We start from the raw sequence: 1,153,433 nt of genomic DNA on the forward strand, positions 1-1,153,433 counted from the left end.
TCCGCGTTTACTCCGCGAACCCTTTTACAACACGACACAGATCAAAACCACAAGTGTGATTCAGATTTGTGAATGCCAAGGCAAGTGTGTTTGGTAGTCAGTACCCAGACGTCGTTGAAATCTGGAAATGAGAAGGTTTTTAAGACTCCTTAAAGTTAACGTCTAAACACGCAGCCAGCGTGGTTTACCTTCCTGTTTTATAGCCTAGTAGGCAAGGCAGAAGGCCCTTGAGAGGCTCATGCACCGCAGGTGTTTTGATTTTGTGTCAAAGCGAACTGCCCTTGGCGCACAAATCAAGAAAGTGATACGACGTCCGTTCAGTGTAGTTCATACACAAGCAAAGGAGATAAAAAGTGAAACCTCAACAGCAGTTTGTCGGGGGTCGAGAAAGCTTGGGGTAGTCCCAGCTCCAGCTTTGAACCCTGGAGGCGAAAGCTGCTTACGGCCCAGGCACATCCCTGGGTCAGTTCAGCCACAGGTTCTAGTCCAGAGCCTGCCTGCTGCCTACAGCAGCCTCCCCAGCTCCCACTAAGGGCGGTGCTCCCTGCGGCTAGATTGGGCCCAACCAAGTCCACCTGGACACCCCAGACTCTTCCCCCTAGATTTCACTTTTGTTTCTCTTCTCCGCATGAGTCAGAGAAAATCGCAAAGGCAAAGCTGATACATTAAAAGGTCCTCATTCTAGCCTATTTTCGGATGGACTGTCCACTGAAAGTTCACAGATCAGAAAGCCCCAAGGAAAACATGTAAACCAACAGAGGAAACAAACTGTTCCCTTCAGCTGGAAGGCCGGGAAGGTAATTATCTCGCGGAAGGAATGCTAAAAGACTAGCAGATGAGGCTGGCATGTGTCCTGGGACTGTGGCAGGCGTCACTACCCCAGTGCTTACCTAGAGGGCTCCTGGTTCAGGAAGTCATTTCTGGGCATAAAAGTGGGTGGGAGAGAGTAATATTTACTAAGGGCAATGATTTTAAATAATATTTCTCCTAAAAATAGTTCTCAAGAAAAATGTTGTTAGTCCACATATTTCTCAATAGCTGATGTCTGGGTAGCGCGAAGGCATTACCAGGTGTAAATCCTGAAGGTTCTTTGGAAGGGGGAGAGAAGAGGGAATGCTATTCAGGTAGAATTCCTACAAATAATGAACCTACAGAGATGTGAGATGTTGTAAATGGGAGAGGCCCCCGTGCAGGTGCGACTGCGCAGAAAACCACCCCCACCTGACAGCACTCTGAGCTCCCCTTGGGCAGGCAGTGCACCAGGATGAATTTCTAAACGCTGCCGCGCCTCTGTCAAGGCAGTCACTTCATTCTTCAAAGTGCTTGAATTCTCCTCCATCTGCTTTTCCAATGTTGAAAACAGGTGTCGCAGATGTCCTACATCTTTGTATTTTGAACTCATAAGATTCTAAGAATGTAAGATTACGTAAGAAGGCCCGTAAAAAGATCAAATTTTAGAGTTGTACAAACCTCAGAGATGCGAAGTTATCACTCCTGCCCTCAAGTATCCACGCACGCACACATTCAGCAATCCTCAGCCCAAGCACCCACAGCAGCGTGTCTACTGGGAAGCTGACGTAGCTCAGGTTTCAGGGTGCCTCTCTGGCAGTCTTCCCTGGCAGCTCAGCAATGGGATCACACGCTCACCCATCTATAACATTTACCAAAGTAAATATTGTAACTTATGTGCACTGAGACCATGATGTATCTCCCTTGGGATTTTTCCTCCAGCAGACTCTTCCAGGAGTTAGGTGGTGTCCGAGGTATTGTGTGTTGGAATCTGCTGGGGAATTTTAATCATGGATACATTCAGTGTGGATTTGGTGGGGGTATATTTAGATTCTCAGCCTTAGGTTGCTTACATTTGTCAGTCCGTTGTGCAGCTCACCAAGCATTACAACCGAGACAGAGGGCCACTGGTTCTAGCAAGCCCTGAACATGTCCTGTGGTCCTTGACAATACAGGCATGTGGGTCGTAGAGGGGAAACAAACTTTGAAATGTAAAGCAGCAGCAAGTGTCACATGGAAAATGATACCAGGCAAGAGAAAAATTACTTCTAATGGAGGTAAGTTCTTTCATGTTTTCAATAATGCAGCAAACATATTTTAAAATTAAAATGTTAATTACATTATTTATAGAGAAGACTGTCGTAATTTGATGCAGCTGTACAATGAGTGATGATGGAATCATTTCCCTCTCCTTAAACACTTATCATTTTATTGTGTCAGGAAGCTTTGAGCTCCTCCCTTTATTCTTTTTATGATACATAGTGAATTACTGTAAGCTATAATCGCCCTAGTATAATATTAAACATCAGCTGATTCCTCCTGTGTGGCTGAATCGTAGGCCCCTTTATGAAACCTCCCTCTACCCTTTCTGACCTCCACTGTCCCCCATTCTACTCTCTACTTCAGTGGAAACAACTTTATCAGCTTCCACACATGAGCCGGGACACACAGTAATCACCGATGTTATTTCAACCTGACATAGTATCTTTCAGTCCCAAAATGCACTATACTTTTTTCCCCCTTTTGATGTGAATCATATGAAACAGTATTTAGCAGAATGTCTATTCGTAACACAGAAACCTGTAACACCACAGTGAATATCTCTGTGTATGGCATTACATGTTTACAAATTGCACATTATTCTATCAATAACAAGATCAATCAGAAGAGGCAAGATTGAATTACTCTGCCATTATGTAGAGAAAATATGAGAAGGTTTTGTGAATTAATTTTGCTAGAAAGGAAGAGGGAAAAGATGGAGAGATCTTCCACCTGAGGGTTCACTTCCCAATTGTCCAGAGCAGCCAGACCGCGTCAGGGCAAGGCCAGAAGCTGGCTACTCAACCTGGGTCTCCCATGTGGGTAAAGGACCCCAACTACTTGAGGAATCACCTGCTGCCCCCACGGTGCACATTAGCAGTTGAAATCAGACGTGAAAGCCCAGTCCCGGGTATTTCAATATTGGGTATGAGTTTCCAATGTGGCAGCTGAATGACTGTGCCAAATACCTGCCCCCTAGAAACTTCTGTCATGTGAAATACTATCAAAACATATGCCACCAAAATACAAGAAAAGGGATATTGTAGAGGGGTCCCAGAAAGTTAGAACAATGCATTGCTTTCATAGGCTTTGTTACACTTAGAGTATTAACCTTTTAAGTTAGTGATCCATATAATTACATTCAGTATCATTACTCAGTTTTGTATCTACTAATTCTTAGTCTAAATTGCTTTTCTTTAAAAAGAGTATCTCAAATTGTAGAAGCTTCCTGTCTCATAAAACCTAGATATGTAGAAAGTTCACTATGTGTCACATACCTATTCATTCTTAGGAACAGTGATGGATAAGGTCAAGTGCTCCACCTCAAAAAACAAGTCTGACAGGGGAAACACATGGGTAAAGAGGCTACGATGAGAAATATTGTTATGGGCAAATACAGGATGCATCCCCAGCTTACAGGATTCCGGAACGCTCGCTAGAGGAATAGCTTTTTAGGCTCTCCTCTTCTCTGCTTCTTGAGACCACATGACTTCTACAAAAAGACAACACTTCATGAGTTATGTGATATATGAGAAAAACTAAAGTTCACCATGGTATTATGGAAATTGCTATTCTAAAAGCACATGTACTATACGCCTCCAAAGTATGAGGCTAGACTGAAAGTGCTATTCCTTGAAAGCATTTAAACTGAGATGCAAAAGTAATTTAGAAATAATAAGCTTTTTTTGTTCCAAAAACTCCACCAGAGGGATAACTTCTGTGTATACCTCACAGCACAGTACTGATTGAGTGGCAGGTGGTCCAGGAATATGAAGACAGCTGTCAACATCAACGAAAGCAGCAGCCCATGAAAAAGCAGACAGATGGATCGGGGCACTTAGCTAGCTGCTTCCTAGAATAATAGCTGTACATGGCCAAATGAGGCAATGCCATGCTGCCCAGGGCATCAAAAAGCTATTACTGGATATAAGAGTGCAATTAGTAGATGGGGTAGGGGAATACCCCTCCCTTTCCTTTATCTGTTTACTCAAGATTCATCTCAGTAAATAAGAGAGGAGATGATAGCAGCATTTCTTACTCTTTCATTCTGATTAACACGGTTTGTAACACAGAGAAGTGCCCCAGTCTTGCTGTTTCAATGAGAGCAGATGGTGACATTTTTAGATAATTAGTTATGCAGACTTCTATGGGGTGCATGATGTTTTATGGTATTGTTTGGCTTTTATTTGCAGATCATCTGTAGACTGAAATCTTTCAAACACACATCCTTTAATGTTTAAATAACGTGTGTTAGACCTAAATTACATTTGCCCTCTTCTTCCTTTGTCACAGGAAGAGAAATGAACCCTCGAAACAACATGTAACATTATACATTGAAGATTAAATACATACTTTTCAAACAAGGTAAACTATCCTAATAGTCAAACACTGTACTTGAAAGTATATAAATGGAAAGAAAAATGTCTTTGCTAAACAGAAATTATAAAAGTTATTCTCCAATAGGTGTCACATCAATTGATGTGTCTTTTTGTCTGAATTAAACTCTATTGAAAACAGAAAGTTATATTAGGATACTACATTTTATTAATGCGGTTTTGTGCCATACATAATGGATCAGAATATTAATTTATTATTAGATGAGAAACTCTGCTCCTATATTATTTCTCCCCAAGATTCTTACTAGTAAATAGGACATGCACTGTATTATACACTTCTAATGCAATGTTGCTTTATTTAATTTTAAAAAGTTTATTTTTATTGAAAAACCAGATTTTCAGAGAGAAAGAGAGACAGAAAGATGTTACATCTGCTGCTTCACTCCCCAAAAGGCCACAGTGGCTAGAGCTGAGCTGATCCAACGCTAGGAGCATCCTCCAGGTTTCCCATGTGGATACAAGGTCCCAAGGACTTGGGCCATCCTCTAGTGCCTTCCCAGGCCACAGGCAGGGAGCTGGATGGGAATTGGAGCAGCTGAGACACAAACTGGTGCCCATATGGGATACTGGCACTTGCAGGTAGAGGATTAGCCTATAAACTCAAGGCACCAGCCCAGCAATGTTGTTTTTAAAGATTATTTTATTTGAAAGAGTTACAGAGACAGAAAATAGTTATTTATTTGAAAGTCGAGTTTACACACACACAAACACTCACATGTGGGAAGCGAGGAAGAGAGAGAGAGACAGAAAGTTTTTCTATCTACTTATTCACCCCCCAGATGGTACAATGGTCAGGAGTGAGTCAGGCCTGAGCTAGAACAAAGCTAGGACCCAGGTGCTTCACCCAAGTCTCCCACCCGAGTAACAGGGGCCCAAACACTTGGGCCATCTTCCACTGTTTTTCTTCACACAAGCAAGCAACTAGATCAGAAGTGGGACAGTGGAGACATGAGCTGCATCCATATGGGATTCCAGAATTACAGGCACTTTACCCAACAGGCAACTAAGGCCTGCTCCTGTGACAGTGCAGTTTTAACACCTATTCTGTAAAGAATAATCATGTATATATTCCCAAACTGCACTGCATTAGTGTTAATGGTAAATTTTCTCTAACAGGTTTCCATGAAAAAAAATTATACTTTGACGTTTTGTTACACAGTTGTACATGTTCCAGAAGCATGAGCTCTGCTATGATGGAGGATGGACACTCTGCACCCAGTATGATTTGTTGCAAATGGTTTAAAAACATGGCACTTAGGCAGCTGCTATTGTGAGCAAATGTTTTGATTAGAGAGAAAAAGCAGCTGGAAACGCTACATGTTGTCACATAAAATGAAGCACAGTTTTCACATGGGGATTTTACCTAATCTAAAATTGAGATTAACATTAGTTCTCTCATATGAGTTTTCTCTGCATGCACTAAACATATATTCACTTCTGTTGTCAATGAGAATGGAGACACAATCTATATAGTGCTGAATATATACTAGACATACTCATGTAGGAAAATATTATAGACTCCACCCTCAGATAATTTCACTAATAATTTTTCAGAACACATCATTTCAAAATATTGCTAATTTTGGAACAAAAATCCAAATGATCCTGTAGAGGAGATAATTTTTGGTTTTTTAGAAATCTGTAAAAATTCATGACACTGTAATTTAACTGTTTTTGCAAAAATTGAAAAGCAGACAGAGATCATTTTCGTCCGTCTCTTACCAGCTGAATTCCTTCCTCACTTTTCTCATTAAACCTCTCATTGGTATAGTAAAAAAGGAGTAACCCGTGAAGAGAGGTGAGACAGAGAAAAAGAAGTTAGGTTCTAGTTTAGGCTTGCCCCTAACTGTGTTCATGACTTCACACTGTTACACTTCATGCATGAGGCAGGCGATACTGAAATGTGTTCGATATGCTTTTTTATATGTATGCTATCATCAACAAGAAAAACTATAATAAGTCTTATTTAAAGTACTAATACACATTTTCACAATTATTTCTCACTTGGAAATAATTAAGATAACATAAATAAATAATAAAAAATAAAAAAAATGATTGGAATGAGTATGAAGTACTTGACTGGCAGAAGACAGTAATTACCCATCTGAATCCCTGTTGTGGTGGGATTTGATTAAGACAGCTCAGAAGCACCCTGTTAAGCAAGACAAGAAGCAGAAGAAATGCTTCCCTACATTTTTCAATACAAATGTTTTGACTCAAATATCAAAGTAAAAGGATAATTCTCATGACGAATTTCATATTAAAAACCATTCTTTAATTCATTTTCATGTTTGATTTTACTTTTTCTACTACCCTCTCACATATACAGTTTCTCTACAGGGTCATTTGGCTTATTTCTTATGTGGGTAAAGGTATTCAGTCACTGCTTTGAATTATCAAATCTAAAAGACAATTAAATGAACAAATCGGTTTTATAAATCCGTATAGCTGGCATTAATTTTAAGCAACCAAAAAATATCTGGTTGAACAGCAACTCTTCATCAAATGATCAGTCACATACATCATCAAATGAAGGAGCTGATCATATCACAAGATGCAGGCTACACCTGTAAGAGCATCAGCCAGATCCAGCCTGAGGGAAAGGGAAAGGAACTTACTAAATGTTTCCATGATTTTAGCTTTGGTGATTCCTACTACTTCATGAATATCCTGTAGACACCTTTCAGTTTCAATTATTTACATCAAACAATCGAACACAATGCATCTATTTTCAAAGAAAATTTAATCAGCTGTGGGCAAACTGTTCTTTAGTTCACCAGGATAGTCAGAGAACTAAAATATAAATTTAAAAATTTAACACTTATTTAAGAGTCAATCATTCATTCTGTTTCTGAAAAAATAAATTAAGTACTAAAGCTTCTGGAATTAAAAAAAAAATGTTGATAGATAAAAGAAAAATCTAGATAAGACCTAGTTTTAATTCCTCTACTATCAGCTGCTTCAAACTTAATTAGGAAAGTTGGTGGGAGGAATATATAATAAAAACAGAACAAGACAACAAAACCAGGATCACACTCTAAGGTCATTTTATAGCCATCTATGCCTCTACTAATCATTTATTGAATGCTTCCAGGCCTTGTGTCTAGGAATAGGAATAAACATTGTGATTTACCCTCAAGAAGCTTAGTCTTGGAGACTGAAACATACAACTCAGCAGCATTCACAAACACAAGCCAGTGCTGAGAAATGCTAAGAGCAGGAGCCAAGCTCCAGCATATAAGCCAGAAAGAAGACAGTGTCCAAACGAATGAGATGGTAGGCTATGGTTTGGATCAGGGATCTAGCTCACAAATCAAACCTCTATAAACATGAACCACAAAGTCCTCTAAGCAGAACCCAGAGAAAACTTGGATGGGAGCAGATTTGTGTCAAGAATATCACAATGGTCAAAAAGCAGTATCAAGAACCAAAGAAATGTACATAATAATAGGCCAACAATAGAAATGCACTTTGTATCTGTTTACTATCTGATTCAGTGAGGAAATATGGCAGTATATTGGTGCTACAATACTGTGAATCATCAAATACGATGTGTAATACAAGGACACACAGGGCTCTGGTATGTTAACATGAAACCACCTTTAATTGAACTCTTTGCTAAAAATCATTTGACCTTCTTTAAAATAATTGCATAATTAAAAAGTAAATAGCAATGATAAAGTATGAAATATGCAAGTGGGAAAACTGCACAGATCCTAGTGTGGCTCACATAATTCGAGTTTACAGTAGCCAATTACTACCTTAGACAGGTTAGACCTGTAAGTCAGGCCAAGTAAGTCTTACTACAGACAAAATACCCAATTTAGCATTAAAATTATGTGCATACAAGAATCAAACACCTTTGAAAGCTATTTAGCAAGCTTTTACTCCTAGTTAATACCTGGAATTCAATCTCAAAGTTGTCATGCTGGGCCTGGTGCAATGGCTTAATGGCTAAATCCTCACCTTGCAAATGCCAGGATCCCATATCGGTGCTGGCTCATGTCCTGGCTGCCCTCTTCCCATCCAGCTCCCTGCCTATGGCCTGGGAAAGCAGTAAAAGCTGGCCCAAAGCCTTGGACCCTGCACATGTGTGGGAGACTCAGAAGAAGCTCCTGTCCTGGCTTTGAATCAGCTCAGCTCTGGCCGTTGTGGCCATTTGGGGAGTGAATCAGTGGATGGAAGATCTTTCTCTCTGTCTCTCCTTTTCTTTGTAATCTGCCTTTCCAATAAAAGTAAATAATTTTTTTTAATTTTAAGTTGTAAGGTTTTTAGCATGCTACTAGGAAATCCAGAAAGGCAACAGTCAGTCTTCATGATTAGTGATTAAAGTACCTTTTCCTAACCCTAATCCAAAATTTTGGCAACTCTGTATTTTCACAAATTTCCAGTGATAGTAGACTAGAAATTGGTAATATTGTTTATTCTCTTCTCATTAGCAAGCCTTCCCTTCTCTTCCTTTCTCGATTTTATGTATTTATTAATTTTGGATTATATTCAGCAATTTGGAATATGATGAGAGTTGACTCTTGCTTTAATTGTAAAGAGAGCCTTTTAATGAGTGCAGGACAAAGGATCTAACAGGCCTTATCAATTGTAGTTTTTTTTTTAAAAAAAGATTTATTTATTTTTATTACAAAGTCAGATATACAGAGAGGATGAGAGACAGAGAGGAAGATCTTCCATCCAATGATTCACTCCCCAAGTGAGTGCAACAGCCGATACTGTGCCGATCTAAAGCCGGGAACCAGGAACTCTTCCCCAGGAACTCTTCTGGGTCTCCCACATGGGTGCAGGGTCCCAAAGCATTGGGCCGTCTTTGACTGCTTTCCCAGGCCATAAGCAGGGAGCTGGATGGGAAGTGGAGCTGCCGGGATTAGAACTGGTGCCCATATGGGATCCTGGCGTGTTCAAGGTGAGGACTTTAGCCACTAGGCCACGCCACCAGGCCCGATCAATTGTAGTTTTAATATAAATTGTGCTCAAAATGTGGGCAATTTTCCTTAGATCTAGCCCACATGTTGTGCCACCAAGTAGCCAATCTCAGGACTTAATCATAATATATCCTGCAGTTCAGGTTTTAGTGAATTTTAGATTCTTGTTGAAAGTTAAAGCGTAGGATTCGTAAAACAACTTTATGAGGTTGATTTCCCAGTCTCCTCTTGACAGTGTCACCAGTGCTTTTCAGCTCTACCAGATTCCCTGTGATAGCCTTCAGCCACAAAGGAGGGCAGTAGGACCCCCTTGGCTGCACACTTTCTGTGACTGTACTCCTGTGTGGCCCCAAGCAATGGCCTGATACAACAAAGGCATACACCCAACAGATAAGACCATGAATGCTTTTAAGTAAGAAAACATTCTTAGCTATATCATTATGTGTGGTCATATACCTTAAAATTGTCAATATCCATAAAATGAGTCGTGTTATAAATGTTTCTACATTTTACGACATAGTTGAAGACTACCAACACTAGTCAATAATTTTTTCAAACTACTGGTCAAAACTCATGGAAAAGTAAGGAAGTCCAAACCAGGTCCACGGGCATAATCTGGATTTTGAATACTATTTTAGAAATATAACGTGTCTAATGTTTCAGAATTTTCCCCATCACTTGCCACATGTTTAGGAAAAGGAAATAAAATAAATACTCCCTGAATTTTCTTTTCTTGAAGGAAAAGTAAAGAAATTCAAAGAGAACTGTTTTTCAGCCATTTACATATAATTTTCATCTTTAATATAATTATTTAACAAAAAAAGTACTTTCAAGTTATTCTTCCAATTTACAAAAATCTTCAGCTTTACTGAAAAGTCACATAGAGGTATAGCCTAGAGTTGGATCTTCCAGACTGAAAATTTGAGTTATTCCTTTTATTTGCAATATAACTGTAGGCAAGTTACTTAACCTCTTTTGCCTCACTTACATCATGTGTAACTGGGGCTAACAGTTTATGTAAAAGGCCCCCAAAGTAAATATTTTATGCTTTGTGGGTAACACAGTTTCTGTTGTTCTTCCTCTTTTTTTTTTTTCTTTCCTAACAACTCTTTGAAAATACAAAATCATTATTGGCTTAAGGGCTATACAAAAAGTTTCTCAGTAGTTTGTTGATGCTTGATTCATATAATGGAGAAAATAAAAGCATTTACTTCCTGGGGTTATGATTAACTGAATCAACGTATGAAACATGTTTTCAAAGCATGGGCATATGATTAAAGTTATAAAAGTGTTTATTGTTGCCACTATTATTTCTAGCCAAATTTTATTTACAAGACACTTGCTGTTCTTGGATGACTTCTATAACTCTGTGATTTGAAATCTGAAGAAAGGTTTGTCTTTGCTGGTTTAATATTAACTGCCAGGAGACACATTCTGCACAGCAAACTGATGGAACCTCTAAATGTAGTATTGAAACAGAAAAGAGTGACATTAAAAGATGGTTCTGATGTAGTCTTTTGGAAATCTGGACAGGAGCAACCTTATTGAAAAAATTCACTATGAAAATGTCAGGGCCAAGTTACTTGAAACATTGAATTAAACACATCAATCATTTCTCAATGACATGGTATTCTTATTCTCTCTCTGCTCACGTAAGTACACACACTTCTTCATTTACATGAACTCATAATATCACTTATTTTTTAAACCGAGAAATAAGAGGGAATAACTAGAATGCAAAATACAAGTACAAAGTCAGCAAAAACTGATGGTTTTTAAAATGCACAAGTTAAATGCTAATTTTCCCTTCAGTATAGTAATGTACTAATCATTTATGTTCTCTCAAAATTCACTTGTTGAAATCTGAACTCCTAATGTGGTGACATTAGGAGAAAGGGTCTTTTAGAGGTGACTAAGTCATAAAGATAGTCACTTGAGGATACAACAGGATTCATGCCTCTATTAGTGGGGGCCCAGAGTTGTTTTCGAAATGTCTTTTTGCATATGAGTTTCAAGAAAACAGTCTGTCATTCTAATGTGGGGTCTTACTAGAACCCTACCGTGTTGGCAGCCTGACCTCAGACTTCCAGGCACCAGAATTGTGAGAAATAGATTCTGGCAACTTGTAAGCCACCTTACAAACTCAGTTGTTTGAAAGTAACCTTAACTGTCTAAGACAACTGTTCTTTAGAACAACTGAATATAGAATGATTTCATGAGAAATGAAATTAAAAGGTAATGTTGGTATTTAAAAAAATTGAAATCTATGCATTTCAGAGGTCTTCAAAGATCCTTTAGGGGCTGGCATTAGAAGTAGCAGTTACAAAACTGGCTGGGATACCTCTGTCCCACCTATGTAGAGTGACTGGGTTCAAGTCTCGGCTCTGCTCTCAGTTCTACCTTACTGCTAGTGCATTAGCCTGCAGCAGCTGACACCTCTAGCGGTCACATGGCCACTGTCCATGTGGGGCTTGGATTGAGCTTATGGTTCCTTGGCTTCACCTGACCCAGGCCTAGTGGTGAACCTGCAGGTAAGAGCTGTGCTCGCTTGGGCAGCACATATACTAAAACTGGAGTGAAAGAGATAACAGCTTTCTATCTGCTTCTATCCCTCAAATAAATAAACACAAATAATTCTTTAAAATACTCATGGAAAATGCATATGATGAAAAAAGTACATGCATACTTCAAAATTTCTTGAAACACAACTGTTTTTAATTCCACTTCTCCCTGAAATTTTTTAAGTACTCTTGTATTTATAGAATTAACATGTGAAAAATTTCAGAGAAAGAAATATCTCAACCAAGAGAAAATACTTAATAGGCAAGTTATGAATGAAAACCAATGATTAAAACTCAACTTTCGGGCCCGGGGCGGTGGCGCAACTGATTAAGGTCCTCGCCTTGCACGCCCCGGGATCCCATATGGGCACCGGTTCTAATCCCGGCAGCCCCGCTTTCCTTCTAGCTCCCTGCCTGTGGCCTGGGAAAGCAGTCAAGGACGGCCCAAGGCTTTGGGACCCTGCACCCGCGTGGGAGACCTGGAAGAGGCTCCTGGCTTTGGATCAGCATAGCATCGGCCGTTGCGCTCACTTGGGGGGTGAATCATCGGACGGAAGATCTTCCTCTCTGTCTCTCCTCTCTGTATATCTGCCTTTCCAATAAAAAAAATAATAAAAATAAATCTTTAAAAAAAAACCTCAACTTTCATGGGAAAAATATTGTGGTGTGGCTTGTTAAGCTGCAGCTTGGGAACCCCGCATCCCATACTGGAGTGCTGGTTTGAGTCATGGATACTCTGCTTCCCATTCAGCAGACAACGGTTCAAGTGCATGGGCCTGGAGTTCCTGGACTCCAGGACTGCAGTTCCTGGACTCCAGGACTGCAGTTCCTGAATTGGCTGTTTTGGACATTGGGAAGAGCATTATTGGACAGAAGACCTTTCATGCTTTCTACCTCTTGAAAAGATGGCAACAAAGAAACATTGTAAACACCTTAAGTCTTGTGATTTATTAGGCATAAGCTGGATAAGGCCACATACAAATACTAAAAAACAACCCAGCAGGTTAAGTTTTGAACATTTTACAAGGTGTTATAATTAAATATAGGACTCACGGAATTAAACCTTATAACCCAATGATGTCTAAGCATAAAAAAATACTTGTTTCAGTTTTAATGATATACCTTAATTGTATGTAAATACAAATGCAATAATTTCAGTTTATACACACTTATGTGGTATAATGTGAGTATACTATTGCCACACTTGCCTCTATATCATCTTCATAGGGAGATGTAGAGTGGGAACAGTTGTTTATAAATTATAAATTATATCCTGAATATTAAATAAACAAATGCAAAAGTACATACTTGTCTAGGAAGGAATTACTGCAGTTCAAAATTTAAATAGTATTAATCAAACAGTTGTCCTGGAATTCTATGTTTCCCACTACCATTGACATCTGATATCTTTGTTAATGAAAGGATGTTTTCAACAATTTTAGTTGTTATTTGGGCAGATCATCCTTAATATAATATCTGCAGTGCTCCTATATCTTGAAATATTCATTTTAAATAATATGGCTTGGTTCAGAAAGCTAAGAACACCACTTACTGGCACTAACCTTAGGCAAATTCTATAATCTTTAAAGCTTTCAGTTTCTAATTTATAAAACAGAAATTGAACCCACATATAATGTTATTGTGAGGGCCAAATGATATACAGTGCTGTATCTGTAATTAATGCCTGGTTCATGAAACAGTGATCAGATAGTGATTTCAAACAACCCTTTCGCTATCCTCCTAAAATAGTTACAGCACATCAATTCTGTAAAAAAAAAAAAAAAAAACAAAAACCAAAAAACAAATAAAAAACCCACAGTAATAATTTTCTCATCATGTCTTTTCTATATTTGAGGTAATTTTAGCTTGATGACATTCTCAGTTTACAACCTCATCAAAACAACTTAATAGAGGCTGGAATGTTATGGATAGTTTTCAGTTTGCCAAATGCCAAATCATTGATACTTCTGATCTTGGAGAAACTGGATTATAGAACTTCAGCCGTAGTTTTTAAATTATTTTATTAATATTTGTATAAAACATACTGTTCGTATAGTTACTATATAACACATCTCTATTATTTACGTTTTTGTCTTGTTTTTATCATTTTCATAGCTAAGATTATTAAAATGTAGCACATCGCAAATGATAGTTCTCTTTATAAGAAATATTTGCCAGTATTGGCATCACGGTTCTAAAAAGTGTTTCTCAGTGATTAAAGTGAAAGCACCTATTTAGAATTCATAATTATAAACAGTCTTAAAGTTGTGAGAACTAACACAATTTGGAGATATGTCTATACTTTAGAAAACCTTTATGTGGCAGTTTATGCTTAGAAAAAATTTTGAGCTACAGTTCATTTCAGCAAAGTAGCAAATTGGAGGCTTTTGAGAGAAAAAAATTGAGACGTCAGTAATAATAATTACTGAAGAATCAAACATCAATTTACTTTTATACGTCTTAATCTGAAGTTACTGTATTTTCACTCAGCCAATGAAATAAAATGTGATACTATGTTTGAGAATGTTCTCAAATATCCCTCATTAAACTTTAACTTCTCTGAAGACAAGGTGTGACTTACCTGTCTTCGCCATCACTGCCTAAGAGAGTCTGATTAGCATAGAGATATTCAATATGTACTGAATATATAAGTTTAGCTTAACTTGGTCTTGTATCATTTATGAATGCTTCATGGTAAACAAGCCATTTTAACAATTCCATTTAACAAGCCAGGGTAAACAATACCATTTTAGCAAAACATTAATCTTTTCAGCTTTAACAAAGCACACCAGTTATTCTATTTCATTCTATGTTTTATTAATGATGACACACAGTAAAAATTTAATATATATTAATTATCAATAGTCCCTCATAAATACTTTAAATTATTTTTCATATGCATAATTCATATTGCATAGTTATTCCATAAACTCAACTTTTGAATGCAATTAGATAAAATACATTAAGATATCATAAATCATGATGAAATATTGAGATGGCTTTTAATTCTGACTTTAAAAAATCCTAATTATAATAAAATGTACATTTTAAACAAGAAGTTGGTAATTCTATACCATCTTTTTGAGGGAATATTTGGTTTTGTATAATAGTCATATTAGCATACCTGAAGTTCTATGTTCTTAAAAAGCTCAGAGTCCATAAATGCAAGCAGAATATAAAATATTCTTGGATGCAAAATGTTAAAGATGTTCAGATGGTCTTAGGATATTCCTTGAATTCAGAATTCCCAATGTTTCCAAATACTATCCATTCAAGTCTTCACAGCCTGGATCTGATCTGACAACAATACCAAAAAACAAAGAAAAACTGATTAGTCTCTACATTGCAGAAATTATTTCCTAAAGTAATCCAAGATACATTTATGTAGTATGGTAGATCCACATATATACACCTATTTTAAAAATAGTTTTTTTATTGAAGTTGTACATGTATATAAATAATCAGTTCTACAGGATTGTATGAAAAACAGCTGTCTCTATGTACTTGCAAAGTCAATTACTTCCAATCTCTTTCAAGGTGATTATTTGTGCATCTCTAAATATGTGTTTTTATTATTACTCATTGATATATCAGCTCTTTCAATGTAACATCAAGGTCCTTTAACCTCTTTCACATTTTCAGACAGCTTCTGGGTGAGCCTCAAAACATTTATAATCTCATTTTTCTTCTAACATATGTGTTATCAATACATTCTACTAACATATGTATTATCAATACAATACCATATAATTATACAAGTATTCACTATCTTTACTCCATTTTTGTTTTCCCTGGAGTAAATAATTTTACTTCCTGCCCCAATACAATCCATCCAGTTAATGTGTTTAATATTAATTCAGTCCTAATACTCCCACAGTTTAAAACTTTATGCCTATGTAGCATATCAACAATCCATCAATTTCATTTTCTGGAAGAGCTTTCCAAAGTATTATTAAACTATACAGGCTAAGACAATTAGTTGTTTCCCATGCCTGCTATATTCTTTTAAATACATACATATATAAATATATAAATCTCCTTTGACTATAATCTCATATAATCCCATACGGGTGCTGGTTCTAATCCTGGCAGCTCCACTTTCCATCCAGCTCCCTGAGTGTGGCCTGGGAAAGCAGTCGAGGACAGCCCAAGGTCTTGGGACCCTGCACCCGTATGGGAGACCTGGAGGAAGTTCCAGGCTCCTGGCTTATGATAGGCACAAAACTGGCCGTTGAGGTCACTTGGGGAGTGAATCATTGGATGGAAGATTGTCCTCTCTCTCATTCTCTCTGTATATCTAACTTTGCAATAAAAATAAATCTTTTTTAAAAAGTGGGAAAAAAAAGATAAAGGAAAGCTTTCCGGCTCAGTGTATTGCTCTAGTCCCACAGGGAAAATGATACAGGCTTTGGCATATTATGGGTCAAAATAGGTCTGGGTGGCCCTCAGACCTAATGGCCAACAGGTTCTGGCAAGATCAATACCACAACAACCTACTTATTTACCATACTGGTGTCTCCCTCATCACGGGAACTGCTCAAACCAGAAGCGGGAGAAAGGTTGCTTAGACAATGGTGCAACCACAGCATGGGACCATAGGAGGTGGAGAGCATGGGAAAGCAGCAGAGCATGGCTCAAAGCCTTGGGACCCTGCACCTACGTGGGAGACCCAGAAGCTCCTGGCTCCTGCCTTCAGATCAGATCAGCTCTGGCCATTGCACCCGCTTGGGGAGTAAACCAGTGACCAGAAGATCTTCCTGTCTGTATCTCCTTCTCTCTGTATATCTGACTTTGTAACAAAAATCTTAAAAAAATAAATCTTTTAAAAAAATTCTGTGGAAAGTCTCAATATTAGAATGAATGAGGCAGAAAAAAGAATTTCAGAATTGGAAGATATTTCTTGCCACAATGGTGAAACAATCAAAAAAAAAACTGGAATAGGAACTCAATTAAACTAAGAAAAATATCCATGAATTAAAGGACATTATAAAAGGTCAAATAATAAAAGTTATAGGAGTTAAAGAAGGATCAGAAAGAGCAGCTCAGTTTAAAGCTGCATTCAATATAATAATAAAAACTTCCCTAATTTGGAGGAAGAATTGGGAAACCATACAAGAGGGGCACAGGACACTCAGCAGGATTGATGAAAAGCGATCGTCATCATGACACATGATAATCACACTCGCTTCAGTCGAACCATAAGGAAAATACCCTTCAATGTGCACTTGAACTGGCAAGCACACACAAGAATCAGGCCTGGGATCACCTCAGACGAAGTTTCTTTGGAGATCCTTCCAACTGAACTGCCGCTCTTAGAAACCCAACCATGAAGAGACTATGTCAGCCACTGGATTCTGAAAAGATTTCATCGCAATTGGAACGGTGAGACTGGCAGCAATTTAGACTTGTTGAACTATCAAAACTGCTTGAGCAGAACCCTCAGAGTGTACCTCACATCGGGGACCTGGGATGGGTGGGAGGCTGGGTTAGGCTTCTCCCCTGACCTCAGATACAGGGGGAAAAAGTGAGGATATTAGTGTGGAAACAATGGTCTTACCCACTTTCCAGTAGCCCTTGACCCTTTGTGCCCTAATCAACTAAGTAAGATTATCAAAATAAATAAATAAATAAGTTTTAAAAATGTGCACTTGAAAAATCAATTGACACATACAGGAATGGTAATTAGATTCACAGCTGACCTCTCACAAGAAACTCTACAGGCTAGAAGAGAATGAAATAACATATTCCAGATTCTAAAAAGCACAACTTGTTGGCCCAGATTAATGTACCCAGTAAGGTTTCCTATTCGTTTGTTTCTGAGTAGCCCCAGAGTTCACTAAGGTAAAAGACATCAAGAAAATTCTTGAGAGATTACCCACAATACATTGATGATACCTGGTAATGCAATTCTATTTTCTCTATGGTTATTTATTTTTCATTTATCCCATAGCATATAAGTTTTTACTTCTGAGAAATCTGCTGCTTGTCTTTTTCCTTATCCTATGAATGAAGCTCCTATCTCGGAGAGGTTGTACAATCTCCCACTGTCTGTAGCACTGAAGTGTGGCAATGTTTGCATCCACTGCTTCGGTCTCTCCAGAGGCCTTTGAATCCAAAACTCATCATTCATTTCTTAAAATTGCTAGTTGATGACTTACTATCCTCAGTTTCCTTTGTCCTCTTTCTGAAAATCCTAAATTAAATCTTAAATTAAGTTGTTACTGTTTTTGCTTTCAATTTTTTTTACATGTTTCAATTTTTTTTTACATTTTTTACATTTTTACATTTTTTCTTTGAAGATTGCCTCTGTTTTACTTTTTAAAATTAGGCTTCCATTTACATTTACTTATCAATAATTTATTTTCCAGTAGCTCATATTTTTGTTCTTGTTCCTTTTCAAGCAGTGTCCAATCTAATTCATCAGAGTAAGAATTCTTTTTTTGTCCTTCAGAGAAATGTTTTAAAAAAAGAATCGTTTTTACAAATATTCTCCCTACATAAATTCTACTTCCTGACATGCATTTGCTTCTGTGCTTACATCCGCCATGTCTCATGTTTCCATCCTGAAATGCTTGATGATCTTTTGCCATCTGCTCAGAGGGAGCAGTGCACATTAAAGTTCGTTTGTATTTGGAAACGTGGGGGAGCTTGTCAAATATGTGGTCTTCATCCTTGTGCGCCTGGCCAAGCCATGCCTTGGCCATCTCTCAGTACTCCTTTTTCCCCACTTAGGCCAATGCTTTCTGAGAGGAACAGGAGACGGCAGAGGAGGATTGCAATATTGAGAATAAAAACATTCAGCCTTCATTTTCACTTCAGTACCACCCCACATGGAGGGGTCCTGTGCTTTCCAGTGCAGCAATGCACTTTTTGCTTGATTTTTTTAAAAAGAAAATTAACTTTCAATTTTTCATGGCATGGATAAGGGGTGGAAGATGTATAGCTATTTATTTTGCTTAGTCCCATCTTCTTTGGTATTTACAATTTCTACCAAGATCTGAAACACCGAGGGGATCTGTAACGTGAATTAGGCTACATTCAGCTTTTGCCGGTGCTAGCAGAGCATCTCGTTTTCTTAAGCCTGTTAAGTTATTCAACATTCAGCAAGTATCCAGCTTCCAAAATCTGCCTGTCATTTTTGCTTAACTCCCTGCTTTCTGCCCATGAACGTCAATGTCTTTTTAGGAAGTTCCTTTATTATCAGTGAGATTTAGGGAGGAACTGAAACTAACTGTATGTGTTTACACTTCTGCTTTTCAGTGGAAATTCCACAAGTACACTTTGTAAAAGTGGGCTAATGAAATGTGGATGCATTAACTTTTCCCATACAGAAGAAGTGGCAAAAATAACTGTTTCACTAGTTTGTGGAAGGATTTCTTTCAAAAATAACTTAATTTGCAAGCTTAGAACCAGAAAGCTGAAGTTGTCCAGTTAGGTTCTATATATTTTCTCAGGTGGTTTAAAAAGTGATTCATAGTTTATTGAAGGATTCTTTTCTTTGGGTCATTCAAGCAAGTGCAACAATTGAGAATCTTTCCAAAAGAGATAACAATCATGATATTAAAAACATCATTTAGTGGGGCAATAGCATGGCATAGTGGGCAATACTGCGGTTGCAACACCGAAAACCAACATGAGCACCAATTTGTGTGCTGGCTGCTCCACTTCCTTTATTTTTTAAGATTTATTTTATTTGTGTTGGAAAGGCGGATATATAGAGAGGAGGAGAGACAGAGAGGAAGATCTTCTGTCCGATAGTTCACTCCCCAAGCAGCCGCAACGGCTGGAGCTGAGCCAATCTAAAGCAAGGAGCCAGGAGCCAGGAGCCTCTTCCGGGTCTCCCACGTGGGTGCAGGGTCCCAAGGCTTTAGGCCATCCTGCACTGCTTTCCCAGGCCACAAGCAGGGAGCTGGATGGGAAGTGGAGCTGCCGGGATTAGAACCAGTGCAAATATGGGATCCCGGTGCGTGAAAAGTGAGGACTTTAACCACTAGGCTATTGCGCTGGGCCCAAGGTTGCTCTACTTCCAATCCAGTTTCCTGTCAACAGCCTGGGAATGGTAGTGGAGAAATACCAATGTATACTTGGGTCCTACCGCCCATGAGGGATATTCGGATGAAGCTCCTGCTCCTAGCTTCACTCTGGCTCAGCCTTGGCCTTGGGAAGTAAACCATGTCACTTTTTTCCCACAGTCTTTCTGTCTACCTCTGCCGAATGAATGAATGAAGAAATCTATTTTTTTTTAAAAAGAGACCAAAAAGTCAAAATACCCCAGAACTGACAGTTGTCCTTAAAACGCCTTAAGGACCTACACAGTATCTCTGACTTGTCCCATTTCAAAAATAACCTTTTTTTAAACTTGGTACTTTTGCCAGGAGTTAAAGTTCAGAATAAACCCACTTTAAAGCCATTTTTGGAGTTTGAGAAGTCTATTTCTTTTCGCAATGAGGAACTCTGCTGGTTTCATCCTTTTTCTCACATTGCAAATCCTGAGAATTCTGCCACTGAGTCATTGTGTCACTTCACAGAAGTGATGATCACATCTCTAACTCGGAATTTAAATGTGATGATCAATTATATGAGAATAAAATGAATTTACCTGTCAAGTGTATAAAAAAAGTACTAAAAAAAAAAAAGCAAGGAATATTTAAGAAACCCAATGTCTTCTCTAGAAAGAATTGAGTTGAGAAAACAGCTGTTAGCAAAGTTTGTCAAGTAGAAATTGTCCTGGAGACAACACAACATGATGAACTATGTGCTACCCCAGGAGTTAATTCTTTATGTGTTCTTAGCACAACTATCACAAGCCTTGACAATACCTCTACCTTGATCCTTCCCGCCTTTGTATCTCAAAGAAAGAGAATGACTTTCATGTAAGTCATTAATTTGATTATTTCTTCCCACTTTCTAATATATGTGAAGTAAATTTGGACACTGAAATATCAAAAAATAGCCTTAACAATTATTTGTGAATTTTGAACACCTTTCTCTTCTGTAATTATTTTACAGTAAATCAAAATTTAAAAATTAAAAAAAATCATTTAATATTTCACCAAAAGGTTTTAAGCTTAACATAGTAAGATTAAGTTTGTTCAGCAAGAATCACAACTTTTCTTTGCTTTAAACATGGTAGGCAGTTTTATGATTCCTGAAGCAAAATGAATAGACGTAAGTTCAGGAAATCTTTTACAGTTAGATACACATAATGCCTTTGGCGAACAAGTTAGCAATTTTAGGTACAGTCCTGTACTATGGTCTACTGTATTTATGGCTACTTACTTTGAAAGAAATTTGTTGAATCTCTTCAAATCCAGACAGACAGTTGGTAATATCAAAATGTAAACTATTTACGATTATACAGGAAATCAGAACAAAGGACCTCCTGCTTGAAACTAAACTGGTACAACTTTTATTTATGCGCTCAGTTTCCTTCTCTATTATTAGGTTAGGTAAGAGTGTATGTTTAAAATGCATTAAGTCCTTTCTCATGTGAAGTATTTTAAGATCTACAATATCTAACTTGGGATATTTTCAGATGACGAAAATTCTCTTCACACAAAAATAAGAAATGTTGGCTAACATGCGAAGACATTAAATAAATAGTAGGAAAAATAGCTGTACTCAAAGCCTAAGATCTTTTTACTGCTATTCCATGCAGCTTACTTAACAATGTAGGAATGCAACCACTTCCCTTGCAAAGGACTGCTGTGAGCCCACATAATCTAACATGGCAACGAGAGGACACAAAGTACTTCCAACACTGTGTCCTCCTTACAAAGATTTGAGAGTTAACATAAATAATGAATCTGAACAGTTAAAGGTAGGAAGACTACCACAGGCCATTGGTACTCTGATGTTAGATTGTTACTGACACCTAGTGGGCCTCAAATGCTACAGACAAGTCGAGGGGAGGAAAAAAAAAACCAGTTTACAATTTATAAGATTATTAATCTATTTTCAGTAAGTCCTGTGGTCTGAATTAGTTTACTGTGAGTGAGTAGTAGGGTTTCCCATATGTGTTTTTGCATTTTTTATTGTTTTTATTATTTTCCATTATATGGTCTTATAGACCTTATATGCTATTATCTTTAATGCACTCACAACCACTTGTACAACAAGCACTCAGGGCTGAAAACACGTGCAGGTATCTTCTCTGTCTTGCTGCCCTACAGACTGTTCCTGGTGGGAATCCTATAACCTTGGCCATTTCTTTTTTTGTTATGTTTATTTTTGCTTTTTCCTATAGTCTTAGGAAAGAACACGGTGGGTTTACAGGAAAACCCCACCAGTTATTTCGAGGCCCACTACAGATTCTCAATTTGTACTTAATTATAAAACATTTCTAGAATGTTCTTTGCAGTTTGATACTAAATTTCATGACTGCACACAAGAGATAAAAATACAATGGCCTATACAGTTCACTAAAACATCTTATCTTACTAATAACAAAACTAGGTATTTATGAAATACACATTTAGTGCCCCTAACCAAAGTAACACTGTACCTTTTAAAGTATGGGTAAGAAAGCTATTCTTAGATCTATTGTTTCTAGCATGCAAAAGGAAAAAAAAATACACCCACATAGCAGACATTAGAAAGTTTGAAAAAGTTAAGAACTGATAATGTATCGTAATTCACCCTTGTTAAGGTGAATAAGAATGATCCTCTCACAATTGGAAATTTTTGATCTGGCCATCAAGATTCTACAATAAGGACCATTCAACTTAATCTATTGCTTCATGTGCCACCAGACAAAGCAATTTTAAGGATGAACCAACCTATAATAATTATTTAGACAAATAACAGATCATCAAAAATCATCAACAGTTTATAGCAGTTTATATTTAGTTTATAGCACTAAATAGTTAAAAGTTGCATACCTTGCCACTGGGCTATGTATGAACCTATGGTAAGACTCTTAAAAGATCATGTCTTTCAGCTTTAACTTAGTCATGGACCGTAAAGTCTAACACTTGCCCCAAACTTCAAACATGTGCTCTTGGTGCTTAGACAGAAACATTTGCCATAAATGAAAAGTATTTTCTGGATTTTTCATATAGAGTGTACAAAGATACAAACATCTTATATATATATATAAACTAATCTTAGTAGTAAACACAGCAAGGTATTGGATACTTACTGTACTTTTTTTCTGACAGCAGAAATAAACGGAAACAAGAGGAAAAGAGACAATCATATGATAAAATATAAAAAAGGAAATCATATGAGTAGAAAGAAGCAAAGGCTAAACATATACAGTGCTTTGTGATGTACCTTGAAGCCAGTCTACACCTTCTTGCAATCCTTCTCCTTTTATGGCATCACTAGCACTGAAATAAAATCAGCAAGAACACAGCCATTTCATTACATCTTTCAGTCATACGAATGAAACGTTAAAATTTCACCATGTTACAAATTCCTACATTCTGGGAATATGTACTGATAAAGTATCAAGATTGAATACAAACAAGAATAAGAATCTGTGTGCCCAGGAGCGAGACATGAAAAAATTATCCACAATTTGTATTGACATCTTGAAAAGTACATCATTAAAAGGTTACTATTCTAAGAATAGTACTTACTGATTGGCATTAATACATATGTATATATTATATAATTATATACACACACACACATATCTTTGACTCATCTTTCCAGTGGTAAAAAAATTTAGTCTATAGTCATATTCTGCTCAGACCCAATAATTAAAAAGGCATTTACTTGTTAGATTGACTTAAGTTGTAAAAGATCTATGGGATGGAATTTTTGATCTGACATGACATTTGACATATATAAGACATAAAGCATTATTTGTACTTTTGGTAAGCTAATAGAATAAAATTTTAAAAATCTGATATTTCAAAACTCTTTTTTTAACATATACAGTGAGTTGTTTTACGTTAGAACTTTGGGTCAGGATAAATAAATGTCATTAAGTAAAAACAACCTCTCTGTCCTACCTTCCTAAGGGAAAAATAAAATGCCTAAGGAAAATTCTAGAATTCTTAGTGTTTTTCCCTCTACCATTCTCTGCAAAACTCTAATATTTCAATCTAGTTTTACCTTTATTAGCTGTAGGAACTGGCTGAGTTATTTACTTCTTTTGGTTTCTGTTTTAGCTTCTATATAATGAGCAAATGCTGTCATTGTTTTGTATGGTTATTGTGAGAACTATAAATCTGAGGGCTGTGTGTGTGTGTGTGTGTGTGCCTGCGCACGCACTTGTGTAAAGCACCTAAGAGAGGGCCCTCTGTGGCATTCCAGTTTTAAAAGAATAAGTTTAAGTTGTATTATGGTATTTCTATATAATCATAATTTGATTATACAAATAAAAATACAATGTTTAAGACCTTGCGTATCAAATGTTTTTTAGACTGATAGTTTCTCTTAACACAATATATAGTAATTTCTTTTGAAAAATGCAATGACTGTATAGCAGTAATTTAATGTACATATATTCATGTATATGAAAGCAAATTTTCTGATTCAATAGGGTTCCTATTATTCTGCTAAAGCATGAATTTAAAATGTGGTGAACTATGTAAAAACTTAATCTAATTCTAATCAAAGGAAAAATTAATTACAGGCAATTTCTTATTAGACTAAGAATATAGCTTATAATTTTTTTAAGTAGGAAAGAAGAAAAAAGTGTGAAATAAATCTAATTACTCAAATTACTATTTACAGCAATAGCAAAACAACAGCAACCGAAATATTTAATGCCTTGATTTTATTACATACTTACAGTTCAAGGAGGTAACACAATGAAAAAAAATCCCCCCCCCCATACAGATTTCATTACTCTGACAAAAACCCTGCAATTTTCCCTACTAAGTCCCAAAAATCTGTATCATATTTTCCCTCTCACATAAGCCAGCAGAACTGTAACTACAATAAATGCAGTCTTCACTGGCTCTTCAAATGCCCTGTGATTGTCTTGTATATTTCTCAACAGCCGTACTGCCTAATTTCCTCTAGATCGTCACTGTCAGCCTGGACTTTCTGCTGTTCTTAGAACACGTCAGGTAAGGCTCTTGGACTAACAAGAGCTTTTCCTCGCTGGTCTCTCTATCTGCACTGCCATTCCTACCAACTTTTTAAAAATTAATTATTACCTAGCTTCAATTTAGTTTCAGATATGGAAACGTTCTTATTCCTTTCCTTTTTGCCCTGTTCTATTTTTGTCGCACAGATAGCTGACTCATTATGCAAGCACATTTATTTACTTACCATCCGTCTCTCTCACAAAATAACAAATCAGTAATCACATACATATCAGAGAGTGAGTCAAATACAAGAATAATGCAGCAAGACCCTGAAATCCAGGGGTGACTATGTTTAGGACAGTGCAAAAACATCAACCAGAAAAGCTTTCCTTGAATTTTCCAGACTATATTCTCCATGGCCTTTTCTTGACTGCGAGGTGTCTTATCTGCACCTAACGCATGAGGCTAGGAATCTGTTATCTCTCAATCATTGAGCCTTACCTTCATTTCTAAAACTGGAAAAGGATGTATTTTCAAGTTTATGTATTTTAAAAAATATTGCCAAAAACATCCCAATAAATGAAACACTAATTTGAATTTAGTGAAGGGGTGTCTAGTTTGAATCAAAGACAAGTCAAAATTGTAGACAATTATGAAAAACCTTGGTAATCTTTTATAAGTCATACCGAAAACACTGAAAGTGGCAATATAATATTTTACACATCCTTAAAGCATTGGGATATCAACTTTCTCTCAAAGAAAAAAGCTGAGGTGTCACATTTGAATAAATGAATCTTTTACACTACAATCAATAATTGCTTTAAGTAGAAACATCTTTTACTAATCAGATCCATGTTTTTGGGTGTTACACTTTCTAAGTGGTTACAATTCATCAGCAATGAAAAAAACTGATGTACAGAGGGTTGGCTTTGTGACACAGTGAGACACTTTTGAGTTCCAGCCGCTCCACTTCTGATGCAGTTTCCTTCCAATGGGCCTAAAAGTATTTGGGAAGATGGGCCAAGTACTGGAGACCCCTGTCACTCAGGTGGAAGTCCCTGAAGGAGTTCCAGACTCCAGGCTTCCGCCTGGCCCCGCACTGGCCATTTTGGCCATTGAGGGATTGAACTAGAGGCTAGATCTCCTTTGCTGTCCCCTTCTATCTCTGCCTTAAATAAGTAAATAAACTTTTCAAAAAAACAGTCTATGTAAAGTAACTCTAAAAGGCAGCAGCGTATTTAGGTATATTTTAGAGAAACATAAGGTATTTTTGTATCCAAAATCTCACACCTCCTTATCAATAAACTAGCAGGATCTCAAATTCTAGAACCGTTGATGCTGAGGTTTCCTCTGACTGTACAGTAAGGCACGCTTCATTGTTTCATGCCTGGCTTGAAACTTTGAAGAGTCAGGGCTTCCTCAAGCTCTGTGCTACGCCATTACTCTTTTAAGCAGCAACTCCAGCTCCAGCTCTGAAAATCATTTTGTGAACTCTACTACTTCCTTACTTATCTTCTGATTGCCTGTCCTGGGAGAGTGGATTTCCACTCTCCCCACTGTTACCTTCTTTTAAAAGGAGGAAGATTCAGAGAAAAGAAGCATCTATAATAGCTGAGAAACACAGATGGGTAAAATGGAGCTTAATAAGGTGGTGGCAGAAGCTTAAATTCCAGCGGTCACCTTTAGTTAAAATAGTTGGAATTCTTTGGTAGAAAGGAATGTTGGAATTAAAAACACTAGTTAAGAAACTTTTCCAAATTAAAAAAAAATAAATAACGACTTTAATCTCAAGGCTATTTCCAAATAAAATATACTTAATTTCTATTTACTCATTTAAAAATACAATTACTGTATATCTATTATGTACCAGGTATTGTCACTATTGCCAGGGTTACAGAAGTGAACAACACTGACAAGATCCCAGGCTCTTAAGGAGCTAATGAGTTGATGTAGAAAGACACATTACAAATACACATATATCATACACATCTTATAAACATGTCACGATAGTCGGTCTGCGGAAGAATGTAAAATAAGCTAGGAAAATGATTTTGGCAAATGGTTCAGACAGGGAGGACACCAGCACGGACGGAGCTCAGCCGACTGCACATGCAGAAGGAAATTCGGGAAGACCAGGAGAGTAACTAGGTTGATTTAAGTTATCCTATGAGGGTTATCTGGATTTTCTGTCTCCCAAGAATTCCGAAAGGTTTCAAAGTAATATATTAATGTAAATCTATAATGGTATAATTCTTATGAAACAAAATCTTTAGTCTATTTGCTATGTTCAAATACTTAAAAAAAATGAAGTTAGGGGGAAAAAAAAAGACACCAAATTTCCCATGCTTGGAATTTTTCAAGTAAATATAAAACTTTACCAAATATGCCATGGCTTGTCTTTGATGTTCTCTAAACACAGCAACTGAGACACTTTCACAGAAGTCACTGCATCTCTAAGATCCATTTTGTTTGCAAAGAATAAGATGGGAATTCGACGGTGTTTAATATCTACAAGAGAAAATAAGACTCTTACCACACTTTCAGTTTTGGGTAACTTTGCACTAAATTGTTCAAGTTAAAATCCACCAAGTTGTGCTCGCTTAGGCAGCATATATATTAAAATCCACCAACATATTTTCCACCCACTTCTTTCTATATTGCAAAAACATATGCATTTAATGATACATACTTTTGGAAATGCATTTGAACAATAAAAAAGTCCTTCCCACAGACCATTTACCCTCTAGTTAGGAGCTTTAAAGCAGGGGTGGAAGAGGGAGACTCAATGAGAAGTTCTGGAGAAATCGGTACACGAAAGGGCCAAATATTTATGCCATTTTTAATACGAACAAAAAGAGGGAAAACTTATGTAGGAGAAGGAAAACTGCTTCCTGACTGTAGATTTCACAGAAGCAAGCTACTCTCAGAAGACTAACATGTTTGCTTTACTACAATTTGAAAAATTTTTCATTATTTTGAATAATCATACATCTTAAGCAGTTTAGATTTTGAAAGACACAAAATGATACACAGAAAAACAATCTCCCTCCTCCTGCCTTTGTCCTGGGCTATTTGATCACCCTCTGTGAGACAGGGAACCCCTCAACATAAATAAGCTGGTAGAAATATTAATAGAAATATTTTATATATTTCCAAACATAATTGGTAGTGTCATTCTTCATTTTTTTTAAAGATAAAAAGAGCTCTGGAATATATTTCTTTTAGTACAATGTGTCATAATTTATTTAGCCAGTACCTAATGGATATTTAGTCATATTTGTGATGAATCTTTATAACTAACAGCAATGCTATAATGAATAAACTTGCATGTAGGTCATTTCGGTTGAGGCATGTATGTCTGTGGGATAAATTAAAGTGGGGGCCCAGCGCAATAGCCTAGTGGCAAAAGTCCTCGCCTTGCATGTACCAGGATCCCATATGGGCGCCAGTTCTAATCCCGGTAGCTCCACTTTCCATCTTGCTGCCTACTTGTGGCCTGGGAAAGCAGTTGAGGACGCCCCAAAGCCCTGGAACCCTGCACCTGTGTGGGAGACCCGGAAGAGGCTCCTGGCTCCTGGGTTTGGATTGGCTCAGCTCCAGCCACTGTGGCCTCTTGGGGAGTGAATCATCGGATAGAAGATTTTCCTCTCTGTCTCTCCTCCTCTCTGTATTCCATCTTTCCAATAAAAACAAATAAATCTTTAAAAAAAATTAAGGAAGTGGAATTGCTGGGTCAAAGGGCATGTACATTACTATTTTGATAGATAGTAATGACCTTTCATTAAAATGTGTGTCATTCTACACCTCAGAAGCCATATATAATAATGAGTGTTCCCATTTATCTCAATCTTCTTGCTAAAACAGTGTTAGTAAGCTCTATGATCTTTTCCTTATGAGAGGCAAAAAAGCATTAACACAATGTCTTTACTTGCATTTATCTGAGAAAGGTCGAGTCCACATATTCAAAAGATTCTTAAAACTTACTTTGTTGTTATTGTTGAATTGCCTCCTCATCCTTTTCCATTTTCTATTAAGATTTTATTTCCTTGTAGATTTATAGCAACTCAAATAGGTCAGAAATAAGCCCTCTTGTTATGAGTTGCAAATCTTTTCCCTTGCTTATAATTTGACTGTTCAGGGGCTATTTTTTCTATTTAGATTTTTTATGGCCTTCACTTTTTTTTTTATAAAAAGTTCTTTATATACTTCAGTTTTGAAATCACTCTCTTGAGAATTTATTCCATAAAATAAAAATGTCAGAACCTGAAGATTCCTGAACAAAGCTGCACTAGAAGAAACCATTGTTTCTTTTAAAGTCAAAGCAGATTTTATAGCAACTATTTCATCTTATTGGGAAACTCTCCAACACTTTTTAGACAGAGCATGAAGATTAGCCAAAGAGAATGCATAATCAAAAACATTCTCAACACAGATACAAGGCTGATACATTTTTAAAGAGAAGTTATATAAAAGGTACATACTGGATTTTTTTTAAGTTGAATTGATTTGTGGCTGTTAGATAAAAACAAAGAATTACTATGGATATACACTAGGAATGTCTAAAAAACCTACACTACTTTCATCTTTATTTTTAACAAATCTAATCTTTTAAGCCGCCATCGTTTACTCAAAGCCATAGCACAGAGACTACTTAAAATCCTTTGGAAATGAGTAAAGCTAGAAATGCAATTACACAGTACTTATTTCAGAACTGTTTTTGTTGGGAGAAGGGAGGAAGAACAATATCTACCAATAGGTGAAGGTTGGATGAATGTAGTACACGCCAGAAGAGCAGTCTATCAGGCACCATGAAAAGGAACGTACAAAAGTATATTCAATTTGACTGGGAAGGATTTCCATTATGCAGTTTCGATTGAAAATCAGAAAACACATAAAAGTTAAGGAATGTAACTGCATGTTGATAAATGACAATGACAGTCTAAAGGCTCAATATTCTAGCCTATAGATTTTAATGTACATATACTTATATATATATATATAGACACATAGATTTACTCTTTTAAAAAATGTTTATTTTACTTGAAGGTTAGAGTTACAGAAAGAGAGGGAGAGACAGAAAAAGTGACCTTCTATTCACTGGATGGACTGAATGGCCAGAACTGGGCTGATCTGAAACTGGGAGCCAGGAGCTTCTTCTGGATCTCCTACATGGGTGCAGGGGCCCAAACACACCTAGGCAATCCTCTGCTGCTCTCTCAGGCCATTACCAGGGAGTTGGGTTGGAACTGGAGAAGTCAGGATTTGAACTGGTGCCCATATGGGATGCTGGCACTGTATGTAGAGTATTATCCTAATATATTACCACACCTGTCCCATTTATTTACTCTTTGTATATAAAGTTAGCTTGAGAGAATTCCTACAACATATATTTAAGAAATGCTATCATAAAACACACATTGAACAATGCAAAAAAAGGTTTTAACCAAAACAATTCTAATGGATGTTGTAATACATGTAGTTTTGCTTTATTGTTGTTGTTATTATGACTTGAAATGCAAAGACACAGAAAAAAGAGACAGTTCTCATCCGCTGGCTCTCTCCCCAAAAGGCTGCGTGTGGGCCAAAGTTGGAGACAGGACCTAAATCAAGATCTCACATTTGGGTGACAGAAAGTCAATTACTTAAGCCATCCCTGCTGCTTCCAGGATCCTGCATTGGGAGGAAACTGGCAGAGCAAGTCAGAGTAATGCACCAAACTGGGGCATCCACCCCCAAGCTATTTTGCTATTTGCACACATTTACCTATAATATGAAAGAAAAGCAAATTTAGTTTTAGGAAATAAATGTTGAATATGCAACAAAAACTGCAAAAAACATCTTGAAATATTAAAAAGTTGGTCATTTGGTTTGGACTAGTACAGCACATACTAATCCTCTGCCTATAGTGCTGGCACCCCTTATGGACACTGGTTTGTGTCCTGGCTACTCCATTTCGGATCCAGCCCTCTTCCATCAGCTGGGAAAGCAGCGGAGGATAGCTCAGGTCCTTGGGCCTCTGCACTAATGTGGGAAACCTGGAAGAAGCTCCTGGCTCCCAGCTTTAGACCTGCACAACTCTGGCCATGGTGGCTTCAGGGAAAACTGAACCAGGGGATGGAAGATCTCACTCGGTATTTCTCCCCCTGCCTCTCTGTAATTCTGATTTTCATGTAAAATAAATACAGCTTTAGTTTTGTTTTTTTAGGTTGGTCATTTGGTAACAGTGTTATAAATTAGACAAAGTTTTGTTTTTTTTAATTCAAAGTTTTACAACAAAATTTAACAAAGTAAGCAACACTTTTTTGCTGATACCAATGATCAAAAATCATAAATAGATGAATCCCAAAGTACACACATATTACAGAGTAAAGACACATACCTGGATGATTCAAAAGAGTATCAAGTTCTTCTTTGGCCACCACCATTCTTAGTTTATCACTACTGTCAATGACAAAAATAATGGCTTGTCCTTCTCTAAATAATATAAAAAGAAAATTCAAAGGTACATTTAGAAAAATCACCCCATTTATTGTCCATCTTCATTTCCTAACATATATTATCTCTTCATGGTCATATTCAGTTATCTTTAGAATTTTTGGTATTGTCTCTTATCACTTTATATGAAAAATTAAATATCTACCATTTGTCATATTGCATGTAAAAATCTTTTCACTGGAAAGAAAAGATGGTAAATGAGTAATTAATTTTTGTTTAAAAATTTGCGTATAAAATGGGGAAAAGACCATAACCTCATGACACAGATAATAAGTTGCATTTCTGGAAAAATCAGCTGATACTTTTTACATATTCCCATATGAAAACACACATCTGTAATTAAAATGAAATTCATTTGTCTTATGTTTCCATTGACACATAAAAATTTCATTTTAAAAAACCGATAGGGCCCGGCGCGGTGGTGCAGTGGTTAAGGTCCTCGCCTTGCACGCCCGGGATCCCATATGGGCGCCGGTTCTAATCCCGGCAGCCCCGCTTCCCTTCCAGCTCCCTGCCTGTGGCCCGGGAAAGTAGTCGAGGACAGCCCAAGGCTTTGGGACCCTGCACCCGCGCGGGAGACCCGGAAGAGGCTCCTGGCTTTGGATTGGCATAGCATCGGCCGTTGTGCTCACTTGGGGAGTGAATCATGGGACGGAAGATCTTCCTCTCTGTCTCTCCTCTCTGTATATCTGCCTTTCCAATTAAAAAAATAATAAAAATAAATCTTAAAAAAAAAACTGATAGTTTGAACTGCTCCTATATGATGCCCTTAAGTCACATACCAATGTTTTTCAGATGTTTTTAGCCTAGTGTGTCGTCTACGGCCATACTACCCTGAATGCGCCTGATCTCAGATGTTTTTAGCCCAAAGCTACAATGAAAAATACATTTTATGTTGAAATCTGTCAACAGATGTATATTTCAAATAATTTTTTCTCAAAATACTTCAGAATATGTTTTATTTTGTCCTATAACAAGATATTCAGGGTGTTGTTTTTTTTTTTTTCTAATTTTTTTGGAAGGTGAAATTATGGAGAGGAGAGACAAAGAGAGAAAAGCAGAGAGAGAGAGACATTTTCTACCCACTGATTCATTCCTTAGATGGCCACAATGGCCAGAATGAGCTGATCCAAAGACATAGCCTGGGACTTCTTCCAGGTTGCCCAAGAGGTTACAGGAGCTAAGGCCTTGGACCATCCTTTGCTGTTTTCCAAGGCTGTAAGCAGGTACCTGGACCAGAAGTGGAGAAATGGAGCAGCTGGAACTTAAACCAGAGCCCATGTTGGATGCAAGCACTTATAGGCACAAGCTTAACCTACTACACCATCAGCCTCATCTACTGAAATTTAATGTAACATTTAATAAATCAGTGCTTCTTCTATATCTTTTTATGATTATTTAATATTCTACTGCATGGTCAGATCACCAAATAAACACCTATTCATGCATCAACAACATTCCCTTTGAAATACAAAAATTTTCAACAAAACACATGCAAAGCAAATCCAACATTATACCAAATGTAACAATCAAGTGGGATTTAACCCAGAGGTAAAGGAATGGTTGAATTTATAAAAATAAATGAATATAATACATCATATCAACAGAATGAAAGACAAAAATGTTATAATTGTCCAATCAAATTCCAAAAAGCATTTGATGGAATTCAAACCATTTCCTAATTAAAAACTTTTAAAAAGTATAGAAGGATCATGCCTGAACATACTGCAGGCCATGAATGACAAACTCACAGCCAAAATCACAAAATTTTTCAGCTTTTCCTTTAAGATCTAGAACTACATGACAATGTAGACCATCACTGCTTGATTTTGACAAGTACTGGAAATCTGAGCCAGAGCAATAATCAATAAACGAGAAGCACATGAAAAGCAATAAAAGGAATACAAAAAAGGAGGGAAAGAAATCAAACTATTCCTGTTTGCAGATGATACAATTCTATCTATCAAAAAACTTAAAGATTATGCCAAAAGACTATCAGACCTAATAAATTCAGTAAAATTACAGGATGTAAAAAGGAATATGCAGAAATCAGTAGCATTTTTATACAACACATATTGAGATTTTTTTCTCACTACAGTATCACACTATCTGAGACAGGCTACTTCATAAAGAAAAGAGGATTTTTAAGTTCATGCTTATGGAAGTGCAAGGTCAAGACAGCCTACCATAGGCTCTTGCAAGAGCCCCCTTTCAGTAGAGGATGGCTAAGTGCCTGGGCCCCTGCACGCCCTGGAAGAAGCTCCTGGGTCCTGCTTTGGCATTGCAGCCATCTGGGGAGTAAAACAGTGAATAGATGATGATCTTTCTGTCTCCGCCCCATCGTCTGTAACTCTGCCTTTCAAAAACAAGTATTCTTTAGAAAATAATCAATTGAAGAAAATTTTAAAAAAGAAAAGATCTCTCATATTCATAGATTTGAAGAATTAAATTTATTGTTAAAACATCTATATTGCCTAAAGCAATTTACAGATTCTGTGCAATCCCTGTAGAAATACCAGTGCCATTCTTCACCAATCTAGGAACAGCAACCCCATAATTCAAATGAAAGCAAAAAGACCCCAAATTACCAAAACAATCCATAATAAAAAGATAAAAGTATCACAGTACCTTATTTAAAGACATACTACAGTTGTAGTAGCCAAAACACATGGTACTAACATAAAAAGACACATACCCCAACAGACCTCAATACAGACCCCAGAAATGAACCCATACATCCATAATCAACTGATTATCTATAAGGTGTCAAACATACACAACAAAGAATCAGCCCCTTCAACTAAAGGTGCTATGAAAACTGGGCATCAACCTGCAGACAACCGCAAACCACCCCTTCCTTCCCAACTGCTCTCCCTACACAAAAATTAACTCAAAATGGATCAAAGATGGATATAAACCTAAGATTTGAAACTATGAAACTATTAGAAGAAAACATAAGGGAAATACGTTGAACAATGCTTTTTTGCATGACAGCCCAAAAGCACAGGCAATAAAAGCAAAAATAGACAAAAGTGATTGTATAAGACTAAGAAGCTTCTACATAAAGGAAATAACTATAGACAAAGACAACCAAAGTAAAGGGAAAATCTTTTCCAACTATTCATTTGACATATGGTTAATACTCAGAATATATAAGAAACTAAAAAAAAAAAAAAGACAACACACAGTCAAGAAATGGGAAAAGAGTGTCAATAGGGGTTATATGGCATAGCAACGTAAGCTGTTGCTTCAGATACCCCTATTCTATCTGGGACAGCCTGGGCTGAGTGGCTATTACATAGTTTCTCATCTTGGAAGACCCAGATTGAGCTTTGGATGCCTGACTTTGGCCTAGCTCAGTCCTGGCTCTTAGAGGTATTTGGGGAATGAGTGAGCGAGTGTGAGATCTCTATCTTTCCATTAAAAAGAAAATAAAAGAACAATTATTTTTTCAAAGGTATAAAGTTATTTCTTCAAATAATACAAGTGGCAAACAAAAATATGAAAATATGTTCTGTATCATTAGCCATCAGCAAAATGCAAATTTAAACAGACCAACATAACAAAGGCTGCCAAGGATGTGGAGGAAAGGGAACTCTTCTACACAGCTACTAGGAATAGGAGTAAGTAGCCATTATAGAGAACAGTATAGAGTTTCCATTAGTACACAAAAAGGTAAAAATAGGATGCAGGAGTTATTGCACAACAAATAAGTGGCATCCAGTGACATCAGCACCCCACAGGGGCACCGGTTCAAGCCCTAGCGGAAGATGGCTCAAGTGCTTAGGCCCCCGCACTCATATGGAGAAGTTCCTGACAGTCATCTGCGGTGACTTTCTCCCTGTCTTTTACTCTCTGTACAAGTTTGCTTTTCAAATAAATAGAAATAGATCTTTTTTTATTAGGTAAAAATATATTTATCACATGATTTGAGTATTTTAGTTTGGAACACAGGGAATGACATTGGATCATCAGAGAGAAACCCGCACTTTCATGTTTACTGCAGCACCAGAGTAAATGATCCAGAATTTTTTTTTTTTTTTTACAATTTATTTATTTTTATTGCATAGGCAGGTCTACAGAGAGGAGAGACAGACCAAGACCTTTCATCTGCTGGTTCACCGCACAAATGGCCACAGCTAAGCTGATCTGAAACCAGGAGACAAGAGTTTCTTCTGGGTCTCCCACGGGTGCAGGGCCCCAAGGCTTTGGCCATCTTCTAATGCTTTCCTGGACCACAAGCAGGGAACTGGATAGGAAGTAGAACAGCCAGGACACGAACCAGCATTCCTATGGGATCCTGGTGCATTCAAGGCAAGGATTTAGCTACTAGGCTATGGCACCAAGCCCCAAATCTGGAAATCTTTAAGCACAAAGAGACTATTAAGATACTGAATTATTATTTATCTTGTTTTGATTAAATAAATGATGTGTACCTGTGGGGTAATAACATAATATACCCTATAACCATGTAAAATTATTAAATATTAAGTTTAAGAAGAAGGGAGACATTGAAAAGAGATAAGTGAAAAAGACAAAAAAGGTTTCTAAATCTAGGAAATTTGCTGGAATAAAATGAAAGCAAAAGCCCCATAACTTCAAAAGCTTGTAAGTTTATGTCTACATGTTATCCTAATAAGACACATTTTACACGATCTGAAGGTCAAGTTAGGTTTACAAAAGAAAGAAGCGAAATGTTTAATAAAACACCGTGTTTGTTTCTAAATGACTATGCTTTCTTAACATGTCAGAGAAAGAAAACATAGCCCTATAATTGTACAACGGAAATATAATTTGAAGCCCACCCAGTGAGTCAATTTTTCCAATTATTTACACACCACAGATTAATAAATGAAAACGTGAACACTAAAAATATTGTATAGAAATATTTTTAAAACAAAGTCAAAACTCTTTATGCTGTAATTACTGTTACTGTGTATTATTCACTTCATTTGCTCAGATATAAATTCACTCTATACTTCAATTATTAAATGATAAATTTTTATAAGTTAATGTACACATTTATGTTAAATCAAATAATTTACCCCAAACTGTTATAAGAAGTTAACTTATTTTTTAAGAGATTTATTTTATTCTCCTTGAAAAGTCAGATATACAGAGTGGGGGAAAATCAGAGAGGAAGATCTTCTATCTGAATATTCACTCCCCAAGTGGCCGCAATGGCCAGAGCTAAGCCAATCTGAAGCCAGGAGCCTGGAGCTTCTTCCAGGTCTCCCATGTGAGTGCAGGGTCCCAAGGCTTTGGGCTGTCCTCAGCTGCTTTCCTTGGTCAGAAGTAGGAAGCTGGATGGAAAGTGGGGCCATGAGGATTAGAACCGGCACTCATATGGGATGCTGGCACAGGCAAGGTGAGGATTTTAGCCACTAGACTACTGTACTGGGCCCATAATAACTTTTTAAAAAGATCTATTTCTTTATTTCAAAGGTAGAGTTATAGAATCAGTGAGGGAGACGAAAAGGGAGAGGGAGGAATTCAGAGTTCAGAATAAGAAGACAGAAGTTAATCACGCAATATTATTTTCAAGGTTCAGACTCCATAAGTGAGTCACGTTGATTTAGATGAAGGAATCTTAGCAGTAGCAGAAACTAATGAATTTAACACTATATGAAAATCATGAGCAAGTGTAACACAGTTGGGAGTTCAGTAACTTGGCAGTTGTTAATCTGATCCAATCAGTGAGCACTAGATTTGTGTATGTAGAAAGTCTTGTTTCAAACGGCTCACAGCATAAATAGAATAATTATTAGACAATAATGTAAACAGTACTGAGCTGTCTTTTGAAATGTAAGCTTTTGAATATTCTTAAATTATATGAAAACATTACAACCCATGTCTTACAATCATTTGGATTTATAAGCATTGTGTGCTATTAAAATACAAGCATCTATCTAAATAATAATCACAAAAATACTTACTTATAATAGTGTTCCCAGAGATTTCTGTATCTTCCTTGACCTGACATGTCAAACACTGTGAAAGACAAACTACAGACAAAGAAGCAAGTTACAATAATAACCTACCAGAAGCATAACTTTTACTTAAAATTTTAAATTGTTTCTAGTTACATTACCTTTAATATACAATATTCTGTGTGAGCCAATTTTTAAGAAAAACTCCATAAAATAAATTAAGATAACTATGATATTTTCAAAGACTGACATTATAAAATGTATTCTTTATCAGCTTGCCTAAAATATAAATTATGAAAAATAAACTAGAGGTAGTGATACAAATATGTTACTATCTGCGGGGTTTTAAAATACTGTTTTTGTTTTTTTTTTTTTCCGAGTGTGGAAGGGACAGTCACACAGATCTACCACTGCTATTTTTCACCAACAGTTTTTAATTACAGGAATGAAGTGGGTTACCTGGATGATTTGAATTTCTCTATGCTAAATCCTATTGTTGGAACTATATCTTGAGACTGTGCCTGTAAGAAAAAAAGATTTTGTGAATTTACAGTGACCAAAAATGAAGTTTTCCTCAAAGTCTGCCACTAAAGAGATAACCAGATTAAACAAAATATATATATATATTTTGTGCAACAAGATGACTGAGGATAAACTCTTTATTGAAGCTGAAGGTTTACTGATGATTACATCACATTTATGTGTTAACATTTTAAATATCATTGTAAGTTTTCAAGGGCTTTAAAGTTTTTATAAATGGTTTAGCAATAAGTTACTTGGAGTTCAAATATAGGACTTTGAATCTCTCAAGCCATACTTGATTCTATTCATGTTCTGGACTGTCCTTACATCAAGATAGTCCCTGCTGTCAAAGAGTTTATAATCTTGAGGTGGCAAACAGAAATAAGTAACAAAGAGGTACAAATGGTGCAGTGAAAGCTGCAAGTGTGCAGGCTGGGGCAGAGAGAGGCTAATACGGAATGAAACAAAGGTGCTCAGCAAAGGTTTCTTTGAGGAGGTGACATCAGAGCCAATAGTGTCAAGTGACACTATCAAGAGCTGACAAGTTGCTGGCAAGGAACATGGCAGTAAGGCAGGAAAGGACTTGCTTCTCAGGAAAAGAAAAAAGTCTAAAAATCTAAAGCACATTGAGTAAGTGATAAGTGGCATGCTGAAGTTAAGCGAGGCAGATGTTGAAGGTCATGGCTTGGAACACTATATGCAGAGAATGAAAGCAGGAGGACACAGCAAGAGGCCTGTCACCACGTCCCGCTGGACTGTCAGCCAATGTCTGCACCAGCAATGTCGGGACACACTTACACAGAATGACGGACCTATGACTGCTTATGAAGGACTATACTACTGTAATAATATGGGGGAAATAAGCTGGGAGGAGGGAATATGGGGAGGGCATAAGGGAAATCCCAGAGACTCTGAAACTGTGCAATAAAAGCAAAAATAAAATAGAAAACAATAAATAAAAAATTTTTAATTAAAAATTAATAAATTATTCAGTCCCCTCTACCCCCCATCCCCCTTCCAGACAGCCTACCTCTTCAAATGTCCTGTATGACTTCTATAGCTTCAGAACTATTCCTCAGCTTTCACAAAAATCCACCCACTTCTGATCTGGATATTTAGGAGTCACTCTTGACTCCTCTTTCACATTCCACACTGTAATCATTCTGCAGGCTATGTTAGTTTAGGCTCTTATTGTTCCATGCTTTGAATTACTGTTGCTCCTAACTGCTCCTAATTGGCTGCACTAACCCAGACAAGTTGTAAGTTGTTCAGCTGCACTAAGATTTGGGTTTCTCAAATGTGAAATAAATTACTGCTTCACAAACATATGAAATTAAATGAGTTAATAAACACAAAATATCCAACATACTGTTCCTGCTAATTATGCAATAAATATATGCCAATATTATACTCTCCCTGATTTGTCTTATTCCCATTTTATTTTCTATACTGCCATAAGTATAGAAACAAAAAAAAATCCCCTTCCATCCATCTTGTTGTTACATGAAAACAGGAGTTATAACTGGGAGGTTTTTATGTTATATTTTATGTTATAATGATGTTATATATTTTATGTGTCAATCATGATATAGTCATCAACCATTATTATGAAGAAATATATAATAATAACCAAAACATGAAGATGTTAACAGTTTACGAGAAAAAAAAGAGAATGTGAAAACAATGGTCTCACCCACTTTCCTCTAGTCCTTGACCCTTCACACCCTAACCAAATATGTAAAAATTATCAAAAATAAAATTTATACAACAAGAAAAAACAGATGTTAACACCATAAAGAAATCTCAGAAAAAAACTCTACATTGAATTGGAATTAGGGTATTTCTATGCCACAGCACTCAGATGCTATATATATTCCCTTTAATATTGTCATTTTTCTTAAAGGAATAAAATTCTCAACTTTTTTTTTCTTTTGCTCACTGCTAAAAATTCTAGTGGAGGGGCCCGGCGCGATGGTGCAGTGGTTAAGGTCCTCGCCTTGAACGCCCAGGATCCCATATGGCCGCCGGTTCTAATCCCAGCAGCCCTGCTTCCCATCCAGCTCCCTGCCTGTGGCCTGGGAAAGCAGTCGAGGACGGCCCAAACCTTTGGGACCCTGCACCCCTGTGGGAGACCCAGAAAAGGCTCCTGGCTTCGGATTGGCTCAGCTCCAGCCGTTGCGGCTGCCTGGGGAGTGAATCATTGGATGGAAGATCTTCCTCTCCGTCTTTCCTCCTCTCTGTATATCCGCCTTTCCAATAAAAATAAATCTTTAAAAAAAAAAAAAAACTTCTAGTGGAAAACAGTTAAGAAAAGAAAAACAAAACTCTGAAAATTAATCAGGATAAAATAAGCTACATGAGTTGACGCTTCTGGATTCAAATGAATCCAGAATGTTCCTTTGAAGTATTCAAAAATCTAGTTTCCAAATTAATGACTGCCCTGTGCTTTATTCAGAAACAAATATGTAGGTGCTGCAAAAAGTTCATACCAAACACATACTATGAAGTAATTATGCATGGGTTAAAATAATTTTGCCTCAAAATAATTTTTTTTGGTGAACATTCTAAGTATCCTTAAGCATTTTTATTCTCTACAGTGAAAAGCAAGCAGAGTGTAGGAATTACTGAAGTGGAACAGGCCATCCTAGAAAATCCTGGGATACACTACATTAACCGGAATAAAACAAAATTTCTTAGACACTATTTGGGTAGCTTCAATTCATTAAGCTTGCTAACAAAAATATTAACAATAAATAAACATTAGAACAAGTTGACATTAAAAATCAGTTGGTTGGCTATCCTTGTGGAATAGCTCGTTAATCTGCTGCATGCGACTCAAGCATCCCTTATCAGAATGCTGGTTTGTGTCCTGGCTGTTCTACTTCTGACCGAGGTCCTTCTGAATGTGCCCAGGAAAGCAGTGGATGATGGCTTAAGTATCTGAGCACCTGCTACACTCATGGGAGATTCAGAGTTCCTTGCTTCTGCATTCAGCCCTCAACACTGGCCACTTGAGAAATAATCAGCAGATAGAAAACAGCTCACTCTTGTCTCTTCCATCCCGTCACTTTGCCTATAAAATTAACAAATTAATCTCTTTTTAAAAGATTTATTTTATTTTTATTGGAAAGGCAGATACACAGAGAGGAGGAGAGATAGAGAGGAAGATCTTCCATCCAATAATTCACTCCCCAAGCGGCCACAACAGCTGGTGCTGAGCCGATTTGAAGCCAGGAGCCAGGAGCCTCTTCTGGGTCTCCCATGTGATTGCTGGTTCCCAAGGCTTTGGGCCATCTTTGACTGCTTTCCCAGGCCACAAGCAGGGAGCTGGATGGGAAGTAGGGTCGCCGGGAATAGGAGTGGCACCCACATGGGATCCTGGCACATGCAAGGTAAGGACTTTAGCCGCTAGGCTACAGTGCTGGGCCCAACAAATTAATCTTTAAAAAAATGAGTTTGGGCCCGGCGTGGTGGCGCAACTGGTTAAAGGTCCTCGCCTTGCACGCCCGGGATCCCATATGGGCGCCGGTTCTAATCCCGGCAGCCCCGCTTCCCTTCCAGCTCCCTGCCTGTGGCCTGGGAAAGCAGTCAAGGACGGCCCAAAGCTTTGGGAACCTGCACCCGCGTGGGAGACCCGGAAGAGGCTCCTGGCTTCGGATCGGCATAGTATCGGCCCGTTGTGCTCACTTGGGTAGTGAATCATCGGATGGAAGATCTTCCTCTCTGTCTCTCCTCTCTGTATATCCGCCTTTCCAATGAAAAAAATAATAAAAATAAATCTTTTAAAAAAAATGAGTTTGGAAACACCACTTATCTAGAAACTGATGCCTAAAAATACCAAAAGGCAGAAAAGAAATTCTCCTCCTCCCCCTACACATACAACACAACACAAGCGGATACACTTCCATCAGTCTCCAAACATGCCTAACAGCAGGGTAGCTGAAGTCAAGCAACTCCATCCAGACTTCTAAAGTAACTGGATGGCAGAGATTCAATTCTGTGAGGCCTCCACACTGCCTCCCAGATTCTGCAGCAGCAGGAAGGTGGCGCTGGCAGCCACCTTCTGTGGTAACAGAACCAGGGATTAGGATATGGGACATGGGTATCTCTTTTTCTTTTTCATTTTTTTAATTGTATTTTGACAATCTTTACAAAGTTAATTAGGGTAAAAAGGTTCAAGGGCTACAGAAAAGTGGGTAAGAATATTATTTTTTCCATATTGTTTCCTTCATGTTTAAAGGGGAGTATTAAGGGAGAAGGCTCACCCAATTTCCCACCCTCCCCAGGTCCCGGATGTAGGGTATGCTCTGAGGTTCTTGCCCAGGTGATTTGATATTTCAACAGTTATGAATCACTGCCAATCGTGCCACTCCAAGCACTATGAGGTCGTTGAAGAATCCACTGGTTGACATATTCCATCACAGAGTCTGTGTGGGACATGGGTGTCTCAAAGGGCATCCTAACTACCAGACACATGTCCAATGTTGATGCTGACATTACCCACAGAAACCAATGAGACAACTGTGCATAAAATAAGCTATGCAATTCCTACACAGCAATGTAGATTCCTATGATTAGCTTTTTTTTTTTTTCAGTAAAAATGTTCTCATAGTGGACGTAAGTTATTGGATTCCCAGTACGAAGGAGCCAAATCATAAGCTACGCCTAGGTGACTGGGAGGCTTTGGCTCCATCTCAGGTGGGCCCTTCACTATTATTACTAAGTTAAGGGAAAAAAAGCAAAATTATATTATTCTCAGGACTTGGAGATGAATTTTTCTAATGATTTAGTATCAGTGCTTATACACTAGGACTCAAGAAGTGATTCAAGGCACTTCAAAAGCATTCTTCCGTGTGACTTTTCCTTATATGCACCTGTACATAGGGAATGTTTAACTTAGGTATTAGATGTTGCATGAGGTATCATTTTCAATCACTAAAATAATACATTCATGGATTTATTGTTTAAATGCATAGTGCTTACAACTGTCAATCCACACACCACACTTTGGGAAAAATTGCCTACTTGTCCTTGGTAATTCATCTTTTTCTCTCTTGTTTTGCTCCTCCTATAAAGCAGAACTGAAAAAAGCAACGTAATCTAAAAGTGAACTTAGTAAGTGTGTAACAAAATTTTTGGGGGAAAAAAAAGACTTGAAAAGAATATTCCAGTTTAGTCATCAAAATTTTCATATATTCTGCATGAAGTACACTACATACAAGTTGTAATTGATATGCCAGTACAATGTTACATATTTCACAACACAATTGTATGAGATTATGATATCACACAAAATAATTCTGTGTTTTAACTTTGCCTCGTAGAAGAAAACATATGCAGCATCTAACAGTGATACTTACATTTGAAGGTTTAAGTTTGTTTATGATTGTGGTTTTGCCACTATTATCCAACCCAAGGCACAAAACATGAACCTCCTTCTTCTTTAGGCCAAGCAAGCCGGAAAGTCGGTCTAGCAATCCCATAATGAGACTCAAATACGATAAAGCAACTGTAAGTAAGAAAAAGAAAAACCCTAATACACAAAAACATCTAAGCGTGCTAAAGACTGCTCTGTTTAAAACATTCTTAATAATTTGGAGGCACGTAATGATATGGTGAGAACCTTGTCAATTCAGCTTTGCAATTAGTAGACAGACGATAAGCTGATTACCAGAAGGGAGACTTCTCAGAAATGCAGGTTGGCAGCTTATGACCCCTAGCAATACAGATTAATGCCCTTGAAATGACATTTCCCAGTGTAATGAATAATGTTTAAAAGGAAATCACAGGGAGCCTCAATAACATGTTCAAGTCAGTCAGCTGTCACACTTCAAAGCATCAAGTATCAATAGACCTCAGAATTTCTGGGAACTTTGGAACAATACCAGGCCAAAAGTTGCATGTATAGTATGCTGCTAAAGCTTAGAACTAACATGTAGACCAGACTCCATTTTTTAAACTCTCAGATTAAGGACTGACTGGCATTTGTAGACTAGCATTTTAATATTAGCCTTCTGATACCATGAAATAATTTACATGGACAATCTTTAATTCAAAGTAAGTTTGTTATTTATTGATGACACTAAACACACCAACATGAATGCTTGTATTCTTTCCATTTTTCATAAAATTTTGAATAGATTTTTAAAAATATAATTTCTTACTTCTCCCCTTTGGAATCTGCGCTAATGCAGTGACTGCCAACAGACCCGTGCTTGTGCATTCACCTTTCATAGTACCTGGCATTGCAACATTTCACTTCCTCTATCATAGATTATCAAATGATTCCTGAAATATTTAGGGACACAAAATTTAAAAGGGAAGTCGTTTTCCTAAAAATGTAATCACATTTATTAAAATTGCCTTATAAACATCACACAGCCTTGTGTGCACTCCCAGTTTTTAGTTATTGGTTTACCTCTAGAACTTTTCTGTATTCATAAAGAAAGAAAAGGCAGGCAAGTTGGTCAACATTTCTTTACCGTGTCCAAAATTCAGTGAGCGATATAACTGAGAATTCTCTAACTGCCTACACCGCAGCAGCCTGGAATGTCAATCCTGGTTCTCTGGAATCCACTGTGGAATCAGTTTCTGAAGATGGGATTCTTCAACTCTGACGGAAAGGTTACACAGGGAGCTGGGGCTTGGCCTTATAGTGGGGCACTGGTGGACCACCTTGGTGCAAGCGCTGGCAATGGTGCCAGAACTTAGCTTCCCACAAAGCGGTGGGTTTGCAGAGACCTGCACGGAGGCTCCACTCCTGGCTTCTGCCAGCCTTAGGCTCTGTGGGCACCTGAGAAGTGAAGCAGCAGATGGCAGCTCCCTGTCTGTCCCTTAAATAAATAAACAAAATACAAACTACACGGAGTTTCTGATACACAGTCACTGGTGAGAACCACCGAGTTTCAGAACCAAGTCCAGATTGTTAATCACTAGGTTACAATATAGGTGCAATCTACCCACTTTCTAAGGGTTCTTTCTTCTAGCACATCGGCTAAACACTCTTCGAGGATCTCTGTAATACTGAAACGAGGATTACAGGATGACAGCAAAGTTCAGAAGAATGAGGATGCTATCCACAACAGCTTGGAAGATGGGCTTCGGGGAAAGCTAATGGTGGGGCGGAAAGAAACTACGAATTGCATTTCCTACACGTGTGCTAAGTGAATTAATTGCTGTAACACATTACCCAAATAAATACTTTTTCGACTTTTAGATTTTGATGATAAAATGAAAGCTACACTTTCCACATACCAGAAAAAGGCCTAAGTTGGGCAGTTTTAATCAGCAGTCAATGAAACAAACTTGTTCAAAGCACTTCAAAGCTTCTGCTCTAGTCCCTTGGACTCACCACGGAGCCTCGCTCTTTTCTAGCTCTCACGTGTTAGAAACTACCCCAACCGAGTCCCAACCCTAGAGGACCGGAAAAGAGGCAAGGCATGCTAAAACTGACTGGGAGGGGCAGGGACTGCAAACCTCCCGGGAGCAGATACCTGGTCTTTCGGGATTCACCCGGCCGGCGCAGGAGCTGGCGAAGATCCACGCAGTCACTCGGCTCCGCCTTCGCGCTGGGAATTTGGGGAGCGAGCAGGGGTTCCCCAACCTCCGTCGCGGCGCCTTCGCGGGAAGGCCAGCTGGTTCTGACTAAGCCCGCTTTTGTAATTTGGAAGAACTCGCACCCTCAGCCCGAGGCTCAGCATCAGTAGGTGGGACAGTCGCCCAAGCGCGCAGCGTTTCCTTGGCAACAGAGGCTCCTTCCGGTTTCGAGGCCACGCCCCTCTGGAGCGGCATCAGCGGGTCGGCTCCGGGGTTGAGAGCTCCGGGAGGGGGGAAAATGTCAGAAGCACACCGATCAGTTATTAGAAAGCTGGCTTAGTGAAGAGTATAGGCGCTGCGGAAGCCCGGCCACCCGCCCGTTTCTTGCTAGGAGCCTTTCAGCTTTCGCTGGGGCATGACGGGAGTTGTAGGAGGCGAACAGCCTGCCGGGAAGCGTGTGGCGTCAGCGTTCGCCGTGCGTCTGTCCACCTCGCGCGCCCCACGGTTTCCGAGCCCCTGTGTCCGCGTGGAACGTGGCTTCGCGAAGCCCGAGGCCCCACGCGGGTCCGGGAGGGCCCAGGTGGCTTCGGGAGGGCCGAGGCCCCACGCAGGTCCGGGAAGCCCGAGGCCCCACGGCCCTGCTGGACGTTGGCTCGGCGGATGGCAACGACTGCAGCCCGCGGCTGAGCCCCGCCAGGAGATGTGCGCCGGGCTTGTCCGTTACCCTTGGCACCGACCCCCTTCCGGTTCTGACTGAATCCTGTTCAAAGGACAGCTCTCAGAGTAGGGAGGGAAAGGAAAGAATGGACCCTGCTTGCTGCCGCTACTCCCGAAGGCATAATCTGCTATTAGATGACACACTCTCCGGTCAGATCTGCTGGTGGTCAGGGCACACACGAATAGTCAACATGGAAAGTCTCCTTGCTAAAAGGCTTAGGTTCTACAGTAACAAATGGCCCTCAGTTCTACTTTTTCCCCCACGTTGTTTATCAGTGGACGGATCATAAATGCAATCATTTCAAACTTTTATGGAATTTTGTCAACCTTTCAGTTTACCAGCCTCAGCAGCCTTCCTTCCCGCCCCCATGAATTACTTTCATGACTGAAACATTTTTCAAAGATGAGATTTCATTTCTCCATTTCTCGTGTTAGCCAAGGATATGGGGTTTCCAGCTAAGCCAGTGTTACTTTTCCTACCCTACCTGTTCTTTGAGTTATCAATTAATTTCACTTATTAAATGGACTGGGAGGAATAAGAAACTGGGGGGGGGATGTTAAAGTAATAGTATTAGGGGGTGCACATGCTATTATGAGGGGCTTGTTTATCACCTTTCCAAATTTCCAGATGTGAGCAAATCAAAACAAAACAACAACAACAAAAAATGTGGCCTGGACTACGGACTCTGTTGAAAGACAATGTGAAAGGAAAAGAATTGAGGTTCCGTGAGCTAGGCGCAGCTTCGGATAGCCTCATCCTGTATTCTGGCTGCTCGGTTTTAGAGGCAGGTCTGTGCTAAACTTTGTGGGCAGTAGGGTAATGGCACCATCACTTGGACCCCTGCCACCCACATCGGAGATACAGTGGAACTGGATCCTGGCTTCAGCCTGGTCCATTCCTGGCTGTGGGAGCCCTGTGGGCAGTGAACAGGTGAATGGAAAGTATCTTTTTTCGCCTTCCTGCCTTCCTTCTTGCCTGCCTGCATTTTTTCTCTCTCTCCCTTCCTGACCCCACCATTGTTTCAAATACCTGAGTTAATATTTTATAAAAGGAAAATCAAATCCCTATAGTTACATATGCTAAAGTGTTGACATATAATGTCCTCATATAAATGGAGTATGGGGAAATATTCTTTATCTACTGTAGTATCTTAAGCAATTAAACCATCTGTGCTTCAGCTTCCTACTTATCATAAAGATATTGCTATATTATTTCATCCAGTAAGTTTGAGGATTAAAGAGATAACAAATATAAATGCTTGGCACATCATAGATGTTCAATAAATAATTTCATGTCTGTCTTGAAATTTTTATTATTTGAATAAGATAGACTCAATTTTAAATATGATGCCTCATTAACTTCTGAAGCCAAACACATTTACAAGGAAGCATTAATATTCTATGTGTTTGGTTATTTTGACACACTTTGATAAGAGATGAGAGCTAATTTGTTTAGAGCTAGCTAATTTTTTATTTTACATGGGTGCACTCAATTCTTCCTTTTTGCAGTATTTTCTGCTCCTATATGGAGTTCATCTCTTTTCCATCACATAAAAACATTTGTTGTTAACTGGATACATAATTTTCAAATCATACATCCAATTTTTCAGCATACACAGGCAGACAGATAATTCAGACTATTTGAAAGGGAGGAAAGGAGAAAGAGAGCAAGTGAGTGACCCAGAGACAGATCTTTTGGCCTTAAGTCATGCCCCCAAGTGCCCACAAGAGCTGGGCTCGGAGTGAGGTGGTCTAAACAAAACCCAGCAGGTGGGGGACTCAGCTGGGTTTTCTAGTAAGCTCAAGGTTCCAGTATTCTGAGCCATCATCTAATGACATTAGCAGGATGCTAGAATCAGAAGCCATTCTGATTCCAACCAAGGCAATGTAATGCAAGTGTCCCAAGTGTTACCTTAACTGCCATACCAAACACCTGCCAAAGCCAGACAAGTCTCTTGCAAAAAAGAGAGCTGGGTAAATAATTATCTTACACAAGAATAGTTGGTATTATGGCTCATAATTATTAGAGATGAAATCAGTTCATGAAGCCCACTATGTATTAATAATCTAGAAAATGTGAGTCTTGAAAATGTCAACCTTATAAAAGCATAAATATTTCATATGGTTCAATCTGCTGTTTTGGTGCTTTGCCAACTGAAATTGGTCTCTAGAGTACACTCAGGCTCAACATAAAGTTGTTGCACTTGATTTAAGAAGTTAGTTTGACTACGTTTTATTATGAGAGTAACAAGCTTTGGAAATGATTTGTGAGTTTTTAAGGCACTTTTGACTGTGTAAGAGAAGAATATCAGGTATTTACTTATTAGTTTTGATTTCATATTAGGTTTCAGAATTTCAATGGAAAATTGATCAAATGGTGAGTCTAATTAATTCTGGTTACTTTTTATGTATTGTCTTACTAGGAACTTTTAAAACGGTATGGAAAAATGCCAGGTTTACAGGATATTTGGGGGATTAACACTGATTATTTTAAGCTTTGTTTGAACAGTTGAATGTTTGACTTTTAGTCATCTGCATCTTGTGTACAGTATTGCTTCTGCAATGAAAAATTTAGTTCACTTGAATCTCACAAATATTTTGCCAATATAAAATCACTACAAAAATATGTAGGAATTATTTATGGTGACTTTGAAATTATATCTATACCTTAATGAGATTAGTAATTTTGCATGCAGAATTAACAAAGTATCAACTATGATTTGAATATTGGTCCCTACAATCTTCTGTTTATGATCCTAAGGGGGTGGAAAATTAAGAGGTGGTTCCCATAGCAAGTGATTAACTTAGGTTGTTAGGCTATGGAGCTATTCTGATTGAAATCTTCCTGGCTTTATAAGGAGTGGTACAAGGATGACACAGTGGTAAATGGGGCACCACATCCCTGCCTGTTCCCAGTTGACTCTGCATTGTCTCAGCTCTCTGTCACAATAAGGCCATAGCTAGATGAGGCCCCCTAGACCTTGAAACTCCAACATTTTGAGCCGAAATTAACTCTAAAATTAGCCTGTTTGGTAAATTAGGCATTTCACTATAAGAGTAAAAAGCTAACTAGTATATTATCTAAAGAGCACATAGATTTAATAGACTAGAAGATATATTAAATATACAGCAATATAACAACACAAAAGGAGCCTCAAATGCGACCACCAGAACTATAACTTTTATTTGTTAATAGATAGTTTAGTAAGCAGGCCTACTCTATCTGTAAGACCCTGATAATGCCTCTTAGGAACTCATAGAAAAATAAAACACAATAGTCATTTGTACTTTGTACAAAAATCCTATTATGTTGCTCAGCAGGTAGTTTGGCTAAATACCTTATTCTTTCAGCAAATAGATGACATATGTAATGCAATTCACCATATAAAATTCCTCATGCTGAGAGCTGAGCATTCTATAGAACATGATAATTCACATAAAACAGTATAATATAGATTTTTTAAAATGAAAATCATACCTCTTTCACATAAGTCTGGACTACTTCACCACTATAATAGGTAATTGGTAGGACTGCAGCTCAATTAATCCCCTTTTGTTGTGTTTTTCTCTCTGTCATACTGTGATTACAGCCAGAAAAGAGAACTGAGGCTGTGTAACGGACCTGAGTGTGATGCATCTATTAAAGTTCTGAGTGCTGATGTAATACCAAAGGAGGGGGAGCTTAGTACAGCACTTTCTTAGTCTCTCCAACAGATTTTTCCTCTGTTTGGGTAAAATGTTAAATTATTTTTTTTAAGATTTATTTTATTTTTATTGGAAAGCCAGATATACAGAGAAGAGAAGAGACAGAGAGGAAAATCTTCTGTCCATTGATTCACTTCCGAAGTGGCTGCAATGACCAGAGCTGTGCCCATCCAAAGCCAGGGGCCAGGAGTCTCTTCTGGTTCTCCTACTTGGGTGCAGGGTCCCACGGCTTTGAGCATCCTTGACTGCTTTCCCAAGCCACAAGCAGGGAGCTGGATGGGAAGTGGAGCTGCTGGGATTTGAACCGGTGGCTATGTGGAATCCCAGCATGTGCAAGGCAAGGACTTTAGCTGCTGGACTTCCGCAACAGGGCCAAAATGCTAAATGCTTAAAAAAAAATAACAGCTTTGTGACAAATTAAAAAGAGATACTTGGTTTTTCTTAAAACTGAAATACCTATAGAAAGAAAATCCATTTTTAGCTTCAGTTTTACTAGTCTAACATGGTTCTGTGAGGAATTAAATGTCTCAATTGAGGCAAATGTTACTTACATAAATGTGCTATTTAGCTTTAAATTAATAAAATATTTATTATTTGTAGCTATGAAGATTTTTGTATTAATTTGAGTGTATTGCAGCTGTAGAATTAATCTGCCTTATAAACTTTGGCAGTCATTTAAGTATCTTTTAAGTAGGTATCTTCAGTGGTTAGGTAACTACTGACTGGAATGTATGTGTGTGTCTATATTTTTGGCTATGCTAGAGCAGCAAAAATGTTTTTCCTTTACAAACAAAATAAAATTAATTAACACTAAGAGATTAGTTGCTGTTTTGTTTGTTTGTTTGTTTTTAAAGAGGAAACTTCAAAATCCTGCAAAATAGTATTTGAGAAAACTGACAAATGAGTATATAGCATACATATTTTAATATTAAACTAATTCTGATTATCATAGGCTTTGAATTATAACACAATGGCTAAAAATTTTCTTTTTGCTTTGCAATAGACAAAAATAAAATATGAGTAGTACCTATACCATTAAGCAGTCTTCACTTAAGCTTTATATTATAGACAACTGAACTCCTTCAGAGTCCTTGGGAAACTCAATTCTTCCAACAATTTGTTTAACATATATGTATACATTTATATGTTGATATACAGATACAGACAAGGGTGTGTCAACATGTTTGCAGGAAGATGCACTTAATATATAGTTTTAGGGGTGGGTGTTTGTTGCAGCAGTTAAGGTTGTGCTTTAAATTTAATTTGAAAGGCACATTTTATAGAGGAGAGAGGGAGAAAAGGAGAGAGAGAGAAAGAGAGAGAGAGATATTTATCCATTGATCCACTCCCTAAATGGCTGCAACAGCAAGAGCTGAGCGGATCTGAAACCAGATGAGGAGACCTCATCCTGGTCTCCCATGCCGGTGCAGGGATTCAAGAACCTGGGCTGTCCTCTGCTGCTTTCCCAGGCCACAAACAGGGAGCTAGTTGGAGTTTCAGGCTCCTGACTTTTGTCTGGCTCATCTCTTGTGTCTTATGGTTATTTAGGGAGTGAACAAGCAGGTATGTTCTTTTTTTTTGGTCTAACTTTCAAAAAAGTAAAATAAGCCAAAATTTAAAGACAGATATGTTTATTTTGGTGCAAAATTTTGAAATCCATGCATAGCTTTTTCATAATAGAAATTTCCACAAACTCTTTGAAGATCCTTTACATATGGATTTCAAAAACAATTTGCTGGGCTGAGGTTGTGTTTCAGTGGGTAAAGCCTGCACCTATGAAGCCGGCATCACATATGGACGCCATTTCCTCCTGCTGGCTCCTTGAAACTCTCATTATGCAACTATCTGGTTGATATCTCCATTTGAATACCTTTAGACACCTCAGGCATTTTGTCTCTAAAACATAAATCTTAATTTTTCCTCCTCTAACCTACTCCTTTTCTATCATCATTGAATCAGTTGTTTATCCTCAAAATAATTTATCATTTACTCTCTTCATCCTTCACCCACCCTCTGTTCACCTCACTCAAGTTCTTTCACCTAACCTTCTTTGGCCTCCTGTTTTCTTCTTACCATGAACACTGTCTTCTCTACTCCCAGATACTTCAATTCCTATCTGCTCCCTCTGCCTGGAATGCTGTTTTCCTGAATCTTCTCATGACTGCTTCCTTCATGTTTTATAGGTATCAATTAGATATCAGATATGCACATCCTTTGGGATTTCCCTCAATACCTAATATGGCAAAGCTACAGCCATGCTATATAACATTACTAGTGTAATTAACAATCAACACATGGTTGTTTCTTTATTGTGTCTCTTCATCACTTGAAGGTCAACTTTTTAATGGAGGGACCTTATATGTCTTAATCAGTGCATGGTCAGTGCTTGCAACAGGATACTGGTACATAGTGATGGTCAGTAAACATTAGTTAGAAAAATTAATGGATTTACAGATCAATACATTTTGAGGTAAGTCAATACATATGCACTTGTTTGAAATGACAGCGAAATATAATTCTGGATTGGTAAATAGCCATGGCTTCTATTAACTTGTTTTAATATTTGTTACGTACTCAAAAGAGGCAAACTCTGAGTTTTGATAGGTCAAATGATAACTTTTGCTGTTATGTTAAATTACAGATATGTAATTATTGCATTTAATGGTAAAATGAGCAAGAGAATATTTTGGTTTGAAATTATGAAGAAAATAAGCAATTTATATTATACTGTAATGGGTTTTACTCCTGTGTGAAGCATGCCATTTTGGTGAACTTTTAAGAGCTGAATAAAGTGGAAGCAGTGAAAAATATACAGCAGCAACTGTAAACCATAAAATAACTATAAAAACATATGGTCACTATTTTGAATTCACAATGCCCAGCGGATTTTCTTATAGTGTTTCCATTTATGACAAAATGAAGGAGTTGTCTTTCTTCAGCAGAGCCGTATGAGATGTCTGACCGATGTTAGATAAAGAAGACTAACTGCAGGAAGAGTAACACAGCATTTGCTTTCTACTTCAGAACTGCAAAGTTGTAAGCATTAAGAGATTCAATGAAATTATAGTATACAGGGACTTTCTCTTAACTATGTAAAACAATCACAAGGAGAAAGCAATCTCCTTGAAATAAAATAACAGAGATCAAAAGATATGACATAAAATTAATATGCAGCTACTGTATCTTTTAAACATATAAATCTCTGTTTAAAAGTATGAGCTGTTATTAAAAGACAACCCTTTAAATTCAGTTATTTTTGCATCTTATTCTGTTTTCAATAGAAAAAAACCTGTTAATTATTAATAGGATAACTAATAGGAATACAGTGCTCTGAGATTCCAATGTTCAGTCAGTGCATTGTTTGCAAATTTTTATTGCATATATCAGAAATAAAAGAAAGTATTATGGAAATGTTAAGAAATATGATAATTTGGTCTATTAAATCTTAAACCTTTTCAATTTTAATACATTGATAAGGCTTCTTTCTGATTTCATGAATCAATCTATATTTTAATGACTATTAGATTTATTAATGTTAACATTTCCATGCTCTCTCTATATATTAGTCTCAACATTACTGATACACATAATGTGGCATAAGTTTTAGTCACTTTTTTCTAAATTTTTGTTTTATTCTAATGAGGTAACAATTTAAACACAGATTCTTCTTTGTATTACACTTGTATCTTTTCCTCAAATTAAATAAAACTTGCTTTACTACTGTCCTCCACATTCATGCTCTCTCTGACTTTTCAATAATGAAGTTTTTATAGCCAATCTCTCATTTTAGGCATAAGAAACAGACTGTTAGTTAACAATTATTCCTTCAAAATTCAAAATTAAGTTCTTAAAGCATCCACTACTTAGGAAGTTGGAATAAAGCATATCTTCTGAAAAATGTCCTGAAGACATTTACTGACTTTTTCATGGTCAAAAATAGATGTGATTCACAAAATGCTTAATAACATACTATAAATCAAATACATACAGTAATGTTTAAAATTGTTTCTAATATTTCTTCACACTATTCATGTTATTGTGTCCTGCCTACCTCCAAAATCCTTCCCCCCATTTTTAGCTATTGATGGAGTTAAAGTTTGAAATTATATCAAGCCTCTATTCTTTTGTAAGCATAAAATGCATTTTTGCATAGTATGAATATATTAATATAATTTTCTATGAAGGCATATATACCATATGGAAAGAAAGACAAGATTAATTAAAAATGTCAATGATATATATTCATACATATTAAACCTTAGTTCCCATGCACTGCAGAAAAATTTTTTAAACCTCTACTATTTATTATAATATCATCTATGATATTCAGCATTGTCTTAAGGATGCCTGGAGAATATGGTAATAATAGCTCTAGATAATACACCAAAGGGATATTGAAGCAAGTTCAACTTAACAATGTTCACATCAATCATACTGACAGAAAAATAGCTTGTTCTGTTACAGGTGTGTTAGCAAGAGAGTGGCCATGGATTTGTCAGAGCTCTAAAGATCATTATTTTAAGAAGATGTTATTTAAAGATGAAAATAACACATGGCAATAAATAAAGCACATATAGTTAAATAAAAACGTCATTATGACTTTACAATATTACTATGTAGATTAGAATTTGAAAGAGATAAAAAGTTAATACTCTGTATGAAAAAAATGTTAATGGATTCAGGCTTTTTTTTTTCTGATTTAGTGACTCAAGATACATTTAAATGAAAATTTTACAAAGGCAATTTGTATCTCAATGTATATAGTTCATTCCACAAATAATAAAGTATAGACGAGAGACATGCAATAATAAAATCAGTAGAGAAAACATTTTAAATTTAGTGAAAACCTTGAGACTCATTTTCACTCACATTCTCAAACTAGCAGAATTTTTTCCATTAACATTATTTTAGACATTTAATGATACTGAGTCTTTCTAAAACAAAAGACTGCTATCTCAAAGAAATATTGTGTAAATATTAAATTTGAATTTGATAAAGTGATTCTTCTGTGCTGAGTTTTCTTCATATAGTAATATTTTTCTTTATAGTAATTTTCTTTATAGTTTTTAATAGTAATAAATTATTCTGGGATAAAGGTAGTTTTCTCTTCAACAAGCACTGATGATGAAGAGACTCTTGATATTAACTATGTAAGAATCCTGAAGTAACTTGTCCTCATTTCATCATTTACTAGAACACTCAAAAGCCACAGCTTAGTTATTCTTGTTTATTTTTGGGTTGATAGCTTATTATCTAAAAGTGGCTTTCTAAAAGCCTGGCCATTGTGGGAATCTGGGTAGCGAACCTGTACATGGGAGCTTTATCTCTTGTTGGTTTTTCAAAAAAAGTGGAATTGGGACTGGCAATGTGCTAAGCCTCTGCCCGCAGTGCTGGTATCCCAAATGAGCACCAGTGTAAGTCCCAAGGGCTCCATTTTCTATCCAGTTCTCTGCTGTTAGTCTGGAAAGGCAGCAGAGGAGAGTTCAAGTCCTTTGGCCTCTGCATCCATGTGGGAAACATGGAAGAAGCTCCTGGCTGCAGTCAGCCCAGCTCTGGCCATTTGGGCCATTAAGCAGTGAACCAGCAGATGGAAGATCTCCTTCTCCTCTCTCTGTACCTCTTTCAAATAAAAAATAAACACATCTTAAAAGAAAGTAGAAACCACATCTTTCTATTACATGTAAAAGTTATCTTTCATCCTTCCTTATCTGCTAGGATGTTATCTATACATCTATATCATCTATATCTATCTAACTATGTATATATTTGAGAGAGAAAGAGACCATCCACTGACTCATTCCCCAAGTGTCCACAGGCTCAGGCTGAGTTGGGTCAAAACCAGGAACTAGGAACTCAATTAGGTCTATCACAGAACTAGCAGGGACGCTGCCCTGTAGGATCTGCATTAGCTAGAAGGTGGAGTCAGGGGCAGGAGCCAGGTAGCTGAACAAGGTAATTAGATTGAGGATGTAAGTATCTTAAATTGCCCTTAGGTAACTTTTCTTCATTACTTCGTTGTTGTTATTAGTATTTTGCTTTGTATTAAAAATAGGGAATGCTTCACGAATTTTCATGTTATCCATTTTACTTGATAGTCATGGTTACAGAGAGAAAGAAAGAGATCTTCCATGTGCTGGTTCACTCCCTAAATGGCCATATGGCCAGAGCTGGGCCAGTCTGAAGCCTTCCCAGGCCTTTCGCTGGGAGCTGGGTCCAAAGTAGAGCAGCAAGGACTAGAACCATTGCCCGAATTTGATGACATTGCTGCAGGCAAAGGATTGGCCTTTAATGCCACTGCATGTTGCCTTTGCCTTTGTTATTCTTGAAAATAGTTACGTGTTAAGGGTAGTTGCAGTCTCCTTTGAAATTTTCCCTCTAAAATCTTTTCTTAATGGAGATTTGACACTCTAATTAACTAGCTTGTAAGTTATGCTTAACTTTGGAAGAAAATTTGACTCTCATCTAGAAAGCGAAAAAATAAACTATAGGTGACTTGATTCATTAAGAGGTAAACTTATAGTTGCCATATTTTTTTTCCTGAAAATGAAGTTTATTCATTTTGTAGTGCTTTAATTCCTTTAGCAACAGAAATTTTTCTTTCAATTTTTTCTTTCATTTTAAACAGTAATTTTGAGTCAACACTGGTAAAATAAAAGTAAACTTTCAGATACATTGTAAAGTCTTCTAAAAAAGCAAATGCTAACCAAACAAAAAATTCTTTTACATAAGTAGAAAAGAAGCTTTCAGTTAAGGTACAATACTTTCTTAATAATTTGATCTAATGGTAATTTGAATGTAATTATGAAGAAAAAAGAATTAGTTAAACTGTACTTTAATGAAATCTACCCTTTCTGAGTCTTCTGGTCATTCCCCCCCACCCACAACACATGTTTATATATCATATTCCTTATAACCAAAAACTAGGTTTTTATTCTAAGAAATCTTTGAAACACCTAATTTTGAGCTATTTTGGGGAATAGAGAATTGTAAGGTATTTACTTTTAGGCTGTAAAATATAAGATTTCTCTTTTCTTTATATCAGTTAGTTATATACTAATGCTAGTCATGAGCAATCACCTGGTTAACTGGGTCATGTTTAAAGGGATTTCAATCCCTGTAGTTCATAATAATTATGACATTTAGCAAAGAAAGTGAATTAGCTTGGGGTGCATGAAATTAATTCCAGAATTATTTTTGAAAAAATTCTGATAGTTTCTAATTACATGCATCTTTGAGGTAACAAGTTAGCATACTATCTGTGATGTTTGGTACCAGACAATAAAATCTGTGAATCCTAATCAGATTCAATTGTTTATGCGAGAAATCCTGTTTTAGAGAACCCAGAAAACATGTTGCCCTCTACCAAATGGAGTCTAAGGTGTTTGAAAATAACTCTTTGAGAGTTTTGGAATCAAAATAATTCTGTCTGTAGGGAATTGCAAATTCACATTGAACAAGTATTTATTTAGTTATTTATTTATTTAGTATGAAAAGCTGTAACCCCGTCAGTGACATGGCAACCAGAGGAAACGTAGAAATTAGACTCCAAGCTTTAACCTTCAACTGAAAATACTTGAAGGCAAAGCCATTCCTGTAATGCTCATTGTTTATTTGTGCACTTTGGAGTCATTCCATTGTCATTAAACTGGGCTACATAAAATTCACACTATTCACTGAACATTATGAAGACTGAAAAATTGTTGGATATGTTAATCGTAAACAACTAGAAGTTAGGTGACTTCATTGCCTACTGTTCTGAAGCAATAATTCTTTCAATTTTATTTTCATGCACTCCTCTAAATTTGAAAATTTTCACATAGAAAGAATTCTTAAAAACCTAACATTGGATAAGCAGTAACTTATGTATCCTCTATTTCATGGTACTTGAGCTTGAAAAAGTTAGGGTAACCACAGAAATGAAGCATCTGCTTTTTAATTTCTTTGTTGTGTCAAGGCATGAACATCACGTGTAAATTAATAGTAATGAATTTTGATTCTTAAAATACTAATTTGCTTTTAATTGATAATAATCTTGTTCACCAAAAGCTGTAAAAAGGATCATTATCACCCATTTTGAAATACTTTTCTAATGCACTTGGTTTCTATTAAGGAAAAGGTAGAGTCCATACCATTTTTGCACGGCAATGTTCCCATTTATGTGGTAAAATTCCAAATAGTGAAGGACAATTTTTGCAACTTCCTCTCTAAGCCTCTTCTAAAGAGATCTGTAAAATATTTTAGATTTGCTATTCTATCTTCTTAATGGTGATAGGGATAGGAAGTGGAGTGATAGACGCTGGTAAAAGTAAAATAAATAAATAAAATGGTAGCTACAAGACTGCTTAATTTGGTGATGGTTTAACAAATGTTAAAGAATAATACAGAGTGAAACAACACATGCCTTTTAAAATTATAACATGCATAGCTTATCTGTCAATAGCTGTATGTGCGAAAAATCATGTTGAAATTCAGGGCTGGTGTTGGGGCACAGTGACCAAAGCTGCCTCCTGTGATGCCAGCACCACATACGGATGCTGGTTTGAGGTCTGGCTGCTCTACTTCCAATCCTGTTTCCTGCTAAAGGCGGTGGAAACGAGCAGAAGAGGACTATGTGCGTGCCTCCCTGCACCCACATGGCAGACCCAAGTGGAGTTCCTGGTTTCTGGTTTCTGCATGGTCCAGTCCCTGAAGTGGCCATCTCGGGAAGGAAACAAAACCTAGAAGATGTCTCTCTTCTGTCCCTCCTTGTCTTTCTCTAATTCTGATTTTAAATCAATCAACTTTTGAAATAAAAGTGCTGGAAATTTTTGATTCTTGTTAAGAATTTTGCTGTTTTTGATCACCTTTTCTTAGGTGATAATTTAAACGAATCATTTTTCTTCCTGACTGTACATGGTATTATTTCCAAATACACTTATTTAATGTGATAATGAATTGGCAACAGACAGGAAATTAATATCCACAAAATAAAGTGAAAAATGTTTCTTCTACTATTTTCAAAATTTAAAACCTTTCAACATTCTAAAAAATTAAGATAAGGCAGATTCATGAATGTATATTCATATTTTAGTTACCAAAATTTATTCTTGAATATTTGAGGCTTATGGAAATTATTTTCTTCCTATAAATTATATTTACACGAATTTTATATATTAAGTAGATTCAATTAATTGAGTCAGTAAATCTCAATGTTTTATGCAAGATTTCTAAATGACTTTGCTGGATATTATAGTACCTGGGATCACAGACCCATGACTGGGAGGCAGAAAAGAAGTAGATATTTTTATATTTTAATGTTTTTGTTTAATTTTGCACATTTTATCCTTGCTCTGACCATGATGAGGTTCAAAATTACAATAAAGATTATCATGCTTCTAATTTAGACACATAGAAATGTAAGTAAAAGGAAATTTGGAAATCAGTGTGAGATGACAGTGAAAGTGAGTTTTATGATACTATAAATAGCAGAAAAGGAAAAGAAAGAAGTGCAAATTAGTCAGATTAAAATCATCAGATTTTTCTGAAAGAAATATTCTTAACAGTCATGTATAACCTTGTAATCACAGAATGCCCAACCCACAGAAGTTCAAATACTTTAACAGAATTTATTTCATCAAGTTACACAGATGTCATTGGTAGAATCCTATGGAGGACATTATTCTATTCTTAATTTTTCTAAATACCTTTTTGTCATATTATAAAAATAAATATATGATTAATAAATTTAACCTCTTTTACATATGTTATCATTTAATATATATCTGAAGACAGGTACATATGCAAATTTTATATTTCCTCTAACTGTATCCATATTTGTGTAAATGTATCAAGCAAACTATAGACAGTCTATGAGAGATGTATGACCATGCAGGTTGATGACTAGGAAATGTGGCTAGCTATTTCTGACACACTTAAAAAGTGATGGATTTCCCACTGTTTTTTTTTTTCACTTTAAGAAATACTCTGAAGTGTTCCTTCTATCTCTATACATTATTTTCAATTAAAAAAGTCAAGCTGTGGTGGGCAAAAGCCAGGAGACAAATCAGCAAAAGAAAATATGCTGAAAGACTTAGCAGAATGGGATAAAGGAAAGGAAAAAGGAAAAAAGTGATATTCTCTTAGTAGGATGCTACTATTACAAAACATGTTACTTAGGTAGCAGATGAGGATATGAGTAGGGCAGTTTTGTCTCTGAATCAAATGAAAAGGTATTTATTAAATTAGAATATGTAGACAACTTGCTGTGAATTTTTTCTCCCTTAATGTATTCTCCTTACTTTTACACTTAGCACAGCAGTCCTTTTTGTAATTGTATAAGGATCAACTGACTTTACAATTCTCTTTATTCTTAAGATGGCACTATTTTAATAAGTGATTCTGCTTAATCTACTGGAAAAATATTTGTTCCTGTTACATGTCTCTGAAATTATAATGGTAGCATTTGCTTGCTGTGTTCACATTTTGATGTAACTGCTTTATGTGTCTAAGTTTATACTCACTATATGTATATATGCTCATATGCCTATATATGCACACACATACATATGCTCAAGTGTAAGATCTGTTTATAGAATCTATGGAGTATTTGTATTTATTTTTTCAGATGTTTAAGAAACACTTTAGCATGTTTTTGGGACTTATCTTTGCATACAAGGATAACAATTCATAAAATTGCAAATATAATGACATCAGATAATCATCTAGATGTATTTATTTTTTTTTGGACCACCATAACACTTTGATCAAATTCTGTGTAAATCAATTAAATATTTTATTTTTTACCTTATATTGAATGATATGATCTTAGACCTTCTATTCTAAGCTGTTCTGCTGGGAACAAGGAATTTTCTCAGTGCTTTGACAATTACTTATGTAAACTTATGATGGTAAATCAAAAGAATAGTCACGGGTTTATTTCATGCTTCATTCTATGAAAGCCCTCAAAGCAAGGGAGTCACTCCTGTTCTTTCCAGGAGAAATTTAAGAAGGTAGTAGAGAAATATACTATAGTAAGTAAAAAATTAGAGGGGAAAAGCCTCTCAACTACATTCTACTATGAAGTATGTAGAACACTATAAAGTTAATTAGAAAGAATATAGACAAACCTTGCAAGATTGAAAAGCACAGTATTTTTCACCCTCTACCTCCCAAAAACCCTTCTCTCACCATAGTCACAACCAACAAGAATTCAGTACATGGAGTCAGTGGTCATCACTGCAAATAATTCTAACAACATCAGGTACCAACAATTAAATGATTGAAAAATAAAGCAACCCATAGTGTTGACTGAATACAATTATCTAAAATATATTTATGACAATTTGGAAGCTACTTGACCACAAAATAGGAAAGAAAAGTCAACTATTCCTTCCTCATCTACCATCAAACTCTACATGCATCATTAAGAATGCCACACCTTGACAAATTCCTTCTGGTTAAGTCCATGAATACATCCCCAACACAAATACTGCCTGTACAAAATTACACATCCATGCTGAGTTTATCACTGAGTAGTGATAATCTGTAGTGGGCCAGGGTTATTCAGACAGGTTCAATGGCAGCATGATGTTAAAATCCAGGTTGAAGCATAAACATAAAGTATGTGCTTAGAGTCTGAGCAGGAGAGCATGGTTTGTGAAGTGATGTCTGGAGAATCCAAAGAAAAGGTAGAAGAGAGGGTATCCTTCATTTTAGAAATGCTGAGGCACAAAACACAGGTGCGTGTTGTACTTTCATACGTGAAATCCTTTCTCCTGTATGTGCATCATGTGTAAACGCAAAGTCTGTATACTGCTGACTATTCGTCTCTGGTGTCCAATGAGTATGACTCCAATTCTCCTAATGTCACTGAGCAAGAGAGAGAGGGAGAGAAGGAGAGAGAGACAGAGAGCTGCTAAGTATGACAGATAGAAAGTAAACATTTAGATCTACTAAACATGCACGATGTTACATTTGACAAAAAATTGTGGAGCTTATTGAGAAGAGATAAAAATGAACAGTTCAGTGTTTACTTTTTTCTGTTTGTTTCTCTGAATCCACAGAATACATTCATCTGAAACTTAACTAAATGAGAAAAATTTAATATCTAGATATCTAAGTAATGTTTAAACATTTCAAATGCCTAAAGGTTATATAATTTAAGTACACAGTATATTAGCAAGATGCTCATACAATGCAGAAGGCATAATGTCTACTGCATTTAATCCGAAGACAATTCTTTGAATTTAACCATTTGCAATTTCTATCATGATCTAAAAGAAACTGAAATTTCATATTATTCAATGTAATCATCATAGCATCTTGTCTAAAAGATGCACAATGTACATTTTTATTGTGCCTGGGCAGAGAGTCATCTTTGAGACATTAAAGAGTGGTTGAGCATTACAGTATAAAGAAGAGCCTCTGAAATAATGTAATATTGTATTACTTTGATGTAGGTAATGAGAATTAGTCACAGAATATTAATATGTGATACAACTGTGTTGATGGAAAGTATATGATAGGAACAGGAGTAATATGCATTTTAGAAAATATTAAAATTTAAATGGTTATTTGAATTAAATATATTTTTCAAAGACAATAATTAAACATATAATGTCTACCTTCTATTAGAATGGTTATCAGGAAGAAAGAGTTTGAAAATCACAGAGTAGCCATTGGGAACGTATTTTTGATATAACATTTGAATATGTTATCATTTTTTGTGGTATGTGTGGTTACAGTAATGATCCTGGCATCACTTACTCAATGCTCATTCTTGAAATCAGGTCAAAAGTTGTAAATCCTGCTGCCATGAAGTTATTTTTATATTGCCCCATCTTTATAGAATCCAGCCAGTCACCGACTGTAAGAAATAAAGGATATTCGGAAACTTCACCAGGGGAATCTGGCATTCTAGAAGGAAAAGAACCACAAAGACTATTTAAAACAAAATTCAAAATCACTTAGCTTTCTGTTTGCTCTTATAATCTTGTCAGCTCTAATTTTTACCTTCTACTTTATCATCTTTAATTTCCATCTTATTCAAACCAGTGATTTTAAACAAAATGTTTTTGTCTAATCAACTTCTTCTCCCTGGTGGAACAATATTCTTAGTTTCTTTTGTCTTTTTCTATCTTTTCCTACTACTGGGTGTTACATTTGCTAGATCTTGAGAAAGCTTAATTTTGGCTGTCTTTGCTTAATTATTTTTGTATTGCATAAGATTGCATATTACATTTGGGGATTTAATATGCAATATTAAATTTGGGGATTTAAAGACAAGGGCCCACTTGTCATCACCCCTAAAGAGAGTAAGCCACCATCAACTGCTCCAACGTCCACTTTCTGACTTGCTACTGAGTCCCTGCCCCTTTTGGCCCCCATCTTGGCCTCACTGACCCTCCTTTTTATGGTAAAAACATCAACTGAGCCTCTATTTTTGTCCCAACATTCAACATGAATATATAACTTGCGAAAAAGTAAGTTCTGCTGTGATAGAGTTCAGTTTCATGAGAAGATTGACATACACCCAAGCAACAATCACCATCAGGTCATATTAATAAGAAAAAGGAATCTAGCTTTCATAGTTCTCAAAGGCAGTGAACAACAATCCTTTTCTTTACATTTACATCCTCATACAAAGGGCACTGAGATTGTGAATAGTTTTGTAATTTAGTAAAAATTACAATTGTCTACCAAGAAAACAAAGAAATGCAAGTTTGATATTTTTGGAAGATGTCGGTATATATTGTGCATATTTACAACTCTACATAAATGACAAAGAGGTTGATATGGTTATATATGAGCTGACACAATAGCTAAAGTTTAAGGCAAGAAAAAATGGAATAAATAATAAAATTAGCATAACAATAACAATGGTATATTTATGTTTTTCAGGAAATAAAATGCATTATTCTCATAGAATACATGAAAATTAATTACAAAATATTTAGCATGCTTAAAAATATTTGGTAAAGTGCTTTTAGTAAAATCTATGTGTTATATACCCTCTAGGATAATAAATCAGATTTAAAATTTTTTGATTGGAGTTCATATTAATTAGGAAAACAACAAATCTTTTAAAAGTAGTATAATATTTTCTAATTAATGAAAATTTCCTTATTAGAAGTTAATTGTGGATTATTTTATTTTATCAAAATATCGAGAGTTTGTCCAAATTCCTTTTACTCTGTTTTTAATTTTTTTTTATTATTAACATTTTTTATTTTAACAATCTTTACATGGTTAATTTGTGCATAAAGGGTCAAGGGCTACAGGAAAGTGGGTAAGACTATTTCCATATTGTTTCCTTCATATATCTGAGGTACAGGGGGATATTGAGGGAGAAGCCCCACCTGATTTCCCACCCACCCCAAGTCCCGCATGTGGGGCGTGCTCCGAGATACTCGTTGAAGTGGTTTCAATAGGTCACCAGTTTTGAAATTGCTGCCAATCTTGCCTCTCCAAACAGGATGAGGTTGTTGAAAAATCCATTAATTGTTTTTAATTTTTTATAAGTGAGAGAATAAAAGCATTCACGGAGACTTAAGAATAGCCACAGCTTTAAGCATTCTTATTTGGAACAGTTTAAGATTTATTTATTTTTAGTTTTATTGAAAAGTCAGATATACAGAGGAGAAGAGACAGAGAGGAAGATATTCCATCCATTGATTCACTCCCCATGTGGCCACAATGCCTGGTACTGAGCCGACTCAAAGCCAGAAGCCAGGAGCCTCTTTTGGGTCTCTCATGCAGATGAAGTGTCCCAAGGCTTTGGGCCACGTTGGACTGCTTTCCCAGGCCACAAGCAGGGAGCTGGATGGGAAGCAGGGCTGTTGGGATTAGAACATGTAGGGATCCTGGCACATGCAAGGCGAGGACTTCAGAGACTAGGCTACTGTGCCAGGCCCATGAATTGAAACAATTTGTCATGCTCTTTGCCTTTCACATTTGAATCATGTAAGCAAGCAGATAATAACACATGAACATCCATGATCATCCAACATGAAATAAGAGCTGTTCCTCTGTGAACCCGTATAGCATATACCTGCTATATAACTCTGGTATTGTTCTACTAAGTATGAGTAGGAATGAGTTAAGTTTTAAGGTTAAAGCTTGCGGTGAATGTGAAAAAAAAAAATGCTACCTTTAAAAATTGCCCTGAAAAATCCCTTGAACTTCTCTTAAGTTACCAGGACCTAAGCCATTTATGATCTCAGGTTGTTTCAGGAAGTTGGCTCAACTCCCAAGAACTCTGATTAAAATCACTTCAAATTTGGGACAGAGTTTTTAACTAAGGCCTAAAATTTCTTTGCTTGACTGCTACATTGTCCACATTTCTCCCCTTAAGCCATTCTTTTCAGCACTACTCAATTCTGTTACCACAATTATTATTTGGGATTCTAAATTACAATCTTTTCAGCTATTGTAAAAACTTTGATGTTAATTGTGATCTGTATATTTTAATCAGAACTACAATGATTCATGATTTTACCTGAAATAAAGATTAGTCATGTGCAGTGATTGAAAAACTGTTACAGCACTTACCAATAAATAGTTGAATTGTTGATAAATACCTCACTTTTTTCTAGGGATGGTGATATTGATGGTGACATTATACAAATTCATAGATAAGAGATAAAATAATAAAGATCTCCATGGAGAACAATTAAGCAGGTTTTTAAATTGTAGCACTTCTCCGTCTCCATTAAAATGTGTATTATCTTTTGCATTATTTCCCTAAATTACTTGAGTAGTTTCTATGAAATATACTTTGAGAAATATGGCTGTATTTAAACATCAAAATGGACAGGGTACCCTCAATGTGTTTAATAGAAATAGAACCACACATTGAATAATTGTCCTATTTTAAAACAGTACAGCTCTCTTTTCCTTTGTTTGTCAAATAAGTTTGTTGGAACTGAATGAAATTAAAAGAACATTTTGAAGAGACTTTTCTTTCATATTCCTCTACCATTCTTGCTGTACGTGTAATGGCAGGCGACTTCCATTTCTCTCTCATGAGATAGCACTGGAATAACTCTTGAGCTTACAAAATTTCATATCACTTGTCAGTGGAATTGTAATTCACTGATTTTATATCCTTAATAGGGAAAGGTCCTGGGAGGACACTCTGTATAGCAAATGGCTCAAATGGCCCGCTTTCCTGTTTCTAGGCATTCCCCATTTGCTCTTAGGATGGTTCAGTTCTATAATTTTCTTTCTCTCTACACATCTTTAGTAACCTAGTTACTCTCTGGCCTTTACACGACAGCACTGGCAGTTGATTCAGCAAGGTCAGGGCCTCCTCATTGTTCACAGCCACTGTGCAATAACTTTTGTTTCATTTCACAGCAATTTAAAAAGAAGTTGAAAAATGCCTCTATTTTCTAACTTTGAGGGCTCGCCATCATTTGCATGTGAATTCTCTGGAATATTACCTACTAAACAATAAATGTCCTTTCTTATCAAACATGCACCATGATAAATTCAGTCTGCGATTTGCTGAGCATGCAGACATTTCTGCTATTTGGTGATTAGTGGTTTCTGCCCACCTGAGAAATGACTCTACAGCAGAACCAGCAGCTCCCACTGAAAAAAGCACATATCATGGTCTGAAGGTCGAGGGTCTCATTTTTTTCCTCCTAAAAGTATGGAGGGGCTAGAATTGGAAAATTCTGGGTGTAAATTAGGGTCAATTTGGATAAAAGACATGACTGTTAAAATGGTAATGCTGTACTTTAAGATGCAATAAATACATGCAAGATGACTTCAAAAAGTGCATGATAAATTTACATTACCTTTTTATTCCAATTTCCAAGAAATTTTAAAGTCCTTTTATGCTCGTCATACATCTAAATATGTAAAAAAATTATTGCTTAGATTGAGCTAAGGTGTTTCTATTTCAACAAGCTCTTTGAGTTTATAATAGTAGTACTTGCTTAAAAGGTTCTTAGGATGTCAATAGATATCAATATTGTCATTATAAAAAAGGAAGGTTTTAACCCTTAAATGTCCTGTGTTTTATACTCATCATGCAATTATAATAGTAATGGAGCTTTTAGAGGTGTTGAAAATAAGTCAAGAAAGGTTATATTTTGAAGAATATTATTGCAAGGTAAGATTCCATTTTAATATCAAACCATGACATGACTAAGAGTTTTTCCAATAATATTCTAATTTCTTTTTTTGATAGTTCTTACATTTATATATGGTTAAGAGAAAAGCACACTTGGGATCTATTCTATTTTATTTTGCTTTTGTTTCACATGTTTTTGTGAATTTTCCATGTTTCAATATTCTTCATATTTTAATTAGTATAGAATATTTTCTATGCTGATGTTTTATAATTTGTTAATTTCCTGAAGCTAGAGTTAGATTGCAAATAATCTACTTTTATTGTAGGTGGTTGGGTAGTCCTAGGGTATGCATATATCTTTTTGACTTAGTTGGATTACTTCTTTAGGGAAAATAATCCATATGACAGAGAGTTCCTTTAATGTAATCTGGTTAAAAGTCCTCCCTGATGGCAGAACACATATCTCCTATGTCTCTCTGTTTTTTGTAGTACCTGGGGAAATGCTGAAATGTGCTACAGGAATTCATTAAATCATGAATGACTTCACCTTGAACTTTAAATTCTCTACAGAAGAGTTTCCATCATGACATGATGGTCAATCATGATACACAGTCTATTTCCAGTTACTTCCATTATTACAAAAAACTGGGGCCGCTGCCATGGTGCAGTAGGCTAAGCTTCTGCTTTTGGCATCACATATAGGCACTGCTTCATGTCCTGGCTGCCCCATTTCCTTTCAAGCTCCCTACTTATGGCCTGAGAAAGCAGTGAAGAATAGTTGAAGTCCTTGGGACTCTGCAACCAAATGAGAGTACTAGAGAAGTCTTTTAACATCTTACATCAGATCAGGTCAACTCTAATTGTAGTGGCCAATTGGAAGTGAATCAGTAGATGAAAGATCTATTCCACTCTCTCTGCTGCTCTGTAAATCTACTTTCAAATAAAAATGAAATCAATCTTTTAAAAAAAGTTCAAAAGATTTAGAACTAATTGAAATGACTATCAATCTATTCAGGAAGATGCTGTTTATTTAGCTTGTTTCTTATGTTGTAATAATATTTGTTGGTCTCCACTTGGAAGTTTCAGAAGTGGCAGTCACCATTCAAGTTGGGTAGTATAGGGTTAATGATTCATACACAATTATTACAAAACTTAGACAACAGCAAAGCTCATCTTATTGAGTATCACTGCTCTCATGTGAATATTTCATGATTTAGTTAATCTATAAAATAATCGAAATACATCTAACCTTTGAAGGAAAAATTCAACTACTCATTGTCCTCTATATAATTAAACCTAATAGTCACCTAAAATTAATGTTAAATTAATGAGATAATTTCAATATTTACAAATTTTAAAGCACAATTTTATTCAAATGCTTACAATTTCAAATGCATAAAATATGCCAAGTATCTTGCAGATACTTCAAGCACAGGTAGGATCTTTCTTAGCCAACAGCCTGACTCTGTAGTGCTACGTTGGAAAAGTGAATTTTTTGTCAGACTTTAAGTTTCAGTAAGGTTTTTAAAGGTGATTATTATTGGACCCAGCACGGTAGCCTAGTGGTTAAAGTCCTTGCCTTGCATGCGCTGGGATCCCATTTGGGTGCCGGTTCTAATACTGGTGGTCCTGCTTCCCATCCAGCTCCCTGCTTGTGGCCTGGGAAAGCAGTTGAGGATGACCTTGGGGATCCTGCACCTGCGTGGGAGACCCAGAAGAAGCTCCTGGCTCCTGCCTTTGAGTTGGCTCAGCTGTTGTGGCCACTTGGGGAATGAATCAATGGATGGAAGATCTTCCTCTCTTTCCTCCTTTCTATATATCTGTCTTTGCAATGAAAATAAAATAAATATTTTTAAAAAGTGGTTAATTTTAATTTCAATTTAAAAAAGACTAATTCTCATAATATTCTTGATAACTGATAAAATATATGCAAGAATGAATTAAAATTCAAAAAAATTTAATATTACACTTGGGCTTAAACATTGGAGTGGGGAGAGACAGAGACAGACAGCGGTAGCATAGGATACCCGTATATGCCTCCTATAACTTTCAAAGTTGTTCACTGCACTTCAAAGAAAGCCTTGTTTTAATGAGAAAATAAAACAAGGGTCAAAAAATAAGATTGCATCTTGTGTCCAGCTTCAATGCATTGACAATGGGTATCAAAATGTGGTCATGAAAAACAGACCGAGGCAGCATTTGGGCCCTAGGGGAAAGACTGTTAGCATGAGTAGTGATGTCTATCATAGCATGGGAAAGAAAGAAACCATGGCTATTCCAACACTGGAAAAATTCAATCTACACAAATGCTTGAGTGTGTAATTTTCCAAATTCATTTCTGCCACATATTCCTCCGTGTTTTATATTGTTGTGCTCACTGCTGCCTCTATTAAAAAAAAATAGTATTCAAGTGGCTGGGCTTTGGAGGAGGAAGCTTGGAGGATATGAGGATTATGCATTTGCAGCTTCTTCCCATGGGTGAGAGTATATACTTTAAATTCCTGCATTTTCACAGTGGAACAAATTTTAACATGTTCTAAGCCACTAGAAATTCTTTTTAAGGGGTCAGCGCTGTGGGTAAAGGGGGAAAGCTGCAGTCAGCAGTGCCAGTGTTCCATGCGGGTAACACTGCGAGCCCTAGACATCCCACTTCTGATCCGGCTCCCCATTAGTGCACCTTAGAAAGCAGTGAAAGATGACTGAAAATGCTTTGGCCCTTGCACCCACATGGGAGACCTGGAAAAAATCTCCTGGCTCCTGGTTTTTGGATTTGCACAGTTCTGCCCATTGTGGCCATTTTGGAAGTGACTCAGTGGATCAAAGTTCTCCTGCTCTCTGTCTCTCTCTCTTGCAGTAACTTCTATCTCCTTCTCCTTTTTAAAATATTTTAAAAGATTTATTTATTTATATTGGAAAGGCAGGTTTACAGAGAGAAGGAGACACACAAATATCTTCCATTTACTGGTTCACTCTCCAAACTGTAATACTGCAATAAGGTGGAGGAATCCATCGTGAGGGGAGGGCATGAAGAGGGGCTAGGAGAATCTCAGAGTCTATGAAACTGTCATAAAAGGAAATGAAATAAAAAAATACCTTTTCTATAACCCAGTTGAAAACCTGGTCCAGATATATTTATATCTTGGTCATGAAAAGTATCATTAAAAGTGTTAACAACAAAAAATCCCACAATCGTCAATCCAGGAAAATCTGTCATACTGTCGTGGCCTTATTTGTGCTTCAACTAAAAACACTTTTAGTCAAAATCTCAATTTCTCAACTAGGTATCCTCCAGACTGAATCCATAGACTGCTTCTATTATGATTTTCAATGTTTCTTCTTTCCACAGAAATGCCTCTTGTTAAAGCCAAGCTTGCTTAACTTTGATGGAAGCCATGTAATACTGACCTGATGTGAGTCACAGCCATCTCACTTAATACACCGATTCCCAGGACTAAGAAGCTGCTATATCTTCAAAATTTGTTTTTTTCCTCACATGCTTTTCTCCCTGTTGCAACATTTGCCTCAAAACTTCAAATTTACATCTTTCACAATCACTCATCTGACTGTAATATGTGAAAGACTTCTGAAAGTTTTCCAGGGGGGAAATTTTGGATGATAAAATATCTCACCTGAATTCTTTTAAAACTAGAAACAAATTAAACCTTTTGTTCATTATTTGGTATCTGGAGATAAACCTTTTAGCAAAGAGCTGATTATGTATTATCTAGGCAGCACTTAGCAAGACTTCTTCAAAATTTTATTTCAGGGGCTTGGTGCAATAACCTAGTGGCTAAATCCTCACCTTGTGCATGCCAGTATCCCATATGGGTACAGGTTCTTGTCCCAGCTACTCCAATTCCCATCCAGCTCCCTGCTTATAGCCTGGGAAAGAAGTAGGGGATGGCCCAAAGCCTTGGGACCCTGCACCCATCTGGGAGGCCTGGAAGAAGCTTCTGGTCTTGGATCAGGTTAGCTCTGGCCATTGTGGTAACTTAGAAAGTGAATCAGCAGATGCAAGATCTTTCTTTCTGTCTCCTCTTTGTATATCTGTCTTTCCAATGAGAGGAAACAAGTATTAAGAAAATTAGTTCAAATTGTTGAAAGTTATTGCATTTATAAAATGGACTTACTGGTTGTATTATTAACTGGATGAGGGGAGGCAGTACCATTCATTCTTTGTATGTTACAAATCTTTAAAACATAGGCTTTTTTAAAAAAATTATTTTTATTGGAAAGTCAAATATACAGACAGGAGAAGAGATAGAGAGGAAGATCTTCGGTCCACTAATTCAAGCAGCCGCAATGGCCAGAGCTGTGCCAATCTGAAGCCAGGAGCCTGGAACCTCTTCTGGATCTCCCACGCAGGTGCAGGGTCCCAACGTCATCCTCGACTGCTTTCCCAGGCCACAAGCAGGGAGCCGAATGGGAAGCAAGACCGCTGGGATTAGAACCGGCACCCATATGGGATCCCAGCGCATACAAGGTGAGGATTTTAATCACGAGGCTACTGTGCTGTGCCTAGGTTGTTTTCTCTTAACAAAAATATTGGTATTTGAAATATTGGTATTTGAAATATTGGTCTTTGAAATTTCAACAGTAGCTATTAAAAGAATTGGAATTACAACAGAAGGCTTTGGAAGAATTAAGGTAGGTGGTTGTTACAATTCTTAAGAGTCAAACTTCTGTCAGATCCCTATCTATGGTCCACTACTCGAAGGTGCCTTGGCCTGGGAAGAGCACAATTTTTGAAGCATTTGGCTACCAGAGACTGGTGCCATTCATCCTCCTTTTGGGATGGCTTCTTTATTGTTCAGTATTCCATAATCTGTAGGATAAAATGGACGAGGGTAGTTCTCGGTGAGTGTACGCAGTAAGGTCACCAGCCACTTTGTGCTATTCAGCTAGAGTATTTAACTCTGTATCCTGTGGCAGTTAAGTCAGGGTTGAGAGCAGCTACAAGATTGATCCTGAGGGTTGGGGAAGAGACGGCCATAGGCATTTCAGATTGCAGGGCCAGACACTGATCCAGGTGCTGGTCAACTCACAACCTCAACTGGGCCCTTACTTTAGGGTTGGGCACCCCACAAGTTGCATATGGTTCTTTCAAAAGTTGTTATAAATCATAACCCATTGCAGAAGGAAGGATTAATAAGGGTGGTTTGAAATTCACATATATGAAAAGCTGACTATTTTATACTAGTATGGCTGTTGTACAGTTTTTACAGCTAATTGGAATTAAAGTTATATTTATAATAACGATTACATCCACTGACATTTGAACATAGTGTTTGTAACAAAAGAATAACGTGGCAGAGTGGGGAGCCACATAGTGCTGAGTACTGCCACGGGAATGCATCAGGAACAATAATGTTCGCAGCAGAAAAACGTAAGAACCGCTGCTGCATCCCCGAAGCCTTCTCTGAGCAACATTCTTCCAATTAGGTGCCCTGACTTTTGCAAAGAAATATTACAGACCTCAGGTCTACGAAATTTCTAATATGCCAGTCTGAGATTACTAAACTGCGTTTCTTAGTATTTCCCATCCCCTCCCCTTTCACCTTCATTTCCTTTTCTCGTACTATGCTGTCAAGAGAAAGGATAAAAACTTCTCAGGTGAATTCTTGAGAAAAAAGCAATTAAAGCGGAGTAAAACCCACAGGGATCTAGCAGATGAGAGGGCTATGTCAGCAAAGAAGTGTGAAAGAAACCCTAGAGGTTGGGGAACCAGAGGAGAGTTTGACAATAAGAGGGGATGTGGATTTCCCACACACACACATACTCCTTCACATGTTTGAGAGACACAGGGGAGTAAAGCATGAAACTCTACACTATGTCATGTTGCCTTAATCCAAACTCATCTGGAGCACACCACTGGATTCTGGGACCTGGTGATGGAGGGACAGCTGTCAAATCTGTACAAACAGAACACACCAGATCCTTTTCAGTGTACTTTGCTACTCTTTAATCTATTGCATATCTTGTTTCTTCAAAACTCCCCATTCTCTGGGACCAGAAGCAGGGTGATTGGAGGCACTGGGGGGTAAGGAGGGTGGTCTGCTTTGGAGCTAGGAACTCGACGAGTCCTGCGACACGGACTGTCCCGAGGACTCAGCTTGTTCTCCCTCTCAAACAAAAGTGTATTATATGAGCAACGGCAGTAGCACATACATCTTTGTCAGAAACAAGGATAGCAAACCAGTCAGAAAAGCTTCCGTTTGGTCTCCCAGGGATTAGACTTTAGAATCAAATCAAGCTGCCAAGTTTATATAAAGTACCCAACTCCTGGCCTGTGTGTGGCAGTGCAGTCACAGAAATTGTGGTGTCCTGGTCAGGTAGGCAGGATTACGCACATCCTGTGAAGTCACACGTGTGGCCTGTACACACCACCCTCCATCCTCACATGACCTCTGCATCCTTTGGCTTTTCCTTATCTGAAATTCTGCACTTACACTTCCCGATACAATGATTATTCAGAATCTTGAAAAGGCAGAGACTCTCACCTGCCTGCTTCTGTAGCAATACGACAGTTAGGCAGCCTTGTTGATGCTACTGATAGTGAAGTCCGATAGCCCTATTTTACTTTGAGAAGCCCAGATCTAATTCTTTCACTTTACTGATGCCAACGACCTCTTTCACTAATAAAGGTTTGCTTTATGGTTCCCTTCTTCTAGCTACTGTCCCTCAATTGTAAATTATTTCCATGTCTCCTTTAACAAAACATAGAAAACAACAACAACAAAACCCAAGAAAACCCAAGAAAACTTTCCTCTGTCTCCCTTTTCCCATCAAGGACAGGTTTCTGGAAGATGAAATTAGCAGTGCACATTGTTCCTCTCTCTGATGGCATATGCATGCTTCCTCTGCTGTCTCACACAACTGCGCGGAAAACACTCGTCAAAGCTGTCCGTGAACAACTGACACCTCATTACTCAATGCAACAGACACTTCACTTTTTATTTTACTGAAGCTTGGCAAAGCCTTGGATATTCTACTCCTTGAAATTCTTTTCTTTTACCTTTTAGGAAATGACTCCTTCTCTGTTTCCCTCATTTCCCTCGGCTGTTCTTTCTCAGCATGCTTCCTGTAATCAATTCATGCCTTCGATTTTGATGTTGTGCAATGTTACAAAGCTTTCCTCTGTTAATCTGTATTCTTTAGATTCCCTGTGGGTTATCTTAATGACACCTAAAGCTTCACTTACAATCTGCATGTCGCTAATCTTCAAATCTGTACCTCCAGTCCACGTTTTTCACCTGATGTTCAACTTCCGAACAATTAGTTATTGATCATCTCCACTTAGATATGCTACAGCATCTCTGACCTGTATGCTCAAAATGGGCTCCTTTCTGTTGTAATATCTCACCCCTTTCCTCTCAGTAGTAGTATCATTAGCCAACTTGTCAGAAAAAAAGAAGTTTCATAAATATCCTTGATTCATTTTCTCCCCTTCCTTCCATATTCAAAGAGTGGGCAAGTCCCTGGGGTTGTCCTTGCCTGATAATAAATATCATATTTTATGTCCTGATCAACAGCTTATTTCCATTTTACATGTAAGGCCACACAGTCTTTTTTGGCTTGGATTGAGGAAATCATACAGCTTTCTTTGTTTTCAGCTTTGTTCCCTATTTTACACTTGAAGTCCGAGTCATCCCTAGAGTGGACAGTCAGAAACGCAAATATGATCATGTTTTTTTGCTCCTTTAAATTCCTTCATTACTGTCCGATGCTTTAATGACAAAACCCAAAGTGTCTCCACTCTTCCCCACCCCCTTACTGCTTCCTGAGGTGGACTGCTTTAGGGAAGATGGGCTAGAGTAATAGTTTAATCTCTAGCTATTTCATGCTTGGCTTCACTTTACTGAGGCTGCCAATTAGTGATTTACAGGCGAACTTTTCTATGCTTTGCTGTGAACTGAGGCCTGTTCTAAACAGTCCTTGAAGAGCTTTGGCCTTATTGTCACTCAAATCTTCATGGACTTGAACCTGTACTTCTAGTTAAACGTCTATACTTTTGAGCATCTCTTGAGTCAGGACAACAACTGGAAAGGCTTTGATTATTTGTAAGTCCTATTTGGCCTAAATAAATGCTTTCTCAACATCATGATATTTTAAACATAACATTTAGGAACACAGGTGGTAGCCTTATTTTCCGTGACTTTTCCTCTTATAATTGCTTTTCCGAGAGGGGTAGTGGATCTTCTTAACCCTATAGACTTTTATAAAATGGTATATGATGAATGCTTTCATTTTCTTGTCATCTGTCCTTTTCTGGCTTTAGGAATAGAAGTAACATCAGCTAGATGTGATCATATCAGCAGGAAGCATCCTTGCTTCTGGCTGATTCACAAATTGCCTTGTTGTCTGTTCTTGTCTGTGCATGAACACATGCGTGCGCGCGCGCGCACACACACACACACACACACACACACACACAGCTTAAGGAAGGACCAGAAAATAAAGAAAAGATATAAATATCAAAACCCACACAGGAAAAGTATAAACAAAGCTATTTAAAAAAAGAAGAGATGCAGGGAAAATAGAAGCGGAATTTTTTTTTCTTTAAAAAGATCCAGTTTTAAAATGTTAATAATTTTTCTTCTCAGCTGATAAATGAAACAAGCTTTGTACAAAGTTGACAAGTAGACAGTCACCAAGGCAATCCCACCGCTCTACCTGTTATTTTTGTCTATAGCTTGAAAGGAATTATGATTGTCAAGAGAAAAAAAAAATCACAACATTATGCATCTTACACAAGGATGTCCTCCACCAGGGTGTGAAGGGCACTGGGATTGCGGATCAGTTTGTCAAGGAAGCTGACAATGTCAGTAAATTTTGGTCTGTGGTTTCTCTCCTTCTGCCAGCAGTGGAGCATCAGTTGGTGTAGAGAGGCAGGGCAGCCCATGGGAGCTGGAAGTCTGTAACCTTCTTCAATGGACAGAATGACCTGGAGGCAAACATATACATTTTATATTCTTACTTTTAGGGATAATAACACCTATACCCAGTAATCATTTTTTTTTAATGCAAGCAGTAGAAAACAAAACATGTGGAAGCATGAAAGCTGACTGAACACATAGTCTCAGGTAGGATAAATATAAAAGCTCTGGACAGAATTCTAAGTAGCTCTGCAACAGCTTCTGATGCCTGTGGGAAGAAAACATTTTTAACAGGTGTTACTGCTCTACAGAAGGTAGGGTAAGTGTCATCATAATCTCAAGAAGCAGTTTTTGTGTGATTTAACGAGAACACCTCAAACTCAATTAGAACAGCTGAAAGTCAGGATAGATTGATGTATTTGGTGCAAACTACATGCGATGAATGCCTGTAAGTAAAATTCAAGTAAAATTCTGCTGAAGCTTGATTTCCTGAACCATTTTTTTTATCTTTTCCTAAGAATGTCAGTGTGGATTCTTTTAACTGCCATCCCATCTTCTCGATTGCATATTTAGTTCCTCTTCACTTGCTTCTAGCTTTCCTTCAATCTGACACTGACCTGATTATGAAGTCATCCTCTCATAAATTCCAAGGTCAGTTAATTTTTGAAATTCTATCAGTGGGTGCCTTAGGGCCATAGAGAAACAGAATTCAGCCTCAGTATCCAACAGAATTTTCTCTGATGACCAAAAGTTTTCTCTCTTATGATATGGTAGTAACTATTCATATGTGGCTACTGAGTACTTGAAATGTGGCTTTTAGAATCAAGGGCCAGACTTTTGCATTTTAGTCAGTTTTAACTCATTAAGACTTATTTATGTGTTTTTAAAGATTATTTTTACTTGAAAGGCAGTTTTTACAGAGACAGAGAGAGATAGCCTCCATTCACTGGCATAGTCCCCAAATATCTGCAATGGCTGGAGCTGAGCCAACCTGAAGCTAGGAGCCAGGAGCTTCTTCTGGATCTCACACTTGGGTGCAGGAGCCCCAGAATCTGACCTATCCCTCCCAGCTCAAGCCCTACCAGGCCCTCCCAGCTCATCATCATCAGGGAGCTGGATTGCAAGTGGAAGGGCCAGGACTCAAACCAGCTGCCACACAGGATATTGGCACCGCAGGTGGAAGCTTAGCATACTACACCATGGTATTGGCCCCAAATCATTAAACTTTAATTTTAAATATCCACTTGAGGCTAATGTCTACTCTTTGAGACTGTGTAGTTCTGAGAAAAATACTTAAGAATAACAAAAAGATGACGGTGAGTATTTAGTACTTAGGAAATCACACACAAGATCAGGCATGTCATTCATCTCTTCAGTGTATGACTTTACTGTAAATTTCCTAAAAATCTATTAAATTGATCCAGAATTTACGTAGTTGTGTTTTTTTGTGAGCTATTCAGACACTCAAATGAATACTTTTCATACATCTCTGGGAAATAATTAAAGGAAGGGGTTTATACATCAATATTTCAAGTAGGAAAACAGAAACAAAGTGATATTAAGATAGGCATAATTCAGTCCTATCCCCATCCTACTCTGGCAAGAGAAACATAAAAAGGCAAATATCAGTAACATTCAGGAGAAACTCTATTGCAGCACCATCTAAGCATTTTTTGCACTTTTCGTTTTGAATTTTAATTTTTTTCCCAATAGATACTATTTACCATGTTTCAAATATTCTGAATTTATGTTAGATGCACTGTAAACAAACAAACACAAAAGGACCACTAATACATCTTTAGGACCCTGTTAACTGCTTAGTTTAGTTGTTTCAATATTAGAGAATTTCTCACAATCCCATCACTGTCTTTTTGAATAGAACATTTTAACCTGTCAGAGTTCTTCCTACTCGTTTTATATTCCATTATTCAAAGTAAATTTTCTCATGTTTAAAAATAAGTTTGCTAAAAAAGGAGAGGGAAAGATAGGGAGAGACAGAGAGAAAAAGAGAAAAAGAAGGTGAGAGAAAAAAAAATAGAGAAGCAAACAGAGATCTTCCATTTGATTCACTCCCTAAACATCCACAACATCCAGAGCCAGGTCAGGCCAAGGCTGGAAGCAAGGAACTCAAAATCTTCCGTGCAATAGACAGAAACCAAACTACATAAGCAATCACTGGCTGTTCCCCCGGGTGTGCCTCAGACAGACTGGGATATGGGACAGAGCTGGGAATTGAACTCAGGCACTCAAATACTGGTAACAGGTGTTTCAGGGATCTATTTGCTGGAACATTTTATTTTTTTCTAAAAAGATTTTATTTTTATTATTTTTTTATTGGAAAGGCGGATATACAGAGAGGAGAGACAGAGAGGAAGATCTTCCATCCGATGATTCACTCCCCAAGTGAGCACAACGGCCGATGCTATGCCAATCCAAAGCCAGGAGCCTCTTCCGGGTCTCCCATGCGGGTGCAGGGTCCCAAAGCTTTGTGCTGTCCTCGACTGCTTTCCCAGGCCACAGGCAGGGAGCTGGAAGGGAAGCGGAGCTGCTGGGATAGAACGGCGCCCATATGGGATCCTGGGCGTGTAAGGCGAGGACCTTAACCACTTATGCCACCGCGCCGGGCCCTGGAACATTTTATTTTTAAAAATTACTTTTTAAAAAAGCTATTTTGAAAATTAAAGTGAAAAAAGGAGATGGCAGGACAGGGAAGTGGGGGAGAGAGAGAAAGGGAGAGGGAGGGGGAGGGAGGGAGAAAAAGGGATGGAGGAAGGGAGAGAGGGAGAGGAAAGGGAGAAGGAGAGTGACAGGCAGAGGGAGAGAGGGAGACAGGGAGGCAGGGAGGGAAGGAAGGAGGCAGGGAGAGAGGCAGAGAGAGAGAGGCAGAGAGAGAGAGAGAGGGAAAGAGACTGAGACTGAGAAGGAATTTTCTCTGCTGGTTCACTTCTCAAATGGATAAAACAGATAGATCTGTGCTAAGCCAAAGCAACAAGCAGGAACCTCATCCTGGTCTCCCACATGGACAACAGCCATTTAATTACTTGGACCATCTTCTACTGCCTTCCCAGGTATATTAGGAGGAAGCTAGATTGCAAGCTGAGCAGCTATGACTGAAATCAGCATTCCAAATGGGATGTTGGCTTTCCATGTGGCAGCTTAACCCACAGTGTCACTGGCTTCTGTTTTCAAACTACCTTTGTTCCCAATGAAGCTTAGGCTTTACAAAATTTTTTAAAATTAGTCAAACAGGATTGTGTAAAAATGCTTATACCACTCCTCATACATCAAAATGACTGCAGATAGCTTTTTAGAAAAGCAGCTGGGGAAAACAACATAGAATTCTATTAGAGAACAACTCTGAAATTCCAGCTTTGAAGTGCTGATTTTGTCACAATCCCCTCATTATAGGTATATGAAATACAATAGGCAGCAAAGGAGGTTCTATGGGGGTACTTCAAAAAGTTCATGAAAAAATGGAGTTATAAGATACTGTGTTTTTCATGAAGCTTTTGAAGTCTTCTTTTATTCTGAGAAAGCAAATACTTGCTTATATACATGAATCAGTGACTGATCCATATATGCAATTTAAAAGGTTTATTTATTTTGAAGAGTCATACAGAGAGAAGGAGATAGAAGCAGAGGGATATCTCGTCCACTGGTTCACTTTCCAAATGGCTGCAGTGGCTCTCCAACTGGCAAAGCCAGGAGCTAGGAGCTTCTTCTGAGTCTCCCACATGGATGTCAGGGCCTCAAGCACTTGTGTCATCTTCTACTGTTTTCCCATGTGCATTAGCAAGGAGTTTGTTCAGAAGCCAAACAGCTGGTATTCATATGGAATGCCAGCATCATGGGTTGCAGCTTAACCCCTTGCACCACAACGCTGGACCCAATTATTTATATTAATTTAGTCCCTTAAGAGTGATGACATTTAAAATAATAGATTAGGAAATTTCCTTGATTTATATATATGTGGAAAGTGACAGAGCTGGGATTTGAACTTAGTTCCTTTTAACTTAAAAAAAAATTCCCTTTGGACAGACTGGACCAGTCTGCTGCAAACACCAGCATGCAAGGAACCAGGGCTGCAGGGAGGGTTAGTAGGGGAAGCCTCAACTAGACTACAGTTCCTAGTAGTGTGCATAATGGCCAAATGTATGGTGGGTAATAATGGGCTGTGTGTAGCATCCATTGGTTTGCACATGAAATGGGGCTGGGGAAGGAACTGACCAGGTGACAGCAACCACAAGTGTGCATGCATAGGCTGATACGAGTGATGGACTGAGCTGGACTCTACACCAGCTGGCACACACAGGATTCAGGTCAAGAGTCACTTTTGTTAAGGTTTCTTTGGTGACCCCCTGGTTGGACCATTGGACTGAGAACTTCAACTTTACCATGAGTAAAATCACAGGACCTGTGGCCTGACCATGAAGTGCAGGTGTCAGAAATGAGTGTCCTCAGTTGTTGAAGCCTGTGCAGCGAACAGCATGCGTAGATGCACATGTAGGACATGACGACCAGTTCACTGAGGACTGCAGAGGATTTCAGGTACCAAGGAGGACAGAACAGATGGGACAACTCACCCAGCCAAGCTTTGAGAGCAAATATTTGGGTGAATGGAGACTCTCAGGTAGACTATGTCATCCAATGGACCTTGGAAGGATTTCCTCAACCGCAGAGCGATGAAATCAAGGGCATCTTAGTACTATCAAAACCATTTAAGCAGTACCCTTGGAACATGCTTCACATTGGAACCCTGGGATGACACTGGGTGACTGTTCCTCATCCTTGAGGTGCTGATGCCATTGGGCGCCGGGAGCAGCCCTCTCCCCCTCTTCCCCACTTTCTCAAGATACAGAAAGAAAAAATGAAAGAGGAGGCAGTTATCTCAGCCACTTTCCTTCATTTTTCAACCTTCCCCACCTTAATCAGTGGTCCACATGGGCATGCATCCTTGTTAAGTATGTAAACATTATCAAAAATAAAATAAATCTATTATTATTAAAAAATTCCCTCTGCCCATCCCCTAGAAAAGCTTTCCTGGTCTCATGAACAACATCTTCCACTCCGATTTTGTAGCACACAATTTTAGTAGTGATTGTCATGTCAACTTATAGCACATGTTAATGGACTTCAGTCCATTCATCTGGATACTGAGTTTAATAATCTAGATAAACCTGAAATATGTTTACTGCATAGTCTGCAAAATGTAATCTTCAAAAGAATAGTCATAGAATAGTCATTTATGAATGCTTCTGAGTTTTATATGAATTTCTATTCTTGCATCATTTATTTTGTGATTTAGTCTTTCATTTACCTTTCCTGTAAGGCTATGTATACTTAAAAGCATATATAAAAAGCCCCTATATTTTGCATTCTCATCATTTTGTACATTGCATGGTACATTAATGAAAGGATTTGAGAGAGAGCACTTGAAAGGTACTCTAAGCAGTATAATACATAAAATTGATTACCTTATATTTATATGTAGTATATGTTTTAAACAAATTTTAATTGATTTATTTTAATAGATATTAATCACATGAAGAAAATTATTTGTCATTCTATAAATAGGAGATAATATAATTAGTCTGACACATCTCCATCTTTTGGACAGGTCTTTATAAAATGTAGTAATTATGAATATGATGAGTTTCACATAGAACAGGGTACCAAGGGAGCATGTTGGAAGACCTCTCTCCCAGGAAAGCTTCTGTGAGGAAGTGAATTGAAGCTTAAAAGGCATGTGGAAGTTAGCAGGCTCAAGAGACTGGATTGAAGAGATTTATTTGGAAGACGTCATATTCCTATGGCTAAACTAAACTCTTCAAAAAGAAGAATTGAGGCAATAGAGTTCAGCAAGAAGGTATATTTTTGATATTAAAAATGATTTTGCATACTATAACTGCAGAATGTAAAGGTGGAAAGGATTTTACCTGGCCAGTATATGACATTAGATTTGCCATTTAGGAACTATCAAGTTGGCTGTGGTGTGGAGAGCACTTCAGATGGACAAGGGCCTCAGGAAGGAGGCTTGTGCTGATCCAGGTCATAGATCAAGATGGTTCCAGGGTGAAGTAATGGTTGTGGCACACAAAATATGAACTATTTGACCAAAACATAGGACTATAGTGAGCTTAGATATGGCAGTAGAGAAGAGAAGAATAACTTTAGGTTTTTGGCTTAGTCTCCTGGTAATAACAAAACATAGAGGTTTACTTTTCTATGAGCTTTCTGGTTTCAGATACATATAAAATATACATCATTGATTTATCACAGTCTACCTTATTTAGGTCATAAAGTATCTCATTAGGTGGGTATGGTTATATACATTTCTTATATAAGAAAACTGAAGCGCAAATGAACGAATTCTTCCAAGATCACATAAGCAAGGGCAGCCATGTGGTCCAATGTTTTAAGCTGCACTTGGAATCCTGTATCCCACATTGGAGTGCTTTCTCAAGCCCCTGTTTCTCTGTTTCTCTGGCGAATGCACCTAGGAAGGCAGTGGATGACGGCCCAATTGTTGGTTTGCTGCAACTCACATGAGAAACCCAGATGGAGTTCCTGGCTCTGGGCTTCTAGCTTTGGCCTGTCCTGGTTTGTAGGCATAAGGGGAATAAGCTAGTAGAAACAAAAATCTTTCCCTCTTTCTATCTTTCCATCTCCCTGTCCCTCTGCCTTTGAAATATATAAATTTGTTTAAAACATTATGAAACAAATAATTTCCTGGAAACAATGTTGTCCTCATGACAGCCTCTGAATCACAGCAGTGATAGAGAAAATAAATCCTGAGTCTTGGGTCACTCCCAACTACCTCACCTAGATTTAGTTCCTGAGCCTGTCTTTGTGTTCTCACATATGCCATGCATTCACCATCACCCATCTCGCTATGATGCCTCCATCTGCAGTAGTAGCTCAGCTTTCTACATAGAGTTTTGCTTTCATAACTTAGGAGACTTATAATTTCATAGCTTTCTTTTAATCATTTTTTGAAAACTTAAACTTCCTCTTCCTTTAGGGTTTCTGACCATGAAAGAGAACCTTCATTCTTCCAGTGAGTCAAATCAGTGATTGGGGTCCACATTCAAGTCTCTGTCTTTCTTGTTATTCAAAATTAATTACATCCCACTTTGATATATTTTTCATTTAGCTGCAATTGTCATCCTCTCTCCAAATGACTTATTTTTCATTTTAATGACTGTGATGACCCTCTCACTGGTCTCCTGGTCTTGCTTTCCCTCCTTCCTCCAATTATCACAGTTCATGAGGAACTGTCTTACTAGACAGGGATGCTGACCATCTTCCTCCCACACCTGCTGTTTTGCATCCTCACTTCTGGCTCTGTCCCATTTTGTCCTTTGCATTGGCCATTACAAAATACTTCCAGTGTCTCAACTGGGTGAGCTTATCTCTGCAAGATCAGAGACTGTTTCTTTTACCACATATTCTGTTCAGGCAGAAAAAGGCTTTGTCAAATAAAGAAAGGAGCTCCATTTGCCAGATAGTGACTTATGAAATACACATGGGGAACCTCAAGAAGTTTGTGGAAAATGCATGTTTTGAAAAAGCTATGCATGCAGTTCAAAAATGTTTTTGCACCAATAAACAGACTTACCTTTTAATTCCATTTCTGTGAACGTTTTGAAGTATCCTCTTATTTTAGGAATGGCTTGGGAAAAGAATATTAAATTTCATTTTCATAAATATTTCCTTTGTGAAAAGTTTTGCTTTATAGGTGCTTTGTGATTCCTTAATTAAGGACTGTCAAGAAGAAATTGCACAGGGGGTGTCTTGTCTAACAGACTAATTGAGGTTTGTTGTTTTAGGAGATGAAGGGGTGATAATTAACTAGAGAGAATTTTGTAACAGCTTGGATTTATGATATTCGTAGGCTGTCATCCTTTGGGAGAAGAATTATACAAGGTTATACCCTTGTTGAAAAATGTAGGAAGAAAATTAAAATAAAGTGATAAAATATGGAATTGGATACAACAAGAATTTATACGTAGAGGTAAGAGGAACTCGATTGTGTCAGAAATTACCATAGAAAATTTGGGTGGTTATTTAAAATAGAGCACCCTCGTTCATTGTCATCGACACTGTAATTTTTAACAGCCCATAATCAAAATAAGGCTCAGCTAGGGCACGTAGCTGACTGCTCTGCTCTTGCTAAATATGATGAGTTTTCCAATTGTGTTGATGGTTTCTGAATTAAAGATGGTATAATGCATCTTTTATTAAATAAAGCAAACAAAGATTAGATAGTCAATATGAAGATGCTGATATATCCTGAACAAGAGATATGAACAAGAACTGTTTGGGTTGTTTGGGGTACCACAATTTTATAAGACTGATAAATATCTCCAAAAGAGAAGCAAAATGAATTGCAATTCTTTTTCCTTTTTTTTTAATAAGCTCTCAAAAATTTAGCAGTGTCAGAAATATACACAAGTAAATGGAATGTGAAATTAGTATTATACTGCCTGGAAACATTTATCATGGCCTGTGGAAAAACTCCAATTTCAGACGTAAGGGGGAAGGTAAAGCAAAATTCACACTAAGCCCTTGCGCTTTGTGACGATGATTAGTTATACAGAGTAGAATATTGAGATTAATAATAACATGGAAAACACTAACAATGTATTTTACTGATGTGAAACAAAAATTTTGAGTTTATGTGGGGGTGCAAGGACAGAGAAAGAAAGAAACAGAGCGGGGGGAGGGAGAGAGAAAAGTAATAAAAACTTATACTGTCTTCATTCCATATTTTCAACATTAAGAATTTATGATTAAATTAAAAGAAATCAAGACTCAAATGAAATCATGTACTGATGAACAAAATTGATGGGAAAGGGGATATAGGGTGTTATTGAGATATACAATGAAAACTATCAAAACCTTATTTGTTATTTAGTTTAAGATTTCTTTTTAAAATACTTTTCTTAAAACCTGACATTTCTGGGAAAATATCCAAATGAAGTGAAATCAACATGTGAGAAAGCAACCTCCAGCCCTGTATTTATAGCAGCATAATCCACAGTAGCAAAGTCATGGAAACAATCTAGATGCCTATCAAAAGAGGAATGGATAAAGAAATGATGGTATATCTACTTAATGATATTGCAACAAAATAGTTCCAACTGGAGACGATTATGCTCATTGAAACAAGTCCGTCCTAACAGGACAAACATCATAGGTTCTCTCTGAAACAAGACAACCTTCATAAAAAATACAAACCAAATAGATATACAGGTAACAATCATACACATATATTCTCATAGATTAATTGCATAATGGAGAGTGGCATACTGAGAAGTGAATATATGTTACAGTATGTACCTCCAGTCATGATTAGGAGGATTCTCAATGAATCAGTTAAATACACCTTGACAGTGTATTGGATTTTCTACCCTTGGCTATACCTACAATGCCATGATAAATAGTAGAATGCTAAACTTGCAACTTAATAAAGGACTATACCACTGTGATAATATGGGAAAATATGGCGGGAGGAGGAAATGGGAAGGGAGAAAGGGGGAGGAAAGGTGGTAATCCCTATACCCATAAAACCATATCATGTGAAGTAATAACAATTAAAAATAAACAAATAGGGACTCGTGCAATATCCTAGTGGCTAAATCCTCACCTTGGATCTTCTGGGATCCCATGTGGGCACCAGTTGAAGTCCCTGCTTCTCCACTTCCCATCCAATGCCCTTCTTGTGGTCTGGGAAGGCAGTAGAGGATGGCCCAAAGCCTAGGGACCCTGCACCCAGAAGAAGCTCTAGGCTCCTGGCTTTGAATTGGCTCAGCTCTAGCCACTGTGGTCATTTGGGGAGTGGACCAGTGGATGGAAGATATTTCTCTGTTGTGGGCTAAGGAGTTAATTAGTGCTCGTTAAGCTGAGCAGTAACATGAAATGGGTTAAAAACACCTGGACTAATCGGACTCAGTGGCATCCTATTGTTTGGATAAAGGATGTGGGGGGAACAGTATAAAAGGAGTAATAAAGGGATACTTGGGAGAGACTTCTGCCATCACTGGTCTCCTGTTGGTACTTCATCCCCAGACCCTCTCCCTGTCCACGTTACTGGCTCTGCTTGTTGGAGTATTTCTGTCTCTTCTTCTGTCTGTATATCTGCCTTTCCAATAATAAAATAAATCTTTAAAAAATTAAAAAGTATTAGGGCCTAGTGTGGTGGCCTAGTGGCTAAAGTCCTCACCTTGGATGCACCATGATCCCATATGGGTGCTGTTTCTAATTCCAGCAGGCCTGCTTTCTATCCAGGACCCTGCTTGTGGCTGGAAAGCAGTCAAGGACGGCCCAAAGCCTTGGGACCCTGCACCCACATAGGAGATCCGGAAGAAGCTCCTGGCTCCTGGCTTTGGATCGGCACAGCACCAGCTGTTGCAGCCATTTGGGAAGATCACGGAATCAGCACACGGAAGATCTTTCTCTCTGTCTCTCCTCCTCTTTGTATATCTGAGTTTGCAATAAAAGTAAATAAATCTTTTTAAAAATTAAAAAATATTGAAAACCAAAGACATCTGACACTCCCTTGTTTTTGAGAAGTCACAAAAGAATGTCAAGAGGCTGTATAAAATGTTGAGGGCTTACTCCTTGGTAGATCATCACCTTTCATATTGTTGAAAGCATGGACAAATGGAGAACCAGAAGTTATAGGACTTTTCTAGGTTAAAGCTTGTTGGCAAAATGATTTATTATTTGGATCAATCTTTGTCCCTAGCAGTTGAAAGTCATACTTCTTGGGACTGAGATGACTAACAGCTCTTCTTTTATACAATGATGGTTCATTTTATAAGTCATTGGAAAGAAATAATTGTGATGGAGTTCTCTCAATTGCACAGAAATCCTAAGCTGTCACTGATAAGTTCTGTCATTGAGAAAAGCTCTGTGTCTTCTTTTCTTTTTAAAGATTTATTTATATTTATTGGAAAGCCAAATCATATTTATGGAGAGAGAGAAAGATTTTTCATCCTTTGGTCCACTCCTCAAGTGCCCCCAATGAACAGAGCTGAGCTGATCTGAAGCCAGGAGCCATGAGCTTGTCCTAGTCTCCCACATGGGCGCAAGGTCCCAAGGCCTTATGCCATCCTCTATTGTTTTCTCAGGCCTCAAGCAGAGATCCAGATGGGAAGTTGAACAGCTGGGACATGAAATGGTGTCCACATGGCTTCCTGGATCTTTCAAGGTGGGGATTCAGCTACTGAGTCATTGCTCTGGGTTAAGGAGTCGTGTCTTCTTACTAAGGATTGGGGTCTTTCACCTCAAAAAGCTCTATTTTTAGTTACTGATTTCTGCCACCTACTGGGAGACCTGGATGGAATTCCAGGCCCCTGGCCTCAGCTTGGACCAGCTCTGGCCATTGTGGCCATTTGGGAAGTGAACCAGCAGATGACAGATTCTTTCTTGCTTACTATGTGTTTGTTTCTCTTTCTCCCTCTCCCCCTCCATCTAAATTTCAAATTGACAATAATGAATCATAAAAAAAAATGTTGGCCTCCCTTCAAGCACTGTTTCCCACCAGCTCCCAGGCCTTGGAGAGAGCTCTGTGGGAGACAACACTGTTGATGGCGACAGGGAGCGGGCTCACAGTGTAGCAGGTGATGCTGCTCTTGGGGATGCCTGCATCCCATATGGAAGCCAGTTCAAGTCCTGGCTATTCTGCTTCAGATCCATCTCTCTGATAATGCATTTCTGGAAGCAGCAGATGATGAATCCAGCCCTTGGGCTTCTGCCTCCCTCATTGTAGTGCTGGATGTAGTTTCAGGTTCCTGGCTTCTGTTTGTGCCAGTCCTGGCTGCTGCAATTATTTAAGGAATGAGCAAATGGATAAAAATCTCTTTCTCTCTCTCTCTTTCCTTCTCTTAATCTTTGCCCGTAACTCTGCTTTTCATGAAAGCAATAAACATCCCTTAAAAATCCCAGATAGGGCCCGGCGCGGTGGTGCAAGTGGTTAAGGTCCTTGCCTTGCACGCCCCGGGATCCCATATGGGCGCCGGTTCTATCCCAGCAGCCCCGCTTCCCTTCCAGCTCCCTGCCTGTGGCCTGGGAAAGCAGTCAAGGACGGCACAAAGCTTTGGGAACCTGCACCCGCATGGGAGACCCGGAAGAGGCTCCTGGCTTTGGATTGGCATAGCATTGGCTGTTGCGCTCACTTGGGGAGTGAATCATCGGATGGAAGATCTTCCTCTCTGTCTCTCCTCTCTGTATATCTGCCTTTCCAATAAAAAAATAATAAAAATAAATCTTTAAAAAAAAATCCCAGATAGGACCATATAAACTTCCAATGCTGTAAATGAAAACAGTATGATTTGGGTAGTATAATTATTTGTCACACTCAGTTTCCTTTAATAATTACACTTTTTTTTTTAGAAACTAAAGATATATTCCAAATCTGTTTCTTGAAACCATTCTATTTTTAAGAAGCTAGCGTTTTTAAAACTCTGGACATTTTTCCAAGTATTCTCTTGGGGAATAAAAAACAATCACCAAATAGTTCTTCAAAGATTCATCATTTTTACTTTAGAAAGATATTAGACAAATAATACAATTCCAGGTTCACTAACAGTATCTAAAAGCTATAGAAAAATAGCTTACGCATTCAAAGGAAAGGGAGATTTAAAATGCCATCTTTATAAGTGCTCCAAAGAAATCAGAAATTAAAATCATAAATGCTAGGGATCATAAATATATTTCTTCTAAATAGAACATGAAGGTATAATTAAGTAATTTTTATGTAACATTGCTGGTATGGACACATATTCTAGTTTTGTATTCATTTGGTTAAGTGACTATTGGCTTCTTGTACTTGGGATATTGTTCTTTGAATTACTTACAGTGGTAATTGATCTTACCTTGTAATATTCTTTATTACTCTTGCCTTGGTAATAGGTATACATCATGCCAGTGTAATTAGTATATATTTAATTAAAATGCTGCTTTTGTATACATACTCATGGTAATAATTACCAAAAAATTGAGAAGAGGAAGGCTGTTTTGAAGATTACTTTGGTAGAACACACATTCAAATAAATGCAAAAATTTCTTCTGTAATATGGAAGGCTGAAATAGTAAGAATGGGCTTTTAGCAATTTACTGTATCTTATACAGATCATTACACAAGGAGAGTTTGGGAAATCTAATCAGAGACAAAAATTGGAAATGACTGGACTCTCTGAGTCATAAAATTACAATGTATTTCTAGGCAAGTGCATTCTACATATCCACTGTTCTTGGGCTAAAGCACTAACCCGTAACTGAGAGAGGTTACAGAATTATGAGGACAAACAAAAATAGGGTAAAAAGGTTATTTTTCATTCTTTTTAAATTTAGAAAAGAATATGAAATCCGTTCAGTTGAGGTCAAAGGGTGTTTACCAACCACATCACCTATAAAAATAAAACCCTAGAAAGTTAAACCCTAGCCCTACCCTCTCCATTGCAAGCAAGCTTTAGAAAAAGCAAAATTCATTATTATATAAAAGGTTTTGGAGTACAAGGAGGAAAAGCATCCCTGAAAACAGAAACACTGAAGCAGCACTCTGTTTTGCAATGAGCCACATCTAACATACTTCCTGATTGAGGCGCTCCTTTGGAAACTGAACCAGCTTAGGAGTACGTGCCTAAATGATGGCATATCCAGAAGGCATTTGGGTTTCAAACTGCTCCTAGATGATTTATTTTTAAAATTATTAGGTCAGAGGGAAAAAAGGCAAAACAAACCCCAAGACTCCAGTCTTGCATTCAGATCATTAGCTTGAGCTAAGTTACTTCTTGTGTAAGTGCTGCTGGTTTCTTCCCTACATGTTCGCTCTGTGGGGATTTGGTTATTTAACGTTGCCTGCTGTTCGTCTTTTGTTTCCACTTTCTTCTGCGAGGCACATTATATGCTGTAAGTGCTGGAGGGAAGAGCTGCAGTGTCCTTGGTGTCATCCTTGGACATCTGCGGCTCTGGCATTACAATATGTTCCCATTATGTAGTAAATAACAATTATTTTGAACCTAGATAAAAATAACACAAAACATTTCCCTGAAACACCTTATAAAAAAAGGAAAAGAAAATCCCTTCTTCATATGCTAGAAAATAGCAAGGAACTGTACACCTACAATTGCATCCATAAAATGCTTCCAGTAATGGATATGCATCTCAATTGTTAGAAATCAATTAAATATTTTAAAGAGTGCAATAATATTGCACATTTTATATCACAAAATACTACAAAAATATTTCCATTTCTAAACAACTATGAGTCAATCTACATGCTGCTAACTGGAAGCAATGAACACATTTCTCTTGGATCTCATTAAGTAGATTTTTGTGGCATAGAGATTGATTTGGAAATTAGCCTTTTACCATAGAGTCTAGTGGTAAAAGCATACACTTGGAAGTAGCCAGAAGCTTGAATTGTGTTTTTGGCATTCACCAGCTTTGTAACCTTGAATATGTTAGTGATACATTCTAAATCCCAGCTCTATTATTTAGACATGAGAATAATACTAGTATCTACCTCAAAGAATTATTTTGAAGATCAACGAGTTAGCAGTCTAAAATACTTTGCTCATAATAAGCCCAAATGCAAGGTCTTGTTACCATCATTGGTGAAACATCTTTTAAGTATCAGGAACTTTACATATACTGTCTTGAAATCTTTTAAATAATGCAATTGAGCTTTATTTATCTATTTAAATATTTTTAAAAAATTTCTGAGGTAGAATAGCAGACAGATAAAAGGTTCTAATCCACTGACTGACTCTAAATGATTTCAACAGTCAGACTGGCACTAAAGTCAGCAGCTGGAAATGAAATTTAGGTCTCCCTTGTGGGTTGCAGGAACACAAATGTTTGGTCCATCACCACTGCATCCCAGGGTCTGCATGAGCAGGAACCTGGAGTCAAAGCAGCAAAGTGATATCAGATACCCTGATGTGGGAAATGGGTGTGTTGCAACTATTTCCTTAATTGCTAGGCCAAAGGTTCACCTCTGAAGTCGAACCCCAGAAACTAATGTGGTTAGTGACTTGTGGAGCTGGGATTTGAACCTAGATATTTGTAGTTATAAAGTAGTATTTTTTTATTGAGGGTGATTTTGTTCTTGTTTTCAACTGAGCAACATCTGGAGACATTTTTAGTTGTCACAACTGGGAGAGTGCTACTGGAAGCTAATGTGTAGAAGTTGGGGATCCCACTAAAAATTCTACAAAAAAGTGTATCTATCCCAAAATGTGAATAGGAGAGAAAGAGGTCAACAAATCTATGAAAGCATCCTGCATGCTAAACTTTTTTTTAGATTTATTTTTCCTTAAAATGCAGAGTTACATAGAGGAGAAAAAGGAGAGAGAGAGACCTTACAACTACTGGTTCACGTCCCAACTGGCTGCAATGGTCAGGTGAGTCAATCCAAATGTAGGAGCCAGGAGTCTCCTCCAGGTCTCCCATGTGGATGTAGGGGGCCAAGGACTTTAGCCATCCTCTTCTGTTCTCCAAGGTCACAAACAGGGAGCTGGATCAGATGGGGAACAGCGACAAATGAACCAGTGTCCATATGGGATGCTGGAGCCTACAGGCAGAGGTTTAGTCTACAACACAGAGGCTTAACTTACTTCACCACTGTGCCAGGCCCTAAACTATGTATTTTTGCTCAAGTTAGTTTAGGTTGGATTTCTTTCATTTGTAATCAAAAAAATTTGAACAGGGACAGACATTTGTTACACTGGTTAAGGTACTCTTTGGGTTGTGTCAATCCCAAACTGGAGTGATTTCGTCCAAGTCCATATTTTGCTTTTGAATTAGGTTTCTGTTAAGGAAAGAGAAAATACAGGTAATGGCTGAAGTACATGGGTCTCTGCTATCTGTGCTGCAGACCCAGATGGAGTTTTAGACTTCTGATTTGGCTTTTCCCAGTTCTAGTTGTATTTGGGAGTGAACCAGTGGATGGAAAATTGATTTTTCCTCCCTTCTTCTTTCCCTCCCTCTCTCATTTTTAATTTCTCCCTCTCTTTTTCTATTGTATGTTCAATTACAAGAGACACCATTTTGACTTATGTGGCAAAGCTACTTTGTGGCAGGGGTGGGTGGATTGAGGAATAAATGTGAGTTGTGTATGTGGTAAGCCAGGGTAAAACTCACTTCTGGCACAATGCACTGCACTGGTCACACTGCAGAAAAAAAATACCAACTTGGCATTCCATGGGCTCCAATGAAATTAGGCCCAGGTTGCTCCCAGACTTAACTGCCAGAAGCTTCCAGCTCCTGCATGGATGCTCCTGACAGCCCAATGATCTAGTTTAAAGTCATAGCTTGTGTCTCCCTAATCCTAGGTATTGCTGGAATTGAAAGTGTGAGAAAGGCTGAGCAGACAATAGTATAGTCACAACATAGGGTTACAGTGGAAAAGAGTGGTAACCCACGAGCCCTGCCTGTGGAGGCTGTGGCAGAAGTGTAGCCTAGATCCCAGGACTAAAATTTGCTAGAGGGGATGGCATGAGTAATGCACAGAACTGGGCAATGAATGGAATCAGTAATGTCAGTCTCTAGACTCATGGACAACACAGTCTAAAGACCAGCCCCAAGAAGAATCCACTGATCAGAGTTGCAATGCTAAGGGCAAAAGAAAAGGCACAGGCATGATGAGCACACCTCTTCTTCAAAGGAGCAAGACTGTTTCAACCCCAGAATTAACTGAGGAAGGCATTAAGGAACTGCCACATAAAGAATTAAAGACTTAGGAGGAAGAGATACATTTATGGACACATACAATTTACCAAAATTGAATCATGAGGTCATTAAAAATATAAATAGACTTATAACCAGGATGGAGATTGAATTAGTGATTAAATCCCTCCCAACAAAGAAAGTCCAGGACTAGATAGCTTCACTGCTGAGTTCCTCTAAATGGTTGAAGAGTAACTTATCCAAATCCTCCACAAATGATTCAAAACAACAGAAAAGAAGGAAATCTTTCTGAACTCTTTCTTTGAAGTCAGCATCACGTTAATACCAAAGCCAGACAGACACAACAAAGAGACTACAGAAAAATATCCCTGATGGACATAGATGCAAAAGTCTTCACCAAAACACTGGACAGTATAATCCAATACTTCACACAGATCATTCACTCATAGCAGGTTGTTTGACATGCACAAATCAATGAATGTGGTATCAACAAATTGATGTATAAAAACAATATGATCATCTCAATAGATGCAGAGAAAGCATTGATAAAATCTAACATCAGTTCATGTTAAAACACCTAAGCAAGACAGGCATACAAGGAACATTCTACAACACAATCAAAACAATATATTAAAAAAGTCAATGCCAGCATCATACAAAACAGAAAAAGACTGAACACCTTTCCACTAAGATCTGGAACTGGAGAAGGATGTCCACTTTCACCAGTGCCATTCACCACAGTATTGTAAGTCCTTGATATAGCTATCAAACAAGCAAAAATAATGAAAGAAATTCAAATCAGAAATGAAGAATTAAAATTATCCCTGTTGAAAGATGCCATAATTCTGTAAAAAGGAGAGCCAAAAGACTCAATAAGGACTTTTGGAATGCATAAGAAAGTTGGGAAGGTAGTAGGGTAAAAAAATCAATGAATATAGGCATTGGTAAAGACATTTTAGAAAAGTCACCAAAAGCACAGGCATTCAAACCAAATTAAACAAATATGACCACATCAAACCAAGAAGTTTCTGTACAGCAAGGAAAGTGATCAACAAAGTCAAGAAGGAACCAACAGATTGGGAAAAAATCTTGGCACACTATGTAACAGATAAGGGACTAATACCTGGGTTTTACAAAAATCCAGGGTTTCAGAAACACAGTCACAGCAAAACAAACAACCCTGTGAAGAAACAGGTGAAGGAAATGAGCAGGCATTCCTCAAAAGAACAAATTCAAATAGGTATTCGACACACCAAACATGCTCAGGCTCTCTAGCTATTAGGGAAATACAAATAAAAAGCACACTGAGGTTCTACCTAACTGCAGTGAGATTGGTCTAAATTTGGAAATCTACTTATCATATCTGCTGGTGTGGATGTGGGAGAAAGGCACCTTACTCCACTGATGGTAGAAGTGTGGGTTAGCATAGCAATTACTGAAGTCACAGAGATTGCTGAGACAAATGAAAATGGATCTACTATATGACCCAGTTATCCCACTTGTGGGAATATTTCTGAAGGAAGTGAATTCTGCATATGAAAAGCAACCTACAACCCTATATTTGTAACAGCACAATCCACAATAGGGAAGACATGAAAACAACCCAGATGCCCATTGAAAGAGGAATGGATAAAGAAACAGTGGTACATCTACTCCATGGAATAATACTCAGCCATTAAAAATAATGAAATTCTACCATTTGCAACAAAATGGTCCCAACTGGAGACCAGCATGCTCAGTGAAATAAGCCATTTCCAAAAGGATAAATATCATATATATTTTCTCAGATATAACTCAATGTTCATGCAAGATACAAAGCAAATAGATGTATATGTAAATACATATGTACATATATTCTCATAGAAGAACTGTATAATGGAGATTGCCATATCAGGAAGTGAAAATATGTTGCAGTATGCATCTCTACTCATGAATAAAAGGAGGATTCCCACTGACATATTGAAATATACTTCATCAAAATGACACTAGATTTTCTACCATTGCCTATATTATCAATATCATCATACACTTAAATAGCAGAATGTTGGATATGTGACTTTTCCTGAAGGACTATGCTACTATAATAATATGAGGGAAAATGGTGGGGTGGGGAGAATAGGGAAGGTTGAAGGAGGAATCTTTATACATACAAAACTATCTTGCAAAATAATTTTAAAAGAAAAAAGAATCATAAATAATAGTTTGTTGTATATACATATATATTTAACTCATGTTTTTTGTGTTAAAATGCACAATCTAAAAAGATATAGATCTTAGAGAAGGCAAGCATTTCTCCTCGATAAGTGGGAATGGGGTTGGGGAAGCTGGCATTAAGGCTTGCAAATGACAGAATTTCATCTTTTCATCTAAATAGGATATTGACCGGGGCTGGTGCCATGGCATTGTAGATTACCCCTCTGACTGTAGTGTATGTATTCCATGTGAGCCCCTGGCTAATTTTCCAGCTGCTCTAGTTTCCATTCAATGCCCTGCTAATGTGCCATGGAAAGCAGTGGAGGATGTCTCAACTACTTGGCCCCTGCGCCCTTGGGGGAAATCTGAATGAAATTCCACATTCCTTACTTTGGACTGGCCCAAATGGACCTTGTGACCATTTGGGGAGTGAACTAGTGGATAGAAGGTCTCTGTCTCTTCATGTTTATCTGCAAATATCTTACAAATAAAAATAAATCTAGAAAAATAGTGTATCAGCAAAGAGGACTTAGTGTTCCAAATTCTTTATCATTCCCTCACATGCACACTTGGTCCAATGACTGTGACAAGGCTGATGAATAGCTGTGGAGGGGCTCGCTGGATGTCAATTTTTATTGTTCTTTATGTACTAGTTTCTTGCAGTGCACTTTTTTTTCAGTTCCTTTTCTTCTGGCACAATAGCAGTGACCTTTGGGAAATTCATTATATTATTCACTAAAGCAGATTTTAAAGCATACTCAGAATTGTTCACTGTAACAAAATATTAACCATAGTCTACAGAATGTAGGCACTATTTCATCAAAATTATCTGGAATTTCCTAAACTCCTGTAAAAATCATAAAGCCTGGTAGCATTCATTTGATCTTGTTCTTAGCTTTATTAAACACACCAAAATGTAGTAAAATATGTATAAAATATCCAAACAGAATATAGTAGAATTTTTGCAATCACATTATTTTCCTTATTTAAACTGCATCTTGGTGGGAGATAGGTAATAAGTAAGACTATGCTTTAATCAAATGAATGAGAAACGCAGGAATAATACAAGTGGAGAAGAGCCAGTAGTTGGAAAGAGCAGCTGAGAAAGTTTTGATTCAGCTATTACTGCTTCCAAACAGAAATTCTGGCTACAGGATCTGTCATAGAAAGGTTGACTTCCAATATGTTAAGTTAAACAGAATTTCAACTCTCTTCACTGCAACAGCAAAAAAAAAAAAAAAAAAAAAAAAAAAAAAAAAGAAAAAGAAAAAAAATCCCGAGACACATAAAAGATCTACTACTTTCATTTAGTTCTACTGCTTTCATTTAGTCTTGGGGGAATCAAAGGACTTTGCAGTTTGGCTTTTTTCCTCTGCAGATCATTTTTTTGGGGTTCTTCCTTTTCTCAGATTCTTTCTTGAACACACAAAGACCAAGAAAATGCATCAGCTTGGGCCCTGGATCTGGAAGAACCCTAGCAAGCTCAGAGTGGATGAAGAGTTCACCCTTGTGCTGTGAACACTGGCAGTCCTGAATGAGTGGGAATGGGCTTCATGGTGGAATCTCTGCCTGGCTGACTGCAGCTTCTCCTGCCTCCAGATACAGTCTCTGTGGCCAAATGAGGTGTAATAGACAAAACCATTCTCTACATGGTCATCTGGGACACAGATCCTCAAGTTAACGGCCAGAATGGGATCCAAGAAGGAGAGGCTGACAACAACATTTGAACCACTGCAGGCAACAATTCAGAACAGTTGACAGAGCAGTTTAGGCTGAGAACGACCCCACTGGATTTTTTCCTGCAGAAGCTGCTCTCCTAAAAGTGCTCTTGTTGTCTGGTGCCTTCACTTGCAGCTTCTCTGCATAGTGGAAGTTTTATCTCACTCCTGCACCTCCACAGAGACTCAGCAAAGTCTGAAACTTCCAAAAGGAACAACATGAATCATTCACTTGCTGAGAAAAGTGTATTACTATTTTTTTCGGACATTATAGATTCATAGCATGGTACTATTAAAAGGAGCATTAAAATGATCTAACTCAGTCCCTTTATTATATTTTTCAGTCAAGAAATTTGAAAGGCCAAGTGATTTTCAGAGTTGAAGTACAGTCTGCATAACCACTGTCATAGTTAATAAATTGGTGGGGTACAATGTACTTCAGATGCTAAGATAATCTAGGTAGCAGGAAAACCTAAAGAGTTACTTGCCAAATCCTATTATAAGAATAACTATATAAGGGTTTCTAATAGGAATGACTTATTATGACTTTTATGACCATGAAATGATGGCTTTTATGAATATATTTTGCAATATGCACACACATAATGTATGTGTGTGTGTGCATATGTGTGTGTGTGTATGTAAATCAAACATCCAACACTCTTTATCCTCCTGTAGTGCTTCTCCCCTATAACTTTGATTACCATATCAACATTTCACTTACTTATTTAATTTATGGTCAGTTTCCCTCCCCTTAAGAAGTTAGCTCCATGAGGGCAAGACTATCAAACTACTAAGGCAGACACAATTAATTCATCTTGTCCTTGCCCAGAGGGAAGTTGAATTTAGAAGTTCGTTAGAATTCTCTTCTAAGAGCACTGACAAACACTTCTTCTATAATTCTAGGGAAATCATGTCATGAAGCATAGAGATGTCTCAGTCTTGTGACCATAAACAAATGGATTGCATGACCATATCTTCCCAGTGCTCTGAGAGTATAACATTTGTTCCCTCCTATATTTCTAGCATCTGAAGTGCATGTGGTGTATATTTTTAAAGGGATTTTTTGTAACAATACTTACATGTAATGTGAATATTAACATACATCATCTGTGAAAACTCTGGCATTTTTTACTCACATAGGTATTTCACTTTTTTTTAATTTAGAACTTAGAAAATTTAAAAATTTAAGTGTGTCAAGGAACTTGTTAAGACAGAGTACGGTATCAGTTGTGGAAGGCACTTGAACTCAGTATTGCTGCGCAACAAGAAAGAACTTGCACTGTGGGAAGGGATTTTTTTTATTTGGGAGACTGACTTAAGCTGCAAATTTTAGTCAAAACGGGGAAAGGGGGCAGATATTATTAAAAAGCAGAAAAGAGAAACATGGATTCCTTTTGGGAATGAAATTTCTGCTTATGGAATTCAATTTTAGAACAAGCTGGGAAAGTGGTGAGGAACTGTTCCAAACAAGGCCCAAACAAGGTCAGGGACTAGCATTAAACCCTTCCACTAGAATTCCATGCAGCATATGTGTCTTCAGGTAAATGCCCTGGCTCCCAAATTGACAGTGGCTCAAAGGTGGCTAGAAAGGTACATTTCTTAACTTATGGCCAAATTCTACAAGACCACACCGATTTTGTCTTTTCATAGGATGCTTTGGAAATCAATGACTGGACAGCACGCATGACCTCAAACCTGATGCTGTGTAGGTTTCTGGATTAAGCATTTCCAACACTGTCAATAGATGTGGGATTAAACGGAATGAGTTTCTAAAGTAATGCCATATGGTAGGCAGAAACAAAAACTTCGGCTAGCCAGCTAAACTTCAGTCTTGGGAATGTATACGCTTTCTCTCTGAGAAAGTTCCTAAACTGCTCAGACAATCTGAGGTTAAGATGGCACAGTAAATTGAAGTTTGTGGAGTTTCTGAAGGGATTAGCTGAGAAGAAGGAATGAGATGTGGCAACAGGTGTACACTGTGTGTGTTCAGGGATTATTTGTAGACACCTAATGTATGTGCATATGTACATTCAGAACATTGTCACTTGTAAGTTCCCACTGTCTTTGTCTTCAAAACCACCAAATGCCTTGAGGAAGGCAAGTGAGTAGAGCAAGTTTGAATTCTGAGATGATGAAGGAAAACAGTGCATATTTGCATTGTCAGGGTACACACGTCTTTTGACTGCTGCTTCTATCACTGTGAAAACATCATGGCAGTTACACATCGGACTTACTGTTCTATAATATTACCAGCCATTGAAGTGATGTTTATAGGTGAAATACAAATACAAATTTAGAACATTACATAAAGGGCTATATATCTCCAAAGGTGTATTCTGGTTGACATATATTGGAAATATACTGCCTGAAAGCATTCATTTTTTTCGCCAATCAATAATTAGTCCCAAGTAATTTGTTCTTTACCATGGTGCCTTGAAATGCACAAAGGAAGACACGATAAACATCACTCTTAGATTTCGCTCGTACACCGAGGCTATTGCCAAAGCAATCATGCTACATTAGAACAAGTGTGGAAGTCTCCAGTATAGGAGGTAGATCTGACACTTACCTCACCAACCCCTCAGCAGGCCCCTAAGATACCAAACACAGCTTAGGGCGAAGAATTCTTCAGCTTCTCAGAGGTACCCAGTGACAGTAAACAACTTTCAGAAAAATAAGGTTGGTCTGAGCGGAGACAACAGGCCTGGTTCCCCTCAGAGCTCCTGTGTTTACATCCCCAAAGGCAACTGTAGCTATCACAGCACTTACATCTTGGTTGGACATTTCCCAGTATGGTCTCTCTCCGTAGGACATCACCTCCCACATGACAATGCCATAGCTCCACGCGTCACTTGCTGAGGAGAATTTTCTGTAGGCGATAGCTTCTGGGGCTGTCCATCGTATAGGGATTTTTCCACCCTGGAAAGCAAATTGAAGATTTCTAAGCTGGCTCACAAGTCTACCAAGTAAAAGTTATACTTAAATTAAATCTCTGTTGTCAGAAAAGTGCGAGTATTTCATCAGAGCATTGGCGTTTCATTGTCAAAATCAAAAAGAAAACCAGAATACTGTTAAAATCTCAGAAATACTTTTCTCATGATGGTTATTCAGTGAAAAACACTTTAATGGGAAATAAGTCACACTTCAGAAATAGTTCCATTCATTAGGGAAATTTATTTTTACTTTAGACCCACACAATTAAACCCACTATTATCCCATTTGAAAGAAGTTTCTGATTATGGGACATTAAAAGTAAGCATCATTCAACACTCATTAAACATTGTATTGCATTATAAATAATAAAGAGAATAAGGACTAACCTAATTGAAGACAAGTAGTTAAATATAGAACTGAGACATTCTACAAACTCACTTTTTATCAGCATTTCCTTTTCTTTTCATCTGCTATGACTGCATTTATTTAAGCTCTTTAACACTATGCAAAGGACACCTGAGAAGGCTAATCTTTCTTTCAAATACTGCAGGCTAGTTTATATTCTTGTTCTTCAGTGCTCAAGTTAACATTTAAACATATTAAAGGGATTAAACTGCATGCATTTAATCTGCACAGTTCAAGTATTAGAGTCTGCCATTTTGTTATACTTAAGTTTTTATTAACATTTATTACATTTTATCTGTTGAAACACTCTATAAATCCCTTTTTACTGCTACAACAAGAAGAAAACTATCTATCTCCCGATTTATAAACTTTATAATCTTTGCAGTTTGGAACTGCAAGTTCAGAGGACAAGGGTGACCGTCCAGCCACTAGATGGTGCAAGAGAACAACAAGCCGCTCCCAAACCAGCCTCCTCTCAAAGCAGGAGTCTGACAAAATTGCTCAGAACCCACCAGGATCGAATTATTTTTAACATTATCAGCATTTTCATTATCACATCACCTGATCACCCACTGTGTGTAAATTCCAGTGCTAATATTAGTGGGAGAGGAAAGAAATAAAGTGCCTGGTCCTTGAGGAATTGAGGTTAAACAAACACTTCTAAAAGCAAAGCTGTCAGTAATCTAATCATCACTCATTTAGTAATTGAAAGACTGCTTATTTTAATAAAGGGAATCATCAGGAAAAGGAACAACTTAGTTTTCATAGAGCAGATGAGAGCACCCACGGGACCCTCACTTTAAAGGCTTTGGAGTTGTAGGGAGGACTGGGAGAAAAACTGAAGCTGGTGCCTTGATTTGACAGGTGAGCTGAGTGAGTCTAGGATTGAGAGATGTAGAAGTTATCCATCTCTACCACCTCTTCAGGTACCTAAAATGTCATGCTGTCATAGAAGCAGTATGGGCATTTGCACAAAGTGGGTGAAAAGTTCAGCAAAACTAATTATACTTCTTTGATACATATGACTTATCATCATGTCACAGCAGCAAAATGGAAGGGATCCTGAAGGCTACGAATTTTTAAAAAGATTTTTTTTTTATTTGAAAGGTGGAGAAGCAGAGAGATTCTTCAATCTGCTTGCTTCCTTCCAAAGGCATGGTACTACTGTGGCTGGGCCAGACTCAAATCAGGAGGCTGGAACTCAGGCGGAATCTCCCTCCTGGCAGGCAGCAGCCCAAATTCTTGAGATATTACCTTTGCCTCCCAGGGAGTGCATTAACAGGAAGCTGGGATTGGAAGTGGAGCCAGGGCTGAGCCCAGGAGCTCCGGTATGGGATGAGGGTGTGTAAGTGGTATCTGAAGTACGTACTAAATGCCTGTGGTGAGATTCATTCCTAAACTTGCACAAATAACAAATAACTTTTCAGAACACACATTTCCCATAAAGAAGTTACCTTATATAGTAAATACCTGTCAAATATTGAACTGGGTGTTTTGATACTAGCAAATATTTAATTGAAATTCAATTGGGCCGTCTATATTGTTAATCGCTACATTTGACAGCCCTAATCCAAAGCATTAAAAGAATCAGATTATAGAACATTATAAATTATCCAAATAAATATGAGGCAGTGAGGCCATTCCTGATTGTATCTGCACACTAATACTACAGCATCCTTAACTTTATTATTTGCTTTGGCCAAGATACCTCAATCTGTGGCTCAGTGTATTGATACCACTTAGACTCAGAGTTGTTTGAAATATGGAAGCCATACTTCCAGGGATTAAAGACCTCAGAACACATGCAAGAGTTTCAGTCTCATATAGCTTTTTGACCATAGATTTTTGTTGTGGCACAAACAGCACGTGGAAGTTTGAACTGCTATTGTGACAGGCTGTACCGTTGGTAAATCTTTGTGAATTCTATTAATACAGGCCAAAACCCAGAGTTAGTGATGATTTTATGTTCATTCACTCATTCCCTTGCAAATGGTATCTCCTATTTCATGTGAAAGAGTCACACAAAATCCTCTTTGAAGTAACTTGAAACCAATGTTCATGATAATTTTATCACTTTTCTTCATAAGTGTTGTGACCTGGATTTCATTCCTTCTAAATGTAAAGCCCTATCCTCCAGTGTGGCTATATTTTGACATAAGGTTTCTTCTTCTTTTTTTTAAGGTAATTATGGTTAAATGAAGCCTTAAGGGAATGTCTATAAACCGCTATGATGGGGGTCCTTAGAAGAAGATGGAGGGAGGTGTGCAGGTGTGGAGCTGAAGCCATCAGGGGAGAGCCCCTGCAGGCACTCAGCTGGCAGCCACCAACAGGCCACGTGTGCTGACACCTTGACCCTGCACTTCCAGCTTCCAGAACTGTGAGCTAGGTTGATGGTGCCACCCAGTCTATGGTATTTTCTTAGGGAAACTCTAGAAAAATATTTGCTACCCCTGTAGGAAAACAATATATGTTTCGAAGTATTTTGTTAAAATGAACATTGCAAAAATTTTATCTTGAAATGAAAAGTGGGAGTTAGAATGAAAAAAAAAAAAAGAAGTAAAGTAGAACCAAAATTGGGAGTAGGAAATACAATTCTTAAACCAGAATGCATGATAGCATGAATTGGAAATGGTGCACAAACTGGCAATTCTGTGCACATGTGTGACAGAAATAAGGAAGCATTCACTCTAAACTCTCTCCAAGGGCATGGATAAATACAGTTTTATATTTAATCCAAGATGAGGAAGAAAGGAAGAAGCCCTTAAAGCTACCATGTTGTGTCTATTTCCTTCCTAGATAAGTCTAGTCCTTCTTAAGTGAGTATGCAAACTTATACTTTTTGGCTTAATGCCATCTACATGATTTTTGCCTATGATCTTGAATCACACACAGAGTAATGTACATGGGTACTTTTTTCCTCTCAATATCTCTACCAGATGTTCATTTCAGGTTTCTAGAATGAACAAATAGTATTTCCAATTTGAAATTGCAATCATGGAACACTACATGTTGCTTTACATATGGTTATGAAGGAAAAAATGATGAAAAATGTTAATCAAAATGATTACATGTAATTCAAAGGACCCACCTCATGTAACAACACCTCCCCTCTCTAGCAAACTTATTTAGAGATCAGAAGAGAAATAGGAAGTAAACAAACTAGACCATTACTGGAGCAGTTATTAGTAAGCCTTTTTTTTTCTCCACTGTTTTTCAAAACACATGTAGAGTTTGTTATCTAATAAATGATTAGCTGGTTGTAGCTGAAAATATGTGGGAGTATCAACAATATTATACACATGTGTGCCCTTGTGTATCACATATACTAGAGAGAAATCATATACTATTTGTCTTTGTGTCTCTCAAATAAAATAAAAATTAAAACTTTTTAAAATAAATTCACTAATTTCAAGTACTCTGTTATAGCAAAGCCAAATAGATTGAGATCATACAATTTTTGTAGGATGATATACATTATAGAAATATGTGACAAATAGTCATGTTTTAGGTAGCAGTCATGGAAGAAATCTTGTCAAATAATTTTTGGACCCAACCCTGTATTTTCACAGGAGTGATATTAAACTTATGGAGGCTTTATAATGAACCCAAGTGGAAAAATTCCATAGATAAGCAAGAAACATTTTCAAGGCCTCTGCCCAATTTTCATTTACCGGTTTTGTCAGCTATCTTAATGGTAAATGGCAGGGACCAGCATTGTGGCACAGCCTGTTAAACTGCTACTAATGTGGCCAGCATCCCATATTAACATCAGTTTTAGTCCTAGCTGCTTCACTTGCAACTCAACTCCTTGTTAACACACCTGCAAAATGAGTGGAGTATGGTCTGAGTGCCTAGGCCCCTGCCTGTCAGGTGGGAGACATGAACGGAGTTCCTGTCTCCTAGCTTTGGCCAGGCCCATATCTGGCTCTTGCTGCAACTGCGCAGTGAAGCAGTGATGGAAATGTCTCTCCTTCTCTCTATATCATGACGCCTTTCTCATAAAGAAACACATGTTTTAAAAATAAAAATAACCGAAAATAATTTCAATAAATAATAATTTGCCTGAAAACTTTCCTTTTGTTATATCTTCAATCTAACTCTGCAGTATTCAAAGTTCAATTGGTAAAGTATATTAAAGGAATTTCTGAGAGCAATTTTGAATAAATAGTATGCTTTTTATGAGCTAAAAATTGTGAGATGAAAGTGTACTATTAATTCTTTGTGAAGTTGTGGGCAGATCTTAACACTTTGGAGCTTGGATTTCAGATTTGTAAATTGAAGGGATTTGAATCAATCACCACGAAACAATAAACTCTAAAGTGTTTTACTATTTGTTCAGTTTCTCACTTCCCAATAAATTGTAAGAAGATGGCCACACAGTCCATGGTGGGTACTTGACTGTGTAAGCTGACAGCCTGATGGCAGGCAAAAGAGGATGACATTCTCTTGAATTACATCCTAGGCCAATAATTTGTGGTCATCATGCTCACCCCGAGTGGGTAGCCAGAGATAAAGTAACATAAACACCCTTTTTAAAGAAGGCAGTTGCATGAATAACACATCTTCGAAAAATACAAAGCCAAGACACTGATTTTATATTCTTTTCCTTTTTTACTCGAATTGATTTTCTATCTGGAAAAGTTTTAATATGGAATTGTACTGGTAACAGAAGAAGGAATTAACATGAAGGAGTTTCTTAAATTTTAATTTCATTTCAATGGGATTATCTGTGAGAAGCAATATGGTGTTGCAAACATTGGTGGAGGCGGACAGCATTCCCGGGCCTTCTGCTTAATTCACTGTGTGTCCCAGGAAAACACAATGATTCACAGGAAGAAATTCATAAATACTGGTCTTGTGGACAATCTCCACTAAAGGCATCTTTCTCTTGAGAATCACTGATCATGAAAACCAAGTTCAAGTCTGGAGCATATTTTCCTGGTTCGTATTCCCTAAACAAGCAATTTTAGTGAAGAACTAGGCTATGTTGCCTGTGCCACTTAAAATTACTCTCCCTCCCCTTTGAGAGAGAGAGGCACACACACCCCTCTTTCATTGAAATTTCCTCACCTGGGGTAATTTTTATGGCAGTCACTGATGATTTCCTATAATATGAGGATAGTATCTGTCCTCACTTGAAGAAAAACTGAGGATTAATGAGGGAATGAATTCAGAGGAAGGAATTGGCATAATTTGGGTTCTAGATGACATTGTTCACTGAAGTTTGAGGGTGTTGGGTTTTATGAACCCAGAATTCATCAACTGCTTGGCTTTTTTTTTTTCTGAAATACACACAATATTTTCAGGACTAAGATTAAAAAAAAATAAGTGAGTCTTCAATGTCTTTAGATAGGACATGAGCCATGTAGGTCCTCACTGCTTCACTTCTCATTCAGTCTTCCATCAGATAACAATAGAGCTATTTCCATTATCTTCGTGGTTCCGCAGGCACTGCTGTCCCATCCACGTCTCTTCTAACTCAACTCCCTGTCCAAATATGAATTAAATAATTATCTACATTTAGAATTTACTTTAGAAGGCATTTCCTCAGAGAATAGGAACAGATGAGAAATAATTTCAAGTAAACAGCTAAATCATTAGTTCATGTTTCTTTGCTAAGAATATTTTTAACTACGATAGACTTTCTCATTTTCTTATCCTCTCATTACATAACTGAGATTACACTACATTTTTATGCCTTGTTTAAATGGATCAACAGCTTAGTGACTGCTATTTTTTTGTTCCCCTAATAAAATAGTGCATATATTCAAGGTCTCAAGAATTAGGATCCCTTTCATCGTCCTCTTCCCAGATTGCTCCTGAAAAATGATCCTTTGCCATCTATTTCTCAGTCCTCAATTTCAGTGGGAACATAGGTGCTACATCATTATGTGAATAACACTATTCTAGAAGATATCTGTTAAATTAGACTTTCTGTTCTATTCTGTAAGGTAGATAATGTACAGCACAATGCTACTATAATATGGGAAAATTTAAGCATACACATTATTATAAGGGCTGCCGTTGTATCTGCCTACAACACTGCTAACAGTATAGGTGAGGATTTTAAAACAACCTATCTCTCATTATAGTTCTGCAAACGTACAGGATGGCAACGTCTCAGGGGGACAGCTGACAATACTGCAGTTAAAAATACTATTCCCATTCTTCTCTGGACAGCAGCACATTTTCTGAGCTTCTCAGTCTCTCTCTCTCTCGCTCTTTCTCTCTTTCTCTCATTATACTCTCTTTAGGCCAGCTCTGCAGAAGATGGGCTACTCTAGCTCTCCCTCTCCAGTGTATTTTAAAGATTTTAAAATTTTCTCATTAATAGTAAATATATGGTTATGATCTATTGAGATTTTTATTTTTTATAATTTATAAATTTATTTTTTATATTGATTATATATAGGCCAGTAGAGGATGTCAAGTGCTTCATTAAAGGAAGGAAAGCAGAGCTGGCTCTTATATCCTCCATGTACATCTGGGCATGCTGTCCACAGCATAGCTGTCAGCAACTAAAGAGGCAAGGTTGAATCACATACACTGTGATTTTCCCTGTGGCCAGAGTTTGAGTCTGACAATCTAGTCTGGGGGCTCCAAGAAATCTTGTTGGAGTGACCTCATAGCCGATTCTTGTGTGGGACACCTAGTACAGGGTCATGTGTGATAAGTCACCTGCACTAGCTAATGCATATACCATGTACTGGTAGATGTGCAATTGTCTGGTTAGTTCTGCTCTCAGTGCTATCTCATGTGAACTGGCAGGTGCTGTGGACTAACCCAGGTCAGCTCACCACAGGTCTGGTCCCCATGTACACCTATGGGTAGGTGCTATTGCCTTGTCAGGGTGAGCCCAAGTAATTTCCAACAAGCCCTTCCACCAGTCCTAGGTTTTTGTGCATGCTGGCATGTACTATGGTCTAGCCTGGCCCATCCCATCTGGTTCTCCTGCATACCCTGACTGCCGTGGCTTAGCTTACCCAAACCCACCCCTAGATCTAGCCCACACACATGCCTTTGGATATGGACACCTTGTCCAGCCAGATTCATCCCCAGCCCTGGCTCTTGTGCTCATCAGCAGGACATGCAGTCTAGTGGTGAAGTTCCTACAATTCTTTTACCAGGCCCACTCCCCGAACTGAATCCTGTGCTTGCCAGGCAGTACTGTGGTCCAGCCTGACATGCCTCATACAGTACTTGCCAATGGGTGCTACAGCACTGCTTGGACCAGCCCACCACCAGTCCCAGCTCTCCTGCTCACCTGTGGAATCAGCAGCCTAGCAGAGGAGTCCCCCGTGATCTCCTACCATGCGTATTTTCCAGCCCCTGGCTTTGTACATACCCCGTGGCCCAGTCTGGCCTGATCTACCCTTAGTTTTGACAGCTGCCACAGCTTGGCTCAGCCTTGCTCACCCCAAGTCCTGGCCTTTATGTGAATTGGTGTGTGTTGCAGTCCAACCTGGTCTGGCCTGTATCCTGTCCTGGTTGTTGCTCATGCCAGAATGTGCTGCTTATTGGCCAATCGGCTTTGCCCTCAGCCCTTGCTCTCAGGCTCATCATTGAGATCTGTGGCCTAGAAGGGCAGTTTCCCAAGCTTTCCTGCCAGGCCTTCTTCCAGGCACAGATCTTATGCCAGGGAGTTCTGCATCCCAGTCTGATGTGGCCCATCTCCAGTACTGGCACTCACTGGCATGTACTGTGGCTTAGCCCAACTGGTCCAAATCCATTCTGACACTAGTCAGTGGGTGCTACAGCTTAACATAGCCTGACCTACTGCCAGATTCATCTTTCATGTAAAATGGTGGTGCTACAGTTTAACTTATCACATCCTGCATGCATTTTGACTTTTCAGGAGTGCCAGTGGGAGCTGGGGCCTATCCCAATCTGGCCTACACATATGTTAATGGGTGCTTCAGCCTTGTCCAGCCCAGGCCACCCTATTTCTAGCTCTTATGCTCACTAGTGGGAGCTGTAGCTTAGTAGGGGTGTCCCACAAGTTCCTTTACTTGTCCCAGTTCCAGCCCTGAATCCTGCATGTGCTGGTGGGTGCTTCGACCCAGCCTTGCATGGCTGGTCCCCAGTTTCAGCTCTTACTAGTGGGTACTGCCGCCTAGCCCAACTCAGTGTAGCACATACCTGTCTAGGCTTTCATGTGTGCCAGCAGGTACTGTAAGCTGGCCTAGACCTGGCCCATGCTCACGTGCTGATGAATGCTGCTGCCCTGACTGCTGGGCTTGACCCTGCCCCAGACCTGACTCTTGTGCTCCCCAGTGGGAGCTGCAGTCCAGCAGAGGGAGCTCCCTAAGTTCTCCTACAAGACCTGCTCTAAAGCCCTGAATCTTACGGGTGTTCTCAGGCGTCATGACCCTGGTTGGAATGGTCTACCCTCAGTCCTGGCCTTTGCATGTGTCAGCCAGTACTGTAGTCTGGTCCAAACTTGCTACCTCCTCTCTCCAGCTCCTGCCAATGTCAGGTGATTTTGGTGGTTCAGCCAGGCTCAACTCTGCCACCCCCAGCTCTTACACAAATCAGCAGTTGCTGTAGTCCCACATTGACAGGCCCATGCATCCCTTACAGAATCTGTCCCAGATGTGCTTCTCTGGCTTTTAGGTGAGTGCTGCTGCCAAGCCTTTTATGGTCCACACCCTACAATTGTGGGTGGGCAGTGTGGCTCAGCCAGCAGGCATGTTCTTCAGCCCCAGCTTTCATATGCGCTGGGGACAGTGGGTGGCAGGTCATGCCTGTTAGCCAAGCCCAGGTGTCCCCACACAGGTGTGAGTCTTGATCTGACCCAGACATGCTCTCCAATTTTCTCCCTGTATACCAACCTATCTCAGCTTACTTGCTACCTGCTAGTACAACGGCTTGTCTGTGGAAGCCCCCAGAAGACATTGCTTACCTGTCAACCATGCCCTCAGCCACTCCTACTCCAAGATGTTCCCAAACCCCTTTCTCAGGCTATCTGTAGCACCCTCACATGGGGGCCAAGATGGCATGTCCTTGGCCAATATTCCCTACCTTCACCACTATCTTAAAAAAAAATAAAATAGAATAGACAGCTATGCTGGCACATTATTGTAGTTACCATAAATTTGGCATTAACCAGGCCCAGAATGTCTGCCGACTACTGGCTGCTCTTCTCCCATAAGTGTTAACACGTGCCTGGCTACAAGTCAGCCTAGGCATTTGCCTGTAGTTGGGAAAAGACCTATGGAGATCAGCACAAAAGTTATATGGTTTTCTAAAACGTAGAATACAAATCATACAAGAAAGTAGGGGTTTAATTGTTTTAGACAATGTCTTTGTTAATATTGAATCTTTAGTGATAATTCTTTAGATATATAACTTTTGAGTATTTACAAAATATTTTAATCTTAACCTCAAATTGATGTGTAATACTAAATAGCAAATACTTTGTTTTCTTGTCAGGTCAAACTGGGAGAATAATACTAATAAAAAGCAATAATTAATGTTCATACTATTTCTGATGGTTGATTGTTATGTGTTAACTTGACTGTGTTAAGGAATACCAAGAGAACTGGAAGAAACAGTGATTTGGGGTGTTGTTGTGAAGATGTTCCTAGAGGGTGAGACTGAATCAGTAAGCTGAGTGAAGAAACTTGGCCACAATGTCCACCACTCAATATGCTGAGGGTCTAATAGAACAAATGGCTAGGGTGGGTGTGAATTTGCTCTCTTGTGGAGCACTGATATTCATCTTCTGCTCTGGGACATGTGATCTTCAGGTCCTGGGTTTTTGGACTCTGGGATTTACTTCAGTGTCCCTCTGCCATCCAGCTTCTTCTTCCACATTCTCTGGCCTTCAAACTTACATGGAGTTGACCCAGCAGCTCTCCTGGTTTTTATCTTGTACAGGGTAGAACATGGCACTTCTCAGCTTCCATAAGTGCAGGGGTTAATTCCCATAACAAAATCCCTCAAACATCTGCATATACCCTAATGTCTATTTCTCTGAGGTCCCAGACTAATACAGATGAATACACTATCTTGGAGTTTCTAAACAACTCAGATGCAACCATTAGGAAAATGAATTGCATGCATATAGGCATTCATATGATCATCCCTCAGTTTTTGAGTGAGATTAATTGTAGGACCCCCTGAGATTCCAAAATCCATGGACACTCAAGACCTTTACTCAATGTGACACAGTGTTTGAGCATAAACCATGCAATGTTCTCCTGCATACTTTAAATCATCTCCAGATAACTTACAGTATTTAATACAATGCAATGAGAGAATACTCCGAATGGGAAGAAAAGTATGTGCATGTTTAGCATAGATGCATCTTTTTTTTTCCTGAATATTTTTGATTCCCAGTTAGTTGAATATTCAAAAGTCAACTTCAAGTATATGAAGGGCACACTATGCTAACATGGTCAGCAAACCTTTTTTGAAGACAGAATTTTCAAAAATTTCAAAGATCAAATCGAGGGAAAGCATATAGGACTTGTGGTAATGCAGGAATTGCTCTCTAAAATCCCAGGGAGCTTATTTTGAGGAAGCAGTATGCCAAGTAGAGAAGGAATGCAATTGCAGAGCTAAATACCCGGTTTCTCAATTCTCCTTTCTCACTAGTTGTTGTGTCATTTTGCGCATGTTACAGATTTTTCTCTAAATTGAGATTGGACTGAATTGAACTACAATTCATCTGAAGGTTTAATATTGTATAGTTTATATACAGACACAATATTACCCTGATGAGTTAAAGCACAAGAACAAACCTTCACTCTAAAGAAATATAGAAAGCTTAGTAGAGAACTTAGTTCTGTCTGTAGTTTGTGTGTGCGTGTCCCTGTTATCCTTATAAACACTTTTCACATTTGGTCAGACTGTTCTTGACAGATCCACAGTGTTTTGACTGGGCACATCTGAGAACCAGGTCTCCTGCAGTCATCACATGTGATATTATGATACACAAGTTCAGAGTGGAACTCATTGTCAGACACAATGACATCATTAGGGACTGTCAGTCTTTAGGGACTGGTGACTGAAGCTGAACATTCAACAGAGAGAATACCATTTTCTGAAAAACAGAAAATTACTCTATAGAAGGGCAGATTTTAGGAACACACAGTCAAACATGTACCAAAATATTAAAAAAAAACCCAACCAAACAAAAAGATTTGGAAATAAACAAACCTGGAAATGGCAGAGATTTTAATTTAAAGAGAAACCTATTTCAAGTGACTTTGGCTAAGTTATTAAAAAGCTAATACTTTGAATAGTCTTTACAGTTGGTATAAAAGGATTAAACTGTGAATGACAGTTTTCTTATCTTTGCATTCATAGTTGAGCACATTTATAGCTAAACTTTTGTTCATCCCATCATTCCAATCTGGAATGTTGTTTCTCAACTGCTCCCCTATCCAAAGCCAATTCATTCTTCAGATGTTAATTTTCTCATGAGTCAAGTAACTGCTCTTCTTGTGCCTTTTAATACTCATCAGCTATTCATGTGACTCATGACTCTTCACTTTGTTGAGTGTATCTGTGTCATGTAAGGAACCTCCTGTAAGTCTCCTGGTAGCCATCATAATTATGAGATCAGCTATCATGGTGTTACAGTGTTTGTGTTCAAGTATTCCTTATTTTAGTTAATATTGCTTCAGAGTAATAGAGTGGTGATTGGTTGCAATTTTATTAGAGTATGTTGTAATTGTTGTATTATAGGATAAGCTATTTTAATCTCTTATGTCAGATTTACAAATTGAGCTCTATAAGGCATGTTTACTTAGGAAAAATAGAGGTCAGCATTATCTATCTGTGGTTTTAAGGATCCCACTGGGGCTCTCAATGTACCCTGTGGATAAGGGGTGGGGTTATGTCTCTCCAGAAAGGTTATAAAAACCTAGGAAGGTCTTTTATTCTTTATAATCTTCTTTACAGTATTTAGCATGGTGTTATGAGTATAATAGGAATTTAATGATTTTTTTTTTCCTGAGGGGATGATTGGATGGGATGAATTAGGCAAATGATGTAAAATGAAAAGCAGTCTCAGAACCATACTGTGTAAAAGGAATTCACATTTCATGTCTCCATTCCTTCTTGGTCATAAACTTGGGTAATGACAAGGAAAAGAAAAAATGGAGAATCTTTCAGACTGAATTTCTAGTTCCTATAGGGCATTACCAGACAGACCCTGAAAATTACTGATAGGATTCATTTACTCATTTATTCATTGACTGATTGATCACAGATGTTTAGAACACATGTCCTATGCCAGGTGCGAGAGTCACAGGAATCTTGTCCTCAGAAAGATTATAGCACAGCAGAAAAGACAATGCTGTAAATCAATAATGGCAGCATAGAGGGTGAGGTCTCCAGTAAAAGTCTACCAGATTGTGCTGGTGACAAAAAAAAGAAAAAGTGAGGGGAGGTGATCATCTCTTTTGGACTGCTGCAGAGTGAGAGAAAGAAGTGAGAAGTGTGGAGAGAGAGAAAGACGTTTTGCAAAAAGAGGTAAATGTGTTAGAGTGGAAAAGAGTTGGACTACCAAGATAAGAAGGCCAGACCATCGCTTCAGAAACATTATTGAGCTTAGTAGCACAGGGTGAAACAATGCCATGTATCCAAGGAGCTGCAGAATATTGTAAGTTGTTATTGCTTGAGTCAAAGGAACAAACTGATGGCTGCAAAGTTGGAAATATCAGCAATAGCCATGCCATTGAAGGCTTCTTTAAATACCTACAGGTCACAAGATTTCACAGTGTCATCATCATTCAAAATGTGCTTCTAGAAAAATGACTTTTACAATTTGGGTTCATCAGCTCCTATTTCTACATGCAAAATCATACACAATTTGGTTGCTTTCTTTGTTCATTTAATGCGTACTAGTTTTGTTGTGGCTTAAAGATTTCCAACTGGAAGTAAGAAGTGGTGTAATAAAGTTTTTTTTTTTTTAAGTATAAAAGGATAGCAGGAATCCTAAATCTCTCTTATGACCTTTTGCACCAAATGTGTAATAAAAAATAAACTAACTTTGATTCTGGCAGAATCACCTGCAGTTAGTGTGTGCCATCATGCATCATACCAAGCAGGTTTAAGGTCTAAATTCACTTGCATAATGCATTCACTTTTTTGGAGCAGATTTTCCCAGTGAATGCCATTTGGAAAAGAGATGCTTTCAGCAACAAGCTTGTAGTTCATTTTGTTCAGCTTTAAGAACATCATTGTGTTCCAAAGCCTTGCTCATTGTGGACAGCAGATGGTTCTGGAGACATCTCCGGACAAGTGCTGCATATACTTGGCTGCAAGCAGAATGAAGAAACAATTTCTATCTTCTTCCAATGATATTGTAAGCCAATAGCAAAGGATTTAGCCAGTTGCAGAGTGGGAATTTTAGAAAGATCAACCTGAATTTTTTAGAGCCCTTTCCATTTCACCTTGAGTGTTTCCTGTTCTTTCTTCTCTTTACTTTCTTCTTGATGCGTTCCTTTTTGATCTCCATGCCTCTGTTTTCTTTCATTTTATTTTTGCTTGTAACAGCCTTCCTGTCTATAGACGATAAATTTCCTGAGGTCAGGGCCTTTGCCTGATTTTTTTTTGCTGTTTATTTGGTGCCTACAAATTAGCTTGAGCATACTAAATAATCACACATTATCCGTTAAGTGAAAGATGGAGATGCAGCATAAGATCATCACAGTGTCAATCACCTAATGGCAATGTGACACACACTAAACAATGCTATGAAATATGCTAGGTGCACCATGATGGTAGAGTCAGCAGCAGCATATAAGAACCTGAAAATTAGGCTGGGACCATATAAAACATTGGAGTTAGACATACAAAATAAGTGTGAAAAATAGTGGATGGGAGAAGGGAGACACATGTACATAGAAGAAAGAATGCAGCTGATTTGTAGTTCAGTGCAATAGAAAGCAGCAGGAGAGATGGGAGTGCATGGAGAATGGAGCTAGGAGAACTAAGAATAGGAGAGTTGATAACAAGATTCTTTAAGTCATTTAAAGAAATTGGATCTCATATTGTGGCAATGGAAAGATACCCACAAAAAGCCTTCAAGCAGATGGCAAAAAAATGGTTTGTGTTTTGCTTGCTACATTTTTAGGTCACTTGGGTACACTACGGATTGCTGATGGAGCATTAGCAGAAAACAGGGACGAGTAGAAGCCAGGAATACCATGCCATGTCTAGCAATCTACTGCTATTATTTCAAGACTATGGTTGCCATACATGACTTCTCAGCCTTAGCTATTAAAGATACTGTTCCTACAGGTTGATAGTTCTCATACTACAGAGAAGAATTGGAGGACACTCTCCTTAACACAAAGAGACAATAAAATCACATATAAACAAGGTCAAGGGAGAAATGTTTAAAATTTTGGAAAATTCTTTTTTCAGGGACTGTAATACATTATAGAATTAACATTTACATACGGCTTAAGAAACATATTAAAGTAAGTCTTTTGTATTAGTAAGGGTTTTCCAGAGAAAGAGCACACAGATGCCCAATAAAGAAATAAATAAAGCACATTATTTAAGGAAATGGCTTATGCAATGGTGAAATGGAAGAAGTCTCATGATGCACCATTAGAAAAATGAAGATGCTGGAAAGCCGGTGGTAACACTGACCCTGAGCCCGAGGATTTGAGAGCCATGAAGTCCCTGATGTGATTCTTGTCTGAGGCTGAACGTCTGATATTCGGACTAAGGGGAAATTGTGGGTGAGTAGGTCCCTGCACCATGAAGGCCTGAGAACAAGGAACTCTCATGTCTAAGCATAGATAGATGTACCAGTTCCACAAGTCAGGTAATCTGTTCTTCCTTTACCACTCTCTTCTCTGTAGAATCTCAATAAATTGAGGTCCACTCATTATGGTGAGAGATCTTCCTTACTGCTAATTTCTTCCAGAAACATCCTTATAGCCACACTCAGACATAATGTCTTACCAGATATTTGGGCATCCCCTAGCCCAGGCAAGTTGGCAGGTAAAATAAACCAGCACATCTCCAGAATGAGACTAATTAGACTAGAAAGATTTCCTATAGATCACTTAAGATAAATGCAATGCTTAAAAAAACTGTTTAAACACAATCTTGCTTTCCCCATGTATTCAATCAGTTTCCTGTGATCATAGTCTACATTGCATTTCTGCTGTAAGTAGCTAACCTGCAGAAGATGCAGTCGAGATATCCAACTTGTATTTTTGTCTTGATTTTCACATATATTATATATATGTGTGTATATATATATATATTAGGTATAATGAATAAAATTCACTCAAATGATTATTCAGTGTTCTAACGTATTAAATTTTGCAGGATCAACTTATTCCATACTCCTTCCTCCCAGCCATAAACTTGTTCAAGGCAAAAGATTTCAGTGAGTTCAAAGTTATACACCAGAGAAATGGACCCAAAGTCAAGTAGCTAAAGCAATATGAAGAATCAAAGTAGTAGTTATGATCACCATGAGTTTTACCTATTATTTAAGTATAAAACAGGAACTAAGATGCTATTTTTGATATAGTGATTTTCATCTAGATGCTTTTGAATTTTACACACATACACATATAGACACACACAGACACACATATATGTATCAGTTCACTGATGATTTTATGGCTAATGTCGCCTGGAAAATTTTATATGATATATCAGTTACACTGTACTTAGCACTACTTGTCACATTACAGCTCTGAGTAAAGATTTTTTTACATAACTCAACTTACTCTTATTTCTTTCTGGTACACAAAACTGTACTTAAAACAGCCCTGATAATTCAGAAGAAAAAAAAAATCTATGTGTGGAAAAATACCTGAGATGTTATACCCACTAGGTTATTGTGAACAATAACATTCTCATCTTTTGGGAAAGTTTCTTTCTTTTGAGGATGGTTGTGCTCAGAGTTTTGATTGGAAACGTGAGCCTAGTCATCTCCAATTAGTCTTTGCTAGACATTTGCTAGCAGTCTACTACCAGAATTATTTGGGCCAGGTTTATATTACTGGCAGGCCCTTGCCAAACAGCCTCTTTCTGGAATCTAGAGGAAGCTTCGTGTCAGCATTGTAGTGCATTAGCGTGGCTGTCAGAAATGCTTCCCAAGGGTAAGCTGCTTTCTGTCTGAGTTCAACCAAGCCTATCCATCTTTCTCTTTCGTAAGCTCTAAAATGATCCTATTCTTCCTTCCCTAGATATCTTGTAGAAAGGCAAGATTAACTTCTGAAATTCAGGAAAAAAGAGGTCTCTTACATTTAGCACAATAGATGCTCATATTATTGATGATACAAGGGAAATTATAGCCGAATTCTCTAATTCTCTTCAACTTGAGTTTCTTTACAACTTTTGGTAATTTTTTAAAAAAAGATTTATTTATTTTAGTTGGAAAGGTATATCTACAGAGAGAAAGAGAAGGAGATACAGAGAAAAATCTGTCCACTGCTTCATTTCCCAAGTGGCTGTAATGACCAGAGCTAAGCTGATCCAAAGCCAGGAGGAAGGAACTTCAACCAGGTCTCCAACATGGGTGCAGGGTCCCATGCCTTTGGGCCATCCTCTATTGCTTTCCCTGGCCACAAGCAGGGAGCTGGATGGGAAGTGGAACAGCTGGGACATGGCCTGGTGCCCATATGGGATCCTGGCATATGCAAGGTCAGGATTTAGCCACTAGGCTATCATGCTGGGCCCCATTTTTTCTCATTTTAGTAGCAAAACCCAAACATTTTAATTTCTCATTCAACTAATGGTGTTATTCATGATCTAACTTGTTAAAAATATTATTCAATCAATGTATGTGGATTGAGGCTAGAATAAACTACATGTGATTTTCTAAAGCAGAACCAATGGGATCACAACGTAAGAGAAACAGTGATCAGCCTGCTATACCGCTACTTGACAGAAAAGGGCTAAAAAATGAAATTTTTGGCATTACAGCAAGAACTAAACAACATTTTAAATAAATGGAAAAATCTGCTTCTAAAAGTTCCTGCTGTGCTTAGATTCATAAGTCAGGTTCTTCGTCTTTAAATTTTGCTGAACCATGCTGCAGTGCTTCTGGGAAACATCATCTTTTTTTTTATTCAAAAATCCACACTTAGGGCTTTTCTAAATGACCATCTATTTTGATTAGATGCTTAGTTTACAAAAGTACTACAGAACTAAACATTGAATCTATCTTTTATATAAAACTTCCTCATTTTGTCAAATGAGAACTTAAAATAAGTAATGAAAATTCTCATTAGTAGCTCTGTTAAACCAAATCACTTCAGCATTAAATATGAAAAAATTCTCCATCCTAATACACTGCTCTTCACAATGGTTGAAAAGTAATAAAATATCTGATAAAAATGCATAGCTTTGACCCTAAAAATCCGTGTAAGTGAAAGGGGAGTGAATATTTTTGAATGCTAAACTCTGCACTACAATCATATTTTCTTGGCAGGCTGATTTAAAGAACTTTATCTGACAGTCGTGTTATGTTAGCCTTGACAGTACAACTGGGTGAAAAGATTCATTTCTGCTTTTATATTTAATTGGAGTATCAGGGTCAGACTGTGAGAGCAGGGTACTCCTGCCAACTGTCTGGATGGGGTACCTCCTGGAAGATTGGATTAAGAATATAGTTACTTGACAATATTTTCATCTTGCCATTGAATTTTTGAATTTGAGGAAATGGCTAGGTATCACTATATATTATTCCTATCACCAGTGCTTGAAGGAATTGATTGCACTATGCTACATGGGGGATGGTAAGAAAGAAGAGCTTACAGGTGAAGCTGAATGTCAAGTGACAAGTATGAGTTAGAGTATTTGAAAGTCAGAAAGGTGGGATATCATTACTGGAGAAAGGTAAATAGAACTAATGTAAATGTTAGTATTATAAATGAAATTATATATATGTATATACATACACAAAAGTAAATTCCATGATTAAGAGACCGTGTTAAAGATTAAATATATCAAAATATAGTGTTATATTTATTCCTGTTCCAAAATATGTACTAATAATTTGCTATAATAAAGATTTCACACATCCTGTTGAAAGTCTGCAACAGTGTGCTTCAGCTCAGGAAAACTGGTCATGAAATTTATTGTCTGGCAATTTACCCCAACTTCCTGCCTCCACAGCCATCTGAGCTTCTCAAGAGGAAAAACCCAGACATCTTTGACATCCCTAAGCAGGGAACCCCTAAAGCTGTCATGGGGGTGTGTTCTTGTCTGTTTCCTATGCTGTTCTCATTCCTGGACACTTGTCCTACCTCTGTCTGGTTTACAGGTCTCATAAAAATGAACGGACACTGCAATTCTTGACCCTAAAATCTATTGAGTATGTTTTACAGAAAAAAATGTTTTCCTGCCTAGGTTACCACTCATTGCTTGCTGCCAAATGTTCTGGGTACTAAATCCTGCCTGACAGGGAAATTTTCTTTTCCCTCAGACAGAATTCACCTGTTTCATTCTGGCTTTTGTCCGTGTAATCTTGCCTGATGTTCGACTAATACCCTTTACATTCTTTCCTTTGCTATGTCAAGAGCTGTTCCGCCTGGTCTTACCAGCAAGAGAGAGTTGACTCTTACATAACACTGCATCTTTTCAGAACTATATCTCTGCAACTATTTTGGTAACAACTGACCTGTGTGTATTATTTTATATGTATGGTGTGTGTGTGTGTGCATGTTTTATTTCTTTTTCCTCCATATAAAACACTCTACATGCCTTTTTTTCCTTGAAGGAGATATTAAAAGTAAAACTAAAGCTAAAGGAGTTAGCAGAACTGATGAAAATGGTTTCTTAAAACTATTACCAATAAGGGAATGCCTCAGTTCCTGTCATACTCCTCTGGCTCTTGGGCCACACTTCCAACCTCGAGGCTCATCAACCATTTGCACTTAGCTGAAGTGTCAAAATTTGTGACTTCTACCACTTCTGGATTTGAATAATACAACACACTAAAGAATGTGGTCACTGAGGGTGTCCATTCACACAACTCAGAAATATGGAGGAATTAATTAACAATACAGTTTAGAGATCAGTGGGAATCAGGACACATGAAAATGTTGTACAGGAATGTGCCTCCTCTTTGCTGTTTCTCATGAATAGGTTTTCAGCACAGTTTCTCCACACATTCTATTTGGAAATATTGCACATTATTAGTGGACACGGTTCCCAATCACTGAGCCTTTTTGTGGATCCTATGAAAAAGCCCAATAATATGTCATCAGATTGCCTCATATTCTTCCTTCCCTCTCTTGTATTTTCCCTTCATCTAACTATTCTGTCTCTCCAAAATATGTACCAGCATTTAAAATTATTTTCTGAGCCTCTGCTTTGTGGGGAATCTGAAGCAAGACACCTGTCACAGAATCTGGATTTCTGCCATCCCTTGGAAATTCAAGGTACTTATTCAAGCAATATGCAAATTCAGACAGAATATACTCAGCCAAACTCAAATATATGTGTGTCATAGCAAATTTTATCATAAGGGAAATAACAGTAAAGGGAATTAATTTTTATTTATTTTCTAGATACTTCTTGGTCTCTATCCTTCCTGAATTTTACATTTTACTTAGGCTGGATTTGGAAGCTGCATAGAAACTTTGTATTTATGTGTGTGATGTACTATGTGGTAAATGGCAGAGGTTAGGAGCTCAGTATCTTAGGGTTTTCTGTTTAGATTTGAATGCTGGCTCAGCAATTGATGAGATCAGTCCTTGGTAAATTCCCTTACCTCTTCATGCTTCAGCTTTATCATCTGTAAAGTAAAAGAAGCAGCACTACCTTATAAGGATGTTGTGTGAATAAAGAGAATGCATCTAAAATGCTTACATAACTTCTGAACTTGCCTGAGTGATTACTAATTTTACTTCTTCACGTATTAGTCTTTGTGCTGAATACTGTGTTGAATACTTTCAAGCAGAAAATTGTGTCATTTAAACATTTAAAAATGATATAATAGGCCAATTCTGTATTCTTTACTGTATTAAGAGGTGCTGCATCAAATAGCATTTGTTGCTAACTGTATCTCCAGGGAACAAAGGGAAATAAACAGGTTTTCACAGTGGAACACCCGGGAGTATCTTTGCATCTGAAATTTGTCTCCATACAGCTGGAAAATCCTTTCTGGATTGACTAGTATTTCTTATTTGAACTCCATGTGTGAAAATTTCCAGAAGTTGACCCTATTCTTGCAAGCAACCATTACAGTTTCATTGCTGGCTGTGTGACACTAGGTTAAGTTTCTTGAGGTTTAGTCTGCTCATTGTCAAAATGAAAGATAATGATTTCTCACAGACTTACTTATTACAAAGCTTTTACTGCTTGGAACTGGAATGGAACCTATAAACCCACAAATAAATGAGATAAGAGATCCTACGCTCAGTTTCCTTACAGTTAGTAAAACAGTAGTCACCATTACCAGAGAAAGAAAATAAAGTCCAGGAATGGCAGGTCAATTGTCTGGTGGCAATATGGCTGGTAGTTGCAGGACCCAAGCTTTAGCTGCAGGTCTGTGCCTTCAAACCTGTGTCTCTTCCATTATACAGTACTGATCTTCTTTTGTCAAAATTCAAATACTATGAATAAAATTCTTGCATAAGTGACTTATGTAGTAACTAATTTTTTAACTCAAAAAAATATTTCTTTATTTTGCTAAGCAGTAAAATTTCTATCAATCTTTAAAAGCAAAGTCAAATTGAGGTAAATTTTCCCAAATGAGGAACTCATAGGTACCAAAACACAGCTTTACTAAACAAAACAAAACAAAACAAAACAAAACAAAACAAAACAAAACAAAAACTTTAAAATCAAAGATAAGATTGTGCAGCAGGAAGACATTTTCTAATTTTTTTCAAGAAAATAAATATTTATTAGTGAATGGATAAACAAAACAAATATATACTAGTTATTTCAAGTGGTTTGTTTTTATCTTTAAAATTCACTCATATTTCACTTTACATGCTAATGAAACTAAGGAGAAGCACAGCAAGCAAAGGAGGGAACACTTAGTCCAGTTACCTCGGGGATGTTCTGGGCAAGTTTTCAACTTGAGTGTTTCAAGGAGGGTTTGTAACACCATTAACCTGTGGGATGGATTGGTGTAAAATGATGCCTGGGACACAGAGCCCTAGCCAAGTATATTAGCTGCCGTGGAAATTGATATCTCACCTCTAAGCCAAATTGAACACTGACAGTTTGATGCTAGCTTCATCATGGTCTAACCAGTGGATCCCTGGAAGCACCCTAGGACAGGTAGTCCTATTGAAATTGCTCACATAAATCAGCTGTAGTAAAAACTCCTTTCATGACCCTGAAACATTTCTTGAGGTTGGGGACACATCCATCTTTTAAGGCTTTTACTACTGCTGAAGAAGAGACCTACCCATTTGTTCCTAGAAGCCTTACAGTCTCTTATCTTTGCCTTTTAGGTTACTGAAAATGGCCTTAATTTTTGTAAAGGATGTTTAACTAGGGCTCTTTTCTGTCTCAATTTTTGATGTGGCCCCAAAAGGCCAAGGAGAAAAAAAATATTTAGTAACTATCCAGCAATACAGAGCTGCCCTAATTTATCCCAAGGGCTTGAAGGAGATTTAAAAACAAAAGAACAATTTTTTTTTTTTTGGCATTTTGATCAGTTGCTGTGTCCTCAGATCACTGAGATACAAGAGACTAGAGCGAAAATAGTTGTTCTGAGTATGTGCTTGGAGGGTTGTGGCACTTCCTACTTCATGCTCAGTGAAGGCTCTGGTTAGGACCCAGGTGTCTTACTTGCTATTGAAGATTGGGGAAGTTCAAAGTACTTACTTTAAATCCATGCCAGGAAAAGTTTAAGAGTGAGACACTGGTTGGTTAGTAGCTATTCTAAGGGAAGAACAATAGAATATTGTCCTAAAACTAAATCTAGCATTCAGCATTAAACCTAAAAGACTAACGTTGTAGTTGATAGCATGCACATTGAAGTTATTACTGCCAACACTTGAGGTTTGACTCTTTCAATTCCAGCTCTCATAACATTGGAAACATTAATCTCTTCATATCTCAGATTCTTCCTCTGTAAAATAAAGATAAGAACACTATCTTCCTCTTTTTTGGGAAGTTTAATAAGTTTAATAATATCTGGACCATAGTATAGACCATAATACACAATCAGTAAATGTTAGTTAATATAATTACACTCATGTCAGTTGTATTCTCACTGACAATAAGGCAGAGGGATTTATCTCTGTGGGTCAGATGTGAGTCTTGTAGGATGGGGCCAGCAGGTGTTTTCTCATTTACAAGGGACTTTTTTCCCCCAAAAGTGTAAGATGTCCATTAGGGTGGTACCAACATAGAGGACCAGCTGAAAAAGAGACTAATGATATAATCATAAGATGTAAGAGCTCCAAAGCTGCAGCAGAGATGTGTAATGACTTGGAGAGGTCCCTAAAGAATTGAACTTGCATTATTTTTAACATATTGTTTACTCAATACTATGTCAATTAATTCCATAACATTGTATATTGATGCTGAGGTTTTGTTGGGGATTTTAACTGACCGGAACTTTACTCTGTTAGCTCTACCTTCAGACCAGAGAAGGTCTCCCCAAGAGGCCACTGAACTTATCTAGACAATAAGATGCTGGACTTTATGCTAGGTATATGCTTGCAATGAAGGAATCTCAACTGAACTTGAACTGAGGTGATGCAGCAAGGTGGAGGAATCCACTATGGGGGGAGGGATGTGGGAGGGGTGGGAGGAATCCCCAGTGCCTATAAAACTGTATCACATAATACAATGTTAATAACAATAAAAAATTAATAAAAAAAAAAGAACTAGAGAAGTATTCTTTGAGAGAAAAAGTCAGTTTTAATTACCAGTAGGTTCAGAGTCCATCAACTCCAGATCAAGAGAGGACTGATTGAATGAGACCTATCCTGCTGCCTACCTCTTTTTGCCATGGCACATCTGCCTCTGAATGGGTCAGAGACTTTAGAGGGAAAGCTATTGTGACTAAACAAGCACTGTGGCAGCTGTTTTCTCTCTCTTAATCTGACAGTTTGGTGTTAGACTTGTTATGTTCTTTCAAATGGTGAAAGTTGTTTGAAAAATCATCAATTTAACTTAGCATGTATGTTTTGCATGCATTTATGTACAAAATGAGATGATCTAACAATAGTGATTAGCTTATATGCTGACTGGATTGCCACAGTGCTTCAAAAGGCTTATGGAAAATGCAATTAATTTTAGTATATGTGCTGCCGAAGCGAGCACGGAAAATGCAATTAAAAGGCGAGTTCAAGGCAGTACAAACAATTTCTTAAAATACATGCATACAAGATTTTTCCAAAAAGTTTATGGGAAATGTATACGATAAAAAAAAAAAGCCTGGATTTCACTTTTTTTTTTTTGCACCAAAAATCAGTTTACCTTTTAAACGCATTTTTTAGTGAACCTTTTGAAGTTCTGTCAGGGTTGTCACTCAGCAATGATGTTAAGTGATACTTCTGGCTAGTCCAGTGATTTGGAGTATAATGCATTTATCATTACAAAGTCTCACCTGTAAACTGGATTTCTAAGATCACCTGTGGTCTTACAATAGATGGCTTCTTGTAAGAAGTTCTCAGCCATCTTAGAAATAATTAAGGGGAAGTAAATCTCTGTCAAATGTTTGAATAAAGGACAAAGGCGACTTTTGGTGTATACTTAACTTTCCACTCTGTCTCCAGTAATAGTGTTTAAATTGACAGTGCTTTTACAAGCTCACCTCATGGACTCATCTTTCTTAAACTTGTTTTTAGTTTCAAAGGACATTTTAATATACCACTATACATGAGTTCTGGCACTACAATATCACCAACCCTATTAATCAACTGAATCTGCTTGTGCTTTTTCATGATGGTGTCATTTTTTGAGTAATACGAAATCAGATAATCTCTCACTGATAATGTATCTCACTAAATCACTCGCAGAGTGCTGATAACATAATGACAATAACATATTAGCATAATTCATCATCACATGTACCTTTGCTCTGGGGATGTTTTATTGTAATATATAATATACTGGCTGTCATTCTGATGATGTATTACAGCAAGACTTCACAGGAAAAAATGCATTTTGATGGAATACTACTCATATCAGATGGTACTGCCCAGGGATAAACAGTTGAAAGAAATTTGACTTCCTTTGCTATAGAATTTGCATGAAGGTCAAAGGCACTACAAATAGCAAAAGACAGTTGGAAGACAACAGCATCTGTCTGTTATGTAATAGTTTCTGAAAGTTCCTTTTTATTTCCTGGTTGGGCAAGGTAGGTTTTTATCCTTAGTAAATATTTAATATCCAGAGCACTGACACCATGCCATGGCAGTTTCTGCAGCCCGCAGTACAACTCAGTGAAATGACATTCTTAAACAAGATGTGGAGCTTGCTTGGGGCAGAAGTGAGGTGCCTTCCAAGGACAAAGTAAAAGAGAATGTAATATATTATAAAACCTTTCTTGCAGTCCTGCCCCCTGGAACTACCCCATAGAACGTGAAATATAAAAGGGGTTCATAGATATCCTTTCCTCTAACGATGGCCCTGAAAGAATAAGACTTACTCTAGGTCACAGGATAGTGATTCACAGAATAAAAATGGAAGCTGCATTTTCTTTTTCTTTAAAAAAATTTAAATTATATTTTTGACAATCTTTACATAGTTAATTGGGGTAAAAAGGTACAAGGGCTATAGGAAAGTGGGTAAGACTATTATTTCCATATTGTTTCCTTCATGTTTAAAAGGGGGGTATTAAGGGAGAAGGCCCCACCCAATTTCCCACCCTCCCCAGGTCCCGCATGTAGGGTATGCTCCGAGGTTCTTGCTCAAGTAGTTTTGATAGTTCACCAGTTATGAATCGCTGTCAATATTGCCACTCAAAGCACTATGAGGTCTTTGAAGAATCCACTGATTGACATAGTCCATCATAGAATCTCCATTTGCCCTGTATTTCACTGCCAACATATAGCTGAGATGGTTGATTGTCCTGTTCTGTCTTCTCTCTTTTCTTGTTTAGGGTTCTGAGTCCAGCATTTCAGTTGAGGAATTCTCCAAAGAAACTTTGTCTGAGGTGTTCTCAAACCAGATTCTTGTATGTACTAGCAGGTACAGGGCCAGGTACAGTCCATGGCCCCATCAGCTGGTGGTTGCAATTGCTGGGTTGGTTCTGTCTTCCCTCACGACTTCCACTGGAACCAATGGATGTTGCAGTCCAGCCTGGTTCTGCACAGCACGTACTCGGCCCTCGCATAAACAAGTGGGAGCTGCAGCCTAGTTGGAGCAACCCACAATAACCTCCACCAGGCCCACCCCCTACCCTGGTTTGCCAGTATGTGTAGCAGCAGTCCAGTCTGTTCCATACCCCATTCCACCCCAGCCGCTGTCCTAGTTTTATGCCCTCCCGTGGAAGTAGTAACCCAAGAGGGATGAGCCCACTGTTTCCCTTCCAGGCCTCTCCCACTCCTGGATTATGCACTCTCCAGATAGTTCTGTGGTTTGACTTGACAGAACTAGCCCCAGTGTCAGAAGCTGCATTTTCTTACAATTGCTCTTGCGCTTATTATAACAAAATCAAAGGTAACTGCAGACCATTTGTGATTTAAACAGCTAGAACAGGGAGCAACTATGGGTATTATATGAGTACAAAGGAGTTCTTTATTTGTTACCTTTGATGCAGAGCATCATGAAAAATCAATGTATGGACTACAATTATAGTTATTTACTAAGGGAAAATAAGAATAATGATGATGATAAAAAAACAGATAACATTTGAGTGCTTACTAGACAGTGTCGTAGACATTTTACAAATATTGCCTTATTTTATGTTTTCAATTTGTCTTAACACTTGGTCTAAGACATGGATTCCAGAAAAATAATGGTTTCAAATTAGTACATACAATCTTACCAACATCAGCTCTTCTTCCGTATAACATCCTTGTTCAACAGCAGTGAAAAACATAAAGTTCACTATTCCTTTTTTTTTTAAATGTTGATTATTTTTAGTTTTGATGATTTTTACATAGTTGATTAGGGTCAAGGGCTACAGGAAAGTGGGTGAGATTGCCATTTCCACAATCTCTTTTTTCCTTCGTGTATTTGGGGGAAGGAGGGAGACAAGGAGAGAGCCACATCCAGCCTCCCAGATGCCTCTGCATCCTGGGATGGAGGACAGCCACCTGATAACACCCCAGGGCATGCTCTGAGGGTCCTGTTTAGGAGGTTTTGATAGTTCAACAGTTCTGAATTACTGCCAATCTTCAATATTCTTTTTTGCATTGACACACAAAAATACCTTAATATATTCTCCAAATTGTAGAAACAATTGTCCCTCGTTTAACTGGATTTGTTTCAGTTCAGATAAAATGCCTTTATTTAAACATGCACTGGCACTGCTGATCACATACATCCCAACTTCTCTGCTAATGATTTATGTGCTTGCCCGTGTTCGGCTGGTACTCCTCAGCATTTTCTGGGGCTGCCTAACATAATGATGAGGCACCCACACCAGTGGTGCCTCTGCATCTCCTTAAGTTCTGGGTAGGGCAGAATACTTCCCATGTGCTCAGTCTTCTTTACAAACACGTATTTCATTGAAGCAGACAACATTTTCCTCATTTACTTTCTTTATTATCATCAGGCCATCATCAAGCCCTGACAAGGGCCACTGACTAACCTCACATGCCACTCTCTGGGTTACCATCATAGCTGCAATGTAAACATTCCAGCTGACCCGCAGAAGCACAAGTCACATTACAGCTTTCAATCTCTCAATAGATGCTCATAATGTTCCTCTTGATTCTAAAGGTCAGCTAAGCAGTGGGGATGGCAGAGCACATACAGGATAATGATCTATTGGGGAAGGCTATTTAATGTGTGACTTTGTGAAGAGGCAGCCCATTTGTATTTTTTAATTTGAAAACAACAGGGCAGAAAATTGAGGTCACTGATAACTGAGCCACAGTCATCCAAGTATGAATGGGAAACCATAATGTTTCAGGAAAGTTTTTCTGCAACTTTCCACTACTATAGAAACATGTCACTGTAAATCAAAAGCAAATAAGTCACACACAAAGATGTTTCAGTGCTTTTTACAAGACACTGTAAATCACATAAATTATTCACAAAGTGACAGTGAGGTCCAGCAGAACGCCTGAGCTAGCCGAGGATTCAGCACTGGAAGGTCAATTGGTTCTGGACAAGATTGATCTTTTTGAGATTTATGGCATTTCTGGCAACTGTAACATAAAAAGAAGCCTGAGTCAAAAAACATAAAAACAAAGCATTGTTTTAAAAATGTGTTACAAGTTTCATCTTAATTCTGACCAAACATGGTTTGTTTGCGTAAGATTTATTACTTTTTGCAGAAGTATGAGGAGTTCTTAATAATCCATCATTGTAAAAGACTCACATGAAGAACAAAGGAGTTAACTATATTCAATCAATACAATTTTGCCTACGTATTAAGAACAGGGAATGCAAAGATGGATACAAACAAAGCTGTTTTAACAAATGTCACAGTAGGACACAATCTAAATAAGCAGCAGATTTCCATGAAATAAGAGGTACTGATAATGGACTTCATGTCTTACAGTGTAAACTTGCCAGCTTTGGAGATGGAGAGATGAGCGTCTTAGTGGAAATAACTTAGTGCCCAAATAAACTCAGGTCTGAGGAGAGAATGTGATTGGGTGGCAAAGCATGAAATCGGCAACCATTTCCCCAGCTCTGTGAATATTTATGACAGCTCCTCTAGGCTTTGAAGGAAGTGGTCATTTTTGTTCACCAAATACATTTTTATAGTTAGAAGTTCACAGCAGGAATATTCGAAAGAGCTAGAAACAGATTTTTCCCCATTTTGTGCAGAAGATGTCATATGATTTTGCTCTCCAAACTTAGCTATGTTCACACTGATGTTGCGTTACAATTATTGCTTCATTGTACATTTTAGTGTAATAAGATAAACTGCTATGTTACAAGTATAAAATTAATATATATACTTTTCCTCATGAAATAATTACATGATATCTAAAATTTGAATATATGTTAACATATATCTATACAAGTCAATTTTTCCTTCTTGGGCTGGGCTTGTAGCAATTCATATTAAGTCACTGCCTGCAATACTGGCCGCACTTATGGGTGTTGGCTCAAGTCCTGGGTGTTCTACTTCCCTTCCAGCTCCCTGATGATGGCCTGAGCAAGCAGTAGAGGTCAGCCCAAGTCCTTAGAGTCCTGCCCCCTCTGGGGGACACTCCAGCTTGGCCCACAACAGCCAGTCTCTGTGGCCCTTTGGAGAGCAAATTATGGGTTAAAGACTGATCTCCCCCCCTTTGCCTCTCTCTTCCTCCCTCTCTATAACTCTTCCAAATATTAAAAGTCAATTATCTTTCCCACAATCACTTCCACATTATTTATTTTGTGAGCTCATCTACTCATCTATATTTACTTCAGGCAAAAAACAAACCAACAAAAGAAGAGAATGGGCTAAAATGAACTTTATATATTGGTTTTAAAACTTAAGCCAAGTTGGGTCTGACCTTAGGGCAGAACAGATAAACTACCTCCTACAATGCCAACATCCTGGTGAGCATTGGTTTGTATCCTGCCTCCTTTACTGCAGATCCAGCTCCCTAGAGTGGTCTGGGAAAGGCAGTGGAATAAGGCCCAAGTGCTTTTGCTCCTGCTACCACGTGGGAGATTTGGAAGAAGTTCCTGGTTTCAGCCTTGCTCAGCCCTGGCTGCTGCACATCTGGAGAACAAACTAATGAACAGATCTCTCCATCTCATGGTGTATCTCTGGCTTTCAAAAAAAAAAATCTTAAAACAATTAAACCAAGTTGCAAGGGGTCCACAATGAGTAAAGTATCTTAGAATGTAAGAATAGTTAGTATGCTTACATGATTAGATTTTAAACCTTATATAATAGTGTCTTCCAAAAGATATGATATTGGCATAATGCTAGGTGAACTTTGTTATATGTAACTTATGCCTTCAGAAAGTTACTAAAAACAAGAGAGCAAGGAGGAAGGTACACGTCCTCAGCTTGTGCAGCTTGTAGGATTTTCAGACGCTCAGGCCACAGTCCAGCGTGGTGAGCAAGGAGGGGCTCTGGAGGTTTCACCTGGAGTCAGGACTGGGGAGAATCTTGCCCACCTCACTTGCAAGCCCTCCCTCTTATAGTTGCTAAAGCAGGGAAAGCATCTTCATAAACAAAAATAATTAAAATTTTTTTTTTCAAACTAGAACATCATCTATTTTGGTGGAATTGAACATATACATTGCTATCACCCTCAATATTGTACTACAAGGATGCATTTTTGCCTGTGTATATTTCCAGGGACTTGTCTGTAAACCAGGTTTCACAGATGTTTAGATGAACACACATCATTTGGCCAGATTCATGAACAAAAGATTCATGAACTTTGATATGATGTCATAAACTCCCATTATCTGCAGATGTTACCATTTGACAAAAATGCATTTATTAACATCATGTCTGCTGTTATAAGTTGAATATGTGTAAACTAAAACACTTAAAAACCATTGATTAATAAAAGTGATAAAATATTATAGCAAGTGTGATGATGCCAGGATTCACTGAGAAAGAGAACTTCAAAGAAATAAAGGTAAAATGCTTTAATTTACTCAAGTAATAATAAAATTTAAATGAAGAGAAAATATATTTAGCTATTTATTTAGGATAGTTGATTAATAATTTCATTGTGGAAGAAAAAGGACTTTACCTTTTTAGTAAAATAATTATGTCCCTTTTACATTTAGAATTTGGGTGCAAGAGTAATTTTTAAAAGTTATAATCTTATCTAAGAAAGAAATCAGTAAAAGTACATATTACTTTAAAAATAATTTGGAAAAGACCAACCCAGCAATTTCAATCACCAGCTGATCGGGGCCATGGACTGTGCCTGGCCTTGTACCTGCTAGTACATACAAGAATCTGGTTTGAGAACACCTCAAACAAAGTTTCTTTGGGGATCCCCCCCAATAGAGCTTTTGGACTCAGAACGCTAACCATCAAACTACAGAGGACAGAACAAGTCAATCAGTCACCTCAGCTATATGTTGGTAATGAAAACACTGGGCAAACGGAGATCCTATGATGGACTATGTCAATCAGTGGATTCTTCAAAGACCTCATAGTGCTTGGAGTGGCAATATTGACAGCGATTCATAACTGGTGAACTACCAAAACCACTTGAGCAAGAACCTCAGAGCATGCCCTACATGCGGGACCTGGGGAGGGTGGGAAATTGGGTGGGGCTTCTCCCTCAATATCTCCCTTTACCTCAGATACATGAAGGAAACAATATGGAAATAATAGTCTTACCCACTTTCCTATAGCCCTTGTATCTTTTTACCCCAATTAACTATGTAAAGATCATCAAAAATATAATAAAAAAAGAGAAACACCTTAAAAAAATTTAGAAAAGAATCCTATTACTTGGTGGCTTTATATCAATTCTAATGAACAACAGTGGAAACATATGTTATTCTTTGACTTAGGCTGAAGGCATGACAGACTAATAGGAGTAGAAAATTACATATTGAATAACAGAATAATTATACTCTAAAAAATAAAGGCAATTTTTTCCCTGAAGTACATTGATTTGCATGATTAGATATTTCCATTGGTAATTAACAAATATCTTAATACCCATGATACCCATTATGGCAGATGCTTTGTAAGTTCATTGAAATCATTAACATTTGCAGTATTGCACAAAGTTTCAGAAAACAAAACAAACAATTTAAAAATAAGAAAATATTTTTTATAACAAGCAAAACTCCTCCTCTTGCCCAACCTCTAAGGCTTCCAACAAGTCTTGGCTTGAGTGTCAGGGTTGGGGTGAAGTCTTTTCCCAAGTTCAGAGGGGAAGACAGAGTCCTAATTGACAGTGTCCTTTCTGCCCTGGTCATGTTTCCCTGGGAGTGCAGCATACTCCCCTGCCTCACTGGCACTGGGCATAGCAGGAGACTTGGCTGACTCACAGCTTATATGTGAGTGACATTTGTTCCACCTAACTAGGGCTTTTATGTGTTTGCCATGTCTGGCTGTCATCTTAGAGTTCTCATCCTGCAGTTAGAGGAGGGCATACTCCAGAGAGTTGCTGCTCCTTCAACTTGGGTAAGAAATTGGTGCAATGCTGAGGTAGCTGGCATTTCAAGCAGAGTAGCCGCAGCCTGCAGGCTCAAGAGTTAGAAATGGTTTCTCGTCAACTTCTGAGACTTTTCAGGAGTTGTTTATTTTGTAGCATTACTGCAGAAACAGCTCTTTTTTATTTGTTTTGTTTCCTCAAACTTTCTATAATGCTAACAGTACTAATGGTTTCAACAAATTTAGACAGCATCTGCTATAAACAAAATGATATGAAAAGATGCACCTCTTGCCTAGAACAGAAAGTACAGTACAATGTAGCTTAATTCAAGATCCTTCTTCACAACTCCTTAGACTCTCATTCTGGAATATAGAGTGTGTTTAATACATATGTTATAGTCTCCACATAATATTACAGTCTCTGACAACCTGTAACATCAACAACAGCAAAAAAAAAAAAAAAACACTTCCCTTTTGAACTTTTTGCAAGATGCTAGTATTTTAAAATGCATTTCTGCTAGAGTGTCCAAGGATAGTTTAGCAAACATACAATTACCTGTCCTGCTGTAGAGAAAACTGAACACAAACTCTAGTCAGTTGCTGTAACATAGCATCAATGTTATCTTTGATTGCTTTTATATATAAACGATCTATGGCAGACTAAAACCTATAAAGCCTTGGGGAAATACACGAAGAGCAGAAGGCAAAATAAGACTTCTGACATCGAGAATGAAGATGGGCTATCATGCCAGTAATTAAAGTCTGCCAAAGTGACTTTATGAGCACAGGAGAGATTGCAGGGGAAAGGACTTTCATTTGTCCTCTTCATGCATCATGAGAGACAAAAAGCCTGAATCCACAAATCATGGCAGCTGAAGCACAAGTAAGACTTTCTGCCAGGTGGTTGTAAACAACTCTGAGTCATGAGAGTCAGAGTATTCCCCCACAAAATATAGGCGGTATTTCTTTGTTGTACAACAGGCAAACAATGTACATGAAAGGCTGGTGAAGGTGGTAAAATATTTACTAGCAGATGCCAAAGAGAATACAGCTGTCAAAGCCCAGGGTTCCCTGATGGCTATAGCTGCATCTCTTTACACTAATTCCAAGTGATTTCAGTGAAAACACTTGAAATCTTATCTAGGCACAGAGCCACTGCACCATGTGTCGGTGTAAACAAGTATGGGTACAAAAGTCTGAAAAGCGAGTACACATCAGCTGTAAACATATCAGCAAATGAAACTGGAAAGTCTTGTGCATTAGAGAGAATGTTAATAAATTCACAGGCTAAAAGTGGCAATAAACATATCTTGGGAAATTACAGTCTGGCCCTGCCTTATAAAATCAAGAATTTATGTGGAGTTTGAGTTTTGAGTTTTGGAAGATTTTCAATGTGTCTGATTGAATCTTATATTGCATCCATGCACCTCATTTACGATTGTGTTTGGGAGCTTATTTACAACAAGAGATAGACCTTATTCATGTTTCTCCAGTTTTTGATAGATATCCCTTAATAGGGATGCAATATATATATTTTGTGAATGAGAAGGTGGAAAAATGCATGGGAAGAGTGGGGAAAAGGAAGGAAAAAGGGGAGGAAAGGGAGGAAAACCAAAGGAAATATAACATGAAATGAGCCATTTTAGTTGTCAGATGTCCAACAGATTAGACAGACTCTTTAATCTCTAGAGAGTTCTTACATCCTGGCAGTACTAGGGAACTTTCCTCCTCTTATCTTTCTCCATGAAAGTGATGTAACAGCACATCATGAATGGATAGTTATATCTCTTTATCATTTCTGGATGTGTTTTAGAAATATTTGTTGAATGAATATAATGAACAAAGCTTTAAACTACAGTTCTCATCTAACTAGAGAATTGTGCCTCTTGCTGGTGCTGTTTGTCATAATTTCTCAGTAAGTCTATAACACTTAGGGTTGTGTCATTTGCTATTTCAGCACATAGGAATTTAACAAAAAAGAAATTTACTTCAAAAGAGGTAGAAAAATAGTGATTCAGCATCTGGATTTGAGCTTGTATTTAAATATTACATTTGCATGTTATAGTTTGTGTAATTGTTGGCTGTTTCTCCATGATTCAGTTTTCTTACATTTAAATCAGTGATAGTAACACCTACAGTAGTTAGTATTGGCTGCTTTGTGGTGTCCCTCCCAGTTGAAGGTTCCAGGACTGAGTGTATTAATAGTCATCCCTTTTCTCTGTTAGAGTGATTGGAGCTATTCCAGATGCTGGAGGCTTTGTCAACCTGTCACCCTGTGGCAGACATGTAGGACATATTTCCAACTACAAGTCTGAAAAATGAAGAAGGAATAAACACTCTATATATGAACGCTGGGTTCTGGGGATTATATGATATTTTGGTGTAATTTATGTATCCTGCTGATACAGTAACTTCTTAATATTTACTAGGAATCAGTTCTTACTCTTTTTTAAAGGATGTTATGGGTGGTGGGTCTCAGGATGGGGCATCTCATGCCGGTATCCCAGACGACAGCCACCATGTGCACGTGGTGAGGTGACCCGGGCCTGCCTGGGCTCCAGAGACTGCTCCCTTCGAGGTGAGTACACCGAGGGGGGAGGTCTTCATGACTGGGCAGGTCCGGGACCCACCTGCCCCCTTCATTGGGCGGTGAATGGGATTGGGGAGGGGCGCAACCTTGGGCCTGGGAGCTTAAACTTCCAGCAGCCTCCTGGCTGCTGGTGGGTCTCAGGACGGGGCGTCTCATGCCTGCATCCCAGACGACAGCCACCATGTGCACATGGTGAGCTGTCCCCGGGCAGCCAGTGCGCCATTTGGTGCAAGGCTCTGCCTGCTGGCTGCCCAGCCCAGGAGCTCTGGGGTTTTAGTTCTTTGAGTCGCTGCTTAGTTAGGTCCAGTTTGAACCCATTGTGCTTCTAGGACATGAAGCATTTGTAAAGATTCCCAATGAACTCTTCTTTTAATTCTGACCACAGAATACCAGTTCATGCAAAAGCTGTGACTCATGGCTTGTCCTGCAGAATCATATCATGTTACCTGATATGATGATGGATCAGGAGAATAGTCACATTAAGTAAGCCATTACATTAACTAACACTCAAGAACCATAACAGGTGGTAGATTCTGTGAGGGATGTGTGGGCCACACCCTGTGAAAATTCTAGCCCCACTGGTTATCTCAAGAGTTGGGGTGGTAATGGACTATGCTGGTGTGACCAAAGAGCCTGCCATCAATCACAGGCAAAGGAACCCCCAATAGTCTGGACTGGTCAGGGCAGCAGCACCCAAATGTGCATCCTGATTAGGGTGTGGGGTGGGCCGGGCTGCAACATTCACCAGCTCATACAAGGCCAAATGGAAGGCCAGACTGCACGGGGCACTGGCCTAAACCCAATGGCATGTATGAGAACTGGGTATGGGAGTGAATCAAGTGGAGGAACTTGGGAAATTCCCTTGGTGTGTCATAGCTCCCGCTGGTGAACATGTGGTCCAGACTTGGGGGTTGGACAAGCTGGGCAAAGTAGCTCCAACAGCTGGCAAATGTATCAATTGGTAATGGAACAGGGTAGGTCAGGCAGGACTGAGCAAACTTTAGCCCACAAGCAAAATTAGAGACCAGGAAGGAACACAGGTCATGCCGAGGTAGGCTCTTGCACCTAGTGGTCTGCATGAGCCAGGAACGCTAAGCCACAGCGTCTAAGGCAGAGGTCAGGACAGGTGAGGGGCTGTGCCAAGCTGAGTCAGATCAACCACTGGCATGTGCATGACCTATGGCTGGGAACAGGCCCAGTTGGGGAGCTAGGGAACAACCCTAACTGGGTTGAGGTTCCCACCAAGGAGCATGTGGCCTGGAATGGGGGCTGCGTTCTGATTGGGAAACGGTTGTAGTCTCCCTTGGCACAAGTGTGGACTGGGATTGGATGCACTGAGCCGGGCCAGACCCCAACACCCTCTGGTGTTCTGGAGGACCGGGATAGATGTGCAATGGACTAGGCAAGGTCTCAACCCCCTACTGAGCCATGTGTGAGCCATATGTGGGTATGGACAAGCCATGGCTGGGCTGAAACATCCAACAGCAAGAACCAGTTTGGGTTGAAGGTCAGTCAAGAAAAGCCACTGTTCCTGCTATGACAGGAGGTGGACTGAGTAGTGCTGGCTAATGGACCCACTGGTAAGCGTGAAACCTGGCACTGGGAGAGGTTCTGAGGGAGGAGCCTGGGCAACTCCTCTGGCAGGACACAGACCCAGCAGGTAAGCGCAAGAAACATGATAGGAAACAGCCGAGAACAGGCCATGGAAAGTTGCCCACTGGCATACATTGGCAGGGATTGGAGGAAGATCAGGCTAAATCTGTCCACGTCATCCACTGGCAAATCCAAGCACCAGAACAGTGTTGGTTGAGCCAGGTTCGGTCGCAACAAAAACTAGTGCACAATATGGAATGCCAAGATGAGGTTGTCTGTACTGGAAGGGACCGCAGCACCCAACCAGCAAGCGTGAGAACAAGCAAGGGAGGGGGAAGAGCCAGCATGGGAATAAGGGGTGATTCCTTTGCTGGACAATTACTCCAGCTGGAGAGTGTGGGCTGGGATGTGGGCAGACCAAACTAGGCAGGGCTACAACACCTGTACACCTCATGTGGACTAGATCAGGGAAAAGCCAGGCTGGGCTGATTATTCCTACTGGTGCAACAAAATTAGAGTGTGTGAGGGTTGTTTGGGCTTAGCCACAGCATCAGCTGGCAGAAACTGGCAGTGGGGGCTAGTTTTGTCAAGTCAAACCACAGAACTATCTGGAGAGTGCATAATCCAGGAGTGGGAGAGGCCTGGGAAGGAAATCGTGGGCTCCTCCCTCTTGGGTTACCACTTCCACGGGATGGCATAAAACTAGGACAGTGGCTGGGGTGGAATGGGGTATGGAACAGACTGGACTGCTGCTACACATACTGGCAAACCAGGGTAGCAGGCGGGCCTGGTGGGGGTTATTGTGGGTTGCTCCAACTAGGCTGCAGCTCCCACTTGTTTATGCGAGGGCCGAGTATGTGCTGTGCAGAACCAGGCTGGACTGCAACATCCATTGGTTCCAGTGGAAGTCGTGAGGGAAGACAGAACCAACCCAGCAATTGCAACCACCAGCTGATCAGGGCCATGGACTGAGCCAGGCCCTGTACTTTCTACCACATACAAGAATCTGGTTTGAGAACACCTCAGACAAAGTTTCTTTGGAGATCTCCCCAATCGAAATGTTGGACTCAGAACCCTACCAAGAAAAGAGAGAAGACAGAACAGGTCAACCAACCATCTCAGCTATATCTTGGCAGTGAAATACGGGGCAAACAGAGACTCTATGATGGATTAGGTCAATCAGTGGATTCTTCAAAGACCTCATAGTGCTTGGAGTGGCAATATTGACAGCGATTCATAACTGGTGAACTATCAAAACTACTTGAGCAAGAACCTCGGAGCATACCCTACATGCGGGACCTGGGAAGGGTGGGAAATTGGGTGGGCCTTCTCCCTTTAAACATGAAGGAAACAATATGGAAAAATAATAGTCTTACCCACGTTCCTGTAGCCCTTGAACCTTTTTACGCTAATTAACTAATATACAATTAAAATAAATAAATAAATAAAAAGGATGTTATGGCATTGAAATTGCATGTTTGATTGCATATACTTTGCTTCCTTGTTCATTTAACACCAATTTTATAAGTTTATAAAGGGAATACAAGGGAAATTCAGCCTTTCCCTGATATCATTGGTCATATTAGGTTTTTATGTAAGTAACTCTAAAATTTTTACTGTTTTATAACCCTTTATGAGTGATGCCACATATATTTCTATCATGGCTGCTAATCTGGACAAACCTATGATTTTGCTTTATTGCTTTAATACATTGGCTTCTATAGGTTCTTGGTGCGACTACAAATTTTTCTTCTTCAAACATAGGAATCCAAATGAATTCTATTTGATGCAATGCCAAATTTAATGTACCCATTTACAAGAGTTGGTGAAACAAAAATAATCAAAATGTTTGTGAAAAAAGAAGTTTGGTGAGTTTAAAATCTGATTCAAATTTCATCATCAAAAATAGCCAAGATAGGGCTAATAGCTTTTGTTTTGATTAGACATTGCTAAAAATGTTATCCTCACAGTTGATGTTGTGGTACAGTGCCCTAAGTTGGTGCATACAGGGCTAGCACCCATGGCTTAGAAAGTGAAAGATGAACCAAGCACTTTGGGCTATGCTGCCCATGCAGGAAATCCTAGTGGAGTTTTGTGCTTCAGGCTTCATTCAGGACCAGCCTTAAACATTATAGCACTGGGGTATTAAACCAGTAACCCGGAGAATTCCCTCTTGTCCACTCCTTCCTGTGCCACTTTGCCTTTCAAATAAAATAAGTCTTTTTTTTTAAAGGAAAGAATTGAATTGTCTATTTTTAATTTTATGTATCCAACGATTGACAAAATCTTGTAAAGACTAGTTTCTAATTCCCTCCATTTCAATCCTGCTTCTCACTCACCATTATCATTCTTTGGTGTCCGGGTACCACATGCGCTGCTCAATCGTAACGCCTCTAGTGTTGTACCTTTTTATTATCTTGCAATAATTCTATGTGGTGGGCAGCGGGATATTTTCTTGAAACACTTTCTATACCAGGTAGTTTATAAGTCATAACAATTCTAGAATAGCTCATGGTCTGTTTGATGCAGGCAGAAATGTTATAGAGACTGTCAGTCAAACTGAAGTCAGCAATTTTAACCAATTACAGTTAAAATATCCCACTCTTTCAAAATTTTAATGGATTATCAAATGAACATATTCTTAAATTTTTCATAGGCCCAAAGACCTTGTTAAATTTTGTAACTTCGGGCCCGGTGCGGTGGCACAGTGGTTAAGCATGCCCGGGATCCCATATGGGCGCCGGTTCTATCCCAGCAGCTCCGCTTCCCTTCCCGCTCCCTGTCTGTGGCCTGGGAAGGCAGGCGAGGACGGCCCAGGGCTTTGGGACCCTGCATCCGCGTGGGAGACCCGGAAGAGGCTCCTGGCTTCGGATCGGCATAGCATCCGCCGTTGTGCTCACTTGGGGAGTGAATCGTCGGATGGAAGATCTTCCTCTCTGTCTCTCCTCTCTGTATATCTGCCTTTCCAATAAAAAACTAATAAAAAAATTTTGCACTTCATTGTAAATTTGTTTCTATACTTACAATTAAGCATTTATTGTTATAGTCACTCTCTATCCATTTTATATGCTTAACATGCAATGAACACGACTAATAATTTAGTGCCCACAAGAGCACATATATACCAGCATTCACTTTCAGGGAGCATCTACTTGTATGGTCAGGTACACACACTGATAACAAGCAGTAAATTTAGGAAGTAGCAAATATTGTTAACATCTACTCAGTTAACACTCAGCAACCTATTCTTTCCAAGCAGAACCTATTTAACTCCATAGATGGCTACCACAATCAGTGATGAGCCAGGGTGAGGTCAGGAGCCAGGAATTCGGGAGCCCAGTTATTTAGGCCATCTTCTGCTACGTTTCCCAGGCTATGGTGAGGGAACAAGGACATGTCTTATAGAGGTGAGCCACTGTGGCTTATTGGGCTAGTCTTTAGATTTTGTTCTGCAATCTGCTCAATGCCATATAGCTATGGTCATGAGTAATCCTTTCCTCTTGGCTATGATTGATTTGGGAGTGGGTGTTAGCTAAATGCAAAGAGAGGTGCAGTCAGCTGGGGTGTTTGTAGGACAGCTTGGTGAATAATGGCTTTTTTTCTGAAATGTTAAGCCCAATGGGGTTGACCAGAACTATAGCTACCACATAACCAGGAGAAGGACTGACTAAAGTGAGTAGAGGGACAGAGCAACATGCAGAAAAACTTTTTTTTTTTGTGGGTAGCCAAATTAACCCACCCTCTAGCTGCACAGCTCCTGGATTAACACTGAAATTTAGAATTCAAAACCAAGAGCATGCTTTGCACAGGGGACCCTCGGGTGGTTGTCCCTCATTTCTGGGTACTGATCCAGTTAGGATGCAGGGTGCAGCTTCTCCACTCCTCTCTCCCATTCCCCGACGCACAGGAAGAAGAAAACAAAAATTGAAAACAATCATTTCATTCACTTTCCCCTATTCCTTGACCCTTCCCATGCTAACCAGTGGTCCACATGAGCATGAATCAAAAAGATATGCAAACATCATCAGAAATAAAATCTAAAGAAATGCTTAAAAGAAAAAATATATTTTCTCACTTTACTACAGCATGAACACATGTGACTTACTTTTTATTTCTTACTAAAAATGAAACTAAAAAAATGCAGATATAGCCAATCAGATCTAAATTCTGGGCAAGCACTATACGCATTGTAAAAATCCCTTTAAATCTTCTATAAATGCACACAAAGAGGAGGGACTTTGGTTGTTGGTGATGTTTGCCACAAATAAGCAGCCAGGTCACAGCAAGTTGCTGACATTTGTTACATTTTAACTGTAACGAGGAGAGTCTTCCCCATTTAGCAACACTTACAGTCCAATGTGTGAGACTACATTCTGCTTTGAACAACAGAGTAGAAATGGAGGAACTGTCCATAGAGTATACAGATGACAGATCAAGAGAGGAAAATGAGTGCTTAGTTTTTCAGTGTCCTTCAGTAAAAAAAAAAAATAACTATGAGACATGCACAGCATGCACAGTGGCTTTCTGTGTTAGCGTTCTTGCTGCTGGAAAATGTATTGCTTGAACTCAGTGCATCCTCTACTGAGCACAAGTGATTCAACCACAATTTAATAGGGAGACCATTACTTCTGCAAAAGGATTTTCAAGATGAGTAGTGAGAAATCAACATCGATGGAGGAAATTGAGATATTACTTGCTTGGCATTACAATAGCAGTTTAGATATTATCTTTTCTTTATGTCAATGAGCTGAAGGTCAATAAAGAAAAGAGAAATGCTCCGAGTGAGTGACCAACAGTAACACTTCTAAAAATCCTTATTAACCCATAGGAATTATTTACTTGCCTTATATAATTTTACTTTTGACTTCCATGGGGACTCTGAAAAACAATCTATTGAGGGGTCAGAGTTGAAACATTTTATCACTGTCTCTACCCATCCTGAACCTACTTAAAGTCATGATGATTGATGATTTTCACCACATCATTACTTTCCACTAACAGGTGCAAGTTTTATATGAGAATTGGTTACTGCTTCATACCCAAACAGGTGATCCCAGCTAAAGTTGATGTGAAAAGAAATAGACATAATTAATTTCAGTTATTGAATTTGTTGTGTTATTCTCTATTAAGGGACAATTTGACTATAGCTTCTAAAAATGTATTATGTTCATATTTCTATAATTAGCTACAAATTCACAAGTTCTTGGAATATAAGTATTAATCTGAACAGGCTTTATATAATGGCTATAATAATCTTTATGGCTACTAGAGGGAAATATATTTTTGAAATTATGATTATACAAAATTTGTTACAGCAGATGCAGAATACATAGGGTAAAAAGCATTCCCCTTCATCCCTATTCGAATCAGCATTCACTGTTGAGCTTAGCATTGGATCAACAGTGTTTTAGTACATGAAATGTTGTTCTTTTAATGAAGAATTTCATTCAAAACCAATTCACCAGCTATTAGGATAGCTTAAATTATCCATGCTACAATTTACTCATTCAATAAACATATACAATTTATAACAAGAGTATTATAAAAGATTTAATTTCCAAGATAATATTTTTAAAATTTAACAATGCTTTAGAGATTTTTGCAAGTCAGTTTGCATTAAGCATTAGCGTGAATGTATAGTAATTTAAAATTCCTACATAATTATTGGATGATACTTTCAATTTTTCTCCATTATGAAGTACCACTATCAATATCTTTTAAATAACTGTTTTTACATGAAAGTATTTCTACAGAAGATGAACAGAGTAGGCTAAAAGTTGCAAAGTGAACATTTGAGATAAGGCCACAGTTCTTTGAAGCAAGCTCATTAATTTACACTCCAACTGAAACACATGGAAGATCTTATATGCATTTGTTATTGCTTGTTCTGGATATTACAAATATTTCTAATTTTACCAGTTGTATGATTCAAAACATAATCCAGTTTTAACTTGCATTTCTCCAATTGCTGGTGAAGTTAAAGGTTTTTTCATAAGATTACTGTCATTTTCACTTCTGTGAATTTCTCATCCACTTTTAACTTTCCCTGCTTATATATAGTTTTTTTTTTCCTTCATTGATTCATTGATCTGTTGTCTAATGGGTTTTATATTTATGCATTTGTCTTCATTGTTTGTTAATCTCAGTTCTAATTATATATTTTGCTAAATTTGGGTGTGGCAAAACAGTCTAAAAATGTATTTGCTAGATTTTCAATTAAAAATAAAACAAAAGTACAAAAACTTTTTACTTGCTTATTTTTGTAAAAAGTACCTTTTATTTCTTTTATTTATTTATTTATAAAGATTTACTTATTGTTATTGGAAAAGCAGATGTACAGAGAGGAGAAGAGACAGAGAGGAAGATCTTCCATCCGATAATCCACTCTCCAAGTGACTGCAATGGTTGGTGTTGCACGGATCCAAAGCCAGGAGCCAGGAACTTATTTCTGGGTCTCCCACATGGGTGCAGGGTCCCAAGGTTCTGGGCCGTCCTTGACTGCTTTCCCAGGCCACAAGCCAGGAGCTGGATGGGAAGTGGAGCTGTCAGGAATAGAACCAGTGCCCATATGGGATCCTGGTACGTTCAAGGTGAGAACCTTAACCGCTATGCTATCGTACTGGGCCCCATAAAAAGTACCTTTCATTTCATGTTTCATTTAATCTAAAACACCTCAGATTGCCAAATATTTGATTGGAAAAGAGAGAATGTCTAAATTCAAGATCATTTTGTTCTTCATTTATTAATTTATTTATTAAAATGTTTCTGCGGATCACTCAGGGCTCCTAGCTTTTGTTCTGATGACATTAGATCCTGTGAGGAAGGAGCTGGGCTTCTTCCATCCCATGTGGGAGATACGAAAGGGAGTGGATGACCTCAGAGTTCGTGGCCTACGAGGGCACTCCAGTTCCCCGTGGTCTCATTGGGTTGGGATGTAGTCCTTGGTGCCTGTACTGATAGTCCTAGGTGAGGATTCAGGAGTCTCCAGGATTGGGATACAAGCTTCCTCATGTCCTCCTTCTCCACTCTGTGTCCCTCCTGCTCTGTGCATATGACCTTCTGCTTAGAGGCTGTCAGGATTGCTCTTGGTTCCCACTGTATGTCTTCATAGTTTTGCTAATGTCTAATGCAGATTTTAGTCTGTTGTCTATAAGTTACTTGTTACGTTCTTGATAGGTTATGCTTAATATCGTCCTCACACATTCTAAGAAGGTGGAAGACTCCTCTGCTCTCCTGACTTTCTATGGAATAATACAGGGTATTAAAAGCATATTAGAGTTTTCAGTTCTTTGATGTAGATCATAAGCAGTCTGACTCACATTGATTGTTGGGTAATTGGTTACATTACAATATCTTATTGCATGTGATATAGGCTGTTTGAGGTTGAAATAATATTACAATTTATAGGTACTATTTTTTTTTTTTTGGATTGACAGTATTTCATCTTAAATTAAGGCAAACATGTGGTACCTAACCTTTTGAGATTGGCACATTTCCCTTAGCATAATGGCTCCCAGTTGGGCCCATTTGGCCACAAAGAACTGTATTTCATTTTTTAAAATAGCTGAGTAGTATTCCATGGAATAGATGAACCATAACTTTCTTATCCAATCTCCTGTTGATGGGAATTTTGGTTGCTTTCAAGTTTTTGCAATTATTGATTGTGCTGCTATGAAAATAGGGGTGAATGTTGGTTTCTCATGTAATAGGTGTTTTGGATGTATTCTTAGGAGTGCTATTGCTGGATCATATGGTACGCAGATTTTTAGTTGTTTGAGTGTTTTCCATACTGATATCCATAAAGGCTGTACCAATTTGCAGCTCTACCAGCAGTAGAGTAGGGTTCCTTTTCCCCGCATCCTCGCCAGCAAGTGCTGTTGGTGCTTTTTTGTATGTGAGTAATTCTTACTGATGTGAGGTGGTACCTCACTGATGTCTTAATTTGGATTTCCCTTATTGCCAAGGAATTTGAGCATTTTTTCATATGTTTGTTTGCCATTTGGGTTTGTTCCTTTGTGAAGTGTCTGCCCATTTCCCATGCCCATTTCTTTAGTGGTTTGATGTTTTGGTGTTTTGGTTGTTCTGGAGATCTTTATACATTCTGCAGATTAGCCCCCTATCACCTATGTAGTGTGCAAAGGCCTTCTCCCATTCTGTGGCTTGCTTTTTTACAAAAGCTTCTTAGTTTGATGTAGTCCCATTTGTTTATTTTGGGAACAGAAGAACAGTAAACTTCCTTTGGGACTCAGGAGAGGAGCTTTCTCTGGTCCTTACCTAGTTCCAATTTTGGCTCCCCATCCTCTCTTGCAATGACCATCACCGTCGCTCTGGAGCCCCCACACTCCAAAAAATTAGATCAGATAGACAGAGACCAATAAGGAAAGCTTAGAACAGACAGGAAACAGTGAGTGGGGACTCACACAAAGATTAGTTAGTTACTCCTTACTAACGTATCATAGATTTCTCTGCACACCCCTCCTAAAACTGTCTTGTGCCTCAATTGTTAACATATGTCTTGTTAGATTTATAAGTCTGTTTGGACTATTCTAAAATTCACCAAGTTCAGTAAAAATCATGCTTCAATACTATAAGCTGCTAAATATAAAAATGAAAATAGACACGAGACAGCTTAATAGTACCCTATAGCCATTTTAAGGTGTATAGCAGCTGGTTGTGTATAAACTAAAATTGAAAAGTCAATGAAGTAGTCACAGGAAGTGGTTAAGAACTTGCATTGTCTAATATATGGGTCACTCAATACCGTGTCAATTAATTCCATGATGTTGTAAATTGTTGATGCTATGTTGTGGCTTTTCATTGGAGGGAATGATATTCTGCCAGCTCTACTTTCAGACCAGGGAGGGTCTCCCAAGGAAACTATTAAATTTATCTGGACAACAAGAGGCTGGACTCTAAGCATGCTACATGCTCACAATGCAGGAATCATGACTGGATATGAACTGTACTACTACAACAATGTGGAGGAATCCAACATAGGGGGAGGATATAGGGAGGGGTTGGGGGAATCCCAGAATCTATGAAACTGTGTCCTAAAATGAAATAAAAAATAAATTAATAGGAAATAGTAAAAAAAAGTTATTTAAAATGTGTGCCAAAAGTTGGGCTCACCATTGAAGATCCTTGCCATCAACTTGTTGCTAAAAAGGGCCCATGTTGTGGTGCGATGGATTAATTCTTTGCCTGTGATGGCAGCATATGATAAAGGAACCAGTTATAGTCTCAGATACAGAATAGCTCAAGTACCAGTCATGCAGTGCTTCTCTCTTCAGGCTGGTCCAGCTCTGGCTGTTGTGTCCATTTAGGAAGTGAAAGAGCAGATGAAACAACCTCTCTGTTTCTGTAACTCTGCCTTTCAAATAAGTAAATTAATAAATTTTAACAAAAAATTTCCCCTAGACTAAGGGACACAAATAGCTATGTCATTTAATTTCTACGTCATATGCTTAAATATAAAACCACGGAGCCCTCAGCCATTTTCACATTTCACATTTTTGTGTGATTCATTCATTCAGCAATCTTTGTATACTTATATGACAAATATTAGAGAAATAAAAATAGGTGTGATACTAGACACTTTCCACAATGAAATGAGAGTCTAACCAGAGTCCCAGATCCCCAGGCCTTCCAGACATTGTAACTGTCCAAGAGTTCCACAGGAAGAAGTGAGGCACAGAGAAATGTCATCTAGTTTTTAGATATCAAATATCTTAGATATTTCTTGTTACAATGCCTTGGTCCATTCCTACCATTGAGTTTTTATTTGAGTCTTTTCAGACCTAAGCAAAAGAAGAGGACAGGAAAAGCGAAAAGTCAAAATTGACAGGGATTTCCATTAAAACACTGAAGACATTAAAGATACAGGAGAGCTTAGGAAGTCCTGCAATGCAGGATACATTTAAAGGACGAAAATTGACTGGTTTAACTATTTGATAACAGAGCATCACTTAGCAGTATTTCCTGAACTATTTTCCATTGAGAATAAGAGTAAGGCAAGCAAAAGGTTTCATGGTCAAGTAACTTTGGATCACGAAGTGTTAGACCAGCCTTCTAAGAACCTTTCTTGGTGTGCTGTGGTAAATCACAAGAAACAAGTCAGCTTTCATGCAGAACCCTGCACATGGTGTCCGAAGATTTTTGTTTTGTTGTTTTTCAGGAAAAAAAAAATACTGTGGTATTTCAAGGGGGGTCTGGTAACTTTAGTACATACCACCTGTCTATTCAAATTCTGGACAAGAAAATGGTGAAATATCTGAGGTTATTTACACTTAGGTATATTTAAAAGCAAATGATTGACTAGGGACTGAATTAAGCATCTAATTATATTCTAGTTAATGACTCTTTCATTAAGCATGTGCCATATTACAGAACATCAATCAGGCACAAGATACTTAAAAGTTACTTTTAAATAGCTTCTTGAAACCTTGTTTATCACACCCACCAGTACCACAGAATGTACTTATATTAGAAAGAGTGATTCATTGGCTTAAACACTTTGGGGAACCAATGCCAAAATTAAGTTGTTACAATACAACTTCGTGATTATCTCCTAGTTTAGGAAAACGATCTGTCTACATTTTACTAAGTCCTCTCCATACTCCCAAAACCCACTAAAATGAGAAAAGGCTTTGTCATATTCAAATTTATTTTCTAAAATTTTGTAAAAAGCAGGGAAAGAGAAGTAATGGCTAGATATATTCCATTCCCAGAAATTATAGAGATAGATTTGTTAACCAATCAGTTTAAAAGTAACCACTGGTATAAAAAATTTACCACATACAACTTCTAAATCAGAAATGAACAGTAGTATATGTATTTTTGACAAATATGGCATAATTAGGGAATTGAGAAAGAAAAATAAAACTAAGAGGGTAGAAGTAACATAAAGCTTATCAGTTGGCACAATAGTGATGAGTTAAACTAATTAAAAGATATACCCTCTTACATTGAGTTTCATGTACACAAATAGCCAACGTTCATCTAATAATAAGCTATTTCTAAAACATATATCAAAGCAAACAAGAGCCACTAAATCCACTAAATCAAATATAAAAGACTGTATAAAAGTATTTCTGGATCATCAAAACAGAAATGAAATTAGGTGTATTTAAAAGCAAAAAAAAAAAAAAGAAAATTGAAAAAAAGAAAATTGGTAGCTATAAAATTTTGTACATCCTCATTTGTTTTGAAAACTCTTTCCTCCAAATACTTCCTTCACTTGGATTCTAGAATGCACTCCTTCTTGGCCTGTTCCTGCCTTTGCTGTCCTCCTACATCTTCCTGCCCCTGTAGTCATTCTTTCTTGACATTTTCCTTCTTACATTTTCAACTTCTCAGCTCAGAGTGCCCCTGTGTTCTCTCTTCTCACTCTCTTGGGGTATGATAAAATTAAAAAATTTAAAAAAATAAATCTTTGAAAAAAAAACAGACCTTTAATCTCAGTGACCGCAGGATTTATCGCTCTGTGGGCCTTCTCCCTGGATTCCCAGCTCTGGTGTCTGTCTGTCTCTCTCTCTCTCATACACACACACACTTAAAATATCCATCTAGAACATTTAACTATAAAACCATATTCAAAAGTGAGCAATTTCTTTCCTCCTATGAATTTACCTCTATGCTTTTTTCTTTAATTCATATATATATATGAATGTATTTTTTCCCCCTCATATCCAATGCAATTGAAATGGTATGGGTTCTACCTTGGGAATGCATCTAGAAGATGACAATCAGGCCCAGCATAGTGGCCTAGCGGCTAAGCTCCTTGCCTTGAACCCGCCAGGATCCCATATGGGTGCGTTCTAATCCCAGCAGCTCCACTTCCCATCCTGCTCCCTGCTTGTGGCCTTGGAAAGCAGTTGAGCATGGTTCAAAGCTTTGGAACCCATTTGGGAGACCCGGAAGAGCTCTTAGCTCCTGGCTTCGGATCGGAGCAGCTCTGGCCATTGAGATCACTTGGGGTGTGATTCAATGGATGGAAGATCTTCCTCTCTGTGTCTCCGCCTCTCTGTATATCTGACTTTGCAATAAAAATAAATAAATATTTAAAAAGATGACAATTATCTCCAGTTTTTCAAATACCTGCATACATATTAGAATTTGTAGAAGATATTCATTCCTTTAAATTAAAAGACTACGAGTTGGGACGCGGCGCCATGGCCTAGTGGCTAAAGTCCTTGCCTTGAACATGCTGGGATCCCATATGGGCGCCGGTTCTAATCCCAGCGGTTTTGCTTCCCATTCAGCTGTCTGTTTGTGGCCTGGGAAAGCAGTTGAGGACAACCCAAAGCCGGGGGACCCTGCACCCACGTGGGAGACCTGGAAGAAATTCCTGGTCCTTGCTTCGGATCAACACAGCACCGGCCAGTGTGCTCACTTGGGGACTGAATCATTGAACGGAAAATCTTCCTCTCTGTCTCTCCTTCTCTCTGTATATCTGAATTTGCAATAAAAATAAATATTTTTTAAAAAATCCAACAGGTTACACCAATTTTATTAATAGTCTAATTTGAATGTTAGATCCTATCTCTGTAAGCATTCTTGAAGTTCAATGAAAAGATGTGATGCAAAAATTGATCCTGAACTTCTAAAATATATAAATACATATGCAGAGCTAATACAGAAACAAATGTTTCCGATAAGACTTATTGCTGCTCAGATCATTAAAGTAATACCAAAGTTAACCAAGTTAGGTTTAGGTTCCCTAGAGTCCAAAACAAGACTGGTGCTTTGTAGATTGTGATGTCACTTTGGTTTTTGATGCTCTTTAAACTTCTCATCCATGGCCTATGATTTACTTACCTATGAAACTAGAATTGTAACAGGGTTCTAATTGCTTTTTTTCCCTATTTTCCTTGGAGATTCAAAGATGAACATTGGATTGTTATTTCTTAGTTTATCTCCTGCAAAGCACAGGCCCCAGAGACTTACTTTCAATTGATTTAGAACAAGAATTCTCTTATGGCCCTGTGTCTTGATACATTGCAATTTTGCAAGATTCTAATTGCCATGTCAACTCACCCAAATTCCAGTGTACACTCCACTTAATGGGTGAGAATTCCTGATGAAGTGATTAAAAAATGGGTTGTGCCACAGCCTTCAAGTAGAATGGGATTGGAAAAGATGGAGCACCCTGGCGAACAGAGCTGTGGTTTTCAAGATGTGCTTTAGACGACAGCAGTGAATAATAAACACAATGCTTGTTTCAGCAAATGGTTTTCCTGTCTGTTTCTAATTGAATCAGCCAGTTATTTGACTCAAATAACCATTTCCTAAAGTGGTTGCAATAAGCAGCAGCCATTGTACTGTATATTTTAAAGGCTTTATTCAAACACAGTAATTGAATTCTCTTGATTCCTCCAAGTCACAGGGCTACAATGCTGCCAGAAACAAGCAGACAACTAGTTGTTTCTGGAGAAAATTTATTTTGACCTCATTTGGGTTGAAATTGCAGAATATAGCTCCAATTAATTAAGAAGATGACTTGTCAGCTGTTTTATTGCCTCAATAGGAAATTATTTTTATAGGCCATATTTCCAAAATTCTTAAAAACTATATAGTCATAGAGAAAAAATGATTTGCTAAAAAGTACATTGTGGCTGTTTTGCCCAAATGCAATAGAAGCATAAGTATGCAAGCAGCTGTAGATCCATGTGATCTTCTTAAAATCCTTATGTGTGAAGGGGAATAGTGAGAAATAGAATTGAGGCAGCAACGATACTTGCTTGGAATGTGGTTTCACTTACTAAGAAAAGAAATCATGTTGTTCATAACCTTTCATTACATAGACGTTATTTCTAGGGTAATGAGTCATTATCTAACAATCTATGTTTTTATTTTTCTTGGTGTGGTTTTGCACTTAACTTTTAGGTTTCTCTGATCTGCATACACATAATTTTAAGCATAACTCTGTCTTATTAGATGCTACTTTTTTCCTCTGAAATATGTTAGAGATTCCACCCCCCCAAAGGGTTTATACTACATTACTACGTAACTTGCATAAACTAAGGATAAAATAAATTCCTGTTTTAAGAATTTACTGATTTATTTGAAAAGTACAACAAAAAAAGATCTGATTGCTCCTCAATGGCATTATTTCTTTTTTTTAATTTTTTTTAATTTTTATTTATTGTTGCTTACATTGTATTATGTAGTACAGTTTTATAGGCGCTGGGGATTCCCCCCAACCCTCCCATAACCCTCCCCCCATGGTGGATTCCTCCACCTTGTTGCATAACCATAGTTCAAGTTCAGTTGAGATTCATTGCTTGCAAACACATGCCTAGCATAAAGTTCAGCGTCTTATTGTCCAGATAAGTTCAGTGGCCTCTTGGGGAGACCTTCTATGGTCTGAAGATAGGTCTAACAGAGTAAAGATCCGGTCAGTTAAAAGCCCCAACAAGGCCTCAATATCAATATACAACATTATGGAATTAATTGACATAGTATTGGGTAAACAATATGTTAAAAATAATGCAAGTTCCATTCTTCGAAACTTCTGGGTTGAGACAGTATCAATGACAGGTTCAAAAAATAACAAACAACCAAACAAAAAATTACAGGTTAAATCAAGGCAAACATGTGGTATCTAATCTTTAAATGGCTTCCAATAGTCAGATTAGAGGCAAGATAAAGTCAGGAGCCATGAATTCAATTCTAGTTTTCCATATGGGTGGCGGGGGTAGAAGGACTTGGGACATTATCTGTTGCATTTCCAAGTACTTTAGTAGGAAGCTGAATTGGAAGTAAAGTGGCTGGGACTTGAACCAATAATCTTATCTGGTGGTAGAAGTGGTGGTTTTACCTGTTGTGCTACAACCCAAGCCTCTAAAATAAAAGTCTTACTAGTAGTAGATGAAGTGATAACTTAAAAAAATCATTACAGGAAGCTTTTGTTGGGATGCTCAAATGCCTATCAGGCTAATACTTGCTCTGCTGGCCTCAATCTGCTGAGCTAGGTTTTAGCTCATTGCTCCTTAGTGTTGTCAGAAATGTGTTAAATCCTGAGTGAAAGAGTTTCAACACAGACAGACTTGGTTAAGGGTTCCAGTTTATAGAGGGTTTTGCAGTAATGTTCACGTTGGTTTGGGGAACTTTTGGGAGAGTTCTTGTGAAATGCATAAATTTCAGGAAAGACTAATCTTTCTCATAGGGTGTTAATGGCCTGGCTTGATCATTTTGGGCATCTTCGATCACACCGCTATTGGCTAGACATTCTATTACTTGGCTAAGCAATCACACAGGAGATTCATATTCTAATAACTGCTAATTCATCTTATCTTGCATTAGTGAAATATGAATGGGTATATTTCTCCATTCCAAGCAATAATCTTGGCTTTTTTCTTTGTTTTATTGTGTGGGCTTTGCTGGAATATTCATGCCACTATTCTTCCTGGGCAGCACCAATTGCTTCTCCTTCTCTTGTTTCCTTTTTATGCCTCTATGCTTCCTTGAAGTCTCTCCACATTGAGTTTATTGAAATTACATCTGAGAAAAGGATTTTTTTGCAAGTCTTTGAAGAAAAGAAACAGAAACTAGTGGTAGGTAAGTGATATGAGGATAATTATCCTTCAAAGAAGTTTCTTCATTTAAAAAGAGATTTATCCACAGGGTTCTCTCTATAGCTCTCCCCCCCTAGGGATGTTGTGTATGGAGGAGAGGTACAGAAATTTGATTTACAGATTCAATTCTGCACACTGCTACTGTAAGGCAGGGAGAAGCTTTACCTGGGCAAGTTTCCATCTCCTCTCACGGCTGCAATCATTTTCACGTTGGAATGCTAATGCATCAAAGTAGAGAGTTTGATATAAAAAATCCCATTTTAGAAAAAAAATCAATTTTAAGGAAAAAACATCGTTTAGTTTTTTTTGGAGCAAGGAATGCCTCTCCTCTCACATGACTCTGAGAGGTTACACAAAATCATAATACTAAATTCCATCTCACTGTGATTTAAGGAGGACTCATTTTGACATGTTCAAAGGTATTTTTCCCCTTCCTTTCTCCTTCTAACTCTTGTGACTTCTCTTCTTAAAACTTCCCTTCTCCATGCCTAGTGCGGTAGCCTAGTGGCTAAAGCTTTTGCCTTACACGAGTCAGAATCCCATGTGGGCACTGGTTCTAACCCTGGAGGTCCCGTTTCCCCTCCAGCTCCCTGCATGTGACCTGGGAAAGCAGTTGAGGACGGCCCAAAGCCCTGCTGCCCTGCAACCCCGTGTGAGACCTGGAAGAAGCTCCTGCTTTGAATCAGTGCAGCTCTGGGCTGTTGGGGTCACTTGGGGACTGAATTAGCAGACAGAAATATCTTTCTTTCTCTCCTCCTCTCTGTATATTTGACTTTGCAATAAAAATGAAATAAATCTTTTTAAAACTCTCCTTTTTCCTGTCTCCTCCCCACACCACCTCCTTTTCTTTCAAAACTGAAGAACAGTATGGCAGGAAGGCTGCCCTTTACTCCCACTCTCCATGGTACATTTTGCCACTTGGCTACCAGCTGAGCTTCTCTTGTTTTCATTAACAACACCTCTTTTCTATTTACTGTTCCTTCAAATCTCCTCTACTCTTAGGACAAGTGAAAAGAGTCATAGTAAGTAAATATTGGGTCTTAAATTTCAACAAAACCACCATATTTTTAGGAAGAAGAGTGTGGTGGAAAAAGGACTGATTATGGCAAAACATTGTTCTGAGAGATAAGCACAGGATTATCTTTATCAAGGCACAAAATTATACAGCAGAAAGTGGCAGATTTGGAATTTGGGGCGTTATTTGGTGGACCTGGAAAAGCACTTTGGGTGATTTAATAGGTTAGAAGCAGATCTTGAAATTGCAATTGAAAAAGACTTATTATATAATTTAGTTCTTTGGCCAAGAAAGGAAGAATACAATTTTGGATCTAAATTTAATTGGGATTTAACTAGATTGTTTGAAACATCCCAATTTTTCATCTGGAAAGCACAAAGTGCTCCTCCTTTCAGGAGCGGTGATGCACTGCATAATCCAATAGTGCAAAGTGTATCCTCAATCAAGTTCTGAGCAGCCACAGCACACAGCCAAAGGCATCAGGCTGAAATGAGAATCTAAACAGCTCTTTAATGTGCATAGGAAAGGAGGTAAAACCTTTTCGATAGAAAACAATAACTTTACCTTTCATTTCTAACTTTTTTCTCTTTTTGACACTGTAAATCTATTCTGAGATTTCATATTTTTCCCCAAGACTCCTGCAGTTGTTACTTAACTTGCTTACATTTTTGGCACTGCATTACTTTGGATTGAGTCTATGCAAAGACAAAGGTTTTAGCTCAGTATTTTCCATGTAAACAATACTAGGTTTATAACAGGGAAATTTGATATTACAGAACAATAAGGCAATATGTGTGAATTAATCATAATGTTTGAATTCTATCAAGGATTATGCCATGTCATCCAATGGAATGTGTTCACAAACTCCCAGATTGCAACACTTAACTCTCATATTTCACTCCAGATGAAAGCAAAAAATCAGAATAGGCTCTATTAGAAACTATTACAGATGGGGTTGGCATGATAGTGTAGCTGGCTAATCCTTCACCTGCAGAGCTGGCATCCCATAGGAGCACTTGTCTGTGTCCCTGCTGCTCCACTTCCAATCCAGGCCACCCCCCTCCCTCTTTATGGACTAGCAAAGCAGTGGAGGATGGCTGAAGTTCTTGGGAACTCCCATGTGGGAGACCTGGAGGAGGCCGCTGGTTCTTGGATTTGGCCTGACCTAGGTCCAGCCATTGAGGCCTTTCAGGGAGTGAACCAGTAAATGGAACAGTCTCTTTCTCTATAAATCAGGCTTTAAAATAAAAATAAATATATATATATTTTTTAAAAAATAAAATATCACAGAGACTGAGAAGAATGAATCCCAATTGCTAGTTTCATATGAACTGTCATACTGCTGTTATGTCTTCCTTCCTCTCCTACCTTAACTTGCACCAGCCTTTCTGAAATGACAAAATTGAGGGAGGAAGACTGAACAGAGTGAGTGACTGTCTTATGGTTTCAGTAAACTCTTTTCTCATAGGAAGCTATTTATGACACTGACAGGTCAGGTTTAGACTGTGCTTCCACAATGAGATGAAATGTCATATTTTCATAGGTGGGACAACTGAAATTCTGGAAGACATAATGTGTAGTCAGTAACCCACATAGGGCTCCTGATGGAAACTAACCTAGATTCTTTAGAACATCTACAGAATTTTTGAATGGCTTTTAGAGGTTCTTTGCACCCAATAGCTTCCTTCATCTGATGGAAGAATGTTCCATTGTGGAGGGCTTAGGAATCCTGAACACATAAAGAGCAGTGTTCCAGTGATAAATTATAGAAAAATATCATAATATTTGTTTCAAAGGAATAGATAGAGATGTGTATAGTAGTGCCAGTGACTAATAAGGAGTTTTTGAGACAGTGGGCAGATTGGAGTAGGGTGGGATGCCATATGTGAAAACATTTATTAAAATATTAGATGTTGTTCAAACTTGAGCTTTTATACTTAAAGGCCTTGTGAATCCTCACAGTTTGTTCATAAATTACTTGAGGGTGGATGATTTAGACCCTGTGTACTGCATGAGCACACAGTGGTTACCACACAAGCTAACCTTTAACTAAGAATAATCCTAATGCTTGGTGACTTCATCGGTCTATTACCAACAGGTCAGCCAGGATTTGACAAAAATATCTTAAGAGAAAAGCCTACGGATGACACAGAGATAGAAAACATGATGAAACAGGTAAGGCTTTTTTTTTGACCTGGATATTAGATATGGTCAAATATTCTATTTCTACATCTATATTTCTGTGGGTATATCTGAGAAAAAGGGGTTCTGCCCAAATTTGACTAAGAATACTAATAGTATTTTCAAGCCCCTTTGAAAAGTCAATTTTTCTCTTATAGTGACCCAATAATGTACCGCATTTGTGATGTTTCATGTTGATATTTAGTTTATGTAAGTTATAACTTACAAACCTAATTAAATGTTATTTTCTTTCACAGCAACCAGAACAGTAGTCTTTTGGGATACTCTCTGATTAGTGGATATTGTTGCTAACCATTCCTTATCTTGTAAGGGATGGTCCTTGCAGGTAGGATATACATTGCACAGAAAATCTCCAGCCACTTTTCAAAATGCATAGAAACTGGGCCTTTCATCAAACTTGCTAACAAGTTGCAGAAGATGAGTGATGTGTCCTCCAGAGAAACAGCCAAATACATTAGGAGAAGGCAGAAGCTGAGAGCTGGATAATCCATCAGCTAGTTAATTCACACCTGAATAATTGAGAGTTTGCTTTACACCTACTGAATATTTATGAAGGTTTAGCAAGGCGCTGAAAAGTAGATGCACTGAGGGGAAATTCCAAATAAAACAAAGTGCATGTTTAATAGACACCTCACTATTAAACTGCAATACACACAAAAATGTGTTTTAAAGAGTTTATGAGTCTAAGAATCATGGTGGGGGCGTGAGTTTGTTGACTAAAATTGCTGGTTTCTAGAGCAACCCAACATACGCACATCCAGACTCCTCACTTGTAACATTTTATACCAGATTATTTCTAAGCAGGTGGTCTAAGTACTACTTTGGAGGAAATATCACTTTAAATACTGACAGAAAATACTTAAAAATAAATGTCAGAGACACACTTATAAGTTAGAGAGGCGGAGACAAAAAAGAATGTTTATTAGCATAAATGATTGCAGAGGCATAAGAGAACAAAAGGAAAAGAGAATAGATAATAGAATAACGGGCATCACAAAAGTGTTTGCTATCTTAGTGATGAATGCTGTGATGCCTGTAATTCACTGACAGTTCAGGATCCACAGTCAGTGTTAAGTTAGACTTTGGTTGTGAACTGCTACTCAAATTGAGATTCTGCATCTCTGAGATGACTCTTAATGCTTGGAAGTCCAAGCCCTAGTGGGAGTTGATACAACTACTTCAGCTATTTGTACTGGATAAATATCACAGACATTAATAATTAGCAACATGAACATCAAGAAAGGTGTGATATTAGCTAAATCAGTGGATTTTTACCAACTTAATGTTAGCAAGACATCTTTAATGGTAGAATTAGTAATATTCAATATATGTGGACTGGCTAATTTTGGGGACATTTCCTTCTTTCTTACAGAATATGGCTGCTGCTATCCATCATCTGGGGGATTGGTTCTGATCCCTCAATAATGCCAAGTGGTAGCAGATCTGGGGATTTCTGATTGCCTGGATAATATGACTACAGATTTGTGGCCCTGGATTCTGTTTAAGCTTCCTGGATTTTTTTTTTAAGATAAGATGTTTGAGAATTCCCTTTAAGATTGGCTATTTGGGATTGCATTTATTTGAGGAATAAATGCTATGAAGGTTTTTGTGCCTACTTATTGATACTTATGTATAATTTATTTGTGTAATAAATGTCCTTATGAGGCAGAATTTGTCTGACTTCACTTTGAAGCAAGATGAGGGTAGCTGCTAAATTGTGATCTTTTCAAGTGCTTTGTTGGCTACAGTTACCAACCCAAGGGATTTTGAGTAGTTGCAACCTAATCAATATAGACAAGATTTTAACATAGATGCTAATAAACTACCAAACAAAACTTGAGCTGCGAGGGAAATTTCGTGCTTTCCTCTTGATAAGCTTTCTGTCATGAGGGGAAAAAACAACCATAACACACGTTTCAGTTTATCTAGTGCTCTATCACTTATCTCTGTTAGCGATTTATTTGCTTGGGGAGGCAAGCAATTATGCTTCCTAAGCAAGTATATGTTAGTGTTCTGCTCTTTTTGTTCCAAGAAGATGTGAAGGAGTCAACAGGGACTTGGATTGAAGCTGCTTCCCATAACCAACAAAATCAGCATTAAGAGGAGACACTATCTTCTTACATAGAAAACAAGAGGAGGCTGGGACAGCACCCTGAAAACCACAAGGACTCTGTAGGAATCCAGGTGGCATGGAAGTAACCAAACAATCCTGTGAAGCCAGAGCATATTACTTGCTTATTATTCCCCCACAAGAGCTCTCAGGCAAAAACAGGGAGAAAGCTTCATCTTAACAAAGCAAGAACAAGTTGTGACAACATGCAGGCATGTGAGAAGGGGATTTTATCTGAGGGATAAATCCATGGACCCCACTGACTCTGAGCCTGGCTCTTGTCTGTACTCAATCTGCTAGGGCAGAGCTCCTGCAGGCAGCTGGCTCTGGAAGCACTTTGGCCTTCTCTCTGGATACAGCATCCTCACAGGACTGAGTGAATCCCCTGCTGTCTGTGATTGTGGGAGCCCTGCACGATGTGACTGACTGATAGCACATGAAGTGTGGCTGTCTCTGGGTAATCGCTGTGTCTGGCCTTGGAGCTCCCTGAATGCCTGGTATGGGTTACTGCCAAGGATTATGGGCTCACACTGAGGACTGCACAGTTGCTTTGTGCTGTGTGGGGGGCGGGCTCTCCCGGGACACTGACCACCATGGCAGATGACTGTGAGGCAGGGAACACACTGGCTGAGGTAATCATAGCCTTCCCTTTGCTGATAAGAGATCTATGATGCCCAGTGTAGGTGTCATCTGCATTCTAGCAGCATATCCGGGCACTGACAAGAGCTCCATGATCTGACCTTGCATATTCCTTTGAATATCCATTAAAGGAATAGATACTGCATTTAGACGCTTAGGCATATTTGAAAAATACAAGCCATCAGAGGAGAAAACCAACAAGTGATTTCACAAATGCCTAGAAACATAAAAGACATTCACAGGAAGACAAAATGCCCCCTCCAAAAGAGCACAATAAAAATTCAATATTAGAATGTGATTATGAAAATGACCAATTAAATGCCTGTAAAGGAATCTAAAAATAATCACAAGATTACTAAAAAACCAGGGGAACCAAATTCATGAGTTAAGGAAATCCATACACAACATGGATAAGATTTTCCATGAGATAGAGATATTGAAGAGAAATCAAACCAAAATATTAGAAATAAAGCATTTTACAAAATATACAATGTTAAGCCTTAACAAAGGATTGATGAATATTGATGAGGCAGAGAAAGAGTGTCTGAGCTCAAACATGTATGGAGAAAGAGAAGGGAGCTCAAGCATGTATGGAGAGAGAGAAGGGACTAGAAGTCCTATTACATGAAATATAACAGAAAACCTTCCTCATGTGGAGAAGGATAGTGACATCCAAGTGCAGGAAGCACACAGACCTCCTAATAGAAAGGATCAGAAAAGATTTTCATTATGAAACAGGAGAGTCAACCTTTCAACAGTGAAACATACAGAAAAGATACTAAAATGTGCATGAGAGAAAAACCATGTTACCAGAAAACCCACAGGCTAGGAGAAAGTGGGGAAGACTGCAATCTGTAAATTTCTCATGTATGAATGAAAATGAAATACAGATCTGTGAAACCAACAGACGGAAGGAATTTGTCACCAATTGTTCAGTCTTACAAATGATGTTTAAGGATTTACTTCATACAGAAACATAGGAATATATTCCTCACTATGAAAGTATGTGAAGATAGAAAATCTAGTAAAAGCACAAATGAAGCTCAAATCAAACAACAGGAATATAATATCTTGGAAAAATGGCAAGGCCAACTCACATTGAACATATGTGCCCTAAGCTCTCCAATTAAAAGAATGCTATTCAGCCATGAAAAGAATGAAACCCTGCCTTTAGAACAAAATGGACACAAACCATTATGTTTGATGAAATAAGCCAGTCATCCCACTTCTGAGATTTTATACAAACAAAATTGAATCAGCATATCAGACCGTCATCTGCATCCCTACCTTTAGAGCAACTCAATTCACAATTACTAAGATAAGGAATCAACTTAGATGCTTGCCAACTGGTGACTGGTTAATGAAAATGTAGTGTATTTCCACTATGGAGTGCTACTCAGCCATGAAAAGAATGAAATCCTGCTTTTGCGACAAAATGGACACAACTGGACACCATTACGTTTGATGAAATAAGCCAGTCCTGAAAGGACACATTTGGTATTTTCCCCTGATTTGAGGTAACCAGTGTAGGGCACACAAGGTGTACATGAGCAAAATTGACATTTTGAGACTTGATTATTGTGTTAGTTATTGACTATAGTCTTCAGGAACAATTTTTTGCTACTTACTATTTGTTGGATTATTCACATAGTGGAGGGCTCATCTTGTGTTATAAAATAAACATCATTTCATTGTAAAAATTAAAGGTAAAGAGCGGTGGGAGGAGAGAACGTGGGGACATGTACAGGAGTAAGGGTGTAGTGGTAACTATCATTGGTATTCTAAATCTACACATTTAAAATACATAAAACTTATTCATCTTATATAAATAACAAAATAAAAAGTAACAACTGAGAAGCATTTTTTAAAGAAGCCGTTTCCTAACAAAGACAGCTTCTGCTAGGTTATCCACTTCTTTGATTTGTTCCATTAAAAAAATCAATTAGGAGAAACGTATAGACTTTTCTGAGCCTTTCAAACACTGGTCTGCTGTGATTTCCAATGAGTCATGCTTTCTTTTTATTCAAGGGCCTTTGAAGATTGTTCTCTACAAAAGATACATTTTTTTTTTACCTATTTTTATTCTCAATCCTTCTCTGATGAATCCCCAAGTAACTGCTGGTTAAAAAAAAGAGAAAGATTTAAAAGCTAATCAGAAAGCTCTAGTTTTATGTTCTCCAAATTTTCTTGTTTAAATATTTTGAAATGCCCAAATGCTTTCAATGTATCTGCCTAGAAAATAAGTCAAATCAGTTAATACCTTTTATATTTATTTATATGCAGACACGTGTCTATGCAAATGTCCAAATTTGTTGCATGATATTTTGTGTATTTACAGTATAAACAAAACTATAAATACAAAAGTGGATGTTTCCATACATCTACAGAAACATCTTTTCTGAAGTTAATTGCATAAAATAAATTCAGAACATATAAACCAACACCTTTCTATATTAAATGATAAAAATATCTTTGAGGTAATGTCAAAATGTTTGAGTCAATTTATGGAGCAGCAGATTAATCACACCTTAGGCTTTGTGAATGTTTAAGAATGATACTCTAAAATGTCACACTCTCAATACATGTAAGATATTTTGTCTGGTTATTCTGTCACTTACACAGTTATGTGATTTATTAGACAATGTTAACATGCAAAAAGTGGGAGATATCTATAAATAACTGTATAAGTTTGCCACAACTTGCCAGTTAATTATCATCTTGAGCTATGATAGTTCTGATTAATATATCAAAAGGGAAACTCAATTATGAAATGCATGCAATCAAACTTCCTATGCAATCCAAAATAAACCAGCATTTATAAGTCAGAAGACTCCATCAAGGAGACTAATGTGGTTGTGATTCAAGGCTATATTGTACAGAAAAATAATGCTCTCCATTTTAATAGAAAGAGGAAGGTGAGAGAATATTGAGGAGAAAAATTGCTTGGAATATTGCATATGACAACAGGACATTAATGGAAATAAAAGGCTTTAGTCAAAAGAGAAATGACAATGTTTCCAATTCTTTGCCACTGAGTTCCAGGAAGATTTATACAGCAAAAAGCCAAAAACCTGTTTTACAGAGGGTTGTTCTTAGATCAAGGAAAGGTAATCTCTCATTGCTTCTGATTGCAGACATAGGGAATTATTAAGGGTTGAATTTCGTCTTCCCAAATTCCTGTGCTGAAGGCTTTAACCTCCCCTGAAGCAGAATATGACCCTACTTGGAAATAAAGTCACTGCAGATGCCATTAGTTAATGTAAGGTGAGGTCATCCTTGCATGGGGTAGGCCTACTAATCCATTACAGTTTGTGTCCTTATGAAAACAGGAAATTTGGACGCTGAGACACAATGAGGAACAGTCTGTGAAAATGAAAGTAGAAGTGGGATGACAATTCCATAAGCCAAGGGACATAGAAGATGACAGAAAATCACCAGAAGCTAGGAGAAAGACAAAACTATTATTTTTTTTTAAGATTTTTATTTTTATTATTTTTTTATTGGAAAGGCAGATATACAGAGAGGAGAGACAGAGAGGAAGATCTTCCGTCCGATGATTCACTCCCCAAGTGAGCGCAACGGGCCGATACTATGCTGATCTGAAGCCAGGAGCCTCTTCCGGGTCTCCCATGCGGGTGCAGGTTCCCAAAGCCTTGGGCCGTCCTTGACTGCTTTCCCAGGCCACAGGCAGGGAGCTGGAAGGGAAGCGGGGCTGCCGGGATTAGAACCGGCGCCCATATGGGATCCCGGGCGTGCAAAGCGAGGACCTTTAACCACTTGCGCCACCGCGCCGGGCCCAAAACTATTATTTTTTTAAAAAAGATTATTCTTTAAACTCCAAAGGAACCAGCTTGCAGGCCCCTTGTCTTAGTCTTCTAGCTTCAGAACTATGAGAAAATAAAGTCTGAGGACAGTTACTCACTTGATGGGACTTGATTATGGCTTTTTAGCAAACTAACATAGGGACAGAAAGAACAAGTGGGATGGTCTGTTTCCTTAAAGTGTTTACAAATAGTTAACCTATAGCACAAGTCTGTAGAGAATTTTATTGGTAGAATGTTGGTACATGAACATCGAAGAATCTAGAAAGAGACAGGTAAAAACGGAGTGTGTATAACCTAGGACAGAATTTCTAAGACATTGAAGATGCAGGGGATAGTTCAACACATTAATGTCTTGGTCAAACAGGGACCATGGGATGCAGGCCAGAAGAAAAGTGAGGGAGGACCATGTAGAAGGCTATGCTTGCAGAGACAAGCAAGATCAAAAATAGGAAAAGTAGGATCAGTGGCTATAGGGGGAGAACAGGCATCATGACATTTTGTTTTTAAAAGTATGTACTGTTTTTTTGGTCTTGATTTGTGTAAATGTGCCTTTATCAAGATAAAGGTGAGGAAGCTAGACTTCTGCAATATTTTTAGTAAGAAAAGACATGTTTTAAATTCTAATGAAAAGCATGTAATTTTTACTATGCTAGTCTTTCTAAAAATGTTCTTTTTGAAAATACTGTACAATACTTCCAACACATAAAAACCGCATGAACAATCACATGATGAGTAGCTGTGTCTCCACCATTTGGCCTTCAACATATAAGGTCTAATCCAGTGGAAGCTCAGAGATTCCTTTCTGGATCTCATTTCTTCCCTTGGCTCCCATCCCACGACACTATTCTGATTAAGGTGTTTATATTATTTGCATTCCTTTTTGTATTTCCTCTCAAAGTTGTCCAGAGGTAAGAAGGCTAGACTTCTCTCCCAGCCAATCACTGGTTAAAGGCTGTCTCTTATGGAAAATCACTTCCAAGTTTTCTTCCCAAACCTTTTGCCTGCAGGCAAAGTGGGTGCTGGCAGTTTTATGGTAGGCTTCTGACAAGACCTTGGAAACTGCCTGCTGGTGTGTCAGGGGCCTGTGTACATAAAAATGGCAATGTGAGATGAAGGCCTATCATACTGTCAAGGCTGCTCCACGTTTCATCACCTGGTAAATGACACTATTTTCTTGTTGGAAGACATTTGATTAAGTGAGCATTTGTTGCAGTTTGTAACAACACATGTTGCAGCTATTCCACACACACAAAAAAACAGTCATTCTCAAAGATTTCCTAATGACTTGTTTTATTTTATGATCTAAGAAGTAATGTTTCTCACAAAATTTATTTCTATGGGAAATTAGGTGAAGGACAGGACACTTATTTTGGGCTGTCGGAATGCAGCCAGCACATGTTCTCATGGAGGCTGGGATGCTTGATGCTCCAGTTGTCAATGCTGCAGATGAGGGCTCCCTGCTGAAGTTAGGGATAGGGCCTGTGACTAACACAGTCTCACCATGCTTCCAAGCCCCTTTCGGTCCTGCTTAATGATTGGTTGTTTTATTTAATATTTTGAAATTTGTATTTTACCTTTATGGTCCCTTTCTTAGATTGCATATTTAATTAAGAACATATATATTTAATGCATATGTATATTTATTTAATGAACTTCATTTGTCATCCCAATATATATATATATATATATATATATATATATATGCTGCAGTGGGAATTAGGTGACGTTTGCAAAATGAAAAAAGGTGACTTCCAAGCCAAAAGCAAATGAGGCTTGGTACTCACCACTGGTTTTCCGGCTCTCAGACTATGAGACACTTTAAAGACCTCGGTTTTTTATTTGTGCTACAGAAGGTCTTCAAGACTAAATCATATGTAAACAATGAGGCTGACGTTTTACTACGTACTGAGGAAAGAGACCTATTTTCCACTAGCAGAGCAAAGGGTGCTTCACAGATTTTATAAGGTGCAGCTTCAGAGGAATGTTGATTTGTCTATGCAGGTCATGCGCTGTGTACACAAATCTACAAAGACATCCATGAGAGGAAATCCAGATGTTTAGCCCTCAATCTTGTGTACACTTGCGTAAACACAGAAGATAAATTCAGAAGTTTGTGAGAGGAAGTTAGTGCTAACAGAGGGCTTCCCAAGGGAAAGCACACTTTGCAACAACTTTTATTTAAATATTAGAATTTTCCTTTCAATGACCCAATTTAAGAATAACCAATTAACATACAACCCCTAGACAAAAAAACACAGCCTGATCTCCTTTCACAGTAGAACAAGGAACTAGATAACAAGGAACTTGGTAACAAGGAGCTAGTATTTTCCACTTAATCATAGGAAGCAATTTTTCTTAAAAATCCAGTTTAAAAGAAAGAATAATGTTAATTGTGAGAAAATACATTGATAAAAATGAGGACACATAGTCAAGTCCTTGAAAACTGGAAGAATTTAGATTAAATGAAAACGAGACTACTGTCTTAGCTGTTTCTACAGATTTTTATTTAGAAAAAGAATGAACTTAATTGTAAGCTGCCATTGCTTTGTGTCCTGAGTGGACCTATGGTTGCCTTAATACACGATAAAGTGCATTTTATTTATAATATGGATTCAGGCCACTGAAGGAACTTCATTTATTATCCCAACAGATCCAGATTTGAAGATATTATTCAGAATTGTCATCTTTTAGATTCTTATTGCTGGTAGCTTTCTTATTATGAGAGCTAAGTTCTTGGGCCCAGTATAGTCAAAACAAAGAATCAGATTTAAAAATCATGCTATTTTTTATGGGACTTTGCCTCTTTATTATTGGTTTTCTTAATTTTTATTCATTCATATTTTGTAAATTATGGCCTAGTCTACTTACTCTCTCTTATACATTGCATTGTTCTAAGCAGGTGAAATTTAGGCTACATTCAGTGAAGGAAAAGGGCCTTTAAAAATCTGGTCTCAGTATCTTTCAAAATTACAATGTTCTTATTCATCTGTGCTTGTTTCTTGTCAATGTGAATTTAGGGATTATTAGAACATGATGAAATTTTAAAAACTTTCAGTAGAAACTGTATTGTTAGAAATGTGACCTAGATTTACCTCAGAAATTGAAAAGCAGAAACTAGTAAAAATGAATATATAACATCATTACAAAAATCAAGACAACAGAGAAAAATGTCAAAGGGAACATAATGGGTGGTATTATGTATGATTGTTATTATAATCCTCTACCTGTCATTGTAGTACAAGCTGTCAAGGAAAAATTTTGTAGAGGAAATATGTGGCTAAAAATCAGACGTGACGTAACACAGAAAATGTATTGCTCTGCTTTTAATACTTGCTTTTATTCCTCTGATTCAGGCTAAGAAAAATGGCTACCTACAAACACACTTCTGGATGCTCTTATAAGGCACTATGATGTCATATTTTCCTGGGCCATTTCTAGTACTAAAATAAACCGTAATGGTGAGGGTGGGATTGGAAGATCTATTAGAGAGCATTGCCTAAATTCTCTCATGACACAAATTGAAATATAATCTGTGTTATCAAAAACAATCAAACTTATTTATTCAAAATAACTTCAACTACAGCCATCTTTTTTTATGTTGCAAATAATTTAATTTGTGTAAGCAAAGACAAGTAGCATTTATTTTTCAAAGAAGTTCCTATGATTGTTATTTTCATTTGTGCTAATTTCCCAACATCCTAGAAATTCCACCATGTAAGTTTATATGGTTTCTGTATTTTAAGAAAGTATTAATTACAAACTGTGGAAGGCGGGACTAATTATGTATTGACAAGGGGAGAGAAAGAGAGAGAGAGAGAGGTCTTTTACCCATTAATGCTCTCCCCAAATGGGTGTAACACCAAGGTCTAGGTCAGGTTGAACCCAGGGTCAGGAAATCCACCCTGATTTTCCACATGGGTGCAAGGGATTAAGTTCATCCATGGGCTTCTCAGGTATGTTAACAGGAAGCTGATCCAGGAGCAGAGCATCTGGGCTCTACTACGGGACACTGGCATTGCAAGCAGCATCTGGCTGTGCAACAAGGAGAGCCCATTTTATTTTAACATTTTCATAAGGTATTAACCCTTGACTTAATCTCTCTTCATTTATTAGGGTTTTAAGAAGCTTCTGTGAATTTAATCTCTGTTTTTTACCTATATGTATCAGATTATAGTATAGGACATGTAATGTGAAATACTGAGCCTGGATCTATAGATTCTCTCATTGTTTCACCTCTCCTCTTTCTAAAACCTCAGTTTAACAGTTCAATTGCCATGTTCAACAGTTTCTAATCCTAAATATTCTCAAAATCATGAGTTTCATTCAAAGCCATGACAATTTGCCATTGGCGTTAAAACTGTCACTGCTACTAGCATTGCAGTGCAGTAGGGTGAACTGTTGATTGCAAGGCTGTCAACCCATTTCAAAGTGCAGGTTTGAATCCTGGGTGCTTTGTATCCACCCAATCCAGTTCCCTGCTAATGTGTCTGCAAAAGGTGAAGGCAATGGCTCAAGTACTTGAGTTTCTACCATCCTTGTGGATGAAACTCTCGGCTTTTGGCTTTAAATGGTCCGGCCTGGGATACTAGACTATTTGGGATGAACCAGCAGATGGAGATATCTTTCTTTGTCATTCTGCCTGCCAAATAAATAAATAAGTAAGCAAATACATTTTTTAAAAGTCAGCTTGTATTATATTCTTTTCCTTGTAATTTCTCTTGACTCCTTTCTTTTTTCCATCAGACCTATTTGTAATACAAGCTTTTTTCAATACTTTAATACTGACTGCATCAATTTAGTGTTATTTATTGTAATCCCAGCCCATCTGGGAAACTTCAGAGCGGGGCAAAGTTCCCTCTGTTGCAGCCTCTCTTCTTCTGACTAGAATTCATGTTATTAAGCTCTGCCAAAAACATACACACGTCAAATCCATGTGTCTTACTTGTATTGCTTACTGAAAGGTACTTCTAAGAGTAGTGAGAAAAACACTCCTGAGATTTCCAGAACCCTCGTCAGTGTCCTGTGTCGCACTCATTCACCACAAGAGGGCATACCAATATTAATAATCCTGACCCTTTGACAACAACCTTTGATGATTTTAAAGGTTTTGTTTATCATGCTTTTACATCAGTTCTTCCCTCAGCATGTACAGTTTTGTAAAGTGCCCCTAAGAATATGATAGTTTCTAATGTTGAATGTGGAGAATGAATTTTACTTTAGAAGCAGAAGGAAAATTCAACATTTAAACTCAAGAAATCGTAATTATGACAGTTTCTTCTATTTCCCATAGGACATATTGGAGTTCAGGCAAAACTGAATTATTTCCAATACTTTGAAACACCATCAACTTTAGAAATACTGAATGTTCAATGGCATAACTGGAGGAGTGTGTGTGTATGTTTTAAGACGCTGAGATGAAATAAATTCAGTAATCCAGTATCTGTGGCAACTTCAAACACTTTGCTACCTCTGGAAAGATTTTTATGCTGTGGTCATACGTTTTTGCTATAACACAGTTTGAATTATTTTCACAAAATTGTACAGATCTTCAATAAGTGTCAAGAGAAGGATGCATATTTTTACATTAGACTGGAGAAAAATAATCTTCACAGATATCTTAAAAAAATAAAAAACCTGTAAGTTGGAGGCAGCAGAACAGAGAACAATAAATCCATCTGATGTAATAATAATCCTGCTGTCATTTTTCTCTTTTTACTATGGAGAATGTTTTATATTAAAAATTATTTTATGGTAGAGACTAAAATAAAATGGAGGCTAAATGGACTAACATGATAAGAATAAAGTCAGAGATATTACTTTTGGTTGTGCAGTATGCTCCCCATTAGTGTAACCAGATCATAGCTTTCTTCCACTGTTGACTTCCTGCCCCTACCTCTCTTATCTTCTCTCCCGGTGTTTTATCAAATCTTTTAGCTGTATGTGACTTCTGCCTTATTTCATTAAGAATATGGCCAGAGGTGGGAATAACTGCAAATATGACTGGATTGTAATACCGCAGTTAATCAAGATGGGGGCCTGAGATAACTTGCTTTCCTGTCATCTGGGTCTCCATAAAGAGTTCATATTTTCAGATAAGACTTTGCTCTTCCTTCCTCAGAGATGTAGACTGAAAAGTCTATGGGGCTGAAACGAGAATTATCATTTTTTAACTAAGTGTCATAGGTGATTCTTACGCTCTTTGTCTCAAATAGTGGCTATGCCTCACCTTTATCTTATTTATTATCTTGTGATTCCTGCCAGTGCTTGATAAATAGCAGATTGAGATTAAAATCAGGCCTTCAAGTTCTAACCCGCTATTTTGTCTGCCATAGTATCTTTATAGTGTCTGTTACATATTGGCTCCTTATTCAGGTTTGGCTAAGGAAGGAGGGAAAGAAAGGAGGGTGTTAGAGCTTTCTCCCAGACTTCTTTTTATTTATTACTTTATATGGGAATATAACCTATCCTTCTGAAATTTTGCTTTTCTCCTACTAGAAATTATTTTTAAAAGCAAATGTATTTCCATGCAAGAACCAAAGCCAGAACACTCCTAAAAACAAAACAAAAAAAGGAACATGCATTTTTGGAATAGAATATTCTGTAAACATTTAAAGTTAAAATGTTGCCTTCCCTTTAAAATGATTTACTTTAATAGCATATATAGAAAACAAACATTCGAGTCACAAAAAAGAACAAAGTAATGCTTCAGGTTCTATAAAAAGAAGAGAATTAAGGACCTGAATGTTAGGACCTAAATTATGCAATATATCCAGGCAGGAGTAATCTAGAAAACATTATCTTTATGTATAATTCATTTAGCATCTACCATTTGTGAGACATATTATACAGTGATTAAGAACCTGGTTAAACAACTAAACAAAGGGTGTGCTTCATGTAGCAACAATATACTTCCTTGACGCAAGTTTGAAGAAGCAAACCCAGGCAGAGTGAAGCTGTTTGTTCATGTGGAAAGGGCACAATCTGAATACTTGTAAACACGAATGACCAATGAACATACGGATGGGTCAGGTGTGTTTCAGAGATGTTCTTTTTTGAGACTAGGACCCAGACAGAGTTTGGGAAAGGACCTCACAGTTGCCTGTTCGTTTTCCTGTTATGAACTATTATTGTAAATGCTTAAACCTGAAAAACCGGATGGTAGGTAAGTCTCAGAAACCAACCAAGGGAAAGCCAAGTGGGAAAATGCAGTGGGGCTATAGGGAAATATTCACTTTTAATAAGGATGCAGATTGGTTTTCATAATATTTTAAGTTTTCTTATTGTTAAAAAGCCCATTTCAAGATTATGTATTATTCTCTTTACACTTGGCTCTCTAAATATTTGTCTAAAGGCCTGGAAAAGTTGTTGATTCGGAGGCCTAATGGTAGACCTGGCAGCGACGATGAGAAATGATTATTAAATTTGAAACTCTGTGGAAGAATTTGAGGTTGCTTGGAATTTTGCCCAGAATTCCATTTAAAAAAATCAGAAACAGCAATGTTCCTCTCCTGAACCTGTTTATCTTCCATTTAAAAAAAATAAATGTTTCCCAGTGAAATGCCCTCCCACAGTCATTTTGATTAGAGAAGTATGTTAAAGCACGTAGACAGACATACTGCGCAGTTACTGACAAATGTGCTCATCAGAAAGGTGGCTTGGCACTCTTAAAGAGCTATTTCCCTGTTTTCATAACATACCTATTTTTCTTTATCATAGAAGTAAAACAATCATTGTAGAGTAATATAGTTTAGTACACAAAATAAAAAGCTCCATGTTGCCTTTGCAATGCATAACACCAAAGACTAGGAGGCCATTCTCCTTGTTTTTCAGCTATCAAAGATTCAAATGTTGGTTTCCATCATCTTTTAGAGGGGTCTCAGAGGTCAGAGAAAGAGTCTGCGGGTGATAAAAGAGAATTCACTGTGGGAAAAATTTAGGGGAGAAAGATTTATAGGGGAGAGAAGGTAGAGGAGCAGAGACAGAGAAAGAATGTTCTTTCTGCTGGTTCATTCTCCAAGTGGCAGCAACAGTTGGGGCTGGACCCCACCGAAGCCAGGAGTCTGGAATTCCATCTGAGTCTCCCACTCGGGTGGCAGGGGCCCAAGCAGTTGTTCACCTTTCACTGCTTACCTGGGCACGCCAGATGGGAAGTGGAGCAGCACTCATATGACACCAGCATCATGAGTGGCATTTTAATCCACTGTGCCTCAATACTAGCCCCTGTCATGATACTCTGTTTAAACATTTCATCTTATTATTTTTCTAGTTACAATTTTTATTCTTTGGTGATTTTATATGTTATTCTATCAAAATATTATCAGATGTAAATCATGAAGCCATAGGGGGGCCAATTGTTAGAGGCTTGAGCAAATAAGGGATTGCATTCAACAACAACCACTACCATTAAGGGGTAGTGAGTGGTTTCTAAACTGCTAGGGAAGCTTGACGCTTTCACCTGGGAGCCTTGTCCCTTTGTTCTGTGTGATCATCCTCATTCTTGGTACTTCCGATGCTTGTTGCTTCAGGACAGCCAAGATGGCAGTTCCAGATCCAAGCTTCTTTTGTTTCCAAAATCACATTCAAGACAATCCAGCATGCCGATGCTTGAATGCCCTCTACCAAAACCTATTCCTGACATGTCCCAGTAAAAAACTGCACAAAAGTTTTTCATCCTACTTCCCATTATATTTACATCATCAGGTATAAAATGCAAGTCTCAAAGGAGAATGCTATAATTGACACATACATCATGATGTTTTTCATGAACCTGAGCTTACTGCAAATATTCAAATTGCAAGACAGCTAACACCGTCTTTCACAAGTAGCATAAATAATTGATAGTCATTTTCAGGTTTTTTTTTTTTGGCATCAATGTGAAGCTCTTTTTTTTTTTTCCTCTGCAGTTTTTATTGTCACAGCAGAAAAGTATTCTTTTCACATCAGAGATGAAACTGACAATTAACCATTAGTGATACTTTTACTTCCTCTGTTGGTACCTTTGAAATTCTAGGTCTAAGTCAGTATGTGTGTGTATATTCGCACACTTTGTCTTTTACCCTGCACAAGCAAGTTAGGCCAGCGAGCATTATGCTTTCTGCTTGCTGAGCATCGGCTGATTGATCTTTCTCAGTGAATCAATCTCCTCTGCGTTTGTTCTGAAATCACCGGGAGCAGGAAGAGTCTCTGACTTAGAGTGTCGAATGTTGCTAACACAAAACCAAAAGCATTTGGTATTTCCTGTGGTATACGGTTAATCATCAACATACAGGCTACACATCTTGGAAACTGTGGCTACTGTTTGATTATGTCTCACTCACTGATTAATATTTACTGTAGAGAAACTGAATGTACTTCAGATGCATATGGATATCAAAATATTGTAAATCCTGTGATTTTTATGAGCCATTAGACTTAGGTCTTGCCCATTTTGAAGGCATCCGTTTGTGCATAAAGCATTTGGAAAAATGCTTTCAGAGATTTTTAAACAGAATTTTCTCCTATGCCTGTGAACATTGTAACATTTTGCATCAAAATCTTTTATAGTAGTTGCTTTTAATTGCAGATTTTTCATCTTTTTAAAACTAAGGATTGTTTTGTCCTTATTTACTAGGTATGTTAATAGTGATATCAAAGAAATGAATATGATTTCACTGAAGAGAGTGCTTTTATGGGTTCAATCACTTTAGATTTCTTTTTGGTCTAATTGTTAACAATTAAACAAGCACTAAATAGTATGTAATTGTAACTGATGGAAAGCTTTCAAACACGCACAAGATAAATCTCTCGTTCGTTAGTGTTTTCCACAAGTGTAAAGGGATATATTAATTTAGGACACAAATAAGACAAAAGAAAGCGTCTACTTGTAAGTCACAGACTAAATCCAGAATGCTGAACTCAAAGTAAAAGTCCCAGCAGTACCCAGTCCAAAATAATATCTTCCTAGGTCTAAAGCTTCAAGATCCTTTTCTTTAAAATGCATATTGGAGAGACAAAAGACTACACTTGGGAAGGCTTATCTATTTAGTACGTGAAAGAAAGATTATTTTAAAAACATGGTTTGACTATTAAAAAATGTTTATTAATTTATTTGAAGGAGGGAGGAGAGAAAGGGAGCAAGCAAATGCCCAAACAGTCTCAATACTAAAAGCTAGACCAATTTGAAGCCAGGAGCCAGAAGTCCCAGTCACCCACGTGGGTGTCAGGAGCCCAGGTAACTGGGTCATCATCCCTGCTGCTTTTGCTTGTCAGTTTTCTTCTGTGTGCTGTGATCTTTGAAATGTTTTCACTTGTTTTAGAATCAAGAGTTCTGTTATTACAGTGAACTGTTTCCTAAGCTTCAAAGAGAAGGGCTTTGCAGGAACAGGCCCTATAAGTACTCTTTTGATTCTATTTCCATTTTCTTCCTTTTCTAAGTTTTATTTGAGGAATAGAGTGACAGATCTCCCATCTACCACTTCAATTCCTAAATGCTGGTAATATCTGGGACAGGGCTATGCTAGAGCCAGGATCCAGGATCTCCATCTAGATCTCCCACATGGGTGTCAGGAATCCTAGTTCAATCACAGGCAGCTCAGTTGGAAACAGAACTCTTCCCCAGGTGATCCTAAATGGTAAGCAGTGGCTTAACATGTGGTACCACATGCCAACATGTTGCAGTGGCTAATTATGTTGTATCACAATGTATGTCCCCAATTTTCATCTTATGCCTAAGATCTGCCATTGTGGATTCAGTGCATTGGCTCAACGGCTAAATCCTCAGCTTGCAAGCGCTATCATTCCTATATGGACACCAGTTTGTGTTCTATCTGCCCTACTCCACATCCATTTCCCTGCTTATGGTCTGGGAAGGCAGTGGAGGATGACCAAAAGCCTTGGGACTCTTCACCCACATGAGAGACTTGCAAGAAGCTTCTGGCTCCTGGCTTTGGATCAGCTCAGCTCTGGCCATTACAGCCATCTGGGGAGTGAACGAATGGATAGAAGACCTTTCTTTTTGTCTCTCCTTCTCTCTATAAATATGATCTTTCTTCCAATAAAAATAAATTATCTTTTTAAAGATCTGCTGCTTTCAGTTCATCTATGTAATACATTCTCTAGGCATGTAATACCCTTCTGATATGATCCATTCCAAGCGATCACCATTAAGATTTTTAACAAGTGCATTTTGGCCTTGTGGTTGAAGCTCTTGCTTAAGTAACTTGTGTTTCACATTAAGGAGTTTGAGTTCCGTATTTATCTCCAGCTCCTGACTTCACCTTCCTACTAACGGCCAACACAGGGAGACGATGGCAATGTTTGAAGTAATTGGGCTCAGGGCCACGTGTTGTTGCATGGCAGGTAAAGTTACTGCCGACAGCACTTGATCCCTTATTGGTGTTGGTTCGAGTTCTAGAGGCTCCATTTCAGATACAACTCCCTGTTAATGTACCTGGGAAAGCAGCAAATTATGGCCAAGGTATTTGGGCCCCTCCATCCCTGTGGGAGACCCAGAAGGAACTCCTGGCTCATGGTTATTGCAATTATTTTGGGACTGAAACAGTGGATTAAAGATATCTCAATTTGTTACTCCCTTCAACTACCTCTTTGGAAAATCGCTTTTCAAATAAACAAATGAATCTTTAAAAAAAAAGAAAGTAACCAAGTCCCTGTTATCAACATGGATGTCATTATCAGCCAGGCAGCCTTTGCGGAGTTCACTAGTAGATGGGAATTTTCTCTCTCTGTCTCTGGATCTCTGGTTGTGAAACTGGAGCAAATAAAAAGATACTGTGTCTCAACCTAGGATCCATGCCAGTATAGGTGACAATCATTTCTTCAAAAGTCACAGGTAGAGACTTTAATCTGTATTCAATTCCTATCCTCTCTGGTTAGAAATAAAACTCCGACCCTTTCAGCTCCACTGTTGCAGATGCTTTCTTCGGCATTTGGGCTTAAGATTTGGAGATCATTAATTTCCAAACCTATAGCTTTTTATATATCTGATTATTTCAGTTTCCTTTTTAGAATATTTATAATAAAAATTGAGAAAAAAATCAGATTTTCTCTTAATTAGTCAATCGCACAATTGCTGGATCAACTCTCACCCTTTGAATTTAGGAAGCATGGTATTGGATATATTTTGTTCCTCTTCACATGCATATTTGACTGATTTTGATTAACTGCTAACACAGTGTCTGTTGAATAACAACTCTTTGAGGAAAGTCATTTTGCTGTTTTTCCCATAGCTCTTTTTTTGAGGATCAATTTGGTTCATACACACTAATTTTTATAGTTTTCCACACTCGCAAGGTTTATTACTCATCACCGCTCTACTGCACAGAAAGTTACTTAGTAGTTCACAACACAGCTTTCCGATGACATCACTGTTTGTTTTCTTTGCCTTACACTCACACTGCAGAATTTACCTTTGCCAAAAGAAACAGTCATTTTCTCTGACTGAAACTTGGTCTAGAAATCTGCCTTTATATTTTGTTTATTGCTATTGGTAGCTTTTTTTGTGGGCCAGTATATTTCTTGGTCTTCTACCTAAGAATCTGCCTTTGTAACTAAAGCTTTCATGATCCCTCTATTTTTGCCACAGCTAAGCTGTAATGACAAATCTAATGGAAAGTCTTGGCCTTAGTTGAACTTGTGTGGACTTAGAACAAGATCCATTTTATCCCACATTGTGTCTTAACACAGAATCAGTACCACCATCCATGACTTGAGTTGAATTTCAAAGGATAAAATTTTATTCTTTATAACCCAAGAAGTCAGAAACATTTTTCAGTACAAGTTCTTTTACTTGATACACTGAATGTTATATTATTTTAGCTGAAGGTATTAAAATATCTTTACTCACTGCATAACATTTTACAGCAGCTCTTTAAGGGACAAATGAGTGAAAATTGAGTGTATTCTACTAGAAGGTTAAGAGTGAACACCAGGCACACCTCAGGTAAATTAAAATGTTTAGAAGAAGAATAAAGGGTCTAGAATAATTTTTGTTTCACCACAATGCAAATATTTATTCTTGAACTGTATATATCTCAAGAATAAAAAATTCACTTCAGAAAGCCAAGCCAATTCATTAACACCTTATTTAAATGAAGGAGAAAGGTTGTTCAGATCTTGAAATTCAAAATGCTCTTATAAATATGTTTCTTTCATGTTGCTCCATCTTGTGCTATCATTATCTCCATGCTGGATACAGGCCACACCCCTTACACTGATTTGAGGCTTGACTTTTCTTACATTTTCTGAGTGAGAGAGGAGGATAAATGTTGGGATTTGGAATTGGTAGCAGGAATGCAAAGTAAATGGAATTAAGATGTTAACAGAATTGTGATTATGCAGATTACCTTATTATGTAGATAAATATGTATTGTCAGATTATGTATCGGAAGCCCTACATTTCAACAAGGAAAGTATTTATGTCGAATTGCTGCTAACTGTCAAAAAAAAAAAAGTGACACAAATTTTGCAGTGGGTAATATAACATGAGGACAATTGAAAGTTAAAATCAAGGAGCCAGGTGATTTTTAGAAGGTATGCTGATAAAATGATTCTCTCCTTTTTTTAACTTGAAACTATAAAAATGTTTTTCATCCTGATATTTAGCAATCTGAATGCCAGGTGTCATTATGTTTCAAATAAAACTTATCTCTTAACACAGAAGAGTATGAGCCATAATATATCTTTTAATTTTTTTTTTTTTAGGTAAATAGGGCCTCATTTCCATAATTGAGAGCAAAGAGGCTTAGCATTTTCAATGCAAGTTTAAGACTGGGTTGCTTAGCAATATTCAAATGAGAGTCCTTCCTCAGGAACTGGATATAAAACAGTTGTCCATGTTAATATGTGTCATGAAAATTCAGAAAAGGAAATGATTTCTAAGCATCTAAACTATAACCAGACAAGAGACTGAGTAATTTAATGAAAATAATCCAAACTGCCAGTAACTTTTACCTAGATTAATGTAGCCACATGACACAGATTAAATGTAGATTGCTAGGTGTGGGTCATAACCATTCACCAATCTCTCCCAAGCACCTTGTAAGCTCTTTCTAGAGCTGGAAAATTAAAGCAAGACTTAAATTTTGATCTATATTCTGTTTTGTAATTTTTCCTCTGATTTGTTTTCTTCAACATATATCTTATTTTCATGATATTGCCCTTTTTAAGTATAAGTATCATACTTTCAATTCTAGCAACATTTTAGCAACATAATATTTACTTCAAAGTTATCATAAATGATTTATTTATATTACTCTATTGAAGTTTTTGGAGATTTTTCTACACACAGGAAGATGGAACATAGTGTGTGAAGGTTTGCAAAAGCTTGCAAAAGCCTGATGTATTTTAATGCATGGCTTTAAATGTCGTAGGTAAAAAAAATCTATGACTACTTTTGCTGCTTTTCATGCTTACTGTCCACTATTGGTGTCTTAAGTGTTGTATTTGGTTACTTTTAATCCTTTCTCTGTATGGCCATTTATCTGTCCTCAGCCATCTTTGGGCCAAGCCAGATTTCCAGTTTTTTGTTTGTCATTCTCAATGTGGAATAGGCTGGGAATGCAGTAGCTCCTTAAGGAAGAAATGTCTGACATTGTCTGAACCTTGCTCCTATTCCTCGGTGTGAATATAACATCATTTTCCCCTCATAAATAAAAATGAGAGGCAAAGAGACACACAGAGAGAAGACAGAAAGATGAACACACGGAGGATTTGAGGAATGAGGAGAGAGGGGTTTTTCCATCTGCTAATTCACTCCCTAAAAGACCACAACAGACAGACAAGCTGGAGTCAGCAGTTTGAAATTCCCTCCAAGTCTCCCATGTAGATGACTAGGGTCTAATTGCTAGGGCTGCCATCTACAGCCTGACAGGTGCATTAACGGCAAACTAGGTTGCAAGCAGAAGCGTGCCTCAATCATATGCACTTTGATATGGGATGCTGGCATTCCAAATTATGGCTTAACCCACTGAGTCACAATGCTTGCCTGAACTATAACATCTTAGGTTAGGGAGGAACTGTTCAGGATGGCCTGGACTGTATTCCTGTCTCTTCCTAAAGTGGGATATCTTCATTACTTTTCCCAGTGTCTCAGGTAGATGAAGATACTTCATAAAGTTCATGGAAAATGGAATGAAAAGATGAATATATTTTAGTATCAAAAATTAATGAAATTCATACATAGCTTTTTTCTTACCATGAGTGAAGACTCACATAGACATGATTTAGAAAAATTTTGGCATGGGAGGAAGATTGGAGCTGAGGTAAAGAGTGCTCATAATGACTAGGATTGGGCCACTTTGAAGCCAGGAGGAGCTGGGCACTCACTTCAGGACTCTCAGGAGGGTGGCTGGGAGCCAACAACTTGAATCTTCATTTGTTCCTTTTCACAGTGTACATTGCTGCAGTTATAACTAAAGCCAAAGACAGAACTGAGGTACTGTGATAGGAAATGTGGGTATCTCACCCATGCTACAGCCATCAGGTCGAGCAACCACATTTCTCTATAAACATCTTCTATCTCTTTATTATCTTCCACAACACAGTTTTGTAGTATAGGGGTTTTTCCCTCTATTTCCTCTCTCTCCCTCTCCTTGTTTTCCCTTCCTAACATTTCCCTCCATATTATCATAATAGAATATAGTCTTTTGGTAACCATTACAAATTTAACTTTTTGCTACTTAAGTGTATGATGGCATGGTAGGTATACACAAAAGTCAAAAATTTAATATACTATAAAGGCAAATTCAAATGTTTCACTGGCAGTCCTACTTTTATTTGAAAGTAGAGATCCAAATTGCAAAATTTCTTTACTTTTCACTAGCTAGTCACTGTTGTTCAGTTCATGAAAAAATATATATATTTACTAAATTATATATCAATTTTTTTACTTTGCATAAAGGTCATCTTAAATCAAAGAAAACACATGACATTTGGATTTTTTGTGGGGAGAGGGTAGTAGCTTACTTTTCTATGCATAATCTAGTAATCTGCAGATTCAATGTGATCCCAATCAAAAATCTTAACAATATTCTTCCAGAGATAGGAAAGAAGATGCAAAAATTCATATGGATACAAAATAAACTAAGAATATTTAAAACTATATGAAACAATAAGAACAAACCTGGAGCAATCACAACACCAGATTTCAAGATAGACTACATGTCAGTGGCAATCAAAACAATCTGGTACTAGCATAAAAACAGAGAAGAAGTTCAGTGGAACAGAAAAAACCACAGAAGTGAGACAATACATCTCTAGCCAACTAATCTACAAGAGAACAGGAAATAACGCAGGGAGAAAGGATAGTTTCTTCAACAAATGCTGTTGGAATAATTAGATATCTTCTTGTAGAAGTAATGCATAAGACCCCATCTTTCACCTTATATAAAAATCAGTTCTAAATGGATCAAGGTCCCACTAACTTTGTGAAGTACTCTTGTACATCCTGGGGCAGACTGCTTTTTAAGTTCCTCAGCTGGGTGCAAAGTAAGACATAGTCCAAATTCCATCTGCCCTGGGCACCATCCTTTATTTTGAGAGCTGTGACTTCCTTGTTCTTTTGCTGCCTGTGAGTAAGTAATAAACCTGTCGCCACAGCTCCTGTGATAATGTGTGCCATGTGCATTGTGGATCTCATCAGTAGCTCAGGGTGAAAAGGGCACAAGCATAAGGACTCCGGTTTCTGGTGACTGATGTAGTGATCTTTGCTGGATAATCATTTCTGGGATTGATAATTAGTGAAACATTTTGCAGTTGACCCTCAAAAGAACAGCATCATAACAAACTGTGTAAAGTACCCAATGAATGTATGGATCTTAGAACCCAAGCAACGTATGCAGAAAATTCACATTTCAAGAAAAAAACCTAGAATTTCTGCTTACTTTTAGCTTCCAATCCATTTTTTTTCCTCTTAAATAAGTTTCAAAAGAACTCACTCATTGTGGGCAGGGTATCCTTGTCATAGTTCTTTTTGACTCTATGGCCAGTCTACATATCTGCCAATTGTGAACCAGTGTAGCAGTGCGGCCAGCACTGGGCTCACACTGGTCATTCTGGCTTTCCTGCCTGTCTTTGCTTTGAAATATGAATCTCCAAGTTAGGAAAATTCTGTTAGTGAAAAATGTCTAGTTACTGATTCCTAACAGATTACTGTCTTAAGGAGTGTTTGCTTTACAATAAAAGAAAAAAACCCCCTCAATCCTTATTCACAATGACTTACTATTTCTAAACTCCTCACTGTCCCCTTTCTGTGGAGAGTACTGAAATTTTTACAGATAACCAGGAAATAGCAATTATGTTTACACAGCAAGGAAAAAAAATCTAAGGTAAATATATGTTCATAGATAGCAATCAATCTCTTGAAAAACCAAATACATACAGACAAATACACCAAAGGGTCAAAGGAATTTATACCTTACAGTTACTTTCAGAAACATGTTTTGTAAAGCAAAAAGTGCTTTTGTATAAATGATCATTCTTTCTCTGCATTTTATTAGCTAGGGCCTGTTTGAATTCAGGCATATCTTCATTAGGCAGGCAAGTTTCCTAATGATCTTAACTCTTTTAATTAGCTATATAAAACATTTGGGGCGGGGCAAACACATTCATGCACAGTGCTAAGTTTTATACAAAGTTGCAGCCAAATGCCAGTGCTTGCTGGCATTATCTTGATTACCCTGAGATGGCATCTGTGACCTTCTGTTTCTACTGCTGCTGGCAAGGCAATGCCGCCTGCCAGGGCATCAATCACAGGGAGTCTGCGTCTTGATTAACAGCATGACTACTCAACCAGTTCCCTCATCTAGAAAACATCAGAGTCATCCTTACACCCCATCCTTCATTACAATTTCTATCTAATTACTGTGGCATGCTGTACAGTGCATGTTTAGAATGAGTTCCTGTTCTCTCCTTCATCTTTGCTCCAATGGCCATTACCCTAATTAACGCCTTATGCCCTTCTTGGTCTGCTTAACTGGTCTCCCTGTCACCCAAAGCCAACCTCCAGCCCTTCCATATTTCCTTCTTTTCTTCACGTGACTGTGAACATGTTTTCTAAGACATGCTTCTATTTTCTCATTCATCTTTTTGGATAGAACAATGTACTTCTATCACCATATAAAAACCATCAAGTTTCTTATAGTGCTGCCCAGTCACTATCACAATTATTTCTAAGAGCATCACCTCCTGCCTGGCTCCTGTCCTCTGGTCCAGGTGTCCACATTTCCATCAACATGATCCTTTCCTCCACCTGTTTATGTAATGGATTCTCATACCAGTTCAAGTTTAGTTTTTTGTTCAGCATTCCTCAGAACTTTGCTGTTCTGTACTTACTTCTTTGTTAGATCTCAGTGAAAACAACTCATGCAATTGCAGTGAACTATGATAGAAGGCCGAATCCTATCTGTCAGAGCAAGAACTCTGGAAGGTAAGAGCTCAAAATAAGAGTATCAAATGTGTGTATATATTATGTAAAAAGTCAATGATATTTTGTGCCTTAAAATCTTCTCAACAGGTAGTTATGAAACTTTTAAAAAAAGAACAAAATTGCAGTATTTGCCATTTAATTGATAACCTAAAATTCAGAGACTAATATTTCTCTGTTTAGACACAATCCATAACTTTTCAGAGGCACTATTTGGAGTGTTAATATTCTGGTTACCTAACTTGTTGTTAACTCTAACGCCTGACCAAATTTTAAAAGCAACTTTATAGACTTCTTAGTCTCTTTAGATACATAAGACAGAAATTTCTAAAGTTAGTATTTTAAATTTGATCCAGTAAAGCCTATATATTCATCCACTTTTGGGTAGCTGCCAATTTTATTAGCATCTTAAATTCAGTTGTGAGTTTCTCTTATTAAACAATAGTTAAAAGTGTTATAAGCCTATTTACATAGACTTACAGAGTCCAATAGCTATTTCCTTATTTTATTTTTTTATTTATTGGATTTGTTGCAAATTATATAAATATATTTTGTAATATATATAAAACATTTGAATATCTCTGAGTTAGAAATAATATGCTTAATACAAAAATTTTATGTGCATTATTGCATAACCTTATCATTTGCTTCAAGTTATATTTTCGCAAAAATGAAGAAGAAAATAAAAATGTTGAAAAAAGAAAGAAATCATAATATTTTCCAGAATATGAAGTTGAAAATACTGCTTTCCTAAAATGAACAACTTATTTGAGATTATTGGAATTTTGCTTTTAATGAGCTTTTCTGTTTGAATTGTAAGATGCATAAACACTGCTACTCTATTTATCAGGTTCAGAAATCAATTAATGTTCATTAGAACAATATATTTTGCAAACATATTGTGGAATTATTATTGACAACATAATATAGAACTTTTCTGTAAAGCAAACATACTAATGGCATAAAGTATTTCAATCACGATAAACTTGCCTTCATTCTGAAGTAATTCAATGCCAGTGAAATAAAAAATCTTATAAAATGAAATATATATATAAAGTGGCATTGAATAATAAAATTGCATGTTACAAAATGCTAAATTTGGATAAAAAGAACAAATTATAGATATTTTCAGTGGTATTCTGACATTTTTTCATTGAAGCCAACTGTAAAGTGAATCAGTTGTGAAATTAAAAGCTAAACAAATATAGTGTAATTTTACATACTAGGAACTTTATCCTAGCCAAACAGAGACAGTGATACTGAATTCCTTAAAAGAAATAAACCAAAGAAATAAAAAAAGTAAATAAATTGGTATTGGATCTGTTTGAAATATCTAAACTACCCACAGGTCACACTGGGCTGGTATAATTTGCAGATGACAGTAGAGTTCTAAAGTTTTAGCTTTCTGTTTCTGTTCACATTCTTATCAAATATTATTTAGAAAAGGGCTTAGAGTATAATTATGTCTTCAAATAAAGTTAGATTGTTTGAGTATGATCAAACATTACATACATTTTTTAAATGTGATTTGAGTGGTAGTGGTTCTTTATGATCACTGAGTTACTAACTGTGCACTATGGGCCTACCCAGAACTCTAGTTAAAGAAGATACAAATATCTTAGGCAAAGCAGACCTGCAATGAGGAAAATCACGACTAAGACCTCAAACATGATTTAGAGTCCCAGTTCAATAAAAGGGAAAATGATCAAGTAAATGAAGCTGGTTTTGCTTTCTTAACTGGCACTCAGACATGGAAAAATGCTTCTTAATTAAATGATTTTGGTGAATCAGGAAAATGACAAACTAAAGCAGTATTAAGAAACAAACCAGGAATTATTCAAATAGCAGTATTAAAAGTCAACAAACATTCGGCAAAAGGCATATCAACTTACTGTTGTTGTATAAGCAGCTTCTGGATCATCTTCCAGCACACGAGAGAGACCAAAATCGGAGACTTTGCATACTAAGTTGCTGTTGACCAATATATTCCTTGCTGCCAGGTCCCGATGCACATAGCCCATGTCAGAAAGATATTTCATGCCTGATGCAATGCCTCGGAGCATCCCGACTAGCTGGATGACTGTGAAGTGACCATCGTGTTTCTGCAAAAGAATAACCATCGTGTAAGTTGATTTATTTTTATGCACTGCATATACACATTACATAAAATAATTAAATTTAATTCCCTAGTTATAATGAAAGAAAACATTAAGTTTTCAACCATTCATAGTGTTCATTAAGGAACGTATTTGTTTGATATTTAATGGAAAGGGAAAATCTAGTGGGAAGTGATAAATAAGAGCTCAAAAAAAGAAGAGAAGGAAACAAAATTATCTTTTAAAAAATCATTTCAAAAGCTTTAATAAATCAAGTAAGCCAAATCAAATAAGAGTCAAGGCCACAAAGCAAAGAGAATTTTCATTCCATAGCTATGAACTTTTAAACAGTATAATGTTGGTCGGGAACTTTGCAAGGATCAACTTGTAGAATACTGGAAAAACTGTGAAAAATGATAAGCCAGGTTCAGGAAGAAGAAAAAGTGAGGAACCTACTTTTTCTGTCAAGGACCAGTTAGATATTTATGGTATCTGTCATGGGACCATACAAAATTATCAACCTAAAAATTAACCTGCAATAGATGATTGAAGTATGATTTCTCTCTCCCCCGCCATAGCTGCCTTTGCACGTCCAAGCTATATGATTTCAAGGCCTTTGAGGCCAGGTGTTCCCCACCCTTGGAACTTGGAATGGAAAGAAAAACACAAGCAAACAAAATGACTCAACTACTTTTTTCATTATTGTGGAAAATAGAAAAGGGCTTGGTAATTGACAGAAAATGGGATTATTTTAGTTCCCATTTGGGGAGGATTAAATATTGTAACATAAAATAATAATCCAGAAATTACGGATGCATTGTAGCAAATCCCATCTTATTCCCTCCATCTGGTGTAGAAATAACATTTAAAAATACATAATATGCAAAATTATTCAGGTATTTAAAACAAAAGAGCTCCTATTACATGCTACATCATGAGTGAATATTTAGGACATCATGCTAAGTGAAACAAGGCTATCACACAAAAGTAAAGAGTGTATAAGTTGGGCCCGGCGGCATGGTCTAGTGGCTAAAATCCTCGCCTTGAACGCACTGGGATCCTATATGGGTGCAGGTTCTAATCCCGGCAGCTCCACTTCCCATCCAGCTCCCCGCTTGTGGCCTGGGAAAGCAGTGCAGGACGGCCTTGGGTCCCCACTCCACGTGGGAGACCTGGAAGAAGTTCCTGGATCCTGGCTTCAGATCGGCAAAGTACCGGCCATTGCGGTCACTTGGAGAGTGATTCATCGGACGGAAAAGATCTTCCTCTCTGCCTCTCCTCCTTTCTGTATATCTGACTTTGTAATAAAAATAAATAAATCTTAAAAAAAAAGAGTGTATAAGTCTACCAAATTGAGGCATCTAAAATAGTCAGAATTACAGAAACAGCAAGCAGAATGGTTGTTACTGAGATGATGAGGATGGAAGGGAACAGAACTGAGGCTTAATTTGCAAGGATGAAAACATTTTGGAGATTGGTTATATGACAATGGGAATATATTTAAGACTACTGAAATGTACACTTAAAAATGGGTTGAAGTGACAAGTTCATTAGAAATAACATAGTTTTGGTGAGTGAAATACACCAAATTGTTATCTGTGCAAGATGGATCCACCAAGACCAGATGTAAATTTGAAACGAAAACAATAATATTTTAAATCTGAAAAAGTAATGCTTATTTTTCTGCTGTTATTTAGATACTTGTTCTTAATGAGTGCAGTGAAAAATGAAAATGTTCAATGTTCTTATACAGCAGGATGATTATATGAATGATACTAAAAATGAATACCTTGGAAGAGACTAGAAGTTTATATTATCATACACTGTATATAACGAACACAAACAAAGGCATCTTAATTTTTTTCAATTTAAAATTGTTTTCATGAAGATTTAACACCACACCCAAGAATGATTTGACTGCACGTATCATAGTCACACAGTTTTTCATATAAGAATAACCCATCGATCAGTTACAGAAAATGGTTTACACTAAAATGAAATAAACTTACACTTTGTCATATAATATCAACCTATCTCTCTGATAGCTCTATGATAATATCTCTTAACAAAAGAACAAGCAAAAAGATCCTTCTCTAAAAGAAACACTCTTTACAGAAGGAGTATCCATTTAAGCAGGCTCTTCTGTATAATTAATGTATAAAAGATAACCCAGCAAAGAAAATCTTTGGTGTTATTAGCTCTTTATGTTCCTAATCCATCTTCTTAGACAGTGCGCTATTAGATGAAATCTGCCTCTTCTATCATGTAGCCTACCTCCCTCTATTAGGAATCTCAATACCCATGAGTAAAATTAGAGCTTAAAAAAGGATTATACTAAATTTTAAAAAGTTACTCTTGTAGATATTAAACAAATGAGGTTACCTCCCATCACAACTCATGTCAAGCAGGACTTTCTGCTTAAATAAACTGTATAAGTCCCAGTGATTTTTAATTTTACAAAACAAAAATTGTTAAATAGTGCAAATAGCTTTCATATGCCCTACAACCAGCTTCTTTATTAGTATTATTATTCATATTGTTAATATATTTCGCACAATTAATGATACGCTGATTCCTCTACATTTTAAATCCAGACTGCTTCTAAACTTCCCACTCCTCCAAACCTCCTGAATTATTCTGTGTTCATACAGAGTTTTCATTTTATCTCCCACTTATTAGAGGAAACATGTCTTTCTGGGTCTATCTGATATTATTTAACTGGATGTCCTCCATGTGCATTCATTTTGCTGCAAATGACAGACTAACTAGTAAAACATATTAACAGATCATCTGAAAACTCAAAACAGCCTCAGTTTCTTTATATACACAATGGGGCTGGCATCATCTAACTTAGATTGTAGGGAGAATCAAATCTATAACATATAGTGCATCTCCTGACTTACCTATAATGATAGTTGTTATTTAACATACCTTTAATATCATCTTTCTACCTATCTGCTTGTTTCTTGTTTACAAAATGTGGTCCTGATGACAGAAGATCCCAAAATATTGTTATATTATTTGGGAGTAAATATCTTAATTGCTGCCATGTTATTCTGGGCAAATAAAAATTAACATTCATTAAATACCATAAATTTACCAGTCTAATCTCTTTGCAAGTTTCTTGATTTAATCCTAGGTGAAACTATTGTTCACATCATTTGGATGGTCAAATTGAAGGAAAAAGAGATTTCATAATCTAGTATGAGATGGAGTGAGGATTTGAACCCAGATAATCCAATTACAGCGCCAGCATTCTTATCTGCGATTGTTTTATTTCCCCCTCAAAAAAAGATCTGTTCCAAGATTATCTCATTTTGACTGGCTTGAGCAGAAAACTTTGGCCCAGTAAAGCAAGTTCTAAAAGACATTTAGGACCATTAAACCAAAACAAACATTAACAAATGAGGTTTCATTTATCTATGTCTAGCTAAGAGAAATAACCCAGTTTATTCATACATGAGGCACTGCATGCATTTGTTTCTCTACAAATGTTCAAACTCCCTTCTTCAGACAAAATATATTACTTTTCCAAGTCTTTGTCAACATAGCTTCTGGTTTGGTTTAGAACATTCTATTTTCTTTGACTATGGAAGATGGTTAATAATAAATGCTGACTGAATTAAATAAGCTTTGATATTATCTCATGGTACAGTGGTTGCTCTCTATATTATTCTTATTGTCCTGAATAAAATAGAATGTTTTCTTTTCTTAGGGATGGTTTTTATACCTTTTATGTCATAGTTCTATTACAGCATCCACTGTGCTGTCATGCATTGTGTCTACGCTTGATAAATATTAATTCAAATCGAATTGAATTGTTTATGAGAGGAGAAGAAAAATGTGAGAGCACCAAGATTTAATATCTTTGGGCTTCCTACTGGAGATTAATCAAAAAGAAACTATGAATTTTTTTTATGACATATGGTTTCTTCCCAGGAAGGCAGATTCAAATGAAAGAGACTAACTGTGGCATATTTACACACTGTGTCTCAGAACTTAGTAGCTACGATTCACTTTAATTTCATTCTTCTCTTCCTTTGCTCTCTCAACCTGACTGCTGATAAACAGTTTACCCTGTATGTGAGTGAATACCCGAGCCTGATTGGAAGGGGTTTCTGACAGCTATACATAAAAAGATTTGCTGTTTCTGAAAGCAGCAGAACTCTACTGGACACTCAGTCAGTGCCTCAAGCACAGCATCCACCGGATCGGAGCAGTCACTAGTCTGTCACATCATCTCCGCTGCAGTACAAGCTCAGCCCACTGGTTTTCCAGGCCATGACGCATGGGTTGCACTCACAGACACTTAAGGTTCTCAGCATCCATTTGTCTTAAGCTGGGCTCAAGTATTTGGTCTGAGCTGAGGACAAATATAGGCTGAGTTCCATGATAACATTGTCTAGAAAGTTGGTTTCTTAAAAAATGTATTTACATCCTATGAAAACATAATATTATCCTGTTACTCACATAATATCCTTTGGTGATTTTTAGTGACAAAATTAAGTTTATGGCTTTCAGAATTAATAGAAAGACCTAACTTTTGCTTATATGTTTAGCCTAGTACCACATTCTTATTTTTTAAAGCAACTGCTATGTACAATTCACCTAACCATATGATTTTTTTTTTAATTTAAACAGTTTTCTATTGTGGGAACATTATTCTAGTTTCACATGTGGGGTTTTTTTCATGATAAATATCATTTGCTATTGGAGGTCTTTGAGGATCTCCACAGATGTTATTTCGGATGTCACTGAGTATCAACTATGGGCCTATAATTGTTCAAGTTGTTAAGGGTCAACATGGGAGCAAAAGAGAAAGGTGCTCATGTTGTACTTATATTTAATTGGAGGCAGGAGACAGGATAGGTTAAAAAAACACAAAATGATGTCAAATAATAATGATTCATAAATAAAATGGAGTGCTACAAAGAGAAAGAAAGAAATGATGGAACTGAAGCTGCAACATGTGCAAATGGCTCAAGCTGGGGATATGTTTCACATGCTTGGGCAGTAGAGGACAATGACCTTGGTTACTTGTTGAGTGAGAGAATAATAGGAGTAGTAGAAAATTAGGCAGAAGCAAAATCAGGACAGATCTGAGGGCCACTGAAATCCAAAAGATAACTTACTTTAGTGATAGGCTATGATTTGCGCTTGGAGAATGAAGGCATTCTGAAAGCCAGTAGAGTAATTAGGAAGCGTGGTATTGGTGACTTGTGCCACATCTAAAGTGTACTTTGGAGCAGAGTCAGACCCATCACTGAGACCCATAAATGAGAGGGATGAACAGATGAACTGTCAGGAAAGTAGAGGAATAAAGTTGGATCAAGTTTATTTATAGTATTCAAAGTACTCTGTCTGCACCTACATGGCTAAAACAATATTTGTGTGTGTCTCGCTTCCACTGGTTTGAAAAATCATCTCATCTGGAGCAATGAATATACCCTGTTTTGTTCATCCTTATCATCCTTAACATAATAATCTGCAAAGATACATCATGCACTCAAGATTATTTGCTGAATTGAACTGATTTAATCTTATTTTTATGACATGAATTTCCTTATTTTTCTTTTAAATGAATGGAACTGTTTAAACTTGTAGTAAGTTAGAAGACATTTTCTTGGAATTTTTTTGTGGAATGATTTTCAGATTCTGAGCAGATCAGGAGCAAACAAGAAGTACTGAGGAATTAACTACACTTGCAGTCATCCCTACTTTTCAATTCCAGACTCTCTGTGACTACCAGATTCTTATATTTTTGCTGCAGAGTGAGGAAAGGGGAACTAAATGCCTTTCATATATCTCCTTTATGTTTCTTGTTAGATCTTCATTGGAGAATCATGATCATGTCAAGTCCACCAACCAGTCTCAGAGACTTTCAAAGATCTGTGGAATATAGAGCAAATCACTGCTGTCCAATTTTGTTGCTGAAAAATGTGCAACGCTTCACATACAGCATGTAATTCCATGCAATGTCCTAAAAACATGAAGTAAGAGTGATAAATATTGCATGCAGTACATTTATAAGTGGTTATTCCTGAGTTTAAAGAGTGCCTGTCACCTATACCTATACAAATCATTCACAAATATGTACAGACAATCCAGCTCATGAAGTGGTGCTTTGATAATGTGGAAAAAGTAAATCAACTTTCAAAGACTCCTTATGACATTTAAAACAAAACAATGAAACTTTGGTTCATAGGTATGTCAAAAGACTTTCATGGTTCACTAACTTTAAGTTACAAGAAACAACATGAGCCTTTCAAAGCAGATTGACAAAAATAGAAGAAGTAGGGCCCGGGGTGATAGCCTAAGTGGCTTAAGTTCTTGCCTTGGACATGCCAGGATCCCGTATGGGTGCCTGTTCTAATCCCAGTGGCCCTGTTTCCCATCCAGCTCCTTGCCTGTGGCCTGGGAAAGCAGTCGAGGATGGCCCAAAGTCTTGGGACTCTGCACCCACATGAGAACTTCAGCTGCTAGACCACTATGCTGGGCCCACAATCAAAATTCTATTTGGCCCAGAAATGCATGTAACAGATGCAAATTCATCTGGAGGAATCAGAATAATATTTATGAGTCACATATTTGTATGATATAATTTAATTTAATATTCAATTTAAATCTCAGCCAATGAGAGATAAGAGTGGTTATTTGCTGAAGTAGTTAAAAGACTCAATTAAGGACTGGCTGAGCTCAAAGTCAGAACTACTCTTCCAAGTCCAGCTTTCTGATAGTATCTTGGACCTCAGTAGTAATGTCAGGGACCTGGGTGCTTGTCACCCACATGGAAAATCTGGATTGCTTTCAAGGTTTCCAGCTTTCTCCTGTCCAGCCCAGAATGCTGGGGAATGAACTAGCTGCTAACAGTTCACTGTGTTTATCTGTATACCTCTCTGTGTCTCACTCTGCCTTTTGAATAAATGGGTAAACATGAAAAACATTTAATTAAAAATATCAGGGTGTGGTGAGAATTTAGATTTCCATCAAGTTTAAAAAAAAAAAGACCTAGCCTGGGGAATCAGGAGATAGTGAAGATTATCATGTAGGGTTCATATGCATAGGCGCAAAAGTTGAATATTTTACAATCTGTTAAGAGGACAGCAAGAAGGAAGTAGATAAATTAGAAACATTGTCTTTAATTTTTTCCTTTTTGCCTAGGGCAAGTCATGTAGAGAGGAGGAAACACACTTTTCCCCCTTTTGAAGGCAAGTTCTTCCATTACATCCTTTAGTTGTAATCTGTGTTACAAAAACTTTTATGGATCTGTCTAGGTACTTTAAGTGGTGTCTTTAGAGAAATACTTATGGAAAAAATGCATTCTGAGTTCTGAACAAATTATTCATAATAGACTGCTGAGAACAGTCCTTGGAGGATTTCATGTGTAATTTAAATTTAAGGATAAGTTTCAGTTTTTATATGTTTCTCAAAAGTTATCATATTGTGACTTTAAAAACCTGGCGCGATGGCGCAGTGGTTAAGGTCCTCGCCTTGCACGCCCAGGATCCCATATGGGCGCCGGTTCTAATCCTGACAGCCCCGCTTCCCTTCCAGCTCCCTGCCTGTGGCCTGGGAAAGCAGTCGAGGACGGCCCAAAGCTTTGGGACCCTGCACCCGCATGGGAGACCCGGAAGAGGCTCCTGGCTTCGGACTGGCGTAGTACTGGCTGTTGTGCTCTCTTGGGGAATGAATCATCAGACAGAAGATATTCCTCTCTGTCTCTCCTCTCTGTATACCCGCCTTTCCAGTAAAAATAAAATAAATCTTTAAAAAAAATGTTCTTGAATTTGAAAAAGAAATGACTACAGTTGTTCATATATTCAAAAATATTAAAATGTTCTGTTAAAAATAACAATTGAATTCATGTCAATACATATGTTTTATTGAAAATGATCTTGGTTTTGTGGTCTCCCTAATGGAAAATTTTTAAAACTTCCAGAATACTTCTTAATCTTTCAGGTTTTCTCTTATAGTCATCCTGGCTTTTGAAACTATGTGAGGTGAAGTTATCTGTTTAGACATTGATAGAAAAAGCCACCATGAATTAAATCAGAAATTTTACACATAAAGACACTTAAAACATAATTTCTAACATACATAAAAAATCTAGGAAGAAAAGAAAAACAGGGATTTGTGAAACATGGTAGCTGCATTTCAGAATTGCATTTTAAGGGCTTAAATGGAATCTGAATATAATAGAGTGTTAGTTTTAATTTCAAAGCTTAATACTAAATTTGCTTAAAAAACCCTCTTCGTTCAGGTTTTTGAGATGATATTTTATGCTTGCTACTGTGTACTGCAGTTGTACAAAGTCAAGAAAATAAAGTTACTTTGTCTGGCATTTGGAGCAGCATGCCATACATGCTATCAACTTGGTGAAGCATCACCTAAACAATATTTTAATTACCCAGTAGAAGATTTTGAAGAGTGTCTCTTATAAAAATCTTTCTAGGAAGGTAAATTTGACTTCCAAGAATGGTTGAGAAACTCAAGTGTTGAGTTGAATGTTCAGTTCTGTAAATCCAAAACCACCTGCACAATCCAAACTGGTAGATTTGAATGGCAAGGTAGGAATAGAGGGATTCAGAAAAATGCATGGAAATTATGTATGCATATATATCAGTATAATTATAAATTACAAACCCGTAAAAATCAATGTGAAGTCTTATATTTAAAAGGAGAATTAATCTGGTGAATTTAAAACATAGTACTCGTAATACAAATGACATTGAACATCACATCATTAAAATGCTTCAGGAGATAAATTTAGGTTATTGGATTGTGATGTTCTAACTCTTAAATTAAAAATGGAAGTCCAGGAATTCATGTACTTAATCCTGGCTGCATGATGTATTTATATAGCCAGATGCTTAATGTCTTATAACTTCAAAGTAGCATTTGGCATGCTAAATGATAAAATTCTTCTGTATGAAATTATATGTATTTTTCTCTTCAATGAAGAGTCTACCATCATTCTCAAAGCTTTTGAAACAACTATTGTGGATGTGAGGGTACAATGAATTTAGGCACTGCTTGGGATCCCTACATATCATGCCAGAGTTCTAGTTCGTACAGGGGGTAGTACTCTTCCAACCTAGCCTCCTGCTAATTCATCCTGGGAAATAGTAGAATAAGATGATGGCATGGGTACCGGGGTTCCTGTCAAACATGTGAGAGACCAAGATAATCAGCTTCAGCTGATGATGGCATTTGGGGAGTGAATTAAAGTAAGATTCTCTCTTTTGTGCTATATCTCTCTGTGTTTCTGCCTTTTAAATAAATAAGAATAAGTAAGGAAACATTAATAAAATAAAGATCTGTTCGTGAATAAATGCATTTTATATGTTTTTCTGTCAAACATAAAATGAATGTGATACCAATTCATTGCACTCTTATACTTTAGCAAAAATGTAACCATGCATATACAATTTATAAGAAAAGTATGCTAATAAAATACAGTTCTCATTATTAATAAATAAGCAGCATAAGGTAAAATGCCATCTTTACTAGATTTATACTTTGAGTACATAAATATTTAAAAGAGTCCTTTAATTTTTTAAATTAATATTTGCTTTGTGTTTGTTCAAGGAAACTCTTCAAATGATTCACATTGCTTTTGAAATGCTAACATGAGCTTGTATCTATTATTTAAAAACTCATATTCCTGAGGTAAGTGGTGAAAAACACAAATATTTTTAGCTACATGAATAAACAGACTAAGAAGTAACAGAAAAGCAATTTTAAAACACTTAGTGATCTCTTCTGAGTTACACTGTAGTAGTAACAACAGATGACATCATAGGTAATTCACTGTTACCCAATGCTATTCTAGGTGTTTTATGTTTACTACATAAATTAATACAATACAATAACTTTAAAAGCAGCTGTTACATATTAATAACATGTTATATGTTAATTTTATAACTTGTCCATGAACCTTTTTTTTACATAATTTGTCCAACTCATCAGGAAATCCTGTTAACTCAATTATCAAAATACTTCACAAAATTTCACATCCTCCTATTAACTCTATTTCAAGCATGTTTATCAAAGTCATTATCATCTTGTTGGATCATTGAAAAAATTTCCTCATTTATATGTGTTCCACTGAAATTTCTTCCCAATAAAAAAAAAATCCAGAATGATCATTTTAAAATATGGTTAGTCAATCAAGCTGTTCCTATATGACAGGCCCTACAACAGCTCCCTGTAATTCCCACAGAAATGTCAGCATCATCACAATGGGCCTGAAGGTCACACTTAAGAGGTTTCCCAACTTTGGCTACAAACTTGATTTAACAGAAATTTTAAACAAATATTGATGCAGATATCCCATCAGAGATATCTTGGTCAGAGATATAGCCTAGAACTTAACAACTGTTAAAGGATCTCCAAATTAAATGATTTTTATGTGCAGCCAAGATTAAAAATCTCTGCTAATCAAAATATGCTCCTGTTTGCCTAGGTACCAATATTGCTTCCTCTCAGTTTTTTTTAAGATTATTTTTTATTGGAAAGTCAGATACAAAGTGGCTGCAGCTGCCAGAGCTGTGCTAAGCCAAAGTCAGGAGCTAGGAAGGAGCCTCCTCCAGGTCTCCTACTTGGGTACAGGGTCCCACGGCTTTGGGCTGTCCCGGACTGTTTCCCAGGTCACAAGCAGGGAGCTGGATGGGAAGCGGGGCTACTGAGATTAGGACCGGTGCCCTTTGGATCCCGGACACAAGCAAGGTGAGGAAATTAACTGCTAGGCTACCAAGTCAGCCCGCCCCTGCCCCCCAGTTTTTCTTCTATACACAAATGTCAGTTTTGAGTGAGACCTTCTCCACCAGCTCAGTTTAATAACAAAATTCATTCTCATTTTTGCTTTTTGTCCACAGCATAACAGCATCTGATTTATCATATCTTTTGCTGAACATTCATTTTTCTTTGCATTATTTTTTTATTTTCGATTTTTTCCTCTTCTATAATCAAAGTTCTGGACTAGTAGCTCATCTGCTAAAATATCTTCATACATATTTGTGTAAAAAATGATGTTGGCAAGTTACCTGACTTGTTTTGTCTCTGTTTCCCTCCTGGTAAAATTAAGATTAAATCATACTTCACAGGGTTGTAAACAACGGAGGAGTTAATGTAGGAAATTAGAACAATTCCCGACTCACAGGAAATGTATGCAAATGTGTTAGATAACTTAATTTATAATATTTCTCTTAATTTTTTGCTTTAGCTACTGACTCCCAGGTGGACACTGGACTGCTTCATATCAGAAATACAGACCCGTCTAGTGTTGTGTTGGTAACCCTGCCCCTTTGTAAAACACAGAATGAATCTGTAGCATTTATTCACTTCTATGCTGTAAATACTCCCATCATGGTCACTATCAAACTGTTAGCAGCATAACAAATCTAATAAAATTCCTGACTAAACCATCTCTTGTAAAATGTTTGCATCATCCAGCTGCCAAGATCCTACTTCCAGCCATATTTGTCTTTTACTTGGGTCTCTTACTCTCATTAATAATTATCTATTTATTTTTCCTCTTATTCATGGGTTACATGTTTTGTGACGTCAGTGGATGCTTGAAACTAGGAGAGTACTGACTCTTGCATAAACTACGTTGTTACCAATACATGCACACGTATTATGATAATGTTTAACTCATAACTAGCTACAGTATTAGCAACAAAATGTAGTCATAAAGTGAACATAATTTAGTATGCTTTACTCACCTGTACCTTTGTGATAACACATGATGAGCCAGTGCCCATGTGATGAGATGTAGTGAGATGAACAATACAGGCATTCTGACACAGTGTTAGGATCATTAAACCATCGCATTAACATGGTGAGAAGACAAGGCACAAGACTGGAAATCATGCTAGATGAAGGTATTGATTTTTGTTTGTTTTGGTGTGTATGTGTGTGTGTGTGTGCACGGAATTTTTTTCAAGTATAATTGAATGCTGTCTCTTTTTACCTTAAAAAAATTTTTCTTTTTATTATTATCATTTGTTGATACAGTCCAATAGGCCCTGGGAAATCCTCTATCCCCTTCCCAATTTCCTCCTCCCTCACTGAATTCCCCTATATAATTAATATAGTATAGTTCTTCATACACAGTCATATGTGCATCATTGTGGGCATGGACAATGGCAGAGAGTCAGCATCCTATTGTCAAGATACAGTAAACAGTTTCATGGGAGTCCATCTTTGTCTAGAAGTAGAGATGCATACTGCATTGTATCCTCACATCTGGATATGATAGTCTCCATTACAAAGTTACTGTATATCCCATTAAATGAAAAGCCACAATACAAAAACAGCAACAGGAAGAAAAATAGTAATTTATAATGACATGAAGTTAAATAACATACTACGTAATGACTAAAGTGTCGCTGAAGAAATGAAAATCAAGGACCTTCCTGAAGAAAATGACGCTACTGTATGATCTATGAGTCACTGAAGAATTTAATCAGAAGAAAGTTTTGAAGAGATAAAACTAACAAAAAAATCAAAATCCATGAGATATAATTTCTGCTGATATTTGTTGGTGAGATATGTCTGCTGTAGGCAATGAATAGATGGGTTTTGTTTTTTAATCCAGTCTAATTCATGACATCTTAAAGCCTTCGCCATACCATACACAACTGCACCTGATGTGCTACTACTAGAGTTCTTGATCTGCTGGCCTTCACTTCTGAGGGCTACCTGGACCTATCTTTGGTGAAATCTGTAGGATGCCACGTTATTGCAATTCATTGAGTCAGAAATGAGTTTACTTTCAGTTCCATGCATGTGCAGTCCTGCCCAATAGCCCTTGCCTCCTTAAACAAAGTTGTGTCCAACACAGCTCTAGGAGGCAGACTGGGCTGTGAAATCCACCCTGTTCCTGCACCACCCATCTGACCCGCCACACTCTGTCTCTGCTCCTGGTCAAATCAAACAGACCAGCAGGACAGGCAGTTCTTTGTATTCACCTCTGCAGCTCCCGGCTAACTTCCCTTCCCACCTTGCTGCTGGTGTAGTTCTGGCTGCTGGTGGAGTCCAGATTGCCGCTGGCTGAATGCTGCTGGGGTATCAGTCACTGCAACTCCACAACATTGGGTTTGCTGCTTTCCTGTGTCTGTCAGCCTCCAGGTATCCCTCTGCTGTTGTTCTGTCCTATTTCCTGGAATGTGCCCTGTTTGGTTCACATTGGCTAATATCTCTCTGTCTGTTTAAATGTATCCTTACCCTATTCTGCCATCTTGATTCTCAATCTCTCTTTTTTTTTTTAAAGATTTATTTTTATTATTTTCTCATTGGAAAGGCGGATATACAGAGAGGAGAGACAGAGAGGAAGATCTTCCGTCCGATGATTCACTCCCCAAGTGAGCGCAACGGGCCGATACTATGCCGATCCGAAGCCAGGAGCCTCTTCCGGGTCTCCCACGCAGGTGCAGGGTCCCAAAGCCTTGGGCCGTCCTCGACTGCTTTCCTGGGCCACAGGCAGGGAGCTGGAAGGGAAGCGGGGCTGCCGGGATTAGAACCGGCGCCCATATGGGATCCCGGGCGTGCTAGGCGAGGGCCTTAACCACTTGCGCCACCGCGCCGGGCCCTCAATCTCTTTTTAAAAAATAATTTATTTATATAAAGTGAACAAATTTCACATATTTAACAACATGGATTTAGAAACATAGTGATATTTCCCACCCTACCTTCTGACCTTCCCCATCCTCCCTCTGTGTCTCCTCATTCTTTTAAAAACTTTTTTTTTGCAATGGAAAACTATCAATTCACTTAACAATCACAGGCTTAGTGTTGCATTAATTATCAACACACAGCAAGTACAGAATTTTTTTTTAATCCTAATATTCCTTAAGTATATAGACAAAGGCTGTAATCAGTGATCAAATCCAAAACGTCAATCTCAGTCATATAGATTTCATTTTTGTACTCTGTGTGTTAATTACTACAAATCAGGATAAACATGATACTTGTCTTTTGGAGACTGGCTTATTTCATTAAACATAATGGTTTCTAGTTGCATCCACATTATTGCCAAAGACAAGATTTCATTCTTTTTCAATGGCTGAGTAGTATTCCATAGTGTATATATACATCATATTTGCTTTGTCCAGTCATCCACTGATGAACATTTAACTTCATATCTTGGTTATAAAAGAATTTAGTTACAATAAACATACATATACAAGTAATTGTTTCACATAGTGATTTCATTTCTTTTGGGTAATTTCCCAGGAATTGGATGTTGGGTTCACGTGTTAGATCCATTTTCAATCCATGAGGAATCTGAGACCCATCTTCTCTAATGATTTTAGTAGCTTACATTCCAACCAGCAGTGGTTATGGATACCCTTCATACCACATCCTCGCCAGCATTTATTATTTTCTGACTTCTGCATGATAGCCATTCTCAACAGGGAAAGGTGGAATCTCCTTGTGATTTTTATTTGTAATTTCTATATGTCTATCAGACATTTGAATTTCATCTTTTGAAAATTGCCTGCACATATATTTTACCCATTTCATAGCTGGATTGTTTGTTTCATTGCTGTTTAGTTTCTTGTACTTCTTATAGATCCTGGATGTTGCTCCTCTGCCAGTTATATAATTTGCAAATATTTTTTCTCATTTTTTCTGCTGGCTTTTTTTTCACTTTGTTTATGGTTTCTTTTGTAGAGCAGAAAGTTCTTAGCTTGATGTAATTCTATTTATTTTTGTTTTATTTGACTGTGCTTCTGGGATCTTCCATATGAGTCATCACCTATGCCTTTGACTTGCAGAATTTCCCCAATGCTTCTCTCTAGTAACCTAATATTATCAGATCATAGATTTAGATCTTTGACCCATTTCGAATTGATTTTTATATGAGGTATAAGGTAAAAATTTTGTATCCAATTGTCCAAGCACCATTTGCGGAAGAAACTGTCCATTTTCCCTGCATTGACTTCAGTTCACTTGTAAAAAATAAGTTGGCTTAAGATGTGTGGGTTAATTTCTGGGATTTCCATTTTGTTCTACTGATTTTCATGTTTGTTTTTGTGTCACGGACAGGCTTTTTTTGTTTTCATCATAATTTCCCTATAGAATACTTTGAATTTTGGTATGGTGATGTCTCTTTTCAACTAATCAGAGTGCTGATAGAGACTGTAACATTTCAACATGCATGTGGGTGAATTTTTGCTGCATCTAATATGATGATTGTATTTCTTAATTGTGTCTGTTAATGTTTGTACAACTTGAAGCACTTTGGCAAATCTGAATAACATTAACAATGCTGGTCTTTTCAAAATTTTAAAAAAATATTTCTTTTTAACGGAAAGGCTGATTTACAGAAAGGAGGACAGAATAATCTTCCATCCACTGTCTCAATCCTCAGATGGCCATAATTTCCAGAGCGAGGCAGATCTGAAGCCAAGAGCCAGGAGCCTCCTCAGTGTCTTCCAGGTAGGTCCAGGACCCCAAGGCTTTGGTCATCCACCACTGCTTTTTCAGGTCAGAAGCAGAGATCTGGGTGGGAAATGGAGCAACTAGAACACAAACTGGCAACTAAATGAGATTTCGGTGCTTACAGGTAGAGGATTAGCCAATAAGCCATCACACTGGTCCTGGTCTTGCTTCAATTTCTTCTCCATCTTCCTTTTCCTCTTGAGATGACTGAACAAGTTCTTTAAATTCCTCATTTATTAACATTCCTTGATAGTTTTCAGTATGTCCTTTTTCTTGATAAAAAAAATATGTTGGCCAATCTTTCTGCACCAACCTGTACTCCTAAGTTCTCCAGTAATTCCCCAAAACCTTGAAAATCATCCATAACTTTATTCCATAAGATTCAACAGGCCTATACAGAATCTGACATTAATTCACCCATTGCATATTTAATAAATATTATTATGTCAGCAATAGCACATAAATTTAAGCAGTGTATTATGGTTAAATTAATGTCTGAGCTGATCAATAATTAGATGTGCTCAATACAAGCTGGGTCTATTTGACTATGACAAACCACTGTTGTGGCCAAGAGACAGAGGAAACAGGGTTGTATTTGGAGGTAAAAATTCAGCATTATCTTTCTGTTTTCATGGCAGATTCAGGAGGGCCAATGTTGCCTGTTAATGGTACTTTATATAATAACTTTTCCTATTGCAAGTATTTCTTTTTTTTACTTCTAAAATGAAACACTGGTGGGATTTTTCCATAAAGATCATTGTCACCTATACTTTATGATTTGGGGGGAATATAAGCAGGTAATTTTGTTTTGAGAGCACTTGAGATCACTGTGGACCATATGCCCCAAGGCATCAACTAGAATGAAAATAGAGTATATGGTGAGGATAAGCTAGACAAAAGAAAGACTAATATTCTGGGCAGGATGAAATAGGTCAGTGAGAGTTATCACTGTACTGCTCAGAATGATGTATAATGCAGTACATTTGAATTACTGACTTTTAGAATTTTTCAATTCATATTTCAACCTTTAGTTTGTGGGCAACTAAAGCCATGCAATCCAAATCCTGAATAAGACAGTACTGTGGTACTTCCTCTTCTGTCCAATGAACATTTCTATCCCAGAGTAGTTCTCTTTATTTCTATCCTGTCAGCCTCTGTATCCTTCTTTTCATAGCAAGGATTCACTTGTTTCTGACCTGAAACACCTTCTCATTGTCAACTGCAATATCATTTTTGTATTCATATTTTACTGTGATACCTACTGAAACAGCATATCCACCATTTCTACTTTTACATTTGGGGAGTTGATGGCTAAGTATACATTCCATTGGCCAGAATCAGCTGGATGTTCCACATGAACTTCATCATTTTATTTTCTCAAGTGTCAAAGATATGGACTACCTGGTATGGATAAAAAAACACACGCAACCAATACAAATAATAGGACCTACATGTCAGAAGATTCTTCCTTATATGACTTGCATTAATGGGCTACAATTACTTGCTGACTGAAAAAAAAAACCTGTCCCTGGAGTTAAACCTGCTATTTATGGACGGTTTTTAAGTGATGATTTGCTTTTCTTTTTAACATTAGCAAATATTCCCAACATATATCTCAAACGGAGGATTGCCTGAAGCCATAGCAAAAAATCTCCCCAAAATGCATGAAATGTAAAAACACCAACTATAATTTCCTTCAATAAGTGCTTCTTTCTCAAAATCTACCCATGTCCAATACACAAGGTCCTTCTAGTCTTGGAAGATCTGAGGTTTTTGGTGCTCAAAGAATTGTCCACAAAGGTCCTTACTTCATTTCCTTTCCATTCCCTGAAATATACTGCCTCACCAACTTACTTTCTTTAATTATTCTTACTTCCCTCCAGGATATAAATTATTTAAATTTCCTGAAATCTTAAAAATGCCCTTGATTGTAACATAATACTATAAACATTTATGCAACTAATAAAAGCCTGTATATTATCCAAATAAAAATGATAAAATCAAAGAGAAATAGAAAGTTCTATAAGAAAACTGGGGAATACAAGAGTATTCTCAATACTGGATAGACCAACCAGAGAGATAAATAAAGATGAAAATGACACAAGCAAATCAATAAGTGAACTAAATCCAATAGACAAAATTGCTTTACCTGGAAAGAGTAGAAATGTGTTTCTTAACCAAATGTGGAATAGTTTTCAGGGCAGACCACATGTCAGACCATTTCTCTGCACATCCCTCCTAAAACTGTTCTAGCACGTCAACTGTTGACATTTGCCTTATTAGATTTATAAGCCAGTTTAGACTATCCTAAAATCTGCCAAGTTCAGCAAAATTATGCATCAACACAATAAACTGCTAAATACTAAAATAAAACCGGCATGAGACAGCTGAATAGTTCCCTATAACCACTTTAAGGTGTATAGCAGCTGGTTCTCTGTACAAACAAAAATTGAAGTGTCAATGAAGTAGTCATAGGATGTGGTTAAGAACTTGCATTGTTTTAACATATTGATTACTCAATATCATGTCAATTAATTCCATAATGTTGTAAATTGTTGTTGATTTTGTGCTGGGGTTTCTAATTGATCGGGATGATATTCTGCCAGTTCTACCTTCAGACCAGAGATGGTCTCCCCAAGAAAGTGTTGAATTTATCTGGACAATAAGATGCTGAACTCTATGTTTGGTATATGCTTGCAATGAAAGAATCTTGATTTAATTTGAACTGTAATACTGCAACAAGGTGGAGGAATTCATCATGGGGGTAGAGCATGCGGAGGGGTTGGGAGAATCCCAGAGCCTATGAAACTGTGTCACATAATGTAATGTAATAATAATAATAAAAAAAAGAATAAACTGTTTTTGAAAAATAAACCTCATACAAAATACCTTCTCAGATCACAATAGACGAAGTTGGAAATCAATAACAAGAAAAACCAGGAAAAATCCATAAATTTCTGTAATTGGTGTATCTAAAATCACAAGGTTACATAATTTTTAGAGACAAATAATTAAAAGTACAGCATATCAAAATTTACAGGACACAGGAAAAGAAGGGTAATCTTGAAATTTGATAGAGTTAAATTCTTTTGTTATAAAAGAAAAAAAAAAGATTTCATGTCAACAACCTAACTTTAGACGGCAATGAAAAACAAGGACAAACTAAGTTCAAAGTTGGTATAAAGGAGAAAAATAATATAACATAGAGCAAATTAAATGCAGTGGAGAGCAAAAAGATAGCAGAAACTATGAAGAAAACCAAAAGTTAGTGTTTAAAAATAAACCACATTGACAATGGATTCTCTAAATTAACCAGGAAAAATTAAGCCTTTCCCAATTATTAAAATGTGAAATTAGGGACATTTTTTCTGAATTCTATAGAAACTGAAAAGATATAAAAATACTATGAATAATTAAATAACTGAAAAACCTGATAGAGAAACATTCTTTGAAAAATAAAGCCTATCAGGACTAAATCATGAGTAGAGAAAAAATGTGAATATTCCTAGACTAGTATGGAGAAATAATTAATAATCAAAAATTCTGATGATTTATCTCTATAAACCATTTAATGTACTAAGAATTCTTAATCTCTTCCAAAATGTTGAATAGGAGGAGCCCTTTTATTCATTTTGTGAACCAGCATTACAACGGTCCTATAAGCTAACCATACAGTACAAGAAAACAGTATCAATACTCCTTATAAAGAATGTTGCAAAAAACCTTTAAATACCAGCAAAACCAAATTCAGTGAAACATTAGATGAATTATGACACATTGAATGGATTATGCACCATGACCAAGTGGAATTTAGTCACAGAATGTTAGGATGGCTTAAATATGAGAATTAATAATTCTAATATATGACATGAATAGGATGAAAGGAAAAAGCCCCCACCACACCATCATCTCAATTGCGGTAGAAAATGCATTTGTTTAAATTTGAGACTCAACATACTGTATAATAACTCTAACATAATAAAATTTATATATAAAATAAATGTATTCCATGTATTATACACACATACATACATATATTTATTACTTGGACAGGCATTGTGGCTCAGCTAGTATTTTTTTTCAAAGTGTTTCACATCCAATCTAGTTGTCTGTTAATTATCCTGGGGGAAAATTGGTGGTGGTCCATGTACCACCACCTAGCTACCTTTGTGGGAGACCTGGATGGAATTCCTGGCTCCCAAGTTTAGTCTGAACCAGAGGCAGTTGCAGGCGTGTGGGGGAGAGAATCAGTGGATGTAAGATCTCTTTTTTTCCTCATGCTAAAGGATTTGAAGTGTAAGCAAGAGTCTACAGCATGAAAACTGTATCATCTACAACTAAAAGAAATGTATTACATTTTTGATGTAACTGAATTTTGTGGTAGTATAAAGTCATACTCAACACATGTAAGATAATGGAATAATTTGTAGCTAACATTTGGTATTTTAAAGTGCCCATTATATAGTATTAGTTATTAAAATATTTTATAATTATTTTGCTTAACTTTCTAGATAATATTGTTATCAAAATAGAGATCCACATAGTGGGTTAAGCCCACATTGTTAAAACAAGTTTTGCATATCAGAGCACTGGTGCACATCCTGATTCCTCAAATCATTTTTCAGATTCCTACTGGCAATTCAGGGGAAGATGGATCAAATGCTTGACTTCCTGTCACCCATATGAGAGTTACAGGTGGAAGTTTCTAACCCCTAGCTTCAGCGTGGTTCACGTCCAGTTGTTGACAATCATTTGAGAAGTGAACCAGAAAATGCAAACTTTCTCTCTTTGCCTCTCTCTCCTGTGGTCACTTTGCCTTTGAATAAAAACAATAAATCTTTACTAAAATAATAGAGAGGCAGGCAGTTTCTAGGCAAGTGACATACAAAGTATTCATGTATTCACATGTATTGTTCACATGTGTTGTTGGAGAGTACAGGAATAATGGCTAAGGCTACAATGAATTCATCCTGGTATATATCCTTGGTAAGGTTGGAAACGTGTATAACAGTGATGCATATCTTCTGGGCAGGCAGGCAGGCTGGTGTTCTGACTGCTAAGTCATAATATATTTTGGTGCATTCAATCACATCTACACCCACACACTTTTCTATGTGCATGCATGTATACCACCACACTTACTGAAGAACTTGACGACACCTCCTTGCTACCAATATATATCTCAAGTTGTCCATAAGAATTCCAAACAGCTGGAGATTTATGAATCCAGTACAATATCACAGCTAGCCAGCCAACAGCATCGGCACGAGACTGTAATCTTGTACTTAGTTGTGCTACCACTCCTTCACAATAAAATAGCAAATTGAAGTGAGTTTCAAATAGTGTGGGAGACCGAAGGGAAATCTTTTCTGCTTCCAGTAAGCACAGAAGGCTATTAATGAGCCATGGATGGCTCCCCTACAATGCAGTGCATTTAGCCACTTCCTTCTTTACTGTGCTCACAGAAGCTGTGATTATCAAATTCCAAAGCAGCAGTTTGAAAAATGACTTTGCTTTTGAGAATTTATGGGCTATATACATTTATATATTTTATTTCTGCTTGCCATGGGAGTTGAGTGCCTACTATTGACATAAAGTTTATAAAGCACTTTAAGCTTCTGGGGGAGTTGGGATATGATTACAAAGAAGAGTAAGAATATTAAAGAATGGTAGTATGGGAATAGAGACCCTATTATTTCTCTACACATATATCACATTATCATTTGCATTTTAATCTCATGAAATTTATTTTTGTAGAAACCCTATGTGCAGATGGGAATGGGACATATCCCACATGGTGGGGTTGGTTTAAAAGGGAACATAGTAGGCAACTTGATAACAAGAATTTATAGCACATGAGAGATTAGCTGTTTGAGCCATTGATTTAGGTTTCAATGCCTGATCTGCCACTTATGACGTGTTACACATTATTTTATAACCTTTTTAACTGATCAACTAAGCCATTCTAACAACTGAATAAGGCACAATTTCTTAATATTTTCCTTTTGCAGATGAGTAAACAAGGTTTAGAGAAGCAATGCACTCAAGGTCACAGCGCCAGGAAGGGCCACGCCAAGGTCAGTTGACGCAGGTGCTGAGATCTTCAGGTAGTGCTAATGGCAGCTACCGCTAATTAATTATGTACTGTTTCCAAGTCACTCTGGAAATGTCTTAAACATGGCGCATAACATGAGGCAAAAACAGTATTTTAAAACATTCATTATTAAATATACAATGTTTATAAGTAAATCTTATACTAGATTATTATTTTATACTTTATTTTAGCTGATTAATGATCCAGCAGAATATAAAGTATATTTAAAGCTGATATTTCTTCTAAATATTGCTCGTGAATCTTTTGATCCAAAATTCAGCAGCAATTTAAATTATCTGCTACGTTGTTTGCCATCCTGTTCTGCTCTAGAGTTCAGATCATATATAAATAAAACAAAGCAGAAAGGAAGAAAATAAAAGAAAAAGAAAAGCAATCTGTATAAAGAATCATTAAAAATGAGTCATTTTGGTATGTGTCTTATACAAGTGACTTTTCAGTAAACACAAAGGGGGAGTATAAGGCTAAATGTATTTTAAGAACCATAGACTTTCCTGATAAGTTATTTATAATAATTTAGAATATTTATATGAAGAAATAAATAAAAGTTATAAAACAACACTTTCTGAGAATGACTACAGAAAACAATAGTTCATGTCACAAATGCCTATGTATTTCACTTTGCCTTTAAGAGCACATTTGGTTGAGAGATGCACTGCATGAGAAATATTGCTCTATAAAAACCTTGGAGATTTTGCTGAATTCAGCTTCTGGTCTTGAATGTGGACATCAAGCCCAGTCACAGTGTAAATACATCAAGAAGAGGGCATGACATCAAGGAAAATGAGATCAAGAGAGAAAGGTGAGATACAAATAGAGCTTGTCCAAACAAAACGGGACAAAAAATGGTGTGATGAAAGAATGCTCTGTTTTCACATGAAAATAAGGAAGAAAAATAATATAATATGTGGCAAATGGCAGGAGTCCAGCTATTTTGTAAACAAGAAAAATGGACATGTCTCTGTAAATAGGTATCTATTAAAGAATATAGCATCATACAGACATGTGACCTCCACTGCAGCTGAAAATATTTAGTGATTTTTTTTTTACATTTTGATTTTCCTTACTATCAATGAATATTTTCACAGCACATGATAGCCTGTGAAATCTTAAAAACACCTTATAAATATACTTTGAAATATTACTTCTTGGTGCCTTCTAATCTTTGTTTCTTGGAATTACTATATATAAAGCTGATTTATTGTATACACCACATTTGAAATAATACATCGCTTTAAAATTGTGGTTTAAAAAGTTGTGATCTAGAGGAGTTTGGGCCTTGGGCTTGGGGGCCTCTGACGCTCCCTGCAATGTAGTGACTGTGGGGGGTGCCCCTGCTGGGTCGGACTCAATGCTGAGGACTCACGCCAAAGACACTGCTGCAAGGCAGTGAACGAGTCCTCGGCCTCCCCCTGGGTGGCCAGTGCACCAAGAGGTGCCAGGCTTTGCCTGCTGGCCGCCTGAAAGGGCAAACTCTGGGGTTTTCAAGATATGTAATTGCTGCCTGTCGTCACTCATGACTAAGACTAGTTTGAGTGTAGGTGCGAAGTGAATTTTTGGGTATTCTCAGTGACAGGGTCCTGAAAGATTTAAGCATGCAAGGAGACCAAGACCTGGCGGATTGGAGTGAAGTATCCAGAAGATAATATTAGAAAGACAGATGCAACAGCTCAATTATGAATACAGAGCTGGGATATTAATATAGAATATCACTGATCGCCACACACTAGCCCACACCAAAGCTATGGTTGGGGCCTCTTTGGCAGTGTTGGGTACCATTACCCGACTGAGTGTTGGAGTTGTGGAGTGGTCACATTTGGTAGGATCAAGACACTATCCAGCATGCAAGAGAACTTGGGCTGGGGGTAGACTCTGTGGGGTTGTGTGGGCCCAACCCTTTAGAATACAAGTCCCCCGGGGTAGCTCGCAAGCTGGGGTTGCAATGGTCTAAGCTAGGTGCGACCATGCCACCTGCCATCACTCATGGGAAAAGGAACCCACAGCAGTCACGGTAGGTCAAGGCAGCAGCACCCAAATGTGCATCTTTAAACAGGATGTGGGGTGGGTCGGGCTGCCACTGGAAGGGGGCAGACTGGGCAGGGCTGAACAAACCTTAACTCACAAGAAACAACAGAAATCAGGTTGGAGCACAGGTCATGCCATGTAGGTCCTTGCATATACTGATCTGTGTGAGGCAGAGGCACTAAGTCACAGCATCCAAGGGGCCAGGACAAGTGAGGGGCTCTGCCAAGCGGAGACAGAACAACCACCGGCCTGCACCTGATCTAAGGCAGGGAAGAGGCCTGGTTGGGGAAATAACGGGACACCCTAGCTGGGTTGAGTTTCCCACCAAGGAGCGCATGGGCTGGAACTGAGGCTGCATTCTGATCAGGACATGACTGTAATCTCACTTGGCACAAGTGGGGACTGGGATAGGAAGCACCAAGCCAGGCCAGATTCTGACACCATCTGGTGTTCTGGAGGACCAGGGAGAGATGTGTGACAGACTAGGCTAGGTCTCAGCCCTTACTGAACCATGTGTGAGCTGTGTGGCAGTATGGAAGAGCTGTGGCTGGGTTGAAATATCCAACAACAAGAACCAGCTTGGGTCGAAGGCCAGTCAGGAAAAGCCACTGTTCCTCTTAGAACAGGAGGTGAACTGAGTAGTGCTGGCTCATGGACCCACTGGTATGCGCAAAAACTGGCATTGGGAAAGGTTCTAATGGAGGAGCCCGGGCTACTTCTCTGGCAGGACACAGTCCCCTGCTTGCAGGCAAGCACAAGAAGCACAATAGGGAACAACCCAGAACAGGCAATGAAAATTATCCCACTGGCATACACATGGCATGGGTTGGGGGCAGACCAGGCTGAACCTGTTCACATTACCTTCTGGTGAATCCGAGCACCAGAACAGAGTGCGGGTTGAGCCAGGTTCAGTTGCAACACATACCAGTACACAACAAATAATGCCAAGGTGAGATGAGACGTACCAGATGTGGTTGCAGCACACAAACAGTACATGTGACAATCAGGGAGGAGGCAAAGCCGACAGGGGAACGTGGGCACCCTTGCTGGATAACTACTTCCATTGGAAAGTGTGAATTGGGATGGGGGCAGTTCAGGCAGGGCTATAGCACCTGTGGGCCTCACGGTGAGCTGACGGTTCTGATTTGTGCAAGTAAAATTAGAGTGGGTTGAGGGATGTTTTGGCTTAGCCACAGCATTAGCTGGCAGAGGCTGGTACTGGGAGCTAATTCTGTCAAGTCAAATGCCAGAACCACCTGGAGACTGCATAATCTGGGAGTGGGTGTGGCCTAGAAGGGAAATAGTGGGCACCTCCCTCAGGGTTACCACCCTCATTGGACAACACGAAAACCAGGATAGGGGCAGGGGTGGCTAGACAGAAAAGCACCTGCCAGCAGGTGTATGGGCTGGATAATAGGTTGGTTGGGTTGAACTAGGCTTCAATGCCCATTGACATGTGCAAGAGCTAAATGGGATGTGGGGCAGACTGGACAAGCCTGCAGTACATACTGGCAAGCATGGGAACCAGGGTAGGGGGCAGAACTGGTAGGGGTTTTGGGGAGTCGCCCCAACTAGGCTGCAGCTCCAACTGGTTTGCATGAAGACTGAGTATGAAGTGGGTAGGATCGAGCTGGACTACCACACCCATTGGTTCACGAGGCAGACGGGGCTGGAAACCAAACGGATCCAGCAATCCCAACGACCAGCATGTGCATAAGCTGATTGGTGTGACAAACGGTGTTGGAGTCTGTACTAGCAAACTCACACAAGAATCAGATCTGGGATCAACTCAGATGAAGTTTCTTTGGATATCTCTCCAACTGAACTGCTGATCTTGGAACCCCAACCATCAAGAGACTGTCAGCCAGTGGACTCTGAATAGGTTTCATTGCGGTTGGGATGGTGAGATTGGCAGCAATCCAGCACTGATGAATATCAAAACTGTTTGAGCAGGACCCTTGGAGTGTGCCTCATTTGGGGGATAGGGGATGGGTGGGAAGTTGGGTGGGGCTTTTCCCTTTGCTACTCCCCTAACCCCAGATATAGAGAAAAATGATTGTATTAGTGTGGAAACAATGATATTATCCACTTTCACCCTGTAGACCTTGACCCTTTGTACCCTAATCAACTAAGGTTATTAAAATAAATTAATGGAAAAAAATAATAAAATAAAATAAAGCTTAAAAAAAGTTTTGATCTAAAACAAATCTTGACTGAAGAGATTTCATTTTTTTCTTGTGTTTTGAGTATTCAGCCAAATGGACTTAAGATGGACAAAGGAATTTTGTGAAATGAACTTGAGTTATTGCTGGAAAACATTCATCAATTAAAGGAGTTCATCATTTTAGATAACAGATAAAATATACTAAATAGTTAAACATGATAAAGCTAAATAAATGGCCGTATGAGGCCACAAAGGTTATTTTGTTTCTTCATGATAATATCATTTGGGATATACACACAGATTAATATGGCATGTGAATTTATAGGAAAAATCAATTTTATTATTAAGTATACATCCTTGCCTCTTAGTAACTCTGTAATTGATGACAGTATCAGAGAAATGCACCCTAGAGCAAATGCTGCCACTCTTCCCAAAAAATTCATAAATAAAATTATGCAAAAATTAATTTATGATAAATGATTCAAATCTAGAACTCAAAAATAGCTTATTTAAATGCCATCAGAAAAGAACATCTCACCCTCAAAAAGGAGTCTAGGGATCCATTCTCCATGTATTCCACCACAATCATTACTGGTCTGCCTGCAAAAGAGCAAGAGAACATATAAGGATTAGAGCAATTACCAAAATCTGTGCTGCAGTAAGAGACTTCCAGCTGTGGCAGCTAAATTATTTGCATTTTATTATTGGGAACTTCATTTTCCAACCTGCTTCTATAAAAGCACTTGCACTATACATTGCATCTCCCTTTCTTTATTTCATTATTTTCTTTAGAGTTTAAAAAGAGACTTGTAATAAGAATTACAATGGATTTACAAAGGAATGAAGCATTTCATCCCCTTGGCCCCACAATCATTTGTGTAGAGTGTGTTCTTTTGGTCCTCTAGCTGTTCCTCCAAAGACAATTAGCAAGCTGAAGTGAGGGGTACTTCCGCATTTGTGCTACAAGTTCCACAGCTGTGTAACAATTCCTGCTAACAGGGTGGGCATGTTTGAAATATTCCTAAGGCAAAGCAAAAAGGAGAAATTCATAAATACGCTTTGAAACATTATAAACCATCACTCACAGTCTCCTTTTAAGGACTTTTAAGTAGGGGAACCTAAATAGATTGATGATACTATAAAGTTGGTAGAATTTGTAATAGTTTTCAGTCATCTTTATTGGACATAGATGAGATCAAATAGATCAATTATGATATCACATGGAAAATAAGTAACTATGTCTTTCAGTCTAGTGTTGAAGCTGGGATTAGAAGCTGACCATCATTTACTTGTTTTCTTAGCCACATCTATAGTTATAGCACCAATATGTTTCTGTTAGTTAGCATATCTTATGTAAATAACTTTGATTTGTTTCAAAGAATAGAATACATTTGTTCAGCTCAATTGCACAAGTTTAAATGATAAACACATTTCAGAGGAAGGCAAATAATATTTACCTGAAATAAACATGTATGACATATTTACTTTTTACTTGCATAGTCTTTATTTCTCATTGGAATTTTTAACAATTCAAATTTACTATGTGCTATTTTTCTTTATGAACATAAAGAACTTGAAAGAATCTATCTGCAACAATGATAAAAATATTAGGTCTCATGGTAATTCACATCCCTTTTATGAACTGTAGCTTAGAAACAGTGACCATCACAAATCAGCACAATGTATGCAAATACTAGACTTTGCAGCTGAATCTATATTTTAAAGAATGATGTGCCAGAGGTTAAATGTAGTAATAAAGTACCCAATTTATTATGCATAGAATTAAAACCCAAAGAAGCTTCTCATTTGTAGTGAATATTAACATATTTTAGGTTACTTCAAGTCATTAATTTTATCTGAATATGAAGAACTTTATCAGCAATTCTGAGGTCAAATGAACTGTCAGTGCTGTTGTGGGAATGGATCTAGAAGCTCCAGGTTTTATCCTGGAAACTGATCATGCAATATCTTATTTCAACAGCTTCAGAAAATTGGAGATAAAAGACTAACATGGAGGGAAGTTGGTGAAAAAAACAACTGACAGAGTCATGAACCATGGTGGCAAAATAAAAGGTCCTTTTTTCATAAAAATATAAAATAGCTTAAACATCCCAGTATGAAGGAGAATGGATTATGGAAGTTAAGGGGCAGAAGTTTAGTCTCCATGATGATTGCTGTCTGAGATCTGCTAATGGTAACCTCACACCCTTGAATCAGTTTTGACAATGTTGATAAGGGAACACTTACAATTCTTTTGTCTGTTTTGTTCCTTTACCATTTATCCCTCCCTCATGTTACTAAAATGAAAAGACACTCACATGACAACACATCATCATTATTTTATACAAGTAAGGAAGAGAAAATTAAATGACTTGCTCAAAGTCAAAAGCTAGCAAGTGACATTACATCAGGCAGGGTCTCTCAGAACTTATAATCTAAACAATTATGTTCTTGGTGGCCCCAAGAAAATACTCAATAATTACAGAAAAAAATCTCTAAGTCTCACCCTGTTAGCCAATTCCCTTCAATAATGGATCTCACCTATTGTAACTACCTGAGCACCTACTGCTCTATCCGTTGTCATTATGTTTTACATTTTTCCAGTCCTGAATCCCTCTGCCTTCATCGTGTGTACTTACCTGCCAGGATTATCTGCTAAGTACTCATCTCACTGATATCAGTGAACAATCTTTAAATCTCAATTTTTACACTGTTGCTTTTTCTTGAAAATATCTTACAGTGAAATTTTTGCTAGCTTTATTTCCATCACATTGATGGTATGTGGTGTGAACATATATCTGGTTTTATATAAGGTTGCTTTTCTTTAATTTCCTGTTACAATATATTTTTTTTACATTCTTCACTGGTTTTTAAAGTCATTTCCCATAGAACTAAGCATAACAGGTGCTTTATAAAATAAATTATGCATTTCAGAATTTGGAAAACTGTAACCATAAAGTATTTTTTCTGCAAGATCCTAAACTTTGTCAATTGGTATACTTTAAAATTAGTTCTATCTGTAGTATAATACATTGGTGGATAATATAGGCAGTCTTAAAATCATCAGTGGCAAGTTTCATCTTTCTCATTAAGACTAATACAAGAATAAGGTGAAGACTCCTTTATTGTTAAATTGAAGTCTCACATTTAAGTTCATCTTCCATGTTTTGTGCAGTTGTATTAACAGGGCAGCTGCTAATTGAACTTGCTTGTCTTTAAGACTATTGCTAGCACATACCCTGTAATTTGCTTTGCTGTACAGTCAGTATATTGTGAGCATTGTAAGCAACTTCATAGATCATTATTGCATTGTTTAAGAGGGAGAATGGATAAATTTGAATGAGATTAGATAAACATAAATGAAACAAGGATTTTAAAAGAAGACTTATTTATATTATTTGAAAGGCAGAAAACAGAGAAATAGAGAAAAAGGGGAGGGGATGAGGAGGAAGAGGAGGAGAGAGGGAGGGAGGAAGAAGGAGAGAGAGAATGAGAGAGAGAGAGAGACTGAGACTTCTATCCACTGGTTTAGAGCTTCAAATGCTGCCAACACCTGGGACAAAGTCACCCTTTATGAAGCTAGGAGCTTTATTCTAGACTTCCAAAGGAGTGACAGGAGTTCAAGTATTGGGCCATCCTCTGCTGCTTCCCCAGGAATTTTAGCAAGCAGCTGCATCAGAAGTGGAGCAGCTGGGATTCAAATCTATATCCTTGTAGAATATTGTGATCAGTGACTTACCTCACTAAGCCACAAGGCTGGTCCCAGTAGATGGTCTTTAAATCTGTTTTAGGTGAGAAATGTCTATTGGAAGCATTGATTTTTGTTTTATTTTTATAATATGAAGAATTACATATTTCATTATCTCTCTGGAAAAATACATTTGGAAAACAATCTCTAAATTTTAAAAACATTACAGCTTGTTTATTTTGGTGCAATTTTAATCAGTCATTCACATGCCTCTTATTTCAGAATCACCTTAGTATTTGCATTATACTAAAGTGTTTGGATATGCTCTGGGATCCTTGAGTGTTAGTCAATTCTCAAAATCTCCAGGTCTTTTTAGAAGTCTTATTGATTTAATCTGAGATATTTTAAAGAAAATCCTACAGGTTGCATGAAATATCCTCATAAATAACCCAGAAATGGCTATGGATATTTTAAATTGCATTAAAATCAACATTCGCAGATATTTAAAGCTCAGACAAAAACCATGACACTCCTTATCATCCTTTTATATTAAAAAAATTATCATCTTTATTCAGAATTTTAAGAATTACGGGCTAATATATATTTTTCAAACACTTGCTAATACTAAATTTTTAACAAACAGTGTGGAGATATGATGTAGTCATAGGACTATACTTATGCTGTTGTGGAAGAAATAAAAACATTTTTCAAATGTCTCATAGAAGTCTTAGAAAAGGTATACCTCAAAATAGTTTTTCTTATTTTTTTGCCTTTGCCTCTGTAAAAGGTTTGTCAAAGAGAATTACAGAAATTTCTTGTTTATGTGTAACTAATTTCAAAACTCTTTCATAGGTTTAAGTTATGTTACTTTATCTAACATTCTGTCGCATCTATGTGTTTGTCTACCTGATAATAAAATTTGTAGCAGTCGCTTGGATTGGTAGAGTGTGTATTATTCCTCAAAGATGGAATTCAAGATCGAGGCAGTAATTTAATCTGTTTCTATCTTCCTTCTTGCTGTTTGGAGATACTGAATCATGATTATAGTCTCAATGAAATTGATAATAGTTTTCTTGTCCAAGAAAAAAGATATGGATAAAAAGATATGGATTAATTAAAAAGATATGGATAATCTAAATTTGAGCACAATGATAATGTATTATGTGATTGTTTTTATTCACATGGTAAATGTTAAAGTTGGGAAGTCATTTTATTTTATATTATTGCTTCATTGTTTTCAGATCATGGACCAAACATATCTTACTCCTAGTGATTTTGAGATTTTAAGATTTTTCTGGCACTTTTTCTTCCTCATCTAATTATTTTTAAAATAAAACACTACTGTCTTCCTTGTTACCAGGATCTGAAACCTTACCATTATCTTGAACTCATTTTATCAAATCTGTGCTCACCCATTTGCTATTAAGTTTTGGTCATTCTACAAAAATATAGTCATAAACTGCATTCTGCCTTATTTTCACTAGCTACATCTATCACAAAAGTAATTTATTGCTTCTGTATGTTGATCTTGTTTACCATAATTATATTTGAGTATTCAGTGATTTATCAAGTAATTTTTCCCTTCTATTTATTTTTAATTTTGATGGAATTCCATAGGCTCAAGGATTTCTGTTTACCCCTTCCCATACTTCCTTCCCTAAACTGATTTCCCCCATATTATTGCAATAGTATAGACATTCATAAGCAGGCATAAGATCATCATTCTGCTATTTAAATATATCCTGACATTGTCTGTACTCACAGCATAGATCAGACAGTAGCATCATTTTCTCCAAGAAGTTTTTTTTGTTTTCTTTTTCATTTCTTAGTTGACATATTGGTTATTCAGTCACATGTTATTTAACTCCATAGTGTTGTAAAAATTTTTAACTTTATTCCTGCTGTTGATTTTCTTTTATTGCTTTTCATTTAAATGAATGTATAGTAACTCTGTAATAGAGACTATCATATCCAGATGTGAAGATACAATGGAGTATGCATTGCTACTTTCCAATCAATGATGGACTCCCAATGAAGCTGTTGTATATATTTTGGAAATAGGATACATGTAATACCATACAAAAAATCCTTTATATGAATCAAGTACTCTTTTGTGAGTTGGAGACACAGTCTTAACCAATATAAAATCCCCACACTCATTAGTGTACACTGGAAATGGGATAGAAGTAAATCAGCAGCCCCAGCTGTAGTCATTGGCCTAGGTTGCCTTGTCCCTATCCAAGTGTTACACAGCTGAGAGAAAAGCAGCCAATAGCTGGTAAGCATCCTGGGCCTGGTGAATGCCAAGTTTGTGTTAACTATACCAGTATGACAGCATAACTGCCTAGTCTATTTTTAAAATTTAACTTAGTTTTTAAAAAGAATGTAGGGGAGGTGGTTGGCATCATATGACCCCAGCCTCGATCACGCTGACCTGCATGAGTGCCATTTGGTGCTGGGCACCCCATGCCCTCCTGGGCACAGGGACTATGGATTGACCAGGGTAAAGGGCAAGGCAATGTGTCAGAGAGGACCACTGAAGGAATATGCTGCAGGTGAAAAATGACTTCTGAGGGACTTCCATCGACAAGGCCACTGTACTTTCTGATTGTGCAATGCATGTGTCAGAATTGGGCCTCCTCAGTGGCTAAGACAGAGCAGTAGATGGCATACTCAGACACACATGGAGGATATGGCAGTCCATTGGGACCTGCAGAGGACATCTGGTACCAGTGCAGAGGATGGAGGACAGAAAGAATTGGTCAACTATCCCAGCCAGGTACTGACAGTAAATATCTCAGTCATTGGAGACTCTAAGGTGGACTATATCAATCAATAGACCTTGAAAGGATTTCCTTATTCTTGGAGTGCAAGATTGACAGCATTTCGGAACTATCAAAACCATGTGAGCAGGATCCTTGGAGCATGCTCCACGTTGGGGACCCTGGGATGATATCAGGTGGCCATTCCGTGTCCCTGGGTATTGAAGCAATTGGGAGGCTGGGTGCAGCTTCTCCCCTTATCTCCCTCCCTTCCCCCAGTTACAGCAAGAAGAAAAATAAAATCTGGAATCAATTATCCAATCCACTTTCCCCTAATCAACTATGTAAACATCATCAAAAACAAAATTAGTAGTATAAAACTGTTGACAATTTATTGTTGTAATGGACTAGTGTTTTAAACCCCTATTTTAGGACTGTTACTTAAAGCATTATTTGCTACAGGATTAAAATCTAAAGTTCTTGGTAATCAGATTTCCTCATAATCTTTCAGTAAAAGTACACTAATTGAAATTTTTCATTTAAAGAAATTTAACAGGAAGATCAAATGAATATATAGATATGTGGGATGCATCATTCTATGTATAGTTAATGTCTACTCAAATGTATTTATCTGTTCAAGCATTTAACATTTTCTGCATAGCAGACATCCAAAAATCCAATCATCCACATTTTTTTAATCAGAGCAATATACAATAGAAATATTCCTCCAATCTAGGTCTAACCTAGTACCCATGAATCAACCTTTCCTAAATGTTGTTTTCTCACTTTCCTCCTCCCTTGGTAACCATGACTATATTTTTAACTCCCCTGATATCATCTCTTTCTTTTAGACTCCACTTGTGAGGGAGGTGATGATGTGTCTTTTACTTTCTAGCTTATTCCACTTAACTAGAAATTATTGGTTTCATTGCTCCAGGGATGAGAAAATCTTTTCGAGAACTATAGGTGGACAAAATTCAGCTTAGTGCATCCACACACCTAGGAACATGCTGCAAAGCTTGTCCAGGAGAGTTGTCCAACCTGATCTGCTTTCCATCCACTGACAAGGCAACTGATGTTTTCTGCTGGCTTAGATGAGCTGGCCAGAATCTCCTCTGTGTGAATCTTGGGCATTATGTTCACTGCACAGGCATCCACAACTGAGGAGGCCTAGACCTAATGTGTGCACTCTAAGGTCAAACAACATATCCTGTGATTTTAAACTGTTGCCTGGGTCTGAGTCCAGCAGTCTAGTTGGGGAATCCTCCAAGAAACACTGTCTGGGTTGATCTCATACTTCACTGTTGTGTGCACCAGGTAGTGCAGGTTCAGGTTCAGTCTGTCACCTGCACCAGTGAATGCAGCGATCTGGTCAGTTTTGTTCCAGCCCCATACCTCATGCAAACTGCTGGGTACTGTGGGCCAGCCCAGACAATCAATCACAGATCCTGTGCTCATATCAGCAGGTGCTAGACTAGTTGGGGCAACCACAGTAGCCACAAGGCCTGCCCTCAGCTCTGGTTTTTGCATATGCCAACCTCTGCTTCTGTCCACCCTGGCCCCATCCACATCCCATCCAGCTCTTATGCACACCCATGGGTGCTTGTGGCTTAGCTCAGCCAGACCTGACCCCAGATCTAGCTTTCAATATGCAAATAGGTGGTGCAACCTTGTCCACCTTGGTCTTCCTCCAGCCCTGGTTCTCATGCTCACAAGCAGTAGCTACAGCCTAGTAGGTGAATGTCCATAGTATCCCTGCCAGATTATGCCCCCAATTTAGGATCTTCCACCTGCCGGATGGTACTATGGTTAAGCCTTACATGACTTACATCCAGTCCTGGCAGGTGCCAGCTGGTGCAGCCTAGCCTGGCCTGTCCACACTCATCTGGTTCTCATGTGTTCCAGCAAGTGCAGCTGCTAAGCCAAGCCTGGCCTGCCCCAGCCCCAATTTATGGTCTTCTGTGGAAGCAGCAGCTAGGCAGAGGCATCTAGGAGGTTCCCCTTCTAGGCTTGTACTTAGCCTTGGGTCTTGTGTGTCAGTGTGCACTGTAGCCCAGTCCGAGATGGACTACCTCCAGGCTTGGCATTTGGCAGCAGGTACTGTAGCTTGGCTCAGCCCAGCCTGCTTCTCGTCCAGCTCTCACCATCCACTGCAGCAGCCTAGTCCAGCTTCGCCCATTTCCAGCTCCAGCTGGGAGTTTTGTGAAAATGTCTTGTTCTTTCAAGATTGTTTTGGATTTTTTTTTTTTTTGGTCTTTGTGGTTCTGCATAAATTTTAGTAGTATCTTTTTCTATTTCTGTTAAAAATGTCATTGAGATATTGAAAATGATATCATTTATTCTTTCAATTGGGGTAGTATGAACATTTTAACGATATGCATTCTTCCAATCCATGGACATGGAATAACTTTCCATTGCCCTCCTCAATATCTTTTATCAGTGATTATTGCTTTCTATATAGAGATCTTATACTTCTTTGATTAAATTTATTGCTGAGTATTTTGATGTTTTGTGGCTATTGGAGATGGGATTGCCTTGTTATTTTTTTCAGATGATTTGTTATCTTTGTATATTGATTTCATAGTGTTTGACTTTGCTGCGTTGTTTCTTAGTTCCAACAAATTTTTGGTTTTTAGTTTCTGTGTATGTAAAATCATGTCATCTGTAAATGATGGCAGTTTGAATTCTTCATTTCATACCTGGATGCCCATTCCTTCTTTCTTTTTGATAATTGCTCTAGCTAGGACTTCAAATACTGTGTTGTATAAGACTGATGAAAATTTGTGTCCTCTTCTTCTTGCAGTTCTTAGGAAAACTTCAGGTTTTCCCAATCCAGTATGGTATTAGCTATTGGCTTGTTGAAGTATATTCACTTTGTACTTAATTTGGTCAACATTTTGTTATAAAACCTTGCTGAATTTTATCAAATACCTCTTCTAAACACTATACAATTTTGTCCTTTTGTTGATGTAGTACATACTTACTGAATTGCTATTTGAACCATTTTTGAGTCTTTGGATGAATCTAATCACTTATCATGGTAAATTGTCTTTTTACTGTACTGTTGTATTTTATTTGATAGTGTTTTATTGAGAATTTCTGTCTGATTTGGGTATCAGGCTTCACTGAAGAAATTTGGAGCAGTTTGCTTCTTTTCTATGTTTTGAAATAACTTATAGGATCTCTTATTAAATATTGAATCACTACCCAATAGCAGTTTAAAAAATGGCTAAATGCATGTTAACTCTTATATTGAACTTTATTGACTAGATGTTGAATCTTAAGAAATGGGTTGTCAGGGTTATAAAGTTTCATTACTTAAAATGACTAAAATCAGTATATTAGGAATTTCTGAATGAACTCAAAGATCAATTTAATCCTACACAACAAAAGCCGACAGTTTTCACATTGCTTTAATGAACAAGATGATTTCTTCGAGAGTTGAATAAAGTAACAAATGCTTATTTTCCTTCTTAAAATTAACACACTAATACATTTCAAAACACATTTCTTAATATATTAGTTCCTTAAAAATAGCTTTTGTTGAAAGTTAGTTTCTATTCCCATCTAACTTGCTATGTTATATCTTCCATTCTCCATTTACAGATTTGTACCTGAAATGATTTGTCCTATGAATATTTTGGAGCTAGCAATTTCAACCTTTGAGTATTTGAAATCCAGGAACTGTGTAATCATTAATATGATTTGGTTCTGATTTTCTCTCTTATTTCTTTCCCTTTTCACATTTAAGGTAATACAAATTTCCTTAGAGAAATACTCAAGAATGAAATATTCTGTGCTGTGATAAAACACCTACATAGAAAGTAGGAGGCGTGATCTATATTTATGAATATAGGAATGCTTCTTAATCCAGACTGTTTTAGAGTGAATGAAAAGTATGAGCCTAAAGAAACAAAACACGATTTTTTTTTTGCCATTTAAAAAGAGAAACGGCACACCATGTGCATCAATTAACTGCCATAATACTCAATAATGCCTTCTTTGTACTGCAAATTACCATACGGGCAAAAAAATATTTCCATGACTTAATGTATCTCGTTGGCAATGAAAGTTATGCCTGATATTAGACTATTATCATTGCAGCAAAGCAACCATATTGGAAAGTTTTAGTAACATGAATTTTTAGGAATAGCTTTCTTGATTTTGTATTATATGCAAATTCAGAAAAGCAATGCAATGTTGATTACATTAAAAGCTTATGTTTTGCGATGCCATGGCTTTTTGCTTTCTAATTATGAAAGAAATGATTATAAAATAACTAATAGTTTGATTGTTGCTTTGAACAAAGTATATCAGAGACTTTTCCTGCCTTGAAATAATGAATCATGTCTAAGTTCATAAACAAATCAAACCATATTCTAAGTAAATAGTTGAATGTTGGTTTAATTTTTTGTACAGATTTATTTATTTTTATTGGCAAGGCAGATATACAGAGAGGCAGAGAGGAAGATCTGTCCAATGATTCACTCCCCAAGTGGCCGCAATAGCTGGAGCTGAGCCAATCTGAAGCCAGGAGCCCTGAGCTTCCTCCAAGTCACCCATGTAGGTGCAGGATCCCAAGGCCTTGGACCATCCACAGCTGCTTTCCCAGGCCACAAGCAGGGAGGCGAATGGGAAGCGGGGCTGCTGGGATTAGAACCAGCACCCATATGGGATCCTGGCACATTCAAGTTGAGGATTTAGCCTCTAGGCTATTGTGCTAGGCCAGTTGCTTTAGTTTTCAAAATTCTTTCTTTCCATAAACTTCTATGTACAGATAATATAAAAATGAAACTATCTAGATCAGCACGTGGTTAATAATACTTACCTTTTAAAGAGTTCCTCTATAGGTTAGGCATTCTTCTATGGACATTACATGTACTACCATGTGCAAACCCTCATTTAATCCTTGTGGTGATTGCAATTATTAGCTTAATTTAATAGATAATATTAGTGATGCGTTGAAAGATTAGGTAGCTTGGTCAAAGATACACAATAAAAAATTAGCAGAGACAGGGTTCACATCCTGCCAATCTGGCTTCAGAACTGGAATGCTTAACCATTTTGTTAAATCACAAAATTACTCTTGGGTTTTCCAGCAATTTGGAAGAGTCTCTCTGAATATCTGTAGGAACACAGAGTAATAGCTTTTTGTACTAAACACTGATCTGCTATTAGCTGTGTTCTGAAAACAAGTTCTAGGGTTTTGAACTGGTGTTGTGGCTCAGGATGTTAAGCTTTTGCTTGCAACACGGACATCCCCTATCCAAGTGCCAGTTTCAGTTCCAGCCATTCTGCTTCTGATCTATCTTACTATTAACGCAACTGGGAAGGCAGGGGATGCCACTCCAAGTGTCCCTGCCATCTATGTGAAGGACTCAAATGGAGTTTTGGTTCCTGGCTTAAACCTAGCCAAGCCTCAGCCAACGTGATCATTTTGGGGAGGGAACCGGTGGAATGAAGATCTTTGTCTCTATTTCTCCTTCTCTCTCTGTTGTTTTGCATTTCCAGAAAATAAATAAATCTTAAAAAGAAGAAAAAATGTTATAGGAGTTTGAAGGCTCACAAAGCTTTTTGATTTCCCTATCTTCCAAGCATCGGTTTATGATAATCATCTTATGATTCAATTATAAATCATTCTATTTGAAACTATGCTCTTGCATGAGGCTCTAAATGATTGCAGTTGGAATCACAGTTGTTGAGAGTTTTATATGAGATTTAAAAGCAGCAATGTTATAGATTTTTTAAGATCTCTGCAGAAGACATTGAAGAACTTGGAATCCTGAATATTGCAAGAGTCTTTAGCCATGTAAGGTATTTTCTGAATCAAGAGATTATGGCATGGATATTTTCAAGAAGTCTCCCACAGAATTCTACTTGATTCAGTTTCAGCAAACTGAGCAGAGAAGCCTGCCTACTCTGCCTGAATGTCTCATTTACAGAATTTTAAGGGAATGCATTGTGCTGCTGTAAGCTACAGAAAAGGAGTTAGTTTTTCATAGAGAAGATGAATTTTTCCAGTATACTATTTTTGTTTCTGCCTTCTACAGGGTATTACTGTTATGTAAGCAGTGCACTATGTAGCATTCAAGTCTTGTGTACCATTCAGGGTCAAAAGAAACTACAGAAATTTTAAAACTAAAATTATACATAGGATGAACTTATTGTAGTATCCCAACTATGTAAGTTATTTATGATGATATTTAATTATAGTGGTTGAAGCATCGGCCTACTTACATATAATTAAATCACTGACTACTTTTTTCCTGCATAGATAACTTACTGCTTATTTTTGAATCTATTCTATAATTCTTGAAAAATATGTAATTTTTTTTCACGTTCCAGTTCTGCTAAATGCATTTTCTGTAAGATCCGTGTAAACCAAAAGCCAACATTATATCATAGGGCAGCTCCCACCTTGTTTTGCCCTACAAAATGAAAGAATGAACGCTGAGAGAAGACATGTTTTAAAACAGATTTGGTCTACCTTTACTTGGGAAGCCCATGAGGCCATGCATCCTACCCTGTGGGAATCTACACAGTTCTCTGGAGAGGTAGAAGCTTTAAGGTGCTTTTTTCTTTAACATGCTCTCAGTTACAGTGAAAACACACTGACAACAAAGCCATAATCAACATAAAGACTCAATGTTGATTCACATTAAATTAGAAAACTGTGTAAGGTGTTTCAGAATGTTTATGAAAGGAAATGATTCTGGATAAATACCTAACAATTTTTGGTAGCTTCTTTGGATATGTCCAAAATAAATCACACACCTGATAATAATACAAAGATCTCAAGGGGTGGAAAAACCTTCAATTGAGAACTTGAAAAGACTCTCATTAAATCTATATTTCTTAGAGCCAATTTAAAGGAAACATTTATGCTAAAAGGAGGGTTAACTAAGGCTAAAGGCCAAAACTCTCTAAAGAATCTGAATAGAGAGGTAAAGATGGAGAAGCAAAGAATCTGGAGATTATTTAAAGTCTCTCAAGATTTTTCATGTATTTATGACAGGAATTAAATAGAAAATCCCTTTGTAAATGTTCAAGAACTTGATTCCAAATGTATCCTCTATGTTTAAAAAATGTGTTATCAGTATTACATAAAAATGATGGTGCTCACTTGTATCAGTAAGCATGATTTTATAAACTGGACATTGAGTTCTTAAGAATGTGGAATTCTTCATTTACAGATTCCAAGGAGTCCCAACACCTCCTGAAATTGAATGTGAATATTTACACATAAAAACACATGTCTATTTTTCAGGGGAAAGGAGACCATAGCCTCTCTGGATTTTAAAGTAATGGCTGGGAAGTGAGTTTACAAAATTGCCACATTTTCACCTAGTCCTTTAGATACTAAGGAGTCTCATTTCTGATCAGGAAGCAAAATATAGTCCATAATAAATCCGAGCCAAAGACTTACACCCTGATATTAGGATTGTGTATTCATAGGAGCCCTTAAAGTCATTAAGTTCGGCAATAGAAAGTTTACTAAAGTCAATCTTCATGTTGCCTGGCCAGTCCCTTGTATAGTGATGAAATTTAAGCAGGTGTTTTCAAATAACCTTCTTACCAGACATCAACAGTGCCACAAATGTTTTAAAGGGACTGTTTGGAGTTGTACGACTACAATCAGACTTCATTCTCCTTGTCCTGTTCTGGCTGGCTGTGTTCTGCTTGTCAAACCTGTAATCCCAGAGCTTCTCCGTATTCCCAGAATAGCAGTGATCGTTTTCCCTTTCAGTATCTGCCTCATAGCCCCCATGCCCATTTTTAAATTGTAGCTGTTTGGCAGGGTTTCTTTTTAAAGCCTGTGGCTTGGCACACCTTAAAAGAAGGCATTTCTCTAGGGAGAGTTGTTCTCTAGGGGAGCTTTTGAGCAGGGCCTGTGTCAGGCCTTAAAATCGTATAAATGGGGAAGAATGAAAAATAAGAGATAGTAATTCAGAAGAAGGATATTCTTTTTACTACAGCTTACAGTTTGAATGATTTTTTTTAGGTTGATATTTTTCAAATTTAATCTTTTTGTTGTTGTTGTTCCCTTCATAACTAGCTTTTGGCTTAAGTAGGCATACTCATAACATCTCTTCCAGGAGGTAAAGTATATACACAGTAATTAAGGAAGAGTTTTTTTTTTCTTCCTTGAAGATTTCTTACATAAAAACAAATGATCACATTTTATCCTATGTATATTTACTAGAACAATATTCTGATTAAGATAAAATAATGTAAATTGCCATATATGCCACAGAAAAATGTTCAAATAATCCCCATAATTAAGAACCATTGCCAATAGAAATTACTTTGCTCGAAGTCATTAATTTTAAAGTGTCAGATGATGGGTCTAAAAGTTACTGACTTCTTTATGTTCTTTGAAAATATAAAATGATTTGCTCTCAGTATCAGCGTGGTTATTTCTAAAATACGCAATACCTTTGCCCTGCAGATTTTCTTTGGTATCGTGAGTTAATGCCCATTTTTCTTAACTCATTGTATATTCATTCAATGTGTGTCACCTAATCTGATGCACCTGCATTACTGCTTTTTCTGCAGTTCTCTATATGAATCAAAACCTGATAACATTACAGTTTCTGGATCCCAGATTTTCTGAAGCTTCAGGCTTACTTATCATTCATGGCTCATTTCAAACATCTAAATGATATGCCTTCTGAGTACAAACAAATTTCTAACTGGATTGTGCAGGCAATGCTTACCCTGACTAATCAAATAGGATTTCACATGAAATATGAGAGGAAAACTATTGATAATCGTTATGGACAATGAAGACATTTTTATACTGGGTCAGGTTGGCAAGTACTTTGCTGTAGAAATCCTCTAGTTAGATATGTTATTGGTTTATGGAAAACTGGTGAATCAACTTCCCAATATGGACATTTACAGGATATTAGTCAGAATATAAAAGCTTAGCTATTTTAGTATATGGCTCTTCTAAATCTTTTCCCAAAACAGATAAACTTTCAAGTATATAATATTAAACTTTATTATTAATTATATAGTCAGTAATGACAAATATGGGTTTTGAATACCCACATGTTTAAATGATCCCTATTGTTTGACTCAGAAAAAGCAGGGAGAACATCTCACTCAATCTTTGCCATTTCCTTGGAGCATGACAGAAGTTATAAAATTAAGGGATATTCAGGGTTATTTATGCCACATGTGTTTACACACAGGCAGGCAAACTAGAGAGTGTTCAGAAGAACATTCTTTTAGCTAAAGAGATTCCAAGACACCCCAAAGGAAATATTAAGAACTTTAGAATAATTTTTCCTAGAACATATCTATTTCTAAATTCCCTAATCTGTCACCTTTCACTGACTTGCTTAAAATGGGAAAACTTTTGGTCTAAAGTACATACTTGAATTTGGTATAATCTAATCTATATACCTGGTATTTCATGATTAAAACATATTATAAAATCCGCAACTGATGGAACATTGTAAGCTCAAATTCTGTAATCCAATCATACTCAAATAATAAGATTATTTAGAGTAATTAGCAGGTAAGGAATAAAGATTGATGCATTTTAAGGAAGCTTGGGTTCTAAGACACCTTGAATGGTTGGACCTCCCATAAATTGAAGATACTTCCTGGTATCAGTTACCGAAGTGAAATGACAATAAAACAATGAAGCTTTTATACATTAGTTCAACACTACTAGTGTATCATTGTATTTTCAGTATCTTTGTTATTTTGTTTTCAGCTGAATATGGGAAGCATATAAAACTACTAGAGGTGGGAGTCTACGCCAAGGAAACAAACTAGGTCAAGACTCTATATAAGCACATATTGTACGACCATAGAATTAAAAAAAATAACCATAGGGAATAAAGTGAACAAGTTAATTATTTCAAGTATACAGTTCATAAAGGGACACTAATTCTTTTCAAGGAATATAATTTGATTTTAATACAGTGAGAGAAGACTGCTTCAAAACATAAAATTTCACCTTTATGTCATTCTAATTTACTCTCTCCACTTGAATCTTCTTTCTCCATATTCTTTTCTCTCCTTTCCTGAACATTTATTGTTTCATTGGGTGACTACTGTAGAAAAGGTATTTCATCCTACACATTTCAACTTGAGCTAATAATTCTTGATGCTTATCTTCATCTGAAATCAGCGATAATAACTCTTTACTGTGACCTTTCTGGAACTGAGAAATTTTATAAACCTGTGACTCCTTCTACATAAACACAGATTTCAGTATTTCTTCTTTCTACCTGTGATGGTTTAGTGGTTCTCCAATTACTAACATCAGGGCAAAATGAAACATCACAGAAGTAATGTTCTTTGATAGCACAGTGTAACATGAATCAATTTCGTATGAGACATACTCACTTATTTTAACTGTACGAAGATGAGAATTAAGAATCAAATTACAAATATACTAGAACAGTTCAAATATACTAGAACAAATATACTAGAGTAGTTCCTTGAATGACACAGCAAATGTCTGATGAGACCAAGTAAACACTCTGACATATAATCAATCAGTGGAAAACTATTTTTTCCTAGTAGACATTAAGCTTCTGCCAGACATTTAAAGTGTCATGAGGTAGGCAATGGGAAGAACTGCTTCCTCCCCCCAAATTAATGTCCTAAATCTGAAGAATCAACAGTTCAGCCATTAGATAGCACAGAGACTCTTTAGAGTCTTTCATATTTGAAACAGTAAACATTTTTCATATTATTGTTTGATTTCTCTTTATACAAGCCTATAAAGGAAATTCTGGAGAAATAAGCAAGCATGGGATAGGGATAGATACAAATTATCTTTGGATTCACAGCAGTTTTCATTCAACACTATCAAAGTGTCTGGGCATTATGTATCAGAATGATATAATCCAGGTAAAGTGAGTTGAATTGGTGTAGTTTGAGAAACAAAAGCTTAGATTTATAAATTTTTAATGCAGCAGTTCTGTTACTTCTGATTTGTATGTAACTCATGAAAACAACTGAGGTTTGTTTTGTGTGTGTGTGCATCTCCCACAATTTCCAGAGGTCATTTGGTTTAAAGCCTAGAAGTCTAGAGTGCTAGAAGGTTCTTTCAAGTACTTCTCTGGAAAACAATCTGTGCTGTAGAAAGATCATCTTTCTTATCTTATTACCAGTGCCTAAGTGACAGGGTTATTATTATTTTTTATCCATGGTGTTCAATAATTAAACTCACTGCTGAACTTCATAATGTCATTTTTTTCTAAACACATCACATCTAAATTCCCCATATTTTTAATTTAGAATTAAGGGTTAAGTCATTAAAATACAAAGCATCTGTTCATCTCAATTCTAATCACTGAGTTATTAATTATATATATGAAAGATACATTTTCTTACTGCAGTTAAAAGCTCAGCTTAAATAGATTTTTCTTTCTGATTCTTTGCAAGAGCAGCAAAAAATACTCATAAAATTACTATTCAACTGGTATCACTTTTGTTTCCAGCTATAAAGAAGGGGGTATGATATCCATAATTTTTATTTCACTTAACTTTGGCTCCTTAAGACTATAAAACTCTAATCATGTAAGTGAATTACACAATAATAAAATTTAAAAATTAAAAATTTGTTGCTTTTAAAATATGGTTAATTTAAGTGGACAAGGGTACCAGAGAACAGAAACAATCTGAGTTATAATCTTATGTTTTGTAAATAAAGTATATTAAACACAATACTCAGAATGTTGGAATTTTGTTTGAATTGGGTTTCACATCATTTTAAGTTTAAAAAGAAATCTTTTATTCATTTATTTTATTGGAAAGTCAGATGTGCAGAGAGAAGGAGAGACAGAGAGGAAGATCCTCCATCCACTGGTCAATCCCCCTACCTGCCTTATGGTCACAGTGGCTGGAGCTGTGCTGAGTTAAAGCCAGAAGGCAGGAGCCTCTTCTGGATCTCCCAGGTGGGTATAAGGTCCCAATGATTTGGGCTTTCTCTATTGCCCTCCCAGGCCATAAGTAGGGAGCTAGATGGGAAGTGGTGCAACCAAGGTACAAACTGGAACCCATTTGGGATCCTGGAGCTTGCAAGGTGAAGATCCTAGCCACCAGCTACTGTGCCAGGCCCTTCCCATCCTTTTCAAACATTTCCATTATATTGCTGGGTAGACCAGGCCTCTTGGACACACTGAATTTGTTACTATAACTTGTTGCACCATCATTAATTATGCTAAAATACATGATTTATGGTAAAAACTTTAAGTGAAGTTTTTAATTAGAATGGGCACTACTTCTATTTTGCTAAGTTATATATAAAATACTAGATTTTAAATCTTCAGGTACAAATGGAGGAGACAGCTGGATATTATACTAAACGACAGAGAAGAGGCAACCTGTGAGTGCAATATTATAGATAATTCACAGAGTGTTTGGCTAAGCTTGAAATGCATTTAACATGCTCAATATCCTGTGCTTTTTCTAATCAAATATGATTTTGGTCAAATTCATATTTTTATGTAGGACTAGTTATACATTTTCTTTCTCAAAAATTTTACATAGAGGTCCTCCTCTCACAGAGTCCTCCTGCTGACAGCTTCAGCAAGATGTTTCTAATAAATACATTTCTAATAAATCTTGCCTTGTTCACTGAAATGGTCTGCATGACAATCCTTCTTTTTGTGTGAGGCAAGAACTGAAGTTGCTTCCATTCTTTGCATTGATTTTCCTGACACAGCTTGGGTCTGCACTCCAATACAGCTTGGATCCATTTAGAATTTGACTGCAGTCAGCAAGAGATTGTCTCACTGAACAGGTGAACAAATGAGTTCTGTTTTTCTGGTGACTCTCATGCTCCATTAGCAACTTTCTCAGAAACATGGGGCTCCTGTCACCCAGTTAAAAAGCAAATAGAATGATGGTCCATCTTAAAATTCAGGAGTCAGTCTTGCTAACCAGGCTGGAGCAGACATTGCTTTAATCTCCATTTCTTTCATGGATTGACCATTCGTGAAAAATGGGGGAAAAAGGTCTTAAGATGGCCAAGGACTCCCCTTAGAGGAAGGCCTGGCTGCTGTCCCTCAGAGATGCCCCTTTCAGCAAGAATCAGCTAGAGCAGTCATCGGCCCCATATTCTTAACAGCTGTTGGGGTTCATTCTTCTGGGGAAGGGAGCATACGAGTTTAGAAAAACTAAAAGATAGACTGAAAGATAGGGCCAGATCCTTGGTGGAACGAAAAGAGCGGGTTTCTTTAAAAGATACTTGTTTCAAAAGCTGCTTTTAGCAAAGGAACATACTAATCTTATTCCCAAGTTTCCAATTATGTCATAATAGCAATGGACAGCTAGGTGGAACCCCTACTGGAATATCAGTCCTGATCCTCAGTTTCCAGGTTTCACATGAGAATAGCTGAAAAGCAGTATCACTGTCCTTATGAGGTTTTTCATGAGAATGGAAAGAAGCTACCCATCACACCTCTCAGAAGGCTTTTTCTTTTGCGCAAGCTAGAAAGAATTAGACTTGCTGTCTTTTAAATTTCATATCCCCACTCTGACTGTTGCTATTCTCTGTCCCCCTCTTCCGCCCCTAAATCTGTGCTTAACAGACTCCACTTGAGCCAAATTTTTCAGGTTTTCCTCTCCTTTCCCCCCCATGACGGCTGAAGCAGTAGTTTTGTAAATTAATACATTCTGCTTTGCTTACACACACACACACACACACACACACACACACACACACACACACACACATTTACCTAAGTTCATTACTTTCTGGCATACCTTTAAATAATTTTCTGCAGCAACATGGGAATTTAATCTCTATCAACTCATATAAATGTGGAATTACTCTTTCTGTCAAGAACGTTTTGTTTATAATTCTCTTTTAGGCAATTCAAGGCATTTCTGAAATTCATATTCTTGAGTTTCAAATTAGGGATCTGTGGCTCTAGTTTTTATGCAAAAACTTCCTCAGAGCACTATTAGCACTATTAATTGGGTGCTTGGGGTTCAGATCCTTATGCACTTCTATTATGCTATTTTTACATACTTAGATATCACATATATGGTTCCCAGATTTTCAAAAGTCTCTTGCATTTTCTCTAAACAATGTATCTTACAAATAGTTTGTGCTGTGGGTCTGTCAACTGTGACTACAATTATAGAGTTGGTGACAGAAAATTTCACTTGAAATACCTACCGGCAGGAATCCTGGGGGGCAGAGATCCTCCCCCTGGTATTGGATGCGGGGCCTGGATGCTATTTAGAAACCCTGTCCTCAGGAAGCTGGGGCAGAACGTCTCCACCCCAAAGGCTGGGAAGGACCCTTTTAAGAGATAAAAAGTGACATTAATCAAAATCTTCTATATGGAAAAGTTGTTGCCAATTATTTGGAACAAAACCTAAAATCAACAAAGCTGTCAAATCTTACAAAGGAGCTAGGAAGTGAAAAAAGTGGGATGCATCTTACACATTTATAAAATCAACCTATATTCCTGAAAAGAAAGCTCCTCTTGCTACAATCAAAGAGAGTTTAGAAGCATCAGAATACTAAGATAAAAATTCTAAGCCTGCATTTAGAACATACTTGTGCTGTGCCATGACAAACTGGATATAAATGCCAGTCATTGACATTTCTTTGCAGAAATCACACCCACACAAGTACAGACATGCAGAAAGTAGCACAGTAGGATGTGCAGAGTGTTCTGTGTCCCTCAAAAAGAGTAGGGTTTTATTTTAAGCTATGAATATTAGCTTAAAATGGTGGAAAATGTCTACACAAACAATAACTGTGCAAGTTTTTGAAACAGTCATGAAAATTATTTTTCATAATTCTTAATTTGCTAAACTTTTCTGTTTTGGACAAGACATGAGAGTTTGCAATGGTAGAACCACATGCTTTTCCATTTTAAGAAGAATGAAGTGAAAAAGAGAAACTGCTTGTAAAGTCTCAGTAACATTGTTACATTATGAATCAGAGAATAAAAGAATATCAGCACTGGAAAGCACTTTAGAGATTAGGCAGTCAAAATCTCATTGTAGAGCACAACAAACTTTGTTAGCAGAGGGGAAGTGATGCCACCCCACTGGTAGAGTAAAAGGACACATTCTTTATACTAGAGAATAAAAATAAACAATGAGCTAAATCCTATTTGAGAGATTGCTAGCTTCTGAATGCATATTTTAAACCCTTCACCAAGGTAATGTTGCAATTGAGACCATCAATGAATAGAAAGTACTTAATATCACTCAGATTAAAAATTCATATATACACAGTATCAGTGGTTACTGTTACAGCAAAACTCAGATGAAATCAAAGTGGCACCCTGAAAGCAAATCCCGTTGATGGCTGTAAGGGAAGTGCTTCATCTGGGCCATCTGAAACTCCCATCAGGTCAAGCAGCTTTGCATGTTGAATCCACAGGTGAGACTCTCCTTTTGTACTTAGATTTGGTGCTAAGTCACATGTTTGTGAAAAAAATTCACTGTTTCTTGGACAAAAATGTTCCATGAAATCTAAGTTAAAACTTGGTTTCTTCGAACATGATTTAGTGTGGGCAATTGCTCCTGAGTCTCTGCCAGCTACCTGGTGGGTGTCGCTTAGAGCTTACCTACTCATGACCTGAGGCACAGCCTCCAGGACTACATGTGAAGTGTGACCTCTGACATGAATAGAAGGTGAAATCACTTGTGAAACATGACCGGTGATATGATTGGATGTCAAGGGAAACAGACATGTCATATAGCCAATTACAGTGTCTTTGGTGGGTGGGGGGCCTGCCACAAAATACCCTCCTGCCTTCCCCTTTCTTAACGTTTAAAACCTGTAACTTGTGTATTGTAAAGTGGACATTCCTCACCATCTTGTCTCTGGTGGTTCTTACTGCCAAAGAATACTATTGCCTCACCCTGGTGACCTCACTCAGGGCCTGGTAGCAGGCTAAAAGCCCAAGAAGTTAGAATTAAAGGGGCTTTAGAAAAAACCTTTATATTTCTTCTTTCTATTGAGAAAGTTGTTAGTGAGGAAGACCTGGAGTTCTGTCACAACAATTAGCCTCCCATCACGATTGAAGTCCAAGCTACTATGCTTCTGACTGAACTCTCTATTGTTCTAGGGAAGGCAGTGGTTGTGCCCCTGCATTCATATGAGACCTGGATTGAGTTCCAGGATCCCAGCTTTGGCCTGAATTGGATCCAGCTATTGTAGTTATTTCAAGAGTGGGCCAGCAGATGAAAGACCTCTGTCCCTATTTAGTCTCTGTTACACTATTTCCATCTATATTACTCTGTTACAATGTATATTTTAGTGTGTGACACTCTTCTATTTTGTGTTGGATTAAGGAAAGTTTCAAAAGAAAATTGCAAGGGCAACATCATGGCATAACACATTAAGATGCCATCTGAGATGCTAACATCCCTAACAGGTGCCAACTCTGTGAATGTGTTCGGGAAAGCAATGGAAGATGGCCTGAGTGCTTGGGTCCGTGAAGACACAGGGGAGACCATGAAGACATTCTGGGCTCCTGGCTTTGGCCTGGCAGGGATGGACCTGGCTGTTGTGGCTATTTGGGGAACAAACCAATGCTGGGAGGTTTCTCTCTGTTTCACCCTCTTTGTAATGCTGCATTTGAAATAATAATAATAATAATAAAGAACAAAGAAATGCAGAAAGTTGTGTATAGTTGGACCAACTAGTTTTATTATTTATTTTATGAGTCCTTAATAAACTGGTCCATTAAGCCCTGAGCCTGTGGCAAAGCACCAAGTGATTGACCAGAAGTAACTTCCAGGAATAGTGAAGCTAATCTCCCCTTTACAACTGCATGGAATATTTATCATTAAACACAGAGCTAATATGTGTATATTTCCTGCATAAGACATTTTCTGCATTTCAGTGCTTCATCATTGTCTGTGAAAATAATTAGAGTGAAGGCATTTCACTGAGAACCAGGTGGAAGTAATTATATCATATATTTATACAAGATGCTATTAAAGTTATGAAAGGAATGGTATTGTTACAATAGGTAAAATAATCATAGGAAATGCAAGTTTTATCGTATGCTGTGAAAAACTAAAACAGAGCAATTTTAGCTGACTATTGATTTACTGAAGCCAAGAAATAGGAAGTACAGGTCCAGCATATTAGGTCATAAAGAAAAAGTGCAACAAACTCCTGCCTAGCAAAGAAAAAGAGATATAAAAGAATAGATATTATTAAAAACCATTGAAGAGAAAGAGACACGGGGAGCAATGACTCTAAAGAACATGATTAAACTACATATTTGGAGAATTTTTTCCTGGGTTTTTTATTCTTCCCATCATTTTTCAAAATTTGATTAAGAAAAAAATCATCACTTAATTCCTTGAAATAAACTAAACACAAATACTATTTTACTGTTAGGATTATATTGATGACTGTGGCTATTGTTGTGACAACTTGTCATACTTAATAGCAGTTTCCATTTTTCTAAACTGGCTGCACCATTCATACTTGCTTTGTTATATTTCTTTGCCACAGATAAAGAGACTTTTCGTGTACTGTGGCATCTTTTCCTTTAGGAATTGATTTTTTCTTTTTTTTTAACAGCTGAAAATTTGAATCAGAAAAATGAAGTTTCTAAATAAATACTCACGTGATTATTGTGGCATAATTATGCCTTATGATTTTTCTCCTTAGTTTCAGTCATGACAATAAAGATTACATGAAACATTAGAAACCTGATTTTTCACAAGTCATTTGGGAAAACATCAAATTTTTCTGTTACAAATTTCCTTATCTTTTAACCCATGAGAGATTAAATTTTGAGATTTGATATTAAATCCTTTGGCATGTTTGCTTCATAGGTTTGCTTTTAGCTACATCTAGTACAATATTTAGCATAAATTAGATATCATTTGTAAGGAGTATATACATCTAGCCATTACAAATTTGAGATAGAAAATATGTTACTGCTTGTATGCTTTCCAAAAACCATAATACTTGAGTTTCTAGTATACTAATGGTCTCAAGTCTCTGATTAGCACAATGATTCTCAACTAAGATAGTAGTTACTGGTTTAGGGAACATCACACTTTGTGAGGGGAAAGGTGTTACTGGCATTCATTCTGTGGATAGAAAGCTGAAGCAGCTGTAATGAGTGGGTTACTCTCTGCAAAGAGGATAATTCATTTTCCACATGCTAGCACCACTCACTGAAAAATATTGTGCAAGAGTAAAGAATCATAAAATAATGATGGTTGCTAGTAAATAGTTCTTTTTAATGACACCACAGTGTCTAAAAGCAAAAGTTGACCAGGTCTGCATTCTGACATCTGGCTTGATAAGTCAGTGGGTCTTCTGATGACTTATTTGATATCTGGATGCAGTCTAGCCTGCGGGGGTAACGAAGTTTCAAATAATAAGATGTATTTAATGATTAAGCTCTACTCCTAATTCATTGTTACAGAGATCTATCTGAAATAATTTTACATTAAGAATTTGCATAAGAAAAAACTAAACCATGACCTCAAACTCAATAATGGTTTAATTTCTCTGTGAAATGAAAGTGATTCTATTTCCCAGGAGCATCTCTGTGAAGGTCACATAAAAAGTAAATGGTCATAAACATAAGCCTATTTACTTTCTTTCTTTTTTAGAGAAACACTTTGGATTTCCTTTTCAGGAAATTATTAACAATTGGTGAAACTTTCAGTGTGGATCTCCTCCTTGCTTCAGGTTCACGCACAGACTCCCAGTGGAAGAAATCCTTTCTACTGGTACACTGACTCTATACCTGGACTGGGATAATGTTGCTACAGCAGAACAACTTCTCCTTATCTATGTGTCTGCCTGGGTATTATCTATGTATCTTCCATCTAATTCCACTTGTCCTGACTTTTCAGATTGCGTATCTCCCTCTATTCCTTGTAGATCAAGCTTCTGCCCCATGTGCTTCTCCTTTTCTTGCTACAATAATTTATAGTGTTATATATTCCTCTACCACTAAGAGCAGTAAGGAAGGAAACCACAAACTTGTTATGTGTGAACAATGCGTCTTAGTTTTGCGTCATGACTGATAAGGCCTCGGATTCCATAAATTTACATCACCAGATGTAACACAAGAACAAGTTAGGAAAAGATGCTCTCCTTAAAAACACTGGATATACTCGTTATTGCCAGGAGACCTTTATTGCAGTTCCTTAAAAGTGCTAACATGTATATAGGAAAGATTAAACTGTTCTGTGTTAGTAAGGAAAGGATCACTGACTCATTGGAATGCATGGGTCATGCATGGGTCATGCCAACTGGGAGTTCATGTAGTTTCTCCTGATGTGATCAGAAGATATAAGAGTTCAAAAAAACTTAAATAAGTGGGTCCAAAAGTGATCAAATAAAACATGACAAACTTCTCCTTAGGCAAATATCTTGCTAGAATATAAAGAAGTATTCTACCTATTCAATTTCTTCCTAGGCCAGTAGCAACTTTCTCTGGGTGGAAAAGAGCGAAATTTTCAATTAGGTTTAGACTGCAAAAGACAGTTCTACACGAACAACTCATTTATTTTTTCAATTCATTGACTTTTCCATTCAGTCAGTAAGTATTTTTGAAGGATCTTGTTGTTTTTACTTATTAGATATGTATTCTAGTAGAAAAATAAGAAATTAATTTTTCATATTTTTAGTTTCATAAAATATTATAAGCCAGATATAATTATACAACCTTTATCCACTTTTAAATTCCTATGAATAGAAACAGTCCTACAGTTACTGTGCTATTTTCTTCCTTTCTTGCACAGTTAATCTTAACTCATATCCTTCAGCACAAATACCGTTAAAGATCATATAACAATTACTATTTTTACATTTTATTTTTATAATCCAGGTCACCATATTAATTTTATAGATTTTTATATTATTGTTTTTGAGAAATAATAAAAGCATTGAAGGAAAAAGGTCAGTTTCATGGCAAGGTTTTTATGAGTTTTCTTCAGGATTTTCAAAAAAATTTTTAGCTTTCCTAGAGTCATTTTTAATCTTTCAGACCTTGTAGGATATGCACAATAACATTATGGTGAGTGCAAATTATTTTTTAAAACAGCAGCATTAACAAGGACAATGAAAATACCTCGAAGCTGATTAAGGATGAAACATTTCTTGAAAAATCAAGTTCTGTGTATAAGCAAAATTTTTTTTATTTTTTTAAAATTCTGATTCATGAATATCCATATCTATTTGATGATAAAGTTGTACTTAAATTTTCCTGAGGTTTTTTAAAGTTCAGAAATCCATTTATATATTTTTTATTCATTTGCTACACTGAATGAAGACTATGTTTTCCCTAGATGACCTTTATTCCAGCGAGTTTTGCCTATGTTTATATGCTAGTTAGTGGACTTGAAATCTTATTAAAAAGGTTTCCTGAATAAATTTACAGTCTGCTAGTATATCCATCAGATTCAATCGTGAAAATGCAGAACTTTGAACACTTATTCTTCCATTCACTAACTGATTACCTTGGATAAAATAAATTTATGACAGTCACTTCATTTGAAAAATATGGTGATTAATGTACACATTGTCTTACTGTAAATCATACAGTAAATTACTAGTGGCCAACAGTATTTGAAAAACGGAGATAAATATCTTTCCTCTTTCTCCTCTCACTTCTGTGTTTCTTAAATTGTTATTTTCACGCGATCATGTCTTTGTGATTGTCCCTCTGCTTGGAAGGCCTTTCAGATGTGGCAGGGATCATTTTGCCAAAACATCTGACGCACTTGGGGACAGCTTGCTCTCCATCGTCTCTCAGTGTAAGCACGATATTTACTTGTTTACAATTTCATAGTATCAAAGTCAAATGTCTCAGGAGCCAACCAGTGGCAGAAAATAAATATATCAAAATAAGTGACAACGGCATTCAGTGGAAGTGAAAGGTCTAAAGACAACAAATTCAAATGTTTTACGAATCACTGTAGAGATCAAATACAAAACATCTGTTGGATGACTTCAGGCCGTGGGCTGCCAGCTGATGCCTTCTGGATTACATGTTTGTCTTTTTAACAATGGTTGAACTTCTAAGGCCAGGTGAGACTCACTCCTCTATTAGTCTGCTCCCAGAATTTGCATGTAGTACAAGCTTAAGGTAATATTTATAAAGTTCAGTTAAAATCGTCTTTACATATTTATATAAATTGCTAAAAGGTAATCCTTTTGATATTAAAACATTCAAAATCATGTCTACTCTAATCGAACAAATACTTTAATGTGATATATGACTTCCCACTTTAAATAAATATGAAAGGCCAATGCTTAGGTACAGATTAAAATTACAGAAGTTCTAAAATTCTGCCTAAGAAATGATAAAGGAGTGAGCTTCACTTGAAAACGATGTCGTTTTTCTATCTGGGCCTCCCTGTAAATCTTCTCCTGGTTCATAGATTCTCACCGATGGTTTCTCTCTGAGCTTAGACTAGTATCTGTAAAAGATGTTTCATACCTCAGGTGTCACAGAGTCAACTAAGCAGTTGTTAAGTAGCATTTATCAACAGCTATGGGAGCTAGATCTATTAAATTTCATAGCCAAAGTGTGCTATAAATTTATTATTTATGAATTGATGGTGTATCTGTCATGTTATTAAAATGAGGTCTGCCCCTATAGCACATTAGCTGAAGTGGTCCTGAAGTGGGCTGCATCTGCTTCTTTGTAATTTTCCAAAGATGCCGACAGCCCAAACTGGTCACTTGCTGCTAGTCAGTATACTGCTGGTACATGGACCAGATTGGTACTTTCTCTAACATAAAGCTGAAAAAGTAGGTTCTGGCTTTGTTTTCACTCATGGATATAATCACAAGACCTTTGGTAGCATTATCCACACACAAAAGTGTTAATACATAACAAATACTTCCCAATTAAGACAAAGATGCCTTAGTTCCTTTTGAGGCTTTGTTATTTTTCTCATATCACTTTCCTTATAGTTTAGTTTTTTCTTTTGAGACAATCTTGGTATAAGTTTTTCAAAGTAGGTTCCCAAATCATATTTGCTACTGAACTTGATGTAGTATGTTGTCCTAGGGGATCAATGTGAAGGCAATTTAAAAAAGAAAATATATTTTTCCTTATTTTTTACTATGTTATTTGATAGTTTGATAATTTGTGAACGTGAAATGACAAAATTTATATAACTGGCTTAGGAAGTTAATTAAAAATATTGTTAGCATTCTAAAAATTCTATGATACATAAAGACATCCTCACAAGCTCATATATTGTTTCTTTCTCAAATAAATGCAAACTGAATTACACCAACAGCCAGATTCAGAGCTTCCACAAGGACAAGGGTGTGAGTTTACCTTGGCTATGTTTCAATACAAGGGTATTTTATGCCATTTGAGGAAAATATAATCAAACGATGTATTTATTTTGATGCTGATTTTTTGAAATCCCATTAGCTTTTTCATAATATATATTATCTCTGGATTTTCGGAAGACTTCTCATACAAAAGGATTTCAAATTTTTCAGGTACAGAAATAAACATCTTTAGTTTCCATTTTCATATATCCCCTTACATTTGTCACAGTTTTTCATATGTAGCCTCTTATTTATCTAGTTAAGGCACAGAGGGAGTAGACTCAGAGCCTGAGAAGAAAAATCAACACTGAGCTAGAAGTCCTGTGTTACGGGGGGAGATGGTGATTCACGGTTATTTTCTGTGGACCTCACTCTCCTGGCTATGAGCTTGCCAAGTTCAAGCCCACGGTGGCTTTAAAGCAGGATAATAACACAGTACTGGGCTCTAGTACAACTGTGAAATGGACTTGAAATGATCCAGGTATTACACAATTTAATACATCTTTTAATTTTTATGGAAGCTATGTTTTTTTTTTCAAGCTTGATACTGTTGGGGCTTATGTTAATTTAATTATCCGATATGATCTGAAGCAGGGAAATAGATTCAAGAGGCATGATTTCTAGAACTTTGAGGTCACATTAACTAGGTTTGTGGATATTGTAGAAATAACGTCCATTTGGCTATCCTTGAAGGGCCATGAGACTGATTTCAAAAGGAGGATCAGAGTACAAACTGCTTCACAAGTATGGTGTTAAAGGACACTTGAGGATTTTATAAGGAGGAAAAAGAAAAAGGGTGGGAGGGAGGGAGAGAGAGAGAGGGAGAGAGGTGGGGAGAGGGAGAAAGAAAGAGAATTAGAAGGAGCTGCTGGGTGTTGCTACCATTGAAAATGACTTTACTTCAGAGGCTGAATGAAGACAATTACAGACTCCTGTATAATTCGATTACTGGTTCACTAACACACATTCTTTTATTTGGCTTGGGTATGAATCTGAGTAGTTTAGGAAAATGTTCCACTAGGGGTGTTGAATGTATTATCGCTTTTTGATTATAGTGACAGCATGAAAGAAATGACAGCTTGCGATGTGATGTATGTGGAGAAGAAAATATTTGGAAGCAGTTTGAGTATATTTTATTTCTGCATGGAGTCTTTGGGCATTGAGCCACTTTCACAGCATTATCTAACAAATTATGGCACCACAAAAACTATTTCATGCCCTGGATGTTAGTTTTCAAAAGATAATAAATGCCTGAGGTTGTAATATAAGAGAATAACAGGAGTGAACTAAAATTAAAGGAACATCGATATTTTCAAGTGAAAAAATAAACACAAACTGATTTTACAGTCCTGCCTTCAATTTTATGCCTATTTAAACAGGCACACTTTATGGACATGGTATGTTAATAAAGAAAAATGCTTGCTTATTGATATGCTTAAGGAATGAAATCATTTTACTCTTTTATTTGATGAACTAATCACCACATAATACAGTTGTAATGTTTAAAGAATGGTGATATACTTTTGTTTCTGACTTGGAAAAAGAAAGTCCAATCTATTGCCTCTCTCGTTTACCTCTTCCTTCCTGGCACATGTATTCTTAAATGGAGCGGATCACAGTTTAGTCTGATTATTTCATGCTGTGGGGAAATCTTGTGTCATATGAATCATTCTGTAGCATCAGGAATGTTGAGCCACAGAGAACTGAGGAGACCAAACTATCCCCCAAAAGGAAGCTGTTCACCCATGTGAGGCAAATTGAGTGTATTCAATGAGATAGTCTACCAAATGGGACTCTGGTGCCCTAGAATACTTAATTCACTTCAGCTGAATGAGCAGTTGGATCAAACTCAATTATTGAGAGTTAGCCATTCATACTCAGAGGCATACAGATCTCAAAGCGAATGTTCTTTAATTGCATGCAAATAACTGTAGTAACCCAGGTACAGAGTTGGGAAGATTGAAATAAGTGTGGCCTAGTTAGATAGCCCCATTTAAACTTGTTTTTCAAATTACATCTGCACAGCACTGAGTGGCAGGAACCTAAGGAGATGAGGTTTTTATTTTCAGGAAAAGGAAAAAGAAAGTGATAGCATTATTGCTGAACTGTAATCACATACTGAGTTGGAGGAAGTCCCACAATTTATCCAAGGATATAAATTTAACTATAATTTAGTAAACTGTGTTTATGGACATGAATGGCTTACAAAGATAAATACTGGATGGTGGAAGAGGAATGGCAAAAAATAAACAATGAAGAGGGTCAGAGTTATGGGCAACTCATGTATAGATCAAATAAAATGGTCATGCAAAGTTGCATATTGTATTATTCTTCTCAAGTTTTTTATTTGACTTAAATTGTATCTTATAAAAATACTCAAAATAATCTTCATTATTTGAAAATATTCAGTCTGAAAAAATTGTTACAAAGACTAGATTTGCCATTAAAGCACATGTGGAATATTCCACAAAAGAAAAAAAAATAGCTGTAGTTCATGTAGACAATGGAGAAAGTCCTATACCTCTAACCAGCATGTGGATTCACTGGGGCAGATATGACCGCTTCTTTCTTCCTGCTTTTAAGCTAGCCCATAGCTGACCAGAACAGAGTCCAGACTCTTTTCAGCTTCTGTATTCATCCACATGAAGCTTTGTGATTAAATTCTGAGGTGTGAGTGGAAGCAGAGTTGATGGTTGCAACTAGGAACAAGTGTTCCCAGGAGAAAGCATGGCTGTGTGTACCCCTCTGGCCTTTAGGCACGGCAGTTTAAGTCAACTTTGCTGGACAGTGTGTTGAGCAGAGCTGCCTAAAGTGTGTGCCTCAGGGCCACGGTTTGAGAATCAGGAAGCCATTGGCTATAGATTGTTCACTCCTAAATACCACTTATAAGTGAGAAAAAGAATCTTTTTAAAGCCATTGTTACTTGTGGTTTCTGTCACTCACTACAAGAATCTAACCCCAAACTGACAGCTCAATTGCTCCTTCCTTAATATCCTACCCCCTGAATTAATTTTGTCAATATCTTATAATAATTCATTTCATACTTTGATTTTGAAACAGCCTTTATGGTTATCACTGAGGCTGTTTCAGAGTACCCTCCCACTTCTGGGCAATTATTTCAGAGTCCTTCCTCAGTATAGACATTGTCTCTCAGTCCCCTGCCGGGATTGTCCTCATTCTGTCACTGAATCACAGGATGAATGAAAAATGCCATCACAATACTCCGGATTTTGCCATCACCTCTACTAGTCAGTTGTGACCAATGTCAGGTGAGCCTGTTCTCTGTTTCTTCGGCACTTAAATCACTGAGGAACGACCAAGTGAATCTTTATCTTATATCTCCTCTTATTATCTATCAAAACCTTCTACTTTTGACAGAAATGAATTCTGATTACTAAGTCTTTCCATTCTGGGGGTCACTTGTAATCTAATTTTGATGTCACAGTATTACACATGCGTGAGATTTTCTTTTCAGCTTTCAACAGCGAGACAGAATATAGATTAAATTAAAATGGTATGCTTTTAATTTATAAAAACAAGTGGTCTGCCTGACTTTATTTATTCCATGTAAGTTCTGGAATCTTGAGAGCCACTCCAGGACAAAAAATATTATTTACTCAAAGAGCATAAGCTTATCAAGTCTTTTGAGTCATTGTGTATTTAGGCCATTCTGACAGAAAAGCATACACACAAAATTTTGGGCTTTCTGAATGTTAACAGACCAAGGTGATTAGTGATTGGGGGTGTATGGAAAGTGGAAGGGGTACAACACTTTAGTGATTGAGATTGACAGTTCTTTCACAGCGATGATAGACCTGTGGCAGGTGTTAGTAGGTATGTATGCATATATGTGTGTATGTGTGTATATATGCATAGCCGTTCCCTGAATAATACAAAAGAACGTCTAATATAGTTAATACATTTTGGCAGAGTGGATAAGTCATAGATTGCAACTCCAGCATCCCACTTGGGCACTGGCTCATGTCTGGCTGCTCCTTTTCTGATAGAGCTTCCTGCTAACGACCTGGAAAAAGCAATTGAAGATGTTTGTGCCCCTGCCACCCACAAGGTAGTTCCAGAGGGCGCTGCTCCTAATTTCTGGCTTTGGCTTGTCTCTACCCTGATCTTTGGGGCCCTCTGGGAGTAAAGCAGCAGATGGATGATCTCTGTCCCTTCCTCTTTATAATTGACATTCAAATAAATAATCTTAAACCAAGTATAGTATATTTATGTGGAATACATTTGCTATTGACTATTACAAAGAATAAGATTTCCTTTTTCCTGGGAAAATAAGAGTGCAAACCATGGTAGCTAATATGGAAAACAGTAAGAGGTTTCTGAAAAACTGTACATAGTCTTGCCAAACGATCCAGCAATTCCCCAGACCGGAAGGCTGCAGATTGCCTGGGGAAGGGAATATAAGATATACTGGTGTGGGAGTGGCAGAGGGCATGTTTGACAGGGAAGGAATGACTTCTGGGGTCTTCTACAGATTGGGTCACTGCACGAACAGGTAGGCAAGGAAGCCGAAATGGAATGGTTTAGAAGGGGGAAACTGGAGGGCATGTAGGGTCAAGCCAAAGCACCCATCTACATGGAAGATCTGGGCTGGGCTAAACAACATCACTTACAGTCCACTGGTGCTAGCCAAATTTGGGGCTGGGAAACATTCCTGGCTAGGCTAGGCAGCAACACCTGTCAATGAGTGTTGGAGTAGGGGCTAGGCCATATCCAGTTGGGCAACAGCACCCGCCAGAATGTGAGAGAACCAGATCTGGGGGCAGGCGTATCCTGTAGGAGAATTGTGGACTTGTCTCTGCGGGACTGTAGCGCCTGCTGCTTTCTGCACAGAACTGGGGTGGTAATGGGCTTAGCCAGGCTGGATCACAGAACCCACTTGGTAGGAACTCACCTGAAATTTGTGGGAGCTGAAGCTGGGAGGAAGCTGGGCAGGGCCAAGCTGTAGCACAAGCAAAGGCCAGGACTGAGGGCAGACCATGTGAAGCAGGTCCGCTGCCCCTATTGGCATGTGTGAGATCGGGGGCTGGGAGCAGGCTTGTTTGGCTCTCTTGTTTGGCTACTGCCAAACATAAGAGAGAGCATAAGAGATAGGTCTGTGGGCCGCCCAGTCTGGGGCTAGTCCAGGCTGGGTTAGACTGCTGTAGCTACTGGCACACAGAGAACCAGCATGGGTCTGGGTCAGCTGTGCTAGGCAGTAGCACCAGTTGTTAGGTGCTGAGTCTGAGTCTTGTCAGGCTGGACTGCAGCATATCCTGGCAGGTGGAAGATCTGAGACTGGGAACATGCTTGGCATGGGAACTGTGGATACTCTTCTGCTAAACTGTACCAATGCTGGTAAGCACAAGAACCAGGGCTGAAGGCAGGCCAGGCTGGACAAAGCAGTGGTATCTGTTAGCATATGTAAGGGCTTCATCGGGGGATGGGTTAGACTGAGCTAAGCTGCAGCACCCATGTGTGTGCACAACAGCCAGGTTAGATACAGGCTGGGCTTGGTTGCAGAGGAGGCTGGTCTGCTGGGTTATTGGGTGGTCACTCTGACTAGGCTCTGGTACCCACTAGCATGCATGAGGACTGGGTCTGTGGAAGGCTGGCTGGGCAGGCCTTCAGCACCTGTCAATTTGTGTGAGGTATGGAGCTGGATATGGGAATTGATCAGGCAGCTATGTGCATTGGCTGGTGTAGGTGACAGACTGAACTGAGCCTGACCATGACTGGCTGATACACACAAGAGACAAGTCTGAGGCTATCCCAGGTGAGGTTTCTTGGAGGATTCTCCAGCTAGACCACTGGACTCAGACTCCTGCTACCCCACAAAATCACAAGTTGTGTGGTCTGACCTTGGAGTGCATGTATTGGGACTGTGTCTCCTCCATTGCTGATGCCTGTGTAGTAGACAGAATGCTCAGATGCACAATGGGAAGGTGAGAGCCAGCTCATCTAGGACAGCAGGGGATGTCAACTGCCTTGTCAGAGGAAAGAAAACAGACCAGGTTGGACAATTCTTTTGGTCAAACTTTGCAGTATGATTCTGGGTGTGTAGATACATTAAGGGGAACTTTGAGAACCAATAGTCCTTGGAAAGATTTTTCTCATCCCTAGAGCAATGAAACCAAAAACCTCCCAGAACTATGAAAATCTGCTCAAGTGACACCCTTGGAACACTCTTCCCCACATCGCGATCTCCAGGGCATCATCAGAGGGCCACCCCTGACTGCCTGGTATTGATGTAGTTGGACTTGTAGAAACACCCTCTCCCCTGCAGACACAGAAGAAAAAAAATGGAACATCTGTCCCATCCACATTCGTCCGTACCTGACTCTCCCCATCCTAATCACAGGCCCACATGTGTGTGCATTCCTCTCAACTATGTAAACAATATTAGAAAGAAAAATTAAAGAAAATTTTAAAAATGTTACACTACTACAGTTTTAATGATCTGTGATTACCTTAAATGTATAGTATATGGGTGAAATTGTCATTTTTTTCCATTCAATTATTGCTCATAGCCACTGCCTATTTTTTAACTAATTAGGTTCTTTATGCTTTTTATTTGTTAAACTTCTTATTTGTTGAATATTGAGCTTTTGTATTATAATAAAAACTTAAACTATGTTATCTGCAAAACAAAGACAGGGTAGGTGGGAAGCAGATGGGAGGGAAATAGGGAAGGAGGATAGAAATACATCATTATATTCTTTATCCACAGCTATACTGAACCTGTTACAACTAATTAAACATTTAAGGAAGTCAAGTGTTTAGAGATCGTTCTCCAACTAAAATTCCAAAATTCCTCAGCAATGACCTAAGAACTGCCATTCTTATATTACACCCTCTTTTTTCCACCCAAGTCATTCCTTTAATAAAAGGACCTGACCAACTATTAAGGTAGAAAGGAGTGTCTAATGATCAACTTCACAACAAAGGGGCAGTAAACCATGGATCTTATGCACAATAGAAAATCATTTTTAAAAAGAGATTGATTTATTTTTATTGGAAAGTCAGATTTACAGAGAGAAAGATCTTCAGTCCAGTGCTTCACTCCCCAAGTGGCAGCAATGATGGAGCTGAGCTGATCCGAAGCCAGAAGCCAGGAACTTTCCTCCAGGTCTTCCACACGGGTGCAGGGTCCCAAGGTTTTAAGCCCTTCTCTACTGTTTTCCCAAGCTACAAGCAGAGAGCTAGATGGGAAGTGGAGCAAGTGGGATAGGAACCGGCACCCATATGGGATCCCAGGGAATGCAAGGTAAGGACTTTAGCTGCTAGGCTACTGCGCTGGGCCCCAGAAATCACTTTTTAATTTATCAGCCTCTTCTTTTCATCTTCAGTATGGTTATACAACCTTATTTAAATACACCTTGTACTTTACTCTGAATTACTTCTATCAATTTTCATTGACTCTTCTGTCTTCAAATTAATGTCTCCACATCTCTCTTATACTCAGCTGGTAGAATGATATTCCCAACATGCAAATGAGCTTGTTTATGGATTCTCTGCTTAAAGTGCTTCAAAAGTTCCCCACAGGTTTCAGAACAATGCTTACAACTTCTATTAGGTTATAATGCATCAAGTACTCTTATTAAAATTTTAACAATTTAGAATAATGAAAATTTCTTTTCATCTTCCTCTAGTCCCAGCCTATACTGTTGTCATTTTAATGTATACTCAGGTACAAATTTGAGTATATCATGTATATGAATAGACCCAGACAAAGACGTATTTTGTTTTGTGAATTTTAAAATACATGACATTATACTTTATATATGTATTCTATTTAATGCCTTTAAAAAATTTTGTAGTTTAACCACAGAGAGAGGGGGGGAGAGAGACAGAGATGAAAGAGATCTTTCATTCTCTGTTTTACAACCCAAATGGCAGCAATAGTTAGGCCAGAGCTAGGCTAGAGTGAGGATCTAGGAACTCCACCCCTGTCTCCCACAGGGGCACCAGGGCCCAATCTTGCACCATCTTCGCTGCCTTCCCAGAAATATTAACAAGAAGCTGGATAGGAAGAGATTCAGCTAGCATTCTAACTGGTACTCTGATAGTAGGCACTGCCATTTTAGCAGTAACTTTACCTGTTTTGACACAATGCCTAGCCTTGAACCTCTTACATTTAAAATTATGTTTTAAAGACCATTCATGACATCAATCTTTTTACAGTGCATTGTAGCATTCATTAGGCCAGATATGCAATAACTTATTTAATTTTTTTCTTCCTGATAGTCATTTATATTGCAATATATAAGTCTGTAATAGTTCATAGATGGAGAATCTTGAAATGATATATATATTTAAAAAATGGGATATCTCAAAATGTTCATCAGATGTCTTGATCAATTTATGCTCTTGCTAATAGAATAACAAACATATTCTAAGCATGCTGAACAACTGTTAATACTCCTGGTATCAATTTCTTAATTTTTGCTAAATATTTGATCAGATTTTATCTTCCTATTTTATTGGTTACTACTTAAATTTAACATATTTTCTTATTTTTTTTTTTATCAATCACTGCATTTGTTTTAATGGAAAATAGGTTTCCATAATTTTTTTTCTTTTTATTTTATTTTATTTTTGATGATATTTACCTGGTTGAGAAGATGCATACACATGTGGACAACTGAATAGGGTTGGACGGGCTGAGGAATAGGGGAAAGTGAATGAAACCACTGTCTCCAAATTTCTTTTTCTTTTTCCTGATTCTGGGGAAAAAGGAGAGAGGAGAGGAGAAGCTGTATCTAGGGCATCATTATCTTGGGGTGGGGAAGAGCCACCTGATGACATCCCAGGGTATCCGACGTAGAGCATACTTCAAGAGTACTGCTCAAGTGTTTTTAATAGTTCTGAAATGCTGTTGATTTCATTGATCTAAGGATAAGGAAATCCTGTCAACGTCCATTTGCTACCATACTGCACTCTAGAGTCTCTACTGGCCCAGACACTTGCTATCAATGTTTGCCTGGGAGAGTTGTCCAATATGCTCTGCTATGGTATTGGATGTCCTCTGCAACTCCCAATGGACTGCCAATCCAGCCCCCCTGTTGCTTCATGTGCATTTGGGCATGCGGTCCATTGCACTGTCTTCAGCAACTGAGAAGGTCCAGTTGTGACACATGTACTCCATAGTCAGACCACTCATGCTGTGACTCTCCATGGTTGAAGGTCTGAGTCCACTGGTTCAGCTGGGAGACTCCCCAATAAACCTCATGAGCCCAGACCTGACTCCTGTGTGTGCTAGGCAGTATGGGTTTTGGCTTAGTCCATCACTCACGTCAGCTACATGCACACTGGTAGTTGTAGTTGCTGAGTCAGTTCCATCTCCAGCCCCATTTCTTAAATAAACCAATGGATGCTGTGACTCATCCCAACCCTCTCCACCACACACTCTGTGCTGATGTACACCAGAGGGAAATACAGCTCAGTTGTAACAATCCCCAGTAACATCCAACAGGCCTGCCCCTGGCTATATGCAGCAGACTGGTCCAGTCTGTCCTGCATCCCATTTGGCTTTTGTGCAAACTAATGGGTGCTGCAGCCTAACTGACCCTACTATCCAGTCCACAATTTGGCTCGTGGGTGCTACTGCCAGTTCAGTCAGGTCCACTCCCTGCCCTGGTTCTTGGGCTCACTGGTGGGAGTCCTAGCCTTTTATGAGGTGCCCATGTTTTCCCCAATAGGCCTACTCCCAACCCTGGATCTTGCATTTTCCAGGTGGTTCTTCAGTTTAGCTTGACAATACTTGCTCCCATTCACAGTACTTGCCAGCTGATGCTGAGGCCATGCCTGACCAGCCTGCATGTAGCTCTGCCTAGCCTGGCCTGTCCCTGGCCTCAGTTCTCCTGTTCTCTAGTAGGGGCAAAGGCCCAGCAGGGTAGTCCTCACTGGTCCCCTATTGGACTTGCTTCTCCCTTTCCGGGTCTTGTGTGTGCTGGTGGGTGATACCGACTAGTCTGGCATGGCCTGCCATACTTTGTCATTTGCCAGCAAATGGTGTAGACTGCCTCCCCCAGTTCCAGCTCATGTTGGCAGGTGATACAACCTTGCCCAGTTCAGTCATCCCCCATCCTGAACCTAACGTGAACTGGTTGGTGTTGTGTCCCAACCTGGCCTGCCCCCAGACCTGACCCATATGTATGCTGGTGGGTACTGTAACTTAGCCTGGCCTGGGCTGCTTCCAATCTTGATACTTGCACTCATTTGCAGGGACTACATCCTGACAGAGGAGTTTCCCAAGCTCCTCTATTAGGTCACCTTTTGGTGGCAGATCTTGCACACACCAATGAGTCCTTGGACAGCCTGACTTAACCCATCTCCTGTCCTGACAGAAACAGTTGCCTCGTCTGACTGGCCAACACCTATTCCAGCTCTTACTGTCGGGTGCACAGTCCAGCCACGCCTGGACCATCTCCAGATCCAGCTCTCCTATGGTTCAGTGGATGCTAAAACCCAGCCCAGCCTGTCCTACACCCATCCTGACTCTTGAAAGCATCAGTGGGAACTGGAGCGTAGCCTACTAGTCTGGTACAAGCCAGACCCCATCCACATCTATGCCAAGGTATACTGTAGCCTTGTCCAGCCTAGTTCACTGCCACCATTTCAACTTTCCTGCTCAGCAGTGGGAACAACAAAAGAAAAAAAATTGTAAAAATTCATTTGTAGAGGCCAGCATGGTGAACTAGCAGCCCAATCCTCCACCTGTTATTGCTGGCATCTCATAGTGGTGCCAGATTGTATCCCAGCTGAAGCACTTTCAATTCAGATCCTTACTAATAATTTGGGAAAGTACCTGGAATGGACCAAGGTCTTGGGACCCTGCATTCAAGTGGAAGATCCAGAAGAATCTCCTGGCTCCCTGTTTTGCATCAGCTCAGCTGTAGCTATTGTGACCATTTAGGGAGAACCAACAGATGGAAGACCTTTCTATCTGTCCTGCTTTCTCTGTAAAAATTTCCTCTCAAATAAAAATAAATAAATCTTTATGACAGAGAACTCATTTTGTAATTGACATGTTAGTCTTTAAAATATATTTTAATTTTTCGGTTTACTACATGGCTTTCAACTTTTCAATTTCAAAGGCCACATTTCCCCAATCTGACTTTACACGATCTTTGCTCTAACAATTAGAAAATGTTTACAGTTCTGTAGACCTCAGAGAGCTGTTTCAACTCTTTATATGTTCTATTATACTTTCTCTGTTAATAATATACACTTTCCTTTTTCTAACCAAGACAAACTATCCTTAAGACTCTGCTTAATGTTACTTACTTCCTCTAAAAACCTTCAGTCTCATTCTTCTTTAAACAGATATTAGGTATTTACACTTACCCTCATTCATTCACATGACACATGTTTACTCTTCTATATTGGGATGTAACAGATAACTTCTATAGGATTCACAGTCCTTTGGCTTTAGAGACTGAGCTTTATTTGTAGTATTGGCATGTTTCATCTGTCCAATATATATGTTCTGAGTGCTAATTCTCCAAGGTCAGTTTTTAGGATAGATGGTGAAAACTCTATGCAGTTGATATTAAATTTTTAGTATCTCCAAGAGGAACATATAGGGAACACACAGTATTTTTCTCAAAGTAATTAAATGAATGTTAAAGCAATAGAAACTTTTTCTTTGGTTCTGGCACAATGGACCAGTGTCTAAATCCTTGTCTTACATGTGCCAGGATCCCATATGGGCACTACTTTGTATATTGGCTGCTCCACTTCGCATCCAGCTCCCTGCTTGTGGCCTGGGGAAGCAGTAGAAGATGAATCAAAACCTTGGATCCTGCACCTACGTGAGAGACCTGAAAGAATTCCTGGGTTTGGGTTAGCTCAGCTCTGGCTATTGTAGCCACTTGGGGAATAAACCAGTGGTTGGTTTATTAGAAAAAGAAATCTTTTTCTTCATGAAATATAATCTTGTCTTTCATTATTTGCTCTTAATTCTGCTAACTTTTCATATGACAAATTTTCCACCTATAATTCTAACTGCAGTCTCAACATAGTTTGATATATCAGATACTTATTTTAAATACTTTACCATCTGGCTACCTTATTTTTAGATGTATTACACTTTACCAGTGTTATACTTAAAATGTACCATCCGGAATGGGTCATTATACATTGGATCCAGTAGACTATATATGGGCTCTACATCACTTAAAATGATCCTCTAAATATTAATGCAATAAAAAATGCCATTTGCTTTTTTGGTACTAGCCATATCACACCACTATCTATTATTGAACTTGTGGCTAACCAAAACCTAGTGATGCTTTTTAGTTTACCTGGATTCAAGCCTGGGTCTATTTCACATACTCTTAAATCTCACTACTTTCTATTTTTCTTTTAAATTTATATTACTTTTTGGCTCTAATCAGATACATCAAATTCTTTGAAGATAAGAAAGTAGTACACAGAAAACTCCACTGGAAATTTTTTTTGCCTTAAATAATCCAACAATTACTAAAAAACTTACTGGGAGGTACCACTGTTCAATAAAGATACTAAAAAGTTGTAATAAAAGTTTGATCTTATTTGCTACAAAATGATAATTTTTCTTCTTTTTGATAAATTTAACAGTGTTACACATACAATGGTATAATAAGAGGTATAAAGATTTTGGGCCTTGATGGTGACTTAGTGGCTAAAGTCCTCGCCTTGAATGCAGGGATCCCATATGGGCACAGATTCTAATCCCGGCAGCTCTGCTTCAGATCAGCACAGCGTCGGCTGTTGCGCTCACTTGGGGAGTGAATCATCGGATGGAAGATCTTCCTCTCTGCCTCTCCTCCTCTCTGTATATCTGACTTTGCAATAAAAACAAATAAATATTAAGAAAAGAAGTATAAAGATTTTAATATAAAGATGTGTGAAGACTGTGAAAAAAATCAAACGAACATGAAAAATGTCAACTTTTAACTCAGAAAATCATGTATTCATTCAACTTGTCACTAACTACTTGCGTGGTGCTGAATCTGTCATTTGAAATTCATGAATTAAATTTCCTTGATTGTGAAATAGGAAAAGACATAATACATTATCAGCATGCTATTATCATAGCAAAACACTTGACACAAGTTTCTTATGAACATAGTTTTGGAGAATTCAGCCCAAGGGCAACAGTTGGCCTCTGATGAGGACTCCAGCACGTGAGCATACCAGAAGATATCACAACATGGACAGAGAAATAATCACATGCTGGCATCAGAAGGCAGACAGAGGCTGGGCCTCAATCAGGCTTTAAAACCAACTTTCTTGCAAGAATTCCCTTCTGTTAGCATCTTGTCAATGACCACAGGACCTCCCGTATGACTTAATTGCATCAGTTCCACTGTTAGTATCATTGACTTATGATCCTAGGGTTTAAAATTTACACGAGTTAAAGTGTCACATCACATTTAAACCATAATAATGTACTTTTTTGAGCAGTAATGAAACTACTATGAAAAGTATTTAATATACTATCTAGCACATTACAAGCAGACAGCAATGAGTAAACAAGAGGGCAATCACATCAGGAAAGTTGGTCTATGCTGGTACAGGTATGCTCCAGCACAGAAGAATGCTACAGTACAAATGTCACTATTGTGTACTTCCCAGAGTCTTTAACTCTGGGACTCAGAAGGCCAAGATCTATATGGAGTGTAATTTACTATGCTCACACTCTATTGCCTGGCTAAGGTTTCTTTTACCACAGGGCCTCATAACCCAACAAACATGTGAAAATATCAGCATAAACAAACTCAGAAATCAGGAAAAAGGAACTACTAAGATATAAGTTGTAATGGAGACAGATACAATAATCAGAACAACACAGGTTCTTTTTGGTCCAAGAAAAACTATTTTAAATAAATTGTGAAGATAAAAAAAATACAAATGCATAAAATGCTGAAGCCAATGTGCAACTGAAACACAGAAAAGAAATATGAAGTACAGAAAATGAAAATGAAATGAAATAACATTATGGTGTTGCAAATGGAAAGTGGCAGCAGGGTACCCTATGAAACTGCTATTGTGCTACACCTAACAGCGGTGCTTCTAAGTCCAGAACTCCTTTGCCAGCAAGTTCCGCTGACCTTGTACCTTCCAGGTTGACCTTGATGTTCATAAATGCTGCAGGGTTTGGCAATTGGTCTTCTGTGTGAACTGAGAATTCACTTCTTTGCAGGTCCTTAATGTTTGATCTCAATTAAAATCTATTTAGCAGCAAATTCATGGGAAGTTAGAGTAACGGAAAAATTGGGGTCTAATGTGTGTCAGTCATGTGATGTGAAATAGAGGAAAGAGTTTCATTAGGAATTTCACAGCAGAATTTCTTTTGGTCTTGGGGAAATAAGATTTACAACTTACATGTAATTTTGTCCTTTGAAGGTTACAACATAATGAAATAATGAAGAAAAAAATGGAATTTGAGATGATAAAGTAGTAGCCAGGTCACTGAGAGAATGACTTTTCTAAAGGCAGAAGAATTTAGCATGCAAGCCTGGCTAGAATCTATCAATTAGCATTAAAATTTTGGATAAATTGCCTGACATCTGAAATTGCTTTAAATAAAAGGGTTTGGGGGGAGGATTTTAAAGCTTTTTAAAAAGGGAATATTTCTACCTTGAATTTCTTGGAGTTAATCCCTATAATCTCGTTTGTACTGCCTCAGCTGTGGCCCTGATGAACCTTCATTTTTGCTCCTGCAACAGTCTACTAATTGGTCCCACTGCTTCTGTTCTTTCCCAATTAGCTTTATTGAGTTTCTGGGACACTCTTGCTGTGATATTTTGGAACAAGTGACATAGCTGCCCCCAATGACAAGGATCAACCATGACAGAAGCGTATGTGCTTATGCCTATGTGCAATAACATAACCAGGGACCCATTTCTGCTTGTCAGAGATCGCTCTTTAATTTAGGCTTCCAAGTTACACTCTTTCTTCTCTTACTCTACGTGCTAACTTTTTTTTTTTTAATTTTATTATTCCATGATGCAGTTCTATAGGTTCTGGGATTTCCCTAACCCCCTTCTCAAATTCCTGCCTCTCTCTACCCACCCCTGCACTAATTTTCCCTAAGTCAATACAATAGTACAGTTCTTCAAGACCAGTCATGTGTCCATCATTCTGCTATATAAGTGTATCCCAACATTGCAGGTATGGACAATGGCAGAGTCCAGTATCCTATTGTCAAAATGCATTCAACAGTTTAATTGGAAAGTCCATTTCTGAGTTGGAAGTAGAGCAGCACACTGCATTATATTTTCATATTTGTATGTGATTGTCTCTACTATATAGTTACTATACATCTTCTTAAATGAAAATCCATAAAACAAAATCAACAAGAGAGAAAACAGAAAATTTACAACAGCATGAAGTTCAAGAACTTGCTACTGAATAACCAATGTGTTGCTGAAGAAACAAAAATCAAAGGCCTTCCTGAAACAAATGATGCTACTGTGTGACCTATGAATCAGTGAAGAAATTAATAAGAATAACAAAATTGTTTTCTTTCATTCTAACCTTTCTCTTACTGCCCCTTTTATTCTTCACACAATCTGAAAACAACTTCTCCCATGCCATATTCTGACGATGGAGATTCTTAGTAGCTGATGGAAGGTGATTATTTTCTTGAAGTCTGGCCTGCACCTAATAACTGATTTATCCAAGTAATTCTGTATACCACCCTCTACCAGGAGAATGTTACCTTAAAAGCCTTCAAAGCTTTTTATTACATTTTATATAGTTAGTCATAATTTGACATTTGAGCTTTTTTATAATAGATACTATCACATCTTTTCAATTATAATCTAATTTCTTAATTTCTCTCCAGACAAACGTAATGCTTAAAACAAACAGATGGCCCAAATCTCTAAAGTACAGGAATGGTCTTGCCTTTGGACCTGTGGTCACACTGTATCCTCTGTCTGGATTCTTGCCATTCTATCTTCTGGGCTGTTCAGATCCCTGGCATTCAACTTCCAATTCATGCCCTGCTTTTTCTCCTTAACTTTTCCTTGGCCATCACTTCTATGAATCCCTCACATTCATATTCATATCACAACCTTTTGTAGTTTTCATTCTATTGATTGTGAACCTATTTAGTTAAGCCATTAAAAATCACTGAAAGCAAATGAGGTAAAAATAAAATAGTGAAAAATTAAAAATTAGCAGTACAACTTAGCAGTGGGGCCAAGGGATTCTGCACCTGAGACTTCTTTTTGCAGATAGAATTCGCCAAGGTTTGAGTCAACAAAACTCGTAATGTTTTATACAATCCTTTTCTTGTCATGAATCCCAGTACAGAGAGAAAAATCCATGAAAATAAAACCTGATTGCAGCAACTTTTTGACCTACATGCACCAGAAAAAAAATTGTTATAAATGAATGCAAGAATTTTTACCTGTATGATGGAAATACAAGTACCAGAGCTAAATACTAGTCATAATTGAAGCTCACAGGTTTCAACATTTATAAACAGAAAAAGCATGAATTCCCTTCAATTAAAACAGAAGCACAAATGTTTTGCCTCTAAATTTTGCCAATGAATTTTTAGCAAACATGTATACAGCAATTAATATACATAACAAATACTACATTCTTAAGTCATCTTAATATTCCCATTTAGGTTTCCATTGTTGTCTTAATAACTCAATGAAGAAATAACTATTGAATTCCCATTTATGTAAAGAAATAAATAGCCCAAAGTCAACTGAAAAAGTGACTGAGCATTATTTCAGTCTGTTTTGTTAACTAGTGTCAATGTGTAAGGATCACTTGCTGATTTGCAAGTTAAAATCTTTCTGGAGGGCACAGTTAAGCTCATTCAAAATTTACACTTGCATTTATTTATCCATTTGTTACATTATTTTCTACATTATCCACCAACTGAGAAAGGCATTATCACCAACACTGCTTGCATTTTTCAGTGGAGAATCTTTGCTTCATAAGACAGTTTGGGAATAATAACACAGTGTTCCTGGAGCTATGATAGTTACACAGGCTGTTTCCTTAGACTCAAGCTATAGGAAGACTCCTCAGTCTGTTCTGACTAGCCCAGGCTCTTAGGATGCTTTCTGAGCTTATGAAGAATCTGATTTGGACAAGAATGCTGCTAAGTCAGTTTAGCTAAATCTCCCACCATTGGTATTTTATCTCCCCAACCTCGTATCTCACTATACTGACCTTCCTTCAGCAACTTTTCTATTGCTAATTTAGCTACAACCCCCTTAGATTTCACATTTCTTTTTAGTAGTTTTCCATACATTGAGCTCATTCACAGCAAGGATATAAATTCTTACTTTCCCTTGCTAGAGTTGAATAGAATTTCTTCTCACTACATGACTCATTGCATAGGTCCCCATTCCTACTGCTGTGTTCCTCATTAAATAAAATCTGCCTTTCTATTTTACAATAAGGATTGTGAATAATTTTTTTTAATAGTGTGTGTAAGTAGAACATAGTGGGGAAAACAGGGAGGTCACAATTCTTCATGGAGTAGGGAAGTTTTTATTTGAACCTAAAAAGGGCAAGTCTTTACCACTGGGAAAGAGAAGAGGAGCTACTGTGAAGAGGCTGGTGTTCTTAGAGAGCTTTAGGTTGCTGAATAGAGCAGAAACATACATGATAATCAGCAAGAACCATCCTAGAAAACAAGCAAGTACCTTTGAATATGCGTGTGAACAATCTGAAAAATCAATATATACAACTGACTTCAAATCATCATTATGGGTTCCAAATGCTTTTTATATATTTCTAGTTTTAACAATAATTAAGTGTATGGGTGTTGAGCAGAATCTGTTAGAGTCTCAGGTTTCTCATTGAAATGAAAGGGGCATGAATACATAGGATGTATAATAAGGCTGCCTTCCACCATTTAGCAGGTGCTGTAGTTTGACTATGTTCCTCAAGGTTCATGTCTGGAAAACTAGATTCACAAACATGGCAGTGTTGGGAAATGGAAACTAATAAGTGTCTGGGTCATGGAAACACCACTCTGCTGAATGGATTGAGGCTTTAGTTTTCTTTTAAAAGAAAAACCTAACCACTCCCTTTTGTTGGTGTGATGGTTGCTGCTCTCCACTAATTCTTGCACTCATTTTCTCTTCGCCTTTTCCCTGCCACCATGTACTAATGTGTCAACATGGCCCCCACCTGATGCTGCAACCTGGACTGTAAACTTCTTAGCCTCCTGTGCTCTGCTAAAAGAAACTTCCGTTTTCTTTAAATTATCCAGTCCCAGGTATTTTGTTATAAGAATATATATGGATTAAGGCACATGGTAAATTGCATTAAGACTCCTATTTCTTTGCAGAGTTTACTGATGTAATCAAGTTGAATATTTCAAAATGCCACATAATATTCATCTACAGTTATAATTTATAAATTCTTATATTTTAAATTGCATTAAAATATAAGCCATTCAAGGTACATTTTGATATTTATTCCCATCAGCATTCATTGATTCTGACTTGTTATTTAATTATATTGGGTGTAGAATATAGAAACGTACTTTGCAGAATTTTAAAATCATATACATACTTGTTTTTGCATAAATTCTGTCCTCAAAACTGTAACCACAGATTTTAGCTATCATCTAATAATAGGGCTACACATATTACTTCAAACACACAATTTTTTTCTCTTCTAATTTTCCTTGAATATGTGTAGCTTGTGCTTTGAAACTCATGGCAGCTGGTTACCCACAGCTTTCAAGGTGCTGTTTTTGACTGCTTAAACACCTTTTGATTTTTACTCATTCATGCACGTGGGAAACTAAGTTGTCTTTTACCAATTTTGGTAGGAAACACTTAGATTCACTTGTGGTGCTTGATGCTTTTCAGCAAAGCACCTTTCCCTTGGTCAATGGTTGTGCAACCTGGACTTCACCGCTAAGCCAGTGATTCACCTTTCCCCTTCATGATCAACTTTCTTTTGATCTTGAGGATAATATTTTTTTCAAGATTTTTTCCTGTCTCCATCTCAACGTGCTGCCAGTTATTTGGAACATAGCTAAGCTTGCATTCTCTGATGACTTTACATTATTTAGTGAATGTTCAGAAAGGGTATGATAGCTGCTGGCAGTTTTTTTTGCTGATTTAACATTAGATTTAGAGTTCTTTGGTGTTTAACAGTAAATCTCTGTATTGATTGATTCTAAAAAAATTTACAATTCTTTTTCCCCTATGTATGCAATCCATTATGTATGAATTATTAATCTTTTGGGAAAAGAAAAGTTTGGGTGGCAATTCTTGTCATGATTTGTAAAACACGGGTTTTAAAAACTCAGCACAAGTTAAAATTTTTGGCAAAATCTACTACTGAGATTATAGAGAAGGACTCTGTTGCTAAACTACTCCATCGAAAGAGAATGTTTCAAGCATAAAAGTTAAATGAATGCTTAATTCTCATAACTTATTTTTAAAACATATTTCTAATTTACGTTATACTCAAAGGCGAATGTTCCACCAAACAAAGAGTTCAACAAGTAAAAAGTAAAAGAAGATCATTATTCATAAAGAATATAGGCAAGGGCCATAAATGGTAATCAAATGAAAAAATGTTAGCTTTACTCATATGCAGTAAGTTTTAAAAGAATCAGTTGGACAGTTTGCATTTGCTTGTATATGGACCAAGAGCTTTCTGGCAAATATTTTTAGTTTTTCTGACATATTTTAGATTGATTTCACTTCTACTCTTTTAATCGTAGAATTCATTAGCCACTCAGCAACTAAAGTGATGTTTTAAGCATGGAAATTTGATATTTTAGTTGCTCCCCAATTTTTTCATCACCCCAAAAATAAAATCTGTACATGACTTGCTTATAACTTCTCATAAAATCCATCTACCACTTCCCTCTTTGACTGCCTCACGCTGCTGCCCTGTCGGTTGAATGCTTCTCCCACTCTGATCCTCTTGCTGTTCTGTGGACAAAGTTTTTCACCTCAAAGGTTTTTTTTAGTAGGTTTTTCCTTTACCAGAAATATGCTTTTATAGATTTTCATGTGACTTTTTAACCTCACTTTCTTTAAATCACAGATCCTACAGGAACTGTTATTGAAGCTCTGCTTCAAATAGTCTCCTCTCGTCCATCTCTGTTCTTTAAGCTCTATTTGCCTTTTAATAACTATCAACCATTCACAGAAGATTATTTATTTCTGTGAGTTAAACTGCAAGGCTCGATCAGAAAAAGGCTTTTCCTGTCTCCATATGGATGCTCTCCTTTAAAGTGTACTCAATGAATATTTGATAAAGAATGAAGAAATGCACTCACCAAATCACCAGAAGCAAAGGTTTTCAGTAGAATTTTCCACAATGATGGAACTTAAACATCTCTGTTGCTCAAACAGAGGTCATTAGCCACATATGGCTACTGAACACTGGAAATGTGGTTAGTATCAATGAGGAGTCACGTCGTATAAACGTTATTTAATTTAAATTGAAATGTCACTGTGCACATGTGCCTAGTAGCTACTTCAGATACTCCAGCTATACATCATGGTGCTGTTTGAGCAAAATTTCACCATTGTTTTGTTTAAATGACTCCTTCAAACAGTAGAGTTTCTCTTTGATGGAAATTAGTTGTCCTTCAAGTATTGTGCACATATACCCTCCTTTCTTTATGTCTAGGTACCACATTTTTTTTTTTAAGGAATTCCAGTCTATTTCATAGATTTTGTGTGTGTGTTTCCAATACAAATTTTAGAAGGTGAGAATATCTTATTCTTTACAGGACTGAACATTTTTTTTAAATCATTGATTGAGAAGTAGAATGATAGAGAGTGAGAGAAACAAAGAGACAGAGGGGGGTGGGCAAGAGTGAGACTGAGAGATGGAGTCTCCCATCTACTGGTTCACTTCACTTGTGGCTACAATAGCCAGGTCTGGGCCAGGCCAAATTCTGAATCCAGGAACTACATCCCAGATTCCCACTGTGTGACAGAGATTCAAATAATTGGGCACCTTCTGCTGCATTCCTGGGTGTATTAGCAAGACGCTGGATAAGAAGTAGAGAATCTGACCTGAACCAGTACTCTACTATGAAATGCTGGCATAGATAGCCTGGAACACATGTGTATTATAAATACAGTAACACTGATAATTTGCTTTTATTTGATTTGTTCTGTAATAATCTTTTTAATCGGTACTGTATGATGATTTTAAAAATATCTGCCTTTTAGCTTTTGATCTTCTTTGTAAATCCAGGGATAAAACTGAACATGATATTTTCTTTTCTTTAAGCATCAAGTATTTGCAACAACATGTATTAAAATGTTTTGCTGCTTCCTAAAAGCTTAAATGTTCAGACCTATTTTACAAAGCCTTTGAAAGTATTATTTCACTCATTTTTCCTTCTGAAATTTATTAGCATTTTTTGATAGATGTGTATTCATACAAAAAGATATACATCTAACAAGGGTAGTATAGCAGAAAGGCCAAAGAGAGGACAAAGAGGAAGAAAGGAATGACACTGGCACAGGAAGAGCTAGAATGTAAGAAACACAAGGAGAAAACTGTCAAATTATGTACAAGAAGTTATACTTCACAAGCGTGAAAGGGATGAGCCAGTGGCAAGGTAGTGGGTTCCTTTATCTAGCAGAACCTGGGGTGATTACTGCGAATTTTAAGGCTATCTATGGAACCCTTGCTGAGCAGGTTCAGTTATAAGACAAAGGAAGTTCTGCTACAGGCAGCTCTAGCTGATGAGTGGAAATGTTACTAAAAATCTTCAATCAGAATCAATAAACGATACTAAAAGGCTGAAAACATAAAAAACAATAATGCTACTAAAAACTCAATGCTGATTTCAAAATTATGATCTTAAATAACCACATGGAAATGGAAAATCTTAAGAGACAGAATATACAAACTGTAGGTTAAATATTGTGCATATTTTGAGACCAGAATTAGAAGTTTTTTTTTTTTTAAAAAAAAAAGAACTAAGAAATGATTTTCAAAGAAATAACTGGAGAAAACTTACCTGAAAAGGAAAGAAAACAAGTCAGGTTTAATGTAAAAGAGACATTCTTAAATGCATATTGAAAATATGTCTGATCCTGACAACCCCTTAACAAGAGGTCATGTGCACAGAGCAAGGGGAACCCCAGAGTGGAGCAGGTGGACAGGAGGAAGCTTGTATCCCAACCCTGGAGACTCCCAGATCCTCACCAAGGACTATCAGTATGGACACCAAGGACTACATCCCAACTGCCAAGGAGACCACGGGGAATTGGAGTGCCTTTGGAGGCCGAGAACTCTGAGGTCATCCACCCCCGTTTGGATCTACCACATGAGATGGAAGAAGCCCAAATCCTTCCTCACAGGATCCAAGGTCCTCAGAACAACAGCCAGGAGCCTGAGTGGACTGCAGAAATAAAAGAACAGTAAGCTTCCTTCGGGATTAGGGAGAGGAGCTTTCTCTGGTCCTAACCTAGTTCTAACTTTGGATCCCCACCCTCTTTTGCAATGACCATCAGGGTCGCTCTGGAGCTCCCCACCCCAAAACACACACACACACACACACACACACACACACACACACACGAATAGAAACACAGAGAACAAGGAAAGCCTAGAACCAGACAGGAAATGACCAGCGTGGACACACACATATCTTAGCAGGTAGAACACAAAGATTAGTTACTCCTCATTAAGGTATTGAAGATTTCTCTGCACACCCCTCCTAAAACTGTTCTGCACTTCATCTGTTGATATATGCCTTGTTAGAGTTATAAGCCAGTTTTGACTATCCTAAAATCTGCCAAGTTCAGTAAAATTATGCTTCAACACTATAAATTGCTAAATACTAAAATGAAAATAGACACGAGACAGCTGAAGAGTACCCTATAGCTATTTTAAGATATATAGAAGCCGGTTGTATATAAACTAAAATTAAAATGTCAATGAAGTAGTCATGGGATAAGATTAAGAACTTGCATTTTTTTAACATATTGGTTACTCAATGCCATGTCAAATAATTCCATAATGTTATAAATTGTTGTTGATGTTATGTTGTGGCTTTTAATTGATTGGGATGATATTCTGCAAGCTCTGCCTTCAGACCAGAGATGGTCTGCCCAAGAAACCATTGAATTTATCTGGACAATAAAATGCTGGACTCTATGCTTGGTATATGCTTGCAATGAAAGAATCTTAACTGAATTTGAAATGTACTACTGCAACAAGGTGGAGGAATCTACCATGTGGGGAGGGTTTGGGGGGGTGGGGAGATTCCCAGAGCCTATGAAACTGTGTCACATAATGTGATATAATTAATATAAAAAATAAATAAATCTATAGAAAGAAAGAAAAGAGAAGAAAAGAAAAGAAGATATGTCTGATAAAGAGAATAGCTAATATATTTGCTAACAGAGAAAACAAGACAATGTTTGTGCTAATCTTTCTGGTAGATAGTGAGCTACATGCTCCACATGAATAAAGATTTAGGAACAAGAATAAGCAATGGTCAAAAAAGAGATGAAATGGCGATTACTTACAGAATAATGCAAAATATCTAATATAATCAAGGATTATGAAAATTAGAACACGGAGATGATTTTACAGTCTATTGCTATAAAATGGAAAAAGTAGCAGATGGAACTAAATACAATCAATGGGGTTTATTTTTTTGAGGTAATTATAACTGGTACAATATGCAGAAAATAATGTATTATATTTTAAAAGAAATTATATTGCTTTTCCTTTAAGAATTATACTTCCAGAATAGTCCAAAAGTAATAAAAGTATGACTTATACCTACATTATGAGATAGTTTATTTCATACTAAAATGTTACACAAAATGTAATATACCCAGATAATATATGGCAGATACAAAAGTGAAAGAGGATATTTGTGTATATTAATCTGGGAAAAGAAAGTGTTATGGAACTAGCTTATAATCCTGTTATATACATTATTTTATTTTTTCTACTGTAACAGAACCCATTCTTTTTTAACATTGATTTTACTTTTATTGCAAAGTCAGATATACAGAGAGAAGGAGAGACAGAGAGGAAGATCTTCCATCTGATGATTCACTCCTCAAGTGACCACAATGGCCAGTGCCATGCCAATGTGGAGCCAGGAGCCAGGAACTTCCTCCAGGTCTCCCATGTGGCTGCAGGGTCCCAAAGCTTTGGGCTGCCCCCAACCACATTCCCAGGACAAAAGCAGAGAGCTGGATGGGAAGCAGGTCTGTCGGGACTAGAACCGACGCCCATATTGGTTCCCAGGCGTGCGAGAACTTAAACCTCTAGGCTATCGCGCTGGGCCCTATTTTTGTTGTTGTTGTTGAGCACAATTCTTATACCATAAATTTGGTATCTTAAAGGGTTTTTAGCTCTGTGATCTGCTGCATATTCAAGGTTGTGCAACCAACACCATTATCTGAAGATGGTTGAAAATTATCTAGGACATACTTTGTTCTGTTACAACAAGGCACATTGACCTGAAATCAACTAATGCAGAAAGAAGCTCTTATGCTGACAGGTCTCTATAGGAAGCATCCAAGTCGGTCAGGAGGCAGCAGGAGTGAAGACAAAATGCAGGCAAGGTTCTTTACTCTGGTTTTTACAGGAAAGAATGGGTGAGGCAGGGTAATAAAGCTAACAGTTTAGAATTGGGTAGCCTGAATCATTTCAGCAGGTTCTGATGTGCAGACATTGTCTCCAGTCCGTTGGTTTAGTTCTTACGATGATCATGCCCGACGAATAATAGCTTGACCTATGATAGGTCAATAAAGAAAGTTGGAAAGTTGGTGCTTTGGATTGATAGTTCTGCATAAAAACATATACTTGCCACTGAGTCTTTTGCTGTCTGTGGGAGTCAGAGAGTCCTCAGAGGGCAAGCTTCAAAATTACCCCTCATGTCCAAACCATAGGCAACAAAAAGGCATGAACTAGTATGGACACAGAACTACTAAGATAAACATCATTTTTTATCTCTCTTGCAACAGTGTAATTGCAGGTTTCCGGATGTCTCCTTAATGTAATGTAGTCAGGAAGAAGTGTTTTTCCTGCTGGCTGGAAGCTGGAGAGGATAGGCAGCAGAGTCAGGTACATTCCACCAGGAGGATAAAGTCTCATGTGGGGATGAGCAGAGAAGAAGCAGCAGGAGGCCTCTGGCTCCCAAGTGACCAGAGAACCATAGAACAATCACGTGCAACTCCTTCCTAGGTACTTGGGTGAGAACAAATTATGTTTCCTGTTTTATACTGTCATGATTCTAGTTGTTAGTTACTTATAGTTAAATCTTATAAATCATTGCTAAACTTAAAAATATAACTTAAATAACATAACTCTGTTTGTAAAACAATATATAGATAAGTGCTGACATATATGTGTCTCTAGACATTTATGGAATATATAGGAAGCCCGGGCCTGGATTATTAATAGGAGTTAACTGCAAGGATTAAGTTGAGATGGTAAAAGGATATCAACCTCTTAACATTTAATGATAATTTTTAATTCCAAGTTTGCTTTATTTTCACTTCACATTTTGTTGAAATATGAATCTAAAAAGAAAATATCCAGTTATATTCTGAACTTTTTATAAAATAATACTGAAATAAAATATAAATTACAGTTAATGAAAACTTCAATTATGGCTACACTGTCATTATTAGCTAATAACATATTTACTGTGTTAAAATATTTTCCTTTCTTCCCATTCTCTGCTATCTTATGAAATGTATATGGCAAATAGTGGTGATTGTAACTATCCAATCTAAAACAGCATTTTCTAGAGGACCTTTTATCTTTCCTTTAGAAAAATGTTCCTTGCTGATTCTATTATTTTTGTTAGTCTCTCCTTCTATAGAGTTCTGTGAAACTGTCTGGTCACATCATCTCATACACTGACAAAATGATTGCCTCCAATATAGGCATGTGGCCCAGTTAGTTACAATTTAGTCATTAGATCTATAAAGAACCATCTTTCCTAACAAATGGAAGGAATCTGCCAGAGAAGGAAGCTAGGGAAAAATGTAAAAAGTAACAAAGGCGACACCAAACCAGTGTGTGTGTGTGTGTGTGTGAGTGTGTGTGTGTGTGTGTGTGATCTTGCCATCACTGAAACCCCTTGTGCTAATTCTTCCATGATTCCTGACAGATTTTCTGACTATGTGATGCAAGGCATCACTTTCGCTTTTCCTTAAAATATTATGAGCAGGATTTATGTCACTGATTATCTATTTTATTGGCAAGATGCTTCTCTCAGTTGTTTCAAGGACTCAGCTATAACAAAGGTATGCATATGCATATATAGCAGGTTCCATTTTCAGTGGTTGACTCAACTGTGAATTTCATGTCTTAGAAATGAAGCTTAACTCTTAGGGAAATCATAAGAAATCTCCTACATTCCACATTTTTTGACTTAACAGTGGCAATTTCATAAGATTGTTGCATTCAACAGAAGTATTTCATCATATGCTAGAAATAAAATACCAACACACTATTATACAGCAGAAGACACAGGGATGATATGTAAAAGTACAAAAGGTAAAAAAGAGAAAAGCAATTCCAAAATTATAACCTAATGTTAAACACTATTACTTTTTGAGAGAGAAGAAAAACAATTTCAAAATTTATATTGAATTAAACAACTATCAGACTGATGATATGTTTGTCATTTGGGAAAGCTACTTAATTAAAAACCATTTTAGTTTTTCTTAAATAAAATTTTTATTTTTCATAATACAGTTCCTTGGGCTCTGTGATCTCCCCTCCCACAATAAAATGTTTTACAAAATTAATAAGCTTTGTTTTCTTCACTAATGTACTCATAGGATAATATGTCTAAAGTAGAAAGACTTCTCTTTGTACCTCTGCATGTACAGTTTGATAATTCCTTTCTTTTTTACCCTTATTTTATAATAGCAGATTAATGTTTGCTTTATAGATGATTGTAAAAGGCTAGAGACCGTGTGATGCCAAATTGGATATAATACCAAAATATTTTACAGAATATAATTCTTCTGTAGTTTACATTTTACTTTTCTTTTTTAACTGTAGAGCTTATTTTTATTTATATAACCCATAGATAGAACTATGCCAATGTTAAGGCACAGATAAAACTAGAAATTCTAGAAGAGCTTCCATGGTATTGCTTTAATGACAGCTAATCTTAAAGGTTCAATCACGTATGAATAACCCACTCTGCCGAGTGCTTACTATCCTAGGTGCCTTCCTTTATACACAATATCTTAAGCACATATGAATTATTTGTATGTATATGTGTCACAGACACATGCATATAGGATGCTGAGTGGGGAGGTGGGCTCCTTCAGAGTTAGGGAGGATATTTGAGATTCTCAGACAATATTCCCCCAAGCCAGCTTTGAATGCTAGTGTGGGAATGTCCTGACGGTGAACAGAACATGTGAAACCCCGAGGCAGCAGTGGGAGTGGTTCAGCCACAACGGAGCCAGAGGCAAAAGGCCAAGGATCGGAGAAGCATGGTGTGTATAAGCAGTGTGCTGGCCAAAGTAGACTAGGGGCTTTTGTTTTTCCTTACTAGTTGGCAAATTTTCCCTTTTTATTTTACAATGATTATTCTAGATAAGAATGAAGAATGCATTATGATGAGGGCAAGAATGAAAGCAGGTGCACGATTATGAAGAATTTTAAGTGTGTTTGTTATGCAATGTAAGTAATAAAAAATATGGATGGTTAAAAAAAGAAAGGTTTATTATTCATTTTATTACAAAGTCAGATATACAGAGAGGAGAGACAGAGAGGAAGATCTTCCGTCTGATGGTTCACTCCCCGGCAACCGCAAACGGCTGGAGCTGAGCCAATCCAAAGCCAGGAGCCAGGAGCTTCTTCCAGGTCTCCCACACTGGTGCAGGGTCCCAAGGCCTTGGGTTGCCCTCCCCAGGCCACAAGCAAGGAGCTGAATGGGAAGCGGGGCTGCCATGATTAGAACTGGTGCTAGGATCCTGGCGAGTTCAAGGCAAAGACTTCAGCCGCTGGCCACCGCGCCGGGACCAGTTATGAAGAAATTCATCAGTCCTGAATAGTTTTCTATGGTGAAAATGGTAATAGAGTCTTAAAGCAGACCCTGGGATTCTGTGATGTGTTTGCATAACTGAGCTAAGCCGACTATTGTGACCAATATTTTGCAAGGCATGAATCAATTCAAGGAAAAAAAATTATCAGGTATTTAAAGCAAAACTACAAATCTACAGCTTTAACAAAATCAGAATATAGACCTGGTACAAAGGATTTAGCTGCTAAATCCTTGCCTTACACACACTAGGACCCCATATGGGCACTGATTCATGTCCTGGCAGCCCTGCTTCCTATCCAGCTCTCTGCTTGTGGCCTGGGAAAGCAGTCGTGGACGGCCCAAGGCCTTGGAACCCTGCACCCGCCTCTACACCCAGAAGAGGCTCCTGGCTTTGGACTGGCTTGTCCACAGCCATTGTGGTCACTTGGGGAGTGAATCAGCATATTGAAGATCTTTCTCTCTCCTCCTCTCTGTATATCTGCCTTTCAAATAAAAATAAATCTTAAAAAATCAGAATATAAATGATCTACAACTAGATAACATTCATTTAGTATTCAGACAACAATGAAGAGGGGCTTTATGGATAAAATTTAGAAACAACAATACCCACCTACTTAACTGTAAGCTAATGATGTTAGTACCTAAAGTATGTTTGTCTTTCCATGATTAACTAATCAAGTTCTAAATTGTGGTATGGCTTTGCTTACAATGAGCCTATACAGTAAATTATTATTTTTAAAAAATGACTTTTTCCAAGTATAAGGACCTTTTTTAGTGCAACACAAATATTTCATAATTGCATCACACTTACAACCAAGTTGTTTTAAATAAATTATTACCTAAAATTTTTGATTGGCATTTAATATTTACACATTGTTATAGGGTGGGTACTATGCAACACTTCAGAACATATGCGCACCATTAACCTATGAAGTCAGGCAATGCATGAACTACAGTGACCGTGTTGAACACTAGTTCTTGGTGCTTTTCAAACCAGTGAGTGAATTAAACATGGATTTATTTAGGGGTTTATTCTATTTATGTCAGATTTCTGACTAATATTTTTATTTCTGCTTTCCTCACCAACTCTTCACTTCCACATTACTGACTAGAGTAGACCCCTTAAATAAATTTAAAGATAGCTCTGTTTTGCAACTACATAAATTTGTGGAATATACCCTAGGAACTAATGCCAATATTTGAGTTATAGAAGTTCTTTCATTTATTCCATTTTAAGAGAATAATTCTAAGCTGTACAGGTTGTAGAATTACAACATTCATCTTTGAATAAACATGGTCTTCTAGATTTTCTACTTGGATGTAGTTTGTGTGAATTATTCTGTGACTCTACTACTAATCAACTCTATGACCTTGGGACATTGTTTCTCTCAAGCAGAAAATTTTGGAGCATTAGTGCTGACATGAGGAAAGCGCTTGCTTGTGCTTCAGTAAATTTATTCAGATAACATGTAAGAGATAATCACTACTTCTTACAAATTCTCTTTTAGGAAAGCATGCGGTTTCTTTTGTTTTGGGGACAAATCAAGCATTCTCAGTAGGCTTACCATTCTTTCTGTCTGAATATCACCTCTGTTTAATTCCTTCCAGTCACCTTGTGTTTCTTGCCCAGACCTGTCTTCTCTAGGGAGTCTCCTACAATTTCTTGCAAAGGGATATAATCTATATTAAATAAATCATTAAAGCATAGAAACTAACTAATGGAGCACATTTCAGTATACTTTCATTTCACTGTAATGGAATACTTCAGTTATTAGGTGTAAGAAATAGTGAAAAAGTAACAGAGGTGCTATAGCTTGCTATATTTATGCCCCATAAATTGCATGCCCCATACAATATATGGCAATGCCAAAATGAAAACGGAACTTATTTCAAGAGAACTGTTCTTATTAATGTTTAGGGGAAAGATCAGTGTATTACATTCGGGAAGAAGAATCCTAAATAGCCATTGTATCAGAATGAAAAGCATGAAAAGAATCGCTGTCTTTGCTTGACATTTGTGATGAACAAGTGCATTCACTGTGACTAATGTAATCCAATAACAATATCAATAAATTTACACCTTTCTGTTGCTCTATCAAAATCATGAGTGAACTAAAGTAGGCCTACTCCCTTTGGCATGAAAATTGGCTTGAACTTTCTTCAAAGGTTCTTGTACTAAAGGCTTGTTTCCTCAAGATGCTACTGAGAGGTGGTGGAAGCTTTGGGATACAGTTCGGTGGGAGACCAAGAGATCTCTTGGGACCTGAGGTATTTCTCATGCAGCTCCTTTGTAGTTCTCACACGACCCCCCACTGAGTTCTCATGAAACAATTTCTTATATCAGTTCAAGTTTAGCCTACTCCCTCGGCTCTGGTTGCAGATGTGACTGCTCAGTTGGCATGGGCTTCAATCATCATCATTTACCATTTGCCATGCAGTTCTCACTAGAACTGTGCCAAAGGAAGTGCCATGTCTTTGAGTCTCTAAAACTGTAAACAAACTTCTCTTTGTTTAATGTCTCAAGGATTTTGTTGTAGTAACACAAAGCTTACTCAAATACTATTTCCATTTCTGAAGCTTGGAAAAACACAATGCAAATGCCTATATCCATTCCCCATTTGGGATTGAGTGCCATAATATATACAAGTTTCTCTAACGTCATAAATAAAAAATAAATCAGTCCTCATCCTAATTTCAAAATGATTTTGACCTGTATTTGAAAAAGGCCGGAGCCTATATAATTCTAATGTGTACACAGTTAACATTTCTCAGGATAAGTATACCTGCACTATTAATACTATTTAAAGACAGGAGATACTGTAAAAATCACAGAGAAGGACAGTTAGAACATGTGCTAATTTCATGTGAATGTCACTGCCATTAGAGTGTTACAATTTATGCCTGGGCTTGAAGTCCTTGAAAAGTTAGATCTGCATTTCCTTTGTATTTTTACCATTCTGCCTTCTCTTGCCTTTTCTCTTCCCTCCATCTTCATTCATCTATCAATAGTTACTGTTTAACGTGCGCTTAGCGATATACTAGGCAGCACAGTAAGTCACATTGAGCATGTTCTCAAAGGATCTTTTCCTCCTCAAGTTCCTGCACAAACACTGGGCAGAATTTCCTCCTCTATATAAAACAAATTAATTTAAAATATATATCAAGGGTTTCTATTAGAGATTTGGGGGAGGACAATTTGAAGTAGGTTAGAAAATGATCAGCGGAGAAGATTAGATGGCCAGTACATTGAATTTAGGGTTTTAGAACAGGGTCATTATAAACCAAATGAAAGTGTTCTAGAGATATTTTGGCTACTCTGTGTTACTTGAGTTCCAAACTAAAGCAAAGTGACTGGGAAGAGCTATCTCCTCACTTCTTTCATCCCTAAAGACCTAGGATAAATACACAAATGACAGCGATAACTTTTGGCTATGCATAGGAAGCTGAGTTGGATGGGCCTCTATATGGACAGTGACAAGCAGTTTATAGAAGAGTTGGAGTCCTGGCAGGGCACAAGCACAGTGCAGATGCTGTATTACTTCAGTTAACAGGCTGGGGGAGGGGCAGACTGTCCAAGAAAAAAAAATGTGAGGATCTTCTGAAAAAAACTGCTGAATGTCTGAGATTCTGGGGGGCAGGGTTTAGGAAATAAAGACATGAACATATGCTTAGGTCATACATGTAAGTGTGGATATAGTCCACAACATGAAGTGCAATTTTGATATCTGACTCAGCACACACAGAAGAAAACAATGTTTCACACTGCCTAAGCCATGTCTTAGAGTTCACTGGCTTAGTGAAGGGTACTGAGAAAGTTGAAAGAAGTTTCTAAGACCAACTACAATGCAATATTTGCATAAGAAATAGCGTGGCTTGAGGAAGCTATTACTGATTTGCTGTTAACAGAATAAAAAAGTTGAGAAGGCAGAAAATCAAAGTTAAATTCTGAGCATGGGCCAGTCATGCTCTATATGCTTATATTTAGTAGCTTACATTTAATCTGAAAAAAGTCACGGGGAAGATTTTGGTAAAGAAAAAAACTTCAAAACTAGTAAACAAGCACTTCCTATTTTAAAAATTGCATCAACAGTTAGTGCTGATATTATCCCTACATATGCATAATTGAATTACAACTTATCCCTCACATTTTATGCAAAAATTTACTCATAAGAGGATCAGAGACGAATATATAAAGTGTAAAGCTTCCAGAAAAAGAGAGAAAGGCTTCGATTGGTAAATAATTTTTATATACCATATCAAAGCCATAATTCATTTTTTTAACAAAATCTTACATTGGATTTTGAAGACATTTTAACAACTCTTTCTACAAAAGACAATGTTCTGAGAATGAAAACATATGCTACAAGCTTTAAAGAAATCACGTTATTGAGCAAGAAGTGTATCTAGAACATACTAAATTAAACTTAAAAGCTTAATGTTAAGGACTTGGCCCGATGGCTCAGGGGATAAATCCTTGCCTTGCAAGAGCTGGGATTCCATAAAGGTGCCAGTTTATATGCTGGGTGCTCCACTTGCCATCCGGCTCCTTGCTTGTAGACTAGGAAAGCAACGGAGAATGGTCCAAAGCCTTAGGATCTGCACCTGTGTAAGAGACCTTAAAGAAACTCCTGTCTCCTATCTTCAGATTGGCTCAGCTCCAGCCATTGTGGTCACTTGGGGAGCAAACCAGAGGATGGAAGATCTTTTTCTCTGTCTCTCCTCTCTGTAAATCTGCCTTTTCAATAAAAATAAAGCTTAAAACCCTCCATGTTAAGCAAAGAAAGAAACAACTCAATTTTAAAGAAATATGCAAAACTTGAATACATAGTTCAATAAAGAAAATACTCAGATTATAAACATACAAAAACATGCTGAAGATCATGTCATTTGAGAAATAAAAGTTAAAATGATAATATAACGATTGTAATTTCACTAGAATGGTGACTTTTTTGCATATAATTACAATACCAAATGTTTTCAAAGAGGCAAAGCAATTGAAATGCTCATATATCTAAGTATACCACAATAATTCTACATTTACCTGGGACAATTGTAAATATTTACATAAAATCAAAAGTGCACAGGAATGTTCACAATTTTTGTTCATAAATGATCAAAGTGTAAGTATCACATATTTTATTCAATCACTATATGTAAGGACAAAATGTGACACATGCAGGACTACAAGGGAATACTGTTCAATAACAAGTGAAGTGGATTAGTCTCATGCACTTTCTGCTAAGTGAATGAAACAGATATCAAAGACAATATATTATATAATCATCTTTATAGAGCACGATGAAATACAGCCCTTGCTAAATTATGCCAATTAGTACAGAAGGAAGAAAAATCAAAATAGTAGCATTAAGATGCAACAGAAATACTTTTTGCCAGCATGATCTACTCAATGGATGATAAATGAGAGGGTCAAAGTTTGAAAAGGTACAGGATATTTGCTGAATAAACTTTCCCTATAATACAGATAAATGATTTTCCAGAAGTAAATGTAGAAGATACATCCTTAACTAAGCAATGAAATTTAACAACCTCAGGGTTGCCATATGGACATAATATACCCTGGGAATAATGCACCGAAAAGTGATATGGAATTTCTATGTAATGTCAAAATGCATAATAACAATGGATTCAGAGGAGAACAACAGACACACTCAAATTGAAGGATATTCTACAAAATAACAGGTCAGTATGTCTGAAAATCTACCAGGGTCAAGAAAGCCACGAAGAGGTTGAAGAATGTTCATTGGCTGGAAGAATCTGTAGGTGACGTGATAAGTGAACCCAATGAGGGATCCTAGATAGGATCTTGGAACAGTGACAACAGGACAAGAACATCAGTGGAAAAGCTGATAAAATTTGAAGGAAAAGGTTTAGTTTAGTAACATTATTTTTCCCAAATTTGGATTTCTCAAACTACTTACACTGCACAAATCATGAATGATTCGTGGGGAAATTTTTATTTTTTTATTTTTATTTATTTATTTATTTTTAAAGATTTATTTTTTTAATTAGTTTTTTATTGGAAAGGCGGATATATAGAGAGGAGAGACAGAGAGGAAGATCTTCTGTCCCATGCTTCACTCCCCAAGTGAGTTGGCAACGGCCGATACTATGCCAATCCGAAGCCAGGAGCCTCTTCCGGGTCTCCCACGCGGGTGCAGGGTCCCAAAGCTTTGGGCCGTCCTCGACTGCCTTCCCGGGCCACAGGCAGGGAGCTGAAAGGGAAGCGGGGCTGCAGGGATAGAACCGGCACCCATATGGGATCCTGGGCGTGCAAGGCGAGGACCTTAACCACTGCACCACCACGCCGGGCCCGGAAATTTTTATTTTTGAAAATGAGTATGACTTCACCTGCAGATGGCTCCATTCAAATTTATTTGGAGGTATAGAAAAGGAGGTTCTATGGATGCATTACATTTTACTCATTTCCTCTTTCTCAGCTCTGAGCACTTATAGTGTCACCCTGAACAACCTGTTACTAGATTAAGTTATTATCACACATTACATGCTACCCAGTAATTAACAGGATAGTTTAAAAAGGAAGAAAGAAGGAGGAAGACAGTAGGTTAGGAGTAGACCTATGAGGTCATTAGAATGAATCACCTTGAGAAAACCCACAAACCTAGACACTGAACGGACAAAAATAAATTCCTCCTGGAAAGAAATCTCTTCTGGGCAGAGAGGTTTCTTTTGGTAGAAAGTAAACAAGTTGGTCATCCAATTATTCCTAGGCCACGGTACGATCCCACGGCCATCAGCAAAGTCATCTTGTTCCTATTTGTTATGGTCACACTGGGGCTGTTTTCTCTGTGTCAGTATGTATACATCATAATCCCAAGGGACAAGCACTCTGCAGCCCTGAGACTCCAGAAACTGCACAATAATTCATCACCAGGTTGAGCAGCAGCAGAGTTCGTAGTTAAGGACAGTAGAAGAATGTTAGAAAATCAGCATTTCTTTCTGATTTCTTTTCTGCATTGCTTTTTTCCTTGGGCCGGCGGGGGAGGGGATTTCTCTCCATTTTTATCCTAACCCCCTTTTCTTTCTTTCACATTGTTATGACAACTACTTCAAATTTTCGCCCATCTCCCAACTTTCTATTTACTGGCTCAGCAAATAGTCATGCTTCCTAAATCATTGAGTAAAAGTGTGGCTGGTGCCCAGAGAAAGTCGAGCTTTCTAGAAACCATGGCCGAATCACACCTTAGTCATCTGCTACTGTGCGCAGTTAAGGACAGTGTGGTGGTACTTCACTCATATCCTCAGGGGTTTATAAAAGAAAGGGAAACATGGGAGAAATAAGAGCAAATTTGGCTATGCCTTAGTTATTCAACATGAATACAATCTAAGATTCAAGAAAAATGTAACCAGATAGCATAGGTTTGAAAACCTAACTCAAAAGGGCAGGCACTTTGCTAAATGCTTAATAATTTGACAGATGCATGGTATGTTAGTACTAGGTGTACAATATTACAAATAGCATTTCAATGAATGAACAACTTAAAGAATGTTAAACATGGACTTAAGGTTACAATACAATTTTACTTACACTGTCAAAATTCTCAATCTTATTGCAGGGAGTCATGCTCTTTCTACAGTTCATTGCCATTTGCACCCCAAACCCTGACCTGTCCTCACTGTATGTCTTAATGAGCTGTGTCCTCTTTTCCTATCAAGAGATGCTAAACAATCCTTACTGTACCTGGCTTCCCATATCCTTTTCCTTTTATTCCATTGATCTTTCTCAATCTTTGAAGCTGGTTTTTCCTCTTCAAGTTGCTTCTCATCTTTAGCTTTCCTCTTACTGCTTGCTCTCTTCAAACTTCAGGGCAAATTCCATCCACCCTATGACATGATGAGCAGCCACCCATCTGCTGAGTCCCATCCATCCTCCAAGGACCTCATGCAAGTCCTTAAATATTTTTAGTTATAATGCATAATACTTAACATGTGACATACCCAAATTAGAATTATTTTCCCTGTAAATCTTTATTTTTCTAGGATTTTTATCATGATTTTTTGAAACTATGTCTCTTATGTCCCTCATTCCTCCTATATAACCAAGCTATCACTTACCAAGTCTCTTAAATTTAACTTTGGAAACACATAGGTAATCGACTCCCTTATTTTTACTTTAATCTATTTTCTCCATATTTTTGTCAGCTGTATTGCTGTGTTTGTCTCCTTACTATTTGGGTCACCCATGAGTTTTCCTGTCATTATGTAATCTATGCTGCTATTATTTTGTTCTAGCCATTTCTGCTACTCCCCTGACATGCCAAATTGTTTCTTTGCACAAGAGTTCAGAATTGATTCCTCTCCTTATTTGGAGTGTTCTCCTATAACAATTAAGCATGATTTTCTCCCTCACCTCATTTAAGTTTTTCTTTGCCGAAAATTATATTTATGTATTCAAATTTCTTTTTGTGTCTCTGTAGATTGCTCATTATTGCTATTACATAAATAGTGGTTACGAGAATGGGCACTCAATAAATATGAACTGAGTGAATACATTAGCAAATAATTATGTCCAAATCAGCACATACCACCGTGTTTCAGGAAATAATGGCTCCCTTATTTATTGGTCCCTGTGGGCCATGAGCAACAATGAGCTTCTTGCCCATGAGCCCTCCTTCTCTACATCCTGAGGTTTTAATCAGCAATAGAGCCTGTCTTCTGCTATTGCTCAGTAAATGTTTCTTGGAAAAGAAATACCCCCCCCAAAAAAAAACAACCCCCAAATAAACAGAAATCTAACAAGCCACCTTACCTAGCAGGGCAGCTGAATCATTCGTGAACATTTTAATGCTTATTATTGCAGTCAGATTTATACATTTTTTTAAACTTCCTACAATGAGTACATTATATGTCCAAACCTGGATTTTTTTCCTACAGGAAAATTTTAGGTGCAACACTTTGACTTTAGATTCTAAATTTAAAACTTTATTAAACTTGTTTGTTCTTTTGCCTGTTTCTTCTTGAATCTATCTTCATTTGAATCATCAGTATGAACCTGACATTATAATAAAGCTGGATGGTGTTGATACGTTATCACTGTCATACTTCCTCACTATCATCTTGTGATTCTCTCATTTGGGCAAAGGAATGGGATCAGGACATTTTAGTGATTCATTGATTGTCTTCTAGGCTAACCTGCACTTTTCAATCTTCTGTGCAGAGGAAAACAGTTGAGGTCTGAATAGGCTATATGACTTAGCACACACATAACCAGGCAGATAAGCAGACAACACTTCACTTGCGGCAGTAATGATAGAAATCATGAGAAAATGTATGGTATGGCAAAATAGAATTATTTGATCAAAGAGGCAATTCTTGTGCATGTACTACCATATATTTGACAAGCTGGAATTTTCTCTGAGATTTATTATTTATTTGAAAGGCAGAGTTCCAAATACACACACACACACACACACACACACACACACACACACACACACACACAATGAGATATTCATCCACTGAGTCATTTGCTCAATGGCCAGACCTGGCAGGGCTGATTATTCTTCCAGATTTTCCACATAGTAGCAGGGGCTTATACACTTGGGCCATCTTTTGTTGATTTCCCAGGTGCAATAAGATGCAATTGTATCAGAACTGGAGAATCTGTTTCATGCATTCTTATTTACAGGAATGTATAGTGACAGTGCAATAGAGACTATTATATCCAGATGTGAAGATACAATGCACTATGCATCTCTACTTCCAAATCAAAGATGGACTCCCAATGAAACTGTTGGACATATCTAGACAATAGGATGCTGGACTATCTGACATTGTCTGTATCAGCAAAGTCAGGGCACACTTACACAACAGACTGATGGATTTATGACTGCTTATGAAGGAGTATACTACTGTAATAATATGGGGAAAATCAGTCAGGCTGTGGGAATTTAGGGAGGGAGCAGGGAAATCTCAGACCCTATGGAATTGTACCATAAAATTCAAAATTAAAAAGTAGAGAAACTACTCCCTTAAACTGCATGTAGACTCAGCAAAATGCTCTGAAAGGAATCTAAAATATTCTTGAGCACTTAAATGAACACTTTCTGTTATAAATTAAATATTGTCCTATGGAAACTTTAAGAAGTCCTTTTACTAAATGAAATTATGTTTGGGAATTTGTCTGCTATATATGTTTTTAAGACTTCTTTATTTTAACATGATGGAAAGGGGGAGATGGGGAAGAGTATGAGAGAGAGAGCAAGAGAGAGAGAGAGAATGAATTGCAGTTCTTATCTTTGCCTGGATGATGGGTAGGTTTTCTCTTTTGGTGGCACAGCTAATCCCACTGATGTGTACACTGTTCACTTTCGTCATGCTACTCATGGCTACTGTCTGTCTTCCTACTAACAGGTTCCATTGGCTTTTTGGAGAAGAGAGATATGTGTTAAGCATATGGTTAAAGGCTGATAATTCTCTTGTCACATCATTCTATCTTAATAGGTCAATGAAATTGAATGAAATTGTGATGTGTATCAAATAAATGGATTGTTTTTATCATGAACTATTTTGTATCATAAGATTTTTAATTACTTAACTTTTGAGTTTAAAATAAATCAGTTCTATGCCCAAACATAAAAAACAACAAAAGTACTCCCAAGAATTTAATATACACATGCGAGCTAAAACCTATGCAGAAGAAAATAATGTAATTAAGAACTTATAAAACTATCTGATGAAGATTTTGATCTTTAATTTTGTATTACTTTCTGCTGGGCGTCTGCATTTGTATCGGACATTCCGGGATACTCTACATACAAGCCCCTGCAAACCTATAGAGCATCTTTATCTTCATCAGTATTATTGTTTATGCAATAAGCTAGTCTTTAGGGAGCATTAATTGCTAGTTATCTCTTAGCTACTTAAGGGCAATCTTGGAACAATTGCCATGTATTTATGGGAATGAGGCATTCATTTATTTATTGCCTTACTGCTAACAATCCCATAGCACTTGAGTCAAGATGATAACGATCCCTCTCATCTTTATGGGAATTATTCTTTCCTCCACACCCACCACGTGCCTTACCAGCACCACATCACCATTATTTGGGACTTACTTTTATGGCAGAATTGTAATTGTGCTAACCCTTCAGGATCACACTACATTTATCCTTTCTCAACAAGTTTTCTTATAACAGAAATGGAATTTTTTTAAGCAATGGGACAATTGCACAAATTTGGCTGAGTTGAGGAATGGATCTGCATGTAGATGAGACTGTTAGAGATGTATTGATCTGGTGGTTGTCTGTAGGTTTATGTGAAATTAACTATTTCAAATTGGCAAAATATTTTATTAAATTGATTTAGCTGACCTGGGATAACTAATTCCCATTATTTTGTAAGATAAAATGTTTTTTTTCCTTTTCCTAAATTCTATTGATTTACATATATTAATGATAGTATGTTAATAAAACACATAGGAATATATGAAAAAGATAATTTGACTTAGCAAAGGGAGAAAATAAAGATCTGATACTTTTATACTTTTAATATATTGCTGGGCACTTGTTTTAAGATATTTCATATATACACAGGACTTGAATATCATAAATGCTATATTTTTATTAAATGTCACAAGTAAATATTTCAAACATCCTAAAGATATTATATTTTGCCTGCCAGGATGTATAAGAGATCAAAACTTAAAAATGATCATGCTAGATTAAGACCAAAAAGTCAAAAAATATAAAAGAAATAATTCATATGTTATTTCTTCAGTCCCTTGATTTCTCTATTTTAGCTTATAAATTTTACTAGGCATTGTGGTATAACTGGCCTTTCCAAAATATTATATGCTACAGTGGTTTTATTTCATGTTATCCAAATAACTTTTCTATTTTGAAAAGCAGGATTATGTAATTGAATTCAGATTATTTAAACCAGTCAATTCTGACAGGACAATTAAAGTATTTAAACCCTGACGTATTCATTTAGATATAGAAAAAAAAACACAGGAAACAAATAAAGATAAAGTATTGACTTTAGAATAAGACAAATCTCAGTTTAAACGCCAATGACATCACATACTATGGTCCATACGTAGTTAATTAACCCATATGAACTACATCCATAAAATAGGGGTGATGAGACTCATTTGAGTTTCTGTGAGCATAAAATGGTTAATTCTGTGTAAAGTGTTTGGCACACGTAGGACCATTAGTGGTTATTCTTAAAATGTGGCTTATTGTAAGTATAAATATATTAAGGTCATTACATATTTAGAAATTTAATTTTTGCAGCATTTCTATAGAATAGGGGCTGTTATAGCTCCATTACACTGATGTGGAAGTAAAGGACAGAGATATTAATATATTCCAATTACATAAATCTTAAGCAGAAGAGTTCTAGTTGTCTGGTTGTCTTGCCAAGTAACAAATGATTCAAAACTTAGTGGTAAATGTTAGTTAATTCAAAATTTAACCATTTCATTCTCTTGGTATTTTCATTTGCTGATGGGACTGAGCTGCAGGATTCCTTTGCTGTGCAGGATTCCTTTGCTGCACTGTGACCACAGTGCAGTTAGGACAGTGCTCTGGGGATGGGTGGGAGACAGTGATGCTGTTGGCGGTGGGTTCCTTCACAAGGTAGCCATTTAGTGTTAGCTACTGGGACTAGAGCTGTGATTGTGAACAGATGCTCCTCTGGTCTCCATGCTGTGGTGCTGCTATGGCTTCCAAAAAGCGATCTTCTCTGTGAATCACAGAGGCTGGGATCCAGAGAGCTATGGTGAAAGAGGCCGAGCTCCAACATGCAAACACAGAACATGCCTTCACTTGCAAATGCTTTCTCATGTGCCATAGGGAAACAACTATGGCAGTGTAGAGGGGAAAGACACAAAGAGACAGAGAGGCAAAGGTTCCGTGATGGGCCAGGGAAGCAGCAAGGCAAAGGCAAAACACAGCACCTGTCCTCAACCCTCCTGCCGGCTGGTTTTCCAGTCCTCTGCAGTACTGTGGCTGTCTGTAGCTTCCTGCTCCTTGGGACAGTGTGCTACTAATGCCTCCTGAGAAGGGTTTAGTTTTAGATACAGTTATATGTTTTGAGTGAGCTCTTATTCTCTTCTGCTTTTAAAAACGAGAAAGTTTTAACTTCATTGAAAGGATTTTAACAGAATTTTTAGTTTTACAAAAGAAAAGTATCTCCCAAACATTTAGGCTATTCTTCTGAAAAGTTAAATACCACCTACATTGGGTGAATCTGTATTATTCACTGGTGAATAAAATAGAGAAGCTGTTATATTTTATCTTTATCACTATTCAAATAAAAATAAATATGTGGAAATACATTTATTTGAATACAACACTAATTTGGATGTTTTAGTAATTTTCTCACAAAGGAATGGCCTTGATATGATCATTTTTGCAGAAGCAAGACTTTTACTTCCAAAGTTGCAATCTTCATTTTTATGTACATATATTTCTAACAGCATTAACTTAGATAGATTCCATACAAAACTTGAAATTTAAAAGTCTTTCCAGATGAAGCATTCTATAATTGTTCATGAACTTTACTTGTTAAGTTCATTACTTTGACTTAATGTTCTGAAATACTGAAGTTGTTTCTTCCATTAATGCTGACATTTAGAAAAAGAAACATATATATGTATATATGTATGTATCTTTACTCTTGATTCATTATTTCAAATTAAATTAGCAGTGATTTAAAGGTAATATCACTTCAAAGGTGTTTCGTGACCAATGCAAACTCTGATAATGTCATATCCTACTATCAAGACTCCAAGGGATGATATATCTAAAGAAGTTGTGCATTAATGACTGTGTACTTTTATTCATTTCCTTTATAAAGGAACTTATATAAATGCAAGAAAGAAAGATGCAGAGCATGAGTAACTTACTTTTTGTGACAACACCTTCCAGGCGAATGATATTTGGATGGTCAAACTGACCCATGATACTAGCTTCTCTTAGAAAATCTCTCCTTTGCCGATCCATGTGGCCGCCCTTCAACGTTTTGATGGCAACTGGAATCTCTCTTTTACCTGGTGTCTTCAAACGCCCACTACAGACTTCTCCAAATTCACCTTAAAATAGGAACAAAGGCAATTGATGGTTTAAGCAGCATATTTATGTTTTAGAGAAATCAAATGTGCACACAGTGTCATTCTTTATTTTCAATGATATGATTTTCAGATGAAGATTTCTTTCTTAAAATTAGGATTACAAGAACAGTACATTTGGGTCCAGCACATTGGCCTAGTGGCTAAAGTCCTCCCCTTGAACATACCAGGATCCCATATGGTCACAAGTTCTAATCCTGGTGGCCCAGCTTCCCATCCAGCTCCCTGCTTATGGCCTGGGAAGGCAGTTGAGGACAGGCCAAAGCCTTGGGACCTGCACCTGCGTGGGAGACCCGGAAGAGCTCCTAGCTCCTGACTTTGGATTGGCGCAGTACCGGCCGTTGCGCTCACTTGGGGATTGAATCATCGGATGAAAGATCTTCCTCTCTGTCTCTCCTCCTCTCTGTATATCTGACTTTGCAATAAAAATAAATAAATTTTTAAAAAAAGAACAGTACACTTGATCAACAGCATTGATCATGACTAATGGAATGCACTTTCATAAGCTGTACCACAGGAACTACCAGTAATAGATATCCAGGTCTGCTGAGAAATTATAATAAGGAGAATGGTGATGCTAATGTAATTTTGTAGAAAAGCAATCACTGCCTAATGCTTCTGGTCTCGGTTCTGACACACGGGCAAATGCTTGCTTTATTCAGGTAAGTATAGTTGATATGATCCCACAAGCTGTGCGCCTTTGCTTCACTGGCCAATAAAAATCAATGCTAGGGTCAACTGATGTACAGGCATAGTTTAAAAACTACACTGTACTCAACTCTATTAAGTGACTGTGCAGACTAAATTACAACCCACACGGATGGGAATACATATACTGTGATGTAAGTTATGGTTCAGCATTGCTCCACTGGGTATATTAAGAATAATCAATATTAATCAAGCATTTACTACATATGTACTCAGTGATGGTTGATACGAGTTCCCAACAAATATACGATTTAGTCTTCATTTTCCGAAGCCTATAGTCCAGCAAGAGGATTTAGAGAAAAATGAAACAATTAAGAATTTATAAATCAATCCTTACAAATACTTTTTTTGTCTTTCAAACAAATTAATAATATTAAAAATAAATAAAATTACATGGACAAAGGGTAGCAAGGAGATTAAGAGTGAAAGTTGTGAGAAACATTATACATTACTTAAAGCAACATAACATACTCAAAAAAGACTAATATTCTAAACTTTTTTTCTAGGTCTGATTACCTGCATTTACTTCAGAGTATGACATGTAATCTTGAATTTATTCATCATCTATAAATGAGTATAATAAAATAAAATCTATATTTATATGGAATCCTTTCCCTAAGTGATATCGTTACTATCAACAGAGAATGAATATATGTGAAAGTATTTCTATAAAACCTATTCAAAAATGCTTCATTTTATTTAGATCTCTGAGATGATGAAAGTAAAGAAAAATATCTTCATTTCATCTATTAGTTGGCAGCTCTGGACAAACGTTGAGCGCAAAATAAGCTTAAGTGTAGAAGATCAAAGTAAATGTTTACAATGCCATAGATTTCAATTAGCAGCTCCATAGATTTCAATTAGCCATACTTTATTGGGACTAATTCATCACTATCAACTAAATAACAACCATAAATGAATATTAATTATTTTTGAGTAAATGCTAACTTTTTAAGTGAAACAGAATTGGAAAGTAAACAAGGCAAAACTTTTCTTTGTAAAAATTGTACATATATCCAATGAAAACACAAATGAGTCTAATAAGCCCTTGTTTTATACACTTGTGTGCTAACAAAAGCAAGTAAAATGCTGTCTTTAGAACATTCAGTGTATATGAACAATATTAGAGTCTTATCAATCTTACAAAAACCTGGCATCAGAAATAGAAATAAGTAAAATAAAACAAACAATGCTGAATTGATTGTGGGGGTAGATATTTTATAAAGCTTTTGGTGCTCGACTTATAATATGCCTCTACTTTTAAATAACTTTGTCATATGTTCCAAAAACAACTGGAAAATTTTAATTTTTAATAATTTCTTGTAACAATTTCTTTTGAGGAATATTATGAAGATGTGTTACATGAATATCTCATATAAGTATGCCTACTAAGATACTTGAAGTTCATCCTCAGATAACTCTGGTTTGTTCTAATAAGTATTCAGGAACAAATAAGTATTCATTTTAATACATTGTGCCTTAATGAATTTTGCGTTATGGATATTACGTTGTATTTTAAAATCCTCCACCTGCCATGAGTCTACATGTGATCTTCTGTTCACATTTCATAGGAATCCAAATTAGCTTTTGAATATAATGAAATAAATGAGAACTCTGCTAGTATTTTATCAAGACAGACATAGCGATAACTTTCTTTGAATTTTGTTTTCTAAAATTCATGTGTCTTATTAACACCAGGCAGGTGTTTGCTTCATGTCAAGCTTTGCTTGATCAAGCTGTTATCACACTTATTTCAGTGTCACTAAATATGGATGCTTCAATTAAAGATCTGAGACTCCTCACGCTTTCGTCAGGCAAACTCCAAAGAGCTCAGTCACAGACTTACTTAAGTCCGTCTCCACAGTAAGGTCTGGATATATCAGACATGCTAGGGAGATATAAAAATACTTTAAATAATTTGCATAATTTCACATATTATTAAAGATCGATTCATTATCAGGTTGCTTTTGTAGCAGGGGTGGTGGTTTAATATACAACCATTAGAAAGTATACTTCTTGGTAATAAGTGTGAACACTTATACATACTTGTTAGTTGGCTATTCATTTATTGAAAGAATATGGTGATCTGTTTTTTGTTTTTCAGACAATGGTGCTAATTTTTATTATAATACTCAAAATATTACAGGTTGAATAAGTTGACATATGTTTTAATTTTTACAGTAATTCTTTATAGTTGGGACCAGTGTTCTGTTTTATAGATGAGGACACTAGAGTAAATAAATCACTTGTCCAAGCCTACGCAACCAGAAAGTGGTAGGGCTGCCATTTAAATCCATATGCTCTTGGTGGTTGTAACCATTATTCTCTACTCTCTGAGTATCATGGTGAATATTTTCTTGTATTACCATACTGAGTTCTCCATTGGCAACAATGGTTTCCTTGAACTAACATTCACATAGCATTCAATTGGATAAAAGTAAATAAAATGGTAATAGCATGTCTTAATCCCTCATCATCAAATGCACACAAAGCCTTAGAAATGTTATATGTTAGCTAGTTTAGTAGAATCACTTTGGTCCATGTAGTTTCAAAGAACAAAGAAAATCATTTTCAGGATAGTTGGTTTTCTGCCACCAACAACTCATTCAATAGCTAACAACCTTATCTCTCTCCCTGGACATTTGTAAACCTTTCTGCACAAGCAATTTAGTTGCATAATATCCCGGGTCATATTAATATATCAATTTACACTGGATTTTTTTCTGCATAAATACATAATTGAACAAAGACTGGGAGGGGATGGTGTGGGCAGCAAGGAGCCATCTATCTCAGAGAAGTGTAACATCACACTCATAGCTTCCCACTCTGGCTCCTTGCATTTGGAAGTTGAGACATTTTCCCTGCTCCAGCCCTTGATGCTAACCATCCCACTCTTGAAGGTTGCTCTCTTTGAGATGTGCTGGGATTTTCTTTGCGCACACTGGCTGCTCCTCTCTAAAAGGAACGCTCCTGAGCAGAAGCCGTCCCCCTTTCTCCTCTGTGTACACCCTTCTCAATCCCCTTTACTCTCTTCTTAGGAGTCAGGGCCAACTTCTGATGTCACTGCTTCAGAAAACTTCCCCCGACTGACCCTTCTAATTTAGTGTTACACTTCCAACAGGTCCTTTTAACTGTAAAATATATATATATATATATATAATAATAGTTCTGACATTTGAAAAGCAGCTGGACTCAGAGCTAGTCTATTTTATTCTCCTATCAGATATAATACCAACCTCAAACTGGGCTACTTTGAGATTATGATAAAATGGGACAGAGCAGGTTCATTCGATTTTTTTTTTTGTCTAAGCCCAGAGAAAAGGCAAGTTTACCAATGCTCAACAAATACCAAAGTTCCCCCATCTCTTTGCTAAAATATGTAGTATTTCTTATTTGACCAACTATAGCTCTGTTTTTGCTCTAATCTTCCTTCTCTAAAGCTAAAATTCATGAAGATACTATGAATATGGGTCCTAAAATGAGAGCCCCAAATTTTATGGTCCGCCACTATCTGGAGAACCCTGAGGGGAACTCAAATATCCCACACAAGTAGTTTGGTTGGAGGGGGATTTTCTGAGCAGGATTGCTCACCCCAGGGCTTTGAACCTGAGCTCTAACACATCTCAGTTGCCTGGAACCAAGCCCTATGGCACAGAGAACCAACAAGTGGTCAGTCCGTGTGCATATCTGGGATGGGCTTGACTACCTATTCCTTAGGATATTCTGAAAATACTTAGGATATTCTGAGTGCAAAGGCAATTAGGAAAATATATTTACATGTTATACAAAGGAACAAAAAGAAGAGGCAGAAGAAAAAAAAGAGCATTAAACGTCTAGTTTAAAGACTTGCATTACCTTCTTGAGGTCTTAAGGTACATCCCGTTATTATTAGTATTATCAGGAGGGTAACCTAGGCACACATATTAACTCACAGTCTTTCATTTCAGGGTGAAATACCAATATTTTTATGACTAATTCTGACAATTTCACAACATTCTGCATGTCAAAAAGAACATTTTAAAAAATATTTATAATTCAACATTTGTTAAATTGATATCTGAACACTTCTGACCCAAACTCAAAGGAAAATTCACTATCTTACAAGATATTTCTTGATTAAGAAATATTGTCTGGGGCCCGGCGCGATAGCATAATGGTTAAGTCCTCGCCTTGCACACGCCAGGATCCCGTATGGTCGTTGGTTCTAATCCCAGCGGCCCTGCTTCCCATCCAACTCCCTGCTTGTGGCCGGGGAATGCAGTCGAGGATGGTCCAAAGCCTTGGGACCCTAAACCCGTGTGGGAGATCTGGAAAGAGGTTCCTCTGTCTCTCCTCCTCTCTGTACATCTGCTTTCCCAATAAAATAAATAAATCTTAAAAAAAAAGAAAAAAAAAAGAAGTATTGTCTGCCCTGGCATGTTAGCCTAGTGGCTAAATCCTCACATTCACCAGCTGGGATTTCATTTGGATGCCCCTTTGTATCCTGGCTGCTCTACTTCCCATGCAGCTCCCTGCTTATGGCCTGGGAAAGCAGCAGATGTTCCAAAGCCTTGGGACCCTGCACCCATGTGGGAGACACAGAAGAAGCTTCTGGCTTTGGATCAACTCAGCTCTGGCTATTGCAGCTACTTGAGGTGTGAACTAGCAGAGGAAGATCTTTCTTCTCTCTTTGTCTCCGTCTCTCTGTATATCTGCCTTTCCATTTAGAGAATAAATGTTACACACACACACACACACACACACACACACACACCACCACCACCACAACAACAACCAAAAAAGAAGTATTATCAATTAGAGGACCTGAGTAAGTGGGGCATGACCAGCTCTTAGGAGTAAGGGCTTCTACCTTTACCATTGTTACTCCTTTACTTCTGGTTTAGAGCAAATTTACTTTTTCCTGGTTTAATATTTATTTCTTGTGAGCTATAGATAATTCTGATAAGTTTAGGCCGGAATGAATTTTTTTTTTTTTTACAAACTAAGCATGAGTTTTTAAATTCTTTACCAACAAACGGCTAAAGATTCCTTTAGTGAGTTAATGAATTAACATATTAGTATGTTTCTATATCATACTTCAACATTAAAATAGCTTCTTTTTTCTTATGTTTGGGTGTAAGTTTTTACTCTTTGCTGCTGAAACATGCTCCCTTCTGATCTTAAAGGACATTAAAATTCCCCCCCCCCCATTTCTGGAATTACTAAGTCCAGTGTATTATTTCCTAATTGGATAATCTTATTCACAATATTTCACTTTTCAAGCTTTCTGATGCTGATAGCCCTAGAACACTACGCGAGTCGAGTATATGAGTCTCTACCAGACGGCCTCATCTGTGAACCTGCTTCTTTTGCCTCCAGGAATATCCAGAGACCTCCTCTTTAGCATGGCCAATCCATTATTATTATTACTGATATTGCTATTACTTGCATTTCAAAACTTCTGTCATCACGTGAGTCATACTAGCAATCAAATCTAATAAAAACAATTTGTGTCCCAGATAAATGTACCCAAAATCCTTGAGACTTGGTTTCTATTTGCAGACTTACAGAAAGGTACATAAAACCCCTGCACTGTCTCTAGTAGCTTTTACTATCGTGCCCATCATTGCCGCTTGCCCTTCAGCCACACACAGGAATGAAATATTTAGGACCTATTCCACCATCTGTTGATCTGAGAACTGGATAGCACTTTTACATGAAATGTGTGGTTCTATTATCAGCCATGTTCCTTTTTCAGTATACTATCTCAAGTTAACATCTTTACCACAAACTACTGCCTTCAGGCTAAGTGGCAAATACACATTTCAAGCTCAGACTTCCCTCTTGGCCTGTGTACTTGTACAAGCACCAGGGTATTTCTTAGGGATCATATCATCTCCTGAATTTGTTCAGGTGGCACTAACAAAGTCTCATAGATTGGGTGGCTGTAACAAAGGTAATTTATCTTCTTAGACTTCTGAAGAATGTTAAGTACAAGGCCTGTGTGCTGGCCCCAGATTTCCTAGTAGAACTCTGGGCTTGAAAACGGCTGCCTCTCTGAATGTCTTCACATAGACTTCCTTTCTTGTGTATGGGGGGAAAGAAAGGAAGGAGGGAGGGAGCGAAGGAGGGAGCGAGAAAGGAAAGACAATGTCTTCCTCTTTAAGACTACCAATCCTGTTTAGCCTTTACCCTATTCATGCCATTTAAGTTCACTTACCTCCTAAGAGTTCTGTCTCCAAATTTGGTCATAGTTAACAGCTTCCAAGCAGAAATTTGGGGGTGGTACAATTCAGTCCCTGTGTCTCCTTAAACACATTACCCTTCTCTTCGATGTAGTTAGTAGCTATGTTGCCCTCCACAAAGATGCCTATATTCTAATCCTCAAAAGCTGTGACTACATTGCTTTAGTTAGCAAGGGACACCTGTGTTTAAGCTGTTGACCAGGAGGGGGTGGAGATTATGTTGGGTTTTCCGGTGTGCCCAATGTAATCACAAGGGTTTTGATACAAGGGGAGCAGGGCAGACATACAGGAGAGGGGATGATGGAGGCACAGTGGAAGGTCAGAGAGAGATTTGCAGGTGCTATATTTTTGGCTTTGATGACAGAGAATGAGCCACTAATCCAGGAAAGCAAATGACCTTTAAAAAAAGGGATAAGCAGACACAGATTTTTTTCTTGAAGCCCTTCAGAAGTGTCAGCCCTGCCAATACTGATGTTAGCTCAGTAAGACTGATATTGAATTAAGGCCTCAAGAAAAGTAAAAATAGCAAATTTTTGTTTTTTCAGAAAGCCATTTATTTGTGGTAATAGATGGATGATACAATAGGGCTCAGCATACAGTGAACTGACAGATAACTTTCAATTTAGGCGAAATAAAATCTTTCCTTTAAGCTTGATTTCACAAAGCAGTTTCATATCACATCTTACATTTTGATATCAACAGAATTTTTCCTAATTGCTGTTTTCTATTCATTTTGTCCCAAGTACAAAGATTTTATGCTCTTTTTCATCCTCTAGCGTCTACTGTGGTGCAGCACCACTGATCATGAATGTAACGGCACGCTTGATTGGGTTGACAGCCTCAGGACAGACACCTGTACCAGGTGTAACTCCACATGGAAGTACACATATTTTCAGGAGTTACTTGAGAAGGAAACCTCAAGAGATTATTGGTTACTTCAGAATATGAGAATTCCTGCTATAGCTCAAATAAGACATTCTGGAATTGAGATAGGTAATGAAAATGAGCAGTATTTGTAGTGAAGGGCTGATTTTAACACAGGCACAAATAAGAGAAGCTAGTGGATTGCCAGCTGTAGTAGTTAAAATGCTTCCAAAAACAGGAGAGAAGTATCTTTCTAAATATATAATCATTTTTGTTAAAAATCTGATGAATAACTATTAAAATCCCATTATAGGAGTCTTTAGTAATAATATACATTTCATAACTTTAAAATAGTAATGGTTTATAAATAAACATTTGTTATTACATCATTTTATCTTAAAGAAAATATGCATGGAAATCATGTATACAACTGTAAATTAAAACATGACTCAGAATAGTAGACAGTTTAATGTGTTTTTACTCATTCTCCAAGGATAATAATAGGCAGATATTCTATTAGTATAATAAACATAAACATGCTTATTTTCACATTATGGCTCTATTTTCAGTAATGTAAACTTTAATATAGTAAGTAAAACTTCATTCACTCAGTCTGTTTTCCAGAAGACATTCTTAACATTTTTAAATATATGTGCTATATTATTTAGGGTATTTTTTAAAGCATGATTTTCAGAGTCTTAAATTATAAAATATATCACTATTACATATTCTTGTAGGAAGGAGATAATGTTCCCAAATAAACTGCAAATGCTATTATTTTTAAGAAGTAACACAAATTCAATGAATTCAGAACCGGGGGAAAATATATTGTGGGATCAAATAAATATGCTGTGGACATTTATTAAGTTAGCTATACCAGTGGGTAAAAGTCATTTCATCACTTCTTTTGGCTTTGTATCAGCAAGAATACTGCCAAGTGCTTACTGTTCTGTTACTATATAATTACAATTTCAAAAAATTTTAAGTTGCAAATATGTTACCCTAAAATGACTAATAAGGCATTCAACAGTAAAATCATATTTTTAGTGTAGAAAAACTGGGGTGGGTACAATAACTCAATGAGCTAATCCTCTATCTCTGAGCACTGGCATCCCATATGGGCACTGGTTCGTGTCCCTGTTACTTCCCATCCAGCTTGTGGCATGGGAAACCACAGGAGAGTAGTCTAAGTCCTTGAAACTTTTTGCTCATGTGACAACATCAGAAGAGGCTCCTGGCCCCTGGCTTCAGACTGGCTCATCTCTGGCTATCACAGCCATCTGGGGAGTAAACCAGTGGATGGAAAATCTTACTCTATCATTCCTTTTCTTTTGCTTTCCCAACAAAATAAATAAATAAATCTTCAAAAAAACAAAAATTGATACTTATTTTAAATCTTCTATATAAAATATATACATATCAACCAGAGGCTGCTGTATTAATAAGTAAATATAAATTACCTCATCTATTTGCAGCTATTTTATTCTGTGATTACAACTTTATGAAAACAAAATGTTTTATGCTTATAAAATAGATTAGAAGGATGTACACACAAATGAGGTTATACATCAGTTAGTTGGCCCAGGAGTGATTTCCTCTCATTACTTTAGTTTTTGCTATTTTAAATATTTCTGGTGTATTATAAAAAGATAAATCCAATGTTTTAATAGTTTATGGCAGGTGATTAATGCACTTTAGAAAGAACTGTATAAATTATTTAAAGACCTAGCCAATTAGGCTATGGAACACAATTCTTTACAGATTACATCTCCCAGTATTCTGGAGCATTGAAGCTTCTCTGTGCATATCAGAATAAAGTCTTTTCATTGTTATGGTAAACAGTAATAACAAAGGCAGTAAATTTTCAGAATACTAAGAACACAAATATAATAAAGTTTCTGAATTTTGTAATAAGTTTTTTTTAAAGAAATGGATTAGGACTCATTCTTAATCCAACATAAGATTATTTGTATAACCATTAATGCCATAGTATTTTAAAAATCGTGTACCTGGCAACAACAAAACTCATGTTTCATCCTTGGTTGAATGTCAAAGGAGATCTTTTGCATGCTCTTCGAGTTTGTCACTACAGACTGTCATATCTTTGTTAGAAGTTAATACTTCGCTGTAGGAGCACCCTGACTGTGCAGTAGCAAGAATTTTCCAGTGATTTTCAGCCCTGGCACAAACTGTGCTTTGGCAGGAGTTTGGAGGAAAGGCTTTTCTCCTCTAAGCAAATGCATAAGGAGCATTTAGATAAACATTTATACTTCAATAGGGAGAATATAAGCAAAACAAACTTATTTCAAATCATGTGTCTTTACTGGAAATTAAAATTTTACTGTTCTTTGAACAAATTTGTGTGAGGTTAGAGGATCTAGTTTTTGGACTTGTTTGCTTAAAAAAAAAAAGAAAAAAACACTTAAAATCTAGGAATTTCTTTTATAAAGGAAGAAAAAGTAACGTTATATACCATTAGAGTATATGAAAACAGGAGAATATAGTATTTGACTTCTCATATCCAATTTTTAATTTTCTAGAATATAATTTCTTTTATTGAATTGTTCCATCTCTCATCATGAAGTTGCTTATAAGTATTATTTTTAACCATCTATCTTATTAGCGATTATGCCTCAATTTTTTATTGTTGATTTACACATTGGATTCTTCCTTTATATTTTTTAATTCGTTTGAGTTTTTAACATTTATATAGAGAAAATAAACATCATGAATTTCTTGTAATATAGCTTTAAGAATGTGATACTTTCTACCTTACCCACTCCATCCCTTACTCTCTTTAAAAAAAATTTTTTTTTTTTTGCAATGATATACTTCTGCGCTTTTTTTTCTGGAAAAAGATAAAAAGGAGAGACAGAGAGGATCTTCTGTCTGCTGGTTCACTCCCCAAGTAGTCACCGCTGGAACAGAGCTGATTTGAAGCCAGGAGCTAGGAGCTTCTTCCTGGTCTCCTATGCAGTTGTAGGGTTCCAAGGCCTTTGGCCATCCTCTGCTGCTTTTCCAAGCCACAAGCAGGGAGCTGGATGGGGAATGGAGCAGCTGGGACACAAACCAGTGCCCATACGTGATCCCCGCGCATTCAAGACAAGGACTGAGCCATTAGGTTATTGCACCTGGCTGTTTAATTTACTTCGTTACCACAAACTCAATCCTCCACTAAACAAAGATTTCAACAAGCAACAAGTAGAAAACCCACTGCTCCTCTAGAATATAGATTGATTGTAAACAATAATCAAGTCTCAAAATGTAAATTTAGTTAATACACATTACTTTTCCTGTGCTCTGTTTGTTGGTTACCACAAATCATGGAAAATATGAAATTTGGCTTCTGGGACTGGCATTTTCACACTTTCCTGTATTTTTGTGAGTTTTAAAATTTCATTTTTTTTTTTAAAGAAATAACTACTGAATTTGTTACTGTGTTTTATATTTACAGATGGTTCTTCACTACTTCGGTGTTATTTTGTTTATGATGAGTTTATTCCTAGTTTTCTACTTTAATAATTTATGAATATGACTATAAAATAGTACATCTGTTGGTGTTATTAATTTCAAGATTTAATTTTTAAATTATTATTATTTTTTAAAGATTTATTTATTTATTGGAAAATCAGATATACAGAGAGGAGACGAGACAGAGAGGAAGATCTTCCATCTAATGATTCACTCCCCAAGTGACTGCAATGGCCTGTGCTATGCTGATCTGAAGCCAGGATCCAGGAACTTCTTCCGGGTCTCCCACGCGGGTGCAGGGTCCCAAAGCTTTGGGCTGTCCTTGACTGCTTTCCCAGGCCACAAGCAGGGGGCTGGATGGGAAGTGGAGCTGCTGGGATTAGAACTGGTGCCCATATGGGATCCTGGCGTGTTGAAGTTGAGGACTTTCGCTGCTAGGCCATACTGCCGGGCCCAAATTTTTAAATTATTGCTTAGTTCTAGAAACTTTCTAAATGGTTTCCCATTACCTAGTGAGCTATTAAATAAATAATTGCATTGAAAAATTCTCTTTGATATTTATCTGTTATTTATTTAAAATTTATTTAGACTATATTTAGAAACATATTTCATAAAAATTTAATCTTTAAAATTTGTTGCAAATTGATTTATAACCTAGGACTTAGCCAGTTTTCAAAAATATTTTGTGAGTCCTTGAAGGGAATTTGATTCTACAAATGTGGACTTAGTACTCATCCTATATATTCATCAAATGGTGTTTGTAAATTATGTGATTCATTTGCTCTGGTCTTACTAATTTTCTTTCTACTCCATCTATCAGTGTTTAATATATTGTAATGGAAACCCCTGTCATGCTGGGAGACTTTTGGTGTTGCTGCTTCTGTCTTTTTTCATGTACAACTACTGTAACGTTTTCTTTACTTTTTTTTTTAATGTATTGTAACATTCCACATTAAGAGAGATAGAAGAAGCTAAAATGAGAATTTCATACTTTTAACATTGTTTTTAATTTAAAAGGTAGAGACATAGAAGGTATTCCATCAGCTAGTTCTTAATGCCCAAAACAGGCTGGGTTGGGTTATACTGAAACTGGGTGTCAGAACTGAGTCTGGAACTTGCACACAGGTGGCAGGGACCCACATCTTGAGCATCACCTGCTGCCTCCTAGTCTGTGCTTCCGGAAGCTGAACAAGGACCAAAGCCAGACATTTTGCCCTGTGCTCTAGCTGTTTCCAAGCTGTGACTGTTGTGCCAAACACTCAACCTAAAAATCTTATTCTTAATTCTGCATGTTGTCTTAAAAATTATGAAAGTAAAAATTATAAATAGTACAGGTAACCTTTTGAGTTTGAATACAGGACTTTTAAAACTGGGGGAAACTGTTACTTCATAATATACTTTCTTTACTGTCTCCTATTATATGAAAATAATTCCAGGTAAATGGATATTAGACAGCATTTTAACTATTTTAAAATTAACTATTTTGATAATAATGTTACTGTCATAAACAATTATAAAAATAAAAGATAGGACCTTCATGTTTATTTAAGTTGTGGAGCCAGTGATAGAATTAATTAGGATGATTTACACAGAATTAATTAATTCAGAGATGTCTAGAAGACATTCACATATTTGGAATCACAGAAGGGGACAATCATTTGGTCTGATTTAGTAGCAGTTTATCTGAGAAAGACCATTGGGAATAAGGTTGTCGTAAGCTCTCCCTATGGCTAACAGTGAATGGCAGCTGTGCAAAAAGTAAATGCAAACTCACTTTGCCCTAGCAGATACACAGCAGGAAACATACTTGCCTTGTGTTTCATGATTCAATTAAAATATTTAGAAAATTGAATTTGATTTAAAAGAGACATACAGCAAAACTCTAAGTCTCCAAAGAAAGGTGATCAGAATAATGAATTACCCAGCAGTCACGTCTGACTGAAGTGGTTGAGAGATCTAGTCAATTTAGATTGGGAAGAGGAACATAAATGAGATTCACATATTGTCTTCAAATATGGGAAGGATTATAGTGTGGTTTTGAAATAGATTAGATTTACCTTATATATTTCAATTTTGCAGAACTAGTACCACGGGCAGTACTATAAGATTCTATTCAGTGCTACAAGAAAGCACAGTTTTACTCACAAAAAGCCCCAATTTATTGGACCCGTTCTCAACAGAATAGGCTGTTGTGTGAATTTGAACACTTCTATGGATGATATTTTAAAGCCAAATTATCAGCATTCACCTTATCAAGATGGCTGAATAGAGAAAAGACATGCTGACTTTGATCAGGGGAACTTAGTGGAGGAGAGACAAGGGAAGTGCAGTCCTAGAGGGCAGTTTGAGAGACATTTGCGAGGGAAACAATACAGACAGCAGAGAAACACCATGAGAAGCATGGACAGTACAGTGGTGGACAGGAACATCACCCTTGGCTTCCACAGCCTGGGGCTGGAAGAGACTACAACTTCCTGAGACAGAGAAGGAGCAGACCATTACATCCAGGGTCACTGGAGATGCTGTCCAACAATCTTGCGGATAACAATGATTTGGGGTTTGCATTGGTGCTACAGTGGAAACAGGGTATCTCTAGTTAACAAGAAGCAAAGGATGGCCACATAACTTGAGCCCTTTCTACCTAGATGGAAGACCAGGATGGAGCTCCTAGCTTCTGGCTTTGACCTGGCAGAGTCCTGGCTGTTGCATCTGTTTGGTGAATGAATCAACTGATGGAGACACTTCTTTCTCTCTCCCCATCTCTATCACTCAACCCTGCAAAATTTTTTTAAAGACTCATTTCAAAGGCAGAGTGAGGTGAGGGAGGGAGGGGGAGAGAAAGGGAGAGAGGGACTGCTTTAGCTTCCTTCTGTTGGTTCAATCTCCAAATGGTCACAAGGATTGGGGAGGATCATATCACTTTCTGCGGTGCCTCTACCACACCCAACTTGCACGACATCCTGGATTCTCGCCTCTCCCTTCAGCACTGGCCAGAGTACCCCAGCTCCACCCTGTACATATCTCAGGATTTCCACTGAAGGACCAGTTCCTCCATCAAGTCACCGAGATACAGTTTAAAGACAAAACACCAAAAGAGAAAACCAAGTGTTCACACAAACATAGGAAATACATATAGAAATGCAGGAAACAATAACGAGGCAGACATTATGGCTCTCTGAAAGTTCCTATGCATATCTTCATTATTAGAATGCAAAAATGGAGAAAATCATAAAGCATCTAAAAAGAAATGAAAAAACACTGATCATAGCACTATTCAAAAGCACCCAGAAATAAATTATTGAGATAAAGAAATCCATACATGGTATGGATGAAAAATTTCTCCAAGACATTAAGATACTGAAAAGAACTCAAACTGAAATATTAGAAGTGAACAATTCAATATGCTAAATATGAAATACAGTGGAAAGTCTAAGAACGGGCTTTGTGAGGCATAAGGAAAAATATTCTAGCCAGGAGATAAATTCTTTTTTTTAACAAAAGAAAATATAAATGAAACTGATAAACTTTCAGTCACTTTTCCTATTCTTTCTTCCTACCCAAGGAATTGAGTTTAATGATGCCTTTTCTGTCTATTTTGTATACCTCTACATGTATAGATATATATATGTGTGTGTGTATATATATATATATATATTATATATGCATATCCATTAGCAAGCTTTATTTCTGGTATTGTAAATATTTATACAAATGATGTTATGTATCTAAGCTTGTTTTTTTCATGCAGCTTCAACTTTTAGAATAGAATAGTCTACTCTTTTTTTTTAGGAAATAAAGTCTTATAAATATCTCATTCAAAAAAAAGGGAAAAATTAGTAAAATTGAAAATAGCACATGAGAAGTATCAAGTGGTCAAAGATACATATCTTAGGAGTTCCTAAAGGTATAGAGAAAAAGTATGAATTAAAAGGACTATTCAGGGGAAAAAATGATAGCTGTAACTCTCCTATTGTGGAGAAAGAAAGGGACATCCAAGTGCAGGAAGCACACAGAACCGTAATAAGCATGACTAACTATGTTCTTTTCCATGAAATGCTATGCGCAAACATTTCCAGTACAAACAAAACAAAACAAAAGTTCCTAAAATGTGCCTGAGCAATGCCGGGTTACTTTCAGAGGATGCACAATTGTACAAGCAGCTGAGAAAAAGGAGAGGCATAGTCCAGGTCCTAGAAGAAAGAAATTTCAAACCCACAATTTGTCCTCCGAAAAGCCCTCATTTATAAGTTAAGGCAGGATAAAGGCCTTCCGAAATAAACAAGAATCGAAAGAATCTGTCATCAACCTTCTAGCTCGAAGGAAGGTTGTGCAACAGCCAGAAACAAAGAATGATAATTATGATAATGATAGAATGTGAGGGTGTAAAGTAAAAGAAACTCAAGGTAAATAATGGGAATATTTATGGAAAAGCCTTAGGAGACAGTCATTACCTTTTGATAATATCCTTGAATGTAAATGGCCTAAAGTTTTGAATCAAAATATACACACCAGGTGAATGGATTAAAAAAGAAGACACAGCTATTTGTTGCTTGAAAGAAACACAATTCAGCAACAGAGATACACATATATTCAAAGTGAAAGAGCAGAGAAAAAAATATTCCATGCAAATGGAAAGAAAAATGAGGTGTAGCCACCATAATATCAGACAAAATAAACTTGAATACAAAAAAATTAAAGAGACAAAGAAGGGCATTACATAATGATTCAGGGATCAATTCAGTAAATCATGAGACCACAGTAAATGTAATTGCTCCCAGTGCCAGGTCATCTGGCTATTCAGAACAAATGTTAAAAAAAAAAAACCTAAAGGCTGACAACATTCCAATTGTGATACAGGAGAATTCAAAGTCCCTCTCTCATGAATGGAGAGGCCAAGTAGACAGAAAATCAGCAAATAAACAGTAGAGATAATCTACACTATGGATCCAAAGGACCTAACTCAGTTCTACATAAAATTTCATCAACGTGCATGGAACTTACTCTAGGATAGACCGTAGGCTAGGCCATAAAGCAAGAACCCTATCTTAGTTGCCATATAAAAATCAACTCTAAATACATCGGGGTAAATATACATCCTGATGTCATCAAATTACTAGGGCAGAATATTGGTGAAACTCTGTCAGGCATGGCAGTAGCCAAACATTTTTTTTGTAAATAAATCCTGAAACTCAGGCAATTAAAGCCAAAACAAGCAACTTTATGTTTTAATGCAGATTAGGTACAATAAAGTTCAAATGTCATCAAATTAAAGACCACCTCACGACATCTGAACTGGCCCTGTGACTTGCTTTGATCAAATTAAAGTATCAGCATTGCACTATAGACATTCCGAACCATGGCCTTGAAACTCCCTCTCTGATGCTCAGAGTACTGCCTTGGGTCAGTGCTTCTGGGAGGACAGAAGCTGCATTAAGCAACAGTGAGTCAAAGAGATGACAGAGGTGCCCTGATGTCCAAACCAACCTACCACCTGGTATCTAGCAACAGCCAGCTGTGTCAATCATTGAAATGAGTAACCTCAGGCAAGTCTGGTGACAAATGCCCTCAGCTCTATCTCAGCTCAGGCTGAATTGTTCATCCATAGAATTATGAGTAAAGTTAATCATTTTTGAGGCTATTTAGTTTTTGAAAAACTCTTGAACATATCAATACCCTACTTGGACAGGCTGTAAAAGCAGAAGTCATAAGTCAAATACATAGACAATTAGGTTAAGAACACAACTATCGCCATGGGAGTGATCAATTAATTAATCCATGTAAGAGACCAAGTCATAAGTAAATTCTACAAACTGATTTATGGCCTTAATTCACATCTTTCCCCACAGCAATGTTCATGGCAAAATACACATTTCCCAGGCAATACTATTGACTGGTGTCATAAAATAATCTATAGTATAGTGTTCTACTTCAAGGAAAAAAATTTAGGACTGCACCCAATTATTAATCTATGCTTATGCCCAAATCTCATTATGAATAAGAGCCTTATATCTTTAAAATGCTCACAACAGACCCCAGTGTGGCAGCCTAATGACTCAAGTCCTCACCTTGCACATGCCGAGATCCCATACTGGCATGGTTCTAACCCTGGTTGCTCCACTTCTCATCCAGCTCCCAGCTTGTGGCGTGGGAAAGCAATGGAAATCACTCAAAGCCTTGGGACCCTGTACCTATGTAGTAGACCTTTAAGAAGCTCCTGTCTCCCAGCTTTAAATTGGGTCACCCCCAGTAGTTGTAGCCACTTGGGGATCAAATCAGTGGATAGAATATCTTTGTTTATGTATCTCCTCTCTGTACATCTGCCTTTCCAATAAAAATAAATAAATCTTTAAAAAAATGCTCATAACAAACCTAAAATTCCAAATGATCTTTAAGTTTTGAAACTTACTGTCTGGTATAAGAGATTTCTGGTTGGATAAGAATAACATTGGATATGAGTACACTCAAATACCTCACAACACATACCTGTGTGTCATTAGAAGCATGGGTTGGCCACACCTGAGCATTACACGTTCGCTATGACAACAGCACTGCTGAAAATGTAGCTTTAGTGCCACACTTTGCTAAATATATTTGTCAGAACATTGTTTATGAATGGTATAATAGAAATGATCATCTTTTCATTTGATTATTGTTTCTAATTCTTGACTGCTAAACTTTTAACTTTTTATTCGTTGAAATTTTTCTTTAATGAAGCATTAAGACTTTGACTACAGTGTAAAATAAAAATGTTTTCAACAAAGCAAGGTAAGAAAGAAGGTGAGAAGGAGTTTAGAAAGGAAGTATTGCTAGAATATCTTAGAAATTTATCTAAGAACTACACTGGGTTTGTTCTCTGTGTTAATATCATATGAAAGATGAGAATTGAGTTGTATTATCATGTTTTTACTGTGGGTCTGAGAATAAGGTACTAACAGATTCCTCAAAAAGTAAAACCTCATCTCATTTTCCAATATTTAGCTAACTGTAAAAATTATAAATATTTTCCCATTTACCTCACTGTCAAACTGCTTGTATCCAGATACTCAGTGTCCTGAGATATTTTGAGGGATGGTCAATGAGTGTCATCTGACTCAGCCATCAAAACTACATGATTCAACAATATTTAGGTTTAATCTAATAGTACATTTCCATTTTTTGATTGGATGTCTAACATGCAACAGATCCTCAACATATGTCATCTCTATTCCTTCCGTTAATACCATGAGATGGATGTCATTATAAATCAATTTATAGGTGAGCAAACAAAATTTCTAAATGATTATTAAGTTGCTGAATGTCACAGTGTGTGAGTAGCAATGCTATGATTCAAATCTGAATCTGTCTAGCTTCAATCTGAGTCATTTTTATTTGTATCATAAATACTCATGGAGAATAAAAAAACAGTATTTTATCACATGCTATAGAATGCTATGGACTTTTTAAACAGAAGGCACAAAAGTCTTGCCAGATCTATTGTTTTTTATATCACTCTATTAGTTATTCAATGAAATTTTCAAGACTATAAAAGATATATGATCCCTATCTTTAATCCTTTATGAATTATTATCAAAACTTATCTTAGAAGATGACATAATATAAGTACAAAGAAAATGGGCTACAAACCAAAGTTTCTTGTAGCCCAGCGCATGAGCCTGGTAGCCAAAGTCCTTGTACGCACGGGGATCTTACCTGGGTACTAGTTCTTGTCTCGGCTGCCCTGTTTTCCAACTAGCTCCCATCTTGTAGCCTGGAAAACCAGTAGAGGATGGCCCAAAGCCTTGGACCCTGTACCTGTGTGGAAGACAGGGAAGAAGCTCCTGGCTTCCCGCTTTGAATCGGCTCAGCTCTGCCCATTGTGGCTATTTGTGGAGTGAATTAGCCGATGGAAGATAATTTTTCTATGTCTCTTCTCTCCGTAAATTCTGATTTTCAACTTTTTTGAAGATTTATTTTATTTCATTGCAAAATCAGGTATACAGAGAGGAGCAGAGACTGAGCGGAAGATCTTCCGTCTGCTGATTCACTCCCCAAATAGCTGCAATGGCCTGTGCTGTGCTGATCTGAAGCCAGGTGCCACGAGCCAGGAGCTTCCTCCAGGTTTCCTATGCAGGTGCAGGGTCCCAAAGCTTTGGGCCGTGTTTGACTGCTTTCCCAGGCCACAAACAGGGAGCTGGATGCAAAGTGGAGCTGCCGGGATTAGAACCGTTGGCCACATAGGATCCTGATGCATTCAAGGTGAGGACTTTAGCTGCTAGGCCACCACGCCAGGCCCAAGGAAAAAAAAAAATAAAAGAGAACTGTGAAGCCCCATATAGATTCCTCCCTAAATTTCTCCCTGTTATGTTGCAAGAAAGCTTAGAATCTTCAAAAAGTTCTTGAATCATTGTATTATGAAAAAAATCCACTGAAATCCTGAAATCAAGGTTTTTTTTTTTTTTTTGCACTAGGAAACTTGTTTTTTAATTATGTTTTTTGTGAACTTTTTTCAAAGTAGTTCCTATAATACAAATACAAAAGATGAACAGAAACAGTAAAGGGGAATGAAAAAACTTTCTTTAAGAAAATTTCTTTGAGAGAGTAGCTTCTAGGGTAGAAAGAACTGACTGGTGGGGGTGAGGGGGCCAGGGTAACGAGGAAGTGCACAGAAAGTTATCATTTTGCCTTCTCATATCAAGGCCAACCAACCTTTAGTAAGACAGTAATATCAGCAGAAAGTTTTAAGCTGAATAAAGCACTGTATTGATATACACTTTTTATATGTATTTTTTGTTGTCTTTTTGACTTTGTTTTACTTGCAGGCCATGGTTGAGAAACGAACAGTTAAAAATTTCCTAACTATTCGAGTAAGAGATAAATATATATACGGTGACACTAAGCTAGGAGAAGAAAAGACTGATAGTGGAGGAAATAATGAGTTTTGTACAGATAAAGGAATAGAATATGAATGACAGGAAGATATTACACATTTCCACTCTAACTACGGGAACAGGGAAAAGTTAAATCTGAGAAGGATGCCCTATGGGCTTACAGACACAAGAATGATTTTTTTTTTGCAAAGGAATAATGTTTCAAAATTATAGAAACTCTGCTAGGAAAGTTTCTGTTATAATAGTTTTTGGTTCAGCACTGTCCTGAAAAGGGGACAGCCTTTCAATGACCTTTTCCAGATCATTATTGAAATTTAGTTTACCAATTTTCTCATTATCTCTTAAGATATGAACAAAATAATGACTCTTCTTTAATCTGGATTTGCTTTTTTTAGCCTGGGAATTTCTGTTTAACAGTCTTCTGCCCACAGTTTTTCATTTTATGATGCAAAAAAAAAAAAAAGTCAAAGGAAATAGATGATCTTGATAGCCTCCTGTGCAACTGAGCTGCTCACCTCATTTAAATGGAAATGTGCATTTTCATGGAAATCCAGACCTGTATTGATGAACAAAGATAAGCTGCCACTATTAAACAGGACAGTGATATACAAAAAATGGCCTGAAAAACTCATAGAAAAACCAGTGGAATTTACAATACAAGATAGGGAATATTAAGAATATACAGACAGATAAATTAGGCTTTCTAGTAGGGGCTTTCTCATGGCAGAGACTGTAGATCAGCTGAATTCAGCTTTGACAAACAGTTACACGATGCATAAAAAGCCTAATTTGTACATCACCTTTTATAAGTTAATACTAGTGGCCTAAAAAAATCATTCTTCAATGAGTATGATGTTAAGGGTGAGATATGGCATGAGATCACTGGTTCCTTCCTTTCTGAAAATAGTAAGAAATAGTTAATAATGATGTATTGTACCTCCCAGTTAGAAAGTTGGAAAACATTCCCAAGTATGGTTTTGCTAAAAAGAGCATGTCTTACACATTTTTTTTCCTAGCAATGAGTTGAAAATTTCTGCACTCCTCTCCATTTCTACTGTCAGTATTTCATCCTACTTGAATTCCTACCTGACAACTGTCACACCTTGTGTATGGGCTCTTCCATCTCCTGCAGCTCACTAGCAGGACCGACCCTTGACTTAGTCCACTTCAGTCCTTATTTATGCTCATGTTCCAAAGAGGACTTCCTGATACATAAAAACGATGAAGAAATGGAATTTGAGAAAAAAAAATCAGCCAATAAGTGGGGAATGGGAGAGAAAACATGAAACACTCGAAGTTTTTGGAATTTAAAGCAGCACAAATAACTAATTATGCAAATATGTAACAGATGTTACATAACTAATAGCTGTTTCACAATTTTCTGAACAAATTTTTTTTTTCTAAGCTAATTTAGTGGGAAATTATTTTTACCAGTTTTCCATTGAAAACTGATAAAATTGAATTTTAGAAAATGAATTTTAGAAAATGATTTAAAGAAGTTAATTAATAGAGCAAACTGGCAAAAAGCATGAAGAGGGGAAGATTAGTGTACAACTGTATCTCAAAATAATAAAGGAAATTTTAATGTGCAATTTGAAACATAGTCAAAGATAAAACAGAGTTTTACAGTTGTGTAGGACTGACTACTACACAGGTTTAGCTCTCCTTTGATCATGAAAGAAACCTCAGTATAACTAATGAGATTTCTGTCATAATAGGTGAAATGATATTAAAATAGTTTCCTCAAGAGTACTGTTTATTTTGGCCACCTTTATTGTATTTTTTTAAAGAGAAAATTTATATGTCAGCTGAAAAAAAACCCCACAAAAAGTAAAGGAAATTTAATTTGTGTATACTTCATTAGCTACTTGATTTTATTTATTAACATTATGATTTCAGACAGTAAGATTCAAGTTACACACAGATGACTATCACAGGAATACTTCTTATGTTGTTAGCATTGAGTAATGCTGTCTAACAGAACACATCCTTCTTTCTCTCTTGGACCAGGAGAGAGCCAAATTTAGCATGGAGCTGAGATCATTCAACCTCTTGCATCTAGATTGCTCTGCTGCCTTACGTAAAGGAACTCTAAAACCAAATCCCATGCAATCACTCTTTTCAGATATGAATGCAGACATACTTTGTGTGCAGCAGGAAAGGACAGGGAATCTGGTTCCATTCCAGGTCCTTCATTATTTGGCTGAGAGCATTATAGTTAGGTATAGAGGATCCTTGCATCAAATTTCAGAGCGGACATGCTATGGGTGGGCGGAGTAGATAATCCTTGTGCATAAGGAATGGAATGAAATTAGGGAGGACTCCCTCAGGTTTCCAGAATTCTTGAAGTAGTTCTAAGGGTACTTGTGAAAATATGTTATGCTTCATGGACATGGGATCTGTGCACTCATGTACATTTTTGAGTTTAGCTGAGCCATGAAGTTGAATTAATGTTCTGCCACTTTCAAATTCTTAGCTATTTAAATAAGGAAGCTTATACTGTCCTTTGGTACAGAATCTTGAATATTTTATAATCTATCCTCTTGGGGAAAGAGTAGTTTTAAAAGAGATGAAGGGTAAGCAACTGCATTCTTATTCCTTTGCAAAGACAATAGGCACATGGCTGGAATGGCTGTGCCTGCATCTGTTATGTTCTCTCGAAAATATACACATCCTACTCAACACTTCAAAGAAACGTCAGGATCCAGTAGTTCTCTTCTGCGTTTTAACTGCAAACATGGCTGCCCTGATAGCAACCGTATTTCCAAACTCATTCACGATTGTGAGCATTTTATTCTATTTTGACGACTGTGTGATTGAAAATCATAGTAGTGCCCTCGAGTCTTGTGTTTCCATTTTTATGGGTATCTCTACCTGAGAGGTACAATAAGTACTTGCTGGTCCTTGTGGCTTCATTTTGAGATTATAAGCTTAAATGCTATCACAAGTCTTCCCCATAACTTTAAGAAAAACAGCAGAATACCTGCGAGGTTAGCTCCTAAAGAAAACATAAAGGGATACTGTAAAAGCAAGCTTGTACCTCATATCCCTATTAGATTGGCAAATGTATAAAACCTCTCCCTCATTGTTGCTTTGTGTAGAAAAATCGTGCTGCTGTGCTGTGATCACATCATGTATTCACTCAGTTTAGAATCCTGGATATATGTTGCCCTGATAAATCCTTGTTTACATGGAGTTCCTTTGAGCATTCATCAGTATTAGATTTCCTTTTCAGTTTAGGGGTGGAGTGAGGGAAATATTATACTCTGATATGACATTTAGATGCTTTTTGAGATGGGAATTACTAACGTGTAATATCCAGGTTATTGCCTTGACAAAAACAAAAACTATGTTAACTCTTTCCTTTGTCTTCTCACAGACTGAAAGACCCAAGTGCTGGCCTCCTAGATTTGAAAATCCAGAGGCAGATACTGGGGGAAGATAGAGCACAGAGCAGAAAGAACCTGGAGCCTTATGTAAAGCTCTTGAATGGTAGCTCCTATGCCAGCATGGACTATGTAATCCTTGTATCCCTTTTTATACGTTTGCATTTTTCCAGAATTGTTGCATAATAAAAGAATCTGAGCATCAGAAAATTCTACATAGGAGGGATTTCTAATTTGCATTAAAGTGTAATAAAGCTATTTTGAGTCAAACTGTATCTTCAATGGCTTTCAGAACACTCCTAGGTATTACAGAGACTCAAGGTCATCACTATAAATATTTATTATAACATATCTATTAAAATTGGGGCTTAACCAAATATATATTAATCTTATAAAAATTTCATTTTCAAAACAAATTTTATTAAGCATTATAGCTAAATATAACCAGTCTTCATTATGCAAGAAGACTACAGAATGCTAAAAATCACTTTTGGGAATGCTCTCATTGAGAATGACATGGATGATTGCTTTGCTTCTTTGAAATGACATAGCAAATGTAATTTTAGTTCTCATCTTGAAATTTTAGTGACTAAAACTGCTGTGATTTAAAATATTATGCTGATAAAACAGTTAGTTATGAAGCTTTTAAGGAATCATATGCTCAAAAGCATAGATTTGACATTTACCTGCTCCAATGACTCTCTCAATGCGGATTCTTGAAGGATCAATCTCCTTTGCAAATTCATGGACTGCGAGGGATGGGTCTTCATACGTATCAGGGTCAATGTAAGTTTTAACTCCTGGGAAGCGTACTGAAACATACAAAAAACAATATTTGACTTAGTTCAAAGGTATTTAGTAGTCCTACCTCTTGCACATATTTAAAATGCAGAATAACATGGAATTGTGAGATAGTGTGCAAAGCTGCCTCCTGCATTATCAGCATATCCTATTGAGGACAGTTGTATCTGGCTGCTCAGTTTCCAATTCAGCTCCCTTTTGACGGCCTGGGAAACAAATCAGCATATGGTTCATGTACTTAGGACCCTGTCACCATGTGGGAGACAGGAAGCAGCTCTTGGCTAAGGCCTGGCCAAACTGTGGTCATTGTGGCCACCTGGAGTGAAAAAAAGATGAAAGATCTTTCTCTCTCTCTCTCTCTCTTTGTCCTCCTTTGACTTTCAAACAAGTACGTGAATCTTAAAAAAAAAAAAAAAGACATATTGAGTTAATCAAACTTGTGAGTTATTTAAATTCTCCTTTTTTTTTTTTTTCTCCCATTGCCCCACCAGATCTTGTACTACTTGGAATCAAATTTTATTTACAAAGCAGTTCATGTAAAATGCCTTTGTGATTTCATAGAGAAGAAAATAACTTCTAGGAGATATATCTGTATGTTTCTGCAGAAAGTTTAATCAACTAAGCCATCCACTCAAAGCTCCTTACATGTCATATTAAGTTAAGACAAAGGGGAAATGAGGCATAGTCCTTCCTCAAAACAAGTCCTTTCGAAGCCTCTCCTGGACTTCCACTGTACAGAACTGGGATTTTCTGGACCTCTTCCAAGGCTGTGGTCTTTACTATTCCAGGGATTTTTAAGCAGTAAAGAGCAGACTCCATGGCCCAAAGAGAGGGAAGATCAGTATAAACAGCATATTTTTATGTTTATATAGTTATTCCCATAGCTGGACAGTTTATGGCCCCTAACGGATTCATTGTCATGATGAAAAGAACAGGAATCAAAGATTGAAGGTCATTGGGCATTTAGCTGTGGGTTTGCTTGGAAAGCAAGTATTTGTAGTTCACAGGTAGTGGGATATTAAATAGGCATGTCTGGAAAATATAAATTTATGACTTTATCATCATTTTTGAGACTGGGATGTAGTTACAAATTGCCTTTCTATATCTCTCCATTTTACTTATTGATATTTGTTTTTCATTTTAGACTGATAGCTCCTGGAATGTGTGATATGATTTCTTATGTATCTTTGTATCATTTTTAAAATGTCATATATGGTTTTACAGGTAAAAAGCATGCAATAAGCTTTACTGCATATAGATTATTAGGGATTTAAAAATATCAATGTTAAATTTTTGGCAGAATAGATAATACTTGGTTTTGTTGCCATGCTATAGTTAGTTAATTATTGTCCAAAAATCCTTAGAAAATACCCTTAGAAGAATAGCTCTTTTGAAAGGATTTATTTTATTTATTTAAAAATCTGAGAGGGGGGTCTGGCAACATGGTCTAGTGGCTAAAGTCCTCACCTTGAATGTGCCAGGATCCCAAATGGGTGCCGATTCTAATCCCAGCAGCTCCACTTCCCATCCAGATCCCTGCTTATGGCCTGGGAAAGCAGTCGAGGATGGCTCAAAGCCTCAGGACCCTACACCCGTGTGGGAGACCTTGAGGAAGCTCCTGGATCCTGGCTTCGGATCGGCACAGCATCGACCGTTGCGGTCACTTGGAGAGTGAATCATTGGACGGAAGATCTTCCTCTCTATCTCTCCTCCTCTCTGTATACCTGACTTTGTAATAAAAATAAATAAATCTTTTTAAAAAATCTGAGGAGGAGGAAGGGAGGGAGAGAATAAGAGAGGCAGAGAAAGAGAGAGAGAAAGAAAGGTTGGGGGAAGATTGACTTTTTAAATGTACGTAACAGCCAGGGAATGAACGAGACTGAACATAGGGTGCAGGAATTCCATCTCGGTCTCCCCAGTGGATGGCAGAGATGGAAGTACTCAGACCATCTTCCACTTGCTCAGCAGTCACAGTAATTGGGAGCTGGACTGGAAGAGGTGTAGCCGAGAACTTGAACCAGAACTTCGATGTGGGATATAGTCAGCAATATAACCAGCTGTGCTGCAATACTGCTCCAAGAAAAAAGTAAATGAAAATTTGGTGAGGTTTAGATAAGGTTATCAAATATCTAGTATTATCAATGACTTGCTTCACTAGTTTTTCTATCCCATTGTTTTCATTCATTATACTTGCTATGTTGCTTGATATGTAGCAATGAGAAAACTCATTTCTCAAAACAGCACCAGAAAAGTATATTTCCAAGTGCATAGTGCCTAATACTATTCTGAAATGCTGTGTTCTTCCACATTTCCCAAAATTTAGGGGCTGGGGGAAGGATGACAGAAAGTTATCTAGCATTTCATATGTTATTTTCTAATTTAAATAAGATACATGCTTTAAGACTGGTTTCTGGAAAATACTCAAATCTAGACTTGGTAGTAACTTACATTATATATATTTATATTTATATAAAGTTTGTGTGTATGTGTGTGTGTAGTCATTGCATTAGACACAGTGAGTATTAGTTATAAACCATTACAGGGTTTTAATGTTTAAGCAAATTATAAAAGGTGATGCATATCTCTACAGCATAAATTTACTAGTTAATATTTTGTTTTTCTTGTAAACACAGTACAAGAAAATAATCAACCTAACTGAATTTCCACTTAGTATATTTGGTTACTGATTTAAGCTATTCCTGTCTTCTTAAAAATAAGCTTTTTATCTATGTTGTCTCCTTGTCTGCCTCAAGTTATTTGCATTGCTTCTTGCTAAGCCCATCTGGTTTAGTTTATGCTAAATTACTGCTTAGATAATGGATAGTAAATACTTTAAGAGCACCTTTTCTCTCTGCATCTCAAGACCAAATGTCCCACAATGAATCTTAAGGTTGCCCAACCTGAGTCCTCTGTCCTGGTGTCTGGACCCAGGTTTCTGAAATCTGTCTAAGGTATTTTCATGCCATCACATGTCAGATGTTGAATTCTCTTGGCTATGGAAGTGCAATAAGATAAAACTTAACTGTATAAAATCACAATCTGGAAGAGTTTACTAAATGTGAATTATGTCTGGGTCAATCAAGAAGTGAGTAAGAATCTGGAAGCCTGAGGGTAGTATTTATAATATAGATGCTACTTAACAAATTCCTGGGATAACTTGTGAGCCTTAGAAAAAATTTCAAAGAATATTATCAACTAATAATAGTTCTATGTCCTTTTTCCTCCTTGGAGGATGATGCAATTTGAGGACCTTAACCACTTGCGCCACCGCGCCGGGCCCGGATGATGCAATTTGAAAAGTCCTTTATTTTGTTTGTTCAATTTGAAATCAAAGAGATTTAAATAGCCAAAAAAGTTACATTGTTCATTATCTCTATACTTCATTGAATTAGGAAAAATCCCGTTTTTGTTAATCCAGTGTGTCATGGTATAGCATTTGTATTGACAAGTAGTTTACAATTTGGAGATGAAGGTGGATGTGGGCAATGCAGAGGAGAGAGCTGCAATTATCAAACCAACTATAATGGTAATTACAGCTTGCTTGTGAAGATATCCTTCAAATGAAGATAACCTTGCAGTCAGCCCAAGGATTTCATAAATATTCTAACAGTTAAGAGCTGTTACACCTTTTTATGAGTTAATGAATTGTAAATTGATTTGTTGTATGTCTAAATGACAGCCTTACAGTACGGAATAATGGAGAATAGTGCTAAGTTTTCAAGATGGTAGAATAGGGTGAGCACAGGTTTAAACAGATGGAGAAGGATTAGGTGAGGTGAAGCAGACAGGGTGCAATCCTGGAAAATAGAAAGGACAGGCCAATGTCAGATGCCTGGATGGATACCCAGGGCCATGGGGGAGCACTAGAGACAGAAGTATGATCCTATAGCGAACAGATATCCCAGCAGTGGTTGGAGCTCTACTGTCAGCTAGGTGGGAACAGGAGTTTATTGCGGACTCAGAAGATGAACCCATCCATAGAAATGAATGTCCTACTGATTTCTTTAATCCAGTCAAGAATAGAGGCAGAGTGACTGAACAATCAGATGTGGGAACAAGGTGAATTTCACAGCCCATATACTCACAAATGCCACATTGGGCTCTTTTGTGTACTGTGGCAAAGGCTTTTGGGAGGAACAACAGTGAGCTGTGCATGGGCTAAACCAAGAGAGAACTCATTTCCAGCTCAATATATTGCACTGGTCCCACTGGGAAAACAATACTGACTTGGCATTCCATGGGTTCCATCCCCAGACCTAATTGCCAAGCAGGTTCAAGAAGAAGAGGAAACAACAACAAAAATCCAGTCAATGGGACTACTGACAACCTTGTATGCAATATAATAGTCGCAGTTGGTATCCCTAATCCCAGGTATTACTGGGAATGGGAGCAGAAAAAAGGTTCAGTAGGAAATGTTGCAGCCACAGCACAGGATAACAGGAGTGAAGAGTGGTGAGATCAGAGCTAGTGCTGCAGAGACCACAGTAGAAGCATTGTACCTGGGACTGAAACTCACTATGGGAGGTGGTAAGAGTGATGGTAAATGAAGAACCAGGCACTGAATGGGGTCAGTAAAGTTAACCTGTAGAATTTTTGGACAACACAGCTTAAGAACAAGCTGTGACAAGAAGATTTGACTAGTTAGAATTGCAATGAAAAAGGGCAAAAGATGAGACACAGGCCCAATGATAAGGTTACTTAATGGCTACACAGAAAAGGAGCAAAAGTTGATGTCAACTTTAGAGTTAACTGAGGGACAAAGAATTAAAAAAAAATTTAAGTTCATAAGAACACCAAGAAACACATACAGGAGTTCAAGGAAGCTAAGATTATGTTACACAGGAAATAGCAACACTGGAACAAAATCAAGCCAAAATATTAAAAATGAAGAATAAAATACAGCAAATTGAAATTCATCAGAAACAGAAGAAAGAATCTCAGAATTGGAAGACATCTCCTGCAATAATACTGAAATAGTCATAAAGCTGGAAGGGGAATATGTCAAGCTAAGAAAAGCATACAGGTATTAAGGGTCACCATTAAAATACCAAACATAGAATTATATGAGTCCCAGAAGTCACAGAAAGAGAATATGGGTTTAAAGATGTAGTCAATGAAATAATAAATGAAATCTTCCCTAATATGAAGAAAGAACTGGGAAATGAAATACAGGTGGGGCACAGAACTCCCAATAGGATTGACCAAAAGTAACCCCCAGCACAACAAAGCATAATCAAGCTCTCTTCAATTGAACATAAAGAAAAGATACTTAAATATGCCTGTAAAAATCAATTAACTTATAGAGGAATTCCACTCAGACTCATTGCTAACCTCTCAGGGGAAATGTCACAGGTCAGAAGAGAATAGAATGACATATTCCAGATTCTAAAAGAAAAAAAATTCTCAGGCTATTATAACTTATCTAGCAAAGTTTTTGACATTGAAAATGAAAAAAATATTTCCAAGAAAATCAAAAGTTAAAAGATTTTGCTTCTACTAGACTTGCCCTACATATATTGCTTAAAGATGTTTCAGATACAGACAAAAGGAATAGAACCTACCACAACCAAACATGCAATATGTCCCAATCACATAACAAAAGAAGAGTAAATCAAACAGTGAACGACCCATTGCTAAAATGATAGGATCAAATCACTACCTCAAAATGTAAATGGCTTAAACTCATCAATCAGATAATACATCTATCTGTTGCTTATAATAGACAAATCTAACCAACAAAGATATATGAAAACTGAAAGTGAAAGAATGGAAAGAGATAGTCCAGAACAATGGAAATGAAAAATGAGCTAATGTAGCCATTCTTTTATCAGATATTATAGACTTTGATGTAAAAAACATTAAAAGAGATAATGATATTGCATAATAATTATGGGATCCACTCAGCAAGAAGAAGTCACCATAATAAATGCACAGACACCAAATGCCAGTGTTTCTAGCTACATAAAACAGATATTACTGGGTTTGAAGGGAGTGATAAACTCTAGTACAATAATGGTGGATTTCAATAATCCAGAAGCCTCAGTGGGTAGATCAATGAGACAAACTGAACAATGAAAAAATAGAGCTCACCCAGACAATAAAATAAATGGACTGAATCATTATCTACAGAACCTTTCATCTTATAAATACACTTTTCTATCAGTACATGGAACCTTCTTCAGCATTGTTCATATTACAGGATATAAAACAATTTTCAGCAAATTTTTAAAAAGTTGGAACCATAGCATGGTTCTCTGACCATCATGGAGTTAAAATGGAGAGTAACAAGTAAAAAAAAAAAAGAAAAAAAAAAAAAGAAGAGGAAGAAGAAAAGAAGAGGAGGAAGAAGAAGAAGAGGAAGAAGAAATATTGTAAATATTTGGAAACTGAGCAATTTGTTGTTAAATGAACAATTGGTTATAGGACAAATAAAAAGGAAATTTAAAAATTCTTGAAATAAATGGAGGCATCAATACAACATACCACAAATTGTGTGCACAATCAAGGCAGTGTCAAGAGGAAACTTCATGTCAATTGGTGCCAATGTCAAGAAACCAGAAAGGCCCCAGAGCAAATAGGCTAGTCATACGTCTGAAGGATCCAGAAAAACAACAGCAAAATAATTCCAATATTTGCAGAAAAAAGGAAATAATCAAAACCAGAGAGGAAAAAAACCAAATAGAGATCAAAAGAATAGTAAAGAAGACCAGCAGATCAAAGAGCTAGTTCTTTTGTATTCCAAATAGATTTCCCACTGGCCCAACTAGTCAAAAAAAGAAAAAGGAGGGAGAAGATACAAATTTATAGAATTAGTGGCAAAAAAGGAAATATAAAACAGATATCTCTGGCATACATAGAATAATCACAAACTACCACAAACAACTGCATGTGTACAAATTAGAAGACCTGGAAGATATGGATAGATTTTCAGACACATATAATTTATGAAAACTGAATCATGAGGCAATTAATAATCTAAATAAACATGTTACCAGGATGCAGACTGAACCAGTAATTAATTTTTTCCCAACAAAGAACGGTCTTGGTATGGATGCAATACTGCTGAATTTTACCAAAAAATTCAGAAAGCACATACCCCAATCTTCCACAAGCTTTTCGAAAACAATATAAAGGGTGACAGTCCTTCCAAATTCTTTCTATAAAGCCAACATCACTTTAATGCCAAACCCCAAATGGACACATGAAATAGATCTTCAGACCAGTATCTGTGATTAACATAACTGCAAAAATCCTCAACAAAACACGAGCTGACAGAATCCAACAATACTTCAGACAGATTATTCAAACAAACCAGGCAGGATTTATCCCTGGCACACAGGGATGGTTCAACACTATGCAAATCAATAAATATTATATATCATTTCAACAACTGAAGAATAGAAACTATATGATCTCAAAAGGGCAAGAGAAGCCATTTGATAAAATCCAACATGACTTCATGCTGAAAACCCTAAGCAAGATAGGTATTCAAGGAATATTCCATAACAATCAAAACAATATATGAATAATTTAACGGTCTTTCATTTTGAACGGTGAAAGACTGGAAGCTTTTCCACATGATCTGGAATTAGACAAGGGTGTACATTTTCACTACTAATTTTCAACATAGGATTGGAAATTCCCACTAGAGCTATTAGGAAAGAAAAAGAAATGAAAGGAATTGCAACTCAGAAAGAAATGATTAAAAATATTCCTGTTTGTGGAGTGCTAGAACTCATAAGAGTTTGGCAGGGTTGTAGTACACAAAATCAATGAACATAAATCAATGGCTGTAGTATACTTAAATAATTCCATGAGTGAGAAAGAACTTTGAAAGTACAGTCCCCTTTAAAAAAGTGGAGAAGAATCTTAAACATCTTGGAACAAACCTAAAGATGTGGAGGACCTCTATGATGAAAATTAAAAATATATACATACATTAATTATTGATATATATTTTAAAAACAAATGAGACAAGACATTAAAAGACAGAGAAATTTACCATGTTCCTTAGATCGATAGAATTAACATAATCAAGAAATCCACATTACCGAAATAATATATAGATTCCATGCAGTCAAAATCAAAATCCCAACATTCTTCTCAACAATAGATAAGCATTCATCCAGAAAATACAAGATACCAAAGTTATCCTGAAGAATAAAAATCAAGCTGGAGGGAACATAGTTTCAGACCTCAAAACATACGACATAAGAGTGGTAGTCAAACATGTCTGGTACTGGTACAGAAACAGAGAAGATCAATGGAAAAGAGCAGAAATCCCAAATGGGAGCACACACATGTATAGCCAACTCATCTTTCACAAAGGAACTGAAAATAATTTAGGGGTAAAGCCTGGCTTCTTTCTCAAATTGGACTATTGGATAGCAGGTTGCAGAAGTAATAAACAAGACCCTCACTTGTCACCTTTTATAAAAATCAGCTCTAAATGGAGCAAGGACTTCAATCTGCACTCAGAAACCATCAAACTTTCAGAAAAAATGCAGGAAGTCCTATGCAAGATACAGGCATTGGTAAATAATTCTTAGAAAAGTCACCAAAAGCATAGGCAATCAAAGCCAAAAAGAACAAATGGGACAACATCAACTAAGAAATTTCTATACAACAAAGGAAGTGATCAACAAAGCAAAAAAGTAACCAACAGAGTGGGAGAAAGTCTTTGCACACTACACAAGAGAAAAGGGACTAATATCTAGAACTTACAAAAATCTTCAGAAACTCAAAGACAGCATACAAATAACCCTGTGAAGAAATGGGCAAAGGAAATGAGCAAGCATTTTTCAAAAGAAAAAAATACAAATGAATAAATGTCGTGTGAAAAAATGCTCAGGCTCCCTAGCTATCAGGAAAATATAAATAAAAAACCATATTGAGGGTCCACCTAACCCCAGTAAGATTGGCCTACATACAGAAATCTACTACCAACTGCTGCTGAAGTAGCTGTGGGGAGAAAGATTCTCTACTTTAATACTGGTGAAAGCTTAGGCTAATGTAGCCACTATTCAAGTCAGTATGGAGAATGTTAAGACAATTGAAATTTGATCTACCTTATGACCCAGTCATCTCACTTCTGGGAAAAGAGCCAAACGAAATGAAATCTGCATAGGAAAGAGTGACCTGCAATCCTGTATTTACAACAGCACACTACTCCATGGAATACTACTTAGACATAAAAAAAAAAAAAAATGCTATGAGTTGTGACAAAACGGTCCCAACCAGAGACCATTATCTTCAGTGAAATAAGCCGATGCAGAAAATGCAAATATCATATGCTTTCTCTGATATAAGGCAAACACCATGCAAAATATAAGATAAATTAGATATATAGATGAATATGTATATACCTCATCCAGAGGAACCAGGTGTATAATGAAGATTAGCATTGCAAGGAGTAAAGATACATTGAATTGTGCATCTGTACTCCTGAATAAAATATGGACCTTCAATGAAGCTGTTAAATATATCTCAACAATAGGATACTGAATTTCTTCCATTTTCTGTATCTACAATGTCATGATACACTTAAATAGCAGAATGATGGACTTCTGATGGTTGCTGAAGAAATAATACTATTGTAACAACATAGAGCAAAACAGTTGGGGCAAGTGGGAATATATAAGGTGGAAGGGGAAATTCCTTGAGCCTACGGTACTGTGTGGGAGGGGCGGGGGAAATCCCAGTGCCTATAAAACTGTATCACATAATACAATGTTATTAACAATAAAAAAAAAGAAGAAGAAAATGGTTCCTTGCTATTTCTATGTTCAATGCTCCATTAAATAAAACTGAATCATGTCTTAGGGCCATTCTGAGTGGTAAATATCTAGAAATAATCAGCTATAACTTTGCATATTTAGCAAATTCAGTCTGTCGTGGTTTTCAAAAGGCAGAACTGGGAAAAGGTAATGTCATTTAATGAGAAGCAGGCGCAATTTCCACCAACAAACCTAGAAACATTTCAAAAATTTTAATGTTGAAAAGTTTGAAGTTTTCTTTTTTTCCTTTTGACGCTCTAGGGTTACAAGTTTAAAAGCAAGCCCTTAAGTTCCAGGAAACAATACAAATTAGTAGAAGGCAGTCACAGCCTTACTTACGATGCCCATTCTGTAACTGGTTTCTTCTCTTCTCTTCTGACTTCATTTTGGCTTTTATGTACCACTGACACCTTTAAAAAGGTAAGCGGAAATTTTTAAGAACTGTGCAGGAGAAGAACTAAAATCAATTAAAATATACTTCATCCATAGACAATTTTTTTTCATAAAGATAACTTTAATAATATCTTTATAATGTGAAAATGTACTATAGAAGGATTCTGGCAGGTTGCTCTAAGCTACAGGACTCAGAATACATAAACTTGACATCTTTTGTGCCACTTTTGATACTGTTACTTTCTTATGTCAGTTTTTTTTGGTCAAAAAAATTCAAAATCAGAATCCCAGATTCTTCTGAATCAGAATCTCAGAAATTTAGACAATTATTTTCCATTTTAATGCTAACTAGCATGATATGTAACTCTGTGACTAGTAAAACTACTACATTCTTTCAGACAGCAGCTGTATTTTTTCAGTGACTCAGAATTAACTGACTACCATTCAAGAATGTATCAATTCATTAATATAGATGTAATATAAATATATGCGTGTGTGTATGTATATATACACACATATATATAGCTTTAAATTTGCTATCAAAATATAGATAGCGATTTTATATGCCTATCCTATGGAATTTATAAATGGATTTGAATAAAATATAAGTGTTTTACAAGATTTAAAAACAGAACAAAGGGTGTTTACAGTTCACTGAACCACTGTGCTTGAAGGCAAATGTTTATTATTTCTGCTCCTTATCATAAATCAGTGATTTTTTGGTGGTGGCTCTGTATTTGAGTTGAAGACAGTATGGAAGTATTTTGCAACAAATGTATGTTTCAGATTATGAAGAAGACTCATGGAATCTTTTCGTGACTTTCATTTAGAAAGAATATTTTTCTATCCATAGGAATTATAAGTACATATTTGTGATGTCTTACCAAAGTTGTGTACATATACAAACACAAAGAAAACTGACACATTCCTTTAAATAATTTCAAACATATTAAAATCAATTAAATTTTGGTATTACTTGTACCTTCCTCTTATCATTGGATATAACTGCATTAAAATGAATAGCTGATTTCAATATATGTCATCATTCTAAATCTACACAAAAAAACACAGAAAATTACTATTTAGATGGATGAAACACATTGACCAGCTGCTCAAGTTTCAATCTTTCAAATTTAAATTGATTAATACTTAACATTTTGATCCATATTACTCCAAGATGAAGAAAAACTTGTCTTGAAAAGCCAACGATGTAATTCTAATATGGAATTTCACTATTTAATTGATTAAAGAAGCACATTTATATGATAGTATGTTTACAAGTTTTTATAGAAAGTGCTATACGTTTCCATTAAACCATCTATTTTCCAGGAAAAATAATCTTTCAAGTTATAGTATTAGTACTACTAAAGAAAAAAATTTACAAGGTATAGTATTATTATTATTATAATAAATGAAAATTTCAAGTAACTTATTGAATATGAACTTATCCTCACAGCTTTCAAAATGCTTTTATCCAGTCTTTGTAAGCATCCACAGGTGGGAACCTGCTGATATAAGGAACTGGTGCTGGTGGTTATGCTATGGTATGACGTTCACTATCAAAGCAGAATCTGCCAAGATTCCTATCCATTGTAGGCGTATTTTGCTGCACCAAACGCATTTTGATACACAGTGAATAGAAAGTATGGTTATCCATCAATGTAAGTAATAAACTGGCATTTTGTAGTTACCTTCCAGTGATCAAGAAGAATAAGGTGAGGATGACGAGGAGGGTGAATCCCCCGACAGCTGCTGTGGCTATCACAAGAATCTGCCCTTGTTCTGCTGCCATGTCTGAAGCTGAAACACAGGCCCAATACTATTAGATTCAGCTATTGTGAAACTTCCCTATCACATTTCTGCTATAACTTAGTAGTTAAGGAGTCTTCAGAAAGTTCACATATGTGTACATTAAGCAAAAACTATATGTGATTGTTAAAGGATATGCACAATAATAAACATTTTAAAATCACAGTTTCTATGAACATTTAAAAGTAACTTCTTATACCTGAAATGAGAGTAATGGATACCAAACTTAACATATTTGACCTGTGCTTTATATTTTGGGATACAGAATACAAATCTAAAATAAATGAGAATTGCTTAAGTCCACAGAGTTTAGACACTAACCACAATAGAAACCTTTCTTATTCCTGACAAAATATCATAAACTGGATGCATTCTTGCATCCGACAACTGAAGATTGTGTGATGCAGAATTCCATCAACAGGTGGACTAACACATTTTGTTGCTAATCACACTTGTTCATTTTTCCCCCCTTTATAATTGACTGATAGCTCAGGCTTTATAGATTATTTTGATGTTTGTATCCACAAAACGCTACTTGGAGATTCCTTTATTTTTAAAAAAATACTCAATTTTTCTTCTTTTTTTAATTGGAAAGTCAGATATACAGAGAAGGGGAGAGACAGAGAGGAAGATCTTCCATCTGCTGATTTCCTCCCCATCTTCCATCCACTGACTTACTCCAGTGGCAATGGCCAGAACTGAGCCAATTCGAAGCCAGGAGCTTCTTCTGGGTCTTCCATGCAGGTGCAAGGTCCCAAGCCTTTAGACTGTCATCTACTGCTTTCCCAGGCCACAGGCAGGCAGCTGGGTGGAAGGTGGGGCACTAAGATTAGAACCAGTGCCCATATGGATTCCCGGTGTGTGCAAGACTTTAGCCACTAGATCACCATGCCTGGCCCTATTGATTCCTTTTAAGAGTGTCCTTCTTTGTGTTTCACAGACCTTAACTCAAGTATTAAAGTTATAATTCTCCATTTTGTCAATCCAAGAATATTCATGGTAGGTGGTTAGATGCTTTATCAGTAATTGGAAAACTGATATTTAAAAACTTTCCTCCCCTTGTTTTTTAAGAGACAAGACCAGATAGTATAGCCACAGCATGATTCTTTGACAAAAGCTGTATCTTTAAAATGCTAGGGCTGCATGCTTTGCTTTTAAAGAAAGAAAATATAAATTAAATTTTATATAATTTCAAGTAAATCATTAGCATGCCTCATACTCTGTTCCATCAGAAACTATTTTTATTAGAAGAGATCGCACTTTGTTTAACAATAGAGGTAAAAAAAAAAGCTACAAAATACAAAATGGACAAATTAAGGAACTTTGCTTATGCTCTCAGAGCTGTGAACAGAATTTAGGTTTCTGGGTTTTGTTTCATTGCTTTTTCTTACATTACAACACACAATAATTCACTTAAACATTAATATTCTAACAATTATTTCAATTGATCTGTTCAGAATTCCTTAACATGAATAAAACTCAGTTTTTATTTTAATTTCAATAAACATCAATCTTATTTGTTATAGGAAGCCTAGTGAATAAAAAAGAGTAAATAACTAAAAATGCATAATTTTCATTCTAATAATGTATTAAACTTAAGTACTCGAATGCTCACATAGAAGTAAGTTTTTCTCTGGGAACAAAGCATGTAGTATACTACGCAGAGTAACAGCATCCTTCTCAGACATCATAGCTGTTAGAGAATATACGCAGCTGAAATGCTGTTGTTCACAGAAAAAAAATAGTCACAGCATTAAAGATACTTTTCAAGAAATATAAATTTATATAAAAATATAAGTCATTTATGTTCAGCTTTCAGCAAGAGAAATTTATTATACCCTGGAATTAGATTCTTCTCACTCTGATTTGATCAAGATATTTTCAGGCAATCTATTACATTGCCAAGTTTCAGCTGATAATCTGTGCAGAGACAAGCTAAGTAACTGCATTTTCATCAATAAATGATGTACAGAAGGTCTTTTATTTTATCTTGCCTGAATTTTCTAATCTTTAAAATAGCACTGATATGGAAATGTCACATTTCCTCATTGAAAATTATTTTAAAAACCAAATTATAAGAAATAGATATGGAAAATAACATTAGCTTTTTGACAATAAAGAGAAAATAAAACAATATTTATTGATACTTGCCTGCTTTGTAAATATATATTTTAAGAGTTAAGAACACAAAACATATAATTGCACAGTACACACATAGGCAGCAATTTATTGGGAGATGTATTTAAAGTTGAAATGAGGAAAAGATGAAATTAAGTATGGATAATCAGATTAAATTAGATAATAAACAATAAAATGACAGCTTTAGTAATATTTATTTTCTTATATACCTATGATCTCACTGATTTATGAACTTTGTGATTTTAAGTGGATATTAGACTATTAACTTGTGACACTTTAAAATGTGTATTAATGTAAAATTACTCATTTAACCTCTATATGAGGAATCCAAATACTTCTCCTTGATGAATAAAATACATAAATATGTAAGTCTCCACACTAGCTTCATCTCAGCATCCTCCGACCAGACTGACATTGCTCCACTTCTTTGCATGACCTGAACTCTTTCTCTTATGGTCACTTCCCAGTCACTCCTCCTTCATGCTCATCACATCATTTGTGAAGCATTTTGTTTGTTTGCTTTTGAGATTTGATTGATTCCACAGATATTCCTGTTAGAGTCTTAAAAATTAGTTCTACAAAAATTTGTGTATTTCATTGAAATTACTATTCTGTTAATTTATCTCTTTAACTGGACTGTGAATTCTACAAAACAGAGATGTAATTCACTGTGGTGTCCGTAGTGGGTTGAATTTTCAGGTTAAGGTTCGTGATCACAGTTAACTTGGTTGTGTCAATTTCAGTATTTTTGTAAGAGAGAGAAGACCAGAGGATAAACAAGAGGTAGGGATATAAAGATAGAATCAGACATCAGCATTCGCCAGTCACAGGCAAATGAACATCCAGGATAAAAGAAGCTGGAAGGTGCAAAGAGGGGTGCTTCATTTGAGCCTTTGAGAGAACGAGCTTTTGGTCTCCAGAACCGTGATTGTTTCTTAAAGTTCCCTTGTTTCTGGTACTTTGTTATGAGTGCTAGAGAACAATGGGGTTTGAGTAAGAGAATGTTTACTGGGACTGGATGATTCTGGTAACAAAAGTGACATTAGTCACATGTCCACCTTCCCTTAATGTCTGACGAACATTTGCCTGAAAGCAGCTATGCATTATACGTGAAGACAGTGTACACAACACCAATTTGATCAGATGATTCCAATTATTCTGCTCACTGAAGACAATGTTTCCTAGAAGATGAGAGCTGATAGGAAATTCAGACTTTTACATTTTATCAGGTTGAGTAGACTCAGATTGGAAATATGGGTCTAAGGCTAAGAACTTAATGTTTCACTCAATAAATATTTATTGAGCAATTGCTCTGTCAGGCACTCAGGTGGACATTGGGGGTTATAGTGATGAATGAATGAGACACAGTTACTATGCTGATAGATTTATAACTAGTTAAGTCAGGAAGACATGTTGATTAAAATTATGAATATAATTGTTATAAAAGGGAAATTGCAAGACATTGGAAGACAATAAAAACACCAGTAGCAACATGTCAGCTGATAAGTTTAGAAACTATAAGATATAAAGTGCTGGAGAAAGGAGGTAGAAGGAGATGTTCTTTGCAAAAGCCTTTATTGACTTGGTTTATTTGAACATCTAGATAACATATGCTCTCTACCAAACGGATACTGTGATGCTGTGAAAACACATAATGAAGAGTTACAGGTTCCTGTGTTACATAGGCTTATCTGTACTATTAATCATTATTTTCCATCCAGAGAAACTTGGTTTTAATCAGTTTTGAGGAAGACAATCTATTACTTATTCATGTAAGTAGCAGCTACACAGCACAAACTTGTAGGACTATCCTATTGCAATAAGATGGAGAAAATCATTCAGGGGGTGGGAATTTCAGAAGGTAATAGGGAAATCCTAGGCCATATGGAATTGTACCATAAAATTCAAAATAAAAAATAGGAATATGAAAAGAACCAAAATAAAATTCATGATAAAAATATATTTGTGATTAGCTGATTGAAATTGTTCCTTGTTAAATGGGATGGGATTGCACACTTAGAAATAATAGTGCATTAAAGTAAAACATTTCATTTTATTGTTGGAGATATGTACACTTCCTTCAGAGAAAGCAATTATCCAAAGAGCTGCAAAGTTACTGAGCTAGAATTCAGCACCCAGCCAGGGTTTGGCATCAGCTGGGATGACTTTATGAAGTGAGGTTTGCTTTAGCTTTTTCTATCTTAAAAAAAGGAAAATGAAAAGCTTGTTACTTGGAATCCAAACATTTAAAAAATAGACTTCATGTCTTAGGGAAGTGTGAGAGAAAAGCAATTTGGCTATTTTTAACCAAAGATTTTTCTTCTATGGAAACATATGATTTTGTGTCTCAGTAATCAAGATTATTCTAGTTTATATTTACATTCAAAGTAAAATCTGTTATTTGTATTCTGTGTGATTGCTTTAATGTTAACTCTTTTCTGTTTTGAACATCTTTCTAAAGTTATTAAGACAGCAGGTACATGATTTTTTTTTTCAAAAATGCTTCCCAGTGATGTAAACTGTCTTCATCTTTTCATCAAAGTGATTCTTTTTGCACAACATATATCTCAACCAAATAATGGTTGGCAGCAGACAGCAAAATAATTTTAAGATTTACTGGTAGCTAGTACAGGAAAATTCTCTGTTCAGATCATTTACTATAGCCAAGCTTGGTTTAACCTTATGAGAATGAAGTGTATTCACACAGAGATGCACACATATAGAGTAATTAATGTGATTAACTGCAGCAACATATGCACAAAGAGAAGAGTTTGAGATACAAAGAGAAGGCTAAGGAAATGTTTCTCCTAAACAAATGTTATCTTACAGCACCTTAGATGCTATTATTATTTAGGCTTACTGGTTTTGAAAGCATGGTATCATTCCTTATTTTGCCTCTTTTTTTCTACAGCTTTAGAGTCATTTTCTTCATATTTTATATAACCTTTCACTTATGTGTGTGGGTGTGTGTTTATTTATGAGTATATATATGTTTGTGTGTCTCTCACACAGAGATGGAGAGAGATGCAAAGAGGTAAGTAATAAAAAATTATCAATATGGTATTGCACTAAAAGACATTTATTAACATTCATTCAATGCTTGGTGCCATGTACCAATAGGAAAAATACTTGTAACAACAGAAATAAAATAGAGAATTGCAAGAGGGTCTGCTTTCAACTCTGATTAGTGAATGCTCAACTAGATGGAAACACAGCTGACAATTGTTCCTGTTCAAGAAGGGAATTAGCAGGAATTGTATGTTTTTCAGAAAATGGTTTCATAGCTGTGCCCTGTTCTGCTCTGTCCCTTCTCCAAAGTGCAACTCTGTACCTCATGCAGCAGCTACCCTGGGAAAGTAAAGATTTTCAGACTCACTGTTTCTGATGATCTCAATTTACCTATCAGATAAAAATGCCAACAGACACTTGGAAAATTGGAAAATTTGAGTCTGGTACATTTTGATAGAGGCAAGAGCAGAGGCAGGTAGTACAGCATGATGAAACACTCCTTTTTTGAAATGGATTCTCCTATTCATTAATCAGTAGTCAAGATGGCTTGTCGCAGACTTTATGCAACAAATTGCAAATAATAATGAAGAGTGACTGCAACATTTAAGCTATTGGAACTATTCTCAACATTCCAAATGCCAGGGGCTTAATTTGTAAATGTTTGTGATTATTTTATATTTTTACTGGTAGATGAGATCTCCAAGAACATTTATTTTCTGCAGTTGAAATTCTTTTCCTCATACATACAGACTTTATCTTTCTTTTAAAATTGAATATACAGTATAGAATTGAATTTCCTTACATTTTTCACAAATCTCCTGGACCAATGTTTCAGAACTGTTGATATTTAACTTTAAATACTATTCAACATGTGTTATCATATTAATAGTACACATCTTCATATTGTATAAATGTATCCAAATGCTTGACATTACAACTTTTTCAAATAATTTATTGTCGAATGACGTAGACAGCTTTGTAATTAAAAGAATAATTATTGAAGATATAAATTTCATGAGGTTTATAAATTCAAAGATTTGTTTGCATTTGTTTCACAAAAAATACTTTAAAAATAATCTATGCAATGAAGATCAGAAAGAAATCAAATAGATGCCACTTGGAAAGAAGGAAGTTCAATAATACCTGTTTGAAATGATATGACTCTTTATATGCAGGAACCAAGAGACTCCACCAAAGAGGCATACACTACCAATATTCTGGCTGAGAACAAATTTGTACGCCCACTCTTCTTCCAAAAAATATTAAATGCATTGTGATACATTTAACCAAGGATGTGATAGATATTACAATGAAAATTTCAAAAACATAAGTAAAGTTAAGTTATTGAAATATTTAGAAACTTCCCTTGTTCACAGACTGAAAGAATCAATAGCATATTAGTAAAAATTACTCAAAGCAATTTACAAATTCAATGCAATCAGAATTAAAATTCCAAGGACCTGTTTCACAGATGGAATAAGAACATACAAAAATTCATATGAAAACAAAAGACTCCAAATAGTCAAATGGATCTTAAACTTTGAAAGAAACACATGAAGCAATACAATATGAAATTTAGAAACAAACTAGAAGGCTATTATAATTATAAAAGAGCCTGATGTTGAAACATAAATAGACATGTAGACCAAGTAACAGTACAGAATTCCAAGAAATCAACCTGTGTACTTGCAACCAACTAATCTTTGATAAAGGACCTAAAATCACTCTGGCAAAAGGAAAATATCTTCAATAAATGCCTTGGGAATACCAATTTCCATATGTGAAACTGAGAAATACCCCCTTTGCAATCTAAAAAGACTCAATTAATAACTAATCAAGTATATAAACTTAAAGTCTGGAACCATTAAATTACGGGGGAAAACATGGAGGAAATGCTATGAAACATTAACCCAGGGAAAGACTTCTTGGGTACAATGCAGCGTCAAAAAAAACAAAAATAGACAAATGCTATTACATTAATCTAAGAAGCTCTGTGCAGCAAAGAAAACAAATAACAAATTGTTAAGCATTAGTATGAAGCAACAATTAAAAGAATGGGAGAGAATATTCACAAACTATTATGCATCAGGTAAAGGATTAACATACAGAAAATGTAAGGAGCTCAAGAAAATCAACAACAATGCCAACAATCCAATTACGAAAAGAATACATATGGACACTAATTTTTCAAGGAAACAGAAAAAAATCAGATGCACAAATAAACATTCAGGCTAACTAGCCATCAGTAAAATGCAAATAAAATGCCAAGTGAGGCCTGTCTTCACCCTAGTCAGAAAGAGTACTATCCAAAAATCAAAGAGAATCCTAACACACTCTTGGTGGAAATGCAGATTGTTACAACCATTATGGAAAACAATTATAGCGACTCCCCTGATAATAAGCCTACTATATTGTCCAGCTATACCACTCCTGGGGATATATGTGAAGCAAGTGAAATCAGCATATGAATAAGATACCTGCATTCTAATGTTCATAGCAACTCAATTCACAACAGCAAAAACATGGAATCTACCTATATGTATATTAATTGATTGGATAAATTAAAGTTGATACATAAAGAAATGATGGAACTTTACTCATAAAAATGAATGAAATTCTGACATTCATAACTGGAGATTCATATGGTTAAATAAGTCAGATGCAGAAAGACAAATATCACATTTCCTCTTAGTTGAAGTGGTTAACGGGGGTATAAAAATTGTGCGGATATCCCATCCTTTGGCACATAAAAATATGATTCACTGAATTATACCATGTCAATAACAATATGCACATCTTTCTTCATCTTGTTGCTCTCATCTTGTGATATTACTATCTTTACTCAAGAAAATTAGTATATGTGTATGTATGCAATTTTACATGGTAAATATTAAAAAATTTACATTTTAAAGCTAAAATATCACAAATATGTCAGAAATAAGTCATTTTAAAATATATTTAAATAACAATGCTTAAAAGACCTCTGCATGAATATAAAAAAATTGTACCAAAGTAAAGTTATCTTTTAATTTTGTTTTCTACGAGCCTGTTAAGTATTACAACTTCCTAACATAACAAAGAAGGGAAGTCGAGGATAAATAGATCTTAATTTTTCTAAACTCAATCACTTACTTTTTTGCTATGCTACCTGAGGAGAATATTTACAAACATCACTCTTTTCTTTTTTATTTTCATGACAAAATCTCCTCAGTCTGTTCTATGACTGCAAGGACAGGATCAGAAAGATATGACGAACTTGAGTTGATTTTTAACGTTCTGAGACACTGGTAGGCTGTACAAAGAACATCCAATGTTTTGTTGGTGGGGGAGAGTTGTGGCACATTCTTTTCTAAAGCAGGCTGATAGTTACCCATAGGAATTCATCCCTGTCAGTTCTATGGTTAATCAATCTCAAATATGATTTAATAGAAGTGTCTTGTTTCACAGACAACAAATAAGCAAACAAAAACCCCAAATAACATCAAATGATCAGATATTTTTGGCAAATTTAGCACGACAACATGTTAAAGTCAGCATGTGGGAGAATCTCTCTAATTTAAAACTATCTAATTACAAACCCATTAGCTTCAAACTACTGGAGCTAAATAAATTAAAGCTCATGCATGGCTTTTATTTAATTTTCACAGTTGATGATAACCACTTATTTGAGGGTGCAGTTGCATAAGCATACAACTTTAGAAAAAAATTATGGATATACAGATAGCTATCAATGTTGGGGTTTGATTTCTGTTAACTTTATTGATCCAAGTATATTTTCTCAAACAATTCACATTCTAAGCATACAGTAGTGATCAGCATGGGTTTATGCCAAAATTTTTGATGATCTCATTAAAATTTAGCACATGGGACTAAATTTAGACTTGGGATCATTGTTAGAGACCTATTCCAGATAACACAAAAATATTTACTTTAAAAAACTTCTAAGCCATCAGGACTGATTCTGGACAGATTCAAAGGGAGTCACTATTTTAAAATCCTATAGTACCAGAAAATTATGACTCCATCACTTTCTCAGGGTCCCTTCAATTATTTATTCTGTTTCCCTTCAATTATGTGTTTGAAGTCTTCAATTACATACTCTGTATTATAAGCAAAATTAGCACATTACCCTGATACTCACTACTCTTATTATCAAGAAAATAATATTGTCATTGGTATTGATCTTTCACTAGATTTTTACTTCATTACCTGAGATATCAAGTTAAGTAGAAATTGAGGTTTAACGATCTGCAAATATGGAAGAAAATGCTCCTTAGAGCTGAACTGCAAGTGGATGTTGTGAAGCAATGAGTTGAGCTACTGCTTGGGATGGTCACATCTTATATCGGAGTGTCTGAGTTGGAGACTTGGCTAATCAACTTCCAATCCACCTTCCTGCTAGTATGACTGGGAAGCAGCGATAATGGCTATGGTCTTTGCTACTCACCTGAAAACCCTTGATGGATTTTGCTTCTGACTTCAACCTGGCCCAACCTTGGTTGTTACAGGCATTTGGAGAATGAATCAACAAATGGGAGAGCTCTGTCTCCATCTCATTCTTATCTATCATTGTGTCTTTCAAAAAAAAAATGAATGCATCTTTATTTTTAGAGCTGAACTAAAGGGACACAATTTCCTGATCTGTCCATTAATCATACCATATGATATAAAATAATACTGTGCTTTATTTATTTATTTTTAAAGGAATAGCTTCACTATGTAATACTGATTTTGGGCAAATTAGGTGCTTGCCATCACAGTAGACAAAAAACAAGCCTCTTCCTAGATGCTGATAGGGGCTTAATTTTCAACAGCTGGAATTGATTTCAGGCTACAAATAATGCTGCTTTCCTTTTGGTGCCAGAAAGAATTGAGCATCATGAACCTTATCAAAACTAAAATCATTTTCTTTGGCAGACAAAAGGCAATTGATCAAAACCCTATGCAATGAGACAAGCTATTTCTGCTTTATACAAGCATATTTTTCCATCATTTACCCAAGAAAGCATGTTACAGAGTTGTGCTGCTGAATAAAATTTCTTTCATGGGAATATTACTCTTAGGGTTTCCTTTTGATGACTCTGAACACCTGCTTTGGAAAATTTCCAGGCCAGAGTCATCTTTTTTTCATGATGTCCTGTGGTGTGGGATTCTGGGCTCTCCAACTAGAGTATGTTTAATCGTCAGAGCACATTTAAATCTGCTCCCTAAGAACAATCTTTGCTTTGCTCGTGGTCTGATCCACTGTAAATACAGGGAGGGTTTTTTTTTTTTTCCCTTCCTGGAAAAAAAATCACTGGCTGGACTGCTGAATTCTCTTTTTTTTTTTACAACATTATAGAGTTAACTGACATGGTATTGAGTCCATATGTTAGACAATGCAAATTCTTAACCACATCCTGTCAATGCTTCATTGACATTTCAATTTTAGTTTCTACACAACCAGCTGCTATCTACCTTAAAATGGTTATAGGGTACTATTCAGCTGTCTCGTGTCTATTTTCATTTTTATATTTAGCAGGTTATAGTATTAAAGCATGATTTTTACTCAACTTGGCAGATTTTAGGATAGTCCAAACAGGGTTGTAACTCTAATGAGGCATATGTTTACAATTGAGGCACATAGAAGTTTTAGGAGGGGTGTGCAGAGAAATCTTCAATACCTTAGTGAGGAGTACCTAATCTTTGTGTCCTGCCTAGTCAGGCATATGTGAATCCCCGCTGACTTTTTCCTGTCTGTTCTAAGCTTTCTTTATTGGTCTCTGCCTATCTAATCTATTTTGGGGTGGGGAGCTCCGGAGTGACCCTGATGGTCATTGCAAGAGAGGGTGGGGAACCAAAGTTAGAACTAAGTAAGGACCAGAGAAAGCTCCCCTCCTAAATCCTGAAGGAAGTTTACTGTTCTTCTGTTTCTGAGGACTACTCAGGGCTCCTGGCTGTTGTTCTGATGACCTTGGAGCCTGTGAGGAAGGAGCTGGGCTTCTTCCATCCCATGTGGGAGATCTGAAAGGGAATGGATGACCTCAGAGTTCTTGGCCTATGAGGGCATTCCAATTCCCTGTGGTCTCCTTGGGTTGGGATATAGTCCTTGGTGCCTGTATTGATAATCCTAGGTGATGATTCAGGAATCTCCAGGGTTGGGATACAAGCTTCCTCATGTCCACCTGCTCCACCCTGGGGTCCCCCCTTGCTCTGTGCATATGACCTCTTGTTAAGGGGTTGTCAGGATCGCTCTTGATTCCCCGTGTATGTCTTTATAATTTTGCTAATGTCTAATGCGGATTCGAGTCTGCTTTCTGTAAGTTACCTGTTATATTCCTGATAAGTCATACTTAACATCTTCCTCACACATTCTAAGAAGGTGGAAGATTCTCTGCTCTCCCGACCCTCTACGGAATAACACAGGGTATTAAAAGCATATTAGAGTTTTCAGTTCTTTGATGTAGGTCATAATCAGTCTGACTCACATTGATTGTTGGGTAACAGGTTACATCACAATATCTTATTGCATGTGATATAGGCTGTTTGAGGTTGAAATAATATTACAGTTTATAGGTACTATTTTTTTGATTGATACCATTTCATCTTAAATTAAGGTAAACACGTAGTATCTAATCTTTTGGGATTGGCTCATTTCCCTTAGCCTAATGGTTTCCAGTTGGGTCCATTTGGCCACAAAGAACTGGATTTCATTTTTATAATAAGACCGCTCAATTCTTATTGCAAAAATAATTATTTCAACTTATCTTTACACCTTTGGATCATCTATGTATATATGAGAACTTAAAAAAGTTCATTATTGTACACTGATCAAAGACTAACTTTGAAATTCTAAATCCTCAGCGGGATCTGTTCAGCCCTGCATTTTTATAGCAGGATTATGAAGAGCTGCTTTCTAACAGTCACCTGAGTGGACTTAAAAGATTTGGTCACAACTGGACCAATGTAATTTAGTCTTTCCGTTTCAGGAATTTAGAATTAGGATTCACAGACTGACAGTTTGAGTGAACAACTGAAACTAAAGGAAATGTGAGGTAACCCACATCTTTTTTCTAAACAAACATAGATACAAGTGTAACTAATTTTTATAGGGTAAAACATAGGAGACTGGACCCATGGGTTAAGGAAGAGATTGGCTGCCTTTGTTTTTGTGTTTTCCATTTTTTTTGTTACAGTACTTTTTGAATATTTTGCACCACCCTCTGCTTATCTTAGCTCCTGTAATATTTGATGCCTGCATCAAATGGGTCGTATTAGGCTTTTTAAATTTTATATAGTGAGTAGATAGAATATTTAGAGAAGATATCTGTAGCAATGCTCTTTTCATTCACTTGCTATCTCTAGTTTTTCTTTGGAAATAATTATACATGGAATTCATTCCGTGACCTTCCATGCACCACCACCATCAAGAAAGTATCTCCAGTTAGCAATGTTTAACCTTGGATCAGTCAAGGTTTGTGGTCAGAACATGACACATTGAAACAAACATCAAACTCTCTTGAAAAAGCTGCTTCAGGCCTTTATTCTCAGTGTTCCCTTCATATGTTTCCAAAAGAATCTGGGCTTAATTGATGTGTCATAATTTATTTTCTGGCTACTACCAAAAGTCTCATCAGCAAAGATGGTGCACACAGCATGCCTCTTTGATAATAGCTGTCAAAATGACTCTTCATTTTCTCTTGTTGAAATCTACCTGATTTTCTATTTCTAGTCCTAATGTATTTTAAACTCAAACATTCTTAGGGAGAAGTCGGAGCTAAGAAAAAAATACACATTTATTTGCTTGCTTAAACTTTCTGAGGAAACATCTTTATGCAAAATTATGGCAAATTTTAAATATCGTAGTCCATGGAGGGAGAAAGTTGTATTTGTTACTGCTTAAAATACTGGAATTCTCAATAGAACATGAACTTTGTCCCCATTTCCTAATAAGTAATGTAAATGACTTAAGTTACATGTAAATATGTGTTTGATAATATTGTTAAAAATTCCAGATCATTAACAAAAGATGTAGCAGGTAATTTTTAGCTCCTCTTAAAAGATAATAAGAAACAAAATTTAAATTCCTTATGCTTATTAATTTTTTGTGGTTTTTTTTTTAAAGATGTATCTATTTTTCTTGAAAAGTCAGATTTAGAGAGAGGAGGAGACAGAAAGATTTTCCATGTGCTGGCTCACTCCCCAAGTGGCTGCAAAGGCTGAAGCTGAGTGGAACTGAAGCCAGGAGCCAGGAGCCAGGAGCCTCCTCTGGGTCTCGCCCCTGGACACAGATTCTAAAGACCTTGGGCCTTCCTGTACTGATTTCCCTGGCCACAGCCAGGAAGCTGATTGGGCGAGCAGGAGCCAGGACTTGAATCAGCACCCATATTGGATCCTGATGTATGCAACGTGGGGACTTAACCATTGGGCTACTGTGCTGGGTCCCAAGTTTTTTTCATTTCCTTTTCCCCCCCAGTAATGGAGAAACATATAAATAGCTTCAAATAAACATTTTTACATTGGTCTTCTTTTGAAAATTACCCAAGAATATTTTTCCTTGTTTTTTTTAAATTTTCTAAACTGAGCTTTTTTAGTCCTTACTTGTCCCAATTTCTCAGTTCCCAGGATATATATTAACAAAAATCTTACACTAAGAAAGCAGTTTCTAAGCTATGAATCAAATAGGACTGATCTGTCACTCCTTATCTATGTAAAGTTTGGGAACTGTAGAGGCTTCTAGAAGTTATTTATCAATGCAAAGGTACAACAGCCTCCACCTTTTTAAAAAAATATTATTTTTGACTCACTAGTAAAATATTTCCCCTTCTATCTGGAGCAGTTGGGGGCCTTGGGAACATTGTATTAGAGACAATTTCAGGTACAGAAGTGCTTTTCCTATATAGAAGTTTAACAGACTCATTTTGTCTACTTCTATCAATAATTTCAAAAACAGGGTAAAATCTGATCATAAATGATACACTTTTACAGTCTTTAGAAATACTTCTGAATTCAAGGTGGAAGCAAATGTAAAGGTACATAATTTTCCTTCCTATTTGTTTTTCTTTTTAATCAACATAGGCATTGCATTGGATCTCTTAACTGCATGATTTTGTTTGATAAAATTTGAAATCTATTGTCCCAGTGAACAGGATGAGAGACAGAAAATGACAAAAAGACAGGTAGTTAGTTACAAAAAGATGCAACTGCTAAGAGGAATACATATCAACAGTGAGAACTGAGTCTAATGGACAAGAACTAGCTGCCAACAATGTCAAAGCATTTAGGCAAAAGGCATTTTGAGCACCCATCATGAACATAGGAAAAAAGAAAAAAATGTGTTAAAAGTAATTGACTAACCTCAAGTCTCTGGTATTTTCCCATTTGGTGCTCTGCTTGCCTACTAGGAATTCTCGACTAATTTGGAGAAAAACTGAATATTCTACATTATGCAATCCATAAACATGATTTTATAAAATTCTAATATTACCAAAATGCATCTGTGGTAATATGAAACAATGAAATTTTTCTTTAAGTAAGGTGTCCTGTGCCTATATCCAAGAAGTAAACACATAATTAATATCTAAGCCAGAACATATTTTTAATATGTAATTTTTTCCTTTGAATTCCTTTTTATCTAGGCAAGTGAATCAGTTCAGTGATTATTTAATTTTGAAGACTTCATGGTTGGGCAGATATCTAACAGTAACACTATGCTTTAAATGTATCCTCCAGAAGTTCATGTACTGGGAACCTAATCCTCAATTCATATCTAGATGATATCTGGAGGTGGGCCATTGGGAATTGCTGAGGGTCAGCTGAGGTCATAAGGATAGAGCCTCCAGAGTGGCATTACCAACTTCCAGAAGAGGAAAAGAGATATAAACTAGCATGGTTGATTTGGGTCACTGTGTAGTGCTCCCTGGCATGTCATGATGTAGCAAGAAGCACTCATGAGGAGCTGAACAGATGTTGGTGCTATAATCTTGAATTACCAAGCCTTTACAACAGTGAGCTGATAAGCTTTCATTCTTTAAAAACAATCCAGTCTCATTTAGTCATAGCAACAACAGCACAAAAAGGACATAGAAACATTTGTAAGACAAACACATAAAAATTATAGGAGATTCCACAAAAGGTACCCTAACAGAAGTCTCTTTCCAGAATTATATACTTCTTTTAAATTATTTCCTTTATTCTTTTTTTATTATTAATTGCATTGTATTATATGACACAGTTTTTATAGGTAGTGGGATTCTCCCCACCTCTTCTCAAACCCTCCCCCCATGGTGGATTCCTCCACCTTGTTGCATTACCACAGCTCAAGTTCAGTTGAGATTCTTTCATTGCAAGCATATACCAGGCATAGAATCCAGCCTCTTATTGTCCAGATAAGTTCAACGGCTTGTTGGGGAGACTTTCTCTGGTCTGAAGGTAGAGCCAGCAGAGTATCATTCCAATCAATTAAAAGCCCCAACATAACATCAGCAACAATTTATAACATTATGGAATTAATTGACATAGTATTGAGTAACCAATATGTTAAAAAAAAATGCAAGTTCTTAACCACATCCTGTGACTATTTCATTGACATTTCTGTTTTAGTTTATATACAACCGGATTCTATACACCTTAAAATGGATATAGGGAGCTATTCAGCTGTCTTGTGTCTGTTTTCATTATAATATTTAGCATTTTATAGCATTGAAGCATAATTTTGCTGAACCTGGCTTTTTGGGGGGGTAGTCTAGACTGGCTTATAACTGTAACAAGACATATGTCAACAGTTTAGGAGCAGTACAGTTTTAGGAGGGGTGTGCAGAGAAATCTTCAATGCCCTAGTGAGGAGTAACTAATATTTCACGTCTTCCTCACACCTTCTAGGATGATGGAGGATTTCTCTGCTCTCCCGCTCCATCACGGAGTAACATAGGATATTAAAAGTATATTAGGTTTTACAATTCTTTGATGTAGATCATAAGCAGTCTGACTCACATTGATTGTTGGTTCGTTGGTTACTTAACAATATCTTATTATACTTGAGACAGGCTGTTTGAGGTTGAGATAATATTACAATTTATATATGCTGTTTTTCATATTCTCCATCACCCTAGAAGGTGTAAGGAAGACGTGAAATATTAGTTACTCCTTTATTCTTTATGAAGTTGAGTAACAACTGATTCAAAGCACCGCATATTGTCAAAAATTTTGGTAGTCTAAGTGAAGGTGGCTCTTAGAAGAAAAGCACAAGTTAATGTAATAACGGATACTTGTAGTGTGCTTACATGTGCCACTCACAGTTCTAAGCACTTTACATGTGTTAACATAAATAGCCTCTACAACAATTGGGAGATAGTAACATCTCCATTCTGTCAGTGGACAAACCAAAGCACAGAGGAATCACTTAATTGGTCCATAGTTACAAAAATTGCAAAACCAGAACTTACAGGAAGTTGACTTTCAGTATTGACTTTCAGTATTTGAGCTTATCTCTATCAGTCTCTTTTTTTAAAGATTTATTTGTTTAAAAAAAAAAGTTATGCAGGGCTAAGCATAATTGACCAGTGGTAAAATCCTTGCCATGCATGTGTTGGGATTCCATATAGGCGCAGGTTTGTGTCCCAGTTGCTCCACTTCCCTTCCAGCTTCTGCTTGGGGCCTGGGAAAGCAGTTGAGGATTGCCTAAATTCTTGGGACCCTGCATCTGCAGAGGACATCCAGAAGAAGTTCCTGCCTCTTGGCTTCAGATGCGCACAGATCTGGCCAATGTGGCACTTTGTGAGTGAATCAGTGGGCAGAAGATTTTCTGTCTCTCTCTCTCTTTTTTTAAAGTTTAAAAAAAGATTTGTTTATTTTTTATTGGAAAGTCACATATACAGAGAGGAAGAGAGACAGAGAAGAAAGATCTTCCATCCACTGATTTACTCACCAAACGCCTGCAACAGCCGGAGCCAGGAACCCATATCCTCTTCCTGGTCTCTCACACTGGGGCAGGGTCCCAAGGCTTTGGGCCATCCTCCACAGCTTTCCCAGGTCACAAACAGGGAGCAGGATGGGAAGCGAGGCTGCAGGGACATGAACTGGTGCCCATATGGACTTTAGCCACTAGGCTACCATGACAGGTACCAGAGTTTGAGCTTCTAAATGCTATGCTATATTTCTACACCATTGAGACATCTTATGACTAACATCTCAAATACAATAATCCTGAATTATTTGACTGAATAATTATAAATTATGACTAACATCTCAAATACAATAATCCTGAATAATTTGAATTTATTATGGCCTGAAAGGAGAGTGTTTCTATGTCTACAATGTGATACTCCTGCAAATTTTTTTAAATTCTCATCAAAGAGAATTTAAAAAATTGGTTGCTTCTATGGAGTAACCGCTTGCAAGGAGAAAACAACGAATATTGTTTTATAAATACAATTTTGTGGTTTTACAAAGAATTTTTAGGATTGGAAATGAATAACAATGTCAATATTATTCATCAATATTCATTGAACTTCAACCAGTACTTTATAGGTATTGAACACTGGAAAGTAGGAGGTATTTTTAACCCATTTTCAGAAATAGAAACATAGGCACAGTATGGAAAATGATGTGCTCAATCTGATACTCACATTTACAAAGTTATGAAGTCAATATTTAAGTTTAGGGTTAAGTACAAAGCTGAGCTTTTCCCAACATTCCTATGAACTAGCTTAGCAATTGATCTAAATGGCATGAATCAGCTTCCATCATTACATTGCTTCTTTCTGCTTATTTATATCCTGTCTCAGTGTCTTCAAGGCCCAGACAAATCCCTCCTTCCTAATATTTCTGCCAGCTATCTAGTTTGCAGTGACAATTAGAATTATAGTGAGAGTTAACATTAAATCATTTGCTATGCATGTCAGACACTTTTTGTTAAATTAGGAAGCAAAAACTCCTTACTCTCCTTTTTTAGGTTTACTCTTTTCCAGGCCACCTCTCATCATCTATTTTAAACAACCTTCTTTGAACACAGATTTTTGAAATGGAGCTTTCCATGCAATGGCTTGATCAGTGGAAAGAGCTCACCAGGGACACACTGAGGAATAGTTCCATAGGTTTTAGACTGTTTCTGCAGTATCCCTAGCATGTAGACTAGCATGTAGACTGTAATGTTTACTAATGAATGGTTACACAAATAAATTTCTAGATTCCTCATGAGGAAATTAAAACTGTAATTTATTAAACTGTCTTCTGCAGGATCTAAGAACAAGAGTTTACAGGCTGTTTCACGCATCACTGGGGTGCTTCTCATATTTGGAGAAAGGACCTTAGCTAATACATTTAAAATTTTTTCATTGATGAAGAATAAAGATTTAGAGAAGAAAACCCCCATGAAGCATGAGACTAAGTCTCACGTTAGCTAACTGAAGGGTTTGTTTTGCCTGTACCAATTAAAATACCCTACCATGTAATCTAATCTGAGACAAGCAATAACAGCTTTCTGTGGCATGTTAGCTTGGTGTCTGACTCATTATCTCTTCCTCTATGCTGACCAGATCTAGGAAGCTCTTCAGATAACTTACTGCTCAGAATTTGTGAAGCTAATCTTTTTGTGAAAGTCTGTTAATGGGATGATTTATCAAAAGCGGTCTCAGGAGGCTTTGGTGCTTAGGTCATATACTTCATCATATCTTAACACTCTAGAGACAAAATGTGAACCATTAAGAATTATTCAGGTTCGCATGCTCACCAAGAACAAGCCCATGTTTCAATTTATGTTGCCAAAACTCTAAATTCTGGAATCACCGGAAGGTGGGGTCTGAGGGCCACAACAAACTGAAGGTGAGGACGTAACTAGATGTGTTGGCAATGGCCTAGGGAATTAAGTTATGAGAAACTCATCATGATTGGCTTGCCTCTTTCCAAAACTGTTGCTAGCTGGACAGAAAACAAACTCAGCAACTTTGAGCATCACTGGCAAGATAAGAAGTGACATTCTGCAGCAACCACCAGCCTTTCATGCTGTATTGCTTGTACTAAGATAAACATGCCCACTATCTCTTATTCTTAACCTTGTACTCAAGGATGAAACTTCTGGTCACTTGGAAGGCTTTTCAATACAAAATACTGGGTCCTACCCTCAGTTTTAGTAGCCTGCTAAAGCTGCGTCCTTTTGAAAATATTGCAACTTAATTCCTGATATGAGAGATTAAGAGGTCAACAGAGCTCTGCCAGCATGAATGAATGTTTCCCAAGCTTCAGTCTGCCATAGAAACCAGTTTGGTGAGATTTATTGAGTTTCCTGCCTCTCACTATGTGATGTCCTTTGCTTCCCCAGACTGCCAAGGCCATCACCAAACGCTGCCTCTTGACCAAAGATCAGAACTGTAAGCCAAAACAAACATCTTTATAAGTTACTCAATACAGGGTGTTGTCTTATTAACCACTGAAGACGGGTTGAGACACAGGGCAAGCATGAGATCTACAACTTAAAACTACTACTGTGTTCCCTGCTGTCAGCATTGATGATGTCCATGCTACAGGGCCCACATTTTGAAAACGTGACTTCAAGCCATATTGAATGCTTTATGCAGTCCTTGATCTTGATGCTGGTATATTATTATCTGTAGAGCAGAGAACAGAAACTTGCAAAAATGCTCTCATTCCATGTCCACTCTTTTCCTCCACTTCAGTCATAGTTAGGGCCAGGTTTTACAAACGTTACATCTCCTTTATGATAATATTTATTTGGGGAACCTTTCTTTTTAACACAGTTTTTGTGTGTTTTTTTTTCACTGTGTTCCCCTATAACATCATATCACTACCACATATTATAATCTTTATTTCATATTCTGAGACTGTCATCAGCTGTGAAGAAAGCAAAGAACACGTTTACTATTTTCTGGTTTTGAATTATCAATTCTGACCTCGATATTTGGTCCACCCATTAATGTCTTTTGGTTGAATGAAGGAATGAATGAAAAAGTCAACAAGAAAGACAAGGAAGCTGACCTCTTTAATTCAACAAAAGACCCTCAGTACCTCAGCAACAGATGAAAAGAAAAGTAGGTTGAGTAACACTACAGGTGAACTTTTTCACTGAACTCCTGAAGCTATGGATACACTGAAACAGACATGAATAGCCCAGCAAGTATGGAAAGTGGTATCTCATATCTTGCATAATGAAGGCAATACCATCTCAGAACAGTGGAGATCATTCAAGCACTACAGTTAGGACATTCGTCCTCCACCACAGGGTCCCTGGGGCTAAATAAAGGGACCGCTTCCATCTTAGCACTAATGTGATCTGGCAGTAAGGAGTAGCACAACATCTCTCCTTTGCCCTCCTGATCCTCCCCACAGTCATGGGGATTGGGGGAGATGGGGTCTTTATCTCACCCACTTTACTCCCTTCAATTCCCTCCCATTTCACTCAGGAATCAGTAGAGGTTTGAAATTGACTCACCTATATAACAAACATTTAAAACTAAATAAATTTAAGGTCCAGTGTTATAACTTAGCGGCTAAATCCTCGCCTTCCATCTGCTGGAATTCCATATAGGCATGAATTTGTATCCCAGCTGGTCCACTTCCCATCCAGCCCCCTGCCTGTGCCCTGGGAAAGGAGGGCCTAAAAACTTGGACTCTGCACCCATGTGGGAGACCTGAAGAGCTTCCTGGCTTTGGATCAGCTTGGCTCCAGCCTTTTGGCCAGTTGTGGAGTGAACAAGTGGGCAGGTCTTTCTTTTCGTACCTCCTTCTCTCTGTATATCTGTCTTTCCAGTAAAAATAAATGAATCTTTAAAAAAGAAATGTTTAAAATAAAAATTACTGATTTCATTTATGTATCTCCAAAAACAAAAATAGGAGTGTGCATTGGTGCAGAATATATAAATACAAACTTCAGTAATACTGTAATGTTCATTGTTTACAGAGATACTGAAATTGATTATTGAAAATTTAATTTACTTTCTGGTTATGTTTCCAGCAAACGCAAGGTAGTTAATTAAAATATATGTGTATAAGATATAGGGCAACAGCAAATTTTAAGTGGATATTCAGTTTTCCACAAGATATATGAAATAAAATTTTTCATATATCAGCTATTTTTATTTCTGTTGGTAAGCTTGCCATATTCTGCAGCTCTGCTTATCTTTATCATACAGTGAGGTGCTCACACATGTCATGCTTGGGCTTGTACACACACAGCTAAATCTCTTACAGGGCTCCTGAGATTTTGCCAAAAATTCTCATTACTCAATTTAAACTCACAGAACTAATGTTTCCTTTGAAAAAGGAAAGTGTATTGCAAACAGTTGGGCTGCACTTAATTCTTCACACAGGCCTTGGTAGGGATGGTTGTATTTATTTTATAAATATCAGCCAATTTGGTATTGTGACCTTATGGTGAGGCAAAGGAAAATCAATGCTTTCTATTGTGTTAATATAAATTTACAGATGTTTGGATGATTATAAATCATTTTTTACCATATATCACTGCTATACAAATTTAATATTTTCCAACGATGTCTTTCAATTTTGACAGAGATACATCATATTTATTATTTATATATTTTACATAAAATGTCTCTCACCATTCTTAGACATCACAACTCTCATTCAAATCAAATTTTTTAAACTTTGAAAAATGATGGCTAGAAAATGTGTATGGAATTCAGTGGGGAAAATAAAGGAACTAAATCTGTGCCGCTTAATTCTTCCAGTCAACAACTTCCAGTAGAGCAACTGTAGCCTAATCATCTATTTTTAACCTTCTGGTAAGAACCACATCTGTGTATGATCATCTTATATCTGTAGACTAGTTAGAGCGTCTACATTCCCTAAGAACCTACTTCCAAAGCACTTTTTCTGCTCTTTTCTTGAGGTTTAGCAAATGATCATGCAACAAAATCAGTCACAAAAAGCACTGTCCCTTTAAGCATTAAGACAAATTCATTGCCCCATTTTGGTAAGAATGAGAACTTAGGTATTTTTCACTTTGCCTTTAGTGCTTTTCTATAACCTAAAATATGAAATTATAAAAGTCACTTAAAGATCTGAGGCAAGAAAAAATGATTTTTCTAGTCCAAACACGAACTAAATTTCAAATAGTTCCTAGAAAACATATTAACAATATATATATAAATATATAAATATATTTATATATATGTGTTTAAGTGAGATTGACAGCAATTTGAAATGTCTAAGATTTTTTTTTGCCTTTGAAAAACACTCAAGATTGTAAAATCAGTTTGACATAAAAATTTAGGCAATTTGTATGATAAAAAAGTTTCGGCAATTTGGCTGATAGAAAAAATACATTTGAAACCAAGAAAAATTAAAACCAGCCACTGGGAATGACAGAAATATGAAACTGTTACTAACTCTATCATGAATTTCTAGAAGACAGCTACCATGCTGCCATTTAGAGAAACAAAAAAGGAGAGGAGAAAGAAAAATGGGTTCTTGGTTTGGAGGAAATAATAAGAGAGAATTGGGTCTGACAACAGAATCTGTGAGGGAAATGTGGGCTCACCCCTGCAGAACTGCAATCTCTGATGGCTCACCCAAGAACTGCAGGTGGAACAGGATTGGCTGGATAGCTAAGGGGACTCTCCAGCTGAGATGGTGTTCCCACTGGTGAGGACGGGAGTAGGATTTGGGGCATGAATCTGGGCTGGACACGGCTTCAACCAGCGTGGGTGTGAACTGGGTGTAGGTAGTGACAGATTGGGCTTAGACTCCATCCCCCACTGGTACTTGTGAGAGACAGATTGAGTATAGAACAGGCTGTGCCAGGTCTTGTCTTGACTTCTGCTGAACCACGTGATAGCTGTGTATTGCCACAGACCAGGTATCACTGGGCTGCAACACCCAACAGCAAGAACCAGTATGTGTGTGGACCAGTTGAGCATGGACACTGTTCTTGGCTGGACAGGAGGTGGACAAAGTCAACCAGGGCCAATGATCTACTGGTGTGCACAAGAACTGCCACTGGGAAGAGACCTGATGGAGGTGCTTGGGAAACTTTTGCATTGGGATGCAGTCCTTACAGGTGAATGAAAGAAATAAGTCAGGGAGCAGCCCAGACAACATCAGGTTGCAGTACCTGCCAGCATACCTATGGATCAGGTCTGGGGACAGATGATCTGGGCCAGTTCATAACATCCTCTGGCAGATTTGATAACCAATACAGGGGGAAGAAGGAATCAGTTCGGGCATCAACATCAGCCAGTTCACATTAGGTCCAGAACATCATGAGGCTGGGCTGAGATTGGGTACAGGAACTGGAACAGCGGACAGGCTATACAAGGCCAGGTTGCACAATAAGTGGATGCTAAGGGGAGGCAGTCTGGACCCAGTGGAAGCTGGGTTCATGTGTCCCAGGGATGGGGGATCTGACAGGGATCGGGTAGTTTGTCTCAGGTTCTGGGGCCAACCTGCATGGTGGTGGCTGGGTTCACGAACCTCAGGAGTATCGGATCTTGCAGGACTCGGGGCACCCAATCCAGGTCCTGGGGTCTGCCTGTGAGGTGGATGTTAGTTCGTGAACCCCAGTGGCAGGGAATATGCTGGGGATTTGGTTGCCTTTCCTGAATCCTGGAGCCTGTCTGCAAGGTGGGTGTTGGGTTTGTGAGACCCAGGGATGGGGGATCTGATGTTATTGGGTCATGTGGCCTGGGTCCTTGGGGACTTGTAAGAACATGTCCTATTTAGTAAAAAAAGGTGGGACAGTGGACACAGGCCCTGTTGTAAAAGGAGATTATGGAAGCTCTTTTGGTGTTATGGTAGAAGAACAGAACAAACTGGACAAACACCCCAGTCAAATGATGACCACAAACATTCTCGGTGAATGGAGACTTGAGGATTATTATATCAGTCAATCAAGATTGGGAGGGTGACATTCTCCTTGGATCAGTGAAATCGACAGCACTCAAAAACTGTCCAAACCACCTGGGCAGAACACTTGGAATATGTACACATTGAGACTGTGGGTTGATGTGAGGTGGTGGTTCCTCATCCCTGGGTACTGGGACCTTTGCAAAGTTGTGACTGGCTTCCCCCTTTGTCTCTCCCCTTCCTCTAGAAACAAGAAGAAATAGTAAAATTTTAAACAATGTGTTCACCCAGTTTTCCCTAAACCTCAATCCTTCCAATTCTGATCAACCTTGTAATTAATATCAAAAATAACATTTAAAAACATGAGTTCTTTGTTTTCATAAAATAGCCAAATGAGGATGGTTTATGTACAAAAAATTCATATATTATAAATGCAGGTGTATGTTATTGATTTGTAATAAACTTATCTTTTGTATGAAGCAATGGATCAGCTTCTGTTTGTTACTTCCATTTAGGAAATGAGCCAAACGTAACATTGCACTTTGATGTGCACATTTTACAATTTCTAAGTACCTGTTAATAGCTAATGATTTTCTTTCCAGGCCATTTGGCAAACTTATGATCTTTAATATTTTTCCTATTAAGGTCTTCAATCTGTCTCATGGTACATAATCCTGCTCCCATAATTTAAAATCGTTTTTTGATCCAGACAAAATTGGAACAAAATATCGTTTCTGTCAACACAGATTCTCTCAGCGTAAGAGTTCCATTTCCAATATAAATAATTATGCTTCACCAAGATCCTATGTGTTTAAATAAGTCATACTAACTACATCATTTTGATCTTTTACAGCATTATACTTGTTCTATGTGCATGTTAATTCAGAAATATGTACTTAAACACTGCGTAGCTATCTGAACTCGATGTGTAGTGATATATAAATAATTGTACTGATCTGAAGAAAATTATCACATTCAAGATACAGTAGTATAAGGCAGGATATAATTATTTAAAGGATGGTATAGAATTAGAGGCAGTAGTTGATGTCTCAATCACTTGGACCAGAATGGAATTCCAGACTTCTGGCTTAGCTCTGGTTCAGCCCTACTTGTTTCGCACATTTGGGCCATGGGTGGAAGGTGGCTTCCTGTCTCTCTAGCTTCTTTTGTCTTTAAAATAAAACAAAAAGTAAAATAAAAACAAATTAGAGGTCTCATGATATACTATTTCTCATTCCAACACTTACTATCTGCAAGTCGTAAACTGCAGGCAAGTTACTAAGTGAGTTTTCACTTCTGTCAAATGGACGTAAAACTCCCCACTTCAAAGATGTCAGCAGATAAAACCAAGACCATTTGGGACATAATTAGAGCTCAGTAAATATTACAATGTTAGTTAATCTCAATTTAAGAAGCTATTTTAAACATGTATCTCAACTCCTTAACAGAAGAGGACTTTCGCTTATAACATGCTGAACAACCAAGCAGTTAGCTTCAGTACAAATTCCTATTACTAGTGATAATCACTGCTTTCCAAAATAGGCTACTTTATATTCAGCTAATCTAACTGCTAGAAAATTCTTCTTCTCCATTGATGTTTGCATTTTGATAACTATGGCTACCAACATTGAAGTTGTACTCTTGATTAAAGAATAGCCCAATGAAACTTAAATATGTATTGACATGAGAGTGCTGGACTTTATACCATTCTGTATAACTACAATGTCAGCATACACTTAAATTGCAGATTGATGAATTTGTGACTGTTACTGAAGAACTAAAGCATTGTTACACTATGGGGGAAAATGGGGATTGAGGGAGGATGGAAAGGGAAATCCCTGAACCTAAGGGACACATGAAAATTTAAGAATTAAATATGAAATATTTTTAAAAATAAAAGTACTTCACATGAAAAAAATTTAAAAAGAATACTTTAAATTAGAGTCCCATGTACTAGGATTTGTCCTTCTCTGGACAGATTCATAAATATAAATCATACCTCCTATTTGATAGCTTTTTTATTACTCCACGAGGGTCAGCTAGTACTCTTTCTGCTTTCTGCTCCACCATTAATAATCATTCCAAAACTTCTAGTTATTACTAATAATGGCGTAGCTAATTTCATTCTAAATATTTGAAGCAGTGTAGATTGTGTTTCAACCAACAGAGTAGATCCAATATAACAAAGATTTAAGAAAAGTGTTAAGAAGAAAAAGTTGTTGGGCCTGGCGTGGTGGCCTAGTGACTAAAGTCCTTGCCTGGAATATGCCAGGCTCCTATATGGGCTCCAGCTATAATCTGAGCAGCCCTGCTTCCCATCCAGCTCCCTGCTTGTGGCCTGAGAAAGCAGTTGAGGACAGTCTAAAGCCTTGGGACCCTGCACCAGCTTGGCAGACCCGGAATAGGCTCCTGACTTCAGATCAGCCCAGCACTGGCTGTTGCGGCCACTTGGGGAGTGAATCATCGGATGGAAGATCTTCTCCGTCTCTCCTCCTCTCTCTATGTATCTGACTTTGCAATAAAAATAAATAAATCTTAAAAAAGAGGAAAAGTTAACAATGAAAGCATTATTTTATTCTGCCTAAATGATCCCCCAATTTTAAAATTAACAATGTATTTGTGATTAAAAATCACATATATCATGTTTTAACATGGCATAAACCAGTTACAGCATGTTAATTTACAAAAAGGAGGTAACAGTGCTTAACTGCAGTTGCTACACATACTCACTCAGGCACAACATAATGCAGAAAAGTATTCCATTCATCTACCCGCTCTGATTTACGCACAAAATCACAACAATGGAGGGGCATATGTGAGTAACTAACGCATTGATTACCTTCTTTAAATGTCCTTGAGTGAAGTGGAAGAATCAAGCATGAGTTTTCAGACTACATTAAACTAAGAAGCTTTTGCATGGTAAAGGTAAACATCAACAAAGTGAAGAAGCAACCAATGGAATGGGAGAAAGTTTCTGCACACTACACAACAGATAGGGGGCTAATATCCATGATTTACCAAGAACTTCAAAAAATTAAGGACAGCAAAGCAAATAATCCTGTGAAGAAATGGTGAAGGAAATAAGCAAGCATTAAAAAAAGAACCTTATTCAAATACCTAATTGACACATGAGAAAATGTTTAGGCTCCTTAGCTATCAGGGAAATATAATAAATAAAAATACTGAGGTTCTACCTAACTCCAATGAAACTAGCTTACATTCGGAAATCTAGCAATAACACCATCTGGTGTGGTAGTTTACTCCACTGTTGGTGGAAGTGTAGATTACAGTAGCCATTATGGAAGTTAGTATGGAGAATAGTAAGACAACTAAAAATTCATCTTATGAGCCAGCTATCCTACTTCTGGGAACATATCAAAGGAAATGAAATCTGCATATGATAAATTAACTTGTAATCTAGTATTTTTAGTAGCAAAATCACAACAGTGAAGACATGGAAACAATCCAGATGCCTCTCAAAAAGGAATGGATAAAGAAGCTGTAATGCATCTACTCCATGGAATACTACTTAACATTTTAAAAATTAAATTCTACCATTGCAACAAAAGGTTCCAATTAAAACTATTGTTCTCAGTGAAATAAGTCAACCCCAGAAGGGCAAAAAGTTTATGTTCTGTTTGACATAACACAACCTTCATGCAAAACTCAAAATAAGTAGATATATAGGTAAACATGTAAATACATATATTCTCATAGATGAACTCTATAATGGAGACTAGAATACTTGGATTGAAGATACATTGCAGTATGTGTCTCTAATTCTCAAATAGACAGATAACTCCCAATGAAACTTAACTGTTTCGTGACAATAGGATGCTGGACTTTTCTATCATTGTCTAAACCTACAATGCCAAGAAATACTTAAAAAGCGGAATGTTGGAATTGTAACTTGCTGAAGAACTATGCTATAGTAACAATATGGGAGAAAGCATTGGGGAGTAGACATGAGTGTTGAAGAGCAAATTCTTGTGACTATGGAACTGAATCATGAAGAATGAAATTTTTTTAAAAAGTAAAAGAAAAGGTATATATTAGGAAAAATTTCAGAGATTTCAGAAATTAAAAAAAAAGAATTTATAGTAAATGTACACTCATTCTCCATCCTATGTTTCATTTAAACTCTCTATTGGATTTGAATAGCTTGCTTGGATAAAAATTGCAATTTAAATAATCAGACAAAATTATTTTTATAATTATTTTTCTTTAAGAAAATGTACTTATTGTTTTTCATAATTGGCTTAACACCTATTCTCTCCACCCAAACAGGATTTTATATTTTTGAGACTCATATCTTGTTTTGATCAAAGTCACTTTCATGTCATTCACAATTAGAAATTTAGATTAAAGATTTCATTTCTTCTGCTGCCATTATGAGATGGATCTAGGATTCTAATTTTGTTTCTCCACTTACCAGTTGCCAGATTTTGGTGAGCTAACATAAGTTTCTAAAAATAATAATAAAAGGCAATTGGTTCAGCAGCAAAGAGGCTGCCTTGATGGTTGCGTCCCACATCAGAGAGCCTGGCTTTGAGGTCTGGCTCCATTCCTGGCTCCAGCTCTCCTACACAATGGAAGCAGTGAGTAATGACTCAGATGACTGCCTCCCGTGTAGGAGACCTAGAATCAGTTCCCTGCGCTTGGCTTTGCTCTGCCCAACCCAAACTGTTGGTTGCATCTATGAAGTGAATCAGGAAACAGGAGATTCTCTGCTCTTTGTGTTTCTGTGTCTCTCAGGCCTTTTGAATAAAATAAATATGTATAATTTTTAAAGTTGAAGGTGTAGTCTTGTAAGAATTAAGGCATTCAACCTGTTCATTCTGGTGTCATGAACATGTTGTTAGTTATGTGATCCCTAGGGCAAATCCTCTAATGGATCTCCAATCAGATCCAGGGTGCAGGCCAGCACCCCTCACCTGGCCAAAAGAGCATCTGTGGGCTTTTATATAACTATCTTGCTCTTCTACCATTTTACGCTCATGTCCCCTCATTGTAGTAACAGGAATCACTTGTTTCATGTTTTCATGCTGTCCCTGCCTCAGTGTCTGAACTTGGTCCCTTGACTATACCTCTGTCACACAAGAGGCCCAATTGCTTCTCCTCTCCATGCCTTCCAGAATCCATTTAGTATCAAGTATGAACTTTCTTCTATGTGCCCTGTCTCTCCCACATGTCTTTATGACATTTTTTGCCACCATTCCTGTATTTAATTAAAATATTTTCCTCTAAGCCTATGCACTATAAATTGTGGGAATGTAAAGACTGTGACACTCATCAGTACTATTTTAATCTCTGGGGCTTTAAACAGACTAAGACACATATTAAACTGTTCTATATCTTGAGCAAATTAAGATTATATTAGATTGTTGTTGAATATGGAACCTTTCTACTAAGGAGATACCTTTTTGTTTTGGTAACATCTGAAAAAAAAGTATTGGTATGAAAATGTGAGCAATTAAACTTTAGATTTAAGGCCAAATGATATTTCTAATATTTAGACCAAAAGGGACTTTTAAGATTGGGGTTAGATTACGTTCTGTAGAAAGCCCAGATGAACAGAAAGACTTATCTGGATTTTGTTTCATGATTTTTTTTTTCTGAAAGAGCAACTTAGACTGCCCAAGCTCCCTAAATCTTGTATCAGGTCCGAGTGTAAGCTTATGAGACCATTTTCCTGAAGCCAATCATTTCACTGCCCCATATTTGAACATACTCTCAATATTGGCTAACAGGATATTGTTTAAATCCCGAGAATCTGACACCTCGTTAAAGCAGGGAAACTTGCCATTTCTCAGAAAGTCCAACATTTGTCAGTCTCCAGGTAGCCAGAGAAATAATACCTTCAAGTGAGCAGCACAGGCATTGTGCAGCCATTTCCAAGTTAATCAGAGATTACCAACGGAGAAGATCTGCAGGCTGGCAGAGGTGGGTATCAGAGGGACCCCTACTCAGTTCAATGACAAAATGAGGAATCAGGAAATCCTTAAAAACCCAGGACAATTCCTAACACCTTAGTGCCTCTCCCTCTGTCCTTTCAGGAGGCACCCTATCTCCTGGGAGGTGCTTTCCTGGTTCCTCTTCATTTCATGTTCCCTTGTGCACCTTACAAATAAAATTTCTTCCCTGTTCATAGCTTATTCTGAGAACCTACTGAGCTTTGCTAGTAACAACAATGAACACCACCTGAAAAAGGCAATGACTCAACTGTTTCTTGGCCTAATTTTTCCTTGGATTTTGGCTTTATATCTAGGTAGGGCTTGACATTAGGCAGGAAAAATAATAATCAGTCCAGCTCAGTAGGTGCAGTCCTTTGGCTATTTTAATATTGATTTAATTCTGGATTTGTGATTTGTAGTTATTGTACTCTATTCCCAATAATTTAATATCTTGTTTGAGCAGTGAATAGCCTATAATAAGATTATAAATGACTGTCACTGACATTAAAAATCCAGGACCCAAGTGTTATTTTTATTTTTATCATTACTTTACTTTGTCTTCCTAAGTCTTGTTCCTTCTTACTTAAATATGTCAGAGCGTTTCTATGTTCTAGTTAGAAATATTTACAAGAAATAAGTTCTTGCAAATCGATATTGCCTAGCAATGTAACAACAACATATTATTTCTGTCACAGAACTTGAGACCCAAGTAGCTTCACTTCAAGGGAGTGATAAACTGGAAAAACAGTGGCTTATTTCATGGTCTCATGACTAACACTTCACACTAATTAAAATTATAGATCTCAGCACTCAGAATAATAGAGTAGAACAGAGTCTTGGAAAAAGCTATTGGTTTCAAATTTTAGCACAGATTCTAACAAGATGCATGTATTTGGAAAAGCTTACTGACTTTTTTTCTTCAATTTCTTACAAGTAATATTAGGAAAAGAAAATTTGGTTACTAGTGTTGTAAGGTCTGAATGACAGAATACATGCAAAATAATCCACATCGTTACAGGCATTGATAAGTTCTCCCTAAATTGTACATTTTAACCTTTAAGAAGTTACTATAGTAGATTTTTTCTTTTTGTTTTATTATCTCGATGTAGTGGTTTACCAACCATGGGAAGACATTTTTATTATACTGATATATTTGAAACTTTCCATTGACATTTATACAAAAGAAGCTATTATCCACAAAATTATTTTTGAAGGAATTTTTCAAAATTTAAAATGTTTATCTATTTAAAGGGCAGAAAGAGAGAAGGAGACACAGAGAGAGCTTTCTCCTATCCACTGGTTTATTCTCCAAAATTCCTAAAATAGGTGGGACTGCATCAGGATGAGGCCATGAGCTATGGGCACTATCTGGGACTGCCACACCAGCAGCAGGGACCAAGGCACTGAGTCACTATCTATTCCTCTTAGCTGAACTGGCAGGAAACTAAGCTGAAAGCACTCTGACATGGGATGCTGGCATCCCAATCAGCACTTTAACCCATTATGCCACACACTTGCCCCTAAAATGAGATTTGAAAGCCAAAAGGAATTCATGGTAAAGTCGGATTTAGAATAAGAAATTTCAAAGTCTGTGTTACATGACAATGTAACATCTCACTTTTCATGTTCCATTTTGGTTTTCAGTGTATTGAATCTATAGGATTAATGAAAGTGTCCATTAAACCTGTATTTAAAATTACAGTGTATATATGTCAGAAGTTTGCCTTCCGATCACTGTTTTTATTGATTTAGTTTATAAACCCACAAAGCTTCCCAATTTTGAACTCATAGTTGAAATCAATTAGTCTTACTCTTTTCAACTTTATATTATTATCATACATATTGTGATGCCAGGATTGGCAAACAACCAGGCTAACATCATCCACTGAGACTCTGTTTAACGGCATGAGTGATGAACTCTGGATAAAGAGGAATATTTGGGCCACATCATAACTGTGATGGAGTGAGGCAATTCACAGAAGTGCTTAAAGACAGAATCAGAACATTAGCTGAAACAACTGCGTATACATTGCCATGAAAAGTGTCCCAGTGAAAAAGCTACTAAAATGTGGGACACTTGGTTCAGGTCAAGGTACTAAAGTAACATCTTACTTTATGTCCTTGCATGAAACTTACTTTCATCTCCTGTTTCAAATTCAAACTTCTGACTGTAGCCACTGTATCCTGTTGCAGTCCTCACTCGGATATGAAATATGTACGTGGTGGCTGGCTTGAGACCAGTGATGATGGCACTGGGGGCCTTGGATCTCGTGGAAGAATAGGTAAGCTGCTCATGCTCCTAGGGGACAGAACAGAGGAGAAAGGAAATAAAGCAGCATGACCCTACCATTTCTGTGAGGTATTCCCAAATCATACAGAGGACCTGTGGTCTGAATACTGAAGGTACTGAATACAAGAAATGTAAGCATGGTTTCCCTTAATTTAGTAGTTAGTCATTTATCACTGTGAAGCACATGATCTGGTCCTGATTTGGAGTTTTAGTAAGCAAAATGATTATTCTTATGTGTACTGGACTCACATTGTTGGAAATTTAGATTTCTGACCTGGGACTAAGGAATGGTGGTGATGTGAGAGCACGGTTACACAGAATGATAGCTACATCCTGAGATGTTGCTGAGAAAAATTGGCACGTCAGATCAGAACACACTAGCAGAGTGCAAGGAGCAAAAGTGGGAGGATTCAAGGACCCGCTACTCACTTCTACCCGCAGGTAGTGCCAAAATGCCGGCGCTATCCGTGGGTAGACCTGTGGGTGAAAGGAAAAATAAATTAATTGATTTTTAAAGTTTGAAATATTGTATCTAGAAATCAATTGTTTTGATTTACAGCTCAGTGATTTCCCAGTAGTAAAAAATGAAGTTGAGTTAACTTGAAGAAATCAAATGATACTTTTTTCTTTCAGGGAGAATTGATTCCTCTCCTGGGTAATTCAATGATTTACTCACAAGTATTGTTATACAACTGCAAGTTACATAGTGACTATGTGGTAGCTTTAAAAACCATCTGTTCATGGAGGGGTACTGATGACAGAGCAAGGATTTAATAAGGTTCTCACACCTGTAGAAACAGCAGTGCTGGAGAACTGGGCCTTAGTCTCTTGCACTAACTGCCAAACATCTATACCTCATTAAGAAATGGCTTTCCCATGGTATTCTCAATGTGGATCCACTTGGTAATAGTCTAGTACATGAGCTTGCTTCTCTATTGCCACAGAATATTTGATCTATTCTTGCTGGTAGTGGGGGCAAATTCAGCTCAACACAGGTTTTGAGTAGTGTTATACAAGATAACATTATCATGTTAATTTAAGTAGGACATCTAAAAAAAAGCTTGTATGGGTAGAGCATCTTTCCATTAAAAATCTGAAATGCTACAAAATAAACAAAGAAAAAAAAAATCTTTCTGGCATCCAATAGGATGCCACGAGTGGAAGATTCCACACAGGATCTCATATGACAGGTCCCGTCAAAACACAAGTACACTAAGACCATATCACCTTAGATTGATGTGTATAAAGTGTATGTGGAACAAAAAGTGGATTTTGTGTTGAGACTCTGGTTGTATCCTTGAGAATCACCTTATGCATATGCAAACATTCTAAAAACACTAAAAAAAGTTGAAATCTGAAGCATTTCTTTGTGCAGATATTTCAGATAAGAGATATGCAACTTGTATGAGCAACTCTTAAGTCCACATTAAACTAAACTAGGTCAATATTTACTTAATTTGAGCTACTCTCTTCTGAAATCTAAAGATAAAAATTCTCAAGTAAGGAAGCGACTTTCAAAATCATTAATGAAATCATCGATTTGAAGCTTCAGTTTTAGTATAATATTCCAATGAAGATCATATTTAGCATTTGCCTGGCAGTCTCTGCTGTTTAGTAGACCTTCCAGACTGACAAATGAAGTTATCAAAATCTACACATATGTAGACTTGCCAAGCTTCATTTATTTGCTGGTGATGCTCTAAGCTTCAGAACTATGAAAATCATCTCCCTTAAGCTACTTTTGGGGAAAAGGTTCTTATTTTAAGGAACATTTTTAAACTTTATGGCCTCATTTGTCAAAAGTTTATATGCTATATGATTTTTCTGTGTCTAGCTGAGGAATTGAATTTGTCATCTATATTCCAAATAGTACAACAGCTTATTAAATACAAAGTACAAGGAAAAGAATGGCTTAACTACAGCAATAATTTAAGTGAAAGAAGATAAAGTGGGGAAATTGCAACTTACACTTATCTCTAGGTAATTTTGAGATTAGAAAGTAAATATTTATCCATCTGGCATAAAATCCAAGAAATAAAGGAAAATACATAAATCACTTCTGGCTATAATATTATCTGCTAAGGATGAAAACTAAGAGCCTGCTAATGCCAAAGCCTTTAAATTTAAGGGGTTTAAAATCAATATTATGGAGTTAAACATTGGACTATTTGAAGAAATAATGTTTCTGTTGTAAATTTATTAGTCCACATTTTTAATTCTCACTAAAGGAGAATATTCCACGCTTCAAGGATTTTTCTGCAATGTAAGGGGTATTGTATTCAATCTTGAGTGCTATTTCACAATGTGATATGGTGTTTCAGAGAAAAATTTTAAAGCCTAGCCCCAAAGAGATATGATAATTTATTCAAAAGTTTACTTTTAGAATGACCCTCATAATAGTTTCATGGAATAGTTTTGTTGTTACACCAGAACATAATACACTAGTAATCTCCTATTTAGTAAAACTAGATAAATTAACTTGACAGGAAGCAGTCAAATTGTCTTCTTATACAAATGCACTCATAGCTACAACTCTGAACAATCCTCAGGTAGAGAGTGCTCCATTGTCTCCTTAGCTGGCTCACTCCCCACCAGCACGATGGCTGCTGTTGTCCTGTTTTACATCATTTCACCTGTCTGCATGCTGAGGAAGAATGTTCACCAACCACAGCAATACTCTTTGCTCTCAGAGTTTTAAGCTCTAGGGAAACCAAGTTTGCCTGTATCCATGACAAGTACTGGGCACAAATGTCCTGAAACTAACTACCTTTCTACTGACACATCAACTTCAACTCAAAGCAGCTATCACCAGATAGAGACCATGTTTTGCACAAAGAACTCTTTCTCTCTTTCTTTTACCCTAGCAGGTTGAATTCTGAATATCCATGAATAGAGTGTGTACACTTGCTTTTCTGGAATTTATACTACAAGCTTGTACCATAAAGCAATTGTTAGCTGTGTCATATGTATGTGTTCAACTTCTCTAGGATCCCATTTCATTGTTCATGAAATTCTTTCCTGTTCTTCACCTCTACAGAATCTGCAGTAAAATCTCTTTAAAATGTAATGTTATTTGATTTTGTGTTGCCTTATTCTTCATAGTTAAACTTTCCAAAGGTTTCTATCAGTTTTGCTTTGTTTTCCTTGCCGCTATTTATTTTCAGTTACATTGAAAATCTATTAACAAATGATTTCCTTTTTTTATAGTTTGTGTTAGTTTATACTGCTTCCTCTGCTCTCATGTTTTAAGTTTAATATTAAAATTTTCATTGTGATTTCAAATATAAGTATATAATTAATTTTACAAGTTTTATTCTGTGCTGCAATACTTATTGAATATATAATTCAGGCTTACAAATTTCACTCTTTAATGAAACTATTACATTTCAGGAGGTATCAGTTCTAAGTATTTACTAATTTAAAAACAAAAACATTAAAAAAATATTTGTGGCCGACTCAAGATTATCACTTTCAAAGTCTGACAGCGCAAAAACAAGAAGTAAGGTAGTATTAAATGAATGGTAGAAAGTGACACTTCAAATGCACATTTCCATGGACTGCAAACCTTATCGAATTGTGGATTGTACATAGTATACTCATTGGAATAAGGTATTGGTAGTCTTGCACTCTAATGTTTATTGGTTAAAAATAAATAGCTTGTGTGGCTAGCACAATGGCTCAATTGGCTAATTCTTCACCTACAAGAGCCAGCATCCCATGTGGGCATCAGTTTGGGTCCTGGCTGCTCCAGTTCCCTTCCACCTCCCTCTTTATGGCATTGGAAAGCAGCAGAGGATGGCGTGGTACCTTGATTCCATGTGAGAGACTCAGCAGAAGCTGCTGACTTCTACCTTCAGATTGGCTTAGCTCTGGCTCTTGCAACCATTTGAGGAATGAATCTGTGGATGGAAAATCTTCCTCTCCATCTCTCCTTCTCTCTGTAAATCTGCCTTTCCAATAAAAAACTCTCAAAAATAATAAATAGTTTATGCTACCTATCCTTTGATGAGCAAAGTAAAGAGCTTCCAACTAAGGGAAATAACTTTCAGGAACAAAGTTAAATATTTTGTCATTTGTAGCATTTCCGAAAATACACACATAATCTATACCTTTATTGCAAAGTCAGATATGCTAAGAGAGGAGGAGAGACAGAGAGGAAGATCTTCCGTCTGATGATTCATTCCCCGAGCTGCACCAATCTGAAGCCAGGAACTCTTCTGGGTACCAAGGTTTTGGGCCATCCTTGACTGCTTTCCCAGGCACAAGCAGGGAGTTGGATGGGAAGTGGGGCCACCTGGATTAGAACTGATGCCCATCCCAAATGGGATCCTAGCACAGGCAAGGTGAGGATTTTAGCCACTAGGCCACCATGCCAGGCCCAATATGTATCTTACACATGCATATCTAAACATTCATTTATTTATTTGAAAGTTAGTAAACGAGAAAGAAAAGGAGAGGCAAATGAAGGGGTAACTACCTTCTATTGTTTCATTTATCATATGGTTGCGATGCCAGGGCTGGACTAGGCCTAAAGCAGGAGCTTGGAGTTTATCTAGGATTCTTACTAAGTTGACAAGGGCCCAAGCACTTGAGCTACCTTCCCAGGATATTACTAAGTAGCTGCATCAGAAGTGGATTAGTCAGGACATAAACCAGCATCTATATAGCCAAAGGTGAATGAGTGAGGTCAAACTTCTGCTACTACAGGCATCAATAAGCTGAATTACTGAGAATAAGTGTCAAGTCCTTTTAAAGCTGGCGAGGAATAGGACAGATGCCTGGCAGTTTTTGTGTGACTATACTAGGCCCACACATCCAGAGAAGGCTGCTGGGCTGTTTGGATCATGATTAAGTTAAAAGGAGTTCCTTCTGTCTGCCTGAAGGAGTGTACTGGGGTTTTGACTGCTTCTGTGACAGTAGAAATGTGAGTGGGGCTGCTGGATTGTTTCTGGGAGCCTTTGCAGTCGAAGCTGCTCCTGGTACTCCTCTCAAGAGCTTCCAGCACATGGTAGAGCAAGCAGGAACCTCCCAGCAAGTACACAGGGCTGAGTGGGCAGAGGTGTTGTGAGAAGCTACCTGCTTGTTTTGCCAGACTCTGTGTGGGTGAGTTCTCAAACGGTTCATTGCAGAAAAGTTTGAGAATGCCAATGGGTACTTCACGGGGTCAACACTTTTTCTGAGGCAATGTTGTAAACTGATGTTTCAGAAGCTCCTCAAAGTGGGCTGAGGGTACATATTGAATTGTTGCTTCTCCAGCAGTAAGTGCCTCAATAGTATACATGTGTACTTCTAGTGCTATTCTGCTTACTATTATCACATTTCTCCCCACAGCTTACATTCTTGATCATCTAGACATGAGAAGTGGCCTTCAATACAACATGGCTATTGAATCAGATGATGATCATTGGTTGGCTATGAATTAGACATGTATAAGTGAATACTATGGTCCTCCAATTCTCAGCATCAAAGGTTTTAATTAGATAATTCCAAGATAAATTATGTTCTGCTAAGGCTAACATATCCATGCATGCTATTGTCATCTTTATTTCATTTTGACATTATGCCTTGTAGCCAGCTTTCATGTAAAACAGGGGATTTGAAACTGAGTCAGTAATATAAGTTTTGACCTGGGAACAAAATTTGACAAATTTAAAAAACGTTCTTTAAAAAGTTTTAAAATATAACAGTAGCTGATTGGCTTCACATGAGAACAATTTAAAACTATGTGGAATAGTTGGAAATTTTGACATTTATATCATAGTCTATGGTAAAAATCAATGTTGTATGCTTTTTGTCATTGGCCTAATGAAGACAGTGGTGAACATGCTAATAAAATATGGAATTTATCCATGGGACAGTTTTCATCCTTGTGTGCCCTTGAGTCCAATAGCTACCAAATAGAGTACCAAAATGAATTAAGTGAGTCCAGAATTTGAAACTATGCTTCCCCTAAAACAGACATAATCATGAATACAGCCTACACTTGTAAATAGCCATCAACATCTATTCTTGTATCAGTTGAATCAATTATTCCTAAGTGTGAATCCATTTCTTTTTTGTAAGTCTTAGAAGATAGTCTTTCTCTACCGTCGGTATAACATATGGTATACATAAAAGGTTCCTTCTCAAGCACAATTTACTGAGACTTCAGAGTTTTCAAATCATGCAGGAAAGTCTCAGCAAAAACTAATAAATCACCATTTATCTCTTAATTAGGAAACTTGGAAAGTTTTAGAGAATTAACTGAAAAACACTAGCAGTAAATAATGAAATGAGCTATATGGCCAAAATATAATTCTCAGTGGTGTTCCTACAAAGTAACCATGACTAGTTAAAACTGCTTTAGAATATTTCATTCATCAGAGCGGCAGAAACCTTATAATATATAAACATATGACCAGAAACTATGCCAAATCTATTGTCTAAATCTATAACATTTTACTGCGAGAATCAAAAATGAATTTGTAATTTATTTGGTCATCCTATCACACTGTTGAGTTTTTTAGTAAAATATTGAAGAATTGCAGGAAAAGTAGAAAATGTATTTTGCCTATTTTCTTTAATAAAAAAACTTCTAATCATGTCATTCTTAAATATAATTATATGTCTTCACTTACTTTTTTGTTTCTTCACTTTCTTTCTGCTATCAATCCCTGTGTTATATTATACTTTATGTTCTAAAATTTAAAATTATTTGGCATACTGAAAACTTACTTAAAAGGAAAAATACTAGTGGTACGCATTTGATTCTTTTTAAAAATTAATGTATTCAGTTCTAAGACTTCACTTTTGATAATTACCAGAAAATCATTAAACCTGTTTCACAATTATTGACACAAATTTATATCTTATCTTGTTCTATAATTACAAATTTCTTTCATAAATAAGTAATATTTCCTAGTATTATTACTAGGCAAGCTTCTTTAATGGATCAGTCTTAAAAAACAATGGCAATTGACTTTAAGGTCAAATATATTTACTCTATCTCATTAATTTTTAATCATGCAATGTTTCTATTTTGTTTTTTCCCTATTGTTCATCTTCCAGTATGGGACATATATCCATTACACTATCATCGAATTAAAAGCATAATATATAATATATGTCTATAAAACTCCAATATAAATTACATAATATAATGTTTAAAATTTCAAATATGGGCCAACATTGTGACACAGCTATTTAGGGTGCCAACTATGACTCTCAGAACTAAAGCAGGCGCCAGGCTGAGTCCTGGCTGTTCCACTTCTGATCCAGTTTCATGCTGATGACCTGGTCTCTCTCTCTCTGCCCCTTCCTATCCCTCAGTAATGTTGTCTTTCAACAAAATAAGTATTTTTTAAATTAAAAACCCCAAAATTTCAAAGGGATAGTTTTGTGGGTGGGTACAGAAGTTTATTTTCTTAAACTTATCTGACTTTTGTTACATAATTTTCAAAGCATGAGTTTTGCTGAGGAATTGGTTGAAATTTATTTTGCCCTAGTGCATGATCAATGTGTATAAAGTATGAATGCTATGTAAGTACTTGACAATAAATGAACATTCCAAAATTGGGGGATTAATAATATTCGGTATCCACTGAAGGACCTGATCACCTAGAAAATTCTCCTTTTGTTAGCTTCTGTTAGGTATTTTTGGAATTTTTCTGGTATTGTGTATTTCTTAATTTTTTAATTACTTTTTTTATTATATTTTTGACAATCTTTACATAGTTAATTGGGGTAAAAAGGTTCAAGGGCTATAGGAAAGTGGGTAAGACTATTATTTCCATATTGTTTCCTTCATGTTTAAAGCGGAGTATTAAGGGAGAAGGTCCACCCAATTTCCCACCCATCCCAGGTCCCGCATGTAGGGCATGCTCCGAGGTTCTTGCTCAAGTAGTTTTGATAGTTCACCAGTTATGAATCACTGCCAGTCTTGCCACTCCAAGCACGATGAGGTCTTTGAAGAATCCACTGATTGACATAGTCCATCATAGAGTCTCTGTTTGCCCTGTATTTCGCTGCCAACATATAGCTGAGATGGTTGGTTGATCTGTTCTGTCTTCTCTCTTTTCTTGGTTTGGGTTCTGAGTCCAGCATTTCGATTGTGGAGATCCCCAAAGAAACTTTGTCTGAGGTATTCTCAGACCAAATGCTTGTATGTACTAGCAGGTACAAGGCCCGGCTCAGTCCGTGGCCCTGATCAGTTGGTGGTTGCAATTGTTGGGTTGGTTCTGTTTTCAGCCTTGACTTCCACTTGGAACCAATAGGTGTTGCAGTCCAGCCTGGTTCTGCCAGCACATATTCAGCCCTCGCATAAACAAGTGGGAGTTGCAGCCTAGTTGGAGCGACCCTCAATAACCCCCACCAGGCCTGCCCCCTACCCTGGTTTGCCAGTATGTGTAGCAGTAGTCCAAGGTGTCCCACACCCCATTCCATCCCAGCCACTATCTTAGTTTTATGTCCTCCCATAGAAGTGGTAATCCAAGAGGGATGAGCCCACTATTACCCTCCCAAGCCTCTCCCACCCCCGATAATGCACTCTCCAGGTAGTTCTGTGGTTTGACTTGACAGAACTAGCCCCCAGTGCCAGTTTCTGCCAGCTGATGCTTGGCTAAGCCCAAACAACCCTCTAATTGCAGTTCAAACCAGTAGGAATAATCAGCGCAGCTTTTCCCTGATATAGTCCACATGAGGTGTACAGGTGTTGTAGCCCTGCCTAGTCTGGTCTGCCCCCATCCCAGCTTATGCTCTCCAGCTGGAGTAATTGTCCAGCAAAGGAATCACCCCTTATTCCCATGCTGGCTCTGCCCCTTCCCTTCATGGAACTCACGTGTGCTGGTTGGGTTCTGTGGTCGCTTCCACTACAGGTAACCTCATCTTGGCATTCCGTATTGTGCACTAGTTTTTGTTGTGACCGAACCTGGCTCAACCAACACCCTGTTCTGATGCCTGTATTTGCCAGTGGATGATGTGAACAGATTCAGCCTGGTCTTCCCTCGATCCATGCCAGATATATGCCCATGGGTAACTTTCCATGGCCTGTTCTGGGCTATTTCCTATCATGTTTCTTGCGCTAACCTGCTGGGTCTGTGTCCTGCCAGAGAAGAGTTGCCCAGGCTCCTCCATCAGAACCTCTCCCAATGCCAGATTTTGCACATACCAATGGGTCCATGAGCCAGCCCTACTCAGTTCACCTCCTGTCTTAGCAGGAACAGTGGCTTTTCCTGACTGGTCTTAACCCAAACTGGTCCTTGCTATTGGATGTTTCAGCCCAGCAATGGTTTGTCCATACCCACATACGGCTCACACATGGCTCAGTAGGGGTTGAGACCTAGCTTAGTCCATGGCACACCTACCCTGGTCCTCCAGGACACCAGAGGGTGTTGGGGTCTGGCCCGGCTCGGTGCATCCAATCCCAGTCCAAATTTGTGCCAAGGGAGACTACAACCATTTCCCGTTCAGAACACAGCCCCCATTCCAGGCCACATGCCCTTTGGTGGGGACCTCAACCCAGTTAGGGTGTCCCCATAGCTCCCAATTGGGCCTGTTCCCAGCCACAGATCACGCGCATGCCAGTGGTTGCTCTGACTCAGCTTGGTTCATTCCCTCACCTGTCCCGACCTCTGCCTGAGACACTGTGTCTTAGTGTTCCTGGCTCATGTGGACCAGTAGGTACAAGAGCCTAGCTCAGCATGATCTGTGCTCCCTCCTGGTCTCTAGTTTCGCTTGTGGGCTAAGGTTTGCTCAGTCCTGCCCAGTCCACGCCGTTCCATTACCAACTGACACATTAGCCAGCTGTTGGAGCTACTTTGCCCAGCTTGTCTGACCCCCAGATCCAGACCACATGTTCACCAGTGGGAGCTATGGTTCGCCAGGGGAGTTTCCCAAGCTTGTCCACTTAATCCACTCCCAGACCCAGTTCTCATACATGCCATTGGGTTTAGGCCAGGTTCCGGCAAAGTCTGGCCTTCCATTTGGCCTTGTATGAGCTGGTGAATGTTGCAGCCCGGCCCACCCCACACCCTATTCAGGATGCACATTTGGGTGCTGCTGCCCTGACCAGTCCAGACTGTTGGGGGTTCCTTTACCTGTGATTGATGGCAGGCTCCTTGGTCACACCTAGCTTAGTCCATCAAAACCCAACTCTAACCAGTGGGGCTAGAATTTCCACAGGGTTTGGCCCAAACTTTCCTCACAGAATCTGTCCCTGGTTATTGTTCTAGTGCTAGTTAATGTAATGGCCCTGCTTAATGTGACCATTCTCCTGATCCATCATCATCATGTCAGGTAAGAGGGTAAGATTCTGATGGACAAGCCCTGAGCCATAGCTTTTGCATGGACTGGTGTTCTGTGGTCAGCATTGTTCAGTGACTACAAGTTTTACAAAGGAAGAGCTACTGCCATTGGAGATCTTTACAAATGCTTCACATCCTAGAAGCACAGTGCATTCAACCTGGGCCTACCTAAACAGTGATTCAAAGAACCAAAACCCTAGAGCTTTCCGGCTGGGTGGCCAGCAGGTGCAGCCTGGCACAAAATGGCGCACTGGCTGCCCGGGGACAGTTCCCCACGTGCAAATGGTAGCTGTCGTCTGGGATCCAGGCATGAGACGCCCCATCCTGAGACCCACCAGCAGCCAGGAGGCTGCTGGAAGTTTAAACTCCCAGGCCCAAGGTCGCGCCCCTCCCCAATCCCATTCACTGCCCATTGAGGGCAGCGGGTGGGCCCCGGGCCTGCTAGTCATGGAGACCTCCCCCCTTGGTTTACTCACCTCGAAGGGAGCAGCCCTAGGATGCCAGGCAGGCCCAGAGACAGCTCACCATGTGCATATGGTGGTTGTGGTCTGGGATCCAGACATGAGATGCCCCGCTCTGAGACCCACCCTATATTTCTTAATTTTGAAATAGCAATATTGTCCAAATATACTAAGACTGTTATTTTAGAAATATGAATATATTATACAGTAAGAAAATCTAGGTATATTAAACAAATTGATCTCTACATTTCTTGATGCTAACCAGTATTACTCAATTTTACACTTTTTGTTTCCTTCTGTATTCTTTAATTGCATGCCAATACTTATTGCAAGTAGACTGTATTTGCCCCAAAACAAAAGATATAGTTTCCTTAAGAAAAAGTAAAAGAAAAAGAAAAAAGAAAAAAAGGTAGAAAAAACAAAGGAGTGTTTAGAAAATGTTTGGTAACCCTTTCAGAATAAGGGCATGTTTAGGGGTAGTTTCCAGCCGACACTTAACTTCCTGTGAACACATTTTTATGCATCCTAACAGTTTTCCTACTGCCCAAACCAGAATGATTAAAGACTTTTCCTAGATAACTGCAAACTTGAGAGGGAGCCATACAAAGAGACTTGCATTGTCGTTAATAAATCTCAGCCTTCATGTGCTTTACTCTTTTACATTTGTGGTTTACTGAGACACAGATGTTTTCATCTTCCTCTGTGTGTTCATTTTCACCTGAAATAGTCATAGTTAGATTCTGATGCTGTAATCAAGACAGTTGCTTTTTTTTTCTTGCATTCATGGAAATGCTCAAGATTGAGGTTTCTAACATGGGGACAAAAGGAGTTAAGTACTACATTGGTATGGCATTCTAAACTAGTGGGTAGAGTGTTCTGAAATGTTTTCCTTAGGTAAAAATTACCCATTGATGTGACAAAGTCACAAAATTTGCATAAGTAAAAGAAAAATGTAGAAGTAGTTATTATAAGTACACAAAATACTTTTAACTGCACTTTTGGAGAAGTGCCATTTAGTCTACCACAGCTATAATTTACCACAATCAACTCTTGATTATCTCCAGTAATCCAAAATAGGAGATAACCCCAAATCACTCTGAAATGCATTCATGACTTTTCATCATATATTACTTCTATTATATATCTTGTTCACTTAAAATGAAAATTAAACACATTCTCTGAATATTAAATATTGAGAAACGGTAGTGATGGCAAAGAAGTCCAGCTGAAAGGAGAGACATTCATATGGAATCTAGCATCCATCATTATTTTCAAGGAACATAATCTGTATATAGATAATTAAATTTTTGAAAGAGTGGTTAAATTTACTGTTATAGAAAATGGCCAAATTACTTAGAAAACATGTAGAAAATGTTGGTGTTAGGATCAGGCCAGCAGAGCTCCTAGTTGTTAGTTTATCTCATAGTCAGGTTTGTTGTGAGGATAAAGCACAGTAATATGTGAGAGTTTTAGAAGACTGTAATTTGGCATTGCTAATTCTTTTAGCATCAACACATATTACATGCAGTCCAGCAAATGATACGTGTGCCCTCAAGGTAATCATGTTTTGAAATAATATCAGAGGCTTTCTAAAATTTTCTTGTGGGTGTTTTGCATGCTTGTTAACCTTTATAAATCCACTGCATATGCCTACAAAATTATAGGTGGTAATGATGTTTTATCTAAGTTACTGGATAAAATATTATTCAATTAATTGCTCTGCAAGTTTGACATTTAAATTATTAAGGATTGATATAACAATTTGACAGTAGTTTGAATAAATTAATGATTCAAATGAGAAATGAGGAAAGTTATTTCTTTTCTGTTGGCTTATTATACATCTCACCTAGAAGATTCTCTATAAATATTTGAATTATTGTTGCTGTTGTTAGTCCAATTAAACTAACGTCTGTGTTGTTAGAAAGATAAAATAGTTTAATAATAAACAATATTTTGAGTTAGTCGATGGTTGAGTTAATTGATCTGTTGGTCATTCAGTAAATCTCCCAGAAATAAAGTTTCACATTTTAATTTCATGTCTGGTAAGTTAGAAAAGTCAACCAAATACCCACAGATCTGACACCTTAGGTGTTTAAGTGTCCCCCTGATATTTGTATGTTGCCTAAACCATCAGTGTCCACAATTTTCTTCCACTGACAAGTTGTCATGCAAAGTCAGTTACATATGGGTCTCAAGTCAGTTACTTTTGTTACACACATGTCCAAATGACTAATTTTTTTAAAATATTTATTTATTTATTGGAAAGTCAGATATACAGAGAGGAGGAGAGACTGAGAGGAAGATCTTCCGTCAGATGATTCATGCCCCAAGTGAGCGCAACGACCAATGTTATGCCAATCCGAAGCCAGGAGCCTCTTCTGGGCCTCCCACGCTGGTGCAGGGTCCCAAAGCTTTGGGCTGTCCTCGAGTGCTTTCCCGGGCCACAGGCAGGGAGCTTGATGGGAAGCGGGGCTGCCGGGATTAGAATCGGCGCCCATATGGGATACTGGGCGTGCAAGGCGAGGACCTTTAACCACTGCGCCGTGGTGCTGGGCCCAAATGACTAATTGTTAATGTTCTCATTGGTATAACTGATTCTGAGATATGAATAAAATTAGTGTTTGGGAAAATTTTCTTGAAAATTGCTTCAGGAGCTAAAAAGGATCATATACCTGGAATCTAAGTGCATTTGACATGCTGAAGATGATCGGCAATAAGCAACCTCACTCTTCTGCTGACCAACAAGTGAAGTAAGCCATCAGATAGACTATTCACATGTGATGGACCTTTACATATTTTTAAAATATTGTGTATTTCAGAGGGAGGAAGAGGGAAAATGGGACATGGGAAGGGAAAGTGAGAGGGGAACAAGGAGAGGCAGAGAGAGGGAAAAGCAGTGAGAGAAGGAGGAAATTAAGAGGGAGGAAGAGTGAGAAGGAAGGAGTGAGACAGTAAAAAGGAAGGGGGAAGGGAAGAGAGAGACAGGAAAGAGAAAGGAGAAAGAGAGAGATCTCCCATTGCTGGTTACTCCCCAGATGCCCACTATAGTTTGGGCTGGGCAAAGAGTAACCTGGGAGCCATGGACACAATTCAGGATCTTCATGCTGGTGACAGAGACAACTGCAGCATCATCTGTTAATTCCCGGGGTGTTCATTAACAAAGCACCGACAGTGTAAGTGGAGATGAGACTTGATGAGGGATGTGGGTGTGGGCATACTAAGCAGTGTCTTTATCACTAGGTCAAGATCTTGTCCCCATATAGTGTGCAACCCCCCATTTTTAATGCAGCTGATAAATTTGCCAAAATAAAAAAAATCTTAAAATGTGTTATTTACTAAATAGAAGAAAGCTTGATAAGGAGGAACACATAAACTGTAGTAGCTATCCATACTCATACACAACTAAAATGCAGGAAAGTGTTTCATTTATCCACCTGTTGTGGTTTACCCACAAAATGACAACAGTCAAGGCACACATGGAAGTAATGGTTGCATTGACTCCATTCTTTAAATATCCTAGTGTGAGGTGGGAGGATTAAACACAGGTTCTAGGAGCAATTTACCTTTCCCAAATGAAATTTAACCAAAACCAATTTCTATTTCATTCAAACATGAAGAACTGCAGAATACTACCACAACTAAAATTTTACATTTTCTCATTAGAGACATGATTTCTATTTAAATTTGCATATATGTAAACATGCACCTTCAACACCTATAAATTGGAGACCTCGTTTTAAAAAATGAAATATCGAAAACAGTTAAAATGTTAAACATTACCTAGGAAGGTGACACTATTAATGCAAATTAACTTTCCAAACATCAAAATCCTCCTGATAATCAAACCGTTTTAAACTAGTTTCCACTTTTTTCTAGTAGTTTACTCAAATAAATAAATAGATGTCTTTTATTTTTGTATTTTTACCTAAAAATTTGGATCAGTATGGATTCGACAAGGTCAAAAGAAAATACATGATATTAAAACACAGCCAAATCCTGGAGCAACATAAATGTTTTTATGAGCAGCAGGTGTATTCTTTGAAAGGTGGTAAAGCTATTAACAGCTCAGTAAGGAGTACATAATAATAGGCTGTTAACTCAGTCTCCTTTACAAGAGTCCTAAGGAAGGACGTTTTGAAGCCATTAAGACAGATGCATTTTCAAACGCATCCAATATGAACGGTTATGTGGAGGGATTCATATAAGCCTGATCTCATTAACACAATGAATTTAGTCTTCTTGATTTAAATTTATTCAGCTAAAAGAATGAACTATTTTGTGTAAAACACAAAATTGCAGTTTTGAAACTAAATATGTTCTAGTCATAAAAAAGATTAAGAAGAAATTCTTACTCAGGTCATTTTTGCAGTTTCCAGGAGTTGAAGTTTATTTTAATAAAAATTTGTAATGCTTAGCTTAGATATCTGACATCTAAGTGGTCAACAAGTGTATTTCCATAAGTAAATGCATGAATGATTTCCTAATTTATTTTATATTGTGTGACATTTTAGTTACCTTAAAAGAATTGTGATTTGACCCTTATGGGAAAACTCCCATGTTTTTATGAAAAGTCAGACACTTTGATTATATTAATTTAACTAATGCTTGTTAAAACATTTAAATTTTTTAAAAGAATGGGAACCTCCCCAAAGTGTGGAGGTCATCTGAATACTTGGTAATAAGGCAGTCACTAATGGTGGGCAAGGGTCTGCCCAAAAGGAAGTCCTTGGCAATGGCAAAGTTCCTGGTGGTTGGGCTTTCCTGGCTAAGGGCAGTGTGCCTCACAGGTGCATTTCTGTGGCAGCAGTAGTCAGCTTCAAGCTGTCCTGTGTGCCCCCCTGCTCCCTGCTGTGTAGTCAGTGGATTTCACTGCTCCCTGTATTTCTGCTCTGGCAAGTTATTTCAACATCTGTGACACTGGCCTTATCTCACTCAATTTTGTCACGTCCTCTGAAAATAGTTTTCTAGTTATACATTGTGAAGCATGGGATACTTTGTAACATCCCAAAGAAATATATCTATGCTGTCAATTTTGTAACAATGAGATTAGTTTTCATTTTATTTAGATATAAGATATAATAATTAAAATTGATAATATAACAGAACATATTTACTTTGGCATTTTTCTTCTTTAGAAATCTTGCCTTGAATTGGTATAGTAGTGGAACAAATTAAAAAATGTAATGGGAGTCATTTAGTATAAAAATATTAGCATGATTTGCTTTTGAAGATGAACCTTCTATAATTCTCATTCTGAAATTAAAGAAAAAACTAACACTGGATAGATGAGTAATTCTAAAATAACACTTTCCCAGTATAAAAATGAAGTCATTCAATTATAAGTTAGTTATAATCCCATGATTTGGATTAAAATGTTGTTTCCCAATGAGCTTTCCATAGACTACTACTTCCAAGAAATGCATAACATTATCTCTATAAGCAATATATTTGAGTAATCTAGGGTTCAGACTTAAAACAATTTTGAAAGTGAAATGGTTTTTGAAGAAACAAGTGTGCCAATCATAGGGATGAAAAATGAAGAGCAGGCAAAGAACACCTTCAGACTACAATGAATGACAATCAGTCATAAAGAGTGAGAGGTACCAAAGTAGGAGGCAGTAAAACTTGATTCTAAAGACATTCCAACTTGTTGGCCAGGTATTGTAGATGATTCCTTCATTTAGGAAGACAGCCCTGGTTCCAGGCTAGGATCTTATGGAGAGTTTACAGCCATGGATACTCTCCCCATGACTGCCTCATAAATGGGTATCTTTCCTGTCTCCTCACTGTCCCATGGTCTCTGTTCTATTCTTCCTGTTCTCCACAGAAAATTTCTTTTAGTTAGTCCTCTGGGGGTAGATCCTTTCTTTATAATTTCAGTATCTTTCTGTGATGGAGCTAAGTACTAAGTACAATTTCTCATTATTCCATCATCTTGGCTTCTCCATATATTGAAAATCCAATCAAGGCAATAGTGCTGAAAGATGGGACCTTTACAAAGTGTTAAACTCATGAGGATTCTGTGCTTAATGAAAGGTTAATGTGATATCTCAGGAATAGATTATTTGTTATACTGCATAATTTGGATGCATGATAAACGAGTGAATTCTCCAGGTGGGATAGTAACAGGACCACTCCTAGATGGGTAAAAAAAACAGTTTACATTGATGGTAATATGACTCATCCAAAGAGATACAATAATTCATTAATATTGGAATATGAAGTGGAGGGCCCTCATGAAATGTCAAAAGAATGATCATAAAGTAACTAATCCACCCATTTACCATCAACTAATCTTTTACAAACAAGCTAAGATCACCCATTGGAGAAAGATCAGTACAACCAATACTGTTGGAAAAATTATATCGGCACATACAAAAGTATGAAACAAGACACCTAACAGGCACTCTATACAAAAATCTCCAGTAGATCAGGCGTTTGACCCTAAGATCTGAGACCATCAAATTAGTAGAGGAAAACAGACAAAATGCTACAAGACAATGCATAAACAAAGGCTTCTTGGAGAAAACCCAAGAAACGCAGGCAATGAAAGCAAAAGTGAACATATAACATCTGGAGAAGAAGTTTCTGACCCACAAAAGAAATACTCAGCCAAATGAAGAGGCAACCAGCAGAACGGAATAAAATAATTGTGAACTATGTATCTGATAAAAGTTTAATATTCTGAATGTATAAGGAGCATAAGAACAAAATAACCAATAAAGTTAAGGTATATGTAAAGGACATGAACATGTATTTTTCACAAGATGAAATGCAAATGGTCAGTAGACACATGAAAAAAATGCTCATGATCACTAACCAAAATGGAAAATGGAAATACAAACCACCATGAGGTGCTATTACAAACGGTCTGAATGGCTATCATCCAAACTTCTTACGGTAAAAACTGGTGGTTAGAATGTGGAGAAGCTATCAATACGATGTGGGATGTAAATTAGTACCACCATTATAAAAGACAGAAGGGGGATTCCTCAGAAATCTCAGAATAAATCTACCATATGAGCCAGGTAACCCATTTCTGGAGGAAATGAATTATGACAGTCTTATCTGTACCCCATATTTACAGCAGTTCCATTCAAAGCAAATTATATGGAATGAACAAGGAAGTGATCTATTATGTGTTTATCTACCAATACGTAGTTATATATATGCTACATATGCAATGGAATATTATAGATAATATATATACCGCATATATAACAGAATATTATTGTCATAAAAAATTAAATCCTTCCTTGTGCAACAAAATCGATGCAAGTGGAAACTATTATTCTTAATAAGTCAGTCCCCAAAAGACAAACATGTTTCTCCAGATTTGTGGTACCTAAAATAGACTGCAAAAATGTAATCTATATTAGCAAAATTGACAATTTGAGACAATTTATCATTTTAGCAGCTTTTACCTTTGAGAAACTAGAGTTTTTAATTTGCAATTATTTGTTAAAATTTTTTAATCCAATAGGTAATACTGCAATTGTGAAGTGAGCTGAAAGCATGCCATTGTCAAAACTATTAAAAAAGAAATTTGGTGTGGGAAATATCACTAGGCTCCTAACCTGTGCTGTGAAATACAAGAAACTTGTTCACCTTATATAAATAAAATAATTTACTATATAAAAACTGGGAAAAATTATTGAATAACCCAATAACCCAAATCTCTCTTCTGATGAATACTGTGATATATAAAACATGATATGTAAAAATATATAATATAAATGTGTCCTCTATATATATAAGAATACTATTTACCCATAAAAGAATGAAGTGCTGATGAGTTGCAACAAAATGACTGCAACCAGAGACCATTATGCTTAGTGAAATTAGCCGATCCCAAAAGACAAATATATATTTCCTCTAGTTTGTGGCATAAAAAGTGAAAAAAAACCCTGCATGTTTAATAATGAAATTGCACCTGATCTTAGAAAAGGCCAAGAAATGATCCAAGGATGAAACTGACATCTTGTGGTTAGATTATTGTTTGTAACCCTTGATTATATTCCTGAGGAACAGTAGTCTTTCTACATTTTGCTTGTAGTGGTGCATTAACCCTTGTTTATGTGGTAAATTTAAGGTATGTTATTGTATAGTGGTACATTAATGCTTGTGTATACAGTGAATTTAAAGTATGTTATTGGAAAAAAAATAAGGAAAGGCGTGAGAAGGAGAAAAGAAAGAAGGGAATAAACATGTTCTTGGATCTGTATGTATAAAATAAATGAAATATGCTCTCTTTATATTAACTCAAACATTTCTTTAAAAAATCAGAGAAACAATCTAATGAAATTAGGAACTCACAGAGAGATCACAACGACTGAAGAAAACTTGGGAGTATTTCTACTAAGATCAAGAAACAAACAAGGATTCCCATTCTTGCCACTATCATTCAATACAGTTCTGGAAGTTATAGTCAGAGACAATAGGCAAGTCAAATTATCCCTGGCTGTAGAGGATATGATTCTTTACAAGGGGAATCAAAAGCCTTCACTAAGAAACTGTTAGAACTTGTAAGAGAATTGGCAAGCTTGCAGGATGTAAAATCAACACATAAAAATCAATAGTATGCTGGCTGAAATTATTCTGGGGTGACAAATGTTTTCTATTGAAACATTTGAAAGTAAAATGTTTCAGTGGTCACTTTCTTGATGGCTGAGTCTTCTGCAACTAATTGCCATTCCTTTAAATGGTTTCTTAGAGACAAGGGAACTAACATTAGGAGCTGCTGAAAATAATATTGCAAGAGGAAAGAAGTAAGGAAGAAAGAGAGAGGAAGGAAGGAAGAAAGGGAGGGGAATGAAGGAAGAAGGAAGAAAGCAGGGAAGGAAAAGAAATTTGCACGAGTTTACTTTGATGAAAAATATTTTAAGTGTAAGCATAATTTTTTGTAATATGAACTTACGAACTTTTCAAGGATCTTTTGTATGTTCAAATTTCATTTTTGTATAAAACTTTTGAATTCCACTTTCTACAAACTTTTAAAAATTATTTATTTTTCATGACACAGTACAATAAAGTCAGGGATTTCTCTACCTTACACATTGCCCCTTCCCCCCACTGTTTCCCTCTATATTGCTACAATAGTATTGTTCCTTCAGCAGCAGTCACAAGTCCATCATTCTGCTGTTTTAAGTGTATCATAACAGAGTAGTTATAGACAATGTAGAAAGTCCAGCATCCTATTGTCAAGACATATTTAGCAATTTCATTGGGAATCCATCTTTTACTTTGAAGTAGAGATGCAAACTACAATGTATCGTCACTTCTTGACATGCTAGTCTCCAATATACAGACCCACTCGATAAATATATGTATATAGATGCTTACATATATATGTATACATCTATATGAGTATATATGTTTATCAATATACAGATCCTCTAGATAAATATATGTATATATATGCTTAAATCTAAAAGATTTACTTATAGTGCATTGTGCAGGAAGATTGCTTTATATCAGAGAGAAATGTGATATATCCAAAGGAAATGAAATCTGCATATGAGAAAAAGATCCATAATCCTATATTTACAGTAGTACAATCTGCAACAGCAAATACACGGAAACAACTTAGATGTCCTTTGAAAGCTGAGTGGATAAATAAACTGGGGTATATCTACTCTATGGAATGCTACTCAGACATTAAAAACAATGAAATTCTACCGTTTACAACAAAATGGTCGCAGCTAGAGACCGTTATGCTCAGTGAAATAAGCCAGCCCCACAAGAACAAATATATGTTTCCAAAAATGTTTAAGTATCCCCATATGTCTAGGTAAAGTCATTCCTTTTCCCTATATCCTTTATTTTTCAATTCTGGGAAAATGCTTCTATGTAGGAATTCTTATTTTTTCATGTTAAATGTTTGATACAAGTCCAGTGTGGAGTCATTACTTCTAGAAGTCTACAGCCAAGATTCAATACTCATTTTGCCTTCTGTTTTTTCAGATTGAAGTCTAGTAGATATCTGCCACCCCCACTCCCCCTTTTTAATTAATTACTTTATTTATTTTTACTGGAAAGTCAGATATACAGAGAAGAGCAGAGACAGAGAGGAAGATCTTCATCTGCTGATTTACTCCCCAAGTTGCCACAATGGCCAGAGCTGAGCTGATCCAAAGCCAGGAGCCCAGAGACTCTTCCGGGACTTCCACATGGTTGCAGGGTCACAAGGCTCTGGGCCATCCTCTGCAGCTTTCCCAGACCACAAGCAGGGAGCTGGATGGGAAGTGGAGCACCTGGGACAGGAACCGCACCGGTCTGGAATCCTGGTATGTTTAAGGCTAGGGCCACTGTGCTGGGCCCTATTGTCCTTTTCTATTCCATCTTCAACATTTCTTCATTTCTCCTTTGCATTTTTCTTTTACATGTCTCTATGATAAATTCTGAGAAGTACTTCCAGATACACATTAAATTTACTGAATTTTTATTGGTCTTGATCAATAATCTTTAATAAGCAGCAATATATATATATATATAAATATAAATAATTTTGCTGAGTTTATTATAATAATTCTATTTATCCAGAAGTTCTATTTCTCCGTAACCATCTCATTCTTACCTCATTTTAATGACAGCTTTTAGGAATTATTGGAAAATTGCACATGGCTGTTCTATGTGTGATTCTGCTCTTTGCAGCTCTTGGGACTGTAAATCTGTTGCTGATTGCTTTTGACCTACTTTCCTGGGCTTGGTGATCTTTGATTATGATAAAGCTGCCTGAACATAATCACTGCTGTATTTCTGTTCTGCATTAGAACCCTTTCTTTAGAAAAGATGCACTTTTGTGTTTGCATCAAGTCTGGAGCTACTTGGAAGGCTCCTCTTCTGCTTTGCTTGAGCACAGAAATCCTAACATCAGTTTTCCTTCCTTACTGATTGTTTAAGATATTTATTCTGACAGTAGAGATCACAGATCACCAAGTGTCTGCTGTTGAAGCAAGCTCACAAGGTGACACTCACTGCTGTGCAACTCCTCCAACTTGAAGCTTGCTTGTGTTCTTTCCTTTTTCTTTTCCAAGACATGAAATGCAAATCCTTGAAATTCTTCCTTAGTTTGGGAGTTACACTGCCTTCTAGAGTGTGCCTGCCCCTATCTAGGTTTTGGTTTCAATTTTTAAGCAAAATTATTTATTTGAAGCTACAGAAGGAAAGAGGCACAGAAAAAGAGAAGTATCTTCCATCTGCTGATTTACTTCTTAAATGTTCACAACAGCTGGGCTGGGACAGGCTGAAACCTGGAACCAGGAACTGCATCCAGGTATCTCATGAGGATGGTAAGTGACCAAGTATTTGGGATATTATCTTCTGCCTCCTAGGATGCATTAGCATATAATTGGATGGGAAGTGGGAACTGCAACCAGCACTCAGAAATGGGATGGTGACATCTCAAGCCACACCTTAAGCAACAGAACGCAAGGCTAGTTCCCATACCTAGTTGTTTTGAAAAGGAAATACTTAGTTTAGTATGATTCTAGAATCCAACAAATAATTTTCTGCCATGGTATACTTACACTCAATCAAAACAAAGCAAAAATATGCAAGAGAAAAAAAATGAAGAGTAACAAATCATTCATTCACATAATCAATTATTCCTGTTTTTTTTTCACTCCATTACATTATTGGTAAAAGTGATAGTCACTTTTGTCCCAAGTGGACAGCCAAGCAAATGTGGAGAGATAGGAATAGTAAGGGATAATGGGGACAGAGGAGTAGACATTAAATAATAGTTTCAGCCCCCTGTGAACTCACATCAAAGTGCCTGGGTTAAACTTCCAGCTCCACTCCAGATTCTGGCTACCTGTTAATGCATACTGGAAGGCAGAAAACTGACAAAAACTTGTGGGGAATATGATTATCTCAAGAAATATTTGGTCTGTGGAATTTTCTATCCATTGAAATTATATACTGTTTTGAAGGCATGAAGATGTTATGTCATCATGAAATGCTAGACATTTTTAGGATACAGTAAAATGCCCATTTTGAGGTGTGTTTAAAATAAATGTTTTAAATAAATATCCTACAAGTTCCAGATTTTATTCAGTTTAAGACAACTTCCTTAATAAGTTCTTTCAAAGTAGCCAAGTAAATTATCTCTTCATTACTTTGTCAAAAGTGAGCTAAGATTTTCAAATCAAAGGCTATAGGCAATCTAACTGGTGACCACCATGCAGAATCAACTTAAATTTGCTTTGGTCCATACACAAATTCATATACTAATCTTAATACATGTTTTAGTAGGGCTAAACTCTGCTACTTTAAAATTATTTATCTTCAATTGCATCTTTCAAGTAAATTTTATCTACTTGAATGTGTCAAAGGAATAGAAAGACCAATTCACAATATGCTACACACCTCACAAAATTAATGAATATTGGATGAGTATAACATTAAGTGAATAAGTTCCCAGTATATTATGGCAACATAAAAGCAAAAGAGTTGACAGATGTAGAAGCTCAAACCAGGCTGTCTTACATTAGTGATGACTATTCTTAATGACTTGGTAAATGATTATTTTTTTCTGGAGTATTTCAGTGACAATAGATTTTGTTTTATTGTATGAGAACTGATGTTTCTGTGACAAAGGGCACAAGATGGCACATGGTACAAAGTTCTGGTTACCATTTTTAAAGCAATGCTATCTAGCTTACTTTGTTTCCCCAGAGTGATCTTTCTGTACTGCAAAGAAGTTCATCAGGAAATGCTCTCTAGGCCATTTTAATATGAAATACAAAGACTTAGAAATCACCTTTAAATAATTGAAGGCAACCATTAGGAGTATAGCCAACCAGTCTCTTAATGGAGAGGTCACGAGGGACAATAGGCATAGAACGTCTTTGAAAAGTCCAAGGAACATTTGGTGGTTTCAAATTGATTTTTCTGGGCAAATTTCCCTTTTATTTCAAATAGTAATTGTATCAATGTCATTAATAATGGCTGCTGCAATGGTCTCTGCTTTACTTTTCAAGACAAAAATTATATTTGGTCAAAGAAGCCTCATAATTATTCCTACTTGTTTGAAGCAGAATATAGACTTAGGTTTGTTCTCCTTCATTTCTGAATCTGAGACACTTAAGTCTTCCCCTGGGGAATGAGGATAATAATAGCTGAGCCGGGAAATGAAGCAGCTTACTACACATGCTTACTATGCGGGAATAAGCTAAAAGAGTTTGGTTGTAACAGTTTAACTCCCAGACCACTTCAGTAGTATTATGTTTTTTTTTCCCCCTAAATTTTGAAGGTCAGGTGTATTTTTTGAGGATGTTAAATACTTTTCTAAATTAAGAAAGTAGCCCATGTTCTAAAAGAAAATTTTTAAAGTGATGTGCTGATTAACAATTAGAAAAGATGAGCCAAATATCTCAGAATCTAAGAACTGGTTGAAGTAGGAAATACTTTATTGGTTAGCTATGTCTCTATTAAGTTATTTGGATGAATTATGTAGTACAAAACCAAACAGATGTTTCTACTTATATGCTCTTTCTTGATTGAATTTTTTTCTCAAAACTTGCCATTAACTGCACCATGATTTAGAATAAAAAAGGATTTGGACTTGTATGTTTGAACACTTAAAAATGTTTCTGCTTTTCTCAGCTGTCTTCGATGCATGCAATGATACACACATATTCTAACACAGATATTCTAATGCTACATGCTGGATAATTTTTCCACAGTATGAGCTAGCCTGATTGTCTTCCCATTGCTCCTTACACAGGTGTATGGCATAGTACTTGTGTTCAACATTGTAACTAATACTGATTCAGGAAAAGCTCAAATATTTAAAAATTTTGGAGTTCAAGAAGGCATTTTGTTGATTAATATACTCAAATCTAGCAATCTGTTTTATAGGTTGAATTTTTCATTATTTACATATTAAAAACTTTTTAGCATTAATATCTATGAATAATTACGCTTGAAATTTCAAAACTTTGTGAAAAAGTGGAATAACATAATTTGTTCGAGAAAATTTCTTAAGTCCATGACATTTTACCAGAACATATATTTTTCATGACTGTTTAGAAACTCCTGTGCACACACAGAAGATTCTTTTTGTTTACAAAAAATGTTTTATCCCTCTTTTAAACTGCAGAATTTTATTTCCTAGGAATTGGTCTACTTTAATTACCAAAATAATCAAGATTACAAGAGTCAAAACAGCATAACTCCTCCGAGTGGAGTATGTGGCCAAACATTATTATTATTATTTTAATGTTAAGCCAAGCTTTTCATTTTAATGTTTAACACTATGATGGTATGCTGGATATGCTGCAGATTTTACTTGGAGATTTAATTAGGGTGCTTATGTTTCTTTTAGTTTGGAGATTGAAAAACAAAAATAAGTTGCCTGAACAAAAGAGGGATCATACAAGTATGTGTGTTAGGATTTAAGTGGCCAGTCGGCCATAAGACACAATTATTCTGTGTGTGTGTGTGTGTGTGTGTGTGTGTGTGTGTGTGTGTGTGAAGGGAGAGAGAAAGAGAGAGAGATTGAGAGAGAAAGAGAGAGAGAATATTTTCTATACAACTCTGTCTTCATGAATGATTAGATAACAAAGGCATTAAATGTATTCATCATAGGCATTAAATGTATAGATGGCAAATGACTAAACAGCAATATTTGACTGGCATATATTCTCTGTATTATCCCCTTTGGTTTTTGAGGAGCATGAAGACAGATGAAAAATAAAAGAAAAATTATGGGGTTAGAGCAAGAACAAAAGGTTGTTGATATTTATGGTAATTTCCATTTTAGTCCTCCTTTTTGCAGTTTACATGCTATGACTATTTTCATATCTATTTGACTTATTGCTACATAACTTATAAAACAGCAATAATTAGTCTGATTATCCTTGTAGCTTAGCTAAGATGTCTTATGTGGGAAATAAATGTAAAGGACTTCTGTATGAGTACTAGAACCACACAAAGTAAAACTGGAATGGCTGTTGATACTGATACAAATATTGGCACATCACATATATTATATGCCTATACCTGCGTTCCACCACTAAGTTAAATGACTTGTATTTGGGTCCGGCATGATGGCTCAATGAGTAAATCCTCACCTTTGAATGCACCGGGATCCCATATGGGTGCCGGTTCGTGTCCTAGCTGCTTCACTTCCCATCCAGCTCCTGGTTACATCCTGGGAAGGAGTAGAGGATGGGCCAGCGCCTTAGACCCTGCACATGGGAGACCTGGAAAAAATTCCTGGCTCTTGGCTTCAAATCAGCTCAGCTCCGGCCACCATGGCCACTTGGGGAGTAAACCCATGGATGGAAGAGGTTTCTCTATTTCCTTCTCTGTTTAAAATTTGTCTTTCCAGTGAAATAAATAAACCTTTAAAATAATTTACATTTAAAAGTCTCATTTGATATATTCATCATAGAATCTTATAATGTTATCAATTCTCTAATAGACAAGTAGTGTAAGGTTTATTTAAAAAAAAGAAGAAAAGAAAATTTTAGTTATATTTTATCACACAGCTAATGATTAGCAAAGCCTGACATCCTGGCCCAGGACTATCAAAACCGTTCTGAATAGATAATTACTCCCTTTTCAAGGAGCTTAAAAATAATGTGTTATGACCATTTGTAATTTGGCTGACAAACTGAAGCAGAAAGGAATGTAAAGGTTTGTTTCAGATCTGTATCAAGTTAGGCAGAGATTATAGTACAACGATTCATTCTATCTTTACTTGAAAGGTTTATATTTTAAATCATAGTATACTTTTGCTGTCATGTGCCTTTTCCCTTATTTCATAAATATTATTTTGAAATGATTAGTAATTTATTCCAAATTAAACAAGGTGCAGTAGAAAATTGAATGCGCTACAGTAAGTCACTTTTAATATCAGTCAATGATGGTTAAAGTCTAAGTAAGCAATTGTATCTCAATTAGCAGGCATATAATTACCTCATCTTAAAATGAATTGATGGGGATGAAATGCATTCAGTTAATATTTGTAATACTTTTGTCTTCTGCATAATCCAATTTTTATATTAACACCAAGATTTTTCTCCATCTTCATTCAAGATCAGAAAAGTACTTTCAGCATTACAAACACAAAGCTGTTTTACTTCAGAGAAATCTATAACAATTTATTGAACAAAACTGGAATTTGCATTGTAGTAAAGAGTTGTCTTGCTTTGATGGGACAGTTTCTTAATCATGGACATGCTACAAACCTAAGATGCTGGAGCTCGCCACTAAAAGACAGCAATCTGTAAATCAAGCCAGACAGCTAAAGGCATGGAGCCGCTAACAAGTTTATTCAGGAAGACTTTTATCAAAAGTTGCATTTTCCTTTTACTGTTTTTAATATTTTGAAAGTGATGTGCCTAATTAAAATTATGCTTAAAATGCACAGTTAAAAACAAACTTTTCATAAAAGTTTTTATTGAAAGGGTGATATTATCGAAAAGACTAAATTTCTGACTGACTTCAAGGAGAGCTGTGACTCTGCCTTTCCCTCAGTGTGGTTTGTATTTCTCTATTAGGATTCCTAATAAATCGTTGAACAAAACAGCAGAGATAAGTTGTGCAAATTGGTAAATATCCACCTAGTCTTTTTAAGAAAATCTCATAGCAAACATCACATGGTCTTCATACAATCACTTGATTTCATGGATTTCATTATTTAGGAAGCTTTGGAGTATCAGAAAAGCAAATTTATGAATTGTTAGTTATGTCTGTATGGATAGCCCTGAACAATAATGGTCTGAGGAAGAGGTAAAAAACATGGTTGTATTTCTCAGTTGCAGTTCTTGAAATTCATATTAGAAAATCTGATAATATGTATTTGTAGGTATTATTAATAACATCTACTTTTTTACCATTTTAGGATTAAAACATAAATATATCCATTACATATTTTGCTTTCAAAAGCACCCAGCTTACATTTTCCTTTGATGATAGTCCTTTTAAAGCTGATTCCACATCGAACTATTGGCAATGTTACATTAAAAATGTGGTGTCTCTCTGGAGTTTTTGTTTGATTGATTTCTACCATATTATATCATATATTAAGAAGAAGCTTAAATTTTTGTGCCAATTACTCCTCATAATGATTTTATTAAAAGAAATGAAAGATAATAAAAAAAACTTCGATTTATACATACTTTACAGTATACTGGTTCTTGGTATTAGCCCAAAATCTCACCTTGAACATTTTTTAGTGTTTTTTCCTTTTTGCATGACCTGTCTTATAAGAAACATTGTGATCCTCTAATAATGTAATACTGAAGGGGTATAATCAGGTCTCCCAAAACTACATGCCATTGCATCATTTTCTTTACTCTAAACAATAAATGTTTTTCAGAAGGAAGTGGGATTTACACAATTTATCATGTTTGAATAGTCTTATGCTTTTTTTCCTTTTTAGAGATAAAAACTTGACGATAAAATACATGGACTTCCTTGCTGAAAAAGCTGCTAATCTTTCAATCTTATGTTGCTTATGCACATGCCTACATGTGAATTTTTACATATGTCTATATGTTAAATTTTATTTTATTTTTATTGGAAATATAAAATCTTTCATTCTTATTTTATTCTAAATTATTTCCTATGCCTTTGGGCAGCAAAGTGAGACTCAATAAAGATAACCAAGTCCTGCAATTTTAGATGTTGCGAGGAAAACAATTTCTCTATTTAACCCAACACCATCAAAAAGGAGAGAAAGACATGAAATCAGGAAAGTGAAGAAAAAGCAATTTGGGAGTAGAAACACAACTGATTCAGACTTTAGGACGTGAAAGTAAATGAAAATACAGAATTTAGAGCTAATTGGAAAATACTAAGTTTGTAGAAGTATAATTAATGTGCAATTTCATATTGGTATACACAGAACATCAGGGATAGGAATGCTATTCCGGTGATTACCTACAACCAAGAGAATCTCCAAAGCTATAAGCAACAGTGTACCGGGTACTGGAAACCAGAATATAAGCTTTTGATATGTGTGGTATTTACACTCTTTAATTTGGTCTTATATGCTTGAATCTTGATGAAATATCCTTATCTTTGAAAGAGAGGAATCTGAACTAATAGGCCTTGCTAAGTTCTTCCCAAATGATTGCAATTAGTATGTACACCTCTTCAGTATGATTGTCCATTCTTCATCAAACCCACACATAAATAACTTGCCTGTTTCTCTGGGTCTTGATTACATTAAGGCTCTGTTATGTAAAATTTATATTAAATACATTTTTGTATGTTCCTTTCTTATTTGTTACTGGGTCCTCAGTTATAAGCCTAGGGATGCAAAAAGTACTGTTCTTCTCCTATAGCCAATTTCAAAGTTTTGGGAGATGTTTATTCAGAGTACTTTGTTTCATTACTGCTGTTTCTGTTTTTCTCTTTTGCCATATACTCTGTCTAGTTTCTATGTTTCAAGCAAATCCGTTCTTAAAATCAAATGCTGAATAACGTCTATAAAATATAATGAATTTCAACACTAGAGTAGTTAGTAGATATTGGTAATTTTCAAGGCTGTGCAGATTCTGTTCTTGATGGAATGTTGTACACATCTTATTAATTATTTCTATTTGACTGTATGGGGGCTGCTGTTGCTGAACTGTTGGCATCAGTCCCAGCCTTGCTACCACAATAATCTCTGCTCTGGGTACCATGGGGCTCTCTGTGCTCAGTAAAGCAGACAGACATCCACAGAGATTTCACAATTGGGTGTGAAATCTCTATAATGAATGCTTGTATCAGTAAAGTCCCTGTCATCTATTTTTTTCTTTCAGGTAATGTTGTTTTAATTAGTACCAAATGTTCATATTTACTTTCTCTATGGTGGACATTGTAATAAAAATACAGAATCATAAAAACTACATTTACCAGCACAGGAATTTGCTGATTATAACAGAAACACTGATCCATATCCAAAACTGACTTTGTTCTTTATTTACTGATTTTTGCTTTAGATAAAAATTTTAGATTCTGATATCACATAAATAATGTAAAACAGAGAAGTCCTAGCCAATGATACAGATATAGTAATAGAAGTTTATGTGCAAGTTAAACAGGTGAGATCAATTATCCACAACTGATTAAATGAACTGAGAAGCTAGGCCTCTAGAAACACCCCAGGTTTGGTCTATGGATCTGCACTTCAACATCACCTGCAATTGTTTATAATACAAAATCTCATCCTAATGTCCCCATCCTCCCTGCTCAATTGATTCATAACCTAGATTTCATCAAAATTCACACGTTATTTATAAGAGCTCATGCACAGTTTTCCACAAGCGTCACACTTTTTCTTACTTTTCTGTACAGTAATCACTTTTCAGTTCACATGAAAGTGTAAATTAAGGTTTGCAAAATACACAAGTTTGATTGTTATGAGGAGGGAAGTTGCAAAGCACAAAGCAGATGTGTTCTATGCCTAAATAATGGATGGAGGTAAGAGTACCATTCTGAGAAGTGAGCAAAGAACGACAGTGGAAAAATGCAACAAAAGAAACAAGGAAAGGAGTATGAAGAATGTCTATTGACTATTTTATAAGAAGGCGGGATTTTTTCACTCTTTTGCTGATTACTGCTATATAATTATTTCTTTTTTTATACAAAGTTGATATCAACTGATTGTATGTTTTCAGAGAAATGAGAAATAGTAAATTATTACCTTTGAAAAAAAGCAGTAAATGCGCATGACACGAGTGTGACACATTGGAGTTTTGTACCTGCTGTCTGACTTCAGCACAAAAAGACTTTAGGGACTATGGTATGTAGACATGGTGGCCTTTTGGAGGTGGTTAGAATCAGAACAGTTCATCAGGGTTGAGTCTCAATGGATAGATACTGATGGCTTCAAAAAAGGAATGAGACACAAGTTTCTTGTCATGTAGGTGCCTTGTGTGCCACATGTGTCTGTCAGTAAGAAGAACATCATCAGGTGGACCCTCAGAATTATTAGCCAACAAAAATCTCTTTTCTGTAAAACTGAACCAATCTGAAGGATGTTGCTAGATAAAGTGGAAAAAATGGCTTCAGGAAGGACACCAAGACTTTTACCAAGATATTACTTTAAATCATTACTGATTGTTGATTTAAAAATTCTTATATTGAAAAACCTTTAACTTAAAAATCTCTTATTAATAATGCATTTTTAGTGTCACAAAATTAGAAATTGTAGTCAAATTTTATAGATTCTACTGTAAAAAACTGTGAGTTTAGGTAATGTCAAATTACATTGATTTTGTATTACATACAGATAAATTTTAACCATCTGGATATAAGAAATGATTCCTTTTTTCATCATCAGTTTTCTTAAACAGAATCCTAAACATGCTGACTGTGCTAAAACTTTATAAGATTACTTTAAAGAAAACAACTTCACCAGTCAGTCTTTAAATACTTGGATGCAAGAATAATGAACTGTTATGGGGTATTCATGTTTGCAAAATGAGTTACCAGTTGGCATTTAGTGGAGTCACACAACACCCTGGTGAGATAGGTATGTTTTATGGCTGTCATTTTCTTGTAGCAAACAGGGCATCAGAGAGTAATGAAGTGCTTGGCCTCAAGGCACCTAGAAAATCAGCATCAGCAGAAAGGCTGACTTTTCTAAAAACATCTATTGTGATGAAAACCATCATGGCCAGTTTTAACAACCACTTCCTGATAGTGTGATTTTGTTCAAGTTACTCAGATTCTTTGACCTTAGTTTACTGTTTATAAATTGGGAAGAATAATACTATTTACTTCAAAGCAGTGTTATTAACATTAACTACTTCATGCATGCAAAATTTTTAAATGTAGTAGCATATAACTGGTCAACAATTTTTGCCAACCAGTTATTAGTTATGTACTTTCTGAGTGCTAAGAATATGCAATTGGACAAAAGAAATACTCCAATGAACATCAGAATCTTCTTTAAGATGAAGTGGAGCTGTATATGGATTTGTCATGGATAAGGAGACAGAGATCAAAACAAGCTGGAGAAAATATATAACGGTGCACTCTTCTAGGGCAGCATCCAAAACTCCCGCATAAGGTTTCCAGTAACCTAAACTTGCTATAATAGCAATATTGGGGTACTGGAATTAGTAGTGACTGAAAATATCCAACATGGCTACTAATTATATCCACACTACGACACACGGCTCAGGATACCATTATAGAAATATTATCATGACTGACATTCCTATTCCCAAAATGTGTCTGATGCTATGACAATTCTGAGACCTCCTAAAAAAGGTCAGAAAATGGGTAGTCACCAAATTCCTAAAAATCCCTAACTCTCCTTGGAAAACTTCACCCACAGTACCACTTTTTAAAGTCTCCATATGACAGAAAACGATAACCCCAAACCTGTGTGTTGCAGTCTAACATACATCTGCATCCCATCCTGAATGTATACTTTTGCTTTGCTAATAAATCTTATTCCTCTAGTAACCTTTATGTATATCTGGTTTGTGAATTCTATGGTATATTATGTAACCTTTCCCCTCTCTAATTAGATTTTTTTAATGAACAAATAAAGGCACACATCCTTATCAGCTTTCTTCACATGTTTATTTCCTCTCTCTCTCTTTTTTTAAATTGTTGGAGGTAATTTTATAGTGGTTGCTGACTTTTTCAGTTCCTGCACATGAGTTCTAAACCAAGAGAGAATGTTGTTAATTCAGTTAGAAAGTCATTAAGGAAAAGCCTAGCTGTATCCCACATTGACTGTAGCTTGTGTGACACTGACAAGAAATGATCTCCTTTTCTTCAGGAACATACAAATATTTGGGAATCAGATACACAAATAAATAAGCAAGATTAATTTTGACAAAATAATTTCCATAGTCTGAATGCTTATTTTTTTTAACTCCTCACTTCTCACACTGAATTAATATCCTACAAAGGCATATAGGGAGCAGGGTATTCGGGAGCAATTGGAGAGTGCAGTACTTATGGATGGCTGCTGTGTCCTGAAGGAAGTGATCCCAGAGAGCCACCTGGCTTCCACCATGTGAGAGCACAGCTTTGTGTGAATCGGAAGGCAAACACATATTCTTCTTGCAACTTGATCTTGAACTAACTCCTTGTCTAACCATATTTTCAATTCAATAGTATTGAGAATTTTTGTTTTCTAACATAATAATTTCATTCAGGAGATTAGACTATCAATAAAAAGTCTTACAGAATAAAGCCAAGTGTGCATCTAGCAGTAAATATGGATATTATATTAATCACTATTTTTTAGAATTTTACTGATTTCTAAAATTTTGATTAGCTTATGATAGTTCCTTATTAAATATGTATGATTTGTGACTACTTGAGAATACTGTGTTTTTCATCTCCAAAGATATGAAGTATAAAACATTATAAAATGAGTCAGTGATTTCTACATAATAAATATAGCCCTTATGACACAATAGTTTTATAAATTTATATTTATATTTGTGCAGTGCAATAATTAGAAATTTTTAGCACAAGATGATTTTAAGCCAGTAAATATAAACTACGTAATATCATCTGACATAGGTTGTGAACTTTGAAAGGTACATGCAACAAATTTCTGATTACGTGCTGACTTGGTCAATTTAATTTAACTCAGTAAGCTCTTTTTTCATTAGGTTGTGTTTCTACCCAAATAATTTAATATTTCTGTTGACTACATAATTATGAAGTCACCAGAGTGTCCAAAGTGGATTCAATCATGTTGTATTACCTCTCCCTTAAATAAAATTATGTTTACTAGGTAGTAAAACAAGAAAAAGTGGGTTCCATTTCCCTTTTCCCTTATATTTCTTCAGAGGAAATCCAAACTGATTTTTGATATTCCTGTTGAAGCTCAGAAACCTGTACCCCAAATATGTGCCTTTGGACTTAGAAAGTGGAGAGTACTTGTGAAGAAGCAAATGCAGGAAAGTGTTTCCCTGAAGTGTCCTTAAAGGCAGGATTCACCAGAGAGAAACTCAATTGCTTTCAATCCTGAGATTTCATTAACCCAGAAAGACTGTACTCACCTACAGAGGAAGAGTAATCTCACATCACACCTACAGCCCAGAGCAGATCTATCCCACACAATTGTCTTTGGACCTACTAATTTCTTTTAAAAATCATTTATTCCCACTCTGAAAGTGCCTGTTTCATCCTTTCCTTTCCCCTAGGAAGAGAGTATTTAAGCCTCAAATAAATGGCCTTTTAATTTGCATGGTTCTGTGCAACATGCATATTAATACTTTCATATGTCTGTTCTGAATCTTTCTATTTCAACAGATTGAGCTATCAAACCTCCAGGGAAAGTTTGACTCCTTTATATTTTATTCTAGCAAGTTAGAGAAATTCATAATATTCCTTGTTTTTATAGTAAACAATAAGAAATTATACATTTTCCCAAGAATTTTAAAAATTTCATGCTTCCTTTTTCAATATTCAAGAGTTACTATCAGTGTAGTGAGACATATCAGAATTAACTACTTGGTTTGTTTAAGATCTTTACCAAGAATACCATGATTGGAAACATGAAGGAAAGACAAAGGGTAAGGGAGAATATAACTGAGAGAACAGAATATTGAGAATAGCATTAAATGTAAAAAAAGGAAAATTAAGGCTAACAGTTGGTTTATCAATTAAATTTCTCTTGATAGCATCTTTTAAAGTAAAATAGCTACATTGAACATAAAAATATTTAATTCACTATTTCTATGCCAAATCATAGTGACATATAAGTTTAATTCACAATAATTTGCTACACAAATCTTCTTAGTTTATTGTCAATTGTATAATTTTCATAGTTGAATTTTAGTAAAATGCTATGATAACCAAACTAAATGTTGAAGAATTACTCTATTATATAACTACTTCTTACTCTATTATACAACTATAGAATAGGCCATCATGGAGATGAACATCTGGCATTTTTTTTACATTAATGTGATATAAAACAAATTAAGAAATTATACATGCAATAGTAAGAGGGTGAAAAGAGAAGTTTTCAGGAAAGATTGAAGAAAATAGTTTTAAAACTAAAGTAACGTGTCGCAACAACATGCTCTCTCGCTCTCTCTCGCGCGCTCTCTCTCTATATATAGTAATATATGTATACATAGTTTTATAGAAAGCTCCAATAGAACCTACTTTTTCATAGTACTTGATCTCGTAGTCCAGAATTGCTCCATTGGAAAAAGCGGGGGCTTGCCATGATAGCGCAATGCTATTCTGGGATGCCCAGTCCTTCCTTACCATACCTATCAGAGAAGGTGCTGAAATGAAAGGAAATAACTAAGAATTAATTGGCAGAAATCATTTTCCACAACTCTTTAATATTTTCTCTACCAAGTAAAAGGTAATTTTTATTGGACAGGATACTGACATTGATGCCTAATTAATAAAATACTTTTGGAATCAACTTTGCTCATATTTTACTCTACTCAATACCAAGGTTCTAAAGTATATTTAGAAACATTTTAGATGGCATGGGGAGAAACTTAGTTATTCCAAGAATAAAGGTAGAATCCACTATCTTGGTCTAATTATAACATATATTTAAATAAGCTTTCATACCGATGTAAGTCCATAAGTCAAACATATTTAGTCCCTATATTTTATCAAATATAAACATCATATAGAAAAAAATCTCTATAATAATAATAATTCTTGAAGCTGTCATTGCACATTTAACAAAATTTCTAATGATCAACTCAATAGTTACAGCAAGTTGTTGATGAGCATGAAGATTATCTCTGTATGGTCTGTGACATCTGAAGGAAATGGAAATATTTAACTTTGGAAGTTTATATTCAGAATCACATGTATCTTATTTTGCTAAGAAGTATATGTGATTCTACTTAAGCAATCTCATAAGCCTCCAATATTTAGCTAGAATGTGTATATTATACAATTTTTTGGTAAATTTTATAAGTCCCATCTCATTTTTAAGTATTCCAATTTTTACAAGCAGCAGCACTTGACAAAAACTGTTAAAACTCTCACAAGGAGAGGTTCATATTAATTTCATATCCATCAAAATAGAAAAAAATATAAAAGTTTTAACAACAAATTCTATTGACTATGGAAAAAAGTGCTTTGAAATATAAGTTGGGAAACACAATTTTTGATGGGAAAAGCAACAATTTGAGGTAAATTTCTGATTCATTCATATTGTCACATTTTGCAGTCAATCCAAGACACTGCTCAACACAAGCTTTCATATCTAATAAATCCAACAAAGAGTCAGACATCTTGAAAAAGAAGTAGATAGAAATCTTGAAAATGGCAAACTAAGTCAATCAAATAGTTCAAAGCCTCAGAGACAAACTAGATCAAGAAGAAAGAAAACCTGAACTTGAACACAGGACTTTGGAACTATGAAAGTCAAATGAAAACTAAACCAAAATGTCAGCAGCCTCTGAAATACCTGAGATAACATTAAATGAACGAATAATCTAATTTTGTATGTTCTTGAATATCTGAAATAAAAATATTCAACAAATGCGGGAATGTATTCAGTAACAATAGCTGTTGGGTGGATGCAAATCAAAATCACAACGGGAAATCACCTAATTCTATTTACAATGTCTGTTATTAAAAAGAGAAAAAGTAGTAAATGCTTGTAAGTATATTGGGAAACAAGAACCCAATATACTTCTTACAGAATCACAAATTATTATAGCCATTCAGGAAACAGTAAGATTCTTCTAAGAAGTAAAAATCAATGGGGGGAGGGTTGTGGGAGGAGCGGGGGAAATCCCAGTGCCTATAAAACTGTATCACATAATACAATGTTATTAACAATAAAAAAAAGAAAACATACAGTATACAAAAATAAAACATAAAAAATTTAAAAAAAGAAGTAAAAACCAATTAACCATATTATCCACCTGCCTCACCTTAGAATACATATATGATAGAAATGAGATCAGCATATCAAAGATACATGCATGCTCATTTTCACTACAGTAATATTCACAAGTCTGGGTTTACATTCAAAGTGTCCACCAGTGGATGAATGGGTAAAGATAACATGGTATACATGCAGAATACATTCAGTCATTTAAAAACAAAAAATGAAACTGTCATTTGCAGAAAAATGGATAAACTCAAGGCTACTGTTACATGAAATAAAATTACAGAAAGACAAACAACAACTATATGCTCTCATATGTGTAAGTTTATGAAGAGTCCATTTTAATTTAAAAAAGTGATTAGTAGAAGTTAGGAATGACGGATGCCAAGGGAAAATAGAAGGCTGGAAAACAACTCAGTGTCTGTCCCAGTGGCTTATATTCACTCGGGGAACCACATTTCATATAAACTTAATTCACCTGTGGTTCTTTTGTTTTCTGACTAATCACAACCAGAAGGTCTTCAGGTGGACAAGTGCATGCCCCGAGAGAGGCAAGCAGAGTATTTGGCCAGTTATCTTAGGAATGTGCGCTACCTAAGGCTCTGGTCCTGCCAACCATCGGACTGTGTCAATGCAGTATTTCTTACACAGCCTCGGTTCTCACACAGCTGGCACTGGTCTGTCTCTGCTTCTCTGGCTGCTGCTGACCTTCCCAAATTACCTCTTACACCTGAGCCTGAAGCACCTTAAGGCTAACACCTGTGTTCAGTCTTTGGCCATCTACTCCCTCGTTGGCAGAATGCCTCAGCAGAGTTTGTCTTCAAAACACATAATTTCAGCTTTTGGCACAAATTTCCTTTTGGTAAGGAAATGTAAATTCTACTCACTGGATTTGATCATTTTATGCTCTATACAGATGTTGGCAAATTGTGCTCTGGCCTACCAGAAAGATACAATTATTTTTTAATTGAGAAAAGAAGTTAAAAAAGAGAAAAGATACTGAGGAGTGGTTTTTGGCAAAGCGCTTTGAAGACACCATGTGTGAGGTTCACATCTCTTATGGGAGTGCGTGTGTTTGAATACGGGCTTCATTTCCTGCTCCCTGCTGAGGCATACACTGGGAAATAGCAGGTGCTGCTGCATCTTTGTTACCCATGTAGGAAACCCAGACAGGGATCCATGATCCTCTCTTTGGTCAGCCTACAACCCAAGTGTTGTGCGCATTTGGAGAATAAAACAGAGTACGAAAGAAGTCTGCTATCAAATAATAAAAATAAATCTCTGCTCTGCTTCACTCCACAAGTGGCCACAATGGCCAGTGGCAAGCTGATTTGCAGCAAGAAGCCAGGAGCTTCTTCCAGGGCTCCCACAAAGATTTGCAGAGAGGAAAGACACAGAGGAAGCCCTTCTGTTTGCAGGCTCAGAAGGGCCAGGACTGAGCCAATCTGAAGCCAAGAGCCAGAGGCCAGGGATTTATTCCAGGTCTGCCACATGGGTGCAGGGTCCTGATGTTTTTTTGACCATTCTCTGCTGCTTTTCCAGGCCTTAAAAAGGAAGCTGGATGGGAAGTGGATCAGCCAGGAAATGAGCTGGTGTCCATATGGGATGCTGGTGCATGCAAGGTGAGGATTTAACCATTAGGCTAATGCACTGGGCCATAATTATATATGCAAATTTAAACATGGACACCTGGGTTCAAGGAAATGCAGAACGCTTTTTTCTCATCTTCCACTTTCCTTTTATTTCCAAATATTCATAGCTTACACAATTGTAAAATAACACATAATTTAAAACAATTCTAAATACTTGAAACAATATATCCTAAGCCTTATTCTACATTTTCATGCAACTTCTATAATTATTATTTTAATGGCTAAAATATTTAGTGATGTTGATTTCTATCAATTCACTCATCTAATGTAGAACACTGAAATTCCCAATACTATCTTTACGTTTTTGGGGTTTTATGCACAATCTTTTGATTTTGTTAATTTTTTTAATTAGAAAAGAGTGTCATGTAAATATGGAATTTCACAGCCATACTGTATACTAGCATTTTTCTCTACAAAGAACTCTATCTGACTCAGTGCTATGTCCCAGCAGGTTAAAATGCTGGCATCCCATATGCTTGCCAATTTGAGTCCTTGGCTGTCCCCTTGCAATTCAGCTCCCTGCTAATGTGCCTTGAAAGGCAGTGGAAGATGGCTTAGGTACTTGGGTCCCTGCAGCCATGTGGGAGAACCAGATGAAATTCCATGTTCCTGTTTTTAGACTGGTCCAGGCAGGACTGTTGGATCATTTAAAAAGTGAATCAGTAGGGGTGCCGTGGACCCAGCAGGGACGGGGTGACCCCGTACATGCGGGACTCGAACTGTGATCGCGGAGGGGCGGAGAAGTCTGGAGCTCAAGGCGGGGAGGACGGGAAGGAGCCGAGGGCGGGAAGATGGCGTCGCAGCCGGGAGCAGGCCCAAAGGGGCGCTGGAATCTGGGTGCAAGGGCCGGGGGTGGCGGAGTGCACGGAAGGCCATGCCACCCCGACTGCTCCTGAAGGAAGGCCCGGGAGGGACGGGTCACACCGAGGGGCCCCGCTGAGCCCCAGCCACCTTCCTGGAGTCCTTGTCCTGTGACAGTTTGTGGAAGGGCGGGGGGGTGCTCGGCCCCAGATGGCAGCTCCGAGCCGGGGTTTTGGAGAAAGGAGACCACAGCCCTCCCTGACCTGTGGGCTGTTAGACGAGAGGACAAGAGACGGGGTGTGAGGTTGGGTAAAGGGCGCGAGGGGGCTGGAGAGGCGAGGCAGGCCTCAGGGACACAGGGCAGACTGAGCCCAGCGGTGTCCTCGGGTCCCCTTCCCCGCTCCTGGGGCCAGGGTTGCCGTCCAGCAGGCTCATGCTGACTGCCTCCCCCATCCAGGCGTGGCACTGGTGCCCTTCTCCCGTCACCCCGGGGGGCAGGGGAGCTGGGCAGCCTGCCTGTTGGGGGCCCGCCCATGGGAGGAACCCTCAGAGCAGGAGGAGGAGGACAAGCAGGTCTGGTGCGAGGCTGCTGTCCCCAGCTTGGAATGTTGATGGCTTTGGTGGGCCTTGAAGGCGACGTGGGGAGCACCTGAAGCGCCTGGCCAAAGAGGCCCCAGACCCCGGTGTGGGGAGAGGGCTGGCTCTCCCTTGCATTGTGCCTGGCGCGGCAGCCTAGTGGCTAAGGTCCTCACGTTGGCACACACTGGGATCCCATCTGGTCGCTGGTTTGTGTCCCAGTGGCCCCTCTTTCCATCCAGCTCCCTGCTCGTGTCCTGGGAAAGCAGTCGAGGATGGCCCAAAGCCTTAGGACCTGCACCCAAGTGGGAGATTTGGAGGAGGCTCCTGGCTTCGGATTGGCTGAGCTCTGGCCATTGTAGCCACTTGGGGAGTGAATCTCTGTCTCTCCTCTCTGGAAATCTGCCTTTCTCTCTGTATATCTGACTTTCCAATAAAAAAATCTAAAAAAAAAAAAAAAAAGTGAATCAGTAGATGAAGATTTTATATTGTCTCTTCCTCTCTCTCTGTATAACACTGTCTTCCAAATAAATGAATAAATACATAATTTGAAATAAATGAAAAAGTTGTGTCTATATACATTAGGTAAACATTTTAAACAAAACATCAAAGCAAAGGGTGTAAAAACAATTAAGAACTCAATATACACCTACAAATAATGCATTCTCCCTTTTCACTGAAACCAACTGTATGCAGAATTTCATTTTAAGAATTTGCCTTCAATATAGGAAACCTCAAGCATTTATTTTAAGTATATTTCATGAATTTTTAATAACTCAGGCTTATACAACATCTGAATCTGACATATTGTGAGAACAATATACCAGGGAATATAAAGCAGAAAATAATGTTATACATTTTATTCTCCCACATGAGAAAAATTGATTTTAGGATCCAGCACTATTGATTTTTCACTTCTGACTCTAAAAAATTGGAGAAGGCAAGAAATGGGGTAATAATATCCTCTGGAGTGGTCAGATCAGAGGCTGAGTGAACTTCCTGGGGACACAAGCAATGTGTCCTGAGCAAGAATTACATATTGAGTGTAATTTCTGTAGGACAGCATTTCTGATACATATCACTTCACAATCTCTTGCAACTTGGTTATGACCTCCAGAAAGTGATTATTAAATAGATAATCACACTCTTCAAAAATTGTTTTAATACATATTTTTCTGATTACTACATTTTCCAAATATCACATAATTTACCAAAGACTATATTTAAAAAACATTAGGGAAAGTAAACAAGAAAATTGGTTAATAAAAGATTGTTGCCAGCCATATCTGTATGTACTGGCTACATGCCGTACCCAAAATGGCGCCGGCCGGAAAAGCCACATCTTGGTGTTTGGTGCAGAGTCACGTAGCATTCACTGTACTGCGCAGGCGCCTAGCGCATGCGCAGTGAGCTGCGGCGCGGCAGGCACGTAAACACTGGGACTGACGAATCCAGTCGCCCAGAACCCTGCGTAATCATGACGCCGACCTATCATCGGCGGAGGCGGGGCCAGACAGCACATAAGAGCAGAAAGCCTGCCGGGGTTCGGCGCGTCCCTCCTCTTCATGTTGGTGTGCACAATAAATTTTACCGCAGGAGGCTTCACTCGCATCTGCGTCTTATTGCTGGGCGGTAAGACACGTGGGCGTGACAACTGGTGCCGAAACCCGGGACTTGGAGGGGGCCTCCCGTTCAAAACGGGACGAAGTCAGAACTGCGGCCAAAAGACAGGTAAGGAGCTCTGAGAGGGAGAACTTTCGGGTGACTAGGAGCATAAATCGGAGGTATATGAGCCGCCGCTTCTGGTTATAGACATGGGCGCACAAGTCTCTCTGGTAAAATTTTTACAGATGGTTTATGCCCCCCATAAGGGAGCGGTCAGAGAGAGTGACGAAGCCCTTCAGTCTGCCCAGGATAGTCTCTCAGAAACAGAGCGGGAGAGGAGAACCGGTTTGAAGCAAAAAATAAAGGTGAAACTTAAAGCAGTATCTTCCTCATCAAGTTCGGAGACTTCCGACGCTGAGGAAGGGTATAAGTGGGATAGGCGCTTAGAACGTAAACCTGCAGGAAATAGACAAGGATTAGAAAAGGAGAAGAAAGATAATGGCGGTGCTACTGCGCCGGCCACGCGCGGCCCATGGCCTCAGGACTCTGGAGCCATTTCATCAATGGCTCCTCCTCTGTGACGCCATCTGCCCCGCCCATGAGTTATGGTGCCGGCTCTTCCTTCATCGATGCAGCCGCGCGCCGGGAACTTCAAGATATGTTCCCCGTCTTAGAAGAAGAAAGGGAAAGAGTTCACAGACAGGTAGATGCAGCATTAGTGCGAGAATTGGCCATGTCTGTAAAGCAATATGGTCTTCACGCCAATTATACTTTGTCCCTGTTAGAACGTATGGGGGGAATGAATATGACTCCCTCTGATTGGCAATTTGTGGTGAAGGCTGTTCTCCCTAATATCGGATCATATCTAAATTGGAAGAGCCTATGGCAAGAGCTTTTGGCTGAGACCGCCCGGGCAAACCAACAGCGCGGCGGTGATGCTTTGACCTGGACTTATAATATGCTTTCCGGACAAGGCCAATACTCTGATAATCAAAATAGATATCCATGGCCAGTGTATACCCAGATCTCTACTGCAGCTATAAAGGCATGGAAGGCCCTTTCACTTAAAGGGCAAGAGAAACTGGGCATTACACAGGTTAAACAGGAGCCAGATGAGCCTTTTGCTGATTTTGTGGCACGTGTAATGCAGAAAATGAGTGTCAAATTAGTGACTGGCATCCCTTATAATCCACAAGGTCAGGGGATAATAGAACGTGCTCATCGCTCTATTAAGGAATTGTTGCAAAAACAAAAAAACACCTGGGAATCGTTTGGCCTCGCCAGTCAGAGCCCTCGGGCCACTCTAGCCCTGGCTCTCTTCACCATCAATTTTTTACAGCTGGATGAGAAAGGCCTCAGTGCTGCAGATCGTCATTCCCTCAAGACGGTGCAAGAGCAATCTTGAGTCAAGTGGAAGGATGTTCTGGAGTCCAAATGGAAGGGCCCAGACCCAGTTATTAGGCAGGCTCGAGGAGCCATTTGTGTGTTTCCACAGGACGCCCCAGTTCCGGTTTGGGTTCCAGCTCGATTGACTCGTTCCTGTCCATCACCGCCTTCTGACGTTTCTGCAACTGCTGGAGCGCTTGCACAAGGATCTGACTTGGGGAAGATTCATGCAGACCCGCAATCAGAAACTCCTCCTACAATCCCACAGGACAATGGTGCCCCGCCCAGTGCAATCACGGCTGATAGTGCAACTAATGGTCTGTATGGCGCTTGTGAGGATCGTGATTGCTGAGCCACGATGAAGAGTTTTGAGTGTTTTTCCATGACCCTTACTGGTCGCCCACTCAGCCCGAGTGTTTCCTTGATTTTTCCTTCTTTGGATTTGCCTTTTCTCCCTTATGATGATATTAAGGAGAATGTGAGTAATTTTTTATTCTCCCTACAGGACACGCTTTGTTTTCAAGCGTCTCCTGAGAATTTTAGTGTCAAGGTTTATGTGTTACTTCTATTCCTTTTCAAAATGTTTCAATGGCTGCTAATCTTTCTTGCCAGCTTTCTTCCTATCTTTTAGGAAATTGGACGAGAGAATTTGATATTTTACAGTCGGAGTTGAGAATTGCCATTGTCCAGATTAATTCTACACGGGTGGATCCTGTAGTTGCTGAAACCCTGGCCACTTGGATCTGGAACATCACTTCCCATATTAAGGAATGGGTGGGAGTGGTTGTGCTGATTCTGCTCTTATGTGCAGGCTGTGCCTTATGCCTTTTTTGCCTGTGTCGTCTGAGACACCGCGCTCAGCGAGATTGTGTGACAATGCATCAAGCCCTACTAGCCATGCAGTATGGTGACTCCCCCATGGTATGGTTGAGCATGCTTCAACAGGCTTAGTTAAGAGCATGGACATCATGGCTCCTGCACCTCAGGTCATTATGGCATTGCACTGAGTTCGAGCATGATGCATAATGCACCTGACTAGCCCTTGCACCTCGCAGGACTTATCCATTGCACGCGAGAGGGTAGTCAATCTTATAACTAACTTGTCGAGACATTGCTCTTTACAACCACCGTGGTTGTAGCCCATGACGGGTAAGATAGACCCAGACAATTATCGGTCTAAGACAGGGACTACGTCAAGCCACGCAGCCTCCCTATGACGGATCGTGCGCCTTGAGTCTACAACCTAAGACAGGCCCATACCAGCTTATTTTTCTATTGTATAAGAAAGAGGGAGATGTTGCCAGCCATATCTGTATGTACTGGCTACATGCCGTACCCAAAATGGCGCCGGCCGGAAAAGCCACATCTTGGTGTTTGGTGCAGAGTCACGTAGCATTCACTGTACTGCGCAGGCGCCTAGCGCATGCGCAGTGAGCTGCGGCGCGGCAGGCACGTAAACACTGGGACTGACGAATCCAGTCGCCCAGAACCCTGCGTAATCATGACGCCGACCTATCATCGGCGGAGGCGGGGCCAGACAGCACATAAGAGCAGAAAGCCTGCCGGGGTTCGGCGCGTCCCTCCTCTTCATGTTGGTGTGCACAATAAATTTTACCGCAGGAGGCTTCACTCGCGTCTGCGTCTTATTGCTGGGCGGTAAGACACGTGGGCGCGACAAAAGATCATTTTCACTATTAGATGAGAGCCATTCTCTTATGCTTATATGGAGATAACAGAAGAAATAATAAATTATTTGGCAATATGAATCTTTAATTAAGATTCATTTCAATTTTTTCTTAATTTAGAGTTGTAATTTTTATTAACAAAGTTTGCAAGAATATTTGAAATCCAAAGCCAATTCCTAGCTCTCCCATAGTTGCTTATAATTCCATTCTTGTATATTAACATACCATTTCATAAAATATTAATAAATATTAAGAAACAAGTCAAGTTATATAAAAACTCCTGTTCAAATTCAATATCAGTTTCTATGATGCAAAGATTTTTTTTAAACACTCCATGTCTACATGGAATATCTTAATTTTAGGATAGCATGTTTTAATTTAAATTCAGGGAATATATAATAAACTATTAAGACAAAGGTAAAATCAGTCTCATTCAAGAGTGGGCCATATTCTAATTGGCTAGAATGCTAATTGGCATAAACTTCAAAACCCAAAGCCACAATTACACAAATACATGAGCTTTGTAATGTTAAAAATAAGCATATTATCATTTCTGAGAAATGCTTCATTTGAGATATCCCATTCAGTGTAACATTTCTGGAACTATATCTGATACTTACATCATAATTATGACTTTTCCTGTTTGCCAAGTACATTACCTGACTTCAATCTCAATGTATGTGATGGAGATTAACTCCATTTGCAAGATAAGGAAGCTAAAGTACAGAGGAGTGATGAGTTGTTTAATGAGAGATGTGAAGTAAACTTCAATAGTATCTTAAATGTCAAAAAGAAATAGGAAAATTAACCTTTTAGTTGCATTTCCACTTAAAATTAATTCTAACTCAGAACTCTAATAGTTCAAAATTAAAATCTACAGTCAAAACTAGAAACTAGGACAATCAAGATGGCAGAATAGGGTAAGGACTTGTTTAAGCAGATGGAGAATCATTAGCCAGGATAAAGCAGAGAGGGCACATTCCAGGAAATAGGAGAGGACGGGCCGATGGAAGAGGAGCATTTGGAGACTAAAGGGAACCACAAAACAAACAAGACAATGGTGTGGTGTTGCAGGGACCAGATACTCCAGTGATAGAGCAGTCATCTGAGCTCCACTGGCTGCGAGAGCTCCACCAGCAGCCAGAGGGGAAGGAAGAGTTTATTGGGAGCTGAGGAGGTAAAATGAAATAAAGAACTGTTCACCTTGTTTGGTTTGGCCAGGAGCAGAGAGAGAGCATCAGATCCTACATGGGCTGCATGGGAACAGGATGGATCTCACAGCCCAGATCTCCACAAGAGCCACATCAGGCAACATTTTGTGTAGGAAGGCAAGGACTTTGGAATGGGACAGCACATGCAGTAAGCTGTGAGCAAGCTCATTTCTGGCCTAATACACTGCACCAATGTGGCGTCCTACAGGTTCCACACAGAAAAAGTCTGGGTAGCCCCCAAACCTAACAACCACAAGAACGCCACTGGTGGCACATTAGATGTCATTTTGTACAGTGTCGCAAAGGCTGAAATTGGAGGGGCAACAGTGAGCTGCACATGTGCTGAGCTCAGAGTGAACTCACTTCCACTTAGTGCATTGGTCCCACAGAGAAAATAATGCTGACTTTGGCATCCTATGGATCAAAATAGGTCCAGGTGGTCCTCAGACTTACCAGCTAGTAAGTTCTGGCAAGACCAGTACCACCAACAACATAGTTATTTAAGATACTTGGTGCTTCCCTAATCCTAGGAGCTGTTCAAACCAGAAGGAGGAGAATGTGGGGAATGGACAGAGTGTTGGAAGCTTAAAACAAGAGCCCAGACCAGAAATTCGCTGCAGGGAATGACACAAGTGACTGCAAATAGAGAACTGGGTACCAATCACAATAAGTAAAATTGAATTGTAGACCTGTAGATGACACAGCTTAGAAACATGCCCTAAGGAGAAGAATCTGCTAACCAGAATTACAATGACGAAGAGCAGAAGAGACAGAAGCACAGTGAATATCACTTACAACTCCCTTGCAAAGGAGCAAAAGCCTTTGCCAACTTCAGAATTAAACTGAAAAATACATGAAGGAAAAGGGTTGTACAGAATTCAGAATACTCCTTACAAAGCTTCTTATCAACAATGAGAAGCATGTGCAGGTGTTCAAGGAATTTAAGAAATATGTCACATACGAAATAGCAACCCTGAAACAAAATCAGGCCAAATTATTGGAAATGAATCAATCAAACAATGAACAACCCACTGCTAACATGACAGGACCAAGTTACCACCTATTCATATTTTCCCTGAATACAAATGACTTAAACCCATCATAGATTAGTAGACTGGATTCAAAAAACAAAACTCATCTATTTGTTGCCTATGAGAGTCACATCTCACGAACAAAGATTTGTGGAAACTAGATCTCATGAATTTTGATGTTTTTGTTTTTATTTTAATTTCTTCAAAATAGCTTTTTTTTTCTCTCAAATTCTTCACTGACTCATACGTTATACTGTAGCATCATTTTATTTAAGATCATTCTTGATTTTCTTTTGTATCTACAGTGACACTTTAATCATTCAGTAGCATGTTATTTAACTTCATGGATTTCTAAATTTTTGTTTTTCTTCCTGTTGATTTAGTATTGTGGTTTTTCATTTTAGGGGATGTATAGTAACTGTGTACTAGAGACTATCATATCCAAATATAAGGCTACAATCTAGTATATCTCTGCTTCCAGATCAAAGATGGACTCCCAATGAATCTTAAATATATCTTGACAATACGATGTTGGAACCTCTGCCATTGTCCATAGCTGTGATGGACTTATGAAGAACTATACTATTTTAATAATATAAGGGAAATCAATGTGGTTGGTGAGAAGATTTAAGGAGGGTGTAAAAAAATTCTCAAAACCATATGAAACCTGCCAAACCACCTCGCTGGGCCCAGCTCTATTCATTTTAAAAGGCTTTAATTTTGGACACATTTGTGGTTCAATTAGGGAAAGTGGATAAATTGTAAATAATAGGGCTATCAAGCAATAATAAAAAGTTACCTATTTAGTAGTCTCGCTCATTTTACAAATTTATTGCTTTTCTAAATGTATTCAGCTTGTGGGTCTGGTGCAGCAGCTTAGTGGCTAAAGTCCTTGTCTTGCTATGTGCTGGGATCCCGTATGGGCGCTGGCTTGTGTCCTAGCTGCCCCACTTCCCATCAAGCTCCCTGCAAGGCCTTGGGACCCTGCACTCAAGTGGGAAACCAGGAGGAAGCTCCTGATTTCAGATTAGCTCAGCTCAAGTCCTTGAGGCCACATAGGGAGTGAAATAGCTGACAGAAGATCCTTGTCCCTCCTGTTCTCAGTCATCTGTCTTTCCAATAAATAATAATAGTAAATCTTTTTTAAAAAGCATTTCAATAATTTTTAAAAAATATTTTTGATATTCTTGATCTATAATTTTTTCTAATCTATAAGTCAAAGTTTTCTCTATTCTCCATCTTTTTTTCATAATCCCTTTTCTGATTGTATCAGCATATATTATAGGCAATATACAGTCCTCATTTTTTCCAGACTTTCTCTTAAAGATAATGGCGCTCTGATTTTTTATTTTGAGAAAGACTTTGCCTTTGAGTTTAAAGAATTCTTCTCACGGAAAGGTTAACACTATAAAATACAAGGCTTTTTCACCTTTGTTACTATTTCCTGCCCATGCCAGTCTGATGCTAGCTGCACAAACCATTAGTGAAAATATGTGTGGAAACAACTGCCAAGAAAACTGGCACCACGTGTGGGGGCCACAGTGGTAAAATCACCTTAGTAACCATGAGCCAAAAATGAGTCAGCACTGTCAGTTCTTAATTATATCGAGTCATACGTGATGAGTTATTTCCAAAATTCTTTCAATGTAGTCTGAGATTTTCAGCTTCTTTCACTGGTGTTTGGGCAAACTGATTTAATATGTTCACTATTAAGCAAGTCTTTCTTACACCAGGCACTTCTACTGATTATTATTATTTAGTTCCAGAGGAATTTGTGAAATTTTACATTATAGATGCTACACAATGAGCTTTGAAATATAAGGAAAAATTATTATCAAATCAGATCAGTCTGAGATTCTGCTGACTAGAATATTCTATGAATTTAACATGAACTAGTCCCTCAAATTGCAAAAGTTGATCTGCACATAGAAAAAACTAAAGAACTTGTCTTTTTCCATCTTAACATTAAAGAAATTCTGTATCTACAATATGTTATCATAATAAAAGCAAGGGCATTACTTTCTGGAAATTCTTGTAGCAAAAATATTGTTACTTAAACTACACAATTAAGTAACATATTTTATAAATATATTTGAAAATATTCTAGTCATATTTAACTTTCATAAGTAATGGCTAGTAAAATAATTATCACTTCTAGGACATTTTTTCTTCAAAATATTGGCATCATGTTTTAGGAATCTTATCAAAATGATCTAACTTAAACAGCACAGTAGAGGGGGAAATATTTTACTAAAATTATCAGAAAGTTAATTACAGGGAAATGGCTAAGATCTTGTTAATTAATGTAATGGAAATGAAAAAGCTCTAAATGATGAATCTTGCAGAAATGTAGTTATTTAAAATAACATGAGTGATTAAAATCATACACACAAATTCATAATTCAAGTTTTTTAAAGTTTAGACATGAAAGTTCTGTTTAGATATTCAAAAGAAATTTGTATACTTTATAAATTAGATACAAACACTGGCGAACAGATACGATTTGTGCAGTGATAAAATTAAGTTCCCAAAAAATTTGGGGGAAAACTAGGAGTACTCTCAAATTTTATATATGTTTAGATTCACATATGTGTGAATAGATTTGCACCAAATTTAGTAGTGTTTACCAGGTAAGTCAAGTAAAATTTGATGTAACAAGAGCAAATCAAATAATATAATTGTCCAATGCACATTTATTTTAAAATTATGTCAGTAAATTGTTATGTATCATTTTTGTCACTAAGAGTATTTATTTGAAAGGGAGAGTGATAAAGAGAAAGAGGCACAGACACAGAGACAGCTTCCAATCATGTCCAGTTGACCTCTGAATCCAGTAGTTTTGCATCCTTATCCCAACATTCTAACATTCAGTGGTGAAAAATAGTTGGTAAACAACTGCATGTGTACTCAACATGTGCAAATTATTTTACTAGCAGTTATTTATTAAATACCACAGTAGAACAAACACGTGTGTATATACATGACATTCACATTGTGATAGAAATGACAAGTAATCTACATTTTAATCAAAGTATAAGTGAGGATATTTGTGAGTTGTGAGCACATTTTATGTTAAAAACCTTGGCATCTGCAGATTTTGTTTATCTCAGAGGAGGAGGGGATGTGGAAAAAGTTGCCTGAAGTAACAACACAAAAGTGTATTTTCTGCTTTCTCGCAATATAGTGAGGTGGCTATAGTTCACACAAATCTATTATACAGTATATAAAGAACTGAGAGAACGGAGCTGAGAGGTTCCAAACACAAAGGATAAGGATAATTTTGTTGCAAGGAGACCCTAATTATAACTAATCTTTGGTATGAAATGTTAATAATGGTCATAAGCTATACATAAGCACACAGACACAGGTTACAGTGCAGAAACTATACAGAATATACTTGAGGGTTTTGGAAGAGTTACTGATTTTCAGTTTCACTTCATACTTTTCTGTCTTTTAAATTATGATGGAAGAAAATTACTGTAAAAGCCAGTGGAAAAACCATTGGCCTTAGAAATATTTGAAATCAGGAAGCTTTATGAAAATTAGACTTATACTTGTAAGTGTTATGGCATTATTTTCTGGACAGTTTGAGGAAGAAAAAAATCAGTTTTCAGACTTCTAAGGTGCATAAAGACAAGAAAATTTCAGTTATATTTTGGGGCTGCACATAACATTAGACATTTTAGAAGATTCATATTTAATGACTTGAATTCACACAATGAAATAAAATAGCAGCAATTACCCGTTTTTCTTTTAAGATACAAGACCAAACCAACTTAAGGCTTCTTTGATCACTTCAAATGGAATTGATTTTGATGACTGAACTCTGAGAACACATCTTGTCTATATGCCTAATGACATCCAGCAATTGACTGCCTTTATTTGAAATGCTTGCTATTTCTCCTTACAGAATATACAAAAATACGTTCACCTGCATTTTTTTTTTTAGCTTCCAATCCTCCTTCACACATGAGGGAAGTTTTAGAAGTTCATGGGAAGATTTAAAAGAAATGTGTTTTGGTGAAAATTTAAAAACCAATGCAGAATTTTTTCATCACAACCACTTTTAATAAGCATTTTGCAGATCCCTTATGGGATGTCATGTAATTTACATGGTGGTTTTGTAAGCACAGTTTTTCTCATTTTACAGATGAGGAAGTATTAGGTTGGATATGAAGTACCTCAAGGACAGACTCCAAACTCTCAAGTCAAGCGTTTGCAAACTATAACAATCATTACATAAAGCTCTGAACCTCCTTTATGGCTCAGGAAATAGTATCACACAAACTCACTAGGCACTGTTTTATTCAAAATGTTTAAAATTTATTTCAGGGGTTATAAGACCCTTGTCCTGCCTACAATGCTTCTGTTCCTATCAACATCTATGACTGCGTGAGTACTGTTCAATTACTCTGTCAATTTCATGTAGTTGGCAGCCATTTTATGAAAAAAAAAACATTAATATAGAGAAGCAGTAATCATATAGCAAACCATGAAAAACAACATCTGTGTCAATGCCACACATTTGAACTTACAGTGATGATTAAAGAATATGCTATATTGGGTGCTAAGTCATGCAGGTTAAACAACCACCCATGATGCTGGCATACCACATGGGTGCTGGTTCAGTCCCAGCTGTGCTTTTGGATCCTGTTTACTGCTAATGTGTGGGAATGCAGAGGAAGATGGAACAAGCAGTTGGGTCACTGACAACCACCTAGGATACCCAGATAGAAATAAGGCATCCTGCTTTGGGCCTGGCATATAATGTCCGCAGATACTGCATATTTTTGGGGACTGAATCAGTGGATGAATGATTGATCTTTCTCTCCTCTCTCTTCTTCTAACTATGCCTTTCTTATAAACAAATAGATCTTTTTAAAAAATTTACATTATAAATCATTTGTATAACATTAAAATCCTTGTTGAATTAAGTATATTTTCCATACTCTGAAGTTTCATGTGAAAAATGTTTGAAGTGAAAACAAAACAGGGCTGGTGTGATTGCACAGCTGGCTAAGATGCCACTGTAATGCAGACATCATGTTATATTGCTTCACTGGTTTGAGTCCCAGCTGCTGTACTCCTGATCTAGCTCCCTGCTAATGTGCTGGTGAAAGTAGCAAAAGGGGGCCAATCTTTAAATCCTTGCCACCCACATGGAAGACTCAAATGGAGGTGCAGGTGCCTGGCTTCAGTCTGTCCCAGATTTGGTGGTTGTGGTCATTTGAGAATCAAATCTCAGGTGGAAAATATCTTTTTGTCTCCCTTTCCCCTTCTCCGTCATTCTGGTTTTCAAGTAAATGAATCTTTTTTTTTTTTTTAAAGGGAAGGCAAAAGGTTATTGGAGTATTTATAACTTGAGTATTTGTGACCAATATTGGCTATATTGATTGGTTTTTCTCTATTTCTAAATGCATGCTGTTCATCCCCATACTGTCTCTCCCACAGAAGCTGTGATCTGCTTTCCTTCATCGTAGTTTAACAACGTTGTCACTGAAATTTTGACTGGTAAGATTATGGTGCATTCTATAGACTGCTAACCTACCCAGAGAGTCTGTTGAATTTCACAGGTTTTAGTTTAAGTATCTGTATAATATTTCCTCTTTTTAAAAAACTGAATTTTCATGCTTTTACCTATTTTTGGTAGTAGAACTCATTTACACAATACAAATAAGGTGAAGTACTCATATTGCTTGTTAGTCACTGGAGACAACGTTGGATGATTCTGTCACATTGATTTAGAGATGTAAGTATTTGTTTCAACTCACCAGAAAAGGGACCTCAAAACTGCTTTGGTTCTCTCATTAAAGAAACAATGCAATGCAAGGGCAGGCTCCTCGGCATCGTTGCTGCTCAAGCTGCGAGGGATAAATCTTGAGTCATTCTGGATGGCAGGTGTCTTTGTGTAGGACAACGAGCCAGGTGCTCTCCAGCTGCTTGGAAACATTCATGACTTCCGGAGGATCTAGGTGATTTTGTTCTCATCATTGATCAAAGAGCGGAGTAAATCACTGATGTGAAGCAATACCTGGCTGAACCCTGTGTTTTCTTCTCATTTTCTCTGGTTAGTAATTATAGTTTACAAGTCATTGACTGCACACCGAGAGGAAACTTGTATTTGCTCATATTGGCTGCTAGCTCATAATTTCTGCTTCATGTCCTTACAATTGCTTCAAAGGCAGTCACTGCATATGCTACTCTTATATTTTTTAATTCTTACGACTACTTTATCGAGAAGTCAAATAGAATTGCTCCTTATTTGTTGCAGAAATTGATGGGATTCCAAAGACTTTTCAAAAAATGAAATGTTCTAGTAATGATACTGCATATCTTTGCCACATTTTATACTGTACTTAAAATGCAGCATATTATGGTATATAAATTTGTTTTTAAAATTATATTTCTAGAAAAAAGTTAATTTATTTAACATTTTTGGTCTACACATTTGCAAGGTGATTTGTGATAAAAAAATACTTATTTCCTTAGAATTAACACAACAGGTTACTTTTATAGCATGTGTGAAAAGTATATAAATTGGAAAAGTGGTCCAAGATGGCTGACTCATGAGAAGCTGCCCTCGCCTCCGCCACAGAAAGCAGAAAAACAAAGGAAGGATCACATTCCTGGAGGGACCGACACTTTCAGTGGTGAAGCAGAGATTCCATGGGGCATCTGAGAGAAGAGGGCAAACCTTCCTGCTGTGCTGCCAGGTACCTTGGCACCCACAGTGATGACTACTAATGGACAAGCACCATCTTGCTGGAATCAGCTGGGGAAAAGGTGGCTTCTCATGGTGGATTTGAGGGAGAACTCCACAGTACCAATAGATTCAAGTCTGTTCCAGGGAGCTAATGGGGGACTGGGTGACCACAGGTAAAGGTTTTTACAGATATGTATAATTTGGAAACACTAGATGAACAAAAAGCCAAATCACTTTCCATACTTATACTGTATTAGAGCTTATACTTAAAAATTATTTTTATTATTTTTCATGATACATTTTTGCAAGTATGAGGAATCTCATCCTTGCCCTCCCCTTTTTCCCTCTCAATTTTTCATTCTATCACTTCTCTCCACGTTATAGTAGTAGTATAGTAGTATAGTTTTTAATGCAACACTTACAAGTTTAATATTCTACTACTTAAGTATATCATGGCATTGTAGGTAGAGACAAAGAAAATCTAGTATCACAATTGTTTCACTGGGAGTCTTCTTTATTAGGGAGTACAAATGCCTACTACAACATACCTGCACTTCCCCATATATTAGTCTCTGTTACATAGTTCACCTATGAGAAAATATGTATATATGTGTTTACTCATATATCTGTTTTGTATGAACATTGCATTTTCTCAGTAAGAACATACTATATATATATACATAGTGTGTGTGTGTGTGAGACTGGCTTGTTTCTCTGAGCACAACGGTCTCCAGTTGGGAACATTTTGTTGAAATTGATAGTTTCATTCTTTTGAATGGCTGTGTAGTGTTCCATAGGATAAATGGATGACAGCTTCTTCATCCACTCCACTTTTGAGTACTGGAGCTTTTGATATGATACTTTGCTTTACAGGTGCTGAAGATTAGCAATTTAGTGTGGACATTTACTTAGCCTAATGGAAAAGCATGTCACAAGACCAGTGTTCTTTAGAAACACTTTGGGAAATGCTGATTTGGAAAGTAAGTTTGGAAAATTCAAACATGTTTTAAAGCTAATCTTTGGGAATTCCCCACATCATATTAATATAGTAATACACACAAATGGCATGCCATTTGCTGGTATCTAATTAATGAAAACACTGGAAACAACGTGAATACATCAAAACCTAATTTTCACAGTTTTTTTAAAGTCCTATCAACTCTCTGAATTTGGCATTTACTTTAATTCTAAACTATATATTAAATAAATATGGATAATGGCGTTTTAGCAATGTTTTTGTAATTCCCATGACAGGGGTATAATTATTCTTGGTTCAGGGACATACAATGTCAGTGTTTCTATTGAAGTAAATTTTCAGAAGGCTTGATATAAAGAGAATATAAAAATCTTAATGACTCCAAAGTTTATACCCTAAAGCAATATATGCAGTTCCTAATTAATCTTTGAATACTACAGAATAAACTCCTACCTCTGGGTCAGGTTATTAAGTAGATTATTGATTAAATGCATCAGTGGTACCCTATGAACCCCCCAAAATTAATGTACTTTCCTTTAAACAATATGACTCCTTGTTAGCTAAAGGATGTGTTTGAAGGGATGCATGACACCACCTGTATCCATTTTAAATCTTCAGGAACTAATAACTTCTTGTTTACCTCAATCAGTATTACTATCTGAATGTACTTAAGAGGTATATACTACCATGTCCCTTCCCCAGAAATAGAAGAACTAAAGCAAAAATAAAATACAAATCGAATTCCATATACATAGTACACTTGCTTGAAAATATTCATTTTGTATTTCTTTATTCTCTTTTTTCATGATATTGAAAAATTACGGGACCGGTCTTGTCCTCATAGTCATTTTTTTTGGACTGAATTGTTGGCCCATCACTGTATGAACCATCAAGTGGTAGCCTATATGACTAGTACAGGTCAGTAAACTGAAAAACACCTTAGTTATTTTAAGGAGAACATCAATTGAGCACTACTGGGTATGCTCCAGTCAGGGTGGGTCCTAATTGCTTTGACAAATATCCTGCTGGGAAATTGATCTTCATAGATTCCTTAAGCCTTTTTTTTAAAAAAACCATTTACTTCATTTTAAAACTTCAAAGTCTTCTTTTGTATTAATTATCACATACGCTAAAAAAATACAAAGAATAAAATGCTATGTTTTATTCATCTAAGCAGGGTTTCTAAACACTAAGTTACAGCAAAGATGGGGACTCATTGAAGCAAAGGTCATCTTCTGTCAAACAAGACGATAGGGGGCTTTTTTTTCAGCAGAGAAGTCATGAATATTTTATCTAAACATTTCCATGAACCTCCTGTAAAAGCTATGTTTCTTGGCATTTACTGTGGATGTCAAAATCAGTTACTGTAATATAAATATTTGCTTATTCATTTATCAGACTTTCATTTAAAATATGCCTATCATTCATATAATACTGCATCTCTAAATATTAAGCATAATAGAGCTTTTGAGTACGTAAAGCAAAGTATGCACTGTTTAATTTGTAAATAAACAGTATTTTTATTCTGGTACAAATTTGAGAGTCTGTAATAAAAATAAAATAGAAAGGTTAATTCTCTTTTGGGACGAAAGGAAAATCATTGCTTTATTAAAAGCTATCAATGGTGAAAATATCATACTTGCATCTATCAAAAAATCATCACAACTCACAAACTGCTGAAATTTCTTGCTTCAATTAGCCTTGATTATTTGGTGTCTCAGAATAACTCTAACATCTCTAGGTATTCAGAAAATGCTGTGTTTGCATATAATACACACATCAGCAAAAGTTCTAAACCTACTAGAATTACCATTTGCTAAGAATCAAAAGTTACCTTGATTATTTGTGTGAATATGCCCAGGGAGACGGAACAATCCAGTGTACCTAGGGTATCTGTCTCTTTACTTTGACTTTGATATGAGACACTAGAAGAGTATAATATCAAAACTTACAGAACTAAATTTGGAGTTTTCTTGATTTTGAACTTTGGCTCAATAGTTTTACTCTTCTCCCTAAATGTCATTTTCTATGTATAAACCAGATGTTCTGACAGTATTTTCCAAATAGGGTGAAGGGGAGTTTAGAGATAATCAATGTAAGATAACTAGTTCAGTGTTTAGAATGCCAAAGGGGATAATAATAAGTGAATAAATAATAAACTTTGTTATGCTACCTAATCTTTCCCTTTTAAAGTAAATTTATTCATTTTATGATACAGTTCCAAAGGCTCTGGGATTTTCCCTCTTTTTATCCCACCACTGATCTCCCTTATTTTATCACAATAATATAGTCCTTCAGAAAATAGCCTTATGTACAACATTCTGCTATTTCAAGTGTATCCTGATGTTGTAGGTATGCAGAATGGCAGAGTCCAGCTTCCTATTATCAAGATATATTTAACTGCTTCACTGCGAATCCATCTTTGATTTGAAAGTAGTCATGCATACTGCAGTGTATAATCACACCTTGATATGATAGTTTCTATTATACAGTTCCTCTAAATGAGTATATGTACATGCATTTTTACTGATATATCTGCTGATCTTGCATTTTGCATGAAGGTTGCTTTATATCAGAGAGAACATATGGCCAGTGAAATAAGTTAATCCAAAAAGGACAAACACCATATCTATTCTTTTCAGAAACTGTATGCAATAGTTAAATTATGAGAAGACTTTGCTCTTATACAATCAACTAAAACATTTGCATTACAGGGGGATTGAAAGTTTCAAAGATTCTTATGCTATAGTGAAGCTGACATCATCTAAAGGTCATGAAGAAAATGTAGCAACCTTGAAAGCTCAATTGATTAGAGTGAAACAAAAAGTATTTATAGGCACAGGGCAAGTGATCTTGAATGACTAAGCCAAAGCTATTACATGATAGTTTATAATCTCCAAAACTGTGAGGTAAGAAACTATATAGTGTTTTAATGATTAGAAGTCTCAAACTTCAACATATTAAAAAAAGGAAATTTCAAATTTCACCACCATAATATTATTCAGATGGCTTTTCTATTTAAACCAAAATAAATTGATTCCTTGTAGTGGATTATTAGCCATATTGTACAGTAAGCATTATGTGATTTTATTTCAGTTTTTAACAATATATATTTATTTGCAATGGAGACAGAGTGAGAGAAAATGAAGGAGAGGGATAAAATGATGTGTCTTCCCTCTACTTGTGCACTCTTAGCACTTGCAGTACCAAGGCCAGGTCACTGCAAATCCAGAAGCCAGGTACTTGATGTGAGGACCCAAATATTGGAGTCATTATCTGATTCCTCCCAGGGAGCTGAGTAGAGAGAGGAGTCAGAAATTGAACTCAAGTATGCCATTCAGGAATGCCAGCCTTCCAAGTAGTTTCTTACTGATGCACCAAATGTTTGCTCCATTTGGGTTTTAAAAATCAATCTACTTCATAGCTACAATGACAGGAATAGCTTGCCCTCTCTGCCAGGTAAGAATGAAAGAGTATCCACTGTACAAGTCATAGCGTTTCATTTCTTCACTTAAGCAACTCAACTTGGGGCTGGTGCTATGACTTCATTGGCTAATCCTCCACCTCTAAGTGCCAGCATTCCATATGGCGCTAGTTCATGTCCCAGCTGCTTTACTTCCCATCCAGTTCACTGCTTGTGGACTCGCAAAGCAGGAGAGGATATCCCAAACCCTTGGGACCCTGTGCCCCTGTGAGGGACCTGGAGGAGGCTCCAGGCTCCTAAATTTGGATCCTCTCAGTTCTAGCCATTGTCAGTTAGGATTTGAATCAGCAGACGGAAGCTCTTTCTATTTCTCCTCTCTGTAGATCTAACTTTCAATAAGAATAAAGAAATCATTTTTAAAAAGGCAAAGTTAAAAAAGAAATGGAATTTGGGCATAAAGTTCGTATGTTATAATATTACCTATCCTGAGATCTCGTGTACTTGAAGGCTCAAGAGAAGGATCCAAAGTTCAAAGAGTCTCCAAAGAATAGCAGAAATGCGAGGAGGGGTGATAGGAAGTAAGAGAAATAGAGAAAGAGATACAAACTTCACTACCATCCCTCAGACTCATTGCTGGGAAGGCTGCAAGTTCACTTACACCCAGAGTATATTTCAAGAAAACTATGAATCATCTCACCTTGCAGGCATAATTTTCTGCCCCAAACTTTATGAGCATATACATTTCTTGAAGGGGTTGATGACTTCTGGCAAAGAAAAAATGTCTATAAAGAGGATATATCGGTCTCTTTTTCTTTGTTTCATCAACTTTTTCCTGTGACAAAACTTTAAGATACATAAAAAGACTTGGGTTGGATGTATATAGATACATGATACAGAGCATGTTTCCAGATTATATCTATGCAAATCTGAATGTGGAGACCATCTTATTGCACAAGCCAATCAGGTGTTGAAGGTCAACATGGTTATTTGAGGTGCACGTTTCAAGCACAGCTTCTTCTTACTCTCCTAAACTCTCCTGAAGACCTCTGTTGTGGAGTAGTCCTTCATGGTCCCATGAAATTTTATCTCACTGCTTTAATCATTTGCCCGGAACCTACAAATGCTGTACGAGCTTTGCAAATCTGTGACTGCTACTTCACTTTTGTATGTTATTTCCTCTCATGTTCTTATCATTTATCCAATATTGCTTTGTGATGTTTTAAATTATTTCACATATCTCACATTTTATGTTCAAGCATTTTCTTAATCGTGTATCCCCCAAGTTCAAAGGATATTGTTTTAAAAAATCAACATTCTCCTAATGTTTGTCTCTGGTTTCTAAAACATGCTTTTACAGATATGAATTGTTTCATAATTATTTATTATGTTTTCTCTGAGTTCATGTATTTTTAATGTATGTGTAATGGTTTTTGCGGTTGCTAACAATCGTTCAAATGAGCACCAATACAAGTGCAGAAGAATCACTCTTATTCATGTGGGTCTATACTGTACAACTTAAAATTCTGGTAAGTTTTATGAGATGTAGTTCTATTAGATATTCTCATTTTTTTGTGAGTGGTTAGTATTAAGAAATTGTGAAGACTGTATCATTATATCATGAATTATTACTTTCTCTTCTTGACTCCTCCACTTCTCCTGAAGCATGATTGATCACTTCTTCATACTATGCTCCTTGCTTGTCAGTGTTCTGAAGGAAACAGATTCCCACAGTGATTGTGGGAAGTATCATAAGGGCAGAGTCTTGCTGTCTCAGTAAAGTAGCATCCGCCAATGTGGAAATGCCCAGCTAACATTCACTTTTAGGCATTTAATTTCTGAATTAAAACAAGTAATTGGGTAAGATAGAAGTGCTCTTTTCTTTCCAAAAAAGAAATCATCAATAAAATTACTCAATCTTTTTCTTACTGCCTTATATATTCAGAGAATTTTTAGATTTTTTTTTCAGTCTACTAACTATATCCCTTATTGGATGAATTCCATGTACATTTTTTTACAATTTTGTTTTTATGTATGCTTTATAGATATTTTAAGGGAAGTTGAAACCTATGGACAACCAGTTTTCCAGCTGGATTACTTTGAATAAGAATCCTATTTGTGTCATTTTGAAAGCTGCTATAAACAGGTCATTTTAACTTAAAAGAACTCAATGATTAAATTTTATTAATCTTATTAAATTTGGGGAAAAATAGGCTATTTGCATTAACATCTCTCCATTGTTAGTGTGAGTTATTAAAGAATGTTTCTATGTTTAAAGTATTCTTTATTTCTGATAAACTCTAATTTGATGAATCTGATGTGTGTTTACATCTGTGAAAACAGTACTACAATCACAATTACTTTTTCCTTATTTGCCATACATTCCTCCTTGACTATTATTGTTAGACAGTAGCAGATATAATACTGATATGCTCCCTTTCACTAAAAGTTGGTTGGAATTTGCTTAGAATTTTATGTAAATGAACCCTATAATATGCACTCATTTCTTTGCATTGAGTTTCTTTTTGCATTATAAAGTGTGATTCATTCACTTTGGTGCATGTTATTCATTTAGTCCTTTTAGAAATTGCATATATTTCATTATTAACATTTTCAAGCATAAATTTTACAATATTGATTCAAATATTTAAAGTAGTTCTGCTTATTAACATGATACCTGAAATTTCTCAAGAAATTAAACAAAGATATATTACCTAGGATATTCACTGACCCTTATTTTCATAATCTATATCTTTTCTCCTCTTTGTCCTAAAAAAGGATTAATTCATCCCATAAGCCAATAAGACAATGAATAAATAAAATGACAAATAAGGAAGAAAATGTCACTTCTTTTACAGAATAAATTACACTCGTTAGGTTTTGCCGCATCAATCCTAACCTCCAACTTACCCTGAGCAAAAAAGGAGGGGTGGACAATGTTGTAAAGTCAGTATTTACCTACAAAATTTTCCCCTGTGATATGAAAGAGATTACGCTTATATCAGACACGAGAGAAATAAGAGGGAATAATTTAATTTTTAAGGCACTTAAGAAGCATGGTTCTTACTGTGCAAAAACGAAGAACAGTATAACCAGATAATCATCGTACACAGAAAGGATGGTTTTGTTTTCTAGATTTCCTGACTGGCAGGTTTTGTTTGTGGGGAGTGAGACACAACTTTTGCTTTGTGGAATAACAGAACAAAAAGAAGGTGGTACAATAAGAAACACTTGTATTTGTCAAGTGTCTATGCATGACAGCTTAGAGTAGATTCTCAGTAAACAGTGGGTGATATGAAATCATCAGATCTAAAATGCATTGCTGACACCAGAAGTCTTGCCAATTAGAGGATTATGTGTAACCAGAGAAGAAATAAATATATAAATCAAGTACTAAAATGTGTGGAAAAGAATAGTAATGTTTAGGATAAATTATGAAGATGAGGAGAAAAAGGCACAGAAACCACGTAGAAGACTAGTGTGAACTCAAGGCTCAGGCAACATGAGCTTGGCCAAAAAAGGGAAGAACATGTACCAAAACATGATGGGCTATGTGCTAAGAGGCTCATAATGAAGAGGAGCTAAATGGGTGAGGTGCAAAACATGAAAGAAGCAAACGTAGAGTGGAGGTTTTGAGACTTGACGATTTGGAGAGTTAGGATAACATCTATGAATTTGAGAAGCTGGGAGCAGAAATTAATTTGGAAACAAGTGGGGAATATATAAGTTTTTAACTTTGCCGTAATTTATACTTCAGAGCTATAAAATATATAATGGGCTTAAGATCTGGGAAGTACTGAAAGAAAAAGGCACTCTAATAGTTACTAAATCATAGCTGAAATGAGACTAAGTAATACCTAAATGAAAGAAAATAAAAATTTGAGATTATATTTTGGTTTTTGTTGCCTCTGTTGAAAAAATAGAAGTCATAAAATTAGCATTGAATGACCACCTTTTTTTAAACTAAAATTTTTGTTTTAAGAATCATATATCGGGCCCGGCGCGGTGGCGCAAGTGGTTAAAGGTCCTCGCCTTGCACACCCGGGATCCCATATGGGCGCCGGTTCTAATCCCGGCAGCCCCGCTTCCCTTCCATCTCCCTGCCTGTGGCCTGGGAAAGCAGTCAAGGACGGCCCAAAGCTTTGGGAACCTGCACCCGCGTGGGAGACCCGGAAGAGGCTCCTGGCTTCGGATCGGCATAGTATCGGCCCGTTGTGCTCACTTGGGGAGTGAATCATGGGACGGAAGATCTTCCTCTCTGTCTCTCCTCTCTGTATATCCGCCTTTCCAATGAAAAAATAATAAAAATAAATCTTTAAAAAAAAAATACAAAACAAAAACAAGAATCATATATCAACAAACATTTCATATATATTATTTTCAACAACTTTACACACAGAACTAAGAACATAATTTGTTTTTAAAAGTATGCAAAGGAATTTTGGAAATGAATGGACAGTTGGTGTTGCACAAGGGTATAGAATGGGCTAGTTCGTGGTTTAAAAAATTTACTTCAATATATGAGGTCCTAGCAATATATATCAAGACAACAATAAAAGATAAATTAAGAATTAACTGACATCTTCTTTTAAAAATGACCTCTCTTTCAAATCACATTATCATCCCTCCAAAGCAATATTTTTTATTACTAATACAATTTCTTTGTAGCCTGAATAACTATGGCTTAATGGCTGATGAATCCAAATAACAAGCCATTCTTGGATCAATTTTCTGTCTTCCAAAGTAAATGACTTGTGAAATAATATTCTAATTTTACCTTATCTAATAAATTGAGTTACTTTCCTTATTAACAAAGAAATGGATATGATCACATTTGCTAAGAACTTAAAAATTTTCCACCACTTTGACTCATCAGAAAAGTAATGTCACCAGCTTATTTTCATAGACTGTTGTTGTGATTGATATTTTACGACTAAGCTGCTATCATAAGACTTAATTTCAGAAACGTGAGATCATAATTTCTTTTAAAACATGGCACAACATTTAAATTGTGAAAAAGAGATGAAAATCTGCATCTCACCTGAAATGTTTCTACCTAATTTTAGTACAGCCAATGCATGTGAGAGCATATACTTTAGAGGGATTGTTAATATGCTTTTCATTCAAATATTACATTCACAAAAGTGAATTACTAACAAAAAATGGAGAGGCAAATTTGTCTCATAATATAAATAATAAAAAATGTTTTTGAGAAGAGAATTTCAAGAATAAGTCTTCTATTTATAAAATTTTATACAGCAACAGAAAATCACTGTTGTGTAAGAAAGAGCCACATGTCACCACTAAATGAACAAGTGAGAACATGGGAAGGATTGGATCTGTATTTGATCTTATGTAGTTAGACACACAAATTCACAGATAAAAGAGGACCTTTCACGACCTCATTAATTACACAATGCTATTTTCAAATCTAAAAGTAACCACTTACCTGGACTACAGTTTGTATTTTTTGCACATTTTCTATAAGCACATCTACATGTATCGATTAAATAACACATAATAAATATTCTATTATTTATGTAAAAATGCAGTATGTATCACATCTTACACATTAAAATGCCATTTTGAGGATATTAAGATTTATTTAACATGAATTACATAATGCATATTATGAATTCCATTCATTGCTTCATTTTCTATTCCTGAGATTTCTCTGTTCTTTTGGTTCATTCATTTATCATTTTATTAATATTTCATTGCATGATCATACCAAAAATTATGTACATATTTCTTTAAAATATAAGCCATTTTAAGATTACTGTCATGAAGACCAATGCTATAGTAAAGATTGCTCTGCATTGCAGTGTATGTGAAAGAACTCTTGCACTGCAAGAAAGGCATATACATTTCAATACCAATTAGTTCTGCAAAGTGATCATACCAAATGATATGCTCCTTATCAACATAGTTTGCTTTTGCCGACACCTTTGTATGCTTACTTTTAGAAACATATTTAAAATGGCACATAGTTTGAACTTATTGTGCCTTTTACATAAAACATACTGGTTCAAATACTCATTGTGTAAAGGTACTACTAGGGAAACTTCATATAAATATCTATCTTCTTGCATAAATTAATGTATTTTGTTGCAGCAAGACTCAGTTATAGAAATATCCAGCAACTTCTTCAACTCCTCATTCATGATCTCCAAAATTAAAGTAATTAGAATTCTATAGCACCCGAGACAGAATATAAAGCAGAAGATTGATTGTAGTCTGGAGGCACACATATTTGCCTTACATTCCCACATCATCTTGTTAGTTACATGACCTGTACAACTCAGTCAAACTCTTAGCATCTCCTCTGAAAAATCATGATTGTACTTTCACACTCAGAACACTACCTGAATATATAAATCAGAAAATAATTAACATTCACATAGCATAATTATTTGTCTCAACTAAAAACTGGAAAATGTTCATGACTCATCATTGGTGGAGTTGGGCAAATTAAAGCCAAGAAAATGAAACAAAAATCTTGGTGAAACCATTATGCTAAGGGAAATGAGCCAATCCCAAAAGGTTAGATACAACAGGTTTGCCTTAATTTAAGATGAAATAATGTTAATCCAAAAAATAGTACCTGTAAACTGTAATATTATTTCAACCCCAAACAGCCTGTATCTCATGCAATAAGATCTTGTGAAGTAACCAATGAACTAACAATCAATGTGAATCAGACTGCTTATGATCTACATCAAAGAATTGTAAAACCTAATATACTTTTAAGACCCTATGCTACTCAGAAATGGGGCGGGGGAGGGGGGGAGCAGAGAAATCTTCCATCTCCTTAGAATGTGTGAGGAAGACATGAAGTATAACCTATCAGGAACATAGCAGATAACTTATAGACAACAGACTCGAATCAGCATTAGACAATAGTAAAACTACAAAAACATACAGGGGAAATCAAGAGCAATCCTGAAAACCTCTTAACAGGAGGTCATACGCACAGAGCAGGGGAGGACCTCAGAGTGGAGCAGGGGGACAGCATATCCCACCCCTAGAGACTCCCAGATCCTCACCAAGGACTATCAGTACCGGCACCAAGGACTACATCCCAACTGCCAAGGAGACCACAGGGAATTGGAGTGCCTTCAGAGGCCGAGAACTCTGAGGTCATCCACCCCTGTCTGGAACTAACACGTGGGATGGAAGAAACCCAAATCCTTCCTCGCAGGATCCAAGGTCATCAGAACAACAGCCAGGAGCCCTGAGTGGTCCTCAGAAACAGAAGAACAGTAAACTTCCTTTGGGACTAGGGAGAGGAGTTTTCTCTGGTCCTTACTTAGTTCTAACTTTGGATCCCCACCCTCTCTTGCAATGACTATCAGGACTGCTCCGAAGCTCCCCACCCCAAAGAACACATTCACGCGTGGGCACACACACACACACACACACACACACACACACACACACTAAAACAGATAAATAGAGAACAACAAGGAAAGCTTAGAACCAGACAGGAAACGGTCAGCGTGGATTCACTTATACCTTAGTAGGTAGGACACAAAGATTAGTTACTTCTCACTAAGGTATTGAAGATTTCTCTGCATACCGCTCCTTAAACTGTTCTGCACTTCAACTGTTGACATATGTCTTGTTAGAGTTATAAGCTAGTTTAGACTATCCTAAAATCTGCCAAGTTCAGCAAAATTAAGCTTCAACACTATAAACTGTTAAATACTAAAATGAAAATAGACACAAGTCAGCTGAATAGTGCTCTATAGTCATTTTAAGGTGTATAGAAGCCAGTTGTATATAAACTGAAATTGAAATGTCAATGAAATAGTCATAGTATGTGGTTAAAAACTTGCATTTTTTAACATATTGGTTACTCAATATCATGCCAATTAATTCCATAATGATGTAAATTGTTGAATTTGTGCTGGAGTTTCTAATTGATTGGGATGATATTCTGCCAGCTCTGTCTTCAGACCAGAGATGGTCTGCCCAAGAAACCGTTGAATTTATCTGGACAATAAGATGCTGGGCTCTTTGCTTGGTATATGCTTGCAATGAAAGAATCTTGACTGAACTTGCAACAAGGTGGATGTCTCCACCATGGGGGAGGGTGTGGGAAGGGGTAGGGGGAATCCCAGAGCCTACGAAACTGTGTCACATAATGCAATGCAATTAATAATAATAATAATAAAAGAAAGAAAAAGCTTTAGAATATAGTAGCCACTATCTTCATTCGCTTATAGATGTCATGGTATTTATACTGGACAATAAACATGACTTTAAATTTAAATTTCATATACAATTTTATCTTACATTTTGTGTAAATTTTGGATTATAACTAACTTGCTGGATACCGCTGATAAAAAGCAATCCTGTTAAAAGGAGGAGAAAAGCAGGGGTGGAGCAGAGATGGAAGTCAAATCACCTTCAGAGACAGTAGCAGCAGTTTACCTCCACTCTAGTCAGCAAGTCACTACTCACATGTCCCAAGCCTCAATTTGGGCTGCATTTGTTACCATGCCATGCCACATTGCTAAAAAGAGAGAGTTTGGTGGATGGCGTGGGAGTCAAACAATTTCTCTTTTTAAAATCAGTTTCAAATACTAAATAAACAAAATTATTTGTTTCTTACTCTGTTAGGCACTGTTGGAACTAAAAATTATATCTGGTACCAGCTTTCATATAGCATAATCTTTATGGAAATAGCATAAGATTGAATTTTTCTTTTTTGTCTAACAGATTGTTGTTATATAGTAGCATACTGAAAATAAATGTGACCTTCTCTTAAGTTTGGCAAGTAACTGAAACTATAAGTCTATATACTCTTTACAGCTTATAAAATATAGTAAAACAATTGATTATTTGTCTACATGTAAATGTTAGAAAGAAACCAGAGAAATAAAGATACAGCCATGAAATGTTTTACTGTATCATTCAGTACGACTCACGGGTCACACAAAAAATAACAATCTCAAGGAACAATGAATGGAAGTGCGGAGGGGAATCATATGATATTTTAGACCAGAAGTTGACACCAGGATAAACAGTTATTCCTATAGTTACTGAATCCACCATTTATCCAGTTGTTAAGTTCAAAAACCTGTCCATTAACCACGATGCCTGCATTATCTTTCATTCATTTCCAAGTCATTGTCAGCAATGTCATGTCAGATATGCTTTACAAACACTTCAGAGTAGTGACTTCACTTATCTTACATTCTGCCGTACCAATTCAAACCATCTTTATCTCTTGCCAAACTGATGTCCTACCTGTCTTTTCCTTTAAACTTGATCTTTTTTCAACATTCCTTGCTGGCTCATTTGGCAGTTTCATTAATGTCATTTCTTTTGAACACCTTCATTGCTTTTTCTTTATTTATTGTTTTTAACCTTAAAATGTGATCCAAAAGTGTCTCACAGGAATCCTATATTCCATTTATATAATGATTTTACCTTGCTCCATAACTCATCAAATATGTTTCAAAATTATCCCACACAATATTTTAGTGGAAACCAAAGTGATATACAATCTCCCGTTTTAATGTCGATACATACTAGTCTTCTTTAAATAATAAAATACAATGAAGGTTATAGAAATTGAAAGTTTTTACATTGAGATTTACTGACAATAGTCTCAGAAAAAAATAGGTAGTTTCTGGTATTTGATCATGAATAATATAATTAGAGGGAGGTTTGAAATATTCCAGATGGGTTCAGTGTTTATCAACTTATGTTTCTGGTGTCAAATAAAAAACCTGTACATTTTGGGCTTTTGAAGTTGGCAAATTGAAGTTGTGAAAGTATATATGAATTATTTAAGAAGTGTGAGAGTAATGCTATGTTACATAAGAAAGTGAGAAAGGCTAAAATACAATCAGGCCCTGGTTATGCATGTTACGTTCATTTCAATTTTGGCCTTCTGTATTTTAAATACAACTTTTTTAGACTGTAAATGAACTGGAGACCAATTTTTGACTGGAATATTTTAATTGCTCACCTTCTTATTTTACATGGATATTCTAATTAGTTGCATTAACCTGAAAGGTTAGCTTCAAAAACAAAGATCCTTCATGCTTTAAACATGCCTTGTGAGAGCATGCACTCCATATCTTTCTCCTTGCGTTACACTGGGAAGCAGATGATAGCTTTCAGTTGGGATATTTTAGGAAAGGTTTAAAAAGGGACTTCTGACAAAGATGTAGAAAAAGTGTAGAACTCCGGATCTAAAAAAGGTAAAGATCTGAATCAAAGCAAATCAAGCCAGACACAATATTAAAAGCAAACCCTCATATACGATTGATAATACTTTCGGGATTTTGTGAAAGAAATTAGCAATGAACCAGGAATCAAATGGAAGAGTCTTAGAATTTTCTTAGGGAGGAGTTGACCTCATATGCAGATACACATCTGCCAGAAATAGGAAGCTGGAAAAAAACATTGCCATGCCACACTCTCTCACTGCCCTTCAATATGGTCCTACATTGGTGTTGATTGGGAAGGTCACTTTATCATTTTTTTTAAATATGTTCACATACATATAACAGGAAAAATGATAATCAGTCACACTTTATTATTTATTTATAATTGATCATGGAACACATTTTTATTATCTGATATAGCCTCATCAAAACACATACATGATAAGAACAGGGGCTGTAGAAATATTCTGAGTTAGATATATACTGAGTTCAAGTTTCAGTGTGCTGACTCAACTCATCAAGCCACGTAACCTTGGACAATTTCCTAATTTATGTGCCACTATTTCTTCATTTGCAAGAACATAGTAGGGGCCAGGTTGTAGCGCAGCACGTAAAGCTGCTCCATGTGATGCACATACCTCTGTCTGTGGTGTTGGCATCCCATTTGTGCTGGTTTGTGTCCTGGCTGCTCCATTTCCTACAGAATCTCTTGCTAAGGAACCTAGAGAAGCAGTCAAAGACAGTCCATGTCCTTGAACCCTGCATGCACATGGGTGTCCCGGAAGAAGTTTCTGGCTCCTGTTTTTGAGCAGTCAAGCTCTGGCCATTATAGCCATTTCAGGAGTGAACCTATGGATGGAACATCTATTTTTGCAGCCTGTCTCTTTGTACACTTAAACTTTCAATTATTTTTTTTTAAATTACAACATTAATATCCTTTACTGAGATGTGGTAAGCATTTATTGAAGTAATAAATTTAATACACTGAATTTCATTCTTGGCAACTCTTATTTAGTAAATATCAACTCATATTTACACCACACAAGGACAGAAATGAAGTTCAACAAAGTCAAGGTTTCTAAGACTGTAAAATTTTTCAACCACGACAAAAAGTGGCATATGACCCCAGCTATCTTATCTGGAATCCAGTGTTTTATACTATATACAATTATATAATCATATTTGATAGTTTGTTTTCTCTAGTTCCTCCGAATACATACTTTTTTACTTTGCTCTCAATCATATCCTACTGTTGCTTACCTTCACTTTTCTATTTTTCACAGGACTTTTTAAGATTCATTTATTTTTATTGTTAAGTCAGATTTACAGAGAGGAGGAGAGACAAAGAGGAAGGTCTTCCATCTGCTGATTCACTCCCCAAGTGCCCACAATGGCCAGACCTGTGCCGATCTGAAGCCAGGAGCAAGGAGCTTCCTCTGGGTCTCATATCTGGGTATAGGGTTCCAAGTCTTTTGGCTGTCCTCAACTGCCTTCTCAGGCCTCAAGCAGGGAGCTGGATGAGATGTTGGGCTTCTGGGATTAGATTCAGCACCCATATAGGAACGTGCAAGGCCACTGCATTGGGCTCCACAGAATGGTTTTGTTAAAAAGTAATCACATATTGTCTTCTATACTCTTATGTTATTAATTCCAGTCTAAGATCTATTACTCTGTTAAAAATGTATTTGGGGACCTGGCATGGTAGTCTAGTAGCTAAAGCCTTAGGTCAGCTCCAGCTGTTGTGGCCTTGGGGAGTGAATCATCAGATGGAACATCTTTGTCTCTCCTCCTCTCTGTATATCTGACATTCCCATAAAATTTCTCTTAAAAATGTATTCAGATATATCATTTCCACACATATTGTACATATATAATCTTCATTATTTACTTAAATGTTTCAATCTATTATTACATTTAAAAGAAGAATCTAACATTTTAAATATTCCATAAATAGTAAATTTTAGAAAGTTGCTTATCCAACTTATTCAGAAGTGGTATGAATGCTACCTGAACAGCACGAGGTACTGAATAATTACTTGCTAACTTAACAGGTTAATAAAAGTGCTGCGTCTACTGCTTTTATCAATATATGAGAGTAGTAGCTGCCTGGAATGCTAAAAGGCCAATGAAAGAGGAATAGTTATAATTAAATACAAAGTCGAAGACACAAAACTCACAATGTGGCAATTCTATAGTTAGGAAGGCACGAAGGCAATTTGATGTTAGTAAATACAATATCATTGAAACACGGTCATTCCCATAGAGCCTGAGTTCCAAATTCGACTCTGTCCACAGTTCTAGCTTCCTGTTAATCTGTACCCTAAGAGGCAGCAGATAATGGCTTACACTGGAGACATGTAGCAGGGCACGAGCTTTCGGCTTTAGCCCAGCCCAGCTGTAGCTATTGTTGGCATTTGGACATGCACCAGAGGATACAGCATTCTCTGAATTTCTGCATCATCAGTAAAATAAACAAACACGATAGCAAATGCAGGAATGAAACAATCTGTCGAAATTAATAAGGATTTTGGCTTTCATGATATATTAAACAATTCATTAGAGGTGACCGTAGGCTAATATTTAGACGAAATAAAATAAAAGTTGTAGAAGCAGAGGCTCATCTGCTGCTGCTGGACTATTCCAATCCCTTTGTATTACCTGTATCCAAATAAAATAATGGGATGTGAGGGAGATTTGGCTGCGATATCTGTCACCCCACTGCGCGCCAGGGTTGATTCAGCTGATCTGACTGGCTAGGCGAGTGTGCCCTTCCTCCCTCACTGCTCCACGTGCGTTCCTGCCGAAGCTGCATGCTCGGTCCATGAGGACGACCATCTCCGCTAGGGAAGGGTCCAAACGAAATGATGTCTATGAACTCTCAACTTCATGTGGTGGCTGTTCTAAGTAAACATGGTCATGAATATAATTTCAATGCAAACTGTGAGTTGTTTGTCTTTTGGATTACTGAAAGATGATTATACACACATCTTAAATTTCACATGAATGCATTTCATATGTATAGCAAGATTTTTGTGCAGTAACCTTAGTTACCAAGTAGTTGATAACATCTTGTCTTGTATCACACAATTGCTCTTTTTGTCTTTCAATCTTAAACGTTCCCTTCTTTTTAAAGTCTTCATAAACAGGTGAATAGTTATTTTCTTGGAATGAAAAAGGTGTTCATGGTCACTTTGGAAGGACATTCCAAATTCAAGTCTTCAATTTCATTTCCTTAATCTCTGAAAATGACTTCTGAGGAAATCAGGTCTCTACCTTAAATATTAAACACCAAGCAAATTCCAAAACAAAATACACATTATTCAGAAGGGATTCTTCCTGGGGGGGGGAGATCAGTGCCTTTTGATTTTGATAATGGCAAATAATTACTGTTATATTAATTACTATTCACATAAATTCGAGGCTCCAGAGATGAGCTGAAATAAATTATAGTGTTATGTTTAATCTGTTTTGGAGTTATTTATTCTATTTCTTCTCTTAAAACGTTATACTCTTCCTCATAGAGATCTTCCACATATTTAGTTAGGCTATTGCCAAGTACTCATTTTCTTCTCTGTTATTTTGAAGGGTACCATGCTGACTAGTTCTTTTTCAGCCTTGAAATATTACATAGAAGACAAGAGGCTAATATCTAGACTATACAAAGAACTCTGTGACAACCATAACAACAAAATAAGCAAACCAGTCAAGAAATGGGCAGATGCTTTTCAAAGGAACAAATCCAGTGAGGTATATATAAAAAAATACTCAAGCACCGCAGCAATAAAGGAAATTCAAATAAAAACAACACTGACGTTCTACTCAACTCTAGTGAGAATGGCCCACATACAGAAAACTACCAACCATACCTGCTGGCAAAGTTGTGGAGATAATGGAATACTACTCTGCTACTGGTGGGATTGCAGGCTGGTGCAGCCACTATGGAGGTCAGTATGGAGAATACTCAGACAACTGAAAATCCACCTACCATATGACTCAGCAATTCCACTTTTAAGAATATATCCAAATATCTGGCACATGAGAAAATAATATGCACCCCTATGTACACTGTAGCACAATCAATAGTCGCAAAAGCAACCTAAAAGCCCATTAACAGAAAAAGAAACTGTGGTTCATCTACTCTATGGAATGCTACTCCACTGTTGAAAAAAACATGACCTGTGTGGTTCAAATGGGAGTACAGAACAGACTAGATCATCTTTATCCCTGGGTAGTAGTACTAACAATGATAAGAGGGATAGTAACAATCTCAGGTGATTATATGCAATCTGTCTCTTAATAATTATTGATTCATAGATTACAACACTAGCACTAATTTCTACAGGAAGATACTGGACACTCTTTTGTGCCACCCTACCATCACATTGATACCCCTGCTACAACTTTGACAACATGGAGATGATGGCTGACTATCTCATTTTACTTAATTTTTTTCCCTTCTTTTTTCCTCTCAACCCGAGGGGGACTGTACTTAACGTAGGGTAAAATGAAAGCGCAGCAGGGATAAATATGTCCATTTGCAGAAATAGAGAGAAGTGTATACCTGTACTTGCAATACAAGGATGGATTCACAGTGAAACAACAGGTAAGTCCCTACATTGTTGAAAGACACCTCAATGGCAGTTTAATAGGCTTCTGAGGGATCTCAGAAGACACCTCATGAAAGATTGGAGAGGAAAACAATGGGAGGGAGAAGAAGAGGGAGGAGAAACCACAATGCCTATTAAACCATGTCATAAATAAAGAACTAAAAACAACAAAAGCAAAAACAAAATACAACTGTTTATCACCAAATGGGCTGAACTGGAGACCATTATGCTAAGGGAAATGAGCCAATCCCCAAAGGTCAGATATCATGTGTTTGCTCTAATATAAGATAACAGCTGTTAAAAATACAAAACAACAAGAAAGAGGAGAACAAATAAACACATATAACCCCACAATCAAAGGATTTAACACAGAACAGAATTCCAGGAATCAAGGAAAATCAAGGGAATGCATTTCTGCAAAAAATGCAGGAAGACATATATCTAATATATCTAATGGTAAAAAACTGTGCTGTGATGAGGCTCACTGCTACCATGGCTAGGGCAGGTTTTGCACATCATCTCAGGGAATGGTGCTTTCCTACTTTAATTTACAGCAAAATGATGTCAAACCCAAGAACTTTACCTGTGAATTTTACCATTTTGAACTTCCTAGTTATTTGTACCTCTTACAATAAGATCTTGCAATGCAATTCATTATAAAAAATGAAACTGACACCTTGAAACAGTAGACTGCATTCTTCAATGGACTTTTCATCAAGCTAATCATTGTGTGAATACTTCATTGTGGGTTTAATTAACTCAAAAGGCTTTTGTTGGCATATTTTTCCTAAAATACTATGAAGAAAGGTACATCTAAGTGTCATTAACACAATGCAATAAGGTTACAAACTTGATGGGTTCACCTTTGTAGCACAGTCAGTAAAGCCACTACCTATGAGGTTGGCATCCCATGTGTGTGCCTGTTTAAGTCCAGTGCTCCACTTCCAATCCAGCTCCTTACTACTGGGCCTGAGAAAGTAGTGGAAGATGGCCCAAGTCTCTGATCCGTGGTACCCACGGAAGACACCAGGGAGACATTCCTGGCTTGTAGTTTGATCAGGCGCAGTCTTGGCCATTTTAATTATTTGGGAAGCGAACCAGCAGATAAGAATGTTTTTCTGTTCCTACTTTTTTTTTTGTCTCTCTATACTGTTCCTTTTAAATAAATAATATAAATCTTAAAGGATACAGAATTGAAATAACAATTCAGGAAAGGCAAATGGAAGTTCTTGTTTATAATCCTATAAACATATGCAAATTTTATTCTTAGATCACTACTTGGCCTAAAATTTGTAAAGTAAGTAATAAACATGAAAAAAAAATAAGTACTATAGAAACTTCAGTTTTCATTTGCTGAGTATATATCTAATTAATGAATTTTAAAAGTTTAATTTAAAATAACATAGGTTTCTGTACCATATTAAAATTTATTTTATAAATAAATATATGTATGTTTATATGTATACAGTTTAAAGAAATTATCCAGTTACATATGGGCATTTTTAATACATATACTAGTGGGCAATACTGAATAACAAAATTGCATCTCTGTCTCTATCAAACACAGTTGCAAGTAATTCAGAACCATTGATTTTGTGAAGCTGAGACAGACATAAATCTCTAAGCTTTTTGTCTGCATTGTACATGAAAATATTCAATTATATCATATTTTGTGAAAAATATAAATTATATAGTGTGCTTATTTTTATGTTTTACTAAAATGGATAGACAATGTAATAGCTTTAAAATTTATGGAGACCCTTTGTAGTTTCTTTACAATAACCTTATTTATTGCTTTATCTATCGTTCTTAGCAGAGCCTGGCAGATATTTGATAAGAAGTATTTTCTGGATGACTACAAACATACTTTAAGTTAACTTCCTAATTTCCTTTAGCCCCATTGCCTCATTTTTCTCAGACCTAGTATAATGATTTGAAAAAAAGATCTGTTAGTGGATATTCAAGCCACATTGCATGACTCATAATAAATTCCTGCTGCCATTCAATGCAGCTGTTGCTGCACATGGCATTGTACACTTTGCTGATGTTTACCCCTTAATGCTAAACCAAATTGATCACTTGATCGTCTTTGCAGAAACTCAAGCTGTTACATCAAGATTACTTTGGGAATGTTATTATAGGGTATCAGGCTAAAAAGTAGGCCGCTTTTTACATACACTTCCTTTCTGACCATTATAACTCAACAACCCTAGATGTCCACATTAATGAGGCAACTTGCCTACTTTTTTTTTTTGCCACAAATGATGCATACATAAGAAAATTTTTATATAGAAGATAATGAGATTTTTATCCCTAGGATAACAACAAAATGATCCTTGCTGCTATTAGATGTGGTTAAGATAGGTACATCATAATCACGGTACTGGGGGAAGAATTCAAATGGACACATCTTAATGATGTGCAGGAGCTATGTAATGTTTCCTATGGGAACAGCTTAGGGAGCTGCAGTGGGGAAAAGGGACCAGAATAAATATTCACAGAAACACTTTGGTGTGGATATCAGCTGAGGAGCTATTTGGGAGAAAGATAACTGGACAAACAAGTTAAATGTATTCACTCACCTACAGAATTCTTTTCTGTTTATTCTATACATTACACTATTGAGATTATGTCCTGTATATCTGATTCCCATGATTTCATGAAGGTATATAAACATTCTTTTAAATAAATTTTACCTTCTGAAATTTTGTTAACCAAATGCAGTTTAAGTTAAATAATGTATAGGAAAATTCACAGTTATAATTTTACTAGATTCAGAATGTGAGATGTATGGTATTATCCTCTGTCTAAACCACATACCAAATTTTAGAAAAAGAAAGATAATTCCAACTAAACGCACTCTTTTTAAAAATAAGGTGATGTGATCCAAAATATTAGGTGAAGTTTACTGACAATATTTGAAAAAAAAATCAAAATTGATGCACAAACTATAATTTATCAACTCTGTAAAGAAGTTACCAAAATTTTACTAGGATATAATGGATCCTATGATGATGATGGAACAGAAGTCATAAGGATCCAACATTATCATCTACCTGACAATACTGACAGAATCTGACTGAGGTGACTAATGTGAAATTCTAAAGTATATCGATGGTTTACAATGTTAGAAAGTCTGGATGTTAAAATGCAATTAGTTTCAGTTTATTTCAACTCAAAGTAAACTAGCAGCTACTTATCATAAGCCCTTAGACCTGTGGCATACTACTATGCACTTGTTCCAGAGCACTTGACTGCTAGCTTGCAGGAGCTAATTTGATGAAACTTACCAAATGACAAGTCATGAAGAAATGAAAAATCAGAATGGATCTAAAACTCATAAAAATGTGGAATCAATTATAAAAAATAAACAATTGCCTGACAAAGAAAAACCTTGTACCACATGATATACTGGTGAATTCTGCTAAGCATTTATGGAAAAAAAGAAGTTTCAACATTTCCTAACTCATTTTGTAATGCCATCAGTACTGACAGCAAAGTTAGATAGAGACACTGCAAAAAAAAAACACCATGCATTGTCCTTTATGGACAGGATAGACATAAATGCAGAAATATTAAACAAATGTGTCTTTTGAAACAAAATAGGTTAAATAAACCATTATACCTAGTGAAATATACAAATTCCAAAGGACCCAAAACTTTTCAATGATACATTTTATTAGTATAGAATGCAGAAGAAAAAAACCCAGAATATATAAGAATAAAAGTGACAGCTTATGATTTGATTACTGTTTTTAAGCACTGTCTATATTCCTGTGGAACTGTGATATTTCAACTTTTTACTTGTTGAACATTATGATCGATGATGCATTATCACTACAAGTATATCATTGAAAAATTAAAGAAAAGGAAAGAAGAATGGGGAGATGAAGGGAGGAAAGCATGGTTAACTTAGTATTGCATCTGTAAAATATATTCTTGTTAAATTAGTAATTTTTAAAAATTTATGGAAAAACTTCAGTACAGCTTAACAATTAGTAAATAAAATCAAAATAAAAGTCAAACTCAACAGCATATTAAAAGTTATACATATGGCTCTTTGGAATTTACTCCTAGAATTTAAGGATGTTTCAAAATAATTCATCAATATAATCCACCAAATAAACAGAATTGGGTGGGGGATACATAATTAGCTCAACTGGTAACAAACTTTGGTACACTTATGGTTAAAAAAATACTTAACAATCATTCAGCAAAGAATGTACCTTAAAATAATAACAGTTATATAGAAAATCCCACATTGAACATCATATTGAATAGTAAGGAAATGAATCTTTTTTCTGTAAGGTCAAGAATAAGGCTAGGATGCTGTTTTTGCCACTTTTATTCCACATGGTATTAGAAGTTCTATCCAGGACAGCTAGGTTTGAAAAAGAATGAGAGGCACTCAAATTAGCAAGGAAGAAGTAATAAAATTATTATTTACAGAAAACAGGATCTTATATGTGCAAAACCTTAAAGATTCCACAAGCACACACACACATGCACAGTTAAAACTAATTTATTAGATCACTGATGAGTTCAGCAACATCAGGACACTTTGTCAGCAAACAAAAATCTGTTACATTTATTTATATATTTATATTAACTTAATAATCTTGCAAAAAATAAAAACAACTGCTTCTGTACTAGCATCAAGTTATTTAGGAATTAATTTTAACAAAATGATACAAAAAGTGTCCAATGCAAACTATAAGATGTTGCTGAAATAAAGAACACATATATACATGGAAAGAAAACTTATGTTCACAAATTGAGACATTCAATATTTTTTTAAGATGTAAATATTCCATAATTGTAGGAATATATTGATGTAGTTCAGACCCCATCAAAATTTCAGGATTTGATTTTTAAAAAGAGAAAAACCCATCTTAAAATTCATGTGTAAACACACAGAATCCCCAAATAACCAGAAAAATCTTGGCAAAAACTAAATCACACCTCCTGCTTTCAGAACCTGTTGCATAGCTAAATGAATCAAAATAGCATGATACTGAAACTAAGACAAGTTTACTGACTGAATATCACAGATAGTTCAGAAACAAAACTCTTACACATGGTTAAGTGATTTTGACAAGGTTGAAAGACCAATCAGTGTGGAAAGTTTAAAAATTTTTTATTTTTATTTTTATTTTGAATTTTATGGTATAATTCTGTAGAGTCTGGGATCCAGCCCCCTGCCCCCAATTCTCACTCATGACTGATTTTTCCCATATCATCACAAAACACAGTCCTTCATAAGGAGTTATAATTCCTTCAGTCTGTTATTTAAGTGTGCCCTGACACTGCTGATACAAACAATGTCAGACAGTCCATTATCCCATTATCTAGATATGTCTGACTTATACAGGGAGCCCACCCCCAAATCAAAAATAGGGATGCATGTTGCATTGCATCTCCACAACTGGAAATGGTCATCTCCACTACTCCATCATTACACATTCCAATTTGCATGACGGTTTCCTTATACTACACAGAACATATGTTATTTGTCTTTCAGGAATGACTTATTTCAATGAGCATAATGGTCTCTAGTTGGGACCATCTAGTTGCAAATGCTATAATTTCATTATTTTTAATGGCTGAGTAATATTCCATGGAGTAGATGTACCACAGTTTCTTCAAACACTCCTTTTTTGGATGGGCATCTGAATCTAGAATATTGTTTTATGCCATTCCTTCTTGTCAATTTTGTTTTCATTGGACATACTTGAAATAGTTCCACTAATAACAGGGTCACATTTACTATCAACATTTCTTTTAAATTTGATTGCTATAAAATGGGTACAAGATAACTAATCAAACTTCTACTTGTGTATCAGTAGGGCTATTATTTGCTCCTATCATCTATCCCACACTTTTACAACTCAGACTCCCAAATATCATGAAGAAAAAACAAATACTTTCTCTTACAGGATAGTATTCATTTTGAGAAAAAAAGTCATTTTGTAGCACTTACAATAACTCTCTAATGACTTAGATATTCATAATTTTAGAATAGCTAATTCAATTCTTTCAAAATGAAGATTCACCTCTAGTTATAATTTTAAATTTATGAGAATAAGTTGCCTCTATTCGATACTGAAAAGTATGAGACATTCCAGGAATGGAGGAAATGGTTTTGTATAGATTTGTTTTTATTAATAATTTAATATTTCACTCACATCTTTAAGAATTTTACATGATGAAACTTTAAATCAATTTAATTTGAAATATATTATTCTGAAATTTCTAGTAATTTTCCACAATAAGAAACAAAAGAAAGCAAAGAGAAATGATAGAAATCTTTCCAGCTGAAAAACAAGGCTCTATGTGCAGTCTGTGTCTCAAAAACACTGGACAACCTGATTCAAATCACCACTGAAATGAAAGTCAGCCACAATGTATTTCTGAAATTCGGAATCACTGTGTAATAGCTATGTGACATGCCAAATGACTTTTTGCAGCCGTTCCCACTGTATCAACTATCATCTTTCATTTGACAAATTCCACTTTGGCATGCACAGTAGGATGGATATTTGCCACCTTTTTGTTCTCTAGTAAAAAAGCTATAATCCTCTGCAGAGTGTTGGTCATTTTAAGAGACTGAGGATAGTAAGTCTAATTGTACTTAAAAAGCAAAAGAATGAATGGTGAGCTGAAGGCCTAATAGGTTTAGCAGATGTGCAATGTCACTTAGTAAAGGCTTAGAGTTAGAGTTCTTTGATTTCTTTGATTTTCTCTGTTTCACCCTATATATGATCTTTTTTTTTCCATTTATGAACCTTAACTAATTATAACCCGTTATGAAAACAGATTACATTTTTGCTTTAGGGCTTCAAACGTAGAAGCAGTGCAGGGAGCCTGATTTGGAACTGATATGAGACATTTTCTAATAATCAAAAAGTCCAAAGATGAAATAGGGCAACTCGGAGGTAATTAAGTTCTGTCATAGAAGTGTTTGCTCTGACGTTCCACCATTTACCGAGATTGTTAATGTTGGAGACCGGAATGGACATGTGCTGAGGTGTCCCCAAACTGCACTGATTTTCTACAAAAAGATCAATTTTATGAAACATTTACATTTTTAAAACATGTGTATTTACTTGAAAGACTAACATAGAGAAAGAGGTAGACACACAGTGATATCTTTCATCCACTGGTTCTTTCCTCCAAAGTTCACACAGCCAGGGCTGAGCCATTCTTAAACCAGAAATCAGAAACTCCATCCAGGTCATTAATGTGGGTGGCAGGGTGTCAAGCACTTGCGTTATTCCCGTTTTCCCTTGTGTGTTAGGGTATGCTCGATCAGGAGTGGAGCTATGGGGACTCTAATAAATACGTTCCAAAATGAGATGCCCATATTGCAAGTCTTTGATTAACCAACTGCAATACAATGCCAGCACCCTCCAAAATAACTTTGGTTTATTTCCTTTTTATTTCACTATCCTACAATATTCTTTTAAGATCCCTGTATTTGTAAAATAATATAAAAATTATATCTGCAAGAACATATCCAATATAATAAATGCATTGGATAGATCTTTTGAATGATTCTGCAAAAGGTTAGTTTGAAATAACTGATAATCTTGTTAATTACATTTCAAACAATAAAAACCTTTATAATATAGCTTACTAACAGGTTTACATTCCCCAATTTTCATTGTGAGAGATTTTTTTATACTCATGTTGTCTGGGTGTCTCAGGACCTCCTTCTTTCTCAAGGATAGCTAATGCTTGTGTTTTCTGTCATGAAATAAAGCATTTCACAGAAGTCAGCCATGGGAATTGCTCCTGCATATATCATTCATGAGAGCTAGGTTGTGTGATTTCTCTCATACCAAGCAGTGGCAAAAGAGAAAATGATGACCATGATGAATTTAAAAGATTGCGTCTCAGCTTCAAAGTAGTGCTCCCAAAGATGCTGATACTGTGGTACGAGGGGTTACTGCTTCTTGCATCACCAGCATCCCATGTCAAGGCACTGGAGTACCCACTCTTTAGCTTTTAATCCACGTCTTTGCTCATGTGCCTGGAAAAACAGTTTCAAGTACTTGGTCCCTAGCCATGCAGGAGTAGACACCGATGGAAATTCTAGTTCCTGGCTTCAATGGGGCGCCACAGGTGTCGATGATCTTTTGGGAACTAAGCTAGTGAATCGAAGATTTCATTGTCTCTATCTCTTCCTTTCTCTGTGTTGTGTGTTTCTTTCAAATAAAACAAGTACATATGAAATTTTAAAATGCATTCTTTAAAAATTTTCATCTTGTCTACGTCATAATGTTTTACTTAGTTTTGGGTGCCTAAAATAAACACAAAACTCTTACTCAGTGAAGACTTGCTGTTGTAAAGTCTAACTGAAAGTAATACTTCAGAAAAGAATGACTCAGTTTGTTGGTGCTGAGCCCACTGCTGCCTGTACAAAACTGGACCTCTGATGCTAAAGAAACAAAAGTTCTACAGCAGGTAAAGAATTGTATGTGCCATAATTTTGAACGTTCTTTCATGATTCCTATATGAGGGCACGTCAAAACATTCCTGGAAAAATAGAATCAAAAGATGCTTATTTTGGTATGAAACTCTGTAAAATTCTTGCATCATTTTCTCATAATACTAATTTCCATGCACTTTGAAGAACTTTGATATTTTTATATAATTCTAAAACCACAGAGAAATGTGTGCATAGATATTACATGTCATGTTAACTTGCTTTTGCTTTGTACAATGCTCTGTATTTCTGTCAAAATAAACATAGGTTGATAATGGTGACAATTGCATATGTGAAGGGTTGCTGATTATGCTGAAGAGAAATGCAATTATACCTGGTGATTATAATTATCAAACATTACTCACATACCTGAAGTTAACTTGTCTCAATAGCCTGAAATTCGAATCTCCCCTTCCATTAACAGGATGTGAATATTTTCAAAACCAAAATCATGTCCAATACAAGTCTAAGCCAATATTCTTTACGTCAGCTAAAACAATCTTTAGAAGGGTAAAATGGCAATTTTACCAAAATTGTGCCCAATATCACTGGTCAATAGGGAAATGCAAAGTAAAACTACAATGAAATATCAACTCAACCCAGTAAAATGGCTGCTACCAAAACAACAGAAAGCAACACATATCATAAAAGATGCATATTAAAAGGAACTCTTGAGGAGAACCTTGTGGCACAGTAGCTAAGCTGCTGTGTGAGATACCGGCTTGCTATGTCGGAATTCTTGCTCAAGTTCTGGCTGGTCATGTTTGCACTCAGCTCCCTGATAACGTAACACATTTGGGAAAGAACTGGCTGATGCACCAAATAATTGGGCTTCTGCATCTATTATGGAGACAAAGATGGGGATCCTAGCTTCTGGCTTCAGTGTGGCTGAGATACGGCTTTAATTTGGCCATTTGAAAATGAGCCAGCAGATGGAAGATTCTCTCTCTGCTCCCTCTTCCCTTCTCTGTACAACACCATGCCCTTCAAATAAATTTTAAAAATCATCTTTTCTAAAAAGATAACTTCTTTCATATTACTGCCTGGAATGTATATTAGTAGAATCATAGAAAACAATATAACTATTTCTTAAAAATCAAGAGATAGAAGTGTCAAATGAAGTTGTAATCCTTTACTAGATATATTTGCAACACAGAAAAACGTACTGTATTTAAAAAGCTTATATCACCTTGTGTTTTAGAGCAGTACTGACAATAGCCTTGAAATGAAATCAACAGTGATGACCATGGGTAGATGAATGAATAAAGAAGTGGCATGCATACATACCCACTCCCCTAAAACACACAGTGAAACAGTATTCAGTCGTGAAATTAAACACAATTCTGTCATTTGCAGAAAAAAATGGATAAAACTGGAACACATTTTTTTAAATTAAATAAGCCTGACACACAAAGATAAACAAGACAATTTTACACTAATATGTGGACATTGTGCAAAGTCAATTTGAACACTGAATAATGATTGTCAGAGGCTAGGAAAGGGGGAGTGAGGAAAAGGGGAGATTGGTTAATGGATACCAAAGTACCATTTGATAGAAGGAATACAATGCTAGTGTAACACAGTACAATGGGATAACATAGTGCACAATTACATATAATATGTTTCATGACGAATCAGGATAGAAACACTCTAAGACTGTAATTGGGAAGTAATATCCTAGGGAACATAGTAAATCTAGTGACTAAGATGCTTAGTATGATCCCTGGGACTTACATCAGACTTCCCTTTGTACAATTCCTTGCTGTGATTTTTGATTAAGTGGGAATGAAGGAGAGGAAAGATAGAGTGGAAAGTAGAATTTTTGCTCTGAAAACTGGATATATTTACTTTTTATATAAATTTTAAAAGCATTACAAAGAATAACTTTATATTAAATAAGCAATATTGGATTTCAATAATGCTTGGAAACTTACAATCAAGTACACATTTAGGATACACAAAGCACTGATGATAAATGTCTCTCAGTATTCATAAAGGTACTACATAAGAGTGAGAAAATATAAAATTTTTTACAGGCAATACAAAAAGATCATTATTGGGAAGTAAAAGAAAAGTGTTAAAATGGTTTAACATTTTTATAAGGTAATATAATTATTTGGGATAATTTCCCATACAGTAAAATTACATTATCATTGCAATCGCTGAATATGTATGCCCACTGGTATATGGGAGTCACTTGCAAATGCTGTGTTAGCCTTAATTACTTTGTGAGTACATTCTTCCTTCCCTCAAAGTAACAATACAAAATGTCCACTGAATGACTTGATTTATTCATTCAGCAATTTTTCTACAATCATTCTTGCTGTGCACTGGTGATGTGATGATGAACAAAAGAAAAATAGCTATTACCCGACTGATGTTTGTAACCTTATTTCATTTTATTTAAGCAAAATTAGCATCAATTTGACAAAATGAATAGGTCTTAACTTTGATAAGGTTATTCTCTGTGAAAATAAATGGCTGTCAAGAGGCCAAAGTGGTCATGGAGGAATAAATAATGAAAATATTTTATAGGTCTGGGTAAGATGCAATAGCAGATTGATTTAGAATGAATAGCAAAGGGAGAGACAAGAAAATAAAGTTTAGATGATGTTAGATGATGACCACCGCCCACCCGCCCGCTGGTGGAATAATATCGGCAAGTGGTTCAGAGTTGAGATGGAAGCTTTATTGGAAAATCAGCTCCTGGGCCCCCTTTGCACAGAGGGGAAGGAAGAGGGAAGCGAAAAGGGCCTCTGAGATACGCGTGGAGGAGTTTTATACCCCTCTAGACACGTGGGTGGCATAACTGGCTCCTGTGGCCCCTCCTGTTCCAGGCTGAAGCCTGGGAGACATGCTGGATCTGGAGCAGACCAGCCCCTCATCTCCAGTGCCCTAGGCAGCCATCAGAAGAGATACAAACTACAGCATTGTGTGATGGCTTGAGTCTTTAGGAAAGGAAGTGGAAGCATTAGAGACAACTTCTAAATATTTATTTACACAACTGAAGAGAACAACTTGTTCTACCAATTGAGAAATAATGATAATGTGATAGATACCTGGTATTCCATCTAAAGACTATATTTCCCAGCTTTCTTTGAGTCTGTATACAGCTATGTGCCTAGATTTTGGCCAAAGAAGTATGAACAGATGAGATATGTGCAAGTCAAATAATATTTGTAAAACATATCCTGTAGACTTCCCCTGTTCTTTTCCTTACAAATTAACAGAATATAGATCCAACTGCAGGAGCTTGAGCAGCCATTTTAGATACGCAGAAAGAGACCAAAAGAATTACAGGAAAAACAAAAAAGGCACCTTCTCAGCTGTCTGAAATCATCTCATTTTTACTGGGCAAATCAGAGGGAAAAAATAAACCTCACTGATACTGTTACACCTGGATTTTATTTTATTGGTAACTTTGTTTAAACTTCTGATTTCCTGGCAAATGTTCTAAAATGTGCGTTCCTATAGAAGCTTCTTGAATGCTAATGACTCTCTTGAAAGGGGCACTATCTCTCAGTCTTCTGTATAAGAATTACATATCTTGTGGTTTTTAATACACAAGCTCCTCTGCCTGGGAACAGAAATAAAATCCTAACTGATTGATGAACTGGATTATGAAAGATAAAAGAGTGGGATAAAATTCCCCACAGCCCCTGGAAACAAAAGGAAAAAAGTCAAAAAGCCTTGATCTTTATAACTCAATACACATATTTACAATGAAACAAGAGGATAAAATTTTTAGAGAAGGTATCTTCATACATTTCTATATTTTCATATAATATCCCTATGTTTTAACCACTTTTTTGAAGTCTCTATATTCTCTTCTTAGTCAAGATTTAATAATAAAGTGACAATTTCTTCAAGATGCTTACAGACAAATGAAAACTTTTTCTCATAACATCACTATGTATTGGAATATCAATAAAATCTACCAATAACTTGAGAAACATATCACCCTAATTTTTCTTTAGTTATTCAACATTTCAAGTAGCTAATTCATCAGCTACAAAAATATCTATTATTTTTACATATATTTACATTTTATATATTATTTTTACATATTTTTATTGCAATTAAATTATTCATATTTTGTGGATAGGGGTTTTCCATCTGTATATATATTTTTAGATTTCAAAATACATAATGCTAATCACAAAATAAATATACCATATTTACTTTTACACATCAGTAACGATATATTCACCAATATTCTGGAATGTTATCTAGTCACCATCTTATCAATAACCAACAGTCTAGCATATTTGATAGTAGCATATTATTGAATAACATATAATTCCCTCAGAATACTGGATCCACTTAGCCCTAAAAAGAAATCCAATTATAAGTACAGAATTGTCATTGATTCATTTTTATGGCTTTCTTTTATGTGTCAGGCATTTTGTCAAAACAGGAAAAAAAAGCATGAGATTGGATTAAATGAGTCTTAGAAAAATAACTAAGATGAGCATGAATCACTCTTGCTGCTTTCCTTCCTACTCCTACCCTGCATCTTAGTCCTGGATCTTCATTTTTCCATGATTAGATTCTGATCTATGATGTGTGTCAACTTCTAAATGGTTTATTTGACCTCTGAAGTTTGTAAAATGTCTTCTAAGTTGTATTCTAAGTACTACGTTGTCAAAATCAATGTTGCATTCTTGTACGTGTATTTTTTTGCCCTATTTTATATATCCTTGATCCTTTGTAAAAGGAATATATTTTACTAATAGTACATTACTCACTTTCAACTTTTCTCCCCACATTTGGTTTCTCTCCTTACTCTCCCTGATTCTTCTATTTAACTTTCAGAAATTCTATTCTTGCTCAGACTTTCAAAGCTTTCTCCAAAGTTACCAGTCCAAACCTTTCTTCCGCCTTCTAGCCTTCCTTTCTCCCTTCCTTCCTCCTCCTCTCTCTGTTTCCTCATTACCTCTTATCTCCTTCCCTCCCCTTCCTTTCTTTCTCTTCTGCTCTTTCACTTTTTCTTTCCCCATTCTTTCTCTATCTCCCTTTGCACTACTTTTTCATAGAATTCATTATATTCTTTCAATATCTTGTTTTTAAAATGTCGCACATCAATGAGCTGTAGTCTCACATAGTGGGGAGGAGAGAATAGGGTGGGGAATTCTTTCAGATGTTTCTTCTTTTTAGGACAGAAATATGATTCATGACCACTTTGCTCTTATGACATAGTTATCTCTAAATATCAGCATAGGAGGGGGCAGGCCTCAATATCTATTGTTTTTTAGGGGAAAACACAGTTCAGTATAGAGCATTACACAACCTGGTACCTGAAAATCCATGTGTTTATCATACACAAAATGCCAACATTTTATCTCAGCAACCTACAAGTTTTAACTCAATCCAAGAGGGATTATGAGGTTCAAAGTCTTACCTAACATCATCTAAAACAGGTATCAGTGAATGATTCAAGGTGCAATTCACCCCGAAGCAAAATGTGCCCCCATATGTGTACCCCTAAATGAAAACAAGTGCTTTCAAATTGGAATGGTATTAGAAAGTTCTGTTTGAAATGTGAAAAATGACAAAGACTAATAAGTCTCAAAATAATCTTACTTGGCTCAGTGTGTGACTTCTGGGCCCTGTGGACTGTCTGGACTACACCCTTCAATGGCTTGCTAGGGTTGTTCTCTAAAGGCAGTGTCACCTATGTATGTCACACCTTTGGATGGCTCAAAACCTAACAAGTGAACTAACTCTTCAGTTTCCAAGGGAGACTGGTTGTCGTTTTAAGATTAGTTGGGCCATCCCTCCTTTTTTTTTCGTCTGTTCCTTTTAGTCCCTCCTATCTGGCTGTATTTCTGCTGGCATAATATCCTTTCTGTATTTGGCTTCTGATAGGTTTCTGATTAAGTCTGTGCTTCACACCCACATTGATCTTTTCAAAGGTCAATCTGCCATACCTTTAGTCTTCTAATTACTTTTTAATTTATGATATAGGCAGGCTGAATATTTTCAACTCTTAAAATTTTGAGATGTACTTTTGCCTATCTTCAATTGTCTTATCTATTCAAAGATTGTGCATTTTACTACACCTAGGAAGAGAAATCCAGACACTCTTTAAATAGTTTGATTAGAAATCTTCTTAAATATTCAGTTTCATCCTTTACAAATTCTACCTTTTACAGAACACTAGAGCACGCACACAATTCAGCTGAGTGCCTTGCCAATTTACAAGATTGCCTTTCCTCCAGTTTTCCCATTTTTGCCTGAAACCTCATCAGAATATCCTTTCCCAACTATCCTGGAAACCTATATCTTGCACATGGTTATGTATTCTCCACCACAGGTGCTTGCTCCAAATCTTTTCTTTCTTCTTTCTTAGCCATCACTACAATTTCTTCTACAAATCTTTTTCCACAACAGTGCCTTTATTTTTCTAGCACATGCTGCAAAACTCTCCTAATTCTAAATGTTGTCCAGTTCCAAAGTGGCTTCCACACTTTTAATTATTTGCTATAGAAGGGCCCCCACAACTGAGAACCAATTTCTGTCTTGATTCATGTGAGATCATGCAGCAGTCCTGAGAGCTAGACGCCTAAGATCACTATACCCACACATTTATTGTCTGTAGGGCCCTTTTCCTGGCTTGCAGATGGCTATATTCTAGTTGCATCCTCATACAGCAGACACACCACACCACACAGTGTTCATGAATTAAAGTTCCTCATGCATACATTTTCCCCTTTTGCATTGCTAGTAAAGGAAACTTTCATTCAGTTTTTGGATGCTCAGGTCTTAAAGTGAAGCTGGGCTTAGGGACCAGTGTGCTGGTTCAGATGACTAATATTCTACCTACAAGTGCTGACATCCCATTTGCGTGTTGGTTCATGTCCCAGATGCTCCATTTCCCGTCCACCTCCCTGTTTATGGCCTGGAAGGCATGGGTAACCTGCACCCTTGAGGGAAACAGAACAAAAACTCTATAGAGTTTTGGCTTCTGATCCACTCAGTACTGGCTGTTGTAACCATTTGGGGAGTAGGCCAGTGGACGAAACATCTTTCGCTCTGTCTCTTCTCTCTGTAAATCTTGTTTTTCAATAAAAAAATGTTTTTGTTTTGCATGATTTAAACTTAGAAGTTGACTTGGTGCTTTGGGAATTGTGTTTTGTTTTTCTTCTTTAAAAAATGATTTATTTATTTATTTATATTTGAAGGCATAGTTACAACTGTAAGGGAGGAAACCGAGATATTTTCCATCAACAAATGGTAGCTAGGCAGAAACCAGAAGCCAAGAACTTCATCAAGGCTTCCTAAATGTGTGGCATGAGCCTAAATATTTGGGCTGTTTCTCCCGCCCTTTTAGCAAGGAGCTAAATTGGAAATAAAACAACTGGGATTCAATTTGCACCCATGCAAGATGCTGGTGTCACTGGCAGTGGCTGATCCTTTGAGGCACAGGGCCCATACTGAGAAAGATTTTACTTGAACTTTATAAGGGAAATGATACGATGTTATGGACTGAATTGCCCCTAATCTCATTAATATATTGAAGCCATAATCACACAGTTGAAGTCATACTAGGATTTGACTATAATTAGAGTCGTGCCTATGAAGTGGTTAAATGAGATCATAAGTTTGGGGATATAATCCAATAGTCTAGCAACTTCTTAAGAAGTGGGAGAGATATCACCTTTCATTCTGCTGTAACACCAAAGAAAGGCCATGCGAGAACACATCAAAATGGTGAATGTATAAATCAGGAACTGAGCTTTCTGGCATCTGAACATGGTCTTTAAGATTCCACAACTATGGGAACATAAATGTTTACTGTGTAAGCCACCCTGACAGTGCTTTTTGTCATGGTACCCCGAGAAAACTTCTACAGGATAATACTTGCTTTCCCCTTCCAGGCTATAGACATGCCTATATGAAAACGTGACAACTGAAGCTGAAGCTTTTGCAGTTTTCTTGAGTTTTTGGAGGGAAAAAAGCTCCAGGGCAAAAGCCAACAGGCTGAGAATATTGGAGAGAAAAAAATCATACTTCTCCCTTCCCAGCCACCTCACTTGTCACTGCTTTGACAGATTTCTACTGGCTCACATCTTCATGACAGAACTCCAAAAATGATAATAGTGATGACTCCAACTGTGGGTGTGTGGAGGAGTACAAAAACTGCAGGCACCTTATATATTTACAAAGATCTTTAATCAAGGATACCCTAATTGATCCTCTTGACTGTAAGAAAGATCTCCTTATTTAGCTTAAACCCTTCAGGCTACAATGTTTGGAATAAGCACTTTACATTCTAAAGCGCTTGTTCTTAGTAGACTATATATCTCATAAATATTTTATCTATTTTAAAATTTCATTTGGAAAAATATTTAGATTGTCACTGGTTCAAACATAGCCCAAGTGCTGGCACGAGCCAGCTGGCTTTAGTCCAAGTTATAATGATTCTTGGCAGAACCAAGTTCTGTTCTTGAACATCTCAATGGCAGTTATGTTACCAGAGCTACAATCTGTTGTATGCCCTTCTGTGGTGTCAGTCAAGGCCACCTGTTGACCTCACAGTCCTGTCACTTTGTTCAGGATGTGCTGTGAGGTGCCCAACAAGCTGAGAGTTGCTATGTGCTTCTACATTTTTTGCAATTCATACTACTTTTCTATAGCTTAAGCACATACAAATACAGAGTTGATTTTGCCCTAAATCCTGTGATATAGCCTAAAATAGATACTGTCATTCCTGTTTTACAAAGACATGAACTTACTTGAGGTTATTAAGAAGAAAAGTGGAAGCATCAGGATGTGAATTCAGATTATTCTGGCCCCAAAGTCCATTGTTAATGCCTCAATTTAATGCTCTTGTAAATTGTTACACAACAGAGAGGATGGTCAGATACCATTTTTTCCCCTGGCCTCTGACCTCAAACCACAGTTTTCTAAGTGATATGATAAATTTGTACTTGGCAAGTGACAACATCTCAGTATTTGATATATGTGTTTGGAGCCTCCTGGAGTTTGTAGGCTGTAGTGCTGTGGTGATATTGAAGTCTGCTATAATGGGATTTCTGAGATTCAGAGAATGATTCATTTGAGTTATAATAGAAGTCTTGTGTCCTCCAGCCTAAGATCACTGCCTAACATTTTTGGAGTTCAAACAGACAAGAATGTGGTGATTTATCTTGGCAGACACTCAAAGAGTGGCTGGGGTAAGGCTGCATTTTAAAGACCTCACAGAAGCTAGGAGGTTCACTTTAGGCATATCAGACGTCAGGCTTCAAACAGAAAAGATATACTACATGGCTTCATTCAACAAGTTTAACTGCACACTTGCCGTGATCAGATGTGTGATTGTGATCCGGGTTTGATTCTGACGCGCATAAGATACAGTCTGAAGATGACAACTGCAATGTATCAATGTATCAGGGTTATTTGAGTACAGGAACTTAGGGGACAGACATACAAAGACTGGAAAGTTTTGCATTGTTGATTGTTAGCAAAGTCTCAAGTATTGTCTGAGATTTCCTCAGTTTTCTCCGGTAATGGCTTAATCCACTGCATCCTAACGTTAGCGCCCTAGAAAAATATTTAAGTGTTGAGATGTTCTGGAATGTTTAAGGTGTAAGCTGTAAAGAGGACATTGTATAATGAAATGTTTCAATAAACATTTATTTTAATTCTTTAAATCATCTCATAGCTCTGGTTGCATATCAGAGAGAAAGAGAGAGAAAGAAAGAGAGAGAGGATTTCCTAGAGAAAACTGCTGGCTCAGTTTATCAGAATTCACAGTTGTTATTATTCAGAATGAACTAGACATGTCAGAAAAAAAGGGGCAGCCTATTCCCTCTAAGTCTCTTCTTATGGCTGGCTTAGGCCCAGATACCACAACTTATTGCCAACAGTCTGAGAATGCTAGATCACATCCAATCCCTCAGTCTGCCAACAGCAATACAGCACAGAGGTGAGAACAAAGCCCACATTTCTGTGGTTTACCTACAACTGAATTGAACTCAGAGGCTCAGATCACTGCTACCAGCCAGAAATAATGGTGCCTGTGATAGAAGAGTGACTCACCGGCCATGGGTCTCCACTTGGCACCACAGCAGGTCCAGAGGTTCCATTCTAAAGCCTTTGCTCCACTGACTGGTAAGTGGTGGTAAGTGGTGGTAAGTGGTTGGAAGATGGGTAATGGAGACAGTCCCTCACACACTAAAAGCTCAAACTCCTGCAAGGCTTATGGGGCTCAGTCTAGGTCTTTTTTTTTTTTTTTTTTTTTTTTTAATTATAAAAGGCCTGCAAGCTGAACTGCAGTATAAAATCCAGGTATATCTCTTTTAAGCTTCCAAAATGGGAGTGAGGTATCACCCCTGGAAGTGTGCATGTTGTACAACTTCTAGCTGGCATACAGGCTTTATAAGGGCAGCTCTTTCCTTAATGTGATTTTTATTATTATTATACCAAAACTAGACATTTTGATCTTTTACTGGAATCACTTGATTTTTGAAGGTAAGGATTAGTTTAAATTCATGTCTCTGTGGGGAGATGAATGCTAGAGCATCTTAGCTGGCTGCTGTCAGCAACAGCAGAACAAAGTTTTCAGCACAGAGGCAGAACAATATTAAATCCCAAGGTGAGAAGATAAATATCTTTGTTACCATTCCCCACGTTTGGTCACACAGGAGCAAGGGTTCAGTACTCAAGTCTCCACAGCATCATGAGCATTGTTGAGCGCCACCCATGATTTAGCTTTCAGAAACTGGAGTTGGGTGTCTGAAAGTCTATGAATTTGGCATTACATTCTGGTGCTTCTGTTAGGCTTAGGCTTTCAGGAGTGGCTCAGCTCCTGCGGGAGGTCTCTGCCTAGGCCTCCTAAATCTCAGACATCCTGTGAAATGGAAATGGAGATAGTTCTTGCTCTTAGAGAGACTACAGCGTTAGCACCAGGTATATTTGCTCAGAAGTGCCACTCTAACTCTCCAGAGCAGCAAGCAGAGAAACACATCAGGCTGTTTCGACATCAGTAGTGGGGGTCGAGAAGCAGTGTGCTGGAATTTGAACAGAGACTTGAGTCAGCTCTTTGCTGTGAGCCCTGGAAGTTCCACAGGGGCTCTGAATCCCTCTCCTTATTAGTTCTGCCCTCAAAGCCCTAGAGTTTTGAAGCTGTGATGGGTATGCTAGCATTAAAAATTTTCCAAGGCCTAGAGCAATGGCCTAATGGCTGAAGTCCATGCCTTGAGCACACTGGGATCCCATATGGACACTGGTTCTAATCCCAGCAGCTCCACTTCGCATCCAGCTCCCTGCTTGTAGCCTGGGAAAGCAGTCCAGGATGGCCCAAAGCCCTAGAACTCTGCACCCACGAGGGGGACCCGGAGGAGGCTCCTGTTCAGCCCAGCTCTAGTCGTTGCAGCTGCTTGGGGAATGAATCATTGGATGGAAGAAATATCTATCTCTCTGTCTCTCTTCCTCTCTGAATATCTGACTTTGCAATAAAAATAAGTAAATCTTAAAAACAAAAGTTCCAAATGACTTTAATCTCATTAAACTGTCTTCATGAACAGCACCTGACTTCTTTCTATCCACACTAATCTTAGCAAATGGTTTGTTGGCTCCATCTCTGGTTTACATTTCCACATAATCAGAATGAGGGTTTTCCAAATATTTATGTTCCTCTCCTATTTTATTTCTGTCATTAACTGTTTCTCTCCTCATGTGTTATCATAAGGAGCTAGAGTCATGTCTTAGTTTATCACTCCAGCAATTCCTGGATCATGCACATAAATAGTCAAATTCTCTGTGACTTTGTAAATAGGATTCCATTTCTCCTTGTTTTTAGTAAGATATTATTCATCTCCATGTAGATCTCAAGAGGAAAGTCTTCACTGTCACACAGCATCTTATAAAATGTCTGAGAAAAGTGGAGCTTTTTTCACAGTCTTTCTTCTCTCCAGAGCCCTCATCAGATTCATTCCTAATTCCTGTTCATAGCAACACATGCTTTTCCCGGCAACTACTTAAAAAGAAATTTCCAGTCTCCAACAATAACCAGTTCCAAAGGCACTTCGGCATTTTTAAGATTTTGGTATAGTAACATTGCATTTGATATAGCAACACCCTAAGGTACCAGATTTTTACACAGACTATTTGTGCTTATATACAAACTGTATGATACTACGGCTTGGCACAAAGGCTCCTCGCCTTGTATGGGCTGGGATCCCATGTGGGTGCTGGTTCCTGTCCTGGAGACTCCACTTCCCACCAGCTTCCTGTTTGTGACATGGGAAAGCAATAGAGGATGGCCCAAAGCTTTGGGACCCAGCACCCATGTGAGATACCCAGAGGAAGCTCTGGGATGCTGGCTTCAGATTGGCTCTGCTTCATCCATGCAGCCATTTGATGAGTAAACCAACAGATGGAAGATCTTTCTCTCTGTCTCTCCTTCTCTTCATAAATCTAACCTGCCCTTCCAGTAAAGATACATAAACTTTAAGAATGTATATGATAATGAGTAGCTTACAAAACAGAAATTCATTTTCTCAAGATCTGGAGGTTGAGAAATCCAATAACCACAACCTATCAGTTGGTTTCTCAAAAGGGCATAGTTGCTTTCTCCTCTCATAGAAGAAGGCCAAAAAGTTAGGGGAGGAAATGCGTTATCCTAACAAACCATGGAAAATAAATCAGTGAAAACTTAAATGAAGCCTCTTTTATAAGGATCTTAATTCCGGAAACAAAGGAGAAAACCTCAGAATTTAACTACATGCTAAGGCCTCACATCATTACATCAGTAACATATAAACTTTACAGAGAACACAATTCAAATTCACAGCAGTAGAAACACAGCGGGAAAGGCCATTTGGCTGAAGTCTTAAACAGAAATAGCCAATATTTTTCTAGAAATTGAAAGGAAGGTACTCTTATAAAATGGCAAAGGACTTGGTGTTATTGTGTTCATTTTCTAGTGCTTAAACCATGTGAAGGATGAAATTATACATTTAAATGAAATTTTTAATCAAAACTTCAGATATGTTTTGGTTCATCTGACTACTGATATAAGTGAAGACAAAATTCTTATGAAATACAATTACCAGAACTTGGAAATACGGAAAATTTTTAGCCCATTCAAATTACCAAATAGAGCAGTGATGAAAAACTCACAGGAGGATTCTGGCTGAGATTCTGTTCACAAAGAAATCATGGGTGTGGTTTGTGAACTTTATCAGCCATTTCAGTGAAAAAGCGAGATGAGATTATATCAGCAAAGAAGTACTGAGTTTGACCTAAAATGGATAGAGAAAGTGTGATAAATGAAGCAAGTCTGTCACATTTCCTGGGTTCCACAGATGGATGACAGACATTTGGCAGTCTCATTGTACTCCATACGTAAGAAAAAAATGAAAGACTCCAAAGGCAATTCTTAAATCATTATCACTTGGAAAATAGGACAAAACTTGTCTGATCCAGTGGAGAAAGGTACAACCCTTCAGTATTGACAAGAAAGACTACCACCTCAACAGATACCCAGGCGTAGGCATGATTCTACTGAACTAAAGAGAGGAGGCTGAAGCATGGGGACTGAAGTATTTGGGCCATCATCTGCTGCTTTCCCAGGAGCATTAACAGGGAGCTACATTGGAAATGGAGCAGCCAGGACTCAATCAGCACTCTGATATGTGATGCAATCATCATAAGCAGCAGCTTTATCGTGAAAAAAAAATGCTATCTCTAAAGCTATAAATCCAGAAACATAGGAGTAGACCTAGTTACACATTGTTCATGGGTAAGAAAACTCAACAAACTGATGTCAATTCTCCCTAGCTTGGTACTTATTGCCATTGAAAATTCTACAACAGTCATTTGTAGACACAGACAAAGTTATTACAAAATGTATCTAGAGGAATGAGTGCATGGCACAATGCCATAAGTCATTTGGGATGCTTGCAACCATATCAGAGTGCTTGATTTAGGTCCTGGCTCCTCCATTTCCAATCCAGCCTCCTACTAATGTGCATCACGTCTGAAGAGCTTGGGTCCCAGCAAAAATATTTAAATCTATATGGGAAGGCACAGATCTTGAAATGAGTCATCCTGGCAAAATAAAATGGGAAATACAATGTACCTGTCATTAAGGCCATGCACTTTGTATTATGTGTTTTTACAGAAAATTTAGACTTTATAAATCAAAGAAATAGCACAAAACAAATGAAAATAGACCATTCAAATTTGTTCATTTTTGACAGAGGTTCAAAAGCAATTCATCCTAGGAGGTATAATAGTGCATTTTCAATGAATGATTTAAGACCAAATATGCATTTATAGGCAAACAGGGCAAAGCTCAATATCTAATTATTACCAATTCCAAATGAATTACATACTTTATGTGCATGAAAATATACTTAAGTGTAGACCTAAGAACTTCTGGAAAATAGATAGGTGAAAACTTCTAGTATCCATGGCTCAGCAATGAAATCTGAAGTTTCTTGAATAAAGAACCCTCAAAACTTGACAATAAAAAAAATAAAACCAAAATATAATAAAATTCCTGGGATGCAGGTATCCTACAGGGGAAATACTGGTTGATGTTCTGGCTGCTACACTTATGATCCAGATGTTCTCTAATGCATCCGAGAAAGTAGCAAAGGACGACTCAAGTCCTTGTTGTCTGCACCTACATCACAGATGGTTCCAGGTTCCAGGTTTGGGCTTTTTCTAGCACCAGCCATTGTGGCTATTTGGAAATTTTGGAAAGTGAACCATCAGATGGAAAATCTCTCCTCTGTCTCTGTCTCTTTCCCCCACTCCCTCCTTCTGTCTCTGTAACTGTTTCAAATAAATTTATTTTTTAAATCAAATGAAAACAACTAATTAGAAAATGTAAAAAGCATATGAAAAGACAAAAAAAGAAAGAAAGAAAGAAAAGAAAAACAGCAAATAGGACCCTAAGGAGCCTCCTGGCTCCAAGCTTCAGATCAGCTCAGCTCCGACCATTGCAGCCACTTGGGGCATGAACCAACAGATGCAAGATCTTTCTCTCTGTGAGTGAAAATTATTTATATCACAGTTTGTTAAATTAAGACAGGGGAAGCATTAATTAACTGATAAAAAGAGCACATGGCACTGTATAAATATTTGCTGAATGAGATGAGATGGTACGAAGAGAGGCTCTTCCTCCTCCCATCTCTCCTTCTCTCTGTAGAAGGGCTGCCTTTCCACTAAAAATCATAAATCTTTCAAAAAAGATATCAATATCTTTAGCTTTCAGGAGATTGCAAAATAAAAACATGAGATACAGCTAATATAACAGCTGAAATAAAAACCAGTGACGGTACCAAACAGTGGCAAGGATGAAGGTAATATAGATCATTCATGCTTTGCTTATGGGAGTGTACAATGGTACAGGCACTCCAGAACTCTGTTTGACAGATTTTTATATACCAATTATCATAGGACCTGATAATTTCCCTCTGGACATTTGTCCCAGAGAATTAAAAAAAAAAAAACTGTAGAAAATTTTTACATAAATGTACTTGGTTTTACGTGTATGAACTAATAAACAGTGTTGCTCAAGATATATTTTATTGACAAAGTGATAAACAAATGCAGCGCACATAAACAAGTGAATACTTCGCAACAATCAACCATCAGATAATTACACCACATGGAGGGACCTCCAGGGGATCACGCTGAGTGAAAAAGGCAAATCTCAGAAGATTGCATTCTCCATGATTACATTTACATAATATTTTTAAAATCCTAATACTTCAGAAATAGAAGCGATTATTAATGTCTTCTAGCTATGGAAACAAGATACAGGAGATGAAAAGAGATGAGCGTATTTTTTTTTTAAGATTTTACTTACTTTTATTACAGAGTCACATATACAGAGAGGAAAGACAGAGAGGAAGATCTTCTGTCCAATGATTCACTTCCAAGTGACTACAAAGGCTGGTGCTGTGCTGATCCTAAGCCGGGAACCAGGAACCTCCTCCTGGTCTCCCACGTGGCTGCAGGGTCCCAATGCTTTGGGCCATCCTCAACTGCTTTCCCGGGCCACAAGCAGGGAGCTGGATGGGAAGTGGAGCTGCTGGGATTAGAACTGGCGCCCATATGGGATCCTGGTGCGTTCAAGGTGAGGACTTGAGCCGCATTCAAGGTGAGGACTTTAGCTGCTAGGCCACGCCGCTGGGCCCGTGAATGTGGTTTTGAAAGGGCAACAAAAGGATCCTTATGGTATTGGAATTATTCACATTGGTTTTTATTCTAATATGGAGTATTAAATTTTTTTTCAGAAGTTTACATACACACACTTGCAGACAAGTAAAGTGTGAAGTCTGAAGAAATCTAGTAAAATATATCAATATGAAAACTTTGGTTGTGTTATTTTACTATACAATTTCATAATGCTATGTGTAAATGGATTACTGGACAAAATATGAAAGGGTACTTCAGAAAGATTTTAAAAGAAAAATTGAGTTGAATTTCATGTAAGAGTTTTATAACTTATGCTTTTTGTAAAGTTTTGGAGATGTCTCACATGTAAGAATTTGAAAATTACTTTTTCCTAAATCACAGCTATCTTAATTCCACTCTCCACGAACTTTGCACAACCACTATGTACAAGGTCTCTTTGCATTGGTTTCCAGAACTGAATGGGAATGTGTTAATGTCATGATAAATGTGCTGACTAAAAGAGTCAAGACTACATTTGCATATTAATTGTTTCACTGGTAGGTGGATTAATAAATAATTAAAAATAAGCTTGGATACATGGAATCTGGGTGTTTAAGATGAGGATTTAGCATCCTGAGCCACAACGCTGGGCCAGAAAACATTCTTGTTTATCACCTCCTTTTTTGTTTTCGTCAAGGTGTGTGGCATGTAGGCTTGAAGCAACTCATATCCACTTTCATTTTTACTTTATGTTCACAAGGCAAAATAAAAATGTTTTATTAAAACAGGATACTTATTCCATGAATAGATGCTAAATGAACCTAGAATGACATTTCAAAAAAATAATGGCTGAATCATTTTTTCTATAAAGGTAAGAAAGAATTTTGTTTTAGAACACCTAATACTTCTAACATTTTGGGGAATTGAACTTAAAGAGTAAGTTTATTTTGTTAGAAAACTTCTGAAAAATCACATGTGAAGTATTCAGATTTCCACAGGAGCACATATTTGAAAAATAGATGCATAGATTTCAAAATGTTTTGAACAAGAGAAACATTTTTATTCTGTTTTTCCATAAAATTTTGAAGTATCCACATATATAAACATGCATTTAAAACATAAAAATGAGGATGTCTAGCTACATCCCAGTGTAGCTTTATATTTTATAATGTGATTTATTGCTTATTATCTTGGCGATGAATCTTTCTTTTTCAGTCAAAATATGCCTGAATTTAAAAACTAGAAGACATTTTCCAAGTTCAAATTTTCTTCATAAAACAAAAGCTGATAGTTTTGTTGGCACAAGATTTGTGGGTTGTGTTTGGAATATTGAACTCTACACCCATCATGGAGCAGCATCTCTATAATAGAGAAGTTATTGATATAAGCTCTTGTCGGAATTCATACAACTAAGCTGCATAACATTGAGCTGAAGAGCACCAGTGGATTGGTTAGGTAGCTTTCATGCAAATTAAGACATTTCTCACATTTAATTTCAGAGGATCTGTAATGAGGCAAATCGTATTTTTTAGAAAGTTCATCGGATTTCTGGTGCCATCTCCTACCATTCCAACAACAGTTCAGCATTTTGTTTTACATCATTTTGTCCCTTGCTGTTGGAAAGGTTTTTACTCTTTCACGATGTGTGACTACAATTTCTACCAAGACTGTTTGCTTGACTGAAGACTAAAAAGCTGAAACTTCTGTAAAGAGCACACAATTTTGCCTCAAGTTATAAAAGTTTAAGCTCCTTAAGTTCTAAGTGGTTTCTAAGGGAGAACCCTTAATTCAGTTTTTCTCAAGAATGGGCTCTGGGAAGTTAATCTTTGTAGATGGGGTAATTTTCACAACCTGGTCAAATTGTCTGAGTAGATCTTTGTTTTCCCTCCTTGCTCGCTACTCCGAATAAGAATGCACGATTCATATTGTTTAATATAATATGCTGAAAAAGGTAGAAAAGTAACTGATTTATAGCTTCAATCTGAACTATTCTAATATTGCATGCAGTTCTGCAGGGAGTTATCAGCAGGGGCTGCTTCTCTCTTTCTATACATTAAACAAGCTCAGTTATTGACACTGGTGCTCTAACTGAAGGAAATTCTACATGAATATTTTTATGTAACAATTTTCCTATACACTGACTTTTTTCTGTTTTAGTGCAATTAGCAATTCTCAAATAATAACAAAAATTTCCTGAATAAAGTGATGCTTGGGTGAAATAAAGTATTTGACTCTTACACTTTCTAGTTTTCATTCTCAAATGGTGTAATGTACATATAATTTATACGATATTTTGTCTATGTCTCCTTGAAAAAAGTAATTATTCATATTCTAATTATTTCTGTTTCTTAAATTGTTTGATGGTAATGGAAATTTTTTTGTACTTGAATCACATACAATTTTTGACAAGCAGAATTGATGAAATGGGATACTCCAGATTGTAAAACTTTTAGTTAAACAGTAGGTCTCTAGCCTCTTTTTTATGATACTGATTAGGATACCTGCATCCTACTTTGGATCTGTCTGCTAAATCCAGATCCTGATTCCAGCTTCCTTGTAATATTAACAGACTCCTGAAACAGCAGTGACTGCTCCAGTGGATGGGCAGTATGATGTGAGTTCTTTCCTCCTAGCTTTGGACCAGGCCCAGACACAGCTGTGTGGGTATGTGGGCAGTAAAACAGCAGCTGGAATGCCCTCTACTCATCTCTCTCCTTCTAAAATAAACTTCAACTAGATGTGATAGGATGATAAAATATACTTTTTAATATCCAATCTTTAGGGAGAAAATGGTTTTTTAGGATAAACAGGCATTGGGACAATGATCAAAAGAATCTGAATTTGAAATTACCCTCTAAGTATAATGGAAAATGTTCATTGGTAAAGTAAGACAAGGATACCACAACTTACCAGAAGCCTAAGGAAACAAGGCTGACCTGGTAGAATTAACACCTACACTACTATGGAACACAGAATACTCTTAGCATTTCCTACCAGATGCCTGTTTGTACATATGACATGATGCTATGGACTTCACCATTTCCCACCAAAATTCTATGTTGAACTCCTCTCCCTGGCACTTCAGAATATGGTTGCACTTTAAAGACATTACATTTAAATGAATGATTAAAGTGAGGTCCTTGCCGTGGATGCTAATATAATCTGACTGTTGCACTTACAGGGATAAATAGGAGGGAAAAACCCCAGACATGTGCATATGCAGAAGAGTGACCACGTTAGGAGATGCTGAAAAGGCAGCCTTTTGCAAACCAAGGAAAGGTCTCACAGCAAACAACCCTCTCAGGCGCTTCACCTCGAACTTCCAGTCTCTAAACTGTGAAAGGTAAATATTGGGTTTAAACCACCCATCTATGGTGTTTGATTATGGCAGTCCTGCACACTGACAGAATGGTGCGTCTACTGATGCCTCACACGATCCCTATATTATTCCATTTTACAAGTGAAGAAGCTGAGGCATAGATAACTTGTTTGAAATCACACTTGAGTGAGTCTCAAAGCTTGAAACCGAACCCAGGCAGCATGCCTCTAGGATACAAGGATTATACTAGCTTAACTATGATTAATATCATTCAGAATGTGGAGGATCAGGCGTTAAAACTATTGCAATCACATTACTTAAATATCTATGAGAAAATGACATTTACATATCAATGCAAATTCATCAAACTGTTCTTTAAAAATATATATATAAACTAGCAGCAACGGGACAAGATATGTATAATGAAGCAAGTTAGAAGAGTGAGTGAACATTGTGACTGAATAGTCAAAGGTGACATGTGAATTTTATCTCAGAAACTGTAAAGCTGGAATTTGTCAAGATGAAAATGGCATTTTAGGTAAGGCAAGCGGGACGATGTCGTAAAATGGGGACAGACCAGAGAATATGGTCTGGAAACTTGCAATTGAAGTGCATTAGAAATTCTTTGGAACTCTTGAAGGTTTCAGCTTGCCACTGAGGGTCATTAAAGGAACAACACTTGCCTTTTTTTCCCCATTCTTTTTTTTTTTTTTAATAAAATTTATTTTGACATTCTTTACATAGTTAATTAGGGTAAGAAGGTTCAAGGGCTACAGCAAAGTGGATAATACTAGTATGTTTTCCATATTGTTACTTTTATGTTGAAAGGGTATTAAGGGAGAAGGCCCACCCAATTTTCCACCCTCCCCAGGTCCCGGAGGTAGGGCATGCTCTGAGGTTCTTGCTCAAGTGGTTTTGATATTGCCACAGTTATGAATCACTGCCAATCTTGCCACATTCTTTTTCTAAAGAGTGAAGCTGCTTCAGTTCATAGTCAAAGCAAATCAGAAGTGACTTCAGATTTACATTTTCATCAGTATTTTATTGAACCCAATTACTTTAAGAAGTAATTTTCAGTTGCTATGCTATTTCTCGATTCTGTTTCAGCTTTTTATATTTCCACTAAAATATTACTATCTGTAATTTCGCTTGTGCTTTCAAATTGTGTTTCATTTTCCCTGTGGTACGATTGAGGGTAAAATTTTATTTTCTTTTCAGTTTCACTTTGCCTAAAGTCAATAGAGACCATTTATGTTTTCCAACTTTATCAGATCTCTTAAGCATTTTGTTGTTGTTGTGTTTTGTTTTTCTATTTTTTTTTGGGGGGGGGTTGAATATAGGATTAAGTACATGCTTTAGAGGACAGATTTCTCAAGTTTTGTAACCTGAAGAGTACAATTTTTTTTAATAAATTTATTTTTATTTTATTTGAAGTCAGAGAGAGAGAGACATATATTCCACATCTACTGGTTCCCTCTACAAATGCTCTCAACAGTGCGTGGTGAACCAGGCTGAAGCCAGGCCAGGGAACACAGTCCAGTTCTCTCATATGAGTGGCAGAGACCCAGTTACTTGAACCATCACCTGCGGCCTCCCAGGGAACACATTAGCAGGGAGTTGGAATCAGAAGTGGCGCAGGGGCTGGAGCCAAGCACTGATACAGGAGTGATGTAAGTGCCCCAAGCATTGGCTTCACCATGTGCCTAACACCTGCTCCCAAATGATTTTAAATAGTTCACAAGTTTCATGAGCATAATGCTTTTCTTTTGATGTGTCTAAATAGAAACAGATCTAGGAATTGGGTTAAAGAAACACAGTCATTTGACACATTAAACCAATGAATTTTTCCTTCTCCCATTATTCTTATATCCTTCATTCTTATGTCCAATCAAATATAACATAGCTAGCACCAGTCTGTCAATAATGGTTTTCATTAATATGTTTATTTAGATTTTCCCCTCACGTGCTTATACTTTTTACTTATCTTCTACTTTCTTTTTTGAATAGAATACAAATATTCTCATCAAAATTAATAAGTTTAGGAAAATATTTCTAATAAAATTTTATGGTCAAAATTACAATAAAAAATATGCCAAATTTAATCTTGAAACCCCACTCATTATCTGAACTCTTTTTATGAGGCATATATATTGTCTGAGACATCTTCAGCAGTGTGATCAAATACTTGCAATATCTACCATGGCATGTGGAGTAGGGAATTTTGTTCAAATTTATAGACGCAGTTCTTGAAAGCTCCTTTTTTTTTTTTAGCTACGAGGGAAGATGATACCCTGAGGGGTCTAATTTTCTTTGTCATCCACTTGAATAACTTCAATTAACATTAATACACATGCTAGTATAAGAGTACTTGATGTGAATATATAAAATAAAGAAGTTAGTTCTGGGATTGAAGAAAAAATCTGATTAAATGATAGACTTAACAATGTCATTATGGAGGCCAGCTCTCATCAGGAAGATTGTTCTTCACTGAATCAAATACCATAATTAAAAAATTAGAGATTTAAAAAAAAATCTTAGTTTTGCTACTCAGTTAAAGAAAAAAAAAGACACTAACATGTATGGTGACTTCGTTTAAATCATTGCAAATATTTAGAATTCAAAAATCATATGGAATAAATTTACCAATGTATCTTAAAGCTTAATATTGCTCCTGGTAACATTTTTCAGCCAATAGAAAAATATTTCATTAACAAATGAGCTACAAATCATAAGGCAATGCTTTCTTTCCTTTCACCACAGTTGTTATTGCATTGATAGCAATAATCCTAGCTTCTTATTTGTCAGGGAAAGTAGTATTGTTTCTGGAACCGTGGATGACTTCTAAAGGTCATCTTGCCTGTAACACCATCTTCACTATCAGTACAACTTTCAGCTGACAGATGCTCAGATACTTACAGATCTTATGTTTGCCTATCACTAACAGGAAATGTTAGCATAAGAATGATTAGGTGGTCTTGACTGCCTGTTGTTATATTTTATTTTAATACTACTAATTCAAAATATTCCTGTAATGCTGAAGATTTAAAATCAAACAGAGAAGCAAGAGCCTGGCAGTTTAGCCTGTGTCCTTTACCAGGGTAGTGGGGTTTGATTCTGGGCTCTGGCTCCCGACTCAGTCTTCCTGTCAGTGCAGATTTTGAGAAGTAGTACTGGTGACTCGGATAATTTAGTTCCTGCTACCAGTGTGGGAGGCCTGGATGGTCTTTCCAGCCCCCAACCCTGGCCTGCCCTAGCACCCTTCAGTCACTCTGGTCAATTACAATGCAAATTGGTGGATGGGTGCTTTATCTCATCATTGCTGCCTCATAAGCAGAATTAATAAGTAAAAATAAACAACAATAGTCAAGCAAGAGATGGTCTCTATGAGTTATTATTTTTTTAAAAAGTTAGCTAACGGTATTTTAGTGAATCTTTATATGCATTGTCTAAACTTGAACTTGCTTTCTTTAAACAGTAGTAGAAGGAGATCAATTCTTTCTCATTAGCCAAAGGAATTAGAAAGGTAAAATTTGCATGGCTAGGACCTGAAAGCTGGACTAGCTACACAAACTAGTGGCCTACGTATTGACACAAAGGCCTTGCATTTTATATTTGTAATCACTATGTATAAATCATAAAAATTTTTGAGTAAAAAACTCATACTTTAATTTTGAATAGAGCTCTGAAAATTATGCAATCTATCTTGCCTACAAATAAAATGTGTACATGCTGTTTAGAACTAGTCTACAGTAACACGAAAGATTTGTTGACTCTCCAATATTTATACCAATAAAAGCCATGTATTTACACATAAATTATTCACTATTCAGTTGAAGTACTCAGTTTATTTCTTTAATACACTGTAAATGTCACTTCAGAAAAGCTAATGAAGTAAAAAGAGACATATATTTTCAGATGATGTTTAGGTATAGACCTATTCAGAAGCTTTTGATGTGCTTTCTCATTGTAATGAGAAGGAGGAAGATAATATAAAGGCCTTGGTTCACAACATTTGAAGAAAACAAAATATTCTGATGATAAACTTGCATAAATTATTGATTTCTAGAGCTATGAGTTCTACAGATATGCTGGAACTGAAAACCACAGTAATTGTTTTTTGAAAATATACTAATTCTCATAAAAGTATTTAGTTTTACTAAAGATGCATTAAAAAAGTTGACACTTAACATCCAGAGTGATATTTCAATTCATCTCTTGGAGAGGAAAAATGAAGCAATCCAGAAATTTATGGTAAATTAAGTATGATAACTTCATGCTGAATCATTTCAACACCAATGAATCCAGCCTACTGCCTCTAATAGATAAGTAGTAAACTATTTCTAAGATTGCTCTTCCCAAGCAATACAAGCACATCCTTAAACTTGACATTTCCACAGTGATGAATCTTAGATGAAATCATATGAAATGCCAAAATAAAGACAGAAAAAAATCAATAGTTGTGCAGATGAAGCTATATAAGGTCAATAGTTTCATAATGTTTGTGACAGGTCACCTATATTTTGTGTGTGTGACAATATTTTTTAATGTCCAGCAACTCTAGAGCAATGAAAATTATTTTTTGAGATGAAATTATCTATTGACAAGGATATAGTTAAAATTACACTTTTCCCCCACCTGAGAACACAGAATGATGGAGCAAATAACCTACCTCTTTAAGGTCAGAAATAGGTTCAGAAAAGCAAAGCATTAGTTTAGTAAAAATAAGTGTCATTTCTCTTACTCCAATTCTCTGCTATGCTCCACTAGAATCACAGTCTGTTCTAGGTGTTCTTCCAAACCTCCCTAAACATACACCTATGGGTGTCTAATTAGCTGGAAATAAATACACACTTTGAATGAGAAGAACTTTTTATTTCCCTCTCTTTAAAAAGAGGAAGGGAGGTAGTACCAGTTTTCTCCCTCTCTATAGGAAACATTGAAACCTTCATAGCAGAATACTGCACAGGTTGTCTAGTAGATTAATACATTAGTATATATATGACTCTACTATTTGATCAACATACATTTTTATACCACTGAAAAATGGAAGAAAAAAATAGAAGTATAACATTTCTATTACTTAAAAGGCACCTGTTTATACAATACCAGGATAACATGGAGAATAAAAATCTTTAAAATAAGTTTTAGTGTAAATAATTAGTATACTGAAAAAAATGTATTATTTCAGTATTTTCTAGCTCAAGTAAGATAAAATTTTATTCCCTAAGCATGTTGGTTGATATACTCAGTACTAATGCTGAAAGTAATGTTGATGCAGCAAACAAACAAAACCAAAAAAACTACAAAAGAAAAGGAACGCGAAGAGAGGGATAAGGAAATTTTGATTTTCTTGAGTTTAGAGACATTTTAAAATGAAGTTTTGTGACAATGTGCGTCATCAGATGTTTTCAAATATTTTCAAAAGCCTATTTCATGTTCTAAAATTTTCACATACTTAGTAGAATCATAGCTTATATTTGCTTTGAAAGCAATTATTGCAGGTTTGGTGAGATGACCTACTGGCTAAATCCTTGCCTTGCACACCCGGGATCTCATAAAGGGACCTGTTTGTATCCTGGATTTCCACTTTGCATCCAGCTCCCTGCTTGTTGTGTGGGAAAGCACTTGAGTACAGCCCAAAGCTTTGGGACCCTGCACCCGTGTGAGAGAGATGGAAGAAGCTCCTGTCTCCTGGCTTTGGAGCATCTTTATTCTGGTAATTGTGGTCACTTGGGGAGTGAACCAGTGTACAGAAGATCTTTCTATTTCGCCTTTTCTCTGTAAATCTGCATTTCCAAAAAAAAAAAAAATCCCACCCAAAATTTTAAAGAATGGTGGACTTTATATTATTTTCTCTAGCTATACACCTAAATAGCAGAATGATGAACTTGTTGAGGGACTAAACTATTGTTATAATATAGCGGAACACACACTGTTTCCTCCTGTCTACTGGCTTTGGTTTGGCCCAACTCTGGCCATTGTGGCCACCTGGGCAGTGGTTAATAAAATAATAAATAAGTAAATAAATAAAATGTTATTAACCAACAGGTTCAAAGATTAAAACCTCAAATTTTTATTATCAAGAGGTTATTCAGATGGAGTAATGGAGACTACCACATCCAGGTGTGAAGACAAAATGCACCATTCATCCCTACTTCCAAATTAAAGACGGTCTCCCAATGAAACTGTTGAACTGTTGAACAATGAACTGTTGAAACAATGAACTGTTGACAGGTAATCAAGTTGTTAGTTGGGGTAACCTAAACTAGAAATAAACTTCCAAAACTCAAGTGTTTTACAAAGCTGCTGAAGCTCTGACAGTTCAATTTTTCCTGTTTATTTTTCCCACATATGAATATCCAAAACAACAGCTCTATACACCTATCTAAACTGTATTTGTTAATTAATTTTGTGTTGCTTAATAAAGGGTGTTTTGGTAGCAGCACAATCAGTAATTGCAAAAACACGGAAGCAACTGAAATGTCCATCAGCAGAAGATTGGATAATAAAGCTATGGTTCATCTACTCCATGGAATACTACTCAGTTATTAAAAAAAAATAAAATGCAGTTCTTTGTGGTAAAATGGGCCTAACCGGAAACCATAATGCTAAGGGAAATGAGCCAATCCCTAAAAGTTAGATACCACATGTTTGCCTTAATTTAAGATGAAAAGAAGTCAGTATGAAAAATACTACCTGTAAAATGTAATTTTTTTTTTTTACATATTGATTACTCAATACTATGTCCACTAATTCCATGACGTTGTGGATTGTTGCGGATGTTATGTTGGGGCTTTTGATTGGTCGGGATGACACTCTGCCGGCTCTATCTTCAGACCAGAGATGGTCTCTACAAGAAGCTGTTGAACTTATCTGGACAATAAGATGCTGGACTCTATGCTTGGCATATGCTTGCAATGAAAGAACCTCAACTGAATTTGAACTGTGGCAATGCAGCAAGGTGGAGGAATCCACCATGGTGGGAGGGTTTCGGGAGGGGTAGGGGGAATCCCAGTGCCTAAAAAGCTGTGTCACATAATGCAATGTAATAAAAAGAAAGTTCATGAACAATGGAATTAAAAGATGAGTTTATTGGAGGGCAAAAAAAAAAAAAGGGTGTTTTGGTCAAAAAAGGGGAAATAGTAGCACTTCTAGTTAGTTAGGACCTGTCATATTTCTTGTCTTTCTACATTTGCAATTCTTATATTTTAGATTTTAAAACTTCTGCACTTTCCAAGTATCATGTTCCATGATGGTGTCATTTTGTTGCAACTGAAGTCTGTTTTTCTCTGTAGATTTAAGTATTCCCTACAATAGACCTCTCTTCCTCAATATTCTGAATTCTCAATCACTTTATGACTATTGAGATCTAATATCCCCCCCTTTTTTGTGCTAGAAATGGAAGTTAATTTTCAGGATAACTTTCAGTAAATGCTGACTTTAAATCTTTGTCAAACAAAAAGCAAATCCCTGCTCATGTTTCCACCTAAACTCTGAATACAATGAACAGTTCTCCAGCTTCTGAATGTTCTTGGGATTCCGTGTTGCCTGCCCCTTGTCAGCCTCCTCTTCCTTGGACCTGGGGAGCATCCAGCACCATGAGAACTCTAGGAATCATCACAGAGCCATCAGTTCCTGCCTAATTATCTCATCTCCCACAACTACCACCTGCTTCCATTTGTCCTAAAGGAGTATTTGGATGAATGTCAAACACTATGCAATAGCAATAGCTAAATTTATTATAGAGTTTATTTTTCCTCAGGGCATAAATTACAAAGAAACTTCTCTATGTAAAATGATAGCTCTATAAAGAAACATGAGGGCAGCATGCCTGGCTCACCACAAAGGGGCCATGCTGGCCTGATCCACCGCCATGCCCAGCAGGTATACACCGTGTAGTGGGGCCATACAAGGGAAGAGAGTCTGGGATCAAATCAGAATGGGGACCACTGAGGCTTTTTAATTTTTTTGATATATTTTGTTTCATTTCTGGAGCCATCTAAAGGCAAGACTAGTGCAGCAGCAGGAATTCAAAGAGATGGGATGGGTTGGATTGGATGAGGCAAATTGGAGAGCCTCCTTTGGGTCAAACCAAGGCACATGCTGGCACAGAAGCTGGCACTGGGAGCATAACAGGCTGCGCTAGGTCACAATACCTGCCAGTGTACACAAGAAACCGGGCTGTTGGCAGCCTATGCCTGTCTGAGCCACACTACCTGCTGGCACATACAAGCAGTGGGTTAGGAGTGGGCCTGGTAGGGGTTATATCGAGTCACTCCTACTAGGCTGGAGCACCTGCCAAAGAAAGCTGGGGCCAGGGTTGGACGGGCTGGGCTAGGCCAAAACATCTACTCATTATAGCTGGGAACAGGAACTGACCAAACTAGGCTAGACTTCAGCACCCACTAGTGCATGTGAGAATTGGGCATGGAGTCAGGCAGGGCTGGATTAGGCCATAGCACCCTGCAGTGCACACAAAACCAGGGACTGGGGTGGTCCAAGCCAGGCTAGGTTATAGCACCTGCCAGTCAGTGCCACGGCTATGGGTGGGCTATGTCGGCCTAGGCTGCAGCACCCACCTATGCATGTAAGATCTGGGATTGTGGAGGGCTCACATGAGGCTTTGTTGCAGCATCTGCAGACATATGTGAAACCCAGGGCTAGCAGAGGGTCTGGTTGTGGGACTCCGTGACTAGGCCATAGCACTTATTCAGGGTCATCCTGACTAGGCCACCGACTTGCTAGTAGGGGCAAGAGAGAGCCTGGTGGCAGGCTGCACAGAGCTATGTAACACTCACTAGTTGGCATAAGATTCAGAGTTAACATCAGTGGGGATGTCCAGCCAATTGGTCAGCTACTCCAGCTGGTGCTTTGCTTTTGAGAGCCAGGTCTGAGGACTTCCCAGGTGAGGTTTCTCAGGGGATTCCCAACTGAACCACTGTTTTCAATCCCCAGTCTCAGGAAAATTACAGACATGTGGCCTGAATCTGGAGTATATGTTGAAGAACTAAGCCTCATCAGTTGCTGATGGTCCCATGCCACAGAATATACTTAGAGGCACACAAGACAAGAGCAGCTAATGTAAGTCAATAAAGGATCCTAAGTAGCTCTTCAAAGGATGAAAAGAATGACAGGTTGAACAACAGTCCATAGCAGGCTTTAAAGCACAAACCTATGTCTGTGGACACACCAATGAAGAACCAGACAGCTAAGGGGCCTTTAGAAAGAATCTCTCACCTCTGGTGCAAGGAAGCCAACAATTTCTCAGAACAATCAAGATTGCACAAGTAACACCCTTGAAACATCCTTTCTCTCATCAAGGTCTCTAAGGTAATATCATATGACAAAGAAGGACTGTAAGGCCCATGACTCCCCCAACTTTAGAAAACACAACAGTCCTGGGCCCGGTGGCATGGCCTAGCAGCTAAAGTCCTCGCCTTGAACATGCCAGGGAGCCCGTATGAGCACCAGTTCTAATCCCAGCTGCTCCACTTCCCATCCAGCTCCCTGCTTGTGGCCTGGGAAAGCAGTCAAGGACAGCCCAAAGCTTTCTGCCCCTGTACTCGTGTGGGAGGCCTGGAGGAAATTCCTGGCTCCTGGCTTCAGATCAGCACAGCAGCGGCCATTGTGCTCACTTGGGGAGTGAATCATCAGACAGAAGATGCTACTCTCTATCTTCCTCCTTTCTGTATATCTGACTTTGTAATAAAAATAAATAAATCTTAAAAAAAAAACCCGTATTAGAAAACACAACAATCCTGGAAAAGATACCATATTTGTGAGGGCTTTCCTTATGAATGAAACATTGTGTTTTAACATTTCTTCTGATGAATGTTCCTGGGTGTAAAAGACAGAATGAAATACATGTGACATATAATCAGAAACAGTTTTTGCTTTAATGTTAGGACGTTAAATCAAGTGATAGTAGTATACTTCTATAAAACATTTAGCAAACCTGTAATTATTTGGCCAAATTCTTGGGTAATTTGATATGTCAGATTTGGTTTACAGGAAATAGCCAGCTAGAAAGACAGCTTAATATTTTCCATATCTTGAGGGGAATGTATCCAACAGAACTTAGTCAATCATTGTTTACCGTATAAAACTTAATAACTTAAGAATTGTAAATGATGTTTAAGAAATATTAATTGCATTTATTAGGTATGTATTTGAACAAATTTTCATAGCATTTTTAAGGCAGAATCAGTTTTCATCATTTTGATTGTAATGAAACACTGCTTATTAGCATAGTATTGTGATTGAAGTTTTTTTCAAAATTTTATAAAGATAGATATCTGTAAATGATGAAGGAAAGAACATCTAATGTGAAATAAGAGATCTGAGTTTAGTACTGCTTCTAACACTTTTTAGTCTTTTAAACAGTGAATGGCACTAAGAAACATTTCAGAGTTGTTGCTACTTAGTGTTACAAAAGGTTATTAGATATCAAAGAAAAAGTATAGCAACATACACAAATAATTAAGGTTGGAATCTTCTAATATATAGAATGCATGTCATAATTAAATGTATAAATAGGGATTATTTTGTGTGTGAATAAAGTTTTTACACTTCTTTATTTTAGTTTGTTGAAAATTCTGAAAACAAAACATCAGGAGTGTAGAATGATAAGGCAAAGTACTGTATTCAACTGGAAACTTAGAATTGGTGATTATTGATATTAAAATAGAAGTAATCACCTAGAATTGGTGATTATTGGTAATAAAATAGTGTACATGATGGTGTGTGATCAAAGAATGGATATTGCTATGATGTACAAAATATTGACCAAATGTTATTCTAGCTATAGAAAATCATCGTGAAGGCATATTACGTCCATTCAAAATCAGACACAGGAAGTCAAAAAGACCATTGCTCTCGTTGTTAACAAGGAGAAAACTCAAGCTGAACAAGGAAATCATATTTTTCATATTACAAGTTCTGCAGAGTACTGTTAGTCCAGAATAAAATGCATTCTGTAAGAAGACAAGCCCATCGGGGCGAGGAGAACCCAATGAAGTAAGCCGGCTACCAAAAGAGGAACTGTGGGTGACAGGGGAAACAAGCATCCTTTGAACAGTAACTTATGAGCTGACATGATAGACTGAAATTTAGGAGAGCCTTATAAACTAAGCTAGACTGCTCTGTTTGTCCATTTTTCCTATGGACTTCTGCTGAGTCAGTACAAGGTAACATGGCTAGAACAGAACTCATTTCAGATTGCTTAGGTGCAAAAAACCTTGTTGATGGAGTACTGGGACTCATTTCAAATCTTAGGACCTAGCCAGTGTAACTTTTAAAAGGACTTGGGGCGATAATGGACAGACTTGTCTGGTTCCAGATCTTATTGGAAAGGCTTCCAGTCTTTCCGCATTCAATATGATGTTGGCCTTGGTTTTTTCATAGATTGCTTTAATTACATTATGGATTGTACCTTCTATGCCTACTTTATTTAGTGTTTTTAACATGAAGTAGTGTTGGATTTTGTCAACAGCTTTTTCTGCGTCTATTGAAACTATCATATGATTCTTGTTCTTGAGTTTTATTTGATACGGTGTATCACGTTTACAGCTTTATAAATGTTGAACCATCCCTGCATGCCTGGCATGAATCCCACCTGGTCCAGGTGAATGATCTGTCTAATGCATTTTTGTGTTCTGTTGGCTAGTATTTTGTTGAGGATCTTAGCATCGATGTTCATCAGGGATATTAGCCTTCTTTCTCTGTCGGATTTCTATCCAGGTTTGGTATTAAGGTAATATAATATTGACTTCATAGAACAAGTTTGGGAGAATTGCTTCCCCTTCTATTGATTTGAAGCGTTTATGAAGGATTGGGGTCAGTTCTGCTATGAATGCTTTGCAAAATTCTGCAGTGGAACCGTCTGGGCCTGGACTTTTCTTTGTTGGTAGGGTTTTGGTTACTGACTCGATTTCTGCCTCTGTGGTTCATCTACACTATAGAATACTACTTGTTGATTTAAAAAAATGAAATACATTACCTTGTGGCCAAATGGGCCAAACTGGAGACCATAATGCTAAGGGAAATGAGCCAATCCCAAAAGGTCAGATTTTATACGTTTGATATAATATAATATAATATAATATAATATAATATAATATAATATAATATAACATAACATAATATAATATCAAATCTAGATATATGATATGTGAATCTTACTCTATGCAAATCAATATGTAAATCAGGAGTTTTCTCCTTTACTTCATACTTACTTGTAACCTAATGTAAGAAGTACTTGTGATGTAATTCATTATTGTTTATAACCACCTGTAATTGTTAGTGTTCACCTATAACTGTTATTGGTAGGGCCCATAAAACAAAAGCCTAATCTTGTATCCCCCCAGGATACAAGAATTAACATACTATGAAAAATTCTTCCCCTACATGACTGGGAGATACTCCAGTGGAAGTATGCTGGACTTGGGAAAATTCATGACAGACAAACATTTTCACTCTGGAGAGGGGGACAGAAGGGAAGGGAGGGAATTTGGGGGGAGGAAGGGAAGAGACCACCGCCAACTAAATTATATCAAAAACAATAAAAAATATTTTAAAAAGGATATGGAGCAAATGCTAAACCACAGCAGTTCAGCTAGTTGTAATGTGTGTGTATCATATTGGAGTGCCTATGTTTGAGTCTTTTTTCTCTGCACCAGCTTCCTGCTAATATGTAGAAGGTGGCACAAGATAAATTAGTTAGGTCCCTGCCACCCCCAAGGGAGACCAGGATGAAGTTTCTGGCTCCCAGCTTCATTCTGACATAGCTCCAGTTGCCACAGGCATTGGGGGCAGGGGACACAGAGGTGGGGGAATTGGTAGATGGGAGGTCTCTCAGCTTCTTTCTCTTTGTTTATGTTTCTCTGCTTCATGATTTTTTAAATTATAGAAATAATTGTGTTAATCCCTCACAGTGTTAAATATTAAAATAAAATATTAAAATAGCACATTAATAATGTTTAAAATGCAACATTTTAGATATAATTAAGAATGACAAGATACAAGAAACAGAAAACTGTGACCCCATAATCAAGAGATAAATGAATTGAAAGCAAATCAGAAATGGCTCAAATGTTCAAATCTTCATAAAAATTTATAGAAATAGTGATGTCAAATATGTTACAAAATTTGAAATAAAACAAATATATGTAAATATAGATAGTGTGTATGAGTGTCATGTGTGTTGGTGGAGACACACTGTACCAGAGACATGTTCATTGGAAATGAAATTGGACAAAAAAGTGTAAACTATGATATGAAGAGTTATTGCATCTGACAGAACATTAAATAAAGAAAAGAAACTATAATACTCAGCACAGAGCATTCATTAGTAGACACCAACTAATCCATGCTTAATTGAAGCTCAGTAAAGGAAAGGTGAGCAAATTCAGCAGAAGATATATAGACGAACATACAATAGCCAATAATTTTTTCATAATTCTAGTTTTAAGACAGTTAATGTCTTTAAGAATGATAAATAGTAAGAAATTCTAGGCCCATGCATGCATGATCTTGACAAATTGTTACACAGAAAATTCTGAAAAGGGGCTAAAAAAATACCCACTGAGAAACAATAATAGTTTGAGGGCTGACTTCACATCAGGAAACACTGAAGGTAGAAAATAAAAAATGGTTATTTTCAAAGTGCCAAAATTGTAAATAAAGGAACATATAATCAGGACAATCTTAGTTCATCAGGTTGATCAATATGTTACTAACAGTAAAAGGATCGCGAGACACATTCTATTTATTAGAAAGGGGATATTTCATATACCTACAATATTAGTGTTAGTGGTACATACAACATGGTTTTATTTTGGTCATTTTTACACATGAATTTAGAGAGAGATTGAGTGGCTATTTACCTCAAATACAAATAGTTAAAGATTTATGATATGATTAGTATTTCATGAGTGCTTTGTAGGAAAATAAATTAAGTTATAATTTGAATTGGTGAGGATACATTAACATTTCATCTCTGAGGATTAGCATTTGTTGAAAAACTATTATGTTTAATATGGTAGGGTATTCCAATACCCTTCCATTCCTTAGAGATATTGACTTCAAAGTTTACAGCAACAAACACAGCTGTATGATCAGACAATTATGTACTTATAATTTTTTCTATATTTTTAATTTATTATTGTAACATTTTATATACTGGATTCATGGTAAAGTTCTTTATTGAAAGCAACTGTATATCACTATGGGATATATTTATATGATAAGTACTGATCAGGATACTTAGGTTATCTATCATCTCAGATGCTCATCTTTTCTCTGTGATGAGAACACGCAAAGACTTCTCCTAAAGTAATTTTGGATTAAGTAACATAATTACATATATCCACCTTCTGTGTGATAGAACACCAGCTTCGCTCCTTTTATCAGGCTGTGACTTTGTATTCCTCAAGCAACTGCTTCCCATCCTCTTTTCTCTCTTCTTTCTCCTGTGATGATTCCTTCAAATTATAGTTTTTGACTACCAGTATTTAGAACTTCATGATTATCAAATTGCAATTCTGTTTTTATTCTTCCATAAGAAGTGAGCAACCATGTTCACCCTGAACCTACAGGATATTTAAGACCTGAATATATTTCAGAGCTGATTCTGATCTCAGTATTTTTCTCAGGCTTTTTGATGTTTCTCAATGGCTAGTGATCAGCTGTGGTTCGCTTTTTCCAAAATGATAGGGTTTCCCTTTCCAAGTGATATGTATCTTAAGGGCATTAACAACACCCATTTTCTACTAGCCACACACTGTAATAAGTGGTCTTTTTAAAAAATAAACTGATTAGAGTTCAATTTTCTGACACTGGCAACGTAAACACTGCCAGCCAACATAATATAGTGGAAGTAGGGGCATTACAAAGCACAAAAGCGCCATAGATACATTTTGAACAAAAAAGTTGCATACTCTGTTTATTTTTTGAAAATTTCCTAAGTCTTGCAATCAATTATGATTTTCAAAAGTGACTTGTGGGGCCTAACATGATGGCTGAGAGCTTAAATCCTCATGTTGCATGCACCAGGATCCCATATGGGCAATGGTTAGGGTCCTGGCTGCTCCACTTTTCATTCAGCTCCCTGCTTGTGGCCTGGGAAAGCAGTGGAGAATGGCCCAAAGCCTTGGTACTGTGCACCCATGTGGGAGACCTAGAAATTCCTGGCTTCACACTGGTTCAGCTCCGGCCATTGTGACTACTTGGGAAATGAACCAGTGGACAGAAAATCTTTGTTTCTGTCACTCCTTCTCTCTGTAAATTTGACTTTTCAATAAAAATTCATAAATCTTTTTTGTTAAATAGTGGATTGTAGAGTTACTACTAATATAGAAAGTGAAACCAAAGAAAAAATGGTCATCTTTTTATATTTTTATCGTATTATTTTTAAGTTACTAAAGGAGTATTGTTTGCTCATCATACATTTATTGTACTTTCCTCTCAGGGTTTTATCCTATCAAAATATACCTGGTGATTACACATTTTTCTGAGTGCTTATACATTGTATTACTGAGATTTTACTGAATTTTTCTTCTAATCATTTGAGTAGCTCTGGGAATAAAGACATCAACTAATAATTAAACCATTGTAAATGCTTTGGCATGCTAGTAGTAAACTAGAATTGATTTGATTAACTAAATCAATCCAGTAACTGTCTTTTGTGTTTCTGCTATATACAATATTTTTCTAAATATAACAAGCAATTTAAAAACAATTTTTCTTTTAAACTAGAAAGTCAGATATACGGAGAGGAGGAAGATTTTCTATACTCTTATTCATTCTGCTAGCAGCCCCAACAGCTGGAGCTGAGCTAATCCGAATTCAGGAGCCTGGAGGTCTCTCACACAATGCAGGGTCCCAAGGCTTTGGGCTCTTCTCCCCCTACTACTTTTCCAAGCCAGAAGCAGGGAGCTGGATGAGAAACAGAGCCTCTGGGATTAGAACCCTGGTCATATGGGATCCCGGCTAGTGGAACAAGGACTTTAGCCACTATGCTACTGCGTCGTGCCCGCAAGTTATTTTTTTACTATAGTTTTGTAGTTTCTTAATTAAATTCATAAGATTTCCTACAGTATACTTAAAATAGAATAGTGAACACAATTATAAATAAAAAAATTCAGGGACTATGTTGCTCTTGGTGTTATGCAAATTTGTATAAAGGTTTTATTTATTTTTATTGGAAAGTCAGATATACAGAGAGGAGGAGAAACAGAGAGGAAGATCTTCCGTCCAATGGCTCACTCCTCAAGTGACCGCAACGGCCCGTGCTGCACCAATCTGAAGCCAAGAACCAGGAACCTCTTCCTGGTCTCCCACACGGGTGCAGAGTCCCAAGGCTTTGGGCCATCCTTTCCTAGGCCACAAACAGGGAACTGGATGGGAAGCAGGGCTGTCGGGATTAGAACTGATGCCCATATGGGATCCTGGTGTGTGCAACGTGAGGACCCTAACCACTATGCTATCATGCCAGGCCCAAAAGTTTTGTTTTTAATTTCCTCATACAAAACAGCAAAATCAAAATGTGAAAAGAATATACATTTTTTTAAAGATTTAAAAAAATAATTTGTTGGAAAGTCAGATATACAGAGAAGAGGAGAGACAGAGGAAGATCTTCTGTCTGAAGATTCACTCCCCAAGTGACCACAATGGCTGGAGCAGCACCAATCTGAAGCCAGGAGCTTCTTCCAGGTTTCCCACATGGGTGCAGGATCCCAAGGCTTTGGGTCATTCTAAACTGCTTTCCCAGGCTACAGGCAGGGAGCTGGATGGGAAGCAGGGCTGCCGGGATTAGAACCGGTGCCCATAGGTGATCCTGGCATGCAGGAGGCAAATGCTTCAGCCTCTATGCCACTGCACCGGGCCAAGTGATATGTTTTTCATACTGATTTAAACTCACATGTATTGAAAAAAAATGCATTTAGCTTCTACTTAACTGAAAATTATTTTACCTCCTGAGTTGGAAGAGATTAAACCACTGTGTTTTTCAGTTCATTCTAGAATAAGAACCTTATTCAACAATGCCCATGATAGACCAAGCACTTGGCCTGATTGTAATACTCAGATAATAACAGTCACTAAGTATATAAATTATTAGTTTTGTAGAAGGTTAGGCTTCTAATCTACTAATCGTAGAACTGTGAAATATGTAGTAAAGGCTTATTTATATGAAAGCAGGACACAGAAAGGAATTTTTTTTCTTGCATATGAAGATTCATGAAAATAATAACGAAGTAGTCTAACTTAAGATGTAATTGGAAAAATAAAAGTTCAGAGAGGCATAAGATAGATAAAGGATTCTATGCAAACCAATCACATGCATGAAATAGCAAAGTGACAACATATATAACAATCTTGGCAGAAAATAAAAATCAAGGGATGACTTTAGTGGTAGATGGGTAATATTTGGTTACCACAGAAAGAATAGTAATTGTATGAGTTTCTGATGAGAGATTCTGAAGAACATAGTTATAAGCTTATGATTTCATATACATAAATTTGGGGGAAGTTGGTGTGGGAAATAAAAGGATTGGAAATATGCTACAGATGATTATTACAGTCAAACAAATTAAAAATGATTATGTCTTGAAATAATGACCTAAATGGCATTAGAAAGGGAAAAGGCAGGAGCAAGTACAATTTGTAAAAACACTGACAGCAGATCGGTTGTTGGTAACAAGAAGGTATAAAAGGAGTTAAAGGAGGACACCAAATTTCTTGTTCTCAGCCACTATGGAGAAAACAAACAAGAACAGGTATACCAAAGGATAATAAAGATAAAAAAGGAGAAGTCAGGGATGGAGACACAAAATTGCATTCAGTGCTTATTGATTTGATGTGTCTATAATCAATATTCTTTTGCATGTGCATTTAAACATTTATTTTTGGAGCTTTGTGAGAGAAACAGGTTGAGACATATTGAAATAGCTAGCAGGATTCCCAGCAGCAGAGAATTTGAGCTGTAGTTACTTTGATTCCGTATGACCACACTCCATGGAAGTTTCAAAGCAGCATCTTATTTTCTTTTATTTACTATTGACAATCATTCTGTAAGGCAAGCCAGAGTATTACAATTCTCATATAGAACTCAAAGCATGAATTTAATTGGAGAAGATTATGCAGAAACTAAGGGTGAGCCTAAAATGAATACCCCAATCTATTTATATCATTAAGTACTTGGCTTTCAAGTGGCCACATCCTGACTGTATCCTCAAAATGTTTTTCCTGCAGGTGTCCACCAAATCCTGATATTTTCTTATCAGGACTCCAGTTACACCAGGGAAAGGACTATGTTGAAACCTATTTTAACTTTGATGGCTTCCTTAGAAGCGGTCCTAAGGGCAGGGGTGGGAGGACACAGATTCAAAGTATGAATTTTGTGGAGCTATATTACAATTTTAAGAAGTTAATGTGGTGAATGGATATAAATTTGGTATAAATCAAATTCACAATATTAGCTACAGTGTTAGTGATGTGGAATTCAATTATAATGTTTACTCGGAAGAGGGGTAAGGTTTTCACACCAGAGGAGAGAAGGCTTTTTGTAGTTCTGAGAATTTCACAATCATGAAGAAAATTGCAAATAAGACTGTGTAAAATTTCTTTTCAAATTAATCCTTATGTTCTTGGCTTCAAAATCACATGGTGTGACTTCTGATAAGGTGGCTTTAGCTAACCTATGGATGATATTCAGACCTATGTACTCTCTACTGTTATGTTCCATGTTGTCAAGTAAATCAGGAGAGCAAGAAAGCATTGGGCTAGTCCACAAAACACAGGAAGGTATGCAATGAAACAAAACCACAAAAGCATGTTTGTTAGACAGTGAGGAGGAGCTGACAAGTTCAGTACATATAATAAAAAGCAACTGAATAACAAATTTCCATATCTACCATCTTCATCATAATGAATTCCTATAATGATCCTTCAGCCACATTTAGTTTAAAGCAACACATAAGGATACTTATGGATGAGGTCAGAAATTGACTACAGGGCAACTATCTCCAATCTGTTTTATGGAATTTCATGACCTGAAACCCGATGAAGACCCCTCCCCTCTCATCTTTATAAGAGTGGGGTAAAGCCAAGGGAAATAACAAATTCACAGAAAAAAAAAAGTGTGATGAGGTCATAGTTCTAAAATACCAGATATAAACATGGTTAGAAACAAACGATTAGGTTGAGCTCTGCATGTAAACATGATACGTAGAAAATATTTCAGGGAATCTTCATGATACAACAGTAAAGTTGTCGCCTCCGATGCCAGCATCTCATATGGGCAACAGTTTGAGACATGGCTGCTCCACATTTTTGTGTTTTTAAGATTTATTTTATTTTTATTGGAAAGTCAGAGAGGAAGATTTCCAGTCCGATGATTCACTTGACAACAATGGCTGGAGATGAGCCCTTTCAAAACCAGGAGCCTGCAGCCTCTTCCCAGTCTCCCAAATGGGTGCAGGGTCCCAAGGCTTTGGGCCATTCTCAACTGCTTTTCCAGGCCACAAGCAGGGAGCTGGATGGGAAGTGAAGCTACCAGGATTAGAACCGGCACCCATATGGGATCCTGGTTCATTGAAGGCGAAGACTTTGGCTGCTAGGATATTGCGGCAGGCCCAGTTGGCTGAATTTTTAGTTTCTCAAGCAAATATCAAACTGTCCATCAGGCAAATATACTGTTGAAGAAAACTAGGCGATTCCATGCCTTATATATTATTTTTAAAATTTTGATACTTACAAGTAATATCAGAAGGTACTAAATAAGATGATTTCATTTGCAAAGACAATATACCTCATTTAAAAGAAGTTTTCATTTTTTACAGTGACTAAGAAGAGCTGCCATGGATAAAAATATAATTTCTTAAGAAATTTTATTTGAGAAAAATCTCAGTTTAGAAAAAACCTCTGTAGACATAATAATATACTGTGTTTTATGAATAAGTGTTATTCTTTTTATAAGATTTTATTATGACAAGAGCTGTTCATTTTCCTTTCTTTCAAAATGATCCATGGAATGAAATAAATTTAAAAAGAATATCAAAATAACTTTGCAAAGAGTATCATTAAATTTTACATGTCATTGGCAAAAATAGCCCTGACATATTTATAAGTCTTACTCTGAAATACCACATAGAAATGAAGCATATATTTTTTGAACATCTCCTCATTTCAATGGCAGAGATTCAGTAATAGTTATAAAGAGATCTCGCTGCCAACAGACTTCTCCCCAAATGCCCACAACTGCTGGGCATGGGGCAGGTTGAATCCAAGAGATTCAAATTCAATTTAAGATTCTGGCGTAAGCAGCAGGAGCCCTACTCCTTGCTGCCTCTCAGGGTGTACAGCTGCATCAAGATCAAACCCAGAGCACAACATGTACGTGTCTGCGCCGAGTCACTCCGAGAGATGATGAAGCACCATATCCTGCTTCTCAGCTGCCTCACCAAACGCAGCCCCAGGAACTTCAGCCTCCTCGAGACAGAAGCTCAGTGCACATAAGTTGCATTATCACGTCAATTTTTGAAATGAACAGTAAAGCAAAATGAAATTTGTGTCAAGTATCTTTTTAAGCTGCATTACTTGGCAAAGAGAAATAAAAGTAGTAAAATAGGATTGTGGCTATGCAAGTACTAGTTTTGTCCACTAGCATTTATTGGAGCCCCCGTGTACTTTCTCTGCTAGATTAGGTGGCTCCAAACATGGCTAAAGCAAGCTACTAAACTGTTCAATGTCTGAGGGAAAGTTTGATAATTATAAGAGAAATAATCAGATTCCTGGCATAAAGTAACCACTAATCAAAGTGTTTTATAGTTATTTTTGCCAGTGTTTTAAAGTAAAATATTCTGTCATTTAAGCAAAAATGTTCTCATAAAAGCTTTGATTTATCTAATAAAATTATGTTAGTCATGTCTCACTTCTCAGTGAAAAAGAAGCGAGCAAATTGTCAGATTAAAATAGAGTGATAATAGTAGCAGAACAGCCACAGCACAGTCTCTGGGGTCAGGATGCCTGGTTTTTAGAAACTCAGTTCCAACATTTATAAGCTGCTTTTCCATGACAGACAGGCTATTCTTTCTCTGCTTTTGTTCCCTTATTTATGTGAAAAATAATAAGCATTTCACAGCCTTGCAATGAGAAATAAATGAGTCTATATTTAAAAAGCAATTTAGAATTGTCAAATGTTGATGGTAATATGTTTGCTAAATAAATTGATGAACATTAAATAATCAAGGAAGTAATAATTACATCTTGTTAGTATGCAGAATGCATGGTGATCTTTCAACTGAACTCCGGAGGACAAGAAGACTTGTGAGGAACAGCAGGGAGCAACAGCTCGGATTACACAATAAACAGAAAATACGTAAGATAAGTTAAAATGTGCTTTCTAGCTACCATTTGTCATTTCCTTTCAAAAAATATTTTGCCAAGACCTGATAATGGAACAAGATAGTCAACTGGACATTTACAGGACTGGAAGCTGTTTGTTAAAATACTATTTGGACCAACAGAAATTTGTCCCATGATGTTCAAGGCTGGCCCAGTTGGGTGCACACACAGACATTAATTAGGGTGGCGAGGGTGTTCAAATGCTATGGCAGCCCATCATTTCAGGGCCTCACAGGACTGCATCTTACTGAGAATCACATGAGGCAAATCCAAATGTCAGGGTAAATTTGCAGAGCTGGCACCGCTAGCTGTGTTTTGTTTTTAATTTCCTTTTGTTTTGCCTTGAAAGCTCAGGTTATGTTTCAAGTCTGCTAGTGGATAGCTCTGAATTCTAAACCATTCTCAAGTATACTCATCCTCCTTCTATGAGCCCTGTTCTTTTTTATAGGCCAGGCTCATGCAAATTCGCTCTAGAGTACACATCATAGAATATTTTAGTTCTAACGTAAGACTAGAAGTCTGCTGCTACTAGACACTTTGAAATGGGATATCAGAAGCTCCAGGCACACACCTACTACTTATTTCATAATTCACCACAGAACTAGTCATGGTTTACCAAGGCTGATCCATCGCTTGTTATCAGGCATATGATAGAGTGTACCTAGGCACTGTGGTAGGAAAATGAAACGCAGCTGGTATACACACTGTTTCCAATGACATGAATAATGGTTAGCAAAGATATTCATCTTTATGTAGGACGCCCATAGAACTTTTTTGTCCTCATTCAAGTTATAATTACTGTTGGAATGCACTTTGGCCCTCAACTAACAGTACATGTTAAGGCAACTTGATCTGATAATTTTTTCCATTTGTTTTAAATTTTGGAATATAGGGCTGTTATGATAGAAAGAATACTGAAGGACTGTGTCAAAGATGAAATGTATACCTAATATTCTCCAACATTATTAATGACTATTAATTTTTAATTTAAGAATTTATCTGATTTGAAATATTCCTTATAAAATTTTGCACAGTGATAGGATCCTAATGTTTTCTATTACACTGTAAGAATGAAACAGGTGGCTAATAAATTAAACAAGGATATGCAATCTATTATTCACTAGCTTCAGTCCAGTTACGAGACTCCCTAAAGGCCATGTGTTCCTCGTGAAACATTTTGAACAAATGCTTTCTCTTTGTATTATAGTCACAATCTTAGAAGAGTTAAGTGATAATTTTTATTCTTGGCTTAGTAATTCAGTAATTTATTAAGAAGAGAAAGAATTCTTACAATAAATTTATATTTTAACAAGAAACACACACATGACTTTAAAATATATGTAATCAAATATATTCTATATTCTTTATCATCTCTGGTGTTCCTCCTATAATCAGTTTAATGCTGTGAGATACTCTTTACTCATAAAATTTTTTTGGCAAAAATAAACAAGAAAAATACATTAATTTATTCTTCGGAAATAGGTGAATCAGGTCTCTGAGTAGATTTGTAATAAGTACACACACATCTCCCTCATTTAAAACCTTTTGTCTCCTTCTTGGGGAAGCAGTTTTCCCATCAAGTCCCAGCTAAAATGGCTATTTCGTTCTAATTTGAATTTTTATACAGACAGCTAGCTTAATGATTGAAAGGATTGAATAGACAAATTAAGGGGTCTAAAGCATAGCATCAATATACAAATATACATAAACACACATTTATATCATATCCAACTATGGAAAACAGTACAGGCAAAGAGAGTTAAAAGATTTTAGTTTAAGAAAAGCTTCATTGGCTGATTATATACTATGTTTCTGTCTTACAATAATAATATCAGACTCTATTGCACATGGTGTAAGAAATACTGTACTTTGTAAGTATTGAGAAAAATAACTATAAGATCTGATGACAGTGTTAAAAAATGTGTTTCTTTTTTTTTTTTTAAGATTTATTTTATTTCTATTGGAAAGGCGGATATACAGAGAGGAGAGACAGAGAGGAAGATCTTCTGTCCGATGATTCACTCCCCAAGTGACCACAACGGCCAATGCTATGCCAATCCAAAGCCAGGAGCCTCTTCTGGGTCTCCCACACGGGTGCAGGGTCCCAAAGCTTTGGGCCGTCCTCGATTGCTATCCCGGGCCACAGGCAAGGAGCTGGATGGGAAGCGGGGCTGCCAGGATTAGAACTGGCACCCATATGGGATCCGGGGCATGCAAGGCGAGGACTTTAACCATTGTGCCATTGCGCCGGGCCCCAAAAAACTGTGTTTTAAATAGATCAATAGGGGACCACCATGTTAGCTTAGGGGTTAAATTTCTTGCTTTGCACCTATCTGGATCCCATATGGGCACCGGTTTGTGTCCTGGTTGGTCCACTTTGCATCTAGCTTCCTGCTTGTGGCCTGAGAAGGCAGGAGATGGGTTCAGCTTTAGCCATTGCAGCCACTTGGGGAGTGAACCAGCAGATAGAAGAACTTTCTTTCTGCCTCTCCCTCCATCTATAAAAAGTTATCTTTCCAAGAAAATAAGTGTATCTTTTAAAAAGACAATCAATTAATCAATAGAATTATTAGGCAGATGTAGTAACTTCCCAAAGTTAAAATTTAAAATTTGCAACAATATTCTGTACTTATTAGTAGGAGATACAAGATTTTCTTTTTCTGGACATTGAAGACAAATTATTGTAGTGGATAAACTCACATTTATGGAGCTTTGGTGAAAAACTGAAGAGAGTAAGAGCAAATCAACCCTAAAATATTTCAATACATACATGTAAATTCTTGTGAATAATGGTCACCTCTATTAGTCAAAATTAAGTGAGAATTAATCTTTATTTTCATGAATTAGTATAATTTGTGTTTGTTTTACATAATTCGTAATTAAAATTAGACAATGTATTCCTGGAACGTTATAGGCAATTTAGATCGTCAAGATTAATAAACTATTTATAAAAAGACACAAGTGTGCATTTGATTTTTACAAAGAATTGTGAAATGAGGTTGTACCCTTCATAGCATAATTAAGTATTTACTAAATTCTCTCTAGGTCCTAGAAATATGTACCTAGCTAAAAGTGGAAAAAATTACTGTGATTTTCGTTTTTTTGAAATTCTTTCAATTGTTGTTATTATTTTCCATGATACAATGTTTCTCCCTAGCCTTTTTTTTTCTAGTCACCTTTTCCCTTGATATTATTATAGTAGTGTAGTCCTTTAGTATTAGCTACAAGTCTAATATTCTATTTTTTTTAGTGCATCATAGCATTGCAGGTATAAACCAAGGTAGAAAATCTATTATTATCAGTGTATATTTAGTTGTTTCATTGGAAGTCCTCCTTTTATTCTGGAGTAGAGATGCACACTGCAACATTCCTCACTTCCCAGTATGGAGTCTCAACTACATACTTCATCCATGTGACTATATGCATATGCTTGTTCACCTATATTTCTATTTGTTTTGTATTTTGCATAAAATGCCTTATATCAGAAAGAACATATGGTATTTGTCCTTTGTGGACTGACTTATTTCATTGAACAAAATGGTCTCCAGTTGGGATCATTTTGCCGAAAATGGTAGAATTTCATTTTTTGGTAACTGCTGTGTAGTCTTACATGGAATAGATATACCACAGTATTTTTTTTTTAAATCAATTTCTCTTTTGATAGGAATCTGGGTTGTTTCCACGTCTTTACTACTGTGAGTTGTGCTGCTATAAATATAGGGTTGAGTGTCACTTTCTCGTGTGCAAACTTCACCCTATTTATGTATTATGGCCAGGTTTGAGATATCTAGGCATAAGGTGATTCTTCCAGCAAAGTGATAACTGTTATCTAGCATTTGCTTGTGCTTAAGAAAAATGCAAGCATAGCCGCACATGAACTAACTTGTAGAAGTCTTTGCCATATTATTATTTATAGAAATTAGTTACAAATCTTACCAAAGCCTACATGTAGTTCTTGCAAGTTTACCTTGTGAGTTCCTGACGAGAGATGAGACCTGAAGAAATGGGGGTGGCGGCGGAGGTTGGGGGGGAGAACAGTGCTGTCTTAGGTAACTGAAAAATCTTATTTCCAGGATTTCAGTTCTTATACATTTTATAAAATAATATTTCAAACATAATTCAGAATTAGGTCATGTCTGGGAACAGAGAGTACAAAGAAGGTAATAAGGCCACTTGGTCAAAGCACTGTTGAAAATAGGGAATAGATAAAGAGTACAGCCTGTCCTTGGTAGACTAGACAGAGCACGGATGTCCACCTATCTTCAAGGAGAGAATGAAAGCACATCCAAGAACTCACTGGGGGGAGGGCCTTCTGCCTTCTCTCTCCTGGAGCCTCTTCTCAACAGGATCTCACAGGTCTCCGCTGTCCCAACTACCCTACTGGATGTATTCCGATACGTCTGTTCTCACTAATGAGACAAATCTAGGAGATAATTACAGGAGTGAAAATAAAATGCTTTGCTAAAACACTAAACACTAAATCTAGTGTTATGCTTGTTACGAAATCTGTGAAAAGATTTGGAAAACGAGTAAAACAGGTTCTAGTTGCCTTTGAAACTCCTGTGAAGTAACTACTCAAGTCACATAATGAATTGTCAAAAGGGACTCATGATTAGTGAAACCTAAGACTTCAACAAGCTGTTTTCATGGCAAGATGTAGTATATCATGTATGGTGCTTAATGTTAATCCATCTTAAGAAATGGTCTTTATTTATATTTGGTACATGCTCTGGTTGATTTCATGGTAGAATTATGTGAATTGTTGCAGAAGAAAATGAAAAATATTTCATCTATGTAAGTGGAGAAAACAAAACCATTTTCATTATTGAAATCTAGTGCTAGGGAAAACATCACTTTAAAAGTGGAAATGATAGTACAAAGAAAAAAAATAGCTCTGTTGGTTAGAAAGTGAAGACTTTCTGCAGAAAGGATAGATTTTTTTTTATTATCTCTGAATATGCATGTAAATATCTTTTCAATATAACAGAATTGGAATATATTGTTTGGTGGTCACTTTTGGCAATATGAGTTAATTCATCACTTATGGGTCAAATTATTGAACAGTAAAAAGGATTTTGGTACTATGTGTACACTTACATTATTGTTCTGCAGATCTCTCCTGATTACTTCCTAAATGTATGGTTTATTAATAAAAATTCTCTTTATAAAATAAGGGGACAATTTGTCTCATGACTGATTATCATCAATACAATAAACACCTTTCTAAAATGTGTTTTAAAATACTTGATTCATTTTTTGGAACTATTATATCTAAATTTGATAAATTAGTTATTTTATGTGTATAATCAACAGTGAGTTATTCTTTATTAAAGATCGATTTATTTATTTATGTGAAAGGTGGAGTTTCAGGGAAGGAGAGTCAGAGAAATCTCCTACCTGCTGTTTCATTTCCCAAATGGTCATAGCAGCCAGTACTGGCATAGCCTGAAGCCAGGTGTCAGGAGCTTCTCCTGAGTCTCCCACATGCATTCAGGGACCCAAGCCCCTAAGCCATCTTTGATTGCTTTTCCAGGTCATTAGGATTTGAAGTGGGGAACTTGGTGCACTGGTGCCCATTTAATATGCCCACGCAGCAAACGATGGCTTAACCCATGAAGCCATAGCTCCAGCCCCAGTTACCCTTACATCAAAGCTGCAAATGATGCCCCAAACAGGCACCACCCCCCAAGTAAATGTTCTTCACTTAAAAATTCTTAATTATATAATTATAGTTACATTTAAAATTAAATATTATACAATATATAAGTATTTAACTATCATTATGTGTCAATATTATTTTTCTAAAGACTACTTTATGTTCTAGATTTCAGCTGTGTGGCTACATCAGTGCCCATCCACAATGTCTTATGCCAGCACTTGGCAATATTCTGTAAGTCAGAAACATTAATAACATATATGTTGTAAAAACTTCTTAACTTTTCTAACACGAAATTAATACTAAGTACTTTGGCCATAACATTGTTAAAATAAATAGTGACAATTATGTAATTAATATATATTTATCAAGTGGAACAAAAGCATTCTGTTTTTAATAATTTAGTATTCACCATATATGATGATTAAGTCTTCAAATTTCTGCCCCAGTTTTCAGATATATTGATATATCATCCTTTAGTGTATATATATTGTTTTTCCTCAAGGTAGCAGCAAGTTAATTAATCATTATTCTATCAATGGGGTGAAATCTGGATAAGCTACTTTTTTTTTTTAATTTCCTGGTACTCCAGACTTCTACTGAACACTGCTGAACTGACACTTCAAATGTAGTGTCTACTTAGTATATGGAATCAGCAGTGCCATATTTGGAGTTGTTTTCAGCAAAACAAGTCAGCATAGGGATATAAGTAATAATCAAATTATACAAGTTGAAATCTATAAGTAAAATAAATAGGAGAAAAGATGTAAAACATCTAAAGGGGTAAACAGAACTAAATGCAGATGGAAAAGTAAGATAGAAGAATATTAGAAGTTGGAATAAAAGTGTGAGATTACTATCCTTAAACTAACAAGTGTCTGTCTCTCCCTGCAAAAGATGTAAGAATTTAAAAAAAAAACTTCATAAGTAAAGGGAATATATTTTAAAAGCAGTAAGGTAAATTTTAAATACAGACTTTGGAAACACATATTGAATTTATTTTTAATGCAATGTAGCCAAGCAGTGGCATGATGAGTAAACACTCAAAAGTTGTATTTAACAATTATAGGAACAAAAATTTGGACATAGGATTTATGCATTCATGCATGTGTTATCTATTAAAAATAATGCACCAAGTTAAGCAATAAGTAACAAAAATGCATCATCAGAACTGCTTAAAAATTTGTACTTTCATTATTAGAAGTATAAGATTATAAAATTCAAGCCTGGTATAATGGTGCAATTTTCTAATCCTCCTGCAAATGACAGTATATGATCTAGGTGCTGGTTTGTGTCCCTTCTACTCCAGCTCAGGTCTGCAATCTAGCTTCCTACTTTCGGCTTTGGACAGCAGTACAGGATGGTCCAAAATCTTGTGAGCCTGCAAGGAGCTCCTGGCTCCAGGCTTCCAATAGGTTCAGCTCCAGCTGTTATGACCATTTGGAGAGTGAATCAGCAGCATACAACCTAATATCCTGGGCTTACAGAATTCAGTTATAAAAGCAGAACTACAATCTTTTCCAAACTTATCTTGACTTGTCATTTTCCTACATAATGTAGAAAAATTATAAAAGCAGTTTCACATATCTGCATGTTTTTTCAAAAATATTGTGAATCATTAAAACAATTAAAAAAACATTATGGTTGTTAGTACAAGAATTTCACATTAGAATTCACTAATAGAGAATAAAATGCCCACCAAAGCAGTTTGGTTTATTATGATATCTTAACTTGATATTTAAATTAATCTTCCTATAGTATTCATTGTTTATGTAATGGCTGACTGGGTGAGTATTGGCCAACACTATCAGTGTTTACGTATCCCATTGTAAAAAGCTTGACCAAAACACATGATTTCTGTGTCTGTAATCATTGTAAGATTTGTAATTGTGATGGCAAATGTTTATTGAACTGTTCAATGTGCTAACTTTCCTTGGTTGTCATAGGATATTGGAAGAAACTACAAAATTATGTACTATTTTGGAAATCCGAAGCAGCCATATCCTACATCCTATTTTCTAAATTTTTGGCATGTTCCTAACTAATACATTATTATTTAAGGAGAATTCATTGGAAAAATTCATTAAAAATTCACACAAAAATTCTAAATAAAAGGTCTTTTTCTTGAATTTTTAATTCAATAGAGCACACTGTGCTTCTTTGTGGAGGTTTGACATATTGAATGTTATCAATAATGTCTCAATGAATTTCCAATTTTGTGTTTGCCCATCTGGATCCCAGCTGAACTCTGTCTGCTAACGTTGGAGCATCATTCAACACTGTCATATTTTTCTCTCCTTTGAATTTATATTAGATTATATAACATGAGATAATTTTGTATTACTGGGTTGAAACACATGTTTTATCTATGATATTACCACTGATACCGATGAGCATGATTCTTTAAATATTCCTTTTTGCATCTTATCTATCTCTTTATTCATCTATGTATTTGTTTTCAAGATACACTGACAGAGGAAGAGGGGAGAGACAAGAGTATGAGAGATGTCCCATCTCCTGGTTCACGCTCCAAGCACATGCAAGAGCCAATGCTGGACAGGCCAAAGAGAGGAGCCAAGAACCCCATCTGCATCTTCCATATGAGTGACAGCAGAATGCCAGCAGAAATCTGACTGGGAAGTGAGGAGGGACTCCATCCCACACTCACCACATGAGATGCAGGTGGCCCAGGAAGTAGCATGACAGGCTACACTGCAGTGGCTATCTGCCACTTTTGTGAGCTTCATATAATAACTGAGCTGAAAAGTGTGGAGAAATTTTTTTCCCATCTGTGCTGCATAAATCACAAAGAACAATTTTTTGACAGAATGTTCAAAAGAATTTAACTCTGTCTAGGCCTTTGATTAAGCTGTCAAGTTCATACAACCTTATTTGTTTATTTTTAACTTCTCCCTGCAATTGGAAAGAACTTAGATTTTCTCTTAAATCCTTAGGCTTTCCCCTTCCCTAGGTTTTCACCTTCTGTGCGTGTAATTATAAAAATGTACTCTACAAATGATCAATATGATTCTATTCTTTCATGCATAATTCCCAACTTTATTTTCAATTTTCAGTATTTAATCTTTTCTTATTCATAAGAGCAACATGAAAGAGAGACTTACCCCCCCGATTCAGGCTGAAGCCAGGAGCCAGGCACTCTCTCTAAGTCTCCCATATAAGTGGAACGAACTAAACTACTGAAGTTATCACCCACCACTTCCCAGGGGCCTTTGCAGGAAACTGGATTGCCAGTATATTGGTCAGAACACAAAATGGCACTGTTGTGCAATTCATGAACCTCCCAGTTGTGGATTAATAGCTGAGACACAGTGCCCGTTCTATGTTTTTCTTCAAAATCAGCCATGTTCTTTTGTTGCCACATATGTTGGCTTTTTAAAGTCCTGGTTAATTCCATCTTTATACATATATTTGTTTTTTCCCTTGGTTATTTTTCTAGCTTTCTTCAACTTTTATTTGATTCCTCAAATAATCATTGGCTGTTCCTTAAATAATGTCCGTTTGTCCCAACTAATCATGATGTATTTGTTACAGTGTTTTATAGTTTATGCATTTTATACGTGTGGTTTTCTTAAAGAGTTATTTTTCAGACTATTCTTCAAAAACATGCAGTCATCTTGCTTCCTATTAAATCATTCCTGTTCCCCAGATATGCACTATGGTGACTTTAGACATTTTTCATTTTTTCTGTTTTTATTAGAAGATATTCTACAGTATGGATGTGTTTGTCGATCCCTTGTAAACTAACTTTCTTAGTTGTCCACTTTTTCTGTGAAGATTCATCAATTTTATTTTATTCAATATGTTACAATCTATTCCCTCATTTTTTTTCTTCTGCACAAATTGATTCAAATTCTGTTCCATAATTACTCAGGGCAAACATTGCTGTTCCTACAGCTATTTGTTCTTTCTAAATCAGTTATTAGTTACAGCAGCATGATTCTAGAGGGGTATTGTAATAGTTAAACATTACAAAAGAAAAACTAAGACAGAATTAAAGACTTTTCTTGTGCTTTTTGAAGATGCATTTCTCTAGTTACAGCTCACATGTTGAGGTCTGAGCTGATAATAAGATTTCCTTTATTTCCTTTTCTGTTTCAAATTAGAGAGGGCAAAGATTGTGAGCTTTGTTGGTGAGCAGCTACTTCCATAGTTGGTACAGAGAAGCCAAGTTCATTATTTCAACTCTGCCCATACTTCTTAAGCTGGCTTTTTTTCAGTTAACCTCCTGTGTGCCATCTGGTTGTTGCCAGAGAGCAGGCTGATTAAAAATTTTCTTGTGCCTCAATCTTTTCATCTATAAAATAAAGATAACAATCTGTATTAAAAATTCTCTTGTGGGCCTGGAGCAATAGCCTAATGGCCAAAGTCCTTGCTTGCATGCACCAGGATTCCATCTGGGCAGGGTTCTAATTCTGGAAGCCCGACGTCCCATCCAGCTCTGTTTTTGTCTCTTCATCAGATTCTTGCTTTAATACATTGATTATACATGGGGAAAAGCCTCAATATAAAACAAAATTCTAATATTCATCTCAAAAAAGGTCTTGAGTTAGGTCAATATTGCCCTTTGATGTGTAACTCTGACCATGTTAAAATGTCCCACAACACACACATTATAATGCTGTTTCCCCATCTCATAAACATCAAGTAGATGATGGAATTAATATTTTAAATTAGTCCTCAGAATATTGAAGTTTTCTCATTTACCAATATACTTTTATTGCCATAATTCATATATGTGGGAGGTTTTATCCTGTTTTAAAATTGTATAATCCTCTTTGGTGAATTGCAGGCTCCAAATGAAAGCCTCTTGAATTCTATACTGAAAACGTGTTGAAATGAGATCATTCTGAGGTTCTGAGGGAGAATAAAAACGTTGAGACAGACATGGAAAAAAACCTTGTCAGTGTTATGCTGTCGGAATGGTATCAGTTTGGTGATGAAGAAGTCTTGAGTACAATTAGGTAGTTTAGGAAATTTAACCACTGACTCCTCACTGCTACACACTACAATTTTCACTGCAATAATCAGGACAGTCAAAGAACCAACACAAAAACAAACAGATGCCACTATTAGTCTGAGTGACTGGAATTAAAGGCATTATTAAGGGCCTAGCACCATAGCCTATCAGCTAAAGTACTTGACTTGAAAGCACTGGGATCCCTTATGGATGCCTGTTCCAATCCTGGTAGCACCACTTCCCATCCAGCTCCCTGCTTGTGGCCTGGGAAAGCAGTAGAGTATGGCCCAAAGCCTTGGGACTCTGCACCTGTGTGGGAGACCTAGAGGAAATTCCTGGCTCCTGGTTTTGGATCAGTGCAGCACCGACCACTGTGATTAGTTAGGAAGTGAATCATTGGATGGAAGATCTTCCTCTCTGTCTCTCCTCCTCTCTGTATATAAGACTTTACAATAATAATAAAAACAAATCTTTAAAGGCATTATAAGACACAATACAAGACCTCCCTAGTTTAAGCTCCCTGTATAGTTACAATGGAGTCTACTGGACCTCCTAAACTGAGGATGTACATATTTGGCCACATGACTGTGTCTTTGGACTGGACAGAGATGAAATTAAAATGTCCAAACAGGGGCAGAAAATTTCATTTGGGGGTTAGGGAGGACTCAGTGGATGACCTCTTTGTCTTTCCAAATCAAGCCCAGAATGACAGTGAGGCAGTGGAAAAGGTCTACTGCAACTCCCTCTGAAATGCTAACAACAGTCTCAGCCTCAGCAAAAAGAGCAGGACCTGATAAGTAAAAGCTCCAAATACAGGAGACTACAGCAAAAGCACAAACAGTGAGACTAACCCAAAGAGAAAGAACTCACTTCACCCAACCTGCACGCGCCTGGTTGTTCAAACAAGTTATAGATTATACAGAAAAATTTAATATTCACTGGCCACTTTGCCAACCATGCAGGACAGATAAAGGATTCCCTAGAAAAAGGGGTCACGGTTTTGATTTGTGCTATTAAAAACAAAAGAGGCTGCAAGTCTGGAAGAAAGTGACATACATTGCTATCCCATAAGACTCAGTACATAGCTCAAAGCAAGGAAAATGAAGATTAGCACAAACATTTTGCTACCTGAGCTCAGATGGTGAAGGGGGTGACAGGCCCAATTATAACTCTGGATAACGAAATAAGGAGAAGAAATCTCTTAACTTCTACTCTAACATCATTCCTGTTAAGAATAAATGACTAGAGGTGAGGCCAAAGTCTTAAAATCCGTGGGGAGCTCCAACAGCTCTTCTATTCAATGCCAGTAGATTGGGGGAAAGGGACAGGAAAGGATACAGGTATTTATAGATTATTAAACATATGCACACAAGGTCTCATTGTGGGAGCTTCTACAAGAGAGTGAGTGGTTTTGTGTGTTATGGGGTAAGGTACTGTTACTAATGATAATTGTGTATGATTACAGATGAAGTCCTCAGGACCATCCTGGAGCCAGTGCTTGGTTTCTGCATCTTTAAAGTCTATATTCAGTATTGAACATCATTATTGCCACAAGAGGTTATGTACTGAAACAAAGATTCAAGCTATTGTGGTGCACTCTCTATGGCTTACAAAACTGCATATTCAGTAAACTGTTTAGGAGAATGTATAGTGGAATATTAAAACACTGATGAGAAATCACCATCACTCAGGTGGTGAAAACCCATGCCTCAGTCAGTTTTTCTTCATTCCTTTTATGCAATGAGAGTTAGGACCAAAACACATTTGCTTGAAACAGCATGTGTTCATTCTCATTGTGCTTCCGTTGGAATATAAGAATTCCTTTCTAATATGTCATGAGTGAACAGGACTTGGCCATCATCAAGCCCAAGTTCCACTAGAAGTTACAGTCACCTCTTCCTTCAGTGATATCCAGATAGCAGAGTACAGTGGAAAGCAAGTGGGTGTGGAACTGCACATCGACATCAATGGAATGACTAAAACTATTGCATTTTAACTCATAAAGTTCAGGGACAAGCTCTCCAGTAGGAAGTACAAAAAGATAAACCCAGAGGGCCAGTGTTGGAGCAACTGGCTAGTCCTCCACCTCCAAGTGCAGGAATCCCATATGGGTACTGGTTTGTGTCCAGGCTGCTCCACTTACCATCTAGATCCCTTCTTATGTCATGGAAAAGCAGCAGAGTATGACAAAAAATCCCTCGGAACTCTGCACCCATGGGGGTGATCTGAAAACAGCTCTTGGTTTCTGGCTTTGTGTTGGCTCAGTTCCAGCTACTCTAGTCCTTTGGGGAGTGAACCACCAGTGGATGCAAGATATTTTCCTCTCTGTTTAACTTTCTCCCTGTAAATTTGCTTTTCCAATGAAATAGTTTAAAAAAATCCAGAAACAATCAAACAAAAACTCCAGTCCCAACACTTGTAAATAACTAGAGAGTAACTAAAGGGCCTCTTTGGTGGTTACAGCATATATTCTACTTTGGTATTCTCTTGGCATGTATCATCATGAGACCTGTAATGCAACTAGTGTAAGACAATCTGCTTTAAAAAGCAGATTGAAAATTCATTCAAACAGCAATCATAAGGCTCACATGTGGCATAACTGGTTATGTTGTCATCTGTAATGCTGGATCCTACCAAGATCAAATCCCACTGCCTCTACCAACTCTGCTCCCTTCTAGTGTGCCTATCAAAGCAGTGGAAGACAGTTGATGTACTTGGATTCCTGAATCCAGGTGGGAGACCCAGGTGGAGTTCCAGATTCCTAACTGTGGCCTAAACAAGCCCTAGAAATTATGGCTATTTGTAGAATAAACTAATGTACAAAAGAATTATGTCTCTGGCTCTCTGCAGTGTTCTGCATATGAAATGAATAAAAACAAAAGACAAACCAAAAGCAAAACACAGCTATGGTTTAAGAACTGTTGATGCTACTTTTGGAATTTTCTATCTCTGTGGAAGTGAATTTGTCCTGAACTGTCTATTCTCACTCAGGTGCTTATGAATTCTATCAATACAATTGGATAGACACCACAGGATTCAGTCACCAAATGTTCAAAATCCAAGATGGGTCCAAATGGGACAGCATGGACAACTTACCCAAAGTGACTTAGCAAGATGTAGGGGATGTTGTGGTTCCTCCTCTGCCTTTTAAAGCTCAAGATTCAAAGATGTGTCTACCATCGGGATGGTGTTATTTAGTAAATGCTCTATTAAACTTAGGACAATTGATGGCTACTGAGTCACCTCCACCTGGCTAGAAAACGGTTATGTTTTAACTGAGATTGGAGATGATCATTCTTATCAATGAGCGAAATTATGTACAGTGATAATCGCCATGTAATAAACTCTTGCCACCATATTGTTGATATTTTTATTAACAACTGTAGGCCCCTGTCTCCCAAGGGTTAAATCCACAGCTTAGCTTGTTTCTCAAGGTGTAACAGGATGGGCAATCATGGCCTGATACATTTAGCCCCTCGCTTGACCACAAGTTTCCTCTTTCCTGCTTTCCCTTTTTTAAGATGCCCCCAGGGGAGCTTAGGAGTTGCTTGAGCATTGGGAAAGTACTGGGAGGAGCCAAGCAGACTACAAAAGAAGCAGGTCAACTTTGAATAAATGGCATTATCTTTACAAGAATGACCCACTATGTGTTGTCTTTTTTGTAACCCTAGTCCCTCCGCTCGGCTCTGGGTACAAGGCAACGTGGGCATTGCTGACAGACAACAAACTAATGGACTGTTGCCAATGGTCTACCCATAGAATCAGGAAAATAGCAACTGAATAATAGGACTCTCGAGGTAAGTCTCTGTGCAGCAATAAGGACTATGCCAGCAGCTTGTTTCCTAAGAAGGAAAACATTAGTCATTCAAGTGGATACTTATAATGAAGGACCTTTTAAAATCACATAAATGGAATCCTCATGACAACCAAACTTATGTCTATTGCATAATAACCATATCAGTAAATGGCCACAGATGTCTACCAAAGATTCACAAATAGGCCAAACTGATTTTCAAGAATCACTTAAAATTATTTCAAGACTAAAGAAACAGCACAATTGCATGATTATTGTAAAGGCATACATATCATCCTAAGATGAGAACCAGGACACATTAACCAAGGGTTGGGATGGGACTCATGGGTCTATCAGATTGATAGCATTGGATCTCTGGTCCTAAGCCATTAGTACACGATATTGTCATTCTACTCTAATCTGTGAACACAGGTATTGCCACCCTTGATTAAAGGAATTTTAGATGGTTAGTATGACTTCACTCTGACCAAGGAATATTTTTCTTTGTCTGAGAAATATATGAAATGAAGTGGAATTTCTATGTCTACTATCGCTCAATGGCCAACAGAATGAATGGATAACAGAACAACTGACTCAAAATTAACTGAAAGATGCCAAAAAAAAGTCTGCCATGGGAGGCATCCTCTCTGATTAGGTTAGTGCCAACACTAAAACTGTTCTCCAACGTCAGGGTAATCTGGGTACTGTAATGCATGTTGGAAAACAAGTTGGAGGAGATGCAGAGATATGTCAGGCAGCTGATTAGGCTACATCTGCAAAAATCCCAACCTCAATATAACCACCCACCACTCCCATTTTTTTTCCTTTATAGAAAGCATCCTGAAAATGTTTGTGGCTATGGTCACCATATTGCCTTGAAAACATCCCATGACTCTAATCAGGAGGTGATTCTTCCTCTAATAACTATGTGCCATGGGACTGCAAAAAGACCAAGGAATAGCATTGAATTAGAGTCCCTCTGGAGAAGGCACATGTTGGATTTATACAGGATGTAATCTCTCTTATGAGACTGAATGAGGCGCAAAGGTTAAGCAATAGAGCAATGGACATACCAAGAAGGCAGCCTTAGGACTGCAACAGACAAACGTGCAATACTTAGACAATAAGCATGCCAAGTAATGGTATAAACAACTGAATAAATCTTTCCCTTTAACATTCTGATTTTGTGACTAGCCACACATCTCTAACTGTAAGAAAGTTCATCTTCTTCCCTTCTCATATTATAATTAACAAAAATAACCATTAATCTTGCTACCGATCATATAATTATTCAACAGATGCTGATATAAAACCTTTAGATGTAAAGAAGTGGAAACTCAAGGCATCAAAAAAAAACACCAGAACAGACCTTATAAACCATTATGAAAACTTCCTAAAGTTGACTTTTGTGTGTGAAAGTCCTCCTGTTACCATGCACATTGGGAAAAGCTCCTTTGACACTAAAGATATCTGCTCCTCCCCAAAGAATCTGGCCTCCAGTATAAACCTGTTCTCTTGTATCAAATCACATTTCTGGGGAAGCAGATGTCTAGCAGCTGAACCTAATTTTGATATCAAAAGAGAAGAACATTACAACTGCAGACATCATGGAATTAATCTGGTGGTAGGGAAACACATTTTTCTCCTTTGTGTTTCCTTAGGATGTCTAGTGGCACCTTGAGTGACAATGCTACAGCGAAAGTCAGCACAGTAGTAGTGATCAGATGAGATCCGAAGACTTGTTAGATCTGTTAACCCTGCATTCAGAACACTAATCACCCCTCTCTTCTCCAACTCTACTCTGTGAATAGCTCACGTTTGGCCTACTGCAATATGACAGGGATCTCAATGAATGAGGTTTATCTAAAACACAGACAAAAAGTCAGAGATAGGCTTTAAAATTTATCAGTGGGGGCCCAGCACAATAGCTTAGTGGCTAAAGCCCTCGCCTTGCTCAACTCCAGCTGTTGCAGCCACTTGGGGAGTGAAACAATGGATGGAAGGTCTTTCTCTCCATCTCCGCTTTCTGTAAATCTGACTTTCCAATAAAAATAAACAAATCTTTTAAAAAGTTATCAGTGATACATGACATTTCACACATAGTACAAATTTAGCCCATACCTAATCCCACTATTAAACCAGGCAATGGTTAACCATGATCAATCAAGTTTTGTAAAATTATCTAGAAATTCTATTGCTTTTAAGAGTGATTATATACGTTGTCCCAGCATACAAGTTTCTCTGTAGAGCAATACTGGGCTAGTTCCTGCTATCCTCAGACAGAGCATGCTGAGTGGGAATGTGGGGTCAACAGGGATTTGTGTAAACTGCCACTAGAAAATTAAATACTGTCAGAGTTACTTAAGACCTGGAGACACCAGAAATTATGACAAATAACCAAAGGTTGGTAAATAATTGAAAATCTTTTGATTATCTGCTAACAGAACAGACTATTTGTATAACTGCTAACACCTGTTACTGCATATAAGGGTACTCCAAAAGTTTGTGGGAAAATGGAATTAAAAGATTCGTATTTTGTTGTTTCAACAAGTATTGCATATAGATACTTTCTTGTGAACTTTTTGGAAAAAAAAAGTACATATATAACTACTCCTAAATATGTTAACATTTCAGGGAAGACAGAAATCAAGCTAGAGAAGAGCCATTCTTTTTAAAAATACATTTATATATTTTAAAAGGCAGAGTTACAGAGGGAGAGGTAGCAAAAGACCTTCCAGCCACTGGTTTGGTCCACAATAGCTGGGACTGGGCTAAGCTTAAGCCAGGATCCAAGAGCTTTGTGTGGGTCATGCACATGGGTGCAGTGACCCCAGTACTTTCCCATGTGAACTAGCAGGGAACTGGGTTGGTAGTGGAGCACCAGAGATACAAACAGATATTCATATGGCAATGCCAGCACTCCATGCAGTGCTTACCATGCTGCACTACAGATCCAGCTCTGAGAAGATACATTCTTAGGTGGAACTGTTCCCAGCTCCGTTTCCACAGTTTTCCCAGACTCATTTTCTACCTTTTCATTGAAGGTGCCTGGGGTTCTTTGCTGAGGACTATCCTCTACGGATAAACCACTATTTTTAAAAAAGATTTTTTTATTTGTTTTTATTGGAAAGTCAGATATACAGAGAGGAAGAGAGACAGAGAGACAGATCTTCTGTCCGATGATTCACTCCCCAAGTGGCCGCAAAGGCAGTGCTGCGCCGATCTGAAGCCAGGAGCCAGGAACCTCCGACAGGTCTCTCACGCGGGTGCAGGGTCCCAAGGTTTGGACCATTCTCTACTGCTTTCCTAGGCCATAAGCAGGGATCTGGATGGGAAGTGGAGCTGCCGGGATTAGAACTGGCACCCATATGGGATCCTGGCATGTTCAAGACAAAGAGGACCTTAACCACTACGCTATCTCGCCAGGCCCGATAAACCACTCTTCTGAATTTGTTTGCCCAAGTTAAAGTGATAAGGTGTTGTACCAAAAAAGCAAAGAAAGGTTAAGTCAGCAAAATATACCAAGTCTATGCAGGAGAACCATTATCTTAACTCCTAATTACTAGGTAGGTAGTACCTCAGACTGGAAACAAAGACTAAATGGTGATGAAAATGTGGGTGAGGAGTATTTTTAGGCCTAACTGCAATACGAGCTAGCAGTTATTTCTTGACCCAAGGAAGTTAAACAGATTATAATAGCTTCATCCATATTTCAAAGAAAAAAAATGTTGAATACATACCTATAGATAATACTGGCAATCTAAAATGGAAGAGTTTCACATTTCTCCCCAGCAGAAGTTCCTGAAAATCAGGAACTTATAATGGCAAGAACTACATCTAGTGAGTATCATTCTTCTGGTTTTTACTTATCTTCTCTCACTGTGACTAACTGCTCTCACCACCAAGAGGTAGGTAAGTATGAATATTCTGAAAATGATCAGAAAATTCCTTGTATAGCAGAAAGAATAGATGTACTTCTTCATCCTATCTCATGGACTTAATAAATAACAGAACCCTCCATCTGAGGATTGGAGCTGGGCTATGTGAGTTTCATCTGTGCATTGTGTTATGCCATGCTGAAGTGAAGATACCCAGGATCAACTACTTTAACAGTTCTTAGAGCTGACTTGTGGTTTGCCTCCCTTCTGTTTTTGATAAGAGAGCAATATTTTTCACCTGTCTAGACTGGATTTGGCTCAAATAAACCAATGTCTGAAAAAGCAACTCAAGTGTTTCACAATATTTTTTAGTGCTTGGGAAATGACTTAGTAACTGGTTAGTTTATACATTTAAAATATATTTTCAGGGATCCTTATAAAAATGAAAGAACCACCTGTAAAACATAAGTTATTAATCAATATGACTCACTTTTTGTCTTGCATACATCTTTCCCTCTCTCCATAACTTTGCCTCTCAGATAAAAATAAAATAAATCTTTAAAATGTAAATATCTTTAACATAATTTAAATTTAAACCATTATCACATTTTCGCTCTGTCTACATGCCAGCAGTTGGCCATCTACACAAAATTAATTTTCTTTAGTAAATTCAATTTGACTGTGAGTTCCTATCCTGTCTTTCTCTCTGTCCTATGCCTCTTTTCCAACATTTGGTATCATGTGAAGTAGGGTACAAGAAATTGGCTTCCTGCTCAAGCCAGTCTTACTTCATCTGAGTAAGAGTTATATCTCCCTTTTTCTTTGAATCCTTTTTTGCCTTACAGTGAGTAAGGATGACAGGTGATGGTTGAGTGGTCTCCATGGGACCTTATACCACTTGCAAGAGCTTCCAGCCAAGCTACTAGCCAAGCTGTTTACGTTATAGGGCGAAATCTCTGCCCACTGCTTACCTTCTCTCTTCTCTTTTTTTTTTTTTTTGGCAGGCTATATTCCTCCTTTTAGGAAGGAGACTGTGGAGGCCTATGAATGGGACTAGCCTGGTGGGGGTCTACAAATCCTTGGCTAAGGACACTATTTGGTGGGATATTTCCAGGTAAACATCAGCAATGACTGCCCAACTGGGTATTCCAGTGCTATCTTTCTTTGTTTTGCTTTGTTCTGTTCTGTTCCTGTCATTTCAACTAGGTGCATATGCTAAGTGGAGGAAAGGCAAAACAATTTGACAATCCTGGATGGTACCTAGAGACAGCTCTCCAGAATGCTTCAGTTGAACTGAGAACAGACGTGGTAAATTATTTTGGTCAGTTTAAACCTGGATCACTCATCTTCTGACCATCACCCTTTACTTACCATAGGTGACTATATTAAGGTGTTCTTGAATTCAAAATCATGATTAATGCCCTGGAGATGTGTTAGTTTGGCAGAGCAGAGTGTTGGCCTGAGGTAGAATGACAGTGAGTCCAAGATGGAACACCCAGGCCTTATCTCCTCAGGAATTTTAGAATGCTCTACAAGTACCAACGCAGAGCTTGTCTCAACCCACCATGAAGAATACCTTTGCTACAGGTCACTCCTTGCATGTACAAATTGAGGAGCTGCCATATATTCCCATCCCCTATGCACAAAATATATACATGTCCAGTATTGTGCATCCTGGGTAGCTATTTCTCTCACACAGTCAACCCCACCATGTGGAAGTGGTCCTGGTTTTTTTCCCACCAGGGAGGGGTCTGTAAGATTCTCTCCCCTAATACAACCCTTTGCCTGAACTAAAAGCCTCTCTTTCTCTCACTCAATCACCTTTGCCTCTAACAATACTTCCTTAGAATTGCCTGTTTCTTATAGTTAGGCACCAGTAGAGTTTAGGCAAAGTAAACGATTAGACATAGACTGTATTTTGATTTAAAGAATCTGGGGAAAACCCAGTGGGTTTTCTGTTGCACAGTAATATGCACTGCATATATTTATAATATTATGCAGCTTTTATCTGAAGAAGTTAATAAGAAAAAATATGAAAAAGCATTCTGGGCTTGCACTAGAAACATCTTTCATGGTTTCCGCACTGAAGAATATTCTAAAGATGCTCTGAAACTGTCCAACTCTGTTACTGACTTTAAAGTTATTAGGAAAACTGAATGAAAGCAGTGAATCGTTATGCATTGCTGGCTTGTTTTGGTCTTAGGAAGATGGCTTAATTCAGTTGGGCTGTGAAGCTCTGAGTGCATATTTGTTAAGAAGGCAGAATAGAATTGCTCAGAGAATTGTGTTGTCTAAGGCAAATCTGACTTGCTTAACAAGAGGGAGCATATTCACTTCTAGCATGAAAAAGTTAAAATGTAACAATATAACACATAGTGAGCCAAGACTACATGTGTCATTAATTTTTGGCAAGATTTTTAGCATGGTTTAAACCCAGAAGAGCATCTTTGGAGGATAAAGGGATTTCTTAATCTGCAGTGGGAAAATGATGAAAGTAAAGACTTGAAGGATAGAAAGCTTTGCTCAATATATTCTGGGGCACTTCTTTCATATTCTAGAATTTGAGAAGCACAAGCAGTAATTCCACGCTTGTAGGATTCAGAAGGAATAAAGCCTTTGCAAAATACTTGCACTATTTCAAAAACTTCACTTTGTAGTGCTTTTGATTTCTTCAATTGTGACGTCAAATTAAATTAATTCTATCATTTTAGTCATGTTTGGAAAATATATTTCTATTGATAAAATAACTACATGCCCAAACTCATGGAGCTGAGGCTTTATAGAGTATATTGTATGTGCATGAAATACCAGATTCTGAAATTATCATTGCCTTTAAAGACCTATAAATCTTCATTGCTAAGTGTTTTAAAAAGTGAAAGATAATTTCAAAACAATTCAAATTACATTATAAAAATAAATGCTCCTTCAGTTCTTCATGAACTAGTAGTTCAGTTAGCTTCCCCTACCCAGTCACATAAGCAATAGTAACTGGATTTTCCTCTTAGAAACAGTCTGTGATTCAGTTGACAGGACTATGAAAGAAACAACTGTACAAAATAGCACTGTTCTCACTTTAGCATATTTAGACTTTGGCAGAAGAACACCATGAGCATGAACATCCATGCAGGTCACTGAATAATGATAAGTTTTCAACTGGGAAGTATCAAGAAAAACTAACACTCCAGAATATACCTTGGTTGTACTAAATCATAACCTCAGGAGCAGAGCCCAAGGGATTGGTGCTGAAACCAAACTCCCATATATAAAAGCAGAACCCGGTATTCTGCCTGTCTCCCTTAGCACAAGGTGTCCTTACCTACCTTTTATCAAAAGGAATTTACTGGCTTACAGAGTGATCCAGCTGACTTTCCTAGGTTCTAATCCCTGGAGTTGAAGTCTGGAATGGATGAGAACCTCAATTCCCAGCATTATCTGAAGTGATCTGGGTAGGGAGATTACAGGCCTGGGCAGACTATAACCTGGACTGAATATAACTGCTGCATTCATATAACCTCGGAGCAACTGAAGCCCAAATGACTATCATAAATTCCCTAAGGAGCACAGCACCAGTGGCTAATCAAGAACTTGAATACAAGATGATCACACACCACTTAGCCCAATTTCACCCTAGAACATATATTCCTAACTCTTTAGGTAGCCTGGGGAGTTAAGCAGTAGCTTCTGGCACCCCTGCCTTGAGCTTAGCAATAAATACTTACTTTCTTCAATGACCACTCTTACATAAGTTTCTGCATGCTAGGCAAACAGACACATTTAGGGGTTCTACAACAATGCCTGTAACCAGCTTTGGTGTTGTTTCGCAACAGTGGCTATTTTTAAAGAAAGACATAATTCTAAAATTGCAGTCAAGGTTACATCAGCAACATCTATATATTAGAAATGAAGAATATCAAACCCCTTTCCAGGACAAAAGAAAAAGAATGAGCATATTACGACGTCTGAGTTCATTCAAACGTATGTTAAAGTTAGAACTATCACATAGAACTTGTGAGAAAAAGGGGGAGAGGGCACTTTAGAGATCAAATAAATCTCTGCTCTAGTGATTGACAAGTGGAAAAAAAAGGAGGAAAAACTTAGCAAGATAAAGAGCAAGGAAAAACTTATGCAACAGTGGAAAAAAGACTAAGTAAGTGGACACTGTGCAATGACCATCGATCCTTTGCAATAAATGAACTTCTAAATATTTTCTGTCAAGTGGCTTAGCTGTAGCTAAAATAAGGAATGACTGGTTCAGGTGGAAAGTGGCAGTTCCTTTACGTTCAGTAAATCTCCCAGGACATGCTCCTTTGAGTTTTGATTACTGTAGAAAAGCACTTAACAGGACTAAAAGGGGTAAGGTCGCTTCAAGAATCTCCTAGAGGGAGTCCTCTCCCATATCATTAGCAACTTACAATTAGGAACTCATGACTTAAAAATCTCATTTTTATCCATGTAAAAATTTTAACTGCCCATTTTCAGAAAAAGAAGAAAATAAAAATTTTCATGATAGCATAAAAATGTTCAAAAGTAACATACAGCATTTGTTCATACCTCATTGTATGTTTTGCACATTAATAAAACAACTACTTTAATAAAATGTCACTTGGTTTCCTTTTTGAAACACTTTCAATCCATTAAAATAGTGATTTTAGTGCTTTTGTAAATAATAGATATTTATAGGTTGATACGTACTTAAGTAAAATTTACTCACTTTTATTCTTATAAAAATTCTGATTTTAGGGGCCGGCAGCATGGCCTAGTGGCTAAAGTCCTCGCCTTGAATGCACTGTGATCCCATATGGATGCTGGCTCTAATCCCGCAGCTCTACTTCCCATCCAGTTCCCTGCTTGTGGCCTGGGAAAGCAGTCGAGGACGGCCCAAAGCTTTGGGACCCTACACCCATGTGTGATACATGGAAGAAGTTCCTGGATCCTGGCTTCAGATCGGCATAGCATTAGTAGTTGCGCTCACTTGGGGAGTGAATCATCGGATGGAAGATCTTCCTCTCTGTCTCTCCTCCTCTCTGTATATCTGACTTTCCAATAAATAAATAAATCTTTAAAAAAAATCTGATTTAAATATTTGAATTTTATTTACATTGCATTATTTTGTGTATATACATGTAGTACATGATATTGTTCTGTAAAAGTGTATTGTTCTTAGGATTATTAATATTCTATTACTTGCACATCCAATAAAACCTACACCCCTCTAAAATTCTTCAATTTGGTTCATATGAACACTATTTTTTAAGACTTATTTTTATTGGAAAGTCACATATACAGAGTGGAGGAGAAACAGAGAGGAAGATATTCTGTCTGATGTTTCATTCCCCAAGTGGCCACAATGGCCAGAGCTGAGCCAATCCAAAGCCAGGAGCCAGGAGCCTCTTCCAGGTCTCCCACACGGGAGCAGGGTCCCAAGGTTTGGGGTGGAGCCATCTTTGACTGCTTTTCCAGGCCACAAGCAGGGAGCTGGATGGGAAGCAGGGCTGCCAGGATGAGAACCGATGCCCAAATGGGATCCTTGTGCATGCAAGGTGAGGATTTTAGTAGCCAGGCTACCGCGCCAGGCCAGAACAACAAAGAATTTCACCCCTGGGTATTACACAAGTTACTCACACACATTTACACATAAATAATTCAAAAAGTAGGAGGAAAATGGAGTTAAAATATACATGCATCTTGGTACCCCCCAAAATGTACATAATTTCCTTAGGATGTAATTTGAGTTAGGTTTGAAACTAAATCTGCATTTTATCAGAGTCATTTTTTGAAGACAGGCAATTTTGTTCCATTTTTTGGTTATTTTATGGTACAGAGGATAGTTTAATATATCTCCAACATTTTATTAAACAGAGCTATTTCTTTAGTACAAATTAAAGTATGAAGTAAGTACTAACATCTCCAGCGTCATATTTCCTTAATAATCATTCTTCATCCTTTAACAGTACTAAAGTATTTTATTGTAAAATGTTCTATAATACAAATAAAAAGGAGCTACCATTTCACATTCTCTAAATAACTACTCCTAAATTTGCTATAGCCTACCTTTCTTTTCATATTAACAAATATAACTATGCTCCAAATACTGTTTATAATTTAAATATCCACATCAATGGATTTCTCTATGTGTATAGTGAGTAAAATGCACTACACTTACCAATATTCATTCATTTGGGATAACTCTGAGGCCAAATTCTGACTAATAAAATCTAAGTAGAAGTGTCCTAGCTATGATTTGACAAAAGTTTTTTGTTTCCCAATGAAAATAGAAAGACCTGGCAGATACTTCCATTATGTTGTGCTTGATTGCTTTGACCTGAAAGCAGTGCCAGCCTGGAGGTGCAGCAGACAGTTCTGCAAGCAGGAGAAAGGAAGGCAGCATGAACTATCTGCTAAAGTTGACATACAGAGAAATCTCCACTCTACTACTTACCAGTGAGTGGGTTAACTCCTTCCAACAAGGTGCTTCTTCCGTTCTTGATACACGAGAAAAAGTAAATTCTTTGTTTCAGAAACTCCTAACTAGCTTTTCTGTTATTTTTATCCAACTGTACTGCCAATTGATAGGGTTAGTTACTCTTTATTCATTCATACCTCCTTGGGAATCTGTTTGCTGCTCAGAAAACAAAGAAAAACAGGAAATTTTATGTACACTAACAGTAAAGAGGGAGCAGCAGAGTAGCCTAGTGGCTAAAATTCTCGCTTTGCATGTGCTAGGATCCCATATGGGTTTGTATCCTGGCTGCTCCACTTCCCTTCCAGCTCCCTGCCTGTGGCCCGGGAAAGCAGTCGAGGACGGCCCAAAGCTTTGGGACCCTGCACCCGCGTGAGAGACCCAGCTTCTGGCTCCTGACTTCAGATCAGCTCAGCTCTGGATGTTGAGGCAACTTGGGGAGGGGACCAGCAGATGGAAAATCTTTCTGTCTCTCCTTCTCTGTAAATATGGCTTTCCAATAAAAAGAAATATTTTTACAAAGAGTAAATAGTGAATACTAATGCAGCCCTCTTGAGCAGATTTCCACCAAACTAAAGTTAACTCTGTGCTTATACATTTGGCAGGTTTTAGACTCTAATATATCTCCTTCCAACTGGGTCGGGAAAAGAACACAAAAACATAATATTCAAGCTAAAGCAAGAAACTTAACATTGAAAAATTGAAATACAATAGTTATAAATACATATTTTTCTTATTCATGTGCTTAGTCTAATTTTTTTATTTTGAAAGCCTATTTCATGACACATAGCATAACCTAAGATGCTTAAAGTATACCTCTCTTTTTCAGTGGATGTGAGAAAACACCCCAGAACACACAGAACCAATGCATGTACATGTACAATGTATGTTAAGAAATACGTTCTTTTGCAATTGAAAAAACATATACTGAGACATAGGTCAGGTAATATGAGAACCTTAAATTTGAGATATTTCTTATTAAATATTATCCTTTTACTAGACATTTTCCTTAAAATTTGTAAAATATTTCATAAATATGGGAAATAATTAATAACAAAAGTTTATATAAGAAATTATGACTTTATGTGCTTAGAAGGATAATTTTGACTTTCAATATGCTTTGTTTAAAAATATATAGAAAATTTTAGAAATAAAAGAATATATACATAAGTTCTTCCAAGAGGCAAACAATGACCAGGCACTCCAAGGACAGCTTATAGGCTAGCTGGCTGGAGTTGATAAATTTACTGTGCCTGCTCACCATACTTTCTGTAAAACTTGTTTAAGGCTATTTTAATTTCTATGTTTGATATTTGCTTTTCTAAATATCTTATATGAGACAGAGAAAAAGAGAGAGAAGGAAAGAGAGAGAGAGCATGCTGCCATGCACAAATATTATCCAGGTTGCCGCTGTGGGAGACAGGAACTCAAATTCTTGAGCCATCACTTCTGCCTCTCCACATCTGCCCCACTCACAGCTGGAGTGGGGAGTTAAACCAAGGTGTGTTTCTTAATCACCAGGTAAATAAATGCCTGCTCCCTGCCATCTACTGCTCATGAAGAAATGTCTCTGGTTTGTGGTGGAGAAACAGCAAGGCCAGTGTGGATGACCAAAGGATTTGTTTTATTAACTAAGAACTGTTGTTCTCTCTGAGGGGTTTAAACTGAGTAATTTGTAACATTTTACTTGTCTCTCTCCAATCCTCCATCAGGAAAACAGCAATTGTAATATCTCCTTGGGTTCATTTGTTTTGCGTTTCTAGTAAAATGCTTCGAACAATATCTGACACACTAAGTGCTTTATAATTTTATCCTGGTAATGAAGACTGAACTGTCATTTTTGTTAAGGATTTGAACTCCAAAATCAGATTCCTTCTTGAAATATTTTCTAAAACACCATTAAGAAAATCATCAAGTCAAGTAGCAAGGCATTTGAAAGAGCTGTTTTCCAGTAACTGTTTAAAGGCAATAGAGTACACTGAGTGTAGATTCAGAAAAACAAGCAGGATAGTTTTTTCACTTTTGTCATTTATCACATTCCAAGGTTTTTTAAGTTCACATTCACTGAAGTACAGTTGTTCATTCTAGCACTTCTGCCATAAGAAGAGTTGACACTGTTCTGATATGTGTCCATCAGTGGCAGAGATGTATGTATCTGAGCCTTTCTCTCTAATCCACCATAGAGGTACAAAGTGCTGACATATCTCTCAACTGATCTTCTTATTTTTTAGATGAGGAGAATCATTCTAAAGGGCAGTCCCTTGTCCATACATTTGGCTTCACCCAACCAGATTCATAGCAAATGTCACCTCTTTGCAGCCTTTCCTTTATGACTTGAGCTAATCGTTACTGGGACATCTCTATTCTCTAATGTCACTGTTGGGTATTCTATTTAGGTAAAACATAGCTTTATGATGCTCTTTCCAATCAACATCGGACTATTTTCTTGCAAAGACAGAGTAATTAACTTCCTACGGAATCTGTCACACTTAATTTAAAATTAGGCATGCAAGGCTATTATAAACTGTGGTTGTGGTGCTTGCATCTGGCTGAGGCAGTAGCCACTGGCAGTGTTGATTTATCACTCTTCATTTAAATTCCTGTGCCAATGATTTTAGTTCCTAAATGCTGTGACTGCTATTTATGGATTTCAAAATCAAAGTGAAAATAAGCTACAGTTAGGAACTCAACAGCTTGGATCGATGAAAACCAGTTTCATAATTGAACACCCTTCAGTTAAATCTTAGGGGTTGATCAAAAACTGCTTAGTGCTCAGAGATGTTGCTGTGGGAATACAACCAGTATTCCACCTTAATGGCTGTGTATAAATCACTATCAAGACTGTGCATCTCCTAATAGGGCCATGTAAATTTGCTCCCGGATGGAGACTATTTTCTGCTGTTTTCCTTAATGAACAATTGTCTGAAGTAAAGCTTTCCTTTTGGTAAATCTCAGCTCTGATATTCAAAACTCTTTATTCTGCATTTTTCATATTTGAGGAAGCAAAATGCATTGCTATGAAAACCGAGTCTATAACACAGCACGGAAGCAGTTTCTTAAGTGATATGAGCATAAACTACAATTTTTCTTTCAAGGTTGACTAGAGTGTAAATCTTCACTCAGTGAACTTATGGACATGAAGAATGTGATTTTCTAAAAGCCTGATAGAAATCAATTGTGATATTTGTTCTTCTCCTTTGTCTTGGAAATCCCAAAACTCAACATTTCCTGTATTATCAACACAAATGCTATTGTCCTTTAGTGTAAAAAGTATTGCGATTCAATTAAGTTCTCCTCCTCTAAACTAACATGTTTTTAATCTGTATATATTTAAAACTCTATTTATTTGACAGTCTCTCTCTCTCTCTCTCTTCCTCTCTCTCTCTTTCTCATGCACACACACACAGAAAGAGAGAGAGAAGCGGGGTGTGGGGGGATATCAGGGGAGAGAACCATGCATCTGTTGCTTCATTCCCTAAAGTCTACAAATGGCTGGGGCTGATCCTGGCTGAAGCCAGGATGCTAGGGCTTCCTGTAGATCACATTGGTAATAGATGCACAATACTTGGGTCATCTTCTCTTGTTTTCCCAGGGCAATCAACAGGAAACTAGATTAAAAGTACAACAGCCAGGATTTGAACCAGTGTTCTGATATGGGATGCCAGAACTTCAGGTATTGTCTTAGCTCACAACACCACAATGCCAGCTCCTAATCCATTTAATTTAATGCATAACCAAAATATTTATCCTCTTATTTTTTGCCAGCTTTTTGATTTGTTAACCTTGTTTCTCCAACTAGAGATAAATAAGGTCTTTTAAGTAGACCACTACTGCCTTAATTTCTGATTTAAAACATGCGAGGAGATGAAGTATTTCCTCCTTATGGTTTCACAAATGTTTACTTATTCATTTATTAAATACATATTTACTGAGTAGATGGTCTGTGTGTGGTATTTTTATGGATCTAGGAGTACAGAGAATAAAACAATTAAATACACTGTGGAAGTACAGCTCTTACATGTTTACATTCTATTGTTGACAGAATGAATTACATTAGGAAAAGTACTGCATTGGGTATGAGAGTGACAAAGCAAACAATATGCACAAATTATTCTCAAGAGGGTTAATTTTGGGTAGTAAGTATATTAAAAAAATAGGAAGCCAAAAAAACAGAACTTTTTAAAAAGCAGTATGAATAAAGGAAAGGAGTAAATATTCTTACTGCTATACTAAACTACTAATTCGTTTAATAGGAAGCTTTTACACTGGATCTTAGCCAAAAGGCCGAAAAACAATGGGGGCTTCTTAAAAAGATTTATTTTTGTTTTACCTGAAAGTTCCAGAGAGAGAAGAAAAGACAGAAACAGAAACCTCCATCTTCTGGTTCACCCACAAGTAACCTCAACTTCCAAAGCTGGACTGGCCAAAAGCTGGGAGCCCTGAGTTTCTTCTGGGTCTTCCATACAGGTGTAGCAGCTCAATACTTTAAGCTATCCTCCACTGTTTTCTCAGGCCATTAGCAGGAAGATGGACTGGAAGTTGAGCAGCCAGGACTAGAACCCATATGAAATGCTGGCACCACAGGAAGAAGGATTGGCCTGTACACCATCATGGTGGCCGTTAATATGTATATTCTTAAGGTAGTTTATTTTTGATTTTTAAAACCGCAAGGACATTAAGTTCTTCTCAGTGATAATTAAAAGGCATGAACTTAAACATGGGAGTAAATATCATTGAGATACTCCCTTACTTACAAAAAATAAAAATGATACAATAAAGTACCCTGGCAAACTTCCAAGAATATTTCAAAATACTATATTTTAGGCCAGCGGCAGGGAATGTATGCATGAAAACTTGAAGTAGGACTTTAGGATAACCATCCTTTAAAAGCGTTCTGTAGAAAAGTATTTTCCATGGTAATTTCCTTATTCTTATTAGGTCAAGTCTTTAGAATTATCTAGAATACTAATTTTAAATATGAAAAGACTATATATGAAAGCATTGAATATTAGCATGCTTATTTGATGTAATATACTCACCTTATAGATGAAGAATCTGAGGTTCAGAAAGATAAAATAACTATTGGTTTTATACAACACAGCTGGATAGTATTAGTTTAGTGAAAAACTTACAGATGATCCAATTTTGACCAGTGTTTCCTACCTATATATCTAACTAAGATACTGAACATTTCTTTTTTAGAAATGGCATAGTGAGTATAAACCCATGAGTATGCAGATGGTGAACAACAGACAAAACTATGTATACAGAAGAGGAAATTGGGAGCACCAGAAAGCCATAAAACCAAATAGACAATTATCACCTTTGCATATTCTCACGGCTTTCCTGCTTAGGTTTACACACTGAACACAATGCCTCCTGCAGGTCTGTTCAGGATGACGAGTCTGTGATTAGAATGCTCACTGGTGATGTCTTCAGTGAGCACTTACAGATCAAGAGGCCAAAGTACTGTGGAAATAAAGCTAAAAAGGCTCCACTTTGCGTATGATAGAAAAAAATGATCTCCATTTGTGAATGCCTCTCTGTTAATATATACGTAAACACATACACACGCCCAATTCACTAATTTATTTAAAGTGCTTGAGTATATCAACTTTGTGTGACAGGTGCTATGTCTCATCACAAGTAATATATTTTGTGATGATAGAATGGATGTATTGATATGCAATTAGAGTTTAAATGTCATAGTAAGCAATAAGTTAAATACATGGAGTTGTAAAAAAAAACAAGCAAGGTCAGATCACAAAGATCTTTGCAAATCATTTCAGAGAAATAAACATAAACCCACCACATACATAAAAACATTAACAACATTTCTCTATTGTTTTATGTATGTATGTTTATACATGCATACCAATTCTCACACTTCTAGGGTGATGGTAGCAGTACATATATAGTTTCCTATCCTGATGCACTTAGTGCAACATTACAAATATTGGTTTTATTCCACTTCTCATGTAAACATATACATGGTTTTATTCCACTTCTCATGTAAACATATACATGGTTTTATTCCACTTCTCATATAAACCTATACATTTTACCTATTGAAGATAATTTGGTATATTTACACATTTCCTCATTATAAATAATGCATATTTGCACACATAGGTAGATTTTCTGTCTTATCTTTCCTATATGTTGATATACAGTAATGGACTTAAAGAGTATAGTCCTTTTTGCTTGCTATATGTACATTGCCATATTACCTTATATTACTCTCATGTATTAGTATAAATATTTTGACTAAATCATATCCTAAGCACTACAGAAGAAAGAAAAATAATAAGAAAGTCAAGTATTAAGTATCATTATGGTTTAATGAACATTTCTCTGCTTCTGATTTTTAGCAACAGTGAAGGAGCTATTTTAGTGCATGCTAACCATTTGTACTTTTTGTCTGTTTTTAATTTTTAAATTTTCTTTTCAATATTGTTTTTATAGTTGTGAGGGATGCACTCCCACTGGGCATATGGTTAGAGTCAGGAGGATCCAGTTAGAAGGAAGGTGGGTGGGACAAAAGTCTTACTTTGGGCCCAGTGTGATAGTCTATTAAAGAAATCCTCACCTTGCATGCACCTGGATCACACATCAGTGCCGGATTGTGTCCCAGCTGTGGCTCTTCCCATCCAGCTCCCTGCCTGTGGCCTGGGGAAGCAGTGGAGGATGGCCTAAAGCTTTGGGACCCTGCAACCATATGAGAGACCTGGAAAAAACTCTAGGCTCCTGGCTTTGAAGTAGTTCAGCTCTTGCCATTGTGGCCGCTTGGGAGTGAACCAGCAGAGGGAGGATGTTTCTCTTTGTCTTTCATTCTCTCTGTATGAAAATAAACAAATCTTTTTTTTTTTTAAAAAAAAGTTTTAGTTTTATTTTTTCTTCTGTGTCCAAATGGGAGGAGGCAGGGGAAGCTTGCTGTCAAACTTCCTCAGTACCCAGGGATAAGGGACCATCATCTGAAGATACCTTAGAGACCATGATATGGGAAACAGTGTTGTGAGGGTGTTACTTGAGTGATTTTGACAGTTCTGAGAGTTTATTGTTTTGTTGTTCCAGGGTTGAGAAAAATTTTCCAAGGTCTACTGGTTGACAAAGTCCATTTTAGTGCATCTGCAGACACAGTAACGTGCTGCAAAATTTGGCCAGAATTGTCTAACCTCTTCTGGCAAACTGCCCTGCTTGCCTAATGAGCTAGCAATTATTTCCTCTGTGTGTATTTAGAAATGCTGCCACCACACAGGCATCAGCAACTGAGGATGGTCCCTCCTGATACATGAACTCCAAGGTCAGATCACATGTCCTGTGATTTTCCCTGTGGCTGGTCTCTGAGTCCCGTGGTCTAGTTGGGGAGTTCCTCAAGAAACCTTACCTGGAATGCTCTCAGACTTGTCTTGTGTATGCAAACCAGTGCAGCATCAGGTTTGGTCTGTCAGTTGTACCAGTCAATGCACACATCAGTGGTTGCAACTGCCTGGACAGTTCGGCCCCAGCCTCATATCTCACAAGAACTCATCGGTGCTATGAATCAGCCCAGCTAACCTTCTACAGGCATGGTCCTCACGCACAACAGCAGGTGCTGCAGCCTATTCAGTTTGAACCCTGATTACTCCCACGAAGCCCATTCCCAGCCCCATTTCCATTTGTGTGTGTGTGTATGTGTGTGTGTGTGTGTGTGTATACCAACCTCTGCAGTGGTCAGCCCATTCTGCCTACATCTCATCCAGGTCTCATGCACACCCATATGTGCTATGGTTTAGCTCAGCCTGCCCCACTTGCAGATCTGATCCACACATATGCCAACAAGGGCTACCATTTTTTCCAGCCTGGCCTGTCCTTAGTCCTGGTTCTCATGCTAACCAGTAGGAGATACAGTCTAACAGGAGAGTGCCCACAGGTCACGTGGCAGGCGTGTTCCCTGTACCTGTTCTACTTGTCAGTGGGTACTGCAATCCAGTCTGACATAATTCGCTTCCAATCTCTGCACTTGCCATCTATTGCTGCAGCCTAGGCCAGCTGGCCTGCCCCGGACCCTGCCCAAATGTCAGCTGATGGGTGCTACATCCCTACCCAGGCTGGCCCAACCCTATCCCAGCTCTCACACTCATGGTTGGAAGCAGCAGCCAAGCATAAGAGTTCTGAAGGTTCAGATCAGCCCGCCCCAGTCTAGCTCTCAATCAGCAGGAGTAGTAAGTCTAGTCAGCCTGGACCACTTCAGCTTCAACCCTCATGTGAGCTGTTAGGTTTTATGGTCCAACCTGGCCTGGACTGCACTCTGTCCAGGCTCTCACTTGCGGCACTGTATGTTGTGGACTGATACTGTAAGTCCCATCATAAAACCCAAGACACACATATGCAAATGGGTGTTGCAGTTCAGCCTGGCTCACCAGCAGGAGAGTAGCCTAGCACAAGAGCTCCCCAAGTTCACCTACCAGGCCTATTCCCAGCAAGAAAAGTTGCATATGCTATTGGGCACTAAGGTCACAGCTGCCCTTACTAGCTGGTACTGAAGCCCAGCCTGACTGGCCTGTACGCATTCCAGCTCTCACCAATAGGTGTTATAATCCATCTCAGCCTGCCCACCCCCAGACCCAGTTCTCATGTGAATTGGTGGGTGCCACAGGGTAACCCAGCCTGTCCCACACCCACTCTGTCTCTTACAGCAGCAGCAGCAGTAGTGGATTTTGGAGCCCAGCCTCAGTTTAAGCTTTTGCATGGGTGGGCAGGTGGTGCAGCTTGGCCCAGCCTCGCATCCCCCCAGTCAAGGCTCCTTTGAGAGTCAGGTGGTTCCTATCAGGTGAGTTCTGTGGTCTAGCTCTTCTTGGCCTGTCACTACCTCCAGGGCTCTAGGCAAAGTGGTGGGTGTCATAGTCCCACTGAGGTGAGCTCACAAGTCCCCTACAGAATCTGCCCCCAGATCTGGTTTTCATGCATTTTTGAGGGTGCTGCGATTCAGCCTGACTTGGCCCACCCTCTGTTGTGACCCTCTGGGGTGGGAACTGCAGCCTAGCCCAGACAGGCATGCCTACAGTTCCAGTTTTCACATCACCAGGAGGTGTTGGGGGATGTTATTTAGCCCAGCCCAAGTCTTCCACATGGACAGTTTCCTTGGCCTGACACAGAAATGCTCTTTGGATTCCCCCCTCTAAACCACTCCATATCAGCTCCTTCATCTATCAGCAAGTACATTGCCCACTCTGTGGAAAGTCCCAGAGGCTACCCTTCCTCTGTAAAACATGCCCACAGCTGCTCCCAGACCCCCTTTCCCCGGCAATGTGCAGCTCTTTACCCCGCACACTGCAGCTCTTTGCCCTGCACACTGCCTTGGATCTGGGTGGCATATCCAGACTTGTCATTGTCCACCTTCCCACATATCTTGAATAAAAATAAGCAGCTATCCTGGAATATTGGTATGGCTAATGCAAATTTGGCATTAACCAGGCACAGAATGCCGATCATCTACTGGCAGCTTTCTCCCAGCAGTGTAACACTTTCATAGGTACAAGGCAACATAGGCAGTTGCCCACAGGTGGGGTGTATCTCTTCTGGTTCTTGTCCACTGCCAAGCATTATCATAGTGTGTTTGTTACACATATTTCATTTTGCTAACAGTGGATTTTGATGCAAGAATCCATCTCTTTTTCTTCATAATTTTTTTTGTGTTTCACTGTTTTCATATTCAGCTATACTTATTTTTTCTAAAATTTTGATTTTTTATTACTTAGCTGTGTAACCATTTGGAATTTATTTTGTGTTATTTTCTTATTTAGTTTTAAACTTAAAATTGTATTAAACTTAACATATTAGCCATAATATTTCTCCAACAAATGTTATTAAATGACAGTCATTTTTCTATTGGCTTGAAAGAAAATCTTATTCTATAGAATGGCTTTCAAGGCACTCCTGAAATTATGGTAAGAATGCTCTCTATGCTCTCATTGGAAAATACTAATTGCTTGATGTGACCTAATTTTTTCAGTTAAGTTTAATTGTACTTTGAATTTTAAGAAAACCACTTTTAAAGATTTATTTTATTTATACTTCAAAGGCAGGTGTGAAGAAAGACATTTTCCATCTGCTGGTTGATTCACCAAATGCTGCAACAGCTGGAGTTGAGTCGATCCAAAGCCAGGTGCCAGAAGCCTCTTCTGGTTTCCCATGAGGGAACTACACTGCTTTACCAGGGCATGGAAAGGGAGCTGGATCAAAGTAGAGGAGCTGGGAAATTAACCAGTGCCCATGTGGGATGCCAGAGTTTGCAGGCAGAGGATTAGCTAGTTGAGGCATTGCACTGGCCCCTTAACGGAACATTTCTGTGTGAGAGTCCATGTTAAAAAGTTGCTTTAGGGCCCAGCGCAGTGGCACAAGTGGTTAAGGTCCTCGCCTTGCACGCCCAGGATCCCATATGGGCGTCAGTTCTAGTCCCGGCAGCCCCGCTTCCCTTCCAGCTCCCTGCCTGTAGCCCAGCAAAGCAGTCGAGGATGGCCCAAAGCTTTGGGACCCTGCACCCGCATGGGAGACCCGGAAGAGGCTTCTGGCTTCAGATCGGCATAGCATCGGCCATTGCGCTCACTTGGGGAGTGAATCATCGGACGGAAGACCTTCCTCTCTGTCTCTCCTCTCTGTATATCTGCCTTTCCAATAAAAAATAATAAAAAATAAATCTTTAAAAAAAGTTGCTTTATACAAATAGAACAGCAATATATTTTTCAATTATGTGATGCCATTATCTTAGCAACTGATGCATTTTCAATACATAACACAAATGCATTGGATGTCTAGAAAGTATTATTGAAACTTTTAGAACTTGAGGCAAAAACCATTTTAAGTTAATATTTCTTCAACAATAATAACTGCACATTATTTAGGACAATGCTGTTACTTTCATTTGTCCTCCATTTTTCTGAATGCTCACTGGAGGATTGTTATTGTCAGAATGTTCATGGTGGCTGCAGTAAAGGTTTGGAAAAGTTGTCAGTATTTTGATACAGTGGGTTAAGAAAAGCAGCAGATGGTGCTTGGTCTCTGCATTCACAGGGGAAACCTGATAGGGTTCCAAGCTGCTGGCTTCTTCCTGGTCCAGCCCTGGTGGTGGCAGCTCTTTAGGGGAGTGAACCAGTAGACAGAATGGTGGAATCTCTTCCTCTTTCAGTTCTCCACCCTTTCATTTAAATAAAACTTTTTAAAAAAATCTGCCACAAAACAGTAAAGCAACCTAACAAAGCCTTGTATTTTCAAAGCACTTACTTATAAGAATGATCAGTAGGCTCTCACAGTGTCTTGAAATGCACTCAAATCCACATCATGAAGAATCCTGTCTGATATATTGTCACTGCTCTTTCCCTCCCTTTAATAATTGTGAGCAGTCATGCATATTACTTCTGCAGTATATAAGAAAGGCAAGTTGAAGCACAGAAGTTGCATGATAAATTTTAAAACCGGAAATAAGTAAAATGGCATAAGTATAATGTTCTTACTGCCTGCAAATAGTGAAGACACAGAGAGTACTGATCTCTGTCATCTTCTGTCTCCTGAAACACAACTTGAATTTGCTCTTTTCTCTTAAACAATTTAACACTTACACTGGCAGCAGAAATATTTTTTTCATAAGATATATCTGATGCCAAGCTAAAAGAAACCAGAGTTTTTAAAAGATACCAGAGAATTCAAAATTATTAGAATTCTTTGAAATAGGAGAAAAAATAAAAATTATGTGAAGAATCTCTAAGTACATCCTTGTTGATGATTAATACCTATATCCACATTCTCCAGAGACTCTTATAACTTTATGAAAAATATTCCTTAAAATTAAAATGAGCAGTTAGGGTAAGAAAATTCAGGTCATGGAAAATTGCTTATTTTAGGAAGTAATTTTGCATACCAGTTAGTTTATATTTGAATATTTAGCAATTAGATTTTAAAATAGAGCTTATTCTTTTATATCCATAGTTTAGATTTGGTAAAAGGGATAATAAAAATAGTAGTTGTACCTTTTAAATATTCAAAACTTCTCAGTACACTAAATATTTATCCTTAGAAACACAGAATGAGGATCCTAATTCCCACTTTCAGGAATCTCTGCAATTCCTGTGCTCTACTCAGGTTGTTAATGAAGAATAATAAAATGCTTTAATATATCAAATTACAAATTAGGGTTTAACTATTAAACTTTTCACTATACAGTCTAAACTCCCAGGAAGTAGTGAATCGTTTACTGTTTATATAAGGCCTTGAAACAGAATCTTAAAATGGAGGAGGATATTCTTTTACATGAGCATTTTAAAGGAGAAAGTAACAAATACATTAAAGATTTAGTGATTTTTCAAAACATCAAAATGAGCTATGGTATAAATATGTGAGAGGTCTTCAAAAACATCATGGAAAATGCATGTCATTAAAAAAAAAAAGCTAAATGGGGCCTGGTGTGGTGGCCTAGCTGCTCAAGTCCTTGCCTTGAATGCACTGCGATCCCATATGGGCACCGGTTCTAATCCTGCTTGTGGCCTGGGGACTCTGCACCAATGTGGGAGACCTGGGAGAGCTCCTGGTTCCTGGCTTTGGATCGACTCAGCACTGCCCATTGTGGTCACTTAGGGAGTGCATCAATGGATGGAAGATCTTCCTCTCTGTCTCTCCTTCTCTTTCTATATATCTGACTTTGTAATAAAAATAAATAAATCTTTTTAAAATCCTGAATGATTTCAAGTTATTTGTCTCACTTTTCTATTCCATTTACATAAATTTTTTTTACATCTATTTTATCCTCCTTGTAATACTTATTCTCTCTGATGAAAAATTATGTAAGAAATAAGTAGGGAAAATTATAATTATTTTGAAGACAAATAGCTATTTCTGTCTTAAGTACTCCACAGAAGTGATGAGGAATGAAGACAGACAGTGGAGCACAAAGGTATTGCTAACGTGAGTCTATCAGTACATCAAAATAATCAGAATTTCACTAAAAAAATTAACAGACTTTCAGTTTATTTTTATTGTTTACTTTAATCTTTTATTGCTATAAGCATTGTTAGCTGCCTCTCAGAATAAATGTGTGGTCAGGCAGGAGGCTTTCTTTCACAAAAATAGCTAAGTGAAATGTCAACATTCACACCCTGTCATATTAATATTTAATCACATATTACTTGATACATTTTAAGGAGTTGTATACTAACCAGTAACAGGTGCTAAATGCTTGAAATACATATTGAGCCAGATACTATATATCTCCAGATACTATATATCTAATTAGTTCTTTTTTACTTAGTAAGTTTTCACTTTCATATCTTAAAGAATGAAAGGCTGTGGGAGAGCCTACAGAATTGTATCATACAGTAATAAAACGAATTAAATTTTTTTTTAAAAAAAGGAATGAAAGGCTGATTCCTAGCAGGTACAATATTTCCAATGTGAATCTTTTACTACAGGACACAAAGCAGTGTATCTGGTATGTCTTAGACACTGAAAAAAACATTTGCAGAACTAAACGGGGCATCGGTGGCATTACTACATTGTAAAACGTTCTGAGAGGCAAGCTTCATGAGCTGTGCTTTGTGCAGGTGTACAGCTTCTCCAAGTCACTTAGGGTTAAATATCCAGCTATTGTCACCTTGAAATTCTTAATTTTTTCCTTTTGTACCTATATTTTGTTATGTGAACTCTAATGAGACAACAGAACATGGCTCAAAAGAAGTTCAATCTCTGGGTAAGGTCTAGCCTCTGAATATACTACCATATGCATAAAATGGCTTCTCCCTGACGGATTTCCCAACTCTCAGCCATAAAGGGTTTCTGTCTCTAGGTCTGTCCCATGATTTGTGTCATAGTTACCTTGGGTTATATAAGTATGTGGGACTCAGTAAAGAGAGGAATACATTCCTGGGCTTGCAATGTCTTCAGCAGATATAACCTTCAAGAAAAACCCAAATTGGGTCTGCTGGCTCTGAAACTGGCTCTGTGTGTGTGCTGAGCTGTCATATCTTCATGTGTAGAAGCCATGCACCCAATCCATGCAATCATTTAGCAGATACTTGTTGGCTTTAAATACTTCCACTTGTGGATTTCACCACTATTAAATTGAGATGTAAAATAGAGACAGGAGGCAGGGCCCTGGGACATTGGACATGTTCCCTTCTCCAGCTCAAGTAGCCTTTGATACACAGGATTCTCTTTGAGCAGCCTCCGTGCGGGGTAGAGTGAGTGCACTCCCTTCTTTCCAGTCTTTCTAAGTATGGATTACATTTTCTGTTTTTATTCTACTCAAGTGAAACACTCTTGGAGGCAGGAGGTTGTAAATAGTAGTAGCCACTAAAAAATAATTTTATATTTCAATAGTTCTGTAAATGAGCTTAATATTATTTTAATTGAATTCAAAACTGACTTGAGTATTACAGGGGTAAATGGTAAAATCTGTGCTAATAATTTCAATTTTAATTTTTTATCACTTAGAACATTAAGTGGCAATAAAAAGCACCATGACAAGGTGAGAATGAAAGCAAAATCACAGAAGGAAAGAGTTTTACATCTTAGTACGTTTTATACTGCTGCTTCCTGCTTTTTCACAAATTGCTGTTACACATCACAAGTTATGCAGCTGGGAACTGTCTGTTTTAGAATTAAATCCAAATAGAAAAGTGCTATGGAATATATGGATAAAAAAAAAAAACCTGTTTGATCTAAAGGTACTGCACAGCATTTCAGTTTGATGAAAAGGTCAATGATTAGTTTTCAGTCCTGAGCTTATTAAGAATTAAGAATCATCATATTTAAAATAAGTACCAATTTTTTAAGCCAACTCTCTGCCTATGGCCTGAGAATTAGCAGAGAATATCCCAAGTTTTTGGTACCCTGAACCCAAATGGACGATTCATAAGAAGCTCCTAGCTCCAGATCCGCTCAGCTCTGCTCATTATGGCCATTTGGGGAGCGATCCAGAAGATGAACTATCTTCTGTTTCTATCACTCCCTCTGTCTATAAATTAGTCTTTTAAATTAAAATATATAAAACTTAAAGAAATAATGTAAACCCACCTGTAAATAATGATAAGAATAATCTAGTTTTATTTATATAGATTGGCATACACTTATTCATATTTACATCAAAGTAAGAGATTTATGGAGGATATATATTTTTAAAGGTTAACATTAACCATATGTTAATCAGCTACGTAAATCACTGATCCAAATAAATCGATTTGCTTTGTAGGTAGAGTTTTGTTAAGAAAATCAAACCGACAGTTTCAAAACGAAAGACTTAATTGCAACTGGACTAAGCAGTTTGCTAGACATTTGACTAAACATAAAGCAGAGCCTTTTATTGTACTGGCTGTAGATGGTGCAGAATATGGCCACATACATTTGTCTTCAATCCAGTTAAGCATCTGATAACTAGATTTATTTTTAAAGAATCTAAAACATTTTGGCATTTGTAGAGCCATAGTTGCCAGTGGCTTTGCTCTCTTCCATGACCATTGGGGTCTGGGGATTCATTCTGGGGTCTATTGAAGTGATTCTGAGAGCGAGCACATGTTTCTGTCCCAAGAGTAAGCGGAGGAGAGAAAGGTCCCAGGCTAGTGTGGTATTCTCCATGGGCCATGCCTGGGGTTTCATGCACACACCTGTGTCCCAGAGGAGTGGAGAGGTAAGGTCCAGACCTGCTTACACATGTGCCAGAGGACTGGGTCTGGGAAATTGTCAATGATCTTGGGTCTCTGGTGGAGGCAAAGTGCCAGGCCAGCATTTCACATCACCAGAACACTGGGCTTGGGAAGACTGGCCTGGGGAACCCATGTGCTCCAGGGCACAAGGACTATGGATTGCTCAGGGAAGGATGTGTAGGAATGTGTGGGAAGGAGGACTGCTGAGGGTCTCTGTTGCAGGAGAGGAATGACTTCTGGGGGATATACTTGCAGGGAAGTGAGGGGGCTGAGAATGAGCAGTTTGCAGGGAGGAAGTACAAGAACCTTTCTGGGTCAGACTGATGCACCTGCCCAAGTGGGAGACCTGAGTTGGACTAGTTAGCATAAGTCACCATTGACTACCACCCACCAATGCACAAAGAAGCCAGGACTGGGGGCTATCTGGCAGCGCTAGATTACAGTACCCATAAATGAGTCAGAACAAGGAACAGGACATTTTATGCTGGTCTATAACACTAACTACCATATGAAAGAACCATGTCTGGGGGCAGTCTTTATGGGGGCTATGTAGGTCCACCCCCATGGAACTGCAATATCTGTTGGTTAGCTGAAATAACAGCTGAGGGTGGTGACAAGCTGAACTAGGCATGACCACGGAATCCCCCTACACTCATAGGCACTAGGGTTGGGAACAGTCCAGGCTGGCCCAGGCTGCAGCACCCACAGTTACACCCAAGTATACGGTGTACATTGGGCTGGAATGCAACATCCACCAATGCATACAAAGGCCAGGATGGAGGGGGCAGACTAGTTAATACAGGCTAAAAAATACACATGCAGTCATTCTTTTTGTTATTTTCCAGATTAGACTTGTCTGAATCTAAGCTCTAATATTTTTATGTCAATTACCCAGAATAGTCTTCATTTATATTTAGTCTGAGTTCTCAAGTTGTGATTTGCTCAAGTACCACGTTCTCAAGGAAGCATTTTTTTTTTTAATTTTGGTGTAAAACAATGATCTCCTGTCATTTAAAATCTATTTTGCTGCATAATTAAATTTACAAACATTTACATTTAAAAAAAATTAAATTTACAAAATGTATGAAATAATAATATATAGTTTCCATATAAATAAGGTGATGACCTTATTTCTCCTATTAGCATTTCATATGAACATATTTATCATAATTAATGAACTAAAATTATCTTCCCCATTCTTCACTACCCAAACTCCTTTCATTCCTCCATGCCACCCAGACTGTACTATTCAATATTTTTGTTCATGTTGAGAACATATTCAACATTTTTTTCATTCCCAGAAATTAGGGAGAGCGCCATACATGCTATACTGTGTCTGTTATTTGACTCAGTCTGGTGCTCTCCAGGTTCATTAATTTTGCAGGAAAAAATCCTCCAAATTTTCATTTTTCCTAGTGGAATAATATTTTGCTTTTAAAAAAAACCATTCAGCTCTCTCGGTGGCATGCTTCCATTGCTCTGGCACTCTCTCGGCTTTCCCAGGACAGAAAGCTGGTGGCTAATATTAAGCAGCGTACTAAGATGACCATAACCACATCCTTTGAATACATTCACTAACTGTGATAGACACAGGAAAGCAGCAGACACAATGGTGTGGTGTTGCAGTGACTGATACCCCAGCAACATTCAGAGTCACGATCTAAACTCCACCAGCAGCAGGAATTCCACAAGCAGCAAGGCAAAAAGGGATGTTTACTGGGAGTTCTGGAGCTAAACTCAGACTGGTCAGACTGGTCAGACTGGTCAGACTGCTGGTCTGTTTGACTTGACCAGGAGCAGAGACAGAGCAGCAGGTTTCAGACGGGCAGTGCAGAAACAGGGTGAATTTTACAACCCAGTCCACCCCAGAAGAGCCGAATTGGGTGCCATTTTGTACAGTGTGGAAAAACTTTTAAGACTGCAGGGACAGCAGTAAGCTGTGCATGTACTGAGCTGGGAGTGAACTCACTGAACTCGATGTTGCAGTGGTCCAAGAGGAAAGTAATACTGACTTGGGCATTGTACAGGTCAAAATAGGTTCATGTGGCCCTCAGACTTAACGGCCATGTTCCAGCAAGATCAGTACCAACAACAACTAATCTGTATAGGACACCTGGTGTCTCCCTAATCCTGGGACCTGCTCCAACTGGAAGTGGAAGAAAGGTTGTCCAGACAAGGTGCAGCCTCAGCATGATAACACAGGAGGTAGAGACTGGTGAGTCAGGAATTGGGGCTACGGAGATGATGGTGTAAATGTAACATAAGAACCCAGACCTGGAACTCACTGGAGGGAGTGGCACAAGTGACTGCAAACAAAGAACCTTGTACCAACTGCAATAAGTAAAATAAACTGTAGATCTATGGGTTACAGAGCATAGAAACCTGCCCCAAGGAAAAGACTCTGATAACCAGAAATACAATGATCAAGAGTAAAAAGATAGTGGCACAATGAATATTACTGAAGACTGCCCTGCAAAGGAGCAAAAAACTTTGCCACCCTAAGAGTTAACTGAGGAAGACATCGAGAAGATGGGGGATAGAGAATTTAAAACTGTTGTTATAAAACTTCTTATCAACAATGAGAAGTACATAAAGCAGGCAGTCTAGGAATTTGAGGAATCTGTTACACAGCAAATAACAGCAGTGAATCAAAGGAAAGCTGATACATCAGAAATGAAGAATGAAGGATGCAGAAGAGAGAATCTCAGAATTAGAAGATATTTCTGGTCACTGGGGAAAACAAAGAAAAAGCTGGAAGCAGAGCTGGGTCAAGCTAAAAAAAAAATTATTCAATAATTGAAAGGCACTGTTAAAAGGCCAAATATAAGAGTTATGGGAGTCCCAAAAGGTGCAGAAAGAGAAACTGGAATTAAAAATGTATTCAATGAAATAATAAAGGAGAATTTCCCTAATCTAGAGAAAGAATTGGGAAACAACATCCAGGAGGGGCACAGAACTCCCAGCAGAATTGACCAAAAGCGATCTTCACCAAGATACATGATAACTAAGCTCTCTTCAATCCAACATAAGGAAAAGATCCCTAAAAATGCACTTGAAAAAAAATCAACTCACATATAAAGGATCGTCAATTAAACTCACAGGAGACATCTCACAGGAAACTCTACAGACCAGAAGAGAATAGAGTGACATATTCCAGATTCTAAAAGCAAAAAATTGTCAGCCCAGGATAAGGTAACCAGCAAAACATTCCTTTGTCTTTGAAAATGAAATAAAAATCTTCCACAGTAAAGAAAAATTAAAACGGCATGCCTCCTGTGACTGCTCCATTGACATTCCAACAATTGAGGTACAAAACTGTTATAGGAGGGGTGTGCAGAGAAATCTTCAATACCTTGGTGAGGAGTACTTACTCCTTGTGTCCTACCTAGTAAGGTATGTGTGAGTCCATGCTGACCAAACTTTCCTTATTGTTCTATTCAACTTCATGGCATTGTAAATTTCTATTTTCCTTCCTGTTGTTGATTTTGTATTGTGATTTTTCATTTAAGGAGGTATATAGTAACTGTAATGGAGACTGTCATATCCAGACGTGAGGATACCATGTAGTATGCATCTTTACTTCTAGACCAAAGATGGACTCCCAATGAAACTGGTTATTATGTCTTGACAATAGGAACCTGGACTCTGCCATTGTCCATGCCTGCAATGATGGACATATGACTGTGTATGAAGAAGTATAGTATAGTATTGTATAGTATAGTATAGTATAGTATAGTATAGTATGGTATAGTATAGTATAGTAATATAGGGGAACTCAGTGAGGGAGGAGGGAAGAGCAGAGAGAGTGTGGGAAATCCCAGGGCCTACGGAACTGTATCATAAAATGATAATAATAAAAATGAAGGCTATGAAATAAAAATAAAATAAATATAAGCAAATAAATTGAAAAAAAAAATACATGAGGTCAAAGAAACTACACTTCCTCTTCTCCCAAGTAAGCCATAAAACCTAGATACACCAATCTGACTTTCTCCTGCCCTTCTGAGTGAGAGTTGAAAACAGGAACAAGCACCATGACACTTCATATGAGCAATGGTTCAATCCTGGTGTCCCACTTGCAGTCTAGCTTACAGATGATGCACCTGGGAAAATAGCAAAGAACAGTCCAGGTACTTGGAGCCCTGCCACCATGTGGAAGATGAGGAAAAGAGCCTGTCTCCTGGCTTTGGCTTGGCCAGCCACAAGCTATTGCGGCTGTTTGCGGAGTGAAGCAGTGGATGCAAGAGCTACTTTATCTATCTGTCCCAGTTTAACTTCCTGTAACTTTGCCTTTTTTTTAATAAAAGATTTATTTATTTTTATTGGAAAGGCAGATATACAGAGAGGAGAGGAGGGGACACAGAGTGGAAGGTCTTCCATCAATGGTTCACTCCCTAAGCGGCTGCAACAGCTGGAGCTGAGCCAATCTGAAGCCAGGAGCCAGGAGCTTCTGGATCTACCATGTGGCTGCAGGGTCCCAATTCTTTGTACCGTCCTCGACTACATTCCCAGGCCACAGGGATGGAGTTGGACGGGAAGCAGAACCACCGGAATTAGAACCGGCACCTGTATGGGATCCTGGCACACTCAAGGCCAGGACGTTACCTGCTATACTATCGTGCCGGGCCCCAATGTGCCTTTCAAGTAAGTAAAATAATATTCTCTTAAAAATTACAAATAACGTAGTTAAAAACACAATAATGCCGTACAACAAATTACAAAAAAAAAATCACACTCAGCTGACGAAAAATATTTTGGTTGGTCCTGTTTGGGCTAGTTTGAACAGTGCTGCAGTAAATATGGTGGATCAGCTATCTGATAAAATGATTACTTTTTTCTTTTTTCTTTTTTTTTCTTTCTCTTTCTCTCCTGTCCTTCCTTCACTCCCCTTCCTCTGCTTTGTTTCCTACCTTCCTTTCTTTGAAACTGGTATTACTGTTTGTTGACTTCTTTCACCTTTTGTTGTACAGCACGTGAAGAGCAGCTTAAAACCAACCAGTGGTGTCCTTCCGATTCAGTGGCCTGGACAATGGGAAGCTGCTGAGCAGTGTTCATTAGTGAGCTGGGCACTCCACATTTCAACAGGGAACTACTGAATAGGCAGAAATGTCACGTGCACATCCCAATCTGCAATCTCAAGTGAACTAGCAGTAAAGTCAGGAGCTGGGGCAGTATATTCATTGTGTAATCCCTTCCTGACCACGGAAGGTCATAGCAGTGTCCTCTTCTTCCTTTTCATTCTCTTTCTGATCTCTGTGGAAGCCAAGATCAGGCATGGACTCCTGGAGCATACATGCACAGAACTTCCTGGATCAACATCCATCATATCTGACCCACACAGTAAAGTCCTTGGTTGTGGCATGCAATGGCAATGTCTGTATGGCACATTGGAAAATAATAATGCAGAGCAATTATACCCAGGTTCACAAGAAATTCCTTTGTCAGAGTTTGGTGGTCAACCCCAGTTTCATTAACTACCAGAAAATTGGCTCCCAGAAAGCTCTGAATCTGGCTGGTGAAAGTTCCAGATTTAAATCGGTTAGCAACAGATGTGGCTTCAGTCACAGAAATACAGCTCTCTGGTAAGTGTTCCCAGAATATATGACTCTGATACCAAGAATTTTCAATGGAAACAATGGAACCTGTTTCTCAAAGAGGCTTCTTCCAGGTCCTCTTCAGATTCATGATGTAGATGTCGTCACTCTACCGTTTATAGAGATACTGCTCCATTTGGATGTCAACATTATTGCCACCTATGTGGGTTCCTACTGCAATGAATTCGAGGACACCCTCCTCCTACATTTGTAGAATAGTAAGAGCTCCAGACAACAAGACAGCTTTCTTTTAAGTTTTCTTGGGGATTACAAACAACATGATCAGAATCTTTGCTGGGGACTGTGGAAAGGATACAATGATTCATACCTATCTATATCTATATCTATATATCTAAACTCTATCTATCTATCTATCTATCTATCTATCTATCTATCTATCTATCTATCTATCTATCTATTCAGTAGTAGGATTACCAGATCAAATGGCAGTTTTACTTCTAGATTTTAGAGGAAATTTTCATACTATTTTCCATAGTGAAGTCATTAATTTGCATTTTTACCAATAGAGTGTAAGAATTCGTTCTCAACATCTTTGGAAATGTTTGTTATTTTCTTTTTGATAATAGCCATTCTGGCAGAGGTAAGATAATATGTCATTGTGTTTTTGAATTGCTTTTTTTTTTTTTTCTGCTAATGACACTGAGCTTTTTTTTTTTTGGTGGTATGTACTATTAGTTAAATATGAATCAAAGATATAAGAGGTAAGTCATGAAACTATGAAACTGCTGGAATAAAACAGGGGAAACAATTCAGGATATAAGGGTAGGTGGTGATTTCTTATATAAAACCTGAAAAGTGCAGGTAACAAAAACAAAACAAGATGAATAGGATTCTATTAAACTCAGAGACTTCTGTACAGCAAAGGAACTAGGTGAAGACACATCTGACAGAACAGAAGAAGATATATGCAAGCTATTTATATAACAAAGGATTACGATCCAGAATATATCAGCACCTCAAAAGCTCAAGAAAAGTCAACCAATCCAGTTCAGAAATAGACAAAGTACTTAAACAGTTCTCAAAAGAAGAAATACAAGTCTGCTTAGTTCTTCACAGCACATTTCAGTATTTGACATTAAAATAGGTCTATGAAAGCAGTGTCACTGCTAACAATGTTTATTCTTTTTCTGCTGTATCTCTATTGATACAGAACGTTGAAAAGTTCCTTGCATATAGTAATTATTTACTCAAAAATATTTTTGAATAAATGAGAGATCTTCCAGAAATTAATACAATCAAGTGAGATTAAGTTGCAAACAAAATAAATGAAGGCTTTTCTTAGTCAAACAGCATCACTCTTTCTTTCAGAAAGCCTGTGCATCGACTAGAAAGATAAATTGTTAAAATAATGACTATAGCCCAGTGAGATAATAATGTGTGCAGCGTTATACACCTGTCTAGAAGAGCTGTTCAATATCTACTTCTGTGGATGAGGAGTTGTGTCACTAACAAGTTCTTAGTAGATCATTCACCAGGGTATAAGTTTTTTTCCTATTATCAAAAGATCTGCATCATAAAAATATGCTAGACTTGAGATTAATTTTTATTGCTCCAGATTAAAAAAAATAAGTTAAAACACAAATTCTTTCATAATTTAATATTTGGCTGGAAAATAAAATTATTTAGTAATAATTGATATTTCAATTATCTTCCATAAATAAAATATTCAGTTCACTATTGAGGGGAATTACACTTTTCCTGAGGTGGGAAAATTTCATACTTTAACACAGAGTAGATTTTGAATATGTAATTTATAAACAGTTTTGAAATCCAGTGAGGTTTGTGAAAGCTATTCACAGATAAAATATACTGAAACACAGAAATGAACAGGAAGGAATGTTTACTGTATCTCAAATTGTCTACTGTAGCAGTATGCAAAATGGTTGGCATTGAAATAGGATGTATTTCCAAAATGCCATAAACTGTAAATCAGATAGACCTCTCTAGTTTATAAATACACGGAGACTTAAATTTATTTTCTATGTCAGTTCAATTAACTATTGCTGCCAAAGTAAATATACAAAATGTATAATCAAAATTTGAATGTAAGACAGATCTATGCAGAATCATCACTCAAGGGTTGAGGCAGGGCTTTTGAATGCCTATTTTGAAAAAACAATGCATTGGACAACTTGCTTTTGACAATAATGTCTTTAGAGAACCTTTAGCAAATATCAGCAGAATTGGTTTGTAATTTGGCCCATATTTCACTTTGGACATGGTTCTTCAAGATTGTTTCACTTGTCAGAATACCTATAAACACAATTTGTTCCAGGTTGATTATCCATGCTTAACATATTCCTTTGCTGTTTTTTTCTTGAATAATTACTTTTGACTGAACTACACACCCTAGCTTTTTCTAGCATGAACCAAAGATTGAAATTAAATATTTTCTAGGTGTTGCTTTCTTGCTCTGTTCTTTAAATGAAACACCATTCAAGAACATTTAAATAAACTATGGTGACAGAAGGTTGCTTATTTAGCACAGATGAATTGTAGAAGTTAATAAAGATTTATCGCAAAGCAGCTGTGAAATTTATATTTCTAATACTATAATTTGTGAAATTGATTTTTTACATGTGTTTAATTGTAAGCATACATCAAATAATTCATGGTTGTTTAATATGATAGCCATAAGGGCCCCCAAATGTGAGAAAAAAATACAATCAGGTACATCAAAGAGGATAAATCAACATAAATCCTTCTGTTTTCATGTTTCAAATTGTATATACATAGAATATTAAGAACATGATTCAAGCAAGTTTCCATACTATTGACCCATAACATTTTATTTCCACACTCACACATGTGCTACCTGAGCAATGTTAATGTTCTAATGATTTTTTTCTTTCAATGTATAGTTCTGGTAAAATATCAGACTCTTTTGTTAAATAGCTGTTTCTCTTAGTAAATCCAACTGCCTTTGGATGTGTACTCTAGTTTTCGACTTTTAGGTGAACTCTTAGCTCATTCTCCAAATTCACATATTTGACATGCTATTTGATCTGGACAACCAATCCTTGTCCTCAGATCTGAAGAACAAAGGGTCTCAGAGTAGTCTGAAATTGTCCTAACTAATCATGATTGTAAAGAAATAGATGCAAAATTTTTTGTTACTAGTTGCCTCCACCAGACTTTCAGATAAATCCACAGTGCATGGATAACTTTTCCACTTTAAGATATGTAAACTACAGATAAGGAAAACATTAGTTTTATCTTCTCAGTTCCATTGTGCGATTAGATAATTTTGGGAAGTAACTCTCAAGCTACTTGAAATAAAATTGCCAAAGAAACATCAAGTGGAATTATGGGAAATCCTACCTCTGTTTCTAGTAGTAAAATGATCTTATAAAAAGTTAATATATAATGCACTTTAGTTCTGAGCCCAAAATTTATACTCTATTAAAAAATTTCTATAAACTTGCTAAAATTCAACTTCGGGCTCTGATTCCTTTGGAAAGAATAACTTACAAATCCACATATTACATTTTCCTGGAATATTCGTGGTTTCATTTATGTGATTTCCATTGATGCCTTCTTGGCATCACTCAACATTATTTCATGGGGCCAGTATGTGTGTTGAGTGTTGTGTCCCTAACCTTGAGATGAGAAACTATCATGCCATATGAGTGTGGGTTCCTGTGCTAGTACTCCATTCCCATCCCTACTTCCTGCTAAATCATTCCTGGGGAAACAATGAAGATGACTAACTCAAGTACATGGACCCCAACCACTAACTTGGGAAATGCGGATAGAATTCTAGTCTTGTGGCTTTGGAATGGTCCAGTCTTGAATAGACAAGCATATGGCAAATTTCTCTCTATCTCATGTTGTATCCAACAAAGTCAAACTGAGTTGATTATAATAAAAATATTCTTCAACAAAGACAGAGTTGTCGAGAATTGCTTAATGATATCATCCTTTCATATTACAGTTTTAATATGATCACTTCATCTTATTTCACATTTAAAACATTCTTTTGCATATACCAGTATATAATCAACCACCTTTTTAAAATATGAAAGATCATTTATATTCTTGCTAATATGTGTAAAATAGACTAAATTAACTCTTGCAATTCTAGCATGAAAGATTGATATATGCAAATATGATGTTATGATATGTATTGCCATATTGATAAGCTATTTTTTCTTATTTAAAAGTTTGAGAGACAGGGAAATTGGAGGGAGAGGCAGTATAAGATCTTCCATTTGATGGTTAACTTCCCAAATGCCTGCAACTGTGCAACTTGGTCAAGCCAAACCACAGCAACATTTTCCAAGTAAGTAGCATTTGCTGCCACCCAAAGATATTTAGCAGGGAGTTGAATGGGAAGTGTGGAGTCAGGAAATAGAGCAGGAATTCAAATATAGGATTTGAGTATCCCAGACATTGGCTTAACCTAATACATTCTAATACTCACCATTCCACAAATATTTACAGTAATACATAAATTTTGGCTCCTATTTAATTATTTTGCCCTATAGTTAAGGATGGTAATACTGGGTTGTGTTTCTTGATCAAGTAATAGCAATAAATATCTGAGATGAACATGCAGAGGTGTGCATTGTGACAGAGAAATTCAAGAAGATTCATGAATCCCCTTACCCCCAGGACCTCCTACACTGTGCCATGTCAGAATCCTGTTTTCAGTCTGGCCTACTTGGCTTCTGATTCCAATTTTCTACTAATGCAATCTTAGACGAGGTACATGGTGGTTCAATGGCTCTTGCCTCTGCAACCCCAAACTGAAGACAGACATTAACTTCTGGGTTCCTGGATAAAGCCGGAACCAATCCTGACTGTTGTGGTCATTAGCTGGGGGTGAAAAAGAAGATGGAGTACCTTTTTGAGGGCTGTTGCAAGCCAATCCTCTGCCAGCAGTGTTAGCATCCTACATGGGCGCCTGTTTGTAGGTTTGAATACTGGATATAGTTCTGATCCAGCTCCCTGATTCTGGACTGGGAAAGCAGAAGATGGCTCAGATCTTTGGGCCCCTACACCCATGTGGGAGACCCTAATAAAGCTCTTGCTCCTGTCCTATGTTCAATTCATCTCTGGCTGTTATGGTCACTTGGGGAATTTATCAGCAGATGGAAGATCTTTCTTCCTATCTCTCCTCTTTGTAAATCTGTCTTTCAAATTAAAATAAATAATTTTTTTTCTAAAAAGACATTTCTTTTTTTGTGTAGAAAAAAGTAAATAAGTAGTAAATAAATGGTAAATACAACCTGTTAAAGCAGAGAGGTATAAGACACCTTAGTTTGCTTTATTCTAACAATACATTAGACACAGTTTTTCGAGACAAAAGAAAACAGCATCAGGAATAAGGAAATAAGGGTTCACAACAATCAGCAAGAAAGAAAATTCTATGATGTAGAGCTATTTGTTAAATGAAGGGGAAAATTGTATAGTAAATACACAGACTGTGATTGCGAATACTATTTGCTTGGCTTTAGTTACTAGAGGCATTTCTGAGGAGTATTGGCAAACTGAATAAATAATTTTTTGAACAAAGAATTCATATGAATTTAATATCTTTACTAGAATGTTAGTTTTTTTCTTGTAGTTCATAGGAATATAATGTTACTAATGCTGCACTTAGATGTAGGTAAGGCACAAAGAAATTTGCAAAAATAAAAAATACAGGAATGTCCGGTATACCTCTACAAGACTTTCTAAATATTAACATATTCACAGCTTCAAACAAGAAAACCAGGAAAACATTGGCACAATCTACATAGCTTGTATATATGTGCAATACTGTACGATTTATCACATACACTGTTTCCTATCATCAACACAGGACTTATCTATAATTCATTCCCAGTGACACTGGCCTCTCCCCAAATCTCTAACCAATGGACAGCATCCACTTATTCTCCTTCTGTATAATATGCATGATATGTATGTGTAATCATAGTGTATGTCTCCTTCTGAGATGGCTTTTTATCTCAGCCTAGTGCCTCTGAGCTTCTTCCAGGTTGAGTGTATCATGTATCAATAGACCCTCCATTTATATTGCTAAATAGTATTTAAATATATTTAATATATTTTTAAGTAATACCAAATGCTATCTCAGTCTACATGTTCTAAGCTAAATTGTGCCCTTTATCCCAAATTCATACATCAGAGTCCTAACCCCCAGATAGAATTTTGGAGGTTGTGTCATTACCAAAGAATTCAGACAAAATGGGATCATATTAATAGACACTCAGCATGTAAGACTGACTTAAACATTATAAGAGATAATGAGATTAGACACAAAAGAAGAGCAACCTTTCAAAGAAGATACAATCCAAACTGGCCATTTGCAAGACAAGAACAGAGGCCTCAATATGAATCAAATTTGCCCACATAGAATTCTATCCTCAAGAGCTCCAAGATAATCCATGCTTTTAAGTCATTTAATCTTTGGTATCTGTAATGGCTGTCCCTAGCAAACTAAAACACTGGATAAGAATAGTTTTATTTATATAATTGGGTCTTATTAATATGTGCTCATCTGAATACTTTGTTTATAAGGCAATCACTCACATATAAATGTAATTATGAACACTTTTCTAAAGGAGTCTATTTTAAATTTTTATGGCATTTTCTGTAGGCAATATAATTACAGCATGGAGGAATTAAAGGGACTATATACTTATGGAAATTATCAGTGTGCCTTAATACATTGCAGTAAAATATTCTATAGTGCTACAAAGAGAATTTAAATGAATTTATCAAACCTTAAAAATATGACTTAAACACTTTTGATATACTCCACATACACATTTGCTGTTTCTTTTTTAGAGTGAATCAGATTTAACTAAGTTAGCTGTGATGCTTTTATGATACAGACATGAGTTATAACTGAAATAAATTCTTACCATTTGCCTATTTGATGTGGAAATCAGATGGCACCACAAATGGGGCAATTGAAATTCAATTCATTTAGCAATATTTTATGTGTGTCACATCCACTTGATAAGTAATATGGACTTACTCATTAGGAAATATAGCTACAGCAAACAGATACACATTATGCATTAGAAAGAGACATTTTTTGTCTTATTAACTAATACTGATAGAAAGCATTACTAAAAACATCTTTCTGCAACTTTGAAAAGGACAAAAGAAACAACCAGAAAATCTACTCTATATACTAGAAAACATCTCATCTCAAGTGAATATCAACTCATCAAGGACATTATGCATCAAAAGGACTTACGGGTCTGATTTGACAGAAAAGTATTATAACTTACCATCTTGATCTGTGGTCACTGTAATTGCTGTGAATGGCTTGGGAGAAAAACTCAATTCAGAAACTCCATTCATGGCTTCAATTTCGAAGGTGTAATTCACGTGAGACACAAAGTCAAGCACTATCACAGAATTGTTGATCAGGCCAGTGTGTCTTGGGATGAAGCGGAGGCCTCCACCACAGTCCTCACATTGACTGCTGTCTAAGCCACATTTCTTACAGATTATACTGTATGTGAGATCCTTTCTCCCTCCTGTGTCACTTGGTGGGCTCCATTCCAAAATAAGGGCTGTTTCATTGATGTTAAAAGCCACATTCCTAGGAGCTGAAGGTGGTCCTAGAGAAAAGCAATTAAAAAACAAATGTACATGTATAGGATAATCAAGCACAGTACTAGATGGAAAACTTTATAAAGAAATATGAAAAGTGGGGTGAGAGTGTGGGGGTAAATTTGACTGACAAGTTCTAGCTTTAACCTAGAAAAGAGTAAGTAATTCTAGGGTTCTAGGATGATTATAGATAATAGTATGTATATTTCTAAAACCAGGATTTGGAATGTTTTTACAAGAAACAAATGTTAAGGACTTGAGAGGATCAATGTACTTAGACTAATTGGACATAAAATTTATACATATATATTCTAATATTTTGTGTCTGAATTACAATCTTACATAAAACCATCAGTACATATCTAACAAACATGGTAATCATATTTTTAATTTTCTGACTGAAAAATATGTAACACAAATTATTTAAATTACATGACATCTTTAATTACATTTGATTAATTATACCATCATAGTTAACACACAAAACACATTTAATTCAGTCCTTTTGTCTTCATATTTTGATCATCTAGTAGATAAACCGCACATTCTTTATGCCTGAAATCACTAAGCGTTTGTTTTCCAAAAGTTGAGAATAAATGGCCACAAATTTAAGAGGGAAAACATTTTGGAAGGGGAAGAGAAATCCTTACTTTTGTATCATTATTGAATAAACCTTACCTGAAGCCCTACTACATGTCAGATGCTGTACTAATGTGACACGCTACTGAATCTACGACTTATGGGAGACTTGATTCAAAAAATTCAAGCAATATTTTTAGAAAATAGTTTTTTAAAAAATAAAAGAATACCGCCTTGATAACAAGAAAGAACTTTTGTGCAACATTATTTCCAGAAAAAAAAATCCAATATTTGATATGTTTCTGCTAAATTTCACATTATTATTACTAATTCACTAAATAAGTATCTCATCGGGGACTACAATGTGGCAGACACTCTGTGAGATCTTGAGCACGCCATAGTATGCAGTCCCTGCTTATTTATATTTTAGCAGAAATCATAAACACAATACATGTAAATAGAATTCAAATTACAGTAAGTGAAATTACATAATTTAAAGACAGGAGGAGCATGTGACTTAGCAGGAAATGGTGCTATCTACAATACTTATATCTCATACAGACTCTGGGTCAAGTCTGGATGTTCCATTTTGCATGCAGTAAGCTGTTGATGGCCGTGGAAAGGTAACAGAGAATGGCCTGAGGGTTAGGGCTTGGGTCCCTGCCAACCATGAGGGAGACCAAGCTGGTGTTTCTGGTTCTTGGCCCCAGCCTGACCAGCTCTGACTATTATGGTCATCTAGGAGATTAACTAGTAGATGATGATCTTTCCCCTCCCTGGCCCGTGAGTGTGGGTGTGTGAATGTGAATGTGTGTCTCCCCCTCTCTGTGTGTAACTTCAACATTCTAATAAATAAATAAATATTAGGGGAAAAAAGACAGGAGCTGAAACAAAGATACTTGTTGAGATTTTTGAGAAAGCTTTGTAGAGAAGCTAAATGATACATATAGAGGAGTGGAAAGACTATTATTCATCAAACTAAATAGTTCTCGTTATCAAGGAAAGTCTTCGAACAGTGAGAGTAAAAAATTCCCAGAGGTAGAATGTAAAAAGGAGAATACACGGATTGAGTTTGAAGAAATAGGAAAAGCCTGGATCACGAAAAATTGCTAAGTTTATTTGTGCTGAATCTAGGTCTTTTTCTATATATTTCAGTGAGAAACTGACAGGTCTGACGTATGTACATGATGTGTTCTAAAAAGATCTGGCGGCAATGTGGTGATTGGCACAAGGAAAAGAGCAGTGAGATCTAACATAACATGATTCATAACCAGCATGACTGTATACTAGGCATGAGATACGATGCGTTATATATTCCCTTTTTTTGTTTTGTTTTGTATCACATCCTTACTTTAGCAACTGGTGAGGCAGAGACATCAGACACATACCTAATGGGTAACTCAAAAGGGTCATAGAAAAGTATATTGAAAGGATGGATTTATTTAGGTACAGTAAAATCTGAAATCCATGCATTTTATTTTTTTATAATATGGAATTTCCATGAACTTTTTGAAAACCCCATACTTTATCACCTACATCCAGAAACAAAAACACAATGGGTAAATTCTGTAAGAAGTTACTGGGCATTTGGTTTCATGATACTTAATCTGCTGAGTGTGTGCATAAATGTCTCCCCTCCAAAAGAAAAATATGGAGTGAATTATGACTGGATACAGAAGAAAATATACTTTTTACCTTCAAACTAAACTAATGCCTGAGTGCTAAATATTCGTTATCATAATTGTAATGATGTTGTCCTAAGAATGACATATTCATATGGTTCTGCTTTTTTATTATTTATAAGGAAGTACATGAAGTATTTTCCTTTTATATTTCCATGACTAGGAAGAATGGTATTAATTATGTTATGGGTGTCTACAACTATCTTGCTGTCCGCCCGTATGTACTTCATAAGGAACAAAGCCAACACCCTTCCTACTCAAGGGCCCTCACACCAATTTGCATGACAATTAAATAGCTTTTTAATTGCTGTTAAATTATGCCAGCTAAACTGTGATTTCATGCAAATATTAAGCTGTAATGACATGCAGTGAATCATTTACTAAGATTTAAAACTTGGAACAAAGAGAGGCAATTAATTCTAATACTCAGATTCAACTAAATTATGTGTCACTGGGCTTTTTATGAATGTGGCCTGATTGCTTTGTTATCGTTTATAAATTATACAAAGATTAGATGACATACGGAAAAAAATAACTTGGCAGCAATAATGATTTTGAAGACATCAGTATTGAAAACTCTCAGGGATTTCCTTACATTGAATTTTTTTTAAGGAAACAAATCACAGAGAAAAAAAGCAATGTCCTCCCCAAGAGAATGACTGCACAGAAAAGGCTAGTCATTCTGTTCAGAAGCTTGCAATGTTTCAAGTTGGTTATGGAAGAAATTGTCACATAAAACTGCAATTTTATTTCTGTAAGTTTACCTTCAACTTTATTTTCTACCATTGTTCCCATTAGAAACATTGTTTTGGCTTCAATACGGCCTTCCCTTTCTTACTCTTTAAGAATGAAGGAATAGGGCCCTGTGCGGTGACGCAGTGGTTAAGGTCCTCGCCTTGCACGCCCAGGATCCCATATGGGTGCCAGTTCTATCCCGGCAGCCCCGCTTCCCTTCCAGCTCCCTGCCTGTGGCCCGGGAAAGCAGTCAAAGACGGCCCAAAGCTTTGGGACCCTGCACCTGCGTGGGAGACCTGGAAGAAGCTCCTGGCTTTGGACTGGCATAGAATCGGCCGTTGCTCTCACTTGGGGAGTGAGACATTGGACGGAAGATCTTCCTCTCTGTCTCTCCTCTGTGTATATCTGCCTTTCCAATAAAAAAATAATAAAAATAAATCTTAAAAAAAAAGAATGAAGGAATTATGCTGTAACAGTGAAAATTAACAAGAAACTTGCGGTAACTGTGTCTTCCCTTCCCAGAATATCAACTGACCCAACAGACCATTATTTTCTTATCAAAGCCAAAGGAATCAATGTACTGTCATTTTTATTTTCTTTTATACAATTTAAAATGTTTTCAATAAAAATTGCTTTTAAATATAACTGTTGCTCAAAATATATTTCACACAATATCACTTGTCCCATGAGATTAACACACTGAGATCTGCACTCAAATAAGACTTGGCAATTTCAGGTTGAAATAAGTAATATAACAGTCATCACTTCTTGATTCTCACATTTGCCCAAAATTTGTTAATTGGATCTTATTTTTCAAGAACTACACAGGGCGATACTAATATCCTGCAGAAACTTTTAAACTACAAAGGATAAAAACAAGTTGAGAATCATATTTACATATCTATACCATATCAATTAACATGTAATATTTAAGACTTGCAACCATAACTTCAATAACTTACAAACTAAACAAATTGAGATTTTTCCATATTGACTGAGGAGTAACTAATAATGTTACCTCTGTAGCAAATTGCCCCTTGCACATGCATTTTTTTCACCTTAAGAACAACAAACTTATGATAAAAATATGAGAATATCAATTCACTAATACTATTGTCTATTAAGCTATATTTTACCACTTCTTATATTTGTACCTTCATTATAAAAAGTGAAGATATTTATATTAATGAGTTTTTGACTGAGAGGGAAATCTATATTAAACTCTGTCAAAAATATTTAAAGAACACATTGAATCATTTGTAGATGTTTATTTAAGTAAATGATTTTGCAAATCAGCAAGAGCACAGCTCTTTATAATGAAAAGCATACAGTCACAGATGAAAAAGCATATCTCTTGACTAGAGCGATATTAACAATACAAATGATCAGATTTACATATAGAAATAATGTGATTCAAAAATCACATTATATTTTATATTTTGTCCTTAATTTTGACTTTTGTTCATATCAATAGTACCAATCTATTGGTTTTCTTATATTACTGCCTAAAATGCATTTAATAGGAGCATCTGTAAACAAAACTATATATTTTGTTTATTTGTTCTATTTCACTAAGTCATTGTTATAATTTTTTTAAAAAGTAGATAGTAAAAAAAATAGACACTTGCCTATTTGGAAACAGGGGACAAGTATAACACTGGGGCTCTAAATTTAACAAAAATAATTTTATTAATTTATTTATATTGTATCAACTCCCTATAGTTTTTCATCTTAATATTGTCGAATTGGGACCAGTGCTGAGCTGTAGTGTGTTACATCACTGCCTGCAAACCTAGTATCCCCTAGGAGTTCAGGGGTGTGTTTTGGCTGCTCAACTTCTCATCCAGCTCCCAGTCAATGTGCGTGAGAAAACAGCCAAAGATGGCCCAGGTGCTTGGGCCCTTGCTCCCATGCAGGAGGCCTGGAGTAAGATCCTAGCTCCTGGCTTCAGGTTGGCCAAGCTCTAGCTTTAGTCATTTGGCAAGTAAATTTATGCTGGAACATCTCTTTCTGTCACTACCTATACTCCCTCCCTACCTCCCACTACCCTTTCTCTTTTTGTTATAAAAACTAAGCCTTTCAAATAAATCAATAAATATTTTAAAAATATTTTTAAATATTTTTAAAGATTTTTATAAATCTTCAAAACATACTAATAGGTGAGCAATTATTACCCTCCTACAACAAGCTACCTAAAATAATTCTACATCAGAGAATCAAAACTTTTTAAATATAGAAATTCTACTGAAACAATATTGTTGACAGTTTATCAGCATTAGTATGTCAAATCATGCATTCCACATAATACAATGGGTCAATTTTGTTTACCTTCATGCATGACCACTTTTATTTACTTCAGGCATGTAATAAAACAGATAGTTAACTCTAAATATAGTTTTCTTATTTACTCCATTTAAGCATCACAATAACCCCATTATTGATGTCTCCATATCACAGAAATGAATACTGCTACTTAGCAAGTAACATATGTCATACTGAACTATTTGTGTTCCTTTTCTACTTGTCTTCTAAATGAACACATGATTTCACAATTGCTTTTAAAAGTAAACAAAGGACACCATATGATGGATGCACATGGCATTAAATCAGGTGAAGTGTAACAGAATGTTCTTATTAAAACTGAGATGAACTAACGAAGACCCATAGTAAAATAGACAGCTATCGGCTTTCTACCGTTTAGTCCTTAGGAGGGATTCACAACAACTCAAAATATGCTTCCTTGCACACTTGAAATCTAGAAGAGTAAATATTTGCATTCTTAATGGACATAATTCTAGATAACTTCTAGTTAAAAATGTCCCTACCAATACAGAAAAAAATCCCTAATTACCTAATACCAAAGGATGAAACAGCATCAATTAAGAGTATTGAATAAGTCACATGTATGATAAAAAGAACAAACAAAACTAATAAAAGAGGGGCTGGTGGTGCAACACAATTAGTTAAGCTGCCACATGCAATGCTGGCATCCCCACCTGGAATGTTGGTTTGGCAGTTCTGCTTCCAATGCAGCTTTCTGCTAATGTGTCACGGAAGGCAGTGGAAGCTTGCCCCCGTAATGGGCTCTGGGAGAGCAGGATTCAGTGCCCACCTCCTGAATACTGCATGCTTCAGACCTGGCTGCTGAGGGCGGTTAGAGCATGAACTAACAAAGGGAACATCTTTCATCACTTACTCTACCTTTAAGCTAAATATTTTAAACAAACAAAATAAGAGATAAAATAGTGAGCAACTGGCATTAGGCCTTGAGTTAAATAGTATTCAAATTCCTTGATATCACTAGAAAAATCATGCCCATCTATGTATAGTCTTCACTGTGTTTTAGTTAATTATGTGAAAACAATCATCCATTAAAAATGGAAATTAAACAAAAGCATTTTTCACAATTTGGGGGAAATAAAAGAAAAAAAACATGAATGAATAGATTCAATCAGTCTACGAAATATGCCTAATAATGCATAATATTATAGGGATTACTATAGATACTTTCTTTCAAATTGTGGATACTGACTTGGTCATTCATCAGCTGTGAACAAATAAGATGTCAGTGAGACAATTCTGAGTCCAAACCTTAGGGGGAAGAAGTAGTTTCACAGTGGCAACAAGTAAGCAGAGTGGCCCTCTATATTTCTTACAGGGGATCCTTTCTCAGGTAATTTGGTAAAAGAACTTCTGCTGTAATAAAACTGAAGGATCTATATTTAGAAGACTGCAAAAATATGTTTGTATTTGCAGATTATACTGGTGAAACTGCTGAAAGTTGTCTGTAATTAAATTTCATTTTAATTTTTAAAATATGGAATTTTGGGACTGTAGCAGTAACCTAGTGGCTAAAGTCCTCACCTTGCCAAGATCCCATATAAGCACCAGTTCATGTCCTGGCAGCCCTGCTTCCCATCCAGCTCCCTGCTTGTGGCCAGGAAAAGCAGTTGAGGACAGCCCCAAGGCCTTGGGACCCTATACCCAAGTGGGAGACCTGGGAAAAACTCCTGGCTTAGAATTGGCTCAGCACCAGCTGTTGCAGCTGCTTGAGGAGTGAATCATCAAGCAGAAGATCTTCTACTCTGTCTCTCCTCCTCTATATCTGACTTTCCAACAAAAATAAAATAAATCTTTAAAAATATATGGAATTTCAAGATAGTGCCAAGATGTTTATAAAGATATTTTGTAGGACAAGGCCTGTCAAAAACATAATACAACAGGCTGGATGTAATAAAAATTCATCCTAATACACGGTCTTCCTGCAGATATAACCTTGTGATTATGACGAGTCATCTAAGCAATCAGTTGTACTGCATTTATTAGATGTAAAAGCAGGAACCAGAAAGCTTTCCTTGACACTAAACTAGAATTTAAGAAACACAGAAAACAAAAATATAAAGAAGATAGGGAACTAAGAATGGGTAACAAGAAAAGCAGGGGTACACAGATTGTTTGCGCCCTATACCTGTGTGAAATCAGCGATCTGCCTAGAGTATCTAAAAAAAAAAAAAACACTATTCCAGTTGGTTCTCAACTGCTGTTGTGGCTACTGAAAATAAGAGTGAAAGACGATGACCAACTACTCCAGCTTTGAACAGAGCAGTCATGCGCTATGTCAGACTTACAACAAAAGTAAATCCAAGTTCCATGCTTTTCTCCCCAAGCACTGTCCATGTGTTTCATTTTTTTCTGTCCATGTACTTCAAGAACAAAGACACATTATTTACTTTTATATTGAGAATGGGGTTGGAAAACCTGTTTCTACTCAAAGGTATATGATTATATATTTAGGTAGTCAAACCAAACCAATCATTTGTGTGCATTAAAATTATCTTTTTGAATATTTCCTATTTTATATTCAAACTTTGATAATAACTAACCTCAGTGTTGGATTAATGTATGTTACTCTTCTGGCATCTGTTCTTTAACTTTAAAAACAACACTTTCATTGAGTTAAGCACAGGAGAAAAATCAAAATGGAAATGCTAAGATCATGGGATTATATTTCTCTAATACCTCATCTAACTATAAATTATGTTTTTCTTTATTTCTCTGCCTCCCATCATGCTCTGCCATTTCTGCTTGCCAAGCACTTTTTTAGTAACTGCTAATTTCCAACTTTGTTTCTCCATCCTCCTTGAGTGTTTTTCCCTTTTGGCTTGGAAAGACCTTAGACAGTTATTTTGATAACAGGCTTCTTGGCAGGCAGCAAGGTCTCCTGTGCTCTGAAATGCGCTCAGCAGCAGCCCTAATTGACCAAGGCCTGATGCTGCACAGTGTCCTCCACCGCTCATTCTTTAAAGTACAGAACGTGCTTTAATGAGTCACCTGAGAAATAAAGTTAAGACTGTATCAAACCGATTAACACGCACAAGAAAAAAAAATAATTCAGCATTTCATTTTGAATTTCTTACTCCTAATTTCTTTTATATTTTGCAGTCCATGCAAAAAGAACAAAATGAATTATTTAATACCAAGTAGGTCCAAACTCGCAAATATGTTACTGTTGTAAGTGGATATTAGAACTGATGGAGCAATCCTGATACAGTAAAGTTGGAGAGGGAATGAGAGAGAGGCCAGCTCTGAACCTTTGATGTCCTTGGATTGACTTACAATTTTGACAAACCCCAGTTTGGTTTTCAAAGGCCTTAGGCAGAATTGGGAATAACATCAAGAGGTTCCCTGTGGATTTTTGTTTTAGAAATAATTATTTCTAATGGTTTGGAAGAATACTGGGGAAGTGTGAAAGACTAAATGAAGGAAATTTGCTAGGGGATTATAAAATCAGCCCAAAGCAGAATTGAGGACCTTAACTAAAGATAGGGCCAAGAATTGATGAGAAGAAATAGAAAGAGGAAACACACACAGACACACAAAAAAGCAGAATTTATAACACATATTGGAAGCTGGGGCTTAGGATGTTAATTTTAACTTCCATAAAGGCTTTAATGCAAATCCTCAGCATATGCAAAAAAAAAAAAGTACCAAAGAGGATGAGCAGCATAACGTGGAAAGTCATAAAATGAACTGGCAGGATGAGCGTGAAATTTCTTGATGAGCCTATGCCCGGGTAGAATTACGGGAGTCAGCATAGTGGCATAGCAAGCTAATCCTCTGTGGCACTAGCATCTCGCATGGTACTGGTGTGAATCCTGGGTGCTCTACTTCTGATCTAATTCCCTGCTAAAGGCTTTAGAAAGTAGCAGCAGAGGATGCCCCAGGAACTTGGTCCCCTTCACTCAAGTGGGAGATCTGGAAAATGCTCCTGGGTTGCAGCTGTGGATGAATCCAGCTCTGTTCATTGTGGCCATGGGGAACATGAACCAAGGGATGCAAGATCTCTCCCATTCTCTCCTGGAACTCTGATACTCAAGAAAAATAAGTACATGTTTTTTTAAAGGAATGGTAACAAGCAAGGAAGCAACCACATAAATAACCTAGGTATTTTCAAAGAATGATATAATCCAGAAAGACATTAAATATTAAACTGTGAAAGATGTTGTTTTTGAGTAAGTGATCACAATTTAAGTAGAGAAAATTGCTATCACCAAGTATGAGAACAAATTCAGCATTGCTAAAATCCAGATTTTGAAACCAAGAAACAGCAGTACAAGATAATGTCAGAAAGTAAAGTTCTCATAGGTTATATTTTTTGGGAATCCATAATAAGTTGGCTAAAAAAGCTGGAGCCTAAAGAGAAGACTGAAATATGTATAAAATATGGCATTATTTATGTATGGGTGATATTTAAAGCTATGTAAACACGTAACTGTGAAAATGTGAAAAAATAAGACAACAAAATGAATGGAGAAAAGTTCACATTTCACAGGCAAGCAAAAGAAAGGAAATCATGAGTGGCAGCATATAAAATAATCAGAAAATTAGGAGTATAAGGCAGCAATTGCAATATCCTGAATTGAACAGGAAAAAGTAATTTCAAGAAGAGAGTGACAAAGAGAACTAAATGTCATGAATTACAGAATGAAAATATTTCTAATACAAAATGTCAATGGACATCATTGCAAAATTTTTCTCATAATAATTTATTAAAGTAATAGGAAAAAAATTAATTATACAGTGAACAGCAAATAAGAAATGAAAAATAGCCCGAGTCAATAGACATTGCTTTTCTAAGTTGTATGCATGAGAGAGCAGAAAAATTGTGTACTAGAAACATTTTTAAAGATTCAAATCTTAATATATAAATAGTAAGGAATAAGTTAAATCAAAAAGTCATATGAAGGAATAATCAGTAACCAATCTAAGCAAATCTAAAGAGTAAGTTCACTTCCTGAAATTACTATGATCAACTTCACTTATGAAATTTGTTTTGATGACAGACACTTGAATCACCGAAAAATCTTCTTGTGAATAAGTCATAAATGTGTTTGGATTATGAAATTGAAAAGGCTCCCTTTTAAAAAATTATTTTGGTAATCTTTACATAGATGATTAGAGCACAAAGGGTCAAGGGCTACAGGAAAGCGGGTAAGAGCACTGTTTTCCCATTTATGTTTTTTTCTGTATCCTTGGTAAGGGAAGAGATACAGGGAAAAGCCCCACCCAGCCTCTCACACATCCCAGGTCCCCTTTGCGAGGAGCTCTCCAGGAGTCCTGCTCAAGCAGTTTTGATAGTTCAACAATTCCGAGTTACTGTCAATCTTGCCACTCCAAGCGCCATGAAAGCTCTTCAGAATTCACGGGCTGACATAGTCTCTTCATGATTGGCATTCTGAGATCAGCAGTTCAGTTAGAGGGATCCCCAGAGAAACTTAGTCTGAGGTGATCCCAGACCTGAATCTTGTGTGCGCTTCCCAGTACAGGGTCCGGCAGGGTTCATCGCCCCAATCAGTTCATGCATATGCTGGTGGCTGCAATTGCTGGGTCAGTTCTGCTTCCAGTCCTGTCTTCCACGTGAACCAATGGGTGTTGCAGTCCAGCCCAATCCTACCTATTTCATATTTGGTCGTCACGCAAACCAGTGGGAGCTGCAGCCTAGTTGGGGCGACTCATCATAACCCCTACCATGCCTGCCCCCTCCCCTGGTTCCCATGCTTGCCAGTATGTACCTCAGCCTTGTTCAGTCTATACCACATCCCATTAAGCTCTCATACATGTCAATGGGCATTGGAGCCTAGTGCAACCCAACCTGCCCTATAATCCAGCCCACATAATGCCTGTTTCTTGTGGAGTGCTTCCAATGTTTTAATCTCATTGTTTTATGGATGCAGATATATATCCCTGATCAATTTAGTGCTGAATTTTCAGAGGAGAGATGGGGCTCTTGCTTCTTATTTCTGCAGTTTGCTTATCTAATTGACTCAACAACACTTGTTGAAGGGACAAAGTATTCAGTAGTTGGGATGATGACTTTCCAGAAATTCTTGAATGTTAAGAAAATGCCTTTATTTAACCACCTTTTATGTAGTGTTTATTATGGCTAAGGTACTATTTATAATACTTCTCAAACACTAACTTGATTAAGTATATTACCACAAATGGGTAGATGGCCTAATAAAAGAGAAATATTCTTCCCTTATATGGCTATGAGGCAACAAGATTAATTCTAAAATCAGGTGTCTCGAAGTTTTAAAGATGGTGCACTTTCTAGTATACAACTCAGAATCTTTGATAGACCAAACAAACAAGTTTTCAAAAACATAACAGCAAGAAGCCTGGAGAGGAAAACCTGTGGATGGAGTAAATAAACCTAAGAACAACTTTCCATTTCACCTTCTTCTATTTTTATATCTGATGACAATGTAGGAGACCAAATGTGTTATCTGAAAATATTATTGCAAGAAAATAGAATATGCCACTCCTAGATATGCCTCCTTGGCCTAAAAGTTATTTAGCTGATTATAAAGCCAATTGTTTCTGAAAGTAGCAGATAAAGGGGAAACCAAGAGAAAGGAGCCAACAGGATCCCTCTGTAAGAGACATTTATATATATATCTAATTTATGGCTGCAAATGAGATCTTCATTTGTTTTCATTTTTTAAAATCAGTGGAGTTTTTTTTTAAGCAGATTTGTAAGGGTGTCCCATTTTGTTAGAATAAATTATTGTTTACTCTCAAAAGAAATGCTTTTCCTGGTAACTTTTCCACAAGCGATTTTCCAAAATTCTTCTTAGTTTTAGTTAAAGAAAGGTATGTGCCTGTACCCAAAGAAGCCTCTTGGAGATTTAATCATCTACCTAGATATTTTCCCACATCGTTTACATGCTAAAAAAAAAGCTTTTTACCTTTTTCTTGTTAATCTGTTGGTTTGGTTTTTTTTTAACAAGTACCCACCCAGCTAAATTTTTTTTTACAATTGTTAAGGCATCTGGGTAGATATCAATCTATGTATTTGACAAGACTGGAGAAAGCAAATAATTTATGTGCAACGGAATAAGGAAACAAGTCCTAAAAACATTCTATTTTCTATCTCTTTGTCCAAAGTGTCCTTGCTTGTCAGTTATTAAAAGGGATTCACTGACTTGGAGGAGCAATACACCTGGCTTAACAAGGTTCTGATCACTGGACGGAGGTAGTTATTTGCCTCTCCAATATAAGGTCTTGATGTCCAATTCTGTCCAGACACGTTTGTTTAGAGGAATTCCAAGCCTAAAGTATATCTTATCACCCTGTTAGCTGGCTTTCCGCCACTTTCTAGTGTGTCAGCAGAATCTCATCTGCCCTTCATCAAGTCAATCGAGAAATTCTAGGAGAAATTCCTCCTTGAGAATTTCCCACCCACACTTTCTGAGAAGAAGGGAGAGGTTAGAAGAAGTGAGGGACCAAACTATTATCCATAACTCTTCAATCTGAATAGAATCTGTATTCTTAATCCTTTACTGAGATGTCCACTGCTATCTCTTTACGTTTCAATAACACGTTACTAAAATTGCCTCTTAAAAAAAAGATAAATGAATGAATTTATTTTATGATACAGTTCTATTGCCAAAAGCAAACATGTTCCCCTTTTTTCTTTCCTCTTTGTGCCCCTCCCTGAGATGGTGCATAGAATACACCACCTCCACCATCTCCTCGGCTCTTTCCTTCTTTGGAGCCCTCTCCTGTCGCTATTATTTTTTAAAGAGATTTATTTATTTTTATTGAACAGTCAGATATACAGAGAGCAGGAGAGACAGAGAGGAAGATCTTTTGTCCGCAGATTCACTCCCCAAGTGGCTGCAACTGCCAGAACTGAGCCAACCTGACTCAGCCCCTGAAGACCCAGGGGCTTCTTCTGGGTCTCCCATTTGGGTGCAAAGTCCCAAGACTTTTTGCTTCTATGGAATTGCATTACCCAGTGTGGCAAATGTTCACTTTAATATCTTATTTATGTATTTACCAGGACTTTTATAATGATCTAAGTGGTGATATTTTAATTTTGCATATTCTATTTCATACAACTTAGCAATAAATCAGTATATTCACTTTTATTTTTTAAATAAACAAATATTTTACAATACATTACTAATAGAAGATTGCAAATAATTCAAAATTATCAATACAAGCAATAACATGACTGTCACATTTAAATTCAGCATTCACCCTCAAAATTGCAGAAAAAGTGGCAGGTAAAATAGAGACAAACTCAGAACCATCTTTCTTTGAAGACAAATGTCAAGCAAACTCTAACGTTTCTGTATCATAGTAGTACTGGGACTTCTGAAGCTTTCCCTGGATGCCCTCCACATATTAAGTTTTGTGTTTCTAAATTGATACCCATCAAAATGCTCAAAAGTTGAAGCAAAAACCAGATGTTTTGCTTTTAACATCTCATATGGTATTTAAATGCCTAAATTTCTAAGAACAGAATAGAGCTTTGGAAAATTTGCAGGTTCACAATGAATAAATATCATCTTGACGAGTAAAGATATTGTTTCCCAGGAGTACAGACAGAAACTTTTCTGTGACCATTACCAAAGGCAAACAGCACTGGGGATGGCAGCATTTTGTTTGTTTACTTATTGGGAAAGGAATTTCAAATGCAGAACATGCAGACTTACTGGTGCAGGCCATGGAAGGTGGGTCTTTCTCAGCCCGAAAATAGCCCTTTTCACACTGACAGACAGAAGTTGCTTCCTTGTAGGTCAAACTGTGTGGAGGACATTTAGAACACTTTGTGTTTCCGGCAAATGCTTTATAGAATCCTGGTCTGCAAGCTTTAAAACAAGAAAAACAGCATTTTGAAGCAGTTATTATTGTTAGAATTCTTTCATCTGTACAACTCATTTTAATTTATATATACTTAGGATCCAAGAGTTCAGTGTCACACATACACAGAATGTCAATATAGATTAGTAAATGAAATTAGCTATACTCAAAGTCACTAATAAAACTGAGGTATCACAGTTTAGAGGAGATTGCTATTTTTTAAAAAGATTTATTATTCTTTTATTGGAAAAGCAAATTCACAGAGAAGGAGAAACATAAAGATCTTCTCTCCACTTATTCACTCCCCAGGTGACTGCAATGGCCGGAGATAAGCCAACCCAAAGCCAGGAACTATGAGTTTCTTCCAGGTCTCCCACACGGTACAGGGTCCCAAGGCACTGGGCTGTCCTCAACTGCTTTCCCAGGACAGAAAGCTGCATGTGAAGTGAAGCATTCATATCATGTTCATATGAGATCCTGTTACATACAAGGTGAGGACTTTAACCACTAAGCTACTGCACCAGGGCCCAGAGATTGCTAATTTTAAAGTATGTATTAAGTTATACTGGCATGTCTTTAAATTCTAAGTTGCTAAAAGATCATTCATGCATACTGTAACTATCATAATTTATACTTAATGTGATGATTTTTTAATAAATGGTCCCATAATTTAAGAGAATAATTTCATCAACTTTGCATGTTAAAATTATTAGTTAAGTTTATTAGTCAACATTAATATCAATAGAGACAGTGGTGATCCTCTATTCTAGTCACACGGACTCCCTTCTGAATATCAAACACTTAGAACCCACCTTGCCATAGAACTCTCCACACTTTCTCTTACCCAGCAGCCCACATGGTTTTTTCTTTGATTCACATCAGCTCTTTCATCAAATATCAGCTTTAACAATGAAGTCTTTCTAGACTTCTGTTTTAAAATTCCAATTCCTGTTATATCCCATTATTACATTAGAAATTGCCCTCCCCCTTTTCATTGCCCCTTAAAACCTTTTAGGTCCTAAGAGAGCAACTGACAGCCGAGTGAAAAGCCAAAGAACTCCATTAATTTCCATGAATTTGCCATGCTTTTTCCTCTTCTTCAAAGGGTAATCTTTCAAATTCACAGCCATCATCTCACTGCTTTTAGAAAGCAATTCCTGACTTATGTGACTAATGTAGTTGCTCGAAGCATTTGTACATTTTACACATTAGTTATCCTTTGACAAACACTTGTTTAATGGCTTTCAGTAACAATGAACACGTCCACAGTGTTCAGTACCTCTTATAAAGTAGGTGCTCAACACATAGTTGTTTAGTTGAATTGGACAGTGTGTGAGAACTCTGCTAATTTAATTTATGCTGATCATCACTCATTTCTACAAAACAAATGCTCTGATCATGGCATGATTTATCTTTCTATGAATTCAGTTTATTGGTTGTTGATTTTTTTATTATAAGGAATACAATCAGTGAATATCTTCAAAATTATTTGATACTGCTGATTTGATACTTCTACTTTAGACATGATCTCAAGTGTCTGTTTATATTAAAATCACCTTTGAAAACATTATAATTTTGTACTCATGCATATGGATTATTAACATAGTAGTTGATTTCCATATTAGGGCTTACTAGTCTGTTTCATTTGTGAAATAAAGGAGTCTGGTATTGAAAATATTAGAAAACCACTATAAGGTACTTAAACGTGTTTTTTTATATAGCACGATTTAATAGTATACATCATATATTTCTCTAGGTTATAATATGGTAGATTATTTCTCTTTTATCATAGCTGTGACCTCTACTTCTAGTGACGCTAGAACGGATCTAACCACTCTAACAACAAGAGTGCTAGGATGTTTCAGTTATACATACAGCTCATACAAAAGTTGAAAAATTGAGTAAATGAATGATTCAATGACTTACTAATGTTTAATATGAACTCATTGGGACTCCAGATGAAGTAGGCATTCTGTATAAACTATTCAATTTGTGGTTTAACTTTCATTCATAATTCTATTAAAATGGATTATGAATACTTATATATTCTTAGTTTTTAAATGCTTTATTTTTTGTTGTTTTAAAGATTTATTTATTTATTTATTATTGGAAAGAGAGAATAACAGAGAGAGGGAGAGATAAGAGAAAGATCCTCCATCCACTGGTTTACTCCCCAAGTGGCCGCAATGTCCAGAGCTGAGCAGATCCCAAGCCAGGAGCCAGAAGCTTCTTCAGAGTCTCCCGAGCGGGTACAGGTTCCCCCAAGCCTTTAGGTTGTCCTCAACTGTCCCCCCAGGCCATAAGAAGAGAGATGGAAATGAAGTGAGCAGCCAGGATATGAACTGGCACCCATGTAGGACCCAAATGCATTCAAGATGAGAACGTTAGCCACTCGGCTCCTGCGCTGGACCCAAAGCAGTTTCTTCTATTAACCTGATATTTTGGACCAGTTTCTTTTCTCTGTTTATAAAACATGGAGACTTCTTATTTCCAAAGAATAAAGAAAAGCAAACATCTTGGTTTTTTGTTACGAATATTTCTCAGCAAGTCACTTACAATACAGAATGATATTGGAAAGTGAAAGGTTATCTACTGTATCAGTATCAGGTCACTCCTTACATACACACACACATACATACAAATTATTATTCAGATAGACTGCATTTTAACTCCCATTACCTACTTTTTAGCTCCCTTCTGTAAGAATATATTATTTAAACCTGTGTTATTTAGATTACTGAATTCATCTTGAGACTGCCTGCCTCTTTTTTCTCCCTTCTCCAATCCACTCAACAATTACTACAGGTAACATGCTCAAATAGCAGGAATGACCATACTACCCTACTCTAATAGAGAAGTCAGCAAACACATTTTAAATTCTCACAGTTTACAGAAATGTCAGAAAGTTAACAACAGTGCACTTTATTAATAGTCTTTTAAAATATTTAACTATTTATTTAAAAGGAAGAGTGAGTTTATTCAGTTGAGAATAATCAAATCATAAATTAGCTACTGTTTATGAAATATTTTTAAATGATCCTTTGATTTTGTGTTATATTGTACCCTCTAATAAAAACAGAAAGAATGCTAGAAGAATACAACATCAAAAAGATTTAAGAAAGGTGGATCTAGAAAATATAATACATATTTAGGTTATATATTGCTAGAAATATTTCTTAGACTTAGTCTTACTGTCAGAGAACTAGAAGACTAGCAGCCATAAGAAATCCTTGTTGGAATATTAGAGTTTGCAATTTTCACCATATGATGAAACACTGAATTGCATTTTTTGTGATAGAAACCCATATTACAATTGAATGTGTCCATTACTCTATTGCACATATAAATTGAAACGTGTAATTGTTAAAATATGTGACTTACATCATTGTTTTAGGAAATTTATGAAAGAAGTTTGATAAACGGACCTTAATAGTATTTTTGTTTTCCTAGATGTTGTTGTGCAATTAAATCTCACTATTATGTAAGTAGAAAAGTTTAAGTAGGACAGATTAAGAAATTTAGAAACAGAAAAATAACTAAAACCTAAGGATAAGTAAGCATTAATATTTTTGCTTTTTCAGAATAAAATAATAATAACAATTGACAGTCTAAGAACTAAAAGTCACAAAATACAAGTTTATAAAACAAAAAAAAGCTCCTTTGAAAAAATTAAAACTATACTTCTTTGGGGATGAGAGCTGCTATAAATATATGAGATTTAATGCATGTAAAAAATGCCGTGCTATTACTTCTAGTTTCTTACTGCCACAAAAAGATTACTTAATATTCTTCTTGCATAAGCAAGTGGGAAAAAAAACTTGATTTATATAACAATACACTTCATATTAGGTGATTTTGATTCTAAAGGATCAGAGGAAGGGACTGTGGTTCCAGAAGAGAGAAAGCCAGCCAAGTGCAGCCTCTTCAGGGTGCTGAACTGTAGAATTTGGCCATCATATTGTGCAATTTGAGAGCTCTGAAAAGTAACTAATAAATGCAAATTGGAGATTTCCATGTGCTGGCAATGTTTATCATTAATCTTTTCCCTACTTCCCTCTCTCCCACCACTAACCCACCTGATAAAACATACTGGAAACCTTTGAAATGAGTGCCAGGTTAGTCAGAGCTTCAGGACAAGCCTGCTCATTTTGGATCTAGCAATGAACATCAGAGTTGGGAGACAATGTAGGCTCCCCATCCCTCTGTTCTTCCCTGTTGTCTTCTGCTTAACTCCCAGGAAAACAGAGTGGTGGTGGCCAGTAATGGGATCACCCTGAGATAAAAATGCATTTTTTAATAAATAAGTCTTTAAAAAAATATTTTAAGAGGTAAACCTTCCTCTGTACTCACTAAAGCATAGCTCTTACAAAATGTATTTACTGTCCTGACACAGTAGCGTAGAGGCTAAAGACCTCAAATTAAATGTACCAGGATCCCATATGGGCACCAATTCTAATACCGGTGGCACTGTTTACCCATATAGCTCCCTACTTGTAGCCTGGGATAGCAATCGAAAACCACCCAAAGCCTTGGGACCCTGCATCTATTTGGAAGACGCCGAAGAGGTTCCGGGCTCCTGGCTTCGGATCAGCTCAGCTCTGGCCATTGCAGCCACTTGGGGAGTAAATCAATGGATGAAAGATCTTCTTCTCTCTCTTCTTTTCTGTATATCTGCCTCTCCAATAAAATAAAATAAATCTTTAGAAATGAACTTGTTAAATCTCTCATCATTGCCAAAATATTTTTAAGCAAGATTTTTTAAAATAATTTTTTTATTATCATTTCATGATACAGTTCCATAGACCCTGGGATTTCCCTACTCAGCTCTCTAATTCCCCCCCCCCCGACTGATTTCCCCTATATTATTACTATAGTATAGTTCTTCATAAACTGTCATATGCTCCAATACTAGAGCATTGAGGGCATGGACAATGGCAGAGAGTCCAGCATTCTATTGTCAAGATAGAGTAAGTTGTTTCATTGGGAGTCCATGTTCGATCTGGAAGTAGAGATGCATACTGCATTGTATCCTCACATCTGGATATGATTGTCTCCATTACAGTTACTATGTATTCCCTTAAAAATGAAAAGCCACAATACAAAATCAACAGAAAGAAAAATAAAAATTTACAATGCCATGAAGTTAAATAAAATGCTACTGAAGATGATAGTCTTCATTACACAGTTATTGTACATCCCATAAATGAAAAGCCACAAAACAAAATCAACAACAGGAAGAAAAAAAGAAATTAAAAAGGCCATGAAGTTAATAACATGCTACTGAATGACTTTGTTCCTGAAGAAACAAAAATCAAGAACCTTCTTGAAGAAAATGATGCTACTGTATGGTCTATGAGTCAGTGAAGCATTTAATGATAAAGTGTTTTGAAGAAATGAAACAAAAAAAAATCAAAGTCCATAAGATATAGTTTCTGCTGGTCTTTGTTGGTGACATATGTCTCCTGCAGGCAACAAACAGATGGGTTTTGTTTTTCAATCCAGTCTACTAATCTATGACGTTTGATTGATGAGCTTAACCCATTTTCCTTTAGGGTTGATATGAATGGGTGGTAATTTGGTCCTGTCATTTTTGCAATGGGTTGTTTATTGATTTAGTCTTTTGTTATTTTACTGGGATGTTCAGATTTGCCTTTGGTTTTGATGGGTGCTATTCCTCTTCTATGTCAGGAGAACATCTTTAAGTATCATTTGTAGGACAGGAATCAAGCCCTCTTCAATCGAACATAAGAAAATGATACTTAAATGTGCACGTGAAAAAAAATCAATTGATGTATAGAGGAATGGCAATCAGACTCATAGCAGACCTCTCACAGGAAACTCTACAGGCCAGAAGAGAATGGAGTGACATATTCCAGATTTTAAAAGGAAAAAAACTGTCAGCCCAGGATAAAATACCCAGCTAAGCTTTCCTTTGCTTTTGAAAATGAAATAAAATTCTTCTACAGTAAAGTTAAAACAAACAAGATATTATTAAACTTCCAACCCCAATGAGTGATTTTTCTTCCTATTTTACTGTTTTTCTAGACAACTGGCACTTACTGTTTCTCATTTTTCGTTTCAATATTCCTTTTTTGGATACTCTAATTGCGACTAAATTTGCTTTTATGAATAACAATTCTCAAAGAGAAAACAATTAATGTATCCCTGTCAGACATGTTCATAATTATAGCTAGAGCAAAAACTGTTTATCATTTTTGAGCATTCAAAATACACCACACATTGTGCTAAATACTGTATAGAACTTTTTTATGTTTGTATAAAATGAACTATAAAGAAAAACCACATGATGTGTTTGAGTTTTGTATTTTATTAGCTGTCACCTCAGCGAAGTTATTTTTCTGCAGATCATTGTTCTTATCTGTAAAATATGTTATGAACTGAACACTTGTCTCTACTCAAAATTCATGTGTTAATGTCAAATTCCCCAAGATGAAGGTATTTGAAGTGAGTATACTCTGAGAGGATACAGCCATTATGAATAGTATTTGTACTCTAAAGAGATTGAAACAGAATTCTCAAAACGTAAAAGCACATCTCAACTTCCTGTTTGTCTCCCTTAGCATAAGGCATCCTTGCCTGCCCTAGATCAAATGGAGTTCATTGAGTTAAGGGATTCATCCAGCTGGGTTCACAGAATTCCAAACACCAGAGTCAAGCAGTCATTTGCTTCACCAATAGATAAGAACCTAAGTGGTCAGTACTGCCCTGAAGTGATCTGGGAATTGGAATTCCAACTTGGGGCAGAATGTAACTGCTGCATTCACTGTAACCCAGGAGCCAACTGAAGACCACTCCATTACATCTTCATTTATTAGCATGGAATCATTGACCAATCAAAAAAAGAAAAAAAAAAGTCAAAAGCAAGCCAAAACCTCCACTGAAACGAGTTAGTCAGCTGCTCATGCATTATGTAAGAATCTTTACCTCCAACTCCTCCTGAAGCCTGGGAATTAAGCAATAGCTTAATAGCTCTGTGCTTTACAGTAAATTCCTACTTGCTTCCACCACCCTGGTGTCAGTGATTGGTTTTCTGGCACACTGGACAGGTAGGCCCATTTTTGGAGTTCTACAACAATGCTTCCAGACAGTTTGGGGTGTTGTCTGGCAATAAGCTGAAAGGTATCTTTTGTTTTGTTTTGTTTTGTTTTTTGGATGTAAGAATACTGTGAGAAGATGACCAATTATAATCCAGGAAAAGTACCCTTACCAAACGTACTAGATCTGCCACAGACTTGATCTTCAAATTCCAGCAACTGCAACTGTGAAAAATGCATTTCTGTAGTTTGACAGTCCTTGGTAATTTGTCTTAGCATCTCAAATGGACTAAGAAAATAAATTTGCAAAAAATCTGGTAGTCTTGGGGAGACTGAATAAATGTCATAAATATAAAGTGATCAAAAGTATGTGTGACATTTTACTATTTACCTAGAAAAAGCTGAAGCTAAGGGATATGACTTGATATGCTGTGTCAGATTGTGTTTTCCAACAGGGCTTCAATGATATTTTGAAACCTCATATTTTTCACACAATGTTTCATGGTTACTTTCCACAAACATTATATCATTGATCACTGCTCCTGAATCTGGTATGCTTATAAATGGAAGTGATTCTATGAGGCTTCCTATCCTGGTTCAACAAGCTGACAGAGCTTCCTTCTCAGTATGAGATCTTGCTTTTTTTTTTTAAGATTTATTTTTATTGGAAAGTCAGATATACAGAGAGGAGGAGAGACAGAGGCATATATTCAGTACGATGGTTCACTCCCCAAGCAGCTGCAACGGCTAGAGATGAGCCAATCAAAAGCCAGGAACCAGGAGCTTCTTCTGGGTCTCCCAGGTGGGTGCAGGGTCCCAAGGCTTTGGGCCATCCTCAACTGCTTTCCCAGGTCACAAGAAGCAAGCTGGATGGGAAGTTAGGCTGCCAGGTTTAGAATGGGTGGCCATGTGGGATCCCAGCATGTTTAAAGCGAGGACTTTAACTGCTACACTAGCATGCTATGCCAGAGATTCTTGTTTTTAAAAACTAGTCATCATTTCGGCATGGAGGTCGGTAGCCATCAACAGGACCACGCGAAAAGCCTGGGTTCATAGCAAACTTCTGCAGCTTAGCTACCAGCTGATGGCCAGTAGCAAGTTATCAACAATGCGAATGAACTATGTGGAACAGATATCATTCAGTACCTGGTCCAGCCAATCTTCATTGATGTTACATAGGGCAGAGATAAGCTGCCTTTGCAGAACATTAATAAAACTACAGATTTATGGGCAAAATAAATTACTGCTGTCATTTTAAGTATCTGACTGCATTTTAATGCATGAGCTGAGTTCTCATCAAATAGTAGCTAAATTACCTATAGTAACTGAAAAAGAGCTTAATCTGCAATCTAGAGTAGAGATAGCATGAACCATAGTTCTTAAAGGATACTAGGTGATTGTCTTAATTTTTTTACAAATTATATTTATTTTTTATTGAAGGGCAAATTTACAGAGAGGAAAGAAAAAGATCTTCCATCTGCTGGTTAGCTCCCCAAGTAGCTACAAGGACGAACGCTGAGCCGATCCGAAGCAGGAGCTTTTTCCTTGTCTCACACATGAGTGCAGGGTCTCAAAGCTTTGGGCCATTTTCTACTGCTTTCCCAGGCCACAAGCAGGGAGCTGGATGTGAGGTGGAGCATCCAAGCACATACCTGCACCCATATAGGGTCCCAATGCATGCAAGGTGAGGATTTACCCACTAGGCTATCATACTGGGCCCTGTTTTTTAATTTAAAATTTTTAACTTCTGGGGAATTTAGTTGGCATATATTATTTAAACATTATACAATTTTAAATTCATTTTGAGAGCACTAGAAAGACAGAGCATACTTCACTCACTAGTTCGCGTCCCAAATTCTTTCAATGTCGGTAAGTTCACCTTCCAAATTCTTGCAAGGTCTGGGACTAGGCCAGGTTGAAAATTCAGGAACTCAGAATGTAATCCAGGTCTCCCACACTGTGTCAGAGACTCGGCTATCTCAGTCATTACCTGACGTCTACCAGCTGTGCATTACAAGGAGCTGGACTCCAGAGCAGAACCAGAACTGCAACTGGGGCGTTTCTATGTGGGCTGCTTGTAACAACTACGATAAATTCCTGATTGGTAGTTAATTGTTTTACATTATATCAGCCACATTATTTTTGTAGGGTAGCAAGTATGAAAAAAGTCAGTATACTATTCTATCCTTGGGCATAAAATGGAACAATACACTCTTCATGAAATGGATTGTAGGCTTAATTTCCAATATTTTGACCAAGCTCACTCATCACCACTCAAAGTATCACATATTTTTATACCTCAATAAAATTTTACAACCATATCTTCTGCTAGATTAGCAATACACATCCTTTCTTCAATCTAACAATTGAGAATGCCTCACTGGCATGTGTTTGTGGCTTTTCTTTAGCTAAGTAGTATAGAGAAATAATATAAACCTCACTAAATTTTTTAAAAAGATTTATTTTTTTTTTATTACAAAGTCAGATATACAAAGAGGAGAGACAGAGAGGAAGATCTTCCGTCCAATGATTCATTCCCCAAGTGACCTCAAAGGCCGGTGCTGCGCTGATCTGAAGCTGGGAACCAGGAACTTCTTCCGGGTCTCCCATGCAGGTGCAGGGTCCCAAAGCTCTGGGCCACCCTCTACTGCTTTCCCAGGCCACAAGCAGGGAGCTGGATGGGAAGTGGAGCTGCCGGGATTAGAACCGGTGCTCATATGGGATCCCGATATGTTCAAGGAGAGGACTTTAGCCGCTAGGCCACGCTGCCAGACCCTAAACCTTACTAAATTTTACATCACAATAGTTTTGCTGAGTTGGCATGCACACATTGTTTTCATAAAAGTCTATATTATATTAGTAATCAGTATATTATTTAGACTTTATTATCCAGTATAAATTGGTGTTTTTCATTTTTCATTACTAATTTATCTTGTAAATTCAGAGTTTCAATTTGATAAGGATGGAGAGGCAGAGAGGGATTGAGAGATATCTTCCATTCGCAAATGCTAGGGCTGAGTCAAGGCAAAGCCAAGACCAGGTAACTGCATCCAAGTCTCCCACATATGTAGCAGGAACCCAAACACTTGGGTCACTTTCCATCACTTGCCCATACCATCAGCAAGGAGCTGGGTAGGCACTGGAGCAGAGGGGACACAAACCAGCACTCATTTGGTATGTTGGTAGTACAAGTGGTGCTTTACATACTACGCCATAACACTGGCACCTTGCACCATTCTTTTAAAGACCTATTTATCCATTTGAAAGTCAGAGTTACAGAGACAGAATATCCCTTTCTTAAAAACTGTAATAATAATAAATGTAATGTTAATTAAAATTTCTTAACATTTTCATTGGATCCATTTTTTTTCCTGTTTGCAAGTTTTTAAGTAAGAGGTGTATTTATCATACAAGTTTCAAATAATTGCTCATCGTTCGTTGGAATATAAATTACTGATTCCCATACATGGTTCTGCCATGAGTAAAGTTCTAATTTACAGTAATACTGCAGTGTTTAAACTTTAAATTTTTCAATCTTACTTTGTATTAATTATCACAATTTTATGCTTAAAATGTATTAGTTTGGATACAATAGATTCTCATGGATCACAAGAGCACACTCAAAGATGAAATTCAGCTTGCACAAACCACAGACACTCAAGAATCTAAACTTCCAAAACAATTTTTTGCAGTAGTTCTATACGGTTGTGCAATCAGCAGAAACTAGGACACACAGGTTTAACAGATGTGTCTGCACAGAATGCCATCACTTGATTTTGATCATTTCCAGTTCCGCAGACATATATTTAGTCATCCTACATACTACCAAACAAGGATTATTTTATATTTCAGCCCAGCTTCTAGTTGGATAGTAAGGAATTATTCTGTAAAATCATTCATGATGTTTTGTGAACACTTAGTATTTGTATTGAAAATCGTGGAATTATAGGGAACATATCCTGTTATAGTGCTACAAATCCATCCCATTAATCCTAAGTAATACGCATACAAAATTTTATGAAAATAGTTTTTAGATATTTTAATTCATGGATAAATGTTTTAAAACAGAAATTATTAGGCTTTCTTTAATATAACTTCAAGCATTCTCATTATTTTATATATCTGCCTATAAGATGACCTAAAAATAGGATATACGGTTATTACCAATGTAAAATAAGCTAATAGACTAAAACAACTTCACTATCAGCATACTGCAGTCATTTTTTTTTTAAATACTCCACTCTAGCAGCAAATTGTACATGCCTTCATTAAACAGGTAGTTGGGTTTTTTCAGTGGTTTGATTGCCTAGTATCTCAACGCTAGAAATGTAAGTACTTGTGGCAAGAAACTGAATTTATATTAAGGTTCTCAACCTCTAAGACAGGGCTGAGTATATATCAAGTGACAAATATTTGTTACATGAAAAAGAAATAAATGTAGTGGTTTTTATATTGTCTTAATTAAAAATATATATATTCAGCATTGTTAAGTTATATTTGGGTGCAAGTTTTTCAAATGAGTAAGAAACTGCAAAAAGATCCCTGAATTTATCATGGCTTTCTCTGTATCCAACATGAAAAAATGACAATTTACAAAGAAATTTGTATGAATTGTAACATACATATGGAAGTCTGCAATTTTAGAGGTTTTTTTTTTTTCTTAAATCATTGCATTAATGACTATATTTAGCTCTGATGCTGGCATGTTTTAATTTGAATACGTATTTCTCTTTTTTTGCACCTTTACACCTTGAGAATTAATATAATTCAAAAGTGCTGTTATCAGAACTGTTTAGCTAACAGCAGAAGCATCTTCGATTATTCTCAAAAAGAATAAGTTTTGTAAATGTACAATTAATTCTAGTTACTATTTATTCAGCACAAAATAGAGAAATAGAGGACACATGGTGTTTGAGAATAAGTTGCTGAAAAAGTAATGAATATAAACCCCAAGCTGTATGATAATATATGTTCTGAATGGCATAGATAATAAATACTTCAATAAAAAATTAAATGTAAATTGAAATCTAGTAGCTAAAAATTGCTTTTCAGCAGACACATGTGGCATGTTTGTTTTTTCTGTTGAAAATTGGAAGGAGTCAAAAACATGTGGAAATTTATATTAGTACAAGTTCCTATATACAAAGGAGATATCAGTATAGCTAAAATGGGGAGTTGGCAATGAACAAAAGATTTATGAATAGTTAATGGGGGCATTAATATCACTAATATATTAAAAGATATATAAGTTTTTGAATAAGAATAAAAAATTACACAAAGTTAATTTTGATTACTATTGTTCCAGATTTATTTAATAGGTATGAGACAAGAAGGAGACTAGGTAATTGATTCACTTTAGAAATATTTATCAACTGGGCACAGTGCCATAGCCTAGTGGCTAAATCCTTACCTTGAATGTGCTGGGATCCCATATGGGTGCAGGTTTGTGTTCCAGCTGTTCCACTTCCCATCCAGGGCCAATGAAGTTGGTCTCTCACATGGGCACAGGGTCCCAAACATAAGTACCAGTCTATACTGCCATCACAGCAGCTAGCATTAACAGAAAATTGCATGGGAAGCAGAACATCAAGGACTTCAAACACTGCAAGTGGTAGATTAACTTGCTGTGCCACAACATCACACCATCAGCCACGAGGAATTATTTTTTAAAATAATGTTTAAGTAGATCAAAGGCAAAGTATAACACATACTTTCAGTAAAATTCAGAAAAATCATGAAATATGTTTAATATTTTAATTATGTTGGCTATATCATTATAGATAAGTTTCACAATTCTTGATGCAGAAATTCTATATCCAAATTCAGTTGGATGAAAATATATTGTGAAGGCATATTATTTAGCTCCTGAAATTTGAATTTATTCTTTAGTAAAATAAATACGAGAATGGTTTCTCCCCCCCCTTGAGGTAATGCATAATGTCACTTATGTAGAATGTTTGTCTTGGTGCCTGGGTCCCAGTAAATGATGGGTGAAGGACAACTCTTGATCGTTCATGCCTGGAGTAGTATTGGGTAATAGAAATTTGTTCAATAAGTAAGTGCTGGATTAGTCAGAACGTATCTTATGATTCACAAGGGTTTTCTATTCTCTTCTAGCTTAATTATCAATAAATTGCTATTTTTATTGACTGGAGAAGACATTTATCTTAATACTCTTTCTACAAGATACCCTCAGAATGCACCTGCCAAAGCTTGGAAGCCAAAGTTTTCCAGAGAGTTATCAATTAACTTCACAGTTCCCACATAGTTCTACTATAAACATGCTTGTTCTCCCACAAAGAGCCACTTTTCTTGAGTATCATAAAAGAATGTCTGGTATGCAGAGCATATATATGAGTTCTGAGGTACAACACTCATTTACGACTCTAATCTTTCAGCAATTTACTACTTCAAAAACCTGCATCCACTTCATTACTTTGTCATCTCCTTAAGGCTTGTTGTGTAACATGGAGCCCCAAACATAAATGCAACACCATCAGCACATTTGATTCTAGCCATACATACCCATTAGAGTACCTAGTTAGAGCACTTTTTCAATGATGAGCAATCAAAAATAATGAGCTGGCGATGAAGATTCTGGTCCTTATGTGCTTGTGTGCTGATATTAATTCAGGCAGTGAGAAATTTATGCTTTCACTGAGCATTGGGAAATGTAAGGTGTAGGTACTGCTGCCTGTAACAGCAATTTCTTAATTAAGCTGGAAGCCAGACTTAACTTTACTCAATATGCATTACTACGCTACTAAACAGAACACTGAGGGAAGGCATTATGATAAAACATTACAGCACTTTAATTAAAATATCCTTCTGTTACATAACAGTGATATGATTCTATTCCTTCAACTTGAGTAAATGACTACTTGATGACTGAAAAAACAAAAACAAAAAGAAAAATAAATCACAATGTAATATCTGCTATCTGGGTTTTCTTTCCAAGTATATTTTCTAAACGATGATACTAATTTGTAGAAATGTTTATTTTTCTTCCCAAATAAATAAAGGTTGCCTGTCTAATTTCTCTAATACAGAAATTCACATGAATCGGTAGTTTTTTCAAACAAGCCACAGGCCAAAAATTCAAGTTAAAAATTCAAATGTTATGAAAACTATTATATTTTAGGCTTCTGGTAATTTTCAATTCTTCATTTTCACTATATAGAAAAAAAAACAAAAATCATCAAAAAATAATTTAAAATTGAACAAACAGTAATACCTGAATGATTCCTCAAGACAATTCTTCAGTGTTGTCATTTTTTATAGATGTTTTTGAGAAGTAAACTAATTCAGTAATTTAAGACACTTCAGAGCAATTGACAAGGCTTATGGGTTGCTAATTTATTGGAGGAAACAGGATTTTCATTTACTGGATTCTTTAATGCATTGTGATTTGTTAGACAATACACTCACACTGAAACGTAGTACAATTGGCCAACTGATAAATTGGCTTTTGTTTTGCATGATTACTGCCAGATAAATAAACTTCATAACCTGAGCAATTACACACATTTTCCTCTATTTCTCAAGATGTAATTTTACTATAATTCATATGTAATATCTGAACCAAAACAACATAGGCTTCTTGCCAAATGCTTACAAATTAAACCAGGTATTACATTTAAGCCTAATTAAAAAATGCACTGCATCAGACTCCACATCCGCACTATCTCTGCCTCCGGCAATAATCAAAGCTACATCCACACTGGCCTTGGACTGGATATTTATGAATATAAGTATTTCCACTATCGGACAGCAGGCCACTAAAATGCAGATAGTATGACACACTCATTCTGAATTTTCTTACACTTAATAGAAGGTCTCCTACACGCTCTACCGAGCACTAGCAGGCTTTCAGTAAATATCTATTGGATTAAATTAAATGAGAAGACTATGAAATTACACTAAGCATCTGGGTAATGGAGACTGCCAGTCAGGGTGTAACTAAGCAGCACAGGCAAAAGTGCTGAGTCTGCAAGTTTCTCTTGCTGGTGGAAACAAAGGTGCAGGGGCTGCCAGAAAACATGCACTGTAGGACAGAAACATTTAATTTACTGAGCACTTCATATGGATCAAGCATGCAATGGAAAACCATACATGTTTCATTTTAATTCATCAGCAAATCTATGACAAGAGAGGATCGTTGCGTTCCAATATATGTGAAAAGCCTGAGGCTATAGGGTGTGATGCTTAAGAAACACCTCTCGGATTCTGTTTTCAGACAGCAGTTTGATTCCTGATTTTGCCAATAAAAAACTCCCTGTAGTGCCGACCCAGGAAGAAGCATGTGGAGCACTTGCACATTTCTTACAATGTAAAATGCAATATTGTTTGATATTACTGTCAAACTTGTATTTTTATTATTGTATGAGTGCTTGGCATTTAATACTATTTGCCACCTCATGTCAGCATCCTTCATAACTTCTTGTCTATTCTGTCAATCAATGTGCTCACGGTAAATTGCTTTTTATTCCCCATACTCTGCATTCCAAACTCTTTACAAGTGCTCATCTCCAGGACACAGGAGAATCACCTGAGGAACTTTGGAAACTCCTAACACCATGGTTATGCTATCAGTGAGCAATTAAATCACAATTTCTGGAAAAGGTAAGAGAGGTTTATCAATTCCCCCTGGGTTATTCTAATGCATATCCAAAGATAAGAAGCCCATGGTACTGCACACATATTTCATATAAGTTTCTCACCTTTATGAATGAATGAAGAAAAACAATACTCAGATAATTGCCTGATTATCATCTTCTATTCCTCATTCTGTGAATAGGCAGCATAGATTTAGTTTGGGCTAGCTGCAGTTTTACAACATGATTCATAACTAAATTCATTATTTTATTTTATTTATTTTACTTTTTTAAAGATTTATTTTATTTTTATTGGAAAGGCAGATATACAGAGAGGACAGACAGAGAGGAAGATTTTCTGTCCAATGATTCATTCCTCAGGCGGCGGCAACAGCTGGAGCTGAGCCAATCCAAAGCCAGGAGCCTCTTCAGGGTCTCCCATGCTGGTGCAGGGTCCCAAAGCTTTGGGCCGTCCTCGACTGCTTTCCCAGGCCGCAAGCAGGGAGCTGGATGGGAAGCAGGGGCGCTGGGACTAGAACCGGTGCCCATATGGGATCCCGGGTGTGCAAGGCGAGGACCTTAACCACTGGGCCATCGCGCAGGGCCCACCTAAATTCATTTTTATGTTAATCTGTTCATACAAACACATGTTACCTGCCGTGCTGGAAGGGAATCTAAGGGACCCCACAGGTCTTTGCTTTTAATCTCATATATACTTGTGCCAACAATACTGATAACCTCAGTGCTCTGAATGGTATGATTTGCTTGGTCAACAGGGAAGACTGAGCTCTGAGACCAGGATGAGAAAATGCCAGATCCTTCATCCCATCAGTCAAGAGGAAGATGATTTCATATACATAAACAGTAATTTTCAGGGCAGTGGATCATTTTACTTTCTCCATTTTTTATCTTACTCCTTTCATTATTGTTTGCTCTAAAGGCATTTCATTATGTCTTCTTTTTGTTTCAAGAATAACAATAGGTAAAGATAAGAAATAATATGAGAATCTCCTTTCTCCTAACTTAGATTTTTTTCCTCACTATATAAGCTTTTGTTTTGACTCCCACAGACAACAGAATTGCTCACTGGTCCACTTTATCTCCTCAGGATCTCTTATGATGCTGCAAAGCAACCCACAGTTCTAGTTACATTACATCCTTTGTAGACTTGAAAGAAAATGAAGCCGAGGGGCAGGGGCATTATGTAGCTACTGGGTTAGAATTCAGAAGGAATGGGCCTGGCGCGATGGTGTAGTGAGTGGTTAAGGTCCCCCCCAGCACGCCCGGGATCCCATATGGGCGCCAGTTCTAATCCAGGCGGCTCCACTTCCCATCCAGCTCCCTGCCTGTGGCCTGGGAAAGCAGTCGAGGACAGCCCAAAGCTTTGGGACCCTGCACCCGCATGGGAGACCTGGAAGAGGCTCCTGGCTTTGGATCGGCATAGTATTGGCCATTGCGCTCACTTGGGGAGTGAATCAACGGACCAGAAGATAGTCCTCTCTGTCTGTCCTCTCTGTATATCTGCCTTTCCAATAAAAATAAAATAAATCTTTATTAAAAAAAAAGAATTCAGAAGGAAGAAGTTCAAGGAGAAAGCATAATAGCAATGAAAGCTAAGAATTAATAATCATAGATATTACAGTTATAAATGTGATAGTACCATCTGGATATAGGAACAGTAGATTTATTTCTTTTTTCTAGAATGTTTTATGTACTTATGAATGTATAGAATAGTCAAGGTACCAGAAATCTATGAGTTTTGATACTGCACACGGAAAGGATTAAGGGGATTTAGACGCAAGTAACGTTGAGAATTGTGAGATGAACTTTTAGGAAAGACTGCACTCTAGGTCAGGTGGTTTAAAAAACTTAAAAGTAACTCTTGGTTCAACATGTTGTAGCTAGGAACCAGCACAAAATGATTATTTAGCTAGTGAGGAAGGTATATTTCCTAACATGTCCTTTCAGATTCATATAAGAACCATTCTAGGAAAAATATATATCTCCTAGAAGATGAAATCAGGAGCTTTGCAAACAGGAAACTGAAGACAATTTCCAAGGAGCAGACCTAAGAACATAGAAAAATCCATATTTCTGAGGACTTAATACATGTATTATTTGCCACTGCTTTAAAGTAAATCTTCATGATCTCTTGTTTTTCTAGGAAAGATTTTTTTAAAGTTTTATTTAACTTGAAAGAGATAGAGATGGGGGTGCGGGGAGAGAGAGAGAGAGAGAGAGATTTTCTTTCTGTCGATTCACTCTCCTAAATAGCTTCAGCAGCCAGAACTAAATCGGCCTGATGCTGGGGACAGGAACTTTCTTCAGAGCTCTCACATGGATGCACAGCTCCAAAGCCTTGGGCCATTCTCCACTACTTTCACAGGCCATTGAGAGGAAGTTGTATCAGAAGTAGGGCAGTTGGGGCAGGAACTGGTGCTCATATGGGATGCTGGCATTGCAGGCAGAGGATTAGCCTGATAAGTCACAGTGCCACCCTCTCTAGAAATAATGTCAAAGTTATTATTTATTCATTGTATTTTGAGAGGCAGAGAAAGATTTTGAGAGGTAGAGAAAGAGAGAGAGAGAGAGATACAGAGAATAAGAAAGAGAGACCTTATCCACTGATTTCTTCTCAAACGCTTGCAACGTCTGTGTTTGGGGACAGGCTGAAGCCATGAGCAAGAATCTCAATCCAGGTCACCCAAGAAGTAGCAACAACTCAGTTGATTAAGCTATCACCTGCTAGCTCCCAGGATTTTGAATTAGCAGGAACTTGGATCAGGAGTGGGAGCCGTATGTCAAATCCATGCACTATGATATGGGATGAGGGCTTCTCATGTGAAAAAAAAATAATAACTCACCATTCCAAATAATGATACAGAAAATTATTTCAGATGTGTATTTTCATAATGAAATTTATAAAATTATACCTCACTATATATTACTTTGAATACGGATTTTGGTATCTTCAGTTAAACAGTGAAGTCACTATATTATTTTGGGAAGACCACCTGAGTCAATTCAAATTTTAACATGAAACTGAGTACTCCTGAAACTGAAGTGCTGGGGAAGGCCTGTGAGCTGCTGCACAATGCATTGATCTCCTTGAACACTGATTGCTTAATTTAATGAAAAAGAAACATTTGGAGTCTGAACAAATTTACAGTGCTGACATGACAGAATCTTACCTGAAATTACAGCCACAAAACCATACGCATCAGTGCACGTGTGCACACACATACCACATACACACAGGATCGACAGTGCTACTAACCACTAAAATCTCTAACATGTAGTACAATTGATTTGATTAAAAAAACACAAGCATTGACAAATTAAACCCTATGTCAAATAATCCAAAAGCTTCCACATGAATTAATAAAGAACATGGCACAACTTTTAGGAAATATTGTAAACTCAAAATGTACAGCAGAAAGGTTTTTGGATTCATAATGATGCTATTCTGTTTTAACTCATAATATACATAGTCATATCAGAAAGTACAACTGGACAATGATATAATCACTGTAATATTTTATCTAGTTTGCTGTAATTGAAATTATGTTAATTACCATTTAATGATATGAGATTTTTTTACTCCCTTTACTCCATGTAAGACATTCAGAAATGCTTTACTGTCACTCTTCACAATACTCATATGACAAATAATGCATTAAATAAATGCAATGAAATACATTTTTAGCAATAAATCAAATTCAAATTCATTGCAGGAAATACAGACAGTAGAGATAAGCCATTTTCCTAATTCAGACTAATAAAATATCTTCTGCTAACATTTGATATATTTCTTTGAAGTATTTATTGAGGTAAATAATTATGTTTGAGATTATAAAATTAATTTAATAAAATATGAGATATTTCTATGCTTACTAGACATTTATAGAATCACACTAATATTTAAAAATATTTTAAATTTAAACATTTACTTATTACCTAATTTCTTCTTATACTTTATTCTTCCCATTTTTTTTACTGTTTTAACAGAAATTCTTTTTTGTTTTTCTAAAATATATTTATTTATTTTTACTGGAAAGGTAGATTGATAGAGAGAGAGAGAGAGAGACATCTTTCATCAGCCTATTTATCACCCAAATGGTCACAAACGCAGGAGCCAAACCAGTCTGAACATTGCTTATACCTGTAATGTCATGGAATTCATAAAGAGCAGAATGCTGGAGTCCAGACTACAACTGAAGGACTATATTATTTTAAAACACAAGGGACAATGGTGTGAGAAGAAGGGATAAAAAGGAAGGAGCGGCAATAGGGGAAAACCCTATACCTACAAAACTGAAAACTGCAAAATAAAAACATAAATAACAAATAAATATTAAAATATTATGTTCTTGAAATAAAAAATCATGTGTCTAATATTTCTAGATTTAGATGGAAATTCCATGTGGTTTTTATTTGTATTTTTCTAACAGGGAGCATGAGCACTTCTTTTCATATGCCTACTAACAATTAGATTTGTTGTTTTGATAAATGTCTACTCCTTAATCCATTTAATCACAGGGCTGTTTGTTTTGCCACTGTTGAGTTTATGAAGCTGTTTGTAAATCCTGGATATTAGTCTCCTATCTCCTGTATAGTATGCAAAAGTTTTCTCCCATTCTATTGGTTGCTTCTTCACTTTGTTGACTATTTCCTATACTGTCCAGAGTTTCTTAGTTAGATATAGTCCCATTTATTTATTTACTAATGTTGGCTTTGACTGCATATGCCTTTGATGAATTATGTAAGCAGATTTTCCCACTGCCTATTCCTTGTAGAATGTTTCCTATGTTTTCCTGTAATTGGAAATCTACTAACAATATCTGTTGGCATGGATGTGAGAAAAACATGTACCCTACTCCACTGTTAGTGGCAAATATGGCTGGTGCATACACTATGAATGTCAGTATGGAGAATGAGCAGACAACAAAAAAATGGATCTAATATATGGCCCAGCTATCCCACTCCTAGGCATATATCCAAAGGAAATAAAATCTTCATATTAGGAAGTGATCTGGAACCCTCTATTTATAGCAGCTCAAACTGCAATAGTGAAGACACAAGAGCAACCTAGACGCCCACTGAAATACATCAATGCCACTGAATACAGAATATTACTCAGTCGAAGGAAAGAAAGAAAAGAGAGAAAGAGAAAGAGAGGAAGAGAGAAAGAAAGAAAGAAAGAAATTCCTTCTACCTTTGCAACAAAATGGTTCTAAACATGAGATCATTATGCTCAGTGAAGTAAGCCAATCCCCAAAAGACAAATATCATATTTTCTCTCTGACATAGGGCAATCTTCATGCAGAATCAAATTACAATATAAACAGACAAATAGGTAAGCAGTTATACATATATATGTTATACATATACATACATATATATATGTTATACATATATATACATATATATGTTATATATATGTTATATATATGTTATATATATATGTTATATATATAAACTGTTTATATGTCTATGTGTATATATCCATATTATATATATACTATATACATATATAACATATATATATTTTTTCATAGATAAATTACATAATGCAGTGTGGTATACTGGGGAGTGGAGATATGTTAGAGAACACATATTTTCTAAGTATTCTTTAATCGGTATATATTATTCTTTTTTTATGATTTATTTATTTTTATTTGGGAAGTTAGATATACACAGAGGAGGAGAGACAGAGAGGAAGATCTTCTGTCGGATGATTCACTCCCCAAGTAACCACAACCGGGAACCAGGAACTTCTTCCAGGTCTCGAACATGAAGGCAGGATCCCAAAGCACTGGGCCATCATCACCTGCTTTCCCAGGCCGCAAGCAGGGAGTTGGATGGGAAGTGGAGCTGCCGGGATTAGAACCAGCACCCAAATGGGATCCCGGTGCGTTCAAGGTGAGGACTTTAGCCACTAGGCCACACCGCTGGGCCCAGTATATATTATTCCAAACATTTAGTGCAAACATTACATCCAAACTATGCTGTTAAATCATTTTTGATACTAATGGTGGTCAATTTTAAGGGTCATATTGATTAAAGAGTATTTAGAAAGGTTCTAAGGTATTATTTTTGGAAATATATGTAAGGATGTTTCCAGAGAAGACTGGATGTGCTACTGAATGAGTCCAATAGTGATGACCTGTCATTCAGTTGAAAAGCCCTAGTGCGAATAGTTGGGAACCAGATTGGATAAATAGTGGCATGTAGAATTTGTCTTTCTCACTGCTGGAGTTGAAATATGCCTTTTCTCTCCTGCCCTTGGACAAGGCACTTCATCCAATGTGTTGCCAAGTTTAAAGAACTCACTGTTTTGTTAGGCCTTTGGGTTGGAAGTGAACTATGCTAACAACATCCCTGCATCAACACTGCAGATGGCATGTTTCAGGTTTTCACAGCCTTGTGAATCACAGGGGCCAATTCTTAATTTACAAAAGGAAAAAAAGCATGTACTTAAGCTTTGTTGCATGTTTTTGAATTATTTTATATCAAAAGCAACTTAATGCTTAATCTAAATTCCATAACTGTTCTGAAATATGCTTGATAGCATGAAGAGTAATAGAAAATGATAAAATAGTGCAGGTTAGATGAATGCAAAATATCACATGCTAAGGAAATCTGTATACTCATGAAACAATTTTGTTATTGCTGACCAAGAGCTGCTTCTTGTTTCATCAGTAACACAAGGTCAAATCCATGAATAGCAAGCTGTTTGCACAATAAAAATGTAAATATTCCCGATTCCCCGAAACTACAACAGTTTGCTTGCACTATATAATTGCTTATATGAGCAACTGGAAACATGGCTGATGATGTAAGTATTCAAAGCAAATCGATTGAGATATTGACAGATAATAAAAAACAGTAAGTGCAACTTCAAGTTTTTCAGTTACTCTTTTATTTTGGGAATGTTATGATTAAAGCAAATACACACAAATCCACAGATAAATATTCATGGGTCAGAAATGGCACTTCAAATGAATCTAATTCAGTCCAAAAAAAATAAAAGAACGCTATTTAGCATTGAGACTGTTTGGTTTTTACTTGTTTAATATCATATCTCAGCATTTCATATTTTCTCTATGCATAAGTACAAGTCAGGGATTTTAAAACGAGTAAAAAACACAGGGCAATTAGGTAGTTCTGCTTAAGCCATCTATTTGTGAAATAGTTGCAAGGCTGAGAGTTTTAAGATTCAGGACAGGGAAGTAAACAGTTCCCCAGCTGGTCTTCTTGTTCATTTATTCATTAATTCAGGGCATATTTGTTAAGCGACTTTTCTCTGGCAGAAACTGTGTGAAACTCCACAGGAGATACAAAACAGCTAGCATACAGTAACCATCCCTGCATATTTCATATCTCTTGAACCTCTTATCACTTTTAGCTTACTATACATTCAAATCCACCTCACTGTAAACTTTACAAGTATCAGTCATATCTTTCACATTCGTGTTACACCCACATCATTTCCTCAGCCCAAATCTGACTACCAGGAAAATCAGATATTTCAGTAATGTACTAGCTGTTTTTCTTAATTCTCTACCTTACTATTGCATTATGTATTACTGGATATTCTTTTTTCCTGACATATAATAATAAAGCTTCCTTGTCTTTCTTTTGTAGCCATACTTCAATTTTAACCTTCTGACTCCCGAGGTTTCTTCTAGTCCAATTCTCTTTCTATCCCAGTTGTGTTTTGGTGATTTTCATAATTTCTGTCTCTGACAAAGTCTTAGATTAAACCACCTTTTGGAAATCTTACTTGGTGGTTATTTAAACTCATTACATTCTGAATTGAATCATGTTCTCTCTCCTCACTAACTTACACATTTTTTAAAAGATTTCTTCCTTTCCTCATTTGTATAAGTCTTGTCACAACACCACTATTCTCGCAGTAACTCACAGTATGGCTCCAAACTTGCCGAAAGAGTTCCAAAATCTGCAGACTTTCTCTTTTATATGTTTATCTTCTTTATTCCCACGAATCCCATATTGATTACTTTTCAATACAGCTGATGCGCTCTGGGTCACTTTCTTTCCTGCCAGATTCTACCCAGTGATATTACTCCCCTATTCCTTAATACTCCTAGTTTTGTCTTGCATGATGGGAGAAAAATATCAAGTTTTATTTTCTTCTGTAACTTTTCATTCATGAAATGACAGACAATATCTGCCTGTAATTTTAGAATACTTATCTTTTCATTAAATGCAATTTTTCATTCAATGGATACTTAACATTTTTGTCTTTACACTACATAAAAGTAATGATTTCTATTTTTATAAAACCATAGTTGCTGCCAAATTTTTTCTTAATTATTCATTTTTTTTCTCTGGGTAGGACAATTTTTAACTTCTTTGCACTGTGCCCAAGGGAGAAAACTAAGGATTCTGCGGATATCCATTCAGCAACATGCAGAGTGCCTGTGTGCAAATTCTTAGCATTTAGCATAGATATTGTTACTTTCTCCTACTCTTTTATATAGTATGAAGAGAAACCAGAACATCTATTTTATTCTTTTAAACATAAAACTTCAAGCTAGTAATGCTATCCATCTTTATACCATACAGAGGGCTAATTACTATAGATTATATTCAAAATCATAGAATAAGTCTTATTATATCAGTTTTGCAATCTATGTAACATTGTTTTTATTATTCAATTACGAAAATAAAGATATAACAATTTTCACTTACTCAGTGTCTTCAGCTATAAAAGTTGAAATTTTAGTTCTTTCTTGCAGTCCCACCCCAAATAGAGGACCCACCCTTTTTCTCAGGTCTACAAATGTTTTCTTCTACTGTAGCTCTGTTTTAACTTGGTCAGAGTTCACACTCTATTTCATATGAAATCCAGTTTAGGTAAATTCAAAAGGGGTTAAAATAACAATAAATTTTATTTTTTGGTAGGAGTGATTCTAAGGTGTGGCAAAAATGAGTTAATATAGAAGGGGATTAATATAAAAATAGCTGTATTTTTAAAAGCAGTAATGTATGAATACGTATGTGGGAACATATATTATGTTGCTAAAGACCATATGTATCTGTAAATGAAAGGAGAAGATATTTTAGAGAATAGGACTGTAGAACAAAGGCTATTCTAAGCACCTAAATAAGAATACAATGGTTTAACATCAGGCAAAGATTTCAATAATATTCTAAGTGGATGAGAGGAAAAAGAAAAAGAATATAGAGTGGTAGGGCAGAGGTTAACTATTTAAACACAAATGTTAACTCCACCCTGAATCCAAATCCACATCACTGAAATAAATCATTTATTTCAAACATTAACTAGGAGAACCTACTATTTTATTGTGTGTTAGTTAAATTACAACTCTTGACCTCAACACATGTTATTCCATATTGAATGTGATTTGAACAGGAAGATGTTTGCAATTTACACAGCTATACATGAAAGTGGTGATTTACTGGACACTATAAAAAGAATAATTCCATCTGGAGGTCAAATGAGAAACAACACACTCTTTTAATGCTGTAGGGAAAATTCTGTTGGATGCTTTAGAGTATAAGAGCACAGTTGGACACGTGAATGTTCCTTGATATAATAAATAGATGTAAGATACCACCCAATCAATGTATACCAGATAAAGGTATTTTAGAATAAAGATCAAAATTAGAGTTTTTGGTGAAAAGGTAATATGGAATGAAAGAAAGAACAAACAACATTTTGAAGCACAGTAAAAACATTGTGAATTATTTGATAGTGTTTTATTCTTACTAATATCTCCAATTCTCTCAAAAGAAATGTAAGCTAAATTATTTAAGTATTATCTTAACATGTGAAAATGAAATGAATGAATGAATCTAAAGCAGATTCTCTTTACTAAATCCATTCAGAAATGAAGTATATTAAAATCTCCAACTAGCCCTTAAATATTGTCAATACTAAAATAAAGGAAGAATAGTAATCTAAAAATATTAATTTCTATGGTATTCAAATAAGTAAGTAAACTGCACAGCCTTGAAATCGATGCTATGGGACAAATAATGAAACTGGTGAGCTATCTTATTTAAGAAATTTTGGCTTCAGAATATAATTTTCAGGACTTAGTATATATTGAAAAGTAATTTGATTCTAAATAGATTATATGCTGATATGAATTGGATATATTAGAGTGTTGATGCAAAGCAACATCATGAATACTATTTATTATTTAACATTAGTCTCTCAAAAAGAATAGAAGTGGTCATTTAGAACACCTATATCTTAAAGCAGATAGTTATTACCTGGCTAGCTTTATTACTTTCTTTTCCACTAGCTTTACTACCAGAGCTCTGAATCTCAAAATTAATTACACACCCAATTCAATTTTCTAGATAATTCAGATGAGAAGAGGGAGAAAGAGCAAATCAGATAGATGAATAGAGACAGTTCTCAATCCAGGTCTCTCATAATGTTGGCTGAGATCCAACATTCAAGCCATCCCCTGCTGCCTCACAGGATGCCTATCAGTAAGAAAGCAGAACGCTGACGGGAGCCAGAACTTGAACCTTGCCACTGATATATAGGTATGGAACTGATATATAATTATGAAACTGATACATAGGTATCTCAATTAGTGGCTCAATGGCTAGGTCAAATTTATACAAATCACTTTTAAATAAAAGTGTCAAAATCCAAATACACATTCTTCAGTATATAATAATGATGAAATATAAAATGAAATAAAAACATATGGTGGCTCCAAATGTAAAAACCAGTGAGGCTTCATTATGAGGCAGAGACTATCTGCATTTTCTGAAATGGGCAGAAAGTGATTAGTTCCCATTTGTAGCAATTTCTCTTCTTGTTTTAACTTGGGATGAACGTGAAAGAGAAACGATCCTCAGAAATAGGGAATGGGTGACCCAAGAATTTATATTTCCATTAAAATATTTTTTCCATTGTCTGAAATTTTCTTTTAATTCGATGAAGCAGATAATATATTGTGCTGCTTTACCTCAAATGTAAATACAGAATCTATAGCAACTACTTATATGTAACTAGATAGCATCATTTATGTTTTGTATAGGAATAATGTCTTGGAAGATTATGTTGTGGTTTGCTAAAATTTCCTGTATATTAGTGAATACTCACCTGTGGGTCAGTGAATAATAGAGTATTTGAGTTACAATATCCAATAAAATATAAGAAAACATTTTGTATGGTTTCTGCATGGAAACTTAAGAAATCTGGATATGCTTCAGCATGCTTAATTTTCCTTTAATTTTGACTAGAAATTCATATTACAAGATATCACTTCACTTTCAGACTGCAGGAGACCATCCCTCGATCTCTCCCTGCCACCTGGTGGGCATGACTCATGGCCTCCTTGCCTGTGACCTGATTTATAACTTCCAACCGTGCCTGCAGACCATGACCTGTGACATGACAGGAGGTTCTAAATGGATAAGGCAGGCCTTATAGCCAATTACAGTGTCACTGTTGGGAGAAGGGACTGTTGGGAGATGCCCTCATGCCCTCCACATTGCTAATCTATCTCAGTTTGTATTTTTTTTTCACAATAAATGGAGATGCTCCACCACACTGTCCCCTGCTGTCCTTAGGGCCTCACTTTTCCTCACCCCATGGTGGCCTCAGGGCAGGTTTTCCTGGAGATCAGACTATAGCAGAACAGCTAATAAGTAATAGTAAAAGTATTGCTGATATATACTATGAGAATGAAATAAAGACACTGTGATAATCAGATCTGATTTGTGGGATATTTAGGGCTGCCATTTGATACCTGGTCAATCCTAAAGAACACAAACACTTGGATTCCTGCAGTCTCCAGCCTGGCCAACTGTGCATGGCCACCTTGGCACATCCACATTCAGCCAGAAAATCCTTAAAAATAATGACCTTACAGGGAGAGTCCAGCACAGTGGCTAAGCTGCATCTTGGGATACCCCTATCACATATCTTAATGTCTGCTTCAATTCCAGGTTGCTCTGTTTGCAATACATCCTTCTAAAGCAGCAATTGTAGCTCAATCAGATGGATTATGTTGCCAGCAAGGAAGATATGGATGGAGCTCCTGGCTCCCACTTCAGACAAGTCCATATTTGGCTATTATGATCACTTGCGAAGTGAATCAGCACATGAGATTTCTCTCTCACCCACTTTTTCCAAATAAATTGAAAATAAATAAATGCTTTTAAAATGAATGAATTTTGTAAATCATGACAGAACATTTTAATTTTTTTCCTATTTTGATTTTCCACTCAAAATTAAAGGAAAACATTGAAGATATATAGAAATAAGATATGGTCCTTCTACTCCCATCCATGATAAAAACCAACATTCACAAGAAAGTTTTCATATATATTAGTTATAAAGCATAGAAACTCTACAACAGAGAAAGTGAATATAATCTTGATCAGGTGAACAAAATGAACATCATCACTGAAAATGTACGCTGTATATTGAGAATTCATATAATGATGTTCTAAGATAACATGTTCTCATATTTGAAAAGAATGCATAATCTGAATAAATTCCTGAATGCATAATCTGAATAAAGTGAGGAAGGGGAACAGGAGTTTCTTCTCCAAAACTATGTGAGTTCCATATAATGCAAGAGTGACCATAGAAATGGTACACAAAAAAGGAGATTTAAGAAGGGTAGAAGTTCAATAAATAAGTGAATGAGCAAGCAAAAGGTGAAAGTTTTATAAGTAAATCTGGGCAAATGGTATATAAATGAGTTTTGTGCTATTCTTACTAATACAAGATTTCTGTATGATTTAAATGTATTTTCAAATAGAAAGTTTAAAAACAAAAGTGACTGATACTGATTAAAAGCACCCTAATTTATGCTGTCATTTTGCCTAAAAGAAAAAGTGAGGAGGCATCTTTAACAGACACAAAGAATAAAAAAATGAATAAATAATAATGTCCAAAGGATGATCCTTTCTCATAAATGCATTTAGACTTACAAAATAAAAGCTTGTCACTTTACTACAAAAAAACACATGCCTTTAGCTTCTCTATCTTAATAATGGTGAAAACATAGATGCTTTTTCATTGTAACAGTTTTTTAATTACTTGTTTTTATTTGGAACGCAGATTCACAGAGAGAGAACAAGAAACAGAGAGATCTTCTATCTTATGACTCACTACCCAAAGGGCCCTAGTGGTCAGAGGCAAGATCGTCCAAAGCTAGCAGCCCGGATAATCTTCTGGATCTCCCACATGAGTGTAGGGGCTCAAGGTTGGGGCCATATTCTGCTGCTTTCCCAAGTACATTCACATAAGCAGGGGGCTGGAAGTAGCAGCAGCCGGAACGAGAAATGGCACCCATATGTGAAACAGACACTTTAGGTAGAAGTTTAACTTACTGCATACAACATAGCAGTGGTCCCCATGGCAGGCACTTTTAATATGTAGCTATTTTTCTATTTAAAGTGATGTTTGTAATGTGTAAATACCCAGAATTCAGGAAATTTTCAAATGTCCTTCAGAACAGCACTTGCATATTTGTACACAGTAACAGCATCTGGTATTACCAAATGCTTATTCTACTAAATTTAAAGCTTCCTTTGGGAGAGTAATTGCTTTCAACAATAAAATAACCACCCCAATTCAGTATTAAAGAAACACAGAGGTCCCTTAAAAGGCAAACCTATTCTGAATGGAAGATATGATTCTACATATTTTATATGTGTGCAGTAAAGCAGGCATGTAGTTTTCTTTTAAATTGAAACTAGCAGTATCTGTAAATTGTAAACTACATTGCAGTGTTGCTCTCTCTATAACAAACATGACAAATTACATTGAACACTTAAAATAGTCTTTCAAACAAATCATGAATCACGGTGAGATAACAACATGTCAAGTCTCAATATAAAGATCTTTACTTATTACTTTCTAGATGATTTGATCCATACAATGGTACTCACTGATGCTAGTGAAAGCTTTATTCCCTTCTGCAAAAAGCAACTGGCAGAGTCATAATAATCACAAGTAATAACAATTGCTTCTAGTCTTTCTCACTTCAGTCCGGACACCTTTACTCTTTCCTGCTCATTACCAGGCTCACAAACATTCCATATCTCCTTATAGCCAGATATTGTACATAAGCTTGATTTGATTTCCTTTGTTTCACTGTCTCACTGCAAACAAATAAACCAACTAATCAATTTTTAAAAAGGCTTTTAACACACTAAGTATCAAATAATACACAGACCATGAAGAAAACACACTGGTTTCAAAAAATATGCTTAATCAGACATTGGACATTTTTAACACATCTCAAATTCCTGACCTGAAATTTAGGCCAACGGGAGATGATAGAAAAGAAGAGGACTAAGCTCTGTTGGTCAGTGAGAAAACCATGACCAGGGACCAAATCAACGTATTCAACTGCCAAAAACAAGGTGAAGAGCATCACCGCAAAGCACCGTGCAAAGGAACAATCCGTTAGTTTGATTCAAGAAGACCCAACTTGCTCACCCGTTATCACGGTACTCCTGGAAGTGGCACAGATAGGAATATTAGTAAATTCTCACTTGATTTATATTAGCAGAACCATCCTTGCTAAGCTGAACAAAATAGCATCCTAATAATAAACTCAGACAGTCACGTCCTCCCACTTCTCAATATTGGGATCGTTTACAAATCTACAATCCCTTGGTGTAGAACTCCAGTACACTGTCAGAAGTTTGAATGATTAATATCCTTCCAAAAAGATCTATACACTTTAACCACAGTAACTATGTGTTGAGGCTAAACCAAATTCTTGGAACTGTAGATCCTGGCTTTCAACCAACAATGACTCCAGGAGACCCAAAATATTGTGGTCCTAAAGTCAGACTATCTGATTACACAGATCAGGTAAGCACGAGTTTTAGCGCAGGTTTGACTGTTGAGGTATTGAGTGGATCTTTAAAGTGTTTACTATGGTTACATCTGCAGTTCCAGAATGCATAAGTGAAACAGGTGAAACTCAGCATCTGGCAGAATAGCTACAAACCTCTCTGATCCATGAAGTGAGGCCTATTATGGTGGGAAAGACAATTAGAATTTTACTACACACAAAAACAGTAAATAAAAACTGGTATCACATTCCTGGGGGGAAATGAAGCAACTAGTACAACTATATTCTGTATATAACTACTCTCCTTTACAGAAATAGTTCCTGATCTACTCCTGGAATTTACATAAGACAGTTAGCTTAAAGAAATACTACCGGGCCTGGCGCGATGGCGCAGTGGTTAAAGTCCTCGCCTTGCACGCCCAGGATCCCATATGGGTGCCAGTTCTAATCCTGGCAGCCCCGCTTCCCATCCAACTCCCTGCCTGTGGCCTGGGAATACAGTTGAGGACAGCCCAAAACTTTGGGACCCTGCACCTACGTGGGAGACCTGGAAGAGGCTCCTGACTTCGGACTGGTATAGCATCAGCTGTTGCACTCACTTGGGGAGTGAATCATCGGAGGGACGATCCTACTCTTTGTCTCTCCTCCTCTCTGTATATCCACCTTTCCAATAAAAATAAAATAAATCTTAAAAAAAGAGAGAAATACTATCAATTACCCAGAAAATCTGAGCTGTTCTCATGAATGGATTTTCTATGACCCATGAAGATAGGAGGTTGGCTATGCATGCTGGTATTCCATTATCAATTGAGAATGATAAATAAATTAGCAAAGCATCTGGTTATTGTCATGAAAAACACAAGGTAAATGAACAATTAGCAGAAGAGAAAAACCTGGGAGAATGGTTTTGAATCTCAATCTTAATTTTTTATGCCTTTGTTTCGCCTGAGGGGAAGTCATTAAGTTGGCTTTCCAAACCCTTATTGCACTTTTATTATAGAAGGACAAAAATGGGAAATAAAGCAATTATAATGGATAAAAAATTCCATTGTTAGCTTTAAGAATTTATTAGATGTACAAACTGGAGTAAAGTATAACAGTATAAGGAGTAAACATTATTTCATTACTCAAGGTAATACAAAAATTCTAATTTTACATTTTATTACACATATGTGTACATATACACATTAATTTATTTAATCAAACCTGAAAAAAAACAACTTAATTTTTTATTTCTACACATTTTAATATTATTTCTGTAGTATTTTTACTTTCCATTCAAGTATTCATATTCATTTAAATGGACCCAGACAGTGTTGAATTTCATCAATTAAAATTTTTATTTTATTAGTAAACGCTGCATTATTTCTGTCATTCCTTGATTTTAAATATCTTTGGAAAAACCACCAGAATGTGTTAATATACACTTTTCTTTGCTTCTCTTGTCATACATTATCTTTCTTCATATATAGCCTGATTATAAGCTTCCTGTTGATTCGAAGTTTAATCTTCAAGGTTACTTGTGTCCTCATGCAATTACATCCATTTCTTAGTATTAGTTGGAGTTTGTAGCATATGGAGCATATACTAATAGTCCTCAGCATATTTTACTGATTAATAATAAAAAGACAACAGAGAGAAAACCAGGAGATAGAACTGTGTGTGTAGACCTACTTTGGATCTAAGTCCCCGCTAAAGTGCTTGGGAAAGCAGCAATAGATGGCCTAGGACCTTGGGACTAAGTACCCATGTGAGAGACCTGGATGAAATCTCTGGGTCCTGGCTCTTAGCATCAGCCCTGGTACAGGCCTGTATGTTGTGACCATTTGGGGAACAGACCAGGGAGATGCAGGCTCTTTCACTCTGTATCTCCCGGTATCTATGTTACTCTGCTTTTCAAATAAATAAAGAAAAAAGTAGAGAATGTATGATATTTGTCATTTTGGGATTGGCTTATTTCAGTGAACATGATGGTCTCAAGCTGGGAATAAGTTGATATATATATAATTAACTTATGTATATGTATATATACACACACATAGATGAAGTGTATAATGATGACTAGCATCTGGGAAGTGATGGGATACATCACTATTCCTTAATAAAAGAACTCCCAATGAAACTCTTAATTATCCTTTGACAATATAATCTAGATTTTCTACCACTGCCTATACTTACAATGCAATGTTGGAATTGTGACTGTTGTTGAAGGACCATATTACTGTAATTGTATGGGGGAAAATGGTGGTGGATAGGGGAGAATGGAGAGAATGGAGAGGGAGGTATCACTACAAACTACCACAGAAATAGTAACAGTAAAAATATAAGAGAAAAGACAAAAAGTAAAGCAAAAAACATAAAATTCATATTTTGGGGAGGTTTCTAGAATATAGCCCAGATGAAAAGGGCAACTGGGAACCAGAGTTTCAGGATGGTCTAGTATACAAGGTAACAAGCTGCATCATATCAAATGCCTGTCTCCCAGATGGAATCTGAGAAAGCTTTCAGAAAATAAACAGGTCATCAGAGACACTAAATATCCCACTTTAACACTCTGAATATGTTATTGGTACCAATGCTGGCAGGCAAACATTGCAGCCCTTGTGGGCCAGTCGAGGTGTTGTCAGGTAGTATGCACCACAGCTGGGGTGATTCCACACATACACGGCCTCAAAAAGTGAGCAATCCATGCTATATCAAACAGGGATTCTGCCCCCTTTGCCATACCAGCTGTGTCTTACCTTTCTGGGCACACTGGAGAGATCTTATCTACTCTTAGCCCCCAAAGACTAATATACACATGCTCTGTAAAATACAGGCACCATGATCCCATGGTACACAAACTGCACAAAAACCTCTGGAGTTTTTCATTACATGGGCTACAGTGAATGACTAATATCATACAACTAAATGTAAAGCCTTCTACGTGCTTAGCCACACTGAAGCGGCACAATCATTGCACAGCCTGTAGATACTGACAGGCACATTGCCAATGCTGTGCATGTACACTGCACCATACCTGTCTGGATCTATTGGAACATTTACACAGCTGGCACTTCATTCGCACTGCTTTGGGCACTATTTGCACCTGGCCTACTACAATGTCCCCAGCCATGTGGTAACCATGGAAATAGACCCTCTGATCCAGCTACTTAGATACAGTGCCCTTGAATTCATCTATTACAGCTAACAAATCTATAAAGTAAGTATCCTACAATATTCAACTAAAACCAATGTCAGTGAAGTCCACCTCACTAAAACCCTAAGTCACATTTTTAGATGGAATTTTTTAGTAAAATTTTTTAGTAAAATTTAGTAAAAAAATTTTAGTAAAAATTTTTAGTAAAATTTTTTAGTAAAACTGACAGAGATGACAAACTAATCAGGTGTATGCATACTAACATAGAGGCAAAGTATCATGAAATATCAAGGTAAAACATTGTCCGCTGCAGACCTCAAAGAAGTGAAAACTGAAATGGTAGAAAAAATACAGAAGTATAATTCTTAGGAAATATGATGAGAAACAGCAAAATGCAGTTACAGAATTTAATGAAATTAGGAAAGCAATTCACAGAATAAAGGAGAAATTCAGTGAAGACAGATATGAAAAACTACCAAATAAATATCTTGGAAATGAAGAATTACATTAAGACATAGGTAATAACTCCTTAGAAAATGCCCCCAAGTCACAGGCAAATAAAGTATAAGCAAATGGATTACATCAAGCTAGGAAGCTTTTGTACTGGAAGAGAAACAGTCAATAAAGTTAAGAGATAACCAACAGATTGGAAGAGAATATTTGCAAATCATACAACAGCAGACTGATATCTAGGATTTACAAAAACTCTAGAAACTTAACAAATGGAGAGAATGGAGAGGGAGGTATCACTACAAACTACCACAGAAATAATAACAGTAAAACAAGTAACCCAAATAAGAAATGGGTGAAGTAGTGTTATTTCTCAAAACAATGAAATTCAAATAGTACAAAGATACATAGAAATGCTCAGGTCCTCTAGCAATTAAGGAAATGCAAGTAACAACCACTATATTTTCCCTAAATCTGGTGAGAATGACCTCCTGACAAATCAAGAAGAAATAACTGCTGGTGAAGATGTGGAGGTGAGAAGTACCCTAGTCCTCTTTCTTGGAGTATAAACCATTATAGCCACTATTCAAGTTAGTGTGGAAATCACTTAAAAATTAAAATAGATCTATTACATGACTCAGCCATCCCATACCTGTGAATATATCCAAATGAAATGAAATATGCATGCAAGAGAGGTACCTTTAACCTAGTTTATAACAATGTAATTCACAACAGAAAACACATGGTAACAATCCAGATGTCCACGAACAGATGAATGGAGAGAGAAAATATGGTGCATAGAATGATCAAAATATTTACTAAATAAAAGAATGTAGCAATTATATAAATGTACATATATCTTTATCCTGAAAACTAATTTTATGAAACAAAATTTCTAAAGGATGAAATAGACTCCAGTACAATAAACTAGGAGACTACACTTTCAGCATGGATATGTTATACACACACACACACAAAATCAACATTAGATACACTCGAGTTAGATTATACTACAGACCAAATGTTCAGTCATTCACAGGTCATATAATGTAATATCTGGGCACAATATGCATTCTTTCCATCAGCATTTGATACATTTTCTATGATCTCTAGAATAGATCATATTCTGGCCCTAATACAACTCTAGATATGTTAAGAATATCAAAATCATTTTACATATCCTCTATGACAACAAGACATTTAAACTAAAGTGCAATGACAAAAACTTTAGGCACTGTATGTAAATGAGGACAAATACAGGTTGTTAAGAAAACAGAAAACTCAACAAGTCAAAAGAAAAATCAAAACATTTTTCCTGGAAATGAATTAAAACAAAATAAAACATAACAAAATTTATGAGGCACAACAAAGAAGCACTAGTGGAGCAATCTATTGTCATAAGTCCTTACACTAAAAGAGTAGAAACATTACAAATAAATTATGATAGCTAAAAAAGAGAAAAATAAACAATTAAAATGCAACACATGATATATATTGTCCCTGTATCCCACATCAGAGAGTAAAGGTTTTATTTATTGGTATAGCTCCTGACATGAGCTTCTCACTGATGCAAAACAGTGGCGATATTTCAAGTAGTTGGTTCCTGCCAATCACATATATAGATTTGCGTCTAGTCCCTGGTTGCTAGTTTCAACCTCAGCCTAGCCATTGTAAGCAAGCATGTGGAGGATTAACTAGCAAAGTTAAAGACTCTTTCACTCTTGTTGTTGTTGGTGTGTGTGTGTGTGTGTGTGTGTGTGTGTGTGTGTGTGTGTGTCTTTCTCTGCTTTTCAGAAATGGTAAATAAAAAAAAACTAACAAAACAAAGAGTTGTCTTTTGGAAGTGAAATAATTGATGTTTGTTGCTAAACAAGAACAAGATACACAAAGAAGAAATAAGAAATTAAACCAAAACAAAATAACAAAAAAAAATATAACTGCTATGATACAAGGAATGATTAGGAACTATTACAAACAGTTACACATCAGTGAACTATAAAATGTGCAAATAATGGACATATACAAGCTACCAAAGTTGAACTACAAAGGCAAAGAAAACCTGAACAGGTCAGTGTATAACATGATTGAATCAGTAATAAAAGGTCTTCCAATAATGGAAAGTGTAGGACTAGCAAGTTGAACTGTTAAATTCCATGAAAATTTTAAAAAACTAACACAGATTCTTCCTTCTAAAATTACATCAGAAAAATATAAAGAGGGAATTTTTTTCAAATTCATTCTGCAAAGTTAGTACTATCTTGATATCAAAACCAAATGAGGAAACAATAGCCAATAAAAGGCTTAGGTAAATGTCTTTAAGCATAGATGTAAGAATTTTCATCAGAATACTAATAAACTGAGTCCAGCAGCACATGAGGAATGTTGTTCACCACGATCAAGTGAGACATATCCCAGGAATGCAAGGATGGTTCAGCATCTGCAAAGCAGCAAATGTAATCTGTAATCAAGGAAGGATGAAAACCATATGATCACATCAAATGATGTAGGAATTCAAGGAAATTTGGCAATGCTTCATGATTAAACCCATGAGCTTTATTATGTACAGAAAGAATAGACAATGAGAAAGGATATATATGACGAACCCTCAACATCACACTGTGGAAAAACGGGAAACGCTCCTTGTAAGCTGTGGAACAACATGAGTCCATTTTCGTGACTCTTATTCTACATGGAATCATGACTTTAACAAGTACCTTTAGGTAAGAGAAAGAGCAGGGGTAGGGAGAGTAAATTAATCAGAAGGGAAGAAGTCAAATTTTCCCTGTTTTCAAATGACATATTTCATACATAAATGCCACCAAATATTGATAGATTTTTATATGAATCATGCATGTGGCAAGAAAAAAAATCAGAAAAATATATTAGAATTTTAGGTGCCAAGAGCGAACTTGTTAAGAGCAAAATGCATACTCTTGTGATACATATATGTCAGCAGTGATCTGTTGCCTGGTGTCTATCTAAGAATATGTTTCTGGGGCCCGGCGCGGTGGCGCAAGTGGTTAAAGGTCCTCGCCTTGCACGCCCGGGATCCCATATGGGCGCCGGTTCTAATCCCGGCAGCCCCGCTTCCCTTCCAGCTCCCTGCCTGTGGCCTGGGAAAGCAGTCGAGGACGGCCCAAAGCTTTGGGAACCTGCACCCGCGTGGGAGACCCGGAAGAGGCTCCTGGCTTCGGATCGGCATAGTATCGGCCCGTTGCGCTCACTTGGGGAGTGAATCATCGGACGGAAGATCTTCCTCTCTGTCTGTCCTCTCTGTATATCTGCCTTTCCAATGTAAAAATAATAAAAATAAATCTTAAAAAAAAAAAAAAGAATATGTTTCTGTCTGTAAATCCTCCCAATAAATTATATATTGTGTCATCTTAGATTTGTCATCTTTAGTCTGCTTTTGGTTCTTTGCACTGTTTGGCGGCCAATTTCATTCTCTCACAGGGGGTTTTCAAAGTAACTGTTGAACTAGCAGGAGGACAAGGATATGGACAACAGATAAGAAACAATCATAAGGGAAATGCCAGACTGTCTATCTGCCTCTACTTGGGGGTGGTGGCCTGCAAGCTGTGATTGTTGCATGCCTCTGAAGTGCTGCTCAGTTTGGAGATTTTTGTTTTTTGAATTTCGTCTAAGGAAGAGCGGTATAATGCTGACGCAGTGCATGTCTCACTGTTTCAGGACAGATAGTGGTGTAAAACACAGGTAAAACAACAATAACTGAAAAGAGATTAACTTGAGGCAGTCAGAAAGAAGGCCTCCCAGTGTGTGAGCTTTGTTTTGATAGTGGACTGCTGTGGTAATAGCCAATTTGTGCTGAAAGCCCCCTTGAAAGAGAAAAGAAGCAGCTTAAGTTACTCTGAGAGGACTGGAAATGAGACAGACTTTGTACATCCAGGACCATGGGTGTCTTCTGGTGTGGGCAGGGCAAAGGCATATGTCATTAGAGGTCAAGAGCCAAAAATGGATGAGTATACATGCTCAAGTTTCTAGAAAATATACAAATATGTAGAGAATGAACAATATGCTATTGAAATAGCATAGCAGAAATCAGCGGGAAATAAAATTCCTAATCAATTGAAAGCACATTACAGATTCCAAAAAATTCCAAACCCAATACCAAACCAATGAGTCAGGAAAGAGGAATGGTGGAAAATATCACTACCTTTTTAAATACGTGTTGTTAAATACATGAACTTTGCTTATTTTGTACAAAGTAAAACAAATACTAGAAATAGGTACTGATTAAAAAGGATCATAAATTTGGATATTTAAAAAACATGAGTAGCCTGCATGATTCTCATTTTTACTTGAAATCATTTTATTCCAACAGATTGCTTAAGATTTATCAAAAAATTAACGACCCTCACATTGCAGTCTTTTCTCAAGCAATTCCCAATTAGAAGTATTACTGGTTACTACATAGCCCAAGGATCCTCATTACAGAAAATTTATTCCCTGACTGCTTATCAAAGATCTGGAAACAGCTAGAGGAAAATGAGAAGGTCAAAATCTCCACACTGATTTCATCATTTCTTTTCACTACATTAGCAGCTACAGTAGTGACAGACACACTGACAGATTATAGACTCTTAATGTCATTGTGCGAAAGGAAAATTTACATGCCATTATCATTAAAGAATGCCTATTATAAGTCCAATGTGTGAAAACTGCACAAAGTTCGCTCAGCTTCTTTCCTAACCATGTGGTTTTAGATCCAGCCATAGCAATTTTCAGCTTCAGAGTTTCAGATTGACTTGGGCGGGCTACGTGCATCAAAGTCCTCTAGGTAGCATGCATGAGAAAATATGTTCTCATTACTTCCCCTTAGCACTGTAACCTGGTGACAGTTCTACAATACACCTACCAAAGGAAGCAAGCCAAAAAGCCCTGTCATCTTCCAAATTCACAGCATGAAGCTATAACATTTTTTAACCCTTCTTTCTTTTATTTCTGTCTCCTACTGCCAGTCTGACTGTCAAAGTCGCAGTGGGAGATAAAAATGAAAAGAATCATCAAAGAAATCCATGTACTGAATTTCCCTACAGGAGCTTTCAGCAAGAGGGGTAAAAAAAAAATGAAAGTGGCTATGGTGATACTTGCCCTCCAGTGAAACACTAATAAAGGCAAAAAACAAATGTGTGCTTGCCCACCCCTCAAAAACATCCCCTGACACTATGAACAGAAGGTTTCATTTCTGTATTAGAAAAACAAAAAGATCAATTCTAAAACACATTTTGCTGGAAGGGATTTTAAAAATACAAAATTGAAAATGGTTCATAATATTCAAGTAGACAAAAAGCGTAAAGTTGTATTGATTTCAAGGTCAAAGATTTACTAAAATTTTTCTTTATAAAATCATGTAAAATTTTTAGCAGATATAAATGTAAAACAGATCATTAACATAATACTATGTGATCATGAAATTGTTCAGAGGGTCTCAATATAAAATCAATATTACATCAGGTAGTATATAATAAAAGGAAATCTGCATTTAAATAGCTATTATAAATTTTTTCAACTTTATGAAAAATATGCATTTTTACATTTAAATAATGCTTCCTTGAAATTGTTTGACTATATAAAAGAAAGTTTGATAAATTATTTGTTACATCAAATTATATTTTCACAAACTTTTCAAATTCAAATAAATTTGGACTTATAAAATGCTGCAAATATATGTAGTTTCTCACATTGCCAGCACTTTATATTACCATGATAATTTTCAAAACAAACAAAAAAACTGACATTAAGACATTAGTATTAAATTCTACATTTCACTTGTATTGTTGCACTAGTTTTCCAACAGTTCTTTCTCTGAAGTTGAATCTAAGGTACAATATTATATTTAATTGTTTTGCTATCTCTGTCTCTTGACAGTATTTTTATCTTTCATTGATTTTACAACAATGAGTATCATGTGGAATGCTGGCCAGGCTGTCCTATGGGATGTCTCAAATACGGGTGCATACAATTATTTTGTTGATAATGGAATTTAATTGCTATCATTTTTAAAGTAGCTAATTGATCTTTGCTTACATAAAATATTATGTTCAGTTTTAACAAGTTAATCCAGAGTTATTTCTAGGTACATTCATTTTTTTTAAAGTTTTAAACATTTTAAATTGTCATAGTGATTGTACATATTCAGGGAGTATATGGTGGTATTTTTATATAGGTGTACAATTTGCAACGACTGGATTAGGATAAGTGACTGATCTATCACATGAAACATTTATCATTTCTTTGTGCTGGAAACACTGAAAAATTCTCTAGTCTCCATGTATTGAAATACTTACAGAACTGCTGCCAGCCACAGATCAGAAATACTTTTGAACATGATCAATATTTTATAGCCTTCCCAATGTATAATGGTTGCATAATTAACATGCACAAAGATAAATAAAAACATGTTATTTCCTAAGAAAAGGAAGTTTTACTTCCAGAAAAAAAAAACTTGTTAACATCTTCTGTAAGAGTTAAACAGTTTTTGGGCCTGGCGCGGTGGCGCAAGTGGTTAAAGGTCCTCGCCTTGCACCCCCGGGATCCCATATGGGCGCCAGTTCTAATCCCGGCAGCCCCGCTTCCCTTCCAGCTCCCTGCTTGTGGCCTGGGAAAGCAGTCGAGGACGGCCCAAAGCTTTGGGAACCTGCACCCGCGTGGGAGACCCGGAAGAGGCTCCTGGCTTCGGATCGGCATAGTATCGGCCCGTTGCGCTCACTTGGGGAGTGAATCATCGGACGGAAGATCTTCCTCTCTGTCTCTCCTCTCTGTATATCCGCCTTTCCAATGAAAAAATAATAAAAATAAATCTTTAAAAAAAAATAAAGAGTTAAACAGTTTTGGAGCAAGAAAAATAAGCGTATATGATTATGTTATTACTTGGGATGACACATGACAGCATTGGGGTGCCTTGGTTTCAGTCCTAAACTTATTCCACATTTCAACTACCTGCTGGGCCTCTGCCATTGATAAAGGAGATCTGGCTTTGAGCTCTGAGCTGGTACAGGTTGGTCCAATTGTGAGAGACATTTGTACAATGAACTGTAAAATAGGAGATATTGACTTATCCATCTGTCTTTCAAGTCAAATAAATAAATTTGAAGTATTAATTAAAAGTAATCAGAATCATTCCATTAAATGAGTACTATCCAGTGCATACCAATATTCTGTCTGACATTCTGCTGTATAGGAAAAAACACAGAAATAAATATATAATTTCCTCAAGGGATAAAGTCGAGAAAAGAGAAAATCAAGCAAATGTAATGGTTGGAGACTAATGTCAGAGGTACATCTTAATTAAAATACTCAAATAGTAAAAATAAATTCAGTGTGCCTAAACATATCGCATTACCCTCTATATGTAATTCTTGCATGTCATTCTATCAGAAAAGAGGTAATAACCAAGACAAATGCCGTAGAAGTTGTTTTACCACAAGGAAGCGATAGAGCAAATACAGGTACAGGCAAAGTAAGCTGGGGTGTTATTGTTGCTGGAGAAGATATTTTAATCAACACCTTTTGGATTTTTCTGAAGATTTTAAAAAATTATTCTGGTAGCAAGATACTAAAAACTGAAAAAAATTAAGGCCCAGGAGAGAGAACAAGAGGAACAGATTTCAAATTGCATCACGACAGCTGTTTTGAAAAATGGAAGATATCTACCACTTTTTTCCACATTGAATTTTAAATGTGATTAAGCTAAAATATGTAAAATATTTAATTATTTTTGTGATAGGATTAATTGTTATTTGAAATGAAGACAGGGGAAGAGACAGAAAGAGATCTTTCCTCCACTGGATTCACTCCCCAGATGGCTGCAATGTTTAGGACTGGGTGAGGCTGAAGCCAGGAACCTGAAACTCCATCCATGTCAGGGGGCCAAGTACTTGGAATATATTCTGCAACTTTTGCAGGCACATGAGCAGAGGCAAGATACAAAGAGGAGCAGCTGGGACTTAAACCAGTGCTCAGATACGGGATGGGGTGTCACAGGTAGTAATTAAACCCACTGCATGACAACACTGCCTGCCTTAAATTACTTCTATCCACTGTTAATTTTGTTTTAAAGTTGTAACTGTTTTATTTTGTTTAAAATAGTAAGGTCATATGCACAGAGCAGAGGGTGGAGGAGCAGACCCCAGAGTGGAGCAGGAGGCCAGGAGGAAGCTTGTATCCCAACCCTGGAAACTCCCGGATCCTCACCTAGGACTAACAGTATTGGCACCAAGGGCTATATCCCAACTGCCAAGGAGACCACTGGGAATTGGAGTGCCCTCGTATGTCAAGAACTTTAAGGTCATCCACTCCCTTTCGGATCTCCCACATGGGATGAAAGAAGCCCGGATCCTTCCTCACAGGATCTAATGTCATTGGAACAACAGCCAGGAGCCCTGAGTGGTCCTCAGAAACAGAAGAACAGTAAACTTCCTCGGGATTTGGGAGGGGAGCTTTCTCTGGTCCTTACTTAATTCCAACTTTGGATCCCCACCCTCTCTTGCAATGACCATCAGGGTCGCTCTGGAAACCAGCCCCCTAAAATTACATTAGATAGACAGAGACCAATAAGGAAAGCTTAGAACAGACAGGAAAAAGTCAGCTTGGACTCACATATACCTTACTAGGTAGGACGCAAAGATTAGTTGCTCCTAATTAAGGTACTGAAAATTTCTCTGCACATTCCTCCTAAAACTGTTCTGTGCCTCAATTGTTAACATATGCCATGTTAGAGTTATAAGCCTGTTTGGACTATCCTCAAATTCACCAGGTTCTGTAAAAATCATGCTTCAATACTATAAGTTGCTAAATATAAAAATGAAAATAGACACGAGACAGCTGAATAGCATTCTATAACCATTTTAACGTGTATAGCAGCTGGTTGTGTATAACTAAAATTGAAATGTCAATGAAGTAGTCATAGGATGTGGTTAAGAACTTGCATTTTCTAACATATTTGTCACTCAATACAATATCAATTCACTCCATAATGTTGTAAATTGTTGTTGTTATGTTATGGCTTTCCATTGGAGGGGATGATATTCTGCCAGCTCTCCTTTCAGTCCAGGGATGGTTTCCCAAGGAAACTGTTTAATTTATCTGGACAATAAGAGGCTGGACTCTATGCTCACAATGAAGAAATCATGACTGGATATGAACTGTAACACTGTAACAATGTGGAGGAATCCAACATGTGGGGGAAGGGCAATGGGAGGGGTTGGGGGAATCCCCAGAGCCTATGAAACTGTGTTATAAAACAAAATAAAAAAAAATACATATGACAGTCCCTAATCAAGGCAGTAGAACGTATTATGAAAGAACCTTAAATGAACTTCAAATTTGTTTTGTACCAAAATAAAACCTTTCAATTTATTTGCCCCCCCAGAGTAGTAAGGTTTTGTACATCCTGGGATTTGGTTTCCATCATAAAGGAATTATTCTGAGGATATTTTAAGTACATAGAATTCTAAGGTTGCTATTTTAATTTTCTTCAATATTTAGGTTATATTCTCTAGTATGATTGGTCATCTTCGTGAAGAATACCATTATTAATTCCACTAGTGAGCAACTACTGATGTTAAAATTTATGTTTTTGTGGGTTAAGCTGTTGCATATAAATCCAATAACCAATATGGTAATGTATCATTGATGGAATATATACTTCTGTGGATTCCCATCTCTCTATCACTGTCTATGTCGGTTCTCAGCACAGGCACTCCACTTCTCATCCAGTGGCCTGGTAAAGCAGCACAGGATGACCCAAGTTCTTGAGCCCTTGAATACATACAAGACACCTGGGTGAAGCCTTTGGCTTTGTATTAATTCAGCTAAACTGCCATTTAGAAAGTGAACCAGTGGATAGAATCTCTCTGTGTCTCTCCTTCTTTCTGTAAATTTCTCAAATAAAAACAAACAAATCTTTAAAAGGAAAAAATGTTATCTGCCTGACGAAAGAATTAAGAATGATGTTTAGTTGGTTATTTTTTGAACCTGTCATTGATACTGTCTCAACCCAGATGTTTCGAAGAATGGAACTTGCATTATTTTTAACATATTGTTTACCCAATACTATGTCAATTAATTCCATAATGTTGTATATTGATACTGAGGTTTTGTTGGGGCTTTTAACTGACCGGATCTTTACTCTGCTAGCCCTATCTTCAGACTAGAGAAGGTCTCCCCAAGAGGCCACTGAACTTATCTGGACAATAAGACGCTGGACTTTACGCTAGGTATGTGTTTGCAAGGAAGGAATCTCAACTGAACTTGAACTGTGGTTATGCAACAAGGTGGAGGAATCCACCATGGGGGGAGGGGTATGGGAGGGGTGGGGGGATCCCCAGTGCCTATAAAACTGTATCACATAATACAATGTTAACAACAATAAAAAAAAAGAATGATGTTTAGTTATATGCTAACATATTTTTAATAATTACTATCTACTTTCAATATAATGTCTGAAGGTCAGTAAAATTTTTAAAACTAAAAATGGTTTTGGACCCAACATGGTGACATTACAGACAACCCTGTGCCTGTAGCACCAGCATCCCATATGAAAACTGGTTTTGAGTCCTGGCTCCTCCACTTCCAATCAAACTGTCTACTTATGACTTGGAGAGCAACAGATCATGACCCAAATCCTTGGGAACCTGTACTCACAAGGGAAACCTGAAAGAAACTACTGGTTGCAAGTCTTGAATTACCTCAGTTCCAGTCACTGTAGCCGTTGGAGCAAGAACCAGTGGATGGCAGACCTGTCTTTCTCTTGTAAAATCTAATTCTGAATTTAAATAAATAAATCTTGGGCCCAAGCACAATGGTTAAACCCTAATTGGAAGCACCTGGATGCCATATGGGCACCAGTTCATGTCATGCCTGCTCTATATCCCTTCCAGCTCCCTGCTTATGGCCTGGGAAAGCAGTAGAGGATGACCCAAAGCCTTGTGATCCTGGAAGAAGCTCCTGGCTCTTGGCTTCAGATTCTCTCATTTTCCAACATTGTAGCTATTTCAGGAATGAACTATTGAATACAAAATATTCTTTTACTCCATAAACATAAATGGAAAATGTTTCTGCTGCTCCAAGAAAAACAAATAAATCTTTAAAAATAAACAAATAAGCAAATAAATCTTGAAAAAATTATTTGTTTCATGTTTTTCAAATGTGGAATTGAAAGGGTATGACTATTCACATAGTAAGGCTTTGGGCTGTCAAATTAGAAAGCTAGGTTTGCATGTACTGGTTTCTCAAGGTTACTGCATCTTGTTACTGAAAAGGCAAAGCTTTGTGCCACCATGTCTTCTGCTGCTAGGTGTTGGGTTTATAACTGAAGTACATGCATTGTCAAGTTTGTAGGTACTATCTTGGGATCTCTTCTGGAGAAAACCAAAATATGTGACCACAAAATTTATCACTGCAGTATGCTGGTGATTTTGATCTAACAGAAAGCCACAAACAGGGAGAAAGTCACTCTAAACTCTCTATTTCCTTAAAGCAGATCCTTCAAATGGAGTCAGCTGTCATCAATCCCCTTCCAAGAGTGCCAGCAAGCAAGGAACAATGACTCCTACTTCAGAAGAGGTGAAAGCAACACTGTATCCTGAAATACACTGTCATTACCTGTTATGGCTCCCATTTATTCTTTGAGGGCTCATTCATCCTTCTTAAAAATAATTTACTCCGCTCAAACAATCTGCTTCTCTCTTCCTACATCTTATTAATGTGTAATACAGGGTCTCAAATCTTAACAGTTTTTGGTTTTCCTTTTCTCTTTTGATGCCCCATGTACACAATCATAATTAATACATTTGTTTATCGTTTTTGCTGTTGCATATTTGTCTGTTTTGCTTTATTTCACAGACATAGCTACCTAGCCTTTATCTTTCTGCTCTGGTACAGGGAAAAACAAATTACAATTTCCTATGAAATGCAAGAACATAGTCAATACTTTTTACTAACTTTAAAAGCATATTTGTAAATAGATCAACAAGTATATTTTTGGGTAAATTAGACCTAGTCCACACATAATTAAAATGAAATGATGATTTTTATTTTAGTAACCTGGTTAAAAGCCAGAAAGACTGACAAACAGGAGTTAACTCAAATACAGTTTGGAAAAACTCATAAATACAATTGCTGCTCATGTGATTTTTCAAAACTTGTAATATATATACTAATTTTTCAAATTTTATTTTTTGTTATTTTATTTTAGTTTTAAATTAATTCTTAAAATTCTAATCACAATCAATTAAGATAATAGTATAAATAAAGGATTATAACTCCAATAACAGAGATTTTCTCTGGTTACCTGGTTTGAAATAAAATCCAATATTACTATCTTAGAGATATTAGTAAATACATGGTAACTGATTTTTCTCCATATCTTCAGACCTGTCTGTACTGGGCAGAAATGTAAACATCCCACTTTCTCAAATACTCATGAGGGCAATTATCTTAGAATCTTTTGAGGGCAAAGTTGTTGCTAAACAACATCAAAACTGGTTTGCAGGCATTAGTGCAGAACTCCCAAACTTGGTCTGTTCACCCAACGCACAGAAAATCAATCACTATCACCAGGGCCTTGGAAAAACAGCAGGTTATTTATTACTAAGTGCAGAGAAGAACCCAGTGGAGCTATTGCTTAACTCTCAGGCTCCCAAAGAAGTTACAAGTATAGGTTCTCACAGACTGAAATTCGGGCTTAGAGGTTAGTGATCTAGTTTGTAGCTAACTTTCCTGTTGTTCAGCGAGGCTCATGATCTTCCATTGATTGGTTAGTGATGCCATGCTCTTTAGGGAATTTATGATGGTCAGGTGGGCTCCAGATTGGTCTGGGGTTATGTAAATGTGGTAGTTACCTTAGGCCTGGAACTGGAATTCCCATACCTCATAACACTTAAAGACTATATCTATTGTGGAAGAAAATGACTACTTGAGTTTGGGGATTAGAATCTTGCAAGATCAACTGGATCACTCCCTAAAGTCAGTGAATTCTTTTTGATATAGGGCAGACAAGGTCACCTGGTACTAAAGGATACAGACAGGATGTTGGGTACTGATTTTACATTATGGAAGTTCAGTTTCAAGACATGGTTATTGGTACTTTAAAGGCATCCTATATGATTATAATATTTATCTAGAGCTGGGAAATTTTTTTACTTTCCCCCTTTTTTATCTTTGAAACATTTTTAATTTTTAAACATTTAGTTTAATTTAATGTTTATATTTTTAATTTGTATTTTTCATGATACAGTTCCAAAGGCTCAGGAACTTCCCCTTCCACCCTCCAACTGTCCTTATCCCTGAAAATATTTTCCCCTGTGCTATTAAAATATGGATTTACGTCTGTTGCTGCAGAACTTTTAAAATTCTCAAGAGTAACTTTACAGAAACTACAGCAAAGAAATTATTTAAATATATAGTTTCATAAATAACACAGTGAAAGAATTCTGATTTTCCTAGGTTGACAAAACACTAATTATAGTAGAAGAATTTCATTTAGCTAGAAAATATGCATTTGAAGTATGAATCTATATCAAATCAATTCCATTAGTTTTTACTAATATCTTGCATGGATTAGCCATTTTCTGCTGCAAGTTATTTTTATTTTATGATATCAAACAAAGTCAAAAGCAATTTTTATATGCTCAAATCTAACCTTACTTGTCAAAATCACCCTCTGAGCTGCTAATAGATTTTCACATACCATTCTCAGCATCATTAATATAGAATGCAATCAACAGCTTGAATTATTTTGGTATTGTTAAAAGGATAAAAATTAGAATTCCTTTGTAAGAACAAAATAAATTCATTTTTAGAGGAATGATGACCGCTTTGATCCCATATGTACTTTAGAAATTCATATTTGAATTCTAATCTCTTTTATACTATTATAAAGTCAGTTATTAACATTTTAATAGTTCCAAAGGGACAGCATTAGATCTCTACAGAAACCAAAAACATCAATTTCTAATTTTTTATCCTGTATATTGAGACATATTTTACAAACACACATTATGATTATATTTTAGCATTAGACAACAGGTTGATAATCATTTTAATTCTGTCTCTTAACACTTAAATGTAAACATTTACACTATTCAGTAATTCCTAAAGATTTTGCTACTTACATTTCTTCTAACATATTTTGAAGATTTTTACAAATTAAAAATTTCTCTAGGAAAAGATCACAAAGCACAAGTGATCAAATTACACTTGAGAAATTTAGAAATAACTATGTTCTACTGAGTGAGTTTGTTGGCAGTATCCTGTTTGGTTTCCTAGAAGATACACCAGGATCTAGTTGGCTCAATTTTAGTAGTTCCTTTACAAATTAGAAAATTTGTGAGTAACTGTCATTTTGGTAGCATAAGGAACTTTCTGTGGAAATATGCAAAAATTATGTTATTAGATTGTTTTTATATTATTATAAAATATTATAATATTATATTTTATTTTATCCTATTTTGTTTATATGACTTTAAAAAATGGTGTTAGAAAAGAGGAAGATGGGTCCAGCACAATGGCTTAGTGGCTAAAGTGCATGCACTGGAATCCCATATGGGCATTGGTTCATGTCCTGGCTGATCCACATCCCAGCCAGCTCCATGCTTGTGGCCTGAGAGGGCATTAGAGGACGGCAAATACTCTTAGAACACTACACCCATGTGGGAGGCACAGGAGAAGCTGCTGGTCCCTGGCTTCGGATAGGATCAGCTCAGTTGCCGGGTGAGAACCAGTTCAGTTTTTGTTGAGCATTTTCACCTTGGTAGACTTTGATGTCTGGTTGTAAGGCAGTTGGAAGAAAATGCACAGCAAGGTGGGAGATAGGTTAGACTGTTATTACAAAATGCAGCATAAGCCCCTGGTGGGAGATTTGCTACCATGCCTAGGGCTTAATGTACAAAGCTTATGTTTCTCCTCCTTTCAACTGACACATAATTTTTATTATAACGCGATCTATATAATTGTTATGTCTATAAAATATTTTAACTATGTCTGGATCTATTTCTAATTTCATACAATCCATAAATTCAGGGTATGTTACCTATTTATATATCTAGGTATTAATGCACTTATGCTACCACCTACTTCAATCAAATATCTCCATATATATATATATATATACACATATATATATATATGTATGTATTCCACATGGTGGAGTAAACTCATGAGGGAAATGAGATCTAAGATATACAGCACTGGAGTTTACGTGTTAGGCATGGGGGATGGGAGAATGCAGCAGCTCTGTTTGTGCATCAATGGGACCTATAGCACAGGGTACTGAACCTGCTGTGCTGCGATAGGATCTGGGTGGTTCCTTGTGGACATCAAAGACATTCCTGGTGAAATAAGGCCAGGATGATCCATCACGGATTCCCTCTCACCCTGCCTCAGGCCAGCATTCTGCTCTGCCAAGCTTTTCTTTCCATTTATCCATCTACCTATCCCTGGGCTCTGTATCTACATACATACATGATGTTACTTTAAACAAAATTCACACAAAAGAGATTAAAAGATTGGTGAAACCAGGTTTGAAACCCATTCACAGATATTTTTCCCAATATACATTTTCATGAATGCTTTTTGTTCCCAAACATGTATGTGTTTTTATTGGAAAGGTAGATCAGATTTACAGAGTTGAGAGACAGACAGAAAAATCTTCTACTTGTTGATTCACTCCCCTAAACAGCCACAATTGATAGAGATGAGTTTATCTGAAGGAGGAGCCAGGAACTTCTTCTGGGTCTCCCACATAGGTGCAGGGTCCAAGGCTTTGGGCCGTCCTTTAATGCTTTCCCAAGCCATAAGCAAAGAGTTGAATGGGAAGTAGAGCAACTGCAATGCTGTTATGGAATCCCAGTGCTTCTGAAGTGATGTTTTAGTCATTCAGCTACTGCGTTGGGGCTTCCATAAGTGTTTTGAAGTAACCTCTTACATATTACTATTTTCATTCAAATTTCTTTTTTGTAATATTTGCTTTTTCATTTTTATTATGAAATTCAGGTATAAGGAGAGAAGGAGAGACAGAGAGGAAGACCCTCTGTCCACTGATTCAGTTCCCAAGTGGTTGCAATGGCCAGAGTTTTGCCAATCTGAAGCCAAGAACCAAGAACCACTCCAGGGCCTCCCACATGGGTGCAGGGTCCCAAGGCCCTAGGCCATCCTCAGCTGCCCTCCCAGGTCACAGGCAGGGAGCTGGATGGGAAATGGTGCCTCCAGGACTAGAACTTGTGCCCATATGGGATCCTGGCACAAGCAAGGTGAGGACTTTAGCCGCTAGGCTACTGTGCTGGGAGCATTCATGTTTCTAAAGTCAACCAATTCATTTATATATATGTGTGTGTATATATATGTGTGGGTATATATATGTACATATATATAATTATAAATATATTATAAACATGTATTTATATAAAATGAATTATATTTGTACAATTTAAATATTTAATTTCTGCAAATATACTATAGATATGAAATATACTCTAAATATAATATTAATATATGCACTTATGAATATCATATATATTTATATTATATATGCAACTATATAGTCATAGGGCAGATTTGTTTTATATAGGGTATTTTTATTTTATATGTGTCTAAGAATTAAGCAACGCACATATTAGGGAATTAATTTATTAAAATTCCTTTTTAAGACAATCAGAAAAAAATCAGTTTATCAGAAATAACTCTATAATATAATAGATATTAACAAAGTCTGATAACATAAAAATTGGACCACATATGGATTATGACAAAGGTAATTCACAAAACAGGCCAGCTGGATTTGAGTATCCATGTGTAGAATTCTGAAATCCAGTTTAATAGATTAAATATATGGAACAAGTGAAGAAACAGAAAACCGAAAACAGATGCTGAGAATGCAGGAATTGTGCAAAGAGCATGACAGCTGTATGTATATGTGCAAGAACTCTATGAAAGAAAGTAACATATATGCTTTAGGAAATGAGTGATAATTCCCAGGTACCACCAGCACTAAAGAAAAGCAGAATTTGTTTCATAAACAAATCCATTTCGGCAGTCACTTAATAAATTTTTCTGAATCATACAGATGGTCTTAAAGTTCTATTACACTGTTTGAGCATTTATTTTTGGAAGGATAGTAAGTACACAAATGGTTTAGTATGTCATCTTTAACCAAAGGCTTATTCATTGAGATCAAGAGTGCAATTATGTTTAAAAGTACAGTTTGGGAGTTGTCACTATGGCCTATCAGGTTATTATCACATGGAATGACAGAATCCCATATGGGTTGCGCCAGCTGCTTTATTTCTTATTCAGCTCCCTGGTAATGTGCCTGGCAAGGCAGCATAAGATGGACTCACATTTGTTAAGGGGCGAAAAACACAGGGTCATCTTCTGTTGCTTTTCTCAGATCAATAGCAGGGAGTTATACTGAAATTGAAATAACCAGGACACAAAACCTATTTGGGATGCTGGCATTACAGGCAGATTAGTAAATCCCCACCCATTCTCCTTGTTCAAAATTTAAAACTCCAATTATTTGTTATATTCAGAGCTAAGCCACATCTTTCCTTCCAGTAGCACAACCCATTGCAATGGCCCATCATCCAATTCTATGGTCCAAAATAAAATCTGCCTTCCTGGTTTCCAGAGTTGTCAGGATCATATTAACAGACTTTAACAACACTGCACATAAATAACACAGATTCATTACTGCATCTGGCATACAAAGGAAATGAATTCTGAATGAAATCAAGTGATCAGAATGGGACCTAAAAATTCAGATAATGCAAGAAAACAAAATATCTAAATAAAAATACAATGTTCCAGTGTTTGGAGTTTAAAATGTTTCTTTATCAAACAAGCTAGTTTTCAAGTATTATAACAGATTGGCACAGAGGTATATTGCATTGTATCACTCAATCCTGTCATCAAGATAACAAAGGGTTTTAATGTAATCAAGGCTTGCTACCACTAAATATGACATGTTGGCATGTTGGATATTTTAAGCTGAAAGAACTTGAAAAAATAGAAATAAAGGTCATCCTTGGCTCTCCTGAGGCAAATCAAAAAATCCTAGTAACCATTTTGTGACCATCTGTTTGCGCCTAGAGAAAAGGAACATGCTTATGTATCTGAAGATATGAGGACAGAGAAAAGCAAATAGGTTTTGTTAATTTCCCTCCACTCTAGTAACTTTAAATCATATCTAATTTGTCCAATTCTATTCCTCCATGACTATTCAGATTTTTTTCACCTTCACAAAATATGATCTTTTATAAATAATGTATATGAAGTAAATGTATTTCATATATTTCACAATATTTTTAGGAATACAGCGATACTTTCCACCCTACTCTCTCTTGCCCCTGTGCCCACCCACCTCCTCCTGATCAAGTTTTTCATAAAATACAGATGTTTGTTTACTGAGATCTTTGTTCCTTTAAGAAAGCTGAGTTTTGTCACATTATTTCATAAATTTGCCTCCTTTTCACTTTTTAATCTTTTATTAAGTCAGAAATGAACCAGAGATGAATGAACAAAAGATGTTTCCCATTATGTAAAGTTATTTTTCTGTATTACAGTTATTATTCTTTTATTTATCATTTCCAATAATATCACCACTCCCATTGGCCCAATTTCTTCTTTATGCTTCTACCAAGGTCATTTTCTTTTCTTTTTTTTTAAGATTTATTTATTGTTATTGGAAAGGCAGATGTACAGAGAAGAGGAGAGACAGAGAGGAAGATCTTTCGTCTGATGATTCACTCCCCAAGTGGTTGCAACGACTGGAGCTGAGCCATTTCGAAGCCAGGAGCCAGGAACTTTTTTCCAGGTCTCCCACGCAGGTGCAGGGTCCCAAAGCTTTGAGCCATCCTAGACTGACCACTTTCCCAGCCTGGGATCCTGGCATATTCAAGGCAAGGACCTTAACCACTACGCTATCGTGCCGAGCCCCACCAATAATTTAGTATTAGTCATTTACTGAACTAAAGTTATAATCTGGTTTTATGGCCTTTCATATTATTCCATATTCTTTCAAATACATATTTTTGATACCAGTGAAGACCCTGAAAATGCTTCATTTCTGAATATGGAGTACAAAGAAGAACAGATGTGTACATTAACAAGAATCTAGCTGCAGTTATTTGCATATAATGGGGAGTTTGCTCCATCTTTGTATGTGGCATTTCTAAATTCCTGGGCTAGAATTATCCAATGATAATATGTCTCTTTATGTAATTATGTGGTGGTAGTTTTACCATGTTTTAATGTCAATTCTGCTAACCACCAAAATAAAGCCATCTTGAATGAATCTCTATATTTTTATTTTGTTTGTCTTCAGATTAAAACAGCTGTTCAGAAAAGTGGGAAGATTATTGTTTTCTTCTGTACTAGAAAACATGGGCTGAATTCTCCCAACACCTGGAGTTAGTTTTCCTAGGCTCTGCTACAAGCTGTCTTTCCCATATTGTGGATTCTGAGACAAGAGAACTACAATTTTGAGGTCCTTTACCAGATGAGGATAATAACTCTTTAATGCGACCACCTGGTTTAAATTAGTAAACCTCAAATCTGGATTAAAGAAAGACTCTGCAGTTTCTTTCCAAAATGTGATCTTCTCAAAAGTTTAAGAGCCCAGCAAGACTGTGATAAAAAGGGGTGGAGGGGGAGAGAGTTGTCTTCTAAAGTAGCAGGAATCCCCAACCCTACATGCAATCACAGGCTTCGGATGCAAGTCGGTTTGCCATTTGATCTTGAATAACTCTCATTTTGTAATCCATTCACTACACCAAAGCACAGTGGGATGTGTTCCTCTGACTGAAGCCATTTCTATCTTCTACAAAGTCTTACCACATAAATGGCCTTGACTTATATCCTTATTACTATAGAAATGAATACGCTATAACAATTTGAAAGCACTTACTACTGCGTTTGAATTTCAGTGAAAGAGAGGCCTGTGTGTGTTCTTGTATGTCTAAGACCAATTTCTGAATTATTTGTTCAGCAGACTTTGAATTCATCAATAATTAAAACTTAACCACTGACATGTTTGAATACTACTATCTGAAAATATTTATTTTACCTTGATCATTTATGTTGTTATCTACATAATTGTAAAGATTTTATAAGTCATATCCTATTTCTTTTGGAGGTGAGAAGAATCTTGTACATATTCTAACACTAGAAAAATTAAGAAGCCAAAATAAATAACCTGCTTATAATTCCGATTCACAAGCCAGAAGACAAATGATATAACTGCATGCTTATTCCAACAAATACATGCCATTAGTTTTGTATTTATAAGAAAAAGGAAATGCAAAATATATACAGTGATAATCAATATAATCTTAAATTTTCCAGAAATATTTGTACTCATTCCTGATAGGACATTTCAATTAATATTAGTAAAACTGGGCGGGGGGGGGAAGCCTTGTTGAATTTGTTTAGATCCTATCCATGTTCCATTCTTTATGCAACCTGCCCTAAACAACATAAGTATGTTTTAAAATATATTCAAAAATAAATATTTTGTCAGTTGACTGCTAACAATTGCTATGAAATATCACTAAAGTTTTGGTTCAAGGCTGAATACAACTGTCTCTTCTGGAGGCATTTCTAAACAAGAATGAAACAATCAGGGCCTTGGTTTCTTCTATCTATGTCTGATAGCCAAAAGGCATATCATTTTGCCAGAGTTCTTTATGATATACTACATTTCTCTAAGTAATACTGCCAAATGACTTTAAATGAGACAAAAATCCTATCTTTGCCTTTTGCATTTGGGGTTTGGGGTGGTCAAATTGCTTCCACTGAAGATTTGTGAAACCTTTAAAAAGTGGGTCAGTAACTGCATCTCAGTAAAATGCTTCCAGCAAGTCAAAAGAGACCTGGACCTGTTCATGTCCCTTGCTGGTATTTAATATCTAACCTTAACATTTCTGAGGTCAATAAAGATAGGCTAAAGCAGACCCTGTAGCAGTTATTGGACCTTAGGGTTAAGTACACATTTCTGAAAACGTTTTTCCATGATCAGTGGGACTTTCTCAGTATCACTGAGATTTCATTATTTCTGTATTCAGAAACTTCACTGAACTAGAAACAGAACAGAAAAAAATGGGAACTGGCAACCTTATTTCAAAATAATACCCAAAAAAGTGAGTCTACTGAAATTAATTTGCAATAAGATATTACTTAATTTCACTATAAAAGCTCTTATATGACATGGAAAACTAACACTAGGAAAGGTCTAGAATGGCAATCTATTTTTCTCTTTTTAAGGCTGACTGTCTAATTAATCAAACTCAATTTCTCCTTATGATTATAACATAAGGGGCTATTGTTGTCTATTTAAAAATATAAATCCTTGACAAAATATTCAAATTTCCTTTAAAATATTGAATTCACTATCTTTATTCTATTTAAATATTATCTTATTACTGACCTTATTAACACCTAAGTATAAAACAAAAACATATCTGATGTGATGTCAAAATAATTGGCATTCAGTGTTAGTGGGACAGAATTGAAATTACACTTTAATGACCAAACATAGACCTAAACATGCACATATGCCATTTCACATAAAAATGAAAACTCATCACTCTCTATTTCTGTATCTACTAATTCTATTTGTTAGTATTATGGATATTAATCTCTTGTCATAGCTAAAGAAAGTGAGGTTAAAAAGCAGCTTATGAGAAGGCTATGAAAGTATTTCACAGTTTAAGTCATTGTTGGTTCTCACTAATTTAAAGAAGAGGAGTGGGAAGCTGTTAGGGATCTAAAGAACAATCCAGGAGATCTCCATCTCTTTGGCTGTAGGTGCTGCTAAAAATGTAAAAATCAGCTCTTAAAAATAGGGAAGTCCTTATTTATAGTGTTGCCCAAGTTGATGATATAAGCAAATCATTGTGGCTAATTTCAAATTATTACTTGAGGTCAAACCATATACAAACTTTCCTGAAACTTAAGTAAAGCTTTTTGTGAAGTACAAGATGACTCTAGTACACTATTGCTCAAGGACAGGAATGGTCCATTTGTCCTCTCTCTCTGCATGTTCAATGTATCCTTTTTCTTCTCTTTGAAGGATACTCTATTTACTTAGGCATCATTGGAATACCTGAAAATGGCTGTTTAAGCTCCGTCACTATATGATTCGATGTTTACAAAACTGATATACATGTTAGTAAAATATTTATGCTCCTAATGTCAATTTTCCAAGGACACATTTTATTCACCTATTGTGGCCTTCATATGTCAAAATTTAAGAAAGAATAGGTGCTGAAGGTAATACAGTTCAGCATTACACAGTCAAAGCTAGAACACTGTTAACAGCAGGCTGAGATCATTGCAGTACTATTGTATGAAGCAATAGAAAAGAGATGAGAAGTCAGGCTAACAAAATATAAATAATTAACACAGGACATGTGAAGTTTTATATACACCACTGACATTTGAGAGAGTAGAATAATTCAATACAACCCCAAAACATTACAACAAAACAAGCTACATGTGGTACATTTCTAACTATCAAAATATTATAAATTTGTAATTACTTGTTATTTTCATTTATCATTGGATAGATGATATAGTCACATATATTAATGTTCATTGTAGCACAAAATTAAATATATCATAGGTTATAATTATTTCTAAATATCTAAAATAAGTATTGGGGCGGATGGTTGTACATTGTTAATGACAACGGTTAGCATATAAAGAAATATAAATAGTATAGTGTTACCTACTAGAAATATATTTTCCAAACAATACAACAGCAAATAACACTGCTTTGTTTCATTTGTAATAAAATATCAATACCTGCTGTATCAACTCTATCATTCAACATTTGCCCACATGCATATTTATGTTATAATTTTATCAGATTACAGATTTTCCAATTTCATAGTTTTGCATAAATAAGAATTTCACACAATTAACACTGTACTTTAAGGTTCTTTAAGGTTTTTGGTGGCAAAAAATACATATTCTCTATCTGATGACATACTCTTTTATAATTTCTGAATTTTTATTGCTATGTGTTCAGTGATGAAGTGTGTAAAAGCTTATAATGAATCACCCAATTTCTCTGGTGTCAGGAAAATTTTATAACTCTTCAGACATTTGCAATGTTTTCTTTTTGCAAACTGGAATGGATTGTGTTTTATAAAAGGATTAACCACTCAGTAGAAAACTGGAACACACAAAATCAATAGATTTCTATGCCTATCAAACCGTCATGTTGTACAACAGCAGGTGATTTTGAAATACTTTAAAAATAATCTTGTTTCCAAAAATATATATAAATTTGATCGAAGGCCACAGGCATTCCATTTTATGACAGTGTGTTGAAGAGATGATATTGTTAAGTATACAGATACAGAAAAAAAAAATCAAACTGATTCTCCATCAAGTAAAATATTTGGTAAGGTCAGAGACACAAATGAGAATAACTCAAATGACAGCAAAGTGAAGCTTCTCCTCTGATTTTTTTCCAAATATAAGACTTCATTGAGTTATGTAATAATTTCTACATTATAATCTGATTCCACTTCCACCAAATATTCAAGTCATTCTATTGGAGTACACAGTTTTCAATAGGCTTAGTTTCTAACAGCAAATACACATCTCTAAGCATCAAGCATTTAACAACTACCTGAAAATATAACAAAAATATTTACTATATGTGGCAATAGCAAACCAAAACATCATCGCAGACAGTGTTAAAGATTGTGGGCTTGTGATTTATTGTTCTTCAATATATGCTCAATATATCTGTCCAGCATTATTATAAAGCAATAGCAGAGCATTTTGCTTTGTGGGAATCAGGGAAAAAGGGGGAGCAATACCAGCAGCAACACTCATCTTGTAACTTTTGTCCTGGATTAGAGCCCTACATTTGCATAATCTTTGAACCTAGCTGCCATCCCTGTGCAACCTAAGGCTTCATGTTTCCTGCTGTGAGTCTGCGATCAAGCAGGGTCTCCATGATACACTAACAGTCAAGGGGCCAAGCAGGGATGTAAAACCAGTTCACATTTGAGTTCTGATGTTACTTCTCCATGATATTGTGAGGATCTGACATACCAACCAACTTCACACTTTAATGGGCAGTAGTAATAGGGGAAGAGTTTCATCTTCCATCTGAAGCAGTTTATTACATCAAAACATCTTCGAGCAGCTCTGTAATCTTGTTGGAACATACTATTTCTGAATATAGATTTGAGTAAAATTTCAAACTAATAAACATTTAAGGAAGAGGTATTTTATCATTTCAATGTTAGATTAAGTCTATATTTCACATACTGTATGCTACCAAGAAGTTAATTTTTCAAGTTGATACTATGACATTATTTTGGGTCATTATGTGTCATATATTTACTCTTCCTTTTATGCTCTGAATATTAAAAGTCCCTACTCAGTTAATTCATGAAAGAAAATATTAATAAATGCATTCACACATCTGAGAAGACCACAAGAGTCACAGTGTTATGGTCTAGAAAATCACATTTTTTTAAGCATATTTGAATTTTCTGAGGTCAGCTTGAGGATAAGACATGAAACACACACACACTCACAAATAAGATGCAGCAGTTTTTTGCACATAAACATATCAAAAAGTAATACTCTTCAGTAAACAAACATGGCTTTCTAATCAAGACACTTGGTTCTTATAGAATCTGTTCTTTGGGAAAAACAAACATTTTTTCTTAAATTGCCACCTGTGTAGCAGATTTGAGTCAGTTCATGCTGTTGTCTTCCTAAAATGCCAGGAAATTTATTTTTAAACTTCTCTACTTTCTTAAACATGCAAACATAATTAAAAGTTTATATTATTTTTTAATGAAAGCATGCAATATTTTTATATCCACGTTTTTTAAAATTAATTAATTATTCACCTGCGGGTTCACTACCTGGATGACCACAATGGCCAGGATGGAGAAGAAGGAAAGACAGAAGCCTGAAGTTCCATATGGGTCTACAAGGGCAGCAAGGGCCCAAGCACGTGGGTCACCTTTTGCTGCTTTTTGGGAGGAAGCAAGAAGCCAGATCAGAAGCAGAGTAGCCTGTCCTCCATGTGAAATGTCAGCAACACACCAGGTGATTCCAAGTTCATAAACTCATTTATCCTCAGTTTTTAAGAACACTTATTATTTCTATGAAAAAAGCTTTATTATCATTTACAAATTATGTAAGATTTAAATTAAAAATAGAACAACTGCTTCATCATAGGAATTTTTTTTCTAGCAGGCCAAAATGTTTATCAGTAGAAACAATATTTTTTGATCCAAACAGATAACACACACAAAAAAATATTTGAGCTCCAAATGAGTAAGACATCCTATGGAGACATAGCTGCACTGGTTCAAATTTCTTTACAAAGACAAATTGCATCCCAGTGAAACAAGTCTAACTGTGTGGTAGCCAATGGTCTTATCAATTATATTTGGGAAACAAGATTAGAAACAAAGCTGAAAACACAAAGTAAAGAAATGTACTTCAGCAAGCTAAGAGAGAAAGAGTTCAATTTTTAAAACCATTTTTATGTTGATATTAAATGAAGTTAGACATTATAAATGAATATTTAAGAGTTTCTAAAAAGAATGTAATAACAAGAACCCAAATGAGTTTACTACAAAGCATTTAATAGGTGAAGCATCTCCTTGCACCTTTAGAAGTTAGATAAAAACCTTAGGTAATGCAAAAGATGGATAACTGAATATAGTTTCATCCTGCTTCTTCTTTATAAGTTTAGATAACTCCACTAATATAAGTAAAGCAAAAATATTCTGATATCTCCATTTATATGAGCACCCAGAATCCTTCCTATTTTTCATTCTCAATTCTTTCCAATTTCATTTCATTTGCTTATGGTTACTGAAGTTTTCTTTACACTATGTCCTTTCTCTTGAAGTTTTTAAATTAAATTTCTGTGGTTCTGACTTTTGATACCATATTAAAACCTAATCTGAGCTCAGCTTTGTATTGCTACTATTCTTCCCTGAAACACTGTCATGTCTTACTAGCCAAATGGTTGATGCACCAAGGCGTGAACACGCAGAATTAATATCTCAGTATCTATTTCTGCAAAGCATTTGATACTTTTTTCCTTTATGATAACTTGGTAGATAACATGCAGTTAGAGAAATGTCAGACCTTGAGAGGTAAAATGAGTTTAAAGTAAAGTATCAATGAACATTGCAGAGTTTATATATTGCGTGGGAATGTTCCTCTCCTACTTTAAGTTTTTTGACTGATTTAGAGACAATATCATATTAGCAAATGGAAATTATAATATCAGCAAATGTAATTTCTGGAGCATAATTAATACATCGGACAACTGAATAAACTTGCAAAGGATGGCTTAAAATCCTGAAGCCTTGAGCAGATTTTTTCTTTTCAAGTACTTGAAAGACAAAAAGAGAGTAAGAGGAAGGGAAAGAGAGAGACAGGCAGAAAGAGAATCCATTTAGACTCTATTCATTTTCTCCCTAAGGGTTACACACAATATGCTGATTCTGATTGAATCCAAGAATTATACAGTCCATCCTGGTGTCTGCCACAGGTTCTCTGGGCACAGGTATTTGTGCCATTTTTCTTGCCTTCCCAGGCACACAAGCAAGAAGTTGCACTGGAAGAGGAGCAACCAGGGCCCTGACTAGCACTCTGATATATGTTGCTGATACTGCAGCTTACCCCACTACAGAACAACATTTTACACCATTGGCAGATCTAAATGAAGTAATGTAACACTGAGAATTGAAAAATAAGCATTATGATGTTAATATAAGGTTAGTGATTCTTGTACAAAAATGATCTAATTTTTTCTTGATATTTCGTGGAAGTTAAAAAGAAAAAGAAGTTACCAAAAAATTACTGTATTCTGGTAATAGAATACTTAAGGAAAGGCATTTATCTGCCAGTAACCAGGGAGAGTCAGAGAATAAAATGAAAATGCATTATATGAGTAATGAGTAAGGTTCTATATGGAATATGTCATAAACCTTTTAGTCATTTTTCACAATTTTAAAGATGTTAGTAATACAGATAAAAAAAACCCAGGTGTTTGAGAAGTTTTTTTTTTCCAACTTATGAGCACTATATGACAGAAAATAAGACTCTAATATGTGCCCATGTGATTCTAAAACACAACAGCTTTATCCTATAAATATGTAACCTTGCAGTGCTTAAATTGAAGTAAATATAAAGAGGAAACTTAAAATCACTTGCCAAAAGAAATGGAAAATTAAGTCATGTGTGAAACTAAAGAAAATATCTATGTTACATGAGATATTCGTTAGGACGCATCAAATTTAGAGTCTGAAAGATGACGCACAGGATAAATGCACACTGGCCAAGAGCGCTGTGAGTAAGCAGTCTACTCGACAACATGGCTTTTAAGTTATTTTCAACTAAATATGCTCTGATTGTAGAATTTTAATGGGAAATATTCCATAACTGAAAGGGAAATCAAATGTAAAGAAAATAAGCAATATCCTGGTGCATTGTCTCAGTAATATGCAGACAGAGCTGTACAGAATTCAGAATCAGAACTTGATAGCTTCTCTGAAATCAGTTTCCAAAAACCCAGAGAACTGTAAGGTGATCTTTTATGTGTAAAACTGGTCCAGTCCCACTAAGTAAATGACAAACATTAATAGAGTATAATAATTTAATTCTCTTATTCAAACTATTTCTCTTAAAACAACCTCCAGCCCCACACATTTTACTGCAAATGACATGATATCATCTTTTACAAGGCTGAGCAATATTCAATTTTAATATGCACCACTTATCTTTATCCATCTTTCAGTAGATGGCAACTTATACTATTACCAAACGTTGACTGTTTAGAATGATAGTGTGATAAGAATGAGGGCACAGATGGCACTTAAACAGACTAATTTCATGCCCTTCAGATATATATACAGCACTAGAATTGCTCGATTATATGTTGTCTCTATTTTTAATTTTTTAAGGGACCCTGCAACTTTTTCCACATCTGTACTGCTTTATGTTCTCACCAAAAGTGCAGAAGGATTCCCTTTTATCCACATCCCCATTAACACTTCTTATCTTTTGTAATTTTGATAATAGCCAATCTGAGGTTATACACACTGTGGTTTGGATTTTCTTTATGAATAGTGATATGGAATATTTATTTATTTATTTTATTTTTTTTTACAGTTTTTTTTATTGTTGTTAACATTGTATTATGTGATACAGTTTTATAGGCACTGGGGATTCGCCCCGCCCCTCCCATACCCCTCCCCCCATGGTGGATTCCTCCACCTTGATGCATAACCACAATTCAAGCTCAGTTGAGATTCGTTCCTTGCAAACACATATCTAGCATAAAGTCCAGCGTCTTATTGTCCAGATAAGTTCAGTGGCCTCTTGGGGAGACCTTCTCTAGTCTGAAGATAGGGCTAACAGAGTAAAGATCCGGTCAGTTAAAAGCCCCAACAAAACCTCAGTATCAATATACAACATTATGGAATTAATTGACATAGTATTGGGTAAACAATATGTTAAAAATAATGCAAGTTCCATTCTTCGAAACATCTGGGTTGAGACAGTATCAATGACAGGTTCAAAAAATAACCAACAAGCAAACAAAAATTACCAGTTAAATCAAGGCAAACATGTGGTATCTAATCTTTTGGGATTCGATATGGAATATTTATTACATGTACCTCATGGCCATTTGTATGGTCTAACTAAGAGAAACATTTATTTAGCTACATTACTCATTTTAATTTGATTACTTGTGTTCTTAGTGATAAATTGAGTTGCTTATATGTTCAGGATATTAAGCCACTGAAAGACATACAGCTTGAGAGATTTCTTTTTTCCTATTCTGTTCATTGTTTCTTCAGCCTGGTGATTCTTTCCTGTGCTGTGTAAAAAACTCTTTACCTTGAAGAAACTGTGTCTTCAAAAGTGTTTACTCGTTTAGCTTTATTTATTTGAAAAGCAGAGTGACAGAGAGTGGGGGAGAGGAACAAGAATGAAAAAGGATGGATGAAGGAAGAGAAGAAAGGAGAAAGCAGAGGGAGAAGGAGAGAGAGCGAGAGAACCAAAGAGGGAGAGGGAGAGAGGAAAAGAGGAAGGGGGAAAGAAAGAGAGATGGAAAGAGACACACACAAAGGGGAGAGAGAGAGAAAGAGAGAGATAGGGAAATGCATGAGTGAATGAATGAACGGATGGATGAATAAGGGAACGTTATCTCCTATCTGGTGATTTACTCTTCCAGTGCCTGCAAAATTGGAGTTGGACTAGGCGAAAGCTAGAATCCAGGAACTGCACTGGAGTCTCCCCACATGGAAAGCAGGGACCCAAGTACTTGCTGCTATTTTCTACTTCTCTCAGGATGGTTTAACAGTAGGAATCTGAATCAGAAGTAGAGGAGGGACCTAAGCAATGCCATGATGATGTGGGAAGTAGGCATCCCAACGTGGCTTAACCCAATGCACCACAACACCCACCACTTTAAGAAATCTCATTTAACTGTTCTTGCTTTTTTTCCCTATGCTTCAGAGGTCTGATTCAGAAAAATGATTGTCTATCCCAAAGTCTTGAAATATTATTTGCTAGTAGTTTCAAAGTTTTGAGTTTTACATTTCACATAGCATAATATACAATGAAAAAGTGTGACTTCATCATTCTGCCTGTGAACATCCAATTTTCCCATCACTATTCATTGAAAGGAACAGCCTTTTTCCAATACATTTTCTTAGTATATTTCTCAAAGATCAATTGACTATAGATCTGTATTTATTTCAATATCACACTGTTTTTATTGCTGTGTTTTATAATGTATATCAAAATTGTGAAATACAGCAAAAGCAGTGCAAACAGAAAAGTTTATAACTGATCCCGAAAAGAGGAATAAAGAACTTAAACAATTTTTGGTACATACACACATTGACATGAACAAAAATACTTCTTGGAGGTAATGAATAAGTCAATTAACTTGATTGTTGCAATACTTTCACAAACAAAAATTATATACCATATATTTATGATGTATAATATAAGGCTTGAATATATACATGCATATACGTATATGAAGACATATTTTATAAAGAAAAGAGAGACAGCAAAAAAGATCTTTCATCCAATGGTTTGTTTCCCAAGTAGCCTCAACTGCCTGAGATGAACTGATTCAAAGCCAGGAGCCAGGAATTTCTTCCATGTCTCCCACATGGGTGCAGAGTTCCAGGGCTTTGGGGCATACTCTACTGCTTTCCCAGGCCAAGAGTGTATTGCTAGGTGGGAGTTGGAATCGCTGGGACACAAAAGGGTATCCATATGTGATGTCAGTGCTGGCAAGGCGAGGATTTAGCCATTAAGTCATCACATCAAGCTCAAAGTATGTATTTTCAAATGATTTATGTACAGATTAATTTGAAATTCAGAGTTATAGAGAAGAAGGTACAATGAGGGAGGAGAGCAGGGGGAGAGAAGAGAGAGGGAGACAAAGAGAGACTCTCGAGAAAGAGACAGGGAATGTTGGACCGAGAATCTTCCACCCACTGGTTCACTCTGAAAGGTCACAATGGCCAGAGCACAGCCAGATCAGAGTCAGGAACTGGAGCTTCACCCAGGACTACCACAGGGACGAAGGGGCACATCAGCAGTAAGCTAGATGAGAACTAGAGCAGCTGAACTGGAAGTGGTGACCATGTGGGATTCCAGCTGCAGACAGAAGCTTAACCACTTGCGCCACAGGGCAGTCCACAAAATAAATATTTTTACTTGGGAACTACACATCAGTAATTCTGAGCTGGAAAAAAAACAAACATACTTGTCAAATTATAAAAATATTTATAATTGTAAGCATTTGTAAATCCTTATGACAATTTATACCATTGAGCCTCTCAAATCCCCAAATCCTTCCCTTTTTTAATACATTCTCACTGTAAGTATAAATGCTGACTCATAATGTCTTTATCTTTGAACCAAACCTCAAAAAATTTTTATATGTTCATCATATGTTGGGAACTTGAAAATTATGATACTTTCAAAGAATTCAGTAAAATAATAATTTAACCTAAAAAATCCCTTTTGTACAACATTTAGGTTCTTAAATAACAAACTAAGTAAGTTGCTTCCTTAAAATAGACTTTAGTATAGTATCCTAAAAGGTTTTACTTCTGTAATAATAGAGAAAAATAATTAGGGCATAACATTAAGTGTTGAGATTCGATGACTGAAACTGCCTAAGGAATGCAAGCAAGAAGAACATGATACAGTGAATCTCAATTTTTTTTTATTTTTGGTTTGTTTTGCTCTCTCTCTATGCTCATTGTCTTCTCTCACTCTCGTTCTCTTCTTTCAGTATTCTGATCCACTTAATTTTAGGTAAAGCTTAACATTTAATAAAATTTTCAACTTTATGTAGAACAAATAAACCTGGCTTTGTCAAAGTCACAGGGAAGACTACAATACTTTCACTGTTGTGAATTAATATATCTTGTCTCTCTCAATCACTTCTTCATTACCATTCACTCCCTTGGTTCCCTGCCTCTTCTCTTCTGCATTTTTCAACCATGATATTTTTATTGAGCATGGTTTTCCCTGATTCCATTCTGAGTTCAACCCTTTTATCACTGCATTATTTAGGCTCATTTAGAATTCCGTAGAGAGTTTATCCTCTATAAATGTGAACAAAACTTACTTTTTGAACTAAAGAAAAAGTCACGTTTTAAAATTAAAAAAAAAAAACTTTAAAGATTTGTTTACTTATTTAATTTTTTTTATTGGAAAGTCAGATTTACAGAGAGAGGCAGATAGAGATAGAGAAAGATCTTCTGTCCGCTGATTCATGCCCCAAGTGACTGCAATGGCTGGAGTTGAGTTCATCTAAAGCCAGGAGCCAGGAGCTTCTTATGGGTCTCCCAAATGATACAGGGTTCCAAGGCTTTGGACCATCCAGGACTCTTTCCCAGGCCAAAAGTAGGGAGTGGGATGGAAAGTTGGCCAGCCGATACTCATATGGGATCCCAGAACATACAAGGCTAGGACTTTAGCCAATAGGCTACTGCACCAGGTCCTAAAAATTGCTGAATTGAAAAAGTAGAACAGATATGGAGAGAAGGCAAAACAGAGAGAAAGCTCTTCCATCCATTGGTTCACTCTCCATATGGCAACAGTAATAGAGGAGGAGCTAATCCAAAGCCTGGAGCCAGGAGTCTCTTCATGGTTTCCAAGTAGATGCAGTGTTCCAAGGCTTTGGGGCCATCCTTTATTGCATTCTCAGATCATAAGCATGGAGCTAGATGGGAAATGAAACAGCCAAGATCCTGATGCATGCAAGGTAAGGATTTGGCTTTGAGTCATTGTGCCTGCCCCATCCCTATCCAAAAAAAAAAAAAAAACAAAAAGGACCCAGCACAGCAGTTTAGTGGCTAAGGTCCTCGCCTTGAATGCACCTGGATCCCATATGGGCACCAGTTATAATTTCGGTGGCCCTATTTCCCATCCAGCACCCTTTGTGGCCCGGGAAAGCAGTCACGGACGGCCAAAGCCTTAAGACCCTGCACTCATGTGAGACCAGGAGGGGTTTCTGGCACCTGTTTTCGGGTAGGCTCAGCTTTAGCCGTTGCAGCTGTTTGGGGAGTGAATCAACGACAATCTTCTTCTCCTCTACTCTGTAAATCTGACTTTCTAATAAAAACATTACTAAAAATTCTTAATTATATATCTTTTAAATATAGAGTGACCTTATTTTTTATATGTGACTTTAAGATTGCTCCTCATCATACCCTGTTATTTACTATATAAATTATCTTCCAACTATAAGGGTGCCTTCCCCAAGTTTATTCACAAGGTGGGTCAGAAATCAGGCTCATATGTCAAGGAGCATCTCCAATACAATTCCTTCAACAAATCGTCTATCAATGAGGAACTGTTTTCATTACTTTTAACATCACTGTTTATAGTATCAGAGATCATTTACCCAATTATACTAACTTTGTTTACAGATAAATATCTCAAGTTATATTTATGAGAATTTTGAGAGAAAAAAGGCAACATGTTTATTCATACTTATATCTCCTACAGACACAATAGGAACTTCAAAGTAGGTTTTGAATCAATGAGTAAATTCAAAGCTAATAATTATTTTTGTTTGCTCTCTTGAATACAGCATTACTGTAGAGATTCAAAACGGATTTACAGAGGTCTTAGGAATAATGTATATGTTAAGAAGTAATTCATGGGAGCCTAATGCTTGTAATTTATTTACAGTCACTGCCATTTGGGATGCCACACCACCTCATATCACAGGACCTCGCTCTTTCACTAACTCCAGCTTCCCACTAATGTTTAGCCTGAGAGGCAGCAGGTAATGCTTCCAGTAGTTGGACTGTTGCCGCCGACACGGTCGACCTGCATATACTTTGGACTTTGGCCTGGTCCAGCTCTAATTGCAGTGGGCACTGGAAACTGAACCAGAAGGTAGAAAATCAATAATTCTCTCCATCTGCTGTTTCTCTTCTCTCTCCCTGCTTATTTCTACAGTTCAAGTAAATATATTACAAAAGATAAAATACAAAGGCCAGCATTGTGATATAACAGGTTAAGCTTCTAGCAATGCTAGCAGTCTATATTAAGTGTCATTTCAATCCATGCTGTTCCACTACTGTATCTATCTTCTGCATTGTGATAATGTACATGATCAGCAAGAAGAAAATGGTCCAGATACCTGGAGCACTGCCCCCAACGGGGAGATGAGGATGGAGTGATGGGCTGTGACCTCTCCAGTCTGGTTACTGGACATTTGGAGAGTAATTTGGTGGATGGAATATGTGTGTGTGTGTGTGTGTGTGTGTGTGTGTGTGTGTGTGTGTGTGTATGTGTGTGTCCCTCTCTTATTGTCACTCTGCCTTTCAAAGAAAAAAAATAAACAGATTTTTTTAAAGTAAGTGAAATTATATCAGATTATCTAAATAAAATTCTAAAATTGTAAGTAATAGGAGTAATGATGATAACGCAAGCAGATGTTCTTAAATGTGATAACATTTTACAGTGGTATAACATTGAAGAGGAATTAATCAAGTAATTTTGATATTAAAACAATTTAATTATGCACATTGGTGATTTAAAAATCCTTAAAAATAAGAAGTTATCCATAACATTTGGTAGAATCATGGTGTTGTGGCCTCAGAAGTCACCGTCATATATGGGCAACAGTTTGATCTCCAGCTGCCCCATTTCTAATCCAGCTTCCAACAGTGAAAGATGGCCCAAGTACTCGGACCCCTGTGTCTGCAAGGGAAACCTCAGAGAAAACCACCAGCTCCTGCATTTGAACAGCACAGCTCTGCAAAATACAGCTATTTGAATTTAATCCTTGGTAGCTTTACTTTCAAAACATCTGAAAAAACAATGCTCATTAGTTGGTAGTGGAAGTTTTGTATTAAAATTTTCATATTTATTTTTATGTAAACTAAGCTTAATCAGTAGAAGTAATTGATATGGAAAGCCCTCCTAATTCATGGTTAAATTTAAAAATGGTCTGACTAAAAGTGTGGAGATGGGACCTTGTTGACCAAGAAGCTCCTCTGTGGTATAATTTTGCTACATTTAAATTATAAATTCATATTTGGAATGAATAGCATAATAGCACCAGATGTGATGACAGAGTTAGTAATGACTTCCTCATGGTTATCAGAAACTGCTCCAAGACACATAAGGCAAAAAGTGGTAATCATTCACACTGTTTCACATTACAGAATGTCTTTAATTAGTCTATAAATAAAACGCTTTTCAAATTTCTCATTTCTCAGAATTAGATATATGCATTGCTTGTTCTTTATAATTTAAATTTGAAGAATAAGTCTAGGGGTCATTTTTTCATTTCATATGTGTTTACCAAGTTGTACCCAGTACACCTTTCAGGTATAAATTTCTTAACTGCTTATTGTTAAAAATTTTATGACAGAATATTGAAGGAGAGAATACAGAGATTGGGAGGAAGAGAGAAAAACTTCCAGGACCAAAAAAGAAAACAGGGAAGATACTTCTGAGGGATGAAACACATCATGGGGTGTACCACTCAGATCCTTTTTGCAGAAACCAGATCCTAGTTAGCTCAGTTGCCAAGAGTTGTCTGCAGACAGAGCATAGTTAAACATTTCCTTGGGACTTTCCTGTGCTAATGAGGGCTTTTTGCACTTAATGGAGAATGTAGCTCATGCGCATAACTTGTCAATGAAGGAGATCATGAGGATCCCTGAGCTTCTGTCACAGACACTTCCGAATGGTTATTTTAACTTCAGAGAAATTAGAGACATTCCCAACTTCTCACTTGGGTGCAAGTCTCTCACTACCCTCGGATATCAATGCAGCTATATGTTTCCCAGGAACTCCGACCTAAAATTCATGGGTAAATCCAAATCAAACCACAGTGATAATGGTAATTTTAAGCATTTTGAATACTATAACACAGAAATAATTCTGAAGAAACCAGAAATAGCCTGAAGGTGTGACACACATCAGAGACCCACACTGACAGCTATCACAGAATGAAAAATTAAAAGTAACTCAAGTGTCTTAGAAGCAGAAGGATGGTAATCTAGGTGGGGAAAGGGGATCTCCGAGTTCTGAATGACAGTTTACATGGGAAGAACAAACATGATTTCATCGTGAGTTATTAGGGAACTGTGGAGATATTTTGTCAGTTACTGTCCTGACAACAGTTGGGAGGAGACAGAGATTTAGGCTTTAGGTTGCCAACTCCAAGAGGAGGAAAAACACATACACACACACACACACACACACACACACACACACACACACACGGAGGCTCATTACAAGATCCTTATAAAAGAGCTAAATTCATACTGGAATTCTCAGAACAAAAATCTATGAAATACTGCCAGACCAAAAAAGACCAAATACTGCCAGACCAAATTGCTTATTTAATCCACATAGTAGCCTAGAAGCATTCTCACAGTGCATTGCTTTGCACAGAAAGACTATGTTGATTAAAGTATAGATAGAAAATTAACTCCCTTATAAATAATGATCACTTTGAAGTAACAAAGTTTTCAAATCTGTATTAAAATATGCAGTAATAGCAGTTTCATTTCTCTAATGTCTACTGCTATTATTAGTCCTAGAAGATTAAATATTAAAGTAATGATCACTAGAGAAAATTATTTATCAGAAAGATTATCTAAACCTAAAGTAAAATTAAATTTTCCCAAAGTATCAAAAACCTAATGAACAACTGTTTTGTTTTAGTAAGTGACATCTTTAACATAAATAATTACCATACTCTACATGCTGAAAGTTTCAAAATAAAGATATGCTGGCATACAAATGACCAAAGTATTACTTACATGCAAATGATTCTAGAATAAGAAGAAAATAAAGAGTTCCTTTTGGTTAGTCATTCAAGTCCTCACATGAATATTATAACCACATATTATTAAATGAAGTACTGATCAAAGGGATTTTAAGGTTCCAGCAGCAAAAATAAAGCACAATTTTGAAATATACTGAATGGATAATTAGTACTATATTGGAGACAGGCAAATGTATTATAACTGGTGGTAAAATACAGAATTGTAAAATGGAAAAGGGTACTAAAATGGTTATTTCATATGTCACTTTGAAATTAAAATACAACATTTAAAATCCTGAGTCTAAAACAATAAACCTTCCTCAGTCAAGGTGAGTGAGAGGACTTACTTCAAGTGGCAACCTACTTAGTGCTTCAATTCCCTTCTTGCCAATCAGATGGATGTGGCGGAATGAGGTCTGAGTTACAATGATAAACACTGAGTGATTCTGTCCTTCAGGGATAAATTTACACAGAAATCATGAAGCTTTCCCAAGAAGTAAATGCACATTGTTGAATGGAAAAGAGTAACATATAAGGTAAAAGTATTTTTAAAGATATTGGAAAGATGCAAATTGAGAGAAAATACGTTGCAGTAATATAAACAAGGCCTTTCAGAGTGTATCTAACCAGAAAAGCAATTACATTTTTGTTTCTAGGGAAAAATATAATTCTAATGATTCATTTAAATGATGGTGACCTGCCCACCCAGAAGCTGTTTTTCCTTCCTTCCAATTTATCTGTAGATGAAAATATGCATTACATATTGCCACACAGCTGTCACTCTCTACTTGGCAGGAAAATTGAAGCTATGATAGCACATATTGCTTATTATGATAAAAGCTGAAAACAAGTACTTAACTAGGTACATGTCAAATACAATTTAAAAAAAATTCAGTCACAATAAGTGAACACCACAATAATAGTTCTTGAAAACTCAATTTACAGGATATATTTTATAATGTGAAAAGAAGAAATTCATGAATAACACCAAATGTTTTAACCATGAAAATTCTACATTTGTAAATGAAACATTGCTGGTGCTGAAAATAACCTCCACATCTTTCCATAATGAAAATCCCTAAGTGTATAAATCAAGGCTTCACGTCCTGGCTGAGTTTGAGGAAGTTTTCTGTAAGAGATAGACATGCTCATTCGGTGGTATCATTTTCATATGTAAATCTGCCTCCAAACAACAGTTCTCGCCACCACCCACCTTTTTTTTTTTCTGAATAACTTCAATAATAAAATTTCTAGAGAAAAATATTGCTTTCTTATTAGTTTGCAAGTCATTTGTCTAGGAGCTGGTGTTGCAGCATCATAGATGACATCGCCATTTAGGATGTCTACGTCCCATATCAGAGTGTATGGTTCGAGTTATGGCAATCCCGCTTCCGATCCAGCTTCCTGGTAATGTACATCCTGCCAAGAGGTCCATTATGGATCATGCACTTGAATTCTTTCAAAGCATGATGGCAGAGTTTCAAGCTCCTGAACCAGTGAGGCTCATTATTTCTGTAAATTCCAATTCCCTTGTATTGAAAACCGAGAAATGGCTTTAGTGAGCCAACATTACACTTTCTTAACTAAAAAAACAAACAAGCAAAAAAGTAATCAGCGATATCCATACAAACAATATGATTTAAGGAGGAAAATAACTTTTAAAGAGAAAATCAAACAAAATTATCTCAGTGGAGTTTGACTTCTGATTGACATTTAAACACATGACTGTGCAACAGTCCTTGACATTTCTCCTGAGAGTTGGTAGTGTAAATACAAATTATCTTCCTTAGGTACTATCCTTCTCATCTGTATACAGTTTGTGTCCATCAACTACCTCAATCTATTTTAGTGACTTTTTCCATAGGAAGGAGAATACTTTCACCTTTTTCATCAGATGGTATTAACATGCAATAAATACACAAAATATACAAATCATAGGATTAAAGACTTTAAAAAGGTGGAAGTTTAGACTTTCAGCGTCAAAGAAGTAAAAAATATAGTAAAAAATTTCAATATTCCTTAATATCTCTAAGAATTTTGTATTCTATTGATATAAAATGCTTCCTGAAATAATATCTCAACTTTGCACCAGCCTTTTCGGTTTCGGTGAGTATTTAGCCTAAACTAGCTAGGATATGAAATTAGTATCTTCGCATGTATCACAGTTCTCATAATGAGTTGAGCAACTAATTTTTCATTTGTTCTCTATTAGGCAAAAGTCAGAAGCATTGAAAATCTAGTTCATTGCTGCTAGCATTTGTCATAACACATTTTCTAAGTCAATAAGTATTTCATAGTTAAGAGAATATATGCTTTAAACTTTTTGACATATCTCCAGGTTCTGTTTCTTATAAATTTGTTCCTAATCTTCCCTCCTCCATCAGAAAAACAAACAAAAAATTGTTCTTCACAGAAACACAAAAGGAATAAGTTTTAGCATCTTTACTGTTTTTTTTCCAACTATAAACAATGGAGGTACTGACAGTAACTTTTCCTAATCTCTAAAAATAATTAAATTGAAAGAATTAAATTGAAGAATTAAATTGAAGAATTAAATTGAAGAATTCAATATGTTTGCTTTTCTGGGCAAGAGAAGTTTTATTTTATCTATTTCCACTGGGTTTAACTAGCGGCGTTGGAGATAGCTCTCAATGATACATAAACATCATCATGTATTTGAGCTGTAAATGTGTGTTTCTAGACCAAAAGAGGTCTAATTGTATGTTTGGTATGACAATCTTCTCTTGGAAAAGAGCTCCTATAAAGAAAAAGTGAATACATAAATTTGGCTGAGGATATATACTTAGAAGCATGCAGATGAAACAAAACATGGTTCTTGCTTTCAAGCATCTTATATCTAACAGAAGTTATACAATAAATCAATAATTAAAGAGATGTTTTTCAAAGGTAACAGGACAAAAAAAAAGTTTTTATGAGTATGGCCTATCATTTGTCACTCTAGCTGCTCTCTGAGTTTTACAAGTGCTACTGGAATAGTTCTAGTATTTTATGTTTTCCATCACAGCCAGTTGAGATGAACATAGAGGACAGAGTAAGAAAGAAGAACGTTGGTTGCAATATTGTAGCTATGTAAGAATCCTCAAAATACATTACTGCTAATCTTCCAAAACTATTTGGAATTAATTGAAAGAAGATTCCAAAGAAGCTGAAAGCAAGTACCAATAATTTCTCACCATATTAATATTTTCCTAGTGTCCAAGACCAGAACTATTACAAAATGGGATTAGACACTACATATAATTCTCTGCTTATATTCTTTGAAGCAGCGTTGTCTACTAGAGGTAAAAAGATTCTGTAGATCACTAAGACAAAACACAACCCATAAGTCAAGAATGCCATGGCAGAACACTGAAGCATTTTACAGGCATTTTGAGACAAGATTTTTGCCAATGTCCCATTCTTTTATTCTGTCAATGTGATCTTATTTTGACAAAATAGACATAATGGATCTATAAACTCATCGAAGAATTTTGCCATTTCCTGAAACCCTCTCAGTGCTGGTTCCTCTTCAATCTCATAGCAGAGTTTAACTCTACAAAAATCAATGACTCATACTGACTAAGCTATTCTGGCATTCAATCGATTTTAAGTGGGAACACTGCTATCCATTTAATTCTAACTATTGACAATAACCAGCATATTGTTTTCATGCGTTACATTTCCTGCTGAGCTCTCCACAGATATTCCACTAACACTCCATTCCTACTACTTCCTGCAGTGGACAACAACATGGCAGCTTTTTCCACCATGCAATTTACTTAGTTTTGCACTGCACGACATGGGAAGTACCCACTAAATTATAAAGGTTTAAGAGAGAAAAAAAAGTATCCTGCTAGGCTTTGAATGAGGCCAAATTAAGTGAGGGAAACACAGGCCTCCTACGTACAACAGTGCTGACACTTAGAAAAGTATCATGTAGTTTTATTTGAAAATCCAAGAATATAAGCTTTAAAATAAATGCTTAAAATATGCAATGCATATTTTTCCATTAAATGCAATAATCCACTAAGAACGAGAAGCTTAGGATAAAGGAACTCACCATCTATATGAGGAAATAACATATAGAAAAAACATGCTCTGCATATTCATAAGAACTAAAAAACATTCTCCAATCCATGAAACTCGGTTTTACTTACATATATTTTAGTCTTCTCTATGTCAGTTACTACAAATAAGAGGTAAGTGATATTTATCTTTTGGGATCAGACATATTTCAGTAAGCATAATGGCCTCAAGTTGTACAAAATGTGATGCAAAACACAGGACTTCATTCTTTTTAGAGCTGAGCAATGCTCCATCTCATGTATGTGATGGAATCTTACATATATAAACCAACATACACACCTCATTTTCTTTTTCAGTCATCAATTGAAAATGAAAATGTGTAAAAAGATATTCCATGCAAATGAAAAAAGTTCCTTCTCCAAGGAATGAATTAGCTCATTATTCAATGATTATTTAGTTGTACATGTACAAATTATTTTCTGCAATTTCTGTTCTGTTACATTGATTTATATTGTTTATTTTGTGCCTGTATTTTCTGTTCATTCAGAGGCATGTTTCTGTATTTTTTTTTTTGTTTCTTGGCTAATCTTCAGCTTCATTTCTTTGTGGCCAACAAGGTCCATGGTATAATTTTAACTTTCTTTGGTTTAGTTTGTTGAGATTGCTTTATGGGTCACAATATGTTGTATGTTTGATACTATTCCATGCTTTGATGAAAAGAACAAGTATGTAAATATATTCTCACAGATGAACTGTATAGTGGAGGCTAGCTTACCGGGAAATGATGCAATTCTACTTTGCAGTATGAATCTCTACTTTCAAATAAAAAGAGGATTCCCAATATAACAGTCACATAAATGTTAACAATATGGTATAAAATTTTCTTCCATTGCCTATAGCTACAATGTTAACATGCACTTAACTAACAGAATGTTAAGGGATTAAAGGACTACAATACTGTAATAATATGGGAAGAAATGGTGGAAGACGAAACTAGGGTTGGAGAAAGGAGGAGAAATCTCCATTTCTACAAAACTGTATCATGAAAATTCATAATAAAAATTTGGGAAAAAAGGAGTGTGCATTATATACTTGCAGGATGGAATGTTCTATAGATATCAAATAGATTCATTTTTCTTGATTTTTGGCTTGGCTTATCTACCCCAAAATGACTATGAGCTAATGAAATCCTACACTATGATTGTATTAGAACCTAGGTCTCTATTTAGATTCATTTCAATGTTTTTGAAATAGCAGTGTGCCCTAGCATTGGGCACATATATACTTACTATAGTCAAAACTTCTTGTTGAACTTCTTTGGCTCTTTTAACACTTTTTTAAAGATTTATTTCGTTTTTATTGGAAACTCAGATATACAGAAAGGAGGAGACACAGAAAGGATGATCTTTCGTCCTCTGATTGACTCCCCCAGTAGCCAACAAGGCTGGAGCAATGCCCATCCAAGGCCAGGAGCCCGGATCTTCCTCCAGGTCACTCATGTGGGCACAGGGTCCCAAGTCTTTGGGCTGTCCTGGGCTGCTTTCCCAGGCCACAAACAGGGAGCTGAATGAGAAGCTGGGTTTCTGGGATTAGAACCAGTGCCCCTATGGGATCCCGGTACTCTGCCAGGCCAACATTTACTTTTTAATTTAGAGCCTATTACTTCTGCAAATGAGGATAATTGCTCTTATTTGCTATTTAAGTTTTGATGTTGTTACATAGTTGGGAAGGATGTATGCCTATGGGGACCACTGATTAGGGAGGGAAGGGTCAAGGTAGAGGAAAGTGGATGAGACATAATTTCTATTTTTATTCTTCCTATATCTGAAGGAGGGGAGCAAAGATGGGGATAGGGTTGTTCCTAGCACCTTTTTATTTTAATTCTGTGTGTATCGTTGTTGGAGAGGTATACTTCATGCAGGAAAGATCGGTTTTGTTTTTATTTTCTTCCTCAAGTCAATATTTTTAAATTGGAGAATCCAACATTGCTATTCAAGGCCACTGTTAATAAGGACATGGTTCTGCCATTTTCCACAATATTTTCCATAAATATTGCTTTTATTTATTTTGATTCTCCTGTGTTCCTTCCTATGAGATTTCTGTCCTCACATTGTTCCATAATGCTGATTATTTTCTCTGTTTCTCTGTGTAGTTTACAACTTTTAGGTCTCTATTTCAGAGTTTTGAATTATTTAATAGAGACCTCATTTTATCCTAACTTTTAACAATGATGGATTTTTCATACACTAAAGTGTGCATATGAAGGATTCAAAAAAAGTTTATGTTGCTTTTTTTTCAGCAAAATGAATCCACTAGTAGGTTGCAAAAGAGATAAAGAACAGGAAAATGTGCAGGTATCAGGATAACTTAACTAAAATCTTTACTGGTGATAGTACTCATATTTTAATGCTGACAAAATGACAAGAGAAAATAGAAATATGTTTAGTTTATTTCAGCATTAAGTATTTTTATTGACTGCTAAGAGAAGCCTCAGATAAACATTGGTGGTAAGCACTGGGGACAAGGGCCCAGGTTAGCTTTTGGTTATAGCAGTGGCTACATAGGATACAAATGCAACCACTCAACAAAGGAGATGCCTTAGGTCAATAATGCATAAAGGCTGTATCAGCCCATTTTTGCTACAACACTAAAATTTTAAAAGGAAAATTCTTACAAATGATAGAAATGATAACTTATTACTACAGTATGGAATTACAAACTAGATAAGATATAGTTAAAAATATTAACTGCATTGTTATAAAACATCTTTAAAATCAGATAATCCCATTATCAAGCACAGATCACATTTATTAATGTTACATGTCATTCTATAACACAGGTGATGTTTTCACAATTTATTTTCCAGTTCTGACTATTTAAAGTTGTACCATATTCTGTAAAACAATCACAGGAACAGATTAATAATATTGGAACGAAATAGGAAGAAAAATAATAGAAAATTTGTCAAAACAAGATTTCAGTACAAAAGAAGAAAAGAATAAGCAATACTTACCATCTAAGTTCAAGTTGAAAGTAATAAGTAATATTTTTTTCAAATAAAGGGAAATAATTTGAGCACATGTCTTGGTTATATTTAGTTATTCTCCTTGGTTCCTACTTATTTACAGCATTTTTCTTCTTAAACAATGACTGACTCTAGAATAGTTTGGTTCTGTCAGTGAAACATTTATAGGTTAATAAATGTGTTACTTGTGCAAGTTACCTAACCTCTCTAACTTTGTTTTGGCCATACTCACAAAGAAGACTGTAATAACTCTCTACAAATCTGAACTCTTGGGTCTTGTGCTGTGTTAAGCCACAACACTGGGATCCCATATGGGTACCAGTTCAATTCCCAAATGCTCTACTTGGGATCTAATTTCCTTTTAATGTGTCCAGGGAAGCAGCAGAGGATAGACAAAGTACTTGGGTTCCTGTCATCCAAGTGGAAAACCTGGATGAAGCTCCTGCTTCCTGATTCATCCTTTCCCAGACCAGGCTGTTGTAGCTACTTCGGGAATAAACTATCAGATGGATGAGAGCTCATTCTGTAACTATAAATTAAAAAAAAAACACATAAAACACAAACAAAACCCTCTTCTATTTACAATCACTTGTGCTCATCTTGACTACATGTTAAGTATGACTAGCTATACAAAAAAGTGTTATCTACATTTATTCTGTGCTATGTGCTTGATAGGACTGTAATTTTCTATTAGAGGTGAGAGATAAGTAATTAATTATAAAATGGCTTTTATTAATTCATTTTTGATTTGTTAGTTCTTGCTTTATTAAAAGAACAACTGATTTGATTAAAACAATAAAATCTCATGGAGTTAAAGTCCTATATGACTTTTACCTTGCCACGAATACAAATCTTTACTTATACATGTTAAATAATCCAGTTGGTCTTAATTTTATCAACATCAAATTGCTTACCAATCTCACATGTAAGATATTAGTTGATGTAGATCAATGGCTATAGCAAAAATTCCCCCAAACTCATTGGTTTAGTTCTCATTTATTGTATAATCAAAATTAGTAGTTATTGAGACACTGTTCCACATGATCTTTCAAGGAATCGGGCTATTTCCATCCTTTGCTTTGCTATAACACAAAAACTTTGAAAATTTCCATTAATTATCATCATCAATGTATTAGAGATCCAGAAATGGCTTATATTGCTTTATTCAACATTGCTGGCAAGAGTTAAGCATTATGTTCCACTTAAATATAGGGTAGGCTGAGAAATTTCCTACAGCTGGGTAACAAACAGGGCAGATTTGATGAGTACATAGCATGGATTCTGATATAAACTATAGATTAGTACGAAATATTTACTAAGCAATCATTAAACAAGTGAGCATGCTTATAGAAAAATACTATGAAATATTTATGAATATAAAAATGATTTTCATACGATATTAAGCATATTCCCATAAACTCAGTCCTAATTTTCAGGACACACAGTACTTAGGATTTTCAATGATCAAAAAATCATTTTCTATTTAGAAAGTTGACAGGAAAAATGTTTAGATGTTATGGTTGGCAAAGCATGATGGGAAATTGTGGATCAGTCTGTTAAAAATAGATAACCCAACTGTGATTAACAATAAGGAATCTTAAATTAAATTAATGAATATACATGTTGACTTTCAGCTTCAATTCACTGCAATAATTACTTCACATTAACATATCAACAAGCAAGAAATCATCTGTCTGAAGTCTTAGGTCACTGACTACTTCTGCAAATATATTTTAATTAAAAAATAAATCTGTCCATAATGATACATGCTTAATTGCAAAGAATCCCATCAATTACTACTGAAACTATTTTCTTAATGTTAATTGTGCAGACTGTTATTGAGAATGTAATGGAAACTGTACTTTGACAATAACATCGACAAAAACCATCAATTTTTTGCAATCATCAAACAGAAGCAAACACATTCATCAGTGGTGGATAAGTAGTCTAACAACTGTACTTTCCCCCCCAGACATATATACTGTATTAAACCACAGGTGTAAACCAGAAGTGTTGCAAATGACCTCTCTCCATTTGGATTGACGTATAGCAAAAAAGGTTAGCTTTTCCCTTCATGCCCAAACAAGTCAGTGATTTCCTTGATGTAAGGATAGTAGAAACAGCTTAGAGACAACTATTTTTAATCACAGCTTAGGAAAATGTATTTTATACAACACAAGTTATAAATCTTGGTCATAAGGCATTAACTAATGCATATTTAAAATATACTCAGACCTCTGTGATCTAATTTATCTTTGCATATTTTGCCTGACTTTATTTTGGCTTCTCCCATGAATTGTACTGCATACAAGGACCAAATGCATTAGAAAAGCCATACAGAAAAGCAGAATTTTAAACCATACATAGAACCAAAAGTTAAATCAGCATTTTAAGCTGATGGCATTCAATATTTCTAAAAATATAACAACCAAATAACTTGAACTGATCAAATGCAATAAGAAAAGATAAGTGTTTAGATATTTTAGTGATCTGGGCTAACGGTGTGATTATGGCACACACCCAGCAATCAGATGTATTTTAATCTCAGGGTTAGGTACTTGTTAGTTAGGTAACTTTTATCTCCTGTGCGTTAGTGTCCTTATTCACAAAATGAGGGCATTAGTGGAATCACTTCAAAAATATATGAGAACTATATTAGCTGCATTACAGGAAACAAACAGAAGAGTGCTCACTATAATGTAAAAACTATGAGCATTATTATGTCTTCCTGTTCTCACGACTTGAGTTTTCAACGTCAAAAGTTCAAAACAAAGTCAAGTTTTAGTTGGATGTAGGTGTATGGTTCACATCTGGGATTTCAATTCTGTTCAATTGCTCTTCGTGTCTCTTTCTGTGCTAGTGTCAGGCTGTTTTGATTACAACTACTCTGTAAAACATCATGAAGAATGATGTTGTGATACTTCAAGGTTTGTTTTTTTCTTTAAGAAATCTTTAGCTACTTGGGGTCTCCTATGTTTGCTTCCATATGAATTTTAGCATATTCTTTCTAGATCTGAGAAAAGTAAAATGATTATTGTGACTTCCAAATCACAATAGATCACACTGAATCAGTAAACTTATTTGAGCAATATAGACAGTTTGATATTAATTCTACCAATCGGTGAACCTGGAAAATGTTTCTATTTTCTGTATTCTCATTTCTTTAATGCTTTTTAAATTTTTATTGTAAAGATCCTTCACATCTTCAGTTAAATTTATTCCAGGGCCCGGCGCAGTGGCACAAGTGGTTAAGGTCCTCACCTTGCACGCCCCGGGATCCCATATGGGCGCTGGTTCTATCCCGGCAGTCCCGCTTCCCTTCCAGCTCCCTGCCTGTGGCCCGGGAAAGCAGTGGAGGACGGCCCAAAGTTTAGGGTCCCTGCACCCGCGTGGGAGACCTGGAAGAGGCTCCTGGCTTCGGATTGGCATAGTATCGGCCGTTGTGCTCACTTGGGGAGTGAATCATCAGACGGAAGATTTTCCTCTCTGTCTCTCCTCTCTGTATATCTGCCTTTTCAATTAAAAAAAAAAATAAAATAAATCTTTAAAAAGAAAAATTTATTCCAAATTATATAAATTTTGCAGCTATTGTAAATGAGATTGAAATTGTAAGTTCTTTCTCAGTGATGGGTCTACTTCTATAAAAAGGCCTTACCTTCTGTGTGTTGATTTTCTTACCTGAAACTTTACCAAACTCTGCTATAGGATGAAACATCTCTAGGCAGAGTCGCCTCATTCTACTATGGACAGAATCATGTCATCTGCAAATAGGGATAGCTTGAATTCCTCCTGTTCAGTTTTAATCCCTTTGATTTCTTTTTCTGATCTACTGGATCTGACTAAGACTTTGAGAACTACACTGAATAGCAGTGGTGAGACTGAGCATCCATCTCTGGTCTGGATCTTAGTGTAAATGCCTTCAACTTTTCCCCACTGAATATGACAGTGTATTTGCGTTTATCGTATATAACCTTGACTGAAAATAGGAATGATCCTTCTATACCCAATGTGCTTAACTATTTTTCTTTCATGAAAGGACACTGCATCTTATTGGATGCCTTTTTAAATCTTTTGAGATAATCATTTTTTTATTGTTCAATGCATTACTGGCACACATCACATTACTGATGTATGCATACCTGAAACATCACTCTATATGAGGGATAAATCTCATTTAGTCTGGGTGAATACTTTTCTGATGTGTTGTTGGATTCGATTAACCAGTATTTTGTTGAAGATTTTTGCATCTATGAACATCAGGGCTTCTGATGTATATAATTCTCAAATATCTCAGATTAATTTAATTTATATATAATCACAGACTTTAAGTTTTACTAGTTTCATAAATTTAAAGTAAAAAGATCATTGCTCAAATACACACACACACACACTCAATGACTATAAACAATAACAAAATTCAAAAGCCAATTTTTTCATATATAACAATATTTTTGTACTCTGTATATCGCTGCCTCAAATGACAGACAATACGAGATCCTCACCAACGACTATCAGTACGAGCACCAATGACTACATCCCAATTGCCAAGGAGACCACAGGGAATTGGAGTGCTTTCTGAGGCTGAGAACTCTGAGGTCACCCACCCCCATCCACCCATGGGATGGAAGAAGTTCAAATCCTGCCTTGCAGGATCCAAGGTCATTGGAACGACAATCAGGAGCCCTGAGTGGTCCTGAGGAAAAGAAGAACAGTAAACTTCCTTAGGGACTAGGGAGGGGAGCTTTCTCTGTCCTTGGCTGGTTCCGACTTTGGGTCCCCACCCTGTGTCGCAATGACCATCAGGATTTCTCCAAAAACCCCTCAAAACAAACAAACAAACAATCTAGAATAGATAGAGAACAACAAGGAAAGCTTAGAATCAGACCATAAATGGTCAGCGTGGATGCACTTATACCTCACTAGGTGGAACACAAGGATTAGTTACTCCTCACTGGGGTATTGAAGATTTCTCTGCACACCCCTCCTAAAACTGTTCACCTAAACTGTTGACATATGTCTTGTTAGAGTTAGAGTTAGACTATCCAAAAAACAGCCAGGTTCTACAAAATCATGCTTCAACGCTATAAACTGCTAAATACTAAAATTAAAATAGACACGAGACAGCTGAATAGTAATCTATAGCCATTTTAAGATGTATAGAACCTGGTTGTATATACTAATAATTGAAATGTCAATGAAGAAGTCACAGGATGTTGTTTAGAACTTGCATTCTTTTTTTTTTTTTAACATATTGGTCACTCAATACTATGTCAACTAATTCCATAACATTATAAATTGTTACTGATGTAATGTCGGGGCTTTTAATTGGTTGGGATGATACTCTGCCAACTTTACCTTCAGACCAGAGATGGTCTCCCCAAGAAACCATTGAACTTATCTGGACAATAAGATGCTGGACTTTATGCTTGCAATAAAAGAATCTCAACTGAATTTGAACTGTGGTAATGCAACAAGGTGGAGTAATCCACCACGGGTGGAGGGTTAGGGGAGGGGTGGGGGGAATCCCAGTGCCTATAAATTTGTGTCACATAATGCAATGCAATCAATAAATTTTTTTAATTTATTCATTTTTATTGGAAAGGCAGATTTCTTTTCTTTCTTTCTTTCTTTCTTTCTTTCTTTTTTTTTTTTTTTTTTGAGTGAAGAGAGACTGGTACACTTCCCAAATGACTACAATGACTGAAGCTGAGCCAATCCAAAGCCAGGAGCCAGGAGCTTCTTCCAGGTTTCTCACATTAGTCAAGGTCCCAAAGGCTATCCTCTATTGGTTTCACCTGCCACAAGTGGAGAGCTAGAAGTGAAGCAGAGCAACCCTGCACCCATATGGAATATTGGCACATAGAAACCGAGGATTTAACCACTGAACAGTTGCACTTACCCAATATTTGAATTTTGTCACATATTTCAGAATTTCATAAAGTGTACATTTCTTTATATTTTCCTTCTATATTTTTGTTTTATGTTTTTAATTAGCTGATGTTCTGCAGAATACATATATAACTTAAAATACCCAATATCTATATATTTTTTAAAGATTTATTTTTATTATTTTTTTATTGGAAAGGCAGATATACAGAGAGGACAGACAGAGAGGAAGATCTTCCGTCCGATGATTCACTCCCCAAGTGAGCACAACGGCCGTCGATGCTATGCTGATCCAAAGCCAGGAGCCTCTTCCGGGTCTCCCACGCGGGTGCAGGGACCCTAAACCTTTGGCCCGTCCTTGACTGTTTTCCCGGGCCACAGGCAGGGAGCTGGAAGGGAAGCGGGACTGCCGGGATAGAACCAGCGCCCATATGGGATCCTGGGCATGCAAGGCGAGGACCTTAACCACTTGCGCCACCGCGCCGGGCCCCCAATATCTATATGTTTAAAATATTTTAAGCTTTTAAGCTACAATTCCTTTTTTGTTTCATATCAAAATGTTTTAAAGAGAAATATTAGTGGAATGCCCCAATTTGCGTATTTGAATGATGAATCTGAGTTTGGATTCTGAGTGAGTGGGCAAGGACACAAATCAATTTATCATGGTGGTGGTGTTAGTGGGCATTAGAACTCCCAAACAATGAATAGAGCCTATCTCTTCAGGGACATTTTCACTACTCCGCATTCCCTGCCAACAACCCTTGCAGCAAGTCTTCTAGGATTAAAAGGCCTGTGTTAAGCTATTCCAATCTCCGCACACTGTCCCATCCCTCTGAACTTCCACATCCCTCTGAACAATTCAAGGCCCAAACTATAAAAACTCCAGCCTGCTGAGACACTGGACCTCTGCCATCTACCTGCAGGCCAATGGCCATTTTAAGTTCCTTCTGTTTGCACCTTCAGTAGCTGGCCACCTCTGTGAATTTACTGATCTTTAATTTTCTTTCAGCTCTCTCCCTGTTTCTCCTCTCTTGTGTGCCTCTTTTCCAACACTTGATGCACCAGATTTGTGCCTCTTCCCTAAAACGAAGTTTTCCAAATATAAAATTTTTTAAAATTTGTGATTTCTTTGCCTTTAGATATTTTTAAAGGAACTACAATGAAGCAAAACACCATGAAATATGGCATTTGAGTAACTATAATTTAGAAAGCTTGTTAATAAGTAAAAAAGTCCTTGATATATCTATTTTATCCAAAAAAGACTTAATTTTAATATAAAATCAAAAGCTTACCCTATAATTTTTTCCTTAAGTACTCATTAGTTTTTTATAAAATGTGAATTTTTATTGTTAAAGCTATTGCTTGTTATTCAATCTTAAATAATTATGAATCAGTATAAAACTCTAGAGTTTTGAAATAATTTTATGCTTCAGTAAGAAATATCAGAATTTATCAACTCTATTATGGTCTGAAACTTAAATGTCCAATTCAGCATAACTAATAGCGATTTATATTTTTCTGAGTCACAATTAGTGGTTTTAAAAAAATATGTTGTATGAAGTTGAAGGCCAAGTGTTTTCAATACATACAAAGCTAGCAGATCTCATAATAAATCACTGTCCTTGGACATGTTTATATATACTATTAAGAAATGCAACAGCTTTAAAAAATACATTTGCATATAGTAGCACACTTCTAAACTAATCCAAACTTAAGGTGTCATGAAAAACTGAGTATTCAACAGAGCTTAAGTCAAATCCCCCAAATACACTTTACAAGATACTTGTTATGCCATCTGCATCCCATATAGTAATGCTAGAGCTGAATTCTTTGCTCAAGTTTCTAATTTCATCTTCCTGTTAATGCAGGAGCCAGAAGTTAGTAGTGATGGCTCAAATATTTGGGTCTTTCCTACTCTTGCCAGAGACCAAAACTGAGTTACCAGTACCAGGCATTGTAGGCATTGGGAAGTAAAAAAGAAGACAGGAAAATACATACACAAACACAATTCCTCTTTCTCTTCTATCTCTTTCTCTCTCTCTTTCCTGTATTAGTAAAACAACTGAAAATGTTTAAAAAAAATTTAAAGGTTTATCTTATGGGTTCTTCTGAGTATTTTAGACTTCTATTTAAGTAATCCTTATCTTATTTAATGGACCCCAAGCACAAAAGTAGCCATGCTGGTAACTGACTGAAGTACATTTTCACATTTTTTCGATCTGATTATTGTTAGTTGTCTCCTATTGTGAACGTTAAGTTACACTTTACAATAGGTATGCATGCATATGAAAAACAGGCTCAATATATGCTTACAACTAAAAACTTTGGTTTGAACTTAAGCTAATGTGACAACATAATCTTTAAGAGGCAATAGCATCAGACATTAAATTGTTATTTTTATCCTCTCCTGCTGAAAAACTGAGGAAAAAATTTTTGAAAAGAAATCTAATGAGAATGGAATGGATTAAAAGTTACTGCCTACTTTTGATATTGTGATGAGAATATTGAATACTTTGTTTTGACTTCTGGAAATTTATGACCAAGGTTATAATAATTTTCATATTTAAAAAACTACATATAACAATCATAGCAGCCATTACAATTATTTTAAAAATCAAGTGAGTTGCTTGAAATATGCCTCAAACAAGTATTGCTAAGACACAGAATGATCTTGAAAGAAAGCAACAAAAATATATATTTGTATGATTTTACTTATTTAATTTTTTTTTTAGTGGAAAGGCACATGTGCAGAGAAAATAAGAGACAGAGAGAAAGATTTTCTATTCACTGCTTTACTTTCCAAGTGGCAGTGATGGACAGAGCTGATCAGAGCTAAAGCCAGGAGCTTCTGGGTCTCCCATGTAGGTGGAGGGTCCCAAGGCTTTGGGCTATCGTCTACTGCTTTCCCAGGCCGCAAGCAAGGAGCTAGAAGGGAAGCGGAACAGCTTAGACATGAGCTGACATCCATTTGGGATCCCATCAGATGGAAGGTAAGAATTTAGCCACTAAGCCATCATATCGGGCCCACAAAATTTTTTTAAAGACCTATTTATTATTTTAAACACTCAGTGGGTGACAGTGAGGGAGAGAAATATCTTCCAATAACTGTTTTTCTCCACAAATGCCTACAACAGCCATGGCTAACACTAGCTTTCCCATGTGTGTGGCAAAAGCTGTAGTGTGCAGACCATCATCTGTTGCTTAGTTTTCTTATTTTTCTTAGTTCCATAGGTATAATACTATATACTAGATATTTTATTTCTCAAACTAGCAAAAGACCTATTTTTCAAATGCTTGAAATATTTATGTTTCTAGGAATTGTTTTTACTTGTTGGAATTTTTGTTTGGCCAATGTGTTCATCATGAATTTTGATTCTAGGTACAGAAAGTGTACAGTTGAGGTAATTTTTTTTTATAGTGGGTAATGCCATTGTTACCACACTAATATCATCATTTTCCCCCTGTATCTGGGGTCAGAGGAGAAACAAAGGGAAAAGCCCCACCAAGCCTCCCACCCATTCCTGGTCCCCTTTGCGAGGCGCTCTCCAAGAGTCCTGCTCAAGCAATTTTGATAGTTCAATTGTTCTGAAATGCTGCCAATCTCGCCATTTCAATCAATGAATTCTCTTCAGAACCTACTGGCTGACATAGTCTCTTCATGATTGGCCTTCTTAGATCAGCAGTTAGGTAAGAGGGATCTCCAAAGAAACTTAGTCTGAGGTGATCCCAGACCTGATTCTTGTATGTGCTTGTCAGAACAGGGTCCGGCACAGTCCATTGCCTCAATCAGCTCATGCATATGCTTGTGGTTGCAATTGCTGGATCAGTTCTGCTTCCAGCCCTGCCTTCCATGTGAACGATGGATATTGTAGTCCAGCCTGATGCTCCCACTTCATACTCGGCCCTCATGCAAACCAGTGGGAGCTGCAGCCTAGTCAGGGCGACTCCCCATAACTCCCACCAGGCCTGCTCCCTATCCTGGTTCCCATGCCTGCCAGTATGTTCCGCAGACTTGCTCAGTCTGTCCCATATCCCATTTAGCTCTCGTGCATGTCAGTGGGCACTGAAATCTAGTCCAATCCAACCAACGCTACTACCCAGCCCACACACACCCTGGCGGGTGCCTTTCTGTAATGACTACATTACCCAAGCTGAGAGATCTTTATATGCACTATATCAAACAGTACATGGCAAATAGATATTTCCCTTGTAAAATTCAAACTAAATTTGGACCATATGAGGTAATAATTTAAATGTGTTTCATTGATGTACAGTTCCATTTTCCTTCTATTCCTCTCATTTAAAATCTTCTATGTAAGATAATTGATACATTTTACCAGCTGAATATATTGCCACTTAAGAGTAAAAAAAGTCACCATGTCTAGTAGAATGTCTAGTCACCTTTTTACACTACAATGCTCTACAAACATCTGAATTCACTTTGTAATCTAGAAGTAAATGTCTGAAAGGTATAAAGACATAATCCATATACAAAAAAAAAATCTACTTTTTTTTCTAATTTCAAAGGTTTACAGCTTTTGCTATGGAATACCACTTCAAAAATATCTACCTCAAAACAGAAATAGTAACTTATTTCATTTTGAAATAACCGAAATAGCAACTAGATTATTGCAGCTAACTTTAAGTGAATCCCCCATTCTGTTTTCCAGTATGACTAACATATAATAATTTTGTGATTGCAACCTTTGTTGTCTCCCAGTTGGGATACAATGTATGGATAGAAAGTATAATAATGAAACATAATTTCATTAAAATAATTAAATACTCAGACTATTATTTGCACTGCGTCTTTCTCAGCAATTAAATACACAAATGAAATTTCAATATAATTTATTTTCCTCTCTTTTTTAGGAAGCAACGCAAGCACCTCCTTATATGTTTTCAGATGAGCCAGCTTTGCATTATTTTTCTATTTCTTTTGAAGTTAAATAGATAATATTTGAACTAGTCAACTTTCTTAATGGTGACATTTTGATAGCTTTAGTACATGGTGTAGAATTATACTTTTTCTTCTGCAGAGAGTCTTAGGGTAGCATTTCACTTTGTTATGGAGCCATATGAATAGTGACATAAGATTTTATTGTAATTTACATATCACAGTTTGAAGCTAATGACACTCAGTTTCAGAGAACAAGCCTAGACAGTTTGATTTTAATTTTGGGAGGCAGATCCATTTGAAAATAACATATAGAAGTAAAGAGATTATAATCTTCTGAGACTAGAATTCTTCACATTTCTGGAGAGATACCAAGGGGCCACTATTTTGCATGGGTTTCATATCATTTATGTTTCATGAAGAGATGCACCACAGCATGAGAATAAAGATATGCAGGCTTCAAATCAGGTGCAATTTTTACAAAGATACATTATGACATCAATGAAAAAATAAAGTACAAAAAGATCATGTAATTTCAGTACCTTCTCAATGGATTTGATATAGGTAAACTATATTTTTGTAACAAACCATTCTTTTTTTTAAGTCATGGAAGAATCAGATCTTATATTCAGAAAGTTCTTGTTGCGAGAGATTTTCAGATTGTTAAAATGATACATTTCTCTATCAATGAGTAAATATCTGTTATATAAACTTCTTGTATGACAACTCTGTCACACTACTGCAGCTTTTCTTGTCTTGTTTTCTCCATGATCTAATGAATATCGCTGGCATACAAAAAGGGTGCAAAGAGTCTGCTCCTGTTCTAAAGCATCCACCTAATCAGTGCACAAAGGTTCTAAGACATTGTATTCACCTTTTATAAAGATGTCAAGGCAGGGGAATCATCAGCATCGCTTACTCCAATTACATTATTGTCAGGAGTATCAAATTTAAATGATGTTTTAAGTTAGGAACACTTTCATATGAAACATTGGGCACAAAAACAGACCAAACATTGGTAGAATGACTTAGTGTTTATCACTTGCGACAAGCATCAACCATGAATGTTAAGGGGCTTAGAATCAAAGCATAAAGGAATGGAGAAACCTCGGCCTCATATATGTTAGGCACTGCAATCTCATGTGAGGAATTGCCCAGATCAGGAAAACTAAAGAATATGGAAATAAAGTACAAGTTGAGAAAATTGAAACATGAAGCACAAACTGTGTTTCAAGAAAGCTGTTTCAATAGTTGGGAAAATGTGATAATATATTCATCACAAAGTTAAACCTACTGCCTGTATTATTTAGAGACTATACCAATGTGATATTATGGGGAAAATTAGCAGGAAAGGGATATTGAGAAAGGGAGGAGAATGGGAGTGATGAATACCTGTACCTACAAAGCTGTACTCTGGGAAATAATAAATAATAATAATAATAATTATTATTATTATTATTTTTAAAGGTAAGGGGAAACAGGAGCACACAAGCTAGCTGTATACAGGTATGCAGGCATGCTTCTCCTCAAGCTCCTTAGACTTAGGCACAGAAGAACCCACTAGAGAGTGTTAGTTTCCAGAAGATAAACTGACCTTCTTATATGGATAATTCTTGCTACGTGCAAGTATTTACCAAGATATTTGATAACATCAATTGCCTATCCACATCTAGTGACTGAAATGTCAGTATAGCCTTTGGAGTCACATGAAACTTCAAATCTTGGGCTTTCCACTAAGAGATTCTCTGACCTTAGCAAGTGATTTAAGACCTCTGAACATGCTTTCTCAGCTGAAGGTTTTGATGGGAAAGGAGGATACACAACTTTTTAAAGATCTTAATCCAGTTTTGTTTATCAATTTAGGATTCACAATGCTATTTCAGATTTTTGCGAAGTTCTTTTTGATTTCATTTATATTTTCTTTTTCTTTTTCACGATATGGTTCCATAGGCACAGAGGTTTCCCCTTCAACCCCACCATTATCCACACTGGCTGCATTTCCCCAGATTTTTAAAATAGTATAGTCCTTCAACAATAGTCACAAATCCAACAGTCTGCCATTTAAGTGTATCATGACATTTTAGATATAGACAATGGTAAAACGTTCAGAGAAATTAGGGCACATAACCTTTAAAATAACTTTTCACTGGTACAGTACGGAGGCATTGTGTATTAGATTGTCATTGCCATGCCAGCTCTCCATAGGGGTGCTAGTTCTAGTCCTGGTTGTTCCACTTCCTATTCAGCACCTGCTAATCTTCCTGGGAAAACAGGGAAAGCCTATAGGGTCACTGGATCCTGCATGCAGAAGGAGACCTTGATGAAGATCCTGCTTCCTAGCCTCAGCCTGGCTCGGCTGAGCCACAGGTGTTGTTGCCATCTAGGGAGCAAAGCAACTGATGGAAGATTCTCTCTCTCTCTTTCTCTCACTCTACCTTTCAAAAAGGTTGTTTTAGCTAATACAGACATTTTAACAATAGTGACTCTTCCAATCCATGTGCACAGAATATCTTTCCTTGTTGCTGTTTTTCTTTTGTATTTGTATTTGATTTTTTTCATCAATCCAACTACTGAAGATCCACTATGCTCAAGCAACAATGTGAATAAAAACTCAAACTATACAGTCAAACAAGAAGTTTCTCATCTGATAAATGGACAAATAACATGTGATAAAAATACATAACAGAGCATCATTCAGCTCTTAAAAATGAAATCTAGTAAGTTGTAGCAAAATGAGTGAAACTAATGTACCTCATGTTGAATAAAATCAACCAGAGTGACAAATACTCAAGTGTTCTTTCTTACATGTGAAACTATAAATAAATAAACAAACAAGCAAAAGCCAAAGCCAAAGCCAAAATCTAAAATACCTGAATATGAATACAAAATGCTGATCACTAGAATCTAGAAGTGGTGAAAAGGATAAAAGCAATTTTGATAAAAATAACAGTAAAATCTGGATGTGGTTCATTAATTGTGACAAATAGAGAATAATATGTTATTAATAAAGAAAAGGTGAGGCATGTATCTCAATTCATATTAGTACCTCAAATTTTTTGGTTTTAAAAGTAAAGAATACTAAAAGGAGAAAAGCCGATTGAACAAAGAAAACTTTTTCTCATAGAAGACTGGGTGCAATGTTGGTTATTGTAGGCTGGGGATATTCAAAGGACAGGGAAGGGTGGGGAGCATTTTGCTAAAGGGTACAATTTACAATTAGGTAGAAGTACATTCTGGTATTCTATTGCAAAGAAGAATAACTACAAATAGTGATAAAGTGCTATATATTTTTAAAAGTCAAAGATAAAAATTTAAATATTCATATAACAAAGATATGATCAGTTTACAGAGAGGATATTCTTATCATGATTTGAGCATTAATGTATACATCTATTGAAATATGCCATTATATAAATGATGGTTATTGTATGTCATTTTGAAAAAGGCAAAAGCAATCTGTTTTCATAGTATTAGGTTTTACAATTTGCTACATCATTATACATAATACATAAGCAAAACAAAGATGAAGAGAAAAAAACCAAGCTACATCAGAGACTTATTTCTGTATGTGTGAACTCCCTATGTGATGCCTAAATTACACTGGTGATAATGTTTCACATTTTTCTATTACTCAGATGAATAAATATTTATGTTTGGAAATTGTAATAGAGAATGCATGAAATATGAAATAAATTGAAATTGATAAGACAGATTTTATAGTACAAAAATGATAAATATGTAAGGTACTAAATAATCAGCTCATTTACTTTCTGTTTCTAGTATACTTATAATTGCATATAAACAGAATAATATAATAAATTATCTTTGTGTTTGATCACTTCTAGAATGTCTGAGGTCTATAGATGTTGCAGCATGGTTAGTATTGTATTCTTTCTATTCCCAAACAGTATTCATTGAATGACTTTAATAAAAGGCTCTATCCACTCACCAGTTTGTGGATATTTATTTTAGAAATTCTGTTGATACTATAAATTTATACTTAACATTTTGAGAAATATTCAGCTATTTAAGAAAAGTGGATATACCATGTTTTGATCCTACCAGCAATGTATAACATCCCATTTATAAAATATTCTCTAATATTTATTATTTATATTTGACTAAAGCAATACATGGTTAATTCATAATGCTAAAAAGTATTTTCAAAGTTGTGCCATAAATTTAAAAATCCACCTATCATTTATTGAAGACCTGCTCTGTGTTATCAATTCTTCATTCATTTGATACAAACTAGGTAATTACAGCAAATTTTTTATCAGAATCTGAATATAAGTCATCTAGGATTAACGCAGTAAACCGTGAGGGGCTCCAAGCATTTTCCATGTTGCTATTTTTATCACACACTGGTGCCCTTCTGGTCACACTGAGGTGACCAACTAGCCATTGCTGCCACTCGCTCTTACACCCTCTTTTCTTACAGGCCACTTACTTCACTGCTAAAGAGAGGAGATCAAATAATAATATACATTGTATTATATTTTCAAAAATTATTAATGTAAAGAGCAGATTTTATGTGTTTCCAGATACAGTTCTAAGAAAACAGTTACACTTCCCTCATTCCCCTGCTCTCCACCAATACCCCATCCTCCCTTCCCTCTGTTCATCAGCTTTGCACAGACATCATTTTAGTCCATTGTATATTCATAGACTTAATTTGCCACTATTCATACTATTCAACAAACAAAAATAAGATGACAGGATCACATTTTTACTGTAGTATAAACTTGATCAAAAACAATAATCATATTGCAAAGTGACCATTTCAATCCTACATAGCTCTTGTATTCTATATTAGTTTGCACATACTAGAGCAAACATTTGATTTCTGTCTTCTTCAGACTGGCTCACTTCAAAAAGCATATGGAAATGCCATCCACAGTTTGTGAAATAAGACTCAGAAAGTTTAATGTTTTATACAAAAATCTCTGCAACTAGATAGAAAAATCTAAATTCAATGTCAGATATGCATGACACAAAACTAAAATGCAAAAGTTGTTTACACAGATGTCAGTGGATACTGAAATACAAAAACAGATAACAGAAGATAGGATAAATGAAAGAGGGCAGTTGGCTCGACTGTGCACCAAGCAGTTACAAAGCTTTCACGTCAAAGATAATCTGAAACTGGAGAAGACCCACATGCTATGAATAACACAATTCTCAGTAGTCCCTTGAACCTCAGTAAAATTCATAGTTAATATAAGGGGTGACTGGTACCATGCCCAGTGGGAAAATCGAAGGTTATGTTAAGAAGTGCTTGATAACAGTTGACATTCAGGCAAAAACTTGGCACTGTTAGTTGGCAAGTTATATTTTTTTGGAATTCTTATCAACATTGTCTATAGTGATATATACAGGAATAAGTGGGCTGAAAATTAATCATAGTTAAGATATCCAGTTTCATTAGCATCCTAATAAACAAAACTGTTTAAATTATTCCTATCCATTATTATCTAATGCATGATTCTTATTTATGTTCTTGTATTAATTTTCTAAGGCTTGGGCCCAGCACGATGGCTCAGTGGTTAAGGTCCTCGCCTTGCACGCCCGGGATCCCATCTGGGCACCAGTTCTAATCCTGGCAGCCCCATTTCCCTTCCTGCTCCCTGCCTGTGGCCTGAGAAAGCAGTCAAGGACGGCCCAAGGCTTTGGGACCCTGCACTTGTGTGGGAGACCCGGAAGAGGCTCCTTGCTTTGGCTTGGCATAGCATCGGCCGGTGTACTCACTTAGGGAGTGAATCACCGGATGGAAGATCTTCCTCTCTGTCTCTCCTCTCTGTATATCTGCCTTTCCAATAAAAATAAAAAAATAAATCTTTAAAAAAAAATTCTAAGGCTTTTGTAAAAAAAAAAACATAAAACAAACAAACAAAAAAAAAACAACAAGCAGAATAGCTTAGCCAATAGAATTTTAATGTCACACAATGCCTATGACTCAAGAAGTTTACAGTCAAGCTATTAGCAGAGTTAACTGCTGCCAAGGGCTGTGCATAGGACTCTGCCTATATCTCCCTGTTCTATACATTGTACCCTTCCCATGTCTTTACACTATCTCCACACTGCCTACATGTGTCTATGTTCAAATTTCCATTTTCAGAAAGGACACCATTCTGCATAAAAGCACATGTTGATGACCATACTGAATCATCTGCAAAAGCCTTTTTCCAAATACTGTCACTTTCACAAGTGTAAGGGATTCAGATCTCAAAACCTTTGGGTGGTACACTATTCAACTCACAATTGTCTCTAAATACTGAGGTTTGAAAAGGCACTACTATAAGTTAGCTTCAATTATTTTTATGGTAGGAGTGAAGAGTGCAGGGGGTGAAAGAAGTGCAAACTGAAAAAGCAACATGAGGGATCTTAAAAGACTATACATAACGTGCATTATGAAAAAAAATACTGCATGATTTTCAATATCTTTGTATCTGAATAATCATGTTTCTATTTCAATCTTCCATGAATGTTTGAGTTAACCTGAGTGAGTTACTCTGGTTCAAAGTCTATGAATATTATTGGTAGCCTTAATCGGCTCTTTTCTGCAATTCCTCATTTGAGAAAAAATCTGATTTAATCCTTACAGCCAAGTATGTTACCACTGATAAAATAAAGAATATTGTATTTCACTGTGCTAATTCATCAGTTTATGACTAGTTTGTCACTAGACTGTAAATAGATGTTGTCTGGGAATGAGGAGTTGGAATCCCCTTTGCCCCCAAAAGGTAACAAAATTCCTAGATGTAGATTTCCTCCAACTTCAGAAGGGCTGTTATGTTTTCTGAATTATAATGATTCATCAGAGTAATAACATGGAACCCATCTGTGTGCATGTGTGTCTTGATATGTTTGGGTCACTATAACAAAATACCATAGTCTCTGTGGCTAATAAATAAAAGCTTCTTACATTTTAGAAGCGTTGAAGTCTGAGTTAACTGAAATTAGACACTGATGAAGATCCTCTTCTGGACTATAACTTTCTTATCTTCACAAAAGGTGGACAGAGCATGAGAACCCCCTGGTTTTCCTTTTATAACAGCACTGATGGCATCATGAATGTTATACAGGCCCAGGCACCAGCTATTAATTCTACAATATTGGGGGTTGGGATTTCAATAAATTAATTGCAGTGAGCGGAATAAGCATCCAGTCACTCATGTGTATGTTTGTGTATGTGCATGGGGTAGGAGGTGCAAGTGATTACATATTTCTAAGAACTTTTGGCTGTTCTATTTTCAAGCAAGGGGTATTTATTTTTTCATGTAAATTTAACTGTGCGAATGAATGCAGCTAAATATTTCTAATAAAGGCATTATCTCTAGCTTTCTGGATTTTCTATTCTTAAAGCTGTACTTCAAATCTTCAGGTCTTTTTGGAACTACATTGTGGTTCACTCCCTGTCATATACAGAATGTTCTCAGTTCTCTGAAGCCACCAATAACACCAAACTAAGAGCAGTCTGTTTCACAGAAAGATATTCGCATGCCTTTTAACAACACACATTTCTACCTATGTTCTAGTTCCTCTCCCAATATTCTTGGGACCTTTTTGTTAGGATATTCAACATCTTCATTAGAATTTGTCCATCAGGTCATAAAAACACTTGTGCACAATTGTCTACCACTTAAGAGACAAAGAAAAAATGCATTTCTTTATGCAGATTTGTTGAGCTAGTATTACTTATCTCTTTATTTTTGACTCATTTCAGATATTAGACTTCTTGCCTTCCACAAACCGCCCCCTTCCTATAGAAATCATTGTCAAGATGATTAATTCAATTGGTTCAGTGTGCGAATATCTTATATGCAGTTCTCATAGTACTTTACCTCTTGCTTCCTGGAAATGCCTGTTACTGCATCACTATTTACTATCCTCTCTTGGCTTGCTTCTGCCAATTGGCTTGGACTTTCTCACCTTAATCATTTCTGAAACAATTTCCTTGATCCTACCAACTTCAAACTTTATGCTTTGACTATAAATTTCTCTTTTCTTCAGGATCACATCCAGTTACCCAGTTTTCATTTATCAGTTACAATTTGTATATATTTTCACTTCAGTTTCTTCTCCTGAATTTAAAACTCTGTAGGCCACAGATTGCTCCTTCCTCAGGTTCGTATTCCTAATGCAATACAATATAGTCTACAGGATGATAAGCACGGAAACACATCTGGACAACATTAACATCAAAGAGTAATTCAGTAATCTACATGACATAATCATCAGGTAAATTATGATATTTATGTTTTACTAGGCATAAAAACCACATAATAAATATTTTTATAAAACTATAATTAGGGCCCGGCAGCATGGACTAGCGGTTAAAGTCCTTGCCTTGAACGCCCGGGATCCCATATGGGGGCCGGTTCTAATCCCGGCAGCCCCACTTCCCATCCAGCTCCCTGTTTGTGGCCTGGGAAAGCAGTCAAGAATGGCCCAAATCCTTGGAACCCTGCACCCGTGTGGGATACCCAGAAGAAGTTCCTGGATCCTGGCTTCGGATCGGCATAGCATCGGCCCGTTGTGGTCACTTGGGGAGTGAATCATCGGACGGAAGATCTTCCTCTCTGTCTCTCCTCCTCTCTGTATATCTGACTTTACAATAAATAAATAAATCTTAAAAAAAACTATAATTAAATGGGAATCAGTGCGTTGAGATGGTACCTGAGTCTCCAGCATTCCACACAAGGGCTCATTTGTTTGCTACCTTCTTGAATTGCAATCAATGTCTCAAGTAATGATTAAAAAAAAAAGAGGGGGGATGCATTAAAGACTAAAAAAAATTAGTAATCTTCATACTAGAGAAAGCATTGTGTAAAATTAGATTCTGAGAGCAACAAAGAAAAAAGCAAATTTCCTCTCTTGATCTATTGATTGTTAAACTAGGTTTCTGCCTTTATATTATGTGTGCGCTTTCAGATCCATTTGCATTATTTCCATCATCTTTGACAAAATACTATTTGTCACTTAACTAGTATATGCTTCAAAAATCATCAGGACATATTTCATGAAACACTTCCCTACCTTAAGTTGCCTAAAACTTAGACCTTTCAGAATTATTTTATAACTTAATTCCATATTATAAATAAATTTTAAACTTAACTATATAAAAGCATATTTGATTTATAGCTTTCTATCCTTTCGTCTAGTTTCCATTAAAAAATTTCTTGTAGGGATTAATTTGAAATGTTACGTTTTATTGTAAAACTTCTATAATGTTGATCTTATGTTAGAATACAAGTTAAGTGAAAAACAAGCATTCCCAATGGTCCTATGGCAGACAGAAAAACTCGCTCAACTAGAAACATATTTAAACAGTTAACTAGAAAAGCAAAGCCACTAGAAGTGTCCCCTACTTGATATTATTTATTGAAACTACAAAGCTCTAAATATGTAATTACTTTGTTCAATAAATGTCTCAGTTTCTATCAGGAACTCTTATAATACTTAGCATGAAAGTTATATCAGCACAAAGAAGAGCACTAACAAACTGTAATTTAAATGAAGTTTAAAATAGTTTTTAAACTACTGGTCACATGATAATCATTTTACAATCTTGAATATCTATATTCCATATGTACTGCTATTTTAAAAATAAAGCTACATTTATGAGCTGTGATAGGTCTAAAAGTAAACTTTAAGGAGTTACTAAAGAGAATTGTATTATTTTCAGAATAATCTGGAAATGAGACATACAAAATGAAAATGAAAATAAAATAAATCAAAAGAAAAAAATGCTGGCCCTGGTATCACAAACTCAGTCAGTATAACTGCAAAGGTATTAACAAAACACTTCAGGAAATATTCATGGTGTGTCATGCTACTTTATAATAAAGCACTTTCCATATGCTTACTATCAGATTAATTATCTTCTAATCAGAAACTGAGTATTAATTTTTAACATAATATTCTTACATTGAATATACACGAAGTTCAATTATAGAACACAAGGCAAAAATTCCTGAAATTCTATACAGCCAAACCTTCTCTGAAAAATACATATTCCTATTAACAGATGATATTATTTTGCAAACAAAAGACATCTAACATTTTATCCAAACAAAATTTTGTCCTGGCTTAGAAAAATTTCATAGCTTTATAAATCTCCCTGAACATTGTTTGCATACTTTAAACTATTCTGTATAATGTACCCCCATTTTAAAGGAATATTAGTCCAAAGCATTTTGACATTCAAAGCTCAAGGTATTAATTTCCATACCAGAAACATATTTGTACTAGCAACAATTTTTTTTAAAAAAAAACCTAAAATATGCCTTTCTAAATTGCAAGTATATACATTTTGAGTAGGTTAGAGTAGCAAAGAAACATGAAATACTTCATCAGGTTTTTTTCTCTTCCCCTTTTATTTGCTTCTTGGGAGGGAAGCCATCAGTAAAGAAGGAACCCTAAAACAGCCCTAATGGTAAAACAAACACAGGAAAAAAAGAGTCTGTGCATTTCTACAGTTTCCGTTATAGCAATCCTGAGAAAACTGGCAAGGGAGGCTAATTTGTAATTGGAAAATATAAATTAGGTAACTGTTGACAAGCAGGGTCTGTAGGTATCTGAAGGATTCTTGACTGAAAAGATAAATAAAAATGTCATTAACTGTGAGTGACACCAAGAGAGAACTCTCATTTTCTGGAAAATGAAGACCATCCTAGCAAAATCTAAAATGAATCTGTTCAGTTGTTCCTTCAGAAGAAATGTACTATTGATATAGTACTCTGTGCCTGGTATTGGGATATATAATCAGAAAATAACAGTGCAGAAATAGTCTATCCATTTTTAAGTATTTAGTGGAAAATAGAAGTTTAATCAAATATAATATATTAAAATCACTACAATTTTAGATGAGCGCTAAAAAAGGAAAGAAAAGGTGATTCTGAAAAAATTTTGCAAAAATGACTCATTTTAGTATTGTTGAATAATGATAAGCTTTGAAAGCCTGATACTAAGAAACCTTTATTGATTGACCAATCAGCTAAAGTCACAGTTCAAAACAATCTGGCATTTGCATTAGCACACATGGCTAAAGAAATACTAAAGAAAGAAAGAAAAAAAAAGAGAACAGCCATTTCAACGGTAAACGTAGCCCACATTTTGTGCTTTTCATTTCCTTAATTTCCCTATAGATTCTCAGGTTTAATTCATAAACTGAGCACTGGATCCAGCATTATGATTCTTTCACATTCTAGGAAACGGGTTATGACATTCTCTGAGTCTTAGCCACTTTCAAGCATCCATTACCATTTTTACTTTGTTTTACTCTTTTCATTATCCACAATAACTCCAAGCACTCAATAATTGTGGTGCTACTTATCAATTCATTGTCCCCAAACTCCAAATTAATTCTCTATTGCTTATTTTGTATAAGTGGAACTGGGCATTTAAAATATATGTTTCAATGGGTATGTGGCTAAGTATTGTGAGTAGAGGACGTTGTAGAGTCAGAGAAAGGGAGAAGATTATCCTGGTCTGGAGAACTAGGTGTACAGTTTATCCATCACCTGCTGAAGCACTGGCTATTTGAATGTGGCAGGGTCTTTCCTGCAGCACCAGAGGATATTCTAGTTTCAAATACTTATGCAGAATTTTCTAGCAACTGGTTTCACAGTAGACAGTGGCCAGTAGCATACAGGATCTTAAACAATTCTCCTTGCCACTCCAGAGACCTCTCACTAGATAGTTGTGTAATTTCTGGCGGTAGATCTTTTTATGAGTAGTGTCTGGTGCATTGCGTGGACAAATTCTGCCAAGTTTGAGAAGTTAAGCAACTCAGACCTCTCTGCAATGTAGTGATCACAGACGTCCCTCTTCCAGCATGATCTGGATCTTAGCATAAACAGTACAGGAGGTATGAGAGGCAAATCGTAGGAGATCTATCTTAAACTCAAGGGTAGTGGCTATGCCTTTTGCTATTCGTTTATTATTTGTAGTTTTCTTTACTCCCTCCTACTCATTCTTTCCTTTTTAAAATCCTAATGCAGTCAGTATGTTCTACACTTGATTTTAGCCAAAAAAAGCCAAGAAGTCATAGAGACAGTAATTCTTTAATATCTTATTTCCTTAAATTTTAGCCACAGTGTATAATGAGATAAACAGATTCTGTGATTCAAGTATTCTTATAAATGTCAAACCAGTTACTTCATCTTTTTTTCTTGTCTATAATGGGATAATAATAGTCAGTAGAGGATGAAATGATTCAATGAGAATACTGGAAGTAATATTGTGAATGTAGGAAGGGTTCAAAAAATATTAGTCCTTATTATTTAAGAATGGATATGGCCAATATATATCACTATTTACTGGCATTTGATAAGAGAACTGATCATTATTAATACTTATCTTACCATAATTCTATTAAAGATTTTTGTCACATTTTTAATGAATTAGTGCTACTTTCTTTACCTGGAATAAACTGACAATTGCACAGTTGCGCAAAAATAAAAGCCCGTTTTAGATACCCTATTTTGTTTTATACTTCTCACAAATGCAAGAAGTAAAAATTGAGATACTCCTGTATCCAATATAAAAATTCTCCTGATGAGAAAATATCTGAGATATTTTTATTCATCTTAGTGATGGAGAACATAAAACCCCATAGTAGTCAACCATTTATATGAAAAGTGACCTGCTTTACACTAATGGAATCTTTCAATGCTTATCTTTCATACGAGATAGAATTGGCCTAAGAGGTTTGCAGTTTGCTTTTCGACTGAAGCATCTGGAATGCAAGAAGAAGAAACGTTTTCCTGTGGGACAGTTGCTTTTGTTTTGTATGTGCTACTATTATAAATAAAAATCATTGGAAAAGAAACAATTTGATGCTGAGATATCAAATTCAATAGCTCTGAAAATCAGGTATCTAGATTTGCTTTCCTTTCTTCAGGGGTTACCCTTTTTGCACCTACAGCCATGGAAACAAAGATGTCTTATTCCCAATTTGATTTTCTCTGTACATTTTACTTAAAGCTTGTATTTTCCTTATCTCCTTTTGTTTATGTTTGATCTAAAGCCTCTACTGGTTTGTCAGATAATCTCCCCTACTACTGCCACAGCAGTTAGAGAGAGAAACAGGCAAACCTGCGGTTAGCTCTCAGCTCTCGGAAAGATATTTCTACTTCAGCATTATTCTGAGCTTTTTGGGTTTTTGAATAATCATTTCATATATTAAAATATAAAAACAATCTCACTGAGATAAGGGAAGTCATACAGAAGAGTTACCTCTACCAGACAATTCTTTAAACCAGTAGAATTGATTCACAGGCACTAAAATGGCTTTTTTTCCAAACACATTGTTGCTTTAGAAGCCACAGTAGTGTCACCAGTAGTTGCACTGGGGTGAAACCATTGAGAGCACAGTTACTATGTGAAATACACCATGATAAATACCTTATCTCACTCATAACTCACCACAAGCTTATAGAAAAAGAAACAAAGGACATTCAATATGCCCATTTCATAAGCTACTCGGTGTTTGATGAGGATTTGAGGTTGCAAATATCATATGCTAAGGTCTCAACCACCATACCAAAGAGATTCTGACCATTTAATATGCATCTTTATTGATAGAGGGCTCTAAATAATGGGTTCAGACACAAGCAACACTCCTTTTCCAATAAGGTGGAAGCACAGAACTCTCTAGATGCTTTTCAACTTAAGAGACAATTTTAGACAACACACAAAGCTAACAACAAACAGGAGGTAATGAGAACTGTGAGCACAGGCATCTGCGACGAGAAGATAGTGATCTAACTGGAACGTTCATACATCTTGTTTCCTGTGATAGTGCTTTTGCTGCACGTCACAAGATGGTGGTAGAGGAAACAGCTGGGAAAATATTTAAAATAGAGAAGGGGCTGTATTTTCAAGAACTGAAAGTTTTCAAATTTAAATTCAGCACAGTTTGTTATCTAAGCCGAGATTTTGAACAGTGAAAGTTAACATATATATATATAAAACATTTATAATATATTATTTATAATATAATTATGCTAATAGCATATTGGGACAAAAGTTACAAATTGTGCCTATCTCAGTAATATTGTATCAAATGAAGATACCTCATAGAGTAAAACAATATTGCTTATTTTAGTAAAAGCATTTGAAATCCTTGCATTGTTTTTAAATAAATACATACAATGTATGCATTTTCCGTGAGTATTGTGAAGAGTGGTCCTCCACATCACTGCACTGGGGGTTGGTTTGTGATGCTGCTTTGCCTACGCCACTGACAATGTCACTCATCATGTGAAGAATAATGTGATAATCTGTTATCAATTTTCTCTAAATGGCATTCTTGAATGTTGGTATTCTGGTTATAGTAATACCCAATGTTATACAAAAGAAAGCATGTAACAAGTATATAACAGGAAAATAAATGACATGTATACAATATAAACGTAGAAAGTACATTTTAACTTGCATAGGGAATTAAATATTGCAAAATTAAAATGTGGTATTTTATTATATCAACTTAAAACCTTCCCAAGTTAAAAATCAAAGCTTTTGTTTTCAATAACTTTGCTATATTTTAGCAGACATTCATTATTATATCTTTTACGAAACATATTTTACCTAAAAATAAAAATCAAAGGAGTGCTCCAAGAGAAATATGAGAATGCTATTTAATGTAATTATAGATCTGAAAAATGCATGTGCTATTTATAATTTTAAAAAGTCAATTTCAAGTGCTTTATCAGGAAACAGTTGCCTAGAGGATAGTTTTTCCCCAACATTACATTTTATCTAACAACCATTCTGCTTCTGAATGTCTCTTAACATACTCAAGCATTCAGCTGTTCATGTTACTGTCAGTCAGGAAATCTTTGTGCATTTCCAGATGAAACTAATGCCTGAAAGAATACTAATCCTTCTAAAGATCAGCAACCCATGCAAAACTCTGTGATAGATCATTTCTACTCAAAACCTCAAATACTAACATTTTTTTTAATTTTAACTTCTAAAAATTATAAAAAGTAGTCTATATTTAAGCCCATGTCCACAAAATTTGATGTAAGAATCATTTGGGAATATTTTAAAAATGTGTATTCCAGGCCCTGCATGGTAGGCTAGCCTTGAACACACTGGGATCCCATATGGGTGCCTGTTCTTATCCCAGAGGCCCCGCTTCCCATCCAGCTCCCTGCTTGTGGCCTGGGAAAGTAGAGGACAGCCCAAAACTAGGGACCCTGCACCCACATGGGACTCAGAAGAGGCTTCTGACTTCAGATCGGCTCAGTTCTGGCTGATGTGGTCACCTGGGCAGTGATTCACCATACAGAAGATTTTCCTCTCTGTCTTAATGCAGTGTTTATTTTTCATACTCATACACTTTTTCTAATCTGATTTTGTTAATTATTCATATCAGGAATGCTGCTTCCTTTGTCCATATAATTGTTTCTTCTGCCACCTTGATTTAAATTACTCAACTTATTTACAGAGTAAAATCTATAAGAATTAGTTGTATGCTTCATCCAGTGTACATGGTGGTGAAATAAAAACACTAATGATTTGAAGTTCCAGCCCTGTTCAATTCCCATAATGTTAAACCTACAAGTTTCTGCTGGTCATCAAGTGATATTATTCAGAACCTTCCTTTTTTTTCTTATTTCAATGATCTATTTTCATTTTCATTTGAAAAGCAGATAGACAAAAGGAAAGAAATAGAGCTGTCATCTGTTGGTTCAGTTCTCAAATGTCAGCAATAGCCAGAGCTGAGCCAAGCCAACATCAGGGGCCCAGAATTCTATCTCATTTTCTCCCACAAACATTGGCAGGGCACAATGTCCTTTGAGGCACCATCCGTGACCTTGCAGGGTATGCATTATCAGAAAGCTGAATTAGAAGCGGAGTAGGCAGGAATAGAACCAGACATTTTAATAAGGGATGCGGACATCCGAAGCCGCAATTTAAACACTGTGTTAAACACCTGCCCTGTGGTGCCTTCTTTAAGATAGAGATAAAAGGCCTTGTAAGGATCTTACAAAAATATGGGAGCCCAGGGCTTCTGGTTTATGAGGTATGTGGTAAATCAGATTCTGGAATGGTATTCATGATGCAGCAATTTGATAAACACAAACAAAGGGCAAAAACGCCTAATCAACCTGTATTATCACATTAGTGCACGAGCTCCACATTTAAAAAAAAAATGAGGAAATGTATTCACTGACTTGCAAATAAAAGCTGCTTAAGTGTAATGGTATATTTTAAGGGTGAGCTCTGCCACTACCCTGAACCCAGGCTACGTCTCCATTATTGCAAAGACATTTGGAGACCTTGTTCCTAAGTCTCCTTGGTGGCTTTGACGTTACTTCATTGCTCTGTTAGTTCTAGTATTCAATATAGTTACCATTTATTAAGTGCCCATTGTCAACAACCATCCTGTCCATTTCATTCACTGTTGCTACCTTTACACCAGCACATGTTCCCACTTGCTAGTTTTGGTCCCAAAGCTCTACTCAAATTCAGCTTGTTAGTTCTGCAGATGGGATTCTCCTACCTGGGTGTTCTTTTAGAACCTTTGCCCTTGTTACAGCAATCCTTTTTTTTTTTCTTCATTTGTGTTTTATATCCCTAGTGGCTTACTTCCTGAGATGACATTAATTTTGACAGATTCCACTTAAAATATTTCATGATGAAATAACTTTAATACTAGATTCAGAAATTATTGTGCCCTTTGCAAGGCTTATAATTAATTTCTACACTTTTAATTTCTTCATTCTTGTCAAATTACTTCTGTAAGAGGCCAGATAACATGTAATGTTTTCAGGCTCCATATGTCTTTATTGCAATTCCCATCCCTGCTATTGCCACAAAATGAAAAGAACCTTAAACAATATTTCATGGATAAGAATGACTGAATTCAAAATTCTTATTTAGAGTCACTTAAATTTTAACTTTGTGTAACTTCAAAGTAGTCAGATATCATGACATTTCCCCTAATCTTTTAAAAGTATCCACATCATTTTTAGCTTTTTAGTTTGCTAATGCTTAGTCCATGCTTTCTTGCACACTGTTGCCAGGTTTACCTTTGAAAACACTGCTCTCTTTCTTACAAGTGATTCTTTAAACGTCCAGATATTATTGTCTAACTACCTACCATGTATCTTCTAAAAAGGATCACTTTCCTGGACTGTTTTATCAGCTTCCAGTGTAAATACACTTACAACACACACACACACACACACACACACACACACACACACACACACACACACACACGCGCGCGCACACACACACACGCACACACAGATTTTTTTGGCTTCCTTATTTATAATTCAATATATGTCTATCTCATCTTTCAGTTATTCAGGTACAGCCACTCTTTCATCCCACACAGCTTCCTAATTTGCTAACCTCTCCACAGTTCACAGTGTGTCTTTGGCTAGATGATAGCAAACCTCCCTGGAAAGAGATGCATTGAATCTATGATGGTTTGGTTTCTGAAAATGTGTTTCTAGTATTTCCCAAGGATTCTCCTTCAGTACACTAAATCCTACTGATGAAAATAGGATGTATTCCGTGGCTTCTTTATTTAAAATCTTCATTAACACTTATACTAGTGCCAAGGGAAATCAAAACACTTGTTTGAAATTGAAACAGTGTTACAATAGCTTCTGAAATGTTTTTTTACTTTAACTGTTGATCAACAAAATCAATTTCCTTAGAAAAGTAAAACACATCTTTACTTTTATCACTGAGTACATTCAGTGATACGTTCTTCCATTAATTATTCATTTAGTTAACATTCTGAGTGGGTAGTAAATTGCAGACATCATTAATATAGATATAAAAATCAATGCAGCACAAGGACGTCCCTCAAAAAACTCACACACCAAACCATATCAAAAAGTCTTTGATAACTTTCAATGATGGAAACATTGCTTCCAGGAGCCGGGAAGTAGGACAATTTTTCTGTAGGGAGGTGACATTTTAGCAGTTAATAGAAAATGGGTAAAACTTCACTACACAAGAGGTTGGAAGAAGGTATTTTAACTCAGTCACCTGCAAATATAGCACAGGAGAATGATATAAAGGGGGCATAGAGGACATAACATATGTGTAGTTGATACACTGTCACAATAAGTACTAAAGGGCTGGAATAATTGGGTCTAAATCCCATTTTGCAATACACTGGCTCTGCACCCTTAGGAAAACCACTTTAGTTCTATTATTTTATAAAGTGGGAATACCAATAACATTAACGTTACAGATCTTTCATGGGGGTTAAACAAGTTTATATTTTGGCACAAGTAAGGGCTTATTACTATCATTTTATTTACAATAATTGTTATTTTTGTGCCTGCAAGTAGTGCACTACGGCTGGTTGATAGAGAACTAGGTTATGGTACCATGAATATAATTTGTGATATATTATTTATACTTCATTGTTAATAAGCCTAATGCATGGACTGTAATTTAGAATAAGTGTATCAGAATCTATAAGAGTGAGACCTAAATACCAACAAAGCTTTCCAGTTAATTTTATTGTAAGTTGAAATTGAGACCCACTGAATTAGCAAAAGATTATCATCTTCCTAGAAACTACTGTGGCACTTGCCATGTACATATATAACTAATATCAAATAAGCTTTTAAAATAGACCTCTGAATCTATTCATAAGGTCTATATTTCAATTCCTCTGCATCAGGTAATATCAAGAAATATGGATATGTAGTTTTTTGTTGGATGTGTATTTTTACATAATATCCAAGGTTATTTCATGTAGATGAAAGACAGTATTGCATATATTTCATGTGACATGTAGCTTACAGTATCTTTCATTATGATTACTTAATAATATTTTATGTTCAATCAAAAATAGGCAGGAACTATATCTAAGCATGAGAAATTCTATATTAAGCATAAACATATTTATAATAGTTCCTTTCTGAGATTTAATAATGTTTCTTTATGTAGTTATTAGAAAACAAAAGGGGCTCTTTGACACTTTTAAACTGCATGTCCTAGTGGTTGTTTTTAAATTATTCTACAAGCAGAAATACTACTGTTTAGTAAGACTATTTAGTAAGAAACAAATGAGTGATACATAGTTTATAAATTGTCTCACAAATCATCTCTAGTAGATATTGTCACCCTCAATTTTCGCATTTTCTGAAGGCTCTGACAAGCCTGTCTGAAGTAGTATCATAGGACATGTTTCCTATATAAACTTATTCTTTCTGACAAGATCCATATTTTCAATCAATAGAAGCATCACTTGAAAGGATTCTTTATACCGGCAGTGAGTAAATTCAAGTCCTGTAATAGCACATAAATCCATTGAGTAAATTTTAAGGTTATGCTGAGAATCACAATTTTAAATCTGTTTTAATCCTAAAAAACAAACAAACAAACAAACAAAAACCAGGCTAAACTATGGGGTGTTGATGCTTTTATATTAAAGTTCCATGTAAGGGTAGAAGTCAACAAATGAACAGCAATCTTTCAGTTTCTTCTCTATGTCTATGCAAAGTTAAGAACAAATAAATAAAGGGAGTAATGTAAAAGTAGGAGCATTATTTCAAAGAGTTTCTTTGTGTTGAATACAAGAAGTAGTTGGGACATAGTCACACATTTTTAGAATCAAGGAATAAAACAAAGAAACTCTATTTCCTTTGTCTATTCACTTAAAAAGAAAAATCTCTCCAATGAATGGTCCTCCGTTTTAGCTCACCAGAAAATGTTAATGCCTCTCAGAACAACACATCCATTTTGGGGAAACTTGCCATTCCAAGAAGGCAACTGAAATTTCAACTTTCTATTATACGTATACCTGGCTGTGCCTTCTGACACATTTGTCAGCCCAATAGTGACATACAGCTCAGCACCATATAAATAGCCACTGGGTCTCTCAACTATCCTGTAGCTTACTTATTGCTGGCATGCCAGTTTCTCCTCTTGATTTTCCAAATATTCTCCCCAGTCAAATTCATGGAGTAAAATATTTATATTTATGTCTAGGGTTTCTTTCTTTCTGGTCACTTTTAGACCTAACACTTCTTTGGGGGAATTCTCCATCTAAACATTTTAGTGATGCCAGGAACCAAATCCGACAAGAAGACCTGCATACAATACCACCTATAGCTGACTCCAGTATCTTACAGGACTTCTCAGTGTATGGGGCATTAGCAGAAGAAAGCATTTAATTTCACCTTTGTCAGAGTATTCAACTGCTTAAGAATAGTTATCCTTTTCAATCTCCAACACTATTTTAATTCCTTTGATATTTCAAACATTTTTATATTAGCATAAAAACTCTTGATGCGAAATACTTCTAAACCTAATTATTACATTCACTCAAAAACACTAATTGTCTGAACTTAAAATTCAACATGACCTAATAGAATTAGATCTAATGATCTAATTACCTTTATCACAAATTTGCTATTTTTTCTAATTTCCCTATGTTTGCTCTGGATTAAACCACCAGGACAGTGATGCACTGTTTCCAGTCACTTGCTTTAGGAGCCTCCTTACTGGTCTTCCTGCTTCCACTTTGCTTCTTAAAATCCATTTTCAACTTAGCTTTTACAGCAACCCTGTTGTGTACAAGACAGATCATGACAACTGTCCTACTAAAGTTCAATGCCGCCTATACTTTCTCTGGGCTTACAGAGGTGATGGCTCTCCACTTCGTGTCCAATTCTCACAGTACCTTTAACCCCATTGGTCCTAATGCTCTTCCCACATGCTTCTGCCTAAGATTGCTTGTTTCTGCTCCTCCTCCTCCCATGAAAAACTGTTTCCAACATATGTCAGAAGTCACTTCTTAATCTACCTCATACCTTAACTCAAATAACACCATGAACATTGCAATAGAAACTTGCTCACTGCCCTGCTTACCTACTTGCCAAGTTACTTATCGCTAGTCACTACCTCGTTCCTCTCCAAAGCGTATGTTTTATGGCTCTTTATCAGCTGTACATGTGTTTGATGTACATTTTCTGTTTCTCTGTTCTAATACAAGTCAGATCCTATACAGTAAGGCTTCTTTGAACAATTCCACTCATTGCTTTATCTCCAGGACTCAGTGACAAATTGATATTCATCAAATATATCATCCTTTTATGTTCAAATATTAGAGTACTAATGATTTGATCTGTACGGGTTTGTTTGCTATAATAACATCCGTTACTAATGTCACAGATGGAATAATACATTTTATTGGAATCGCTGCTTTCCTTGTGAAGACTCTCCTTAATCTTTAATATTTTCAATTATATCCAATGCCACTGTTCAACAAATAAAAGCCAAAATTCATCAGATTACATTCAACATTTTTTTAAAAATACGAATCCTTGATGTCACACTCTAGTTGTTTATGAAAGTCTCACAATTTCTCATTTCCCTGCTCTGCCTCACATGCAACTTCTTCCACTTGCAGCTCTCTTACAATTCTTTCCTTGTTAGATTCTATCCTTCCATCAAGCTTTTACTCAATTATTGCACTTCAGTAAGTTATTCTCCTAGCCAAAAATAATTTTCTCTTCTTATAATATCTGACCGTACTAGCTATGCATGCATACTTCTCCTATTAGTTTATAAGCTCTTCAACAATGTGAAAATAAATCCTCATCTTACATGGTCATCCAATTTGTTTACTTGAATTGTTTTTTGTATTATATTTGTATTCATCTGCATTTTAAGAAAAATATATTTGTATTAACTATATCTATCAAGCAAAAGTATGATATTTCTGAGTACAGCTCTATAATCTGTATCAAATAACTCCATTAAAACAGACATTGGTTCGTAATTCAACAATCCTGGAGGTTCATGTGTCAATAATAGCTTCATGATTGACTGCCAAATGGATTACTAAAATTGACAATAAGCTACTGCCTTTTTTAACTCCTTCAGAAGGAAAAATCAACCTTGATAAGGTTTGTTTTGATGAAATTATGCTCCCGATGCCCTGATTTCTTCTAGCTCAAGCTATGCAAACCAATTATTTTATAATCCATCCTACAAGTACTATTTTAAAACATCCAATGTCAAGCACACTGCATTGCAGATTTTTTTTAAATTTATACATTTGCCATATATCTAGATTTTGGTTAAATAATATGTGCTATAAATTCCTTAAATCAGATTGTGGGTAATTTTTTTATCTGATTACATATTATAGTATTTTGAAATAAACCAAGTCAATACATTAAGTATTTTTGTGTATTTGCCTCAGAAGATCATGTTTACGATCCATCATATTTTACTAAGGGGGAAAGTTTCCCTTCAATAACTCATGTTCAGAAAATCTGATAGCTACATACAAACAATAACATTGGCATTTAACTTTATATCATATACAAATGTCAACACAAAATGAATTAAAGATGTAAACAGAAAACTTAAAGCAATAAAACTCTTGGAAGAAAGTCAAGAGAGAGTTCTAAAAACAAAAAAAGAAATTCATAAGTCGTTATGTACCCTACCATAACATGTATAAATTCACAGCCAAATTGATAGAATATTATGAAATACATAAACTTTATTACTTTTTGAATAAATTTTTTTAACCAAATAGGAAATATGTAAGAATACCTAAAGAAATAGAATTATCTATGAGCATGGGTTACATATAGATTTCTCCAACAAAACAGAGCAAGGAACTTATAAATACAAATTTTAAAATATCTGCATAGATTTAGTATGTCATATCAACACATTTTTGCATATTGAAGTCTCTAAACTATGTAATTCACAACAAAACTATCAATAAATTAACTCCTACTACTGTTGAATAATGAGATTTATGCCTGCTTAACCAGAATTATCAAATGTAGGTTATAGGTTATACTCTTAACATTATCATAGCTTTGTTTGATATCATAGATAAAGATAAAATCATTTTTGTATCATTTTTGTTAAATGGAGAATACAAAATTTCTAATTTTTTCTTATCATTGGCAGATAAAAATACTACCAGCTTTTGAAAATTCATTGTACTCAGTTAATAATAATAATCTGTCATATTATACAGCTTATGGTTGATTTTCTTTGAATTTGTATATGAATATAATCTCAGAATGAGAATTTCATAACCTTTCCATTATAAAGTTGTGTAGCCTTAGATTGAGGTTGCTGAAAATAATGCTTAATAATGTAATAATAGTGGATATTTTGTCAAGATCCTTGATTCAGCCAAACTTCTACTCTGTGTGTGTGTAAATTTGTGGAAACTATCCACTATTCAGAATAATCCATTCTGGGAACATTTAACACAACTATTAAGCCACAACCCCATATTGCAATGCCTGATTTGCATCCTGGGTGTGCGACTGCAGAGCAGCTTTCTGATAATGTGCATTCTGAGAAAATTGTATGTACCAGAGTGCTTGTCAGATTGAGTTCTGGGACCCTGCCTTTGGCCAGGCTCAGCCTTGGCTGTTGTGGGCACAGGGGGAGTGAATTAACAAATAAAAGCTCTCCTCTCCATCTCATGCCTGCTTTTCCCTGTTTTCAAAATAAAATGAAAAATAAAGCATAAGCTTAAATAAAAAGAGTAATCCATTCTACTTTCATCTTGCTAGCAATCTTTATCATGAATAGATATTGAAATTTATCAATGTAATTCCTATGTCTATTGAGATGTTACTGCTTTAACCTGCTAAGTTAATGAATCATGTAAATAGATATGATAAAATACCCTTGAATCCTAGAGACAAAACAAACTTTGCTATGTTACCTTTTAATATCATTCTATAACTTGGCCATACATTTTAACATCATTGTACAACTTTGTCATGATACACTTCAACACCATTGTACTCAGACTGTAGATTCTTTGTTCTTTGTGACTTCTCTTTTTTTAATACTACCTACGGTAAATGTGGAATTAAAGTTATATTCACTATGTAAATTTGGAAAGCTCACTCTTTTTCTAATTAATGGAGAAACATACATAAAATAAAATCTTTCTATGTCTGGGAGATTTTAATGATTAACACAAATGACATGGCACTTTCCCAGTTCAATCATTCCCATCTTGTTTTAGAGTCTCTATTTTCTACTTTCTCGCCTAAAGCTAGTTTCCTTGTTCCTTGCTTCTTATTGTTTTCTGAAAGTGAAATCAATCAAAAGAGAATACTCACAGTCTCCCATCATCTCAAATGCCCACACACCTGCGTCTGCACCATTCTTGTTTCAAGAAAAAAGTGCTGACCAAAATGTGGCCACTTAAAAAGTATGACTCTTCCACAAATAGACAAAGCACACTGTGTGATAGGACAAGGGGTAATGTTTTGAAATCATGCTTAATTAAATTTATAAAAGGCTTAGGTATTATTATTATTATTATTATTAAAGATTTATTTTATTTTTATTGGAAAGGCGGATATACAGAGAGGAGAGACAGAGAGAAAGATCTTCCGTCCGATGATCCACTCCCCAAGTGACCACAACGGCCAATGCTATGCCAGTCCAAAGCCAGGAGCCTCTTCTGGGTCTCCCATGCAGGTACAGGGTCCCAAAGCTTTGGGCCGTCCTCGACTGCCTTCCCGGGCCACAGGCAGGGAGCTGGATGGGAAGCGGGGCTGCTGGGATTAGAACCGGTACCCATATGGGATCCCGGGCGTGCAAAGAGAGGACCTTAACCACTGCGCCACCGCGCTGGGCCCTTAGGTATTAGGGTTAAAAACACCAAAGTTAGATATTTGCATATTTAGAATTTCAGACTAAATTTTTCTATCGTTTGTGATCCTTTTAGAATATTCTTTACACTAACATTTATGTGAGATTTCAGAAAGCAAAGATGGTGAAAAAAAAAAGGAACTAAACCTTAGATCACAGTGCATGATTGCAGCATGCAATCTTTTATCCAGAGATCTGAACGAAGAAAAATGTGTCTGAGGGCCTGGTGTGATACTTTAGTGGCTAAATCCTTGTCTTGCATCTACTGCCAGGATCCCATATGGGTGCCTTTTTTTTTTTTTAATTGGACGGGCAGATACATAGAGAGGAGGACAGACAGAGAAGGATCTTCCATCCACTGATTCACTCCCCAAGTAGCCATAACAGCCAGAGCTGCACTGATCCAAAGTCAGGAGCCTGGAGCCTCTTCCAGGTCTCCTATGCAGGTACAGGGTCCCAAGGCTCTGGACGATCCTCAACCAATTTCCAAGGCTACAGCCAGGGAGCTAGATGGGAAATAGGGCTGTCACAATTAGAAACAGTACCCATATGGGATCCCGGTCCATGCAAGGCAAGGACTTTAGCCATTAGGCCACCACACCAGGACCTATAAGTGCCAATTTTTATTGTGGCTGCTCTGCTTCCTACCCAGCTTCCTGCTTGTGTCCTGGGAAAACAGTAGAGGAATCAAGGTCTTGGGGCCCTGCACCTATGTGGGAGAATCTCTTTTGACTGGAAGAATCTCCTCATTCCAGATTAGCATACACTAGCCACTGTGGCTCTGTGGGCAATGAAACAATAAATGGGAGAAACCCTTCTCACTAAGATGGTGCCAGATTGGGGAGAACAAAGCTCCTTTCTCTCCCAAAGCCAAATCAAAGGTTCTGAAGGCTAAGGATTTGGTGCTGACAGATGTGTACACAGGCATAAGAAGATTCATATGCTACCGACCTTCCTGTGTCTCTAGACGCAGTGCCTGAGGCAGCAGCTCAATACCCACCAGAGAGCCCCCAGGAAAAACAAGCTTGACTAGTAGGTCATCAAATATCCGCTGACCACACAGTCTGCTATGAAGAAACAGATCCTAACAAAACACTTGTGTTCATTGTGGATGTCAAGGCCAACAGGCACCAGAAGAAACAAGATATTTGGAAGAAGCTCAGATGAAACAAGCTGTGAAGAAGCTGTAAGACATTGATGTGGCCAAAGTCAAAACCGTGATAAGACCTGATGGAGAAAAAAAGGCATACATGTGGCTGGCTCCTCATTGTGACTTTCACGATTTTGCCAACAAAATTGGGATAATGTAAACTGCATGCAGCTTTTTAACTCCAAATATATATTTTTTCACCAAAAGAAAAAAGAAAAAGAAAAAAGAAACAGTGAATGCAAGACATGTCTCTATCTGTCCCTCTCTCTGGCACTCAAACACACACACAGTCTCCCCTCTGTATCACTGCATTTCTCCTTAAAAATTAAAATAAATGAAAAAAAAATGATAATGCCATCAAGAACATTGTTTCCAAATGTGGTAAGTTCTAATACATAATGATGCATGTGTGCTTGTGTGTTTTAAGATTTACCTATTTTGTAACAGAAAGGGAGACAAAAAGATTTTCCATCCATTAGATGGCTACTATGGCCAATACTGGTTCAGGCTGAGGCCAGAAGATAGAATCTTCATTTGGGTTTCCCAGTTTTGTGGCAAGGGACCAAACACTTGAAACCATTTCCTCTGCTCTTTCTATGCCATTATTAAACAGCTGGATCAGAAATGGTTCCAGGACACAATCTGGAACCTATACCACTTATATAAGATGCTGACATAGGCAGTGGCTTTACTTGTTATGCAGTTGGCACATACAGTCTCTGGTTTGTGCTTTATCTTAAACTCTAGAAAATTCCTTCTTTAGCTCAGGAGAAACCCCCTTCATCCCATCTGCTTGCAACAGTCTACAGCCCTTTGGGTTCCAATTTTTCTTTATTCCCTTTTACATCTATTAATGTTCCAGTTTTAACCATATTATGATGTAAAGCTAAATGACAACAAAATGACATGAAAATAATGTTAGGTGTTCACCAGTGATTGAATGGATAAAGAAAATATGACTTAAATGGTAGTACTTCAAAACATTTGTGGGAGGCATGATAGCTCAGTGGCTAAATTCTTGCCTTGCACTGGGATCCCATATGGGTACCGGTTCTAATCCCAGCAGCCCCACTTCCCATCCAGCTCCCTGCCTGTGGCCCGGGAAGGCAGTCGAGGACGGCCTAAAGCCTTGGGCCACTATACCCACATGGGAGACTCAGAAGAAGCTCCTGGCTCCTGTCTTTGGATCAGCTCAACTCTGGCCATTGTGGACACTTGGGAAGTGAACCAGTGGAGAGAAGAACATTCTCTTCATATCTTCTTCTACCTTTCCAATAAAAATAAATAAATTTTTAAAAAGAAAAAAGAGCCTTTGTGAGAATATGAAATTAAATAGTATCTGTTTGGGAGCATTTTTAAAAAGTATGAATTGATGCTTCATTTTCCATGACATTTTTGAAGAGCCTTACTACAACAAAATGGAATGTTTCTTTTGTGCTTTCATCACAAAACAAAAATGACACCTGTGTGAAGTGACAGACATATTAAAGAAATTTTTACTGAAATCATTTTATAAATGTAGTGAATAAGTTTAAACTAAAAATTAAGAATCTAAGAAGTTAAAAAATGAAATTTACAAAGTATATTAGTGTTTGTACCTTTCATAAAGAGTCTGTGTTAGAACCAAATGTTCAAAGCAGTATTCTATTACCTTTTTTTTTTTCAATGCAGTATTAAAGCCATCACTTGGTGACTCTGCACACAAGATAACAAGGGTTAATTTGGGTCCTGGGTTCCCCATTTCTGATCTAACTTCACACTAACGCACACCTTGAAAAGCAGCCCTAACTGGGAATGAGTCAGCAGACAAAATTATTTTCAACTTCTTTCTCTGTTTCTCTTTGTATTTCTGTCTTTCAAGTAAAATGAATAATTAACAAAAATTTCAAAGATTATCAGACGAAAGTTGACTATAGCATTTTTACTCTGTGATACTATCTGTGATAATTTATCATTTTGTATGACACCTCAAACCTTATTACCAAATTAAAAGTAGCTTCACGTTGTCATATGTTACAAAATAATCTTGATTTAACTCAATGATATGAGATATTAACATCAGATAATTTTGTATCAAATGTGACATTTGAGAAACAGAATACACTTTTTAAACCACAGACTATCGAATTTTATCTGCACTGCAGGAAGCCTAACATATTTCTTGCGATTTTTAAACCAGAATAACTTATTTGTTAGTTTATTTTTAATAGCATTTACATAACAGAGTGGGATAGAGGGCCATGGGGACTTCTGATAAGGATGGAGAGGGTCAAGTTATGGAGGAAGGTATGTGAGACAACAGTTTCAGTTCTTTTTATTCTCCTGGTCTGATAGGGAGGAGGGAGGAAGGCTTACTGTCAAGCTACATGAGAACTCGTAATGAGGAACAGATGGTCATTTGATGACACCTTAGAGACCCTGATGTGGAGAAGGGCATTCTAAGGATGTTACCTGAGTAGTTCTGAGACATGATCAGCTTTTTTCCACTAGGGTTGAAAAAAGATTTTCAAGTCCAACTCAGTGCATCCATAGTCCTAGACACTTACTGCAAAGCTTGACCAGGAGAGTTACCAAAAATGTTCTGCTTCCCTTTCTCTGATGGGGTGGTTGAAATGCTTTGCTGGCCTAAATGAGCTGGCTTTCATGTCCCCCATAAACATCTGGGCATGCTGTGTACCATGCTAGCATCAGCAACTGAGGAGGCCTAGTCCCAGTACATGTACTCCAAGGTCAAACCATACATCCTGTGATTTTTTCCCTGTGGCCAAGGTCTGAGTACAGTGCTCCTGGTGTGGACTTTCCTAAGAAATCCCCCCTCTGGAGACTTCAGACTTGACTCATGTGTGTGCCAGACGTGCAATGACTAGTTTGGGCTGTTGTCTGCACCAGCCAAGGCACACATCAGTGATTGTCAATGCCTTGTCAATTTTATCTCCAGCCTGAACTCTCACATAACCTAATAGGTGCTCAGGCCTAACCCAGCCCACACTGCCATAGACTTGGTCATTACACACACCAGTGGGTGCCATGGTTTAGTCAAGGTGATCCTCAATAACCCCCACCAGGCATGCCCTCAATCCCAGGTTTTCGTGTATGCTCCCAACCCTGCGTCATATGCGTGTCAGTAGCTACTGTGGCCCCTTTGAGATGTCCTGCCCCAAGTCTTGACATTTGCCAGCAGGTGCTGCAACCTTGTTCAGCCTGTTTTTCTCCCAATCTGCACTCCCATTCTGGCTCTCACATATGTGCTGTGAACTCCCATAGTAGCCTGACCTACTCTCAGACACTTGGTCACACACAGGCTGATGGGTATTGCAGCCAGGCCTGTGCTGACCTGCCCCTAGCCACTGTCTCTCATACTTAGCAGTTGGATCTGCAGCCTAGCCAGCAAGTTATCTAAGTTCCTCTAGCAGGTCTGCCACAGCCCCAAATCTCCTGAGTGTCGGCAATTCTGCTGCCCAGTATGGCATGGCTAACTTCCAGTCCTAGTACTCACCAGCATTCTGGGGCCTAGCATCACTAGCCTACACCCATTCTGGCTCTCATCAGCACCAACAGGTGCTGCACAGTTTGTGCTGCACACAAACCTAGCCTTCCTGTATGCTGGTACGTGCCTCAGCCTTATCCAGCAGCTTTTATCCACAGCCCTGGCTCTCACCCTCACCAGCGGGAGCTGCAGCACAGCAAAAGAGAACCCAAAGCTCCTCTATCAGGCCCTTTCTCAGCCCTAGATTTTGGTCATGCTTTTGAGTGCTTTAAACACGGCCCAAATGCATTCTCAGCCCTCACTGGAAGATGCTACAGTCTGGCCCAACCTGATCTGTCTCCAGACCCAGTACATACTGATGCTGAAGAGTGTTTCAGCCTTGTCTGGTCCATCCACAGCTCAGGTACTGTGCTCCCCAGTAGGAATTGTGGTATAGTAAGTTTCCCAAGTTCTCCTACTATGCTTGCTCCCATTTCTGGATCTTATGCATGCCACTATATGATGCAGTCTTGCTTGGCACAGTTTGCTTTTACCAGTCTTTGTATGTGCAGCAGGTGCTACAGGTTGGTCCAGCATAGCCTCCGTCCAGCATAGCACCTATGAGTGTCAGTGGGTTTCTGGTGAAGTTCCATGGTCAAGCTTGGTTCAGCCCGTAATCACTCCAAACTCATACATGAACCAGCAAGTACTGCAGTTCCATGGAGGCAAGTCCATAATTCTCCCCAGAATTTGTCCCCAAATCAAATTCTCTTGCATTCCATGGTCCATCCCTTGCCCTAACACTTGTGGGAGGATATTATATCTTAGCTTAACGAAGCATGCCCCCAGTCACAGCTTTTGTATGTGCTGGTGGGGTAGGTGATGCTATTTAGCCCAGTCCAGTTCTTCCACGTGGGTGGCTGCCTTGGCTTGACCCACAGATGCTCTACAGTCTCCTCTTCTAAGAGTATGATTTATTAAATCCAAATTTAACCACAACACCAGGAAAAGGTGATTCACAGGACACTGGATATTAAGACATCAACAACTACATGTTTCATAATAAAAGATTATTTTAATAAGTTTTTCACTGAAGAAAAAGTCTTCTCATAAGAATATCTAAACACTAATTCTCATTTGAAATAGACAAAGATTCTGGTGTTTAATATTTAAGTTTAGAAAGAGGAAAATCAAATTTTTATACTTTACTCCCTTTTTCTATTACACCTCTAATCTCTAACGTATAGCCTGATGATTACTTGAAAGTCAAAAGCCAATTTATTCTGTGTTCTAAATATAAATGCAATGACTTTTCTTGCAGGATGTAATTTATTTGGTTAAATTAGCCCTTTCTTATTTTACTCTTTCATTCATGTCTTCATTCTATCTCTGTTCTTGTATTTCCCCCCTTTCATTTATTAAACATTATTATAAGTATTTTATCTTCATGCTAAAATAAATTTCAAAAAGAATGAGCTCATGAGAGCAGGATGCAGCTAGGGAAGTCAGAGCAGCATATAAATAATTCTTTACCACTTGCCAGATGTGGGAGATCACCCTTGGATCTCTGTCTGCCCAACCCATGTGGGAGGCCATTGGCACAAGGCATACCATGTCCCCAAAGGAACCTGTGAAGGGTGTCTCGGCTAACTGAGACCCCAATGTGGCCTGTACATCAGGCATGCAGCAAAAGTGGTGGACTGCTACCCAGTCTCTCTTCTCTGCCTCTTTAATGAGCTGTGCTAGGACTTCCTCGGTAAACAATTCTAGGAAGTCAAATGTACACATTCATTCTGTTTCTCAACAGGTAAAAAGTTTGCCCTGAGACACAGCTTCCTATGCTTCCTGTACTTCATGATCTATAACGTGATTGGAGAGTCCAGAGAGACAGACATACCTAAGAGCCAGTCGCAAAACCGTTGTTAGGTGGAAGCACTGTTGTCAGGACTGTCCTTGTGCCTGCCCACTTTTCTTACCCTAAAGAAGCTATTGACTTCTTTCAAAAAAAGACATCCCTCATCACCAATTTGTCTCCGGTGTTTCTGCGGCAGAGAAGCACTGTAGCCTCACCTCCCAGTGTTCTCTAGACCTGCTGGATAAAAGAAACCCCCAACCAAGACCCAGATAATTCTAAATATCTTTGTTACTCACCAATGATTTTGAGACTGACTTATACAGCTTAGAGGGTTACATGAAATCATGTGTTTTAAAACAAAAAGCATTACATTTAGGATCCAGAAACTGATTAATCATGAGTAGTTGAGTTTGAGTTCTGATTCCAGCTAGCATGTAGACCTTCCTAAGCAATAGAGATAGCTGAAATTGCTGGGCTCCTGCTATCATGTGGAGACCAAAAATGGCTTTATATCACTTGTCTTTGGTGCCAAGGCTGGGCTGGAGCCATTTTAGACATTCTGGGTTGGAGGGACAGTGAATCACACCCACAACAAAAAGAAAAAGAAAACACATATCAATTTCCTATATGCACACATACAGCAATAGAATATTTTGATTTTATGCCTGTAAAATTTCAGACGCTTCATACCCAAACTAGATATTAGGGAAAAATTTTTTCAATGAGGAGTCAAAAAAGTAAAAAGTTGCCTAACGGTTAACTAACTCATTCAGGGTTAGAGTGCAGAACTGAAGTGTTTTAGCAGTGTAGCTGTTTTGAAAAGGAACATCACACTATAATTTCTGAGTTTTTTCTCATCATTTAATATTATCTTAAAATTCCTGAAAATGATAAGCATAAAAATATACTCATAGTGCTCATATATTTATAATATAGTAGCTTAATACAAGTTTAACTTTCTGACATTTAAATATACCATGATATAAGTACAGAAAAAGGTAGAAAACTTAGTATCATATTTTAGTTATATTTAAAAGTTTTATTGTGGAAAATAATAAAAAAAATATGGTGTCATAAAAACTAAGATACCCGTGTTCTTGGAAAGGTTTGCAAAGATTACTGATGCATAGAATGAGCTGCTTCTGTTTTGCAATTTTCTGCTATAGTTCAGTTCAGAGGATAGATATTCCTCTAGCACATATGAGTTAATACAATTCCAAAAGGGAAGAACAAATTGCTCTGTCTTGGGTACATAAAGCTGACTATCTGTCCTAGGCAAGGTATAGAATGTCTGTGGAGCTGCTATGAGATATTACCATTCATATTATAATCCAATCCTGCATTATGATTAAAACCTGATTTATGCAACTAGGGTCATAAATCATAGAAGCTAAAATTATTGTTTCAATTCCACATATTTGGGAATTTCAGAAAAAGTAAAAGTCCAGTTTGACTTTCCTGAAGAATGGGGGTTGAATTATGAGAATAAACAAAAATAAGATGAAAGACAATCAGAGTAGTACATATGTAAAGTTACATCGCTTTGCCACTCCACTATTATTGCTACCACCTATCTTCTGTAAGGGCTTACCTGCTGAGATAAAGATGGCAGGGAGCTTCACTTTGCTAGATAAAGTCGTCATACTAGGCCCTAGACCGCCTGCTGCAGAGATCATAAGTGGTAAGAGGGGTTGTCCAGATTTTAGTTTGATCTGATTGTATACAGGGAAGTATACCTGATCTTATCACTGTAATTTGGATGTAGCTAACACTGCATTTTTCTATTGAGAACCTAGTTTAAGATATGAAAAGTCCATACTCTTTAATGCAGAGTAACCTTGCATGCTTACAAGCCGGGAGTTTTCTAAGGGACAAAATCAAGCTTGCATTAATAGGAAGCAAGCATATAATGCTAGTTTTCTAGTCATACAGAGTACTCTGACAAATGCAGATGTTCAGCAAGTTACAGCAACAGGTAAACTCTTCAGTGGTGGGGTAGTAGTGGTACATAATATCAAGAATTCCTGAAAAGTAGAACAACAGATACACAACTCAAAAAAAAAATGACATATCTTAAATGATTATACCCTACGTGAAAATCATTTAATGGTCTAGGACCATTAAAGCTTGTTTCTTTGCAAGATGGATGCTATAACAGTCCATTTCAATTGTTATAACAAAATGCTTGAGCCTGGGTTCAAAACCATGGTGCTAACATTTAGATTCTGATGAGAGCACTAAGGGAGACAATTTGGCAAATTAAAGCCAGAGAGCAGGGCAGGGAAGACTGCTTGCAACAACTGTAATCTCTTACAAGAGCAGTACTACGAACAATCTAGTGACTTTTCAGTGCATCAGAGATGGCAGTTACAGAGGAAGGAGGGAATGAAGGAGGGAGGGAAGCAAGGAAGAAAAGAAAAAGAAAGGAGAGAGGACAGAGGAGAAAGAGAGGGCAAGAGTAAGAGTGAGAGCAAAACTGAGAGATTTTTTCATCCTCTGGGTTTCTCCAATGACAGTAAAGCCAGGGCTGGACTGATTTGACACCAGGAACCTGGAGCTTCTCCCAGCTCTCCCATTTGGGTGAGGGACCTAAAGGCTTAAGGCATCTTCTGCTGTCCTGAGGCTGTTACTTGACTGATCATTATGTGAGAGGTGACCTATTCAATCTTCCCTCAGAGAGGCTCTTCATTGTTCTTTCTGTATAAATTGTAAGGTCTGTTGGTTTTCCTTGTTTTCCTAGTCCACAGGCCTGGATATTTTCCACAAAACTTCAGTGATTGGAAATGTTGTGAAACTTGCTCTTCTTTCCATCCTTTGAAGAAATACTTCAGGTGTCCTTTTGGATTAGAGGACCTCATTGTCTTGTCTTTCATATGCATCCAGGTGTGTTCCACATTCCTTCTCTGGAATCAATAACTGGGGCAGCCTGCTTCCAACGCTGTGCTCTGTGGTCAGAATATGCGTCCATGGGATCCTGTTGCTCTAATTTACTCATGCATTTCAACAGGTCAACTACCAACTAGGTCAACACCACCTGGTTGGCCAGTGCTGCCTCCTGGTATGGACTGCCATCCGCCCTGCACATATCCTGCACATATCTGTAGGTGTCAGCTTAGTGTGGGGAGGGAGGTTGAAAACGCTTACTAGTGAAGCCCAGAGCCTAAGTTCCCAAGTACTGGAAGATGCTAAGGTCTGATTTAGTTTATATCCAGCTCTGGGTCTCACATATACCAAAAGGCACAGTGGCCAGGTTGGGATGACACCTGATCCATGCTAGGATGTTCACCAAACCAAGCTCCCATGTGCACAAGTGGGTGAAAAGGCCCAATATGTGTTGCCCCAGACTGAACTCTCATGCCCACCAACGTGTGGGCCAGATCAAGGTGAGCTTCCAGACCACCTACCAGGTTTGGTGCATAATGACGGATGCTGTAGCCTGGCCTGGCCTGCACACAGACCAAATTTTCCCATAATGAGACATGAGACTCAAAAAGACAGTATTTTAAAACTGCTTAAAATATTAGCAATATTTAGAAAGCCTAAATATTCTATTCAAAGTGGAGCTTTAATAATTTAAAAATAAATTTACACATTCCTAATAAATAGAACTATTATTCAATTAATATCATTATCATAAATAGCATTCTTTCCCAGAGTCTATAGTATTTACTTAATAACAAGTTTATGGATCACATTTTGAGTATTTCAGTTCACTTTATTTTTCTGATAGTCCCATTTCATTGACTTTTGTAGTCTCGTCTCTTCTCGCTTCTCTTATCTCTCTTCTCTTCTTTAAATTTTGTTTCAGTTTTAACTTCTCATGAACAAATATTTTGTCCTAGTTAGTATACTTAAAATTGTTTTTAAAAAACACACGTATTTAGTGTTGTTATCAATAATAAAGGTAACAGGCGAGATCCTGACACATCAATTAAGTTACTTCTGTAATATCCCAGTCTCTTATTCATCTGCTTGGGCTTAAGTCTTGGTAACTATTACAATTTCAGCATCGTACTAATGTGTATACTGGGAGGAAGCAGGAGATGGTGCAGTTGGTGTTCCCTCACACCCATGGGGAGACCACATTGAAATCTGGTTTTCTGGATTTGACCTGGTCCTAGAGAGTGAACAAGTGGAGGGAGAAATTCTGTCTCTCTCCCTCTTTCAAATAAAAGGACAATTTACAAAATTAGTAAACTAATATCTATGTAACTCAGATTAATTTAGCCAGTCTATAATATATATATATTTTAAAATCTCACTTAACACCAAGTAACATGCATTTTTTACATGTCAATTAAAAACATAAGCTAGGAGAGGACTTTAGCCACTAGGTCACTGAACCAGGCCTGGAAAGTCAGATTTTACAGAGCGAAAGAAAGACAGCAAGATCTTCTGTCTGCCGGCTCGCTTCTTGAGTGGCTACAATGACAAGAGCTGAGCTGATCCTCGCCCCCCCCAAAAAAGAGCCAGGTATTAATTAAAACTACCTGATGATTTGGGATCGAAGTTACTTACACAAAACATTTTCTTGTAGTAAACCCACTTCATATATATCTGAATATATGTCTGTTTCAGAAATGAAGCCCAACACAGCATTCAGATAGTAAGAATATTTTTTAAAATAAAATGAAAAAAAAAAATAAGGCAGGGTAGAAAAAGGGGGTAAGTAAAGAGTCTAAGTAAAGTGTCTAGCTTTAGGTGTACCCCAGGAAAAACTATGGGAGAAAAATAACCCAGGGAGCTTTTCCTATGCACAGTGAAGTTGTTAGGTCTTTCAAAACATCTTGTCAGCCCATCAGTGGCTATGGCTTCCCCAGGGGTAGGCAGAGCAAAGCAATGTGTTATTATCAATATTGATATCATCTATATATCATTGATATCAATATTAATAATCATCATAGGGCAAAAGTACACTTGTTTATGACTCTATAAAATGTGATGGTAAATGTACAATACAGTATTGAAGGAAATGTGGGTCAAGCAGAAATTAAAAGAAAAATAAAAAATTTCTACCAAGTGATGAAGATGACAGGACAATATATCAAAATTTAAGAGATAAAATGAAAGCAATATCATGAGAACAGTTCATAGCAATTACTAGTGACTACACAAAGAGAGGCAAGAAATAAATTTAGAAGAACAAAAAGTGAATCCTGAGCTAGTAGAAACAAATAATTACAATTTAGAAGAAACATATAAAATCATTTTGCTTTTTAGCAAAAAATGTTACAAAAGATCCCTGAATTGGAGAACTCACTTTTTGAGGAAAAAAATAATAGATAAAGTTGATACACCAGACAGAATGAAAGGTGTTGGAATAGGGTGAGGACATACTAAAACTGACATAGAAGGATTAGCCAAACAGAAGCAGAGAAGGTATGATGCTGATAAATATGAAAGGAAAGACTAATGGCAGTTACTGCTACAGACACACAGACATGGGATAACAGCAGACAGTGGAGCAGTGATGCAGTCAACAGAAAATCCAGTGGCAATGAGCACGCCACCAGTAGCCAGGAGGCAAGGAGAGATCACCAGGAACTCAGGAGGTAAATCCATCCACAGAATTGTGGGTCCTGATATTTTTTTCAATCAAGCAAAAATAGAGTGGCAGAGCCATAATGGTCAGGTGAGGGAATTGTATTTTTCATGGCCTAGACCCACAACACTGTCATTTTTTCTTGAAGCAAAAGCTCTGGAGGACAACAGTGAACCTCGCATGCAATAAGCCAGGGGAGAACTTACTTCTGGCTCTTCACTGCTGGAAAATAATACCAACATGGCATCCGACATGTTCCAAACAAAATACACCTAATGGTCAGCAGACTGGAAAGAAAAGGAAAGAAAAATAAAATCCATGCAGAAGGTACCACAGACCTTCTGGAACCAAGAGTAGGAGAAAGGTGTGTTCATCACATGGGATCACAAGAGACTGGTGACCCACTAACTGGGGCTGCGGAGGCTGTGGACAAAACATAGCCTGGGAGCATAGGGCTAAAATGCACTTGAAAGCATGGCACGAATAACAGCATACAAAGAATCAGACATTGAACAGGATTAGAAAAGTTGACCTGCAGACTGTGGAAAACAGCTTAGCAACCAGCCCCAAGAGGAAGAATCTGCTAATCAGAGTTTCAATGCCAAAGGCAAAAGAAGATGCATAGGTAAAATGATTGTGGTTACTTACACTTACCCACAAGGAGCAAAAGCATATGTCAAACTCAGGGTTAACTGAGGAAGACATTGAGGAACTAACTGCTGGATAAAGAATTACAAAAAATGGTTATAAAACTGCTAAAAAATAAAAAGCACATATAGTAGTCAAATAATTTCCAATAAAAGTAATTCATTACACAGGAAATAGCAACACTGAAACAAAATCAAGCCAAATTATTAGAAATAAAAACACAATATTGAGAATATTTTAAAAATCAGTGAAAAACCTCAATAACAGAATGAGTTAGGCAGAAGACAGGATCTCAGAATTGGAAGATGCCTCATACAATAATGCTGAAACAATAAAAAACCTGGAAGAGGAACTCAGTCAACTATGTAAAGCTTGGAAAAATTAAGGGACACAATTTAAAAGTCACACAGATGAGTTATGGGAGTTCTTAAAGGTGTGCTAACAGAAGCTAGGTTAAAAGACATTCAATGAAATAATAATTAAGAATTTTCCTAACATGGAGAAAGAACTGTGAAACAAAATCCAGGAGGCACACAGAATTATGAATAGATTTGAACAAGTTCAAATGCCATGAGAAATCATAACCAAGCTCTCCTTGGTTCAAAATAAAGAAAAGATACTTAGGGCCCAACATAAAAGTTCAAGTGGCTAATCCTCCACCTTGCAAGCACAAGCATCCCATATGGGTGCTGACTGATGTGCTGGCTGCTCATTGAATTTCCCATTCAACTATCTCCTTGTATCAGGGGATGATACAAAGCGAAAGCAATTGGAGGATGGCCCAAACCTGTGGGATCCTACTCCTCACTACCTGCAACAGGGAGGGGTAATCACCTGAACAGCCAATGACATTCCGTGATACAGAGTACTGTGGGATTCACTAATCCTGTGTTGGGACACAAGCTAAGAGGAGTGAGATCTCCATGAGATGCAGGAATAGAGTGTAGGCCTGATTTTCCTTGCCCCTGTTGGGTACCTAAACCACTGGACAGAGTGCTGTCCTTGCCGAAGCCATGCTGAGAATGCTACATGTCCTGATGCGCTGCACTGTTAACAGGCAGACTGTGTTATATTCAGTATAGTGTCTGAATACAAACAGGGTGCTAGAAGACATGAATTACGACTAATGAAAAAAAGATTACTCACTTACTGATTTTGAAACTTTCAACTAGACTTTCCTTTATGTTTCAGATTACAAAGACAAATTAAATAATACACAAAGACAAATTAAATAATACACATACATATTTTAGTTCAGGTTCTTTTCAACTTCTTCATTATGAGAATGCAAGCTATTTAATTATTTTTAGAATTTCAAGTCAATTAGATATTAAAGGTTAAGAGTCTTCATGCTAATCTTAACTTAAAAAATTATTGTATTCTTGAGGCTTTGAGTGAATGGTCATAAAGTGACAATGTGCTTCATGTAAAATCATAACCAGCTGCAATTAGGAACTGTTACTTACATTTTACCATCTCTTTCTCATGACTGAGAAAAATAATTTTGCATTCATAGTTTCAAATATGTAACTATATAAAACCATGGCAAATGGTGGTACACATTGCCACTTGAAATAAACGAGCATATATTGATGAGCCAAAGGTATTTGTCTAGACTACAACTCTATCCCTATACTAGTTTGCAATAAAATCAGACCTGTTGAAATAACCATAAACTATGTTTAGCTATATCTGGACTCTATATGCAAATTATTTGTCTAAAAATAAGATAAATGAATTGACCACCAAGTTTTATAATTCCTCTACCAACAATAAGAGAATTGTGAACTCTTAAGAAGGAAAAACATTGATATTTTACTTTCAGATCTGATTTGTGCAAATGGAAAATATTGATTCCACTTGAAAACATAAAAAATCAAGTTAGAGTATGAAGTATAAATGTTGCAATAGATTGATTATGCTAATCTTGCAGATAATTCTTTACTGAGGGAAATATTTGTCTTCATGCAGAATTACTTTTGTAACTGGTTAACAAAGAAAATGCAATAATTTCCTTTTTGATTATATATAAATGCATAAACACTAGAAAATAACTTTATGGAAAACACTATAATTAGTCAAAAATAGGCTATGTTTTTCTTCTAATTTTCTGTAACATAAAAGTGTAAAAGTATTTAACCTAAAAAATATTTTAGCATTTACTGCTTACATCTAATATTTCACACTAAAAATAACTTAGTTTTTATTATACAGCTGATATATGTCACCCAAAAAGTGTACATATAAGTAAAATTATAATATGTAAAAGAGATTGCAGAGATCAACTATAGTTACTAAAATAAGTAACATTAAAATAAGGTGGGGGCAGATTTAAAATATGAGGTTGTGATGTCCATGAACCACATCTTCCTACCAACCAGTACACTTAGAGTCAGTGACCATAGCTGCAGTAACTGAATTCTTGACATCTTTAAGAGGAAATGACTGCTCAGCACAGCACAATCTTTAGAGGCACATAAAGAGTGCATCAATGAACAGAATTTCTCTCTTTCTCTCTCTCTCTCCATATATACATATATATCATATATGTGTGTATATACGTATACATATATACCATGTATAAACACATGTGCTTTCTCTCCATATATATGTATGTATGCATATATGTATATTCTGTCTCCATATATATATTTATATATGTTATTTGTACTTTCGAGTGCTGTGAAACTTTCATAACTTTTTTCTAATTTACATATTATTTTTTCCATTTTTTAATTATATTTTGACAACTTTACATAGTTAATTAGGGTAAAAAGGTTCAAGGGCTACAGGAAAGTGGGTGAGACTATTATTTATTCCATATTGTTTCCTTCATGTTTAAAGGGGGGTATTAAGGGAGAAGGTAAGGTAGCACTCTTTGTGGAAAAGAAATTCAAAATGAAAAAATAGCAACCGCAAAATAAAAACATAGTGTAAACTAAAGTAATTAAAAATAATATGTAAATTTCATCTCAGCTATATCTTAGCAGTGAAATACAGGGCAAACAGAGACTCTATGATGGACTATGTCAACCAGTGGATTCTTCAAAGACCTCATAGTGCTTAGAGTGGCAAGATTGGCAGCGATTCATAACTGCTGAAATATCAAACCACTTGAGCAAGAACCTCAGGGCATATCCTACATCCGGGACCGGGGGAGGGTGAGAAATTGGGTGGGCCTTCTCCCTTAATACCCTCCTTTAAGTGGTAAAAAAAATGTAAGAACTTTAAATGTGATTTAGTCTTTAGTGTAAATTAGCATTTATATCTTTCACATATTTCAACTTCTTACCCAAGAATACAGTATACTTGTATAAATACTCCATATTTATTTCATTTTATTATTCTATGATATAGTTTTGTATACTCTGAGATTTACTCTCCCCTCCAAAACACCATTTCCCCATCCCCATAGCATAGTCCTTCAAAACCAGTCATAAGTCCATCATTCTGCTAGTTAAGTGTGTCCTGACATTGTAGTCATAAACAATTAAAGAGGGTCAAGCACCCGGTTGTCAAGATACATTCCACAGCTTCATCAGAAGACTCTTGGATGTGGAAGAGGAGAGGCAGGCACACTGCACTGAATCTTCACATCTGGATGCAATAGTCTACTACACTTACCATACATACCTTTAAATGAAAAGCCATAAATCAAAATCAACAGAGAGAAAAACTGAAAATTTACTACATGAAACTAAATAACATCCTACCAAAAGACCAATGTGTAATGGAAGAAATGAAAAAGAAAATCAAAGACCTTCCTGAAGCAGACTATGCTATTACATAACCTATGAGTCAGTGAGAAAATTAATAAGAAAAACAAAAGCTCTGTTGAGGATGAATGAAAATAAGAACAAAAACAGGAAATCCCTTGAGTAGCAAAAGCAATAAGGAAAGCTCTACTGATCTCATATTTTGCATGACAGTTGCCTTATATCAGAGAGAACATATAATATTTGTCCTTTTGGAATAAATACTCTATTCTTTATAGTAATGAAGTCAAATCTGTAAATTTATCACATTTAATAGAACCTGATCATTTCAATTTTTAGTAAATTTAAGAAAAACATGTTACCCAACATCAAAGAATCCCTCAAGATCAATTAATATTATTTTGTTGAATCAAAGGCATCTAAGGACATTAATAATTATGTTTTATGATTGGCTAACTAGGGAAAATTGTTGGTCACCTCAATTCATGCAGAGAACATCTGAAAAAGCATAACAACTACCATTAATAAAATATTTACCTAAGTAATGTGCACTATTTAGTTTATGACAGTAATTTTGAAAATTAGATAATTAAGTATACCATTTTGTAATACATGACAATTTAGTTCACATTAGCAATCCCTAATTATATGTGAATACACCTACATACAGTTATATTATAAGAAGATAGGCCTTGGTCATAATGTAATTATTATATTATAAGAGTCTTTAGAAAAGCTCTTGCATAATCCATCTTTTTCCATTTCAAAGTGTTACAAATTAATTCATTTTATTTCTATAGTTATTAAAATATTTAATTAGTCTATACAGAGAGAAAGAAAATAGGCTTTTCCCTCTGGTGTTAGGATAAAAAATAATCTATCTGTAATGTAATTAAGTTTTTAAAAATAACAGTAACAAAATGATGAATAGAGGATAGTAGTCATTTCAGAATAAGAACAAAAATACTGTGATCCTAGTTAAAGAATTTTAAGACAACTGCTGTTTATCTGTGCACAAAAGAATAAGATTTGCATAATTCAAGAGGTTTTCATAATTTTTTTATAGCAGCCATTTCTGGCAATGTCAAATAATTGAAATAAACCATGCTTTATTCCTTGTCTACTGTTTAAAAAAATTCAGAACTTGTTTATACGCTACCAAAGTAAACATCAATTGTTGGTATCGCATCTTGCTTTATATGGTGATCTTACACGAATAGCATGAGTGACAACTAGAAATCCCCATTTCAGTAAATTTATCACCACTTTAAAAACTCTGTAAAACTGAGACTATCATTTCCAATGATACTATATGTTGATTTAGACTCTTTCTAAAAATAGTACTAAACTCAAACTGAAAATAATATGCAGCTATTAGAATTAATTTCTCACAGAATCATGATGGAGAAACATGCATAGCAGTAACAATTTCAATTCTGTTTTACTGTGTACTGAAAGAGAAAATAATAAAGTACAAAAGATAATTCCTAAATAGGCCACATGTGTAACTGAGTATACAATTAGCTTCTTAAATTTTATTGTAACCCATTATTGCAAAGGGCTGAAACACATTAAAAATGCTCTGTAATCTTACCATAATGAGTACCTGAGTGTATCTTTTGTCTATATTATTTTCAGGAAATTGCAATTATAATAAACATATTCAAGGATACTTTACTTACATGAAATAATCACATATATTCAAGTTAAATTAAAAGGAATATTTAAAGTGGTTTTGCATCAGCTGACACACACCTCAAACCCTGGACACTCACATGCGAACCACATAAAGGATCTAATGGAGTTGTAACCCCAATGTGGCATTGGCCCAGCTCTGGCTGTTGTGTGTTATGGTTGTTTGGAGAATGATTGAAATTATTCTCTATTTCCCTAACCCTCCTCCCCTCTTACCTTCTGGCTTTAAAATTAAATAAATTATCAATTTAAACTATTCATTAAAATCACAGTTCAAAAAAACAGAAAAATATATAAGAATTCCAGAATGTACAGAACAAAGCAATATTCATATTCTTTCTCTCTAATCAAAAACACAGAAGAAAGCTAACTCATATCTCTATAACTATGTCAATGAAGACCAAAAATATGAAACTGATGATAATCTCCCAAATAATGACAATTATATTGTCAGTAGATTATTAGCAACAATACTTAAAGGAAATATTTGCAAGGTGTTGAGGAAAAATAATAGTTACCTAGCATTCCATAGCCTAATAAACAATCACCAAAGAAAGAACACAAAATAATATTATTAGCAATTCCTAAATAAAGAGCTTAACAGAAACTTCAGAGAACAACCAGTGGAAAACACTGCAATTTTCAAACATATATGAAAGGCGACATGATGGAAAAGATGGTAAGTGCTAAAACTATTAGTAGATCAGATGTATCTAGGTATTAAATTTATAATCAATTAGCACTTTTTCTTTACATGATAGATTAAAAGTATAGACAATATTCAAAGGAAATACCTTGCACAGTAGGTCAAACATCTTAAAAGAACAAAAACACTAAAAACATATACAATTTGTAGAGATTGTTAAAATAAAGATAGCTAAAACTGTTAAGGATAGTCCCTGTAAAATATTATTTATAAGTTCCAAGGCAAAGATAGTAAAATAGACTAAAATTGATATTCAATGTAATTAAAATAATGTATTACAAATGATCATTTTCAAAACACTTTTTAAAACAGAGACAAAGAACAAACTAATTCAACTATTCAACTCTATCTGGTTAGAAAAGGTTTATATTTCAAACTCCTTCAAGCTTCTTGATTTAATTTTCCTTTCAAGCAGGATGAGTGTAGAATTGTTGTACGGAAAAACAACTTTGTTGGGAACTGAAAGCTATATTGTAAGAGTTTATATTTTCTGAGTAAGAACCTTCAGAGAATGAAAAGTGCTACATGGATCAATAACATTTTCCTCTTATTCTGATCCTAATCTCACCTTTCTATTTTTCATCACATCCTCAAACCCCTTATTTAATGCCAGCAAAGCCTGGCATTTGAAATTTCTTTGTGCTTTCTGCTTCAACAGTCATTTCTGATAACATGATTAGACAGAAGATTATAAACACAGAGTGCCAATGTTTCTGAACAGCAGTAGAGGACAGAGCCAAGAAGCCTTACTAATGACACTATTCAGCAGATCAAATCAATAGCTGTGTCACTGAAAGCCTCATACATCCCGTTCACCTTGTGAACAATAATACAGTGGTCTGAGACTTGTCACCATCCATTCCTCCTGAACTAAACAAATATATAAAAAATGTGTCCAGAAAACTTTCATTTTTAAAAAATCACAATGTTTCAGAATTTTCCATGTCAACAGGCAAATGTCATTTCGGCAATTATCATATGATGTTTAATGAGTTTAAAGAAAGTGTCATAGATATGTACCTATCCCTAGCAGTTCTTTTTTTTTTTTATGGTTTATTTATTTTTATTGGAAAGTCAGATTTACAGAGAGCAAGAAAGACAGAGAGGAAGATCCTCCATCTGTTGGCTCACTTCCCAAGTGGTTGCAATGGCCAGAACTGACCCTATCCAAAGCTAGGAGTCAGGAACTTCTTCCAGGTCTCCCCACGGGTGCAGAGCCCCAAGGCTTTGGTCCGTCTGCGACTGCTTTCCCAGGCCACAAGGAGGAGATGGATGGGAAGCAGGGCTGCCAGGACACGAACCAATGCCTATGTGGAATCCCAGTGTGAGCAAGGTGAGGATTTAGCTACAAGGCTACCACATTAGGCCCTATCTCCAGCAGTTCTACACTTGATCTTAACCAAAAGGCTGAGAAGCAATAGTAGTTCTAAAACTGTAAAGCAAAACAAGCAAAATCTGCAATTATCTGAATGAGATTTAGTCTGAATCAATGTTCAGGGGAGTTTATTAGGGATTCATGGTCACTTCAGAATTTATACAACTGAACAAAAACTGCATTCAATTTTTCATATTAATTGCTTCAAATTATTTCTTCAACAGTATTAAAATAGCCTCAGTTATACAATGTGAAGGACAATTTGTTGTAAATCAATATTTTCCAAATCAATGTTATATCTTAGTTGATTAAAAAAGCAAGATTAGGGAGAAAAAAAGAACAAAAATAAAAATTTAATTTGTAACATCAACAAGTGCAGTATAAAAGATTCAATTACAACCCTATAATATAAAACAGTCATGAAAAATTAGTAAGTATTTGTCACTATGCATAATTGAGTAACCTAAATTGTTTGCATTTGGTTTTTAATTGTTGCATATAGGCTTAATAAATCAAATTTTAAAACGTGTTTGATATAGAAAATAAAAATAATGTGATTTAGATAAGCATTTACAGTATGATGAAGAAAAGCATCCCAAACTCAATCATTCAGTAATGCACCTTTCAGAAGACAATATCATAAATTATGAACAAATAATCATTATCCATTGGATATATGAACAGATGTGAATTTATTCTATTTTCCACCAGCTTAATGGTCTTTGTTGAATAGTTAACCAGATATTCTAAAATTCAATAGTCTATTATGAATATCCCTAAAGCTTTCTTTTAACAATTTTCATAGTTTAAGTTTCAAATAAATTTACCATTGTTTCCCATCATTCTGCAGAGTCTGAATTTCAGAGCAGAATTGTAACTCTTCTCTTTTTTTGAGATTTATTTTTTGTTGTTGTCATTGCAAAGTCTGTATAGAAAGGAAAGACAGAGAGGAAAGTATTCTGTCCACTGATTCATCTCCCAAGCAGACAAAATGGCTGGAGCTGAGCCAATCCGAAGCCAGGTGCCAAGATACTCCTCCAGGTCTCCAAGTGGGCACAGTGTTCCCAGGCTTTGTTTTGTTCTCAATTGCTTTCCCAAGCCACAAGCAAGGAGCTGGATGGGAAGCAGGGCCACTGTGACTAGAACCAGCACCCATATGGGATCGTGGTGCATGCCAAGTAGAGGACTTCAGCTGTTACACTACCATGCAAGGCTCAAAAATGTAAATCTTGTTCAAACAGTGCTCCTTTCAAACTCCAGAAAACAAACGTATGGCAAAAAGGACCTAAATACTATTGAAGAATTCAGGGGTCTGCCTTTTGGGTTTCACAGACAGAAAAAGTTACAATATCAAGGTAAGGGCATAAATGCCTGGAAGGAAGACATAGAAGAGAGAAAAAAGGGGGCAGATAGAAAGGAAGAGAGGCGGGAGCATAATACACAAAAGCCAGATTAAGAAACAGCCTTGATTTGAGAGTTGTAATGTAGTTGGTTAAGCTGTCCTTGTGAAGTTAGCATCTCATACAGGAATGTAGCTTCAAGTATCTGCTACTCTGCTTCTGATCCAGCTCCCCGCCAATGGATCACGGAAGAAAATAGAATCTGTGGGATAACAGGGTGGATTTTTTGGCTCCTGGCTTCAACCTAATGAAGACCAGTCTGTTGTAGTCATTTGGGGAGCAAATCAGTTGATAAGATCTCTCTCTCTTTCATTCTGCTTCTCTCTCTCTCTCTGTTGTTCCATCTCTCAAACAATCTTTTAACAGAGAGAAAATAAGAGAAAGAGAGAGAGAGAAGGAAGGAAGGAAGGCAGGGAGGGAAGGAGGAAGGGAGGAGGGGAGGAAGGACAGAAGAAAGAAGGAAGAAGGGAAGAGAAGAGAGGAGAAGAGAGGAGAGAGGAGAGCAGAGGAGAGAAGAGAAACTAAACTTTAGGTATATATCTAATATTAGATACTGAATAGTGGTGACAATGGAATATTAAATTCTGTTGTTAGTAATTTATTGTTCTGAATCATAAAATGCCAGATAAGAGTTTTTCTAATGTCCTCCCTATCTAACATTAAAACATTATGCAATACTCACTAAGGAAAAACATTCCTGTTTTACAGAAAAGACAATAACAGCACTACGCGTAAGCTACGTTAGGCTTTACCTTTACTCCATATATTCAATTTTCTGGGTCCTGGGATCAGATCAGTCATGTCTGTACATTTCTTACTCTTTATTACATGAGAATTTTGCCCTTCTCTTCTTTTATATGACAGTCACATTGAAACAGATAATTAGTACAAATTATGTTAATTATTGAGGATAATGACAGTGTGATTAACTTTATGAGGAATCATTTTTATATAGGCATATATGTATGTATATGTATACACATATATATGATCTTGAAGGATGAATAATATTTGGTCATGGAACAAAGAACACAAAAGGGGTACCAAATGTCTAGAAAATGAATAAATTAAGCAATATTAAAAACACATGGGTTAGTATAAATTATTCTTTAAAAGCTGGAATAGCAGAAAAATTGTCATGATCAAAAAATAACTGTACAAAACCAAGCTATGAATGCAGTGGTGAAGAGAGGCAGAGAGTAAGAACGATAGGAAGGAAAAATCAAACAATAAGAGCTAGGAAGGAAGAGAGGCAGGGAGAGAAGACTTCTTGAGGTGAAGTAACTAATACTATTATGGGGATTTAGAGCGTAAGCAACTAAGGGCCTCAACTGTTCCAAGACACAAGTGAAATCTTATATATTCAAATGTGTTAAACCTCCATAGAATCACAACTGCATGAGATAGGACCAGAAAGGAACCATCTGGTGAATCCAGTTTCCAGAGTGCAGAAATCGTTAAGCAAAACACTTATAGCAAACATGAGGTTGTGCTGTCACAGAGGCTAAATTCTGTCCCTTCTGCTTTTGGAGAAAACAGACTATAGAGATTAAATGGATGCCAGGAAGTCTAAGACCAGAAGTTAGAATATCAGTAAAGAAATGCCATTGACAATAAGGAAAATTAATTGAGAGCACAACTGGTGTGATTATTATCTGTTATCACTTGGAACAGAGGGAAAAATAAAAACAAAACTAGAACACAAGGAAAATAATCTTTTTAATGTTGATCAAGTTTAGGTTTGCAGAGAGCTGTTGAGAAACTAGCAACTGGCACATGTACAATTATCATGAGCGAGGCTGAGAACTAAAAAGGTTGTCATAAAACAAGTGATGGAGCCAAGGACAGAGAACAAACCTCAGGCAAAATAAATTGGCATTAGTCAGAGACTGTTTGTTGTCCTTTGTGGTAATGGATCCTAACAAAACCCAGTTGAATTTCAAAATCACAACCGACTAGGAATTGCTAGCTTCCCTGTCTTTTGGAATGGAAGACTCTTGGGAGGTGGAAGGGTAGGAGTGTGTGCTTGTACTTATTTAAAATAGTTTACATGTTTCTGTCTATCTATTCAGGATCGCTCTTGATTCCCCATGTATGTCTTTGTAGTTTTACTATTGTCTAATGCTGATTCAAGTCTGTTGTCTATAAGATATCTGCTATGTTCCTGATAGGTTATACTTCATGTCTTCCTCACACATTCTAAGGAGATGGAAGATTTCTCTGCTCTCCCTCCGCCCCAATTCCGAGTAGCATAGGGTCTTAAAAGTATATTAGGTTTTACAATTTTTTGATGTAGATCATAAGCAGTCTGACTCACATTGATTGTTGGTTGATTGGTTACATCATAGTATCTTATTGCATGAGTTACAGGCTGTTTGGGGTTGAAATAATATTACAGTTTACAGGTACTATTTTTTGGATTGATACCACTTCATGTTAAATTAAGGCAAACATGTGGTATCTAACTTTTGGGATTGGCTCATTTCCCTTAGCATAATGGTATCTACTTGGGCCCATTTGGCCTCAAAGAGCTGCATTTCGGATTTGTTTGTTTGTTTGATAGCTGAGTAGTCCATAACATGGAAAACTTAGAACCAGAGAGGAAATGGTCAGTGTGGACTCACACATACCTTACTAGGTAGGACACAAAGATTAGTTACTCCTCACTAAGGAACTGAAGATTTATCTGCACACTCCTTCTAAAACTGTTCTGCACCTCAATTGTTGACATATGCCTTGTTCTAAGCCAGTTTTGACTATCCTAAAATCTGCCAAGTTCAGCAAAATTATGCTTCAATATAAACTGCTAAATACTAAAATGAAAATACAAGAGACAGCTGAATAGTACCTTATAGCCATTTTAAGGTGTATAGAAGCTGGTTCTGTGTATAAACTAAAATTGAAATGTCAATGAAGTAGTCATAGGATGTGGTTAAGAACTTGCATTTTTTTTAACAGATTGATTACTCAATACCATGTTAATTAATTCCATAATGTTATAAAATGTTGTTGATATTATTTTGTGGATTTCAATTGATCGAGATGATATTCTACCAGCTCTGCCTTCAGACCAGAGATGGTCTCCCCAAGAAACCACTGAATTTATCTGGACAATAAGATGCTGGACTCTATGCTTGATATACACTTGCAATGAAAGAATCTTGACTGAATTTGATCTGCAATACAGCAACAAGGTGGAGGAATCCACCATGGGAGGAGGGTAGAGGGAGGGATGGGAGGAATCCCAGAGCCTATGAAACTGTGTCACATGATGCAATGCAATTAATAAAAAAATAATAAATAATTTTAAAAAATACTTTAGGGTGTCTGTGTATAAAATAGTTCAGAAATAAGCTAGTTCAAGAAGGACTTTAGTTGTGAGGCTTCATTCTCATCTGCAGCTGACTTCAATGGTACTATTTTGTATTTACACATGATTTGTGCTGAGTCTTCAGGAGAATGAGATTTCATTTATGATAGTGGAATATTAATCAGCAAAATCCAGAGAACGAATTATGATATACTTTGCCAGGGGAAATCCCCTCTAAAAACGCTACTTAAAAGTACAATCTCAAATGCAACATTTCAAATGCAGCCCCTGATCTTATACCTGAGTAGAAAAAAAAAATGTCATTTTAATGCAGTCACTACATTGTAGAAAATACTGGTTTCACTCCTAAATGACTAGAGGCCATGGAACAAGAGGCGCTAGGGGACTACATCTCATCTCTGAATTCCAACTCCATTCACGTTGCCAGTAGAATACAGCTACATCACTGACCCAAGTTCATTTAACAATAATAGAAGAAACACGTCGGTGAGTCAGAAGAAATAATAAAACTTTGTGGTTTTATGAAAATAAGAAGTTTTCAGTTGTTTTATCTAATATCATTAACAAACATATTCCTTATTTACATTTATCTCTATCATCTACCATATTCAAGAAATAATTGGTGATTAGAAAGTTCTATAGTTAAAATTAGATTTTTAAGTTTGGAAGATAAGAAAACGCTGATTTATTGACATTGCTATCTTCTTTTCTAATTAACTATGTAGACATATTGCTAAATAAGCTATGGTTAATTCATGTAAATTTCAATTAATTTTGCATTTAGGCTATATAAATATGTAATATAGAGATCGGGTTATGAGATAAGTTCTTGACAGATGACAACTTAAGCAATAAAAAACAACCATAGAAAAGGAAGGGGCAACATTAAGCATCAAGAACACATATTAATGAGTACTGTAAAGAGGAGAATAATTCAACATATTGATATGTGAAAATGAGGTCCTCACATCCACCATATTTTTTCTGTTTCTAAATAGCAACTTCCTGCATCTAATCAAACTCACTTATTTGCAATGGCATTACATCTACTGTATCTTCAGCTGATTATAACTATTACTTAGAGAAACCTCTCCAAAAAGTGATGTCAAAGTTATTAAACCACAAACACAGAATTCAAGCTTAATTATTCTAAGTTCTTCCATCTACTACATACATATTTGTAACACTTATAATGAAGCTACTCTTTCATCTTGTTGCAATCAGGTATAACAATCCATAATACCAGACAAGCAAAACTTCCAAAGTAAAACTTAAGTCATTAATCATGCATCCAAAACTATTTTTGCCAAAGCAAAATTACCAATGGCAACACAATTTCACACATCAAACAAAAATAATCTAGCTATCAAACTTATTTTTTAAATAAAACATTTAGTAATGGCTAATATAAATCCTTAGATTATTAAATTATTCTTTAATAATTTTATAACTTTATCATTATTACCTATTTCTGGGTGATATCTACCTAGTTTAAGATACGTAAAAATTAAATGATTACTAGATGCACTTATTTATTTTAATACATTGTCATAGTCTTCACAGGCTCTTGAATACAACATTTCATGCCACTTAATTATTTTGCTAAAAGTAACATGGCATAGTTTTATATATCTTTCCCAGGAAAAAAATTATCATATTTTCTTAAAAATTTCTTTAAAAATTTATCAAATTTTCTTAAGCTACTAAAAGTCAGTTTTTCCATAATTATCAGTATTTGCTTTCAACAATTTATTATTTGAAAATAAATGGAAAACCCAATGACTTTTTAAAATCATATGCTAAATACAACTTAAATGACTTAAATGTTTCTTACCATGGCAGGAACCCTCAATTTCTTCATATCCTGTACTGCAGATACACCTTCCAAGAGGAACCAGCCAATCTCCATCAGCTCCACAATAGAGTTTAGGAGTGTCACGCTCTTCAGCACTCTTCACACAAGAGCCCCGTACTTCAACCAAGGAGGAAGAATCAACCCTTGGAATGGTGTCAGGAAACATGGCCAAGTTTCGAACAGTGAAGGGACACTTTTTGTAAAAAACGCGGACTGAGACCAGGGCAATACATGCGCCGATGTCTTGAAAAGCCAGATAAAATCCTTTTCTTTCTATAGGCCCTACTTCACGAATTTCAGTGTTGAGTTTGAGGATGCGATCACCCAAATCCATCTGGGTAAAACTCTCATCAGCAGCAATTGTATCAATCTTTGTATACTGGTTTGGCTTGAATTTAACTCCATGGGACTCATCAGATTCCATATAATACAAATTAAATGTTTCTTTGCAAGTCCCCAAGACCCATGGGATGCTGTTACAATCCCTCAGTGTGAACTTCATTTCCACATAAATTTTCTGAGCTGCATCACGAGAAATCCAGTTTGTACGAAGCCAGTTGTTTTGATTTGGTTCCATTACATTACATACTTGGTACGTGTGAATGGGTCTATTGTGTTCATCCATTTCGGTGATGGCATCCCACTGGAAAAAAAAAAACAAAGAAAGAAAGAAAAAAATCACTGTTATAAAACCACAGTAGCAAAATAGAAATCATTACTTTCAAATTACTGTCTTACAGAATGAATAATGATTATAAAGAATATAAATGAAGCTATTCCAATACAGGAGCATTTAAACTGTGAGCCTCTGGTTAAGAATATGTGTTCTAGAATCAACTGTCTTGGTATGAAGCTTGCCTTCCTGCACACTAATTGTCTAGTATAAACAAGTATAAATTTACTTAAACTTGTTTCTTCTGTAAAACAGAACTGCTAATAGCACCTATTTGATAAGTTAGTCGTATGGTACAAATCAAAACCTGCAAAGCACTTAGAAGTAGTTCTTGGTCTACATTAAGATTGCTTAAGCCCTGACAAATACCGCAATCTGTCCTCATATCTGATTTGCCACATTGAGATTTGTTTACAAGTACCCCATAATGACATTGCTACTTTCACATAAAAAGCAGCAGATAAAGCTTTAGGTGTATTCAAGAAACACTGACCAGGCAGAATCCAGCAGCTAGCCAGCTGAACCAAACCTCACTGCTTTTCTGGAACTTACTTTAGAGTAAGGAGAGATACTAAAAGCCATTAAATAGAAAAAGTGAATAAAATGGAAAGCACTATGGGGAACACAAGACAGGAAAAAAGTAAAGAAAAGGATTACAATTTTAATTAAGGTGGTTAGCAGGCTTTCCCATGAATCATACAAAGAGGAAGCAGTAAATATGAAACTCTTAGGCAAGAGGCTACACCTACATTTTAGGAACAGCCCAGGTGGCACTGGAAGTAACATGAGCTAACAAGGAGGGACAGTCAGGGGTCAAACCACTTTTACAAATATGTTAAGCAGTTTAACTTCTACTCACAGCCAAATACCTTAATTCTTTTGAAGTCACTTGATATAATCAGTATTTACACATCTATTACTACATACAACATAATGTGTTATACTGCAAATGACAAAAAAAGGTAAATATATTCTACTTCTTAATTTTGTACTTCAGTGATTCTAATAAGATTATTTGGCATAATCTTTTTGTAGTTCCCCTTGAAATTGGCTATAGAGTCACTTAATCAAGAGTAGCTGAATTTCATAGTCGCTTCCAACAAGAATAGCTACTGCATATACTGTATGGGATCGTTATACAACTACTAGTTAAAATTTTCAAATATTAAATAGGGCATAAAAATCAGAAATCCAATGTAAGAATATGAATTCACATACCCATGCCTAAATATTTTAACATGATAAATCATAATTTAAATATGAGTTCATTTAAATGATTTGCTACTCTGTAAAGATAACTTCATAACAATCTAGGAGGCATACTTCATATTTAAAATATGTGAAGTCTGAATTCCAGGGACTATGGAATGATCAACACAAAGCCAACCTTAACCTTAGTCAATCCCACTTCAATTTCTTTCTTTTTTTTTTAAAGACTTATCTATTTTTATTGGAAAGTCAGATATACAGAGAGGAGGAAAGACAGAGAGGAAGATCTTCCATCCGATGTTTCATTCCCCAAGCAGCCGCAACGGCTGGAGCTGAGCCAATCCGAAGCCAGGAGCCAGGAGCTCTTCCGGGTTTCCCGCATGGGTGCAGGGTCCCAAAGCTTTGGGCCATCCTCCACTGCATTCCCAGGCCACAAGCAGGGAGCTTAATGGGAATCAGGACCGCTGGGATTAGAACTGGCACCCATATGGGATTCTGGTGCATGCAAGGCAAGGACTTTAACCACTATGCTATCGCACCAGGGCCCCCATTTCAATTTCTTTTCCTGAATTTAGCCCCTGTCCTGTTAAGCTTTGCACACTGTAGATGAGCATGCCAGCCCCCAAGTACAAGCTGTTTCCTTCCCTTGCTACACAAAAGCTGCTAACTTCAGTCCTCCAGTCACAGCATACCAGTGTCTCAGACATACGCTGTTTAATGCTTAGAAGAAATAAAGCTTCTAAAAGTTCATATGGGGCTATGTGAGCAAGAATTTCTGGAGCATTGGGCATCCATAGAAAGAAATAGGAAGCATATGACCTAAAAGGTCATCTCCTTATCTGTAATGCTGTTTATTTCATGACCTTGAGGATTTTGAGTATACAGACTCAACAGACAGGGCCCATTTTCTTTCCTCCTCCTTAAGAAGGTAATGGTTTCTAATAATCAGACCTGGAGTGTAAAACATCACAATTACTCTTGAATAGCAAAGAGAAGTACACAGAATATTCTAAGCGTCTGTATTGGGTGCAGCAATTGGCGTTGCTTGAGTTGCTTGCATCCACTATCAGAGCATCAGCATTTCACTCCAGCTATTTTCAATTCAGATTCCAACCTAAAATATGAACCTGCATCCAATTTTGTATTGTATTAGATGGATCCTCGTCACACACTGAGGAGACCTGAACTGAATTCCAGGTTCCTGGCTTTAGCACAGCCAATAGCAGCTGTTGTGCGGAACTCAGGATTGGACCAAATAAAGTTGTCTCTCTTCTTTGTTCTCTTTGCAGTTCAAGTTAAACAAATAATATTCTGAAAATCTATGTTCTAACTCACAACTGGGTTATTTTCATAAACATTTACTTCAAATTGACTTTATCTCATATTATATCTTTAAATCTTACCAGTTCATGTATAAATAAACAATCAACATTATCTAAAGAATTTATATGTTATTTTAATTTGCAAAGGAAAATAAAGGATGAAGACAGAAGGTTTGCTCTCATGCTAACTATAATACTCTACTTAATATGTTAAGTGTTATAATATTCAAATATTGATATAATAGCGGATATGTATTCATAAGTTATGATTTAATAGTGTATATAATAAAGAGCAAATATTCAGAGGACAGAAACATTTATGAATTAAAGATGTTTGGAACGCTTCATCAAGAAAGAAGCACTTGCATAAAAATTTTAAAAAATCAATAAGGCAGCAGCAGAAAAGGGACTAGAAATAAATATAAACAACTAAGTTACATGCATTTATTTATAGCAATCTAGTCATATATAACATATACACCATAGATCAAAGTTCTGAATTCCATTTAAAACAAAAATATAATTTACTTTTCAGTTATGAAGTAATTTGGTGTTTGTAATTTGGTAAATACAGAAATAATGAAATGAAAATGTTATCAAACTTGTCTTTAATTTGGTCACATCTTGTGAGAACCCAGACAACAGAAAATGGCGACAGTAAGGCTAGCTCTTCTGAAGCACCTCTGGGATATGTCCATAACCTGACCTCTGCCATAGCCTTGGGTTCCTGGAAAGACCCAGAAGAGAAGTGAGAGCGCTTATCTCATTCCAGGATGAGACCTTGCTTTTCTTTTACTGTTCAGGCAGTAAGCAGTAACCTGCCTGACCCGAATTATTTTCTGAAAACAGAATGGAAAGTTCCTGTTTGCCTGGTTCTGCTGTTCGTTATTACTTGGGATGTGACTCTTACTGATGGGATAGTTTAAAATGTGTGATGCTTAAACTGGGTATCTGTGTTGCCACTACAGTTGATTGGATCATTTGTGCTGTTCATTGTTCAATGATCTAAATTTGGTTGACTGAATGATTTGTATCACGTGCCAGTATTCTCAGTTTATTGGATAATCCTTGCTTAAGAACTCCTGATCAGGCTGATTGGGGCTGCTCCTCTCTTCCATGTGTGATGCAACAGGACAGTCCACCAGTCAGTGCCAGCTTGTGAATAATGACTGCTGAGTTTCTAAGAGTTTGCCTCTGACCATTTGGGGGGATAGATTTGTGAAGACAGATCGATATAGATTTTGTGGAGCCACTGAGAGTGAACGAGAGAAGCTTTTAGTTCATGCAGTTATATTAGTCAGAGAAGAGAGTCTGATGGATTGCTCCCTGGTGGGAAGTGGCCCACGACCACTTCCAAGTGGCAATTTAACCATTTGAGGGAAATGGCCACCCAGGGAATACAACATTAGTTTTGATGCATACCAGGCATGAGGGATGGGAGAAGGCAGCAGCTCCTCAGTTTACACATGTAGATATTTTGTAGCAGGGGATAATCATGGTGGGAGTTGACCTTTTGCTTAGGGAGAAGCTTAGATTGATACTGCCTTCCAAACCTTCCTAGATGGAGTATGGGTTTGACTTTTTCCAGGGTTGTGGACTCACTTCCGCTCACCACAACCTAACAATTACTCCAAAACTATCCAACCTCAACATCCTGTGTGTTTGAAAAATTATTTTATGTAAGTATTAAAATAGTAATAAATAACAACTCATTAAGTTATTGTGTAGAAACGAGCTCAGTAAGTCAAATGAAATTATAATATACTTTGAGTGAGGACAAATTTTTGCCAACTTTGTTTTTAGAACCGGGTTAAGCAGAACACAGAGCTGCTTCTCTCTTAGGATCACTTCATGAGCTCTTTCTTTGGATCAAGGTATGACTAGATGAATTACATGGTAGATGGGAAAGTTCAGAAACTTGAGTTGTCCAGTCCAGTGAGATGTTTTAGGTTTGTATTTTAAAAAGTCTTATTTTCCCTGAACTCAGAGTAACCTGATACAACAACTATTTTACTGAATTTATGTGCATCAAAGCTTTTTCCGCAGATGTTCACACAGGTAGTCTTCATCAGCCCAAAGTATAATAGTTTCATTTTCACTATATTAATAAGGAATTTGAGTTGAAGTGATTGCCCCATGATACATAGACTAAGGCCTACTAACTTTCTTTTATGGGTTCCATAATACCTTGAGGACACTATAAAAAGGCTTGCAAGAAGATGGGTTCGGAGTGGCTGCAATTCTCAAGGCTAGCTCATCATTGTTAAGAGATCCTGAGCCTGAAGAACAACTTTCATATGCAAACCCACCAAACCTCAAATAAACTGTCACCCAAAAATCTTTACCTAATTCTCCTGGTAGGCATATACCACCTGGAATCCACAGGAATTACTCAGGCCAGTCGGTAAATCCTAAACTGTGTACTCTGTCTAGTAGAAATCATGATAAAGGAATAGTCTTCTTGCACTTGATGAAAACCTGGTGCTTCTGTGGTCCTGTATGGCATGCTTGGTTTTTTTTTTTTTTCTGGACTTTTTGCAAACCTCATTGTTTCCTCCTGTGACCACACCCATATGATTATAACACAAGCAGCCTGTGCATTCTAAGATTAAACGCTGCATTGGTTTTGAGACACCCTACCTGGCAATACTTTGAAGAATAAATGATTCTTGGCTAACCAAAATATTTCACTGAACAATAAATTTGAAGTCACAAAACTTCCTTCCACACCTCATATATTAACATTATATCACCTTTTGTATCCGAAGAAAAGGAGGACCACACAGAAGAGAAATTAGCCATTTTATTTATTCAGTTAATAAGAAAAGAAGTTACAAAATATTCTACTCTCAGTAGCAGGGATGATTTGATTTTTGCTTTGCTGAGCTCATTACTACATTGTACACTAGAAATTATTTTATATTTATATTTCCAGTGTTATATAAAAAATCAGTGAAATGAAAAACATAAAGCAGAGAACAGGGATATTTGGTTCAACCAGTTGACAGAATGAATATAATAGCAAAACTAATGATATGTTTAATTATTTTCATCCTATATATTATTATCAGGTTTATGCACATCTAAATGTTACATGGCTGGAGAATAAATTATAAATATTCATTCTAAAGAGGATAAGCGCTTTCACCCTCTAGACATATATGCACAGTTTAAAGCTACCCTCATGAGTGCATACAGCTTTGTGATTCACAGAATCTAAGAATATTTCTCTGATGATAATCTCTTGGACATTCCTATTTGAAGTGAATGGTTGCTAGAAGTGATAGGAAATACAATTTATGCCTGAGGCTTCTCTACAATCCACTCACAACTCACGGAACAATTTTCATTTCCTTAGCAAGCAAAACAAGTAGGCCAAAAAACTGAATTCCTTTGAGCAGAGGAAGTTAGAACAAGTAAATTAATTTTTAAAGGAACTGGCAGTCATTGAAGAATCAGATTCCTTTATTTCCTCAGGGAACAAAATAAGGCAATCAAATACCCTTTGTAGGCAAAGAATATTCAAATAATATGCTGGTGAATTGATCCATACATCCAAAGTTCTAACACAAACCTCTCAAGTTATACTTTCTTCCCTCTGAGAAACTTTAGAATTCAATATAAACTTGTATTTCCAAAATAAACTTTGAGCTTTAAAAATAAAATATTAGCTTCCTCAGCGTACTGTCAGAAAATCTGATTATATTTTAAAAGCGTATTGGTAACAAGTGCTGATAGTTTACTCAAAGTACATAACCAAAGAAAATAGTACCCTGCTGCCTAAACAGCCTTATCTTTACATCTCCATAGAGAAAAAACACGAGGAAACCTCATCCCAGATACATGCAAAACCTAAAGAGCTTCGAGGCTGGTATTAAGCAGGAAAAATAACTGATAAGTATACTCATAGCAGGGAAGAGGGAAGGACCATTTTAATAATATTGAAGCACTAGACAGTGCAGAAATTTATTTTCACCTCTACCTATGCTTCCTAAGTTTGCATTTATGTGCATGTGTAACCTCTTATCACAATTTGTAAACAGGTTACATTTATTAAGTTACAAATTTACACCTGTCATCATTTGTATCAGATTTCAGGCATCAGCTAGAAGGAAGAGAAAATGAGGGTGATACTTTCATTTTTCCTTCAAAATACAGCTATGGTAAATGAATAAAAAAGAAATAAACACTCAAAGAAGATGGAAAGTAACATGATCATTTACAAGACTCAACAAGACCAAATGCTTTCTAAATTAGCTAGCATTACATAGGTGATTAATATAACTATGAGACATTGTGTTATTACTCCTATTATTTTCTTCAGTAATGAGACAACAAATACTAAGGATAATTGTATAATTTTTAGTCAGGTTTTCTGCATAACTTTTTTTCAAGTGTTTTCTAGTATGTGTCAATGGTAAAAATGAGCAAAAGAAAGGAAGAAAATTACTAACTTCATTCTAAGAATGAGAAATAAAGGCTGACAGTGAAGAGATGCATTCATTTTGTAAAACTGCACACGTTTAACGTGTTCCAAACATTTTTCCCTCTTACCTTTCATAAGGCCGATACATTAAAGTCGTACACAGGAATCTCATTTTGTTAGCTCTGTAGTGGTTTAATTTTTAAAGCATATGCATTTAATGGATTCTATAAAGAAAAGCTTCTTAAAGAATCTTCTTACTCTAATGTGGTGTTTTCCTCAGAACTGCTTAAATATTCAGTTTAAGTCAATATACTGACATAAAGTTAGAAAATTAGTGCCCTGAATTTTGCTGCTAGGCATGTACTTAATAACATAAATCTGTTTTTGCAGCAGAAAAGTGAAGGCTCTGCATTTAAATGATAACAAGTTTTAGAGAATAAAACATGAAAGAAATGCATCATGTGTGGCTACATTTCTATTTCAGATTGAGCAGACATAAAACTTTTTTATTAGCACCATAAAGATACTTAATAAAAAAGTAAGAATTCAGGAGCATAAATGAAATATAAGTACTGAGACTAAGTACATTTTACAAATAAATTTATTAAAGCGAGTAGATTTGTCCTATTAACATGACTGTAACATTATAGGATAATTTTGACTAAGAAAGAGTCAGTTGTTTCATAAAAACTTCGTATATTCATGAACAATAGTTTTAGAGTGAATCTTCTGTAACTTCAAAGACCTTAATCAATAACATAAAAATTTTGGATTATTTTACACCAGCATTAAATGTTAAAAATATCAAATGAGAATATTTACAAGACATCTACAATACAGAGATGGGAAGTACCCATCTTAGGCACACTAATATTATCTTCAACAACATGATTTTTGAGCCAGTTTCCCTAGGACTTTGAAAATGGAAATCATACAAAAATGATCCTGTAAACTGAATTTATTTTACACATTGTACTTTGGCAAGAATAAAACATTGCCCAAGCATTGTGAGGAAAATGACTTAAAGATAATTAGATTCACCTGAGCACAAGTACCAGTATATGAATCATCACAGTACACCATAGAAAGCATTTGGTCTAAAATAAATTTAAGTAGAAATCAAACTCTGTGAGGTCAGGGATTTTCTCTCTATCTTTGCATAGTGAGTAGAACATCAAGTTTGAAATACTTAATATTTATACATACACACACACTTATATGTAATATGCAGTGTGTATTTCATTCATATAAATCCATAATAAAAGACTTGACTTCTAGCTAAAACAATTCTCAATGCTTCCGCTAATGGGAGACCTACTACTTCTAACATCAGGCTTTTCACACCATATATTATTAAGAAATGAAAAAAGGGAGCCCCGGCACCATGGCCTAGTGGCTAACGTCCTTGTCTTGCATGTGCCAGGATCCCATATGGGCACTGATTCTAATCCCGGTGGCTGTGCTTCCCATCCAGCTCCCTGCTTGTGACCTGGGAAAGCAGGTCAGGACGGCCGCAAAAGCCTTGGGATCCTACACCCACATGGAAGACCTGGAAGAGCTCCTGGCTCCTGGCTCCTGGCTCCTGGCTCCTGGTTCCTGGCTTTGGTTCGGCTCAGCTCCAGCCATTGTGATCACTTGGGGAGTGAACAATCAGATGGAAGATTTTCCTCTCTGTCTCTCCTACTCTCTATATATCTGACTTTGCAATAAAAATAAATAAATAAATAATAAATCTTTAAAAAAAAAAAAGAAAGATGCAAAGGGGTCAGAGTTGTAGCACAGTGAGTTAAGCCAATGCTTGCCAGGCTCGTTGGAATACGGGCTGTTTCACTTCTGAACCAGCTCCTTCCTAATTCAGTGGAATGTAGATCAAGTACTGGGTCCCTGATCCCGATGTGGAAGTCAAGATGGAGTTCCTGACACCTTGCCTTAACTTGAGATCATTTTGGGTGAAACAGCAGATTTAAGATCCCTCTTATTCTGTTTTCCCCTCTTTTCCTCTATCTCAGCAGCTCTGCCTTTGAAATGAGAATTTTTTTAAAAAAACAAGTTTCAACTTAAAATTTTGCAGTAAATGAAGGATTCTATTTTAGAGGTGTCACCTTATCACTAGCTAAACACACATCTATCAGATTACTAAACTAAAATCTAAAAACACTAGAAGAGTCACCAGGATTTTCCTAGTACTCAAAATTTTAAGCAAGGATCAGAACTCTCATTTAGAACTAAGAGATTTTCTACTCTCTCTCTCAAAAAGAGGGGGAAAGGAAACTGCTTTTAAAAACATGTGTATGCATCAAGAAAAACAATAAACTTAGCATGTGATATAATACTGAGAATGCTTATAAAGGCCTTAGTAGAAAAATGTTAATAACAAAAAATGATTATTTACAGATATACTCAAATTATCTATTTTTGTTCTAATTACTAATAAAAATCTATAGTTCCTGCTCCAAATAATTATTTCAATAAGTATATTTATGTTTATTAACATATATTTATAATTCTTATAAACATCTAAACATTCAAACTACACATGTTAATGCAAGTAGAATATTGTCTATGCAGATTACAGTAGAATATGATTATGGGTCCTGCTTTGTGGCATTGCACTGCAAGGCACCCCTGCAATACCAACCACCTACATCAGGAAGCTGCTGCAAACCATGGCCTGCCTGTCCATCCCAGATGTTTTACTTATTTGAGGAGTTAAAGAATGGGTGGAAGATTTCTTTCTCTGTAACAATGCTTTTCAGAAAACTAAATGAATTCATATGATGGATGATTTAAGACTATTTTTAAATGCTTGATTTAAGAATCTGTAAAACTATTTAAATGATCATCAGCCACTTCAATGGCTTCAATTGCAATATGTCTCCATTAATTAAAGACAGAAATCTTATGTGCCAAACATGAAAGTGTAAATTAAAAAAAAGACAGTTTAAACTAATTTAGTATATTCAGTAGTTCTATTCAGTAATTCTCTAACAGCACAATGTATATTACCAGAAAATTGTGAAGAGATGATGGCTATCCTTTAAATAATTCTGGGGTGTACATTTCCAATTGCTTAAAAAAGAAAGTATGTATTTTATGGTTCTGGTGTTATGGTACAGCAAGTTAAGCTACAATTTTTTGGTGTCGCTGCTATGGCTCAACATGCTAATTTTCCAGCTACATGTGTCGCCATTCCATATAGGCACTGGTTCATATCGTGGATGCTCCACTTCTAAGCCAGCTCTCTGCTTATGTCCTGTGAAAACAATGGAGGACAGTGCAAAGCCTTTGAACCCTACACCCATGTAGGAGAACCATAAAAAGCTATGACTGGTTGTTGGAAGGCCTCAGCTCTGGCTTTATAGCCATTTGGGAAGTAAACCAAAGAATGGGACATCTTCCCTACCCTGTCTCTCCTTTTCTCAGTAAATCTGCTTTTCGAATAAAACTAAGTAAATTAAAAGCAAAGAAAAAGCTACCATCTTGATAGTAGTATCCCACATGAACACCGGCTTAAGTACTAACTGCTGTCCTTCTGAGCCAGGTCCACTTCCCTTTTTTTCCTACATATTTCTTCCACCACCTGTTTAACACACCTGGGAAAACAATGAAAGATGGCCAAAGGCTTAATCTCCTAATTCCCAAAAACAAAACAGGGTGGAGTTCAAGGCTCCCTGATTCAGTCCAGCCCAACCCAGGCTACTGTGGGCATTTGGGAAATAAAGCAGCAGATGGAAAATCTGTATCTCTGTCTCATCCTCTCTGTCACTCTGCCTTTTAAACAAATAGCTAAACTGTACATAAATAATTAATTTTAAAAAACAGAATATCAAATTACTAAAACTACAACATAAGTTTCACAAAGCTGACCAAACATGAGATTTTTCTCTTACCCTCTTTTTGTAAACTCACAAATTATTAAATACCTTGAATGTAGCTGAATGTAGTTTAGATGTATTTTATTCTGTCTACAAACTGTTAATAAGTATTCTATGCCTTTATATTGAATAGGAAACACCATTACTGTGCAATAAATCAGACAAAATTATAAACATATTTTGTTATCCTTAATAACCTACAGAAAAAGCATCATTAATCTTTTCTTACAGGCAAAAGAATATGTGTGTGTGTGTGTGTGTGTGTGTGTGTGTGTGTGTGTGTGTGTGTATTTGAGGCTAACGAAATAGCAATGGTTAGCTAAATAGAAATGCTTACCATCCAGAGTCTGCAAGCCAAGGAAAAAAGCTATCCTCAAGTATTTCATGTTACATTTAACAGAATAAAAGTGCTATTAGTATAGCAGTGAAAAACCTTATGATTCATCACACAAAATTTTAAGGTCATTCCAGGAATATAAATACTTCAGCTCTGAAATGCATTAAACTGAACCAACACATCTTTTAATTCTTACTAATATATCATTTTACCCCATGCACTTCTTTATTTGAAAGGAAGAATGACACAGGAAGAGGGAGGTAGCGAAGAAGAGACTGAAGCACTGAAGCTATGACCCAAGAACCCCATCCAGTAGTGCACAACAGTACTGAAGTATCTTTTTTCACGAAGACATTCTTGAAATATATGAAAATGCATTTCTGTGTATTTCAATTAACTAAGAGATAAAAACATGAATTCTCTAACCACAAAGTTCATATTAACAAATAATTTTCTACTTCAAGACAGAACATTCATCACAATAGGAATGTAATTATTTATGTACTCACTTATCTAATGTGCTACCAAGAAAATCTAAGCAGTGTTACACAAATTAGGGTTTTCTATCATTTGCAACAAAATGGTCCCAACTAGACATCATTATGTTCAGTGAAATAAGCCAATCCAAAAGAAACAAATATCATATGTTCTATCTGACATAAAGTAAGCTTCATGAAAAATACATAGCCTATACAGATATATATAAATAATTTGTATGTGTGTATATATATGTATATGTGTATATTCTCATAGATGACCTGCAGAATGGAGAGTAGCATACCAGCAAGTGAAGATACATTGCAGTATGCATATCTACTGTTGTTGAAGGACTATATATACCATTGCAATAATATGCGGGGGAATATTGAAGGGGGAAAGAGATAAATATTCCAAATCTCCTTCTAGTAAACTCAAATTATTTGAGTCACAAAACCTGAGAGAAAGTGATATTTCTGAATGGGTTACTACAATAACTACTACTGAAGGAATAATTAAATATTTTGAATAAGTCAATTTTTACATAAGCAATATAACCTATGGCATTCACATGATGTTGGATTAGGTACCCTGCACTGAGAGGGAAAGAGAAGGTCTTCCAGATTCAGGGAATATCTCTTTTCCAGAACTAGCTAAAACTATATCTCACTGCCAACATATAAATAAAATATCCTAAAGGTAGAAAGGTGCTATAGTACCCAAGATCAGCGCTCTGAGTATACTAATTACTGTATCAGTTGTTTTTAACTATATAAACTTACACAGTAGAGATCATAGTACTGCTCAGTTCTACAGTGCACTACTGGAAGAACTCAAGCTGCATGAAAGGTGATGTATTTTCTGGAAATGTGCTCGTTTACTTCAGAAGTTCCCTTGCAGATAAGGCTAAATAAAGTGCTCTGCAGACTTCTTAACCTTGGATTTTGTTACAACACAATATAAATACTGCTAGACACGTTTTCTGCAAGAAAGATGACAGTCTACTCAAGTTGACGCAACAGCAAATTCTTCAAGATTGGAAACTTGGGAAAAGAAAGGGACTTTGACTGTACTTCACCAAGTGAGTTGAAAATGGTTGTGAATTTGCAAAGGATTAAAGATTATTTTAGGATATAAAGAGCTGAGTAATCCTAATTTGAAATTTGCTTTTTGATTCTCTGTATGGGAAGAACAAAATAGAGTAGTTTTACCAGATTACTGCTGAATATATTTAAAAAATCATTTTTTTAGTTTTTACTTTTTCTAATTTCCTTTTAGATTATTGAGAAACATGTTCTTCAGTGCTTTTTCTTTATTCATTGCTCTTCTCTTATTCATCTAATTTTTATCCTTTTGTCGTCGGTAGCCCACTACCCTAAATGATGAATTACTATGTGGTATTCAAAGGACACAGAGAGGACACTGAACTAGACTGGGCATGCAGGCAAGGTCAGTTTTCCTTCATGCTTAATACAGCTAAATGGCTTGAAGAATACACACATTTGAATTTAAAGGGGAGGCTGAATTTTTTCTTGATTCTACACAGTAGAGAAAAGTAACTCCCAGAATACCTGCCCATTTTGACAAGTTTTCAATTCTCAAGAAAGTAACATTTCTTTCTTTATCTGAAACATTATTACAGAAATATGTTCAATCCTGTCTAGTAAAGTCTTCTCAAACTATCTTTCACATTAGGACTGGGAGCAAGTTCCAGTTAGAACTGAAAATATAAGAAAGATCATTCATTATATTTTTTCAGTTCAACCTCTTTCCTCCAGTATATCATATACACCTCTTCAGTGTAACTTTCCTGAAGCAGAATTGTCATTGTTAAAGTCAAATACTGCCACTCAATGTTCTCCATAGTCTAATATCACTTAACTTTAATTTTTACTTCTTCATTATAGCACATGTTGTCATAGCTCTCTCTCCAAGTTCTAGAAAGCTTTCAAAATGCTTTAATTCAGGAGCTGTGGATGAAGGCTTTTTTTGATTTTTACTTTTTTTATGCTGAAGAAGACTTCTCTGTGTATTTGCCTGTCAGCTCAACGTGGCAAGGAACACAGGAATAAACATCCCTAGGGTAGAGTCCTCATCAAATCATTCACGGAATTTAGCAAGTGAGCTATGTCTTATTCTGTTTCCAGATATTCATGCTAGTCAGTAACTTGATAAGTAATGTTTTCTGGCATCCTTTAAAAAATTATTTATTTGAAGTCAAAGTTACAGAGAGAGAGTAGGCATGGACCAAATCTAGGAGTCAGGAGTTTCTTCCAGGTCTCCCATGTGTATGTAGGGAAACAAGAACTTGGAATATCCTCTGTTGCTTTCTCAGGCACAATAGCATGGAGTTGGACTATAAGTAGATCAGCCATTATTCCGCACCCACATGTGCTACCAGTGTTGCAAGTAAGTGGCTTACCTTCTATCCCACAAGTCCCTGCCATCCTTCCCTTGTATACTTGCCTTTCCTAACACATGCTTACAACATCTCCCTAATAACTATTCACAAATTCTTTATTTGGTATAATCATATATGAAAAGAGCAATTAAGAAAGTTTGTACTAAAATGATTCTAGGGGAAAAAAAATAACTCTCTCAAATGGAAACAAGACTCCACCGCTGGTGGTAAGTGGAACAGTCTGAAGATCTGATTACAGAAAATACATTTAACATAAAATCCATGCATGGATGCATATATTTAAGAATATTTTGCTCAAAAATATGATAATATTTAAGATCTATTTAAACATTTTATATATTTTTTATGATAAAATTCTAAATGCATAGGGATTCCCCTTTCCATTCTCCCATTCCCTCACCCCCACTGTTCTTTTCCATATTCTTGATTATTACAATGGTATAGTCCTTTGGCAACAGTTACAAGTCTGACATTCCGTTGTTTAAGTGTATTGTGGTATTGTAGGTACAGACAACCATAAAAAGTCTAGTACCCTGTTGTCAAGATATGTTTAAAAGTTTCACGGGCATTTTTCTTTTTATTTCTGAGTAGAGAGTCATATCTTACTTTCTAGTATGCTAGTCTCCATTTTGCTATTCATCTGTGAAATGATATGCATCTGCATGCTTATCTACATATCCACTTATTTTTTCTTTTTTTTAAGATTTATTTATTTATTTATTTATTTTATTGGAAAGGCGAATATACAGAGAGGAGAGACAGAGAGGAAGATCTTCCGTCCGATGATTCACTCCCCAAGTGAGCGCAATGGCCAATGCTATGCAGATCCGAAGCCAGGAGACTCTCCGGGTCTCCCGCGGGTGCAGGGTCCTAAAGCTTTGGGCCATCCTTGACTGCTTTCCTGGGCCACAGGCAGGGAGCTGGAAGGGAAGCCGGGCTGCCGGGATAGAACCGGCGCCCATATGGGATCCCGGGCCTGCAAGGAGAGGACCTTAACCACTTGCGCCACCGCGCCGGGCCCTATTTTTTATTTTTCAAGAAGGTTTCTTTATAACAGAGAATGTATGAGATTTTTCCTTTTGGGATTAGCTTACTTCACTGAGCATAACAGTCTCTAGTGGGGACTAGGTAGATGGAGTTTCACTTCATGATGTAATACTTTCAGAGTCTAAAAGCTACAAATGCATAGCATAGAAAATTGTAAGAATAATACTTGGGGGTGGTGGGACTATTATGATGGCACAGTAAACCAAGCATCTTCCTGCAGTGCCAGCATCCCATATGGCTGCTGATTTATCCCAGCTGCTCCACTACCAATCCAGCTTCCTTGCTATGCCCTTTGAAAGCAGTAGAGACTGGTTCAGGTCCTTGGGCCCCTGCTGCATGGGAGACTTAGAAGCAGTTTCTGCTTCTTACTCTTGGCTCAGCTCTGGCAATTGTGGCAATTTGGGAAGCGAATTGTAGATGCAAAATCTAACCCTGTCTTCCCTTCTCTTTGTAACTCTGCATTTGAAACAAAAACAAATACATTTTTTTTTAAAAAGAAAATACGCTATTTATTGTTAAACAGTATCAACACATAAAAGGGGGAAAAAGACATACTCAAAACCAGCTAGCCTCTAGGTCAGAAAATGCTTTGAAAAATAAGAAATTTATAACAATAGTTAGAAGACATTCATTCTGAGTAGAAAAAGGCCAAGATAGAAAGTCATGCAGATTGAGATCAGGATCTTTGTATGGAAGCACTCAAACTACAAAGGATGAATGTACAGTCCCACTGCCTATCCCACATTAAGGTCAAGGAAAGAAAGGGAATTATCTAGATTTTAGAATGGATGCATATAGATATATTAGAAAGCCTGCAACCCATGTTTTCCCTCAAGCCTTTGAGCCTGCAAAAACCACTCCATTTGCCTGGAGGACAACCCTAACACTCACCTCAGTAAGATACTGCACAAGATGAAGCCTGCTCTCTTAAAGCTCTCCTTTCCCTTATCATTTAAATTGTTTAGTCTAACTACTATGGTCAGTTCTCGATATAATATGACTATATGTGAATTTTCCCTTAATGAAAATGAAAGGTATTATTTATTAAGAGAACTATGGAATCTAGATAATGTATACAGGCAAGGACTCTGAAAACATATTGGGAATGATCTTGAAACAAATGAATTTTTTTAAATAATAAATTTATTAATTAATCCTGGAGAACCTACCAGCTAACTATGTTTTTCTAATGTCTTAAAAGCAAACAATTTTGTCAAGAAAAGAAAAAAAAAAAGATGTGTGCTAACAGGAACATCCACATCCTGAAAAACCAAGTTCTGATTTTCTTTTTTACAGAGCAGATATATGCACTGTGAGTTGTCCTGTAAAATTGTTTCCCTAGTTTACAGTAATCAGAGGGCTTTAGCGCTGCAGACAAGAGTACAAAACTAACCAGAAGGAGCAAGATGGAATATATATTGCACTAGCCACTCTGCTTGAATGGAAACCAGGGGGCGCTAACCCCCGGATCTGTGGCCTTAATAAATCCTGACATTCACAGAAATTTGATAAATGGGAAGACAGTGAGGGTACTCCTGGACCTAAGAAGACAAAGAATTTCAAGATAAGGTTCTATGATAACTAAAAAAACATTTTCTTATTCTATTTTCTTGATCATGCCATATCTTCAACTCCTAATCCAACAACTGAAGAGGAGGTCAAGTCACCTGGATGAATTAAGACATATTTCAAAACATCCCTGAGTGAAAGGACACTAGAGAATTGCTTCAGACATGGCAGATTGCTTGCCTCAAGGGTGGAACAGCATGAGTCTCCGAATGACTGTCATAAAACTTCATCGGCACTAGGTTTCTGGTTCTCTGTCAAGCATGTTATAGCCAATATGAAATCATTATTCTAACTTTTTTTGCTATATCTTCTTTTCCATCTATATCCATCAAATTCTCTTTACATATAATTAAAATATTTTTATTTATCTTATTTTTTACTGGAAAGTCACATACACCAAGAGCAAGACAGACAGAGAGGAAGATCTTCCATCCAACGATTCACTCTCCAAATGGCCACAATGGCTCGAGCTGCACTGATCCAAAGCCAGGAGTCTCTTCCAGGTTTCCCACATGGGTGCAGGGTCCCAAGGATTTGGGCCATCCATGACTGTTTTCCCAGGCCACAAGCAGGGATCTGGGTGGGAAGCAGGGCTGCTGGGATTTGACCCTGCGCCCATATGGGATCACAGTGCAAAGCAAGGACTTTACACGCTTGGCCTCCCTGCCAGGCCCTCAAACACCACACATAAGACAACCCTTGTCCAATCCCACCAAGTAAAAGTGCTTTAATTACTGTGGTTACTTTTGTTTTTCTGCATAACGATCAATGTATTTATAATTGAAATACAAAAATGAATAGCCATAAAGACTAAAATGTACCACTTTGATACATTATACACAGTATAAGACAAAACAGCTCAGAGTTAAAATGCTAAATTTAGAGAAATGTTAAAAGAAAATTCAACAGTAAATGTTTGCGACTAGCAGCCAACATATTCTTAGATATGCATCAAAAAGACACAAATTTCAGACGAAAAAATTTGACATGCAAAATCAGAAGCTTCTATACTACAATGACATCACAAGCACAGTAGCAATGTACAGAAAGGAAGGAAGTGTTTGTAAGGCACATATCTAACAAGAGAATTGTATTCCAAATATTTAAGCAATTTCAAAACCTGAAAACAAAATGACAAATAAAAGAACGGGGGAAAAAAATAAAGGCCTTGAATAGAGATTTTTCCAGTAAAAATAAACAAACAGATAATAATCGTATATTTAGCTCCAAACATCATCAGCCAGTAAGTAGAAAAACACAAATCAAAAAATAAAGCTGAAATCACTCCACACCAACTAAATACTACAAATGAAATGACATACAATATCACATATGTGCAGAGACACAGGCAAACTGGAACCCTCAGAGAGTGCTGGTAGGAATATAAACTTCTGCGATGGTTTTACACATTTTTAACAATTTTTCACAACACAAAATACATTCTTTAACCAGAATTCCTCCATCTCCTATAACATCATCAAGGGAATTAGAAAGCATTTTCAAAAAAATTATTCATTAATGTTTAGATAAGGAACAAAATCAAATAGCCCAGGATTGATGAATGGGTAAATACCATGATATGATCACACAATAGGACAGTATATAGCAATAAAAAAAAAATCCATCTTCTGATGAATAAATCTTGAAAATATAACAGAAATATTCAGTCACAAGTTTGAAAAAAACCCCACAGGGCTTGGCCACGCTGACCTCAGGAGCCTAGAACTGAAGCCCGTGTCCGAATGGCAGGGACCCAATTTCTGCACTACCTGCTGCCTCTCAGGTGTGCATTAGCAGGAAGCTGGAATCAAAAGCAGCACTAAAACCCGAATCCAGGAATTCCAATAAGACATGTGACTATCCCAACTAGTGACTTTTCCAGTGTGTCAAACACCTGTCTTATTTTTTGGCTTTTATTTACCTTACCATTTGTGGAACTGCATTGTATAAACAAATCACAAAATGTGGCTCAAACAGAATTCTAGAGTCTTTCTCTCTATATTCCTGCTTCTTTGCTAATCTTTTTTTTTTAATATGTACTTATTTTTATTGGAAAGTCGAATATGCAGAGAGTAGGAGAGACAAACAGGAATATCTTTTGTCTGCTGATTCACTCCCCCAGTAGCCTCAACAGCTGGAGCACAAGCTGATCCCAAGCCAGCAGCTTCTTCCAGGTCTCCCATGTGGGTGCAGGGTCCCAAGTCTTTCGAGTGTCCTCAGCTGCTTTCCCAGGTCACAAACAGGGAGCTGGATGGGAAGCCAGGCTGTCATGACTTGAACCAGCACCCATGTGGGATCCTAGAGCATCAAAGGTGAGGACTTTAGCTGCTAGGCTACTACACCAGGCCCTCCTTTGCTAATTTTGCCTTTCTTAGTAAATCTACCAGAAAGCAAAGGCAAAAGGCTATCAAATGAACTATGAATTTTCCTTCATGGCTTCTCTCTCATGTGTAAGAAATAATTAATACTTGATCATGTTAGCTTTATTTCCTGACCATATTCATCATATGCTATTAACTTACGTAGTTAATAATTTATTCAATCATTATGTGTTACTTGTATAATTCTGTTGTCACCCAAGTATTCTCTTAGTTTGTCTCTTACTGCCTCATAATCCAAGTAACAATCATGGTAAAACAAAAGTGACCATTAAACATGCAGGGGATTTCCTAAAATTTCCAGAAAACTAAAATTAAAAGAAAGTTAATCTTAATACAATTATTGGAAAAGACTCACAGTAAGATGAATATGATTTTTAACAAAAAGCACAATCAACAAACATATTTCACAGCAATGGATCACTGCCATCTAGCTCTCTTTCCAACAACAACAAAAAAAAATGTAAGCACGGGATGCAAAAAAGCCAGTTCAAAACTTGAAATTGTTCGATAAATACTGTTAGTGTTGTTAATTCTCATCAATACATTATATTAAGTGATATTAATGGCAAAGAGAGAAAGAGAGAGAGGTGGGGAGATTAAGAAAACAGCTTCCAACCACTGTTTAACTCACTCAGTGGCTACAAATGTCATACTAAGATAGTCTGAAGCGAGAAGCCAGGAATTTCATCTTAGTGTTCCACACACATGGCAGGGGCTCAAGCACTTCAGCTTTTATCTGTTATCTCCCAAATGCATTATCATGAACATTATCAGTGCAGCCAAACTTGAACTAGCCTTCTGGGAGTTTCATTGATACAAATTAAGCCATCACTTAGGATGCCAATCTTCCATATCTGAGTGTTGGATTAGGTATTGGTTACTCTGCTTCCAGAGTATTCTAGCATTTCCCTGGTAGTCTGCATAGGAAGGCAGCAGAAGATAGTCCAAGTATTGGGCGTTGGGAAAACTCGATGGAGTTCCTGACCTTTGTTTCAGCCTGGCACTCATTGGCACTGGCATTTGTGGATTGAACAGACAGAAGATCATTCTCTCAGTTTCCCCTCTATCACTTTGTATTTCAAACAAATAAACAATAAGAGCAACACTACGATATGGAATGCAGCTATCCCAAGCGATTTCTTAACTCATTGAGCACAAAAATTGCCCCTGATAAATATTATTAATGGTATTTACTAGATAATTAGAACTAGTATGCTAAAGAATCATATGCAGTATCCCATGAGGCAATGTTGTTACATATATTTTATCTATAAGGATACTCAAATGCTATAGAAGTTATTTCACACCAGAGAACTGCAAATATCTTCCTGATATTCAAGCCTCAAAAGACACAGACTACAAGAAATGTTTTGAATGAAATGAATGTGAAAAACCCTTTTTCCAGAAATTTGAACTTAACAAACAAGAGGGGGAAGAGGAGGGAAAAGGAGAAGAGAGGGAGGGAGGAGGGATGAGACAGAGAGTGAAAGAGGGAGGAAGGGATGGAGGGAGAAAGGGAGAGAAACAGAACCTCTATCAATATAATGAAAGTGACTTTTTTTGTTTGTTTGGAAGTCAGTCTTCAGTACACATCAAGGACTGTGCAAATGAAGAGTTGAGAAAGCTTCAGGTACATGAGGACATTCGTTTATTAGTTGTCTCTTACTGTCAGAACTAAGGGAAGAAAAAGCATAAGAATATAATTAAAGAGGAAAAAACTTTACTGCAAAAGATAAAACACCCAAAATGTGTGCGGGGAAGACCTTTGCTGGAATCACACCAAAGCACTGTGAAGGAATATAAATGACAGAACAAGCACTTGTGATTATTAACTTAATAGAAATAAATTATTACTTATTCCAGGCCTTTTATTTTATTGACCTCTGAGAATCCCAATGTAATTTGGTTACTTTACAATTATTCCATTCTTTTCATACCACTAAGTGGAATGTGGCTAAGAATAGCTAACTAAATTTAGTCATTTCCATTGTACTTTTCAGTTATAAAACCATTTGCTGTATTTATATCAATTCTCTATGTTATGGGTAAAAAAATGGGAATTTTATCAAAACTAAGAAAATCAGGGCTTATACAGGAAAGGGTTTTCAGATACTACTTTCATATTACGTTATATATTCATTTAATTTCTCCTTTCAAAACTATAGTTTTGAGTATCATTAGCCATCTATACTGTCAACACTTGTTTTATTTTAATCAAACACGTTTTTTTTAGATTTATTTATTTTTATTGCAAAGTCAGACATATATAGAGAAGGAGAGACAGAGAGGAAGATCTTCTATCCAATGATTCACTCCCAAAGTAACCACAATGGCCGGAGCCTGTGCTGTTCTGAAGCCAGGAGCTTCCTCCAGATCTTCCATACAGGTGCAGTATCCCAAGGCTTTGGGCCGTCCTTGACTGCTTCCCCAGGCCACAAGCAGGGAGCTGGATGGGAAGTGGGGATGCTGGGATGAGAACTGATGCCCATATGGGATTCCGGTGCATGCATGGCATGGATTTTAGTTTGGAGGCCACCATGCTGGGACCTATTAAAATGATTTATAACTTCATTCATTTCCCTCACTCGGGCATCATATTTTGATTCACTGATACCTTTTTTTAATGTCATTAAATTTCTTTTAATGTGTCCTTCTCATTCATTGCTAAGTACTTCCTAGTTTGCACATTAATGCTTTTCTGGTCAATATGCTCATGGCAAATTCCATAGGTATTTTTATTTTATCCAATTTTTTAAATTTTATTTTTCTCTTCATTGTAATTCAGACTTTCTATTTGTTTTTCTTCTCTCCTGCTTTGGAGTTTTGCACCTAGACAACTTTTTCCTATCTTTTTATTACATTCCTTTAATATTCTCCTTTTAAAAAGTACAATTTTCCTTCCAAAAAATTTATTTTAAATATTTCTTCTACTTGCTACAGACAAGTACTTACAGAATTCTAAGCTCTATAATGTGTTGTTTACCTCAACTCTCTTTCATTTGAAAGTTGGAACCTTTACTTAAAGTGGAAGAAAGTGCTCACTGATTCCAGCATTTTTCCCACTCAAATTCCATAAAACTGCTGGCTGTATTCCAACATTGGGAAGAATTACACAACTTCAGTCAGTTTAGTGGGTCACAGTTGATCAGGACTGGCTAGTCAGTATAAGCTATGTATGCCTTACTAGTGATTTGTCAAGAAGTTTTGGAAACAAGGTAAAATGTGAAGAGAGGATTTTCTTGCAATTATTCATCTCTAGATCCCTTCTCCTTGTGTGTAAAATTTAACTTCCGCAGAAGCCAAAGGAAGATGCTTATGAACAGACTCATGATTAGTGAATAATGTTCTAAAATTTCTGTTTATTTTCTTTTATATATGAAAGATTTTTCAATTCAGCAACCTTTAAACACCAGCTTGTCAAATACTTGCTGAGGCATGCAGAGGGTAGGTTTATTCTGTTTCCTACTAAATACTGATTCTCATTACTAGGGGGGAGAAAAGCCGCACATTTTAAACATATATATCTCTCCTAGCTGGAGGCAAATGATTCCTCAGATTTTTTGAAAACATTTTTTTTTATACTACACAGATCGTGATTTATATTTGATCCTACTTGAGTAATGCTTCTCCACTGACAATTGTTTTTAATTAAACTGCATTCATCTGAAAAATCATTAGCATAATGTATGAGAAGGTGGAAAATAAGCTTTTGTTCATATTTTTAAATCATCAGATTCTATCTGTGTGATAAATTTAAAAATTCATTGAAAAGTATCCATCTTAATTCCTTATTTCTTAAAAATATTTTTGTTCACATCTGTAATTTATTAAGATAATATCTTTCTAAACTCATATATTTTCTTTGCAAATAATAACATGTACCAGAAAAGAATGTTACAGAAGTAATGACACAAGCATTGAACAACAACAACAATAAAAAACAAAAAGCCTAACTTCCATTAACTGTAGCAAAAGTTTGTTACATAACAAAACTGGTTTTTCTCTTTTGCTTCTGTGAAGGATATACACTAGCTGGGATTGTGCTGTGACTTAGCCAGCCAATGTACCAGCTATGATCTGGGCATTCTCTACTGGAGTTTTGTCCTAGCTGCTCCACTTGCAATGCTCCCTGATGAATGCCTAGGAGAGCAACAGAAGACCGGTGTCATCAGGCTTCTGCCACCATTGTGGGAGACTGGAATGGAATTCTTGCTTTGGACTGACCCAGCCCACTCTGCTACAACTATATGGGGGAGTGACCCAGCAATAGAAGATCTACTTTCCTTTCTCGCGCTCCCTCCCTCTCTCTTTCCTCTGATCTCACTTCCTCACACTCTGCAGTCCAAATAAATGTTTTTTTTTTTTTAAAGATATGCACTGAGTACTGTAAATATTACTAGGACAGACAATGAAAAAGTCGCAAGCAGTGTAAATGTATGGCATGTCTATACACATACACAAGTAAAGTTCATATTAAATGACATAAAAATCTAAATAAATAAAAGATAAAAACATGCCCATGAGTGAAAATAGTAACTATTATATAGAAAGACCCTTCTTTTTGAGGTTATCCTGTCAGAGCATACCAAATTTCAATTTCTTCTACTCTTTAGAAATATCTTCTACAGAAATGTTACAAGAATTTTTTGTAAAGTTATTACAACTGAAAAATTAGAAAATAAATACATAGAAAATGTGAACAGATAAATTACAGCATTTCATTTATGGATACAGATATTAAAGTGACTTAGTAATCATTCAGATAGTTTTGTAATTAATTCATTTAATAATTACTAAGCAATAGTTCTTTAGAAATGTTTTAGACTACAACTGAAATATAGAAAGACTGAAAATAGAAGACAAATTCTCTAACAGGGAATTTTTATTTGATAAAAGCTTCTTTAAAACAAAATAAATATGAACAAAGCATAATTGATAAAGTTACTCAGAACATAAAGGTGTGTGTAGAAGGACATTGTGACTCTAGAAGGTCAGCAAGCATAGAATTACAACTGATAGGATAACATCTGTATTTGGGAGACTTTTATATAACTGATTGGATATCATCTGCATGTGAACAACTAAATGGATACCATTTGTATAACTAGATGAATATCATCTATATGAGAACAACTGAGTGGATAGAATGTGAATGTGAACACTTGGTGGGAAACACAAAACAAAAACGTTCCAAACAAGAATATAGAATATACTCTGCAAGGTGGCCTAGCAGCTAAATTCTTCACATTGAACACACTGGGATCCCATATGGCCGTTGGTTCTAATCCCAGCAGACCTGCTCCCAATCCAACTGCCTGCTTGTGGCCTAGGAAAACAATGGATGGCCCAAAACCTCAGGACCTTGCACCAACATGGGAAACCTGGAGGAAGTTCCTGGCTCCTAGCTTCAAATTGGCGCAGCACCTGCCATTGCAGTCACCCAGGGAGTGAATTGATGGGACCGAAGATCTTCCTCTCTGTCTCTCCTCCTCTCTGTATATCTGACTTTACAATAAAGATAACATAAATCTTAAAAAGGGGGGTATAGAAACAATTGATGGGTTCTTTAGATAAGCTCAACACCTCCTCCCTTATCCTATGTGACCCTCGGTCTATAAAAGTCTGATGCCACTAATAAATACTGGCTATTGACCATCAGTCAGTCAGTAGTCCACCCGTGTTATAATTGTCTCCATGCACCAAACAATGGCTGTAGGACAGCTAACAGGTGTGGTAAGTAAGTTTATGAGAAAGGTATTTTATATAAGATAATCATGGAACATGTCTTTGGTTTAGTGATATTTGATGCCTGGTTGAGTGGAAACCACACACACACAAAAACCCTAGTGAAAACGCTTTAAAAGAAGAGGAAACCATTTAAGATTGTCAGGTACATGAAGAGAGTTCTGGGTACTTATTGGACTGTCATAGGTGCCAGCAGCCTTGTAGTATAACTCTCCAGGGGAGCGGAGTGCCTTTGTAAACCAGGTGCCAATATGCTGGGTGAAGACCTTAAACTGCCTGGTGGCATGCTCTGGGAGACTTGGAGCGTAGGTTTACAGGAGAGCTGGGGGATGGCACAGGTTGTGGTGAGCAGGAATCTGCAGGTTCACATCCATGAGAGAAATAACTACTGAGGGACTTCCATAGACAAGGCCATTGTATTTGCAGGTGAGGGGACTGAAATTGAGTGGTTTGAAGGAGGAATTGGGAGGACATTCAAAGGTCAAACCAGAGCACCAGTACTCTTGGGAACCTTGAGCTTAGATAGTTAACACTGATCATCCCTGATTACCACTCGCTGGTACACACGAAAGCTAGGGCTGGGGCCTACCTGGTGAGTTAGATCACAGTAGCCACACGTGAGGTTCAGAGCAGGGGATGGATAATGTTAGGTTGGCCCGTGACATTGACCAGCACATGAGAGAATCAGATCTGCCCCCAGATCTGGGAGGCTGGGAGTTGTGTGCTCATCCATAGGAAACTGCAATCTGTGCTGACATGTATAAGAGCTGCTGGGAACAGGCTTGCCTGCGCAGCTAAAAAGACATCCAAGATAGGCTGTGGTTCTCACTGGTGAGCACAGGGGCTGGAATGGGGGTGTGGTCTGGGCAGGACACAGCTGCTGTTTCCCTCCGCATGAGATCATTAGCATCTCAGGTCGCAGAGGTCACCTCCAGATGAACATACTTTACTTTGATTGCTGTTTATAATTCTTGTTTATTTTGCTGCTATACTGTGGTCTTTAAAATTTCAATTTGATGAGCTGGTTATTTAATGGGACAAACAAGCCTTTAATTATAATGTAAATTAAAAACATGTTATAACAGTTAACATAAATTATTATTTTTTTAGATTTATTTATTTTTATTGGAAAGTCAGATATACAGAGAGGAGGAGAGACAGAAAGGAAGATCTTCCATCCGATGGTTCACTCCCCAGGTGACCACAACAGCCGGCGCTGCGCTGATCCAAAGCCAGGAACCAGGAACTTCCTCCTGGTTTCCCATGCGGGTGCAGGGTCCCAAGGCCTTGGGCCATCCTCGACTGCTTTCCCAGGCCACAAGCAGAAGGCTAGATGGGAAGCAGGGCTGCCTGGACTAAACTGTGCCCATATGGAATTCCGGCCCGTTCAAGGCGAGGACTTTAACCCGGACGCTATCATGCCAGGCCCATAAATTATTCTTAAAATAAGCCTGGTTAAATTATTACATAATTCTATTTAGCCGTTATCACATCTCTTAAACACATAATTCTACTAGAAATTATTTTAATTTTTAATAATGGATATCTATCTATTTGTCAGTCATCTATCATAATCAAACATGCATAAAGCTGAACTTGGAATATATATGCCAAAGCAATTAAGACTCAAAAATTATATAGTATAGAATGAAGAGACAATCAAGAACTGACAAATAATTAGTTATTAAGTAGTAAGGGTATTTTCAGATTACTTTTTATGAATAATGTTTTGTTATTAAAGTCCATTATCCAGTTATTTTAATTTGAAAAATCATAGCAATTTTTCCATTAACTAATACATTAAATTGGAGAAAAAAAGACACCTCTTTTGACTTTACAAAGAGACAATCTCATAAACGATAAGAATCACAAATCCTTAGACCAAGGCACATAAAGCAAAAACGTGATCAGCATTATGCATGAGTGCTACAGGAGCTGAGGGAAATCAGTGAGCTATTATTTAAGAATCCTGGCTTCACAAATGACAGCATGTCTTCCCTATTTGAACTATAGGATGAACTTTTTTAAAAAAAAGATTTATTCATTTTTATTTGAGTCAGATATACAGAGAGGAAGAAAGAGAAGAAGATCTTCCATTCACTAATTCACCAGCCATGTAGCCACAACAACCAAAGCTGCACTAATCTGAAGCCAGGAGCCAGGAATTTCCTCCAGGTCTCCCACACGGGTGCTGGGTCCCAAGGGTTTGGGCTGTCCTCAACTGCTTTCCCAGGCCAGAAGTAGGGAGCTGGTGGGGGTGCTGGGCTGCTAGGATTAGAACTGGCACCCATATGGAATCCAGGTGCTTGCAAAGCAAGGACATTAGCTGCTAGGCTACTGTATCAGGCCCAACAGGATGAACAATTTTTCTATGACCAGACCCTAGAAGATGAGAAAATTCATGAAAAGTATGAGAAGAACACATAAGAAATAACGACCATAGTTGTAATTTTGTTTTGAAATAACTCCCCGGGCCCGGCAGTGTGGCTTAGTGGCTAAGGTCCTCGCCTTGAACACGCCGGGATCCCATATGGGCGCCGGTTCTAATCCCAGCAGCTCCACTTCCCATCCAGCTCCCTGCTTGTGGCCTGGGAAAGCAGTCAAGGACAGCTCAAGGCTTTGGGACCCTGCACCCGTGTGAGACACCCGGAAGAAGTTCCTGGATCCTGGCTTCGGATCGGCATAGCATCGGCCATTGCACTCACTTAGGGAGTGAATCATCGGACGGAACATCTTCCTCTCTGTCTCTCCTCCTCTCTGTATATCTGACTTTCCAATAAATAAATACATCTTAAAAAAAAAAAAAAGAAATACCTCCCCAATGACAGGTCCTATAGTGCTTGATAGAACTCTAGACTGGACCCCGCACTCCCAGATGCCACACAGTGGTATGCAAAGGGCCAATGTGGAAAGAATTTTGGAGGCTCAAAAATTCAAAGGGAAGGAGCTGCCATATCCAGCCTCTGATGAGGACTTACTTCCTTTTTTGAAAACAACCATCTTCCTGTTGAATCTTCACAGGATGCCCAACAAATGTGGTACAGAGAGAGCAAGATAGTGCGATACGGTAAGGACAGAACAAAAAACAGGCAGATTTGCTGAAGAGAAGCAGAGCGGGCACAATCTCGGGAAATAGGAGATGACAGGCCGATGGCAGAGGGGTACTTGGAGATGTTTGGACATGGGAAAGCAACAGAAATACAACAGCAATGCTCCAGTGAACAGAAAACCCAGCAGCAACAGAAACTCCACCAGAAGTCCGGTGAGAAGGGGACAGCAGCAGGAACTTGGGAGGTGTATCCAGCCGTAGAACTGCGGGTCCTGCTGATTTTATCGGACCAACAGCAGAAGCAGAGTGACAGAGCTCTAGTGTACTGGTGTGGGAACAGAGTGGATTTCGAGGCCCAGACCACCAGTGCCACAATGAGCACCATTTGAGTTCAATGACAAAAGGTCTTGGGAACTTCCATCTACAGTCCTCCGCTCTACCAACTGAGCTATCGAAGACGCTGAACTTTATGCTAGGCAGGTGTTTGCAAGCAATGAATCTCAACTGAACTTGAACTATGGTTATGCAACAAGGTGGAGGAATCCACCATGGGGGGAGGGGTATGGGAGGGGTGGGGGGGGATCCCCAGCGCCTATAAAACTGTACTACATAATATAATGTAAGCAACAATAAAAAAAAAAAAAAAAAAGGTCTTGGGGGGACAACCAGAGCTGCACAAGCACTAAGCCAGAGGAAAATCCAATGCATTTCACTAGTCCCACTGGGAAAATAATACTAGCTAGGCATCTTGAGGCCAGCAACGTCCAAAAACCTAATTGACAGAAGGTACTGGCAAGAAAAGGAAAAAACATTAAAATCCACACAATTGGTAACACTAACAGCCTTGTGATCCAAGTTTAAAAAGAAAAAAAAAAGGCATTCCAGAATGACACATCCAGCTTTGTATTTGAAAATGAAGTAAAATACTTCCAAAGCAAAAAAATGCTGAAAGACTGCCTCTAATAGAGTTGCCCAACAAATGCTGACATATAAACAGAGAAACTGAACAATACTTACCAAATCCAAAGGCAAATGTGAATATTTTCGTAAAAGCACAAAAGAAATCTAAATCAACAATGAGAAATTCATAGATAAAATGACAAGGACAAAGTACTAATCCTCAGTTTTAACCCTGAATAAAAATGATTTAAACTCATCAGTAAAAAAGACATAGATTACAGGACTAAATAAAAAAAAATGGGACCCATTTATTTGTTGCCTACAAGAGACACATCTCACCGATGAAGATTCACAGAAACTGAAAGTGAAAGGTATTTCGGGCTAATAAAAAGAAAAATTAGCTGATGTAGCCATTTTAATTTCAGGTAATATAGACTTCACTGTGAAAAAGATTAAAATACATGAAGAAGGATACCACATAATTATCTAGAGATTTAATAAGCAAGAATAAATCATAAAATAAATGTAAAAGCACCAAATTCCAGAGCAGCCAGTAACATGAAACAAATGTGAATTAATTTAAAGGAAGAAATAGACTCTAATACAACAATATTGGGGGACCTTAACATGTAACTCACTTCCATAGGCATATTCACAGACAGAACCTCACCAAGAAAACAACAGAGTTCACCCAGACAACAGAACAACCGAATTTACTTGATACCTATTGAACTTTTCATCCTACAGACCCAGAATACACTTTTTTTTAATCAGCACATGGAACCTTTTCCACGATTGTCCAATTATAGTCCACAGAACAAGGATCAGCAAATTTAAAAAAAAAATGAAATCATACCATCCATCTTCTCAGATCATCATGGAACGAAACAGGAGATGAACATGTCAATATACTCCAGAGACTGACAAATACTTGAAGACTGCACAACATGCTGACAAAAGAATAGTGGATCATAGAAGGAATCAAAGAGGAAAGAAAAAAAATGCTTGAATTGAATGAAGGCATCAACACAATATGTCAAATTTTATGAGACACAGTCAATTAAGAGGAAAGAAAATTTCAATTAGTACCTATATCAAGAAACTAGATATGGCTAGAAAAACAACAACAAAATAATCCAAAGATTGGTAGAAAAAAAAAGAAATAATCAAGGTAAGGGAGGAAATACCAAACAGGGACCAAAAGAATGATACATAAGATCAATGAATCAAAGAGCAGCTTCTTTGAGAAAATCAACAAAATTTATTCCCCAAAAGCTCCCCCCCACCCCCCCCCAAAAAAAACCAATGGACTCAGACAAAAAAATGGGAAAATGGGAATGGAACAAGCAAAATATCAGGCATACATAAAATAACCATGAACCCTTAACAAGCAACTATATGCCATAAAATCAGAAGACTTAGAAGAAATGGATAGATTTCTAGACACATTCCACTTACCAAACTGAATCAAGAGGTAATTAGATAGATAATCAGGAGGGAGATAAAATCAGTAACTATATCTCCCCCAAGAAAGAAAAGCCCTGGACTGGAAAGCTTTACTGCTAAATTCTACCAAACCTTTTAAGAATTTACATCAATCCTCCACATGCTATTCAAACCAATAGAAAAGGAGGCTATATTTCCCAGCCCTGTCCACGAAGACATCATCACCTTAATACCAAGCCCAGATAGAGATACAAAAGAAAAACAGAGCTGCAGACTGAGATCCCTGAGTAACAAATACAACAAATTACTAGCCAAAAGAATGAAACTGGTCATTTACCTGGACCAAGTGGAATTTATCCTTTACATGTAGGGATAGTTTAACATATTAAAATTAACACATGTGATATGTCACATAAACAAACTAAAGAATAAAAATATATGATTATATCAGTAGACACAGAAGGAATTTAACAAAATCCAACACCACTTCATGATAAAAATCCAAAGCAAGATAGGAACAGGAACAGAAAAAACATTCTTCAACACAATCAATGCAAAATATTAAAAAAAAACCTATGCCAGCTTCATACTGTACAGGCTAAGGCTGAAATATTTTCTGCTAAGATCTGGAACTAAGAGAGGATGTTCGCATTTATTACTGCTCTCTAGCACAGTATCTGAAGCCCTCGCTTGGAGCTATTAGCTGAGAAAAAGAAATGAAAGACATTCAAATTGGAAATGATGAATTAAAATAACCTCTGTTCACAGATTATATGATTCTACACATAGGAAAACCAAAAGAATCAATAAAGAGTCTGCTACAGCTCATTAGAGAGTTATGTGGGAAGCATAATGAACATAAATTAGTATCCCTAGTATACATAGATGACTTCATGACTGAGAAAGAACTTGTAAGAACAAGACCCTTTAAAAGACTCTTAAATATGATGTATTAAACCTAGCCAGAGATGTTAAAGACCTCTGTAATGAGAATTAAAAAAAAACATTTAAAAAGAAATAGAAGACATTAAAAGTTGGAGAAACCAACCAGGTTCTTGATCAGTTGGTACAGGAACAGAGAAGATCAATGGAACAGAATACAAACCCCAGAAATTTGTCCACAAATGTATAATCAACTATTTTCAACAATGGAACTAAACATAACCCAGTGAAAGAGTTTGATCTCTCCAACAAATGCTGTTAGGACATCTGGACAGCAGTCCACAGCAGTAAGAATCAAGACCTCTATCATGTCACCTGATGCAAAAGTCAGCTCTACATGGATCAATGACATAAACTTGCACCCGGAAACCATCAAAATTTTAGTGGAAAACATAGTAAGCACTCTACAAGATAAGCATTAATGAAGGCTAAATTTTAATCACCAATAGCACAGGCAGTCAAAGTAAAAATAAACAAGTAGGGCTACAAACTAACAAGCTTTTGAACAGCCAAACAAATGTTCAACAAAATGAGGAAGTAATAAACAGAACTGGAGAAAATCTTGACACACTACGCAAGATACGTGACTAATATTCATGATTTACAAAGTTTCAGAAACTGAAATTTAAAAAAAAACACTGAAGAAAACCAGCAAACATTTCACAGAAGAACAAATTCAAATGGCTGACATGAAAAAGAGCACATGCTCCTTAGGTATTACGGAATTATTAATGAACATCATATCTGATGAGTTGTAGCAGTCTCTTTATTGAGTCTACTGTACGAACCAGCTATCTCCACTCCTGGAAACATATCCGAAGGAAATAAAATTTGTATATGACAGTGACCTGTTTCCCTATATTTATAGCAACAAAATCCACAATAATGAACACATGGAAAAAACCTGGATGCCTGTTCAAAGAGGAATGAATAAAAAACTGTGGTATACTTACTCTATGGAATACTACTCAGATGCTTTAAAAAAAAAAAAAAAGAAATCCTAGAATTTACAACAAAATGGTCATAGCTAGAGACCAATTCAAAAAAGGGGAAAAAACACACACACACACACATTTGTTCTCACTGATTAAAGCAACCTTCATGCAAAATACAAATTAAATAGATATATGGGTAAACATTGATATGCCTGTATTCTCACAGATGAACTATATAATGCAGCCTAGTACACTAGGGAGTAAAGATATGTTGCAGCAAGCATCTCTAACATAAAAGGAGAACTCCCAGTTACCCTTACATATACCTTGATAATAGGATTCCACATTTTCTAGCATTGTTTATACCCGTAATGCCGTGACACATTTGAATAGCAGAAAGTAGGATTTGTCTGCTGCTAAAGGATTATACTATTTCAATAGCACCAGGGAAAAACCATTTGGGAGAAGGAACCGGGCAGTGAAAAGGGAAAGCCCCATGCTTATAAAAACATATTATGAAAAATAATAATAAAAAGGAAAATATTTTAATAAACATTTACTTGTCTATGACTAAGATAATAATACAAGCGATGTCAAAGACACTAACTTTAAACAGCAGGCGAAAAATACTACAGAAAGTGAAATAAACATTGACAAACAATAAGGAATAAATGATTTTAAATTATATTTAAAATTACATTTAAAATTTTCAGGAATGCATATTTCAGCAACAAAATACCTTTCCCATATTCCTTTTTTCCTCTTCCTCATATTTTCTATTCAGTGAAATCACTATATATTTAATCCTTTATTATTTGTTTGAAATTACTATTAATTATAGAAGTTAATTTTGCATGCTCTTAGATAATCATACATGTAATTATATTTTACACACTTATCATAGAATATATCACTTAATACTTAAAACAATCTTATTAAGTCACTAATTATTACCAATGTAACATTAAAAAGAACTAAGTGTTGAGTAGTTAGGTAATATGTTCAAAATTGCAGAGCTAATAATAATAAAGCAAAGAGTTTAATCACAACACATTTTCTTAATGAGTACATTGTATTTCTTTTCTATTCTGTGAATTAGCATTATTTGCTCTGTGTTATCATTTCCAATTTATTAATTTCATTCTCTATCTGTAATGCCATACAATACAGCAGAAAGAAAAAACACTTTTTATGGTCCCTACTATGTCTGAGTAAATGAGGAAGATTTACATTGTTCTCGAACTTGCTGTATACCTATCAGTTGCTGGTTTTGATTTAGTGATGAAGTTCAACAGCAAAGGAGATGACTTCATCTGATGATACGCTTATTTAGTATTAAGAAAAAGGGACAAAAGATACACATCAAAATGTCATGAGTGGTAACAGACCTCAATATGGGATAAGGCGCTAAGGTATGGTCCATTCACCAAGATCTCATGGTACACAAAGAGGCAATGCAGATACAGAGAAGACAACTTGAACTCAGGTAACCCACTTCCTCTGGAACCCCTAAATATTCCATCTGAATTTTCTGCTACCTTCATACTGGTCAATTATTACTTAGCAAATCATCTATAAATTATGTCCCACATTTGAATCAACGAGATAACCTGTCAGATTCTTCTTTCACTGATTTGAAATACAATTGAAATGTCTTGAATTCACAGAATATTATCTCGTATACAAATGAAAGATCATATCTTAATACTTTCCTCACACCATAAATCTGTAATATGAAATCAGTACTCATTTTTATTCAAATGTACCTGAAATTTCTTTGCTTAACTTTCAAGAAACAAAGTTGCATAAATAAGATTTACTATGACATTTTCTTACATTATAGATAAGGCACTGATCCATATGTTTAAGTATAAACTTTCCAAAATTACACCATGGTTAGGTCTGAACTATAACAGAATGATATAAGCAACTCACAGAACTTAAGTTTTATGTGGTGGTTCACAAGAATACTAGAATATATTTTTCGAAAATTTTATTATTATTATTATTATCATTTTATGATACTGTTCCATAGGCTCTGGGATTTACTATGTCCCCTCCCAAATTCCCCCCACCTAGTTCCTCTATATCATTACTAAAGTATAGTTCTTAATACACAGTCACATATCCATCATTGCGGGCATGGACAATGGCAGAGAGCCCAGCATCCTACTGTCAAGATATAGCAAACAATTTAATTGTAAGTCCATTTTCGTCTGGAAGTAGAAATTGTATCATCACATCTGGATATGTTAGTCTCCATTTCACAGATACCGTACATCCCCTTAGATGAAAAGCCACAGACAAAATCAATATCAGGAAGAAAAAAGAAATTAACAACACCATGAATTTAAATTAACATGCTATTAAATGACTAGCATGTAGCTGAAGAAATGAAAATCAAGAACCTTCTTGCAGAAAATGATGCTACTGTATGATCTATAAGTCACTGAAGAATTTAATCAGAAGAAAGTGTTTTGGAGAGATGAAACTAACAGAAAACATCAAAACCCATGCTATATAGTTTCCACTGATTTTTGTTGATGACATGTGTCTCTTCTAGACAACAAATAGATAAATTGATGGGTTTTGTTTTTTTTAAACCAGTCTACTAATCTATGATGTTTAATTGAGCTTAAGCCATTTTCATTCAGGGTTAATACATATGGGTAGTACTTTTTTCCTGTCATTTTAGGAACGGATTGTTCAATGGTTTAGTTTTCTGTTGTCATTTTCTTGGGATGTTCTTCACATTTGCCTTTCGTTTTTTGTTTGTTTCTTTTGGTGCTATACCTCTTCTCTGTCAAGAGAATATCTTGAAGTATCATTTGTAGGGCAGGTTTGGAAGAGGCAAATTCTTTTAACTTTTCTTTACTCTGGAAGAATTTTACTTCATTTTCAAAGACAAAAGAAAGCATTGCTGGTATGCTTAGGCTGACAATTTTTTTCTTTTAGGATCTGGAATATGTCACTCCATTCTCTTCTTGCCTGTAGAGTTTCTTGTGAGAGATCTCCTGTGAGTTTAATTGGCATTCCTTTATATGTCAATTGATTTTTTTTCACATGCACATTTAAGGATCTTTCCCTTATGTTCAGTTGAAGAGAGCTTGATTATCATATGTGGTGGTAAAGATCGCTTTTGATCAGGCCTGTAGGGAGTTCTGTGCCCCTCCTGGATCTTGCTTCCCAATTCTTTCTCTGGATGAGGAAAATTAGGCCTCTTAATAGTGTCTTTCAATTCTTGAATACTTCTTTTTGTCCTGATCCAACTCTGCTTCAAGCATTTTGCTTGCTTCCCCCGATGCAGAAAATATCTTCCAATTTTGAGATTCTTTCTTCTGCTTACTTCATTCTATTTTGGAGACTCTCCACTGTACTTTTAATTTGTTCTACTGTGTTCTTAATTTCTGATATATCAGCCTTGATTTGCTTTATTGCTGCTGTTGCTTGTGTAAAATATTCCTTAAATTCTTTGAACTCTAATATGTGCTTCTCATTGTTGATCAGAAGCTTTACAATGAATTTTCTGAATTCTGTGTCCCCCATTTTTCCGATGTCTTCCTCAGTTAACTCTGAGGTTGGCATAGGGTTTTGCTCCTTTGCAGAGGAGTGTTCAGTAATATTCATTGTGCCTTTGTCTCTTCTTTTCCTCTTGATCATTGTACTTCTGGTTAGCAGAGTCTTCTCCTTGGGACAGGTTTCTAAGCTCTGTCACCCACAAGTCTACAGTTTGACTTTACTTATTGAAGTTGGTACAAAACTCTTTGCTTGCAGCCAATTGTGCCACTCCCTCCAGCAAGTTCCAGGTGTGGGTTCTTATGTTAGCTTTGCACCATGGTCTCCAGAGCCCCAACTCCTGGCTCACCAATCTCCACTTTCTGTGATACCATGCTGAGGCTGCACTGTTGTCTCTATAACCTTTCTCCCACTTCCGGTTGGAGCAGGTCCCTGGATTAGAGAGACACCAGGTGTCCTATATAGCTAGGTTGTTGTTGGTGCTGATCTTGCTGGAACTTGTTGAGCGTTAGGTCTGGGTGCCACACGGACCTATTTTAACCTGCATGATGCCTCAGTCAGTATTATTTGCTTGCAGGACCAGTGCAATCCATGGAGCTCAGTGAGGTCTGATGAGCTCAGCACATGTGCAGTTCACTGTTGCCCCTGCAGTCCTAAAGCGTTTGCCCCAGTGTACAAAATTACGCCTGACATACCACTACTAGAGTTCTTGATCTCCTGGCCGTCAGGTCTGAGGGATACTCAGACCTGTCTTTTGGGTGGAACCCGTAGAATGCCACATTGCTGCAGTTCACTGAGTCAGAATTGAGTTCACTCCCAGCTCAGTGTATGCTCAGTCCTTTCCCTTGCCTTTTCCTTCCTACGCAAAATGGCACCCAATTCGGCTCTAGGGGACTGACTGGGCTGTGAAATCCACCCTGTTCTCTCACTGCCTATCTGGGATCTCCTGCTCTGTCTCTACTCCTGGTCAAACCAAATGGACCAGCAGGACAGACAGTTCTTTGTCTGGGTTCACCTCCCAAGCACCCAGTGAAAGTCCCTCCCCACCTGGTTGCTGGTGGAGCTCCGGCTGCTGCTGGAGTTCAGATTGCTGATTGCTGAATGTTGCTGGAGTATCAGTCACTACAACACCACACTGCTGTGCCCGCTGCTTTCCTATGTCTGTCAGTCTCCAGGGACCCCTCTGCTGTTGTTCTGTCCTCTCCTGGAATGTGTCCTCTCTTCTTCATCCTGATTAAATATTTCTCCGTCCGTTTAAACATGTTCTTACCCTATTTCACCATCTTGATTCTCCTCAGAATACTAGAATATATTTTTGAAATACTTATAACATGTATAGCACTTTAAGTATAATTTATCTATAAAAGAGTTTATCCTAAAATAAGTAATGTATTCACATTTTAATAGCCATACAAAGATGAACTTCACCAAAATAAAAACAAAAATTCAAATTGTTGCCCTTATACCTGCTGTCAAGCACCAAATCCAGAACCGGGGGTGGGAAGGATCTGACCACAGCATCCATCAGTGAACACAAAGTTGGGACTGGGGGCAGGCCAGACCAAGTGGCAGCACTTGCCAGAATGCACAGGAACCAGACCTTGGGAACAGCCTTGTAGGGATTCAGAGTACTAAATGCTTGGACCATTGTACCCGTGAGTGGCCCTGAGAGGCAAGACCCTATAGTAATACCAATAAAATTGCTAAAAAATAGCACTTTGGTTATATACATATGAGATAATCATTAAATTTTCCTGCCTGTTAAATTCAAAGAACAGGTTCACTGAAGACTTTTTCATTCAGAGAATGCATCAAATTTTTCTCTTGAATAACTAGACATTAAGACTTCCGCTTAGTCAACAGTAGATAGTATACAAAGAAGACACTGATGGAGGTAGATAATTCAGGTTTGAATGTGTTGGCTAAGTTGTGTAATAGACATCTAAACAAGAACTCATCTCTGAGTTCAGAGAAATCCAGTGTAGGAGTACAAATTCAGAATTTAATTACTATTTAAGCATTTTGAACTCTTTAGAATTAGAGCATAGTGAGCAAAAGTGGTAATAGAAGAGAAAGTTGTCATCCATGGAAAAACAAAGAAAAAAATTAAAAAGGAAGAGAAACTAAATAATCTTAAGAGTAATCAGTTGATATGTTTAAAAAAGACGTAGTTATTGTATGCAATCAAGGATGGCCATAAACCAAGTCAATAGCTAAAAAATTAAATTCTGAATTTTACAATTGAGCCTTACAGGTTGTCTTGAATCTCTGAGGCACAGAAGTTAAAAATACAATTTTTCTTATAATCAATAATATTATCAATTTTCATGTATGTAAAAACAAGATTATTACACAGATCACTCATTGCCATATACATACACTCTTTCATATTTTAATGTAAATAGATAGTGCAGACTTTTTAAAAAAGGGACAGAGACATACAGAAAAAGAACTCCCATCCATGTTGACTCTCAGAGGCCCACAATGGCAAGGCCCAGATTAGGGCCAAAGCCGGAACTGAGCAGCTGGTGCCGGCAATTGTGCTCAGGTACTCAGAAGCAAGATGTGAACACCATAATCACCAGGCTAACTGCCCATGTCCGATACATACTTTTTATAATTTAACTTCATACTCTATCATCATCATAATGGATTTCAAAAATGGATTATTTTAAAGTTTTTATAAAATATATACATATTTCCATTTTTTTCATGATTTAAAACTATTATGTTTCAAATGTAGTTCCATAAAATGAAAGATATGTTGGCCAGTTATATTAAAAAAACATTTAAAAATGAATTCAATGTAAAATGTAGAATTTTTACTGTTTTCTTGTGGGGCCAAAAAACCCAAACTTCCATAGAAAAAGACTATTTCTACTTTAAAAATATGTTATAAATGCACATGTTCTTTTCCTGGAAACTTTCCCAACCTGGCTCATATGGAGCTGCAGCATGTACTTCCAGAGCAGCAGTAACAGCGGGTTCTGGTGAGGAGGTCTCTTCAGTGCCTTCTTGAATTTTCCCCCCTTTTAGCAGTGTTGAAAATAGGTCTGGAAAAGCATAGGAAAGCTATATCAAATTTTCCTTAGGAGGTTTTTTTTTCCCCCACATTGCTTAGCAACTTTGTACAGAGAAAGTGCTACTAGGTTTGATATTAAATAATCATTTTTCAGAATGAATCCTCCCATGTCAAATTGATAATAACCTCTACCATAAATACAATTGCATTGCACTAACACAGGTTAGGATATATTTGAAAATATGCATGTATGCCTTACATCAGAAGTATATATACTTACATGGAAATTATTAGAATGGTTCCATATACAAAATAAGATATGTTTCAGGACAATTTGGGACATTTTGTATGTCCTAATATGCATTTTCAAAAATATTCAAATATCATATACTCTTATATAACATAAAATTATTAAATGCTCTAACAAGAATTACTTTAGTATATAACACAGAATAACTGTGTGTGTCACATATACATAAGTAATACAGTACAGTTACATATATGTAAATCTCAGACAAAAATTATAATATCTTTAACAAAGTTTAATCCTGAATGAAAAAGCCAATAATGTATTAGGGACTGCATATCACCCTTGATTTAATCAAACGATCAGTGTGATAGATTGCATTATAAAGTGTTATCGAGATTTTCTCCCAATTATTGACTACTTATTTTGTTTTCTAAAGCACATAAAAATACTGTTAGCATGAATAACGTCTGCAAGCTTACTGAAAACACTCACAATAAGAAATGTTAAAAGGAGAGGATTCAAAAGTGGTCACCGGCAATCTAAATGCTCATTTGATCATTCGAAGGCGGCATTATGATTAAACAGATGCAAATTTATTTATTCCCTAATGTAAAAACTATTGAGACAGAAAAACATATTGCACATTTGGAAGAAAACTATATTAACAGTTTATTCTAACACAGATAACAAAATATTATGGGGGCAAATGCTATGGTATAGCAACAGAAGCTTCTAAGTTGAAATTCCTCATGAATGTTCTATGCAGAAATTAGAGAAAACAATCTAGGGACCAGCACCATGGTTTCATAGGCTGATTCTCTCATCATGGCTGGTGTCCCTTATGGACACCAGTTCAAGCTTCAGCTGCTCCACTTCCAATCCATCTCCCAGCTGATGTGCCTAGGAAGGCAGTAGAAGATGGACAAGTGTTTAGATCTCTGCACCCATTGTGGGAGACCCATAGAAACTCCTGGTTCCCAACTGGAGACCTACCCAGCTCTGGGCATTGGGGCCATCTGGAGAGTCAACCAGGGAATGGCAATTCTCTCTCTCCTTCTCTCTCTGAACTTGACATTTCAATATATGTATATTTGGTTTTTGTTTGTTTGCTTGGTTAGTTGTTCTTTAAAGAGAAGAAAAAAATCTAGCATTGAACAATCAGAAAACCTGATGCCTTGAAAGAGACAGGCAGTGGTAACGAAACATCTGGTAATTGAAGGTAACATGTAAATAACTGTTGCAACATGAATAAATGAAAGTTTTTTCAAAACATAGTTAAAAACTTCATAAAGGACTCAGTGTTTGATCAAAGTTAAACAAACAAGAAATAAACAACCATAGTATTGTGATTTTATACATAAAGTCTCATAATTTTCTTATCAAGGTGTCACCATTCACAACGAAGCAAAATTTAAGACTTGAAAAAGCAGAATTTTGAAGGCTAGGGTAAGAGGGAAAGCTAGAAAACATATTGCTAAACAAAAATACAGTTCACAAGAAAATTTTGGAGAGAAATTAAGGATAAACCAAGTATATTCTACAGCTAAAATGGGTTAAAATTCCATTTTCCATGAACTAGTCTTTTACTATAGGTTCCATAAGCTGCAGATACCACAAAAGACTGAATGTCTGTCTTCCCTCAAACGTTGTATGTTGATTCAAACCAAAATACAATATTTGCAGATAAGCCTCTTGGAAGGTAATTATATCAGAAAGATAGAACCCTCATGGGTGGAATTATTGTGCGTACAAAGGAGACTCCAGAAATTCCCTTGCCCTTTCCACAACATTAGGACAAAGTGTAAAAACAGCCATCATGAACTAGGTCCTCGCAAGATATTCAATTTATGAATGATTTCACCTTATATTCAAGCTTCTCTGCCTATGAGGAATAAATTCCTGTAATTTATAAACCAGCCATCTGATAGCACTATTAACCTAATCTAATAGACAAAAATCCAGAGTTTGAAGAAAAGAAAATGGACTATTATCATATTATTTTTAAAATTTTGATACTACATTAATTACATAGATATGACACATATATATCGATACTAGTAAATATTTAAACATTATATATCAAATTGATATACATCTTGATGTGTATTGATATCAACATATATCCTGATTATGCATTTATTAATACATGCTTTTGTATATATTTCATACACAGTACATATGTTATATAGATAATTTACATACCATGATATATAACATATATTGGCTTTAGACGACATAAGGCATCAGCCTATGGAAATATGATTTAATGTTTAAAAAAAAGGAAGGCAGAATTCTCTAACTATGCTGGATTTTCAAGTATAAAGGTAAATAAGCAAATGGAGAGAAATATAATAATCTCATGAGCACTATTAAATATAAAGTTACTGTAAGATAAAATAAAGTAACAAAAATTTTTCAACAAAAAGATACTTAAAAGTTCTCAGCAAGAGTGGAGGACCAAAAAGACTCAATAAACAACATCTGCTAAGAAGGGAAACATCAACACAAAAAGGGAATGAAACTAAACTGAACTTAATAGTAGCTAGAGAATAATTTAACACAAGAAAAGTAAATGAGAAAAATACAATGAGTCAAAGAGGATACCTTCATGAAACAAATTTTAGAAAGCTTAAGATAATCAAATATAAATACTGAAATTCAAAACCACATAAGAAATATCCAAAAGGTAAAGATTCCTGAGAAGGTTTGAAAAAATCAATAAAAATTACATCATAAATCTTATGGAAAAGAAACACCAATGATAAATTCAAATTATCAAGCCACAACTTAAAGTCCAGAGACTGCTAGCCTGCAATATTAGCTAACATAAGAGACCATTATGCTCTAGTATCGGCCTGTTGCACTCACTTGGGTAATGAATCATCGGATGGAAGATCTTCCTCTCTGTCTCTCCTCTTTGTATATCTGCCTTTCCAATAAAAAAATAATAAAAATAAATTAGAAAAAAAAGAGACCATTATGCTCAACAAAATAGGCCAATCACCAAAGAGCAAAACTCACATGTTCTCAATGATATAAAGAAATCTTCATTATATATATACAAATATACATATATACATGCATATACATATATATACATATATACACATATATGTGCATATATTCTCATGAATGAATTGTTTAATGGAGACTAGAACACTGGGAATGGAAGATATGTTACAGTACAAATCTGTACTCCTGCAAAAATTAAGACTCCAAATAAAACAGTTACGTATATATAACAGGATGCTAAACTTTCTACCACTGCCTACACATACAATTCATTACAGTTAAAGAGCAGAAGAATGAACCTGTGACCCTCGCTATCCTATTGTAATAATATGGGAAAAACTGTGGGGGGATGAAGACGATGGAAGGGAGACTCCCCGTGCCTAAGGAGTTGTCTCATATAATATGATAATATTAAGGTACTAAAATTTTATGAAGTGAAATGTGGGGATATATCATTGACATATTTATCATATTAACAGACTACTTTCTGCATACAATGGGAAACATTCCTCAAATAGCGACTATGCATATTATTTCAAGCAATCTAGTGTAGGATTTCAAACGACTAAAGTAAAGGACTACTATTTGCACAGTACAATGCTGTTGTTGTTGGAAGTACTCATATCGCTATTAATTTCATGTTCATTATTGGTCAAGTAATTTGGGGTTAGTTTGTACTGAAAGCAGAACAAAAACCCCTCAGGCCTATGTAATTTATTTTTGCCAGGAATCTTGGAATGAAAGTTTATAATTAGCAAATTACTTGATTGTAAATAAGACTTATTGAGAATTCTGTTGTAATTATAATTGTTACAGAGTTTATGTGGCTGTCATAGACAGTTGGGTTTTTTTTGGGTTTTTTTGTTTTTTTTTTTTTTTTTTTTTTGCAAAAGTCAGTTCTTCAAAAAAATTACTTACACTGATCCTGCTGCTGCAATAAAACCAAACTATTATGCAAGGTTTATGTCTACATGATTGTGTGTGTATGTGTGTGTGTTCATGGTGGGATATCTGGAAAAGAAAATGTCATAATTTTAAGATATTTGTCAAAATATTAGCAAGCAAAAATGATTTTTGAGGAAAAACTTTATGCTGTTTGTGCTTTACATTAAATTACATTATCTTAAATGACTTCAGAGTTGTCATTGATTGCTGCCTTTTTGTGTTATGAAACTTGAGAGTAACAAAGTTATATCTTATAAAAAGTAGAGCCATTTTCTGAACATTTGCTTTGTGCCAGATAGTATGAGCATCACAGTGCTGTTATGGCACCCAAAGCACTGCAAATATCTACACTCGCCCTTTTCTGACTCTTTGAACTAACAATTGGTTTTGTTTCCTATACTCAACATTGCTCCCATGTCAGTATAAAACACATACTTTTTAAAATATTTATTTTTACTTGGAAAGTCAGAATTACAGAGAGAGAAAAACAGTGACAGGGTCTTCCCTTTGTTGGTTCACTCCCCAGATGACTATAATGGCCAAAGCTGGGATAACTGAATACGGGAGCAGAAGATTGTTTCCAGGTCTCCCACATGGGTTCAGGGGCTCAAGGACTTGGAATATACTTTGCTCCTTTCCCAGGCCACAAGCAGGCAGTTGGATCATGAACTGGCACCCATAGGGGATGCCGTCAACATGTGGAGGAATAGCCTGTTACACCAACAAATCAGCCCCAAAAAGTATACTCTTAAACTTACTTGATTATCCTAAAAATTCATCATCAATTTTTCCTACTCTAAGAAACTTTATGAGCGCTAAATTGCTTTACACTTTCACGCCACTTTGCACATTGATTCTGAATCCTACTTTCCCACAACTTACACAAAGTTAACAAAACAGGCCAGTTATAAGAGATCTTTTTTAAAACTAATTTCATTATCAGAAGGCAACTGCAGTTTCAGGGCTATCTTAAGAGCTACTTGTTATCTAGACATATGCCCATGGCAAGGGTTATATTCTCAAAGAATGAAAGTATTTTACCAAAGGATTTCAAAAACATTTTTGCTAAAAAAAAAAAAAATCATACATGGTGAGTAAAAGAAAAGGTCCACACTATGGAGTTCAGAAGTTAATTATTAGAAGGAATTCTAAATAGCAAATATTCTTTTCAGTGAACATTGATCTTTTTCATTATTTTAATTTGTGTGGCTTAAGTAACATAAAAGTATGTTAAATACTTGTTAAAAGGTTACCTTTTCATAGGCGCTTTTCAAACAATAAAAATCACTGTTAAAGGTAAGCTGGATAATTGAATACATTCATTCAACAATACAGTAGGTTCTGCAATATTTTACCTTGAAATTTTTCCCAAAATATTAAGATGCAGAACATAAAGCTAAAAGAACTGCATTACTGGGCCCGGCACAGTGGCATAGCAACTAAAGTCCTTGCCCTGAATGCTCCAGGATTGCATATGGACGCTGGTTCTAAACCCAACAGCCCCACTTCCCATCCAGCTCCCTGCTTGTGGCTTGGGAAGGAGGTAAAGTGCAGCCCAATGGCTTGGGATCCTGCACCCATGTGGAAGATCTGGAGGAGGTTCCAGACTCCTGACTTCGGATCGGCTCAGTTCCAGCCATTGCGTTCACTTGGGGAGTGAATCTTTGCATGGAAGATCTTCCTGTCTTTCCTTCTCTGTATATCTGTCTTTGCAATAAAAAAAAAAATCTTAAACACAAACTGCATTGATTAGATTGTGAGCAGTTATAAATACATCATGTTTTCACAATTTGAAGTTTTTATAAATTTTAGATAGAATATTTTAACTTGAAATGCGTTAGTCTTTTTGAAAAATCCTACATAATCATGATTTTAGTATCTAGTAAAACAACAAATCTTTATAACAAATTGAAGTATATGTCTTACATTTGGTTATATCTATCTGTACTTAAATATGTATTTCATATATATTTTTTTATATTTCTTAAATAAACAGAGAAGAGACAGAGAATGACATCGTGACACAGCCAGCAGACTCCCATTGGCTGGTTAACTACCTAAATACAGGTAACTGGGAGGAGGAATGAGTCCAGCAGTAGAGTTCTGGAATGCAACATATGTGTTAAATAAGATGTCAGAATCCAAGTTATTTTATCCATCTATTCTACCTTTGAGTGTTTGCACTGGTAAGAAGCTAAAGCCAGGAGTTACAGGCAAGTAACTAATGCTGTTTCATATATACATAATATCTATCTGTATATATGTGTTCATACGTATACACACATATAAATTATATACATATACATGTATGTATATATAACATTATATATAACATAGATGTATAATATACTCAGATACATGAAGATTAGCTAGTAGGCTAAATGTCTGACCATCTTTTTTAAAAAAATCAAAATATTTCTCTTCCAAAATATTTCAACTAGTGATAATATCATATTTGAATAATTGCTAATTTAACCATTTCATTAATCAGTAAAAATCGGTGAATCCTAATATTCATTCATTCTGCATTTATAATGGGAGTTTTTTTATAATGAAAAGCTTGTCCTTCATCAACTGGAATGATTGGGATACAAAAGAACACCTACTAGAAAATAAGCAAGCATATTTAATTATTTACATTAATAAAAAGTAATCAGGGTAAAAATTGTTTTGTAATAGTCAACTTCAAGAATTATGACCTTTGCTCTGATTTCTTCCTCTTTTTTCTCCTTGCTTCTGAACATCAAGATAGAATCATGGGTTTTAATATGCCATTCATTCAGTTGCCATTCATTTCAATGTTTAAATTATCAAAGTCTGGCTGATAGGAGGATTATAACCCTGACTTCATGTTATCACAAATAAACAGAGCACTGCAAGTTATGACTTCTAAATGAATTTCAAAACCACATCTGAACATTAATTTATTGGGTACTCCTCAATTATTCTATATGAACAGATTTATGAATGCATAGACATGTTATTGCTAATTCATTACAATAATATTTTCACAGCATAATTAACAAGAAAAGGCAATCATTAAAATATATTATGTTCAAGAGATACATTCAATTTTCTGGATAATTTTCTGAAAAGTTTTATTATTTTGTCAGACTGACAAAGAGAGAGAGAGACAAAGAGAAAGCAATCTTACATTCCTTGGTTCCCTTCCCAAATGTCACTAATACCCGGGGCTGAACCATGTCAAAGCTAGAAGACAGAAACGCCATTCTGGTCTCCCACATGCTTGAGTGTCAGGGTCCCGGCTTTTTGGTCATCTCTTGCTGCCTTTCAGGTATGTTAGCAGGGAACTAAATTAGAAGCAGAACAGCCAGGGCTTGAACTAGCATTCTAATATGGAATGTCAGAGTCACAAGCAACTGCTTATCCTAGTATACCACAACCCTGGCCCAAACGTGGTTGACTTTTTAATATTTTATTCATTTTATTTTGAGGTAACACATTTTTAATTTATGTTATAGACATTAGCTCTACTAAAAACAGTTCAACAAAATGTGAGCCAGGACATTGGCATTGGCAAAATATTTCAGATAAAACCCCCAAAGCACAGGTATAGAATTTATCCAACTGAGAAGTTTCTGCATAGCAGAGGAAAAAATGTATAGAGAACAGAGGTCATTGAAAGAACAGGACACGATATTTCCTAAATATGCATCTGATTAAGTATCAATATTTAGAATACGCAATGCAAATTCAACAACAGGACAATCTAAGAAATGGGTAAAGGATCTGAACAAAAATTTTTCAAAAGAAGAAATACAATGCTAAACAAAGTTTTAAAATACTCAACACTAGCAGTTGTCAAGGAAAAGCACATAAAGCCATAGTGAGGTACGATTTCATTCTAGTTAGAATAACTGTTTTCAAAAGTAAAAAGAAGAATTACAGTAGGCTGAAAATGTGGTACAGCAGGTTAAACTCCAAGTACTATGCTAGCATCCCTTGTTGAAGTGCTGATCTATGTCCCAGCTTTTGGCAGTAAATGTTAACTTGAGAGGAAAAGAAGTGGAAGTTAGCCTAAGTGGCTGAATTCATGCCACCCATGTAGTTAACACTATACAATTTATAATATAATTATAAAATCATTTTCATGCTTGCTTAAGCTTACCTTAGAGTATTTAATTTATATAGTTTTTAAGAGCAGGATTGTTGCTAAAGGTCATTTCTCAGAAACACCACTGCTGAACTATATAGATTTCCAATGACACTATGTTTAGACATACTGGGTGTCCTTACCACATCCATAAAAATAAAAACAGAAGGATTGCGTGAGTCAGAGGGAGACTGAATGATTTACGGTTTTCTTCTTAGAACCATGAAATACTGAGACCATATTCTCTTTTATTAATAAAAGATAAAGAATAAAGACAATGTATAAAATTATTTAAAAACTGTTCAAAAATATATTCAACTATGACAGAGTTATACATAATTTTCTTTTTTCCTTCTTTATAAAGTGACAGTACTCAGTTGTGCAAAACCGCATTTTCATCAATAATGATATGCACACGCACTTTTTTCTATTTCTTTTTCAAACATATATGAAAGAGAATATTCAATATTTATCTTTGTATGTTCAGTCAACCAGTTCTTAAGAATGTTATACTGGTGCCAGACATGATATAGGCTAGTGGCTAAAATCCTTGCCTTGCACACCCAGGATCCCTTGTAGGCACAGATTTGTGTCCATGCTGCTCCCCACTTCTCATCCATCTCCTCGCTTGTGGCCAGGGAAAGCAGTCAAGGACAGCCCCAAGCCTTGGGAAACTGCACCCACATGGGAGGCCCAGAGTAAGTTCCTTACTCCTAGCTTCAAATCATCTCAGCTCTGGTCATTGAGGCCACTTGGGGGAGTGAACCAACAGATGGAAGATGTTTCTGTTTGTGTCTTTTTCTCTTTTTATATCTTCCTTTCCTTTCCAATGAAAATAAATAAAACTTTAAAAAAAAATTTATATTACCATTGTCGTAATAATCTGTGATTACTTTAAAATCCACGGTCTATGAGTGAATGATCTGCTTTCCTTTCAGGTATTGTTTTTGGCACTATTGTTTTCCCACTAATCTAAGGTCTTCTGCTTTTTACCTGTTAAAGTTCATGGTTGTATATAGTGAAGTATTAAGCTGCTTTACAGTAGTGTAAATTTAAAATATGATCCCAAAAGAAAAGGCAAAAAGTGATAAGAAAGGAGGATGAGAGACAGAGGTGGAGGAATCATCGGAGGAAAGGATCTGTCTTTCCAATGAAACTAAATAGTCTTTCAAAATGTCCGACAAATTTTATGTACTTCTTTTTATCTTCTATCTACTCAAAAAAGATAATGCTTGGATCATATTGGTAGAAAAATAATGTAAAAAAAATTGAAAGTGCACTTATTAACACAAAAAGCTTACGGCAAACTTCTTTTTCAAATGAAGAACTATTAAGAAAACCATTATTAGAGATGGACATATACTTTTACTTTGGCCAAAGGCATACATTTTTATATCTATGAAACTTTAAATAGTATCCAATATCAAAAAGTTATTATACTTAATTATAATCCCTGCCTCTGCAGACTGAAAAAATAGGTTTCTCTACCAGAAAAAGGCATAAATATTTTACAAATCTCCTAAAGCTAAATTAAATGAAGTAGCCAAAAGAGCCAATTTTACGTAAGTTATAACATTCCTTACTTAAAAATTATTGTACTCTTAAGAATTTTTATTCATTTACCATGTCACCAGATTTAATTGAATTCTTCCTAAGCTTTCTTTCATTATATATTTACGTACATGTATAAATTTAATCCTTTCTATCAAATTTGAACCCCTGAGGAGTTACTCTTCCCCAAAACATTAGTTCATGATATTTTATAAATTCCCTGATTTGCATAGTGATCTTCTATTGGGTGATATAACTTATTGCTCTTAATGTAAAAATAAAAGGTATTCCATTCTTCAACTGAAGACTTGCAATTTCACACTCATTAAAATTGTTATAGTCTATTGTTGCCCATATTTTATTTCTGAAAAATTTTATGCCAAACAGTAAGATTTTGTTTTATGGTAACTATAGGATTTCTTTTATATTAAGAAATTATGACATGAATACTTCATGAAAGTAATTATTCATTTCTGTGTTTAGATTTATTTAAGAAACTTATTCAGGAACACATTAAATTCATTATGCAGTATCATAACCTAACACACAATAATCCTTTTATTTTTCAGAAACTTCAGCATGTAAGAAATTAAAATAGAGACTCAAAAAGTCATACATGATGCTTTTGAATGACTAAAATATCTATTTTTGTCATTCTTCATAAGTTAATCTACAATATAGATATATTTGAAAAAGAAATATTACCAGTAGTGTAAGTACATAGTTAAGACAAAAACTGGCAAACTGATCAAATTTATACATACGTGAAAATAGTACATACACTTTAAAGCACCCTTTCATAAAATTAAGACAACTTATGCTTACCACTCTAAAATAAACAATCATAACTTTCAGATCAAAATATTGAATTTTCTGCTTTCACTGCTATATATTTAAAGAAATATAAAAGTCTTGATAATGTAATAAGTTATTAAAATTTTATGGCTATAAACATTTTTCTTAATAGAAATGAAATTACACGGTGAGAATTTATGTCCATTGGCTTTATATACATGAAGCAATTTTAGCCATCAAAGGATATCTTTGTATATTTGATATCCCGGATACTAAAACTTTTCATAATGTATCATAGAAAAGTTGTATAAATCTTAAAGATTTTATAATTTTATATTTCAATAACTACGGACTACAAGTATTTAAAATACAATTTTTCCAGCTGGAAAACTATGTCATTAGTTGCTTTCTCCCTTCAAAAATATATTTAACTACAGTACATGTACACATTTAGTAATAATTATTTATAAATTTAAACATTGGTAGTTCAATTGCCATGCATTATAAATATCAACCATGATTTTTCATCAAAATAATGTACTTCCTAATGACCTCTAAGATATGAATTAGAAAAGAGACTAGAAAAAAGGAAAACCTTACATAATAAAGGTAAGTATTATTTTAAAATTTAAAATGTGTAAGTGTGTTTGTATGTGTTTTATGTGTGTGTGTATGTGCATACATGTATGCTTGGTTATAAACAATATTTTGCATGTGGGCTAAAAAGTAAAAAAATACTATATTAAACAGTGAAAGAATTCTACAGGAAACAAATTTCATTAGTTGTGATTATAATAAAATATAAAACTGCTGAAAACTCTTCAATCATTCATAAACTCTGAAGCTCATGCTGTTGGAAATTATTAGGTTTTAGGATTCAAGTCAGTTCATTAAACACACTCATTTCTCATTTTGCAAATTTCATTAATCTAATTATCCAAATGAGGTCTTTTCCCTTTGTGGTATTTTGAACTTATACTCCCGTTTCAGAAGCCTAAAATATTTCCCACAATAATTAAATGTGCTGCTTAAAAGGATGGACAAACTCCCATGTCTTCAGTCATACTAAACCCAATGGAAAAAAATTATCTCAGTGCTGATTCACTCAAATAAAAATATTAATGATATAAAAATAATTTCTCATATTTCATAAGCTTTACTTTAACAATTTATAAAGTGAAAATTATAACAAATAAATTGCATAATTCTGTAAATATGAGAAAATATATATAGGTTATTTACTTTGCTTATCACTTTGCATTCAAGTCAAGTAACAGAAATCTTATTCATTCTTATGCATTATATCAGTATTCTATAAATTCCACTAAGGAAATATGATTTTTTTTCAGATACAAATGAATAACCTAGATTACTTTATGGAACATTTACAGAAATAAAATCTGTTATCAAAATTAATCTATGAATAATTAATACATATGAAAACAGGAATTCAAAACTTAAATAAAGAAATAAATATTTGAATATGTGGTGTTTTCCTTGCATGAAACTTTTACTGCTAGTTATTTTTGTTTTCACTTTAATTTACTTTCCCTTATTTTCTGTGAAAGATTACATTGTATTTGGTCACAGTACTTTCATTTTTTTAAATGCCCATGCCTTAATATGCTCACAATTTTTAACAAGTTTGCAGATTCTTAGCACCTGTCTTTAATTTTTAGATACTACTGGTACAAAAACTAATTTTCCAAATTTTGATTCTGATTAGTATCAAGTAAAATTTTATTTTTTATCTCACAGCCTTCTTCTTATCTCAGAAAAACAGATGAATTACCTCTCTGGCACCCTTAACTCCCTTTAAAGCAAAAAGTCTAAAAAAAGTCTAGGTATACATCTGTGCTTTAAAATATGGACACATCTTTACCTTGCTAAGATAAGTAAGAACTTTTCCAGTTTTGTTTTCTGACTAATGCTGCCATGTTATAATTTAGCTCTACCAAAGAGTATGGTATATGCCCATTTCTGGATTTTATTCTGACTAGAATGGCATTTATTATTGTTGTTGTTGTTGTTACTGCTGCTACTTCTACTACTATTAGGACAGTGTGAGGGCCTGTAATCTGCTTCACTTCCCAAATCCCTATGACGACCAGAGCTCTAAACTCAATATAGGTCTTGCGTTAGGGTGGCAAGCACTCTACTACAAGAGTCATCACTGCTACCTTCCAGGGTGTGCATTTTCAGGAAGCTGGAGTTAAGAGCTAAAGCTGAGTGCCAAACTCAGGCACTCTGATATGGATCCCGGGGTTACCAACAGGTAGGAAAAAAATCCTCTACAAAATTGTGGGTTTTTTAATTTAAATGATTACTAATATTTCTCTAAATAGTATCTATGCCTGCATCTAAAGCACAATTTAGTTCATGACTTAAGAGTTTCCTAAACAAAGAAGTAGTTGCTTATAACTAGTGAGAAAAAGTTGTAGATATTTAAGAACAGCAAAAATGCAAACTATCTGCAGATTAATTCAGTACTAATCTTTGTGCATACTATCTTATCTACTCTAACAAATCAACGGTGATCTGTAGTAATACAGCAAAAAATTCATTAGCACAATTATTTATGTGATGGCACTATAAAAAGCTTTTGAAAGCTGAAGTACAGCTATAGAAATAGGGATCCATAAAATATGTTTTAAAAGTTCCAATTAAGAAATATCTTTAGATGCACATTTGGAATTGCTCATTGTACTTTGCTTAAACCATATCTAAGGGTAATTATCATCAATATAAAATTAGTTTCCATCATACTGGGCATAAAAAGAGAATACACATTTGTTCAATATATTCAGGCAGTGAAAATGAGATTTAAAAGGACTTAAAATTTAATAGTTTTATCTATACTTAAAAATTATTACTCAATCTTGAAACCCATCTTGTTTATACTACTTAGACCTCAATGGAGCATTCATTCACTACATACACATGGAGCACCTCGTATATAAAGGCAATCAGTTGCTTATTGACAATGTAGTAATCAACCAGGCAGCTTGGCTTCTACTACATCACAGATCTTGGTGAACAAATTGGAGCTGTCATTGATCATCTAAGCTCATGATTTATTACTTTATTATAATTGCAACAAACACTTTGAAAGTGAAATATAACATATGTACTGTTGAAAATGTACAGTAATATGAGCCTGGGTCTAAAGCCAGAGAGCTCTCTCTTAAAAATAAACATGAGCATATCTAGTCCCTAGGGTAAAATCCACATTCTTTTCCTCTTGGATATTCTCAGGCTCTAACTTACATGATTTCCCCTTGTCTCAAGAAGCAAGCTACAGGTGTCAATGTTCCAGGGCAGTGAGCTCTACTTCTGTACCAATTGCCACATTCCATATCCAAGCACCAGTTTAAGTCAGACTGCTCCCACTTTGGATGGGACTCCAGGTTATTATCTTCAACCTGACAAATTGCACCTGTCACAATCTCTTGGGGAGTGAACCATGGAAGATCAGTGTCTGACTCTCTCCCTTTCTCTCTGACCTTCTATCCCTCTCTCATCCCTTCTTTCTTCTAACCTTCTTTCCCCATACTTTCTTTTCTATCATTTGGCTTTAAACAACAACAGCTTTCACAAAGAAAAAAATAGGGCCCAGCATGATAGCATAGCGGTTAAAGCCCTCGCCTTGAACGCGCTGAGATCCCATATGGGTGCCGGTTCTAATCCTGGCAGGGCCACTTCCCATCCAGCTCCATGCTTGTGGCCTAGGAAAGCAGTGGAGGACGGCCCAAAGCCTTGGGACCCTGCATCCACGTGGGAGACCAGGAAGAAGCTCCTGGCTCCTGGCTTCGGATTGGCTCAGCTTCAGCTGTTGTGGTCACTTGGGGAGTGAATCATTGGACGGAAGATCTTTCTCTCTGTCTCTCATCTTCTCTATATATGTGCCTTCCCAATAAAAATAAATTAAATCTATTAAAAAAAATTACAAATACCAAATCAAGTTTACATGGCTTTTCCTTTAAGGGAATATATAGAAATTGTGCAATAAAACTATCATATCCAGATGTGAAGTTGCAGTGCAGTATGCATCTCTACTTCCAAATCAGAGATGGACTCCCAATGAAACTGCTAAATATATCTTGATTGATAGGATGCTGGACTCTGCACAACTGTGCATATCTGCAATGTCAGGATCCACTTGAATAACACAATGATGGATTTATGACTGCTTATGAAGGACTATACCATTGTAATAACACAGGAGAAATCGGGGGTGAAGGGACTTGGACAGAGGAGAAGGGAAATCCCAGAATTTAGCAACTGGATGACACCTACAAAGATTTTAATCTCAATATTTAGTAGAGATGCTGGCATTTATATTTCTTAATGCCCAGTATTTTGACATCACTGGGTATACCTGATAATAGAATTAACTGATTATTTTAAGAATATTCTCAGTAGAGTTAGACCACCCGAAAAACAGCCAGGCTCAGCAAAATCATACTTCCATGCTATAAACAGCTAAATACTAAAATTAAAATAGACACAAGACAGATGAATAGTAATCTATAGCCATTTTAAGGCTATAGAATCCAGTTGTGTATAAACTAATAATTCAAATGTCAACGAAGAAGTCACAGGATGTGGTTAAGAACTCGCATTCTTTTTTTTTTTTCTTTTAACATATTGGTTACTCAATACCATGTCAATTAATTCCATAACGTTACAAATTGTTACTGATGTAATGTCAGGGCTTTTAATTGATCAAGATGATACTCTGCTGGCTCTACCTTCAGACAGAGATGGTCTCCCCAAGAAACCATTGAACTTATCTGGACAATAAGATGCTGGACTTTATGCTTGGTAAATACTTCCAATGAAAGAATCTCAACTGAATTTGAACTGTGGTAATGCAACAAGGTGGAGGAATCCACCATGAGGGTGGGGGTTGGGAGGGGTTGGGGGAATCTCAGTGCCTATAAAACTGTGTCACATAATGCAATGTAATAAATAAAAAAAAAAGGATATTCTCAGTGCAGATTTCATGTTGATATAACTTTTACTTTCACCATTAATGAACAAATGATTCCTGATTTCAAACTTCCACTACACTCACTACATTCACTCCCATCTGACAGGAATCTACTAGAATGATCAAATTTTAGCTCATACATATAGCACAATATATTATATATATACACACACACATTTTATATATATATAGAGAGAGAGAGAGTGAGAGAGAGAGAGTCAGAGAGGGTCTGTGTGTGCACACCTACACTAAGGTCAGGAAAAACAAACTTAAGAAAACACTGATATTACTGACAGTAATGTTCCAGTTAAAAATAATTTTTTAGAAAATGAATTTTTTCTACAAATACAGTTCACTGCTTAATTTCAACCCCATCCCCCAAATTATTTCACTTTACTTCAGAGAGGGGTGTTCAATAACAGATTACTGGGCCCAGCGCAGTGGCTTAGTGGCTAAAGTCCTCGCCTTGAATGTGCCAAGATCCCATATGGGCACCGGGTAGAACTCCGGTAGCCCTGCTTCCCATCCAGCTCCCTGCTTGTGGCCTGGGAAAGCAGTCAAGGACGGCCCAAAGCCTTGGGACCCTGCACCCACGTGGGAGACATAAAAAAGCTCCTGACTCTTGGCTTCAGATTGGTTCAGTTCCAGTCTCTGCAGTTACTTGGGAGGTGAATCATCAGACGGAAGATCTTCCTCTCTCTCTCCTCCTTTATATATAATCTGACTTTGCAATAAAAACAAATAAATCTTTTTTTAAAAAATAACAGATTACCTATCTTCCCTCATTCATAAGCAAATTGTGACACCCAAGTTCACTAAAGAAAGATAGAAGGTGGGAAAATATGATCTTAGAAAAAGATAAAAGAAAGTGAAAAAGCCATAAATAAAATGAACGTAACTGGAAACCGTAATGCTTAGTGAAATAAACCAGTTCCAAAAATACAAACATCGTATGTCTTCTATGATTTATGGTAACTAACAGACAGGTACCAAAAAAAAAACACAAAAAACCAAAAAGATGTAATCTATATGAACACAACTGACATTCTGAAATTAGGTTACTATTTACAGACTTTGCCTACACTCTTGAGGAACAGCAGCTATTGTTTTGTTTTGGTTTTTTTCGACTCTATAATTGAATAATGTACCTGATGGAATGTGAACTGGATGAATGTCATGGTAGTTATTTAACAAAAAAGACCTAAATAAATAAGAAAGCAGATGGGTATGTAGGGAAGACTGGCTGAAGAGTGGGAAGCATCACTATTTTCCTAAATAAGTATTGTGAAGCATATAAAATGTATTAATTTAACGTACATAAATTAAAAATTAATAAAAGTGAAAATGAAACCTAAATCTAAATTGAAATAAATTATTTTATTAAGTTTTTTAAAATGCAGTTGTCTTAACAAAATCAATTCAAGTAACAGTTAAAGCCAACAATTACAAAGCTAAAGATTGATTAAAATGACATGGTATTATCAAGCATCATATTTTTAGAATATCAGCTTTTTGATGAAGATTTTTAAAATACACCAAAGTGCTAAAGTAGTAATATAAAGCAAAAATTGTTTGTAAGTGCTATGTTTAAGTAAATGTTAAACTCTGATTTTATTAATTCTGTATTTTTTGCTTCAAATAATAAATTTTACAAATACCACTAAAGGTCATGAACTGATATTTTAAAGTTTATCTGTATTTTTTAATATTTTATTAAATATATGTATAATTTTTTCAGTTCAGTAAGTTTTCTTATGTTAAAACCACCTACATTTTTAAAACTCATGATTTCATTAAAATGAGATTAACTTGAAAAATATGATGATGAGATGTTAATGCTCTTGAATAAAAGCATTTAATTTGAATGAACAAAAACAGTATTCACTTTCTAATCTATAACCACAAAATGAGTTTCAATAAAATAATTCATCTGATTCTTTTTCATGATGACCATAAATTCATTGGATGTATTTTAAAAGCTTGTATGTCACAGTTAATACATATTTCAAACTATATATGCCCAATGTATATCAGGCTAATATTTTAATATAATAGCCAGTACCATTTTCTTTTAAATACATCTTCAATTTCAGATAAGGTCACAACATGATTATTACATTTTAAGCAAGCACACCAAAGTAAGACAATTTGTGAGCATTCAGAAGCACAGCTTACCATAAACATAATGGAAATAGAACACTATTTAAGAGAAGAATAAAATATTTTCTATTGGAAATCATTTTAAGTTCTTAAATTTGGCCAAGCAATGTTACAATTGAAACCTTCCTAATGTTTACATTGTTATGGGGTGCTAAGCAACTAAACCATCTTAGTTCGAATACAAGCACAAGAAAGCAAGAGATTATGAAGGTTTTTTGTTTTTTTTTTTTTTTTTAGTCAGGCTATGTACATTTCCTGAAAAGTTCACACTTGAACAAAAAATTAAATGACACAAGAAAGACCCACATGCCAAACTTAAAACATTTAAAGCAAAGAAAATAACTAATTTAAAAGAGATAAAAGAATAGAAGATTAACATGATGGGAACAAAGCAAGGAATAACTGACAATGGGACTGGAGAGGGAGGCTAGACCTAATCACTTTGGACACTTCCTGAAATTGCTAAGCCTTTAAATTTTATCAAAGAGTTAAGACAAATAAGTTTAAGCAAACCAGCAATGTAACCAATCTAATTTTAAAGGAAAACAGCAGGTACAACAGGAGTGTAGGACAAGAAACAGAAAAAGAGAAAAACCAATTAGCTCACTATTAAGAGAGAGCCAAAATATTAGTGGCTAAGATGTTAGGAATAGTCAAACTGAAGTTACATTCAAAACAGAGAAAGCAATCAAGACTGACCACAAGAGTTGTTGGCCAAGCATTTGCTTGGATAGTTTTCATGTTGCTAAAAAATAAATTAGCCATAAAACACTGCCTTCTCCAATACAGGTTATTACTCTCATCACTAATTTCTGTATTTCTTTATTATTTTTTCATTATTTTCAGGATACAGTTCCACAGTCACAGGAATTCCCACTCCCATTCCCCACTTACCCCTCAACTGTTTTCATTAAAACAGCATAGTACTTCAGAAAAATTATCCAACATTCTATTCAGTGTATCATAGCACCATAGGAATAAACAATGGCAGATAGCCCAGTCTTCTATTGTTAGCAGTTTTATTGGGAGTTCTCCTTTTATTCAGTAAAAATGCATATTGCAATGTATTTTCTTTTACTGGTATGTTAATCTCCATTATACAGTTCATTTATGAAAATATATTATATTCATATTTACCTATCTATGTATCTTGTATTTTGTATGGAGGCTGCCTTATATCAGAAAGAACATATATTTGTCCTTTTGGAAATGGCTTCTTTCATTAAGCATAATTGTCTGCAGCTGGGACCATTTTGTTGGCAAATGGCAGGGTTTCATTATTTTTAATGGCCAATTATTATTCTACAAAGTAGATATCCACTGTTACTTTATCCATTATCCTTTCCTCTAATGCTGTGGTGGTTTTTTGGAGCAGATTTAGGTCACTGATCCATTTTTAGAGCTGATTTTTGTATAAGCTGACAGGTGGAAATCTTACTTTTTACTTTTGTAGGCTGCTATCCAATTTTTTAAGATATTTGTTGAAGAGGACCAACTTTTCCCCTTGAGTTATTTTCAGTTCTCTTTTTGAAGATTTTTGTGGCTTTGCATGCATTGGATTCCTTTTGTGGTTCTATCCTATTCTACTGATTTTCTCTGTTTCTGTATTAGTCCTTGACATTTTTGATGACCACTGCCCTGTAGTATATATGTCTTTAATTCTGGAATTATAATTCTTCCATCTTTATTGTTATTCTTCAGCACAGCTTTTGGCTACTTGTGTTCTCCTGTGTTTCCAGACGAATTTCTTTTCCATCTTTTCCAGCCAGGAGAAGAATGTTGTTGGGATTTTCATTGGAATTGCAATGAATCTATAACTTCTGATAATGTGGATATTTTGATGATGTTAATTCCAATTGGGAATATGGTAAACTTCTCCTTCTTTTAATGGCTTCCATTTCTTTTCTGATGTTTTCTAATTCTCATCATAGATGGCTTCCATAGCCTTGGTTATGTTTATTCCAAAGTATTTAAAATTCTTCACTATTCAAAATGGGTCTGTACTTTCTTTCAAGTTTTATCACATCTATGGAGCTACTTGTGTATAATAGGGGCATCAATTCATTTTTTTTTAATTTGGGGGAGGGAGCAATTTATATTCATTAATTCTGTACTGTGTTACACTGCCAAACTCTGTAATGAATTCTAACAGTTTTCTAATTGAGTATCTTGGTTCTCCAATATGCAGGATCACTTTATCTGGGAACAGAAATATTTTAATCCCTAGTTTCCAATTTGAACTCATTTATTTTCTTTGTCTTGCCTAATTTCTCTAGTGAGGTCTTCTATTATTATGTTGAATACCACTTCTGAAAGTGGAAATCCTTGTCTACTTCCAGATCTTAGTGGTAAAAAATTTAGACTTTCTCATTCAGAATGATGCTAGCACTTTGTTTTCCATTTATGGCTTTGACTGTCTTCCAGAATGTTCCTTCCATGCCTTTATAGCTTGGGGTTTTAAGCATGAAGTGATATTCAACTTTATGAAATTCCTTCTCTGCATCTTTGGAGATGATATGATTTTTATTCTTTAATTTGATGATGTGGTATATCACATTTATTGATTTGTGTATATTAAACCACTGGTGCTTGGTCCACTTGAATGATCTGTCGGGTATATTGGATTCTGCTGGCTAGTACTTTTCGAGAATTTTTGTGTCTCTATTCCAAAAGTAATTCTTCCCATATCATACTCAAGTTATTTTTAGCTGGACATAAAGAGACTTAAATATGTTCATCGGAAAAGTCAGTTGATATATAGAAGAACCCCAATCACACTAATAGCTGGGGCCCGGCGTGGTGGCGCAAGTGGTTAAGGTCCTCACCTTGCACGCCCAGGATCCCATATGGGCACTGGTTCTAATCCCAGCAGCCCCGCTTCCCTTCCAGCTCCCTGCCTGTGGCCCGGGAAAGCAGTCAAGGACGGCCCAAAGCTTTGGGACCCGTGCACCTGCGTGGGAGACCCGAAGGAGGCTCCTGGCTTCGGATCGGCACAGTATCGGCCATTGCGCTCACTTGGGGAGTGAATCATCGGACGGAAGATCTTCCTCTCTGTCTCTCCTCTCTGTATATCAGCCTTTCCAATAAAAAAAAAATAAAAATAAATCTTTAAAAAAAAAGACTAATAGCTGACCTCTCGATGGAAATCTTACAGTCAACAAGAAAACGAGGTGACATATTCCAGATATTAAAGTCACAAATACATAAATAAAAATTCTAGACCCAGAATTACATATCCAGCAAATGTTGCTTTAGTCTTTGAAAGTGCAAAAGACTTCAACAAATGCCTCAACAGATTTACCCTACAAATGTTGAATATAAATGAGCCACAAATAAGGAAAAAGAATAGCATCTACTAAATAGCAAATCCAAAGGCAAACATGGAGAAAATTTCAATAAAACAACCCAAAACTAAATCAAACAATGAGAAACTAATGGCCAAAATGATAGGACTAAATCATTACTTGCTGAAACTAACCATGAATGAAAATGGCTTCAACTCCGCAATCCAAAGACACAGAATAGAGGACTGGATAAAAAAACAGGATCCATCTATATGTTTCCTGAAGGAGACACATCTCATCAACTGAGATACACAGAAACAACATGGAAGGAAAGCACAAAGCCTTGAGACCCTGCACTCTGGTGGGAGACCTAGAAGCAGCTCCTGGCCATACAGCCATGAGTGTACCAGTGAATAGAAGATCTTTGGTTTCTCTAATCATATCTCTGTAAGTATGATTTTCCAACAAAAATAAATAAATCTTTAAAAATGTTAACATTTCAGAGAAAGATTTTCTAGTGGCTTATGTGACTTTTGAGGTATGTAACTTACTGAAAATTTTCACATTTTATTCATTAATTCATAGAACAAATATTTTATTTAATAAACAAAATACAATTTTATGATCAGTTATCTGACAATCTTCATAGTATAAGTTATTTTTTCTTATTAATTGCATTGCATTATGTGACACAGTGTTATGGGCACTGGGATTCCCCCCACCCCTCCCCAAATCCTCTCCCCATAGTGGATTTCTTCACCTTGCTGCATTACCACAGTTCAAATTCAGTTGAGATTCTTTCATTGGAAGTATTTACCAAGCATAAAGTCCAGCATCTTATTATCCTAATGGGTTCAACGATTTCATAGGGAGACCATCTCTGGTCTGAAGGTAAAGCTGGCAAAGTATTATCCCAATCAATTAAAAGCCCCGACATAACATCAACAACCATTTACAACCTTATGCCATTAATTGATATGGCACTGATTAACAATATGTCAATAGGAAAGTGCGGGTTCTTAACTACATCCTGTGACTTCCTCATAGACATTTCAATTTTTGGTTTATATTCAACCAGATTCCATATACCTCAAAATGGCTATAGATTACTATTTGGCTGTCTCGTCTATTTTTATTTTAGTATTTAGCTGTTTATAGTGTTGAAGCATGATTTTGCTGAACTTCATTGTTTTTCGGATGGTCTTTACTGGCTTATAACTCTAGCAACACATGTGTCATCAGTTTAGGTCATAGTATAAATTATTATATACACAATGTTATCATTAGTTATATGACAATTTTCAAACAGTTAAAACCTGTTCAGTAAGTAAACCTTTACATATATGGTGATATTACTAACATGAACACATTTTAAATTATATTTATATTTAGCAGTTTATGGTATTCAAGTGAGATTTTCTAAAACTTCACGCATTTTAGGATATTCAAAACAGAATTATAATTCTAACAAGCCATATATTAATGATTGAAGATTAGAACAGTCTTAGGTGGATGCACAGAGAAATCTCCAACAACTTAGCAAGAGAGGAATAACTGAACTCTGCATCCTACTTAGTGAGGTCTAGGAAAAGCTAAGTCAGGAGCCTGACCAGTAAGGTACAGGATGAGCAATTATAGGCCAGCTGAGTTTCCTGTCTGTGAACATGAACACATTATAAGTCAATCTAAAATTTCATACATGAGTATTGTCACTATCAAATGCAAACAAGAAAAAGGCAACAAAACCAAAATCAGGTGATATTAAGACATTAGTGAAACAAAGCTCAAAGTTATTAATTTATGCCCAAATTTGTTATCGGTATTCATTTTCAACATAATCAATAAAATTATGGAACCATTGGACTAATTTAAGATAATAATCTTTGTAATAATCCTCTGCTACACAAAACATGAGTTGGAAAGCTAATTTTACAAAAAACAAACACTTACCTCTGGCTTAAGAAATCTCTCCCAACCATTTTATTTTCAAGATAAGGATACAACCAAAACAATCAATCACATTAGCATGAAGAAACATATGTTCCCTCAAACTTCTTTCTGTTACATCTCTCTACATCTATTGTAAGCCTAAATACTTTAATTCTAATGAAATCGATCAAAAGCAAAGCAAACTTTTTGTTCCTATTCTTTATTTTGTTTTCCCAACCACTTCAATTACTTCACAAATCTTTGAAAACTATTTCTAGTTCATAGATTAGCTCCAACAAAGCCATCCACTTAAAACTAGATTAGGATGACTACATCTCACAGTACCTCAAAATAAATCCAAGCAGCTTTTGCTTTCAAAGTCTCAACAGTTTTCAATAACAGGAACATGGAGGAAATTACTTTCTTTATTGAAGATTCTTAGAAGGAGATAAAATACATCACTTTCTTTATAGCGAACCAACTGCCACACTCAGTTGTTCCTAGATTCCACTGTAATTCACTGAGTCCTTCAGTCAACAACAGCTAGAAATTGCTCACTGCATAGAAGACATCTTGGAATATGAAATAAAAATTACTAAAATATGAATTTTTAAAAGAATGAAGAAATATTATTTTACCCTACTGAGATCAGTTGACAATAATAAACCATCCAACTTTTAAAATGAGAAATGAATAATACAAAATTTATGCTTAGGAAAAGATAGAGAATTCAGTATTCCCATTTTATCATACTTGACTATTAGTGAATGGGTAAATGTATGGTGAAATATCTGAAAAATTTTTCAAAACTATAGTTATTCAATTTTATTGCCATGAGTCTGACAAAAAAGAAAGAAAGAAAGAAATTTAAAAAGCATGGTTATATGGCACTCTCAAGTAAAACTACACATAAGCACAAATATTGGATCATAAAATCAGACAATGTACCAAAAAGTAGATTTAAATCCGTTTGTATGAATGTTACCAAGAACTCTGGTAATATTTCAAGGTGTTATGTTTAAGGAAATATAACATGAATTGTGGTGAAATACTGGATAACTAAAAGTCAATCATTAAATATCCATGAGTTTGCAGACACTGAAATTAAATATAAGAATTTCCCTAAACCATTTTCATAATGTGACAACCTTTATTAAATAGTAAGGAAGCCATAAGTAAGAGCATTGATGTAAACCAAAAAGTATACAAAAGACAAAAAGTGAAAGACTATGACAATTATAAAATAAGAGAAATAATAAAATATATTTTTCCAGATCATCAGCAGATTAAGATCTAGAAATAGCTAAAAAGACACCAGAACTTGAAAGCTTTGAATCTAGTGAACAAACACAATAACAAAAGCAAAGGTAAACTTTTATTCCACAGGATTATATGATGTAAGTTTTAGGAGTTCCCTGAAAATAATTAAGCATGAGAAATACAAAACCTCTCTTAATATGCTTAGATTCCAGCAAATAACTTATTCATATCTTAGTGAAAATTTCAAGAAAGTGCTAAATCTGTCTTATTGAACTATATATTATCAAAACAATGCCAATTACTTACAATTTTTAAAACTCTCTGTGGGCCCTTTCATTATAATCTTCCACAGTATCTCATCAGGGGAGTAAGATAAGCTGCAGAAATTCATATTTAATGGATACCAATTCAGGGTCAACTCTGGGCCATTTATATTTTTTTCTTTGTACCCAATTCCTTTCTTCTTAGTCCACTGCTTCTCAGATTCAAGATGTCATTTATTTGGAAATCAGTGATTAGAAACCTAAGCTCAATAAACTTTTCCCTGCAAAACTTTGTATTTCCTCATCTGTCTCCATTTTCCCCATATCTTGATTCTATTTATTTCCTGTGACTCAAATAGTCTTAAGAGAACAAAGTGATGATCCTGAAAATGTTTTATGTCTTATTTCAACGATTGTCGTAAAGTACCTTGTATTGGATTCAGCTGATGCTAGATGCTATGTACTCTCATGCACACAAGAAACTCATTAAGTCAAGTCAAAGAAAAAAAAATCATGACAGTGGAAGTTGTGGCAAAAGGTACAATGGCACAGAACGATATAAGTTTATATAACATATATTATTTATATATGAGATATTATATAGTTATATATTATTTTTATATATTTATATGAATATATAATATAGTTATATAAATATAATGTCTAATATTATATAACATTTATCAAATGTAATAATATATGATATGATGTATATTATATAATGATATATAACATCAAATAATATTATATATTATGCTAATATATGGTATTATGTTAATATTATATTGATATACAATCTATTATATTATATATAGTATTATATATTATATAAATTATATATGATATATGATCTGATATATGATATATATCATGATATACGTTACTTATATATATATATAATTTTTGAATTATGTGCTACAGTTTCATATAGACTGGGATTCCCCCTCAAACTCCCATCCCCTGACAGATTTTCCCCATTTTACTACAATAGTGTAGTCCTTCATATGGAATCACAATTTCATCAGTCTCTTATTTAAGTGTACCCCGACACTGCTCGTACAGACAATGTCAGACAGTCCTGCATTCCATTGTCTACAAATTTCCAACAGTTTCATTGGGAATCCATTTTTTGTCTGGAAGCAGGAATGAATTTTGCATTATACCCCAACACCTGGATATGGTGGAACCTACTACTCCATTACTATATACATTCCCATAATTGAGAAGCCATGAAACAAGGTCAACATCTGGTATGAGTTAGAACAACTGCAACAACAACATCAACAACAAGTTACAACACCATGAAAAAACGCGCCAGTGAGTAACCAACACATGAGTGACAAAAAGGAAACATTAAAGTCTCTTGGAAAAAATGATGTAATCCATGATCCAGCAAGGAATTCAACAAGGGAAAACAAAGTCTTTGGAATAAATAAAACTGAGATACAAAACATCAAAACACATGGGATGCAGCGCACCCCCCCCAAAAAAAAAAAAAACTGCATGGATCAGATTATTGAAATTACTCTTTCCATGCTGATTTTCTTATATAAGAGAGAACATATGGTATTTGTTCTTTTGTGATTGACTCATTTCATGAGCATAATGGTCTCTAGTTGGGACCACCTAGTTCTACATAGTACATTTTCATTCTTCTTAATAGCTGAATAATATTCCATGGAGTAGATGTACCACAGCTTCTTTAACCATTCTTCTTTGGATGCAAATCTGGATTGTTTCCATGTCTTACTATTGTAGATTATACTGCTGCAAATATAGGATTACAGATCCCCTTCTCATATGCAGATTTCATTTCAAATCAAGCTGGAGGAATTACAATTATAGACCTCAAGACATACTAGAGAGATAATTATTAAAATACTCAGGTACTGGAACAAAAACAGAAAAGATCAATGGAATAGAATAGAAACACCAGAAGGGAGGCCACACATGTATAGTCAACTAATATTACACAAGAAAACTGAAAACAATCCAGGCAAAAATTCTGGTTTATTCAACAAATGCTGTTGTGACAACTGGATAGCAGCTTCCAGAATTAAGAAGCAATACTTACACCAGTCACATTATATGAAAATCAGATCTAATTGGATCAAGGACTTAAGTCTATGCCCAGAAAACATCAAACTATTAAAGAAAAGCATAGGAAACACACTCCAAGACATAGGAACAGGGGAAGATTTCTTAGAAAAGATACCAAAACCCAAGGCAACCAAAGCCAAAATGAATGGGATTACATCAAACTAAAAAGCTTCTGTACAGCAAAGAAAACAATTAACAAAGTGAAACAGCAACCAACAGAATGGAAGAAAATCTTTCCACAATGTACAAGTGATAAAAGACTAATAACCAGGATTTACAAAGAGCTTCAGAAACCCAGGGACAGTAAAAAATAAATAAATAAATAAATATTTTTAAAACACTGTAACAAAATGGGCAAAAGAACTGAACAGACATTTTTTTCAAAAGAACAGATTCAAATGGCTGACAGACATCAAAAGATGCTCAGGCTCCCTAGCCATCAGAGACACAAATGAAAACCACACTGAGGTACCACTTAACTCCAGTGAGACTAGCCTACATTCAGAACTCATCTAACACCACCTGCTGGCGTGGATGTGGGGAGAAAGATACCCTCTTTCACTGCGGGTGGGAGTGTAGGCTAGTACAACCACTGTGGAAATCAGTATGGAGAGTGCTTGGAGAATTGCAAATAAATCTGCCATATGACCCAGTTATCCTGTTCCTAGTAATATACCCAATTGAAATGAAATCTGCATAAAAGAAGTGGATCTGTAATCCTACATTTGCACAAAACTATTTTAACATATGATGGGGCACAAGAGCAGGTAGCGTATCAAAATATCTTAAATGGAAAAAAAAAGTTATGATATAATGTAGTCCCTTATTGGCAAAGTGCTCCAGAAACTCAAGTGAGATGAGCTTTCTGAAGCATTGTGTACTACATATCATAACAAAGTGAATAGAACTACAGGAGAAAAGAAAACTAAGAATCAAGGAGGACAAAAGCCTGGTCTTAAATAAAACTTACCAAAGCTGGCTGACACTTCACCAAATTCACAAACATAGTTGGTCTCAGAACAGAGTAGAAATCTGAGACTTCAGGATCTGCAGAAAGACAAGTAAAAACAGAGAGAGGGAGAGAGAGAGAAAGTAAGAGAGACAGAGAGATAGGAGAGAGAGAAAGGGACAGAAAAGGTGATAGAAATTATCTTGACTCTCACCTCTCTCTGGCAAGTATACTTTTGATATCCTGATAAATGAAATACAGATGTTTCTGGTTTCCAAACATTTGTTTTAACTTCGCTGAAATTTCCAGTGATTTCTCAGTGATCTATACTGAGACATATCCTATTCAAATTTTGTAAACACAAGATAATTTTTAAAGATAAAGTTGTTTTGAATTCTGAGATAGAAATTCATATATTTAAATGATGGTACATGTGTGCATTCACACATTTTTACATTTTAGAATATGTACTTTAAAAAGAACGCCATTGTAAAGAACACAGATTGTGAGAGGCTGGGAAGTGTACAAAGTCAATGAGAAAATTCATTACTAGCTTATAATGTGCAAAGTTTAAAAGAACTATATTTGATAAATTAATACTAGTGTCTCTTGCTCCAGCAGTTGAACACATTGTTACTCTTGGCAATAAATAAACTACTCTAAAATTACTATGGTTTCCTAAAAATTAAATTTTTTTCCACAAATGATTTATCTCAGGTATATAAACACCTATCTCCCATGAGCTATCTCTATTCAAGCATATTACCATTCTATAATATTAAATGTATTAATTTTATTGCATAAAATATAAATATTATCCAAAACTATATGTATTGTTGCATGTAATTAAAGAAATCCAGGATGCCGGATGATTAAGCCAAGTGTCAAAATAATTTAAACATTAAAATTATGACCAGTAATTGCCTAAGGAATAACATCCTACATCTTATTTAAAATAATTATAAAATATGTATATAAAATCAAACATTTATTCAGAACAGTAAAGAACTTAAGAACTTTCAGCTTTTAATAGACCAATACCATCAGAAAATATAAATAATTGAGTGACACTCTGTTTGTAGCATTTTAAATCTATTACATGAAGTGTGTACTATGAATTTTAAATAAATTCTGTTTGGCTAGAGACTTAGCCAATTAATACATTTTCTTTCATATTTTAAAAATTTCTTATTAATGTGCAATATTTGACATTTTACACCATGTGATATCTCATCATATATAAGCAGTATAAACTGATACAGTAAGTCTTCTCTTCAAATTCTTGAAATAATATATATACTTAAATAGCCAGTGATAGACTCATGACTGATTGTGAAGGACTAAACTATTGTAATGACATGAGGGAAATAAGTGTGGGTACAGGGATTTGGGGAGAAGGGAAGGGAAATCCTGGAAAAATATGTGTATGTGTGTGTCTATATACAGAGTGTGCATAAAATATGTATATGTGTCTGTATATATATAATTGTTTGAAAGACAGTCACAAAGAGAAGCAACAGATAAAGAGATCTTTCATCTGCTGGTTCACTCTCCAAACTGTCATAAAGGCTTGAGGTAATTTGCTCCAAAGCAAGGAACCAGGAGGTCTAACACATGGGTGTATGGACCAAGGACATGGGCCAACCTTTCCTACTTTGCCAGGCCTTACACAGAGAGCTGAGCAATGGGATATGAACCTATATCCATATAGGATCCTGGCACAACAGGCAGAGGCTTAACTTGGCTACACCAAGGGGCTGGGCCTTAACTCTTCTAATTTTGCTTATTTTAGGACCTCTATGTCTCCTGCACTAGAATACCTGTCTATCTCAGAAGACAGAAAATCTTCACCTGTTCTTTCTTGGCATAGGATTTCTACATTTTTATTATCTCTCCTCCCTCAGGTATTCCCACAATTTGAATATTGTTCAAGACCCAACATCCTTGGAGTCTGCCTATATAATTTCTACTTTCTGATTGGGATATTTTTAAAAATATTATCCTCAAATTCAGATATTCCATTTTTGTTTCATCTAATAAACTACTGAGACTTGCAACTTCCTTACATTTTTTATTTCATAATTTGCTTATATTCAAAATCTGTATCTTTGTTGAATTCCTCATTTGTATATTATATTATTTTCCTTATTTCATTCAATTGTCTGTATACTCTTTTCTAAAATAAAAGTTTTTTTTATTTATTTGAAAGAGTTAGAGTCATAGATAGCTACAGATAAGGATCCATTGCTTCACACCCCAGATCTATTGGCCAGTCCTGGGCAAGGCAGAAAGCATGAATTTCATCCAGGTCTCCCATGTGGATGGCAGGGTCCAAACACCTGTGGCATCTTTTGTTGCTTTCCTCCGAAGGGAAATGGAGCAGAAGTAGAGCAGCTAGGACATGAACAGGTACCCGAGTGGTATGCCTGTGTGGCTAGCAAAGGCATTAAGCACTACATCACAATACCGCTGTGTATTTGTATTCCCTTGTCAATCGTTTAGCTTCCTTAAAAGTCATTCTTTTGAGCTCTTGACTAAGCTTTTCATCAGTCTTCTTTTCTTTGGAGTCTATTACTAAGGAATCAATATATTCCTTTACGGGTATCATATCCTGTTTCTTTTTTATAATTCCTGGGTGTCTCTGTTACAGCTGTTTATATTTTAACAGAGCGCTTTCATGAAAGAAGACTAATTCCTAAAGAAGGCTTCCAGGCTTCTGTTGGTAGACTATTTTAGGTTTTGCTCAAGTAGAATGCTTTAGCATATGGTTCCTCTACCTTCTTTCTCTGTAACCAAAGGATGTGGGAGTTACATTTTGGGTCAAGGGAATACTCCAATCAAACGATTAGGGATTTTGTGGGTTCTTCACCTTTGTGTTATGCTTCCTGGGTTATGAAAGAAAAATAAAGGGAAGTTCTGTCTACCTACAACACAATTCAGGGTAATATGTAGATTCCACACACTGCAAAGATCACTACAGCACAGGGTACAAGACCCTGCTGGCTGTAGGGTACATGCTGGTGTGGTAGATACACTAGCCAGGGTTCAACTGACCTGAACCAGAGTTCTCTGCTTGGGACTGGAGCAAGTCCAGAGGTAAGTGGGTATGGTCCTATACAGGAACTGTTGGTATCTTCTAAGTAATGTTTTACCAGTTTTACTCTGTCCTCCTACACACTGGAGGTTAGAGTCTTGCTATTTGTTGTCTGCCTCTGGATAGAGTAGGGGTAACGAAGGCAAGTCCACAGATGTCCAGGATGAACTCGCTGAGCTGTACCTGAGTTTTGCAGCTACAAGTGCTGGGTTCTGATCTCTCTTGAAGATGCAAACCATGCCCACAGAAAGGTGGAAGTGACACAAGCTGAAATACTCATTTCATGCTGGGCATGAATACTCATTTCTCCTCTGATGCCAGGGCAGGCCTAGAAGCAATCTCTGTGACCTCTGGCAACAGAAGAGGTATGTGTGGTCTCTATTTGGTGTTGGGTCTTATAGCAACAGGGCTATTACTGTACTACAAAGTTTGAAGCTCATTTTTCTGCATTACTTCACCTCAGTATTTTAGTCCTTAATATCTTCCCAATAATGAGGGAGGATGAAGGTAGTACTTGGCTGCTCAGAGTGCTACTTCTGGGCTGTACACTGAGTTTCACATATGCTGAGCTCTGCTAAATCATGGAAATGCATTCCAGACATGCAAGAAGTTGGCAATGTTAAATGCCAAAGTCAATGCATTACACAAGGACACAGGTCTCCACTTAACACCAGCATAGCTCTAGTGGCTGCATCTGTGACCACAGGCCTGGTAATAGTGGTCTTTGGCTTCACCCAGCGCACAAGCATCAAGAGAAAAACACTGGGTTTCACAGCAGCAGGTCTAGCTAAGTAGTCAGCATCCTGTACTGTGTGTCCAATTTGGGAAGGATATTGGAGATAATCCACTAGTCTGGCTAATAAGAACCAGTCTCATCTGAAGTTGCTGATCTGAAGGCAGGAGCCAGAGGGCGCTGTCTAGCTCTAGGTTTCACAATAGCAGACCAAGCAGTATGAAGCAAGTTTGCAGTCTGGACTTAGTCTCCTTCCTCTCCAAAGTAGGAAACTAAGCTTCTCTCTCCCGACTGCACTACTTGAAGCTGTGCAGGGATGATCTTGGCAACTTCTTCCTGTCCTCTTCCATTAGTTATTCCAGGTTGTTTTTCAGAGAAATATAGCTAAAATTTTAAAAATCAATCTTCTGTGTGAAAAAACAAATTCTTACCTTTATCAAATTTCAACTTAGCATCAATTAAATCAACCTTTTTCCATTCTTTCAACGCCGCCCTTCCCTGCCTCTGATAATCACCATTATATACTTCATTTCCATGAGAGTCTGAGTCAGTTACATCAAACAGTAATTTTCTTTATGCACGTGACATTTCACTTAACATATTTATATCTAGGTTCTATTCATGTTATTACAAACGACAAGACTGCATCATTTTTGTAGCTGGACTGTAGTCAATGGTATATGTACAACATTTTCTTTGTCTACTCATCAGCCAATTGACAATTAGATTACTTCCATTCTTAACTATTGGGAATAGTGCTGCAATAAATATGGAAGAAAACATTTCTCATCAATAGTGATTTCATTTTCCCTGGAGATACATACATATATGAGTGTGTGTTTGGGTATATATACATATATATGCACCCTCAGTAATGGGGTTGCTGGATCATGTCGTGGTCTATAGCAGTGCTTTTCTGAGGAACACCCATAAAGCTTTACACAATGGCTGAATTAATTTGCATACCAAAAGTGTGCAAGTACTCCCTTTTTCTGTATATGTATATATTTGTTTGTTTTTGTCTTTTTGAAAGCAGCCAATCTAACTAGAAGGTGGAGTTATTTGTATATAAAATTATGTTGTCCTAATTGGTATTGTTGGGCATTTTTTGTTTACTTGTTGCCTATATGCATTTTTCCCCTTGAAAAATATTAATCTCTACTGCTCATTTTTAACTTAATTGTTTTTCTGCTACTTAACTTTCTTATATATTCTGATAATTAACCTCTTGTCAGATATAACAAATTTTAGCTCATTTTAGAGATTTTCTCATTACTCTAAAATATATAAATTTTACTATTTTAAAATTTTCTAAGCACTGAAATTCAGAACAACTTTTCTGATGTTTAAATCAGCATCAACCATCAAATACACTGATTAATTTATTTGAAATAAAAAGTATGTTTTAAGAAAAATTTTCCAATATGAATTATTAACATTGTAAGTAAACTCACCCATAATAAATTTAAATTACTTCCCAGCTCACAGGACGAGACATGACATCTCTGTGTCCCAAACTCAATAATGTCTTACCCTTACTCCTTATACATAAACCATATTGGATTACACGTTTTCTCTTACACTTGCCAATCATCTGGATTTGAAGGGTTTTGACTAAACTGATCACTCTCAAGAACACTGTTCTGCAAATACACACATGGATTGGCATCCATTTATTATTTTTGTAAGTTCAGCTTAAATGTTACTCTAGCCACATTATTTCCACCAACTTCAGCAACAGTTCATCATTAGGCAATCTCTCTTACCTTATTTCCTTATATCTTATGATTACTAATACATAGCAATTTATAAACATGTAATGACTGCCTTTATTTCACTTTTGGAGTATGACTACCACAGAGGCAAAAGCTTTTTTTGTTTTGCTCACTTTGAGTTCCCAAAGGTTAAAATGAACTGCAGATAAACATGCAAATACATAAAATGGGTAGCTAGAATTTTAAAGAGCTCAGTGCTAACTTCCAGTTAGGTCCTGTGAGAAAGAGACAGTATTGAGAGAAATAGGAAAAGGCTGATTTTGGCTCTGCCAGCAGAAGCAGGAATACTACTGCAATCTTGGAATCATAATGTTCATTGACTTTGGTCCTGGCAATGCAGGTACAGTAAGCAAAATATGGACTCCAGAAATTGCTTAAATGTGTCTAAGAGTTATAGTCAATAGTAGGCTCCAAAATTATCACCATATCCTTAGGAGTAGGGCTCCTGGTTTGCTGAAAAATGGAGAGTTGTCAGTTAAATATCAGAAGCATTCACTGTAGCATTTCCCTACTAGTCTCTGGGTAATCATGTTCCTTTTGCCCTTCCAGCCCTAGAGGGTAAAAGTGGCTCCCTGCAATAAACCACGTTATTTATATTTGCTCTGTTTTTTATGTAGTTCTCCAGTCATTTTAATACATTAGGCAAAATTTCCCTTTTTTTCCTGTTAAGACCAACAAGATTTTGATAATCCTATGTTTAACGGTCCAAATATTTTCCTTATGTATAAAATAAATATGTACATGAATATATAATATATGTCCTTTATAAAACTTTATTACTGCTTTTTAAGACTACAATTAAAAATACAATTAAAATTAAAAATCATCTTCATTTACAGTTCAAATCTAACCCTGAATTCAGGATTACCATAATACGACTGTAACCATATATGTATGTATGCATGTATGTTAGACATACATAAGGTCCAATAATATTTGTTGGTATTGTTTTTATAAAAATAAGGCTATGTTTGAAATGCAGTGTGGAGACAATTTTTTTTCATGTAGATATATATATATGCACTCATCCATCATTGCTAATCTCACAAACCTGCGCCAAGTAACTACCTCGTTTTCCTCTTTTTGACAGCCAGTAAAGGTACTGTTTCCTCATTAACATGCTCAACTGTCTGCTACCACTGCAGTGAAATGTGTAGCTCTGAACAACAGTGATCACCGCACTTCCTTATTGGTGAGGAACTCAAGTTTATCTACCATGTTTGGCCTGTTATAGTAATAGATCTGGGGTCAATGCTTCAGAATAAGGCCATTTATGGATATTACAATTGTTTCCATTTTTTCACACAATGCAGAGCTTGCATAATATCTACAGCACTCAGTAATGATGCCATTAATCATTTGTTCTTTCAAATGTTTCCTAATGCCCCCCTTCTCATAACAAGCAATTCTCTGAAATCAGTCAAGGGCTATGACTGACAGAGATAAATAGGATGCTTAATCGCATCCACATATGCCAGGGCCTATTTCTGTGGCAAAACAGTCTATGTAAAGCTTCTTATTTAGTAACACTCTGTAAATAATGATGAATTTCCAAAATAAAGCATCTCTTTCTATGCCTTCTGTCACAACCATATCCTCAGATCCTCAAGAGCCACTCTCATTTCTTTCCAATTTTCTTTTTAATTCATTGTATTCACTTCTTCCTTATTTCTCTATTTGGGCTTTTTTTTCACTTTTTCATTAATGAAGACTGGAAACCATATTTGTTAAATATTTATATCTCCATACATCCTTTAGTACATACAAGACTCAATGATTCATCCTATGAAACTAAATTTGTATTTCTGCAATTAAAATTCTTAAAAAGAAAATGATGACACTTTTCCCTCAAAGTGGTGTCAGCAATATTTAATAAACTTTTAAAAAATTGTGTATATGTCAGGCAGGATGGAAGAGAGGAACAAGAACCTCCATCACCTGGTCACAATGGTTAGACGTAGGGAAGACCAAATCCAAGAGCCTAAAGTTTCATCAAGGTCTCCCACTTGTGTGGCAGGGCTCCAAAAAATTGAATAACTGCTGTTTTCCCAAGTGAATTAGTAGGGATTTTGATTGAAAATGGAACAGAAGGGTTTGAACCAGTGGTCTAATATGTAATGCCAATATGTTAGGCAGATGCTTAAATGCCAAAATGTTGGTTCTGAAAATGAACATTTTTTTTAAAAACAAAATCTTCTTTCAGAATGTTCCCAATATTTTCAGAATAAGTGAATTTTATCTGTGGGCATCTACACACTGGGAGAATACGGAAAATGTAACAATAAAATTAAATTCATAAAAATATGAATTTTTATGTTTAACAAATAATAACTTTCCATTTCGACCCAAATCACATATGCAGTTTCTCTATCTCTCTGATACTTTGCAAAACATGTAACACCAGTTTACACACGTATCCCACTCAACCAGTAGTCTTTCATCTTAGCTCAATGACTGTGAAACATTACCATGATTAAGTTATTTCTGATGACTATGGTTTTCTGCTGAAGCATGTGAGAAGCACAATCATTCCCATGATCAACAGAAAGACAAATTGGTTTATAAACTTACAGCATAAATGCCCTGTTTATATTTACTGTCCCTAATTTATTACTTACAATATCCTAGACATTCACAAAAGTTAACCAGACTGTGTAACAGCTTGCTTTAGCTTCCCATCATTCCCAGGTTAGAACAGATAGAGGAACACAGCAGGAAGCTCCCAGCATACTGATTGGAATTAACAGAAAATGCTTGTACCTTTTGTAATTTCAAAACATTAGTAGAATTTATATGAAGGCATACTACATGCCAACTTAAATTATGAATTTAAACTACTTTCCTAAATTAGGGGAAAAAGGTATAAATTCACAACTCACTTTCATTCTCAAGTGTACTGCATGAAAGTATCACGTTCCACACAACTGTACTGAAGTTAATCATGAAAATACAGGAAGGAAGATGCAAATCCAAGAGTTTTTTGCCAGGACATATCAATCAAAAATTCTTTATTAATGGTTACACATTTATCTCTTCTTTGTTATGAAAGTACTCCTTAAAGAAAATGAGCTCAATCAGAATGTCAAGTTCTGTCCCTGAAGGAGACATTCATTGCACAACAGTAGAGACTTCACATAAATCAATAAATGTCACATTGTTCTACTTTAAATCATGACTGTAAATGTTATATCATTATTAAAACCAACATGTTGATATACAGAAGTTGAATAGTGATCCATATCCCTCAAATTTCAGGTGCAGAAAAGGGCTTTTGCAGATGTAAGTAACCAAATATCATATCCTTACGAATTAGAATGGCCCCAAATTCAATGACAGGTGGTGTCCCTACAAGAAGACTATAGGGAGAGACAGAGAAACCTAAAGATTGCCACAAGAAGATAAAGGCAAAAAATAGAATTATGTAACTAAAAATAGATTTCGTACACATGTACACAGAGATCACATATATTATTAAAGCTAGGTATGAATGGGAAAGTATAAGGAATAGAAGAATTCTCAATAATGCTCAGAGAAAACTCATGACTCCACAAATGCAGTAAATAGTTGTGAGAATAAAGGCAAGAGGATATTGCTGCAATTTCAAAACTATAATATATATCCAAAACAGATTTCTTTGATCTACTGTTTCCCTGTTTTAGTAAAAATCTATTTCTTACTTTTAATTGACTCCTCATAAAATACTTAAGTAACAATGTAAATAGCAAAATAAACACATAGTAAGAGGTTATTGCTTCATTATGTTTAATTTACTTTGAGTAATGGATACTAAATTATAACATTAAGGTGTACTTTCTTAGTTAATCCTACAATTAGTGGTTAAGTTTCAACTATGCAGCATTAGTTTCAAAATGTCTTCTATCTTGGTTAGAAATATGTGTTTCAAAAGAGGTCTGCTATTACATTTATTTCTTAAAATTCAAGTAATTTAAAATATATATAAAATCAATATTTTCATTCCTATTTAATTTAGATGCAAAAGATTTAAAATTTAGGAATTAAAACATTGAACTGAGGGGTAAAACATTTCTTTTCATGGAATTACACAGTAGTATGAACTAGCTTTCCAATAAGAACCAGATCATTTATGCGTGCTATTCTTTCAAGACCAAGGTAGAAATTAATGAAACCATACATCCTGAGACCTCTGCAATTATTGTAAGAATTTCTACTGCATCATTAATACTATCAAAGATTACATTGCAAGTACTTTTCAATTTTGGAAATTTTATAGGAAATTTTTCACATGAAAAAGTAACTGAATATTTATTTTAATTTAAATTAACACTGCATTTGCTTTATTTTGCTGTTTTCTCTCAAAATGTAACTTCATTACAGCTTGCTCAAAATTTTTAACATCTGTTCAATGCTGATTCTAAACAGTGAACAAAAATCAACACAAGGAAGTGAATACACAAGGTTGCATTCGGGACTGAATAACATATTCTTGTTTCAAAAAGTAAACCTAAAGAGCTAGAACAGAAAAGTGAATTGTCTTAGGTCTTTAACCATGGTGTACAATGCTAAAACCAACACAGCAAATAAAATCATGTGTAGGGTCCAGCTCCCTGGCATAGCAGCTAAAGTACTTGCCTTGAATGAACCGGGACCCATATGGACACTGGTTCTAATCCCAGCAGCCCTGCTTCCCATCCTGCTCCCTGGGAGACCTGGGAAAGCAGTCGAAGATGGCCCAATGTCTTGAGACCCTGCACCCACATGGGAGACCTGGAAGAAATTCTTGGCTCCTGGCTTCGGACTGGTGCCGCACTGATTATTGTGGTCACTTGGGGAGTGAGTCATCAGACGAAGATCTTCCTCTCTCTCCTTCTCTCTGTATATCTGATTTTGCAATAAAAAATAAATCTTTAAAAAAATCATGTGTAAATAATTGTTTGGTTTCTCTCTGGCTTTGGTATTAAGGTTACATTGGCTTCATGGGAAATAATTTGGAAGGACTGCCTCCATTTCTACTACTTTGCTTAGCTTTTGGAGGATTGAGATAAATTACTGAAACATTTGGTAGGATTCAATAGTGAAGCCATTTGGTCCTGGCCCTTTCTTTGCTGGGAAGAATTAAATTATGGATTCAATCTTTGTCCTGGTTATAGGTATACCAAGATTTTAATTGCCTAATGATTCAATTTTGGTAGATTATATGTGTCCACAAATCTATGGATCATGCCTAAGTCTTCTGATTTATTGGTGTACAGTCACTTGCAGTTTTTGATAATTCTATGTATATCTAAGGTATCGGTTGTTACATTTCCTTTTTGTCTCTTATTTTATTAATTCTCCTTTTCATTTTTAATTTGTTGGGCTACTGGGGAATCTATTTTTTTTTATTTTCTCAAAGAATCAGCTCTTTGATTTGTTGATCTAATGTATTGTTCTTTTGTTCTCTATTTGGTTTATGTCCTCCTTTCTTTTTTCTGTTATTACTGGGATTATTTTGCTGCTGTTTTTCTAGCTCCTACCTGTTTATTTGCAGTGGTAATTAAAATAGTCTGCTACTGACACAAAAATAAAGAGGAAGATCAATGGAACAGAATACAAGTCCCAGAAGTGAGCCCACACATGTACAGCCAACTAATCTTCAACAAGAGAATTAAAAATTACCCATGGAAAAAGCCGGTATCTTCAACAAATGCTATTGGGTCAACTAGAGAGCAACCTATAGAAGTGAGAAACTGGACCCCATAATGTTTCCTTACAAAACTCAGTTCTAAATAAGTCAGAGATCTAAATATGCATCCAGAAACTATCAAACTATTAGAGGAAAACAGAAACACTGCACAAGATACAGACATTGGTAAAGACTTCCTAGAAAAGTCACCAAAAGCACAGGCAATGAAAACAAAACTAAACAAACGGGAGTACGTCAAGCTAAGAAGCTTTTGTACAGCAAATGAAATGATCAGCAAAGTGAAGAACCAACCAACAGAATGGGAGAAAATCTTTGCACACAAACAACAGAGAGCTAACAGCCAGAATTACGAAGAGCTTCAGAAACTCAACAACAGCAAAAATGAGAGAAGAAAATGAACAGGTATTCCTCAAAAGAACAACCATAAATGGCAAACAGACTACGAAACAAAAAATGCTCAGCTTCCTTGTTATCATGGAAGCATGATTTAAAATCACTTAAATTCCACCTACCTCCAGTGAGATTTAGTTCCACTATGAAATCTATTAATGACACCTGCTGATGTGAACATGGGGAAAAAATTATACTACTCCACTGTTGGTTATGTGTAAGTTGGTGCAGTCTCTACGAAAGTCAGTATGGGAAGTGCTAAGACAACTGAAAATATATCTCTACCTTATGACACAACTATCCTATTGCTGGGAATATATCCAAAGGAAATGAAATCTGCTATGTGAAAAATCCATGAAATATACATATGTGAAAATCTTCACACGCAACCCTGTATTTATAGTAGCACACTCCACAAAAGCAAAGACATGGAAACAACCCAGATGCTTGCCAAAAGAGGAATGGAAAAATAATGGTACACCTAACTCCTTGAAATACTACTCAACAACTTATAAGAATGAAATTCTACCACTTACAACAAAATGTCCCAATTAGAGACTATAATGTTCAATGAAATAAGCCAATCCTAACAGAGCAAATATAAGTTCTGACATGACAACATTCATGCAAATACAAAACAATTAGATGTACATAAAGAAAAACTAAATGTTTAAAGGGATAAATATACATATGCCCTGATTGGATACTAAACTGTGCACATATATGTAAATAAAATGATACTAAAACACACAAGGTACTGTCCAAAATGAAACTAAGAGACAAAATGTATATTATGCTGCAAGTATTTTCAACTGTATTCGAGTTATAAAATGTATGATCTCATAAAAATAACTCTCCCTTTCTTTCATATCTATCTCAAGTATGGTTATATTTGAGAAGAACTTTTCTCCTAGTCATAAGCAGAAGTCAAAATACACACATACACACAAGACACCCACAGCCACCACACAACCCAGAGAATAGAACAACTGTATAGATAGATACAAAGATCAAGGAATAGAAGTGGATGGCCATTACCTACACCAAAACCAGCATAACACCAGTGTGTTAGAAGTCCTACTGGGGCCTGGCAAAACATCCTAGTGGCTGAAGTTCTTGCCCTGCATGTGTTGGGATCCCATATAGGCATCGGTTTGTATCCTGGCTGCACCACTTCCCTTCCAGTTCCCTTCTTGTGGTCTGGTAAACAAGTTGAGTACATCCCAAAACCTTTGAACCCCAGACCTAAGTGGGAGCCCCAGAGGAAGCTCTGGCTCCTGGGTTCTAATCAGCTCTGCCTCAGCTCTGGCCATTGCAGTCACGTGGGGAGAGACCCAGCAGATGGAAGATATTTCCCTCTTGTCTCTCCTTCTCTCTGCGAATATGACCTTCCAATAAAAATAAGAACATTAAACAAAAACCAAAAGAGGCCCTACTGGGTCTCCTTTCAAGTCATTAATATGGTGGATTTTAATCTTATAGATACTGTTTATTTTGAATCTTTTTTTTAAAGTTTGACAGTTAAAGAGGTCAAGAGTGAGGAATAGATAGAAAAGAACTCCCATCCTCTGGTTTATTCCCTAAATAATTTTGTTGACCAAGACTGGGATGGGTCAAAGCAGCATGTTCAAATCTTAAACACGATCTCCAGCATGGATTGTAAGAATGCAATTATTAATGGAATCACTACTTCCTGCCTTTCTGCAAAAAGCTAGAAGCTGGATTCTGAAGCCAGATATGGAGTATTGAACCTACTATGGAACACTGATGTCTTGGTAAACTCTTCATCCTATTTTGAATATGAGATATGTGGCATGTTCTCCTTGGAGTTTCAATTATTTTGTTCTACATTATGTTTGCACAATAAATTTAGCATTCTAAAAAATATCTTTTAAGTTTATTTGCTTTTTATTAGATGCATTTGCTTCTATACTTGGATTACTTATTTCTATTTTCCTGCTGATTAGCATTTGTCTCTTGATCAATTTATATATTTATGCATGTATTACAGACAGGTAAACTTGCTGGTGGTAGGGAACATATGTGCTAAGATTTACTAGACATTACTCATTCCTCAAGGTAGTTGTATAAACTGGCACTAATGGGGTACATGAGCTCTATTTGATCTATATTCTGTTTGAAACTTGGTATCTTCTTTCTGTTTTTATTTCAGTTATTCTGTTTAAAAAATTATAAAATTTGAAACATATAAACTCAAACAATGTATAATCAAATTCATAACTGGCCACTGTAACATTCTACTATTTTTAAAAAAATCAAATATGTGTAAATGCTTTATTCAATTATCAGATTTGGTGTTTGATTCATTTGAAATGAGTTGGGTTTCATTTTCAAATGCCAGTTGACCATTTGGCTATTTTCATTTCTTTAATAACAGTCTTTTTATACTTCCCCTCCTTCTGTATTTTGTCATGTCTTCTTGTTGGTTTTCAGGATTTCTTTATACATTGTGCATAAGAACTTTTTTTCAGAGAAAATAGTTTCTTTTAGTAACTGAAAATACTTAACATATGACCCAGTTTGGACCACAGCAGGCAAAACTGTTGCCTGTGACACTGGTATCACATATGGGAGCTGGGAATCCTGGCTACTCTGCTTCCAATCTAGCTCCTAGTTAATGGCCTAGAAAAAGCAGCAGCAGATGGCCCAAGTGCCAACCACAAAGGAGACAAGGACACTCCAGACTACTGCCTTCGACATGTTCTAGCCTTAGCTGTTATGACCATTTAGGGAATGAATCAGTGAATGAAAAACTGATATCTGTTCATCTTTTTGCATTATGGATATCTCTGTGCATCTCTGACTTTCAAAGAAAACAAAACTTAACACAAGAAAATAATTACTGTAAGTGATTAAATATAGATATATTTGGTTTTTCTTGTTCTTTTCTATTTTAAAAACATTACTTAATAACTACTTGTCCATTTGAAATTAACAAAGCCTTCTTTGAAAATTTTATAATTTTATATTAAGCATTTACAGTGGATCTTTTTGACACGAATTTTTGTGTATGGGTTAGGGATCATGATCTACTTGTTACACAGATTACTGCTTGCTGCATAAACAGTTACTAGAAGAAGTAATTTTTCACATTAATAATACAATTTTGTTGTAAATATAGTCACCTAATACATATAAAATCGGTTACTAAATTCTACAGCCTTCTTTTATAGCTGACCTGTCCATTCTTGTACAAGTATTATATTGTGTTAATCATTATAGTGGTAGAATATTCTGTGGTATAAATACTTCACTATTATTCTTTTTTCCATATTTCCTTGGCTATTCTTTGAAAGTGTGTCAAATTTTAGACTTCACTAAAAATTTGCTATATACACAGAAAAAAGTTTAAACACAAAACAACAAGCATGATATAGGGCTGAAACCCCCTTATTTTGCTAGTGAAATTGTAAAGCATAAGATAGTTTTGTGGTTATACAAAAATAAAGATAGAATTATATGTATTGAGTGTAAGCATATACTCAACAAAATTGAAAACAGGTAATCAAATAAGTAATATACTTGTACATTCACACCAACACTATTAACAGTAAACAAATTGTACAAAAAAACCCAAAATATCCATCAAAACATTAATGAGTAAAAGTGTGGTCTATATATATGCATGAATAATATTCAGCCATAAAAAACAATGGAGGGGCTGGCACTGCGGCATAGTAGGTTAAGCCATTACCTACAATGGCAGCATCCCATATGTGGGCAGCCATTGGATTACTGATTGCTCCATATTAAATACAGCTCCCTGTTGATTCTCCTAGGAAAGCATGAAAAGGAGACTGAAGGTTCTGGCTCCTGATTTTAGTATGACCCAGCCCTAATCACACTGAGGAATGAATCACCAAATGGAAAATCTCTCTCTTTTTCGCTCTCAATCTTCCTAGCTCTCACTCTCTCCATCCTTCCTCTTCCCTATCTGTAACTCTGCCTTTTAAATAAAATAAATGTATCTATTTTAAGAAACAAAGGTCATTTGATAGATTCTATAAATGAATGAAAATTAAAGGCACTAAAGACAAAGGGTCACATGCCACATGATTTCATTTGCTATGGCTGAAATGTGACATTTGGCTCCAAACTCATGCAGATGTATACATCCCAAAGTCTTCATCTAATGATACTAGAAGAGAAATTCAATCCAATTATAGTGCTTAGATCTAGTGGGCAGTACTCAGGTCAATGGGTCATGACCTTGCAAAGCAATTTGGAGTAGAATCCAGTTTTTCCCCCCTCACAACAGCTTCACTATGCATCTCAGCTGACCATACGGCTCTTTATATGACCACACTTCCCAAACTCAAGCTTGAACCTCCAAGAACATCAGTTAAATACAACTTACCACTTCATAAACAGATCCTCAAGTAACTGTTGTAATAATAAAAGGCTGAATCATATACTACTTAACATAAGATATATGTGCATTCCTACATATAGAAAATAAATTGGTCATTGTCAGATTCTAGTAGGAAGGGATACTTGGAAATGACAACTTACTGGGTTCAGGGTTTCCCATTGAAGTAATAAAAAACATTTGAGAACCAGGCAGGGATGGTGATTATACAATATGGTGAATGTATTAAATCTGACTGAAATGTTCACTTTAAAATATTAAATATTAAAATATTCTTTAGCCCAGCCCTGCTTGTTACGCTCATTGGGGGGACTGAACCAATGGGCAGTTCTCTGTCTCTGTCTTTTAAATGATTCGATGAATAAATGAATATATAAGTAAAACAATCTTAAAAAAAATAAAATATTAAATATTAAAATATTAAATTTAGAAGCCCCAGTGGCCTAATGGACAAGCCACTGACCTCCTAGAATATTAGATTTCATTTATGTCAGTCATACCTAAATTATTTTAGAAAATGGGAAAAACAATGAAAAACCAGCTGAGGTATTCAAAAAATGTGAATACTCTATAGTGACACTTTTAATCTGTTAATGCATGTTTCAAAAAATCCTAAGCGAAATGCCCACCTTCTGAATGAAAAGGCTACCACACAGCCCTGAATACAGAGAAGCTTGTGTACACATCAAGCAACAAACTTTCTTGTTGTTGTGTTCTTTGTTAATCCTGCTGTGTGATCTAAAAAGACAACAGGGATAGCAGTGTCTCACTAGTGTGAGTTCCAGGCCACCACAGTGGGCTCATGGTGACAGTTAAGACTTGGTTTACACTGTTGGCCATAATCTATTAGACAAACGAGGACTTGATTTCACTGTTGGCTAGGCACTAGCCTACACAATGTTTCTGAGGTAAAAACATAGTCTGCTTTCAACAATACCGGTGCAGTTTATTTGTGATTCTGTTAGTCACACCTTTGCTGCGGAGTAGATGTATGGAATCCCATGACCATGACAAGCGTCTCATTCCATATGAAGAATGTAGAGAGAAATTAAATTTAGAAATAAGAAGTAAATTGCTCTTTGCTTTCTGTACTTCGCTTGCTGAGAATAGCCGAATAGGATGTCTTTGGTAAATGATTAGGTTTAATTGGGATTCAGGATACAAAATTCAACAGTGGCCCTGAGGTAAGTATCTCAGGAGGAATCAAGGTAAAATAGTGAGAAGCCAAAAAGTCCCTGACTTCTTGGAGGAGGCTCCAAAGGTCTGAGAAAAGTAAACTTGGTCTGAGAAAAGCAAACTCAAGGAAAATTGTGACAAGGATTCTAAAAGAAACAGTAGTCTTATGATGTAATGGTCAGGAAAAAACAGCCCCTAACTTTATAATTGCTAGAGGACACATCTATTGTCTATTCCCCTTAACACTCCAGTCATGTCAGAGGTCACATTCCCCAGGCAAGACTGGAAGCTGTGCCTCAGGTCACCTGCAGGTAAACTGTAAGCCATGCCCACCAGGTAGCAAGCAAAGACCCAGGGTCAACTGCCCACAGTTAAGTCCTATTAAGGAGAGTCTAGTGAGAATAACAATTACTGGCCATTTCAGGTTTCGATTCGCTTAGTTACTGAAACCTATGAGAAATTTTACCCGTATATTCTAGTCTCACAATTGCTTATAAAATAATCTCATTTTTTTTAAATTGAACTATCTCACACTAATTTTCTATGCTTTCCTAAGGAAGTGGTTGCCCTTACTATTGGATTTTTACTGTGTGAACTCTAAATGTGTGTGAAAATCCTTGGGGTCTACAGCATGTAAGATTATGGAGGAGTCATATGGGATAGTAGGTAGTTAAAAGAGTTTTCTGGGTCCCCAAGTCATTTTTCTCAAATATAAAAATGGCATTTTCTCTTCCATGTCTCATTCTCCAGAACATGTTTTCCCCAAGAGACAAGGGCAAAATTAACATATCAGCTCCCCACCTAAAGCACCCAATCTCATCTCTGGGCCATTGCCAAGAGAGTAGTGTCTGACTGGTCCATTTATCACTAGAAAGGGGCTGAGGAAGTTAACCCATAACACCTTTCTGAGCTTTCTGTCTCAGAACCAGGTACCATGGAAACCAGGATTTTTCCTTTAATTATGGAGAAACTTTTTGAAGTGAAGTTTTAAAAGACATTATCCACACCATTAACTTGGGTTTTCCTTTCTTCCTGCTGCCACTATGGCAGGAAGTCTAAGGTCTCTTCTCTCTTGAAGCCCCCTCCTGTCAATAGGATGGAAGCTACTTTCCTCCTTTCTTCAAATAAATCTTGCTTTAAAACTAACCTTTGTCTGCAAGAAAAGTTTTATTTCCTGCGAGACAAGAATTGAGGTTGCTGCCACGATCTGTGTCAAAAAGTCATGCAACAAGGCAACATACCTTGCACATGTTTAATCTTTCACTGTGTATCCTGGAAAATTGTGTTAGCTGTGCTTATGTCTCTATTACTGTCTGGTTTTGTAAGTGTCAATCTGCCCATGATACCAGTCCATTCTTTACATTTTACAAAAAGAATAAATCTTAGTAAATTTTAGGAAGAAATAAATTACTTACATTTTTGAAAAGCTAATAATATTTTAGATGAATGATGATGAAGTTAGCTGAGGCAGCTTTGTACCTGACCTGTGTCATCTATTTTCTCATTTTGAAATACCCTGTACTTTCCAACCCAGAAGCTGGAGGAAGAAAACGAATATCTGAATCCTTCCCTTCTCCCTATGTGCTGCTCTCCTGGCCTCATTCCCTCCCTTCCCATGTTCCATGCTCTGTCCTGTCCTCTCCTTTAGAAAATGTACAGTGGGACAGTTTGTAGGGAATGCAGTGATCATTATTGTGATTTTCAATCATACATCCCCTGGTCATTGAACGGGCAGTGAAGAACCTCAAAATCAGAATCCCAACCATTTGCTCATTGCTAATTAGAATATTTTCTGTTTTTGTAACTTCTGTTTTGCTTCCTTGGCAAACAAACTGTGTGAGCTCACAAACCAAACAGCCTAAGTGACATACGGCAAGTCACAATGACAGACCATTCCTCAAAGCAAGGTATCTAGTGTGTCTTAAGTAAGACTTACTTACTCATAGTGTGCCTTATAAAGATGACTTGGGTGCCCCATAGCCATTGCTCTTCACTTTACTTAATCCGCCAAACTGCTTGTTTGAATCTTGTTTGCTGCATCAATAGAAACCTGCCAACTTGTGTTTTTTGACAGTTGAGAGTATAAAGGTGAGAAATCCCCTGAATTGTATAAAAGCCTTGTGGTACTTTGTCTCGAGGTCTCAGCTCAGAATCACTTCATGACGATGACAGCTGGGACCCAGGCTTTGGCATGTCAAGCTTGAATAAACCACCTTTGTGCACTTCTATGGACATCAGACTCAAAATGACTCATTTGGAGAACTCAGAATCATGGGCATTACAACACCACTAGAATGTAAGCAATGTTACCTAGTATGACAACTGGTTCTAATATGAAAAGAAAAAAGAAAAAAAGTGGTATGAAAAAAATTCAAAGGAAATAGAAATAAATGATAAGCTCATTTTCTGTAAAGATTCTGAAATTCATACATGTGAGGAGTCTTCAAAAGTGTATGGAAAACTGCAGCCTTCTGCTAACTTCTATAGGAAAGCATGGAAGACCCAGAAGAAGCTCTAGCCCCAGGTCTGGCTGTTGCTGCTATTTGGGAAATTAACTAGTATATACAAAACCTTTGTTCCTGTCTTTCCTTCTCCCTCTGCAAATCTACTTTTCAAAGAAATAGAAGTAAACCATAAAAAAAAGAGCATTGACTTTTTTGACTTTTAATAAATAGTTGCTAAATGAGAGGAAGGGAAGATTGGATAAATACTAAAAGGACCAATTAATGTATATGATTATACAAATAACTAGAAATTTTGACTCTCAGAAATACAATTTCACATTTGAAATAAAACCTGCCTACTTCAGGATTTTTTGTAACTTACAGGAATCATATCATGCATTTATAAAGCCAAATTCTTCTTCTTTATGTAAACATATGCTAGATTTTATGGTAATAATTAAAATATAACTACTATAGATGGTTGTGAAAAAATAGAAAATATAAATATAATAAGAATGAACCAAACACAAACCCTTTTTAAAAATAATTCATTTACATTCTTATAGTAAAGACAGCGTGATAAAGACTGATTCACTCCCCAAATGCCCACAATGGCCAGCGTAAGTTCAAGCCAAATCAAGGAGCCTCTTAATCTGGATTTCCTGTTTGTATTATTGGGACCCAGGTTCTTAGCCCTTCATCTGTTTACTTCAAGGTGCCTCAGTAGAAAGTTGGATCATAAATGGAGATGGGGTTAATCCCAAGCACACTGATACGGGATGCAGGCATCCCTGGTACTAGTGGGTTAACCCACTACACCACAACACCTGCCCCAAGGAAAACATTCCCAAAAATTAGCTTTACCTTTTTCATCTTTCTTTGTTCTACCTTCTTCATTTTATAAAGAAAGATTAGATATCCATATTTGATTCAATGTTGTTCTTTTTTTTTAAGTTGTTATTAAAGTTTCACTAATAGAAAAAATGTTCAGGCTGACATCTAGTAAATTATATTTGTATTGAAATATAATCTGTTTTATCTTCTCAGGTTATTTTATGTTTTTCAGCCTTCCACATGGTCTAGTGTAGTGACATAAGTGAGATGTAGCGTGTTTTACAGTTGCAGAAGTATTAGAAGGCTAATATGTCTGTAAGAGGAGAACATGCTCCTGTCAACAGTAATAAATATATACATAAATTATTATGGGAATAAAGCTAATTCTCTATCATGCTTGAATTTTTATACATTTGGAGCTTATTTATACTTGCAGTTAGCATCACCTGAACTAACAGAGGAATCAAAGGACTTATCCTATAAAATACGACAATTTAAAAATGAAGGTAACACCATAAATAATTATTTCAGGACAACAGAAATAAAAGCTCAGTGATCCAGCCAATCCAGCACTAATGGTCATCCAAACAATATATTAACAAATATAGTTGACAGTCTTTATCAAATAGAGAAAAAATAAAAATAACTAAATGTAAAATATTTATAGATATTTCTTTAGTATAAGTTGACAATGTGCAAAAGTCTTAAATAATTCTCACTGATAACCATAAATAAATCCCTTCTATCATGAACAAGAAAGTATTTCATTCAAAGCAAGCACATAATTTTTTAGGCTATTATTATTATTAAATTGAGCCATCAAAGCAAGCTTAATTTTTATTTAAAGATACCTTCAGTCTGGAAGATGCACAAATATTCAAAGACAAAAGGTAAACACACACCCATACATATACAACACATTCTAATTCCATGCTTTCACTTAAAAGATGATTTTAATTAAATAGTTCTGTATATATAGTTTCATGATTATGGGGCAAATGAGGAATAAGTTAAGTGTAATGCCAACACGTTTTCTGTGCTAAAACTAAAAAAAATCAAACCATTTAGAAACCTACCTCACTTGTTATTATGGTACATTAATTCAAAATACTAATTTCATGGAATACAGATTACAAAAACCTATTTACAATTAACGATGAACCATGCTTTTCAAAAGCTTGACCGTTTTGTAAAATTTTTCTAAAATTTGCAGACCAGCTATCAAACATTAAAAATCCATATGATTTGCTTTTTATTCTCATCTTAATAACAAGGTACAGGATTAACAACCACCTTGGGTTAATATTTACCAGATGTGATTCAGTTCATCAAGTGTTCTAAATTGCTAATTCTTTGAAAGTATATTATGTCCTGATTGGTGTTGCATAAATAGCTTATGAGCATTTTAATAGTCTAATTCACCTTTAAACTTCTATTTCAGTTCAAAAGGCAATAAGAAGATGAAATAAATGGTCTAAAACACAAAAACAAATTTATAATTTTTCTACCTGTACTGGATACTTATGTGATGAAATATATCACAGTTCTATTTTCATATTTAGTCTTTTTTTTCCACAGCTGAACTTTCTAAATGATTCCATCCCATATGATTCCATTACAAAGAACAACTGCAAAATACAGCCAGCATTTTACCAGTATCTAAAATAATTTGTTACTTGCTTATTCAGTTATTTAACAAACTTTAGTCAAATATGTATTTTTTGACAGCCACTATGTTGTCAACTTACATAAAAATGAAATGCAATGTCCAATGTATTATATCAATAGTTTGTAACTAATAAGGATGCATAAGTATCTTGAAATTAATATGACAGCATGCACTGATTTGCAGACATCCAAGCAAAAGAGATTTTCTAATTCAGCCCAAACAGTGCAAGTCTTGCAGAAAATACGGAGGATGTTTTGTGACTCCAAAGCCCATCAGTGCAGCCAGTACTGCAGGACAGAGGTTAAGCTAACATTAGCAGATCAGCATCCAGTGTGGGTACCAATATAAGTCCTGGCTACTCCACTACCAGTCCTTGCTATTTGTCAGAGAAAGCAATGGACAATGGACAAGCATTTTGGCCCCGGCACTTACATGGCAGAGCCAGATGATGCTCTTGGTTCCTAGTTTTCACCTAGTCCAGTCATGGCAATTGTGGTCATTTGGGTACTGAACCAGATGATAGAAATCTTTTCTCTCTTTCTTTTTGTCTCTCTCCCACTGTCCTCCTGAAACTCTTTCATATACATAAATGAATAAACATTTTTGTAATTAATTGTATTGCATTATGTGACACAGTGTTATAGGCACTGGGATTCCCCCCACCCCTCCCCGAACCCTCTCCCAATGGTGGATTTCTCCACCTTGTTGCATTACCACAGATCAAATTCAGTTGAGATTCTTTCATTGGAAGTATTTACCAAGCATAAAGTCCAGCATCTTATTATCCTAGTGAGTTCAACGATTTCTTGGTACAACCATCTCTGGTCTGAAGGTAAAGCCAGCAATGTATCGTCCCAATCAATTAAAAGCCCCAACATAACATCAACAACAATTTACAACCTTATGGCATTAGTTGACACGGCATTGATTAACCGATGTTAATAGGAAAATGCAGGTTCTCAACGGCAACCTGTGACTTCTTCCGAAGTCAGCAGTGATTCTGATGGGCCTACCTCTAAATGTAAGTTTGTCTTTGCTTCATGCTAGCCTCAGGTGAATAAACATTTTTTAAAAGACCACTAGGTAGTGGCAAGATAGAGAGTGTGGGGCAGGAAATGAGAGGGAAAAAAAAAAAACTTTCCAGATGGAAAGGCTCATATGCAAGGATGAAAGGAATCAAACCACATAGAAGAAAACACCAAAAAAGCCTGTTAGGAAAAAGATGGAAGATGGTGGCTGCTAGAAGATAAGGACAGACTAAGGAACAGGTAGGGGGAGCGTGTCTTTTTTAATATGGTTAAGACCAAGGGCATGATTAGATCTTCAGTTCAGAATGTGAATTCTGGTAACATGACAAAGCATTCATTAGAAGTGGAAACAAGTACCTGAGAAATCCCAAAGCGAGAGAAGTTAACACTAATCATGGAAATTTGAGAGTCAAACTGAGGGCAGGATGACACAGACTGGTTTCAAGTAGCTTATTAGGTAAAATAAACAGGATCTTGTAGTAGATTATTGCTCCAAGAGTAAACTGGTCACTAAAAATGCAGAAAAATTATAAAAATGTTTAGCATGTTTCAGCCAACTGCTAAATATTTTAAACTAATTCTCTTAAGATTTCTTAAGAAATTTTGCCTTTGGACCCGGCGTGGTGGCGCAAGTGGTTAAAGGTCCTCGCCTTGCACGCCCAGGATCCCATATGGGCGCCGGTTCTAATCCCGGCAGCCCCGCTTCCCTTCCAGCTCCCTGCCTGTGGCCTGGGAAAGCAGTCGAGGACGGCCCAAAGCTTTGGGAACCTGCACCCGCGTGGGAGACCCGGAAGAGGCTCCTGGCTTCGGATTGGCATAGTATCGACGCGTTGCGCTCACTTGGGGAGTGAATCATCGGATGGAAGATCTTCCTCTCTGTCTCTCCTCTCTGTACATCCGCCTTTCCAATAAAAAAATAATAAAAATAAATCTTAAAAAAAAAATTTTGCCTTTGGATAATCTTGTATTGTACTTTATATACACTTTCACTTATAAAGTAAATGATTCATGAATATTTTATTATATTTTTGTTTAGTTCTTAATTGAAAGAATTAAAACTTAAAAAAAGGAACTTTAATAGATTTCCAAAAACACAGGACTATGAAAGAAAAACTGGAAGTTTCTCTTAGAAGTAGAAGAATAGCGTTAAAGTTTTCAATGTGAAAATTAATAAGAAAGAATTATTCAGAATAAGGAATCTGGTATAAAAAAGTCCATATTTTATATGTATATGTGTAGTGTATATAAATATGAATATGTGATTTTTTTAAAAGAAAGTCATTATTAATAGGTCCACCAATGTTCTTTGGCAGGAAACTTAATCAACAAATTCATATTTTAACAGCATCTGGAGGGTAGGCCTTTGGGAAGTAATAAAATTTGATGATGTCTGAAACGTGAGTGTCCCATAGTGGTACCAGCAGCTTTGTAAGAGGAAAAGACCACCATGCCAGTCTTGGTATGTTATGCCTATGACTTATTATAATAGAACAAGGCAGCATTTCCAGGTGCCAAGCAGATGCTGATGACATGTACCTAATTTCCCAGGCCACAACACCATGATAGAAATAATCACTATTCTTTATAAAGAGATCAGTCTTAGACATTTTGTTATAGCAACAGAAAACTAACAAAATCCATCCTTAAAATACACATTCACACACACACACACACACACACACACACACACACACACACACACAGACTTACAGGAATACATCAAGAAAACTATACACTAAAACGCCGGAGACATGGAAAAAAACACACTTTCCACACATATTCTAGCTACCCAGATAATGAATGAGGCTAATTATATTTCCAACAGATATTAAACATTTCACATCTCATCTCCTAAATCATCAGTACTCTGCTTTGCCATTACTTCTATTCCTTGTCATAAAATTAGTTTCATTATTCTTTAATATGTATTCTTTCAGTGAAAAATAATCCATTTGATTTACAAAGCATGGTATATGAGAAAGAAAATTTTTAAGATAGTGGAGAGAGAACTGACACAAATATAGTTACTTTAGATATTAAATACTAATCAACGTAAGGACTCTCCTATTCCTTCACCTATCTGCCCACAACACCTGCAGGGAGGACAGTTCACTTCGCCATGCATAATATGATCAAGGAAAGCTAGTAGTTCTAAGTTCCTGCAGTCTCACAAAACTTGTACCAACCTATGGTCTTTTCATGTTTCCTGGCCTCTCTCAAAAACAGTGCCAGTGTTTCACTGCTTCCATTGTTCTTGTTGCTATTGTCATCACAGGGTTTACAATCTTCCAGCTATTGGGTTACATCATGGTAGCCCAACTAAAGGAAATTCAGATTAACTAAGACCCAGAAATGGAAATGCAACGTGAACACAGTCAGTTCTAAGCTGCTGGCTATCACTCTTTCCTCAATTTTCACTAATATCTTCGTCTCTGATTCTGCTGTTTTCTTATATTGTTTCAGATCCAATTTCCCATTTGTAGTACGGTGTTGAAAAATATTTCCTTCACACAGACATTACTAGGATTGAGCAAAAAATATATAAAATACATAAGTGTAGTTCCTATTGCAAACTCATCACATAAATACTTGAATATTTGGGGCAGACATTTAAACGGTTCATCTTCTACAGTCATATGTGTGGAATTAAATTTATAAGCATTCCTGAGAGCATCAAGGTTTACTGCTCAACCTACATATCACAGGAAAGATCTAAAGTCTTCCTTTATGGGTTTTTAAAAATGGCAGCAATAACATCAAGCAAACAAAGACAAAAAAGTAAATAGCAACAATGTCAAGTGAACTAAGATATAGACATTTGAATTTTATACTGAATGAACATAAAAATAAAGCCAATTGCTTCTGAAAGTGAAATGGTGACACAGTCAAAAGGACTTCAGACAGCTCATTTAAAAAAAAAAGTTTGCTCTGTATATCTGACTTTCCAATAAAAAAAAAATAGTTTAGAGAACATTACTACTTGTGCACTCCAGCAGGTAAGTGCTTAATTATTTCTAATTCTAACAAGTAAAAAGCTGATCTCAAGACTGAAAAATATGAACTCCTCAATGATCACTCAGAGAAATAGGGTCACAGCACAAGCCACCAGCCCCTATATATCTGTGTTCACCAGATATATAGGTGAACACAGAGAATCACAACTTGAAGAAGCAGGAACCCACCAGTAGAAACCCACATGAGACCATCCCAGGGCAGAAATTAACATACTAACGAGTTCTGGCAGAATCATTCTAGTATGGTAAATTCTGATGTTTAAACACTACAGACAGCTGCAGCTACAGAGGAGCCGCTACAGTCTTATGAGCTTCACCTGCAGGACCTCTATCAGGTCCTCAGAGCGAACACTGGAATAATAATCCCCTTCCATTTCTGGCAGACAGAGGGCCAGTGGATCCAACTGAAATATTCCAGGGCATCCTATTATTAACAAAGGGCTGCACTTTGGAAAAACATGCAATAAAAAACACTACTTCACTAGAATCAAGATTTTGTCACGTTCTAACTGACTTATAGGAAGGTAAATACTCAAATCTGGTCAGTTCTAGTTATCCACAAGAGGGAAGGGAAAATACTGAGTCCCAATTCCCGCCAGCTGCCATACTCCACAGAAGGCAAATGTTAGCAGAAGCACATGTGATATTCACCATCTGGGTGTACAGACTCACGACAAGAATGAGAGCTAACCACAGGATGCTAGAGCATCATCCTCCCCAACACCTGTCTAACGGGTGATTTATCAAAATTCTTCAGGAGTAGTATACAAGCTACACCTTTGAGCAAAAGCAAAATAAACAATAACTCACACTTGATGGGAATAACAACCATCAACATCAGAATCAGAAACTGCAGGGATGCTAAAATTATCAGATCAACATTTAAACAAACAAAAACTACTACGGTTAATAATCTCAAGAATTCAATTTGAACAGTAGATGGCATATAAGAACAGAAGGATAAGGCATGTGGAAATGAAAACTCTTAAGAATTTTTAAGAACCAGAGATCAAAAGCCCTGTAGCAGAAGAGAAGGCTGTGATTGGGGGAAAGCACATGGACAATAAATAAACAAAGCCTTTTTCACACAAACAAAAGTTGCACAAATTTGTTAGTAGTAGAAATTCCTTGTAAGACATGTTAAAAGAAGTTCTTCAGAGAGAAGGGAAATTATAGAGGTCATTAATTTGGGTCTGCATAAAATGAACAGCATCGTGCAGAGGAAACTTAGTAGTCACCCATTGTGAACACAGCTGGCCTACTCTCTTAGATTGCCATGTGTTGCTCTCTGCCTCCTTAGAGGCCACAGGAACTCCAGGCAATCAAGATTTCTCCCCTGGCAGGAACCTCAACTGGGACAATTGCCTGAAAAAAGTGATCACAAGAAACACTAGATTTTTAGCCTGTATTCTTCCATTTCTTAATAATGTGGGAACTCACCATGATATTGCTTTGTGTTGGGGGTGGGGGAGATTCTGATGTCACTCCTTTAAAATACTTGAAAGTCAACAAAAAATATAAGTATTACATCACTCCACGTGAACATCCCAGATCTTTTATTTCCTAGGGACTGCTTTCAGGGAACACATGAAGATGAATAAGCTGGCCTCAAGATTCTCAGGTAGTTTCAACTCAGCAGCTTTTATGCAGCTGTCATCACTCTGGAGTCTAACACCTGAAGCTATTATCTTCACTAGCTGACTCGGTAATCCTTCATTATGAGGTTAATTTATTTATATATAATCAAAATATACAGTTGTCCAGTTGTATCCATAGATTCTGCCTCCATGTGTCCAACTGAACTTCTGATTTTAAAATGTTCAGAAAAAACAGTATCTGTACTGAACATGTACAGAATATTTTGTCATTATTTCCTAAGATATACATTATGAAAATAATTTATAAACATTTACCTTTTATTATAAGTAATCTGGAGATAGTTTAAAGCATACAGGAATATGTAAGTTTTATGTCTAATCAATATTCAAGAAACACATATTTAGAAACTAATCATTAATTCAAAAACCTTAACACATGTATTTGAAATACCAAACAGTATAACTGAAATTAGCATGATGGATATTTAGAGCACCACCACAGATGCTGTGAAGTTTCTTAGAAGAAATAATACTTAGATATCAGTTTTGAAAAGAACAACAATTTTCAATGATGAAGATTACCACTGACATTTACAGGTCACTAACATACATGTATACACAGCAATTCTGCATAATTTCAATGTCTTATAGAATGAATAAAAATGTAATACTAACATCTTACACTATGAAATTAGCTTCAATATATAAATATGAAAGTCATATAAATGTGTAAAATATTTAACAGGAAATATCCCATCATATACCATAATGATTTTTTTTTTGGAACAATCATATTAGGGAATTTTGGTCTCTGCTACACTGAGTAAAACATCTTTCTATATTGTTTAATTTTAACTTATGCTTCTTTTGTTATGAAAATCAACATTCATGCTTCATTTATAGCTTTTATTGAGACATGAATAACATGTTTCTTTTTGAAAATGTTATGGTTAATTTTATGTATCATCTTGACAGAGCTAAGGAATATCAAGGTAACTAATAGCAAATCATTCCTGGTTGTATGTAAGGCTGTTTTTGAAGAGGCAAGTATTTACATCAGTAGATTGAAAAAGATTTGTCCTACAATGCTATAATACATTTATTTAAATGGCAGAATATTTAACTTGTAATTGTTACTAAAAAAATCTATGTAATGTGATGTTATGGAGGAAAATGGCAGGAAGACAAAACGGGAAGAGAAGACAGGGTAAGGGAGGGAAGAATCCCTGTAACTACAAAACAGTAAAATGGAAAATAATAATAATAATTTTAAAAGTCCTCAAGACAATGTGTGTCTCATTGATGGCTCAACTAAAGCAAAAGGTAGAGGAAAGATAAATTCCTTCTCTTATGTTGGAACATCTCCGTACTCTTTCTTGCCTTCAAAACTTGCACCCAATGTTTGTTAGATTCTCAGACTTGGGAATTCAGACCAGACCTCCACCTCACTTCTCAGACCTAAACTAAGACTTTGGAGTGTTTTCTCTGAACATCCCATCTTTTTATTGATTTCAACTCTGGTTACACTATTGCTGAAAAAGAAATCTGATGTTTTTATATTAAAAATGCCTATTTCTATATTCAGCACACCTGAATCAAGGATTTGATCTACCACATATACATTAAAGATGGGCTTTTAAAATTTAACCACCTCATTGTATGCAAAAGTGTAGAAAAAGGAAACACTTGAAAACATTCCATTGTCTTGCCCAAAGTATTACTTAACAATATATGATGAACGTCCCATTTCATAGTACACAAAGTACCTCAAAATCAAGCCATTTCAATGAAAGTAAATATACAAAATTTTAAGTATAAATTAAATAATGGCTCATAAAATTTTCATTATGATATGTTACATTTTAAATTTCAGTTTTCATTCAGGGGTAAATATTTTTAATCAGTACAGGATAACTCAATCTGTCTTTTCAATTATAGCATAAAACTTTTTAAACATAAAAGTTATTAAATAATATAAGTACATAACACATATTTCAGGTTCAAAGGAAGTAAGACAGGGCTTTTAGCCATGAAATTTTATTCTTGATATATTTTATATTTTGAAAAACTTTTTATTTTTCTCATTAGTAGCTGTTACTAGTAGTGAGTTATTATTAAGCCAAGATGTCCTCAATAATGACACATATTGTGCTATGTTGTACTGAATCGGACCCAATTACATGTATAAATATTTTAAATAATAAATTTAATTAGAAACTCTCTTATTACAGTTGTACTCCCTTTAATTTACAATGTTGGGTATTGTTTTAAATAAACTAAATAATGCAATAATCATACGAAAGAAATAAACATTATAACATCTCACAAAAACATAATTTCGCTTCCTTAGAGTGACAATAAACCCAGGATATACACATTTTTAACACTCTTTGTTGTTCAAAGTTACAATCTAAGCAGCATTTTTCCTTTTTCATATCTTATTAGCATTAATATGTATACTTTCTTAACAGATATCTCTTTAAGATTTTCAGAATTTAAAATGAGTTCTGAAAAAGGAAGACTCGAAGATAAGTTTTTTATAGCAAACAGAAAAGCCACAGCCTCTCTACACTTAATGTTTATGAACCACTTCTTCGGAATTCACTTACAACATCCACAGTGTCACACAAAACATTTTATTGCCTCTGCATTCTTCCAATGATTACCAAGGCACTCTGTTAGCTACTTTGCTAGATCATCACTATTTTATTGCCTTAGTTTTTACACTGACAGATAGAAGATGGAGGGGATCCTTACAGGATAAAGTTGTTAAGAGTTTTGAATTATGTAGACACAAAATTTTTGTTATTAAGCAGAGAGAGCACAGTGTTAAGAATTACAACTATGGGTTCCCAAATTCCCAAATGCATTCAATCTCTTCTGACACCAAGCTTCATCTTCTATACAAACATGATTTTTCAATTCCACTCTATTCTCAATAAATCAGTAACACTATGGCATCTGTATTTGGACACACATATTTCTTTCATCTTTTCATGGTGTTTTTCCTTTGTAAAGATCTATATTATCATCTTAAACAAAAAAGCTTCATCAATGTATGTATAAGTACATTCAGAAAGCTTTCATTATTACTCTTAATTATTTAAACACACTATGTAAACTAAGGAACTGAATTATAAGTTTTATATGTCAAAAACACAGCACTCCCTATACATAAATACCCCTTAATTCCTACACTTCATTCATATGATTCTCAATATTCTTAAGACTTAATGAATACATAACTCCAATAATCTGAGTCTTTGCTCAAGTTGTTCTATTTGCCTTTTAAAATAAGGATCTTCTGTCTCCTCTTGCAGATATCAGATGACAAATTTCAGTTTATTAAAATGAACTGATTAATCACTTATCACTTTCAACATCCTTTTATCACTCTTATTAATGAATCCACCCCTTTACTAGTCTTTCAAAAAACATTGCTCAAAAAAAGTGAAGAGCCTTTGTTTTATCTTATAAAGACGTATGGGATTAAAACAAACCTCTTTATCAGAGTAACAAGATACTTGGAACTACGAAATGTAAAATATAAGTTCTTTTACCTGACTTCTGGATAACACTAAAATAAACATACTGTACACTGAGTGACAAACAAAACTTACAAGTGTTTCAGAAAATTGACATGCTCATTTTTCATTGCTAACAAGTCTAAAAATAAAGTCCATGCCAACTATAGGTATTCAATTTAAGTTTTAATGTCTGAATCCATGTACTGCTTTTTCCCTACGTAGTCTACATATGTTAGTCATCAGTTTATATGTTTAAATAGTAAAATTTTTCAAGAAATAAAAGTAAATATCTATGAAATGATCTTTTGTAAGTGTCCAAATAAGGGTATGTTTGGCCTAGAACTTTTGCTGTCTTATGTTCCACACTCTGTGATCTGTAAAAGTTATGCACTGTAACTGAATCTTATCCATATCCATCAATAAAGATAAACTATACTTGACTTACGGGAATGAAATCAATAAAATAGAAAAAGTCATTTGTGATAAATGTTCCACAAATTTTAATGAACTTTTCCTTTCTGCCTTATTTTATTCTATTTTCTACTATATTCTGTTTCCTTCATTCTTTCTTTGCTTCCTCTTACCAACTTTTGTCTGGTTTCCAAAATGTACAACTTAGTCCAACATTATAATTTTCAACTAGGGAGAATAAGTCTGAGTCTGCTAGGCAAATACTGAATTTAAGTACCTGGCTTTCCATCAAGTTTTCAATGCTCCTCTGTTAGCAGTGTCACAGAAATATATTATGAATACAATATTCTACATCCATACATTAGAAATGTAATTCCCAATGCAACAGTGGTGGGAGATAATATCTAATAGGATGTTAAGACATCATGGAAGCTATAACCTCAAAAAGAAGTAACTGTTGCTACGAAGGGAACAGGTAGCTACTGAAGGAATAGGCACTTTTCAAGAGCAAATTCAACCTTCTCTTACATGTCACTTATGCTGCCCTATCCTTCTGTTTTACACACCCAGACACTAATATCTTGATTTTGGACATTCTGACCCCCATATCAGTAAGCAATACATTTATTTTAGAAATAAATTACCCAGTCTTAGGTATTCTGTTTTGGCATTAGAAAACAGAAAGAGATATATGGAAAAAGAATATTCTTCAGAGTTATACATATCTTAGTTTGAATGAAACAATTATGACTAATTTGGCTTATAACTATTGGCACCTTTAGGACTCTACAATTAGGAAACAGAAGTAAAACACACATTAAAATAGCATTTTAAAAATATAATTCTAATATTTAAAGTAGTCTGGAAAACAGAAAACTGAGATAAGCAACACTTTTCAGTTATTATTATTTTTTCTGAGTAACAAATGAAAAAATTTAGGAAAAAAAAATCTCTGGTTCATGACATCCATTACAAAAATCATCACAGGCAGAGAGCAGTCAGTACACTTGTGCCTCTGTGTCTCTATCTGCTTGTCTCCAGCTGACTAAAATTCACTGTGATCTAACTGAACAAAATCAGTAAAGCGGGACAAAACATTTTCCCTTCCTTCCATGACTCTTCACCTATGTCTATGTGAGACAACTGATAATAAGTCTAAAAATTACGACTATTTTTTTCAAAAAAATGAAAATAAAGGCGTTCTAAATTATATATTCACCAATGCTTACAAGTTATTCTGTCTGCTGTATTCTGTATAACTCATTTTATACATTTTATAACCTGAAAGAGAAATTTTTAAAAGTTTTACTTCTTAGAAGTAAAGTGTAATAAGCTTCACCCACTTAATAGAATTAATACGGATGTCTATTTATTTCGATGGATATAGAATAACAAAGATAAAAGCACAAACTTACTTTAAAATGTTATTCTCAAAACTGATGATTTGGTTAAAATTCTAACAAAATAAAATGAATTAAAAGAAAATTTGAGAAAAAAACTCAAATTAGAAAAATTATTTAAATACTGCAGAAATAAGCAGGTTATGAAGCAAAGAGGATGATTTAACTATTCACAAGTTTTTTAACTGGAATATATGTCTAATGAATAACCTCTGACATAAATATAAAAATGTCAAATTCAAACAGTATCCAATGGTTCTAAAAAATAAATAATTACTTAAGACAACTTTTGGGGACTTAAATCTGTGGTATATATAACAAAAATTAATTTACAAATATTAACTAAGAATGTCATATGAGAAAAATGCAGATTTAAAGAAAATAAAAAGGTAACGCATTAAATCTGAAAACACCTGACTTTTTTAGGATAGAAAAAAATCTAAAAAATAGCTTCACAAACTTTTTTATTCAGTGTCATATGAAAGTAGAAATAATGCTACAATGTTGAAAATAATACAAAATACAAATAAAAACCATGTAACATTCAAGCACAATCACGGTTAAATATCTATACATAGAAAATTGTGAACTGCACACTTATAATCCTTTAAAAGCAAATATCTCTAGGTTACAGATGCCTAACCATAATATACCATTTTGACAAATCCAAAATGCCATATCAACTTACTAGATTTAGCATTTTATACCAAAAATAAAATTGTGAATATTTGTGTGAATCATTTATGATATTCTAAAGTTTATACACAATATTCACTGATGCTGCTACATTTAACATACACAGATAAACTGTCTTGGCATTACATATAGAAACTTTTTTGCTAAAGAAAATATAAGTGAGGTAATCTAAAGTTACAACAGCACACATTATTAAAAAATACTACTGGGCATTTAAATAAAATTTTCAATGATTACCAATTCTAAGTAAATTTAATTTTGTCTATAGGGTTTAAGTTGTATACCAAAATCCATTTCAAATGAAGGCAAAAATTCGCTCTTAACTGTTATAAAATTTTCTAAACAAATGTCACTAAGTAGGGCAACAAGGTATTCAACTTACCCCATTTAATGGATATGTCTTCCACCCCAGCTCTCCCAAAATAGTTGTTGTATCAAGTAACACAACTGAAATTAAATAGATAAAATAACTTGTATAAATATCTCAATTAATGCAAACATATATCAATTTAAGATAAATGTAACCCAACCTGGTATTCACTATGACAGTTTTAACAATATTATTTTAAAATTATTTTCATACTTAATATGAACATCTAGTTATAATGTTAAGTAATATTAAATAAAAAATGCTGGATAAGAAAGCTATGGTTCATCTACTCCATGGAATACTACTCAGCTATTAAAAAAAACAAGATGCAGTTCTTTATGGCCAAATGGGCTCAACTGGAAACCATAATGCTAAGGGAAATGAGACAATCCCAAAAGGTTAGATACCACATGTTTGCCTTAATTTAAGAATCTATAGCCATTTTGGGGTGTATAGAACCTGATTGTACATGAACTAAAAGCGAAATGTCAATGATGAAGTCATAGGATGTGATTAACAACTTGCATTTTTTTAACATATTGGTTACTCAATACTATGTTCACTAATTCCATAACGTTATAATTTGTTTTAGATGTTATGTTGGGACTTCTGTTTGATCGGGGTAATACTCTGCCGGCTTTACCTTCAGACCAGAGATGGTTTCCCCAAGAAGACATTGGACTTATCTGGACAATAAGTTACTGGTCTCTATGCTTGGTATATGCTTGCAATGAAAGAATCTCAACTGAACTTGAACTGTGGCAATGCAGAAAGTTGGAAGAATCCACCATGGGTGGAGGGCTTGAGTAGGGGTGGGGGGAATCCCAGTACCTATGGAACTGTGTCACATAGTGCAATGTAATTGATAAAAAAAAAATAGTAAAAAAATGCAGGATATTGTGTGTAACTGCTAAATGAAATAATCAAATACTAGCTAAAAAATAATTCCATAAAACATCTAATTTGTGTACAACAATGACAGAAGAAAAAGCTGAAAAACAGAATTACCTAAGTCTTTTAAGAAAAATACATTCACTTGCAACAGAGAAAGACAATAGAACTTTGGTTTACTGATTCAAATGCCAGTAGCTTACTGGCCAAGGATCAACCACTGATGTCTTAAAGTGTCGTCATTAGCAGGAAACTAGAATTAGGAATCAGAGCTGGGATTCCTACTCAGTTACTCTGACATGGGACTTATTATCTTAACCACTATGCTAAATGTACAATTTCAGATTTTTAAACCCCCCCCCCCCAATTTTCACGTCTTATTAAAGAAAACACTGTTAAAATGCCTTCAATATTTTATATTACATTTCTTTAATTAATATGGAATAATTTATTTTAAATAGCTACTACTCTCAAACTTGAGTCTATACCACTACATATTAAAATAGCATACTTACTGCTAAAAGAGAAAAAACAAATAAAAACTTAATGTGTATTCTCTTATGGAAGGGAATTCACCGTCTTGTCAAAAAGGCATAAATGTAAACAGGTAATAAAAACATAGTATGTTAATTTTTACAACAGAAGATATTTAACATCCTCAGAATTAACACCCCTGAGACCACAGAGAGGGAAGAGGGCCAGGTATGGGAAAAGGTGGGTGGGACAAACGGGAAATGTTCATTGATGATGCCCTAGAGACCTCCAATACGAGGAAGAGTGTTCTGAGGGTGTTATCTGAATGGTCTTCATAGTCCCAAGAGTTTCATTATTTCAGGATTAAGAAAATCTTCTCAAGGTCCATTCCTTGACAAAGTCCACACATATCCATACACCCAGGCACTTGCTGCCAAAGCTTGGCCAGGAGAGTTGTCCAACCTGTTCTGCTCTGCATCCTCTGAATTGGCAATGGATATTCCTACTGTCATAGATAAGGTGACCATTATGTCCCAGTGCGCGTCTGGGCATGCTGTCTATTACACAGGCATCAGCGATGGAGAAGACCAGTTCCAATACATGTACTCCAAGTTCAGACCATACATGCTGTGGGTTTTCTTGTGGCCAGGGTCTGAGACTAGAAGTCTATGTGTGGAGTTCCCCAAGAAATCTCTCCAGGAGGCCTTTGTGCTTTGCAGAGGCAGCACCTGGCCAGACAGGCTTGCAGGGGACCTGGGGGACGAGACCTGTGGGGGCATGTGAGTACCTGGGGGCTCACATCCAGGCAGGTGAAGTGAACCAGGGATTTCTCCACATGCTTAGTCCCAGGCGGGGTGCAGCGAGGGAAGGGGAGAACCGTAGGTTAGCATACTTGCCTGGAGTACTGGTGGACCACTCATGAGTGCCTCGATCTTGGGTGTGTGGAGGGATAAAGCCCCAAGCCAGCACATAAGCCAGGAGCACGGGACCCCAGTGAGAAGGCAGAGCTCCAGGCCAGCACACCACCCCATCAGAAGACTGGGCTTTGGAAGGTGGGGCTGGGGAATCCATGCGCTCCCAGGAACATGGACTATGGATAGATCAGGATAACGGGATGTGAGAGAGGGAGGACAACTGAGAGAGTGTGTTGCAATTGAGGGATGATTTCTGGGGTACTTACTATCAATAAGGCCATTGTAGTTGAAGTGAAGTGAGGGGCTGAGAAAAAAGCAGTATGGAGGAAGGAAGTGGGAGGACCTTTATGAGTTAAATCAATGCACCCACCCACTTGGGAGACCTGAGCTGGGCTATTTAGCGTGGATCACTGTCAACCACCACTCACCAGCACATACTGAAACTAGGGCTGGGGCCTACCTGGCAGGGCTACATCACAGTAGCTGCCAGTGAGGATCAAACAAGGGATAGGTAATGTTAGGCTAGGACATGACACTAGCCTGCATGTGAGACAACCATTTCTGGGGGCAGATTCTGTGGAGTATTTGTGGGCCGAGCTAATACCAAAGCTGGGACAGAGTGGGGTATGTTGGGTAAGAGCTTAGCTACCAATACATGTGAGATCTGAGTCTGGAATTGGCCTGGTGGGGAAACTTAGGAACTCCCCTGATAGGATGTAGCTCCCTGATTGGATGTAACTCCCATTGGTGAGCATATGAATCAAGCCTTAGTGTTGGTCAGGCCAGGCAAGGTAGTTATACCTGTCAGCAACTATGTATACTGGTTACGACGCAAGGTGGACCTGGAAGAACTGAGCCAAACCTTAGCAGACTGGCATGTGTAGGAGCCAGGTTGCAGTGTGGGTCATGCCTGGAAAAAATATCACACCTATCGTTTTACATGAGACAGGGATGGGAGCAGACTGGGCAGGGTTAGGCCAGGACAGTTCAGGGTGCAGTATCCAAAGGCAAAGGCTAAGAAACAGGGAATGGGCTATGCTGAGGTGGCTCAGAGAAACCACTGACACATACAAGATCTATGGATGTGAATAGGCATGGTTGGAGAGCTAAGGGGACAACCCAGCTGGGTGGTGGTGGACAAGACTGCAGTGTCCCCAGACATGAGTGTGGACTGAGTCTCGGTGTGCCAGACTGGGCTAGACTCCAGCACCTACTGGTGTTTGTTAAGAGCCTACTGCTGCTTGTGTGTAGGATGGGCTGAACTTGTCTTGGCACCCACTGAACCATGCAAGAGCTATCTATGTCTGTGTGGCTGGCTGTTTCATCCAACAGTAAGAACCAGAACAGGCATGGGCCAGATAGGCAAGGTCACTGTTCCTGCTAGGACAGGAGGTGGACTAAGTCAGTCTGTGACAAAGACCCACCAGTATACATGACATCAAAAGAAGCTGTGGCCTAGTGGGGGAGTTCTCCAATTTCCCCTATCAGGCCTGCTCCAAACCCCAGATTTCACATGTGACAAAGAGAACAGTGGCACAATGCTTAACATGATCTACAAGCAGTCCAGCCCTTGCATGCGCGTTGCAACGTTGTCCAAGGTATTCTCCCAGCCCTGGTTACTGAGAGCGTCAGGTGAATTCCTGCCAGGTGAGTTCTGTTGTCTAGCCTTGCTTAGCATGTCACTACCCCCAACTCTTTGGGCAAATCCCACAGAGACAAGCCAACAGCCCCCTACACAATCTATCCCCAGATCCAGTTCTCTCACATTGGGTGCTGTGTCCCAGTGTAATGTAGCCCACCCCTTGCTCTGTCACTCACAACAGTTACTGTGGCCTACCTCAGCCAGGTATGTCTCCCAGAAAGAGCTTTCGTGAGCTCCAGCAGACAGTAATTGATGCTATTAGCCAACCCTAGGTCTCCATGTAGTCAAGTGTCTCGGCCTGAACCAGACATATTCTCATGTTTCCCCATCTAAATCACTCCATCTCAGCTTCCTCATCTACTCTGCAAGTCCAGTGGTCTGGTCTTTGGAAGACCCCAGAAATCATTTCCATATCTGTCCTACCTGCCCTCAGCTGCACCCATTCCAATATAGTACCTGACCTGTTACCCAGGCAATCTGTAGCCCACCCTCACCACTCCTGTGCTTGGAAGTCAGAATTCCCCAGCTTCTCCACCTATCTTTAAATAATAAAAATAATAATAGTAGCAGTAACAATAATAATAGAAAGAATAAGCAACTAGTATACTGACATACTAGTAAAGTTTACACAAATTTGGCATTAACCAGGCCCACGCTGCCCACCAGCAATTGGCTGCTTTGTTCCAGCAGTGCAACACATGCCAAGACAAGTAACGAGGCAACCTGCATGAGCCTAAAGCTGGGGATTTTTCCATTTCTGTTGGCTAGTTTTAAGTCTTCTTTGGAGAAGTGCATAATCAAGTTCAATATTTATTTTCTTCTTATAAATTACATATAGAAATTGTGGCCAATTATATAATTGATATAATTGTATTCTAAAACATTCAGTTCACTTTGTTTGGACATTGATGAACTCTGATGCATATTCATTTGAAAATAAATGAAAAAGGGAAATATGCATGTAACTGCAACAATGTAGAACTTTACAAATTATATTTCTTTTTTCTTAGTAGCTTTGAGAAACAAGACTCACTGCATTGGCTTATGTTCATTAAATTGCAATCATATATTTTATAAATTCTAAAGAACAATAAAATTTCAAATTTGCATCTCACACAGGAAAAATGATACATTAATATTAACTAAAATAGGATTCCTGAGAGTTTGATACTCTTTTATGTTGTAATGTTTAATCTTACCATTTGTTTCAAATAAAGACCCTACAAATTTAAATTTTCTGGATACACTAATTGGCATTGAACCTGACAAGGTGAGAGCTCCTCCTGCTGGTTTTCAAAAAAAGTTATCCAGTTGTTACCAGAGTCAGAAAATAGGTTAAAACCAGTAAGGGGGAAATTATCAACATTAACTTCAGTAAAAAGTCAATCCTTTTTTAATTTAAAATTTAACAGCAATGTCTTAAATATTAACATTAACATAGTTATTTAAACAATATGAATGAATATATAATTATCTATTCATGTCAGTTATTCAGAAATTAGACAAATGACAATAAAAGACTGATAGCATGAATATGAAGTTTTAAAATATGCATTTTGCTTAATAAGTAACATATAAATTACAGCTCTAAAATTAAAATTTTCAATTGAGTTATACATTGCAACAAGATCATATTTCTTTCTGAAAATCATTTACTTTAATAGTATTTTCTTTACTCAACTTTTAGAACATTCAAGAAAATTTCATTGTTGCAAAAAATAAGCTCAAGTGATAAAGACAAGTAGAACAGTAGTGAATTTAATATGGAAGTAATGAATACCCAAGATAAAAGAGCTCAATATTAGTTTTTTGCCTTTGTGTAATTTATCAAGTCTTACATTATAGTCCCTCTAGGAAATTTAAACAATATTACTTTTTACATAATTAGCATGTTTATTTAAACAAGTTTCAAACATTTGATCAAAAAATGCATATTTTGGAAAGTATTACATAAGTATTTCAAATTTTTACACCAAAATAAACTTCTCCCATACATTCATAATTTCACAAACTTCATGAATGTCCTTTTTTCTTCAGAGTATAATGAAAAATGAGGTTTTACTTACATATTATTTTGAAAAAATTAAATAAGAAAGAGGGAATTCAACCCCTTAAGTCATTCTTTTTTTAGATAATGGACTGCTGGTTCACTCCCCTAATACCTACAAAACCCATTGCTGCTCCAGGCTGAAACTAGAATCTCAGACTCAAATCTCATGTCCCAAGTGGGTGGTTGGGACCCAAGCACTTGAGCCATCATCTGCTACTTTCAGGGTATGTGTTAGTTAGCTCAAAAGCAAACTATCAAGGACCCAAACCAGGTTTCCCTCTACAGTATGTAAACTTCATAACCAGTGTCATAATTTGTTGTTTATAATAACAGATACCTTTGTTCTTTTAGGGCAACTTTATTATAAAAGTTCCAGATGAGATTTAGCACAGCATGTGAAATTACCACTGGGAAAGCCTATATTCCTTTTCAGAGTGTTGGTTCAAATTCCAACTCCTGTACCTAACCCAGCTCTGTGCTAATTGTCTAGGAAAGCAGTAAAGGGTGTTTTAAGTACTTGAGTTCCTGCCACTCACAGGGGAGAAACTGATGGGGTTTCTTGTTCCTGGTTTCAACCTTGCCCAGTCTCAGTACTAACTGGGTAGGTTGATGGGTAGATGGATGGATGATCTTATGCTCTCCTTTCTTCCCTTCCTCTCCCCTCATCTCTTATTTTCTCTTCACCTTTTTTTCCCTCTCTTATTCTCTTTTTTCCCCTCTTTCTCCCTCTTTCTCTTCTCTGTAACTCTGCCTTTCAAATAAATATTTTTTTGGTAAAATCTAAGATAACAGTAAACAAGTTGAGGTCTAAAATTAAGCACTTTTTTTAAGGTTCATGCATATGTTCAGGTCTAGGAACCTGCTCTAACATACTGCATATAAAGGAAAGCAAAACATTGGCTTAAATTAGAGTAATTCCATTCAGAACCTTAACAGCTCAGTAAAATAAGTTAGTAAGCTACTTGATAATAACAAAGCAATTAAGGCTTATAATATTGTGGATGCCTAATAGTAACAATGTATATTTTCTATAATGTCAGAAATATTAATCAAGGAAAATAACTGTGACATCATGAGTACAAATTTTTACAGAATATTTCAAACTATAGACATATAAACAAATATGAATTTTTATACATTAAATTTTAGAAATAATTCTATTTGAATGTCATACTATTGATATAAACTGCCATTCAGGTAATAAATTAAATCCCACAAAGACAAAAACTGTATTTTTCTGATTCACTAAAATCCAAACTTTTTGACTTCTGATTCAGTATAACAATATGAGTATCTACCACAACAGATTGGAATAAATATTTAACTTAAAAATAAATTGCCTTAAATAATCACAGGGTTATTACTGTCTACCACCAGCATGTCCCTCTGTACATCGTTTCATTTTTAATGCAACACCTTTGAAAGAGGGTTTGTCCATCCATTTTAAAAATAAACTATTTTTACCTAGAAACTGAGATAAACATTTGTTAGGTATGTTTACAAAACTTTACATTGTGTGACTGCTATCTCTGCTGTTACTCCTTTTTTCTTTTAAGATATGTGATGTTCTCGATTAATTTATCTGCCCAAAACTGTTTAGAAATCCTCTTCACAAACAAGCTTTTGGGCCAGTGTTCTAGTAAAGCAAATTAAATCACTGCCTATAGCTCCTAAATCCTATATGGGCACCAGTTTGAATTCTAGCTGTTACACTTCTGATCTAGCTCCCCACTAATGTGTCTAAGCTGTTGGGCCATGCTCCTCCATGGGAGACCTGGGGGAAGCTTCTGGATCATAGGTTTGGCCTAGCCTGGTCTTGGCAGTTTGGGCCCATTTAGAGATGGTCCAGTCCAGCAGATGGAAGATGCTTTCTCTCCCTTTCTCTAACATTGCCTCTAAATAAATGAAAAATAAATCTTTAACACATCAATGTAAAGGACAGCATGACGGCACACAAAGCAATCCTATGTCAGTGGTGCTGGCATCCATATAGGCGAAAGTTCATATCCTAGCTGTTCCACTTCTCGTACAACTCCATGTCAATGGCTTGGGAAAGTGGAGGAGATTGGATCAAGTCCTTGGGTCTGTGCACCCCATGGGAAACCTGGAAGAAGCTACTGGCTCCCAAGTTTAAATAGACACAAATCCAGTTGGGAATTAACCAGCTGGTACAAGATCCTCTCTCTCACTCTTACAATTCTCTCTCTTTGCATATCTGACATCAAAGCAAAATAAATAAATAAATAAATAAATAAGGTAACAAAATTAGGAAGTAACTTTCTCAAATTAGTGAATAAAACGAAATCTGGATTTTATGAACTCATGTCCTTCAGCTTCTACCCCACTAGAGAACAATCTTTTTTCAGAAAGCATGTCTATTACATCTAGAAACAGATCACTATTTGCTAGTTCTGAAGGAAAAGTCAGATATTTTCTTTCACTATTACCTTAAGTAGACTGAAAAGGAAAAAAGGATCAAGCTATGCAATAAGCTACCTAACGAAGTTACTAAACAGAGACTATGACTACTGAACTAAAATTTTATCAACAACATAATGGCCATTTGAAGGCAAAACCTTTGTTACATGATAGAGGTCTAAAGCTACTAATAAAGCTTTCACTTCAAAAAGAAGTAAGAGGCTCAATTAAGAGGAAAAACTAATTTTACTTGACTCTATGAAAATAAATCATTTGAGTATAAGTCAGTGCTTTTTTCCCATTAAAAATGGAAGACATTTTTATAACCTTTTATTTCTATTCTGTATTATATATACAGAGAAATAATGGGGTGGGAAGGTAATTTACTTCTTTCACACAAACATATGGACATGTAAAAATGTTACTTGATTTACTTATGCTTATATATTACCTATGCTTATATATCACCCTGCTATTTTAATGTTTACAAAGTCTGTTATATTACACACTTCATACTAAGTGCAAAAAATTAAGCATTCTATAATATACAGGGTCTACCTTGAAGCAGTACTGGGTGTCTTTCAGCACTACACTAGAAAGATTTTGTGTCAACAATGTCACAGTATATTCAAACATGCAAATAGCAAAACAGATTAAATTTCCTTATTTAGAAGGTGCAGGCAAGGAAATTATGTAGCTGTTTAGCAGACTGTGTAGAATTAAATTGCCATTCTAAAAGGGCACATGTTCAATATCACACCATGAACTTCACCATCATCACCATCAAACTGTCAATAATTGGACGACTTATCTCAGTTTCTATAGAAATGCCAGGGATTAAATAAATTGCAGAAATATGTCCTAGTAGTCATCTGGCAGGATTTCCTCAGTGCAATCATTCTTTGTAGTACAGAATGCATATCTATTCTCAGCCAATCCCTTATTCCTTATTTGTATCCTATCCTTATTTCTTATTCCTATCATTGATCAGATCTATTTTGTCTTAAACCATGTCATTCTCTAAAGCTTAGTTTCCACTGCAATGTGGCCCTCAAGCCCCTATGGGTTTAATAGAGCACAGGTTAACATATAAAACCAAGAACAGCAGGCAGTGGTGTGAATGGGCATTGTTGCACATGGGGTTAAGCCCCAGCTAGGCTGTCCACAATCCATATTGGAATGTTCGCTCAAGTTTTAGTTCCTCCACCTCTGATCCACTTCTGATCCTTTGAATGGAAAAGTAATGAATTATGGGCCATGTAAATGGGTTCTGTTACCAATACCGACGTGGGAACTCCAGAGTTCTGGTATAGTGCCCCAGCATCCCAGTTTCAGGCATTTGGGAGAGGAAGCAGCATATGTACGATTCATTCTCTCTCTTTCTCTCACTGACTTTCTAATAAATTTACTCTTAAAATAAACCTTCACTTATGTCATAGTCATAACTGCCTCACTTCACCCACTGGGTTTCTCTTATTACTTGAAGATTCAAGAAATCTTCATGAGAGAGATAAGAACAACACTGTTTTTGGTATTCTATTGACCATTATCTCTGTTCGGCATGTTTCAACATATTTTCCATACTCCTAGCTTCTTATATTGCTACAAAAAATGAATTCAAAAAGTAATACTAAAGACTCTTCTCTAAAGCAGCTAACTAAAATTAATTTATGCACACTTAGATGTCCTGGTCAGCTGCTCACAAAACATGGTTGTCAGGTCATGAATCCTGAAAAGATACAGAGAAGAGGATACCAATCTAATTTATTTTATTTTTTATGTTATTATTATTGCTATCATTTTATGATATAGTTCCATATTTCCTTATTCCCTCCCCAATTTCCTCCCCTCCACTGAGTTCCTCTATATCATTACTAACATATAGTTCTTCATACTCAGTCATATGTCCATCATTGCGGGCATGGACAATGGCAGAGAGTCCAGAATCCTATTGTCAAGATATAGTAATCAGTTTCATTGTAAGTCCATCTTTGTCTGAAAGCAGAAATGCATACCACACTACATCTTCACATCTGGATGTTAGTCTCTATTACACAGCTACTGTACATCCCCTTAAATGAAAAGTCATGATACAAAATCAACAATAGAAAGGAAAATAGAAATTTACAATGCCATGAAGTTAAATGACATGTTACTAGATATGACAGTCTCCATTACACAGCTACTATACATCCCCTTAATGAAGAGCCACAAAACAAAATCAACATCCGGGAAAAAAAAGAAATTAACACCACCAAGAAGTTAAACAACATGCTGTTAAATGACTAACGTGTAGCTGAAGAAATGAAAATCAAGAGCCTTCTTGAAGAAAATGATGCCACTGCATGATCTACAAGTCAGTAGTGATTTAATCAGAAGAAAGTGTTTTGAAGAGATGAAACCAACAAATAACAAAAAAACCCATGCGATAGAGTTCCTGCTGATCTTTGTTGAAGTGTGTCTCCTAGAGACAATAAATAGATGGGTTTTGTTTTTTAATCCAGTCTATTAATCTATGATTTGATTGAGCTTAAGCAATTTACATTCAGAGTTAAATATACACAGGTGGTACTTTGGTCCTGTCATTTTAGCAATGGGTTGTTCATTAGTTTAGTCTTCTGTTGTCATTCTACTGGGATGTTCTTCCCATTTGCCTTTGGTTTTGGCAGGTGCTATTCCTCTTCTCTGTCAAGAGAACATCTTGAAGTATCATTTGTAGGGCAGGTTTGGAAGAGGCAAATTCATTTCGCTTTTCTTTACTCTGGAAGAATTTTATTTCATTTTCAAAGATGAAAGAAAGCTTTGCTGGGTATGTTATCCTAGGCCGACAATTTTTTGCTTTTAGAATCTGGAATATGTCACTCCATTCTCTTCTTGCCTGCAGAGTTTCCTGTGAGAGATCTCCTGTGAGCTTAATTGGCATTCCTTTATATGTCAATTGATTTTTTTCACGTGCACATTTAAGGATCTTTTCCTTATGTTTAATTGAGGAGAGCTTGATTATCATATGTCGTAGTGAAGATTGCTTTTAATCAAGCCTGTTGGGAGTTCTGTGTCCTTCCTGGATCTTGTTTCCCAATTCTTTCTCCAGATTAGGAAGCTTTTCCTTTATTATTTTATTAAATACATCTGCAAAATCAGCTTCTCTTTCTGCACCTTCTGGGACTCCCATAACTCTTATATTTGGCCTCTTAATAGTGTCTTTCAATTCTTGAATACTTTTTTGGCCTGATCCAGCTCTGCTTCCAGCTTTTTCTTTGCTTCCACCTGGTGACAGGAGCTATCTTCCAATTCTGAGATTCTTTGTTCTGCTTGCTTCATTCTCTTTTCTTCATCACTGTACTTTTAATTTGCTCTACTGTGTACTTAATTTCTGATATATCAGCCTTGATTTGCTTCACTGCTTCCTTAAATTCTTCGAACTCTTGTATGAGTTTCTCATTTTTGATCAGAAGCTTTAAAATGAGTCTTATGGATTCTGTGCCCCCCATTTTCTTGATGTCTTCCTCAGTTAACTCTGAGGTTGGCATAGGGTTTTGCTCCTTTGCAGGGGAGTGCTCAGTAATATTCATTGTGCCTTTGTCTCTTCTTTTGCTCTTGATCATTGTACTTCTGGTTAGCAGAGTCTTCTTCTTGGGGCAGATTTCTAAGCGCTGTCACCTACAGGTCTACAATGCGATTTTACTTATTGTGGTTTGTACACAACTTTTTGCTTGCAACCACTTGTGCCACTCTCTCCAGCGAGTTCCAGGTGTGGGTTCTTATGTCAGATTTCCACCAAGAACTCCATAGCCCCAGCTCTTGGCTCACCACTCTCCACCTCCTGTGATACCGTGCTGAAGCTGCACTGTTGTCTCTGCAACCTTTCTCCCACTTCCATTTGGAGCAGGTCCCAGGATTAGAGAGATACCAGGTCTCCTATCCAGTTTGGATGTTAGTGGCACTTATCTTGTTGGAACCTGTTGGACATTAGGTCTGGGTGCCACTCGGACCTATTTTTACCAGTACGATGCCACAGTCAGTATTATTTTCCTACAGGACCTCAGCGAGTTGATCTTTTCCAGCATATTTCTGTACTGAAGAACTGGAAGGAGGAATGCTACATAAACGAAGCATTTACAAATCTGACCCATGCCAAGAGCAGCATGACTTCAGCATATAAAAAAGAATGACAGATGGAAGCTTTACTGTTGGCATGAAAAATTTAAAAAGACATTATTATTATCAACACCATGTACGGAAAGTAAGTCATTAAGTATTATAGTCAAACTGTTTATTGCTGTAATCTTATGCAATAAAGAAAACATAATAGAAATAATAAAAGCATCTAGGCAAACATTTAGGCAAACACTCAGGCAAAAGGAGAATATTTTATTCAACACGGGTTTTATCAGTATAATTAAGCATATTTTATAAACATGGATTCATTTTCTTAATTTACTGATATGAACAACAGCAAGACATGTACTACAAGACATGAACTACAGCAAGAAATGTATAATGTTGAGACACTTCTGACGAAGTCATTGGGGTTCAAATTTTGTCCTTGGCTCACATGGCAGATGAATTCAATTTCAATTCTTCCAAAGAGAAGTGATCATATTTTAGGAGACTGATTGATTTCCTAATCAAGCATAGAGGTTACTAATTTATAAATGAGAAATGTGATTTATTCACTAATGATTTATCTCCTTAGGGCATATCCTTCCATGAAGTTAAATCCATTTGAAAGACCATATTATAAACCAAATATTTCATGGATTGTCCTGGAGAGGAATGATCTTGTTTTACTTAAAAGCAAAGAAAAAAATGCTCTAAATATATATTTCTGTAAGGCATAATGAATTTTATCTACTTTAAAGGTTTCAATTTTGAATAATACTGAGGAAACACAGAAATTTTTTTTTTATTTAAATTGTTTTTCATCTGAGGCACAAGGCAAGCCATCATCAGAGGATCTGTCCCAGTCTATCCACAGAAGTCCTGCTGAAGCACTGGCCCCAGCTAATTAGACTGAGGCTAGACAGGAATGGAGGCCACCAGGGCTTATTTTTGCAATGTTAGCAAAGAATGCTGGGGTGTGGGGAGAGTGCATATACAGGCCAGCCCAGTGTACCTGTGGGGCACAGAGATAGCTGGGGCAGAGTTGGTATGAGGAGCAGTCTGAGCATCTCCCTGACCAGACCACTGTATGCTGAAAGAAGCAATGGGAATGGGACTGTGGGAAGGACAGGTAGTTGCACACACAGATAGGGCTGGGCCTGATGGCAAGCCTGATAAGCAGACTTGAGGAAACCTTCGTGGACCATGTTGTTATAAATAGAGGCATTCATGAATATTGGGGATAAGGGCAGGCCAGGCTTGACCATGTGAGATCTGTGGTAGGCCTGGTGGGGATCTTGGAGGTCATCTGGACTTGGCAGTAGCAGTTGCCAGCGTATGCAAGAGCTGAGTCTTGGGGGTGAACATGACTAGGCTAGGCAGCAGCACCTGCTATCAGGTGAAAAAGCTGAGACTATTGGGAACTCATATGGATCTCCCTAATTAGGTCACAGAACCTGTAGGTACAAATAGGATCTGGGGCTGGGGGTTGGCTGGGCCAGGATAGGTTGCAGCACCCATCCCCAGTGCATATAAGAGGCAGAGGTTGGAGGCAGGCCTAGAAGGAGTTTTTAGGGGTCTGTGAGACTAAGTCTCAGTATTTTCAGATACAAGCAAACTCTGGGTCTGCAAGAGGGCTAGTCCAGGCCATAGTAGCCACAAATACATGTGTGGGCCAGATGTGATCACTGCTCTGGCTGATGTTCTTAGAGGTCCTTCTTGATTAGGCCAAAGCATCTACCAGCTTACATGAAGAATGGATCTGGGGATGAACCAGACTAAGATGGGTTGGCTACACCACCCACTGGTACATGTGGGAGCTAGGTCTGGGGAGAAGCTCAGTAGGGGTTCTTAGGAATCATTCTGATAGAACCACTCCACTTGATCCTTCAACCTCAGGGAAAATCACATGGACATCTGGCCCAGCCTCAGATCACATGTTGTGGGACTGGGCTACCCACGTTGCTGACTCAAGGATAGGATACAAACCAGGATGTATATAAAAGACAGGACAGCTGGCTTCTCTGAGTCAACAGTGGACATGCAGTGCCCTAATCAAGCAAAGTAGTTTAAACAACACGATAGGCCAAGTTCTCCAGCATGCACCTAGACATAGACAGCCAAAAGGCATAAGAGGCGATATCTCACATATACCACAACAAAGCCAACACAACCTCAGAACAATCGAAACTACTCAAGTAACATCCTCCGGACATTTTGCCCCTATCAGGACCCTTGGGTTGATATCAGGATACCATATGTGTCCCCTGACACAGACAAGATCTGGCAGCAAGGAGAACAACAACATGTACCTGCCCTGCAGTCACAGGAAAGAAGGAGGACTTTTCTCTCACACATATCTGCACTCCATCTTTCTCCTGCCCACTGGGAACCTGCACGGGTCACCTCGACTATGCAATACATATTCTTGAAAGATTAAATACTTCACTTACATAAATTTTCAAATATACATATTACCAGTTACAACTTTGTCGTTTCAAATACTATTTAAAAGAGAAGTGCATACTTTATCTAGTAAAATTTGAAATTGAGTGTTTTTTTTAAGAAAATGGCAGCTACATGCATTTCATGCATTTCTTTTCCAAAGAAGAGTCTTGAAGTAAAATTTTAACTCTGTGGGTTAATTCTGTACAGTTTCAAATCAAGACAGAAAAATGTACAGATCATGTTTCATGACTGTGAGAAAAATCTAAACCTGCAACTGGCTGACTAGATTACCTCTGTCTTAGATTGTCCTTTACAACAGTAAATAGAATACATCCCTTATTAACAAAAAATATTCATTTATTTACTTGAAAGGCAGAGTTACAAATGATGGAAAGACAGAGAAGTCTTAATCTGCTGATTCATTCTACAGATGACTTTAAAGGACAGGGCCTGCCCAGGCTAAAGCCAGGGGCTCCATCCAAATCACCTACATGTTGCAGGTGACCAAAGACTCAGATCATCTGCTGCTACTTTCCCAGGCACATTACCAAAGAACTCAACAGCAAATTCAGCAGCCCAGAATCAAAACAGCACTAGTATCAGATGCTGTTACCACTTAACCCCACAATGAAACAACATGAGCCCACGTCTCTGTTTTTATGACTCAGGCAGCAGAGTTTCAAAAAGTTAAAGTAGTTTCTCATTCCTGAATCACGATTTTTAAAAGTTGATTATGTATAAGAGAATCAATTATGAGTTCTACCTTACAAAACAAAATTTTATTTGAGAATTGATTATAACCACATAAATATTTAATATCCATGTTGATTTTAAATGTTATATGTGAATATAAACAAATATATTATCTGCATAATAATTTCTGCATATGAATACAGAAATAGACAATTGTCAAACCTCTTAAAAACTAAAACTAAAAATTTTAAGTTGTAATTCACTTTTACTTCAATGACTTCTATTAAAGCAAACACTTTAATACTATCATATTTTGCATTAAGCAATACTGGACATTCTTGAAGTGTCTATTTTTAATGTTCCCCTACCTTTATCATTTTCAGAGAAGAGTTATCAGTTTGGGAATTAAAATTATCCAATGCTATCAATTTCTAGCATAATTCTTTCCATTATGTTTCAGACTCAAAATTCAAAATTTTTTTGTCCACAGCTAAGCTCATTATTTTCCATTATATAGACACTACATTCTTTTTCTCTTATATCAGTTACTGACACACAAGATTTCACAAATACTCAAATTAAAAAGCAGGAGCTCATCCATGTTATTCTTTTATGTAATGCTAAAGCACTGTACTGGAGACTGGGCAAGTCACAAAGAATACAAATTTATTTCAAACTGTTCTAAAAGCTAGATGTCTAAGACCAACTGGTATTTGGTGAAGGCCATCTTCTTGCATTTTCATATGACAAACCGCAGAATGGCATGTCAAAACAACTCACTCTGTTAATTCCCTTCAAAAGAGTACTCCACTTCATTGGTGATGGAGAGCCCCATCATGACAGTAATTACCACTTAAAAGTGCTATTTCAATACTATCACATTGGCAACATCTGAATTTTGGAAAGAGCAGATTCCAACCATAGCACCAGCCTAGATTTTTTTTAAAAAAATCATTTTTTATTCAAATTAAATAAACCCTCTTAGTTCCAAGGGAATATAAATCTGTACTCCAACCTCTTAAGATAGAACCCACAATCACAATATATCCATCTAAAAGAGGAATATTTGAAGATACTTAAACTGAAATCTAGAACTTCGGTATACATTGTTTCTTTTAAAAAGTGAATACAAAAGAATAGTTCATGTCAAAATGTAGCAGTTTAGAAAATGAATTTTCTTCTGTGCTGATTCTAGCACATCTTCCAACTCCTCCAAATCTTAATGCTCAAGAGCAAACCCCATGCCAAACCTCTCCTCCATAATGGTTCCTCAAAGTTTGTGTGTCCTAACGCCACTCACCACTCACTCAGGAGATTTGCCATGGAAGAGAGAATTAAGATTGTTAATCAGCCAACCTTAAAATACAGAGATTATCCTATATTATCCAGATAGGTACAATGTAGTAATACCAAGAGTTGTATACAGTGGAAGAGAAAGAGCTTGAAAATTACAGTAAGATGCGACTCCAGAGAAAAGATAGGGAAATACAACATTGCTGGCTTGGAAGATAAAAAAGGAGATAGGATCCCAGGCACAGGGGCAGGCTCCAACAGGCAGAAACAGATGTTCCTCTAGAGCCCCCAGAAAGGAAGACTCCCACTGACACCTTGATTTCAGCCAAAGGAGACCAACATCAAGCTTTTACACAACTGTGAAGACTGGTCTGTAACCTGCTAAATTTCTGTTTGTTGTTGTTGTTGTTAAAGCGGCATTTGTTTCTAAATCACCTTCAAATCCAAGTTTTTATATCATCTGTATATTCTCTCAGCTAGACTGGAGTTTTTAAGTCTGTTCCTCTATTTAAATTCAAGACAGCTTTTAGTAATCTGCTTGAGAGAAAATAGAATTGTTCCATCTCTGTTCAAAATCTGCTAAATTCTTCTGTGTCATTTATAAAAATGTCCCAATGTTATTATTATGACATGCACGTATATACCTTCAGATAGCCTGAAATAGACATATAAAAATATATTATTTTCTGCCAATTCTTACATATTTTCCCCAGGTTTGAGTATAAACTTAAATCAGTATCAACATAAATCCCTAACATCCTATCAAGGTATAAAAAATGAGATAAAGAGGGGAGAACAGAAGGGGAAATCCATGAGCCTATGGAATGTATCATGAAATGTAAAAATTAGGGCCAAGCACAGTAGTCCAGCAGCTAAAGTTTTCCACTTGCATGCATCAGGATCCTATATGGATTCCCGCTGTAATCCCAGCAGTCCTGCTTCCCATTCAACTCCCTGCTTGTAGCCTGGGAAATCAGTCAAGGATGGCCCAACAGCTTGGGACCCTGCACCTGCATGGGAAACCCAGAAGCAGCTCTGGGCTTCTAGCTTTGGATTAGCTCAGCTCCTGCCCTTGCAGCCACTTGGGGAATGAACCAGCAGACAAAAGATCTTCCTCTCTGTCTCCCTTCCTCTCTGTATATCTGAGTTTCTAATAAAAAAAGTAAAATTTAAAAAAATAAAATCAAAAAACAACATGAGATAGAGAGGATACATAGTATAAAATAAATGTATAATTACATATTAGTACAATGAATCTAATTTAACTTCATATTATTACCGCTGAGTTGAATTTTTTACACACATAGTATGAATTGTATAATTGGGCAAAATGAAGAAACACATTTTTAACTCATTACTGTCCTCATTTTTTTAAGATTTATTTTATTTTTATTGTAAAGTCAGATATACAGTGAGGAGGAGAGAATGACAGGAGGATCTTCAGTCTGAAAATTCACTCCCCAAGTGGCCACAACAGCTGGAGCTGTGCCAATCCAAAGCCAGGAACCAGGAGCCTCCTCCCAGGTCTCTCATGTGGGTGCAGGGTCCCAAGGCTTTGAGTCGTCTTCAACTGGTTTTCCAGGCCACAAGCAGGGAGCTGGATGGGAAGCGGGGCTGCTGGAATTAGAATTGGTGCCCATATGGGATCCTGGTATGTGCAAGGCAAGAACTTTAGTCGCTATGCTACTGTGCCAGGTCCTCCCTCTTTTTTTAACACTAAAACTTCATTTGCATTTTGTGTGCACTAACATTTTATAGTAAAACATACAAGAGAATACGTTTTAGAAAATGTCTTAAAAGATATACAATGGTTCCTAGATATTGGTGAGGATTCATTCATCCAGGTTACCCCAAGGATCAAACAATCACGTATGCTCATCCTCATATATATAATGGTCTATGATTTGCCTGCATCCTATGTACTTTTATTGACATTCTGTAAAGTACCTCTAGATTATTATTTTAAAAATATATATATTTAAATATACATTTGTTAAATATATATTATATGTTATATATTATATACTTAATATTTTAATATATTTATTATGTATTTTATACATTATATTAAGTTTTCTGTATATATTATATAATAAATATGTTATGAATTCTATTTATATTATAAAATATTATAAATATTATGTTATAATAAATATACTATATAATATATATTTAAATATACATTTAACAAATACATATATTTTAAATACATATATGTAATCTTGACAGGCAGTTACAAAGTGAGAAGACAATTCACACATCATCTTCTGGTTCACTGTCCAAACGATACCTTCAACCCAGATGCCAAACTGAAAACCAAAAGGCTGCTAAACCAGAAGACTCTGGCCAGTGTCCCATGTGAGCAGAAGGGGCCTAAGCACTCAGATCCATCAGCAGGAAGCTGGATTGGAAATGAAGCGAATGGAGCCCTAAAAAAGGTTAACATACCATGCCACAGTCAGTAGATCTTAAGTGGCTGAATCTTAATTGATCTGCATGATGAAGAACCTGTGCGGATGCAGGGCCTGCTACACTCTACTCCTTAGCATTTCATTCCAGAAGATTCTGCCTTGGTGCCATCTTCCTATTCCATCTCCCTCCTTTTCTGTTGTATCATGTGCTCTTTCACCCCTACCCTATGTCATTCTTATATATCTGAAATCTTCAAATTTACCATTTTCTCTCACTTTTTCCCATTTTCACCTGCACTTTACCTTTGTACTTGGAATTCTCTAAATATACTGGATTTTCAATCAGGATCTTATTCACGATTTGTGCCTTAGGCAAAATGTGATAATATTTTTAACATTACTTAATTTATACATCCTTCAACTACAGAGGCCTCTTACTCTTGTAACTCACTGAAATTTGTACATGCTCCACTAAGGGTAATTACCTTATTGCATTCACTCGGGGCAACTTATTTTCCACAGACTAAATCCTTTGAGGGTCAGAACTGTGTTTTTCAAACCACATATTATTAACCATGATGGTTGAAAAAATGAGTAATAGCGGTTAGTGTTATGGCACAACAGGTTAAAATGCCCCTTGGGATGCCCATATGCTTCTGAGTATTGGGATTGAGTCCTAGCTCTATCTTTCCACTCAGCTTTCTACTAACACAGCTGGAAAGCAACCAAGGATGACTTCAGCAGTTGAGTCTCTGCCACTCCGGTGGGAAACCTGGAAGGACAACCTGGGTTCAGAGTAACCCCCTCCTGGCATTTGGGGGAGTAACTCAATTGTTTGAATCTACTCTCTTGCCCATGATTTATCTTCCAATTTAATTCAAAAATGAATACACTTTAAAAATGGATTGCTTCTCAATTCTCTTCTGAACTTAACACTGCTATTAAAAAAATGTTTTTTTAAATTAAATTTCTTTAATTTATTAAATTTCTTTAATTTTTTAAATTAAAATTCTTTTTAAAAGAATGATTGAATAGTATGGAAAAGTGAAACAGAAGTGTAACCTAGAGTATGCAAGCAAATAGAAAATAATAATTTAAGTAGCTGCAAACTATACAGTACACTGGAGAGGGAGCAACTAAGGCACTGTGATTAAAAATCCAGCAATAAATAATAAAAGAACTGTGCTTCTGTATGAGATTGTGGCGAAGGAAATTATTAGAACAAAGCCACAGTAACAATCTTGAAATATAGCTAATATAAGGTGTGTACATAGGAGTTGTTGAAAGAAAGTCATACTGATGCAGGAGCTTCAACAATTTAAGCAAAATAAATTTCAATGGGAATGCCTTAGAGATACATGTGTCATAAGACTATTTCAAAAACAGGGGAAAAACAAGTATAATCGAGGCGGATCATCTACCCAGAAAAAAATAAATCAGGTGATAAGTACAATACACATAATAGCCAATGCATTATGGCCAGCTAGGTGAAAGAATAGCTTAACAAAAGGAACATGGAATGATATTTAAAAAGACCTATAAAAGTAGCTACAGAATCTTTCAAGTTAAATATAGGGATCCTACAGTCTAACACTTTCATCTTGCAGTGGCCAGAATGATACCTTTTCAGAGCTCCTATTTGGGTGAGTTTCCATATAAATTTCAAATTTTCAGTAAAGTCACTTTTATTAGAGATTAGCTGTAAACATTTTGTGCCCTATCGAAGCAAACTGTTAATACACAAGCGTATGAAAGCACCTACAGATCCACGATATCATATTATGGGAATAAGAGTCATATGCTAGGAAGAGCAGTCAACAATGAAAATCAGCAAGACCCAAGTTACTCTCACCATGGGATGGCATCTGTACCATCCATCCTCTAGCATGGAGTCTTCAAAAACGGTCACAAAAATGTGTATTATTAAAATATGCAGGGCCCAGAGGCATGGCCTAGCAGCTTAAGTCCTTGCCTTGAACGCGCCAGAATCCCATATGGGCGCCGGTTCTTATCCCAACAGCTCCACCTCCCATCCAGCTCCCTGCTTGTGGCCTGGGAAAGCAGTCGAGGATGGCCCAAAGCTTTGGGACCCTGCACCCACGTGGGAGACCCGGAAGAGGTTCCTGGATCCTGGCTTTGGATTGGCATAGCATTGGCCGTTGCGCTCACTTGGGCAGTGAATCATCGGACGAAGATCTTCCTCCCTGTCTCTCCTTCTCTCTGTATATCTGACTTTCCAAAAAATAAATAAATCTTTAAAAAATAAATAAAAAATAAAAGATGCATAAACTTCATATTTTAAGACTAATAGAAACCTGTCATTTAATTCCATTTTTCCATGGGGACTTTCTGAAGTGCTCTGAGCTATTTTTATAAAACAAAAATGAATGCTAGGTAAGTTTAAACTGTGTTTTTCTGCATTTTTTCTCAAAATATCTCTATGAACTATTTTTATTCCATCTACCAAAAAAACCTGAAGCTGAGCATTACTTCACTTTGCATTTTTCACCATAAACTATTGAATATTAAATGCTGAAACATAAATAAAATTCATGCAATTTTCCTCTTTTCTTTCCCATGAATTTGATTTTTAAAAATGTTCATTTATTTTTATTTGAAAGGAAAAGTTAGAAGAAAGGAGAGAGAATATCTTCCATCCATTGGGTCACAACACAAAGCCTCAGTGCCCGGAGCTGTACTTGTCTGAAGCTGGGCGCCAGCGGCTTCTTCCACCAATCTCATGTGGGTACAGGATCTACAACTCCCTGCCCTTGGCTGTTTTCACACGCACACTAGCAGCTAGCTAGACTGAAGTGCTGCAGCTGGGACTCAAACCGATGCCCACAGCATGTGGAAGATTAGCTTGCTACAACATGACATCTACCCCACATTTGATTCTTTTTTAATGTCTGGAAGCTTGAACGTGTGGAATGAGCATGAGCTTAGAGTCTTGTCATAATCCACCATTTGCTGACCACTGCTGCTAATTCAACAAGATTGAGGTGATGCGTGAGTGATAAAAATGTAGGCATAGAATTTTTCAAGACTAATTAGTCTTGATGTGGCTTGGTGCTCTCTGAAATCAAGACAACCAAAGCTACTGCCCTTTCTCATATGGGAATTTAAAGAAAATTCTCTTGTTGGCAAAGTCTTAATGCTGATGAAACATTAGCTCTTCCAGTTACCTATTTTCAACTTTGTCATCAGGTCCCAGATCATCACATCATCCCAGCAAGAAACTCCTTAGGCACTTGAGACTTCTCTTTCTAGAGGGTTCTAGGGCAGTTCGTTTCTTTACAACACAAACTTGTTGGAAAACAGGTCACACCTTACTCCTAAGTTTACGGAACTCCCGCCAAGCATAGCCCTGATTCTGCATCCAGTAATTCACCTCAAACATCTAATCAGTCTCTTTAACCATCTTTATGATGCCCCCCCACCCAATTTATAACACAAAGTAACCTTTGAGTTGTTCCCTGAACTAAAACATCACTTCTCCACAGAAAACAATTCATTTCAACATCCCCAGCCAAGCACTCACAACAATTGGAACGGAAATCTCTGATAACATTTTTAAAGGCTTTTAATGATGAGCTGCACAGTATCTCACTTCAGGATTTGTAGGTGATGGTACCATACTGTTCTTGCGTGTGTAATTTCAGCTGAATTTAAGAGCATCATCTTGAAAATCAGTATTATAGTAATTATAATACATAGTAATTACAGCTGACAGTATTAAATGATTCCTGTATATCAAGTACTTTGCTAAACATGTTTTGAATGAATGTTTCCTCAATTATATTTTATTTTGAAATTGCTTTTAAAAGTTCTGCTTTAAAATTCCTTTAAAAATTACTTTAAAATCCCTTTAACCAATAAAGACATTTCAGGAAGTAAAGTTAGATTTAATGCAAGCTGATTTTACTTTAAAGACAAGCTTCTAATGTCTATGCTGAATGCCTCTCTGGTTTCTGCTTTGCTTTTGTTTTTATTGTTGGTTGTTTGTTTTAAGAAAGCTTTTTAATTACTGCTTACACAGTTAAGAAGGATATATGCCCGTGTGGGTCACTGATTAGGGTCAAGGCATGGAAGAAAATGGGTAGTAGGTAGGACGAATGTTTTCAATATTTTTTTCTTCTTATCTTGTATCTGTGTGGGGAGAAGGCTGAGATTGGAAGGGTAGGAGGTTGCTCTTTATTGCCAAACTGCATTAGCACCTGGGGATGTGGAACAGCCGCCTGATGTCATCTTAGAGACCCTGATGTGCAAAAGAATGTTCCAAGAGTATCATTTCAGTGTTTTTGATAATCCTGAGACATCATCAGCTGCCTTGCACCACGGTTAAGAAAATCTTTCCATTACACCTTAATGCATCCGCACACCAGACCCTTGCTGCCAAAGTATGGCCAGAAGAGTTATCCAACCTGTTCTGCTTTCCATGCTCTGAGGTGGCAATTGGCATCTTCTGTTGGGCTAAATGTGGTAGCTGTGATATCCCCTATGTGCATCTGAGCATGCAATCTACAGAGGCAGAAGCAATTGAGGAGGCCCAGTACTGATACATGCACTACAGGGTCAGACGTAACATTTTCTCCATTTTCCCTAGGGCCAGAATTTGAGTCAGCAGTTCAGTTGGGGAGTCTTGGATTCAGGTGAGAAATAATCTCACTTGGAGTGCCCTTACTTTTGTGTGTGCAAGCTAGTGCAGAATCCGGTTCAGTCTGTCACCTGCACCAGCCTATGTACGCACTGGTGAACTGCCTAGTCAGTTCTGTTATCAATCCCACCTCCTACATAAACTATCAGGTCCCATAGCCTAGTGCAACCCAGCCTGCCACAATCTGCCCCTTATGACATCAGCAGGAACTACAGCCTAGAGGTGATTCCCTCAGCAACTCCCACCAGCTCTACCCCCAACCCTTGGTCTTGTATGTACCAGTAAGTGCAGCAGACAAGTCCAGTCCATCCTGCATTCCATCCAGCTCTCATACACACATATGGGTGCTGGTGCTTAGCTTAGCCTGATGTACCTGCAGACCCAGCCCGCACTACATGTATGCCAACAGTGCTACCATCTTTTCTATCCTGATATTCCCCCAGCCATGGATCTCATGAACACCAACAAAAGCTGCTCTTAGTCTTGGATCTTGTGCATGGTGATGGTTGCTGTGACCCAAACTGGAATGGCCTGCCCCAGTCTCAACTCTCACCAGTGGTTGCTGCAGCCTAGGCTTGCATAACCTGCCCACATTCCTGACCTCCACGTGAACCAGTGGGTATGGTAGCCTAGTCCACGGTGGTCCACAGCCCATCCGGCTCCTGCATATGCAATGGGTAATATGGTCCAACCCTGCCCAGCCTCCCCACCACCCTCTGCCCCAAGCTAGCCAACACACATGCCAATAAGTGGTCCGATTTTGCCTAGGCCTTGCCCACACCCCACTCTGGCTTTCATGCTAAACAGAGAGAACTGAGGCCCAGTAATGGATTTCCCCAAGTTCATCCATCAGGCCTGCTCCCAGACCAGGAATTCACACATGCCAGCACAGTCCCAAACTTTATGTATGCTGGTAGATGCTGCAGCCTGGTCCATCCTGAGCTCCAATTCTCCAGTGTGCCTGTAGGTGCTGTAATCTGGGTAGTCCATTCTGTTCCCAATCCCAGTTTGTTTGACTGGCAGTGAGCGCTGCAATAGCTCAGCCCATAGCCACCCCCAGTGCTCACATAAACCAGGAGGTATGGCAAACACACAGGGGTGAGCCAGCAATTCCCCTACAGAACATGCCCCAAAACCCAGTTCTCTCAAGTACAAGCGGGTGACACGGCCCATCTCCAACCCTAATATTTACCGGTATGTACTGTGGCTTAGTCCTGTCAGGAAGGCCCACCAGCCCTAGCTTTTGTGCTCACGGGGGGCGGGGGGGAACCAGCAGGCAATACCATGTAGCCCATCCCAGGAGGTTTTCCAGCTAACCTCAGTTTTCCTCCCTCAAGCCACTGTGATCACTTGTGAGTGCAAGTGACCCAGTCCTTGGAATCCCCCAGAACTGATTCCACACCTGTGAATTACTCCCTAAGCAGTTCCCCATTTCTACACATGCCCAAAACCCCTTCCCAGGAATCCACAACTCCTATGCCAGTGCAGGCCCTGGTTCTGGTCTTCTGAGTGATATGCATGGGACTGCTTTTCTAGGTCTAAAAATGATAAGGGGATAGGAAAGTTGAAGAGGGTGGGAAGTACAGCAGACTAGAATGTGAGAACACTGCAAAGAATAAGGCACTTTCTAAGAGGTAAAATGATAGAGAAATTATAGAGGGAGCCTATACCCTTGTTTATTATTATTATTATTAAAAGCTTCTAGTAGGCAAGTATCAGAAACAAACATAACGAGATTTAAAATTTTATCTGATTTTATATACTTTTTGCACATGACACAAACAAAAAATAACTATATTTAGGATGTTACATGCAAAAATATAAAATTTGACTTAAGTTGATTTTGTAAGTTGTTCTGCCACTCTGTCTAGTCTTCCATTGCAATACAACATATTAGCTGGCATCTTTTTAAGCTATTACTTTCAAATTTTATAACATTTCACAGCAAATATACTCAACATGACCAAAACATTAAATATATCTATGGTATAGGGCTATGGACATTTGTATTCAGTCAGTGATTTCTGAATTAAAGTCAGCTGGGGAGCTCAAATTCATGTCTTACTCATCTTTGAAGCCTGCTAAAGAAGACAGCTCCAAATTTTTGATAAGCACACATTTTCCCTTAGGACATTTTTTAAAAATTGTTCTGGGAAATGTGGTTACTGTACGCTGTATATAGTAACAGGTAAAAAGTACAGCTATGTTACTAAGGAATTTACTGGCCCCTGTATTTTCATTACAACCCTTAGATATTTTTATAAAATTATATACAAAACTAAGGAGCATGAATGTAAACCTAGACCAATAATGAAATAAATTTTATTTTTTAAGTGCATGGACAGGGCCAATTTATCATGTGTGAAGGAATTGTTTTTCTCATTTTTTTAAAGATTTTTTTTAATGGAAAGGCAGATTTAGAGAGAGAGGAAGAGACAAAGAGATACATCTTCCATCCTCTGGTTCATTTCCTAAGTGGCCACAAAGGTCAGACCAAAGCTGATCTGAAAGCAGGAGCCAAGAGCTTCTTCCAGGTCTCCTGCATGGGTGCAGCATCTGAAAGCCTTGGGCCATCCTCTATTGCTTTCCTAAGCCACAAGCAGGGAGCTAGATGGGAAACAGAGCAGCCAGGACATGAACTGGAATTCATAATGAATCCCAGAAGTTACAACACGAGGTTTAGCCACTACACTACCATGCTGGCCCAAGGAATTCTTGAACAATTACAAGAATGACTAACTATAATATAGTGAATTTTTTCAAAATTTTTCATAAAATATTGTTTTAGTATTTTATGATTTCTGCTCACAAGCAGTTTTCAAAAGTTCTATTTTAGTTCTGAATATTTCTTGAGTTTTCTTAGGAAAAAACTGACCAGGGCCAAGTATGATAGCTTAGTAGCTAAATCCTCACCTTGCAAATACAAATGTGTCCCCATACTCATGTAAACACAAAACCATCCTGAAAGGTTTTCCTTTCATTACAAGTTCATCTGATAAAGGCATTTCTCACTGATAATAGTACTATATGAAACTACTATTTGCTATGTCCAAGAAAACTGAGCTATATAACAAACATAACAAAAAATTTCCCCCTTTGTAACACTGACTTTATGGTATAAGCACGGACATTACTCTTTTTACTCTATCTAATCTTTCATTACCAACCAAAAAAACAAAAAAACAAAAAAAAAAAGAGAGAGAGACAGAAAGATGAGTTTAACATGTATCTCAAGAAGGGGGTGAATGCTGGCTTTTCACAAGATTATACAATTCTTAGTTATTCTAAAGTATACAAGTGCTTCCTTTTTTTCACCTAATTTATCCATGAATTTATTTAGTAAAAATTACTTTCTTACAGAAATCTTAAAGAATCCCGCTTCTGCTTCCAATTCACCTTCCTAGTCTTGTATCCTGGAAGGCATCAGACACTGGCTGAACTACTTGTGCCCCTGTCATGATTGTAGGAGACTGAGAGCAAGTTTCAAACACCTAGATTTGGCCTAACCCAGTCCCAGCTTCCCAGGCATTTGAGGAGTGATACGGCTGATGAAGACATCTCCGCCTCTCCAGGTCCCTCCTCTTCGCTCTCATCCTCCTCCCTCCCTCCCTTTCTTCCTCTCTGCCTTTCAAGCAAATAAAAATGAGCAAATTTAAAAACTGAAATTACTGACAACTTAGGAATTAGCCCCTGAGTATTTCTAAAAAAAATCAAATTACTTTTTGATTAATGTGATCTTGTTAGAATTAAATTTTATTTATCAACAGGTTCAAGTACTGTTTTCTTAAATGAGATAAAAACAATGGCATAAAAATCAGGAAAAGAACATACTTAAAACTATATTTTAGTTCACAAATCTGAAATCCATTTATAGTTTTTAATTATATGTATTTTAGGAACTTTTGAAACCAACTTTAATGCATGAATTTCAAAAAATTACACCAAAATAAATGAATATTCTAAGTGCATTTTCCACATACTTTGTAAAGTACCCTTGTAGCAGAAGCAAAATGAAAATGGACCTTCACTGTAATAGTTGGGATTGGGGACACAAATGAGAATCCAGCTATATTTCTTAGAGGTGCAACCAGGATCAGTGGAAGTCTACTATATTTCTGCTTGATTTTCAGTAATGTTTTTCTTATTTTTTTTCTACTTGATGAATACAATTTTTTTGCTTATTTTTAAATTAGCAATTTTTTCTCATGAATTTTCATTTTGATATGATATCACTAGAAAAACTAGATATAAAGTTCGTAGATGTAATTGTAGGATTATAATGATACATTTTCTTTCTTTTTTGGTTTTTGAGACAGCATATTCAATATGTTTTGTTTCATCTGTATTGTCACAATCCTGCTTCACTGATGCTGGCTAGCAATTTTAGGGCAAAGTACATTTCCTGGTTTCTGTCTAGAATGTCCACCGGTACCATTAAAAGATATGGAACAAGATATTACATTACTAGAACTACTAGTATAATTTCATTCTTGGTGTTCAATAAGTAACCTTAATTCCATTTTTTCCAATGTTCAACTTTTTGTTTGTTTGAAGCAACTTGAAAGTCTACACTGATGACATTTAATCTCCCCCTGAGTAAACAATAGAGAGTATGTATTTTCCATTACTTTTAAATAGGGAAATTGTTGTGTATTTCCTGTATTTTGAAGGGAAACTGGTTTTTATAGCATGACATATAAATAATTCCCATAATTGAATCATCAGGGATATCTGCTAATAGATTGTGTTCCTGGCCTTTCATCAGCCCTCTTAGGTCAGCATCTCACAGAAGAGAGACAGACAATGTGCATTTTTCCTTTTCAACTAATATACTTATGCAGAAACAAGCATTTCAGGAAATCTTTATCTGAAATACATTTAAAGAATTACTGTAATAACAGTGGTTTTCAACATTGTTAACTACAAATAATCTCAAAATACATTAAGAACAAATTTTTTAAAAAGCAGAAAATAGGGTCCAGTGTGGTAGCCTATCAGCTAAAGTTCTTGCCTTGCATGTTCCAGGATCCCATATGGGCGCGAGTTCTAATCCCAGCTACTCCACTTCCACCCAGCCCCATGCTTGTGGCCTGGGAAAAGGATGGCCCAAAACCTTGGGACCCTGCACCTGCAAAGGAGACCGGGAAGAACCTCCTGGCTTCTGGCTTTGGATCAGCTCAGCTCTGACTGTTGCAGTCACTTGGGGAGTTAATCAGAGGACAGAAGATCTTCCTGTCTCTCCTCCTTTCTGTGTACCTGACTTTCCAATGAAAATAAATAATAAATCTTAAAAAGGAAGCTCTGAAAGCTAAATAAATAAATAAATAATATTAAGCAAGATTTCCTAAGGCAACATATTTCCCATTCCATTTCATTTCGGAATTCATTTCAGAATGAATTTCCATGGATTAACAATCTAAAGGAAAAAAAATACTGTTTAATATATGCTTCTTTTACCATCAGAATGAGAGCAGGATGCTACCAGCCTCACAGCTATCAGCCTCAGGCTTTGAATCTGGACCAGGTGCTAGATTGTTGCCCATTACCATCTCATCAGTGAGCCCAGTGGACTATTCTCTCTGTCCTCTGCTTTTTCCAGACACAAGTTCTCCACAATCAGTAACTCTTTTAAAAAGAAACAGGGTTCCTTTCAGCCAGTTAAATGGGGCTAGCGGCTGCCGGTCTTTAAGATTCCGGAGCTAGGCTTGCTGGGTTCAGCTAGATTAACCCCCTGGAACAGGGGCACTTTTCTTATCTCCTCTCCTCTCATGGATAAGCACCGTGGGAATAACAGGGAAACCCTAACCCCTCAAAATGCCCAGTAGGCAAGGTGCTGTGAAACGCTTCATTCACTTCAGTGATCAGTGCCTTTGGAAGGACAGGGAGGAGGCAGTGACCAGTAGAGATTCTGGTCAGGGCACTCCCTGGTCCTTCTCGAAAGTCTTTTGGCTGACTCCAGTCCCCAAAAATGCATGGTAGGTAAGGGGCTGTGAAATGCCGCTCTGGTGGACTGGCCTTTTGTGAAGGATGTGAGAGAAGGCTGGGATGAGTAGGGGATATGGCCAGGGCACTCCTTGGCATTTTCTTAAAAGTCTCTCAACTGGACCCAGTCCTTACAAGCCCACATGGGCTGTGAAATGTTATACCAAGATTTTGAGATCCCCAGAAATCATTAGGAGTCTGAAGTTGATGCAAACATTTAAGCGCAGTTTATTCAGGCTAGCCCGGGATCCTGGCCGTCCTCTGCACAGCAAGTTGGGACTGGGCAGCCCCAAGGTTGAACAGCACAGGGTTTTTATACACTTCAGGCCAATTCTACACAATTCCACAGTCATGATTGGTTAGTTTTACTATTAACTTTTAAAACGAGCAAGTTGCCAGGCTTCTATTGGTGGTTTGAAGTGAGCAATTTTCAAATAGCACAAACTGGCGGACCATGGGGTAGTGAACAAGTCTTACCTAAAAAGCACACAAGGAGCCTCCTTCCTGAGGAATGCTCTGCCTAAGTGACCTGCCCACAAGTCACGATGACTGTCAGGCCTGCAGGCTTACACAGCCTCCTAGCCACGCAAGCACAGCAGAAAACACCACTGTTAGCATGGAGCAAACAGCAAATGGTTGGGATCCTAATTCTGAGGTTCCTCAGAAACATTTCCTACAGGGAATGGCATCTGAGTCTTGGACTTTGGGTGCTCAGTACCTCTCCTTCCCATCTTTCATATCTTTCTTCTGAGCTCCAGGAATGTTGGTCTTGTCCAACCTTTTGTGAACTAAGCTCACTGTGTGAGGTTGGGAGAAGGTCTTGGAGAGCTTCAGATATTCAGGCCAGGGCTACTCTCTGGCGTTTTCAGAAAGCTCCTTGACTAAATCCAAGACGTTGACAACCTGTCAGCATGTTAGGCTAAAATCTGCACCCTGCCCTTCCTTTGTGGGAAGATCCATTTCTGCCCTTCCTTTCACAGAGATCCATCTGTCAGTAAGTATGGGTGCAACCCACAGCAAGGCCACAAACCCTGTATTGCTTGCCTCAATTCCCAAAATGCCCCAGGAACTGACAAGTCCTCTGCTGCTTTTTCTCTGTTAAGTACTTCTAAAAGCAGTTTCTAACTATATCTACTCAAGTTCTATGGATTCAATTTTTTGTTTTTTCTTTCCTGGCCAACACTGCTAAATATCATTGGGTCTGTGATAGGGAAAAGGAAAAAGGCAGGCAGCATTTTTCTCTCTGCCCCACCATAAATGGGATCCATGTGGCAGAGACAGGTCCTCCAGTAATGTTCTTATTGTCCCCTTTCCTGCATAGATTTCTTCTTGGGTTTTCTTTGATGAGTGAGTTTATGGGGTTATCTTGTTATGCCCTTAATCCCTTCTACCAGGTGTAGTCACTAAGGCAAGCAGATAGCCAGGGTCAACACACTCTGCAGCTCTACTTCAGAGCATCATTGTGCAGGCTTATAGAATCAGGCCCATTGTTGCAATCAGGCTTGTCAATTCAAGCTTAGAACAAATTTCAGAGGCAGAGAAAGAGCATATTTATGTATGGCAGCAATACCAGATCCAGCATGGCGCTGGAGATGGATATATTTCTAGCACATGCTGTTTGACTTGTATGACATCCAGAACAAAACTGGAACATACCCGATCAGGCAAAGGCCTAGGTCTAATGTGGCACAGAGAACAGGAGCAGATCATGCTCCTGGTACAGGCTATCCTAACCCAGACATCCCAACGGCAAGGAAGGTTGAGCGACTGTGAGTGACATGTACTGATTTCACCCTCACCTTCCTCCCTACCCTGTGGGCTTCAGTGCACATCTGGATGCCACAAGTTGGCCATAGGAGTCTTAAGATACATCTTAAACTCAGGAGGGACTGGAATTGAGGGATACTTCTGTTTTTTATCCTCATTTCAGTGTTCCCAGCACATGATATTCTGATGTGTATGTCCCAGTGCAAAACCAGGATATACCTGCACTGGCAGGAATCCCAGAACTAGAATGTCACAGGAAATGAGGGACTGAACAGAGACACGGCCTGGGAGTGCCACCTTATGCATTAGGATTCTTTTGGGCACCAGAACTTAAGAGAAAAAGTGTCTGCTTTTTTTTTTCCTACACCACAGCCAGGCTGCCTGCTTTGAACTTTAAAATGGAGAGAATTAGACTAGATGAGCACTCCTTGCATAGAGAATGAGTACCCAGCCCAGCTAGGCAGAGGCCTGAATTCATTAACTCTTTCTAGCCTGTGAGATTTTTTTCTCTTTGCTGCAGTTCCCTCTCACCCCAACTAGGAGTATGTGATTCTATGCATTTTTTTTTGTTGTTGTTTCATGGTGTATCTCACTGTTATAAATGATGGGTTCATGTGCTGAAAAAAGGTTTTTCTGTGTTACTATAACTTGCTTCAGTGATGAGCTCTTGGGTGTCTTGCACTGCTTTCTGTTTTTATTTTCCTGTTGCTGTTTGGTCCTGAAATTTAACTATCCACCTGTTCCTAATGTTATCAAGATCAGATCTGCCTACAGTGTTTGTTAGCATGCTAAATTCACTTTTTTGATCAAATCATTTGGACCTCTGAATTCTTCAAAGTTCTGAACTAAGTCTCCCTACACTGACACGTCTAGCAGGATCCCTGGAACTCTCAAAGAATGAGACAAAACTTAGATGATATGATTGTCATTTTGGATAATTTAGACCATGCAAAGTACATTGTGAGGTTATAAAAATATACCACATTTGTTGCCCTGATGTCACTGTGACTATCTAGAGCTGTGTTATAAAGAGAAGCAAATTCTGCACGTGAGTCTGCATGCTCTATTAAAGTGAATGAATTTATATGGGTACAAAGAGCTTTGGTAAAGTTTCAAAAGTGGCTAATATATACTGGTGCTTATGTTTATTGGTGAAGATGTCTTCTAAGTGTGAAGTTGTTCCAAGTTGTGAAATCACTGTGTTCTTGCACTGTGGATTACTTGCGTTCTTATTTGCAACAAGCATTGTTTGTGAGATTCTGTGTTACAGGAAGACAACAAATGTTTAAAGGATGTGTGGTATAACTGATTATATTGTATACAGCATTTTTTAAATGTTTATCTTTGGTACAATGGGATTTAAGTCTGATCCATTTGGGGTCCAGTGTGGTGGCCTAGTAGCTAAAGTCCTCACCTTGAATGTGCCAGGATCCCAAATGGGTTCCAGTTCTAATCCCAGCAGCCCTGCTTCCCATCTAGCTCCCTGCTTGTGGCTAGGGAAAGCTGTCGAGGACTGCTCAAAGCCTTAGGATGCTGCATCTGCAAGGAGACCTGGAAGAGACTCCAGGCTGCTGGCTTCACACTGGGTCATCTCCAGCCTTTGTGGCCGCCTAGGGAGTGAAACATTGGATTTAAGACCTTCTTCTCTGTCTCTCCTCCTCTCTGTATATCTGACTTTGCAATTAAAATAAATAAATCTTTTAAAAATGATTTAAGTTATTTTCATCTTATTGGTGACTTAATCTGTGAGCCAATTCCAGTAAGTTTTAATTCTGACTGTTGAGCTGCTTCAAGGTTGAGACAAACCACGTGCCAGCTCTTAACCAAGTGTTTTTGTTTGCCGTAGTGACATTTGTTCTATTGAGATAATTTTTGTGTCTTTGAGTTCTTGTATCTTTCATTGAGTTCCCTTTGTTTAAAAACAGCCAGTTGTATACTCATTGGAAGTATCTCAATGATCTCTGTGTCAAGAATCTATTTATCTATATCATGTCTATTCCAACCAAATATTTTAAGCTTACTTGGCATTCTTGAGAGTCATTTAAAAACTCAAAAGCTTCTATTAAAAGATACTATCAAAATATAATGGTGCAAACTTTATGTTATAATAATGAAATGTTAACATAACAGACTGCTATAGGCACAAATGTAAAAATGTCACTAAAGTCTAATGATCTTGTTGCATTATTAGTCACAAGTGTTATCCTATTGAACAAGGCCTTAGAACCCTAAAGAGTACAACTGTGTATAAAGTCCTACAGGTGGTTCCACAGTGAGTTCTGTGAAGTAATTAGATGTCTTTATTTGATATTTTATAATTTTAACAATGAATGCTTCAACAACGACAACAAAGGTAATATAAGCTTCTGATTATGCCTTTTCAAATACTCATTGGTCTATTACCTTCTATATTGTTATGTTTCAAATATCACAAAAAGTTTTATAAATGTATCACTCTTAGTTTAAGCAGATATTCTAACAAAAGCCTTTACACTGCTTCTGATACAATTACAATCATTGTATATCAAAATATATATTGAATACATAACTGCAGACTTGAGCCATTTCCAAATCCATAGGACAGATGCTACAAAATCGATTTTGTCTGTCTATTAAACCTTAATTCTCTTCCCAGCACATTCCCTAACATGTTCTAGTGAGGATATAGAAATATGCCAGGTTCCCTGCACTTAATAACTCAAAGAAGACCTGAAAAAGTGATGATTTAACATGTTTGCCTTCATTCAGAATTAGATCATAAATTCATCATTAGAACTTACTGATGTCTGCCACAAAATTAAAGCATTCAGAACAAATAGGGAAGCAATAAGAAAAAACTCCCTTAGCAATCTATTTTGCCTGACAGTTAATAAGGCATAGGATGAATCTAACTGTATCGCAACTGATCAAGACATATATAACTGTTAAAGTCCCCACCATACTTTTACAGACCAACTTACTATCTTTATGTGGTAATTTACAATTCAAAGAGGGAAAATCCATCAGCATTGGGAAATATTTTTTTTCTTTCTTCACAAAAACTATTTTCTTAAAGCCATTCTTTCCTCATTAAGGGACGAAAAATGCACTCACAAATCCCCCAAAAAGTTATATGCATATTAATTTGTGTTCTGGGATGACAATAGTGACCTTCACAAATAAATGTATCCTCATAAAATGCATAGCATATTTTAACTTTTTACCAGCATCCAAAAAGTTGGGCTAATTAGCCTATTTCTTACATCTTATTTGATTATTTGGTCTCCCACACTAGAAGAAATAGGGAATCTGCTTCTCAAAGTGATTATGTCTACTGGGCGCATAAAGTAAGAATTTTATTTCCTCTCATACTTCTTTATTCTTGGTAACCTTCTCTACTTCTTCCCTCCAAGTACTACCCTGTTTTTGTATCCTAATCCTTTACAGTCTACTTCTTTGGAAATTATTGTATCCCACAACTGAATATAAAAAATATTCACTCTAATTGTTCACCAGATGATCTGGCATTCCTATAATTCATAAAAATTTCACTGCTCTCAAAAAAAAAGTATGCCACAACTCTATCTTAGCAAGATCAAAGTCAAACATGTCACATATTTAAACTTTAAAAACTAAAAGTAAGGGCCCAGCATAGTAGCCTAGCGGCTAAAGTCTTCACCTTGCATATACCAGGATCCCAGCAATCCTGCTTCCCAACCAGCTTCCTCCTAGTGGCCTGGGAAAACAGTCGAGAACAGGTCAAAGCATTGGGACCCAGCACCCACTTGGGAGACCAAGTTCCTGGCTCCTAGCTTCGGACGAGAACAGCTTGGGCTTGCAGCCACTTGGGCAGTGAATCATTGGACAGAAGATCTTCCTCTCTTTCTCTCCTTCTTTTTGTATATCTGACTTTTGAACAAACATAAATTGTTTTAAATCTAAAAAAAATTAAGTAAATCTTATAAAAATGAAAAAATTGAAAAAAGTAACAAATTAGCTTTAAATAATGACACCTCAGGATTACTCAGAATGAGTATTCAGAAAAAGTATTTCAACAAATTTAACTCATTAAGCAAAAGTTTTCAAAGATTTTTTTCTACACACATTTTGATTAGCCACAAACTTAATCTGCATAATCTCATAAATGCCTCATCACATTTAACATCTCTGTAAGAAACCTGACACCAGAATAACTTTAGTTTCAGGGACTGAAGAATGAAGATCAGAGTATGGTTAGAGACAGCGCACACATCCAGAAACTAATCATATCTGAAACACAAACAGCTTGGAAGTTCAAAAAGAGACAGTGGAAAGTTTGAGCAGATGACAAGCATGGAAACTGAAGTAGACAAAAAAAATCCATTAATGCAGGTGATCTGCAATCAAGTTTACAGAGAGAAATTAAAGAGTTAGGCAGGAGGTCTGAGGAAATTTCTAACATTTGCTATTAGAAAAATGACAGAGAACCCAAAAATACAAGGTCAGCCTCATATAATCATTGGAAAAAAATCAATGCTCTCTGTGGTAGTTTTAAAGTAAAGACCCTCTTGAGCATTTGGTGCTGTGGTAAAGAAGCCACTTGGGATGATCTTATTGGAGTATCCAGGTTCTGGAAAGAGATGTCGACTTCACTTCCTATTATTATATATCCTGGGAGGCAGCAGATAATGGTTAAAGTTTCAGTGTCACTGCCATTTACACGGGACACCCAGACTGAGTTTTTCATACTCTTGACTTTGGTCCACCCCAGCACTATCTCCTCGAAGCTTCAGAGAGTGGAAGAGCTCCTTCTCTATGCACCTATTCTTCACTCTCCTTGCCTTTCTAACAAGTCATTTTTTTAATTACAAAAGATAAAAGACAATTAGACAATAAAAGTTTTTAATTATTATTATTATACATTAGCATTGTTTAAATAAACTTTATTTTAAGGTATTGTATAAACAATGAATGTTCCAGGGCATGGTCACACCATTAATCCACATGTCCTCAGATTATCCTAATTTTGGTTGTTGGCTCAAGTGATAATTATACTCAGCAGCATTCATTGCTCCTCAATCTAAAACCTTCCTCTACTCTGAATATAGCTGAATTACTCTTGCTAGGAAAAGCATTTTATGAGTTACTAAGACTAACACTCAATTTCATATCTCTGATGACTACCTATTCACTGCCATCTCAAGGTCTTTCAAAAGACCAGTCTAACAAAATTCACAAACTTCTCTTCCCAACTAACCTAAACTAAAGCTGACTGATTTAAAGAGTTCTACAGAAGATTTTTGCATCTACATTCATCAGGGACACTGTTTTGCAGTTCTCTTTCTCTGCTGGGTCTCTGCATGGTTTGGGTGTTAAGGTGATGTTGGGGTCATAGAGTTTGGAAAGACTGCCTTCCTTTTTATTCTTTTGAACAAAATGTGGAAGATTGGGCTGCAATTTGCAACAAACTAATCCTAACTAAAGACCATTCTGCTTAGGAATAAGCCAGTTCAAAAAAAGACAAATAGCTTATGTTTTGTCTGATATAAAATACCCTTCATGCTCAATACTGAGGCTGCTTTCCACAGTCCTCCTGGAAGATCCCAAGGTGAGGCAACGGAGGCCATGAGGAAGACCCCTGCAGAAAGGAGACAATTAGCAGTCAACCATCCCACACGTTTATTGAGTCTAATAGTGAAGCTTATACACAGGGTGACAAACAAGAAGGCCAGAGCATTATAACACTAACCTACTTGATTTCCCCACACTCCACAGCCACCAATCAACTTAAAACTCAGTTTTATATACCACCCTCCAGACAAGAGCAATCTGTAAACCTGACATGACCACAGCAGCCCTTAATTTGTCCCCTCATCTTCCCACTGCAAAGTGGGGACCTTCCAAGGAGAGGAGAATAGGATATGTACATCTGGACCTGGGCCACCTGTCAGCCATCAGGTCAAAGCAGGGTCTCTCTCACTTTTTCATGCCCCCTGCCAATTTCTCAGGGCACAGTATGCTGCACCCTCTTTACCTCCACCATAGGCCAGGAAGGCCCAGATCCAGGGATGACTATCCACAATACACAAAATAAATAGATACACAAGTAATCAGGTCTATACATATATTCTCATTATGAACTGTATAATGGAGACTAGCTAATTTGAAAATGAAGATAAGTTACAGTATATGTCTCTACTCCCAAATCAAAAGAGAACTCCCAATGAAACAGTTAAATATACCCTGGTAATATGATACTAGAAGTTCTACCTTTGTCTATACCTACAACACCATGAAACACTTCAATAGTATAAAGTTAAGCTTGTTACTGTATCATGGAAAATAATGACAACAACAGTAATAATAAAATTTGATAAAGTTCTAGAAATATTCTCAATCTTTAAGAGTATTATTCAAATAAGCGTGTATCCCAAACAATATGTATTATAATATGCTTTCATATGTCTTTACATTTTCTCTTAGTCATCAAATCCTAACAGGCTATTGTCTAAATTTGTTTTCTGCTGAAATCCAACTCTGAATTGTTATTCTTCCATGATTTAAAACAAAGCAAAATAAAATTATCCAGTTAATATAGTGAACAGCTCAATTAAGAACACTTTATCTGAGACTATCCTATTGGCTTAACTGGCTAATCCTCCATCTCCAAGAATATGGACTCCCATATGATTGTCAGTTCATATCCAACTGTTCTACTTCCATCAGATACCTGACTTTGGCTGGGAAAGCAGTTGAGGATGGTCCAAAGTCTTTGGACCCTGCACCCAAGCAGGAGACCCAGAAAAAGCTATTGGTTCCTTACTTTGGATTGGTAGAGCTCTAGCCATTGCAGCCATTTGGAGAGTGAATTACAGATGGAAGATCTTTCTCTGTCTCTCTAACTCTGCTTTTCAAGTAAAAATAAATAAATCTTACAAAAGGAATCATCCTTGCTGACTTAAGCAACTTGGTAAAAAGAAAAAAAATAAACTGTATCTAATTCAAATTGAACTTCTAGGCTGCAGTTCTATCAAGTTTATAATGCCAATACTAATGCATGGTAACTAACAACTTTACTCCAACAATCTTAAACAACTGGCAATGTGGATATCAATATACACAAATCCTTGGTGAAAGCTACCTTCTACTATGAGGAAAGAACTTGTATTTTTTTCCAGGTTGGCACTGTAATAGAATATCACTATAAATTTTGATTGCATAAATTTTTTTTAGACATTGACTTAAAAACTGCAATGTGGAGAGAAAACAAAAAATATTTTAGAATACATATCAAAAATAAATATTCAACTCATACTACTTATCCTTCACCAAAGACAGTAAACAAAAATGTTTGCACTAAAGCATTCCAACCTCAATAAGCTGATGTTCCAGATTTCACTTTTGGAGAATTTTTCTCATTTATGTTGAAAAGATACTTATATCATGAAAAGATATTTATGCGAAAGGATATTTATATTTCCCACTTGTATTAGAAATAATTTTCTAAGAGTAAAAAGTAAAACTAGTTAAGTTATAATAAACCCCCAGTGATCTATTTTATATCTGGTACTAACAGTCTTAATATTTGCCACCAAAGAAATTGGATCACTTACTTGAAAAATGTTAACAGGAAGCTGAAAATTTATGATGCATTTTATTATGAATCCAACCTAAAACTTCTCATAAGACTGGAGTTAAAATGTAGTGGAAAAGAAATAATTAGAGGTTATGGAGGGAGGCAATACTTTGCAGGAACCAAACCTTTCAGATATAATCATCTGGAGATTAATATCACCAATAATTTCTCTCATTATAAAAGACAGCTCCATGACTTGTACTTTCATGCCAACCACAAACATGAGTGTACTCAGATATTTGTACAAAAGAAATTAAGTGATAAGGTTATTTTCACACAATTTTTGAAAGCCATGCAGGTTTTTTTCATAATACGTAACTTTCCATTATTCTTTGGAAACCCTTTGTAAAAGACCATCCAAAGGACAGTTAACACCACTAGTTTAAGAGGCACCATCCTGATTCTTGCCAGTGTAAACCATGATAAGGCCTAGGCTCAGGTTTCCTGCTTTTCTGTATGCAGCTTTTTCTCTACCATGCCTCCATGAGGATCTGCCGCCATCCACTAATTGGAGATATACCACAAGAAACTAAAACATGCATATCTAAAACATTCCTGACTTCTCATATTCATTGCAGCATTACTCACAACAGTCAAAATATGCAAACAACTCATGTCTATCCACTGATTAACAGATTTTAAAGCATGGCATCTTTACACAATGGTGTATAATTCATCCTTAAAAAATAGAAAATCCTGTATTTTGTGACATCACTGATGAACATAAAGATTATTATGCTACTGAAACAAGCCAGGCACAGAAGAGCAATTAATGGGTGTGCTCTTATGTGGAATCAGAAGTCTGAACTGAGAGAAATAGAGCAGAAGAGTGATTTCCAAGTTCAGAAAACGAGAGAGGATAGAATAAGTGTTCATAGTTAACAATGCAGCTTATGTTTGAAGAAAGCTAACAAACAGTATTTTAGTGTTCTCACCCATAGGAAAAAATGACAAATATTTTAGTGCTATGCTAATTAGCCTGCTTTGATAACCTTACAACATGTGTGTATGCGAGCATAACTTTATAATTATTTTAAATATTGTCTATTAAAAGTAAAAACTCAGAAAACAGAATTTTCAGAGAAGACATTTTCATGCTCATGACTTCAGAGCTGGAGCAGTAACCTCAGCTAACTCTTAAGTTCCTTTAGGAAGGTATCATAAGATGCACAGAAAGCCATCTCACAAAGCAGAATATAAAGAAAGGCAGATATTTTCTCTCCCCACTCCTCGGGAGCTCTGATAAAGATATGTTATATAACAGTACTCAAGAGAATGCCTAGCCTTAAACTTTTAATCTGGAGTACTGGTAATCGCACAGATAAAACTGATCTCAAGGGTAGCAGCAAAAGCAATGGCTTCAGGGTTCTAATTCCAGTGTTGCCAGAGTCCAATGTCAAACATTCCTCACAAAGAAATTCAAATTAACTCATTCTAATGCTAACTTCAACCTATAATACTAAAAACATCAAACTTTGGAAAATAGGTGCTACTGCTGTGGCATGCTCAGTAGAGCTGCTAGTTACAACGCTGGAAGACTTCTATCAATCAGTTCAAGCCCCGCTTGCCCTGTGTTTCTGATCCATATTCCTGCTAACATATTCAGAAAGGTCACGAAGGACGTTTCATGTATTTGGGCTTCTGTATGCTTTATGAGAGACCAGGATGGTATTCTTGGCTCTGGATATTGGCCTGATGCAGACCTGATTTGCATCTATTTGAGAAGTGAACCAATGGATGGGAGATCTCCCTCTTTTAACTGATGCTCTGCCTTTCATCTACATAAATCTTTGTTTTTTAAGGTTTGCAAATATCATAAGATGTGTCATTAGATATACAAAAATATTCAAGGTATGTCATAGCAAAAATAATGCATTGGCTTAAAACAAGATACTGATTTCTTTCTTAAAAACTCTCTCTCCTCTCTGGGCTGAATGAGGAGCCACCAACCTGATCACTGCTGGTCATCACAGAATATACACTAGTAGTATTACAGCTAACATACACAATGCTTCAACTCCAAACTTACTGATCTGACTCTGTAACCTCTGTGTTTGGGCTCAGGCATATGATCAACTCTGGAGAGCAAGTTGTGACTAGGTGTCATATGTTACTCTTTTTTTATTATTATTAATTACAATGCATTATGTGACACAGTTTTTTAGGCACTGGGATTTCCCACACCCCTCCCCAAACCTTCCCCCATGGTGGATTCCTCCACCTTGTTGCATAACCACAGTTCAAATTCAGTTGCGATCCTTTCATTGCAAGCATATACCAAGCACAGAGTCCAGCATCTTATTGTCCAGATAAGTTCAATGGTTTCTTGGAGAGACCATCTCTGGTCTGAAGGTAGAGCTGGCAAAGTATCATCCCAATCAATTAAAAGCCCCAACTTAACATCAGCAACAATTTACAACGTTATGGAATTAATTGACATGATATTGAGCAACCAATAGTTACATGTCACTCTTAAACTACAGCATTTAAGGGACAGTGAAGGAATTTGTCCATTACAGTCACTTTTTCCATACTCATTAATACTAACCCAGGCTTATCACTCTAATTTTTCCACAGATAAAAACAATAATATCTAATTGCTCTCCTATTATCAACTTATTTTGCTATCCATGGTTAATTCTGGGACTTGACTAATAATTTCAAAAAATAATCAATCCTGATATCCACCCACCCACCCCGTGCCTCACAAAGGAGTCATAACTGATGCAATAATACATGCTTAGTAAGCGCCTGCAACATCAAATTGGCTTGACTGAGGAGCCAGATACATGTTTCCAGAACAACACTATAATTTTCTAACTTACTACAAGTTTCTACATGGCAATGAATGGGGCAGTTATCTCCAGATTATGCTGTGGCTATTCTTGGCTTCCTCATTTTAATGTATTGTACAGATGAAATCACAACACAGAGATTTTATTCTTTTGTCCTAGCCATATGTTCTTGTGCAAGTTACTTAACTTCTCCATTCTTTCATTTATCCACTTGTAAAATGGGTCATAATAACAGTATATACCTCCCAAAACTGGAAAGGGAATTAAGTAATCTATGCAAAATACAAACTTCCTTTTTCTCTATCTGCCCTGTTTCATTTAATTTGATAACACAAGACCAGGCCACTTCTCTTGGCGGCACAGACCAAGGCACACTGTCTGATGATGCCGCTGCACTGCGCACAATCACAGGAGTGCTTTGACACTACTGCTTGGCCTGTCTTTGGTCTCCCATTCTTTTTTCCTTTGGGATAGCCCATCATTGCTGTGAAATAAACAGAATAACAATTCTGTGGCACATTACAATTTCAAGACATTGTATAAAACAATATTCCACTGCTAAAACAACTCTATAATCTTCAAGGAATATTAAACCAAGGAGGAAACCGTGGCTCCAACTATTTAAAATATTTGCCAGAGGCCACTACTAAAAGACCAGTGTCAGCCAGCCAACCTAATTAGTCTGCCTGGTTCCTACCTCAGAAAAATGTTATTACTAATCTAAGCTTTTTCATGTTTCCCACGATTTCAATAAATTAGGAAAACTAGTGTTAAATATTAATGTCCTAAATGATTTCATGCATCAATGCCATAACTGAACAATGTGATTTGTGGTATGAAGAGATGACAGAAAGGAATATAGAAGTACCCTCATTATAAAAAATTAAATGTTATTTGTCAAGTGTTGCTTAACTAACAGTTTAGATTACACTTTCATTTCTTCCTCTGTAAATTATTTTACTCCACAGATCATAAGATGTGAAGAACAATGACCATGATTATCCCCAATAATGTGGAATTCACGGCAATATCCTTGTTATTGTTTGCTTGTTTCTTGCTTTGTTCCTTCTGATTTATTTATCCAGTTGTTATTTTATAGGCCAAATAACAGAGAAAGATAAAGAAACTAAGAGACATCCTCCAAAAAGTGGTTCATTCCCTAAAGGACCATAACAGCCACAGCCATACAATGCTACAGCCAGAAACCTAGAATACCATCCAGATATCACACATGCATGGCAGGGAACCAATTATTTGTATCATTCTATGTTGCTTTCTCAGGTACATTCCCAAGAATTTGGATGGAATTCACAATACCCTGGATTCAAACAAGCCTTCACAAATGGGATGCTGACATCACAGGAAATGACATCATGTGTCAAAATGCTAGCTCACGGCAACATCATAACATTTTTTTATCAATGTTCATTGTTATGTTTCTGTATTTAGAAATTATTTCTCTAACCACATATGTTAAGAAAAATAAGACCAAGTAGCACTCAATGATTTTTGCATGGTCATTAATTGCAAAAATAAACAAAGTCATTGACTTTAATGAAAATTAATTTTCTATCATAGGTGGATTTGCAATACATATAAATGAAATTATATAAAAGTATGTGGCAGAAATCATTATTTGTTTTCAAAGCAACTGATAAGTGATTTGAAAAAAATTTTAATATTTCTATTTCATTTCAATTAAGAATTTGAGTTCTTCTGATAATCTATGGCTTTACAGCTACTTCTACATTCATATGATACATAACAAGTTCCCCTAATTTCACCTCTCTAGAAAAAGTATCAAAAATTTTTTTTAAAAAAATCTGCAGAAATATCAGAGAGTATATGATATCTGTTCTTTTGGGATTGGCTTACTGGTCTCTAGTTGGGACAATTTTGTTGAAGATGGTAGAATTTCATTCTAAAAAAAAAATGAGTAGTATTTCATACAGTAGATGCACCATACTCCTCTTTTGATGGGCATCTGTGTTCTTTCCATGTCTTCACCATTATAGATGGTGCTGCTCTAAATGCAGGATTACAGATCCTTTTCTCTTATGGAATTTTCATTTCCTTTGGAAATATTCCTGGCAGTGGGATAGCTGGGTCACACAGTACATGAATATTTCTTTCTCTTAGCACTCTCCAAATTAACTTTCATAGTGGCTGTACTAACTTACACGTGCAGCAACAATGAAATAGGGTATCTTTCTCTCTTAGGGGCTTTCCTGCCTGCAGGCCCCTGAAACTACTGGTGGGGGCAAGGCAACAGTATTCTGCAGCTACAATAATCACTGCAAAGTCTGACTGAGCATGTCCATTTATTGTAAAATGAGCACAAACTTATATAGACTAGGAAAGGGAAAGGTAGGAAAGCATTTTCTGATGGTCCTCCAACCCAACAACAACACTGTAACTGGCTAGAAGGCATGCCAATCTCTCTGGACCCTCCAATCAAGTCTCTGGTCATGTTCAACATGCATGGTTGGCAGGTATGCCTTCAGGTCACAGGCAGGTAGACTGGGAGTCATATAGGCTGGAAGGTATGCCTCATTTCACATTCACCATGTGTGGCTGGCTATGGGTCACATTTGACTTCTTCCAGTTGTTTCTAAGTTCTAGCACAACTCATCCAAGGACAGAGAAGAGAGACTAGGGTGCAGCCCACCACTCTCATCTGCTCAACCAGTGAACAGGCCTGGCTGAGGTCTCAATTAGCTAAAACCACTGTCAGAGGGTTCCCCCGAAAACACAGTATACCATGAACCTGTGACCTCCCACATAGACTAAGCAGGCAGAGATCTAGGGGTAATCGCCTATATTTCTCCCCACATCCATGCCAACAGGTGATATTAATTGGTAACCTTCATGCAAAATACAGGCCTAATAGATACATACATATACATGCATATACACACAGTTATCCAGTGGAATGATATAAAAGGGACTATCATATTGAGATGTAGAGATACAATGCAGTATGCATCTCTACTTCCAAATCAAAGATGGTCTCTCAATGAAACTGTTAAATATATCTTGACAATAAAATGTTGAGCTTTCTGCCATTGTACCTACAGTGTCAGTATACACTTAAATAGCAGGATGATGGACTTATGACTGCTTTTGAAGGACTATACTATTGTAATTAGGAGAAATTACTGGGGAGGAGAGGACTTGGAGGGGGAGGGGAAAATCCCTAAGTCTACAGAACTGTATCATAAAATAAATAAATTTTTAAAACTTATCTATAAAAGTAAATGTTATAACTTTTACATTTTAATACTAAAACTTTTAAATTAAATCCAAACTCTTTGACTCAGAAACGCTTTTTAATAAAAATACAAATGTATTCCAAACTAGCATGTCTGTGCTAAATGAAACAATATTTGGTACATTTTCAAAGTAATATGTTCAGCTGTGAGGAGACAACTAGTTAGCATGACATTTAGGTTAACTACTCCTGAAAGGTCTTAGGTAAAAGTAATGTTAGTGGCTAAAATAGCTGGAGCAAACTGTGGTAAACAGTAACCCTTTTATTACTCATAGGGGAACTAGGGAGGGACCAGTGCATTAGGAAGCAGTTTGCTTACTGTAATCTACTCAGGGTGTGCTGGCACATGATCGTTTATGATCATGAGAAGTCTTGCTTTGCACACCTCCTATGCGTGCGTCCATCCTTGATAGGCTGGGGAGGATGTTTCACATAAAAGCCTATCTCATAAATAACATTATAATATATTTTGGGGAATATGTTGGCATAGATATAATGCCGTAGTAACTTTAGTAAAAGGAGTTTGCCATTTTGGACTTATATGCCAATTAATAATGTGTGCCACAGAGTAATTACACCGCCTTTCACTTTATCAGTGCTCTTTTTTAAAATTAACCTTAGAAATGTAATTTGCTCCCCTACTACATGTAACTCCTACTGGTGAGCACAAGTGTCAGGACTGAGTGTGGGTTAGACCTGATAGCTGCTCCGCTGGGATTGGCTGAGGGTTGGGGGTGGACCGGGTAAGGTCAGGTCAAATTGTAGCACATGTTGGCATGTGCAGGAGCCAGTAAGGGATTGCAGGCCATGCCGGATAGACTTTTATACTTGCCTGCTTGCAGGAAAGCCAGGGGTAGAGACAGACTGGGCGAGGTTAGGCTGCAGCACTCACCACCAAATGTTGGGATAGGAGGTGGGGCAGGCTTGGCCAGGCCAGGCTGCAGTAAAAGGTGGCAAAGGCCAAAACAGGGGAGGAGCTACAGAGCGATGTTGGAGCAACCACCAGAACGTGCAAGACCTGTGTCTGGCAGTGGACCTGGTCAGGGAGCTAAAGGGACAGTCCTGTTGGGCTATGGTTCCCATTGATGAGTGCAAGGGAGACAAAATGGGCTGGACATGGCCATAGCAGCACTCAGCATGGTTGTGGACTGGGTGTGAGGTGTGGCCAACTGCACTAACACCCATTACCCGCTGGTGTTCATGAGACTCAGACAGGTATAGGACAGGTTGATTTATGCTTTGACACTTGATGAATCAAGAATGGGGGTAGGCCTGGGAGAGCTGGTCTGGAGCACACACCAATAAGAGCTGCAATGGATGTGGGTGGGTCAAGCAAGGCTGTTATACCTGGCAAATGCCAGGACAGGAGGTGGGGCAAGTCGGACTGGGACAAGTACCCACCAGTATGCACAAGATCTGCAACTGAGAGGTGGCCTGATAGAGGAGCTTGGGAAACTCTCCTGTCAGCATGCAGTCTCTACAGGTAAGCACAAGTATGGGAGAAACTCACATCAGGCCAGATTACAGTACCAACTGTCTCATGTGCAAGTCAGGCTGGGCCAGTTTATAGCACCCACTGGCAGGTGTGAGAACAAGGATGTGCTGTGGGACAGGCCAGTTGGGCTGCCAGCACCAGCCAGTCCACATAAGGGCCAGGAATAGGTGCTTGATGGGCTGGGCAGATTGTAGCTCCTGCCAGCGTGAGCTGGAACTGGGGGCAGATCAGACTGGGCCAGGCTGAGCCAGGCAATAGTACCTGCTGGTGAATGCCAAGGTGAGGCGAGCATGGGCACATTGGGCTGTAACACCCACCAACACACAAAAGATTCCAAGGGGGAAAGGGAAGATCCTGGAATGGGGTTGTAGGGGCTGCACTGCTGTGCCACTGTTCCTGCTGGTGAGTGTGACAGCTGGGACTTGGGGCAGATCAGGTCGTGCAAGGCTACAACAACCATTGGCTACATGTGAGCTGAACTAGAGGAAGAGTGTGCCTAGGCTAAGTGACCACATCCTCCAACACATGCAAAGTGCAGGCTGGTCAGGTTTTGCTACAGTATCAACTGGCAAGTGCTAAGACAGGAGGCAAGACCTTTCAGGCTAGACCACAGTACCAAATGGAAAGTGTAAGAAGCAGAGCTGAGAGTGGACCTAGTAGTGAAACTGTGGGCATCCTTCCAATGGGTTGTAGCTCCTAACAGTGAGTCTAAGAACCAGGGATGGAGACGGGCCTGGCTAGACAGGCACTATCATCCACTGGCATATGTGTGGGCTGGATACTAGGGTCATTTGGGTGGAGCTGGGCTTCAGTACTCAACCATGTGTATAAGAGCTGAATGGGATGCAGGATAGAATGAACCAGTCTGCTGTACCAGCATGAGCAGGAACTGGGACTGGGAATGGGCACGGTGAGGATTACTGACCATTATTCTGACCAGGTTGCAGGTTCAACTGGTGTTGGTAAGAGTTGTGTATGTGGTGTGCAGGGCTAGCTTGGGCCAAAATCTCCAACAGTTTGTGTATGAGATGCAGCTGGAGACAGAACTGACTGGGTGACTGCAACCACCAGTGTGTCTGTTGGCTGATACAAGGGATGATCTAAGCCAGACCCTGCACTAGCTGGCACACACAGGAATCAGGTCTGCAGTCTCCTCAGGTGATATTTCTTTGCGTCCCCCCCCCCCCCGCTCCACCAACTGGACAATTGGACTCAGAACTCCAGCCATGGAGAAAATCACAGGATCTGTGCTCTGACCATGGAGTGTATGTGTCAGAACTGAGCCTCCTTGGTTGCTGAAGCTGGTGAAATAGACAGAATGCCCAAATGCACATGGAGAACATGCCAAACCACTGAGGCAGCAAGCAGATGTCTAGTATCATGGCGGAAGATAGAGGAAAGAACCAAACGGACAGAACTCCCAGCCAGGCTTTGACAGCAAGTATTTGGATGAGTGGAGATCCTAACATGGACTATGTCAGACAATGGGCATTGTCCAACGTTAGAGGGATTTCCTCAACCTTGGAGCAATGAAAGTAACAGCATCTTATAACTATGAAAACCATTTAATCAATACCCTTGGAACATACTCCACATTGGGGATCCTAGGAAAACATCAAGTAACCATCTTCCATTACTGGGTGCTGATACTATTAGGCTGCTGGGAGTGGCCATCTCTCCTCCCCATCCCCTTTCTTCCAGACACAGGAAGAAAGAAAAAAAAAAGGGAAGCCATTGTCTCATCCACTTTCCCCTATGCCTCGACCCTTCCCACAATGATCAGTGGTCCAGATGGGCATACATCCTTCTCAACTATGTAAACATCATCAAAAATAAAACAGATGTATATAAAAAGCAGCATATAATTTGAAATCTTAAAATATCCCAGAAAGTTTTTTTAGTCCATTTCATTCTCGTCTGCATTTCAACAAATCTAAAATTGACATGAAGCATAAAAAACATAGAAAATAGGTGAAAATATAGTTTATTCTATATTAGAAGTTGAAATAGCAAAACAACTGTATTGCCAGTTTTATAGTTCTGGAAAAATAAAGTAGGGATGCTTAATATTAAAGCTGACACGTAGAAACAGGAAAACATACAGATGTGCTAATCAAATAATGCATTCAGTGCACATTCTTAAGTAAATCATGAATAGAAGTATCAATATATCTAACATTTTGGGAGAACTGAGCCTCCTCAAAAAATGTAATATTTTCATAATTAGAAATGTTCATCTTCACATCACTAACTGATACAAATAAAATTCTGGGATGATTATAGGAGCAAACAGGAGCTAATATTTACTGTGAGTACTTCATCCCAAATATTTAAGATTCTCAATAAAATGTTCAAAAATTCATGGCAAAGAAGATTCACAAAGTATTCTAAAAGTTTCCCAAGTGATTTTAACATGCATGCAGAGTTGAGGACTTGCAGCTACTTGTGATAAACACAAAGCACTCTTCATATGCTGACCCTGTCCGTGTCTCTTCCTTCAGGTTTGACCTCACTGCTCCATACATTCTCTAACTATTCCGAACTTCTAATCAGTCTCCCACAATAATGCTATTATATGTGTTCATACGCCTATGTTTTATAAAACTTATTTTTATTTTATTTACAAGGCAGAGAAAGAGATAAGGTGAGAAACAGAGGTGAGGGAAAGGAGAGGGAAAAATTAACAAATATCTTCAATCTGCTGGTTCACTCCACAAGTGCTATTGCCACAACTGTGCTAGGCCAAAGGCAAGAGACAAGAAGTCATTTTGGGATTCCTGCATGATTGGTGACTTCTTGAAACATCATTTGTAACCTCTCAGGATACACATTAATAATAAACTAAAATGGACATGGAAATACCTTCACTTAAACAGGTAACTCCATTATGGGATGTCTGTGTCCAGTGTGGCACCACACCAGCCATGCCAAACATCTATTTCTATTCTCTGTATTTGACTATTTTTTCTTAATGGTTAGGAATTATATGTCATATTTAGGGTTTAGCAATCAAAAACCTTTTTCTATACACTTGTGTATGTGTGACTAAACAAATGAAAATGGCTCTTCTTTTGCAATCTATGGTAGCCTGTACATCACTGCACCCATAGCAGCCATATCTACCCATTTAACTGTCTCTCCTGATAATCCCATTTAGAGAACATAAGAAAATTCACTCATGTGTGATCACATTATATGAACAATATTAATCTATTTAATAAATGTTTTGTGTAATTAATTTGATACATTATGGACCATATCTAATCTCCAATCTACATCTGAGTAAATTATTCAATGTATCTACAGCTTAAATGTTTTTAGTTGTTAAAACAGAATAAAAATATAGTTGACCTTTTTAGTTCCAATGAAGGACTCCATGAAATGGCACACTAACAGCTGAAAACACTATAATAACTTGAGCAGCATTATTTTTATCTTTGTGATTCTCATTGTGTAGCCACATGCACTCAATCCATAAATCCTCAAAACAAGAGCAAATGTCATTTTCCATTTTATAGATATTTAAAGTGAGGCCCAGATATTAAGTCATTTTCCAAGAAACTAATTCTTACTAAGGCACAGAACTGGGATTCAGTCCCAGGCCTACTTAATTATACATCTCTGAACAGAATAGCAATATAAAGAAATGTAAGGAGATTCAATTCAAGTCCCATATGACCAAGCTTAGGTAACACAACTAAATAAATCACCATCTCTTTTAGTCAGTCTAAGCATTAAAGTCCCCTTATCTCACTTTACTCGATTCTAAAGGTAAAATGCAGGACGAGTAAACATTTACCTCTTGGTTATTGACAATTTAGAGGAACTATGACATCTTCAGCCTTTCATTATTGCTTCTGGTAGTTGAAGTTGTGCTGCCAATATACCTGGTGCACACTTAGTACTTTTCTTATTCTGACTTTCACTTTATTACTGAACAGTCTTAAGTAACACATGACTTTTCCTTTATTCTATTGCTGTCCATCTGAAAAACAAAAAGCCACAGACAGAAAGCCAGGAAGACTCTCCATTAAGGCCACTGTTTCAATGGTCTTCCATTTTTTTTTCCATTTAATGCTTTAGCACTGAAGCCTTGAGTTAATGAAAGAGTCACTTCCTCTGTGAATTTAGGCTTATGTAAAGTTATCTCCCAAATAGGAGCCACAGAGATCTTCCCCCCGATTCTCATCTTCCTACAGAGTTGTTTTTAAGGGATACATTTTTATGACATCTAAATAAAGCAATTATACATATTTATAGTTGTTAGTAAAATTCTCAAATCTCAATTTTTCATATCCTATTTTTAGTTACTTTATTCATTTGTGGTCATTTGGTGAGCAGTTTTGAAATAAAATTTGTTGGCTAAAGCAGCCTCCATATTTGAACAATGATTTGGTCCAAAAGGTCAGGCTTATGTAATGAACTATAACTTAGCAGCATAAACAGATTATAACCTAACATGTCCTTATAACCAAGCAACTGAGTCTCAGCCAATCATAGCAACTGGATTTTCAACTAAACAGAGGTGGAAGGCTGCCAAACTATGGTCAAAAAAAGGAGATGTAGATTTCACCATTCAGGCCATCATGGATGGAATTTTGTTCTTTGTATTTATAAAAGTAGCTCATCACACAGGGAGAGAAGAAAGTAGTACTGTAAACCGTTTGGTCTGGGATACTGTCCAGTTCTGCTGCGTTTTCCTTCTTCAAGTATAACTTGTTAAATATAATTAGTCTCTGTTTTCATTTTTACTTTTTCTCCTCTTTTGAAAATATATATAAAGGGAACAAATTTCTGTTTCATGATACAGCTTTAGGAGCACAGCAATATTTCCCATGCTACCTTCCCCACTGTCTGTATTACCACCACCCAGCCTCCTTTGCTATTTCTTTTTTTCCCAATTTTTACAATGGTATATATTCATGTCACTTCATAATCACAGGCTTTTCACTCCATTATGTAAAGTTATCAACATAACATCAGTCAGAAAAAAGAAAAAAAAAACCTACTTTTCCTCAATACAAAGATAATAAACAATTAAATCCCTGGATGTCAATCTCACATAAATTACATGTTTGTGCTCTAGACATTAGTTTTTATATATCAGAAAAAGTGTGCTTCTGAGACTGGCTTTGCAATTGGTAGACACAGTATGTCATTCCTTTTATGACTGAGTAGTATTCCGCACTGCATATATGTATCACACTTTCTTTCTCCACTCTAATTAGTTGATTGACATCTTTGTTGTCCCCATATCTTAGCTATCGTAAAATGAGCTTCAATAAACGCAGGGGGTGCAGATAACTCTTTCATATGATAATTTCATTTCATTTGGATAAATTCCCAGATGGATAAATACCATTTCTGTACAAAAAATTCAATCAAGCTCCAGAAAAAATAATAAAATAAAATATTTTTCATTCTCAAGTCTTGATTATAGAAAAGAAATCCTTAAAAGATTTTTTTTAGATAAAATATGGAAAATCTTAAAATGCCCTCTAAAGTATCCCTTAAAATGTCACTGGATATTTTCACATATAAGGCTTAGGAGGATATTTTGTTCTATACCTCAGAACTATATTTTAAAGAATAATTGTCTATGGAATTTGAGTCAGTACAGACAAAATATTTTCTGGCACAAATTTTCTCATGTAAGTTGGTAAATGGCAATAACCAGATTACTGCACACTATTTTCACTGTGTTGAAATTTTAGATATAGCGTAAGACATCGGTTAAAAGTCAAGTTTCTTTAAAAATGAAGGTTAGTAGTTGAGGTCATCTACATGTTTCCTTATTCTCTACACAAGAAAATATGAATTGTATCATTACAAAGAATGTTTCAGGAATCAGTGCAGCAGCTGGCAAAATCATCTAAGTCTTCATCCATGGTGGTGTCCTGGCTGCTATACTTCCAATCCAGTCCCATGCTAACAATCTGTGAAAGCAGTAGAAAAAGGTTCAATTCCTTGGGTCCCTGCACTCACATGGAAGACCTGGAAGGGGCTTCTGCTTCCTGGCTTCAGAGTAGCCCAACTCCAGCCACTGCACCATTTGGAGAGTGAACCAGCAGATTAAAAATCTGTCTCTCCTTTTATAACTTTGCCTTGGATAAAAATAAAATAAAATAAATCTTAAAAAAAAGAATGTTTCAGATAATTCATCAGGGAAAGCTAAATACATGTTACCTCTATGGAAAATTGATTTGATGATTCTACTATAATAAGCATCCTAGTCATTGATTTTTCATTGTGGTAGTAGTAAAAAGATGCCTAACTGTTAAATTGAACTGGAAAATTCCACATCCATAATTAGACAAAACTCATATTCAGGTCTTGAGTTTTTAAGAGAAGGACTAAAACATTAATAGCTATTTTCATGATTATATTATCACATCATTCTAGGAGCCCTATTTTTTTATATGATACAGGGACTCATGACCTAATCAGACATCTCCATTGAAAGACTGTGATTTCTAGTTGAGTAACTCCAACGTGATAAAAACCAAACCAATGTGATTACTAGTTACATTCTAATGTCTAGATCACAGGTCCTTCATTGCCTTAGTTCTTTTCTAAAGTTGATTCTTGAGCATAAAATTCATTTTAATTCTGTGGAATATCCAATATCTTACAAGTGAATTTTTCTATTTACGTAAACCAGCTTCAACTGCTACTGCTTGCAAAGAATTGAATATAGATAGATGTCCAAGTCAGGGATTCTCAAGTTACTGGTCTGTAAATCATGTAAAAGGGTTACTAAAAATGAACAATACTGGGCCTGACATCGTAGTCTAGTAGCTACAATGCTTGCCTTGCAACCACCAGAATCCCATATGGGTGCTGGTTTGTATCCCAGTGACCCCACTTCCCATCCAGCTCCCTGTTTGTGGCCTGGGAGAGCAGTCAAGGACAGACAGCTCAAAGCCTTGAAACCCTGTACCCGCGTTGGAGACATGGAAGAGGCTCCGGGCTCCTGACTTCAGATCAGCTAAGCTCCAGCCATTGTGACTCCTTGGGGAGGGAATCAGAGGATTGGAAGATCTTTCTCTTCATCTCTCCTCCTATCTGTATATCTGACTTTCCAATAAAAATAAATATTTAAGGAAATGAACAATACTAGTCTCAGAGACACTTAATCCAACTGGAGTTTGCCTAGGGACTGGCATGGTGGCTTAGTAAGCTAATCTATCTGTAGCAGGAGAATTCATCTGGACATAAGTTGGAGTGCCAATTACTCCACTTCTGATCCAGCTCCCTGTTAATGGGAAAGTAGTAGAGGATGTCCCAAAGCCTTGGGCCCCTGCATCCATGTATGAGATCCAGAAGTTTTGCAGCAGCTCAGCTCTGAAGAGAGAATCAGCTTATGGAAAATATGAAAGATTTCTCTATCTCTCCCTCTCTCTTTCAAGAGGAAAAAAAGAAAGAATCTGGCATTTGAAAAGGTTTAGCAACAATTCTTACAGATACTAAGATTAGATGGTTTAAGTATATCATTAACAAATCAGTAAACAGGCAATAATAGAGAAAAAAAGCACATGCTAAATGGCCAGAGGGCATAAGAATAGTATTTAAAGAAAATGAGAGATAAGTATTATAAATTGGATATTTTCTATGAGTTTACCTTTAGCATAGAAAAAGCTGTGAAGGATTACATTATGGAAGGGTATTGAAACTTACACAACACTTTCTCTGCATCTACTGAGATGACCATATTTTTTGTTCTTCATTCTATTGATGCAATTTATGATTTTTGAATGTTGAACTACCCTTATGTTCTGTGATAAATTAACCGATCATAATGTAAATTTTTTTGTGTTTCTGGGTCTGATTTCCTAGCATCTTGACAAGAATCTCTGCGTCTGTGTTCACTAGGGACAGAGTTCTGTAGTTTTCTTTTCATGTCATGTTGTTGGTTTTTGGTATCAAATAACAATGGCTTGATAAACAGAAATTTACAAAGTTCCATCCTGAATAGCTGAGAGAGTGTTGGAGTTACTTCTTCTTTAAATGTTTTATAGAATTCAGTAGTAAAGCCATGATGTCAAGTATTTTTTTCCATGATGGAAGATTTTATAATTATTGCTTAATTCTCACTGTTTGCTGAGTTGTTCAGGTTGTCAATTATCTCATTGATCTAATCTTGGTAGGTTATACAAATTCAGGCTTTTTTCATTTCCTCAAGGATTTCCAATTTATTATAGTTCTTTAAAAGTTACTTATGATCATTTTTATTTCAGTGGTATTGTCATGTTTTCTTTTCCATCTTTAATTGCATGTATTTTTTATTCTTTTTGTTAGTCTGCCTAGAGTTTTATTTCATTTATCTTTTCGATAAGACCCCACTTTTTGTTTTGTTGATGTTTTGCACATTTTCAAGTTTAAATTTCATTTATGTATGTTTTGATTCTTAATATTTCTTGCCTCTTGCTGAAAATCAAATATTTAGGAAAAACTTTAACCAAAGAAGTGAAAAGTCTCTATGCTGAAAATTATCAAACATCGGTGAAAGAAATCTTTCAAGGACACAATAAAGACAGAAAGATATTCTTTGCTCATTAAGTGGAAGAATCAATATCATTAAAATGGATATATTATCTAAACCAAATTAAAGCTTCAATGCAATCCCTACCAAAATACCAAAGACATTCTTTACAACATTAAAAACAAGTAGTTAGAAAATTAACACAGAATTACAAAAGGACCAGAACACCCAAAGTAATCCTGAACAAGAAAGGTCAGGCTAGAGGCATCACAATACCTGACTTCAAAGCACAAAACAAAGCTACAGTAATTAAAACAGAATAGTGCTAGCATAAAAGCCAACACACGGATTAGTTAAACAGAATACAGAGCCAAGAATTTGATCCACACACAGCCAACTGTCTTTTAAAAAGTGTTCATGTAATGCACTGGAGGATTGTGCTGGAAAAAAAAACTCAATATACAGATGTAGAAGAACAAAATTACATCATCTCTCATAATATGTAAAAATCAACTCAAGATGGATCAAAAACCTAAATCTAGAACTGTAAAAAGAAAATACAAAGAAAACTCTCTAAGACATTGATGTTGGATAACACCCCCAAAGCATAGGCAGCAACATTAAAATTAGGAAAATGGAACTAAATCAAATTTGTTACAGGGTAACATGGTAGCTAGTACATATACAAAGTGAAACACTTACACTATTGGTGAGAATGTAAATTAGCACAGTCACTGTGGAAAATAATGTGGATATTTCTTAAAGACCTAGAAAAAGGTTTGCCTTATCATCTAGCAATCCCACTACTGGATATATATAGCCAAAGGATTTGAAAAAAACACAATGAATCAAACAGATGTCTGAACTATCATGTTTATATGAATAGTGTTCACAATAGCCAAATCTGGAACCAATCAAGGTGTCCATTATCTGATGAATGAATAAGGGAAAATATGGTATATATATATATATATATATGTTCATATATATATATATACAAACACACATACACACACACACACACACACACATATATATATATATATATAATTGCCGTAGATTGATTATAATGTTGAAAAACATTGGGCTTTTTGTTTTGGTGTGTCTCCCTAACTGACAAGCCATCTGAGTGGTCTCAGACCACCGCTTTTCCCCCTAAGTCAATCAACACATAGTGCTGCTATGTTTCTGTGTGTGTGTGTGTATTTGCTAGTTTTTATTAATTTTAGTTTTTCATTAAATAAACCGTTTTCTGTAATTCAGGTTTTTCGTCACCTTTTTTTTTGGTACCTTTTTAAAGTTAGTGACTTTGATAAACATAATTGTTCATGGTGAAGTTTGTGTTAAATGCGTATTTTCTTTCCCCCCATTAATCATTACTTCATTGGAAACAGTTTTGCTTTGTGAAGAGAGGAATTCAAAAATAGAAAGGTGACATCAGAAAATTATCAAAAGCAACTGAAGCAACTCTGAGATGGCCTTTCTCCTTTCACTCTTTTTCTTTGTTTTGAATCATACCTTCAAACTACTCCTTGACAAGTTAGAGAATAAACTCTGGTTTATATACATCAGGCTGGTTTTTTCTTCGTTTTATTTTTTTTCCAAATGTTTTGGACAAATCACATGTTCAAAATTTGTTCTTGTATTTATTGGTTTTGCAAAAGATTTTAGAAACAAACAAAAATAAGAAAAAAAGAAAGCAATGCCTGTGTGTATCAGTATCACTGCAAGTACTGCTTTATAAGATCATGTTTTATCTCTGCTAAGCCAGTTACTGAGTTTGCTATACTATTACAATTTTAATGATATGAATGTTTTATAATTTCTATGAGGCAGGTGGTTACTTTGCTATTAAATTGTGTATAGCCATCGTCTGTGTTCCCGATAAACGAAAAGTCTATTTTCGTTTTACTTTTAAACTTCTTACTTGGTGAAGTATTACTCTTTTAACTATAGCATAAATCTAAAATATGGTACCATAACTGTTTAAAAATATGGAAGAGGTGCTAGGGAATATACAGTGATTTCAGAATTGTATCTAATCTGTCAAATATTAGTAACAATTTAAAATTGTATTAACTTTTAAAAAGGAAAGTGAGACTTAAAAAGTGCAATATTAATTACTATTAACTTTTGATTTTAAATAAAGAACATACAATCCAAGTGAAATCAATTTTATATAGTATTTTTCAAATAATTTTTATATATATCAATCTTAAGAGATACAAGATAGTCTTCAAGACACTTACACAGAACTAAAGTTTGAATGAAAAACCTTTGCATTTTATTGTTCTAGGAGTTGCTTTAAATTCTTCCTATTTAAAATGTAGAAAATCTAATAGAATATAAATTTTTTTTCTTTTGCCTCTGTGGTAACTAATTTGCCCTGTCATCTTATCTGAGTAACTTAACGTCTATATAAATTCCATTAGTAAAATAAGTACAGTAATTTATGCTATTTATTGACCTTAGAGAAGTGGAATTAAAAAAGACGAAGTGATATAATTAAATTAATTCACACTGTTGAAAATCATTTAGTCTTTTTCTTTATTTTTCCCAGTGTGTCAAATCCTACATTAATGGAGATACATTTCACATATGCATTTAATGGGAGAGACTGCTGAGTATAAAATATATTCATAACTTCAAGAGAAATATCCTCCGTAAGCACAAAAACCACATGAGCCCAACATTATCCATTTATTTTGAGCTTAAATTAGAATTTATTACCTAACAAATATAGCTTAAAACAAGTTATATTTAGAAATTTTAATGTAATATGACCTGAAATACTCTGAAATATAAAAATGCACACATGCTTCAAATATATAGCTGTTTCATTATAACACTTCAAACAGATATTGAGGATTCTATGAACCATTGCACCCTGGTGAAGAAAAAGCTAAAGTTCATAAAGAAAATAGTACAACATTGCAGAGAATGAATGTTCATATGTGTGTGTGCATGCACACACACACGCCCACACACACACACACACACAAAGGCAACCAATACCGACAGAGTAAACAACTGCCTGAAAGGTTATTATACTTACAGCAGCCATTATGATTTAGTTAATAAAATTTTAATTTTCAAATTCTGAAAATTCAGTAACCCTAACTTAACAGAAAAATGTATTATAATATATCCCTATGTCTTAAATATGACACATACATTCAATACAGATTTTAACAATTTTTTGTAAGGCAAGTGAGAGAGAGAAGGATAAAGGTCTTCTGTCTTCTGGTTCACTCCCAAATAACCAATACCCAGGGATGGATGTTTGAAAGCAAGGAGCCAGAAACCCAACCTGGAACTCATACATGGGTGGCAGGAAGCCACTTAATAGAGCCATCACCTTCTGTGTCCCAGGAGGTGCCTTGAAAACAAGCTAGAATTGGGAACAAGGCTAGGACTCCAAATCAGGCATTTCTTATGAAAAACAGGAAGATACATTGCAAAACACATCCCTATTGCTGAATAAAAGGAAGACTCTAAATGAAACTGTTACTAAGGGATTATTCTACTAATGATAATATGGGGGGGGTGGAAATAAATACTGTGATAATATGGGAGCGGAAAATGGAGACAGAGGAAGGAGAATCCCTATACCTACAAAATTGCATCATGTAAAATAATAAAGGAAAATAATTAAAAATGAAGTTAAATTAACCCCACAAAAAGTATATACTGATTACCCAGCAGCAAATAGTGAAAGGGTGATATTACATATGTGGTTGAAAACACTTTAAAAAAATATGGTACCATCTGATACTTCTCATATTAATTTGATATTAATACAAGAACAATTCAGTTCATAGTTACAATTCTAAAAATATGATATTCTCTTCTTCCCTCCCTCCATTTTTCATTTTTAAAACAACATTTTTCATTTGAATTATCATCAAAGGCTTAATGCTTCAAATATGTGACAGAAATTTAACTGCCTAGAGTTGAAATCCTGACTCCATTTCTGGCTATGTGGCCCTCCAGCAATGACTTATTTATTCTCTATACTTCGGCTGCATATGCAGAAACACTGATTGCATTTAACTGTATACCTCTCTTCTGCAATATATGGAGTAATTATATTTTTGCAAGTTTACCAGCAATAAAGTCAGTGATTTCTCCTCCAACCTTATCAATTTTTACAAAATAAACTTACAGGTTTCAGGCAGACATATTGACTAAATCTGACACTCATCGGCCTAAGGTGAAGCATGTAATGCTTGGTCTGCATGCCACAGGGCGCCCACTTCTACAATTAGAACAGAACTGCCCTAGGAGATCCCTACCTCCAAAACAGAGGTGATAAACAGAATCTTGAGATCTTGAATCTGGAGCTTTGTTTTGTTTTGTTTTTGTTTGTTTGCTTTACAATGTAATGATCTAGGGGTCTATTTCTTGACCTTTTGACCACAACCAACTTACATGTCACTATTCTTTGTGAATACAGATCTCAAAGTTGTGATTTTAATTAATTCTATGCTTGCGAAAAATCAGATGTGACTGGGTTCCAAGCTAGGACAGTCTAGGCAGCAAGGAGATTCTAGAACCAGTAGCAGTTACTATAAAATATATTGGTAAGTTCAACCAGTTGGAGACATGGAGATGTTGGGGAATAACACAGTGTTGATTATCCAGGAAAATGGAGCTTGAGGTAGGTTTCTTTCCTTTATCAATCCTTTATTTTGGCCAACAATACATTTCTGTTTTCACTTTCACAGCAGCAGTCAAGACCCTGATTTCAGGGCTCTTTCATGGAGCAAAGGACACATGTATAAGTTTTTCAGTGCGTTCTTAACAATAAAGGAAAATCAAGTGTGTCTGATGCATATGAAACAGAATTTCATACTGTTAAGCTTACTCTTTTTAATGTGTAAAATCTACAGTTGCATTTGATCCATGTTTCCTGTTAAGTGAAATAGAGCACATGCAGTGGATACATGTGGCTTTGCTTTTGTAATTTCTTTGTCCTTTGTAAATATTCTGTGGGGATGATGTCATGTTAAGTGAATTTATGTTACCTCTTATAAAGGAATTAGGAAAGTAGAAAGGTACAGATAGGAACAGAATTTCTAATGTAGCTGTCATTCTGAGCAGTTAATAAGAACAGGGCACACTATGTGCGGAATTGCATTTACCTAAGCTCAGATATCACCAAGATGATTTTTCTTTTAGTTTTTCTTGTTTCACTTTCCTTTTTTCAACCCCTTCTGCCAGAGTCTAGCTCCAGCTGAGTTCGGAGCTCGAGAAGGGTGCATGAAATAGGAGTAGAAAGAAGAGAAACAGACCACTACAATTACAAGATCATCGTGGACCATGCGAGAAAGCTGTCTGCTTATTTATACAGAAGCAGTCACAAGCTCTGGCACAGACTTTTTACATCATGATGTTGCACCCACTAGACTGCAGTACAATTACAAAGTTTTCTTTAGGGGCAGTTTGACATAGCTTCAAGGGGAGCACAATTTACAACAGCTTGAGAGGTGAGTGAGGAAGGATTCCACATTTCTTGCTTATCTTGGCTTGCCAGCCCCTGCCTACTTTCCTCAGGTCTGGGTTCTAACCTTGGCACTGCCTGTGACAACCAGACCCCTACCTTGAATTATGTATGGGTTAAAAGGTCTGGGGCCTTGGTTTATGGGGATTGGGGTCATTGACATAGTTGGCCATTTAGGCATGCAAGCTCAGCCTTAAGGGTCCCAGTAGCTACATTTTTTTGTCATAGCATTTTCAACCCATACTCTCATCACTTCCATCAGTTTATAAAATTCTTCTCAAGCCATCTCCCAGAAGGTATGCTATATACCTGGGCCAGATTTCAGGGTAATGGGTAGGTTCACAATAAGGTGTTCAGAAACAGCATGGGCTTAATTGTACTCCTGTGCGCAGTTAAAGGCCCACTCACCAAGACATTATCAATAACATTAACTCTCAAGCTCATGTTGGCTACAAAAACCATCTCACAGGGGCAAACAATGCCTCAATAGATTACAAAATTCTTAGTGGGGCGGTTGAGTGTCCATGCAAAAAGGGAGTGAAACTGTGTCAAGGTGGGCAGAGAGAAATCCTCTGGGCCCTGCCAAACAGCTGGAAGCTCCCCAGGCCCTGCCAAGCAGGGAGCTGTTCTCTTCACACCTTCATGTTATTCACACCTACTGCATGGACCCCAGCACCCTTCCTTCTCTTCTTTTCATCCCCCAATTGCTCTAAACATGCTAATAATCATTGTCTCCTCAGAATCTATGTTCATTTTTTGCATATGCCACAGACTAGTGAAATTTTCAAGCTGAAGTAGCTCGGAACACAAATTAACAGCCCAGTCACTGAAGGTTCTCAAAAACAGTCCCATGGGTAGACATTTTGCTTAGCTCCTCTGAGGACTGCATGTCATCGGAGCACCTGGCTTTGACATCCAGTTCCAGTTCCTCCTGACTTGCTTCCTGCTCAGTGGCAGTAATGGCTCAATTAATTACATTCATTCCAGCCACTTCAGAACCCATCCACAGCTACTGGAAGCATATGGAGAATGCACTACAGAAGGAGGAGCTGTCTCTAAATCTTTCTCAGTCTTTCAAATGTTTTAAAATAATTCTAGAATTCTCATCGGTTTATTACTCTGGGGAGTCTGTTATTGTCATATTCTTATGATTTAAACAAAAGTGTCCAACTAACTTATACAGAAAAGTCTGGGACTCATTGATTTATACAATACATTCAATTTTTTTTTTACAGATAAAGAAATTACTTCTGTAAGATCACTCTATTCACCCATACTTACTTTGACTCTAACTCTTCTATTTAAAAAAAAAAAAAACAGTCATCAAACTATTAGAGGGAAACACAGGAAGCACTCTGCAAGACAGGCATTAGTGAGGCATTGTATGGAAGTCTTAGCCCATTTTTCCTCAATAATACTCCTTGAATTTAAATTCATAAAAATTGAATTAATGAAATAAAATTATAATTTTCAACATAACTGCTTTCTACAATATTGAATATATAAGAATGAAGTATCTCCTATCAGATTCCATTGAAACACAAAATACTAATCTAATGCCACAATACACCAAAAACAAATGTGCAAAATTCTATAAACATGAAAAATAATAATATTATGTGAGGAAAATACCAACATGCATATCAGCATGAAACTCTGAACTCCTGGGTCCGGACCCATAGCCCAGTGGCTACAGTCTTCCTCTTGCATTCACCAGGATTGGCTCAGCTCCAGCCACTGCGGCTGCTTGGGGAGTGAATCAGCACACAAAGATCTTCTCTGTCTCTCCTCCTCTCTGTATATCTGACTTTCTAATAATAATAAATAAATACTTAAAAAAAAAAAAAACCTCTAAACTCCTGTGGCTTACTGAGTTAAAAAATAAGATCTAGAAAAATTACATATTTTCACATGCAAAATCATCCTAAATTCTTTTAAGATTTATTTTTATTGCAACATCAGAACTATAGAAAGGAGGAACAGAGAGGAAGATCTTCCTTCTGAGGATTCACTCCCCAGCTGACCACAGCAGCTGGAGCTGCACCAATCCCAAGCCAGGAACCAGGAGCTTCTTCCAGGTCTCCCACATGGGTGCAGAGTCCCAAGGCTTTGGGCCGTCCTCGACTGCTTTCCCAGGCCACAGGCAGGGAGCTGGATGGGAAGTGGGGCTGCTGGGATTAGAACCGGTACCCATATGGGATCCTGACACATTCATGGTGAGGACTTTAGCAACTAGACCATTGTGCCAGCCCATCTTAATTCTTAATCTAATGCTCAACACTGCTTGAAATGCTTTCCAGCCTTTCCTTTTCAAGAACTTTTTCAGATTAAATAATAGTTTTGATCATGAATATGATATGTTATGTATTTTATATATTATATAAATATCAGTGCACACCTGTAGAAAGCCACTTATGTTGGCCTCCCTCTGTAATAACATGCTTCCCAGGCTTAGGCCTAAATTTCTCAATCTCTATTTTTCACCTTTAAATTAACAGGTCAGATGCTCTTGCTCCTATGGCTATTAAATTGGTTTGAGTTGATTAGATTTAAATTGGAACATAACAAACCACAATTAAGGATAAGTTCTATTAACTGTAATTCTTCGACTGACTTTTTGCCCAGAAGGTTATTATCAATACATGAAGCACTTGCCTAATCACGGAAAATTGGATATTTCATTTTTCAGCTGTCTATTGATCAGTGAGTGTCTGAGTCTTCATATGCAAGTACCAGAAAAAAACTGATGAATAAAACCAAACAAAAATTGATGCAAACAATACATAAAAGATTACTTGGGGAAAATGTCTGAAATAAACATGATACATATAGACAGGATATGAAGAGTTTAGATCTAACAAAAGCAAAAACTGTAATCACTCTCATTTAAGACGAGCAGATCTATTTTAAAAATAGCCACTTGACATAAAACATTTCCTATCTTCATGGTATTAATTGTTTTAAAATTAGAAATTGAAAACACCTCCATTTAACAGTATAGTCTTGCATTTGGACAATAGACAAATCCCTGAGAAACATGAGTCCATTGGAGACCAGCAAGTATTCCTTAGATTGACAACCAGTGCCACTGATGACCCCTGCATTCTGAGGCCACATGAATGGGAAAACTTCTAATCAAGCACTTCTAATCAAGCATTTGGAAAGGGAGCTTCATATTTTAATGAGTGCTATGTATACAGAGAACATATCAAATTATAAACTCTTAGAACTAAAATTCTGAATATATCTTCAATTCTATAAAGTCTCATTATAAATCAGATTCAGATGGGCAAATAATCTAACATTAGAAAAAAAACACTTTTTCAAAAGTTATGATATGCATTTACTTTACTATAGAATTAGAACAATTTTTAGAAAACAACAAAAAATAACCACATACTGAATAATGATTACGTAAAAAGAATATTATTAACATTATCTTACAAAACATTTATTTTCATAACTAGGAAATAATATCTGCTCTAGGATATTGAAGATAACAAACCTGAATACATGTAAGTTGATGACCAATACATTAGCTTATCAGAAAAATCCATATTTTAAAAATGAATTTAAAGTTCATCAAGCTTATCATAGTACCAGCAATTAATTATATCCAAACAATGTTATTCTTTATGTGATATATTCTTTATATGGGGAGATAAACACAATTTTGAAAAAGGAATATTATGGGGCCCGGCGTGGTGGCACAAGTGGTTAAGGTCCTCGCCTTGCACGCCCAGGATCCCATATCGGCACCGGTTCTATCCTGGCAGCCCCACTTCCCTTCCAGCTCCCTGCCTGTGGCCCAGGAAAGCAGTCGAGGACGGCCCAAAGCTTTGGGACCCTGCACCCATGTGGGAGACCCTGAAGAGGCTCCTGGCTTGGGACTGGCATAGTATCGGCCATTGCGCTCACTTTGGGAGTGAATCATTGGATGGAAGATCTTCCTCTCTGTCTCTCCTCTCTGTATATCAGCCTTTCCAATTAAAAAAAATTAATAATAATAATAAAATCTTTTTTAAAAATTTTAAAAAAAGGAAAAGGAATATTATAAGTTAAAAACTAAACTAGTAGTTTTCCATATTTTTGATATTCCAGATGTATAAATGTAAATGTCAACAGTTAACAAAGGCTAATTTACTATTGTTATTTTTGTTTTAGAATGCTGAGTGCTAGGGATCAGCCTTGTGGCACAGCAGTTATGCCAACACCTGTGACATCAGTATTCCATCTTGGCACCATTTCCAGTACCAGCTGCTCAACTTCTGATCTAAAAGTTTTCCTTCTAGGAAAAAGCCTTCCCCTCCCAAACTGTGGAAGATCTGGATGGAGCTCCTGGCTCCCAGCTTTCACCTGGCATGCTGTTAGCATCTGGCCATCTGAACAGTGAATCCGCATATGAGAGATCATTATCCCTGCCTCTCAGTAACAAATAAAGGGCTGACCCCAATGCCACAGAAGGCTAAGCTTTCAGTTGCAGCGGTTTAAAGTCCCAGTTACTTCACTTCCCTTCCAGTTCCTTGTTTTTGGTCTGGGAAAGCAACACATGGCTCAATACCGCGTGCCTGAGGTAGGCAACCAAGAGGAAGCTCCTGGATCCTGGCATCCTCGGGCTCAGCTCCGGCCACAAAGGCCATTAGGGGAGGGAATTAGCAGATGAAAGAGCATGCTATCTATCTCCTTCTGGATCTCTCCTGCTCTCTGTAATGCCTCCTTTCAATAACAATAAATCTTTAGACAATGTTTCATAGATTAAAAATCTATACAAAAGTAAAACACATATTGACATATAATTTGTTTTTAAATAGTTTATTGATCTATAAATAGTCTCACTGGCCAAACTGTAAAACTTCCAGAAGCTGAAGGCACTAATGTGGCTATATATTACTTATTTCCAGCCCTGTGGAAAATATAACTTGTGTAAATATATTTTAAAATTGGATTAGCAAGAAAAGTACCTCAAAACATTGCCATGGAAAATTAGCACTGTAACAAAACTATGTATACAATGCATTAACAAAAAAGTGCTTTAAGTCCATTTATTCACAAACTTTTAAAAGTTCCTTTAAGTGCTATTGTAGAACCAGTTTGAGAATTTTAGAAAAACAGGATTTAAAAATTTAGGTTTTGATTTTTAAGTGATAATAAAAAAAGAATAAATAAACCCTCAATGTATTGTCACAAATGAGAATAGTATGCTATATTTAAAAAACAATATCTGATTTCAACTGGTAATACTAGAAAAACATCATTTTGCTTCAAAAGACCTACTAAACATTAGAAGTTACACTTTAAAAAGTGCATTAATTTGAAGGGAGGAGACAGAGTGAGGTATCCCCCATCTCCTGATTCACCCCCAGATGCCTGCACCAGCTAGCCTGGGCCAGTACAGATTCAGGGTCCAGAACTCAATTCCCTTGGGCACCAGGGATCTCACTCTTTGAGCCAATTCCTGCTGTTTTCTATGGTGCACACTAGCAGAAAGCAGGAATCAGAAGTAGAGCTGACACTCAAACCTAGGCACCCCCATATGGGATACAGGCATCCCAAGGAGTGACTTAACTGCTAGTAAAAACAATCATCTCTAGAATACAAACCCTTAAAATAAATTCTTAAACTTTATCCTACTCAATAATTAAGGTTCTTACAAAGTCTTAAAAAAATGCTAGCATTAATAGGTCTTTGGTCATAAATGAGATTACACAAGGGTTTATGTAATTTTTATTAAATAAGCCAGCAAACCATTATTTTAATAACCTGAACTACACTTTTTCTATTTCATAAAATGAAGTTATTATAACACTACAAGACAATAAGTTTTGCTCTAAGTACCTTCTTACTTTAATGCCATAAAAATAACAATAAAATTAAAGCATGTTTATTTATGTTTAAGCCACGTTAAGCAATATGCTTCAACAATATACATTTCCAAAGGCTCTGTTTCTTTGTAAAGATAAAAATTAAGTTCTCTTTCCAACTACTTCCTCATTAAACTAAACAAATAGCATAACCAGGGCAACAATGAATTTCTCTCACTAAATGCTTCAGTACTCTAAATATTTCCTTGGTGTATGCCTTTGCCTTTTTGTTATTGTTGTTGAAGAACTGTGCTGAATGCTAACAAAATGCCTATAATAGCGATTTAATTTTATTTCAGAAATTGATACCATTTGCTGAATTATTTTGTGCAATGAAACCCAACAATCTATTCAATTATTTCTTGTCACATCTAATGATGACTGATAATTATTTTCACTTGTATTCACAAGATAACTATTATTGAAGTATACTTTAGCTACAGCAATGATAAAATAAATTCTCATATTTCAAAAAGTATTTGCCAAGGTTATCATCAACAGGCACTTCTATATGTAAAGAGGATCAAAGACTTAAGTGATTATTAAACACATATAACTAGAGATACTACTTCACAAATGAACTTAGTTTTAAACTAATGACTTTCACTTTCCTTTAATCATTGGTATGTTGAGTGATACTTAGGTATTTCATATCCAGGTTTAAAAATAAATCTAAGGCATAGCACCTGCATATGGTATGGTGCCAAATACCATACAGGTGCCAGTTTGAGTCCTGGCTGCTCCACTTTCAATCATGCTTCCTGCTAATGCACTTAGGAGAGCAGGGTGACGATGGCCCGAGTGCTCGAGCCCCTGCACCCATGTAGGAGACGTGGCAAAAAGCTTCAGTCTCCCAGCTTTGGACCAGCCCAGCTCTGGTCATTGTGGCCATTTGAGGAGTGATGGAAAATACCTCTCTCCATCTCTTCTTCTCTCTCTGTAAATTGGATTTTCAAAACCAAACAAATAAATCTTTAAAAAATCAATTTAAGATGTAGGAACTATCAATTCTTAAATAACTATCGGCCTTTACATAAAATTCTCTCATCACATATTTCACTTCAATTATCTTCAGCAACATTAACATATCACCTTAAAGCAACATATGGAAAAGTGTGTCCTTTAAAAATTTTGGTCCAATTAAGAAAGTGCAATCCAATTTCATAGCAATCATTACAAGTATTCTTGGAAAATTCTTATCCGGAATATATATACAAAATATATACATATATATATAAGTGTATATATATCATAAGTGATATATATAAATAGAGATAGATAGATCTTACTTTTTCTCAGTTCCAGGCACCTTAATTCATAATTTTGTAAGAAGGTATAACGTTGTATCTATGATCAAAATGTTTAATGTTACATTTAGTTCTAAATGAAATGGGAAGTTCTAAAATGAAATAGATAACATGTTTTTTTAATTATATTGACCAGCTACAAGTCACCAAATAGGACAACAGCCAAATAAAGCAGTACTATCATGGGAAAGCATCTGAATATGTTTTTTAGGACATGAACTAAAAATGTAAACTCTCATTCCAATTCTTGTTCTGAAGACTAATTTAAAAATTTGCTCACAGTTACTTAAAATCAGAAACAAAATCTTCAAAATGAATTTCAATTTTTAATAACTAATCTTCCCAAACTATTTACATATCAGAATAGGTCAGTCTAAAGTTTTCTGAAAATGGGTCAATGTTATGGTATAATGGATTAAAGCATCACGTGTGTCAATGTCCCATATGAGCTTAAACTGAGTCCTGGCTACTTCACTTTCAAAGACATCTTTATTTTTCTCTCCTTCTCTAAGTCTGACTTTAAATCAATAATAAGCCTTTTAATGTGTTTTCTTAAAAATGTCATTACAAACCTATCCAGTCATTAAATATGTGAACTATTTAATTTTGTCCCCACAAACCAGTTTGCAAACTATAGACTCGTGTTTATTTTAATGTAATTAATTGTATCGAGAAATTCTTGGGTTTGTATTACTAATCTGCATTTGTACTACAAACTTATATTCATATTTACAAATCAAATATATTTTTAAAAAGCAGTAGAATTGATTTACTCTCTTTGACTTTTTTCCCACATGATTCCTTTGACTGTCAAATTCTTCAGAGTCACTGTTGTGATTCAGTGGGTAAAACCAGCAGCTGCAATTTCAGCATTCTACATGGATTCTTGTTTGTGTCTTGATTGCTCCACTTTTTAAAAGACTTATTTATTTTTATTGCAAAATCAGATATACAGAGAGGAGAAGAGAGAGGAAGATTTTCCATCCTATGATTTACTCTCCAAGCAGCTGCAATGGCCAGAGCTAAGCTGATCCAAAGCCAGGAGCCAGAAGCCTCCTCCAGGTCTCCCACGTGGGTGCAGAGTCCCAAAGCCTTAGACCGTCCTCAACTGCTTTCCCAGGCCACAAGCAGGAAGCTGGATGGGAAGCAGGGCAGCCAGAATTAGAACTGAGGCCCATATGCGATCCAGGTGCATGCAAGGCAAGGACCTCGAGTGGCCATTGAGCCACCTTGAAGGGCCCTACTACACTTCTCACTCATCTCCCTGCTAATGCATCTGGGAAAGCAGCTGAAGACAGCCCAAGTACTTATGCCACTATACCCATTTGGGGGACTGTTTGCTGTCCTGCAGTGATGGACTTGGTGCATAAACCCTGGACTACTGAGTGATGGTCAATAGTCAAAATGTATTAACAGCATCAGACTTTTAAGAGAAGGTTGTCAGGTAGGCATCCAGGGAGGGAGCTCGAGACATTTACATTTCAACAACAAGAGATAGTTCCCCTAAAAGCAACTTGTTTATCTAGCAGGTATTTTATCTAAACCTGTGGCCCAGGAGGTTTCCTGTCCGTTCATCTCCATATGGACTGCTCCAGGCTGCTCCTGGCCTTCTGGAGGAATTGCCCCTAGCTGTGGTTTTGCATGGGAGGACATTCACAATGTCCTTCTACAGAGGACCACAATGAAGCTCCTGTCTTTGTCCTGGCCCAACGCTGGCTATTATGGTCATTTGGTGAATACACCAGTGGAAGGTCTCTCTGTCTCTTGCTCACTCTCTGTAACTCTGACTTTCAAACAAATTTTCAAAAATCTCCTCCAAAATTTGTCATCCTATAAAAGTCTTCAAGAAATTAAAAGATAAATATTCATAAGTGATATATAAATCCAAAGCAGCAGAAGACCAAGCCCCCAGAAACGGACTATGCAAAATTGCCCTCATAGCCTCAGTACCCACTTAGGATGACCAATGCCAGTGTATAGCTTCTAAGTGATTTATTTTGTTAATTTTCACATGAAATGCAGTAAAACAACAGATATGCCTCCAAACAAATAGTTTATGAATATTTTAAGGGCTGATCTGCAACACATTAACATGTAACAAACATTTTTAAGGTTTCTCTTCTTGATGATAGATTTAATTTTTAGGAAGCAGAAATAGTTTCTGCAACATCATGAAAGCAGACTGGAAATTCTATGCTAATCACATAATCCAGAAGAGAAAGTTCTTCGTAAACCTTCTGACACAGGGCAAGTACAATGCATAACATATAACAGGCTTTCTGAAATTGTTTTAAGAATTATCTAGTCTTATAATATTTATAATTGAAAACTTAAATTGTAAACCTCAATAAAGACCATAATGCAAACTGAATATAAAAGATAGTATTATCAGCACATTCAGAAGTACTAAACCAAAATTTAAGATTTACTATATTTGAAAATTCATTTTAAAATATTCACAAACATTTACATGAAGCATTTCTAGACTATATATTTTCTAAATGTACTTCAAATATAATACAGGAATGTTAAGAATTTTCATAATTCCACATATTTGATAGTTATCATACTCAGTACTATTAAAAGGCAATTCAAAAAAATAGGAAACTGCCCAGAAAATAATTTTAAGTATGTGAAATTTATGGTCATTTAGCTGAAAGTTCAACTGTTACATCCCTTGCACCTATTCTAAGAATATCCTAAGCTTTTGTTTCTTATTGATACCCTAAACTTTTATATGTCTTATGTCTTTAAGCATTCTTAAAGTTCAATCTGTCATTTTTAAAACTGAGATCAAATTAATGATTAAAATGTGATATTTTAGCCTTTTTTTGCAATAGGTTTGCCACCAGAACACAGACACCATGAAAACTATCACTAAATTAAAGCTAAAATGGGAAAGGAAAAGACTCACATCAGTATCATCATCATCACTGGACACGTCAGTTTGGGCAAGTCCACCACTACTGGCGATCTGATGTACAACTGTGGTGGCACTGCAAAAGGAACACTGAGAAATTCAAGAAGGAGACTGCTGAGGTGGGAAAGGGCTCCTTCCAGTATGCCTGAGTCTTGGATAAACTGAAAGCCTAGTATGAGCGTGGTTTCACCACTGACATCTCCCCGTGGAAATGTGAGAGCAGTAAGTATTATGTGACTATCGTTGATGATCCAGGACACAAAGATCTCATTGAAAACATGATAATTGGCACTTCCCAGGCTGACTGTGCTGTCCTGATTGTTGCTCCAGGTGTCACAGAATTTGAAGCTGGTATCTCCAAGAATGGGCAGATCTGTAAGAATGCCCTTCTGGCTTACACCCTGGTGTCAAACAATTAATGGTGGGCATTAACAAAACAGATTCCACTAAACCACCCTATAGCCAGAAGAAATATGAGGAAATTGTTAAGGAAGTCATCGCCTATATTAAGAAAATTGGCTACAACCCTAATACAGTAACATTTGTACCAATTTCTGGTTAGAACAGTTAACAACAGGCCGGAGCAAAGCGCTAATATGCCATGGCTCAAGGGATGCAAAGTCACCTGCAAAGACAGCAATGCCAGTGGAACTACACTCCTGGAAGCCCTGGACGGCATCCTCCAACCAACCAGAGTGCCTCTGTGTCTGCCCCTGCAGGATGTCTACATTATTGGTGGGCTGAGTGGAACTGGTATTCTGAAATCTGGCATGGTGACACCCTTTGCTCCTACCAACATCACAACTAAAGTGCACTGAAATGCATCCATAAACTTTTGAGTGTAAACTCCCCCTAGTGACAATGCGAGCTTCAATGTAAAGAATGTGTCAAAGATGTTCATCTTGGCAACGTTGCTAGTGACAGCAAAAATGACCCATCAATGGAAGCTGCTGGTGATCATCCTGAACCATCCAATCAAATCAGTGCTAGGTATACCGGTGTGTTGGATTGTCACACAGCTCACATTGCTTGCAAGGTTGCTGAGCTGAAGGAAAGACTGATCTTTGTCTAAAAGAAGCTGAATGATGGCCCTAAATTCCTGAAATCTGCAACAGAAAGTTGCTGTGGGGATCATGAAAGTGGATAAGAAAGGCTGCTGAAGCTAGCAAGATCACCAAGTCTGTCCAGAAGGCTCAGAGGCTAAATGAATATTATCCATAATACTTGTCACCCAGTCTTAATCAGTGGTGGAAGAGTAGTCATAACATTTGTTTCAACTGGCCATTTAAATTTGACAGTAAAAGACTGGCTAATGATAAGAATGTATCATTAGGGCCCAGCACAGTAGCTTAGCAGCTAAGGTCCTCAGCTTGAACACACCGGAATCCCATATGGGCCATTGTTCTCATCCCAGCAGCCCCACTGCCCATTCAGCTCCCTGCCTGTGACCTGGGAAAGCAGTTGAAGACAGCCCAAAGTCTTGGGTCCCTGCACCCACATAGGAGACCTGGAAAACGCTCTGGGTTCCTGGCTTCAGATTGGCTCCTCTCCAGCCACTGTGGCTGCTTGGGAGTGAATCAATGGATAGAAGATCTACCTCTCTGTCTTTCCTCTTCTCTGTATATCTGACTTTGCAATAAAAAAAATAGTAAAATACATCTTTAAAAAAAAAAGAATGTATCATAAAACCTGCTGAAGGAAAGAATGGTTTGTGGACCATTTGGTTGTGTGTGTGTGTCTGCATGGGCGGGAGCAGTTTCAAGTTACTACTTTATAGTGAAAATATATCTTGACCAAAAATTTGTCACAGAATATTGAGACCCATTAAAACAAAGTTCGAGGGCCCGGCACGGTGGCGCAAGTGGTTAAGGTCCTCGCCTTGCATGCCCAGGATCCCATATGGGCGCCAGTTCTAATCCCGGTGGCCCCGCTTCCCATCCAGCTCCCTGCCTGTGGCCTGGGAAAGCAGTCGAGGACGGCCCAAAGCTTTGGGACCCTGCACCCGCATGGGAGACCCAGAAGAGGCTCCTGGCTTTGGATTGGCATAGCATTGGCTGTTGCGCTCACTTGGGGAGTGAACATCGGACGGAAGCTCTTCCTCTCTGTCTCTCCTCTCTGTATATCCGCCTTTCCAATAAAAAAATAATAATAATAAATCTTTAAAAAAAAGTTCGAAGAGGAAAAAAGATGCGATATTTTAAAGCATCCTAATTTTATATCCAGCAACTCTTAGGTTTCTGTTTTCAATAAGAATAATCTGATCATAACAGATATGAATAAAACTATATATATCAAACACAAAACACTCTTTAATATTAACTAAAAACTAGACTATCTTATATTTCTGTATTGTCCTGTAAAGATGTCTCTACCTATGTGGTCAGTGCAATAGTGCAATTAGCTAATCTTTTACCTTGCAACACTGGAGTCCCGTAAAGGCACTGATCCATGTCCTAGCTGCTACACTGTCCATCCAGCCTCCTTTTTACAGACAGGGAAAGCAGTAGAGGATGGCATAAAGCCTTGGGACTCTGCACTCACATGGGAGATCTGCAAGAAGCTCCTGGCCCCGTCTTCAGATCAGATACACTCCTGCTATTGAGGACATTGAAGACATTTGGGGAATGAAACAACAAATGGAAGATCTTTCACAAATCTACCTTTCTAATAAAAATAAATCTAATCTTTTTTAAAAATTCCTCTACCCTCTACCTACCTATGCCATCATCCAGTCTAACAACAACAAAAACTACACATAACATGTATGTTAAAATTACATTCTAAAACAGTATGTTAGTCTAACATGAATGAATTTTATGTATAAAGGTTTGAAAGAACAAAATTGGAATATTAGAAAATTTTCAATCACAGTCAGTTTAATGCTTAGAAAGTTAAATTGGCATTGTATCCTTACTATTTTGTTTTCTAAATTATCCCTCTTGTTCCTTATTAGGTTGTCACAGATTGATAATTATATAGCAAGGTCATGTTAATGCAGGTAAGTGAACATTTACCCGGAGTCCTTTAAAATATAATAACAACACTGAATATCTATATCTGATACTGTGTAAAGACAAGATGGTGCCATAAATTTCACTCCAAAATATTTCTAAAATCTATTGTCTTCTCTCCATCTTTATTGCCAGAACTCTAAACCAGGCCATTATAACACTTATCCTGGACTACAAGCAACAGAGCCCTAATTCTACATCTTGCCATCTTCAGATTTGGTTTTTTTTGTTTTGTTTTAAGATTTTTTTATTTCAAAGGCAGAGTTACAGAGAGAGGGAGAGACAAAGATTTTGCATCTACTAGTTCACTCTCAAAATGGTCTTAACGGCCAAAGTTGGGTCAGTCAGAAGCCAGGAGCTTCCTATAGATCTGCCATGCGGGAGCAGAAGCCTAAGCTGAACTTGAACCATCTCTATAGCTTTCCCTGGCACTGGAAGCAGAGAACTGGATTAGAAGCAGAACAGCCACTCAAACCAGTGCCATATGGGATGGTAAGCATCACAGGCAACAACTTCATACACTACAACACAGCGTTGGCCCCCACCATCTGATTGTACCCTCTGTTCACTAGCACTAGTATTCTTAAACTGTAACTCAGTTTACTTTGTTTGGTTAAAATCTTACATTTTACCTGGGATAATATAAAAACCTCCTTTGGAAACTGTTATGTGTAATGAAATAAGTCAGTCCACAAAAGACAAAAACCATGTTTCTCTGATCTGTGCTAAGTAAAATATGAAGTAAGACAAAAGTATACTGCATCTGAGTGAAATGCATGCCTGTATACAGACGCTGTCTGTATCCCTGAGTAACAGTGGTTTTACCTACTTACTACTCATTTCCCTCTTTATTCAGTGGAGGATTAAGCCAGTGATTGTAAAGCAAATGGGAAGTATGTCATTGTAAAAACAGAAAAACAAAAAAGGAAGGAGGAGCGATGGTGAGAAGGATCATTACGTTCTTAAAATTATATAAAATACATGAAATGTTTCATTAAAATAAACAAAACCTCAGTTTTTACCATGGCTTGTTTTCTATTCCATGGTTTCTAGCCCATAGAACTCATTAATGGCTTTCAAATCTCCCTCCAAACAGCATTCTCCCTTTTACTAGGTAAAGTTTCGTTCATGCTGGAGTCAGTCTTCACATGTGTCAAGCTCACTTTCCGTCAAGGCCATGCTCTCACATATCTCTTACAAGATGCTTCTTCCTACTCTGTAGAATTAGCTATTTATCTTCTTTAAAAATGGAGCTTAAATGTCACTTTTACAGATAGACCTTTAAAACCTTCCTGTTTCTAAAACCACAGCTACAGCCTGGAATTTGGCACAACAGCTAAGATACTGCTTCGGACGCCCACATCCTCTATGGGAAGGCCAACTCCACTCCTGATTTCAGCTTGCAGCTAATGTACACAGTTGGAGACAACAGTCTGCAGCAGGGAGTCCCCATCCCAAAGATGAGAGAACTTGCAGCGCCTGGCTTCGGCCTGGTACAGGCATTTGGGGAATTAATCAGCAAATGGGAGATCTTTCTGCCACCCAAATGAATGTTTTAAAATTCTAGAGCATAACATATCCTTTCTAGTTTTTTCTACCTCAGAACTTTCATTCACAACAATGAAAATAATATTTACTCAATCAAGCTCCACAAGATTATAGATTAATGATGGCCTTAACTTACCCTTTCCATTCCATTATCACATTTTAGATTCCAGGGAACAAACTCAATACAATAACGCAAGAGCAGAAATACTTTATTTCCAAATTTTAAATACATATTTTAAGGATAATGGAATTGCATTAAGTTATTTCTTCTGGAACTTCGATAATACAGTTGAAAATGCACATAGAAAAAAGTAAAACTATTTGAATTACTTAGATCAATCTCCCTGTTTTTAATCTCACAAAATGTTCATTCAAGGATTCAAAAATGTCTGTTCCTGTTGAGATTTAGTAGATAACACAATGTGAAGTAGAATCTATTCTTTCACCATTTGGGACAAATGGAGCATATAGTATGAAATGCTTATACTTATGAAAAGGAAGAAGAGGGAAGAGAAAAAATAACATTGAGATTATGTGATATGATATGATGGTAGTTAGAGGGAAATATGACAAATTGATGACGCATTTTATGCTTGTACTTAGGTATTTATACTAGCAATGAATACTGAAAAAATCAAAGAAAGTATGGCTTTATATCCTATTATTTTAAACATTCACTCAACAGTATAAATTATAAATTCTTTATTGTTATATGTAACATATATTTTCCTCCCTCATTGAATCCATATGAATGTGATTTGTAAATATATAGTATACTAGTTTTCATGCTATTCTTCTAAGCAACTTTTAGTGTGAAGAAATAGATCCTAAACAACCATGGTATAATTAATTTCTGTGCAGGAAAATGGTTTAGATACTCTTATTCCAAACCAAGCACAAGAAATTTTTAAATAATCACTACTAAATCTGCACAAAAATATTTAATTTTTTGCTTTTGATGCTGTTCATGATGATTAATTATACAGTGACTTGCTTAAACTTGTAAATGTATAATAAAATTATACTTTTCATAAAATCAATATAACAATTTATTTCACATATACAACCATGATTTTTTTTATCTCTAGAAAGTAATTTTTCTAAATCAATGGTACTGAAATATTTTAACTAATCTTCGAATTTTCCAACTTAATATTATTTTACTATTTTTGATAAAAGTTCACTTATATTTTGGTAAATGTAAGTTATACTTATGTATATATATGGATATATATATATATATATAAGCTATATTTTTGTAAGTACAAGTTAATTTGTTAAAAGTTCACAATTTTGTAAAAGTTCACCTAATATTCCAAGAAGCTTCCTCAATTTCTCCATATCTAAAAAAATTTAAAATATTCAATTTTTTTAGTTTGTGAACAATACTTATGGCAGTTCAATTATTTTAGGGGATAACTGGTAAGCAGTCATTTTTCAGTTTGATTTATATTATTTCTGATATTTATGACTCAAAGGATTTTTTCAAAAGCATTTAATAATTTCAGTGAAAGCATGCTATTATTATTTATTTCATTTATCCATAATTGCCTGCAAAAAAACAATTCACAGTTTCAGTACTGGAATAAGTTTATCAGACACATGTGCCTAAATTTAATGAATTACCTGAATATGTCAGTAATTCTTTATAGAAACTTGAGCCCTACCCTGAGAGATGTATTGACTCATTGAGGCTACAAATTATTTGCTAAAGTGGAGAATTGTTGGAGCAAACAGAACCCTGGTGGCTACAAATACACACACACAGACATACACATAGACATGCACGCACACGTACACACACACTCTCTCTCTCACACACACACATTTAACTTGTATATGAAGCAAGTCCACTTTTTAAATTCAAGTGAATGTTTAGTACAGGAATGAAAACTTGTACTCCATATAAGTATAAAGCATGGTATTTAAAAAACATTTACAGCATCTAACCTATACCGTGATTCTAAAATAGGGAAATTGGTGGAGTCTGACAGAATTTGAACACAAAAAATATTTCCAAATACTTAAATCAGATAAAGTGATCTAGGAAGTCTCTTTACTTTTTTGGTGAATTCAAGGTGGTCTAGAAATAAGAATATGAAATCAAATAGATTTATTCTGTTTTTTTGGAGCTCACCTTTATGGTCAGTTAAAAAGGCAAGAGAAAAATCCTTTTGTCATTTTTCCCATTTTAAACTGTTTCTGTTTACAATAAACCAATGATGGTGCTAGTAGGATTTAATATAATTCAGTCAAACTAATCCTTTCTTCCCTTAAGTTAAAATTACTAAGTCTCTTCAAAGCTAAACATTAGTCGTATTTTGATATTTATTTTTATGCATATAAAAATCACATTTATATTTTATACTAATCTTTCCATAGATTCCATAGATACTCAAGTCATGGTCTATGTTTTCAATGTTCAAACCTGACAAGATGTTTCTATTTATGTTATCTATCCATAAAACTATAAATTAAGACAATAACGCTAAAACATTCATCAGTGTAATGATTTCGGAATTTAAAAATTACTGCAACTTATTACTGGGGAAATTATAATCACTGCAACTTTATGGTGTAAAGGTATTTAATAAGCAATTATTCACTCATTTCTGACAATAATAAATCTGATCATATTCTCTCCATAATCTTGTTTAAAAGACTCCCCCACATCGCACTCAATTTAAACCTGTACTTAGTTTTATATCTGAGTATATTGTTAGGCACAGTCTACATTTTTATTAACATGGCATTTCAAAAAGTTTATGGAAAATAGAATTTAAAAATAAGTTTATTTTGCTATAACATGTTTTCAACTCCAGACATAGGCTTTAATTATATATATTCCATGATTTTTGAAGATGTCCTCATATATTACCATGTATTCATATTTTAATAGACACTGTACTATTTCACTGAGAATAAACTGGGTAATACTTATTAACTAACGTAACTGTGTTAATTGAAAAAATAAGCCATGTACTTTTTGTTTCACATAAAACATTTCTCAATACTATTGTAAGCTCTTTGAAATCGTTAAACAAATAAAAATTATTGCAAGAAGCTAATACATCTGCGTTCTTAAATGTAGAATTTGAGAAATCAAGCTAACACAATACATTTCGTAGCATATTACTTCAGTTCTTTAGATATTCACATACGTGTCTTCTATTAATATTTATAGAGCTTATAAAAGTTGTTGTACCACAAAAATTAAAAATAAATAATGATTTGGGAAAACGATTGCTTGGGAATAACTGCTGAAAACTTGCAGTAAACTTGTCTCTCAAGGTATATACCTCTTTTTAGTATCTTTAGGTATGAAGATAAAGCACAGTTTATCTTCCCCAGTATTAAAACTCTGTTCTCACCTTACAATGAAAAACCATTTCTAAACAAGTACTCTATATTCACAAATGTAAAGTAACTAACTCGTGGAGATTCCACAGCATAGTTTTGAAAACAAGTGAGGGATGTGATGGCTACATGGTCATAAGGATGTAGAGCCCCACAGCTGTCACTTCTCATGTGATAATGCTTCAAAGTCACTAGGGTTGCACATGGTTTCCAAATTCACATATGCATTTGTGATTGCACTCTGCTGGGTCAAATACAATTACTATTAGGAAAACTTGCTGAAATTATCAGTTGTCTGAGAACAATTAAATGCTAATCCTGAATAGTTACATTTCTAAAACATCATGTAATTATGACAAAAAAAAGCTCCATATTACCTACTTGTTTTCTTTTAACATTCTCACACACAAAATATTCACTTTCAAGTTACCTCACCTCCACTTTTATATCTGCAAGTTATTTCAAGATCCTGAAACAAATGCTACATATTAAATAGTAATGATAATTAACCCTGCTAATATTTGAGGTTTCATATTTGAGGTTTTATACTTGAGGTTTTATATTTGAGGTTTGAACCATATTAAAATCTGTTTTATGTTTCGTATTTGAGGTTTTAACCATGTGATTTAACCGGGGACAGGCTAATGGTCTTCACAGCACCAGCAACAGCAGCCAGCCAGCACACTGCCCTAAAACTTTTATGCCTATTCACCACAGTTTAATAAGATTTAGAATATGCAAGGGATATATTGCAGATCAGAAATTCTTGTTTTGTACCAGAAATTCTGTTTTACAAAGACTGAGTAAAAAGAGTGGGGAGGGATGCTCAAATATTCTAAGTGCTTTTCATCGCTGGACACACCACTCACTTTCTGCTCACCTGCCCACCAAAACAGAATTCCAAAATCTGTCAGTGAGTTGACTTCAAAAAACAGTCACAACTTGGAAAGTCACATTTCGGGCTCATCTACGTCCTGACTGCAAGCTAAAAAGGAACCACGGCACGGACTGCGGGCAATCAACTTTTAACTTTTAAAAATTCTGAACAAGTCTACAGGAAGTTGTCTTTGTGGTATAGATGCTGAAGCTGAAGCTAAAGCAAGGGGAGGGGGCATAGTTACCCAACAGGAAAGGCTGATATGTAAAACGACACTGGTGGAGTGCTCTCCCTTGCAAGACACGTGGGAAAATCCACGTTTTACCCCGTGAGTGACTGCCCGAATTTTCCACTAAGTCTGTGTCATGGAGCCTGACCTTCGGAGAAAGAGCGAAGGAGGGAGCGCTCTGGTGGCCACCAGCAGTGGGACCCACGTGCAGTGGGTGCTCAAGAATTCTAGACGTAAAAGGAACCATCACTTGCAGGGCCACCGGTCCCAAACGATGCAGACTGGGGGCACCAATGAGGGGACACTCAGGATGCTCTCCCGTGATGAGACCTGAGAAAACGACCTAGGCGGAAAGTTGCCCGCAGGAGGCGACCAGTCCGCAGAGCTCGCTCCCCTTCACGCCCCCTCCTCCCGTGTCCCTTGCCTTACCTTGGTTGTTGGAGACGTGACTGCAGTCGCTCGGCCAAGCTGTCAGCAGAGGCAAGACGAGACCAAACTGCACGAGGAATTCCCGGACCTCACAGCCCCCCATGGCGCTCTCGGGCTCTCTTCTCCCCCTCAGGAAGAAGTGGCAGCAGCGCAACCAGACGTTGTGGACGACGTGGGGGTCCCGGTCCACGTCTTCTTCCTCCTCCTCCTTCTCCTCCTCCTCCGCCACCCGGCCCGCAGGGGGGTGTCCCGGGGCTGCCCCCGTGCCAGGCCCCCAGCACAGGGCACGAGAGTCCAGGCTGCCCAAGGTACAGGTGCAGCTGCTTGGGAAGACGCCGCCGCCCGCAGCGCCGGGATGCTCCTGGCGGCTGGAGGCGAGCGGAATTGCATCCACCACCGTGTCCCGCTCGCGCGAGGACTATTCACTGGGGCCCGGGAGGGCGCGCGCACAGGAGCGAGCTCGGGCTGGGGCGCGGGGGAGGGGCCGGGGGAGGGCGCCGCTCGGCGGCCACGGGCGGAGGGAGCGCCAGGAGGAGCGGGCAGTTCGGGGCGGCCCGAGCGCCTCCAGTGGGCACCTGCCGAGCCCAAAGCGGCGGAGGCGCGGTAGCTGTGACCCGGGCTTGGGGACCACCGCAACTTTCCTCCGACCGGTTGCGTGAAAGCGGGGGGCCGAACGAGGCGATTTGGGGAGGCCTCGAGCAGTCTGAGGGTGCAGCGGTCCCCAGGAGCTGCGGTCCGTCCGAGCCCTCAGCCCCTCGGCGGAGCGGCGTCGGCAGCGGCTTGCACATCCAAGTCGGCCGCGTCTGCGCCGTATCCCAACCGTGACAGCCGCTGCCCGGACATCTTTGAGGTCTCACTTAGTCCCCCGCCCACAAGCACTCAGCCCCCCAACTGCACGGCTGCAGAGCCCGCCGTCCTAACACCAGTCGGTTCCCGACATTGCCACCGGCTCACTTCATATTTCCGCCTCTGGAGGGGTGGGAGTGCTGAGGGCCGGCGGCCGTCCACCCAGCGGCTCCTCAGCGCGGGTCGCCCAAACTTGCCCGCGGGGGGCGAAAGGGTCCAGCTCGGCGGCCGCCTCGGCTGCTTTGAGTCCTGAGAGCGGAAAGAGGCAGGAAGCGACAGCGAAGGAGTCACACGCAGCTGCAAGCGGGCGGGTGCCCGGCGCCTAGGCTCGCCGAGGTGTCGGCGGCGCCGTGAGGCGGTGACTTGGCGGCGGAGGTCGCGAGCATCGTCGCAGCCTCGGCGCTGCGATTCCCGGGCCCCGAGCGCCCGCGGCGTGACGCCGTCGTCGGACCGCTCGCCCCGAGCAGCCCGGGCGCCGCGCGGCGCGTGGTTACATCCACGGCGGCGCCGAGCGCGCCTCAGGCGGACAGCTCGCCCCCGCCCGCCCGCGCCGCCCCCTCTCGGCGCTCGGGTCGCTGCAAGCCGCGAAGCCGAGGGCTACTCGGTGGGACTCGGAAGCTTCCCCCTGAGGACCGGGGCGACGCGGCGGGCGGACCGCGAGGGGGTTCTGGAGGCCCGCTGGCCCCGCTCGCTCGCCCCGCGGCGGTCCAGGTGGGCGCAGAGGGCAGGGCCACAGTCGCGAGCGCTACAGAGCTCCGCTAAGCCCTGCGTTCTCCCCGCCCGGCGGCGGCGGTTCGGATGCCGCCAGCTCGGCGCTAGAGGGGGTTATTCGACAATAAAAAAATCCCTCCGCCACGCGCGGTGGAAGCCGCGGTCCGTGAAAGGAGCTGAAGGGCGGGTGGAATGTTCTCTGGCTAAACTTAGAACGCCCTGTGAGGAGCGCGGGAGGAGCCGTGCTGGGGTTACTGGAAGGCGGTGGCGGTGCTCTTTATCACTCCCTCTCTTCAGGGGGTTTAGGCCGTCACATTAGAGCAGCCACAGCGCGTAGAACGTGTTTAAGAATGCTGATGGCCATGTGGAAAAGTAAACCGAGAGGAGCTCGCAGGGGTCGTGCAAAGGGTGGACGGTATGTAAAGGTGGGTAGGGAAGGTTCAAGGTGGCGGGAATCGCTGAAGAGTAAAGCTGAAGTAAAGGGTCATCCAGCCTTTGGTGCTAACACAAATGCGGGAGTGAAAGACCCTCCAGCCGGATGCGTTTTGATATTTGTCACGTTCTGTAATTGAAGCATTCTCACTTAACGCATTAATATGCCATTGGAGGGAAACAGGGGAGCAAGAGAACCCCGCGTCTAAAACCCATTGCGTGGAGAGGAACGTGAAAGCCAAGTGGTTTGAGAGCGTGAGGAAGCTTTCTGATTGGCGACTGTATTCTCCTTCCCATTATAGATTCAAACTCAATCTCTCTCTCTCTCTCTCTCTCTCTCTCTCTCTCTCTCGCTCTCTCTCGCTCTCTCTCTCTCTCTCTCTCTCTCTCTCCCCTCCCCCCTTGCCATTTTAAATGCATGCAAATCACCTATAACAAGATAATCTTACAAGGAGGAGCTTGTACGTAGGAATCAAGAATAAAACCCAATTTTGCGATTCACTTTACCACCCTTACCGATAGATAGAGCCACATGGAAACAAAGCACATTCAGTGTACAGACTAAGACAAAAACTCTTTGTTTTGATCATTATGATATAAATAATTATGCTTCAATAAGTAACGTTTTAGAAATATTTCATGATTCATTATTTTGAGATTTTGACATGAATTGTTTGGCATACTGTCAAAGCATATATTTTCGTGGCATTTTTACACTTAAACTTTTTTTAAAAAAAATTTTTTGTAATAATTATAAAAACTCAGAAAAAGTTATTCATCAAGATGCTTATTTTGTAAATGCCTAAAATATACTATGTTAGTCTGAACGGAAGGAATTGGTAACATAAATTTAAGAAATGTGAACCATGTTCATTTGTGAACCTTATTTTTCAAATTAATTACAATTGGCACATATTAATAAGACATAACCAAAATTGAGTTATTTCAAAATAATTCTTTGCAGGAAACACATTTTTTAAATCAAACTCTAAAGTTATGTTTTTCTTGTGGGAGAATATATTGTGTCTATGGAACACCAAGTACAAAACATTTCCCTCAAAAGTAGGCTAATTAAGTATGTTATAAAAAAAAAGAATGTTATAATGAAGCGAGGATTGGAAGGAATAAAAGAAAAGGAAAAAGTGGAAAATAAAAGCTAAGGTTCATTTCCCAAACTCACGTTTAGCTACAAATCACAGCATATGCCTCAAACGTGTGCTGTCACTTCAAAATAAAACGACAGCAGCTTGAATTACCCAGAATGTCTAAGGATCACCCACCTGCAAGTCACCTTTTTTGTTTAAATAAGTGATAATGAAGCTTGGCAGAACATTGATTGTCATAATCTGGTTCTGGCTTTTAAGAAAAATAATTAAAGATTTTTTTTTCATTAAAACACTTTATATGCTTAAGTATTTTTTTAATGTATTTAGGTATTGTCATGTACCTTTGAGTAATTGACAATATTCCATGAATTTGACATGATTTATTAGCTTCAAAACATTGAAAAGTAATTAACAGGCCATTTGACCACTTGTTCCATACAAAAATTTCTTCATGTATAATGCATATATACAAAGTATGTATATGTGTGTTCTATCTCATCTAAAATATTTCTTGGGTTCTTTGTGTTTAATTCTCTTCAGTCAAAGAAAATGTAATAATAAATTATTTTATATGAGTAAAAAATTATAAAGCTAGCATTTTACTTTAAAAAATAGTCATGGTTATTTTTTTGTGAGCCAGAAGCAATTTATATTTAACAGATATATGGCTCTTTTTGATCTTCTAGAAATATCGATGTATTTGCTGACATGTCACAGCTTCAAAATTATAAGCCACTCAATGAACCATATGCAATATTAACATAGACTTATCTACACTTGCTGTTTAAATAATACCCATATTCCAAAAAAAACACATTCCTGTCTCATTGTTTAGGATTCGTTTGTATACTTTCAGACTATTGTTCTTCATTTTGTATATATGATCTGAATTCAGGTAAGTAAAGTATGAACTACAAAGTACCCCAAGTTTGCCTTTAAAATGAAACTCGTAGTATTGAAAAAATAAGAGCTTATATAGCAGTAGAGACCTAATCTGTAGTTAATTTTTTTTGAGAATAGAAAGTATTGTAATGCTTAACACTCAGCATATCCAATGGCTTGAGTTACGGTGGTAAAAATGTAGACTAAGTCATCTGCAAATTAATTTGCATTCTGTAGGTAAAAGTATAAGAGACTTAAGTAATAGGAGTTTGAAAAAAGGTCTTAAAAGATTTAGTTAATATTTTGAATTGAAACAGTTGCTTATGTTTATATGGATAGCATAAAATTAAGAGAAATACTTGAGCTATTAATACTGTCATGTCATTACCCTTAAAAGTAAATGATTAACTTTTATGCAAAAAGAAAAACTCCATAAAGTTAAATATCATTTTAGAATTTTTTCTGTTAAAAATGTGTAATTAGGAAAAACACATGTATATATACCAGAAATTTTGCTTTGATATTAGGTCATAACTAATATTTTTTCTGAAAGAGGACATTCAAAATAATGTTCAATGGATCGTTTTATTTTTAACATTTAAAATCTTGTATATGCACTGTTAAGTTTTGGAAAATGTATCATAGATGCGTGAGTATGTATTTATAACATATATGTGGATTTAGTTGTGTGCATCTATGTGCCTGTATGTATTTATATAATTCAATGAAAACTTTCTCTCTAGTAGTTTTAAAAATACAGACACTTTACCAAGCAAAATTTGCATATGCATTTATGTTGAGCGATAGAACAATGGTACAGATATTACTTGGTTCTTATTATCCATCTGTCTCGTGTTGCATTATTTCTCTGTTGCATGGTATAGTATAATACAGATTACTGCATTTCAAATCATTTGTGTGATCTTATGAAAGAGTTCCAAACTGTTATTGTGTATGAAAAAGGAACTGTATCCTAACCTTTGAAGGTATAATTTCTACTGTTGCTGCTTTAGCTTGGGTTAGATTTTACTTTAGATTGGTTCATAATCTGAAGGCCAATGCATGAATTTTATTAATATAAAATACAACACTAAAGGTCATGCACAATGGCCAAATATATAACTAGATTAATGTAACTTCCATTTTTAACGAATAGCATATGTGGCATCAGATACCCACCCAAAATTATTTCTACCTATATGCAGGACTTTTTAATAAAAACTTTATTAAAAATTTATTAAAAACATATGCTTCAGTTTATCTTTTGACACATAATACCGAATGACCACTTTTTTCAAAACAACTTTATTTTATTTCATTGAATTATAATAAATGCCATTGAAGAACATATCTAAATATCAGTCGACAATCTATGGTGGAATTAATACTACCTTTGTAAGTGGCATATTAAAATATCATTATTTTCATAATAAATATCACATGAATATTATTTTCTCAAATATTCAAAAGTTTACTCCAAATATATTTTATGTTTTTCTTCCATTATGTTTGCATGAAAACAATTTATGTCATACTTCAGGAAAAGATAAAGCTAGATTTTACAGAAGAGCCCCTAGCTATGTTAAATAGTCAAATGATAAACTTATTAGAAATGCTGTACATGTTAGTCATAATATCAGTTTAACATTTTTTAGTCATTTAATATCAATAATGCAAAGCTTGCTCTTTTACTTCATTCAGATTGGAGTAGATTCAAAGTGTCACAGGAGGAGACATCAGTCATTAAAGCGGGACTTATGTAAGTGAAATTTTTTATAAAATATTTCTTATGTTTCAGATTAATTTAAAATCAGGTAACTATGTTTGCCTTTTTGAGATTCTGTGTTTTTGTTGTATATTAAACTTTAAAGAGCAAGTCCTGAGAGACACCTGATTATATTCTAAATGATCTCTGACAAGTCAATATAAACTTAATATGCCCAATATTTACCTTTTATTGTAAGGGATTCTATAACAATTTAATCATAGAACTTTTTCTTTTGCTGTGGCTGTAAAAATGTTTTTTAGGAAAAAGAAACATTTATCAATAGCAAATTGTAATTATTACAAGACTTAATGTGTTTGCTAAGTGAAAATGTGTTTTTATAATTATTCTTACCTTATTCTCAAAGTGTCCATCTTTATTTTTTTTCAAAAAGGGCAAATTACTAATAACACATCTAAGCTAAAAATATGCAATTCCTTTTTATAAAAAAAATTACTCTACATTTCTATGACTAATATTTGTTCTGATATAGCTTTGTGTGTTCAGGAATGTGTTACAGATCACTTGTACCTGAGCTGACTTGTACTGAAAATGTTCTTTGTCTACTTACCAAACTAAATCCAATTATAGAACTTATGTGAGATTCACTTTGTGTTTCATTGTCAAATTCCACTCCTAGGTCATTATATTACAAGTACATGCAAGTTCACAGTATTCAGAATTAGGCTGTGACTTCTTTGCAGCTTTTCTAGATGAAAATAACATGCTCTAAGTTAGTGATAAAAAATAGTGAACAGTTATAAATTTATAAATTTATGTGATATGTACTGATATTTATTTTGTTTATTTATAGACTTACAGCTAAGAGTGCTCAATATTTGTTTGCTCCTGACTTTGTATTATGGTTTGAATTATATAAGGAATAAGAAGTTTACTTATGAATATTTTAAATGTTTTTCATATAGTAGGGAAATTTAACTTTCTTGATTTTTGGAAATATGTACAATTTTCAAATAAAATTAGGTTTATAATGGGGAAAATAGCAAATGGATTTGAAACTGTAAATATTAAAAAGATACAGTGTGATTTTTAAAAGAACGGCTAATTCTTAATGCAGAAATTCTGTCATGCAGAAATTTCAGTACTCGTATTGAACACAAATAGTAATGCATACTCAATACTGATCATATTCAGTACTCATCATGAACACACAGAGTAATGTTACCATGTGTGTTCACACTGTCATCAACACTAATTTGATATATTCTTTGCAGATTTTATGAATTGCTCAGAAGACATTAACAGATCCACACTGCTAAATACTCATTAACCTTTAGGAAGAAATTCAATTGTAATACAATTTCTTGCCTAATTTGCCTGCTTTTTAATGCTGGTTCACTACCCCAATGCCCTCAAAATCCAGGGGTGGGCCAAACCAAAGTTAAGACCTGGAAACTCCATCCAGATCTTTCACATAGATGAGAGACCCAGATACTTGAACCATACATGTACCTCCCGTGGTGCATATTTACAACACTGTTAGCTTCAAGAGCAGCCAGAAGAGTTAGACTGGGTAGTAGGCAGTTAGGGAATTCTGGGTCCCCAAGTCATATAAAGGGTTACTTTCCCCACCATGTCTTGGATTCACCAGAGCACTTCTCTTCCAAGGGACAAGGGTGAAATTAGCATATCAATTCCCTTCCGGAAGCATCAGCCATTGTGTGGGAGAGCCTCAGGATCGTCCCCTTATCATTGAAAAAGGGGACTGGACTCACATTGCCAAGGCCAGGAATGTCCAATGTCTGACACTTGTCTGGTCTTTTGCCCCAAAGCCAGACACCAGGGGGACCAATAATTTCCTTTTGTCCTTGGAGAGCCCCTTTGAAGTAAACCTTTAAAAGGTTTAAAGACCCTTACCATTAATAAGGTTAAAAGACCCTTACCATTAATAAGGGTCTTTTTTTCCCACTTCTCCTCCTGCCACTATGGCAGAGGACTAGGGTCTTTCCACTTTTCCTCCTGCCACTATGGCAGAGGGTAAGAGTCCTTTCTATCTCAGAGCCCTTTCCCGTCACTTGGACAGGAGTCTCCTTTCTCAACTTTTCTAAAAAATCTTGCTTTAAAACTAAACTGTGTCTGCACAAAAATTCTTCTTTCCTGCGTGACAAGAATTGAGGTTGCTGCTGTATTTGGGGGTCAAAGACCCTTACAACAGCAGGACCTGAGCTCAGCTCCATGGCCCAAGCAGCATCTTAACCATTAGGCCAAATGCTTGTTACACTTTTTAGAAACTGTTCAGGAGGCAGCTCCTCTCTGCTCTACCTGTTATGTCTGTTGCACTGCTCTGGGCACCCCCCAAACTACAGTATATGAAGTGACTCAGTAACATTAGTGAAGTTTTCCAATGTTACTACACTTCTCAAGAGATGCTTCAAGAAGCAGTAAAAAGCTCCCATTTAAATGCTAGCATTTGGCATTATTTCTTTGTTGGACTTGCTCTATACCCTTTTGGACTTAATTTACATATAAAAATATTTTTAGGAGCCCTTTGTGCAGCATGGATTTTTAAAACCATGAGAGCATGAAATCCAGAGAAACTGGCCACAATTGTGTCATTAACATTGTCCTAAAGTTTTTCACTTGATGATATCTGATGGTTGCTATGGTGACCAGCAGAGGGTGAAGCTTGCTTCCAGCTCTAACCTCAGGTACACCCTCAGGCAACAGGGTCATCTGGTAAGTCATGGCTGCAACAGTGGTGGACCAATATTCTCCACCAAAAAAGGGCTGAAGTGACCTCCGCTTCAGCTTCCATGTTAAGGAGGGTTTAAACCTCCCTTGCACTTCTCTTCCTGGCTTTTTTCTTGCTTCTGTAGCTCCCTGCTTCACTTCTGTCTTTGCTACATGGGGAAGGAAAGTCTGTGACTGTGATTCCCTGGAAAAAAGGCCTTCTAAATTATTTTCTATACGCAGCTGATGTGTTCCTTCCCTGATGGTGGATGAATCTTATAAATACTCTTCAGTGTCTTTCATTTGTCACAAATACCAAAGTCAACAATAACAGCAGAATTCAATAAAATTGCCACTTGCTAAAGAAGACATGTATTATTTCCAAATGCTTTTATATTAACAAATGATTTTTTACTTACTGTGTGGCTGATGTTCTCAGCAAAATATGAATTTCAGATCCTAATTACAAATAATTGCAGTTCAAATATGAATTCAATTAATCTGCAAAACTGAACTCTGAAGTAGTTACTATTATCTGCACCGTTTAGAAAGCTGAAAAATAGTCATCCAGTCACTAAGTGGTAAAACTACAGGCAGTTTGGCTGCATAGTATGCTTTTCATTGCTATCCTGCCGGCTCAGATCCCTGAAATGGTCACATAAATGTATACAAGCGTGGAGATATATGATGCTTCAAAAAGTCTTTGAGAAAGTGGAATCAAAATGGAAGTTTACTTTGGTACAAACATTTTTGAAATTTATCTCTAGTTTTTCACAACATTTTCCACCAACTTTTTGAAGACCTCTGCCAAATATGTTCATGAAAACCTTTTTTGCACTAAAATACATTTGTGCAAAAGGACAATAGTTTGGATATCATTTGCATGAGAGCACTTGATTGGATATGCAAAACAAATAGAGGTGCCCCTCCCCCTCTTCCCCGCTCCAGGCAGGGGAACAGGAATTAACAGACCAAGGAAAGGAGACTCCTTCTGGCTGTTGAAATGTGAATCCCTCAAACCTTCCTCCTGGGTGCCTGTATGACTGCCTTCCTTTAAAATGTCTGATGCCGCTAATGAACTTCAGCTATTGACCATCAGTCAGTAGTTTATGCCTGTTATTATCAACTCTGCACCTTAGTCCAATGCTGTTGGACAGCAAACACATTTGGACTTATTTCTTAATGAACTTTGTCAAAAACTGGTGTATAGTTTGCATCTTTCTCGATAGACAGATGATAGGTAGATAGATAGATAATTAATTGTAATTCTAAGGAATTTAACAAACTGTGGCTTATTTTCAATAAATGTGCCATAAGTTGTACCTAAGGTTTTCAAATGACCTTACTCTTCTTTCTCTCTTACTAACATTCACACAATCATGATTCTTGTGGAGAACTCTTTCATGTCCTTAAAATTATTATTTTAAATTATATCTGTCTGCTAAAGTAAGTAGCTCATACTTATTTATCTTTTACATTTTGTGTTCCAGTTAACACTTTAAAGACACACCAAATTAAAGTGGTGAAATAACAGATAAAGGCCTGCTCACTTAGCACTTACATTTGGGGAATAATATGTATGAAGTGCTGATGATATAGTCACTGTTCCAGGGTGTTTTTTAAGGAATCTTTATTTACCTAGCTTGGTGATAACAAGGTCCACTAGAAATAGGAAATCACAAATCTGTATAGCAATCTAATCCATTGAAACCCCAAGAGGTTCAAATGGTCATTACCCTGAAGTCCATCTGTTATGCTGAAGACCTATGTCCCAGTTTCCCCAACAATACAAATTACACTAAGAAACATGGCAATGAATAACCTGGGCACACTTACAAAACTGCAGATATTCACCTTCCCTGGCTTCTCTGCCCACATTCCACTATTTTCAGGCCTCACCTCGCCTGGAACCCTAGAAAGTACTCACATAAAAAACACAAAGCATCTTAGCATTAATAGCTTTACTGTCCTGCCCAGCCAGTAAACATAGGGTGAGGAATACAGAGATACAGGACCCCTGCTGAAGGGATACCTGCCCTCAGAGTCTGTCCACAGGAAGCAAGAGAGCAGGCAGGTACTTGGGAGGGCAAGAATTCAGAGTGCCAGTGAGATGGAAGCACATGACCAAGAGAGCAAGCCCCTCCTTATCAATGGACTTAAAGGAGATTGTGAGGGGCATGGTCACACAACAATGCAATACACAAGTGGGCAGCAGGGAACAACTAGGTGGTGGGGAATGGAGTGCCTCCAAAACACGTGAACCTGAATTAGCTGCCCACCTCACTGCAACACTGTTACAAGTGCATTGTACATGCTGGCTCACATAATATTCATAGCCTCATGAGGTAAGTACATTTGTTGTACCTGTTTCACAGATCATGAAACCAAAGCATTTGGATTATCTACTGACAGGGCAGAGCAGTCACTCTTATGTTAAAAAGCTTTTCTATTTGTAAAGCAGGAAGGTTATAACCAAAGAGAGGAAAAAGGAAGTTTGGGAAAAATTCTGGAATGAGCTAATACTGAATGTAACAGCTGGGACAGAAACCAGTGCCCTGTGGAATATTAGTGCCACAGGGAGGATTAGCTATGCTGGCCCCAACAAATTATATTTTCAAAAACCCTCTGTAAAGAATCGGCACTGTGGCTTAATGGGCTAATCCTCCACCTGCAAGTGTCGACATTGCTTATGGACGCTGGTTCATGTCCGAGCTGCTCAGCCTCCCGTCCAGCTTTCTGCTTGTGGCCTGGGAAAACACTAGAAGACGGTTCAAGTCTTTGGGATGTTACATTCAAGTGAGAGAACTGGAAGAGGCTCCTTTCTCCTGGCTTCAGATTAACTCAGCTCCATCCGTTGTAGCAATTTGAGGCATGAATCAGCAAATGGAAAATCTTTCTTTCTGTCTCCCTTGCTCTCTGGAAATTGCCTTTTTTAAAAAAAAATAAAAAATAAATGGATCTTAAAGAAAAAAGAAAGAAAAAGCCTGCTAGAATCATAAATTTGAGACATTGTGAGGGTGTTGAAGCAACATTTCTAACTTAGAAAATACATAATTTCAGAAGGGAATGCTGTCTTACTTACTTGCAAATCGGAATACTTGAATTCTGTTTCTAATCTTCATTAAAATCAACTCATCTCAATGATACTGTTATGGTATAGCATACAAAACTGCCACCTATAACACTGCCATTGTATGTGGGTGTAGGTTTGATTCCCAGTTACTTCACTACAAATACAACTCCTTGCTAATGTACCTGGGAAAGCATAGAAAATGGGTCAAGTGCTTGAACCCCTACACCTGTATAGGAGAACAGGCAGAAGCTCCTGACCTCTGTCTTCTACCTAGTCCAGCCCCAGAGGCTGAGGCCATTGGAAGAGTTATCCAGTGGGCGGAAGTTTATCTCTCTCCTCCTCTCTCTGCTCTGTGCCTCCCAGGCCCTTTGCCTGTATCTTTCAAATAAGTAAAATAAATGTATGAAAAAGTCAACTCAAATCATTCAGAATCCTTAAATTGAGAAAGTATCAGTTTGTTCTTTGTCCAACAACAGACCATAATAAATTTTGAAACTCAAGGAATAGAGTACAGGTTTTATTTTCATTAAAGTAGGAAAATTAACTTTGAACTTTATACAACCTAGTCATTTATCTTGTAAGAGTAGTGAAAACATATTTTCCATCTAATTGTGTCCATTTGGGGCAACATCTACTCTCTTATTAAAGAATAATCATGTTTAAATGCTGAATTGAATTTCTCGTGTTTCTCAATTAGGTCTAGACTAAATGGTCTATATACAGTATAATTAATACAGGACCAAAAATAAGGTACTTGAATGAAAAATTTTCCCAGCTTCTCAGCCAGAGAGAGCAAGCAGAAGAATTACATTGAAATGCTTACCACTGTGTATGTGAATATAAAATCTTTTTCATAAATATACTGTATATAGCTAACAAGCTTTAAAAATAAAACACTCAGACAAAATACTTATTAGTTTTACTCTCTTGCCATTATAAAAATGCTGTTTCCTGAAAATCTGTAGGTTGACACACTGTGTTCCAAATTTAGAACATATTTTCTCTTTAGGTTATCCTTTTAAATTTAAAAGTAGCATAGCCATATCATGGAGTCTGGAAAACTGAAAAAGAAAATAAATGCTTTTTTATTGTACTATTCTAAAATTATCCCTGTTATTATTTTAGTATATTGCATTTCAGACACCTTTATATAACTTTGCGTGAATATATATGTATGTATATATATGTATGTATATATTTATGTGTGTGTGCATATATACATAATACATATATATAATACATATATATATAAGTAATACATATATATTCCAATCTATCTATATCTATCTATCTCTATCTATATATATATATATATCTAGATAGATATAGATAGATTGGAATATATATGTTTGATTGGAATGAAACTATATCATTCCTCAAACTTATATTAAATTTCAATTTTTCTACCACTGGAGTTTAAAGGATATCAGGTGCCTTATTTTACAGATGTTGTTAGCATGTGAAATAGGGAAAACACTACGACAAAGCTCTAAAGGAAAACATCGATTTTAGAACAATGATCCAAGTGTTAGAGGCCAAATAGGATTTTTGTAAGCCAAAAATGCTTCAATATTAGCAACATATATAATAGTTACAGGGAAATTGACATGAAGGACAGAGGCAGCCCCAGGTCTTTTCTCATATGAAAGAATTTTCGTGTAGACAGTTTCAGTGAGTAAAGAGATGTATTAATACAGAAACTTCCTGCTAAGTGGTCGGGTAGGAGGGTTTTTAGAGATAAAAACTCAAAAACTGGTGGAAATAGTTTATTTTAAGTACAATTCCTGAAAGAAAGACAGCTAACAGCCAATTGTACAGTGGACAACAACATGATAAACAATTGAAATGAATTTTTGTGACTTTTTAAAAAGATGTGCTTTTATATGAAGTGACAATTTACAGGGAGAAAGAGAGAGAGAGAGAAAATGTTTCATCTATTTCATTCCCCAAATCGCTGCAATAGCCAAAGCTGAGCCAGTCTGAAGCCAGGAGCCAGGGGCTTGCTCTGAGTCACCCACATAGGTGCATGGTCACAAAAACTTGGGCCATTTGTTGCTTGTTCCATGGCACCAGCCCCCAAGAATATTTTTCTTTATGTTACAGGAAACAGATGTAATAGGAACTGAACCATTAAGGCAGGAGCATTCTGTCAACTGCTTACAATACAATGATAACAATAGCAAAGATATGTATCTGGAAAGGTGAGCTTCAGGAAGACAGGGAATGAGTGACACACATGAGAAAGATTTTCAACTAGATCATTTTCAGATAAATGATAGGGATGCCAAAAGTCTGAAAAACAAAGGAAGGACCTGTGGGGAATATAGAATGAGTCCTTTGGGTCCATTAAGTAAAAATACCCTTTCTCAGTTCATGGAAAGAGAGACAAAAGAAGCCCAGAGACAAAAGCATGAAAAATTTATGACAACTGTTCAAGAAAGAAAATGGGTTATTGTTTTTTATTTATTTGGAAGACTTTATTTTTTCCTGGAAAGGCAGATATACAGAGAGAAGAGACAGAATGATCTTCCATCTGCCAGGTCTCTCCCCAAGTGACTGCAAGGCTGGAGCTAAGCCAAACCAAAATCAGCCAGAAGTTTCTTTCTGGTCTCCCACATGGGTGCATGATCCCAGGGCCTTGGACCATCCTCTTTGCTATCCCAGGTGACAAGCAGGGAGCTCGGTAGCAAATGGAGCAGCCCGGACAGGTGCTGCACCCATGTGGAATCCTGTGCATGTGAGGTGAGGACTTAAGCATTAGGCACTAGGCTCGTTTTCTAATGGACAAAACCACCTAGAAGGGGAAAGGCATGAATAAGAAAAAAGAAGCAAGATCATACATTTGCCTAAAACTAAGTGATGATAACCTCTTTTAGGGTTTAGAGCTAAATAGAGTTACAATAATTATATTTTAAAAGAAATTATGCCTATGGAATAATGCTTAATATTTTGATAGATTTTTTTTACTCCAAATTAAGCTTATCATTATTAGGTTGAGTAGCCATTCTCTGAACAGACTGCTCATGGAATATACCCAACTTTATACCCAGTAAATCGAAATATTTCCTTCACTGAAGAAATTTTAAACACTTAAACCCAAAATAGAGACAAAGGAATATCTAGAGTCAGAATGTTCTTTCGTTTTATTAAAGTATATTTAGTTATTAGAAACGCAAAACAAGAGCAAGAATTAAAGGTAGTTGGAGACAGTGAAGCTGTATCTTGCTTCTACCAGTTCATTTCCCAAATACCTGGAACAAGGAGCTTTGGCCAGGTCAAAAAGATGGGGAGGGACTTCCTGTGATTCTTTCTTTAGGTGGCAGTGTCCCATGTTCTTTATCCATTGTCACTGCCTCCCAGGTTTCCGTTAACTCCTAAGGTGCACATAAGTAGGCAACTGGAGTTTGCGGTGGAACCAAGATTAGAACTCAGGCTCGCTGATACAAGATGCGGATTTCAGAACTGGCATCCAAATACTGTTCAATGAAAAAGTTATAGCCCCTAATAATTTTCTTGAAAAACTTATTTTAATTGAAAATAACCTGTGAGTAGTGAAATGAAAAGATAATTTAAAAAAAAACAACAGAACAAAAATAGTGATTAGTTGAAGTTTCATTCCAATTTCATAAAAAAAAATTGTATTGAGACATGTTAAGTGAAACTAAGTGGCCTGTAATAATTGATTTGTAAGATATAAAAATGAACCGTTATATATGGAATTTAATATGCAAAAATTTCTAAGTGGTGCTATATTTGAATCATGATTTTGTTTGTATACTTAAATAGATCCAAATTACGTACTGAAAAATATTTTGGTTTGATTTGCACCCTGAAGCTCCATTTCATGAAACTGTAGGATAAGTTTTCACCTGGGGGAACTTTTTTCGCACAACATATTCAAAGTTTTGACCTAATAACCTTAGAATCCTTACAATTGGGCTTCTTAGCTCCTAAGCATGTTCCAAGTTAGACCTCAGGCAGAGACCTTTGCAGGCGCTCTGGTGGATGGCTCTACCTAAACTCTGAATTAATAGGAGGACTTGCTGTATGAATGGGCTAAGCATGTTGTTCACCTAGTCATGTGTTAGCTTCATATTGAGAAACTGTGAGAATAAATTATCGTGAGGAACCCAGTCAACCCTTACAATCATAGGTTACATAAAGTTGTTGATTCGAGTCACTAATATTTGGTGATTTGTTATGCAGCAATGCAAAGGAGGAACAATTTTCTGTGAGAATTGCTTTGTGGCAATGACCTGTGCTTTTGGTCTTAAAAACAGATATAAAATTGAGATGCTTTTTAGCAAACAAATATGATGAGTTGCAAGTTCAATACTAGTCGGGTATGAGAAAATAATGCTGTTTTGGTAATTTTTCAGATAACAGAGAAAAACACACAGTTTTAAAGTTTATAAATATTTGAGGAATACAATAAAGTTGCAGTTATTAATAAGTTGTGTGCTAAGCGCACATACTGTTAGACATTAGCAGAATTGCTTGTGTGGATGCTCTGACTTTGATAATCATATTTAGTTCTTAACACATGAGTCCTTTCATAAAACACAGTAAAATTGCAGAAGTAGGCCCAGTGCGGTAGCCTAACAACTAAAGTTCTCACCTTGGATGCACCGGGATCCCATATGGGTGCCAGTTCTAATCCTGGATGTGCTGCTTCCATCCCGCTCCTTGCTTGTAGCCTGGGAAAGCAGTCGAGGAAGGTCCAAAGCCTTGGGACCCTGCACCCGCATGGGAGACCTGAAGGAAGTTCCTGGCTCCTGGCTTCTGATTGGCACAGCCCTGGCCATTGCGACCTCTTGGGGACTGAATCACCAGACGGAAAATCTTCCTCTCTGTCTCTCCTCCTCTCTGTATATCTGACTTTCCAACAAAAATAAATGTCCTTTTTAAAAATGTAGGAACAAGCTTTTCATTGTTCTTCCAGTGTCTGAACAAATCAATTTATTTTTGTTTGTAACTTAAAATATATCAATTGTAAATCATCCAGAAGAAACATAAATGTTCTGTTGCATTTTAAACTTTTTTTTTTTATTTTGGAGTTATGGTTATTCATCTGAAGAAATTTTCCAAAAGAATAATATTTTCACTGTAAGGTAAGGCTTTTCCCATTACATTATTTAGAATTGTACATATAAACTTCAGGAAATCTATACTTTTTAAATATTTATTTTGTTATTATTATTTTTATTGGAATGTCAGATATACAAAGAAAAGGAGAGACTGTTTTCCCAGGCCACAAGCAGGGAGCTGGATGGGAAGCGAGGCATCCAGGATTAGAACTGGTGTCCATATGGGATCCCAGTATGTGCAAGGCAAGGACCTTAGCCACTGGGTCCAGGAAATCTTCATTTTAAAATCTTCTGAATTACCCACATGATTTTCCCTTCCTTTCCTTTATTTTTTTCTATCCAATCTTTTCTATTTTATTGATTCATTACCATCTCTATTTCATCTCTTAGAACAATTTTAAATATCAAATAAAGTAGTGGAATTCAGCCCACCTGGTTTCTAATCTAAATTTTGGAGGTTGACTAGATGTGTAATCTTACATCATTTACAATTTTAAGGTCTAAATTAATGCCTCTGAATCTTTCAGGGATTAAAAGAGATTATCTTTCTAGTAGTTGGTGCTTTAAAATTAAGCAACCCAAAACACATTTGAGACAAAACAATTAAAAGGTAAACATCAGAAACTAATTTGGAAAAGATATAAAAATGTATTATCAGGTTCTTAATATGAGTTACTTATTTCAAGGAACTAGTCAGAATGAAAGGGAAAACTACTTTCATTTCTCCAGTTCTCATAATACAACAGAAGAAGAAATTTAAAACTTCTCCATGGAAATAAACTTTGCGGCATAATTAGATTTTCCTTAACTTAGTGATACTGAATAAAATTATTGAAAGTATAAATATTTAACCTCTTCACTTTCACAGCCCTATGGAAATGGCACATATTAAGACTAAGCTCACTTTTATAATTACCATATATACTTGCATTTTATGTATACATTTATCCGAGTTTAAATTTGGAGAAGTAACCGATCTTGAGTTGTATGAAATTTTATTATTCACCTTTGTACGATATATGGAGCATTGTATAGATTCTCGGTAAGTTTCTGTAGACTTAGGATGTACAGAAAACTTTATGATGTTTGGGTGTTATGATTTAAAACAAATTGGATTACTTAAGAGAGTTATAGTAATGGATATTGTGTTTGGTTGTATGGATGTATGGGTTTGGTAGATGGTTGGGGTGTGGTGAGGGCTTAGTGATGGAAGGTATGTAGTTCATAGAAATTATGGATTGGGTATTTTATGTTATGTTTAGATTTTTTCAGTTTGAATGAATGGAAAAAGGTTAGAGGATAAGTTAGGGTGGTAAAAGTAAAGTGTTTAAATGGATTTTTGGTAGGAGTGATTTCGATTTTGCCAAATATGGTCATGGTGCCTGGTATTAGTTACAAATGATAAATTATGTGGGAATTCAAGAATGCCTCATTGAAAGTTTAAAAGGCATTGTCATACCGGTGAATTACAAAAACATTGATACAAAACGGAATTACGGCACTATTCAAATTGAAGATGTTAGGATTGAAAATAAGCAACTAGAAATTGGGGCCGAGAGGAAGAAATAAGACCATTACAATACAAAAACTAAAATGCGGTAATATTGCCCAATGGTGCGGCTTTTGTGTCTGCTGCACAAAGCAGTTACGTTTACAATACCTTTCACATGGGGATGGATAGATGAGATGCTGAATAGGGATAAGCGATTCGCTATTCATATAGCGATTAAAAAATTAGGATCAACTGGAAAAGTACTCGCTGGTAAATTTGTATAGACTCATTATCATCCTAATCACCAGTAAAAGGACCATGGCTGAAGAAAAACTCCTATAAGGAAAAGGAATGTTTGCATCTGGAGTTTTCAGCTCACAGTAAAGAACCAGGTTGCGGGAATTAGCTGCATGTAAAAATATTGTAATGTCATATGAACTAGAACTCTAAACTGTTTTAAATAACTAACACTAATGCTTCAGTTGACCCTAGTAACTGGAGAACAATAGTTTACATCCTTGACTGTAACTCAAAATTAGGTGTTAAAATCTTACCTGAACTTGGAAGCCTGGGTTATGTTATTTCTTGAATGAATACCTACCTTTTAAAACGGGATTTACTTATTTTTATTGGAAAGTCAGATATACAGAATGATGGAGAGACAGAAAGGTTTTCCATCCTTTGGTTCACTCCCCAAGTAGCCACAACAGTCAGTGCCGAGCCAAACAGAAGCCAGGAGCCAGGAGCCAGGAGCCAGGAGCTTCTTGGTTTCCCACACAGGTGTAGAGTCCCAATGCTTTGGACTGTCCTCTACTGCTTTCCCAGGCTACAAGCAGAAAACTGGAAGGGAAATGGAGCAATTGGGATACGAACCAATGCCCATATGAGATGCTGGGCATGCAAAGCAAAGGCTTTAGCTACTAGGCCACACCATGCTCATAAATACCTATCTTTATCATATTGAGTCAGGCAGACTATTAAAAGAGTTTTTTTTTCTAGGAAAATAATTTAAAGAGCACTTTAAAAATACTGGGTTAAGATAAATTTGGATCACAAACAGTAAATTAAAGATCAGTGTCATTGATTGGCCATAGGTTGTTAAACAGCAGCTTCTGTAGAAAACAATGATAAAGTCTACAAACAATATTACTGTATTTTCCAGTCATCCTTTGCAGCATATTCTGCCTCAGCCACTGGAAGATATGGGCCCAGCTAAAACCTTTAATACTTAAAATTTAGGAATGATCATAAAATGTAAAGGTTTTATCTTTAATATAGATGATATTACACAAATATTTCAGATAGTGATTAGCCAGTATATTTAGGGAAAAATATATGGCAACATGATGCTTTAATTCTAGATTGCCTTGCATAAAGTATTGGTATAGTTCTGACATTCAAATTTCTAAAAGTTATTTTGAACTAATGGATTCTTGGAGTATGGATGTACAGTTTAGAAGCTGCCAAACTGATTCTAGACATCTGTTGGCACTCTGTGCTCATTAGTGGAGTAAACAAATCCCTTATAGATAATGGGTATAGAATATATAACTAGGCAGATCTGTGAACAAGTTTCTTAATGCTTGGGAAAGTATGCTCATGTTATTTAAGCCAAATATACCAGAATTCAATTTTTAGCAACAATTGAAATGAGTATAGTTGTCTTTATACTTGCCTATAGTTGATAAAATTTGGATATAAATAGCATGTTAAATTATATACATATAAAATATTCATATTGATGTTTCTTCTGCATTCATGGAATTCGTTTGACTCTTCAATTACAGTGTAGTATCTTCAACAATATAGCCAATATTTCTGTTTATTCATTCCATATGTCTGTATTCCCAACTATATCAAAAATTTTCAGCTTTAAAACTCTGTGTAGATGTACACTGCTCCACGGGTGTCCAGCTGAGAGAGTGGATGGTGGCCAAAGTCTGTGTTGGACTGTCTATTAATAAGCCTATATCTCTGGCATGGGGGGAAGAGGTACCTCTACTTTACAGAAGGTAGTATGAATTCCCTGAAATGTAAGTCTTTAAAAGGGAAAAAAAGGTTTTCATAAGGATGGCATAATCAACATACTAAATAAACTTGCAACATAGAATGCAATCTCAAACATTTTTCCCATTAATATTATTTTAATATATTAACTAAGTTCATTTATATATTTATTATTCTTTCAGTTAACTTTATACTCACAAGTTTAACTCTTCAATAAATAAAAAAATCAAGAAACAGAGAAACCACTGCTCCTCAACAATACAGACAAGGACTGTAAAGAATGATCTCATAATGTCAATTTAATGCACACAGATGATTCTTTTTGTCACTCTGTGTATTAATTTCCACAAATCAGAGAAAACACGACATTGGTCTTTTGGGGACTGACTTTTTCAGTAACCACAATGGTCTCCATCTTCTTTGGTTGCAAAATACAAAATTCGTTTCTTTTTATGGCTAAGTAATATTATCATTCAGTGTGTAAATACCACAACTCTTCATTCAGTTATCAGTTGATGGACATCTAGATTGATTTCATGTTTTAGCTATCATAGTTTGAACAGCTGTAACACAGAGTAAAGATGACTCATTAATATGCTGGTTTATTTATTTTGGATAAACTCCCAGGAGTAGAATGGGTAGGTTATATGGCAGATCTTTTTTTCAAATTTTTGTGAATTCTCCACACTTTCTTCTGTAATGGTTGTTCCAGTTTACATTACTACCAACAATATCTTAAGGCCTGTTTCTACACATGCTTGCCAGCATTTGCTGTTTTTTGTAACTTTGAATGAAATCAATCTAACTGTGGTTATCTGAGACATCATGACTTATACTTATATTTCACTAGTGATTGGTGACCCTGTATTCATGCGTTCTTTGGCCATTTGAAAAATTCTGCTCATATCTTTACTTCATTGTTTCACTGGATTGTTATTTTTATTGTTGTTGAGTCTTTGAGCTGCTACAAATTCTCAATATTAATCCTTTATCAAAGGTCTCATTGGCAAATACCTTTTCCTTTTCTAGTAGTTGGATCCTTACTTTGTTAAGTGTTTCCTTTCGGTGCAGAATCTTCTTAGCTTGATATAATGCCAATTGTCTGTTTTTGCATTTATTACCTATGCTTCTGGGGTCTTATCAAAGAAGTTTTTGCCTGTGCCAATGTTTTTACAGGGTTTTACTTATATTTTCCTCTGGTAATTCAATGGTTTCAGACCTTCGCTCTAGACCCCTGACTCATTGTTACTTGATTTTTGTATAGGCTGTAAGGTCATCATCTTGTTTTATATTTCTGCAGGCAGATATCCAGTTTTCCCAACACAATTTCTTGATAATACTGTCCTTTTAAAGGGATTGATTTTAGTTTAGTTCATAGTTTAGTGTTTTTTTGTCATAAATTAGTTGTTTGTGGATGCGTAAAATAATTTCTGGGATCTCTAATCTGTTTAATTGATGTTGACATGTTATTCTTGTGCCAATACTAAGCTGCTTTGATTATTATTGCCCATGTACTGTGTCATGGCATCTGGTATTGTGATGCCTGCAACTTTGATTTTATGGCTTAGGATTACCTTAGTTATTCAGAGTCTGTTGTGATTCCACATGTATTTCAGTGTTATTTTCTACAGCAGAGAAGGATATCTCTGGAATTTTCGTTTGGAGTGCTTTGAATCTGTAAGTTAATCTGAAAAGAATTGACATGTTGGTGATACTAGTTCATTCAATCCATGAACATGGAAGATTTTTCCAATGTTAGTGCTTTCTTCTATTTCTTGTCTTAATATTTTCTAATTTTCTTTGTAAAGATCTTGTATGTCCTTTGTTCCCCAAAGTATTTGTTTTTGTAGCTATTGTGAATGATACTGATCCTATAGGTTTTTTTCTCAGCAACAGCATTGTTCATGTAATAATGACTACTGACATCTGTGCATTGATTTTGTATCCTACAACTTTGTCAGTCTTATTACTTCCAATAATCTCTTAGAGGTGTCTTGTGATTCTCCTATATGCATCTGGTTTAACTGCTATGACTGGTTTCCACCTTTTTTATTTGTTTCCCTTTGACTTGTTTTTTTTTTTTTTTCTTACCTAATACCTCTGGCTAAAACTTTCAGAATTATACTACGTGATCAGTTAGAATGGACCTCATTCTCTGGTTGTGGTCTTAGTGGAAATGCTTCGAACTTTTCCTAATGAATATGATGCTGGCTGTGGGATAGTCATATATCAGTTTGATTGTGTTGAGATATATTCCTCCTGTACCCAGCTTACTTAAGTTTTTTAAAAGATTTATTTATTTTTATTGTGAAGTCATATATATGTGTGTGTGTGTGTGTGTGTATAGAGAGAGAGAGGGAGAGAGAGAGGAAGAGATATATCTATATCTATATATATCAGATATCTATCTATCTATGTATCTATAGAGAGGAAGAGAGACAGAGAGGAAGATCTTCCATCTGATGATTCACTTTTCAAGTGATGTAATGGCCGGTGCTGTGCCAATATGAAGCCAGGAGTGAGGAGCTCTTCCAGGTCTCCCACGTGGGTTCAGGGTGCCAAAGCTTTGGGTTGTTCTTGACTGCTTTCCAGGCCACAGGCAGGGAGCTGAATGGGAGACAGGCCACAGGGATTCAAACTGGCACCCATATAGAATCTCGCTGTGTTCAAGGTGAGACTTTTAGTCGCTTGGCCATCGTGCCTGGCCCTCAATTTTTTTAAAAATCATTAACTGATGTACTTTATCAAATGCTTTTTCTGAATCTATCAAGACAATCAAATGGTATTTATTTATTTATAAGCAGCCTCATTCTTCACTTTTAACAGTTTTGTGAAATGTGCAGCAAAACAGGTTAATATATTCAGTTTTCTGTGTATAAATCATTTGCTTTGTCATGAATTAGACATGTGATTTAGAGAGTTTTATAATTTTAGGTTTTTTTCAAATTATAATATCCGCTTGTAACTCTGTTGTTTATCACATCGAAGTAATTACTTACAAAACAAATCACATAGGGACCTGGCATGGTAGCCTAGTGGCTACATCCTCACCTTCCACACACTAGGATCCTATATGGGCAGAGGCTTGTGTCCCAGCTGCTCCATTCCCCTTTTATCTCCCTGCTTGTGGACTGGGAAAGCATTCGAGGATGGCTTTTGGAACCTGGCACCTCGCGTGGGAAACCCAGAGGATGCTTCTTGCACCTGGCTCCTAGCTCCTGGCTTTGATTGGCTTAGATGTAGCCATTGTGCCAACCTGGGGAGTAAACCAGTGAATGGAAGATCTTTCTGTCTCTTCTGCTCTTTGTAAAATCAGATTTTCCAATAAAAATAAGTAATTCTTTAAAAAAACTCACATAAATTAGAACTTCTTTAGGAACCACCTTGTTACTATCAGATTATCTTTTTAAAGTTGAAAAATGTATACTTATTTAGAAATTATAGAATATGCCACTAATACGCCACACGTGTTATGTACTAGAATGTATAAATGTTTTAACAGCTGAACATCAATTTTGTTTTTATACATTTTAAATGTATCAAAATGTTCTCTAAGAAGTAAGAAAAAATGAAGTTTTCATTTATGTTGCAAAGTTCACATCAGATGCCACTAGGGGGACTTGTATAATCAGAAGTGTCTTTCAGAAGCATCAGTAAGAAATGTATAAGGAAAATGTATTCCAGTGAAAACACCAGCAATAATTTCTAGATTTAGTATTTCAACATCTCATAGATAAATGGATAAATACCTATTTTCTTGCATTTATTCATCTCCCTCTAACAGACTTCTTTTCAGTAATTGACACCATTATGAGAAACTTTATAGTTTCCTCATGAATTAAAAATAGAGCTACCTTTTCATCTAGCAGTCATTTTACTTGATATTTATACTCTATATATTAATCCTGTATGCTGGAGAAATATCTGTATTTATATGTTTGGTTCAGAACTATCAGTCAAGATAGCTAGCCAAGTTCAATAAAAGCAAGCAATAAGGTGAGAACACCTGACTGGCAAGTTAGACATGTCAGGGAAGAACTGAGACTCCTGTCTGCATTCAGACTGGAGATTTTATAGACACAAGTATGGCACCCAATTTCAGTTCCCAAAAATCCTCGCAGAATTTTATCCCAGCTTCTTGCCATGTTGCAGGTGGGGTGGAGTGGTGTTATCTCTGAGCTGTCCCTGGGCAACAGGATGAAATTAATTTAACAGAGTTATAGAGCAAGAGCATTTACTTTAGGTATGCATGTTTGTCTACTTGTTTCCTTATTCCATTACAGATATATTTAATTTCTTTAAAAATTCTTATTTTCCTCCTATTTTACCATCCCTCTAACATTTAGGCTAACATCTATCCATCTACCTTAACAAACCTTTGGAGTTCCTCAACATCAAATGAATATGGAGAAGTATGGCATATATATAAAACAAATATATATATATATATATATATATATATATATATATATAATGGAACATCAATTAATTATTTTAAAAATTCTATTATCTATGACAATGTCAATGACTCCGGAGGACATGAGAACAGTAATCAGCTGGACATAGATAAAACACATGTTCTCACCTGTATGTGGAATCCAAAAATGTCAGAAAAATGAAAGAGGGCTAGAACTTATCATGGGGTTAGAGAAATGGGAGGTGTTATTTAAAAATGAATAAAATTCCAGAAACTCAGTGCTCGGTTTGGAGACTACAGTTAATGAGAATGTGTAGCCAAAATTTGCCAACATAGTTGGGCCTATGCATTGTAATTACATACACACATACAAACTTCATTATATGGGATGAGTTTCATGCCATTTAGGTTGTTCCTCTTCCATTTCACTATAAATATTGACTAAATCATGTTGTATACCTTAAATACATGCAATGATTAATTATCAAGTATACTTCCATAAACTTGGAATATATAATACATTAAGAAAATATTTTTTTCTATAGTTTGTATTATACAAAGAATTTTTTGTCAGAAAAGAAATGTTGGGCCCGGCGCGGTGGCGCAAGTGGTTAAAGGTCCTTGCTGTGCACGCCCGGGATCCCATATGGGCGCCGGTTCTAATCCCGGCAGCCCCGCTTCCCTTCCAGCTCCCTGCCTGTGGCCTGGGAAAGCAGTCGAGGACGGCCCAAAGCTTTGGGACCCTGCACCCGCGTGGGAGACCCGGAAGAGGCTCCTGGCTTTGGATCGGCATAGTATCGGCCCGTTGCGGCTCACTTGGGGAGTGAATCATCGGACGGAAGATCTTCCTCTCTGTCTCTCCTCTCTGTATATCCGCCTTTCCAATAAAAAAAAAAATAATAAAAATAAATCTTAAAAAAAAAAAGAAAAGAAATGTTTATGTCTTATTTTGTCAATTTGAAAGAGAGAGAGAGAGAGGGAGAGAGAGAGAGAAAAGAGAAATCCTCTGGTTTAATTCCCTAATACCCAAACAACCAGGTTTTAGTCCAGCTTGAAATCAGGAATAAGAAACTCAATCTGTGGTGCTTATTTATTGATTTTAAAAATTAATTTATTTTTATTGGAAAGACAGATTTACAGAGAGAGGACAGACAAGAGAGATCTTCCATCTGCTGGTTCACTTCCCAAATAATTGCAGTGGTCAGAGCTGAGCTGGTCTGAAAGGATGAGTCCTGGAATCTCCTTTGAGTCTGCCACACAGGTGCAAAGTCCAAGGCTTTGAGCCATACTTCTCTGCTTTCCATGATATAAGCAGGAAGCTGGATGGAAAGTGAAGCAACCAGGAGACAAAAGTGGAGCCCATATGAGATCCTGGTGCTTTTCAAGGGTAGGAATAGCTAATTGAGCTACTGAGCCAGGCCCCAGTTCAAGTTGTTTATGTTGATGGCAGAGGTCAAAGTACATTAGACATCATGTACTGACTCGTAGAGTTCGCATTAGTATAAAGCTGGATTAGAAGCCAAACCAGGGCTTAACTAAGGGCCGTAGGCATCCCAATTGGCATCTGAGCCACTGCAATGAGTGCCTGGCCCAGGTTTTCTTCTCTGTGACTAAGAATGATTTGATTTATTGTTTCATGATCTATATGAGCTACTGTTCCATATACCAGTAATATCTCCTTTCTCCTTCTATGTTCTCATGCAAACACATACACAATACATACAAGTGGGCATTTGTATACATGTGAATTTTCTTTCCTTTCATCAATGTGCCAGAAAATTATTTGTTGTTAAAGCCTTAATGATTTATTATCTACCAGAAAGAATTACAGGTAGAAAAAAATGGAGAGACTGAGAAAAAAGGGAGAGAAAGGTCTTCCATTATCTGATTCATTCTCCAATTGGCTGTAGTGGCCAGTGCAGGACCGTATTGAACCCACAAACAAGGAATTTCACCTAAGTTGCAGGCATTCAAGTACTTGAGAACTTTCTCATTGCTCTTCTAGGCACATTAACAGGAAGCTAGACCAGAAGTGAAGTGGACAAGACTCCAAATAGTACCAATATGGGATGCTGGCACTGCAGGTGGCAGCTTTGCTCAAACACCGCTGTCCCCTTGTTGCTGATTTTTAAGCGCAAAAAAAAAAAAAAGTGTCTATCCAGCTTTTTGTTTCAGTATTTTTCAGCATTAAAATTCATTAATTTACTCTATTTTAATTTTGCTTATCTTTTTCATTTATCGTACTGCATTAACTCATGGACTTCCAGCAATTAAGTTAGTATCCTGGGGTCTGGCGCAATAGCGTAGTGGTTAAAGTCCTCGTCTTGAACGCGCTGAGATCCCATATGGGCACCAGTTCTAATCCTGGCAGCCCTGCTTCCCATCCAGCTCCCTGCCTGTTTCCTGGGAAAACAGTCCAGTCGAGGACGGCCTAAAGCCTTGGGAACCTGTACCTGCATGGGAGACCTGCAGGAAGTTTCTGGCTCCTGGCTTCGGATTGGCTTAGCACCAGCTGTTGTGGCCGCTTGGGGAGTGAACCATCAGACGGAAGATCTTCCTTTCTGTTTCTCATCCTCTTTGTATGTCTGCCTTTCCAATAAAAATAAATAAATCTTTCTAAAAAACTTAATATCCCAGGCACCAATGCAAAGAAGGAAAAGTGGGTAATAGACATACCTCTTGAACCAAGTAGTAGTATTTCATAACTTTCCATTCATACCATGAAAAACCTCCACATTACCTAATGCATGGTCACAAGATAATCTACAAGACAGAGCATAAAATATTATGCTTTATTTAATGCTGTGTTGTGGTAAAAATGGAATATTAAGAAATGAAATGAAATAGATATGTATATTTATTAACAGTTTCTGCTACATCCTATCCTCTAGTGGTGACATATTAAATACTTTTACTCATTTGCCATTCGTTGTAGCTTCAAACTTCTGGATTTTGTTGAGACTATTTTAAGTTTACCCTCACAGTTTAGCTCATCTTTAAGTAAATTTATTTTAAGAACAATTTTGCAGCAAGATCACAATTCCCAATCATAATAAAATTTCATTTAGAGATAATTACGTTAATTAGAAGTCATTACCAGTCTTTTTTCAGTATAATCCTGATAGTTTACAATATCTTAGTTCTAATTTGTCACTTGAATATTGTATTTTAAAGACTTTTTTTCAGAAAACATGGCATCTACGTATATCTGAAAAAAATATTCCTTTTCTCTGACATGGGACTTGTATCTTGAGTCTTTTTCTTTCTGCCTCAGTCAATAATACTTTATTGATTGCTAAGCTTTAATATTATGAGTAAGTCAGATAGGAGTTAGATTTTTTTTCCTTTGAAAGTTATGTGCTCTTATAGCAGCTTATACGGTTTTCTGTTTACTGATGGAATTTAAAATTTCACCAGGATATATCTAAGCAAATGACCTTTTTTTTTTAATTAATCCTCTCCACAGACTCCAAACTTGTCAATCTTAAGGCACACACCTTTCTCCAAATAAAAGAAATCTTTATTTGTTTAAACATGATCTTTCCTTTATCACTTCCTTTATTTTATTTCAGCATGTCCTTTAACGCACACGAGCATTCTCCTACCTCTGCTCTCAGCAATGCATCTTTGCACCTAGTGATTGGCAACAGTTACCCTGTTTCCTCTGTGTTTTGTGCTTCTTTCAGTATCTTTCTGGTCAGTTTAACTCTCTGCCATAATTTTTCACTCTTAGTTTAACTTTACAAAACCAAAAATTTTGTTTTCTTCTGGCTTTCCCCCGTGACTTTATGCTTGATTTTCTTTGCAGATCATGTAACTCTGTTTATCTCATCTGCCATTTCCATCAGTTCCACTTCCTGTGAGATGGCTCTCTCTGTCCTACACTGTTTTGAAATTGCAATTGTTTTCTTTACTCACTTACGTTTTTCAAACACAGTGGCATCACACACAAGAATAATGCCAGCTAGCACATATTAGCCACCATAGGAACTAGTTGTTACTCAGCACAGCAGAGGAGATAAACTAATGGTTGTCCAGACCTTTGAAGATCTTAGGACAGCAAGGCAGATAGAACATCTTCCTTAAGACATTCAAAATCTCCTGTTGGTTTAACAACATCAGATATGTGAAAAATGAATGAATCTGTTCTTAAGGTCAAATGAATCTGTTATGCATTGCTTGAGAGAAATTAATTTTTATATCTGATAGATACAATGCATTTCTGCTAAGAAAAATGAATTTATTTGTTTAGGAAAATGAAAGAAAGATTACATTCTTGCTTTTTTTGGTCATGTGTGGTCTGGAAAGAACAATGACACCACATCAATTTTTGTGGAAGAGTATATTTGACTGGAACCATAATCATTAACACATGCTTTTATGGGTGATTATTGATTGGATCAATGAATCTTCACTCAGGTGCATATAGTCTAATCAGACATTTCTGAAAAGAGCTATCATGTATGCTTTTGTGTTTTTAATATTATTTATTTTTTATTGGAAAGTCAGATTTGCAGAGAGGAGGAGGGACAGAAAGAATTATCTACCCAGAGCAAATGGAGCTGCTGGGATACAAACTGGCACCCATAGAGAATCCAGAAGCATGCAAGGCGAGAATTTAAGACACTAGGCTACTGCTGTTGTTAATAGCATAGTGGAAATTTTTGGGGACCTTGAAAAGATTGGCATCCAGTCTGCTGCTCAACTGCTATGTACTTTTAAATAACAGTCATGTACATCGAAATCAAAGTGTCAGAGTATGAGAAATTGTTAAGCCATCCTGTGGTGCTATAGCCAGTAGCAGAAACATAAGTTGAGCTTCTTCCCTAGTTGATAACAGTCTCACTTCCATTGTGCTGGACAAATCAGCATGTCAGTATCTATTTCTACTTTGCATAGAATTGAGATCTGACTGATAATTTGTTCTATTTTTTCCTACATTATTCCTTTGAAATTTATCAAAAGAGTTCTCTTGTAGTTGATGGTTTCCAAATGAGATATTGATAAAATGAAATTGATTAATGTACTTAAAATATATATGTAATCGCCAGTTATTTTTTTACTTGATTTATTGTTCTTGCTCTAGGTAGGGGGACTATATTTTTTTTCTTACCTTAATAATTTTCCTAAAAGAAAAGTAACAATTTCACATCTGTCATTTAAACAGAAGAGAATTCTTCTTCTTCTTCTTCTTCTTCTTAGTATTAATATTAGTATTAGTATTAGTATTAGTATTATAGTTACAGAAAGGACCTAATCTCTGCAGAAATGACTTGACTTAACATCTCAGAGAATATATAATCTTAGTTGTACTTTTCCTCCCCTATGGTCTAATATGGATTCCAGTGGAAACAATGAGCAAGTGGTTCTTAGACTGTAAATCATAACCCAACAGCATCCATTTTCTCAGATGCTAGTGATGCCACACACATTCTTTGCTAACAGAAAGGATACCACAGTATAACTTATTTTTTTTTAAAGATTTATTTTTTATTATTTTTTCATTGGAAAGGCGGATATACAGAGAGGAGAGACAGAGAAGATCTTCCGTCCCATGATTCACTCCCCAAGTGAGCACACCGGCCGATGCTAAGCCAATCCGAAGCCAGGAGCCTCTTCCGGGTCTCCCACGCGGGTGCAGGTTCCCAAAGCTTTGGGCTGTCCTGGACTGCTTTCCTGGGCCACAGGCAGGGAGCTGGAAGGGAAGCGGGGCTGCCGGGATTAGAACCGGCGCCCATATGGGATCCTGGGCGTGCAAGGCGAGGACCTTTAACCACTTGCGCCACCGCGCCGGGCCCATAACTTATTTTTTTAAGATTTATTTATTTATTGGAAAGTCATATATACAGAGAGGAGGAGAGATAGAAAGGAAGAGCTTCATCTGATGATTCACTCCCCAAGTGACCACAGCCCCTGGAGCTGAGCCAATCCAAAGTCAGGAGCTAGGAGGTTTTTCTGGGTCTCCCATGTGGGTACAGAATCCCAAGGCTTTGAACTGCCCTTGACTGCTTTCCCAGGCAACAAGCAGGGAGCTGGATGGGAAGCGGAGCATGGAGGATTAGATGCGACACCCATATGGGATCCCAACTTGTTCAAGGTGAGGACTTTAGCCACTAGGCAATGGTGTGGGGCAATAAGTTGCATATCATCTTCTAGAGGAGAAAATGACTTTCAATTTAAACAGACTACTTTGCTGAGATAGGCTTTACAGATTCATATGAAAGCAAGGTTTAGGATTACTAAAAACACTAACATAGCAGCATGTAATTTATATATTATATATTTATATAATATAATTTATATAATATATATTTATAATATATTTATATAATATACATTTGTATATTATATATTTATATATTTATATATATTTATATTTATAATTTATATTTATATTTATATTATATTTATATTAATAATATTTATATTATATTTATATTTAATTTATATTTATATTAATATTCTTCACTTGATATTTCACATTGATTATATTTATTGTATAATATCATTATAGCAATCTGTAGGTATGTTTACTAAATATATACCATATTTCTCTTGAAAAATCTAGAAAGATCACTTCCCTCTATATTTTACCCTTTTGGGGAATATTGCAGTTTATTTTTACTTTTTATTTTAGGATTTTGCTATAAAGAATTCTATTTCCATGTTAAATTTTATTTTATTTCAATTTTTATTGGAAAGAAATATATGGAAAGAAGAAAAGACAGAGAGCAAGATCTTCTATTCGCTGGTTCACTTCCCAAGTGGCCACAATGGCTAGTGCTGACCTAATCTGAAGCCAGTAGCCAGGAGCTCCTTCTGGGTCTCCCACACATGTGCAAGGTCCTAAGGCTTTGGACATCCTCTACTGCTTTTCCCAGGCCACAAGTAGGAAGCTGAAAGGGGATTGGAGCAGTTGGGACAGAAACTGGTGCCCATTTGAGATCCTGGCAGATGTAAGGCGTGGATTTAGCCAATATGCTGTTATGCCTGGCCATCTCCTTTTTTTAAATTTTATTTTTAGCTGCAATAGTAAAGCATGATATTTCATTAGGGATGTATGCTGTTCAGTTTGTAACACAGATAATTAATATATATTAACATCAAATAGTTATTACTTATCTGAGATGAGAGCACATAAAGTCATCTTTTACCCATTTTAACATATACATCATTGCACTAAATTATAACTCTGTCATTCAGGGACCCCCTACTACCTAATTGTGCCTTTGTAGCTCATTGCTAAACAACTTCCCTTTTGCTGTCCACACAGATTACTTTCCTATCTTGTGTAATTGCCAATGAACCCTCCACTTTTAGGAGTTGAACATTTTTAGATTTCACAGAAGTGACACAAGGTATATTTATTTCTCTTTGGCTTATTTCACTTAATATAAATGTCATCAAGGTTCAGCATGTTGTTGAAAATTACAGTTTTTTTTTTCTGTCTTTTTTTAATTCTATCTCAATAATATTCCAATATAAATCCATCCATCTGCATACCTACCTGCCTCATACAACTACACACATAAATGAACATCTCACATTGCAGTGAGTTCATCTGTTGATTCACACTTAAACTGTTTTCAGATATGAATTATTGTGAATAATGCTGCTGTGAATGTGGAAATGCATACATCACTGTGTCCTGATTTTCTTTCCTTGGAATATATACCCAGGAAAGGTAATGGGATGTTGGATCACATGGTTGATCATAGTTTTGTCAGAACCTCCATACTGTTCTCAAACTGCTGATTTGCATTCCAAGCAGCAGCTTGTAAGTGTTCCCTTTTCTTTACATCTGGACTAATGCTTGTTAACATGATCTTATATATGAAAAAATCCAAGAGTTCACCACAAACCTACCAAAACTAACAGATCTTTGAGTTCCTTGCCCACATTTACTCTTCAGTATTATTTTATTTTTGACATTATTGCAGATGGAATTATTATTTATTTCTCTTTTAGACTGCTTGTTGTCAGTGTAGGCTGTCAGGCAGGAATACTACAAAACAATAACGGAAAACGTATTACTGCTTTTGTATCCTGTAACCAAGTTTCTTTAAACAAAGATTACATTTCTTTTTTTTTTTTCAGAAAAGATCAGAAATAAATGGTTAAGTCAAAAATTGCTGCTGATAGAGCACTCAAGACATAATTCTTGACCTGACCTGAAAACCTACACATTCCTCATTTTGTTCCAATGAATTAATCCTTACCCTTTATCTCTAGTTTCTTCCCGCTTTTCTAGCAATATATTACATCTAATCTTGAAAGCAAATCCCACAAATAGAAGCCATTACTAAATCTATTACTATCACAGTTCATCACAGTCGAATACAGGGTCCTTGTTCTGCGAGTACGTCATATTCATTCATCCTCTGTGTTACCTTCCTACGTTATTATCGAACACATTGTTATACAAATGAAAGTGTGAATGAATATCAGGGACAACAGAATGGAGAAAGGACAATGTTAGATGTGTGATTATTACAGCAAATATGTGTGGAGGCTGTCTGCTTACCTCAGTGGAAAAAAAAGATGGGTGAATATTCTCAAATAGTAACTATATTTGCAGTATTGTCACGCTATCTGTTCTCTCATGCAGATTAAAATCTCTAATCATTCAGTGTCTTGCTTTAGTGCTGCAATTGATAGGTAAATGAGAAACGATCACAAATATTATGAAACACATTGAATAATTTTTTAAAAATAGAGTATGGGCCATTCTTTGCTTGGATGTTTCTCCTGTCTTTTGAAATAAGACTTGGTGGTTAAATTTTCTTATTAAAATCTGGTTAAAGTAAAGTAAACTCTACATATAATCAGCTGTAAGAAATCACTCTACTCTACTTACTTCCCATAAAAGATAACTAAATATTGCTTGAAAAAGCCCATATATTTTTCAGCAGAAATGCAAACATTGTAAAAAGAAACTCAGATTCAGTGTTTAAGTATCAGTGTCTGAAATATTATTATTAAAGTTTTGAGATAAAATTAGTGAAGATCACTGTGAACATCATCCTGATGGACTCATTTGTTCACATGTTACCAAATGATATCCTCTTAATTTTGGAGAAGTTTACAACTGATTGATTTTAGGTATGTAAATATGTAAAAGGGCTTATAAGTTGTTACACATTGGCTTCCAATATTTCATCAGTATTATCTGTTAGTAAGATAATTATGAGTTTACTATTTTTACCAGTTGGATGAAGATTACCTCAACAGAAATTTTTTAAAAAGTGTTGGAAATGAAAAGCAGGATTGAACTTTTATTGAAAATTTGATGTTTATTTTAATGTGAATATTTTAATGTGGGCGTGAAAAGATCAATGAAAAGGATCAATTAAGATTGGGTAAAAACTATTATAGAACATTGTATGATTGGTGGAAGTTGAACTATGGAGAAAAAGAACTACCCAGTTTGGGACAGAATGAGAAGGAATGAGACAGGATGAACTGAGCGTTTTGAAACAAACTCCTCTAGGGTGTTCTCTATGTTTGGCAAAAAGCAGAAGCCCTCAGAAGCAGGTGTGGTTCTTAAAATGTCAGAGGTTATTCACCAGGGAAAGCCTGGGAAGGACAGAGATACTGCTCTCCTCACTCCTGGGAATGAGATGATCCTCCTGAGGACCTCCAGGCTGGAATAGTGATGAGTCAGTAAAAGAGGGAATTTGCCTCCTGGCAAATCAAGTCAGCATGCAACAGGTTCCCTCAAGTGAATGAAAACTGCTGGAACAAGCTTTTAGTTGCTCCCCTGTCTTAAGCTTCATTCAAAAATTCTGTCTGGCTTTTCTTTATCATTTGTTGTTGTCTTCTCATTAACCCCCATCAAAGCTGTGCTGGACAGTTTTGATGGTTGAGTAAAATTCTGTTTAATGTGTGTGTGTGTATAAAATTTGTTTCACCTATATATAGTTATTAATATATAATTTATTTCATATAAATGTATAATTTGTTTTACCTATTCACCTTTTGGTGGATATCCAGGTTGATTCTGGGTCTTTGCAACTGTGCATTTGGCTTTAATAAACATGGTACCATGAGTATCTCATTTGCTGACCTTTTTCCTTTGAATATATTCTCAGAAGTGGGATAGTTGTGTCACTCATTTAGAAATTATGATAAAATTTAGAAAAAATATGATTTAGATTTAGAAAAAAAAATTATGGAGCTATCCATATATTTTTTTTCATGATGACTGTATTTCCTTACAAATATTTTTCTACCATGACTGAATTATTTTTATACTTGAAACCAATGTTTCCTACATTCTCTGAGATCCAAATGTTACGTAATTTTTCAGTTCCTCTTATAGACAAAGAATATAAAATTATGGAAAATAACTTGATATATGACCTTGAATAAATGATTCACCAGTGATTACTTATACTTTATTAGCCTCAGGCCAATTCATTACTGAAAGGGAAGGGAATACAGAACAATAGAATTGTTGTCCTGTGTTGCAGCTTTATAAAGGTAGGCCCAAGAGCTCAAACCATGAAGAATGGTGTATTTTTAGAAACCCAGGAGCTATATGAATTTACATAGAAAATTAATTCAAAGTCAGATGAAGCTGTGGAAATTCATCTGGGTAAAGTTGGAGCGCAGAAACAAAGAGGAATGTGCTGATACCAGTAACAGAATGGCCACATAACAAACCTGGCAAGACAATCACAAGTAAAAAGGCTACAGATTTTGTAGATCAGAATAAGCAAGTAATTCGGAATTAAAAAAAACAGAATGTTTTAAAAAGAGTGAAGGTAATGAGCTTGTTATTTGGGCAAGCAGTATGAGTTGTGCAGGTAGCAGGGATGGAATTTGTAATCCTGACTGTGAGCCTTGTTCACCACTTTGAAGACACCCTTTATCCTAAAACCAGGTCAAGGTCTTGTTTTCTACCTTATGTATCACAATAAGTAATAACTTACTTTCCTGGACTTTCAATTTTGTTTCCCACATTCCAATCTTTTTCACACCATTTTTATAATTTTAACCCTGTCCAAATATCTCCTGTCAGATTATTTCTATTTAGTTAAATTTATTGATAATTTGAAAAATGGATGTTCTTTTGGAAAGGCTACTTTAAAATATCACTATGACTTCTTACAAATATCAACTATGCAAAATAAGTGACATGAGGCAAATTTAAAAATTTGAGTTAAATGCTGCTGAAAAGACATAAAATTCTTTGTCTTCCATGAGAGGATATCAGTAAAAAAGAGTATAATGTAAAATTCTGATAATTGTATATTGATGTTGTCTTTGGTTGAATCAAATGATTGAAAGATGCTTGAGTAACTTGTGATTATGTGTTTTGGTACCATTTTATGCATGCTGATCTTACGCATACATCCGTCATGGAAAAGAATGGTTTTCTTAAAGGGCAATTTTGAATATCAATCAATGATGAGAGTTTTACCCTAAGGCCAGAGGCATAGTTTCTTTTTATGTTTGAGGTCCACTTTGATGCTAGAGATACAATTTTACACTACTTAATAAAATGAAAGGCATCTAATCAAGACTTACTTTTCATTTTTACCCTTCAAAACAGCTTTCTCTGAATATAGATAACATTATTAGTGTCTTAGACTATTTGGACTTCAATAACAGAATAAAATAAACTGGTTTGTTTACAAACAACAGAGATTTATTTTTATGGATTTATTTATTTATTTGTAAGAAATAGAGGCACGGAGAGAGTGCATGGAACTTCCTAGTTCATTGTCCCAGATGGCAGGACGATGGAGAGGCCTGACCCAGGATCCAGGAGTTTTATCCAAATCTTGCATATGAGTGAAAGGAATCCAACTCCTTAAGTTCTCTTTTGCTTTTTTTTCCCCCATAGACCATTAGTATGTAGTTGACTTTGAAGTGGATCAGCTGGGCCATGAACTGGTTTGCACATTAAATGCCAGCATAGCAGGTTCCAATTTAACAGGCTATGCTGCAATGCCAACCCCTAGGGATTTATTTTTCACAATTCATTTTCAAGAAAAAGATCATAAATCTGGTGAGTACCAACTTCCTAACAGGCCTAAGTTACCTTCTTACTGTGTCCTCAGATGATGAAAAGAACCCTGAAACCCTGTATAATCTTTAAAGGCACAAATCTCCAACGTCTTAATACACTCATAAGTACATCTTGAAATCTTTTGCTAATCTCCTTCCAGCTCTCAATATTTTCTAAAATATAAGCTCTTAAATGTGGGAGTCTTCCTATTTATATTTGTTTTCCTAAAATATAGACAGTAACAGTCTTGCTGCATTGTAGGTCTTCGCCAATTATCTTGAGATAGCCGAATAAACGAAGTGCAAAGATCTATACTGACTCACTGAAGTGCAAACACACGAAGGCCAAATAAAGCACACTGTGTAGGCACTACAAAATTCCTAATGCCCAGATATGTGAAGAAAGTAAACAATTTTCAAATTTAAATGTCCACCTCAGATGTTATAAACTTATGAAAATCCTATTCTTGAAGACCAAATATTGTGCGTCCCAGGGTCAGAGTGTTTCTAAAGAAATTGGTAATCACAGCATGTTAGATTAGACCTTCAGAAGAGATGTGCCACAGGTGAGGGGGATGAGGGGAATTGGGGACATATTCTCAACTTCTAACACTACAGGTTATTCTTGTTGCTCAGTGCCCAAGCTTGTTCGTTTTAGTATTTTGTCCCACAATTATGTGATTGAGGACATAAACTGAGAATTCGTCCCTCCAACTGAGTCACTTGGTTTTACTTGTACCAATCTGATTGTGTCATCAAGTTGTGATTTCTGACTCTGACCATAGCTTAAAAGTGCTAGTGCTTGTTTTTGTCAATCTTCCACATTTTCATATTATAACAACTAGCTGGTACCATTAATTCACAAGGAGGCAAGATCTCCCAGAGCATCTTTTTTTTTTTCCTGAATATTATAGCACAAGGGGAGAATTAGGCCTTCTGGGTACTATATGCAGATTTAATTACTCATTGTGAATAACCTTTGTTAGTAAGTTATCAATTAATGTGGTTTTTTTCTTCTTGTTTTTAATCTCCTTGATATTTTTCTGGTGTGTGGAGAGATACAATGTGAGGTTAACATTTGACTTCATGATGGATTTATTTCCTAATCCCATCCTCTGAGACTTCCTTTGTGGATTTGATTATTGACATTTACAACAATCTTTGAACTTGGGTAATGTCATGTAAAAGAGTGTAACATTAGCTCCCTACTGTTAAGAATAAGTTTCTTAAGGATTTTTTTTTTCTTTGTAGAACATGACTTGAGTTTTAGCAACTGCCTCAAGATAAATTTTCTTATTTCTATTGAGAAAAAGCATTGTAGTGATCCAAATTTTTTGGAACAAACTATCTTTATTATTTTTTATTTTTATGATTATTTTATGATAATAAATTCCATAGGTTCTGGGCTTTCCTTATATCCTCCCCTTGTCCTTTGCCCCTCCCCCTGCCACTGATTTCCCTTCTATTATTACAATGGATAGTCCATCATGAGCAGTCATAAGTCCATCATTCTGCTATTGCAATGTTTTATAGGTACAGACAATGGCAGAGAGTCCAGCATCCTAGCTCCAGGATATATTCAGCAGTTTCATTAGGAGTCCATCTTTGGTCTGGATGCAGAGATGCATATTGCCCTATGTCTCCACATCTGGACATGTTAGTATGTGCTATTATACATTCCCTTAAATACAAAGCCAGAAAACATAGTCCACAACAGGGAGAAAAACAGAAAATTTACATCAACATGAAGTTAAACAACATGCTACACAGAATGACCAATCCAAACCTTCTTGAATAAAAAATAGTACTGCATGAGCTGTTTGGCACCGAAGAAATCGCTAAGAGAAATCTGCTTTTAAGAAATAACAATAAAAATAAGAATATCAATGTCCATGAGATGTATCAAAAGGAATGTTGAAAAGCACAACACCAAGTGCTTACAATCAACATGTCTCATAAATGATCCATTAATGAATCATAATGACTTATTGAAGACATTAATGAATAGGAAGTATGAAAACATAAAACTCACAGCAAAAATAATTGGATTTGACACGAGGACTACAAATTGAAACCAAAAACAGTCATTCTCTAAGAAGATGAGCAAAGAACTCCTCAGTCATATTAACAAAGAGTATCATGAAAGAACAACCACTTAAAATAGATGTAAGAGAAATGGCTCCAACTTACTGCTCTTTATGTGGGTCACTGTTGGCATGGCAATAGTAACGATTCTAATTTTTGTTGTCTAGATATATTTAGAAGTTTCATTGGGAATCTACCTTCACTGCTTGATAGAGATGCATTTTCTTGATTTTCTTTGATTCCTGGTACTCTTGTCTCCATTATATCCTTCATTTGTGGGGTTACATGTGTGTATTTATGCATTTTATTTTTTCTGTTTTGTATTTTCAAAGGAAATTGCCTTATATTAGAGTGAAAATATAATATATGTCCTTTTGGGAATGGTTCTTTTCACTTAGAAAATGGTATTCAGTTGGACCCATTTGGATATAAATGATAGAATTTCATTCTGCTTTTTTTTTTTTTTAAAGATTTATTCATTTAGTTTTGGAAAGTCAGATATACATAGAGGAGAGACAGAGAGAAAGATCTTCTGATGATTCACTCCCCAAGTGGCTGCAATGGTCGGGGCTGTGCTAATCTGAAGACAGGAGCCAAGATTTTCTTCCAGATCTCCCCTTGGTGCAGGATGCTAAGGCTTTGGGACGTCCGCAACTGCTTTCCCAGGTAACAAGCAGCAAGCAGGATGGGAAGCAGGGCTGCTGGGACACAAACTAGCACCCTTATGGGATCTTGGAGCTTGCCAGGCAAGGACTTTAGCAGTTAGGCTACTGTGCCATACCCAGAATTTCATTCTTTTTTTTTTTTTAAGATTTATTTTTATTATTTTTTATTGGAAAGGTGGATATACAAAGAGAAGATACAGAGAAGAAGATCTTCCGTCCGATGGTTCACTCCCCAAGTGAGCGCAACGGGCCGATACTATGCCGGTCCGAAGCCAGGAGCCTCTTCTGGGTCTCCCACACGGGTGCAGGGTCCCAAAGCTTTGGGCCATCCTGGACTGCTTTCCCAGGCCACAGGCAGGGAGCTGGAAGGGAAGCGGGGCTGCCGGGATTAGAACCGGCGCCCATATGGGATCCTGGGCGTGCAAGGCGAGGACTTAACCACTTAATAGCTGAGTAGTATTGCATAGCATAGATATGCCATAGTTTCTTTATCCAGCACTGTTTCACTGTGCATCTAGATTGTTTCTATGTTTTTGCAATTACTGATTGTGCTGCAATGAATACAGGGGAACAAGTTGTTTTTTTATGTGTATGCATCGGATCTTTTGGATATATTTCTGAAAGTGCGATTGCTGGGTCATAGAGTAGGTGAATTTTCAGTTGTTTGAATATTCTCCATACCACATATTTCTAGTGGCTATACCAGCCTGCAGTGCTACCAGCATTGGAGTAGGGTTCCTTTTCCTCTAAATCCTTGCCAGCAGGTGGTGTTGGCAGTTTTCTCTATGTAGGCATTCTCACTGGACATAAGTGGAATTTCAGTGTTGTTTGAATTCCCTTTATTTCTAAGGAGCATGAGCATTTTTTCATATGTCTGTTAACTATTTGAATTTGTTCCTTTGTAAAATGTCTGCTCATTTCCTTTGCCCATTTCTTAACTGGTTTGTTTTGTTGTTGTGGGTTTTCTGAGGCAGTGGCACAGTATTGTGTTGTTGCATAACTACTGTTTTGCCAAGCCCCTATAAAAGGCCCATGATATGGAGGGGCTCGTTCTCAAAGTTGTGTGATTTGATCACATTCACACTCTGACTCTAGGCCTCCCAAGTACTCACTCGCTGTGGGTTTCTTATGGGCAGAATCCTAGGACAGAGGTACTCAGTGGACATGGTCCACGTATGTCCGTGTTGCTCACCCTCTGTTCACTGCTTGGGTACATCAGTGAATCTGACAATACCAATGCTTTGCATTTTTAAATTATGTACTTTCAAGAGTTCCAGAAGAGGCGAGGCCTACTAGTGATGAAATGTAGACAGAGAAGCCAGGAAAAGGTGACATTTTCAGTTTTGTAAATGTATCCAGGTTGTTTGCTGCATGTCTTTTAGGACATTCAGTTTCATGGACAGATTTCAGAGTAATGACCATTTGTTCCTGTTTGGGTTTTAGTTCAGACTGGATTACTGTGGTGAATTTTCACTTGCTAATTTCTAGTGGGCTCTGTTATCACCAAGTTTGGTTAATAAAGACTCCTCAATGCATGCTAGACTTGTCTCCTGTGATCTCTATGGCATCCTGGAACATTGTCAGTCTGTATGACTTGGTCTTAATATTTATAGAATAATAGTTTATATAAACTATTAAAATATGTAGCTATTAGACTATTTTTCAGTTTATACATCTAAATCTTTTATTTTTGCTTTACTTTTTATAACAAAACCATTAATTAAAAATATTTTTGTTACACAGTTGAGAGATTGAGTATTACAGACCCATGTGAGCCTCTTGTAGGGATGGAGAGGGTTGGGAAGAGAGAAGGGGTGGAAGAGGTAAGTCTACTTTGGGAGGGGTTAGCTAGGGGAAGGTGGAGGAGTGCAAAGGGGGTAATGAACAAAGTCTATTGATGCCTAACCCTGGGGAAAGGTGGGAGAATGTCCTGAGGGTGCTATTGTCATTGTATATGTCATTGTTACATATTCCACCTATCCTGAGCAAGCGGTGGAAAGTTGTCTTTATTATTTTCTCTAAGTTCTAAGATCTTTAGTTGTCTATGTGGCTCAAAGTATCCACAGGCCTAGGTGCTGCCCTTAGAACTTGGCCTGAAGTGTTGTGCCACTCGTTCTTCATTCCACCCTTTGGGAGATACTTGAGGTCTTTCTTGGGTTAGAGGATCCGATTTTCTTGTCTTTCATGTGCATCTGGGTATGTTCTTTTTTCCTTTTTTGTGAGATAGCAATGAGGGTGGCCTAGTTTTGTAATATTTTAAGAGATCCTATTACACTCACATATGTTATATTTAAGATATTTCTATTGTAATGACTATGATGAGTCAAATACACCTTAAAACTAACACTTATAATATGGATGCTTTCAATTTTTTTGATGCAAGTTGTTTGGGGGGACAAAATAGAAGCATTATGTCTAATTGTCAAATTTTGAATAGTTATATAATTTAAAAGTAATCCTTTATAAAATCAAGATAGGAATCAGTTCATGACTATCTCATGGTATTGGTGTAGGTAAAATGCTTTTGCTTATAAAATAATTATCTAATAAGAGAACATGAACAAGTCTTGTGAAGAGTACTGTCTTGTAAAATGTTCAGATGTTTTAGGTAAGCTTTCTAAGTTAATCTAATTATATGCATTTTAATGCATTTCTTAGGAAAAGTATATTTCTCAGATTGAACTTAATAGATACCTAGCTGATGAACTATCTGATATTACAAAAACTGTATTCACAAATTGCTCTTATAAACATTAAAACTTTAATTCTTACCTGTGCAAGTTGTCTTGCTAGAATACTTTAATGCTTAGCCAGTATGTGTACAGCTACCAACCCTAGAAAACTGTGCAAGAAAAGAGAATGATGTGGTCAAAATTGTTGGTTTCAGATTTGACTTTGGCCAAAATCACACTACCCTGTTCCAAGACCAAAAGTTTTATCTCATGCTGTCAGTGTTAATTATGCTAGAGATAATTTGTTTCTACTTTGTGCCAGATTTTTAATGAGTATTGGAACTATTCATTTCCATTTCCACAGTTCCCATCCCCTTTGATCAGTCCAAAATGTGAACACTCTTGCTTCTTTTATCCACAGGAAACATGAAACCTCAGAGTGTTTCATGTCAATCACTGTTACTTTTAATTTCTATTTCATATGTGTCAATCATGAATTTTGTAATATTTATTTTTATCAAGATTATATTCCTGTTTTGTTACAAATTTTTTCTAATATATGCCAAGAATTTAGGGAGTGATTTGAGTCTTTTTACACATATATTTATTTGAGAGGAAGAGGGTGATTAAGAAGGAAGAGACAGGGAAAAAGAACTTCCATTCTCTAGTTCACTCTCTAATGGTCACAATAGCTTGGTTTACACCAGGGTCAGTGCTACTTGCCAGGAGCACCATTAAGATTTGTGTGGGAAAAAGCCCAATTAGTTGAGCTATTACTGCTCAGGATCCATATTGGTTGAAAAACTAGAATTAGGTTTCAGCGCTAGGCATTGAACTGAGGCATTGCAATGTGGCATTTTGGCTTCTTAAACACCAGGCTAAACACCCATTCCTAAATTTAGAGACTTTTGACAGAAAATGTGTACTATCTCTTTTCTTAAATTTTTATCTTGTGTATTGGTTACACAGTTGAGAGATGTGCATATCTATATTGACCTCCAATTAGGGTAGGAAGAATCGAGGTATGAAGGAAGATGGATGGCACAAATGTTTCAGTTCTTTTTTCCTCTTTTTTTTCCTCCTGTGTACAAAGGAAGAGCAGAGGAAGAGGGAGTGGTCCATTCCTTGTTGTCAAACTGCATTGGCACCTGGGGATGTGAGATGGTCATTTAATGATACCTTACAGTCTGCAGTGTGGGAAAGAATATTCTGAGGGTGTTATTTGAGTGATTTTGATAGTTCTGGGATATTGTAAGCTTTGTCATAGCAGGGTTGAGAAAATCTTTCCCAGATCTGTTAGCTGACAAATGTACCTTATTGTGTCCACAGACTCAAACACTTGCTGCAAAGCTTGGTGAGAATTGTTGTCCAACTTGTTCTGTTTTCCATTCTCTGTAAAGACACTCGGCTCCATTGATCTAGATCATCTGGCTGTCATGTCTTCTGTGTGCATCTGGGCATGTTGTCCACTGCACAGACATATATCTTCCATCCACTGACTTCGTTAGGGAACTCACATTAGTGATGGGGGTCAACGCATGCTGATCATCTTTGATTTTCTCCCCAGATGGATTAGCAGGAGACTTAATAAGGAACAGGACAGAAGAAACTTGAATCCATGCTCCCATAGGGGATGTCAGCATCTTAAAATGTGCCTTAACTTTCTGTGTCCCTCTACTGGCCCCCAGTAGAATCTTTCTTTCTTTCCTTCTTTCCTTCCTTCCTTCCTTCATTGCTTCCTTCCTTCCTTCCTTCCTTCCTTCCTTCCTTCCTTCCTTCCTTCCTTTCCTGTTGAATATAAAATGTGTATTTGAATTGCTTGCATCAATTTTTACATAAATATATGAGTTCTGCTAGTAGATTCACATGCTGACAATTCTCTATTTACATAAAGTGGATCAATTTCATGTATTATATAATATAAACATAGAGCACAGCGATACTTTCTACTCTACCCGCCCTCCTGCTTGCATTTTCCATGTGCTTACTCCTCTTTTTAATTTCTTTTTTCTATTTTTAAAGGATTTTAAAAAAATAATAGCATACCATCATTTCACTTTATAATCACAAACTTGCAACTCTCAATATATACCAAATAGGAAAAAAAAAATCTAATCCTCAAAGAGAATGAATAAGAGGTGTAAATGGCAATCACATGTCAAAATATCACTCTCATTCACATATTACTTTTTATTTGTACTCGGTGCATTGATTACTACAGGCCTGGAGGAATATATATTTGTCTTTTGGGGATTGGTTTATTTACTGGAGCAAAATGGATTACAGTTGTATGCATTAGTTGCAAAAGACAAGATTTCATTCCTTCGTATTACTGAGCAATTTGAGATAATTCATATATAACATGTTTTCTTTATTCAGGCTTCCATTGGTTTACATATAGGTTGATTCCATATCTTAGCTATTATAAATTGCACTGCAAATATATGGAGGTACAGATAACTCTATCATTTGCTGATTTTCGTTTCATTTGAGTGTATTTCCAGAAGTGGGATGACTGGGTCTTATAGAAGATCTGCTTAAACATCTCTAAGAAATCTCCATACTGTGCCCCGGTACCTAAGCTTCAGCTCCAAGCTGGTGCTGAGCCAATCTGAAACCAGGAGCCAGGGGCTTCTTTCAGGTCTCCCACATGTGTGCAGGGTCCCAAGGCCTTTCGCCATCCTCTGCTGCTTTCCCAGGTCACAAACCAGGGAGCTTGATGGGAAGTGGAACAGCCACCGAGACATGAATGGTGCCTGTATGAGATCCCAGCACATTCAAGGTGAGGATTTAGCCACTGAGCCATTGTGCCAGGGACAATAAGGTTCTTATTTATGAAACATCACAACCTAAGCTTTAACTATGATTAAACTATTATATTAACAAATTAGCATATCTATATATTTGCAGCTGTATTTCTACTTACGTACATATTCACTTAGTCTTGACTCTTTGTATATCTGAATTTCAATATGAAGAATAGATGGCTGTATTAAAAGATGACTTTCTGGGCACTGGCACAGTGGTTTTAGAAGGCTGAGCCTCCATGTGTGTTGTCAGCATCTCACATGGACACCATGTGAATCCTAGTGGCTCCACTTATTATCCAAATCATTTCCAGGTCATCTGGGGAATGGTCCAGATGATTGAAGATCTCTCTTTATACCTAGCATTGTAACTTACCGTTTCAAATAAATAAATAAAACTTTAAAAGCATGACTTTCTGTTTGTAATTTTATGTTGTAATTTTATGTTGATTATATTCTTTCAAAATACAATTCCCCATTAGACACCTAAAGTTTCAGCTGCTGAATATATCCTAATAAATACTAAAGTAATTTCAGGTTCATAAAGGACATTGAAAATGTTGAGAACAATTATCTTGAAGACCTCAAGGTCATGAAGACCTTGAAGATAACTGCCAAAAATGAAAGTTTCTGTTCCTGTGTTTCAAAATGTCTACACTGTTAAGACTGTTTTAGAGATACTTAATCAATGCTTTATTGAATATTTTATTTTGGCTCAGATATTTGTTACAAGGGCTATATGAATTGGCTATAATATTATTGATCTATTAGGTATCTAAACTACTTAAGAAGCTAATTTAGGGTTTTACTGATATAATTAGAAGTTCAGGTTACTTCCTGCTATTTGATATGTGAAAATGTAATAAAATGACAGCTGTTCAGATCTAGTTTAAAAATTACAGAGTGATCATAGTTTTCAGGGTATGAAACTGCAAATCATTCAAGCTCAGTTGAAAGTTTTATTAATATGACAGCTTAAACTATTGATATTTTGTCTACTCTAAAAGGAGTCATTGTGTTTAGAATTTATAAGTAGAGCATCAAAGAATTTAAGGAAAAATCATTGCTTTCTTGAAGTTCACTTTATGAAAGATAATACATATTAAAGAGATCTTAGAGCTATCAATTTTGATAGACTTGCTGTTTCCTAGCTACTGATTTTGTTTTATTTCAGAGACAATTTATAAATTTCCAGAAGCTTTTTATATCAATGCTCTAACCCTCCCTTATTGAAGACTTCGTGTAATCTCAACTAGGTTTTTATCTTGACAAGAAAAAAGCATTTTTCTTAAACTAAATCATCTTTGATTATTTGACCAACAAATACAACTTAGCAAGTTTCGATATGACTGAGATTATTGCTGACCCCAAATGACCGGTTTTATATGCCAAAATACTTACAAGAATGATCATAATTAATTTCATGCAAACTATTTCAAACTTTTTGTTTCCTTAGGGTTTACCCTCTCAGATTATTACGTATTCATCATCTTTTCCTGAAAGCATATCAACTACTTTAAAAGCTTGTGAAAATAGATTTAAGATACAACATTAATTTGTTGCAGAAATTTTGAAATCCATATATAACTTTTACATAATAGAAATTTCTATAAATGTTTTTCCCATGAAGATTTCACATATGTGTGGATTTAAAAAATAAACTTACCTTTTAATTCCATTTCCACCTACTTTTGATGTTTCTTCTTATAGATTTTCTCAAATTCAAAAGAGAGCTACTTTTTATTCCCCATCAAACTTGTTTATTCTTAAATCTTTTCTGTCTCAGTTTATGGAAACTGCTTTCTTGTTGGAAAAAGAGAAAAAAAGAAATACATATGTCATTTCCTTTATATCTTATCATTTGGCATACCATGTCTACACTACTTTTTAAAATAAATTCAGAATCACATTAATTAGCACTACTGACATATTTATAATCCTATTACATATCACCAGAATTTGATATTTGAATTATTATAATATTCAAAATTTGCCACATGATTTAAAATTCTGATATTGAGAAAATGAAATGCCATAAATAAATTAAGTGATGTTTTTGATGGACCAGTTCATAGATGTAACAATGATAACTTGTAGGATGCAAAAATATCACAAACTGTGTTTCAATGCATTATATGACCCCATAGCAACCAGAAATCAGAAAAATTCAGAATATTATGTTTTGGGGTTAATTTCATTTAGATTTCAGTGAAATGTTAGATTGTTAAATAAAGAAGTATATTTAGACTCACACTAAGCAGCGTTTTCTAACAACACTAAGAGCGTACTCAGTGTTGAGGGCCAAAATAAGTAACTGGCCTCAAGCCCAGATTTCTGGTGTAAGTAGGGTTAGAGCAGTCTGTGCATAAGCAGGAAAAATGGAAACAGAATAGGACAATACAAATGGCAGAAATTAGTATCTAGGACAATACAGTTGTCTATATTTATCTGTAATATTGTATTTGCTTGAAAATGCTTCATTGAAGATTAAAATGAATGTAGGACTGATTGTCTGAATAATGAAATTTACTAGTAGGAAATACAGAGAAAATAAATAAATATGAACTTTGGCACTGACAGGGTATCACAGCATAAAACTAATGCCTAATACTACAAAATCTCGAAGTACATATATCAATAAATTTATCTAAGGTGATTTGGTATAATAGATTGTCTCAAATTTCAAAGATATGGCAAACTAAGGCAACTTACTCTGTTACATAAAAAAATGAAATGCTGTTATATGTAAAAGACTCTTTATGGTTTCTGTTTGTGTCTGAGACTTGTTGAGTCCAGTTCACTCTCAGCTTCCTATAATCCATTGCCACTTTATCGTGGAAGCACTGCCTTGGTAAATCACCTACATCTGATTCTTTGACTCATATCCTTTTTCTGGTTGAACCAGACCCCAAAGCACCATACTCTACTTGTGTTCATAGAAATGGTCAAACTACCTTTTATTTCTCATTCACATATCCATGGCTTATAACATCATAAACTGGGCTCAATTAAGTTGCCTTCAAGCCACAGCTTTCTCTTTTGATTATTCTGTGATCAGTAGCCTTTTGGGGACACAATCTTTTCATAAAGTTCAAGGATGCATCAAAAAAGAAAAAAAGCTCAACCAGGCACAGATGTTCCAAACCTCTGTCCAGGTTGTAGGCTGTATACACCAATATGTCACTGGCCAACAAAATTACATGGTAGAACCATGTTTATTAGAACATAATCCACAAAAAGAACTGCAGATACATGAGAAATGGCATGGATAAAAGGACAAAGAAATGGGAAAATAATAGCCTATGATAGCATATCACATTGCTAGTGTATCTTCAAGTAGGAATGAGAAGAAGCCGGACGATTATGCAAACCTGTAGGCTGTAGAATTCTCTGAAAAGGATGGTTACTAAGTCATTCTAATTCCCACAGAAAATTTACCCATGCTGTTCCAGATATGGCCATGAAGAACAACAAACAGGGGCAATTCTCCCAAAAGAAATATTTGAAAAACTTTCAGATTGAGTGAACAAATGTGTCATTCATTTTTGCTGTCTTGTAATGATATGTGTAAGGGTCCATGTACTGCTTCCTATCTCTAGACATGAGCTATTGCTTGTGTGATGACCACCAGGGATTAGTGTAAGAATTGGAAAACATTTATTCAAGTACTATCACTCAAAAAAAGCCTCATGTAAAGGATCTGCTAATGAAGGTATGAGATCCCTGAGGACTCTGTGCACACTGTATATACATAGTTCTTAGAAACTTTTTAGATTGTCTCCTTTTGTGGAGAATATGATTTATGTATAATATATTAGGAATACCTAAAGGCCCCTATACATTTTCATACCTTAGCAGTGTTTTACATATATATATATATATATATATATATATATATATATATATATATATCCTTCATTATTCTTCATAATATATATATATAATGAAGGATATATATCCTTATATAATATATATATTATATATATAATATATTCATATATATAATATATATCCTTCATAATATATGAAATATATATATATAAATGGTATGTGAATGCTTTATGATTACTCACCAATACCCATTCTATTATACACTAATCAATTACTTATTCAGTGTAGGTAGAATAAGCCCTTCATTGAATTTCAGAAAGTCAAATGAAAAATAGTAAATGGTGAGGGGGATAAAAGTTAACACTATTGCAAGCAGTTGAAGGTTGGCTTCAGATCAAACTGCATGAAATCTAATATACAAGATTTAAGGGAAGACAATAGAATAATGGGATTGCCTTTTTTCTGGTTAAATAATTTTTTTTTTCCTTTTAGAAACATTTATTTGTCTGGAACGTAGAGGGGGAGAGAATGAGAGAGAGAGAGAGAAAGAAGGATAGGAAGATGAGAAAGAGAGGAAAAGTGAGAAAAGAGAGAGAGAGAGAGGAAGGAAAGTAAGATTTCTTACATGCCGTTTTATTTTCCAAAGACTGTCTCAGGGCAGATTGAATGCAAGGGACAAAAATTCCCAAGTGGATCTCCAAAGTGATTTGTATGGTCTCAAATATTTGAGCCATCACCTGGTGCATCCCAGATGAATTGGCAGCTAACTGGATTTGAAGCACATAGGAAGTCAAAACAGGCACTTAAGCCTGGAGTGCAGGTGGCACACCTGGCAGATCAGTCTACTGCACCACAGTGCTTGCCCTCAAGATGTCTAAGTAGTCATGATGATGTCTAGATAGTAGCCTAAACACCTGGACTTCTCCCTCCTTAAAAAATTGTTGAGCCTCTGGATTGACTTGGATAAGAATATTGTTTTATGTCCTGGATTGAAAATTACAAGTGTTTTTAGTTAGAAAAAATATAGATTATCTTTGTTGTTTAAAGCATTTTTGGTTTCTTTTTCAAAGCCTCAAAACAGCACAGTAACTTGCAAACATTAATAAAATCACTAATATTTATAATATTTGAGTCATATAAACACTTTCTTCTTTTTGTATATTAGATAAATCAAGGCAATGCCAAAACCACCAAGAATAGGGAAGAGTAGTCAACCAGACTATACAAAGTATTATAAGGCCGTGATTTGGCTTCAGTCTCAAGGGGAATGCTGATTGTTTAGATATGGTCCTTTTTGATCTAAGAAATATAACCCCTGGGTGATTATGAGACATTGAATTGAAGTGAAATGAAGAATTCAGTTAACATTGCAGATGACCAAGACTTGAGAGATAAAGCAAATGCCAGGGATCTGGAGTGGTTTGTTTTGTCTATTACACTAATGTTTAGTTGCTAAACCAGTGTCAAATGACAGTTAGTTAAACGCATATATTTCTTATCAGAAAAAGTCAACTCAACTTTATCATGTATTCCTTCTTCCAACTCTGGCATCAATAATGTTCACAAGTTAACATAGGATTCAAATGCACTACTTATACTTTATATAATGTTCTGGGGCAATCGAGGATAATTAAATGTGTAATTAATTTATTTTAATCTATGTATTTTCACAGATTTATTTTTTAGGTTTTTTAAAGGTTTTCAGATACTGCTTATATGAAGGGAAAGGAAAACAAAAAATAAATGCACCCATTCTGTATCTTTTTCTGGTTAAACAGTTTTAGCATATCAGATATTGAGGCTAAATTGTTCTGTAAACTTTGTTACATTTGCCATGACATGATCCAAAGTCCAAGTTTTCATTACTGACACTTAATCTATATGTATATGTTACTCCAGGGACCAATCAGTGCTCTGTTAATCGCAGAGCTAAGTGTTAGATTGCTTTCATGCTACAGGATCCTGTTCAGAGCTTTTAAAAGCTCTTTTATCATGCCAGAATTCACAGGAAGCAGACAAACTAATGACATTACCAATTTTTCAATGTGAAGGAAAATATCTTCTTAATAGCCATATTGTTTTACCTAAATAAGATCATTAGAAAATCTGTGCTTTCTAACCTTTGCATAAACTTTTTGATACTTCTGGCCTGACAGTGTCCTACATTCAGAATCACAGGACACATGTCATATCCATGTAAAAGAGTAATTTACCGTTCGAAGGAAAAAATACCTAATTTTAGTTTTTATGGTTTAATTTGATCATTTTGGATTTATTTTGTGTAATGATTAATATATTTGGCTTTAGTTCCTGTGCCCAGATAGGAAAATCAATTGGTCTGTGTAGCTTAATGGCATTCTATTGGTGAGAAATTTAATTATTAGTCAAGCTAAGATTTCTCAGTTTATAATTTATCCCTGAAGGTATGGCCTAGAGGACAGGACACTCTTAGAAACAAAGAACAATCCTTTGTCATAATTGTGAGATTCTTTAGACAATAGACGCTTTATTCCTTACCACTTATTGTCTCTACTTTTCTCAAAAAAACTGCAATGCTCAACAATCTCCACTAAAATAGTCCTAATCCCTTCCTGCCCCCAGAATCCAAATAACTTCCCCATGAGATTCTTCCATCTATGGTGACAGCTCAGAGATCACAGTGAAATTGTTATCCCAAGGTCAGGCTTTCAATTTCAGATCTCCCCATCCATAGCTGATCACTGACACTTGTTTCTAAGTATCACTCTTCCTTCCTATTCAAATCCAGTCTGACAAACTTCCACTCAGATGAAAACACGGAAAACACTTTTTTTTTTCTATAAAATCTTCAGAGTTGTGGCTTTTAACAAATTATGTTACAGTGTAATAATTTAACACTTTGGTTTCTTATGCAAAGTTCTTTATTTTTCTGAAAGCTTTTCCAGAATAGTTTTAAATATGAAAAGTAATAAGTCAATAATACAGATAATTTCCATATACTCCTCACACCTTTTTCCCTAACAATTAATGATTGCTTCCCTTAATTCTTTTCTAAAAATTCTTATCACTCTCATTTCTCTCTTCCGCTAGTAATCTGGTATAGGTTTAGTTTGCTTTTTTAAATTATAATTTTGGAGCCTGGGACAATAGCTTAGTGGTTAAATCCTCCCCTTGCAGGCGTTAGGATCCCATATGGTTGCTGGTTCATATCCCAGCTGCTTAGCTTCTCATCCAGCTCCCTTTTTTGTGGCCTAGTAGAGCAATAGAGGATGGCTCAAGACCTTAGGAACCTGCACCCACTTGTGAGAACCAGAAGAAGCATCTGGCTCCTGGATTCTGATTGGTTCAGCTCCAGTCCTTGCAATCACTTGAGGAGTGAACCAGCAGAGGCATCTTTATCTCCTTCTCTCTGTATATCTGCCTTTCCAATAAAACTATATTATATATATACATATGTTTATATATGTATATATATAATTTTAGCTCCCTCATATGTGGGAGAATATTCAGTATTTATCATTATATGTCTTGTTCTTCAGTTACATTTGTTTTTCTTGTTTGTTTATTTTATTTTTTTTAAGGATTTCTTTTTTTAATGGTTGAAATATCCTTCATTGTATTTATGAGTGTGCATCTATACATAAATATATAACATTTTCTTTACCCATTCTTCTGATAATGTAAACCTTGATCGATTCTGCTTTGTGCTATTGTGAGCAATGCTGCAAAAATCCTGGTGAGGCAGGTATATCTTTGATATTATGATTTCATTTACTTTGAGTATATAGCCAGTAATGGAATTGCTGAATACTATGACAGGTCTGTATTTTAGTTTTGAGCTTTATCCTGTTTGCACAGTGTTTGCACTAATTTACATTCCCACCAATGCTGAATGAGTTTCCCTTACATCCTTGTCAGAATTTGTTGCTCTCTACCTGCTGGGTAATAGCCCTTTTGATAGAGATGAAATATCTCTTTATGGTTTTACTAAGAGTTTCCATGAATGCTAGTGAAGCTTAGCATTTTCTTTTCATTTTATTTTTAAGATGTACTTATTTTCATTGAAATGTAGATTTACAGAGAGGAATATTTTTCATCTGCTGGTTCACTTTCCAAGTAGCTGAAATGGCAAGAACCATGCTAATCTGAATTCAGGAACCAGGAACTTCATTCAGATCTCACATGTGGATACAAACCTCAAGATTTGGGGTGATACTTCACTGGTTTCTCAGGCCATGAGCAGGGAGCTAGATGGAGCAGCTGGAACATAAACCAGTGTCCATATGGGATCCCAGAGCTTAAAAGGGTGGCATTATCTAACTGAATCACTGCACTGTGCCTAAATAAACTGTGTCAGGACCAGTGTTAATGGTACAGCAAGTCAAATCTTTGCCTGCAATGACAGAATTATATATGATGTGATACTTCACTTTTTTTTTCCTATTTTTATTTTTATTTCTTAATTCATTACATAGTTATATGGACTCTGGAATTCCCCCACTTGCCTCCCCAATCCACTCCCCCCACTAATTTCCACCATATTATTGCAATAGTACAGTCCTTCATAAACAGTCATAAGTCTGTTATTCTGCCTTTTAAATGTATTCTGATATTGTAGTTATAGACAGTGGTGTCGTGTCATTGTCAAGATGTATTTAAGCTTCATTGGGAGTCCATTATTGATTTGGTAGTAGAGACGCATACTGCATCAAATCCTTACATCTGGATATGATAATCTCTGTTACACAGTTATTAAACATTTGTTAAGTGAAAACCCATAAAACAAATTCAACAACAGGAAAAATGGAAAATTTACAACAACATGAAATTAAATAGCATGTTACTGAATTAGCAATGTGTCACTGAAGAAATGAAAAGGAAAACAAACACATGAATACATGAAAATAAAAACAAAAATGTCAAAACTCAGGTGATGTAGCCAAAACAATACTGAGAGGGACATTTATAACATAAGGTCCTTACAAAAATTCAAAATATCTCAAATGAATGATCTAGTAATGCATCTCAAGGACGTACTTAAAAGGAAAAATGAACAGGAAGCAAAAAAATAATGAAAACCACAGCAAGATGGAATGTAACCTTAAAAAAAAAAAGAAATCTCTACAAATTGAAATAAGAGCCATTTTTTTTTTTTTTAAGATGAGCAAAACAATCTTTTGCAAGAGCGTTAAGGTTGTCTGGCTCTATGTGGTCCTCCCCCTCCAGAACCAACCCAAACACTTGCTTATGAGTGGAGCTACATTGCTTGGCAGGGCCAACACCAAGGCCTAATCATATGCTCACCAGAGGGACCTATGAACAGCCTGGGGAGTTTTCCAAGTTCCCACACTAGGTTCACCCCGGACCCAGATTTCACATATTCTGTTGGGTGCTGGGCCCCCACCCAGAACTGTCTGCTCCTCTGTTCCAGAGTTTGTATGAGCTGGTGGATGTCTTGGCCTGCCCTGTCCCATACCCCATTCTTGAGTGCATCTACAGGTACTGCAGTCTTGACCAACCAAGCCTCTTCCCAACCCTCGTACACATGAGTGTTGGAGGGTTCCATGATCATGAATAGCTCAGCCTGTCACTACCCCAGCTCTTCAACAGTTCCACAGGAGTGGTTGTAAGATATTTTTAGGGGGAAAATCTAGTGTTAAACTGATAGGGTTCCTCTTAAAATTAACATGGTATTTTTCTCTTGCTAATTTAAAAAAATCTCTCTTCATACTCTACTACTTAGAGTTTGACTATAATGTGCCATTGTGAGTTTTTTTTTTTCTTTTTGTTTTCACATATTGATGTGGTCTTATTGGCCTCCTTTACTTGAATGTCTCTCTCTCTCTCTCTTTTTTAATCTGGGGATATTTCAGCTATTATTCAAGAAACATACTCAATTTCTATTCCTCTGGTGTCTCGGGTATTTACAAAATATTCATGTTTGTTCAGTTGGTGATGTCCCGAGATTTTCAAGAATTTTTCCTTGTTTATTTATTCATTTGAAAGACAGAGTTGAGGGAAAGAACAAGAATGAGAGTAAAAGAATCTTTCACCTGTTGTTTTGCTCCTAAGATTCCTGTCACTGAGCTAGTGCCAGTAGCCACAAGTTTCCTCCCAGTTCTTTATAGGGACTTCGGGGGGGTTCAGACACTTTTAACATTTTCCAATACTTTTCTTAGGAAGTGAGCTGGATCAGAAAGAAGCAACCGGGGCATGAACTGACATCCATATAGGATGCAGGTGTCACAGGTGGCAATTTTACTCTCCATGTCGCAGTGCCTGCCCTGCATCTACCTTAATTTATTCTTTCTTTTTTTCTCATTGGGATATTTTGAAAGACTTCAAATTCATGTTTTAATTTGTGTGCTGGATGTAGACTACTGTTGACACTTCCAAGTATAATTGTTATTTGACGTATTAAGATCTTTATTTACAAGATTCTATATGGCTACTTTTCATCCTATCTCTTATTTGTTTCTCAATCATATTATGTACTTTTAACTAATTTCATTATACTATCTGTTGTATTCTCCTATATCTTCTTGTACTCTTGTATGCATTTTCATTTTAGGGGGACATTATTTAACAGCCTATTCATTGATTTCCTTAAAAAATCAGTCACAAGGCATTATATTATTCCCTTTTAAATGTCACAGTGCCTTGGTTTTTAATATTTCTTGTGTTTTGACAAATAAATATATGCATTTGGAAAATTATTGCTTCTATTATGTGTGATAGTGACTATGTTATTTTGTAGACATACAACACACTTGCAGGGATGTGGGCATGATGCAGGCTGAAAAACATTTATCTGTTTCTCCAAAGAAAATCATCTATTCCAGGACATATTTAAATGATGTGTCTGTCAGCACTCACCTAGAGATTGAAGCCATTGGGTTTCAGCAGGTGCTGGATCTCAACCACAGAAGATGCAACTGTGAGCTTCAAGTCAAAGGCCTCTGTGCAGTTTCTCACGTCTCCCTGATAACTGTCCTGGATGGTGAAGTAGTTTTGGAGGGAATCCTTTGACTATCAAGACTGACATTAAGACTGTTTGTGCCTAAGTCTCATAGACTCTGGTCTTTGCACATTCCTGGAGAACATGTCTGATCTACACAAGGCTGCTGGTGATTTAGGTCAAAATGAGTCCACAGGCATAGGTTTCTAATTGGTGCTGATAATGAGATTGAAGTCAGTGGTCTAAGTTCATTTCCCACCCTTTTTCCCAGGTGCTGAGGTATCCGCTACTGCTTGCAGGAGGTTGAGGGAGGTTTGGCGCAGGGGTTCCTTTGGCAAAACTTTGTTTGTAACAAATATTTGGGTACATAGGCCATGCAGCCCTATGGCTCACCATAACAGGCCTGGTACTGGGTTTCAAATCTAAGATCAAGACTGTTTTCTGTTTCTGTGATGTGGAAGGATACTTTCTCCATGCTGTACTACTTGGAGTTAGGGAAAATATGCCCAAGCAATTTTTTTTGTATTACTTATCACATAATTTTTCCATATTAGTATACAAATATCAGGCAAAATAGTCTTTCACCTAGGCTTCTAGAGTCATGTGATGGTGACTTGATGTGTTAATATCTCTTTAAATTATGCCTACTATAGGAAATCACTGAGGGGAGCTTTTTCTCTGCTTCCCAGTTAATTCCTCTTTATTGCTGAATAATGTTTCATGGTTTGGATATACCAAGTTTGTTTTTTGATTGATCTCTTGAAGACATTTTGGTTGCTTTCTGATGATGACATTTAATAATGCTGCAATTCCTTACAAGTCTTGATGCAAATATGTTTTCAAATGAGGCAATTACACAGAAGTACTTGCATGATTTAAACATGTATGGCATGATTGTATTTCAATGTTAAGAACTGCCAAAATTGTCATCTAAAGTAGTTACACCATTTGCATTTCCCCAAGCAATCAATCACAATTATTACAGCATCAAATTCTTGTCAGTAACTGAAATGGTGAGTTTTGGGATTTTAGTCAGAGATTCTAAAGGTACATAGTGATATATCTTTGCTGTTTTAATTTAAATTTTCCTATGCGAATGATGTTCCACATCTTTTTATATGTTTATTTTCCCTTTCATATTCCATTTTTATGAGGTGTCTTCAAATATTCTCCCCATTTTCCAGGGCTTTTGTTTTCGACTAGTTAACATTATAAATTTTTTTGTATACTCAGGATATATATTTTTTTCAGATATATTACTTGCAAACTATTTTCTGTGTGACTGTAATGTGTTTTTAATTTAGTCTTTCACAGAGAAAATATTTTTGATTTAAGCCCAATCTGTCATTTTTTTCTTTCATACATTATATTTTTTTGCCTTTTCTATAAAATACATCAACAACTAGTAATAAATATATTGTTCTATATATTCTTTGTTTTATTAAAAGTTGCAGTTTTATTTTCATTGGAAAGGCAGATTTACAGAGAAAAGGAAATACAGAGAGAAAGGACTTCTATCTTTTGGTTCACTCCCCAAGTGGCCACAATAGTTGGAGCAGAGCTGATCTGAAAAAAAAACCAGTTTTTTCTGGTCCCAAGGCTTTGGACCATCTTTTGCTGCTTTGCCAGGCCACTTACAGGGAGCTGGATAGTAAGTAGAGCTGCAGGGATGTGAACCATTTCCCACAGGGGATCTTGGCAAGCTGCTGACAAATCACACTAGGCCATCTTAGGTTTCTAGTAATTTTATTTATAAAAGGGAAAATTGGGGCAGTGTTGTGATAGTTCATATTAAGCCTCTACCTGTGATGCCAATATCCTCCACTTTGATCCAGATCCCTGGGAAAAGAATAAAGAATGGCCTAAGTCCTTGGGCCCCTGCATCCATGTGGACAAATTTTAAAGAAGCTCTGGCTCCTGATTTGGACAGGGGATTGAACTAGCTGCAGACAATCTCTCTCTCTTTCTCTGAGTTTTCTCCTTTTTCTTTGTAACTCTTTTCTTTGTAACTCCTTTTTCTTTGTAACTCTTTCTTTCTCTGAGTTTTCTCCTTTTTCTTTGTAACTCTTTCTTTCGTTGTAACTCTATCTTTCAAACAATAAATAAATCCTAAAAAGAGAGCAAATTTCATAAAAAATAGTTTTAAGACTATAATAGTACCTCCCACCCTATTCTATCTCTTCCTTCCAATCTTCTTTTTTTTTTTGAAAAATTTGCAATAACATGCTTTCAATTTATTTTATAACCACAAGGTGTTTTGTAATTGTGCTTTGTGACTGAGGTAACTGATTAACATATTTGTAAGAACTAAAGCTATTTTTTTAACTGGAATTTCCTTTTTCCCAACACAATTTGTTGCAAATAGTGATTTCTTACATGCTAATCTCAAACTTTCTTAAATATCTTAATAGCAGTTGAAAATGAAAGCAAACTTTATTGTTTCAAGTTAGCAACTTTTTATTTAACAAGTGCATTTGATTCTCTTAGAAAAAATAATACGTAGGTGATGGGAAGGAGATGTCTTTATGGTTCAAAACTCATAATGTACTAGCATTTATAATTGATGTGGAAAGCTTATGAATCAGAAATTAGGTTTAAATGTCTCCAATCCCGTGAAATGACAAAGGTCACATGCAAATAATCAGTGAAAGTGAAATACCGACTATTAAATGTAACATGGAAAATGATTCACAGGATCTAGCTTTACTGAGCCTAAAAAGTCATGCAATTAGATAATGTCAAATGTGTGGGAACATGGTATTATGAATGCTTCCAGCTATTGCAAGTTCCATCACATTGCACAGCAAATTGACACCTACCAAGTAAAATTGATTGTGTATGTCATTGTTTGGATTTAACAATCCTATTCCTGGGTATCATTGAGCAAGATATTTTAATACTACAGTGTAAATCAGCCTGCCAGAGATTGCTCACTATCGTTCTATTTGTAGTTTCAGATGGTTAATTGGCATAATAGCTGTCCTTTGGTGGAAAACATGTACTGTTTTCAACCTCAGAATATGGTGTAAATGTTTCAAATAATCAACTACATATTTCAGTTGTACTTAAAGCAAGAAAGAGAACTTTTAGTAAGAACGGAAGGGAACTTACTAGCTTGATGTAGTCCCATTTTATTTTGATTTTAGCTTTGACTGCCCGTGCTCTTGGTAACTCTTCTAAGAAATCATCACCCATGCTTTTGTCAATTGAGTAATTGCTCTGTATTCCTTTAATAGTTTTATAGCCTTTGAGTGGAGATTTAGGTATTTGATGCATTTAGAGTTGATTCCCTCCCCAAGTGGCCGCAACGACCAGAGCTGCACCAATTCAAAGCCAGAAGCCAAGAGCCAAGAGCCTCTTTCAGGTCTCCCAAATGGATGCAGGGTCCCAAAGCTTTGGGATGTCCTCGACTGCTTTGCTAGGCCACAAGCAGGGAGCTGGATGGGAAGTGGGGCCACTGGAATTAGAACCAGCGCCCCCATGGGATCATGGCAGATGCAAGGTGAGAATTTTAGCTGCTAGGCTACTGTGCTGGTCCCAATCCACACATTTCTGACATAAATTCCATTTGAAAATAATAAATAGCTATTTTGATGCACTGTTAAACTAATTTTTCTAGTGTTTTGTGGAGAATTTTTGCTTTTTTATTCATCTGGTATGTTTGTTTCTGTTTTTCTTAAAAATCTTTGATCAGAAATATTTCAATTATACAGTTTTAAGAGAATAATATCCAAGTATCATTACATGATTGTATCATCCTTTCATTTGGGACTCAAATGAAATCTGGACTCATTGAACAAATTTAGTAAAAGTGTCCTACACAATTCCTAAAGTAAAATACTAGACAAATTAGTGCTAGTCTTTTTTAAAAGTTCTTTTTTAAAACTTGTCATTTAAGCCATCTGGTTCTACGGTGTTTAAGTCCTTATTGTTTTGATGGGTGACTTTATTATTTGACTATTTTTCTGTTTTTCTATCTGTTTTGTCTGTGAAATGTGGAAGAATTTTAACAATATTTTTCTGAATTAATTAGCTAATTTAACTTCTGAATGAAAGCATTCTGCATTCTCAGAGGCAATGGGAGCTTCTAATATGATAAATATCTATAAACCAAGTTAATAATGAAAGCTCAAACATTTTTGGATATTTATTGTTATTGAATACATTTGGTAAATGTTCAAAATGAAACAATTACAGAAGTTGTTTTCCCCATATATTTGATGTTAAGTAGTGGCTGGAGTCATTGTGTTGGGTAACATAAGTGGGCAGGCTACTGACCTCTAGTAGATAGACATCTAGCACACTGGACAATTAAGACTGATACACTTATCAATATTTTGGAAATTTTACTGAATGTCACAATTGCTTTGCTATTACATAAAAAAAAAACAAAAAAATAACTGATTTGAAGAGGCTATATGATGCAGTTTTTCCAGATGGCTGGGGAGAGAAGCTTTGTGTTTGCCCATTCTTCCACCACGATGATCAATAGATGCTTCAGCTCAAGTCGAGTTTGTGAGAGAAGGTACCGGAGTACAACAAAGGAAAAGAAGAGACACAGCAGAACCCTGAGTGAGCGTAAGCTCCCACAGCCAAACAAAATCTAATCTTCTGCCTGTTGTCCAGAAAAGGGTGGAGCAGGGTGAATGTTTATTTTCCTAAAAAATTCTTTAAAATAAAGTAGCAAATGCTAATGAAATAAGGAGCTGGATCTTTGAAAAAGCTAAATAAAATGAGCAAACAAACAAAAAGGAAAGAAGAGAATCAACTTGGTAAGACAAGTCATGATAATGAGATACTACAGGTGGTATTACAGAAATAAAAGGAATCATTGTATCGATACCCCTGAAGAACATAGATGCAGCAATTCTCAACAAAATAAGAGCAAATCAAACACCAAAATCTTCAAAAGGATAATTCACTCTGATCTGGTGGATTTATCAAAGGAATGCAGGGATGGTTCAACATGCACAAATGAACAAAATTATTAAACCATGTCAATAAAATGAAGTATAAAAAATAATGAAAATCTCAATACATACAGAAATACATCTGAGAAAAACTACTAATATATAATTTAAAAACAAACGAAAATACTTTGACCAAGCTAAGCTACAGAAGGAACTTTAACACAATTAAGGCTACCTATGGCTAGTCAACAGCCAGTGTTGTACTTAACTGCGAAAATCTTAAAGTGTTTCCACCAGTATCTAGAACCAGACAAGAATTTCCACTCTCACCATTCTCATTCAGTATAGCTCTGCAAACAAGAGAAGGAACATCATACAAATAAGAAATGAGGAATTCAAATTGTTCTTATTTGGAGAGGACTCAATTCTATTTATGGGAGCCAAAACAACTTCACCAAGATATCATTGGAACTTGCATGTGAATCCAGCAATTTTATTTTTATAGGAAAGTCAGACAGAGAGGGAGGAGGAGAGACAGATAGGAAGACTTTCAATCTGCTGATTCATTCCCCAAGTGGCCACAACGGCAGGAACTGAGCTGAAATCAGGAGCCTGGAGCTTCTTCTGGGTCTCCCACACAAATTCAGGGACCCAAGGCCCTGGGCCATCCTTAACTGCTTTCTCAGGCCACAAGCAGGCAGCTGGATGGGAAGCAGTGCTACAGGGATATGAACCAGTGCCCATATGGGATTTGGTGCATGCAAGGTGAGGACTTTAGCTGCTAGGCTATGGTGCCGGGCCCTGAATTTAGTAAATTTACATGATATAAAATCACCACATAAAATTACAAAAGTAAGTTCATTCAAAAACCACAAAACTCAAATGCCTTAGAATAAATTTAACAAAAGTAAAATGCATCTAATTCCCATCAAAATACTGATGAGATTTTTTAGAGAACTAAACAAAGCAAAATACAACCTCTAATGTTTAAGTTAAATGCAAAAGATTCTGAAGAACTGCAGCAATCTGGAAAAATAAAAAACAAAGCAGGAGATATCACAATACTTATTACAGGACTATTTCACCCAAATAGAAAATGACTATGTTGAAGAAAGACACATGGACCAGTGGAAAATACATGAAGTGTCACAAATGAATTACCACATCTGCGATTAAAAATCTAATGACAATGTGGAAAGGAGAAAGGGCAATTTCTTTAACAAATGTTGCTTGGAAAAATGGAATTTCAAATGCATAAGTTGTAAATATGATGCCTACTTTACACTTTAGGGAAAACCAACGAAAACTGGACCAAATACACAAATTTAAGAGTTGAAATTTTGAAGCTACTGGAGGAAAACTTATTTAAGACATTGCCAAAACCAACAATTTCTGGTTATAATATCAAAGACAGGTTAAAAAAGCAAAAAGACAAGTGAGATCACATCAAAATAAAAATCTTTTGCACAGGAAAGGAAATAGTTCACAGAGTGTGAGGACACCTGGCAGAATGGGAAAAAGCATTTGTAAGGTACACATTTGGTAAGCTATCAATACACAGGATTTATATGGAACTCAAGAAATTAGCAAAGACAAATCAATTGAGTTTAAGTGAGGATTCTTAATAGGTATTTTGCAAAGACAATGAAACTAAATAGATATTTTTCAAAACAAGAAACACAAATAGTCAACTAAAACACTGCTCAGTATACTAGCCAATAGAGAAATGGAAATTAAAAGCAAAATGAGGTACCATGTCACTTAAATTAGAATAGATGCTACAAAGAGATAATAGGTAATAAATGCTAGTGAGATTCTCGGGGGAAAAAGGAAGACCATATTACACCGTTGGTAGAAATGTTAATTATTATAGTCATTATGGAAACCACTATGGAGATTCCACAAAAAAACAAAATATACATAGATATCTTTTTCTATGCAGAGGCTTATTGCTTTTTTATATTCAGATTTGGTAATTATAAATGCAGTCTTTAAGATTTATTTATTTTTATTGCAAAGTCAGATATATAGAGAAGAGGAAAGACAGAGAGGAAGATCTTCTATCTAATGGTCCACTCCGCAAGTAGCCACAACGGATGGAGCTGAGTTTATCCAAAGCCAGGAGTCAGGAGCTTCTTCTGGGTTTCCCATGCGAGAGGAGAGATCCAAGGCTTCGGGGCATACTAGACTGACTTCCCAGGCTGCAAGCATGGAGTGGATGGGAAGCAGGGCTGCTGGGAATGGAACCAGCATCCATATCAGATCCCAATACATTCAACACGAGGACTTTAGCAACTAGGCCAGGGAGCTGGGCACTCTTAACTGAATTCTACCTATTGCTTAATAATACACCACATTTTCTTGATTTAGAACTTTATCATGAAATGCACATTGTGTGATATTTATTCACTTGGGGCTTATTATTGCTTCTGTATGTTTTAGGTCTTGTATTTTCTGTTTACTTATTTTCTTCAGTTGTATTATGAATCAGGTCATTCAGTGAAGCTTCTCATATTACCAAGCTGGAAGTTCATTCCTCCTGCAACAATTTTGATATATATTTGTAGATAATGACAAATTGAGATAACTAATAAATTGAATATTGTTTATAAAAAGCACTGTAATGAGTCAGTTTTGCACATAGTTCTAGTGTATGAATGATATAATTTGTTAACTTAAGTACACTCTCAATACATGTGAAAATATGTCAAGGGAGTTTGAATCTCTGATTAGAAATATAAATATGCAAATTTTAATCTATTTGTGGAAATATAAATAGCCTTATTTTTGACATATCATGATAACTAATGTAGGAAAAGTCAATTTAAATAATAAAAATAATCTTAAATACAATAGATATGTAAATCAAGCATCTACTTGGTAATTTCTTAAACTTCTGCTAAATGTTTATCTTAAACTATGATTGCTATTGAAGTGCAATCATCAGAATATATTATTTTAAGGACATATTAATATTTTTGAAAGTATACATTTTTGTGTAGGTATTAAATATCCTTTTATGCATCCAATTCAGGTTTTATTTTGAATAGAGAAGAAAAATAAAAACTCAGAATAATTTCTTAAAAAATGACTCAAGACAACAATAGGATTTGGTACTCATAAAATATCCTGTTACAGATCTCTTTTTTTTTCATTTTGAATTGAAACATTTAAAAAATATTTATTTATTTATTTAAAAAGTAAAATTATTGTAAAAGAGAGATGGAGAGGTAGAAAGAAAATGCCCATCTGTTGGATCATTCTCCAAACAACCTCCAATAGCTAGAACTATGGCTGTTCTGAAGTCAGGAGATCTGGGTTCAGTGGCCCAGCACTTGGGTTATCTGCAGCTCTCCCGGCACATTAACAAGTGGCACAGCTAGGACAAAAATTAATGCTTTTATGGGATACTGACATTGAAGGCAGCAGTTTTACCATTTAACCACAGCACAGAGCCGTAGATTTGTTTTTAGAAGTTGGTATAGCAACCACACTTTGGTCTGCTACTATGAGTGTATTTTAAGCAAATTCACTAAAAAATAAAAATATTTTGTACATATTTTATATTGTAGTTAATTTTTAATTAAAAATCAACATTTGAATAACAAACTAAAAATCCCTGTTCATAGTTCTTTCTATTTAAAAATAAAAAAAAGAAACTAAAGTAGAACTGATTATTTTCTTTTACACAATTCTTGATTTGACATAAAACTGAGTTTGTTAAAATCAGTTTTTGGCAATAAAAGTTAGGATTTTCACCATTGTACTCATAAAGTAAGAAAAAAACAATTGGTTAGGGAAAATCTAATTTTTATAAAAAACGTGCTTTATATCAGCAACATTTATAGTACTAATGTGTTAAATTTAGCTCAGTTACTACTGAATATTACATTATATAATTCTTTAAAATATAGAGAAAATGTTTTTCATTGTGCTATCAATGAAAGTTATTCATAATAATGTCAGAATAGTAATAATATTTTTTGAGCAAAGTAAAGCCACATATCGTATAAATATTATAAATAATCAAAATCAAATATTCCTATCTCTGCTCAATACACTATTGAAAAAAACCTTCATTTTATAACGTAATGTAAGAATCTTCAGTGTGAATTTAGGATCTTTATCAAGCAACTTTATATGTTAAATGTAAGTTATAGATAGAAATGAGATAACTTTCAAGATTTCAATTATTACTAAAAGAACAAAGCAAAAATGAAAAATGTTAGCCTGTAGACTTTTACTGAAATGACATCCACAAAGTCCTGTTATCTAGTAAGGCATGGTTTTCTTGGGCTGCATTCCGCTTGTGGAATGGTACACAGAGTCAAGCAGACCAGCACAGGGGTAGGGAGCCTGAACCAACAGCTCTCAATAGTTTACTGAACTTTATACAACAGTTGCAGGGCAAAGAGGAGGAAAGGAAACATCTGGGGATAGAAGTGCTATTTGCTGAGTTGAAGTGGGGAAAAGTAAAATCAAGTGGCTCCTCTACAGAGGCCTGGATAGTGAAAGGCCTCAGTACAAGGTCTCAGGTGAAAAGATACAGGAGTGGAGCTGAAAAGGTGTTGCAAGCTAATCCTCTGTCTGCAGTGCTGACATACCATGTGGGAATCAGTTCAATTCCTGGCTACTCTACTTACTTTCTCGCTCCCTGCTTATAGTCTGGGAAGGCAGAGGAGGCTGGATGAAGTCCTTGGGATTCTGCACTCATCTGAGAGGCCTAGAAGAAATTCATAGTTCCCAGCTTCCAATTGGCTCGGTTCTGGCCGTTGTAGCCATTTGGAGGGCAATGCGGTGGATGGAAGATAACTCTGTCTGCTTTCTGTGGCGCTGTGTTTCAGATAAAAATAAAATAAAACTGAAAAAAAAAAAACCTAAGAAAAGAAGTAGAAGAAATAGGAACAAAATTTTGCAAGCAATATGGATGTCCCAGGAAGACCTGAGTGCTTGATTGTAAACTGCTGCCAAAACAGCACTGCACTGGCTGCATGCCTTGGCTGGTGTGGGTATGAAAGCTGTCCTTGTGAGACCTGCCAGCAAAAGCTATTGCAGTTGGTTATGGTAGGGCCTGAACAATGATGCAAGGCTTTCCCCACAGAAACTGGACTCTTGGCCATGCTAACAGCCATATACATGCTATGAAGTAGACAATGATTTTGGTGCATGGAACTGGCAGAACAGATGCGAACTGCAGCAAAACAACTTCGATGACAATGTGAGAAGCAGCTTATGAAGTCATACTGTAGACAAGAAAAATGTTTCAAGTTGAATGGGGATAGATTTGACTATTCATGTATTTGAAATTTTGTGAAGACCCTTTATCCGAAAGAGATAGACAATTAAATCCATACATCAGAATTTTATATCACATTATTTCATTCATTTCATTCAGGTATATAATACCTAGAAGTAAGGTAGTAGAATTGATTCATTACCTATATGCATACTTGTTGTGGCTCCTCTGTTACCTGATAATTAGGAAGTGTAAATCAGTGTTCTCCTATATGAAGGACTAGTGCTTAATACTCTTTCTTTTTAAGATTTAGTTGTTCACTTGAAAAACCACAATACAGGCATGTGCAGTAACTATGTAATGGAGACTATCATATCCAGTAGCATGTTATTTAACTTCATGTTATTGTAAATTTCTATTTTTCTTCCTGTTGTTGATTTTGTATTGTTTTTCATTTAAGAGAATGAGTAGCAACAGTGTAAGGGAGACTATCATATCCACATATGAGGAAACAGTGCAGCGTGCATCTCTACTTCCAGATGGAAGATGGACTGCCAATAAAATTTAACTATATCTTGACAATAGGACTTTTTGCCATCATCTATGCTTGCAATGATGGACATATGACTGTTTATGAAGATTGATAGTTTAGTAATAATATAGGGGAACTCAGTTGGGGTGGGAGAGGGAACTTGGGGAGGGGGTAAGAGAAATCTCAAGACCTATGCAACTGTATCATAAAATGATAATAATAACAAAAAAGTAAAAAAAAAAAAAAGGTTTACTTGTTTACTTGAAAGAATTACAGAAATAGATGGAGAGTTAAACATACACACACACACGGAGGGAGAGGAAAGAGGGAGAGAGAGCTATGTATCTTTTGATTTGCTCCTAAGATGACCAGGGCCGGGTCAGGCTGAGACTGGAGACACTGAGTTTCTTCAGGTGCTCTATGTAGATGTAAGGAGCCCAAACCCAAGGCTTGCCTTCTGCTGTTTTTCCTAGGCCGTTAGCGGGGAACTGGATTGGAAGTGGAACCACCAGGACAGAAACTGGGACCTGTATAGGATACAAGTATTTCAAGAGTTTGCTTTACCCATTATGACACAATAAATTTTATATTCGTTCTTGATCCTCCAAGGGATCCACTCAGTAGTTGGCATGGATATATTATGATTAGTAGAGTTTTTACATAAAATTATGGCTCTGAGAACCATTGCATATCTAGTTTTCTAGATATTTCTTGCTGTATTTGAAATGATCAAATGTATTTGCGTCTGGATATTGCATTTATTTTTATAAGAAGCAATGTTCAAAATGCTAAAACTAATTTATCATGAACTAGTATGTTTAATCATGTGTTGATAAATATATGTATTCATGTTTGAAGAAAAATTAGTGACTAATATTAGTTTAAAGGCACATCATATGATTTTCCAGTTACTATGGTAACTTGTTTTCTGGTAAAATTCAATATATGTGTGGAAATATTCAATAGTTGCTTCTTTGCTCTTACAGAAATAACACTTAATTTCATTTTTGGATTTGCTTCTTGTTAAATGACAAAGCGTTTTCATTGTATGAGCTATTTTCAGTCTTTATTAATTGAAGGGAAAACTTAAGACATAATTATACTAATACAATTATAGTATAAATTGTATCTTACTTATAAAATATTTGTTATTAATTATCTGTATAGTTAAAATATATTTAAAATTAGAAACAATTATTTCTTTTTTCTCTCAAGTATTGGTCTTCTCATTGCAATATTTGTCCAAAATTGATGTGACTGGCCAGGATAAGGTTTGGGGGTTGATTTATATCCATTCACTTGTGCTGGACAAACAGTTATTCCAGTGCTTAAGTGGCCTAGAACAACCATCATTTATCATCTCATGATTCTTTGGGAGTTTGTTCTGAGTTTAGATGTGCTATTCTTCATCGGAGCTTGCCTAGCTCATCCACCCAGCTGTGCTTATTTGTGCAGTCGGCCTGGAGCTGCTTATTCTAGATGGTTTCTGAAGTGCTATCCTGAACTTCACCATGTAAATACATTACAAAATCAGCAAGACACTGGACCTAGTACTATTCAACCTCTTCTATCACATATGTTATGGCCTCATTGACTAAATCAAATCACATGGTCTGAGCCTGGTGCGCTAGCCTAGTGGCTTAAGTCCTCGCCTTGCCTGCGCCTGGGTCCAATAGGAGCGCGGATCCTAACCCCCGGCAGCACTGCTTTCCATCCAGCTCCCTGCTTATGGCCTGGCAAAGCAGACAAGGATGGTCCAAAACTTTTAGATCTTGCACCCATGTGGGAGATAGGAAGAAGCTTCTGGCTTCTGGCTTCAGATTGGCTCAGCTCCAGCTGTTGTGGGGCCACTTAGGCAGTGAATCATCCGGTGGAAGATCTTCCTCTCTGTCTCTCCTCCTCTCTGTAGAACTGACTTTCCAATAAAAATAAATAAAAATGTTAAAAAGAAGCACATGGTCCATCACAGAGTCCAAGAGAATAAATGCTATGGATGTGGAAGCAAGAATGAAATTAGTAAGGCCAACTTGCAAATGATTTACCTCATTTTACTCTCTGTACTAAGCTATAGAAAATGCGCTCCTTCCCCTGAAGTTGAATTACTTAATGTTATCATTTAAATCTAGTCAAGATGCAAATCAGATTTGTTGTATAAGACATCTCAGTGGCTTTCTACATGCACCTGTGTGTCAGGTAAATTCAAGAAAACCACAAGAGAAGCCCAAAGGGCAAAGAACTTGATGTTTCCGTCTGAAGTCTCAGTGCCCAGGGCCATTGTGTGACCAAATCTAAAGTCACGACAGGATGTGGTCAAATGGGAATGAGGAGTGAAATGTGCTCACAATTTTGCAAATAGCTTGTTGTGGTAAAGGAGGAAGAAATGGTTGAAAGTTTTACTTTGGTAACTGTTTTGTGAAGATCCCGTGCATGTTTCTTTTTGTGCATTAATGAGGATTTTATACACTTCAAATTTATGTAAGAGACATAAAAAGAAAGAAGTGAAATTTTTGTTTCCTATGAGAAATATGTACATGTGGGAGAATATCTCTTAGTTTTGGAATATATAACAACATAGATTTGCCTTATTTGAATATCTTTCTTGTCTTCCTTTTGACTCTTTGTGGCTAGTAATTGTGTCCCACATCTCAGAAGCCATAAAAATTTTCCCCATCCCCGATTTCTTTGTTGGAAATATCTGTCTTGCTACAGACTTAGCACAATTCATAAGTTTCCTAAAAATATTCTGGTAGGAGCTAAAGCAGTGTAGTTTTTTCCTAAGCAAAGCTTCTGCAACTATTATTTCTTTCCATGTCAATGTCTCTGAAAGACTTGGTTACCTTTGAACATATTTCTTTGGCACAAAGTCTTTCAAGAAATTCAGCAATTATTGAATATGTAAAACACTGGGGGCATAAAAAGCAAATAAAGGCTGTACCAATGTTTGTGTAGCTCAGTAGTGTGTCTCTGTTTTTCAAAAGATGGAAGGGAAGTAATGGAGGAAAAAGAATTCAACAAATGTTGACATATTTTAGACAACACACATTCATAGCTGATCTAGAGTTTAGATATTTTGTAGATGGAAATTAAAGGTATTGATGAACTAATTTCTTGCTTGAAAAACTCGTAGTTTTTCAGGCACACTCTTCTTAAGCTAGCACATAATAAAAAGATGCATGATGTTAACAATGGAGGTATTGTTCTGAGGAAAACTTTTATGTGGAACCTCTCATAATCAGCTCAGTTTATCTGTAAACTTCATGAAAACAATCAAATCTATTCATTACAAATGGAAAAAGAATTAAGCATACATTTAAAATTTGACAAGAGCATAAAACACTTTTTCATGAAATTTGTGTAGAATGCCAAAACTCTGAACGAAGGCAGCACTAAGTGGTGGCAAGGACATGAAGCAACAGAAAGGAACTGGTACTTTGAAAAACTGGCTTTTTTTTTTTTTTTTTACATGACTAAGCATATGATATGGTATCATTCAGTAATCTCATTCCTTGGTATTTATCCAAACAAGCTAAAGATATGGCCAGGGAAAAACCTGCACACAACTGTTTACGGATTTGTTATTCATATTTATCAAAACTTTTAGAGTCAAGGAAGATTCCCTTTAGAAGGTGAATGGATAAAGACGCTGGGAGGGGCTTGGAAGGAATGCAAAGTAGAACGCAGAGTTTTCAGGGCTGTGAAACTGCTTTGTATACCCCAGAGATGGGCTCCCTTGATCAACTGACTTCATTGCAGGTATAACACTGGAGTGTTAAATGATGGGCTTCGGAGACCTGTGTCAATATAGACTCTTCAATAATTAAAAAATCAAATATTTTGGTGGAGGATATTTATAAAACAGAGATTTGTGAAAACATTGTTGACAAACATTACTAAGAAAAAAAGCAAAGAAAAAAGTAAAATTCAATAATGCCATTTACACAAGAAGGTATACAGATGGAATTTAAACATAAGTTTCACATTAATTCACAAATTTAGGATTAAATAAGGCAAAACTTAACTTTCTTGACAAAATATATAATCCATAGGTTTGAAAGTAAAAAGCAGGTTTAAAGTATCAAAGGAATTAAACATAATATATTTTAAGCAAATAAGGCTACTAACATGTGAATGTCTAAACAAATTTTATAAAAGTTAATTCATAATATAAAACTTTTTTTAAAAAGATGTATTTATTTATTGGAAAGTCAGATATAAAGAGAGGAGGAGAGACAGAGAGGAAGATCTTCCAACCATTGATTCACTCTCCAAGTGAGCGCAACAGCCGCTGCTATGCCAATCTGAAGCCAGGATCCAGGAACCTCTTCCGGGTATCCCACACGCGTGCAGGGTACCAAGGCTTTGGGCCGTCCTCTACTGCCTTCCCAGGCCACAAGCAGGGAGCTGGATGGGAAGTGGAGCTGCCGGGATTAGAACCAGCGCCCATATGGGATCCCAGCGCATTCAAAGTGAGGACTTTAGCCACTAGGCCATACCGCCAGGCCCCATAATATGAAACTTTTAAAACATGAAAAAGTTCAAAAAATATTTCAATTTGGATAATTTAAATCAAAACCAATGAGGAAAATGAAAAATCTATGAAAAACCGATTAAATCATAGGCAAAATGAATTTATGCAATTAGATTCAATGTTCCTAACTAAAATTTCCTCAGATTTTCTGGGCCTTGTGCACTAGCCTAGTGGCTGAAGTCCTAACTTTGCTCGTCCGGGATCCAATATGGGTTTCGGTTCATATCCCAGCTGCTGTCTGCTTGTGGCCTGGGAAAGCAGTTAAGGACATCCCAAAACCTTGGGACCCTATGCCCATGTGGGAGACCCAGAAGAGGCTCTGGGCTCCTGGCTTCAGATTGGCTTAGCTTCAGCTATTGTACACACTTGGGGAGTGAATCAATGAATGGAAGATCTTCCTCTGTCTCTCCCCTTCTCTGTATATCTGATTTTCCAATAAAAAAAATAAAATAAATTAAAAAATAAAAAGATGCTATGCTGAGACTGGCAGTGTTGCCCAACTGGTTAAGTGGCCCTACGTGCTTTGCTTCTGATCAGAATGCAAATGGAAATCAATGGCTGTGTGAGAAATGTACCAGAGAATTGAAAATTCTCTCTCCTATTCTAAATAAAGTCATGGATTAGCAAAAATGCTATCATCTTTAGCAATTTGAAGATGATTCAGGAGGCTCTTCAATAAAGAAATGTGAAATATAAGAACTGAAGTCGACGAGTCATCACTCTCAGTGATGTACTTGTGTCCATAGATAGACTAATGAATCATTTACCTAGCAATAGTCAATGTGATGATCACGATGAAATAGAGCACCGAGAGTGATCCTACGTAACATGAGCATTGAGTAGGAAATAAAATATAGATTTTTGAATAATCAAGGAAATAGAATACAAAATTTCACTAATATATCTAGAACCAAATACATAAAACTTTTTTCAAAAAAATAATAAAATTGTAAAAGAATTCCCCTAAATGAACAGAAACAATCCAGGTTAATTTCTATAGATTTTTGCATTTAAAACAAATCAGCTATATTCTAAGTTTATAAATATACTATGACTGTGACATTTTAAAAGATTTATATATCTAATTGTGTGGCGTAATTAAAACTTTCTATTTAAAAACTATTGTAAGGAAAATGATATAGTGTCAACATGAAGGAAAAATTAAGCTGTACAACATGGTGGAAAATGAAGGATTAATCAGGAATGGATGAATATCTATTACATAATGAAGTTGTTTTGTAAATTGAAAGTAATCATGGAACATACAATAAATAAAATAAGAGCAAATCATAACCTACTTAGAAAAAAATTGAAATGAGATAAATTTAAATAAGAAATAAAACTTGTATAGAAAAAAGGTACTAAGTGCTTTAGGAAAATTAGCAATATATACATATTTCTTATGTCCACTTATGTTGTGAGCTCAGTGACTGTCAGCTAGGCTTATTGCAAATAACATCCCATCGCACATGAAAGAAATCAAAAGTGGAGGCACAAGTATGTATAGGAGAGTGGAATTTATTTGGATTAAAACAAAAATGCAACCACAAAAACCAAGTTGTAAACAAACAGCAAAATAGCTAAACTTTCTGCAAATAAAAACAATGAAAGAGCCCTCCATAAAAGGAAAACAAAGTAGTTTGACAAAGGTCAAAGGCCCCTTAACCCAGTTAGGACTTCTTTCATTCTCTAGAGGTATGAAGTATTTTCCATGATCAATTAGTCCCTTCAAAAAGGGCAGAATTTGAGCTGGAGTTTGCTCATTTCCATGGCCTTTTAGTACATATTGGAAGTGTCCTGAAGTCAAGCATAATGATGGTAGGTGCACCTCCTAAGGTAATTTTAACATAATGGCATCCTTAAAAAAATCTATTTTTTAAATTTGAAAACATATCAGAAGTTTATTTCACTATGTTTTGGAACTCATTGCATTATCTACCAGATACTCTAGAGGTCACTCTAAAAATTTAATACAATTCAGGAAGATAGAAATCTCTTCTATTCTTTTTTGAGTAATAAGCTATGTTGTTTTCATTTATTATTTTTAACTTTCTTTCAAGTGCTTTATATCTACATATATAATATGCTAAGCTAAATTTTAAATGGATGAAACCATTTGTTACCTGTATATAATTGCAAAAATAAGTAAAATACAACTACATGCTATATCCTTAAGAAAAATTTCCAAGACCATGACAGTTGTCATTTCAAATGGTGGCATTCAACTGGTACATACTGAGACAAATTAATTTTATTAGAAAATTATGTTCCAAGAACAAGATTTATGCTGTATAGGCCTTCTTGGGAAAAGAAAATGAAATAGAAGTGGCCAGTTAAGCAACATACAATGCCATTCCAGAAGCTAATTTGCACTATAAGCATGGAGTTATGCATGAAATTATTCATATAGCTACAGGAAAAGAAAATTATAAAGCACATGGGCGGAAGCCATAGAAAATGCTCATGAAGGCATCTTTTTACTTTCTCCCCCTGAATGTAGTTAAAGTATAGAGAGTTTTTACGTACAGCCAGTGATGCCACCCCTGAATAAGTGATCTGTCTGTCCTCTTGTGCTCTCTCAGGTTCAGATAGTAAATGAAGAAAAATAGCAGAATAGAGGTTCCAACGTGTTTAAATCTCCAGGGGATAGTGTCTGATGCAAAAGCTATTGCTGAAAAAGGGAGCCATCCCATTGATCAAGAAGAAACGCTGCAAACTCTTTATATAGAATCTCAGGGGGGGTGGAGGGAATAAAAATAAGAGGCAGAACACAACAGATGCATATTTATCAACCATGAGCACCCACAAAGAAAACAAGCAAATTAATGATCAATATATTTAACTCCTAAAATTGCATGAAGACTACCCAGTAATAGTTTGAATACTACATTCAAACATGTTGCTCAGAGTCAGGGCTGATACATGGCTTGAGAAACTAAGTACAAACTGAAAATGCAAAATCTTTTGTTAACACTTGATCTTAGCCAAAAGGCCGAGAAGTGATAAAATATTTTGTTTAAAAAGCAGGAAAAAAAATATGCCATTAGCATACTTCTGTAGTTTCCCTCTCACATTGTATGGATGATTTATTTAATATTTAATTTTTATACAAAATATGTAAATCTTTGGCATAATTCTATCATTATAATGTACCATATGAATATTAAATATGACTTAAATATTTAATTAATATGCATGATTGTTGAAATTATACAATGTTATTTCAATGCTTGTACATGCATATGGATGATTAGTAGAATATGAAAATACTACACAAATTGGATTTTTTTCACTTCTTAATACACACATATTTTACTAAAATTTGTTACTACCACTGTACTGTTAATGAAGGATGGACTGAATGGAAAGAGAACTATGAATTATCTTACCTTTTTTTTCCTTCTGTGCTATCACCTTCAGAATAACGGGTTAGCTAATACATGAACTAGAAAGTATGTGGAAGAATTCCTGTTACTGTTTCTTACATTTCTAAAGAGAATTCTTGTTCCAATGGCAAGAGTGGCCTCTCCGGGTTTTCTGCTTACTCAGTTACAGAGACAGAGTTTATCTCAAATGCACCTGAATTTCACGGAATTCCGATGAATTATGAGTCCTCAATTACTGTATGTGACGACTGACATACTGTGAGAAACTTCTCCAGTCATGTACAGGCTCCATTGTCTTATCAGAATTCTGTAAGAATGTCGAGTTGGTGACAACTAAGCACAGGTTAAGCATGGTAAATTACTCAGCATGGAGATCTGTGATTTTACAGGTTGCATGTACATGACCTTAAGACCTGTTAAAAACATCATTTCCTTTACATAAATTTGTCACACTACATTTTTATACTTTATAGAGATAAGTTTTTTATACTAAAATACCTGTTTGTAAATGTTTTGATACTGGTTATAAATTTACAAAACAAAAATTATGAATAACAGAGTGTGTCCCATATGTCCCATATTAACATCTCTGTCGTAATTAATGGATCTTGAATCGTACCCAGTTTGCCTTTTCTCTTTATCCAAAGTTCTTTTATCTCTCCCATTCATCTTACAGCTAGTAATCAACATTCTATATTCAGATTGAACATTTGTTTTGCTTGCACGCTTGAGTGATAGAGTGTGGTATCTGTCTATGTCTTCATTATTTTACATAAACTGATGTCCTCCAGTTCCATCCTGTTTGCTTCAAAGGACAGGATTTCATTCTGTTTTTGTATATGAATAGTATTCTATATATATATATATATGTGTGTGTGTGTGTGTATGCTTAAAGATTTGTTTTTTATTGGAAAGTCTGATTTACAAAGAGATGGAGAGACAGAGTCGTCCATCCACTGGTTCTCTCCCCAAGTACACGGACTCAGATTTAGATCATTCACCATTGTGTTTCCAGGTGATTCATCAAGGAGTTGGATCACAAGTAGAGGAGTGGGAATTCAAACTGGTACCTTTATGGTTTAGATGATCACAATACTCAGCCCCCATTTCTGGCTTTTCTTAAGATATTGTCATTCTTTTATTGTGATGGTTACTGCAATAATTATACTCTCAACAACAGTGTGTAAGAATTCTACTTTCTTCACAAACTTGACAACCTCTGTCTTTTTAAAAATAATATCTATTCTGGCCAAGGTGATATCTCATTGTAGTTTTGATTAGAATTTCCCTGGTGAATAATGATTCGAAGGTTTTTTCCATATATTTATTGGCCACTTTTTTCAGGAAAATAAGACTCTGAGGTAAAGCTCAATTGCAATGTATGTACATCAATTCAAATGTAAATATAATTGCAAATCAGAGGATTTTTTTTTTTTTGAAACTGAAGCAAACAAAGGTGATTTGGCTGTGGTGCATGTTTAGCAGGACTTCTTACCTGCAAGTGGGAGAGTCTGAAGCAACAGGGTGTGAATGAGTAGGTGGAGCATGGAGTGGAAGGTGCAGACCTCTCTGAAAACTGCCGAGGCAATCTGAAATGAGATAGAGAATAGCAGAGTGAAGTCCAGTTGGTCTTAACTGGTATACACATGGAGGGACAAAATGATTTCTGATGGTTTTATTTGTTATAAATACGTCAAGGGGCTTGGCACGATGGCCTAGTGGCTGAAGCCATTGTTTTGAGCACACCAGGATCCCATATCAGCCCAGATTGTAATCCCAGTGGCCCCACATCCCATTCAGCTCCCTGCTTGTGGCCTCAGAAAGCAGTTGAGGAAGGCCCAAAGCCTTGGGACCCTGCACCTGCATGGGAGACCTGGAGGAAGTTCCTGGCTCCTGGCTTCAGATCAGTGTATCTCTGATCGTTGCGGCTGCTTGGGGTGAGAATCATAGGATGAAAACTCTTCCTCTCTGTCTTTTCTATCTCTGTATATCTGACTTTCCAATAAAAGAAAATAATCTTAAAAACAAAAAATTGGTCAAGAGCAGATGTTGAGATATAAGGACAAAACAAAGTTCCCAGGCAGAAAGACTCGTAAGAAATGATGGGGTCATTAGCCCTATATTTGGAGAAGTACTTTATTATTTAGGATAATAAAGAGATTGGCGAGTAGTGAAGCAATATACATAAATATGTGATGTAATTCTGACATGTTGCTCTTCTGATGCTGAACAAAGAAATGGAGGTCAATTTGAATCAAGCAGCTATGAATGTAGTTGTATCCAAATCTACAGGGTGGATTCAATTAGTAGCTACCACAAGCTTTAGAATCACATCTAACATTTTAGCTTTTTGATCTACCTAGTCTGCTTAAGACAAACCACATGACTGATGTGCATGAACCTGCTCTTATCATTGTGCTTCAATGACTTAAGTCTGAATAGTGCTGCATCACTGTGTTTACATGCAGATGCTGCTAATATGAATAGGAATGATACAACTGATGAAAAATAAAAAAGACTTAGCACACCACTGAATATTTTAATCACATTTTTTCTAGGGCTATTATCTAGGTGTCTTTATCTTTCTTTTTAGAAATAGATTTTATGGACACTAGCTTTTGTTGAATAAATGGAAAGGAACAGCACTAGTCCACATTTGACTAAACTAAATGTCAATGTTTGAAAAGAGTACAAAGCATGTCAAAGGTTTTAAAGTATATTAATAATCTGCCTAAACATCAGTAAAGGCTGGTGACTTTAGTAATAGAACATTGAATTAAAATTTAGTAAGAAGTCATTATCTTTTTAATGTTTTTCACTCAGATATTTGTATTTTCTTATATTTGCTTCCTAAAGTTTCATAAAAATGACATAATTGAGGTGTATCAATTGCTTCATTAATTAAGGGGCAAATTTTAACTAATAATTTGTAAATAAATTTTCATAATATTCTTCAATTAGAGTGCCTTGTGGAAATTCTAAATTCTATGTTACTCTAAAAATAATCAACAATTTCATACACCATTGAGTTACCTTAGGTATGAATTTTAATATATAGTAAACTCTTACTTAAATGTAATAATAAATTGGTATTAGGTTGACTAAATTAGAAATATGATCTAAAACTTTACTATTAATTTTCAGAGTTAGGATACAGTGAAACATATCTAATATAAATTCTGTAATAATATAAAATGCCAGCTTTGACTATGGTTCTTTGATACAATGTCTTCTCCTCCCACTCTGCAGTGATTGTCCATGCCCATGAACCATGACAGAACTTGAGTACACAGTGGTGGCTACAACCTTTTCATAAACAGGATTTTCACTTACTCCATGAATATGTAGTATTTAAAGTACTCTGCAGTGTAAATAATCCTTAATAAACAAACCCTTAAAGCTATTACTCACTTTTTTAAACTAAAAATATTCTTTACAATGTTAATTTTTACAATATTTTAGGCCATCCAATGGTTGATGTTCTCCTATTTTGATTATACATGACTTACTACCTATTTTTCTGTATATTCATAATAATACTCTCGACATGTAGTTCACTTCCTACATGTGTGTGTTTCTGTGTGTAGATGTATTTGTCCTTGCATGTACACTTGGAAGGGGATCTGAAAAGATTTTGGAGGATACGTATTATCTTTTAACCTCATTTCCCATTTTTTTTTTTTATGTTTCCCTGTTGGTTGTGTATATGTGCATGTATCTATGCTAACACTTCTTTTCTTCTTTTTCTTACCTACATTTTGTCTTACTTTTCTCCTCCCATCAGTTTTACATTATCCAATTTGTTTATTCAATGGTTTTATTATTTTTTAAATATAGCATTGTTTTCTTTTTCTGTATCTGTGTATTTCCATAGTCCAAAAATACTTTGAAAATGTCCTCAATCCTGAAAACCAAAAAAAGCTTTTATTATTTTTGAATTTTTATGTTTAAGCTCTTAGTTTATTTAAGCTCTTATTTACATTTTTACACTACAGAAGTCTTTGAAAGAAGATCTCACCACTTAACACCAATCAACAACTGATCAACTGTCTTGTAATTTATCCTTTCTACTAAGAGTCGTTTTTTAGAGTTCACACATAACCACCTAAAGTTTGAATTCAATAGTGCATTTTCTTTTTTTTTATTTTTAAGATTGATTTTTATTATTTTTTCATTGGAAAGGCGGATATACAGAGAGGAGAGACAGAGAGGAAGATCTTCCATCCGATGATTCACTCCCCAAGTGAGCGCAACAGCTGATGCTATGCCGATCCGAAGCCAGGAGCCTCTTCCGGGTCTCCCACAGGGGTGCAGGGTCCCAAAGCTTTGGGCTGTCCTCGACTGCTTTCCCGGGCCACAGGCAGGGAGCTGGAAGGAAAGCAGGGCTGCTGGGATAGAACCGGCACCCATATAGGATCCTGGGCATGCAAGGTGAGGACCTTAACCACTTGCGCCACCGCGCTGGGCCCATCAATAGTGCATTTTCAAAGAGAATTTGGACTAAGAAAATTTGGATGCAATAGTTAACTTTCATAAATTAATTTTATATTAAAGGAAGACCATAGGCTGCAGTAAAAAATCAAATCTAAAATAATTTATAAATAATAGTTTAAGCATATTAGAAATAAATTTATCATCTTTGTAAAGTATAAAATGTGCGTTCTTATATAGTGTGTGCTTCTCCTTTAAGTAATTGCTGAGAGAATCACTACTTTTTTTTTTTTAAATCTTTTGGCTCTACTGCTTTCAACACATAGATTCAAAGTAGTTTTGTTCATCTTTGGGTAATTTCAACCTGAAAGATGAAAGTGTCATTGGTTCATGTCTCACACAGAAGACGAATTTTCATGTTGTGAATTTCCATGAGCAAAGCAAGATTTACTAAAGACAGAAACCTTATTATCAGGTGAGGGGTTTCAATAATGAAAAGACACAAGAAAATGGTGGAAGTATTGTCTTCTAAGCATAATTCTGAGAGAGTAAAATATGGGCCAATTAAAAGTTACAGAGAGAACAGACGGAGCATTATATTCCATTATAAGGAATAACCAAAACAATTGTCAAGTGGCCAGATACACAGAAAGAAATATGCATTTTGCAAAATAGAGTTTGATTTTAATCTCGATGACCATATATAACTCACAGTGATTGTGCAATATATAAAGAGGGTTTCATTGGACCCGACACAATGGCTCAGTGGCTAAATCTTCACTTTTTAACCACTGATTTTCAATATGGGTGCCAATATCACATATAGATGCTGGTTTGTGTTTCAGCTGCCCCACTTCCCATCTGGCACCCTGATTGTGCCTTGGGAAAGCAGTAGAATATGACTCAAAAATCCTTGAGACCTGAATCCATGTGGGAGACCCAGAAGAATCTCCTGGCTCCTGGCTTTGGATCAGCTCAGCTCTGGCCTTTGTGGCCACTTGGCAGAGTGAGCCATCAGGCAAATGACCTTTCATAAAATAAATCCTGAAAAGGAGGAAGGGAGTGTATTCACTTTTTACTTCTACTCACTGAATCTGAAATGGGCACACAATGATTTTATTATCAAACCCAAGTACTTTCAGACTGACTGCTCTTATTATAAGAGGCTCATTTTATAATCATAAAATATTTGATCCACTATATGAGATCTGTGAATATCTGGCTCTGTCAAGGAAACTACAGGCAGCACTCAAGATTCAATAAATTGATAGCAGGCTAAATACGAGTGTGTGTGTGTATCACAATATATTTCTATATAATACAATATAATATATGTATATGTATTTCAAAGGCAGAGTTACAACGAGGTAGAAAAATATATGAGTTGAAGGGAAAAGAAAGAGAGAGAGAGATTATCTTCCATAGAAAAGCTGTAAAGGCCCAAAGATGTTCCAGGTTGAGCCCAATAACCTGTAACTCTATCCTGGTTTCTCATGTAAGTGTCAGGGTTTCAAAACTTGGTCCTTCTTCAGTTGCTTTCTCAAACATATTATTTATTTTATTTTATTTATTTTGACAATCTTTACATAGTTAATTAGGGTTAAAAAGGTTCAAGGGCTACAGGAAAGTGGGTAAGACTATTATTTCCATATTGTTTCCTTCGTGTTTAAAGGGGGGTATTAAGGGAGAAGGCCCACCCAATTTCCCACCCTCCCCAGGTCCCGCATGTAGGGTATGCTCCGAGGTTCTTGCTCAAGTGGTTTTGATATTTCAACAGTTATGAATCGCTGCCAATCTTGACACTCCAAGCACTATGAGGCCCTTGAGGATTCCACTGATTGACATAGTCCATCATAGAGTCTCTGTTTGCTTTTTATTTTGCTGCCAAGATATAGCTGAGATGGTTGGTTGATCTGTTCTGTCTTCTCTCTTTTCTTGGTTAGGGTTCTGAGTCCATCATTTTGATTGGGGAGATCTCCAAAGAAACTTTGTCTGAGGTGTTCTCAAACCAGATTCTTGTATGTGCTAGCAAGTACAGCGCCCGGCACAGTCCATGGTCCCGATCAGCTGGTGGTTGCAATTGCTGGGTTGGTTTTGTTTTCACTCCCGACTTCCACTGGAACCAATGGGTGTTGCAGTCCAGCCTGGTTCTGCCCAGCACATACTCTGCCCTCACATAAACAAGTGGGAGCTGCATCCTAGTTGGAGCAACCCACAATAACCCCCACCAGGCCCAACCCCTACCCTGGTTTGCCAGTATGTGTAGCAGTAGTCGAATCTGTCCCAAACCCCATTCCACCCCAGCCGCTGTCCTAGTTTTTTGCCCTCCCGAGGAAGTGGTAACCCAAGAGGGATGAACCCATGATTTCCCTCCCAGGCCTCTCCCACTCCCAGATTATGCACTCTCCAGATAGTTCTGTGGTTGAACTTGACAGAACTAGCGCCCAGTACCAGCTTCTGCCAGCTGATGCTGTGGCTAAGCCCTAACAACCCTCACCCACTCTAATTTTGTTTGCACCAGTAGGAATAATCAGCCCAACCTGGCTTTTCCCTGATCTAGTCCACATGCGGCATACAGGTGTTGTAGCCCTGCCTAATCTGGTCTGCCCACATCCCAGCCCAAGCTCTCCAGCGGGAGTAGCTGTCCAGCAAAGGAACCCTGCTGGCTCTGCCCCCTCCCTTCCTGGTTCTCATGCTTGCTGGTTGGGTGCTATGGTCCCTTCCAGTACAGGCAACCTCACCTTGGCATACTAATCTTTGTTGCGACCAAACCTGGCTCAACCCACACTGTTCTGGTGCTTGGATGTGCCAATGGATGACGTGGACAGATTCAGCCTGGTCTTCCCCCAACCCCTGCCAATTGTATGCCCGTGGGTAACTTTCCATGGCCTGTTCTGGGCTTTTTCCTATCATGTTTCTTGCGCTTACCTGCCGAGTCTGTGTCCTGCCAGAGGAGTTGCCCAGGCTCTTCCATCAGAATGTCTCCCAATGCCAGGTTTCATGCTTAGCAGTGGGTCCATGAGCCAGTCCTACTCAGTCCACCTTCTGTCCTAGCAGGAACTGTGGCTTTTCCTGACTGGCCTTCAACTCAAACTGGTCCTTGCTGTTGGATGTTTCAGCCCAGCCATGTTTTGTCCATACCCACATATGGCTCACACATGGCTCAGTAGGGGGTTGAGGCCTTGCCTAGGCCATCGCACATCTATTCTGGCCCTCCAGGACACCAGAAGGTGTTGGGGTCTGGCCCGGTTCGGTGCATCCAATCCTAGCACTGCAGGCAGTGGCTTAAGCCACTAAAGCACAACATGACAGCTAGCATACTAATTTTTTTGTCCATTCTTGAGAAGATAGAGAGAAAAATCTTCCATCTGCTGACTCATTCCCCCAAGTAGGTGCAATGGCCGTGGTGAGCCAATCCAAAGCCAGGAGTCAGGAGCTTATTCCTGGTCTCCCACATGGGTATAGGGTCCTAAAGCATTGGGTCAGCCTCAATTGTGTTCTCAGGTCACAAGAAGGGAGCTAGAAGGGAAGTGGTTCAGCTGGGGCATGGCATCCTTGCTGCGCATGCAAGAGGAAGACTTTAGCCACTAGGCTGCTGCCCCAAGCCATGGTTGTATTTTTATTAAAAAGAGTTGTTTATTTCTTTTTATCTGAATGGAAAATTTACAGTGCTAAAAGGAGATACCATTCCATTCCAGAGCTTACTGTCCAAAACTAATGGAGCTGAGCCAGTCTGAAGCCAGGAAACGAGCTTCTTCCATGTTCTCTAGTAGGTGAAGGAACCCATCTTTTGCCAGATCATCTTTCTTTTCCTTCTCAGGCCAACTGTCATGAAATTTGGTTGGAAGTGGTGCAACTTGATTTGAAGAGGCAACCACATTGGATGTTAGCACCACAGGTAGAAGTACTGTGCTGCTGTGCCAACCACCAGATGGCCAATATTTTATACTCTTATATGAAAACATCTGCCTGAGGGACCCGGTGCTGTGACCTCATGGCTAAAGTGCTCGACTTGAACGTGCCAGGGTCCCATATGGGCACCGGTTCTAGTCCTGGCAGCCCCACTTGCCATTCAGCTCCTTGCTTGCAGCCTGGGAAAACACTAGAGGATGGCCCAAAGCCTTGGGAACTTGCACCTGTGTGGGAGACCCAGAAGAGGCTCCAGGCTTCTGACTTCTGATTGGTGCTGCTCTGGCCGTTGCAGCTGCTTGGGGAGGGAATCAATGGTTGGAAGATCTTCCTCTCTGTCTCTCCTCCTCTCTGTATATCTGAGTTTGCAATAAGAATAAATTAATCTTAAAAAAATCTGCCTCAGTGGCTCCTACCTATATCTGTCTAAGTCAAGTGAAAGGCTTCCCCTTCTACCTATTCATGCACATGAACACCATGTGAACACCTCAAGTCCCTGGAACTTGGACAGTTTTTCATTATTTTCTGTTGTTTGTTTTCAATAAAAATCATTTAGAAAACTTTCAAAATAAAAATCATCTAGATGAGATCGGGAAATTCAGGGTGGTATGGCCATAGATACTCCCCTTTCCCCAGAAACAAGAAGAAATAGCAAATTTGGAAACAATGAGTTTACTTAATTTTCCCTAATCCTAGACTCTTCCCACCCTGATCAACCAGGTAATCATTATAATAGATAAATAAATAAATAAATAAATAAAACATATAATGTGATGATACCCTGGAAGATGAAAAAAATCATCTAGAAGTATTCATATAAAAGGAATATTTGATAGACATAACTTGAGGAGTAGTCTCAGCCCCAGAACAGTGCTGTTTGAGTTAGACACAGAGCTTACATCTGGATTCTATGTCATTGTTTATTCATCATGATATTACAATCTTGAAGTATTTCAGTACTAAATCCAAGCCTTTCATGAGGCCTCCTTTTTCATCTAGACATTATACTGTTAATTCCAGGCACTCGTATTCTGGTTGGCTTCCCTTAAGCTTGGTCAATGCTTATGCAGGTTGTTGAATATTTTTGTTTCTACCAGCATGCATTATCCTCTGAAATCTGTAAAGATAAGTATAGATACTTGAAATTACTCTATTTTGTAATATTAAGTATTGAACTATATGATCTGTGAAATAGATAATATTTAGTCAAAGTTAAGTCCATTTCTCTGCCATAGGAACAATATTCTGAAAAGTAGATTTTTTCATTCATAAGTGATAGCACAGTTGGTATAAGCAATGTAATATATTCAGGCTTTGTATTTGAGAAGAGTTTCTTATTGCTTGTTTACTTCAACTGTAATAGTTATATTATCGACATGTTTCACTTTTTGCATTAGTGGAGCACAAAAGTAACTACTATGATATAACTTCATTGTAACTCTGACATCCTGGAATTCTAGAATTTGAAATAGGGAAAAATTGTATTAAAAAAATAAAGTTGAACGTTTATTGGATTACAATTTGTGCAGTAAGAATGGCTTATTCTAGATCCTAATAGCACAGCTAGCAATAATAACAAGCAAAATGTGTGCTTGAAATAATGGTTACAGTTTAGTTTACAAAATGGCATGTTATAAGAGACAATGAGTGATTTTTGTTTTAATGTAAACATCCATTTGACTTCACTTCATGCAATAAATATTCATTCATTGAAATCAGATTTATCCCAAGGCAAAATGTACCTCGCAATTGCATATGCTGTATGACAGCATGCTCATGAACATTTGTTTTAGAATATTCATTTCTTAAAGGAAGAAAAACTATAATTTCTATAGACAATCTTGTCATAAAAACTGGCTTTATGAAAAGACGAATATGCCCATTCCTGGATCTTACGTCTTTTCAAACTTGGATCACTTTATTCTTCCCAGTTCTCTTATTTTCTATTATATTCATAATGCTGACTGTAAGCGAATCATATGTTTTAACCACAAGAGAGGGTTAGAAAGTAATATTCTGAATGAAAAATATATTGGATTTTTTCTTCAAAATTTCAAGCATAGAAGGATGTCAAAAGAGCAAACACTAGAGAGATCTTGCAATAAGAAAAAAGACCAGAAAACTAATGTTTAATAAAGTTCACTCAGGAACAATTCTTCAGGGCCCATTTATTCAAAATCTACAGAAAAAGAAGTGATGACTTGACTTTTGTTTGACTATTAATAGTAACCTTTGCTCAGTGTAGAAACAGCCATAGTTTGTGTCAGGGCATTTTACCTGTTTTCTAGTACAAGACTTATAGAAACTTAAGCAGGCAACTAGAAGAAGGTTTAAATGATCACAGTTCAAAGATTAGTTAAACCTAAGGAACTATTGCTAAACTGTAATAAGTCATGTAAAGTTGTATAGCAATAGGATCACAGTAAATCCTATGATTGTCCCCATGGTTGGAATTCTAATTCCAACCAATTCTGAGTCCAGTTTCTTTGGGATCCCCAAGGAATCCTTGCCTGAGGTGATCCCAGAACTTACTCTTGTGTGTGTTTGCCAGTATTGATCTGGCTTTGTCTGTCACCGACATCAATCTATGCACACACTGGGAGTTGAAATTTCTGGGTGGATTCTGTCTCCAGCCCCGTCTCTTATGTAACCAAATTGATGCTGTGACCAAGCACAACCCTGCCTACCACACACTAAGTCTTCACATATACCTCTGGGAGCTGTAGTCCAGTTGGAAAGACCCCCCAATAACCCCTGCTAGTTCCGCTCCAAGCCCTGATTCCTGTGTTTTTCCAGTATGTGCAGCAGACTGTCCAGTCTGCCCCACATCCCATTCAGCTCTTGTACATGTCAATGGGTGTTGACGTCAGCTCAACCCAACTGACCCAACCCTCCAGCCCCAGTCATGCTGGCAGGTGCTACCACCTGTTTATCCAGGCCTGCCCCTAGCCCTGGTTTTCATGCTCACCAGTGGAAGCTGTAGTCATCAGAGTGTTGCCTACATTTTCCCTACTGCACTCACTCCCAGTCATGATTCTTACACTCTCCAGTGGTTTTGCACTCTAGCCTGACAGGATTTGCCCCTAGTCCCAGCAACTGGCAGCTGATACTGCAGCAAAACATAACCAGCCTGCTCTTACTCTGGCTCATGTATGCACCAGTGGGTATAGTCAATAAGCTCAACCTAGCTCTCCCCCTTACACAGTTCACATGCAGGCAAATGGTATTGTAGCCCTATCTAGCCTGGTCTGCTCACCACCCCAATTTACATGCTTGCCAGTGGGAGCAATGGCCCAGTAGGGGAGTGTCCTGCCCTGCCCCCACTTACTGGGCTCCTACACCTTTCCACGTGTCCATGTGTGCTGGTAGGTGCTACTGCCAAGTACAGCATGGCCCATCTCACTTCAGCAATTGCCAACAGATGCTGTAGCCTGGCCTGGCCTGGTCTGACCCCAGTTTCAGCTCACAATGATGGGTGATACACTCTAGCTCTGTCCACCCAGCCCCAAGTCCCAGACCTAATGTGAATTAGTTTGTGTTGTGGCCCAGCCCAACCTGAACTGCATTCTGTCCTGGTTCTCAAATCTGCCAGTGGGTGTCATGAACTAGCCAGCCTAGCCTGCTCACAGACCTAACCCAAAACATATGCTGGTGGGTAACATAACCTGGCCTGATCTGGGTTGTTTTCAGCCTTATTTCTTGTACACAAACTGCATTCTGACAGAGGAATTCCTCAAGTTCCTCTAGCAGGTCTCTTCCCAGTTGCAGCTCTCGTACACTCTGGTGGGTCTTTGGCCCAGACTCACTTAGTCCACCTTCTGTCCTGGCAGGAATAGTGCTTTGCCCAGCAGCCCACATCCATTCTGGTTTTATTGTTCAGTTCCAAGTCCTAAATCCAAATCTTGCACAATGCAGGAGGTACTGAGACCTAGCCTAGCCTGTCCTACACCCTTCCTGGCTCTCATTAGTAATAGCAGATATTGGAGTTAAAGCCAGTCTGGCACACCCCAGACTCAGTCTACACGTATTCTAAGGGACACTGCAGTCACGTCCAGCCCAGATTCCCATCTCCATTCTGGTTCTCATGCTCATCCTTGGAAACCATGACCCAGACAGGGTAACCGCTTAGCTCCCCAACCAGGTCTGTTCCAAGCCACAAATCTTGCACATGCCAGTGGTTGCTCTGACCCTGCTTGGCAAAGCCCATCCACTGTTTTGGCCTTCACCATCAGATGATGCTGCATGTCCTGGACTGATCCGCCCATAGTCCCAACACTTGATAGTGGTCTGCTCTGCAGCCTTGCTCTGTCCAGTTTGCGCCCATGCCTGGCTCAAGCAAAATGATAGGTGTGATAGCCTAGCCCGGCATGACTTGCATTCTAGCCTGGCTCTTGCATATTCAGTGAGCTAGGTTGGCCCACCATTGCCCAGTCTTTCCCTCTTCAGCAATCAACCTATAGACTTTTCAGCAAGTTGACCTACCTTACCTGTGCTAACACCAAGGCCTGAATCACATATTCACCGGTGGGAGCTATGGCTCACCAGGGGAATTTCCTAAGTTCCTACATCAGACCCAACTACCAGATCCATATCTCATGTGTGCCAATGAGTGTTATGCTGTTACCTGGAATAGTCTGTCCCCTTTCTCCAGGGCCATTGTTTGAGTTAGTAAATGTTGCAGCCTGCCTTCCTCAAATCCTCTTTTTGGGTGTACCTGTGTGTGCTGTAGCCTAGACCAGCCCAATTTGTTTCAAGCCCCAGTATATAGGAATGTTGGAGGGTTCCATGGTCATGTCTAGCTCAGCCAGTCACTACCCTTCAAATCTTAAGCTCAGGCCCGGCAGCGTGGCCTAGTGGCTAAAGTCCTCGCCTTGAACGCGCCGGGATCCCATATGGGCGCCGGTTCTAATCCCAGCAGCTCCACTTCCCATTCAGCTCCCTGCCTGTGGCCTGGGAAAGCAGTCGAGGACGGCCCAAAGCTTTGGGACCCTGCACCCACGTGGGAGACCCAGAAGAGGTTCCAGGTTCCTGGCTTTGGATCGGCATAGCATTGGACGTTGTGGTCACTTGGGGAGTGAATCATCGGACAGAAGATCTTCCTCTCTGTCTCTCCTCCTCTCTGTATATCTGACTTTGTAATAAAAATAAACAAATCTTTAAAAAATAATCTTAATCTCAAATCGTAAACTACCCAAAATAGCAGTTCCTAAGAGGTAGGCTCACATATTCCCCACAGAATCTTACCCCACACATGGTTTTCTCACATGTTGTCTTGTGTCATGGCCCAGTCTATCACTGGAAGGTACTGTGATCTAGCCCTGCCAGGTAGGCTCCAAGTCCTAGCTTTTGTGTGCACCTGTGGGTGATGGTTGGCAGTGGTCATTCTAACTAGCCCGGCTCATGTCTCCCACTTGGGCGGGTATGTCAATCTGACCCAGAGGAGTCCTTCAGCTTTCCCCCTCCAAACTACACAATCTAGGACCTCTCCCTTAACTCCAAGTATAGTGGCCTGGTTGGTGAAAATCCACTAGAAGTAATCCCTCAATTGCAATATAATCCTTCAGGTGTCCTCTCTTCCTCACATCCCCATGTGCCCTTCCCTGAGCAATACATAGTCCCTGTGCCGAGGAGCACCTGGGTTTCCCAGGCTGGTCTTCCCAAACGCAGTGTCCTGGTGGGGTGAAATGCTGGCCTGGCGCCCTGCCTGTTCACCAGAGACCCAAGATCACAGACAGTTTTCAAGACCTGGACCTCTGGCGTGTATGCATGTCTGGGATCTCACCTCACCACTGGACTGGGACACAAATTTGTCCATTAAATCCCAGGCACATGCCACAGGCACTGCATTCTAGCTGGTGGCCTTTCCCTCCTCTCTCCCAGCACTCTTGGAACTGAAGCATGTGTGCTATCATAGACCCATTCTGACAACCTGCAACACAATTCCCCAGACCCTGGAGCTTGTGCAAGGGAGCAAAGTGGAAGGATGCCACCAGTGACATAAGAATTGTTACAGTTTTAGTCATCAGTTTTATATCAACTCAAGACTAAGTAACATTTTATCCATTAGGATTTTTTTTAATGTAAGCTAATTATTTAAGATTAATATATGATCATTTTTTATGATTCTAATAAAAATAAGCCCTTATTGCTATAAAATAGAAAATCAAAGCATAAGCAATTTATTATATTTAGTAAATCATGCTAATGATTTGGTAATGTAAATGAGAAGCACTCAAAATTTAATAACAGCCATATGCAGTGATCAAAGTTTATACTGCTAAAAACTAAACGCAATTAAATATTACATTTTTCAGTTACATTAGTCACCTTTCAAAATCTAGTGGTCATATTTAGATATTAGTTAATATACTGGGCATTGCATAATTAAAGCATTTCTGTCATCTTAGAAAGTTCTGTTGACACTATGAATACAACAAGTTTGAAATAATTATTTTAAAGAATGGCCCTGTAAGTAAGTAGAACCAAGATTTTATTTCTAAGCATGCTGTTTATGTTGAAATAACTTTTAAAAATTACAGGAAATTTGTGAAGATGCCATAGAGAGCCTCTATATGTCACACCAAATTTCCCTATTTTGATATTTTAAAACTTGTCATGTTTATTCAAGATGAACAAAAAATTTTCACTATACAGGTTTAGGAATATGGTTTTACTTCTTACCCCATACTCCTTTCTGCCTACATTTCTCATACATCCACTTTCTTCCTTTTTTAAAAAATTTCCTTTTACAATTACATGCTTTCATTTCTCTTTGAAGCCATAGGCTTCAAGTTCCATTGGGTAAAAGTTTCAATAGCAAGTAGGAAGGAAAAAGAGTCCTACTATTTCTTAAGACACAGGCTATAAATAATAATCACATATAAATAATAGTCACACTCAAATAATTTTTTCAAAATTCCATCATTTTTAAGTACTTTGATATTGTTATTTTTAGATTCATTTACTTTTATTGGAAAGGTGGATTTACAGAGAGAAGGAGAGACAGCCGGAGAGATGTTATAATCACTGAACGATTCCCCAAATGACTGCTATGGTGGGAGATTGGTCAATCTGAAGCCAAGAGACAGGAGTTCTTCTGAATCTCCCACTTCAGTTCAAGGCCCCAAGGCTTTGGATCTTCCTCTGCTTCTTTCCCAGGCCTCAACCAGAGAGTGGGAAGGGAAGTGGAGCACCTGGAATATGAAACTGGCCCCACATGGGATCTTAGCATTTCCAAGGTCGATTTAGCAGCTGTTCCATTGCATTGGTCCTGATGTTATTTCAAACTTTTAATTTAATTTGAAAAGCAGAGTTACAGAGAGTGAGAGAAAGAGTCAGAGATACAAAGGTCTTTTTCTACTATTTTACTTCCCAAATGGCTGCAACTCCAGGCTAAAGCAGGAGTCAAGAGCTTCTGTGTCTAATACCTGGGTGACAGAGACCCAGGGCCTTAGGCCATCTTCTTCTCCTTTGCCAGGGGTATTAAATGGAGTTGTGTTGGAAGTGTAGTAGCCAGGACTTGAACTAGCATCTATGTGGGATATGAGCGCTGCAGGCAGCATCTTGACCCCCTGTGATCCAACACTAGCCCTGACTAACAGTTTTGAATTTTGAGGAGTGCTGGTGAGGTATACAGTAAAATAGCCCTCAATCAGCACTGTCTGCTGTATTTTCAATATTTACCAGTCATCTAGGTTTTGTAAATATGTTACTGGAAGATAAAAATGTTCAATTATAGCATTCACATACAGCTGTACATGTATAAATGAAAAGTAATTAAATATAATTTATGTAATACTATTATGGCGATCATAAATCAATGAGTAGCAAAAAAGTGAGTCATGTTTTTTTTATTTGTTATTTATTTATTTATTTATTTATTTATTTATTTTTGCGTTGTAGTGTTTGGTAGGGAATGTATGAAAGGCTGGCAGAAGCCAAGCAGAGAACAGAAGTGCAGGACACCAGCATGTTCTTGAGTGAGCTAAACAAAAGTTGGCTACATCAGTGTCAATAAGAAAGCAGAGTGAAGCCAGATAGGACAGTGGTGACTAAGTCACTTGGCTTTAGGCTAGTCTGAGTAGTTTGAATTAAATCTAAAGGAAATTGGAAACAGTAGATGCTGTTAAGAGAAGGAGAGATGAGACCACTAATAGTGCTAGCTGTAATTAAGTGTGAGAGTTGCAGAGACATCAATTAGGAAACAATTACAACTATCAAGGCTAGAATTTGATAGTAACCTTGGCTTAGTGTGAACATGTTTTTTGCCTAGAAGTGTTTCTGTTCCTACCTAAAGTTTCTGGTGAATTATTGTATTTATTGTAGCCATAAATTTAACTATTTAAGTTGAGAATCATTATAACATAATGTGATTGTGATAGTTCCTGCAGGAAACTTGATGATTTGAAGGAGTCAAGTGGAGAGCTGTAATAGACTTTTCTTTCTATCATAAACCAGATAGCACAGAACTATTTGCATCCTTGCTTGATTTAAAATACTCAGCAGTCATAATATTTTAGAAATGTGACATCTAAAAATTCTTGGGAACAGATCTTAACACCAGAAACATTGCTCAATGTCCTACATTGATGATATTTGCTTGACATTCTCAACCAAAGTGTAGAAGCAATGATTCAGAATATTCTTTGCTTTAAAATTTGCATGTGGTATGATCAATATGTGATAAATATATAAATGCTAATAAGAATGTACAAATTATACCCACACTTCTTAATTGGTGCTAGAAGAATCTTAAAGAGAAGAATTTAAAAATGTCTAAATAGTTAGAAATCGAGTTAGGAATTGAAATACTTATGATTAATATAATCTAAGAATAAATCTAGAGTAATTTATAATTAGAAGTAAAAGAAATTGAATAGATTAATAAGCAGATAATGAAATTACTCTTTTAAAAGATTTTATTTATGTTTATTGGAAAGACAGATTTGCAGAGAAAATGAGAGAGAAATATCTTCCATCTGCTGATTCACTCCCCAAATCACCATAATGACCAGAGCAAACCTGATCCAAAACCAGGACCAGGAGCCTCTTCCAGGTCTCCCATGCAGGTGCAGTGTCCCAAGGCTTTGGACCACATCCTCGACTGTATTCACAGACCACAGGCAGGGAACTGAATGGAGAGTGGAGCAGCCAGTACATGAATTGGCTGCATGTGGAATCCCTGCAGATGCAAGGCGAGGATTTTGTTACTAAGCTATTACATCAGGTTGTAGATTACTCTTTATTAAGTTTAGATACTCTTTTCATAATATTTATTTAAACTATGTGTATCACTGGGATAGATATTGCCTTGAAAAAACCTTAAATGAAACTACATACTCACATTGAAACAATTATTAGATGTAGTTCAAAAGATCTTTTACATTTAAATAAAAAATTATTGTCATAATAAACTCTAACCTAGGTCTTTCAGAAGTTTCTGTCATTTTCCCCAAAAGTAAAATACTTAAAACAACAAATAATTATCTGAGGAACAGGGCATGCCTCTTATGTTTCTTGCATGAGTCCATATATTAATCTGATTTGTAATTCCATTTACTTTTCAGATAGTTTATAAACAATTGTTATTTTTGAAAAAGCAAAACAAAACAAAGCTTTAACTACAAAGATATTACATGTATTCAATCTGGTTTATTCCTGTATACCATGTGGAATGCCGTTTCAATGAACTGCAGTTTTAAGATTTTACTTGAGGTTAGTTTTGGTAATCATAAAATGTATTGATTTTATTTATCTTAATGGTGCTATTTATCTTCATTTGGTGATAGACTGCATTTAGTTATTTTATGTTGGTAATCATTGCAGAAAATTATGTTCAAATGTGAAATGATTTCTATGCAATTACTCTGCACTTTTTCTATTCTGATTTTTTTTTTCTGGTCTAGACAGAATATCTAGCAAGCAAAAATTATGGAAGAGGCTGTTATGTCTCATTTCTTAATTTCATTTTTTAATCATTCTTTTACATGATGATACTTGCTACAGGTTTTTGATAAATAGCTTTGATAGAGTTAAATATGTGAATATGTGCGTGTGTGTATGCACGTGTGTGTGGTAATTCCTCCACTTAAAAGCATTATCACAAATAAGCTTTAAATTTTACCAAATACTTTTTACCCAAACTACCACTAAAATCATTTTTTCTTTAACTAATTAATGTAACTGATTTCCTTAAATAAATTGTTTTTACATTTCTGCTCACTTGATCATGGTGTTTGTTTATATAATAAACATGAATGTGTATATGTGCACATATCAATGATATTCTTTTTACTTATAGTTTTGAGTTCCCCTTCAGAAAGGAAGCTACTCCACAATTTTTTCTCAGTAGTTAGCCACAAATTCCTAGAGAAACAGATCAAAAAGAACATATTTATGTACATTTAGAACATACATTTAGATGCCTAATTATGAGAATTTGGTTCATGTTATTATACAAGCTGGCAAGTGGACTGGAGAGACGAAGGCCTGTGGGAGCCAATAGCATAGTTTTGATGTGACTGCTGGTGAACTTATGCAAGTGGGAACATGGAAAGAATATCTGTCAGTTCAAGTCTAAATGGAGGGTAAAGTTGATTTAAGTCAGTTTACAAGCTTTCAAGGAGGAGGAATTCCTGAGTCTAAAAACTGAAATGTTAATTTTATCCCAAACCACTATCATGGAAACAGACACATTTTTTCAAGTATCTAGGCAACCAATGGCTCAGTCAGATTATAAAATGGATCTCTCATCATCTCAAATATTCTTCTATTATTGGTATTAATAATTAAAAACTGATAATTATGTGCCATTTTCTCTATTTCTAAATTAATATTTTACATGACAGTTTATCAGCTGCATAAATTTTGATTAAATAACTGCTTCAAAATGCATCATGTAAAAAATATATATCATGCATTGTTTTACTTTGTGAATAAATTAGTTACCAATGCTCTTTCAATATTTTTTTTTCTTTTAAAAAGAAATATTTGAAAAGCATGCAGAAAGGGACCCTTTTCCCCTACCCCCCCCACACAGTTTGAATGAAAGAAAGAGATCTTCCACCTGATAGTTGACTCCCTGGATGGCTGCAAGAGGTAGTGCTGTGCCTGGCCAGTCTCCCACGTGGCTGCAAGGGTGCAAATGCTCAAGCTGCCTTCTGTTGGTTTTCTCAGGCCATCAGCAGGGCATTGAATCAGAAGTGCAGTAAATGGGACAGGAGCTGGCACCTATACGAGATGCCAGAATCGCAGCAGGTGATTTTACCTGTCATGCCACAACACCAGCTTCCCTGTCATTTCTTAACTAAGAATCTTTTGTATTCTCAAGGAGTTAGTATTTGATTCTCTTGGTAATATATATTTCTTCTTTCCTACTTCATCTGTTCATTTGTGTTTGTTTGCCTCCTGCTTTCTTTTATATGTCTGTGTTGTTGTTGATAGCTTCATTTGTTAATTTTGTTTAATTCTTTCTAATATTAGTATTATGATTAGGACTTAATTTGTTTTCTGTTATACTTTTCATATTTCATAATTTTTCATTAATTCAGAGCTGAATAATGTTCCAAATGTCTATTACTTTTGAATGATGTAACCAGATTTATTTTAAATTCCAAAACATAATAGATAATCTTTCTATTAGAGAAGACTAAACTGTTGTAAAAATTTGTGTTTGTACGTTACAAGTACTTCTTGTTCAGCAGGGGTCAACAATGTCTTGTCCAAATGGCTGGAATGTGTGGAATTTATTTCTCAACGTTCCAAATATCCAATTAATGCTTTACAAAGTTTTGCATTCACTACATCTCTACTCTTAGCTTATAGTATTTACTGTCCTGTATTAATATTGAGGGTTTTTTTTTAACTTTCCATATATAAGAGAAAATGCAGTATTGGTTATTTTGTTTCTAAATAATTTCATTTAAGATTCTGTTTTTGCAATTTCCATCAATTCTCTGATGAATTGTAGTAGGCAATAGATGAGAGTATTTTTTTCTTTCAACTTTTATAGCACTGAATATAATGAGATTTCAGATGTTAAATATTCTAGAAAGCTAGTTTCTAAGTTTTTGTTTATGGTTAGGGATCTACAATAGAAGACAGAATAATTCTGAGAAATAAATGTGTATTTTCCTTTATCATTGACCCTGACAAATGTTTTTTGCCCTTTACCCATCACTCTGATCTTTCCTCCTACTTTTACCTTCTCTGCAACTCCTTTTAACTGTAAACATTTCTGCTAGTGTGAATAGTTATAAGTACTAATTGGCATTTAGGTGACATCCTTGAAAGCAAATCTGAGCAGGGACCTGTTAATTGCAGGCAAAAATGCTTGCTTCTTCCCAGAGATTGCCTTTGGCAAAATATTGTATTATTATCACTAGAGCAGACTACAGGATTACCAACTCTACTCCTCAGTCCTCTTCCTGATTACTTGTTATTCTAATCCTCTGATTGATTTTTAGCTGTCATTCTGCTTCTCCCCACACTGGTTAAATTTAGAGTCAATTAGACAGAGTTGCTTTGAACTAGCAACCAGTACTGGCAGACTCCCTGCTGACCCTTTCCTTGGGGACTCCATACTGATTGTTGTGGCAGGAATTTCTCATGTCAAGAAAACTCATTTGAATCAAGGTCAGTGTCCACATGAACAGATTTCTTCAATATGAGATAAGAGCTGAGGTAACTTTTGTCATTCGTAAGACTTGTACTGTTATAGAGCCTCTAAGCTTCCACTTTAGGCAAAAATGTCCCCTCTGAATATCCCATTGTATATGTATATTTTACCAGAGTTGCCACACGCACAGACAGAAAAATTCAAATACACGGTTTAAACAATGAAGTTCTGGGATCAAGCTGTTACAGCATTGATCTTGTTTTTTTTTTAAATAATTTACGATTTTTTAAAATAGTAAGTACATGATTGATCATGGTGGGAAGGATCAAGGTTTAGGGAAATTGGGTGAATTGATTGCTTCCAAATTTACTATTTCTTCTTGCTGTTACCGGGGTAATGGGAGAAACAAAGGGGAATAACACTCACAACTTTCCACACATCTCAGTACCCAGGGATAAGTAACTGCCACTTCAAATAAACCCAGAGTCTCAATGTGTACATACTCTGAGGATTCTGTCCAAGTGGTTTGGATAGTTATGAAATGCTGCTGATTTCATTGATCCGAGGATGATGTCGCCGTCCCAACATCCATTCACCGAAATTATTTGCTGTCCTTGTTTGGGGGTAGTTATCCAGTTAGTCCAGTTCTTCTGCTACAGCATCAAATGTGCTGCCTTATTCTCCTTTTACAACAGGGCCTGTGTCCACTGCTCCACCTTTTTCATTGAGTACAGTATGTTCTTGCTGGCGAGTTCAAGAAGCTGGGTTAGGTGTCTCAAGTATCGCCAGATCCTTGAAGCTTCCGACCTTTTTGTATATGATCTTTCCATTGCATCTTCATGCTGTCTTTTTTCTGTATATGTCTGTGTCTAGATTTACTATCTTTATGAGACCACCTATTGACTAATGGTTTCATTTTGTCTTTACCTTTTCTCCAAATAAAGTCACTTTCTGAAGGACTGGAGTTTAGCACTTCAGCATGTGTACTTGGGGGCAACATAATTCTTTTTATAACTATATGTATATATATATGCCTCAGAGTCAAGAAAATATGGTTTTTAATTATTATTTTATTTTATTTGAAAGGCAGAGAGGCACAACAGGCTGATAGGGGACAATAAAGGTAGTCAAGGTCCTTTTTATGTTGAAGAATAATTTCTCCTTTGATAGGAATACTTAGCAAAGCCAGATTTATTGCTATAAGACAATCCTGGGGCAGCACTCTGCCTACCTCCTTACATCCTCCCCTTCATAAACAAACCCTAACTGTTGTTAAGAATGTGGGACAATAACCACTCTGGCTGCTTATTGCTAACAATGGGTGCACAAAACAGATGGCAGTAAGAAATTCCTCAGAGAGTCCATCCAAGGATCCCTGGTAGAGTGCAAATTTCTTTGGGGTGTGTTCTTTAGTACTGCTTGGAGTTTAATGGCTTCTAGGTGTTTAATCCTAGAGAACACAAAATGTGTTAGATAATTTCTCATTCGTGATTTTCACAAGAGTGCGAAAAGCAGGTCCTAGGAAGAGTGATAGTCAATGTAACTACTTGTTATTTTTGCAGAAATTTTCCTAGCTGTGAAAGAAAATGTCCTGTTAATATGCATTTTACGATCCCCTGTAAGTTATTTGAGTTACCAGTAAGTTAAAACACCTTTCCAATTTCCTACATCCAAATTGGTCCTTTAGTAATAAGTAATCAATGGCTGAATTTTTTTTATGATCCCTTCTTTGGCTAAGTTTGCCATCAATATAAAATAAATAATAGTAGTGATATTAGCTGTCTTCTCTAACACACAACCAACTGATTAATGTCCTAATGTACTTGTGCAGCTAGTTCAGGAGTTGTTATAGCGCAAATAACTAGTACCAATGCCCCAGTTAAATTGAACAATACCGAAAAATCACTACAATTTAACAGTAATGATTGGTGCATACAGAAATTACAGAGGCCATCATGGGAAAGATGATGAAATAGGCTACTTGACACATGGAGCAAGGGTAAGGCTGGTTGGATCCTGTTGATAAGAAGCTCCAGGAAAGAAGAGGTGGAAGGCCTCTCACCCAGAGTGTGATCTGGCCCCCAGTGAGTCCTTGGATGTGTTTTCATGCTCTCCTTAAAGATAGGTGAGCATCTTTTCTGTTTTGCTTTGTTTTTAGGTTTTATATATATATATATAATATAATATAATATAATATAATATATAATAATATATAAAATATAATATATATAATATATATAATTGATTACATTGCACTATGTGACACAGTTTTATAGGCACTCGGATTTCCCCTTCCCCTCCCCAAACTCCATGCGCTCCGCCCAATGATGGATTCCTCCACCTTGTTGCATTACCACAGTTGAAATTCAGTTGAGATTCTTTCATTGCAAGCATAGAGTCCAGCATCTTATTCTCCAGATAAGTTCAACAGCTTGTTGGGGAGACATTCTCTGGTCTGAAGGTAGAGCCGACAGAGTATCATCCCAGTCAATTAAAAGCCCCGACATTACATCAGTAACAATTTATAATGTAATGGAATTATTTGACATGGTATTGAGTAACCAACATATTAAAAGAGAGAGAGAGAGAGAGAGAGAGAAAAGAGTGCAAGTTCTGAACCACATCCTATGACTTCTACATTGACATTTCAATTATTAGTTTATACACAACTGGGTTAAGATAGGTGAACATCTGTGCTCTTTCTAGTCTATCAAGGGCAGACAGCACTCTCTATCTATTCCCTGTTTTAATAATGCTTTGACCAAGTCGCCTTGTTTGCCTCTTTGTACTGTCTGTACCCAAACATGACCTAGTTCTGAGTTATGTTTGAACTATTGTTTTACTAAGTGCGTAAGAACTGTAACGCTGGGAATAAAATTTGTCAGTTGCCTAAGAGCACTGTCTCCCATTTCTTTAGGTCAGATCTCTTCTCCAGAAACCTGCAAGGTAAACTTGCAGACAACAAATTCAGATCAACTACTGTTGCTTGTTGGAATCGTTTATACCAGAGGGGAAAACTGCTGCTAAGGTGGCACTATTGGAAAAGGGGGGTTGGGGAACAGTGTAGCACTGCCTGCTGATCTATCCAAATTAGCATTTTTAGTTGATGGAGCCCAACAGAAATCAAACTGTTTGCTGACCAATTTTACTTAAATGTGCGTGTTATTATTATTGTTAACTACTTTATACTTATAGCATTAATTACTTTTTCTTCAGCATAATGTAAGTCCAAAACATATCTAGTTTTCTTCTGTCAATTATTCTTTTCCTAACTGGAAAGGAAAAACAACCAAAAAGCCCAAACAAAATAAAAACAGTGTGTTCTTTATAAATACTTGTAAATTAAAGAATGAATGCATCCATCATAGCTCTCTTTGTTTATTCGTTGTTGGAACCCATTTATTTATCTGGCCTGTGCAAATTCTTTTTGTTGCTGAACATTCACTTTGCTTACCCAAGTGAAAAGATAACTCTTTTCTTGATGCATGAGTCATTTCCTGTGAGATGTCTCATTATTTTATATCTAGTGCTCATGTAAAATTTACTAAGTAATAAATTATTTTGATATATGACTAATTTTAGGTCTTATGTGGTTAAGATCACAGTTTGATTAAAAAAAGAGAACTCTAGGTTTATTCATTTTTATAAACTAAACTTCCATTGATTTAGGACTTTGAATGCTATATATTGACACAATAATCTTCTTTAATATATTGAGAGAGAATGAACTTCTAAATTCCTTTATTCAATGAGTAAACATACTTTTTGCGAAAAAAGACAAATGTAACACAATGCAACCATAATTGTATGTTTTCCAATGTTAGACATTTTCCCTTGAAATATCATTGGTACCCTTAATAATAAACCGACTCCTCTTTTGAAATACTTGAAATATAGTTCTCTACTCATCATACGACATTTTGGCAGATCCATGTTTTATGAACTGCACTGAGACCAACATGCACCAGATCTATAAAGGAAAGCATTGCCTGTGGGAACCCATATATTTCAGATAATGATGGCATAATTTATTCTTTTCTATTGTGGGACAATATCCTGGTACTACTGCTAACCAATGTATAAAACACTGAAACAGGCAAATTGACATTTTTACTAGAGTTCTATGATCCCATAATTTTTTTTCTGTGGCAGCACTTCTACTCAAGATCTGTAAAAGGTCCATTTTTCCCCTAAATAGTTACTTTCCTAATCTATTACTAATATTGGAATATAAAGTGATGTAAAAATATAAGAATAATTTTGAATTTTATTCCTACAAGGTATGATGGAGCTCATCAAGCTAAACTAGAATGTAAAATGTTGCAACACATGTTTTTTGGAAGGTAGTAAATTCAAAAAATTTACATTTTATTTCTAAAATATTGGCCTGTTGTGTGCATGAGAAAATGTTAGATCAAAGTTGAAAACTTTTTTAATTTTTAAGAAGAGTTCCAAGACTCTCATTGTGTTAGTAAATTATAATAGTATTACAAAGAATTATCAGAAATGTTATCAAATTGAGTATATACTGTTAATATAATCAATTATTTAATTATTTAAATCATGCACTAAAGAGTGTAGGTAAAACTATTTTGGAAGTATTTTGATCTTTCCTGCTGATGACTTAATCTTTGTCTTTCAATATCAAGTGATATCGTTTAGAGAAATTGTTTTATCTCAAAAATTTTAAAAAGTTTGTGAAATTCATAGGGACAGCATTGTGGCATAGTGAGTTAAATCACTTACTTTGGGTTCCCTGTCTAATTTATGTGGTGGAATTCCAGGCTATTGGCTTCAGTCTTTATCTTTTGCAGTCATCTGGGGAGTGAGCCAGCAGATGGAAGGTATCTCCTCTATGTATATCTTCTTTTTTATAGATACTTATTTATTTCCATTGGAAAGGCAGATTATCCATTTGTTGGTTCACTTCCAAGTGGCTGCAATGGCCACAGCTGAGCTGATTTGATGCCAGGTTTCCCATATGGGTTTCCCCACTTGGGCCATTTTCTGGCACTTTTCCAGGCCACTAGAAAAAAGGAGTTGGTTGAGAAGTGGAACAGCCAGGACATGAGCTGGCACCTGTAAGAACTGCTGGTGCTTGGAAGTGGCTTAGCCAGTTGAGCCACAGTGTTCTCCCTGATTCTTCTAAAATAAAATATCTACCTTCTTTTTTTAGTATTAGATAATAGAATTTTCCTTTCTGATTCCTTTCTTGGCTTCTTTTAAAAGAAATAAACAGATTTATTTCTTTATTTAAAAAGCAGAATTACAGAGAGGGCGGGGGAGATGAGAGAACATACTGGTCTCCCTGGTTCCTCTTTGTTTCTGCTGTTCAATTTTATTCCCTGTGTGTCCTGTGCCTTCTTCTTAAAATATAAAATATAATATATAACATATAATTGTATGTATAATAGTTATCACCTTTTCTATCCATTTTATTTGTAGCTATACCTGCGTAATAGAAATGTATGATACCTTTTTTAAAAAAGATAATTATCACAAATATGAATAAAATTTCAAATACTGGTTTGAGAAATCCATGCCATCAACCATTGTCTTTGTATTTGCTTATCTAATTCAAGAAAGAATATGGGAAGTAAGAATAGAAGACATTTCTCTGAGCAAACACTCACAGCCTGATTCTGTTACGTTGTTTAATTTTAACTATGCCATAGAGAAAACATTAAAACATGCATGACTTCTAGTCAAATTTTGGTGATTCTTTTTTTCACATGCTATTCTAGCAACTTAATTGTCATGGTCAAAAGTCAGAACTGATTTCCCCAAATCTCTTCATCTCTGAAATCAAGATTGCACTCTTTGAACATGCCTTCTAGGTTTGCTGCTCTATCATTCTTAGTGTCAACAGTCAGTCTTTCAGTTTCATCAAGATAGCAATCCCTTTTCTATTGTGTTATTTCATTGCCGTCTTCTTTTTGTTTTGTATCTAGCCAAGAATTCATCACTTATGACATCAATCAATCTCTTGCTGTTACACTCAGTACTATTGCTATTTCTCTCCTTGTGTTGCAGTTCCTCTGAAAACACCAAACAAGAAAATTACTGTAATAACATTTTGGGAAATAATGCAACTGTGTGCCTAGATGTTAGAAGAAATTTTGTTCTCTAATTTTAAGCAGGCTGTCAACATCATTCTCTACAAATTTGATTTCTCAATACTTTGAATACTGTATTTTAATTAAACAATTAATTAAATGGTATATTTTCATAGGCTCTGGGCTTTCCTTTCTCCTCTCCCAAGGTCCCCTTTCCTTCACTGATTTCCCCTATATTGTTACAATATTATAGTCCTTCAAAAACAGCTGTAAGTCCATCATTCTATGATTTAAGTGTAGCCTCACATTGTAGGTATAAACAATGGCAGAGTCCAACATTTTGTTGTCAAGGAATACTTAACAATTATTGAAATTCCATCTTTGATTTGGAAGTAAATGTGCATACTGCATTGTACCTTCACATGTGGATATGATAGTCTCTATTGCATACTTCAAAAGAATGCATGTTTGTAAGATCTGTTGGTTTCAACTCACAATTCTATTATATAACTTTATAAGACTATCTGTTATGCTATCATTTCCAAATTTTCTCTGTGATTTAAACTTATTCCATTTGTAAAATGTCTGCTCCCTTTGGTCAAAAGAAATATGCCTATATGCCTTCATTGTGAATTCCATACCTTTTGGAATTTTATTACATTCTATCCATCAATCATTTAGCCTTTGCTACTTAAAATTTTAAACAGAAAACTGAATTTGTAAATAAGAATGTGTGAGGTTGAAGGGCAGATACATATCATTCACCAAGGTAGAAATGATATTATACAAGAATCTATGTGCAAATGTAAGAAAGGACATTTGTACAGCAACCATAGAGGGAGTAGTTATCTAAGATAAAAAGCCTTCTGAATCGACCCTGCTTTGACATTTTGTCAATAAGGTAAATTAGTTAGGCTTCAGTAAATTAAAAGATTACTTGAATTTCCTATTTGCATTTGACAAAAATGTATGTAGTATATATTTTTCACGCTGTCGTGTGATCTTTAAAATAAAAATTAAATAAGAGAAAATGCAGGATCATGTGTCATAGTATTTATTTCAAAAGCATCAGTTAAATGCTGACTGTAAACAGAAACTTGGAAAAATGAAATAAGAGAGAGAAAAATCTGTGTCAGTGTCAACGATATAATTTGAACTCATTCAAAATCATGCTAATGTTGACCTGGTACTTTTTAAAAACTATTCTGAAATAAATTGCATTTTACTGCATATTATGTAATGAATGCTTATGGGTACGTTGAGATTAGTTCCACATGGTTAATTTAGTTAAGTGTGTTTATGAATGATTTTACTGCTCAACATACTATCATCTTGTACTATTTTTATTATCATTTTAATTCAAAACAGAAAACAAAAACTGTGAGATAGAATATAAAGCATTTCAGTATACCTTCACTCCACTTCCCCTTTACTACAATCAAACTTGTAAATTTGCTACAATTAATGTGCCATAACCTGATTCCCCTATTTTTGAAATCAAAATCATTTTGTGCCTCATACTCTTCTCAGACTCTGGTTAGAAACTTATTGAGTTAGATGAAGGTTTTTTTCCCCATAACTTTTAGTTTCCATATAAGGAAGGGTATGCAGAATTTTTTCTTCTGTGTCTGGTTTATTTTACCCAACATGATGTCCTCCAAGTGCATCCATTTTATTGCAAATTATAGGTTTTAATTATTTTAAATGGCAGCATACTAATTCATTGGTTATCTCAAACACATTCTATTTATGTACTTGTTTTATGATGCCTCGGTTGATTTCATGTTTTGACTTCTGAAAACACTGCCTCTAAGCACATGATAAAGCAGGTGTGATATGATGGATTTATAATTTTTTAATTGTTTTTTTTTAAAGATTTATTTTTATTATTTTCTATTGGAAAGGCGGATATACAGAGAGGAGAGACAGAGAGGAAGATCTTCCGTCCGATGATTCACTCCCCAAGTGAGTTGGCAACGGCCGATACTATGCCGATCCGAATCCAGGAGCCTCTTCCGGGTCTCCCACGCGGGTGCAGGGTCCCAAAGCTTTGGGCCGTCCTGGACTGCTTTCCCGGGCCACAGGCAGGGAGCTGGAAGGGAAGCGGGGCTGCCGGGATTAGAACCGGCGCCCATATGGGATCCCGGGCGTGCAAGGCGAGGACCTTTAACCACTTGCACCACCGCGCCGGGCCCAATAATTTTTTTAATTGTAAAATCAGATATACAGAGAGAAGGAGAGACAGATCACACAAGGAAACATAATTGGCTCCTGTATAATCTGTATGCTGGTAAATATATAATGCTTAGACTATTTTTTAATTGGTAACTTTTTGAAAAAATCATCCTCTGCAATCATAATTGTGGATCTTTCAAATAAGTTTTATCTAGTGTAACTTAAGTTATAATAAGGAAAAGAATGTTCTGTAAAATTGTGTATTCTGTTTTGTTTTCATAATAGAAGATGATAGAAAAATATCTCATCAATTCTCTTTTGGAAAATTCCAATTTGAGAACACTTGCAAATGAGAAGTTGGTTATATCTGGAATTAATACCATAGATTTGAAATTGTTAAAATTTTAACATAATTCTAATATATATAGTATTTGAAGTAATGACAACATTAAAGCTTTATCTGTTAATAAAAAAAGGAAGAAAGAAGAAACACGCTGGTCTTCACTGCAAGGATAAAAATCCTTAATAGTGAACAATATCTGTGGCTTTGCTAATTCGCATCATAACGTTAACATGGTGATTTCTCCGACATGATGTATGTTTTATATTATTTTTGTTATATTAATTTATTTTATAAGATGAACACATTTCATGTAATTTAAAATACAGATTTGGTAGCTCCACGACACTTCCCACTGTGCCACTTTGATACTGTGTGTTCTGCATCCATCCTTGCCCCTTTTCATTCATTCATTTATTTATTTATTTCCATGATATAACTTGTTTCACCATCACAGGATTTTCTTAGATAAGAAATCAACAGATAGCTAATAATAATAACAAAATTAATAACAACATTGTTCTTCAAGAGTATAAAGGATATAAATAATAATCAAATCCCAAAATGTCATTTTTCTCTCATATAGAAACTTCTCACGTAGAAGTTTCATATAGAAATTTCCGTACAGATTATGGAAAACATGATAGTTGTCTTTTGGGATTGGCTTATTTCACTAACCACAGGTTTGCAGTTGTGTTTATTTCACTGAAAAAGACAGGATTTTATTATTTTTGTGGCTGAGCAATATTTCATAGGGAACATATATCACAATGACTTTAGTCATCAGTTGGTGGACATCTGGGTTGATTCCATATCTCAGGTAGAGCAAATTGAGCTGTAATATGGGAGTGCAGTTAATCTTCCCACTGCTATTTCCACCTTTTTAGTTAAAGTTCCAAGAGTATGATGGCTGGGTCAAATCATGGATTTATTTTTATATTTTTGAGGAACATATATATTTACTTTCTTAACTGTTACTATAGTTAGATTCCCATCTTCAATGGATTAGAGTACTAGTTCTTTCGCTATATCCTAGCCAATACTTATTGTTTTCTGGTGCTGTATAATAGCTGTATAGCTAAAGTGAGGTTAAAAATTATTGTTTTTATTTGATTTATGCTGATGAATAGTGACCCTAAATATTGGTTCATATGTCTGGTGGCCATTTGAAGCTCATCCTTTGAAAAATGCTTATTCATGTATTTTTCCTACTTATCTGAATTGCATTTTTGTTGTTAAATTTCTTGAACATTTCATGGGTTCTGAATATTCATCCTCTATCAGTTTCATAGTTTTCTTCTATTCTATCGGTTGGCTGTTCTTTCTGCAGAGGGTTTCATTTGCAGTGTAGAATCCTATTTGTCTATTTTTGCTTTAATTACCTGAGCTTCTGGGGTCTTTGCCAAGAAGTCTCTACCCATGCCAAGTTTTGTGGTTAATCCATTGTTTAGATGTAGTGATTTTATGGTGTCACATCTTAAGTTTATAGTTTTTTTTTTTTTGCATAAAGTGTAAGGGAGGGATCTTGTTTCATACTTTTGCTTTTGTTGAGATTGTTTCCTTAACATCATTTGTTGAAAAGACTGCTCATTTGTCAAAGATTAGTTGTTTGTAGATGTATGGATTCCTTTCTGGGAGTTCCATTACAGCCTAGGTGCCTATTTGAGAAACAGTATCATATTTTGATTATTACTGCTTTGTCCTAAAGTCTGATATTTGTGGTGTCTTCAGATTTGTTTCCATTCTACTTTTTTAATGTACATCCTCTTTTCCTAAAGTTTTATTTTTGATGGTGTTTGCATAGTTGAGAAGGATGCATGCCCATGTAGACCACTATAAAGGATGGGGAGTTTTAAGGAATAGGGAAAAGTGGATGAGATGATTTGTTTCCAATTTTCTTTTTCTTCTTCCTGTTTCTGAGATAAAGAGGGAGAGGAAGGGAGAAACTGCAGGCAGCATCCTAACCACGTCAGTACCCAGAGATGGGAACAGCCACCTAAATCATCTCATGGTCACCTGTGTGGAGTATGCTCCATGGGTTCTGCTCCAGTGGTTTTGATAGATCTGAAATGCTGCTGATGTTGATGATCCAAGAATTAGGAAATACTTCCATGGGTTCATTGGCTGACAGTCCACTAAAAAGTCTCCATTTGTCCAGACACTTGCTGTCACTGGTTGGCTGGGACAGTTAGCCAGTTTGGTCTGCCCTCCTTCCTCTGCTATCAAACTAGATGTCCTCTGCAGGATCCAGTGAACTTCCAGGTCCTAAATGCTCATCTGGGCATGTTGTCTACTACACTGTCTTCAGCAACTGAGAAGGCTCAGTTCTGATGCATTGTACTCCATGGTCATACCACAGATCCTGAGATTCTCCCCATTGTTGGAATTCTAAACCCTGTGCATCAGTTGGGGGGAGAGAGGGGAAGTTCCACCAAATAATCCTCATCTGAGCTGACCCCAGGTATAACCCCTGTATGCACAGGTTCTGGCTCAGTAGGTCACTCACACCAACATACACAGACCTTGGTGGTTGTAGTTTGTTGGATCAGTTCTCTCTCCAGCTCCATCTCTTACACAAATCAATGGGTGCTGCAGCCTAGCCCAACCTTGCCCACCACAAACTCAGCTCTGAGTTATACCAGTAGGAACTGCAGCTCAGTTAAAGCAGCCCCTTCCCAATCCTGGTTCCTGCACATGCCAGGATGTGCCGCAGACTGGTCTGTCCCATATACCACCTGACTTTTGTACACACTAATGAGTGCTGCAGCCAGGCTCAGCTCAGCTGAGCCCACTAGACAGCCAACACTCATGCTTGCAGGTGCCACTGCATATCTATCCAGGTCTGCTTCAGCCCTAGTTGTTATGCTCACTGGTGAGAGCTGTGACTCATCAGAGAGGTGCTCACAATAACTCTACCAGGCCCACTCCCAGCCCCAGATCTTGTAACTTCCAGGTGGTTCTGCAGTCTAGCCCAGGAGAACTTGCCCCTAGTCCCAGCACTTGCTTGCCAATGCTGTGACAAAGCCTGACCAGCCTCCACTTACTCTGGTGCATGCACGTATCAGGGGTAGAGTCGGTTAGCCTAACCTGACTCTTCAACCCTATTCATATGTAGACTGATGGGTATTATAGCTATGTCTAGCTTGGTCTACTCCCAGTCCCAGTTCTCACACTCATCAACAGGAGTAGTGGTCCAACAGGGTACCTCGCTGCCTTCCTACCAGGCTCAAAACCTGCCCACAAAATCCAAATGTCTTATGTATGCTAGTAGGTGCTGCGGCCCAGTTCAGCATGACTCATCTTACCTCAGCATTTTTTTTGGTGGGTACTATAGCCTGGCTTGACTTACTCTGCCCTCATTTCCAGCTTATGTTGGTGGGTGTTATAGCCCAGACCTGCCTGGTCCTCACTGCCCCCCAAGACTGAGCTGTCATGTGGTTCAGCTGTTGTTGAGTCCTGTATTCACCCTGGCTCTTGCAAGCACTGTTTTCAAAATGTTGAAAACCAACAGAAAACACATGCTTTTAAGTTTAAATGTTTTGAGAGACATAAATGGGCTATGTTCTGTGGTTTCATATTTAAAATAATATTACATTAAGTGTTCATTATTTATTTTTAAAGATTGTGTCTATTTCTTTGGAAGTCAAGAGTTACACAGAGAGAAGGAGAGGCAGAGCCAGAAAGAGGTATCTTTCATCTGCCGCTTCACTCCCCAGGTTGGTGCAATGGCCAGAACTAGGACAGGCTGAAGCAAGGACTGAAAATCTTTTGCCAGGTGTTTCATATGGGTAGCAGAGTTCTCAGCACTGGGCAAATGTGAATCTGTTCTATCTTCTGAGAGAGGTGGTGAATAGAGATCTTGGATTAATAGGAATATATGCCTATTTAATCACGCCTATTTAAATCACTGCATTAAAAGTTCTAGGAAGGGTTTTCAGAGGACTCTGTTAATTTGAGAGTTTCAGTGCCCAAATATAGCCTTTGATCTGACTTAAGATGAACTATTAATTGTTTTATCTACTTGTTGCCTGACAGATGAAAAATAGTATATTTTGGTTGAAACTCAGGCACATCCTAAGAATTTTTTGGTTCAGAATGCTGAGTACTGTACAACTTTAGTCTCAATACTTTAACAGCTGTACATGCTGAGATAATCAAAGAGTCATGAGGATTTATAGCAATGAAAACATATGGTTTCATGTCTACTGGTAGGATGAAGAAATACATTATCACACCTGTAAATTATTATAAAATCAGGGAGGTAACAAAGGAAAAGCGTAAAAATCCAGTCTTGCCTCAGAAATAACTGATAAAATTATTAAGAAATAAAAGACTTTGTAACTCAAACCTGGAAGCCTCATAACCAGTGCAGGGGCCTAGCCGTAACATCAGTGACATAGGTGGGGCAGGTCAGGTCAAGGGCAGAAGGAATATCCCTCCCTAAAGGATAAATTCCATCTATATTCTGGGCATAAGAGAAATAGTCACTGGGAGAAGTGTACTCAAATCTGAAGCAAATAAAGGACTCCATTTCTACCTTATAGTCTATAATGACGAATAACAGGGCATGGGAACTTACATGGTTATGGGCAGGGGTTGATGTCAAGAGCCCCAGCTAATAATTGGCATCATGAGTAAGAGAGTTGGTTATTTATTTATTTAACAACACAGGAACCACTAAATCAGCTTTAAATTAACTCAAAATTTAACTTAGATTAGTTAAGAAAAACAGCATTTTATTTATTCTTACAAGTTACATTTTCACTTTTTTTCAGGATTCCATAAAAAATAATGTAGTGGTGTAATATTTCATATTTTCTTGCTTTAATTGGATAGTCATATGATGAGTAATTAATCTGAGCTAATATTTCACATTTTATCTCTCAATGAACAATATATCAATAAAAGAATTTTTTTTTTAATCCAGAAGAATATACAAAAGCACAGTTCAATGAGCCATAAAGAGCAAGAAATCTGGGTAACCTTAAGAAAAGAGATATTAGGAGAATCAAGATGGCAGAGTAGGATAAGGACATGTGTAAACAGAGACATATTAGCAGTGTGAAGCACTGAGGGCACATTCCAAGAAATAGGAGAGGACAGAACAACAGCAGAGGGGTACCTGGATACTGACAGACACAGGAAAGCAGTAGACACAACGATATGGTGTTGCAGTGACTGATACCCCAGCAGCATTCAGCAAGTGGCGGTCCGAACCACACCAGCAGCCCAAAATACACCAGCAAAAAGGTGGGAATGGACCTATACTGGAAGATCAGGAGGTGAATCCAGACCAAGAACTGCCCATCTTGCTGGTCTGTTTGATTTGACCAGGAGCAGAGACAGAGCAGCAGATCCCAGACGGGCAGTGTGAAAACAGCGTGGATTTCACAGCCCAGTTAGTGCCCTAAAGCTGAATTGGGCACCATTTTGTGTAAGGAGGCAAAGGCTATGGACAGTACTACGCATGCACTGAGCTGGAAGTGCATTTCTGGCTCAGTGAACTGCAACAACATAACCTCATACAGGTTCTACCCAAGATAGGTCCATGTAGCCCTCAGACCTGATGACCAGTAGATCAAGAAATCTTTGTAGTGGCACATCAGCCATCATTTCTTACAGTGTGGCCAGGGTTTTAAGACAGCAGGGACAACAGTGAGCTGCATGCGCACGTGTTGAGCTCAGCAAAAACTCACTGAGCTCAGTGTGTTGTACTGGTTTCACAAGAATATAATACCGACTATGGCATCATATGAGTCAAAATATTTCTGTGTGGCCCTCAGACCTAATGGCCAACCGGTTCCTGCAAGATTACCATCAGCAACCACCTAGTTAAATAGTTCTCCTGATGTCTCCCTTATCCTGAGACCTGCTCCAACCGGAAGTGGGAGAAAGGTTGTATAATGGTGTGGCCTCAGCATAGTATCACAGGAGGTAGAGGCTGGTGAGTCAGGAGCTGGGACTATGGAGACAATGATGGATATCTAACAGAAAAACCCAGACCTGGAACTCCCTGGAGGGAGTGGCACAAGTGGCTGCAAACAAAGAGTTGTGTACCAACTGCAATAAGTAAAATCGAACTGTAGACCTGTAGGTGACAGAGCTTAGAAACCTGTCCCAAGGAGAATGTGCTAACCAGAAGTACAATGACAAAGAGCAAAAGAGACAGAGGCACAATGAATATTATTGCAGACTCCCCTGCAAAGGAGCAAAACCCTGTGCCAATCTCAGAATTAACTGAGAAAAACATCAAGAAAATGGGAGAAAGAATTCAAAACACTTGTTATAAAGCTTCTTATCAACAAGGAGAAGCACATAAAGCAGGCATTCAAGGAATTTAGGGAATCTGTTACACAGCAAATCAAAGAAAATCAGCAGTGAATCAAAGGAAAACTGATATATCAGAAATGAAGAATACAGTGGAGCAAACTAAAAGTACAGTGGAGAGTCTTCAAAATAGAATGAAGGAGCAGAAGAAAGAATCTCAAAATTAGAAGATATTTCCGGTCAGCAGGGGGAAACAAATAAAAAGTTGGAAGCAGAGCTGGATCAGGCTAAAAACAAGTATTCAAGAATTGAAAGGCCAAATATAAAAGTTAAAAGGCCAAATATAAGAGTTATGGGAGTCCCAGAAGGTGCAGAAACAGAAGTTGGGTTTACCAGTGTATTCAATGAAATAATACTGGAAAATGTCCCTAATATAGATAACAAATCAGGAAATAACATCCAGGAGTGGCACAGAACTCCCAACAAGGTAGACCAAAAATGAACTCACCATGACACATAGTAATCAATCTCTCTTCAATCGAACACAAGGAAATCATCTTTAAATGTGCTCATGAAAAAAATCAATTGACATATGAAGGAATGCCAATTAAACTCATAGGAGACCTCTCACAGGAAACTCTACAGGCAAAAGAGAATGGAGCGACATATTTCAGATTCTAAAAGCAAAATATTGTCAGCCCAGGATAATGTACCCAGAAAAACTTTCCTTTATCTTTGACAGTGAAATAAAATTCTTCTACATTAAGGAAAAATTAAAAGAATATGACTCTTCCAAACCTGTCCTACAAATAATACTTAAAGATGTTCTCTTGACAGAGAAAAGGAATAGCATCCACCCAAACCAAAGGCAAATGCAAAGAATATCCCAGTAAAATAATATCAGTAGACTAAATCAATGAACAACCCAAATTACCACGCATTCATATTAACCCAGAATGTAAATGTCTTAAATTAATCAATCTAACATCATAGATTAGTAGACTGGATTAAAAAAACAAACCCATCCATTTGTTGCCTATAGGAGACACATTTCCCTAAAATCAGCAGAAATTATATCTCATAGATTTTCATGTTTTTGTTTTCAGTGTCATTTCTTAAAAATATTGTTCTTAATAAATTCTTCAATGACTCATAGATCATACAGTAGCATCATTTTCTTCAAGAAGGTTCTTGATTTTATTTTTCATTTCTTCAGCGACACATTTGTCATTCACCATATTTAACTTCATGGTGTTGTTAATTTCTTTTTTTTCTTCCTGGTGTGTATTTTTTTTTGAGGCTTTTCATTTAAGAATATATATAGTAACTTTGTAATGGAGATTATAATATCTACCAGCATGTTATTGAATTTCATGCATTGTTAATTTCTATTTTTCTTCCTGTGGTTGATTTTCTATTGTGGCTTTTCATTTAAAAGGATATATAGTAATTGTGTAATGCATACCATCATATCCAGATGTGAGGATACAATGCAGTATGCATCGCTACATTCAGATAAAGATGGACTCCCAATGAAACTGTTTACTGTATTTTGACCTTAGGATGCTGGACTGTCTGCCATTGTCCATGCCCACAGTGATGGACATATGACTGTGTATGAAGAACTATACTATCGTAATGATATAGGGGAACTCAATGAGGAGGAAGGAAACTTGCGGAGGGGATAAGGGAAATCTTAGGGCCTGTGGAACTGTAACATAAAATGTTAATAATAAAACAAAGTAAAAAAAAAAAAAAGGAATGAATATACCTGAACATGCAATGGTTAATTTTGGAATGAACACTTCACCAAAAAAAATTATAATAAATACAGAAACTAATTGATAAACTTGTACTATGAAAAACATATAGAACAACCAATATCAATATTTATGGTCATTACATAATCAAAAGTAATACAGAAATGGAGAAATGGAAGATCAGCTGGAGTTTGGAAAATCCACTTCCAACCTAATAATACACAAAACTTTTTTTAAAATTAAAATTACACCTTGCTTTTTTGAAATAAAATTTTTAAGAAATGCTTCTTAAAGAATGTGTAATTAACACATAATCTTGTCAATTATGAATAACAATATAAGTATAGTCAGGCTCTGTGAACATACCAATGATATTTCAATCAATCTGTTATAGGGAATATAGCTCAATTGTTAAGCTGGAAGTGAAATATCAGGAAAATATTCTGAATGAAAAATTGGAAGCAATCTATTCACTAAAAAATAGTGGACTAGTTAAGGAAAACTGTGATAAATAAATTGCAGCGTATAAATGACAACTATATGAACCCCGGCAATACCATGGGTTGTTTGTATGATACTCTATTAAGAATAACATAGACATATTAAGGATAATTCATTGTGATCTTATTTTTTTAAAAGATTTATTTATTTTTATTACAAGGTCAGATATACAGAGAGAGGAGAGACAGAGAGGAAGATCTTCTTTCTGATGATTCACTCCCCAGTGAGCACAACGGCCGGTACTGCGCCAATCTGAAGCCAGGAGCCAGAAACTTTCTTTAGGTCTCTCACACGGGTACAGGGCCCAAAGGCTTTGGGTCATCCTTGACTGCTTTCCCAGGCAACAAGCAGGGAGCTGAATGGGAAGTGGAGCTGCCGGGATTAGTACCGGCACCCGTATGGGATCCCGGCGTGTTCAAAGGCAAAGACTTAAGCTGCTAGGCTATGGCGCCGGGCCCCATTCATTGCTATCTTAATTCTTTCCTCAAAATGGGAAGCATAAACTAAAGACATTATATATAGTTCATGCATGTTTATACTAAAATGGATCTTAAATGCTTTAACCTTTTAAACAAGATGTTTATATTCCTTAATTAATTTTAATAGAATTTTTAAAATAAAATCGCTTATTTTATGATACAGTTGCAAAGGGTCTGGGATTTCCCCTTCTCCCTTCTTCCACTGTTTTCTCCTACTGTGTTACAATAATTTAGTCCTTGAGAAAACAGTCATCAGTCTGCCGTTCTGCTGTACAAGTGTGGACTGACATTGTAGGTTTACAGAATGACAGACTCCAGCATCTTAGTTGTCAAGATATATCTGAACCCTAAAATGTTATATTTTTTTTATTTTAAAGATTTATTTATTTTAAAATTTATTTATTTTTATTGCAAAGTCAGATATACAGAGAGGAGGAGAGAGAGGCAGATCTTCTGTCCAATGATTCAATCCTCAAGTGACTGCAAAGGTTGGTGCTGTGCTGATCCGAAGCCAAGAGCCAGGAACTTCCTCTAGGTCTCCTATGCAGGTGCAGGATCCCAAGGCTGTCCTCAGGCCAAAAGCAGGGAGCTGGATGGAAAGCAAGGCCACAAGGATTAGAAAGGACGCCAATATGGGATCCCAGTGCGTGGAAGGAGAGGACTTCAGCCACTAGGCCACCGTGCCAGGCCTTAGATTTACTTATTCTCATTGGAAAGGCGGAGTTACAGCGAGAGGAGAGACAGAGAAAGAACTTCCATCCGCAAATGATCACAATGGCCAGAGCTGAACTGATCCAAATCCAGGAGCCTAGAGCTACTTCCAGCTCTCCCATAAGACTACACAGGTCCAAGGAGTTGAGCCATCCTCTGCTGATTTCCCCAGCCAGACATAGGGGCTGGAATGGAAGTAAAATATGAATCAGCACTCTTATGGGATACCGGAACTCCAGACAGGATTTAGCTTACAGCAGCACGATGTCAGGCCCAAAACATTGTATGCGATTTGGAGCAGATGATTAAGCTCATTCTCAGAGATTTGCCAGAGGGTATTTTTACCTCTCACCAGTGTTTGGTATTGTCTGAGTTTCCAACTCCTTCACTTGGCAGAGATTTACTATCAACCCTTGGTGAGTCTCTCAAGTTAATTACTCCCAAGTTTAAGTCATTTGTTACATTAATGAGCACTGAACCTCAGCCTGGGTGTTCTTTCATCTGAAATAAAAGATCCTTCCTTTTGCAACAGAATTGACCAGATTGGATGCCACTATGCTTTGTGAAATAAGAGAAATATCATACATTCTCTCTGGTATAAGGCAGCCTTCATGCAAAGTACAAAATAAATAGATATATAGGTAATCATGTATGTACATATACTCTCCTAATTGAACTGTATAATGGTGATTAGCATACTGGAAAGTAAAACTGTGTTGAAGTATGTGACTCTACTCCCGAATAAAAGCACCACACTCAGTGAAGTATTTAACTATACTTTGGTTGGATGATGTGAGATTTTGTACCTTTTCACATAACTATAATGCCACGATACACTTAAATCGCAGAAAGTCCAAAAGGAACATACCACTGTGATAATATATAGCAGATGGACAGAGAGATAAACAAGGAATGAGGAGGGGGAGAGGGAGGGAGGAGTTCTACAAGTACAAAACAGAATCATTAAAAATAATAAATAAACAAGTAAATAAATACATAAATAGATAAAATAATCACTACTACCTTATCAAAAAACAATTTTGGTGAACTTTAAGTATGGAGTGAGGGAATACTCCATAGGTTACATACACTGTATTTTTTTTCAGAATTCTCTCAAAGTCAAGATAACCTGTCCTCATTGATACTATGAGATGCTCTAAAGGGATTGTGATAATTGATTAATAAATTTCTCAATTATGGAATCCTGGATTGATGTCAATCTCCATTTAATATCCACATTTAGCCTGAAAAAACAGCACTCTGAACAGGAAGCTTTCCAAAGGATTAATGAGCTATTGCCAGAAACTTTGGAATGAGGAATCTCTAAGTCAGACAAGTAGTTCATTCTGCTTATGGTGGAGAAGCAGAGCAAAGCTCTGTGCATAACCCCTGAGAAATTGGGCTCACTTTTGCACTAGTGGTTTACTTTTTTATGCAACTAGATTCAACCTGAATGGTTTTTCTTCTCTTTCGTTCTTTCATAACCACTGTTAAAGCATTTCAGGTGGAAGAAGCCAGAGGTGGAATTTAGGTTAACACCAAGAAGAAAAATTTCTAGAAATGAAAGGACATCAATTGCTAATTAGAAGACACCTTACAGAGAACCAGGCTTTGTGTTAGACTAACTTAAAAAGACTCTCAATGTATACTGCATTCTTATCAGGCTTGTTTGCTGCTATTTTAAGGCAAGGAAGAGTTAATTCACTTATTTTTAGAAACCATAGAACACATCTGTTGCTGAGGTCTGATCTATAAGATGGATTTTTGGAAAGTCCAAATGCTGAATGGTTCAGCAATGGCACTGGATTCAGGAAGGGAGTTAAAAGGCTGATGGCAGGAACATGTAAAATGTGGTCAATGGTAGGATGGTGTAGCTGCGAGTGAGTAGAGAGAGAGAGCAGTGGGGGAAAAGCAGGTGCTATATAGCTCTTGAAAAAGTAAGTCACTGCACTAGGCAAGTGGAGTATCCAAGAGGCCTGTGGAGACAAGCAGGAGCTGCGTGGATGAAGAAAATTTGTTGGAATTGCCAGAGGTTGCAGCCAGCAATACAATGAAACAGAGCACAAAAGAGCTATAGGGAGGCACTCTAACTCGTGGACAGAGCCAAGAAGATTTGAAGCCAGCACAAAGGGAACCAGCGTAGCTAAACTCCGCTGGGGATGTCCCGAAATAGTAGCAGGCAGCAAAAAGCCATAGGATAAAGTGCAGACCCAAACACCTGTGAATGGAGACAAAACTGAGTGGAATGCCGTGCACTGCTGATCAGTCTGTGCCAGATCGGTGCAGCCATGCCACTGGGGCCTGAACCACTAGGGAGGGAACCAGGAAACAAATGCAGTCCACTCCACATTCAGAAGGTGCACACCCTAAACCTCCTGAGAGAAATTTGAACCAATTGGGTTCCAGAGAACCTAGAGAAGCAGAGACTGAATCGGGATCAGCTACATAAATCCTGACAAGTAAACCAGAGCGAAAGCTCAAGAGCATTTGCGGCCCTAAACATTGAGACCCTAAGGCTCAGAATCCGGGAAGGCAGGAGGGGTAGTAAATGCAGCCTTGGTGAGAACAATTAGTCCCGGCAGGTGGCAGCGCTGTCACCAGTGGTGGGAACTGGCTGGAGGTGAGCCTGAGCAGTCAAGTACACTACAACAGAGAATCAAAGAACTACTAGCACTGGCAGCTTGGTGTTTGGCACAGACCTGGGAGAGGCTAGAAGGAAGAAAGCCGCTGAATTGCATGACTTTGTTACTCCACAGACTGCGAGTGGGGCGAGACGGAGTTGGGGGCCTTTTAGTTGGGTGTGCAGCTCTCGGGGACCACCCTGGTGTCTGCTTCAACCTTTGTACCTGTATCCACACCACCACGAAAGCAGTGATTCCACAGTGTACCCAGCACTTTGGTGGAAGTCACAGAGGCGCAACAGGAGACTCTGCCACCAACTAATAACAAATAAAAGGAAATCTGCTTGAGTTCAAGGGATCCCGTGCTCTTCCCAATTGCCCTCTCTAGCAAAATAATAAAAAAAAAAAAAAAACAATTAAAAAAAGAAAGAAAAAAAAAGTTTAGCTGTATTTCCTTGCTTCTATCTTCTATTTCCAAGAAATCTCCTTACTCATCCAAAGACTGGAGGTATATTAGTCATGACACGACTCATTTGAGAGCAACAGTTATCCAGTTATCAATTAGGGCAGATGAAGAAAAGATAGAAAAGAAACAACCAGTTTAAAGTAGTGGACCCAGGCACTAATGTACCCACAAGTTAGAGAGGTGATAGGTAGACAACAGCCTGGATATGACCTGGGGATGCACAGGACTACAAAAGCCAGCTAGGGCGAGCCTTGACTGCAGAAGGTGAGGCCGCCCCAGTGTGACCAGCATAAAAGCCCAGACATTGTCCAAGATTAACAACGAACAGGAAACCCCGTACAGAATGGGAAGTGTAAAATCTACCCCCAAATTTGGGAGTGGCAGACATTCTTCAGAAACAATAAGAAACAAAAGGAAGGATTTAAGAAATTTAAAGAATATATCATACAGAGATACAAGCTATAAAACAGAATCAAATTACAACACTTGAACTGAAGAATACAATAGAGAAAAATATAAAAGCAACAGAAAGCCACACCAATGGAGAGCAAGGAATAAGAATGAATTTCAGAATTAGAAGATGCTTTACTCAAGGACACACAAGTAATCAGAAGTATGGAGAGTAAGTGAATAAATCTAAGAAAATTATTCAAGAACTGAATGACACCATTAAAACATCACATATAAGGTTTGCAGTGATTTCAGAAGGTATGGAAAGAGAGGTTGGATTGCTCGACGTAGCCAATGAAATTATAACAGAGAACTTTCCTAACATTGGGAGGATAAGGGAAAGCCCAATAAAGGAAGGACAGAGAACTCCAAACATATTTGATCTGAAAAGACCCTTAAGTAGGTACATCATTGTCAAGTTCCCTTCAGGTGAACAGAAAGAAAAGATACTGAAACAGGCATACAAGAAGGATCAGTAACATATAGAAGAACACCAATCAGAATCATTGCTGACTTCTCAGAGATGACAAGGATGTTTGTTATCACCACTGTGTTAAATAACTGGAAGTCCTCACTAAAGCTATTAGGCAAGAAAAAGAAATTGAAGGAATTCAAATTGGAAAAGAAGTTAAATGATCTCTGTTTGCAGATAACATGATTCTATATATATTCTATATATATTCTATTCTATATAATATGATTCTATATATAGAAAAACCAAAAAATCAGTAAAGTGACTGCTAAAACTTATGAGAGTTTGACAAGGTGACAGGTTATAAACAAAAGTAAGCATAAATGGATGACCCCAGTATATGCAATTTCATGGCTGAGGAAAAACTAGTCAGTACAGTCTGTTTTAAAATAATGTAGAAAAGAATTATATACCTTAGAATAAACCTAACTAAAAACGTGGATGGCCTCTAAGAGAAAAAATACAAGAATTCAAAAAAAAAAAAATAGAAAACTTTAAAAGATGGAGAAATATAGCCATGTTCTTGGATTGGTAGAGTCAAAACATCCATATTACCAAAAGAAATGCAGAGATTCAATGTGATCTCAATCAAAATCCCAACAACATTCTTCACTGAGCTGGAAAAACTGATACAAAAATTCATCTCGGAACAGAAGAGAACATGAATAGCCAAAGCTTTCTTAAAGAATATGAATCGGGCCCGGCGCGGTGGCGCAAGTGGTTAAGTCCTCGCCTTGCAAGCCCGGGATCCCATATGGGCGCCGGTTCTAATCCCGGCAGCCCGGCTTCCCTTCCAGCTCCCTGCCTGTGGCCCGGGAAGGCAGTCAAAGCCCAAAGCTTTGGGACCCTGCACCTGCGTGGGAGACCCGGAAGAGGCTCCTGGATTCGGATTGGCATAGCATCGGCCGTTGCGCCCACTTGGGGAGTGAATCATCGGACGGAAGATCTTCCTCTCTGTCTCTCCTCTCTGTATATCTGCCTTTCCAATAAAAAAAATAATAAAAATAAATCTTTAAAAAAAAAAAAAGAATATGAATCAAGGCCAAGGAATCACAATACCAGGCCTTAAGCCATATTACAGGGCTGTGGTAATCAAAACAGCCTGGTACGGGTACAGAAACCATGAAGTACAATGGAACAGAATAGAAATACCCAAGGAGATTCCATACATGTGCAGTCAACTAATCTTAAACAAGAGAATGCAGGGGGTTAGTGGGGGGTGTGGCACCTCTGGAAAAAAGTTGGTCTCATCAACAAACACTGGGACAATTGGATAACTGTATGCAGAACTGGATAAAGAACCTAAAGCTACACCAGGAAACCATCAAACTATTGGAATCAAACATAGGAAGCACTTTAAAAGATAAAAGCACTGGTGAAGACTTCCTAGAAAAGTCACCAAAAGCACTGGGAGTCAAGGCCAACATAATCAAATGGGACTACAACAAGGGAAGAAGCTTCTGTATGGCAAAGAAAATGGTTAACAAACTAAAGAGACAGCCAACAGAATGGAAGAAAATCTTTACACACAAGCAACAGATGGGGACTAATATCCAAGATATAGAATCGCTCCAGAAACACAGCAATTGAAAAAAAAATGTGTGAAGGAAATGAGCAAACATTTTTTAAAGGAACAGATTCACCTGGCTGATAAATATTTGAAAAAAAGAGTTCAGTTGTTCTAGCAATAAGGGGAATACAAATAAAAACCCCTTTGAGGTTCCATTTAACTCCCATGAGAACTGTCTACATACTGAAATCTATTAATATCTGCTGGCAAGGATGTGGGGAAAAGGAATCCTACTCTACTGGTGATGGGATTATACACTTGTTCAACTACTATGGAAGTCAGTCTGAAGAGTGCTCAGACAACTGCAGTTCATCTACAATATGACCCAGCACCCCAATCCCTGGGGACATATCCAAAATAAGTGATAACTACATAGAGGAAAATACTCTGCATGTCTATATTTATTTAAGCACGCTGCACAATAGCAAAGACATGGAAACAACTAGATGCCCATTGGAAATTCCTTCTTTTTAATTTTGAGTAATATTCCATAGAGTAGATGTACCACAGTTTTTTATTTAATTCCTCCACCACAATAGGAAAAATAAAAAGTTCTGCTGTGTCTAATGAACTCAGTTTTGTTCAAATAACAAGCCAGGTTTTACAGCCAGTATTTAACCCTGTGGATGCACTATTTAAGTAGTCATGGAAAATTGACCAGCTCTATAGGTGGAGTATGTGCAGTAACTACTGGAATCTGTTAAATTTATTCAAACAAGAGTGTATTCACTAAAACAGACATTGAAATGTTTTATACTCAGGCTAACACTTTATATAAACTTTATATATATAAATATATACAACTTTATATATATAACACTTTATATATATATGTATAATTTGGGAAACTAATACCTAATAGCTTTCATTATTTGGGAAATTATACAATATAATTTCCTTTTTCTAAGAGGGATCCCATACATGATCCACCTTTTTCTAATTATACTCTCCCCTGATTTACAGATCTGTTTCTTTACATGTTCAGTAGCTTCTCAAAGTGAAGACGATCTTCCAGGGACCAAAAGTACTGGCAGCAGCTGCTGAAGATCTTCTTGATCTTGAGATAGTCCCAACATATCACAGAAGTAAAGCTTTCTATTTCTGAGTTAGGCATGTCTGATGATCTTGAGTCAGAGTGAAGAAGTTCAGCCTCCATGGAGAACTGAGGGATTAAAATATCTGAAGGGGTGGATGTTATGATGTGGATAGACAGGAAGCTATTCAGGAGAAGCTGAGATGGGATCCTTCTGACCACAATATAATGTTATCTCTTTACCTATCAGTCAAAAATAATCACATTCCCAGGATGCACCTGTGTTTCATCCAGGACTAGGGAGTAAGAGGCACTATGATGAATATATGTGTAGTAAACTCCATGTGGAGGTGACCTAAAACCCAAGTTGCTTTGTATGTACTAAGTCACCATGCTCATCTGAGAAAAGACACCAAGTATAAAGCAGAACCCTTATTTTTTGCCCATGACCTTGTTTCTGTTACTCTTTAAGGAAAGTGCTGGCCCACTCATAACATATTTGTGTGGGGTATGAATGCATGATAACTTTATAATTACTTATAAATACATTAAGGATTTATTTCATTTTAATTTAAATTATTTATGGTTAAATACAATTCTAAGTACAAAATGACATTTTCCTCCTCCCTTTCCTCCCTTAGCCCTCCCATCCTCACTTGATTTTTTTTTCTTTTCAGCTTTTGAGATAGTATATTTTAGCTTAACACAACAATACAAGATTACTTTGCTTGATAGAAAATTTAAGTTTAGTGAGCAAAGAACAAACAATCCTTGATTTAGTGGGAATAAAGACTGTGTGGGCAATGACCCAAAGGATGATGGAGGCACAGAGACATTCATCTCTAAAGGATGTTGCGAACAAACAGGAAATTCAGAGATGTGAGTTCCAAATATGGAGTAACCACAAGGAGCATCTGCCAGAGTAATGCCTGAGGAAAGTGAAGATACAGGGCTCTCATCTGAAGATGCTGAGAGCTGCAAGCCTGAGGATACCCAAGCACCCACCACAGTGTGAAGAAATCACAAACCTGATGCTGTGAGACTTATTGTTGCTTGCCCTACAGAATTTTGTTCTTTAGCTTAACTAGTCAATCCTTTTTTATTTTCTTGTCTCCCTTTTTGAAAATGGAATGATAAGCTATTTCTTGCCTCACCATTGCAACTCAGAAGTATGTCAACTTCTTGTGATTGTACAGGTTCACCACTAAGAGTTTGCTGTGATTCTCAAAATACATGAGGACATTTTATTTACTGTTCGTGTTGAGATTTTTGGACTTTGGGCGACAGAACTGATGTTGTTTGTGAGAGGAACACAGGTTTGAGAAAAGTAGCCAGAATGTTTGTGCACAGGTGGACTTCTCTCCCCAAGGCTAATGAAGATGTTTAAACTAAAATGTCTTACTGTTAGTTGGTGGATTAGGGTGGAGAACTGAACCAATAATAATGGCATCTGAGAAGTGAGAGTGGTGGGAGAGTTTTGGATTCTTGGGAGTATACCTCTAAGGATAGTTCTTGTAAGAGGTTTGTTTACTCAGCTATTAAAAAAAAAAAAAGAACTTCTTTGTGGCCCAATGGGCCCAACTGGAAACCATAATGCTAAGGGAAATGAGCCAATCCCAAAAGGTTAGATACCACATGTTTGTCTTAATTTAACCTGTAATTTTTTTTCTTCTTTTCGAACCTGTAGTTAATACTGTCTTAACCCATGTGTTTTTGAAAAAGTGTAAAACCTACTATACTTTCAAAACCTTATGCTTCACCCCTAATATAACTGTCATGCACCTCAATTGCTGAAATGTCAATGGAGTAGTCACAGGATGCGGTTAAGAACTTGCATTATTTTTAATAGATTGTTTACTCAATATTACATCAATTAATGCCATAACATTGTATATTGTTGCCGATGATATGTTGGGCCTTTTGATTGATTGGGTTTTTACTCTGTTGGCTCTACCTTCAGACCAGAGAAGGTCTCCCCAAAAAGCCGTTGAACTTATCTGGACAATAAGATGCTGGTCTCTATGCTTGGTATATGCTTGCAATGAAGGAATCTTAACTGAACTTGAACTGCGGTCATGCAACAAGGTGGAGGAATCCACCATGGGGGGGAAGGTTATGGGAGGGGTAGTGGGAATCCCAGTGCCTATAAAACTGTGTCACATAATACAATGTTATTAAAAAATAAATAAATAAATAAAATGTTGACAGTAATTATGATTAGGGATAGAGTTATAAATGTGTTCTTTGTTATCATTTAATGTGCCCTTAACAGTACTATGAAAGTAAAAATATACTGAAATTTGGTAATAAAAAAAAAAAAAGAAGTGAATCCAAGAATTCTGATCTGAGATAACGTACCCTTGAGGCTTTTTAACAACTCTGCCAAATGTCCTTTTTTCCTTTCCTTCCCTTTCTTTCTTTTGTTTTCCTCCCTCCCTCCTCCCTCCCTCCCTCCCTCCATTTCTTCCTTCCTTCCTTCCCTCCTTCCTTCTTCCCCTTTCTTTCCTTCCTTCCTTCTTTCCTTCTCTCTATATTTTAAATGCATTATGCAAATAAAGCAATACAGACAACATTGTAAGCACTTAGTTAGCTCTCTTGTAAGCAGTTTATCAATGCTAACTTATTTAAACAACAGAAACCTTTTGAGTTTGGCATAAAAAACTGAAGGCACAAAATGCAATGAATTTGTTCTTTAGACTAGCAGCATTAAAAAAAGGACACCTAGTAACTGATTCCTAAAACTGAAGGAATATTTTCTGAAGTTACTTATACAGTTATATAATGATATATATGTACTTATATATAGATATCTAATAATATATAGATAGATATAATAATATATATAGATATATAGTGTATATATAGATACATAAATACTGATAAAGTTACTCATGTAAGTTCTCTGGTTTTTATTTTTTTAAAAGATTTATTTTTATTATTTTTTTATTGGAAAGGCAGATATACAGAGAGGAGAGACAGAGAGGAAGATCTTCCGTCCGATGATTCACTCCCCAAGTAAGCACACCGGCCGATGCTAAGCCAATCCGAAGCCAGGAGCGTCTTCCGGGTCTCCCACGCAGGTGCAGGGTCCCAAAACTTTGGGCTTTGACTGCTTTCCCAGGCCACAGGCAGGGAGCTGGAAGGGAAGCGGGGCTGCCAGGATTAGAACTGGCGCCCATATGGGATCCTGGGCGTGCAAGGCGAGGACCTTAACCACTTGCGCCACCGTGCCGGGCCCAGTTCTCTGGTTTTAAAGATCAACTTTTCACTTGCATCGTCTAAATTAAAAGAGATGAAAGGAGTAGCTTTTTAAAAATAGTTAATATAATTTAGTCTTATATAATGAACAGGTTATATTTATAATTTCTTTTTTTCTTTTTATCTATTTCTTAACACTTCAGGCATGATATATCGGTGAAGCCAAGCAATCAATCTGGGGCCAAGTTGTGGCCCATAGCTAAGATCACAGCAAACACAGCTTAGGAGCAGGTCTCATTTACTACATAAAGGACTCTCTTTTTCTCCAGTTTAAACAGATTGAAGTTCTCATCACACACTAAGAGTCTAAGGCAACATATAAAATAAAGCAAACAATGAATGTTGACATAAAAAAAGTTTCAAATAGATGTGGATAAGAATATTACGTTGAAGATTTTGTGCTCTGAAGATCAGGTTTAACTTTTTCTATTATAAAAAAGTAAAAACTTCTATAAAGTGACTGATATGTATTTTTAAATGTATTTATGTAAATCATTAGATATGATAGATAATTATTATTGTGGTATGACACATAAGACAATTGTATATAATGTGACATTTGAATGTCATGGTTTATTTATTTATAATATTTTTTAAATATACAGATCTTTTCCCACATTAGAGGTTAAGTAAAGATGATACTATCTCCTTAAAATGTAACAAATGGGCCCAGCACTATACTCTAGTGGCTAAAATCCTTGTCTTGTATGTGCCAGCATCCCATATGGGTGCTGGTTTGTATCTCGGCTGCTCCACTTTAGATCCAGCTCCCTGCCTGTGGCCTGGGAAAACAGTCGAGGATGGTACAAAGCCTTGGGACCCTGCCGCCGTGTGGGAGACCCGGAAGAAGCTCCAGGCTCCTGGCTTTGGATCAACTCAGCTCCAGCTGCTGCAGGCACTTGGGGAATGAATCATCAATGTATGGAAGATCTTCCTCTATGTCTTTCCTCCTCTCTGTATATCTGATTTTCCAATGGAAATAAATGAATCCTTTTTTTTTTATAATACATCAAGTATGATTTTAGTTAGGGAGAAGGGCAGTACTGACGCATGGATGAAGTCACTAGCTGCTCTCCTGGCCTTCCATCACAAACTTGCTTTTATGTCCTAGCTGCTTTGGTTTTTCAAAAATAAAATTGAAAAAGCAAGTAATTAGACTAAAAAAAAAAAAGGAGAGATAGAAAAAAGCCCAAATATTAAATAAATGCAATGCAGAATTAAAGAGGGGTTGTTATGATTGACAGCAGTGACATTTATAACATTGTAACAGATTGGGCCTGGCGCAGTGGCACAGTGGTTAAGGTCCTTGCCTTGCATGCCCGGGATCCCATATGGGCGCTGGTTCTATCTCGGCAGCCCCGCTTCCTTTCCAGCTCTCTGCCGGTGGCCCAGGAAAGCAGTCCAGGACAGCCCAGGGCTTTGGGACCCTGTACCTGCGTGGGAGACCTGGAAGAGGCTCCTGGATTCGGATTGGCATAGCATCGGCCGTTGTGCTCACTTGGGGAGTGAATCATTGGAGGGAAGATCTTCCTCTCTGTCTCTACTCTCTGTATATCTGCCTTTCCAATAAAAAAATAATAAAAATAAATCTTTAAAAAAAAATCTATTTTAACTTGATGAAGAGATGTTAGCACCTCAGTGTGGCAGGTTAGGTCTCCACCTGCAGTGCTCACATCGCAGATGGTTTGTGTCCCCACTGCTCCGTTTCCACCCCAGGTCCCTGCTGATGTACCTGGGAAAACAGTGGAGGATGGCTCAAGTCGTTGGGTCTCTGCAGCCCCTCCGGAGACTCAGAGAAAGCTCTGGGCTCCTGGGTTTAGATCGGCTAAGCTGTAGCTGTTGCAGCCAATTGTTGAGTAACCCAGCAGATGGAGAATCTCTTCTTTATTCTCTCTCTAACTCTTCTTTCTCCTTCTCCCTGTCTTGCCTCTCTCTATAATAGTCTTTCTAAATAAATAAATAAATAATCTTAGAAAAAAAGAAAAGAAAATAGAAATTGGAGCATTTGGGTTTATGCTAGTCCTCTCTGGGATGCCTGCATCACAGAGACTTAACCTGCTGGTTCACAATGTTGGCCCTGATGGATGGTAAACTGTGTTTTTAATGGTCAATGATTATCTTAAAATTCAGAATGAAATTAGCTGCTTTTTAATCTGATTATTGTTTACTGGCTATATTCCAGCTGTGCTATTTTCTTTATATGTTTCACTTTTTAATTATTGATGCATTAAGATTATTACTAAAACTTTATTGAAAGAAGTTTTAAACACTGATTTAAACAATAATTAGAAGACATTAAAAGTAGTAGTTTGTCAAATTATATTAGTGCCCCTAAGGGAAAACTAATGAATATATTTGGGATGATCTTTTATTGAATTTAGATTTAGGGTTCCTAAGCAATTTAAAAAACATTTTAATATAATTTTACAATATTTGTAGGATGATAATAATTAGGTTTGTTAGATAATCATTACATAAAATCAATCATACACAAATTCTTATCAAATTTATATAAGTTCATATAATAAAAGTATATAATAAATTTGTATCATATCAAATTAGATAAATTTGATCAAGAATTTTATAAACATACATTTGATAAAATTTCATTAGTTATAAATTAATCCCAGGCAAACCTCACAAACTCAATAAAAACAATTACTTATTGGGCTTGATGCTGAAGCCTAGTGGGTGACTTCTTTCCTTGCATTTGCCAGGATCCCATATGGGTGGCAGTTTGTATCCCAGTTGCTCCACTTACCATCCAGATCCCTGCTAGTGACCTGAGAAATCCAAGGACAACCCAAAGCCTTGGGACCCTTCACCAACATGGGAGATCCTGAAAAAGCACCTGGCTCCTGGCTTTAGATCGGCTCAGCACTGGCCATTATGGCCACTTGGGGAATGAATCAATAAATGGAAGATCTTTCTCTGTATCTCATTTTCTCTGTAAATCTACCTTTCCAAATCAAATAATACATAAATGTTAAAAAAAAGATAACTTATTTTCTAAGTTAAAATAACCACTAAAACTCTTCAAATGAGACTTAACAGTGAGTAATAGATTAGAACCCAGGCATTCTCTACTGCTACATTTTATTATTGCAATCAAAATATATCATAAGTTGATTCAATGTTTAACGTGAGAGAAAATAGTTCTTACCATGAATTTTTCATTGGTGGAAAAGATAGTAAAATGAAGAAATGTCTAAACATTGGCTTGAAATTTTCATCAGGGGTATTCACAAAGCTAGGTAACCACATGACTAAAGAAAATCCTTCACTTCTTATTGCTATAATCTACTAATCAGGGCATGTAATTGTATATTTATAACAACATAAGCTAAAATAGTGGAGACACAGAAACACCAACAGCTCATCAAAAGAGGAATGGATAGAGAAATGATGGTACAACGACTCCATGGAATACTACTCAGTTATTACAAAGAATGAAATGTTACCATCTGCAATAAAATGATGCCAAGTAGAGACCATTATGCTCAGTGAAATAATCCCATCGCAAAAGAACACATATCATATATTTTCTCTGATGTAAGGTGACCTTCTTGTAAAATACAAGATCCATAGATATATAGGTAAATATGCTTATACATATATTCATTCAAATGAAGTAATAATGGAGATTGTAAAACTGGAAAGTGCAGGGTCCCAAGGTTTTGGGCTGTCCTCGACTGCTTTCCCAGGCCACAAGCAGGGAGCTGGATGGGAAGTGGGGCTGCCGGGATTAGAACCAGGCCCATATCCCAGCACGATCAAGGCAAGGACTTTAGCCGCTAGGCCACTGCGCCATGCCCGAAAAAAAGAAATTCAACTGGTCACAAATCATCTACCAGGAATGTTGTTTCAAACAGATTTTTAAAATCTCTTTGATAGCTGATGAATAACATGATTAGTAAGCAATATTATTCATTGAAGAAAGCATTTTATTGATATTGACCTGATAAATTACTTAGATTCTACTTCCAAAAAGACAAGGCGATTGTAATGTTAATCTAGAATCTTATAAGCACACTTTGCTTGTTTCATATACATCGTATATCATTATATATAAAGTACATTGAATTTCATCTGATTGTCATATATAGTGCAATAAATGTAGGTTAAATGAACTGAATTTATTCAATTACTGTATGATTAAGATTTCTGATACTTTAAGAATTTCCAGATCTAAAATATAAAAATTAATTTAGGAGGCCAACTATATTGTATCTGTAATGATATTCACTAGTTACTCTTTCTGCTTTACAGTACAATAGTTGTACTTAATATATCCTCAGTAGATTGAAAATTCCTTGCTGAAAAGAATAAATAAGGATATTGATATTACACATAATCATGCTCTTAGGAAATTTTTATGTATTATGTACATCTGTAAGTTGGATTAGCTATAGCTTTACTAATTACTAGATTCTCATCCTTGAAAATGTGGCACAGATCCTCTTCTGCTAGGAAATTTGATTTCCTTATTTTACTAGGCAAAAACATTTTTATATGTTTTCTTCTTTGCTTTAGATTTTAAGCTGTTAACATAAAAAAAAACACAAGGAATAAACAATTATTTACAAAAATATTTAATAGTTCCTAAGTTGGGAGTTGGATCAGAAATAGAACAGCAAAAGTGGGACATGCACTGGAAACCCTATGGGACGCTGGTGCTGCATGCAGGAGGTTAGCTTGTGAAGCCACTGTTTTGGCTCCTGTAGCACCCTTTTAGACGCTCATTGGCTATGGGCTGCACCTTAGCACTCACAATCTCTGATATAAGTTAGCGTTTGTCTTGACAATGTCTAATTATCCTGAGAAATCTATTAGCTATTAAGTCAAAACTCACCTGGGGGTAAATGCATTGGACCAGATATAATTGAGTTATCGCCAAAATGAGGAAGTAAATTATGAAATTGAGATGTCATTTCATAATTTGCTGCTTACTTGATAATTGACTTTTTGTTTTGTTAATAAAATATATACATCTTTATGTTTTACTCTCAAGAGTTATCTAATTAAACAGAGATACCTCTTAGGTTTTTAAATTTTTTATTAATATAGAGGGAACAGAAATCATATATTTCATAAGAGAATTCTAAGATGATCTTACTTTCCTCCCTCCTACCTTCTCTTCTTCAATCTGCCTCCCTTCATTTCCATTTTTTCACTTTAATATTACTTTAAAATACTACTCATTGATCTTCCCTTATTTTTGCAGTCCCAAATTATTTATTCTTTGATGATATTAGTAGTAAAACAATATTTATTTGATGTTTTACAGATGCTAAACCACTTGTGATACTAACAATTCAAATCTTTCTTGAGCATAAAATTAATATTGTTACATGATGAAAACAAATTTTATATGGATGTAAGGGAGACTAGTCTCAGGTTTAGTGTCATATATGATAGTATTTGCTATTTTATTTAAGCTTTACATGGATTTTGCTAAGATAAAGTTTTCCATAATGTATTAGTGATGTTATATTGTTGAATTGGAAAATCTTCTGGAATAACTAATAGAGAAGAGATGCAGAGCCTGGACTTTTATATACTTGTCAAATATGCTCAGATATCACTGGGCAGGTGGTCCTGTTAACAGCTTTTGTCAACATTGCAAGAGATTCCACTAGATTTTATGTGTAAGTAGGAGGTAGCCAAGATACTGTATTGTGAATTAAGGCCCTTCTCCAAAATATTTTGGAAGTAGATAACCATTACTGAAATTGAACCGGTCATTATTTCATCTTTACAGTGTTTGCTGATTTGTGTTTTTAGAATTTCTAATAATAAAAGGAAGCCTGTGAATGTGTGATAGAATTTGCATTTTTATAGTACCTACATGCAGTCTTTCAACTGCTGTCACATTGTTCCTCTGATTTGAATTTTGAAACTGTAGAGTTGGAAAAGCATGTCATGTGTGGATTTTGTGTTTGTTTTGCTTTATGTTTTTCATGAAAACCAAACATTCAAACATTTCCAAGGTAATGGACAAAGGATGTGCTCAATCCGGAATGTGACTGGCCCGTTTCCAAGTGTTTCCAATGCCTTTGAAGCAAATATTACAGTTTTTTAAAAACAAAGCATTTTACAAATATGCAAATTAAAATTCATAGCATTATTTTTTGCGTGGATGAAATATGTCAGTTTCATAATGCAAGAGACTTAGCAGCACAATGTTAAGTGGACTCCCATTTGATAATTGTCTGCATTAGAATAATTAGTTTTTGCTAATTATTATATTTGCGGTATTTAGCAGTGGGATTTACACTTCACTAAGTAAGGATTTTAACAGTGAAATAGTGCTTTTTAGGAAAGACCAAAATCTAGAGGAACACTAAAAATGTGTGGTATTCAAATGTGTGTGCAATTCAAAATACCTTCTTGGCTGGAAACAGTTTAACACATTTGCTCTCTGCAATTGACTTGGTGCTATTAGGTTAGCTGCATAACTCAGATTGCTGGAGTGCTTCACCCTCCTCTCCAACAAGGAGGCAGCAGGTGCAAAGATCGATTTACTTTCCTGATACAGAAACAAAGTATGCAGCAGAGAAGGCAGAGGCTCAAACCAAACATTAGTTGTCAAGAGCATCAATTCTACAGGAAACCTTAGTTTCCTGCGTCCTTGAATGATAACCTCTTCCCCTTTGTTTTAAGCCATCTTCTCGTCCAATCAGTCTTCAAGCTTGATTCCAACAGCAGTGAATAAACAGCAAGGATTCCAAAGATTGAAGACAATGAGTCAGATAGTTTTACCACTTATGTAGAAAGCACCATGCTCCTGAATATGTTATTTGGGAAGTGCACCCAAAGGCAAAAGGGTAAATTTCAAGGGGTTACTCTTCAGCTCCATTATGCAACAGCTGGCTTAAATTTGAGTCATGGTAGGCATGCCTGTCTCAGGACTAGGTAATTTATAATAGCCTAAAGTCCCAATATAAAAAGCACATAGCTGCAGGGAGACATGTCAGCTTCTCTTTCACAGTCTGTCATTTCCTTGGAAACATAATAATTAAGATGTCTGCTGTAACTGCTTCTGCCAGAAATATTTTTAGATTTCAGCCCATTTCAAGAAACTCTGAATTCAAGAAGAAAATTATTAAATGCTGCATGGCAAACTAAGGAAAGTACTCTTACAGGTTTGTACCGTCAAAAGGAACATATATTTCACCTAAATCTCTTGACAGTAAGTAGAGAAATAACCTAGACTTGAATTAAAAACAGGAGGCATAGCATCAGTATGATTAGATCATAGCAATAGATGGGAGAGAGGTATTCAATTCACTCTTAATCTAATACAGTTTAACAGATTGACATAATTCTAAAGATAGAATGACACAGTCTTCTATCTTCAAATTAATGCAATTGCCTTTTCTGATTATCTATGTTATCCATAAACAAACTATGTATCATACCATGTGGCATTACTGAGGATGTTATTCAAGGTCTATTTCCTTGCAACTCTCATAGAAACCAAAGCATGATATTTATATGCTGAATGAATTTCCTGAAAGTCTGATCAAACCACATCTATCTCATGAAAATAATTTGTCATTAATATGCTAATTTATAGATGAATATCATTAGAGGATTTGAGGATCATTTAAATTTAATATTTTTTTTAAAGCTATAAATGTCTTGTTTTGATTTCCAGGCTTTCTTAATAAGAATTTCTATGGACTGAGCTGAAGCAATAATTTTATGTCAATTAAAATGAAGCAGTTGAAATAGTATAACAATAATTGTATCTTAGATGCAATTGACACTCATTTCAAACCTGGAATGTCCCAGAAAACATTGCCATCTTCCACATATAGTGTCCTACCCCCCCAATTGTCCTCTGAAAGATATTTTCTGTCCCTATGTTTAAATGAGGAAATTGAATCTCAGGAATACTTGGCTATTTAATGATAATACTGTGATAATCTTTATCATAGGCATTAACTTTTGTTTTAATAACCTTTCTTTAAAAATGATATAAATATGTGTGTATACATACATGTATATATATTGTTTTGATGAGGGACTTTTAAAATGGCATATGTAATCATCCCTTTTTCAAAAGTAAGCATTAAAATTATAATTCAATGAAATAACTCCCTAACTAATTGCACAATAAAGTATTCTGAGAATGAGAATATTCATTTTCAGGGGCCTTATAACTTTTAATAATACTTGGTTAAATAGACACATATGCTGATTCACAGACAAGTAGAGATTTTGCCAAAAGGAATGCAGAAGTAGAAGTGAAATGGAGTCACTTTACCTGATCTTGTTCTGTTTGTTCCTGCAATGTTCGTCTTCCTATTTATTTCTGCTTCTTTAGATCTGCTCTTATTTCATCACTCTGTCCTTATCATCTATTTACTTATATTTGCTATTCTCACCTCCCTCCAATAAGAAATATTTTTGTTTGCTTAATTTGTATTTTTCCTTAACTTTTACTTGATTTGAATTAATCCATATGAATGGATGAACTTTTTGATGAGAATATAATGTACTTATTGTCTATGTTACAGGGATGTTCAATATATAGTGTAGCAGCTTGAACAGTGACATCCACAAATTCATATCTACCTAGAAGCACAGACTTTGACAAGTTATTTTGCATATGCAATTTTGTAGAGATATAGAAAGGAAGGCACTCTGGATTTATGATTAGTCTTAAATCCAAAGACAGGTGGAAAACAGCTTTCTAGAGCTGTGTGTAGGAGCACAATTTTTACGGTAATTTGATTTCAGACTTCAGCTATGAGAGAAAATAAGTTGATTTTGTCCTAATCAATTCATTTTGTACCACCTGATTGTGGGCAACCCAAAGAAGCTAACTCAATAAAAGACTATCCTTGTATTACAGCCATTTGATCAGCATGGACTACCTTCAGAATATACCAGATTCCAGCCCTTGCAGAGAACTAAGCAAGGTGATTGGGATCCAGAGCTGAATCTGCTTGTTCTCTGAGGAACAAGCCTTTCTAGGGGAAACAGAAAAACATTAGAGGCCTATGAAGCGTGGTATTAAGTAGAGCTTGCTAAATGACACAGATAATCATGTGAGAAGATGAGAGAAAATCAATATTTCAGTGGTTGAGTGTATAAGAAACAGCTGATTATATCAGTTTTTTCAAAAGATAGCAATAAACAAAAAGCACAAATGAGAGGCAAAATATCACTTTCAATAAATAAATCTATTAGATAATTGATTAAAACTATATAATACTGTTCACAAATACCATACAGTGAGTATATGCAATTTTGCAACCTGGTTAAGTGTTTCTTCTGTATGTATGCATGTATGTATTATGATCTGTAAGGCAGATTTACACAAAGGGGAGAAGGAGAGACAGAGGAGAGAGAGAAAATTTTCCGTTGGCTTCTGTCTATATGCTGTGATGGGCAAAAGCTGGATGAGGCAGCAGCCGTGACTGCTGACTCTCCATGGGGATGTCCTGTTGGGATATCAGGGATCCAAGCATTTTAATCATCTTATATTGCTTTGCTAGTCACATTATTAGGGAACTGGATCAGAACTGGAGCAGCAGAGACTCCAATCCACATCCATATGTGAAGTTGCCATGACAAACGGTGGCTTAACTTGCTGTGTCACAATGTGGCCCTGCTCTAATTTCTTTACTTCGCCATTAAGTCACACTGTAATGACAATGCTATTATCTTATTTTAAATTGCATGTGTATTTCTCTCTTGTATTAATATTTTCATTAAGTGTCACTTTAAAATTTCTGTAGTATTGTGTGCAATATAATTACTGTGTTATATTTATCTTTGTTAGTATTTCATTTAATTTTTCATTTTAGTTTAATTTTCTTTGCTTATATTTCATTTTACTTCAGTATTACAGGTAAAACTGTTGTTCATCAGTTTCAAGTAAATAAATGTCTGTAGATACATGACATTTCAAAGTAGACTAAAACTTTATAATCTTGGACATGAGGGGAAAATGGGACATTAATCTCCTGACCTTTAGATGAATAGATAGACAAATGGATAGAAGGCTGAAAAGTCAGATAGATAATTAGGTAAATATATCAGTGCTTAAAACATCTGATTTTAATGTTTTCAACTTCCAGCTTCCAGAACTGTGATGTGACAACCTAAAAAAATAAGAGTTTTATTAAAAATAATCCCTTTTGTGAATCTTTGACTTAGCAGTTCTATCAGCCTGAGCAATGTAATACTACTTTCATTCTGAGGAAACTGAAGCAAAAAGTTTATGTAATTAATTAAGGTCACATAATACTTCTGCAATCTGACTCCTGGTATTCAACACTTTGTGATGTGAAATTGCCTCATGACATCAAGATGCCTCGTAAGGATTGAATAATCATCTTCCATCTTATTTCTTTTGATGCAAAGAAATTGAAATTTATCCTGTAATAATAGAAACATTTAGAAAGAAATTTGCATTTGAAACAATTTAGTTCTTTTTAAGTGTAATAATAACATTTCTCCCCAAGGGATTTACAGTAAAAATCATGCTTCTGTTTTCCACATTTATGAGAAGCATGTTAGTATATTCTGTTTAGAAAATAGAAAATATTATAGGTTGACCATTAAGCCGTGCCAATGTTATAATCACTGAAGTTTATCAAAGCCATAGCTATTCTTAATTGAAAAGTTTGCATAGAAAATATTACAGGTTAGACTACTGAGTGCTTAATTAGAGTTCAGACATTTTTAATAACTGAAATTCTGATGACTCTCCAATTGTGTATTTTAAAATATTATTGGCAGGGTTTGAAGTATGAAGAAAGTCAGTGTAGAGATTTTTATTTCTTAATGCTTTAAGAAAAGACATAGGCATATGGTACACCAAGTGAATGGTTTTTGGGACTTATGCTTTAACCATAACTTCCATTTTTATGGTTACCAAAAACAAAACCACAGACCAGTGGTCCCACTAGTGTAAACTGATCTTAAAAGTTGAAGGGAAAGTATAATTTTCTCACACAAAATTAGCACTATTTAACAGCTGCGTTGATATTTACCACCTTCTCATGTTGTATACACTAAAATTTTAGAAATAATAGGATAACAGGTACTCAACTTACCATATAATTAATCAATAATTGTTTCTATAGAAAGACCTTCAAAGTGATTTTACTTACTTCAGTCATATGCCGTGAAGTTGGCTAGGTGCATCACATTGTAATTCTACTTTTATTTTTTGAGGAATTCTCATGTTTTTTCTTTTCATTGCTATGATTTTCCATCATATAATTTTGTAGGAGGAGTGACCTCCCTTTGCTGTTCCCTCCTTCTTTCCTTCTCATTTTATTTTCTCACCATTTTCTCCCATACTTTACTGTTAGTGTTGTCCTCCAGTAACAAAATTTTGTTATTTAAGCATTTCATGGCATTATAGGTATAAGTTAGAAAATCTAGTATCATGCTGTAAAGGTATATTTATTATTTTCCATAATAGTTTTGCAAAGTTGCAAACTTTGTTATCAAAAAAATTAGTGTTTTTTTTTCCCCCCTCAGCTTAATGCAGAAAATAAATTCAGGAGCCAGTTGCAGACAGAGATGTTTTATTTGTGAATGGACCAGGTGAGCAGGGAAAGAAGAGGGAAGGGGAAAGCAGTTCCAGAGAGGAAACTGGGAGGTGGGGCGCCTCTTGAAAGGAGAGGGAGAGAAACCAAAGGCGTGAGGAAGGCTCTTGGGGATTTTATGCCTTCCCTCACCCCTCCTTGTTAGGTGGAAACCTACAAGTAAGATGTTCCACATTGGTGGACTCTTCACCAATTAGCAAATGGCTAAACAATGCTTTTACCACCCCCTTGAAGATGTGGTGACAATTTCAGCAGGCTTGGATGGTCTCATCTCACCAGCATTTGTTACTTTTTTCTCTTTTTCTTGGAGCATACATGTGTAAATTGGAGTGGAATGATTTATTTGTTTTCTTTCACGTTTCTATGATGGCTCATGATGACATTTTATTCCGCAAAATTGTGAGGTGACCATAGTTTGCAATAATGTTTTGTGCAGTGCATAAAAAACCTGAAGGACAGAAGCTGATAGACTCCAAATGTAGAAGAAAAGATAAGAATCTGACATGGAAAAGTAGTTCTCTGATTTGATCAGTTTATGACACATGTGTGTATTGAAATATTGCACTGTCTCCCACAAAAATGTAGAACTATTACAAATAGATAAAAAGGTAGTACAAGTTAAAAGTAAACTTAAGTAAACATTAAGTAAACTTAATTTTACATTAATTTGAGAAAAAAATCCAATGTCAGTGACAGAAACATGCATGTATATGAAAAAATAATTTCAGAGATCAAAAACATTATACAATACCATGATCTCATACTGTGCAAGAGTAATCTGAACCTCAAATAGATGAAATGTGCTGACTTAATTCCCAGAGTAAACTAATAGCACAGCACAAAATAACAGCACTGTGTTCTACGTGCTCGGACTTACTCACCGTCCACTGTACTATGCTGCCTCTCATGAAATGATGCTTTAAAAATATTCTTGGGCTGCATGCTCTATCTATTTGAGTCTAGTATTATTGTGTTCTTTGAAGATGATATCCTTTTGCATTGTTTTTAAAAAGATTATCAATTTCTTAAACATTGTCTTCCACCCATTTTGCAAATGTATACATTTTTTTCTGGTTAGTTTATCTTTATTTTCCTAAATACTAAATTAACCTTTAAGTTATAAAATTCCTAACTCTATTCCCATTGTCCTCAAGTTATGCTCCCTAATTGATCAAATGGTTGTCCCTAATTAACAATTTTAATTATGACCTGGATAGACACTAGGTTTTTCTTCAGTGAGCAAATCCCTCAGGGTCTGAACGCTAGTGATAATGCTTGGTGAATGTGAAGGGCTAGAGTCTATGCAGTCTCTGAATATTTCATTTATCATCAATCCTCTGGATTATAAAGTGCTATTTGTTAATAAATATATTTACATATCTCAACCTTTGACACCTAAACCAGCATATTATCGCCCAAAGTGAATAATAGCCCTAGTGCACACAGCTTTCATGCTAAAAGGTAAAAACAACTGTTTACTAAGTGAATTGTGTAAATGGATAAAAAAAACAGGAGAAAAGTGTTTGGGAATCCTCTAGTCCACCTAAAAGTTTCTCTTGATGATTCAAGTGTTAATACAAATCAGGGAGAACAGGTTATTTAGATTTGGAAATTTAGCTGTAAGTTTAGCGAGGGAACCATTTCAATTCAGTTATTTGTCATTCTGTGAACCCACGAGTATGCTGCAGTATTTTGTTTGAGGAGAATAGTCATGGGTCTGTATAGTACACATAACTTAAATGCAGGTAGTGATGTTGCTTCAAAAAAAAACCTTTGAATTTAAATAAATCATCGATTTTTTTGGTAATATCTGGTTTTGTCTTTCATTGCAATTCTTGTGCTTGACTAACTAGGAACTTTAGCTTCTTTTTCACGTCAAATCTGAAATAATCCATAGAGCAATATAACCAAGAACATATTTCAACATAGTTCTGCAGAATAATATATTTTCGAAGCAACTCCTGTTGTGATAAGGATTATTTTATTTTATTTATTATTTTAAAAATTTTATTTATATTTCTTGGAAAGGCAAATTTACAGAGAGCAGGAGATACAGAGAGAGAGATCTTCCACTTGCTGGTTTACTTCCCAAGTGGCTGCAATTGCCAGAACTGAGTCGATCTAAAGCCAGAATGCAGGAGTTTCCTCCAGATCTCCCACATGGATGCCCAGTCCCAAGGATGTGGGCCATAATCTACTGCTTTCCAGGGCACAGGCAGGGAGCTCGGTAGGAAGTGGAGCACCTGAGACATGAACTGGCCCATATATGGGATCCTAGCACTTGCAAGGTGAAGGTTTAGGCACTGAGTTGTACTGCCAGGTCCCCATAAAGATGATTTTAGTAATTGACTCAAAATATTTAATATATTCCACTGTACAATTTGTGTAACTAATCAATACAAGCCTCATGAAAACAGCCTGCTCATTATGGAAAAGCAGTAGATTGACATGGCTCATGTTGTCTTCTAAACACTTAACAATATAAATTGCTTTTCACCAACCTTATGATATACTTAATTTACATTTCAGAAAAATAATATTTTCACAGACAGGTACTACAAACCTATTAATTATTCAGGAAACTCTTGATAATTTATCAATATTTAAGAAATCATAAAGATATTTGATGACCATTCTCCTGGAAAACAGAAAGACTATTGTGTCACAGACAACATTAGGTAATCTAATGTGTAACACTTGCCTTCCATGGCAAGCACTAACTGATTAAGACATTCCATGGGATGACTGTTGGGCAGTGGAGTGCCTGATTTTGGGTTCTACTTTGTTTGTGATTCTGCCTTCCTATTAATGTACACCATGCGAGGCAGCAGGTGGTGGCTCACACATTTGAGTCTGTGACGATTCTGTGATAGACCCAACTTGAGTTCCTGGGCCTTGGCCTTGGCCTCCTCTAACATCGTCTTTGTGGCATTGGGAGAGTAAGGCAATGGATGGGACACTGCTGTCTGCCTTGCACATAACCATTTTGAAAATATTGATGCTTTTGGTTCATATTTTTAAAATTAGCATATTGTTTTAGGAAAACAATATCCAGTATTTCATACAGATACATTGAAGAGCACGATGTCTCCCTGCCTGCCTTCTCTCCTTTCCATGCACTTGCCATCCCTCTTCCTTCTTATCAGTCACGTAATTTTTAAGTATTTCCTCACATTCTGTTGGTTTCTTGTTCACTTTTTTGAGGGTTTCTTTTAAGACCATAGTTTCTTACTTTGATACAATTTGTGTTTTCTGCTTTAGTTGTCTATAGACATTTTCAGTGAAGTTTTTGCTTCTACCTATATCTTGAAGAGTTTCCATGATATTTTCCTCTAGAAATTTGATGGTGTCAAGTCATAGATTTTGATCTAGTTTGAATTAATTTTTGTGTAAGGTGTAAGATATGGATAGTGTTTCATACTTCTGCATTTGTGAATCAAATTTTCCCAGCACCATTTGTTAAACAGACTGTTTTTTCTCCATTGATTCAGTTCATTTAATTTAAGCTCATTTGTCAAAGACTGTTTGATGGAAGCAGTGTTGATTATTTTCTGGGATTTCTACTCTGTTGCATTGGTCTGCATATCTTATTTTGTGACAGTACTGTATTGGTATGCTTATAACTTCCCTGAAGTATGTCTTGAAATTTGGTATTGTGATGCCTCTTACTTTTCTATTTTAAGAGTGCTTAGGCTATTTTGATTCTTTTGTATTTGTATATAAATTTGAGCATGCATTTTTTTTTTCCATCTGAGAAGACTGTTATTGGCCTTTTGATTGTGATTCAGGATCTGTAAATTGCTTTCGCTGGAATGCACATTTTGATGATATTCATTCTTCCAGCTCATAAACACGGGAGATTTTTATGTGTTTGTGTGTGTGTGTGTGTGTATTTTTGCTTTTTTCCTATTTTGTAATTTTCATTGTAGACATTTTTCACAACTTTGCTTAGATTTATTCCGTAGCATTTGAATTTTTGTATGTTTTATGATTTGTTTATTTGGTCGAAAGAGAGGAGAGAAGAAGAGACAGAAATAGAGGGCTATCTTTTATCTGCTGATTTACTCCTATGTCTGCAACAGCCAAGTCTCCCATCTGGGTCCTGGGCCTCAAACATTCAGGTCATTCTCAACTACTTTCCCAGGCCATAGGTAGTGAACTGAATCATAATTGGAGACACAGAGCCTCCGGTTGGGGCTAATATAAGATAATAGTGCAATCAATGGCTTTTATCTCTGTACACATGTCAGCATCTGGTAGCTATTGGGCAAAGATACTGATCTTACAAGTCCTTTCTCAGCCATGCCATTGTAGGCGTACACAAAGGCCATTGATTTGTGTGTATTGATTTAATATCCTGCAAGATTTCCAAACCCTGTTATGAATTCCAATACTTTCATAGTGCAGTCTTTAAATTTCCTCATAAATAGGTTCATGTAGTCTGCAAACAGGGATAGCTTGACTTCCTTCTTTCCAATTTATGTCATTATTGATTTGCATATATCAAATCATTCCTGCATTCCAGGGACAAATCTCAGCTGATGTGGATGAGTGATCTTTTGGATATATTTTCAGATTTGATTGGTGATATTTTGTTGAGGATTTTTGTGTCTATGTTCATTGAAGATGTTGATATCTTTCTTTGTTGTATGTTTTTCTGTTTTTTTTTTTTTTCATTAAGGTGTTACTGATCTCATGGAAGTGTGGGATGATTCCCTTGTTTTCAGCTTTTAGAACAATTTAGGAAGGATTGGGATTAGTTGTTCTTGGAAAATTTGGCATGAATCCACAGCGAAGCTGTCCGTTCCTCAGCTTTTATTCATTGGTAGTATGTTTATCATTGATTCAATGTCCTTCTTGGTTATTGTTCTATATAGTTTTTCTATGTCTTCATTTCTCACAAAGAAGAAAAAACAGAAATAAATTAATTGGTTAATAAAGAACCCAAATCCAACTAAAATTTGTAGTGATCACATCAATATGTCGCATCTAAATCTCCAAAATTTTATTCCTGCATATTCTTCTTAACTAGCTAATTTGAGGACATAACACAGAGACTGTTTTAACATGTAGTTTTATGTTCACATTACAGGAATACTTGTTACTCAAGGCATAGTCATGTGATGTATGTTAAAAAAAACTCAGAAAATACATGCAGGCAAGAGAGTTAAAAAAACAATGACACAAAATTAAACACAGCTTTGTGTGAACGAGTATTATATTTATTATTTAATGTTTTACTTACTCTTCTTCTGTGAAGATGCTTGTAGGTACATTTCTGATATAGAAGCTTTGGGATCCCTTGAAAGTGAAACCATCTTATATACTTCTATGTCTGAAATAAAGGACTTATTGAGGTGGGTTTGCTCAAGCCAGAGAAAAATTTTCTGTGAGATGGGACAGTTTTCTAACTTGAGTATTTATCCCTGTTGTTCCTTCAGTTTCAGTTTCATACACCCATACATGGAATTTTAATTGCATATACAAAAATATTATTAGCATCCATTGATTCTGTAGTTAGAGTGGCACACACTTAACAAGTAGCTATGAAAAATAAGAGTAAAGCAAATTGTGCTGCAATTTCAATGAATTTCCTCATATAGCATACATAAATTGGAGAGTAGATATAAGAAACACTGGGTATCATCCCGAGTCTTAAAGATACTTTCATTTTCAAAACGCTATATATATAAAAAAAAAAAACTGATGCATTTGTCTGTTCATTGCTTTGCTAGGCTTAAAATAAATTACGCTTTCTCATTTTAAAATGTATTTTATTTTATAACCAATGATGAATGATTCAGTGAAGACACTACTAAGAAAGCCATACTTCTTTTTTAATTCTAACAGATGAATATGTGATTAAGAGAATAACAGTGTTAATAGTGTAATCTAGAATTTCTGGATATTTCATTGCTTATTAAATTTTAGGAACTCTTGTATTATTTCCTTCAAAATAGAATCATTTTAAATATTTATAACTTGTTTATAGCATTCATTTCATAAAGATGAATGCCAGGAATTACAATTAATACAATGAATTTCAATGTATCAAAATGGGACTTTCAAGGTAGTAGTGGAATTTGTGTGAAAATGAATTTGTATTGCCTGCATATTGCACAATTGTCTAAGTAATATGCTAATAAAGCAGACTTTTCAGACAACAATCTATGAATAATGTCAATTTTCCTATCTTTTTGAAGGTTCAATTATCTGATTTAAATATGAGGAGTAATTTTCTTCTACAGTTAACATAACATTAAATAACTTGATGTTTTGTAGCCCAGTGCTTAAGTGGAATTTTAAAGCATGCAAAGATATAGTCAGAGCCTCAGAGGCCTTCCATCCATTAGTAAATTTTTCACGGTTCAAAGTTTTGCCTGAAGTCTTTTAGAAACTGACTTTCCACAAACTAAGAATATTTTTGTTCCGTAGGGATTAACTTTGTTTTTAAAAATATTCTAGATTTATGTATAAGTCATATCTGTTATTCAAGAACTGAAATATTATGACTTCAAAGAAAACTTGGATGCAAGTTTTCTAGCTAGAAAATTATCTCTCTGTAGATGCTTTTCATTGGAAGTCAATTTCAAACCTGCTTAGAGGGATTGGACTCACAGAAATGGGGATAGTGAATAACTTGAAATATTACTCTCAACACACTTGCATTTTAGAAGACATTAATCTGGAAAACATAAATGCATTTGCCACTGTAAGCAGGCAAATCAAACTCTTGGAGCTTAAAATTCTTGGCATTTCACTGGTTGTGTATAATTTGGTCTTCTTCCTCCTGTAATCGCTTAATGGGGATTTCAGATCATTTAAGAACCCCATATTCTACCTATAATTGTTGAGTAAGTAATATGTCCACTTTTCATTGCTGCAAGAGAATATTTGCAATACTCTATTAAAAAGGGCATGATTGTGGTTATTTTGGTTCTGGAGATTCAAGATTCACAAGCTCCATCTGACTGGCAGAATGTCAAGATGACACAGGCAGACCTCTGGGGGTCTCTACTCCGAAAAACTATTATAATACTTCCTTCATATATATTTTTTCAGCCCCCAAATTGAACAGATCAAAATTTTTCCATTACATTTGTCCTTTATCTTTTAGTTTCTTCCATTCCATTTGAATGCTTGTTTAATAGAACGTTGTGAATCTTGGTTCTGTCTGCAGTCTTCTGGATATTGTGACAGGGACTCTCACTTTGGTTGTGTATGGGTGACATCATCTAATACAAACATCTAAACTTTCTAAATATTTTTGCCCTTTTAGTTGACAAATTTGGGGAACATTTTTCTGCAGATCTATAATTGTAATATTATATGCTGTTCTTCAAAAATGTGGTTTTTATTTAGGATTTTATGTATATTTTTCTGCTCATTTGCCTTTGATAAAAATAGGTGTTTAAATAGATCCAGTGTTTATGAAGGAAGGAAATACAGTGGCATTGTTTTTCTGTTTCTAGTATTCCAGTAATTGTTACAGCCGTGAGGGATGGATAACTCCCTCAACATAACACCTACTGTCTTCAATGCCTTTGCACATAGTAGCATTCTTTGACCACTTGTTCGTGTGCTGTTAGTTCACTATGTACTGCCAACTCAGTATTTTACTTTAGGAATATTTTGTCCCATGGTTTTTTCTGATTTTGATTTGATTTGTAAATTGTATGTGATAGAAATCATAACTCCTATACCATAACTATGGTCTCTGGTACACGAATTGTGTTCTTTCAAACTGAATATGAGAAAGGCAGTCTCAGAAAAATTTTGGAAACATGTAAACTGATAATGACTAAAAAGTCTAATTTATTTCTAGCTACAGAATGTATAGTTTAGTATGAGAGAGGGTTATACACTAGTGTGCTTGCTGTGAGGGGAGGGCCACTGAAGGGTAGCTTGGAGATCACTTGCATTTGCTTTAAGAATGCCAGTAAAATTAATATAATTGTATCTTAAAGACTTGAGAGACAAATTCAGATTGGCACTTCCTGAATCAATATTCTATACTGATTTTTCCTGGAAGAGTCAATATTTTAGTTTATTTGAGTTCTTATCATATATTACTGTTGAATTAATGACCTGTAAATGAAAGGTTCTGATAGTTTTAGAAATGTAGAAGCTCAAGATTAAGGTACTAGCAAATTGGGCATGTAATGAAGGCCTGCCTTCTCTGGTTCATGAGCAATCATCTCACTATACTGTCACATTGTAGAAGCCTCAAGCTAACTGAGATCTCCTTTACATGCACACAAACCTCAGCCACAGGCTCAGGACTCCCAGGACCTAACTCCTTCTTAATGGCTCCATCTCACCAGGATTAGTCGCAACATATTAAACTTAATAAAAAAATACATATTCAATTCATACCATGCCTTTTAGTTTTAAAATATTTTAAAAGATTTATTCATTTTTATTGGATAGGCAAATCAGATTAGCAGAGAGAAGGAAAGTCAGCTCTTCATTCTGCTGATTCACTCTGCCAAACGGCCCAAATGGCTGGGGTTGAGATGATCTGAAGCCAGATGCCAAGAACTTCTTCTGGGTCTCCCATGTGGATGCAGGGTCACAAGGCTTTGAGCCTTCCTTGACTGCTTTCCCAGGCCACAAGCAGGGAGCAAGATTGGAAGTGGAGACAGTAACTGGTGCCCAAATGGGATCCTAGTGCTTACAAGGTGAGGATTTAGACATTGAGCCATTGCACTGGTCACTATTCTAAATATTTTTTTACAGTAAAATTTCTTCTAATCCTTCTTTTCTTGCTATTTCTCAGGAATTTATTTTATCATGTTTAGACTATTAAGAAAATATATGCTTATGAGGTCTGTTTTGCCTCATGTTGGAATTAATTGGGTATAAATAAAACATGAAGACATCTTGTTGGTCACTTGCATGTACTTGTACCTATAGCAAACCACTTACCATGTGCAATTTCTACATTCCTAAGAAGCTAACACAGTGCGAATAATCTCCTCTGTCAGGCTGGCATTCATCATCTTTTCCTGCTCTAATCAGCATTCTTTCAGACTTTCATCTCTAGGTCCTGGAAGTGAGATAGAAATAACATTGTTAACATCCAGCCATTGGTAATGAGTTTGTTTTCCTGAATTAACTACTTATGAGTGATCAGGATCTGAACAAATGAATGTCATAATGCCCCAGTAGAGTTCCTGGTGTTGTGTTAGTGACAGAGTATTGACTGCAACTTGCTGACTTGAGCAGGAAAGCCTATGCATCAAGGGGTCAGGATAAGGACATTGAACGCTTCAGTAAGATGCAAGGATGTTGGAGGGGAGGAGAGAGGGCACAAAAACAAATTGTTTTATTTCAAAAATTTGCCTGCACCTGTGGACATCTCTGTAAATATCTTTATCACTCATTGGTGACTGTCACCCTGACATTTTGACACATCTTTCTGCAATGTGAAACCTGGTTGGTGCTAATTGCTCATTGCCATCCTTTAAAATAAATAAACCTTTTTATATTTCTTCCTTATCTCTGAATTTGATATAATATTCCCACATCTCTTTCACTTAAATGTATTAACATGCCACTATTAAATTTCCTTTTTTTTTTCAAACTAAGCTGCTCTCATTTCTCCCTTAAGAGCCCTCATTTATAATTAAATAACTCTTGGAAGCTATGATTTCTCTCAAATTGAAAGAAAAATAAATAATATTAAGTTAACTACATTCCCTGTAGGCCAGCATGATAGCTCAACCAGCTAATCCTTTGCCATGCAGCACCAGCATTCTTTATGGGCTCTGGTTCCTGTCCTGGCTGCTCCACTTCCTATCCAGATCCCTGCGTAAGGCCTAGGAAGGTGAGGGTAGCTAGCCCAAAGCCTTGGGACCCTGTACCTGAGTGGAAGACCCAGAAGACAGTCTTGGCTCTTGGCTCAGCTCCAGCTATTGTGGTAATTTGGGGAGTGAACCAGCAGACAAAAGCTCTTTCTGTCTCTTCCTTTCTCTTTAAATCTGCATTTCTAATAAAAACAAATAAATCCTTAAAAAAAGTGCAACACACAATCACAATGCAAATATCAAGGGAAGAGGCATATCATTGTTAGAATGCTGAGTAAGAGTTTAATGGAAGACTGAAAGAACTGAGCTCTTTTACATCGTTTTCCTTTCAAAAGTTTATTTTCTAAGTCACTCAAATATATTTCTATGAAAATTATATGAAGTACGAATAATAATATAAAAATAATCCGAATTTGAATAACTTCATATTAGATCACAATCTAGGCTTGATCATTTACAGCACCAAAACATATTTATTCTCTCTTTATTCAAAGAAATGTGGAATAAATTATAATTTTCTTTATTCAGAGTAGGAATTAATTTTTTCCTATGTCTTATGATAAAACATCTCTTAAATTTCAGCAAACAGTATTTACAGCAACAGTATGAATGATTCTTTGTCCTCCTTAATCTCCATATTCAATTCCCTATGACTTATTCAGTACTTTATCACTACTTCTGAACTGTATTTTGTATCTATCTATTGCTGGTATCATGATCATAATTTAGGCCACCAATATTTATTCTCTTAAATATTGCAATAATTTCCAGATACTTCTCAATTATTCATTTTTAACTGATTCTTATGTGCTATTTTTCCAATCACCTAATTCATTTAGAAAGATTCAGCATTTGTTGTGTGGTCTGACACAGTGTAGACTATTTTCTGAATAATTATTTCTAAAAAATAGGATTGGGTTATAAGTAAAAAAAAATGCTTTCAAAGATTCCCTTAACTGTTATATAATGATCTACTTTGCAGTAAATTGATTACTATCACAATTTTTTCAATGTTTCTCATTAAAAGAATAATTAATGTACTTATCGTGAACAACAGGATTCAACTGACCCATATCTCCGTTCTGGTCCTTGCTTACCAGGTTCTCTTCAGAAAATCAATGTCTTTTTAAATTTCTGTTTCCACACTATATGGAACTGCAGGCTTCCCAGCAAGGATTTTTTCCCATTCTTTCCCCTTTGAATGAAATTGGCATAAAATTGTACAGGAAAGGAGGTTTATTAGACCAAAGCAAAAATGCAAACTGAAGAATTAATGTTAGCTGGAAAGAGAGCTATAGGTGAGAGAGAAGATAAGACCCCAAACACAGAAAACATCCAAATTAGAGAAACATTCTAAAAAAATTATTTGAAGTAGAAAATGATTTTGTATTTTAAACAAAACAAATTGCAGTTTGTTATAAATATGAGCATTTGAAATCAATGACAGAATGCTTGTTTTTGATTGTAGAATGATCAACAGAGGCCTATGTGTTCACACTGTGGTCCTCAGATCATCGCTGTCAGAAGGCAGTGGGACCATTAGCAGAGTTCTTTCCAGAGTTCTAGCAAGTTCTTTCCACGTTGGAAGTTGGCCTTGGAAGGCAGTTTTTGGAAGGCAGTTCTTTGGGGTTGCTAGAGATGCCTGCTTTGTACCTCTCCCAATCTCTAGCTCATTCTGGGCTCACCATGTGCTCACACACTCCATAGTCCACCACAGGGCCTCTTCAACAGTGCCTGCATAATGGCATTTAGATGTTCAGCATCCCCAAATGAGGTCTAAGTAAGACTCTCTTTCCTTCATACATAGGTAGTTTGGAGTATTTTAATGAAGAAAATGAAATGCTGAAAATAATGTTTGGAGGGCATCCTGATGTAAACCACATGTGGAGTTTTCTGGAGTTCCGTGCACATGGATAGGACATAGAAGCCCCACAAGCATGTGCTACATGCATGTATCCGTTGCCATAATTCTATATAATAAAGTGATAAGCATGTTTTTCCCAGATCGTGTGAACCGCTTAAGGAAATTAATCTACCCCAAGAAGGAGCTTGGGACGACCTTGATTAAATGCCTGGAGATTACACCCCAGGAGAGGCAGATCAAGATCCCAACAGGTCAGAGAAGAACTCAGAGCTTTTCTGGGTTTTTATTTGCTTTACTGACAGTTGCAAGGAGAAATTAACAATTAAACTGCCTTCAGGGGACAAATGGCCATTTCTTGTTAATTTAAAGCCAAACTGTTACCATGTCAATTGGTTACTATATAAAGAGATATATGGACTTACAGACATAAGGAGATAAGGGCAAAGGGTATGAGGACTTGCTATCTTTACCAAATTCATCTTAAACAGTGATTTATAGTGGAGCTGTCATAAACATGGGTCAAACAGTCTAGGGCTCACAATTAACATCTTAGGTGGGGAGATGGCGATCTTTGGGACTTAACATTCAGCCTGTGAAATTGACGCTGTTCGCTGTGAGATATGGTCAGTACTGATTTACAGAAAAAATCACCTGCTGTTACCTACAGTACTGATTACTGACTGGCTGGTTTGGGAGAAAACTCACACCTTCTCAGGTTCCAGATGACCTCAGTGAGTGCTGATTGTTGTGATGTTTCAGGAAGGTAATTAGGTAGGGAGAGGAGCTGAGTTCTGCAAGCCCCAGATGAAGCTAAACTCCTGTTGGAAGGCTCCAGGTGCTCACTGATAGACCAGTGACAGAACTTCTGGACAGTTCCATGTGATTGTAGTTTGACAGCCTCACCCGATGTAGCCCATGACTGCATAGCCCACATGACAACTCCATTTCTGCAATCCATCCAACTGCATTTTCCAAACCCTTCTCTATTGTGGAAATCACAAGTCCCACAATATTGCAAAAGTGGAAATAGCACTAGTTGGAAATATTTGATATAGCTATAGGATGTATCCCTATAGGATCTGTATGTGATTATAATGCCATCATAAAAAATTATTATGGGGCAGCACTCTCCCATTATGGCTTGAGGACATAACTCAAAAAGCATAGTCTTGTCCAGGTGCACCAAACTCCAAGCAATTCCATATGTGTTTTACATCAGGATGCCCTCCAAATATTATTTTCAGCGTTTTGTTTTCTTCATTAAAATACTCCAAACTACCTATGTATGAAGGAAAGCGAGGCTTACTTAGACCTCATTTGGGGATGCTGAACATCTAAATGCCATTATGCAGGCACTGTTGAAGAGGCCCTGTGGTGGACTATGGAGTATGTGAGCACATGGTGAGCCCAGAATGAGCTAGAGATTGGGGGAGGTCCAAAGCAGGCATCCCTAGCAACTCCATAGTAACAACTGCCTTCCAAGGGCAACTTGCCATGAGGTCTCTCCTTCCAATGGCATCCCTGCCTTCTGATAATGATGCTGTGGGGACCACAGTGTGAAAAGTTGGGTCTCTGTAGAAAATTACACTTCAAAAAAAAAAAAAAAAGCATTCCGTCACTGATCTCAAAATGTTCATGTTTATAATACAATGAAAATTACCTGAATTCCATTTTCAGATATTCGGTCTTAATTGTCCAATATAGTTCAGAGTCTCATCCGATATTCAAAGAAAAGTCCATTATGTGTAAATCCCAATAAGGATGAAAGTACAGGGTCCAGTGTAATGGGTCAGTGGCTAAATCCTCATGCTGCATACACCAGGATCCCCAGTGGGCACCATGCCTATCTTGGCTGCTCCACTTCCCATCTAGCTCCCTGATTGTGGCCTGGGATAGTAATGGAGGACGGCCCCAAGTTTTGAGACACTGCACCTGCACAGGAGACCCGGAAGAAGGTCTTGACTCTGGGCTTTGGATCAGCTCAGCTTTGATCATTTTTACTTTACTCCTGATTATTCCAAAAAAAAAAAAAAAAACTTGTAACACCACTACCATGGTGTGAATGCTTGCTTATTTTGAAATTACTTCCACAAAATAAATCAGTTCATAATATTTAAGTGTGACCTTCTACAAAGTCTTAACAAAAATTCACCCATTGCTACCTGTGACAAGTGTCTTAGTCCAATATTTGTAGAATCCTCATTTTTATCTGCTACTTTAACCAAGCGGCCCTTATTATCTTTATCCTGGTCTTCTGAGCCCTCATCAGAATCATTCCTAATTCTAGGCATTTTCTAGCTTGATTTCAAACTCTCATGGTATCTGCTGTTTAACCAATCCCAAAAGTACTCATGTATTTTCATTAAATTTTAATGATACTACTGCTGTGAACCAGCCTTCTGAATTAGTTTTCTTGTTCATCACTAAAAAAAATATGTCAGACAATCTACTTATTAAAGAAAGAGAAATTTATTTATGTCACTGTGTTGGAGGCTGAAAGTTCAAAGAGCATTGTGCAGGCTCCAGCAAAGTCCTCAGGCAAGTGACAGGGCGTATGTAGAGAAAACATTACAGGTCCAGGCAAGAAGCTGAGAGGTAATTAATGGAGGCAAAGTGAGAGTTTTTATACCAACTGGTTTGTGAGAGCTACCTTCTGAGGTCATGCCCCTGATGAAAGTTTCCACTATCTTTTTAGCCTTTCAGACAGAAAAATGTTGGGAACACCTAATCCCAAAACACAGACTCTTTTTTGGGGTAATTATAGAAGATTCATTACATATGCATTACTATTTATAAACTAATTAGGGGAACCCAGCAAGATCTGTTCAGATTTTTTTGAATTTCTTACTCAGGGTAATGGGATTAGATCCTATGGAATGGGCAAGATCCTAAGATCTCTCTTTCTGTAGCTTGTCTTAGAAATGGAATTGTACAGGAATTGTAGCTGAAAATTGATTTCTTAGAGATGAATGACATGCCTTTTTATTATTTGTATTTAAAATAGTTTAATTTATGGAAAGTAAACACATTTCATGTATTCTATAATACATGTTTAGGGGTCTAATGACACTATACTATATATATTCATATATATATATATATAGAGAGAGAGAGAGAGAGAGGAGAGAGACACAGAGGTAAATGGGTGGATAGATAGATAGATATCTGTGGCTTGTCTTTCTAGAAACAGAAATTGAAAATATTTATCAATAGTGACTCTTTTAGCGTCTCTAGCCCTGCCAGGGTATGGAGCTGAACTCCAAGTATACAGAGTGAGAGTAACATCATAACGTTTCACACGTAAGGGATTTTAAGTTTTTTTTTTTTTATGAAAAGAACATATTTATAGAACTACTGTTATTATGCTGCACTAGATATTGGACCTAGATATTGTAATAAACAATGAGATCTGAAAATATAAAACCTGGGAGATGATATTGCAATTCCAGATAGGCTTATTTTGTGTGTGAATTGTGAATCACTCAATTTATTGCAAGGTCTTATTTACAAATAGGCTGTCAGAACGATTCTGGATATTACATTTACAGATAACACTTGCTTAAATCTGTCTTCTGCTTTCCATCCTACTTACATGGTTTTCTTGCAAAGTCAGGTTATTGAACCTTAAGCTGAGTTACCTCTTCCTGGTACAAGTTCAATTGCTAGTAAGTTGAGGCTTCATTGACTCTGAAAGGCTGTCTAGCCATGACTAGATCATTTTTTCTTTATATATCCTAACATATTCCACGTGTAGCTAATAAAACATAGTCATTTATTTTGAGAATGTATATTATGAAAGAATAGGTTTTTAAATTTTAATTAATATGATTAATTTAAGACTTAAATATCTTAGCTATAACACATTTCAAACTTATTTACAGAATACTGAAATGAAGATATTATGAATATTAAAAAATTTTAAATGCATACTGTATGAGCTAACAGACATACTAAGTAACATATATGCTATCTTCTCAGTTTCACATACGGCTTTAACACAACTGTCTTGATAAAAATATTTAAAACTGAAGATAGGCTGTTTGGTTAAAAATATGATTTGTTAAATGTTAAAGTGAAATACATAATTTTATTTTGGAAATGAAAAATGACTCACCTGGTGTCTTCCTAATCCTGGGACCTGCTCCAACCAGAAGTGGAAGAAAGGTTGTACAGACAACAGTGCAGCCTCAGCTTGGTATCACAGGAGGTAGAGATTGGTGAGCCAGGAGTTGGGGCTACGGAGTTCTTGGTGGAAATCTAACGTAAGAACCCAGACCTGGAACTCCCTGGAGGGAGTGGCACAAGTGGCTGCAAACAAAAAGTTGTGTACCAACTGCAATAAGTAAAATGAAACTGCTGATCTGAGATAACAGAGCTTAGAAACCTGCCCCAAGAAGACTCTGCTAACCAGAAGTACAATGATGAAGAGCAAAGAAGAGTCAAAGGCACAATGAATATTAGCGAGAATTCCCCTGCAAAGGAGCAAAACCCTGTGCCAACCTCAGAGTTAACTGAGGAAGACATTAAGAAAATGGGGGACACAGAATTCAGAAAACTCATTATGAAGTTTCTGATAAAAACGAGAAGCACATACAAGAGTTCAAAGAATTTAAGCCAGCAATAAAGCAAATCAAGGCTGATATATCAGAAATTAAGAACACAGTAGATCAAATTAAAAGTACAGTGAAGAGTCTCCAAAAAAGAATGAAGCAAGCAAAAGAAAGAATCTTAAAATTGGAAGGTATTTCCTGTCATCAGGAAGAAGCAAACAAAAAGCTGGAAGCAGAGCTGGATCAGACCAAAAATGTATTCAAGAATTGAAAGACACTGTTAAGAGGCCTAACATAAGAGTTAAGAGAATCTGATTTTACAAATATATTTAATGAAATAATAAGGGAAAATTTCTCTAATCTGGAGAAAGAATTGGGAAGCAAGATTCAGGAGGGGCACAGAACTCCCAAAAGACCTGATCAAAAGCTATCTTCACCAGGACACAGGATCATCAAACTTTCTTCAAGTGAACATAAGGAAAAGATCCTTAAATGTGCACGTGAAAAAAATCAATTGACATATAAAGGAATGCCAATTAAACTCACAGGAGATCTCTCACAGGAAACTCTAGAAGCAAGAAGAGAATGGAGCGACATATTCCAAATTCTAAAAGAAAAAAAAAAATGTCAGCCTAGCGTAGCATATCCAGCAAAGCTTTATTTTGTCTTTGAAAATGAAATAAAATTCTTCCACAGTAAAGTTGAAAGAATTTGCTTCTTTCAAGCCTGCTCTACAAATGATAGTTCAAGATGTTCTCTTGACAGAGAAGAGGAATAACACCTACCAAAACCAAAACCAAATGGGAAGAACATCCCAGTAAAATGAAAACAGAAGACTAAACCATTGAACAATCCATTCCTAAAATGACATGACCAAAGTACCACCCATACATATTAACCCTGAAAATAAATGGCTTAAGCTCAATCAAACGTCATAGATTAGTACACTGGATTAAAAAAAATCTTATTTGTTGTCTAGAAAAGATACATTTCACCAACAATGATCAGCAGAAACTATATCGCATGGGTTTTGATGTTTTCTGTTAGTTTCATCTCTTCAAAATATTTTCTTCTGATTAAATTCTTGAATGTCTTATAGATCATGCAGTACCATCATTTTCTTCAAGAGGGTTCTTGATTTTCATTTCTTCAGCTACACATTAGTCATTTAGTAGCATGCTATTTAACTTCATGCTGTTGTTAATTTCTTTCTTCTTTTTTTCTTCCTATTGTTAATTTTGTTTTGTGGCTTTTCATTTAAGGGGATGTATAGTAGCTGTGTAATGGAGACTGTCATATCTAGTAACATGCTATTCAACTTCATGGCATTGTACATTTCTACTTTTGTTTTTATTGTTGATTGTGTATTATGACTTTTCATTTGAGGGGATATATGGTAGCAGTGGAATGGAGACTAACATATCCAGATGTGAGGATACAATGTAGTGTTCATTTCTACTTCCAGACAAACATGGACTTACAATGATACTGTTTACTATATCTTAACAATAGGATGCTGGACTCTCTGCCATTGTCCATGCCCGCAGTGATGGACATATGACAGTGTATGAGGAATTATACTTTAGTAATGATATAGAGGGACTAGATGGGAAGGGGTAATTGGGGCTGGGCTAAGGGAAATACCAGGAACCTATGGAACTGTATCATAAAATGATAATAAAAAAATTAAAAGTAAAAAAATGACTCAAAGGGCAATAATGAATAAATGTAAAAAATTCATTGTTTTTTACTTCATTGACATCTTTTATTTTGGTGCAAAAGTAATTAAAAATCCATATGTAATTTTTTTCACAATGCTCAATTTCCATGAACCTTTTGAAACATCTACAAGTGTGTGTGTATTTTTCATCTTGTTTGTACCAAAATAAACTTCTTGTGAAATAAATAATTTTTATGAGTGGTAGAGAGAGAGAGAGAGAGAGAAAGAAAGATATCTTCATTCTAAATGGCTGCAATAGCTATGACTGCATCAGGCTGATACCAGGAGCCAGGCAGTTTATCGGGTCTGTCACACAGGTGGCAGAAACTCACTACTTTGATCAACATCTCTTGCTATTCTGGCACAACAATTGAATATTTTACTTAAAGCAGAAGAATCAAAACTCAACTCAACAGTACAATTTTGGATACAGCCTGATCAAATAACAGCTTAAAGTACTGCACCATATCACTCATATTTAAGCTTACATTTTAATCTCATTTATTGTTAATTTTTTGAGCTATGCTTGTATAGATGATGGACATAAGAACTCAATATTGGAAACTTGTTGCATCAGCACACATCAGAAAAACACAGTATTTTATGCAAGTATGTCTATTAAATATAAATGAGACATTTTGTCATTAAAAGATGAAAATAGGATGATTATATCCTAGGTCATGAAGAAACTCGCAATAGCAATATAATAGCTAGTTTTGTATGACCACCTGTGCTTGTCAGGGTGTGCCAAGATATCTGGTTACATTATGCTACGTGTTTTTCTGATTATAGTTTTGGATGTGATTATCATTTTAATTAATAAATTATAAATTTCAAATTGATTTCTCTACTATGGTGGGACACAATCTCCTGAAATCCTGATTAGAACATATAAGCCTCTAATGCACAAAGAATTAAGCCGGCCTAGTAGCTGATACATACGAATATCCTTTTTTTCTGCCTTCAAACGCACAATGAAAAGATTATTGTTAAGAGTTAAGCTTGTCAGCCACTGGAGAAGGAAATGTATCTATAATTGTATGAACTGATTCTATGATATAAATAACTAAATTTCATATATGAATTATATTTGTGTAGGTACTCCTATTAATCTGCCTGGAGGACTGTTAACACCTGTAAGAAATGAAGGTATCTTTACCCTTGTGTTGAGAGAGTCAATGGAATTTGGCTGTTTTGACAGAGATCAGGAACTAGATTCTCAGAGCTGGAGTTAGAAATCTGCCTGGCAGAAGCAGGGCCTGTGAAGGGTGAACTGAATGTCAGAAAGTAGAGCCATAAAGACCTGCTTTACCACTCATGCACTTATTTTAACGAGTGGGGAGCAAAACTCCATTTTGCTCCTATTAAAACACTCTGTCTCCTCCTGTGTCCCCAGTTACCCACCAGGACTTCCATTGAAATAGATCTGGAATTTAGCTTGCAAAACAGTCAGAAGACTGTTTCCTAGCACCATAAAACAAACATTTGGTAGAAAGTGGCTCTAAGCAAAAGCAGATGACTGACAAATAGATTGATATAGAACATAAAGTACTCCTGGGGAAAAATTCCATTTTCATTGAAATTTGAGAACTTAAAAAATAAACATTGAAGGCATTTGAGACACTCAACTTCAAAAGTACATTGTAATTTAAAGGTTTTACACATAAATTTTCTGAACAACACAGACCTTATAATTTCAAATTGTTTTATAATTTGGATGTTGCACTATCATGTTATAAAATGTGATGAAACTTATTACAGAATAAAAACCTTTATAAAGATGTAATTAATTTAGTTAAGTGGGAAGCATAAAGGTGTTAGGCAGTGATTAAGAGAGCAGTAGAATTAGATGAAGCATGACACTTTATGTGGAAGTCAGATTGTGCAAATTAATGACTTTGTATTTTATGTACTTTGAATGGTTAAGATTTATGCAAATATAAATCTGGTCCCTATTAAATCTCCACTTACATATATATCATTATTGATTCTTTATTTTTATTTTTATGGGAGTGTCAGACATACAGAGATGAGGAGAGACAGAGAGGAAGATCTGCCGCCTGATGATTCACTCCCCAAATGGTCACAACAATGAGAGCCGAACTGAACTGAAGCCAGGAGCCATGAGCTTCTACCAGGTCTCCGACGCAGGTGCGGAGTCACAATCTTTGGGCCATCCTCAACTGCTTTCCCAGGTCACAAGTGAGGAGCTTGATGTAAAGCAGGGTTGCTGGGATTAGAACTGACGCCTATATGGGATTCTGGTACATGCAAGGTGAGGGTTTTAGGCACTAGCCTACCACGCTAGGCCCAATGTTATTGATTCTTAAATCAGTCTCTAAGTTTTTCATTTATTTAACTTTCTCTCATTAAAAAAAATCCAGTAGCAAAAGAATGTGGTGAGTTATTCATCGCATCACTTGCTCTAGTATTTAGCATGAGAAAAAGTAACTACATGGTAATATATCATAGTCCAATGAAAATCATTTCATCTTTAGCCTAAAATGCGATATCAATAAAAGTCCTTTGGCTTCTTATCTATTTAGTGCATTAGTACCTTACATAACTAATAAGTTTCACAGACATGTGTATAATTACTCTAATTAAGATATTTTATCATGTATTAAATATTTCAAAATATATAATTCAATTCATTATGTACATGTACTTTGAAAACAAGCACTTTGAGAACCACCTATAAAAGATACTTTTGTGTTATACACTATGTCAGGGTCATCTGTAGACTAAAGGATTATAATAAAAGCAACTATAAATTTCTAAGTTATTCTACTTTCCTAGTTGAAAATGCAATCATTCACAGAATAAATAAAACAAAATAAAAATAAGAATAAAGTATAAGAATTATTGCTAAGTAAAATAAACATTGTGGGTAAAATGGAAAGAATTGCTCTTTTTATAAAGCTGTGAGGTAAAGTAAACCAAAATGCATTGTTATTATTTGGGAATTCATCTTTAAAATTTTCATCATATTTATAAAATCACAAAAAGTATCAGTAGCGTTTGAAATTTATTTAAGTAAGGGAATGCACCTTAATTTTAATTATTTTTATATTTCTTTCTTTTCAGTAGTCAGCTATCATAACATGTGAAAATAAAGCAAGTCTTCAGAGATCATACACAATGAATTTCACACTACAAGCAGTCATAAATAGAGCCAAATTCCCTTTAGTAATACACTATTTTTCTTTGTGCTTCATTGAGTGTAAAGAAAAGCATCTTTTCAGAGTGCAAGTAATTAACTTTTTTTTTATGTTCTAGAAAAGGACATTATCAGAAAAGCGTAGGATTAGGAAGCTACTGAACTATCAGAGTTACTCCTAGTGTATGAAATTTCAATTTAGCAAAACATGTAAAACCCTAAAGGCAGTTAAAAGCCAGTACAGGGAAACGATTTTGTTTTCACGGTATATTTATTTTGCATCATCATTGACCCAAATGATTTTTTCTGCTGAATTGAAAAGAGTGGATATTAGATTTAGAAATTATTCTGTGTTTGTTGGTAAATCAGTGCTATCTACTGGTTACCTGAAACATTTCCTGAAAAATTCTGTCCATCTACTAGCAGAAAGAAAACCTTACTATGTAGATATTTTGTAAATCTGACATCAAGATTTTATGTTAACAGAAGGTGAAGTGTTAAAGAATTCACAGCACATGGATTTGGTATTATTAAGAGTGATTAGCAATTGCTCTACTATTAAAAACTAACACTTTAGACTTTTTTTTTGCACTGTGCTGAAATTTCTGTTTTCATAATGCAAAAATAATTCGTTCAGTCATAAGCACAGCAGGAATAAAATGAATTTTATTAAGAGACAACTTGAGAAACATGGTGATAGTATGCTAACAATGACAGAGAGACATAACTCCTTTTTATCTCTCCAGAATCTTCACTAAAAATCAAAATTATGGCAGAATAAAGCCATCATTCACTGTACTGGCATCCCGGTTGAGCACTGGTTTCAGTTCTGGCTGCTGCATTACTAACCCAGTATCCTGCTAAAGCCTCTGGGAAAACATGGGTGAACATATAAAAACATAGAAATAGCTTTACACTATGACAGTATGTTTTCTGCCTTTTCCGGTATTTATCAGGTCATGATGCATTCATATAGCAGAAAGTTAAGCTTGTAATGATGAATTAAACGATTATGTTTTGGACAACTTGGTGAAAAATAAAGGTAGGAGTTTGTATGGAGGAAGGAACGGGAAGAGCAAGAATGAGCTCCTAGTACTAACCTTTAAATCAAGACAATGCCTCTAAAGCCATTATTAGCTTTATTAAATAATTAGATGTCATTTTGAATTAGTATATTTATCAATGCACATGTCATAAGTTTACAAATCTTAAAAATAAAGGTTTCTGGGTTAATATTACAATAAGAGCAAAGATATATCAGACACGCAAACCCAGAGAAAACTTATTATTGAAACACTAGGATATAGTGCAATCAATGGACAGACATGAAGTCAATTTATTTTTACACAAAGGTCAGTTATGTAATTATTGTTTACTTCAGACATCTTCTAACATTATAATGCATAAAGGAAACAAAAATGATAATGATGAAAATTTTATCATTAAGTTTAACTTGATTCTCATTTCAGAAAAAGCAAATGTGTTAAAATACAATTTAGCAAGATCATATAATAATGATATAATTTAACAAAATTTAATTCAATTTATTGATGTAAAATAAAAACGTTTTATCACAAATGACAGACAGACGTTACATATTATTTAAAAATTGTGTAACACAATATAGCTGCTTGCGAAGACAGGCTTATTTCTAACCTTGCATTTTAGAAGGATGAAAGAAAACAAAGAATAATGGTGCATTGTTTGGAATTTCATGGTTCATAGCTATTTCATGCTATATTATTTTTCTGAATTTCATATAAGCAAAGCTTCTGAATCCCATTTTTGAATATAGGATTTCTCTCATGCTTCATTAAAAATGGCTACTCAACGCAATTGGAAGCAATATATTTCAGAATTTCAAAGTAATTAAAAGTTAAGAAATATATTGACATATTTCACATATTAAATCCAATTAGACAATACAATAGCCTTTACTTATGTATTTATTTTAAAGGTAATATGCCAGAGAAAAGGTAAAGGGACATAGCAGTGCCTTTCACCCATTCACTTTTTCAATACTAAAGACTTTTACAAGATAGGTTCGGTCCCTACCTGAGCAAGGATTGAGGAATACATTTGAGGTTTTTGATACAGTGGAAAGAACCAAAAGACATAGACCAGTATCCATGGCCTTTTAGGCTGATCAGGTAAACTTGTGACATTTTCTGCTGCTTTTTCCAGCCATGAACAGGGAGCTGGATCAGAAGGGGAGTAGCCAGGACATTAACCGATGCCCATATATGACGCAAGTAGGAAGAGGATTAGCTTGCTATGCTTCTGTGCCAGCACCCTAATCTCAAAGCCTCTTTATTTAAGTGTCATTGATAAAAACAAATATAATTGCTTCAACACTTCTGATGTACTTAGGGCAACTAGTAATTTATGGATGATAAATTGTACCTACAACTTTGAAAGACATATAAAAAATCCACATTTCCTAAAAGTTAATGCAAAACGTAACTTTGTCATCTTTATCCCTTGGTTATTTTTCTCTTCGTAGCTACATTTCTGAGTCATAACGGTATAAACTGAATAGAAACAGTATGATAATCTTGACCTTATTTTGAATCTCAAGCGTGATAAAGTTTAGACATTTAAAATTTTTAAATGAGTTTTGTCGGTTATTTGTTGCTCAAGTTAAAAAGGTCTATTTTTGTTTCTGCTTCTAACAGTAAGGCTATGGATTAATTCACTGTCATCAAATTATGGAAATAACACAAAAATATATGAAACAGTGGCTTCCACATGTACGATAACATGCAGCAAAATACGGTGTTACCCATGAGAAAAAATGTAAATCAGGTGATTATTTTATGCTCAAAGTTTAGTTGGTTCGGTGAATTGAAGAAGCAGCATTTGAGGAAGGCAAGGAAACTAAAATGAAATGAGGTAAAAATTATGAATGTTCTGGAAAATTCTTGGGTAGAAGGACACTTGGGACACATGTGTGAAAGGAAATAACAAGACCAACAGAAATATCACCAGAAAAGAAACGGTGAACCAATAAAATTGCAGCATAAACGGGTGACAACACAAATATAATCTCAGGGATAAAAAAGAAATTACTTCATAGTCTATGTGGGGAGGCTTCAAAGCTTACATGGGAAAAAGAATTAAACTATGTGGCTTATTTTGGTGCAAAATATTAGAAATGTGTGCATGTTTCAATATACATTTTTCAATAACTTTTTGAAAAACACTTGTATATTTGGATTCCAAAAATTTTCAACCCCAGTGAGCTTATTTTTCAATTCTATTTTTAAGAACCTTTGAAGTACCTCTGTAGCAATATAAGTAATTATAAGAAAACACTGTTGGAAAATTCATATACTAAATTTAGTTAAATGGCATGATGCCTGGGAAATAAAAATTGTTAAGGCTAGTTAGAGAAAAACGTGATAACCTCAATAGCTCTTTATCTGTTGAAGAAATTAATCATGTTTACAATATGTCTCATACAAAAAATAATTTTAAGCCTCAGAAGCTCTGCTGGTTCATTTTCTCTAAAATTATAGAAGGAGGAAAATATTAACTTTACATAAATTACTTCAGAAAATTAAAGTGGTAGAAAGAAAGATGCAGTTACCAACTCACTTGGAAGCCAACCCACCTTCTCGCTAGCAATTATTGTTATTTGATGTTCAGTTGATAGCATTCTAACTGGGACCAGGTGAAACTTTACTTTTGATTTGCAGTTCTGTAATCGTTTGTAAGCCTGATCATTTTATGTATGTCTATTTGAATTTCATCCTTTGAAAAATGCCTGTTCACATTTTTATTTTCGTTTCCTTACTGAACTGTTTATTTTATTGTTGTTGAATTACTTGAGCAGATAATGGATCCTAAATATTAATCCTCTGTCATTTGCAAAGTTTGGAAATGTTTTCCCTTAATCTGTTGGATTCTTCTTCACCTTGTTGGAAGTTTCATTTGCCAGGCAGAAACTTCCTAGATTTATACAATCTCATTTGTTTATTTTTGTTATTATTGCCTGTGCTTTTGAAGTCTTTTCCAAGAAATTTGCTCCTATGTCAGTGGAGTACAAAGTTTCCCCAATGTTTTCATCAGGTGGTTTGATAGTATAAGATCATTGATCTGGATCCTTTATTTATTTAGAGTTGATTTTTCTAAGAGGTATACAGTAGAGGGGCATTCATGTTTCTGCACATGGGCATCCTATTTTCCCATCACTATGTTGGAGAGCCTGTGTTTTCTCCCTGGATTGATTTTAGTTTGCTTGTCAAAAATTATTTGGCTGTTGCTGTGGGGTTTCATTTCTTAAACTTCTTTTCTGCTGTATTATGTCTGTTTTAAAGCTAGTGCCAACCTGTTTAATTTCATCTTCCATGTAATACCTCTTGAAATTTGGTATTGTGATGTCTCCAGCTTTTCTTTTGCTGTTTAAGATTGTTTTAGTTATTCATAATCTCTTATGTTTTCATGTAGATTTTTCACATTATTTTTAAAAGTATTTTTAAAAGTAAAAGTATTTTTAAAAGTATTTTTAAAAGGTTACATTGAATCTTTATTACTTTAGGCAGTATGGACATTTTGATCACACTAAATCTACCAATTCATGAGTATGGCAGGTTTTCCTGTTCTTGTGTCTTATAATTACCTGATGTTTTGCAGATTTCAAATATATTCCCATCTACTCATTGTGTAAAAATATTTCAAATTTAATTTTTTTTTTTTTTAGCTTTGTGAAGGGCACTTCTCATGTAGTTTCTTTCTCTGTCATGAAAGTATTCATACTTTCAGGATATTGATTTTTGGTAACATCTTTGACTGATTACAATTTAAACTGTAATTACAGAAGAGTATGCCTTAATACAATTGTTTTGCAGAGAGCAAGACAGACCAAAATGGACACAAGTATAGGATTTAATAGGAGCTTTTAGTGGCCAAGCTTGGCCAAAGCAGCTCCAGCTACATTCCAGGAGCTACTTCCCTTCATGGTCAAAGTCAATGGTTTTTCAGCTCATCTTCCTGTGAAATATACATCCAATTATTTAAGTTGTTTCTAGTGCAAACCAAGTTTCTGTGCACAGTACAAAACATTGAATTAACTTAAGTGGGGCTCAGGAGGAAGCAAGAGAGCAGCCAGAGCCTGAAGTTTACCTGCAATCAATTAACTTAAGGGGCACACAGGAGGCAGAAATGGCAGGGCACTCACTAGGAGTTGAGACTACTGGACCCCGCATTCCCCAGCAGTCAATTAATGTGAGGCTCTCGCTGAAGGAGGCATGAGGAGTGGTATGTGTGTGGAGCCTCTGGAGCTTTTTCTGCATTGTTTGCCCCGTCAAAACATTCAGTTATCCCAGCAAGCCTACCCACTGCCATGGGGAGGTAGCGTCGCTGACTGCACTCCATCGCACAATAAATGCAGTGCTTGACAAATCCACTCGAGGCATCATACTGAGTGGACATGTTCGAAGGAATATCCACTAAGATCCAGAATCAGATTTAGTTCTTAATATTATCAGTGTTATTCAGTATAATTTTGTAAGTTTTAGCAAGACTATTTTGTCCAGAAATAGAAATCAAAGGATATAAATACTTCTTTGTTTTCAGATGACATGGTCTTCTATATAGAGGACCTGAAAGACTCGACTGAGAGTTCGTTAGAATTCACAGAGAATTCAGAAAATTTGCAAAATCTAGAATAAACACACATCATTCTCACATATAGAAACAATTTTCTATCTGATAAAGAATTCAGGAGTTTAGTCATATTCACAATAGCTATAAAATGTAAATATCTTTGGTTTGTGATGTTTCACAATGATGTGAAAAAATTTCTGCAGTGAAATATACGAATGAATAGAAGACACACTAAAATAGTAAAATCTTACATGTTCATGGATTAGAATTGTATCAAAATATCCATAATTCAAAAATAAAGATTCAATGTTAATCAAAATTCCCAAAGCATTAAATCTAGACAGAACAAACCTAAAGCTTTTAGGGAAATACCCTACACAGCCCATACAACAGTAAATTATACAAATATATTGAAGGGACATAACAAAAGATTTCAGCACACACCTAGGGCTGGTAAAATAAAACCAATCTGATAGTGGCAAAAAAAAAAATAAAGGAAAGGTAGAGCAATGGGCCAGCACAGAAACTTCAGAAATGAACCAATGAAGCTAAAATCAACTAGTTTTAGACAAAGAAGTTGCAACCATTCCAGGGAGAAAGGGCATTCTGTTCAACAGATAAAGTAAAAAAAAAATGAATATCAATAGGCAAAATTTTGAAATCAGACACCTTTCCATACACCTTATAAAAGTCAAGAAAAGGGCCAGCTTCATGGTATAGTAAATCACAATGCCATCTGAGGTTTTGGTGGTATGTATGCGCACTGCTTTAAGTATCATCTGTTGCAATTCTGACCCCACACCCTGCTAGTTTATCCGCAAAACAGTGGTATATGTTCCAAGTTGTTTGACGATGGACACTTATAAAAGAGATCTTAATGACATTGTAGTCCTAGCTTCAGCCTGGTTCAGCCCAATCATTGGTGCTGTGTGGGGAGTGAACCAGTTGATGGAAATTCTGTTTCTATCTCGTTCTGTCTATCTATGATGATAGTTAAAATGAAATAATATTTTTAAAAATCTAGTTGAAATGCATACAGCATCTAAACTTTAGGTCTTAAAGATTGAAGTTACTAGATAAAATCATAAGATAAGCATTTCTAGGTATTGTTCCAGGGGCAGACATTTGGCATAAGATCCCAAAAGCAAAGGAAATTAAAGCAGGAATGGAACAATGCGATTCTATCAAGCGTATACATTTCTGCAAAGAAAAGGAAACAAGAAACTGAAGAAACAACAGATAGAATGGGAGAAACAGCTAAAAATTATAACATAATGAAAGGTCAGGATTCACAATAAATAATTAACTCAAGAAACTGAAAAAAACCCAAATGAACAATCCAATTTAAAAATGACCAAATCATATAGGCAGGCATTTTTCAAAGGATGAAATTCAAATGGCTGCAAGACACTTGAAACATGCCCAGGATCACTAGCTAGCAGGAAAATGCAAATAAATAACAAAATGAGGTTTTAATATATTCCAGTTAAAAAGTATGTAGTTCAAAAATTTGAAAAAAAAATTGCCAGCAACATTGTAAAAAAAAATGTGGGGATCCCAAATATAATATTGGTAGAGATGCAAAATGGTACAATCATTATATAAAATGGCACAGACATTCTTCAGAAAGCTAAAAATAGATCTACCGTATGACCCAACCATCTACTCCTGAGAATACATTCAAAAAATGGAGTCAGCATATGATAAAAATATCTTCCTTTTCATGTTCATAGATCATCAATCCTCAATAGTTCATACAATGATTCAAAACAGCAATTTCCCACTGAATAAAGAAAATCTGTGAGACTAAAGCTTATGCATCCAGGCTTGTCTCAACTTCCTTTTATCTTTTCAAACATCCAAGCCATCATGCCATGCTGTGAGTAATTAGCTGTCTCTTTAGTTTCCTCTGGTCTGGGAAGGTTCCTTGTTTATGATAACTTTTGATTGTCTTGGCATTCATGCAAGTACTAGTCAATTATTTTATAAAATTGCCCTCAAGTTGCGTTTACCTAATGCTTTCATCTTGATCAGTCTTGATTTATAACATTTTTCCTAAAGTACACCCTACAAATGAAGTGTCCCTACAATTATGTCATATCAAGGGGTACGTTATATCCTCTCGACATCATTGATAGTGCTTGCCATAATCATTTGCATAAGATATCATTTTACTTATTTTCACTTGTATCTAGTGCATCAAAAGTAAGAGGGTTTAAGATTCACTTGCTAGAGGACAAAGACACATTTTTTAAAAATTTAATCTCTTCCATTTAATAATTCATTTTATAACACCATCAAATTAATATGTTTATTTTACATTTTAGTTATAATTCCGTAAAGCATTTTGCACTGTGTTTTCAAATTGTGTATATGATCATTAGGAGCTTTTTAAAATGCTGGTTCCTGGATAACTCTGACATGACCTGTCTTTTTATATTTTGATCATTTTCTTTCTATCTAGTGTGGCAAGGTGCTGCAAGCTCATCTTTCATTCTTATTTACCAATAACTATAAGCTATGATGTACCTTCCAAAATCCGTTACCTTGAGATATTGGGTTAATAAACATCACCAAAAATATAAGGAGATTTTGAATCACCTTTTTGGATGAGAGTTGCTTTGATTTTGATTATATGATAGTCATATCAGTAATAAGTAGAAGTATGATTTCACTGTGGCCTTCGTTGCAAGAAGTTTAAAGGAAGTATTATAGATGTCATGCTGAAATACTGTGCTAGATTCAAAATCTGTCATTTTATTTGATGAGGCTGACTTTTTTCAGGTGTATTTCTAATGTCACATAAATGCCATTTTCTGTATACTTTAAAATGCACAAGTTATACATAGACAGATAGATAGATATACAGATGATAGATAGATAGATAGATAGATAGATAGATAGATAGATAGATAGATAGATAGATAGATAAAAATAGTACTGGGAAATAGGAACTCAATTCATATTCACCAAATAAGTGACAGAAATCGAGTCAATTGGATCATTATTGCTGTCTCCCAGTTTGCTCCATAGCAGGAACCTGTATTAAGGAATAAAATCAGAAACTGAACCCAAAGCACTTCATTTGAGTAGTGGGTATCTTAACTGCTGGACCAAACACCTGCTGTCGAATGTATTTATGTTTAAAATGTTGGTACAAGGCTACTATGGAAAAGAGCTCATCACAGAACTCCTGCAGTTGTAACTGGGTATGAATGCTTGGCTTTTCCAAGGCTTAAATCATGACATCCAGCTCTGAAGCTTCCACAGAGCCTCAGCTTTTCAATGGTTTGCTGAACGTCTTTCTCCACTTTTTAAAAATTTTGCTTCATGTGTTATTTTTGTGATATAAATTGTTCCTGAAGGTCATCTGAAACACAGAGATGGAAGCTTGGAGAAATGAGAGATTAAACCAAGCTCCTGATAATCCTGGAAGATGATGCCCCTAGTCTTTGTGCCCCACCTCTAGTCTATATTCACTTTTCCAACATGATCATGTACTGTGTCAACGTTAAACCCAGTATTACAGGAACACCCTATAAATGACTGTATGTAAACTGTGTGATGTCTTCTAAAAATGTTATGTCATTTCCTCTCATTCCGATTCAATCACTATTGATTAACAATAGATATGGAATAATCAGGCACGTATTTCTGTTCCCTATTGTCTCACCCACTACTTCATGGATGTCTCAGACTGAAATAATAAACCAGAAAATAAAATTAAAGCCACAGCTCTGTAAGTAAATCCTTACATCACAATGTTAGAATCAGCATAAATTCTCTGGGCAATAAGATAAGCTTGAACTAAACAAACAAACAAAAAAAAAGCCCTAATTTATCTAGGTGTTATAATCAATATTCTTAATGAAAATGTACATTTTAAGTTTAAACTTATAAGTTTAATGCTGAATTTAAACTAGTTCTTCCCATTGTTTCAAAGATTTATTTTTATTGCAAATTTAGATATATAGAGAGAGGAGGAGAGGCAGAGAGAAAGATCTTCCATCCAATGATTCATTCCCTGAGTGCCCGCAATGGCTATATTCAAAGCCAGGAGCCAGGAGCTTCTTCTGAGTCTCCCACAAGAGAACAGATTCCCAAGGCTTTGGACCATCCTTGAGTGCTTTCCCAGGCCACAAGCAGGGAGATGGATGAGAAGTGGAGTTGCCGAGATGAGAACCGGTGCCCAAATTGGATCTCAATGCATTCAAGGCAAGGACTCTAGCTGCTAGGCCACAGTGCTGGGCCCATTCTTCCTATTTTTTTTTTTTAAGATTTATTTTTTTTTTATTGGAAAATCAGATTGTATGGAGGACAGAAAGATAGATTTTTCATCTGCTGATTCATTCCCCAAATAGCTGCAATGGCAAGACTAGCTCTACATTTTTTTTAAAGATTCATATTTATTTCTATTGTAAAGTCAGATATACAGAGAGGAGGAGAGACAGAGAGGAAGATCCTCCTTCCAATGGTTCACTACCGAAGAGATCACAACGTCTGGTGCTGTGTCGATCTGAAGCCGTGAGTCAGGAAGTTCCTCTGGGTCTCCTACATGGGTGCTGGAACCCAAGGCTTTTGGCCATCCTCAGCTACTTTCCCGGGCCACAAGCAGAGAGCTGGATGGGAAGTGGGACTGCCAGGATTAGAACTGGCGCCCATATGAGATTTCAGGAACTTTCAAAGCAAGGACTTTAGCCATTAGGCCACCGTGCCAGGCCCAACTAGCTCTACATTTTAAAAATAGTATTTATTTATTAAGAAGTAGAGTGACAGAGAGATCGAAACATACAAGAACAGATATAGAGCTTTTACTTACTTCTTCAATTCTCAAATTCCTTCAAGGGCTGGTGAGGGTACGCCTTGGATCCAGAAAATCAATCCAGGTCTCCCGTGTAGGTATCAATGATTTAGCTAATTGAGCCCTGATCTTTCCTCTGAGGATATACAAGGTATATTTTTAAAGATGATTAACTGTATAAAGCGAGACATAAATAGGTAGAAGTACAAATTTAGACTACTGTGGAAGGATTTGTAAAATTAATATATAGATTTCTGATTGATATTAATAAATGTGAAATATTAATTCTACTTTGGGCACAAATTGCAGTCTATTCATACAATGTATAACCTTCATTATGAATTAAACTGTAATATTTCCAATGATCCCATGGTGTCTACAGAAATGTGTGTGTGTGTCTGATGTTTCTCTGATGAATAATCTGATTATTTTCAAATGGAAAGAGCCCAAGAGGATTTAATTTTGAAATTTCAATACTTATGTGTGTGTTCTGGACCAGAAAATGTAGTTGAACCAGCTGTGTAAAACATGCAATGCCCCAATCCTGTTCACTTTCCTTCACCTCTCCAGCAGCTTTTAGATCCATCAGCTGCAAAGCCGAGAAACTTATTTTCACAAAGTTTAAAAAGATTCATTTATTTTCATTTCTATGAATGATAGAGTGACAGAGAAAGAATGAGAGAGAAGGAAGGAAGGAAGGAAGCAAGAGAAAGAAAGAAGGAAGGAAAAAAAGAAAGAAAAAGGAAGGCAAACAAAAAAAAGGAAGGAAGGAAGGGAAACAAAGAACTCTCCTACTCACTGGTTCACTTTGCAATGGCTGCAGTGGTGAGGACCCCATTTGAGTCTCCCACTTGAAATAAAGTTGGAAAACAACTCAAAAGTGGAAAGTAATCAAGCATGTGGAGTAAATGTTTTATGAGAATTTCTGCATTTGAGTAAGTTTATATATTCAGGAAAATAATAAATGTCACAAGAGGATACTCTATATTTGAATTTTTTTCCTGAACATTATGAATTACTTCTGTAAGTCATGACACTGTAAATAGTCCTTTAGTTCCTGTGGGTAAGCTATGCTAAACAACAGGCTCATTAATGATCTTTAATAGTAGTGGATAGAAAGTTTGGAAAACACCACTTCAGCAGATGACACTCATATCAGTTTGGGGCTTCCTATGTGCTGGTGACCTTTGATAGGTATCTAGGGTGCAGATAAGACTTAGAAACAATTTTTTTTTTCAAAGATTTATTTATTTTTATTGCAAAGACAGATTTACAGAGAGATGAAGAGACAGAAAGATCTGGCTCATTTCCCAATTGACTGCAATGGCTAGAACTGCCAGTCAGAAGCCAGGAGCTTCCTCTGGGTTTCCCATACTGGTGCAGAGTCCCAAGGCTTTAGGCCATCCTCCATTGCCTTCCCAGGTCACAAACAAGGAGCTTGATGGGAAGTGGAGCAGTCAGGACGCAAACTGGCACCAATACGGGATCCTTTCACCTGTAAGGCAGGGATTTATTCAGTATGCTATCACGTCAGATCCATAGAAAAATAATTTTTGAAGACAAAATTCAATTCTCCATGTATACTTTTTCATAGAATATATCAATTACTCACTGTGAGAGTAAGCATTTTCTATAAATAAAATAATGGAAGCTATAGGATGATAAAGTGAAATGGACCTTGTATGGCTTATTTGGAATGATAAAAGGAAAATGCAATATCAACATTTAAAAATTAAAGTAGGAGGGGCCCGGCGGCGTAGCCTAGCAGCAAAAGTCCTCACCTTGAACGCGCTGGGATCCCATTTGGGCAACAGTTCTGCTCCTGGCAGCTCCACTTCCCATCCAGCTCTCTGCTTGTGGCCTGGGAATGCAGTCGAGGACTACCTAAGGCCTTGGGGCCTTGCACCCATGTGGGATACACGGAGGAAGTTCCTGGATCCTGGCTTCGGGTCAGCATAGCATTGGCCGTTGTGCTCACTTGGGGAGTGAATCATCGGACTGAGGATCTTCCTCTCTGCCTCTCCTCCTCTCTGTATATCTGACTTTACAATAAATAATAAATAAATCTTAAAAAAAAACTAAAGTAGGAATGATTGTTTTCTATTAATCGCATAACAATGCATGGATCAATTAGGGATTGATTTCATTTGAGAGGAATTATCCTGTAAAGTTGTTAAATCCTGTGAGATGAGCTTGGTGACCTTTAGGTAACTTTCTTACTTTCTAACTCTATAGTTCTTATCTTGGAAATCAGATTTGTACTATTAAAAATCTGCTTAGAGAAATAATCTGATATTTAAATAGTTTCAGAGTTACTAAAGAAGGCATAAACATTATTATTTCTAAGTACTGATATTGTTGCGATAAGGTTTCTCCCAAAGAATGATAAACTCAGAAGCACAAATGTCTAAAAAATCAGTTATATATTATAAAATCATATTAAGGAAATAAAATTCTAAGAAATCTCAGATGTATTTGGGTAACATTTATTTTTAAATTGTTCAGCTTTCCAGTTAAGATACCTGTGACATATAATTTTTGTAGAACTACATAAATGGCAAACAAGCTGTTCTACATTTAATTAATGGTCAAACCTTCATATGCTTTGCAGAAAAAAAGACACACAAGCATATTAACTTAGAATATTTTTGGGTGCATATAAGATCCAAATTCTAGATACCTGCAAAAATTGAATCAAGAGGACATTTAATATTTCCTCAAAGGGTGATTGGTATATTGGTTTAGGGTGACTTGTCTGTATTTCTTTTTGTAGGGTCCTGGGTTTTAGTGCTTAAGATTCCATTTCCTGCCAATGCACATTGTGGGACTCAGTGAAAATGGCTCAACTAACTGAATTCCATCTACCTATGTTCAAAACCTAGATGAGGTTCTTGATTTTAATCTGCCCAATGTCCTCAATAGTTGCTCGTATTTGGAGAATGAACAAATTGATTGCAGATTCTAGGACATGTGTGTGAATCTGCATTTCTGATAAAAATAGAAATTCAATTAAAAGTATTGCCTAAAATTTTTACATTTATAAGTACTTTCTGTCAAATTTTGTCTTCAGCAATGTGTGACTTATAGCATGAATTTTCTTTATTTGGTATCATTTTCTTATTCAAAAAAGCATTTAAGCAATAATATTTATACTAATGATTTAGTTTAAGAAGGCAGAATATAAATTAACAATATATATATACATATGTATTTTTCTTTTTTTCCCAACAGACTTCAATAGTTTGCATAAATTGTGCAGTGAACTGCAGCATAAGCTTTATTAATGACCTAATTAATCTAACCTCAGTTTGTACAGGACAGATCTGACATTTAGAACCATTTCCACATTTATTTCACATCTACTTCCAGCAATCAGCATGTCGCCCATTTCTAAATATCAATTTGGCACGAATGAGTAGATTTAATTTCAGCCCATTTTAACAGCTCATTATGATATGAAGAAAGTATTTACAACAAAATGAAAAAAGGTTGAACAGTAGATTAATTTTGCTTTCTATCCAATTTCAAAGTTTAAATTGTGATTATAATGACTGAGATGTATTTTCTATTTGGTTTAAAACTATTAAACCCATTAAAGGACAGGATCAAGATGGCAGAATAAGTTAAGGACACGTTTAAACAGACAGAGAAATACTAGCTAGTGTAAAGCAGAGAGGGTACATTCCAGGAAATAGGAGAGGACAGAACAATAACAGAGGGGTACCTGGAGACTGATAGACACAGGAAAGCAGCAGACACAATGATGTGGTGTTGCGGGGAATGATAGCCCAGTGGCATTCAGCAAGCGCTGATTTGAATTGCACCAGCAGCCCGAACTACACCAGCAACCAAGTGGGAAGGGACGTGTACTGGAAGCTCAGGAGGTGAATCCAGACAAAGAGCCTCTTGTCCTACCGGTCTGTTTGATTTGACCAGAAGCAGAGACAGAGTGGCAAGTCACAGACAGGCAGTGCAGGAACACGGTGAATTTCACAACCCAGTCTGCTGTATCAGACACTAGAGCAGTATCAGGCATCGTTTTGTTTAAGGAGGCAAGGGCTATGGACAGTACTGTGCATGCACTGAGCTGGGAGTGAACTGGCTCATTGAACTGCAACAACGTGCCATCCTACAGATTCCACTCAAAATAGGTCCAGATAGCCCTAAGACCTGATGGCCAGCAGATCAAGAACTCTAGTAGTGGTACATTTCTTATGGTGTGGCAAAGAATTTAAGACTGCAGGAACAACAGTGAGTGGTGCATGCACTGAGCTTGGCAAAAACTCCCTGAGCTCAGTGTGTTGTACTGGTCTCACAAGAAAATAATACTGACTATGGCATTGTATGGCTCAAAGTAGGTCTGTGTTGCCCTCAGACCTAATGACCCACAGGTTCCTGCAAGATAACCACCAAAAACAACCTAATCCTGGGACCTGCTTCAACCAGAAGTGGGAGAAAGGTTGTACAACAGTGCAGCCTCAGCACAGTATCACAGGAGGTGGAGAGTGAGGAGTCAGGAGCTGGGACTATGGAGACCATGGTAGAAATCTCACGTAAGAACCCAGACCTGGAACTCATTGGAGGGAGTGGCACAAGTGATTACAAAGAGCCATGTACCAACTGCAATAAGTGAAATCAAACTGTAGACCTGTGGGTGAGAGGGCTTAGAAAACTGTCACAAGGAAAAGAACCTGCTAACCAGAAATGCAATGACCAAGAGCAAAAGAAGAAACAGAGGCACAATGAATATTACTGAAGACTCCCCTGCAAAGGAGCAAAAGTCTGAAAATCTCAGAGTTAACTGAGGATGACATTGAGCTTATGGGAGAGAGAGAATTCACTTGTTATAAAACTTATCAACAATGAGATATGTGGGTAACAGGTTAAACTCCTGCTTTTGGTGCTTCTTCCCTTATGGACACTGTTTTCAATCTTTGTTTCTTTACCTCTTATCCAGTCCCTGGCTGACCATGAAGAAACAAGGCAAAAATGATGATGCAAGAGCCTCTGCAACTGCATGGGAGACACAGAAGAAATTCATGGTCCTTGTCTTCAGATCAACCCAGGTCTGGTTATTGTAGCAATTTAGAAAGTGAGCCAGTGAAAGGATGATCTCTGTCTCTGTTTCTCCTTCTTTCTGTTATAATTCTGCCCTTCATATTGAAATGAATAGCATATATATATACACACATATATATACATACACACATATAAAGAGTAAGTCCCTTTTTCTTTTCAAAAAGTTCTAGTTCTTTTTGTTTGTTTGTTTGTTTTTTATTATTTTGTTTATTGGAAAGGCGGATATACAGAGAGGCGAGACAGAGAGGAAGATCTTCCCTCTGATGATTCACTCCCCAAGTGAGCGCAACGGCCGATGCTATGCCGATCCGAAGCCAGGAGCCTCTTCTGGGTCTCCCACACGGGTGCAGGGTCCCAAAGCCTTGGGCTGTCCTCGACTGCTTTCCCAGGCCACAGGCAGGGAGCTGGAAGGGAAGCGGGGCTGCCGGGATAGAACTGGCGCCCATATGGGATCCTGGGCGTGCAAGGCGAGGACCTTAACCACTTGGGCCACCGCGCCGGGCCCAGTTCTAGTTCTTTTTAAAATCCTGTTTTTCATTATGTTTTTTTTTTTTGCTCTCTCAAGAGGAATTTTTTTAACATTATTTTTTAAATATATATTTTTTAATTTTGATAATCTTACATAGTTGATTAGGTCACAAACAGTCAAGGGTTACAGGAAAGTGGATAAGACCATTGTTTCCACACCAATATCATTTTTTCCCCTGTATCTGGTGTCAGGGGAGAAACAAAGGAGAAGCCCCACCCAGCCTCCCACCCATCCCAGGCCCCTGATGTGGGGCATGTTCCAAGGGGCCTGCTCAAGCAGTTTTGATAGTTCAACAGTTCTGAATTGCTGCCAATCTCACCATTCCATGCATGATGAAATCTCTTCAGAATCTACTGGATGACATAGGACTTTGTAACCCTTATCCAAAATATTATTCAGTATTGATTTTTATTAATTTACATTGTATCTACAATTCTGATTAGAGATATTGAAATTTTCACATTTTAGAGACTTCCCATTCATGAACAACATGCATATTCCTATTTAATTAGTAGGCCCTTTAATTCTTTCAATAACACTTTATAACCTTCAGCCTAAATGTCTTTTTATATGTATCTTGGGCATATAACTAAGTATTTCATGTTTTAATATGTGGAAAATATGTTTTAAAATATTTAACATTCAAATATTCATTGTCAGCATGTGAAAATACAGTTGGCTTTGAATATAACTTACATGTTATCATGCTATGATATTCTTAAATTTACTCATTAGTTTAAGTACCATTTGTTTATTTTCAGTAGGATATATGACATTTCCTACACAGATAAATGTTCTGTCCATGAACAAAATTATATATTTGTTTCTTGATGATATCCAATTCTTTCATTTATATATTTTGGCAAATTAGGAACTATCTGAGTGATATTGAATACAAGATTTGTTAGCATTGACAGTATTTATTCTTAACCTATTCTAAGCTTTGCGAAACACAAAACATTTACCACGATGGGTAATGGTAATTATAATATTTTGCTGTTTTTCATTTTGTTTAACAGGTTGGGGATAATACCTTTTATTTCTAATATGCTAAGACATCTTATCACAGACAAATGCTAAGATTTGTTAGCTAATTTTTAGTTTCGTAGAATATGTATTTTTCATTTTCTTCTATTAATATGATTAATTATACTATCCAATCTTCACTTATTGAAGTAGCTTAGTAAATCACAAAGAATTCAAGTTGATTATAATGTAGTTTACTGGCCTGTGCACTTGCCACTGAATTTTGTTTTACATATTGTCATATCTTATTGAAGAATTTTCTAGGTGTATTCATGATAAGCACTAGTCTGAATTTCTTTGTTATTGTGTCGTTAGTTGGTTTTGAATTATTGTTTTTCTTTCTTTAGGATAATTTAGAAACTTTCATCTTTTTTGGTTGTCTGAGGAGGGTTCATGTAGAATATTTACTTTTCATTACAAAAGTATTTGGTAGAATTCATCAAGAATTTCAGAGACTAAGTTTCATTTTGTTTGATAATTCATACACTATAAATTAATTATCTTTAATATACGCAAATATATTCATAGTTTCACTTCTTTGTGAATGATAATTGTTAATATATTATAAGCAATTGTACTATGTCCTCTAAATTATAACTTTGTTTTGTGTTTATTTTTATTTTTATTGTTTTCATATTGCTAAGGTGTGGTGATTTCTTTCTTTCCCACCATTTGTTTTGGATTTGGGATTTTTATGACTCTCTGAGAATATTATAAAATTTCACTCAACTTTTCAGGTTAATTGATTGGTTTAATTGATTTTTTCTTTAATATTTGTTCAATCTTTATTTCCACATGTAGACCTTTAATATTTATGCCTTCTTACTTTCCTAATTCTTTTTTCTGCATATCTGGATTCCTAAAAATATGCTAGATCATGATGAGAACTACCTTATAAAAACAGATATTTAGTGCACATATTAATGTATTTCATTTTTATTATGTTATAATATAGTATTTGTTAGTTTGACACCTAAAACTCTAATGCTTAATTTATAAATACATGGTATTTATAAATAACTATTAATGGTAGATTAATATGCTACATTCGTAGTTTAATCACTGTGAGATCTTGTACTCGGGTTCCTCAGACCTCGTTTGACATGTTGGATTGTACACCAATAAACCATTTCTGAATCCAGACTGTACACCAGGAAAGGATAGCCTATAGTGCAGAGGACATTCCCACTACAATTTGTGTACTTTTTATTGTAGTTTAGCAGTCTTAAGCTTCTAAGAAACCTGCAAATGACCTGAAACTCAGATTTTGTGTTCTGGAAAAGGAAAGCACTTACAAATGACAACTGATTAAAGTTGTTGCAAGTTGCATGTGTGCAGAAGAGTCTTAGGGAAACAAACCCAACATGTAAGTGGCATTTGTAAATGCAAATAACACAAGCTACAAGATTTGGTTTTCCCTGTGATACTTCTCCATACACTATCACATTTAAATCTTACTTTTCTTGCATTTAGGTGCAAAGGAAGATCATCAAAAGTTTCAGTGTTTCAGTGCCTGTGTATGAATTATTTGTTCAGAAATAATTTTTATCCATTCTTTTGTCTCGATTCTAGTGGTAGAATTTCACAAATCTTATATTAAGCCTTTTAATAGTATCCCCTATTTTTTGAATACCTTTCTTAGCTTGTTTCATTTCCTCTTCCTGCTTTTCAATTTTTCACTCGTGGTTGAAGGAATTTCTTCTGTCTCACTGATTCTATTATTGAGGCTTTCCACTGAATTTTTAATTTGCTCAACTCCATTTCTAATAATTCTCCTTCGTTTTGTTTCACTGTTGCTATTTCATATGTGGCTATTCCTTAAATTCCTTGAACTTTTGTATGTGCTTCTCCTGGCTTCAGGTTAACTTGGAACTGGCCATTGAAGTTATCTAGGTATGGAAGATTTTTCTCTCTCTGTCTCTCTTGCTCTCTGTAAATCTTCCTTTTCAATAAAAATGAATAAGTTTAAAAAAAAGAAAAAAATGACACTGGATATATCATCAGTCTCCAACAAATATTTGGTCTTTTTATTATTAACAATCTCAGTTCAATAGGAGAACCAAATATCAAAGATAGAGAGCACTAAAAATTAAAATTTTAAACAGAATATTGATGTGGGTTGATTCAGTTATAGTTAAATACATGGGATACTTTTTTTTTCATTCCATGTATTTTATGTCTTTCCTAAACATCTAAAAGAGGCGTATGCATATTACATCAATCTGGATATTATCTGCAAGTACTTGAATCAAAAATATTCAATGCTGTTCACTAAAGAAATGTCAATCTACTAATGAGTAACAGAAACAGAGAAAAATAAATCTTTCTAGTGAAAATTAAGGATTTTGATATATACATTTATCTTAAAAAAGGTTGTTAGATTTATTCATAAAAATTAGATATAGGAATAGTTTCAAAATGATTAAAATGTTTTAAAGTTAGTCTTTATCTACATATGGACTAAAATAATTCCTTAAGTAGATCTCTGAGATAAAAGGCCATGAATAATAAAAAAAAAATTGGTCTTAACATAATTGATATTTTGGGGAAGCGTGAAATTGTATCCTTCTTTATGTACTTTTTACAGTAGGATCAGTTGTAAAAGGTTCTATAATTTTAACTGATAAGTTACCTGAAAAAAAGTGCACTCACATATAATAACACATGAGATAAAGAATTTTAGTACTATTATGCATATTACTATAAATAGAGATATACAATTAGCATTTAATTGGCTACCTACCTTTTAAAAAAAATACTTCACTAAAATGATTTGGCAGTATTTACGTAAGTTCCCATAAGTACTTCCATCATATGAACTAATTCGTCAATGGCACACCTCCACTTTTTCATATTATAATCTCAGGCTGTGGTATTGTGACTCATTGAGTTCCTGCAGTTACACTTTCCCATGACAATTACTCTACTCACGAATGCAGTATACTTACTCAATAAGGTAATCACATTTAATAACTTTTACTGGCAGGATTTATTTCATATGTATTTATTATTTCTTATTGAACCACTACTGAATCAAGTTAGGCTTGGAACCATATTGATTGCCACGTTAAAACAATTGCATTTGCCCCTGATTTCACTGCACCAGAATTTATTATTCAGCAAATCCAAGGAGGTGATTACATTATTTTGGTGTTTGAGTTGTGTAATAAGATGAGAATGGAAAACCTCACTATAAATGTAATTAGAGTTTAGCCTTTTAGCTGTTCACAGGGAAGTTTAATGCTTATATTTTATGGTTTAAATAATATTTTGTACTCATTTCTATCAGTTTATGGTTGAATTTAGACTGTGAAATCTTGAGAAACAAAGTCTTTGTGTTTTTATTCTCTGTTCAAAGTTGAGGGGCTGAAACAAAGAGATCATTCCGTGGATTTAAATGATAAAAACAAAATGAACAAATAGATTAAAAAACTTTGAAAGAACTCACAACTTCCAACAGATATGTCAACTCAGATTACTTGATTTCAAATCTACTACAAAACAAAGGTATCTATAACATGCAGCATTAGTTTCATGATAGTTAAGTGAATGAAAACGAAAGAACTTGTCTCAAGAAGTAAGTATAAGCAATTGAGTTTGGAGAAAGCTCCGAGGTCAAAAGATTTTTTTTTTTCTGCAAGAGACATTGTATTAACAATAATTATTTATAGGGAATAAATGAGTACTGGCCTTAACCTTTCCCAAACATGAAGACTCATTCTGAATTTAACACTAATATTAAATACAAAAGCTGAAAGAGAAAAAAAAGGAAAAGAAAATATCTCATTTCCAAAAGAAACATAGAAAGAGCATTACTGTGAACATGGGTATTCGAGATAAGTGAACCAAGAATGAAGAAAAGCCTCGTTGTGATGATGGCTCAGGTTGTGTAATAGGGAATATACATCACCTTTGTCTTTGGTTTCTATTGCAGAGCTACTTAGACCATTGGGTTTCCTGGATGCCCAAAGTGTGTTTTGCTGTTCATAATTAACATTTCTTTAAAAAATAATAATATTTGAGTTTGAGAAAATGAGATGAGATCCATGAGGAGGACTATATTGGAGTCAATCACTAAATAAGACAAGTGATTAAGGGATTAGAGGATTGAAATTATTTTTTGTTCAAAGATTTATTTTATTTTTATTGGAATGACAGATTTAGAAAGAGAAGGAGAGACAGAAAGAGCTTCCATCTGTGAATTTACTCCCAAAATGTCCACAATGACTGGAATTGTGCTGATCCACAGACAGGATCCAGGAGCATCTTCCAGATCTCTCAAGAAGGGGCAGGGTCTCAAGGATTTGGGCCAAGTGGGTTGAAACTCTTCATTTCACTCTTCAATATCTGGCAAATGCTTGGGTTCTATAAAAAGTATGAGCAACTCATGATGAGTTTCTGGTTACTCCATAGGTAAAGATGTAAAGAGGGTGAGGCCATCAGAAAGAATATGGAAGGTGTTTGAGTATTCCCAAACCCTATATTAGATCCTATCCATCTATGTATACACTATATGCATTTTTTCAAAAATGCATTTAAAATGTTTCCCTGAATGCTCTGAGTTATTCAACAAGTTAATGCACCACCAGAGGAAGATAATGGGAATCTCATGTGCAACCACTTATCTTGAATGGGATTCTAGGACATTTTCCCAGATAATGCAAATGAAGAGCTATTTGGTGTGTTGAGGAAAATTTCAATGCATCTGGTCCATCACATGAGAACTGAGATAAAAGGCTTTATTTATTCTTTCAGCTTATAGCCTGGCCTATGGACAAAGGTGGTTTTCTGGAGTCAAACATTTATTCAAGGGCTAGCATTATGAATCTGCGGGTTAAGATGTTTCTTTAAAAGCTGAGATCTTATGTCATGATGTAATTTCAAGCCCTAGATACTCTGCTTCTAACACAGGTCCAGCTAGTAGTCCCGGAAACACAAGGTGTAGTGCCCAAAACACTCATGCCTGTGTCCCATGCAGGAGACTCATGGAATTCCTGACTTTAGCCAGGTCATTTCTCAACTGCTTTAGCCATTGTGGAGTTAAACATGGAAGATTTTCTCTTTCTCCCTCATCCTTCTTCTGCTTTTAGAAATTCAAGTTTTTGATTGATCTGTTAATCAATCTTGAAAACACTCAAATTTACACACAAATGTGTGGATAACATTGCAGGTAAATTAAGACTTAGTATTATTTTCCAAAAGCATACGGAAATGTGTTTTGAGTAGGTTCAGATTTCTCTTTCCAACTACATCCCTGTATGTGACTAAAGGAACATTTTATCATACATTAACCACCCATACACCCATTTAAATACTAAAATGTTAAAAATTGGTATCATATAATTGGCTATATCAATTGTTGGGAAGCATGGAGAACGTGTCTTCTTCCTTGTTGACTGAAGTCTCTGAGGAAAAGCTATGGCAGGTGTTGTGTCCTAGGGACTACAGCTGCTGCCTGCAAAGCAGGAATCCCATGGGGCACTGGTTCTTGTCACTGCTAATCCATTTCTAATCTAACACCCTAGTAATTGGCCTGCAAAATACAGTGGAAGTACAAACTACATGGGAATCCCAGATGATACTTCTGGGTCCAGGCTCCTGAATTCAACCTGGCACAGCCCCAGTTGTTTTGACATCTTGGAAATAAACCAGAGGAAGTAAATCTCTCTCTCATTCAATCATTCTCTCTTCTCTCTTCTCTCTCTTTATCTCCCTTACATATTATTTCTCTCTCTAAATCATGCTTTCAATTAATGAAATAAAAACCACCCCTTGCGAAAAAAAAGATTAAAAACAACACTGACAATTTAATATTGATGTCAGCATAATTAAAGTTACCAAATGAGCAACATTTGGCTATTACTTGTGTTTGAACTGATATACAGAGAAGAGAGACAATGAGGATCTTCCGTTCACTGACTCACTCCCGAAGTGGACTCAGCAATCACAGTTGAATTGATCCAAAGCCAGGAGCATCTTTTTGGTCTCCCACATGGGTGCAGGATCCCAAGGCTTTGGGCTGTCCTTGACTGCTTTCCCAGGCCACAAGCAGGGAGCTGGGTGGAAAGTGGAGCTGCCTGGACATGAACCAGCGTCCATATGGGATCCCTGCATGTGCAAAGGGAGGATTTTAAACACTAGACTGCCATCGTAGGCCCTGGAAGCGCATTTTTTTTTTTTTTGAGAGAGAGAGAGTTTGGCCATACTACTCTTGGGCCTTCTGCTATAAAAATAATCTGGAATTAAATAATGCTTATTAATTATGACTGTAGAAATGCAGATTTAGGCCAGTTTAGTGCAAATTACCTCAACTTGCTTTATGCAACATAGTAGTGGCCATGCCTTGTTAGAGCTGTTTTTAGTGCTATTATTCTATGAATTTTTTTTCCAGATGATTGAGAAACTAAAACTCGGTGTCAGGCACAGTAGTAACATGTTTAACAGTTTTTTATTTTAACTAAATAGATGTCTCTAGAATTTTGGTGGCTGCAGAAGGTAGAAAAGCTATTGATGCTATTGATACTTAACATACTTCTATTACTAGCCTTCTATATATATTTATATGTGTAAACATACACGTATGTACACATATATGTGTATACACATATATTTATACATATACATATATATACATGCATATACAACTCTTTTTGCATACATTAGCTGTATTGTCAGCTTTGAGAATAGCATCCCAGTTTAGTGTGTCAAGCTGTCATTGCTTAGAAATTAATAACCAGATTGGCTTTAAATGTTCAAATTTTTTCCCATTTGTGCAGATTGTGCACATTTTATTAAATAATGTAAGTACTTATCTCATATTTGATTATGGAACTAATCAATTATTCTCTAATTCCTGAAAAAAGTAATTTGAATTTAATATAAGAAATTGCATAATTTAATTAAATTCATACTTTCTAATATGCATTCATGTACACATACATATAATATCACACTTATTTCTGAATCCCATGCTTGAAAATCAACCTATTTATTAAAATGTTTGAATGTCCCCCAGATGGGTACTTGTTTTATTTTTGCGACCAAATCTGATTGGTGAAGCTCAGAGTAGTCTGACACAGAATTTCTGTGACAACATTTAATAAGGTAATTATTTTTCATCATATTACAACTCTAACACCATAAACAAGTACACTTTTAATGGTAACATCACTATTTTTACATTGCTATATATTTAATTTATGATTTTACTTAAAAAAAATGGCCCTTTAGTATAGTGTTGAATTACTACAAGAATTCCAAAACAAAGCTTTTAGACATCATGCATATGTATGACAGGTAAGCTTGCTTTGGGCTTTAAATACAGTGCTGTGGGTAAATATTGACTATGTGCAATGTTAACAAACCAAGTTCTTTTTAAATAACATGTCCTCAAACAAAATATGCATAAGTCAAGGTACAGTATTGATTGCTGGATGAAAATGTGACCCACACTTCACAGGAACCAAGCATTGTGCTTCTCCTGGGAGGTCTGTTTAGTACCATTTCTTGATGTTAGCAATGAGTATAATTGCATAAATAAAGAGAGTTATTGCATATGTATATGCTCTGTTTACACACACAAAAAAATTAAAAACAGTGGAAATTAGAAACAACCCTTATTTCTATAAAGATGTTCATGAAAAAGAAATTGTGTCATAGACATGCAATGCAACACAGCACACTGGTGAAGCAGCCTAGTGAAATGAGACTTTGAAAATTGTGATAAGCAAAAACAAGAGCAAAACAAAAACAAAACATATATAGGGAACATAATATTCTGTATAAAGAATCTGAATTATATTATAAAAATGCAGACATTAGAAAGAAATTAATAATTATCAGTTGTTAACAGGAAAATGGATTAGAGAGATAAACCATAAAATTGCAAATGTGATTTCCTTGGCAGATGGAAATGTTTCATGTTATCTATTACGAATGTTGTGATTTCAAGGATATATACTTATTAAAACTTAGCACAATCTACATTCTTAATAGAAATTTCACTGTGCAAAAATATAATTAAAGATTATTCAAAGAGTAATGCTGAAGTAAAAACATTTGATGACAGAAGTATTATGGACAGAAAGAACTACTTATAGATGAAGCAAAATTAGAAATTATTTCACAGCAATAAGCCTATGGATAAATAATATGAACTTAAAGAATCCTGTTTTTTTCTGTTAGTTTTTGTGTGGTTTCACTTCACACAACTAGTTAAAAGGATATTTTTTCTCTCCTCTTTAACTTTTTTTTTAGTATATTGAGCTTTATAGAGAGTATAAGGCATGCACATGTGGCAGGCACCCTTCATTTCTGCACCATCCAGCTCTGTGTGTTCAATGAAAATATATATTGATTGAATTATCTCAGATTCCCAGTACTACTTAAAAGAATGTGAAAATTATTTTATTCCAAAATAAAGCGACTTATGCTCTCAATTGAACATTTTCTGTTCATGTTTGCATCCTGCTGCTGTAGTCATTCCAGAAATAACCCTGGTATCCTCAAGTTTATGTTTAAGAATTAAAACTCACTGGCATCATATGCCAAACTGTTGATTAAAATTACCTTGAAAATAATTCAGCAGTGTTTTCTACTAATATCAAGTCAAAAGTCTTTATTAGGTATTCTTCTTCAATCAGATAATTCTTCATCATTTTCTAATTCCAATCCTCTATTTAGCAACTTTATTCTGGTTGCCTTTTTGAAAGAAATTCTTTATTTATTTATTTATTTATTTATTTATTTATTTATTTTAAAATAAAGTGTGGGGGACAGGGAAAAAAGTAATGGAGAGGGAGATCTCTGTCCACTGGTTTAATCCCTGTCTACTGGTTTAATCCATTAAATGTTTGCAATATATGTGGTTGGCAAGGGAGAAGGCAGGGGTCAGAAATTTGATGTTGGGTTCCCATTGAAGTGAAAAAGATTCAATTGCTTAAACCATCAGCTGTGGTTAGAATAAGCAGCTAAGTTCCCATGAAGAAGGGTTTCTAGGCTGGGATATCAACAATGCAGTGTGCACATTTGAGTAAAGCCACAAGTCAGTTACTGCTAGGGAAATGAGGTATGTGGAGCTAGCGTCATGCCCCGGGGTGAAGTATAATTTTCACAGCCAACATAAACTTGCAGACACTTGCTATCTGCTCTTAGGGTGGCCAAGGGTGACTAAAGCATTGTAGTTTCCAAAGGAGTCTAATTTAAAAATTGCCATGACAGATTCAGCATAACCAAATAGGGAATGAAAAAAGAATTCTTCAGGAAGTCTTGTTTATTCACCAAAAATTGTGGCTAGTTGAAGGAATATCACATCTCTGTTAAGATATACACAATAAAAGATAAACCCAGAGGCTAGTGCCATCATACAGCCGATTAAGCCTCTGGGTGAATGTCATCCCATACAAGCACTGTTTTGAGTTCAATCCCATCCAGCTCCCTGCTAATGGCCTAGGAAGGCAGTAGAGGAGGGTCTAAGGAGGTCCATGCATCTACACGGTGGACTTAAAGAAGCTCCTGATTCCTGATTTTGTATGGGCCCAGTTTTGGCTGATGCAGTCTTCTGGGGAGTGAACCAACAGATGAAAGACTTCTTTCTTTTTGTCTCGACTTCTACTATAACTTTGCCTTTCAAATATGACCCAAAAAAATTCAAAGAAGACACTCCCATTGACTGGTAAAGACAGTGTTTGTATTGTTTTCCTCTTTTTATTTTTGTAATTTATTTATTTTATGATACGGCTCCATATGCTCTGGGATTTTCTCTAATCCCTCCCCAAGTTCTCTCCCACTATTGACATCCCCTATATTAGTACAATAATGTAGTCTTTCAAAAATAGTTTTAAGTCCATCATTCTGCTGTTTAAGTACATGCTGACATAAGCGAGCCCTCTAAACTTTTCTTAATAGCCTTAACCTTTTGTTTTACACAAATGGGTTCTGAATTCTTTCTAGGCTAGATCCCATTACCTAAATCACACTCATTAGAGATCTTGTAACACCTTCAATATCAATGTGGATTGTTGAAATCACCCACTAAAGAGGGAAAGGTCATGAAAATCTTTAGATAGTGTCTATTTTTTAAATTTATCTACTTTTTCTTCAGCATGGTGTTTCACTATTTTGCAAGGACATCAGAGGAAGAAGAGGGAAAATACAATGTCTCATTGGTGTCTGCCAAGTGTCTGATCCCTGTGATAGGACAAAGAGGTGAGATTGACAGCCAAGCCAAATGCAAAGTCTCCAGTTTCTTTTTCCAGAGACTTGTATAGTTAAATTGATATGACATGTGTAAGTTCTAGCTCGTGGTATCTGAGAAATATAATTTGCTTGTGTTAGCTTTGTTTCCTGTAGGCTAGGGTACGTAGACATCATTGTACTTTTCTCTTCAGGGAATGAGGCTCATTATAAAACTAGGGGACAAAAATGCAGCAGCAGTTGAAATACTGTTGATTTGCTGTATCAGCATCCTTCCCACTCAGTTGTGTCTAGAAGGGGTTGAGAGAATTACTGACATGGCTTCTTTGGGGTTGAGCCAGCTGCTCCTAATGCAACTCTCCACATAACGAGTTATGGGATGCAGCTCTCCAGTTCACAGTCCTCTTGACGATGGCAGTTACAGGTTCTGATGGGAGCGTACAATCAGTTCCAGGAGGCTTTTTCTTTCTTGATACAGGGCAGAAACTAGGTAAACCCTTGGTGTAGGCTGGGTGTCATGCTCTTAAAGAAAGAGGAAATCAGTGCTAGGTGATTCTTAAAATAAGGAAAGAAAACGTCTGGGCAGCTGTCATAAGGAATCCCACTATTCATTTTGGGAGAAGAGTCCAATGTTACACTACCTTAAGTATGTCCATTTCTTTCACATAAACATTTCTTTCAAAATGATGATATACAAATACAGCTACTAGCTTTAATTTTTGTATACTGAGGCAAATTCATATAATCAAATCATGTTCCTTTTAACATGCAGCTAACAGATATCACTTTTATTTTTAAAGACAATTATACAAAAGAAAATATAAAAAATCACTGAAAATGTAGTTCCTTCAGAAAATTTGTAAAATAGAAAAATAATCAATTCTAAAAATTGTGACAATTAAATGTGCTTCACAAAAACCTCATAGTTTGCTGCTTTTATTTTGAGTAAAAAATCATTGATAATATAAGTAATGGTCCCAATGACTGTCAAGATTAAAATGTCTGTATATTAGTATCTTTGCAAATTAACAGATATTAATTTGATATAAAATTATCCATAAGTGTAAATTTACAACATAGGTAGAATGTAGCATTCTTTAGAAAAAGGACAACATATTCTATGTTTCAAAATCTAATATTGCAGTGGGTAAAACATTTCTACTGAATCACAAATACACATAGACACTTACATTAATACACACACATACACGCACATTTTCCGTTTTAACCATGGGCAATAAACCAGTATGCCTGTGTTCTTTCTTCTCACTCTGTTACTCATGACTTCCCACAAATTAAAAACGCATAAAAGAAATGAGATGGCCAAATCAAATGTGATACAAAGCAATGATCCTCAACCATAGATCATTTAATTTTCAAGACAGAAAAAAATGTTGACAGTGAAGAAGATGAAGTAATAGGATGAAGACAGGTTGAAACAGATGGTGAAAGATTAGCCGATGTCAGGCAGAGAGAACACATTCCCGGGAAATAGGAAAGGACAATTTGACAGCAGAACGATGCCTGGAGATCCGAGGAATTGGGGAAGCAGCACAGGCGGTGTGGGAGTGCTGCAGGAAACACATGCCCCAGAAGCCTTTGCAATCCCATTGGTGATCGGATAGGAAGCGAGAATTCTGAGAACTCATGTGGTGATGCCAGCCATACAACTATGAGGTTTTTGTGAAGCATATTTTAGTTGTCACAATTTTTAAAATTGATTATTTTTCTATTTTAATCTTATAATTTTTCTGAATGTTTTAATCCAGTCATGAGCAAAGGCAGAGTGGCATAGTCCTAGTGGATGAATGCCAGAGCAGGGTGAATTTCACTGCCCTGAATCCCACCAATCCACTTTGGGTGCCATCGTGGCTTCTTTGTCAAAGACTTTGGGGGCAACAGTGAGCTGCACAGGTGCCAAACCTGGGAGAACTTATTTCCAACACAATACATTGCACTATTCCCGCTGGGAAAATAATATTGATTTGACATCCCATTTATTCCATCCAAAATAGGCCAGATACTTGATATGTAATTTCCAGTATTTATAACTTTTTTTTTTGCTTAACTGTGTTGTTCTTTCACATCTATGGTAATGATTGTTCTCAGAGGAAACACTTTCTAGCAAAGCTTCAAGGAAAGAAAAATGTAATCTCCCACTAGACCTTCATATGAAACAACATAATCAAGGCTCTGCCACACACCAGCCAACAACACAAGATCTTAGAGTTTCAATATCTCTATGAATTTGGTTGGGCAGGCAGTTCATTTCAATTCTTGATTCTTTGGCTTTTTCCCATATAAACATATCACTGGATAAGTAATATGCTCATTGTGTCGTCCCCTCTTCCCTGACACGAAACTGCACCTGCAACTTAAATCCTCTTAATAAGATAAAATAGCTGCTATTGAATAGACTATCAATCTTTTCAGAAAATCATAGATGACAATATTCAGTTATGGGTCCATTAAACTGATAGTCCTAATAAACACAAATTAGCCCACCCTCCATTTAACACAATTTAAAAGCAACATATCCGTAGCTTGTGCATGGGGATTTATCAGTATAAAAGGTTACAGGCTTCTTAATGAAAGATAAGTGCGATATGTATATATGCAATTACTTTGAAATAGTGTACCATTTGATTTAAAAACAATAAATTTAAAAAACAATTTCAGGTACTTGTTAATGGCAAGTGTTAGACTCTGTCATTTAAATGTGACAATAGAATTATCCATAACCTTCCATATCCTTGGGTTCATATATAGAGAATTAACCGACTGAAGGTTAAAACTATTAAGATAATTACAACAGTACTGAACATGTGTAGACATTTTCTGTTACATTATTCTTTAAGCAATGAAGTATATAAATATTTACACATACCATTTCTACTTTGTTAGGTATTATAAGCAATCAAAACATGATTTATATTTTGTGTATTTGAGAATATTATGGCATGCCATATCACACTTATAAATCTTCATATCTAAAAGTCTGAGTCTAGTACAATATTTCCATAATGCTAATGGTGCAATATGTATACTTTCTGTCTTTTATCATTGATCATCATGTATCTATTTGGGGTTGTGTGTTTGTATGTATGTATGTGTGTGTATATGAGAGAGAAAAAGGGAGAGGAGTTCCTTTAAAATTTTTTTCACCTCAACATTTTATATTTTTTCAGTATTAAGTAGTTTGTGATTATCAGAAATTTACTTGCTGAGTGTTTTAACATTAAAGCATCTGTAGAAGTCCAAAATACACTTTGGGCCATTTAAAATTAGTACAACACTGGAGTTGCATACTCATTTATATTATATTTTTATTAAATTTATATGGAAAAAGGGCTCAGCACAATAGCATGATGGTTAAGGTCCCTACCTTGAACATGTTGGGATCCCATATGGGCACCAGTTCATATCCCAGCAGCTCCACTTTCCATCCAGCTCTCTACTTGTGACCTGGGAAAGCAGTCAAGGGCAGCCCAAAGCCTTGGGACCCTGCACCTGCATGGGAGACCCAGAAAGAAGTTCCTGGCTGCTGGCTTTGGATCGGCTCAGCTCCAGTCGCTGCAGTTACATGGGGAGTGAATCATCGGACAGAAGGTCTTCCTCTCTGTCTCTTCTCCTCTCTGTACATCTGCCTTCCCAGTAAAATAAATAAATCTTAAAAAAATTTATGTGGAAGTCAGAGACAATAAATATTCAAGTGATTTTTTTTTATTATAATGTAATGTAATTTTAACTATTATCTAACAAGAAAAAGAAAAAAAGAAAAAAAACTCACGAAAGCCCTGACTGCTCACAAGGTTCAATTTATTTAAAGATTAATCATACGATTGCATTATTAAAATCAGTTAGAGGATTTTAAGTATATTAAGGGTACAAAGGAGATACATAAAACTAGGAGAAAATTCACAAAGGAATTGCATTGTAAAGGGTCGTTAGGTCCCTTAATTTTAGGGTTAGTAAATAACTGATGAAATATGCGATAAAACCTAAATTGATCTGAACATCATAAAGGGTTGATTGTGAAGCTATTCACACATCTCTACTTCCCCTTGTACTTTACATAACAAATTAAGAATGCCAAGAGTAAGTTATTTTAAACTGCTAGCTCCTGTATTTGGTTTTATGAAACTAGCCAGTTATTAAAAATAGCATAAAATTTGCATAATTTACATTGTGAAATCTGAATTTACATGAAAAATAAATCTGAACATACTTTATAATCATACTTAATATTTTTACTTTTTAGGAAACAGAAGGAAATTTAAGTTGCTTTTAAGTTGTATCTTGGTTATTTGTTATTCTAGACAGAAAATAGTATATACAATTCTCTTAACTCAAGATACAATCAAATAACTAGAGGAAAACATTGGAAAAGTCTGTAAGACAAAGGCAAAGGCAAAGACTTCTTGGAAATTATCCCCAATATCACAGACAATTTAGGCAAAATAAGCAATTAGAATTACATGAAGCTGAAAAACTTCTGCACTGCAACAGAAATCGTTGGCAAAATGAAGAGGCAACTGCAAGAATTGGGAATACTTTTCAGTGTAAGCCTCTGAGTAGCTGAGTAGTAGTAATGCTTAGTATAAATAGGTGGAGACTGATAATACATAAAAAGAAGCGTGAATAGATCACGTGGCAAACAATGCGACAAACTCTTCATAGTTTATTGTCATATTCAATATCTTACCACATCTCTCCCACCTACTATTCATTCGTTTCCTTCTTCATTAGTTATCATGATATAATGCACACAAAATCTACATTTATTTAAAGTTTTCTCCAGAAAATTTTTCATGTAGCAATCCACGCAGCTCCATCACTTTCTCCATTGCTGTTCTTCCATTTTTTTTAAAAAAAAGATTTTTATTTTAGTTTAAAGGCAGACATATAGAAAGAGTGAGCGAGAGAACCATCTTTTGGTTCTATCCAGAAATGCTTTCAGCAGCCATGACTAAGCCAGAATGAAGTCAACAGTGAGTATTTGCATAAGATTTCTTTCATTCAACATTGTGAATGTGAGTTTTATCCATTGCTTTGTTGTACTGTTCAAATACAGAATTCTTTTGACATATGTTCTGGGACAAAGAAAATATATCCCTATCATTGTTCTTTAAGACAAAATTTTTCTTTGATCAAAATAATTTCCCTCCTGAACACTATCATCCTTTCGGTGAGTGCCCTATAGGTTCTCTATTTTTGAGGCAATAACTATGCCATAATGCCTACTGCATCATAATTGCTTAGCAGATTCTCTGGTGTCAAAATTGGGACTGTTTTACACTTGCATGGTGATTCATCACAAAGAGTAACAAGCCCTATTTCCTTACTAAATGTCCTATTACACTAACGTGGAGTGGAATCAGTATAACCTTATACCTGTATTTCACTATAAAATTTATGACAGCACCTATTTAAATTCTTCTGCGGCGTTTCATGCTTAGGCAGTACTTTCAAGTCTTGTGAGGAATATACTCTGTTTGCCTTGAAAAGTACACGTCTAGATCTCTTTCTTCTATTAAAGACAAAGAAAATAAAATCCTGAGCTTTAGAACTCTACTAATCTAATCTATAATTGTTCAACCATAACAGTTTTTTTTATCAATACTGATTCAGTAGGATTCTCATTGTGTAAGGAATATGCTATTCGTAGCAATACTGTGACATATTATTATGATTACATTGAGTTTTATTAAAAGGCCCTTATGCAAACCACATATAGAATCATAATGAATTATCTTGAGACAGTAATGTAAGAAATACTTTTTCTTAAAAAATTACAATGAACATTTAATAGAAAATAAAAATTTTATAATTCATTGTGTTTCTTTTTATTTTATCTTATATAAATGTTTGAAAATAATTTGAACTAATCTTTTTCTAGATTTTGTGGCACAATGTCACCTAAAATAGGCATCTCTTCTATTTGCTTCAATATACACTTTAGTATAATAATTAAATATTTTTATGTTTTTGCTTTCATCCATATCCAGCCATTAAGCCATGTTAGTTCTAGTACACTTAAACTTTTAAGCTACATATTCATTCAATTTCTCCTCCTTCAAAAGAAAGTTGCTGTTGCCTTTTCACCTATCATTTTGGTAATTAGCAGTCAAATTCTTTATTTCTTGTACCTAGATTATTTTATTCATTTTGATCCAATGAATGCTTATTAATTCAGTGAACATTATTTCTTGATATCAGGTCAAGTCTTAACATTTGCCTATCTGGAAATAGCCCATAACCTCTAAATGTCTCTGAAAACAAGCAGAATTCTGGGCTTGGTGTAATAACCTAATGGATAAAGTGCTTGCCTTGCGTGTGCCACAGTGCCATATGGGAACTGGTTGGTATCCTAGCTTAGTTCCACCTGTTGTGGCCACATTAGGAGTGAACCAGTGCATGAAGGGTCTTTCTCTCTGTCTCTCCTTCTCTCTGTAAATATAACTTTCTAAGAAAAAATAAATAAAATAAAAATGCAAAAGTCTGTAACTGATACTAAATATCTTTTTAAATTTTTTAGATAAACTCCAGCTATCTTATGATTAATTCTTACTGATATGATGTCTGTTTTAACTGGAAGTATTGCAAGTATCACTGATGATTTTAAGTACCATATGTGGTTATGGCACTTAACATGACAAATTTCCAACCATATTCAGGATTCATGAGTAAGATTTGGCATAGAATTTTAAAGCTACTTGTTAAAAGTCACACAGCATTCAACACTGAAATAAAAAATAAAAATAAAAAACATTGAAATAAGAAAAAAATTCTTGGCATCAGGTTTGATAGCTTGTGCTTTTACCCATAATGCACCTTTAAAGGCATCATTGGATAGCTTCAAATTGTGTCAACACTATAAAACAAAACTATTTAACAAGAAAAAACACTAAAGCGTGATTTTTAACCTCATGAATCACCCTATTGATTTATGTATATGGTTTTACTTACTATATTACATGGTAAGTGTGATAACTACTGTATGTTTAAGTTGTTACAACATTTATTAGCTAACACTAACTTTTAAAAATAAGTACTTGATAAAGTTTTAACAGTGGTGTTTTGGAACACCTGGGTAATTTGGTTAAAAAAAACACACACGTTAAACTTAAAGCTGCTTTAACATATGCACATGTGGACTATTACAATTTTTTTTCAACATTCAGATGATTTTAAATTGTGGACATAACATCATGTAATTCTGCCATTAGGTTTAATTATACAAAGAATTTTATATGGGTAGAATTATCATGAAACTTCTTAGACTCTTAATATTCATTAAGATCCTAGAACTTCTGTTTCATTATTTTCCCACAGGATAAAATTGGAACAGCTGTCGGCAATTTGTGGCATAGGAACTTACGTTTTCATTACAATCTGTTTCTGTTGGTAGCTTCTACTAGGAAATCTTTTATTTTAATCCAAAAAACTGAAACATAAAACATAGAACAATTTACTAATAGAGATATACTTTTAAATGTTTTGGAAGTACTAATTTTAAAATGCTCTAGAATTTATTAAAGCCTAAATATTAAATAGTAAATATTTAAGCCTAAATATTAAAGCCTAAAGGAGATACTGATAAGTATTTATATAATAGTTGAGATTATGTATATATATCATAGAAATATACATATTTCTATAATATATATACAAACACTGTATTTGTTAATTGGTTTGTGGAGTCTCAAGGAATCATTTCAGTATAAACAGAAGACAAACATTGCTCTTAAAAGGTGGTCAGAGTATGGACAATGCTATGTTCTTCATGATGAAAAATTCTCTGATTAAATTTTGTCAAAAATATTTTCAACAATGGAATAGTAACCAAGCTTTATCCTTGTTTAGGTAATTAACATATTTTTAAAGATTTATTTATTTTTATTGCAAAGTCAGATATACAGATAAGAGGAGAGACAGAGAGGAAGACCTTCCATTCACTGATTCACTCCCCAAGTGACCGCAATGGCCAGAGCTGAACAAATCTGAAGCCAGGAGCCAGGAACCTCCTCCAGGTCTCCCACGCAGGTGCAGGGTCCCAAGGCCTTGGGCCATCCTTGACTGCTTTCCCAGGCCACAAGTAGGGAGCTGGATGGGAAGTAGAGCTGCTGGGATATGAACCAGAGCTCATATGGGAACCTGGTGCGTTCAAGGGGAGGAAATGAGTCGCTAGGCTACTGTGCCAAGCCTGAAAACTACATTTTTAAAAGTAATTATTTTTATTTCAAGTGATACCATGTGAAATCTAAATTCAGCCCATTTTGCAAATTTTTGTCACTTCCAGTAAAATAACTACTGATGAATGAGATTGTAGTAACAGCATTGATCATGGATACATCAAAAAAATGATTGCGAGTCACACAAGTTGCAAAAAGAACAATCTTCTACTTGTCACTTCAAATGAAAGCGTTAACTATTACTTGTTTTTATAAGAGCTTTGGGTCTGCATGATGCCTCGGAGCCTAAATCCTCACCTTGCATGGGTCCTGGGGTTCCCAAATAGCTGCCATTTCATGTTCAGGCTACTCCACTTCCCACCCAGTTCCCTGCTTGAATCCTGGGAACGCAGCAGTGATAGCCCAAAGCTTTGGGACCCTGCACCCAAGCAGGAGACCAAGAAGAATCTCCTGGTACTTGGCTTCAGACAGGATCAGCTTCGGCCTTGCCACTTGGGGAGTGTACCAATGGACATAAGTTTTCTATCCCTTCTCTCTGAATGTAAACTTGCCTTTCTGATAAAATAAAATAAAATAAATCTTTAGAAAAAGAACTTCATGAATATAAGTATGTCTGTTTATTTACTGCTATAGTATAAGGCTTAGCATAAACAAATAATAGTTCAATAGGATAAATAATTTTTTATAAAATACTTATTCATTTTAATCTAAAGGGCATATTTTCAGAGGAACAGAGAGGCAGAGGTAGTAAGAAAAAGATCTGTCTTCTGATTCACTCCCCAAATTGCCACAACGGCTGGAGCTGGGCTGATTCAAAGCCATGGTCTGGGTCTCCACGTGGGTGCCAGAGCTCTAAGACATGGGCCATCTTGTCTGCTTTTCCAGGTGTGTAAACAGACAGTTGAATCAGAAATGCAGCAGCCAGGACTGAAACTAAAAACCATATGGGATTGCTATGTCACAGCACTGGCTCAAGAACGTAAATGCTTCTTAACTGATTGGTGGGATACCTTATTAACAAAACAGTATTAACCAAGAACACTTTTAATAAAAGTTAGATTTTGATTGTGGAGTGTTAGACATTTTCTTTTCTCTCTGCTTCTAATGGAAACTTAAAAATTTGCTAAGTGGAAAAAGCTGACTATATGTTTTTGTCAAGTGTGATATTTATTTTAATACTGAATATCTTAAAAGCCAGAAAACCTGTTTAAAATGTATGTTTAATAATTTTAGGCAGTCTGATGCAACCTGAATAGCAATAACAAAAATATTTCATTTGACAATTCAATTGTTTATTCAGATAAGCAGAAACAATCAGATAGCCATTTGAGTTAATAGGGAATCAGGAAGTTATGTGGCCAAGAACATACAGCATCTTTTCATGAACAGCCAAAGAAGAAGAAAATTAAACCTAAACTTCTGTGCAAGGATAAAGAAATTAGTTTTCCTTTTCCACATTTTATATATTGAGCAATAATCAAGAGCTGACAAGAAAAATGCTACAGAACAGGTGTTCACTTCTCAGACAAATAATACACAAAATTCAAAGCATGAGCAGAAATTGGAGAGTAGTTGCATTAGAGATGAGTAAAATTGTTTTTCTTGGAATGTTGGAATGCATTCGTATTATCCTTGAATTTTCCTGCATCATCCAGAAAAAAAGGAAGAAAACAACAGTGGTACATAAGCTGACTGCTTTCAAAACATAGAAGTTAATAAAAAATGACAATTATGTCATATAAACTGCATAATTAAACATTTATTTCTTATTTTCTCCCATACTTTTTAATTTTAATATAATCTTTGGAGAATTACATTTGCTGTCGTAGTTATTTCTGTAATAAATGCCAACAACTTTGTCAACCTTGAACTAATTTTTGCAAATAGTAAGTTGATTAAAAGATTAAAAATGAAACTATACAGGTATGAACTAAGTTATCATTTTTAAACATTTATTTATATTTAGTGGAAAGTCAGATATACAAACAGGAGAGACAGAAAGGAATATCTCCTGTCTGTTGATTCACTTACTAAGTGGCATCAATGGCCAGTGCTGAGGCAGTTTGCAGTCAAGAGACTCTTCTGGGTCTTCCACAGCAGTACAGAATCCCAAGGCATTGAGCTGTTCTCAACTGCTTTCCCAGGTGACAAGCAGGGAGCTGGATGGGAAGCAGGGCTGCAGGATTAGAACCGGCGCCCATGTGGGATCCCTGCGCGTGTACGGCAAGGACTTTAGAATGCCAGCGAGAACTTCAGCTTGCAGGTCACTGCATCGGACCTTAAGTTATCATCATTTTAATATTTAGTAACTGTATCAACTAATATTCCACTGAATATTATTAGCTAAATAATTACAGGTTATAGAAAGCATGCATATTATTTCACATGTTTACATATATTAAATATATTTTCTTATAACAAATTTACATTTTCTGTTCATGGAAAGCAGGACATGTAGATTTTAGGCATAAAACATTTTAAAATGAATTTTGTGTCTTCTTGCGTATTGTAAAGTTTTGAAAGAAACAAAGCATAATTCTGAAATGAAGAAGCAGCCTAGAAGAGATCAAAATACATTCATCTGAATCCTTTCAACCTGATTTTATGCCTTTCAAATACATATTGTTAAAAATGTAGATTTCCAGTTAAAAACCCAACTTGAAACAAAAGGGAAAAACATGTAAAACTCACAAGAGTAAAGAATAGATAAGGCCTCGTTGGATGCAAGACAGCAACACCATTTGAGAAGATGGAATCATGATGAAAATAAGTGGTTAAATATCCATGTGGGATTATTTGAAACTTAAATGTTCTCAGAGATAGAGGAAGAGAGAGAGTAAGAGATTCAGAAAACACAGATGCTGGATTTTCACTGTTGAATTAATGAGAACTCAAAAACTTAAACACAACCAGAGTTCATAGTTTCAGGCAGATATTATTACGTGGGCTGACATTAAGACAGTAGATTGCTCTATCAAATTTACTTTGTAGTATAGGCACTTCATATTCATCTTACATTTTTTGACTTCTAGAACTATAAACTCACAGGGTACAGAGTTCGTAGACTCTTAAATTTTTTTTCACTATGATCTCAACATAACATTTGACTGATCAGAAATGGCTTGTAGGGCCACAGGTAGCCTAGGGGCTAAAGTCCTTGTCTTGCACTTGACGAGATTCCATATGGGTGTTGGTTCATATACAGGCAGCCCAGCATCCCCTCCAGCTCCCTGCTTGTCACCTGGGAAAGCAGTCAAGGATGGCCCAAGGCCTTGGGACCTTGCTTCCTGGAAGAAGCTTCTGGCTCCTGGCTTCGGGTTTGTTCAGCTCTGGCCATTGTGGCCAGTTGGGGAGTGAAGAATTTCCTCTCTGTCTCCTCTCTCTGTATATCTGATGTTCCAATAAAAATAAATAAAACTTAAAAAAATGGCTTGTGGGCCCAGCGCATTAAACTAATGGTTAAAGTTCTTGGCTTACATGTGCCAGGATCCCATATGGGCACCGATTCTAATCCCGGCATCCCTGCTTTCCATCCAGCTCCCTGCTTGTGGCCTGGGAAAGCAGTCAAGGGCGGCCCAAAGCCTTGGGATCCTGCACCCGCATGGGAGACCTGGAAGAGGCTCCTGGCTCCTGGCTTCACATCAGCTCAGCCTCGGCCATTGAGGCCACTTGGGGAGTGAATCATAGGATAGAAGATTTTCCTTCCTCTCATCCTCTCTGTATGTCTGACTTGGCAACAAAAAAACACATCTTTTAAAAAAGAAAAATAAAAAATGGCTTGTATTCTGCAAGTTTAAAGTGACAATGACTAAAAACATTTTTAGCACTAATCCCTGTGAAGACAATATAAATAAAAATGTATTAATAAAAGAAATGTAGAAATTTAGAACTTCCTACTCTTCCATGGCTAGAGGAACTACAAAAAACCAAAAGAATCTGTAAATTCTTGAAATATAATGGTTTCAGAAATAGCAATACATAGACTTCAAATAAAGTCTGTATATGAGTGAAATTTACATCTTGATCTTGTTGTTTAGAGCACTTGATTACGCTAAGTGCTTTGGAATAGTGGTCATTTTATTTACTACTTGGTGAATACTTTGTTTAGTGGAGGATTCAACTTGCAATTATAAAATAAAATGAAAATATGCCATTGTAAAAATGGAAAAATTCAATGAAATAAGCAAGAAAGTAAGAAATTATGGGACAGAAAGAAGTATGGAAAGCATCTTTATGTTCTTTAAACTATGTTTATGAATTACATGGAATCTGTTTCCATTATAGAAACAAATAAGAAGTAACAAGAGCAATAATAAAGATAGACAAACTCATTTATTGCAAAGATGATAAAGTTACATGAACAAATTGCATACTAATATTTCCCTTTCCCAGAACCCAACCTTTCTTTCCTACTGGTGTTTAGGAATGACTGTAACAGTGATGTGTAAGAGCGATGGGATAACGGATCCCACATTGTCTTTTTTGCTACATGTATGGAGCATGAGGAAGTAATCACTCTTCTTTATATATGAAGCTTCGTGATGTTTTGGAGTTTGAGGTTTCATCAGACAATCTCTATGCTTTTTAGAAAGCAACTCCCCAACAACTGAAATATGCTGGCCATGAGCTCTGACATATTAATTGAGTTTCAAATGTTGAATTCCGGAATGATTATTGGCAACTGGTGATTATTAAACATTTTAAAGACACACCCAACATTTAAAAAAATGTACCAATCATTGCAGTGAGCATTATGGTGGAATTGGCTAAGATTCTAATTGCAACACTATCTGAGCACCAGTTCCAGTCCTTGTCACCGTGCTTCATCTACAATTTCTTGATAATGCACATAGGAAGAAGATGGCCCAAGTACACATTTCTCTGTTGAATTTAGCCTGGACCAGCTACAGCTAGGCTAACTAAAGGAGAGTAAAGCAGCAAATAGAAGACATTTTCTCTCTGTTTCTCTCTTTCTATTTTATCTATCTACATTCTTGGTGCTCTCCTTTTGTTGTAGAATAAATTAATAACTTAAGGACAGGAAATACCTATCATTAAAAGAATCTGGAATATGTAAAATTAATGCAAAAATTAAAATAGAAGTTAAAAGTCACTATTAAAAAAAGATATTTTATTGGATAAGCAAAATCATGACAAACTGTCAATAACCATATATATAAAAATATATGGATATATGAATTTTATAATATTGACTACATATTTTCTTATTTATATTTTAATATAGAGAACAATTTTCAGTATTTAATATGTACAATTTGAAAAACAAATGATACAGATAATATGAAATTTGATAAAACAACAAAGATGATCAGTATAATTTTTAAATACCATTTTGGGATTGATGGTTTTCTGTGTTAACTATTCTTATTCCTGTGTTTAAAGTATGCTCATTTCAAAAGTAACATACCCAGCGCTGATTCCATGACTTTTGTCCCATATTCCTGATACAATTATGGATCTAATGTTTACCTCCCTAGGTTTTTTTTTCCAATATTCCATATGCATTGTTTAGATATACATGAGAAAAGCAAAAATTAAATCTCTGTAATAGTTAGCACCTAACATCTCCTCAATATTCCAAATGCCAAAATCGTTATTCAAGCTTCTATTTTCTCTGGCTTGGAATATTGCAATATTTGTAAGTATATTGATATAATTGGTGCCTTTGTCTATAATTTGCCATCACTCTATTTTTGTGTACCTAACAGGTTGATTTTGATAAAATAACTGAATACGTATCTCTCACTTTTACCCTTATTTTGGTTTCTAAGTCACTCAAAGTAAAAGTAAATTTCCTTAGTATGATCTAAAATCTCTGCATGAATTTCTTCCCATCATATATTTAACCTTTGCTACCACTCAGCTCCTGGATATTGGCCCTGGTGCAGGTACAACAGGATTTATCTTTAGTTCTCACACATACCAGTCTAGTTTCTGGTTGTAATACCATTGTTTCAACTCTGAAATCATGATGGCTAGTAAACACAATATCAGAGTTTTTTTCTACTGAATTTCATTTTCTCAGTATAGGTCTCTGGGGCACTGTGTACAAATCAATAACCCCTGTAATTTCTACATTTTCTATTCTACTTGCAGGGCTTATTTTATCTGCTTAGCAATTACAATGATGGAATATCTTATGAGCTGCCCTTACTTTTCATACTTATTGTCAGTATCTATTAATATAATGAAGCCTAGATTGGAAAAATTTACAGTTTGTCAGTCAATATCTCAGCAGCTACAATGGTGCTGAAAGCATGGTACATACCCAATAAATATATAACAATATATATAATAAATATAATAATAAATATATAATAATGCATACAAGAATATTTTAAATGTAGTTAGGTACTGTGAATAACTGAAAGTTTGTATCCTTTCAAACTCATATTGAAGCTTCCCATTCCGGTGTGATGTTATTTGGCGGTAAGACCTATGGACAGTGGTTAGATTATGAAGGCTAACCTTTAAAGAAGAAGCATGGAAGACATGCTCTATCACCATGTTTAAACACAACGAAAGCTTTGGTCTTGACCCTGGAAGAGAGCCTTCATCAAAATTCAAACATTCTGGAACTCTGTTGTTGGACATAGGCATGCAAAATGGTGAAAATATGTAGTTAGAAGAGAAGATTTTGAATGGTTTTACAAAAAAGATTTATCAAGGTTTCAGTGTGCTTCCTGTGCTTAATCGCCCTGACTCAATCATTATACGCTGGATGTGCTTATCAAAATGTCACATTGTAATCTATGAATATGTACATTTACCATGTGTCACTGAAAAAAATGCAAAAATGTAATTAAAATAGTCTTCATAAGTCTTAGGTAGAATTTTTCCTTATTTAACTGAGTCTATAATATTTATAAAAGCAGCATGAGTTCACTAAAATAATTTCTAATCTACCAACCAACTTTGATGCAATTTTGTTGCTTGTTTTCGCCAGTGTTTTTTCAAAACTTGTAATTACATAATTTTGGAAGTTTCTTGATAGCATTATTATCTTACTTAACTTTTAAAGGGCTAAGTTAGGTTGGTGAATGCTAACCTTGCCCTCTATTCTACACAGATTGAACAATTCAATTTCTCAGTATATGTCTGCATTCTCTTGCAACTTTGACAGTTTTCTAAAAAATTATTTTAGGTTTATAGGCTCGAGATTAAGTAACCATTCATTAGTACACAGTTTCTACATATTAGGCAATCCATTGTTTGCATTTAAAATAATGATATGATTTATAAATTTGGGGAAAGAGAGATAGAGCTAGAGAAAGGGCAAGAATCTGTTCCCATGATTTGATACCCTGGTGTCCAGTGTTTGGAACTGGAAAGGGGAAGGAAACAGAATGAGTGTTGCTCGTGTGCGTGTCAGGAACTCAGTTTGTCAAAGCATCACCATTATTTCCAAGAGTTTGCATTCATAGGAAAGTGAGGTTAGAAACTAAACTTGTACTTTGGTTAGGGCATGGCTGCCCTAATCAGTTTCTTAACATCTAGATTGCTTTTCCAGTTTACTCTTCTGATTCTGCTCTGTGCTAATACATTGGGAAAGCAGAAGAAGTAGGCTCAAATGCTTGGGCTTCTGCATGTATGTGTGAGATCTAGAACAAGGACTTGGTTCCTGGTTTGGACTTGTCTATTAATAAAAACAGAAATTAGTCTAAAAATAGAAAATATGCATTAACAATTATGTATAAGAAATACTATAAAAAAACATTTTCCCAGAGCTTCTTGTTAGTAGAAAGACACTAAGAGTACCTCTTAACATTATGTTGAGATGATTATTTCATTTGTATGTAAAAATATGTCAGCCTTTGCAATACAAAGAAATATAGATAAAGCTGCCATCATATTCACCCCCCTGGCAGATAAGCAATAAAAGACTTGCTGAAGTACATCTTCACAAATGAGAGTCAAGGAAGCTATTATTAAAAATAAAGGCCTGAGGTACAAGTTATATTTTATTGTAAAGTTTAAATATCCTAGCATAGCTCTCTTAACTAATTAATATTCTACATGTAGATATAGAGCATATTATGTTGATTGTTGTTATCAGAATTCAATAATTAATACATCATTTTAGTTATTTCTGCTGGTGGAAGAACTGAAAATTTTCTGTGCATTAACTTGCTCTATTAAAAAGCACAACTTGCTTTTGTGAAAATTGGTTTCTCTAGACAGATGCCATGCAATACTGAATTGTGTTTTAAATATTTATTTATTGATTGATTGGTTTAAAAAAGCCAGGGATAAAGAGAGAGAATCGTCATTTGCTAGTTCACTGCCCAGATGCCCAGAACAAAGCCAAGAGGCAGAGATTTTATACAAGTGTTCCACATGGGTAGCTGGAAACCAAGTCCTCAGATCATATTTCAAAATATCATTCTTGAAATTTTTTTGAGGCTCTAGTTTTGTTTTTTGAAGATTGTGGTTTCAACTTAAAAATGGCCAAAAAAAGTTTCTGAATTTTGATAGAAAAAACAAACAAACAAAAAAGGAATAGCAGAGAAGAAAAAATGAAAAGCCTTTCAAATTATCAGTACCTGTATTGTTTGCATCTATGAATTTAGTTGAACATCAGAAAATCAGTTTGTACAGATTTCTGATGATTCCTGATTATTTGTCAAGAACTTAACTCTAGCTTAGTTATTATTTTAATGGAGGTTACATATGATCCATATCTATTATTATTCAAAATCATTCCCCATCTCTAAATACTTAATGACAACTAAAATAAAATCCTTTTGTCTTATAAGGAAAGATAGTCACAAGTTCCAAAAGTTCAGGTATGGTTATCATTGTGTACATGTGCATGGCTGTTGGGGAGGGGTGCAGGAACATTCTTCTTTTACCAGTACAGAGAAATTTATCTATAAAAAGTAGTAGCATTGATACAAAGATTTTTTTTCTTTAAGGTGTTGAAGAGTTTTCCAAAAATAAGCAGCAGAGCTATGTGTGTAAAATAGAGGCAGAAGTAACTCTTTTCTTTGGTTATTTTTTAGCAGCATGTGCTTGCAATGCTGTTAAGCAACCGGTTTTAACTCTGTCAGTTCATAATTTCATGTTTTATTAAGAGCAGTTGTTGCTATGTTTATTTTGTTTCTGAGCATAATTAGCATGTTGTTATAATATGGTGAACCACGTTTGTTTAATTTTTATCAGCTGGATTCCAACACAGCCAACTGAGTGTGGTACTTAGGAGTAGGCAGAAGTGAAGAAGGCAATGTGGCTTTCCTCATCAGAACAAGGTAGTCACTCTGATCCCAGTCAGTTCTGCTGGCTGAATCTGAAGTCAGTATGAACTGTATAATTTCCCCATGGTTAAAGATGCCCGTGATATGGCACCGCTGCAGCTTCTTTGCATATTGGCAAGCTGGCACTTCTGAGCTGCAGCTTGGCTGTGTAAGTGCAAGATGAGCCTGGTGGCAAGGGCGGTCATGACAGCACATATGCTCTCTGTCCTCCTGATCCTTAGGAGTCTTATTTTCTTCACAGAAAATTGTTCTCAGTCCTTTGCTGGGCAATGTGGTCTTTTTATTTCAGATATCCTTCTGCATCTGTGTTCAGTGTGCCTTCTCACCATTCAGCCATCTTGGATGTGTACTAGATGTGTTCATAGACTTCTAAAGCAAGAACATTTGGGAGGGGAAGGCAACCCTTTTAAGTATTGATATATTCTAAAATTCTTTTATTTCATCATTTTTTTAAATGGAAACAGCATTTACTTTGGTTCCTGTTCTACTTTTTGTTGTTAATGTCATCCTCACAGCAGTCTTTATATCACTCTTTAACACATACAAAGACAGAATGGGTTTGTTTTTGGTTTTTGGTTTGTTTGCTTGTTTCATTTTTTATTGTTATTAATTACATTGTATTATGTGACATAGTTTTATAGGTACTGGGATTCCCCCCACCCCTCCACTAACCCTCCCCCCCGTGGATTCCTCCACAGTTCAAGTTCAGTTGAGATTCCTTCATTGCAAGCATATACCAAGCATAGAATCCAGCATCTTATTGTCCAGATAAGTTCAATGGCTTCTTTGGGAGACCTTCTCTGGTCCTTGTTCAGCTGGTGGTTGCAATTGCTGGGTTGGTTCCGTCTTGAGCCTTGACTTCCACTGGAATCAATGGGTGTTATAATCCGTCCTGGTTCTGCTCGTCACATATTCAGCCATCACACCAACCACTGAGAGCTGCAGCCTACTGGGAGCAATCCCCAATAATGCCCACCTGGCCCGCCCCTGCCCTGATTTGCCAGCATGTGTAGCAGCCTAGTTGAGTCTGCCCCATATCCCATTGGGCTGTCGTAGATGTCAAAGGGTATTGGAGCTTAGTTCCATTCAACCAGCTCAACTGTCCAGCCTTCACGGATGTTGTTGAGTGCCTCTCTATCTAGCCAACCCAACCCCGTCCTGGTTGTTATTGTGCCCTCCCATGGGAATGTTGACCCAAGAGGGGGGAGTCCACTATTTCCCTCCCAGGTCATTCTTATTCTCGGTTGTGGGTTGTGCTCTCTCCAGGTGACCCTGTGGTTGGACTTGACAATAATGGCCCCTAGTGCCAGCTTCTGCTATGGCTAAGCCCCGACAGCTCTCACCGCCTCCCGTTTTGTTAACACTAGCAGGAATAGTCTGCCTGTCCTGGCTCTTCCCTGATCTAGTCCATATGAGGTGCACAGGGGCTGCAGCCCTACCTAGTCTGGTCCCAGCTCATGCACTCCAGTGGGAGTAGCTATCCAGCATGGGAACCACCCCTTATTCCCCTGTCGGCTCTGCTCTCCCTTCCTGATTCTCACGTGCGTTGGTTGGGTGCTGTGGTCTCATCTGGCACAGGCAGCCTCACCTCGGTATTCTGTGTTGTATCCTGCTTTTGTTGCAACCCAACCTGGCTCAACCCACACTCTGCTCTGGCATTCAGATTTGCCAGTGGATGAAGCAAACTGACTCAGCCTGGTCCGCCCTCCAACCCATGCCAGTTTTGCACTTTTTCTGTGCTTCTTGCGTTTATTTGAAGGATCTGTGTCCTGTCAGAGGAGTTGCTGAGACTCTTCCCTCAAAACCCCTCCTGGTGCCAGGTTTCACGCATACCAGTGGGTCCGTGGCCAGCACCACTCAATTTATTGCTGGTCCTAGTAGGAGCAACGGCTTTTCTTTACTGGCCTTCAACCCTTTCTGGTTCATGCTGCTGGATGTTTCAGCCCAGCCACAGCTTGTCCATACCCACATATAGCACATACATGGCTCAGTTGGGGTTGAAACCCAGCCTAGTCTGTGCCACATCTACCCTGGAGCTCCAGAACACCAGAAGGTGTTACAGTCTGACCCAACCCGGTGCACCAAGTCCCAGTCCACACTTGTACCAAGGGAGGCTACAACTGTGTCCTGACCAGAACACAGCTCCATTCCAGCGTGTACGCCCCTTGGTGGGAACCTTCAACTAGCCAGGGTCTACCCCCAGCTCCCCAACTGGTCCTGATCACAGCCAGTGCTAAGCGTGCCATTGGTTGCTCTGACTCAGCATGGCACAGCCCATTGCCTGATACATCCCTGCCCTAGACACTGTGGCTAAACTCGTTGGTCTCACCCAACTTAGACTGTCAACCTCTCCTCTCCTAAGTCTCCCAGTGGGGTTAGAATTTCCACAGGGTGTGGCCCACATACCCCAACCCCCATACACTCAACCCCCAGATATGGTTCTCGAGTGCTAGATAATGTCATGGCCCTGCCCACTGTGACCCCTCTGTTGATCCATCATCATGGCAGGTAATGGGGACATCCTGCTGGGCATGCCCGGAGTCTGAGCTTTTGAATGAACTGGTATTCGTTGCTCAGCATTATTACGTAATTAAAGGTTCTTCAGAGGAAGATTTACTGTCATTGGGAATCTTTAGAGTTAATTCATGGCTCCAAAGCACTGTGAGTTCAGCATGGGGCTACCTAAGCAACGCATCAGAGAACCAAAATCCCAGAGCTCCCCTGCCAGGCAGCCAGCAGGAACAGCCTGCTGCTAAAAAGCTCACTGGCCCCCCGGGAGTGGTTCACCACGTGCACGTAGTGACTGGCTCATAACAAGTAGGCATGAGACCACCATCTTGCCTGGCAGCCTCTGCAGCCAGGCAGCTGCCAGAGGTTAAAATCTCTGGACTCCAAGATACTCCCCCTCCCATTCCCCACCCCATCTCCAGCTGAAGGGAGCAGTAGGTGGAGTCAGACCTACCTAACAAAGCTTGGAGTCTCCCCCTGAGAGGTCTGCTCCTGGAGCTTTGTCAGGCAGGCCTGAGAGCCACTCACCATGTGCATGTGAAGTAGGCTTGAGGCGACCATCTTGCCACTCACCATGTGCACGTGAAGTAGGCTTGAGGCGACCATCTTGCCCGGTGGCCTCCGTAGCCAGGCAATCATCTTTACATAGTTGATTAGGGCACAAAGGGTCAAGAGCTACATTTTGGAAACATGTTTATGAGTATGGTTTTAATTTTTTTATTAAATTAATTGTGGGTTCAATATATCAATTTTAAGTAAACAGAACTTTGGGAAAATTGCTTTAAAAACAAGGATGGCAAGATGCTATATTTCCATTTACATTTTAACTTACTTATTTAAGTGGCAGCATCATCAAAAACAAGTAATGTAGATAATTATGATACTAAAAAGTACAGACAGTAGCATTTCCTTTGAACATGAATATCTGTTGATGTTATCAATGATTCTACCGAAGTACAGGCTTATTATCTCTTCTCTCTCATTTGAGGGATAGATTTTATCTCCTAATAGGCTCTCTTTAGCAAACAAGTTGGATTTAAAAACCACAAGCACACATACACAGTTTTCAACAGCCCCGCATTTCAAAGAGTATTGGTAATGTTCACTGTGGTAGCATGAACCTTAATTCCTAAAATGTGCATATTCTAATTTCTATAGTTTGTAATTTTACCTAACACAGTCAAGATGTTGTAGATATGATTAAGTTAAGGATCTGTAGTGATTTTCCTGTATTTTCACTATGGGCTCTAAATGTAGTTATAAATCTCTCTCTGAGGGAGAAAACAAAGGAAGATACAGAGCAGAAGAAAGACAATGAAGTCATGGAGGCAGACAGTGACTCAGGAAATCTTAAGCAAAAATTGGCAGCTAACATAAGCTGGAAGAAAAGTGATTGGATTCTATCCTAATGTCTTAGTAGAAACCATAATCCAATAGAAATTAAGATTTCAGCTGATTTTAGATTTCTGGCTGTAGAGTTGTGAAAGAAAAATTTGTTCTGACCCACTAAATTCTTGAAATCCATTATATGTTTTAGAGAATTAGTAAAGTCACTTTGTTCTGACGTTGATCCTGTATACATCTGTGAAGTGGTTACTATGATTAAAAATAGCTTGTATCTATTGATCCTGTATGTTTATGAATGTACAACAAGATCATTGTCATCAGCAGCATGGAAGTTACAGGACTAAAAGATCAAATTGGTTTCCAAACGAAATAGATGGATGGGTTCTGACATTTGGAGGCCATTCAATAATAGCAGATGTGTATGGAATGTGACATCAGATGGATATGGTCAGAACTTTTCAGTTCTCTACACTACCATCTGTGAGCTTCAAGATTTTACTATTGTAGACACAGGTTTACCATTTGGTAACATATCAGTGCAAGGTGGTCAGAAGAAGATGAAATGCTGTCCTCTCTGCATCTTTGTCTCTATTTCTGTTTTTCTCTGCCTCTCAAATACATAAATATAAGGCAAAATTTGTAAAAGCAGCTCTAATATAGATCTCCATAATCAGACTTGAGCATAAAGAAGAACATATGCATATCACATTTGACAAGACTCAAAGCATATAAAATGTGAATAGATTTTAAAGGTCATATTACCAATAACTGATGGGCTTTTTTGAAGTCTTTTATATACCAGTCTGTAAATCCACAAACATGGCAGGATCAGGCAAAATAAATGCAAAGAAGTTGCTTGCTTTAGGAAAAACACATATGGAGCATAAGAGAATTTCTAAGTTTTTTATATTTAACTTTAATCCCTGCCTAAAGAGTATAGCCTACTTAATTCATTTTGTCTGACACAGAATGAAACCTGCTTATAATTTTCTAAAAAAAGCTATTATAGTTATAGCCTAATGCAGCACCATGAATTCTATCCTATTTAGTAATATGTCTTGCTTACAATGTACATTTCAATGCAATTTTGAAAATAAAATATTTTGATGTATACATAATGCCTTAGAAGAAATATACCCTTCCCTGAAGCATGTGTATGTCAGCTTTTAAATCACTGCTTAAAGAAGAGCATTCAAACTCTGAGGAAGTACGGCACTCATAGCCAATCTATACATTGGCTAAAAACTAACGTTGTCTATGATGTTGTTAAGATATTTTACGATAAGCCCATGTATGCATAAAAATGGAACAGCAACCCAAATGGATAGCAATTACCCACATCATAATTGAATATGTTGCCCTTTTCTCTTTCTAGGATATAAACTACATACATCCAATAAGAAATTACCTTAGAGAAAGAGATCACTCAAAGGAATGATCTCTTTTTGTATTTGTAACATATTGATATTCATTTAGTGAATATTTGCACTGTTATGGAAGCAAAAGAATCCCTACAAACATATAGTTTCCTTATTTGTGCAAAAAACTTTCATCTTATGCAATGAGTATATTGATCTTAATTGGTGTTTTGAAAGTCATTAATGGTTTGAAAGTCACAAATATGACATACTATCCAGTTAAGTATATATATGTCATTTTTGTGACTTGTGCAAGATAGTGGAAAGGAATTCAATTCTCTCAATTGTATTTTTAAATTTTCAAGCAAATCATTGTTGAAAAGTCCCCCATAATATTTTCTCTTTAGCAAAAATAAATAAGAAAATGACTTTTAACAATAATTTCAATGTCATTTATAGATACTTTGCTATTTCTGATAATTATATTTCCTTTGTCAGAGACCATTTATTTACATTTTTGTCATAATGAAAGTCAAATTTAAATATATATATTTGTTTCTGATTTTCTATTTGTAATATATCTGTAATATACAAATTTTATCATTAAAATAAACAAATTCTTTTTGAAGGTCTATTTATTTTGGTGCCTATGCAAATTTTCATTGGCTAAATCCTCACCTTGCAAGCTTAGGGATCCCGTATGATTCCCAGTTTGTGTCCCGGTTACTCCACTTTCCATTCAGCTCCCTGCTTATGGCTTCAGATTGACTCAGTTCCAATCATTGAGTTCACTTTCAGAATGAATTAATGGTGGAAAGATCTTTATTTTTATGTCAATTCTCTCTGTAAATATGTTCTGCCTTTTTGAATTTTTATTTCAAAGGGAGATTTCTTACAGAAAGAAAGAGCAGCAGAGTAAGATCCTTAATCTGCTGGTTTACTGCCAAAATGGCTACAATGGGCCAGAGATGAGCCCATTAGAAGCTACATTCAGGAGCCTCTTCAGGGTCTCCCACATGATTTCAGGGTCTAAGACTGGCATCATGCTTCACTGGTTTCCCAGGCCATAAGTAAGATTTTGGAGTGGAAGTGGAGTAGACAGACATAAGCATGAGCCATGACACCTGCCTTCCGCCACACTTTTTTTTTAAAGAACTTAATGGATAAATTACTAACACTGGAAGGGTTTAAAATGTACATTAAAGACAAAAAAAGGATGAGCATGCACTCCAATATGGCATACCAGCATCAAAAGTGGCTACTTATAGAAGTGCACAAAAATGTCGGCTGTAATATGTATTTAGTGTCTAAAGCCTGGAGAAGCATTTCCTTGTACAAGAAGAGGGGCCTGAAGACTTACCTTAGGGGACCAACAGGCAGAATGGGCTCAGGAGGAGCTCCAGTTATCATCTATAATTAAAAGGAAAATAGTAGAGTGTAGTTTTGCCTTTGGTGCACAAAACTTAGTGATAAACTTAGCTAACTGCTTATCTATCGTTAAAACTCACTTTGTTAAGAAAGAAAATATACAGAGTTGAGAAAAAACATTTGTGTTTGCAACCTGCACAATATTCAGGATTGCTTCAAAGATTAGACGAGACAATGTTTATGACCTGATTAACATTGCTAATACGTTGATAATATTTTATAGATTTTCTATTATTATTATTTGTAATTTTAAAAACCTCATTTTCCAATCTATTCAACTAAAATATTCTGTTTTGGAAAACATCAGTGGTTGCCTCTTCAATATTCATCCCATTTTCTTCTTAACAAAATTCTGTTTTGTGGTGCATTGATGTTCCCAGTTAAATTATGTCAAGTCCATTCTGTAAGGTAAATAATTAAATAGAAGAAAAGTCTTTTACTTGGTCTTAAAAGAAAACACCTTAAAAGAACCTTTTATAGGCCCAGTGTATCAGTCTAATGGCTAAGGTCCTCTCCTTACACATGCTTTGAGCCAATATGGACTCCAGTTCATGTCCAGGGGGCAGCATCTCCCATCCAGCTCCCTACTTCTGGCCTGGGAAAGCAGGAGAGGAGGGCCCAAAGCCTTGGGACTCTGCACCAGCACAGGAGACCTGGAAGAAGTTCCTGGCTCCTGGCTTCAGATTGGCTCAGCTCTGGTCAATGTAGCCAGTTGGGGAGTGAATCAGCAGACAGCAGGTCTTCCTGTTTTAATAAGCCTTTTTCTCATTCTTCTTCTTTTTTCTATAGTAATTATTTTGATCCTGTAAGTTGATACATTTTAGTTAACATTTTTGTGCTTGATCCAGTATAGTTGTTTCTCCATCATTTGAGTTAAAATGCAATGTCTAATTAGTTAATTTACCTCACAAGAAGAAAAATGGCTGAGTCTGTTTATAATATGCAATTACTCTAAACAATATATGCTAAAATTCTTTAAATAGTGGTATTTGTTTTACCAGAGGTGATTGCAACGGTATGAGAACTGCTTTAGTTTTCAGAAAAAAAAAAAAAGAGAAACTTTCCATAACATTATATAAGTTCATTGTGAGATTAACTGTGGGAGAAAATATGCAATGCCTCATTCCCTTCCAATTCAATGTTTAGGAATCATAAGCAGTTTTAGAGTGGGAAGTCTAAGCCTCTGCTATGAATAGATAGTCAAAAAAGCAATTAATTATTAAGGGGAATGAAGATAGCCCCAGTGAAATCTCGTATCATGAAACGAAGACACAGAATTATCAAATGCATTTTTTTTTCAATTTTCATAGCTGGCAAGAATATTAGCCAATGGCACATTGCCTTCCCATAGAGTTAGTAACCCCAGAGAGCATATGAAGGCAGAGTATTTCACAGATTTGCCATTTGATAAGGGTGATTGGTGAATAAATCAAGTTTATTCTCTGTGATTTGAGAGGAAAAAATTTACAAAATACTCTGGTTCCTTTTTTGCCATTGAGAGAGTCTGAGGTGGAAGAATTATTAGAAGCTCATATTGCAGTATGGAGGCTGATATATTTTCAAATTTAAGAAAGAAAAGGGCAAAATGCAAGCCCAGCTCTGCCCAGGAAAAGATTTCCTATGGTGTAGGTTCATTACCTGAGTGAATGACAGAAAACTGGCCATTTCTGTGGTAAAGCTGATAAGCCAGTGCATTTATTTTGAAAGTTCACATTCAGAAGATATGCTACAACTACTTCCAATAGTATAAAAGGGACCACTGGAGTGATAAACTCTGAAGTATGCATTGTCTACATATTTTCGGTAGTATTTTAGGTTTGTCATTGAATTGTGTGCACACATACACACACACATAAATAACATCTCAACTTAAAAAACTTTTGTATGATTCAAGGCTATAAAAGAATTTAATACAACTTAGTTTAAGACTGTTGATAGTACTTAGAGGGACATCAAAAAGTAACCCAATTGAATCTATTTTTATTAGCATGTATTTAATGGTGAGAATAGCATAACTTCATGAAGCTTTAAAGCTGGAAGCTGCAAGATAACACAGTTGTTTGTTAGTAGACTTTTGATATGGATGGTTTGTAACAAAGCAGGTAACCAATAACTCTTAAGCTTGTTTAGACAATGTTTAATAATATGTAGTAAAACGAGTGAAATTTTCCTAATTTATTTTAAAAATATATCAGTTATTGATTACTCTTCACATTCTTTTTAGCAAAAGAAGATAAATATGAAAATATCTTGATTTTTCAAGACATTTGACAACATTGCTGTGAGCAGTTTTTCATTTAGGTGTTTGTTATTTGCTCAGGAAATATCAGCTGAATTCCTGTTTTGTCCAGGGCCCTGCCACAAGCTGAAAGTTATTCAATTGTAAAACATTCTGAATATAATTAAGAAGCATAAATTGACTTCTTCCTCTGAATGAGAAAATAGTTCATCAGTAATTACTGGTTGACTAAACCATTTGATTAGAGTGGAACAGGTTTAGTAATTCTAGGTCGGAGAGGTTCCAATGTATCCACGCATGTGTTTTGGCTTTTACTAGTCACTTAAAAGAGTATGTGAAGTGCAGGATGTGAGTCAATTTCTACTCTTCTTGGTGGAGAGTACTAGATTATACCCCAGCTCTAATAGGAAATATAGTTCCACTTTTTATTTATTTATTCTAATTGGACACATTTTTGGACACTTCCTCTATAATTATCATTGAGCCACCAGTTATACAGTCTTATGGATATAAACTAGTAACAAGAGATAAAGATAACTTGAAAAAAAATAAGGAATTATATTTAAGTTTACTTAATTATGAGTTCCCTAGAACTTCATGAATAGTTTCCGTAGTAGACAGGCAAGTGAAGTTCCATCACCCCAGTTTGACATTTATCATTATTATGTCTATATATTTAATCTTTACAAAATTTTAGAAATCTGTATGAATAGATATGAGGAATTATGAAACTGGCATTTCAAGGTATGAGAGATTATTAATACAAAAATAGCCGTAAGGATTTAGAGCTCAAATAAACTAACATTTATTTAGAAACTGAAAAGCTAGAGGAGATATTAAAGCAAATAATTGATACCTTGATGCAAGGTTTCTCAAGAAGATTGTATCAAGTTAACCAATGATATTTGGCTACAAATTTAACTGTATCTCAATTACAGAAAATATTAGTACCATTATTTAGTTAAAAGTTGTACAATTTAATCCAAGAATTAATATGTGTCAGGGTCAGTTGTGATTTATTGGAGTCTAGTTTGAGTAGAGAAAAACAAATAATTTTCCAAGAACTGTTAAGTTAAAGTTTATTCTGTTCAAAATTGCAACTAAAACAACTATAACTAAAATATGCATTATGAAATATATATCTGAAAAATAAATGGGATTTAGGGGGTTTAAATTATTCTGAAGTTAAGATTTGTTCTCTGCAGGTTCATCTTTACAAAAGAACAGGCTTCGGATCAAATATTTAATTAATCAACAAAATAATGCCCTTGTAAACCTAAAAGTAAAGATTTCTTTAATAGCTTAGTTTTAAATAAAAATGAGCTCAAAGCCTGTTTTAGAGTATTCCATATTCATACTACTCAGATAGGAGTAAAAACAGGTTAGCATAAGTGTAATATATCTTGTTGAAAAAAAGTGCTTAATTGTTCCAATTGACCACCAAAATTTTGGAGGAAAAATTATCTCTGCTTTTGCCATCGATGTATCATCTAGTCTACTGAAGTAAAGGTGTTAACTAATAACCATTTCTTAAATAAGATACTGGCTAGTTGGATGTTAGCTATGTTTGGGAACTATATAAATTGCTACAGATCATCAGTATATCATGTAGAATGTTGCTGCTTCAGTACACTTTGTAGTTTTTTTTGCTTTCTGAAAGAATAAAGTCAGCTTCTAAGTGGCTGTGGTGTAAACTGGGAGTAGGAATGTGAGTCTGATGAACCCAGTTCAATCAGAGAACACATCTTAGAATCAGAATCTGAGAGGGCTTTCGAGTCTTTATGTATTTCAATAAATATTTTTCATGTTTACCAGGAAAACTTAAAAATATGACAATACTGAGTTCTTTTGATATTTCTTTTCTAATATATTTGTTTTTATTTTTTTATGATACAATTCCATAGGTCCTGGGATTTCTCTCTCCCTCTCCCAAAACTCCCTCCCTCACCACTGATTTCACCTATATTATTACAATAGTATAGTCTTGTATAAGGACTCTTAAGTCCATCATTCTGCTATCTAAGTGTGTCCTTACATTGCAGGTACGAACAATGACAGACTGTCCAGCATCCTATTGTCAAAATATATTTAACAGTTTCATTAGGAGTCCATCTTTGATTTGGAAGTAGGGATGCATACTGTATTGTACCTTCACATCTGGATATGATCATTTTTATTACATAATTAACAATACATCCCATTAAATAAAAAACCATAAAACAAAATTAACAGGATAAAAGTTTAAAAAATTACAATATAGTGAAGTTAAATAATATGCTTCTTACTAAATGACCAATGAGTAATTGAAGAAACAAAAAAAACACAAAAGCTTCTTGGAAAAAATGATGCTACTGTATGACCTATGAATCAGTGAAAAATCCAGATGGCTGCCAATAGAGGAGTGGATAAAGAAACTTTGGTACATGTACCACATAGAATACTACTCAGCCATTAATAAGAATGAAATCCTAACATTTGCAACCAAATGGTTCCAAGAGGAGACTATTATGCTCAGTGAAAAAAAAGTCAATATCAAAAGGACAAATATCATATATTATCTCTCATATAAGGGAATCTCCTTGCAAAATATAAGCTCAATAGTCCTTTTTATACTGTTTTTGCTGCAACATATGGGTTTGATATCTTTTGCTTTTATTTTCATTTCTAAATATGGTTTCTTTTATTAAAATTTTCACTGATTCGTAGGTCATACAGTAACATCATTTTCTCCAAGAAGCTTTTGTGTTTTTTTTTTTATTTTTTATTTCTTCATCTACTCATTGTTCATTTAATAGCATATTATTTAACTTCATGATATTGTAAATTTTTTACCTACATTCCTGTTGTTAATTTTGTTTTATGGCTTTTCATTTAATGGGATGTATTGTTAATTGTTTAATAGAGACTAGTTCTCTCCCGTCTGCTCTGTTCTCCCCTGCAGTCTTAAAATGGGTGTCTCTCGGGAATTTTCACAAGTCTATCATGCTGATACTGGGGTGTCTCCCAACAATGTAGGAGATTATCAGTCATTTCATTAACTTGATGTGGATGAAGGTTCACCATTTTTTCTCCCCATAGTGGACTGTTTTGGTGGGATGCATTATGGAAATGTAGTGGAAGTTAATATGTTCATGGGTGGAAACAGAGAGAAGTAACTCCTCATGCATGCACTACAAGGATGGACTCTTCTAATAGGTTTTAATGGAAGATTTTCTCATCATCTTTAGCATTAATAGCATTCATAGTATGTTGCCATGTGTATTTTAATAGAAAAGTATCATTAAATTGATAATATTGTAAAGTAACCTTTGAATGAAGGTCTAAATTATAGCTTTAGTGGTATTCATTTTTATAAATTTGTCTTTTGCAGCTTAGTTGTATGAAATTAATTATTTTTATACCTTTATTTATAAACATATTCCTGATAGCAACAGAAATAGTTAGAAAATAATTGTTTCTCAGAAACATAAATTCAAGGAAATCCTAAGAGTCCACAAATGATGATGTGATAATGCTGCACTGATGTGATTTAATGATAAGTATCTGAATGATGAGTAGATAAAAAAATAGCTGTCTATTGGTATGGAAGTGCAGCATTATGTACTCTTGACGCCTGTATCTAATTAGTCATCCATGTCAGTGGTGGCTACACATTTAAGCACAGTGCGGGCCTATAGTTCTACTTAATTTATATTTGCTTACCCAAAATAGAAGGTATGTAATACTGAGATGATAAAATCAGTTGCAGCTAACATTACTGGCAATTTTGCTTTAGTAGTTTAAAAATTATTATTTATTAGTTTTAATGCTTATGCTATGAAACCCTTAACATATGAATGGAATACTCTATATCATACCAATAATGATACCAAACACAAGAGTCAATTCTCAAGATCACAATATTAGTGAAAATTAGTAGGACCCATAGTCTTAATCAGCATTGAATGGGAGATTTTTAAACTACCTAGATTTTCGTGTTAGTTATACATAAAGGACCAACTAGATACCTACTTACTATTGTACAAAGCAGAATATTGTCCAGATAAATATCTTTGAAAACATGTCAAGATGGCATCATTATTGTTAATGCAGATGAAAACATGTCTGAGAAGCAAAAACATCAAGTGATAAAATAAGAGGCTTCTGTAAACTGCAGTGAATAGTAACGGGAGAGGTTTCTTTCTTTTTTTTAAAGGAACATTTTTTTTTTTCAGAGAATTTCAAGATGTTAAAATGCAAAGTTCTCATCTGAGTGTTTGCATAGTTATGAAGCATATGTATGCATAATAATTATCCATCTATACTTGGTATATTCAAAGGATATAATTTTGTGGAATTTGGTATTTTTACATTTTATAAGGAATTTTTCTTCTAAACACTGATCCAAATTGATATGTACAACTAATTGGAATTTCATGTAAAATACTAGGTTAGTTTGTCATAAACAACTTAATTCAATATTTTTGGGTAGAACTTACAGATAGTCTATGGATTGAGCATATCTACAAATAAGTTTAAAATTCTCCCAATTCTATATATTCTCTCAGTTTGAGTTTCCAGGGCTAAGCACATGCAACAATACATATTCAGTACTTATTCACCTAATTATACTGAGATGTCCTAGAGTATGAATGGTAGCTCCACCTTTCTAGAAGTTACAATATTGCTTCATATTAATATTTTAATTATTAACATTGTAAAACATTTATTTTAAAAAATATTCTTATTGGAAAGGCATATTTTACAGAGACAAGGGAAGATAAACAGAGAAATATTTTCAGTCCACTGATAAACTCCACAAATGGCTATAATGGCTAGAGTTTAGCCAATGCAAATCAGAAGCCATGAGCCTTTTCAAGGGCTGCCATGTGAGTAGGAGTCCCAAGGGTTTGGGCCATCCTCAGTTGTTTTCCCAGGCCATATGCAAGGAGCTGCACAGAAAATGGAACACCCAGAAAATGAATTAACCCCATAAATGCTTTACCCATTTATCTGATGATGGACACTTTGGTGGATCCAAATTTTAGCTATTGTGATTAACTTTGATATAAATCTGATGGTGCACATATGTTTTGGATTCACTGTATTGTAATGTTTTGGATAGTAACCCAGTAGCTGGATCATATCATGAATCTGTTTTTATGAGAGCAGAATGAGATGTGAAAAAGTCTGGACCAGTCTGCTGTTCATGCTGGCAAGCACAGAAACCAGGGCAGAGGGCAGACCTGGTGGGGTTATTGCAGGTCACCCAAACTAGGCTGCAGTTCTTCTGGTTTTGTTTGAGAGCCAAGTGTGGTGGGTAGGATCAGACTGGACTGCAATGCCCATTAGTTAGTGAAGAAGACAGGGCTGGAGACAGAACTGATCCAAGCATTGCAACCACCAATGTGTGCATAGGCTGATTTGGGTGATGGACTACACCAGACCCTCTATTAGCACCCACACACACGAAGCATTTCTGGGATCAACTCAAATGAAGTTTTTGGTTTTGTTTTGTTTTTTCTAGAATCTTCCAGATTAATGACTGGACTCAGAATTCCAACCCTGAAGAGAACTGCAGGCACCACAGTCTGACCATGAAATGCATGTGTCAGAGCTGGGCCGGCTCAATAGCTTAGATAGAGCAATGGAAAGCATATCCAGATATCCAGGATATGGCTGTACTTTGGAGCTTGCAGAGGACACCTGGTACAATAATAGAAGATGGAGGACAGGAAAAAACTGATCAACTATCCCAGCCAAACATTGATAGTGAATACCTGAGCAAACAGAAAGTCTAAGCTGGACTATGTCATCCAGTGGATTATGGAAAGAGTGCATAATGACTGGAGACACAAGATTGACAGACATACATAACTGTTGAACTTTCAAAGCCACTTGAGCAGGATCCCTGGGGCATGTCCTGCACGGGGGAGGCGGGTCCTGGGATGGTTTGGAGGCTGGGTGTGGTCTCTCCTCCTATCTCTCCCCCTTTCTCCAGATATAGGAAAGAAAAAACGTGAATGTGAAAACAATGGTCTCACCCACCTTCCTCCAGCCCTTGACCCTTCACATCCTAATCAACTATATAAAAATGATCAAAAATAGAATTATAAAAGAAGAAATCGCTTGGGTTGGCTCTGTGACACAGGCATACCTCATGGGTGTCAGTCTGTGTCCTAGTTGCTCTACTTCAGATCCAGCTCCCTGTTTATGGCCTGAGAAAGCAGAGGGGGTGGCCCAAGTCCTAGGACCTGTATACCCACGTGGAAGCCCTGGAAGAATCCCCTGGTTGCAAGGTTGGGATCAGCTCATTATTGTGTGAGTATATCCCAAATCATCCTTACTTATTCACTATGTCACCAGCATAGCTGCAAAAATCAACCATTCCAAACGTAAATGCAGAGTTATTTTGCAAGATATGTCCTAAAGCAAATAGCACATGTTCTTTGCAACAAAAAAGGAGGGGCAAATAAACTGACAGGCAAATGACAGGGATTGAGGGGAAAGAGAGTTACACTAAAAAGGTTCAATTCTTTAAGTTTTGAGTCAGATATATTGCACTACTTGTGTACAGGAACAGAGCCTTGATAGCCTGGCGATTAATGAAGGAGCTAAGATACTTGCATTTGAGATTGTTGTACCTAGTTTCTGACACTCAATTTCATCCAATCTTTCATATGACTGGCAGGTACCCAAGCAATTAAGATATCTTCTACTGCTTTCCCAGAGTGGATTAGAAGTAAAATAGCCACAAATTTTGCAATGTCTGCGTTGCACGCAGCAGCTTAATCTATTGAGCTTCAATGTGGCTCAAAAGACATTCCAAGCAATAGAATCATGATGCCAGATAGAAACTGGGATCTGAGTAAGGGAAAGAAGCTAATAAGAAAAAAAACTATGGATAAATATAAAAGATTGTTGCCTTTTTATTTTCAATTTTGTAATGCAATTATTTATTATATATTGTGGGATTGAGAATGGTATGTAACATAGCCCAGGTTTTTGGTACAGTGGTTAAGTCACCACTGAGGCTGTGCACATCCGGGCCAAGAATAGGGTTTGAGTCACAGCTGCTCTATAATCAATCCAGCTTCTCGCTGACATGCGCCCTGGTTAACAATAGATTATGGCTAATGTGAGTCTATGAAATACCTGGGTGGAAGTGTAGGCTCTCTGCTTCAAGCTGATTCATTCCTGGTTGCTGTGTACATTATAAAACCTTTATGTTAGACATAAAGCAATAGAATATTATTTGGACAGAAACTGTGTTAAATTAAAGATGTCAGTTTTAAGCCAAAGAGTTAAGCTTCTACTCTCTTAATAAACAGTAGTGAAAAGCTACTAAGAGGATAGTGGCAATACAAAGAAAACTGTTTGAGGACAATAGTATCAGAAAATACAAAATGGAAAACTAGAACAACAGAAGAAAATAGAGCTAGCAAAGACACAATAGTAAAATGACAAATGAAATCCCTAAAGATACTTGCATTGTATTACAATAAAATAAACATATCAAAGGCAATGTTTCTCAGTTTGGATAAAAACATAACACTCAGCTTTATGAGGTCAAAAAGAAGTAACATTATATTTCATGGTATAAGTCAAAGGAATATGTCATTTCAGACTTTTCAAAATGAGGGAGGACATTCTATATCAATATGAAATGAAGCAGAATTACCAACAAGGAATATTACCTATGATAAATTTCAATAATTAATAATGGCAAAGTGATCACTCCACAAGAGAACACTATATTCACATTTAATCATGATTTTTTTTCTCTAAAAGTCCAGGGAGTAATTTAGATCTTGTGTTCCTCAAACCTTTTAAACTTCTCAAATCTGTGCTTTAACCTAAAAGAATCTTTAATAACATAGTTGTAGGCATAGCTATGCTGCACTTCTATTTTTTTTTTTTTTTAATAAGTAATGGCCCAAATTTGGCTGCACAGGTCATAGTTTGTCAACACTTGTTTAGGACAACAATTAGCCAATACATTAGGCCAGTCAAGTATCTAGTCTTAAATCAGTTTGAGGTTTAATGTAAAGATGGCAGAAATGCTATAATACCTTAGAATAGCCCATTATGACAAAAATTTATAATCACTTAGAAGTGTCTTGCTTGTGCCAGCTCGGTAGTCTAAAGGCTAAAGTCCTTGCCTTGCCTGAACCAGAATACCCCTTGGGTGCCACGGATGTCTCAGCTGCTCCACTTCCCATTCAGCTCCCTGCTTATGGCCTGAGAAAGAAGTCAAGGATGGCCAAAAGGCCTCGGGACCCAGCACCCAGCACCCAGTGACAGATCCAGAAGAAGCTCCTGGGTTCCCGGATTTTGGCTTCAGACCAGCTCAGTAACGGCTGTTGTGGCCACTTGGGAAATAAACCAGCAGATGGATGATCTTTGTTTCTCCTTCATCCTGTAAAATCTGACTTTCTAATAAAAATAAATAAATCTTTAAAAAAATGAAGTCAGATAGAAAAAAGCAAAAACTGATAGAATTACAGTGCATCATCTTGTGTATGCTAAATTTATATACATGAACCAAACAAAACAATAAAATAAACAATAAAATAAATAAATCTTTTCTTTAAAAGTGTCTTACTGTAGCAAGGTGCTTAAAAATTCATTTGAGAAAGTTTTCATTCTACTACTCACATTATTCCCATATTCTTGCATATTTTTTAGACTCTTTCCTTAAACATAATATGCTTGAAACTGGGAAAAAAGGGAAAAAAATATGACAACCTGTTAAAATATGTTCCTTGTCACATTTCAGAGCTGACAGATCAAATACGGTGCCTTAAAACGTACAAATATAAAAGCTAGAAAATAGCTAAATACATCTCTTGCTATAGTGTGACTTCTCTTCACATTAAAATGCGCTGATCTCATTGGGATAAAATTAAAGTAAAATTTTAATTAGGATAACACTACACAGTATGCCAAAAACCTGTACATATTTATAAAGTTATTTCTCAAGGGACTTATATTATAAGAGAGCCTGATGTCAATAGATTCATATCCTATAATGTTAGATAATTGCAGCAAAAATTTAGTGACTTGAAGATATTATTTCAAATTCTCCTATAAAAGAAGCTGCTTAACAGATATTTATAAAATGAAATAGCTCTGTTTCCCTGAGCTATTCAGGTACTCTGGAGCTACATTAGGAAAAAACATGATTAATTACATTGTAAAGGCTTATAGTGATATTTGTTTCCATTATGTTTACTAGAAAAGTGCGAACACAATATTAAAAAAAAAAAAAACCTGTAATGTACACCATCTGGAGAATCTTAATGTTTATAATTCATATGTTGTATTACAAAATAATAATTATTTACAAATTTAATGACTCAGCCTATGTAATTTCAAGGAAGGCCTAGGGCAATAGACTATTTTTATTACACCATTTTTATCTAATATATCCTGAGATGTAAATTATAATTCAATTATGTTTTAAGTCATTTAATTCCTTAAAATTAACTGCAATAGGGCCTGGCATGGTAGCCTTGTAGCTAAAATCCTTGCCTTGCCTGCCTGGGATCACCTGTAGGTGCTGGTTCATGTACCAACAGTCCCATTTCCCGTCTAGCTCCCTGCTTGTGGCCCGGGAAAGCAGTTAAGGACGGCCCAAAGCCTTGGGATCCTGCACACGTTTGGGAGACTCAGAAGAAGCTCCTGGCTTCAGATTGGCGCAGCTCCAGCCTTTGCAGCCGCTTGGACAGAAGATCTTTCTGTCTCTCCTCTTCTCTGTATATCTGACTTTTGAATAAAAATAAAATAAATCTCAACAAAAATTAACTGCAATAAAACTAGCAATTTGACCTTTGTTAACTTAATTTAACCTGTCATTTTTGCTTACTCTTTTATAAAATGGTAATAGTACTATCAGTAGAGTCTTTACTCACTTTATTCACATCATTTAAAGTGAAGAATAAATATAATTATGTATATAAATAAGCTGATGACTTTTTGATTAGTGACAGTTAATAAATGGTCATTCTCTCACATGTTTAACTAAGCAATTATAACTTAATCATCAATACTCCTATGTAATTATTCATAATTTAGGATTACAAAAATATTTATGATTTTTTTCTCCTTTCTCACACTCCTTAAAAAAAAAATTGTTTAGCGGTCCAAGCAGTAGTCTAGTGGCTAAAGCCCTTACCTTTCATGTGCCAGGATTCCATATGGGCACTGGTTCATATCCTGGGTGTTCTAGTTCCCATCCAGCTCCCTGTTTGTGCCCTGGGAAAGCAGTCGAGGATGGCCCAAAGCCTTGGAACTCTACACTCAAGTGGGAGACCTGGAAAAGCTTCTGGCTCCTGGCTTCAGAACTGCTCAGCTCTAGTCATAGTCTCATGGGTTGTAAGCCAGTGGGTGGAAGATTTTCTTTATTTCTCCTTCTCTCTATAAATCTGATTTTCCAATAAAAAATAAATCTTAAAAAATTATTTAGAACTGAGCAGGCATTTCCTTGGAAAGAGTATTCACAGTGACCTGTATAAATTGAAATGCTCTATGAAATCTGTAGAGTGTATAGACAAAAATTCTTGTTACCCAAAATGTAATGAATACATACAGTTATCTGATATTTTATAATAAATTCAGTTACATTTTATGCTTTTAACCTTATAAAATTATTTGTAAAAAAGATTATTGAGATGTAAACTTACATGTCTAAACTTTACATGTCTTTTTTTAAAGAAATATTTATTTGTATTAGAAAGACAGATGCACAAAGAATGAGGGACATAGAAACAGATTTTTCCACCTGCCTGTTCCCTCCCCAAATGTCGAAAATGGCCAAAGTTGAGTGGATCTGAAGTGAAGAGTTGAAGAGCTTCTTCCCATTTGGTTTCAGGTCCAAGACTTGCACTGAACTTTACTATTTTTTCAGGCTATAAACAGGGATTTGGATTAGAATAGGAGCATCTGCAACTAGCAGTGACACCTTATGGAAATGCAGAACTGCACCATTCTCAGGAGTTTCCAGCAAACTGCACCCCCACTCCAAACCACCAAGAGGGTGACATACTGCCTGGAGCAGCTGAAAGCTTTTCTTTGTTAATGTCAATCATGGTAACCCATAAGAATCTCAGGAAGACATTCATTCTAAAACATAAAGAACAGCACCAAAAGCAGTGTTGCACAGCTTATATGAATCATATTACAGATGGCAAAAGATTTCAAGCTAGTTGTGATCTATCATAACCCAGCATTTTATAGCACTTTAGCAAAATTTTACAGGATTTTATACACTTTAGGGCAGAGGCAAGCAATTAAATAGTTCTGTAGTTCTAACAAGCCATATATTGAAAATTGGAGAACCAAAGAATCTTAGGTAGGTGAGCAGAAAAATTCCCAATAATTTAGCAAACAAGGAAAACATGAACTCCACCTCTGAGCTCTGAGCAGTAAAGGTGTCTTACCCAAGTGAAGTGTAGCAAAAACTTAAGAGGGAGATTGACAAATAGCCCTGTAGGGAGCCAAGTCAATGGTACTGTCTGAGCAGTTATAGGATAGCCAACTTAACCCTGGATGTTCTAAACTTCTGGGTTAGTCTCTATGTTTGTTCTGTATAAGAACAGTGGTCTTTATCTGAGCTAATTTGGGGGCTCCCTAGAGAGCTTATGGTCACTGTAAGAAGAAAAGGTGAGGGGAAGGTGGCAATGCTAGAGCAAATGATAGAGAAAGATGCTCTCCTGTGCCCTGAAGGAAATTTAGTGGGTGTTGATCTAATTTGTCCCCATTGCCTGTAGAGGGCGCTGGGTTGCATCAGTTCATGAAAGGAAATCTAGTGATAAATGGCTGACCCAAAGTTCTTAGTCTTCAAGGCCAGCCAAATCTCCAATGATCTTGGCAGATGGGACATGGTCCTGGGTATTCTTTGTGACAGTCCTTGGCAAGGTCCCTATTGCTTCTGCAGTAAAAGCACTTGGGAGGTCTCTGGGGATCTCAATTGGACCAGGAGTACATACCTCCTCTTATCCTCCTGCTCTGCTATGGAACCCTCTCCTGATCTCTGTGATAAAAAAACATGGTTGCCACCTTTAAAAGGTTACAACCAAATGTGCTCTCAGTTCACAGTGCACGTCTCCATAGTTTTAATTTTTTTTTCGTAATGTCCAAGGCAGTTAAGAATCTGTCATATGTAAATCACATGTTCTACAGAGTTAGGATCTAACTAAGTATAGTTAAAGTCTTCCTCAAACATTCTAGGGTGGGGGATTTCTCTGTGGCCCTAATATGTCTGGGATTTATTTAATTCAGGTGGTCAGAGACCATGTCAACTGGTGATGGGAAAGGTCTGTTCTCTTCCTCTTCCATTGTCTACAGTGAATTGTTCAGGATAGGTTCTGCAGTAGTCTTGTTGGAGGCGCATCTTGCAAGGAAGGGGAGATGTTGTCTTCCAATAGGAGGTGTTCAGAGTTTGACATTGTGGGCTGGCACCCACATAGTTTATGGCTCAGTTTATGGAAGAAACACAGGCAAACATCTTCCTATAGCTACCAAGGGGTCAGGGCTTCACCTTTGGGTTGGCTGGGACCCTCCATAGAACTAAGAACATTTGCATTTGGCCAGTAAGAGTCCTCCAGTGACACACAGCTGGTAGCTCACCAGAGGGCAAAATCTGAAAAAAATTTAGGGTGAATAAAGCCAAATTAATGACTCTCCAGGAGCTGGGCCACCAGGCATATTAACAAAAGCAGTAGCAAGAGTTCAACCACAGATGTGGCATACAAGATTATGGTTTCTTCCTGTTGGGACACATTGTTAACTGGCAGGTAGAGCATTGAGCAGGAGAACGGGATTCAGTTTCACGTTTCCCCAGGAGAATTTTAAAGCATTTTCAGAGAAAATTTGTTATATGCCAAATGGGACATTTCTAACAATTTGTCTAATAAAGGTCACAAATTTGATATCCAATGAATACACATAAATGCTAATTATGAAATTACCTTTTTCATCAATAGGACATTAACTGCTTCCCATTTTAGATGGATTGTTGGGCATCTCTTGGCTTCAGACACTCACAAGTTCTCAAGAGAGCAGGATGTAAACTGAAATTAAAGTGTGGGACTGTGAATAGTCACATGAGCTAATATTTCTGCACCACCATGACCAACCCTGTGTTTGCTGACCTGTCGAAAATACATTTGGAACATCAGCTGTAAGAGCATGCTGCCTTAAAATGGCATGCATTGTAACCGACACTGCGGTTTATTTAAAGCTTCTATCATTGGCAGCTTTATTTCAGCTCATCTCATATCCTCTGGTTCATATCTTGACTCTCCACTTCACTTTTGGATTTTCTTTTATTTTGTTTACCCTATTTTATTTTTGGTGATGTTTACATATTTGACAAGGACAGGCCCCCATATGGGCCACTGAGTACGATGGCCACATACTATGATGCTAGGGTCCCCAGTGTGGAGCATGTTTTAATGATACTGTCCAAGTGGTTTTGGTAATTCTGAGGTGTTGTTGATTTCATTGTTCCAAGGTTGAGGAAATCATTGCAAGGTCTGTTGACTAATATAGTTTGCCTTAGAGTCTCCACTTGCCCAGATACATGCTCTCTAAGCTTGACTGGGAGAGTTAACCAATTTGTTCTGCCAACCATAGTACTAAACATTTCCTGCAGGCCTCACACTGAGGATTGCAGTTTTCCTGTCACTTCTGTCTTCAGCCAATCTCATATACAAACATGCTATGGCCCAGTCCAACCCTACTCACCACACTCAACCCTCATGCACACCAGGGGGCACTGCAGCCTAGTCAGAGTGAGCCTCAATAACCCCCCGAAAAACCCCTGTGGGCCCCCTGAGTCTCAATTCCTGTGTATGCCAGTATGTGCCGCAGACTGGTCCAGTTGGTTCCAGATATGATTTGGTTTCATCAATGGGTGTTTGAGGCTAGCTAAGCCCAAATGACCCTTCTATTTAGCCCACATTTGTGCTGGTGGGTGCTACCTCCTGTTCAGCCAGGCGCACCACCATCTATGGTTAAAATGCTCACTGGTGGGAGCTCCAGCCCACAAGATGGGTGCCCACAGTTTTCCTACTAGGCTCACTCTCAATTTTGGATCTTACACTTACCAGATGGTAATTTGGTGGTCTAGCTTGACAAGAATTGTCCCCTTCCCTCATCCCAGCACTTGCCAACTGATGCCATAGCAAAGTCCCACCAGCCTGACTTATTCTGGCTTCTGCATGCACTGATGGATATGATCACTAGTCCAGCCTGGCTCTCTGCTTAAACCAGATCATATACAGACCAATGGATGTTGTAGCCCTGCCCAGCCTGGTCTACCCTAAGTCCTAACTGTTATGCTCACTAGTAGGAGCAGTGGCTAATTTGGTTGGACCCCAGACATCATCTACCAGACTCTACCCCTGCTCTGGGTTATTACCAGTGCTAATGTGTGCTTTGGCCTAGTCTGGCATGGCCTGCCTCACCTGAGCATTCACCAGCAGGTGCTGAAGCCTGGCTCTGCCTGGTGTTCCCCCAGTTCCAGCTCATGCTGACAGGTGCTACAGCTTGGTCCATTCCTGTCAGCTCCCCGTCCAGTCCATATTCTGAACTGGCTGCTGTTGTGACCAAACCCAGCCTGGTTCATCCACAGAGATGAGCCATATGTGTGCCAGTGAGTACTGTAACCTGGGCTGGTCTGGGAAGCTCCCTGCTTCAGTTCTTACTCTTACCTGCAGGGATGCATCCTTACAGAGGAATTCCCTTACTTCCTCTATCGAGTCGCCTCCAAGTCACAGATCTCAGGCACACCAGTGGATTCTTGGCCCAACCTGACTTGGTCACCTGCTGTCCAGGCAGGTATAGCAGCCTTGCCTGTCCATCCCACACTCTTTCTAATATTCTTGTTGGGTTGTACAGCCCAATCCCGCCTGACCCACCCCCAAACTCAGGTTTTACTTACCTCAGCAGGTGTTGAAATCTAGACCAACCTGTCCTACACTCATGTTGGCTCTTGTAAGAACTAGTGCAGCTGGTACTTAGCTCAGTCTGACATACCCCAGACCCAGTCTATGCCCATGCTGAGTCATGCTGCAGCCATGTCCAGCTAAAATTGCTGCCCCCATTCTGGCTCTCATGCTCAGCAGTGGGAATTTCAGCATAGCAGGGACATCTCATTGCAGCTCCACTTCAGATCCAGCTCCCTACAATTGTGCCTGGGAAGGCAGAGGAACATGACCTAGGAGTCTTTTGGCTTCTGCATTCACATGGAGACACCAGAAGTTCCTGGCTCCTCCCTTCAGACCTCTCTCTCCTCCAATCCCCTCAGCATAACCTCACCTTTCACACAAATGAATAGGTCAAAAAGAAAAAAAAAGAACAATGGCATGCATAATATAAGACACATCATACACATTAAATGAAAGCATTTATTTATTTTTTCTAACTCCCAATTGAAATAGTTGAGTCTGAAGGCAACACATAGAGAGCTGGATTAACAGGTTACCATCACTCCTAATGATCTACCTGGAAAACACATGATTTCAATTTCACAAAAGAGCTTTGCATAAATACAGGTTATAGTATCCAAATAAGAACAGATTATTTCCAGAGAAAGTATAAAAGCCCTGTTGAATGATTATCTTCATTACCCAGGATTTTTTGTATCCCAGGAGCAGTAAGCAAGAATACAAGCTACCAGATTTTCCCTTAGTTATAATTGGTAGTTGACTTTAATTATAAGGCAGCATATACTATACAATAAATGTGGGAGGACAACATGCTGAGCTTGTAAAATTTTTGGTACTATTTTACCTAATTTAAATATACTTGCAAATGCAAAACAACTCCAGTTAAGAAGACTATAATGATATATGACTCAGTGACCTTGTGGATGAAAGTCTGAGTCATGGCAATGTGTAAACTTCCATAGCCCAAAGATATAGGAGCTGAGGAGGAGCCGGATATAGAATAGACAGATAACGGAAGGTGGCAATAATGGGTATCAATTGAAGTACTAAGACCCACCACACCATTAAACACTGAAGTTGATTCAAGTTATTTTTTAAATCTATCATGTCTCTATTTGTTCATCTATCATCTATCTATAATCTATTCTATTTAACATATGTTCTTTTTACAATGACATTCCCATCCTTTTCCTCTTTCCCCTCTCTATTTTCTCCCTTTTCTTACCTACATCTTTATTTTCGCTTTTGAGATAACATACTTTAGACTTCACTGAGTAAGCGTAACAAAGGGAAATACTTTCATTTACTGAGTGCTTTTTGTTGAGGTTTTCATGTATATTTCCAACTCAATATAGAGAAATGAATCCAAGCAACTTAAATGCAGACAGGAGTTCCACATGAAAAATGTGCCAACCAGACTCTATGCTAAAAAAAGGACTTTCTTCCCAACTGAGAACAATGTCATCAATAAACAGACTCCAGCTTTTAACTTCTTGAGTATGTCTTACTTACAAATAATTGCTGGCCTGAGGCACACTTTCTTAGAGGACCATACATCCAATGGGTAAGCGAGACACCGATATAAAGGCCAATTCAGATCCTAATAGGTAAAGTTATGAAGGACACCTCTTTCCCCAGAGTTCTCTCCAGATCTCTTTTCACCACTTTGGCCTACACTTTGTCCAACCTACACTAAAGCTTACTTTTTGCTTCTAATTTTGCTTTCTTTTATTTCCTATTTGCCTTTTTGTTGTTTACTTGTAAATATCATATACTTCAAACTTCATTTTTTGCTAAAGGCAATTTATATAAAAAAGTAGCAGTGCAGTTTGACAGAGGAGTGCTGGGAAGAGTGTGTCTGGAATCTTGAGATCACAGACTATTGATACCAGAGATCAAGAAGGTCAAACTCCAGCCAAAGGTCTGAGCGTGTTCAAAAGCTCAGACCAAGGTCAAGACCTGCAGCTAAAGGTCTGCAGCTGGGCAACAGTCCAAGGAAAGAGCTTTGTGTGCTTTAAAGATATCCTTGCCAACAATCATGCACTGATTTTTGTACTTGGCCACGCTGTTGCTTACTTATTAAGTCTTTATTTGCTAACATTGGTATAGTGTGTAATTTTCAGTTTGTGTCACTCCAGCTTGAGTTGCCCAAGGCCACCTTTCATCATTAGAGAAGAGGGCTTCCCTCTGGCCACCCAGATCTTGTTGTCATTATCTTGTTTCTGGCTCATTTTTTATTTCTTCAACTGCATGCCACTTTCCTTGCTAATGCCATTCATACTGTGGTGAACAATAGTAATTTCAGAATCAGATTTCAGAGAATGCAACTGGATATTCCCTTTACATTCTCTAGTCTAGAAAGGAAAAACTTAATAGGTCAATACTTTATGTGTTTTGTTATAATGTATTTCTGAACAGAAGCATAGCAGGTATTTGAATAAATCACTGTGTTTCCTATAAAATACCATCTTAATAAGAAAGCTATTGAAAAAGTGGCTCTGGGTGTTACTGACTTGTTGTAACTAAATGATATGGAAGCAATCCTGAAAGTATAATACAAAAACATAATTATAATTAGACTTTCAATTCTCTTTGTATTTCTATAAATATCTTTTTATTTCGTCTCCCACATTAATTCTTTGTCGTACTAGAACTGTTATGTTTCTATGTATTGGACATATGTTTGATGATTATAGCTTCAACATTTTTGCGATGAGTAATCCAGCGACATCAGACAACTGCTCCTGCTAACATATGTTTTATCTCCAAGAAAAGCTGCACATGAGCTAAACATCCTAATTTAAAATAAATTTGAAAATAAAAGAAAGGCGAGTAATGAATTTTGAAAATGGAATACATTATTTTAAAATGAGAATTTTTATCTCTACTAGGGCCATTGGCTATTACTCAACCAATTAATTTATGGCTATTATTTTAATAGCTTATATATTTCTTAAAATTTTCATTTGATTAACATTGATATTTTAAATATTGATTCAAACTGTCCAATAAATTAAGAATTGTTTGAGTCACATTATAAAGCAATGTGACAGAGAATTCTTTCATACTAGTATTCTTTCTAGTATTACAATCTTAAATTTTCATTGTATATATTCACAATATGGATATATAAATAATGTATATATCAATTTTTAATTCATATATACTTGTATGCAGGAATACGTGTTCCTTATTTTTTTTTTAAGATTGAACAAGCATGTTTAAAATATAAAATGCAACAAAAGCATATTAATAGAGCAGCAATATATGATCATCAGGCTAGACCTTTAATTTTATCCACGAAGCATTGATAAGTAGCAAAACTTTAAATTAAAACTGAGTTTGTGGCCAATTCAAATTATAGAGATAGATGTAAGACATTATTCATCGTGAAGCATTATGGGCACACACGGACATAAAATTTGTGCACAGCTAATAACAAATGCTCGTCACACATCTATACATTGTGCATAAACTTTGGATTCATTACTATTCCCTCTCATCTATAATTTATCTGATTTTTTAAAAACATTTGTTGTGCACAATTAGTTTTTGTTTTTCTTTTTGTTTTGTTTTATTTTGTTTTCTCCAGATGAGAGGGAAAGACATGCATGCAACAATCTGGATGAATCATGCTATATGCAACAAGCATGTCACAGAAGACAATTCTATGTAATTCTACATAAATACTACCACTACTAGACTACATGGATACTATTTGAAACATTAATCCATTGCTATTAATTCATGTGCTGTTGATGATATAGGGAAAAGGCTCCCTAATCCATTACTAATGAAAATGTAAACAATTAAAATCGTCTGAACATGGGCCCTGGCGGCGGCGTGGCCTAGTGGCTAAAGTTCTCACCTTGAATGTGCCTGGATCCCATATGGGCGCCGGTTCTAATCCCGGCAGCCCTGCTTCCCATCCAGCTCCCTGCTGTGGCCCTAGGAAAGCAGTCGAGGATGGCCGAAAGCTTTGGGACACTGCACCCACGTGGGAGACCTGGAGCAAGTTCCTGGCTCCTGGCTTCCGATTGGCACAGCACCAACCATTGATGTCACTTGGGGAGTGAATCATCGGGCAATAGATCTTTCTCTCTGTCTCTCCTCCTCTCTGTATGTCTGACTTTGTACTAAAAATAAAATAAATCTTCAAAAAAATCATATGAACAACACCTAGTAAGATTACTTAGAGATTTGAAAATAGATCTACCATGCTATTTGGATATCTTATTCCTGGGGATTTAAATGAGATCAGCATATGTGAGAGATATTTATACATTTATATTTATTGCAGCTCAATTATTAGCTCACATATGGAATTAGCACAGATATGACCATCAACAGAAGACTGGATAAATAAAATTTGGTAGATATTCACTATGAAATACTACTCAGTCATAATATTGCATGGGATCTTGTATTTGTTTCCAAAAAAAAAAAAAAGAAAGAAAGAAAGAATGCAACTGGAAGCCATTATTGTACTGTTTGAGCACTAGCTGCTTTGCTTGCTTGCGGTGCAGCATCCTATTAACGTGCCTAAGAAAGCAGTGAAGGGTTGATCTGATTAATTCCATCCCTTCACTGGTATGGGAGACCCAGATGGATAGCCAGAATACTGGCTCTGGTTGGGCTAAGCCCTGCCTTTGTAACTGTGGAATGTACCAGGAGATGGATATTTAAAATGAAAAAGGAAAGAAGGAGAGAAAAAGAAAGAGAAAAGGAATCTTTCTTTGAAGTTACCTGGCAATAGTGCCAACACGGCTTTTTCTTTAGATATCACCAACCTTTGTTGCCTGATTTCTGCTAGCATGGTATATTTTGCTTCCTATTCAAATAGTTTTCTTTCTTAGTGTTTTTTTTTAATACAGTAGGTAAATCTAATCACAGTCATCTCCATTTGTTCATAAATGAAAATTTCTCTATGTGAACCTTAGCAAATTCCCTTTCACAATTCTCAGATGTCATAATGTGTGAGGATCCTAAAGCTAATCATACGTCTGTATGTCACCTCCAGATGAAATATAACATTTGCACTGTGCTAATGACTAAATTATGTACCTTAGATACAATATCCAATGTATTAATATTTGTTTATTCCACCACCAGCCCTAATTTCCACATTACAATAAGACAAGTTTCCCATGGGTGTTATTTATCAGGCTGTTTAGCAAATTCTATGTCTTTTTTTGGCCTCCAGGCAAAAAAGTCCTTTGAATTTATAGTGAAAAGGGATGGTTTCATGAGATATCAATAAATGTCACTTAGAATTGGAACTGGTTTGAATAGTAACAATTTAGTGAATTATCTTAGAAATAATAACAACATATTATAGTGCCAGTTATGCTTTGGAGAAAAAAGGAAGAAATTCAAACTCAAAGGGTTTCAAACTACTCACATTCAGAATGATGCTCATATGATTGCAATTTTTGTTCAGATAATAGTTACAATAAAAAAGCAACCCAAACTGACAGGCAGAAAGTAATTGATAAAAGGCATTAGAGAAAATTAATTTTCAAATTCAGAGACTCACATTGATATTAACACAATTTTAGGTGTGCTTCTTCATTTTGTTCTTATCATTGTTGAGTGCAACTGATCATTTTGAGTCTAAACAAAAAAATATATTAGAACAAAACAAAACAGAAACACATTTATGAGCCATAACTACAAATCTACATATAGGAAATTAGAGATAAGCCTGAGTTCAGAATAAATACAACTCCCAAATAGGAACCATTAGGAATCTATGGATGAATGACCTCATTGCCAATTATTGATAAGTCTACAAATGCTCATATAAATATTGGATGAGTGTGTATATTACCTATATTTTATTATGACTGCTTTAATTATATGCATATTTTGTTGATTTAGAGTATATTACCGACAGAAAGTTATTTTAGAAAATCTAATGCAAATTTATGTCCTAATAACATAAATTATCTAAAACTTCTTAGTAAAGTCACCAAAAATACAGGCAGTCAAAACCAAAATAAACAAATGGGACAACATGAACTAAGAAGCTTCTGTACAACAAAGGAAATGAAGTGAAGAAGCAATCAGCAGAATAGGAGACAATTTTTCCACACTGCATAACAGATAGGGGACTAATAGCCAAGATTCACAAAAACCTTCAGGAATTCAATGGCACCAAAACAAACAACCCTGTGAACAAATGGGTGAAGGAAATGAGCAGACATTTTTCAATAACAAATTTGAATATCTAATTTACATGAAAAAATGCTTAAGCTCCTTACCTGTTAGGGAAATATAAACAAAAACCACACTGAGGCTCCCCTTAACTGTAGTGAGATTGACCTACAAGCCAATGTCTAATAACACTTGTTGATGTGATGGATAAAGAAATGGTTGTGCACCTATATCATTGAATGCTACACTGTCATTTAGAACGACATTCTGCCATTTACAACAAAATGATCTCAAAGACAATTATTCTCAGTGAAATTATCCAATGCCAAATATCATATATTCTCTCTGATTAAGGCAGCATGCATGCAACATAGATACATAGGTAAATATGTATATACATACATTTGCACAAATAAAATGCAGAATGGTTATTAAATCACAGACAGTGTATATATGATGCAATATACATTTCTACTTATCAATAACATTAGGACTCCTAATGAAACTGTTCAATATATCTTGACAATAAATTGCTGGACTTTCTTTTTTAAAAAAATGTTTATTAATTTTTATTGGAAAGTCAGATATACAGAAAGGAGGAGAGACAGAGAAGAAGATCTTCCATCCTATGATTCACTCCCTAAAGCAGCCACAATGGTTGGAGCTGAGCCAATCTGAATCCAAAAGCCTGGAGCCTTTTACAGGTCTCCCACCTGCGTGCAGGGTCCCAAGGCTTTGAACCATCTTCGACTGCTTCCCAAGGCCACAAGCAGGGAGCTGGATGGGAAGTGAAGCTGTTGGGATTAGAACCGGTGCCCACATGGGATCCCGGAGCATGCAAGGCAAGAATTTTAACCACTACACTATCGCACCAGGCCCAAAATGCTGGACTTCCTACTATTGTCTGTACCAACAACACTGTGATTCACTTAAATAGCACAATGCTAGACTCTTGGCTATCGCTGAAGGACTATGCCATGGGAGAAATCAGAAAGGGATGGGGAGTGGAAGCGGGATCCTTGTGCCTTTGCCATATCATAAAAAAATAATTATAAAACACATATGGAACACATGTGTGGTTGTTGAAAACAATGATTAATCTTCAACAAGAGCACTTCATTATGAAACATAAAATGCAATCTGTCTATTAATCATTCGACATTCTGAGTCATTCCTGATTGTGCATACAGATATTAATTGGTAATATTGTTTGGGCTGCTGGGTTGTATACCTGGCTGTGCTACAAAAACAATATTCATACTTCAGCAATAAAGTTGCTAAATTGGGCAATAGTTCAAAATCTATTGCACTAATGAAATGGAGTTTTGAATCACAAAGTTGTGCATAATCTACCGCTATTGTATTTTTTTATTTGTTTGCTTTATGAAAAAAAGAAAAGCACAATCATTCTTGCATACTTGGTAAGGATTTAGTTATTTGAATCTATCTAGGAGATCCACTAAATTGACCTCATAATGATTGTTTAGATGGCCTCAAAATTTACTTTTTTACCATCTTCTGGAAGAACCTACTCTCTCCAATCTCTTGCCACATGCTAAAGAAGTCACTGCATATGTGGCCAGTTTAAGAAAGCATTGACATGTTAGAGCTGCAAGCAAAGGAACTTCAATGTGCCCTAACAAATGCACAAAAGTGAAGCAGAGCCAAGAAACATGCTCTTTCAGACATTAGAGGGAATGTGGCCATTCTGGCATCCTAATTATATGCATCTTGACCTTAGAACTGCAGGATAACTATTTTCAGTTGTTCCAAACAACTTGATTTGTAGTAATTTGTTTTTTTTTAAAGATTTATTTTTATTATTTTTTTATTGGAAAGGCAGATATACAGAGAAGACAGACAGAGAGGAAGATCTTCCGTCCGATGATTCACTCCCCAAGTGAGCGCAACGGCCGATGCTATGCCGATCCGAAGCCAGGAGCCTCTTCCAGGTCTCCCACGCGAGTGCAGGGTCCCAAAGCCTTGGGCCGTCCTCGACTGCTTTCCTGGGCCACAGGCAGGGAGCTGGAAGGGAAGCGGGGCTGTTGGGATAGAACTGGCGCCCATATGGGATCCCGGGCGTGCAAGGCGAGGACTTAACCACTGTGCCATCGCGCCGGGCTCAATTTGTAGTAATTTGTTATAGCTCCCCTAAGAATATCAATTACCTCACAGTGCTTTAATAATAATTTAATAATACCGATAAGTAATAGAGTCTATTTCTGTTTTTTTAAATAGTTTGTATTGTTATTATTTCTCATATTAATCTTTGCAAGTATCAAACCCCTTTTTCATGTCTTATCGCTATTTATGAACGTAAAACTTGTTTCACAAAAGTACTGTCAGTGCAGTAACAAAACTATAAAGACATACAGGGGAATCAAGAGTGATCCTGACAACCTCTTAGAAGGTCATGTGCACAGAGCAGTGGGGACCGCCAGAGTGGAGCAGGTGGACAGGAGGATACTTGTATCCCAACCCTGGAGACTCCCAGATCCTCACCAAGGACCATCAGTGCGGGCACCAAGGAGTACATCCCAACTGCCAAGGAGACCACAGGGAACTGGAGTGCCTTCAGAGCCTGAGAACTCTGAGGTCATCCACTTCTGGTTGGATCTACTACATGGGATGAAAGAAACCCAAATCCTTCCTCGCAGGAGTCAATGCCATTGGAATAACAGTCAGGAACCCTGAGCAATCCACAGAAACAGAACAGTAAACTTCCTTCGGGAATCAGGAGAACTTTCTCTGGTCCTTACTTAGTTCCATCTTTGGATCCCCACCCTCTCTTGCAAGGACTGTCAGGATTGCTCTGCAGTCCCTCCCCATCCCCCCAAATTACATTAGACAGAGAGCAACAAGGAGAGCTCAGTACCAGACAAGAAATGGTCAGCCTGGGTTCATATATATCTTACTAGGCATGACACAAAGATAAGTTACTCCTCACTAAGATATTGAAGATTTCTCTTCATACCCCTCCTAAAACTGTTCTGCTCCTCAACTGTTGACAAATGCCTTGCTAGAGTTACAAGCCAGCATGGACTAGCCCCAAATCCACCAAGTTCAGTAAAAATTATGCCACAACACTACAAACTACTAAATACAAAAATGAAAATAGACAGGAGACAGCTGAATAGCCACTTTAAGGTGTATAGCAACCAGTTGTATATAAGCTAAAATTGAAATGTCAATGAAGTAATCACAGGATGTGGTTAAGAACTTGCATTTTCTAACATATTGGTCACTCAATACCATGTCAATTAACTCCATAAGGTTGTAAACTGTTGGTGATGTTAGGTTGTGGCTTTTAATGAGTCAGGACGATATTCTGCCACCTCTGCCTTCAGATCAGAGATGGTCTCCCCATGAAACTGTTGAATTTATTGGACAGTAAGAGGCTGGACACTATGTAAAGTACATGCTTGCAATGAAAGAATTATGACTGAATTTGAACTATAATACTACAACAAGGTGGAGGAATCCACCATGGGAGAAGGGTATGGGGAGGAGTTGGGGAATCCTAGAGCCTATGAAACTGTGTAATAAAATGAAATGTAATAAAAAAAGTATTTTCAGTGCCAAACAGTTATTACAGCATGCATGATTTTGAGTTACAGTGTTATATGCATGTAAAAATACTTAATTAGTGAAATCACTGGTGATTTTCAATTATATTTCATGCAATATATATTAAGAATTTTCAGTTTGTTTTCTTTAAAAATACATCATCTTGTGGATTTCACCAAGCTCATGCTGTGGAAAAATGCTGGAGTAGGTAAATAAGTAAGGTAGAAAACACAGGCATTTTTAAAATAGAAATCTTTGGCACAGCAATGAGATTTGATGCTTTGTTTGGTTCAACACAGTTGCTGTCCTTCCTTATCTCTATCTGCCCAGCCACCATCTCAATTGGACATGGAGCAAAGCAGATGGACAAAAAGGTATAGTGCCATAAGAAAAAGAGATCTAGACTACTAAAAGCACAAAGCCAGTGAACTGGATTGAGAATGTCACTAAACTCATGTGAGGACACAACTGAACAATCTTCGTAGGGTAGGAATTTCGGCTTGAGAGAGTGTTAAGCACATAAGGATGCTGTATTCACGCTATGATACTAATGTGCCTTCCCAAACCATCTTGTCTCTCACTCAAGTAAGAAACCATCCCCAGGAGAATTAGAAGATGATATGTAGACATATTAATTATAACTTCAAAGCAAAATCCTCAAGTTTACTTTCACATAATATTTACATGATGGGTTGGTGATTTAAGATAAATGTCATTTTTCCTTCCATAATACACATATTTTTTATGACTTTAGATTAAAAAAATAACCATTTCTTAGTAATATAACAAAATGGGCTTTCCTTTGAAAGTTTTATTTAAATCCTTCATACGCAATTAAATTGATGAAAAAATTCTTAATTTAAGACAAGTGTGTTCTGATGTAGCTAATCAGTATTGCTATTAATGTTTTACTTTTCTTTGGGGACTAGATCAAAATATAAAATGGAATAAAAATAAAAAAGCCTTGCTATAAGACATATTTAAAAATATGTTCTAGGGCCCGGCGCGGTGGCGCAAGTGGTTAAAGGTCCTCGCCTTGCACGCCCGGGATCCCATATGGGCGCCGGTTCTAATCCCGGCAGCCCCGCTTCCCTTCCAGCTCCCTGCCTGTGGCCTGGGAAAGCAGTCGAGGACGGCCCAAGGCTTTGGGAACCTGCACCCGCGTGGGAGACCCGGAAGAGGCTCCTGGCTTCGGATCGGCATAGTATCGGCCCGTTGCGCTCACTTGGGGAGTGAATCATCGGATGGAAGATCTTCCTCTCTGTCTCTCCTCTCTGTATATCCGCCTTTCCAATGAAAAAATAATAAAAATAAATCTTTAAAAAAAAAAAAATATGTTCTAGTTAGTAATGACTCTAGGTACCAGAATTCCACAAACTGAAATAATATAGCTTTAAAGTAAATATCTGTGAAATCAAGCTAATGCTTTGTCTCTTGGACAATGAAGTGCACACACTTGCCATCATAAATGCATATCTCAATGCAATATACAATTTACTACAAATTTTAAATGTTGAGTAAGTATAATATTTTCTTTTTTTAAAAAAGAAAGAGATTTATTTATTTTTATTGGAAAGGTGGATACACCAAGAGGAGGAGAAACAGAGAGAGGAAGATCTTCCTTCCGATGGTTTACGCCCCAAGTGAGCGCAATGGTTGGAGCTGAGCCAATCCAAAACAAAGAGCCAGGAGCTAAGGTCTCCCACAGTGGTGCAGGGTCCCAAGGCTTTGGGCTGTCCTCAACTGCTGTCCCAGGCCTCAAGCAAGGAGCTGGATGAGAAGCAGGGCCACCGTGATTAGAAACAGCGACCATATGGGATCCCGGGGCGTGCAAGGCGAGGACCTTAACCACTGTGCCACGTGCCAAGCCTGTATAATATTTTGTTACTACTTTTACTAATTACTAGGGGAAAAAAATCACTAGGAGCTGTTATAGATAACAGAAAAAGAAAAGTTTGTACTGCTACTGATATTACATGTGTCCAACCAGAGCCAATGAACTAGCTTGTTGAGATAATCAATTATCACATTACTCTAGAAAGTGATTTCTAAAATCTGACCTATAATGCTACTTTGTATGTTTCTTACTGAGAAACCTGGCTTTTTTATATAAAAAATTAGTAGCATCCATAATTATCCCCTAGCTCGTTTCTTCATGCCTAATAGCACTGAAAAACTGTTTATAATGCCTAATAAAATTGCAGTAATTACTGTTTCCGTTTGTATATTTCATTGTTTTGGACTATGATAAATAGTTGTGCTAGAATGAAAAAGAAAGACATAAGGATGTGTGTTATCTTTTTAATTGCATTTTAACTGCGTATGTAAGGAGTATGTCACCATCATTATTATTTCACTGATAAATCAGTTGTGGCACAGGACTGTAAACGACCCATGGGACACCATATCTCACATTAAAGTGTCTGTTTCATTTTCCGGCTATTGCTCACTTGTCTTTCAAGCTTCCTTTTGGTTAACGTGTCTGGAAGGCAATGGTTTATGGTCCACAGGCATGGCTTCCTGCCGTTCACGTGGGAGCCCTAGATGGAGTTCCTGACTCCTGATGTGGGCCTCATGCAGCTTGACTTTTGTGGTCATTTACAGTGTGAACCAATAAATGAAACAGATTTCTCTCTTTCTCTGTCTGTGTGTTTCCCACCTCATCTGATACTGCTTTCTGTCTTTCAAACAAAACAAAACAAAAACAAAAGCAAAAACACAAATGAATCTTGAAAGGGTAACCAAATAGGTTTTATAAAACACACAGGCAGACTGGAGATAGCTCACACTGATTATTGAGAGAAAGTTTGAGACCCTCTGGATTCTAAATCACTAAGTTGCAAACTGCCACCTTGAGATTATTTACATCACAGAAGTAAACAAACTGACAAATAAGAGAGATGCTTTTCTGGTTTGTTTGTTTTGTATTGTTAGGAGAGTTGGTTGTTCAACATTTACAACACAGCAATGTAAACATAAAGTGTGATATAAAAATAAGTCCTGACAGCTCTTGTTGTGTTAGAAAGACTTTCCTCCACTGTTGCAGAAAATATGCGGTTATTTTATATTGCAAGACAAAGGGGGCTTTGCAGATGTAATTAAGACTTGGGTTTTAAAATAGGAAACTTTATTTGAGTTATCCAAGAAGGTGAAATCCAATTCTGTAGCCTGTTGTAAGTTCAGGATGTTCTGTTCCTAAGGGACGGAAGGGCTGTGAAGAGGTTTAAAGTGTGAGAAGGACCCAATTCTGTAGCTAATGTTGAAGTCAAATGCTACCACAGATCTGAAAAGATTGAAAGGGTCTCAGGACAGGAAGAGAAAAAAATCCCTTGTCTTTTGCAAGTGAGAACAAAACAGAGAATAAGTTGAATCCCTGTTACCTTCTAATTTAGGACTTACAAGATGATTTGTCATTTTACCAGCTGAGTTTCTGATGATTCTCTGTGTCAATAATTCTCCTATTATCCACTTCAAGTCAGTTAAAGCAGACCATCAGAAATGCCCCAGGAGACTATCAGCATAATTATATTGACTAATAGTAAGAAATGAAAAAAATATCATTGTGAATGTGTGTTAATGAAACGGTCCACTTCTGATTCAGCTTCCCTGCCTGGGAAAGTGTTGGGTTCCTGCCACCCTATGGGAGACCCTGAGGATGCACCTCTGCTTTGGAGATCCCCAGCTTCTGCTAATGATGACATTTGGGCAGTAATTAATGGGTGGAAAATCTCTCACTGTTTCTCCTTTTCTCCTTATAGCTCTCCTTTTCAAAAGGAAGTAAATAAATCTGTTTTTAAAGAAGCAATTTATACAATTTTTAAAAATTAGAACATAATTACAATGAAGACATATTTTACCCTTCAAGTAAATAAACAAAAAAAATTAAATATGTCTTAAAATTTACAGATCTAAAAAGTACTTAAAATTTCTTCTAATAAATCAATATACGGTTAAATAGAGAAGACTCTTGAATAGGCTGCTTGCTGGAAGCAAATAGTCAATCAAGAAAGGTTAGTTAGGAAATGATATTCAGGTAAATTTCCAAAATGATAAGCAGGCTTAATACATTTTAAGTGAAATATAAATAATTTCATTACCTAAAAAATAAAATTCTCTTTAGTTGATAGCTGGAGGAAGAGATGATGCATTACCCATATACACAACAATGAATAATTTTGGACATTGTAGCAGAATATAGGCCACTTCCATTTTCTTCATTATCAAAGACAGCCTTATATCAATGAATACCTACTTCTTATTAATGATGCACAGAGAATTAATTTACTTTACACTGCTTCTAGGAATTTTATTTAGAATACTTGAGATTTCATATCATATGAGCTTATACTGTTTAAATTCAGAGATGCTTTGAATAACAACGCTTAAATTACAATGAGCAAATTACCACAACACATAAATATTGGTGAAAAAAGAGTTACCTTTTCAGAATCATATAACGTGCCTAATGATTATCCTCTTCATTAAATGTAATTATACCAATACTCCCATTTGTATCATTTCTTGTCCTGAGGTCTTACATGTCTCTAGTTTACCATTAGATTTTCAATCCACAATAATATATTACCCAGCAGAATATTTCATTTAAACTTACTTTTAATATTCCTAAAATCATATTTTGAAATATTGCTAAAAATCAGGCTTTGAACATTTTGTAGGTAACACTCCACTCGTTCCTCTTCTTCCGTGACAAGACCAAAGAACCTGGTTGATACTAATCTAGAAGGGCATTCACAGCTCATGAAAGATTCATCACTGCTAATCAAATCAGAGAGAAAACCCACCACTCTGCACCACTGGAGACATTTCAAGTCCTGAATATTTCATAAGAAGGGGGCCTTAGTTGAAGTGGAAATTCTCAACAGCTTCAGATTGCGTGCAAATATTTACTTAAGCATTCTAGCACAGCTCAACTAGTGCACAGTAACAGCCCCAGAGAACCTAGAGTGATCCTTATAAATTATGGTAATTCCATGTTACATGATTGTTGCTGGGTCACAACGCCTTCTCTTGCTTCCTCTTGCTTTGCCAGCAATCTCCCACTTGCATGATTAAGTGGGCAGAGTGGCATGGGAAAACTGGTGCTAACACTATGACAAATGTATGTTTTGACTGCTTAAAATTGAACTCAATTGTTGAGCTGCAGAAACATCAAAACACAATCAAGAATTGATACTGAGCTTCTGAGTCAGGAGACTTGGTGTAAAGGTAAGGCTGAAAAGCCTTGGAAAAGGTTGTTCAGTTTGTCAAAATTTGCATCACCGATTTTTCTTTACACAGACGCACAATGCCCTGCTTCAGCTTCCTCAACACACGTGAAGACATTCTTTTCCTTCATCTGTGCAAGTGTTTTCTCTTTTTTACAGAGATTTTTAAAAAGTGTGTTCATGAGTGTTTCGAGTGCTAAGTGAAACTTAATTTACTTATCTACTTAAGCGTATTTCTTGCCATGTATAATGCATATATATATGAAAATTTAAAAAATGTAAAATGTGAAAACAGTTTAATTTCATAAGAAAGGAGTGTGTTCATGTGAATCTTAGCAAATCATTCCATGTTTTATTTTTAAAATTGTGACAATGAGTTCTATTTCTTCATATATTCTCTTATTTTATTACTTTTTAATGTCATTTCTGGTCACTTTCCTGTTTTCACACTACAACAATACAATATCTAAAGCTTAACTATTTACACATGTCAAATGAAATTTATCATTTGTATATACATTTTGTATATCATTTATATATACCTTTTATATATATCATTTATAAATTTTATATATCATTTTGTAATTTAACTGCTTTTACTTGAAATCCAGTCTAGAAATGTTTCATAGAATCAGTAAGAAACATTCATGAATTAAAGCACATGGATAATGTGGCAATAATTTAATGCCTTAATTTCAAAGGAGTTACAAATAGCACAAAATAACAAAGATATGTAAGAAAAAGTTTAACTTCCTTTAATTTTTGTGCAAATAGAAAATCCATCAGATATAGTAATGAAAATGTTAGCTGGTAGTTCTCCTTGTTGGTATATATCCGGTTAATTAGTATGGCAATAGTAAAGAGATGACAACAATATAAATTTATTAAAGAGAAAAATAAAAATGTGATAAAACAAGCTCCATGTTATTACTAAAATGAATTTTGGGTTTAAAATAAGCCTTTTACATATTATTGAAAAGTACCGATGCCTTTGTTCTTGTGTATCATGAGTTAAAATGTTGTACAAGTTAAAACTAAATAAATATTCAATTGGACTAATGTCAAATATTTTGTAGCATGAATGTAGACAAACAATAAAATTATTTAAATGGTATGTTTTTAAATATGTTAGATAGTTTCCAAGGCAGTCAGGATTTGAAGAGACAAGATTACCTTGAAAAAGAAGTTTATCCCTATTGAATTCAGAGAAGTTTGATGTTATAATTTGATGGAGAAGAGTAATCACAGTATTAATATGAACACTGCTCTATTTTGTGTATTTGGCTACTTCCACTGGAAATCATGGTAAACAGGTGTTGTCTATGATTCCAGAATTCTAATATGCTTAGGATGTCACTGAGTTCAAGAAGTTACATCATTTGCACTGCAAGTGACAGAGGCTGTTAGTCCAGCTCCACAAGATAGCGGTTAGAGTCATCTTCAATCACTCAAGACAGCATTTCAATTGAGGACTTCTCCTAAACAATTCTGCATTTTAATATAGCCTAATGAATTTTTAGATTTCTTCTACCTTGATCACATATTGTTATGATCCATCCTCATATAAACATAGTCTCATATATCTTATAATTTGCTTTGGTATGCCTTGAACCTTCCAATAGCTAACATTTTGTATCTCACTCTGTAGTGTCTGCTGATATTTGAGCCTGGTTACAGATTTGGAATCAGTGAGAAATACAGATTTAAGATCCATTGGTTTCTATTGTCCCTAACATGGCAGCTACCCCAGTAAAAGTCTCTATCCACTTTAAAAGGAATGGGAACTAGAATCTTTAGAGAAGAAAAAGAGATGTTTCTACTATGACAGGAGGAAAGCTATGTTTATGACACCATTCTTCCAAGTTTTACCTTATTTTACCCACAAATTCTGGACACAAAATAACAGTTTGAAAGTAAGATTTCTTATAAGAGTTTTAACTTTTAAAATAAGAGATCCATGTCTATAGGCAGACACAGAGAGAAGTATATCCCAGTACTTGCAATACAAGGCTGGATTCAGAGTGAAAGAACAGATAAGTCCCTACTTCGTTGGGAGACACCTTAATGGCAGCATGATGGACTGCTGAGGGTGCTCGGAAGACACCTCATGAAAGATTGGAGAGGAGAACGATGGAGGGATGGGAAAGAGGGAGGAGAAACCACAATGCCTATTAAACTGTGTCATACAATAAAGGATTAAAAAAAAATAAGAGACCCTATGAAACCGAGAATTCAGTTTTCTTTGCAAGCCATCCATCAGTGTGAAAACACAGCGAACTTGGTTTTCAGATATCCATTCACAAGCTAAAGGAACTAAGGACTGTATTACATCATTGTTTTGCACGATTTTTCTTATGACACTTCTAGAAACTTTGTTTTTATGCACATCAAGCTTATAACTTAAAGTGATAAATTCACTTTATTTGATTTGACTGTCTAGTTACTTTCAGGGCACCTAACATCTCCATGATGCTTTCTAATTTTACTGAAATGTGGGATAGTAGAAAATGCCTAGTAGTTTAACTCTTGCCTTCCAGTTTCACTTTTAATCAAATCAAATTATTGCTTTCATTTAATTTAAATGGTTGGTTTACATTTTTTCATCACATTCTGTGGATGATCAGTGTTGCATTTCTCTTGAAGACATAATCCTTAACACATTTATAAAAATCATAACAGGTAACAACCCATAGACCGTTCTGAAGATTCTTGAGACCACTTTTAGTATAAATTACAACTTTCACGTGGATCATCTAGACCACAAAGGATGTGAAGTTCATTCTCATAGGATGGACAATAGAGCAGGCTGGACAGCTGCTCTTAGCAAGCTTTGCAGCATTTTCCTGGGCTTTTGGATGCACTCAGGAGGACTGAGTGACGCATGGGCTGAGCTGATCCAAAGCCAGGAGCCTGGAGCCAGGTGCTTCTTGCAGGTCTCCCACATGGGTGCTGGGTTCCAAGTCAACATTCTCTTCTTTTCCAGGCCACAAACAGTGGGCCAATTGGGAAGGGTGCAGCCAGGGAACAGGCCGGCATCCATGTAAGATGCTGGCTCTTAAAAGCAGAGGGTTAGTAAATTGAACCTTCACACTGGCTCCAGTCCAATTAAACTAGTGGTTGTTCATTAGCCATCCTTCATACATCAGTGGATTACGTATTCATAAATAATCTCAGAATGAGAAACTTTATATATACATTCACATGTTTATTTACAACAGATACCTTATTTATATTAAATTTCACATAATTTTCATGATTCTTGAAATAAAAGTACTAATGGGTTTCTTTTATTTATTTACTTATTTTTATTGGAAAGTCAGATTTACCAGAGAAGGGGAAACAGAGATCTTCCATCTGCTGATTCATTCCCCAAGCAGCTGCAATGGCCAGAACTGAACCATTCTGAATCCAGCAGTTTCTTCTGGGTCTCCTACGCAGGTGCAGCATCCCAAGGCTTTAAGCCATCCTCGACTGTTTTCCCAGGCCAAAGGCAGGGAGCAGTGACTTTAAAAGATTTTGAGATATCCTCCACTTCTAGGTTGATAGAGTGAGAAACTCGAAATATGTCCTTAAACCTCTCAGGATCACTTCTCAGGACATAAAATCCACATACCTCTTCCTGCTGTTCAAGCCATTCCAGGTTCTCCTTGCACATTCTAAGTATTTTGAAGTTGCTGTGTTTTCAGTTCAGACAGCATAGAAGTCCAAGTTCAAGGCACTGGCATTTGGTAAGGTCTCCTCGCTGAATCCTCCTGTAGTGGAAAGCATGGGCCAGTGAGTTTTGCATAGAGTGTGTGTGTGTGTGTGTGACAGAGAGAGAGAGGAGAGAGAGAGAAGCAAAACATTTTGGATTTTGTGTTATATGATTACAAGGATACATGCCTTATTAAGCTGCTATATTCACAGTTACATTTAAATTTCATATATGCTATAATGGAAACTTCCAACTGTAGGTCTTGGGCATATTCTTGTTAAATATTTATATTAACTACTCCTGCAAATACATAGGTTACATGGAATAAAATACACAGGTGACATATAGATAGAAACGCTATGTGTCAAGGTAAAGAAAAAAAAAAAAAGAAAGAAAAGAAAAGCAAACATGAAGGAAAACCACAGCAACTAAAAGCTGTTGTTAAACAAGAGCAATGAAAATGAAATGCAATAAATTTTCTCAGGGATAAACTCCAGAAATATGCTCATAACAATATATTAGAAATAATAATATTTTGAAAACTTTGTGACAGATTCAATTTACTTTGAATTAATATTTAGCAATTTTATACACTTGTCAGTAAATCTGCTTAAGTTTACAGGAAAGAAAAAAAAGCATATTTGACTTGGGTCTGAAAGTTATCTAATAAAAAAAACAACATCCCACTTACCTCTATTATTAGTGTACTTGTAGGGGCAGCCCTAACACACTCGCATATTTATTTCTAGTTCGATGGAGGACTCTTCTTAATTGGCCTTCATACCCCAAGGCTGTTTCAACACATTTGGAGACTTGTTATTCATTAGCTTATTTGCTTTCATAGTCAATTTTTATGGATAAAAGATAGGAGGCTAAAAATTGTGCATTTCATATGCAGAAAAAAATTGCACATTTCTGACAAACACTAATTGGCTTTGCACATTACGGTTGGTGTGGCAAAATATCATAAAGCAGGTGGTTTGTGAGAAGCAGAAGCTGTCTCTGAGTTTAGATGCCCGGAAGTCCCAGATCCAGGTGGTAGCAGTGCTGCTGTCTTAAAGGGCCTGATTCTGAGATAAAACATGGCTGTGTTTTCTCCTAGTCCTCATATGACAGAAAGGGAAGGAGGACTCTCCCATCTTTTTTACTGAAATGAATGTGTCTGATTAATGAAGTAAACACTCCATATAACTCCAGCTCCTAATACTACCTTTTGGGGAGTGAGGAGTTCAACAAATTAATGAAGACGGAATAACAAACATGATTTTGTATTGATCAAAAACACATATGGGTATAAAAGTAATGGTAGCTTTTTTGACTGTTGTTACATTCATGAGAAAAATATATTGCTTTTTGGAATTTTCTTAAGCAACTCCACAACTATTCTCTCTGTGTTTGTATGTGTATGCATTTCTAATGTCAGATAAATTACTAGAGACAAATTAAAAACCTTTCCCTTTATGAAGTTTGATTTTCTGTGTAGCTTTAAATGCTAGCATTTGGAATTAGAAATGAAACTGCTCCCAACCCCCCAATTTATTCCATTTTCTAATCAGTGTGGGTATTTTATTTTCCTGGACTGTCTAGAAATACATAAAATAAGAGAGAACTGGTTAGTGTCATGAGAATTTAAAGACCACTTGCATTTGGAAGCTCTTTTCAAATAAAAGTGCTATTCTACTATTGGAAAGTACAACAGCTAATAGTTAATGCCTTCTGATATGGAAAGATAGTTATATCAACAGTTATCTATCAATTATGTATCAACTTTATGATACAAATGAATATGTTACGTATAAATACCTTCAAACACATATATCATATATATTATACTCTATCATGTTGAGATTTATGGTAAAATCATAAACTCCAATTTTACACTGTTTTTAGAAGCATAACATGTACTCCTTGTGCCTAAGCACAATTTTGAGCTTATATTTCTTACCAAAACAAAAATATGGAAGATGTTATTTTCATACACATCCAATATGAAACAAGTTTGTAGGTTTTTCTGTACACTTCTTTATATTGCTGTTCATCAATGGAGAAGTAGGAGAATAAAATATATCAGAATAATTTCCTTCTGATTATTTTAAGAAATTATTTTTCTGAAAATGAAAGTCCTTATCAAATCTATGGTCTTCCTTCTTTTTTTTTTAAGATTAATTTGTTTTATTGAAAAGGCTGATATACAGAGAAGAGGAGAGACAAAGATCTTCTGTCTGATGATTCATTCCCCAAGTGGCCGCAAAGGCTGGTGCTGTGTCAATCTGAAGCCAGGAGCCAGGAACTGCTTTCCGAGTCTCTCACACGGGTATAGGGTCCTAAGGCCTTGGGCTGTCTTTGACTGCCCTCCCAGGCCACAAACAGGGAGCTGGATGGGAAGTGGAGCTGCCGCGATTAGAACCGGTGCCCATATGGGATCCTGGCACATTCGAGGCAAGGATCTTCAGCATTAAGCTATCGCGGTGGGCCCTCAAATCTGTGATCTTAAAAGAGCAATGGTTCCATTGAGAGCTCTTGAAATCCTTTCATATTTTTGCAGGAATTAGTAACATTAAATCTCTATTGCCTATTGTAAAGTAAATGCAACATTGTGCTATTCAAAACGTTTACCATTTTGAGTCATTATAAAGCAAGTGAGAAAATATCCTATGCTTTTACATGTGGCTGGAAGGTCATTGTTTACAGGAACTGAAATAACTTTTGGAAGAATATAAATTGAATTGTAATTCATCTCCCTTTCATTTATATGCAACTTAGAGTCCTTTATACTTTTTCAACAACAGACACAAGTCCATCATTCTGCTGTTTGTTTCCTTGACGTTGTAGATAGACAATGGTAGAAATCCATTTTAAGCCAGTATTAAATTCTTATGCACTTGAAAACTTCCATAATACTCTTACTTTGAAATTTTCTCCAAACTTGAAATGGGTTCCCTCAAATAGCTCTTGTTTGATTTTTTTATCTTTGTAAATTTTGCTGCAATTCTCTGTATGAGCCCTTTCTCAATACACTTCTAAAATGTGCTTCATCGATTTTTAAAAGATTTATTATTTACTTTGACTGGGAAGTCAGTTTTAGAGAGAGAAGGAGATAGAGAAAGATCTTCAATCCACTAGCTCACTCCTCAAGTAGCCACAATGGCCAGGGCTAAGTTGATCTTCCTTTACGTGGGTGTAGGATCCCAAGACTTTGGGCTCTCCTGGAATGTTTTCCCAGGTCAAAAGCAGGGAAGGAAGGGAAGTGGAGCAGCTGGAAATGAACCGTGCCCATTTGGTGTTCTGGCATTCAAGGTAAGGATTTTAACCAATAAGTTATCACTCTGGGCCCTGCTTCACAGAGCTTGAGACAAGTTTTTTCATGTTGCTGATGATTAGAGAGCATGATGATTCGTTAACTGCCCTGTTTTGAGTTTTGACTCCTATCGAGTTTGGTTCAGATCAGACAATCACTGTAATAGCATTTATAATATTCTGACCTGTGAACTTAAGATGATTTGTGACTTTACATGAACAGTCATTATGTTAAATTTCTCATGCCACTCATGCTCTGTATACTGCACAATTGATTTTTAGATAAGTAGCCTGTTTTTTATTTAAGACAATTAAATGGTAGCTAGCTTGTTGATTTGCTATGCTCATCACTGATCCTTCCATCTCCCCTTCCATCCTTCTTCCCATTCTTCTTACCTTCTTTCTTTTTCCTCCTTCTTTCCTTCACTCCTTCCTTGTTCCTTCCTTCCTTCTCTTTCTTTCTTTCTTTCTTTCTTCCTTTCTTTGGAGTCCCCTTTTAACTTTTTGGTTTTGTACTTATGGTATAAAGCATGACAAATATAGTATTAAATAATTGTTATCATGTTGATATACATATGTATGAGTCAGCTTATTTAGTTTTGCATGTGTTTCTTGAGAATATCTAAAATTTATCTCAGAAAATTTCAAATGTACTTTGCTGCTATAACTCTAGAGTTTACTCATTTTTGCATCACTAAAGTTGTATCCCTTGACCAAACAGAAGCTCTCCATCCTTTTCCTTGCATACGCTGAAAACAACATTTTCAGTCTCAATTATGAGTATGAGGATTTAGATTCTATATACAAAGAGAGCATATAGTGGTTTTCTTTCTGGGTCTCCTTTATTTCACCCAGCATAAGTTTTTATAATCCCATTCATTTTGTTACGAAGAGCAAGGTTTCTTCTCTGTTAAGGCCAAAGAGGCCTATTTCTTTATCTTTTCATTGGCATTTCAGTTATTTTATATCCTGGACATCACAAATAATTCTTCAATAAACATGAGAATATAAACTTAGTTTGAGGTCTTGCTTTAATTCGCTTGGATGAATACCTAGGTTTCAATTGCTGCATCATAAGGTGCAGCTACTTTTTGTTTTATAGTATTTGCAACACTATACAGTCCTACTTGTAGTGTTCATGGATCTTCTAAATCATCTTTCTAAAATAGGTGAGAAACACACAATTTTGTATCTATAAGTTGCATATTCTTTCTATTTTTTTAAAGTAGTGAAAGATTTTTAATAGCATCAAATATGCTCTTATGATACGCTGTTATTTCTCCATCTACAAGAGCTCAGGTCAGATCATAAAACATTGATTGTTGTGTGTCAGCTCTAAAAATATGCCAGAGTTAACTTTCTGATACCTACATTACCACAAAAATTATCCTTGTAAGACATTTAAAGTAACAATAATGTCAATCTAACATGTATTTCCTACTAGTTAATACATTGTTGTTAGTTAAGCATATAATCTTCTGAAAAGTAAGGGAATGATAAACTATTAATTTTATGTATACCACATTGTTTAGTAAGCTATCATAATATTAACTTGAATTGACAGCTTTTCCATCATGCTTTAATTACATTAATAATTAGATAATGTGTCTTCCTCTGTTTGTCAGTCTGATATTCAAACAAATAAATCTTCTTAACAATAAAACAGAATCACAATTTTAGGAAAATATTTATGAATTAATCATAATTGAGAAAGCATATGAATTTTTTTAACTCAAGTCATTGGAAGTGTTACTTGCTTAATACATTTAGTTATTTTTATAACCATTAAGGATGTTTTAGACATTTGGAAGGATTTAACTTCCATAATAATTGCTCATCTTGGAAATGTAGTCATGAAGAACAGTGCCTTGAGCTAAGTTACTGTGAAGGGGAGGGCAGGAGTTTAACTTCAAGGACATTTTGCTTCTAGTCTGCAGAATATGTTTTTTCATGAAGATGTGAAGTTTGTTTTTCCTTAAAGCTAATCAGCTCATATATAGGGTCACTCCAATAGATGAGAGGAGAAGCCACACTTATCTTACCAACCATCCCAGGGTCCCCTGTGTGGGGCATGCTCAAGGTACCATCGGAGGGCACTGCTCAAGTAGTTTCGATAGTTCAAGTTCTGAATTGCTGCCAGTCTCGTCATTCAAAGCACAATGAACTCTCTCCAGAATCCACTGGCTGACATAGCCGACGTTAGAGTCTCTGTTTGCCCAGATATTCAAGGTCAATGCTTGGCTGGGGTAGCTGATCAGTTTTTTCTGTCCTCTATCATGGTACCAGGTGTCCACTGCAGGCTCCAATGTATGGGCTAGTGTAGTAGCCTAGTGGGTAAAATTCTCTCACTGTTTTCTCTCTCTCTTTCTACTTTTCAAACAAATAAAATGAATGTTCAAAAATTATTTAATAAATGTAAGAAAATAACATGTACATTATACTAAAGTGTATATTTAGTGAAACAGACGGTAAAGCAATGTATCATTTATTCATGGGTATGTATTTTATTTTATGATGTTTTTTTTCTGTCTCTATTAGTATTTCCAATGATGACCATAATTTGCATATTTTACAAGGAGTTATTAACATGTTAGATTCTCAGGGGCACAACATGTACATGACAATTATCCAAATACAATTCTCATTCATTCTCATGTTAATGTGATATTAAATGCATAGAGAAAATTTTAATGTTGTTTATAAATACAATTCTAGAAATGTAATAATTCCCTTCCATCTTTCTTTTTTTCTTTGTTTCTTCTGTTTTTGTTTCCTATGTTTGACATAAAATATTTTCAATATATTTGTCAGTCAAAGGATTACAGTTCCACTAAACAAATTGCTCAGCATGTAAATAAGTATAAAGACCATAATTCAATGAGTATACAGCAGCACTTTAAAGAGCAATGAAATGAAAACATGTTCATTTCATTCTTACATAGTAAACTTTTAAAATAAAAATATGTATCATTAAATTTATAATTGTGTATCTACATTTTAAAAGGATTTATCTATTTTTATTGGAAAGGCAGATTTACAGAGAAAATGAAATATATAGAAAAAGATCTTCCATCTGATGGTTCACTCCCCAAGGAGCCACAATGGCCAGAGCTGAACCAACCTGAAGCCAAGCACAGGAGCTTCTTCCGTGTCTCACTCGTGGGTGCAATGTCCCGAAGTTTTAGGCTGTCCTTGTTTGCTTTTACAGGGCACAAGCTGGGAGCTGGATGGGAAGTGGAGCAACTAGGACAGGAACTGGTGCCCCTGTGGGATCTTGGAGCCTGCGAGACAAAGATTTAGCCACTGAGTCATTGTGCTGGCCCATGTATTTACATATTAACTGCCACAAATAAGATAAAATATGTGATATTTTTCTATTTGGGTCAAGTTTATTTCACTTACAATAATGACCTAAATATATATATATATATATGTATTTGTGTGTGTATATATATGTAAATATATACTCACATATATTAATACACATTAGCTTTCAAATAAAAATGTATTTTAAAAATGATCCTTCCCTTCCTTCTTTAGATGTTTACTTATTTATTACTACTACATAAAATGTGCACATATTTATTGATAACAGTGATGTTTGAATACGTATGTTGATTACAAAATGGATACAATAAGGTAAATTTACATATATATAACCTTGAATATTCATTACTTATTTATTATAGCCATCATGAATCCTTTCTAGTAGGTTTAAAACATATATGTAAAGCAAGACTCTCATATTAATAGGAATTTATCGCTTTTGTGGCATTGTAGCTTACCTAAAAACAATCAGCTACAAAAATTACAAAAAAGACAAAAGTGGAAAATTTTTAAATGTTGATATATGTACTTTAATGGTTATTCTATGAATAGTTTAATATAAAACTTAAATCATATAACATTTTTTAAGGATGTAAAATATTTTGGTTGTTAACCCTTTAGTGATAATCTTTGGGATGCTTGTAGGGATAATTTTGTTGCACAATTACATAATGTATGTAAAATAACTGTTAAGTAATAGAATAAGTTATTAAAATTAAAAACCTTTAAAATAAAAAGTGGAGACATTAACTTGAATGACCAGAAATAAGCTTGAATATTCAGTAAAATTACTTTATTTCATATGGAAAATTATGAAATTTTTCTTACATGCAATAACTAAAGGGTAGTTCCTTTTAAGCATTTTAGATCAATATACAATTTTATATTATAATAAATGATTTAGGAAATATAGCAGAAGAAGCCTGTCTGATGTTATTTTCATGAAACTTTCAGAAGTAATACAAGGCAATATTTTATTCAACATAATAGATGCATTTTGGTTGCTTATCTTGATCTAGTTACTGTACATTGGATAATAATAGTTGCAATCTTCATTTTGAACACGTAAATGCTGAGAGTTAAAAATATTCTATTTATAGTTTTAGTACAAGGTTGAATGCACTTATTACACTTGATTGCTTGCACATTTTATACTTAGAAGAAGTGTTAAGAGTCATTTTATTGATTCACAGACTAAGCAATTTCATTTTTTTTGTTTTCATACTTTGACCTACGACCTTATGATCCATTAGGGCACTACAACAGCAAGATGTAGACACATCAACCACAGAGAAACAGAGCTAAAATGACACTGTCTCCAGCTGGCGATGCATTAATAGGCCCGAGAACTCAAACGTAGAAAAAGCAATTTTTTCCTGCTGGGAAGTGGAGTTCTCAAGAGAGCCATATGAGACTAAGAACATGATATGAAATCAATAAAGACCCTATTGTGCTACTGATGTGTCCGGGAAGTGTCATTTTTTATCTTGCTGGAGAATATCTAAAGGAAGTTAAAGCTATTTTACTCATAGTAATTGGATGAATCCTTGTTCATAAGTGGTCTATTTTGCTGTTCATTGTAAAAGTAAAATATACTGTGGAATCCATTTTGATAAGGCATATCACAAAGATAATTAAAATGAAAACCATTTGGGTTTGCACAGTTGTAAGAATGAATGAATCACATTTTCTTTTTAGATTCATTTATTTTCATTGCAAAATCAGATTTACAGAGAGGAGAGACAGAAAAGTCCTCTATCTGCTGGCTCACTCAGCAAGTGGCCACTATGGCTATTGCTGAGCTGATCTGAAGCCAGGATCCAGAAGTTTCTTCCTGGTCTCCAGTGCAGGGACAAGGTCCCAAGGCCTTGGGGTGTCCTCTAGTACATTCCCAGACCACAGGCAGGGAGTTGGATAGAAAGTGGAGCAGGCGATACACAAATCAGTGCCCATATGGGATTCAGTGACATGCAAGATGAGGACGTTAGCCACTATGCTACCAGGTGGGTTCCCCCCCCACATGTTTTAAATTCTTCAAGATTATGTAAACAAAAATTTGATGAGACTGGAATAATTAATAGGAATTTTGTTTTGAATGATACTGCCTTGGTTAACTAAATAAAAAAAACTCAAAAGGCATAACTGAAGACATAAGACTTTGTGAAACTTGAGTACCATATTTGAAGTAGTTAATTATGTAACTATTGTCACATTAGAGTGGAATACTTAAATGCTTAAAAATCTAGTTATTAAATCCTATAATTTTTATTACTTATGGTATTAAATAATTTTTTTCTCAGATATGCTAAGGTTAGAAATTCTGTGGCACCTAACTTTGGTTTCACCAAATTAACCACATGTTAAATTTTCTTGTTATTTTCCCCAAATTATTTTCTTATAACAAATCATCCTGCTGCCTGATTACTGCCATATCTTTCGCAGAGCCTGGGTAAGAAGGGAGACCTTTTTATTTGAGACTTTGCTGTTTATCTCTAGGTATTATCATTTTGACAACATTGAGTAACTGAGAAGAACTCTTATTGTTGACAATATTGACTCATCCTATGACCTTATACTATCTGTATTTATTGAGTATACCTATGCATTTACTTGACTTTGTAATTTTTAAAAATTTCTCTGTATTTGTTTCTTTTTGTTTTACTAAAATTTGACCTATGTATTTCATTCTTGAGGATGTTCATTTAAAGAGCATTGTGTTTTAAAAATTTGAATTGCAAATGCTTATTGTGAGTATAGAGGAAAGTAATTGATGTTTTTTTTATTAACCATGTTTTCTGAAACCAGGGTGTAATTGTCTATTGTATCATGAAGGTATATTGAAAATTGGTTCTGATTTTCTATATAAATGAAATTGTCATCTATTTTTTAGCCATTTTCTCTCCAAATGTATGCTTAATACTGCTTATTCGTGCTTCATTGCTTTATCAGGGAGTTCTATGGCATTGGCAAAAACCAGTGTGACGTGCAAAGTGTTTGCCGCATTCTTGAACTTAGCAGGAAAGATTTCTGTACATAAATTATGCTGTAAACTTTAAGTCTTTTTGTAGATTGTTTTCCTAGTTTGAGGAAATCCTTCTCTATTCCCAGTTCAATATAATACACACACACACAGAGATATTTATATATATATATATATATATACACACACATATATATATGCGTGTAATTGGATTGAATTTGCAGATATTTCCTCTAAGATTTTTAAAGTACATTGATGAGAAATATTGGTCTATAATCTTATTTTACTTTGTGATTTTCTCTTTTCTATTTCTGACATCAGCACATTATTGTCACCATGAGTGAGGTATAAAGTATTCTCCATTATTGCTTCTAAATACATTCCAGAGAATTGAAATGTTTGTAGGTATTATCAATAATTGTAGCATTTTTTGGGAAGATTGTTAATTATTGATTCAATGTGTTAAATTCATAAATGTTTATTCAGATGATCTATTTTTTGTTTGAGTTATAGCCTATGGTATCCTTCAGACAATCGGCTCATTTTATTCATGTTACGTTGTCTGGTGGTGCAGGATTGTTTATGTTATTTTCATTTTCATATTCTTGGGATCTACACTGATGCTCTCTATGATATTAGAAATTTATGTTCTTTTTTTCTTCAGTTAATTGGTTAGCCATTTACAATTGCATTGCTGTTTTAAAGAAGCAACTGCTTGTGTAATTGAAATCTGTTGAGATCCTGTCTTCAGTTTTGTTGCTTTTTGTGCTAAATATTATTATTCCTTGCCCTCTGTGTTAGTACTGATGGAATTTGCTATTCTAGTTTTCTAGAAGGAATACTTAGATGGTTGGTTTCAGTTTTTCGTTTTTCTAACACGTGAAACCACTGGCAGAAGCTTTCCTCTAAACACCAACCTCCCTGTAGCTGAAAATATTTTTTTAAAAAGTCTCAATTTGCATTCAGTACAATTTATTCTTGTTTCCTTTTATTAAATATTTTTATTAATATTTATTTAATATGGAGTTTCAGTTTTTTATGTATGTGTTACTTAGTTGTATGTTATTTTTTCTTAGTGTTTCCCTATTGTTTCATTGCTATTCGTTCTGAGAAGAGATATTGTTGTTACATTCGTTAAATTTTAGGCTTTGAGGGATTGACATAGTGAATCAAAGATCTCTATCCCTTTCAAAATAGACAATTTTATATATTTAAAAAAATTAAAAATATGTGTTAAATGATTAAACAGTTAAATAGCAAGACTAAGAGGGCTTGCCAACTTGCAAACAACATATTTTGAATAGTATAATGAAATAGATATAAGTATAATTGAATAGATGACTTTCTGTTGAATATTATGAATGGAAATATTTCAGAGGGAGTGATGTCTTATTACTATAACTGCTTAGCCTATATGATCATGATTACTTAACTTCATGAAAAACAAAACAAAATGTCAGAGAAAAGCATAACAAGAAAGGGATAACTCGTGTTATCCAAAACTACTAAAGAACAGCTGTTTCAGTTGGCTATCACAACTTTTATATTCTTATCACAAAGGTTGGAATTTCTCTGAAGTAAGGGGAATTACTGATTTTGTTCACAACCAGAGAACTTCATTCCAAGCCTCTGTGTCTAAGACTTTATTTAATTTTACTTTATTTAGACTAAAGTGTGTATGCTACAAGAAAGTGTGAATATTACATGCTTCTTCTTATTAAAGTAATTGTTCCTTTCCCTTTTTCTCTCCCCTTCTCTCCTGTCCTCTCCCTCTACCCTGCCATCCCCTTCCCTCCTAGTTCCTCCTCTTCCCTTCTCTTCAGGGGGTGGTGGGAAGAACCAAGCCCATTCAAGCCAGGAACCAGGAGCTTCTTCCAGGTCTTAGACACAGGTACACGGCTATAAGGCTTTGGGCCATCCTCTTTTGCTTCCCCAGGCCACAAGCAGGGAGGTGAATGGGAAGTGGAGCAGCTGGGACAGGAACCAGTGCCGATATGTGATCCCAGTCCTTGAAGGGCAAGGAATTAGTCACTAGGCTAACGCACTGGGTCTCCATGATACAATTTTCTAAGTACAAGGATTCTCTCTGCTCCCTTCATCCCTCTCCATTTTCCCATTTACCATTTACCCCACTCCATATTATCACCATTGTATATGTTCTTAGTAAAGTTTTAAAAAAAAACCTTTCTGCTTTTAAGTGTATCATGCCATGGGAGATATAGGCAAAGGCAGAAATTAGTATCATGCTGTAAAGGTATATTGATACATTTCATTGAAAATCCTAATTTTACTCAGGAGCAACATAATATTTCTTAATTAAAATGTTACTAGCTCAGTTATAAAATCACTTATTTCATAACTAAATGGGATTCCATGATTGGTGTTACAATTTAACTTGGATCATCTTTAATCTAATTTGAATATCAAAACCCCTTGATATTCTTCCTTTATTTTATTGTAAAATCCCCCCATCACCACCACCACCATTCCCAAGCACAGGGAACATATTCTAGCCTATTTTTGTAGTTACTTTAGTGAGGAGCTGAATCAGAAGCGGGAAAGTTGGGATTCCAATCAGTGTTCCAATATGGGATATCAGAATCAGAGAGTTTTTGTTGTGCTTTTCTTATAGCTTAGATTATCAGGGTAACAGTATTAAGTACAATTTGTCAAATTTCATTAATCTTTAACAGTGGGTAATGCTTTTAGTGTATGTACCAGCTTTTATTTATGAACTGAGGATACTGGTTGATTTCTTGTTTAACTATCATAAGTGTACTGGATTTCTTTCCCAGTGTAGTTGACAAATCTTCATACTATGTTCCACAGTAGTTGAATCAATACATTACCGCCAATAGTGTATAAGAGGTTAGTCTTTCTCTACATTCTTGCCACAGTGTACAATTTTCTATCTTTTGGAAAATAATCCTTTTAACAGAATGAGGTATTATAAATGACAGTGATTTGCATATTCTGGAGACACTGAACATTTTAAATATTTTTTAATAATTTGTTAATCATGTATATTTCTTCTTTTGAGAATTGTCTGTGTCTCCAACCATTTTTTTTTTTTTACAAATTTATTTACTTATTTAATTGGAAAGTCACATATACAGAGAGGAGAGACAGAGAGGAAGATGTTACATCTGATGATTTGTTCCCCAGTGACCAAAACTGAGCCAATCTGAAGCCAGGAGTCAGGAGCCTCTTCCAGGTCTCCCACAAGGGTGCAGGGTCCCAAGGCTTTGGGCCATCCTCGACTGCTTTCCCAGGCCACACACTAAGAGCTGGATGAGAAGTGGGACTATAGGGATTAAAACCGGTGGCATATATGGGATCCTGGAGTGTTCAAGGCGAGGAATTTAGCCACTAGGCTACTGTGCTGGGCCCAGTGTTCACTCATATTTAAAAAATAGACTGGTGGATTTGTTTCTGGTGTTGAATTTTTGAGTTGTTGATATATTCTGAATATTAATCCCTTGTCAGGAAAATATTTTGCACTTATTTTTACCATTTTACCATGAGCATTCACTCTTAAACCTCTTTTATTTAAAAAATGCCTTGGAGTTCAATATAGTTCAATTTGTCTGGATTCACTTTTTTCCAACAAATATTTTTTTTTATTTATTTGAGACAGATTTGTAGAGAGAAGGATAGACAAAGAAACAATTTTCCATTCATTCATTCACTCCACAAATAGCCACAATGACCATAGCTCGGCTGATCTGAAACCAGGAATCTTGAAATTCTTTCACACGTGACACATGGAGGTTTGGCCTGACAGCGCAGTGATAGCTGTGACAGTCATCCAGTGCATGGACCAGCAGATGGAAAGTCTCTGTCACTTCCTAGCATTTATCTGCAACTTAAATAAGCACTTAAAATTAATATAAAACTAAAGCTGGATCATCTCATTAGAAAAAAATGCTAAATTCTTTTTTATGTCTTTAAATCAAAAAGATCACTTATATGTTATAAATTTTAAAAATTCCTATAAGTATTAGTTAATTTTAAATTTTAGAATTTCATATTTTATAAAGATAGACGTACAAATATGTCATTAATTTTCATGCTAAGAAAAACCCAATTTTAATCATGTATATATGTTTGAAAGAATCTTTGTTCTTTCAGCAAAGGAGACTTAATGCATAAAATCCCAGTGAGAAAAGAGCAATTTATTTTCCAGTCACGTATAACATTTTGCTTTGATGCATATTGGGTAAAAAATAGTTTAAGCGTAATATAATGCCTAAAAGATATGTCATGATTAATCAATCCCATATTGAGACTCAATGAAATGTTAGATGACATCCATCAAAATGAAAATAAATTGACTGACAGAATAGACAAACATGGGTGTGCATAGACTGTCTCTGAGTTCCTGAGTTAAATAAAGATTGAATTTCAAGATGAATTTTGTAATAATGCAGTTGTCCACAATTCTCTACAATTATGTGGCATCATCAATTCTAACTATAACATGAAAACTCATGTTGCTTCCATAATTTTTTTTTAAAGATTTATTTTTATTATTTTTTCATTGGAAAGGCAGATATACAGAGAGGAGAGACAGAGAGGAAGATCTTCCGTCCAATGATTCACTCCCCAAGTGAGCGCAACGGGCCGATACTATGCCAATCCGAAGCCAGGAGCCTCTTCCGGGTCTCCCACGCGGGTGCAGGGTCCCAAAGCTTTGGGCCGTCCTCGACTGCTTTCCCAGGCCACAGGCAGGGAGCTGGAAGGGAAGCGGGGCTGTCGGGATAGAACTGGCGCCCATATGGGATCCTGGGCGTGCTAGGCGAGGACCTTTAACCGCTTGCACCACCGCGCCGGGCCCATGCTTCCATAATTTTAAAGTTGGTTTTATGCAAAGTACAGACTTCCAACAGGTTGCAGTATTGTAATTTTCCTTATAATATACGATTTTCATAGTTCTATTTATATTTTAAATCCTTTGATAAGTTTTTAGATTTTTCAGTATAAATGTAGATTATTTTTTTCTAGAAGGTAAGATTTCATTTTAAGAAAATAAAAATCTACTTTGAATTAAAAACCACTTAGAGAACATAGCTTTGCTGCAATGGTCATATAATTTTATCCTTCACAATATACTTACTGATAATGATACAGTTTTATACATTAATGTAAAATAGCTTTGATTGCAATACTTTGGTGCTTATCTGATAATCACAGTTTATAAACAAGATTGATTTTTTTGTTCACTGATTAATGAGAAAGCAGACAGGAAATTATTTAATACATTTTCAAAAATTTTAAATTACAGTGGGTTGGGAAACGGAAATAAAAGGGCATAAATTACAAAATGCAATAATAAAATCTAAATTTCACACAAACATTAGCATACTAGTACATGAAAACTATAGTATTTCAAAGTGAAAGATAACAATATTAAATTCCATGATAATAATATTAAGGATGAATTGACGAAGTAAGTCTAACAGATATTTATGAAGCAGAAAATAGGTTTGAGATGCAGAAATATTAAAAACAATTTTAATAAAATATGAAAATTGACATGGTAATGAAATATTGATATTGATAACAATTTGCATTATCAACAAACCGACTGCCTACATTACATTCTTGATAAGTGACTATCCTTCGAAATTCAACTCAAACACATCCCTAATGTTCCAGGATGTTGTAACATTTATATTTTTACATCCATGATTTAGATACATGTATCTTTTCATAAAGTGATAATTTCTTTTTAAAAAGATTTAATTATTTTTTTATTGGAAAGTCTAATATACAGAGACAAGGAGAGATGAAGAAGAGGATTTTCAGTCTGATGAGTCACTCCCCAAGTGGCCACAATGGCTGGAGCTAAGCTGACCTAAAGCCTGGAGCCAGGAGCTTCTTACGGATCTCCCATGTTGGTGCAGGGTCCAAAGGGCCATCCTTGAGTGCTTTCCCAAGCCACAAGAAGAGAGCTTGATGGGACATGGGACCTCCAGGACATGAACCGGTGCTCATACGGGATACTGGCAGATGTAAGGGAAAGACTTTAGCCACGATGGATCCTAAACTGTTACTTCCTTTAGGATATTCACTTGAACAATTTTCTTTGGTTTCCAGTGTTTACCAGTTGGCAGATGAGACCATTGTCTTATTTTGATATAACAGTTTGGGCCACTGCCTGCAATACTGGTATTTATTGTTGGTGCCAATTCAAATCATGGCTGCTCCACTTCCAGTTGGATTACTGCTAGTAGTCTGGGAAATGAAGCAGGGGATTGCCTAAGTATTTCATTCCCTACCACCCACTCAAGAGACCTTTTTTTCCCCTCAGAATCTTATCACTCGTGCTGGTAGCCTCTTCCTGTGCTGGCCTTTGTGGACACTTGGGAAGTGAACAAAAAATGGAATTTCTTTTTTTTTTTGAATTTTATTAATTGTATTGCATTATGTGACACAGTGTTATGGGCACTGGGATTCCCCCCACCCCTCCCCGAACCCTCTCCCCATGGTGGATTTCTCCACCTTGTTGCATTACCACAGTTCAAATTCAGTTGTGGTTCTTTCATTGGAAGTATTTACCAAGTATAAAGTCCAGTGTCTTATTATCCTAGTGGGTTCAACGATTTCTTGGTGAGACCATCTCTGGTCTGAAGGTAATTTGCTTGGGGCAGGTGTGGTAGCCTAGTGGCTAAACTCTTGCTTTGCATCCCCATGTATCCCATAGGGGATTGGTTCTTATCCCAGCTGCTCCACTTCCCATCAAACTTCCTGACTGGCCTGGAATGCAGTAGAGGATGGCCCAAGCCCTTGTACCGGTGTGTGACCTGGAAGAAACTCCTGGCTTCAGATCAGCCCTGCTGCTTCCACTGTGGCCACTTGGGGAGTGAATCAGCAGAATTGTTTCTCTGCCTCTCACTCTCTCTGTATATCTGCCTTGCAAATAAAAACTAAATAACTACATAGATGAATCTTTAAAAACAATTATCTCCTCTCTTGCTCACTTGTTTGCTCTGCTTTTTTAAAAAAATAACTTTAAAATGGATTCAAATAATCCATTTCTTACAAACACAACTAAAATGAAATGAGACATACTACAAGTTTAAATGATGGAGAACTTACATTTAACCTTATTTGAAATGAAATGATTTCTCTATATGAAAAATTGAAATGTCATCAATTTTTCCTCAGATAATTCTAGATTAGCTTGTAAAAGTATTATTTTGAATCATCAAATAGGCTTAACAACAATTGTAGAATTGCTACAAAATAATGATGGTAAAATATCGTTTTAGTAAAATATCATTTTAGATATCGTTAATATCGTTTTACTTCTTGAATGTTTTAGCTTTAGGTCTGCCAGGGAAATAATTCTGGAGGGTAAATGAGGAAACAGGGAGTGTCAGTCCAGAAAAATTGAAGGCTATGAAAATCATCTAAGTGAGCAGAACATGGGTGTGAGTAATAAGGATAAACACATCAAGAATCTCGCAGGTGTGGGATTCTTTTTAGTTACTTCAGCAAAGACCGGGAGTTTAAGCAATGAATCATACGTTCTTTCTTTCATCTCTCTGGAAAGTGGACACTTCCAGCATTAGCAATTATAGAAAGTCCCCAGCTGGAAACAGAAGTACCATAATTGGATGTGGAAAACAGTCAGTGTCAGGAGCCTATTAATCTTAAATTCAGGTAAATTGAGATATGAACTGGGACCAAAAAATCAGAAACCTCTCAAATTTGGGTACACTTACTTTGAGTTGAGTGTGATTTTAGGAAAAGTCACTGGATATTGATCTCTGAATATAGCTCAGGAAAAAATCATCTTCTGAAATATTTCTATGAATAATGTTAGAATGTCACATAATGTATATCTTAATGGTAACAATATAGCATATTAATTACAAGTGTGTAAGCCTGATAATGGCAAGCTCATCAAAATAACTTAGTCAGATTCCCACATTATCTATTGCTATTTTTCCTGGTTCGATCAGGCTAGGAAAATGTACAGAAAAAAGAGAAGCAGGGCTGAGATTTTCTGGAATAAAATCATTTTTGCTGAAGATACATGGAAACATTTATTGCATTTATTACATTATTAGAATGCATCAAAAACGCATTCAATTGTAAAATATTATTAAAATATCAATTATGAACAGCAATTGTAAATTTCATGAAAATAACAATTTCAGTTTATTTATATCAAAACCTGAGTGTTTTCCAGTTTCAGTTTCTTATTAGAAACTTACTAGTCTTACGTTTGTAATTACCTTCAATAATACAAAGTGTACACGTCATTTTTTAATCCACATTTAACAGGTACGTTTTTTGCAACATTTATTTTCAGTTACATCTTATACAAATGCTGATGATATTCAATTTTGGAACATAACAAGGTAAAAATTAAAAAAAGTTAGTAGGGATTTAAGTCAAGTATTTAACGAATAGTCAATTTATATTAAATCTTGGTCATAATGGGATAAAATACTTAATAAGAATTTTAATAAATGAAAATATGGCTTGCTGGACAACAAAAAGCCATTGAGACTAAGTGTTCACAAAATACAATTTTTCTGTGCTGAAAGTGCAGTAATAAACTTCATGAATATTTATTTATGTGGATTCAAATTAAATGAACAGAGTTGGTTTGAACGAATCAAAAACACTTTGAGTTTGAATAGTCAAGATGACATTATTTACTGGAAATGGGTCCTTTCTATCCAAATTTAAATCATATTAAACAGAGGAAAACTCTGAATCATGTCTCACCAAATAAATTATTTAAACACCAACTCCAGATGTATACTTACAATTGATACACATAAATTCTGCATTTCAAATGAAATACCCATGGGAAGTTGTTCAGCCTAGAGGACGTTAAACCAATAAAATAATATAAGATACAGAATTTAAACATTTTCTTCTGATGTACTTTTCATATATTCCAAACACTCTTGAAATTCTGCTTTACCTTTTAGATAATTCCCTTGCATTCATTGATGCAATATCAACTAGCTAAACCATCATTTATGAACAATCATGTAAAGTATAAACACTCCAGAAATTCAAGGTGTGAGTGCAGAGAATGATAGTGCTTTTAGTAATGTGTCTGTGTGACTCACAGTTACCTAGGTTATTTGAGACTTTGTTAGCATTATACTGTATAGCTTAATTATAGTCAAATGATAGTTTCAATTATCCAAAAATAGTGAATGCAAACAGAAACCTTGAAGCCTCTCAAAATTGCAAATTAACATGGATACTTGGCAAATATTATAACCAGATATTAATAAGAATGCACATATAGTTTTAGAATATGTCCTTTTTCAATGTTAACTTCAAGTATCTGTGAGGACAGTTTAGACACTTCCAAATAATTTATTTCCCAATTGCATGTTTCATTGTATGAAGAACATTTTTGAAATGCCAAATGTTTACATGAGGGATTTTCTTTTATTGCAATATAAGGGACAGCTTTTAAGTTAGCAGCTATGATGCTTGTGCCACACAACACAGTGCCTCACCAGCAGAACCAGAGCCACTTCTTGTTCCAGCTCCCTGCCACTGTGCATCTGGGGATGCATTTAAAAGGCTCAAGTTTGAGGGCCCTGTCATGCATCTGGAAGATATGATTTGAGATTCCATCTCCTGGGTTACGTCTGACCAAGCCCTGGCTGTTGTACTACTAAAGGAGTGAAACAACAAATTGGAATTATCTCATGGTCTCTCTATCTCCCAAATAAGTAAATTGTTTTTAAACACTGAAAAAAAAGTTTAGCTCAAAGGAGAAAATAACAGTAGCAAGTGTAGATTATGAAATTGATGCTACATTACTTTTCTTTAAACTATTGTGTATAACAAGAAAAGCGTTACATACGGTGTTAAATAGATTTATAAGCATTAACAAAATAGTGATAATTTGCATTAGTTCTAATTAGAATTTAATTCTGCAATAATGCTGTGTATGAATAAAATGTAAAGCATTCTGTTACATATCATAAGGCATTAGAATGTACTAGGAGTTTATTTTTTCCTTGTTTGATCTGCCTCCTCTGTTTTTGTGGGTTATTTTGCTTTGTATTTTACCTTGTACTGACTTACTGTTTTATTAAATATTTTAGTTTTGTGTGCTCATCTTATCTACATATTTAACACATGTGGCTTTAACTCCGGATTTAATCATATGCTTCTGAAACTATCATTGCCATCAAAGCCCCAACCTGTCTGTCACCTCACTGCTTCCTTCTACAGCCTTCATTATCACTGATTTTAAAAATATATTAGAGTACTGCTAGTCTTCAGTTCCATGTTGCGCAGTAGTTCTCAAAAAATATTTTACATTACAACGACAATCTCTTTTCTATGTTCCCCGTCCATAAGCTCATAGCAACCACATTCCACCTTCTCCACCTGCAAATTTATGAATTTTAAATTTCTGATATAAGCAAGTTTATACATTATTTATCTTTCTGTATCTATTTTACTTCACTCAGCACAGTTTCCTTGTGTTTTATCAAGTAGCCTTATTTCTGCTTATTTATTGTCGGAATAACTTTTTAAAAATTTATTCTAAGGACAGAGAAAAAGACACACATAGCAGTTCTTTTACCCCCAATATCCTCTAACAGCCAAGAATGGATTATAAAATGAATGAGAGCGGGCAATTGGAACTAGATCTTGCACTAGGGTGGCAGGAGCTGTCATCTACTGCTTCTTAGAATGTGTACACTGAAAGTAACTAGAATCTTGAATCAAAGTTAGGAAGTGTTATATGGGATATGAGTTTTTGATAAGCTTCTTAATTGCTGGACCAAATACTCACACATCAGATTGTGTTAATCCATTCAGTAATGATTGATCATATATATTATTTAAATATCCAGGAAAGTCCTTATATATGCTGGACATTAACCTCACATTGGACATGTGAGTTTCAAATATTTTCTCCTTTAGAATACATTGTCTTCAGTCTGCTGATTTTTTCCTTGATGTGAAAAAGAATTTCAGTTTGATGTAAGACTACTTACTTTTCCTTTGGCACTCTATGTCAGACCTAAGAATGTATTGCCAAGATAAATAGTAAGAACATTTTCTGCATAATTAGTCCTAGGACATTTGTATTAACAATTCTTTAAGTTAAAATTCAGAATTCTGTTTATTTCATTTTAATTATTATTTCAACTTCTTTATGTCTATTTGTATTTGGTGAAAGAGATCTCATCGACAGATACATTACACAGATATTCTCGGCAGCCAGATCTGCACCAGACCAAAGAGTGAGCTTCAGGATCATTTTTAGATCTCTCATTTGGAAAGCTGAGACCCAAGTGCTTGGGACGTCATCTGCTGCTTCTCAGATTGCACAAGAGCAGGGCAGTGAATGGAAGCAGAGCTAGAACTGGAACTCCAATGCTTACAATGGAATGCAGGTCCCAAGGCAGTGTCTTCCTCGCTAAGTGAACCACCTGCCCCACTTTGTTTTCTTAAATACATAGTTTTCCTTTAGTCTTTGAAATATTTAAGACGGATTATTATAAACTTCTTTCTCAGACCATAATAGCAGTATTTAGCTTGTCTCACATATCTGTTTAATCAATTTGCAAACCCTTTCCCTGCTCCGCACATATCGATAATGCTTTCCTGTCATTTTGCCTGTCTCAAAAGTTTTGTTTCCATTGGATATTGTAAAATCATATTTTAACCCAATTCAACTGTATTTGCTATTAATTGTGTTTCTTCTTGCTATGTTTAGGAATCATGATTAACCATTTGTGTATATTCTACACTTTCTGCTGGGTCTGATCATCTAGTGTTTTTTTTTTTTTTGTATATATTTTACATTTGAATTTTTCTTTTAAGCCCATTTTTTAAAGACTACCTTCATGTCAGCATAAGTTAATGGTCAAACAATTTTCAATCAAAAGTCATCCTCAGCTATATTATTCTCGTGCAACTTAGTTGTTAACATAATTTGTGTGTGTGTGTGTGTGTGTTTGAAATAATACTTTGCAATCTCATGCAATAAGTTTAAATTTATGTTTGTGTATGGTCTAAAAGTCAACCACAATTATATGTATATGGGTTTTCAGATCTCTAAGATTCCAAAGCTCCCTGCGTTAATGCATTTCATTTGCATATTTGATCAGCCACTATTGTGTTCCAGTTGATGCCATAGCTATAGGTAACTTGATATTAACTAGTCCTGGTAATAATTTTTATTTTCAGTAAATCAGTTGTAATGCAGTTTTTCTAATAGTGTGATTCATAGAATAAGACAAAAAATATCAAGTTGAAATTTTTTTTTTCAAATGTATGGACAATCAAATCTGAATAATGCCTTTTTATGAGGATGGGACTTTTTAAACTAATCTCAAAAGAATTTAAGTATTTTTTGTTGATTATAAGTCAGCAAGATTTTTAGGACATAGTGGACATGGAACACTAACGTTGAACCGCTGCAGGGTAAAATTCCAAATACCTATTATTCATAGTTTTTCTAGGTAAATAATTTTCTGAATAAAATGTACTTTTTCCTAAGCCAAAGATATACATTTTAGTTGCCATCACTGCTACTGTTTTTAATAACAGCATCTGACTTCTAGGTATCAGTTTTTGAATTAGTGATGTTAATCTTTGTGCAGTTACTTTTATTAAAATGTGGTCTCCAAAGTCAATCACATAAAATAACTTTTCATTTCACAAAATATGTTGGCAAACAGAGTTATTCTTAGGGTCATTCTAGACTTTGGCTTGAAGATAGATCTTTCAATAAATACTTTCAGATTCACAAGTAAGTTTGTGGATAACTTACTTGCTCAGAAATATACATCATGTTTGCTTACATTTCATTGCTAAAAAAAAAAAGTCATATGTACATGACCAACCTCCAATGAGGCAGGAAATTACAATACTACCATGTTCCCTGAGGGAAAGAAAACTTACAACTAAAATAATGGAAAAAATATCCCCAGAACTCTAGCAATTCATTTATTGAATCATTTACATTAGAAAGTGGAAGGACAAGAAAGCTTTCATTCTGATGTCATATCTGAGCATGTCTTGCGTCTGAACTGCTGTACTACAGGGTTAGGTGTGAGTGTGATTTTTTTTGTGCTCTAGGCTAGGGATGGAAGCATATATGTCATTTTCATTTATTACTTTAGATTGATTTACAGCAATTGCCAGGGATGGTGTGTTGAGAAGTATTTTGAAGCCTCTTCAAGGCTCATTGTAAAAGATTGCCGTGATGGAGTAATACGTTTCAGATAAGCAAAATTACTATGGCATCAGAAATAGGTTGTTCAATCACTTTGTTCTCTGGAGCTGTAAGCACAACATGTTCACAGTCACGCACCAAGTACATACAGAACTGTTCTAAATAAAATACCTTGTCATTTGCTTATAATATCTTTACAAAATTTATGAAAATTGTATTTCTGGGCATAAATATTTATTATCTGAAGGAAAGAAAGAAGTAATATTCTCATACAATTGAATACTAATTTCAAATATTTTATTCAATTGTCAACATATAAATGCATATATTTTACATCGTGGGTTTTGACTTGTGAAAAATTTACTGACATGAAGCTAGTAATAAAAAATCACATGAAAATATGATCTCTAGAATATTGTGTATTAGTTCTCACCATTTTTTATATTTCATCATTGGGATTCCAGTACTTATGCTTCAAGACAGAAGTAGGTGAAGCTCGTATCTTTTATTGATATATACTAGAAGTTAAATGGCACATTCACCAGATTTTACTGAGCAGTGTCATTACAAAAGCCTATACAATTTTAAAGGAGGAAAAGCACTTCTTACACTGAGTGAAAGAGTATCAGCACCATACTATAATAAAATTAAAATTAGATTACATATAAATATTTGTAAAAATATATAATAACCATACATATGAATTATTTGGGTATTGCTAGTTTTAGAAGGGTCATCTTTGCTATCATAATAAATACAAACATTAGGTATGGGAAATGTTCTTACCTTCTTTAACAATATTATTAGATCTTACATGATTTTTGTGTTGCTTACATAGAATCTCCAAGTTGAGATAAGTCCCCTCAACTATTACTACATAAATACAGACTTTTTATTAAATACTTTAATTTTAATTACATATATCTAAAGCACTTTTGTGCTCCCAAACACACTACATATACAGAAAGAGCCAAGACCTGCTACTTGCTTTAGATCCATTTATTCAGAAAATGAGAAAATAGATGGAATACAAGATCCTTGGATCCTGCATGGCATGTCGTCCCATTTCCTTGAGAAGTTTCTGACCTATTGCATAATATAAAGTATAGCTGCCTTTGTTTTCTGAGCTCCAGACTCTACCAAATCACCAATTTCTCCGAAAAGCATTCTATGTTAATCCTCGGGTAGTTTACTTATCCAGGTTTCCACACAGGGATTTGGGTATCATTTTATTTTACGTCGTCTCTGAATCATTCAGCTCAAGGTTTTGCAGTTTATTCCTAAGCAGGGTGCAATATTCAATTACTTAAGAGTCACATTTATAAATCCCTTCCATAAGATTATATATATTTGTTAAATGTGCCAATTCCGTTGATACTTGTTCATATGGCTCTATGTAGTATTGTAACAAATGTCAATAGGGATAGTAGTTCTGTTGGAATTTCAAATAACATGACAGAATATTTTTTATAGAGTAATAAAAGCAACCTTGATAGTACACCAAATTTATTATTACATTGCACCATTCTATCTCCCACATTTATGTGACTATTGTCAAGTAGAATAAATGCTTGTATGTTGTAAGCCCATGAGCACAAATTATGAATTTTTGAAGTTGACCCTAACGTAGAACACAAAAAGAATTAAAGATCAAAATAATCATATTTTTATATCAGCTATAAAGAGTCCTCCAAATTGTCTAAAAACTGATCACAGTTCTTTAATTTTTATAAACAATAAAGCAGACATTTGAGTTGCTCTGGTATGGCTGAGGGCAGAACTGTCCCAAAAGCTGTGTCTTCCACGTGTGGTCGCTGGAGGAGCAGAATAATTATCCTGAATAGTTTTTTTTTTTCTGGAGGAAAATAATTGAGAAAGTTATAGAATTAGTTCAAAATTTGGGGCGAACATGACAGAAAACGGTCTCTCTTACTAGTGTTCAAAGCTAGCTGACACCTTACGTCTAGACGCTGGTGTGAATGTCTGACTCCCTTAGCTTCCAGTTTCCTTGTTGTCAAGGTACACACATGTGTATACCATTTCCACACACACACATCACACACACACATGTACACATTTCCATGCATTCCAGTAATACACCTGAATGAGCACACACATACACAGAGCTACAGAGAGGACTGACAGCTTTGTTGAAAAACTGATAAACGTCAAAGAACAAATACTCAAAACATCTTACAGTCCTTGTTTGACTCTTTCTGATGTTTTTGGTTCCCTAATTAAAATAGTAAAGGACACACACTTTCCTTCCGTTAGTATTGTAACGAACTATTAAACTAAGACAGTAAAATTTTCAGGGCCAAGATTTTGAAATATGTTATAAATGGCTTTTATTATCACTTTTGAAATATTCTTGAGTTTGATAGGAAAATAATGTCTATATTGTTTCAGTACTTTTATTTATTTTGAAATGCTGAGTTACACAGAGGGAGGAAGAAGAGAGGAAGAAGCACGGAAAAATACAGAGCGTCGGTTTGCTGATTCACTCTCCAAATCATCTCAGTCATCGGTATTTGTGTTTCACCAAAGCCAGGAGCCAGGTGTTTTGGCAGGGTCTCCCCCATGTGCTCAGGGGCCCATCTGCTATTTTCCCAGAAGCATTGGCAGAGTTGATTCAGAAGCTGTTTGCCAAGAATCAAGCCAATTTCATACAGGATGCCAAAATTACAGACAGTGGTTTACTGCATTAAATGACAATGCAACACTGTATATTTAATTTTTCCTAGAATATTATAGTATCATGAATTCACACACATTTTTAATGCTTATACATTTATATTCATCATCCGTAGTAGTATTTTCATAAGATTTATATATTTTTGACATTAATTAGTTTAAAAATAATTTTAAATTTATTTAAATAATTGAGAAAATTTTAAGATAACAGTTATGTGCAATAGTAATTTGAAATATGGGTATCTTGGGCACTTTAAAAGTATTAGTAAAGACAATAATTTATATACTATAGTCTCCCTTGGTTACTTCTTATTAAGTGTTGAGATAAAATAAACACATTCTCATATGTTTCATCTGTTTAAAGACACTAAGAGTGTTGCATTAATGAAGTTGTTGATAACTTCATTAATGCTTTGCATTTATGTTTAAGTGCAAGTCACTTGACAATTGCTAACATAATATTTTGGCATCCTCTAGTTGTAAGTTTCTGATTATCTTAACAAATACAATATAAAAGTTTATACTTGCTGATAAGCATGGTAGTTTGTCAGTTACCACAGTCCTTACGGAAGTATATGAACGAGGGGGAAGTAACAGTCTCCCAGGCAAGTGGGTTTTATAGATTAGAATTCCTACCATAGCGACGAATGTTTATCAGATTATTAACATGATGCAAAGTGCAGCAATGCAGCAGAAGAGAAACTTTTCCAGAATATATCTTTGACAGGCACTAAGTGCTCTTCCGTAGAAACTAGAAGACAGCAGCTATGAAATTCCCATTGCAGACATAATGTCTGCTTCCCCTGTTTTTTTTTCTCTTTCTATATACAGAGACACATTTAATTTTTAGGCAACTCATAAAAGTGTGTCAGTTTATCTTTTCAATAGAGAAGTAGCAATAAACAATTCTTCAATATACACTCACTAACAAAGAGGAAAATGGTTATAATTATGGCCCTAATATGTTACCTTATAACATAATTTCAGAAACACTCTGCCCAGTTGAGGCAAATGTAAAGCTTGAGGCTTTTGTGGGCTAAACAAAACCATTCTAATTGCATAAAGGTTGCTATTCTTCATCAGATTTTAACAGTGTTTGTCTTTTGAGTGGTAAGATATCCAAATCTCAGAAAACTTTGCTTGATGTGTAATTTGTGTTGCATTTAATGAGTATTTTTGACACTTTATAAATATTTACAAACAGTTAAAATAGAACAAAAGATAAAATAGATGATATGATGCTACTTTACTAATATTTTCAAGCTGATATTGAAGGTTTTAATAACTAAATTTCTTTTGAAAAACCAATAAGTAAATCAAAATAAACTCAAAATGAGATCCTAAGTAATTTAGTAAAATAGCATCAAGCTTTACATCTGCCTCAATTATGCCTGGGAATTTAATGAAGATAAATGAAACTACAAATCAAAAATGACATTTCTTACCTCTCCACACGTCAGCACTCTGAACTTTTTCCATTTACACTTATTTACCTTAATTTCCAAAAAGATAACACTTAATGTGCCTATTGCTCAAGGTGCTGATGTAGCTGTATTCAAGCATTTGGTTTTTGAGAAAAGAAACTTAGTAACCATCAGAATAGAGACATAAAATAAAAATTACTAAATTGCCATATTTTAAATTGTTAGTTATGAAAATGAAAATATTTTATACACTGTGTATGTTTACAATTCAGGTAAGAAATTTACAAATGATATGAACATGCGTTTTTTTAAAGAATATAAAAGGGAAGAATGGCTCAAGTTATTTAGCCAATAGGGAAAAGGAAAAACAGCCACAGTGACATACCTCACCACCCCTAATCATAATGGATAACATACAGACATGAGAACTACCAAGTGAAATTAAATCAGCATGTGAAAGTTATCAGTATCTCCAAATTTGTAACAGCTCCATTCACAATAGCTATGATATAGAATTAACTCAGGTGCACATCAACTGACTACTGAATAAAGAGTGTGGTATATATAAGCTATAAAATACTACACAACCTTAAACACAATGATACTTTGTTTCTTGCAGCTTACTGGATTAAATGAAGATTTTCACACTTTGTGAAGCAAGACAGTCCCCCAAGCACCAGTATTGCATTTTCTCTAATCACTAACAAGTAATACAAAAAGCACAATAAAATAAAACAAAATAAAATAAAATAAAATAAAATAAAATAAAATAAAATAAAATAAAATAAAATCTGGGCCTGGCATGGTAGCCTAGTGGCTTAAGTCCTCACCTGGTATGTGCCTGGATCCCACATGGGCGCTGCTCCACTTCTCTTCCATCTCACTGCTTGTGGCCTGAGAAAACAGGGGCTGATGGAACAGAGCCTCAGAATCCTACACCCATGTGTTAGACCTGGAACAAGCTCCTGGCTATCTGGCTTTGGATCAGTTCAGCTTCTGCTGTTGCAACCGCTTGGGCAATGAACTAGCTCATGAAAGATCTTTCTCTCTGTCCCTGTTTCTTTGAAAAAAAAAAAAACCTTAAAATAAAATAAAATAAAATAAAATAAAATAAAATAAAATCTATATGGGTGACATTAATATCCTGGAATTTAATTATTGCTTAAAGCCCTTTTCTATAATCCTGAAGAATATTATTTCCTACCTGTCGTTGGTTGATATCTTGATAACTGTATGCAATGAAGTGTTAACCATGCGATCGTGGAGTGAAATGAAAAATTTCAGTAGTGTGGATATTTTGATAATAGGAATTCTTCTTGTCCAGGAGAAAGAACTTTCCTTCCATTTCTTCTGTGTCTTTGATGATTTCTTCTTAAAATTAGAATACAGACTTGACATATCATGCAAAATTCCCACTAATATGCGGGCATATATCCTAAAGACACAAACACATTCTAACAGTGCATACATGACCGACTTTTTATCAGTGTTGCTCACGATTATACAAAATTGAAAAAAAAAATCCATTATTCACTTCACACCAAAGAAAATGTATTTTATTTATACAATGAAATATTATTAATCTGGAAAATTAATTCATTCTATCATTTGAAGCAAAATGATTACAATTTGAAACATTTTTCTTTTTGGTGAAATGAGACAGACAGAAAATAGCACTGCCTGCTCTCTCTTATATGCAGTAACTAAAATTAAAAATAAAGGAAGAAAGAGAAGCTGATGTGCATTAATACCGCTGTAAAATATTCTTCTGAAACTTTGTTCAATACTTTTATCAAACTAGTGATTAAGAATGTTTTGTTACTATACTTTTAATCTGTCATTGCTTTAAGCTTTTACAATGCATAGGTTAAATGGTAATTACAGTATATATGATTAATAATAATGTTCCATTTAGTTATTGATACAGCAATCGTGAATATTCCTACTAAATTAGGGTCCTTTAGTTTTTGTACTTAAACCTTTTATTTGGTGATGCATCAGGTATTTTCATTCTAAAGTAACTTTCAAATATGCTAACTCAGAAATTGAAAGAAAAGAGGAAACAAGAATTTGACCAAAGGAGGGGTCGAGAATATTGCTTTTAAAAAATTATGTTTCTTTAATTTACTTAAAAGTCAAAATTACAGGGAGACAGTGGAAAGAGATACAATGATAGAGACTTAAAGATATTCTATCTGCTGGTTCATTTGCCTAACGACTATTGCACAGATTGGGCTGACCCAAAGCCAGGAACCAGAAGATTGTTCATGCTCTCCTCTCTAAGCAGTTGAGCAGCCCTCTGGTGCTTTGTCAGGCATTGCTAGCGTAGGGAGCTGATCAGATGCAGTACCTGTGGCACAAACTAATGCCCATAGAGGTGACCAGCAATACAAGCAGAGGATTAGCATGCGATGCTACCATGCCAGCCTCATTACATTCTTGAAACTGTTTTTGTAAATTATATCCAATCTATTAAAACCAAATAGAAGTAAAATTCAAAAGATTAAAATAACACACACAATGGAAAAGGCACATTTGATAAATGATTGCCATCCAAAACACACCAAAAATAAGCCATAGCAAAAAAAAAAACCAAAGTGATTTTAACCAAGGAATTTTCCTTTTAAATCAATGGTCCTGAAAAATCTAGGAATTAAATCACCAAGAAAAATGATAAATGCTAAAATAGTCTTCACTGATGAACTCACCAGTCAAATAAATGACTTTCAGGAGGGTTTATATGCTAATTAATTCCTGATGGTCAACATCATATTTAAGCCATTTTGTTTTTGCAGGTTAAATTTAGTTAGGGTAGGAACACATAGGAAGTTTAATTTTTCTATTGCTCTGAACTCCTAATGAAAGAAATGTCAATATTTCTATTCTGGTACTTGGAAGTTCCATGAAAATTTGCATTGACATTTATTCAAATGAATAAAGATTAATTGAATGAAATATTGGATTTTTCTAATGGCTTTAACAAATGTTCAGTCCTTAGGGAGATGAATGAAGGATCTTGTTCTGCATATGAAACGTAATTGTTCAATTCTGTGACCTTAATTGTGAAATAATAATAGTAAATGATCATAGCCGTATTTTAACAGTGTCACCCATTATATATTCTTAAATATATATTATGAACCTGGAAAAGTATTGCTTTTCCTCTGAATCATAGTTACTGTGGAGACAGGTTTATTAAATGCAAATCATAATCAGAATTCTTCACTAAAAAGTGTAATAATTATCATAGTTTGTTTCAGTATAATTGCCACTAATATGATATGATTTGTCATAAGCCTGTAGAAGCAGTACATTATCAAGCACATTTTTATAAGAAAGCCTCCCATAGTACAGGGTTAATCTTCCATAAAGTCAGAAGAAAATCGTAAAACAGTACCATAATACAAGTACTGAAAATATAACAATCTTGCCGCCTTTTGCAAAAGAAATGTTTTCTTTAAAGAATTATGTACCCATTTTGACCCTGTTGTAATATGTAGGGTTTAACAATATTTCCACAAATTGCCATGATATAATTTGTCAGTGTAGGGATTGCTCCAATGCCATTTCCCTTCTCCCCTCTCCTCCCCCTCCCACCATCTCCATCTATATTACAGCAGCTTAGTTCATTAGTAACAACCACAAGGCAGACGCTCCGCTGTGTAGGTAAATCACGGCATAGTAGATACAGACAAATGCAGAAACGCTGGTATTTAACTTTCAGTAGGAATGCTCCTAATTTTCTGCAGTAGAATTGCCGATTGTGACATCTTCACTTTCCAGACTGCTGATGTTCAATATATAGTTCATCTATGAGAATATTCGCATGTAATTGTTCACCCATACATCTTTTCGTTTTGTATCTTGCATGAACTTTGCCATATGTCAGAAAGAATGCTATTTTTCCTTTTGGAATTAGCTTATTTAGTGGAGCATAATGGTTTTTAGGTAGGGCCATTTTGTTGCAAATGATAGAATTTCTTTTTTAACTCCATAGTATCTGTCTGCTTTTCTTTGTTTCTGTATCACACACACACACACACACACACAAACCAGCACACATCATGAAAATAACAAATCTATCCAAGATATAGTAAATGATTCTTATGATTAATGTACTGGGACCGGTGCTGTAGCCTAGTCGTAAAATCCTCGTCTGGCATGCGCCAGGAATCCCATATGGGTGCCAGTTCTAATCTTGGTGGCCCTGCTTCTCATCTAGCTCTCTGCTGATACACTCCCTAAATGGATGCAATATCCTGGAGCTAAAAACTCATTTGAGGATTCTTATGTCAGTGACCGGGACCCGAGTACTTGCGTCATCAACTACTACCTCCCGTGGTAGCCAATAGCAGGAAACTGAACTGGAAAACAAAAGTGAGTCACAGAAGTAGTTAATACAATATGGAAAGTGGATGTCTTAAAGCCAGGTCACAATAGCTTTTTGATAGAAAAATTTCAGCAACACTTGAATAGGCACCTGCACAAGGCTATATCAGAATTGTTTTACAAGGCATGTTTCTGACACAGTAAATTATGATAATGCTTGGGTCTCCTGAATTCTACAGCAGAGTGTGGATTTGGCACCCAGACCATTAGGCTTCTGATCCAGATGATTAGTGATTTGGGAAGGCAATAGTCAATGGCTCAACAGCCTAGGTCCCTGCTACCAATGTGGAAGAATCAACTGCAGCTTCTGCCTTCCAGTCCTGACCTGTCTTACTTCTGTCCATGGCAGGCATTTGGGATGTGAATCAAAGCAGTTGGAAGATTTTCTCTTGTTTTGGATCTGTTTCAGATAACAACATACACATTTTTAAAAGTAGAAATTGTGCTGCATGCTTAAGCCTACCCAGGTTTTTAAAAAGGTTTGATTATGCAAAAGGAAATATTTATATAGTATCAAATGTAATTCTGAATTTTTAAGTTACATCATTTGTGAAAAAAAAAATGTACAGCTTAAAGAAAATGCTGTGCACTAGATTATCTTTCTCTGGCAGTGAATTATTAGTCGATCTTTCTTTGATATGTTGCAGACAGATATCTTGGATGGAATTACTAAAGCTTTATTAATTAATGTTGTAAGAGTTTTAGCTTTAATGAGCCTACACTAATTTTTATTCCCAAACATACATTACATGAATTATTTACTTGCACAGTTCCTCTTATATACTTACTATTTTGCAAGGAATAATAAAATATATATTGTTAAATGCCCATAAAATTGTATTCTTATTGATAACACACCTTACTATACTAAACTATATAATTATAAACAAGTTTTGGTTCATTTATCTGTAGCAGTTTACTATATGTAATATGCTAATTAATATGGAACAATACTTTAAATTATGCATAGAAATAGTATGTACATGTTTTGTAACTGATGACAGTGTAATATGGAGATAACAAATTAATGCTATGTGACCAGCTAAGTTTCTTTTAGATGCAAATATTATCCTTGTATAACACAAAATTAAAGCATTAGCAAAGGATGATAAAGGTATGTGGAAAGCTTAGGAGCATTTTCTATTCAGTGTTCAGTAAGTTGGTTGTGTTTTCCCATAATGCTAGGATGTTTTAAGTTAGACTAAGATGCAAACAATCTTAGTCCCCCAAACAGAACCATCCAGTGCTGAACTCTATAACCACGTCACTCTATTTTCCCCCCTGGGTTTTCCATAACTATTTCTTAGAGCAGTGAGGGTCCATTACCTTAGGCAAAAGTCACACACAAGTATCCTATCCAAAGAAACTGTTTTCTCCAGGGAAAAGCTGTCCCCATAACAGTGCAACTCTCATTTTCCCACTAGGCATATTTAATAGAATGAACTCTCAAAAAACAGCATTTTGAATAAGTAAAAAAGTTTAAGGTTGATAAAAAGTGGGAGTGAGTTTTCTTCATAACTCAAAACATGTAATGAATGACAATGTGTGCTTCCAGATATTTTTATTTCTTATAGCTTAAGTCATTTACATGAACAAAATCAACATTAATTTAAATATATATATATATATATACTGAAGCACATATGTAAAGTTGGCAAATAAAGTTTCAGATAGTAAGCAACAAATGCTTTTATTTTTCAGACTATTTTTAAAACAGCTTCATGTTTCAGTCCCGTGGGATAATGTTGAGATAATTCATCTGCATAACCATGCCATTGAAAGACATTTGTATCACTTATTCTAAAATTATTTTTCAACAACAGGTTCAATCATTATTTAACAATATCAAATGAAAATTATATTTGCCTATTTTGAAATATGAATCTATTCACAGCAACAGAAAGGTAATATATCTTCATAAAATACTTAAGTATATTTATATAATAAAAAGATAAGCACAATGTCTTAATAGACAGTAGAAAATAATAATTGCAATTCTCTTGATCTTTTGTGTTTTATAAAAATTGATAAAATGACATAGTTATGCATACAAATTCTTTCATACATTTGTCTTTTCTTAAGTAAATCTTATGAAATACCATGATATATTTACACCATAGTAAACGTGTGTCAAAATTCACTTAGTTTCAAGAAAACCAGATAAGCCCATGGGCAGGAAAATAATGCATAATTAATATGTTTTCAATTAATCCAGAAAAGAGAGATCATGATTCTTCTGTGGATTGCTATTGTTGACACTAAGTGATTTAATATAAAACAATGAATTACTAAAATTTAAAATAGATTGAAAAGCTAACTAAAATACTTCCAATTTGAAATAAAAGATGGCTATTGTCTGCCCTCAAACCTAGAATTTCATAATTTGTAGGAAAATTGGGTGTATGTCCCAAATCTAGGTATCTGTTTAATTTTTGATTCTTTTCAGTTCTCTATAGTTCCTTAATGATAATCAAGAATATTTTAGTCACTTTCTAATTCAGTTGCTCAGCTGGTTAATTTTTCTGTAGGACACCATTAAAATATATTGCCTATTATGGAAAATGTTTAAATTGTTCAACAAATATTGTCCTAATTAAAGTGATTAAATTATTGATGCCCATCTTTACTCATCTAGAATTTAGGATCAACCAAACTTCATAGTTATATCTTTTATGTAGCAAATACAGAATTTAAACTCATATTCCATGTGTCTATCTTGCTTTGTTCCATTATTCTGTTTCCTAAGATGTTTACTTGTATTTTACTGACATATTTCAAAACTTCAAAAGTTAGAGTAAATATTGTTTTTAATTCTCACTTTTTCTTTTATTCAAATAAAAAAACATCTTGTTAAAGCTGTGTGTTGTCTGAAGTTAAATCTGGAACCTGCTAGTGTCTTATTGTTTAGTTCTGAATAATAGAAATCACCAGGCAGTTATAATTTTCTTAGATGAAAGCTTTATCTCTTGAGAATTTCAAAGATCCTCATTGCTGAAAACCTCAAGGTCAAGGCCATTTTAGAGCTTGGTAAGAGAATTGTTACAGGCTTAAATCACCTGGCTGATTTAGAGGTCTGCTCTGAACATTTTAACAAAATCTGTGGGTTTGGATTTAATAAATCATGTTGTTAATTCCTTTAAACTTAAATTTTAAATCAATTAAGATCAATTGATGTAATAGAAGCCACACAAAATTTTCTTGAGAAGAATACTTTTTTTACAAACTGCATTTCTTTCTTTCTCTCTCTCTCTCTCTCTTTTTTTTTTTTTTCTTTTTTTGATGTATTTATTTTTATTTGAAAGGCAATCTTAGAGAAGGTGTAACATTCTCTGGTTCAGTCCCCAGATGGCAGCAATGAGCACCATTGTGCTTATCTGAAGCTGGGAGGCAGGAACTTCTGTGTCTCTTGAGCCTGCAGTGTTCCAAGGACTTGGACCATCTTCTTCTGGGTTTCCAGGCCAAATAGGGAGCTGGATGGGAAGTGAAGCAGCTGCTTCCAGAACTGGTGCCAATATGGGCTCCCAGCACTTGTAGGTGGAGAATTAACCGGTTGAGTCATCTCTCTGGTTCAAAGAGAACTATAAAACTGTTAAAGAGATCAGTTGCCAAACACACAAACACACACACACACAAATATTAATTGAAAGAACTAGCACATATTATCATAACAGATATTCATTATATGGGACAGCTAAATACATTGTATCACATTGTATCACAAAGGATCAAGCAATCATTGCTTTATAGGAGCTGGTTTAAAATTTTGTTCTAATCTCATTTAAACTTACCATGCATAACATTCAACTTTCACAAACCTTTTGTAATATGCATATTCCTTTGATTTCTATCAAAAGGTTTTTTTTCAAGCATTCTTTTAACATTTCACTGCTAAAAATGCATTCTTATGCTCATAGCTTTCTCTACAACTCTTCCTATCTGCTCATAGGAAATCTACAATTTTTGTTAGCCGGAGTACACAGGACATGAATTGGCTCCCGTATTGTATGCTGGTACACGTAGGTAGGGATTAACCAGCTGATGGTCTCTGAAAGCTGAGTGAAATGATGCTTTCTAACACCGTTAGGGAGTTCGTGTGTTTTTTCAGCACTTTCTCCTTTAGCATAAAAGCAATTGTGTTATTCTGCAACTGACTTTTCAAGAGATGTCATTTTAAAACGATTTCAGAAATTTCTGTCATGTGGATATAATAAATCTTTTCCAAATAATATAGTAAAATAGTAGAAAAATCATGGCAAATAAATTAATACTGAAATGCTTATTTAAAGATAATAAATTGGTCCATCCTTTTATTCTGGCTACTCAAAAATAAAACCACCTGTGACAAGAAAAAAAAAGAGAAATGATGCTTTGTATATGTAAAGAGTGGCAAATGATAATTGAAGCAGTAAGACAGACATGGAACAGAATCCTCACAGCCCTCAGAAGGAATGGACTCTGAGTCTATATTTATGTTGGATTTTCAGGATGTAGACTGAGGGAATCTATTGCTTAAAATTCCTCAGTTGTGATTTGTTGTAGCAACAATAGGGAATAAAACATGGCATGTTCAATTACTATTATTTGAAAGGCAGATACAAACATGAAGAGAGTTTTCATTTGCCAGTTCATTGCAGAAAAAACTCAAAATAGTCATGGCTACACCAGGCTCACCAGGAGCCAGGACCTCAATTCAGGTTTCACATGCGAGTGGCAGGGACCAAGTACTTGAGCCGTCCACCTGATCACTTCCAAGGTATGCATTAACTGGAAGTTACAATTAGAAACAGAGCAGGTATTCAAAGCCAGACATTTTCATATGGGATGCAAACAACACAAATCATCTTAACCATCGAAACACTCGGGAACTGCGGGAAGTCCAATATGGTCCAATTTGAGAGATAAAAACCGAAGTCAAACATTGTTGATCAGTGCATAAATGATAGTTGTGATTTTCAACTCTAAAAGCTGACCAAGACGTCAGGATTAATATTAGAGAAAAATCCTCACTACTTCCAACAAGCAGTTGGGACAATTCACCATGTTGAAATGTACCCATCCAGAATAATTTGTCTCTAGCAGCAGGTCATATTAATTGAAATTATTCACCAGGTCCTAATTTACTTGAGTTTTATCAGATCCTAAATAATAAGCATATGAAGCATCAGAAAATATCACTCGGGCCTGGCATGATAGCACAGTGGTTAAGGTCTTTGCCTTGCATGCGCCAGGATCCCATATAGTCACTGGTTCTAATCCTGGCAGCCCCTCTTCCCATCTAGCTCCATGCCTGTGGCCTGGCAAAGTAGTCAAGGATGGCCCAACGCCTTGGGACCCTGCACCCACGTGGGAGACCTGGAAAAGTTCCTTGCTCCTGGCTTCAGATTGGCTCAGGTCTAGCCATTGCAGCCACTTGGGGAGTGAACCATCGGATGGAAGATCTTCCTCTCTGTATATCTGCCTTCCAATTAAAAAAAAAAAAACCTTAAAAAAAGAATCACTCATTGTTAAACCAGATAACATAGAAGTTAAGCATCAGAAGTAGCAATAATTTACTCCAAGGTAAGATACTAACATGAGGGATATGGTTCTTAGCAAGGAGAGGGGGCTGTGTGAGTTCTGTGTACTTTATGATCAGGTTTAAATGTAAACCAAAATTGTTCTGGGAAATAAAATCTGCTAATTTTACAAAAAGGGACAAAAACAGGGCCTCTGAAGTTAAGAAGCAAATCTCACTCAGTTTTTTGCTGATAAATATAAAAGACTAATAGGGGTGAAGAAAAAAGACAAACAGGGGTGAAGTTGATATTCATTAATAGCTGAACTGCAGAGCCCAGTGCGATAGCCTAGTTGCTAAAGTCTTCACCCAGCAGGTGCTAGGATTTCAACTTTAGATTTATATTTATTTGAAAGATCTGAATACAGTGATAAATTTAGTTATAACTGGATTTCTGTGAAGCTCAAAGGCATGATTAGAATGATTGTTATTGCCACCTGCTGGCTCAGCGTGCTAATCTTCCATCTGAAGCACCAGAAGCACCAGAAGCTCATATTCTAGTCCTGGTTGTAACCTTGGAAAGCAATGAAAGATGGCTAAGTCATTGGGTCCATCTCTCAGGTTGGAAGCTCAGAAGAAGCTCCTGACTTCAGATCAGCTCAGCTCTAAGATTTCTTCTATTTGGGATGTGAAAAAGGGGATGAACAATCTTTCTTTCTTTTTCTCTCTGTCTTTCCTTTTCTCCATAATTCTGCCTTTCATAAGACACCATAAATAAATCTTTACAAATGGTTTTTGAGAGGCTGGCACAATGGCATAGCAAGTTAATTCTCACCTGAGGTGCCGGCATCCCCTTTGCGTCCTGTTTTGTCTCCTAGTTTCTCCACTTGTGCTTCAGTTCTTTGTTATGGACCTTCTAGGCACTGGAGGATGGCTACAGTCTGGGTGACTATACCCTCGTGGAGAGGACAGAGGAGTCTCCTACCTGCTGGCCTCAGATTTGTTCAGCTTTGTTGTGGCCTGGGGAATGAATCAATGGGTAGAAGGCTTCTTTCTCTAAAATCTGTCCTTCAAAAATAAGTAAATGAACCTTTAAACAGTATCACTGTGATCACAGTTTAGATGTATGCATTTTTTGTAACAAATTATTATCAGTTATTATTTTAAATATGCCAAGAATAAGTTTCACCTTCCCTGAAGAGACTTCCACATCTTCTGTAGGCAGTATGGTACTGTCTGTATCTGTTACTCTCTATAAGGGGATCTGTAAAATGAAGCTGTAATACGGATTGCTATTCTACCATTTGTTGCTGCAATTCATGCTTGCTGCACCAAAAAAACTATAATTTTTAAATTATTTGAAGTGATCTTCCTTGCTATTAACTCAATCTATGTCAAATACCCCATTAATAAAGAAATGTGAAGCATGCTAAATAATATTTTGCTGCATTAGGCATTACAGAAAAACCAACAGTTACAGATTCATTTAGTCAGAGAAAAAATGTTGCTTGCTGTTATCTAATTTATGATATGTTTAGATTAATACATAATTCTGCATATTTTATTTTAGGGAAGTGGCATGTTTGACAGTCGTCATGTCTAGGCGGGTTGGTTTTATTTAATTTAGTTGACTAGTTCATCAAACACCTGTTATTATGACATTTATACAAAGTGATATATAATTCAACAAATCAATACAAATTTAATTTATATATGGTCTATGAGAGAAATCTTTAATTTATCATGTAAGCATGCTGTAATAAATAACATTTACTGTAAGTTAAATATTAAGGAATAAATCATTCATTTAGGAATGCAATTTAAGTGCTTACTTATTGATATGATGATAAACACTTGTCAGTTTTATTCCTTGTAATAGTTTTACTTTTTTATTTAATTATCTTCATTTCCCCCCCCCCTTTTTTTTTCAGATTTGCCTACCTTTATTAGAAAGGCAGAATTTTACAGAGAGAAGACAGAGGACTGTATTGGTCCTAAGTCAGGGACCTAGAGTTTTCTCTGTCCCCAGTTCCCCAGATGAGTGCAGGGGTCCAAGGACTTGTGTCATTTTGCCACACAGGTTAACAGGGACACAAGAGAACACCACCTGCTGCCTCACTGGCGTGTGCATCAGCAGAAACCTGGAACCAGGAATGGCGCTGGAACCAAAACCATCCAGGAGCATCCAGAGCAATGTCTTAACTGCTAATCAAATGTCCACTGCATTTTGTGCTTTTTTTGTATTTGGTTTTTTAAATTAAAATATGCTGCATTGTACCTAGGCAAGTGTTACCTGCTGGGAGAAAAGCAGTTAAGAGCTCACATTCTGGGCTTGGTTAATGGCAAATCTGTGTTAACTCTACCAGTGTGCCAGCATAGTGGCCTATTCTGTTTATTTATTTTTAAGATATTACGGGATCATATGTTTGCATGGCCATAGACAGGGTCTGGGGAACCACATATAACTGTGTGTGGGCCCTGAGTAGGCACACATAGACCCAGGCTGGCACAGCACATTGCAGCATGACGGGTCACGGGGATCTGCAAATTTGTGGGCATGGGGGCCTGTAGATCATTCAGGGAAACCGATCTGGACATGTGTGGGAGATGAATGCTTGAGGGGAATGTGACAGCTGAGGAGTGACTTCTGGGGCACTTCCACCAACCAGCCTACTGCAATTGCCAGTAAACGAGGGGGCTGGGACTGGATGGTTTAGAGGAAAATTGGAGGACTTTTGAAACCAAACCAAAGTGCCTGCCCACGTGGGAGACCTGAGCTGGGCTAGTTGGTATCAACCGCCAACTGTCAGCACACATGAAACCAAGACGGGGGGGGGGGGGGGGAAGGGTTTGGGAAGAGCAGCCTGTTAGGATGCAATCACAGTATTCCCCAGTGAAAGCTGGGACAGTGTGAGGATCATGTTAGGCTGGGCCGTGACACTAACCAGCTTACGAGAAAACGTTCTGAGAGCAGATTCTGTGGGGGATTGTGGGCTCAACTCTCTGGGAATACCAAACCAGCTGGTTTGCTCAATGGCTGGGAGTGGCGATAGGTTGAGTTAAGCATGACCATGGAATTCAACAACACTTGCTGGTACTGGGGATGGGAACAAGCAAGGCAGGTCCAGATTGCAGCATCTGCAAATGCACCCAAATTTAGATGTGATGCCGGCCAGGCTGTAAAATCCACCAGCTGGGCCCGGCGCGGTGGCAAGTGGTTAAAGGTCCTCGCCTTGCACGCCCGGGATCCCATATGGGCGCCGGTTCTAATCCCGGCAGCCCCGCTTCCCTTCCAGCTCCCTGCCTGTGGCCTGGGAAAGCAGTCGAGGACGGCCCAAGGCTTTGGGACCCTGCACCCGCGTGGGAGACCCGGAAGAGGCTCCTGGCTTCGGATAGGCATAGTATCGGCCTGTTGTGCTCACTTGGGGAGTGAATCATCGGACGGAAGATCTTCCTCTCTGTCTCTCCTCTCTGTATATCCGCCTTTCCAATAAAAATAAATAATAAAAATAAATCTTTAAAATCCACCAGCACACACAAAGGGCAAGACTGGGAAGCAGACTGTCTCTGATAAGGACCTAGAACCTGGTGGTATATGTGAAATCTGGGTCTTTGAGTGGTCCTGGTAGGGATGTTGGGGAACTCACCTGGTGGGCTGTAGCTTCCATTGGTAAGCATGTGACTCAGGCCTAGGTGTTGGTCAGTCTGAGCAGAGCTATTTCACTTGTTGGCAGATGTGCAAGTTGACTTTTCAGCAGGAAGACAGGGCAGGGCAGGCCAAATGATAACGCACTGGCATGCATCGGAGCTGTGGTGGGGTGTGGGACATGTTGGGCTAGGCTATCATACTTGCTGATTTCCATATGGGAGCCAGGGATTGAGGCAGGCAGGCATATCTAGGTTGCAGCACCCACCAGCAAGAATTAGGACTGGGGCAGGCCAGGCCAAGTCAAGCTGTAGCATCTGATGGCAAAGGCTAAGACAGGTGATGATGGGTTATGCCAGGCTGTGTGGGAACAACCACAAGCACACACAAGATCTGTGGCTGGAGCAAACCTGGTCAGGGAGCTAAGGGGATGCCATTGCTGGGCTGCAGTTGCTGCTGGTGAGTGCAAAAGCCAGAATGTGGGCAGTGAGCTGGGCCGGATATGGCTGCAGTATCCCTAAGCTTTGGAGTAGAGTGGATCTGGGCTGTTCCAGACTGGACTAGGCTCTAGCACCCAACAGTAAGACCTGGAATGGGTGTGATCTTGTCAGACAAGGCCACTGTACCTGCCAGGAAAGGAGTTGGACCAAGTCAGTCTGGGCCAAAACCCCACTGGTGTGTGTAAGATCTGCCACTGGGAGGTGACCTGATAGAGGAGCTTGTAGAATCCCTCTGTCAGGACAGAATTCCTGCAGGTGAGCACAAGAACAAAGGCTGAGAGTATTAGCCCAGGGCAAGCCATGTTAAAATACCCATCAGTGCATGTGTGAGTCAACTTTGGGGAGTGACTTAGAGAGAGGGTGAGAGAAAGGATTAGTTCACTCCTCAGTGGATACATTGGCTGGGACATGTCCACCTTATCTTTAAAAAATAGATTCCGTCATTATGTAATGTTATTTATGCACATAACATAATCATATAGGGAATTAAAATTAATTCTTTATTTTCAGAAATTAATACTTTTAAAATTATTTATATGAAAGAGTTTCACAGAGAGGGAAAGAGAGAGGGAAAGAGAATCTTCTACCTCTGATTTATTGTTGTGATAGCTGCTATAAATGAGGCTGACCAAAACTGAAGCTAGGAGCTAGCAACTAACTGGATTGCCCACGTTATTATTAGAGTCCCAAGAACATGTGAAATCCTCTGCCATTTTTCAGACATGGTGACAGAGAGCCGGATAAGAAGTGTAGCTGCAGGACACAAACTAGCACTAATACGTAATGAGGGCGTCCCAAGAAGAGGTTTAAACAAGTGTTTCAGAAAGCATACTGTAAGAGTTACTTTAATATCAACTCCTTTAAATGCAGTTTAATGTTTATTTCAATTGGTGTTCTCATCTGCAAATGAGCTGCGATGATTATACCATCATTTAACTAAAAGTGTGAACTTCCTGATGTTGGGAATCATTCATTAACAGTAATTTGGCATCAATCAACATGAGCATAATTGAAGTAAAATGCCTTTATGTATGTGTGAACTAGTTATTGAATGCTTACTTTATTAAATCAATCTAAAATGTTAAATGACAATATTGGTGCTTCCTGAATCAATATGGGACATGACTTAATGATCAATATCAATCTTTAGGTTGCATTGCTGGTTTTTCTGTTTGTATTGTAACAATACTTTTCCAATGAACAACTGAAAAACAAAACTTACATGACATTTAAATTCATTAATGAGTAGTTGCAAATGAAGTTGATTCTAATATTTTCAGACTAATACCATGCTTAAGAAAATGAATTCTAACATGAAATGTGGTACGACTCTAGAATCATATACACAGGTATTGAATAGAATTTTATAATAACGTCCTTGATACAAAGTTCCAGGTATTTTTTGATTTTGAGGACAAAGAGTGTGAGGGAATTATGGGCAATGAGGAAGGGAAGGATGAGTTATGAACCCCTAGTCATATAAATTTGTATCATGCAAAACATAAACAAATTGTTTAAAAAAGTATGACAACATTTGTGAAATAGTTTCCATCACATGTAGATCATGCCAGCTCTGTTCACACCTTGGCACTTTCTGTCACTGTGGGCTTGCATATTCTAGATATTCCATGAGAAGAGATATTAGGCTGTATTATTTTTATTGACCTATAAATACCTGCTTTGAAAAAAATGGAGTTGCTTTGAAACGAGTACTGTTGATGATGTTGCAGGCAGTTTTCTATTGTATTTTATTTTACAGAAGCAGGGAAATTATTTTAGTGTCAAATATAATTTCATAAATATTGTAAAATCACTTGTCACACAAACAATATTATTACTTAGAAAATAGACACTTTTTTACACCTAATAGTGTATGTGGTAAAAAAAACAACTATAGTGTTATAATTTGAATGTGTCATTCTTTTTTTTAAGATTTACTTATTTTTATTGGAAAAGCAGATATACAGAGAGGAGGAGATACAGAGAGGAAGATCTTCCATCCGATGGTTCACTCCCCAAGAGGACACAACGGCTGGAACTGAGCCAATCCGAAGCCAGGAGCCAGGAGCTCTTCCAGGTCTCCCACGCGGGTGCAGGGTCCCAAGGCTTTGGGCCATCCTCGACTGCTTTCCCAGGCCACAGGCAGGGAGCTGGATGGGAAGTGGAGCTGCCGGGATTAGAACTAGCACACAAATGGGATCCTGCACTTGCAAGTCGAGGACTTAAACCACTGCGCTATTGCGCCAGGCCTGAATGTATCATTCTTTTACGTTTGTCAAATATGTGTGAACACTGAATTACATAACTATTTTCTTCTAATTCTGTTTCTGTATTTCTTATTTCAAGTTACTTATTGTTACCTACAATATTATTGACATATACCCAGAAAATGCCAGATGTAGTAGAATACACAAAGATTAGAACTTCTAGGAAAGATATTTATAAATCTCTTTCTTTATAAGTCACATAATCTCTAGTCAAAGAGACAGTTTCTGACTTTCTGCCATTTTGTTAATCTAAATAATTTTATTTCTGAAGAAATGATCAACTGCTGTTGAAATTAGAATTGATTTAATTTTCTGTAATATTGAAAATTATGATTTTTTTCATTTGCTTTAATAGAGATTATAATTGATTTAGGCAATATTTGATCTTCCATTTTGAGATTTAGTAGAATGATAATTACTTTAAGGCAGTAGATTTGTATTATATAATGGAGCATTGCTATAGCAAGTAACTAGTAGTTTGATTATAATGGTGATGTTTGTAAGAAAACATTTTCAATATCTTCAATCATATAGCTTAATCAATTTTCATGTAATTCACAAATAAAAAAATGGCTAATGCAGTGCATGAGTGAAAAAAGACAGAAGGGCAATAAATCTATTATGATAACTGGATAATTATTGGAGATAGAAAAAGATTATCATAATGATATATAGAAAATTGCTTAAATATTATACTCACATAAAATTCTTACTATTACATTAATTCGGCTGCAGGTAGACATAAGGTTACAAGGAAGTGGTGACAAAGAAGATATTAATTCTTGTATCTTAGAGAAAATTTTCCATGCAGACAGCAACGTGAGGAAAAGGAGATTTAAGTTAGAAACCTCCTGATTCAGCATGTTGATCAGGGGTCCAAAAGACAAAACCTCAGAAACTTATTAAAGTGAGGTCTTTCAGTCACATTTTAGTTGAGCAGAATAATAATTCAAAGTCAGAGTGGGAAGACAAAACTTGGGCTAAAACTGTGATTTTGTCTAAGCTCCTCATGATAAAACAGAAATGCTTCAGAAGGAAGGGTAGGTCTTTCTATTCCCACAATAAAACAAGAAAATGAGAATGATATTTGGTTTTGCTAAAGACAAGGTAGGTCATTTTGTTTTTGATTCCATTAGATACCTTACTTAACTGCCTTTTGCACATCAAATTCCTCATATTAATAGTTTATTTAGACTTCTATACCAATAAAAACAAATGTTGTGGCTTCATCAAGAGAAATGTAATTTATCACAGATTTGGGAACACCAACTCTCAGATCAACGTGAAGGTGATTGGTTATTGGTGGAATTTGTTTTCTTTTTTTTTTTTGTCAGACAGCTTTGGTGTTGGTATAGATATGATATATCCTGTGGTCTGTGCATGGAAAGGGATAGAGGGAAGGAGGGAAGGAGGGAAGGAAAGAGTAGGGGAAGGAAGAGGAGAGAGAGAGAGAGATTGAGAGAGAGAGATATTTAGTGTCTTTTCCTTTGCATATAAAAATGCTACATCTGTAAAATATCCCTGTCACTTTGTCTATCTTTAGTTATCTCTTGAAGGCTCTTTCTTAAAAAAAAAAAAAAAAAACATTAATTTTTTCGGGGTTAAGGGTTCCATGTATTAAGTCAGGAAATAAAATTAATTACATAAAAGTAATAAAATAATCATAAGAATGAAGATGACTGTTGCATGACAATACTTTAAGAAAAAATAAATATGATAAAGAAAATCTGAATTAAGTCCATGAGCTGGAGTCATTACACAAATAATTATTTGTGTTGTGGGATGAGAGAAGCTGTTTACAGTTAGGAGAGCTGTCCAAAAGAGAAAATAAATAAATATCCATTGTGAAGAACATCAATAGTTTAAATATCAAAGCATGAACTTGAACTTGTGTTGTTATCAGCATTATTGTTAACTTACTGCATTTAAACTGCCAACAAAGAGGGGCCGGTGTGGTGGCAGAGAACACTAATCCTCCACCTAGTAGTGTTGGCATCCTATACGGGTGCCAGTTCATTACAGCTGTTACAGTTTTGATGCAGCTCTCTGCCTATGTTTTAGAATACCAGTGGAGGGTGGCCAAAGTCCTTGGGACTCTGCAACAACATGGCAGACTAGAGAATTCCTGTCTCCCAACTTTGGATCAGCTCAGGCCTGGCCATTGCAGCCATGTGGGGAGTGAACCAGTAGATGGAAGAACTTCTTCTCTGTCTTTCCTTTCTCTTTGTAAAATTTGTTTTTCAGATAATAACTAGATCATTAAAATATCGACAATGAAAAATTCGGTACACTCTAAGTACTGTTACCATAAGACAATGCGTCTTCCTTTCTTTTTTCACAATTTGATGAACAAAAGCTAATTACTGATCTTGTGAATGATCAGAATTATGATTAAGAAGAAAAATAAAGCTTAAGTTTCCCAAGGACTGACTTTAAGTAGATGACTGGAATCACATGATGTAACCAGGAATAATGACTGTCAGCTGTAAGAAGGTAATCTTGAAGCAAAGGAACCACCACCCAACCAGTTACAAACAGATTTTGGAAAAACACTTTGCAATCAACTGTGCCCACAGATCCTAAGTTTCCCTAATTTTCATTTACCATTTCAAAATCTTTTTGCTCAACACCGAAGAGGCAGGGGAGACATTCTGAGACAAACTCTTGTTTTCCCTAACCTTCTTGTCTGTAGTATATTACAAAACAGTCCTTTGTCTTCAGTCGGGAAAGGATTTCATATATGAGATAGTAGTGATGAGTGAGGTAGTGATGTGGGGGAAAAGTGGAATCTAAAAAAATCCCTGTTCCAAGCTTTTGCCTCCTACTTAGAAAAACGTACTACGTAAGTACTGACTTAAGTATTGGCTTAAGTAAATCTAATAAATTGATGAAATCTATTTTTAAAAAGATGAGGGAATCACAATCATACATGGGTCATGTCAGGAACAGGGTGGGCTGGGAAAGGAAAGGCAGAGAGTAGAATGAAGTATTTCTAGTTTCCTCTTATTTGCAGGAAAAGATGACCTTCACCATTGCTGGCCGCCTATGAGATTGGAACGGTGGTTAGTTATAAATTGGCTCCTGCATAGGACAGGTGCTTCCTCAGGAAAGGTTCATTGACAGGTGGGCCAGTAATACTACATAAAGTGGGAGAGGGTGGCTTCCAGCTCTCAGGTAGACCTAATCTAAAGACTTGCTTTATACGTGTCATTGCTCTATCAGAGATTTCAAACACTTAATTTTAAGAGGTGCTGAAAGATTTAGATTCATGTAACATTTGTGTCTCCTTCCTGCTGATTAAAATTTAGAACTTGCCTATCCTGGGTTGAAAAAAAAAATCTATATCTCATCTAAAGTATCTCTCATGGTAGATAATTCTTAGTCCCTGTCAATGGCCATATAGCCCACATGGTGATTATTATTGGAGTGGTCTGGTATATCAGTCAGGTCTATCAGTCAAGTTTATCAAACAAGTTTATCAGTCACTATGAGCAAAGAGGAAAAAATTGCAAGTGGGATGCTCTTTAACAAGGGACTGATATAATTTATTGTCCAAATATGGGGCATTGATAAATTGTCCCTGTGAGAGTTGTGAAACCACCTAGACTGAATTTAAAAGAAATTAATATATGTTTCGGTGAATATACTACTATTGGAGTATAGGTAACAGATTCCCTTAATCACTGTACAGGTTACTCTATGCTCTATCAAGAATGTATTCTCAGTCCCGTTTCTGCTTTTTTCATAACTGCATTAGGCAGAATATCCACGGAGTTGAGGACTTGCTTTAAGAGTTGATCTGAAGTGTAGGTCAGGTAACCTAAAACATTGGTCCTGTTGCTGAAGATCTTCTGATATTATAATAGAAAAAGTTCACTAATCAGTTTTCCTGCCAATAGCAGCTTCTATACAGAACCACGAGAAGGTATAGATAAATATGTGTGCCACAAAGTGAAGCAGCTTTGATATGGCAAAAGCTTTACTCATTTTGCTTTTTGAAGAAATATTTGAGGTCATAGAAGTATGCAAGCTCACGTTTATGTGCACTTGCAAAGGCTAAAAAGGTAGAAATGTAATGGTTGAGGTGCAGCCAGCTTGGAATGCTGTATAATTTCACTGAGGTCAGAGTGCTTAGCAGTACCTAAGTTATCTTTCATTTATTCTGTCACTGGCACTAGTTTGACCCTTATTCCAAAATCTTTAATAAAACAAAGTCTCTTTGGGAACATAACTATGACATAGTAGTTGAGCTTCTTCTTGTCGCCCAGTTTGAATTCTGGCTGATCCATGTTAAATCCATCTCTCTGCCATGCAGCAAAGTAACAAAAGTTAGCACATATGATTATTCCCCTATACCCACATGGAAGATGCAGAAGAAAGCTTGCTTGGTGTTTAGTTCAGGACAACATGGCTGCAATTTCTGATGAAGCACTGAATCATGAAAATCATAGTTCCAAAATCTTACTGCTTATTTTTTGAAAAAGTGTCTTTCATGCAGTAGTCCAGTCTGTCCAGCTCCAGTTGGTACTGAGTTCGAATTTTGACCACACTGCATTAGATGATGTGATCAACTCTTTGGAATCCAAGACTGTCTTGACAGGCCACCTGCAAAAACAGTGGGACAACCAAGAGAATAATACTCATAACCAAATATGTACCCATATTACATCTAGAGGAAAACAGAAAATACACCTTTTCTTTCCCCATTATGTCCCCATAGCATTATGGATTTTTTAAAAAAGATTTATTTATTCATTTATTATTGGAAAGTCAGATATAAAGATAGGAGTAGAGACCACAGAGGAATAAGATCTTCTGACCAGTGATTCACTTCCCAAGTGGCTGTAAAGGCTGGAGTCAAAGTCAGGAGCCAGGAACACGTCCCGGTTTCCCACATGGGTGTAAGGTCTCAGGGCTTTGGGACATCCTAGACTGCTTTTCCAGGCTAAAAACATGGCACTGGATGGGAAGCAGACCTCAGGGATTAGAACCAATGCCCAGATTACTTCTTTTGAGAAATGTCAGTTACCAAGATACATGCTAGTCTGTGTGTGAGAGGAACAGAAGAGCAAATACGTGATTTATGCCACATAAATCTCTATATGCCACAGCACTGCATCCTCTGTGCTTAATTTGTGATTTGTAGAACTCTGTAACAATTACTGCTACTTAAACATTTGATACCATCCTGTCACCATTCCCTGAAACCTGTGCTTATTAGGAATCTAAGGGCTGGGAGCCTAGAAGGGTGATAATGGCTCAGTTAACTAAACTTTCAACTTCCAAGTACCAGAGCCTACTTTCCATCCAGCTCTCTGATTGTGGCCTGGGAAAGCAGTGGATGATGCCCCAAAGCCTTGGGATCCTGCATGTCTATGGGAGACCAAGAGGAATCTCCTGGCTCCTGGTTTTGGATGAGCTGAGCCCCTCCCTAGCCATTGTACCCACTTGGAAAGTGAACCAGAATATGGAAGATTTTTTCTGTCTCTCTGTCTATCTCTAAATCTATATTTACAATAAAATAAATCTCTAAAAAATGCAATAAATAAATTTGAGGCTAGCAAAGTGCACAGCTGACTACTCCTCTATTCCTCTACACTGTTGTACCAGAACTCTGTATGGGCATTGATTTATGTCTTAACTGCTCTATGTCCAATGCAACTTTCTGCTTTTGGCCTGGGAAGTCAGGGGAGGATGGCCCACATTCTTGGGAATTTCCACCCATATGAAAAACCTGGATGGTGGTGGTGGTGGGACTCCTGATTCCTCGTTTCAAATTGGCTCAGTTCTGATTGTTGTCACCATCTGTGGAGTGAATCTGAAGATGGAAGATCTTTCTCCATTTCTCACTTTCTCTACTATCTGCCTTTCCAATAAAAATAAATGTATCTTTAAATTAAAGAAATTTAGTTCATGTTAAAAAATATTGTGAATTAGGCTGAAAAGCAAGTAAAAAGTAGAACATTTCTAAGAATTTTAAAATAGAAATCTGAAATACTGGATTCTCCAGGGATGATTTATATAATTGATGTGGGTTAATCCCTAGAGATAGTGTGACATGACAGAGTATTTCAATAAATTACGTGTCTGCTGTCATGCTTAAGCAATAGTGAAGGATTTCATAAATGTAACTCAAGTGAGTCAAAGAGAAATTTCAATATTTGCCTGTTGAATCAGTATCAACATTCTTACACTTTTTTTTTTTTATTAAAGATTGAGTTATGGAAGAAATCCCTCTAAGGAATGTTATGGCCAAATAAAATCTGTCTATCCAGATAACTAATAGAGTTGAATGTACAAGTAATTTGCATAAGCATATATTCAGATTGCTTAATAGTCAGATCTCATTAGCATTTAAAACTTGTAATGGGCACCGAAAGTGAATTCAATATGTTCCTGGACTTTGGTATTTTACGCAATTTCAGATTCACTTGAAAACAGTATGCAGTATAAAGAAGCTCAAGTTCTGGACAATTCAAATCAAAACTGGACAGTAGATTAAACTTGGTTTTACCTCCTTCCCACCTCCCAGGATGACTCATGTTACGGCAGCTGATTAGCTTGTTTTCCTACAACACATGTAATGAATTTCAGCAGACAGAGTGAGATAAAGTGGGAGAGTCAGAGAGAATGATGAAAGGAAAGAACTCTGCATCTGGTGCCTCATTCCCCAAATGCCCTATGCAACAATGTTATGCCAAAGCTAATTCAGGTCCTAGGGACTCAGTCCATGTCTCTCACGTGTATCGCAGGGACACAAGTACATAGGTAGTCTCCAAAGGATCACACTAGTAGAACAACGAAATCAATAGAGTAGCTGGGTCTGCCGCCCAGGTACGTTAGCATAAGATGTCTATAATCCAACTTACCACTTGTAAGATCAAACACATCCCTTGCTGTATTTTTAAGTGTTGTTTATTTCTTGCATTAAATACTTATTTTTATTTTATTTTACAGATAGACTGAGAATTTTTCAATCCATTGTTTCATTTCCCCAAATGCCTGCCACAGCCAGGGCTGGGGGAGGCCAAAGCTGGGACCCAAGTACTTGAGACATCACTTGCTATCTCCCATGGTACACAGTAGCAGGGAATCAAGTGGTTCAATCACAAACTATGCCTTATGATATAAGATGTGAGCATCTCGAATGGTGACTTCTCTGTTTTGCCAAATACCCACCACTTTATTCTTGTTTTTCATATATATTTTAAACTATTTTATTCATATAAAGTGAACATATTTTATATATTACACAATACAGATTCAGAAGCATGGTAGTACTTCCCACCATACCCTCCATGCCTGTGTTCCCTTCCCACGCTCTTCCTTCCTTCCTTCCTTCCTTCCCTCCTTCCTTCCTTCTTCCTCCAATTCATTCATGCTTCCTTTTTTCATTTCTTCCTTTTTGTTTTTAAGTTTTTATAATGGTTTACTTTCTGTTTACTTACAATCACAGGCTTAATGCTCCATTAGGTCAGAGTACAGCTTTGGTTTCTCACAGAGACTGACAGAAGAAAGACTTTTTGAATAACATTATAACCTGAACATTTAAAATATATCATTATTTATGTATTTGTTTTTAAATGATAAGTGATTATAGATATTAACCATTTTAAAACACAGATTGTTGAGTGGAAAATAAAATAGTTATATTATCAACTCTATTATTGCCTTTCTTTCATTTCTCTACATTTATGTGTGTTGCTTAATATTACTGATATTTTACACTGGATATTGCTACCACTTGATTTCTAAAATTAACCACTTGAAATGCCCTGGATCCAACCAAATGTATTTGCTACAATACATTTCTTGAAAACATTTATTAATTATCTTGTAGATTTACTACGTGTCTGCATGGATTCCAACCCATCTACCTATTATATTTTAGAAATTCCTGAAAATATCTGCACATTTTAACACTATTCTTTTCAACAGGGCTTATGATCCCATATTTTTTTTTTCTAAATTGTTTGGGGGCATATGACTAATCTTAATCCTATTTTTTCAATTTTCATGTTTTATTACCTTTAGTGATAAATTCATGAAAATATATATGAACAAATGTACTTATATCCATTGATGAATTCTGTGGTACACACTTCTGTAGTAAACTTTATTTAAAATCATTTCCTGAACAATTAATAAGTATATATGGTAAACTATACTCTATGCATTTTGGAGAGAAATAAAAACACATCTTTGCTTAAATAATTATATGCTAGACAACGAATAAAGAAAACACATAGACAGCAAAGATAAATTAAAATAATAGAATGTGATTGAAGAAAGGGGACACTGTCACCTGGAAATGGGGCTCAACACAAGGGGAGTTGATGTATGCATCTTTTGAGTCACAAATGGATGAAAGATCCCGCCACGGCAGGATGCCACCACGCTCAGAGAAAAAGTGAAAATGCCCTAAGATAAAAACTACTTTAGTTGTTTTTGAAACAATAACAAAGAGAATGTAATGAATCATTATAAGTGAAATGGAACTAACAGGAAGAAAGATGCGTTGTATCTGACATGTTCAATATTTTAACTCAAAATTTAACTTGAGCAATTTACTGAATAATGTAGGCAAGCATATTGATTGATATTATACTAATATATAAATTAAAACTGATTTATTTACATGTTAAACTTTGGGTGACAACAATTAAAGAATGTATTAAGTATTTAATAATTATTAAGATAAATTCATGTTTGGGTATTAACAATCACCTATGTAAGGACGTTTTTGGAGAATGTCTGTTATAAATACAAAGTGATATTTCTCTAAAATGATACAGATATTTTATGCTTCAGGATGAATAACACTCATTCGACTAACAATTCCATTTACTTTTCCCCAGAAAACTTGCAGTTCTTGTCTTATTAAATTTTTATCATGTTTTCTGTTTAAAGTTGATGTGAGGTTTTGCTTGTAGAAGTAAGATTATCAAAGTTTATAAGTAGATGGCAATCGCATGCTTGTTAAATTAGTCGCATGATTGTTTTGCACAGGAAATTGTGTGTGCAAATGCCTTGATTAAATTCACATTCTTCTGAGTTCTCAAAATCTATCACTGAAAAAATAAATTTACATTTAAATGTACTCCTGCTACAGCTACAAGTTAAATCCCAATTTAGCCCTGTCAACAAAAATTAAGCTTATATATATACAAAAGACTAGTCTGCCAGAATGACAATCAGGTATGATGTAGATGACTTTGAATTTGATGTTAGTTAATACTTTCTGAATAGGCAGATAATTGTAAGTTACGGATTGAAGGCTTAGGAACTCGAATCCTGTTATATGAAAAGTTCTAAATTGAGTTTCTCAAGTTTGTGATGAAAAGCTGAATTTGATTAGTATGTGTCTAAAGTAAAAATGTTGACAGGAAAAAGAAAACAATGGGGAATGAAGAAAATGATAGTGAATATGATGCGACTGAGTTACAAGACATCGCACTGAATACTTTCAATGATTCTTTTCTTTTTCATAAAGCATTTTCCAATTTTTAAAAAAGTCATGTGTGCTTTTTTTGAATTTGTATATAAGTAAAAGCCTAAATTTATTGTTTCTAAAATGAGTCAGTACTAATAAAATGTACAATCAACATTGTGCTATTGTACTCAGAATAACCAAATAAATAAGGCACACTAAGTAGAAAAAAGATATGTATACAATTCAGCTAAAACCAAAACCATGACTGACCTTTGAAGTAAATGGCTTTGTGAAGTATAGAGCCAATGGATTATCTAGTTAAGAAAGAACAGCAGTCAAAATCGGACCAAGAAATGATCCCAGAACCAACACCAAAGGAGTACATTTTGAAATCTGGATTATTTCTCTTTTCATTTGCATTGCTATGATCAAACATATATAAGAAATGGTTTGTAGACAACAAAATTTTCTCGTGGTCCTAGAAATCGGGGATACCAGGCTAAGGTGAAGGCATATTCAAAATCTGTTGTGATCATACTTTACATAGAAGGCTTTCTTCTCACTCTTCACTTATTTGCAGAAAGCAGTGAAAACTTTCTGAGTGCCTGTTAGTAAGGGCCCTTACTTTATTTGCTCTCAAGTTTTGGTGAACTGTTTCAAAATATTGTCAGTGTAAGAGCTTTTTATCAGGATGAGTAGCTGGCACAGCAATAAGATCACCGGTTAGGATGAACTCATCCCATATCGGAGTGACTGGGTTTCAGGTCTTACTCTGCTTCTGATTCCTGTCACTTGCAAACATATGGCTTCTGAAGCAGCAAGACGCAGCTCAAAGAGGTGAAGCTCTGTCTCTTATGTGATAGACTCACACTGAATTCCGGGTGCCTCACGTTGCCCTAGCATAAACGCAGTTGTTACAGCATTCGTGTAGTGAATGTTAAGATCATAAGTATTTGAATTTCTTTGGCTTTCTCTTTCTCAGTCTCTGCCTTTCAAACAAACAAGAATCAAATAAAATAAACTGTAAAAAGGTTTTGTGTTACT

The 1,153,433-nt window shown here is 36.4% G+C and overlaps 2 protein-coding genes and 1 pseudogene across 3 annotated transcripts; 1 reads left to right on the forward strand and 2 right to left on the reverse strand.

Moving 5' to 3' along the window:
* Positions 1-14,738: 14,738 nt before the first annotated feature.
* ARL6 (ADP ribosylation factor like GTPase 6) lies at positions 14,739-46,616 on the reverse strand. Of its 2 annotated transcripts, XM_040980847.1 has the most exons (9): positions 46,612-46,616; positions 43,234-43,382; positions 37,811-37,872; positions 37,358-37,426; positions 31,306-31,400; positions 27,305-27,434; positions 23,215-23,270; positions 23,081-23,092; positions 14,739-15,237 (listed from the first exon to the last, which is right to left on the reverse strand). In XM_040980847.1, exons 2-9 carry the CDS (start codon positions 43,354-43,356, stop codon positions 15,212-15,214), a joined length of 573 nt encoding a protein of 190 aa, XP_040836781.1. In that variant the 5' UTR covers positions 43,357-43,382; positions 46,612-46,616; the 3' UTR covers positions 14,739-15,211. The 2 variants fall into 2 exon arrangements, with proteins under 2 accessions (XP_040836781.1, XP_040836782.1); XM_040980848.1 differs by lacking the exons at positions 23,081-23,092; positions 46,612-46,616 and adding an exon at positions 45,367-45,804.
* Positions 46,617-61,563: 14,947 nt separating this feature from the next.
* EPHA6 (EPH receptor A6) lies at positions 61,564-857,068 on the reverse strand. Its single transcript, XM_040980604.1, is given in 20 exon segments — positions 61,564-61,678; positions 62,576-62,725; positions 75,641-75,834; positions 99,148-99,297; positions 180,684-180,893; positions 207,177-207,238; positions 227,244-227,369; positions 277,274-277,459; positions 301,702-301,827; positions 311,932-312,002; positions 313,677-313,785; positions 345,831-345,993; positions 380,822-380,946; positions 521,012-521,347; positions 535,339-535,494; positions 675,126-675,789; positions 776,271-776,335; positions 856,679-856,922; positions 856,924-856,983; positions 856,985-857,068. Coding segments are annotated over 20 exon segments (3,396 nt in total).
* On the forward strand, positions 847,201-848,374 carry LOC121156832 (annotated as a pseudogene).
* Positions 857,069-1,153,433: the final 296,365 nt, after the last annotated feature.

Source organism: Ochotona curzoniae, unplaced genomic scaffold (assembly GCF_017591425.1).
Source record: "Ochotona curzoniae isolate NIBS_2020 unplaced genomic scaffold, NIBS_Ocur_1.0 contig_3498, whole genome shotgun sequence".
NCBI classification, from domain to species: Eukaryota; Metazoa; Chordata; class Mammalia; order Lagomorpha; family Ochotonidae; genus Ochotona; species Ochotona curzoniae.

Bases quoted from the DNA above. Each gene is read 5' to 3' on its own strand.
- ARL6 (XM_040980847.1), bottom strand. From the start codon at position 43,356: ATGGGATTGCTAGACCGACTTTCCGGCTTGCTTGGCCTAAAGAAGAAG. The intron at 37,873-43,233 runs GTAAGTATCACT...TTTTTCTTACAG, and splicing joins ACAAACTTAAACCTTCAAAT to GCACAGTCTCAAGATATAGT. The intron at 37,427-37,810 runs GTAACCCACTTC...CTTTGTCTGTAG, and splicing joins GAGAAATTCAAATCATCCAG to TTTGTCTTTCACAGTGTTTG.